The sequence below is a fragment of the Myotis nattereri genome (assembly GCF_964212035.1).
Source record: "Myotis nattereri genome assembly, chromosome: 3".
Taxonomy (NCBI): domain Eukaryota; kingdom Metazoa; phylum Chordata; class Mammalia; order Chiroptera; family Vespertilionidae; genus Myotis; species Myotis nattereri.
This window is the reverse complement of record NC_138077.1, coordinates 172,945,787-174,099,219: the sequence shown is the minus strand read 5'-3', so window position 1 is coordinate 174,099,219 and position 1,153,433 is coordinate 172,945,787. Positions and strand designations below refer to the sequence as shown.

General features: G+C 41.0%; 2 protein-coding genes and 1 long non-coding RNA gene across 9 annotated transcripts; 1 reads left to right on the top strand and 2 right to left on the bottom strand.

Moving 5' to 3' along the window:
* Positions 1 to 186,716: 186,716 nt before the first annotated feature.
* LOC308516497 lies at positions 186,717 to 191,120 on the bottom strand. The gene is made up of 3 exons (XR_013995751.1): positions 191,075 to 191,120; positions 189,330 to 189,528; positions 186,717 to 186,839 (listed from the first exon to the last, which is right to left on the bottom strand). It is a non-coding gene; the product is annotated as an uncharacterized lncRNA (long non-coding RNA).
* A 17,456-nt stretch (positions 191,121 to 208,576) lies between these two features.
* LOC308516496 (uncharacterized protein) lies at positions 208,577 to 434,414 on the bottom strand. Its single transcript, XM_081087474.1, has 10 exons — positions 434,310 to 434,414; positions 396,852 to 397,022; positions 391,943 to 392,048; positions 389,431 to 389,522; positions 387,760 to 387,782; positions 373,833 to 373,963; positions 297,257 to 297,333; positions 295,519 to 295,652; positions 213,502 to 213,551; positions 208,577 to 208,650 (listed from the first exon to the last, which is right to left on the bottom strand). The coding sequence occupies exons 2-8, from the start codon at positions 396,912 to 396,914 to the stop codon at positions 295,632 to 295,634; spliced, it is 513 nt and encodes a 170-aa protein (XP_080943600.1). The 5' UTR covers positions 396,915 to 397,022; positions 434,310 to 434,414; the 3' UTR covers positions 208,577 to 208,650; positions 213,502 to 213,551; positions 295,519 to 295,631.
* Positions 434,415 to 445,268: 10,854 nt separating this feature from the next.
* NFIA (nuclear factor I A) lies at positions 445,269 to 1,017,639 on the top strand. 7 transcript variants are annotated; one of them, XM_081087468.1, is made up of 12 exons: positions 445,269 to 446,029; positions 653,414 to 653,945; positions 839,686 to 839,751; positions 894,254 to 894,328; positions 911,068 to 911,185; positions 917,181 to 917,308; positions 940,572 to 940,700; positions 943,145 to 943,198; positions 961,739 to 961,917; positions 964,171 to 964,336; positions 981,530 to 981,621; positions 1,014,968 to 1,017,639. In XM_081087468.1, exons 1-12 carry the CDS (start codon positions 445,934 to 445,936, stop codon positions 1,014,983 to 1,014,985), a joined length of 1,653 nt encoding a protein of 550 aa, XP_080943594.1. In that variant the 5' UTR covers positions 445,269 to 445,933; the 3' UTR covers positions 1,014,986 to 1,017,639. The 7 variants fall into 7 exon arrangements, with proteins under 7 accessions (XP_080943594.1, XP_080943599.1, XP_080943597.1 ...); XM_081087469.1 differs by lacking the exon at positions 445,269 to 446,029 and adding an exon at positions 647,597 to 647,991; XM_081087471.1 differs by lacking the exons at positions 445,269 to 446,029; positions 943,145 to 943,198 and adding an exon at positions 647,594 to 647,991.
* The last annotated feature ends 135,794 nt before the right edge of the window (positions 1,017,640 to 1,153,433 follow it).

Sequence of the window (1,153,433 nt, the reverse complement as noted above, 5' to 3'; positions counted from 1 at the left end):
CACAATAAGTTTATGAAACTATATCTTTATTTAATTTTTCATGTAGATAGAAAAAAAGAAGATCATGGAGATTAAAGGACTTGTCCCCCATTTTATACAGTGGAAGAAGATGTGTAGGCACGTAAATAATCCAAATATATACTTCTGGAGCTTTTTTCTGCATTACAGGCTTGATATTAGTTCATAATTCAGATTGTATGTTTTCTATATAACCATCTGTTTCATTTTTCCTATGTATAGAATAAAATTGATAAGCATTAAAGCAAGTATTGAGAAGCTATTGTATACCTCCCAATTAGGACATATCATGGATACAATCCAGGAGGAAAGAGGTTGATAACTCAGTAGACTTGTATTCTCAATAGCCTTTCCCCAGTATCTTCCGGTCTTGCAGACCCTTCTTCTCTTAAAGGAGATTGAAAAATCACAGGAACTTACTTTTCCAGGATCCTTTGTTTTTAGAGGGGTCTAAAGAAAAAATTATACTTCCCAAATATAAGGACATGCATAAGAAAAAGTCACTCTCCTGTTTGCTGGATATGACTATCTTTAAGTAGCATATGTAACACCAATCTGCAGCCCCTACCAGGGAAGTTGTGATCACATGGAGGATGGTGGAGCAGAAAGGTACAAAGCACCATGATGAGCATTGTTGAGGCATTGAATTTACCAACATGAATCTGTCTATCATGATTGAAGGTTTATCTCCCCCAAAATTTATGTGTTTAACCCTTAATGTGGCGGCATTTGGAGATAGGGCCTTTGGGAAGTAATTAGGCTTAGAATATGACTTGAGGGTGGGACCCCCATGATGAGATTAGTATCCTTATCTGAAAAGACACCAAACATATTTCTTTCTCTGCTTGAGGACACAGTGAGAAGGTAGTCATGTGCAAGCCAGGGAGCTAGTCCTCACCAGAAACTGAATCTTCCAGAACCTTGACCTTCCCACTCTCCAGAACTGTGAAAAATGAATATCTTTTGTTTAACCATGCAGTTTGTAGTCTTTTGTTATGGAAGCCTGAACTATCCTACTGCATGCTTCTTTTTATTTATTTTTTAATCATCACCAGAGGACATGCTTAGAGAGAGAAGAAAGATTGATTGGTTGCCTCCCATATGCATCCCAATTGGGAATTGAACCTGAAACTTTTTGATGTAGGGGATAACGCTCTAACCAACTGAGCCACCTGGCCAGGGCAGCAGGCTTCTTATAATAGGAGATAAATATTCCTTACAGTTTAATCCATTTTCATTGGCCTCTGTTCTTTATGCTAAAGCATCTTAATTGATTCAATTTGAAAAGCACAGGCCAGGTACCAGACTAAGTGCCTTCAAATAAGTGGTCCCATTAACTCTGCAAGACAAGGCCCATGAGGTAAGTAGTGCCATGTTCATTTTGGCAAACAAGGAAATGAGCAAAGAGAGGTGAAGATGGAAACCAAAGAGGACTGAATCTAGAATTTGTGCATTTTTTATTACACCATGACAATTCATTGGAGAGATTATGGTATAAATGCAAATTTATTTAGAAATAATATTAATTAGTTATGAAGACAACAACATGCTGGCTATTTTATTAAGGTGACCCAGGTCAAATATATATATATATATATATATATATATATATATATATATATATATATATATATATATATCTTATAATAATCTTGAAAATGTCCAGATTCTGACATTTTTCCATTATGTTTCTACAAACTGTATCCTTAGTGCCTGCCAAATGCCAGACACACAGCTAGGCTCTGGTGCCGGGAACCGGTCCATGCTTGCTGTTTCAAGGGACCTGGCATATATGGCATACTGTTCTTAATATGTTTGCTCACCTTCTTGGCACTATGTGTTTTAACCAAGGTCTCTGAGAAAGGTTGTTTCCCCAGATAGGGATTTTCCCCTGAAGTTAGGGAGGGAATAAAACCTCTTAAGTAAGTGCCAGGCGGGTAATTAATCACTTTAACTATGAACAATCATGCTTAAGCTACATAATCTTTACTCCCTGGAATGGAGATAAGAAACGCCCTAACCTTTGGAATAGAGATTGATAGGATTGGAATCAACTGGTATAAATACAGATGTAACAAGACAGAACTTAGGAGACAGAGAGAGAGAGACAGAAATTGGCACAGAACCTACACAGAACGTTCTCTAGAGACAGAAGAACTTCGCTGGAGAGAACATGGCAAAAGATCCTGGACTGAACCTGACTACAGAAATTGGCAAGAGAACCTGACTAGAACCTGGTGACTGAACCTGGCTGGAGAACCTGGACAGAACCTGGCTGGAGAACCTAGCGAGGGAACATGGCTACAGAACCTGGCTGGAGAACCTGGAGAACTTGGCTGGAGAACCTAGCAAGAGACCATGGACACAGAACCTGGCTGGAGATCCTAAACAGAACTTCGCTGGAGATCCAGACCAGAACTTGGCTGGAGATCCTGGCTAGGCTGCTGATCAACTGAACACTGTCTCCGTGTCCTTCCTTCTTCGCCGACTCCGTCCACACCTTTGGGGACCCCTGGACCCGCTGGCGCCATATGCTGGGGTCCAACAGTAAATGATAAGGTTTTGTTCCTGTGAATGAGGTCCAACCCCAGCGGGTCCAGGGGTCCCCAAAGGTGTGGACGGAGTCGGCGAAGAAGGAAGGACACGGAGACAGTGTTCAGTTGATCAGCAGCCTAGCCAGGATCTCCAGCCAAGTTCTGGTCTGGATCTCCAGCGAAGTTCTGTTTAGGATCTCCAGCCAGGTTCTGTGTCCATGGTCTCTTGCTAGGTTCTCCAGCCAAGTTCTCCAGGTTCTCCAGCCAGGTTCTGTAGCCATGTTCCCTCGCTAGGTTCTCCAGCCAGGTTCTGTCCAGGTTCTCCAGCCAGGTTCAGTCACCAGGTTCTAGTCAGGTTCTCTTGCCAATTTCTGTAGTCAGGTTCAGTCCAGGATCTTTTGCCATGTTCTCTCCAGCGAAGTTCTTCTGTCTCTAGAGAACGTTCTGTGTAGGTTCTGTGCCAATTTCTGTCTCTCTCTCTCTGTCTCCTAAGTTCTGTCTTGTTACATCTGTATTTATACCAGTTGATTCCAATCCTATCAATCTCTATTCCAAAGGTTAGGGCGTTTCTTATCTCCATTCCAGGGAGTAAAGATTATGTAGCTTAAGCATGATTGTTCATAGTTAAAGTGATTAATTACCCGCCTGGCACTTACTTAAGAGGTTTTATTCCCTCCCTAACTTCAGGGGAAAATCCCTATCTGGGGAAACAACCTTTCTCAGAGACCTTGGTTAAAACACATAGTGCCAAGAAGGTGAGCAAACATATTAAGAACAGTATGCCATATATGCCAGGTCCCTTGAAACAGCAAGCATGGACTGGCTCCCGGCACTCTGGGACATACTTCTTGGAATACAAAGAAGTAAAAGACATGATTTTTTGCCCCCAAAATATTTGGGTTGGAGACAGTAAACAAAATATAGCAGATGCCTCAGTAATAGTATTAGAGTAAATGTTATTACAAGGTGTTTTGTAATTCCTTATATTTACATTGTGCTTAAAAGTTCAAAACTTTATCACACACTGTTATTTAGTGTAGAGTGAATAGTAAATGATAAGGTTTTGTTCCTGTGAATGAGGAGTAGACGACCTGAATGGATCAGCCATCACAGTAGGAGGGAGACAGCAGAATGGAACAGCCAGAAGGATGCCCCAGGTGCTTGTTGGAATCATTCCTGATGGCAACTGTGAGCCCCTCCCCAGGGGGTTTCACCTGAGGACCCTGAGCCTGGATAGAATTGATGCAGCCAGCTGTGAAGGCTAGAAGTTTGATAGAAACTTTACAAGAACAGAGATTCCCATTGAAATCAACAGAATAAGAAAGCAGCATGTGGTAACCTAATTCTTCCCAATATAGCAGGTTCTTGGTGGAAGATAGCAAAACAAATAAATTTTAAAAGGAAATTTTTGTACCAAACCAACCAGTTCAAAACAGCCATGTGTATCAGACCGCAGAAAACTCTTCCCCCAATGGCAGTTGTAAAAACCCTCTTCACCTGACTCATTTAAAAGTAGTCTGCTTAAAATAATTAGAAATTTACTCTGGGGAATAATTCATTAGTGGCCAAGGATGTGCGAGATATATTGATAGGTCTCTTAAAGTCCTACTTTCTGTAGCACAACTTCTGGGGCATTAGGAATTTGTTGTTGCTGCCATTCAATTTTTTTAAAATTAGTTTTATTTTCTTCAATGCACTGACACTCAATGGCTGAATATCAATATAGAAAGTACTTTCTAAAGTGTGAAAATCAATCTCTTTAGGACCAGAATGGAACGCTATGCTGATTTATCTGGCATGTCACAGGTTTTTTATTTGGGGTGAGGGGAGGGGGTTCGAGCATCTCCATCAGTCCCCCTAAGGCATGTTAAGGGACTAGAGATAGCCTTGATGGCTCCAGCCACCCATTCATTTACCAGGTGTGGCTCATCTGGTTTCTCTATCTTCTGACACAGCTTTTCTCACTGGTTGAAGCCAAACACAACTTCTGTGGAGAATGGATGCCCCTTTTCATGATATTCAGGTTGTTGGGGATAATGCCAACTTCAGCACTTTTAAAATCTAAGATTCAAATGGAATCAGGGCCAGACAAGCAACATGGAAGCTCTGGGGGAAGCCTGGGGAATTCCTCAACTACAAATTCCTCTGTAACAAGGAGTGGAGAAATGAAAGGTCCTGTGGAAATGATCCTCTGAAAGCAACTTTGGTTTTCACAAACTAGTAATTTTGCTATTTTGCTCACCACATGCAATTTCCCTGTTCTGTCCTTTCCCACTTTCACTTTTGTCTTCATTGAGCTGTCTGTCCTTTATTGAACCCATGCCATGCAGTCATGTCGTTTGGGATGACAAAGGTGGGTAGTATACATTCCCTGTCCTTGCAGAATCTTTTCTTTAATGTTTGTACTTGTGAGGGACAGATTAAGTGGCTGTAACAAAAGACTCCAAAATACAGTTGCTTTTGTAGGATAGGAGTTCAGTTTTTTCATGCCACAGTTTAGTGGTGAGTGGTCCAGGGCTGCTGGGCAGTCTCTGCCCCAGAAAGTTCTACAAAAATCGAGGTTTTCTCTAACTTTGGGTTTGAGTCCTACAGAAATGCAGGCTTTCTTTAACTTTGGGTTTACCATTCTCCAGGAAATATTCTTTCTCATTAGAGTCCAACATAAGTAAGAAAAATGTAATGAAAAGGAGGCAATCTCATTGTAGGGAGGAGATCCATAAGTTACACATTCCCTAGCCTTCCATACTGGGAAGTGGGGCCTCTTTAGTAGTAGGCCATGGGACCTTAAAACTCAAATGTAAAGGGGAAAGAATGAATATTGGGAAAATTAATATCAATATAAATTTAATATATTGGAAAAGGTATTAAATATATACATGGAAGACCCGAGTAACTTGCCTGGTCACTATGGAAGGTCACTTGGCCCTTGGTTTCTTCATTTGGAAATGGGGAGTTGAACAAGATATTTCAGAGTTCCCTTTCAACCTCAGTGTTTTATGAATCACTTTCCTTATCCACATCTTTACCTCTGACCTCTTCTTACATAATTCAAAACGGAGCACATAAACTTCAATTTATTTAACAACAATGAGCAGTGTGTTCTTTCTCTCCTTCCTTTTCTAATTATTTACTTTTTAAAGTGGAAAATGATGTGTTGCTGCCATTATCTTGATAGATTGTGAAGTGCCTTTCCATCATTCTCCTTCTCTCAGCCTTCTCTTAAATTAGCAGATGAACTGGTTGTCCCTGAAAAATGACTCACTTCAGGGAACATTCTGGGAGACAAGTTTGAAGAAAAGCGAAGTATGGGTTTTTAAAAATAATGAGATGTTATCCCTTTATCTGACTTATTCTAGAAGTAAATGCCCATTAAAAAGGAAAGGGACAGCCGAGACCGGGTTGGCTCAGTGGATAGAGCGTCGGCTTGCGGACTGAAGGGTCCCAGGTTCGATTCCGGTCAAGGGCATGTACCTTGGTTGTGGGCACATCCCCAGTGGGGAGTGTGCAGGAGGCAGCTGGTCGACGTTTCTCTCTCATCGATGTTTCTAACTCTCTATCTCTCTCCTTTCCTCTCTGTAAAAACTCAATAAAATATAAAAACAAAAAAAACAATTTAATTACATTAATTAAAAAAAATTTAAAAAAAAAAGGAAAGGGACAAAAAAATGCACTAGAGATGGGAGTCTCTGTGATACTCATTGACTGGAAAAGAAATCGGAGAAAGCTGGAAGAGGAAACTCAAACCCTATTCATAATAGTCTATTGTGCTTGTTACATTAAATTTAGAGAACTTGGTAATTTTACATAAAAATATTCTACATGCCATAGACATATTATTTAAAAACTTATAACTAAAAAGTAGATTATTTTTATCTTTTAGCATTAACAGCTTTATCAGGATACAATTCACATACCATAAAATTCAACCTTTTAAAAAATTTATTTAATCAAAACTAAAAACTGTTACTCCCCACCTCCCCTTACTACCCTTATCTCTGGAAACTACCAATCTGTTCTCCATATCTATGAGCTTTATTTTTTAATTTAAATCCCACATATAACAGAGACCATATGGTATTTTTCTGATTTATTTCACTTAATATAATGATCATATTCATTCATGGGTGGTCATTCAGGTTGTTTCCCTATATTGGCTATTGTAAACAATGCTGCAATGAACATGGGGTACATAGATCTTTAAGTTAATGTTTTTGCTTTCTTCATGTAAATACCCAGAAGTGGAATTACTGGATCAGATGGTAATTTTATTTTTAATTTTTAAGGAACCTTCATACTCCCTTTCATAGTGACTGCACCAATTTATATTCCCACCAACAGTGCAGTGTTCCCTCTTCTTCATATCCTCACTGACATCTGCTCTTCTAGTTTTACTGATAATAGCCATTCAAACAGGTGTGAGGTCATACTGATTACAGTTTTGACTTGCATTTCCCTCATTATTTATGATGTAGAACTTTTTTTTCCCCCCCATGTACCTGTTAGCCATCTGCATGTCTTTTCTGGAAAATTGTCTATTCAGATCTTTTCATGTTTTAATTGGATTGCTCGATTTTTTCTTTTTTTTTTTTTTTTATGCTATTGAGTTGTCTGAGTTCTTTATACATATATTTTGGATATTATCTCCTTATCAGATATGATTTGAAAATAATTTCATTTAGTAGGTTACCTTTTCATTTTTTGAGCATTTCCTTTGCAGCATATATGTTTTTTTTATTGATGTAGTCCTGCTTGCTCATTTTTTTCCTTTTTTTGCTCTTGTTTTTAATGTCAGATTCATCAAGATCCTTTTCAAGGAACCTACTGGTAAGCCTTAGCTTTGTTTTAGAAGTTTTACACCTTTAGGTTTTATGTTCAAGTCTTTAATCCATTTTTAGTAAATTTTTGTGCATGCTGTAAGACAGTGGTCCAGTTTTTCCAAAACCATTTATTAAAGAGACTGTCTTTTCCTCATTATATATTCTTGGATCCTTTGTCATAAATTAATTGTATGTGTAGGTTTATTTCTGAGCTTTCTATTCTGTTTTAGTGATTTATGTGTCTATTTTATACCAATTCCATGCTGTTTTATTACCCTGGTTTTGCAGTATAGTTTGAAGTTCTAAATTCAACCTTTTAACATATAAATCCCAGTAGTATTTGGTATATTTAGAGTTGTACAACTATCATCACTATTGTAATCTAGAACATTTTCATCATACTCAAACCCGCTGTCTATTAGCAGTCACTGCCAACCCACCCTCCTTCCACCCCCAGGTCTTAATCTGCTTTCTACATCTACAAATTGCTTACTCTGGACATTTTATATAAATGGGGTTATGCAATATCTGCATTTGTTTTTCAGCTCTTAATTCTATTGTTGTATATGTTGTATATGTTTATCCTTAGGCCAATAAAGTACTATCTTACTAACCCTACCTTTAAGGTAAGTTTTGAAATCAGAAAATGTGAGTCCTCAATTTTTTTTTTCCCCCAAAATTGTTTTGAATATTCTGGACCCCTTGCATTTCTATTTGAATTTTAGAATCAGTTTATCAATACCTTTAGAAAATATATCTGGCATTTTGCTAGATATTGCACTGCATCTGTAGATTAAATCATCTGATCTGTGAACATGAGATGTCTTTCTATTGGTTTTATTTAATTTCTTTCAGTAATGTTTTATAGGTTTTTTTAAGTAAAAATGGTTTTTACTTATTTTCTATATTCCTTAAAGTCATTTGACTATCTAAAGCAAAAATGATAATAATGTATTGTGGCATTTATAATGTATAGAAGTGAAATTTAAAAAAAAATAATACAAAGTTAGGGAGGTGTGTAAAGAGAATTATAGTTTGTAAGTTTTTTTCTATTTTTTGATATTTTTATACCTTGCAATGTGATCATCCATCACCATGGAAACTTATTACAATATTATTGATATTCCCCTTCACATTTTTCACCCATTTTTCCACCTCTCTGCCAACCATCCCTTTAGTTTCTGAATCCATTTTTGTTTTCCTTGTGGTATGTGTATTACATCTTTATCCATGGACAATTGATTATTTATATACTAGGGGCCCGGTGCACGAAATTCGCGCACTGGGTGTGTGTGGGGGGAGTGTCCCTCAGCCCAGCCTGCCCCCTCTCACATACTGGGAGCCCTCAGGCGTTGACCCCCATCACCCTCCGATCGCCTGATCGGCCCCTTGCCCAGGCCTGACGCCTCCGCCAGAGGTGTCAGGCTTGGACAGGGGACCCCCATCTCCCCCCGATCACTGGCTCTGGCCCCCGCCCAGGCCTGAGGCCTCTGACCCAGGCTTCAGGCCTGGGCAAGGGGACCATCATATCCCCCCAATCCCTGGCTCCGCCCCCCACCCAGGCCTGATGCCTCAGCCAGAGGAGTTGACCCTCATCACCCTCCGATCACCAATCACCGGATCGGCCCCTTGACCAGGCCTGAGGCCTCCGGCAGAGGTGTCATGCCTGGGCAGGGGACCCCCAGCTCCCCCCGGTTGCAGGCTCTGCCCCTGCCCAGGCCTAACGCCTCTGGCCTAGGCGTCTGGCCCGGGCAGCGGGGACCTGCAGTGGCAGCGGGGGGCTCCGCGATCGTGGGCTTCGCTTTAGGCCCAGGCAAGGGACCCCTAGCTCCTGGGACTGCCAGCTTTGACCGTGCCCAGCTCCCATCGCTGGCTCCACCCCTACTTCCTGCTATCACTGGCCAGGGCGGCAAAGGCGCCTGATTCTCCGATCATGGCTGGGGGGCGGGGCAAAGGCGGCCCCAGGGCCGCCTTTGCCCCGCCCCCCAGCTCTTAGCTCCCCCCTGGGTTTCAGATCACTGTCAGTGGCAGGGGGCTTCTTCCTGCTTTCCCTTTCGCCTCCCTGCATTGTGCCTACATATGCAAATTAGCCGCCATCTTGTTGGCAGTTAACTGCCAATCTTAGTTGGCAGTTAATTTGCATATAGCCCTGATTAGCCAATGAAAAAGGTATCGCCGTATGCCAATTACCATTTTTCTCTTTTATTAGTGTAGATATTGGCTATTGTAAATTCTGCTGCAATGAACACAGGGTTATATGTGTTTGAATTAGTGTTTTCATTTTCTTTGGATAAATGCTCCAATGTGAATTTTTGGGTCGTGCGATAGATCTATTTTTAGTTTTTTGAGGACTCTCCATACTGTTGTTTATTTATTATTGATACTGTTACAGATGTCCCCATTTCCTCCATTCTGGCAATCACAACATTGTTGTCTGTGTCCATAGCTTATGTATGTATGTTCTTTGGCTAATCTCTTCACCTTCTTTTATTCGGTTCCTCCCTGGCAGTTGTCATTTGTTCTATGTATCCATGCCTCTGGTTCTATTTTGTTCATTAGATTCCACATATAAATCAGATTATATGGTATTTGTTTTTCCCTGTCTGATTTATTTTGCCAAGCATAATAATCTCCAGGCCCATCCATGCTGCCAGCAAGAGGTAAGAGTTCCTTTTTTTTTTTTCATAGCCACATAGTATTCCATTGTATAAATTTATATCACAGCTTTTTTATCCACTAATCTACTGATGCTTACTTGGGCTGTTTCCAGATCTTGGCTATTGTAAATTGTGCTGCTATGAACATAAGGGTGCATATATTTTTGATTGAGGGTTTGAGATTCTTAGGATATATTGGCAGAAGGGGGATCTCTAGATCAAAAGGCAGTTCCATACTGTTTTTCCCACTGGCTACATTCCCACCAATGGTGCACAAGGATCCCCTTTTTTCCGCCTTCTCCAGTACTTGTTTGTTAATGTTAGCCATTCTGGCAGGTGCAAGGCGATATCTCATTGTGGTTTTAATTTGCAACTCTCTGATGATTAGTGAGATTTAGCATATTTTCATGTGTCTATTCAGGTTCTTTGCCCATTTTTAAATTGAACTGTTTGTCTCCCTGGTGATGAGTTGTATAAGTTCTGTATATATTTTGGAAATTAACCCCATATTATCAGATAATATGTCCATATAGTTGGTTCCATTTTGATGCTGGTTTCATTTTCTGTGGTCCCATTTGTTTATTTTTTCCTTTGTTTCTCATGCCCTAAGAGATATATTGGCAAAATTATTGCTACTCAACATATCTGAGATTTTACTGCCTATGTTTTCTCCTGGGATTTTTATTGTTTCACCACTTATATTTGAATCTTTTATCCATTTTGCATTTATTATTGTGTATGGTATAAGTTGGTGGTCTAGTTTGTTTTTCTTTCTTTTTTGCATGTATCTGTCCAATGATTCCAACACCATTTATTGAAGAGACTGTCTTTCTTCCATGATGGCGATGAATTGTTTTTCAGTAATAAGGAAATGAAAAAGTTCAAATTGCTCATGGCTTGTTGACATTTATGGCAACAGTTGTGACCCCATGGCTTTCCAAGGAGGGGACTCTTCAGTGTTGAGGGATTTCTTCTCATTATGGCGTCAAGGTCTGGTAAGACAAAAGAAACCAATGAGAAACACAAAATGCCTGAATTTGCAAAAAGCTAAGCCAAAGTCCATTTTCAATTAAATTATTCTCAGCCATATGCAATTACCAAATGTAGTTAGGTCATTCATTATAGAGAGAAGAAAAAAGCACCATCACTTGAGTTATTTTTAGTGACAGTAAAGAAACTGAATACAAAGCACCATGTTATCTTTCTCCTACTTTTTGTTTCTGTGAATTGATTTTCATAGATGAAAAGAAACACTGCTCTCTTTCACTCAGGTTATATATTCCTAAGTATCTAGGCTCATACTGAAGTGCAGTTCCATCTCTTTTTCATGATATTCCAACTTGACTATTTCTCTAAAAATATAGAATGTAGTCTTTTTGGAAAATTAAGATTAGTTGTTTTTTTTTTTATTCTTAGCATTGTTGAAAATTCAAATAAGATCACCTACCTTCTGAAATACTCTTAGAGATAGAATTTTCTAGATATACTTCTGAGACCCAAGTTATTACGCCTCTACTACTTAGTGACTTCAGTTTCCTCATCTAAAAAACGAAATATAATAGAACCCCATCACACAGGGTTATTGTGCGTACTCAATGTGTCAATATGTCCAGGTAACTTAGTATGAGTGTGGTGCCTAATAAGTATTCCGTGAATGGTGTTGATGATATTTAGGCTTTGTTTACTTTTCTACTCCTTCGTTTCTACGTGTCAGACATAATGATAGACCTTGAGCAAATAAGAAATGGAACTATTCTTCCCCTTTCAACCTCCCACGACCACATTCAAGGTACATCAGTTCTTATCCCAAGTATTTTTATATTCTTATTTTAATCCCTACACAAACCTGAAATCTTTAGTTTCTGTATCTTTCCTGGAGTGTTTCCAGAGACTCATAAATAGTCTCCTTGCTTCTTGTCTGACCTCTTCCACAACTCCCTCCACTTAGGTGCATGAGAGATCATTCGAAAAGTTGTCTCATTCTGTCACTTTCCTACGTATATTTTCAAGAGTCCTACCTCATCTAGAATGAAGTACAGATTCTTAATATGGCATCTATGTCTATTTAGGATCTATCTGTTGACTCTCTCTCCAGTTTGATTTCTGTATATTTTCTTATATGCATCCTGTGAGCCCTACTGAAATCCTGCTAGTACTGTTATTCCCCAGTGGTTATGAAGACTGGTCTATTTGCCTAGAAAACCATTTCTTGAGCACAATTTATCTTCAGACCAAGTCAGCTCTTTCTTCTCTGTGCCTTCTCAGCTCTGATCTAAATGAGCCTGGATACTATGTATTGGGTCTGTTTATTTTTAAGCCTCCCCTGCTAGATTGCAAATCATTTGAAGTCTGTAACTTTACCTGGGCACAGAGGTGATAAGAAAAGCTTTATTAAATGAATTAACAAGGAAAAAATTCAACAAAGTATAGTCTTTGTTCATTCAGAGTGTGCAATATAGCATGCAGTGTCTGTATACAATGTATTAATGTTACATATAAAAAATTAATGGAGAGGAAACTTCAAATAGAGAACATATTTTAGAAAAACTAGTGTTGTGTACCTTAATTTATTCAGTGTTACATGTGGATTATATCTCAGTAAAACTGAGGGGAGGGGGTAGGGAGGAGCTTGTCTCAACAGTTGCAAATCTGATTCAGGATCATAGTACAGTGGGGCTTTACTTACGAGTTTAATTCGATCCGAGACTGAGCTCGTTAAGGAGCTCGTTAAGGAGCACGTTAACTCAAATTACTCTGTCAACTCAATGCAAAAAATCAGCCGAGAGACAGCTGGTATCTCAAAAAGCTCATTAGTCGGGACACTCGTAAGTCAAGGCCCCACTGTATCAGACACTTGTCTCAACCTGGCTTTGACTGTCTCTTTAGAACCCATGCTTATGCCTCATTACATTACTTGGATTCAAAGCTAAACCTGTTACTACAAAAAATTGCATTTAATACTATAATTTATAAAATTCTGTTGGATAAGTATTAATAATACAAGTATAAAGCTTCTCTATCTCTGTTATTAACAATATTATTAGATGGATACCTGAATATGAAAATATCACTAGATGACAGATAGATTGATATATAATAGAAAAAAATGACATATACATGTACATATATATGTAATTTAAACTATTTTTACTTGACAGAACAGGCTTAAAATAAAATCATAATTCTTTAGGTAATTTTGGTAAAACTCTCTACTCCTTGCCAACCTGTTCATAAATTCCTATAAGAGTCAATTACTTAATAGACAACCTTATATCAACTACACAATTTCTGTTCTTTTCAAAATGTTTAAATCTTTTTTCTAAATATAATCTTTCAAAAAAGGAAATTTCAAGATCTCATCAAGTCAACTCAACTATGGCTTACATATATAGCCAATAATTACTAAATTTGTATTAGTGCTCAACATGTTACAAAGTGCTTTAATATTAAATCTCATTTGATTTTTACAGGTGTAACAACCAACTTAGGAAGTCTCAATGTCTAGAATGTTTTGTTAAAGTGGGTTGCAATAATGTATTTATTCTGCTATATCCAAGGATATTTTTTATCTATGTGTCTGAGACATGATCATGATAGATATTATCCTGATAAGAGACTATATTTAACAACTTGTTGGCTGATTAATTTCTATTTCTTCTGACTCTAATTTTTAACAAAGCCTTTGAATTATCAGATCTGTGCCAGTAGCAAGACATATTAACCTTGCTAAGGCTCTGTTCTCTCACTTGTAAAATGGGTCAACATATAGTATATAATATAGTATTCATTTTAATATTTAATGAATTCATGCATGTGAGACCAGCAGAGAAGTTCAGGTGAGGAATCACTGATATTCTCTGTCTAATAAGTAGGTACCTTTTAAACAGGTAGATCTCTCTTTTTTTTTTTTTTTTTTAACTGATGATCAGTTAAATGCATTTCCTGGTTGGTCAATTGATTTTTCCACTTGATTCACTTCTGAACAGAAATATTCCTTTTGTACTTAGACTAAATGAGATTTTTTATTATACTGCATTATATTCCTGCTCATGAAAAATACTATGCAATCAGGGCAGTAAGTCTTGAGTTGCAGAGGTTTATACATGAATTTTAATTTACCTCAGAAAAGCTATATATTAATCTTCAAAGAATATATTAAATATATTAAAGCTATATATTAATCATCAAAGAATAGACCAAACGGTGGAACAACTGAACAACCGGTGCCTATGACATGTGCTGACCACCAGGGGGCACGTGCGGAACATGGTGGGCGTCAGATACGGTGGGATGGTGAAGCCGGTGAGTAGGGGTGCTGGTTGCTGTCATGGGGCAAGCCTCTGGTGGTTACTGAAAATTCTTGCTCCTGAGTGCCACAGTCCTACCAGGTGCTCGCACCTGCTGCCAGCAGCAGCCCCAATTGTTCCACACCATCAGTGGATAAAAGCAGGGCTGGCGCCATCAGCACATGGGAGCAGCGGAGGTGGGAGCAGGGCTGCCAGCAGACTGGGGGCCACGGCGGGAGAGGCCGGATAGGGAGGAGGGTGTGGAGGATAGGCCGAGACCTGCCCCTGTGCCTACAGCAGCCTCATGGCTCACAGTTCCTTTGAAGGTGCACGAATTTATGCACTAGAGGCCCAATGCATGAAATTTGTGCAAGAATAGCCCAGCTTCCCTCTGGCACCCAGGACCCGGGACCTGGGCTTCCCTTGAAGCCCTAGCTTCGTCCAGAAGGTCATCTGACATCTGATCTAATTAGCATATTATGCTTTTAAGATTATATATATATATATATATATATATATATATATATATATATATTCTTCATATAGTTAAGGAGCAACAGGTTGAAATGCAGTTTCTAACTGCATTAGAAACTGACCAAGACTGGTGATTTCATGGTAAATGTTAATTTTAGTTGTACCTAGGAAAAGCTGGAAGTAGAGGTATTTGAAGCCACAGCAACCTGACAAATAATACCTGAGCACGTTGCTAAATCCTGACATTAGGACAATGACCTACAAAATCAGATACGAGCTAAGTCTGAGGTCATCATCAAAGAAGTATCATCTGCACGGCTAACTCCACTGTACTGGCAGTGGCTGCAGTTCACTAGTGATGTCTGCCATGGACATAGGAAAGGGACCAATAGTATTTGGGTCAGGAATTTGCCATCACTTATGTAGACAAAAGTCATATGAATATAGACAGAAGAAAATAAATCACTGAATCTAAAAAAAAAAAAAAATTAAAACACATTTGATGGCCCTGGCTGGATAGGTAAGTTGGCTAGAGCATGGTTGTGGGTTAGATCCTTGGTCAGGGCACATACAAAAATGAACCAATGAACATATAAATAAGTGGAATAACAAATCAATATTTCTCTCTTTCTCAAATCAACTCTTAAAAAAAGAGATTTGATGGTAGAATATACAAGCAAGGCGAATGTCCCCAAGAGTCCTCAAAAGATGAAGCCACTACTCTTAAATTCCTCAACCATTAGAAAGTTTTTTAAACTAAAGGAGGAAGCAGGCTTATTTTAATCTCTGTATATTGTCTCAAGTTCTACTTTTGATGATCAGAAATATGGAGTAAGCTTAATCTTTAAGATGAAATAATAACCACAAGAATCATACTAGAGGTAATGGAATTATCTGATTTTCCCCTTTTTAAAAAAAGAGAAAATAATGATTGAGTCAAAACGATGCTATATTGACTAAGTGATCAGGTGCCAGAGAGTCTTATCTCCTGCATCCTAGTTGGCCAGCGTCTATACTTTGAGGAAAATAGTTTCCTTATTTCAGAGATCTCTATTTAAAATAATCCTAGATCCCCTTTGGTTATTTAATTAAGGGATTTTTACTGACCTACTAAGTACTCAGTATTGAACTTAGTTTTTAAAGAAATGTATTTTATTGTCCCTAACTTTATATAACTTCTCATGTACCAGGCAATGGCACCACCTGCTCTTCTCTTATTTGGTGCTTTGCTAATCAATAGCTCATTATTTACAGACTAGAGGCCTGTTGCATGAAGAGATTCGTGCAATAGGCCTTCCTTTCCCCTGGCTGCTGGCACCAGTTTTCCTCCGGCACCTGGCAACCAGGCCTTCTCTCTGGCTGGGCTCCAGCCAGAGTTGGCCCTGCGGCCATGGGGCTTTCGCTGCTTTGCTGGCCCCGCGGCCATGAGGCTTTCTCTGCTCCGCTGGCCCCAGGGCCATCAGGCTTTGCTCCACCACTTGGATTCTATGTATGCAAATTAACCACCAAATTTGTTAGGTTAATTTGCATACTCTCCTGATTGGCTGGTTGGCGTAGTGAAGGTATGGTCAATTTACATGTTTGTCTATTATTAGGTAAGATAGAAGTTTCCCAAATGACAAGACCTAAGAGAGTTGTCTTATTCCCACTTATAGTCAAGTGTACAGCTGGGTTCTCTTCTCCTACTCAGTTTCCTTTAACCCCCCAAATTAATTCATAAAAGTTGATATCATAATGTCCAGGACCTTTGTTAAGGTAGAAACCATAGGCATTTCCTTACTGAAGAAAAGCCACATTTTATATCCCATGTCTCCACTCTCTCCTGGTTGTACCTGATAGGCCTATGGGTGGCCATCCAACCCAAAGAAAGGCAATCAGTAAGATGCACCATAGCCTATAATATACACACACACATTGGTACAAAACCTCTAAAACTGATAGAGAATGATAATTTCATAAACCAAATAGATTTCTTTGGGACTCTGGACAGTTGTTCAGTTGGTTCTGGTAGAAGAGGAAAAACAGAAATAGGAGAAAAACTGAGGCATATTAGTGGCAGAGAGCCTCCAAGTAAGGCTGAATTGATGCCTGCTTTTCAAGGGAAAACTACTGAAGGGGCTGTTGAGTTACTAAAGGTGTCATCGGACTACTGAAGTTGTTATGTCTTAAAGATGGCCCATCGTTATGAGGCTCAGGCATGTGATTGATGTCCCTATTATCCATATTCCATTTGTATACTTACACACAAAATGCATTTACAGCCACACCAACTTATGAAACAAATGAGTGAGTCTGTTTCCCAGTTGGCCACAGAAAAATGGATCTGAGGCACATTTACTCCAAGCACGATGGGGAGCCACACATCATGCTGCATATTGTGAAATTCCAGTCAAAGAAGATTCACACACCCAGCACTCTGCCCTAAGGAGTGACAGTGACAAATGATTGTGCCCAAAAGAGAACAGCAAAAACTGGGATCCATCTAATATAAAGGACATCTGAAGCCTCTTAACATGATAAGCTTAAGGAAATAAAAAGCTTAGGAGCCATGACAGCTAACTTCAAATATGTGAAGAATAAATACCGAAAAGGGGCCTCAGACTTCTATAGGTGCAAAAAGTGAAGAAATAGATCAATGTGCTGAGGCACATGAACATGTATTTTGCTTAAATATAAGTATTGTGGCATTCCAACCATACGACCTACCACAATCTGTCCCCCTTCCCCCCCCCAAAAAAAAGAATGATCTAGATGCTTCAGTTAGTAAGTTCTCCCACACAAGAGCCTTTAAGGAATCTGGGTGTCTATTTCTCTCTCATACTGCTAAAGTTGTTTCTGCATGAATGGGAATTTGAAAGATGACAAGGCTGCTTCTAATCCATGACTCCATATCAAATGGCTTCTTGTTTTAAAACTAAGAATTGACCTCAAGAAGAGATTTTTCAGTTTTAGAGTTTAGGTAAAATAAAAAAACTGGTTTTAGCAGAAAAGTTGGACACCAACAGTAATCAATAGACAAGAAAATCAAGTACCACACAAAAAATATTACTCGTTGACATCTGTCTCTAACCTATGATCTGCACACCTGTTTTTAATTTTAGCATATCTCCAAATATTAAGAGGTCTACCTTAGGGTCATGAAAGTTATTTTTAAGATTGTGATCTTTACTAGAGATGGAAAATAATTGGGTTTTAGTTATAAACTATGGGTTTTTGTTTCTAATTCAAAATCATATTCCAAACAATAGTATGTTCAATAGATTAAAAATAATCTATATGGTAGTTTTAGAAAAACAAGAAAGTATTAGATTAGAAAGAATAACTTCAGTTGTGGAAGTTGTGGAATGATTTTAGTATTAATGATATTTATTAAAGAAAATGGTTATTGAAAATGTAGAATAAGAAATAAGAAAGAACTCAGCAATTTTTATGTGGCTAGAGTAATAAAAAATAGATAAAAAGAGATAAGCCGGACCCAACTAATAAAGATCCTTATTGGCTACTTAAAGATATTTGGAACTTACTCTGTTCATCTTAGATGAAAAGAGTGGAGAGAAGAGCAGTTAAATTTGAACCCAAAGAAATGTAAACATTATGAAGGGACCTTGAGCAAGTTGGTGACACCAGCCCTAGTCCACTGGGTTTGAAAAATACTTGTTTGGAGAAACATGGGATGAGGTTGTTTCTGGACACTAAAGCTAAAAGGAACTGAGACAGGGGTTCAACAGCTTATAATGACAGACATTTCTAAGTAGTTGTTGGTGACGAAGTATTTTAGTAACAAACATGTAGACTCTTCCTTCTAAGTGCAGTGGTCAGCCAGCAAGCTTTCATTGTCCAACCCCTTTCCCAACATGAATGCTAGAGAGTTAACTCTGGGAAGAAAAATATTGTATTACATATTAGAAGTACTTTTTATGTAAAGCACCTGATTTCAACAAAGAGGAAGAAAGTGTTTATGGATTTCTAGGTAACTTTGTTTCTGAGCCCAAGGGTCCTGTGTTATGAATGGATACGACTCCTACAGACATCAAGGCAGTGCAGAGGATTCAACAAGTCAGTCAGAGTATGGAACCTCTTCAAGTATAGGTATGTTAATGTCAAAAAGTAGCTAACACTTAAAAAAAAATTGAAAAGGCAGAAGCAGTTCTACCCCATGGAAATGGCACTAGAGAGGGATCCAAAAAGTTTATGTAAAGTTTATGTATTTGTCGTAGGTCTGCCATAGTCTGGGAACATGATTGTGGGCATGTCACTGTTTCTTCAAGAATAAAGCAGTGGGTTGGATCCAGACAATCTCTGAAATCCTTATAGCTTCTGAGTGCTGGAATTCTCTGACCCTTTCATTTGAGGTTCATTCCCCAGTCTGACATTAACTAGCTTGAACAAGTCATTTAGCTTTTCTGGACTTCATTTGTCCCCTGAGAATAGTAATAGCTTATCTGCCTGAAGGAAGGGGCTGGAACACATTATCTCTCAAACTCTCTTCCAGCCCTAACATATTTTTCTATGAAATAAAAATTTCAGGAGCTCATTAGTATATCTGTTAATGTTCCTACTAGTAGTGTTGATAGGGGCCATATGAATTTTAGGAGAGGGAAAAGACAGGGAAGTAGGAAATAGGAGATAAGAAAGAAGAGTGACAGAAGAATAAATAAAGATATGCTAGATGATGGACAAATGAATATGGTCAAGAAGATGAATTGGCACTGACTTTTGCATTGTCTATTGTTTCAGATGCTTCTCGTTAGAAAACAAAATAAAACAACAGTAAAAACACTAAGGACCAAAATAAACCAGTTAAAAACAAAGAGAATGTATTGCCTTGTGAATCTTCTACAAGTTCATAAATATGGCAGCTTCAGGCATAGTTTGAACCAGAGGTTCATGATGTCATTGGGAATCTGATCTTTTCTCTAAAATTCTCTTTGCTCTGCCTTCCTCTATGGGTTGACTTTATTCTCACACTGGGTTCCCTCATGGAGGCAACCATGGCTGTAACAGTTTTAGGCTTTAAGTACACACATTATGCCATCCACAGAGAGTTCTTTTGTCCCTGCATTCCAAAGAAAAACACCAGACTTCACTGTGATTTGACATCCCCAGCCATGACCCAGTCCCCACACTTTGAAGACTTAAAGGAGTGATTTGCTTTCTTTAGACTAACTCACATACTCAATCCTTGGAGGTAAGATAGAATCAATGGAGAATACTCAGAAGGGAAAGAGAGGAAACAGAAACTAGAGGAAAACAGAGATGTCACAGTGGCACCTTGAAAAAGTGACTTTGCATGGGATTTAAGAGTCCAGTTGCCTTGGGTCTAGTTGCTACTTCTACGACTGTCTCAGCTGCACACGCCTCAGATACTTTCTTAAAATGGGGGCAACAGAAGTTACCAGAATGAGGGCTCCATGAAGGCAAGAACTTTGCTTTGCTCACCACTCTGTTTTCAGTGCCTCGAATATTAACATGTACAAAGAAAGCCATAAATTAATATGAAGTAAATGAATGATTCGTGCTTACCTTTTAAGATTTTTATAAAATTTCAACTAGATAGTGCATATGAAGCACTGGCACAATGCCTGCAATATAGTAAGTTCCCAAGAAATGGTAGCCAGAGGCAGTGGTTGTGACAGAGGAAATAATAGTAGTGGAATAAGGAGTGGTCTTAGAGGGATTTATGATACTCAAAAAAGTTAAAAATGTAAAAAAGTACAAAGTTCAAAAAATACAAGGAACTTTTATTATAGATGAAGATTTAAAGACTTTTCTTTAAAATAATTCTATACTATTCCTGACTTAAAAATAATTCACATGGGTCAGAAATGTCTAGAAATGACTAGCATTAATTTAAAGCAACTTTGACCTAGACACAGAGTACATGGTGAGGCATCTTGGAATTACTACATGAGAAAAAAGGGTGCTAGCTGACATTTATTTATTAACTCAAGCACTATTCTAAGACCTTAAATATAAAAAGTAATATAATCCACAAACAACCTAATACAGTGGTACTATTACTTTTTTCATTATACAGATAAGAAAACCGAGATACAAAGAGATCATGTGACTTGGTCAAGTTCACACAGCAGGAAACTGACTGAGCCCTGAAACAAACTCAGGCTATTTCCAGAGGTTACTCTTCACCACTAAGATCTGCTTTCTCTCTTGTTTATGAGCCATCCGTGAGAAGCAATGCTACTCTATGGGGCTTAAACATGTTTTCCGAAAACAATGGATGCCCTTGGAAGTCTGGAAACAGGAAAAATATCAAATTATCAAATCTTCATTAAAGTAAATAAATATTTAATGTTCACTAACATTCTTCTATTTTATAAAGAAAGTAGTTTATTCACCTAAAAGAAGGCACAGAGGTAACGTGAACTCAGCATCATTGAACTCAATGATTGGTAGTTGACAATAATCTTTCACAGCAAACATGGCAAGTTCTAGTAAAAAATGCACATCATATTACCACATCATCATGAATTTCATAGCCAAAATATTATACAGTAGGTCCTCGGGTTACCTCAGAGATCTGTTCCTACAGCGACATAACGTGATTTTCACCGTAAGTCAGAACCCACCTACATAAGCACCTACGTCACTCACATGGAGCACATACACAGCAGCAATGAAGTGAAACAGTAAAACAAATTTAAAAGAAAGATAACAATTCCTGACCTTTACTTATAGTAAATAAATAATAAAAAATATAAAGCACATATGTACATACGTCGAGATGACGGAACTTTTTTTTTTATTATAAATAAATGGGAGATGGCCATGTAACCATGAAACAACTTACGTCGAGTCTGATGTAACCCGAGGACTGCCTGTATATTTGGAAACCATATTATTTTTCTAAGCTTAACCTGCATTAGAAATACAATGGTGAAATAGATGGGTCTGTATCTTTTAGGGATGGTTCCAGATTTGGGGTTCTTTGCTCCCTGGTCTATTGACTGCCCTCTCCCTACCTCCTCTTCTCTGTGGCACCTGTTGATAGAGAATATTTGCCGGAGAAATGATTAACTTAATTAATTAGGTTACCTTCAACTACCTTCAACTCCACAAATGATGGTATGGAAAGAACATGGATTTCAGAGGTGAATACTTTAAATGTGTTCTATCACATTTTCACTGTGTGTGTGCATGGGTTAGTAAAATGCATTCTGGGAGGTGATCCTAACATTTCTCCTTTTGTCCTTCTAGTCCTTACCTTAAACAAGAATTCATCATCTGGGAACCCATCAAACCATTTGATCTTGAATTGAAAGAAAAACAGAGATGATTTTTTTTTTCATGGCCATGACATTGTCAGCCATGAGCAGAAGGGCTAGTAATTCTGTTAACAGTTCATGAAGATGCATTGCTCTCTTGAAGGAGTAAGTTGTTGTTTTGGGGCAATGGCCTGAGTTAGTGTGTTTAGTCTAAGACCTTGCAAGCAGGTAGTAATTTCTGAGGGCCTATAAATATAGACAATGGCAGTTTCTTCTAATGCTGCATATTGCTGCCTGCCAAGAGACTGGCCAAAGGCTCGTTACGTAGAGAACAACTGATTGAGAGAAAGCAGACAGGTCTCAACTCGGACTTATCTCAAAACCTGAAGCCAAAGTATAACAGAAAAGGTTCTGAAAGAGTCCAGCTGGAGTATGAGTGGTTTAGGTTTCTCAGATTATTTGGTCTGTCTCCAGGAAAGATTTTGTAGGGCAATAGCATAAGATACTAGTGAGATAATTTCCCTGCTACAGCAATAATTATTCCCAAACTCAGCACCATTATCTCCAACACCTATTACAAGTATTTACCACATAGTATATACTCAATAAGTACTTATCAACTATTGAAATCATGAATAGCCTGGTTTACTTACATCAGAAATGTTGGGGTTAAAAAACACTGGGTGTGAAACAAGTTATGTGATTTTTAAATAAATTACTCGATTCCTACCTCATTACCTCATTTCATCTTCCATATCAAGTGAATCACCAAACCCTACCATTTTTTTCCCTAAATATTTACATTTTCCCCTGAATTATGGACCTCATCATATCTTGCTTACATTTCCTGACTTGTTCTCCTTCACCCACATTTTTCCTCCTCTGTATCCACCCTCCATAATGACCTGATCATGTCTTTCACTATTTCAAGCCTTTTAGTGGCTCCCAAAAAGGAAGGCCAGTATCTTGGATTCAAATACAAAGAAGTCTACCTTGCACACTATGTTGCTTTTTCTAAGAGGCATTGATGGGCCAAGACCAACCCACCAGGGCCATGAGTGAACTAACTCTGTTCACCGGCACAACGGTGGGAGAGCTGACTCTGTTCACTGGTACCCTTACCACTTTTCACCACCCACACACGAGTATACTCCCTTCTTCTCACCATTTTGCCAGGTATGGCCAGGAGCTCTCTCTCAACCTAGACTCTAGTCCTATTCACTAACAGGAAACCCAAATATAATTTCCAACGGCCCCCGGAAACTTTGCATTAGAAACAGAACTGTGGTGACTGATTCCACTTTACATTTAGCTTCCAGCAAAATTGTACACTCTGAGTTTTAAGCACCGAGGGCCCCGCAAGTCCCCAAATACATTTTCCCAGGCACCTTTCCCCCTCAATTTTTCTAACCTCTTACTATCATGGGAGAAATTTAATCCATGTGTTTCTGGTTCATTTATACTTAACTCATCAAAATGTTGTGCCGTAAGAGCGATTTGATGTCAAAAGAAACCTTGTGGGCCTTATTTATACACATCTTTTCTTTGAACCAGGAAGTTAAGGTTTGCCAGAAAAAGCAGAAATCAACCCTTTAAAGGCTCCTTCTTTTTTTCTAAAGTGAAACTTTAGAACTTCTTACAATGTGAGAACCTCTAAACACAGAACGTTGGGCTTTTATTGCTTAGACATCAGCGTGGCCTCTAATCCTTTTTCCTTTCTCTCCTTACCCTTTGCCAGACAGTGTGCCGCCATTCTCAAAGAAATATTTGAGAAACAAAGAGTTAATTGAGGAAATGGGTGTAGAGCTGGGGGTAAAAAAAAAAAAATAGTGACATGAAATTTCAGAATCCTGAAACTCAAATCAAGTAATTGATTATGGGGGACCCTATATCATGTGTGATAAGCACACTTCCTCTGGCTTACCCTGAAGACTTCAATTAAGTGTTTTGTAATTCGGATAACTTTATCAATTGCCCTAGAAGAGTGCTGTCCATAAGAACATTTAGCAATGATGGGAATTTTCTGTACATGTGCTGTCCAATACACTATCCACATGCAATGATAGAGCACTTGAAACAGCACTGCTGTACTTGAGAATCTGAATTTTTTATTTTATTAATTTTATCTAAATGAAGTTTAAATTTCACCGAAACCGGTTTGGCTCAGTGGATAGAGCGTCGGCCTGCGGACTGAAAGGTCCCAGGTTCGATTCCGGTCAAGGGCATGTACCTGGGTTGCAGGCACATCCCCAGTGGGGAGTGTGCAGGAGGCAGCTGGTCGATGTTTCTCTCTCATCGATGTTTCTAACTCTCTATCTCTCTCCTTTCCTCTCTGTAAAAACTCAATAAAATATATTTTAAAACAAATAAATGAAGTTTAAATTTAAATAGCCACCTTTGGCTAATGGCTACCATATTGGACAGTTCAGTTCTAAACTCCACAGTGATGAGAGAGCCACAGCATCCCCAGTGTTCTAGCTAGCTCTTCAAATGCACAGGGCCTTTATGATGCAGCATGAATCAATTCTTAGTATCCAAGAAGTAAATATGGGACTTTCTTAACAAGGGTAGAAAAACCTAATTCAAGCAATAATAAATATAAAGATGCATTGACAGAATAGTTTGAACAGTCTTTTTTGAATAATAGAATATTCTCTTAAAAATATTAATTCTGGCCCTAACCGGTTTGGCTCAGTGGATAGAGAGTCAGCCTGTGGACTGAAGGGTCCCAGGTTCGATTCCAGTCAAGGGCATGTACCTTGGTTGTGGGCACATCCCCAGTAGGGGGTGTGCAAGAGGCAGCTGATTGATGTTTCTCTCTCATTGATGTTTCTAACTCTCTATCCCTCTCCCTTCCTCTCTGTAAAAAAAATCAATAAAAAATATATTTAAAATATATATATATATATTAATATATATATTAATTCTGTTGTATGGAAGACAGACCCAGATAGCTTTATGATAACTGTGATTGGAATTTTTAAAAAATGCTTCTTTGGGAGTTAGTTCCCATGAGATGGTCTATACTGCAGATCTATGTTGTGTTTTTTTAATCACCTTCAAAGTGTTGATGAGACAGATGGATGACACTTTGGAAGGATGTGAACTTTAAGATGTAATAGTCCATGTTCCCACCGATATGCTTGAAGATAACTGGAAAAGTTCATGACCATTTCTAATAGCTGAAAGAATACCATGTCTTAAAGATGGCTAAGGTCTATGCTATGAAGCTTCATTTTCAAAAAATTGAAAGCTAAAAATGGGAAGAATAAGAGCCAATATACTGTTGGACTATTTTAGAGAAGAAAGCTTTTCTGAGGGGCCTACAAGCAGGAGAGAATTAGATATATTGCTGTGGCTAGTGGCTAAAGTAAAAACCACATACACAAAAAGTCTTTATTTTCAACTTCAAAATTTTCTTTTTACCTAATCACTAAGAGGTAAGAACCCTTGGGGCAATCCAATCCTCCACAGGGAACCTCTCATACTCCATTTAAAAAATTAAAATTAGCCTGCCTTTTCCTCTACACATTATAATTCTGGCCAAATTGTAGAAAATATGCTGACTAATTTTGATTAGTAAATATTTGGAAAAATCTCAAAATCATTCATTAGGAAAAGTGGAAGTTATTTGAAATGCTTTGAGATATTGAATAAGAATTACAATTATGCCTGAGTCACAGGGGCTCATGAGTCACATTCCCCCTAACTAGATCCTAATGAATTAAATAACTGTTCCTTGAGTGCCTACCTTATGCGAAGCACATGATAAAAGAAGCTTTTGTTAACTATCTCCAAATGTTGTTAATTCATCCATCTATTAATGCAACAGCAATTTTTAAGACTTTGAGCCTTGTGTTCTTCTATGCTGCTCCAAAGAAAAGATCATCTGTGGACTGGAGACTCAATCATTAGTCTCACTAGATTAAAAATCTGGACTGCTGACTCTCAATGTTACTACTTGGTTATGTCAAAGAGCACCAACTAGGCAAGCTTTTTTAACATATACCTTGGCTATCACCAAGGTTCAGTTTGTATTCCTTTCCCAGTCAGCAATGACAATGGAGATCAGATGACTGCTGTGCTGGGCTGTGCTGCCTCGTGTTCCCCCTGGGTGTCACTATTATGGAGTCTATGAATGAAAACTGTTTCAAAGCGGTCATCCTATATAATAAAAGGCTAATATGCAAATCAACTGAACAGCAGAATGACCAGTCACTATGACATGCACTGACCACCGGGGGCAGACGCCCAATGCAGGAGCTGTCCCCTGGTGGTCAGTGTGCTCCCACTGGGGGAGTGCCACTCAGCCAGAAGCAGGGCTCACAGCTGGTGAGTGCAGCAGCAGTGGCAGGAGCCTCTCCCGCCTCCGTGGCAACGCTAAGGGTGTCTAACTCCAAGAGGGTGCAGGCTGGGCTGAGGGACGCCCCCCCCGAAGTGCACAAATTTTGTGCACTGGGCCTTCAGTATGTTATGCTATGCATGCCAGTTGCTGGATATCTTCCAAAATGGCACGTCCCCATCACACTGGGTGGTGAAGGGAAGTTCTTTGAAATTACACTAGAAAATAATAGTCACTACTTCCTATAGATCCCTACTTGTTGATGAGAATGTTTTTGTTCCTATGTTGTCTACTCTCTGGGTACTATATTTTGGAGATTTTCAGGTTGGGTCTGCTATTGGTATTGGAGCTTGCATCACTAAGTGAAAAATATGGGCCAGACACTGTTCTAAGTGGTTTACCTGTGTCTATTCTCTTAATTCACTCCACAAAATTCTTATGGATTTTGTTATTTATATTTATATTTTTATTCATATTTTACAAAAAAGAAAACTGAGGTTAAGAGAGGTTAACTTTCCAAATTTACTCTGCATGTAATTAAAGGAGCCAAAGCATAGCCTTAATGCATGTCCTGCTGTAGCCTAAACACATGCTATCAATCACTCCTCTATCCTGCTGTGTCTTAGGCTCAGTAAAAAGTCTTCTTAGAGAAAAGTATTAAGGTGACATACTTTTTCAGATAACATGTTGAGAGAAGTCATTTCTGGAAAATTTGTATTTCTGGGGGAAAAATACTAATTCATGCCAAAATATAGTAAATATTTTGCTAATATCCAATATGAATATTTTTGGAGAGCTGTGAGAACTCTTGTTATAATGCTGACACAGGGACATATACTGAGGATTAATATATTATTGATGAACACCAGAAAAGGAGAACACTGATAAAACAACTAGCTAAAAAAAACTATAAAAATAACTAATATCTATTGGATGCTTTAAATACATGCCACTTTGTCCCCATTATCTGAGAGTACAGAGAAGAAGTCATGGCCAGTCATATATAATGGTATCAGCTGAATCAAACCTAGTTCTACCTAGCTTTAGAGTATGTTCTATCAACACTCTACTGTACCTCCTTAAAATAACAGGTGGGTACACCTTATAGGAGGGCAAGAACTGTAGAGTTGTTGCCTGCAAACCTATGTACCTTATTTTCTGAGTAATAGCCCACTGGGTACTTCAAAGTATAATGTGGATGTGCCCTCAGCAGAATTCATTACCTAACTAGGGCCCACAGTCACTGCTCCTAGGTGGAAAAGAAATAAAATTTTGCAGCTGTAAAGTGAGTTCCTGACGCAGCAAATAATAAATACCTATTTGACAGACCCTTAATTTCTTTACAGCAGTGGAACATGACACTGGAGAGGGGCTGAAAAAAAAAAAAAAAACCTTAAGGAGAGTAGGAGAAAGAGAGACCTGATTTAACATTGTCATTTGTATTCCCCGTAAAGATCTTAAGGCCTGAGACACACATCAGAAGGTCCAAGGGTCCTCATCATCTATGGCTTGAAGTTTAATGCTATTGCCAAGCACCAACTGGCATCGGTAACTGCTACCTACAAAACTGATGGAAAGTGCGTACTAAGGGGCATTCATCCATTCGGCAGGGCCGTAATTTTATGAAAGGTAGTTAGCATTGGCGGGTGAACCATAATATATCTGACCTTCAATCATGAATCAAACCAGTAGGTAGAAAAACCATTGAACAATATATTTCCTGCCACTAGGTTGCCCATAAACTACAGCACACTTCCCTGGGCAATCACAGATGGATAAAACAGCGTGCTATTTATATCATCCCTGAACTTTTGGGTTAGAGTAGAATGAAAAGCTTTGGTAATCTTTTCACCCCAAAAAGCTTTGCTCCTTGGACATCCTGACATGTCAGCAGCTGTATTAATGCCATAGCTGCAAACCAACATCTGAAACCACAGACTGTCCTAAAAAATAAAAGGCAGCATTCAATAGAAATAGCTTTTCCAAAGCTTCATATGAAATGGCCCAAGTTTAATGATCCAAAGAAAGAGACTTATTGGTTGGTTTCTTACCTTATCAAAGGCAATGAGATCGTTTACAACTTGTATTTTTTTGCCCTCCCTCATTCATCAAAGCTGCACTCCTCTGTACCAGAGTTCATAATTTCAATAGATGGGTTTTGTGTCTTTATCAACATTTTGTTGGCTAGGTGCTATGTGCAGGTGCTGATGATACAAAGTCAAATAAGATGACTTATGTCTAGCCATTTAAAGGCTTCCATGCAAGAAAATGAAGATTTATATTAGAGAGTCATTAATTTGATTTTTAAGTTTGTGCAGCATATCAGGAAACCTAAAAAAGAGTATTCACTTCTTTCTGACAGTGTGACATAAAATCTTCACAGAGGTGGTAGAGTTTATCTGAGTGTTGCAAAATGTGTTGGAGATTATCTAGTAGAAACGCAAGACTTGAAAGTCATTTCAGCAAAGGAAGCTACATGAGCAATGGCAGACTCATAACATGTTAGGGAAGCTGTCAGCAGTTGGTATAGCTGCAGAGAGCCTGTGAGAATGGTGCATATGAGAATGCTGAAGGGTCTGGGGTTGGATCATGGAGAGGTTAGGCTACTGGATATAATTCTGTGATTCTCAGGGAAGCCACATGAAATTACAGATAGCTGGCCTCACGCTAGGAGACTATGATTTACTAAATCCAAGGCGTGAGCAGAAAACCTGCATTTTCTTTTTTTTCTCTTTATTGATTAAGGTAATACATATGTGTCCTTATTCCCCCATTGCCCCCCCCCTCCATTCATGCCCTCACCCCCCTGGTGTCTGTGTCCATTGGTTATGCTTATATGCATGCATATAAGTCCTTTGGTTCTTATTTTTAAGTATATTTTTATTAATTTCAGAGAGGAAGGGAGAGGGAGAGAGAGAATCATTGATCAGCTGCCTCCGGCACACCCCCTATTGGGGATTGAGCCCACAACCTGGGCATATGCGCTTGGCCGGAATCAAACCTAGGACCCATCAGTCAGCAGGCTGATGCTCTATCCACTGAGCCAAACTGGCTAGGGCAGAAAACCTGCATTTTCAACAATGTTCCTCACCACCTCCAACTACTACTATTCATACAGTGTTTGAAGAGTTTTAGCAAAGAAGAAACATGACCTGATTTATGCTTTATTCCAGGAATAGACTGGAATTTGAATTTGAAGTGGTAAGGACTGATGCCAAGGAGACCCTCTTATGTATGTAATCATTATATTGCCATACTTTAGGAATGAGAAACTGCTGGCCAGAGAGTGTAAGCAACTTCCCCAAATCAGTATGGCTGGTAACAGAGGCAGAATTTGAAACCATATCTTTCTGATTCAGATATCTGGGCTCTTTTATTATACTACTAGAGGCCTGGTGCACAAAATTTGTGCATGGGGGGGTCCCTTCATCCCAGCCTGCACCCTCTCCAATCTGGGACCCCTCGGAGGATATCCGACTGCCGATTTAGGCCCGATCCCCGGCCTAAAACTGGCAGTCGGACATCCTCTCAAAATCCTGGACCACTGGCTCCTAATTGCTCGGCTGCCTGCCTGCCTGGTCGCCCCTAACTGTCCCCCGCTCCAGGCTTGATTGTCCCTCACTGCCTCTGCATTCCAGCCTGATTGCCCCTAAATGCCCCCCCTGCTAGCCTGGTTGCCCCCAACTGCCCCCCTGTCAGCCTAGTCACCCCCAACTTACCCCCCCCCCTGCTGGCCTGGTTGCCCCTAACTGCCCCCCCCGCCAGCCTGGTCACCTCTTAGTGCCCCCCTGACAGCCTGGTCACCCCCAACTGTGCCCCCCTCCTGGCCTGGTCACCCTTCACAGCCCTCCAGCCAGCCTGGTCACCCCACGCAGCCTGCTGTTCAGTCATTTGGTTGTCCCTCACTAACCCCCCCACCAGCCTGGCGCCCCACACAGCCTGCTGTTCAGTCATTTGGTCACCCCTCACTAACCCCCCTGCCGGCCTGGTCGTAGGCAGCCATATTGTGAGGGCATGAGGGTTAATTTGCATATTACCTCTTTATTATATAGGATGATGTACTGTACCCCAGTGCTGCAGGAATGCTGTTAATATATTGTGGGTGGATCATGAGCATTCTCATGTTTTCATATTACATAGTGTTATACATAAATGTTAAAGGCACGCCTTAAAATAAAATACCCATTGCATTTTGAAGTTATTACATGTTCTTACAAGCTAATATCTTTTTAAAGTATGATACTTTGTAAAAAGTTTTTTGTACTCATTCAATAGAAACTTATCTGGCCACTAGGTAAAGCTAGCAATAAAACTACTGGTGTGCAATGTGTTAAGATGGCTAAGTCTCAGTAATAGAGCCCAGTTCCAACCAGGGCGTGTCTATGTCCTGTGATCACTGGTGCTTTTTATCTCAGGAGCTTCATCTGGGCTTGTTGAGGGGAGAGAACTGATGTTGATTGATTTTATATCCTTAGCTTAACAAAGCCAGGCACAAAGAAGTTACTTAATGATTACTTGTTGAATGAATGAATGAATGAATGGCCCAGAAAGATCCATATACATTTTTGTCTGAATAACTCTCTGCTACCAACCAGCATACCACTTTTCATGTGATGTGGCCCAAAGGGATCTTCATGACAGTCTGTGTGGCACCCTAGAGGGAAAATAACCTGTGCTGTGTATGCAAAGGGCCTATTTTTGCCTGAAGGCCCCTATACCTTCAACCTCCTGGTGCCTTCCTCTCAAAGACAAACACAAAAGACCCTTTGGACAGGAAGCACATATTCAGAAGCTAAGGCACTCCCTTCAAAACAGAAGTGTTTTTTTCTTCAACCAATCCATTTCTATCGATGTCTGCCAAACATTGCTGGATTCTGAGCAATCTAGAAGTGTCCAGGACTATTTCCCCTTAAGGATGGCACAAAACTAGTGGGGAAAAAATAATCATAATAGCTAACATGCATTGAGTTCTCAGCATCTGTACTCCATTAAAACTCTAAGGAATCCTATCAGATATATGGCATTATCCCATTAATAAAAGGCTAATATTAAAATTGTCCCCTCAACCGGAAGTTCAACCAGGGGACAGGGCCAGCTGGCCAACCGCCCATGGCCCCTCCCCCTGGCCAGTCCGGCCTGATCGGCCCCAATTGGGGCAGGCCGGTGGGACCCCACCTGTGCATGAATTCGTGCACCGGGCCTCTAGTATATATATGCATGCCTCAGCGACCATTAGGACCAAACAACTGGAATGACTGGTTGACCAGTCACTATTACACACAATTACCACCAGGGGGCAGATGCTCAATGCAGGATCTGCCCCCTGGTAGTCAGTGCGCTCCCACAGCAAATCTCCCACGGCTGGCCCACAGTGTTGGCATCCAAAGTCTGTTCCTCCTATGCCTGGCCTGTGACCATCACCTCATCTCCCAACCTTGCCGGGGCCTTCAGCCCAGGGCTGGGGGGTGCGAACCAGGGGTAGGTGGAGGCAGATGCAGCCCCTTTCCTAGGGGGGCTGAGGGCCAGCTCCCTCCTCAGGGCCAGTGGCCAACCTCCCATGCCCTGTCCCTCCCCTCAGCTGGCAGGCCCCAGTCAGTCCAGCCCTGATTAGCCCTGATCACTGGCCACGCCTAGGGACCCTACCTGTGCACAAATTCATGCACTGGGCTTCTAGTCTTATAAAACAAAATTCAACCTAGTAAATTTGAAGATCTAATTGGCTTTATTAAGTGACGCAGGAATCTGGCAGCATCTCATTTAGCAACTAGAAGGGCACTTGGAGGGGTTGTTTAAAAAAAATAAAAAGGAAGGTTATATAGCAAGAAGGGTGGAATAAGAGAACTATAAACAAAAGTAAAAGAAAAAAAAAAGGAGTATTTTTAGACCAGGATATATTCTTTTGTGACGAATGGAACAAGATTTTTTATCATGCAGATTCGGGAATAGAGAAGGCCCATGTGACAGATTACCTTTCTAGTACTTGACCAGAAATTTCCAGACTGGTTATGATTACATTTCTGGGAGAGGTTGAAACTGAAATTAGATCAGGTATTATATCTAGGTTTGGTATCATGGGCTTTTAGCACCAGTGCATCCATTTGGGATCTGTGGTTTTCTCTTTAACAATCTATACAGTGTCAGTGGTGAGAAAGCCCAAGAAGATTGAATAATTTGCTCAAGGTCACACAGGGCTTATACATAGCAGACCCCAAGTCACAACTTATGGACATCTAACGCCATAATCCATGTGCTTATTTCGGATTACACAGCCTCCCAATAATAATTCCATAGACTACTCTGTGCACATGTTATTGAGGGCTGATAGAGCCATGTTGTCAAAAACTGGACTTCTTGGGCTCAATCCTTGCCTGTGCTACTGGCAACATACTTACTCTGGGTCCCTATTCCTTTACTCATAAACATGGACAAGAATGGTACCTAAGAGAATTGTTGAGAGTATTATAAGTTCAATAAGATGCTCAAAATATAAATTTAGTAAGTGTCCTATAAATGTTAGCCCTAATCCAGTGATGGCGAACCTTTTAAGCCCGGCGTGTCAGCATTTTGAAAAACCCTAACTTAACTCTGGTGCTGTGTCACTTATAGAAATTTTTTGATATTTGCAACCATAGTAAAACAAATTATTTATATTTTTGATGTTCATTTCATATATTTAAATGCCATCTAACAAAGAAAAATCAACCAAAAAAATGAGTTTGCATGTCACCTCTGACACGTGTGTCATAGGTTCGCCATCACTGCCCTAGTCACTAGGGCAATGATTTATCACTCTGCAACTTTTGTTGATGATCCTGTTTGTTAGGGTAAAACAAACACCAGAATATAGAGAAAGCTTTCTTTCCCACACATCTGGAGGACTGAATTACCAACCTTCCTAAATCAGAAAGCAGCATTAGACTCAAGCTATACTTACACACAGAGTGGTTAGAAAAGAGAGTTGTCACCAGGTGACAAACCTGTCTTTCTCATCTAGGAACAAGGTAAAAACAAACCTTCCCACTAAATCTACTCCACCATTGGTTTTTTTCTCTCATAACCCAGACATGAAATGCTGAGCATCTACTAGGCAAATATTTTCAGAGGAAAGGTCAATGTTTATTAAACATGTCGCCAGCTCAAGTGATTTTATAGAAAATCAGATTCAATTCACACTAGGGCTTTTAAAATTCCCAGAAACATTATATTGTTTTTAAATAATTCTAACTTAGCTTATTTATAGATTATTGCTCAGGATGACTTTTAAAAATGTCTGGACCTTTATTTGTTCCTTGCTGTAATACACTGAATTGTCACCCCTCTATGGGACTAACCAATAATAATAATCTAAAGCAGGTCCCAGCAAAACAAATGGACAAATTTCATTCCAGGAGTTGAGTAGATACTTTCAAGTGTATGCAGAATTAGCAGAATTTTTGGAACCTTCAGGCTGAAGAATTTAAGCTGCCCTTCAATCATGAAAGCTCTGACAGAAGACAAATATGTAAAGGTGCATATATGAACATGTATGTGAATGTGCGTATAGGCATATTATGTACCCACATGGAAATATACCTAGATACTGCAGTCAGACTCATTTGGAGCCCTCTGTGTATGTGGAGGAGGGTGAGAAGCCAAATCACACAGTAGGGATTGTTAGTCATGAGATCATCAGAGAATCTGAGTTAGTGAATTAGATGAGATTGCTGGTGACAATAATCAGACTGGCTTTTTTTTATTGGGCATTTTTGAGGCTACTATTCACTCTATATAAAGGAATTAAAATCCTCTTTAAAGCCCTATGAAACAGCTATTAAATTTCCCATTTTACAGATGAGGAACATGCATCCGAAAAAGTTGAGGACAATTTAAATGTAGATTTCAATGGATTTAAAGCCTCACTCTGTCTACAATGCCCCACTACTGAGGACAGTCTGTTACCTTACAAATAATATCAGTTGTCGTTTTTAGAAATTTCTCTAGAAACTGGCTTTTACATTTTAAAATGCAGGAAAGAAAATATTTTTTAATTGGATGAATCATATTTAATAAGCAACAGCCAAAGACTTAAAAGGTGAACACAATCATCAAATGTGCTTTGAAAAGTCAGCATGTTTCCATGAAAGCAGTTATAATAAACCTATTATCTACAGTTTGCCTTGAGCACTGACTTCTAATTAGCCAGTATGATATTTTTATCTATTTTTAAAAATATATCTTCACTAGGCCCTCTCTTATAACCAAGGTGCTCAATAAATATTTGTTGAATGAATGTTGAATGAGGGTAGAGAAAATAACTCAAGGGTCATGGGATAGCTTCATGAATTTCACAGTTTTATTTCATTGATCTCTTTGAAAAATACTTTCAAAAAGGCAATATAAATGACATTGGATTCAAATGAATGACGTTTGACATTCTGTAAAGCAGTGGTTCTCAACCTGTGTGTCGCAACCCCTTTGGCGGTCAAACGACCCTTCACAGGGGTCGCCTAAGACCATCCTGCATATCAGATATTTGCATTATGATTCATAACAGTAGCAACATTACAGTTATGAAGTAGCAACGAAAATAATTTTATGGTTGGGTCACAACATGAGGAACTGTATTTAAAGGGCCAGAAGGTTGAGAACCACTGCTAAAGAAACAAAGCCATAAGTCCCAGGATAATATAATTTATGATTTCTCAATGATATCCATAGGATAATTATAGTGAATATTGTGTTACAATAATGCTAGCTGCTATAAACAATACATCCCAACTTTTAATGGTTTAACCCAATAAAAATTTATTCCTCACTCATATAAGAGCCCAACACTTTTGTTCCCATTTGGCATGCACTTTTCCTCCATGTAGTAATTCAAGGACCCATTCCCCACAGTCTTATAGCTCTGGTATTACACAGAACCTTGGAGTCAGATAAGGGAAAAGAAGGGAGAAAAAAATAAACTTCTTTAAAACACTGGCCCAGAGCAAACACATCTCTTCCACTCACATACCACTAGAGATGTAGATCATAGCCAGTTTACACAAGGGAAGTTGAAAATATAGTTTCTAGCGGGGTAGCTGCCTCCCAACAACTTTGTAATATAGAAGGGAAAATATTACTTTGTGGTAAACTCTACAATTCCTGCATATGCCTAGATTCCCAAGGGGGAATGGAACTTATCACTATTCTAGAAACTATATTAGATTCTTCTTATATATTAATTCAATCTTTCTAAAATCTCTGTGAATTATTATTTTGACCTATGAGAAAGAGAAATTGAGACTGCAAGGGGGAGGGCATGACTAACCCCAGATAATATAGCTGGTTGGTGATAGAGCATGGATCTAAAGCTAATACCATCATTTCTAAAGCACATCTGCTATCCCCTGAATCAAAGGTTTCAGATCAGCAAGGCTTTGCATGTTTCTTCAAAATAATATGGGTTTTAGATGAATTAGCACTTTACATTATTGGATTGGACAAAGCTTTAAAATATATTGGGCCCCATCTTTGACCTTAATGAAACAGAACCCCAGGCCTGTGCCCAAGCTCTTTCTCTAACCATGAGCTTGCTGGGTGCGCCCCTGCCTGTCCTGTCCTGTATGTTCCAGGGACTGTGATGTCAGAGGCCTGGGAGCATGAGAGATCCCCATGGTCTCTCCCCTTGAAGTTTCAGCAATTTGAACAGCTGTAATTCAACAAAGGGGTCTCTGCTCAGTGCACAAACATGTCTGAGAGATCTGCATATTTGAAACACCTAAGGTGGACAAGTGAGAGCAAACCAGAAAGGCAAGAAGGGAGAAGAGCTCAGAGGAGCCCGCGACACAGCCCTGCAGCCCAGGGCTCACTGTGGGACTCAGCCCGGAGCAGGGAGGAGTCAGTTGCGGTTGGCACTCCCTTCCACTGAGAGGAGCAAAGAGATTGAGTGAGCATCCTTAATGCAGGAGTGGGCAGTATACGCTGCAGCTGAGACCAGTGACCTGGGTGGGATGAAGCACAGACGTGTGGCTTTGGTTGTCTGGAAATTGACAGTCCAGCAACGAAACAAAGCCACAGAGCCAGGTCTCCTTCCCTTGGCCATTCAGAGCTCACTTTTCCTCAGAGAGAGGGAGAGAGAGATACTAGTGCCAAAAGATGGGGCAGGTCTTTGCCTTAGCACTATTTATGGGAAAGTTGTGCTGTGATATGAGGAAATGGAGAATGGAGGGTGTGAGATGAGGTGATGTAGAGAAGCTTGCAGTTATAGAACCAGAACAAAAATGGAACAAAAAATGGAGATAGACGAGTTAGCAATGTGTCACCAAACAAATCAGTAGAAAGAAGAGTTGCTTTGTCATTTAAATTGTTAATGCTAAACTTCTGCTGGATTATTGATTGGATGATTCCCCAAATACGATTTCTCCATAGGACTTCAAGAAAATAGACTGGATGGGACAAAATAACTTTACATAGGGTGCGTGTGTGTGTGCCTTTTCTCCCACAATTTGCTTCAAACTTGAACTACCATCTTATTTTCAATATCAATGGCATCACTTAATAAAACTGATTTAATCCTACAGTCATAGAAAGGAATAGTTGGGACACAGCATTTGGTCTCATTTCTCTACATTATAAGTGATGGAAAAGGAAAGCCAACAAGTCTAATAAAACCAGAAACTCCAAAACATGGTTTATGAAGGAAACAAAAGTACAGCATTATTATGGACTGAATTATGCCACCTCAACATTCGTATGTTGAACACTTAACCCCCAGTACCTCAAACTGTGATTGTATTTGAAGATTAGGGCTTTTAAATAGGTGATTAAGTTAAAATGAAGCTGTTAGGGTGGGCCCCAATGCAAAGTGACTGGGGTCTTTATAGGAAGAGAAAATTTAGGCACAAGGAGAAATACCAGGAATTCATGTATATAAAGGAAAGACCAAATAGAGACACAGTGAGGAAATGGTCATCTACCAGCTGAGGAGAGAGGCCTCAGAAGACATCAACCCTGTTGGCACCTTCCTGCATCCAGGACTGTGGGAAAAAATCTCTTGTTTAAGCCCCCTAGTCTGTGGTATTTTGTTATGGCAGCCTGAGCAGACTAATAGAGTACATGCTTATATTTATACTTATATATTCTCTCTCTCTCTCTCTCTCTCTCTCTCTCTCTCTCTCTCTCTCTCTCTCTCTCTCTCATTTAAAAAGTGGGGTAAGAGATCAACCGAAGGACTTGTATGCATGCATATAAGCATAACCAATGGACATAAGGCACTGGGGGGTAGGGGAGGCCAGTGGAATGTCAAGCGGGGGGAAGGAGACATATGTAATACTCTTTGTAATACTTTAAGCAATAAAACAAAATTAAAAAAATAAAGTAAAAAATAAAAAGCACTTCCATGCAGATTACTGTATTTGCTTTTCACAGCACCCTAGTTAAGAAGGCAGGTCAACCATTTACCTCATGGCATGGACAAAGCAACTGATGTTTGAGCTCATAAATTACTCACAGGAAGAAGCTGAACTAGAGTAATACCAAGCCTAGTGCCCTCTACACTGAACCCAACTATCTGTCAGCACCACAGATACTTATGGTTTACATGTCATAAATATGGAAAACAAAAGGGGATTAAATATCCAATTGACTAGTAAAAGAAATAAAAAAATACATAGATACATACATAAATCATAGCATCAACCATAGAAACCCAGTAAAATAATACCCCAAACCTAAAGCCTGTTCATCCTAAGCATTGGCACTCTTATTTTGCCAAGGGTCTTCTAGGTCACACTTTCGCTCTTCAAAAGCAGGTGGAGAAATATTTTCTAAACATTAGCAAGACCTAGTAATGTCTTGCTCCTCTTAGCCTTCATGTGGTTTGTTCGGACCACCAGGCTTGAGGACTCTCTGAAACATGGTGCCTCCTTTACACGATGGAAATGTGGCCTTCACTGGAGCCTGTATACATAGGAATTGTCAGCGTCCTTTTGATAATGTCAAAGATCAAATTCTTTACCAGGAGTGTTAGCCTTTCCTTTTTGTGGAAAGAAGGTGATAATGTATGTGTGCCAAGCATTGTGAGCCTCATCCTCGATGCCAACACAGCCACACACAAGGTCGCTCATGCGACTCTCTCGTTAATGAAGCCTGCTTCCTGTACATAAATCCATGGTGAAAAAGACCATATGCTGTTATATATCAACATAAATTTTCCAAACAAATGTTCATGTCTTTGCAGACACAAGGCTTCTGTTCCTCAATCCAAGTAAGGAAATAATATTTTTATACGGGCATACAGTAATAAGACCTAGTTACCTTCAAATTCTTACACTTGCAGCTCTCTGCCAACTGTTCCCTGCAACACCACCAACAGGTGTTCCAGCATAAACCATTTGGATAAGGAGATGTGCTTCTAAAATGCCTTGAGCTGGTGATTTTAAAAAGCAACTTATTTTCTTAGAAGAAATAACAGCTTCTCATAAATATCCCAGCCCTTTAATGATATTCTGGAAAGGTTGTGACAGAAAACCCCTGCACTTGGTGAATTATGTAAAACAGCAAATAGCTTCAAACATTGTTTATCGCTCAGCTCTATTTCAAGTTGGATCTAACTGAAGTGCACGGGCACACAATTAGCCAAATCTGACACATAACTTCAGAACCATATCTTTTGGACCTCTCTGGTTATTCCATGAATTTAAAGGGAAGGCACAGAGGTGGCAGAAGCAATGTGGTACTAAAATTTTTTTGGATTGAGAAGCCATGGGTTATGGTCATTTACTGGCTACATGAGCCTTGAGGAAGTCACATAACTTCCTTGATCCTCAATTTGTCACAATAGTGACTCAACGTGTTTTACAAGTCCTAAGTAATTTCCAGTTTATGTAGCATCTCATCTCAGAAATGAACTCTTCATTTGGAAATGAAAGCTTTTTATTATCATCTTAGCTAAATGATATCTGATGATAGTTTGAGGATCAAGGGATTCATACATTGTAGGTACAAGGTATGCTTACTTTATCTGTATGAAAGTTCTTCCATATACATGGAAATGTTCTGGAAGGCGTGTGACTGGAGTTTTGATGGATAGAATGCAGCTTACATTTTTAAAATTGTATACCTTTTGCATATGCATTTTTAATGAGAACAATGCCAGTCTTACAGATAATGCTGTAATGGAGAAAAAGATTTGGACCTGAGGACAAAATGGGGCTGGGGAAAAGAAAGGCACAAGACCACTTCCCAACATTTATGAGGAGGACAGTCCTATTTTGTGGATTGAAGCATGAAAAAAAAGAGAAAGAAGAATATTGTTTCCTATACTTGCTGAATTTTTGTTTTCTCAACTCATTTATCTTAACACTCAAGTCCAAGTCAAGATTCTATGGGTTATCTCCCTCAGAGGCAGAGACCTGCGGGGTAGCAAGACAACAAGGCTTTTAGGGTGGTTTCCCCACCAATGGCAACCTCTGCTCCTGGGGTAGTGGTGGGCAATTCTGTTTTGATCCCCAGAAGCAGGGCTGACCATTTGAACATTGTGGTGGTTCTCTAGGTTGTGTCATTCACATGTGAGTCCATGTGAACAGTGCTACCCCCCACCCCCAATCTGTACTGCCTACGCGGCAGCCTTCCAACCAGAAGGATCATGGATGTGGATCAGCATAGTACATCAATTTCACAGACTAAAGGCCACATTGCAACCCAGGCTGGAAGTTCATTCCCTGTTCTGAATGCTATTTCCAATTATACAGAGAGACACAGTTTCCAATACAGTGCATCAGAGGCTATGTAATAACTCCAAATGACAGCATAAAAATACATAAACTCATGTAGTGCCTGCAATTCAAAAATTCCCTCAGTTTGGACAATATGAATGAATCATTAAATTCACCCAGTGAAACGGAATTTCCAAAAGTTCAACCATCATTTTAATTAAAGTTAGAAAGAATTCAAGTCCTAATATTCCCTCTCCTGATTTTCTTTCCTGTTCAGTCCCAATTCGTGGGGGTAGAATATTGTTTCTTCTGTAGCTGCAGTTTCCAAAGGCTTGAGGTTGAGTCACTATAACTCCCCCCAGCCCCCCATTTCTCACAAGCCTCACCTTTCAGAGTCTAAAGCATTAATGAGGTACAAAAGATTACTTAAGCATCTGAGACTTTTTTAAATCCCACATGCAAATCCCCAGTCTCAAACCACTTATCTTAAGCAAAATGATGTTGACAGAGCCAGGCATATAGCACAGTTTAGAACCAAGCACATTATCATCAACAGCCAAAGACCATGGCAGACATTTGGTTTTACTGCCTGATGGACAGGAAACTGCATGTAGCCTGTGATGAGGAGGAGTGTTGGGGGAGGAGTTTGAGGTTGCAGAGCAGAGACAGATGGTATTTTATTTCCATCATACTAGAACAAAACAAGGATTGGTTTTACAATGTGGATCTAAGCTTATTGGGAAATCGTGTTCTAGTTGATATCAAAATGGTCAATAAAATGTGAAATTGGACATTTTAGTACAATTAATTTTCAGATAACTTTAGGGGAGATTTTTTGGCTGATTTTCTTGAACTTTATAGTGCCTAGAAAAGCATTATCACACATTAGGTACCTTTAGTATTTCTTGAAAAAAACAACAACACACACCTTTATTAGAATGTACTTGCCTATTAACAGCTTCTTCACAAATTAGGATCAAGTTCAGAGTCATTACATAGTTTTTAACCAAATTTAAGGATAGTCAAGTTCCTAATGTGGAAAATCTTGTACATGGTCACTAACTTTACTCTTCAAATGACAGTGCTCACCACCAGGCTTTTCAACTTGTCTCTGAGTTATTACGTGCAGGGCATTGTGACAAATGCTCACATATATTCTTCTACTTAACCTTGATGATTATGAATATCCTTTTACCAATAAGGAAACAGGCTCAGAGAAAAAGGCGACAACCCAAGACCACAAAGCTAGTAAAGAGAGGTAAGAGAGTTTGAACCCAAAGTTGAAATGATTTCAAAGCCCACTCTCTTAACCACATTGTTACCCTGTATGGATTACAGTAGCAGAAGTCTGACAAACACACTTCCGTTGTTTCTTAAATATAACTCTGCCTCTTAGGCCATATGCTATACAGGTAAATTATATTTAACTACAGTTATATAATGCTTCACATGTAAAATGAAGAGGAGTGTATTTCAATTTCTGGAAATATGGTGGAATAAACAACCTGAAAATACTGTCTCTTAAAGAATACCCAGATACTCAGCTTGAGAGAGGGAGTAGAGGGTGCTTTGAGTTGCCTTATCTGGCAATAATGTGTGGAAGGAATTGGAGTAGGGTCAAATAGGAAAAAAATAGTCTTACCACAAAATATTTTTGTTCCTTTTCCAATACTATAGACTCAGAAAGTTTTCCAAACTGTCCAGGTAAGCCAACAGCTAGAAAAGATACCTATAAATGCATGCATGTGTAGGTGTATGTGTACATGCATCTCATTTCTGAGCAAAGTCTTTTTTGGTAAGTAGTGATATGTCAATTATCTTGTCCTGTTCATTTGAAAAATACCTCTTATTCACCTTCCCACCTGGCATACTATTTCCCAGGTTCTCTCCTGCATTTCCAAATTCTAACACATGTATTACACAGGATGCTAGGTAAAGGTCAATAGATGTCACTACGAAAAATATTTAAAAGAAAAATACACTGCCTCTAACTGCTTATTAGTGCAATATACAATACTCTACTTTGGATCCTTCCGTGGAGGAGACACGTGGTTCAGTCTACACATTGGCTGGTGAGTGTATTATTCTTGCCAAATCACCCAGTTGAGATAAGAACATTAATTTATTTGAGCAGACATGTGCCTGTATGGCTTTAACAAAACAGGCATATGCTGCTCCGATAAGTAACATAGCAAAGAAAGCACAATTAATGCCAGAACCTACTCTGGAACTTTTAAAAAGGACCATGGAAAATATTCTTCAACCTTGTTTTTTGGTGGCATTTCATTTGTGCTGATGATCTATACCATTCCAGGCCAATATATTATCCTAATAAGTGTGAATTCAATGATGTTTTATGTTAGCTTTGAATTTCCTTCCTCTCTTTAAAAGATTTTCACTTGGGATTTTAGAGCATAGGTATAGTTCCTGTACATAGATTCCCTTTCTTTACCAAAGACATTGTGGGGAGTATTCTCTTGTCAAAAGATTGGAGAGCCAGGTATTACTGAACTCCTCTGGCCAAATGCCATGTGTAATAGATCTTAATGAGATTACTATTATTCCAAGTCTAGCTCTCAGTTTTGTAAGTCTGATTTCCCCAGAATTGGTAACATTATTTTTGTAAAATAAAATCTATTCTGCTATAAATGTAATACATATAGAACATTCAGAGATATATAAAAGTAGGAAGATGAAAAACCCTTAATCAGACTACTCCAAAATGACTACTAGTAACATTTTATGTGCCTTCATTGTGATAATAATTTTATGTATACTTTTCCAATATAACATGGCCAAAAATATATTGCATATGCTATTTTTGTGTTAATATAATATATAAACATATTCCCATCCATTATGAAATATTTCAAACAAAAAATTTTAATGACTACAATAATGAAGAATATTATAACCTAAATATTTTCAGAGTTGGGTTATTTCTAATATTTTGCTATGCTAATAAATGTAAATGTTACCAACATAGAATTTCCAGATACCTACTGTTGTTAGCTGCTTATGTATCTTTTAAGATGTATCTGTTGACATAGAAGCATATAAGTATGTTTATCTACTTAATAAAAATGGCATGGTGGTAACCATATTCTGAAACTAGTGAAAAAAAAAGCAAAAGTGAGCATTATAATTTTCATAGAAGGCCTATCTTGTGAGTAGGGGCACAGATTCTAGATCTAGGTTGCCTAAATTAAATTCTGACTTCAACATGTAATATTGTTTAAGTTATTTGCACCTCAGTTTTCTCACCCATAAAATAATAATAATAATAGTACCTACTTCATAAAGCTTTTGTGAAGATGAAACAGCTTATAGTAAGCTTAATGCAGGTATCTGTTAATTTTTAAATTTCACTTTATAAGCATAATATTATATTCCATAATATGGTTGTCACATTTTTTTATTCATGAACATTTATATTGTTACTAGAGGCCCAGTGCATGAAATCCGTGCGTTGCGGGGGGGGGGGGTCCTCAGCCCTGCCTGCACCCTCTCTAATCTGGGACTCCTCAGGGGATGTCCAACTGCCACCCACAATTTGGGACCACTGGCTCCTAACCCCTCTGCCTGCCTGCCTGATCACCCCTAACCCCTCTGCCTGCCTGCCTGCCTGCCTCATCGCCCTAACCACCTCTGCCTGCCTGCCCCTAACTGCTCCTCTACTGGCCTGATTGACCCTAACCACCTTGCCTTGCCCCACACCCAGGACCCAGGATTCCCTCCTCTGGCCGGTCGCAGGCACCCAGGACCCAGGCCAGCTTTGCCCAGGCCGGCCGCAGCTGCAGGGGACCGTGGGTGGCGGCTTTGCCTAGGCTGCAGCTGCAGGTGCCTGGGACCATAGGGTGGGTGGCTTGTCCTTCTTTCAGGCCACAGCCACAGGCACTGGTACCCAGGACCACGGAGCGGACAGCTTGTCCCTCTCCTGGGCCACAGGTGCAGGTGCTGCTGCCTGGGACCACAGGGTGGGCAGCGTGTCCCTCTCCTGGGCTGCAGCCTGACTGGTCCTCATTCCTCTCTCATGAGCTCATTTGTGTCTGGCTGGTCCCCATTCCTCTCTCCCCAGTGTTGAGTGTCTGAGCCATTACGGTGTGATGGTGTGAGGGTGTGATGACCATTTGCATATTAGCTCTTTATTATATAAGATCATTCATAGTCTATTTCATAAAAAAATCAGTAAACATTCTTGTAAATATATTGTTTATAGATGTGTGAATGTATGTTTTGCATCTGTAGTTAAAATTTCTAAAAAGAAGATTGCTGATAGAGAATGACAAATTGTCCTTCATTGTGATCACACCCATTTATTTCTACATTGCTGAATCACCGTTTCTATTCTTTAGCCTACACTGGTTTTCTTGAACTTTTCATTTAATAGGTAAAATAAGTCCCCCTGCTTTAATTTTCATGGCCCTAATAATGTATGTGATTGAAGACCTACTCATGGAATTTAAGGCCATTAAGAAAACGTGTTTTTAAAAAAAAAAAAAAAAATCTGGGAACTTCAGAATCATGTCCTTTGATTATTTTTAAAAATTTAATTGTTCTGTTTTTTTTTTTTTTTTTTTTTTTTGTAAGAGTACCTATAAATAATTAGTGTTTTGTCTTAGGTGTTGAAAAAAATTCTCAGTTAATAATTGTCTTTTAATTTGTTTATAATACTTATTTCTATGAATGATTATTTTTTATCTATATGACATTGGATTCATCTCTCATTTTTTTTTTTTTTTTAGTAATTGGAATATCATCATTAAAATAGCCTTCTCCACACTAAGGTTACTAGACATTAATGAGTCATCTAAGGTTATTAAAATGTTATCCATTTTACCTTCTTGTACATTTATGTTTTAAGGTATGTACTGTATATGTCTCTACCTAGAATTTATTTTAGTAAAATAATTAATGTAGAGATTTGAATATATATTTTCTCCAAATTCTTTTTATTGCTATCTTGAATTGCCATTTTTTCAAAAAAAATTTTTAATTTACACTTATTGGGAATCTTTCTGGATTCACTATTCTTTTTTATTATTCAATTCTTGTTTCTGAATAAAATCTTCTTAAACTTAGAGATCATTTTATTCCTGACAAGATTTTTAAAGACCATCTCTATTTTTTTGCATTTATTATTTTATTTTTATTACATTTATTTATTTAATCCAATAGAAATTTATTTTGAAAGATGTGAGATCTCCTAGATTTCCCTCTTACTAATGCGCTGGCATTGCTTTTATTTCTCCAGAGACAAAAGGTACCAAGTACATAAAATATTTTTCTTCCTCCGACTTTTCTTAACAGCATATATTTAATAGGGATTCTTAACAGTTTCTTGTGTATGATCAATTTGTAGTCTTTATTCCCAAACTTTTCCCAATATATTTTTCTGCCTGTTATATATAAGGCATAATTTAATGGTCATATAAATTAAAAGCATTTTGGGGGCCAGAATAAAGGGGGTAAGTCTCCAGGACCCTTGTGTTTACTGGGCTGTTCTGGTTGAGGACATTTTGAGAAAATTATTCTTCCTACATTTACCAAAACTTTTAATGTGAAACAGTCTATTAATATATACTTATGCAAATATCAATGTTGATTGAGATATGTTGTTTTATTAACTTTTATTTTATAAATATATAAATATACTTTGCTTGTATTTATTTACAGTTTGTATTATTTTATTATATTCATATAAAATTATATTAATACTAGAGGCCCGGTGCACAAATTCGTGCACCAGTGAGGTCCCTCGGTCTGGCCTGTGGGATCGGGCTGAAACTGGCTCTTTGACATCCCTGGAGGGGTCCTGTATGCAAGAGGGCACAGGCCAAGCCGAGGGACACCACTGGTGCGTGATCGGGGCTGGGGAGGGATGCAGGAGGTTGGCCAGCCGGGGAGGGACTGCGGGAGGGCATGTCTAGCCATCTCACTCAGTCCCGATCAGCTGGACCCCAGCAGCAAGCTAACCTACCAGTTGAAGCTCCTGTCCCCTGGTGGTCAGTGCACATCATAGTAACTGGTCGACTGGCCCCTGGTGGTCAGTGCACATCATAGTGAATGGTTGAGTGGCCTTAGTATATCATTAGCATATTATGCTTTGATTGGTTGAATGAACGAACAGACACTTAGCATATTAGGCTTTTATTATATAGGATATGGATCAAGCCTCAGTGTTAGTTTCCTACAAAGGACACATTTATTCCATAAAGCAGAACATTTTCTCAAGAAACATTGCTTTTCAGTCAAAGAAATATTCATACCTTAGATTCTAGGGTTGCAGTCTTCTTTATGTCACTTTAAATAAGAGCTTCCATTCCCAGGAGTAATTCTGGGTGGGGGGCCCAGAGGGGCACAGACATATTTTTACTCATTGTCTCTGCTTTTCCTTGGCTTCATGCAATGAAATTGTCTTCAATTGTATCATTTTACTTAAGTGAATCAAATTAAAGTGTAAGTTACTATCTTTTAACTCCTTTGGTGACAATCTACTTGAATCGGTCTTGCACACAATTGGGCCCCAAACTACCTGGCATGTAGAAATCACCTATCACTCACTGTTTCACTTAATTACTCATTCATTCAAGAAGTACTTGTTCAACATCTACTATGTCAGGCACTGTGCTCAGTATTGGGGCTAAGATGGTGAATCAAAAACACTCCCTGCCTGTAAGCAGCTCCCAGTCTAAGGAATGAAGCAATGAGGAAGTAGGCACTTACAATACAAAATGTTAAATAGTAAATCTGATGTAAGCACATAGTAAAGAGGGCAGTTGGGCAAAGCATCCTGAGAAAGTGATATCAGTGCTGAAACCAGAAAAAAGAGTGGGACTTAGTAAGGTAACTGTGTGTGTGTGTGTGTGTGTGTGTGTGTGTGTGTGTGTGTGTGTGTGATTTGGGGGGTTGTTGTTCTAATAGTACTCCAAGCACCAGTTAAAGCTAAAGAATAATAAATATTTATTTAATTATTTTTCAACTTAATCATATTATTAGCACAGATCCTCACAAGTATTTGCAATTCATGTTTCAGGCTGCCTTACCTCTGAAATTATTCTTTACTCATTATATGTTTATCTTACCAAAATCACTCTCAGAAGAAGAAAGAGGATCTAAGGCAGTGGTTCTCAACCTTCCTAATGCCACGACCCTTTAATACAGTTCCTCATGTTGTGGTGACCCCCAACCATAAAATGATTTTCGTTGCTACTTCAAAACTGTAATTTTACTACTGTTATGAATCATAATGTAAATATCTGATATGCAGGATGTGTTTTCATTGTTACAAATTGGACATAATTAAAGCATAGTGATTAATCACAAAAACAATATGTAATTATCTATGTTTTTCCGATGGTCTTAGGCAACCCCTGTGAAAGGGTCATTTGACCCCCAAAGGGGTCGCGACCCACAGGTTGAGAACCGCTGATCTAAGGGAAGTGCTGGATGCTGACAGTGCATTTAATCTTTACAACAGCTATGTCATGAAGACAGTATTATTATCCTTACTTTACAGATGATTGAATAAAACCCAGAAAGCCAAAGACCAAATAGCTAGTAAATGGCCGTCAAAATTTGAATACGGGGCTTTCTGGCCAGCCCCCCATGTTTTATCTCCCATCCCACAATAATGTCCTATTGTGATTTTAGATTGTGGCCTGGTGCCTTATCCCAGTTTCTGGGGAACACTCTTACTGCAGTCTTCTTTGTTTAATAGGTAAATGAAGATAAGGAAATAACTAACAGTGTTCTTTTATACTATAGCTTAGCTCCCCAATTTTTGAAGAATGAACTGTAGTTGATAAAATGGGAAAAGTTTTCTTGCAGTATACAATAATTCTTTAAACAAATTTTAAAAGACCTCCTATGATGTGTCGTCTCTAGAATTTATCATTTTTTTCTGAAAAGTGATTTCCTAAAAGTGATTCAAACATGAGGTGGGACTTCTGTTAGTCTGCTTTTCTGCCTTCATCAATTAGAGTTGGCTTTAGCTGCTTTGGCAGAAACCTGAGTATATTAACTTACTTAAATGGCAGGAGGTTTTATTTTTCTCCAGTAATCAGACACCTGGAAGTAGTCCAAGGTTGATGCAGGTGGTCAAGGAAGTCACTGGAAATACACTGAAATTTTCTAGCTGCCATGATTGCAAGATGGCTACTGCACTGTTGGGCATTAAGTCAATTCCAGGCAGAAGTAGAGAGAAGATGAAAAGGCCGGTGCCAGCTGAATCTATTCCCTCTTATCAGGAGAACAATAACTTTCCCAGAAGAACCACTTAATGACTTTCATTCCTGTCACATGGCCATCAAAGGCTGTAAGACAACCTGGGACATCCAGCTTTTCAACTGAGCAACGTATAATTAGATTCTAATGATTAGGAAGAGAGAATAGCTATGACACATTCTGTAAAATCAGAACTGAGGAAAACAGCTACGCGATTCTAGCAATGTGATGGACTTAAAGCAAATCTCAATCACAAAATAGTTGCTACCCTTATGTATTATCTACTGGAAGTTAAGTAGAAAATACATTTATCTGAGAAAGGAACAGTAGTATTAAATAAGAGCATAAATCATTAAGCCACTGTTAGAGTTTGTTTTTAGTGAAAGCATGCAAAAAAAATATAATTAGAATAAAGAGCCTGAGTCTATGATCTGTTTCTTCCTAGCTATGTGATCTTAGTACGTTCATATAATCTCTTCTCTCAAGAAAGGGCAGTTCTGTTGACTATATAATAATACCAGATCAATAAAAATAGGCAACAGAATTAAACCCGCATTTCACATAAAAGGAAATGTGACAGTGCAATAAACCAATGAAAGGATGCTCATTCTTATGAGCAGGGTAATTAAAACCACAGTGAAACATCACTTGGCACCCATAAGATTGGCTAAAATTAAAATCTGTCAATACCAAGTATCCACAGTGACGTAAAGCAAGAGTTTGCAAACTCCAGCGCATGGGCCAAATCTAGCTCACCACCTGCTTTTGTACAGCCCATGATCCTAGATTTCTTTTCGCACTTTTTAATGAAAAGTGTAAAAGCAACTATTAGTCTTTCATGGAAAACTGTTGCTTGATCTTACTACTTGGCGCTAAAGCCTAAAATATTTACTACCTGGGCCTTTGCAGAGAAAAGTTGCTGACTCCAGATATAGAGCATGGGAATTGTCTTATGCTGCTGGTAAAAGTGAAAATGACACAACCAGCTCAGAGAACAATTTGTGTGTCTACTAAGATAAATAGGTGGAAAGCCCCAAACCTAGCAGTAGCCTAGACAAACTCTTGCTCACTCAAATAGCACTGTTTGCAACTGGGGCAAAAATGAAACAAACCCAAATGTCTACCAGCAGCAGTATGGAAGAATAAAGTAGAATACAGCACACAAGGAATACGGTTACTGACATCACCATGTTTGAATCTTATAAACACACTGGGCAAAAACGAAAGTTCTTGAATAGCTCTGTCCAACAGCAATGTGATGTGAGAAAGATTTAGTTTTTAAATTTCTAGTAGCCATGTTAAGACAGAGAAACAGATGCAATTAAATAATAATATATTTCATAATATATCCACAGTTATTATTTCAACATGTAGCCAATATAAAAAATACCGATATGTCTGCCATTCTTTTTAGTTCCAAATCCTCAAAACTGGGAGTGCATTTTCTATGTACAGGACATCTCAAATTGGACGAGCCACTTTTCCAGTGCTCTGTAGCCACATGTGGCTAGTGGCCATCATATTGAAGATCACAGTTTGAGAAAATTCAAACAGTAAAATTTCATTTACATCCCATTTTCAAAAAAAGCACAACTAAATGTAAAACTACAAAGAAAAGTAAAGGAACAATAATAATAATAAACCTAAGATCTAGATGGCTGTGACACCTGGGGGAGAAAGAGGGTGGGGTACAGAGATAGAGGGGTGCAGAGATGCTGATAGTGTTCTATTTTGCTAATTTGATGGTGAGTCCATGGACTTGTTGTGTTTTTTTTAAAGTAAATACAGGTTATAATTATTTTGAAGCTCTTTAATCTTTCATAAAAAGTTAACAATAAACTCTGCATCAGGTGCCTACTTCAGAGAAAAGTTGTAATATGGCTGCCTGCATGAAAACTTTTTGAGCAGTAGAACAGAATGCAAATAGAAACAAGTTAGTATCTATTATTGTTTCTTATGACTTTATAATTGGAAAGTCCATATGTGCAGAAGTTGCCACAAGGTAGGAACTTCAAATAGAGAACTGAGCAATACAAGAGAATGTAAACTGTTAGTTGATACCCACAAAATAGAAGAGGAAAAATGGGAGAAAAAATCAATGAGGAAGAAAGAAATGTGCCTAAGTGGCAACAGAGACATGTGGAAGTCTTGAAGGGTGACCAGCTGTTGCATCTCTAAGATTTGTCAAAAAAGACTTGTGGGGGAGAGGCAATTGACAGGAAGCTGTCATAGAGAATTGGGGAGGATTGGAGAGATGATATGTTCGGGGGTGAGGTGGCAAGCAGTAAACTATACTGGGAAAGAGCCCGGGGCAGATGCGGTGCTTAAGGAGTGTCCTAGTCTGCTGCACAGACTGTCTACACACAGAGTTGCAATTGGCAGCAGGAGCACGCGCTTGGCAGAGATGGGGCGACTTCTTTTTCTGGCTCTGCCACTCTCCCATCTAACCATCTTCAGTAACTGGCTTGAGGCAGAAGAGATAGATAAGCTCTCTGCAGTGTGTTTCTTTCTGTTGTAAGCTGAGGTGACAAGAAAGCCAGAGTGGGCATGGCCCTGTGACAGGAGCAGAGAGCTGTGTGGATACCAAGAGGCCCCTTCCATAAGCTGTTGCTCACTATCTTGGTGTGGGAAGGTGGGGGAACTAGTCAGAGCATAGGACCAGCCCAGGCCTTCCCAAGAAATCTGCCTTAGGAGTATTTAAAAAGGGGGTGGAAATGGTGTCCCTTTAAGGACCACAGGCTCATGCAGCTACTAACCCTGTAGAACCTAGATTATATTTCCTTCAGGCTGTGGTTTGAGGGACCTCATAGCCATGCTAAGAAAAGAAATAAAAATACTCCTTTGATTTTTACTATTTAATGCACATGATAAAGAGTTTTTAAAATCTGTGCAAAGGTGCCTGCAGATAAGGGTTAAGGATTTCTGGGAAATATTCAGTCAGAGCATCTACAAAGCAACTGACACCACAGTTTAGCACTAACTACCACCCCCCACTCACCGTGAACTCTTATCTGGCATGTCTTCTACTTTGTGTTGTCCCCCACAAGGTTAAGTAACTGGATCTAGTTAGGCGTGCTGTAAAATAGATGTGATAAAACCCTTACGTGAGCATACGCAAATGTGCACCGTCACCTGGCTTATTTGGTGAGCACCACTGTGTGTCACCAGGAGGTCCCTTTGGATGCATGATTTCACTCACCAACATGCCTGAAAAAGAAACTGCTTTCCCCATTTCATAGATGAGGAGACTGAGGGTCAGAAAGGAATGCCTTGTCCCCAGTGAGATGCTGAGCTGGGACTTGAGCTCTTGTTACTGCATCAAATTTTAAAGTTTATATTTGTCCCATTGCATCATGCTATCTACCAAATTTACTGAACATGAACTTTAGTTCAGGTGTTTCACATACACTTAATTTGATCCTTACAACCATTCTGAAGGAAATGTACTTGGAATATTGTCCTTATTTTGTTAGAAAGATGATGAGAATGAGCGAGTTGTTTTTAAAAGCTAGTACTCTATAGAGGCAAAGGCAATTGTAAAATAATGATGCACTCACTGAAGTTTTAAAACATGGCAGACAATATTCTAAGCACTTTAGCATGCATTTATACATTCATCCTCAGAATAAGTTTTTTTAAAATAGATACAATTATTATTTCCAGTTTTCAGATTAGAAACAATGAGTACAGAGAGGTTTATTGACAACATCCAGATATTAAAGAGAACTGGAAATCAAACTTGAAGAGTTCAAAGTCCAAACCATGACACCATAGCTAATACGTGCTAAACACTTCCAAGTGAAGAAGTGACCCTCGAGTCTTGAATTGAAGAAAGGGACCCTAATTAATTACTCTTCCCTTTACCTCCTTCCATACGTTTGCTCCTTTCCTAAACCCATCTATGCAGGGTAACAGGATACAGGAGAATTGAGAGAGAAGAGAGGTAACTGGGCCCATGTGTTTGATTTCTGTGTCTATGCCTTCCCAGATGATTGGTCTAAGAGACTCATCACACATGTGTACATACATATCCATGCCAATAAGTATCTACCTGCTAGAATAATACTGGATTCAAGTCCATACTAGAAAATAGTCTCAGGCCTGAACATGCACATGAATCTGGTCTAATCCCACCACATATTCCATATTTGGATCATTCCTATAATGTCCCACGTCTAATTTGCATATTTTAAGGCATGAGACACCTACTTCTTCATCTGGTAGTCTCATCTATTGCAAGATTTCTGTGATAGTAAGAAAGTGCTTCCCAAGACTGAGCGGACTCTGTAGTTTCTTTTTTCTCATCATTGGTTACAGGTTTTTTTACATGCAAGTCCACACAGAATAAGACCACTCTCATTCTCATGACAGCCTTGGGGTGGGCATAGAAAGAAAAGCTCTTTTCTGTCTCAAATATCTACTTCTTTTAGATGAACATCACTAGTTTCTTCACCTCAGAGTACATTGGTTGAAAATTTCCCATTTCTCCGGGGACACTCTAATTTGTATCAACATCCATCTGAAAGCGTGGTGTCCAAGGCTGAACACACAGTTCGCCCTGAGCTCAATTTCTTGGTATTTGGGTTAAACTTTGTGTTTGAATTTGTATGACTGGGAGGAAAACTCCTAATGTCTGGGTGGCTCCAATTGGGTTCCCTCAGTAACAGGCACTAGAGCAGCAGTTCTCAACCTGTGGGTTGCGACCCCTTTGGCGGTCGAACGACCCTTTCAGGGGGGTCGCCTAAGACCATCCTGCATATCAGATGTTTACATTACGATTCATAACAGTAACAATATTACAGCTAGGAAGTAGCAACGAAAATAATTTTATGGTTGGGTCACAACATGAGGAACTCTATTTAAAGGGCCAGAAGGTTGAGAACCACTGCACTAGAGGGAAATCAGAGTGTGGAAAGACCCCACTGTTGCCCCTTCAGACCCTATCCACAGCAGAGGTCCCACACAGCTCTGATGACTTTCTGCTGCTCCTTTCTCCAGAGCATCATCCTTAGCTGAATGGGGAGTCATTGGCTATAAGAGGTCACATCCAATAGCTTACTAGCATGACAGCTTTATGTCTCAAGGTAAATCAACTATCATGTTCTAGAACTCTCTGTAGGATCAGAGTGAAGCTAGACCTTCCTCAACTCTTTCTCACCCTACTTTCCACTCTCATTTTCTCCTGAGAGCATGCCTTCAATAAACCAAGAGTATGCAGATAACTGTATTGGGCTCTGCTTCTTAGAAAACCAATTAAGACAGAGTTATTATTTCTTCTTTGCTTCCACTCTGACTCAATGCCTCTCTCAGACAGATGTGATGTCTCTCCAGAATTCCAGTGCTACTGGACTGCTGAGTCTTCATTTTCTCCCCATGTCCCTTTAACTCTAGAGGTGATAATGGCTTCTTTCTGTTGATATTCTCTGGGTCCCTCACTACCCCTTATGTATTTCCTTAACCCTGCCCACATCTCTACAAGTAGTCTTTTTATTAGAGTCTCTTTATTGGAAACATCTGTGGTGAACTGACTTCCAGCTGGGATCCTGAATGATATAATGCAGCCTGGGTACATTCACTCTAAGGAGTCCTTTTGTAATATATGGCAAAATATGTTTCTCCTCAATCCTTTTCCTTTAATTATAAGCATAGTCTGTTTCTTCACTCCTTGAATCTAGTTGGCCTTGTGACTTGCTCTGGCCAAGGAGAGATTAGAAAGCATGATGCAAGCTGGGTTTTGAAAAGGGCTTGAGTGCTGTGGATTAATCTACACTATTCATGGGAATGCTGTGACCACTGCCATGGGAACCACCTGGCCTAGTCAGCTGGATGACAAAAGACATGTAGCCTGATGATCCCCATCACTCCATCCTTTAGCCTGCCAACTGTGACATGTGAGTAATGCTATCCTGGACCATCTGGCAACTGGCCAAACCATCAGCTGATGGCAGGTGCACAGGCAAGTCCAGCAGAAATCAGCCAAGGTTGGACCAGACCAGACACACTCAGTGGAGCCATAGACTCTGGACATAAATAAAGAGTTGTCGTTCTTTTAAATCACTATTTTTAGGGGTTGAGAATAAGGCAGCAAAAACTAACTGATAGATACATCTTTGGCTAATACCAAATAAAGCTTAAGGCTGAGCACACTATGCATATCTTTATTATTGCTTACTTTATTTAGCTAATATATGTCTAAAGTTTTAGCATCACACACTTTTCTATAGTGCCTCATCTGATTCTCTTAACCATGCTTGAGTATAATCAGCAGCATCCAGGGTCCTGTTAAGCTGCAGGGTCACCTGGTCCAAGGTCACACTCTTCCCAATGTATTTCACATCTACTGACCAAGGAAATCAGGAGGAGGCCAGACCATTTTGGATCCACAAAGGACAACTCTGAAAGGTAATACCTTTTCTGGAGCTTCCACTGGGATGGTTAAGGACTTTTGTCATTTTAGGAAAACATTTATTGTTGTGAGAATATTCTCAACATAATGCTTTGCCAATGCATAGAGAAAATACTAGAAGAATATATACCAAAATGTTTATTTCTCACATCGTAGCTTTATCTTATATCCTCCACAACACACAACATTCCAGTCACTCTGACCTCCTTTCTCTTTCCCACCAAGCTTCTTTCCATTTCGTACCCTGTGCTCTGTCAGGGTGGTTTTATCCAGACTCTTCTGGATGTCTCATTCTCCTCCTCAGATGTTACTCAGCAGTCACCTTAGAAATCCCTCCTGGCCATTTTCTCTAATATGCCTTTACTTTCTAAAACACCACCTTATTTATTGTCTTCGCACATTTTATCACCGTGTATAGTTGATGTTTCTTTATTTGTGTATGTCCTTTCTCTACCACTAAAACATAACCACCACAAAAGCAGCAGCCTTATCTGTCTCATTCACTGCTGATGCCTAGGGACTAAGCACATATGAGTATGGAGTAGGTACTCAGTGAATACTCTTGCAGGAAAAAGCTTTTAGTGTGGTGGGATTTTAGTAAACTATATACTTTGGGGGGAGGGAGGTTATTCTATGTTCTTCACATTTTAAAAAATATTTTAGCATTCCAAACAGTAACCCTTTAAAATAAGTTTAATGAGTAAATACATCATGAAATCATACTCTTAAAATTTTTTTTCTGAATGTTAGTTATAAAGAAATGTGTGTGCTTAGAAGGACAATGAATCACTATGACCTGTGGCTTGTGTTGTGCCAAATGGCAGTGACAGGGGTAGTCACATCCCATCTTCCAATTTCATGTCTGCATTTCAGCTCCTTATAAGCCTTGATCTGGAATGGGGTGTGGTTGGGAGTGGCAGACATCAAGGCAAACTGTTTGAAGAGGTAATTGTTTCATTGTTTAATGTATCTCTAATACAAATATTTTGGTGAAAGGACTTTCCCAGAAAAGGGAAAGCCACTGGCAACTGAAGGGGTTTGTCTCCTGTTATTGAATCAACCAGGCAAGTTATTGTTTATCCATTCCCAAAGGACAGCCTCAATACAATAATCAATTTCAACTTTAAATTTTATGAAGTGTGCTTTTAGTTTGGTCCACACGAAGGAGGTAGTGTTAACATTAATTGATTGCCTACTTGATTGCTAAGCATTCAGAATATACTCCCACATTCCACATACATGTTTCTTGACTTGGAGTGATAAAGTAATTTACCTGGCATAACATAGCTAGCAAACAAGACAAGAGCACCAAACATTTTTAAATTTCATAGCTGGTGTTGTTTCCACTGCACTTTTCTTCTCAGAAGAAGGAAGCTCAATCCATTGTCTATGATTCTTAAAGTCTTTATAAGCCACTGCAGAGTTGTATTTCACTTTGAAAACTTTATCTGACTTTTTCACTGAAGACATCAACATATGGACACCGTTTAGGTGTCACACATTTGTTCATTATTCTATTCCCCAATTTCATATCTCTTTTAAAAAATACTCCTGTAATTAATTGTTCATATACAGCATGCAAGCATTTTAACCAACACTGAGTATTTATAGATGCTTGTTAATTAAAATTATCCTCAGATGAGAGTCAATATTCTCATGCACACTTCCCTAGGAGCTCTGTTTTCAACCTTTCTGATTAAAAATTTGAAGATAGGAGGGCTATTTGCAAAGGTATCATCCATTAATTGAAGTTCCAATCAGCAGAAAAAGCCAAAGGAACACAACATAAATACCATCACAGAGAATCTTGGTGGGAGTAAACCTAATACGGTACTACAAGTATTTATTAATGATGATGGAAACCTTTTAACTTGACAGAAAAAGCCACTTTCCTCATAGATTCATCTTTCAAGCTGAAATGTGTTCAGTGAAATTTCATCTAACCATAATAGAACTGGGCAGAAGCCCATATTAAAGAAAAAAAAATGTGGGTTTGGGAAACATATCTTGAGATCTCAGGAACAACACGGGCAGACAGTCAAATCAGCATGGGAGTTCATTTGAGAAGGTACTATAAAGTCAAATCTGCTGGGCTCCATAAGTGAGCCAGACTTAGGAACCAGGAGTAAGTGAGAACTGAAGACAAAATTGAGAATCTGGCATAAAAAAAAAACACTTTCTTCTGAGTTTGCCTAGGTTAGCCAGATTTCATTGGTCTAGTTACCTGACTTCATTGCTAGAGACACCCAATTGCTTTTAAAAGGTTGGAAATCTTCAAAACATCAGTTCTGCCCTCCCAAAGGCTCTCTGTAGCTGGTTCCTTCCAACCTCTCAGCCTCATCCAGAACCACCCGCTTCCCTTTGCTCTCTCCACTTGAACCATAATGCCCTGACTTCATCCTCAAATTTGCCTATAACAGTCTTTTCTTTCTACTCCATCTATTTAATTCTCACCCTTTTTTAAAATTTCAGCTCAAATCTCATATTCATTAGAGCAGACCATGTTGATCCAGGAAGCCTTTGATTTCTCAAAACACATAAAAATATGCTTAGCATCATATGACAATTATTTTGAAAATACATGTTTAAGCTTGTACTTCTCTCTCCATCTGTAAAAAAAGAAGGAAGATACTCAAAGCCATGGTGTAGTAGGAGCCAGAGCTCAAGAGCTCCCAGGTCGATCAGAACTCCATAATCATCTGAAGGGCTGGAGTGGCTCCACTTCTTTCTCTCTTCATCTTTCCTCTTTCCTTCCATTTCCAAACATTTCAGTCCTGTAACTACTAGATGGGAACCCAGCAAGTAAGATGAACATTCTTGGTCACGAAGAGAGAATCATGGTGACTCAGAGAGGGGAATCTGAGCCCAAGTAGAGAGAGGCTATATCTGATTATGGCTGTTGAAACCTGGGAGGATAAAAGGGTGTAATGTAAGGGAGGTGATCCCACATGGGGATTCGGAGCATGAGCCAGGTGAGGACACCGTCTACATATGGGGATGGCCCATGTAGGGGTCAGAAACTGAGCAAGGTAAAGAAGGCATCACACCGAGGGGTGGAATGGTGTGGGGTGGTTAAGCCCAAATAGGCTGAAAAGGACTTACATATGGGAGGAAACCCAGCATGGGAAGCTGGAATCCAAGTGTGGCACAGAGGGTGTCCATGCATGTAAGAATATGGCCTAGTATGTGATGTCAGATCCCAAGAAGGATAAGAAGATGTTTCTTTAGAAAGTCAGCCTTGTATAGAGTGTCAGAGCTGAAATGGGTTGAACTATCACACAGAGGGATGGTGTAGTGCAAAAGTATAAGAGCTTGAATGCATCCATGTGGGAAGGTCACCTATTATGGGGTATCAGAGAGCAAGCATAATAAGAACAATGGGGAGGAGGACAGTTAAGGAAAGCGGTGGCATCTGTGCATAATGAAGAGGGGATCCACACATTGAGGGTGTCTGACACAGGTGTCAGAACAAGGTGAGGGTAAGAAGAGGATTGAAGTGAGTAGGAAGTAGCAGAGATCAAGAACAGGGTGTTGAAGGAGCTCCGCATGGAGGAAGTGATAGAGTGGCAAAGAGAGACTAATAGTGCAGCGGTGAAGTGATTAATAAGGAAACATGTGAAAGATAATGGAAGGCGAGTAACTCACTGTTGGAGTAGAGAGTTCTGGACCACAATAGAATGGGCCATTTGTTGTTGGGCTGGATTGGATTTATCAGTATTAATTTACAGTTTTCCATATACAAATACAGATAATAATAGATATATAAAATGCATTCAAACGTATCATTTTAAGACATTTGGGCCTATAACAGAAATAAGAAAAGGCAAAAATAAATAAGTGAAGAAAGGATTAGGGTATTAGTGTCTTATATGGGTCAGAGCTAACACTGAGTTCACTGCCTAATGTTGGGAGCTATAAGGTCTGTCACGTTCATTAAATTGAAATTAAAAACATCTCAGCAACTATTCAATGTTGTGGCGCCAAGTGAGGCATAGCACTCTAAGCAATGGGAAGGAAGAGAGGTAACTGTGTGAGAATGGATTGTGAGACTGCATTGGGCCTTCCCCTGTGGTCTAAATTCAGACAATATACACACTGGGGAAACCTCAGATAGAGAAATACTCATGAAACACTAGTCACTTGAACCCCTTACAGCATAATTGCCACTGTATTGATCCATCAACACTCTCTATAGTTATCAAATCCTTCCTACTTCTACAGTCTTCACTATTTGTTCAGACATTTTTAGACCCAAGTTCTCAATTATTACCAGTTTCCAGCCATTGTGAACCTAAAATCTGGGAATCTAGATCCAATTAGAATCTCTGAAGGAAAGAATAAGTTTGGAATTAGGTATGTGGATTTGAAGATGTCAGTAGAAATGCCAGTGGACTTCTGCTGACAGGTGGAAAAGTGGGAGGACAGTGGTCAAGGCTAGAGATATACGCTGAGTGGCCAGATTATTATGACCACCCCACCAGTACTTCGTTGGGCCACCTTTTGCCTTCAATACTGAGGCAATTCTTGGCATTGACTCCATGAGATGTTGAAAGGTGATGCGAGGAATCTGACACCATGCCTGATGAATAGCACTGTCCAGTTCTGTGAGATTTGATGGTTGTGGAACCAGCTGCTTAATGGCTCTTTTAACTTCATCCCACAAATGCTCAATTGGATTGAGATCTGGTGATTATGGGGGCCACCTAAGCAAGGTAAAGTCTCCCTCATGTTCTTGAAACCACTCCTGCACAATATAAGCACTGTGGCATGGTGCATTGTCTTGTTGGAAGAAGCCATCTCCATTGGGATACGCCATCAACATGATAGGATGAACTTGATCAGCATTGATACTTAGGTATGTTGTGCTATTCAGACATTGTTCCACACGAATTAAAGGGCCCAAATCATGCCAGGAAAACATGCCCCAAACCATAACACTGCCCCACCAGCTTGAAGGGTTGTGCTCATGCATGTGGGGTGCATTCTTTCATGCTGTGTCCACCAAATTCTCACTCTGCCATCTGCATGATGCAACTGGAAACATGATTCATCGGACCATGTGACTTTTTTCCAATGCTTGACTGTCCAATCCTTGTGTTCCTGTGCAAATTGGAGACGTTTTAACTTGGTAACTGCAGACAGCAAAGGTGTTCGAACAGGCCTTCTGCTTCCATATCCCATATGATGCAGTGTATGGCTAATTTGCCTACAAATGTCAGGTGGTCATAATAATCTGGCCACTCAGTGTAGTTTGTGGCAACATTCCAGAAAAGATAATGATGATGATGACGATGATGATGACAATTTTGATGTTGATGTTCTTTCCATGTATACTCATTGTGCTAAGTGATTCATGTGTACTATCTCATTTAATCTTCACATTAAAGCAAATAGGACACATGAACTATTTTACAGATGAAAAAATGGAAGGATTGGGAAATGAGTAACTTTCTAAACTGTCCACAGTTGATAAGTAGTATAACCATGATTTGGACAGTCTGACTCTTGATCCTTAGTCATACTTTTAAGCCATTTTGTGTGTAATATTTTTAAGGAACAAGAAGGGAAGAAATTACTTAAGGGTCAAAGACTAAATTTAAGGAGGAAACACAAAAAGATGAACTAACGTAAGAGACAAAGAGGGAGTAAACAGGGTGACAGGAGGGAAACTAGAAAAAACAATGCTGGGAAACTGGAAAAGGAGTATAAAGAAAAGAAGGGTTGCTCAAATATGAAAATCAGTGCCCTGTATGAGGTCTTCGAAAAAGCCCATAGATTGGGTAATAAAATATCAGAGATGATCTCAAAGATGATCATTTAAGTATACAATTTTATGCATTTCAAATAATCTCTCTACTACCTATTCTCTCTTTCTTTTTTACCCCCTAGAAATATTCTTTTTTTTTTTTTTTTTTTTGTTTTTTTAATTTTTTTATTGCTTAAAGTATTACAAAGGGTATTACATATGTGTCCATTTTATCCCCCCGCCCTAGACAGTCCCCCAGCCTCCCCTATCCCCCAGTGTCTTATGTCCATTGGTTATGCTTATACGCATGCATACAAGTCCTTTAGTTGATCTCTTACCCCCCTACCTCCTGCCCCCCAACCCTCCCCGGCCTTCCCACTGCAGTTTGACAATCTGTTTGAGGCAGCTCTGCCTCTGAATCTATTATTGTTCAAAAGTTTATAATGGTCTCTATTATCCATGAATGAGTGAGATCATGTGGTATTTTTTAAGTCTATATTTAAAATAGACTTTGACCTGGAACTAAAATCTAGAATTTTTTGCTCTTCAGCATCTTCTGAATGGATGTATCAGTAATATGAGGGTGATGAGGTACTGAGATGTGGATATCCAAATCCCAACTCCAGAAAAATCTTTAGAATGAAGCTCCTAAAAAAGCTTTTCTCCAGCTAAAAATGACAAAGCATGCCACTGAAACAAGGCACATCTTCCACACTGACGGAAAATTATTCATTTTCTCTCTCTCTCTCTCTCTCTCTCTCTCTCTCTCTCTCTCTCTCTTTACACACTCACAGGAGAATGGAATATTCTTCAAGGTTCTTAGACATATTCAAGAAACATTTTGATTCTTTCCCTAGAGCTTGCTTCCAATTCCAATTGAAGTGATAATAATTCTGGGCCAAACTTTAGGAATTAATCATTTCTCTAATCTCTTTGACATAGTACGATTTCGCATAAAGCAGTGATTCATCAGATAAAACTAGATTTATTTTAGTTCTGTTTCTTCCCTTTATATATACCAGGAGTGAATTTGAGCTTCTCTGACTTGGTTATTTTAAGAAAGTTAAATTGCAAGGAGTTCACTATTACTAGACATTTCTAATTATATTCAATAGGATTATATTATCCTTCATTATAGGATTCTTTGGAGCAATTCTTGAATTTTGGCAAAGTTAGTCTCTGCTATTATTTTAGCTTTCATCACACACACTCCCAGGAAGAAGGTTACAGCCAGCAAGTGAGGTTCAGTAGTAGGTCAGTCCTGGATAATTTGGTGAATTAATTACCATCTAGAAGAGGACACATAGTGTAAAAAACATAACCTGGACCTGGAGCTAAAATTGCGGAAGTAGAGGCTTTCCTGACCTGCTATTCTACATTTCATGTACTGGGTCCATTCACCTGTAATCAGCACATGGTATTGAATTTGCTTAATTAATCTGTCTTCTTCACTGGACTGTGAATTCATGAGGGCAAGGAATATGCCTAGTTCATTCAGCGTTAATTTTCCAAGCACAGTACCTAGCTCTTATTCAGGACCCTAGGCTTCTATAAAACACAGATCAACCAGGTCTCAAAAATATTTACCCAGAAGTGGCCTGAGAAGACATTAATCAACTGTGCAATGTTTGGCAAGGAGCTTTATCTTTTCTGCATGTACATCTTCTTTTAAAAAATAAAATAAAAATAGGTCATTGATATAAACTCAATGATTCCAAAGGATTGTGGTGGGGTTTAAACAATCCAGGGTGAGTGAGGGAGCAGTAGATAGTCAAACATTCTACTAGTATGCAAATGAGAAGTTCTTTTTCCCCAGAAACCTTCTATTGGAATGTCTAATAGAAGACGTAATCATTTGCCAAATAATTGAATCCAGTATCCTTTAAATTCTATCCCAATTTGAGATCCAATCCTACATAATAAAGAGCTAATATGCTAATATACAAATGGTCATCACACCCTCATGCCATCACACCTTAACAGCTCAGACACTCAAAACTGGGGAGAGAAGCATGGGCGCCAGCCAGGCTGCAGCCCAGGAGAAGGACAAGCTGCCTACACCACAGTCCCGGGCACCAGCAGCTGGGGCTGCGGCCCACAGAGGGACAAGCTGCCCACCCTGTGGTCCAGGGTGCCTGCGGCTGTGGCCCAGGTGAAGCCACCCTCCCATAGTCCTCTGCAGCTGTGGTTAGCCGAGGCGAAGCCGGCCCAGGTCCTGGGTGCCTTCGGCCAGCCAGAGGGATGGAAGCCTGGGTCCTGGGGGCCAGCAACCGGCTGGAGGAGGGAATCCTGGGTCCCAGGTGCAGGACAAGGCAGAAGCGGTTAGGGGTGATCAGGCCAGCAGGGGACCAGTTAGGGGCAATCAGGCGGGCAGGAAGGCAGAGGGGTTAGGGACAATCAGGCAGGCAGGCAGGTGAGCGGTTAGGAGCCAGCAGTCCTGGATTGTGAGAGGCAGTCAGACATCCCCTGAGGGGTCACAGATTGGAGAGGGTGCAGTCCGGGCTGAGGGACCCACCCCCCAACCCTGTGCACAAATTTTGTGCACTGGGCCTCTAGTAATGCTATAATTCTAATAACTACTTCAGCATATTTGGAGCTACATATACCTAGGTGCTCCCATTGAAGCAGAAAAGGAAATATCTTTTTTTAAATATATTTTATTGATTTTTTTACAGAGAGGAAGGGAGAGGAATAGAGAGTTAGAAACATCAATGACAGAGAAACATCGATCAGCTGCCCTTATTGGGGATGCGCCTACAACCAAGGTGCATGCCCTTGACCGGAATCGAACCTGGGACCCTTCAGTCCACAGGCCAACGCTCTATCCACTGAGCCAAACCAGTTAGGGCAGAAAAGAAAATACCTTAAACATTTTTTTGAGATGACTAAAATCTGTGATGTATGTTCATTTTTAGGACTTTTTATAGCATCTTCTAAACTAGCCAGACTCTTAATATTGAACATTTTAGTAACTCTAAACTTCACATATACAATTAATACAGATTTGAATACAGTATACCATGAATCACAGAATACTTTAACTTATTTTATCACATTTAGTTCTCTCACATCCATTATTATAACTGTTTCCATTTTACAATTGAGGAAAATGAGTCTTGATTGCAATGCTATTTTCCTGGAATTGTGTAAGAAAAGTGTCAGATAGAGGCAGTATCAGGCATGTACTTTTGAAACATCATCACTGTTAGCATATGTGTAGATTAGATTCAGAATGTCCACTTCTCCCCACCACTTCCCAGGTTAAGTTTCTGTTGGGTTCTGTACTAGTTTACTATTGGTGTTACCAAAAACTTAGTGCTTTAAGACAACACAAGCTTATTATTGTATAGAGCTGGAGGTCAGATGCCTAAAATGGGTCAGCAGGGCTATGTTCCTTCTAGAGTCTGTGGGAGAAAATCTGCTCTCTTCCATTTTCCAATTTCAGAAGCAGCCTACATTCCTTGGCTGGAGACCTTCATCCATCTTCAAAGCTAGCAGGGTAGTAGTTTATCGCCTCTCTGACCTCCTGCCTACCTCTTATAAAGATTCTTGTGATTATATCTGGCCCACCCAATAGTTCAGGATAATCCCCATCTTAAGATCCTGAATTTTCATCTATAAAGTTCATTCTGCCATGTATGGTAACATATCCACAGGTTTTAAGGATTAAGACATCTTTGGTGGAGCGAGGGAGCTTTCTTCAACATTCCCCCAGGTTATCTTACAAACTCACTTCCTTTGCCTCCAAATGAGGGGCTCAAAAATAGACACAGTCAGTACTGTTAAGCAGCTCAGTATCACGAGAAGGACTTGTCTCCAACACGTAAAAGATTGTTTTTAACTCATCCCCCCCCCTCCCCACTTTGGTGACCTCGGTATTGTCACTTTTCTCTTAAGTTTTTATTTTCTCTCCAGAAAAAAAAAATTAAACAAGCTACCCCAAACCACCTTCACCTAACAAAAAAGTAAGTTATTATGGACCAATTATGCCAGCCTGTGTTAGGTGATGTCTGTGGTTTAATCTTCCAACTGACTCTGAAAGGTGTTTGTTTTCCTGTCTTTATGGGTGAGGAAATTGAGTTCCAGAGAGGTGAGGAAATCTGCTGAAGATACCATGGCAATGGAAGTGTCTGGATTTGGACCCAGGTCTGTCTCATTCCCAGGACCCTACTTTTCTCATAATGTCAAGTTGCCTTCCTCATGAGGCCGTGGGAGAATCCAATAAGCCCATGTTTGTGGCAATATATTTATAGGGAAAGCACTATTTAGATGAAAGGCATTACTATTATTTCTGCAGGTAATAGACTTTCTTCTGGCATCTCTCTGACTGTGTCTGCCAACATCATAACTCGGTATGTGTATTTGCATACTTCCAAAAATAATATTATTCAAATAGTAAAGTCTGTCTTCTGGTATCATTAAGTTAATGTTTTTCATTTAAAGTGGACTTCAGAAAGCTTTCCAAATATGTTATTAAATACCTCAAACCACTTAACCACAGAATTCTCCCCTGGGAAAGTACTAGCTCTGGGCAGCTACACTTAGGGCTGGGATGGAGAAAAATGACACCAGACATCAATGGGTTTCTTCAATCCTTATGCTCTGCATGCTCCTAGTTTTTCTCCCCTGAATCACTTCCTTTGTTTCTATAGATGGTAATATCCCTCTCCTGGGACTGTGTAGACCAACTCATTCCAACCCACACCCGTGTACAGGCTGGCACCTTGCTGGCTTCTAATACCCCCTGGGCAAGGAGAGCTTCTCTATTTCAATTTGCATTGCTTTTGACACTTAAGAAAAAATAGTCTACCCTCTGTAATATATCACCTCCAGACATAATGTTAATATTTGCTTAATATTTTCTTCCTTAAGATAGGATACCAATGAGACATCACTAATGATGGCCAAACATGATTACTTTACAAGAGCAAAAAGGAGATGGGCCGTGCATAATGGGGAATGAACACAGATCCTAAATGATAAGCAGCTGAAATGTTTATATACTTAAGAGTGTCACCAAATTTTATTTTTATATATCCACATATTAGCTCATTTTGCTTTTTTCCCCCTGGAATGTCTTTCTTCTCTCCTGCCTGGTAAATTCCAGTTCATTCTTCATGACTTATATCAATAATACATTTATGAATTTTTTTAATCGAATGACTTATACCACTAAGTTTTGCATATGCATATGTATTTCTTTTCTTCGGCAATAAGCATTAGATTTGTGGATCTAAGACTAAGCTTATTATTACTTACAGCAATAAGTGAATCAGTTCCTTATGCCCTACTCTGCTCCTCAGGGCACAGTGATGAAAGCAGATGTCACACTGCGTATATGGAGAGAACAATCCCCAAATACTGAGTCTAGGAACTTATATAGAACCATTGCACAGCTGCCCCTGCCCTTTCTGAGAGGCGAAGAGAAACCTTTCTTCTTTACTATAAACAAATGCTCTCTGGGAGAGATCCCAAAGTTGTTACAACCCCTTGAAATGTAAACAAATAGCAAACACCTAGCTCTAGTGTCAGAATGCCTTCCTTCCCTCCCTCATAGCTTAGGGGTGCTTGCTAGCCAGTCATCCTTTGACCCAGGTTGCCAGTCCTTTTGTTCAGAAAGTACATGATCATGCAGGAACATGACAATAGTTAGTTTCCTCATGATGATTATTCCCATATTTCCACAGTGTAGTTGGTCACCCTCCCTTGGTGTCACTGCTATAGGATGCATCTCATAACCTTTGTTGACCTGCCTAGGACTAGTCTTTATCTCCAGTTCAAACACAGTTCTTAGCCTAAAGTATATGATCAGTAAGGGCTTACTGAAGAAATGGATAAACAAAACTTGACTGAGTAACTGCATTGTGCAATGCAAAATGATAGAGAATTTTTAATTGAAGTTATTGGGGTGACATTGGTTAATAAAATTATATAGGTTTCAGGTGTACAACTCTACAGTATAGCCGCTGTATATTGCATTGTATGTTTACCACTCCAAGTAAAGTTTCCTTCCATCACCATTTATCCCCCCTTTAAAAGCCAAGTACTTTTTAAACTGTTTTCTCTTAAAACAGAACCTTGAGGTAGGTCCTCCCATTTCATTTTTACTCATGGAGAAACTGACACTCAGAGAGGTAAAGAAACGTTCCTGAGACAGCACAGCCAGTTGATGATGGAGCTTGGATCCAACCCAGTTCTGTCTGATCCAGTATCTTTTGCTTTTGACTGTGACTCTTTGACAAGCTCCCAAGAAACAGTTTAATGTTTTAAATGCAGCTGAATTCCCTAGAAACAGTCTGATAAGACAACCTGAGATTCATGTGGAAAAGACTTACTGAAGAACATATTCTGAGGAGAAAAAAATGTAGGATTGGCAGGGTGTAGGGGAGCAAAGAAGAGCTCTCAGGTGAACACTAGCTCCAGCCTGATTCTACAGCGAGCTCTGGAGCATGAATTACACTGCACAGTTTGCCCCATCTTCAGGCAAGAGGCCAGCCTTCTGTGGCCAAATGTCAATCATTCATTTTCTACAGTTGTTCCCCAGGGGAAGAGGAGACATAATGTCCTAGGCAACAAAGGCATTTCTCCAGGGAAGAGGAGAATTCTGTGGGGTTAGTAACCAGAATCCACAGCACCAGTGGGTGACTCTGTTGGCCTCTAAAGGGGACCCAGGTAGAATACCAAGAACATCCTTCCTGGAAGAGCTAGAACGCCCTGTTTCCACCCCTTTGTGGAGGGGGGATAGCCTTTGGCTTTGACTGGCTGTCTGCTCCAGCTGCCAAATGAGTATTGGCTATCTTTCTTCTGGGTCAGCACAACTTCTAGGTTTAAGCTAAATTGGTTGCTTTTGCAAAAGGGACTGTGGTTCGGAATCTTGCTGAAAGTGTTGGGGCATCTTGGGTTCAGGTTGTCAAAAGGTGCATGTGGCACTTTTAGGCCATGTACTCAAGGAGAGGCTTCCCCGGGACAACCTGGGGAACCTGCTGGAACAGACTGCTCCCGGGAAAGTGCTCCTCAGGCAGAAGATGGCAGTTAAGCACCTGTTAACATCCGCAACCTCAACTGTCATTTTTCAGTTCAACAAGCGACTTTTAATCATCTGTTTTGTTTTCTTTAAACATCTTGGGGTCAGGCAGCTCTTTAGTTCATTTATAAACTAGAGTTATCAGTTCAGAACCTAAAACTTAAATTGTATATGAATTACTAATATGTGATGAATTAATACTCAGTATCAGGAGTCGTGCCTTTTTAAAAATTGTTTTTATATTATAGTATGGTCGGAAGGTAGATATTGTTACCTCTTTTTTGGCAGAAGAGGAAACTGAAGCACTGAAAAATGAAATAATGAGTCTAATATCACACAGCTAATGATCTCTGATTTAAAATTAGGCCTATTTTTTCCTATTATATATACATATGTCAACTCCTCAAGTGCTAAACGTTTACTTTCATTACATATTCATCAAATCTTAGATTACATCCTCTTTGACTTTTTTCAAATGTTTTCCTGGTGGCTTTTGATAACTTTTTTTTTAAACATATTTTATTGCTTTTTCACAGAGAGGAAGGGAGAGGGATAGAGAGTTAGAAACATCGATGAGACAGAAACATCGATCTGTGCCTGAAACCAAGGTACAGTACTTGCCCTTAGCCAGAATTGAACCTGGGACCTTTCAGTCCGCAGGCCGACGGTCTATCCACTGAGCCAAACCGGTTAGGGCTGCTTTTGATAACTTTTAAGGTAAGAAGGACACAGAGCATTTCTGGCCTGTGCCTCATTCTCCATGCAGCAGCCAGAATGATCTCTTTATAAACCTCCATCTGATCCTGTCACCCCCTGTTTATAACCCCTTGGTGGTTCCCCACTCACTGCAATCAGGATAAAATCCAGACCATTCACATATCCCGCCAGATACTCCGTGAGTGGGACCCTGCCTGCCTCTCCAGCCCATCTCAAGCCATGTGTATCTCATTCTCTCCAGTGCAGCCACATGCATTTCCATCCCTGTACTGCTGTTTCCTCTCCCTGGGCCACTTTGCCTCTCAATTTTTAATTTACCTTCTTCCTTTGGATTTCATCTCAAATGCTACTTCCTCAGGGAGGCTTTTTCTGCTCTATAAAATTTATTTGGGTGTTCTATATTCTCCTGGAATCAATATCATTCCTTCCTAGCACTTACCAGTCTTTTACTTCACAAGCAAGAATTTGATTAATGCTTAATATCCACCACTATATTATGAGTTTCATGAGGGTAGGGGTCATTTTCTTGTGCCTAGTTCCATATTGCCAGTACCTAGAATATAGTACCTAGCACACAGCACTTTGTTGAATGAATTCCTCTATATGTTTGTCTCTACTCTGTCCTCTACTCTACTCTGTCATGCAAGCCTGATATAAGGGCCTAAATCTTGTTTCCAGATTTATGTGAAATGATTTAAATACCATTATGGGAGAGGCTGGCGTGCCATTCCGCACAACTGGGGACAATGCAGAGAGCATTTTCCTTCAAAAAAAAAGAAAGGTAAGCTGACCAGCTCATTAGGCCTTACATCCCTCCTTCTCAAAAGGCAGGACGTTTCAGATCCACTGGAGGCAGCTCCAAGAAGTAGCAACAACCTAGGTATTGGAGCCATATCACATTAACTAAATAGTCATAGAAAAGTTGCTTAACCTCTCATGCCCTGTAACATGAATGATGGATCTGAAAGAAATGTACATACTAGAGAAGGAGTGCTTATGACTAGAAACAGAGTGTTAGGTCATAAAAAAGCAGTCCAGGGAATTTCACATTGTGTTCTTCAGAATCCAAAGACTTATAAGTAGCCATGGATGGTAAAATGAGTGTGATAGACAGGGACCAAGTAGGACTATGCTGGGATCTCTGTTGCCATTTTTATCAAAGTAGATACACTTTAATCTGTTTTACATATCAGGCTTCTGAAGAATGTTTCATTTGAAAATATGTTTAAAAGAAAGTTTGAAAGCCACTTAGTATTTAATAATAATAATAAAAAACAACAAAAGAAAGCCACTTAGTTCATCTCACACTCCCTTTTTACAGGTGAGGAAACCAAAGCCAGAGAAATCTCACATAGCTAGTCAATCCAGTCACAAGACTTATTTTTCTACCATCTCCTCCTTATTACATGCTTGAACTTTGTAGGAAAACTTCTCAAAGCTTACAGATCATTTTTCAAAATTCCTTTTGGTACCCTCATTCAGATTCATAAATCAGGAGACCTGACTTCTAGTCGTATCTATATAATCAATTGGCTGCATGACTTTAAGTGAGAAGCAATTATTCTGAGCCCAAGTTCCCTGTCAAAAACAGGAAGATAATAATATCTTGACCATCTCATGGAAAGTGGTTATCAGGAGCAGATAACAACAAAAGGCAAAATTGCCCAGGTACTATAAAACATCACCTTTCTATCCTTAAGACCTAGAAAAAATGATCTATAGTCAAAATGTAATGTTTGTTGAAGGGAGGAGAGAAAAGCTAAAAGGGAAGAAAGGAACCAAGACAGGCAGATAGGTTTACTTCTATTCTCATCTCCATCCATGATCAATTTCTAACCTCATTAAAAATAAAAACCCTCATAAAAGCAATTGTCACATTCCTCTGTGATGAAGGGAGACCCACAATTCCTGACCTTGAGCTGTGGCTCCCAGATTCCACACAACTGGCTCCAGCCCTGAAGCGGTTTGCTTCAATCTGGCTGAATGCATGGAACGCCCAAGCCCTGGATCAAGAAACCCAAAATGTGGTTCAGTGAAACCTAAAATGTGTTTTTCCCCCAGACCTTTTCTTTTATCTTTCAAGACCCATGTAATTTAATGGAAATTGAAGAAGTGTGGGACAGATTCCACTCCTTACCCACATCTCCCCATCCATTGTACCCATTAACTTCAAAGGAATTTCTCCTGGAAGGGAGCAAATGCGGGTTTAGAAAAGGATAAAATGTTGTGGTTCTTTGAGAGCAGGGGGGTGGGGAAGGTCCAAGTTCTTTAGCCACCAAATCTATAGTCTCTGGAGCACTTTCATTGAGTGTGTCATGTGCAGAGAGGCCGATGCCTTCCACTCCCTCCCTCACCTCTGATTGTCCTGACCTCAAGTCAACATATCAAAAGCCAAATGCATCATTTCTCCTTCCCCAAACCAATATATTACTAGCAATGTTATCACCTTCCTTCTTTTCATACAACCTATAAATTTAAAACGCATCCTTGACTCTTCTTCCTTGCTATACCTTCATTTTCAATCAATTCTTTCTTTTTTTATTATGATCTCATTCTCTGTCTTACATTAATTTTTCTACCTAGTGCTATTTCTGGAACTTTATCTCATGCTCTATCATATGGGTTCTGACAGTAGCATACTGTATATTTACTTAGACCAAGGTTTCTCAACCTCATAACTAGCAACATTTTGGTCCAAATATTTGCTTTCTGAGTGGCACTGGCAGGCAGGGGGTGGATGGGTTCAGTCTGTGCATTGTAGGAAATTTTTTTTTAATATATTTTATTGATTTTTTACAGAGAGGAAGGGAGAGAGATAGAGAGTTAGAAACATCGATGAGAGAGAAACATCGATCAGCTGCCTCCTGCACATCTCCTACTGGGGATGTGCCCGCAACCCAGGTACATGCCCTTGACCGGAATCGAACCTGGGACCTTTCAGTCCGCAGGCCGACGCTCTATCCGCTGAGCCAAACCCGTTTCGGCCATTGTAGGAAATTTAATAGTACCCCCAGCTTCTATCCATTAGACACCAGTAGCACTCCCCTACACACACACCAGAGGTTAAAAAAAAGTGTGTCGAGACATTGCCAAATGTACCAAGAGGGGCAAAATCACTCTCTGGTTGAAAACCACTACCTTAAATCAAGAATGTCAGATATTCACCATTCATGTAACCACTTCTCCTGCTCATGACCAGTCTTAATCTAGTCTCTCTACTCACCAAGATGAGGGAATGTGGTATTTCTATTGCTGTATTTCCAGTGCCTAAAAAACCCAACTGTCATTTACAAGACCCTTGGAATGAATTTTTGAAAGAAAGAATGAATTAACCCATCATTCCTTGCTTCACTCCACTATTGTGAGTCATAAATTCCACAGGCCAAAGGAAATTGTCCTGGTGTACCACACAAGAGTGCCCTATCTCAGAACAGCATGACTCAGATCCTAAACACTATAAACACCACTTTATTGTTCATAAAGATGAACTTCTGACTGATGGAAGAAGTGTCTTGAGGAAGGTAGGATTTTTTTAACATTTGCACAAACATGTTTTACAAGTTAAAGGAGACCCTGAAAACCCCTCACTGTGAATCCTCCCTTATAGAACCAATATAAAGCTCAATTCTACAGCTTGATATTCAGTTAACCGATATCTAGGCCCCACCAACCATTCTATGCTTCTTGTCACTTTAATGAGACTTCAGTTTCATGTTGAGAATCCCCAAGCATACCTTTTTTTTCTATCTCTACAATTCTTATGACCCATTTACTACCATGTAGAATGCTCTTTCCACCAACTACATATATATATTGGCTTGCCTTTAATGGCTTAGGAAACCAATATGTTTTAGGGGCCTTGTGAGACACATGTTGTATTATTCATTTTATTCTGTGCGTAAAATTATCTCCAATTTACAGATGAGGAAATTGAGTTTCAGAGATTTGCCCAAATAGGGCAGAAAGAGAATGCAATTTAGGTTCTCAACAGCATATGGCTCTTAATAGTTATTTCTCTTTTCCTATTTTTCCTATATATCTATTCAGTACTCTCAGGGAAGAAAATATCTTGAACCCAAGTTATCTGTATAAATAAAATTTGAGAGGTTAACAGGAGCCCTTGGACATGGACTGCTATTCTTTACCTCATCCAGCCACAGCCTGCTGCTCTGCCTGTGTGTTATATGGAAGAATGGAGAACAGTTTGCTTTCTGGGATACATTCTACACCGCCTGGTCACCAGCAGAATTCAGTTTAAAACTTTAAAACTTAATGCCACAAACTAATGAACAGTCCAGGTGTGCAAGGCAGGAGATATGAAATGACCTTTCACACCCACACACAAGGCTATCAGCAGTGGGAGTCTAACTTCCAAAGACAAGGATAGCAAGGTGTACATGAATATAAGGTCAATTTCAGTAGCAGGAAGGAAAGAAAAAAAGAGATGAAAAGAAGAAATAAAGTAATAAAGGTGACAAAGAGATTATATTGGGAACTAGAGGCCTGATGCATGAATTCTTGTATGGGTAGGGTCTAGCTGGCCCACCCCAATAGGGGCATCAGGCTGGGCTGGTGGGGGGAAGGGGCTGTGGGAGGTTGGCCAGCTGGCCCCATCCCCGTTTGGTATCAGGGAGGTGACTGTGGACTGGGCAAGCTGGGGGGAGGGGCCATGGGAGGTTGGCTGGCTGACCCTGCCTCCTATCTGGCCGGGGCTGGCAAGGGGGAGGGGCTGCCCCGATCAGTTGGGTTGGCCAGCAGCAGTGCACATCACAGCAACCAGTCATTCTGGTCGTTCAGGCATTCCGGTCACTTGGCTTTTATATATATAGACTAGAGGCCTGGTGCACAAAATTCGTGCATGGGGGAGGCGTTCCCTCAGCCCAACCTGCACCCTCTCTAATCCAGGAGCCCTCAGGGAATGTTCTACTGATGGCTTAGGCCCGCTCCCTGTGGTTCTCTGCTCTCTGCAGCGCCTGCCTGCTCAATGCCGTAGTGACGAGCAAGCAGGCCCAGTTGTCTGCTTTCTGCAGGGCCCGCTTGCCTGCTCGCCTGGTCACCATGGTGACCCACAAGCAGGCCCTGCTATCTGTTCTCTGCAGGGTCCGCTTGCCGGCTCGCCACCGGTGGGACTGAAAAGACTGGAGGACTCCTGGGGGTGGGTTCGGCTGCACTGCCAGCTTGCCACTCCCCGGTGGGGCTGAGGGGCCTGGGCGCTGCCATCTTGTGGCTATGGGCACTGCCATTTTGTGACTGAGTGACAGTCAGTTTGCATATTCCCTCTTTATTGGATAGAATAGGGTGGCTTATGGGGTATAGAATTCAAATGGCCTGTGTTATTTTAAGCCTTATTGTTAATTTCTTGTATAGGAAATAATAATCATTTAAGAGCAGGCAGACATTTAATATTACCATCACAGAACTTTATCAGTAGAAATAAATCCATTAGTAGAAGAAAAAGCTAGTGAGAACCAGAGATCATTAGAACAACCTGGTGAATTTTCATATGAGGAAACTGAGGCCTCAAAAAAGGAAAATAACCCCCAAGAGCTATATGTCAAATGAATGGAAGAGACTAGAACCTGTGCTCCCAGGACCTTGTCCAGCACTCTTTCTACATAACCACCCAGTTTTCTCTACCATTTGTGACCTCCATTCCATACATTACCAATGGAGGTTCATTGTGAAAATTACCACCAACTGGGAACGTGAAAGCTGGGCTACTCTCCTTTCTAGAACATTTATGCTGCATGTGAGTCAATACAGCAAGTAGTTTGCACTCCATTTATTCATGTACTAATTTTGAATTAAGCTGCACCACATAAATTCTCTTGAAAAATGATGCAATTAAGCCTGGACTATTTGAGGAAGGACAACAACATGTGGCTGTAATTACACCGGCAAAACATCTTGGTAACACGCTGACTTATTAGTGTCGTAATCAGTGTTGGTGCAATGCATACCGAATAGTCCATAAAACAAATAATGCAATGTAAAATCCTGAAAAAGAGTCATAATTTTCAGGTGAATAATCTTTGGATCTTTTGCCTGTGACCTCAACCATTTGGACCAAATTGATTCATCCCCTACATATAGGGAGCGCTTCCTCACTCTGGAGTACAGATTATTTGAAAGATCTTCAATTTCTGGCAAAATATAGCATTAATACATAAAATCTGGAAAATTAGAGCAAAATGAACTCTGTGAGGGACCAATTATGTAAATGCTAAAAAGTGGCAGAGCAGTTGCTGCACAATCTTGGATCATGAAGTTGGCTGGGTCAACAGCAGTCATTAAAAACCACAAAATGTAAAAGTATCCGTCCCATAACCGTAAATCCTAGAACTGGATGGGATCTTTAGACATCATTTTACTGATTTCCTAACTTCAGCCAGTAAGGCTTTACAATTTTATTATGTAAACGAAGTAACATATTCCCAGAAAAATCTCATTAAGTGGAATTACAGAAAATAAGATCCAAAAATGGAAAGGTAACTTACTTCCCATTGAAATTCCATCTTTATTCAGTATATTAATTTCCCCTAAAAAAGTGGATGTTGCGTTCATGCCTTTTATAATCCTACCCAGAGATAGAAATGTTTCATCCAAAATACTGAATAAGAGAAGTCCAAGGATAGAACACTAGCAAACTTCCTCTGGGCTGCCTTTGGCTAGTTAACATCATGCTTGAAGTGATATGTAACTTATATACATTCCTATCTTGGCCAGGTGCTGAGAAAAGGGGAGGAAAGCAGGTGAGGGCATAGCTGTGTGGGAGTCTTTTTGAGTGGATTCAACAAGAGTCAATGTCATGTGGTCAGCAAAGTGTGAAACCTCAGGCTTAGTCTTCTCTCACTTTGATATTCACAGAGATTAATAATCTGTGCAGATTCTTGGAGATTAAGAATTCTTGGCCCCATCATGATTGCAGATGAGAAATTTTGTGTGATACAGTGTCCCAGCATATGGCCTAAGTACACAGAAAGCAAGAGTTGGAAGTTTGCCAGAAAGGGCTGGGCAGTAAGGATTCAGTGAGGCCATGGTTAGAGTCAGGACTTTACCCTTAACGATGATGGGCACCAGGAAAATATGCACCCTAGAAAGGATCAATCATTCCTCCAAGCTCACATAGAAAGAAGTGAGCTAAACCAAGATTTGAACACACACACCTTGCTGCAGAGGCTCTGGAATAGAGTATTTACAATGCAGCTATCATTTCCAAGGAGTAAGGCCAGTTCTAGTTTTAACGTATTGGTGGGTTAAACAAGGTCTGTTTTGGTTAAGGATAACTCAGATTACAGGTGGGACTTACCCTATGATTGCAATCATCAGTCATTGTTTTAAAAAGATGGGGATGAGAGGGAACTGACAAATAGATTCTGACTAATAGTCTCAAAAGCCAACCCTTACATCTCCTCCATGCTATATGGATCTCATTAAGATCTTGTAGATATCTAAGTATACTTTTTAATATATAGGGTGTCCCAAAATTCACGCAAGATTTGAATTTTGCGTGAGCATTAACAATAACAAAAAATAAAAGCCTAATTTTACTTGGTTTATTGAATCAGATTCTAATATCTGTTGCCTTTTGATTTCAATCCCTTAAATTTGATAAGCATTACCAAGTACCAATTATGGCCCAGGAGCAGGGAAAATGAAGACCACGGCTTTGTGAATGTGCCAGCAAAGCTGTGGAGACCATTTGCCCGATGTGCTATTCCATACATAACCCTATACTGTATACGTTATAAATCAATAAAAATTTATAATTTTTATTTATAAACCTGTGTTTTCTATCAAAATTACTTATTGCATGAATTTTGGGACACCCTATACTTCTAGTCTAGCAGGCTACTAGTGTCAAAAAGCAAACTCAAGAATCATAGATTTAATATCCTACCTTTTGCTCTTGGTGGCTCCTTGGGCATTTTATTCTTCTCAGAGCCTTGGTTTACTCATCTGAAAAATGGCAATGAAGAAAAATGTAATATGATTACATCCAATATTAAGTGAGAAAACATCTGTCAAGCATGAGTGTGATGATTTGAATGATGCCTACCTGACTTTTTAGTTTTATGACCTAACGCTAGAGATTTAACCTCTCTGCTCTTTAGGTTCCACTTCTGTAGGATGAAAATCATAATAGAACCTACTTCTTAGGGTTGTGGTGAAGATTAAAGATGTCAATCCATGTAAGATGCTTATAATGCTTTATAATATATACCAGGTACGTGGCATGCACCTATGGCATTACAGCATCGCAATCACTGCTGTTCTTAGCAGAGTGTTTATTTGATTCCCTTTCTCTTTCCCTCACTTTTCTCCAATAAACAAGAAAGTAAAGTGAGTATCTGGAATATGACATTATGTTGAATTCTTGTAAAATTTCTACATAGAACAGTATGTTTTTCTCAAAATCATTGGGTCTGCTCAGACTCCCTCACATAGTTAGATTACACAATTTAAAAAGTAAATCAAGTTACTTGGAAGCACCTTGTATGTTTGGAGATCAAATTTCAACTCTGCCACTAAGTTGCTTTATGATCTTGAGCAAGACACCTTGGGAAAAGCAGTGTCTACATTTTACATTGCTCCCTAATCACAATGGAATGGTCTTTGAAATGAGTGATAACCAACTCTGAATCTTAGTACTGCCTCACACTAGCTGTGTGATAGTGCTCCATCACTCAACCCCTTTCATTCTCAATGTCCTCTCTGCAAATTATTGAGAACATAATGTGCTTCAAGAGGAGCATGTGGGGGTTAAGTTAGCTCAGGTAATAGGATGTGCTTAGCCATGTACTTGGCTTATGGGACAGACCCCAAACTCAAGTATATAAATATGTAACTTCACATTCATCCACCAGAGTAACCCTTTATATTTTGATTCAACATTAAATCATCTTAGTATCATTTTAAAATTTGAAGTGTTTGTATTGTTGGGGGAAGAGTGATAATGGTATTGTCCTTGATCCAGCCTTTCGGTATGTTTGGGTCATTTACTCTAGTAGCAATGATCTTATTCAGCAAACTTTCTTCTGGCCAGCTTCTGGGTAGAATTGAAGCAAGTTAACATGAGATCCAAACATAATCCTCTGAGGAGACTTCTTTTCTAACAAACCACCAGAATGAAGTGTCTCTCCACTTTCTTACTGTGTGGTTCACCCATTTCCTGCATCTTAAAAACAATGTGTCTGTCTTGCCAGTGTAGCGCAGTGGTTGAGCTTTGACAAGCTAGGAGGTCATGGTTTGATTCCATCAGGGCACATGCCCCAGTTGCAGGCTCGGCCCCCAGAAGGGAGCATGCATGAGGTAGCCAATCAATGATTCTCTCTCATCATTGATGTTTCTCTCTCTCTCTCTCTCTCTCTCTCTCTCTCTCTCTCTCTCTCTCCCTCCCTCCCTCCCTCCCTCCCTCCCCCTTCCCCTCTGAAATAAAGTATATATATATATATATATAATCACAGTGTATCTGTTTATAGGACTGCCTCACCCTCAGAGCTTCAGAGCTGTGAACTCCTAGAGAGCAGCAAGGACTTAGTCTTTTATTTCTGTTTCCCTAACATCAATAACGAAGTCCAGTGCCTGACACAAAGTAGATACTTAATAAATATCCCATAAATAAATTAATAATAAAATCCTTCCCTCCGTCCAGTCCCTCCTCCACTGTGGACACGGAGATGCACCCTTGATCTGGCACACATTCACCACAAGGATATGGCCATTATGATTTAGTTAGGGAATTATTGGAAGACACATTTTATAACTCTTGCCATAATTAATGTGACAAGAAATAATAATTGACTTAGTAATGTAATCAAATCAGAATGTATTTGATTTGCTCTGTCACGTTGTTATTCATCTCTCTAATCCTTCTAGTCAGAGCTTTCAACACCTAATTATTTCTGAAAGCAATGAATGCAGGCATATTTGATGTCAGGCTTGGCTGGAAGAAATGAACAGTCAGACCCTGATCATTCTGTAAAACTGGAGACAGGCGATAGATGTGTCTTTTGCCCAAATAAATGGAAAAATGCTTATACCTTTTACATACATATGCTCTACCCACTTGAGTGGTGTTTACTAAACTACAGGGTCATCAACCCAGTTCTTCAAAGTAATAGCCTCTTAAGACATGAAAGTCATTTTTTAATGTATTTCACACAGCATCCCATGAAGATGGAAAGACTTGTCTCAGAATAATTACTTCTTTGGATAGTTTCTAACAGGACAAAGGAACCCTCTTTGAGAACTGCTCCTAACTGAGCGTTAACAACATCTGCTGAGATAGTCATATTCATTAACTGCCTCCACAATAAAACCCCGTCTAATCAAATCCATTTTAAAAGACTGAGATTCAAAATATAAGGGAGTTGAGCCAAAAAAACACATTCTGCTTCAACACTAGATTTCTAACCCATACCACTGACCTGAAAGTCCACACACTACCACTGGGCTGAGCATTTATACTTATTTAAACAACTTGAGCTTGTCTGCTTTAGCATTGTATAACTGCTCTTTTTGATTGAAGAATTTTTTAAATCAAGAGTCTGTATTTATAGAGATCCTAATTTTAAAAAAAAAATAGGCTGTCATCACATTAGCATGAACATTCATTCAACTTATTCAACAAATTTTGAGAATTCAAACACGAGTAAGTTACTAAAGATGCATGGATTAAAACGGCCTCTCCCTATAATAGTTCAGAGACTAAGGATGATAACAGAGCATAATTATTGCACTGGGGGAAATATGTGAAGGCAGCAGATGAGAAAAGGGTTCAGTGAAAGCTTTGTAGAGAAGGTGATGGTTAAATTGAGCCTTAAAAACAAGTTGGACTTTTCCAGAAAGACAAGCAAATTGGACATCACAAGCAGAAGAAACATGTAAAGGTCCAGAGGCATGAAAGTTCACAGAATAGCTGGATCATAAGGTAAAACCTGACAGAAGCTGATACCAGAGAACACAGATTAGAATTGCAAGATGATGAAGAGAATATAAACTCTCAAATTTCTCTCCTATCTTTCTTTTATAAAATTTTCTTAGTACTTAAAACCTGTTGTCATATTTTTTTTTCCCATTTAATATGGTCAGAGTTTTTAGGCATCCTTGAAAACTAGTATTTCATTTCCACTCCACAATGTTAAGTCCTAATACAATGTCCTCAGTTTAGTTAACTGTCCTTAGGGTTACTTACAATGGATACATTTTATTGTAAGTAGATTATATCTCAATAAAGTTGACTGTAAAGAAAAAGACATAGAAATCAGCCTGAAGTGGTTCCTTTTGGTTGAATCTAGGACAATTAAAAATGAGTAACTGAATGAAAAAGGAATTCATGAGTCCATAGTAATACTATGATATACAAATAAACAGTGGTATATAATACACAAAGATTTTGAGAGAATTAAATGAAATAATACATATACATTTTCTAGTATAGTTCTCACCTACATTGTAATTGTATGACACATGTTAGCTAAGCAAGGAATAAATGGATAAAGTGGGGGTTTCATGAAGTCCTTTCCCAAAGCTAACAAAATAAAATCAACTCATCACTCCTCCCTCCCAGGTTTTCTTTTTTTCCAGGTGAGCTGGAATAGCACATGCCGTTCCTTTCTTAGTCCTGTAGGTGATGTTTTATATTGTAGGTGAGGGAGGGGGCATCATCAGGTTTGCTTGTGGTAATAATCTTCAGAGATTTCACCAAACAATTCTGGCTCTCTTTCCAAATGCAAAGCGGGTAGGATTTCACTCCTTGACCCCCTTTCCTTTGACCAGGCATTAGGAGCAGAGGTGATGTCTACAACCTGTGGTAGAAACGTTATGATCAAGCATTACTGATTCACCGTATCTCCCTTTTCCTGCTGGGTGAGTGTGGAAGTGAATGTAGCTAGGGATCCCAGAGTGACTATAGTGAACAAAGGTCTGTTGTCAACCTACATGGGACAGTGTGCAATAAACATTTGGTTTTAATCCAGTGAGACTTGAGGATTAGTTCATACCGCAGCGTGACTTAGTCCTCTAGCCTAATGGACATGCATCACCTTGCACAAGGGTCCAACACAGAATGGGTAATCACTCAAAGTCTAATGAATTGAACTAATCTCCTTGAAGAGACCTAACCTGGCTGAGTTTGCCTATCTTTGAGTTAAAGCAAATTTGCCTCTCCTCCTCCTGCCTCTTATGATTTATTAGACAAGTGCTTCTAATTTTTTATGCCCATTTTTTTCTGCTTTCCTTGGGGAGAGAGGGAAATATTTCATTCCTAATTTTCTACATACTGTTGAAAAGAATAGTTTGACTAATAACACCGCAGCAAAGACTATGAAGAAAAGACCTCTCACTGAAAGACAGCTTTGGTCTCCTTTTCCAAGAAAAATCATGGAAGAGTCAGAATTGAAAACTGGAACGTGAAACTTGACTTTTAACAATGAAGGAAAGTGACATTTCCTACCATTAAAGGGAAGAAACAATTTGCATTTGTGCACAGTTAATTGGCTAATAGTTTTCCTATAAAAATTTTGTTAGAATCATCATATACAATGACCAAATAACATAGATATTGCCACTTCTAGCCACCTGGCATGGGAAGAAATGAGTGGAAAGTTTTAATAAGCTCTATCCTCACCTCTGCCTGCTTTACTCCTGGGTTAGTCCACTCCCCAGACACCGCAGGCAGAGGCAAAGGGATTTCTGTGCTTGTCACCTCCTCGATTCTTTGCCCACCAACTGCCAGGTTTTCAGCAACTTTTAAAAGTTATTTGGCAGAGCTTTGGCTTCTTCTGTCCTCCAATGTCTCTACTTAACAATCTTGAGTCCAAAATGAAGAGTTTATTTTTTGCACAAGGCTGCCAGAGATTGACAACAGCCATCACATGTGGACATGTTCTTGTTTCTTTCCAATTTCAGTAGCTTCTCTTTTCTTGATAGCTGACTCTTTTCCCTCCCCCCTTTTCCTCTCTCTCTCTTCACAAGCAGTGCCAAAACATCCCAATTTAAATATTCTATACCATTATAGCCCAACTCATTATTCGGATTCCATGTTGGATGACGTGACACAAATTTTGTTGTCTGAAAATAGTCATCATACTAGACATTGCACAGCACAGAAGCTGATGGGCATTCAATTAATGTTCTTCCAATGAATGAAAAGTATAATCAAATGATACAAGATTAAAATATCAACTCCCTGAGGGCAGTGGCAATAACTTATATGCCTTTATACTTCCATACTTAGCATCCTGTTTGCCACATAGTAGGACTTAGGCAACAGCTGTATGGTTAACAGCATGGGATTTGCAGTAATACTCAATTTACCTTTTACTAGCTTAGTAATACTGGAAAAAAATTACCTATTTAAGACTCAGTTCCCTTGGCAGCTAAATAAGACTGTTATAAGGATTAAATTAGATGATGAGTACCAAGTACTTAGCGTAGAGTAAGCTCTCAATAAAGGCTACTTTCACAGCAATAGCTTAGTCTCTGTGTTAAGATTGTCTAAGCTCCTAACATTTCTTCAGTTTCAAAGGCATGTGCATCTGCAACTGGCAATTTAGATATTAATGTGATGCATGGTGTCAGATTCTTAATCACAAGTAGCTTATGGATGAGATCCCTCTCTTTCAACCTGGTGAAGTCATTTTAGAAAGTATGTCTATCACACAAAAGAAGGCCAGCTATCCAGAGGTTGCTATTTTAAACCATAGCCTAGAGAATTGGGGGAAAGGGGATGTGTGTCAGGAATACATCACACCTGATTGCCTCAAGCACGCAGGTGTACCAGAAACATCTACAAGCATGGTCTCGTCTTTTACAAGGAAGAAAAATAAGTCACAGCATTCCCCATGAAGGTTCAGAGACATCATTAGTGGCATGAATAATTTATCAGCGGCTCCCTAAACCAGATAAATGACACTTTTGTTGTCTGCTCTAAAGAGCGGAAGCTGTTCACTAACAAAAAAATTAGTTTCCCCCAAACAAAACCATCTTTTTCATCCTTGAACTTGCCTTTTCTGAAAATTGCAGATATATCAAGGAACCAGTTGAATCAAAGAACACAGAATAGACTTTTTTTTTTAAATAAGATGGTAAAGAATCCAGAACAAATTATTTAATACATTTTAACGGATGGCTTCCTTTTCCTTGTTGTCTTAAAAATCATCCAACACCATTCCATCTTGTATGTGTTTTCCAAGTACAAAATCATTTCTGCCTGTGATAAAAGACTTAGATCCTGTAGCTTAAGGATGAGAATAAGGATGAATGTAGTTTCTATTCTCTGAAAGCTCCAACATTAGCTCTGTGTGGCCAAATGTGACAAAGCTCTCGTGTTCCAGCATTGAGCCTGGTTTCTTGGAAGACCAGTTAACATAGTGAGTGTTAGGTCCATGCCAACATGAAAATCAAAGCCATACCTGGAAGCAAACCAGAGTTGGGGCTGTTCCCTTGGAATTATTTTTCATGTGTTTGAAACGGAAACTTTTCAGAAGGCTGGGGTGGTTCCTTAAATCAATTGACCTCTTCAACACCAAACTCTTTTTCTCCACCTCAAGAAAAAGGACGGGTGGGAAGGAGTAAAAAAACTTTGGAAAAGCCAGAGGAGGCCTTACAAGTAACTGTCCCAGAGTAATCTCTGCAGAGGAAAGGAGACTTACCAGGCAGGAAATCTGTCTAGCCCACTACCTCTTCCCACTGGCGGCCCTTAGTCACAGATGTTATAGATTTTTTTCGATAGCAACCCCCAGCTCCCCAAACAGATTCTGAGTGAGAAAAATAGGAAAAGTAATTGGTTGCTATTAGATACATATTCTGAAGTAGGAAGAAATATGGGCAGTGAGGAATTTCTGGTCTGGATTAGAGGTTCCATGGTAATTAAACAGGAAAGATAAAGAAGATCCTCACTTACTTGGAACTCAAAGAGGGGGTTAGAAACACAAATGGGTAATGTGCCTTTCAGATTATCTCAGGAAAAACATGCCATTCTTCCTATTAAAGGGTTCTTATCCCCCAAAGAGAATATCATTATTGAATATCACTGATAATCATTCCATTGTGCAAACATTTGTTGAGTAGGCATTATGTATTAGGTCCCGTGCTGGAAGTGAGATGCATTAACTTGAATAACACCCTTTGCCTGGCCTTGCCACACTCAACATATTCCGATTTCCAATTATATCTTTAGAAGGTGATATATTTTTCAAAGACAAATAGATAATCCAACAAGAAAATATTTTTTTTTTCTGGGTAGAGTTTTTTGCCTTAAAGCATTTTCTGAGATCCTTCTGAGTTCTTTGGATGAAGCTATAACATGTTCATTAGACCCAGCTGAAATTGTCCTGGAGGCTTAAACAATGGAGAGCTTGGGTTTTGTTTTATTCTTCTCTTTAAAATAGCATTATTAAAACATAATTCACATACCATAAAATTCAGCTTTACGTAGGGTACACTTTACTGAATTTTAGCATATTCACAGATATATCCCAAAAAGAAACCTATTAATATTAGCAAACACTACTGGTTCCTCAGCCACCTTAACCCCAATCTACTTATATGAAAACCATGGGTGGTGTTCGTCACATACAGACGAACAGCGACCGAACAGAAGGAAGTCAGTCCTACAGGGGTTGTCTTGGCAATGGCTGCTCCTTCCCCCAAGCTGTTTCCCAGAGCTGTTTCCTGTAAGGGTGGGGTTTGAGGCAGGAACCTGCCCTGGGAGCATGCAAGCAGATCTTTCTCAAGTGTGCTGCGCCAGCACCGGGGTGAACCTGAGTGGGGCAGCTGAAAGGCTTAGAAAAGACAGACAAGAGAATGAAAGCCAGGTCTCGGTGGGATGCTGCTTCTCCGAGAGACAGTGACCACGCCCACAGCCATGCCTTTATTTTATAGCAGATGCTACGAGGCAAAGTAAGGGCGTGATCAAGATGTTTACAAACATTCTCCTGGGTTTCAATCCTGAACTCTATGCACCTGAACTCTATCAAGCACACATCACTCAGGCACATGGGGCCACATGTTTGGACCATAGGTTCAAGCTTACAACTACAGCTGTTGGCTATAATTGTGCTGGGGGGGGGCCCTGCCCTCCAAGCTGGGACTTGCACGTGGCAATGAGAGGACTGTGCCCTCTCATCAGGCCAAGGCTTGATCCTGTCCAAAACACTGTAGCGGCTCCCCACAATAAAGTTTTAATTCTGTTTCTTTGTTACTAATGTTGTGGCCCCAACTCATAACAAAGAAATAAAGGAAAATTTCCCCATAAAATTTCTGAATAGTATTACTCCTTTGGGAATGCCGTGTCATAAATTAAAATTGAAAGTGGGTGCAATCATCATGCTCTTGAGAAGTCTCAATAGTAAATGGGGTCTTTGTAATGGTACCAGATTTATTATCAAAAGATTACGACCTAACATTATCGAAGCTGCAGTATTAACAGGATCTGCAGAGGGAGAGACTGTTCTGATTCCAAGAATGAATTTGTCCCCATCTGACACTGGCCTCCCATTTAAATTGATTCAACGACAGTTTCCCTTGATGCCAGCATTTGTGATGACTATTAATAAATCACAAGGACAAACTCTAGACAGAGTAGGCATGTTCCTACCTGAACCCGTTTTTGCACAAAATCTCTCGGGTTTGAAGAGCATGTGATGTTACAGTTAAAGTTCTAAGTACTTCATCACAAGGGAAATTAGTCAAGCACTCTGAAAGTGTTTTCACTCTTAATGTGGTGTACAGGGAGATATCAGAATAAGTTTAATCACTTTATCAGTCATTGTTTGCATCACTGTTGTTTTTATATAATGTTTTTGTTGTTTTCATATCATGTTTTTGTCATTTTTATATCATGCCTCTGTTGTTGTTATATCCTTTTGTTACTGTTTATTAATAAATTTATATATGATTTTCATATACATTTACTAATCTCCTTTCATCTCTCACATTTGTATTATAGAGAAAGGGCAAATAGCAATGTTAAAATATCTCTGCTAATTAATTCCCTTTTTAAAAATATATATTTTATTGATTTTTTTACAGAGAAGAAGGGAAAGGGATAGAGAGTTAGAAACATTGATGAAAGAGAAACATCAATCAGCTGCCTACTGCACACTCCCCACTGGGGATATGCCCACAACCAAGGTACATGCCCTTGACTGGAATCAAACCTGGGACCCTTGAGTCCACAGGCTGATGCTCTATCCACTGAGCCAAACCAGTTAGGGCAATTAATTCTCTTTTAACGTGCACAAATTTCGTGCACTGGGCTACTAGTACAATATAAACACACAACCCCAGACAAGTGCTATCTACTTCTTATCTCTATTCTGGACATGGAACATAAATGGAAGCCTACCAATATGTGGGTTTTGTGACTGGCTTGAGTTTTAAAATGTTGATGGTAACTAGACAAGAATCTGAGAGTTCTGAACTGAAACTCCATTTCCTTAGTTGTAAGACAAAGGTTGTAAGATGTAAGACAATAATTACTTCCTGAGATCATTGGGAGAAGTAAATGAAATAATAATATGTGAAAGCGAGGAGCACAGGGTCTGGCTTACAGAAGTTGCTAAATAAAACGTGGCTTGATCTCCAAGAACAAGTCCAAAGAAGCCATTCCAAATCTTTATTCCAGAGGTGGTTTCCCTATCCTTCTGTGCAAAGGGCATTAGGATCTTTTAAACAGTTATAAATATCAATCAAAATTCCTTAAAAACTGCCTATTTGAAAATGCCCAAAATCATGTAGAAAACCAAAACCCATTCATCACTTAAAATTTATATAAAATAACATCCCTAGAGATAACCATTATTTACAATACAATGTATACCCAGCTAACTTCCTATGCTTAGAATAAATACACACACACACACACACACACACACACACACACTAGAGCATGCAACATTCATGTCTTCAAGGGCTACATAAGATAGAAAGGGTAGAAAATAGGAAAGTAAAAAATAATTATAAACAAAAAACACAAAATTAAGGGCTGTATTGTGTATACAAGCAAAAGAAGTGATATAGACCATATGTCATTCCCAGAATAATGGCAGTGGCTTTTACATTCAAAATGGCAGTAGTAAATAGTCAAAATACAAAATTCAAATAGGACAGAAAAACGATATATGTCACAATGACTTCCAATTAAGTAGGAAGTCTCCCAAATGGTTTCATTCATGACTGCCTTTGTGTGTGTGTGTGTGTGTTTTAATATATTTTACTCATTTTTTTTTTACAGAGAGGAAGGGAGAGGATAGAGAGCTAGAAACATTGATGAGATAGAAATATTGATCAGCTGCCCCCTGCACACTTTCTACTGGGGATGTGCCCACAACCAAGGTATATGCCCTTGACCAGAATTGAACCTGGGACCTTTCAGTCCGCAGGCTGATGCTCTATCCACTGAGCCAAACCAGTTAGGGCCATGACACCCTTTGAAAGTAATATTTTTTTTCACAGCAAAAACAAAACAAAACAATAACAAAAAAACCCCCACCATTCTATTTATTAAGTTGTTGGCTACAAACAGTTTAAGAAGTATTCACATCCTAACTACCTAGTAGTTATTTGAAAAAATAATATATATACATTGAAAAGAAATTATTTCATTTTATTTTTATATAAGTAACATTACTAATGGGAAGTGTGTGCCTCTTGGGCATTGAGTAAGTTTCAAACTTTGCAATGAGATTGGACACCACCACTCTCACTTCCTGTTTCACCTTAATTTCCAAGCGGTGCTTGATTTTATTTTGTTTTTAAGAGACTGTTTTTAAGAGCAATTATAGGATCACAGCAAGATTAAGTGAAAAGTACAGAAAATCCCATATACGTTCTCCTCCCACACACCTGGTGCTTGTTTTAAAATAAAATTTCTAGCTTTGCAAAGATGTGACATAATCAAAAGGGATGTAATGCGATCTAATGTTGAAACTCTAGTAGTTCATATGTTCTCTGAAATATGTTGCCTATCACTGATTTTTTCTTGAAAATTTAAAAAAATACCTTTATAAGTTAGCTGTAGAACTCTGTGGTGCCTCAGCACACAGTTTGGAAAATTCAGGCTTAGTGTATTTAGTCCTAGAAATGACATTCTATACAAAGAAGTCTGACTAAGTGGAAAGTTCATGGAAATTAGAATGAGATGCAAGTATTGGTTTTGTGATTCCTGCCATGTGAATGGACTCTCTGAGCCTGTTCTCCTATCTAAGAAATGGAGAAATCCTGCCTACTTCATGAGGTTATGATGCTGGCTAAGAGAGAACATTTATACAATGCCTTGCTCCAAGGCTTGCTGTCTGTGTAATCGGGTGCCCTGTGATGGTTGATGTTCCTCAAAGAGACCAAAATCTGTTGGATCAAAGCAGAATAAATGTGTTACGTTTAGATGCTGCAACACACAATAGTTCCTTGCTAATTACATAGGAGGCAATAAATCATAGTTTGACCAGCTATATGTTAGAATTCTAGTTATTTAACCAAAGTCTCTCATTTAATACTCATACCTGGCTCTTCTTTATTTTATTTTTATTTTTTCTTTATTGATTAAGGTATTACATATGTGTCCTTATCCCCCCATTGCCCCCCACCTCCTCACTCATGCCCTCACCCCCCCTATTGTCTGTGTCCATTGGTTATGTTTATATGCATGCATACAAGTCCTTTGGTTGATCTCTCCCCCTTTCCCCCACACTTCCCTGCCTTCCCTCTGAGGTTTGATTGTCTGGCTTTTTTTAAATTTAAATTCCCTATTGTTTAAAGTATTACATAAGTCTCCTTTTCCCCCCATTGACCTCTCCTCAGCCGCCCCCATCCCCCAGCACATGCCCTCGCCCCCGCCCCTCCTTCCCCCTCCCCCCTGGTCTATGTCCATTGGTTATGCTCATATGCATGCATACAAGTCCTTTGGTTTATCTCTTACTCCCTTAGCTCCCTGCCTTCCCTCATAGGTTGGACAGTCTATTCAATGCTTCTATGACTCTGGTTCTATTTTTGTTCATCAGTTTATGTTGTTCATTATAGTCCATAAATGAGTGAGATCATGTGATATTTATCTTTCTCTGACTGGCTTATTTGCATTGTTGATTTCAGGCCCTTAAGATAACAAAACAAACCTACTTCCTGAGGTCAGTGGACAAGAAAGAATGCAGTGGCACCAAGCACTCACCTTCACCTTCCAGAACAGCCTACACTATCAGTCCGAGTGGTCCTGCTTTGGACAATATGGCTGCTGATGAATTTGCTGTTGGGAACACTCCAGAACCATAGCTTTAACCCTACTGTGACCTTATGCTACTTGTTCTTGTAAGACTGCTGATGACACAACTTTGTGGGAGATTGACATCAATAGGCTCACATATCACAAGCATAGTTTTTTGTTTTGTTTTGTTTTTAATATTGGACTTACTTTACCAGCTTTTAAGTTATCTGAGAATATATTTTAAAAACATAATACTCTGGTCATTTCCTCTTCACCAACTTCAGCTCCCTGAGATAACTAATATTCACAAGTTGGTGTGCATTCCTCAACAATTTTTTCCATGTGCATACCAACACATTTCCTTAAAGGATTTTATTTTAAAAGTAGAGGCCTGGTGCATGAAATTCATGCACTTGGGGGGGGGGAGTGGACTTCAGCCTGGCCGGTGACCGCTCACAGTCCGGGAGCCCCATGATTGATCACTCCGTAGAGGGAGGCCCCACCCACTGCCGCTGGCTGGGTAGCCTGGGCCTCCCTTTTTGGGGTGATCACAGAGCCCCCCAGTCAGTTCCCTGGGCCTCCCTCTGCAGAGCGATCATGGGGCAATGGCGGGGGCCCGCGACCAATCACATCGCACCCACCTTGGTGGCAGCAGTCAGTGCTGGGTCAGTGCAGCACCCATGACCCAGGAGGGACCGAGTGATCAGCAGTTGAGCCCGCTCACCAGTCCCCACCTACTCGAGCCTGCTGCACATGCAGCCTGGCATTCAGTCATTTTGGATGTTACAGACGATGGCTCTTTATATATTAGGATAAGACTCTATTATTGATATTACTTTGTAATTTATGTTTTTCCCTTCAAAAATGATCGTGGAAATTCTTCCATATCAATTTATATAAATCAAAATCATTGTCTTTTTTCTTAACCCTTATTGTTATTATATATTCACTAGAGGCCTGGTGCACGAAATTCATGCACTGGGGGGGGGGGGTGTCACTCAACCCAGCCTGCACCATCTCCAATCTGAGACCCCTCAGGGGATGTCCGACTGATGGTTTAGTCCTGATCCCACAGGGAGGGCCTAAACCAGCAGTCGGACATCCCTCTCACAATCCGGGACTGCTGGCTCCCAACCGCTCACCTGCCTGCCTGCCTGATTGCACCTAACTGCTTCTGCCTGCCAGCCTTATCACCCCCTAACCACTCCCCTGCCAGCCTGGTCGCCCACAACTTCCCTCCCCTGCCAGTCTGGTAGCCCCCAACTGCCCTCCCCTGCCAGTCTGGTAGCCCCCAACTGCCCTCCCCTGCTCGCCTGATTGCCCACAACTGCCCTCCCCTGCTGGCCATCTTCTGCGAGGGTGTGATGGTTAATTTGCATATTGCCTCTTTATTATATAGGATTTGCTTATATTTTTGTCTCCCCCATTAGGATCTAAGCTCCATGATATTCACAAATGTGCATTTTGTTTACTGCTGAATTCTCCATGTCTAGAACCATGCCTGATACATATTTGGCATTCAATTAATATATGCTGAATGAATAAATACATTAATGAATATGTATGTGCTTTCTCTCTGCCTGGAGGGCCCTTTAGAGCCAGACCACTCACATTTAGACTTCATGTAAAAAAAAGAAAAACAACACAAAATAGTCCCTTTGTAAATCCTTTCTAGCGTTCTCCTAGAAATATCTTATTGCTCTATCTCTGAGCCCCAAAGCTTTAATTCTACATTTTTTGTTGCGTGTGTGTGTGTGTGTGTGTGTGTTAAGCAGAGCAGGTGAAAGACCATATTCCAAAGAGACATCCTAAAGTATGGAACATGAAAAAAGGTCAATAAACTGGTAGTTACATTAAGTAATTTTTACTCTGTAAGTTTATGAGGTGGATACTAATATTATTTCAACTATTTACATGGAAAAACAAAGTCAGAGAAGCTGAGTAACTTAATTGAAATTTGGTAAATGGCAGAAGTAGGATTTAAGATTAGTTTTTGTCTTATTCTAAAGCACACGTTCCTAACCAATAAAAATTTCAGTTTCCCAGTCATTTTCAAATATAAATAAATTGTTGTGACTGAAATTGCTATGTGCTCATCAAAACCTGTTTCTTTTCCTCCTGGACACATAGGATGACTACATTTCCCAGCTTCCCAGGCAATCAGATATGGCCATGTGACCAAGTTCTAGCCAATGGGATGTCACCTAGAGTGATGATCACCACTTGCAGGACTAGCTATAAAAACCTTCCACATAACCCTCCACACACACTCTCTTCCCCATGTCTTTAGCCCAGATGCAAGGATTCAGCAGAAGATTTCAATACTTAATATCCAAGATGATGGAGCAACAAAATTGAGGTATCCTGAGTCCCTGCATCACTGAATGGAAGACCACTCATATAATATCTACATTAAACTGTTAAATTATTAAGAAGTAAACCTCTATTGAATTAATGCATTACCTTCCCCATTCCCCTGAACTGCCTCTCAGGCTCTCATCCTTTCTCATTAGTACTCTGCTTATCCCTTAGCAGAGCTACAGAGTCAGTATCATATTACCTCTAAATAAAACCCATTGGGGATGATTGCATACCCAAATCCCCAATCCAAAATATTGACCTCTCAAGGCCCCTTCTTGCATCAGTAACAACAACAACAACAACAACAACAACAGCTAATATTTCTGGATGCTCATTAATTGTCATTCACTGTTCTGAGTGCTTTACCTGTATTTAGTCACTCAATATTCACAACTCTATGAAATAAAAATTATCTTCCTCAGTTTACACTTGAAAGAAAATGAGATACAGGGTGATAAAGTGACTGACCTAGGGGACAAATACAGGAACAAAAACTCTTCTTTCTCCCCAACATGACTGGAAACCCTCATATCCTGCCATAAACTCACTGGAATTGATCAATCCCTTGACAATTTGTCCATGTGCCTAGGATGATGAGCATTCCTTTTTAGGTTTCCAAGTTTAAAAGGTGATCCCAAACTCCCCTCCCAATTTCTATTAGCAACATAATTTGATTAATGCCCCCCACAAACCCAAAGTTAGATAGGTCCAGAATTGATCACAAGTTCTATGAGATTCAGGACAACATTTATTTTCTGCACTGGTGTATTCTGCTTGGCAGAACATTCAATAGATAGTTGCTGAACAAATGAATTAGTGATAGTGAGAATTCCACTGGCACCAGAGAACATCACAGGTTTAGGATTATTCAGTACAGAATGACAATGGAAACTCTCTTTTTCCAATTCATTACTCACTGGAGGAAAGGAGGCTAGGAAAAAAATTAGCTGAAAGCAATCAAGGGAAAAGTAAATATATTTGCAAGCTGTGATGAATGGCATGGAATCCAGGTAACTTTGGAAGAATAAACAACACTGTTGTCTCTAAAGTACACAAGCAGAATGTATAGTATGTACAAGGCAAGCGTTGAATTTCTAGATAAAGAAACCGTTTTAAGTTCTGATGATGAATAATTCAGTGTGGTTAGGTCCCAGCAAGGATACATGCCTGCAGTTAAATAAAGTGTTATCAGATAAGAAACATCTCAGTAATGAACGTGGCCTCTTTATAGTCTCCTGAGCAGTATTAAAATGAATGATTGAATGAATGAATGAATGATCCAAAATTAGATTATCCATCTTAGTGAGTACAATGATAAGGTGTGCGTTAAGTATGGTCTTTTATTCAGTAAAATGTAAAGAAGATGATGTGTAATGTGTAACTGTTCTCCAGAAAGTGCCTTATCCTAGAGCACTGGTGAAGAACGCCTCGCATGTAAGTACTAAAGTGCACACCAAAGGGGCTCCATGCCTAGGATATAAGAAATCTTTACTCCTAGATTCCTGCAACCTAATTTTCCATTCAGATCCTATCTCTGTTCCATCTTAGTCTGTTTCTCATCCTCTACACTCCTTTTTAAATAGTTTTTCAGCTTGGTGTTCAGTTAAGGTATTTCATATAGATGAGTGTGGTTCCAATCAAACTAATGTCAATAACAGAAGAGGTCTTAGGTTAGGGATGAGCAGAAATCCTGGCTTAGGAAGATGTGGATAAAATAATGCTGGGGATTCCAGAAGCAGAATACTTCCCAGAGGTAATTCCTGGAACCATCTGCACCATGTGGCAAAGGAGCAAGGGCCAAGCAATGGTGTTGAGGCCTATATGGGGTTCTGGCATCCAGGAATAAAACAGTGTCAGAAGTGGAATGTAAGATTCGGAAATACAAAGCAGATGGCAGGTCATATTGTTGGGACCTTGTGCATGTAAAGGCACTAATCTCTGTTTTCTCCAGGCAATGAAGTCTTGGCATATGGCAACACACCCTTTGCAGTCATTGTTTACTGGTGGAGAAGAGCTCCTACAAGGGGTGGGCAAACTTTTTGACTCGAGGGCCACAATGTGTTCTTAAACTGGACCGGATGTCCGGAACAAAAGCATGGATGGAGTGTTTGTGTGAACTAATATAAATGCAAAGTAAACATCATTACATAAAAGGGTACGGTCTTTTTTTTTTAGTTTTATTCATTTCAAATGGGCCGGATCCTGCCCGCGGGCCATAGTTTGCCCACAGCTGGGTTAGGGTTAGGGTTTCAGGATAGGGTTAAGGTTAGGGTTAGGGTTATAAGATAGGGTTAGGGTTAGGGTTAGGGTTTCAGGGTAGGGTTAGGGTTTGGGTTTGAAGATAGGGTTAGGGTTAGGGTTTCAGGATAGGGTTAGGGTTAGGGTTTCAGGATAGGGTTAGGGTTAGGGTTAGGTTTTCATTATAGGGTTAGGGTTATAAGATAGGGTTAGGTTTAGGGTTAGGATTTCAGGAAAGGGTTAGAGTTAGGGTTTCAGGATAGGGTTAGGGTTAGGGTTTCAGGATAGGGTTAGGGTTAGGTTTTCATTATAGGGTTAGGTTTATAAGATAGGGTTAAGTTTAGGGTTAGGATTTCAGGAAAGGGTTAGGGTTAGCGTTAGGGTTAGGGTTACAGGATAGGGTTAGGGTTAGGGTTAGGGTTAGGGTTAGGGTTTCAGGATAGGGTTAAGGTTAGGGTTAGGGTTATAAGATAGGGTTAGGGTTAGGGTTAGGGTTTCAGGGTAGGGTTAGGGTTTGGGTTTGAAGATAGGGTTAGGGTTAGGGTTTCAGGATAGGGTTAGGGTTAGGGTTTCAGGATAGGGTTAGGGTTAGGGTTAGGTTTTCATTATAGGGTTAGGTTTATAAGATAGGGTTAAGTTTAGGGTTAGGATTTCAGGAAAGGGTTAGGGTTAGCGTTAGGGTTAGGGTTACAGGATAGGGTTAGGGTTAGGGTTAGGGTTAGGGTTAGGGTTTCAGGATAGGGTTAGGGTTTCAGTATAGGGTTAGGGTTTCATGAAAGGGTTAGGGTTAGGGTTTGTGTTATAAGATAGGGTTAGGTTTAGGGATAGGGTTTCAGGATAGGTTTAGGGTTAGGGTTTCAGGATAGGGTTAGGGTTTCAGTATAGGTTTAGGGTTAGGGTTTCAGGTTAGGGTTAGGGTTAGGGTTTCAGGATAGGGTTAGGGTTAGGGTTTGTGTTATAATATAGGGTAAGGTTTAGGGGTAGGGTTTCAGGATAGAGTTAGGGTTAGGGTTAGTGTTATAAGATAGGGTTAGGGTTAGGGTTAAGGTTTTAGGATAGGATTAGGGTTAGGGTTAGGGTTACAAGATAGGGTTAGATTTAGGTTTTCAGGGGAGGGTTATGTTTCAGGGTTAGGGTTTCATTGTAGGTTTAGAGTTAGCGTTAGGATTAGGCTCAGTGTTAGGTTTTATGGTTAGGTTTAGGGTTAGCGTTTCAGAATAGGTTTAGTTTTAGGGTTTAGGTTTTGGGTTTCAGGATGGGGTTAGGGTAACTTTTCTGGTTATGTTTTAGGGTTAGGGTTAGGGTTTCAGGGTAGGGTTAGGTTTAGGTTATGGTTAGTGTTATCTTCAGGGTTAGGGTTTAAAGTTATGTTTTATGGTTAGAGTTAGAGTTTGTGTTTCAGAATAGGTTTAGAGTTAGGGTTCAGGTTTACGGTTAGGTATTTTAGGATAGGTTGAGAGGTAGGGCTAGGGTTAGGGTATAGGTTCATGTTTTAGGTTTAAGATTAAAGTGGCAGGATATGGTTAGGTTTAGTCTTAGGTTTAGGGTTAGGGTTACAGGGTAGGCTTAGTGTTAGGGATAGTTATAGGGTTAAAAGATAGGGTTAGGATTAGGGTTTAGGGATAGGCTTAAACAGGCGTTTGGACATCCCTTTCATAATCCGGTAATACAGGATTCTAACCCTAACCCTAACACTAACCCAATACTGAAACCCTAACCATATCTTACAACCCTAACCCTAATCCTAACCCTAGCCTGAAACCCGAACACTAATCCTAAACCTATAATGAAACAGTAAACCTAACCCGGTCCTGAAACCCTAACCCTGATCCTAACCCTATCTAGTAACCCTAACCCTAACCCTACAAAGAAACCTTAACCGTAACCCTATTCTGGAAACCCTAAACCTAACCCTACCAAGACACTCTAACCCTAACCCTAATCCTATCCTGAAACCCTAACACTAACCCTATCCAGAAACCCTGACTCTAACCCTAACCCTATCCAGAAACACTAACCCTAACCCTATCCTGAAAGCATAAACCTAAACGTAACCCTATCCAGAAACCATAAAAATAACTCTATCCAGAAACTCTAACCTAACGCTAACCCTATCCTGAAATCCTAACCTTAACCCTATCCTGAAATCATAACCCTAACCCTAACCCTAACCCTAACCTTAACCCTAAAACATAACCCTAACCCTAACACTAACCTAACCCTAACCATAACACTAACCCTAACCCCACCCTGAAAATGAACCCTAACCTTAACCTCACCCTAAACCTATCCTGAAAAACCTAACCCTAACCTAACCCTAACCCTAACCCTAACCCTAAACCTAAACCTAATCCTAACCCTAAAACTTTACCCTAACCCTAACCCTAAAATAACCCTAACTATAACCCTAAACCTAACCCTACCCTGAAACCCTAACCCTAAACTAACCCTAACCCGAACCCTAACCCTAAACCTAACCCTATCCTGAAACCCTAAACCTACCCCTAACCCTATCCTGAAATCCTAACCCTAACCCTAACCCTATCCTGAAACCATAACCATAACCCTATCCTGAAATCCTAACCCTAAACCTATCAGGAAATCCTAAACATAACCATAACCCTATCATGAAACCCTAACCCTACCCCTATCCGGAAAACCTAACCCTAACCCTATCCTGAAAACCGAAAGCTAACCCTAACCCTATCCTGAAATTCTAACCCTAACCCTAACCCATTCCTGAAATCCTAACCCTAACCCTAAACCTAACGCTACCCTGAACTTTAACCCTAACCCTAACCCTATCCTGAGAGCCTAAACCTAAACGTAACCCTATTCCGAAAACCTAACCCTAACCCTATCCAGAAACTCTAACCCTAACCCTAACCCTATCCTGAAATCCTGACCCTAACCCTAACCATAAACTTAACACTATCCTGAAACCCTAACCCTAACCTTATCCTGAATCCGTAACCCACACCCTATCCTTAAACCCTATCCCTAACCCTAAACCTAAACATAAGCCTAACCCTAACCCTATCCCTATCTTGTAACCGTAACCCTAACCCTATCTTATAACCCTATCATGAAACCCGAACTCTAAACCTAACCCTAACCCTAACCCTAACCCTAACCCTATCCTGAAACCCTAACCCTAAACTTAACCCTATCCCAAAAACCTAACCCTAACCCTATCCAGAAACTCTAACCCTAACCCTAACCCTAACCCTATCCTGAAACCCTAACGCTATGCCTATCCTGAAACCCTGACCCTAACCCTAACCCTATCCTGAAACACTAACCCTAACCCTATCCAGAAACACTAACCCTAACCCTAATGCTAACCCTAACCCTATCTTGAAATCCTAACCCTAACCCTATCCTGAAACCCTAACCCTAACCCTAACCCAAACCCCATCCTGAAAACCTAACCCTACCCTGAAACCCAAACACTAACCCTATCATGAAAACCTAACCCTAACCCTAACCCAACCCTAACCCCATCCTGAAAACCTAACCCTAACCCTTACCCTACCCTTACACCTTAACATTAACCCTATCATGAAACCCTAACCCTAACCCTAACCCTAACCCTATCCTGAAACCCAAACCCTAACACTATCATGAAACCCTAACCCTAAACCTAACCCTATCCTGAAATTCTAACCCTAACACTATCCTGAAATCCTAACCCTAACCCTAAACCTAACGCTATCCTGAACCCTAAACCTGACCCTAACCCTATCCTGAGAGCCTAAACCTATCCTGAAAGCCTAACCCTAAACTTAACCCTATCCCGAAAACCTAACCCTAACCCTATCCAGAAACTCTAACCCTAACCCTATCCTGAAATCCTAACCCTACCCCTATCCTGAAAACCTAACCCTAACCCTATCCTGAAAACCGAAAGCAAACCCTAACCCTATCCTGAAATTCTAACCCTAACCCTAACCCATTCCTGAAATCCTAACACTAACCCTAAACCTAACGCTATCCTGAACCCTAACCCTAACCCTAACCGTATCCTGAGAGCCTAAACCTATCCTGAAAGCCTAACCCTAACCCCAACCCTACCATGAAACCCTAACATTAACCCTATCATGAAACCCTAACCCTAACCCTAACCCTAACCCTAACCCTAACCCTATCCTGAAACCCCAACCCTAACACTATCATGAAACCCTAACCCTAAACCTAACCCTATCTTGAAATCCTAACCCTAACCCTAACCCTATCCTGAACCATAACCCTAACCCTAACCCTATCCTGAGAGCCTAACCCTAACCCTAACCCTATCCTGAAAGCCTAACCCTAAACGTAACCCTATCCAGAAACCATAAAAATAACCCTATCCAGAAACTCTAACCCTAACCCTAACCCTATCCTGAGAGCCTAAACCTATCCTGAAAGCCTAACCCTAAACGTAACCCTATCCCGAAAACCTAACCCTAACCCTATCCAGAAACTCTAACCCTAACCCTAACCCTATCCTGAAATCCTGACCCTAACCCTAACCATAAACCTAACACTATCCTGAAACCCTAACCCTAACCCTATCCTGAATCCGTAACCCAAACCCTATCCTTAAACCCTATCCCTAACCCTAACCCTAAACATAAGCCTAACCCTAACCCTATCCCTATCTTGTAACCATAACCCTAACCCTATCTTATAACCCTATCATGAAACCCGAACTCTAAACCTAACCCTAACCCTAACCCTAACCCTAACCCTATCCTGAAACCCTAACCCTAAACTTACCCCATCCCAAAAACCTAACCCTAACCCTATCCAGAAACTCTAACCCTAACCCTAATCATAACCCTATCCTGAAACCCAAACAGTAACCCTATCCTGAAACCCTGACCCTAACCCTAACCATATCCTGAAACACTAACCCTAACCGTATCCAGAAACACTAACCCTAAGCCTAACCCTAATGCTAACCCTAACACTATCCTGAAATCCTGACCCTAACCCTATCCTGAAACCCTAACCCTAACCCTAACCCCATCCTGAAAACCTAACCCTAACCCTAACGCTACCCTGAAACCCTAACATTAACCCTATCATGAAACCCTAACCCTAACCCTAACCCTAACCCTAACCCTATCCTGAAACCCAAACCGTAACACTATCATGAAACCCTAACCCTAAAACTAACCCTATCCTGAAATCCTACCCCTAACCCTAACCCTATCCTGAACCATAACCCTAACCCTATCCTGAGAGCCTAACCCTAACCCTAACCCTATCCTGAAAGCCTAACCCTAAACGTAACCCTATCCAGAAACCATAAAAATAACCCTATCCAGAAACTCTAACCCTAACCCTAACCCTATCCTGAAATCCTAACCTTAACCCTATCCTGAAACCCTAACACTAACCCTACCCTGAAACCCTAAGCCTAAACTAACCCTAACCCGAACCCTAACCCTAACCCTAACCCTATCCTGAAACCATAACCACAACCCTATCCAGAAACTCTAACCCTAAACCTATCCTGAAATCCTAAACATAACCTTAACCCTATCCTGAAAACCGACCCCTAACCCTTACCCTATCCTGAAATTTTAACCCTAACCCTATCCTGAAATCCTAACCCTAACCCTAAACCTAACACTATCCTGAAACCTAACCCAAACCCTATCCTGAGAGCCTAAACCTATCCTGAGATCCTAACCCTAAACATAACCCTATCCCGAAAACCTAACCCTAACCCTATCCAGAAACTCTAACCCTAACCCTATCCTGAAATCCTAACCCTACCCCTATCCTGAAAACCTAACCCTAACTCTATCCGGAAAACCGAAAGCTAACCCAAAACCTATCCTGAAATTCTAACACTAACCCTAACCCATTCCTGAAATCCTAACCCTAACCCTAAACCTAACGCTATCCTGAACCCTAACCCGAACCCTAACCCTATCCTGAGAGCCTAAACCTATCCTGAGAGCCTAACCCTAAACGTAACCCTATCCCGAAAACCTAACCCTAACCCTATCCAGAAACTCTAACCCTAACCCTAACCCTATCCTGAAATCCTGACCCTAACCCTAACCATAAACCTAACACTATCCTGAAACCCTAACCCTAACCCTATCCTGAATCCGTAACCCAAACCCTATCCTTAAACCCTATCCCTAACCCTAACCCTAAACATAAGCCTAACCCTAACCCTATCCCTATCTTGTAACCATAACCCTAAACCTATCTTATAACCGTATCATGAAACCCGAACTCTAACCCTAACCCTAACCCTAACCCTAACCCTAACCCTAACCCTAACCCTATCCTGAAACCCTAACCCTAAACTTAACCCTATCCCAAAAACCTAACCCTAACCCTATCCAGAAACTCTAACCCTAACCCTAACCCTAACCCTATCCTGAAACCCTAACACTATGCCTATCCTGAAACCCTGACCCTAACCCTAACACTATCCTGAAACACTAACCCTAACCCTATCCACAAACACTAACCCTAACACTAACCCTAATGCTAACCCTAACCCTATCCTGAAATCCTAACCCTAACCCTATCCTGAAATCCTAACCCTAACCCTAACCCCATCCTGAAAACCTAACCCTAACCCTACCCTGAAACCCTAACATTAACCCTATCATGAAACCCTAACCCTAACCCTAACCCTAACGCTAACCCTATCCTGAAACCCAAACCCTAACACTATCATGAAACCCTAACCCTAAACTTAACCCTATCCTGAAATCCTAACCCTAACCCTAACCCTATCCTGAACCATAACCCTAACCCTAACCCTATCCTGAGAGCCTAACCCTAACCCTAACCCTATCCTGAAAGCCTAACCCTAAACGTAACCCTATCCAGAAACCATAAAAATAACCCTATCCAGAAACTCTAACCCTAACCCTAAGCCTATCCTGAAATCCTAACCTTAACCCTAAACCTAACGCTATCCTGAACCATAACCCTAACCCTAACCCTATCCTGAGAGCCTAAACCTATCCTGAAAGCCTAACCCTAAATGTAACGCTATCCCGAAAACCTAACCCTAAACCTATCCAGAAACTCTAACCCTAACCCTAACCCTATCCTGAAATCCTAAGCCTAACCCTAGCCCTAAACCTAACACTATCCTGAAAACCTAACCCTAACCCTATCCTTAAACCCTAACACTAACCCTATCCTGAAACCCTGACCCTAACCCTAACCCTATCCTGAAACACTAACTTTAACCCTATCCTGAAACACTAACCCTAACCCTAATGCTAACCCTAACCCTACCCTGAAATCCTAACCCTAACCCTATCCTGAAACCCTAACCCTAACCCTAACCCTAACCCCATCCTGAAAACCTAACCCTAACACTAACCCTACCCTGAAAACCTAACACTAACCCTATCATGAAACCCTAAACCTAACCCTAACCCTAACCCTAACCCTAACCCTAACCCTAACCCTAAAACATAAACCTAACCCTAACACTAACCTAACCCTAACCATAACTCTAACCCTAACCCCACCCTGAAACCCTAACCCTAAACTTAACCTCACCCTAACGCTAAACCCTAAACCTATCCAGAAAAACCTAACCCTAACCGAACCCTAACCCTAACCCTAACCCTAACCTTAAACCTAACCCTAAAACCTTACCCTAACCCTAACCCTAACCTAACCTGAACCCTAACCCTAACCCTAACCCTATCCTGAAACCCTAACCCTACCCCTAACCCTATCCTGAAATCCTAACCCTAACCCTAACCCTATCCTGAAACCATAACCATAACCCTATCCTGAAATCCTAACCCTAAACCTATCCTGAAATCAGAAACATAACCATAACCCTATCCTGAAACCCTAAACCTAACCCTATCCTGAAAACCTAACCCTAACCCTATCCTGGAAACCGAAAGCTAACCCTAACCCTATCCTGAAATACTAAACCTAACCCTCACCCTAACCCTAACCCTAACCCTAACCCTAACCCAAACCCTATCCTGAAACTCTATCCCTAACCCTAACCCTAAACTTAAGCCTAACCTTAACCCTATCCCTATCTTATAACCCTAACTCTAACCCTATCTTATAACCCTATCATGAAACCCGAACTCTAAACCTAACCCTAACACTAACCCTAACCCTATCCTGAACCCTAACCCTAACCCTAACCCGATACTGAAAGACTAACCCTAAACATAACCCTATCCCGAAACCATAAAAATAACCCTATCCAGAAACTCTAACCCTAACCCTAACCCTATCCTGAAATCCTAACCTTAACCCTATCCTGAAACCATAACACTAACCCTATCCTGAAACCCAGACCCTAACCCTAACCCTACACTGAAACACTAACCGGAACCCTATCCAGAAACACTAACCCTAACCCTCACCCTAATGCTAACCCTAACCCTATCCTGAATTCCTAACCCTAACACTATCCTGAAGACCTAACCCTAACCCTAACTCTAACCCCATCCTGAAAACCTAACCCTAACCCTAAACCTACCCTGAAACCCTAACACTAACCCTATCATGAAACCCTAACCCTAACCCTATCCTGAAACCCAATACCTAACCCTGTCATGAAACCCTAACCCTAACTCTATCCTGAAAACCGAACCCTAACCCTAACCCTATCCTGAAATTCTAACCCTAACCCTAACCCTATGCTGAAATTCTAACCCTAACCCTAACCCTATCCTGAAATCCTAACCGTAACCCAACCCTAAACCTAACGCTATCCTGAACCCTAAACCTAACCCTAACCCTATCCTGAGAGCCTAAACCTATCCAGAAACACTAACCCTAACCCTATCCAGAAACTCTAACTCTAACCCTAACCCTATCCTGAAATCCTAACCCTAACCCTAACCCTATCCTGAAACCCTAACCCTAACTCTATCCTGAAACTCTAACACTAACCCTATCCAGAAACACTAACCCTAACCCTATCTTATAACCCTAACCCTAACCATAACCATAACCCTAACCCTATCCTGAAATCCTAACCCTAACCCGATCCTGAAACCCTAACAGTAACCCTAACCCCATCCTGAAACCCTAACCCTAACCCTAAACCCTAAACCTAAACCTATCCTGAAAAACCTAACCCTAACCCTAACCCTAACCCAACCCTAACCCTAACCCTAACTCTACCCTGAAACCCTAACCCTAACCCTAACCCACCCTAACCCTAAACCCTAAACCTAAACCTATCCTTAAAAACCTAACACTAACCTAACTCTAACCCTAACCCTAACCCTACCCTGAAACCCTAACCCTAACCCTAACCCTAACCTAACCCTAACCCTAACCCTAACTCTACCCTGAAACCCTAACCCTAACCCTAACCCCACCCTAACCCTAAACCCTAAACCTAAACCTATCCTTAAAAACCTAACCCTAACCTAACTCTAACCCTAACCCTAACCCTACCCTGAAACCCTAACCCTAACCCTAACCCTATCTTATAACCCTAACCCTAACCCTAACTCTATTTTGTAACCCTAACCCTAACCCTAACCTTAAAAAACCTAATCCTAACGCTAAAACTATCCTGAAACCCTAACCCTAACCCAAAACCCTAACCCTAACCCTAAACCCTACCCTAACCCTAAACCCTAACCCTGATCCTAAACCAGTGATGGTGAACCTTTAGAACTCGGAGTGTCAGCATTTTCAAAAACCCTAACTTATCTCTGGTCCATATCACATATAGAAATATACTGATATTTGCAATCATAGTAAAACAAAGTCTTATATTTTTTATATTTATTATATATATTTAAATTCCATTTATCAAAGAAAAATCAACCCAAAAAACGAGTTCACGTGTCACCTCTGACGTGTGTCACAGATACTCCATCACTCCCCTAAACCCTAACACTAACCCTAACCCTATCCTGAAACCCATCTCTAACCCTAACCCTAACACTAACCATATCCTGTAACCCTAACCCAAACCCTAACCCTAACGCTATCCTGAAAACCAAACCCTAACCCTAACCCTAAACCTAACCCTATCCTGAAACCCAAACTCTAACCCTAACCCTAACCCTAACACTAACCATATCCTGTAACCCTAACCCAAACCCTAACTCTAACACTATCCTGAAAACCAAACCCTAACCCTAACCCTAAAACATAATCCTAAACCCTAATCCTAATCCTATTCTGAAACCCTAACACTAACCCCAACCCCTAACCCTAACTCTATCCTCAAACTCTAACTCTAACCCTAAACCTAAAACCTAACCCTATCCTGAAACCCTAACCCTAACCCTAACCCCTAACCTTAAACCCCCTAACACTAACCCAGGCCTTTAGTTTTAAATAAATAGATAAACAAATAAATAATAAATTTGGGGGTGCATTTATCATGACCATGCCTGTGGCAAACCAGGTCAATAGTTGCCCTTGGGATTGCTCATTCCTTCACACTGCTATGCTTCACATGTGCACAGGCCAAAAATGCAACTTCCAGTCTCCGTTGTAAGGGGAAAGAAGTGAAGTTGTATATTGTATTTAAGGTGAGACACTATTGGCTCAAAGTGAGTTTTAGTGTTCACAGCATGACCCATCTCAGCTACAGATGGAATGAGAGACCTGGCAGAGGGGATGTGAGTCAGCCCCAGAGGAATCCTAATATATAAAAACCTAGGGTCTGTAACATCCAAAACAACCAAAGGCCCAACCGACTGGAAGTCAGTGCTTGGTTGCTGTGGTGACCAAGCACTGACTGCCGCCACTGCAGGCACCCCACCCAGCACTGACTGCTGAGGGGGGCTGTGGACCAGGCCTGAAGAGAGGCCTGGAGAAAGAAGCAGGGTCTGATCCGTAGCCTCTGCGACAGTTGTTAATCAGCACTTACCTTTCTCTTTCACTCCAGGCATGGCCAGCAGCCATACCTCTTTTTCTCTTGGGCCTCCGCAGGGGCTGCTGATCAGCCCCGCTTCTCTGATCAGGCCCATTGATAGGCCTCGAGACGCTGACTGGCATAGAAACCGACCAATGAGAACCAAATCTGGGTGAAGTGTGAGGAGTCAATGGCTGAGGAGAGGTTTTAAGGGCAAAAGCTGTTTGGTGTAAGGTGTAAGAAAGCTGTTCAATTTTTTAATGACCAGTTTGGCAGTATAGTGCATATGGTTGGCTATCAGTCCAGATATAGAATTTATGTGTTTTTGTTTGCCAAGAGCATCTCCTCCTGCTGAAAAAGGCTTTCCCCGCCTATTTAAGCAATCCTATCCTATCTATACTAATAAAAGGGAAATATGATCATTAGACCAGGTTGACCGGCCATCTTCCGGATGTCTGACTTCGTTCTGGACAAAGCCATGGTGGTGGGGGCCAAGGCAGAGGCAGTTAGGGGCAATCAGCTCAACAGTGGAGGGAAGTTGGGGATGAGATCAGGCTGGCAGGGGGTTAGGGGTGATCAGGCAGGCAGGCAGAGGGGATAGGGGCAATCAGGCAGGCAGGCAGGTGAGTGTTTAGGAGCCAGTGGTCCTAGATTGTGAGAGAGATGTCCGATTGGAGAGGGTGCAGGCTGGGCTGAGGGAGCCCCCCTCCATGCACAAGTTTATATATATATGGCCATTATATAGCCAGCAACTGTAATAGCCATAATGACCATAACAACCAGTTGCTATGACACCCTCTGTGGTCAGTGAACTGGACCAATCAGGGGGTGGGGTTGGCTGGCCAACCTCGCAGCCCCTCCCCCCTGCCAGCCTGCCCCTGATCAGACTCTCCCACCCTGATCAAGAGCAGGGTGGCCGGCCAAATGTCCCCGCCCTTCCCCCCCGCCCAGGCCCCCCTCATCATCCAGCCCAACTATTATAGGCCCGCAGCCCCTCCCCCTGGAAGTTGGATGTCCGCCCCTGATAACATCCCCCACCCCAATAGGGGGCAGGGCTGGCTAGCCAACTTCCTGAATCCCCTCCTTCTGCCCAGCCCCACCCCAGATCAGCCTCCCCACCCAATCAGGGGCAGGGCCAATTGGCCAACCACCCATGGCCCTTCCCCCAGGCCGCTGGCCCCCCATCAGCAGCCCCCACCCCATTTGGGGGCGGGGCTGGCCTGCCCACCACCCACAGCCCTTCCCCATAGCCAGCTCCACCCCCAATTTGCTCCCCAAACCCAATCAGGGGTGGGGCCTGCTGTCCAATCGCCTACGGCCCCTACTCCCAGCCGGTCCGGCCCTGATCAGGCCCAAAATGGGGCAGGCCAGTCAGCCAACCTCCTGCCATCTCATCTGCCCAACTGGCCCAGCCCTGATCTGCTCCAATTAAGGCTGTGCCAGCAGGACTCCACCCATGCACGAATTCGTGCACTGGGCCTCTAATCTACACTAATAAAAGACAAACATGCAAATTGACCATACCTTTGCTATGCCTTAAGCCATGACCACCAGCCAATCAGAGTGACTATATGCAAATTAGCCCAACCAAGATGGCGGCCGGCAGCCACAGAGCTGGAGCAAGCAGGAGGATTGGTTGCTCCAGTGATGAAGGAAGCCAAGCTTCCCTCCTGCCTCAGCCGGCTCTGAGCTCCACTCAAGGCAACAAAGTTTCAATTATAAAAGGTAAATAAACCACAGATACCTGCTTTCAGCCGGACGTGGCCACGGAGCTGGAGTGAGCAGGAGGCTTGGGTTACCTCTGGTGATGGAGGAAGTCAAGCTTCCCACCTGCCCTGGCCAGCTCTGAGCTCCACTCAAGGCTACAAAGTTTTAATTATAGAAGGTAAATAAATCCCAGAATAAAAAAAGAAAGAAAAAAAAAAGAGGCTGGGAGCCTCAGTCTCTGGGGGGCTTGGCCAGCCTGAAAACGGCCCTCAGCCCCTCACCCAGATTGGCCAGGCACCCCAGTGGGGACACCCCACCCTAAAGGAGGTGTAACCAGCCTGAAAACAGCCATCAGCCCCTTACCCAGGATGGCCAAACCTCCATGGGATGAGGGTCCCCACTTGGGGGAGGGGCTTGACCAGCCTGCAAACAGCCATCAGCCCCTAACCCAGGCTGGCCAGGCATCTCAGTGGGGACCCCCACCCTGAAGGGAGTGTGACCAGCCGGCAAACACCCATCAGCCCCTCAACCAGGCCAGCCAGGCACTCCAGCGGGAACCCCACCCTGATCCGGGACACCCTTCAGGGCAAACCAGTAGGCCCCCACCCATGCACCAGGCCTCTATCCTATATAGTAAAAGGGTAATATGCAAATTGACCCTAACAGCAGAATGACTGGGAATGACTGGTCACTATCACACACACTGACCTCCAGGGGGCAGATGCTCAATGCAGGAGCTGCCCCCTGGTGGTCAGTGTGCTCCCACAGGGGAAGCTCTGCTCAGCCACAAGCCAGGCTGACGGCTGCCGGTACAGCGGTGGTGGTGGGAGCCTCTCCTACCTCCTCAGCAGCGCTAAGGATGTCCAACTGCAGCTTAGGTCTGCTCCCTGCTGGTAAGTGGACATCCACCGAGGCCTGCCGGGCTGCCAGAGGGATGTCTGACTGCCAGCTTGGGCCTGATCCCCCAGGGAGCACGCCTAATCCAGCAGGTGGACATCCTCTGAGGGGTCCCAGACTGCAAGAGGGCATAGGCCGGGCTGAGAGACCCCCCCCTGAGTGCACAAAGTTTTGTGCACCGGGCATCTAGTCCTATAGAATAAAAGCCTAATATGCTAAGTGTCCAGTCATCCAGTCAGCCATTCAACAAAAGCGTAATATGCTAATGATATGCTAAGGCCACTCAACCACTCGCTATGACATGCACTGACCACCAGGGGGAAGACAGTCAACCAGTCAAGCAGTTGCTATGATGTGCACTGACCACCAGGGAGCAGATGCTCTGACCAGCAGGTTAGCTTGCTGCTGGGGTCTAGCTGATGGGGACTGAGCAAGATGGGCCGGACATGGCCTGGAGCCCTCCCATGGTCTCTCCCCAGCTCTGATTGTGCACCAGTGGGGTCCCTCAGCCTGGCCTGCATCCTCTTGCAATGCAGGACCCCTCAGGGTATTTCGGAGAGCTGGTTTCTGCCTGATCCCACAGGCCAGGCCAAGAAATCCCACTGGTGCACAAATTGATGTACCGGGCCTCTAGTCCTATATAATAAAGAGGTAATATGCAAATTGACTGTCACACTCTCGCACAAGCTGGCCGCCCCCATGTGGTCACAAGATGGCCGCGTCCATGTGGTCATAAGATGGCCGCCCCCATGTGGTCATAAGATGGCCACGTCCATGTCATCACAAGATGTCCATCACAAGATGGCCGGCAGGGGAAGGCAGTTGTGGGTGATCAGGCCAGCAGGGGAGGGCAGTTGGTGGCGACTGGGCCGGCAGGGGAGGGCACTTGGGGGTGATTGGGCTGGTAGAGGGGAGCAGTTAGGCACTGATCAGGCTGGCAGGGGAGTGGTTAGGGGCAATCAGGCAGGCAGGCAGGCAAGCGGTTGGGAGCCAGAAGTCCCAGGTTGTGAGAGGGATGTCCCAGATTGGAGAGGGTGCAGTCTGGGCTGAGGGACACCCCCCCCCCTCCAGTGCATGAAATTTGTGCACCGGGACTCTAGTTGAATATAATCTTCTTTCCCATTAACATAATAATTTAAGTCCTTATTAAATGTATATGTCTTTAGGATTTAGGTAACATATTTTGAAAGATGACAATGATGCTTACTATTAACACTAGGAGACAATTGTAATAGACTTAGAAATTAAATTGGAGAAGGGTTAAGTGCATTATGGCAAATCGCTATAATTGGTTGTTATGCAGTGATGATATATGATGTTTCTCAAACGTTGATAAGAAAATGGGAAAATGTTGCCAGTATAACATAATGTTTGGAACAAAATAATGCTAAATTATTTACAAAGACTATTCACACCATATAAAAAAAATCATATAGAGAAAAATAACCCCAAAATATCACTATATACAAAGTACGTATATTAAGGTCTTGGGACTATATAGGTATATATTTTTTCTGCTTTTCTGTAGGAGCCACAAGAAGAGATCATAATGTTTTCATCAAGTAGGTTAGGCATGTTAATCTCCTCTTCAGACTTGATTCCTATAAATTATTAAATCCTGTAGAACACCCCACTCAACCCATGCCATAGTACCTATTCTTGCATTTTTATCTTATGCCTTTTTTCCTAAGTCCTCTCCTTATAAAATTGTTTCTTTCATTTTGGCCTTTCAGAAAACACTAAACTTCATCATCACTCCTGTCTGCCTCCTACTATCCATCAAGTAGCCTCTCATGATCTGATTTCTGACCCCTGCCCTTCCTGTCTGCGAGTCAGGTATCTCTCTTGTCTAGTCCCATTAGATCCTGTACTCATCCTATCTTAGCACTTAGGATGCTGGTTTGTATTGGTTATGTATCTGTCTTGTAGATCATTTCTAATGAGCCCCTTTCATGCATTATCCCTTAATTGTCATAACTCTTCTATGAGATAGGTATTAACTCCTCATTATATGAAGAGTGAGTCCCTTAGCCGTACTAAACTTGAAGAACTTTAATAACCTGTATAATGTCATATAACTAATACATTGATGACCAATATCTCAACCAGCATCAGTACCCAAGACAGTTTTGACTTCAAATGAAATTTTTTAACCATTGTCTCCTGAAAGAGATAATAACTTAAAGCAACATTTTAAAAAAGGCTTCCATTTTTAACTTTTTGAGGGAACTCCATACTGTCTTCCATAGTGGCTGGACCAGTCTACATTCCCACCAGCAGTGCATGAGTGATCCTTTTTCTCCGCATCCTCTCCAGCACTTGTCATTTGTTGATTTGTTGATGATAGCCATTCTGACAGGTGTGAGATGGTACCTCATTGTTGTTTTGATTTGCATCTCTCGGATGATTAGTGACTTTGAGCATGTTTTCATATGTCTCTTGGCTTTCTGAATGTCCTCTTTTGAAAAGTGTTTATTTAGGTCCTTTGTCCATTTTTTGATTGGATTGTTTATCTTCCTTTTGTTAATTTGTATGAATTCCCTATAAATGTTGGAGGTTAAACCCTGAGTTATCAGTGATAACACTGGCAAATATGTTCTCCCATTTGACCCAGTGATCCCACTTCTAGGAATATATCCCAAGAAAACAGAAACACCAATCAGAAAGGATATATCCATCCCTTTGTTCATAGCAGCACAATTTACCATAACTAAGATTTGGAAACAGCTTAAGTGCCCATCAGTGGATGAATGGATTAGAAAACTGTGGTACATCTACACAATGGAATACTATGCTGCTATAAAACAGAAGTAATTCTTACCATTTGCTACAGCATGGATGGAACTAGAGAGCATTATGCTAAGTGAAATAAGCCAGTCAACGAAAGAAAAATACCATATGATCTCACTCATTTATGAATAATAAAGACCATTATAAACTGATGAACAAAAGTAGAATCAGAGGCAGAGCAGCATTGAACAGACTGTCAAACTACAGCAGGAAGGCCAGGGAAGGTTGTGGGGGGATTAACCGAAGGACTTGTATGCATGCATATAAGCATAACCAATGGACACAAGACACTGGGGGTAGGGGAGGCGGGGGAAGGTCAAAGTGAAAAAAAAAGGAGACATATATAATACTCTTTGTAATACTTTAAGCAATAAAACAAAATTTTTACAAAAAGGCTTCCATCAATCCAGTGTTTTTTGTTTACATTTTGCTAAACCAGGAATATTTTCTAACTTTTTATTGACATAAACAAATAAAACCATACATTCCCAATAGTTCTTGTATTTATTTCTAAATTAATAAAATTTCATTTGTAGTTAAATATCAAAAAACAACTTAAATAGCCAGTGACAGGAGAAAATAGCTAAGTAAATTGTGTGCTTGCTTAAGCCATCAATAATTATATTTACATTTTAAAGATATCAAAAACATGATACAAAAATGTATCTATATGCAGTATATTTTAAACATATGTACACACATACACACATATAGAAGTCTAGAATTAAATACCAAAAAATATTAGCAGATATTTTATAGATGTTAGAATTATTGAATATTTTGTTTTTATTTTGAATACTTTCTTTTTCTTTTTCTATAGTTATTGAGCATTATACAATAATACTTACCGATGTTATAACTACAAAAGTTAATTTAGCTTAGTTTTAAATTTATATATGCAATTTACTATGTATAAATTCAAGTGTACTATTTCAGCCATTGAGCTAAGTTGAGTTGTGTTTAAGAAGTGAGACCAAGGGTTACATGCCATATGTACAATTTCAATTTATTTTTTTCTGGAGCACAATTTGAATAAACTAATGATTCTGGGACAATTCCTTACCTACTTTATAGGTCATAATGGAAGGAAAGCAAGAAATTAAAGTACCTTGACATCCCTTTTATAATGTATCCTGTCCAAAAGAGAGTTTGCTGTTAGAGATACCACCTTTTCTAGTAGACACAAATTAGGTGATGAATGATAAAAGGCACATTTTCAACTGCAACTGAGAACTTCAATGGGGCAACTTTGAGCCAGAACAGGAAAAGATTTGGGAGTGCTTATAGTCTCACCAGTGGTTTTCAACAATTTTAATGAGTGATGATGAGTGCACCTATGACATTCCAGGGAGGAAATAGGTAATTAACATTTTTTCTTAAAAATATATACATGATATATGATATGGAAAGGTGGTTTCTGAACTTCCCATCATAAAAGTCAGCTATTGCAGAGTCATAACTCAATTACAAAAATGTAGACTTGACTGGAATTTGGAACACGACATCTTGTCTTAGTCTAGAGAGTACTTTTACTTTTGAAACATAAATAAGAAAATTGTATTTATGGTTTTGAGATCCACTTTTTCATTTCACTTTAATTCCAGGTGAACAAGTGCCCAGCAAACAAACAAAAGCAACAAAGATCAAAGTGTCAAACACAGGTTAACCTAATGCAGATTAAAAAAACAACAAACAACAACAACAACAACAACAAACCAAGATCTAAAATTAAGTTGTAAAAACAGCAGCTCATAAAACAAAGGCAACACACCTCTGTTCGTGCAGCCTACTAGCCATTTCCAACCATTTTCAGATAAAGTGTGAATCTTGCATTCAGTTTGCATCAAAATCCAGCAGAAAAAGCATTTCAGCATTTCACTGTTAGAAAATTCATGATCTGATCAAGGCGGATTAACTCTTTTAAGAAAGCTTGGAATACTATTCTGGAACAAAGTTTTCAGGGGTCAAGGAAGCCAGAGCTTTATTACAACACACAAATTTAGGCTGTTTAACTTTGTGAACAATATCAGCAACACAATTGTGCAGCTATGGTTGTTGTAGTGAGAAGAATAGTAGAAATGAAGCCTAGGATCCTAGGTACAGGATATTCACACAGCCTGATTATCCATGAACTGTGTGACATTGAGTGAGTCTTCTAACCTTTCTGGATCCCATCTATCTATATATATAAAGAGCCAGGGTCTATACCATCCAAAATGACCTAAGGCTCAAATAACCGGAAGTCAGTCCTTCAGTCAGGGCTGGGTTAGCACTAACTACCAAGGGGACTGCGAATCAGGTCCAGAGAGAGGCCTGGAGAGAGAAGCAGGGTCTGATCCATAGCCTCCATGGCAGCTGTTGATCAGCACTTGCCTCTCTCTTCCTCTCCTGGCCTGGCCAGCAGCCATGCCTCTCTTTCTCTCAGGCCTCCACCAGGGCTGCTGATCAGCCCCACCTCTCTGATAAGGCCTGTTGATAGGCTCAGAGATGCTGACTGGCATAGAAAACGACCAATAAGAACCAAATCTGGGTGAAGTGTGAGGAGCCAATGGCTGCCTAGGAGGCGGAGCTTTTAATGCTGACTGGTATAGAAACTGACCATCAGAACCTAATCTGGGTAAACTATGAAGGCAGAACCTAAGGTGGGGCTGAGGAGGGGTTTTAAGGGCAACAGCTGTTTGGTGTAAGGTATAAGAAAGCAGTTCAATTTTTCAATGACCGGTTTGGCAGTATAGTGCATATGGCTGGCTATCAATCCAGATATAGGAATTATGTGTTTTTGTTTGCCAAGAGCATCTCCTCCTGCTGAAAAAGGCTCCTCCCCCCATTTAAGCAATCCTATCCTAAATAATCTATCTATACTAATAAAAGGGTAATATGCTAATTAGACCAAGTTGACCAGCCATCTTCTGAATGACCAACTTCCTTCTGGACAAAGCCATGATGGTGGAAGCTGAGGCAGAGGCCATTAGGGGTGATCAGGCCAGCAGGGGTGGGCAGTTTGGGGTGATACAGGCTGGCAGGGAAGGGAAGTTGGGGGCAAAATCAGGCCTGCAAGGGAGGGCAGTTGAGGGTGAGATCAGGTCAGCAGGGGAGAGCAGTTGGGAGCAATCAGGCAGGCAGGCAGAGGCAGTTAGGGATGATCAGGCAGGCAGGCAGGTGAGCGGTTAGGAGCCAGCGGTCCCAGATTGTGAGAGAGATGTCCAACTGCTGGTTTAGGCCTGATCCCACCAGAATAGGTCCCCGATGGAGAGGGTGTAGGCTGGGCTGAGGGAACAACCCCCCCCCCATGCACAAATTTTGTGCACCAGGCCACTAGTATATACACAAATAAAAGACAAAGATGCTAATTGACCGTACCTTCGCTACACCCTAAGCCATGCCCACCAGCCAATCAGAGCAACTATATGCAAATTAACTCAACCAAGATGGCGGCTGGAAGCCACAGAGCTAGAGCAAGCAGGAGGCTTGGTTGTCTGGGTGATGGAGGAAGCCAAGCTTCCCGTCTTCCCTGAGCCAGCTGTGGCCTCCGCTCATCGCAACAAAGTTTCAATTATAGAAGACAAATAAATCCCAGATATCTGCTTCCAGCCAGCCTCCACTGGAAGCTTGGGGGGCTGGGGGTTGTGGCCAGCCTGCAAACAGCCATCAACCCCTCACACAGGCTGGCCAGGCACCCGAGTGGGGACCCTCACCCTGAAGGGGCTGTGGCTAGCCTGCAAACAGCCATCAGCCACTCACTCAGGCTGGCCACACCCTCATGGGGTGAGGGTCCCTGCTGGGGGGCTTGGCCAGCCTGAAAACAGCCATCAGCCCCTCACCCAGACTGGCCAGGCACCCCAGTGGGGATCCCCACGCTGAAGGGGCTGTGGTCAGCCTGCAAATAGCCATCAGCCACTCACCCAGGCTGGCCAGGCACCCCAGGAGGGACTCCCACCCTGAAGGGGCTGTGGCCAACCTGCAAAGAGCCATCAGCCCCTCACCTAGCCTGGCCAGGTCTCCTATATAATAAAAGGGTAACATGCAAATTGACCATAACAGCAGAATGGCTGGGAATGACTGGTCACTATGACACACACTGACCACCAGGGGGCAGATGCTCAATGCAGGAGTTGCCCCCTGGTGGTCAGTGCACTCCCACAGGGGGAGCTCTGCTCATCCATAAGCCAGGCTGTTGGCTGTCAGTGCAGCAGTGGTGGTGGGAGCCTCTGCCGCCTCCTCAGCAGCACTAAGGATGTCTGACTGCAGCTTAGGCCTGCTCCCTGCTGGCAAATGGATATCCCCTGAGGGCTCCTGGGCTGCCAGAGGGATGTCTGACTGCCAGCTTAGGCCGAATACCCCAGGGAGCAGGCCTAATCCAGCAGGTGGTCATCCCCAGAGAGGTCCCAGACTGCGAGAGGGCACAGGACGGGCTGAGCTACACCCCTCCCCCCGAGTGCACAAATTTTTGTGCACCAGGCCTCTAGTATTTATATAAAAGCCCTGCGACCAGAACGGCAAACGACCAGAACTACCAGAACAACCGGTGGCTATGGCACGCACTTCGGCAGCCAACCAGGCTGATCCAGGGCAGCTTGGCTCCAGACACCTTGATCAGGGGCAAAGCAGGCTGTCTGGACCCCACCCATGCACGAATTTGTGCACTGGGCCTCTAGTCTAAAATAATTTACTAAATGGAAATTTCTGTTGTGAGAATAAAATATTTAGTTCCGTGGTTTTAAATATTTGGTACAATGTATATAAATAAAGGAACTAACTGGTAGACCTGAGCAACATTAGAACCAAAAATTAAAATGACTCTAAGAAAACATGACTAAATGGCAGCGATGTTTGCTTCGGGATGACAAGATTATGGGTGGGGTTGTTGGATATGACTCTATTCTTTTTCCTTTAGACTTTTATGTATTTCTCTGGAAGTATAGAGATTCCACAAGAACCAAATGAAATAGGTAGGCAATATTGTTGAAATTATATATTCCTCACCCCTTTTTTTTCTGGTTACAAAATATTGAGTGGCTCCATTTCCAAATTTCCCCAGTGGTCCTTCTTTGGCATGAGATCAAACACCACAGTATGCTTCAGAAGGGTGTGGGAAAAGGGAAGCAGACCTTTAGATCTTAAGGGCTTTGGCAATCTGAACTATGAGGTGAGTTTGGAGAGGATGATTTAAAATAAATGAGAAATAAAAGCCTGTGGCTTTTGGCAAGTGGCACATGAAATACCACTCTTAGGCTCTCCTGACTGTGCCCTGACCACTGCCATTAGGAGGGGGAGGATGTTTGCTGGCTTTGGATTGGGTATTTGGCTGTTTTTCAAAAATACGCTGTTCATTTTAAATGAGCACCCACTTCTCTCAGTTCCTAAATGATAAGACATTTTAGACTGCTGAGTGAAAGGCAGTGCCACAGCCACATGGGCTACCCTGGCCTCTCAGGAGATGTTTATAATGAGATGCTGAGTTATCATGGTTGTTATCTGTGCTTTGCCTTCACTGACTTGAATTTCTCAGAAGATACCTCCTCTCCTAAAGGGGCCTCCTCTTCTCAACTGTGGAGACTTCCATCTCACTGAGGTCCCCACAGGCACATGGGGTTTCCTGAGAACTGGGTGAAGGGGCCCCCACAAGTCCCAGCCATTTGCTAGAGGGGCAGCCTCTCCTTGTGGCAGTCCTAAGAATCAGTCTTTTGTCTACTGAAAAACCAGCCCAACAACTGCCTCAATTTCTATTGTTCTCCAGTGTTGGGTGGGTTTGTGGAAACGTTACCTCTGAGCAGATGGCAGCACAGCCTGATCAGTGTATTTCAGGTGCAGCGAACCAATGAAAGGCCATTTGTGTGTTCACACTACGCACTTCTTTGTACCTGGCACCATTTGCCTGTTATAAAGGTGTTGCCTGGGGATATGTCCCATTTAAACTGTGTCTGTGTGAGAATTGTGGTTCAATTAATGTCCTGTCCCAAACACACCATCTAGGAGTTGGCCAGACTTTCCACAAGAGACAGGAAAATGGGCTTTATACAAATAGCTATACTCTTTCTTGAAATAAAATATTGTATGAAATTCAAGATGTATGCCAAGGGAGAAATGCAAAAAGCCAGGCATTGAATTCTAGGCTGAAGGAAGAAATGATCAAAGGTACAAAGAAAGAGTGCCCATCCTTGAAAGACCAAGTTTCTCAGAATTCTGTTTCACACTTGCTTCTCCTAACACTCCACATATTCCCTTGGCTGAGCTCCATTACCCTCATCTTCTCAAAGGCCTCCTTTATCTTTATTACTGTTTTGTTAAATCTACATTCCAAGTCCTAACCTGTTTTCATATTTCCCATTCCCTCCTGCTTAGAGGTTTCTGGTAAAAAAGTACACAAAAGCTCATCAAATTCAATATATACACAAAACCATCCTCCTCCTTCTTAAATGTTGCTTATTTGTCTGCTGTTTCTTTATTGTTTATATTATCTTTATCCACCCAACCCAACCATCTACATTGAAAAATTCTCAGAGCTGTTCTTGATATCTTTCTTACAGACAATCAATGATCAGGTCTTGGCAATGATACCACTTCTCTCAGACCCTTTCTCTCCTGGCTACCCACTGTCACTTCCCTTATCTAGGCCTTCACCAGCTCATGTTAGTTCAAAAATCTTCCAGTGTCCTCTCACTTCATGCCCACTCTGCCACCAATATTATCATTCTAAGATGTAGATTTGGCCACATCATTTCCCACATTAAAGTTTTCCCAAGACTGCTGTTATTAACAGCAAGGTTTCCTGGGTCAGATAACTCACACAACACCACAGAATAAGGTAGAAATTCACACGTTACACATACCAATCTGCTCTTCCTGTTTAATTTTTAGCCAACCTTCTTTCCCAATGTCTAGCCCCAAGTACCCCATTCCTATATGGAAGCTTCTTCCGTGTTCTCAGACTGCATCTGCACTCCACTGTCTTCATGCATTCTGATTAATTTTTCTTGGCAATTACAACCTTCCTCATAGACAGATTTAATTGCTTGCTCATCTATGTTGCCATTGAAATTTATATGTTCCACTCTCATAGCATTCTTCATGCAGTACCTTTATTATTTATTTCTTTCTCTCAAGTTTTAATGCTTCTACGACAAAGATTGACCCTTACTTATCTTTATATCCCAGGCCATCTGCTGGGGCTGTCAGAGAGGAAGTGATCTAGGACCGTTCTCTGAATGACATTAAGAAAATGCCTTTGCTGCTTGTGATGAATCAGAAAGACACTTGACTAGGACTTCCAAACCAGGAATCCCCAATGAGTTGCTACCAGCACTGAAGACACCTGAGGAGATATAATAGGTCCATAACACCCAGTAAAATTAAAAATGTGTATTACCATAGGGCAGAGGTGGGGAACTTTTTCTGCCAAGGGTTATTTGGATATTTATAACATCATTCACGGGTTTCACAAAATTATCAGCTTATAAACTAGCCTGCTCTATTTGGTCAAACATTTAACTAACTCACCCCTAATGCCTTGGCAGCGTCAGACCAATGATTTCTCAGGCCTTACTAGTATATAGTGCATGGCCTGGACTTTTCCCACCCCTGCCATGGGACTTTGGGCTACAAAATCCACCCTTGGATCTTAGGCTACCTATGTGAGGTTTGAAAACATTTTGGGCTCTTGCCTGAGGTTCATTTAACCTATTTCTTGTGCCTTTAACCTTGAGATCTCATGGCAACGAGAGAGAAAAAAAAACAAAAAAACACAAAACCAGGGATTGTTTTTGTTGTTGTTGTTGTGTTTAAATGGGCAATTTACTATCACCATTTTTCTCAAACTGCCCTACACACACACACACACACACACACACACACACACACACACACTTCCACTCCTTGTAGAAGAGCAAGATTTAATTTTGGGGTTTTGACCTATGACAAAGTTCCTTAAAGGGGCTGAGATTCAACCTTCAATATAATTCTTTTATGTTTCCAAATACCTGAGGTCTCTCTTAGTGGGAGTTCCTAAGGCTGTACCAAGTTCAAACAAATACAGTTTTCTGTGGAATGTCATTTTCTAATTTGAAGGGGACTTCATACGCTAAGGAGCAGGAGATATGAAAGTAGAGAAGCAAGGAAGCTTTTTGAATGGCAGATGAGGTGGTCAGAGGTAACCACCAGCAAGGTAAGAGTAAAAGTCACATGAAAATGCATTGGAGCAATAGCCTTGAGGCAGAGTGATTAGAGCAGAGCAGAGTACAAGATTCTAGGTAAGAGGTTCCCGAGGTTTGGACTGAAAATAGTAGCAATTTGGAAAGAGGGGACAAGATGGTCAGTGGTGGCAAAATTACTAATAAAAGTATATGAAATTGTAGCAAGTATCAGTCATACCTGGGTTTTACTGAGACTTATAAAAGACATCATGTTAGTGTTTTACATTCATTAAAACCAGAATAAGCAAATATATAAGGTCTCCTTCCCATTTTATAGATTCAAAAACTAAGGCCTAGAGAGGTAAGTACTTTTCACAAGTCAAGAAGTTATTAAGTGGCAAACTTGGGTCTTGAATTTCAGTCTGATCAGCTATGGAGATCCTGCTCTGATGCTTTGAAGGAAGATAAACAAGACTGACTGAGCTCTGAAAGGAGTGTGGTTGTGAGGGAGAAAGAAGAGCCAAGATATGTAAATATTTTACAATTGTGTCAATTATACTCACTGAAGTTGAAAATATGTAATAAAAAGAATATTTATGATTCTAACACCCTCCACCACCACCCCCAAAAGCCAACAGTAAGTCCTAAGGTTTGTGTCTGGATAATTTAGAGTGTGGTAATCCCTTTGTAGAAGTGGGGACACAGGAATAGGGAAGGATTGATTTCCTGATAGGGGATGAGTTTTGTGTTCTACAGGGTAAGTTTGAGATGCCCCTGGGACATGTAGGGGGAGGTATTCAATAGGCTGTTGTAAGTGGAAAACTAAAACCATAGCATTATTTTTTTAAGTGGCCAAGGACTAAATTTGGATTACAAAAATGGGCATATAAATCTAACCTTCAAAGGCAGCTATAAGAGTTGAATCTCAGTGCTTAAGAACCATTTGAAATTTCTGAATACCCTTGATAATGTATTCAAGCTTGTTCTATACCCTTGCTTTTAAGTGAAGAGTCAGTATATATTTTGTATCATTAAAGTGTATTTCTCCCACAGCCCTGGACCTCCAAGTCAGATCCTTTGCTTGTAAAGTAATTATTTAGAGAGAACATCCTAACTGAAATTTTGCATTTTCCCAAAGAGAGCATGCAAATCCTACACTAGGGCACAAGCTCTTGTATTCTGAGGTTTAAAATATATCAGATAATACATCTGGCCAGTACCCCAGATTTTGTTATTGTTTGAAAGTTCTTTATTTGTGTTTAAAGCAACATTAATTGATATATTCACCTTCTCTGTTTTATATCTGCTACTCCCTTTCTTTTCTTTTTTCTCTTAAAGATACAGTTTAAAATGAGTATGTTTGGCAGGCAAAGTTTCTAGAGGTAAACTGTGGTAACCCTTTATGTTACCAAATCCTGTCTAATAAAAGAGAAAGATGCAAATTGACCATAACCCCAAGACCCTTCCCATTGGCTAATCAGCAGGATATGCAAATTAACTGCCAACCAAGATGGTGGCTGGCAGCCACGCAGCTGAAGTGAACAGGAGGCTTGCTTGCTCCAGTGATGGAGGAAGCCAAGGTTCCCTGCCTGCTGCTGCTGGGCTCTGAGCTGCAGTCTAAGCAACTATGTTGCGATTACAGAACCTAAACAAACTCCAGAAACCTGTTTTCAGCCGTCAGAGCTGGAGCTAGCAGGACCAAAACAGTGTTACAATTATAGAACCCAAACAAACCCAGTACCTGCTTTCAGCAGCCGAGGTCTCAGAGCTGGAGCCGAGCATCAGAGCTAAAGCCAGCTCTCAGCTCCAGTGACAGCCATAGAAGGTAAATAAATTCCAGAATTAAAAAAGGAAAAAGAAAAAAAGGAGAGGTTGGGAGCTTCAGTCACCCACCAGCCTGAAAACAGCCCTCAGCCCGACATTCAGTCTGACCATGCACCCCAGTGGGGACTCCAACCCAAAGGGGGTGTGACCAGCTACAAATAGCCATCATCCCCTCATCCAGGCTGGCCAGGCACCCCAGTGGGGACCCCCACCCTGAAGGGGGTGTGACCAGCTGCAAACAGCCATCATCCCCTCATCCAGGCTGGTCAGGCACCCCAGTGGGGACCCCCACCCTGAAGCAAGAAGATGGCGGCTAATTTGCATACTGAAGTTGGGAGGTAGCGGGCAAGGCTGTCCGTGGTCCAGGACCCGGATCTCTGACCCTGCCGGGCTGGGGGCAAAACTTGAGGCTGTCCGCGGTCCTGGGACCCGGATCTGTGACCCTGCTGGGCGGGGGGCAGTGCTTGAGGCTGTCCGCAGTCTGGGACCCAGATCCATGACCTGGAGGGTGGGGGCAGCGCTTGAGGCTGTCCATGGGACCAAGACACAGATCTGTGACCCTGCTATGCGGTGGGCAGCACTTGAGGCTGTCCACGGTCCTGGGACTGGATCCGTGACCCTTCCTGGTGTGGCGGCAGCTCGCACAGGGGCAGATCGGTTGGAGTTGGGCAGGGCAGGATGCCTGGCTTCCACCCAGCCCCAGTCACTCTGGGCAGGTGAGCAGCGCAGAGAGCCTCTGGACAGGGGAGGCAGGCTGGTGGAGGGCGGCCTGTACTCCCCACATGGCGGTGGTGACAGCTGTGAGCACGCCAAGAGGAGCCTGCAGGCTGAGCTGAAGTAGCACCTGCAGGCAATCAGCGCCAAGGAGTGGCTGCGCAAGATCCACCTCCTGGCCCAGAAGATGCAGGATCACAGGGACAGCCACCGTGGCGGGCCAGACTGATGTCTTCCTGGCCGCACCATGGGGGTTTGCGGATCTGCAAAGCCAGAGGCCTCTGGTGTGCACATCCCCCCCTGGCGTGCAAACACCCCTCTGCACACCATCACCCTCCCACGCCTGCAACAGTTGCAAACCAAGGCGTGCACAAGTTCCTCCCACCTCTCCACCACACTTCCATCAACCTGGCATGCCTAACACCCCCACAGGATGTGCACACATCCCCTCTGATGCACTCACGTCCTTTGGAGAGTGTCTGGGTGTTCTGGGTGCTGAGGGTGGGCGCCTGTGAGATGACAGTGAGAGGGCGGAGTGGTGATGCCCTGTTCCCACGGAGGCCAGTGCAGCTACGAGATCACCTCTGGGGGTTAATGCAGGTGCTGAGGCAGGAGCAGATGCAGACAGACACACCTGGTGGGCGTGGGCAGCCCTCACTGAGGTGCCTTCGGTCAGCGTTCAAGATCAAGAACCCAGAGACATGGAGGAATTCCGTCCTCTCAGTGAAACAGTGGGATAGTCGGGGCGACTGTAGAGGAGGAATGTGCACTTTCAGTGCCAGCACCCATGAGCGAAGGCTGCCCTGACTGAGCCTCGCTTGCTTGGGGCCTAGCGCACTCCTGCCGGGCAGTGGGTGACAGGACGTGCTTTTCCAAATTAATGAGAGAAAACATTGATTCTCCTGCTGCCCATGAAGGTGGAAAGTGAAGTGGGGAGACATGTGGGGAGTGAGCGAGGTTCCCTGTCTGGGGGTTCCAAATCTGCTGTTGGTTTCTTTCACCGCTGACCAGAGATATACAGGGTGTCCCCCCAAAATGTATACACACTTTGAATACCTACTAATTCCAATGTTTTTAAGCATAAGAAAGAAACAACAATGGAGCTGTTATCTGTTAAAAGTGTGGGCACAAACAGGTTGTAGGACATTCCCTGAGGGGTCTCAGATTGGAGAGGGTGAAGGCCAGACTGAGGGGCCCCTCCCCCCCCCCCAGTGCACGAATTTCGTGCACTGGGCTACTGGTCTATTATATTCTTGTAGAAAAATATACCGAAGTTGAAAACTTTTATGTGATATAAGGACAAGAAAAAAAAAGTTAATAACTAGTTTGAAGTAAACATTTCCTTGGGATTTATTAAGTACCACTAACCACAGAAACTCAGAGTACTTCTCAAAAAAACCTAGAATATATGGAAAAAGGAAAAATTGGTGGGGGAGAGGTATATGAAAGATTTAAGTTTTAATAGACTTATAGATCCAGTATTGTGTGAATTTCATTTCCATTTAATTCAACAAGTATTTATTAATCATCTTTTTATTATAGACTAGATACTCTTCTCAGTATCATGCAGGATATAAAGAAGAAGAAGCTACGTGCCTCTTTCCTAAAGAAGTTTTCATTCCAGTAAACAGTAAACTAGGATTGGTAAACATATGGCAAATGTTCCATTATTTTCTAATTCTTTTCCCATGGCAGACATTACTAATCATTTACAGTACTAAGATGGACAAGGTGTCATACTCCATTTCAATATTGTGATATGAGCATAACCAGCAATCAGTCTAATTTGAAACATCAAATAAAATCTCTTTGTCAGGGTTAGCTAGATGCAGGCAAATTAACATTTTAGTCAGATTTTATTAAATGCTATATAAAGGATCAATGTCCTCTTTTAGGAAGAGAGGGGGTAGGGAAGGTTCATTTGGAATGGGGCTTTTAAGAAGGGCTCCACTAAAAAGGTAGCATTGAGCTGAGCATTGAAGAATGAGCACATCACTCATCCATTCATTTATGTGACAATCACAGATCCTCTGGTATACCAGCACTATACTGAGTACTGAGCTCAGTGTTGCATTTGATTCAATTCCCAGTTTCAATACAAAATTTTAGAAAATCTCTGAGATTCTATGGGCCTAATTTTTCTCATCTTTTCAGTAAGGAGATAAAATGATTACTAGCAGACAATGGAACTCTGTATGTTCTTTGATTATTATGGCCAAAAATGCATGACAAGGTCAACAGCCACCATGCTTTTTTCAGTATTCACCAATCCTAGTTATATTCTAGCCTAGCAAAATATCTAAAGTCTCTGCTTGTAGTCCAGGAGCAATAAGTACATGAGTGAGGTCTAGATGGAGCACAGATCACATCCCCATTCACTTAGGGTGCAGGCTGAGAAGGAAGGGTCTTTCCACTTATTACTGTTCAGGTAACCACTTGTATTAGTCATGCAGCCTCAACTTTCAGTGCCTCGGCAACAGGAAGAGGGGGCTTTGAACCATGGTCACTCAGGGACCCAGGATCCTTCTATCTTGTGTCCTGATTACCAACAGGGCCTCAGAGTGCTCTGGTAAATCCCCTTTATACAGCCAACCCACAAGGAAGTTACCATGAGGGAGGTACAGCTGCTCTGAACTGCCTCATCTCAGATGTGACACTCTCATTTCATTGGTGAGAATTGATCTTATGATCACACTTAGAGGCAGTAGGAATGGTTAGATGATACAGTTGAAGTCCAGAGGAAAAATAAATAAGGTTTGGTAATTATATGGCATTTTCTCCTTCACATTCCAACTGATAGGTGGTAGATAACAATTTTTTTTTCATTATTCAAAATATCTATTCTCCCTCCTGGCTGTTTAGAGTGGAAAGAGATATTCTCAACATTGTAGCCATAGAATTTCTTCATTATTACAGAACAATTCCCTAAATAGTCATGGTGGAGCAGGTGAGCGGGCGGTGGCACAAGGCCAAGGTGGGTGCAAGCAGGGGCCCTATCACCTCTCTGATCACCCCACAGACTATGACTGAGAATGGCACTGAGGGAGCCAGGTAGGGCACCTGGCCCCAACTGATTGCCCCACCAATGGCGACCAGAGGCCCCAGCAGGCCCTGATTGCCTGATGGGGACAGGCCCCAGGCTGGGACGGGGAACAGGGGATAGGTGGCTGCAACCAACCTTATGCCGGGAGGGGGGGCCTTCCACCTCTCTCAGGCTACCTGAGGCAGGGGGCAGGGGTGACTGGGAGGGAGGTGTGGTGAGAATGTGGGTGTCTGCCAAGCTAGCTCTCACAACCCCGTTACCCTCCCCCAGGACACCAGGGCTCATGCATGCTCTGGGGCAGTGGTTGGCAAACTGCTGCTCGGCAAACCGCGGCTCGCAAGCCACATGCAGCTCTTTGGCCCCTTGAGTGTGGCTCTTCCACAAAATACTGGCTCTTCCACAAAATACCGACTTCTGCACATGGGCCATGAAGTTTCAGTCGCACTGTACATGTGCACCCACACATGGTATTTTGTGCCTGCGAGAAGCCGGACCACAGGCACTGGGACCGCGGGGGCCGGCCGGGTTCCCCATGGGTTCACACAGAAGCTGGTCTGCGAGGCCAGCCAGGAGAGAGTGTGCTGCCCACCTGGCTTCCATCCAGCTCCACTGGGCAGCCCAGAGGCCCAGACTGTACCCCAGCCCCACAGCTTCCAGCAGTACCCACTGCTCTGCATGGGGACTTGGGCACTGTGACTCAGGTGAAGAGTGATGTGCGGGGGCTCAGGGGTCCAGGTGCTGCCCAGGGCCCAAAGCTCAGCTGGGACCTGCCCTTCCACACCAGAAACTCATGCTTCAATCACTGGCCAGGCCTAGGGACTGCACCTGTACATGCATTTTGTGCACTGGGCCTCTAGTCTAATATAATAAAAGAGAAACATGCAAATTGACCATACCTCCACTACACCCACAAGCCAATCAGGAGCAAATATGCAAATTAACCCAACTAAGATGGCTGTGGCCATGGAGCTGGAGTGAGCAGGAGGCTTGGGTTTCCCCTGGCAATGGAGGAAGCCAAGCTTCCCACCTGCTCTGCCAGCCCTGAGCTCCACTCAAGGCTACAAAGCTTCAATCACAGAAGATAAATAAATCCCAGATACCTGTTTCCAGCCCACGGACGTGGCTATCCTGAAAACGGCCCTCAGCCCCTCACCCAGGCTGGCCAACCCCTATGGGGTGAGGGTCCCCACTGGGGGGCTTGACCAGCCTGCAAAAAGCCATCAGCCCCTCACCCAGGCTGGCCAGGCACCCCAGCGGGAACCTCCATCTTGCAGGAGGTCTGGCCAGCCTGAAAATGGCCCTCAGCCCCTCACCAAGGCTGGCTAGGCACCGCAGCAGGACCACCACCTTGATCCGGGACACCCTTCGGGGCAAGCCTGCTGGCCCCCACCCATGCACCAGGCCTCTATCCTATATAATAAAAGGGTAATATGCAAATTGACCCTAACAGTAGAACTACTGGGAATGACTGGTCACTATGACACACACTGACCATCAGGGGGCAGATGCTCAACGCAGAAGCTGCCCCCTGGTGGTCAATGCGCTCCCACAGGGGGAGCCTAGCCTAGCCACAAGCCAGGCTGTCAGCTGCCAGCACAGCAGTGGTGGCAGGAGCCTCTCCCGCCTCCTCAGCAGCACTAAGGATCTCCGACTGCAGCTTAGGCCTGCTCCCCGCTGGCAAGTGGACATCCCCCGAGAGCTTTCAGGCTGCCAGAGGGATGTCTGACTGCCAGCTTGGGCCCAATCCCCCAGGGAGTGGGCCTAAGCCAGCAGGTGGACATCCGCTGAGTGGACCCAGACTGTGAGAGGGCACAGGCTGGGCTGAGGGACCCCCCCGAGTGCACACATTTTTGTGCACCAGGCCTCTAGTATAATTATAAGGGTCCTTATAAGTCAAAGAGGATGGCAAAAGAATGAGTCAGAGAAGAATATGTGACAGAAGCATAGGTCAGATTTGTGTGATGTGAGATACACTCTACTGGCTATTAAAGGCTTTAAAGATGAAAGATGGCCGGCTGTGCCGAAGAATGCATGCAACCTCCAGAAGCTAATGAAAGGCAAGCAAACAAGTTAACACAGCCCTACTGACCCGTTGATTTTAGCCCAGTGAAACCAGAGGTCACTCAGCAGCCTCAGAACTGTAAGATAATAAATTTGCACTGTTTTAAGTCACTCAATTGGTGGAAATTCTTAAAGCAGCATTAGGAAACTAGTTTAGAGGTACAGGACCAAAACTGGTAATAGCAAACACTTACTGAGTACACATTGTATTCCAGGCATTTTTTTTCCAAGCCTCAAAATTGTTAGCTCATTCAATTCTCAAAATAAACCTATTAGGTACATAGTATTCTTAGTCCCATGAGGGGATGAGAAGCTGGGGAGTGGAGAGACTAAAGTATATTTCCATCATTGGGATCACATCATTAAAGGAAAATTTAGATGTGATAAATTAACCAAAACACACACACACACACACACACACACACAAACACACACACACACACACCAATAACAACAAACAACAACAGCAACAACACAACATTGTGCAGCGCCTTCTTTCAAGAGCCCAGGAGTTAAGATTGCTAGAATTATTCTCAGCAGACCTATAACGAGGAAAAACCAAACCACACTGGGTTTGGGTGTATTTTTCTACCCCTTGCACCTGAGGTTGGCCATGTGACTTGCTTTGGCCAACAGGACATTAATGAACATGATGAAAGCAAAACTTGAAAAGTGCTTGCACACTGGAATTTTCCCTCTTCTTCTGTTTTTGGAACCCAGCCACCATAGGAAGGAGCAAGGGGTAGCTTAGTAGATGTTAAAAACCTGGGGTCCAGTTGCCTCTATTACCCCAGCCAAACTCCAGATGTGTGAGTGAGGCCATCTGGGACAATGCTCTGACTGCAACCAGTCCTCTGGCTGACTACAATCACATGAGTGAAACTAAATTGGACATGCAAATGCCTAGACCAAATGGCCAACCCCACAGAATCATGAACCTATAAATGAGTGTGTTAAGACACTCGGTTTCAGAGTAGTTTGTTACACAGCAAAAAACAACTCAAAATTGGGCCATGGGAAATTACAGCACTCTGGGAATCATGTTCAATGCCTTTGGCCTTCTCAACTAACTCCTGACTGTTTTCTAAGGGATTATGCATTAGGGTTCATGATGGGCCACATTTATTGCCCTCCAAACATCTTTCTAGGTTTCATAAAAATAAAAGGAGCAAACTCAACCTCTTAATCAAAAGGAAATGTAATACTTTTAACCACAAAGATAACTGGCATCATAGTAGTATCATTCTTAATAAAATGTTTAAATAGTTTAGCATTAACAACATCTCCAGCTTTACCAAAATGCTTAGTACTTCTGTCTGTGAAGGTTTTAATGTGTTGTTTTTTTCTAGCTACAGTTTCCCAGGTTTCACTTTAATATTTTTAAAACAAAACAAACAGGAACTTGTTTACTTTTCTTTCCTAACAAAAAATAACTGTTTGAACTAAGATTCAGAACATCATAAAGCATTTTCTTTTAAAATATGGAGAAAGGTTTTCTAGAAGTACTATGGAGGAATTACAGGGTCCAACAGAAAAGTCTCATAGTAGTTGCTGCTGCCTCAATCCAATTTATTATAGTGCATTTTTGACCCAAAGCCAGACCATCACCATACTCCAGATATTTAAATGTTCAAAATGAAAACTCATGCTTCTAAAAACCACACCATCACGGTTCTTGAACAAACTTCACTTTTTCAAAATAGTTGATATGTTCCTAGAGAAAATTTTGTATCTTGCCTTTGATTTCACCTAGGAAAATTATACTTCCCTATTTCCCACAACTTTTTAATGCAATTATACAAAATCAAATTGTTTTTCTAGAAGTTACCAATAACAACTCTCATTTTAAGCAACACAAAAAAAAGAAGCTTGAGTTTCGGCTCATTCAGTGATTTATGACTAACCCCTCTGAGCAATTCCTATTTATACATCCATTTGTCCTGTCTCTGTGTGATATATTTTTGGCAGCATCACTGGACACAATATAGAGTGTCCCAATTCTCCCCCTGAATCATAATAAAACATTTAGCAGAAGTGAAATGATATTGCCTTTTAATTTTCTTGTAGAAATCTATGGTTTGGATAACATGACTCAGACCAGTTCTGATTAATGGGGATGCATTTTACTCCCTGCTACTGCCAAGTCCACAGGTATTAAAAGCTCTCACAATCCAAATACCGGAATTAAATGTAAAGCCCTGTGAGCTCAGAATTTACTGCTCTGAGGAAAAGATTACAAAGGAATTGAAAATAAATCCAGTAAAATTTAAAGAGATTCCTGAGCTACTGTTTCCTCCTGCAATGGATTTCTTCTGACCCTAGGTGGATAAGTTGCTTGAATAAGAGATGGCCCCAAACTAACCTTTGTACTAGCAGTGATGTAAGCAATGACTCTCTATAACTATGTGAGCATCACATATGCACTTATATACAAAGTAGGGCTATCCTATTGGGACCATCAGTGAAGACATGCCTGGTGTCAGTCATTCTCAGACAGGAAACCTGAACCTGGAAACCATTCCTCTCGAAGCAATGCTCTGACCCCACTAGTAGCATGTTCGAACTTTGGTTGTTTTCTCATGCTTAGGAAAACATATTCAAAGGTCTTAGCTGGACACTATATTATAATTATCAAACCCATATTTGGACAAGCCATCTCTTGTTTATACTCTGATAGCCTATTCTTTCCTCTCTCCCCACTTTTGCTCATCATGCCCCCCTCCCCTTACAGGAGATGGGATCTTTCATGTTTTAAGGCTTTCCCATGCTACTTCCTCATTGACAGGATGCACCTTCTCTTAGCTGGAACTGCTATCTTTATCCTTTTGATGCTTAGCATTTTTTGTATTTTGGTAGTTTGGTATTTGGCTGCCATAACAAAATACCATAGACTGGATGCCTTAAACAACAGAATTTTTTTTTCTCATGGTTGTGGAGGCTAGAAGCCAAAGAGCAAGGGTCTGGCTGATTCAGGTTTTGATGAACCTCTCTTCCTGGTTTTAGAGAGGCACTTTCTCACTACGTTTTCACAAGGCCCTTTCCTCTGTGGGTACATGTGGAGAGAGAGCAAGCTCCCTAGTGTCTCTGCTTATAAGGACACTAATCCTATTGGATCTGGGCCCCATCCTTATGTCCTCATTGACATTAATTACTACCTTAGAGACCCCCATCTCCAAATAAAGCTGCTCTGGAAGTTAGGGCTTCAACATATAAATTTAGGGGGATATAATCATTCAGTTCATAAAAATGACCTACTAATTATTTCTTTAATCCATTAAAAAATGATTAAGCCACAATGAGGCACAGTGCTAGATATTGGGAATAGAAAGATGAATAAATAAAAGTTCCTAATATTAATGGTTCAAAAACTGGTATAGGAGACAGGAATATAAAATATTATTTACTATTATTACAACAAGAGGCGAGTAGCATGAGCAGTCATTATGTGGGTACATACCTTATTTCCCCTATTAGAACTTAAGCTACTTGAGCTAAGTGTAAGGTGTGTCTCCTGAGAAAAGATGGGTGGAGATTGGAGTCCTTACTCTTGATGAGGTGTTTATATCACATGCTCTCACTCATTTGTGGATTATAATGAACAACATAAACTGATGAACAAAAACAGATGTAGAGACAGAGAAGCATCAATCAGATGCTCAAAACTCAGAGGGAAGGTAGGGGAGGGTGGGGGTGAGGGAGAGAGATCAACCAAAGGACTTGTATGCATGCATATAAGCATAAGCGATGGATGTGGACAATAGGAGGTGAGAGTGAGGGCAGGATTGGGGGGGGGGGATGAGGACACATTGAGGGGATAAGGACACATTTGTAATATCTTAATCAATAAAGGGGAAAAAAATCTCTAAAGAGACTCTAGCTGAGTCTCTCAGGAAGGCAAACCTGTCTTAAAGGCCACTCCAGAAAAAGCTCCCTTTTTGTTATTAGCATCATTGTCAGCCCGAATCCTCAGGTGGTTCTTTACAGGGCAATGCTGGGTTAAACAATTTAAGACCTTTTTATTCCTTTTCCTATCTCCCCCCTCTATTGTCTACTGGCCTACAGTGTCCCTCCAGTCATTCCTCTGGCTGGACTCCCCTTGCTACATTGTCCTTCCAGGGCACAGGCCGTCCCCAGGATGCCACACCAGACCTCATCCTCCATGACCTTAGTCTGAGAGTGTGGAGGGTGAGTCATGAGGCGGATCCAAGTTCAACTCTATTTCTGTCAGAAAGTGCACTACTTCCTATGGTGATTCCATTGTCCATCCATTTAAAAATCTGTTTTGTTCTTGAACTAGAATAGCTCCTTTACCTGAGGGTGGTAGTGGAGGAGAGCTGTAGGCCTGGAGGTTAGAAATTAGAGTGGCTGGCCCACAGAAAGGCGGATCACTGATTTATGCCTACATATTTCACAGTTTCTAACCCAGGGCCTGGCCCATAGAAGGTGCTCAGACAATGCTTGTTAAATGACTAAATGAAATAATTACTGGCTTATTACTAGTATCTGCCAAAGAGTTTATTTACTTCCTTAAACATGGTTATAAACAAACCATATATTTAATATTTGTAATTGGACTGGAAAAATCACTGACCTAACCTCCCATTCATTCTCTTTCCATTTGAGTATCATATACATAACTGGATAAAATCCATTCTCTGTAATACACAGTAGCCTGAGGGCTCCCAGAAGACTTCTGCAGACAAGACACCTGCTGCTTTGTAGCCCACATCCCACAAGAGCCCAGATTGCCGGGACTAGCTGCATGGGCTTCTAACACCACGCCTGCTGCAGCAATTCCTCCTTTAACGTGTAAGCACCTCCAAATGGAGTGTTGATCATATTGCATAATGCTTTCCAGAAAAGCATCAGTGCATCAGAAACATGAAAAGGACAGATTGTCTTGATCTCCATCTTAACCTCAGAGCTAATTGGCAAGCAGATTTCCACTGAATTTACCCATCTCTCAACAACTATTTATAGCGCTAGTTTGTTATGCTGAGGCCTGGTTTAACATTTTCCCCAACATCTTGTTAAAAAGTTTCAAATATACAGGAAGGTTGAAAAATTTTTATTGTGAACATGAATATTGTTGCCGCTTAAATTCTACAATTAACATTTTGTTGTGCTTGATTTATCAGGTATTACCTGCTATGGACTGAATGTGTGTGTTTCCCCTCCCTCAAATTCATATGTTGAAGCTCTAACCTCCAATGTGATGGTATTTAGAAATGTGGGTCTTGGGGAGGTAATTAGTGTTAGATGAAGTCATGTGTATAATGCTGCAAAGCCAAACTGTAACTAGATTTAGAAAGAGAACAGAGGTAGATTCCCAGGCATGAGGACCACCCTGCTCTTCTGCAGCTATGCCTCATCTCCTTTAAATTTTTGTCAAGAGAAGAGTGATGTTCATGTTTGCTGAGAGTTCAGGGAACCATTAGAAGGTTCCAGAAGCTCTGGCTCATAAAGAAGGAAAAAGAGAAGTGAAGGGTTGCAGACCCAGAGGTCCTTTCATAGGGTGAGTACTTGGGTATCAATATACATGCAGTGGAAGCAGAGGGCTGGAAAGGCTGATAGCTGGGGTGGAAACCCAGTTCATTATCTTCTCACTCTGTGGATCTTATTCCATCTCCCTAAGCCCACTTTCCTCATTTGCAAAATAGAGATCACTATGGTACCTAAGTTGTATAGGCTGTTTTGATAATTAAATGTTAGCTGGTGTATTAGGGGTGCTGTGGGGCACTTTAAAGATGGTTAGTTCCTCCACAAGCCTAGAGATCCAGAACAGCTTGTCCAGTGTGTCACATGGATACAGGTGAACCAGAAGGGATTAGTATTCACTCCTCTCAGCAGCCACTCTAGTGCAGGATCAAACCCATTACCATAACTATTGGGGAGGGACTGCATTATATTTGGGCTTTATAAGCATTTTATAAACCCTTCACAATTACTCTAAAACAATCCTTGCTAAAAGTACAAGGGTCAGTGACATTCAACTGCTTGCCCCAAAGCACAGTTGTTTGTTTGTTTTTTAAGTATATTTTATTGATCTTTTTACAGAGAGGAAGGGAGAGGGATAGAGAGTTAGAAACATCGATGAGAGAGAAACATCGATCAGCTGCCTCCTGCACACCCCCTACTGGGGATGTGCCCACAACCAAGGTACATGCCCTTGACCGGAATCAAACCTGGGACCCTAAAGTCCGCAGACCGACGCTCTATCCACTGAGCCAAACTGGCCAGGGCCCAAAGCACAGTTTTTAAACAAAAGAATCAAGCCTGTCTGTCTTTAAACCCCTATCCACTCTTACAGACCCTCCTCACTCAGGTGAGGATGGGGGATGCAGATGAGAACAGGGAAAAAGACAAATAAGCCACGTTAAAAAAAGATCCACAATTAGAATTCCCAGCAGATGGGAGTTGGAAAAAAATATATGGATGAATGTTGTTTGAACTCAGGTAACTTGTAGTTGGGGTGTGTAACCAAAATACATGGCATGGAGACCACTTACGTACTTTCTGTATTCTGGGTAATGCTCTGCAGCTTAGCTGGCTTTATTAATATAATCATTTCACCTGCAGTATTACTGTCTTGATTTTATACGTGAGGAATCCAGGAAACTGAGAAAGTTTAGCAATTTTCCCAGGATCAGCTTGCTAGTGAGCGATGGACCCAGGACACAAATAGAGGCCTACAAATGCAGGGTCAGTGCCCCTACCATAAAGCCACACAAAGAAACACCTAAACAAGTGCCCAGTCTGCACTGCATGGAGCCTGGGTGTACATCTCATCTCGGTGGGACTCACATTCCTGCAGTGTTCCTCCTTTCTTGCCTGTTACAGTCCTGCTGTATTACCAGCATATTTAACTTATGCAATTTGCAGTTTTTAACAATCTTTTATGTCCTAGAAATGCTTGCTTAATACTAGTAGCTACACTGTCACAAAACCAGGCCTAAAGAATGAGTGGATGATCCCCCACATGCTGCTCAGCCTGAGTTCAGGGAGCCTCACTGAGGCAGAGTTAGTGAACACGTCCCACAGGCAGGAACCTCTGCACAAGGAACTGATTCCTGTTCCTCATCATTAATCAGCTCCACCATAAGTCAGGGGGCAGTGGGTGGGAAGCCCCATGGACCAATCCTTTGAAAATGTTCTGTTGCCTATTTGATCAGAGGGAAGTCAAACAAAATCCAGTATATATACTCTGTTTCCTATATGCATGTGCCATTGTCTAGAACACAGAAATGACTATGACCCAGTGAGTGTCCTCCAGAGGCTCATAGTCTATTAGGAGAGACAGATAGGACAATTGACAGTGAAACCCAGGACAGCAAGGTGCACCAGGCAAAGGACCGGCTTCAAGGGCCTGTGGTTTGTGTAATCGCACAAGCCCTGATCTTACAAGAGTCCTTGTGTGGTTTACTGTTTTACTATTAACTATCTTGAAATTCTTAATAAAAGGGGCCTCATATTTTCATTTTGCATTGGGCTCTACAAATTATGGAGGCTTTCCTGTACCTGAGATATGCTTCTTGTCGATTTTGATGGTGATAGAAATGGTTTAGGAAAGGCATGAAAAACAAGAAAGTGGGAGAGGACATCACTTTACTTTTGCACAGAGGTGTGCAAGAGCACAATGAGGTAAGAACTCTCAGTGTTTCTGGGTAAATGCATGAGAAGCCCAATTACAACCTCCAATTAAAAATGAAGAACCTGACACTTACAGCGATGAAATATATATAATAAAATGCTACCCAGAACCAGACCCAAAACCAAAGAGGATGGAGCCCTATTCCTCGTGGGGCCGCACATTCCACCTTCAGCTGTGGGTTATGTTGAGAAAGGGCGAATTGCGCTATTAAAATGTTTCTTCTTATTAATTTCCTTTCAATGTGCACGAATCCATGCACGGGGCCACTAGTAAATTATAAAAGTCACCAAGTTGAGAAATGGTACAGGGACAATTTAAACTGAGATGTGCCTCAATCTAAACCTCATACCCCTAACTTCTGAGCCCCACTCAGTTTCCATTTATTTGAACAAACCTTGTATTTTCCAACAGCTTTGTATCTACCCACAATGACCAACGAATTATTGCCCTGACAGGCACACCAAACCCAAAACAAATTTCAAGACTCGTAATGACATCTCCATGAAATTTTTAAAATCCTTCTTTCCTTCCAACCAAACATGACATCTCCTTCCATGAAATACACATTTCATTTAGTCTGTTTGCCTTGTGGTGCTAATATCTTTTTTAATATAATTGAAGCACTTTTTATTTTCATCTTTATACTTAAATCCTCTCTGTAAGGTCAGTCCCTGCCTCTCTCGTGGGCCAGGGGAGAACGGTAATTACATCACTGACCAGAGGCCCTCCCTTAGCGCTACATCTCACCTTCACTCCCATGTGGTCCAAAGGGTTGGAAACCTGAGAGAGGCTGGAACTTGGAGTCTCTTTAGCTTGGAATACTGAGAAGTAGAAGCTTGACAACAATTAGGTGACTCAAGGAGGTGGAGATGGCTGCATGGAGTTTTTAAAGCTGAGAGAACCCAGGGCCTTGAGATATGGTATTCCCTGGCCTTGGAGTGCAGTGGAATAAAGTGGGAAAGCAGCCAAATTTTCTAATGTCCCTAAGAAGCCACAGAACAGGTGGAGCGTAAGGGATGTAAAGGTGAGGAATTATACCTGGAACAGAAAGTAGCCACAGACTGCCAGTCAGAGGCCAGGTGGCAATGCAGACCCTCGGCTAGGATGACCACTTATTTTCCAAGTTAGGGAAATTTTGAGAGTAAAAGGGGATAGTAACATGGCAGATGCCAGGGCAGTAGGTGTATCTGGCACAGGGACAAAAAGCCTGCCTACTCCAGCAGATGCCAGTGTAGGGGAATGCAACAACACACAAGAACCAGGCGCGGTTATATACATGCCACATGTGGACACTTGGTGACCACAAAGGGTCAGATGCTCCTCCCAATGCCAAGGATGCTGTCAGCATCCTCAGAATTTAGTTGTCACCCGGGAGGACAAGGAGAGAGGAGCCGGTGCTAAATAGATTGAATTTAAGCCTGAAATGGCTGAATTTACATGAAATAGACCAAGATTGCATTTTCTGCCAAAAGGCAGAATGGACTTTTAAAATAACAATTAAGTGAAGCCATAGAAAAATAAAGCACATTACATGTTTTGCATACTCAAGACTGCTACACAAATATTACAGGTTGGATCTCAACAAAAATAACTCTGACATATAAACAGATAATCCACAATGATTAAAATTTGCTTTCTATCTGAAAAGGTCTTTTCAACATTAGCAATTATTTTCCCCATCCTAGGGTGAAAATGGAGCCAAAATGCAGGAGGAAGTTCTACGGGAGAATAGAAGGCTGGTGGGATGCAGCTGACCCTGAAGATACGTAAATGCAGCACAAGTGTACACATGACATGTGGTGATTTGAGGAAGCCAGCACAGCTAACAGTCACAACCCCATCAACCTCTGTTTAGTCTATCTGATATCCTAGTTTTATCTGATTGCACTTCCCTTTGTATGCTGCTGAATCTACCATTTACCTTTGTCATAGCACTCACAGTCATAACAACTAACATTTAACAAGCACTCACCATGAGTCGGGCACTGGGCTAATACTTTATGTGCATGATTTCATTGAATTCCTACAATAGCCCTTTGAGAGGGATCCTATTATTATTTTGATTTCACACATGGGAAAACTGAGACACAGTATAACACAGACTGGCTGGCTATTTACTGATCTAATTTTCCTTTCTGCCTAAGCACACATTTGGACTCCTTTTTCCTGTCTGCCGTAGAGTTCTTGCCAGCAGAATGTAAGTAAGTATGATGGTCTCCTCTCCCAGGCCTGGGAGTAGAGACCATCATACAAACTTCTGGTGATCCTCCCCATCTGTTAGCAGAATGCCAATGCCCTGGGCAGTCATCATTCGTACAGGGCCCTTGAATTACAGTGGGGATCAGAGCTTCCCTACCCACACAATCCTTTGGATTTTACAAGAGGAAGAAGTAAACTCCTATCATGTCAAACCACTGGAATTTTTGCTTTTAACAATATCTAGCGTTTCCTTGACAAACACTCATAGAGGACAAAACAATTTTGTCAAGTGTCATGTAACTAGTGAGTGCTGAAGTAGAGATGTTAAATCAGATGAACACTCTAGTCCAATTAGTGCCAGAGTCTGCACATCTAGATAAAACACTATGCTGTTTCACTAAATATTTTTTATCTTGTTTCTCTTTAAGCTGTGAGTTCTTTGATAGAAAGAATTTTTAAAAATTTCTAAATTATCCCTGACCGGTTTGGCTCAGTGGATAGAGCGTTGGCCTTTGGACTGAAGGGTCCCAGGTTCGATTCCGGTCAAGGGCATGTACCTTGGTTGCGGGCACATCACCAGTGAGGGCTGTGCAGGAGGCAGCTGGTCGATGTTTCTCTCTCATCAATGTTTCTAACTCTCTATCCCTCTCCCTTCCTCTCTGTAAAAAAAATCAATAAAATATATTAACAATTTTTCTGAATTATTGGAATTTAGGACTTAAAAGGATTCAAATGAAATAGAACTTAGTACAATCAAATTGAATTAAATGATATGCTATTTATTCTCTTCCCAGGATTATCACTTTACATGTTCAGCCTACCAGGATTTTACTTAAAACTAACATTTTAAAATCATTTTTTCCTTTCCCTAAATTTCCAGAAGTTATTTATGTCTGTATAATAAGTCCACTCAATATTTTACAAATTCATCTTGACGCTTTCTATGTAAGTAACTCTTTTGGTTTTCTCAGATCATGTTTGTATGAATCATTCAGGTCCACCAATGACTGACTGAGTTCAGGTAGTTAGTTTGACAGTTTCCTACGTCATTAGCTCCACAACAACCTTGTAGAACACGTACTATCTCCATGTTACAGATGAGAAAATAATGAGCAAGCCAAGGTTTAAATATGGTCAGTGGCTAACCTACTGATAGTTATTGAAAGGTGTGGGACTAGAGCCCAGATGAACACTCTAGTCCAATGGTGCTTATTGGTTTGTTTTTACCATGCTATTTCTAACATAGAGCCTTGGGAAATTTGTTCTGGGTCTTGCACATATGAGGAACTCAAAAAGACTTATTGATTGAAGAATGAATATATACCAAACAATGAGATTTAGTAAAAATAGCTAGCTAATAGAATTCCACAAGTTGAGTGATGCTCTGTTATTTCTTAATTTTTATCAGAGGACATCTTATAAATTGTTTCAATATTGTTAAATGTATTGATATTTGTTTGTTTTTTTGGCAAGTCTTAAAATTTCTGAAATGCTAGAAAATTAAACAAGTTAAAAAATTATCCACAAGTTAAAGAAGAAATGCCTAACAAGTTTAGAAAAAATTTTTAAATTGATAAAATTGCAAAATATCTAAACTTGTGGTATGTAGCCAAAGCATTGCATAAGGAAACTTATACCTTTAAGTCTTATATTAATACTAGAGACACGGTGCATGTAGTCATGCTTCAGTGGAGTCCTTCGGCCTGGCCTGTGGGATTGGGCCAAAACCAGCTCTCTGACATCCCCCAAGGGGTCCCAGATTGCAAGAGGGTGCAGGCCAGGCCAAGGGACCCCACTGTGCACGATCAGGGCCGGGGAGAGATGCGGGAGTTTGGCCAGCAGGGGCGGGACTGTGGAAGGGCTCCAGGGTGTGTCCAGCCTGTCTCGCTCAGTCCCAATCAGCCGGACCCCAGCAGCAAGCTAACCTACCAGTTGAAGAGTCCACCCCCTGGTGGTCAGTGCACATCATAGTGACTGGTCAACTGGTTGACTGCCCTCTGGTGGTCAGTGCACATCATAGAGAGCGGTTGAGTCACCTTAGCATATCATTGGCATATTGTGCTTTGATTGGTTGAATGAACAACTGGATGTCCAGACACTTAGCATATTAGGCTTTTATTATATAGGATAGGATAATACTCTAAAATTAATCATCTAAAGATCTACTCAAAGAACTAAGTTTTATTAAAAAAAAAAACCCTATAGTAAGTAATAGGGTGGAAATAATAAAGACATGAACAAAATTTAATGATATAAAAACAAATAAAACAGATCAGCAAAACCAAAAGTCACTTATTTGAAAATATCTATACATTTTGTCTGGTTATAGTGATCAGATTAGAGGTGGATCAAGAAGATCAAGAGAGTGAGCAAATTATAAATATCATAAATAAAAGACAGACAGTCACCTCATTAATCCAATCCCTACAGATAGAAAACAAAATAAGGAGAAAATATTATGAACAATTTTATGCCAGTAAATCTGACAATTTGAAAACCATTTATAAATTTGTAGAAAATATAAAACCTATATAATAAAACATTGAAAATAAACTAGTCTATTGGATAAATTCATTAATAAAAAATTTTCCACAAGGAAATCACTGGGTTCTGATCATTTCACTGTTATATTTTATCAAACTTTTCAGAAATAAATAATACCAATCTTTTCATTAAAATATTTTTTAATATCTTCATTTAAAAAATGGAATACTTGTCATCTTATTTTATGTAGCTATCAAAATCTGCTTTTAAAATCAGACAAATACATTACAAGGAACAAAATTACAAACCAACATTTCTCAACGATGTAGGCACAAAAACCCATAACAAAGTATTAGAAAACTGAACCCTACAAAATTAGAAAAGTTGTAATTGTGAGAAAGAACAGGCATTCATCCCAGGAATGTAAGGTTAGTGTAACACTCAAAAAAACAATTATTATTAGATGACTAGTGGCCCGGTGCATGAATTCATGCACACTAAAAGGAAATTAATTAGAAGAAATATTTTAATATCACTATTCACCCTTTCTCTATAATAGAAGTGTCAACCAAATTCACAATTGACAATGACAGATCGAAACACATGCGGGCAATTGGTGCCAGTGAGAGCTTAATATGTATCACACATGCACGAGTCAACTTAGCCTTTTATATATACTAAACTTGCTTAATTAGACATGTTTTCTAATATAGCTAAACTTTTTCCAGCCCAGCGAAGCACCCACTTCTTTTTCAGGTAATTGTCAGCAACACAGCAGTAAAAGTCAACACGAAGCAGATTATTATTGTAGATCATGCAGGGAGAACAGAGGGTAAAATATTTAACTGCAGCAGTGTTTGACTATATTCTGCACAGTGACAAAACCTGAAGTCATTTTCAAGGTCCACCATTTCTTACTTCTTTTCAGTCGGGTCAAGTTTCTAAACTTTTTAAATCTCCATTTTCTGGCTAATGAAAAGAAAATAGGATTTCACCAAGTCTCCTATCTACCTACTCCAGGACTTCTGTGGGGATCAAATGAGATGAGGCACAGGAAAACGCTTCACAGACATTTGGTTAAAGTGCAATATGTTTGCACCTGGCTATAAAGCAAGTCATGTTCCTGAGCTGAAGAAACTGCAAGGAGTCTAGTTGTCACTAGGAAGAGGAAGCTGGGTGTTGCTACATGACATCATTACCCGGTGCCCACAGCCGCCATTTCCTGGCTGGGCTGGGCTGTGAGCTGCATTTTGCACCATAGGGTTTCGGCAGCATCAGCTGCGATTTGGTGGGCTATCAGTCCGGGGTGGTGGTGGGGCCTGTGCCCCACTTGGGGAAAGCTGAGTGTTGCTTTGTGGGCACCAGGTCCACGGTGCCAGTGCATGTCACAGCAGTTCCTGCTTTGAGTGTCTGCCCCCTGGTGGTCAGTGTGCATCATAGCGACTGGTCAGATGGTCGGACACTTAGCATGTTAGGCTTTTATATATATAGATGCTCGTGTTCTATATTTCGATGGGCATGTGGGTTACACAGGTAATTGTGTTCACCAAAGCTAATTGAATTGTACATCTGAAATCTGGCCATGTCATTGTATGAAAACTATGCTCCAATAAAAAAAATAGAGGGAGAAAAGGACAGAGAGGGGAAAGGGTTAGAAGGAAAAAGGAAGGAATAAAAAATAATGGTCCCAGGAACTGGGGACAATCTGAGCCAATGGTTTAGGATTGCATTGCTAACAGCTGAGAAAGAGGAGAGCAGAGTTCTGAAGGGTCAGGGTCCCAGCCAGAATTTTGTAATTTTTCAAGTGGCCAAACTAAATCTTAATACAAAAGGAAAACACATTTTGGAGATGCAAGATGGAAAAGATGAGTTCTGAACTCTGACTTCTGCTTTATTGGTTTTAAACAGCAGTCAGAGTTACAAAAGTTCATTCTCAGGGATTCATCTGTGTAGTTCTTATTCAGTTCCTTTAACTTGGAATATAAAAGTAGTTCCAAATCACCCACTATATTTCTGCCAGACTTTTATGTGAAGAATTGGGTGGCAGGTGTTTCATTCTGTAGTCATTCTAAGAACGGTTTGTTCCCATGTTTGAATGGAGTCAGTTGTACACTGCCCCTTGCCCCCAATCTCTCCTTGCAGCCTTGCCTGGAATCTATTCTTCTGGACAATAGTGGAATGTTAACCCATTTATAATTGTAGTGACCATTCATTTCTCTCTCTGTTGCATTGCTGTGCCAAGCACAGCAGAGCTAAATTTTTGGCAAAGGCTTTCTTGCTTGTAATAGTATGAAAAGGATCCTACTCTGCCCTGAAGTGTATGCATTGGACAATTGTGAGGAAAGTCCTAAAAAAACTGAGGGAGGGGTGTCTTAACAGCAAAATTTGGTTAATAAAAGTAAATTTTCACTGCATTACCCTATTTCCAGTCTGTGGGGACAATATCAGAAATAAATATCACATTTAGAGCAGCAAACAACAACAACAAAACCAATATAAAATAGGTCAATTCACATTCTATAATATAATCATCATAAACCCTACTGGATAGTCATTATTACTCCTTTTTATTTCAGATGGCAAAATTCGAAGATAGAATCTAAATAAGATAAAAAATAGTAGGCTCCACAGTGGAATTTGGATTTTTATGTACCTAGTATCATTCTTCAGTCTGTTTCTACTACCTCAGCTTGTTCTGTCACTATACCTCAAGGATCTAGCCTAGCCCAGTGCCTATGAATGGGCTCTCAATGAATATGTGTTGAATAAAAAACTTATGCAAGAGGTATTCCCTGTAAGAGATGACTGAGAAGTTCTAGGAGAAAACTCATAATTAATACATATATCTAGAGCATGTCAAGTTTTTTAGACCCACTGAAAACAGGGAAAGTTGAAACTTAAATAAACTATATTATGGAGTATATTGCTCTTTAGCAATATAAATAGTAAGATGACTTGTGTATTTCCAAGAACCAGTGTTTGAAGAAATCAGTATTTATTTATATTAATAAATCACTTGAAAAGTTTCTGGCATAATATAACCCAGCAATTTCACTTCTGGATATTTATCCAAAGAAATTGAAAATACTAATTTGGAAAGATGCATACCCTATATTCATGGCAGCATTATTTACAATAGCCAAGGTATGGAAGTAATCTTAGTGACTATTGATAGATATAAAGAAGTAGTAGTACACATATGCAATGGAATATTACTAAACCATAAAAAAGAATGAAATATTGTAATTTGTGACAACATGTATGGACACAGAGGGTATTATGCTAAGTGAAATAAGTCAGAGAGAGAAAGACAAATGCTATATGACTTAACTTATATAAGGAATCTAAAACACAAAATAAATGAACAAACAAAACTGAAACAACTCACAGATACAGAGAACAAACTAATGGTTGCCAAATGGGAGGAGAGTGTGGAAAAGGTAAAAGAGAACAAGAAGTACAGATGGACAGTTATAACAGCATTCACAGGATATAAAGAAAAGCATAGAGAATATAGTCAATATTGTAATAACTCTGCACAGTGCCAGATGGGTACTAGAATGATAATGGTGATCACTTCATAAGATGTATAAATGTCTCATCACAATGTTGTATACCTAAAACTAATATAATATTGTATGCCAACTATAATTGAAAAACAAATTTTGAAAAATAAAAAATTTATGTTATGGTTAGGAATTTTAACGACTAAACCCTAACATCAGATCAGGCATGAGGCTGGCTATTTTAATAATTGCTGAGGGTGTTTTTTATAATTTTCCTGAAGTCATTTGACTTTCAAATTATACCAAGATAACCAATCACCATCTAATCTAATTGGGTAAGACAGTGAAATTGATTGATAATAAATCACATCCCAGTTGAGTTAGACAATATCATCCTTTCAGAGACAGATATTGATCTTTTGAGGTTTGTTTTAGTTTGTTCATTTGCTTTGTTCTACATTGAGCCAGTGGTCTTCAGGCTTCTGTGAAGTCTCTGACATTATATGGAAACTTTTGTGGACAATGCCTCTTCTTTGGGAGAGGTTTCATAATATTATAACTTATAATATTAGTTATGAGTCCATGAAATCAAAATTATTAATCGCCATTCCAGACCTTAAAGTACAAGGGATGACATCAAAGCCTCCATTTTCCAATGGTGGAAGGTCCAAGCATGGAGGGGAACACCAATGACCTCCTCTGATATCTTTATCCATTGTTTAAGTACCCACCCTAGTTTTAATATACCTTCTGATAACACAAAAAGAAAGGATGGATTAATGAAAAGCTAGTATTCTGCAGAGTCTAAATCTATTTTCATGAGAGTGTAAGAATTTGACAGTGTATTTTCTTTAGCAAGGCCACTGGATATGGCTTAGTAGCCAACAATCTTTCTTCATTTTGCAGGTGTTGTTTTAGGAGATGTTGTATGTCTATGGTACACAAATATGCCTGCAATCATGTACAATGTTCTTAAGATATCTGAACATATAAAAATGAATGGTGATGATTTAAAACTGTATGATGTACTAACAAGCCTGTAGGCCTGTGCCTAGGCCAGGAGTGGCCAGGGTCCCAGAACATGACAGAGGGTGCAGGTCAGGCTGAGAGGTCTGGCCCCACCCCTCACCCTCACCCCTGAGTGGACAAATTTTTGTTCACCAGGCTACTAGTATACTAATAAAGGCAAAACTATGGATACAGTACAAAGATCAGTGGTTGCCAGGAGTTAGCAGAGAAAGAAGGGAGAATAGATGGAGTACAGAGAATTTTCAGGGTAATAAATATTCTGCAGAATACTATGATGGTGGATACATGAGATTTTACATTTGTCCAAACCCATAGGACATACAACACTACGAGCAAAAACTCATATAAATTATGGACTTTGGATGATAATTTGTCAATGCGGGTTCATCAATTGTAACAAATGTATCACTCAGGTACATAATATTGATAATGGGGAGGCTTTGCCTGTATGGGGGCAAGAGGGTATATGGAAACTCTCTGTACTTTATTCTCATTTTCCTATGAACCTAAATTTGATTTAAAAAACAAAGTTTATTTTTTAAAAGTAATGGTATATTATCTAATAAAAGAGAAACATGCAAAATGACCACACCTCCTCTATGCCCCAAGCCATGCCCACCAGCCAATCAGAGTGACTATATGCAAATTAATCCAACCAAGATGGTGGCCAGCAGCCACAGAGCTGGAGCAAGCAGGAGGCTTGGTTGCCTGGGCGATGGTGGAAGCCAAGATTCCCGCCTATCCTGGCTGACTGTGGCCTCCACTTAAGGCAGCAAAGTTTCAATTATAGAAGAAAATTAAATCCCAGATACTTACTTTCAGCCAGCCTCCACTGGGAGCTTGGGTGGCTGGGGGCCATGGCCTTCCTGAAAACAGCCATCAGCCCCTCACCCAGGCTGGCCAGGCACTGCAGCGGGGACCCCCACCATGAAGAGGCTGTGGCCAGCTGCAAACAGCCATCAGCCCCTCACCCAGGCTGGCTAGACATCCCAGCAGGACCCCCACCCTGATCCGGGACATCCTTCAGGGCAAACCAGCTGGCCCCCACCCATGCACCAGGCCTCTATCCTATATAATAAAAGGGTAATATGCAAATTGACCCTAACAGCAGAACCACTGGGAAGAACTGGGCACTATGACACACACTGACCACCAGGGGGCAGATGCTCATTGCAGGAGCTGCTCCCTGGTGGTCAGTGTACTCCCACAGGGGAAGCTCTGCTCAGCCACAAGCCAGGCTGACGGCTGCCAGCACAGCAGTGATGGCGGTCGCCTCTCCTGCCTCCTCAGCAGTGCTAAGGATGTCCGACTACAGCTTAGGCCTGCTCCCTGCTGGATATCCCCTGAGAGCTCCCGGGCTGCCAGAGGGATGTCTGACTGCCAGCTTAGGCCCAATCCCCTGGAGAGCAGGCCTAAGCCAGCAGGTGGTCATCCCTTGAGGGGTCCCAGACTGCGAGAGGGCACAGGCCGGGCTTAGGGACCCTCCCAAGTGCACAAATTTTTGTGCACTGGGCCTCTAGTGTTGTAATAAACTAAGATGTTTCTCAATGTTACCCAGTGTAAAGCTTTGGTGATTCTAATCAGAACAATAGAGTCTCAAAGTCAATGAAGGACTTTCCATCCTCTTAGCCAAAAATCAAGGTGGCATAGTGTGTCCTAAGGAGACAAGTCTCGGTTTACCTTCTCCATCCAAATAAATGGAAGGAAAATGTAGGAACAGAAACAGAGCCATACATAAGAATTTTAATCACACTTTACCCACAAAAGGACACAATCTGACTAATGACTTAAAAACTCTCTTTGGCCCAGCCACTAGTTTACTTATCTGTCTCCTGGTAGGTGCTCATTCTTGCATATCCAAAACCCAGCATGGTGCTTAAACATGGAAGATACTAAACAAATATTTTTACATTAAAAAAAGGGTTAACCTGAAATGGATATTCCCATAAAAATTTACTTTACAGTAGTGATTCTCAACATGTGTTCCCTAGAAGAGTAGCATCAGCATACTTTGAGAACTTGTGGAAAAGGCAAATTATGGGGCCCCACTCCCAGAGTTTCTGATTCAATAGGTCTGGGGGTGGGGGTCCAGTAATCTGAACTTTAACAAACCCTCCAGATGATTGTGATGCCAGCAAAGGTTAGAGAAAGACTTTTGTAGAAGTTAGTCTAATGAGCTAATGAACTGAGTTTCCTGAACTAGCCAGATGAGACCAGGATGACCCCACCAAATTGTCCCTTCTGAATTACTTCCTAATGTCATCTATGGTCCTACCTACCGGGGGGCAGCCAGGAGCTTCCAGTTTGCTGACTTTCAGAAGGCCTATTAAGAGGTGTTTTCCCTGGTGAATTCAACACAAATCAGGACCTGACCCAGAAATCTGATGATTGTCAACCCGGTATTACTGCAGGGAATACCTGCAGGCATTAGCTTGCATTGAAATTACAGAGGCAATCATCCGAGGAAATGATAGGTTAACCAGAATGGCAATTTTAAAATGTATAATAAAAAGTATAATTATCATAAGAACCCTAATAATAATAATCATTGCATTTCCTTTCTATAGCCAGACCAACCTGGAAAAGTCATGAAACTTCTTCAAAAGCAGACAATCAAACCCGATAGAGTTAACTGAATACTAGTATTTAATGTAACAAGCTCAAATAACAACAAAAAAGTTAATATTTATTGGGTATTTTCTAGATGTCAATCACTGTGATAATATCCTATCTAATAAAAGAGAAACATGGTAATTGGCGTACAACCGCTACCCTTCCCATTGGCTAATCAGGGCAATATGCAAATTAACTCTCAGCCAAGATGGCGGCCGGCAGCCAGGCAGCTTGAAACTAACATGAGGCTTGCTTGCTTCAGTGACGGAGGACTCCAACGTTCCCCGCCTGCCACTGCAGGCCTCTGAGCTGCAAGCAACTATGTAACAAACATAGAAGCTAAACAAAACCCCAGAAACCTGCCAGGCTTCAGCCAGCAGGATCGCAACATTGTAAGCAAAGGCCAGAAACCTACTTTCAGCAGCGGAGGCCTAAGAGCTGGAGCCAAGCCTCAAAACTAAAGCTGGCCCAGAATAAAAAAAAAAAAAAAAAAAAAAAAAGAAAAGAAAAAAAGGAGCGGTTGGGAGCTTCAGTCACCCCCAGCCTGAAAACATCCCTCAGCTCCTCACCCAGACTGGCCAGGCACCCCAGTGGGGACCCCCACCCTGAAGGGTGTGTGACCAGCTGCAAACAGCCATCATCCCCTCACCCAGGCTGGCCAGGCACCCCAGTGGGGAACCCCACCCTGATCCAGGACACCCTTCAGGGAAAACCAGCCAGCACCCACCCATGCACTAGGCCTCTACCCAATATAGTAAAAGGGTAATATGCCTCCCAGCACCGGGATCAGTGGAGCCGCGAGGCCTACCGGCACCAGGATCAGCATGACAGGGTGCGGTGCCCCAACCCCCTGATCGGCCCTGCTCTGTGTGTGACAGGGTGCGGCGCCCCAACCTCCGCCCCCGCCCCCCACGGGCCCTGCTCTGTGTGTGACGAGGTAGAGCCATAACCTTCCCATCGGCCCTGCCCTGAGTGTGAGAGTGGTGGCGCCCCAACCCCCTGATCGGCCCTGCTCTGTGGGTGATAGAGGGCGGCGCCCCAACCCCCTGATTGGCCCTGCTCTGTGCGTGACAGGGGGCTGCGCCCCAACCCCCTGATTGGCCCTGCTCTGTGCGTGACAGGGTACAGAGCCCCAACCCCCCTGATGGGCCCTGCTCTGTGCATGACAGGGGGTGGCGCCGCAACCTCCCCATCGACCCTGCCTTGAGTGTGACAGGGGATGGTGCCCCAACCCCCCAATCGGCCCTACCCTGAGCGTGACTGAGGGTGGAATAACAACCTCCCGATCGCCCTAACTCCCCAATCGACCCTGCTCTGAGCCCGACCAGGGGCTGCACCTAGGGATTGGGCCTGCCCTCTGCCACCTGGGAGCAGGCCTAAGCCAGCAGGTCGTTATCTCCCAAGGGGTCCCAGACTGTGAGAGGGCACAGGCCAGGCTTAGGGACTCCCCTCCCCTCCCGAGTGCACAAATTTTTGTGCACCGGGCCTCTAGTATGTATATATATATATCTTGCATTTAATTCTCAGCCTGTAAAATTGGGTATAATATTATCTTCATTTTTGTAGATTAGAAAAATGAGGGTTAGGGAAGTTAAATAGTCTTGCCAAGATTACCCTCCTAGAAAATAAAAGTGTTATCCTGAAATGGATATTCACATAAACATTTACTTTTGCCAGAAAATAATGTAAATGCCAGAAACCTCAGTCTGTGTTACAAGAGAGCAGAGCAGTGCTAGAAATTACTGCACTGCCTGCTTAAGACTAACAAAGCCTTCCTCAACTCAGGGTGACTACCAATGGGTCATAATATTTGCAGTCCATTTGCTAAGAATTTTTCATTAGAGAACAAAGCTAAAATAAGCTCTGCCACTGGCCACCTACATAATTCTTCCCACCCCCCCACCCCCGCCTTGATGTTACCTGACCAATATCTCTTAAACATGGGGGCCAATTTCTTTAACTGTAAATACATCCAAATGTAAATACATTTACTCAGGGATTTCAGCTGGAAAATTGTTATGACTCTTTCAGAAGACTGTATATCTTTGCTCTAATTTACTGTTTATCTTACTATTTTTCTCTCTTAGAGAATAACTTTTTTTTGCCTTGTTTCTTATTTCACAGAAGAACCCCCCTCAGTATTTCTCAATTACCAGTAATAGTCTAAATCAATTGGGCACATTTCTCTAGAGACCATGGGTAACATACACAGAATTTTGACCTTTATTTTTCAACTCTTCTTTCCGAACCCCCTTGAAATCATAAAGAGAGAGGGAGGGAGAGAAGTTAAAACCAATGACCCTCCATGTTTTAGGTACAATTTCATACTATTTTATCTAACCCCTACAGGAACCCTTTTAAGGTAGGTATTATTATCTGTTTTACAAATGGAGAAACTAAGGTTCAGAGGAGACAGATTCCTTGAATAATTTGAATCAAAGTCTGCTTGTCACCAAAGCCTGGGTTTGTCTCTGTGCTCCCTACTTTGTAGCCTCACTGTGAATGTGCAGGGGTTTTCTAAGGGTTGTTAAGAGATCACCTGGGGAGCAAAGGGACAAATAACCATTCCTCTCCCCCATAATTCTATATAATAAAGAGCTAATATGCAAATGGCCCTCACGCCCTCGCGCCCTTGCACCCTCGTGCCCTCACACCCTGGTGTCAGGGCCAGGGGAACCTGAGGCTGTGCCAGAGGACCTGAGGCTGCACTCCCCACACCAGCAGGGCTTGACGGAAGACCTGAGGCTGCACCCCCTGCCCTGTGGGGCTTGACGGGGATGGGGCCGGCCGGGTCTGGGTCTCCTGTGATTTTGAGGTGCATGTGGGTGGGCGGGGACTTGACTCTGGGTTCTGTGGCACTCCCCAGACTCTGACAGGAGGGAGATTTTCATATACATTTTACTAATTTTCTTTCATCTCTGACACTTCTATTATAGAGAAAGGGCAAATAGAAATATTAAAATATTTCCCCTAATTAATTCCCTTGTAATGTGCATGAATTTCATGCACTGGGCCACTAGTATTCTTATAATCTCTTCCACTGTGATGATGTCTTTCTGCCTACCAAATATTTTGATAGACTACAGCCTCTGTGGCTTTTAAATGCATAGGCAGGCAGGTAGCTAAGTAGGACAGCCATCAGCATCCTTGATTTGCAGGTCAGAGAATAACTTTTTTTGCCATGTTTCTTATTTCACAGAAGAACCCCCTCTCAGTATTTCTCAATTACCAGTAATAGTCAAAATAAATTGGGCACACATTTTTCTAGAGACCATGGGTAACATATACAGAATTTCGACCTTTATTTTTCAACCCTTCTTGTCCCAACTCCCTTAAAATCATAACGAGAGAGATAAGTTAAAACCAATGACCCATCATGTTTTAGGCACAATTTCACACTATTTTATCTAACCCTTACAGGAACCAAAACTCAGAGATATTATCACCTATCTCTGAAAGGTTGGGATAGGAGCTCTACCTAAATCTTCTAATCCCTGAGATAATGCTTTGACCACTACACCATGTTTCAGGACACAGAACTGTTCTGGTTCCCAACATAACAGGGGGGATTATTCATGGAAGAACCCAACATAGGTTTTGAAGTAACAAGACCATGACTGTGGCATCAAATCACCCCTCCCTCCAAGTTTCTGAAAAATTTGTGCTGTTTTCCTGAATCTCACAGTATGAAAAGAAAACCCATTTTCTGGTTACCCCCTGAAATACATGTTTTTAGGTAGGAGACATAACAAGAAAAAAATTATTTCTATTTTCCTAATTTCTAGCACTTTCCCCCAAGCAGGGCCAACAGTAAGGGAACCTGGTACCAACTTCTAGCCCTGTTTTTAACAATGCCCTACTTCTTCTCGCCTTTTCCCTTTAAAAAGTCCATGCTCAGAACTGCAATCATAGATGCCTTTAATTTCAATGGTAGATACCTCTTGGTTAAGAGGTTATTTGGTCTCTAGGTAGTGGGGAGCATTTTGGTTTCTTTTTTAACTTTGGCATTTATTCAGGCTCCCAGGAACTAGTTAGTGACCAGCAAATCCAGTAAAAACAGAAACCGTTACCTAATAAAACACCAAGAGACTTTCCAGGCCTCAGGGAAAATAACACCCCTGCCCTTTCTAATTTGAAAACCACATTCCAATTGCAAAATGGAATCATTTTTGTTTTCAAAGTGATGCTAATTTATTAGCCATGGTGCAAATGTTGACTGTGGTCATGGGACTTCAAAAAGAAGTCAGCAGTCCAGAAAGCTTGAGGGGGAAAGGGAAATCAATCAAGAGGTGAACAGACTTTGGTAGCTTTCTCCAGACCAGACTGATTACACTAAGCAATTCATTCACTCATTCAGTTTCTCTTCATTCATTAATTCTTTTATTAGTGACTTCCTAGATTACAACAACTTCCTAGGACATATAAGGGTACATATATGTTTAATATAGAATGTATTTTTTTTCCAAAGAAATCACAGCTGGGTGAGGGATAGAATGTAAATAGAACACTGAAGAAAATTTGATACCTATTAGGAGGGCAGTGGGAAATGACAGAAAAGCATTGCCATGATGAAAGATATCAGAGAAGGCATGAGGAAGCACATGAAACTTCTAAAATTTTATCATCTTCAAGGATGACTAACACAAACTACTGAAATAAAGCCTCAGACCTTCTAAGAAATAATTAAAGGTGTGTCTCTTAGAGAAAATCTCTATGTGGGATGAGAAAACTTCACAAGGGTCCCAAATCTTCTTCTGGGTATTTTTCCCTCTTTGGGAACCTCCCATGCTGTCTCCTTGGAGACTTGTTTAAGTAAATATCTGTATGCTCAGGGTTCTTGCTTCTATTCAAAAGAAATAGACTCTGGCAGAAAAGGAATTTACTGGGGAGTTATTAGGGCCCCATTTCATTGATAGAAGTTTAAAAGAGCAGACCTGGAAAACCGAGAGGAACCAGAAGAGCTACACAGCATCAGGCCACGGAAACAGAGCAGTGGTTGACTAGGAACAACCTGGTCTTAACTCTGTGCCTCAGAGAGCTAAAGTGACTTGCTAAGACCACAACATCAAAGTACCCTGGAGCCCCCAGAGCTAGAAATGACGTCTGAGCACTTGTTTTGGTCCCTGATATGGACATAATAACATTGACCATTTTTTTGATGGTTAATATCCCCTTTCCTATTTGTATCCTTTCTTTCTTAACTTGATCTTAAATTTTTTAAAAAAATGCAATTAAATACACATAACATAAAATTTACCATCTTAACCAATTTTAAAGTGTGCAGTTCAAGGGTTAGTAAGTCCATTCACATTGTTGTACCATCACCATCACCACCAACTATCTCCAGAATGCTGCATCTTGCAAAACTGAAACTCTGTACCCATTAAACAACAACTTCCCCATGAAACAATAACTTCCCTTCTCACATCCCCTTTGTCAGCCACACTATTTGCATTCTTACCTTCCTTTTGTGGGGACCCTCAAGTGATGTGGTCCTAAAGGAAATGGTTGACTCCCACCACAGATCCTCCTCTCCTTGCCCAGATTAGCCAGAAGGGGCCAGGTGCTAATTCAGCCAATTCAGTGCTCTCTCCCAGGAGTTTGTGCCTTTAGAAAGACATGTAAAGATATGGAGCTGGTTGGAGACATAGTCATGGAAGCTGCAGGGACACGTGGCTTGTGTCATATCACACAACTCATTAGTAGAAGTAGGGCATCAACTCAGGTGATCTGAAATCAGATACCACTAAGCTATTGAAATAGAGAACTATATTACAGCTGTGTATTAAACAGAAAATTTGTGAGTTCCTTTGCATATTAGACCATAGAAATACCAAAAAATAAAATACATAGGCAAGATTTATGCCTTTAAGATATTCTGTTAAGTAAGGACAGAAACTAGCAATTACAGTGCAATTTGATGGGCATTTCTATAAATTTTAATGGGAATCTACAGAAAGAAATACCTAATATGGCCTGAAACATAGGAAAGGATCCTCAAAGGACTTAGTACTTGAGTCAAGTCTTAAAAGTTGGTGATAACTATGCATTTCAGGCAAAACCTGGAGAACCAAGAATATGCAAAGGCACTGAGGCAGGAGAGGCCCAAAGTTCCACAAACTACCAACAAGGTCAGAAATTGCTAGGCCATAAGGCGAGAAATGACATCTGGCCCAAAAAGGACTCAGTACAAGTGGTTAGGACATGGATGGAAAAGGAGAAAGGGCCTCTTATGCCATGCAAAGAAATCTTTTTTGAAAATCCTCCATGACTATGATTATGAATAAGAAAGTCCTTGGATCCTCTGAAATATCCTACCAAAACCATATTAAAATATTGTTGGTGGATATTTTTCTTAAGGAGATCATAAACTTATAACCCCTTTTCACTGTGGTATGTAGAACCTGAGGCATGGGGTAAAGACTTATTCCCATTTTCAATATTTCTGTATCCTACCCAAAATGTACTCTCTACATTAGGTAATTTACAAGGAAATTGCCACATTAGCAAAACTGTCATTGCTACTACTTCCACTGAGGTGGAGGAAGAGCAGAGTGCCACGAAGATGGAGGATGGGGATCAGGGAACTGTGAAATACACGGAGACTGCTTTTTCCCTCAGAAATAGCATCAAACTGATTGCCAAAACAATGAGCTCATCATGAATGTTACCATAGTGAGTGCCAGGTAAAAAAACTGTCTACTAGACTTTACTGTGCAGTAAGTGCTTCTGTCTCCTCCTCCTTGGGTAACACCTAGGGTCACAATGCATATCAACTTTGGGAGCATTATCCCAGTAACCTGGAAGGAACAGGAAATGTGTGAGTGACATGCACAGAGTGATTAATTAGAATAGGAGACTTGGTAAACACATTTTTTCACTCCATCTATGCTGGTGGGGTGGTAGAGCTTCTGTCTTCCCTTTCTAGTTTTATTTTTTAAAAAATATATTTTATTGACTTTTTACAGAGAGGAAGGGAGAGGGATAGAGAGTTTGAAACATCGATGAGAGAGAGACATCGATCAGCTGCCTCCTGCATACCCCCTACTGGGGATGTGCCCGCAACCAAGGTACATGCCCTTGACCGGAATCGAACCTGAGACCCTTCAGTCTAAAGGCCGACGCTCTATCCACTGAGCCAAACCGGTTAGGGCTCTAGTTTTATTTTTATTTATTCATTCATTCATTTATTTATTTATTTATTTATTTATTTATTTATTTATGTTTATGTCTTAAGGCAGGAAACATTGGATGTAAATTTTCTTCTCTCTCCCCATTGACATCGCAAACCTTAGTTAGAGAACGTTCTTGAAAAGAGTATACTTTACTAACCTGAATTAAACTGTATCAATTTAACAAATCAATTAGCAAAGAAGTAGTAAGCATCCTGATCAATGCAGAGATGTGGGAGCTGTCTCTCCAGGAGCTTAAAATCTAGTGGGGACAGATCTTTCATGACGATGGAAGGTACACACAAATGTGCTCGACAGGAGAAGATAACAGAATTTGGCATTTAAGATTTCAGCCAATTGAGTCAGATAAGCTTGAATTCTAGCTCTGTAATCGAACAATTCTGTAACCCTGAGAAATTACATAGCCCCCTGGGTCTCATTTTTCTTACCTATGAAATGGAAATAGTAAAACTGGCTCTAGCTTTTGTGTTTTGTTCTTGTTTGTTTTGTGGATTAAGAGACACACCATATGTGATTTAATACATAATATGATACTTCTGGTTGGTGGATATAGCTAAAAAAAAAATGACAGCAGATTTAAGAATAGTTGGGTCATTTGTTCTGAATAGTGGTGTAGAAAAATCTTAACAAAGGAGTCAGTATTTGACCTGAACCTTGTAGGATGAAGACAATTATCATAGAAGAATAGAGTGAGAAGGGAGGAGAGCAATAAAGCCTAGGAAAATTCATAGAGGAAATGCATGCCACAATGTGGAAAACTGAAGCTAGTTCAGGGTAAACAATATCAAAAAATACTCTGGGGGAAGAGGAAGATCATGAAGGGAGATGGCACTGGACAACTAGATTCAACTAAGGTCACAAACAACTTTCATGCTTACTTAATAAAGAGCATAATTGAATGAATGAATGAATGAATGAATGAATGAATGAATGAATTTATTGATTCTATAGCCAACAATACAACATTGAAGTCATTGTTCAAAAACAACTTTTAGGCCCAGCTTGTGTAGTTCAGTAGTTGAGCGTCAACCTATGAACCAGGAGGTCATGATTCGATTCCCAGTCACGGCACATGCCTGGGTTGCAGGCTTCATCCTCTGTGGGGGGTGTTCAGGAGGCAGCCGATCAATGATTCTCTCTCATCATTGATGCTTCTACCTCTCCCTTCCTTTCTGAAATCAATAAAAAATAAAAAAATTAAACTTTTAGGAAGATCATGCTGGTAGCATCAAGTAACATCAAAAGACACCCCAAAATGTGTGCCTGGATATTCAATTATGTTATAAACTAGTAGCCCATTGTGTGATATCACATGCAATAGGCCACCCGCCGCTTCTGCGGCAGCCAGTGGAAACTGCAGTGCACCGCCTGGAGCCACGCTGCTTCAGAAGAGAGCCGCCGGTGCCCACGGGAGCCGGGAGGGAGCCGCGCAGATTCCACGGGAGGCAGGCCCACAGTCTCCTCTCCAGGCCTGCGCTCGGCCACAGAGGCTGTGGGCCGGCCCCTCTGTCCCTGTCCATGTCCGCTCCGGCTCCGGGGGCTGGCCCGCAGCCGGGCGCAGCAGCTTGCTGGTCCCCCTACCTCTGTCTCCGTCTCTGCTCCTGGCCTCACCTGCGTGCACAACCTCCTCCTGTCCAGTCGTGACCCCTTACGGTGCCCTGGCCTAATTTGCATATTTTCTCTCTCTCTCTCTCTCTCTATATATAGATAGATAGATAGATAGATAGATAGATAGATAGATAGATAGATAGATATAGATATTGCCAATTCAATATTTTTTCTTCATACATTATATATTTCATTAATTTCCAAATGGAGATTTGCTCTCTGTTTAACTGCCCCAAAATTTGACTGTTAAAAAGATTGTGAAGAGATATGTTATTTCTATTATTTACTGTTCTGTTACAAACTACCCCCAATATTTTGTTGCCTAAAATTATAACCATCTTATAATATGTAACAACTCTGTGGGTTGACTGAATCAGTTCAGCTAATCAGTTCTATTTCATGTGATGTTGGCTGGGGCTACAATTATCTGGGCGCTGCCTGGGCTGGAGCATCTGAGACCGTCACTCAGATGCCTGGTGTTGGTGCTGGCAGTCAGCTGGGAGCTCTGTTCTATTCCACATGGCTCTCCACGCTGTTTGTCTCAAGTGAACTGAATGAGTTTATCTGTAAAAGCTTTAGTATTTGCCATCCTAAGAAAAAACCAACAGCAAAAACTCTTGTTCCCACATCTCTATTAGCTACTATTAAGAACTTTACAGGATCTAGATTTTACCTACAGGCAAACTGCCACAATTTCACCTATGCTGTTAGAAGACATGAGACAAAGGACAGTTTACTGCTCACACCAATATCAACAGCCAGTGCATCAGCAATTTTTGCATTGTTCTCCAAGCCCCAATTCCCATAGTTTGACAGAAAGAAGGCCAAACGCTACCTGCACATTTGAATTAATACAGTGGATTGCATCGTAAGAGAGCAACCCTGAGCCCGGAGAACTCAAATCTTTTAAAATGAGCATGGAAGGTGCCCTCCCTTCTCCAGGGAGTGGGGGCAGTGTTATCTCCATTGCACTGGACAGAAGGTTTGCCTGTGCTTACTTCAGGGGGAGACACTAGCTCTATCTTCTAAGGTGATAAGCAAAACTGCCCTTGTCCCTGGAAGGAAACATTATCTCTGTCTTCCAAGACTCTTCATTATCTCAACATCTTTGCAAAGACAGTGTAAAACAAAAGGCACCAGAATAAACCAGGAAACCATGGTGATGCCCCATGTTTTGCCCTGGCGAGCCCCAGCATCATTTCAGGTGGCTCTAATCATGACATACTTTAGTGCTTGCATGCACTTTTCAGTATATAAGTAATATACTGAAAGATACTTTATAAATTGTAGCCCTGTATTCCATGACTTCCTAAAACAAATGTGTGAGAATATCCTTGGCAATATCTAAGATAATTTTAACAAAAGCCAACAAAAGATGCACCTGGACAACGTGGCCAAATTATTTTATAAGCTCTCAGTAACATCCTGTGTTTTTCTCTCATAGCTTTTATCACAATTGTAATTAATTAGACATATTTATTTACCTTCATATTTAATTTCAATCTATCTCTCTAGTCTCTTTCAATGACAGGCTAGCATGTCTCTTTTTTATACTTATCTTTGAGTCACTAGCATGGCACCTGGCATATGGTAGGTAGGCCATAAATATAGGGTGTCCCACCCTAACCGGTTTGGCTCAGTGGATAGAGCATCAGCCTGCGTATTCAAGGGTCCCAGGTTCGATTCCGGTCAAGGGCATGTTCCTTGGTTGCAGGCACATCCCCAGTAGGGAGTGTGCAGGAGGCAGCTGATCATTGTTTCTCTCTCATCGATGTTTCTAACTATCCCTCTCCCTTCCTCTCTGTAAAAAAATCAATAAAATATATTAAAAGAATATATAAGGTGTCCCCCCAAAATGTATACATGCTTAACAGCTGATAGCTCAATTGATGTTTCTTTCTTTTCAGATTTAACCCATTGGAATTAATAATTATTCAACGTGTATATACATTTTTGGGGTACCCTTTTTAGGCAACAAATATTTTTGAACATTGACTAAATTGAATTGTACTTTACTTAAAAATAAAATATGAAAATTTTCTCACAAGTTCGATTCTTTACCAGGACTTCCAAGAATATAATTTCAGTTTCCCAGAAGGCTGGATGAAGAAATGACCTCATAAATCACCTAGGAGTTCCAGTTTATAAATAGATGAGGAAACTAAGGTCCAGAGATAGCATATGAATTGTCCAAAGTCACACAACAAGTAATGATGGACCTGGGCTCAGACGTCAGGTTTCCTTACTCTGGGCATAATGCTTTCACCTGTGATATTTCTGAACTTGTGCCTCCAACCTCTCCAGCAAAGTTTTAAAATGCTCTGTATTATCCACTATGAGGAAATGTGGTAATGTGTTGTGAAGCCACAAGCGGAGAGATGGGAATGTCTGCAGCTCTATGCTTATGCCACCAATCATCATATGGGTCAGGGGGCCTGTAGTTCCAAACACAAAAATAATCTGCAATATGTTTTCAAAGTTTTGAACTCTGCTTGATGTTTTCTGGAGTGTATTAGGAAACTTTTGGAGGTATGAACCAGCTAGGAAAGACAAAGATATATCTGCTTATCAAAAAGTCTGCAAATCTACCACACCCAATTCCCATGACCCAGAGACGTCTATTTTTTCGCACATCTCATTTAAATTGGCAAAAATGAAACTTATTCTCCTTTAATTCGTTATTGGATTGTGACAAGGTAGTAGTGAAGACATCATTGTTCAGGGCTGCAGATATGTTAAAATAGAGAATTTCATCTCTTCCAAGATTCTAAAGTAATAATCCTTTAAAAAGGGGGGGGGGGAGCAAGCATCTCCACAGTAAAGATTCTGGGGACCACTTCTGTGTTTTTGTGTCTGAAATCCTGCTTACCCTGCGGGCTCCCCAACATCCTGTGATCAATTATCTTTCCAGAAGCCAGTTCTGACAAAGATGTTGCTTTGGAAGAAAGATGCTCTATCAATGTAATACAAAAAAAAAAAAAAGTGATGGACTGGGAAGAACATCTTAGGCACTGGATAAACAGAGGCAAGAATTTGGTTTTCAAATTTGAAAGGAATATGGGACTGGTCTCAGTCTTCCACCGTGGGAAAAGCTACAGAGATTTACTTTTGTGAACACATCACAATTCTCATTCTCATGCAGCTGCAGCTAACGGAGTACCTGAGGTGAGACTGCTTTATGGCTTAACAAGAGCAAATGCAGGTCTAAGTGGTTTCGCAATCATTCCTGAGCAATGAATCTAGGCATCTAGTGAATTCCATGAAAAGATTTTTAGAGTTGTAATGCTACAGAGTAAGCAATTCTACCATAGACTGAATGGAAAACTTTTTAAAAGAGGCCAGTCATCAATTTTCTGAGGGATACTGGACAAGCAATACTCTTGTAATATATTTCAGAACCTGGTATCCTGTTCTATAATTTCTCACATGGATACTGTTTTCATGCACTGAAGAAAACTTAAGTCTTCATTCTTACAGATCCACAATATAACTTATCTCCTCTTATGGAATTGAGATTTTAGTATGTGAAAGGGTTATACTGTAGTAGAATATTTTGCCTTGACTACAGAAAAGAGAACAAATTATCTCACTCTTCTGTGTCATAATTTTTGGCATATTAGAAGTTATTACAAAATCAGGGGTGGTTTGTGGACTGCACCAATGTCAATTTTCTGGTTTTAAGTGTGATCTTTAGTTAAACAAGATGTTACCATTGAGGAGACTGGGCAAGGAGCACATGGGACTTCTCTGTTCTATCTTTGAAACTCCCTAAGAATCTAGATAAAATAAACAGTTGAAATGAAAATAAAGTCTTGGAGGTAAAGGATATAAAAGGAGAAAACAGACATTAGAATGACAGACCTGACCCTTGTCCATGGGAGAAACTAACTCTCTATGTGTATGTCTGTTTAACTGCAAAATGGACATAGCATCTAGCAGCAGTAACAATTTGAGGGGCTTTAATGTAATGGCTTGTTCATGCAGAGGCAGTAAGGCATACTTTTTAAGATCATGTCTTCTAAAACAAAAATACCTACATTTGATCCCAGTTCATGCAATTTTGATGTGTCCTTAGCCCAGCATTTATTCCTGCCTCAATATCTCCATCTGCAACTTGGAATGATGGTAATAACAGCACTTATTTTATAAGGTGGTTGTGATTACTAAGTGACTTACTGTATGTAGGCACTTAGAACAGTATCTGGAACTTAGCAGTGCTACATCAGTGTTGGCCATATTGTGAAGAAATCACTTGGTACATTGTTCAATAAATGTTAGTTCTCTTTCCTTTTCTGATTATAAAAAGCATATAGGCAGCCCATCAAAAGTACCAAAGTAAAAGAATTGTGATATACGTACATAATTGACTACTGTAAAGTCATGACTGAACATTTTTCTACTAGACTAAAAAATATGGATACATCTCATAAACATAATATTAAGTAAAAAATGTCATTCACCAAGGTATGCTTAATGTATGCTTGATGTTTGTAAAATAATAAATACAAAATAAATAAATAACAAGTAGCAAATAAAATAGAAAATAAAAAAAATTATTTTAAGAAAAATTTTAAACTTCATTTTGATAAAACGTTTCAGATTCCCTCATATCACAACCTATAAATAAGCAAATTGTATGTACAGATTTTATATCACATGTCAAATTCCAAATTCCCAATCCTAGGTATGATAGAAAGTTGTAAAATACAAGTGCTTATAATTTAATTATAGATAGTATTTTAAACAAAAATAGTGAGTTGTCAGCAGAAAAGTGAAATAAGACTTTAATAAAAAGAATTCCATAGGATGTATTTTTTTCAATAGTAACTAATTCAGTGAAGTCTGTGATTCTAAATTCAAGTGACAGTGTTATGTTTGAAGCAAAAATGAAAAGGCAGTTAACTCTTAAGTGGAATATTACAGTATATACTATATTTTTGGACAATATCTAACTGCATTTCATTTTTAGAATTAAAAAAAAAATGATGCATAGCTGCTATTGGGCCAGCCCTGCCACAATAAATAAATAAATAAATAAATAAATAAATAAATAAATAAAACCTAAAAAAAACTGAAATGATATGTAACAACTTTATTTCTATATTGGGCAACCAATAGCTTACACTGTGTTTGCTAAGACAATGTGAGCCCTAGGTTTAACTTCTATTTCTATCTATAAGCACTTTTCAGATCCTCATTTAGAGGAGGGGAACCCAAGTTGAACATGGCAGTATCACTAAGCAGAGACACAGAGACTGGAGTTAAAGAAGTCAGAAGTAGCTAGTATTTGTGAGGAAGAGTACAGAATAAGAGAAATATATGGAGAAAAATAAAACAACCCTCAAGAAATTTGTATGGAAATCCCCTTGAGACATTACCTTAATTTTGAGTTTTGTATGCCTAGACAAATCAGAGTAAAGAACAATTAACAGAAAAAAATAGCTACCAGAAAACTAAATTGCATAATTATCACAGCTCACACAGAGTTGGGAGACATTTCTATGACCTGTCTGTGTAAGGATAGCTTATTGATCATCTGGGGCATTTACTAGAGACCCTGAAGTTTACTGTTTAATAGTATGGCTAAGCTAGCTTTAGAGTAAGGGCATCTCAAAACCTGCACTAAGAAAGTTTATAAAGCAAGATTCAAAAAGATGAATATAATCTGCAAGTAAATTATTTTGGAACTAATTGAGACATTTTTTAAAGGAAGACAACAAAATCATCACAATGTTGACTACCTAACCAAAAATTACTAGATATGCCAAGTAGTAATGAAAAAAATATCAATTTAAAAGAAATAAACATAGAAATGATAGATATGAAGACATTAGTAGATAAGGCTTTAAAAAAGCTTTTATAAGCATGTATATTAATTTAAAGGACAGTATTAGTACAATTAGAAAAAAACTACTTAAAGAAGACCAAATGGAAATGCTGAAGTGAAAATGACAATAACTAAAATAAGAAAATCACTGGATGATCTTGACAGAAAATCAGATATTTGAGAATATCAGTACATTTGATTTCAAGCAATAGAAACTATCCAAAATGAAGCACACACTCATACATACAGGTCAAAGAAAATGAACAAAGCTGCTATAACCTATGGAACAATGTCCAGTGATCTAACATACATATAATTGGTGTTTAGGATAGAGGCAGAAAAATGTTTAAAGAGATAATGGCCAAAATATTTCCAGATTTCATGACATATTAACCCACATATTAACTCAAGAGGTAAACTCTAAAAGAGATAAATAATAATAATAATAATAAAACCATAGCAAGGCATATAATAATCAAGTTGCTCAATTTCAATAACAAGAACAAATTTTTTTTAAAAAGCTTGAGGAGAAAAAATTAACAGTACAAAGAGGAACAAAGAGAAGAATCAATATTGACTTTGATTAAGGAATAATAGAAGCCACTAGTCAATTTTTAAAGTGCTATAAAAATGTTTTTAAAACTATTAACTTAGAATTTTATACCCAGCAAAAATTATCATCTAAAAATAAAGGCAAAATAAATACAATTTCAATCAAAAGCTGAAAGGATTAATTATCAGCATACCTACACCATGATAAAAATACTAAAGGAGATCCTTAAACCTGAAGGAAAATAATACAAAATAAAAATTTGAATCTTTACAAATAAAGATTACAAGAATAAATATGAGATAGATCTCAAAGATATTTATTTTGTCATTTTTACATTTATTTAAAAATAATTGTTTAAAGAGAAGTAATAATAGTGTATTTGGGAGTTTGAAACACATATACATAAAAATTCTAACACATATACATAAAAACTATAATGATAGCCACATAAGGGACAGAAGAAATCATAAAGCAAACTGTTGTAAGTTTTTAATATAGTAAAATGATATGTTATTTAAATGCAGGTTGAGATAAAGTTTAATATGCATATTGCAAACTTTAGAGCAATGCATCAAAGACATAGCTAGAACTAATTTAACCTCTCATACATGCAAAACTAATCAGTGCTATTCAAAATCAGAATAGTTGCTAAGTTCATGGGAGTAACAACTATAAAGGGGCATAAGGAGAACTTTACAATAATATTATTGTAATGTTCTACTTCTTGTCTGCATGTTTATTACAGTGTGTTCACTTTGTGGTAACTAAATGAGTTGCACACTTAAGTATACATTTCCATATTTACATATATCTACTACATATAAGTTTGTAAAGTATCAAAATATACACAATTTTTTTCTCTTGCCTAATTGGCTATGACTCCGAGTACTATGTTGAATAAGAGTGGTGAGAGTAGACATCCTTGTCTTGTTCCCAATCTTAGAGGAAAAAACTTTCCATTTTTGCCATTAAGTATGATATTAGCTGAAGGTTTGTTATATATAGTCTTTATTATGTTCTTTCTATACCCATTTTATTGAGTATTTTAATCATAAATAGATGTTATATCTTATCAATTGCTTTTTATATGATTTTTATCTTTTATTTTGTTAATGTGGTATATTACATTGAACCATTCTTGTGACCCTGGAATGAACCCCACTTGACCATGATGTATTATTATTATTATTATTATTATTATTATTTTAATCCTAATCTGAGTATTCGTTTAGAGAGAGGAAGGGAGGGGAGAGTGGGCAAGAGAGAGAAACATTGATGTGAAAGAGAAACATCAATCAGCTGCTTCCCATACTTGCCCTGACTGGGGATTGATCCCATAACCTATGTATGTACCTTGACCTGGAATCAAACTGGTAGCCTTTTGGTGTATGGGTTGATGGTCCAACCAAGTGAGCCAACCAGCCAGAGCCAAAGCAATCCTGAAAAAACAGAATAAAGATGGGAGTGTCTCACTTGACTTCAAATTATACTACAAAGTGACAATAATCAAAACAGCATGGTATTAGCAGAAAAACACACACAGAGACCATGAAACAGAATTGAGAGCCCAGAAATAAACCCATAGGTATTTGGGAAAATAATTTTTGACAAAGGAGCCAAAAACACACAATGGAGAAAAGAAAGCCTCATCAATAAATGGTGCTGGGAAAATTGGAAAGTCACATGTAAAAGAATGAAGCTAGACTACAGTTAGTTCCCATGTACAAAAATTAATTCAAAATGGATCAAAGATCTGAAACAACACATTACATAGAAGAAAACATCAGTGCTGTACTTCTGGAATTTGGCTATTGAGAACATTTTATGAATTTGACTCCAGCAGCAAGGGAAGTATAGGCAAAAATAAATGAATGAGACTATATCAAACTAATAAGCTTCTGCACAGGAAAAACAAAAAAACCCGCCAACAAAACAAAAAGGCCCCCTGCTCAGCAGGGGGTCGCAGGGGGTAATGGGGGGATAAAGACACATGTAATACCTTAATCAATAAAGAAATTTAAAAAATAATAAATGAATAAATTTTAAAAAGTAAAAAAAAAAGGCAACCAACCAAGTAGGAGAAAAGCTCCAACAAGGGGTTAATATTCCAAAATACATAAAGAACTCAATAAAACTCAACACAAACAAACTCACCATCCAATTAAAAAATGGGCCAAGGACCTGAACAGATACTTCTCCCAAGAAATCATACAAATGGCCAGCAGAGATATGAAAAGATGCTCAACTCCACTAGCTACTGGGGAAATGCAAATCAAAACCACAATGAGATATTACTTCACACTTGTTAGAATGGCTACTGTCAACAAGACAAGTAATAACAAGTGTTGGAGAGGTTGGAGAGAAAAAGGAACCCTCATTCGCTGCTGGTAGGAATGTAAACTGGTACAGCCACTGAAGGAAAGAGTAAGGAGATTCCACAAAAAATAGGAAGCCTCTCTTCTGGCTATCTACCAATATTTTTGGAAATATTTATTCACAAAGATACATGCACCTCTATGTTCATTGCAGCATTATTCATGGTGGCCAAGACATGGAAACAATCCAAGTGTCCTTTGATAGATGATTGGATAAAAAGGGATGTGGTTCACATATACAATAGAATACTATTCGGCCACAGAAAAGATGAAATACTGTCAGTTGTGACATGAATGGATCTTGAGAATATCATGGCAAATGAAAAAAGCCAGAAAATGTTAAGAACCATATTATTTCACTCAGACGTTGGGATATGAAATTAAAAGTAACAAATGGACAAATAAGAAAAACAAATAAATATTCATAGACCCAGAGAACAGTATGATGGTACTGGAGAACAGGGAGGAAGTAAAAGGGTAAAAGGGGCCAAATATATGGTGACAGAGATGATTTGACTTTGAGTGGTGGGCACACAATGCAATGCACAGTTCATGTTTCATAGAAATATACACTTGACCCATATAATCTTATTAACCAATGTCACTCCAATTAAAAATTTAAAAATATATACAAAATTGCATACACACATACATATATGTAGATATAAGTATACATACTGGCACATGTATATGCATAAATATATTCATATACACATATATATATATGTGTTTATATATACATTAATATATGCATACATATATAACATAGAGAGGAGCCAAATAAGAGATCATCTGAGAAACTATCAGATTATCATATTGCCCAATTCACAGGAGAAAATTTATAATACAGTCTTTATTTATTAATAGTGCCTCTTGGAGCTGTACTTGAACAGATTGCTTAAATGTATGTGATTGCTGTGGAAAGCACCCTTCTACTAGAATTGCACTTCAATTACAATTGTATTTCAAAGACATCTATTGACCCTTAATACTCCAAAGAACATTGAGCACAAAGCATGTTAGTCCAAATCTCATCAAACTTATTTTCAAAGTGTCTCAGCCAATCTAGTTTTCATTTTAAGTAATGCTTCAGAAGAACATGCATGAAATAGATTTCTATTAAATGTATGGATTTCAGGATTATAATTTGAATTTATAATGTGGACATCATTTTTATGAAGACTCAACTGCATAGATTGCTACAATTGTCCAGACATTAATTAGGTCACAAATAAGACTTTATGTACAAAACAATGTGTGCCTGTCACTACCCTATTCAAATATCACCCCACTTGGAAGCTTTGCTGGGTTCCCCTGAGGCAGATATAATTACTGTTTCTTGAACTGTCCCCAGCATTGTGCACACTTTTATTAGAGCCTGCATCCGAGTAAACAGAACTGATTTATTTGTCTCCCCTGCTAGACTGTTTTAGCCATCTTTGCATGCTCAGCACCTAGTGCAGGGTCTAACACATGGCAAGTGTTCAAAAAAAAAAAATACTTGAAGGTGAGGGGACAGAGGAGGGAGGAGGAGGGACAAAAAGGAGGGGAGGAAGAAAGGATTTCCTTAACACTAGCGAATTAGGGAAAAATATTCTTGTTCCGATGAAACAGTTGTTTGTCTAGCAAGTTTCCTTTTACATCCCTTGTCACAAGGTAATTAGGATCTTTCTAGGTCATTTCACAGTGACGACTGTGACTGCTTTGAAAGTATTAACCCCGTGTTAGACTGGTGCTTCATGCCCTGCTATGCCATATGAATCGTTTCCCTTACGATCGGAGGACACTAAAATATTTCACAAATATTATCTTGCCAAATGAGTATGTGTAAAAATTGTCCTCGGGGCTTCCAGTGATGAAAGAGTATGCACATCAACAATATAAACAGGCTTCCCCCACCCACCCCCAGGCAACATTTTCACTCCCTTCTCTCCCAGCATACGTGGTGCATTCCTCTAAGGTAGCATTCAGTACAGCGTAGTCTGTTGTGTTTCCTCTGCCTTATCACACTGTAAGCTTCTTGAGGACAGATAGTGTGTCTCTACCTTTTTTCTCCAACACAGGGACTGGAATATGGTAGATGTTCTATATTTATCTCGTGAATGACTAAACAAATAAAAGAACATTTTGTACTACTTCTACTGAATACTTTAAAAATGTCCAGGCAGCATCACTGTCTGATATCCAACCTTAGAGGCACCTCCAAAATTAGCTACCAACAAGAATTAAGAGTTATCTCCTGACCATTGGGGGGCAACATCATAATTGCAAAGGGGACTATGTGGTATCAGTGTCTTAGGAAGTTTCATGGGAGGACGGAGACCCTCTGATCTGTAATAATAGCTACTGGTAGCAATAATTGTATTTTTCATGTGACACCTGATAAGCTCAGAGATGTTTGGAGACCTTTAAGTTGAGAAGTTAAAAAGATGTTCAGTTAGTTGGAGCATCGTCTAGTACACTAAAAAGGTTGTGGGTTCAATTCCCCATCAGGGTACATACCTAGGTTGCAGGTTCATTCCCTAGTTGGGGCACGTTCAGGAGGCAATGGATGGGTGTTTCTCTCTCACATTGATGTCTCTCTCTCTCTCTCTCTCTCTCTCTCTCTCTCTCTCTCTCTCTCTCTCTCTTGTCTTTCTCTCTTCCTCTCAATAAAAAAAATACCCTCGGGCAAGGATTAAAAAGAAGAAGGAGGATAAATGTGGAAGGGAAAATTGTCTTCTATTTAAGCACAAACACACACCAGACACTATGCAGCTGCTCAGGATATACTGTTGGGAGAAGAGGTGCTTCACAGCCTGGCTGGCATATTACTTGGGGTTGTGGAATAAAGTATTTCCTTCTACAATCTCAAAACATTCTCAGAGCAGGGGAAAAACACTAAAATTGATCATTGAGACTATAACAACTTGATGCTCAATGTTGGTGTTCATTTAGCTTTAAAATGTCATAAAATATACTCTAGATTTACCAATAAAACAAGCAAACCAATAAAACAAAATGTCATAAACATGGTTTCACTCCCAAACTGCTCTTCAGAAGAAAAACAAGAACTCAGCAACATCATAAGAGACATAACTGTTCGACCCTCCATATACAATCACAAAAACAGAACAAAGAGCCTTGGTAGTCAGTAAAACAAGTTCCGCATCGGGCTTTTGACAATGAGATCAATCATGATCAAAGCAAAGTTATATCTGTTCAATTTGACAAGGAGACAAATGAAATATTCTCATGAACCTATGACATAAGGATACCAAGAAAGGAGGACAATGCATGAGCCATATGTGGGGAGAGATTTAGAAAGTTCTAAATCCTAAGTAAGTAAAATAAAATTTATATATACTGATAAAAACACTTATGTAACATAATTATAATCTGTAGACAAATTTTTAAATTCCATATATTAGAACTTATTTGAATATACTTATTATCAGCCTATCAAAGGATATTTTTTAGTAGCACAAGTTCTGCAAAATGGTTTAAATGTTTTAGAATTTTATTGGATAAATATAAAATGAGACCCAAAGTCCTGCCTCTTCAAAAAAACATCTCACATCAAAACCTCAGTTAATTGCCCTAGCTGGTTTGGCTAAGTGGATAGAGCACCCGCCTGTGGACCAGAAAGTCCAGGGTTCCATTCCGGTCAAGGGCACATGCATGGGTTGCGGGCTAGATCCCCAGTAGGGGGCGTGCAGGAGGCAGCCGATGAATGATTCTCATCATTGATGTTTCTATCTAACTCTCCCTCTCCCTTCCTCTCTGAAGTCAATAAAAATATACACTGAGTGGCTAGATTATTATGACCACCTGATGTTTGTAGACAAATTAGCTATAATTACATACTGAAGTTGCTAGAGGGCCAGACCATTATAAATAGAGAAGCAGGTTGTTTACTACGACAGTATAAGTGATTTTTTTCTGAAGGTATGGGTAAACAACGCGATTTAACAGCCTTTGAACATGGGATATATATATATATATATATATATATATATATATATATATATATATATATATAGAGAGAGAGAGAGAGAGAGAGAGAGAGAGAGAGAGGCTAGATTATTACGACCACCCCATCAGTACTTCGTTGGGCCACCTTTTGCCTTCAATACTATGGTGATTCTCCTTGGCATTGACTCCACGAGATGTTGAAAGGTGATGCGAGGAATATGACACCATGCCTGATGAACAGCACTGTCCAGTTCTGTGAGATTTGATGGTTGCGGGACCAGCTGCCTGATGGCCCTTTTAACTTCGTCCCACAAATGCTCAATTGGATTGAGATCTGGTGATTGTGGGGGCCACCTAAGCAAGGTAAAGTCTCCCTCATGTTCTTGAAACCACTCCTGCACAATACGAGCACTGTGGCATGGCACATTTTCTTGTTGGAAGATGCCATCTCCATTGGGATACACCATCAACATGATAGGATGAACTTGATCAGCAATGATACTTAGGTATGTTGTGCTATTCAGATGTTGTTCCACACAAATTAAAGGGCCCAAATCATGCCAGGAAAACATGTCCCAAACTATAACACTGCCCACACCAGTTTGAAGGGTTGTTCTCATGCATGTGGACTGCATGCTTTCATGCTGTTTCCACCAAATTCTCACTCGGCCATCTGCATGATGCAACTGGAAATGTGATTCATCAGACCACATGACTTTTTTCCAATGCTTGACTGCCCAATCCTTGTGTTGCTGTGCGAATTGGAGACATTTCATTTTGGTAACTACAGACAGCAAAGGTGTTCAAACAGGCCTTCGGCTTCCATATCCCATATGATGCAGTGTATGGTTAATTTGCCTACAAATGTCAGGTGGTCATAATAATCTGGTCACTCAATGTATCTACACTAATAAAAGAGAAACATGCAAATTGGTGTCACTCTGCTACACCTACCAGCCAATCAGGGGGGGTATGCAAATTAACCCAACAAAGGTGGCGGCGGCTACAGAGCTGGAGGCTTGGGTTGCCCCCAGCGATGGAGAAAGCCAAGCTTCCCGCCCACCCTGGCCACTGCTCAAGGGAGAGAATAACACGCAGATGCAGCCAGGAGCCTGAGATATCAACACAGAGGGGTGCCTGCTTGAAGCCTCTGCAGTGTGGCTGGGGGCAGGCCCCCAGTGAACACACACACACACACACACACACACACACACATGGGGTGCCTTCTCTGAGTCTCTGACGCGGCTGGGGGCAGGCCCCCAGAGAACACACACACACACACACACACACACACACAGGGAGTGGCTGCTCCAAGCCTCTGCTGACAGACTGTGGCTTAGGCCTGCTCCAAGCCATCAGTAGGACATCCACTGAGGGCTCCTGGACTGTGAGAGGGGGCAGGCTGGGCTGAGGGACCCCCACCCCCCAGTGCATGAATTTTGTGCACCAGGCCTCCCACGTTCAAAGGCTGTTAAATCGCATTGTTTACCCATATCTTCAGAAAAAAATCACTCGTACTGTCGTGGTAAACAACCTGCTTCCTTTTTATAATGGTCTGGCCCCCTAGCAACTTCAGTGCGAAATTATAGCTAATTTGTCTACAAACATCAGGTGGTCATAATAATCTGACCACTCAGTGTATGTATATATAAAAAAAAAACTGAGTTAATTATTGGCTGGTATATTGACTCATGCAGTAAATATGGGTACATTATGATGTTCAGTCTTTACTGTAGAAGTCACAGTCTGTTACACAATGAGTTTAATAAAGTCTGTCCCCTTCAAAAATTTCAGTTAGTAAGGGGTAAGATGTGTACATAAAATGAGTAAAATAAAAGGTGAAATATTTCTGTATGTCCTAAGAGATCCAGAGAGAATGTCATGAGATTCCAGGGTATAGAAACACTGTCACTTGGTACAGGTAAAAGTGCATCAGAATTATTGGGGGAAAATAAATATTTCGTTTAGTGATTATCTATAAAATAGGGACAATAATGCCTACTTTGCAGATGTGTTGTTGGATAAGAAAGTGTATATGTAAAAGGTCTCAAATATCATCAAACATATAATTGATGCTGCAGTCACCTGGCTGGTTGGTGCGAGCATTGTACTGTACACCAAAAGGTTGTGGGTTTAATTCCCCATAAGGGCACATACCTAAGTTGCAGGTTCAATTCCCAGTTCTGGCCTGTACAGGAGGTCGCCAATCAATATTTCTCTCTCACATCAATGTTTCTCTCTTTCCCTTCCTCTCTCTCTAAAAATCAATGAAAACATATCCTCAGGTGAGGATTTTAAAAAACCCACACATATAATTGATGATTAGTAAATAAGATAAAATATTATCAAATTTTTGATGATTCACTTCCAATTTTTCTTTGGACCCTTACTGAAAAGTTTAATAACGTCTGTCCCCTGCAAAAATTTCAGTTAGTAAGGGGTAAGATGTGTACATAAAATGAGTAAAATAAAAGGTGAAATGAGTAAAATAAAAGGCAGAAATATTAATCTACTTTCTATACTTAGTAATCAGTGTTTGCTGATAACTATCCTATATAATAAAAGGATAATATGCAAATAGACCGAATGGCGGAATAACTGGTCACTATGACACACACTGACCACCACAGGGCAGAAGCTCAGTGTAGGAGCTGCACCCTGGAGGTCAGTGTGCTCTCACAAGGGGAGCGCCGCTCAGCCAGAAGCTGGACTCATGGCTGACAAGTGCAGCAGTGATGGCAGGAGTCTCTCCCACCTTTGTGGCAGCACTAAGGATGTCCAACTGACAGATTATGCCCACTCCCCATCAGTGGAACATCCCCCCAGGGCTCCTAGACTGTGAGAGGGCATGGGCTGGGCTGAGGGGATCCCCCCCCCCTGCCCCCGGCGAGTGCATGAATTTCGTGTACCAGGCCTCTAGTTTATCAATAACAAGCTTAGCCTGGCCAGTGTGGCTCAATGGTTGAGCATTGACCTATGAACCAGGGGCTCATGGTTTGATTCTGGGTAAGGCACATGTCTGGGTTGTGGGTTCAATCCCCAGTGTGGGGGTGCAGGAGGCAGCCAATCAATGATTCTCTCTCATCATTGATGTTTCTCTCTCTCTCTTCTGCTCTGAAATAAATAAAAATATGTTTTAAATAATAATAATAATCTTAGAACACCCCAATCTTTATCATTCTCACTGAATTTCTTATTTTGCATCCATAAGTGGAGCCCTAGGGTTGAAAATTCAAATGCTTCAGGGACTAAGTGGGCCATGTAACAATGTGAAGCAATCTGGAGTAAAGTAATAAAAAAAGTAGTGAATATTTGGACAATTGGAGAGCAACTTTCCTCCTAACAACACTCAATTTCAAGTTCCAAAGGTTTAAAATGTTATACTTCAAAGATTCAGACAAATCCTTAGTTGGTAGTTTTGCAGAAATTGATGTCCTAGTCATAAAATTTAGATGAAAATGCAAGGGGTCTAAAGAGTCAAAACAATCTTGAAAGAGAAGAAACCTGGAGGATTCACACTTGACTTCAACATTTACTAGAAAGCTATAACCATAAAGACAACCATAAAAACCATATAGTGGTACCACTATAAAGATCCTATATAATAAAAGGCTAATATTCAAATCAACCAAAGTGTGGAACAACTGGTCGCTATGATGTGCACTGACCACCAAGGGGCAGACGCTCAATGCAGGAGCTGCCCTCTGGTGGTCAGTGCCCTCCCACAGGAGGAGCACCGCTCAGCCAGAAGCTGGGCTCATGGCTGGCGAATGCAGTGGTGGTGGTGGGAGCCTCTCCTGCCTCTGTGCAGCACTAAGGAGCAGTGAGCCAAGTGGTAAGGAGCAGCGAGCAGGCAGGCAGTAAGGAGCGAAGGGTCCCGGACTGTGAGAGGGATGTCCAACTGCTGTCAATCAGACATCCCCCGAGGACTCCCAAACTGTGAGAGGGTGCAGACTGGACTGAGGGACCTCGCACCCCCCCCCAAGTGCACAAATTTCGTGCACTGGGTCTCTAGTATCATATAAAAATGGAATAGAATAAACCCTCACACTCTTGGTCATCTGATTTTTGACAAAGGGATCAAGACAATTTAATGTGGAAAGAACAGTCTTTTGAAGAAATGGTATTGGGATAATTAGACATCCATATGCTAAAGAACAAATCTCTCCTCTTACCTCACACAATATACAAACATTAACTCAAAATGGATTCTAGACCTAACTATAAGAACTAAAGCTATTAAAAATGTTAAAAGAAAACAAAGGAGTGAATTTTGTGACCATGTATAAGTACATATTTCTTGGATATGGTATCTAAGGTTCAAGAGATAAAAGTTAAAAATAATAACTTGGACTCCATCAAATTAAAAATTTTGGCCTTCAAACATTTTTCTTACCACAAGGAAATGAGAAATTCAAGTGACAGATTAGGAGAAAAATTTTGCAAATCATGTATCTGGTAAGGGACTTGAGTCTACAGAGGTGAGCAAACTTTTTGACTCCAGGGCCACAATGGGTTCTTAAACTGGACCGGAGGGCCGGAACAAAAGCATGGATGGAGTGTTTGTGTGAACTAATATAATTTCAAAGTAAACATCATTACATAAAAGGGTACGGTCTTTTTTTTTTTTTTTTTTTTTTTAGTTTTATTCATTTCAAACGGGCCGGATCCAGCCCGTGGGCTGTAGTTTGCCCACGGCTGGTCTAGAATTTATATATATATATATTACATCTCAATAAAAAAGAAAACAAATAAACCAATTTAAAAGTGTACAAGAAGTTTTAACTAGCATTACTTCTAAGAAGATATATGAGCCAATCATCCCATGGAAAGATCCCCAACATCATTAGGCATTAGGGAAATACAAATTAAAACCATAGTGAGATATCACTTCACTACAATGGCTATAATCAGAAAGAGATGAAAACAAGGGTTAATGTAAATGTGAAAAAACTGGGAATTGAAATGTTAAATGATGCATCCACTTTGGAAAATAGTTTGGCAGGGCTTATTTTTAAGTGTTAAACATAGATGTACCATATGACCCAGTATTTCCACTGTTTGGCACCTATACCAGAGAAATGAAAATGTTTGTCTACCCAAGCTTATATGTGAATAGCAGTTCATAACAGTATTATTCATAATAGTTAAAAGGAGAAACAATCCAAGTGTCCATTAACTGGTCAATGGATAAACAAAATGTAGTATATGCCCACTTCATGGAATACTATCCTAAATAATAAAAGCCTAATATACTAAGTGCCCAATCAGCCAGTCGGCCATTCAACCAATCAAAGCATTATATGCTAATGATATGCTAAGGCTGCTCAACCACTCACTATGACATGCAGGGGACAGACAGTTCAACTGGTCGACCAGTTGCTATGCCATGCACTGACCACCAGGGGCAGACACTACAACCAGTAGGTTAGCTTGCTGCTGGGGTCCAGCTGATCGGCACTGAGATGGGCAGACACTCCCTGGAGCCCTCCCACGGCCCCTCCCTGGCTGGCCAACCTCCCGCATCCCTCCCTGACCCCAATCATGCACCGGTGGGGTCCCTCGGCCTCGCCTGCACCCTCTCGTAATCTGGCCTGAGGGGCCACCATGCCCCCCCCCCCCCAGTGCATGAATTTAAAGCATGCCTTTAACATTTATGTAAAACGTTTTTTGTACTCCTTCAATAGAAACTTATCTGGCCACTGGGTAAAGCTATCAATAAACCTACTGGTTCTATGTTAATTCTAAAATAATGTTAAAAAATAAAAATGACTTAACCTCCCTGCCCAGCAGTGTGGCTCAGTTGGTTGAGCATCATCCCATGCACCAATAGGTTGCAGGTTGATTCCTGGTCAGGGCATATGCCCAGGTTGTGGGCTTGATCCCCAGTAGGGGGCATGCAGGAGGCAGCTGATCAATGTTTCTCTCTTATCAATGTCTCTCTCTCTCTCTCTCTCTCTCTCTCTCTCTCTCTCTCTCTCTCTCTCTCAAAAAAATCAATAAAATAATTTTTTTGAAGATTTAAACTTCTAGAACCTTACCTGTAAAATAGAGTTAATCACATCTCCCTCACAGAGCAGCATAAGAAATAAACAAGCAATTATATTGAGAACTTAATGTATGCCCTGACTCAATAAATGTGGCTTTTAATATTATTAGGATAAATAACTTGTCCAGGGTCACTAACAAAACAAGGAGTCAGAGGTCTCCATCACATTGTAGGCTTCCATACTGCTTCTCCTTTCTTTAATTGATTCAGTTCTTGCATTCAAGTCTAAGAGATGGAATTGTTTAGCAAAGAGAGCATAAACTAAGCATAGTGAGGACTGTGCTCTAATCTGGTCACCATCATTAGCTAGCTCTATCACCCTGTCCAACCCTGAATCTTCCGTTTTTCCCATTTGTCAAATGATTGACTATGAGAGTATGTGTTAGAGCTCCTGAAACATTGTAGATGCTTTGAAATGTTAGTTGCTTATTTTTTACTTCTTGATTTGATAATGCCAATAAGGGACACCCAACTCAAATTACCCTATTTATCTTCATTACTCTGTTTTTCCATCCCGAGTATAGAGATCCTTCATGGTCTCTCTGTCTGCCAGTCTCCAATCTAAACCTACTTGAAGAAAGTAGTCAATGGTTAGAGCAATTTTAGCATAGAAATGACATTTTCCTGGTTCATGGTCCATGGATCTCATTCTCACTCTTTCTGAGTGAGCTAGAATGGGGCTTGTAAGCCAGCTCTGTCCAGTGTCCCAGCTGCCATTCATTACTAAGAGATGAGAGCCAAGACACAAGCTGAAACCTATTTGGCCACCTCAGAGTTGGTGTTTTATCCATTCCAAGTGTAATATTCTTTTACAACATTTCACAAGCCATGTGTAAATGTAGCAGGGGTCACCGGCAGGGGTAGTGAGGAATGGGGTGAAAGTGACTAAGAGGATCCCTGTCACAGTGAACTGACTCTGGGAGACAATTGCAAAAGGTTCCCTAATGGACAGTCAGAATGATATTGGATTTTGAAAAGCAACTGAAACTCTGACAAAAGCAAAACCCACAATATATCAGAACATCTGCATGGAGTGGCTCGGGAGAACTAATATTGCCAGATCCAAAAGAGGGTGATCGTTTCCACGAAGTTCCGGCCACTCAATCCTGCTCTCCAAGGGTCATCACAGTTAAAATTCTGTTAAAACTGAAGTTGCTGTTATTTTACCTGCTTCAACTACTGGAAATTACAGAATCTTTGGGTAACTTTTCACTTAACTATAATAAAAATGTAATAAATATGGCAAATAGAGTCTCTCAGATTTGGATCAATCTTGAAAACCACTTAGTTGAAGCCTAACAATATCCTCAACCTTGCACTTACTGCATACATCTTTTCTACCATCGAGGGAGTGTTCCATTTCTCCTTAAAGGCTTTCTTAATACAGAGCTCAGTTCTTTAATAAGAATGATGCACAACCCAAGGGCATTTTCAATCTAACTATTATTTGAATCATCAAACACCTGCAGGATGACGAAAAGTACTGCAGGATGACAAAAGGTTGACCTCTGAAAAGTCACTAGGCCTTCTGAGCTTTAGTTTTTATTTATTTACTAGAGGCCTGATGCACAAAATTTGTGCAAGAGTAGGCCTTCCTTCCCCCAGCTGCTGGCACCAGCTTCCCTCCAGCACCCGGGGCCTGGGCTTCCCTTGCAGCCCCAGCTTCGTTTGGAAGGTCATACGGAAGGGCGTCAGGTCTAATTAACATATTATGCTTTTATTATTAATTATTTTACTGTATTTTTATTGTTGACACTAATACAGATAACCCCCACTTCCAGCCTTCGTCTATCTCCTCCCCTCCCCTCCCCTCCCCTCCCCTCCCCTCCCCTCCCCTCCCCTCTTGCCATTACCACACTGTTGTCTATATCCAAGGGCTATGCATATATGTGCTTAACCTTCTCTCATCCAGTCCCCTCCACCCTCCCCTCTGAAATCTGTCAGTCTGTTTCATGCATTTATGCCTCTGGTTCTATTTTGTTCGCTAGCTAGTTTGTTCATTAGATTCCACATATAAGTGAGGTCATATGGTATTTGTCTTTCTCTAACTAGCTTATTTTGCTTAGTATAATATTCTGCAGGATCATCCATGCTGTTGCAAAAGGTAAAAGTTCCCCCTTTCTTCATTGTGTAAATGTACCACAGCTTTTCCATTTACTCACCTACTGATAGACACTTGGCTGTTTCTAGATCTTGGCTATTGTAAATAATGCTGCTATGAAAAAGGGGTGCATATATTCTTTCTGATTGGTGTTTTGGGATTCTTGAGATATATTCCCAGAAGTGGGATCACTGGATGAAAAGGCAGTTCCATTTTAAATTTTCTGAGGAAACATCATACTGTTTTCCCCAGTGGCTGCTTTGAGTTTTCAGTGGTGTGTGTGTGTGTGTGTGTGTGTGTGTGTGTGTGTGTGTGTGTTTGTTTTTCCATTTGAAATTTAACATGTTAGTAGTACTCATCTCCTGGGCATGTGAGGATTAGATAAGATCATATGTATGTAATATTTAATACAATGTTTGGCATATAGTAATTTCTCAGTAAATGTTAGCAATTGTTATCATTATTATTAAAGATCACTATATATTTATGGTGGAGACCTAAAAAGAATAAAATGAAGGTTGTAATGTACTTTGCAAATTTCCCAAATAAAAGCAATAGTGATTTGATTCATAAATATTACAATGGTCTCCACTGACATGTCATAAAAGTTGGATCCAAATGGTCAGCTCCTCTGATCTATGGTGTGTGTGTGTGTGTGTGTGTGTGTGTGTGTGTGTGTGTGTTTTAATTACTGTAAAAAGAACAATCACTGCCACTTAATGAGACCCCACTTTGGTGCTGGGCTTTTCATGCATTACCTCACAATAACTCCATAAGGTGCCATAATTCAGATGAGGAGATGAGGTTTAGTAAGTTAGGTAACTTACATAAGATCACCAAGCCAGATCTCTGGCTCTCAAGCTCCCTGTACTTTCCCTAATGTCTTTTGTGTTTATTCCTAAAATGTGCCCCTGATTTAAGAAACAAAAGCCAAGCTCTGGGAGACTGGAAATGAAATTGTACCAGAGTCTCAATGCCTGCAGCCTGTATTCTGTATTGATCCTGAGTACGATCGCAACCTCCATAGAAAACTGGTAGACTTGGGAAGAAGCTGTCAATCTCAATTAAGACATCAACATGTCAGATGAGGAAGACACTGCCATGAAGCCTATTGTTGAATACGTGTCAGGTGAAGGCAGTACTAATTACCGCATGATCCAAATGTCTTTTCCTTACTCTTCTCAAGCTTAGGTGACCGAGTTATCATGGCGTGGTGGCTTGCACTATTTTGGATTCTACCAAGTGGCAGGTGGCCTGACAAACATGAGACTCAGCATGTTTTGTTGGGTCCCCACAGCTGTGCTGCCAATCAGTTCAGGATGGCTGCAAGTTAATGCTAATTAGCTTCTGTTGATCTGCATATTCCAACAGCCTCCCAGGATTCCCATTTTGAAATGCAAGATTGCCAGTTGGGTATGTGATCAAATTAAGAAAAAAAAAGATTTTATGTGGAAAAAAAGATTTTATGTAGGAATATGTGGGTCTGAATCCCCAGAAGAGGTGATTACCCTTCCAGTTCATGGTTGGCAACTCTGCTCTCAGCGTGGGGACCTGGGTCCAGGCTAGAGGGAGCTGCCACCTTGCTTATGAAAGAAAAATGATGCCTTAACCTCCTAGCACTATCAGGAGTAAACATTCTTTCCATCTGGTCTGGGAACTGGCATTTATATGGGTAAGGAATCCATAGTTTTCTTTTCTGTTGGTTCAAATCTGTGTAGTTCAAGTCATCTAAACACAAAGGTACAAGTAATGAAGAATTTTTTTAAGTAGCTTGCAAAGAGCACTAATTCCAAACTCACTGGATGGTACTGATACAATGCTTTACATTTCTGGAGCTCAGATTCCTCATATGCAATATAAAAAGGCTATGTCAGAGTTCAGTAAGGGAGAGAAGGTATATAACAAAGAGAGCAAAATGTTTGACACATGCTCGCTGTTGTATGTTGTAATATATGTTCAAAATCAATTTAAAAATATAAGCAGTTATCCAGTGCACAATGCACATGGCTAGAAATTCAAATATGAATAAGATTATTCATTTCCCTCCAGGAGTACATAGTAAACAGTCAATAACAACAGGATAAATAAAGCTCCTTCCAACAATGGTATTCCACAGTTATAGTCTTCCCTTCTTTCTGCTGTGACTACAAGGAAGCACCACAACTCCTGGCTCCCCCACTTAAAAGCTTTGTTTCCCTGTGTTATGTCGCTGAACTTCTCTGGGTCCATGTTTCTCCTTTTGTAAAAATAATACCTACCACACAATATCATCCGGTGAGTTCAATGAAATAACGCTTGTGAACGTTACTGACAGGTATTATTCTTTTCTGTTTTTTTTTTCTTTCAGTGGATATTATTACACTCACATTAAATCAAATTCTGGGGTGCAGGACAGAAATAGAAGAAACAGAGGTAGAAGGATTTCAGCCATGCTAAGAAAGGAACTCAGCAGGAAACTGTACTTTGGGGGCTGATGTATTTGGATTTTGCACCTGTATTTCATCAGGGCAATGAAAATATGATCTCACTGGGTAAACATTACAAAAACAATTTTCAAAAGTTTAACTTGGCTGCAGCCTTTAAAAGTTCTGCTTCCCTGAAGTGATTAAACAATATTTTCTGGAAAACATTTGCTAAATATAATTGTAAGGAAACATTTTTTCTTTTTTTATATATATTGTTGGATTTAGGAGGTCCAATTGGATTATTGTAGAAAAAGTTACTAAAGTTATTGCTATATGTCTAGTTTATATTTATCACATATTGTATATTTTCATATGTGTATATACATAAATATGGATGTCTCCATTTCTCTATGTATATGCATATAACACATGTGAGAATGTGTCTATTGATAGTGTATGCATGAAAATGTGTCTATGTATATACAAATTTATGTTCATTATGATTTGGAGATTGAGTACATGCATACACATATACATGTGTTTTAGAATATGCATGTGTATTTATCATCCATTGAGGCATATTATAGCGGCTGAGAGCACAGATTCTGAATCCAGACTTCCAGAATTTAAACCCTAGTTCTTTCACTTGTTTCTATGTGACTACAGCAAGTAACTTAATCTCTGCATCTCTAAGATTATTTTAAATAATGTCTTATTAAGGCATCTATAAAATGGAGATAATGATTGTATCCACCACAGAGTAATTGTGAGGATTAAATAGATTAACATATATAAATGGGCTTAAAAATTAACATGGCAAATAGCTTTAGTTGATATTACTCTCACTAACATTAATACTTCATTGTTATTATGACCATTATTGCTATTGTGTTATTTTTTATTCATTCATTTGTTCTGAATTAATTTGACTATATCATTGTTTATTTGAAACCTCAAGTGGAAATTTTTTAAAAGTAATATCAGAGCATTTCTAGTTTACAAGTGGTATGTATTTTAATTAAACTTTGAAGCATATCACTTCTTTGTTGTGGGAAGAAGCATCTGGACATATGTACCTAGCGAGGCAAATTTAACATAAGCTCTCTCCAGCCCACCCCACCACCATCCCTCTTCTTGGAGGAAATAGTGAAATAACCTGAATGCATATGTTTTAGACTAAATGGATAAATGTGCTATTTGGCAATGCAAATTGAATGTATGTTTTAGCAAAGCTATTTCTTTGCATACTTTGTTGCCTCCTTGAGAGAAAGATTTCTTTATTAAGTAGGAGTTTAGGCTGCAAATTACTGCTTGTTTTGACCAAGGAGCACATGTTTTTATTTGATCAAAAGAGTTTAGTCATAGAGACTCCATGATTTGTAGAAAAAGAAATGCAGGCCCAGGATTTCACTCAAGCTGGAAGAGAAACTGGATGAAAGAAAGAGCTGTGTGGGCTTGGCACAGCTCTAACTGTACTAGATTTGAATCTCAGCTCCATCTCTTCCTAGTGCTGTGACCTCGGGCAAGTGGTTGATTTGGAGGTAAATAACCTGAGTCTCACAAGCAGTATTTATGCTGGACTGTTGCCCTCTGGTGTCATTGTTTTGTGGCTATAGAGCCAGACAGTACCTCTGCCAGTAAAAGGTGGAGAAGAATGTGGGCATCTTCACAATCATCCTAGAAACAATCTAATCCCTGGACTGAAATAAGGACAGGAGGAAAAAATTACATATTTTGTGGCTCTCCTTTTGTTTCTCCAAGAAATCCAGTTAACTATGAAACTAGTATTCACTAGCCTCCTATTCTGGGTCAGACATCAATCAGGGTGCTTACTAGTAGAACAGGATATATAAGACATGTCCTTAAAATGCTTATATTTAAATGGGGGACACTGATACGTAAATAAAAAGCCATCAGTATGATGGATGCTATGGTGGGATGCAAAAACCTGCAGACACAGAGCAGGAGGAAATGGCTAATTCCCTCCAGGAATAAGGAAGGACATCTGATAAGAAATGAAGCTTGAGCTGAGGAAAGGAGAGGACTGTGGCAAATGGAAAGAAGGGGAAAGATGTTTCAGACAAAGGGATCATTCAAAGTCATTGAGGCAAAAGAGTATAGCAAATTCATGGCTTTGCCAGTAGTTCAGTATACCTAGGTCCTAGGATGTGATGAGGGAGTACCAAGACCTAGGCTTGAAGAGTTGATCAGCCAGACTATACATGCCATGTATGCCATGCTAAACTGTGATTTATTTTCCTAAGGGCAATATGAAGCCATTGAAAGGTGTGAAGCAGTTGACAGGCATTTATATTTTCATTTTAGATAGTGCATTCCTGTAAGTATATGGAGCAAAATGTGAAGAAGGAAAGAATGGAAGCAGGACATTATTTAGGAGGGCATTGTAGTAATGGGGGCAAGGAATAATAAAGGTTAGAATTAAGGACGGGATAATGGAAATAAATACAAATGAACATTTAAAAAATATATTTAGAGATAACCATCTCCCAAGACTTAAAAATTGATCCATTGAAGGAAGGGGTCAAAGATAATCCCAGGTTTCTTGCTTGGAGGTGATTAAGTAAATATTAAAATGTAAGTGGAAAAGCAAGTTGGGAAAAGGACAAGATTTCATTCTTAAAATGGTGAGACTGAGATGCTTTGGGAACATTCAAGTCTATATACAAAGCTGAATATATGGATTTGGAGCTAAGGGGAAAGGATGAGATAAGGTAGAAATTTAGGAATAATTAGCTTAGTGATGGTAATTACAACTACCAGAGCAAATGAGATAACCCACAGAAAGCCTTTAAAGCAAGATAAAAATAAGGATAAGGGTGGAACCATTGGGAATGACAACATTTATGAGGAAAGATTATCTATCTGTTTGTTTATTGGTCTGCCTGTCTGTCTAAAAGACACTGACTTTTATTTTATTTTTTAATATATTTTCACTGATTTCAGATAGGAAGGGAGAGGGAGAGAGAGATAGAAACATCAGTGATGAGAGAGAATCATGGATTGGCTGCCTCCTGCACACCCCCTACTGGGGATTGAGCCCGCAACCTGGGCATATGCCCTGTCCAGGAATCAAACCTGGAACCCTTCAGTCCAAAGGCCGATGCTCTATCCACTGAGCCAAACCAGCTAGGGCAAGACATTGACTTTTAACATACCAAATGATGACCTAGATTCACTGAAATACCCTGAATTAGCCCTATGATGTATTGTTCTCTTCCAGAGTTGTTTACTTTCTCTGCCATAAGAAATCAAGAAGAAAAGCAATGTTAAGCCCATAGAGAAAAGTAATTAATAGAAGAATTAAAAATTCGATGACCACTGTTTGGGATGGTACTTCTCATCTTTTCTCTAACACAATAAAGGACAATGGGACATTTCACTCTTAAAGTAATTAAGCATCTAAAATACAGGGCTCTATTATAGAAGAAAACAGTCATCCATGTCCAACATTGCTAAAATAAAGCAAGACGTTCAAAGGCCCTATTCATACAGTAGTAACGAGTAATATGATCATCTCCTGATTGTTGTTGGTTGGGGATTTTTTAAGCTCATGAATTACAGGTCTCTAAATGATGTGGGCCCTGTGGTTTTTCTCAGACAGTTTAATAAATATAAAATGAGACCCAGGGCTAATTCAAAGAATAAACTTGGTAGGAAATTTGGAGTGAGAAAAACCTTACGACATTTCTTAAGAATCAAAGTCAAGTCTTAATGAATTGAGTGGAGTTGATAGAGCCCTGAAGTTTATTTTCCTCTCTATGAAGGAAATGAGCTCATAGTGATAATAAAAGTGGTATTCTTATGATTCACGGAAGAGTTTATTTTCTAAAAAAGCTAATTATGAATGGATTTCATAGCTCCTTAGATTCAAAAAAGCACAATCCATTTCAGTGATTTACTTATTCTGTGGGAAGGGCCTTTATGGATATTTGGGAAGAGATTTAGCTTAGGATAAAATAAATAGAGTGAGCTCTTTTTTAAAAAACTCATGATAAGTATAAATTTCTTTACTCTCAGTAATTTGATCTCTGGTCACTATTCTATTGTCAGCTGAACTTCCCTTTGGCCTTTTGCCCCTGTAACTCCAAAATCCCAACATTTCTCAAGCCCATTTCAGTCACATGCTATTCAAGCTCCCTGGTGTGCTTTCCTCTCTTCTTTTTTGGTAAACTACTCATTTTTTAAGATCTGCCAAAATTTTATCTCCTGTGAAGTCATTTCCAGTTCACTCTACTGTTCCTTCTTCTGTGACTCAACAATATTTTGATCAAATCCATATATGAATGCTTATTAATTTTTACTACAATTACCGGTTACAGCTCTACAGCTGGACTGTGTGTAGCTTAATACCTGGAATACAGCACACATTCAGTAAATGCTTTTTGTTATGATGATGTGACTATTCTTCAATCACCACCATCACATACATATCTATATGTATATGTACATCTACCTATCTTTCTGTGCTTCTATCTCTGCTATACACAGTGAACTCACAGATAGGGTCTCTTTTGAATATGAAGATAACCACACAGGGCTGTCTCTTCTTTTTACTTCTATTCTAATGCAATGTGTTCAATTAAGCAGAGTTTTTAAAGCCATGTGCTCATAAATTTATTCCTTGTAGCAATACTTTTAAATAGACCTATCCCTAGGTTTATCATGATCATCACTAGCTAATGCATGTCCCTGATTTTTTAAGTGTATATGAGTTCATTTTTCAATAATATGACTAATACTCATGAATCCACCACTCATTCATACTGTTAAAATATTGTTGTCAATGTTCTACATCTATGTACTCCTTTTCTATGTCACCAACCCCTGATTAATCACCCAACCCTAAGGTATGTTTAATTTGAGTTTTATGTTTATCATTCCTTTGTTTCCTTATAATTAGTATAGTTTTTATTTTTTATTTTTAGTTTTCTCATTTTTTAACATCATATTAACATTGTCTTGTATGTAGTTTTCTGGAATTTGATTTTCTTAATTAAAAAATATATTACTAATATTTATCCACACTATTTTATATATTTATAGTCCCTTAATTTTCATTGCTAAATAATATTCCAATTTTTGAATATAGAACAATTTTAAAATTATGCCATCCACATAAAATTAGGTCATTTTTTGGTTTTGGTTTTTGTTACTATGAATAATGCTGCCACGAATATTTCAACATTCATTTGAGTCTATACCTGGGAGTAGAACTGCTGAGTTGTAAGTTATGAAAATATTTAACTTTACAAGACAAATGCCAAGTTGTTTTTACAAAGGGATTATAACAATGTATAAACCCACCAACAAGGCATAGGAGAGGGACTGATGGGCCACGTTCTCAGTAATAATTGCAATTGTTAGGCTTCTTATATTTTGTCAATCAATTAGATGTGAAATGGTATCTCATTGTGGTGCTGATTGCAATATCCCCACTGCTAATGAGGTTGAGAATGTCTCTATACATTGGCCATATGTATTTCTTTTTATTTGTAAAACTTCTTTACATATTTTTTATACAATTCTTTAAAAAATAATTTTCTGAGCTATTAGGCCAGGACTGAAATGACTTAAGCACAGCCTATCTTGCCCATCCATTCACATCCCTCCCATCTTTGCTGACTTTTAACCTTGCTGCATTTGACTTCTGCCTCCCCAAATTAAGACCCCTGCTAGCCTTGCTTCCCACTGCCTGTCTAGCAACCCTCCCAGCCCTGCCTTCCCAGACTGAGGGACACTTTTTCTATTAAATATGATTCACATAAATCCCAGGTTTGACAAATGCACAGCTAAAGCAAATGGCTAGATTACAGAAGGTCCAATTGCTTGTGCATATATTTGATGCTCAGAATACCCTCATATAGAGAAATCTTCCTCCACTGTGTGTAAAGATTGTAATGGGCGAGAGAGAGAGAGAGAGAGAGAGAGAGAGAGAGAGAGAGAGAGAGAGAGAGAGAGAGAGAGATTGTTTTAGAAGAGAGTATTTTCATATCCCACTGCTCAAACAGCTGCGTAGAAAGAACTCTAAGTTCCATTTTGCCCTGGGAGCCTGTGCCCTACTGACTCAGAATTTGGAAAATGGACTGAGCCTCCTTGAGACTCAGTGTCCTCATTTATATGCCTTCCTCATAGGCTTCTAATGAGAATGAGTTGAGATCATGTATGTGAAGCAATTAGCATAAAGCATGGCACAGAGTAAGGCTTTGGTGGGTTAGGCCTGTGACACTGAGCTTCTGCTCCTTCTAGACAAGGTGTGACAGTGACTAAGTTTCTGTCCTTCGGGAACTTTGAAATGTGATACAAATCCTTTCTCATTTATATATATATTATAAATATCTTTACCTGGTCTATATCTTGTCTTTTTACTTTCCTTGTAGATACTGTTTGTGACTAAATGGTAACTGTTAATAGTTTACAACTCCGTCCTTCTCAAAAGGACAATAGATCTTGGGCAACAGATCTGCCTCACCCAAATCCTACAGCCAGTAACTGACTATACAGATATGAGATACTGGCCCACTTCCCTCAAGGCAGTGCAGCTAAAACCGCAACCTTGCTCAGCTCCTTCTCTACCCTATACTGCCTGCCTCATCTCCCTCCAGTTTCCTTCTGAGAGCATGTACTCAATCAATCACTTGCACAAAATTCTCTATCTTAGGTCTTGCTTCTAGGAAATCCAACTTAAGATACTTTCTTTGAGATAGTATATTTTCTGATGAACATTTCTAATTTTAATATAGTCAAATTTCAATCTTTTATGGATTTCATTTCATTATTACTCTTTTATTATTATAGATGAGAGCAGAATACATCTTCAGTCTACAGTGAAAATATATACCAAAAAAATTAATATCTACCAACAGGAGTTGGGAAAGACCTCTGAGACTTTTAGAGGCAGTGAAACTAAAAGAACAAATATTTTCTAGTTGAGAAAGGTGGACAATTCATGGTGTTTCCATATTGAGGAAACACCTTTTGCAAAAGCACAGACTGTAAACCAGCATAGACTACTTTAGAATCTATGGCACACAAAAATGTGACAGCAGGTAAGATCTCAGAAGTAGACAGGGGTCTATTTATAAAGCCTTTTTTATAGAGCACCTTAATTACCACCCTGTGTCTCCAAGCACACTCCCATTCCCTTTGCAGGGGGCTTCCACTTGTTACTGGTTGAAGGGAATAACATGACCCACCATTGACCATGGTATTCTAGTTCTTTGGACATAGGGATCAGGATAGAAGTGGGCATGTGATACAAACAGGTCCAATAGAATCCTCTCTTGAGATTAGTATACTTTATAGATGTTGATAGAAAGAAGCCCTTCATTTTTGTTAAAGTTGCTAATCTGAGGTTGAGGACAATCATGTTTCCTGCTGCTTGGAAAACACCTGAACGCAGTAGTAGAAAATAAAGCCTAGATTAACAGAAAAGAGAGAGAGAGAAGAAATGTGAAACTCACATGAAAAAAGTTAGGGTAGCATTGAACTCCCAGTTTTATTACTTGAGTCTCTGTTTCCTTCAGATCTTGAGATTTTTCTTCAATTCTATTAGCTACCCATATTTCTTCTCAGGAATATAATGTGATCAATGATCATTTTTATTAGAGATTCTGATATTGGGTCTGATATTTTCAACTGAGAGAGAATTAACTAAAGCAGGCAATGACTTATGCCTGATGACAATAGTGAGCCATCAAAGCGCTTTTCTCAGGGGAGTATCATGGTTAGATTTGCTTGATGCCCACAAGGTGGGGAGTCTATTCCAGGGGGTCAAGAAAATAAAGTAAAAGCAAAAATAAAAATAAATGGAACAGGAAACTGATAAAGGATATGGCCTGTATCTTCTTGATTACCAATCCTTTCCACTCTTAAATTAGTCAGACTCAAATATCTATCTGTGTCAAATGGTTTAATAACACTAAAATTCTTAAAGAAATGTTGATACACATTTTATTTCTAAGAAACAGTAAAAAAAAAAACAACTTTTAAAAACATGTATTCTTGTTAGCTATAAGTTATTAGAGACCATTATAAAAAATCAGAAAAATTTAAAAGTTTTAAGAAAATTAAAATCACCTATAACCCCAACAATTAAAGAAAAAATAGTTAAAAATGTACTACTGTCTAATCTGCCAGGCTCATAGTAATGTGGAGGTCTTGTTTTACAAAATACAATTTAATTTATCTCATTTTAACCAAATATTATACCATAAATAATGTTCTATATAAAATATATTTTGAATATGTGATTGCTACCTTTCATAGTGTGGATGTATTATATTGCTTTAACCATTAGTCTGCCTTCTAGAGACTTTGGCTGATTCCAATTTTCATAATTTTAAAGAATGCTGCCATTAGTATCCCACATATAGATCTTTTTCTGCACTTTATATTTTGGGTTGGATAAATTCCTAATGGAATTACTGGGACAGAGGTTATATACATTTTTAAGACACTTTCCACAAGAGAACTTTTCAAATTAGACTATATGCTTTATTGCAGCGGAATATGACAAGTCTGGAATGACAGATGATCCCAATTCCCAGAATTTTGCAGCACTCAAGGTGCAGGGCAATCAGAGTCAGCTGCTCTTCTGCATTGTGCCATCATATGATAGACTGATTTCTCTTCTCCCTCTGTAGTTTTTTGTGTGTTTTTTTGTTTTTGTTTTTTTTGTTTGTTTGTTTTTTTTATAAAACAATGCAGGGTTTTGTTTTTTTCTAAATATATTTTTATTGATTTCAGAGAGGAAGGGAGAGAGAGATAGAAATATCAATGATGAGAGAATTATTGATTGGCTGCCTCCTGCATGTGCAACATGGGATCGAGCTGCAACCCGGGCATGTGCCCTGACTGAGAATCAAACCCTGACCCCCTGGTTCATAGGTCAACACTCAACCACTGAGCCATGGTGGCCAGGATACAGTGTTTTTGACTGATACAAACTCTTCCAAGATTTCCCCATATGAACAAAATATTCCAAGAAACACAGAACTTAAAGGGCAGGTGAAAGGGGGATACCTGCAATTATATTAACATTAAAATTTCTTAATAAAAAATTAAATTATAAAAGGAAACACAGAACTTGAGATTTGGAGTCCCCCCTGAATTTTAAATGTTACTTTGAGGGTGAAGTGGAATGTAGTGTCATTTCTCTTCCTGAAGACAGGAAATGGATTCTACAGTTCAAAGTCCTTTTTAAAGAACTAACTATACCAAAACTCTCACACAGGTGACCTCATTTAATCTCCCCAAAGCATTTGAGAATTTGAGCAGTGTATCAGAAAACACACAGGATTTGCAACCAGCCTCACTTGTGACTTGAAAGGCAAATCCATGTTTCATCAATGAATTGCTTGTTGTGTGCCTTGAATTACCTTCTGCAAGTTATTCATTTCTCTGAGTTAAAGATATCCTATATAATAAAGAGGGAATATGCAAATAGACCATCATTCTGCCACAAAAGATGGCAGTGCCCACAGTGGAGGCAGAGGGTTTCCATAACACAAGATGGCTGCACCCACAGTGGAGGCCGAGTTCCCATAACAAGCTTTAACAAACAATCAGCAGGGACCTGAGGCTGCGCTCCCTCCAACACCCCCCCGCATGGGGCTTGACAGAGGACCTCAGGCTGCTCCCCCCACCCTGGTGCCAGGCCAGGGGACCTCAGGCCATGCCCCCCGCCTGGTGGAGCTTGAAGGGGGAACTCAGGCTGTGCCCCCTGCCCGGCGCTGGGCCAGGGGATCTGAGGCTGTGACCCCACCTGGCGGGGCTTGACAAGGGTGAGACCAACCAAGTCTGGATCTTGCCCAGTGGGCGTGGGGCTGGCTGGGTCTGGGTCTCTCAAAATTTCAACCCAGGGGACTTGACCCTGGGTCCCATGGTGCACCCCAGACTCTGACAGGAATATTTTCATATACATTTTACTAATTTTTTTTTCATCTCTGACACTTCTATTATAGAGAAAGAGCAAATAACAATATTAAAATATTTCCTCTAATTAATCCCCTTTTAATGTGCACGAATTTCATGCACTGGGCCACTAGTTTTATCTATAAAATCATAGGGATATGAATAAATATATTACTGGGTGGATATTTTAAGTACATGAGAAATGCAGGTAAGGCAATTAGCATAATGCATATCTCTGTCTCAGTCTGGGTCCCCAAGGTCAGAACCTGAGGCTTGCTTACGGTTTATTCTCCAAGCAATCTTCAGGAACAGAGGTGAAGGTTCAGGGAAGAAGGGAAAACTGGTATCAGGATGTTACTGAGTTGGTCACTAGTGAAGATGACTGGTCCTTGATCTTCTGTCCCTGGAGTAATATGAAATGCAACTTAGAACTAGGTCCCAAAGGAAAAAATGGAGAACATTTATTCATCAGCACTTATTCCCCCACTAGCCAAGGAAAGCTCTAGGGCATACTTATCCAGGGAGTTCCTGCCACCATCAGAAAAACTTCAGCAAGCTCTATGAGGGGCAAGGGGCAATCTTTTCCTTTTCTTCATCATTTTTCAAATTGTTTATATACTCCTAAAAATATATTGTTTGTATTTTATATAAATGGGATCATGTCAATGAGTTTTTCCGTTATCCAGTAATGCTGATGTATGTTGCTTCAGTTGATTCAGGTTTTTACTGCTATGCATTAATTGCTTGCATTAGTAAACTTCAATGTATTTAGCCACCCTCTTGCTAATGGAGTTGTTTCCTCTGGCATTCATTGTTGTTGTTTTGTTTTTGCTCCTTTATTGGCTATTACCAACTAATGAACATGTTTCTACTTGACTCTTTGGACACATGTGCAAGAGTTTCTCTAAAGTATAAATCTGGGAGAGGAATTTCTTATTAGGAAGATAGGTGTATCTTCAAGTTACAAGATAATTCAAAATGATTGTTTCCCAAATAGGTGGTAAAATGTAAATAGTCACCAACAGTAATATGAGTTGTTACATTCTACGTTTTTATCAAAATTTGGTATTAGCAGACTTTAAAATTTATGCCCTTCTAGGAAATACAATATGGTATATTTTATAAAATAGTTAAATGTATAAAACTTTATTTTTGCGGTAGTGCTCTTGTGTCTTGTTTATGAAATCTTCTCCTACCCCAAGGTAACATAGATAGTCTCCTATATTATCTTCTAAAATTTTATAGTTCTCTTTCAAATTTGAGTCTTTAATCTGAGATTGGTTTTTGTATATAGGGAAATAAATATAAAGCAAACTTATTTTTTTCTGATATAACATACAGTATCATTAATTAAGTAGTCTGTTTTTTACCCAATGACATGCACTGCATGTTTTGTTACATATTAAGTTTCAATACACTTATGAGTTGGTTTCTGCTATTTCTAATTTCATTGGTTTATTTGTATGCTCCTAAACTAAAACAACACTATTAATTATTAGTGCTTTATATAAGGAACTTGCTATCCAATAGGTCATGTTCCCCACTTTCTGCTTTTTTTCCCCTCAAGAGTATGTTGGCTTATTTTAGTTTTTCCTCCTTCATAAAAATTTTAGAATCAATCCATCAAGTTGTTCAAAAGCCTTGGTAAGATTTTCACAAGAGTAAATAAACTTGAGAAAACTTGACAGTTTTAAACTTTTGAATCTTCCTACCCATAAACATCTACACTAATAAAAGAAAAGCATGCAAATTAACCATCACTCCACCACTCTGCTACACCCACCAACCAATCAAAGCAACTATGCAAATTTACCCAACAAAAATAGTGGTTAATTTGCATATTCAGGCATGGACTCTGCTCAAGGAGGGGCTGGGGGCCTGGGTCACCAGGGGCAACCCAGGCTTCCAGCCAGCCCTGGCCTCTGCTTGAGGAGCTGGAAAAAAAAAAAAAAGAAGGGGCTGGAAGCAGCCAGAGCAGAGAAGCCAAGCCTCGCTGCTGCAGCGAACCAAAGGCCTGGGTCCCAGGTGCCGGAGGAAAACTGGTGCTGGCAGCCAGGGGAAGGAAGGCCTAGTGCATGAATCTTTGTGCAATGGGCCACTAGTGTTATATATAATGTTCAGTTGTTTTAGATCTCCTTTTATTCTCTTATATTACATTTTATAATTTTTCCTTTAAGCCTTGAACATATTTTTTAGATTTCTTCTTATATGGGTGCATATGTTTAGATAACATTTATTATTGTTATATAATTTTTAATGTTAATATTATAACTCATTGGTAAAGCACAGAAAGACAACGAATTTTACAGATGATATTATTTTGATCAATGCTGGAAAATTTCCTGATAATGTCTGTTAGTTTATAAATACATTCTTTCTATTTTATAGGGAAACAATCAGTGTATGTGTGAATATTGATGGCAACATTGTGTCTTCTTTTTCTATATTTATGCCTTTTATGTTTTGTTCTTGTCCTGAACTTATAGAAAATAATTGATAAGAAATGGTTATGGTGAACCTTTTTGTCTTGTACATATTTTAACATTTTTCTATTAAATGTCCCTTTGTTGATATCAAATGGAAAATAAAAATACAATTAACATTGTTTTGAAAAATCACCATATATTTAAAAATGTAGGTATTTTCTCCTCAAGATTACATTTAATCTTCACCTCAATTCTTGATGTAGGTATTATTACACACTCTTTTGGATGAAGAAACTGGAATTTACAGAGGATAATTAATAGGTTCAGGACTTCACATTTGAATTGCCCTATCTGATAAAGGGAAGAAACATTGTTAGTGAAATTACATGAGAGATATTAATCTCAGTAAATAGAACTCTCTGGTTTTCAGTAATAAGTGGAGGATTAATGGATGAGGTAGGACTTACTCTGTGAAGATGAGGCAATGCAGCCTGGCCAGGTGGCATGGTGGTTGAGCGTCCACCTATAAACCAGGAGGTTGCAGTTCAATTCCTGGTGAGGGCACATGCCAGGTTGCGGACTCAAACCCCAGTGTGGGGCATGCAGGACGCAGCCAATCAATAATTCCCTCATTATTGATGTTTCTGTATCTCTCTTCCTTCCTCTCTAAAATCAATAAAATAAAATGAAAAGATGAGGAAATGCACAGTATTCACTGGAGCTTTTGAAGTAATCTCTGACACTGAAGTCTAGAGATCCTAACCTTTGAACTCAAGCAGACTGTGATTAGTGTCCCAGAGGTAAGGATGTGAATTGTTGCAAATTTATATTCTTTTTATTATAACTTCTTTTTCTTTAAATCTTTATTGTTGAAAGTATTACATATGTCCCCGTTTTTTCCTGTTGACACCTTCTAGCCAGCCCCTACCTTCCTGTCCAGGCCTTCAGCTCACTATTGTCTGTGTCCATGGATTATACATATATATGCATACAAGTTCTTTGCTTGATCTGTTCCCAGCCAACCATCCACTGCCTTTTAACTTCTTTTTGACATGATTTTAGATTTTAAAAAATTTTAGAGGACTAGTACAATGAATTTCTCTATGCCTTCTCCCAAAGTCTTTAAATAACACCTTTGCACATTTGTTTTATCATGCATGTACATATGTACACACACATTCTTTTTTGAACCATTTCAAAGTAAGCTACAGACATAATGACCATTAATAATTTAGTGTGTGTTTTCTAAAAATGATGGTATTCTATTACATAAACATAGTACAATTACAAAATTAGGAAAATTATATTGATTGATTCTATTATCAAATCTTCAGATTTCATTCATATTTCCCCATTTGTCCCCATATCAAAAGAAAATCCTAACTCACATGTTACATTCAGTCTTTGATTTTCATGACATTGACATTATTGAAAAGATACATTTTAGAATGTCCCTCATTTCTTATTTTTCTCATGATTAGTTTCAGGTTATGCATTTTTTACAAGATATTCCAGAGGTGATGTGTCCCTCTAAGTGCATAAGGTCAGAAGAAATATATTATTTGTGAAATATATTTGTAATTAATAAGTATCATATAATATAATACTTTTGGGTCCAGGTAGATATCTTAGTCCCATCAATGTTTCACTCACTAGTTTTATAAATAATTTATGATTTTTCCTTTAATGAATGAATACCATGATGCTTGCCAAATGGTGATTTTCTTTTTAATTTCAACATCCTTTCATCATTTATTAGATGCACCAGAAGTAATCCAAGGAAGTTTTGTTTTTTCCAATTTATTTCTTTGTTATTAATTTAAATCATTCTGTATATATGTATAGAGTCCATGTTGTAACTTTCTTAACCTTCATGAGCCTTAGTTCTTCCTCTGTTAAATGGCAATAGTAACATTGGCCACCTAGATTTGCTGTATAGATTAAATAATATATGTAAAGTTTTCAAAATCATAAGCATCAAATAAATCAAAGCTATCAGTATTTTTAATGGTATTAATAAAATAATAGTCTAAATCTCTCTTTTCATATAATGAAAAGATTTAGGTGCCATCTATTTTTAGTCTTTTATGATCTTGGGCAAGGCACTTAACCTCTTTTGGTCTCATTTTCATTACCTATAAGACAATGGAGTTCAGTTACATGGTCTCTAAATGCAATTATAGTACTTATGTAAGAAACTAAGATTCTGTACCTATAAAACATTTGTATATAAGTCCCTTTTCTTCCAACAAGCTGGCAGATTGGCAGATACATATCTTCCATATATATATATATATATATATATATATATATATATATATATATCTTCCATAATTCTTAATGTTCTTCCTAAAATGTCAAAGAATATATATATTATCTCTGAATAAACTTTTTAAAATTTCATTTCATCATACTTTATATTTTAGTAATATTAGTTGGTCACAGTTCTTTTCCAACCTTGCATGATTTTTGACAAAATGTGAAATAGCTAAAGACAGATGGCTTGCAACTCCAACTGTTGGGATTGGTTTTCCTTTGCCAGCAATGTACATGCTCCCTTAATGAACTGTGGCCTCAGACCACATGATGGTTCTGCTTTACATAATCAAAAATAATTCAAACTTTTAAAATGTACTTTTAAAATATATATCACATCGTGAAGTGTGACCAGGCGATAGCTTGGAATTTTGTTATAGGTAGTATTGCACAAGACTTTGCATATTGTGGAAATGAAGAATTTATCAATAGAAAGCTAGTAAATATATTACTCTCATTATGAAACATTTCCCATAGAGTGATTGTCCAAATTAATGGAAAAGGCCCTGGGCATGAAATTTGAATATCAGAGCTTAAATCTTATTTCTTATTAGTCCTGTGAGCTGGGCTAAGTTATTTAAGTTCTCTGAGTTTGAATTTCTTCTTATGTCAAACTGGAATAACATGACACATCTCATAGAGATATTTTGAGAATAAATAAGTCCATTTCAGTGAAAGCACCTATCATATAAAGGGTGCTTAATATGTGTTCAATAAATAAGAAAAAAAGTAGGATAAATAAGATCCAGGATGGCCAGAACATCCATCTTTAGCACTGTCTACAAACTCTTGAAAATGTGGCAACAGCTTTGACTTTTGGTCATCACCAACTCATTGAGAGTCAAATATCTTTAGTTTTCTCTTTAAATTGTCTCCCTAATGCATTATTTTTAAAAAGGGATCACCTTGAATATAAGCACATATGCAAGAAATATTAATTCTCAATTTTCACAATGCTTTATAGTTTACAAAGTTCTATTCTTCATAGATTATTATCAAAACAACTAGAGGCCCAGTGCACAAAATTGTGCACTGGTAGGGTCCCTAGCGGCTGCAGACCAGGGCCTCCTTCCTTTCCCCCGGCCAGCCCCGCTCCCTGGTTGAACTCCCAGATGAACTCCCAGTGAAGGGGACAATTTGCATACTACACTTTTATTATATAGGATTGTGTAACAATGAAAGAAGAAAATAATTGATTTTCCAAAGTTATATAACCATGTTGGTTTTAAACCCAAGAACTTTGACTTTGAATCCAACATTCATTTCACTGCATGCATCGGACATGCTGTGTGACTATCGGTATACTCACTGAAAAGTATGAGCAGTAGGACAATTCACTTTCTCCAATCCTGAAAGAAGAAAGGCAAAGATCAAAAAAAATTTGAGCACCCATCCATTTGGAACTGCTAAGGGGAGAGAACAATCATCACTTGAGAGTCCTTTGGCTTCTCCCTGCTGGAGAAATGGGACCTATTCAAATACCAGTCAGACAAGAGGAGCAGCCAAGTCGTGGTAATCACCACATGATAATTGGATTTTCTGGATTAAAATGTTTTTATTCACATTTTTACACAAATTAATCATCAATATTCTAAATCAGGGGTTCTCAATCTGAGCCTATTTTGTCCCCAGGGGACATTCCACAATGTCTGTAGTTACTTTTGTTAGGACTGGGTGGGAGCTGGGGGTTGCTACGGATACTATGAAATATCCTACAATATACAAGACAGTTCCCCAAACAAAGAATTATCCAGCCAAAATGTCAATAGTGCTAAGGATGAGAAACTCTGCTCTAAAATGTATTCTGTTACTAAGTATTACAAACGATATTTCCAGTTGGCATACCTATGCTATTTGGTTACAAAGAACTCCCACCAAAACTGTCCAAGAGCCTCAGGTGCTTAACAGTTGCAAGATTTCTTGTGGGTTCAATTTAGTTCACCAAAAACTTTAATATTTGCCTACTGTGCTTGAGGCACTATTGAGAAATATGTAAATAATTATAACATGTTCTATACCCATCAGGAACTTATAATTTATTAAATGTGGCAACTTCCTAGAGAATAAAAACTATGTACTTCCAGTACCTACATAAGAGGTCTTAATAAATATTTTTAAATAAAGAAGTAAAGCCTATCAGTAATTTTTCAAAAGCTTCTCAATTTTCTTCAAGTCCCATACCCAACTTCACCTCCTCACCTTTGTTTAAGGACTTGCTTATACTTGATAGAGAAATTTTAGGCCATCTGTATTAATCACCTTAGGCTCTGATCATTTGTATTTGTACCTTTAATCCCTTCCCCTTTCAAGTCTGGAAGAATGAGGTGTTTCTCATGCTACCCAAGCCAACTCTTCTGCTCCATTTGTTTCCTTAGCTCCCTCCCACTATTTTATCATCTTCAAGATGATCAATAAAGTAATACATAATTTATACAAAAGACAAGATTCAGTGGTCCATGAATGTAGTTCTTATATCCCCTCTCCAGTTCAAGTCTCTCCCATCCTGAAACATAATATCCTTTTAACCTATATCAACCTTTATTTGTTCCTTCTTGTTTGAGCCTATTTCTGTTTTCACTTTTTATTTTCCATTTCCTTAGCATTCAGATATCTGATTCTGCCTCTACAACTCACTGACATTGCTCTTAAAGATGATGATCTCCATGTTGCAAAATTCAAAGAACTAGCGATTATTATACATTTTGAAGCATGTGCCCTTTCCTAAAAAAATGACAACATACACCCAGGCACAAACATTTTTCATATTTTCAAAGGATTGACTAACACATCGATTGACCTCCAGTTAGGAAGCACTGCAGCTAACAGAATCTAGTCCTCACTGGAGAGCGCTGGAGCCTTGAACATTGTTTTATCTCCAATGGATGCCTGGGGCCAGGGAGAAGGAGACATTCTGCCATTAGTTCTTTTTTCCCCCTTTTTTCTTTTAATTTATCTTTATTGTTGAAAGTATTACAAATGTCCCCTTTGTTGTTTTTCCCATTGACCTCCCTCCAGCCTGGATCTACCCTTCCCAGGCCTTCACTATACTATTGTCTGTGTCCACAGGCTATGAATATCTATATATCTATATATCTATCTATATCTATCTATCTATCTATCTATCTATCTATATATATATATATATATAAAAGGCTAAGTGACCAACCATCCGTCTGTCCAACCGCCTGACAGACCGACCAGCTGGTACATATGACACACACTGGCAATTTAAAAATAAACGTTGACTTGCACATGCTTGATACATATAAAGCTCTCACTGGTGCCTATCACATGTGTGTTTTAATTTTATAATACTGTGTTATATATTATATATACTATTTTGACATGTAATTTTTTGCAGTAACGTAATTACCACACGTATCTTTCTTCTACTTAGTTTCCTTTCAATGTGCATAAATCCATGCACCAGGCCACTAGTATGCATATAAATCCCCAGGTTAATCTTTCCCAGCCCACCCCACTCACCCCCACCTTCCCTATGAAATTTGGTTCTTAAGCACCTATTCTACTCCAGATGCTGTGTAGGATACACATAGTGATAATAGAACAGGATCTCTATCTTCAGTAAACTCACATTAAGTATTGTTTGAGAAAGGAATGAGTAGCTTTGACATTTCAAACCTGAATACCTGGTAACCTGTTAGTAGCATTCATTAAAAAGGGGAACCAAGGAAGGAATCCATGCTCACCACTATACTAACACTACTTAAAAGGAGACCCAAAGAAAAAGATGGAACTCAAGCAGGAAGTTTGGCCTTGGACTTATTGTTATTAAGATTAAACAAGAAAAATATCCAGGTGCAGAAATAGGTGAGGGGAAGGGTGGGAGCAGTCTAGTGTTCATAAGGGAGATGTTTTCCTGCTGAGGAGAATCTGAGACTCAACTTTTATTTGAATTGAGGCTCAACTTAAGTAAAATTTCAATTAGTTTTCCTGTCGATAACCTCCAGAAAGAAGGAAATATTCAGCATTTGGGTAAGAAATTCAAAATTTAAGCAGTTGTAGGATGTGGATATAGTTATGGTCATTGAAGTCAGACAGATAATATGGATCTAAACCTATGCTTGAGACCTTAAGCAAATATGTAACTTCATGAAGTGTTCATTTTCTCAACTACAAAATGGGGATAATAATAATACCTAACATATTAGTTGAGAGAATTTTTAGTGAAATTGTGCATATGACAGGCAATATAATATATTGCACATAATAAAGAATGATCAAGTTATGTTGATATAATTATTTTTACTACTAGAATTTTAATTAAATGCCCTTTTATAAAGTTTTGAAGACCAGGAAGCCAAATATGAAAAGTTCTCCCAAAATAAATATTTTTCTTATGTTTAACTTCATATTCTGGAAAAAGAGCCAATTTTTTTTTAATAAACTATAATTTTCTGGCATCAATTACCTTGAATATTCTGTACTTTCATCTATACATAGGATGATGGTGATTTATATCCAGATTTATGAACCTAAGGCTCTCAGAGTTTCTCAGTTATTAAAAAAATTAGTTTAATTTAATGAAGACAATTCAATCATTCATTCATTCGTTTATTCAACACACATTGGATGCTCTCTATATGCGAGGCACTGTGATAGGTATTGGAAATACAGACTAGGAATAAGGCTTTGTCTTCACCAGGTTTACAGCCTAGTGAGGAGATTTTAAAAAATTACTTTACTAATGTGGAATTGCCAAGTTTGATAAGTACCATGGATACAAAGTACAGCGAGTTATAACATCATGTTGTAAGGAATCTGATCTCTTTGGAAATTCAAAGAAAGCCTCCATGGAAACGTGATGATTGAGCTGTGCTCCAAAGAGTCAGTTGAATGATAGAGGGAAGGGGAAGAGTTTTCCAAGCAGAAGCAAAATAGCATATGTGAAGACTCTGCACAAGGAGGGTGCTGTGTAACTTATAGAAGGAGAAAGAAGGGGAATCAATTCCGACCACTTAGTAGATGTGGCAGCAATAGGGGAGCATCATTTGGATCTTCATTCTGAAGAGCTTTCTCTGAGAAGCGTGGCTGCCTGGCAGCCTCCAGCCAATGCACTTTGGACCCCACAAAGTGTTCATATTTAGTCAAGGTTTTTGCCAGACTTCTCCCGACCAATGACTAAGTACAACAGGGATTCTAAAGCCAGGCCGTTCCCACTTGACATGAGACACTTCTAACAGAACACCTTTGCTTAGAGACTTCTCATCAGCCTGGCCAATATTTTCTCAGAGTTGCACTGTAGTCTGAGGCTCTTCCTATTTATCCCCCTTCCCCCACTTTCTCTTCTTGCAGCTTGTAGGTATCTGCATAGTCACCTAAAGGCTCATTCCCCTTTCCCTTTATCATTCGCACACTTTAGATCAATCTCCCATGTACCATTTTCATTATACAATGTACCATTCCTGGACCCACCTGACTTAAAATTGGTGGCCCATAATGGGTATTTCCAGGACCATGTTATTTTGGTGCCCCACAAGCAAGTCTTCTGTTTCTATTAGGACCTAGTAACACATAAGGAACTATTTCTCAAAATAAATGGTGTTTCTATTGCAGATGGCATTGCCTTGCTCCAGAATCTCAGGGTCCTATGTTGTGATTCTCTCAACAGGGTTTACCATAAACTTCCTACTACATCCTTTCCACCACTGACACGATTCCATAGGATCTGTACAAGGAATATGTACTGCAGCCTGCACCTCAAGAATGATCTCAAGACCATCAAGAATGCGTTGGTGAGAGAAACATCAGCATCACCCAAAAGTGCACTGTGGCTCTCTCTAAAGGCTAGTTCTGATGGCATGAAAGGGGTATGATGAAGGCCCTATTACCTGAGGTGACAGTATTTAAACACCAGAAGCCAGAACCACTGTGATCTAGGCATTCTCTTCCACTAGATATCTTTCTAGGTCCACACTAGTGAAATCATCAGCAATTATAGTACAATAGTATCCCAGGAATCTGTCCCTCACATTCCACTCAGGATAGGACCTCCTTGCCAGTTGGTCATGAGTGAACCAGTTCCCAAATTTCTGTTTTCTCAAACTACTCTCAAGATCACTGTGTTTTGTTTGTTTGCTTGATTGATTGTTTGCAGTTTTGTTCATCCAAGAAGCAGTCATCAAAATGAATTTGATGAACAAAGGGTTATTGGGGAAAATGTGAATCTACATTGTAGCCAATTTAAGGGTAGACTTGAAAAATAGCAGGAAGGGAAAAATCTTCACTCTGGGCTATGAGCGGTAAACCTGTTCATCTATACCAGTGGTCAGCAAACCGCAGCTTGTGAGCCACATGCGGCTCTTTGGCCCCTTTAGTGTGGCTCTTCCACAAAATACCATGTGCGGGCGCGCATGTCCAGTGCAATTGAAACTTCGTGGCCCATGCACAGAAGTCGTTTTCAGCGTGGGCGAGCCTATTTTGAAGAAGAGGCTTTAGAAGAAGTGAGAGGTGTCGGTCGGTTGGGCAACGGGAGACACAGCGCAGGTGGCCTGCGGGATACACAGCACGGGGGAGGCGCACTTGATTCATGCACGAGTCGAGTGAGACTGGCTACAAGATGAGTGTGGATGGGAGAGTTGGAAGGGGTAAACCTCAGCGAACGTACCTCAATCAGACTGAGGACTTTTTTAGCAAAGGCCAGCTTAGGAGTATCCTAATTAAGTTAATAACAATGTACCTATCTATATAGTTTAAGTTTAAAAAATTTGACTCTCAAAAGAAATTTCAGTCATTGTACTGTTGATATTTGGCTCTGTTGAGTAATGAGTTTGCTGACAACTGATCTGCACTATGTGGAAGGAAAAGTGAAAATATAAAAATCATCCTGGGCAATAGTTAACTATCTGACCAGATCATAGGAACCTTAATGGCAAAGCCTGGAAGATGAGAGACAGGGAGGCCTGAGATAGAGGTATGTGAGTGCCTATATGTGAGAGACCACTAAGTATGAAAAGTTTTGTTTACACATTAAATCACACCAGAAAGCATCCACCGGGGAAGAGGCGTTGAAGAACAAAGTACACAAAATGACTCAGCCAGTGGCACAAGCCAGCCTTGATAGTCAGCTGCCCCAAAACTGGTATGATGGACACATCGATGGACACATCAATGGAGGCCATGCATGAGTCAAATAGCATGGATTATGGATTACCCCTCTACCAAGGTTGACCTAGTTTTTGTTGACTCTAAATGTCCAACACTACCAGCCATTTCAGAGAAAGTTAACTAAATTGGGTCGCTTCCATCCTAGATGGACCAGCAGCCCATCCTCAGAGGAATAGATAGATATCTATTTTATGGGTTGACTTTTCTATTTGCAGAGCTTTAGCCAGCACTGTAATACAGGGACTTATGCAATGTCTGATTCACAAGCATGAAATATCAGGCAGCATAGCACCTGTCAAGAAATCACTTCACAGTGAAATGGGCTCAGAAGCGAGCCCATGACAGTGGGATTCAGTGGTTGTATAGGGGCAAAAAGCAACTATAACACTTTTAAGTTAATTTGTTTATATAATTACCCTAGCATTTACATAGCTCCGAAAGGAGTCACATACCTATTTATATCAGGAAATTCAGGTAAGAGTTGATGTCTTGAGTTTGAAATGCACAGGGAAGGCCAGCAAGCTAGAAACTGTCAGGATTTCTGTGTTGCAGTCTTGAAGCAGAATTCCTTCTTCAATGTTTTCGCTCCATTTTCATTTTACTATAAGCAAGAAGGAGAAACTAATCAGTACCTTTAACACTTTCTGAGAAATCTCCTCAGCTAAATATCTGAATTTATCACTTATAACTTATTCTTTTCACCCTATAGAGTAAAATTCAAAGCCTCTGCCATTTTATAACAAGAATCACCTTTCTTCCAGTTTCTAAAAACATGTTCCTTGTTTCCATCTGGGACCTTACTAAAAGCAACTTTAATATACATATTTCTACCAATAACCTCTTCAAGTCAACAAAGGCTTTTTCTATCAAGTGCTTTAGAATTCTTCCATCTTCTACTCATTACCAGTTCCAAAGCTGCTTCCACAGTTTTAGGTATTTGTTATAGTAGCACTCCACTCCCCAGTGCCAAAATCTATGTTAATATCCTAGGGCTTCACCCAGCCACTGTGGCTCATTGGTTGAGCATCAATTTATGCACCAGGAGATTACCAGTTCAATTCCCCATCAGGGCACATGCTTGGATTCAGGCTCAATCCCCAGCAGGGACCATGCGGGAGGCAGCCAATCAAGGATGTTTCTCTCTCACCATTGCTTCTATCTCTCCCTCCCATTCCTCTCTCTCTAAAAATCAATTAAAAAACATATTTCAAAAAATGTCCCAGGGCTTCTGTAACAAAGTACAAATAAAAATGGGAGATTTAACAGAAATTTATTGCCTCAGTTCTGGAGGCTAGATTTTTCTCAAAGCCCACATTATTGGCCTGACAGATGTGTGCTGGTTTTCAGGATTAAATAGCATTTACTGAAGTCTCTATTATTTTGCATAAGATGTCTGACATTCTATTAAAAATTATAAGAACACAAAGAAAACAACCCATCATCAAGAGGAAAATCACTTTAACAGTATCAAAACCAGGAAGGCCCCAAGTGTTGGGCTTAAATAACTGTGATTAATATGTACATAATTTCATGGAAAACATATGAACATTATTGGGAAATTTCAGCAAAGAAATGAAAACCATGCGTCAAATGGCAATATGAGAAATAAAAAAATGACTGCATTCGAGATGAAGAATTCCTTTGTCAAGCTCATCATTAAATTAGACAAAGCCAAGGAAAGAATCAGTGAGTATAAGGATAGATCAACTGGAAATTACCACAAAGAGAAAAAAAAAGTTAAAACAAATTAAAAACATAAAAAACAAACAGAAAAACAGACAGAGCATCTAAGAGCTGTGTGACAATAGCACGAATCTAGCATATGTGTAATTGGAATGTTGAAGGAGGAACAAAATAGAAATAATGATTCAGAAAAAAATACTTGACAGAATAAAAATGTTGCAAATAAATAACTAACTAAATAAATAAATAACGAAATCAAGCCACAGATCCAAGAATCTCAGAGAACCCCAAGCAAGACAAATACGAAATACCCCATTCTGCCCATTCTCTCAAAGGCAGTGATGTAGCCAAAGTAAATGCCCATATTTTTATTGATGAGGAAAGGCTGAGTGTTCTGTCTGCATTCACATAAGTTGTATGGAGGCAGAACTCTGAAGGTTACCAAGGGCTTCTTTGCTCCATCTGCCACTTGGTTCCATTTGCCACCTCTCCTACATACTTGCTGTGCAACCATGGTCTTATTACTTAAATCTCATTCCTTCATTTTTTAAAAACAGTCTAATAATACAGGGTTGTTTTCAGAAAATGTATTTAGAGGACCTAGCACCAAACTTGGCATGATTCGGTACTCTCTGATTCCCATGACTTAGTGCTGTGGGGACCATCTGTGAATCAACTCTCTGAGTTACCAGTAGGAGGTAAGGGTGGGTTTCTCCTATTCTTAGATCTCCTGTGTATCTGAGGTTCTATGGTTTCTGTTCCCTATTGTGGCTGGAGGCTGGAGGAAAGGGGGAAACAGGGCAGGTGTTCAGTGATGACTAATTTTTGTATTCTACATCTTGAAATGTTCTCTTCTGTCCTAGCTTGGAGAATCATATTTATCTAGTGTGCTTATTTCCTGGGGGTGAGCATGGGGAAAAGGGGTTGGGTAAAATCCTCCCTGGCCTCATCTTTTTCCAAATCTTTCTTTATTCCACCTAAACTATTGTGTTCTAAAACATAAAAACAATAATTCTATTTATTTATTTACCTATTTATTTTGCTCCTCATTTTCTCTATGACAGCTCATTTTTGCATCAATACTTTTTCTTGTTTCAGAGCCTAAAAGGAAGAATATCAGAGGCTTAAATAGACACACACAAGAAGAGAATGAAGTGAGAGCACATCAGTTTATCATATCATATACTATCATTATCATTGAATCATAATTGTTTTAATAAACAAAACCTTTTGTTTTTGTTCCTAAAAGCAATCTCTCTCCATTGTGTACACAAAGGCCAACTAAAGTATGATGTGGAGCCTGGGTTGTGAGTTTTATCCCCAGTGGGGGATGTGCAAGAGGCAGCCAATCAATGATTCTCTCTCATCATTGATGTTTCTATCTCTCTCTACCTTCTTCTCTGAAATCAATAAAAATATATTTTAAAAAATCACAAAGGAACGAAGTTCCAACTACTTGCTCCAACCAAAGTTTCTGTCTCTCTCTTTTTCCCCTCTCACAAAAAATTTCTCCAAAGTATGCAAATATTTATTATGAAACATATTTCCTCTTTCTGTATAAAAGAATATAAACATGTTGGCTGACATATGGGCCCATGTGTTCCTTCACCGAGGTGTGATGAGACTCAGAACAGCATATGTGCCAGGTGATGGAGAGCTTGCCAGAGTGCAGGTGGGACTGTTGCTGTCTTGTGAAACAGGTGCACGAAAGCCCATGTGAATAGAAGGCCCTGTGAAGTGAACTTATGGTTACTCAGACCCACAGCACTAGCACAGGACTATTAAGTTCAGATTCAGCTGTTTATTTAGCACCTTCCATGTGAACTTAGTGGACTTTATAGGACTTAATCAGTCACAGAAATCGCTTTACAGAATGGAAATTATTCATCCATTTGAGATTTGAGGACTCAAAGAAATTAGGTAAACTTCCTATAGTGGTCATTCTTAAATTTTGGCATCATAAGAATTATTTGAAAATCCATTAAAACAGAGATTGCTGGGCATGACCATCCCACTCCCAGAACTTCTGAATCAGCAGTTCTGGGAGAAGCTGTATAAGTCACACTTCTCACATATTCCCAGCTGCTGCTGGTCCAGGAACCACTCTTCAAAAACCACTTTTCTAGTGTGCAGTGCAGTGCTGAGGTCCAAAACCCTGTAGACTGAAGCATGATACCCCTATTAGTGGCTATTAGTCAGAAACAGGAAAGCCAATGTCATTGTGCTCAAGAGGCAGGAGCAGCGTGCAAAACTGGATACCACACCAAGGAAGTCGGAATAGTTCTAGAACTCAGGAGCCAAGTCAGCGAGTCTGAGAGGATGGCCACAGGCACATCTGGACTTCCCCAAACAGGGTTTAAATGGCTGCCGGAGATGAAGTATGGGAGTCGGTTCATCAGAGTTTAAATGTACAGAGTAGAGTGGTCAGGATAAGATACCAGTTTTTGACTTTTAAATGTTTCATTCTTACTGTTTCTTTGTTATATGGTAAACTCAGTTTATACCAAAAGTCAATAACTCTAATCAGAAATGGCCAGTCTATGTGTGTGTGTTTTTGAATAGGAATAGGTGAGACTCCTTTCAACTCATATATTGAAGTTTTTTTTAACCTGAACACCCCATTGATGATGGAGGCAGGGATGAGTTCAGGGCTAAAAGTAACTGTCCTTGACTTTGAAGATCTTATATCTAGTGAGATGCATCTACCCCAAATCAGAACATGATAGGGCTAGGAGGGAGGAGGGATTAATTAATTCCAGTTTGAGTAAAGCAGTGCCGAGAAGGAAGACACCTGAGAGATGAGCAGGAAGTTTCCTGGCAGAGACAGTGAAATTGGATAGGGACCATTGTCTAATATGTGGAAGGGAACATATTTTCCTGTTCCAAAGGGGATGATATTCTTTTACCTTAGACTCATTTCCATCCATATTGGAGGAAAACTTTTTTTTTTTAATTTTAACACTTCCAAAATGAAGGTAAATATATAGAATAGAAGGCAGTTAGAGAAAACACATTTTACAAAGGCAAAAAGTCTCCCTGAGTAGAAAACACTTCGTTTTATCTTAATCTCTTTCCTGCTTACAACCCTCAAGGGAGCATTTCTTTTAGAGCTGTTGAATTCCCTGAATTCCACTGTGTGCTTGCACAAACTCCTTAGAGTCAGTGTAAAACAAAGGAAGGTTTTTTGTTGTTGTTCTTGTTGTTTGTTTTTTGTTTGTTTTTGTTTTTTGTTTTTACCTTAGGGGCATCCTTTTTCATTCCATATGCAGTATATTGAGAAATTAGCTGGATTAATGTTAATAAAATACAACACTTAAAATATGTATTGCTTTATAATTTCCACTAATAGACTTATATTAGTCCGCTTGGGCTGCCATAAAATACCACAGACTGAAGAGCCTAACCAACAGAGATTTATTCCTCACAGTTCTGGAGGCTGGAAGTCCAAGGTCAAGGTGCCAGTAGGGCTGGTTTCTGGTGAGAGCTCTCTTCCTGGATTGCAGACTCTCTCTCACTGTGTCCTCACAGGGCTTCTCTGCTGAGCACATAGGCAGAGAGAGAGAGAGAGGTATTTGGTGTCTCTTCCTTTCCTTATAGAGACACCAGTCCTACCAGGGTAGGGCCCCACACTATGATCTCATTAGCCTTAATTACCTCCTGAAAGCTCTATCTTCAAATATGAATTCCAATGAATTTGGGGGCAACACAATTTAGTCTATAACAGAACTGTGAACTCCTCAAGGTCACATACCTTATTTAGTTTATTTTATCCCTTCCTCCCCCATATTTCCTACCCCATTTCCTAGTACGTGTAGATTATTTTGCTTGAATGTAATTTACATTTATTCTCTCAGTGAACCATCCCAACAACATGATGAAATGGGCAGGGGAATTATTATCATCACCCCAAATTTACACAGGAATAACCATGGCTCTCAGTAAGTATAGCATATGGCAGGTTCTGTTCTAAGCTCTGCATGAATTAACTAATATTATGCTTATTTTAGTAAAAGGAACTGAAGGCCCAGAGAGGTTAAATAATTGTTCAGGTTGATATCTGTTAAGTGGCAGGATCAGTATCCAAAATCCAGTAACCTGGCCACAGAGTCCATGCTCTTAATCAATATATTACATGTCCTCTTCTAGGGCCACTGGAGTCAGACAACTTGCCCACGATTTCTTCTTAGCACCTGTGTTAGATTCCAAGGGCTGCCATAACAGGTCACTGCAGACTTGGTGGTTTAAAACTACAGAAATGAGTTCTCTCACAGTTCTAGTGGCCAGAAGTCCAAGAGGTTGGCAGAGCCACACTGCCTCCCACGGCTCCAGGGGGGCATCTGTTCCTCATCCCTTCAGCTTCTGGTGGCTGCAAGAATTCTTCAGCTTATGGCTGACACACTCTAATATCTTCCTTCATCTGTGCATGGCCTCCTCTCTCTCTGTTCCCCTCTGTGTGTCTCTTATAAGGACATTGCCATGGTACTCAGGGCCCACCTGAATAACCCAGGATGATCTCATCTCAACATTGTAATTACACCTGCAAAGACCTTTTTTTTTCAAATAAGTTCACATTCACAGGTCCTAGGGGTTAAGATGAGGTATCTTTGGGGGACTACCGCTCAGACCACTGTTGCACCAATAGCAAGCAATGATCCTGTATATGGGGTAAGAGCAACACATTCTCTGCCCAGTACTTCTTTCCTAGGAACTTTTCCTCTTGCCTCCTTTCAAATCTCATTCAAATGGGCACCATGATTCTTACTGTGTGAAAGGTACCCAACCCTTGACCACAGCTAGTTGACTTATGGTTCTCAATGATTCAAAGTGATATAAGTTACACCTTCCCTAAGAAGTTTCATCTTGTGACCAAGAGAGAAAAGTGAAAGCAACATATATATATTTTAAGTTTGGTTTCTCTTGGCAGCCATATTTTCCAGCAGGGCAGGTCTAGGATGAGGCAAGCAAGACACTTAGAACACAAAATTTAGAAGTGAACACTTGTAGGATCTAAAATGAGAGTCTCATTAAATTTTAGGTCCAAAGTGTTTCACTTTCCTCACAATAATATTGACCCTGTATCTGAGAATGAGCACCAAAGGATCAGAGGAGACCTATGGGAAGAGAGGGAGAGAGTAAAGAGGAGCCCTCAAGGTCAGAGTGAGGATAAGAGTTTACAGAGGGAATTGATATCTTTTTTTGGGAAGCTAAAAACATTAAATGCTAATTAGTCTACTCTATGCTAATTTATGTCTCCTTTTATTTTCTAAAATACTGAAGGGAGTCCTCCTTGTTTCAGACACAGAAAAATAAAATGTCCTAAATAGGGCCACCATGATATGATGCCTCCTTCTACTGGTACAGAATAAAAACTTTAGGAGAAAAAGTAAAAGGATTACAGGAAGTATTGAGTGAGGCCAATTTTATTTTGTCTCATTTACCAGTTTGCTTATATGGCAAATGGGTTCCCCTTCTGTCTATGGACACCATCATCTTTGAAGGAATAACAATAATTGCCAATTATTGTCTACCCTATCCCAGGAATTTTACATAGTCTATCTCATTTAATCCTTGCCAGCCTCTTAGTTAAGAATTTACAGCTCCATTTTATAAGTGAGGAAACTTGGGGTTAGAGAGAATTGCATGGACCAAATGAATGGCAACACCAAGTGAGACCCAGAGCCTGTGTTCTTTCCATGGCACCAGGCAAGGACCAAGTGGGTCTATTCCGAGGGAAAGGGGACAGGGAGCCTTGGGATCTGTAGTGCTCTCAGGCAGTGCACAATGATTTGTTATCTACCTGCATTTGTTTCAGAATAGCACAGTAATCCATTCTCCCCAAAAGCAGCTGAGAATGCTTTCCCGCTCCAAAGCCAGATCTGGCAGCAGCTTGGCCACAGCCTGATATATAAGTTAATAAATTTTTCCCTGTCTCTTTTCCTCTTGTACGTGTTAGTGCATTTTTCTTCATTTGCCAAATGTTTAATGTATTTTCATTTCACACCCTTTCTATAAGGTTAGTGGCTAGCAGTTCTTTCCTTATTTCCCCTGGGCTGTTCTATGTCTCCAAATTGTTCATTGTGTGAGACTGTGGAAAGAATCTGTAATGAGGATGCAGAGACTGGGTTCTCACCTGGGCCATAGTCACTTATGTGACTATGGACAAGTTCCTTCCATCCTCTAAGCTTCAGTATCTGTGTGTGTAAAGTGAAGAAGTGAGTTTCAGAGACTCCCCATCCTTGCCCGCTGATCTCATGTCAGTCTGCAGCACCTTCTTTTATTGTGGGTTCTAGTGTGTGACACAACTTTCTTCATCATCCGCTTTCTAAAAGGAAACATCTCCCACAAACCATCCTTCTCAGCTAAGAGGAGGGTTTCATTTACACATTCCCCCTGGATCCATCATGTCATGGTTTAACATTCCCTTATTTAATTAACAACCAAATTAATAAACTAACAATGTGGTAGAAAGTAGATATTCAAAGATGAGCAAGACACAGACCTGCCCTTAGGTACACAGGCAGGCAAATAGCAGGGACTCAGAGAAGGGGCCTCCCTCACCGTGGCCAAGTCCAACATTAAAGAAATTCTCCCAGAAGAGGTCATAACCAAACTGCATCTTACAGCTGGTTAATGGCTGTTGATGAGCCCAGATTCTGCAGTCAGACAGATCTCAGATCAATTCAGGCTTAAATAATCAGGATCTATCTGACCTTAAGGTACTCAATTGCTCTATGCTTTCCTGTCCTGCATCTGTAAAATGAGAAACACAACACTGGATTCATAGGATTGTTAGGAAGAGCAAATGACATTTATTTATTAGAAACATATAAACACAAACTATGTGCCAGGAACGATGCCATATTCGAAGAACAACAGTGAGAGAACAGTGAGTTAAAAAATTATATATATTCAAAAAGTCCCAGGCACCATCCTAAACACTCTGCATTCATTAATTAGTACGCACTACCACCTTATGAGGTAGACACTGTTATTATCTATTATTATTCCTATTTTAGAATGAGGAAACAGGCTCAGAAAGGATATGTGATTAGTGACAGAGCCAGTAAGTGGTAGATCCTGAAGCCTGACCTAGGCAGTCTGATTCCAGTCTCTTCCCTTATCCACTGCATCACCTGCCCCTCCCAACATATCCACAGCCCTCTGCTACCTCCACAGGTCTTGTAAGCTCTCCAAGTGCAGTGAGTCCTTGTGAAGCTGTCCGAACAGTGGAACACAATCAAAAAGTAACCATGAAGTATAAAGTTACTCTGGGCTCTATGGCTGGTCCAGAACCCAGGCCTGTCCAATTAGAGTGCTGCATCCCCTTTCCCAGAAATTGGTTCAATTCTATCAACTGGCCCTAGGAATTCTACTGAGATGAGTGAGAAAGGTAATATGTAAGCCTGGAGCTGTTGAAGGCAAGGCTAGCATGAGACCAAAGCCAACGAAGAAGGAGGCAGAGCCGTTAGACCAGTGGTTCTCAACCTTCCTAATGCCATGACCCTTTAATACAGTTCCTCATGTTGTGGTGACCCCCAATTTCATTGTTACAAATTGAACATAATTAAAGCATAGTTATTAATAACAAAAACAACATGTAATTATATATGTGTTTTCTGATGGTCTTAGGTGACCCCTGTGAAAGGGTCGTTCGACCCCCAAAGGGGTCGCGACCCACAGGTTGAGAACCGCTGCATTAGATCCTAAGGGACAGGTCCATGACAAAAACCATCCCTGTATCATGAGCCATTAAAAGCTGTTTTGTTTCAGCCAGTTTGGTCTGGGTTTCTGTCACTTGCAACCAATAGTCCTGACTAGCACACTCAGGAAATCATATGTAAATGTGCATTACTCATAGTATCACTACTCACCTGGTAAGCTATATGCACAGTTATTTTGAAGAGCAAGTAGGAGTTAATCAAGTAGAGGAGGAAAAAGCATTCTCAGTTGAGTGACTGGTTATGTGCAAAGGCACAGATGTACAAGAGATCACTGCATTTTAAAGGAGACTGAATGTCCATATTAAGCCAGCGATAGCATCCAGACCTCATCTTATTAATGTCATCTGCTGACCTCCAGGGAACTCAGCTTTAATGAGGACTTTAGTATCTGGCCTGGAAGTTTTCTCTTTAGTTCTTTGCATGCTCTGAAAATTTTTAAGTAACTACAGAAATATATTCTAATTTGCTACTTTTGCTACATCTGTAATAAACGGCTGAAAATGAAAGATAGCTGATGTTGGGGCATTGGGTCTTTAAGATCAAGAAAACACCATCTTTATCTTTAATTCACCAAGTATCTTATTAGATTGGTCTAGCACATTCTAGAGCTAGGCCCTTTCTGATCAGCCTATCCTTCAGCAGGTAATTATTACGGGGATTATCTCTATTTTAGGATGAAGAAACAAAGTCTCAGAAAGGTTAAGTAGTTGACTTGACATTGCAGTTAAGCTGTGGTGGTTCTGGAACTTGAACCAAGCCTGTCTGACTCCCAAGCCCATGCTGTTTGCATTATGCAGCCTTTAGTTAACACTTGTGTCCCAACTGAAACATGAGACTTGGCAATAATACTTTCTATTACCGATTACCATTATGTGATTTCACAGAGATCATTTGTATTCATCTCCAAACTCCCACAAAGGCTTAAGAGATTGTCTTGACTCTGCATGGGACACAGATAACACAGAATTACCACCAGCCACCCACTGGGAGAGACTACAATGAGATAAAACACACAACTGTCAGATAAAGGTCTCTTGTCAATACTGGCTGATTGATGGTGGCAGGGATTCTTGCCTGGAAGGAATGGGAATCTGACTAATTTCTCCTTGAATTTCTGTTAGTTTCAGATTCATACATTTTGAGTCTGTTATTACATAAATACCAATTTAGAGCTGTTATGTTTTACTGGTGGATTTACCTTGTCACTTTATACAATTATGAAAAATCTCTGTTTATCTCTACCAATACTCTTTGCCTTACAACCTCCATTGTCTGATAACAGTAAAGCTATACCAGGATCTTATGTTAAATATTTGCATGGTATATCTTCCATATTTTTAGTCCAAATTTTCTGTGTCCTTATATTTAAGATGCATCTTTTATAAACAGCCTTTAGTTGAATATCCAGCTTGAAATTCTTTGACATTTTCTTAGAATATCTATTCTGATTACTTGTAATGTGCTTACAAGTATATTTGGGTTAAAATCTACTATATTCCTATTGATTTATTTTTGTCCTTTGCATTCTTTGTTCTTTTTCTCCTCAAACTTATTGTGTATTCTTTTATTACGTCATTTTCCCTATGTATGAAAATGTTAAGCATACATTTTTTTCCTTACGATAATCTTACAGATCACAATATATCCTCACTTATCAGAGTCTTCCATAAATTAGTATTTATATTACTCAACAGGCAATTGAAGAACTTTAGAGCACTTAAACTAAATTCATCCTTATTCTACCTCTTCTGCTCCTATGGGTATGGACAGTGACTCTACATATATGTTAAATGCAATATGCAATTTTGATTTGGAGTCACCACACATGTTTACCCTTTCTATTACTTTTTATCCCACTTTGAATTTTCAAAATTCAAATGAGATCATTTTCCTTATACCCAAAAAGCTTACTTTAGTATTTCCCTTTGATAGATCTACCGGCAATAAATAATCTCAATAAATTTATTTGAGATGTCTTACTTTCCTTTATTTTAGAAAGATATTTTCATTGTGATTATAATTCCACATTGGCAATTATTTTCTCTTCATACTGTACAGATGTCACCCCATTATTGTCTAGTTAATTATCACCAAATTGATCAGTATACTCAACACAATTCTTATCAAAATTCCAGCAAACCTTTTGTTTCGTAAAAATCAGTAAGCTTTTTCTAATATTTATGTGGAAATGAGAAGGACCTAGAATAGCCAAAACAACTTTGAAAACAAAGAACAAAATTGGGAGACTTAAACTGATTTAAAAATTTATTGAAAAGCTTCCATTTTCAAAGCAGTTTGGCTTTGGCTAGAAGATTGACATATAGATCAAAGAAAGAGAATAGTGAATACAGATATAGATCTACACAGATGTGGTTGGTGGCTTTCTGACAAAGATGTCAAGGCAATTCAATGAGGAAAGAAAAGTCATTTCAAAAAATGGTACTGGATCAACTAGATACCCACAAAGAAATAAACACCAACTCTGACTTACTCCAGACACAGAATGTGCTCAAAACAAATCATAGAAGTAAATATAAAATTTAAACTGTAAAACTTATATAATTAAAGCATGGTGGTGGGGGGGGGGGGGCAGAATTCTTTGCAACCTTGGAAAAAGTAAAGTTTTCTTAGAACATAAACACCATTAGCCATAAAAAAAGAAATGATAAATCAGGCTTCATCAACATTTTAAAGTTTTGTTCTTCAAAATACTTCTTTAAAAAAGAAAACAAAAGGAAAGTTACAAACTGTGACAAAGTATTTGCAACCCGTATCAAAAGATTTCTACTAGGGAGAACCAAGATGGCAGCATAGGTAAAAGCCTGTACTCTCTACCTCCCACAACCACATCAAAATTACAACTAAAATACAGAACAACTATCATCCAGAGCTGCGGGAAAGCTGGCTGAGTGGAAATACTACAACTAGAGAGGCAAAGAAGAAAGCACACTGAGACTGGCAGGAGGTACAGAGGCGCAGAACGGGCTGGTCCAGCACCGGGGTGTGCTGCTTTTTAATCAGGAGGGAGATCGCCTCTGCGGAGGCTGCCTGGAGGAGCGAGGAGTCCCAGCCCCACAACAGACCCCAGCCCAGGGTCCCAGAGCTGGGGAAAGAAGTCCCTACAGGCCATAAGAACTACAGACTGTAAAATACAGAGCAGATGGGGCTGAGTGACACACAGGCTGCTGGACACCCAGGTGCGCCTCTTAAAAGGCCAGCACCACAAACTGAATTTATAAGCTCCCACTTCCTCTGAGCTCCAGTGCCAGGCAAGGCTCTGGTGTACACAGACACATACAGGGAGAAACTGGACTGTCTGGTATTGGGGCAGGAACACGGAAGTGGCTTTCTTCCAGAAGGAGGTGTTCACAGTGGTCATTGTTCCCTTGCTGGGACCTCCCCAGTGCAGGGCTGATTGGTGATTCCCTGAGAACGCCCCTCCCTCCCCAACCCAATTTACAATCCCACCCAAGCTGTGGGCAGTGGCTTTTGCATATGAATAGTCTGTCCTTTCTCAGGCTAAAAACCTGTCAAACAAGCTGAAGTTGGGTCAGGGAGCCCCAAACCTGTCAATAAAAGGCCCAAAACCAGCACCAGCACCAGCACCAGGACCAGCCTGCCTTGCTTCACAGCGGGGCCTCATCTGGGCACTTTTAAACCCAATAACAAGAGGAGGAATCTGCAGAACTCTCTGTAGCTCCTGCTGGATGGCCCCAGGCAGTGGCTGATTTTGCAACTGCCTGGAAACCCAAGAGCCAGTATACCAGTGGTCAGTGTGAGACCATACCAGATTACAACTCTTCACATCCATAAGCATCACACTCAAGGGCCAGACTCAGGGAGCACCAAAGCCCCATTGAAGCAAGTCCTGCCCCATAAGGGTGTCTCCTGCACAGCAGTTCTCCCACTGTAGTCGCAGCTGGTCCCCACAGCCAATTGGCCTGGAGGTCAATTCCTCCCAGTGACACCAACAGCAATCAAGCCTCAACTACAACAAAACTGTGCACACAGCCCACAAAGGATTGAACCAAGAGTGTCCACCTCAGGTGATTGGGGAGGCTGGGCCACTGGGCCCTATAGGACACCTACAACACAAGGCCACACTGTCAACTCAAGGAGACTTAGCAGCTACCCAATACATATAAACAAACACAGGGAAGCAGCCAAAATGTGTAGACAAAGAATCATGTCACAAATGAAAGAAATGTAAGAAAGGAACTACTGGATATAGAGTGCAAAACCATAGTTATAAGGTTACTCAAGAATTTTCTAGAAACCTCCGAGGAACTTAGTGAGACTTTCAAGAATCTTAGTGAGAATGCCAAAAAAATGGAAAAGGACTAGTCAGAAATTAAGCATACACTGACTGAAATAAAGAATAATATACAGGGATTCTACAGTAGACTAGAGAATCCTAAGAATCAAGTCAAATATTTGAAATAAGAGGAAGAAAAACACCCAACCAGAAGAGCAAAAAGAAAAAAGAATCCAAAAATATGAAGATAGTGTAAGGATCCTTGGGACAACTTCAAGCGTACCAACATCTGAATTATGGGGATGCCAGAAGAAGAGAGAGAACAAGATACTGAAAACCTATTTGAAGAAATAATTACAGAAAATTTCCCCTACCTGGTGAAAGAAATAAACTTACAAGTCCAGGAATTACAACGAACCCCAAACAAGAGGAATCCAAAGGGGACCACACCAAAATACATCATAATTAAAATGCCACAGAAAAAGACAAAGAGAGAATCTTAAAAGCAGCAAGAGAAAAACAAGTTAATTACCTACAAGGAAGTACCCATATGACTGTCAGATGATTTCTCAACAGGAGCTATGCAGGTAAGAAGGGAGTGGCAAGAAATATTCAAAGTGATGAATAGCAAGAACCTACAACCAAGAATACTCTACCCAGCAAAGCCATCATGTAAAATTGGAAGTCAGATAAAGAGGTTCAAAAATTTATTGAAAAGCTTCCATTTTCAAAGCAGTTTGGCTTTGGCTAGAAGATTGACATATAGATCAAAGAAAGAGAATAGTGAATACAAATGTAGATCTACACAGATGTGGTTGGTGGCTTTCTGACAAAGAAAAAGCTAAAGGGCTTCATCACCACCAAACCAGTATTATATGAAATGCTGAAAGGTATACTTTAAGAAGAGGAAGGAGAAGAAAAAGGTAAAGATAAAAAATATGAACAACAAAGTAACAACAAATACATATCTGTCAACAAGTGAACCTAAAAATCAAATGAATAAATAACCTGATGAACAGAATAAACTGGTGAATGGAATAGAATCAGGGGCATGGAAATGGAACAGACTGACAATTCTCAGAGGGAAGGGATTGTGTGTGTGGGGGGGGGGGGTGGGGGGGGAGTGCAGGAAGAGATTAGACAAAGATCTTATATGCATGTATGCATTACCTATGGACACAGACAATAGGGTGGCAAGGGCCTGGGGTGGGGTGGGAACCGGTGGAGGGGAGCTATGGGAGGATAAAAGAGGGACATCTGTAATAATCTCAAAAATAAAGATTTATTTCAAAAAAGAAACTTAAAAAAAAAGACTTCTAGCAAGAATATTTAACCACTTCTTACAAATCAATAATAGGACAAACAGCACATTAAGGAAATGAGCAGATATTTAAACATTTAGATACTTTACGGATGAAGATATATTGTCAATAGGCATTTTAAAACATGCTAAAATCATTAGGTATCTAAGATATCCAAATTAAAACCATATTACTACACTACATTAGGAAGACTAAAATGTTTTTAAAAACTAACCTTATCGAGTGTCGGTGATAATGTAGAGCAGGTGGAATCCTCTTTTACTGCTGCTGAGAATAGAGAGTGAATAGTACAAACACTTTAGAAACCAGTCTTACAGTTTCTTACAAATGTATGCATATACCAATCATAGAATCCAGCCATTTTACTGCTAAGTATTTACTGAAGAGAATCAAAATCATATGTCCACACACAGACTTTTGCACAAATGTCCATAGCAACTTTATGTGTAATGGGCAAAAGCTGAAACTAGCCTAGATGCCCATGAACAGGTAAATGAATAAACCAACTGTGGCATAATCGTGCAATAAACCACTACTCAGCAATAAAAAATAATTAACTATTTATACTTACAACATGAGTGAATCTCAAAATCTCTACCCTGAATAAAAGAATGGATGTAACAAGATCTTCAAAGCCTGACTGGATACTCCTGGCTTTCCTAGTGGTCCAGTTGGTCATCAGTCTGTTCAGCGGCTTTATGAGAGTATATGTTGTGGTTAATACCCTGCTATCAAATCACAGTGGGTGCCTTTTATTCTCCACAGGACATAACAGCTTTAATCTGTTCTAAATAAATATCCAGTGGATTTTTCAGATGAAATGCCCCACGACACAAAGTGCTTTTCTTAAAAAGGCTCAAAATGTATATGTGTGTGTGTGTGTGTGTGTGTGTGTGTAATATATATATATATATTAGAGTCCCGGTGCACAAAAATTTGTGCACTCGGGGTGGGGGAAAAGGGGGTCCCTCAGCCTGGCCTGTGCCCTCTCGCAGTCTGGGACCCCTCAGGAGATAACGACCTCCTGGCTTAGGCCTGCTCCCGGGTGGCAGAGGGCAGGCCCAATCCCTAGGTGCAGCCCCTGGTCAGGCTCAGAGCAGGGCCGATTGGGGAGTTGGGGCGCCGCCCCCTGTCATGAACAGAACAGGGCGGATTGGGAGGTTGCGATGCCACCCTCAGTCATGTTCAGGGTAGGGCCAATTGGGGGGTTGGGGCACCGCCCCCTGTCACACTCAAGGCAGGGTCAATAGGGAGGTTGTGGCGCCACCCCCTGTCACGCACAGAGCAGGGCCCATCAGGGGGGTTGGGGCTCTGTACCCTGTCACACACAGAGCAGGGCCCATCAGGGGGTTGAGGAGCTCCCCCCTGTCACTCACAGAGTAGGGGTGATAGGGGAGTTGGGGCACTGCCCCCTGTCACACACAGAGCAGGGCGGATCAGGGGGTTGGGGCGCCACCCTCTATCACTCACAGAGCAGGGCCTATCAGGGGGTTGGGGCGCCACCACTGTCACACTCAAGGCAGGGCCGATGGGGAGGTTATGGCTCTACCCCGTCACACAGAGCAGGGCCCATGCGGGGGGGGGGGGGGGGGGGATTGTGGCGCCACACCCTATCACACACAGAGCTGCAGGGCAATCAGGAGGTTGGGGAGCTCCCCAGTATCAGGCACAGAGCAGGGCTGATCAGGAGGTTGGGGCGCCTCCCCTGTCACGAACAGAGCAGGGCCCATAGGGAGGTTGTGGCCCCACCTCCTGTCACACACAGAGCCGCGGGGCGATCAGGGGGTTTGGGCGCTGCCCCCTGTCACGCTGATCCCGGTGCCAGGAGGCCTCACGGCTCTGCTGATCCCAGTGCTGGGAGGCATATTACCCTTTTACTATATAGGATAGAGGCCTGGTGCACGTGTGGGGGCTGGCTGGTTTGCCCTGAAGGGTGTCCTGGATCAGGGTGGGGGTCCCCACTGGGATGCCTGGCCAGCCTGGTTGAGGGGCTGAGGGCTGTTTGCAGCTGGTCACACACCCTTCAGGGAGGGGGTCCCCACTGGGGTGCCTGGCCAGCCTGGTTGAGGGGCTGAGGGCTGTTTGCAGCTGGTCACCAACCCTTCAGGGTGGGGGTCCCCACTGGGGTGCCTGGCCAGTCTGGGTGAGGGGCTGAGGGCTGTTTTCAGGCTGGCGGGTGACGGAAGCTCCCAACTGCTCCTTTTTTTCTTTTTTTTTTCATTCCTGGGCCAGCTTTAGCTCTGAGGCTCCAGCTCTTAGGCCTCCGCTCCTAAAAGCAGGTATCTGTTTTGTTTCGGTTCTATCATCAAAACTCTGTATCAACTCCAGCTCTGAGATCCCGGGCTCGCTGAAAGCAGGTTTCTGGCGTTTTGTTTAGCTTCTATATTTGTTACTATGTTTCTTAAACTGCAGGCTCAGAGGCCGGCAAGGCAGGCAGGGAACGTTGGAGTCCTCGGTCACTGAAGCAAGCAAGCCTCATGTTAGTTTCAAGCTGCCTGGCTGCCGGCCGCCATCTTGGCTGGCAGTTAATTTGCATATCTCACTGATTAGCCAATGGGAAGGGTAGCGGTCGTACGCCAATTACCATGTTTCTCTTTTATTAGATAGGAGATATATATATATATATATATATATATATATATATATATATATATTATGCAAATTGTCCCCTCAGGAGTTCAACCGGGAAACTGGGAGTTGGATTGCTCACTATGACGTGTGCTGACCACCAGGAGGTAGGTAGCATGAAACGAAGGAAGGCCCCAGTCAGCCCTGATCGCTGGCCAGTCCTAGGGACCCCATGCATGCACAAATTTCATGCACCAGACCTCTAGTTTATAATATAAAGTGTACATGACCTAAAATTGTGTGCACAAAGAGGAAGTCCTTTGCTTGCAATGCCTGAGTGCTCAGCATTCACAAGATAGGTAAACAGACATCTACTGTGATGTTTTACTCATGTTCTGGGGAAGGTCTAGGCAGGCTACCAGCCTGCCTTACTTGTAGCAGCTGTCTCTGCTATCCTATATAATTAAAGCGTAATATGCTAAGTGTCCCACCGATGGGTCGACCATTTAGTCGACCACTTGACCAGTTGCTATGACATGCACTGACCACTAGGGGGTAGACACTTTGACCTGTAGGTTAGCTTGCTGCTGGTGTCGGGCTGATTGGGACTGGGCAAGAGGGCTGGACATGCCCTGGAGCCCTCCTGTGGTCCCTCCCTGGCTGGCCACCCCCCATTAGCCCCAGTTGGGACCGGGCAAGATGGCCCTGATTGGCCCCGATTGCTGTCCAGGCCAAAGGACCCCACCTGTGCATGAATTCATGCACCAGGCCTCTAGTTGGAAATAAAAAGAAAAATGATCTCTGTATTATTATGGATCAAAAGCAAAGATGGAAGTTCGCAGGTTTTTCTGGGATTTTTAGAAGATCATCCAGTCCTTTTGGATATGATACACTTGGAGTGAGAGAGGAAGGATACGTTGGAGGTGGCATTCCAGAAAACCCATTTTGCCAAACCCATTTTTGTACATTCTAAAGGAAATGAAAGCCATATGTTTCTGATTCATTTACATGTAATCCATCAAAATATTATTTTGTAAAAGATACTTAATGTCCAAGAAACCTGCCAAGACTTCTTATAAATATTTTTTTCCAAATGACCAGCTGCATTGAGGCAGCTGTATAAGAAGTTATCCTTTAAAAAATGGAACTGGTTTCAAAGTTTCAAGCACATTTTAAACTTCCCCAGGGCAGCCTGGCATGATAGAAATAGCACAGGCTTTGGAGTTGAACAGACCTGAATTTAACACCTGGTTTACTTATTAATATTCAAAGAATATACTGCTATGTATTTATTTGTTTGTTTAGAGTCTAGTTTTTGCTGGGCAAAAGATACTATATTGAAATATGGATATAACAGTTGACAAGTGGAATAAACAACATCCCTCCTGTCATTAATGTAGTTACTAAACTTATCTGAACCTATATTTCCTTTTTCTGAGAAATGGAGCTAGTAATACTCATCTAAATGGTCTTCAAGAAAATCATTCAGAACAGACTCATAAATACTGAAAAAAGATTGATGATTGACAGAGAGGAGGGGTTTGAGGGGCTGGGTGAAAAGGTGAAGGGATTGAGAAGTACAAACTGCTAGTTACAAAACAGTCATGGGTATGTAAAGTACAGCACAAGGAATATAGTCAAGGAAATTGTAATAACTATGTATGGTGTCAGGTGGGTACTTGAGGGAACCCTTTGTAAACCACCATGCTGTACACCTGAAACTAAAACAAAATAATATTGAATGTAAACTATCATTGAAAAATACATTTTTTTTAAGTAAAAAAAAAGGAAGAAAATCATTCGGGATGTAACACAATGCCTGGCATGCTAAACACACTGAATAAGTCTTCTTCCATTTCAACCTCTTTCCATTTGAAGCCACCTTCCCCCTTCAGTCTGTCTGTACAAGGACCCTCACACAAGGTCCCTGCCCCTCAAATACCCACAAAGACTGCAATCATTGGAATGCCTCTCATCTACTTGGCTCATTATCCACTAAAACAAAGTGACTCCTTTCTCAGAAATGCAAAGCAGTATGCTTTAGATTAGGACTAAATGACAATTTGTATTGAGGATAGTGGGAGGGGAAAGCACAAACTTTGGAGTCAGGACAAACCAAACTTGAATTTTGTATTTGCCATTCACAATCGTTTTTCATCATGTTCAAGTTTCTGAGTTTCAGTTTCTACATCTGTAAAGTGGGATAAATGACCTAATGTGCTATATTACTATGACAAATTAAATGGAATGATATAGCCCTAACCGGTTTGGTTCAGTGGACAGAGCGTCGGACTGTGGACTCAAGGGTCCCAGGTTCGATTCTGGGCAAGGGCATGTACCTTGGTTGCGGGCACATCCCCAGTGGGGAGTGTGCAGGAGGCAGCTGATCAGTGTTTCTCTCTCATCGATGTTTCTAACTCTCTATCCATCTCCCTTCCTCTCTGTAAAAAATCAATAAAATATATTTTAAAAAAATAAAAATAAATGGAATGATATATGGGAGGTGCCTAGCCGAAAAATGGCAGATCTTATTACTGTCATAAAAAGTAAATCAAGATGTTTTACTTCAAGCTCAAAACTACTATATTGTAATCTCGACAGAGCATAACCTGTTAAACACTTGAACTGTAGGCAACCTGATAAACTCATCAACTCCACCCACAAAACCTACACAGATAGACCCCTTGAGACTCTTGAAGAAGCCCAAGCTTAAATCTCTATAAGAATGCAAATACAAGATAAGTGGCTTACTATTAATAGTTCTGTTGCAGCCATGAATAATTAATCACAGAAAACTTTTTCACTAAGCATATGCTGCCTCAAAAATCCTTCCTCAGCACTTCATGCGGTCACTACAAATCACTTGGAGTTGGCAAATAAGGTACCCCATTTGCATCCTTGGTGTAATTCATCAAATGGTTTGCATGATCCACTCTTCTGAAACCTCAAGACTATTCAAAAGACATTTATTTAGCCCTTACTAGGTACCTGATCATGGAGTTACAGAGATAAGTTAAGCAATGGCCCTGTCCATCAGGTGTACCACAAGGCAGAATAAATAATTGCTAAATAGAGATAGGAATGATTGCAGAAAAAAAGGAGCATTAAAGAATTTAAAAAGGGGGGGGGGATATTTATTTTTTCTTATTTGTTCACTCTATCCAGATGCCTAGACTAGAACTAGCAAATTGTAAAAATAAACAACTTTTTAAAGCAAATGCATGAGATGAATTTATTGAGCACCCATTGTCTCCATTTGATACTTGTTCATTTAGAGAACAACCATACTAAGTGGGAAAGTTGGAGGGACACCAAAGGAGAGCACCAGTTCAGTGGGATTTTGAAGCTAAGACTCTTCATGCCAGAGAGAAGAAGGAAGACTTGACCTGAGCAAATACAAACAGGTAGGAAAGTTCCTGGCCTTAGGATGCTTTATGTTTTGAAGATTTGGAATGTATACCTAGCCTAGGACACTGGCTATGCTTAGACAGACAGAAAAATAACAATGTCTGTGGCCACGTGGAATAAAGAACTGGGTCAAAGGAAGGTGGTGGAAGATGCCAGAAAGAGAAGCTGCTATGCGTGGTTGTTTGGATTTTACTGATGCTATTTTTCCCAGCAGTCACTGCTGCCTGCTTGATCATTAGCACCTGAGCATCTTGTTTGTTTCCACCAGACGGAAGTAATATACAATTATGCAAATCACCTTAACTCCAAGTTAGGAATCACAGGCCAGTCAATAATGTTGATGCATTATGAAAGGGCAGCTCCTCCTGGAAGAAATAACACGAGGAGCCGATCATCAGCAAACATTTTGAAGCCTGCAGAGGACTGGTCCCTGCAGCGCCATCTATTATCATATTTCCGCATAATTAGTTTGTTTTCCACTTGAAATCAGAAAGTGGTTCGACATTGCCTTCCCTGCCTCAGGATGGAAGAGCATCCAGTGGAATTCTCCTGCGAAGTTCATATGGTGAATAATTAGTGAGAATTAATCTGCGGAAATTAAAGTTTGGAATATTGTAGAACTCATGAATAGTGCATGGGACAACTGGGTGGAGGAAGAGAGGAGCGGCATCCCCTGGTAGACAATCAGGGAAGGCTGCCGGCAATCCGGTTTTTAATCAGTGCTGCACAAGCCAGAGGGTTGAATATGGCGACAGGCTGTGGAGAAATAATGTCAAATTTTACAGGCAGGATAGAGAAATATTTTTAATGACACCTATCTCGGTGTTCATGGTCAGTAGTTTTTATTTGGGTGGAATCAGAGGGTTTTCTTCAATCGATGTCGATAGCATTAACTACTTTAATCCTTGCAACCGCCCTGTGTCTTCAACTTCATCATCCCCATTTTTCTGACAGGGAAACTGGGATTTAAAAAGGCACAGGAATTGGCTGGAGCCTCCACTGAGATCAAAAGGCATGTCTTTCTGAATGCAAAACCCAACAGCTTAAGGGTAAACAAGGCACTGGCTGAAATCAAACTGAAGTAGGTTCAAAATGTTAGTCCATGTAGGTATCAGCTTCCTCAACTGAAGTGTATAGGACGAAGGCATATAATTTATAAAATTGTCATCAGGGTACATGGATAGTACATGTAAGTCTTTCACACAGTATCTGACACATAGGAGGATACAATGAATTCTATTTATATGAAATAAAGCAAATAATTTCTCAAACATTACTCGGACACTAAAAGGTATAGGCATCTCATCAAGCCTTGGAAACAATCCCCTCACATCACATGATTTAAGGATCAAGGTATAACTAACTCCCTCTCTCCTAGAGCACCATGATGGCAGGTTTTCCAAGCTTCTGCTAACCTGAAAATAAATTTCAAAGGAAAATTTGCAAGTGATCAGGGTTAATGTCTCCAATTATTAAGTGAGTGAAAAAAAAATGGGACAGCAGGAACAACAGCAGGGGAGCATTTTTTTAAGAAGTAGAAAGCAAAGATATTTTTTTTGTAGATTAGAGTGGTTTTATTTTCCATGGCTGTAGCACACTATTTAGCAATCGTTGCTATGATTACCAGAACAATATGGTAACCAGAGTTGAAAATATAGTAAAAGAAACAGAGCGTGTTTTCAAAGGAAAAAAATAGTATATTTTCTTTATTCCTCAATTATAAATTTAAAACTTATTATAGAGTAAAACTATATAAAAGTAGAAAGAAAAAACTCACTGTAAACTTAAAGATCTCCCCTGTTAACATGTTTGACATTTTGGTTTTCTTCCAATTTTTTTTTTCTGGGCACATTTTTCCATAATCTATCTGCAATTAAAATGTTCATTTTTATTTCAAATAGCAAAATAAGTGTTTCTACAAAGATTGTAAAAGCATACGAATTGTTTTAAGTAAGACCTAACTAATATACAGAGTATTAATTGCTCTCAAAACAAGGAATTGTTTTTGAATTCAAAGATCACCTTTTGTTGCTTTATCTGAGAGAATGGTTTCCAATCCAAATGCACATTTGCGTCTCAGGCATCTGTTGGATTTGGAAGAGGTTTCCAGATTGAGTTGAGAAATGGTCATTACAGTTAAGCTGCAGCTTCAATCTTGAAAATGAATGAATGGATCCAGTCCAGTCCTTTGGCTGGGACCCAGTCTTTAAAATCCAGCAGAACAATGAGTATGTGGCTTCGCAGCCAGCTGGTATCAGACTTGGGCAGGGAGAGTGTCAAAATATTAGTGACTTTTTTACATTTGTCAAAGCTGAGGCCAATATAAGAAATGCAGACAGCTTGCAAATGTGGGCTGGGTTGTGCACCAAAGGGTTTTTGTGTGTGTGTTTTTTTCAATCCTGCCCACCGGATGTCAACATTTCCTGGCTTTCCGACTACATCTCCAACAAAGACAGAGTGAAATATCTTTTTACTTTGTATGTGAAAGCCACTATAGATTTATCATCAATGTATCAGCCACTAATTTATTATTTCAGGGCAATGTACTCAACTGGAATAAAGGGGCCATCAGCATTTCCATGGCAATTCCTCCTTTTCTTTTCTTGGTTTTTAATACATCTGCTTACTCAGTTGTTCCTGAACCTGGCAGGCAAGGTCTCAGTGAGAGAATAAATATATTTATACAAAATGTTTAAGAAAGGCTGCCCACATTGAGTTAGAAAAATAAGCATATGCTAGTGCTGTCTGGCACTCTCTTTGCAATTCCGGTATCTCTCCAAAAGAAAAAAAAATCTACAACTGAACATTTTTATTTTATTTTAAAAAGAAACATTGCTGGCAGCCAACGTGCAATATGGACTTGATGAGTTTTTTTTTTCTTTTTCTCTCTCTCCTCTTTATTATTTTCTTTGAAACACACACACACACACACACACACACACACACACACACACAACTATATGAGACTAAGCTCATTGCTTTCCAAATAAAGTAAAATCAGTTATTCACATGGAGATGTAGCTGAGATGTCTTTCTCCATCTCTATTCCTTATTCCTAAGATAAAAGTAGGCTGTTTCACGCACATGGCCAGTCATGTTCCATGCACCTAGAGGGACAGAGTGAGCCAGACACTTCTAGATCTTTACCACCTCCCTCTATCATGTGTGAACTGTGTGAGCTTAGGCACATAAACCTTGCTAAGACACAGTTTCCCCATTTGTAATATAAGGATAATAAATACACATTTTGGGATTTTGCTGCCTCAAATGAGATTTACCTTTATTAAAGTGGAAGAAGGAAGAAGAAGAAGGTGAACAAGAGGAAAGTGGAGAAGGTGGCAGAGCTCATGGAGCCACTAATAATAATAATGAAAAATTAAATAAATAGCATTTCTATAATATTCCTGCGAGCTGTGTGGGCACCAGTGCAAGCTGTGAGTCTGATGCAGCCATGGCTCAGTAGGAGGCTCCATCAACTAGGAGCTCCTTTGTCCTTCCACTCACTTGTGAATATTGTGAATAATGTCCACAATGTAGGAGTTTTACAGAGTGGAGGAGATCCTATAGCACTGCCTCTTCCTTTATGAGTGGAGCTGATAAGAAGCCTGTGTCATTAGCCATCACATAGCCACAGACTGCAAAAAGAAAAACCTCATTCTTGCCAAATGTACGTAAGTTCTTCTCCCTTTATCAGTAACTCCCCATCTCCCAATAGAATAGGCTCCTCTTTGTGTCTCCCTATTCCCTTAAATAATGCAACCATCAGCTTACAGCAAAAAGTTTTTCTACCAAATAATCTTAATGAAGTCGAAGGATAGAACTAATAAAAGTATAATATTTTATTCCTTTTTCAAACGTCTTAAATTTCTAAATCTAGATTGCTGACAAAATTTTGTCCTGGTTGCATGTTTTGTTTGTTTGGGGCTGTTTTTGCTCTTTGATTTTATTTTGTTTGTGGTTTATTTGTTTTTTCCAGACAATGTTACAGTGAGCTATCTTCTGCATCAATGAGGCATTTGTATTTTTCCTAGGTCATTTAAGCTTCACCTTATTCTAGTGAACTAATTGTTATTATTATAATTATTCGATTTTGCTAGTGAAAAAACTGAAGGTCTGAAAGGTTAAGCAACTTGCCCAAAGATGTTGTATTTTGGATGACTAACCAGACAGAAGGAAAACAATAATGATGATGCCTGACTATGTTGAACTTTATACCCGAAGCTTGTGCTCCTGGAAAACATCAATGGTCAAGAAGCCCCCTTAGCTCCCTTTTACGTTTTTAAAAATGACTTACTGTCAAGAACCATTACCCATGATTCATGGATGATCCTCTTATTGAAAGGAAAGACCAGAAGCAGACCTTCCAAATCCCCAGTTTTTATCTCATACAGAATTAGCTGGACGATTTCTTTCCACTGACCAATCTAACACAATGCGCATAACTTGCCTTGACCAAACTTTACTCGGGGTTCTCTAACCTTTGGCTCACATTGACTATGGAACTGGGAACCATCCCTCCTTAAGGGGCCCTCCTGAGAATCAGCTGACTTCGGTGGTGTTTACTCCTCCCTGTAAACAAAAATTCCTTTTCAGTCTGAGATGCTTGCAGATCTCATGGTCAAAGCATTCCCTATATTGCTATAGTCTCACTTTCGTTGTTACAATATTATTTTCAAATAAAATTTCTTATTACTTAAGTCCAAATTTGTTTTTTATTTGATATGTTAGTATTAACATTAATGATTGTTAGCAAATGAATTAAGCATTTTTTACAAGAATCATAACCTATATTTATATGGAGCTACATGGTTATGTATTTTTTAAATGCTTCCCCATTAATTACCCCTTCAAAATGATTTTTCATCATTAATAGGACAATTATTGCCCCATTTGAAAACTAACACCTATGTGATGAAAAACTTCACAGTATCGAGTAAGTGGAAGTAAAGTGGATGATTTTGAATAAGAATATAAGCCCTATGTTACCTGGTCCACTATCCTTTCACTTTCTGCATGAAAACGAGGCAGGCTTGGCTTTACCAACTTGGAAAAGGCCAGTCCTTTGTGAATTGATGATAAAGGTAATGAAGCTTAATTTGTAGGGCTCTTCATTTACACAAATCACCTCACAAACCTAATTTTGATTCATAATTGTATTTTTAGAAAGTATAGTTGTATACTCTTCAAGTTCCATAAAGCTTCTTAGAATAATGCCAATATGTTATATTTTGAGAAGTATACTCATGTGATTCAACTCTCACAAAATCACTCCTTCCAAGCAGCACAATGCCAGAATTTCCACAAAGATGGTTTTTTATTAAGGCCCTGGGTTTACCAAAGTGTTTTCTGCATAATGCTGATTTTGAGACACTAATAGGTTATCTACAAAGAGAGACTTTATTCAAACAAATAAAAATTATTAAGTTAGAAAAGTTAATTTTTAAAAATCTGCATGATTCCTCAGAACCTTTAATATGTCAACCAATATTAAGAATTCTTCTTTAATGGAACAGCTCCTTGCATTTACATATCTAAGACCAGCTTTAAGAAATGCTGATTTAAGAAGCTGGGTTTCCAAGGGACCTCTGTTTAAAAGAAAGGATACAAGGAAGGGACACTAAAATAAGCTAATAAAAGTCTTTTATACTTCAGAATAAATCAATTAAACAGATGACTGTTTAGGTTCTAGCAAGACCCTACTGCAATAGAATACCAGAAAAAGGTCAATTGAACTTTGAACCCAGGTGATGCCTTGGTGGGCAGCTTAGGTGGTGCCCCAAGGTATGTGGAAGCATACTTCTTGTCTATAACAAGAAGTAAACCCAAGAAGACACCAGGCACTTGAGTGACAAGAGCCCCCCAAAATAAGGATGTGGATGCTCAACAGACATTGACTTCACCCACTGAAGAGCAACAACTAGTAAATGTACTTTTTTAGTTAAAATACTGTTATTTTTAAAATTCTCATTTGCTTCCTTATCATTAAGCAGCTGTGGTTTGGGGCCATCTTCAGCAAACTATGGCTTGCAAGCCACATGCGGCTCTTGGGCCCCTTGAGTGTGGCTCTTCCTAAGCCTTAGGAGTACCCTAATTAAGTTAATAACAATGTACCTACCTATATAGTTTAAGTTTAAAAAATTTGGCTCTAAAAAGAAATTTCAGTCGTTGTACTGTTGATATTTGGCTCTGTTGACTAACGAGTTTTCTGACCCCTGGTTTGGGGAAATAGCACTGGATTTTTAAATTAAATGGATATAATCTCAAATAGCTTTTCTACATATACCTTGTATGAAACCAAACTGAGACTTTACCTCCATGAGACTATTGTCCCACTTTGAAGGAGGAGACAATAATATCTACCTCAAGAGATGGTGTAATTCATTGAGATTCTGACTGTGGAAGAGTAAGGTCAGAAAATGACATATTGTAGGAAACCAGAAATACATGTATTGGATCTGACTACAACTCTGGGAGGTATTTTTTAAGTTCCATTTTATAGATGAGGAAACAGAGTCTCAGAGAGATTAAATTCCTTATTCAATATTACTCAGCTTGAGAGCAGATGAACAGAAGCTGAAACTCTTAACTATTGGTTTTGAATCTTGGCTGCTTTCTATATGCCATGTGTTTCTTTTCATAAATTTGCCTTGGGTCACTCCTAAAAAGGAGTTATGAAATAGCTGGAGGATGCCCTGGGATATAGTCTGGATCTACTCAGATAAAGGATCAAAACTAGTCGTATGACAGATTAGAAACCTAAAAAATAAAGCCTGGACTCCTTAGCATTTTAACTGCTAGAGCCACTATGGAAAATAGTATGAAGGTTCCTCAACAAATTAAGAATAGCGCTACCACATGACCTACCAATACCTCTTCTGGGTATCTAACCCCAAATTTGAAAACATTTATTCATAAAAATATATGTACCCCTAAGTTAATTGCAGGATTATTCACAGTAGCCAAGACATGGAAACAACCTGTGTCCTTCAACAGATGATTGGATAAAGAAGATGTGGTACATACACAATGGAATACTACTCAGTCACAAGAAATGATGAAACACCACCATTTGAGACAACATAGATGGATTGTGAGAGTATCATGCTAGGCAAAATAAGTTAGACAAAAAAGGAAAAGAACCATATGATTTCACTCATATGTGGGATATAAAACAGAAAGCAACAAACAAACAAAATAAACAAATTCATAGACACAGACAATAGACTGGTGGTTACCAGAGGGAAAGGAGGTGGGGGGAGAATAAAGAGGTTAAAGGGGATCAGATATATGGTGACAGAAGGAGATAGACTAGGTGGTGAGCACATAATGCAATATACAGATTATGTATTATAGCATTTTATAGTTGAAACTTGTACAATATTATTAACCAAGGTCAACCTAATAAATTTAATTTTAAAAAAGAAAGACATACCATGGTCTGACTTGTATCTACTTTTCCAGTCACTTCATCACCTTGTACTTTGAGCTCCAATTATATTAACTCGAATTTCCCAAAATATACCTGCTGTTTCACAGTTCCTTGGATTTGTTCATGCTGCATAAACCTGCCTCTTCCTCCCTGCTATTTTTAACTAAGATAATTATTACTCTTCATAACTCACTTTAGGTGATGCCTTGTACAGCTTTCTCTGACTTTCCTGGGCCAGGTTGAAGCATTCCAAATTTGCTTACATAGCAACCTGCCCAAGCCTCTATCATAGCACTGATCACACTGAAGTATACAATTCAGTTTATATATCTCTTCATATACATAATTGTTCCTTATAGAAGTTTTATTGCAAGAAACAGGAGACTATTTAAATTCTCTTAAGGCCTCACTGAAATCCAAAAAGGAAAATAAACAATCAGGTCTCGGGACATAAGGAGTAGTCCTTCCCCAGGATCAGAACAGAAGGAATTCATGGTCATCTGTGTTCAACCATTTATATAATTCAGGGCTAACTCCCTCAGTATTTGTTTCTTTAATTCAAACATTTAATGAAGAGAAACGGACTCCACTGTGTCTGGTGTCTACCCATAAACCAACAGCTGTGTCCAGAAGAAGAGACAAACTGTCATCAACATCCGACCCCTCCCTTCACTAGGGTTGTGGGACACTTCCAAGGAGTTTGCAGGGATCTTGATCATGTAAACTAGAGATGGAGGGACAGTCTGGACCCACTGGCTAGCACAGTGAGAATATTGTGGACACATGATAAATATAAATAATGAGAGAGATGATTTTCACTATTTAGGAAGCCTGCAGCCTCCCTGAGCCCAGCCCCCATCACTCCAAATAGATGAGACCTTGAGTTACAAGAGATTAATTTCATTTGGCCATCAGGCAGGAGTGCTCACTCAGCAATTTTTAAATGCAAATCCAATTGTGGATTGCTCACAAGGTAATTTTGCCTTATTTTCTTCTTTTTTTTTTTCTTGAAGGAATTGACTAGGATGCAATTCCAAAGGATAATGACCACAACCAGTTATATTAAAATGTCAGATATAAAGTAGAAGTAATTATCTGTCCTCCAAGACCTTGATGTATGGAACCCAAAGCCCATTACATAATCCATTCATCAACATTTATTCAATACCCACTATGTACACAATACTATACTAAATGAATAAGAAGGTTTCAAAGGGAGGCAAAGGCCAGCTTCTGCTCTAAGAAAGTATATATATATATATATATATATATATATATATATATATATATATATGAAAGTATATATATATATGAAAGTATATATATAAGAAAGTATATATATATATATATATAAACTTTATATATATATATATATATATAAAGTTTGCTAGAATAGATAGTTTGTGACAGTGGAACAGTTTATAGTTAATGAACTCACACTATACTCATGTAGCATACTTTACTAAGTATTTGAAAAACTGGGAAGATTTAGCCTGAAAAAGAAGATTAAGAAGAAAAATAGTAGTTATTCATTTAATGAATATTAATTAAGCAGCAATTATACACTACATATTGTTATAGGCTCTTGGGGTATTGTTGTGGCCCTCATATTCTATTGCATGAGGATAGACAATAAGTACACAAACAATTTCACGTAGATAAGAGTTATGTGGAAATAAAACAGTGACATATTGCTTTAAGTCGTTTCTTTAGATAGGGTAATCAGGAAGGGCTTCTCTGAACTGAATCCTGATGATATGAGGAACTAGATGTGAAAAGGTTTCCAGGCTCAAGAAACAGCATGGACAAAGTCCCTGAGAAATAAATGAGCTTAGTGTTCGAGAACAGAAGAGAAGACCCATGAGACTAGCATGAATGGCAGGAGAGAAGAGTGACATAGATGCTTTCCAGCAATAGCCAGAACAGATCAAGTTAGCAGGACAAAGTAAGAACTTTGTGTTTTTTTGGTTTGTTTGTTTGTTTTTTAATTGTAACAGAACATTGTGCTCAAAGCAGGAAGTTTCTTATACTAATTAGATAAAGAAACAATAAACATTTAAGGATTTGGCAGGACAATGAAACACAGGTTTGGGTGTTTATTTGTAAGGAATCTACACAATGTTTTGACTTGAGTAATAAATATTAAAGAAGTGACAAGGCTTTGCAAGCTATGTAGTCTCTGTCTCAATTATTCAACTTTGCCCTTATAGTGAGAAAACCATAAATAATCTGTAAGTGAATGAACATATCTATGTTCCAATAAAACTTTGTTTTAAAAAAAAATACAGGAAGTGAACAGAATTTGGCTTGTGGGCCATGGTTTGCCAACCCCTGACCTAATGCATGGTGTAAGGCATAAGAAAGATCTCTACTGGGAGCCTTTGTGTACAGATGATGGGTGAAAGCTGAATTTATCTCAATCATTTTTTCATTGCTTTTAGTGATATATATATATATATATATATATATATATATATATATGCCTAAGCGACCATTACAACCAGATGACTGGATGACCAGATGACCGACCGGTAGCTATGATGTGCACTGACCACCAGGGGGCAGACACTCAATGCAAGAGCTGACCCCTAGTGGTCAGTGCGCTCCCACGGCCAACCTCCCGCAGTCCCTTCCCCTTGGCCAGCCAGCCCTGATTGGCCCCAATTGCAGGTCAGGCCAAGGGACCCCACCTGTGCACGAATTCATGCACTGTGCCTCTAGTATTTTATAAGATTGACAGCAGGAAATAATGAGATAAGATTAGATATCCAATTTTAAACTGAGAGTGAAGGCTGCATTTTCTCTCCTGAGAATGTTCTCATTGCATCTTATAGGCTGTGTATTGCCATTGAGTTAGGAAAAAGTTTGAAACTGGGAGGTGATATAATACTTAGATGTACTGCTCTTTAGTTATGTGTTTGGGCAAGTCACTTATGTTCTTAAATCCAAATTCTTCTATTAAGTGTGGATAATATTAAGACATATCTTATTGGCTTATTATGATGATCAAATAAATGGAAGACACAGCACATTCTGTAATAGAGCTAGCAGCACAATTTACCATAGCTAAGATTTGGAAACAGTCTAAGTGCCCATCAGCACATGAGTGGATTAAAAAACTGTGGTACATCTACACAATGGAATACTATGCTGTGGTAAAAAAAAAAAAAATAAGGAATTCTTACCATTTGCAACAGCATGGATGGAACTGGAGAGCATTATGCTAAGCGAAATAAGCCAGCCAGACAAAAATAAATATCACATGGTCTCACTCATTTGTGGAATATAATGAACAACATAAACTGATGAACAAAAACAGATCCAGAGACAGAGAAGCATCAATCAGGCCATCAAACCTCAGAGGGAAGGTAGGGGAGGGTGGAGGTAAGGGAGAGAGATCAGCCAAAGGACTTGTATGCATGCATATAAGCCTAACCAATGGGTACAGACACCAGGGGGGTGAGGGCATGAGTGGGGGGGGGCAATAGAGAAATAAGGACATATATGTAATGCCTTAATCAATCAATACAACTCATATAATTATCTATATAAAATAGTAGAGCAAATACTCCAAAGTTATAATTAGATGTAGATACAATTGTACATTTAAGCATATAAGGTCCCGAGTGGAGCTATTGGTATATGAGTAAACATAGCAGTATGGGAATAAATATAGACATGAATGAATCATAAAATAGTGGGCTCCTGGCCAGTGGATGTGTTCAAATGAAGACAGAATATTCATTATTTACAAAAGGAATATATTGGACCAAGAAATACTATGTGTTTCTGATTTTTGTTTATATTGAATTTATTGGGGTGACATTGGTTAATAAATTACATAGATTTCAGGTGTACAATTCTATAATACATCATCTGCATATTGTATTGTGTTCACCACCCTAAGTTGAGTCTCCTCCCACCACCATTTATTCCCCCTTTACCCTCTGGTCCTGCTGATAATCATCATACTGTTGTCTGTATCTATGAGGTTTTTGTTGTTGTTGTTTTTACTTAATCCCTTCTCCTTTTCCACCCAGCACTCCAACCCCACTCCCATCTGACAGCTGTCAGTCTGTTCTCAGTATCTATGTGTCTGTTTCTATTTTGTTTGTTGATTTATTTTGTTCATTAGATTCCACATATAAGTAAAATCATATGATACTTGTCTCTCTCTGACTGGCTTATTTCACTTAGCATAATACTCTCCAGGTCCCTCCATGCTGTCACAGAGGGTAAGTTTCTGATTTAATATTTGCAAGCTAAGGACAGAGCCAGTATGTTTAGGCACTGCTTAATATTTTCAATTAAGGTTTCTTGTCAGAGCTACGTTGAATATTTTGCAATTTAAGAAGGCAACATGTTACAGTGGAAGAAGCTTGGACTCTGGCATCACACAGGCATGACTTTAAAATTTCAGCTCTGCTATTTTACCATTTGTTTAACAATAGGCCCACTGCTTCCTCTGCTTCACCTCTCTCATTTATTCAAAGGGATCATAATCCTTATAAGAATTAAATTAGGTTCTATATAGCAACTGGCACATCGCAGATAATGTTACTCCCTTCCTAGCATTTTATTTTTGTTCTGAATTCCCCCTATAGTATATTCCATATGTCACCCCAAATGACATTCCCAACTTAAAATTCCCCCTTAATCCTTCCATTTTCTTCATCAGGAGCAAAATTAAGTTTCTATCAAGTGTTCACTGGCATTACACTAGCATCTGAACTATAAGATGTGACATACAAAAATCTTTAATGTGTAGACATGCTAATCAGAAGGGAAATGTCAAATCTGCATACATTTCAAGTGACCCAACAATATTTACCTTAGAGCTAAGTCTCCTATTTTTCTGACAATTGCATCATTGAGGAAGTGACTCATTCAGCATACCAAGCCCTAGTCCACAGGAGAACTTGACCTCACACTGGTTTAAAAGCATCACAAAGATGAATGTCACTGCCTTGCAGTTAGTAACAAACCTAATTTGATTTGACAAATGATGTTGATTTTGAAGGGGTCACTAACCATTAGAACTGCTGAGGACAAAAAGTGCCCTAGAGGTGGATAAAAATGGAATGTTTAAACAGGTTGTTATGCAAATTTTCTTTCTACCTGTCAGGAGAGGGTAAAGGATAAGGGCAGAGAGCTGGTGGTAAGGCCATACCCAGGATTGATGAGCACCTGGCCCAGTCCTTAGTCACTGCACAGGAGAGGTTTTGCAGGGCACAGCCGGTAGATCCACTGCTCCCTTTATCCAGGCGGTGGGTTAGGAAAGCTCACCTCCACTAGGTCTAAACTGCTCTGCTTCCATCTCTCATAGCCTGTTCTCCACAGAGCTCAAAGCAAGTAAGTGTTCAAGCTTCACCTGGAAATCGCAAGGGAATATCATGGTCATCCCTGCGATTTTGTTGCATCCCTGTAACTGCAGAAGTGCAGACATTACAGGTGTTAATCTCACTCACAATATTGTGTTTCCTACACTCAGGTTATGATAACAAATTGGTCATAAAATGGTTATCTGGGCTGTGGTGAGAACATTTGGCACTACCCTGAGTAAGACAGGAAACCACTGGAGAGTTCGGAGCAGTTTCTTATTTTACAGCTTTTGGACAACAATATGCCCTCAGAGGGTCATCGTGAAATAACATATGTAAAGCACATAGCACAAGGCCATTTATATGACTGGTACATAATAAATGTTAGCTACTGTCTTTATTAACATTAAATTCATAGCCCCCTTACCACAGCCTTTCCATCATATTTTACTTCATTGCTCTTTCTTTTGGTGGAAGGGAGGGTACATAATAAATCGAAAGGATGCCCTTGCTCTTGTAAGACTGATATATACTTATGAATAGTTTAACAAATACCTAACAGTTCCAGGCTACACATGCTTTTAGCTACTGAACCAAAGCCAGATTCCTTCTTTTTAATGTTTTCATGGCGGGAGCTAAAAGAACATCTTGTGACTGAAAGAAAGTTAAAGCTGTGTAGGACTGGCCTTTGACCATAATTCAATCAAAATGCACTGTGGCTTTGAACCCAAAAGTCCTGGCTCAAATGTCAGCTCTGCCATTTATTTAGTGTGTCATTGTTGGCTTATTACTTGATTTCTCCAAGACTATTTCCTCATCTTCAAAATGGGAATACTTTAGAAGGGACTTTGTTGTAGGGATTAAAAAGATGAGATGGCAGAGGTCATAGAATAATATTATTTAAAAAATAATAATTATATAAAAAGCATCCATTATGTAGGCATCTATCAACTTCCTAAATGAACTAATTGATAATTAGAATAGTTCGATTCAAAGTTCTACCATTGTGAAAATTTTAATTTCAATCATAGAGTACCTATTAGTAAAAGTACTCTGCTAATCCTGAGAAGGATATAAACCTGAATATTGACTGGCTCAGTTAGGGCCTTTAGAACATTTCTATCATCGAGCAAAGCATGCTGGGAAACACATGAAAGGGAAACCCCAGGTTAAAATCTGGGGTCATGGAATGGCTAACAAACTATCCCACTCCATAAGCCAAGATCTTGCTTACTTTCATTATGATTAGCTTACAATAGTTCTGTAAAGTATATATTGTTATCTCTATTTTCAGATGAGGAACAGAAGAAAGATGAAGTCACTTACCCAATGTTTTCCAGCTGGTAAATGGTAGGGCTGAGTTCTCATTTCATTAAATTTTGGCAAATATTTGTACAGTACCTACTCTGAGTTAGATAGTTCATAGGTGCTGAAGTTATATAACAATGGGCAAAACGTTTCTGACTCCTTGGAACTTAGGTTCAAGATTTGAACCCAGATCTGACCTGCTTCAAAACCTTAATCTTTTCACCAAATGTAATGCTTTATTGCATTGGTGCTATGTGGAAGATGAACCTGACCCCAATTCAATGAGTTACGATGTTCCCATTATGCCATTTTTATTCCCTTTATGATTTAATCAGGACACTTGCTGAAATTAAAATATAGCTTAGTCATGCATATAATCTTTTTCTCCAAAACATTTTTTTCATGGGGCTGTCAGTTTCGCAAACTGGCCTGATTTAAACAGATATTTTATCCAGAAATAAATTGAATTAACAATTTAAAATGCAGAACAGAAAAGCCTGCCAGTGTGCTAATAGCTCCATTTCCCTGATTAAGAGGGCTTTCTCTAAGATGGCTTAAAGAACAGAGCCCTGCTTGCCCTAAAACTCATTTGGACAATGGTCTTGAAAAAAGATAGATTCTAGAACAGTCTTATGTGAGGAATAAACATCTACCCCAGGTCCTGTTGTTCTACTAATCTTTAAAAATTTGGTCCTGAGCTTTTGTGAGTTTCTATGCTTATAGAATAAAAATTCCAAACTCCTAAGGCTGTCACTCAAAGTCACAATTTTTTCTTAAACTTCTGTAGTCTTATCCCGCCCCTGCCACTTCCCTAAGCCCTAAGAGGCTGCAGATAGGAGTTTGAGGCTCCACTCTGCTACCTAGTAGAGGTGTCACCTTTGCTAAGGCAGTCCTCTCTCAGTTTCTTTTTCCTCTTTATGCTTCAAAAGGAGGTACTGAAATTTGCCCACTCCTCCTCTTACATGTGAGTAGAGGCTCCAATGAGGCAAACTATTTTGTAAACTTTAAAGCACAATGCACAATCCACCTTGCAGTATCTCTGCTTCCCCCACAGTGGTGAGCTCTTCTTCCCATACTCAGCTATTCACATTTCTCTTACAAGTCATCTCTCCCTTTCCACAACAGACATGGTTCCTCCTTCCTGTCTACCTAAATAAGGGTTTGTCTTTCTTCAGGAGCCTGATCTCCTAGAAAAGTCAGTTGTTCTAATTGTCCTAGTCCTCAAGAATCTCCACTTGACCTGCCACAAATTTGTTTTAACTTGGCACTTGGTTTTTGATGCCTTAATTCTTCAGAGTCTCACCAATTAGATAGTAAACCACAGTGAGGGAGAGATTGAATTTTACACTAAGTAATATTAGCACATAACACTATAATTCAGATTCAACTAACATTTATTGAATGCCTATGATATGACTGCTCTGCATCAAGGACAATCATAAGTGCTTTCCTGTTTGCTATTTCACTTACTTCTCATAAGGTAAATATTACAATTATTCACATTTTATACATATGGGGATGGAAACTCAGAAGAGCTAACTCTTCATTATTTCACATCTCATGATGAGTAAGTGGCAGAGCTGAAAACTGATTCCGGGACAGATTTCAAAGCTCATGTTCTTTCCACCAAATTATATCGGCTCTTTTATTAAGTGTCGGCTGATACCCATTCTGATCATGATGATGGTAGGTAACTGGGGCATCAAATGGGGTCTCTAGTAGCTCAGAGCACTAACCATCTGGACTTGATTATAATTGACCATACGGCTTCATATCTGACTATTCTTCCTATAAATGGATGTTTCTCTGGCTTTTATTTTTTTACATAGATTAAACACATAAAAAGCAAAGGAAATGATACAGATAAAATGTGTAATTCAAAACTTCAATGCCCTTCATACTACCATTATAATTTTAGTTATTTTTACTTCGTTGTGCCCTAGTTTCTTCCTGTGAAAAATGAGAACATCATCACCAACTTCACAGAGGAGAGCAAGAATCAACTGAGACATTTAAACTGAAATCCACCCTAGTAGTTGTTATCATAATAGTGGAAAATATACAGGAATCATGTCCAGCCATTTTAGTGCGTGTGAATATTCTCTTTGTAGAATCTCTAAACAGAGAATAATCTGGGCATTATAAGAGGACAGAGAAACTTGGATGGAGATAAAAATGGTTGAAACTACTTATGAAATAGCAAACTCTTCATATATATCTTTCTGTTACTAGAGGAATTCCAACACTGAATTGTTGAGAAATAATTTCTGTTGTTTAAGTCACATAGTCTGTTGTATTGTGTTAAAGCAACCCAAGCTAACTGAGATACCCTGCTTCTCTTGCCATGTTCTGCCAAAAGTATACACATGGTGTGTACTTACTAGTATTAAATACGTAATTTCACAGCGACCCATTCAAAAATGGTACCTTTCGCCTCCTAGACAATATATAAACCTGTTTGAGCTTTCCCATGCTGTCTGCAATAGCCAACACATATCTTGTCTAAAGAGTTTCTTTCCTCAGCAAGAAATTAATGTTTATTTCTGTTACTGAATTTTGAGGTAATTCGTTAAACAGACTTATGTAAAATGTACGTATACATTTAGTTTACATTCTGCCCAATAATTTCAATAACTGAAATGTTGAAGGTTGAATATGCTTCTATTATCTGTAATCTGCTGACTCTTTGGTGTGCATTTTCTTCTGTTTTCTAACTTTTAACTATTAACTTAAAAATTTTAGATATTTGTTGAAGCCTAGTTTGAGGATTTCTGCAGAGTAGATACATTTGCTTCTGCCAGGCATTTTGGGTAATATAAATCTAGAACTCTGAACTAAATTCTCAAATTGAGATGTTCTTTGAACATCTCAGATAATGCCAATTTGGCTAAAAAAATTTTATGATAGCTATTTTATAGTTAAAATTCTTAGCTTTTATATCCAACAAACACAAAAGATTAAAACAGACACATTTCTTGCTGTCTTCTCAAGGTTAGGAAGTTCTGACTAACCCAATGGCTGCACTGAGAGGTATCTTTAGTTATAAGAAAGGGAAGCAGGATCTCCCATTTTAATGTCCCTAGACCATAGGCTTGACCTCTTGTAACTGGTGCCTTCAAAGTCATGCAAATTAGGTCATCAGTGTTCACCAAATACCTTGAGAGCAAAAGTAGTATGCAGTGCCATGCCTATCTTTCTGGGTTTCTATTTTCATGTTGGTTTTGACCTCTTTTCTTACTAGCTAATTGGTTTCATGTTAAAAGATATGCATAAAATTTCTATTTTATTTTCAGCATGAGGTTCAATTAGGTTATCTGATCAGACATATAACTGGAAGTAGACTTTTCACCTGTATTGACTTTCATAAATTTGTTGAAATATCCCACCTGCTAATGGCCTCTCCTCAGCTCTTTGTGTATTTATTTATTTTTTTAATATATTTTATTGATTTTTTACAGAGAGGAAGAGAGAGAGATAGAGAGTTAGAAACATCGATGAGAGAGAAACATCGATCAGCTGCCTCCTGCACATCTCCTACTGGGGATATGCCCACAACCCAGGTACATGCCCTTGACCGGAATCGAACCTGGGACCTTTCAGTCCGCAGGCTGATGCTCTATCCACTGAGCCAAACCGGTTTCGGCCTTTGTGTATTTATTTAATCCTTCATGCAACTAATTTATTAATTGTCCACCAGTTACCAAGTACTTTCTACATTCTGGGAATACATAAGTAAATAATGGAGCATAAATCATTATTATCATTATGAGCTGATAGTTTGTTGTTTTTAAATTTAAGTCTTTACTATAATTATACAGTCAAGTAAGAAAAGGGAAATAAACATGAGTGACCAGTCAGCCAATATTAACTGATATTCTCCAAAATACTATTCAGTTTCTATCTCTTTAATTGAGCTTAATACAATCTGTGTGATATTTACATTATTCATATACTTGTTATATACTCATTAATATTTTATCATATGAATGAAAGCACTTTATTAACTTTGATGAGCTAAGAAAATGTTAGGTATCCTATCTAATAAAGAGGGAATATGCAAATTGACTGTCATGCCATCACAAAGATGGCAGCTCCTATAGCCACAAGATGGTAGATGCAGTCCCCTTAGCCCCGCTGGAGTCCCACAGTCCTTTTAGCCCAGCTGGGGGAAAGGGAAGTAGGCACACGGTGCAGCCAGACCTGCCTTCAGCCCCCCAGCCGCCCAGGGCGGGCCTGAGGTGCAGGCAAGCCTCAAATGGCAGCTGCCCAGCTGCCCAGGGCCACCCGAGGCTCAGGTAACCAGGGCCAGCAGAAGCTTGCACTGCTGTCAGTGGCAGCAGTAGAGGTGTGATGGGAACATCGCCTTCCCTTGATCACCAGGTCAGCTCCCACCCCTGAGGGCTCCCGGACTGTGAGAGGGGGCAGGCTGGGCTGAGGGATCCCCCACTCCAGTGCATGAATTTTCATGCACCGGGCCTCTAGTTATTAATATTTCTGTTGTTACTAGGTTATAAACTCAGCGGATTCAAGGAGTATATCAAAATTGTCATGTAAAATAAAGTGATACACTTAAAAAAAATGTCAGAGTCTTTTCATCTGGAAACACCATAACAAGAGGAGATAAGGCAGAAAATCTGATGATCCATCATCTATTAGAACTAGAAAGGACAAATAAATGGCTAAATAAATGACCTCAGTTTACAGAGATAAACTGATAAACAGATAAAATGCCAAGCCCAGAGAAGTGGAATCACTTGCTCAAGGTCTCATAGGTAATTAATAACACAATAGGTGACAATATTTGTTTGGTATTTATAAATACAATAGAGTATTTTTATATTGATTTATTTTTTACTTTTTCCAATATTTTGTCTGTAAATGCTTTTGAAATTTCAATGTACATAATCATATCACCTGAAAATAATAAGGTTTAGTTTCCTAATTTCTAGGCTAGTGATTTTAATGTGTGTTTTTTTCTTTATCTGCTGAACTGCCTGGAATTTGAATACAAATTCCTTGACTTAAAAATAATAAGTTCATGATTAGTACTATTTATTTTCAATATTAGTATTAACAACAAATGCTACTATAATAACAAACACTTTTATACAATTACCATATTTCTGATACCATTTTTTATCCTTACAACAGTCCTATAACTCTTCATTTTATAGATAAGGGAACAGGATGTACAGAGAATTTAAGTAAGTCACCTAAGTTTATATAGTTAGTAAGGACAGATACAGAATTGAACATTGGTATTTTGGATTCAGACTATATACTCTTGATCTTGGTATCTACTTGATTTTTTTATGTAATTCTAAAATTTATTGGGGTTAACCAAATCTATCATATTAAGCCAAATAAATATATCAGATCACACACTCTTTCATATTATTTTATGTAATTTGGGGTTGCCTGTTCCACTTGCTTCAAGTTCCATGAAGACCAGAGATGTTTGCTTCATCAGTGACTTCATAATTCAAAAGAGATTCTCATGTAGCCCAAAGCTTATATTCAAGTTATACTTTACAAGCCCACCTGGTAGCTAAGCCAGTTTATGGGCCTTTTTAGTTTTTAATTCTTAATGTACTTAAAGACCTTTAAATATAAGGATGATTCAGAATTGTTTCATGAGCTTAAAATCTGTCACATACATTAAAATGATATATTTCCCATATAATCCTTCCATTACAAAAATGATCACACTTTATTTGAATAGTGTGTTTGCACATCTATTTCTGAGACAATGATTTGTTAGGACATGGGTAATATCTTTTCATCTTTGCATCCTATGTCCAGCAGGGTGCCTGTCATATGGCAGTGAACTTTGTTGAATTAATAAAAGGCAGCAACCCACAGGACAGGCATAATTATCCCTATTTAGCAGATGACAAAACGACATTTACAAGAATTGATGTGACCTCAAAGTTACACAATTTGTCAGGAGCAGAACCAGAATATAATTTCAAAACACCACTCTCCCTTAAACCACACAAAGTATAGGAAAAACCTGACTGTATAGTTTTTACAGCTAGACCATGACTAAAAATCATGTGACTTCCCATGCCATTTACATAAGAAAATCAAAGTCTAATGGAGTAGGATGAAAATACTACATGTAATGTTGAATTTATAAACTGACCTCTAAACACAATTTATTTTATAAATATAGTAACTCCTTATTAAATTACATCCTTTGTGAACTCTGAATTCTATAAAGTGCTATTGAAAAGCTGTGCAAAAAATTTTTTTTTTCAAATTCCTACTTGCTTGAGAAAAGTCATGGAAAACTGGACATATGCCACAATATCCAAGGCGAAATAAGCAAATTCCAAGAAATTAAGATGTGTACATATGACTTTATCCCTGGCAAGAGAGCTGGTCATGAATAGACTTCTTGTTATCATGTGGAAAAAGCAAGTTGATTACTTGCAGCCAGCATGGGTTCACTTGGAAAATATTCTACCAAACAAACCTAAACACAATACCACAGAGAAAGTTAATGTGACATTTAATATGGTCTGTGACAAGTAATAAAATCTCATACAATCTCTCATGTAACAAAGTCAAATGCCACATAACAAAATCCCTCATGCCACCCTTATGGACAAGATAAAGCAGTTAGGATAAGCTATAATACTAAACAATAGTTGATAGAACCTCTATAATCATTTTTTAATTTGTTTAAAATGTATTTTTATTAATTTCAGAGAGGAAGAGAGGGGGAGGGAGAGATAGAAACATCTACAATGAGAGAATCATTGATTGGCTGTCTCCTGCACACCCCCTAATGGGGATCGAGCCTGCAACCCGGACAAGTGCCCTTGACCAAAATCGAACCCAGGACTCAGTCCTCAGGCAGATGTTCTATCCACTGAGAAAAACTTGCTAGGGCTGAACCACTATAATTATTGTGACGAGGCAGAAGAGTTCAGAAAACAGTAAAAATATGGAATGAAACTACCTTCATAAAAGACTACATCTCAGCAGTCATGTCAATTCAGTGCAGTTCTAGATTAAATGTAAAGAGTCAGAGAAATATTATCTTGAGGATTAGTAATAGATTGAAGAAGGCTGAGGATTTCAATACCGACATGAATCCTTTCAGGAATCTCACCCAGAAACAAAGAACAAGAAGCAAAAGACAGGTTACATTTTCTCTCCCATCATCATGACAAAACTGCTGCGGGATTAAACAGAAAAGTCAGTTCTCCATAGTAAAGAAAACACTGTGTTCAACAAGGTTACCAATGATCTCCACAATGCTAACGTTTCCATTTCTGTCTTCATCTTTCTGGGCCTATCAGCAACTCTCCATTTGCACTACTGGTCCTTGCTGGCATCCAGGAGAGTGGCCTCTTCAGCCACTCTTTGTCAGTTTTCTTCACTCCTTTCTCTTTGTCTTAATATTGGAGTGGCCCAGGACCAGGCCTTAGTTTTATTTTCTTCTTTATCTACACTAACTGCCCTGGGGAACTCATCTAGTCTCCTGATTTTAAATTTCATCTGCATTTTAACATTTCAAATCATCTCTAGCCCAGACTTCTCTCCTGAAGTCCAGACTTATATATCCAACAGCTTACTCAATATATCCACTTGGGTGTCTAGTAGACATCTCAAAATTACTCTCTAAAACTGAACTCTGCTTTCCCTCTAAAACTTGCTCCATCCACAGTCTTTCCTATCTCAGCTTCTATCAACATCTTCCCGTTGCTGAAGCCAAAATCCCTGACACTCTCCTTTCTCTCAGGCAACACCCATCCTGCCAGGAAATTCTGGTAGATCTGTTTTCAAACTACATCTAGAGTCTGGATAGTTCTTTTCACTGCTGCCATCCCAGGCCAAAGCACCAAAACTTTTCCCTGGACTCTTACAACTTTGTATATCTCATCTTGCTTCCCTGCAGTATGTTCTCAGTACAAGCACCAACGTGATCCTTTTAAATCGCCAGTCACATCATTTTATACCACTGCTTAAAACTCTAATAGCTCTCCATTTCACTCAGAGTGAAAGTCTTCCATTAATTCTCTGGCTTCCTACCTTTCCCTCATTATTGACTGCTCCTTGCTGTTACTCAGAGATGCAAGCCTCACTTTCACCTCACAGCCTTTAATCTATTTGTTCTTCCCAAAGTTCTCTCCTCCCTAATATCTACATAATTCAATCCCCCACCTCTTTCAGGACTTTACTCAAATCTTACCTTCTCACTGAGGTCCCCTTCATCAGTTAACTTAATACAGCAATCTGTCCAACCAATCCATCAACCTCTCATCTCTCTGACACTTCCACTGTTTTTCTTCCATCGTAATGATTAGCTTCTAAGAAACTACCTAATTCACTTACTGGGTTGTGTGTGTGTGTGTGTGTGTGTGTGTGTGTGTGTGTGTGTGTGTGTTTATTATCTAATTCTCTCTGCTAAGTCAATAGCTCCCTAAGAACAAGGTTCTTTGTCTTTTTTCTCATCAGTGTATCCAATCATTTTAGAAAAGTGCCTGGAACACAAGCAGTGGTCAGAAAATATTTGTTGTACTAATGCAGCTTAGAACCTTTTCCTCTTGCACCTTGTCCCCATATCCTAGACCCATGGTCAGCAAACCATGGCTCGCGAGCCACATGCGGCTCTTTGGCCCCTTGAGTGTGGCCACAAAGTTTCAATCGCACTGTACGTGCATGCCCGCACATGGTATTTTGTGGAAGAGCCACACTCAAGGGGCCACAGTTTGCTAACCACTGTCCTAGACTTAAGGAAAGGAGAGCAGCATTCTCCCACCAGGACAGAGAAATTTCTAATGTTGACTAAATCCAAACAAAGGAGACCAATACCTGAGAACAAGGGCATTCTGGATGCAGTGGCCACCTGAGGGCATCAGAAAAGCTCTTTCACCCTTTGGACAGGAAGTGCCCATTTTCTTTCTACATCTTCAGGTTATCACTGAAGTAGTGTTGATATAATGCCTGGTTGGCTCTTCCTTACTTTGGGGATTAAGAAACCCTACTTTTGCAAGTAAATAATACTCTTTCCCATGAACTGAGATAAAGAAAAGACCCAATCAGATTTGATAGTATGAAAAAGAGATGATTGATGTAAACCTATCTCCATTCAGCATTACTCCCACTAAAAGTGCCTAGCACACTCACACAAGATGGTACAAATATGTCAAGGCCTCCTACTGTTTCTCTAGGGAATCCTTTCTCTATGAACCTAACTTATAACTTCCCCTGGTTTCTTCTTCCCACATTAGCTACTTCTCTGTGTGATGTCCCTTGGGTATTGACCTTTTCTCCTTGGGATAAAACTTCCTTGTCAATTTTTTTTATAGCCACCTGAACATTACCAAGTGGTATTACACCATTCCTAGATCATACTGATTATCTGAAATTCTACCTTGTCAGATTTGTTCCACATCCAGCCACAGCTGAGCCAGAATAAGAATTTTAAAACCTAGGAGAAATAGCCCAGTGGTTTCTGCTGTCTTCCTTATTTGGCCCAATCTTCTTCAACATATTTCCTCAATGAATTAAATAATTACACAGTAACATGCTTGTCAATTTCGCAGGTGACAAACATCTGGGAGAAATATCTAATATAGATGATAGACTTACGAGTTCAAAATAACTCAAGCAATTTAATGAGTAGGCAAAAATAATTAACATGAATAACTTGGCAATTCATAGGGATAATTAGGCCAGTATCTGATACATAGTAGGCACTCAATAAATGCCTGTGGGAATAATAAATGAATAAGTTAATAAATATAGATTTTTATACTATGTTCTAAAAATCAACACCACACATACAGAATGAGGTATGACCTAGAATAAGAATAGTTTATGGGAAAATATACTTATAAGGTTTTTGGATGACAAGTACAAGAGTCAGTTATGTGAGAAAATGGGTCCATTGCTGGTGAGAACACATTGATAACTATTTAGTTGATTTGTTGTATTAACACCTTTCAACTAATGTTGACAGATTTGAGTGATATCCAAGAAAAGTAATTGTAATACTGAAGTGTTATATATTAATTTATTCATTTATTAATTAATATTGAGTGCCTACTCTGTGAAAAGAGCTGGGCTAGTCATTAAGGATATGGGATGTTTACATATGAATGGTTGAAAAACTGAATATATTATTATTTTGCTATTATTAACTAATAGTATAAGTGTTATGATTTTATTTTTAATGATAATCTACACTAATAAAAGACAAACATGCAAATTGACCTTACCTTCACTATGCCTTAAGCCACGCCCACCAGCCAATCAGAGCGACTATATGCAAATTAACCCAACCAAGATGGCGGCCGGCAGCCAAGGAGCTGGAACAAGCAGGAGGCTTGGTTGCCCCAATGATGGAGGAAGCCAAGCTTCCCAGCTGCTGCGGTGGGCTCTGAGTTCCACTAAAAGCAACAGAGTTTCAATTATAGAAGGTAAATAAACCCCAGATACCTGCTTTCAGCCAGCCATGGCCATGGAGCTGGAGCGAGCAGAAGGACCATCCTGGCCAGCTTTGAGCTCCACTTCAGGCTACAAAGTTTCAATTATAGAAGGTAAATAAATCCCAGAATAAAAAAAAGAAAAAAGAAAAAAAGGAGAGGCTGGGAGCTTCCGTAGCAGGGGAGGCTTGGCCAGCCTGAAGACAGCCCTCAGCCCCTCACCCAGACTGGCCAGGCACCCCAGTGGGAACCCCCCCACCCTAAAGGGGGTGTGGCCAGCCTGAAAACAGCCATCAGCCCCTCACCCAGGCTGGCCAAACCTCCATGGGGTGAGGGTCCCCACTGGGTGGGGGGGGTTGACCAGCTTGCAAACAGCCATCAGCCCCTCACCCAGGCTGGCCAGGCACCCCAGGGGGACCCCCACCCTGATCCAGGACACCCTTCAGGGCAAACCAGCCAGCCCCCTACCGTGCACCAGGCTTCTATCCTACATAATAAAAGGGTAATATGCAAATTGACCCTAACAGCAGAAAGACTGGGAATGACTGGTCACTATGACACACACTGACCACCAGGGGCCAGACGTTCAATGCAGGATCTGCCCACTGGTGGTCAGTGCACTCCCACAGGAGGAGCTCTGCTCAGCCACAAGCCAGGCTGCTAGCTGCCAGTACAGTGGTGGTGGTGGGAGCCTCTCCCACCTCCTCAGCAGCACTAAGGATGTCTGACTGCAGCTTAGGCCTGTTCCCCGCTGGCAAGTGGACATCCCCTGAGGGCTCCCGGGCTGCCAGAGAGATGTCTGACTGCCAGCTTAGGCTCAATCCCCCAGGGAGCAGGCCTAAGCCAGCAGGTGGTCATCCCCCGAGGGGTCCCAGACTGTGAGAGGGCACAGACTGGGCTTAGGGACACCCCCCCCCCACCCGAGTGCACAAATTTTTGTGCACTGGGCCCCTAGTATATTGAATAATATGACATAATTATATAATTATTTGGTAAATTATTGTTAAAGACATGAAAGGAATGGATGAATGATTAATTATATGGAGGTTAGGGGATCTGATATAGTGTGGTAGAGCTAAACTAGTTCGAGGCTTTATACTTCAAACAGTGAGGAATCATGGGAGACTGAGGTAATAGCATAAACAAAGGCAAGAAGATGCTAAGCCTTCAATAGAAGAACAGCAAGTGATTCTATTTGGCTAGAGCATAGCATGGTGTTGCCTTAGATCACTAACTTGGAGAAAAGCAAATTAAAGCACCTAGTTTCTTCTTATAACAAATTTGGCTCCCCAATCTGGGGAACTGCTTCTCATCCTCCTGACTATAACATACTCTTTAAGAGAAGCACAATAGCACTGATTGGAATCAAACGTCTAGGCTGAGTTCTATCTCCAAACCAAACCTGGCGGGCAGGATCACTGTAGCAGTAAAATATAATGATTGAGACTCTCTTTTTCTTAATTGAATTTATTGGGGTGACATTGGTTAATAAAATCATATAGGTTTCAGTTGCACAACTCTATAATACATCATCTATATATTGTCTTGAGTGTCCACCATCCGAAGTCAAATATCCTTTCATCACCATTTATCCCACCTTTACCCTCTGCTACCTCCACCACCACATTTTCCCTCTGATAACCACCATCCTGTTGTCTGTGTCTATGACAGTGGTCAGCAAACTCATTAGTCAACAGAGCCAAATATCAACAGTACAACGATTGATTTCAGAGAGGCAGAGAGAGGGAGAGATAGAAACATCAATGATGAGAGAGAATTATTGATCAGCTTCCTCCTGCACACCTCACACTGGGGATCAAGCCCACAACCCTGGCATGTTCCCTGACCTGGAATTGAACCATGACCTCCTGGTTCATAGGTCAATGCTCAACCACTGAGCCACACTGGCTTGGACGAACTTTTAATAGGACATTGATAAGAAGTGATTTGTTCTTTTGATTTGTATTTTATAGGGTCAAGTTATTCCAATCTCCTGTGGTCGGCAAACTGCGGCTCCACATGAGTTTCTCTGGCCCCTTGAGTGTGGCTCTTCCACAAAATACCGACTTCTGTGTATGGGCCACGAAGTTTCAATTGCACTGTACGTGCGTGCCCGCACGTGGTATTTTGTGGAAGAGCCACACTCAAGGGGCCAAAGAGCCGCATGTGGCTCGCGAGCCGCGGTTTGCCGACCACTGGTCTATGAGGTTTTTGTTTTTGTTTTTTGCTTAATTTCTTCACCGTTTTCACCCAGCTCTCCAACACCTCTCCCCTCTGACAGCTGTCAGTCTGTTCTCTGTGTCTATGGGTCTGATTGCAACTCTCTTGAAGTTGTCAAGGATATTTCAGAATCATCAGTGCTAACATGAATGTTGACTGCCACAATCTTAAATGGTACCACAGGGAGAGAACCCACAGGAAGAGCTGGAGCATGTGAATAGAAATCAGCAACTCATCTGCTTGGCTGAATCTCCCACTGCAGGATCTCAGAGGGTGGCAGCGTATTTGCTTATTCATCCGGTAAATGTTTACTGAACACTTACAAGGTGCCAAAGTACTGCCTAAACTAGACTCTGGGGATACAAGTTTGAGGAAGTGGCCAATGATGCCTGGAAGTTCACAGTCTAGTTGGGGAGAATGGCGAGAACTAGGAATTTAAATAAAGTATGATAAGTGCTCTGTTACTGACAGAACCAAATGTGAGTCCAGAGCAGTGGCTTCAAAATGTGGCAGCAGATTCAGAAAGGTTTCTAGAAGAAAGATAATCTCAACTTAGACTTTTAAGCATAAGGCATTACTATTATTAACAACAATAGCAATGAGCTAACATTTCCCAGCATGTGCCATGTGGCAGGCATTGTTTCAATCACATAGCATGCATGGTTAGTCCTTCCAAGCACTCTTTGAAGTAGGCACTATTATTATCCCCATTTTACAGATGAAGAAACTAGCATAAAGGAAAGTTGTATAGTTGGCATAAAATTATACAACTAGTAACTGAAATAGAGAGGATTTGGACTCAGGTTCTCTAACCTTGAAGCTCCCACTCTTGCTATATTAACTGAAGCAAAATAAACAATCAGTGAATAAATCAAGTGGCTGTTTTCTGAACTGAGGCAAAGGCTATTTTACTTTGGCTTGTTACTGAGAAGTAGAGCCAGGACAAGTCATCTGGTAGAAGGATCTTTGGGACTAGTCAGATGTGGAGGAACCAGGGAAGAATTCATGATGGCACTGTCCTTTGAGCTGGGACTGGATGGGTAGGTGATCAAAGATGAGCAAACCCCATAACAAAGACTCTGGAAAAGGGAAACAAATCATATATGTGGACAACAGTTGCTCTTGGAAAGGTTGCTCAAATAAAGGCTTTTGGCTTTCTACAGTCCAGATAAAAGAAGCAACTGTTTTTCCTGACCTACACCTTGGACTGGCTGTCATTGAGTTTATATAACCAGGCTTGTCAGTGATGGTTTTCTTCTCTGTGGAACCCTTAAAGAGACACAAAAGACAGATAAGATCATTGAGAAACCACACACTATCAACAGCTGCTTTCGGATATTGTTAACCTATTCCGAATGCCACTTCCATGTCATGTTTGATGCCTAGTGAAACTGATGTAGCCCCTCTAGCAAATGGCCCATGAGGTTTCTCTAACATGTCTTTCTGAGCCTGACCAGCTGAGGTTTACATATCAAACTACTTTTCATTAAAACTCTTCAAATTCAGAAACTGGCATATTAGTAGTATGTCTTTATTGATGATAAGCAAAATACTAGCTCTTTCAATTACTTTATACTTTTAAAATATATTATCTTTTTCTTTTTAATTTGCAGAGCAATCCTAAAGATTAGAAAGACAGAGACTATTATTCTTCTCATTTTAATGAATGAAGAAATGGAAATCCAAAGAGCTTAGTAACCTGCCAGGAATCACACAGCTAATATGGGCACACAAACAGGCTACGACTTTCAGTTTCCAATTCCCAAGCCTATACTTCCTCCCATCACATCACCAAGCTTCCTGGGAGACAGCTGGGGCCATGATCTGCACTATTAACTGAATCCATTGTTCACTGTATCAATGAAAAACATCAAATAAGAAAGTTTGAGGTTTAGAAAAAAATTGAAAACAGGTGATATTCTTTGTATTTCTCCTTCTCTCTCTTCCCCAAGCAAGGCAGATTCCAGAACTAGGGAATATGAAGGGAACTCTGCCTTTTATCAGTCATTCTGCCTTTTATGTGGTCAGTAGAGACCTTTAACCATATATCCCAGGTGTAACTTGATGGCTAGCCTATTTCAAATGACCAGAAATAAACACACACACACACACACACACACACACATGCACACACACACACACTACAGTGTATTTTTGCTTGTTTGTTTGTTTATTCCTTTAAATCTCAGCCTTCAGGAAGATGGAACATTACTTAAGAAATGGAGGGTCATTCTAGTGCCCAGCCTTTGTTGCTTCTGTGTCAGAAGTATATGTTCAGTGTCCCTCTCTGATGTCTGCAGTTACCGTGACTCACCCCTTCTTTTCCTGATACAACTGACAAATGGCAAATTCCTGACTAGTCTCCTTCCTTATTTACTCAGTTGGGTACTCATGTCTTCAATCACCTCAAACTTCTAGTAACTCCCATTCTTTATGTGCATTATGGCTTCTGCCCTCACTACTAATTGCTGTCTTTCCCTCTATGCATCCTACTCAAATTCACTGAGGTCAGATCTAATTGGTTCATTTGATGATTAACATCTCTGTTGGACAGATCTATTATGCCAGGCCCTTGATAACCTTGAGCTTGGTATACACCCCTGGCTCAATCAGCTGCAACCAATCTGCTAGACTCACAGGGGCAACTGTCCAATAAAGTAAAGTAGTGCCTCATAAACTCCTCTTCAATAAAATTAAAGAGGGCAGAGAACATCTGACTTACCAAAAGTCTATTTACATGGAGCCCAGAGGAAAACAGTCAGGACAATGAAATAGTGAGGAAATCCTGACACCTTGAAGAATATAATATCCAACTTCAAGCTGTTTTGGCCTGATCCACTGTGAAACTGTCAAAGGAGTTAGAAAGAAACATAACACAACAGAGAAATGAGAAGTTTCAAGCCCTTTCATAACAAGGCAAAGTTAAGGGTTTCGGTCAGAATAGAGAAAGTGATGCATTACATATTTGTTGTATTAATGAAATGGGACAGTGAGAAGATCCTACACTTTGGAAACAGATAGACAAAGTTTATACTCCTGCCAGAGTAGATTCCTATTTGGGCAACCATGGGTAAGTTTTAACCCATTTACCAGGGCATTAAGAATGGAATACTTAATTTGTAAGGATTAAAATGAGAAAATATATGTAAAATGTTCAGCATAGAGTATACTCTCAGGAAATGGTACTTAACAGTCTACTTCTACCACTTAAGAATGAATGAAAGACCTCATTATTAAGACCATCCTACCTCATACTTAAAAATCAATTGATAAGGATAGAACTTCTTTTGGTATTTTTATTTACTTTTATATGTAAACTAGAGGCCCGGTGCACAAAAATTTGTGGACTCGGGGGGGAGGGGCGGATCCCTCAGCCCGGCCTGTGCCCTCTCGCAGTCTGGGACCCCTCGGGAGATAATGACCTGCTGGCTTAGGCCTGCTCCCGGGTGGCAGAGGGCAGGCCCAATCCCTAGGTGCATGCCCTGGTCGGGCTCAGAGCAGGGCTGATAGGGGAGTTGGGGCGCCATCCCTGTCATGCACAGAGCACGGCGGATCAGGAGGTTTGATGCCACCCTCAGTCACGCTCAGGGTAGGGCCGATTGGGGGGTTGAGGCACCGCCCCCTGTCACACTCAAGGCAGGGTCCATGGGCAGGTTGCGGAGCCACCCCCTGTGACGCACAGAGCAAGGCCAATCAGGGGGTTGGGGCGCTGGCCCCTGTCACTCACAGAGCAGGGCAGATGAGGGCGTTGGGGCACCGCACCCTGTCACACTCAGGGCAGGGCCGATGGGGAGGTTATGGCTCTACCCCGTCACACACAGAGCAGGGCCCGTGGCTGGCGGTTTGGGCGTCACCCTCTATCACCCACAGAGCAGGGCCGATCAGGGGTTTGGGGCGCCTTCCCCTGTCATGAACAGAGCAGGGCGGATAGGGAGGTTGTGGCCCCGCCCCCTGTCACACACAGAGCCCCAAGGCAATCAGGGGGTTTGGGCGCTGCCCCCTGTCACGCTGATCCCAGTGCCGGGAGGCCTCTCGGCTCCGCTGATCCCGGTGCTGGGAGGCATATTACCCTTTTACTATATAGGACAGAGGCCTGGTGCACGGGTGGGGGCCGGCTGGTTTGCCCTGAAGGGTGTCCTGGATCAGGGTGGGGGTCCCCACTGGGGTGCCTGGCCAGTCTGGGTGAGGGGCTGAGGGCTGTTTTCAGGCTGGCGGGTGACTGAAGCTCCCAACCACTCCTTTTTTTCTTTTTCTTTTTTTTTATTCTGGGCCAGCTTTAGCTCTCAGGCTTGGCTCCAGCTCTTAGGCCTCCGCTGCTGAAAGCAGGTTTCTGGCCTTTGTTTACCTTCTGTATTTGAAACAATGTTGCGGTCCTGCTGGCTGAAGCCTGGGGTTTTGTTTAGCTTCTATATTTGTTACAATGTTGCTTAGAGTGCAGCTGAGAGGCCGGCAAGGCAGGCGGGAAAGCTTGGCTTCCTCCGTCACTGAAGAAAGCAAGCCTCCCTGTTCACATCAGCTGCCTGGCTGCCGGCCGCCATCTTGGTTGGCAGTTAATTTGCATATCTCACTGATTAGCCAATGGGAAGGGTAGCGGTCATACGCCAATTACCATGTTTCTCTTTTATTAGATAGGATAGTTATAATTTTCACAGTGAGTTTTTTGTGTGGGTATATGTGTGAACACAGTAGAGTCTTCAGAAACCCTGGAGACAATAAAAATATATATTGGGGGAGGGGCAAGTTCTGGAAGCACCATTTATCTACTTAAAAAATAAAGTATATTATATCCTCAACCTAAAATTAATATTTAACATTATAAAATTATGTTGAAAATGAAACTGTAGAGTGAAGGAGGAGAATTACTGAATTCCTCTCCCAAAAGAAAACATCAGTTATTAGTGAGATATATGTCATTATAATTTCTCCACCCTCTGAGCATACTTTTGTTTATTTATCTTTTACATAGTAGTTATCTTCTTGAATATACAGTTACTTAGCCTGATTTCTTGCTTTTAAAATTATACTATATTTTTCATGTCATATAAACTCTTCACATTGAATTATATTTAATATGAATCGTAACCCAAAATGGATGTGTGTTGACTTAGTCAATCTGTCTCTTTAGCCCACAGCAATTAGGGTTTGTTGTTGTATTTTTTTGTTGCTGTTGTTCTATTTTGTTTGGGCTATTTTATTGCAAGTAATGTTGCAATAAAAAATAATTGTCTATAATCTCTGATTATTTCATGAGTCTAGAATAGATTATAGAACAAATATATCTCTTTGGGGATTGAAAGTGTGCATAACTGTGATAGTATTATATATTCTAACTAGAGGCCTGGTGCATGGATTTGTGCACTGGTGGGGTCCCTAGGCATGGCCTGGTGGGATTAGGTGAAACCAGCAGTCCAACACTACCTGCTGCCGCTTGGTAGGCTCACTGCCACTCCGCTGTGGTCTCTGGGCTGCGTCGGCCAGCTGTGAGCACTGCATCTGGTGCCCGATGGTCAGCTAAGCGGTGCTCCCGCTATGGGAGTGCACTGAACACCAGGGGGAAGCTCCTGCATTGTGTATGTGCCCCCTGATGATCAGTGTGCTTAGGCTTGTGTGTGTGTGTGTGTGTGTGTGTGTGTGTATCTACACTAATAAAAGAGAAACATGCAAATTGACCATACCTTTGCTACACCTTAAGCCACACCCACCAGCCAATCAGAGTGAATATATGCAAATTAATCTGACCAAGATGGCGGCCAGCAGCCATGGAGTTGGAGCAAGCAGGAGGCTTGTTGCCCCAATGATGGAGGATGTCAAGCTGCCACAGCGGTTCTGAGCACCACTCAAAGCAACAAAGTTTCAATTATAGAAGGTAAATAAACCCCAGATACCTGCTTTCAGCTGACTGTGGCCACAGAGCTGGAGCGAGCAGGAGGCTTCTCTCCCGCCTGCCCTGGCCATCTCTGAGCTCCACTCAAAGTAACAAAGTTTCAATTATATAAGGTAAATAAATCCCAGAATAAAAAAAAAAGAAAAAAAGGAGAGGCTGGGAGCTTCTGTCACTGGAGGGGCTTGGCCAGCCTGAAAACAGCACTCAGCCCCTCACCCAGACTGGCCAGGCACCCCAGTGGGGACCCCCATCCTGAAGGGGGTGTGACAAGCTGCAAACAGCCATCAGCCCCTCACCCAGGCTGGCCAGGCACCACAGCAGGACCCCCACTGTGTTCTGGGACACCCTTCAGGGCAAACCAGCCGGCCCCCACTGGTGCACCAGGCCTCTATCCCATATAATAAAAGGGTAATATGCAAATTGACCATAACAGCAGAATGACTGGGAATGACTGGTCACTCTGACACACACTGACCACCAGGGGGCAGATGCTCAATGCAGGAGCTGTCCCTTGGTGGTCAGTGCACTCCCACAGGGGAAGCTCTGCTCAGCCACAAGCCAGGCTGATGGCTGCCAGCACAGAGGTGGTGGTGGGAGCCTCTCTTGCCTCCTGAGCAGTACTAAAGATGTCTGACTGCAGCTTAGGTCTGCTCCCTACTGGTAAGTGGACATCCCCTGAGGGCTGCCGGGCTACCAGAGAGATGTCTGACTGCAAGCTTGGGCCTGATCCCCCAGGGAGCAGGCCTAAGCCAGCAGGTGGACATCCTTTGAGGGGTCCCAGACTGCAAGAGGGCATAGGCCTGGCTGAGGGACCCCCCCCCCCGAATGCACAAATTTTTGTGCACCGGGCCTCTAATATATATATATATATATATATATATATATATATATATATATATATATATATATATATAGTTTGCTGATAAAATAGTTCATAAGTCTTTCTGCAGGAGCTCTAGAGTTCTTTGCAGCTCCAGGGATTCTTTGGCTTCCCTGGACCTTCTATTCATTGCTCCTCTGACCCAAAGATATCACACAGAAAGAAAAAAAAAATCTGCCCCTGTTCCCATAGACAGCCATGAGATATCTAAGGAGAGTTCTTATATCCTGACATTGCTTTTTAGCAATAAGAGAAAATGCCTTAAACTATGGCCATTTTCTTCAAGAAAATACAAATTTATAACAAATGACCCTAAACTTTTTGTAGTAAAGTTTTAAGTTTGAACATTGGGATTCTCAGGAAAAAAAATAAGTCTTATATCCAAGGCTTTTCATTGATGCCTATGTTATAGTTCCTCAGTGGAATAAAGGACATTCTATTCCCATAGGAGAATAGAGAACTGAAACCAGGATCTCTCAACAATAATAATAATGGTAGCAATGACAACCATAACAGTAATACTAAGATTTGACTGCTTACTGTGTCATTGTTCTATAGGCTTATAGATATTCTCTATGTAATCCTCAAATAATATAATACAGTTTGTATACAAGCTGCTCTTACTCAAAGTTAAATCTACTTTTTTCAAAAAAGGAAGAGAGAAAAAGGATGAAGAAAATCATAGTCATTAAGACCAGATAGGTTACTCTATGCATTCATTTTCCACTGCTGCTCCAACAAATAACCACAAACAGAGCTTAAAACAACACCCTAGCCTGGTAACTCAGCTGGTTAGAACATCATCCCAATATACCAAGATTGTATGCTTGCTCTCCAGTCAGGGCACATAGAAGAAGCAACCAATGAGAGCATAAGTGGAACAACAAATGTTTCTCTCTCTCTCTCTCTCTCTCTCTCTCTCTCTCTCTCTCTCTCTCTCAAATAAAATAACATCACTTTTTCATATTAAAATTCTCAGACCTCAGTACTGGTGTCAGTGGGTTAAAATCGAGGTGTTGGCATGGCTGCATTCCAACCTGGGGGAGAATCTCTTCCATTGCCCTTTTTTAGCTTCTGGAGGCCCTATGTATTCCTTAGCTTATTGACCCCCCATTTACATCTTCAAAGTCAGCAACAGCAGGTATAGTCCTTTTCACCTTTCTTCTCTCGGACACGTCTTCCATTATAGTATACCTCTCTCTCTCCCCCTCTCTGCTTCTCTTCCTCCCTCTGATCACAGCCTGAAAATGTCTTCTACTTTTAAGAACTCATGTGATTAGATCAATCCCACTGGCTAACCCAGAAAAATCTCCACACTTTAAGGTCTTAATGCTAATCACCTCTGTGGAGTCTTTTTTGCCATGTAAGGTTCCTAGAATTAGGGATTGAACATCTTTGGAGTGCCATTATTCTGTAGATGACAACCTATCTGTGTGATTTCATTTAGTCTTCCCAGGGAAACCCCAAGATAAGAATATTATTATCTATTCTTGTTTAACAAATTACCCTAAAACTAAGTGGCTTAAAATGACAACATCTGTTACCTCATAGGCTTAGCTATGTCTCCTTTTTCAAGGTCTCTCAAGAGACTGCTTTAAAGGTGTCTAATTAGGCTGCAGTCTCATCCAAAGGTTCAAGTGGGGATAGTTCTGCTTTCAAGTTCACCACATGGTTATTGGCAGGATTCAGTTCCTTGTAGGCTGTTGACTGAGGGCCCTCAGTTCCTTTCCATACACATCTCTTCATATGGCAGCTTTCTTCTTTGGACTTAATCAGCAGATGGAGCATGAGAAAAGTGCCAGCAAAGTGGAAATCATGATCCTTTATAATGTAATCTCAGAAGTGACATCCCATTACTTTCACCATATTCTTTTAGTAAAAAGCAAGTCATGATGTCAGTAGGTCCAACCCACATTCAGAGAGGAGACTACACAGGGGGGTGACTATCATGAGGAAGGAAACATTGGGAGCCATTTTAGAAGTAGTCTATCACAGTATTTGTATCAGTTAGCTATTGCTGTATAATAAATCACCACAAAACTCAGTGGTTGAAAATTATTCCAACTTGTTCACATGTTTGTGAGTCAACTGGGACATAGCTGAACATCCTCTGATTTAAGCTACAGGTTCCACGGGCTTGGCTCCTTGCTATGAGCTAGGTGTAAGTTTGTTTCTCTGGGGCCCACAGTGAGGAGGCTGTAGAATCCTAGGGAACTTCTTTTCCTGGCAATAGGAAAAGTTCAAGAAGGAAAAACAACCATGTGATACTTTTTAAAGTTACCACACTATAACTCCCCCTCCCATATTTCATTGGCCAAAGCAAGGCATATGACAAAACCTTGAGTTAAAGAGCAGGAAGGTATATATCCATCTATATTTTCCTCTAGTAGGAGCAACTTGCAGTCACAAGGTAAAAGTAAAAAGTACAGGAAGGGGTGAAACATTGGGGCCAATTATTCCACCTCCTACAGCATTATTCTCACATGTCACAGATAAACTATGACACAAAGAACCGAGCTGACTTACCCAAGGTCACGGCACACAAATTCAGATTTGTCTGACTTCAAAACTCACTCTCTGTCATTTTATAGCACAAGGCTTCAATATACATTCTCTCTGAATCACTGCCTTCCAAATTGACATCTAAAGATTCCTTTTGCAAACAGTCGTCAGAAATTCCGTTTTGCACTTCTGCCTCCCGTTTCACTTTATTAACCTAAATATGTAACATGGGCCCGAGCATGGAGATAAAATCGGCTCTGAAAATGAGAAAATGGATTTTCTTGTCATGCCTTTGCGTTACAGATGGGCCCAGTCCACGGCAATCATGGCTGCACCTGGAGCAGTGCACAGGCCCATGAATAATCCATGTTCCTTACGCAGCCGCCTCCCCGCAGTGCTGACTCAGCAGCTGCTCTCCTGCTTTCTGCTAAGCAACAGCAGCTTATAGGTCAGGTGCAGCCTAAGAACTCATCAGCACTGAACATTTGGTTGAATCTTGAAGACAGACAAGGGACTTAAAAATCTAATTGGACTTTAACCAGACTGTGATGCTTCCCTTCTTAGAACATTTTATTACCTTCAAGATTAAATCCAGACTCCCTTATGTGGCACATAGAAGCTTTCATGATTTGACCATTACCTCTCTAACAAGACCCTCATCCTCCTATTTCCTGACCTTCACCTTGACCTCTTTCATCACCTCCCTCACCTTTCATGCTAGTTATTCCTAATTATTTGTACTTTACTGAATGCACACACATTTATCTGCAATCTTTTGCAGTATTGGTCCTCGTTTCTAGAAAACTCTTCCTCTGCTTCATCACTTTATTATCTAAATTGAATCCCCCTTTTTTAAAGTAGTTCAGGAGTCCCTTTTTGCAGAAAGCTTTTCCTAACCTCACCCTCACCCTGGAACCCAGCTCATTTGGGGTTAGGAACTTCTTGCTGAGGAAACGTTTTGTGCTTCCTCTATAGTCCTTATCAATCTATATTAGAATCACTTCTTTTCTTACCAATCCTATAAACATGAAGTTCTTTGAAACTAATAGTCTTTTGGTTCTAAAGTCACATTGTTCTTGGCACAGTGCCCAGCAGTCATTAAATGGTTGCAGAATAAAATATACAGAAGGGACAGAAAAGGAAAAAGCAAAAAGAAAGAAAGGGAGAGAGGGGCAGAGGTGGGCTAGAAGGGGTCAATGGGAGAAAAGGGGGACATATGTAATACTTTTGACAACAAAGATTTTACCCAAAAAAAGGGGAGGAGGAGGAGGGAGGAAGAGAGGACGGAAGGAAGGAAAGAGGGAAGAAAAAAATGAGAGGGAAAGAGAAAAATCAAAATCATGTCTGAGACGAAATTTTGTAAATGGCACATGGCCACATAACTCTAAGAAGCCTTATTCATTTTCACCTAGGATATGTCAGTATCTATGGCTTGCTCATCTAAGGCAAGCCAGTCATAAGTCCTACACTTTCATAGTCCAGACCCACTAACATCCTTTGTAAATTCAAGCGAGTGAACTTTTTAAAGCATGGAGCCTCTTAACCAGTTCCTCAATGTGCTCCAGTGCGATCAATAACCAATCCAGATGACAAATGAATGTTAAATACCGTTTGAAGAATGACAAGAAAAAACGTAGCAGGAGAGGATTAGTGGAGAGTCTCTCCAGAATTGTGGTCTCACGGAATGTTTACGGACCCTGCTGTGATTCCGCGAGGAAGAGGCGAGAAGGCTAAGAAGATGGATTGTGGGCTGGGTTGGAGATGATCAGTAACCTGGAGGTGGGAGGCCTTTCAGAGATGGCGTTCTCATTCCTGCTATAGAAACTGGACTCCTGAATCAACACAAACAAGTTACGAGGTAACGGTTCCAAATGCCAATTGCTGCTATTTTTGCTTCAACGCCACAACTGATTGTGAGTGCTTGATGGTATTGAAGCTGCCTTTACACTCTAATAATTGCACTTTCCAAATTGCACCTGAGGCATTACCATGCCTGATAAGGCTCTTAATTGAGGTTTTAGTATAATTACTTGGAAAGCACATCCTTGGAAAGAACAGTTGGAATAGAAGATAGATCAAATATGTTCTAGGATTATTGTTTGCAGTCATATGATAATGCTTCTTTCTACCTACCCACCTCACAGAGTCAACAACTTTATGATATTAAGGTTTCAAAAAGTTGCTAACACTCTGGAAGCTTTGCTCTTCTTTAAACAAAAATCTTTATTTTATTTTTCCCTGCGAAGTCACCACAACATATAGCTGAAGAGGGGAGATGTGTCTGTTATGATTTAAGGTTGCCAAATCCCTGTCCCTTGCCGTAACTTTAAAGCAGTATTTGGATTTGAGTAGAAACAACAATAAACTGAGGGCAACTTATTAGCTGAAATTCTCAGAGCCTCAATATTTTTTATTTGAAAAAAAAAGGGGGGGGAATAACATTTTCACTGGCCTATAGTGGAAATCTAGTGAAATTTGATAGATAAAAAGCAAAGCAAAAGCTAAGTTATTTTGTATGGTTGGGATATTAGGGATTCAACACATTTATTCCATAACACATAGGTTACCAAAGGACCTCTCTTTCAAAGTCTCTCTTTTACCATTTACAGATATCAAACATGGCTTTGGATTCCATTTATCATGTTTTAGGTTGGTTCAAAATGTCACCCTTTCACAGAATTCTCTGCTGCCCCAGCAGGACCAATTCCCGCCTTCTTCTTGCATCTGCTAGAACTCTCCTCTCCAATAACACTTAGCTCATTATGACTTGGCTGTTTCTCTGGGTTAGAAGACATGTCCCCCTTTTTAATTTTATATAACCAGATTATTGAGGAGTCTCAAAATAATGTGGTAAAAACAGGAATATATTTGAACTTTTATTGGCTGTTAATACTTTCATCCACATTCTGAAAAACTGCCTTTTCCAGTTTCTTTATAATATGTTGGGCATATTTGATAACTTCTAATCATTTTTATGACTGAGAAGTACATTTGAAAACTTTAATCTCAAAATTGGCTTAAAATTCATTTCTTCCCCTTTCCCCAGGCAAGCCTTGGGCTGAGATCCTGGCTTATCAGAGAAAGAAATCATAGATAACACCAGGCAGAATGGAATGAGATTCATGCAGGGAAATGCCATAGATTTGTGCAGGATATGCAATGTTCAACTCTAGAGAGCAAGACTCCTATGGTAGACCACGTGACCCACTTTCCCTATGTTTGTCCAGGATACAATCTGTACAACTATAGAAGGAAGCCCCCAAAACCATAGCCTTTTACTCCCTCTTCCCAGTCTAATTATTTCAGAGTTTTATAAGGACTCAAAGGAGAACAGAGGAAGTAGGGCTCATCATATATAATTAGTCACACTATCAGTAAGGGGGAGCCATCTTTGATCCTGCCCTGATTTTGTCTGTTTTATCTTCTCATGGTGATTTCCACAAATAATAACATTTATAACAAATGATAACTATCTACACTAATAAAAGAGAAAAATGGTAATTGGTGTACGGCGATACCTTTTTCATTGGCTAATCAGGGCTATACGCAAATTAACTGCCAACTAAGATTGGCAGTTAACTGCCAACTAAGATTGGCAGTTAACTGCCAACTAAGATTGGCAGTTAACTGCCAACAAGATGGCGGCTAATTTGCATATGTAGGCACAATGGAGGGAGGCGAAAGGGAAAGCAGGAAGAAGCCCCCTGCCACTGACAGTAATCAGAAACCCAGGGGGGAGCTCAGAGCTGGGGGGCAGGGCAAAGGCGGCCCTTGGGCCGCCTTTGCCCTGCCCCCCGGCCATGATCAGAGAATCAGGTGCCTTTCCCGCCCTGGCCAGTGATAGCAGGAAGTAGGGGTGGAGCCAGCAATGGGAGCTGGGCACGGTCGAAGCTGGCAGTCCCGGGAGCTAGGGGTCCCTTGCCTGGGCCTAAAGCGAAGCCCATGATCGCGGCGCCCCCCGCTGCCACTGCAGGTCCCCGCTGCCTGGGCCGGACGCCTAGGCCAGAGGCGTTAGGCCTGGGCAGGGGCGGAGCCTGCAACCGCGGGGAGCTGGGGGTCCCCTGCCCAGGCCTGACACCTCTGCCGGAGGCCTCAGGCCTGGTCAAGGGGCCGATCCGGTGATTGGTGATCGGAGAGTGATGAGGGTCAACTCCTCTGGCTGAGGCATCAGGCCTGGGTGGGGGGCGGAGCCGGGGATTGGGGGGATATGATGGTCCCCTTGCCCAGGCCTGAAGCCTGGGTCAGAGGCGTCAGGCTTGGGCGGGAGGTGGAGCAAGCGATCAGAGGGAGATGGGGGTCCCCTGCCCAGGCATGATTCCTGGGCCAGAGGCCTCAGGCCTGGGCGGGGGCCAGAGCCAGTGATCGGGGGGAGATGGGGGTCCCCTGTCCAAGCCTGACACCTCTGGTGGAGGCGTCAGGCCTGGGCAAGGGGCTGATCAGGCGATCGGAGGGTGATGGGGGTCAATGCCTGAGGGCTCCCAGTATGTGAGAGGGGGCAGGCTGGGCTGAGGGACACTCTCCCCCCCCCTTCACACCCAGTGCACGAATTTCGTACACCGGGCCCCTAGTAATTATAATAATATTAGAGGCCCGGTGCATGAAATTCGTGCATGGGCCTGCACTCTCTCCAATCCGGGACCCCTCAGGGATCGGGCCTAAACTGGCAGTCGGACATCCCTCTCACAATCCTGGACCTCTGGCTCCTAATTGCTCACCTTCCTGCCTGTCTGATAGCCCCTAACTGCCCTCCTTTGCCAGCCTGATCACACCTCACTACCTCTGCATGCTGGTCTGATTGCCCCTAACTGCCCCTGCTGCTGGCCAGGTCGCCCCCAATTGCCCTCTCCCTATTGGCCTGGTCGCTATTAACTGCCCCCCCCCCGCCAGCCTGGTCAACCCTCACTGCCCCCCCCCACCAGCCTAATCACCCCCAACTGCCCCCCTCTGCTGGCCTGGTCAACCCTAACTGCCCCCCTGCCAGCCTGATCGCCCCCAGCTACCCCCCCTGCCAGCCTGGTCACCCCTCACAGCCCCCACCACCACCACCGGCCTGGTGGCCCCACACAGCTTGCTGTTCAGTTGTTTGATCATCCCTCACTAACCCCCCTGCTGTCCTGGTCACCCCACACAGCCTGGTGTTCAGTTAGTTGTTTGGTCATCCCTCCCTCACTAACCCCTCTGTTGGCCTGGTCGTAGGCAGTCATCTTGTGAGGGCATGAGGGTTAATTTGCAAATTACCTCTTTATTATATTGGATAATATATACTATTTTTGAGTACTCACTATCATACTTCATAAATAGTAAAATACATTCTTTCATACTCCAATATTTCTGAAATAGCAGCATGACTGGTAACTGATGTATCATAGTTTAATTGTAAGCATTTTTTTTCTCTCCTAGTGGTATATGAGATAATGGTGAGTCGAACAATTGATAGCCTCTGACAATTTATGAAATACAGAATGTAGAAGATAGTTCTAACCACTTTACATGTACTAACTCATCTAATACAATAATATTGTGAGATTAGCTATAATTATTATTTCATTTTACTGATGAGGAAATCGCGGTAAGGAGGTTGAATAAGATACCCACAGTCACACTTAATATGTAGACAGAGTAAACTTTATGTTGATGGGGTACATCTGGGGCTTCTTGGAGTTGTGTTTGTATTCTTCCTCACACCCTACATCCCTAAAGAACCCCTCAGAGGGTGACAGCCATGTCTCCTTCAACCACACCAGTGTCCTTTCTAGGTGGCTGTATCCATGCTTTGTAATCTCCTGAACAGCCCTGTAGCTCCTGCCACTTCTGTACCTCTGGGCTCCTTCACATGGAGCACTGTGAGCTGCTAAGGTCTTCCTTTCATTGTCCTTAGGACTGGACAACCACGTTTGTATTCCCAGTTAGATGACCTTATAGTCTTTCTTGGCTTCTTGGTTCATTGGCTCCAGAAAGCACCCTACATTCAGGAAACCCCATAATGAAAAAGATGGCATTCTCTGTACTAATTAACTTCCCACCTTCCAGGGTTCACACATCAAGCTCTTCCAAAAACTTTCTCACCAGGCTCCCAAGACAACGTCCAAATAAGGCTAAAGATTCTTCAGCTTAAGTCCATTCTCCCAGGGAGCAAAATGCCAGTCTCCATATCTTGTGGCTACTCCAGTGTCAACAAGTAAATCCTTCCAAGCACTTTTCCCTCCCACCTTCACACCTAGCTTTCAGATGAAAGGGCACTTCCTCTGCAGAAATATCATAGTTTTAATACAATTGAATGTAGGGAGCGGTTATAGGGTTAAGCCTTGGACTGACCTGTGGCAGGGCCACAAAAAAGTCCCAGCTTGAAGGGCAGAGCCCTCGTAGCATAATTAAGCTTAACCTTATAGCCCTCTCTAGTTCCTTCCTAGGTAGCTAATGGGCTATGGGAGGTGCAGCAAGTGCTACCGAAACAAGGTGAAACTCACAAGAACATTGTAAACATGTTGACCACTACCCTTGTTTTGATCTCACTATAAAATAAAGCCTTGGCTTGCAAGCTGGGTCTTTCTGTGACCTCATCCAGGCACAGGAGATCTACAAAGCCCCAGCTGTATTCTCTTTGTCTGTCTTCTTTAATCCTTCACTGCCCGTCCTCAGGCTCACCAAACCCTTGGCTGTGCTGGCATGGCACAATTGAAAACACTGCTGCTCTTACATGGGGTTGGGTAAAGAAGGTGTCCAATTGTTGCAGGGCCAATTCTGGCAGAATTTAGTAACTCTGAGTAGGGTGTGGCAGCCTTTGCCCCCAATTCTTAATAGTTATCTTTAAATTGTGGGAACTGGGATTTTTGTCTTCAACTCAGACCCTATTCAATAATTCTGGCAATATATATAATCAGTCAACATTTTGTTATGTTAGGTTTTCCCTGAATCTAAAATATCTTGGAGCAGCCAGACCTCCCTTTTACAGAACCTGCAGTGCAGAGAGCATAGTTGACTGGCGGCCTCCTATGGCTGCAGCTTTGGATTTGATGTGGTATTCACACCAAGGCCATACTTCCTCCAAGCTGCTTCCAGACAATGACTGGACATGGTAGGAAAGGTGTTAAATCCCAAACAGGACCTTTCTAAGGGGAAACCTTTTCTTGGCTACTTAACATCAACCTATTCAAACCATTCTCAGAACTCTGCTATAGTCTAAGGATCTTCTGAGCAGAGCCTCTTTCCTTCTTTCTCTCTTTTCACAGGTGTCAGACCTGAATTAATGGTTTGTAAGTTCTTCCTGCCTACTTCTGCTTCTTCCCCTTTTATCTGTCACCAAGATCCCTCCCACTCCCCCCCCCCCGACCCCCACAAAAAAAAAAAGGCTCTCTTTTACATCTAAAGGTCTAATTCTCAGAGAACCTACTCTGAGCTTCTCAGAATAGAAAGTATACAATCATCTGAAGATTACACAGGCTTTTTTCTACAAAATAAAGTTACTTCCTCCTCAGAAAATAAGATCCATATCCACTTTAGTATGTGGCATTGACAATCATTATCTTCTTGAATCTTCTCTCTCAGCTTTTGAGACTTCATAGATCTATAGAAAATTATGAGTAAGATTTCAGGAACTCCACAGAACTTCTAAAGCCTACCAGTTAAGAGTCTCTGGTCTACAAGACAAAGTAAAAATTCTTAACGTTGCTTTGCAACCCTGCCCACTAAGCAGCCCCAGCCTACATCTAGCCATCCTGAACTGCTTGTGATTTCCCAGCAATCACCTCTCTGCTTCTGTACCTGCTGCTCCCAAACCTGAAATTTCTCCTTGTCTCCTCCTCTGCCCCAGCTCATGCCAGCCAAGACAGCTGAACGACTTTGAAATATTTTGCAAATCCCTAGCTCAAGCATCCTTCTTTGTGTCCACTGCTCTCTTACTCTGAACACAGTTGTTATAAATGTATAATTGTTTCCTTACATGACTTCCAAAACTATGAGCTCTTTGAGGACAGGAGTTATGCATTACTTTTCTTAGGTTCACAGTGCCTAGTATAATGCCCGCTATATGGTAAACACTCAAGATTTGTGTTGTTGTTGCTGCTGCTGCTGCTGTGGCTGTTTTTTAATAAATAAATACTCCATACTCAATGCTAGACCTAACCAATATGTGACCTGAAGGGATTCTCACAACAGCTCTGAGCCTCGGTTTTTTCTTCTGTAAGAAATATATAAGAATAAAAACTACTTCCCTGAAAGCATTCTCACTTAGATCACTAATGCAAAGGCAGTGGTGCATCTCCTTCCTTTCATTTGCTGCCTTTGCAAGTTCAGCGCTCCCCACTTAAAACTCTGTTTTCTTTTCTTTTCCTTTGTATTTATCTTACTTGATTTCATCAGAGTTACTGAGTTACCTGAAGAAAAAACTTGGATGTTATCTCTAAGTCAGCCTTCCTCCTTATTCGCTACTTTTAATCGGTTACCTGCAAAGTCTTGTACATTTTGCCTTTTAAATATTTTCTTTATTTTCCTACTGACTCTAGCCTAGTTTAGGCCACAATCACCCTTTGGGTGATGATTATAATATCATATCAGCAAATAGCTTGTCACTCTCCTTCTAGCCCTAACTCCCTCCAATCTATCCTCTATACCAATATCATAAATTCGACCATGTCATTCTGCCATGGAAAATGCTTCATGGCCCCCTTGTGCCTAATAACGACTAACATTTACTGAACACTTGAAACCTGCCTAATAAAACATTGTGAAGTAGGTATTGTTATTATTCCCATTGTGAAAATAAGAAATTTGAAGCACAGAAAGGGTAACAACTTAGTAAGTTACCAATATCTAAACTGATTTCAAGGTTCTCAGTAGAAGTACGTATATGTCCCTATGTATTAGTGTTCCTACTTAACTTGACAGCCATGCCTTAAATCTCATGTTTTAACAGTACTAAACTGTTTTCCTATCTATTTCATGCTGTATCTTACTTCAGAGTATTTGTTCATGCTGTTTCTATGACTGAAATTTTCGTTTTAAAAAAACATATTTTTACTAATTTCAGAGAAGAAGGGAGAGGGAGAGGGAGAGAGGTAGAAACATCAATGATGAGTGAGAATCATTGATTGGCTGCCTCTTTCAAGCCCCCCTACTGGGGACTGAGCCTGAAACCTGGGCACATGCCATGACTGGGAATTGAACCATGACCTCTTGGTTCATAGGTTGATGCTCAACCACTGAACCACACTGGCCGGGCGACGGAAATTTTTTTTCAAGTCAGGTCCTCTTCCCTTTTCCTATCTAGCTCTTCTGATCCCCAAGAGGATTCATTCTTCCTGCTCAGTGCTCTGACATTCCCATTAAATATATTTGTCAATTGTATTTACTATGATAGATTGATGGACAGATGATGATGGATAGATAAATGATAGATAAATAAATGACAGAGATAGAGAGCTATATAGACATATATGTAAATTTATGTACCTCTCTCTCCCAACATGGAATAATAATAATAATGATGATACTGACAGTACTAATAATACTATGCTGCTAATAATGACGATGTATCAGTCAAAGAAAAGGATGATACAACCTAGAAGTGTGCATTCGTTAACTCCCAGTGTGGTTAACTTTAATCAACGGGACAAAGGAAATATGAGCAAGAAAAGCAAATAAAAATCTCTCTCCTTTTCATTTCTTCTGGAATGCTCTGAGGATTAAGATCTCTGTATAGCCTGGCATGAGGCCAAGAGGATGCAACTGCTGAGAGATGGGGGAAGGGGGTGTATTTGTCCCATGTGTGAAGCAATGGATAATAAGTAACAGATCACCTTGCCTTGCTTCCCAACTTCCAGAATATGAAATATGCATTAAATCAAAAAACAATTTATGATACTATGTCTACAACAGCTAGAGTCCATGGGTCAGGCATCAAGAAATGAAAGTAAGTACGTCTTCTCTCAGATCCAGGACCCGCTTACAGAATTGTGCTTCCTTCCCCCACAACTTTATTTAGAGGGATGGGGAACACATCCATAGAATTCAAAGATGGTTCCACTGAACAGGAAACTCTGTGATTATAATCTGGTTACTTTAGACACATCTTTCCAGTGGACCAGTAGGCAAAGAAAGAAGTTACTATATGATAAGGGCAGCAGGAAATACTGTATGTAGAACACTAGAGATTTCCTGAGTGGTCTTTTAATATTTCCATGCCAAGTAATAATCATCTTTGGACAATGACAGCAACCACAACCCAATAAGAATTAGGTCATTAAGAGCTAATTCCCATCATGGATGAAGGGCTGTGTTACCCCACCAGGCAACTAAGCAGAGTAGCTTAGTTGAGAAAGGCCAAAGGTGAGAAAAATCTAGACTGATAGAAGATAGAGCTATATTTCTCATGACTTATCCCTAGTAAACACCTACCACATGCCAGAATTTTTCATATCTTTTATATTATTTAGTGCTCCAAACTGACTAGTGACATAGGACCATTACTAGACACCTATTCTATAGAATAAAACTGAAACCAAGAGAGATAGAATGGAATCTCAGATTGGACATTTACTAACTTTGATTTAGAAAACAAATACAAACCTTTTAGAAAGCACTTATTAACAGTTCTCAGATAATGTAATGGAAACTTGGGGTTGCCAGATAAGAGACCTCCAAATCTCATCAGAAAAGTCATTAAGTATTAGGAATTATCAAGGTCACAGTGATGGGTGCAAGATTTCAAAATTCTGATTTTCATTTGAAAGTTCAAATTGTATCATTGCAACAAATATTGTTAGCTGTTTTCCTTGAAATGGCATATTTAGTTTGTTTATGAGTATTTCTACTGAACACCCAAATCTGAACATACTATTTCTGTAATTATTGTTTCAAGTAAAAATTATGTTCCATGAGAAAAGGCAACTAGTTCAGCTTGCAACTCAATTTTGCAACTAACTTTTTTCAAGGCAGCACTAATACTTCAGCATGCGACAAAATAACTTTATGGCATAACTACTTTGGGACACAGATAGTAAAGGCATATAAATAGCATTAATATCTAATAAAATTAATAGTTTTACAGTTTATTCAGGGACATTTTTAAATTAAACTTTCATTTTTAGCTGGGAGTGCAAGATGCTACAGAATACAATGAGGAGCTTTCATTTCAGTGCCACTGCTTTGATTGATGCTGGGGTGCCAGCAGCTTTACCTAAAATTACTTTTGTAGCATCACTGCAAATATCAACATAGTGAACATACACATACACACACACGCACACACACACATGGCAAGTGCTATCTTAGGATTATTAACAAAGTAGTTTGACCTCATGGATTCCCTAAAACGGCCTTGAAACTGCCCAGGGTCCCACGGTCCATACTTTGAGAACCACACACCTATGGAACCAGTAGCCTGATCCTATTTTCCCTCTTTTAGAAATGGACTCTTTCATAGAGCTCCTGAGGAAGCTGCCTAGTTCTCAGTAACCCTGCCCATAGCCACATCTGATTGGCTTAGAAGTGAGCCAATGAATATCTTCCCCAGAAATTTTGGCTTCAGAACTTTGGAAGGTGAACAGTTCATTGAAACAGCTTCTCTCCAATGTCAGAAGCTGTAAGATACAACTTTGGAAGGGTCCGTGACAATACTTCCTGTCAAAGACAGAGAGCCAGCCTGCAGCAAGATTGAAGTGGAGATGAGAGCTGAAGAGAAAACTTGTTAATGCCCAGATAAATAGACGCAGTTTCTCCTTGGACTCAACCATGTTACTATCCTTGATAACTATGAAACACCCGGTGTCTTCACAATAAAATCCCCTCTGAGATGAAATTATTGACATCATTTTTCTATTACTTACAATTAAAAGCACCTGGGAGCGGGGGAAATTCTGCACAAGGGACTCCTCATCTTGAAACCTCCTGACTCCATCCTCTAAGCCAGTGGATTTCAACCTTCCTAATTCCATGACCCTTTAATACAGTTCCTCATGTTGTGGTGACCCCCTACCATAAAATTATTTTTGTTACAGTTACTTCATAACTGTAATTTTGCTACTGTTATGAATTGTAATGTAAATATATGATATGCAGGATGTATTTTCATTGTTACGAGTTGAACATAATTAAAGCATAGTGATTAATCACAAAAACAATATGTAATTATATATGTGTTTTCTGATGGTCTTAGGTGACCCTGTGAAAGGGTCGTTCAACCCCCAAAGGGGTCGAGACCCACAGGTTGAGAACCGCTGCTCTAAGCCAAGTTGATAGCCCCACCTTTGAGCCGAAATTGCACCTGGCTGGCGTCTCCGGCACAGTATCTGTCTCACTGTAGTCTCATCACACTGTCATGCTTTTTCCCATGGATGTTTCCCCTAATACAATGCAAGCTCCTGGAAATCAGTGACAGAATACAAGTTATTTTTTCTTTTAACTTAAATCTTAGAAAATGAATAAGTAAGGGGGGGAGAGGGAGGAAAGAGAAAGAAGAAATGAAGGGGGGAAATCCCCTTGAAATAGACAAAAAATGTATCCTATTCTTTCTTTGCTAAGTTATTTCATTCTTTGTGTCTCCATCCCCCCACCTGAAAATACCAGGGCCTCTAGGTTGAGGCTGGGTTAGGTGAGAAACTTGAAAAACCTTCAGTAAATAAAGGTTTCCTAAGCTAAGGAACCCCACCCTGCCTGGCTCAGTTAGAAACATTTGATGCCACAGAAACCACATCTTTGATGGTTCCTCTGGGAATCATGATGAACTTGATAAAACTTTGTATTTTGTAAGTCGGAAGCATCCAAACAGACCCTACACACCTTTTGCTATTTAATTACTTAATTATTCATGAAACTTGAAAATTAAGTCCCCCAAACTATTAAGCAGAACGCACCCAAATATAAATTTTATAACTGACAAATCTTTTAATCTCCATTTCCTAGTCCGTGACATAGGAGAAATAGCACACTATGAGGTTAAATGAGACAGTTGTTAAATACAGTAGTAACAGTGACTAGCATGGGGTAAACTAAGTCTATTGTTTTACCAGCCTTTTCTTCTCACCTAGAAATATTATGTACTTCAGGTTACCTCTCAGGAAGTTCAGGTTGAAATAGCATTTATCCATGAGCTATCCTAGGCTGAGAGAAGTCAGGAGATTGGCTCAGCTGGTGACCACGCCAGAAGCTCAGCACAGCTTCCTGAAGCCCTGCTCTTTTCACACCTCTGGTCTTTCTCATTTGATAGACAAGTATTTTATTCCATCTCTGGGTATTTAAGCAAATACATTTTGTTAAGAATTGAAAAGAACCGAACAAATGATAGAGAGCATTCAAAGACATTACAATATGATTTAAAACAATGACAAGGTATGGAAAGAGGAGGAGGTGAGTTCCTGCCACTGCTCTGACATTGGCTAGCTTGGTGAGTTTGGGCAAGGCAGTTGTGCAAAACATACAGCAACTTCATCACATGTAAAATAGAAGTATTTTTTTTTGTCTTTCTTGCAGGGAAAAGGAATAATTTTTTGAGCACCTACCTATACACTTTAGAAACAGTATCTTAATTTTTACAACAACTCTGCTCACCTGCTCAATAGACATTATGTGTTTTTTTCTGAAAAAGGATCTGGGATCTAAAATTTAATTGAATTTTCCCAACGTCAAAGAAGTAATACCTGTGATTTCCACTACCACAGACTGTTCTACGTGCCTTAAATCAGGAGTGGGGAACGTCCTGCCTGTGGGCCGTAAAAGGCCTGAGAAAGAATTTGGTCTGGCTCTGCCAAGGCATTAGGGTTGAGTTAATTAAATGTTTTACCAAATATAGCAGGTTAATATTTAAGTTGATAATTTTGTATATCCAAATGGCCCTTGGCAGATAAAAGGTTCCCGCCCTTGCCTTAAATGATGCTTATGAGACAACATAGAATAAGAGATGAGGACAAACATGTCACATTGTCCAAACTCTGGTATCACTGATGATAGCGGCAGAATGATCCCTGAAAGTCAAGTTAGGAAATCTGAGTTTTAAGCTTTTACTTCACCGGTAATGAACTGCACAATCTTGACCACTTTCCTTTTCCAAACCTCAGTTTTCTTAGCAGTAAAATGGGGCCATAAAATCATGAGTGTAGATGCCTACTGACAGAGCAGTAATGAGGCTCCAGCAAGATCACAATTGTAAAAACGTTTTGTGCTCCAGAGAGCCCTATACAAATGTTACTATTATTATTATTGCTATTACCATTATTATTACACCGTGTTCTCTGGGGAAGACATTTATGTTAAACTGACACAGCACATAATTGGAGTGCTCAAGTTAAATAAATGAAGTCAGCTGTCTGACTCCTTTAAGATAAATGATGTTATTATAACATAATTGTATAACCCCATATAGCTTGCAGCAGCAAAAGGATGTGTATTTCACATGCTCTCCTATAATTACATCCCCATTATAATTTTGCAGTTAGTTGTGATGAGCTCTGGTCATGAAAACATGCCAATTTTGTATGGGATTGAAGTCTGCCTAATTTTAGCAAATTGAGAGTCACACAAAAGAAAAGAGATAAATACTATGTTGTTATTTTTCATTAGAGAATTGCTATATTAAGAGGCTGCGATCCAGCTGTGTTTGTTTAAATAAAAGTGTGATTTGAATACCTCCTACAGCTAATGTTCCTGCCAATGAATAAAAGATAAAAATGTGGCTCTCCTCTCGTTGGATGGGAGTCTCTGCATTCTAGCTGACTTGGAGATTTATTGTTCCACATAAGGAAGTTGAAAGCATGGAGGGCAGACCACACACAGGGGCCTTTTGTGTATTGTTTCAAGCCATACCACTAATAGATTTCTTCCACCGAAGCTCCCAGCAATTCAGCTGTGCTCAAATGCTCCACTTTAACTGTGAAAAAATAATAATAAAATAGTAATTATGCCTCAATGGCAAATGCAGCCCAGCTCGATGCCACAAGAAAAAAGTCAACAGGAACAAATACTATTTGGAGAGGAATGCTGTATTTGAGTGTCATTGCAGTAATGGACTTAAGCGTCCTTTATTTCTTCCAAACAGACCCTCTCACATATAGCCCCATACCTCTCTCCCCCAGTCACCCCCAGAACTAGCAATATTCTCCTGAAATTTACTGCCATGCAAACTTGGAACCCAGAATGAAAGACAAGAGGTGGTATCCAAACCGTAGCTACACTGTAGAGCAATTCTAAAGCATCCAAATGATGTTCTAGAAGTCTGGTGTGCCAGGATACCACAGCATTAAAATCCTGGCCTTCAGGTAGATCACAGCCTAATGATGGATATAAGATACATACATAGTCCCCATTCTCCAGACCATTAAGTGTGACTTTTTGAAAAGTCATTATCTAAACACTGCTTGCTCTTTCCCATCTTGCCCTCTATTGTAGCCAAATCAAACCACACACACACACACACACACACACACACACACACACACACACACACACACACACCATTCTGTCTTTTACCTCCAGCTTTTTCAGGTGCTACCTGTCTACCTGACTTTTCTACCCTCTCTTATATATGTAGTGATCTCATCTTTACGAGTTAATTCAAACACCAGCTCCCAAAAGTTTTCCCTGCACCAGCCTCACAGATGCTCCAAGTGCAGGATAAACACCTGTGTTAACCTCTGACCCTGAGTCCCAGCTGAAGGGGTAGGACTGCAGAGACATGCATCAAGTGTTCCCCATATCCAGCTCTTCCCTTCTTTGCCCCTTTGCATAGCCATTGTGAGCAACTATTACGGATAGGAGTGCATTTTTCAGATGGGTTGAGCTGGAAAGAAAATAGAGGATAGTTGTATTGAAATATTCTGTTTATTTATCAGTCTCTCTACAAGGGCTTTGAGGAGGAACTGCAACTTTTTTACCTAGATTTTAGAAAGAGAAAAGGAGAGAAGGAGGGAGGGAGGGAGGGAGAGAAGAGAGAGAGAGAGAGAGAGAGAGAGAGAGAGAGAGAGAGAGAGAGAGAGAGAAGAGAGAGAGAGAGAAAAGAGAGAAAGAGAGAGAGACAGAGACAGAGACAGAGACAGAGACAGAGATATGGATTGGTTGTCTCCTGTACTCGCCCTCCACCAAGGATTAAACCAAAATCTAGGTATGTGTCCGGACTGGGAATCAAACTTGCAAACTTTTAGTGAACAAAAAAGCACCACTTATTAACTTTTTAACCCTGTGTATATCATATAACTTAGCTGGGCTTCAATTCTGTCATTTACAAAGTGACATTAACAGTTGCTTCATAAAGCTATTGTTAGCTATTGACAATATTAGGTTCAATGGAACTGATATCTATAGATGAAAGGCCATCAATTTCATGTGATAAAGCCTAACAGAACAGTAATTAAAATATAGTAAACGCTCAATTTATGTTAAGCATATATATTTATTGTGTATCCATGATAAATGCTAGTTTAAACTTTAGTTATATCATTTAATATCAATTAATGAGTAAGACTCTTATTGTTCTTTCCTGATCTGTAGAATGGAGTTGATAATTCTTGCCTTGTAAGTATACTATTAGAATAAAAGAAATTCAAAATAATGGTAAAAAGAGGCCACACAACCAATAGAAATCTGTATTTATTGCAAAAGAAAAAGATCTATGAAAAGGCTACAGTATTCCAGAAAAGAATGACAGGGAGAAAAGTCACTCAAGAGCAGGTTATAGCCATAGGTATTCTGGTCTCATGTTGGAATATTCTTTATTGAAATCCATGACAGTGCATGTAATTTTAAAGAACTGGTGTGTTGCAGCTGACTTAGTTGAAACCAAGTAGAAGACTGAGTGTACACTCACCAGAAGGCACTGACTCTTGAAGGCTTTGGAATGCCAGGGAGTCCAGTTTATATTGTCTGAGTCAATTTAAATAACCAGAATGCCTAAAGTCTAAAAATGTTATTCAAAGAGCAACTTTCATGATCAAATCAAAACTACATGTTTTTTTTTCCTAAAACTATGGCATGGGAATCAAGATTAGATGTGAATACTCAGAGGGATCAGATTAACAGCAAAAGGTTCTGGCCTAGAAGAACATAAAGAAGATCTTCTTTAAAATGATCAGAAATTATTATTACTATCAGAAATAACAATAAACTAAATTATTACAACATGCAAAAGTGCTGAGCAGACACGGGTTTTAATCAATAGTTATCCAATAAAGTCATTATTTTGGTTAAATTTTGGGATATCTGAGAAATACTATGTAGGGATTGTAAAAAGAAACTATTCACAGGGTGTACCCAAGGGAGTGCTTCATCAAAGTTTGAGATGTATGTGTTTGAGGACCTCAATCTCACACACAGATTTTAGAGAATGTTAATGTGGTGCTAAAAATCGCCAAATCTCAAAAGGTTTCTTCACTTAGAATTTGGATCAGGTATGATGTAAGCTATTCTTATGGGAATTTCTTAACAGTTGTTTGGTGTTGTTGGTTTTTTTAGAAAAACGGAAAAAAAGAAAAGAAAAAGAAAGACATTTGAATGACATTGTGATGCACTGAAATGGGGAGAAAAAGGGTAAGGGTCCTCTCTTAAAACCAGGACATGAAAGTCAGCCAGCCACCTGTACTTGGCACCAAGCAACAATAGGGCATGAGGATCTATGCCTGGGTCTAGACAGGTATCAGTTCTGCCATTCTACTACCTTGGAAAAATTATCTAATCTCTTTAAGCTTTAGTTTCTCCATCTGCTAAGGAAGAAAATCTCAACCTGGTGAGAAGTAGGTAGCACAGAACCTAAATACAATGAAGTATGGTAGCAATCATCTCAGGTAGAAACTGTAGTTTAACTCTAACCCTGCTGTTTGGCTTAACAACAGAAAAGTTATTTTGATTTTCTGAGTTGTATAAATCATCCCATTCAATTGAATACCTTATTGACTGTAATGTGAATATCCCATTGATTGTGACCTTACTGGTTTTAGAAAGCACATTCCTCTGTATCTGGGAACCAGGACAGCACAATTATCCCAAGACCTGAAGGTTCCAGATGTTTCCCTGTCAACTCAGGGGTCCCAAGACCAGCACAGCACAATTACTCTAAATTGCCTCAATGGCTCTAGATAATGTGTTCCTGTCAACTCAGTGGTCCCAGAGAATGTGTTCCTGTCAACTCAGTGATCCGGAGACCCCAAACTATAATTAACATGCTTAATTCTGCTTCTGTACACTGCTTTTTTTCGAACCAGTTTCCTCATTCCAAACCCTGGGATGTAATCAATACCTTTGTGATTTTTGCCTATATAAATCTGGTGTTGTGGCCATCTTATCACTTTGAGATTTGGGAGAGTGAAATGCCCCCTCAGAGTCCCGGATTGCAATAAATGTGACTCTTTAATTTGACTTCTTGAGGCGTCCTTCTGTGATTCGTGGGGTGCATTGCAAAACACTATGAGGAGGCTAATGGGCACATCCAGGTTTGCTCAGTCCCTCACGGAAAGTTTGAACAAAAGAGGACAAATATCAGGGCCCTTCATGAGGTCTTGGACACCCAGATTCCTTCCAATAAAGCTTTTAGTTGTGGCCAAGGAAAAGAAAGAGTGCTACTCAGGTGAACTCAGATTTTGAGGTGCATGAGCTGGCTGGGCTCCAAGGAGACTAAATTCTACTTTGGAGTGGCATGTGCTTGGAATGCCCTGGGGACCTGGCCTGGCCCTGGAGTGGCTGTGGCATTGGATGGACTAATCAGATCCAGGCTGTGTGTGAGTGCTGCAATGCTGTGGGGAAATGATAGGGTTTGTCCTCTCGGAAGTCTGAAACCAATTCGGCATGAGATTTTGGTCATTTGAGAAAGAGCTGGAATGAGAACCAGGAGAAGTTGAATATGAACATGTCTTTTCAATATTCTTGCCAAAAGAAAGTTAAGACACAAATAAGATACAATAAAGTCTCCTAAACTGTTCCCAGAACACGTGTTTGAGAAGATTATAAGAGTTCCACAGAAAGAGTGCTCTGCGGTCAGATAAGTCTGGAAAATGCTGCACTGTTTATATCCTGTTGAAGAATGACAATTCACACCTGTAAAGCGAAGGCCCTGAGCAGGACTGTATATAACTATATTTAATTTCATTTAATACCTGTGTTTGGGTATTGTTTTATTTTGTTTTCTTTTTAAAAATACAATGCCTATGAACACCTCTCAAAACATCACTGCTCTCAGGAGTTCAAATTGGGAAGGCTAAAAAAAAATCATAGTGTACAACACCTGTTTCTATGAGTGTCTTCCAGGGACTGGCTAACCCTCCCTGCATGAAAATTACTCCCAGGAGGCACCCATTCATTTTCACCACTGTGGACTAGGCTCTGCATCCAGGCACTACCTCTTGAAAGCCTTGTTTAAATGTTCCTGCCAGTACAAGTTAGGAAGCTTCATCTGCATCCCTGCCGTCCCCAGGGTTTAGTACCTGTGATGATGATATATTGAAATCATCTTTGACTAGAGCCTGTTGTCTCTGCTAAGCTATGAGTTCCTTGATGTCATACTTGCTAATGAGACATCTGGACTCCAGCAACTACCCACAGACACCTAGTTAGCATCCTTCACATGACTGATAAACTTTGATAAGCTAAGCTTCAAGATTTGGGGAAACCCTCTGTGCTCAGTCTGAAAGTCAAAACAACTTGGAGCCTCTCTTTGCAAAGACAATTCCTTATCCTTGGTTTGGTTGTCTGCACAGAATTGGAGAGTCTTGAAGGAAAGGGGAGCTTGAAATTTAGCCCCTTGCCTGCCAAAAAAAAAGCTCTTATTGGTGTTAGAACAGCTGAAAAATAGCTTTATTTTGGAAAAATTTATCTCTACAGCATGCTCAGAACGTATTCAATCCACTTCAATCCCACCACCACTATCCTGATACCAATGTTTATCTCTCATCAGTGACATAAGAAGGTTTCCATACTGGTCTCTCTTCTCCCATTTGCCTTACTCAACATTAGTCATTTTCTTTATAACAATGTGTACCACTTGTACAGAAAACCATACAATTTATTTTCACCTATAAAATATTTAATGTTATCTAGACCACTATTTTTCTGCCTAAAAAAATATTTTATACAACCTCATGAACCTACCCAGTCATTCAAAATCATCTAAAACCTGTCCCATGTTTTATATTGATTTCAAAACTTAGATTGATTGTTACTCATTGATATTTTTAAATGTTTTAAGTATTAAATAATAAATTTCATCTTGATTTAGTCCTGAATATAGATACTTTTTTAGATCACAATCTAGTATGCCTTAATTTTTTACTAACCTGCAAAGCAAATTCAAATATATTGTAAAGGTTTTATATCTGCTAAAATCAAGTATCCAAAAGCATCCAATGCCTTCTAATTCACCCAAAAACAATCTTTCTGAATTGCCCTTAAATGTATCTCCCTTGATGATATTTTTAATAATTAACTCTATTGAGGTATAGTTTGTGTACAACAAAATACATTTATTTAAAAGTGTACAGTTTAATAATTTCAAGTGTATGCACCTCAAAACCCATCACAACAATGAAGAAATAGAATATTTTCATTCTTTAAGAAAGCTCCCTTATGCTTCATTGTGATCAATCCCACCAAACCTTTGTCTTAGGAGACCACTGATCTGATTTCTGCCATTATAATTTAAATTTTCTGGAATTTTGTATAAATGGAATTGCACAGTATATATTCTTCTGTGTTGGCTTCTTTCACTCAGAATAATGTTTCTGAGATTTATTCATACCATTCATTTAAAAGTATTTCATCTTTTTTATTGCTGAGTCATTTTCCTTGTGTGGATATATCACAAAACTGTTTAATCCAATCCCCAACTGATGGGCATTTGGGTTGCTTCCAGCTTTATTATCAATAAAGCTGCTATGAACAGTCCTTTACACAGCTTTGTGGGGACATGTTTTCATTTCTTATGGGTAAATAACTAGGAATGAAAATTCTGGGTTATATATTTAGTGCATGTTTTTTGTACTTCAGGTTCATTTATCTCACTGATTCTGAGGGCTTATAATATTCATTAAATTAGAACGGTTTGGGTGATTATTTCTTCAAAAGTTTTCTCTGTCCTGCCTCTCTTCTATACTTCAGGAAGTCCAATTATATCTATACTAGAGGCCTGGTGCATGAAATTTGTGCACTGGAGGGGGGGGGGTCCCTCAGCCTGGCCTGCCCCCTCTCACAGTCCGGGAGCCCTCAGGGGCGGGAGGCCACCCGGCAATTAGGGGAAGATGATGCCCCATCACACCTCTGCTGATGCCACTGCCAGCAGTGCAAGCCTTGACCAGCCTGGTTACCTGCGCCTCGGGCTGGCCCTGGGCGGCTGGGGGGCTGAGGGGACTGGGGGACTCTGGAGGCAGGCACGTGGAGCAGCCAGGCCCACCTGGGGATGGGCCTGGCCTTGCCACGTGCCTGCCACCCCGGTGGGGCTGAGGAGACTGGGTGCCACCATCTTGTGGCTGTGGGCACCGCCATCTTTGAGGGCAGGGCAGTCAATTAGCAAAATCCCTCCTTATTGGCTGTGGGTGCCGCCATCTTTGCAATGGGAGCATATTCCCTCTTTATTAGATAGGATTGGGCCACTTGAAGTTGTTCCACAGCTTATTGATGTTTTCTTTACTTTAAAAATTTATTTTCTTATCCCATGGTCCATTTTTTAAAATTGTTGACAGTATTACAGATGTTCCCCATTTAACCTCCTTTGCCCCTCCACCCAACCCCCACCCCAGGTCTTCATCACATTACTGTTTATGCCCATGGTCTATGCATGTATGTTGATAGTTTTCTTTGCTGTGTCTCAAGTTCACTAATATTTAATTCTGCAATGTCTAACAATGTCTAATCTACCACCAATCACATTAAATGTATTTTTCATCTCAGACACTATAGAGGGACTATCACTTTATAACTGAACAGACTAGAATTAAGCCCAAAACTCACAGAAACTCCCATGCATACATCTGTAGGTTTTCTCTTCAGGGGCCGCTCTTCTTTCTCATAATTTATAGCAAAGATTTTCCACTTCTACCTTCCCAAATCTTTAGACCTTTATCCCACTCCCTGCACTACAGTCCAGAAAGTTCTTGCAGATCAATAGCAAGGACAGTCATAATATTCACCTTATTTTTTCCCCCTCTGCAAGAGATTATGTCCTGCAGTGCCTATTGTCAATATGTGGGAAATTCTTTCATATATTTTGTCCAGTTGTCTAATTGTTTTCAATGGAAGGCTAAACCTAATTTAAATTACTCAGTCATGACTGGTAGTGGATGTCCTCTTTGGGTTTTTTTTTAAAGATATTACACTATTATCTTACAGTGTGCATGGGTGCTGATTTCCACTGTGATTTTTATTTCTTTCCTTCATATGTAAATGCAACTACTTTTCTCTAGCTAACTTCAAATTTTTCTAATTTTCCTTTGTTTTCAGTTATTTGACTATGATATGCCAAGGCATTTTCTTTTTCGCCTAAAATTGTTTTCTTTGGTTATCCTGCTTGGTATAGGGTGGTTGTTGGTCTGCCACAAAATTTATTTTTAATGTTTATTCCATCATTCCATCCTGGGATTTTTCTTCCATAAAGGGTCTGTCCCTTGCATATTACTTGTACTCACTGACTTTCAGTCTAACAGTATAGGTTGGATGTGGTTCATTCTCTTCTATTCTGTTTAAGCCTCATATTCAGATAGGCATTGTGTTTCTGGATATGCCCTCCTTGATAATTCTGAGCCCCGTGTACATATTCCTCCTTCTCAACCCTTTGTGTTTTAATTAATATGCTACTAAAAATCTTGTTGAGAAAAAAAAGATAATGCTATTGTTTTCTAACTCTGTGACCTTAAACAAACACATTATTTATCTGAACTTCAGGGTTGTTGTTTTTCTTATATGAAGTGGAGATAATAAAACTAAAAAAAAAATTAAACTGATTTACAAGGGAGACATACAGATTTGAAAAAGTATTCAACACGACTAATCATCAGGGAAATAAAAATCAAAACCACAATGAGATGCCATCTCATACCTGTCAGAATGGCTATTATCAAAATGACAAGAAATTATAAGAGTTGGCAAGGATGTGGAGAAAAGGGAACCCTTGTGTACTGTTCGTGTGAATGTAAATTGGTATAGCCACTTGGACAACAGTATGGATATTCCTTAAAAAATTAAAAATAGCTGAAACCAGTTTGGCTCAGTGGATAGAGCGTTGGCCTTTGGACTGAAAGGTCCCAGGTTCAATTCCGGTCAAGGGCATGTACCTTGGTTGCGGGCACATCCCCAGTGGGAGATGTGCAGGAGGCAGCTGATCGATGTTTCTCTCTCATCGATGTTTCTAACTCTCTACCTCTCTCGCTTCCTCTCTGTAAAAAATCAATAAAATATATTTAAAAAAATTAAAAATAGAACTACCATATGATCCAGCAATTCCACCTGTGAGTATTTAAACAAAAACACTAACTCAAAAAGATAAATGGACCCTCATGTTCACTGCAGAATCATTCACAATTGCTAAATATAGAAGCAACTTAAGTGTCCACTGATGAATGAATGGATGGATAAAAAAATGTGGTATATGGAATATTATTCAGCCATTAAAAGAAGGAAATTCTGCCATTTACAACATGAATAGACCACTGTTAGGGCATTATACTAAGTGAAATAAGTCAAACAGAGAAAGACAAATATTATATACCTCACTTATATATGGAGCCTAAAAAATGAGCTCATAGATACAGAGAACAGATTAGTGATTTTGAGAGGCAAGGAGCAAAATTGGTGAAGATGGTAAAAAATACAAACTTTCAGTTATAAATAAAACATGGGGATGTAATGTACAGCATGATGATTATAGTTAACAATACTCTATTGCATATTTGAAAGTTACTAAGAATGTAAATCTTAAAAATTCTCATCACAAGAAAAAAAATTTGTAACTATGGATAGTGATGGATGCCCATGAGATTTATCACAGTGATCATTCTACAATATATACAAATATAAAATCATTATGTTATGCATCTGAAACTAATATGATGTTATGTGTTTGTTATAATTCAATAAAAACAGAAAAAAACTAAAAAAACCTAATGAGACTATATACCATAAAAACCCTATGTTTTTAATATTTAGGTGTACAATGTATATTTTTCCTATTAACTTATTAATTAATAATGCTATAAGAGTGGGTGAATTATGTTTTTATTAACACACCTGAAAGTTATACTTTCTACTTCAAACTCAGCTTTTGGTAAAATCCCATTTCTTCAGCTGCTATCACAGGAGAAAATGAAAAATAGATGTCCGCCATTCAGAAATAAAAATGTGTGAGAACATAAAGAGGTAGAATCAGCAATATTACTGGTCTGGGTAAAAGGAATGGGGTCGAGAGGAGTCTTCTGAACATGAAGTAAGTCTCTCAGTGAAGCAGAGCAACTAGAAGATACGATGAGATGACGTGTTAGACTTAGAACACCCTCAGATGTCAGACAATGCTGGGTTTAAAACCCAGATCTTCTATTTCAAAGATGTGGCCACTTGGGTAAGTTAATTAATCTTTCTAAACCTCTGTGTCTTTATGGGCAACATGGCAATATAGTGTCTCCCTTACAAACGAGAATAAATCACATAACATTTGTGAAAGAGCCTGAGAGATAAGAGGAGTTCACTAGTTGTTTATTTAAAACACACATGCACTTACAAAAAAAAAATGTTATCTAGCAGGAAATAGTAACAGGAGCCAAAGACAACAGAAGCCAAAACTCATAAATCTAAGAAAGAGATGCCAAACCGGAAGCTCAGATGCCAAGATTAGGAAGCAGCGGTGAAAGTCAGGTAGCACCATGCCAATCTGCTGGAACAGAATTAATCGAACTTTAATGAGCAAGGAAGAGTGTGAGTGACAAAAGGGTCTCTGGGTCTTATGGACTATAATGTTTAAAGCTCCATAGAGATGAGATGTTTGTAAGCAATACTAAAAAGAATAAAGAGGTAGGGAAAAAATAAAGGTTGCTCTAAAGAAAATATTATTTCAAGAAAGGAGGAATCAATTATTCTCCTACTTCAAATTCTTACCCATCTTCCTTCTCAAGGTAGAAGAAATATTCAGGGCTGGAAGTAGAGAGAGGGTGGGAGGAATACGAATGAGGTGATTTGGTCAAGGAGGAAAGCAGGGCTGTGCTGACATAGGATGACTGGAGGCATCTTCTTTGGTAGTTCCCACAGTTCAATATAAAATGCCTAAGAGGGTGTAGCTAATTCAAGTGGAGCCTGAACCTGGTATACAAGAGGGGATCCAATATTGTATAATATAATGGGAAGGACTCAGCTACAGGAATCTCTAGGTAGGTTGTTCTACATTAACAAGTATAAGTAGACTTAGAATCCTGATGAACAAATATTACAGAATCTAATACTGGTTTGTTTTGTTTTGTATCAGGGACAGCATTCAAATTAAAAAAAAAAGAGAGACCTGAAAAGAGATATTAGTTCACTGGTCAAGCAGGCCAGGAGTTAAACGAGGGCTCACATGTGGTATAGAACTGAAACAAAAAGAGAGAAATCAATGTAAAAATAAAATGAGGACAACAAAAACAGTAGTAGTAGAAATACAGGGCCAATGCATAGAGGCAAGTTAGGTGAGGGCCATGCCCACCGCCTCCCCACCACCACCACCACCACCACCACACCACACCACACACATACACACACACACACACACACACACACACACACCATGCAAGAAGATTGATTCATGAAACTACAGGGGAGCAGTTTTAGGAACCCTGCTGAGGAGGGTAGAAGAAGAAAGAGAGAAAGGGAAGGGAGAGAAAGGAAGGAAAGAAGAAGAGGGTAAGATAAAGAAGGAAAGCATGGGGTAAGAGAATGGAAGATTTGGGGAGGGGGAGGTGCAAGAAAGAACATTTGAAATGTATGTAAAATGTAACTCAATTACCTGAGATCAGCCATAACACATGGGGGGAACCACATAAGGTTGTAAATGCCATAGTCCCAAATAGTTACATTTACTGCATTTATAAACAGATATCTTTTGGCAAGTGAATCCAAAAGGCCTCCACAAGACATGCGATTCTGGGCTTCAATCCATTCACTCTGTGAATTAATTGACTTTATTTGAACTCTACTGTTTTCAGTTGGAGAATTCACTGTGAACATGTTGTACATCTCTCAGAAATCAAATAGCAAATGCACTGCAGTCAGATTCTGAAACCGAGCCAGAAATTGTTCATTATTCAGACAGGGGTTTCTCTGTAATTAGAAAAGACAACCAAGAGATAAATAAATAAAATAAATAGCTAAACTCTTTGAAACGGCTTCCACATTTCTCCTTTCGCTTGGGAAGTGGAGGCTCCCCTGGAAACCAAGTAATTGTCCTCACTAACGAAAAGAGGTGTACATCACGCCTACTTTCAAAGTAACATTGGTTCCCCAAATCTCATCTTATCTATTTTTATATATTACTCAAAATAATCAGTTGCCCACAATATAGTCACAAATCTAGTTGTTGTTTTCTCTTACACACAAAAAGTATTCATCTTCTATTGCATTTTAAAAGTTTCTTTTAGCTGACAAGCCCAAAGAATGATCTCTGGTTAATTTATGAAGTTGTTACATTTTAAAAGGTTAAAGCACATAGCCAGGATTCATGGAGCTAAGAAAATATATTATTCTGGAACTCCTAGCAAACAAATTAAATAACTAGATAGATAAATAGATAGGTGATAGATTGATAGATAGATAGATAGATAGATAGATAGATAGATAGATAGATAGATAGATAGATGATAGATAGATAGATAGACAAAACAAGGTTCACAGATTCACATGAGATGCTAGATGGAAGATTAGGCTGGAAAATATCCATAGCTAAAGGCAAATTATGGTCTTTTCTGGTCCACCTGCCACTGCTCCTGGAGCCATGATCAATCTGTTCTATGAATGTCCCTCGGTCTATTTTATTTTCTCAAATTCAAGATCCCCTCAAAGTTTCTTTATCTCCTTTCTGATTCTCATCATTGGGCTAGACAACCCAGCAGAAAGTCACAGCCTTCAGAAAATAGCAGTGCTTAGAATATACCCTAAAGTGAAGGGTCTCTAGGCAATGAAGGAGAAAGCTGCAAACACACTGATTAAGCCTGAATTGCAACCTCAGGGGTTCTCCCCATCAGCAGCCCCCCCCCCCAAAAAAAAGATTATTTGAAAAACCATAAGCAAGGGATCAGATGTCAACCTTCTCTTAGGTACACATTGGTGATCAAAGAAAAAGATTCCCCCAAAATATTAGCTCATTAAGGGAAATGATGAGACAATGATAGCAGTGGCTGTAGAATAAATGTATAGGCTGAATAAGGAAAAGACAGAATCAATAGTGATTTAGTTGGCCAGAAGATCCAAAGAATCATCACCAAATGTATTAAGAAATTTTAAATTAAGAAAAGTTATAAAAAGTTAAGAGATACAGGAGGTGTAGAGGTGTCAATATTTAGTGGTACCAGAATGAGAGGAATGAAGGAGGGAAAAAAATTTAAAGAACAATGCCCAATAATTTCCCTAAATTAAAAGCTACAGATAAAGTTGAAAGCCATTATAGAGTTCAATGCATGAACAGATATTTAAGTGCCTAGATATATATTAAATACATATTTTTTAAAGATCCAAAACACCTTATCCACATAAAAAGCCAGAACATAGACATATTTTCAGATGAATTACACTAAAATTTCAAGAAATAAACATTCCAGATTTAAGTAATTTTTGAACTTAGAAAAAGAGGTAAAATAACTTTATCCATTTTATGAAGCTAACATAAACTTGATATCAAAAAATACTTAAAAATATAAGTCAATTTCAATTTTAAAAATGTCCACATAAAAATCTGCATGGAAAGGATTTTAGCAACTTTATTGATAATTGCCAAAACATGTTGGAAGTAACCAACATGTCCTTCACTAGGTGAATAATAAGCAAACTGTACCAATCCACACAATAGAATACTAGTCACTACATGTGATAGCAAAGAATAATCTATTAATCCATGCAACAATACCAATGAATCCTGCATGCATTAGACACCAGGGATTAGTAAAGGGGAATGGTTGGGTAGGTAAGGCCCAGGGAATTTTAGGCAGTAAAACTCTTCTGGATGGATACATATAGTAGATCCATGACACTCTGTACTTATCAAAACCTAATGACCTCGACAGCAATGAAAGTAAACTAAATGATATTTACTGTTTTATAAATAGATTCATTTAAAACACAAATAATATGTATATTTTCAAGGGTTTGCAAGCACTTACAAGCCCTTGTTTGTCAGGTACTATTTATATACTGCATACAAATTAATATATTTATTTTTCAAATAACCATATGAAAATTAAGAAATTGAAGCGCAAAAAGCCTGAAGAGCTTGTGTTATATCACACCAGCTGGGTGAGGTGTTGAAACCAGGTTCTAATGCCGGAAGCTTAAACAGTGTGCTATGCTGCCTATTGTGTGGCAGATGGTTTAGAGGGCATATATCAAATATACCATTTGTGTGGCAATTGTGACCGGGAAGAAATAGCAGAGGTAGGAAAAAAGAATGAAGGGGAAAGTACTAAGTAAACATAACAAAACAAAAGAAGGGCACCTACAAAGATGATGATGAAAGTGAACCATACTGAGGAGAATGATTAACTTAAAATTGTGCATCTGATGTTTAAAAAAAAAAGTGTTGACATTAGCCAGAAAATTCTGATTACTCTTAAATCTTGGATAACCAAACATTTTAGATACATGGGTTTTAAAAAATCAGCAACTTTGCAGACTAGAAATGTCTAGCCCAACAGATTCACCAATAACTGCCTAGAACATCTAAAGGACAACTCCCAGGTGGTTAACCTTGGAGACTACTAATGACTTGTTTGGACTATAGTATTAAACTACGTATTCCCTGGTTTGTTTTTGAATTTATTGACTAAAATTTCTTCCAATTGGAGAATTTCTTCCAATTGAAGATCATTTTACTGTCTAGCACATTGTCTCTACCTACCTCCACCTAGAATCACTATTTTCCAAATTCTTTTTCTCCTACTCTGTTTTGCCCCTCAGCTCTGACACAAAAGCCATATATGATATGCCTGTGGCCTTATAGATACTAGTCAGCATCTACCCATCCACCTGTCCATGTATGTATTCAGTCACCAGACATTGAGTCCTCACTATGTGCTATGCACTGTGCCAGGCAACAACAACACAGGGACAAGGTGGACACTAATCCTAATGAGAAAAAGCTCACTGTTCAAGAAGGAAGACCAACATATAAATCCTATATAATAAAAGTCTAATATGCTAAGTGTCCATTCGACCAGTTGGCCGTTCAACCAATCAAAGCATAATATGCTAATGATATGCTAAGGCTACTCAATTGCTTGCCATGACATGCACTGAACACTAGGGAGCAGATGCTATGACTGATAGGTTAGCTTGCTGCTGGGGTCTGGGCCGATGGGGATTGAGCGAGATGGGCCAGACATGCCCTGGAGCCCCGCTGCGTTCCCTCCTTGGCTAGCCAACCTCCCGCGTCCCTCCCTGACCCCAATCATGCACCGGTGGGGTCCCTCGGCCTGGCCTGCACACTCTCACAATCCCCCTCAGGGGATGTCAGAGAGTGGGTTTCAGCCCGATCCTGCAGGCCAGGCCAAGGGACCCCACTGGTACACGAATTCGTGCACCAGGCCTCTAGTAAGTAAATAAATAAATAGCAATGAAACCTAACTAATTAGATTATCACTGGGTTTTAAATTAAATGATGTATATAAATAACATGTTTATAAAAAGTACTGTGGCCAGTATTTAATAGTTACATCAATATCCACAAAGCTTCCTGCCCCCAATAGGCATCAATTTTAATTATGTCATTTATTTGTTCAGTAGTCAGGCACTGTGAAAGGTGCTTGGGCAGAGTCAGCTGAGCACCGAGAAGCTATACTCCTATTTTCAAAGTTTTCATTGAGAAGTGGTTATATGATTACGGACCATATTTACCTACTCTTTTTGCTTGTAGATGAAGCCACATGTATTTGTTAGAATAACCTTAGCCACTGTAGCAAACAGATTTCACTCAATATTTCAGTGATTTAACACAATAAAATTTTCCTCTGGCCCCCTGCAATAAAATGAAAGTGGTCATGGTGAGCACGTGGGGAGCATTCTATTAGGTCACTCAGAGACCCAGGTTCCTTCCCTGTGGGGTTCCACCATGCCCTGGAGCCTTATCATCACTCGAAGGAAAACAGAAGGATAACAAACACACCAACTTTTAGCCATGGCCCTGATGTAACTTGCATTGCTTCCATTCATTTCCATAAATGAGAACTAGTAATACAGCTTCAGGTTAATGCAAGAGAGGACTCAATGGTGCCTGTCTGGACAGCTACCTTCCAGTGACAAATCCACACAAAGAAAAAGCATGCATTTTAATGATTTCATGAAACTAGTTCTAACCAATGAAATGTAAGAGCCAAGTGGTGAGCAGCCAATGGACTTCCCCCTTTCTTCCCCCTCTTCCATGTGGAAGGCCCTTAAAGATAACAGAGCAAAAAGAAGGAGTTTTGATTGCCTAATCACCACATGGAGGAAAGACCCCCACTAAACAGAAATGCCAGTTTGGACTGTGATGTGATTAAGAAATAAACTTCTCCTAAGTTCACCCATTAACATACTGACATTTGTTTTTTGCAACAGCTAGAATTGCCCTGATTAATGAAATATTATAATTCACTAATAAAAACTCTAAGTGATAATTCAATAAATGGCTCAACATTTTGCATGGCACACGGCTAGAGTTCAATAAATAGTATATACTTGTCTATTTGTAATTTCTTTAATATCTTTTTGGAAATAGGTGATCTTGCTGGTTAAATGACTCCCACACACATTTGCATTCGTCTCAAAGGCCCTCAGGATATGGCTGTGGCCCTGCTGCTGCTCATATGAATGTGCAAAAGAACAAATATATCAGGTTCACATTTAGTGTCAGGAAAAAAAAAAAAAAAACCTGGGACTTTCTCTACAGCATATTTTCTCACTTGCCTATTCATTTCTCAGACCTCTCCTCCAGCTCTTTTCCATGGCATGAAAAAGATATTTCGTTTTTGAATCCCAACATTTTAATCTACATAACTGTTTCTTTAAATAAATATTAATATTTACCATTATAAAATGCATGAATTGTTAAAACTTTTTGTGGTCCAAAGCCTTCATCAGGATAAAAGGAGGCCAGATGCCATCTGTACTAGTCAGCTAGGGCTGCAATAACAAAATACACAGATTGGGTGGCTTAAAAAAATATAATTTTATTTTCTCACTGTTCTTGAAGCTGGAAATTGAAGATCAAGGTGCGGGTAGGCTTGGTTCCCCCTGAGGCCCTCTCCTTGACTTACAGGTAGCTGCCTTCTCTCTGGGTCCTTACCTGACCTCTGTGCACACTCCTGGTGTCTCTTCCTCTTCTCACAAGGACCCCAGTGCTTACTGGATTAGTGCCCTACCCAGCGCATCTCTTTTAACCTTAATTACCTCCCTAAAGACCCCATCTCTATTGTAAATATAGTTATTTGGGGGATTAGAGCTAAAAAATATGAATTGAGCAGAGGGAGGGGAGACACAACTCAGTCCATAACATCATCCTGAGGTACAAAATATCTTCATTCCCAAGAAACTCATTGCTAAGTGAAATAAAACATAAAATAAAATCTGTAGTTCTACCATAAAAAAATCAGAGATAATTGTTGAGTGATGTTATCAAAATGGCAAAATAGGAATTTTGTGCCATCTTTCTCCCAAAGAACACTAATTTTTGACAATCACCCATGGACAAGATCGCCTTTATAAAAGTCTGGTAGTCCCGCAGAGAAATTCCAGCACACCACTGGGGGAAAAAATCCAATATAGGGCATACTGAAGAGGCTAAATAGAACAATTTCACTTGATCTCTGTCACCCCTCCCACAAGGTGGCACAGCTCAGTGCCAAGAAGAACTTTCTAAGCCCATGATTTCTCCCTTGAAGGAAGGTGACAACGTATGAGTGGGCAGCAGGCCTCCCCAGCTACACAGGACTCTGCCAAAGGCACCCACTTCTTTCTTCCACATGCAGAATACTGAAGTGTGCTGCACAACTCGGAGGCGGGGAGTGAGTCTGAGAGAATAACAGCCGCCACTCAGAGGACATCACAGTGATGTAGATCCTACTCACTGCATAGCAGACTCCATCAGGAAGCCTGCCCAGGTGCCAGTGGGGATACTTTGCACGCGGATCCCCCAACTGGCTCATGGGTACCCCCGATGCTCAGTGTCCCTCACCTCCAACAATATGACTACCTGAAAAAGGTGAAACTGTGTAGACAGTAAAGTGACCTGTGGTTGAGGAGGAGGAATAGATTAATAGACAAAGCCCAGAGGATTCTTAAAGCAGTGAAACTACTCTTGATGGTACTATGATGATGGGTACATGTCATTGTAATTTGCCCAAACCTCATAGAATGTATAACACCAAAAGTGGGCTCTAATGTAAACTGTGGACTTTGGGTGGTGATGATAATATAAATCAATTCTAGCAAATGTACCACTTTGGCGGGGGTGCTGACTGTGGGAGAAGCTATGCATGTGGGGAAATGGGATACATGTGAAATTTCTGTATCTTCCTCTCAATTAGGTTGTGAACCTAAAACTGTTCTAAAATATAAAGTCTATTTTTCTAAAAGCTTAAGAAGCATAGCTGTAATATTTTTATAGCTAATTATCAGACTATTCTAATAAACAAGGTCTTTCTATATCAGTAATTGTGATTTTTTAACCTGTGTATACATAGGTGAAGAATATCGTTGCCTTTTCTCCAAACTGGTACAAACCCTAACTTGCCTCAGGTTAACAGAGAAAAGGGGCATTTACTGGCATGTGCTAAACAGGATGCTCGGTTTAATACAGACATTAACTCATTTAATTATCAAGACCACCTTATGAAGAAAGAAGTATTAACAGTATCAGTTAGCAAATGAGAAAACTGAAGCTCGGAAATGTTACATGAACTCATTCAAAATCATTTAATAAAAGGAAAGAGAATATTATTGCAGAAAGTTCCTAGACTTTGCAGTGAAGGAGACTAAAATTCTGTCAATTACTAACCATAAACTTAGACCAGTAACTTAGCAGCTATAGCACCTGACTGGCTTCATGTCTATAAAAGCCTGGCTCATGGTAGATACTTATTAAATAGTGATCTGGCCTACTGCGAGACAGCAATGGACTGTGAGTTGACCCTGTATCTGTCTGACTTCACAATCCATGCTCTTGGCTCTTCTCGTCTCCCTGCAACAGAAAGCGGCCCTGTGCAGACATGGGGCATGTGTTTCTGTGCAATGCAGAGCTGGGAAAGAATTGTTATCCACAGTGACCTTAAGAATTGAGTATCTAAGTATTAATTTATTTTTATTCAATGTGACTTCCTGAGAAAACTCTTGTCTGCTAAAGATTCCACTGAAATTATTAGCCTATAGACATTTATGGATACATGACATGCAGCTCTAATAAAAACGAAATAATCCTCTTTTTCCTATTTTACACTGCACCAGGCACTGAAAACTAAGTCAGATGTAATAGATCTCTTTTGTGGTTTTAATCATAACCATTGTACCAAATGGCTTTTTTTGTGCATGTGATAACATCATGATGGAAAACTAAATCGATAGCATATTTCTCAATCTAATTATATGCCTTGCATTTCTAAACCAGTTTTAATGAAATACAATAAGTGGTAGTGTGGAAATTAGGAGAGGCTAAAAAAAGCAGTTGCAAATGATACTGTCAGTGATAGGAATAGAAGTACGAACTATGTCAGTCTCTGTGAACAATGGCTTCCCAGTGGGATTATACAATAAAACAACAACAGAAACAAAATAAAACAGGCAGGATTACCCAAACAAATCACCATTTTCAGAAACAATTATTTCCACAGACAAAGCCTAAGCTATAGCAGTTCAAAATGGATAAGGAGCATCTGAGACTACAAAATCATCTACATATAGACCTCACCTGTGTATCATAGTAAGGTCACCAATTTATAAGTACACTAACACCTTCACATGATTTTTAAATAGCTTCTTTTATTATTTAGAAGAGTAATCATGCTCATTATAAAAAATGTGAAAGATACTAAAAAATGCAAACAAAAAAATACACTAACCCAAAAATCCCATACCCAAAGATAACCATGGTTAACATTTCACTATATTTCCTTTTGTTTTTTTTATGCATATGCTACATTCAGGGTGGAGCAAAAGTAGGCTTACAGTTGTGAGTATGAGAAACACAGAGTTTATTCTTGTATTATTATTTATTAATTATTGCATTTTTTCTACATGAACAACTGTGAACCTACTTGTGCCCTACCCTGTATTTAAAATGATGCAATAATCTCTTGAAAGCAAAATCAGAAAATTCAAAGTAATAAAGTATATAGCCCACAAACAGACCCTAGTATAAAAATATATTGCTTTGTAGGCCCTGTATTAAGTGTCCTAGGGCTGCCATAACTAAAAACCACAGATTGAGTGGCTTAAATAAGAGACTTTTTTTCTCTCTCATAGTTCTGGAGGCTGTGAATCCAAGATTAAGGTGTCAGTAGGTTTGCTTTTTTCCTGAAATCTCTGTCCTTGGCTTGTAGATGGCCATCTTCTCTGTATGTCTTCAGATGATCTTCCCTCGGTGTATACTTGTTGGCCATATTTCCTCTTATGCAAGTAGTCATATTGAATTAGGGCCCACACTAAGAACCTCATTAGCTAGTTGCCTCTTTAAAGACCCTTTCTCCAAATACAGTCAGATTCTAAGGTATCAGGGATTAGGGCTTCAATATATAAACTTGAGAGGACACAATTCAGCCCATAACTGGCATTAAGTATGGCAACACAAAGACATCATATACCCAATATGCTCTACATCCTACAGCAGGTATTGGAGACATGAAGATTACTAAACCACGGTCTCTCCCCTAAACAAATTCAAATTAGTGGGCAAGGGAAGGACTATTTAGTAAATATAATTGGGAAATTTATGAATACTCCAGGGAAAATATGCAAAGGCTCACCTTATACTGTGTATCAGTATAAGTCATATTATTGGTGAAATAATAAATGTTAGGAAGAGGGGAAAAAAGAAGAATAAATAGGACGCAGAAGGAGGAAAGCAAGGGAAAGTGAAGGAAGAGAAAGAGGAATAGGAGAGTGGAGAAGAAAGAAGTTAGAAAATAGAAATGAGTTTTATCTATTAAACCTATGAATGGAGTATTTTAATTGTCATTTATTCATTTTTTCTCTTTTTTATTTTTCTTTTCTAAATAAATCTTTATTGTTGAAAGTATTACATATGTCCTCCTTTCTCCCCCATTGACCCCTTCTAGCACTCCCCAGGCCTTCACCACCCTATTGTCTATGTCCATGCGTTATGCATATGTGCATATAAGTCCTTTGGTTGATCTCTTCCCACCTAGCCTCCCACCTCTGCCTGCCCTCTGAGATTCCACAGTCTGTTCCACAGTCATTTATTCATAATAAGCATTAGTTGACCATTTACCACAAGCCAGGTGTTCAGCTAGGCACAGAAATGAACTAGGTTTTATGCACATTGAAAGGAGCCTCTTAGGTTGCTTATAATGTAAATATAAGTTCACATTTCTTTACTGGACTGTTCGATATTGGTTATATCTCACTAGACCAAAGTCATGAGCTGTATGTAGTCAATAGTCTCCTGCATAAGTTTTCAAGACATTTTTGTAAATCAGATCCTATTAGAAATGCATAAGAAGAGTTGGCTGTGTCAAGGAGCCTTGGAGGGATCCCTGTGGTAAAAAGCAGCAGCCATATGTAAAGAAGGAACAGTCTTCCATCCAGCGCTGTGTGAGTCCCAACTATCATACCTGTGCCCTGGCTTGCAGGTTATGCCTGAGCGCTCAACTGTGTTCCCGCTGTCTGTCCTTATGCCTTGGATTACAAACCCCTGGAGGTTGGCCCAACACATCTGTTCCATTCATTGTGCCCATGTCACAATGAAGCATTTACAAAGAGATCTTAGTACATGCTGTTAGATGTGCAGAAATGGATCTCAGCAGGCAGTGTCCATGGGGCTACAATGAAGAGATGCCCCATGCATCCTACTTCTAAACAGTAAGGCTCTAAATCATATGCATGCCACTGCACTGCCAACTATAGGGGGTAGACCCCCAGGATCCCTCAGTCCTGTCTGTGTTCTCAGCAACAGAGAGGAAAAATTCTTTGAGGGGATGACAGAAGAGAGCTGGAGACCCCTTGGGAAACTCCCAGAAGCTGTCTGCACTGTGTTTTGTTGCTTACTCAGAGCCTTGAAGAGCGCAGGCTTTTCTGAAAGCTTCCAGGTAGTAGAGTGACAGTTGCTGTCCTCCCCAGTGGAAACCCTCTCATACTGGTAGCACATTGCATAGCAGCTTGCTCTCAGAATCTAATTATCAACTCAGAAGATATGAATAAATCCCTGCCTTTTATCTTGGGTTCAAAGAAATACTTATTTAAAAGTATTTTAAATAAGTACTTTTAAAGTGCCGTTGCCAATAAATGAGTAAGTGGTACAATTTCTGGTTGACAGTTGTTCAATTCAATCAAAATGTAGTGAGGCTAAAATTGTTTAAACTCAATATTTATAAATATAAATATGTACCCAGAATTATATCAATATTGGTGAATTTTTCTAAGGAACACATGAGCGGGCGCACATGCGCGGGCCCACATGCTGTGTGCGCACACACAGACACACACACACACACACACACACACACGGTATGATTACATCATTTTAATTTTTGACCGATTTTCCATTTAGTAATATTTTGCCAATTTTATTTCCATTTTACTAAAATTGTTTTCATGAGTATCCACTGCTTTCCATGTATATTTTTTATAATAGAGCTTTCACTGATTTCTTTTTTGTCCACATCAAATTGAATGATAATAGTTCCTGCCATTGTAAGTTCTCTTTGGAGGCCATTATTTACACAAATTCTAATTTTCCTTACACAAGTTTGCATTTATAATTTTTTTCAGAATGATTTTATTCACTCATCAATAATGTCAATTTCTTAATATACCTAGTTTTGACCATTGATGGTGTTGTTGGTTATATCTTCAAAAACCATTATTTCTCCAGTTGATATCTGAATTTTTTAACTTTACCCTTTTTTTTCTTCTGTAACACATTTAACCACCTAAAGTTTTAGCTGTTACCAATATTTTTACTTTGATTATTTCTATCAATAATATCTCATGTGAATTAGATGTAAACTAATATATTTTTATTATTTATAAAGGCAAATCAGAAACAAAAGGAATCAAAATACCTGTGAAGTCAATATAGTGTGGTGAAAACTTCCTACTTCATTCAAATACGAATAGTCCTGAAAGGTCAGCCACCATTTATATTTGGAACATGGAAAAAGTGATTCACATCTCATGCTTTCCTGAAAGATGAAAATGGAGGTTTTCACTTTCCCAGCTGTCTGGCAGCTGAGATGTGAGCACATAACCTGGTCTCCATCTGTCCCTTTTACCTTCCCAAAGCTCTGTCTCAACAATAGGAGAAACAAAGCAGCAGAAATGGAAGAACGGTTTCCTGGTGGCCCAGCTGTAGCATCAGGGACCCACAGAGCCCTGGAATGATCCTGGGGTCCTCAAATGCCATGCTAAGAGGTTGAACTTTACATGCAGGGGTTGGGAACCATGGAGGGCTCTATTTGGGGAGCATTATGCTCAGATCTGAAGTTTAGCAAGATGTCTCAGGCAGCAGCATGGAGAATGGATTGAATCCAACAAATCTGGAGACAGACCTTTGCAGGCTGGCTGCACCTCAGGTCTGCATTTTCCTAATGCAAGACACTGGGTGCCAACACTGCTACCCTGGTCTTTTATGATGTGTCCCTTGTCAAACTTTGCAACAAGTCAGTCCTTACTCTCATTCTCTCCACCTGACAGGCTTGCATACATACTAATTTATTTCAATATTAAATAAACATTAAAACTTATAATAAAAACACTAAATAGTTATTGAGAATATGGTTTATGCCATTCACTGCCATTAATCTCACTAGGGGGTTGACTAACTTGTTCAAGGTTGTCCAGCTAGTGAGTCGTGAGCCAGGATTTGAGTTTAGTTTGATTTCAGAGCCTTTGTATATTCTTAACCCATGCCTTACTGTTCCACCAGCAAACATTTCAATGTGCCATATATTTTCACATATATTCTTTTCTTTAATCCTCATGGCTACTTGGTAAGGTAGATATTATTGTTTTAATGCAGAGAAAATTGAATCTTGATGAATTTAAGTTCTTTTCCCAGAGCTGGTCTATCTAACTACAAAGTCATTATATGTCCCTGTAAGTGCCTGGCTCATAAAGGATTACTGACACATATTGGCTCCTTCCTTTCTCCCTGTTCTTGCTGCATATGCCATGCCCATACCCAAACCACACAGGTAACTGGTCTAATGACACCTTTAACCAAAGCCAGCTAGTGCATATTCTTACTCAGAATCCATCTTGCCTGTTAGGCTGGAGGAAATGGTTGTTGATTACCCCTTCTCTCCCAGATCCTTTCCCAGCTCCCAGCACCTGCTGCTGAGGTGACTATGTTGTATATTACATGATTCTACTCTTTGACCACAATATATTGGATCTAAAAGCAGACAACCATACATCATTTAGTTAAAGTTAAAATAAGGAATGCTAAGATGATGATTTAATGTTGGGAACTACAGCTCAAAAAAGAGAACCAGGATCAGAGGACTTGCAATGACTCAAGGGCAAGCCAAGGACACGGTGCAAAATCAAAGAAGATGCCTAGAAATTCAGGTGGTAGCAAAAAATGAGTGCAGAGAATGGGTTCATGGAGAAGTGAGGATTCTAGGAGGGTGGAGAGACCATGAAGCTAATGAGAGAGAAGGTAGGAAGTCATTAGAGCTGTTTATTTCCTAATAACTCCTTTGTTTCTATCCACATGTGTCCCTACAGAACAACTTTTGTTCTCAGGTAATGTGGGTGACACTCTGTTTCTTACCATCAAAAGAGCCAAACTTAAAAAAAAAAAAAAAAAAAAAAAAAAAAAAAAAAAACAACCAGCGGTCTGGTTGGCATGGCTCAGTGGTTGAGCATCAACCTGTGAACCAGGAGGTCAAAGTTTGATTCCCAGTCAAGGCACATGCCTGGGTTGTGGGCTTGATCCCCAATAGGGGTATACAGAAGGCAGCCAATCAATGATTCTCTCTCATCATTGATGTTTCTATTTCTATCTCTATCTCTCTTCCTCTCTGAAATCAATAAAAAATATATTTTAGAAAAAACACAATAACAGCCACTCAATCTTGAGGGTTTCCTATAAAAATCCTTGAGTTTCAAATGCAAGAGCAAATGGGGAAAAATCAAATTAGGAGATGGAAAGCCTGAGGCCTTACTAAGCCCCTCACTTTAGCTGCCAGCCCACACAGTTATCCTCTCTTTTTTCCTGCCCCTTCTCATCATCCTCCCACCAGCTTTCAGGAGTCCCATGCAGTCTCTTTAGAGCCCGGGATGTCTGGGCTGTGGGCAATCTTCCTTTTATCTAGAATTTCTGTTATTTATCTGATTTGATCTCTCTAGCCCTTCAAGCTCTGTGGATAGGGAATGGATTTTTGCTGTTGTTCATTCACTGCTGTTATAAATACAACCCAGATCTGACCCCCTCTTATTTCTGGGCCTTTTATCCCTGCTTTCAGAGCAAGACACCGGAAGGAAGCATGTCTTGATTTATTTTTCTTTCTCGATGATATTTCAAGTCCATTTTGTCCAGCAACCACACATTCCATCAGTACTAAAGCGATTTAAAAGGTGAAGGTCTGCGTTCTGGCAAATTCGCTAAACCTCTGCATTTATTTTCGAACATGTCTCAAAGACCCCTGCAGTCACAAAAGCCTCACTTGACAAAGGTAAAAATGTGAGCTCATTTGGACCTGAATCATCTGATATATGGCTCCAGGGCACTCTCTGAAGGCTGTGATGCTAGCAACTCACTATGTTCCAAATCTCTGTTTCCGCCTCAGTGGGAGCTGATTGGAAAATGAAGAAGGTGATGTGGAAATAACAAGTCAGCAAAATTTACCGATTTTCTCTTGCTGTTGCCCCTCACCATTCACTCCGAAATGCACAGACACACATGTGTACACACCCTTACTAAATCTGGAATACAACCTGAGCACAGGCCAAGTAGGTCGGCAGCAGGCTATCTCCTTCACTCACTGGTCTCTTCTGCCTGATGTTGCTGTCCGTTCCGCTTCTAGTTCTGGAGTTTGCGGGTAGTGTTTCTAAAGATTCTGCACTTCTCCCTGGAAAAGACAATGAGAAATTCCCTAGTGCTTCTTTGGGAATGACTATCAGAACCTTCTCTCATTAATAAGAGGAACATGTGCTAGGATTGTGGAGTGAGTGAGGAAAAGCAGAGAGGAAGACAGAACATGAGTTCATTAATAATAAAGTCTGGCCGAAACCGGTTTGGCTCAGTGGATGGAGCATCGGCCTGCAGACTGAGGGGTCCCAGGTTCGATTCCGGTCAAGGGCATGTACCTGGGTTGCGGGCACATCCCCAGTGGGGAATGTGCAGGAAGCAGCTGATCGGTGTTTCTCTCTCATCGATGTTTCTAGCTCTCTATCTCTCTACCTTCCTCTCTGTAAAAAAAAAAAAAAAAAAAAAAATCAATAAAATAATAAAGTCTGTATTTTATGATTTTTTACATAACAAACATATATTCCTCTCATAATTTGAATTAGGTAAATACTATTAAAAATTTCAACTCATTATCCCCATAATTATATAATTTTTTGAGGCAACTCAAATATTCCAATTTAGGTTGGCTTGCATACCCTTGTCCTAATATAAGGCTTTATGTCTTAGGCTGGTTTCACTAAAAACAATTTCTGAATCAAAAGCTTTCATAGTAAATTTTATTGGAAAGTACAATCCTAGGGATGAAGGAGAGAGACTGAAAGAAGAGTGAGGTAGGGAGAAATTAAAGCATTACATGGCTAGTCACAATTCACAGGAGATATCTTCTGAGAGATCCTATGAAACTACTGCTTCTCCTTAAAAGCTAACTATGGAGAAAAATGGAGAAGTAGCCCACTGAGAAAGATCACCCATGGGGCATCAACTCCCTCCTAAGTTTATCTTGTACTACCCAGCCCCTTGGCAACCTCAGGGATACCAGATCCATGGATACCTAAAGATCCTGGAGGTACCTGGGGTGCAAGTCACTCTGCAGGGATAGCCTGTGACTTTCCTTGCTTATGTGTATGCAACCTGCCACCCTACTGTCCAACCATGGTGAGCTGGCATGCAGGCATCACACTGAATCTTGGAGTTCCATGGTGTTTCCTGTCTTGGTAGCAACAAGGAAGTTCCAGGACAGGAGCCATGTCAATGAGGGACTAGAAACAGGTGGAGTACCATGACAACTTGGCCCTGCCACAAAGGTGGTTACAGAACTCAAGATCAAAACTCCCCTCTTCAGCCTGTGGGAACACAATTGCTATCATGTGACCTTCCCAGAGGGCCATCAGTAATATCATGCAGAAAACTAGGGCCCAGAGGACAAGTTGAGCTGGTTGATTAAGAAGCCAAAATTCACAGCAAGAGGCTCTAAGAGATCATAAGAAGCTATGTCATAAATCTTCAGGAGGGCACTGGGCTGCCCACTGTAGGCAGGAGAATGGCTCCAAGCCACTTTATCTGGTCATTATATTAAAAAGAGGCCTGCAAAATGCCAAAGCATTTGCAGGGAGCCATTGAAGTCAAGTTCACTGGCTTCTACTCAGGCCTGCTGACCTCAAACATGCACATTTTCAGACAATGGTGAAGAGAGATACTGAGGGCTTGGTTTAGTAATAACACAAGTTCTTCAAGCAACCAAATAAGCAGAAAGAAATATGCTACCTCTACTTGCCTTCTCATCTTCTTTCCAAATATATATGTCATTGGTTGATCGAAGGTTGCTGTTTTCCCTTTTTTTTCTGCAAGGAAATAAAAAATTTCATCTTGAAAAGCAGCCACAAAGCTTTTCTATAATCACCAAGAAGCCTGTCAATTTTATATACAACCCAACTGATAGCATCAGGGGGGCTCTTTTTGTTGTACTTTTGGTTGTTGTTATTTTTTTGTCTTTGGGTTTTATTTCTTTGTGCTGTCTGAAACCAGCACAATTTAGAGTGATATTTTAATTTATTATTATGAAAGGGACAGCAACTGATCTTTAATGGTTACAGAATGGTGACTTGCAACCCTGTCCCAGCTGCTGTCACCGCCGTGCTGAGAGCAGACTTGCAGCATCTTGTCTCAGGCACACATCAGTGCTCCTGCCTGCTGCCTCCCTCCCTCCCAGTGGACAGGCCGCCACCTGCTGCTGGCACAGCGCCGGCCCTTGGGGAATAAATGTTCTCTTGCTGCTGGGTGACAGGACAGGACAGACGCTGGATTTCAAGGGAACCAGGGAAAGGCGCCCCCAGGCCAGCTGCCCCTACTCCTCCACCCATCTGCCTTCTTTGCCTAGCAGAGATCCCAGTAATCACGGCCATCGGAGCTTTATGGTCAGACTGCCATCTAGATAATTCTGTCTCCTTTTCCCTACCAGTTTCCCATAAGGCTATAGTGGCCATTTATTTATTCAGGCCACAAGCATTTATTGAGCCTGTGTTCCAGGCCAGGCAATTTGCTAAGTGCTAGGAAGATAGACTTGAATATCTCAATTCCTGACCTTGAGAAGATCACAGTTTAGTAGGGTAGAGAAGACATATCAACCAATAAATTATGATATAGCCTTGCAACTGTAACAAGAGAGTTAAAAACCAAACACACACAGAAGAAGCATTCCAGTATGACATAGGCATGAAACATATGGACTTTGGAGACCCTTAGGTTAGGGTCAGGGAAATATCTTGCTGCCTGATTGACTTTGGACGAGTTCTTTAAGTTCTTTAATCCCAGTGACTCATTTATAAAGGGTTATAGAAGATACTGTAGCAAAGCACTTTAACATGGCATGTTGTAAACACTCAATAAATATGGGCCATTGTTACCCAGTACAGTTTTTATCCAAATGCCTCTCCCAAAGAAGTGGGGTCCCAGTCACTGTACTCAGACAGAAGTTTGGAAGCAGAGAAAGGATGGGGAGATGGGCCAGCCAGTGGACTTCAAAGTTTAGAGCCAAAGAAAATCCCAAACAATCATGTCCTGGGACAAAGCTGGACTACAAGACCAAGTAAAAAATCCACCTGGGCTATCAGGCAAGAGAGACAAATGTGGAAGAAACTAAATCCAGGACAATAAAAGAGAAATTGGAGGTATCAGGCAAAACCCACTGTGAAAAGAGATTATGATGCAGCAATAAAAATTTGAACCCCCAGAGTCTTGAAAAGGCTGGGAATATTTTAGAGGAGGTGGCATTTCTTCTGGGTCTTATAAACGAGTAGGAACTTGCCAGGAAGATCCTAAGAAAGGGCTGTCCTTGAAGGGGAAACAGTAAGGGCAAAGGTATAGTGACATCCACAGGGGAAAGTGAGAATGTCAAGTAACTGGAATGTTGAGTGTGCAGAATAAAGTGGAAGGAGGTGAGGATGGGAACAGAGAAAGAGCTGAGACATGGAGGACCTTGAGTGTCAGACTAGAAAAGCTATTCTTATCCTGCAGTCCAGCAATGGGTGCATATCAGTTACCCACTGAACTCTTACCAAGTGACAATGCTCAGGCCACACTACCAGCGATTACTAGTTAATTGGTCTCTGGTAACGCCTGACCACGGGTTGTTTTAAATCTCCCCAGGTGATTCTAATGTGTAGCCAGGGTTGCAAACCACTGCTGCTGGCAATCAGAAGTCAGTGGAGATCCTTTTTGTGTGCCCAGGATGCTGTGAAGCTAAGAAAAGAGATTCATTTTATCTCAACAAACATTATTAACACCAACTTGGTGCCAGGCCCTGTGCTGAGCTTTGTAAATATGGAGATGAGCAAGTCAAGGTCCACTACTCTCTGCTTAGCTCTTTAGAGTTTATGAATCATGTTCACCTTCACTGTCTTACCCTGCCTGGGAACTGAGAGGGAATGTGGCTGCAGTCCTTCAGGGGAAGTGGTGCACATAATCAGCTTGGTCATTGTGGGGCCTACCCTGAGGTCTGGCTCTGGGCCGCAGTGGAGAAAATGAATTGAGCAATCTTTTATAGAGCAAAATCAATAGCATAAGAACAGCCAGCCACACCAGCAGCTGGGGCTGGGAGGAGGAGGGGAGGAGAGTAAGGGGGAGGAAAATGGGGCTTCTGGGAGAAAACAAGGACATTGGGATGGAGAGAAAACACAGAGCTGTCATGGAGGGAGGGAGGGAAGGAGGGCCAATGGTAATGGGGGTAAGGGGTGAGGTTGTGGCTCCTGAGAGAATTTGGGCAAAACCACTACATCCCTCTGGTCTTAAGCTCCCTTCACTTCTCAGAGCCCTGAGAGTAGCAGTAGGTAATGTGAGAATATATGAGGGAGAAACTAACACCAAGTATCTGACCCTATGCTAGGTGTTTTGCATACATTAATACAATGTAATGCTCACTAATCACTCATTTTACAAATGAAAAAAAGAGAAATCCTATCAAACTCATGTGTGATGGAGTTATTTATCCCCTTATGAGCTTAAAAGAGAAATTTACAGGAGATTCACCTTGTAAAGGGAAAGGTACTTCAGAAATAATTATTTTTCCACCCTCGGTCTACGTGTAACCCTTGTACAAGGGTCACAGTGGGAAAGGACCTCACGGATCATTTGATGTAGATATTCATGAACCCAAACAAGGGACCCATTGACCTACCTAGCTTCCAGATATGACCTTCAATCTATGTGGAAACACAAGCATTCAGGTTATGTGAGGCCATGAACATAGAAGGAAATATCTACCATGCAACTGTAAAGAAAATATTTTAGAATTCTCATGCACAATATCCTAATGGGGGAAGCCCGTGAAAGGGATTGAAAACTTCCCCACTGGGCTGGAAAGGCCTGCATGGTGTGGAATAAGCTCACTGCATCTACTAGAACAAGGAACAGGCCCTGAGAGAAAGCCCTTTTGGAGGGCTGCAGGCTCCTGCTCAGACTCACCCTGGGCTGTTAAGCTGCATGATCAGTTTTTTTTGTGATTGCTTAGACATATACCTAACTCACACTAGCTTAGGCAAAGGGAGAATTTATTAGGAGGGCACTGGGTTATCTCTCATAGGCGGTAAGTCTTGAACCAAACTGCAGGAACATGAGGTTGTAGTTGGGCCTTGGAGCAGTTGGAATCCTGGACATGGACCATAAGGACTTGTCCCATCTCTCTTCCGCCCCTCCCTGGTTTTGCACCACTTATCTATCACTATAGACTGCCTTCTGCTGCAAATGGAAAACATGGCCACAAACAGCTTCTGAGCCTCACACTGTACCTACAGAGAAGTGAATTTCTTTAGGTACAGCTAAAAAATCCCAGAGAAGGCTTCCATGAAGGATTCTATTTGGTTCAGCTTGGGGTGGAGCCTATGCCTGCACCAGTCAGCTGTGTCTATCATAGCAAGGTTATGTTCAACAATAAGGCAACCCCACTATTTTCACAGGAACGGGAGGTGGGGGGAATACTGCCAGAAAAAGGGAGAGAAATTAGGGTCTTATACTTTATCTCAGCAATATAAAAAAGACCCTTCAACAATGATGGCAGAGGGAGATTCAGATGGTGGGAAAATACTAAACATATATTATTACTGTGCATAAACAATGTACAATCCAGAGAGATGAAGAAGACTCAGGCTGAAGTCCCAAGGTGCTCGCCAATGTGGCAGATCATCGTGTCCCACTTGTGGTCAGCAATGATTATGTAATTGCCTTGTGACGAATGGAAGGTGGTGTGAGTCATTTCAAGATATGCTCCATACAATGTTCTTCATGCAATCCTCCACATGCGTTGCCATTTCCAGCTGCATGGAATGCACATGACCACAAGTAGTCTGGAGGCTATGTATTTAAGACTGTAGAGCCACAGATGAAAGAAGCCTGGCTCCCTGAAGCACTGCTTAGAAGAGATCCACCAATCACAAGCACACATGCTGGGTTCTTAGATTCGCAAGAAAACAAACAAACAAACAAACAAACAAAAAAAAACCCACCAACATTTATAGTGTTAAGTATTGAAATTTGGAGGTTTATTTATTACAGCTATTAGGCCTGCCTTCGTTAATAAAGTTAGTAAACATTGCATTAACTGGAATGAACTACTTTGAGTTCCAGCTCTGTGGCAAATTTGCTGGGTGACTTAAAGAAAATCACTTTACCTCTCCAAGTATCCCCACTAATTACATCCACATTGCAAGATTTTTTTCATTAATAAATAGAGATAATGAATGTGAACAAATGTGAGTGCTAAATTACTCTACAGTTTCAGGATGGAATATTACAAACTTGTCTCTGCATTGCTATTTCTCAAGTATGCCAAGATTTAATTTTAGTGGCTTATAAAGCTTTCAAGTTTCTCATTGAAAGTCTTATAGTTAATTAAGGAAACAATATAGGCTATAAGAATATAATTTTTCCATAGAACTCAATAAACTTATTTTCATTTTGAATTGTTTTAAATAAGTGGCACTTAAACATTTTTTATTTCCTGCATTCGTCAGCATTAGAACATAAATAGCTTGTTCACCACTGATAGTATTAAGCTTAATTTATATCTTGAAGAAATAAAGTCTGAATTGAATGTTTAAAAAAAGCAAAACTCTTTGCCCTTAGTAATTGGCAGCTTTGAGCCTTGAACCTGACACCCGTGCCTTCATATTAGCACATTCCACCATCTTTGTGATTCCCCTCTGCTAGGCATGATTAATTTGTAACTTTCACTTCCATGGCCACCATGTAGGCTCGCATGAATACAGATAAGAGCCCAGTTTCAATTGATCCTTACCTTCACCCTCATCAGAATGCTTTTAAGGAAGATGCATATACCCTGTTACATTAACAATTTCAAACTGTGCTCTTCTGATCTCCTTAGGAGCCATTTGTGTCTGAGTTGGATGAGTCTCCAATGCTGCTTTAACCAGAGCAGCATGGACTTTATCTTTTTTACATATTGAGCTCCTGGAGACTTGTTTGTTTGTTTGTTAATGAAAAGTAAAAGCCAACCAAAAAATTGAACTTTGGTATCATAATATGATGGCAGGCAAAGGAGACAAAATTTCATTTTCTAATGTCAAGTCTGGTGCTTCTTATGACTTTAGATGAATCTTTTGCTCTTTTAGGCCTCAGTTTCCCTGTCTGTAAAATGAAAAGTTTAACAACATGAGAGCTTAGGCCCCTTTCAATTTCACTTTCAAAGATCCATGGGGGAGACTGCTCAGGGTGTGTATTCAGGGTTAGAGGTGGAAGAAGGGAAGGTGAGAGGGCCCAACTGTGAGAAGACGAGTAAAAGCCCAGAGAGAGATATTTTAACTTTATTTAAATATACTGACTGAGCTACAACTATGTGGATACCACATTGAACCTAGCAGATATGGTGATTAGAGTGCCAGATCTTCCAATGATCGATTTCAACACATAGGGAACAAGGGGAAGTATGAGAGAAAGGGGAAAACAGCAGGAAAACAAAAGGTCCTTTGTTTGTTTGGGGGTTTTCCTCCAAAAATTCAATCATTGTCTTCTTCAGAGTCCTAACTCCTCTCAGGCTTTCAGCCATCCTTCCAAATCAGTGGTAAGGGCTAGAAAGAACCTAGTCCTTCCTTTAAGCACTCATTTACTCATTCATTTTCAATTTGTATAAGCATACACTTATGAGAACCTCCTTCATCCAACAAATCACACCAGGCACTAAGAACTCAGAGATTAATTCAGTGTGATACCAGCCCACAGATGCTGTGGGGAGCTGAGCACTGCAATGCAATATGCTAAGAGCTGTGATGGAGAAACCCACAGGCGGTGAGGGTGGAGCAACCATGGGTGGTCCTTCTCCACTCTTCAGGTGACTCCAGATCCCTCCTTCCCCCACCTCTCTGCACCTCACCTATGCCTCTCGGATGCAACCCTTTATGCTGAATCAACAGGATCAGGCACAGACATCCGCAGTGAGAAAATAATGAGGGTACCAGAAGGTCACTGCAAATAGAAGGCAGTTATGTTGCTTCATGATTTAAAGTACTAAATGGTACATTTATTTCCATTAACTGCAATGGGATGGTGTTCTCATGAATGATAACAAAGGGATTTTCGTGACATCATTTTGGCCTATCTGGTTACAGAACCGACTAGGTTTCCTGAGTATTAAATGTTTCTGAATCATTGAGAAATAAAGAATGTTCTGTACTTTACCTTCCTAGCTCCCCTCCACCTGATCATTTTTAGTTATAAAGTCCTTATTTTTCAGTCTTTCAGTTAAGAAACATTTACAGAGCCCTAGTGCATGGCAGATGTTGTGCTTTTTACAGGCATATAAATGAAAAAGAAATGATCCTTGATCTCAAAGAACTAACAGTCTCATGGCGAAAATAATAAAAAAGATGAAATTCACTGTGATTGGTGCCACATGAGAAGTGAGACCAGCATACACAGGGAGCACAAGAGAGGGACACACTACCAGTTAGGAGATTCTCTAAAAGATTCCTAGAAGAGAAAACCACCTTTGAGTCAGAGATTTAAAAAAAAACAAAAACCTGGCTGGTCAAGCCAATGGGGCTGGAAGGGTGTCCAGACAGAAGAGAGTTTGTCTCCTGAAGGCACTGCCACAGTAAACTTCCCACGGCACATTTGCTCCTAGAGCTTAGGAACTCAGCATGCCATATGCACTTTTGAATCAGAGACATTTTATCTTCATTAGCATACTGTCTCTTCACCTACTTTGAAGCATGATTGTGAAGTTGAAATGAGAAATAAAGTAGTGATGTGTTTCACACAGTATCTGACACCAGCAAGTTTCCTAAATGGTGTTGGGTCGGGGGAGGATGCACGTGAATATGTAGATCAGAGTGGGGCCCCATGAGTATGCCTTTGTATCACTAAAGAATTACTTCATCTGATATAATGAACTCTCTAACTCCAATGTGTGCCCAGCGATCCACTCTCAACCCCCTGATCACCAGCTCTGTGCCTGGAAGCTGACCTGTTTGGACTTTATCTAAGGGTTGCCTCCTTGACTTCCAGTTGGGTCAAGAACTAAAGGACATTGGAGGAGATCAGAGAAAAGGAAGAGTAAGGTCCACCTCCCTCCTACGCAGTCATCTCAGCTGCTGCATCCTCGGCAGAAGGTCACAACTCCTGCCAAGTGGTCCTCTCTGTGCCATTTTCTATATCTCTAGATTCGGTTAACTGCTGCCTCTTGTTTCCCCTCCCACACAAAGGTAAAAATAGACAGCTGTTAATAGCCTCAGGACACTGCCTTATTCTTGTGGTTTTCATACAACCTACCCAAACCTTTGTAAATGAATTCTGTATTCAGTTCTTCTCTTCTCACCCAGTTTGAGTATGCCATCTATTTCTTTCTGGGACCCTGACAGACACATAATCTGTAAATTCTGCAAAGGAACTCCAAATAAATACATGGGCCTAGGAATTCATTAAAGATGGGGAGAAAATGTTTTTGTTAGGTACAGATTAAGAAACTAAACCAGCTGAGGACTAAATGAGAGGTGGGGTGGCTCTCTTTTCCATGTCTCTCTTCCCATACAAGTTGAGAAAATTGAGAACAGTGACCACATTTTATTCATCTTTTAATCTGTGTCCCCAAACATCTAGTTCAGAAACTGGGATATAGGATATGTGCTCAATATATATGTGTTAAATAGGTTTCCACGGAATTTCCAGTGGATGGAAAGATGAGGGAGATAAGAAAAAATTCAATGATATATTGCATTGCTGCTCTATCCATGCTCTCACACACATGATCACATTGTAATTATGACTTTTTTAACATTTCAAGAAACCTTTATTTTGGCAATCTAATCTTGATTAAAATAACACACCACTGGAGGTATTATAGAAAATAACCCTCTTCTTCACTCTGTGGGATCAGGACTTAAAACTGCAACACCACAGTGGGATGGAAACTCTACCATTGATCAAGGACCTCAAAGCCAAATGCAAGCTTGGAGGTCATGTGGCTCAGCCCTGCATGATGCTGACTGCTCCATTTGAACATCCCCACCAAGGACATGGAGATTCCCACCTCCTCAGGCATACACATCCATCTCAGGTTCAGCCCTTACTGATAGGAAGGCCTTCTTTGAACAATTCAAATTATGCCTCTCTATAACTTAACCTCTCCTTGAGAATACACAAACACCCTTCTGACAGGTATTGCAGACTGTTCCAAAGTCTCAAATTAATGGCTTTCTATAAATCTCTGACTTTAGATATTGGTGGATTATGAGGTGTGATCTGCAGTGGGCCAGAAGCATGTGTCGGAGAGAAACTTCTTGGTGTCCCAATCCCATCTCCCACCACTAAAAATATCTCCAGTTGTAGTCAGAATTCTGGGTGGAGACTTGTACTCAAGCCCCTTTAAAATGGAAATAACTCATTGTAAATGTCTTTGAGGGAAAGGCTGTGTCTTCTACATGTTTTATATTGTGTCCAAGCATTGGAATGCAGAACTGAGAGACTAGAGGGGTGTCAGATGAAGCCAAATCTCATAGGAGGAGGAGGAGGTACCCCAGGCAGCCATGAAATAAAAGGTATCCCTGCATACAGAACAATATTTGCAAAATTGTAGACAAGGGAGAATCCAGCCCATCCAGGTGCCATCATAGTTGGTGAGATTGTAGACTGCCTAGGAAGACAGGTAAGCTATGGGCTGGAGAGGATGCAGGACCCAACTCTGCTACCTTCTAGCTGTGACCTTGGGTGAGTCACTTCCCTTCTGTGTGAAACGAAGAAGTGGGAGGGCTACATCATCCCTAAAGGCAATCCTTTCCATAAATCAACAATTCTAAAAATATCTCCCATTTCTGTAGCTCTTCACAGTTCATAAAGTACATTACCTCATTTCATTCTGCAGAACTGATGGCAAAACTTGGCAGAACTCAGAGTTGACCTTACCCTTTTTTGATGACTTTTCAACTGAGATGCAAAACTCAGGGCATGCCCAAGTTTGCACCTCTGAATCACTCTCTCAAATAACCTATCACCCCATTGCTCACCACACACACACACACACACACACACACACACACACACACACAGTTTCTTAAGGACAAAATAATTCTCCTTTAAAAAGTTCACATGTTTAAATTTCAAAAAGTGGTCTGTACCAACAACCCCAACCCTAATTAAAATGCTGACTAGTAAAGGTCACTTCCAGACTTGATTACTAAGTTACTAAGTCCTGGAGAATTAGGCAAATCATACTCCTGCCCTAGAATTCCTAAGTTATTTTGAGATTCAGCTAACATTCCTGACCACAGGGTCTGAATCTAGGGTATCAATAAAGGTATTTCTAATGGGAATATATTAAGAGAATGGGAAGCCCTTAGCTTCCCCAGACTATAATTTAATTTATGTAATTGATCCAGAAATATGTTAATAATTGAAGCTATGTAGTAATGGAAAATGCTGGAAAGTTGCTTTTAGTTTAGATTATAACACTGCCTAACTGGGTAACCTAAAGTTAACTAAACTTCTCTGAGATCTGTTTTCTCATATATAAAATTGGGGTGGGATTAAATGATCAATAAGATGTGATATGGTTTATTTCTTTATTCACTTAATACTGATTGAGCATTTACCCTGTGTCAGACATTGTGGAAGATAATTGAATAAAACAAAAAAGTGATTAAAATTAAATGAGAGCCCTAACCGGTTTGGCTCAGCGGATAGAGCATAGGCCTGCGGATTCAAGGGTCCCAGGTTCAATTCTGGTCAAGGGCATGTACCTTGGTTGAGGGCACATCCCCAGTAGGGGGCGTGCAAGAGGCAGCTGATCCACGTTTCTCTCTCATCAATGTTTCTAACTCTCTCTCCCTCTCCCCTCCTCTCTGTAAAAAATCAATAAAATATATTTAAAAAATTAAATGAGGGAAAGCGAGAGGGGGGGGGCAGTTCATGCCTCAGGAGCTCACATTTCGGTTGAGGTGATATATGTGCAAATAAATAAATGCAGTAAAGAATCACTATGTAATGAATTCAGGGGGAAGACATGAGAAGTCATTCTTCCTGGTGAAAGAGTCAGGGAATCCAGAGAGAGAAGAGGGGGAGAGAGAGAGAGAGAGAGAGAGAGAGAGAGAGAGAGAGAGAGAGATTGATTGATTTGAGCTGACTAAAGGCAGAGAGGGGCTTCCAACCAACAAAGATTAGAGCAAATGATGACAGCCTAAAGATAAGCCAGTCAGAGAAAGACAAGTATGACATGATCTCACTCATATGCAGATTCTAATGAACAAAATAAACTGATGAACAAAATAGATCCAGAGACATGGAAGCAAGGAACAGACTGCTGAATCTCAAAGGGAAGGCAGGGGAGGGTGGGTGGATAGGAAGAGATCAACCAAAGAACTTGTATGCATATGTGCATAACCCATGGACACAGACAATAGGGTGGTGAAGGCCTGGGGTGGGGAGCAGGGGTGGGCTAAAAGAGGTCAATGGGGGAAGACAGGGACATATGTAATACTTTCAACAATAAAGAGAGAGAGAGAGAGAGAGAGAGAGAGAGAGAGAGAGAGAGAAGAAGAAGAAGAAGAAGAAGAAGAAGAAGAAGAAGAAGAAGAAGAAGAAGGAAGAAGAAGAAGAAGAAGAAGAAGAAGAAGAAGAAGAAGAAGAAGAAGAAAGAAGAAAGAAGAAAGAAGGAAGAAGGAAGAAGGAAGAAGGAAGAAGGAAGAAGGAAGAAGGAAGAAGGAAGAAGGAAGAAGGAAGAAGGAAGAAGGAAGAAGGAAGAAGGAAGAAGAAGAAGAAGAAGAAGAAGAAGAAGAAGAAGAAGAGAAAAAAGAGAAGAGAAGAGAAGAGAAGAGAAGAGAAGAGAAGAGAAGAGAAGAGAAGGGAAGGGAAGGGAAGGGAAGGGAAGGGAAGGGAAGGGAAGGGAAGGGAAGGGAAGGGAAGGGAAGGGAAGGGGACAGGTTTAGGGAAACAGACAACAGACGTAGTTTGCAATGCCTCAATCATGGAGTGATGAGAAGGGGGAGTGGTTGCTGGAGATGCAGGCAGAAGCCAGCCTATGTGAAACAAAGTTAGTCTGGATAAGACAAGAAAGAGTCACTCAAAGTTGTAGACAGGGAGCAGCAACAGATCAGCTCTGCATGCAGTAAAAGTCATAAGGCAGAGATGGGAGGAGTATAAGACAGAAGACAGGAGCTCACTGAGAAAATAAAGATCACTATATTTTCCAGAGGTGTTAGAATCGGAACTAAGAGCAATAGAGATGAAGAGCAATGTGTGAATTTAATAGCCTTTCCAGGAAGGCTATGTGTGATTTATTTATTTAACAAACATTTACATAGAATTTACTATACCAAGCACTGTTCTAAGCACTTAGGAAATTAACTCATTTAATCATCACACCAAACCTATGAAGTTAGAACTATCATCCTTATATTATGGATATATCAATATGACACAGAGAAGTTAAGTCTCTTACTCAAGGCCTCACAGCTAACTAATGGGTAATGTTCCCCTTTAGTCTATGTTCTTAACTACTATGCTGCCAAGAGTGACGTTGGCTTAGTTGGCTACTGGATGGATGGTCATGCCATTTACTTCCTGACAGAAGAAAGAGCAGATTTGGGGAAAAAGAACCAAGATTGTGTAGGAGCCCATTAATCAAGGCACCCATGACATCATAGTGGGAAAAGCACAGCAAGAATGTGGGCACGTAAGTGTAGAGCAGAGAAGAGATCTCTAGGCTGGAGATGTAGATTTGGAAGTCATCTGTATACAGATGGGGGTGACCTGGGCTGTCACTGGTGTGGTCAATGTGAAATGGCAGGGTGATGTTCTTCATGTTGCACATCTGGTTCTGATTGCATGTCAAGAACTCTTCCTCACTTCCTATGCAATGTTTGTTATCCTGCTAGTTGTGAACTAACTGTTGTCTAAGGACATGGCTATTTTCAACCAATGGCCATGTTTAAATTATTCCCAAAGACCCAAAAATAATAAACGGTTGAGTTGCTGGCAGAAAGTAGGACTTTGATAGAGAAATGATAATAAATTGAGGCAGATAAAACTTCTAGCAAGATTTAATTACTAAGTCCTCCTTAGCAATCATATTATTTAATAGTTAAAACCTACTTGTGCCCTAACCGGTTTGGCTCAGTGGATAGAGCATCAGCCTGCGGACTCAAAGGTCCCAGGTTCAACTCCAGTCAAGGGCATGTACCTTGGTTGGAGGCACATCCCCAGTAGGGAGTGTGAAGGAGGTAGCTGATCGATGTTTCTAACTCTCTATCCCTCTCCCTTTCTCTCTGTAAAAAATCAATAAAATACATTTTTTAAAAAAACCTACTTGTAATTGGCACAAAACATCAGAACTGTAATTTGGTCATACTATTTCTGTATTTGCATTTCTTTTGTTAAAAATTTAGTGAAAATAAATAATTGTACAAAGACAAGAGCTCCAAAAAAACTTGCAATTACAAATTAATGGTTGAACTCTACTCTGCTGAATAATATCTATAGTCATTTAAAATTAGGGTATTTTGTTTTCAGAGATCAAGGAATTCTGACATGACTTTATGGAAAGCAAAGACAATACTCACTGACTGCAGGCCAGTCATTGATTCACATGCACTTCAACTTCAAGTTTTTAGTATGTGCCAGGCATTGGGTTATATCCTTTCTATCCATTGTCTCATTAAGATCTCACAACTGCCAGGCAAAGGAAAAATTATTGTCCTGAACTTAAGAATGATAAAATCATAGTTCATAGAGGGGAATTCCCTTGCCCAAATTCATTCAGTGAATAAATCACAAGACTGAGGACTCCATCACCATACCAAGTCCACATTCAATTTGGGTAATAATCAAAGTCTCTCAAACTACAGAGCCCTGCCATTTCTTGATTCTAGTACTGCTTCTCTATCTCTCTGGAAGGCGTGCCAAGGAGTCTTCATTGAGCCAATTTTAGCCATCCTTCCACACATGATGTCAGGACCTACCTCCCATCAACTCCATATTGATTCCTCTTTTTGTCTTACCCTGACTTGACCTCACCACTCATGTTGTCATCTAGGGGTGTGAGCTTCCCATGGTAAGTCCTGCCTTTCCCACATCACTATAAGCCAGGGGTCCTCAAACTTTTTAAACAGGGGGCCAGTTCACTGTCTCTCAGACCGTTGGAGGACCGGACTATAGTCTTAAAAAAAACTATGAACAAACTCCTATGCACACTGCACATATCTTATTTTGAATTAAAAAAAAAAAAAACGGGAACAAATACAATATTTGTATTTGCATGTGGCCCGCGGGCCATAGTTTGAGGACCCCTGCTATAGGCCATTCTCAATCTAGACTTCATAATTCCTTGCAATGGGGTTTCATTGACTTCTTTAATAAATTATTGCCAAATTAACTGAAAAGTGCTTGTTGGGGATCTCTGGGGGAGCCCACAATAAATAGCATCAGTCTTCTCCTGAGTCCTGAACACATTGAAAGACAAGTAAAAAGAGTGGCAAATAAAGGTCAAGGGGTCAACTTTAATCCCTGTACTGATATTTCGGAGGATGCATGCTAGCATGAGATCCAAAATGGCTTTTCCATCACTGAAAACAAAAATCTGGTGACTTAGGCTCAGTTACAGCATGGTTAGCCAGGAGAGCTATGCTTAGTGGCGCTCACAGTGTGACTGAAAAGAAGAGAAATTAATTGCAGGAGAGTGGCCCTGCTTCATCCCAAAAGGAAAAGAAAATAGAGCATCTCCGGTTATTTTTACTTAATGTTTCCATACAGAGTGCTTCCATAAGAAAGAAGACTAAGACCATGCATAAGGCAAGGTATAGGGAAAAGATGTTCCCTTCTAACGGTGCTGAATAACACCAAATTCCCATGCACTCTACATTTATGGAGTATAAAATAATGAAGACTGACAGCATCCTTTACAAGACCCCTGAGAGTACCCAAGAACATTAAAGACTCAGTCATGTCAGAACAATAATAACAACAAAATTATTGTTAGCATGTACTATACACTATATGCTTTAAATCCCTAGAATTGTCATGTGTTTGACACTATTATTACTCCCATTATACCAACGAGGATAATAAAAATTAAATAAAATTCCCAAGGTCACACATCAATTAAATGGCAAATTCAAGATTCAAATCCAATTTTTCTAACTCTACAGGCTCTTAATAATAACAGCTTTAAGTAGTAATTCCTATGCTTGCTTACAAGGTAAATAATTTCAAGACATATGACCTTTACTTATAATTCTCAAATATAAATATAACTCATTGACTCTCTTAAAATACGGCTTCCAAAAGCTGTTAACCTTTAATTCTTAATGTCTACCAAAGTGATTATCAATGTCAACAGCAAACATATATGGATGCTGAATAGAGGCAGCCATTATATCATGGTAAGTGTGATGCACTTGAAGTCTAAAGACCCAGGCTTGAAAGCCAGCTCAGACATTTACTGACCATGACAAGCTATTTTGAACAAATTACTTAACATCCCAGATCTATTTTTAAATGGGATAATAAAACATTACATAGTGTTGCTATAAAAACTAAATTAGATGGTTTCTATAAAGTATGTAGCACAAAATCTGGCACATAGTAAATATATAAGAAATTGTTACTAAGAGAAAGGCAAAGGGTGAAAGAGAATGAGGGAGAGGAGGAGGGATATCTATAAACTCTATCTTGGCAGTGTTTTTATAGGCAGAGAATTGAGGGAAGAAAAAAAGGGGGGAGGAAGCAAAAGCTACAACAAGAAAGTGTAAATGTAAATTGTTTAGTCAAGTACTAAGGACACTGTAATAGCAGAAATTGCATGTTATTGTCTGTGTCTCCAATGACTAGTAGCATGTGTACTTAGAGCAGGAACTCCATAAATGCATGAGACAAGGCCAGTCTTGTTGCAAGGTCATCCTAAATCCATGGTATTTATCAGACAACTTCTTTGCTCCTCAGACTCTCTCTGACTCTCCATATGACCTAAATCATGATTCCTTTTTTTACCAATGACATCACAGAAAAATAATACAATCCCCTTCCATCACCACTTCCTAAGGTAAACAATTCCCTTCATATGGAGCTGCTAATCACTGCTACAGGCAGGACGCTTATACTTTCTGAACCTCAGTTTCCACAGCTATATAATAGGGAACTTGCAATAGCTGCTCCTGAAGGATTCTGGAAGGAATATAATAATTAATACATTTAAGACAAGTTTGGTAGATTCATGGTTCTTTTTTACACACATACCCATTCTTCACAATAACCTCATATGACTTGTGGAAAGAGACAAGCACTTATTATTATAGTTACTTTGTTCCAGTCTTTCTTACTTTATCAAAATATGTTCTGTTATAGTTGATCTTAGGTTAATGCACAATATTTATCTCAGTTTTCAAACGATGTAGATATTTAAATATATATTTAAATCTGTTGAAGGAATTGTATTAATACCTGACTTTATATAATATTTTATCGTTAAACCATTTTCATTGCCTTTTGTTCATTTGCCCCTCTTGGCAACACCATGATGAAGCAGAGCAGCCACAATGATCACTGTTCTGCAGATGAAGAAACACTACAAAAAGATCATGGGTTCTGCCTTGGCCATCTACTTAATTGCAAGCCTGGACCAAACCCAGCTCCCCTAATGCTGAAGCTCATATCCTGTCTATTCTCTCAGACTGACACTGTTTGGAAAGGAGGTGATGAACATGGCTGTACCCCAAAAGGCAACCATAGTGAGGGCCCTTCTCTGGCACAATGGAATTATTTAACTAACAAAAGCAGAGCGAGTACAGTCTGACATAAAATCTTTAGCCTCCTGCTACAATGGAAGAGATCAGCCATTAGTTCCATGTTAGAGTGACAGACCTTCTTCCTACTAGAGAAAGGCTGCCACAGAAGTCTCAGAGATGAAAGCCTCTCTTACCCCGCTAAACCAAACTTAAGCTCTTCAATCCTAGAGTTTCCAGTTGTACCGCTCATATCTGCAGGGGAGGGTAAGAAGGAAGCCCTGACATGCCCCCTTAGCATTTCTTTTGTCTCTTTCATGGATTGAGCCTCCATCAAGATGTCCACTAAGAAAGAGTTCTGGCTGAAACTGGTTTGGCTCAGTGGATAGAGAGTCGGCCTGCGGACTGAAAGGTCCCAGGTTCGATTCTGGTCAAGGACATGGACCTGGGTTGCGGGCACATCCCCAGTAGGAGATGTGCAGGAGGCAGCTGATCGATGTGTCTAACTATCTCTCTCCCTTCCTCTCTGTAAAAAAATCAATAAAATACATTTTTTTAAAAAGAGTTCTGCTGCTATTAATGAATAGACGAATAGTTTGAAAATCACAAATCTTGTTCATGATCTCAATTGATATTCAAATTTTCTTTACAATGTCTGCAAGAACTTATCCAAAGAACTTGATATCCCCACTGATGGGAAATTAGCTACTACAAGAAGCAGTTCATTTCACCTTCAAGTTTTAAGAGTTTCTTCCTTATGTTAAGTAGTGATCATTCCCTCCATGAAGATTATTGCCCTTTGGTCTCAAAGTTAGGATGATGACAAAAATATTAACAACCTGCAGGACTGGTGCAATGTATTCCATCTGCATATCAGTCTGGGTCCAAGTCAAACATGAAGGCCACACCGAACAGGTATAATTGCTTATCTGCCAGAGGCCCTTTTAGCGAGGTGCCTGAGGCTGGAGAGAGGTGGGGAGGGGAGAGAAAGCCACCAATTCAAGGCACTTCAGAATTGGCTAGGATCCATGACATCGAGTCCATGAGTATTCCTTGTTCTGAGTTGCTTTTTAGATTTGTCTACATATCAACAAAATGTGAAAACTACATTTTGATCCTCACAAACACTGACATCAACCAGCAGAGAGGAACCTGGCATACTTGTCTTTAAATAAAATGTCCATATATTTCATTCTTATGAGCAAAGTAGATAGTATGCTGGGAGCAGAAATACAGTAGATTCAAGAAAAATAGAATTTCCATAAGCCTTATTGCTAACTAGTTCAGTTAATCAAGATATAGAAAAGTAGTTTAGCATGATCATTAAAAGCAGGAATCTGTAATTTGCTGTTTGAGTTTAATGTCTAATTCTGGCATTTCTGTATGTTGACTTCTGACTTATACTAAATTTCAAATATCATCCCTTAACTAGAACTGGATGATAGCAATGCTATTTGGTACAGTTTTTTCTATTCCAGGAGGAGTGGTCACTTCCTCCAACTGCATCAATTTCACCCACCATGCTGGTGACTCTTCTCTGGGTACACTGCAAATTTTCAACCCTTAAAATAAGTTGCTCAAAAGTGACTGCCACAGTGACTGTTTTCTTCTTAACCAATGTAAATTTAGCTCACTTTAAGATTTCTATGTCTTTCCAGAAATATTACCCTGTCAATTTACAGGGGTAGGCAAAAGTAGGTTTACAGTTATTGGTAAAAAGACATGCAGGTTATGATGATAATACAAGAATAAACTCTGTGTTTCCCATTCTCACAACTGTAGAACTCCTTTTGCCTCACCTCATATATTAAACCCAAGACTAATTCAATTTCTTAACTATTGCATCTCAAACTTTGGTGTACATAAGGATCACCTGGGTGTTTGTTACAAATCCAGATTTCTGGGTCCCAACTAAGATATCCTAATTCAGTAGATCTGTGGCGGAGCTCAAGAATCTGCATTTTTAATAACCCACCACCCCAATAATTCTAGTATTGGTCATTTTTAAACTGTACTTTAGATGTTTGGATTGCACTTTGAGAACACTGTTTTAAATCTTTCTCACTTAGATAAAGCACATCTCCTAATGGTGTTATTTGAGCACTTGGATTTGAGAGTCCAAGTTCATAATTTTGCATCCCTCTTAAATTCAACAATGCAAATTTGTGGTTAAAAAAAAAAAAAAGCATTGGCTTTGGAGATAAGAAAACGTGTGTTCAAAACCTGGCTCTGCAGATGATGGCCTGGGGTAAGTTAGTTAAATCCCTGAGTTTCAAGTTTCTTATCTGTAAACAGGAGAACACATTGCTGTCTGGGTTGCTGTGACCATTAAGATAGCCTATGTGCCATGGCCGTACAGGGCGGGGGCTCACAGAAGGTGCTCCATACATATTAAGCTCCCTCAACACATTCCTCCATTATTCCAGCATATAGACATCAGGCAAACTGACATTATCATCCAATTAATGAATATATCTTTCCAGTGCCCTGTCATGAAAAACTTTTCTTGACTTTTTACCACTTTCTCTCAGCCAGTGGCACCCAACCAGATGTGCATATGGGAATCCCCTGGGAGCACCTTAAAAGTGCCACATCACTCAATAAAAATCTCCAGAGGTCGAGCCAGGGGAAAAATAGGTTTAAAAAGCTCCCCAGGTGATTTTGATATGCACCTTAAATAAAGAGTAACTGATCCAAATAATTGATAACAATGTGGTCAAAACCCATAAAATGTGCAGACCCTTCAAGCCATAATTATTTACTCCTAAAAATGGGCTCTGAGGAAATTATCAAAGATGGACACAGATTTGTTTTCAGATCTTGTTATAAGGAGAAAAAGGAGGAAGAGAAGAGGAGGGGGAAGGATTGAAGGATGAGGTGAAGGAGAAGAAGAAAGGAAAGAAACTGATTGCCCAGCAATAAGACATTGGGCAGCACCCATAAAGAAATAAACTGCATTCTTACTGCACAATACAGTGCAGCTCTAAAATAGCTGCTACATTTTATAATGGTTGCAAAAGCCTAGAGGTACGATCTCATATTTTGCTGTTGAAAATATAACTATGAAGCATATAGAGCAAAATGTGAACAATATTAACTGATTGTATGGATTAGAGTTATTTTAAATTATTTTATACTATAGGCCCAGTGCACAAAAATTTGTGCACTCGGGGGGAAGGGGGGGTCCCTCAGCCAGGCCTGTGCCCTCTCGCAGTCTGGGACCCCTTGGGAGATAACGACCTGCTGGCTTAGGCCTGCTCCCAGGTGGGAGAGGGCAGGCCCAATTCCTAGGTGCAGCCCCTGGTTGGGCTCAGAGCAGGGCCCATTGGGGAGTTGGGGCGCCGCCCCTGTCATGCACAGAGCAGGGCGGATAGGGAGGTTGTGATGCCACCCTCAGTCACGCTCAGGGTAGGGCTGATTGGGGGGTTGGGGCAGTGCCCCCTGTCACACTCAAGGCAGGGTCAATGGGGAGGTTGCAGCGCCACCCCCTGTGACGCACAGAGCAGGGCCAATCAGGGGGTTGGGGCGCTGCCCCCTGTCACTCATACAGCAGAGCCCATCAGGGAGGTTGGGGCTGCGTACCTTGTCACGCACAGAGCAGGGCCCATCAGGGGGTTGGTGAGCTCCCCCCTGTCACTCACAGAGTAGGGGGCCGATAGGGGAGTTGGGGCACCGCCCCCTGTCACACACAGAGCAGGGCGGATCAGGGGGTTGGGGCAGGGCCGATGGGGAGGTTATGGCTCTACCCCGTCACACACAGAGCAGGGCCTGTGTGTGTGTGTGTGGGGGGGGGGGAGGGGGGCGCACCCTGTCACACACAGAGCTGCAGGACAATCAGGGGGTTGGGGAGCTCCCCCCTATCAGGCACAGAGCAGGGCTGATCAGGGGGTTGGGGAGCCTTCCCCTGTCACGAACAGAGCAGGGCCGATAGGGAGGTTGTGGCCCCACCGCCTGTCACACACAGAGCAGCAGGGTGATCAGGGGGTTTGGGTGCTGCCCCCTGTCACGCTGATCCCGGTGCCGGGAGGCCTTGCGGCTCTGCTGATCCCGGTGCTGGGAGGCATATTACCCTTTTACTATATAGGATAGAGGCCTGGTGCACGTGTGGGGGCTGGCTGGTTTACCCTGAAGGGTGTCCTGGATCAGGGTGGGCGTCCCCACTGGGGTGCCTGGCCAGCCTGGGTGAGGGGATGATGGCTGTTTGCAGCTGGTCATACACCCTTCAGGGTGGGGGTCCCCACTGGGGTGCCTGGCCAATCTGGGTGATGGGCTGAGGGCTGTTTTCAGGCTGGTGGGTGACGGAAGCTCCCAACTGCTCCTTTTTTTCTTTTCTTTTCTTTTTTTTATTCTGGGCCAGCTTTAGCTCTGAGGCTCCAGCTCGTAGGCCTCCGCTGCTGAAAGCAGGTTTCTGGCCTTTGTTTACCTTCTTTTTTTGAAACAATGTTGCGATCCTGCTGGCTGAAGCTGGGTGACTAAAGCAGGCTTCTGGGGTTTTGTTTAGCTTCTATATTTGTAACATAGTTGCTTAGAGTTGCAGCTCAGAGGCCGGCAGCAGCAGGCAGGAAACATTGGAGTCCTTCATCACTGAAGCAAGCAAGCCTCATGTTTGCTTCCAGCTGCCTGGCTGCCGGCCGCCATCTTGGCTGGCAGTTAATTTGCATATCACCCTGATTAACCAATAGGAAGGGTAGCGGTCGTACGCTAATTACCATGTTTCTCTTTTATTAGATAGGATTCCACTTTTTAAAATGTTTCCTGCAAAAATGCCATTTCTATACCAAACTTTTAAAAAATGTACTATTTTTCATGAACTATGGATATATTATAGAGACTCTCTCCAGGTTAATATTCCTCCATTAATCAGGATTTAGTTAGCTGCCACTACTTAGTTCGCAGATAAGGTTGGTACAGGCTCTGTGATAGGAAGTCCCAAAAATGCCTTTTCAGATGATCTTCAAAACACTTTAATGTGGTATGTACTCTTATTATTCCCATTTTACACACAAGGAAAACAAGACTTAGCTCGATTAAATAACTTTCTCAGAGTCAAAAGGAAATGATGGGAGAAACTGCATGCAGAGAACATCAGAACTCTGTATTGTTTCTTATAACTGCATGTGAACCCACAGATATCTTAAAATAAAAAGTCTATTTTTTGTAAGGGATTCACATATAACCCTGTACTTTTTCAGTCACTTCAGTACTAAAATGACCCCACTTTACTGTATTCTGGCCTTTTTTTCTCCACCTTGTCCACTTATCTAGTAGATACTCTGAGTGACTTTGTTAGACTTTACAAAAGCCCAATTCTCTGTTCTTTATGGTGTGACTCTGTTTAAACCTTTCGAGAATCCATGTGCCAGATCTGTTAGAAGCAGCAGAGGGGCAGCCTGTAGGTTTTGGTGCCAAGAAGGAGCACAGTAAGGAAGGTAGAAGTCAATGGGCATTTTGCCTGACTAAGGACTCTGGGATTGGACCCTCAATAGATATGCAAATTGAATTCTGTGTAATTTGTGCTTTTCAATAACCTCAGCATGTGTTGGATGTGTACAAAAAGAACCATAAAATAAAATTGCAGACAAAAGGGGGAGTCAGAACACAGAAAGGGGAAGAATTGGTTTATTCCACAAGCCAAACAATGGGTCATAATAAATTCGCCAGCCATTAGCTCTTCGGTTGCATGGAACAAAGAGATTGAAATGAAATGGGGAAAAATCACAGTTAACTGTTAGGTAGCTGGCCTGCTTCCATTTGGCCGACCAGACAGATCATGGGATGAGCCAGGGAGCTGCCCGGGGGCATCTGCCACCTCCATGGGGCAGCCCCCACTGGTTTGCAACCCAGCCGTGGTTCTTCCATATGTTCAGGTGCCATTGGAGCAATTTTTCCTTAGGATAAACATGTAATAAAAAGATCCAATTGTGTTTTAATCAGCCATCAGTTAATCCATAGTTACATGCTCCCAAAAGAATTATAAGACACACAGAGTGTGAAAGGAGAAATGCAGAGATATAAAATAAAATGTGCATGTACACACACACACACACACACACACACACACAGAAAGAAACTGAAAGAGAAGCAGAGGAACTGATAAAGATGATAATAATAATCAGAACCACTAATACCAGTGTTGTTGCTCCCACCAGCAGACCCATCATCATTTTTGAGGATTAACTATGGCTTTAAACCTCAGGGCAGCCCTTCCCACCAGAACAGAGCTCTGGCATCCCTCCACACACCTCCCAGGAGCCCTGTGAAGATCACTGTGAAACTGTCGCTTTGTCTGAGCATGTCTCAATCACTAAACTTCCCATATTCGTTTTTAGTTACCTTATAAATTGTCCATCCTCCCTGTAGATGCCACAGTCCTTGACAGTAGAGTCTATAACTTAACTATGTATCCTAAATACCAAACATTGGGCCTGACCTATTTTAGGTACTCAACTAATATTTTTAAAATAAATGAATGAGTTTTGAATGGAGGATGGATGAATGAATGGACAGAAGGACAGACAGACAGATGGATAGACAAATGTACAGAAGGATGGCTGGATGGATACATGGATCTACAGCTCTAATTCTTACATTAGCCAAGTGAGTTTGGCTGTTATTATTCCCATTTTACAAATAAGGAAAGTAATGTCTAGAGAAACCCAAGTCTATCTGACTCTTTACACTGTGGAATAGCATCACTCAAAGGGGACCCATATCCTGAGAAACAGGGAAAGACCATGGTTGGGAGAGGTTTGGGGAGCAAAGAGAAGAAAGAAAGAGAAGAAAGCATGATGGTTCTGCGTGGTCCCTCATAACAGAGGACAAGGCTTTGGCTTGATTTGAAAAAGGAATAATAAAGTCTAGGGTGAATGTATGCAGGAATGATGGCATCATATTAGCATGAAATGAGTAGTTTAAGAGAGACTCCTAAATTATTTGGCTCTGATAGCAGGTAGGCTTGCGGCTGGGGATTTGCAATCTGACCCAGGTCATCCCTGGTAGTCTTAATAAAAATTGAAAATCAACAGAGATTTGATAAACAAAAAAAAGTGCTCAGAGATTCTGGTATTTACATTAAAAAGAGGAAAGTAGTGAGGCAGTCTTGCTTGAGTGAGGCTGGAACAATCTCCCTTCTTAGAGACATAAGCCCCATGGACCCTGCTTGCCATAATTTTCAGAGTAATATGATTTTTGACAAATTCATTAAGCAATAAGACATGACAGACTGTAAATTGCTCCACTGCTAATTTATGTCCACTATATTGTTAGGCATCCAGCCAACACTTGGTCCTATCTGAGAGCAAAGATATAAATTGCTGTGCTGTAACTACAATCTGGGATGCTTTGTGAGGATCTGAAAATGATCAAATCCTAGAATCTTCAGCATACAGAATGAGAATTCAATCTCTTAGTCAGGCATTAACCTCCACTGAGTGCCCACTTTGGAACAGCCATCTCTCTTGAGGAGAGTTTATCAGCGTGCCAGGATTGCACACAGCTTGCTTTCTATAAAGTGGAAAGCCTTGCACTAAAGGTAAGAAGTCATTACTTACGGGGCACAGAAAAGGGAGTGGTCAGTTCTAGGATAGTGGGGATGATGGGAGGGATCAGAGAAGACTACAAGAGAAGAAACATTTTTAATTGGATCCTAAAAGAAACACAGGTAGTCCCCAAATGGAAAAAAAAATGGAAGCCCATTGCATAAAAAAACTCAGAGGCATGAAGGTATGGTATGTTCAAGGAGCTTGAGCAATTTAGAGCAACTGTAACTTCGTGTGCATGGAGGAGAATTATAAGCAGGTTATAAAACAAGTTTGGATCCATGCTCAACATCTAGGAGTTTATTCAGCACTTCCCTTCTATGCATCTCCATTACTGCTGCCTACTTCAAACTATTATTTTCCCACTTGGAGATTGAAGACTCTAATCAGGACTAAATGTCTGGATGAACCTTCAGTTATTAAGAAGGATGTAAATCCGGAGGCTGGTTATTCTGGGTTCCTGGACCTAATTCCAATGTGTGTGTGGAGGCTTCCCTACACCAACAAAAATTCTAAGACACCAGCAGGGAGTTTAAGAATTCAACTTCATTCTCCTCAATTCTGACACTATCTACCTGGAGAGAGCATCAGATTCCACATGTAAAGGGCTCAGTCCCACAAGACAGCCTTCCACTTCAGATGCCAATTACAAGTCCATATTGTTACCTGTACTTCTGACTGACAGGCTGTAAATCAGAAGTTCCCACTACCCCCTCCTTGGATTTGATAAAGTTGCTAGAGCAGCTCGCAGAAGTCAGAGAACCATGTTCCCTACTGGGTCCTCAGTTCCTTATGAAAGAATATAACTCAGGAAGAGCCACATGGAAGAGATGCACAGAACCAGGTATGAGGAAATGGTGCAGGACTTCCATGCCCTCCTGGAACCTGCCATTCTCCCCTGCATCTCCACTTGTTCACCAATGTGGAAGATCTCTACCCTCTTGTTTTGGGTTTTTAATGGAGGCTTCATTACATAGGTATGATTTACAAAACCATTGGCTGTTGGTTATTGATTCAATCTCCAGCCCCTCTTTTCGCCCAAGAGATCTAAGGGTGGGACTGAAAATTCCAATCCTCTAATTACCTGGTTGATTCTCTTGGGAACCAGCCCCCACCTGAAAGTGTGGTTCAAAAGTCACCTCATTAGCATTAAAAAATGACATCTTTATTACTCTCATTATAGGAAATTCCAAGTGTTTTGGGAGCTGTGAGCCAGGAACTATGAACAAAGACCAAAAATATATGAGAAATACACTTTGATTACTTAAATGACCATATTTCTGTTTTAAATTTTTAAAAATGTTTTTATTGATTTCAGAGAGAGGGAGGGAGAGAGGGAGAAATATAAAAACATCAATGATAAGAGAGAATTATTGATTGGCTGTTCCTGCACCTACTGGGGATCGAGACCACAATTTAGGCATGTGCCCTGACTTGGAATCTAAAGTAACCTCCTGGTTCATGGGTCGAAGCTCTACCACTGAGCCATACCATCTGGGCATAGCCATATTTCTTATAAATCACAATAACCTGCTGGTACACTATTCTGATAATTTAGGTGATGAACAATAGAAAGAGGAACAATAGCTGGCATATATTGATCACCACTGTCAGAGTGACTCCTGGGGAGGAGGAGTTATTCTGCTGAGGCTGGAGCCCTGGAGGAGAACACAACCCCTCAGGGGCAGCTTGTAGTGGGGAGATTTTCTAGGCCTATTTCCTCACAATCCAGAAAACAAGTTCAGGTTTCCTTCTTTTAGTATAAGTATCTAGGGAAAGATTAGAGGCATACTTCAGTTTTGGACAACAAATAGCTCCATGGCACCAGCCCTACTCCCTATTTATTCTGCCAAGCTCCTTCCACACATTGAGTCAACAGTTTCAGCACCATGGACTTGATTCCTCTTTAAGTCTCCATTGGGCATATCTAAAGAAAGAGAGAAAAGCGGGGGAGGGGTGGAGAAGAAATTGCAGGAACTGCTTCCTAACTCATGGCAGTGGAATTGAGGGACTTGTACTCTGAAAAGAACCAGGAGACCTGGGTTTTACTCTACCCTCTCACTCCCCAGCCCTATGACCTTGAACAAAGATGAGTCACCTCCTTGGCTGCTAGAGGAATTAAAGTAAGCTTGTATATGTGAGATTATCTGGCACAGAGTAGGATCTCAAGAGATGCTTATTGAATCAAAATCTACAGTCAGCTAGTGTGGATCTTGAGAAATAAGCAACGTTCATATGGGAAATGTCCAATGACTGCAGACCCATGGAATAAGCTCAATGAAATCATCAGCATGATCTCTTGGCATTGTGGGGTGTTTTTAGTACTTTGTCCAGTTATTTTCAGCCCCCCCCCCCAAGAGACCTTTTATCAGCTCCCCTTCTATACTGATATTGTTCGTGAAGTTGGCATGCTTTATTAGTCTTCTTCAACCTACACATAGTGAGACAGGTCCCAGGAGGTGGAGAGAAGTTTTGTTTCATGTGAATCTAGCTAGGTATGCAATGCATTGAGTCCTTGGGGATTCCTGGCATAATTTAGATGTTCTGTGCTTGCCCACTGCAGGAGGCTTTATACAGAAAATGTTTCCTGTCATCTCACTAACGGAAAGCAAAGTACAGTATACAGAATGCTAGTCTTGGTCCCTGGAGGCCTGGGTTCAAAGGCTCAGCTCTGTCAACTGGGAAACTGGGTAAATTAACTTTTTCTCAACCTCAATTTGCTCATCTAAAATGTAAATAGCAGCACCTATTATTAGTATTATTTCTTGACTCAAATGATACAACTGGTGTGAAAGTACTTTATGAATTGTGAAGTGCCAACAATTGTGAGTGAGTGTTATAACTCTCATCAGTGTTATTTATGGTGATGAAATGTGCAGGCTTTACTGCCAGTAAAATCTTTTAGTCTTTGTGTCCCCATTTCCCCTTGGCTACTGTGTCTATCATTCAGGGTCACTACAGGAGACATAGTTTATTTCCAGATTATTCAAATGGGGAGGCTAGTGAAACCATTCGGATGCCCTGCCAGTGTGGCTCAGTGGTTGAGCATCAGTGTATGAATCAGGAAGTCATGGTTCAATTCCTGGTCAAGGCACATGCCTGGGTTGTGGGCTTGATCTCCAGTAGGGGGCATGCAGGAGGCAGCCAATCAATGATTCTCATCACTAATGGTTCTGTCTCTCCCTCTCTGAAATCAATAAAAATACATTAAAAAAAAAAAAACTACGTAGGAAAGTGTGGGCAGAGTTAAGGGAAAAAACAAAAGATGGTGAGGTGTCAGGAGGCCAGCAATAGCTAAAAGCAGTTACCCTCCAAATGACTAAAGAAATAGAGCATAAAAGTTTTCACCAGAGCTCAGTGAAGACCAGAGCCCTAAAGGAGGATGAGCCAGATGTAGGACATCAAAATGGGAGACTTCTCACTCCTTTTGCCCACCCATATTCCAGAAGGCAACCAGCAGGAGATCCCAAATAATGCAATTCACATGGTCAAACTCTCAAAGACCCAAGTCTTCATGACCATCTGTTACTTCCTATATTCTACTCTTCATAGTGTTCTTTACATGATACCTGGGCAGCAGCATTGCTGGTGGCTGTGAATAAGATTCTTAGCCATGTATGTCTGTGTTTCAATCCTGGCTGTCACTTACTAGCTGTGCCCCTTGTATAAATTGGCTTAGCATCTCAGAACCTCAATTTTCTCATCTGTTAAAGGGGGCTTATAAAAGTGCCAGTTTCATGGAATAACATGAGTGTGAAATTCAGTATTACCTGTAAAGCACTTTCCAAGGTGCATAGTCTGCACTCTATAAATAGTATGATATTGCTGTTTTACATTTCACAGACCCATTTTTTACTGCTCCTCTCTCTCTCCAAGTCTCCACACTGAAAACACTTCTCCATGGAAACTCACCCTTTTATACATTGAAACTGTTTAATTCTACAGTGTGTTTTCTTCCTAACTGAAAGGTGGATCTCCCTAGCAAACTTGTCATAATTACTTCTTTTTATTTGACTTGTTGGCAGTTTCGTTGGCCTTTCTTCTATAAAAGCCATCTTTCCTTGGCTTCTGTGTTATTATTTCCTGGTTTTAATTTTGCTTTGATTGACCTTGTCCAAAACTGAATTTATTTTCTTTCCCACAAAACATGCTCCTTTCCTCTTACCTACCCCAGTCAACTGTCTTACCTCCTCTCACTCCTTATGTCCAAAAACCATGGAGCTACATATATTAAATTTCTAAATATCTCTAGAATCCATCTACCCTTTTCCATTCCTAAGAGCAGCATATTTGTGTGGGGTATCACCATCTCTTGGCAACTTTATTGCAATAACTTCCTAAGTGGTCTCATTGCCTCTTGACTTATGTTCTCCATCCATTCTTCACACTGTAGTCAGGTTATTCTAAAGAAAACACTTTCTCATGTCACCACCCTTATTACAAACCCCTCAGTAATTCTCCATCACCTTCAGTAAAAAGCCCACTCTCATCATTGCTAGCAAGACCCTCCATGACCTAAGCCTTGCCAATGACTAGAAACTCATCTAGAGTGACTCCTTTCTTTTACTTGGCCCCAATCATAACAAATAACTTGTACATCCTCCAGCACTCCAGCTTTCTCTCTCCTATAGGTATTGTACATACTGACCAGGACTCTCCACCACCAAATTATACTTGGCTAACTCTCAATTGCCCTTTGCTGCTCAGCTTAGTTGCCATTTTCTCTGGTAACCTTTCCTGACCCTGAAATTATAATTTAACTAGAGGCCCGGTGCATGAATTCATGCATGGCTGGGGTCTGCTGGCCCACCCCAATGGGGACCCATTGGGCTGGGCCAGCAGGGGGGAGGGGCTGTGGGAGGTTGGCCAGCTGGCCTCACCTCTGTTCAGAGTTGGGGGGCCGATTCAGGGCAGGGCCATCTAGGGGGAGGAGCTGCGGGTAGTTGGCTGGCCGGTCCCACCCCTGATCAGAGTGTTGGAGGCAGATCGGGGGGTGATCAGGTCTGGATCAGGCCAGTTGGCTATCACAGTGCATATCATAGCCTCCAGTTGTTCCAGTCATTCTGGTTGTTCCATTGTTCTGGTCACTGGTCTTTTATATAAAATTTATGCTCTTGGGGGGAAGGGGGGCATCCCTCAGCCTGGCCTGTGCCCTCTCGCAGTCTGGGACCCCTCAGGGGATGACCACCTGCTAGCTTAGGCTGCTCTCCGGGGGATTGGGCCTAAGATGGCAATCAGACATCCCTCTGGCAGCCTGGCAGCCCTTGGGGGATGTCCACTTGCCAGCGGGGAGCAGGCCTAAACTGCAGTTGGACATACTTAGCACTGCTGAGGAGGCAGGAGAGGCTCCCACCACCACCGCTGTACTGGCAGCCATCAACCTGGCTTGTGGCTAAGCAGAGCTCCTCCCATGTGAGAGCACCCTGACCACCAGAGGGCAGCTCCTGCATTGAGTGTCTGCCCCCCTGGTGGTCAGTGTGTGTCATAGTGACCAGTCATTCCCAGTCCTTCTGCTGTTAGGGTCAGTTTGCATATTACCCTGTTACTATATAGGATAGAGGCCTGGTGCATGGGTGGGGGCCAGCTGGTTTGCCATGAAGGGTGTCCCAGATGAGGGTGGGGGTCCCGCTTGGGTGCCTAGCCAGCCTGGATGAGGGGCTGATGGCTGTTTTCAGCTGGTCACACCCCCTTCAGGGTGGGGGTCCCCACTGGGGTGCCTGGCCAGCCTGGATGAGGGGCTGAGGGCTGCTTTCAGGCTGCCTGCACCCCCTTTAGGGTGGGGGTCCCCACTGGGGTGCCTGGCCAGTCTGGGTGAGGGGCTGAGGGCCATTTTCAGGCTGACGGGTGACTGAAGCTCCCAACCTCTCCTTTTTTCTTTTTATTTTTTTAAATATATTTTATTGATTTTTTTACAGAGAGGAAGGGAGAGAGATAGAGAGAGTTAGAAACATCGATGAGAGAGAAACATCGATCAGCCGCCTCCTGCACCTCTCCTATTGTGGATGTGCCCGCAACCCAGGTACATGCCCTTGACCGGAATCGAACCTGGGACCTTTCAGTCCGCAGGCCGACGCTCTATCCACTGAGCCAAACCGGTTTCGGCTCTTTTTCTTTTTTATTCTGGGATTTATTTACCTTCTGTGGCTGTCACTAGAACTGAGAGCTGGCTTTAGCTCTGAGGCTCGGCTCCAGCTCTGAGACCTCGCCTGCTGAAAGCAGGTATCTGGGTTTTTTTGGCTTCTATAATTGAAACTCTGTTGCAGCTCCAGCTCTGAGGCTGGCTGGCTGAAAGCAGGTTTCTGGGTTTGTTTAGCTTCTATAATTGCAACATTGTTTCTTAGAGTGCAGCTCAGAGGCCGGCAGTGGCAGGTGGGGAACCTTGGCTTCCTCCATCACTGGAGCAAGCAAGCCTCCTGTTCGCTTCAGCTGCCTGGCTGCTGGCTGCCATCTTGGTTGGCAGTTAATTTGCATATACTGCTGATTAGCCAATGGGAAGCGTGTTGGAGGTACGGTTAATTACCATGTTTGTCTATTATTAGATAGGATATAGATTGTCCCTCCTAGTTGTGCCTCAATGACCTTGAAGGGCTGATTCTATGCAGTTAGGGATCACATTGGTTTTTGTTTATACTGTTGACCCTTTGTACTTAGTACCTGACACTTTTGAAAAAGGGATGAGTCAGCACTACAAGACAGGCAATGTCTGATCTCATCTTCCCAAAAGCTCAGGGCTATGACTTCTAGAATTGTCTCCCAAGTAGAGATAAAATTTGGGAGAATAAAGCATGGCCCTGATGTTGAACCAGTTAAGTTCTAGACACATCTGTATGCTACAGGAAGCATTTTAAAAGAACTTCAGGAACTCTGTTCAAGTTCACAAAACAATAGGTCAGTCAGTGTAAAATGACATGAAAGGGCACATACTTTCAAAGAAGGCTACTAATAAGGCAAATGCTAAGTTGATTTTGACCTGAGATAAGCAACGTAAGTGTTCTAGAACAGGTTTTTCTCTTAGGAAAGCCCATCAGTCTATTTACTGCTGGGTCCCCTGTCTAATGCACAGATTTCACCACTGGACCAAATCATAAATGTCCATATTTTTGTTTGTAACACAATTCTTTAGCCAAAAAGACCTGACCAAATGCTTTGGAGAACACATTATAAAAAGATCATTCATTGTCTTTTGCTTTCTTAGGTTTTACCTTGTACTCCCAGCTAGGTTTTCTTATTTCATAAGAATTCTACAAAATAAATTCTAGTTATAGAATAAGAACATATTTTTTAAGAATGAGAATTCCTGAATTCCAGAGTTAAGTCTTAACTATATTTTCCAAACTACAGACTATAAAATGGATACATACTGTGTTACAGAGTTCTAATCTACCAAGGACAGGTAGCTAATTTATCTCTAAAGTACCACATAGCAGTACACAGAGACAGTAAGTCCTAATATTATCTCAAGAAGATGTGGCTATACTCTAATTATTACCAATGATAAGTCATTTTAAGAACCCTCACTTGCTACTTATAAATGCCAGCCTTTTTCTAATACATGGCACTGTCTTATTTCAGGTAATGAAAAAGAAATAAGCATCCATGAGTCCTATACTCACTAAGTTAACAACTGAACATGTTTGTCATTGTCAATGTCAGATAGTACATAATACTGAGAATAAATGCTAAAGGAATTTAGAGGAAATATAATGCAAATTTCTTGGAAATTTGGGGGAAGATGAAGTGGGAAAGGGAAGGAAATCCCAAGCAGAAGAAATGCTTTATTAAGGCATTAGAGGCATAAGTCAGCACACATGTTCCAGGGAAAAGGCAAACACATATGTGTTGAAAATAAAGACACATATAGCAATGGTCCACCCTTTGAAAAGGAAAAGTTTATATTAAAATCCACATTTACTTCAATGCCCCTGTTTGGGAGAGAATTATCTTTAATTGAATATAATTACCTTTTTGAGTAAAAATATATTTCATGGTTGTTCATACGCCTGTTTGTCCTCAAAAACCAGGGACTAAATAAGTGATTTTACTTAGCATGTATTGCCCACTTCCTACAGGCACTCATTGAAGTCAGTGCTTTGCCTGCCTTATCACACAGCATCTGCACAGTCAGTCTATGTGGTAGGTTCAAATGTGCTTCCCTGTTCACCAGGAAAAAGCTTGGGCCAGAAAGATTATCTTTCCAAGTAAAAGTCCAAATTCCATTCAGGTCTTTCTGATTCTAGAACCTCAGCTTTTAATATCCATAGTGTGTAGCCCAGGGGTGGGCAAACTTTTCGACTCAAGGGCCACAATGGGTTCTTAAACTGGACCGGAGGGCCGGAACAAAAGCACGGATGGAGTGTTTGTGTGAACTAATATAAATTGAAAGTAAACATCATTACATAAAAGGGTACGGTCTTTTTTTTTTTTTTTTTAGTTTTATTCATTTCAAACGGGCCGCATCCGGCCCGCGGGCCGTAGTTTGCCCACAGCTGGTGTAGCCTCTCATAACACTTCCAGAGTCATGACATTTGGTGGTTTGAGAGTAGGATTTTGCTTCTTAAATGTTAACACTCAGCCCTCCTCTTCTTCATGCTTCCTAACTAAGGAAGCTTGCACACAAAGAAGAGTTGTCAAGAAGAAACAAGTTAAGTAATTGCCCAGCTCAGGGATTCTCCAATAAGCTGGGGTGAAGTGTGCGGTTGGCACTGGTAGGTGCAAGAAGGGCTTCTGTTATTTTTCACTTTAGCTAAGGTGCTGCAAAGCAAAACCAGCCTGACAAGGGCTGAGAGAGAAAACAGCCAGCCTGCCAGGTTCCACCAGGCAAGGGTATGATGGCTGCACAACACAGAAAATGCAAGGCAGCAAGTAGAGACTGAGCCTTTGGATACATCAGATCAGAAAATCATCTCCCATATTTATATAGAGGGATGGGAGGCGGGAAAGGAGAGGAGATGACCTGAGATATTTCTTCCCCTGCAGGCAAGAGCAGAAACATGGGAGAAGAGACAAGCCATTCTCCTCCACACATCCACACACAGTAAGGATAAAACCATACTTTCAAATAGCTTCTGCAGTTCCCTAAGCATTTTAACATTCATTATTTTGTTTGACATTACAACAGCCCCTTGAGGAAAAAACACAATGCACAAAGAGGTTAAGTGACTTTCCTAAACTCAGACAGCTAGTAAATTAGACATTTATCCTCCCTAATTCCACCCTCATCCTTCTGAAGTCACAAGGACAATTCTCATCTCACCATTGAATGCCAGGAGTGAACAGATCAGACAGGGAGGAGGACCATTATTAGAGTTTCGTTAGAGTCCCAGTGGTTCTCAACCTTGGCTGCACATTAGAATCACCTGGGAATCTTTTTAAAATCCTGATTTCTGGGCCTCATCCTCCAGAAATTCTGTTTCTTTGTTACTAATGTTGTGGCCCCACGCCATAACAAAGAAACAGAATTTCCGGAGGATGAGGCCCAGAAATCAGGATTTTAAAAAGATTCCCAGGTGATTCTAATGTGCAGCCAAGGTAGAGAACCACTGGGTTAGACCATTAAGACACAACCTAATTTCAGCATGTGTTCAAATTTTAGATGATTAAAAAAGAGGAAAACATCACACAAAGCACATTTTTAGTCCTATTCAAACTATTACTTGTTTTTTTTAAAACACCAATTTTAAAGTATCCCAATGGTTTTAATCATCAAAATCAACTCAAGAATAAACAATTATCTATGTGAAAAAATTATTTTTCATAGTTTCTAAGACTTTCTTTCTCAGAGCCACTGCTTTGTACCATCTATGAGCAGCAGCCCTCAGCTTGTTCCCTGCACAACCCGCATGGTCTCTATAGAAACATCCTTCTGCCTGTTTATACCATACTCCCACACAATTACTAAATCAATGACCCAGAGTGATATATTATCCATTCATCCTTTTCAATTTTTTATTGAGATATAGCTGACATATAACACTGTGTAAGTTTAAAGTACAGAATATAATGATTTGATACATTTATATGATTACCACCATAGAGTTAGCTAATACCTCTATCATATGACATACTTATTCGTGTGTGTGTGTGTGTGTGTGTGTGTGTGTGATGAGAACAATTAAGATCTAGTCTCTTAACAACACTGAAGTTTATAATACAGTATTATTGACAACAATCACTACACTGCACATTAGGTCTCCAGAACTCGTTTGTACCATTAAACAACATCTTCTGAATTCCACTGGTCACCGCCATTCCACTCTGTTTTTACCAGTTTGGCTTTTCCAGATTGTACAAGTAAATGATACCATATAGTGTCTGTCATTCTCCATCTGACATATCACTTAGCACAATGCCTTCGAGGTCCATTCATGTGCAAGTCCAAAGCTAGGTTCTAGTGATAACAACGATGCGCAGACACATTCCCTGCCAACACAACCTCCCCAGCTTAGTGGGGTAAAGAGACAAGTAAACATACATTCACCATACAATGTGATAACTGTTTTGACATAGAAAATCATTAAGCTTTTGAGAACTTTTTATAATTGCACTTGCCTCACATGGTTGTTGTGAGGATTGAATGAATTAATGCATAAGAAGTCCTGAGAATGGTACCAAGCACAAGTGCTTCTCACACACTAATTCATTCAAACCTCACATCAACTATATGGCATAAATGCTAGTATTAAGCCCTTTTTAGATGAGAACACTCAATAAGCAATTTTATACAGATTTAGAGTGCCTTCATGGTGGTACTTGGTACTGAACCTACAGTCAGATTTCAGAGCCCTCAGGATTTTATCACTACCCAACACTACCTGTCCAGGCGTAAACACCCAAGGAACTGTGCGAGCAAAAAGCAGAGAATCTAGTGCAGCCACGTGTCAGAGAATGGCACACAACTCCCATCTGGGTTACATAATTCAGGCTCTGTTCATGCTAATACTAAAGTGAATACTCAGCTCCATCCTCCAATGCCTCCCCCGAGAAGCAAAGCTGTGCATCAAACCAACCGACACAATCAATTTTGTACCAGCTTGTCATATTATTAGTCAGCTAGGCTTTGAGAAACTGACAAAGAAGCAGATGTTAGGAATAGTATGTGTAGTATAAATATCATGATGTTCAGTTGTCAAAATCATCTCCTTTCTTAGTTGAAAACAAGAGCATTTTATGAGGGAAGTTTCTTACGAAGTCAAGGTTTCAGCCAAGGGGAAGAGCAGCGAGTAAACATGAAAAGGCCAAGGAAAGGTACGTGGAAGCGGAGGATGAATGTTTAGTCTGCGTCTCATAGTCTGCAGAGGACATGTGCAATCTGGGAAGATTTGGGGGACCTGGGGAATTGCCCAGGCTAGGAAAGCTACATATTCAGAAAACACCAGTGGGCTCTCTCTGAACTAGGTTGCCATTTGGCTACCCCCAGTGGAGGGGCACAGGAAAGCAGCAGAAAGGACCTGCTTTCTGGTAAGCACTCACCCCAGGAAGTCAGGTACAGTGTTCAAAAATTAAATATAAGAAAATAGGTGTAATGGAGATTCAGACTTGAAATAGCAATATTTTATCCAGGTCAAACTAGAAGCAAGCATGCATTGAGTTTGTTTAGGGAGGTGATAGAACATAGTCACTAAAAGGTTAAATTTTGTACAAAGACAGGCATGGGCTTTAATTCTGACTCTGGGACATACTGATTGTATAACTTCTCTGTTCCCCAAACCTGAATTCCTCATCCACAAAAGATGAAAGTGATAGGATTTGATCACTGAAACCTCACCCAAAAGCCCAACGATAGCATCTACATTATAGTATAAGAAAAGGGGTCTTGAGATGCAGAGCGCCATGGAGAGAAGCATTAAGTCCCTAGACACAGACCTGGCTTGAATCCTTGCTTAGATATTTATTATGTGACTTTGGGTACATTTCTTAACCTTTATGAACCTGAGTTTCCTCAGCTATATTAGAGATAATAATTTCTAATTGAGATCAGGTAAGCAAAATCATAATTACAATGACTAACCCCTAGCATATACTTAAAAGACTGTCGCTCTTTACCACTGTGCTACATGTTGGGGATATAATGTGAACAAGAATACATTTCATCCTATCCGATATGACTTACAGCTATGTAAGACAAGTACTCTGTTCCTCCACCCCATATCCACTCCAGTCTTCTCCAGTTTCTTAGCCAGTGCCCCCCCCCCCCCCCGGCAAGATTTCCCTACACAGTGCTCTTGTCCCTGGTCTTCATTAGATGATCTCTGTTATCAATGCTCCTCCCAAATCTGGCACCCAGAATGAAGACTATCCAGCCAGAAAGTAATCAACCTGGGATATAATGGTGTAAGAATTTGGTGTTGGCCTTAACCTATAGTTCAGCTGATCTAGCCAGCATCTCTGTTAGTTTCTATATCCCTGCAATAGTCAGAGGACATTACAGTAAGCTGCTGAACTCAATGGTAGAGTGCCTATCCTGAGCAAGTACTATATTCAGTTGTTTTAAACAAGCTTAACACTAAAGAAGCAAAGATCCTGTATGAGGATCCAAAGTGGAATCCTGGAGTAGGAAGAGTCCACTAAGAAGTCCTTATTCTTTAAGCAGTTAGGATTGCCCTAATTTAGTATCATTGACAATATAGATGTTTCAGTCTGGAGGGGGGAAAATTAACAGGACTAACAACAGAAATACTTACTCAGGAAGAAATAAGCTTTGAGTATATGTTAAAGGCAGACTCCCTAGTAAAACTAAAAATAGTTTATTATTAATGTCAAATATCCTCTTTGGCAGTCATAAATCCTCCCAGAGGAACAGAGAGAAGTGAAGCAGCTTTATACCCACCTACTCAAGCAGAGTCTTCCACCAATGCCTCTGGATAACTCAAAGAGTCATCAAAATCATCAGCTTAAAGACAGTCAACAGGTAGTTACTCCAACCTCAGATTTTAAGCAACCCTGTTTTAAATTAGGAAAAAAGGTAGACCTAAAATACAGATCCCATTCCTGAGGACCATTTTCTGCTCTTTGATTTATGTGCCTAGGCCTGAGTATCCATGGCCTGAGAAATCACAGCTGGATTAAAGAGATGGGCTTAGCATGAAAGTCACATTTTGTTTCATAAAAGAAACTCAGGCATCAATGTTTGAATGGCTGCACGCCTCTTTAATCAAACCAGGGCTGCTCAGTCCAGGCCTTTGTAAGTGAGCTAATTAGTAATGTGCCAGAGACTTACCTGGTTAATCAAATGATTAATCACTCAGTAGACTTCATTCCTCTTGTTTCCTGGCTGTCTTTGGCTTTCCTATTTGGTTTTTGTAAAAATTTTTTGAAATTAGCATTTTAATAGATGGCAGTCACCATTCAGGGTAAAAAATGGCATTGTCCCATTTTAACCATTTTTTGTACAAATAAAAATGAGACAGAGGAGATTTTTTCCTAGGACAATGAAAAGAATAGTCCTCGCCTATGGCTTGACCAAGAAATGTTAAGCCATTTCTGAGGAAATATGGTGTTTGAGTAGAAGAGGATTTGAAATGTTGTGGAAAGTTCAAGCATTTCTTTACATATACAGCCCTGGTTGGAAACAAGGTTTCTGAACCTTTTTAGAAGGTTCACATGACTGCAAGTCAGCGTACTAAATTTCCATGTTTCTTCCTCTTATTTAATTTTTTTAAAATATATTTTATTGATTTTTTACAGAGAGGAAGGGAGAGAGATAGAGAGTTAGAAACATCGATGAGAGAGAATCATCGATCAGCTGCCTCCTGCACATCTCCTACTGGGGATGTGCCCGCAACCCAGGTACATGCCCTTGACCGGAATCGAACCCGGGACCTTTCAGTTCACAAGCCGACGCTCTATCCACTGAGCCAAACCGGTTTCGGCCTTATTTAATTTTTTAATATTGAAAGTAACTTAAAGGGACAAGAAAGTTGACCATTTTGGCAAACTCTAACATAGAATATAAAAATGCGCTTTTCATAGTTTTATTGAGCAATTGAGTAAGTTAGCTTGAAGTGCACCATCAAATCCTCCATGCTTTGGAACAAGGCATATTAAAATATACACATCTTCTTCACTAAAATGTACCAGCTCTGATCTTTTCCCGATTAATCATATTCTTAAAGTTTAAATATCTAAACTATTAAAGAGCTCAATTATCCTTTTGAAAAGATAGTAATATACTGGTCTGATTTCAACTCAATATCTTAAAATACCTGTCAGTCAGAAAAACATGTAACTAAGAACCATAATAAATTCATCAGTTCCAACAACTTCCTCATTATGTCACTATAATCACCATGACAACCTGTCCTCCCACTCTGTCCATATGATACATCAGCCCTTGCTTCATAGCCCTGTAGAGCTTCACCACGCACCATAGGAAAGCATCTCTGACAAGCCCTATGGAATTTTAAATGGATGACAACATAAAAATTAAAGTTTATAATACTCTATACACCTGAAACTAATAGAAAATAATATTGAATGTAAATTATAATTTAAAAATTTTTAACAAATTGTTTATGATAATTCCTTTTTTTTGGACTCCCATGTAAATTTTATCCCACTGGCATACACATAAATTTCTTATGTGCAATGCAGAGAAGGTGATCAAATAAATATTTTACTTTTTCAAGGCCAGTATAGTAGATCCTGAAGGTAGGTGTGAATGATGTAAAGGGCCAATAGAATCCAATCCTGTAAGACTGGTGATTCTCAGCTCGTCTAGAAATAGCAAAATTTCTAGGCAAAATATTTCAAACTGCATGATTTGTTGCCTCTTCAAAGACCCTGATCTTTTGCCATAATGAAGCACTTTTTCTAATAGGAGAGGGTCAAGCACTTAGGGATGGTGTGTGAGGGTGTGTGTGTGTGTGTGTGTGTGTGTGTGTGTGTGTGTTTGAGTCAAGGGAGAGCAGGGGATTGATAAATATTATTAGGGGCATTAAAAAGCAAGCAGAATACCATGTTCATGGATTGGTAGAATCAACATTGTTAAAATGTCCATACTATCCAAAGCAATCTATAAATTCAATGCAATCCCCATTAAAATACCAACAGCATACTTAATAGACCTAGAACAAACTCTCCAAAAATTCATCTGGAATACAAAACGACCCCGGATAGCTGCAGCAATCTTGAGAAAGAAGAACAATGTTGGAGGGATCACAATACCATAGATCAAGCTATACTACAAAGCCATGGTTCTCAAAACTGCCTGGTACTGGCACAAGAACAGACCTATAGAACAGTGAAACAGAACAGAGAACCCAGAAATTGACACAAGCCATTATGTTCAATTAATATTTGACAAAGGAGGCAAGAGCACACAATAGAGTCAAAACAGTCTCTTCAATAAATGGTGTTAGGAAAATTGGACAGATACTTGAAAAAAAAAATGAAACTAGACCATCAACTTACACCATACACAAAAACAGACTCAAAATGGATAAATGACTTAAACATAAGATGGTAAACCATAAACATCTTAGAAGAAGCCATAGGCACCAAAATAGCAGACATTTGTTGTAGCAATATCTTTACCAATACAGCTCCTAGGGAAATGGAAACTAAGGAGAAAATAAACAAATGGGACTACATCAAAATAAAAAGCTTCTGCACAACAAAAGAAACCATCAACAAAACAACAAGAAAGCCCATTGCTTGGGAGAATATATTTGCCAATGTTATCTCCGGTAAGGGTTTAATCTCCAAAATTTACAGGGAACACATACAACTTAACAAAAGGAAGATAAACGATCCAATCAATAAATGGGCAAAGGACCTAAATAGACACTTTTCAAAAGAAGACATACAGAAAGCCAAGAGACATATGAAAACATGCTCAAAGTCACTAATCATCTGAGAGATACAAATCAAAACAACAATGAGGTACCATCTCCAACCTGTCAGAATGGCTATCATCAACAAATCAAAAAACAACAAGTGCTGGTGAGGATGTGGAGAGAAAGGAACCCTCGTATAGTATTGCTGGTGGAAATGCAGACTGGTGCAGCCACTGTGAAAAACAGTATGGCGTTTCCTCAAAAATTAAAAATGGAATTGCCATTTGACCCAGTAATCCCACTTCTAGGACTATATCTCAAGAAAACAGGAACACCAATCAGAAAGCATATATGCACCCCTATGTTCATAGCAGCACAATTTACAATAACTAAGATTTGGAAACAGCCTAAGTGCCCATCAGCAGATGAGTGGATTAGAAAACCGTGGTACATCTACACAATGGAATACTACACGGCTGTAAAAAAGAAGAAATTCTTACCATTTGTAACAGCATGGATGGAACTGGGGACCATTATGCTAAGTGAAATAAGCCAGTCGGAGAAAGATAAATATCACATGATCTCACTCATTTGTGGAATATAATGAACAATATAAACTGATTAACTAAAATAGATCCAGAGACAGAGAAGCATCAAACAGACTGTCAAACTACAGCGGGAAGGCAGGGGAGGGTTGGGAGGGGGGTAAGAGATCAACCAAAGGACTTGTATGTATGCATATAAGCATAACCAATGGATGCAAGACACTGAGAGATGGGGGGTGAGGGCATGTGCCGGGGGGTAGGGGAGGCTGGGGGGAGGTCACTGGAGAAATAAGGAGACATATGTACTACTATTTGTAATACTTTAAACAATAAAACAAAATTTAAAATAAATAAATAAGTAAATAAATAAATAGCAGGAAATTTAAGCAAAGGAATATTACTTTAGGACAAATAGAGAAAGCATGGAAAGGTGAATATCTAACTGGAGGAATCAGATTTCACTCATTATTTTTTCGTTAACTACTGTCCCAGAATGGTCATATCTTCTAGAAGCCTATAGTATAGGCATTAATAAATTAGTTATTGAGACAAAAGCTTTGGCTATCAATAGTCATAAATACTTTTTCAACAAATGCCTCTGAGTTAAAGCACTCTTGGATAACTGGAAAATCATCATCAAACAGGAATTCAACCATAAAAATCCTACAAGACTCCATAGGCAGCAAAATAGCAGACATATGTCATAGCAACATCTTTACTGATGCAGCTCCTAGGAAAATGGAAACTAAGGAGAAAATAAACAAGTGGGACTACATCAAAATAAAAAGCTTCTGCACAACAAAAGAAACTATCAACAAAACAAGAAAGTCCACTGCATGAGAGAACATATTTGCCAATGATATTTCAGATAAGGGTTTAATATCCAAATTTATAGAAAACTCATACAGCTTAACAAAAGGAAGATAAACGATCCAATCAAAAAATGGGCAAAGGACCTAAATAGACGCTTTTCAAAAGAGGACAAACAGAAAGCCAAGAGACATATGAAAACATGCTCAAAATCACTAATCATCTGAGAGATGTAAATCAAAACAACAATGAGGTACCATCTCCAACCTGTCAGAATGGCTATCATCAACAAATCAAAAAACAAGAAGTGCTTGTGAGGATGTGGAGAAAAAGGAACCCTCCTGTGCTGCTGGTGGGAATGCAGACTGGTGCAGCCACTGTGGAAAACAGTATGGAGTTTCCTCAAAAAGTTAAAAATGGAACTGCCATTTGACCCAGTAATCCCACTTCTAGGACTATATCCGAAGAAACCAGAGACACCAATCAGAAAGGATATATGCACCCCTATGTTCATAGCAGCACAATTTACAATAACTAAGATTTGGAAACAGCCTAAGTGCCCATCAGCAGATGAGTGGATTGAAAAACTGTGGTACATCTATACAATGAAAGACTATGCCACTATAAAAAAACGATTTTTTTACCATTTGCAACAGTATGGATGGAACTGGAGAGCATTATGCTAAGCGAAATAGGCCAGTTGGATAAAGATAAATATCACATGATCTCACTCATATGTGGGATATAATGATCAACATAATTTGATGAACAAGAATAGATCCAGAGGCAAATGGCAGGGAAGGGGGGATTAGAGAGCAACCAAAGGACTTGTATGCATGCATATTATAACCAATGGACACAGACACTGGGGGGGGGGGGCTTGCCTGGGGTGGAAATGGCTGGTTGGGGGGGGGCGTTCAAGTGGGGAAAAAGGAGACATGTAAAACCTTAGATAATAAATAAAAAAAATAAAAAAGGGAATTCAAGATAAAGACTAAATCTTCACCTTATTCTCCAGACAGTTACCTGCCCAAGTAGAGGTCCTTGGAGAACAAATACTGTCACTCCCTAGACCAGGCATATCCTATGGCCAGGTGCCTCCCTTGTAATATTGTGAATTAGGTCAAGTTATTAGTTTCCCCTCCAACTTAACTCACATCCAATCAATTATCTACCAGCCTCCAGAGTGATCTTTCTAAAACACATTCTGATCCCAGTATTCATGAGAAATTTAAGCTGCCTTGGACTGGCTATGAGGTTGTCCATGATCTTCCCCCACTTCCCTCCTCAGTCTTGTCTCCGTTATTCCTTCACCTACTCTTTCTGCTTCTGGATCATATTTACTCAAATAAGCAAACATTTTATGGAAATTTTTGTGTCCCTCATTGGACCAACACTAATCACCTTCAAGACTTCTCCTTCAAGTAACTTCTGGAATTCCACAGGCAGATCTCACTCCTAGACAAGTCCACACCTGGACACAGGGCACCATGGTGATCACTGCTCTTCTATGCCACTCAATCAAGCCTTAGACTAAGGTCCATTGCTGTTTACTTCTGCTCAGTGTGCCAAAGCTTTGATACAATTTTATGGTCAAATGGAGGAGAATATTTATTTTGTATAAATTTCCAAGAATGAGAGGAAGGATACCAAAATATACATCTTTTACCCAGAGTTTGCAGAGATTTAAACAAAGCCATTATTTCTGTTTTTACATATGATAGCAATGAGCTCCCTAATACCCAACCTTCAAAACAACCTAAGGCAAACTAGTAGACCAACCCAAATGGCAGAGCTATCTTTCCCTAGCCTCTGAAGGTAAAAATCTTTAAGCAGGTTTCCTTCTCACCAGAGAATGTTTTTTTCCTTAGTCATCTGCTATTCCCTCCCTAACACCTGAGGTCATTCTACTGATACTCCAAACATGTGCAAATTGCTCAAATGCATCTGATCTGTTTAGATCCCACGAGTGAAAACATCATGATTTCTTTCACAGGAGGATCCTCAATGCCCCCAGAAATAGAGTTCCATCAGTCCTGAATCTGCAGTTTTCCAGACACTCAGACATACTTGGATCCATGAGCAGACATGGCCCATGCTCAAGCCAAGACTCGAGTACACCTTAATTTATGGGTTGGGTGGAAGAAAAAAGTATCTTGGGAAAAGGAGGTATTTGAGCCACATTTTGAAGGAAATGTAGGGTTTATGCAAACACTGTGGCAAATGATTCATAAAGAGAAAGCATGACAGAGAAAATAGAACCATTATAGGAGCAAATTATCCAAATAATCCATTTAAATCAAATTTTGTTAAGATGTCCAGAGAAGGATATACTAACTTTCCATAAAAACATAGAGACTCAGAGTAACAACTCAATAAATATTGTTGAATGAGTGAATGAATGGGTGACTTGTTTTATTTTCTTTAAGCAAATTAAATTTGACTCTGAGCTCCCATTTGCTAAGGTCAGGGAGGATTCAATTTCAGTCATTTTTGGCGAGGATTTCCTTTCCTTCCTCAGGTTTTAAAAATACCTTAGAGGTTTATATGGCATTCACAGAATGAGGGATTACTCCTCAGTGTTTACCATCCTTACAATTGTCCATTCTGCATGAGGCTACTGGGCACAGTCCTCCACCACCTGGCAGGTGATGGTGCATCAGGTAGGCTCAGAGAGATTCTCTCAGCAGTCCCCTCCGCTCAACACAGGCTCAGCCTCAGTGCTAGCAACAGCCTCTGCAACTCTCTCAGACATCTTTCCATACTTGGTGCTTTGTACACATAAGTAACAGATCTCTGTCATTCATGGAAACACCCCAAAATTCTACTAACCCTGTCTCACTCAGTCTGAGGAAAGGGAAATCCATCCTTTGACTCTCTCTGTATGAACCCTTTCCATTTCCTTGAAGCACAGCACCGGCCTCTGTCTATGAATTTATGAGCCCAAATAGAATCACGAGTGCTTTTCTGCAGGTGTTTCACAATTTCTGTTTTTGACCCTGACACATAAAAACTATTAACAATCCCTTAGGCAAAGAACCCAAATTCACAACAAAGAGATTTGGCTCTTTTCTTATATTAAGGGAAGGGAAAATACCTCTTGTTCTTTCAAGTTGGGCCAGTAGCCAGAACAAAACCAAACATAATGCTGCAGCATGATATTTTGCCCCCAACATCGAATTGTTCCTGTGAGACTGGATAATAGGCCTAATGAGAACTCTGTATCAGAGTGGGAAGACTCCAGCATCCTGGACCCACTTCAGCTCATCATAGCTCCATTTCCTTTTATGTAAAAGTAGTCCCATTGACCTCTAAGACCATCATGGGGATCAAAGGAGAAAGGAATTTTATAAATGTTGAGTGGTAGGCAGAGTACATTGTAGTGTGGACCATGCCCAAAGTCCAGCAAAACCTAGACTAGCTGTGCCTGCTCCTCTGTGACCGAAAAAAAAAATTGTCCTCAAAGTTTCAGTGACCCCTCTAGCCTCAGAACAGGTACCCACCTCCTCATGGGTTAGTTCTGCTATTTCATAATCCTGGAGGGAGAACGGGCCCTAGTGGTAATCCACAAGTAATGCCAGGCAGAAATGTGATCCCTGGGCCATTGCAGGGCAGGAAAGCAGGTCTATCACCTGCACAATGTTTGCTGTGGGGCCTGAGGTCTGAAAGGCAGCTTTGTTCAGCCACCAGGTGAGTTGCAAGAGGAAGGTGTGTCTCCAGCCACTGCCACCAAGGCCTGCACAAAGCGTTCATTCAGAGGCATAGTCCTGGCTGTGCCTTCTGATGCTGCTTCTGACTTATTGGGTTGCCTGTACAGAGATTATTTCCCTGCCAGTGTACCCCCACTGCTGACCCTGATGCTGTGCAATGCCACTCGGAGGGCACGGGTAGAATATTACATTCCAGAGAGAAAAGGCAATGCTCAGGCTGAAAAGACCCGGCTGCAGTGCAGGCCACTCCCCTTTCACCACAGAGCTCCCTGTGTCCCTGCAGACAATGGGCCTCTGTGCAGCCCCATCTCCTAATGCAAGGACAGCTTACATGTTTTCATCTTTGGAAACTTCAAACGGCTCAGTCCCCAGGAACGGCTGTACAAGGAAGTGTCTGTCCAGGAGGGAAGGGGAGAAGAAGAGGTGAGATTTGTTTCTTCAAAATAACCTCCCAGCCAGGTTTATTTATTCCATGGGCAATGTTAGGTTTTGCTAGTTTATTCTTCTGGTCATTTAAACGAAAACTTCAGTATCTATAGATCATCAACTATGTGCTTGGCATCTTACTAAGGTCTCTTAAATAGAGATGCATAGCCTAGAGGTGAAAATTAAATAAGACTGCCCTGCCCTTAAACAGATGGTGTCACGGTATCTGAAAAAGCATTTTCTGAATTGGTTTTGTGTTGGGAATCCTTTTCCCCACTCCATGCAGCACCTGATCTTTGATCTTCATTTTGTCCTGAATCCTGAATCCCTTCTGATGTATCATGTGAGAATAAAGTCAAAATGTTGAGTTTTTAAGACACTCTCTTACTGGTGGGAATGTAAAATGGAGTAACCCCTGTAGAGGATAATTTGTCAATCCTATATAATAAAAGAGTAATATGCAAATCGATTGAACAGCAGAATGACCAGTCGCTATGATGCACACTGACCAACAGAGGGCAGACACTTGACGCAGGAGCTGCCCCCTGGTGGTCAGTGAGCTCCAACAGGGGTAGTGCCGCTCAGCCAGAAGCCAGCTCGGGCTGGCGAGTACAGTGGTGGTGACAGAAGCCTCTCCCACCTCTGTGGCAGTTGGACATCTCCCAAGGACTCTCAGACTGCAAGAGGGCGCAGGATGGGCTGAGGGACACCCCCACCACCAGTGCACAAATCTTGTGCACCTGGCCTCTAGTATATAATAAAACTATATTCGTGTCTACCCTTCAATCCAGCAATATGACTTTGAGAATTTTCACCTTGCATATTCATCTCTAATAAAATGAACTACATATAAACAAGGTTATTCAGTATAGCACCATTTTTATTTTTAAAACATTGGAACTTACCTAAATGTTCAGGAGACTGGTTGAATAAACCATGGTATTACACAATGGAGTACTATGCTATTATACAAAAGAATGATGATCTTTATACAATGGCAGGCAGTGATTTCCAGGAGATATTTTTAAGTGACAAAAGCACAATGCAAAAGAACATATATGGTATGCTAACTTTATGTAAAATAATAAGGAAAATAAGGAAAGATAAAAATTTGATTATCTTCACCAATAAAAGAGGATACACTGTAAACAATTAAAGTGGTTACCAAAAGGGTGAGAAAACAGGGAGGTGAGGAAGTGACAGTCCTCTGACTATAGCTTTTAATACAGTTTTGACTTTTGGATTATATAATGGAGGTTAAAATATGCTATAAGGATAATTTGGGTTGAATGACAAGTTTGGAATAAGAACAGTAGATTATATCAAAAATGTTTACAGTGTTTACTGAGTTGTCAAGCACGTTGCTGTTATGAAAGAGAATATTAATGTTCCTAGAAAAATAGACACTGCAATATTTAGTGTACAGGCTATAATAGATGCAACTTACATCAAATGAGTCAGAAAAATGTGTGTGTTTTTAATGTATGGGAAAAAGAGGAAATGATAAAGCAAATAGAGCAGAATGTTAACAATAGGAGAATCTGAGTAAAGGGCATATGGTTCTCCTTTGTACTAATCTTATTCTTGTTATTTTTTTCTTATTTTTGAAATTATGTACAACTTTAAAAAAAATTTAAATGTTGGGTTGGGCTTCCACTGATTACATTTCAGAAGAGAAATGTGAACCTGATGGCCTCAGACTGCCCTGCTGCATCAGTTAATATCAGAACCTCTGAATGCAACAGCCTCTTGGTCTATCATGTGGTCTTTCTAACATCATTCTCAAGATTTTGACAGGTAAAGATAGATCCCAAGTGTTCTCCTCACTGCACTGGGCAGAGTGCAAGGTTAAGGAAGTTAAAGGTTGCCCTTGGTCAGGCTAGGAGGATTTAGAACTTGAGCCATTTGGAATGAGAATAGTTATCACATCATGCACCAGGATTGCACCAAGAACTTTATGAATATTCTCTCATTTAATCCTTCCAATACATTGAGAGAGGAACAGTAATGTTCTTGAGGAGGAAGCTGAGATGTAGAAGGTTTAAACTGTGAGAAGTGGCAGTGCCATGGCTGGAATCCAGGTTGTCTAGTCTCAAGGCCTGTGCTCCTTAGCCTTTATGATGAAATACATGCTCCAAAGGTAGAGATACCAGGCCCACCTGGCAAACCTTAACACTCTTCAGGCTTTGGTTCAGAAGCCACATCCTATATAAAGGCTTCCTTAGTCCTCAGGGAGGCATTGATGCTGCTTTTCCTAGTTTCCCAAAACACTTGGTACACACCACCAAAAATACTTGATGATCTTGTTGCTTTATTACTTTTGCATGTCTGTTTTGCTTTCTGGCCTTTGACTTCCTTGAGAACAGAAACTGTCTTTTCTTCTTTATAGTCTCAGCACCTATCACAGGGCCTACTCCATGATAGATACTATTTAAATGCCATTGAGGTTGTATTGCATTTTTATGAGTACCTAGTGAGTCTTTAAAACAGCTCTAGAATGCTCCCATTTTATTCATACAGAAATTGAAGCTAAAATTTGAGCCTTGAGTCAACAGTTTGACAGGATTTCTTGCAAAGGCTAATCTGATCTTAAACCTCCTTAACAGAAGAACCATATGTAGATAGAGCAAATGTATGATTGAATCTACAGCAGCTGATCAGGCCCAGAGACATACATGACTTCTACATTCACATAATGGCAGAAACTGGATGGAGCCTCTGAGCAGGACAAGAGCACGTGGTGCTCAAAACCAATGTGTATAAGTGGAGGCTAAAAGGATGAGAGTTAATGACAACTCTGGGAGCCATGGCTATTTTCAATCACCTTAGAGCAGCGGTTCTCAACCTGTGGGTCACAACCCCTTTGGCGGTCGAACGACCCTTTCACAGGGGTCGCCTAAGACCATCCTGCATATCAGATATTCACATTACGATTCATAACAGTAGCAATGAAAATAATTTTATGGTTGGGTCACAACATGAGGAACTGTATTTAAAGGGCCAGAAGGTTGAGAACCACTGCCTTAGAGTGAGCATTCAACATTTCTAGTTGAGCACCAAAAGATGAACTTCAGCTAATGGGTAGGTTTCACTGAGAAAAGGATTTTGGTTCAATATAATAGGAGGACTTTTTATTTTTTGTACATCTGTCTAAGGATGGTGTGAACTGCTTCAGATAATAGTCACCAGAAGTATGTATAGACAATGATGGAAGACCATGTTCTAGGCATTCAAGTACCAAAAAATGAAGAGAGAAGGCTAGTTGCTGGTTCTTTGACCAGTGGAAAGACATCACTGACCCACAACAAAATAAGCAAAAATAAATACAAAGTAGTAAGTTTTTCACAAATATGAATTAATACAACTTAAATAATTAGACTTTATTTAAAAATTATGCTTTTTGTGGTTGGAATGTCCTTTTTCAATGAAATGAAGATGTTAGGAGATGGTTTTTATAGTGTCTTAACTTGGCCAAAAAGAAAAAAGGCAGATTAATAAATCTGCATTCATTGCCAAAATGTTTTTTGAAATTATAGAGACTTATAAAATTCAAAAATCTATCAGCTAATGGACTCAACAACCTCTGAGATTTCTTCTGTCCATAGAGAAAATGGTTCTATATCTCACAGACTCAGAACTTTGAGTCTCCTACCAGGTCCAGAAGAAATTCATTGACATTGAAGGCAGACATGTCTGGCTTCATACCATCATTCAGCTACTCACTAGTCAAGGGACTTTGAGCAAGTTGCTTAATATCTTTGGAGCCCAAAACCACACCTAGACTTGCCACATACAACAAAAATGGCCACAAAGTCTTTGTACTTCTTCCACCAAGAGGTAGAATCTGCTTCTCCATCTTTTATATTTTAATTGGCCTTGTGTTGCTTCAGCCAAAAGAATGAAGTAAAAGCAATATTTTAAGCCTGAGCTGCAAGCGTCTGCTCACGTTCGGTCACGATCTTGAAACACTCCCTGTCTGCCTTGTGAACAAACCCAGGCTGGCCTGCAAGTTGATAAGGTCCACTCACTCTCACTGCTCCCATAGACAGACATCCAACAGCTAGAGAAGCTATTGGAATAGGCCATTCAAAATTAACCAGTTCTTAATCTGACCACAGTTATAAGAGTAAGCCCAGCTGATACCAGCCAAGCCTGACCCAGATCATCAAAAACACCCACCTGACCCTTATACTCATGAATAATAGTAAATGGCAGTTACCTGAAACGACCACATTTCAGGGTGGTTTGTTATTCAGCAAAAGCTAACAGATACAGTTCTCTGTCCAGAATTAATATTTTCTAAGTGACCTTAAGCAAACTATTTACAGGACTTTGGCTTCAATAATCTTATTGGTAAAATAGATTGAACAATTTCTATTTCATAAGTTTATTTCAAGAATTAAGTGATATAATTAAAATATTTGGCACACAGTGCTGGAACATATTAAATAGTGACAGTTGCAAGTATTAGGTTTAGAGTGATGTAACAGTAATAGAAATAGCAATATACTTCCTCCCAACCCTACCCTACATGGAATTCCAGTCCTGAGAAAATTTAAACAGAGATTATGTGTTTGAAGTACCTATTTTTTTTATGACTATCAAGATGTCTTACACAAAGTTTGCTCAGCTAAGGTTTAATTGATTTTATATTCCTGATTCACAGGCTACGCTTCTTAGTTATGCAAGGGTAACCCAAAATACAGAATTTTTATCCCATTGTTCAGAGTTGACAGCATAACTGACCCCAGAGTTAAAGAGCCTTATATGGTAAGGAGGATGGGGATGGGGGCAGCTTGCTATTTTGCAGGGTCCACTGGTCACCAGGCATTATCCCAACGGCTCTGCATATGTTATTCACAACAATCTTGGTTGGGTCAAGCATTTTTGCCCCATATACTGATCAGTAAATTGAGTCCAAGGATATTTAGTGCCTCTCTCATGATCATATAGCCAATAAGGGACAAAGCCAGTGTGTTACCAGGTCAGATGCACCAAGACCTGTTGGCCCTTTCCCTAAAGACTTGCTCTCTTCTTTAAGATCAGCTAAGGAATCTTTTAGGGCATCCCCTGCTTTGCCCCCACATCCACCACCTTCCTAGTCAGTCAGTCTTATAGCATGCCTGTCATCTTCCACCTGAACGTGTACAGTAGCCTTTTGTCTCACTGCCTCTAGGCTCACCCTCTCTCCACTCCCCAGGAGTGACTTCTATGACATGCAAATCTGAGTATACCAAATTCCTGCCTTTCAAAATGGTTCCCTGTCTCTCCTTCACCTACAAGACAAAAAATAAACTCTTCTGTATGGCTTGCATGGCACTGTCTATCTCATCAGCCATAGATTCCAACTCTCCTCCTTCCAGGCCATGCTAAGCTGCTTCTAGTTCCCACAGTCCCCATGCTTTTCCTCGCTGCCACTTTGTGCATTTTATCACTCTCTGCTGTGCTCTTCCCAAAGGCATGAGTTCCTGACAAACTCTGACTGGATTTTCAAGTCTCCCTTCAGATGCCAAATCCTTTCTAAAGTCTTTCCGGGAGCTTTTAAGCAGATTTAGATCATCTTCTCCCACATCCCTCCTCTCATCCACTTAAAGCAATACTCACCTTATAATTGTTGCCCTGTCTGTCTCCCCCATTAGCATGACAACCCAGGCATCACCCCAAATTAGCAGATTTTGTATTTTTGCCATGCTCAAAAAAGTGATTATTACAGTGGCCTCTGCCATTTGGTTGAGTGGGCAAGAGTCAAAGACAAAAACCAAATTAGATGTCGCTTATCAGTTATCAGAATTTGAACCAGTGGGCATCTCAGAGCTGTAGGGTAATAGGTCTCTCATTGATAAGTACCTCATTTTTAGATACAATAAAAGCCTGCTCAACGCAAGCAACTATATCCTGAACTGAAGCAGCATTGAGCTAAGAAAAAAAGGGAGAGAGATGACAAGGAAAACCTTAATGAAATAAGTAGCAAAACCTGCAGAAAGGCTTAGAAAAATAATTTACTTCAATGTTCAGAGGTGCCAAGGACAGAATGCATATTCCTTGCCAGTAAGAAAGAGGAAGCTTTGTGAGAAATAAGATCTTTCCAGAGCAGGTGCTGGAAAAATTAAATCTTATAGAGGATGAACCAACGCCAGAATTATGATGCACATGGTAAAGAAGGAAAAGGCATTTGGTTGGGTCCAGAGCAGAAAGGGATTGGAGAGAGAGAAAGTGATGCTGGGTAGGCAGAGAGGGTCTCCTAGTACAGCTGTGCTGGCTGTGAGCAAAAGCTTTATCCTCCAGGCCTCAGACAAGATTGCAAGGAACACCTAAATGCTGGCGATGTGGGCCATTCTTAAGTCACTTTGCAAAGAGTTAGGAGCAGCACTTTTTGTCTAGATCACAGAATCATTAGGACAATTTAATTACCTGCCTTTCAAGCATAAAGATGAAAATGTTCTCATGCACATTAAAAACTCAAAAACACCACCTATGAGCCTTTGGTGAAAAAGGTACCTGGTAACAAAATATAGCTAACCAACAATGCTTCAAAATAAAAGGACTTGTCAATGGCAAAGCCATGGTTTAATAAAAAGGCTGATAGTGAGCAATTGATGGATTTCAAAGTTGAATTAAGATTAAACAATAGTGGGAATTATACTGTGAGGAATGGAAGTAGAAACATAAATGACCTGATATTCTCATATTTCAAAAAAGGCACTAATAGATACTACCCTATTTGAAGCATATAGTTTAAAAGCAACTTTTTCCTCATCCCTATAATCTATTGCATAATGTCTTTCTTAACTTTTGAGGTGTCTTGTAAGAATAAATATCTCTTCTTGTAAAAAAAAAAATAAGGTGAAGTTTAGCAATTCCTTCTGTTTTGTTTTTCTTCTATTAGATTCAAGAGAAATAAATATACTTTTTATTTTAAATTGTATGCATATAATGAACCCATTTTATAAAATTATTTCTATTTAGCTTTATCTCTAGAGTTGCAAAGAGAAGTGTATAAACTAATGCTCTCTAAAACTTATATGCTAATATAGGGGTGAAGGAATTTGGAGTAGGCGTTTACTTTCTTCTACAAACTTTTCAATACTGCTTGATTCTTATTCTTAAAATGCACAATATTTGCAAAAATAATATTATTCTTCTTTAAAGAAAAAGACACAAGGACATGAAATTGATTTTGGCTTTCATGCACACTCTGATTGGTTGGGTGTAGTTGCCTGTAGTGCCATGTTGAGAAGGATTTTAAACTGCATCAAGGTTCAGCAGAAAACAGTACTCTGAATGATTAGTAAATCTGCATGGTCCCCCCAAGAAGTAATGGTGCACAGGCTACATAGCCAATATTTCAACAGTCTAATAAAAATAATAGTAATGTGTTGTGTATATTAATTAGAGAAATAGAATAAGGACAGGCACACTATTCACTCAATGAAAGTTGACTAAGCAAAGACATATACAGGCTAGATAGTTTCTATGGAGCTAGAAAGCACAATCTTTACACAAACATAAAAAGAGGCAAATAATCATTGTAGTAATTAGTCTTTATAGTTAATGTTTATCTAAAATTGTCAATAATATATTTTTTAAAAACAGAAAATTGGAATAGAATTGATGTAGTGGCCTCTGTAATAAGAATAAGTAGTATTCATCCACATAAACTACATGAAAAAGTCCATTCATCTCACTGGGAGATGCTTTTTCAATAATATTCTAATTTTAAGTTTAATAAATATTTATCAACATTTGTCATGTATATAATTTTGCTCAAATGAGAACTAAGAGCATAGTGATGACTCAAGCCAGAAGAGAAAATATTAAACCAAAATAAGAATGGTAAGATTTTAAAATTTTTAGAAAATGTATATTTCAAAGGGATAAAAACAAATAGGAAACAGTACACTGAAATGATGTCATCATGTATGATGATACAACACAGCTGTCTTCTAGGAAGGAAAATATAGAGCCAAAGAAAGAAAGACTGTCACTCAAGGCAAAGGAAAGCCAGGAGAGGGCGGGCACTTGGCAGATGGGGCAGAAGGAAGTTTGAAAAAGGAACTGGTGAGTTCTGTGGCTGAAAGGAAACACTGGGGAGAAAACTGGGAGGGCGGTGAAGAGGTCAATGGGTGTGTCTGTGGAGCAGGGAGCAACATTCTTTGTTCTCTAGCAATCTTGGGTAGACTTGCAAAGGGCTAAGATTAGGTCAGGCATTTTGTACACACAGCCTGCAAAATGAGGGACTCTTAATAGCAGGGGTAAATGTGGGTACAAGGCGGGTGCCAGGGGGATTCCTGGTGGGAAAACCTAGGGCTAGAGAGGAGAACTGGCTCCGTGGACAACACCAGCTGTAAGTACATTCCTGTGAATTTGCCTGGACAGAATTGCCTGGGATCCAGGATAAAAGGAGGCTCAAGGGCTGCCTAGCAACACAATGTTTATGCAACCATCCAGGAGGACGTTGAGGGAATAAGAGAAAAAAATATCCTGTTTCTGGAGAGAGGGTGCCAGAAAACGAGAGTGGCACCCATGGTGGGGAGACCCAGCCTGGGAGCAGGCCTGGTGTGGCTCAGCCTGCGCATGTGACGGCCATATTCCGCAGGCTTGTGCGCTGACATGGGAACTGGGCCTGGTGGGTCCCAGATTTCCCCAGCTTCCCCACTAATCACCGTTTTCCTCAGCTTCTCCTTTGTTTTCACAGCTGCTCAGCTGCTTTTGCTCAGTCAGGGGACAGACAAGCCAACTCCAAATCACGGAGCAGGGAATAATACTAGGGCCAAAAAGAGGATGCACAAAACAGGATGTTTATTGGTGGGATGGGGCTGAAGGGGTGGCAGGGCGATGGGAAAGAAACAAAACTCTTAGCCCCTTTACTGGCTGAGCAAATGTGTTTATTTCCAACAGAGAAGAGACAGTAATAAGAACTAAAATTATTCTGTAGCTCCAAATTTGTAAAGAATTGGTTTTTTTCAACTTGAGATATTTACCCATAAAAATAACATTGGAAATGGCATCCATTTGCCCAGGCCAAACCATAAAAGACTGTTTCATTGTCAATTGATTCAGCTATTCTCACTATCCTGAGAGACAAGTAGCTGGATGAGAGGAGGAGAAAACTTAATAATCTAAAGAAAAGCATAGCTAACATTTACAGATTGCTCACTATGGACTCTACAATATGTATATAATTTCACAACAGCCACACTTTAAATCTATGAAGCAAGTATAACAAACTCATTTTACATATGAGGAAACTGAAGCTTAAAGCAGTTAGTAACTTATCCAAAGTTATAGAACTATTAAGGGGGATAAGGATACATATGTAATAACTTAAACAGTAAAAAAAATAAAAATTTAAAAAAAAGAGATAAGACCACTCCTATAATGCTTTAAAAAATAAAGAATTTAAATTTTTAAAAGTGAAAAAACACAAGGAAAGTTTGGGAGGTGATAGATATGTTTAGCACCTTGGTTATAGTGATGATGTTCATGGGTGTTTGCATAGGTCTAAACTCATCAAATGTATTTAACTGTCTGCATTATTTTCTATATCAATTATACCTCAATAAAGCTTCAAAATTAAGAGAGAAAGAGAGAGAGAGAGAGAGAGAGAGAGAGAGAGAGAGAGAGAGAGAGAAGACGCCCTGGCTGGTGTGGCTCAGTTGGTTGAGTGTTATCCTATACACCTAAAGGTTGCTAACTAGATTCCTGATCAGGGCACACACCCAGGTTGCAGTTCTATCCCCAGTTGGATGCATGCGGGAGACAACTGATCAATGTTTCTCTCTCACATTTCTCTCTCTCTCTCTCTCTCTCTCTCTCTCTCTCTCTCTCTCTCTCAAAGGAGGGGAGTGTGGCCTGCTCACCCTGACCATTCATTTTCTCTCCCTCTCCCTCTCCCTACATCTCTCTCTAAAACAAAGTCAATAAAAAACATTTTTTAAAAAGATATATTTTTTTAAAAAGAGATAAGGCCATTATTGTAAAAGAGCAATCTTATCTACAAATCAATATTCTAAATCACTATGTGGCACCGCTCCCTTTAATACCTCTACATTAGTTTCTAATGGCTGCAGTAACAAATTACTACAAAATTTAATGGCTTAAAACAACACAAGTTATAGTCTGGAGGTCAGAAGTCTGAAATAAGTTTCACTGAGCTAAAATTAAGTTGTGATCAGTCTGTGCTCCTTCTGGAGGCTCTAGAGGAGAATTCATTTTCTTGACTTTTTCATATTCTAAAAGCCACTGAAACTCCTTGGCTCATGGCCCCTTCCTCCATCTTCAAAGCCAGCAGGAGAGCATCTTCTCTCTCCCCCTACTTCCATCCTTAAACCTTTGTCCTCTTATAAGGATCCTGTGACTACATTGGAGGCCCACTGAGATAATTCAGGATAATCTGCCGGTTCCGAGCTCCTTAACTTGGCCACATCTGTCTGCAAAGTCCCTTTTGCCATGTAAAGTGATACATTCACAGTGTGTCCTTACTTGCTGATTGTGTGCCCACAGTGTACCCTTCTTACTTCTCCCACACTATTTCCCATCCTATCTAATAAAGAGGTAACATGTAAATTGACCATCACCCCAACACACAAGATGGCCACACCATGTGGTCAAAGGTGGCCATCCCCATGTGGACACAAGATGGCTGCCACAAGATGGCCAGGAGGGTAGGGCAGTTGGGAGGGACCAGGCCTGCAGGGGAGGGCAGTTAGGGGTGACCGGGCCAGCAGGGGAGGACAGTTAGGGGTGACCAGGCCAGCAGGGGAGGGCAGTTAGGGGCAATCAGGCCAGCAGGGGAGCAGTTAGGCATTGATCAGGCTGGCAGGGGAGTGGTTAGGGGCAATTAGGAAGGCAGGCAGGCGAGCGGTTGGGAGCCAGCAGTCCTGGATTGTGAGAGGGATGTCCGATGGGATTGGGCCTAAAGGGGCAGTCAGACATCCCTCGAGGGGTCCCAGATTGAGAGGGTGCAGGCTGGGCTGAGGGACAACCCCCTGCCCCCCGCATGAATTTCATGCACCAGGCCTCTAGTTCTTTTATAAGCTTTTGTCTATATGCTGATAGCTTTTTCAAGTACGACCACACACACTAGCGGAGAGGTGAAATGGGGAATGATTTGGTGATACTTTAAAGTTGGCAAATAACCATTTGACAATATCATGGTTCTTTCAATAACTTAGCCTGGTTCAACAATTTGTGGACTGCTCCTCCAACTCATTGCAGGAAAACGTCCACTCCAATGCAAGAGTTATCCCCGCATTTTTCACGAGGCAACTGCAGAGGGCCACTGAGAAAGGAGGGGAGTGTGGCCTGCTCACCCTGACCATTTGTTCTCCTCCATGTCTCATGGATTGGCTGACATGGGGGTTGGGGTAGGTGGAGGAGCAGTCTGTTCCCCCAGGAGAATGATAGAGACACACTTACAAGCTCCAGTGACCTTTTGTGTTTCTCTCTCATTGTTTTTCTACGCATGGTGTGAGATAGGTGAGCACTAATTGCTTCAGCCTGCAGCAACCTGGTCCCCCAAGATACTCAGGACATCTTCAATCTGACTGCAGCCCATATCTTTGCTATCTGTAGTAGTCTCTGATGAAGTTGAACACCACCAACCTCCTTACCCTCATCCCAATTTCAAGGCCTGAAGAAGCATGTGGGATTTTCCATTGTTCCCTGAGAACCCACACTAATAGGTGGATGATCTTTGCCTCTTTCCAACACTCTTCACCACTTCTGACTCCAAACTCCAGGATGTGGAAGGTATCTTAAACCTAGCTAACTTCCATCGAGACAATGAGCTATCCATTTTTCCTTCTTGAAAAGCCCCAAGAATTCAATTAGAGTGGGGAAGGGATGGTAACTTCCATTAAACACTTTCCCCACTCACATATACCCATCTTTATTTTATTAAACAAGTTGGATTGGGGATTTTGTCATACAGTTTCTTTTAAAATTCAATGCTATGCCTGGCTGGTGTGCTCAGGGATTGAGCACCAACCTATGAACCAGGAAGTCATGGTTTGATTCCCAGTCAGGGCACATGCCTGTGTTGTGGGCTAAATCCCCAATAGGGGTCATGCAGGAGGCAGCCAATCGATTCTTTCTCGTCATTGATGTTTCTATCTCTCTCTCCCTCTCCCTTCCTCTCTCTGAAATAAAAACATATTTAAAATAAAATAAAATAAAATAATAAAATAAAATAAAATAAATAAAATTCCATGCTATGTAAAATCTCTATGTGGCTGAGCATTATATCAGGGGTTTATGGGATTTTTTTTTTTTTACTTTAAAATGTGAGGCAACAATACCTTTTGTTGCCAGCTATGAGCCGCCTCCACATTATTTTACTTCCCCATGCTACATTTCTGTGTGTACCAAGCACTATGATAAGAATTATATAAGAATGATATCACTACAATAATTAGACTTATATTACAAATGGGAACATTGAGTTTCACAAAGTTTAAATCATTTAGTCAGCATCACACAGCTAAGAAGATCCAAAGTAAATTCAAACAAGTTAATTTAACTCAAAAACCTGGGTTCTTTAACACTATTCTCACCCCGACTCAAATCTGCCCCCATCAGTGGACTCACCATTCCTTTCCATAAGTATCTCTGATTTGGGTTATATTTTTAAGTATCTTTTTAAATATATGTTGCTTCCTGGAAGGCAAGTTTATTAGCTCTTTTTATTATAAGAGTTTTTATTGCTCATCACTGCCAAGAAGCAGATAAGGGATCACCAAAATAGCAAACAAGGGGAAGTTTAAAGTTTTAGGCATTTTACTGAGTTCTTGTCCTGGTCCAATTAAGGTAAGAAAACTCACTATATCCCATGGAGATCCTCCCAACCTTGCTCCCAGGAATAGTCTCTGCTGCCAAGATGTTAGGAATTAAATTATTCACACAGACCTCACAGAAGGTTGTGGGCCCCCACAGAATAAAGAAAGATATGTTTGCAAAACCTTGCGCTGGTTAAACTAGTGAGGGGCACTGGAGCTTGCTGGATTTTCAAATGGGACCCTTGTTTCCCCATCTTCCAAATTCCCCTCCATCATGATCCCATTAGCCCCCTATTAAAGTTCACACCATTATTAAAGCCCCTCTGTCCACATCTAACTATTTGGACTGAGCTATGGGAATTTCCAGAATCTTCCTCCCCACTCAAGCATCAAACCTAAGCACACATTTCTGAATTTTTATTTTTTTTTTACAGAGTCCCATTTTGACCTGAGACCTTTGGAGGCAGAGCCCAACCTTCTCAGTCAAAGAAAGCCTGGGCAATCTATGTCACCATCCACAGTGAAGAGCAATCCTCCAAAAATAAGACAAACAAGAGTGTGTGACCTCTTTCTCCTCTCTCATAAATAGGAAATTACAACCACAGAGGTTCTGAGTGAAATTCCCCAGAAGAAATCAATAAAAAGCAAAATCATCATTTTGCCTGGCCAGCATGACCCAGTGGTTGAGCATTGACCTCTGAACCAGGAGGTCATGGTTCAATTCCTGGTCAGAAACTGATCCCCAGTGTGGGGCATGCAGGAGGCAGCCAATCAATGATTCTCTCTCATTATTGATGTTTCTATCTCTCCTTCTTCTTTTCTCTCTAAAATCAATAAAAATATGTTGTTTTCTAAAAAAGCAAAATCTTCGTTTTAATTAATCAATTTTATGGTTTGACCAAATCATCTGCTCCTAACCACCGGTGCCTAAGTGACATAAAACATTCAGGACTGTGAGATCAGGGCCTTAGACCTGCATGGACCAGTAGATATGCTCCAAAATAAGGAACAAAATCTACAAATCAAATGTTGAATTAACTATCTACATGAATGTAATGAATGTAACATTTTGTCAGCTACTAGACCATAACCCAAATCATATGGTAATTCATAACTAGAAGCCCGGTGCATGGGATTCATGCACTGGTGGTGTGTGTGTGTGTGGGGGGGGGGGGGGGGGGGAATGGCCTGCGGGGATTGGCTGGCTTCGGTCAGCCAAGTGGCTGAGGACCTGCCCTCTGAGTGGCTGCTCCAACTGTGGGAGCACCGCTCATCCTGGTCAGCCTAGCGGCACTCCCACTGTGGGAGCTCATGTACCAACAGGGGGCATCTGCCTCTTGGTGGTCAGTGCATGTCATAGCAACTGGTTGACCAGTGGTTCTGGTCATTCTGCCATTTGGTCACTGGACTTTTATTATATAGGACTAGAGGCCCAATGCACGAAGATTCATGCAAGAATGGGACTTCCTTCACCTGGCTGCTGGCACCGCCTTTGCTCTGGCCAGAGCCTCCTTTCCACCTTCGCTCCAGCCTGGGGACACCTTTCCACCTTCGCTCTGGCCCAGAGCTGCCTTTCTGCCTTTGCTCCAGCCCGGAGCCATCTTTCTGTCTTCCCACGCTGCCCAGAGGTCCAGAGTGGCTGAAGCGGTGAGGAACGCCTGCCCCTGGGTGCTCGGTGCCTACGTATGCAAATTAGCCCACCACCTTTGTTGGGTTAATTTGCATACTCACTCTTGATTGGCTGGTGGGCATCACGAAGGTACAATCACTTTGCATCTTTCTCTTTTATTAGTGTAGATTATAGGAAACTAGAGGCCCAGTGCACAAAATTCATGCACAGGGGTGGGGTCCCTCAGCCCAGCCTGTGCCCTCTCGTAGTCCAGGATCCCTCAAGGGATGTCCACCTGCCAGCTTAGGACTGATCCCCATGGGGCTCTCACAGTCCGGGACCCCTCGCTCCTTACTGCCCACCTGCAGCAGAAGTGGGAGAGGCTCCCGCCACCACCATATTATTATGCCCATTTTTCAGATGAGAAGTCTTTAGCAGAGAGAGTAAAGTACCCTGCCTAAGTCCAACAGGCAGAAAGTGGCAGAGGTTGCAGTCACCACACTGTACCATCGTGTTGCCCAGGTATGAGGAACCCAAAATCAACAACAACTGAAGCAGCGGCCTGCAACCCAACCCTCATGTAAGGATGGCAGATGAAACTGGCTCCTAACACCATGAATCTCTGGACAACTTCTTGAGAGAGAAATGCTTTTCTATCTTATTTACATCATGTAATTTGGAGTCTCTCAGCAGCTCAGCCTGTCCCCTAACACACTTTGTCTCACGGCCTTCTAATAAGCATGCTGCCAGGAACACTAAATGAGTCAATAATTAATGCAAGGATCGTAGTCCATTGGTTGATAGAAAATAACTATTCATTAACTCCTAGCAAAAACTAAGCATACTGCCTTAGCTGACTTGGCTCAATGGATAGAGAGTCAGGCTACAGACTGAAGGGTCCCGAGTTTGATTCTGGTCAAGGGCATATGCCTGGGTTTCGGGCTGATCCCCATTAGGGGGCATGTAGGAGGCAGCTGATCAATGATTCTCTCTCATCATTGATGTTTCTATTTCTCTCTCCCCCTCCCTTCCTCTCTGAAATCAATAAAAACATATTTTTTTAAAAAAAAAATTAAACATACTAAGATAAAAGTACTCCAAACGGTACCTGGTACTTTATATACATTATCTCATTCAATCCTCCAAACAGTACCTCAAGGAGGCAAAGGTATTAAACTATTGCGGAAACGTAAGCTTAGATTTAGATGAGATTAGTACATTACCAGGCACATGGCTTATAAAGCCTGGAGCCAGAAATGGAGCCCTAGGTTCTTTTCAAAAGGACTTAACTCAGCTAGAGCTCAGCACAATCCTGACACACCTGGCACCCACTCCTCTCATATTTGTTGACTGACTAAATGATTCTGAATTCATATAAGATTTAAAGAGATCTGGTGGTTTTCCTAAATTTGATTTTTAGGATTCAAGAGTTATTTTTCAAAATCTAAGGCTATGATCAGGAGTTTATTGTAATTAACTGCTTTTATATTAAGAATAAACAAAAATAAACATTTTACTATAACAAAGAACTATGCTAAGCCCAGCTGGTGTTGCTCAGTGGTGAGCGTTGACCTATGAAACAGGAGATCACGGTTCAATTCCTGGTCAGGGCACATGCCTGGTTTGCAGGCTTGATCCCCAGTGTGGGGCATGCAGGAGGCAGCCAATCAATGATTATCTCTCGTCATTGATGTTTCTATCTCTCTCTCCCTCTCCCTTCCTCTCTGAAATCAATAAAAATGTACTTTAAAAAAACCGGAGTTAAGTAAATGTCTGGGTTCCGCCCCCCCCCCCCCCGACCAACCTTATTTGAGCCAGGGGGATTGGAGAGGGTGGGAAATACATGTGCAAATGATATCACATTATTTCCAGAACTGTAATCTATGGAACAGATTACATTTACAATATTTGTTTGTAATAAGTCTGTAGTAAGTTATACCTCAGGGACTAGTCGCTGCAACTAACCCATCAAAAATAACCAAGACGGGAATTAGAGGGTCCTGATAGAATCTGTATATTTATAGGAGACTTTGCTTCAAAAGGTAGCTCCAACTCCGGATCTCAAGACCTTTATTTGAACTCTTGGCTGCGGCATAATTGACAGAGAGAATTAAAGGGGATATGAAGACCTGGGACTGAACTTTTTCAATAGTCTCAGCTCGGCTCACATTGCTCACTATATTAGAGGCTGCGGTGATGATATTAAATGATGCCGCACTGACAGAGATTAACAGAGTATGCAATTAGATTTAAATGCTGTAATTGGAACATGCTGTTAAGTGCCTACCATCAGTCCTGGGTCTCCCCTTATGGCAAGGGAGTCTCTCCTTGGGTTGCTCTGTAAATTTAACACTCTCCTCGCCAGCCACAACCAACCCCCCCACCCCCCGCCACATATGCAGAGAGAGCAAGGAGGCCCAACACTATTATGAAGTCATCATGGATTATGCTGCACACTTCCATGCTACTTTATAGTTTCTAAATGCTTTCGAATCTAGTTAGAGCTTTCGAGTTTTATAATAGCCTATCAGGAAAGGAGGACAGATATAGGCAGGGATGCCCATGGATTGATACATGTGCAAAGATCTACCCAGGTCTACATGTCTAGCCTGTGGATGAATCAGGAATCTAAACTAGGTCTTCTGACCCCAAGGTCCATGTGCTTTCCTTCGTGCCAGGTTGCCTCCATAGGTTGTGATCTGAAACTAATTTTGCCAGCTGGACACTTCTTTCAGGAGGTAAAGCTCCTGGGACCACACAGGACCACCTACCACATTTTGATCTCTGTTACCCTCATGCCCTCAGGCCTCCACCAACAAGATAACCATTTTTTTAAAAAAATATATTTTATTGATTTTTTACAGAGAGGAAGGGAGAGGGATAGAGAGTTAGCAACATCTATGAGAGAGAAACATCGATCAGCTGCCTCCTGCACACTCCCTACTGGGGATGTGCCCACAACCAAGGTACATGCCCTTGTCCAAAATCGAACCTGGGACCCCTGAGTCCACAGGCCGACGCTCTATCCACTGAGCCAAACTGATTAGGGCAAGATAACCATTTTTTAATCAATGACAGGGTGAGGTCAAGCCATCCCCAATGTGCTTGTTGAATAACCACTATGTGCCAAAACATCAATAAGGACCATATAAGAAAATTTTAAAAAAGGATTTTAAAATTTCATTGACTATTTCTGGTTGTGTGACTCAGTTTACCATCACCCCCTATACAAAGTAGTATAAAAACAAAATTAATAGTTAACATTTGCCAAGATAATTATTATGTGCCAGGTATATAGATACTCTCTATATATACTAACTCTTTGATTTTAAAAGTTAGTTTTCAAATTTCCCATGTGGTAACAGAATTCCAGTATGGCGCTATAGAGGACATTGGGAAGTGGAGAGGGTTCATTGTATGACTCTCAGGGTCGGCCCTACAAACTTCACCCAGAAAGAGAACGTGAAAAGTTTGGGTTTGCTTATTCGTAGATTTTGAAGGTTTTGGGTTTCTTAAAATATATATAAAAACATTCAAAATTCAAAAAGTAGGAAAATGTATTGAAGGAAATGTCTTTCTCTTTTTCAAATTTCCCAGCTGCCTAGTACACCTCTCTCCAACAGAAAAAGCAAATCAAAGCAACAGGAAAAGTTATCAGAGTCACTGAGTCTCCATGTGTCCTTCCAGAGGTTATGTTCAATGAATACAGAAGCACATTGAGTATTTATTCTTTTTTCCACTCTCCTTCCATACCATACGCACTGTTCTACATCTTGATTTTTCACTTAAAATGCAACTTGATGATCTTTCCAGATTATTTTCTAAAAAGCTTCAGCTGTAAAATTCCATCTAACCAGTTCTCTGTTGATGAACACTTAGGTTATTTCCAATCATTTGAGATGAAGAATAATATTGCATGTGTCATTTTTCACACAGGCAAATATATCTATAATAGTTTCTTGGAAGTAGAATCGCAGGGTCAAAGGACAATTCCTTTATAATTTGTTTGATGTTGTTTAAATTGTCCCAACATGCCTCCCACGGGAGTGTTTCCACACAACCTTGGTAACATGAGGTATCATTAAATGTTTACATTTTTGCTAATTTGATAGATAAAATGGTATATGATTATAATTTTAATTTTCATTCCCCTATTATGAATAAAATCAAGTGACTTTCCCTTTAATAAGAGTCTTTAATTTTGAATTTCCCTTTCCTATGACCAGGTATACATATGATTTGCCCGTTTTCCTACCATGTCTATGATCTTCTCTATTTTGATTGGTAAGAGCTATTTATATACGGGCCAGATTAGCCCTTTTTCTGTGATAAATTTCAGATATTTTGCCCAGGGTAATTTGTCTTTTGATTCTGCTTATAGCATTTTTTGCATACATATTTTTAAAGACATAAAGTGAGATATACCTTCTTTTTTTCCTCTTCTGGCTTTTGCATTTTATATAATTGAAAAGATTTTTCTCATTCCAGGGTAATGAAATAATTCTTACATTTTTCTTCTGTTTTTATGGTTTTATTTGTTACTTTTTTAAAATGTATTCTATTGTTGAGAGTATTACAAATGTCTCCCATTTTCCTTCCTTCTCCCCCCTCCACCAATCTCCCACCCCATCCCAGGCCTTCACCTGTCTATTGTCTATGTCCATGGGCTAAGCATATATGCTTCACTTGTTACTTTTTAATCTTTGATGTATTTAGTATGAATATGAATCCAATTATTTTCCAAATGGCTACCCAGTTATTACTAGTATGGACTAGTCTGTTCCTTCCCTCTCTCCTCCCCCCACCCCCAAACACACACACAACTTATTTGAGTGGCTAACTTTATTACATCCTAACTTTTATGTATACTTGAACTCCATATATATTTGGATTTTCTGTTCTATTCCATTGATCTAGTTTATTAGCCAATGACTCACTGACTTACTAAAGCCTTGTGATGTGCTGTAACATATTCCAGGACAGGTGCTCCCTTTGTCTTTGTTCTGGGTATTCTTACTTGCTTCTTTTTACATAAAAACATTTTTAAAGTCTCTTGGTATTTTTATTATAACTGTATTTGATTTATAAATTAATGTAGGGGAAAAGTACATCTTATTGGGTTGTGACTAATGTGATGAACTAGAAAGAACATATAGAATTTGGACTCGCCGAAACCGGTTTGGCTCAGTGGATACAGCGTTGGCCTGTGGACTGAAGGGTCCCAGGATCGATTCCGGTCAAGGGCATGTGCCTGGGTTGCGGGCATATCCCCAGTGGGAGATGTGCAGGAGGCAGCTGATCGATGTTTCTCTCTCATTGATGTTTCTAACTCTCTGTCTCTCTCCCTTCCTCTCTGTAAAAAATCAATAAAATATATTTTTTTTAAAAAAAAAAAAGAATTTGGACTCAAGCATACCTACAATCAAGTGCCAGCTCTACTTCCCTGATAGACCCAATACTTAACACAATTTCCTCATCTGTAAAATGGAGAGAAGAATAGATAACATGCAGTTTATGTTGAACATTAAGTAAGATAATCTATGTAATGAGCAAGCATATTGGTGAATAAGAGATTTTTAAAAATGACCTCCCTTCCTCACTCTTTTAACTCCCTCCTTTATCAAGAACTTATACACTAGAATAGGGAATAAAGTGAGAACACACACATACACACTACAAGGGATGGGGGAATGATGCCTAGGATTGTGTGAAGAACATTGGATTTAGAGCCAGACAGAACTGGGTTCTAACCCCATGCTGGCCAAGGTCTGAACAAGTCACCATGGCATGCAATCCAAATCACTAAGTCTTAGTTTCCTTGTCCATAAGATGGAATAATAATACTATCTCATACAGTTAGGAAAGAAAGAAAAATGCACATGAAGCACCTAGGGTACCCCCAAAGCAGCAGTGGTACTCCCAGTGTCCTTGCTCCTGCCTGAGAGCTACACAGTTGACAGCTGATATAGGATTACCTGCTGGCTGCCAAAAATTCTCCCCTTCAGTCAGACCTCCTTCCACGGAGTGGAGAATTCCAGCTCTCTGCTTAGGAAACACAACACAAAGCCCCATCCCACTCTACTTTCTTCCCGACCTCTAATCCTCCCAGCCATGTGGACTCCTCACTGAAGTACTTAATCATGTGCTGTCATAAAAGGTTACTCAACATGTCGGTGCGCTATGTTCCACTCACCAAAGCACCCTGTCTCTTGCTATTCTTTTATTTCTCAAAGCATCACTCAATAAATTGAACCCAATGTCAGCAAGCAATTTAATGCTCTAAATCATGTAATTTTAGAGTTGGAAGGTTTTTTCTTAATTTGTTTTTTATAACAGTATAGTTGCTATACAATCTTATATTGGTTAAATTTGTGTTAGGTGTACAATATAGTGATTCAACATTTTTATAGCTTACGATGTGATCACTGTGCTAATTCTAGTAATCATTTGTCACTGTATAAATTTATCAGAATATTACTTACTATATTCTCCTTCCCCTTTTCACTCATCCCCTAACCCGCTCCCTTCCAGTAACCATCACTTTGGTTTCTATTTCTATGAGTCTGTTTTGTTTGTCTGCTTTGTTTTGTTTTTAGATTCCATATATAAGTGAAACCATATGGTATTTGTCTTCCTCTGCCTGATTTATTTCACTTAGCACAAATACCCTCTATATTCATCCATGTTGTCATAAATGGCAAGACTGCATTTTTTATTAATGCAAAATATTCCATTGTATATATGTACCACATCTTTCTTATCCATTCATCTATCAATGGTCACCTAAATTGCTTCTATGTCTTGCATATTATAAACAATGCTTCAATGAACATAAGGGTACATATATCTCTTTGAATCAGTGTTCTTATTTTTTAAAATAAATACTCAGAAGTGGAATTGGAAGTTTATTGAATGGTGTGATATGTGAGTCCCCTCGAATACAGCTGATTAATCTGTTTGAAAAACTCCACCAAAAGATTCTACTTCTCACCACAGCATGTCCCCACTGGAATATTTCCTCTGCCCCAGGGTCTTTGCATGGCACTTCTTGATCCCTGGAACACTCTTCCCCACTTCCTCCCTTTACCTTTTTTAATCCTACTCCTATGATACTTAAAAATTTCAGATCACTCATCTCTTCAACTAAGAAGCCTTCCCTGACCCCACAGGCTAGATCAGTATCCCCCTAAAATGAATCCCCCACTATACCTGCCCACTCTTTTTTTACTATACTTAATCACAGTTAGTACTTATTCACATTTGTTTTCAAATTCACCATTTGAAAAATAAACGTATTTATCAGCCACTAGATTACAAAATTCATAAAACCTAAAGCAACTCTATTTGTGCACATATCACCAGCACCTGACTCTGCACCTGGCCCATCATTGCTTTTTAATAAATGTTTGTTGAAACAACTAGTTAGTGGATTAAACAAAGGCTAAGTGCTTCCTAGTAAGGCTATATTTTTATACTATCTTCATCATTGTATCCCTACCTCAGCTCAATCACAAAGTGAGTTTCCATCTCTTTTCACCCTTCCTAATATCTTACCTTGATGGTAGACAACTTACAACTAAACATGGCCCATTTGATCTGCTATTGGAGAGGAATTTCTTCTTCCCTTTTCTTCCAGGCAAGCAGTCTACCCACTCCCACGCCCACCTCACCCAGAAACACACAGCGGATTTATAAGTCGCTTATCTATAATGTAAATACTTTCTCTACATGTAAGTGTAATGTGTGTTACAATGATAAACCCAGAGTTCTATACAAGGCTAAGAATTTCAGATCTATTGCCTTTAGACCCATTGCCTTAGGAACATTCCTCACCCTTCCTCTGCTCTGTATCACAGCGTGGGCTCACCTCCACAGCCTGTAGCTCACAGGTGAGGTACAGATGAGACTAGAGGACAAGAGGAAGGGGCAGCCAGAGCCTTCTCTACCCCTTTCTCTAGGCTCAGGGGGTGAATCATTTCCATAGCTGCACATCCCATGTGACAGGCCTGCAAGGGTCAAGCTTGCCCTAGTGACCTCTGCCTCTGGGCTCCAGAAAAACTCACCTCCTTTGGTCCTTGTAAACAGGAAGAGGTAGGGCTTCCTGCTGCTGCAAATCTTAGGGTTACCTTACATTTCTTTGCTGACTTCTTTTCTATCACCTGTACAACCAATTCCCTACATTATGTTGCTCAAACTGGTCCTTATTTTCCCATATGGCCTGATACAAGTAAAAGATAACAATAGAAAGCAAGAGCAACTATTCTGTATATTGGTAGTTCACTTTTTCTGTGGGTACCTTTAATTCCCATCTTGCATTATGAATTCTCTGTATTATTGCACCAACTCCCAAAGCACTATCTATATATTAAAACTTCCATAAATATTTGCTGAATGAATGAATGAATGAATGAATGAATGAATTGAACCATGGGAGCTATAATATCTTAACTGTTTAAAGCTTTTATGTATATTAGAAAGTTGTTATACATTAATTACAATCAGTTGATAAGTGCCTTCCTCAATAACATACAAATCTGGAAGTAATGTAATTAATTCAAAATTACATAAGCAATCAAGGTGTGCTTACTTTTCCATCAATCAAGGAATAATTAGTTAGCCCTAAGAAAGCTCAAAAGGGGTTTGTATAGCCTTTAATGGGGCCTGCATAGCATATGACAACTCATGAATCAGAATAGCATTGTCAAAAGCACTAGACAATTAAGGCTGCTTAAATATCAAGCATGAAAGGTCTGTTACTTCTCAGATACTGTTATAATTTTCCTTACAGAATTTTTCTTTCTTTTTTTTTTATGGTTGGCAGAGCCAGCTTGGGAAAAAAAACAAACCCACTTGATTTGACTTTTAGTTGGGGGCATGAGAAAGAGGCAGTCCCCCAGGCAGTAAACCCCCACCCCAAGGGTTAGCTGAGACAGGGACTGAGCCTCAGGCTGGGCTTCCTGTGCCCGCTGCTCCGCTGCACAGCTCCTTTCCCAAGGCCTGGAGGACAGGAGGGCCCACAGTAGTCATTCACTTGGGGAGGACATCAGATGATTCAGACACCAGCTTCCCATCTTGGGTCTCAATCTTGGGTCTCAATCTTCTTCGCAACCACTGTCTTGGAGGAGTTGGTGCAATTGAAGGAGCAAGAGCTCCCACCAGAGCCCAGGTTGGCCTGAAAGCCCAGGCCATAGTTGAGGTTCCCATAAAATGGGTTCATCAGCCCATCTGAGTAGCCAAGGGTGGTATTGGTGTGGATACTGATGTTCTGCATCCCAGATTTCAGCCGGTTCTCCTCGCCCTCCAGAGGCTTGCAGTAGATAGCGATCTCCATATCCAGGGGCAACTTGACAGTCATGAGCTTCTGGTACTTGCACAGCTGCCGCCTTACAGAATTTCTTGGAGCGATCTTCTATTTGGATGAAATTTTACACACACACACACACACAGCATCAACAGCACAATTATAACAAAAAACAACAACAACACAAATAGATAGATAGGTAGATAGATAAACATATAAATGTGTAGTTTGAGATAAGAGGCGGAAGAGAAAGGTTAAATACTGCCTTAACTTAGCCTGTGTCCCATTGCAAAAGCAGAAGTGAGAGGATAACTTAAATGCAAGTAATTTGCTTAAGAGGTTATACACCCCCCCCCAAACCCACACGTTAGAGTCCTAATCACCAGTACCTCAGAATGTGACTGCATTTGGAGACAGGGCCTTTAAAGAGGTGATAAGGTTATATGAGGTTATTAGTGTAGGCTCTATTTCAATATTGCTGGTCTCCCAATGAGAAAAGACTCGAACAAAGACATGTACAGAGGGAAAACCACATCAAGACAGAGGGAGAAAACAGCTATCTACAAGCCAGGGAGAGAGACCTCAGAAGAAATTAACCCAAATGACACATTATTCTTGGACTTCTAGCCTCCAGAACTATGAGAAAATAAATTTTTAAAAAAATATATTTTATTGATTTTTTTACAGAGAGAAAGAGAGAGTTAGAAACATTGATGAGAGAAAAACATCGATCAGCTGCCTCATGCACACCCCCTACTGGAGATGTGCCCAAAACCAAGGTACATGCCCTTGACTGAAATTGAACCCAAGAACCTTCAGTCCACAGGCTGACTCTCTATCCACTGAGCCAAATAGGTTAGGGCAGTGGCAGCAAACTGCGGCCCCTTGACTGTGGCTCTTCCACAAAATACCATGTGCGGGCACACATGTACAGTGCAATTGAAACTTCGTGGCCACACTGAAGGGGCCAAAGAGCCGCATGTGGCTCCCAAGCCGCAGTTTGCCGACCATGGGGTTAGGGCAAAAAAATAAAATTTTGCTGTTTAAGCCACTCAGCCTGTGATATTTCTCTTGGCATCCTTAGGGAACTACTACAGAGGAAATCCCAGGGAGCAAGAGTAAGGTTCAGGAGTAGGTGAGGGAATGTAGAAAGAGCAGTGTATATTCCCCATTCCAGCATCTATTTCTTATATTACCTGGGTTTAGATCTTTTTGTCATCATACAGTCATTCATTCAACAAACATTTACTAAAACATCAACTCAGTACCAGGCACTGTGCCTGACCTTACAGGTACAGCAGAATAAAAAGGCAACCCTTGTTCTCATGGTTGGAGCTTAGCTACAAGGTCCAGCTAGTGATCTTGGAGGCTCTGCTCTCAAGCACGGCTAGGTAGCAGCATGCCTCTTACATCACACCACAGGACTCACTGGCCCAGAATCTCTGGCACCTCATCAACAGCCTGGCTGTGTGCTTCCCTTCCAGCATCCTCAGGCATCCCATCTATTTAGATTTCTTCAGCATTATTTTTCTAGGATATTCATGAATATCATTTTTAAAACCTAAATTATGTGTTACCATAAACAATAGCAATGCCCCCACACTGGTTAATTTTAACAGCATCTCGGAGCAGCAGGAAACTTTCTTCCATTTTCACTGTTCAGTATTGTGTCTGTGCATTAAGGATCAAACTTTTAGATTATTTCTAACCAGAAATAATTACTCCAAAGTGGGCAGGAGAGTAATATGGCATCAGTCATTTCTGATATTGCTGATAGCAATTACTAGTAAGAAGGTTCTGTAGCCCTCAGAAAAGGCCACTGGCATAAGATTGTTAATGCCAGAAAGGTGAGATTCTACACAGCCTGGCTTAGCCCAGCCCTGGGTTTAACAGGTGGAAAAAAAAATGTGGCAATGTAGCATAGTAGAAAGAGCCTGGATACACAGTCGCACGGATCTGGGTCCAAATACCTACTCTGCCACTAATCCCCTGTGTGACCTTGACCAAGTCACTTCACCTCTCTGAGCCAATGTCTTCATCTGTAAAATAGATCCCCTAGCTCCTAGGATTACCATCATCTTTGCCAAGAGTTCTTTTCTACCGAGTTCTTTTCTACCTGGGCCATGTGAACTAAATGGTAATCCCACCCCCAGCACTCCCTAACATTCTTCCCTGCTTTTATTTTTATCCTCAGCGCTCAATACATCTGAAACTCCATATAGATCTCCATCTTTATTTCTCTTTTCATTTACTGTACATGTTGCCGTCTCTAGAATATAAAATCCAAAAGGGCAGGATTCTTGACTATTTCATTGATTGCTGAATCCCTAGCACACAGTGGGAATTCAAAGAGTATTTGTTGAATAATTCAGTTCATGAATGAATGGATAAAACATTAAAAGACAGCCGTTAAAAGTTAGCTGAATGATGCAAGGGAACACAAGTCTAGGTTAAATAGCTGGAAGAATGATACCGGTACCAAATGGAGATGCTACCAACAAGCTGTGGCTTTTTCTCATGAGGAAAACTAAGATTTGGCTGATAGTTGACCACAAAGTGCTTTTTTAACAATAGCATCAATTATTCTGGGCGAGTATCTTCTCCCTGGCATCCTAAATTTCTCACAAGTACCCAGCTGGTTGACAGACAACCCTACTTAAGAACAACCTCTGACCCTTAAAGAGCTGTTTCCTTTGCTCAAAGCACTTTTGGATACACATTCTATTAAGGCTCCATATCTTTGCAGCAAAAGGCTCTTCCCACCACTTTTATCTGTGTGTCAGTAAGGACACAAAGATTACAGCAGAGCACATCTTAAAGAGGAACCAGGCCAGCAAATGAGAGAGAATGTGCAAGAGTGGGTTGGGAATAAAGCAAAAAAATATATAATAACATTTGTTACTGTTAATATCACCTCACTTTTAACCCTCGGACTGAAGTGCTCTGGGATACAGCACAGGTCACACAGAGATGGCGCAGCGAGGGAAGAAGAGGACACTTCCTAGCCACATGCACTGGCTAACTGAAGGCTGGCAGTCAATGGGGTCACAGAAGTTACGGGCAAATGGCCCTCAAAACCCAACAGGAGTTGAACAAGTGTTTCTCCAGTGAACAGATGAGTAGATGAATGAATGAAATATTTATCGTGTCTTCATCCATACGTAGTAATTAAGCGCCTCCATTGTGTCAGGTTCTATGGTAGGCATCAGAGGTACAAAGATGAATGAGACATGTAGAGGGCTTGGGCTGCATCAGTAACTGTCAAACATTTTTTTAGACTTGGAATCTCCTTCAAAAGAACAAAATTTCAATATGAAAAAACAGTTTAAAGGTGAGCTGCTCCAAACTGAAAGGTTTTTGTGTGGAAGGGTAGGGAAGGGGAAGCCAAAAGGGGCCTTTTCACCTGTGGGTGTCTTAGGAAGGTCCATGACTCCCCAGAGCATGTTTGAAAGCATTGACCCAGATGACCATTCAGGTGCCTCTATGACAGAGGTGCCAATATTCTACTGGCTTTACACCAAGCCCAATATAAGAGAGAAGGGCCCTAAGGGGCCAAAGACAAAGAGAGAAGGGTTCGGAACCCAAAAGTGTCCTCCACTGAGGGTGCTGCTATAGGCTTCCCTGGCAATCAGGAGTTTGTGAAAGCTAAGGCTTTGAGGTAGGAGACTGTCATGGACATTAGTTGTTTATATTGGCTATTCAGCATGGATCTTGTTGAGCAGGAAAAAATTTCTTTTTCTTATGGAGGCAGAAATGTTAGATACTTGCACAGGTATGAACCCAGATCTCTTCTCTTCCCTTCTCTCCTCTTCCCTTCCCTTCCTTTCCCTTCCCTTTTCCTCTCTTGCCTCACCTTCCCATCACTTCCCTCCTCTCTTATTCCCTCCCCTCCCTTCCATCCCCTTTCCAAAACTCCTTTCCTCCCCTCTCCTTCCTTTGCCTCTCCTTGGTGGCATTTTAGTGCCTGAGGTTGCAAGGTCAGATCTTGAAACAGACGCAGTGTTGGGGCTCACATAGCACTTTCCTCATTAGACCACTGAAAGCTTCCCCGCAAGCCTCCTCTGCAGCCTCCAACATTTCTGCTGGCACAGGCTACCGAATGGGAGGAAGGTCAAGTGGGAAACTGGGAGACAGGCACACTTCTCCATCAGAAGCTCACCTCAAGTCAAGCCAGAAAACTGCCTAAAATGGGGCTGCAAAAGGAAGAAGTCTGAAGAGTTTCCAATCATATCTTGAAATAGTTCTGAATTCTTTCTCTTTCAATATACAGCTTTTAAAAAACACAAAGACTTTCTACCCTTGAGCCTATGTATTTATATTTTGGGAAATGTCAGCCAAGTCCAGCGGTTTCTTCCTGCTTAGAACTTTGAGTGATCTGCATCAAATGCTCTGAGAAGTCATTTTTCCTTTAAAAAACTCCTTAAAGAGGAATCCAGGTGGACTTTAGCCTGATAGCCAAGTTGTTGACAAAGCACCAGAGTTTCTGATATTTCCTGGACACCAGTTCATATTGCTTTAACAGGATTTCATTCCATTGAACTTGATATTCCCTCCAAAACCATTAATCCAGTCTCAGCTACTTCTGTTGGTCAGAATTGACTTGGCAGCTGTACTTAGAGAGGTCCAGAGAGAGAGAAAAATATTCTCCTGTGTTAATTAAATGATGGTGACCAGGAAATAAAGTCCTACTTTGGGATTTAGAAGTTAGGAAACAGGGGTTCCAATGCTGAACTTGCCAACTCTCAGTTTGTGAACTTGATGTTTCCTATCTAGAAAATGGAAAATATACTTCATGGGATTTTTGTGGAGACTAAATAAAAATATATATGATTATTTAATATAAATAAGGATATATATTATAAATATATCACCCAATAAAAGTTAGTTTCTATTGCTATTTCTTTGCTGCTATTGTTGCTATAGAGTCAGAAGCAAGGGTGACCAGAGATGCTAGTGAAGGAAGACATGAGGATGGAAAATAAGAGCTGAGATGATGGGAAAGAAAGAGAACTTTGGAGTCAGGAGTTTCTGTTTCCCACCAGCCATGTGATTGTAGACAATCTATTTTAGCTTTCTGAAACTCCATTTTCTTATCTGTAGCATAGGGATACATTTGCAGGGATTAAATAATATGATTAATGTAAAAGCTCTGAGTATAATGCCTAGTTCATAGTATGAACTCAATCAGTGTTAATATCCTTTCATTTTCTCCTCTTAGTAAGAAAGGGGGAGAAGCTTTTAAACTTACAGAGATGTAAACCAAGTGTTAGCAAATACAGCCAGCAGGCCTAATGAGCCCAATGCCTGTTTTTATAAATAAAGTTTTATTGGAATACAACCATGTCCATTGTTTACTACTGTCTATGACTTTTAGTTATTTCAGAGACCATGTGGCCCACAAAGCCTAAAATTTGCTATCTGGAACTTTACAGAAAATGTCTGCTGACCTCCTATCTAAGCTATCCAAGTCCAGACTCCATATTTAGAGCTTTGGGTCAGAGTTCCATTGTTCTATGTAATCTGGCCATTTTCCATTTGTATATTCAGCCCCTCTGTCCCCTTTTTAATCATTCTTTCATTTACAGGAGGTTGACCAATTCAAGGAAGAACAGAGATCCAGATCGCCCCAGAATTGACCAGTTGTTTCCACAGTCAATTGGATCAAAAGATCTTTTTGACCTTTTTACTGTCATGTTATCATGGTGACCATTTGATAAGGGAGCTGCTGCACAGAAGCATTTACAACTTTGTATAGAACATAATGGGCCAGTAAAACAACCACTAAGACAAAAGCAAGAGCAACTAATAGTCCCTTTAAGATTATTGGTACCAGGAATACCAATTGACCAATTCAGGAAAAGAGAACAAATCCTGTAGGCTATGAGAACTGGCCTTAGAGGATTAAGTCACCTTTTCTTAATGGTTAAGTATAGCCTGCTCTATAATGCCCACTTCATTGATCTAAGTAAACAAGGACTATTAGCAATGACACAAACACTACAATGACTAAGAGCCAACCAAAAATTTTGAGCAATGCAATTGTCCATACTACTCATACCAACAAGTTGAGACTGATCTGTTATCTACCTAGGGCAAGAGTGGTACCATTAACAACTTATTGTAGAATTAATTATAGTTTCTTGCAGTCTTTTTTATTCCATTGGAAACAAGGCCCACAGTATTCACATAAATAATAAGTAATTCCCAAGGAAGAGATTGATCAAAGGTGGCGCAGTTTAATGTAGAAAGAGTGACAAGAAAAGAAAAAAGAAAAAAAGAAAAAGAAAGAGTGGCATATATATCTACCAAGAATTGGTGATGGTGGCCATTTATATTTATAGTTAATTTACTAAAGCAGACTACTGTGAAGTACTTTCATTGATCTGAACTGAGAAATTATTCCTTTTTTTCTTTTTTCTTTTCCAAAATAGGAAAATCTTTTTCCCATTGTTACCTTCTGTTTACAAATTCTACAGGTATCCTTGTCAGTAAGTGCTCTGTTAGGAAGTGGGCCACCCAATTGTTTCAGCTGCAGGTCCATATATTTATTTGGAGTCCTGTCTCATTTTTTCTCTAGGGCCCTTTCAAAATGTTGCACCAAGTGTTATAGTTCAGGTAAAGGAGTGTTTTCCATTCTAACTTCTATTTTATTATTAAGTCTCCAATCAAAGAGCTGCTATTATGTCTGTGCTCACAAATGTTGTCAGAAGTTATTTTCAGATCTATCCCAAAACCTCCTACAGTGTCATATTTTCTCTGTTTGCAGAGTTAAATTATTATCCAACCAGTTTTAGTGGAAATATTTAAGGTTTCGTTTTTAGGAGACTTTCTAGGTCTTTCTTTGACCTTCAGGTTTATTGTGGAAAAAGAGATCCTATAGGTCCCTTTCTGAATCAGTCCAATTCCTTTTGCCATGTAGGATTTAGCATCTAAAGTTCCAACCAACATGTGTAAAAGTTGATATGCCGGGTAATGCTGGGTTGTATGCACTCAAAACAATTCTAAATTTTTCTATGAATAGTTGCTGGTCATGTCTGGGTTTAGGGAAATCCTTAATTATAATTTTTAATTCAGGTTGGGTTCATGGTTTCAATTCTACTATAGTTTTCATATCTGGCAAGATATATATTTACAGGTAACTGACATATTGAGGTCTTCAAGAGAGTCTTTTAGGAAAATATAGGACATCTTGTCAAGGTAAAAAGTATCAACACAGGGGCAGAAAGAGACAAATCAGAAGAATAGAGCTATATTTAGGGGGTAACTAGAGGACAAGAAAGGAAATGATTTACTAGGGAAAGGGAGTATGCTGGTACTTTAAGTCTGTCAAATTACTCATAACTTTGGCCAAAACATCTTTTAATAAGTAGCTTTTTAATCAGAATTTTGTTTGAAGGCCTTTGTACATCAGTCAAAAAAAAAAAAAAAAAAAAAAAACAAATGCTACCCATTGGGCCTTAGAAATATTAATTTCTCTTATATTTCAAGTATCTCTCAAATGAACAATTTTATTCAATTTCAATTATTCCTCAGAGTGGCCAGTGAAAGCCCAAATTATCTTGCTGAAATTATGCTACTTAGGTAAGTGAATAAATTAGGATTATAATAAGAGTACATGCAAGATGGAGTTGTTTTTTTTTTTGGTGAGACTTGGAGAAGATGCATACTTAAACAACCCCATGAGAGCCGGCAATAGTCCATCGAAAGCAATGCTTGTGCATTGTGTGTCTCAGGACCCTAATCTGACAGTTTGCTGTCTCTAAATGCAGGCGGCAACCACTCCGCTCACCCTCAGAAGGCAGAAAAACAAACAAACTGAGAAAAGCTAAGTGCTTAGGACAAAATACCTAGATGCAAGGAGAACTTTACCCTATTTTATTGGTGACCCACAACGAAGTCTGTATGGATGTTGGTCTGGTGAGAGCCACAAATTCACCATTCTGAGCATAGCTCAAACAGCAGGCCTATAGGGCCTATGTAAAGACAGAGGAAAACAAGTAAAGGGGATGGAAGAAATGGCCTGATTTCACAAAGGATGCCAAGCAATTAGGAACTAGTAACAAAATCCGGTTACTAAATCAAGAATAGATGCTAAGAATCTCAACATGGGAGTGTGGAGTTCAGACCCAGTGCTCACTTACCTTGTAGGCACTGGCTCTTGATGCTGTAAAGCAGTAAGGAAAAGGAGCCGCTCCGTGCCACCCCTGGGTGTAGGCTGGGATCCATGGTTGTGGGCAGTGAAAACCATACCTCAGAGGAACCTCCAGAAAAGCTGTGGGAATAAACAAGACCACCCAAATGAGAGCGTGCAGAGGCTACTTATTCAGAGCTTGCTATAGCAAGGAATTAGTCATCATCGCATTTGGTAGAGACTCACAAGCAGGCAGGTGGTGGGAAATCTTTTTAGTGGGAAAAACAGGCTTCAGATGTACTTTATTGGAGATTATTGGCATGAGGGAGTTGGAACCAGGTTAGAGATGCCTCTTGTGTGATTGGTTTGTATTTGGCTTTCTCTGGTTGGTCCCGAGTTGGAAGTGGGGGCACAGCACAGGGAATTTGGCAGTCACTGACCAAGTCCTGGGGAGACTGCTGCAGAGGTGTAGTTTGACTCCCAGGTTGCTTGCTGCAGAGGTTGTGGGTTTGAATTCTATTGTCATATGTGGTCTGGCCATTGTTTATATATTCAGTCTCTCAGTCTTTGAAATTTTCTAGTTCGTTTTCCTCTAATTGTCCCTGCTCTTTGTGTTTATATAAGCAAAATGCTGGCACAATCTAAATATCTAACACTAGGGGATTATTGGTGGCTGTTTGACTTACACCATCCAATCCCTAATGTTGGCCACTTAGAATTCCTGGCATCAGTTCCACATGGAGAGAGGGATGAGATTCTGTGGGCTCTTAAATAGGCTGGCTCCTGGTTCAGTAAATTCTAGCCCCAAACACACTGGGGCTTCAGCAACACAGGGCAGTTGAAAGGCAATGAAGATACAAATTAGCTTTATGGGGATAGAAAATAATAAGTGATCATAATAGCTGGTATTTTGATTTATTCAATCTTTACAACTTCTCTAAGAATGCAGCTTCAGCTCCATTTTACAGATGAGGAAACTGAGACAGAGAGGTTAATTTACCTTAGAGACACAACAAGTAAGTGCAAAGCAGGATTCTATCCCAGGCTGTCTACACTCTTGACAGCCATGTTTTTAGATAACTTAACTAGGAAAAACTATTCCTGAGAGCAGCCAGAGCTGGATCTGCAATGGTTAAGAGAACTGGATGTGGAGTCATCCAAACTGAGCTCAAATCCCAGCTCTAGCTTGTACTGGCAGTATGACTTTTAACAAGTTCATTAACCATCTAAAGTCTGAGTTCCTCATCTGCAAAATGGGGAGCATATAAGCAGAGCCACATGGAATCTATCAGACCTTCCAAGCAGCTATCTATGATTCATCATCATATCATTGAAAATTAAATGCAGCCGAAACCGGTTTGGCTCAGTGGATAGAGCGTCGGCCTGCGGACTGAAAGGTCCCAGGTTCGATTCCGGTCAGGGGCATGTACCTGGGTTGCGGGCACATCCCCAGTGGGAGATGTGCAGGAGGCAGCTGATCGATGTTTCTCTCTCATCGATGTTTCTAACTCTCTATCTCTCTCCTTCCTCTCTGTAAAAAATCAATAAAATATATTTTTAAAAAAAAGAAAATTAAATGCAGTAGGAGAAAAGAAGTATTTTCCAGAACTTCTTTCACAAAGAGTAGACTATGTTGCTAGAAGAAGTATTTTAATCAATTGCTGGAAGTTGTGGAGGGGCAATATTAAGTAACAATAAATAGTTACTAAACCACTTTCTAAGGACAGGTGTGTCTGCTTAACATGAGGACTTTGGTTTGCAGAGCACTTCATGAAATTGTGGGCCAGAGTTTAACTCTCCTGTAAAATAGAAGACTGGCTGACACAACCAATAGCAATTCCCTTTATCCACTTCCACGCTACCCTCAACCTCTCTATAAATTCTAGAGATTTAAAGATGAGCAAGTTGAAAGGACACAAATTAGTCAGTTGCCTTGATGCCTGTGTGCCACGTTCTGGCCCAGCTAAGGTTTAACTTGCAGAAATGCTGAAAACATTAGATGCTCTTAAGTGGAACCATGCAATTGCCAATATTTAACTGTTTTGACCTATCGAAATGATAATTTGGTGTGGTTTAATGTACTATAAAGTATTGAGAATACTTTAACCCAGGACCTGACCCAAAGTAATTACTTGGTAAATGATAACTAGTCTTATTGTCAATTACCAAGAAGAGGCCAGCTAACTCAGGTATGCTTCTGGCAGGCTGCACTTGAGGTCCAGTCTAATGCATGGGGGAATTCTCAAATTCTGGTGAATACTAGCACCATGGTTTATAACTGAATTCCATTGGAAGTAGAATGTCTGTCTATGAGGTGGCTGACAGAACAGGGGTTCCTAGCCAGAGTGAGGCTAGATTGTTGGGGTTTCTCCACAAGCAGGGGCTGTGCCTGCATTTCTTCAGGAAACAGGAATGCACACAGGGCCACTGAGGCAAAATTCCAGGCCTTGAACAAGGCCAACTGGAAAAGGAAAAGGATAAATGGAAAAGGAATGCTTTGATTTCTCCTTCTGTTCTCATACTTAAAATGATTTTCACAGTAAAGTAAGTTTTAAGGAAAGGAGCTATGAAATCAGAGAACTTGCCTCTAGCTTGGAGATATACAATGCACTTTCATCCAGAAATCTTTAACACACAAACTTTTTTTCAGGGCTAATAGATGCACATTTAAAACTCTTAAAATAGAGAGCATGTTTAATTTTATTAAAAGCTACATTTCTCGCCGAAACCGGTTTGGCTCAGTGGATAGAGCGTCGGCCTGCGGACTGAAAGGTCCCAGGTTCGATTCCGGTCAAGGGCATGTACTTTGGTTGCGGGCATATCCCCAGTAGATGTGCAGGAGGCAGCTGATCGATGTTTCTCTCTCATCAATGTTTCTAACTCTCTATCTCTCTCCCTTCCTCTCTGTAAAAAATCAATAAAATATATATTTTTTTAAAAAGCTACATTTCTCAAACATTATACAACATTTTTTCATAAAATGCTTAATATTCTGTGGAACACAACTTTTCAGAATATGCTTTAGGAAATGCTTCCTTGGATTATGATTTTTATATGGATATTCTGTGTGCTTAGCTCAACTTTATATCTTCTGTACTTAGCACAATGGCCAGCATAGAGTTGAATTTAACAAAAGTCTTTTGAAATGACCCTGCAAAATTAAGAGTATCAACTAGGTCATTTCTCAAATTCCTTTCAAGCTGTCAACATCCATGGCTCTGTGATTCCACGATGAGTCTAACATTATGCTAGAAATGACCACCAGCATCTAGGAGACGGTGATTAATAAGGATACTCCAGTTTAACCTTATTTCAAATGAATTTTTTGCCTTTTACCGAAGGATTAAAAGAGAGTTCTGAGTAAAATAAGGAAGGTCAAGGAGATCTTCCTAGAAGAGGAGAGCTCTGAAGACATCAGAGTAAAGATTGACAGAGAGGAAGGCTAGAGTAATAAGCCTAGATACAAATAAAAGAAGATAGATGTATTAATATTACTATGCTTTTTTATACCTTAATGGCCTTAATTTCATTGAGATTCCTCCTATCAAGTGGTGTGGTTTGTGTACCCTCTTCTTGATTGACTCTACCAATAGAGTCTGTCCAAAGTGATACTGTGTGACCTCAGAGTCTAGCCCAGTGATGGCGAACCTTTTGAGCTCGGCGTGTCAGCATTTTGAAAAACCCTAACTTCACTCTGGTGCCGTGTCACATATACAAATTTTTTGATATTTGCAACCATAGTAAAACAAAGACTTATATTTTTGATATTTATTTTATATATTTAAATGCCATTTAACAAAGGAAAATCAACCAAAAAAATGAGTTCATGTGTCACCTCTGACACTCGTGTCATAGGTTCGCCATCCCTGGTCTAGACCATAAATGGTCATGCAACTTCACCTGGTTGTCTTTGAATGCTTTCTCTCTCCGTGTTTCTCCTATGAATACTCTCTCTTAATACTCAGCTTTCTGGAGAGACCACATGCTGGTGCTCCAAGCAACAAGTGAGCCCAGCCTTGAAATCATCCCAGCCCTGGTTCCAGTGAAGTGTGTGAAGGAGCCATCTTAGCAGTAAGACCATCAACCCCATTTGAGCTATTTGATTCACCTCAGCTACTCAAGTCTTATTGGCTGAGGTTTCAGCCATTGTGGAGCAGAGAGAGACTATTCCCATGGTATTTTGTGTGAATTCTTGACCCACAGAAGCCATGAAAAAATTCATTGTAGTTGTTTGATATCACTAAATTTGGAGGTAGTTTGCATGTGATAGTAGATAACTGGAACAATTATGATGGCTACAAGTGTAAAACTCCAACTGAATCAGTATAAGCAAAAAGGAGAATCTAATCACTCATGAATCTGGAAAGAGCAGGGCTGAATTTGGCCTCAAGGACAATAGTCCAGGAATTGATGTTGTTATCAAAACTCTCCACTGTGACTTCTCTTTCTCTCCCCATCTTGGCAAGAAAGAAAACTTGCCCCTCCCAGGGTCAGTATTCATTTAAACTTCCAGAAAGGCATTGGCCCAGTTAGATATTGTGCACATTCCTCAATTAATAATTATAGTTAATTCAAGGGCCTATGTCAGGGGCCAGTTCCTCTGACCAATGGCAGGATCTATGATACTCAGCCTCCACCAGAACACATCATTAGAGCAAGAGAAATTTACCCCAAGAGACTTGGATATTCTAGAGAGACAAAGCATTCTGCATCAACTACAGTGGTTTAAAATATTATTTCAGGGCTACTTCCTAAAGCGCAGTAACTCCCCTTATCCACAGGTGGGATCAAGTGTGGGCTGAGAGGATCTTCCTAACTGGAGATGGGCAAAACATTTTAGCCATCAAAAGACTCAAAGAAGTATGCTTTGCTAACACCTGACAGATATTTTTCAGTGAACATGTAGTGCATGCTCTCACACTGGCCATTTCACTGAATCCTCACAACTACCCTAGGAGGCAGTTAACATTAACCCCCTGTTATGAGTAAAGAAAAACAGAACTCCCACAATTAAGGAGTTACTTGCTCAACCAAGGTCATATGCTTCTAGGGGTCAAATGTAACATACAGAGCCTGGTCTTCAGTCTCCAAATCCAGAATCCTATATCCAATTCACATTAAGAGTAATGAAACCCTAGCCAGTGGTTCTCAACCTTCCTAATGCCGCGACCCTTTAATACAGTTCCTCATGTTGTGGTGACCCCCAACCATAAAATTATTTTCGTTGCTACTTCCTAACTGTAATTTTGCTACTTTTATGAATCGTAATGTAAATATCTGATATGCAGGATGTATTTTCATTGTTCGCGACCCACAGGTTGAGAACCGCCTAGACTAACCAAAATAACGTAATTTTTGTGTATATAAAATCTAAACACAAGTATCCCGAAGTGCTAGTTGTAGGGACATCAATAAGGCAATAGCCAGTTAGATCTTGAGACAGGCAGAGACATTACCCACTACCTGAGGGACTTGTGTTCTCCATTGTCTAAGTGCCCTTGGACCTCAGACAAACCTCATTATTTCTTGGAAACGTGTATTCCTCTGAGAGCCAGGGAAGGCGTGTGGTCCAGTAAATGCAATTAGCAGTCTCACTGAGCGTTTCCTCGTCTGTTGTCTCCCAGAGAACAGCCATCAGAAAGCTCACATTTTCAAAAAACACTCTTCCAAATGACCAGAGTCGCCAGAAGATTTTAAGTGGGTCTGAGATGTCTATGTAGGGAGCCTTTGGGAAATATGAAAATATTTATTGAGCACTTCCTATGAATAAGACTCTACTCTAGGCACAGAGGCATATGGAAATGAGAGAGAGGGACAGAGATGGAGAGAGGGAGGGAGGGAGGGAGGGAGGGAGGGAGAGAGAGAGAAAGAGAGAGAGAGAGAGAGAGAGAGAGAGAGAGAAAGAGAGAGAGAGAGAGAGAGAATATGAGAATGAATATAAGAGAGATTACAGCAAGTTATGTAACCTCATCTACAATATAGGATTAATAATAATGTGATGATGATACACAGATTTCTATATCCAGCCCAGCCACTCTTGTAGCTCCTTTATATCCAAATGCCTACTCAAAATTTGCTCTCAGGGGCCCAAGAATCAACATGATCAAAACTGAACTTTTGTCTCTCTCTCCCAGGTCTGCACCCTCTCTGGTACGTCTATCTTTGTTTAAAGTTCCCAGCAACTCCATTCCAACATTCCTATCAAATTGGGGATCTTCAACATTAATATGGAAGATACATGAAACACATCACCTTCTCAGTTCTCAGTGATCTCCAATTCAAAGACAGCTTTATGCCCTTTTAGTCACCAATGGCAGACAGGGATACCTGGTCTCTGTGACTGTCTCTGAGACCCTGTAGAACTTACTGCAATGGTCATGTCATACATCAAGGAAGAACCTGATTTTGTTTGGCAACATCCTATGAAGAACAATTGCAGCAGAGAACAAGACTATGCAGGCCACGAATTAGAGTTTCCTCTTTTTTCTGTGTAGGACAATAGCAATCAGGACTGACCTCTTAAACTTATTTCAAGTTCCTTGGAATTCTTGAATCAATCAGGGGAGTGGCTCTGACTTGAGAAGAAAAGCCTCATTGTAATAAATAGAATTGGGATTCAGACATGTTCCACCTCCCAAAGGACCACATCCTGTTGTATCAGTAGGTAGTGCCCGTGAATATCTTTCAATAGACTGTGAGTTCCTTGAGGCCAGAAACAATGTCTAAACCATGTCTGTTGTCCTCACAGGTCCTAACACTTCCAGCACTCAGAATATGTGCATTGAATTACTTGAGACACTAAGCTTCCTTAGCTTTCCATCTCTTTCAATTTCATTATATAATCCAAAGATACTGTTTGAATTGAGGATCTTAGATTTTAGTCCATGTATTTCAGTAATTAGATTTCAATGTGTACCTTTTATTAAATAGCTAATTGGAGTTGGTTTTGGTGGATAGTTCACTAAGGTTGTAGTGAATGAGCATAGGGCTGGCTTGCTTTTTGGAAACCAGAGGGGTGGGCAAAAGTGGGTTTACAGTTGTTCATATGGAAAATAATATAATAATTAATCAAAAATAATACAACAATAAATTCTGTGTTCCACATACTCACAACTGTAGACCTACACTTGCCCACCCCTGTATTTTGTGAGTATCGTGGTCCATCTGGGGTGTGAGAGTGCACTTCTTATTCTTCCTGTGCATGTGCCAGCACTGGTATGAGAGGAGAAAGGGGAGCTATGAGCTGAGATGAATGAAAACCATTCCTTTCCTGTTGGTGCTCCAATTGCAAAATAAGTGGCACATGTGTGGGAGGGTCGAAGCCACAAGAAGAGGTTTGGAGGCTGCAGACACAGCATTTCAGGTTAAATTGGGATAGGGGTGTCTCTTGCATGGTACTGGAATCAATTTGGTCTTGCTCTCTCTTGTTTCCAGGGCTTGGACACCCGTTTTATATTTAAGTTTTCATAGCTATCTCACAGGCTCACATACCACACAGGAGACATACAGGCATGGTAGGTCTGTAGGTTGACCTTTTATTTTTTAAGTAGAATCCAAATGAGTGGGGAATAGATATTGGCAGAAAATCATAAAGGGCATGACAGCCTAAGACTTTTACTCTCTCCACAGATAGTACAATATCACTCCAGAAAAGTTTCTAGGAGCTGGAAAGGCAAGATGGTATGAACAGGGATCTTTTGTCTATATCTTCTGTCCAGACTACTGGACTAGCTTTAAGGGGCTGCACCTGTCTCTACATCATATATGAGGTATCAGTAAATGGACTGCTTTGGTGGCTTCTTTTGCACACAATTTCCTTCATTCCTTAACTACCTCCTATTTTCTGTAGCTCACATGTGACACTGTTCTGATTTAGAGTATTCTAATCAATGGCTTAGCCTTAATGTTTGCACCCTGTCTCCTCTCCCAGTTTTACTTTCTCTGTGCTTTCATAGTTTAGGACAAGGTTACTCTGAAATGGGTTGGTTGGCTTATCCCTTGTGATTACCTTACTTCTGCCTGCCCTGGATAGCCAATCCCCATTCTTCAGCCCAGGACCTCTTTGCCACCCTGTGGAAAGGACCTCGACCAATCTCATTCTTAGTACAGGAAAGGCCTGAACACACTCTTGAACTCTTGGGGCTACATTCTGATAATATAGTACCAAAATGTTTGAGGGCAGAAAAACATCAATGGAAAGTAAATTAAAATCAAAAGAAATACCTTAAAAGGCCATAAAAATTATTAGACACATTAAGAGCTAAAAAAATAAAATCCATCTAATGCTTTTCTAAAATTACCAATACCTCTCAGAAAACATACATGGCATATCCATGCCTACTGTTCTTACCAAATATTTATGTTAAACAATTTAACTAGTAGCCTCTCTCACACTCCAGAAACACAACGCATTTCCTCCTCTGAACAAAGAAACAAAAGGTAAAGTGAGAGCATGAGTGAGCAATTATCTCTAGAAACTATGTAAGTAGAGCAATCCCCAGAAGTACTGTAAATTTTTTGGGCTTCATTAGATTTGTATCTAACCTGTTCTGCAAATTAGTCAAGGAAGGTAATGAAAGACTGAATGGATGGGGGGGGGGGGGGAGATGTTGGAGGAAGGTCTTCTGAGAATATCACTCACCTCTGGAATTACTAGATTCTCCTCCAACACAAGAAAACATGTACACCTGCGTTCAATTCCATTTACTGTACAAACACTGACTGAGAATCTTCTTTATATTAAACACTCCATTTGAGAAGCCAGAGTATTATCCCTGACTTCAGTGAGATGACAGTTGATAAGGAGGAAACAGAGCCAATAATTTTAATATAATGTGACAAGCACCAGATGCTAGAGAACCACTGCATGGGCACCCAGCCCAACTTCAATGCTCAAAGGTTTCCTGAGGGACACATCTGAACTGAGCCTTGAAGGCCGAGTAAGAAATATTGAGATGGGCCTGAAGTTATCCAAAAGGTTTTCATTAGTCCCTCATTATTTTATAATAACCCAGTCCAGTGCACACATTCTGGGGCATGGAGACTTGACACTTGTGTAATGAGTTTAGAATCTGCTCATAAAGAGAATACTTCTACATACACACAGAACAGTTATAGGCACCTCTCCAAGATTGTAAATACAGGCTAGAGATATTGTGGTTCTAACTGCATAATTTCTAATTTAGTATTGAGAAGGGAGAAGAAACAGAGCTGAAAAATATCAAAGAAAATTATCTTTATCATTTTCATCACAGTATCTTTGTGCATCATGGAGTAGGAACAAGACTCCTAAAATACTTAGAGAAAACTGAGATGATAGATGACAAGTTTCTGTGTCCAAGTTCACATGACCAGGAAGTGGCAGAGCAAGACTGAGAGTTCCCTGAAAGTACCTTCAGGTATTTCTTGCATTCAGGATATAGTTAGTGGTCAGTATTTATTACATTAAGTAATATTCTTCTCTGTGGGATCATTTTAGGGCAATCTTAAAGTATTTATTTCCAGAGAAGCAACTGCAGATTATATCACAATAGATCAATGCAAGAAAATAGACTTTGTCCCTTGACTTAACCACATATGGAGTCAGATTTCAGACGCCAAATGAAACAGTTCATAGTTCATATCCAATGGCATGATGTAGTTAAGCACTGTATTCTTGGATACTGTGAACTTCATCTCAATACATCTTCTTCAAACACCGGCTGTGTGCCAAACATTTGCTTCATCTCTGAAACTCAAAGATTGATCAACCAGTCCCTGACCTCGAGCTATACTTCTCAAGAAAGGAGACAGTACATCCACCTGTGATGTTTCACCAGTGTCATAGAAACAAACATGAAATGTCAAGAGACCAAAAGAGGTAGGCAGTTTGATTCTTAATCAGGTAGATCTGTGAAGGCGTTGTGTAAATGAGAACACTTAATCTTGGCTTTGAATTGTGACTAAATATTCAGCAGAAGTCAGAGACATCCTAGGCCAGTGGTAGGCAAATTGCAGCTCGTGAGCCACATGTGGCTCTTTGGCCCCTTGAGTGTGGCTCTTCCACAAAATACCACGTGCGGGCGCACACAAGCAGTGCGATTGAAACTTTGTGGCCCATGCGCAGAAGTCAGTATTTTGTGGAAGAGCCACACTCAAGGGGCCAAAGAGCTGCAAGTGGCTCGCGAGCCGCAGTTTGCCAACCACTGTACTAGGCAACAGGAACAAAATGAAAAATTAGACAGAAGCTAGACAATATTGTTCACATCTGGGAACTGGTGAGATCTTGTGCAGCAAATGAAGAGGAGAGCCTTCTATAAGGATAGGTAGTTCGGAGACTGAGCTGGACTGGGAGGGGTCTTTACCCAGAGCTACAAAATGCCTAGTCAAAAGATGAAGCTAGGTCCTGTAGCAGATGCTGTTGGGGCCCTAGCTATGTCCCTTCATCACATATCATTTCTGTACAGGCCAGTCCCACATCCAGCTACAACTAGTATCACCTATGACTCTAGCTGCAGTAGCCCACTCTGCCAGCACGCTAGGCAACCCAGAGCACTAGAGAATTGATGTCTCCTCTCCGCAGCTCCCAGGAAATGATTCATAGTGGATAAATACTCCTTTTCACTTATCTCAGGTAGGGAAACCCTGAGCCATGTCTTCCCAGCAGGATCAGACTCTGGTTGCCCACATCTTTAACTTGTTTGATAATGATTTTCTATCAGCTTCTTTTCTACCCTGCCTTACTTCCCCACTCCCTTACTCAGGTTTTCTAAGATCATCCTCAAAATTCACCATCTACACCTGACTTAGTCTCAGGGTCTGCTTCTGAGGGCAGGCCAAACCAAGACATTATCAGGAAAGTATTATTAATGACAAACTAAGTCATTATCAGGAAAATAAAGCTAATGACCAGCTTTGATGCTCAGGACAATGCTATAAAGAGGAAACATGGATAATAGCAAATAGGAAATTGAGAGAAGGGCTAGGAAGGCAATAGGTAGGGGCATAGCAGGGCAAGACGTTTGGAACTAAGGCTATGGAAATGAGAGTTTGATGTGGCAATTACCTGATTCAAGGACAAGCCTAATGGATTAATGGGCACTAATCATTTTGATTTTTGGCCCTCTTTGAGAAATTGATGAAAGCTTTGGACTTTCTATCCAGGAAAAAAAAAAAGTGTATACAAACAATTCTGCTTGAAACTTCAAGGGATTCCCCAACCCCAGATTAAGAACCCTGATTAAAGGCTGTATGTGAGCTGGACTGTGAGGGTCTTGATTGCCTGCAGAGAGCTTTAGCATTTCCTCCATGGGCAATGGGAAGCCAGCAGAGATTTTTACTATAGGAGTTCCCAAGTGATTACAGTTTTCCATCCTAAATGGAACTCATGAAATCTGGATGTTTTTAACAGATTGAAAGAGAGATTGGGGGAAAGAGTGCATAGATAATTGAGCTCCTTGTTGGCCAAAAACATTTTCTACCAGATGCACTGTAGGGCTTTAAAGGCTACTCACTGCAGGAACCAGATGCACCTCCGTGGATGCCATGGGGAGTCGCTTCCACAACCCAGTGTTTCGGCCACAACAACTCCAGGAACAGGATACATACTGAAGGGAGCTGGAGGCAAACTCAGGGCAGACACAACTGTCTGTATGGAAACCTATAAGAAGTCTGAGGTGAAAAGGTCCCTGTTGCAGAATGGACAGAGGGAGGCGGAAAGGGAGAGGCTGGAGAGAGAAGCTGAGAATAATAGAATCCATTTGGAAGGATAAACCGAGCTGGAAGGGCAAAGCATAGAAAACGTGAAAAAGAACCTGAAGGGAATATAATTGTAGGAAATAAAGGCTAATTTGAGTACAAATGAGAAAGGTATAGAGATAGAAAAAAAGATAGTAGCTGGACTTGTAGGATCTAGAATACTAATGGGGAAAAGGAAAAGTTAAATTATTTGCTTCTCTTTTCTATAAATGAATTTAAGGAATGGCTATCATTTTTTTTAGAATCTACTATATGGGAAAACTACAGTCAACATCATTACATATAATAATCCTATGAGTCAGGTGTTGTCCCCATGTCACAGGTGGGTAAACTGAGACAGGGAAGAAACTTGCACAAGGCCACCAAATGAGTGCTGGTAAAGCCTGCCTTTGAACCCAGGCCTGTCTGACTTGAAGTCACAGACTCTATTTCCTGTTGCCTTTATCCCAGAGCTCATATTTGGAGACCAAACACAACTAACAAAAGCAAATTACATGACTTAGGCACCAAATCAAACATGAAGAATTGGCCATATCAGGATTTTTGTGGACTGTGCTGATAGGGTGGGAGGAGGTGGCTATGGCTGGTCACCAGGATCATTGGCATGATGACTTCTGAACCTTCTTCCACTCTCCACCCCACCTTGACCGGTAAAGTCCGTCTGCTTAGCCAGGTCAGAACCTGAGGGAAAAGGCAAGCCTTGGTTTGCTAGAGGCAGGATCTCAGACTGGGTCATTCAGACTGACACCTTCAAGTTTCTGGAGGGGCTCATGGCCTGGTATGGCAGAAAGAGCATGGTGCTGAGCCAGTAATGAAGGTGCAAATCCTGCTCAGCCACCCATTACCTCAATAACACACTGAGTCTTTCACAGCTTCAGTTTCTTCACTGGTAATAACCAAACCACCTGTTTTTTCAGGGTCAATGTGATGATGACACAAAATAATAGATGCACTATGACTAGCACAGTGTCTGTCAAACAGTGTCCCAAACACCAGCAATTTTGCATTCTAACATCCTTCCTTTCCTCTCTTTTTCTACTTGAATCCCTTAACCCACTACCAAGGCCTGTTAGCACCCTGGGTATAGCGCTTTTCACCTCAATATACATATATTTGGTGTCTAGTATAATTACAAAATACTTTTTGCTTGGAATTGTGCAATTTAAAAAGCTCTTCCACTTCTGTCACAGCATCTATTTTCATCATGGGCCTAGAAAGTGAGCAAATAGGAATCATTACCCCTTTGTTACTATGTTAGAAAGAGGCTCAGAGAGAAGGTGTGATGTACCCTAGTCACACAGCCAGTAGCAGAGCAAGTACAGACAGGCCGGCTTAAAGCAACAGAGCCAAGCAATATATAGGTGCTGACGCAGTCTGCTCTAGCTGTTATAACAAAATATCACAGAGTGTGTGGCTTCAACAATAGGAATTTACTTGGCACAGTTCTGGAGGGTGAGAAGTCCAAGATCATGGTGCTGACCAATTTGGCTTCTAGTGAGGGCTCTCTTCCTGGCTTGTAGACAGCCACCTTCTCACTGTGTCCTCACATGACAGAGAGGAGGGGGGCTATCTGATGTCTCTCTTCTTATAAAGACACTAGAGGCCCGGCACACGAAATTCCTGCATGGGTATTGTCAGTAGGCCTGGCCTGCAATCAGGGCCATTTTCCCCAGCTGCCTGCAGATGGCCCCACTCCCCACTGCCACCCACTCCCAGTTCCCTGTTCACCATTGGGCAATCAGAGGATACCAGCCGGGGGGAAGGACCAAGAGGTGGCCATTCCCACCCACTCATCAGTCCTGCCCCCACTGCAGATCACCTTCTGTGTGGGGGGCAACCAGTGGGGCGAGGGCCTTGGCCTGGCACCCACATCCCCATCACCCACCCCCAGTTCCCCATTTGCCATCAGGTGATAGGAGCCTGACGGCTGGGTAAAGAAACTGAGAGGTGGTCAGTGTGCCTCATAGTGACTGGTCAAGCAGTCATTCTGGTCATTCCGCTGTTAGGGTCAATTTGCATATTACCCTTTTATTATATAGAACTAATCCTATCGGATCAGGACCCACCCTCATGACCTTATTTAACCTTACTCTATCTCCAAATACAGTCACATTGGGGAGTGGGGCTTCAATATACTAGTATGAATTGTGGTGGGACACAAACATATAGTCCATAGCAGGTGCCTTGGACAACTTACTTACCTTCTTTGGGCTCTTTTCTTTATCTAAAAAAAAAAAAAAAAAAATGTAGTATGTTCTTGGACATGGCTGTGTCCAAGACCCCTTCTGGCTCAGATTTTCAAGAATTGTACTCTAGCTCTTTTCATAGACACAACACAGCTGCCATGGTTCAAAGAACCCACAAGCAGAAAAATGTCATGTGGCAAAGAAACAGGGGCATATCTTCTTATATGTCTCTCTATCAGTGAAGAACTTTTCCCCAAAAGCCCTCAGAAGACTTTTCCTCTCAGCCATTGGCCATTACTATGTAATATGCCCTTCCTAAACCAACAACTGGAAGAAGAACAGAGCTGCAATGAACGGGGGTGGGTGCTTCTGATTCACAGGGAAAAAGGAGAAAGTGGCTGAACAAATCAGATTCTTGCAACAAGGAGGAGGGGAGTGGCTATTAGGCAGCGACCAACAGCACCTATAGCACACAGTGCACCACTTTATGGATATAAAAGCAAACAGATAAGACAGGCTCCTAAGGCAGCCTGTGTAATCATGTGCTGAAAATAGAAAGTCATAGTATTTAAAAGGCAGAGTTTCAGGTGGGGTTTGAGGCAGAAATGTGATTGCTTTGGGGTGAAGCAGTGATATTTACAGACTCTTGTGTGCCCCTGGCATCAGCTGACTCCAGCAGGATACTGCTAGCCCCTTGCATCCATGTCCAAACCAGGGCTCAGGGCCTGGGCGACAAGCTACCCTCAGGGAACTTGGGACCCAAAAGGGACAAGCAAAGGTCAACTTCTAAGGATGAGGCTAGAATAAGGATTTTCATGTGCTGTGATTCAAGGGGTGTCAGCTTCATATTCAGGTGGCCTTGAATTAAATCCAAGCTCTATTTTTTAGGGAAATTCTGTAAATTCTTCAGATCTTGGTTTCCTTAACTGTAAAATAGGGATACTGATTTGGCTGGTAAGGATTAGCAATAATTGTGTGTAAAGAATTAACAGTGTCTGACAGATAGTGGCCACGCAATAAATAGTATTACCATCACTAGAAGAAAATGAAAGTGAGAATGGATCAGGTGAGAGGGATGAACAAATCCTGTGAATCAGAAATTCAAACAAAGCTCAAATTTTAAGTTAAATACGATTTTCAAAGTACAATCAACAAAACCATTTTATCACCCATTGTCTAATTGGATCCTCACAATTAAGGTATTATCAGGGCTCGCCCACTTTACAGATCAAAAAAACTGAGATTCAGCAAGGCTTAGACATAGTTTGTTCACCTTCGATACTATGACAGATTAAAGTAGCTAGGAATTCATTTTCCCAGGGAATTCAGGCTTCAAGAGAGACTTGTCTGCAGGTCCAAAAGTCAGAAACAGTGGGCTCTAAGATAACCCATTACTGAGTCACTAGCTAGAAGTTTCCTTGAAGGTCTCCTGTGGAGAACAGTGTTTCTTAAACTTTATGAGGCATCAGACTCTCTTGGAGGGTTTGTTAGACCACAGATTGTTAGGCAGGACTCCCAGAGTATTCAATTCGGTATGTCTAGGGTGGGGCCTCATCATGTGATTTTTAATGAGTTTCCCATGATGCTACTGCTGCTTTGGGATCACACCTGGGAAACCATTGGCTCAGAAACTGGGTCCCAGAATGCAGATCAGGGCTCTCAAATTTCAATGTATCGAAGAATCACCTGGGCAGCCTTATGGAAACACAGCCCCAACCGTCTTCCACAATGCAGGTTTCGGATGCAAAGAGGTGACTCTGCTGTAGGACTCACCTGCCCTATTGGAAAAAAGTTGATTAGTCAATTCTCTCAAGTTCTTTTTGACACCCAACCCTAATTATGTGTATTTATTTACATGTAAATTATTTACATATACTACTGTACTAATAATACATTATTTATCCTATTTGCTATTTAGAAATGTTTTAATTTTATAAAAATATACATAAATGTTAAATCTTCTTCACATACCCCAAAGGATTGCCTTACACCCACACTTTAGGGACCATCCAAGTCACCAAGTACTATTCAAAGATTATTCCACAAATTAGCAGCATCATGGGATCTTGTTAGAGGTATAAGTTCCCGGCCCCACCCCAGACCTACTGAATAATAATCTCTGGGACTGGGGCAATCAGTGTTTTAATAAGTTCCCCATGTGACTATTGACTAAGTTTGAGAACCACTGATGGCTAAATACATAGATGATGCAGAGTGGTCTTGGTGCTAAGATGAAGACCAATGGGACAGAGGCACAATTACCAGACACAGCTGGGGCAAGTTCTTGAACTCTGGATTCCCCACCGGAGTTTATGTTTTTAGTAAATAACTTTGAGCCAACAATAATCACATTGTTATTCAGAAATCAAGTGTTTTTATGATGCTGTTTCCTTGTCACGACTTTGTCAAAAAAATTATTGATTTCTGTGTAATTCAAGAAAATGTTCCCACTCAGAACTCAACCTTCTCAGATTGCCTAGGGCAGTGGTCGGCAACTGCAGCTCGCAAGCCACATGTGGCTCTTTGGCCTCTTGAGTGTGGCTCTTCCACAAAATACTGACTTCTGCGCATGGGCCACGAAGTTTCAATTGCACTGTACGTGCGTGCCCGCACGTGGTATTTTGTGGAAGAGCCACACTCAAGGGGCCAAAGAGCCGCATGTGGCTCGTGAGCCGCAGTTTGCCAACCACTGGCCTAGGGCTATGGGTTTTCCCAGGATGCAGGACTTCCTGTACTTAAACCAGGAAAGTCCTGGGAAAATCAAGACAAGTTGGTCACCTCTCTTGGGCTCTATTGTGACAATGTTTGATATTTTTAAAAAATCAACTCATTTTCTCTACTCCTACCAATTACACAACCTCTACAAAAGAGCCCTAGACTTAAAGATCTGCTCTGGCTCTCATAGCAGTGTGATATGCAGCAAGTCAGTTAATCTGTGAACCTCCGTTCATCATCTGCAAAATGGGACCAAACACCCTTGCCTCCCACACCTCACAGGACAATAGTCAAGGTCAAGAGAGTTGGTGTTACAAAGGCAACTTATGCATTACAAAGTAGTCTAGGAATAGAAGGGATGGCCATTTGACATCCTGGAAAGAGTGCAGGCTTTTGGAGAGGCAGACCCTCATGCAACCCTAGAACCACATCAGCACATTATTTTATCTCTCTAAGATGATTCTCAACTGTAAAATGGGGATTCAAATTACCTTCCTCATAGAATATTGAGAAGATTAAACGAGATGGTGGTCGCTAAGCGCCTGGCATATTTGGAACTCCAAAGTATTGGTTCCCTTCCCTGTGATTATACGACATTCAAAGACTTAATGATAGTTTTTTTGCAGCTAATGCAATGAATAGCATCATTATGCTTGCTTCCTGAAGTGAAAAGCCACATAACACTCCTCCCTGCTCCCAGGGCCCCTTTGATGTGGCAGGGGGTGGGAAAGGATGTTACTTCCACTTGGTATAACCAAGCCAGAAAGGTTGTCCAGTTCCTACCCACAGAGGAATGCAATGAGCGACTGCTTAGAGAGGCCTGGGGCTGAAATGCACAGTGACCTTTGCATCTGGGAATGCCAAATTTGAAGCTTCTACACAAATTTAATTATCCCTTCAGTAAATCATACCTAATCTGAATAGATTTTTTTTTCAAATCATCTCAAAAATTGCAAAAATATATCTAAAAATAAAAAAAGTATAAGTCCAGTCTGTCCTCACAGGGGGGAAATAAGTGCCTTGAGTTGAATGTCTCTTTCAGGCAGGGATTTTGTAACATTTCATTTTTGGAGGATTTCATCCACTCACCAAGCATTTAACTGAGCCAGATAGCCCATGTTTTGAGCATCTACTTTGTGCCAGGCTTGGCACATAATAAAATGAATAGTTTCTGCTTGGCAAGAAGCTCACAGATACAAATAAACACAGAGTTACAATCCACGGGTGAAAAAAAAAAAGTATTACTAGAGGTAGGTCTGAGGGATTGTGATGGTAAAAAGGAGGTTTAGAAATCCTACCTAGGAAAGTGCTGGAAATGGGCCGCACTCTGTAAATTAAGTGTGTACATGGGATTGATGGGAATTACCCACTACCGCTATCCATTGTCTTCACCTTGGCACATGGTCTCTCCTAGGGACGGTGAGAGTAAATTGTGGCCAGTGGGATCTGAGCATAAGTGATGTGTGTAATGTCCAGGCTCTACCTTTAAAGGGAAAGGCATGTTTGCCTCTTCCCCTCTCCCTCTTCATTCTGGATGGAATCCCGGCATGGTAGTAAGCAATCTTGGACCATGTGGTTGAGAGCATCACCTAGGGATGTTAGGGCAACAAGAGAGAAGAAGTCTGGGTCCTTCCTTCGTGACTTCATAAAGCAGAATCACACTAGGAACAGGACATGTATAGGGTAGGGAATTGAAGGTTTATCTCACATATGCCTCTATTAAGTGGGGTCTCTATTACATGCAGCCTTTTACACCTGCCTATAGTACAAGTTTTTTGTTTGGATGAATTCTGTATATTTCAATTGACAAACACTAGCTGCTATAGAATGATGAATTATAATCAGAAGCCCAGTGAGCACTTCTTTCAGTCCTCCAGAATCATATATGTCACTCAGAAATCTGCAAAGTGTCTATCCAGGAAGGCCAGAGTTCAACTCTTCCTGGCTCCCAGATTCTACTGTTCTTTTCTCCCCCATCAGGAGCTGCTTGAGTCTCAAGTCCAAACCCCAGAGCCACCTGAGGTAGGATAGTTTGAGTGGCTCCAGAGCCACCTCCTTTGTATTAGCTTCAATTCTTTCTTGCCCATAGTTTGACTGGGATGTTTTCTTTTAGGTCTATTGCTTGTTTTCTGCCTCATATAGAGTTCCTGAATTCCTGTTCCAAGTCTAAAGTCTAGGACCCCAGGAGCAGCAAGGACTCAATTAATTTATATTTTCATCTCTAGCAAGGACAGGACCTAGCATAGCACAAACACTTGTTGAATATTAAATAGAAAAAAGTGAGTGATATGACATATTCCACCATTGCCTTTTTAGGAGCATTTCCTATTTTTCCAAGCCTCCCCCAAAGACTAGATGAATTTCAAGGAATTCTATTGACTGGCCTGCACCCTTCTGGGTGCCCTTCTGCAACTCCACTAGACTCCCAGGCTGGCACATCTAAGTTACACATGTTGGAATAGCCCACTTTCTTGTTCTGAGTTTCATCTGCAGGCTTTTTCACCTTTCCTTCCGGGCAAAAAGGTGCCTACTGGCTTGCCTGGGCTAGTATTCAAAGCCCAAAGCTGGGAATGAGGAAGTTGGCCAAGGCCATGGAGCACAGAGGAAAGGAGAATCAGAATCTTTATCCTGAGTGAGGGTGGGCCTTGAATTGAGGTATGGTCAAATTATTAAGCACAAGGTAATGGCCAGAGATCAAATGTGAACTCTGAACTATCAAATTTACTCCAAGAGACTAGGCAAAACAGAGATAGAGGCCAGGAAGGTGAGGAGCAAGAGATATTTTGCTCATACTATGACTTGAAGTCATATTCTTTGATGATTCTAACTGTTTGTCATGAAGAACTTTTCCTCACATTTCATTTCAGGTCCTCCAAAACACAGATTCCAAGATGGAATTAGAAGTGCAAGTGATTTATTGAGAACAATGCCTGTACAAGTTAAAGGGGGAAGAAGCAGTAGGCAATGCTGCAATGCAAATTTGATACCTGTGAATGGAGAAGGGGAGTCAGAGCCTCGGACTATGGCTCAACTCTGAAAAAACCTCCACTAAGACAATGGGAGCTTCATTGCAAAGATAGAGGATTCCTGGGTTGGGCATAAATGGCATCTGGCTTCATCCCTGACCTTTCTTTACAGTTCTCAAACTGACTTAGAGAAAATCCAGACTGGAAGTAGACTTAGAGATAATTTGGGCAACATTGTTCAAAAGAACTTTCTACAAAGATGAAAATCTTTCATATCTTCCTCCCTGTCCAGTATGGTAGCCACTAAACACATGTAGCTATGGACCACATGAAATGTGACTACTGTGACTGAAGATCTGAATTTTTTACTTAAGTTTTTAAAATCATATGTGGCTACCATATTAGACAGCACAGATTTACAGTCCAAGTTTTTTAAGTGAAGAAACAGAGGCAAAATGAAATGCCCAAACATATATAAGAAGTTAAGGGTAGACATAAGACTTGAACCAGTCTTTTTTTAAGTACAGCCTTCTCTAAATCAACCACTTCTGCAGCACAACGTAGAACATAGTACATCTGTTTAGAAGCTGGGCTTTTGTTTACAGTTGTTTCAAATATTTAAGGGGTCATAGACTCTGATCTTCCCTAAAGAACTTAGAAGCTAATTTCATGCCCAAAGATGTCTCTTTCTTTGTGACCAATCTCTAGTCCTTCATCCTTGCTCTTGTCTTTGTATTTAAGCATGGCTCCTCTAATCTTTGCTGCTTAAGAAGTTTTCTGCTCTCCTCCACTTCCAAACTCAGGTGCTCCACTATTATTGCTTAGACCTCACCATGTGCCCCCAATACTGTACCCAAGCAGCATGCTGCCCTTGGGAGTTAAAAATTCCTCTGCCTTTCCATGATTGCTGCCTTCGTGTTAATCCAGCTAAAGCTCCCGCCAAACCCAGGATCTTGGATTCCCTCTTGGGCCTTTTCCTCCTCCCTGCCATCACCTGCAGCCCAGATGGAAAGACCACAAATCCCCAGGAATGCATTCCAAGCAGAGGACATGCGATTGCTCTAAGGCTTCCCATTCATTCCAAGACCTGGAATCTGTCTGCCTCCAAAAGCACATATTTCCTTTGGGCCCAAGATGGGAGAGCAGTATTCCTACATCATCTGAAATACAGAGGCCATCACTGTAGCTAGACATCTCACAACAAAATAAGACTTTTAGAGCTCCCCTCAATCTTTCCCATCCTTCTCAAACGAACTCCCGTTCTTTCTGAATAAGTTATCATCACTTGTAAAACCCAAACAAACGTTTCTCTTATGAGCGCTTTCTCCTCCTTTACCTTGGATTGCTTCAGCTCCAAACACTTATTACAGACAGAACTCTCAGTTCTTTGTTTTCTGTAATAGTATCTTCTGACTTTTTAAATACTTACTACTCTTTATCTAAAAAATGAGTCACAGAATTGGTAAGTAAGGCAATCAGGCAGTAGAAAACAGAAAGGATGAGTTGGTCTGAGAAGTTTAGGGCTTCCTTTCAAAATGGAAAATATGTACTTTATTATGGCGTAAGCTCATTTATCATGGAGCTTAGCAGATGCTATGCTGGGCTGACTCACATAGGTTTATTATCTATATTAACCCAGGTAATGTGACAAATGACAAGATTTAATAATCTTCCATATTTTTATGCCTGTGTTATACCAGCGACTGTGCTAGGAGAAGCTCTGTTTTAGAAAGCTCCATAATACATAAAAAATCATCAGAGGCAGGAATTTATTTGGTTTGTAATTCTGTGCCTTTCGGACACTGGGTGTGATTCTATAGGACCATGTTCTTGGGACAGATAACATTGTGTATGGAATGACACTGTAAGTTAAATCATTCAAACCTGGACCATCTTGTAAGAGAAAGGCAACAAGATCAATAATTATGCTGGGGCCGAAGCCGGTTTGGCTCAGTGGATAGAGCGTCGGCCTGCGGACGGAAAGGTCCCAGGTTCGATTCCGGTCAAGGGCATGTACCTGGGTTGCGGGCACATCCCCAGTGGGAGATGTGCAGGAGGCAGCTGATCGATGTTTCTCTCTCATCGATGTTTCTAACTCTCTATCTCTCTCCCTTCCTCTCTGTAAAAAATCAATAAAATATATTTTAAAAAATAATAATAATTATGCTGGGATTAGGAAATACATAAGGATCATTGCTGCAAACCAGCATGTGATCATTCTTCCTTGTTAAAGCCCTTGCCCATCTTATCCCCCAGTGGTCAGAGAACTGTAGAGAGGTGGAGATAGGAACACTTAGTCACCACTAAGTGCTGAGTGCTGAAGGCTGGCCATGGACAGCATCCTTTAGGGCCACTGCTAAGGAAATGGGATGCAAGGAGATGAAAGAGTAAGTCAAGCCAAGGACCTTGAGAAAACATGGGATATGAATGCTAAGTCTGGAGGGGCCAGAGGAAATCATTCAGAAAAGTCTAGTCACATTGAAGGGCATGCAAGTATGCATCTAAGTCATGGCTTCAGTCACGTGCTTGCTTGTGAGGACAGTGTGGGCATAAGTTTGGGAGACTCTAAAAGCTGCCAGAAATCTCCTGGCTGTCTAAATGTCCCTGCTAATATTTCCAGAAGTGTTTAGTTCTAGAATGAGGCAGCCTGCATTATAAATACAATAGGCATCTAGAAGTAAAGGCCCTTAACCTTTACTGTACACAGAGGGTGCCAGAGGTTAGACATCATTTACCCGGGAATGTAAAAGGCAAATAGCCATAGCAAATATGAGACCACTTTTTATTTTTCTAGTCTCACTGAATAAGTCTCTTGAGATTCTGTTGGTGTTAATATCGATGGCCCTATTGTAAGGGCAGGTGACTGGGAACATTCTAAGCTATATAAGTTAGTAAATAATGCCAATGCATCTTCAACACACCAGATTTCTGTCTCAGGCTGCCTGTACACATGTGGAAAATGAAAATTTTTTTTAAACATTTAAATATTGACTTCAGAAAGGTACCTAGAAGAGAATAGAACATAGATTATAGGCTTATTCCCACAGATGTTCTTTCTGTGGTGCAGTGTATTGTATTAGATATTTAAGAAGGAAGACTACTATAGAAAATAGAGCCATACCCTTACATGACATTTAAGCTATAAAGAGTAAGGAAATGGAAGCCCAGAGACATACCTAACACCACAGAGCTAGATAATATCGGAGTAAAAATTAAAGTTTAGTTCCACTGATTTACACATAGAGACTTACTGGCAGGCAATCAGGTATGATAGACATGAAGCTTTGTTATCAGTTAGTGGAACCCTATCTTGATTCCACTTTTTCCAACTCTAGGACTTCAACTAAGGTCCTTTATAATGAGTATTTTAATATCTATTTCATAACATGGTTATCAATACAAAATGAGATTATATTGATAATTTACCAAGTATCTTGCGTAGGATTGAGTAGCTTCTTTCCCTATTGCTGTGGCTGAGACAATTCCCATCTATTGATTGTTAGGGTCGATTCAAATTATGCAGATCTCCTCCATCCATGGCCCATACACAGGAGAATATACAATAGAATTCTCAAACACTTTTGACATCAGAATTACCTGATCAAGAGAATGAGAATACAAGTCACAAATTGGGAGAACTTTTTGCAAAAGACACATCTGATAAAGGAATAATTCAAAATATATAATGAACCTTAAAACTTAACAATAATAAAACAAACAACCTAATTTAAAAACCGTCCAAAGACCTTAACAGACACCTCATCACGGAACACATAGAGATGGCAAATAAGTATATGAAAAGATGTTTCACATCATGTCATCAAATAAATACAAATTAAAACAACAATGAGATGCCACTACACACCTACTAGAATGACCAAGGTCTGAAACAATGACAACACCAAATGCTGATGAAGATTTGGAGCAATGAGAACACTCAGTAATTGCCAGCAGAAATGCAAAATGGCATGGACACTTTGGAAGTCAGTTTGGTGGTTGCTAACTAAATATACTCTTACCATACTCACATTCCTTGGCATTTATTCAAAGGAGTTGAAACTTATGTCTACACAAAAACCTGTACATAAATGTTTATAGCAGTTGTATTTATGATTGCCAAAACCTGGATTTTGTAAGATATCCTTCAATTGGTGAATAAATAAATAAATTGTGCTTCATCCAGACAATGGAATTTTAGTCAGTGTTAAAAGAAATGTGCTTTCAAGCTATGAAAAGACGGAAGAATCTTAAGTGCATATTATTAAATAAAAGAAATCAAAAAGGCCACATATTGTATGATTTCAACTATATGGCATTCTGGAAAAGACAAAACTATGGAGACAGTAAAAGAGCAGTGATTGCCAGGGGTTGTGGGGAGGGAGAGATGAATAGTGAAGCACAGAGGATTTTTACGGCAGTGAAAATACTCTGGGTGATACCATAATGATGAATACATGTCATTATATATTCATCTACACCCATAGAATGTACAATACCAAGAGTGAACCATAATGTAAATGATGGACTTTGGGTGATTATGATGTGTTGATGTAGCTTCAACAATTGTAACACATGTACCTCTCTGGTGGGGAATGTTTATAATGAGGGAGGCTATGCATAGTAGGGAGCCAACGTTATATGATAAATCTCTGTACCTTCATCTCAGTTTTGCTGTAAACCTAAAACTGCTCTAAAAAAATGAAGTCTTAATGAAAAAATTAAACCCACATGAAGCATTCATCAGATTCAGTAGGACTGGAGTGAAGCTCAGGAATCTGTATTTTAATATGCATTCCTTTCTCACTTTCACTCTCACCCTCTCACTCCTAGACTCAAATGCAACTAGACTACAAGCCACACTTAGAGAAACTTTAATAGAAATCATTTTGATGCACTTTAAGTTAAAAATAAAGAAAATGCAAACTAAAAAGGTATGAGTTCCTCACCCCAAGAGACACTAATTCAGTAAGGTGGGTTTCACTTCTGTATTTTAATAAGTTCACTGGTGATTCTGATACTTAACTAGATTTGGGAACCACTGCTTTTCCTATGTTGCAGGACTATGGTCCCACCCACTCTGATTTCAATGGCTAATTTACATATCAAATCTTTCAAATACGTTCTGCATTGGACTTACTGTCCTACAAAAGTGTAAGGATTTTGCTATCATTCCAATCAGAGATTTTCATGCATAAGGCATGGCTTGCTCATAAGTGTCCATAATGACTGTTTTCCACAGCCAGTGGGATTTGAGGCTGGTCTTCATTTTTGTTTGTTTTAAAATAAACATGCATAGGTGACAGAAAAATTCTTAAATTCAAATACATTAATTTCCTTATAGAGAAAGGTGAAAAGAAAGAGGCACAATGGGGCTCACAGATTATAACTTGGTTTTAGAGATAATAAGAAATAGTGGAATGGACAATCCTATATAATAAAACCCTAATATGCAAATCGACCAAATAGTAGAATGACTGGTCACTATGATGTGCACTGACCACCAGGGGGCAGACACTCAACACAGGAGCTGCCCCCTGGTGGTCAGTGCACTCCCACAGGGAGAGTGCTGCTCAGCCAGAAGCCGGCCTCACAGCTGGCAAGTGCAGTGGTGGTGGCGGGAGCCTCTCCTGCCTCCAAGGCAGTGCTAAGGATCCCTCAGGGGATATCCCCTAAGGGGTCCCGGACTGCAAGAGGGCACAGGCCAGGCTGAGGGCACCCCCCCCCCAAGTGCACAAATGTCATGCACCAGGCCTCTAGTCTTTAAATAAGAATAATGGCTATTTTGTCCATTTCATGCTCAGACCATTAAATGTAGCTCACCTTTCCAGATACTAAAATGAAGTAGATTCATGAAGGCCAACAAAGAATTCAATGTCTGTTCCATGTAAATGTTTGTGATAACCCTTCACATATTCACAACCTGCTGGTCTTCTTTGCTCTCTACAGTTTTCCCAATCTTGAAATCATATTCTAGTTTCCAAGTATACATAGAGTTCTTTCAATTATTACACCCAAACTTCTTGCTCAAATTTAACCTACATATGATAAAGTACAAGATTTTCAGCTTTGAGTGAGAAACTTCTTCCTGCAGCACCAAGCCTACCACTCAGGTCAGCTCTATTCCTTCAGGCTAAGAGAGGTATTTAAACTTAATGGCATTCCAATAAAATGCATAGACCACAAAAGCTTCTGCTGAGCAGAGAAGCAGCAGTGTACTCTAGAAACACGCTGAAACTCATCAGCACTGCACACATTCTGGATCAGATCGCTAATTCCCATTGTTGAAAACAAACAAATTCATCTTCCTACATTTGGATATTAAATGTTCAGAAACTTTCATATTTGTATTGAACAAGAATCCCAAAATATTGATTTCAACTCTGCTTTTAAGGAATGCCTGGAGAAATAGGAGGAAAAATCAATTTGCTGAAGATCACCAAACCTGTGAAATTTCTGTCTCTGAAACACACTCCTGCTCTATCTGTTGGGTTCTCCATTGAAGAAAGATGACCATTTCCAAGGACAGTTTGATTTTATTTATTCATAGTATGTGCTTCATGGTTTTTCTATTAATATTTACTAACCTTCAATGATCTCCATTTACAAGAAGCTATATTGCCAAAGGGTTCTATCATTAGAAAGTCATTTGCTTGACTTATGCTTTTTTTATTAGGTTATTTTTATAAATTCTTAAAAGAAATCATTGTAATTATTTATAAATGCTCATTAGTAATTCAACACTTACTATGTACCTTATATAACAGACATGATTTTCCTCCAATGTATTTCTCATTCCCTTATAAAGCACTTTGCCCCGGAAATCACGTCCTCTGACAGCCTTCACAATGAAGGCAAAACATGAAAGACCCACTCAGGAAAGACTAACTGACCTACAGAAACATGGATCTTTTGTCAACTCGAAGCAAATGCTCTTGAAACCTTAGCAAGTCCATAGTGTTAAAAGCCAAGATTTGTGAGAAGGAAAAAAAACTGAATTATAATAGTGCCCTTTACACATAATAAAATCAAGGCTGACTTAGACTATAGAAAATATTGTTTGTTCATTTTTATGATAATAACACCCCTTATTGATTGCTTTTATAACAGGTACTCTTTTGCATTTACTAACTCCTTTCAATCTTATAATAGTCCTCATTTCATTTGTTCACCAGGGTGCCCAAGGTCCTAGAATATAGCCTGGTCATAAAACTATATATTATTGTCCACCTTTTGCAGATAAGGAAACAGAGGCAGAGAGCAGTTAATGATCTTTTCCAAAATTTTATAGTCAGTAGTGAGAACCAGGATTCATATTAAAGAAGGAGTCCTATAAATATCAAATGAATTTCTCAAAGTTATTAGAGGCAAAACCCCTCTAGGAATCAGAGGAAAGGAACGCTTTATTAAGCATTGACTCTGCCAAGCATTCTGACATTTTATCTGTATCATCTCAATTAATCACGCACTAACAATTCAACTTTAATATTATGGTTCCAATTTTACAGATTAGAGAACAGGCCCAGGAAGATGAAGTAACAAAACAAGGTAATTGTAGAATCAAGACTCAAACTCAGATCTGCCTGTTTACAAATCCCTTGCAAAGTCTTTGCTCTTGCCTGCACTCCTGCCCTCCACAAGATAATGTTTATTTAAAGCAGTTTCTTCTTTGATATCTTAGAAAATCTCTCCCTCTTTCTTTCCCATACGCATTTCTTTTCTCTCACTCAGGCATGAATACTTCACAATAAAATTCAGCAATTTCTCCTTTGCTTCTACTCAAGGTTAAGAGAAGGATGCCTTCTCTACCAGCACCTCGCTATGAAAAAAAAAAAAATAGGAAAATGGGAAATCCTCTCAGTGCTACAAGATTATGGATGCATTCATTTCATGTGCATTCTTCAAAAATTTCAAGGAAGCTGAAATCTAATTTAATCTATTACATGATTGTACTAAATTACTTAACCACATCAAAGCACCAATGGCCCCACACTCTAGGAAGGGGACATTGTAAAATGGTTTTCAAATATATAATGCAGTCTCTCAGGTGCTCAAGACAGGGACGCCCATCTCTGAATATAAAGCTTCCCTTACACTTCTGAGATCAAAACAACAGAGCCATTATTTGAGAGGCTGGATGAGATACCAGAGCCATTTTTTATTAGTTTCAGTCATTAAAGAGAATTTAGTAGTCTGGCTATTTATGCATGTTTTTCTTACTTTAAAATAAAGCAATTTAATGGAATAAGAGGGAAAAAGAGTTTGAAGATCAAGATTATGGGTAAATTTCCCACTAATTACATTGTTTTCTGCTTTTAGAAAAGAAAACCCAAACCAGTTTTCCCATCCCCTTCCTCACATCTCATGGTAACATTTTAAGAAGGCAAAAAGGAATGTGAAGCATATTGGACTTCACTAAGGGTGAGGAAAGTTGCTATTCCATCACCACTACTATAAGTACTAGTGAAAATGTCCTTGTGTGAATCTATCCTCTGAAATGTTGAATGCATTTTCCAATAGCAATATTATAACAAAAGTTGGATTCCTAGGAGGACCCTGGAAAGCCAAGTCAAGCCATGATGGTGATGTAGAACAGTGCTTCAACATTGAGACAAGATCCTGAGAATCTCAGAAACATCAAAAATACATCTCTTCACCTGCTCTCTCCTGGCAATAACTACTTTGAAAGCCATATAGTAGTGGGAATTAAGACTTTATATGAAGAAAAGAATATCTGAGAAGTCAGTGTGGTTTGATAGTTAGCATAGGCACTAGGTCCAGATTACCTAGGCTTGACTCCTGTCTCTAAACACTACTTAGATCTAAACATTGAACAAGGTACTCCTTTATTCTGTACCTCAATTTCCACACCTATAAAATGTGAATTTAAGTAGTATTCTTATTGTGGTTGTGATTAAATAAGTTATTACTTCAAAATACATACAAAAGTTTCAGATACATATTAAGTACTCAGTAAATGTCAACTATTATTGATAAGGTGCTACACATTTTAGCTCATTTAATCTTTGATATGACTCTTCAAGATAAATATATTTATCATTCATCTTATATATATAAAGAAACTGAAGCCTATAAAAGTTAAGCAACTTGGTCAGGGAAACAATTATAAAAGACTAGAGGCCCAGTACACAAGATTTGTGCACTGGAGGGTGTCCCTCAGCCCAGCCTGCACCCTCTCACAGTCTGGGACCCCTCGGGGGATGTCTGCCTGCTGTCAGTCAGACATCCCTCTCATAGTCCAAGGCTCTTGCAGTCTGGGATCCCTTGCTCCTTACCACCTACCTGCAGCAGAGGCGGAAGAGGCTCCCACTACTGCTGCTTCACTCCCCAGCTTCTGGTGCTCCCCCACTGGGGGTGCACTGACAACCAGGGGCAGCTCCTGCATTGAGTGTCTGCCCTTTTGTGGTCAGTGCACATCATAGCTACCGGTCATTCCACCATTCAGTTGATTTGCATATTAGACTTTTATTATATAGGATAATTTTAAAAAGCTAGAGCCTGATTCCTAATCCAGTTTTGATTCCATATTTCATGCTCTGGAATATATGCCATGAGGCATTGTCTGGGAAACCAATTTTTAAAAAGCCATATTTATTTTGCCACTTTTACCAAAAGCAAGTGCACTGCAGGCAATGGTCAATAGGAAAAAAAATTAAACTATAAAGAAATATTTGGAAAAAAGGGAAAGATGGCATCTGGCAGGATGGAGGTAAGGGAGAGGATGTGAGTGAGGAGGGGATGAAAAGAGAGTGTGTGGATGTGTGTGGTGTGTGTTTGAGTGAGTGAGGGACAGTTAAATCCAGCAGGAGTACAGAGGGCTGGCAGACCAGGCACTCTTGCACAGGGACTACCACTGCTGTAGGTACTTGCCAGACTGCGGGACTCCAACACAGAGCCCATGCCATCTTGAAGGGGAAAATGGCCTCTTCTAGGAACTCATCAGCACCACCACCCAGACAGGCCTTGGACACTGCCTGTGACCTGGCAGCCACTCCAGCCAAAATCCTGCTGCCCCACCCACAGACCTGTGGACCCTTGGAACTCCACCTCCAAAGGTGCTCTGCTCCTGCAGCCGTAAGTTCAACTCCCCCGATCCCTAGTGGCAGACCTCCAGACACTACAGCCATACATTTCCAGTACGCAGGCTTCCTAGGCACACCACTCAACAGGCAGCTTTTGGATGCCGCTGTGAGCCCCCGTTGGGAACGATTTTGTACAGACAAGGGTGCGCTGCCCCACAGTAGAAATTCTGAATTCCCTCTTCCTGAATAACTGCCCACAGACACCTCAGCTGCACAACTTCAGCACCAGGGCCCTTCAGAGTACATCAGAGTTCCGTGCTGGCAAACATACTGCCACAGTCACAGCACTCAGGCCCCCTGAGCCTATTGATCCACAGGGAGTTCTTGGGAGACGCTGTGAGCCCCCACTGGATGTGATCTTGGACAAACAGGGATGAACTCCCCCGGCAATAGAAATTCTGAATTCACTCATCCTGGATACCTGCCCACAGACACTTTGATTGCACAGCTTCAGTGCCAGGGCCCTTCAGAGTGCATCAGTGTACCGTGCTGGCAAATGCACTGCGGGTGCCCCTGTGAGCCACCACTGGGAGCACATGTGTATCCAAACATGGACGCAGCAGCAAAAACTGAGTCTTCCCACCCCACAGCTACAAAACTCTGGAGTCTACAGTTTTGAGCTTTTTAAGTGTGCAGGCCTTCCAAGCCCACCACTCCACAGGCAGCTCTTGGGCGCTGCTGTAAGCCACCGATGGGTGTGCACTTACACAAACAGGGACGCACTGCTGGGCTGTAGAAACTCTGAATTCCCTCTTCGGAGATACCTGCCCACAGACACCTCAATCGCGTAGCTTCAGTAACAGGCCTTTCAGAGTGTGTCAGTACACCCAGCTGGCAAACGCACCACGGGTGCCCATGTGTGCTGCTACTAGGGGCATATGTATCCAACAGAAGCAGCAATGAAAGCTGAGTCTGCCCACCCCACAGCTACAGAACTCTAGACACCACAGTCATGCCTTCCCAAAGTGCAGGCCTCCTGAGCCCCACCACCCCAACAGACAGCTCCTGGGTGCTACTGTGAGTCCCCACTGGGCATGCGTGATTTCAACCAAGGGTGCAAGACAGCAAAAATTGGGACACCTCCCTCCATGGCTGCTGACTTCTAGACACTGCAGTTTCCCCTTTACAGCTCACAGGCCTACATCAAGAGAACCCGAATAGCTCAAGTAGGGAGCTACACTAGATTACCAAGCCCAGGAAACCTGAGAGATCATACCAGTAACACCATCCCCAAAAGAACCTGGGTAGCAAAATAATTAGATCTACAATTAAAACATTACAGCAAAACATGGGAAGACAAAAAAGCAACCCCCAAAGGTAAGAAAAAGAGAAATCACCAGAAAGGAAGTGAAATGAAATTGAGGCAAGTAACATGTCAGAGAAAGAATTCAGAGTAATGTTTATAAGGATGCTCAAACAGCTTGATGACAAATATACACAACTCAATGTCAAATATACACAACTCAAAGAGAATTATAAGGAGATGAATGAGAATGTCACCAACATGAAAAGGAACCAAGAGAAAATGAAGAACGACATCTCTGCAATAAAGAATACAATGGAAGGCTTAAACAGTAGACTATAAGAGGCTGAGGACTGCATCAGCGAATTAGAAGACAAGGTAGGAAAAAACATACAAAAACAGCAGCAACTGGAAAGAAAATTTAGAAAGCAAGAGAGCCTAAAGGAGCCTAAGGGAGCTTTGGGACAACACAAAATGAAACAACATTTGCATATTAGGGGTACCAGAAGGAAAGGAAGAGAAGCAAGGAATAGAAAACCTGTTTGAAGAAAACGTCCCTGATATTGGCAAGAAAAAAAAAACTACACAAGTTCCAGAAGCACATAGAGTCCCAAACAAGATGAACCCCAAAAGACCGACACCAAGACACATCATAATTAAATTGGCAAACACCAACGACAAAGTAAGAATCTTAAAGGCTGCCAGAGAGAGACAGAAAGTTACCTACAAGGGATCTCCTATTAGAATATCAACTGATTTCTCAACAGAAACACACCAGGCTAGAAGGGAAGGTAATGAAATATATAAAGTGATGAAAAGCAAGGGACTGAACCCAAGAATACTATACCCAGCAAGGCTATCATTTAAAATTGAAGGTGGAATCAGAAGCTTCACAGACAAAAAAAAAAAAGGGCTAAGAGAATTTATTACCACCAACCCAGCAATGCAAGAGATGCTAATGGACTGCATAAAAAGAAGAAACAGAAAGGCAAGAAGAAACACAAACATTAAGAATAAAAGTGATGACAAACAAGTACTTATCAATAATAGCATGAAACGTAAATGGATTAAATGCTCCAGTCAAAAGACATAGGATAGCTGAATGGATAAGAAAACATGACCCATATACTTGCTGTCTGTAAGAGACCCACCTCAGAACAAAGGATTCACACAGACTGAGAGTAAAAGAATGGAAAAAAACTTTTTTCAGGCAAATGGAAATGAGAAAAAAGCTGGGGTTGCGTTACTTATATCTGACAAAATAGACCTCAAAGTAAAGGCCATAACAAGAGATAAGGAAGGCCACTACATAATACTAAAGGGAGCAATTTAACAAGAAGATATAACTCTGGTAAACATATATGCACCCAATACAGGAGGACCCAAATTCATAAAACAACTTCTGGAAGATATCAAGAGAGAGATTGATAGCAATACAGTCATAGTAAGGAATTGTAATATCCCACTGACACCACTGGATAAATCCTCTAAACAAAAAATCAGCAAAGAAACAGCAATCCTAAGTGACTCACTAGATTAGATGGACTTATTTGACATCTTCGGAATATTTCACCCCAAAGTTACAGAATATACATTCTTCTCCAGTGCACATGGGACATTTTCAAAGATAGACCACATGTTAAGATGAAATCAACTACAATGAAAAAAATCAAACATTTGGAGGCTAACTAGCATGCTATTAAACAATGATTGGGTTACCAAAGAGATCAAAGAAGAAATAAAAAGCATCCTGGAAACAAATGACAATGAAAACACAACAATCCAAAATCTATGGAACACAATGAAAGCAGTCCTGAGAGGGAAGTTCATAGCTCTACAGGCCTACCTCAAAAAAAAAACAAGAAAAACTGGTAATAAATTATCTAACCTTGCAACTTAAAGAATTAGAAAGAGAGCAACAAGAAAAGCCCACAGTATCCAGAAGGAAGGAAATAACAAAGATCAGAGCAGAAATAAATGACATAGAGAACAAAAAACAACACAAAAGATCAATGAAACCAAAAGCTAATTCTTTGAAAGGATTAACAAGATTGATGAACCTCTAGCCCGTCTTGCCAAGAAATAAAAAGAAAGGACACAAATAAACAAAATCATAAATGAAAGAGGTGAAGTAACAACTGACTCCACTGATATACAAAGGATTGTAAAAAAATACTATGAACAAATCTACTCCAACAAACTGGACAACCTCAATGATATGGGCACATTCCTAGAAAAATACAACCTTCCAAAACTCAATCATGAATAATCAAAAAACCTGAATAGGCCACTAACTACTGATAAAATTGAAACAGTAATCAAAAAGTTTCCAGCAAACAAAAGCCCTGGACCAGATAGCTTCACAGGGGAGTTTTACTGAACATTCAAAGAACTAAAACCAAACCTTCTCAGACTATTCCAAAAAATTCAAGAGGAAGGCACACTTCCAAGCTCTTTCTACGAAGCCAGCATTACCCTAATCCCAAAACCAGATAAAGACACAACAAACAAAGAGAATTACAGGCCAATATCCCTGATGAACATAGATGCTAAAATCCTCAACAAAATTCTAGCAAACCAGATCCAGCATTACATTAGAAAGATCATACACCATAACGAAGTGGGATTTATTCCAGGGATGCAAGGCTGGTACAATATCCGCAAATCAATAAATGTGATACATCATATAAACAAACTGAGAGACAAAAATCACATACTCATATCAATTGATGCAGAAAAGGCATGTGTCAAAGTCCAACATCCTTATCTGATAAAAAAACGCTCAGCAAAGTGGGAATAGAAGGATCATACCTCAATATAAATAAAGCCTTATATGACAAACCTACAGCCAACATCATAATCAATGGGCAAAAACTAAACCATTTCCCTTAAGAACAGGAACAGGACAGAGATGCCCGTTTTCACTACTCCTGTTCAACATACTACTGGAAGTGCTAGCCAAAGTGATCAGACAAGAAGAAGAAATAAAATTGGAAAAGAAGAAGTAAAATTGTCATTATTTGCAGATGACATGATACTATACATAGAAAACCCTAAAGACTCCATCAAAAAATTATTAGACTTAATAAATGAATTCGGCAATGTAGCAGGATACAAAATCAATGCCAAGAAATCTATGGCATTTTTATACACCAATAGTGAACTTATAGAAAGAGAGACTAAAAAACAATCCCATTTACCATTGCACACAAAAAAATTAAGATACCTAGGAATAAACTTAACTAAGGAGGTAAAAGACCTCTACTCAGAAAACGATAGGACATTGAAAAAAAGAGACAGAGGAAGACATAAACAGATGGAAGAACATACCATGTTCATGGATTGGTAGAATCAACATCATTAAAATGCCCATATTACCCAAAGCAATCTATAGATTCAATGCACTCCCCCATTAAAATACCAACAGCATATTTCACAGGTCTAGAAAGAACTCTCCAAAAATTCATCTAGAATAAAAAAAAAAAAGACCCCGAATAGCTGCAGTGACCCTGAGAAAGAAGAACAAAGTAGGAGAGATCTCAATACCAGCTATCAAGATGTATTACAAAGCCACTGTTCTCAAAACTGCCTGGTAGTGGCACAAGAACAGACATATACATCAGTGGAATAGAATAGAGAGCCCAGAAATCGACCCGAACAACTATGCTCAATTCATATTTGACAAAGGAGTCAAGAACATACAAGGAAGTTAAGACAGCCTCTTCAATAAATGGTGCTGGGAAATATGATCAGACACATGCAAAAAAAATGAAACTAGACCACCAATTTACACCATACACAAAAATAAACTCAAAATGGATAAAGGACTTAAATGTAAGATGGGAAATCATAAAAATATTAGAGGAATCAACAGGCAGAAAAATCTCAGATATATGGTGAAGCAGTATCTTCACTGACACAGCTCCTAGGGCAGTGATGGCGAACCTTTTGAGCTCGGGGTGTCAGCATTTTGAAAAACCCTAACTTAACTCTGGTGCCGTGTCACATATAGAAATTTTTTGATATTTGCAACCATAGTAAAACAAAGATTTATATTTTTGATATTTATTTTATATATTTAAATGCCATTTAACAAAGAAAAATCAACCAAAAAAATGAGTTCATGTGTCACCTCTGACACACATGTCATAGTTTTGCCATTGCTATCCTAGGGCAATGGAAACTAAAGAGAAAATAAACAAATGGGACTACATCATAATAAAAAGCTTCTGCACAGCAAAAGAAACCATCAACAAAACAACAAGAAAACCCACTTCATGGGAGAACATATTTGCCAACGATATCTCTGATAAGGTTTTAATCTCCAACATTTACAGGAAACTCACACAACTTAACAAAAGGAAGACAAACAACCCAATCAAAAAATGGGCAATGAACCTAAATAGATACTTTTCTAAAGAAGACATAAGGAAGGCCAGGCCAAGAGACATATGAAAACATGCTCAAAGTCACTAATCATCCCAGAGATGCAAATCAAAACAATGAGGTACCATCTCACACCTGTCAGAATGGCTATCATCAATAAATCAACAAATGACAAGTGCTGGCGAGGATGTGGAGAAAAAGGAACCCTCCTTCACTGCTGGTGGGAATGCAGACTGGTGCGGCCGCTGTGGAGAACAGTATGGAGTTTCCTCAAACTAAAAATGGAACTTCCATTTGACCCAGTGATCCCACTTCTAGGAATATATCCCAAGAAATAAGAAACACCAATCAGAAAGCATATATGCACCCCTATGTTCATAGCAGCACAATTTACAACAGCTAAGATTTGGAATCAGCCTAAGTGCCCATCAGCAGATGAGTGGATTAAAACACTTTGGCACATCTACACAATGGAATACTATGCTGCTATAAAAAGGAAGGAACTCCTACCATTTGCAACACCATGGATGGAGCTGGAGCACATTATACTAAGTGAACTAAGTCAGTCAGAGAAAGATAAATATCTCATGATCTCACTCATTTGTGGATTATAATGAACAACATAAACCGATGAATGAAAACAGATCTAGAGACAGAGAAGCATTGATCAGATGCTCAAACCTCAAACGGAAGGTAGGGGAGGGTTGGGTAAGGGGGAGAGATCAACCAAAGGACTTGTATGCATGCATATAAGCATAAACGATGGACACAGACCACAGGGGTTGAGGGAGAGGGCAGGACTGGGTTAGTGGGGGGACAATGGGGGATAAGAACACATTTGCAATACCTTAATCAATAAAGAAAAAAATATCAAAAAAATATGTGACAGTCCATGGTATTGCTGCTAATGTAAATACTCCCATCCTTCAACAGAGATTCAGATTCTCTAGACCAGTGGTCGGCAAACCATGGCTTGCAAGCCACATGCAGCTCTTTGGCCCCGTGGCATGGGCCACAAAGTTTCAATCGCACTGTACATGCGCGCCCGCACGTGGTATTTTGTGGAAGTGCCACACTCAAGGGGCCAGTTTGCCGACCACTGCTCTAGACCATCAACGTTCTCCTGAGCATCACATGACCCTACATTGACCTAGAACATCGAGATAAATCATTCTCATACAGAAGTTTAATGTCACACAAGGCACTTATACTACCATTCCCAAAATGTTTTCCTCACCCATTTCCCATAATGCCTAACATGTCTTCCATTATTAACTCTTTCCATTGGAAAAAGTGTTTACTCTTCCAAAGATCTATGTCTTGAATGAAGTGAGCTGTGGACAGTTGTTTTATTTATTGAGGATCTATCATATTCTAGGCATTTTATATGACTATCCCCAGAACAAAGCAGTGGGATAAGCATGGTTAGCCCCATTTCATAAACTGAGACTCAGAATTTAGAGAATGAGATGGCAGAATTAATATTAAAGCCCAGGACTATCTAATCTTCATGCAAAAATCCCTTTGATAGCTTCCCTGAAAAGGGGACATTTAGTTTATGTTTATCCATTTTCTGAGACTGAGAGCTCATAAATCCACATTTGACTCAACTCATCATGGAACTTTTCTGATTGTTAGAAAGTGTTTCTTACTAAGACATTTCCTAAATGAAAAGAGATCCTTTGGGGGGCATCTCCCCATCTCAGGATTTTACCAGCTGCCAAAAGGTCTTTGGTTTATCTTGAATGGAGATTCTCAGTTCCTACTTAGCTAATTCATTCCCACATGCAACATGCCAAAGATGATAATCCACCACTAAAGCCAATCTGAATTTCTAAATCATTCCCTAAAAGGAGGAAGAATGAAGCCAATTTTTAAAAAGCCGTTTATTTTGCCACTTTTCCCAAAGGCAAGGGCATTGCAGGCAATGGTGAACAGGAAGAAAATTAAACTATAAAGAAATATTTGACAGTGTTTCCTTAATCGTGGACTATATCTGCTGATCTAGCCGAAAGCAAGGGGGCAGAGGTGATCTTTGCTATGCCACAGTGAATAATGCAATCATATTTTTTATACCAAACTACATTTAACTGCCATATAAATCCTGCCTGCCTCCATACCACACCTCATTATCTCACAGGAAATGTACAACTTCTGGAAAGTCAAATGTGGCCCTGTGCCTGTGAAGCTTGTATGGAGACCCAAGTGGAGAGTCAGATGTTTGCTGCACCAGCAGTCCAGCTTACAGAGCGCGCATAATGAGCCTTGCCCAGGTGTCCTTGACACTGACTTGCTGTGGAATATTAAGCAAAACACTCCACCTCTCTGGGATTCATTTTTTTATCTTTATAATGTCAACACAAATACCTAGTCAAAGGGAATCGACTTCAAACCATAGTCTGTCTGTCTTCACTCATGGCTTTTCCTTAAATAAAAAAGCTTCAACGCCATGACTATGTGGTGCTTTGCTGTAACTACTACATTCATAAAGCTTTAACAATAGCTTCCATGGTTTGGAGCATCTTACTGTCAATATGCTGAACTGCCCAAATTCCCAATGAGTGAAAAATGTGTAAAATAAGCACAATTATAAATGTGTAAACTTGATTTCAGGGAGTGAGGTAGGAGTAGCAGAAATGATCTGTACACAAAAGGGGAGAGAGTGCTGTCTCAATCTTACTGGAAAGCAAGAAGAGGATGGCACTCTGCCTGACTCGGGAAGAAGAAAGGAGCACACTGGGTCATTTTTGCCCTGTTTCTAGATATATGAATTGAAAAGTAGACTTCAGGTTCAATGCATCATTCTTGAGGCAGTGAACAAAATCCCTCTTTGTTCCCCAGTGAAACTTATCTCTGAAGAGCTGCACTACTTCCTGTGAGATCCAGCTGTGCAGATGTGCCATGGGAGACCCACCCACTGTGATGGCTTCACTCAAAGTACAAGAATGGGCACTTTGTACTGACAGGCTGAAATGACACCTGCCCATCTGGTCCCTCTGGGGTTCCCAAGTGGGCAAGATGTTCTACTTAAGGGAGCAGCCATGAGCACTGGATGTATAATTTTATTTTGTTCCTTTGTGAGTGTGGTTAGCTATTTGTAGAGCAAAAGGAGAAAGCAAGGGGGTTGAGTTTAACACAGTATTTTTCAAACTGTATTCCATGGAACCATTCCAAAGGTTGGAGATCCCAACAGCTGGAGGTAGAGGATAAGATAAGTGCGAGCAGAAGACACAGCTCTAGGCCCTTCTATCTTCCTCCTTCTCCCCTGCCGACATCACCAACACTATCAGAGCAGTTCTACTTCTAACAATTTGAGGTGGGCCAAATACAATTTTATTTCAATAAAGACCTTCATAGCTAAAAAAAAAAAAAAAAAGTGTTTAGAACCAGCATTGCTATAGAAAGGTCCTATAAGATAAGGACCCATCTTAAATGCTATCCTCAGTTCTGCTGAAATATAACTCTGTGACTTTAGCAATTCATTTCAACTCTGTTTCAGTGTCTTCATCTATAGAATAATGAGGTTCTAACAACAGGCAGCTCCTAAGAGTGAGTCCTTGACTACATTTTTTACATTTACCAGACTAACTCCACCTGAGTGTGTCCTGTATGTCTATTCATATTGATAAATATTGATTAACACAGATTTAAGGCCTGGCATTGTCTTAACTCTGGAAAAGCAAAAATGGAAAACAATCCCTGCCATGAAGGTGTTCAAAGTCTGAGCTATTAATAGGAAAATACAGTTAACCCTTGAGCAACATGGGTTTGAATTACACAGGTTCACTTAATCATGTGTGTTTTTTTTTCAATAAATATGTAGTTAGCCCTCCATACCCCACATTTCACATCCACAGATTCCACCAACCACAGATGGAAAACAGTTCAGGATATTGATAGTAAGATGCTTCAAACCATGGAAGCTATTATTAAAGGTTTATGAATGTAGTAGTCCCAGCAAAGCAGTTGGGACTCCGTAGAGATGGAGGACCCACTCTATGCATTGTTCTGTGCTATTTTATGCAAGGGACTTGATCATCTGCAGATTTTGGTAACCCTAGGGGGGTTCTGGAACCAATCCCCTGTAGATACCAAAGGACTATGGTAAAGTTTGGGAGGGGTGTCAAAAATTATACACCAGGAAAAAACAAGATGGCAGCATAGATAAACACCTGAACTTGCTGCCTTCCACAACCACATCAAAACTACAAGTAAAAGACAAAACGGATATCATCCAGAACCATACATAGGAAGGCTGGCTGAGTGGAAGTTCGACAACTAGAAGGAAAGAGAAAAGCGCACTGAGACTGGGAGGAGGGGCAGAGGTACAGAAGAACTGAGGTACGGAGGCATGAGAAATGGGCTGGCAACTGCGTACACTGTGGTCTTTTACAATTGGGAGGGAGATACAAGCTCCTGACTGCTCTAAACTCCAGTTCCAGGAAAGACTCTGGGGACCCAGACTCATACGGGGAGAAACTGGACTGTCTGGCATCGGGACAGGAACAGGAGGGCGGCTTTCTCTCAGAGGTGCTCACAGCAATCATTGTTTCTGCACCAGGCTGTGGGACAGAGAGACCCAGGGACCTCTTCAGGGCAGGGCTGATGGGCAGCCATTGCTGTTTGCTCCACCCTGGTGATTCCCTGAGACCCCGCCCAACTCAATTTACAACCCCACCCAACCTGTGGACATTGCTTTTGCATATGAATGACCTGGCCTTTTGCAATCTAAAACCTAACAAACTGCAGCTGGGTCAGAGATCCCCAGAGCTTCCAAAAGAAGGCCTAAGGCTGGCAGCAGCCTGCACTGCTTCATAGCTGGGCCTCATCTGGGCACCTCCAAACCCCAAACAAAGAAGAGGAATCTGCAGATCTCTATGTAGCTCCTGCTGGGTGGTCTCAGGCAGTGGCTGACTTTGCACCTCCTTGGAGACCCAAGAGCCAGTGTACCCAGTGTTCAGAGTGAGACCATACCAGATTACAACTCTTCATATCCATAAGGGACACACTCAGGAGGCAGACTCAGTCACACCACAGCCCCACTGGAGCAAGTCCTGCCCCATAAGGGTGTCTCCAGCACAGCAGTTCTCCCATTGTAGACATAACTGGTCCTCACAGCCAATTGGTCTGGAGGTCAATTCCTCCCAGTGATACCAACAGCAATCAAGGCTTAACTACAACAAGACTGTGCACACAGCCAACAAAGGGGTGCACCAAGAATGTCCACCTCAGGTAATTAGGGAGGCTGAGCCACTGGGCCCTATAGGACACCTAGCACAGAAAGCCACTCTATCAACACAGGGAAGCAGCCAAAATGCAGAGACAAAGAAACATGTCACAAATGAAAGAAATGGAGGAAAGCAAACTACTGGATATAGAGTTCAAAACCATGGTTATAAGGTTACTCAAGAATCTTCTATAAACCACTGAGAAATTTAGTGAGACCCTAAAGGATATGAAAAAGGACCAATTAGAAATTACGCATACCCTGACTGAAATAAAGAATGATATACAGAGATCCAACAGCAAACTAGAGGATCGCAAGAATCAAGTCAAATATTTGAATACAAAGAAGCAAAAAACACCCAACCAGAAAAGCAAAAAGAAAAAAGAATCCAAAAATATGAAGACAGTGTAAGAAGCCTCTGAGACAACTTCAAGCGTACCAACATCCGAATTATGGGGGTGCCAGAAGAAGAGAGAGATCAAGATATTGAAAACCTATTTGAAGAAATAGTGACAGAAAACTTCCCCTACCTAGTGAAAGAAATAGACTTACAAGTCCAGGAAGTGCAGAGAACCCCAAACTAAAGGAATCCAAAGAGGACCATACCAAGACACATCATAATTAAAATGCCAAGGGCAAAAGACAAAGAGAGAATCTTAAAAGCAGCAAGAAAAAAGAGTTAGTTAGCTACAAGGGAGTACCCATATGACTGTCAGCTGATTTCTCAACAGAAACTATGCAGGCCAGAAGGGAGTGGCAAGAAATATACAAAGTGATGAATAGCAAGAACCTACAACCAAGATTACTCTACCCAGCAAAGCTATCATTTAGAATTGAAGGTCAGATAAAGAGCTTCACAGATTAAGAAAAAGCTAAAGGAGTTCATCACTGCCAAACAAGTATTACATGAAATGCTGAAGGGTATTCTTTAAGAAGAAGAAAATAAAGATAAAGATAAAAATTATGAACAACAAAGTGACAACAAATACATATCAACAAGTGAATCTAAAAATCAAGTGAATAAAAAATCTGATGAACAGAATAAACTGGTGAATATAATAGAATCAGGGGCATAGAAAGAAGTGGAATGACAATTCTCAGGGAGAAAGTGGGTGTGGAGGGTGCGGGAAGAGACTGGACAAAGATCAAACACCTATGGATGAGGACAATGGGGGGGGCGGTGTTAAGGGTATGGGGTGGGGTGGAAACCAGGTGGAGGGGAGCTATGGGGAGAAAAAAGAGGAATAACTCTAATAATCTGAACAATAAAAATTATTTTAAAAATTTATACACCAATTTTTAACAGCAGAGGTGTCAATGCCTCTAATGCTAGTGTTGTTCAAAAGTCAACTCCAATTGAATTATTACAATAAAATGTGAGACGTGCTATGTTCAGAAAAGGTGTAGTAATTTCCAACTGTGAATTCCAGATAAGTTTCCTGTGGGAACTGCTAACCTGGCTTGAGTCAAAGTTGCCTCAGAGAGACTTTAAATAAACAAAATACTGTATATACAGCTCCTGAAGTAGGAGCACAGAATAGTATCAAACATATTCAGAACAGTTAGAGGAGGAGGGATCGAGGTGACAACAATTTCGTGGCTAGGATAATTCTCACTTAGCCATTATATGGTCCAACTCTCCAGAACTTGTTAAGAAGAAGAAAGTGACTTATAGGGAGGTGTGTACGTGCTTCCAAACTGTTCACCTTTACTCTTACTCTTACTTTACTCTCTAAGATTATTTAGGGTCCATGCACTGATCCTTTGCACTGCACAAAATACAACTCTTGCATGTCAGGAGTTGAAAGAGGCAACAACTTTCCATTGACTTCATTCACCAGGCGCTGCTCCCTCGGGACTCCACTTCAGCCACTGGGCATGCTTGGTTTCTCAGGTGCAAAGCTCCATATTGTCCATCTGCACCAATGTTTCAAAGAGAACGTTGTGTGAGATATTTCTCTGATACTTCAACCCTTCTTTTGCACCTTCATTGCATCAGCTCCTTCCACAATTGTGTCAGGTCTAATTCCTTTAATCAGTCACTTACTTAAACACTCACAGGAGCTCTGCATCCCTGACTAATCCCTGACAGGTAAAGAAAATTCCACGCAGAAGTCAGAAACTGCCACAACTTAAAACCTAAAATATGGGCCTCTGATGCTGGGCAGCGAGCACAGGTCAGAAGGGTAATGAGGTTAAAAGAGCAGTGAGTAAATTGTTATTTGAGGCCAGATACAGGGCAATCCATACCATGTAGTGGTGAAACAACTGGCAAAGCTGTCACTTGTGGCAATTTGGAAAACAGAAATTGTACCCAGTAAATGTGTGGGTCTACCTAGAAACATTTCCAAGCAAAATGTTGAAAGTATCTTATGTCTACATACAATAAGTTGCAGGAAGAGAGATATGAGCTAAGAAAAGAAATAACCAATTTTCAAGCAGAATTATTTTTTCAATTACATATGCAAATCAGATTGTATAGCAAACACCTGTGCTGTACACATGCAACTTAGAATGTGCTAACTTACAAAATAAAGTTATTTTACACTCCCTGATCTCTACAGCAAGAAAATCTTCTCAAATGAAGAACCAACCTCAGAGTAAAGATTAAACATGTGGCTATAAAAAGCTTTATGAAGACCTCAGGAGAATTTAAATCAGTGACTAATAGATCTTCTCAGTAAGCAAAATGGATTAAAATTCCTAAGGGTTTTGCCCATAAATGGAATTGCAGCATAGGTAAAGAGGTGTATTTCTACCTGTTAGAATGGCTATCCTATATAATAAAAGCCTAATATGCTAAGTGTCCTGTCATCTGGTTGGCTGGTCAACCAATCAAAGCATAATATGCTAATGATATGCTAAGGCCACTTAACCACTTGCTATGATGAACACTGACCACCAGGGGGCAGACAGTTGACCAGTCGAGCCAGTTTCGGCCCAACGGCAGAATGACTGGTCTCTATAACATGCATTGACCACCAGGGGGCAGACACTCAACGCAGGAGCTGCCCCCGGTGGTCAGTTAGCCTCCTACAGGGGGAGCACTGCTCAGCCAGAAGCTGGGCTCATGGCTGGTGAGTGCAGCGGCAGTGGTGGCAGCACTGGAGGATGTCCGGCTGCCAGCTTAGGCCCAATCTCCATGGATTGGGCTTAAGCTCTGTTAGTTGGACATCCCTTGAGGGCTCCCGGACTGCAAGAGGGTACAGTCAAGGCTGAGGGACCCCCCCTCCAAGTGCATGAATTTCATGCACCGGGCCTCTAGTTATCAATAAGACAGGTAATGACAAGTGTGGAGAAAAGGGTCTAGTAGAGCCACTATGGAGAACAGAATGGTGGTTCCTCAAAAAATTCAGAAGAGCCCTAACCGGCTTGGCTCAGTGGATAGAGCGTCGGCCTGCAGACTCAAGGGTCCCAGGTTTGATTCCGGTCAAGGGCATGTACCTTGGTTGTGGGCACATACCCAGTAGGGAGTGTGCAGGAGGCAGCTGATTGATGTCTCTCTCTCATCAATGTTTCTAACTATCCCTCTCCCTTCCTCTCTGTAAAAAATCAATAAAAAATATATTTTTTAAATTCAGAAGAGAGTTACCATATGAATCAGCAATCCCACTTCTGAGCATAAATCCAAAAAAAACAAAGCCATTACCTTTAAGAGATGTCTGTCTATACTCCCATGTTGCTGTATTCTCCTATCTAATAAAGAGGTAATATGCAAATTGACAATCACTCCAACACACAAGGTGGCCACCCCCATGTGGACACAAGATGGCCAGCAGAGGAGGGCAGTTGTGGGTGATCAGGCCAGCAGGGGAGGGCAGTTGGGAGGGACCAAGCCTGAAAGGGAGGGTATTTGGGGGGGACCAGATCTACAAGGGAGGACAGTTGAGGGGGACCAGCCCTGCAGAACAGGGAAGTTGGGGGGAACCAGGCCTGCAGGGGAGAACAGTTGGGGGGACCAGGCTTGCAGGGGAGGGCAATTGAGGGTGACCAGACCTGCAGGGGAGGACAGTTAGAGGAGACCAGGCCGGCAGGGGAGGGCAGTTGGGGGTGACCAGGTCTTCAGGGGAGGGCAGTTAGGGGTGACCAGGCCTGCAGGGGAGGGCAGTTAGGGGTTACCAGGCCTGCAGGGGAGCAGTTAGGCATTTATCAGGCTGGCAGGGGAGTGGTTAGGGGGTGATCAGGCTGGCAGGCAGAAGCAGTTAGGGGCAATCAGGCAATCAGGCAGGCAGGCAGGCAGGCAGGCAGGAGAGCAGTTGGGAGCCAGCAGTCCTGGATTGTGAGAGGGATGTCCAACTGCCCGTTTAGGCCCGATCCTGGTGGGATCGGGCCTAAACGGGCAGTCGGACATCCCTTGAGGGGTCCCAGATTGGAGAGGGTACAGGCTGGGGTGAGGTACACACAACCCCACCCCCTCCCGATGCACACATTTCCATGCACCGGGCCTCTAGTTATTCATAATAGCCAACATATAAAAACAACCTAAGTGTCTGTCAATAGATGAGTAGATCAAGAAAAAAAAAAAATATATATATATATATATATATATATATATATATATATATATATAAACATATATAATGGAATATTATCCAGCCTTAAAACGAATAAAATCCTGTAATTTTTGACAACATGGATGCATGTAAAGAGTACTATGGTAAGTGAAATAGGCCCAACAGAGAAAGACAGATACTGCCTTCTATGTGAAACATTTTTAAGCAAATTTATAGGAACAGAGTGGAAAAGTGGTTGCCAGGGACTGAGAGAGGTTGGTAAAAAGGTGCAAACACTCCATTATAAGATGAATGAGACCTAAGGATTTAATATATAACATATTGATTATAGTGGATAACACTGAATCATACAATTGAAATTTGGTAAAAAAGCAGAACGTAAATGTTTTCACCAAAAAAAAAAAAAGGGATAATTATGTGAGGTGATGGATCTAGTAATTAACTCAATGGTGGGGAATTCTTTCACAATGTATACATATACCACATTATCACATGTACACTTTAAATATCTTACAATTTTATTTGTGAATTATACCTCAATAAAGCTGGGGGGGGGGGGAGTTTCCTGAAAATAATCATCTTAACTTAGTATCTTCAGTTACACTGGATATCTTCCATTTGCCTTTTCATACCCAATCTCCACCCTTATCCACCCTGTTCTGTACTCTGGAAGTATAAAACCATATAATGCGGTCTTATATGGACTGTATCAAAAGATTCCTGTGCCTTCAACTTTCAACTAGATTTGGCCAATAGTAAGCCATGGCAGGAAGAGAGAGGAAAAAGAATAAGAGCAAGGTATTCATTCAGCTGGCTTCCTCCCTAAGAGGTCTCCTTCGATTGTCTGTATCCCATGACCAAAGTGGTCTGTTCTACAAGTCTCTTTCTCTCTCTTCTCTTCTCTTCTCTTCTCTTCTCTTCTCTTCTCTTCTCTTCTCTTCTCTTCTCTCTCTCTCTCTCTCTCTCTCTCTCTCTCTCTCTCAACTTATAGCTGCTCTTTCTCCTCATCCTTTTGACTGGGGGATATGGCTCATCCACTCACACTAGCCTGAGGATACTGAAGTATTTTTTCTAGTATTCTTGTTAAAAGTCAATTTGTAAACAAAACTTTCCTGAATCACCAAATTTGAATGTCATCTCTTTCTCCTCAGGGACACTGACTTACAGACCTGTGGAAGGAGAAGTCTTTCCCAATACTTTTAGCCAGCAGTCTCAGGGCTGATGTTCATTGACTTCCATGTCATGGCTTTAGCGATATGATCACCAATTACTGTGGCCAGAGTAATGCAGTGCTTTGCTTAGCCCAACCTGACTCACATACCTGCCCCTGGGAGTAGGATCAGCCCCACTGGAACCACCTGGGCTGAGAGCTTGGGAGAGAGTTCCCCAAAGGCAACTCTGAATGGGCATGGACTTTAAAATAAAACCAAGCAAGTCGCAAGTGCTTGGAATCTCGGCTCACCTATAAGATAGTAATAATGCATTTTCTAAATTGGGTAAATAAACCAGATTCACCTTTAAATGTTCTTATATCTATAAAATCTACAGCTCTAACTCCAACAGTACACACTGGTGGTATAAAAAAAATTTAATTCTCTTCCTTGTTTTATCACCAATTATCGATATGACCTTGAACAAGTCAGCTATCCTTTATGGGCTTTTATTTCTTTATCTGTGAAATGAGAAGGCAGAAATAAATTATCTCTTGGGTGTACTCTAGATATAAAATCTCTATGAACCTATAATTATCTCAGAAATTCCAAGTTCTATTAGGGTTCATGGATTGAACACAGTGAGTATGTTCAATACTCTTGGGGTGGGGAGAGAAGTGTATTGAAAAAATATGAGAAAAAATATAAAGTCTAAGGAAAACATTAGGAACAAAACATTAGAAATCATTGCCTCGGAGTCTAAGCAGTAGGTGGTCTCTTTAGGCACTACCTATGCAATAAGTCAGCTCCATTTTTCATCCCTTCATCATTCCACTCAATATTCAACTACCCAAGCATAAGATGGGGATTGGAGTAAAGTGAGCTGTCTTCTCATCTGGTGGGGGTGGCAGAATACCTTGTTGACATTCTCACCAGGACAATGCACCATGGGAGAAGAAGAATGGCTCTCCAAATGTAGAAAGAATAATGAGTGGCCAAAAACTACTGATTTTCTTTATACAAGCCAACGATAGCATCAGAAGATGGGTGTGGCTTTGTTTTGCTTATATTTTCAATGTAGCTCTGTGTAAATTTCTTTTAAAGTTTTTTTGGAATAATATGTATTGTGACTAGGTCACAGGCCCAGAATTTAAGAGAGAGAGAGAGAGAGAGAGAGAGGGAGAGAGAGAGAGAGAGAGAGAGAGAGAGAGAGAGAGAAATTGAGAGAAAGAAATAAAAGGGAGGGAGGGAGGGAGGGAGGGAGGGAGGGAGGGAGGGAGATCACCAAGAGATCTAGAGCAGTGGTTCTCAACCTTCCTAATGCCATGACCCTTTAATACACTTCCTCATGTTATGGTGACCCCCAATTTTATTGTTACAAATTGAACATAATTAAAGCATAGTGATTAATCACAAAACAATATGTAATTATATATGTGTTATCTGATGGTCTTAGGTGACCCCTGTGAAAGGGTCGTTTGATCCCGAAAGGGGTCACAACCCACAGGTTGAGAACCGCTGATCTAGAGGTTAAAAACGACAACTTTCTAACTCTAACTGTAAAGATGCCACAAATGGAAAGGAGCATTGTAAAGCAAAGACCAATAACTTGGTTTTGTTTTCATTAGACTCCATTATTTCTCAGCCATGGGCAAATGCTCATAAAATGAAATATTACTTGAATATATGAATGCAAATTTAGGAACTCCAGCAGAACAGGTAAATAATTCATAAATGTACAAAATGAACCAAGCCCTCCTTCAGCCACTATCAGGGTGTGTAGATACCAAAAGCCACATACTTACACAGGGATTTTCCAATTTTTAACTTGAGGCTTCAATATCCATACTGAAAAGTATGTAGTAGTTATACTTGGATCTGTTGTAAGGTTTTAAAGTAGAATATAATTACCATGAATTAACAACTTGTTAGCATCCTTACAGAGAATTTAAATATTTAGTGTTGAAATGGACATGTTACAAGGGTCTGCATATGCATTAGCAACACATATCAAATGTGCATGTGCCTTATATTTATAGTTCTGTGTTTGCATGAATATGGATTGTAAACATTTGCAAAGATTACAGTTTTTTATTTCAGGTAAAAGTTTCATTTTTCTAAATGTGCTTAGCCTGTGCAATTGAGCTAAAGTGTTTCACTAACAAATCAAAATGAGTTTAAAATAGAAACACTTTATTAAAAACTACTATTCTTTTACCCTTTAAACCCAAGCTTTAAAAGGTTTAGGTACTAAGCTAGCAAACAAGCCCTGGTCAGGGCATATGCCAGGGTGCGGGCTCATTCCCCAGGAGGGAACATGCAGGAGGCAGCCTATCAATGATTCTCTCTCATTATTGATGTTTCTATCCTCCCTCTCCTTTCCTCTATGAAATCAATAAAAATATATATATTTTTTTAAAGATATTTGTCATTACAATGAACATTGCACCTGATATTCTAACATCTAACATCTCTTAATGGCATGGAAGTGGAATAGGATGGTAAAATAGAAATCCCTACCGATACAGGATCTCTCTGCAGTAGCCTATACTCTCACCTTCACTCTAAAGTTGCCACAAATGGAAAGAAAGAAAGTAGATATGAATAAGATACTGAGGTCCCTTACTGCCTCCACAGAGTGGAGTCTGTTCACCCTTCTCCCTAAAGAAAGCACAATCCGTAGCAGCAACTGTTTCCTAAAGGTGGGAGTGTCCTGGGCGGTCCCGGATCTTTCTCTTGCTTCAACAGTGTTTGGATGGAACAGATTCAGGGACGCCCCTTCTTCCAGCCTCTGGCTGCTCTCCAGCCTCTTGTCCAGTCACCACCTTCAGAACCACCTCCGGGACCAGCCAACACACCATTTTATATTTTTCCTACCTTAACTCCTTATTGCCGAATAACCATGAGCTCCCAAATTCGTCAGAACTATTCCACCGAGGTGGAGGCTACGGTCACCCCCTGGCCAACCTGCCTCTGCGGGCCTCCCACACCTACCTCTCTCTGGGCTTCTATTTTGACCCTGAGGATGTGGCTGTCGAGGGCGGGAGTCATTTCTTCGGCGAGTTGTCAGAGAAGCACAAGGGCGCTGAGTGTCTTTTAAAGTTGCAAACCCAGCGCGGTGGCCGCATTCTCTTCTAGGACGTGCTGAGCCTTCCCAAGGTGAGTGGGCAAAACTCAGGCCACCACGGAAGCCACCCTGGCCTTAGAAAAGAACTTGAAACAGACCTTTTCGGAGCTTCATGCCCTGGGTTCTACCTGAGCAGACCCCCATCCCTGTGACTTCCGGGAGAACCACTTCGGGGATGAACAGGTGAAGCTCATCAAGAAGATGGGCAACACCTGACTCACCACCACAGGCTGGCCGGCCCCCAGGCTAGGCTGGGCAAGTATCTCTTGGAAAGGTTCACCCTCAAGCACGACTAGGAGCCCAGAGGCCTTTGGGGGGCGGGGGGTCTTTCTGCATCCCCCTGGTGTCTGGCTTATACCTGAGCCTCTCCCTGACACTACTGGCCATTCTTTAACCACCCTGATGCCCTCTCCCATGAATTGGACCAACTGGAAACAACAAAACGTTTTGCAGAAAAAAAAACTGCTGTACATAGACACTGCTTGCAATGGGACATAAAGATGGATTGTTCCTGCTCTCACTGATGGGTGTGTATGTTAAAATTAGAGGAAATTACAGGAGAAGCAGTCACTTAGAGCTGGAGTGGTAAAGGGAGGCTCTGCATACAAAGTAAGGCATTAGCTGGGTGATAAAGGTTGAGATAGCATATGAAAGAAGGCAGAACAGGTAGCTGTGCAATCAATGAGAACCACAGACTTAAAGTTAGGAACTTGTATGAACATTCAGAAGACCAGTGTGACTCGAGAAATAAGAGCAGGAAAGTAATTGAAAGTCAAATTCTGCACTTTTCCTTTAATCCAATTGTGCCCAGATTTGGATACTCATTAAAATAACCTGAGAAGCTTTAGATAAAATAGACAGTATATGGGCCCCATCTCTGGAGATTCTAATTTAATAGGTCTGGGTAAAGCCCTGGCATTTTGTTTGTTTGTTGTTGTTTTTTTTTTTTTTTTAAGCTCTCTAGGTGATTCTAATGTACAGCCAGGGTTAAAAACCACTCTTAGGTCATCAGGATTCACCAGTATTATGCAACTTGCATCACTTAAAAGAAGGTTTTCAATCCAACCAAGTCCCAAGGCATTGGATATAATGCAAATAATACTCTGTTACCCTAAACCAGTGGTCTGCAAACTGCGGCTCGCGAGCCACATGCGGTTCTTTGGCCCCTTGAGTGTGGCTTTTCCTAAGCCTTAGGAGTACCCTAATTAAGTTAATAACAATGTACCTACTTATATAGTTTAAGTTTAAAAAATTTGACTCTCAAAAGAAATTTCAATCATTGTACTGTTGATATTTGGCTCTGTTGACTAATGAGTTTGCCGACCACTGCCCTAAACCAATGTCATTCAATTTGTCACTGTGTAGTCTTTTTTGGAAAACTGAACAAGGAAGCGTGTTGCCACATGGAAGGAGAGGGAAGGATACCACCTCAAGCAGTGGTTCTCTTTGAAAAAATAAGGTGTCCAGATCCCATGGCTCAGATATTCTGACTCAGTGGTCTGAGGTGAAGCTGAAGCACATGCATTTTCTAAGTTCTCCTGGTCATTCGAATGTTCAGATCTACTCATTAATACATAATGACAATATAAAAATTAGAACATATTATGAGATTATAAATTTACAATGTATAGAAAACTTCCAATATTATTTTCACAAATAATAATGTGAGACTATACCTGTGTTTCTGAGCACATCTTCATTATCAAATTTTTTATGCTTGAAATAACTACATGCATAAGATCTTTTACCTAATAATCTCTTCAAATTCTTATAATCACTATTAAGAAAAAATTTTCTTTTATAAACGGGTGGTAAAATATCTAAACTATTTTTAAAACTGCTAAAAAATGTGCAGCAGTTAATATCAGCATACAAAAGTCAGTAATGTTTTTATACACTAACCATCTGAAATTAAATTAAGAAAACGATCTCATTACAACATAAATAAGAATAAAATACTTAGCAATAAACTAATGAGGCAAAAAAGAAGAGATCCCAAGTTCATGGGTTTGAACTTAATATTATTAAAATATCCACACTACCCAAAGCCATCTGCATATTCAATGCAAGCCCTATCAAAATCCCAATGGCAAAAATAGAAAAAAAACATCCTAAAATTCATGTGGAACCACAAAGGACCCAAAATAGCCAAATAATCTTGAGAAATTAGAACAAAGATGGAGGCTTCATACTTTCTGATTTCAAGACATATTACAAAGCTACCATAATCAAAATAGTATGGAACTGGCATAAGAACAGCCATATAAACCATTGGAACAGAACAGAGGGCCCAGAAATACACCCATATATGGCAAAATGATTTTTTTTTCATGGTTACCAGTTTTATTTCACTCATTATTTGACAATGTGAGTTTCTGGGTGTACAAAGTTAAACAACATATAATGCCCCTCCTACAGAAGCTAACAGTCTAGATTTTATAAACCTATAAACTGCTCTAGAAGAAACTTACTGTAGACATTTAATTAGATATTATTTACCCAAGGCTTCCAATTTAATAGCAAATGACAAGCATTTAATACTCCCACTCACATTTTAAGCATTTTACATTTGTTAAGTAATTGAATCCTCCTAGCAATCTTATGAAAAGGGAATTATTACTCTATTACTGTAAGATATTATTAATACATTAAAATATATTACATTTACCATCTTTTCCAGAATCAACGTTAATGCCACTAATTCTGCTAATGAATGTTTTATATACAGTTGCTGTATCATTCCCATCAACATGCAAACATACTGTAATTTCTCCCATCTAAACAAAAATCCTTTCTGGACTTCACATCCAACTCTAGGAACCACAGCATTTCTCTGATCCCCTTACAGCAAAACTCCCTAACAGAGCTGTCTGTGTGGGTTGTCTCCCAACTTTTTCCAGTCAGCTGCTCTTGAGCCATTCCAAACAGGCTTTTGCCTCTACACCACTGAAACCACTCTATTCAAGACTATGAATGGCCTCAAAATGCTAAATACAATTTTTAAATTTTTGTCCTCATCTCACCTGACCTATCAACAGCACCTGACCATAGGTAAAACACTCTCTTTAAAATACTTTCTTTACTTAGCTTCTCAGACACTATACTCTTCTGGGTTTTCTTCTTAACTCACTAGATGTTCCTTCTCAATATCTACACATTAGAGTACCCAAGGCTCAGTCCGTAAACCTCCTTTCTCTTTTTTTAAAAAAAATTATTTTTCAATTACAGTTGACATTCAATATTATTCTTCTCTCTTTTCTACCTATACTTACTTTCTTAATGTTCTCATATAGTTTCATGGCTTTACTAGAATATAGCTTCAACAGGGTAAGGATTTTTTTTTTTTTTTTAGCTGTTTTATGCTGAATGCCCTGCATATAAAACAGTGCCTGACACATATTAAATGCATGACAAATATATGTTCAATGAATGGATGGGTGAATAAATAGCTTTAAATATTATATGTAAACTGATGAATCTCTAATTTATACCTCCTGCCTGGGTCTCTGTCTGCCCTGAACTCCAACTGCCTATCTGCTATCTGCATTTGGACGCGTAATAAACATCTCAAACTTAACCAAGTTCAAAAGAGAACTCCAAACACCCTCACAATGGCTTTCTAACCCTTGTCTTACACTATATACAAAAATCAACTCAAAATGGATTAAAAATCTACACTAATAAAAGACAAAGATGCTAATTGACCACACCTTTGCTACGACTTAAGCCACACCCACCAGCCAATGAGAGTGACTATATGCAAATTAACCCAACCAAGATGGCGGCCAGCAGCCACGGAGCTGGAGCAAGCAGGAGGCTTGGTTGCCCCAATGATGGCCACGGCTGGCCCTGAGCTCCACTCAAAGCAACAAAGTTTCAATTATAGAAGATAAATAAATCCCAGAAAAAAAAAAAAAAGAAAAAAAGGAGAGGCTGGGAGCTTCCGTTGCAGGGGAGGCTTGGCCAGCCTGAAAACGTCCCTCATCCCCTCACCCAGACTGGCCAGGCACCCCAGTGGGACCCCCCTCCCTAAAGGGGGTGTGGCCAGCCTGAAAACAGCCATCAGCCCCTCATTCAGGCCGGCCAAACCTTCAAGGGGTGGGGGTCCCCACTGGGGGGCTTGACCAGCCTGCAAACAGCCATCAGCCCCTCACCCAGGCAGGCCAGGCACTACAGTGGCACCCCAGTGGGGACCCCCACCCTGAAGGGCAAACCAGCCGGCCCCCACCCATGCACCAGGCCTCTATCCTATATAATAAAAGGGTAATATGCAAACTGACCCTAACAGCAGAAAGACTGGGAATGACTGGTCACTATGACACACACTGACCACCAGGGGGCAGACACTCAATGCAGGAGCTGCCCTCTGGTGGTCAGTGCACTCCCACAGGGGGAGCTCTGCTCAGCCACAAGCCAGGATGACGGCTGCCAGTACAGCGTGGTCCGACTGAAGCTTAGGCCTGCTCCCCGCTGGCAAGTGGACATCCCCCGAGGGCTCCCGGGCTGCCAGAGGAATGTCTGACTGCCAGCTTAGGCCCAATCCCCCGGGGAGCAGGCCTAAGCCAGCAGGTGGTCATCCCCGAGGGGTGCTAGACTGCAAAGGGAAAGGCTGGGCTGAAGGACCAACCTCCCCTCCCCCCCGAGTGCACAAATTTTTGTGCACTGGGCCTCTAGTCTAATATAAAACCAGAAACTATAAAACTCCTAAAAGAAAACATGAGAAAACCAAACATTAACATTGGTCTTGGTAATGATTTATTAGATACTAGAGGCCCAGTGCACAAAAATTTGTGCACTCGGGGGGTCGGGGGGGTCCCTCAGCCCGGCCTGTGCCCTCTCGCAGTCTGGGACCCCTAAGGAGATAACGACCTGCTGGCTTAGGCCTGCTCCTGGGTGGCAGAGGGCAGGCCTAATCCGTAGGTGCAGCCCCTGGTCGGACTCAGAGCAGGGCCAATTGGGGAATTGGGGCGCCTCCCCCTATCATGCATGGAGCAGGGCGGATTGGGAGGTTGCGATGCTACCCTCAGTCAAGCTCAGGGTAGGGCTGATTGGGGGGTTGGGTCACAGTACCCTGTCACACTCAAGGCAGGGTCGATGGGGAGGTTGCGGCGCTACCCCCTGTCACGCACAGAGCAGGGCGGATCAGGGCGTTGGGGTGCCGCCCTCTATCACCCACAGAGCAGGGCCGATCAGGGGGTTGGGGCATCGCCACTGTCACACTCAGGGCAGGGCCAATGGGGAGGTTATGGCTCTACCCCGTCACACACAGAGCAGGGCCCGTGGGGTGGGGGGGTTGGGGCGCCGCACCCTGTCACACACAGAGCCGCAGGGCGATCAGGAGGTTGGGGAGCTCCCCTCTATCAGGCACAGAGCAGGGCCGATCAGGGGGCTGGGGCACCTTCCCCTGTCAGGAACAGAGCAGGGCTGATAGGGAGGTTGTGGCCCTGCCCCCTGTCACACACAGAGCCACAGGGCAATCAGGGGGTTTGGGCGCTGCCCCCTGTCATGCTGATCCCGGTCCCGGGAGACCTCACGGCTCCGCTGATCCGGGTGCTGGGAGGCATATCACCCTTTTACTGTATAGAATAGAGGCCTGGTGCATGGGTGGGGGCTGGTTGGTTTGCCCTGAAGGGTGTCCCGGATCAGGGTGGGGGTCCCACTGGGGTGCCTTGCCAGTCTGGGTGAGGGGCTGAGGGCTGTTTTCAGGCTGGGACTGAAGCTCCCAACTGCTCCTTTTTTTCTTTCTTTTTTTTTTATTCTGAGCCAGCTTTAGCTCTGAGGCTCCAGCTCTTAGGCCTCCACTCCTGAAAGCAGGTATCTGGTTTGTTTCCGTTCTACAATCAAAACTCTGTATCAACTCCAGGTCTGAGATCCCGGCTAGCTGAAAGCTGGTTTCTGGGGTCTTGTTTAGCTTCTATTTTTGTAACTATGTTTCAAACTGCCAGTTCAGAGGCCTGCAGCGGCAGGTGGGGAACGTTGGAGTCCTCCGTCACTGAAGCAAGCAAGCCTCATGTTAGTTTCAAGCTGCCTGGCTACCGGCCGCCATCTTGGCTGGCAGTTAATTTGCATATCTCGCTGATTAGCCAATGGGAAGGGTAGCGGTCGTACGCCAATTACCATGTTTCTCTTTTATTAGATAGGACTAGAGGTCCGGTGCACGAAATTGTGCACTTGGGGGGGGTGTCCCTCAGCCCAGCTTGAGCCATCTCGCAGTCCGTTAGCCCTCAGGGGATGTCCAACTGACTGCAGTCAGACATCCTTAGTGTTGCCTCAGAGGCGGGAGAGGCTCCCACCACCTCCGCTGTGCTCACCAGCCAAGAGCCCGGCTCAGGCTTCTGGCTGAGCAGCACTACCCCTATGGAAGTGCACTGACCACCAAGGGGCAGCTCCTGTGTTGAGCATCTGCCCCCTGGTGGTCAGTGCACATCATAGCGACTGGTCATTCTGTTGTTCAGTCGATTTGCATATTAGCCTTTTATTATATAAGACTAGTGGCCCAGTGCAGGAATTTGTGCACATTGAAAGGAAATCAGGAGCCCGTGCCCGTGTGCCCGGGGAGTTTCCATGTCCCTGTGAGCTGCCATAAAGTCGCATGGGGAGTCTGTCCTCCTCCCTGCAGCTTCCTGAAAAAAAATATTTCCAAATGTCCCTTCTGTGGCCAGGGTCACACCTTGCTGGCTGGGAGGTCCCCGGTGGATGCCTTGGGGCATGCTGGACACTTTCCACTGCTCGGAGCTGGATAAGAGATGCTCAGAGGTGAACAATACAAAGCTGGGGATCGTGGAGGGTAGGGTGCTCTCTCGCTCATGCCCCCACCCTTCAGATCCATCTCTCTTTTACCCCAATTGTCAGTCGCCACCTTGTGGCCACTTTTATATTGCTGCCTTCCTCTGTAGCTCTGGGGCAATTGGTAAGGGATAAGATTTGATCTCAATGCCTGAGACAGAGTGCCAGGATCCTGGCAGCAATATCAGTCTAGTTTTGGTTACTCCAAGTGTCTGCACTTCATCCATCCCCTGGAGATTGTACTTGTAGGCTTATTGGGTATGTTCCTCGCGGCAACTTCTGGCTGAGCTGTGGGTGTCCTCGGGGTTGAGTACCAGCACCGCTGGGGGTCTGTCCATAGGAGCTGCCATCCCGTCCGTGGGCCCACCCCCGTAGGGAACATGGGAGCCCGGATGCCGACCAGGCCCAGAAAGGGCATGATGGGCTCAGCTGCAGGCTTGCGTGGGAGACCCATTCCTCAAATTGGGATTTTCTCACTTTTTCCAGGACTCTCTCCTGAGGTGGGGACTGGAGGTGGGCACTGGTCTAGCTTGGAAGTGGCAGCTGGGGGTGGTAGGAAGGAAGGAGGAAGAGACTGATCACGGTCCCAGGTAAGGCGCATTCTTACTATTCCAGTTTTGCATCCAAAGGAATACGGTAATAGTTAACAGGTGGAACATGGCCCTAATGCCCAAGGGGGAGTTCCAGGAGTTCATCATCAGTATCAAGGTCATCCCGGTTACGCACAAATGTTCCCCGCTGCATTTGTTCACAGTAGATTGTACCTGCAGGGTATAGGGCAGCGGTTCTCAACCTGTGGGTCGCGACCCCTTTGGGGGTCGAATGACCCTTTCACAGGGGTCGCCTAAGACCATCGGAAAACACATATATAATTACATATTGTTTTTGTGATTAATCACTATGCTTTAATTATGTTCAATTTGTAACAATGAAAATACATCCTGCATATCAGATATTTACATTATGATTCATAACAGTAACAAAATTACAGTTATGAAGTAGCAATGAAAATAATTTTATGGTTGGGGGTGACCACAACATGAGGAACTGTATTAAAGGGTCACAGCATTAGGAAGGTTGAGAACCACAGGTATTGGGGGTGATTGTTACATGTAACTCCCGGCCCAAGTGTGGGGCTGCCTGAACCTAACAGGTCAGGCCAGCACCTGCTGGTGCCCCTCTGCCCACTGGAGCCAACCAGCACTCTACAGGGATCCAGAAGTGTGTATTTGATGCCAGGACACTGACCTTTCCAGGAGATGGGGCCAGGGCCGCGTGGTAGGTGGAAGTTGCGAAGGGCTCGCCCACAGACACATATGGGTTTTGGTCATTGGGCTGGACTTCACTGGGGCTCGCTCTCGAGATGGGGGCCAGCCCAGCCAGTATGTGCGTGAAGCACCTCTGTGGGTTTTTCCTGAGTCCGCATCCGGAGACCCAGAGGGCAATAGGTAAGGGGTGCGGTACAGCCGCAGGGTCCGAAGGGAGAGTTCCCGGGGCTGGTGGCAGCTGATCCATGGTCATTCTGGCTACACCCCCACCACCTGGGCATTGGGACTGCAGTCTGTTCACTAGAGATTGTGCCTGCCAGAGATGGGAGAGGCTCACATACCACAGCTGTGCTTGCCAGCCATGAGCCCGGCTTCTGGCTGAGCGGTGCTCCCGCTGTGGGAGCACACTGCCCACCAGGGGGCAGCTCCTTTGTTAAGTGTCTGCTCCCTGGTGGTCAGTGTGCATCATAGCGACCCGTCATTTCAATCATTCTGGTCATTCTGCCGTAACAGTCGCTGGGCTTTTATATATATAGATTAGAGGCCCGATGCACAAAAATTTGTGCACTCGGGGGGGGATGGGGGGTCCCTCAGCCCAGCCTGTGCCCTCTCGCAGTCTGGGACCCCTCAGGGGATGACCACCTGCTGGCTTAGGCCTTCTCCATGGGGGATTGGGCCTAAGATGGCAATCAGACATCCCTCTGGCAGCCTGGCAGCCCTCGGGGGATGTCCACTTGCCAGCGGGGAGCAGGCCTAAACTGCAGTCGGACATCCTTAGCGCTGCTGAGGAGGCAGGAGAGGCTCCCACCACCACCGCTGTACTGGCAGCCATCAGCCTGGCTTGTGGCTGAGCAGAGCTCCTCCCATGTGAGAGCACCCTGACCACCAGAGGGCAGCTCCTGCATTGAGCGTCTGCCCCCTGGTGGTCAGTGTGTGTCAAAGTGACCAGTCATTCCCAGTCCTTCTGCTGTTAGGGTCAGTTTGCATATTACTGTGTTACTATATAGGATAGAGGCCTGGTGCATGGGTGGGGGCCAGCTGGTTTGCCCTGAAGGGTGTCCCAGATCAGGGTGGGGGTCCCACTTGGGTGCGTGGCCAGCCTGGATGAGGGGCTGAGGGCTGTTTTCAGGCTGGCGGGTGACTGAAGCTCCCAACCTCTCCTTTTTTTCTTTTCTTTTTTTATTCTGGGATTTATTTACCTTCTATGGCTGTCACTGGAGCTGAGAGCTGGCTTTAGCTCTGAGGCTCGGCTCCAGCTCTGAGACCTCGTCTGCTGAAAGCAGGTATCTGGGGATTGTTTAGCTTCTATAATTGCAACATAGTTGCTTAGAGTGCAGCTCAGAGCTGGGTGGCGGCAGGCAGGGAACCTTGGCTTCCTCCATCACTGGAACAAGCAAGCCTCCTGTTCGCTTCAGCTGCCTGGCTGCCGGCCGCCATCTTGGCTGGCAGTTAATTTGCATATCTCACTGATTAGCCAATGGGCAGGGTAGTGAAGTTACGGTTAATTACCATGTTTGTCTATTATTAGACAGGATGACACCAGAAGCACAGGTAACAAAAGCAAAAATAGACAAGTGGGACTATATCAAACTGAGAAGCATCTTGCACAACACAAGAAACAATTAATAGAGTAAAAAGGCAGCCTACAGAATGAGAGAAAATACTTATAAGCCATATATCTTACAAGAGGCTAATATCCAAAATACATTCTACAACTAAAAAAAATAAATAAATAAAGTAACCCAATTTAAAACTGAGCAAAGGACCTGAATAGAAAAAGGCTTGCAAATGGCCAACAGGTATATGAAAAGATACTCAACATCACTGATCATCAGGGAAATGCAAATCAAACCACAACGAGCTATCATTTCATGCTCGCTGGATAGCCATTATGAAATTATGAAAAGGAAAGAAAAGAACAAGTGCTGACGAGGTTGCAGAGAAATTGGAACCCTCTGCCCTTTTGAGAGGAATGTAAAGTGACACAGCTGCTATGAAAAACAGAATGGAGTTTTCTCAAAATAAGACTACCATATGATCAGCAACCGCTTCTGGGTATTTCTCCTAAAGAACTGAAATCAGGATCCTGAAGAGATATTTGCACTCTGCTCACTGCAGTATTATTCATAATATAGACAAGAGGTGGAAACATCTAAATGTTCATCATCAGATGAGTAGATAAAGAAAATGTATTCTTGCATTTATTGAAATAATACTCAGCCTTAAAAAAAAGAAGGAAAAATAGCCTGGCTGGTGTGGTTCAGTGGTTGAGCATTGACCCATGAACCAGGAGGTCATGATTCAAGTCCAGGTCAGGCCACATGCCTGGGTTGCAGGCTTGATCCCCAGTAGGGGGCATGTAGGAGGCAGCCGATCAATGATCCTCTCTCATCATTGATGTTTCTATCTCTCTCCCTCTCCCTTCCTTTCTTTAAAATCAACATTTTTAAAAGAGGAAATATTCTCATATACTACAACATGAATGAACCTTGAGGACATTATGCTAAGTAAAATAAGGCAGTCACAGAAGGATAGATTCTGAATGATTATACTTCTGTGAGGTTTCTAAAGTAGTCATACTCTTAGAACAGAAAGCATGGTGGTTGCCAGGGTGTAGGGAGAGAGTTTCAGTCATGCAAGATGACAAAGTCTTAGAGATCTGTAGAGCAATACGCACAAAGTTAACAATACTGTACTCTACACTTAAAATAGTGTTGAGAATGTACAGTTCATGTTATGGTTTTTAACACAATAACAAAAATTTTAAAAGAGAGATATAAACAGCAGCTACGCTCCATAGTCAATTAATAACTAGACATTGACAATCTAATGGTCCAATCCAGTGACTTTTAAACTTTAATATTGGAATCATTCTCCACTCAAAACTTTCCAGTATGCTCCATAAGGAAATGATAACAGTAAAACTAAGTTGAATTGGGTTGGAGAGGAGAGGTCAAGATGGTAAACAGCACATACTATCACTGAGACCTCTGTCTATCTTTCGGCCCAATCCCAGGAGATCTAACCTAAGCTCTCCTTTATAGGTTAAAAACCTGAGGCTCTGGAAGAAAAAGGGACTCACCCAAGAGTATGCAGTGGGTTAGTGGCATGGTCCTGGCTAGAATCCACATGTCCTGCTTTCCAGTTTGGTGTTCTCTGCATTATCATTAAGCTCCTTGTAACTGACCTGGGAAATATCCAGCGAACCATGGGAGGCAACAGAGTTGAAGGTTAAAACTGGAAACTGTGGAGGAAGGGGACATTTCAGAGACTAATCACCAGGCAACACAGATTTCCAATTTCAACAGTTTTTTATTGCCTAATTATTTCCATTATATAAATAATATTCATTCATTAAAGGAACTTCAAAATTGCAAAGAAGCAGAAAAATGTATAAGCATACCAATTATATACACAACAGTTATGACTTGAATATGTTCTCTTTTTGTCTTTAAATGAATAGATTGTTGAGTTTTCACTGAACTGCGCTCATTCTGTATGCTCAATTTTGTATTCAATATTATAACATAAGCATTTTCCATTTGTAACAACATTTCTTTCATGGCTAAATATGCTTTGAAGTAGTTGTGCCATGCAGAACATTCTTTCTATTTTTTCTCTATTTCAATAATACTAAAATGAACACATATCTATGCATATAGCATTTGATCCATGTGTGATAGTATGCAAAAGTGAAATAATAACATTAAAAATTTCAAGACTTTTAAGTTTTTCTACATAGCTTCATATCGTTTATAATATATAGTTTCTTATTCATGCTCAATTAAATAAACATTGTTTTAGAATTCTGGAAACAAGTATAGATAAATAATAATAATAACATTCACCATTATTCTCTCAACCTAAAGGCAGACAACTATTAAATATCCTGTTATGTTTCTTCCCCATCCTTTTTAAAATGCATACACATATACATGTTATTAGCAAACTAAGACTATTGTATATGGGTTTGGTTTTTGGTAAAAGAGTTTGTGAGCATACTCTCCGGTCAATAAATAATACTTGAAGACCAATAAATAATACTTGAAGATTTTAGTTATTAATCACATTTTATCCCAGTCACACAGCCAAACAACATTCCCATTTGTTCATTCCCAGCACAGCCATACCCATACCTTCATACCTAAGTAACATATATTACCTTCAGGACCACCCCTAATATGACAACTCTCAAGGAGTAATCTTGGTTGTAGATGTCATGGGAAGCCTTTGAGCAACTGACTGAAGAGTGGATGTAGGTAGTTGCAATCACATTTTCCTAATTTGACATGAGCTCAACTCAGAGTGATGCTCTAACGTGCCAGCCACCAGGAACAGTTGTGGGCTCTGAAACTAGGGGGCCCTTATCAGAAGATGTTTCCAAAAGCACAGTGGTTAAGACAGAAACTTTGACATCAGACCCTTCCAGGTTCAACTCATGGCTCTACCTCCTACTGGCTATGTGACTTGGACTAAACTGCTTAACTTCTCCAAGCCTCAGTCTCCTCATCTGTAAAATTGGGTGACAACATTGCTGCCTCATAGATCTGAAATGATGATCATATGAGATGGTGCATATGAAGTATGTAGCAAGATGCCATAGCAGGCACCCAATCAATTTTAGCCGTAATTTATTATATTATTTTGAGGAGTTCTGGCAATAGCTTGTCTCTGTTCCCTCACAGTTTTTTCTATTCTCACTCACAAATACAACTTTCCCTTTCCTCATTAATCTACTATAGAAAATACTTTTTAAACTGATAATTCCCAAAGCAGTCATTCTGGCAGTGAATATGGCAGTTCACAATGTCATCATATTTATTTGATAACAAATGTTATTTATAGCACAAATTGGTTGAAATTGTCATTAACAATTTTAATAAATAATTTTATTTCAGCACTTACTATCCCCAGGAGCTTTATAGTACAGTATATCCTTCAATCTTCACAAGAGTGTGAAATGCTGTTCTTACTATTTTTCAAGTGAGCACACTGACATATAGACAGTTTAAGAAATTTGCTCAAGGTCACACTTTTAGAAGTTGAAGAGTCAGAATTTGAATACAAGCCTGTTGGACTCCAAACCCTAAGCCCCATCCACTAGACCAGGGATCAGCAAACCTTTTTTTTTTCTGTAAAAGGCCAGAAAGGAAATATTTTAGGTTTTTCAGGCCATCTGATCTCCATCATAACTATTCTAGTCTGCCATTGTAGAGTGAAAGCAGCCATAAGCAACATGTAAACAAAAGAGCAGGCCTATGTCCACCAACTTTATTACAGACGCTGAAATTTGAATGAATTTTATATTGCAAGGAAGAAACAAGTCTCTTAAATTTGTCCCATCAAGACTCATGGAACAGTTTCCAACTTAAAGAGTATGGATGCTCCATGAATTCCCAAGTCATTTTAGACCACGGTCTCTACCAGTGGAATGCAGAAATGGGAATGGCTCAAACATCAAGATGGCTTCTTCTAAATGTAAGGTTATATTTTTATATTTCTTAAAATGTTATAGCAAATAAAATAATCCAAATAAAGAGATAAAGAAAAATTAGAGTCAAGAGTGAGATGGGAGAGTGAATATCTAAAAGCTTTCTTTTAGCTCCAAACAAATTTTCTCTTCTTAAGAGATTATGGAAGCTTAAATGTGTTTTTTAAAGCTCTTCTTTGAAGCAAAGAGTTTAATCAGCTCATACCATTAATGCTTCATATTTCACAGTATCTTTTTTTCTTCTTTTCATGACCAGGTGATCTTTGGGAGAGCTTTTTTGAGATGAAAATATAGGGACTAGAAAAAAAACAATATTTCACTCCACTGCTGCCATTTGCTTCCCTGTCTCCTCACCTAAATTCTCTTTTCCATTAGTACAATGATTCAGGAGATGCCAGCACATACTCTCACCAAGAGACTTTTTAGATGTTCAAACAGAGATCTGACTGCATAGGTTTAGAGTCACACTCCAAATCTCTCATTCATTCCTTGTATGTGCCAAGGAAGGTGCCTGTCACTAGACAGCTAGAGAACAAGCCAAGAAATGCCAACATTGTTGTCATTACCTTGGCTTCCTTTTCCTGACCCCTGTAGCTTCTCAATGAGAAGAGGTGCTCCTGGATGTACTGGGTCAATTCTCCTCAAATAGAGCATGAAACCTTCTCCTGGCCACTTGGGAAATGAATAGAGCTATGGACTGGGACTCCTGAATCCCAGCCCAAGTCTGCCACTAACTTGGCATTTGACTAACTTAAGCCATTTAACTTCTCTGAATACAATGGCTCATGTGGCACACCATCCAGATGCCCTTCAGCTATTGGGAACATTGGAAACTGACAGCTCTAGCTCTCAGCTGAAAACCCCTCTGGATTTTATCTTTGGCTAAAAGACCCATCTTGCCCAAAGTCTCTTCATGTTCTGTGACATGGCCTGCATTCAATGACTGGTTTGTCACTGTGAGAGTAAAGGCCTGGCCCCCTTGACCAATTTGGACAGCTCTGCAGGGCCATCCCAGCCTCCGGTTCCCTGTAGGATTAGCTCAGCCTTAGGAACTGCATGGATTATTATCCTTCTACCCAATCCTCTTTACTTCCTTGCAGGTGTTGATCCTGACAGCTACCCCATAAAATTCTTGCACACAAGTCTCACACAAGATCAAAGTTTGCTTTCAGGGAACTTACCTGGGACACTGGTCCTTAGCTTTACCATCTACCTAAAAAGGAGGCTACCCTAGATGCCTCCATTTATGTAACCATGAATAAAGCACAGTGATCAATTGCCAGGTGTACAGTACAATTGGCAGAGGCAACAGGGGCAGGATCTCATATGCATTTGAATCCAACTGAATTACAGAATTCATGATATAGCTCTTCAAATACTATGAAGCAAGTGTTACAGAGACACTGAATATTAGGGTCTCTGGGTTGAAACCCTATCTCTGTCACTAACTTGCTGGGTGACTCAGGTAATACTCTCTGCTAAGCCTCATTTTCCTAACCTCCAAAATAAGTCTTTCTCAGTTCCTTCCTTCCTTATTTTAAATGAATTTATAATCTCTGGTTTGAAAATTAAAAAAATGTTCATTTTGGGGGGTTGGTGGGAGTTTCTTGTTCACCATAAACCCAAAGTATCCATTAGGTGCTTAATTAGTCATGACTGTATGGCACTCTCTACAGGCCTTGCCCTTGGAAACTGGTGAGATGCCTGACACATACAGGGAGCCACAACCAAGGCATTCTCCCTGGATTCCATGTGCTACTCCTCCACAAAGGAGAAATCTGCTAGAAGGTGACTCTACAATTTATAAGATTCCTGGGTATTCATGAAATAACTAGAGAGGTATAGAAACAAACATAATCAGCAGCTGCTAAGTTCCTATCACTGACTCTTGTCCTTTTATGTATGTTAGTTCATTTAATTCTAGCAATACTCACTGACAGTCAGCCATTGCCATACCCATTTTACAGATGAAACCTGCACAGAGCCTGGGACAATCCAGAGTCACGCATCAAGAATGTGGAAGAACCAAGGCTAGAACCCACCGTGGTTCTACCCCATGGTCATAGAAATGCCTCCTTTGTCTGTCTCCCCAACAAGAGTTGGGAGCTCCCTGTGGGTGGGTCCCATGTATTTCTTATTTGTACCACTGAGCACCTAGCACAGTGGCAAACACCTGTCACTATATGCATGTTTATAACATTAATTCATTAAGCCTTCCAGACTTCTCCTCTTGCTATGTCTATTATACTATCATACAATTAGCCTTGCTACTTCATCTTCGAATTTTTCTAAAAATTCTCATTCTTCAGACAGAAAATCAATAACAAATAGCAAAGATGTAGTTTATTACAATTTCTCAACTTACATGGTGACACCAGTCATTTGGCCCTGTGGGATTTAAAAGTTGGCTAACTAGCCTCAGCACTGTCTGCTTGCATGGGATTGGCTCACTCGGGCCAGCCAAGCATGAGCCCCCATTCATGATTCCTAAAAAGTCATTACCCTTCTGAAAGCCATTACAGTTTAAGATGGTTTAAATATACCCATCTCATCGTTTTTAACCATGCCCACAAAAAGCATCCTAAAGATATTTGATTATTCAATTAGACTAAATGAGGCCAATGTATATGCTGCTGCCTCTGAGGTTATCATGCTTAATAAAACATACTTTAAAAACGCCATGAAAGCTGCAATTAAATTTACAAGCAGCTTTCCACTCAACTCAAAAAAAAAATGAGGTCTGAATGGTTTGTGTGTGTGTGTGTATTTGTGTTTTTGTGAGTGTGTGTGTGTGTGTGTGTGTGCGTGTGTGTGTGTTAAGGTCCTGTTCCATAAGGATTATAGCTCCCCTGCTGTTTGGAAAAGATAATTTCACTTGTAACACTAATAACTTGAGCAGGGGAGAAGCTGGCCTGGTGAATGGAGTGCACTTCACTGCACATCTTGGCTCAGCTAGAAATCGGAAACAGATGGTCCTTGCGGCTGGTTTCCCACTCGAGCCTGCTCACTGCCAGCCTGGTCTTCAGTGGGCTGCTGCTGGCAGTCTGTGACTTGAACATAGTAGGACAGTGGCAAAAGAAATCAAATCTTTTCCAATGAGCAGCAAGTTATAATGAAATCTGACAGACCTGACATTCTATACCCAACATCTAGTTAGAATATATTAACCTTTTAGTTTTCTTAAGCGCCTTGCATAGAAGTTGTGAATATACTTATTAGATGGCTGTGTTGTACACATTTTTTTCTTTTCTTTTTTTCTCTTTTAACAGGGGGCAGAGGGTTTAGTCCAATCTTGGGTGGCAGCTGGTTAACAGAAAATGCAAAAAAGTAAAAGTCAAAGAATTTTAAATGGAAATGAGGCATGGGAACTGCCACTAAAAAGAAAATGAATTCTTTGCAGGGCATGGTGGGTGACTTTCTGCTAGAAAAAAAAATCAATATTTTTCTCAAGAAAGAATATATCTATACATACACATCCTAAATAAAAAATCTGGGCAATCTCTGGGCATATCATTAAAATAGATGGGGCTGTCTGGACCCCCTGGCATTTCCTTCAATTCTGCCCTTTTCAGCTTTTCAGCATTTGCTTCTACCATACGGTGAGAAAAGCATGCCAGGTGACTTGGGACACTATTTTTTTAAGTCACCACACTCCTTCCCAGTGCTGATGTGTACCTGTGTGTGCAGAAGACTGCTATTTCCATCAAAACGGAATAAATCTCACACCAAAGACCTTAGCGTTTTCCTGGGCTTTGGAGGAACTAGATGATCTGTCCTTTTGTGTAGTTTATTCCTCTTATCCCAACGCTTACGTTGTGAGTACACGCTCGTTTCCAGGGTTAGACAGTGATGTCCTGAAGACAATTTTAGGATTTCTCACATGATTAAGGTTAGAGAAAATACCTAGATATTAATAGTAGATACAAACTTTTTTTTTTAAGTCTTAGACACCCATTTCCCTAAACCAAACTTCTACAGTTTCAGCAACAGTGTTTGCTTCTAATTTCATGATTTCTAAGAACTGGAGATGATTCAAGGTCATACATATTCATTAAGTCCAGCTTCCACCTCTACAAAAGAAATTTTTTAAAATCTGAGACCTAGCTAATTGTGGTAGGAAAAACATGGCCTATTTTTTTTTAACTTTTTATTTAAAAAAAATAATTTTTTTTTTTTTGCAAATTGACATGGGGCTTAATTTTTGCTCTTCTTACTTATTGTGTGTCATTAGGCAAGACTCCAAACTTTTGGCCCTGACCTGCAAATTAAAAATAATAATACCAACTTCCTATGGTTGTTGTAAAGGTTAAATGGCATACCCAAAAGCACCTTAAAAAGTGCCTGCACATGGCAAGTACTAAGTCCTATTGTTTCCCTCCTTTCATGGTTTAGGAGACACCATCAGAGAGGTGAAGCTCTTAGGTCACAATTCCTAGGCTTGAATTCTTCTTCCTTCTCTAACTCCAGCAAGTCGCTTCAACTCTTTGAGCCTGTTTCCTTGTTTATAAAATGGGATTAATAATAGATCATACCTCATAAGAACCTATCTGAAAAAAATGTTTTAAAGATCTTAAAACAGCCCAGCTGGTGTGCCTCAGTGGTTGAGTGTTCATCCATGAACCAAGAGGTCACTGGTCTGGTCCATTCCCAGTCAGGGCACATGCCTGGGTTGCAGGCTTGATCCCCAGTAGGGGCGTGCAGGAGGCAGCTGATCAATGTTTCTCATCAATATTTCTATCTCTCTATCCCTCTCCCTTCCTCTCTCTCTCAAATCAATAAAAACATATTTTTAAAAATCTCAGAACAATGCCTGGCTATAAGGAAGCACTCAATACATTAGTTACTCTTCTAGAGTTTCAAATTTCCAATGGCCTGAGAAAATAGAACTTGAAAAGAAGGGGGGGAAATTTAGTTGCCTATATTGCAAAAGTTGCTGTTAAATGAATGAGTGAATGAATGGCATATATATATTAAAAACAAATAATACAATAGTCAATCTCTGCAAAGTACTAATGGATGATATAGATAAGGAAGGCAACAGGAATTCAAAAAGCTTTATAGATCACTGTGGACTAGGGTTTTAACTAGGGGAGTCAACTTGGGAAGGCAGATGATATACTGGAAAGGTAATAGTTTGAGTCAAGGTAAATGAAAAGGCTGTGTAAACATGAGAAGAATGCAACCAAATTTCAAATCGACTAATGTTCTATGCCTTTTCATTATCTTTCTCTCACAATTTAGGAAGCCCCTACTATTTGCCCATCACTGAGCTTGACTTCGTAGCCACTGAGACAAACAAGACACATCCCTTGCTCTCAAGAATCTCAAGGAATGAGGGAAAGGCCAACCAAGAGGCAGATGATTCCAGGAGAGGGTGCTAAAAGCTGCAATGGAGCAAGGCACAAATTATTATGGAAGAACAGAGGGAAGGGACTTAGCTCCGCTTCACAGGACAGGACCAGAATGGAGGGGAAAAAGGGTTCTCCTCAAAAAAGCAATAATTATAATAAAACATCAAAAATGATTATATATATATACTTAATAACTATTTTTATCATTTTCCTGATTAGGACACAGAGAATCAGAGAGGTTGAGTAACTTCAGAATAGTAACACAGTTAGTAGCCAAGCAAACCTTGATGTGGACACTTGGACTTCAGGTACAGTGTTCTCAACCGCTCTACTGTCTGGCCTCTGTAATCACTAATGTTCTATCTCATGGTACCTTTCAGCAACATATGAAAAAAACATACAAACAAACAAAAAACCACTCCTTGGTATAGTACACCTGTTGGCAGCAGAATTTTCAAGGTCTTTATCCAAATGCTCTGCTGCACAGACACAGGTGGGAATCCCTTTCAACTAAAAAAGGTAACTGATTTGGGAAGCACAGAAATGACGCTGGAAAATGACTTGCTCTTTGCTGGAGGCCTCATACTGTGAGAAAACAATTCCCTTTCCAAAGCTCGCCATCATCACCTGGACTATATTCTTTACACTGTGCCTTGCAGGTTAACCCATCCCTGACTTCATAGCTAGAGGGATTCCCACTTCTTATAAACTATGTTCAAAGGAAGTAAGAAACTCCAAATCCTGACAGGCTTATTTCTTGATGAGAGTGCTGCTTTTGCCTCAGATTCATTCACGTGCAGTGGGAAGAAATATTCAAATGACAAGAGTTAAATTCAAAACATGTAGCCGCTTTCTGTTATATTTTTTTTCTGACTGAAAGCAAACCATTTAGATGTTTGTTTCCAAAAAGGCATCTGTCAGCAATCAAAGGGGAAAAATGCATAAAGCAAATGCAATTGTTTGGAGTAGCGTTTCCTGGATCATGTTAAATGCTTGAATTGCTCCCCTTTATGCTCACCAAGTAATTTTATTTTCCACAATAATTGCAATATTTAACATGTTTTATTTAATCTTGTTTTAAGGCTATTAACAACTGGTCACACTGTGAAAAGCCTGCTCTATGGGAACAGAGAGCTTCCACCAGCCTCTTAGAGAATAATGATAAAGTTAAATGCACCTAATTGTTCTGGATGCAAAACACTGTTATTCAATAATATTTATCATTTCTTTGTTTAAAACTACTGTGCCATCTCCTGTAATATCATTCACAAAGTGAAATCTGGACTCCAGTGTACTTTGTGCCCCATTCATTCATAAGTAATGGATGTGCCTAGGGTGTTCCAGTTCTCAGAAATGCAGTGGCTCAGATAAGAGACACCTCCAACTTCAGGGGTTGCTGCAGGAAAAACTTAGAAATTGTAGGGCTGTGGGCCCACGAGTCCAAAAGGTGCATGTGCCTTTTTGCATTGGGAGAATGCTAAAAAGACCCTACAAAGCAAAGAAACTTCAGTTTATTTTTGTCCAAACAACTATTTACCTGATGCTAACTCATTAAAAAGGATAAAATTAAATAGGAAGTTGGTTCAAAGACAGAAAGTTGCTTTATTTCATTTTTTCTCTACCCCCCTTATTTTTTGTTTTGTTTTTTGTTTGTGCTATTTTGCATTTTATATCGAATTTCCAACATTTTCGCCTTTCATTCACTGAACAGTAAACTGAAGAAAGACGAGGTCATCTTAATGACGCTTCAGTTACACAAGGCAACACACGTTTTGACTGGCAAGCTCAGGACGCGATCCTGGCAGAAGGTCCATTTGCTTCTAGACACTGAAGGTAACTTAACATTTCCTGTGCTAATGCAGACTCTTTTTCTGGAAGGAGAAGTGATGCCAGAGTAATAAAAAATACAAAGATGCTTCTAAGAGTAATGACAATATCCATATTTGATGATAATTCTTAATACCGCCTCCCAACTCCATGTTATTAGAAGAAATCCTATTACAATCAGAGATAAGAAAGAAATGCCTTATTTATTGTCTTTGTGGTTCATTCTGTAGTAGCAGCGTGTGCATCTTGCTTTAAATTACAAAAACAGTTCAAGTGCAACTGGATACATTTTGCCTTACTAAAATTGTTTTTGCCCAAACAGCTATTTACCTGATGCTAACTCGTTAAAATAGCACCTGCTAAGGAAGACATTAGAGATAGGAGGGCGGAAGCCACCAAATTTAACCTCTTTCGAACTTAAAATGTGTCCTGAATAAGTTTATCTAAATATTATTCAGTGAAAACTGCCACTAGAAAAAAATCCCCTGGATAGTTAGACTGTAAATGCACAACTTTGTAAATAACTACAGTTCAACAGCCCTGACAAATGCTGCGGAAACATTCCCCCATGCTCCAGTCGGAGCCCCTGTGCATGGTCTGCAGAGGAGAGAAGGTGAGGTCACTGCTAGGTTCTTGAGGATCAGGGAATCACTTATATTTTTAAAAAAAATTAGAAAGTATTTGGTGCACTGTTCTTATACAGGTGTTTCTGCAGTTCCTAATTTCACACAGTTTGAATGAAGGAAATATAAATACAAAGCATTCGCTCTACTTTTTGCTCCCTTTCATCTTGAAATAAAATGACTTGAAATTCAGCATTTACCTGGACTTCTCACTTTAAAAAAAAAAAAATTCATTTTTACAGCCATTCTTATGGGTAGGTCCATGTTGCGGTTTATTTATTCTGGTAAAGAGAGGCTGTGTGGTCAAAACCCCTGTGATGAAGATGGCTTGGTTACAGTAAGAAAATCAGATGTGATTTTCCCTGAATAAGGAAGTCCTCATGTCAGGTTTAGCCAGAATTGTGTGAAAGTGAATTGATCATGACTGACCACCTGACTTACAAAGAATGGAAATGCCCAGAATCAGTTTTTACAAAAAGGAGGGGCACCACAAAATAGAGATGATGACTAACCTGGCTCCAGTTAGCACAAGTAAAATATCAGTCATGTATTTCCTCACATAAAAACACATTTAAATACAATGCCAGCCAGAACCCAAAATCAAAGGACTTGAGTATTGTCCTCTCGTGTTTAAGTTCCTTCACAGCAAAATTAACTAGTGAATTAATTTTTTTAAAATAGGCTAATGAAGGAGAAATGTTTTTCCTTGGGTTTTTCTTTTTCCTTTTTTTTTTTTTCTTCTTGGAAAACCTGTTCAGCTGTTCCCAGATTTAGTTTTAGACTTTTCACTTTGCTTCCAAAGAGATGTGTAAGACAGGAAAACTAAACTGAACATTTTTAAATGCACAGCTCACGTTCTTGGGAAAAGTGGCTGTGAAAAACAGATACCGAATCAGACTTAAAGTCGAAGAAGTGGGGGGGAGGGTTGGAAAAAAAAAAAAAGCCCAAAACATCGCATGATAGTCTCTAAGCAGTTCCATCTGTCAAGCAGAAATTTTAGGCTAATAGCCTGTGGCGATCTCCCTCCGCAGTCCACTACCTGCCTTTGTCCTATTAAATCTCTTTATTCTCCTTAAAAAAAAAAAAAAAGAGGGGGGATTGGTTGTTGGAAGGAAAGGAAAAACCTTGCAGACCAAAATCATCTGAGTGATGAAGCCCTAATTTTAACTGCCTCTTTGATGTGTAGCGGTGGGGTTTTGTTTTTTAAGAAGGAGAGAGGAGACAGTGCTAGGAGCAGAAGACTTTTCATCTCCACTTCACCTTGCCACTGGGTCTGTGAGAGGTTGGTTCATTGTCAAGGAGATTTTTTTTTACCCATGATTCCATATGGTATGGACCGGACTACATGTTGCCCCACATGCCACTGCAAATGTTTCCTCAATTAGGTGTCTTATCTCCCGTGAGTTAGCATCAGATGAAGCTTGCTGACAGCGTAATGGCAGGGAAAGCTTCCGACGGCTCCATCAAATGGCAGCTCTGCTACGACATCTCGGCCAGAACTTGGTGGATGGTGAGTTGGCAGCCGGGGCTGCTTTTTTTTTTCCCCCCTTTTCTACTTTCCCTCCCTCTTTGACAAAATGTCCCAGACCTCACATTCATCAAATTCACATTTGATTTTTTTCACACTCTTCAGTGAGGCGGCCTCACACTGCTTCCTCTTGCCATCCTCTCTCTGCCACTCTGCGACTTGAGTTCCCAGGCATACTTGCCCTGAATTTCCATGGGACAGTGTTTGGGAGTTGTTGTTTATGTGGCTTTTGGTTTGTTTGTTTTTTTGTTTTAAAAAAGAGCATCAGAAGGTGGAGGTGGGTATTATAGTCAAATCGGTCTTGGGACAAAAGAAAAAAAAAATGAAGCATTTGTCCTGGCCCTTGGGTTTTGCTCCCTCTCCAGCTTCACATCCCCTTTACTTTTGTTTTCAGGGACTATGCGGTGCATGGTTTCCCGTGGCTGTGGTATTTTCTGAGGACACGTGTGGGGCGCTGGGTAGAAGCAAGCCCTGGGGGAATTTGGGTCCTGTCCCATTAGTTGGATTGCCTGAAGTCACCTGTGAGAGAACTCGGGGTTCCCCACTGTTTTCCATCCGGGGACCCTTTGCTGTCACCTAACTTTCCCCCGTTTGTTTATATCAGAGCAGATCTTACGTCTCTTAGGAACTCTAGCTCTGAGTAGAAAAGACCCATGCATTCTATCTTCTAGTTATTCTGGGTACAAATAAAGTTTTAATAAAGTTCTAGCATGTGGCCACAGAAGGAGTTAACTCACATGTCATGGTCAACCAGGCCAGACAACCTTTGACATCTTGGATCTATAAGAGGTAGAGTGAGTTGGGAGGATGCACAATAGCTTATTGTCACGGGAGATGCAAGTCCCGTGAGGAGGAGAGTCCTCAAATCATTACCGCCCTCGTTAGGGTGGTGTCCGTTAAGGATTAATTTGTTCGCAGTGCATTTCTAGTTTTCCATAATTATTATTCTTGCGGCAAGCATGAATTCTTCCAGGGACTGAAAAAAAAGTTCGCTGCCGGGACAATGAATGTATTATCCGTTCCTAACTGGACCGTGAACTTCAGCTCATTTCACATAGATATCAGTTTAAGAAGAAAAAAAAAGAGAGAGAGAGAGAGTGGTGTTGAAGGGGGAGAGTAGCGAATGGAATTACAAGACAGGACTTGGTCAGTTTCACTGTATGATCTGCGGAAAGAGTTCTTTCCCCTTCTGGACCAATGGTGGTATCATTTTGGCAAGTTTTAGGAACTCTGAGGACTGAGAAACTATTAAAAGTGAGCTACCTCGGGATTCTGTTCGGCTGCTTCTTGGGGTGCAGTGTCCATCCTAAGGACTCTTGAGTTAAGGTGGTCATGGGTATGTTGTACATGTGTGTTTTAACTTGTCATTTCTTAACTAGACTTTACTGGTGGTTTCAGGACAATGTTACTTTCAGCTTTTGGTTCATTCAACTAGCAGTAGCCTCGCCGCTTAGATCTGAACTTTTTATTCAGGGCACTCATTTTCCAAGGAGAGTTTCTGCCAGCGACAGCAAGGTTTACTTGTATGCTGTGATGTTGCCTATCACTTTGTCTTATGTAGCTTGTTAAATACTAGAAATGAATACACTGATTGGTTTAGCTATTATTTTCTAAGCTAAGTTATAAGCTTTTTTTAAAAAAAAACTGCATGCTGATGTCATATTCTGGGCGACATTCTACTTCCTTGTATTTCAAGAGCTCATAGATTTTATAGCCTGTTACTTTTTATGGTAAACTGTGTCATTTTTTTTTCTTGCAAAGATCACCAAATGCTCCTCATTTTTTAACTTGAAACACCATCATTGCTTTTTGGTAAAGGGTACTTGGAAGTTCCTTTTCATTTAAAAGTATTTTACAGATGTTTTACCACCGGGAACATAACACATAAAAGTGGTGGAAACATTTCGCAATGCAGTTGACTAAAAATAAACAATGCTGTAAGCTCACATGCTGCTGTGTAGGCTGCATACTACAGGAAGTTTCTCTCAACTTCAGTGCCTCCAGATCTTTGCTTTGAAAGAGGGTGAGAAATCAGAGTGCTCTTTAAAGAAGTTGTAGAAGTTCCCATGGAGAATAAATCAATTTTCTCTTTCTCTCAAAGGTGACCACATAGCACAGTGCTTTAGATCTGCCAGTTACAAATAATTCTAATGCAAACGTCCCATTATTGATGGGAAATTGAGGGCTTTGATGAAGGGGAGGGGGATTAATTTTAAAAAGACAGATTTCACATTTCTCTTAGCTCTTCCCTTTCCCTAGAATAGCATTCACTCCCTCTCCCTTCATAACTCCACCTTGCTACTCAAAACAACTTTCTCCAACTAAAAAGAAAAATTTAAACTTGTCCCTGAATGATAGGGTTTTTTTAACCAAAGGATAGCACAAGTTCTGAGTTTCACGCTAAAGGCAAAGAAAGCTTTAAAATTACCTCATGCGTCATCTGGCTGCACAGACTCCGGCTGCAGAGTGGGAGCCTCCGGCTTGTCCTCCCGGCATACAAAGGCAACTCAGTGAATGCCCCTCCGCCCGGAGGCTCTCGGCCTCAGCTGCCAGCACCAGGACATGCAATTTTGCTTTTTAATGAATCGTAAACAATTTGTATGGCAAATGAGTTTGTTTGTTTTAGTTTGGGGGGCATATGTTGGACCAGGTTGTAGACAGCCATTACCTACTCCAAGATTTTAGGTGAGAATGGATAGAGCCCCAGATCACTTTTATTTCTCTAAAATATAAAGGCCCGCTAGAATGAAAGAAACTGGTTAATAAAAGGCTGAGTATAACAACCCCTCTTCTCTTTCCCTTCACTCCCCTGTCCCCCTCTCTATCCCCACACCTTCTCATAATGCATGGGGCTTACAGTAGGGGTTTAACTGCACTTTTTGATAACTAAGTGGAGGTCAGTTGACTAAATTAATTGGGGAATTTTTAAAGTATAAATTTTAGCTTTGTCTTTAAAAGGCTACTTTTGTTTAAGAAACAATTGTTTTAAAATGTGAAATACTAAGCAGGGCCTTCTGTATCTTCTATGGCATTTTTTTTTTCCTTCGGTTGAAGCTGATGTTGTTCTTAGGGACATAGGTTATAAAATATGTTAAGCACACTTTTGATATCAAAATGGAGTGAGAAAGGGGTCTTGATATCCAAAAGTCCAAAAAAACTTCTATTCCAACCCCTGGAGTTGTAAACAACTTAGACGTTAACAAGCGACCAGGGTTCGAGCATGCACATTTTAACAGTAATTACCTTTGGCGCTGCCACTTATGAGAAATCTTTTGATATCTGAGCCACCTCTCTATAATGCTTTAATCATGCAAATCAAGGAATAGATATTACGTATCAACTTCATCTAACTATGTTGTGACATCTCTATTTGAAACCTTCCGACATAAAGCTAAAGAAAACCCTCATGAAATTTCCCTCCATGCCAAATGCAATGGAAGGACCCTGGGTCATTATATGCTTCAGAATATAATTCTGTTCAGTGGCATTACCTTCATTCTGCCCACATGGCATGAAAATGAAGGCGGAATAAGCATTCTCCTCTTCTTAATGATTTTCTGATAACAGGGTATCACAGGACTATTTTTATGTGAATTACAAAATTCACTTGTCTTGCTTCTGCGATCCAATTTAAAAATGTATAATGACTATGAAAGAAAGGCTCTTAAACTATCCTGCCACCCCCCTCACCCCATGCTATGTTCCTAAGCACTTATTTTAGAAGCATTCTCTTTAGAAATCGCCATACAATTTTTCAATAATAAGTATTCGTCACTTAATCCAAATTTTTCCAACTCAGACTTCATATACCAGAAAAGTATTTGGGCAGAAAGGATATGCTATGCCTGATAACATAAATGCCTTTTAAATGTAGATAGATAGATGCATATATGTATAAATTAGCAAAGTACTTCTGTAAAGTAGTCTTACTGTGTTCAACAATTAAAAAAACAAAAACCTCTCAACTCTAGTCTACTTCCCAAATGATTGGCAGCCCTAAATGCTGCAGACACAAACTAAGAACCCATATTTCATGCAAACCTTTTGTTGTTGTTATTTGCTTGGATTTATACCTTGAACTGTATTTACCACTTCAATTTTTAAATGTTAATTCTCAACTGAACAACTTTTGTTAGTGATTGTCTTCCAAACTCCTTTGAGGGCATTCTAATAAAGATTTTTCTGAGCACTTGTGCTAGCTCTTTTGTGATGGTGATTAAAATTACTTGGAAATTGTACAGTGGCTATAAATGAAAAGAATCAAAATGAGGGAATTCTGTAAATAATAAATCCTATCATATCCTCAGCACCCAGTATACTTTCAAAAGAAAGTGTCCATGATAAACATATTTATACACATTCTATTTCAAGCATTTGCACACTTTACCTGTGCTTATTTGAATGCACTGTTGTCTTATTTCTATCTACCATTATAAATATGCATGACTATATTCCTTTCTAAGAATATGCATTAATTTCAAAAGTTTCTGTATACTCCACACATTATTTTGTCACAGTATAAACAATTTTCCATTTCAGGCAAAATCTGAATGAAGTGGATTTTTTATTTTCTCCTACATACATTAAGAAATTATCCTTATCATTTTCTTCTAGGTTAGCCTTATACATCTTTAAAGTATCATTTACTGTACTTAGAGAGAAACAAGCACATTAAACTATGTTTCTGGTGTTTTTTTTTCTTTAAATCAAATTATGATCAAAATGTACTTCATTCAGAAATGTGATTGGTTACTTAAGCTAGCCTATGTAGTTCTACTATCTTTTTAAAAATCTTGACTTCCTGTTATTACACTCATATTTCTCCTGTGAACTTTAGACAGTAAAATAAATGCTTTGTCCTTATTTTCTAGTAGATTTTCCTTCACCTGTCCTGAATATTGTCAGGAATGTTTCTAATTTAAAACCCAAAGAATCAGGGGCTGATTAGAAGACAGGAAATTGGAGGATTAAACTGTCTGGTTGAACTTCCTTTACTTATCAGCACTCAGTAACTTACACTGGATTACAAACTCAGCAGGACAATTTCTGCAATGCATTGTTCCTTCTGGATGTTTACATATACACAATGCATGTGAGAGAGTGTGTATGTGGGCATGTGTGTGCGTATGCATGTGCACACACATGTGTCTATCTGTGTGTGTGCACTGATAAGTATGAATGAACCAGCAGCTGGTAGTTATAAGTAGATGGGATCATTTTAAACCAAAGGGGCTTATACTATGAACATGAAAGTTTAGTCAAAGACTATAATCCCAGGATATTCTCAAAACTTTCTTATTAAAACCGTTCTGGGGAAACAAGCAAATAATGAAATACTATAAGGGAAAAAGCAAGATGAACTATTTGGAAAATGCAAAATAGGTGGCAGTAGCCCTTATGTTCATCTCCCCTCAGTTCCACTCGGAATCCCAAACACCCATAGTACTGAGTGAGTAGAGACCCACCAGGAGTGAGGGAATTCATTTAAGAGGTTTCCAAAGCCATTTTGAGATCCCCTTGGCACCAACTGTGAAAGGAATCTTTCGTGCTGTGGCAGCAGGTCTGAATGGGCCAGGTGAGCAGGAATTGTGAAATGAGGGCTTGGCAGGGAATGAAAGAGCAAATCAGGACAGGAGGGAGAGGGTTCACCGTATGCCATGAGGTCACTTAAATCTGAAAATAAGTAATAAATACAAGCGACTGCCCTAGATTTTTATCATGTCAGATATATTTGCAGAGCTGTGTTCTAGAAAACATGCTGAGAACTCTTGTTCCTGACTTCACTCTGCTCACCTGCCTTGCCCTCAATAAGTGTTTGTTAATTTGGCTTAAGAGAGCTCTAAAATAATATGGAACTGTTTTTGTTTTGCCTCTTATTGGAATGGTGCGTTCTACAGAGAGAAAAAGGAGACGAGCACCCTAACTGGTTTGGCTCAGTGGACAGAGGGTTGGCCTGTGGACTCAAAGGTCCCAGATTCAATTCCAGTCAAGGGCATGTACCTTGGTTTTGGGCACATTCCCCAGTAGGGAGTGTGCAGGAGGCAGCTAATCGATGTTTCTCTCATTGATGTTTCTAACTCTCTATCCCTCTCCCTTCCTCTCTGTAAAAAATCAATAAAATATATATTTTTAAAAAATAGGAGATGAGGAAAAGTGACATGTATAACCTGGGAAATGAGTTGGGTCGTTAGCCTGATGTGTCTGGGAGTCAGCATCCAGGAGCTTGCTCTGGCAGTCCTTTACTCACTCACCAAATATGTACCGAGTCCCTCCCAAGGTCCAGGAGGGAGAATCAGTTGCTGCTTCTGCCAGCTGCTGTCAGTCAACCTTTAAAAGCATTAGGGACCAACCTCTCTGCACCTGACTGACTATTTCATCCTAACAGCCAACACTGACTGAACACAATCTATCTCCTAGAATCTGTCCTAGGTGCTCTACATACTTTTTTTTCATTTAATTCTCATTTAAAAAACACACATATGAAGTAAGCATTATTGCCCCACTTTATGTACAAGGCAACCAAACATTGGAAAAGGTTGCAGACTGTCCAAAGACGAGCACACACCTAGAATAGGCTGCTCAGGCTGCAGTGTCCACTGGCTTCATCTTGGACCAAACTTGTCATAAATGAATTGGTTCTCTCAGCATTAGGATGTAATGGTATTCAGAATTTTGCAGGATTAGGACTATCCATTTGTCTGATGGTATGTGATGGGGGAGGGGGGAGAGCACAAAGCGATTTGCTAATAAAATAGAGGCAGAAAAATTATTATGTGTCAAAGGCAAGGTAGGACAGTGATGTTTTGCTTCCCAGTCCCTGTCCTGGAAAAATTGTACATAAAAAAGGTCCCTATTATGCAATAGAAACATCTAGTCTCATCACTGACCAAAGAAACTCCTGCAAGATGTGAGCAAGTCTGATGCAAAGAATGCACCTCGTCATATTAAAACCGACCTTTTCATCAGAAAGTGGATGGCTCAGGGACACCCAGTGTGTTTAAGTTCTTGCTGAATAGTTTTTCTCTAAGTAATTTAATCTCTATTTAGCAAATACTTCACTTGTAGTTTTATATGGAACATACCATTTTAAAAAGCCATCCTTCCAAAAAAAGACAAAAGACTCCTGCTGTTTCCCCCCCTCTCTCTCTCTCTCTCTCTCTCTCTCTCTCTCTCTCTCTCTCTCTCTCTCTCTCTCTCCAATATAGAACAATATCACTGTTTACTATTTTCTATTGCCACAGGAATGGCTAATTGAAGGTTTATTTCAACATAGTTTTCTTCCTAGAAAAGAACAATGCAGGATATATATTGCCTAATGGCAAAGGTCTTAATACACTCACTACAAGTAAACATCTATTTTCCAGACAACTGGTGACTATAAACAATATGTCTCAGCCAGAGCCCTTTAATGGTGCCACATGTTGGACAGATTTTTATTCCTCATAATCCAAGTCCTCTTGTGATCATTGATGCACACATGCTATTGCCCTGCTGACTGTTTGAAATGGATGATAATTGGGAAGAATGACCAGGGCAGAGGTGGGGATGCATAATCCTGGGCAGAGCAGCCCTCCACAATGTTGCAGTGCATGGGGGCGGGGACTCACTGGGAAAGAGGCACCTGTAAGCTGAATTGAACACTCAACAAATGTTGCTGACTTTTCTCACGTTCGTGAATACCACATTATATGCTCCATCTCCCCACATGACCTAGGTGTAGGCAAAGTTCATAGCCACCTAGGGTATGAGAACACTCTGTTCTCAAGATGGTCCCATCTGTGTACACCCTGCCCCCAAAATGTTCTTCATCCAAGCTCTCCTTCACAGCTGTTTGACTTTTAGTCCTGCTGAGGAAATGCCCTTAGCAGCTGGGTTTGGTAAGCGCCCTTCAAATTTGATGAGATAAACATTGTGGGCTAAATAATTGATTTCATCCACTCATTTAAGATTCAGTAAAAATGATCACAAATTGTTTTGTTGTATTTTATTTTAGGAAAACCAGCAACCTCGTTTTTGTTAAGCATGGGAGAAACTAGCTGGTAACAGGTGCTGCGGTTTGGGCTCTCTCCTACTATATAGGAGATAATCATGAACATTGGTAATAATAGGGGTGGGCAAAAGTGGGTTTACAGTTGTAATACAAATATATAATACAGCCATTAATAAATAATAACACAAGAATAAACTCCACCTTTGCATACTCAAAACTGTAAAGCTGCTTTTGCCAACCCTGTAGTCCAAGGGTATACACTATTGTTGGTAGAATAGCATAAAAAGGTAAAAAATGCAAAGAGCTGATTTGGGGAAATGACTGTAGGAAGGGCTGATATAATTTCTCAAGTGGGAGGTCAAAAAATAACAAAACTTAACACAGAAGGGACCACATACACAAATATCTTTAGACCAGGAAGGTCAGCTAAATGTAAGACAATAAGGACATAATGAATTAGTGGGGGATGGTGGGGTCCGGGCAAACTGTAGAGTGATACCAATTAACTGCTAAACAACAGTGAAAACAACAGTGTACCAACCAAGCAATACACATCCACTACCCGGGACCTAAAGCTACTGAGCACACCCCTGGATCAGAAGATAGAATGGGATTCCAGTATCAAAGTGTTTCATTCCACAACAAGCAAGGAACTGAAAGGCAACTACCCGTGGGAAAGGGATCACAGCAACATAAACCATATACACTACACTGTAGGTTCATCCCTTCACATCTGATCCTTTTCTCCTGCCAGGCTTTTGCGGGTGGGAAAAGAAGCAGAGGACATGTGAGGACCTAAAACAGGGGTCCTTAAGCAGGAAAGGCATTTAGCAAAAAGGAGAACTGGGAGATAGTGGAAGATGTGGGGAGGATGCAGATACCTGCCTTGCTGAACCTCTCCTGCCCATCCTAGTTCCCTCTATTCTAGGCCAGATTTCTCAAAGGGGCCTTGGCATTCCTAGGGTCTTGTGGGCTGTGAGTTCCAAGAAAGGATTCTTCCACTAGCACACGGACTGGCACTCATGCCCATTTCTTTCCACCCAGCAACCTCTGCCCTCCTGCCTGGCCTAGTACAGATACAGCCTTTGCTATGAAGCCTTCCCAGGGTCCCTGAGGCACAATGAGTTGCTTCCCTGCCCCCCGCCCCGCCCCCGCGGCCCCACAACCCTTTGCTTATAGTATTACAACACTAATTAGATTATGTTGGAGTATTTCTGATTACTATCCGGCTCCATTATGTTTCTTGTTCCTTAAGAGTGCAGTCTAGGTCTTATACTTCTTTATATCTCCAGTGTCCAGCCTAGAGCAAGTATCCCAAAAATGGCTGGTTTGTGCAGCTCAGCAGGAGAAGAAGTTGGATAAGTGAGAGCAATGAAGACCAGGGAGCCTTCCACGCTTCTGCTTCCTCCTGACAACAGGAGATCATCCAGCAAATCGCTGCCCTGCCATGTACTTGTGGAGATGTTTGACTACTGTGTGTTGACTGCTTGCTGGGCCCACCAAACACTCTGCATACACAGAGCTAATCTTCAAAATATCCCTATGAGATCAATATCATTATCTCTACTCCACCAATAAGGACAGTAGTGGGGAAGAGGCCAGTGTGAACACTGAGTTTTTCATTCCCACACTAATGACACCAAAATGCCCAGCATTGTCACACTCTCACTCAGACTCCCCCCACCCACCCAAAAAAGAGACTGTGATAATTAAATGGGGGCAAAGTTTCATTCTATTTTGCAGAGTAGAGGGCTTTAGCCCTAGAAGCTAAATTTCCCTCAAAGTCAAAATCAACACAAAGTCTGGGTCTAGACCTTTAGTGATCTTTCTACTAAAATGGGTTATGTAGCTTCTTCCCTTCCACCACTGCAGCACAGATTTCAGATTCAGGCGGACCCTAGTGCATCGTGGCTCTGCCATGGATAAGCTGTGTGACCATGGACAGTGACCAGAAACATTCTAAATCAGTTTCCTGAAACTTGGAAATATGATCATCATAGTACTTTTGTATGGATTAAATGAAACAATGCAAATTGCACTTGCCAGAAACCTGGGAGGCATTCTAACATTTTCCTCTAGCTTAAAATATACCTAATTTGAAATAAATCCTGTTGAAATGACTCCCTAAATAATTCCTAAATCTATCCAGCTTTCCCATCTCCACCACCCTCCCCAGTCTAAGCTACCATCTTCTCCAGCCCCATATTACCACAGTGGTCTCCTAACTGGTTTCATTGCCCTCATCTTTGCTCCCTGCAATTTATTCTTAACACTTAAGGCTGAAGGATCTTTTCAAGCACGAGTAATCTGTCATTTCAATCAATTACACTTTCTCTTACATAAAGAAAAAAATCCTTAATGAGCCCTGCTTGGTTTGGCCTCTCCAAGCCTGTCTTGGGGCTAGTCTTCTCCTTTCAACAAACTCCAGCCAAGTAAATTAGTAAATATTCTTTTAGTACCTCAAAATCCCCCAAATTCTAGACCCTATACATGTTCTCTTTTCTGCAAAACACATTCTCTTATAGTTAACATTTCCACACCTACCATTCTCAATACAAAGCTGCTTTGTCAGAAAGCCATCCCTGTCCCCAAACTGTGTCATAGTTCATTTACAGATAAACTCCCAGAGAACTCCAGGCTTTCCTGCAGGGCACTTAGTTATAAATGTTTGTGATTATTTGATGACTTTGTTTCTCTAAAAGACCATAAGCTCCATCAAAGACAATGTTTTGCTTATATGTGTTTTCTTGCACCCAGAACAGTGTCTGGCACAAAGTAGGTGATAAGTCATTCTTATTAATTTAAAGAGCTAATGAGATGTTAATTATTATAATAATTAATATTCCCCACATACAGAAAAGTGTTTAAAAATAGAAAATGTCTCCCTTTTGTATGTCCTTTAAAGAAAACTCATTTCTCCATAATAAAGAATTAAAGAAGTAGATACTTAAATTAAGAGCTGAGAGCCCCAATCTGGGTTCAAGTCCTGGCTCTGTCATGTACTAGGAGTGTACCGTGGATATGTGATTTCATATCTTTGATTGTTGAGGGTTAAATGAGTGAATGCCATTGATTTGATTAGCGTGGCATACAGTAAACATTTAGTAAATGGTGTATTACTGCTATCATTATTATAGATAATCCCAAATCTACCTCTAATAATCTGCATGGCCTGTTAAAAACCCATTAACTCTCTGTTTGTCAGCTTCATCTTTAAAATAATAGTGTCATCCTTACATTATTCACAAGGCTGTTTTGAGAATAAAATAAATGAGCAGGTAGAAAAGTTTCCTCTGAAAATTAGGAATGTGATAGAAATGTAAGACACCACTTTTGCCAACCCAAAGAAACTCAAGCTTCAAAGAAACACATTCAACCAAAATTCTCATGGCCTCTTCTTATATTCTCTTCATGATAGAATAACCATATGGGTAGAATGAGAGTGTGGTTCAACACACCTAGTCAACAATGACTTCAAGTAGCGGATAGTTGACGATATGTGCATGAGTGTGTAAATGGAGGGAATGAGAAATTCATAGAGAGATATAGCTTAAGAACATGTTCTAGAATGAGAGTGCATGTATTGAATCTGTTCTCTGCAACTTCCCAGCAGGGCCACCTCAGGCAAACTGGATAATCTGATCATCTGTAAAGTAGGACAGATGCAAGTCCCTGCCTCATGGATTGTTGTAAGGATTAAATTGTGTAAGTCATTGAGAATAATGCATGACATAGGTTATACACAAAATAAGGGTCAGCCATATTTAAGACTGTAATTATTTTTGTTGTTTTTTATTGTCATCATCATTATGTTAGGTTTTGTTTTTAAGGAGATCAAAAGTCAGGGGTCTTGGAAGGCACTTAAACAATATCTAACAGACTCATTCCTCCAAGGTGGTATATTTGGATTTTGAGGCAAAGAAATTGCTTCCATAATGTATTAGATTAACCTGCCCTATCAATTCAGTTTGGGCAACAGAAGAGCCATGTGGCTAAGACACCTTCTCAGAAACAGAAAGAATTTATTAAAGAACATCCAATTAATAATAGCCTAGTCCCATGCTGTGGCAATCACATATTTTGTGATAAAGCTTCATCTAAGCAAATGTGCTCTCTTCTCAGGATACAAATTCCATATCTCAAGATGATTAGTGAGAGAGGTCTGTAAAAGAATTTCTGTGTCACTTAAATTCATGTTCACTTATATCAGCGGTTCTCAACCTGTGGGTCTCAACCTCTTTGGGGGTCGAACAACCCTTTCACAGGGGTCGCCTAAGACCATCAGAAAACACATATATAATTACATATTGTTTTTGTGATTAATCACTATGCTTTAATTATGTTCAATTTGTAATAATGAAAATACATCCTGCATATCAGATATTTACATTACGATTCATAATAATAGCAAAATTACAGTTATGAAATAGCAACGAAAATAATTTTATGGTTAGGGGTCACCACAACATAAGGCACTGTATTAAAGGGTTGGGGCATTAGGAAGGTTGAGAACCACTGACTTATATGCAGGCACTCTACATTTGAAATTGTCACATGTTCAATTCAACTTAACAGCCTTTACTCAACAGCTTTCTTGGAGTATCTGTGACCTCTTATCCCCATGGCAGATAGAACCATGGCTTGTGTACAACAAACTCTTGAGTTTTATGTATTATTGCAGGCCATTGTAACATGACTTTCTTGGGACACAAAGTGATTTAGCAACTTACCAAATGTATGCAGATAACAAGAGGTATAGATGGATTTCTCTCAAACTGGAGAAGCTGCAGATCCTGATGTCAACAAAAGGTCACTGCCACCATTCTGATTCCAACAGGAATCCCCAATCTGGGTGCCATAAAAAAAAAAAAAGTAACTTTATTCAGGTAAACAGTTTGGGAATGGTGAGAGGCAGCCTCCAGAGGAAACAGAAAGTGTTCTCTGCTGAAGCAAAGGGAAGTCCCACTTTTATAGAGGAAGTTCCTGCCCAGGTCCATTTCTATGCAAATGAGAGATTCAAATCTGCACAGTCTGATTGGCCCAAATAGCACTGTCCTGATTGGTCAGAATTGCACATTCTATTTGGTCATTAATTATGCAAATAAGGACATAGCTGTGCTGTTCTGATTGGACAGGGCAGGTCTCAGCCCATTGGTTAAAAGACCATTCCAGGGAAGCCTTTATAAGGGTTTACTCTGCTAGCAGGAGCATTGGCAGTTCTTTCTGTGGCTTTTCTCTGAAGTGCAGTGGGCATGAGAGGCCTCTGTCCACAAGGGCTGCTAGACTTTGGTTAGGAATTCAGGCCTAAGGAGTCCTTTTTTGGAAGGTGTATTCCTTCTTGGGATTCACAATAGTAACTCAACAGCAGTTGGTTACTTTAGGAGCTACCGCATTGCCTGCGCAGCAGCACTTCTTCCCTGGTGTGAGCTCAGTACTGGAATATTGGTCTGCACACACTTCCTTCCCAGGAGCCACACATATCACAGTAAATGGACACTTGGCTGGTTAATATAGAATCAAAGTTGGGGATGGGGGGAAGATTTGGGGAGGATTTAAAGCCAGGTTTAGAATTAGGTTGAAGTTAGGGCTACACTTAGCATTGACTTTGGAGCTGAATTAAGTTAGGATTTAAAGTATGGCTAAAGTTTGGGTCCAGCTTAATTTTAGGCTTTGGTTTAGGGGTAAATATAAGGGTGGGGATATAGTTAAAAGAAAGTTCAGTGTCCAAAAACACTTCCCAGAGCAAGTGACAATTTTGCTGAATCTTGAAGGTTAATCAAGCTATATGAAGATTTGCCTTTGTGTGGAGGCCACTAATTAGAGAAAAAGAAAACACACACACACACACACACACACACACACACACACACACACTTCCAGAGGAGGAAAACAAATTGGTACATTGGAAGAGCCATTCACTCAGTGTAGTCAGCATGAGGCATGCGGGGGCTGTAACAGGCCTGAGAGAAGTTCATTGGCAGGCATGTGAAGATCATTCACTAAATGCTGAGGAATTATTTTTAAATCTTAAATAGGAAATTGACATCATGAGATTCACATTTTAAACAATTGCTCTAGCAGGTGTGTGGATGATGGATGTGAAGGAAATGAGATTATGAGCATGGAGGGATGTTAAATACTCTCTCCTACTGACCTCATATCTGACCACATAGCCATACCAGTCCTGCCATCAGGACAAGTATACACTTGCCTCAGGGCCATTGCACTGTCTTTTCTCTCTGCCTGGAATGTTTTTCCTCCAGATATCCACTGAGTGCATTCCTTTCATTCTCTCATATCCCTGCTCAAATGACATCTGATGGGTGTCTTCCCTGGCCACCCTAGCTAGATTAGCTATTGCACATACACAAACATACTTCCTTCCCTCCCTACCAATTTTCTTTTTTCCCTTATATTTTTCATGAAGTATTTAGTCTATTCCTACTAAAATAGAAGCTTTAGGAAGTCAGAAACATGGTCCCCTTCACTGCTATATCTCCTATATCTACAAATGTGCCTGGTACATAATAGATGCTTTAAAATATTTGTAAAATAAATGAATTGTGAATATTTATTAAATGACTGTGACAGGCCAAGTACCTTATAGTAAGAGACACAGAAAGGAAACACATAATTATAGCTCAATGTAGTAAATAGTATGACAGAGGTTTACACAGGATGCTAAAAAGATTTACAATAGAATATTATTCATCCATAAAAAACAATTAAGCCTTGCCATTTGTGACATTGACAGACCTAAGGATATTATCTAAATGAAATAACTCATCCAGAGAAAGACAAATACTGTTTGATTTCACTTATCTGTAGAATCTAAAAAACAAAGTAAATGAACAAACAAAATAGAAATAAACTCATAGATACAAAGAACATTTTGATGGTTGCCATATGGGAGGGGGTTTGGCGGATGGGTGGAAAACATGAAAGGAATTAAGAAGTACAAATTGCCAGTTCTAGAAACAGTCACGAATATAAAGTACAGCATAGGGAATAGAGTCAATAATATTGTAATAACTATGTATGGTGCCAGATGGGTACTACACTTATTGGGGTGATTACTTCATAAGTTATATAAATGTCTAATCACTACACTGTACACCTAAAACTAATATAATATTGTATGTGGGGAAAAAAAGAAACTAAAAACCCAGTGTGGGGATTATTATTATTTAAGAGAGGGATCTGAGCTGAGTCTTGAAGACAAATAAAAATCCACCAGAAAGAAGTGAAAATATCTCAGAGAAGTAAACAGAACCTGTAGAAGCATAAGATGAAAGAGCAGTGGGAAATGGTGCATTTAGTGTGACTCATCCAATGCGATTAGAGCAAGAGCTCAAGAACTTGGCAAGAGATAAGCTGATAGGGTAGGCAGAAGATAGAGAATGTTAAGGAAATGCTCATTTTCAATTGGTATTTAATTAGGTGTTTCATTGTAAGTCCCCATGCTTCATTCACTTGTATTACTCAAAGTCTTTAAACCAACCAGTTGAAGGTCTGGAGAGGGGAAGAAAACAGGATGAAGAGGGGCAATAGGGGGAAAAAAAGGGGGACATCTGTAATACTTTCAACAATAAAGATAAATTTAAAAAAGAAACAACCAGCCAATTGTAAAGTCTCTAAGGAGGTGCTGTGAGGAAAAAAAAAAAGACTGAATTTTTTTTAAGTGGACAACTTTCCCACCCATCCTCTCCATCCAGAAATGTATTTACTTCAAGTGTTCAACCTTTAAAATGTTGACTTTTCTAAAAAGAACACACTCTAAGTTGGAAAGGCTTAAATCTGGAGAAGTTTAAAATTATTTATAAATCTTTTGCCTTTCTTGAGCCAAATTGTTCCTTTTGGTTGATCCTCTGGGCACTTATCAATATCTACAAAAATATATCAATCAATCAGTATTTTGGGAGAAGAACTGGTCTACTTGGTTTTAATTTCTAGTTAGCTGAGAGTTAACCCAAAGACCCTCTTGGTTTCTACCCTGAAGCCTAAGATTTCTTGTAAAATATAGTAGCATACTTTCTGCCCCAACAGGGCATTAGGATGAATTTTTATTTAATGCCTGAGGATTTTCAGAGCTCACATTGTTCTGAGCATAAGTTTATGACTTTAAATTTAGAAACAAGAGGAATTTTATTTACTATGTTCCAGGCACTGACCTGATATTGTTAAACATTGATCTACACTCTTTCAAATATAGGTATTGTTTTCCCCATTTTCCAGATTAAAGAACTGAGGCTTCAAAGGGTTAATAAATTGCCCCATGTCTTAAAACTACCCCAAAGTGGTCTCAAATCCCATGGTCTTTCCTTTGAACCTAAGCTTCAACCTATAAATCAAGAGGTCACAGTTCAATTCCCAATTTGGGGCACAAGCCTGGGTTGGGGGCTCGATCCCCAGTGGGAGGCATACAGAAGGCAGACAATCAATGATTCTTTCATATATATATATATATATATATATATATATATATATATATATATATCCCTTCCTCTCTGAAATCAATTTTAAAAATACATTTTTTAAAAAAGCAGTGGCTCTAACACCAGGCATTATCAACACACCTGAGAGTTGGGGATCTCCCTCAACACATGCCCCAGGCTTGGGATCTGGATGGGGTTGGGAGCAAGCAGATATGCTTTCAAGTGTCTTCTCAGTTAATTTTAATGTACCAAGTAACATTTTTGAGAAAATCTCTGATTTCAATTTCTGTCTTTATGGTTGCCTATTATCCTATTATAATAATTAGAAAGCAAGAGAAAAATGCACATTTCCACTTAATTTAGTTTAGAATAATCAGGTGTTTTGTTTATTTTGTTTTTGAATGAATTCTCTAGTTACAACAGGTCCTGTGGAGTCTGCAATGAGCTCACTTGAAATAAGATTCCAAAATATAAATTTAAGCTTACAACAATCTTTATACAAACTTATTACAAGTTGTGTAATTATAAAATCTTTCCTCTGCTCAGATTGTTGGGCAAAATCTTCTGTACCCCCACTATGTTATTCTTTATGCGCTGTGACACAGTGGTGGACCAAGTGATCCTTCATTTATTATTTCTTTTATTCATTGGTACAGTGGGGCCTTGACTTACGAGTGTCCCGACTTATGATTTTTTCGAGATACGTGCCATCTCTCGGCCGATTTTTTGCTTTGAGTTGCGAGCTAAAATTCAGGTTACGAGCCAGCTTCAGATACGCCACCGCTAGTTGGCGCAGCGAACGTCACAGTGAACGCCACAACATCAGCCCAGCATCATGTGTCTCACTCGTTCACTTTAGGATTTGACATACGAGTAATTTGAATTATGAGCTCCGTCACGGAACAAATTAAACTCGTAAGTCAAGGCCCCACTGTATATTGAGTGCCTGTGATGAGTTTTGGCATTAGTGAGGACTAGAATCTCTTTACCACCACCATCATTCTCCTTTCTGAATGCTTTTTCGTCCTTCCCTTTACCATTGTACACGGGGTCTTGAGAGCTGTGCCATATCTCCTATAAATCTGAATTTTGAGAAGTTGAAGGTGCCCAAAACTTCTCCTCCTGTAAATGGAGGTGATTACTCTCTTTGGCCTACTTGCCTACTAGCTCTTTCCCTTTGAATCCCTGGCAATGAAAACTAAGGAATCCACCATTTGCCTTGTTCACATTATTTTCTCAATCATCACACAAAGGCAAAGTAGGCAGTCATCTACACACCATACTTTGAGGTGCAGACTCTAAATACTTTCTGTAAGAAGCTATTACATGGCTGAAATGCCACCTGTGGGCACAGCATTTCCCTCACCTGAGGAATGGATTAGTTTATCAGATCATCAGCCTTCTTTCTAGGGTCCTAGTGAAAGCACAGGGTTGACTGAGCAAACATGAGTGTTTGGGTTGGTACACTCAACCCCACCCACCCACCAGGGAAGAAGAGAGAAAACTAAAAGAAAAGGGAAGAAGCAATTGGAAAACAGGCATAAGGTTCCAAAGACAAATATCACTCACATCACTTTTCAAAGAGCCACCCACCTACTGATGCTATTACCTTTCCTCTAAAGCACGTTAAATATGACAGAATATTGGTTCTTTTCTTTCAGTCCTTGGTACTTGTGCATAGGTAATCAGCCAGCATCTTTCAAACCTGGTTCATGCTAATTCTGGTCATTTTTATTTCAGCTAACCTGCAGTTGAAATGTTTTCTTCCCATGGCTTTCTCTCTAATTTTGGAAGGCAGCCTTCATTGAATGTGCTATAATAAACTTTGCTTTGGCCTTTTGTAGATTAAATCAACACTCAGGTGAGTGTTGTGTGTGTCCAGCAACCACATTCAAAGAGCATGGAGATATGGCACGGTCATACTTTACAAGCCCCCTGAAATCATTTCAACAATAATTCCAGCTATTTCAGAAACATCAAAAGGTGCAAATACACCATGTAAGACCTCCAAATGCCTAGAAATAGTGCTGGTATTTGTTATAGTAAGCCAGAGTTTGTGCAAGTATATTCTATACAGCACTAATTCCTAATTACCTCGGGGGGTGAGGGGGAATCTGTGGCTCAAAGGTTACGAGTATGCTTGACCAGCCAGAGTTGAACTTCTTTATTTACTCCTGAATTCTATAGTGCCTTTAATAGGCTAGTGTGCTTTGTGCCTCTCCAAGAACAATCTATATATATAAAAGCCTATGTGACCATTCAACTATTCGACCATTCGACCGTTTGACCATTCAACTAGTGGCTATGCTGTGCACTGACCACCATGGGGTAGATGCTCAATGCACAGGCATGGAAACATGGAACAGACTGATGAATCTCAGAGGGAAGGGGGGAGGGAGATGGTGGGAAGAGATTAACCAAAGATCTTATATACCTAGTAGAGGCCCGGTGCATGGATTAGTGCACTGATGGGGTCCCTCAGCCTGGCCTGCGGGGATCAGGCCAAAATCAGCAGTCTGACATTCCCCAAGCGGTCCCGGATTGCGAGAGGGCACATGCCAGGCAAGGGACCCCACCAGTGCACGAATCCATGCACCAGGCCTCTAATTTATAATAAGCAACATTTCTCAATTTGTTGTGTGAGTTTGGCAAGTTGTATTTGATGTGCCTCTAAAATTAGGAGGTTAAACTAGACCACTTCAGTAGGACCTCCCATTTTTCACCCCTTAGAGGCTGTGACACCTTTTCATTGAAACAAAGGTTTCTCCTAGAACTATTACCTATTACTTGTCACCAATATCTAATAAAAATCTCTCTGCAGTTGCCCCTGCATTACTGTGGTTCATCAGGACCTTGTGGAGGGTGATTACTGGGGAAGCTTCAGAGAGAAACTTTATGATCACTTCCAATCAGATCAGATGAGAGAGAGACTGCCTGGGACTATTATTAATTGTGATCACAATAATAACTGTATCTTTTTTTTGTTCCTTTCCACCCTTACCATTTTGGCATTGATCTTCACCTGAAGTTACAAACATTTTCTATGACAATTTGCTTCCCCTCGGCACATCTGGTATCTGGCCAGAAACTGTAAACTGATGCTCCCACTCTAGTGTCTGACTTGGGAAAGAAGGTGGGGGGATGGGGAGCAGCGGAACCGTGGCTACAGAGACAGACGCTGCTGAGACATTTAAAATGCATGCTCCCCTAATAGGAAACAGAGCAGACTGTGTCAGAGAGAAGGGGAATGAGAGAAGCAGCTCTCTGTGCCTGTGGGGGATGGAGTGTCCAGCTACCAAAGGCTCAGGACCCAGCAGGGAGGCCTGGGAGGATGGAACAGGAGTGGGGTTGCCTGATAAGATAGCGATAGAAAAGCACACGATAAAGGAAGTCTGGCCCACAGCAGCTAATCGAGGAGGCAGACAAAAATCACCTGACACGACAGCAAAGGGTGACAGAAGCCAGGCAACCAGAGAGCTCAGTGTGGGAGGAGGGACTGTGAGGTGCAAGGTGGCATGGAGGGGTTGGATAGGAGCACCATTACCATGCCAACTTCCAATCAACATGTACATCTTTTACTTAAGGGGAAACCATTGAGGCATTCAGCCCACCAAGCTAGTGGCTGGTCGGCTAAGATGTATTTAACCTTACAGTTGGATAAATTCTCCAGAAGGAATTTGGCACAGGAAAAACTGCTGTTTATATCAAGGTGTTGTTATAGAAAAAGAAATAGAAGGCGTTCCAATCTTATTACTATAGAACTTTAAGCAACTAACTGGAACTTTTCCAAAAATCCAATGAGTCTTTGAACAAGAATTTATGGAAAACCTACTGTGCTCCAAGTTCAGGTGGAAGGTCACCTACTATGGATACAATGGGAAACAAGTCACAGGCTGTGGTCTTAAGAAACTTTTAGAAATGTCCACATATGTAGACTGAACAAAATTTCTGCCTTGCCTCCTTCATGGGTTTATCTTAAGGGTCTTGATGGCAACAGTGGATCTGAAAGCAATGCTGTGAAATACTTAAAACAATATATAAAGGAAGGGATTAATATCATTATCTATGTAATTTTTTATTGATTGAAATATAATTGGCATATAACATTGTATGAGTTTTAGATATACAACATAATGATTTGATATGTGTATTTATTGCAAAATGATTATCACAGATAGTTGACATTTATCACCACACATAGTTACAAAAATTTTTGGTAATCCATGTAATTTACAGTTTTAATACTTTAGGTCTGAAGTACCCAAAATTCAGTTCTGCACCTTTGCTCCAGATTCCTAAACAGTCATATCAAACACTACTTACCTTGAAAGGAGCTAGTCTAATCTTCAAAAAACCCATTAGGCATCTGATTCTGATGTCCTGGGGTAATGCCCTCATTGTAACTAGGGAGGCACTAGCCTAAGGGCCATGTCCTTTAAGTCCACTTGGGACAAAAGGTATTGCTCTTTCTGGCATGGAAATCATATGAAAAGCCATAGGCAATAGTGAAAAGCAGCCAACTCTCTAAATCCAGCGATTTTATACCCAACCTCCCCAGACCCACTCAAGTTGAAAAGGTATTCAAAACTGAGATTGGGAACTCTCAGCCCTGTGTGCCAGATGGTGGGACCTACCAACAGGCTCAGGAAACACCACACCGGGGGAGCCATGCACCTGCCATGCACTTCCCCAGCCCTGGGAGTTTGCCAAGAGGCCATCAGCACCCTCACCAAGCACCCTTCTCCTATGATTGTGAGTACCGGGAATGTGTTAAAGCAGCATAAAATATTAGGCCTGTCCCACGCTTACAATCATGTACACACTTCCAGCCACTACCCGCTGACCTTGATGATAGGTGTTTTTAATTGTGGTAAAATATACATAACAAAATTTGCCACCTTAACCTTTTTTGAGTGTATAATTCAGTGACGTTAAGAACATTCACACTGCTGTGCAACCATCACCACCATCCATGTCCAAAACTTTTTTCATCTAAAATTCTGTACCCTAATAACTTACCATTCCTTCCTCCCTCAGCCCCTGGTAACCGCCATTCTACTTTCTGTCTTTATGAATTTGACTATTATAGGCACCTCATGTAAGTGGAATCATACAATAGTTTTCCTTTTGCTTCTTGCTTGCTTATCACTTGGCATAATATTGTCAAGGTTCATCCATGTTACAGTCTATGTCAGAATTTCTTTTCTTTTTGAGGATAAATAATATTCCAGTGTGTGTGTAGACTACACCTGTTATCTGGTTATCCTTTTGCTCATCACTGAACATTGGAGTTGCTTTCCCTGTTTTGGTCATTGTGAATGTGCAGCTTATAAACACGGGTGTACAAGTATCTGTTCGATCCCCTGCTTTTTCTTTTTATGAATGTGATTTTGGCAAAATAAGCATTTGCTCCTTAGATACATGGACCTGAAAAGCAAAGTGACTTGTATAATTTCTAAAAACATTTTCTTCAAGAATCCTCTGTGTCAAATTCAGGGGACATGAACTTGACAGGGTGTTAAGGATTCTTAAGGAAACCTGCAAGCTTGGATGAGCTTGCTGACTCTCGAGGTCTGTTTTCACTGGGAAGCCTGTTCTCTGAACCCCTCTGTGCGTGTGCCGGCTTGGACCTCGGGTTCCTAAGCAATTGTACTTGGATTAAAAATTCAGCAGCCAAGAACTTAAACAGAAACTTTGTCCTGGGTAACATGCTGTGAAACCACCTCTGTGTTGGATTTAGAGCTTGGACTGCTTTGGAAAGCTATGCAAGTCGATGTCTCCAGCCACAGCCCAGGAGTTCAGATCATGGTGGGAGCTGCTTGTCAGTTTCAACGCTAAGCTCCCCAAGTTTTACTCTTGGTAATAAAACCGTCCAGTTCAGAAACATCTTTCCCTGGGTTGTGACTTTCATTTGTGAGTGTTCCAAACCCTATCCAAAAGAGATATATAGAAAAAAAATTGGGATCATTATTTTTTGTGCCGACCGTTATATATGCCAGTTTCAGGAAGGAAGAAAAGTCAATGAAAGGAAAGCAAATCCTTTTACAATCCCATCATTCCATCATTGAACCTTTAGCATCTGTAAGCGCTACAATTCACTTGTATTGTCACTTAATTTTGTTTTTAAGAGAGAGAGAGAGAGAGAGAGAGAGAGAGAGAGAGAGAGAGAGAGAGAGAGAGCGCCTTGAGTTCAATCAACTAGAATTCGGGAACACCAAGTGTCTCCATTTGTAAAATGGTAATAATAATCCCCACCACCTGCTTCCCAGGACTGGTGTGCGGGTTTGTGTTCATTTCTGAAAGGGGTTTGAGATCCTTGAGTGAAAGGTGTGATGCACAGTATTATAATTCCCACCACAGGGGAACATATGGAGGGGGAAAGAAAGTGTATAGATACGTATGTTTCTGTTTAAACTCTGTGTGCAATTCTGACTTTTATCTTATTTTGCCTTTAAGCTAAACTGCATGGGTCACATTTAGAGCATATGTTGTTATCACTCGCCTCTTTTTGCTGGAGAAAATTGGGTGAATAGCGGGCATTGTTTCCCTCTTCGCCGTGGTTGGAGCGGTTGCGTGCTTAGAAATCTCTGACTCCACACGCAAAATAGCAGATCCTCTTATTCCTATGCTGAGGGTGAGGGGCTTCAGTTTGTGCTTCCTCCGGTCCTGTCCTCCACGGATATTATAGATACAATTTTGAATATTTTTAAATTGGCAAAGTATTCCTTTTGAAGAGATCAATTCCTTTTCCCCTGCTTGACAAAAAGAGCGAACAATGAAACCATCGCACTCTTGGGGACCCATATGCCTCTCACTCCCAGCCTGTTAATTGGTCTAATGTGCTTTTCGCTTTTTGTTTTTCCTACAATGAGCTCTCACGTTTGTGACCTTCTATTTTACAGCCTTGCTGAGGCCCCATAACTGTGCTTCGGGAAGAGCCTATCCCTCCTCACAAGGCCTCTTTCTCCATTTGACTTTACTTAGAAACCAGGTGCTACACATCCAGACACCTCGGATGTAAGATGTGAAATGGGTCTAAGTCACACTGTATTAGTCATGAGGCAGAAATGGAGGGATGTTGACATGACTTGAAAGTAGCATTGTTGAGTAAATGAATATGTGAGAAGCACTTGCTAAACTAAATGAGTTTTGCAGTTGTATGCACATTTGTGTAATCCTGTTTATTGATGCCTGAAACAATTTGCAAAATAGAAACAAATCCATGAAGAAGAAATATGTTTGGAATTATTTGTTTATATGACAATTTAAAAAAAAAAACACACAGGAATCCAACTGCTACATTTCATGCACTAAATATACCATATGTGGCAGCTTCCCCTCAGAAAATTCAACGGCAACCTTTACTGTCTGAGGCAGAACAATAAGTGACAACCCTATGTCTTTTACTTGCTCTCAGCCATTTTTAACAGGAGAGTTAGTTTTGTAAAAAAAAAAAAAAAAAAAAAATTAATCAAACAGAATATCAGGATACCTACACTATTGTCTTTACAGGCTGATGAAGAAATACCTGATTTTTCTTAATGCAATATAAGAGTAATGTCCATGACAGAAAAATATATATTTGCACATTTTTGGGGGGCGGGGGGGAGGGAGGTGGGGAGGATATCTAGGTATCTTTAAAGAAATACATATAAACTTACAAAGGACCAGGCACTATTCTTAGGTACTTGGCAAATGTTAATTCATTTAATGTTCATTATAATTCCTTGATTACTATGATTATTCCCAGATGACAGATGAGGAGACTGAGGCACAGAGAAGTTCAGAAACTTGTTCAAAGTCACACAGCCAGTAAGTAAGGAGCCAGGGTTCAAAGGCAAGCCACCTAGCTCCAGGTGTCCATGCTTTTACTCCCACACTGCTGCCTCACCACAGAGTTAAAAGCCTCCGTGTGTTAAGAATTATTATTATTATTTTTTTGACAATTCAGGTTCTGGGTTGAATGTGTCCTCTAGACACCAGCATTTTACTTTAGGAGCTCCAACGCTATCCGCAGTCTGCCTCTGTGCCTGCTGGCTGTCCCTAGACCCCAGACTCTCCCTCTCATACCCACTTCTCCGGGCCCTGCTTTTGTGGGTGAACACTTGTTGCTGTCTGACTCACTTAAGAACTACAAGTAGCCTTAGCCTGGCCAGCTGCAATCCCAGACTGGATCACTTCTCCAGATTTGAGGTTAATCAACTGCAAATTCCATTAGCTTCATACAGAGTGAAAATAAAGAACAGACGGCTTCACATGGGAGCCGAAGTCAGGTGCGGCTCCTCCAGGCTGGCCTGCAGGTATCAGCTTTTCCCCCGCCTCAAAGGAGCAGCGCCTTCAATACGGAGGCAGATCAAAGAAGGGCTGTTCCAGAACCCCTCTGCCACTGGTGTGTCCCCCACGCACACCCACAGACGTGTGCTTCCCTTTCCCCCAGGAAAGATGTAGAGTTGGAAACTCTGGTTCATTGTACTCGGGCGGCTGTGAGAACGTTTCCTAGGTGCTGTTCGGTATGCTGCTGTGGTGGGGAGGCAACGCTGACAACTGATTTCTCTGCCCACTAGACAAGATGGCCAAGAGTGGGGTTCAAAAGGCGGCCGGGACTTTAGGGTGGTCCGTCCTTGAGGCTGTGGGCTTCTTTTCATCCATCCTGATGTCGAATGGCTTTAAGACACAAAATAAAAGCCATGTTCCAAAGATCGCTGATGTTTTTCAAAGCAGGACAAAAGTGAACTTGCTAGGACATATTCAAATACAAGCTGTTAGTTTCTCATTAATCTAAGTTGCCCGAACAAAAGCTCTGCTGGTGCAATGAAAGAAGTATTATATAGCAGTGCGGAGTAAGTTGGCAATTTCCTTTAAAATGCACAGTTCCGTTGGTCTCCTTGTGGGAAGCGTCCCCATGATCAGGTGAGAGGACACTTTCTGCTTGACTTTTTAAAATGCCATATGGTCACTGTCTACATGCTTTTCACTGTCCCTGAAGCCCTGCCCCACGCCATTGGCTGGGTTACTGTTTTGCTTCTAGAGTTTCCCTGGTTTGACTGCTTATTTCTTTCCACCCCCAGATTAAGGAGAATATTCACCATGAAAACAGAAGAAAAACGCAATAACCCCATTGCTGGGAATTTATAAGCTAACCAATCCCCCACTCCCTCCCATCACAAGTGGCCCCTTTCTGATCATAGTTTGTGGTGGAATGAAAGATGCAATTGTCTGGAAGGGATGAATATGGGATCCATGCTGGCTTGGGGGTCAAAGGTCATCGCATGCAAAGGTCCCTTTCTCTCTGGCACGGCTCCCTTTGTATAGCATAGTTTGGCAGCTATCTTCTTGCACTTCGGCTACCTGCCAGTGCAGCTGGTACTGTGTCTGGTGCAGACAACAAAGCGTCACTCAGCAACCAGCAGCTCTGCATGGGGCCGCTTTTCTCAGATGACAAAGAAAGATGGGCTATACATTCTACCATCGCTGCCCATTAAAAGGACTCTTAAATTGCATTACTACAAGTTATTGTTAATTATGTAGTAGTCACTGGAGCTGGAGGAGCTTTCCGGGGATGATGGCTGGGCTATATGCTGGGGGAAGAGGAAGCGGGGGAGGGGTGGCTGGGAGAGGAGTAGCATGGGACCAGGACTGGAGGTAGGGGGGAAAAAGCGACTCATATGCTGCAAAAAAACCGAAGTGATATGAATAGGGTCTGTCCTTGGTTCTGATGAGCATCTCTGGAGGTTCGTAATGGAGCTGATGAAGAAGGAATCAATCAGCTGGAAAAAAACCCTCTGATACGGGCAGTTTGGAAATTGTCCTGCCCCCCACTCCATTCAAAAGGCTGCATCGGAGGTTTCCAGCATTTTCATTTAAGAATAATTTTGAGCAATTTATCACTTGGCTGTAATGCATTCGCTCTGGGCTGAAATCAATAAGTCCTGCAATGCGGAGATAAGGCCTGTGTGAAGGTTGGGGAAAGAGGACCAGAGGTTGCCTATTGTCAAATAGCCAGAAAATGAAAATTAAAGTGATATGTTTACCCCATTCGGCCATCTGGGGTAGAATGTGGCTCCGCTGGTGTTACCCACATTTTTTCAAGGGTGGATGGTTTGAGAGATGTTTATAGCAAGGGTCCAGCTCCACCGGCTGTTTTAGAAATCAAATGAATCTGTCCATGTGCCCCAAACGAGGCAAAGCCTCGGGACTGCTGCTGTGGAATTCCTTGGTACTATTTTGAGGCTGCATTTGTTTTCTCTTGCTGTCCTTCTAAAGATACCTGAGACAAGGACTGGGGTTTTGAAATCTGGTCATTCATTTGCTTGTCCCTCCCCCCAAAATAAAAACACGCACAGTTTCCAAAGGGGTTCAGCGAGGGGCTTTATCAGCCTTCTCTGGCTTATTTTGAGGGTTTGGGCCACTAAAATGAGATGACGCTGCTCTAGAAATGTCTGGCAAGTTTTTCGTGATGTGTACCAAACTAGCGGGGAGAGGATCCCAATTTGATGTAATTTCATTGCAGCAACAACAGCGGCACAGCTTCCCGCACTCCCCATCCCCCTTGCTTCTCCACTCCCTCCCTGAAGCCCCACTCCAGCCCCCTCCTGCCAATCCTCTCCAGATTAAAAGGAAATCCAAGGGAAACGGGACACAATGGGGGCAGATGAAAATCCACAGTCTTTAGTTTCTATCTTTCCTGCTTGTGTCTAATTTTCCGCTTCTTGGTTGTTCTGATCTCAGCTATTTGCAATAGTTATATATAATTTAACATTATACAAAAGTATTGTCATATCAAACATAGTGAAATGGATTCCAAAAACACCATCTGGTATTTGGGAATGCACTGTGAGTTGGGAACGTGAGAAGAGATATTCTTTGCCACTTTGCTTGGGACCCAGCCATTAGCAGTGTAATTGCCAAGAAAAGGTGACAGGCTCCAGGCTTAAAACAAGTGGGTTCCTCCCCCCTCCCCGTCGCCTATTAACTCTTCTGAGTCCTAAACCATATTAAAAAGAACTCTGTGGACAAGAGCAGTTTAAAACAAAACACACACAAAATAAAAAGAAGAAAAAGGACCAAGGAATCTGATTTTTAAAACAGAGAAAAATGCCCACTGTGGTGTTGTTATTAGTGTTTTATGAAGAAGGGAGCATAAGAGGAAACAAAACGAGTCAGAGACAGAGGGTGGGGATTGGGGATCAAGTTAATTGTGCTTTCAAGTTAGAGGGTTTTTCAGTGGATTTGCATGATGAGTTTTAGGCCAAAGCTTGTTTCAAAATCCTCATTAGTTTTCTCTAATCCTCCTAAAATTATGAAGACCTAGATTGTGAAGGTCGTCTGTGATGATTCAAACCTATTGAATGTCACAGAGGTTTGTGCCCACTTCTCTATAGGAAATAGAATTAATAACTTTGAATTGTCTCCTGTATCTACAGTTTCGGGAACTGCCATAGGAGAGAAAAGGAGAAATGCAGACCATACACTTTTAGAGACCTGGACTTTGTTTAACCAGTTAGAGCTGAGGACAGTTTAAAAAAATAAATACCTCCTATGTAACAAGCGAAAGGAGGTATCCTACTGGACAGAAATTAAAGAAAGGACTTCTTAGCAGGAGGTAAAAATAAGGAAACAGCAGGGGGAAAAAAAAAAACAACACTTAAACCTCTCGTAGCTGTGTTCAATCTGGCATTCACAACCTGGGTCTACATCCGTTTCCAACTACAAAAATAGTTTACAAGGGTCACAGTCATTTTTTTCCACACAGTGTGTCAGAAGTTGGGATGTGCAACCCAGAACTGCCATTCCATTACACAGAATAAAATGATATCTGGTGGGCGGATCGAACGCCTGCCAAATAAGACACAGTGAAAGCTAACCCTCTCAGTCTAGCTCCTGTTTTTAAATATTTATATCTCTGGCAGACTTTTTTGGGGTAGAGGAAACTGAAAGCTCTTTTGCTATCTGTCATTTCACCCAGGCAGAGGAGAGAGTCTCGCGACTTGATTTTCCTCGAATTTGGCACCCGGGACAGGCGATGGCATTTCTTCAGGGTGGCGAATTTCTCTTTGTGGAAAAACCGGCCAGGACCAAGGATTTTCACAAGAGCCAACAGCCGCTTCCCATACCCACCTGGGGCAGGGCCAAGTTCCCATTAGCACTGCTGTTACAGCTCCGGCCTGCCTTGCAATGGGCCAATGCTGACTTGGTCAGGGCCTATTAGGAAACCTGCGAGCAAAGCCGGCATGGGTCTGGGGAGGAGTGGGGTGGGGGAGGAGGGGAAGAAAGTGCTAGAAATGGGGCAGTGTGACTTCCCAGCTGGTCTCTGTCATTAATTCTCTTTGTAATCCTCAGTTTTCCTCTTCCCACCCCCACCCCCTGATTTCTTTCTCCAAGAAATCAGTCACCAAAGTCAATTGTCTTCTACTTCCTCCTCTGTCTTACCAGCACCGCTGCCAGCTGCTTAGTTCAGGGCTTGCACTGCCCCCTGAGCCTTCTAACATTCTGGGGCAGTCTTGCAGTGTGCATAGCAATGGGTAAGAGAGTGATCTTTAGAATCAGATAGACCTGCCTCTTTTTTAAAAAATATATTTTATTGATTTTTTACAGATAGGAAGGGAGAGAGATAGAGAGTTAGAAACATCGATGAGAGAGAAACATCAATCAGCTGCCTCCTGCACACCCCTTACTGGGGATGTGCCCGCAACCAAGGTGCATGCCCTTGACTGGAATCGAACCTGGGACCCTTCAGTCCACAGGCTGATGCTCTATCCACGGAGCCAAACCGGTCAGGGCTAGACCTGCCTCTTAATCATAGCTCTGTGTATGGAGTACACGAGAGGAAAGGATCTAGGATGCTATCGGTCACCTTGTGAACACTCAGTATACTAACATTATTGTTAATGTAATCAACAAGTGCACATGGTTCCATCAGGAAGGCTTTAATACATCCCTTCTTTGGACAAAAGTATGGTAAGTGCTCGGGCTGCAGAACCTACCCCAGGGAGTTCTCTATAGAATAGACTGGTTCATCGATGACCAAATAGCTTTAACTTCCTTCCTCTGTTCACATACCTCTTAATTTCCAGCTTTACAAGATTTTTCTACAGCATTTTTTGGCAATAACAACCACAATTATAATAATAACGACCATCTCCTCAAACTTGCCATGTGCCAAGCCCTATAGTAATGCATTTACATATATTACCTCATTTCATTATTTTGGTATATGTTAATAATCTGAAAAAGAGCTGGGGAATTGAAAAAACCTAAGTAACCTACATAGGAATATGCAGCTCTTAGTATCTACGAACCAATGAAAAGCAGGAATAATTTCCTTTTGTTTTCTTGGTGGGAAGGATGAACTTGATTCAAGATTCTAGGACTCTATTCCAATTCTGACAGTAACTAGCTTATAAGTTGTTTCAGACAGAGGCAAAATGAGCCATAAGATAACATTATTCTTTTACCAAATATTTTTCAGCCATCTACTCTATGCTTTGGCTATTCTGACAGACACACAAATGGTTTCATATAAATTCTTCCCTCAAGGGAAACAAAATCCAGAAGGGTGAAGAAGGTCTGTTTCTAAGTCACTATGATATGCGGGAGAAGAGTGATAGGTTCCATTAGAGCAGCGGTTCTCAACCTGTGGGTCGCGACCCCTTTGGGGGTCGAACAACCCTTTCATAGGCATCGCCTAAGACCATCGGAAAACACATATATAATTACATATTGTTTTTGTGATTAATCATTATGCTTTAATTATGTTCAATTTGTAACAATGAAATTGGGGGTCACCACGACATGAGGAACTGTACTAAAGGGTCGCGGCATTAGGAAGGTTGAGAACCACTGCATTAGAGTTTCAGTAGGTGCATATCTGAACTCCATTGCCTCCAGCGAGGACTAGGCCAGAAGACAACATCAAGAAGGATTTAAGCACAGGTGATAACGAACATGCAGAAATGATGAGAAAAGGTATTCCAGGTGGAGAGAAACATATGAGCAGAAGCCCAGAGGTAGGAATGGGTCAGATGTGCACTGATAAGAGTTCAAGGAAACAGACCCAGGAAAAGCTTTTGAGGGCATAAACTTGGATAGTCAGGACTGAGAGAAGATGGATGTCAGAAAAAGTGGTACCTTGCCAAATGTTATGTGCAAATTTGTTGCTTAATAAATATTCCTTGATGAGGACAACATATGCTGTTACTTAATAAATATTCCTGATGAGAAAGACATGTGCTGAGCTGATGGGGAGGGGAAAAAATAACTTAATCACCCAGGCTCAGTTTTTCTATTGGCTCCCAAAAATCCATTCATTCACTTAAGGATCCAAACATTTATTAAGCTGACACTCTGCACCAGCCTAGGCACTGAAAATACAGGGATGAGCAAGATACGGTCTGTGACTTTGAGGCATTCATAATCCAGCGTCAGAGACAAGCACGTAAAGCTGCAATTCTAAATGGAATCATGGGTACCATATTATGAAGCAATAGCCCTGGGAGCCTAGAGCAGTGGTTCTCAACCTTGGCTGCACATTAGAATCACCTGGGAATCTTTCCAAAATCCTGATTTCTGGGCCTCATCCTCCAGAAATTCTGTTTCTTTGTTATGGGGTGGGGCCACAACATTAGTAACAAAGAAACAGAATTTCTGGAGGATGAGGCCCAGAAATCAGGATTTTTAAAAGGTTCCCAGGTGATTCTAATGTGCAGCCAAGGTTGAGAACCACTGGCCTAGAGGGTGAAGTACTTAATGTTGCCTGAAGCGGTGAGAGAAAGCTTCCCAGCAAAGATAAGGTTAGGGTTCAGTGCTGAAATTCATACTCTTCCTTTAGTGAAAGGGCTTTGTGAGTCTGAAAAGCACTGTGCAAATGTTACCTGTCATTTTTTTAATTCTTTTTCACAACCACAACTTTGAGGTTAAGTCAGTCCAAGAGGAAACTAGGACTTTATTTTTAGAGTTGAAGGAACATTTTAAAGATCATATGGTCCACTGGCTTTCAGAATGAATGAATGGATACATAGGTGTACATGTATGTGTTTATGTCCATTAAAGTATACATTACTATTATATGGACAAAATATTATTTTATCTTTTCAAATTGATAATGTTTACCTTTTCAGGTTCCACCATAAAGAAGCAATGAGTTCATTCAGATTAACCCCACCATTTGATATTGATGTGATGGATGATATTTGTAATAATATCAGCCTCAGTATTGTGTTTATTTTGATATTTTGTTTTGAAAACATGGTCTCATGGAAATTCTGAGTGTACTGATAAGCAGTGAAAGTGGTAACATCTGTGGGTTTTTTGGGTTTTGTTTTTTTTTAACAACTTGACTTAAAAATCTCAAGATACTCTTCATTTAATTTAGGCCAGTATAGCAAGATATTTCTGTTACAAAGTTGAATCAGTAACCCTTCTGATGGCTTTCTATATTCTTTGACATGAATATGAAAATCAGACATGAGGAACCCAAAAAAACTTATACAGCTACAGTTGTCTATGGTATGATTTACAGAGATCAGCATGTCTTGAGTGCCCAAGTTGCTGAGTTAGAATGATACAACTTGATAAAACAATTGGTCAAAGGACCTGAGTGGATACTTACCTGGAATTTATTTGGGGTACTGGTGACTCACTTATCAAATTTTAGGTTAAAAGTCTGAATTTCAGAAAGACCACTGCAAACATGACTCAAACGAGCCTAAAATAGGAATATAACATGGATAGTATATATGTAATAAATATAAATAAAATATAAAATAGGAAAGGCTCTCACCATTGAAAAATCCAAAGATAGCATTGTCTTCACTCAAGGCCTGATCCAGCAACTCCCAGTCACACAGTTTCCCCATTCTGCCTTCCTTGGAATCTTTCAAGGTGACTTCCCCACTCATGTTTTTTTTAAAAAAGAGTCACAGAATTCCCAAGAAAAAAAACATCCAAAAGTAAGCCCTAAGGCCTGTCCTTAAACCACAACTGTGGTCAGGGGATGGAAGACGTGCCTGAATTAACCCAATCACGTGTTCTACATCTAGAGCAAAACCTGAAGCCACTGGGATCTCTATGGGAATTAACAGCTGTTGGGATTGGAGACAGCTGAGAATAAAGGCTGAGGCAGCCACAAATATCCATTGTAATGAAGGAGGCATAACAACATTGCTGCAGTGGAAAGTCTTTAGATTTGAACTGGGTAAAATTCTGGATGCTTCCAAAGGATGGGCTCTGTTTTTCGGAGGTATTTATGAAGTGTCTATATGCAAAGAGGGAAAAGTGGTGTCCCTCCATTCACCCCAGGAATGCATGCATAGCCCATGTTCACAAGGATGTCTGTGTGGATTTCTCCTTGTTTAATACCACTTTGGGAGTATATTACCCCACTACATTCAAGGCTGGGCTGTGGCCCTACTTAAGAATTGACTAACTAGTGGCTTTTTTTAATGAGAGGGTAGCGGTACAAGAAAAATCCAGCAGTGTTGTCCGGAAGCCAAAAAGAAATATACATACAGTTTTGACATTTGGAGTTGAGGTTTGAGGTCGAGGGAAGTTAAATGGCTCTGAGAGGCAAAGAGCTGCTCTCCAATGAAGATGCTGGCCACATAGCAGTCAGAGGATGTAGTTCCCATGTAGTAAATTTCATTCAGCTCTAGGCAGAGGGAGAGAGATTTGGGAAAGTGTTGGATCTTTTCCAAAGACTCTTGAAAATTGTAACCTGTCCCAAGGCTGCTTTTGACCATTTTAACTGAAAGGTTGAGAATCCTATCCAACTGAAATGCTTGGAGCAGGGGCCATTCACTTAAATTATTTCACCTAGCCCTCGCATTAAGCCTGTAAGGCATAGGTTTATCCCATTTCGCAGATAAATACACAGAGGCTCAGAGAAACTAAATGAACTGTCCCCTGTCATTCTGACAGTAAGCTCTTGCATGACCTTGAGCCAGTCCCTCCTTCTCAGTCCTAGCAATGCCTGCCCAGCTGCCTCCTGCCTCTCGGGCCTCAGACTGTCTGTGTCGAGGTCTCCTCTTCCAGTCTGGGAGGTCCAAATCCTGGGCAGATGTCTCTCACCATATGCTGGGGGTGATTTAACAAGGCCAAATGGGCAGCCCCGTGGTTGGAGGCGCTCTCCATTACATGCAGGCCGGTTGCTGCCGCCCGCCCCGCTTGTCCCAGCCCTCGCCTGCTCCTTCTCCGAGGCAGCAGCCTGCAACTGCAGATGCCAAGCAGCAGCGGAAGATATTTTTAAAGCTACAGCATCTGGCTCCTTGGCAGCCTCCACCCGCTGGTGGGCCGGGTGTTTTGGAGTTGCCTCTGGGCACTTCACATGGTTTGGCATCCGATCCATTGTCTGGGCTGCCTTTTAGAGCAAAGCTTTTATTGTGCAGCGGCAGTGGGGTTGAGGAAGGGGTGGACTGGGAGGGGGTTCCCTGAAGCCAAAATTTGATTATAACCTAAGTCTCCTTTTTCAGTGATAGCAGTATGTCTCTGGTTCTTTCGTGGTAGGTTCTTTTTTTTTCTCCTTCTTTAATAAAAAGGAAGTGATGAAAGAATGAGAGAACATTTCCCCTCTGCCAGAGTGGGTTTGAATAGAAAGCTGCTCAGTAGCTGTGCAGCTGCCCAAATCTTGCCCACCGCGTCTGCATTCTGACTGGCTCGGAACACGGCTTTCTTGGCATTCAAACTTCCCTCAGGCTTGACTGTTCCTCAAATGTCTCCCCAGGGAGGTGGCGGGTTTCTTTTTCTTTCTTTTTTTCCTGTTTTTGCAAAAGACTCTGAAGCTTCCTGTCTACTTCCAAATAGCCATTCAAAAAAAAGGAGAGGGGGGAAAAGAGACACTGACACTTAATTATCCCTGGCAAGCTATATTAAGTTTTCTTAGGAAGGCGCATTTTAGGGAACACCCGCTCCCCAGCCTGGACACTCAGGCCTGGGGACTTGGCCCTGTTTCAGGACACCCATTTCAAGATGATTTCAAGTGAGGAGTTCAGGCCTAGTGACAAGAAAATTATCTCAGTTGGGGCAACAGGCTCCTGTGTCACGGGGCTGGGCAAGGCACCAGCCTGCCTCTCACCCATGACTTAGCAACAGGACTAAGTGGTCTCTTCTCCAGCCCCGAGGCCCAGGGAGTCCCAGGCAGTAGCTACCAGTGGGCAGGGATAATCACTAAGGACCCAGCTGGGTTTGGCCAGAGGATTATTTTTAAGTAACTGGCATTTATAGGGAGCACTTACTGGGGGCATGGTTGTCTCCTTGCCTCATTGGGCTACAAGACCCAGGAAATCATTACCCACACTGAGCAGGGGTCTGCAGCTGCCCTGGGAAGTGAGGGGAGGCAGGTGGCAAGAGCTGTACTTCCTCCCCTTATGCTCAACAGGAAGGTGGCAGTGTTCTCATCTAATGAATAATAAGGAAAATTGCTAACACCTACTGAATGCTCACTCTATACAGTTCAAAGTGCTTTATACATATCAGCCTGGTTATTCTCACCACAACCCCATGAAGCAGATATTACCAGCCTCTCTTTACTGATAAGAGAACTGAGCACTGAGAGATCAACTAACTTATCCAAGATCACCCAGCTAATATGTGGTGGAACAAGGATTTAAACCCAATGCTCTAGATTTAAAACCCACATTCTTGACCATAAAATTAAGATTTATAAAACATAAAGTTTTGACTTAAGTTTTGACTCAACATTGAAGACCAAACTTAACTGTGAGCTGTTGGTTCTTTGGGGTTGGCCTTATTTGGAATGAAAGGGATTTATAAAGAGTGTTTAAAATAGGAAAGTATTGATTGTGAATATATAGTCATTCCTCACATTTTTACTGTGCTTGATGAAGTCTATCTTCTTTCTTACCCATGTTGGCCAGAGGGTTTGACAAAACTGGCCAGCAAGAAGGAGCTTTATAGCCCTAGATCAGTGGTTCTCAACCTTGGCTGCACATTAGAATCACCTGGGAATCTTTTTAAAATCCTGATTTCTGGGCCTCATCCTCTGGAAATTCTGTTTCTTGGTTACTAATATTGTGGCCTCACCCCATAACAAAGAAACAGAATTTTCAGAGGATGAGGGCCAAGAAATCAGGATTTTGAAGAGATTCCCAGGTGATTCTAATGTGCAGCCAACGTTGAGAACCACTGCCCTAGATGGTGTGGTTCAGTGGATAGAATGTCAGCCTGTGATTGAAGGGTCCCAGGTTTGATTCCAGTCAAGGGCACAAACCTTGATTGCAGGTTCCCCTGCCCTGGTCGGGTTCATGCAGGAGGCAACCCATCTATGTGTCTCTCTCACATCGATGTTTCTCTCTGTCTCTCTCTCTCTCCCTCCCACTCTCTCTAAAAATCAATGGAAAAATATCTTCAGGTGAGGATTTAAAAAACAACAACAACAGAGCTTTATAAAAACAGGAGGCTTTGAACAGAAAGAACAGCCCCACCCAGGCTCAGCCATTTTAGAATTTTGAGTGGCTACAGAAAATCCAATAAAAGCAGAGGCTGCTTGAATTCCTTCATTCAAAATCTTGATTGAGTACCTTCTCTGTATCAGGCATTGTTCTGGGTAAGGAATATACAGGAAGGTGGGGAGCAGGGATAAGGCAGTACCATGTGAGAGAAGTTTTTCTGTCTTAAATGGGGTAGCTAGAAAAGTTGAGTCTGAAAAGTTGATCTTTGAGTGAGATGCTGAGGGAGGTGGTAAGTCATGTGGGTGTCCCTGGGAAGAGAGGGAACAACCAGAACAAAGGTCTAAGGTGAAGCATGCCTAGCACACTCAAGGCACATCTGGGAAGCCCATTTGGCTCTAATAAAGTGAGCAGGGGAAGAAGAGTAAGAGATGAGGTCAGGATGGTCATGGGCCTGGGGGAGATTATAAACGTGATCTGTTTAGACAAACTTTGTTTAAGGAGACCTTCCCAGTGTACCCGGCCAGGTAATGGAACAAGATATGAGTGATGGCATTCACCAAGAGTCAAGGAACTGACAAACCTGAAGGACACAGGAAAATGCAGTTGGCCTCTAGCTTGGCTTGACTTGGCTTGGCTCTCCAAGCCTTGGGATGTGTTTTTGTAGAAGAAGACTAGACCATAGGAACTGAGGCTTTTACAAAGTGGGAAGAAGCACTTGACAACCTCACAGGAATGCTACAGGCTATGCTCATAAGAAGAAAGTAGGAGGGTCCTTAATAATTTAACACCCAAAACTAAACCTCCATTGCCCGCTGCAGTGCCTGGAATCCCATCATTAAATGTCCAGCTGTGTGGGTTCTGAAGGCAATAAATGGAGATGAGGGGCACCAAAGACAAACCCCGCCTATGTTAAAATGCTGTCAAATATTGGGATATGCATCATCTTCCCTTAACTTTATTCTCTCACTTCTAAGTCCTCCTTTCCAGCATCTCATAATCTCACACTCTTGGAAATGCCTGTTGAAATATTACTGTACTTGGTTTCCTAAAGCGGTCAGAGTTAGCAGGCCCCGAACTCTCACATGCAAAGCTTTTTAGGAAGGTACATGTCACTGAGTTTTACTTTACGTTGGGTGATAAGTTCTGCTCTGTCACTAACCAGCTGTGTGACTTCTTTGAGTCTCCATCTCCTTATCCATAAAATCTGAACCATATCTCCTGCCTCGCAGAGATTTTGTGGAGTTTAAACTTACAGTGTATTAAGTACCTGGCATAAAGCAAAACAGAGAGAAAAGGAGGAACCAATGAGCTTGCACCTGTGTCCTCATCTGTAAGAGGAGGGGGTTGGTTGAATCTTTCATTTGGCAAATATTTTGTGACCTCCCTCTCTATGATAACTGCTACACTAACACCCACAAGCCTTGACATTCAATTCCTTTAAAAAATGTAATGGACAGAAGTCTGAGGGACACCATAAAGGGTCTAAGAGGGCCCTCTAGGTCAGTCCACCATCACTCAAAGGTGAACTGCAAAGCCTCTCCAGGGCCAGATTTCACCTGGTGTGTTTTTTCTTCCTGGTTTTCATTTACTTCTTTATTGCTATGATGCTAGCAAGTATTTCAAGTCAGCTATCAAATAAATAAAGAGTCCACAATATTTCATTTTGATGGCCACTATATGACAGACAAACTCACTATTCCATAATTCTCTCTTTAATGCCCAATAGGCCCCTCCCAGGACTCCCCATGAGCCATGGGGTCCCAGAGCTCATTAAAGGAAACAAAGTACCCACATTACTAGTGGGACTTAACCATTTATATAACATGTCAGGTATGTAAAGTGTTCTATGATGATTTTTTATAACTTCCTAGCCTGAGCATCCATTTTTTATTTACAACTATATTGTTAGGATAAAATTGTGCTTGGGGATAGACTGTTTCATCATTGCAGCTTTAACCAGGCATTCTAATGGCCTCATTAGGAGAAAAAAAATTATTTTTTAGTTTATGTATTTGGAATCAAAAGCAATATTTTCCAATATACATTGCAAGGAGCATCAGTTACATAGGAGTTACAAAAAAAAAGGGGGGGTTTCATGATCAAATAAGTTCAACAAAGTGAAATAGGTAACTTGTAAATTCACAGTAGCGTTTTAGTTTGCAGCATTTCCTAAAAGTATAAAACAGTAAGTTGAAGAAGCAGGACCTCATGGAGAATAATCCTGAAGCAGTCATGGATGTTTTATTTCCAATAATCCCAATTATCCCTATGGATTTTCTTGGTGAGATTAATAGTCACTCCCTTGCACATAGATGAAAACTCAGGTAATCACACGACTTCTCTGATGACCCTTAAACAAAGATTCAACTTAGGGATGAGACTATGTCAATCAATGCTTCAATCTTCTGGACTGGCTGGATCCTGTGTGTGGGTGGCATGCCTTCACTCATTCGGTGTACCTGGTTCTCTCTCTCTCTCTTTCCCTCTCTCCCTCCCTACCTCCTTCCCTTCCCTCCCTCCCTCCATCTCTTTCCTGAGCTTGCTTATTCTGATTTCTGGCCCTTTTGTGTTTGGAGCAAAGATAACTTTGGGGTGGGGAGGAGAAGTAGGGGAGGCAAGGTGGACGAAGCATGTAGGAAAGTTCCTCTGTGATAGATGGCTTTGAGATCTCTGGGCCTGTTATGTGTACTTTCATGAAGCCTCAGAAGGTCCCCTGCTAAGTACCCAGCTCCCTCTCCCTAGAGCTGATCCTCATTAGTTACACCCATGGATGTCCATCACTGATGTCCTCATTTTGAGGGCCTTCTCCATTGCAGGCTGCCCTTTGGAGCTGGAACCTTCCTAAGGGATCCTGAAGGAAATAGATGTAAAACTCAAAAGGAATAGTTGAAGGAAGTTTAATGAAGGGACTGTTTACAATGAAGTGGGCAGAGTAGGGTAAGACCAACAAAGAGATGTGAAATGGCTTAAAACTGGCAAGAGCAGAGAGCTGTTCCCACCCCTGAGCCCTTCAGGGACAATGAAGGGAAACCTGCAGGACATGACCATCTAACAAGGAACGGTGGCTTTCCGTAACGCAACACCAGTCAACCTGCCGCCCAGCAGAGAGGCATCCCAGGGTATGAACGCCCTGCCCTCTCTCCCCACATTTTCCAATCTTCTCTGGTGCCTCCTCTCGGCCAAACCCAACTGTAAGTCAGAGCACAGTGGAGCTCTGCCAAGGTAGCTTATAGAGGCCAACCTCCTAGGGCAGAGCAGAGACAGGAGGAAGGGGAGTTGATTTAGAGGCGCAAACTGAATATCTATTCACAACCTCAAGAAGATGTTCTCAACATGGTTCCACCACGGCCCTGCTTGACTAACTTCTTTCACTGCATTTTCTTTTTATCTGCCCACTCCAGCTGTCCTGGACGCCTCCCCATTGCCCTAACCATAGGCAAGTTCCTCCACTTGGAAGCTCTTTCTCCACTCTTCACCTACTGAAATCTTTTCCATTCTTTCTGACTCACTTTAAGCATCACTGACTCAGGAAATCTTCCATTAAAAAACAAACAAACCTATACTCCTTTTACACATGACTCTGTACTTTGGGGATTTCTTAATTATTTTCAAATACAGCCATTTCTCTCTTTCCTGACACAAGCTCCGTGAGGACAGGGGTTCGATCCAGGGAAAAAGGCTACTTTTTCTTGGCACCTGACACATAGGGGCAGCTCAGGAAGAGTTCACCAAGTGATTGGCTTCCACTGTCTGGGCCTCAGTTTCCTCAGTTAGAAAAAGAAGGACTTGATACAGGCTACATGAAAGGCCCCTTTGAGCTCTCAAATTCTCCGAAATGTAAATGGTACTCCCACATGTGAGACCCTCTTGACTTCTCTGTCAAGAAACTTCTTCCAAATTTGTACATTAACCAGGGGATACAGTAGAGGGAGAAGGTTAGGAAATCTCAGATTACTTGCAAGAGGCAAAAAAAAAAATATATAGCATTACAGTGAATGAACACAGTTTCTCAAGGAAATGAGAAATCTCTTCTTTGATGGAATATATGAAAGCTAAACTGGAAGGAATAATTAGATTAAATGGTGATGTAAACTGGAAAGGAGGCATTACTTCCTGCTCTGCACCAAATGTCTTACAGGTGTCGGCAGGCCCCACCAGCTCCGTAATTGGGGTGTTTTAACTGTCTCCACTCAACTACGTGCAAGTGATTGAAAACGGGAGTTTCACTGGGGCCTGGCACTAGGAGAACTTTTTTGGTGAAATGAACTCTTAGTTCTCTGTTACTGGAAGTAAAATAAAAAACAGGATTCAATGGAAATGGATGTTGTAATGGCTTTTTTTGTACCCCACACAGCCCAGGGCTGTACGTATGTGACCCAGGAGCCTTATAACCCCAAAGAGTGCATACCCAAGGGTGCCCGGAGCTGAAATGTAGAGCTCTGATTTGAGAGTCAGCAAAGATCTGTCAAGACCTGGTTCTTCCACCATGAAGGTATGCAACTCAGGAAAGCTACAACCTGAACTCTCTGAGGCACAAAGGGGACATCATGCCATTTCTGATACAGGGAAGGTTTCTGATGTACAGTGGAGGCATCATAAAATCATGAAAATACAGGGTGTCCCCAGAAAATGGGGAATGAACATTTTTCCAATGGGTTAAATCTAAAAAGAAAGAAACATCAATTGAGCTATCATATATACAGTGTGTATACATTTTTTGGGGGGACACCCTATATTTCAGCTTTGGAGCCAGGCAAACTAGCATTGCAGCCCAAGTTCAGCTACTTGCACTGTGTTGACCTCAGGCGGGCACATGTCCTCTCTGAGCCTCAGTTGCCTGGTACGAAAGCTTGAATATAATCACAGGCCCACCCAACAGTGATGTGGTAGGTTTTCTATAACATGGTAGCAATAACAAAGCTCTAATACATGGACAGGCTGGCTCTCCCATATTAAAAAAAAAAGAAGTCTTTTACTTCATTCACTCATTCATTCATTTAGCAAATATGTACTAATTGCCTATTATGTTCCCAGCTCAGAGTATATAGTGTTAGCAAGGCAGCCATGGCCCCTGGCCTCATGAGCCTTACAGTCTACATGTATTAGGGGAGCACAGACTTCAAATAAACAGTAAAGTCTGTGAAAAAATGCATAGTTGTGTGAAAGCAAGTAACAATGAGTGTTATTGAGATGACAGAACTCAAGGAAGGCAGCTCTGAATAAGTGACACTTAAGCTGAGACTTAAAGAATGAGCTGGCATAGTCCAGATGAAATGTGGGCAAAAGATCACAAAAGGTTGTGGGAGGAGCATGTGTTAAGGCTCAGAGGTGGAAGGGGCTGAGAAATGAGAAAAGGCCAGGATGGCTAGAGTTTGTTAACAAGGAGAAGAAAGGGGCCTGATGAGGCCGGAGAGGTGAGCAGAGATTTAATCCTCCCTCCAGGGGAAAACCTCTCCCTTACTCCCTTTTTGGGGTAGAGTCCCTGGTTCAATGATGATCAAGGCAACCTATAAGAGCAAATGATGCCTGGTCTGGATGGGAGAAGACCTGGGTTCTAATCTCAGATTTGTCACCTAATCCTCATAAAGTATATCTTTAGCACACAGCTTCATTCCTTGATGCCTCGGTTTCCCTCCACCCAACCAAGATGAATTTGGGCAAAATCATCCAACCTAAAATTGTCAGATTTCAAATTTCAATTTCTGGCTAATTTCCTTGGGTGTCATAAACATTGGGACAGTCTAGGAACAAAGAGAAAGAAGTATCCACTCCATCCAATCCTGCCCCACTGCCATCCCTGGAAAGTCTCAGAAGTACTTAGGAAGAAGGAAGAGACAACCAGGGCTCCACAGAGGATGTGCTGTCAGCAAGGGAAACAGCTGGCAGGGGCAAAATGACAATATTCGGGGCTCCTGCCAACCTTTGGGGAGGAGAGAGAAGCACTCTGCTCTCCAGGAGCAGGGCCTGCAATGTGATACCCGGGGTGGAGCCTCTGAGGACACCTGGAACAAAGGGGCCCTTGGATTCTCTGGGGCCTTCTCTGTTCTATAATCAGTTTAGCTTCCAGTCTATCAATCCTTAGATTAGCCAAACCTCCAGTGGTTTTGGCTGGGTGGGCACAGGTTAAGTCAGGTGGAAAACTAAGGCAATTATCCAGATGAGTCAAGTCTTGCAAAAGGAGAAAGAGCCCTAACCGGTTTGGCTCAGTGGATAGAGCATCGGCCTACAGACTGAAGGGTCCCAGGTTCGATTCCGGTCAAGGGCATTTACCTGGTTGCGGACACATCCCCAGTAGGGGGATGTGCAGGAGGCAGCTGATAGATGTTTCTCTCTCATCAATGTTTCTAGCTCTCTATCCCTCTCCCTTCCTCTCTGTAAAAAATCAACAAAATATATTTTTTTAAAAAGGAGAAAGAGTAGTGAATTCGGAGCCTGTCACAGCTTGGCTTCCTGCAAGCATCCACCTTACCAGATCTCTGCTCAGCCCTCCATGTCACTAGGCTGGGTGGTCACATTATTCCAAGGGTCACTAATGTATAATTAGAATCTGAAACACACGAATACCATCCTCATCCTCCCCACCCCCAGCAAGGCTTTGTGGAGAGCCACAATGTGCTAACCCTACGCTAAAGCCTGGAACAATAAGGTCATGATTAGCCTCTGTCTCTGAGAAGCACAAGCTGACTTAGGCAAGTAAAACCAAGTGGCAAGCAGGAATTAGTGAACTTAAAACAGCCAATCCAACTATAGCACAGCTCTAACTATTATGGGGTTCAGAGAAAGAAGCAGCCAGTTGGGCTGGGGTTGAGGAGGACAATTTGCAGGCAGAGCTGGGCTTAAAGAAGGAGAAAGATTCCAACACAAAGGAAAGAAGAAAATAATCCCAACTGTCAATTAGATAAACAACAAGGAGGTAAGACAGAACATAGAGAATTTGGAAGAAAGCAGGAAGCCACTATTGAGAAAGCGATGGAAGTTTAAAAATTCAAAATCTAATCTAGTTTGAGGTCCCGGACAGTAGTGGGACCTTGACTAAGATATTCTGTTATGGGTTGATTGTCATTCCCATAAAGAATTGTTGAAGTCTTAATCCCCAGTACCTGTGAATGTGACCTTATTTGGAAATCAGACCTTTGCAGATGTAATCAAGATAAGATGAGGTCACAGGGGTGGATCCCAAATGACTGGTGTCCTTATACTAGTAAGAAGAGGAAAACACCAGGTAAGGACAGAGACACTCGGGGAGAACAGGGATTAGAGTGGTGCAGATGACAGCCAAGGAAGCCAAGGACATAAAGAGTCAGGAAGGACTCTTCCCTACAAGTTTAGAGACAGTATGGTCCTGTCAACACCTTGACTTTGGACTTCCAGCCTCCTGCACATTCCTGTTGTTTTAAGCCACCCAGTTTGTGGTACTTGTTACAGCAGCTCTGAGACACTAAGACATACTCACAAACATTTGGTTAGTTTCAGTGGAGGTGCAACCATCCATCCCAGGCATAAAGTGAAGGGATATGAAATGATACCTAGAAAAGTGCTCTGCACGCCACAGAAGGAATCACCTTGCCAGATAATGGGATTATATGCCCACACCTGGGAGAACACTGGGCAGAAAGGAGGTAGTAACTAGCAATGAGAAAGAATGGAGGAGACAGTTTGGTTCATGGGTGAAGGCATAACTTTAGAATCAAACAAGCCAAGATTGAGTCCCACTCTGCCTCCTGCAACCTGTGAAACCCTGCTCAAGTTACTTCCTTCTCTGGGCCTTCATCTTCTCAGCTATAAAATTAAGATTATAATTGAGTTTAGCTCATAGAGGCAGTGACTTTTAAAGAAATAGTACACACAGAGTCCTTAGCACAGAGTTTAGCCCCACCTCCCTGGCCCCAGGCTTTACCTGTGGGGGCCTTCCACAGCTGTGCCTTTGTCCCCATGAAACACACAGGCTTCAGCCACAACCAAAACATCTCCACTTACCCCTCCCCCCTTGCTCGATTTCCTCTCCTACCCCCTTGGCCAGCCCTCACAAGGTCTCCCCCTTCTGAAACCCTGTAACATTAATTGCCTTTGCCACATGAGGCACCAAAAATCAACCTGCCTTTTCTTCAATACATTCTGCCTTTCTCCCCTGGTTGTATTGCCCATTGAAAGTCAAAGAAAGGAAACTTGTATTGTTCAATGTTCGCTCCAAGCCAGATCTGGTACTGGGCACTTTACACTCCTCATCATTTAATTTAATTTCACTGAAGTCCATCCTCATGACACCTCCATAACATGCCTCTAACCTCGCTGTCTCCTCCTGCTAGAAGAGCATCTGCCACACAGTAGGTGCTCAATAAAAGCGATCCCACTATGCTAACACCTTCAGTTCTTTGCTCGGGCCAGTAGGAGAGAAGAGCCGCAGGAAAGAAGGAGGACTTTTTGGGTCATTGGATAACTGTTCAGTGCTGCAGCCAGCAAAAGGGAAAGGTGGTTCTCCTTTGATAACTGGTTGGGAGCCCAGAATTTCCACCTGAGCCCCTGCCTAGCACACCTTGACCCACTCAACTTCGACCCCTGCCAAGCTAAGCGTCAAGAGAATAATCTTATTATTGGTAACCTCTTCCCAACACAGCCTCACCACAGGACAGCCTATTAGGCCGTTGGGCCTTACTAGTGCTCGTTGCAGTGCGGTCGAGTGTAACTGGATCCCGAGCCGTGTGCTAAATGCTCCATCTGGAGCTACTCTCCGAACACGGATGAGGGCTGCTCCCTCCTCTTCCTTAAACGTCTTCTGAAGGATGGCTCGGGTTTCCGAAACCGGCTGGAAGTGAAGCTAGCACCCGCAGCCCCAGGCTCCTCACCCCTGTACAGAAGAACCAAGCAAACAATGGCAGAGACCTCGTCATCCCAGGCTCGTTCTTCATGTGAGCACTCAGAGTAGCTGTTACTTCTCTGTGTTCTGATAGGTCTACGCCACAAATACGTATTAAACAGCAACTATGTGCCAGGCATTATCTGGCACTCATGTTCCGCAGTGAGCAGAGCAGGAAAAAAAACCCTTGTGGTGCTGATGTTATAGCAAGGCAGATAAAGAATAAATTCAATTTTAGAAACATGAAGAGCAGAGAATGTCTATCAGTTTGCTAGGACAACCGTAACAAAGTGCCCCAAACTGGGTGGCTTAAGCCTTAGACGACAGAAATGTATCATCTCATGGGGAGGCTAGACGTCTGAGTCAAAGTGTTAGTAGGGTTGGTTCCTTCTGAGGGTGGTGGACAAAGAATCTGTGCCAGGCCTCTCTCCTTGGCTTGTAGATGGCTCACATCTCCCTGTGCTCCTCACATCTCCTTCTTCCATGTGTTGTTCTCCATGCCTCTTTATATTCTCTCTTTTCATAAGCACACCAGTTGTGTTGGGTTACACCCTACCCAAATGAATTCATTTTTCTTTGTTAACCCTCACCTGAGGAGTTTTTTCCCATTGATTTTGAGAGACAGTGGAAAGGAGGAGGAAGAGAGAGAGAGATGAGAGACACATTGATTGGTTACCTCTCACACAAATCCTCTGAGTTATCAAAAAGTTCCATTTTGCTCCCTTACCCCCAGCTCACTATGGAAGCCCCAAAAGAGGCAGGTAATGGACACACCAGGTCAGAGTCAGGCCTGTCTTACATCACTCAGCAGAGGTGAGAGCGGCTGAGCTTTGCTTCCGCTCAGTGTGCAGCTGGCCTGTGAAGGAGAAGAAGCAGAGAGCTCTGCCCACACTGCTTGTGTGTGAATTAGAACACGCTGATTTCCCTAACAGGATTAGCCCTCGCCTTCCCCAGAGCCTTTTCCATTAAGGAAGTAATCAATGATGTCTCCCTAACACAGAAACCATTTAGTCACCTAAACAACTGAATGCAGAGTTAATAATTCTCGGTTTTAAAGTCATCTTTATGGCCATTTTGCTACCTCCAAAAAAGTGTTTTAAACACTAATGGAAATACCTCTTTTTCTCTGTTGGCGTTATGCCAGCAGTTTATTACTAGTCTCAGGTGTGAGACACTGTGGATCATTTCTAGCGGCACCAGGCAGGAAGAGAGCGGGAACAGGGATATACTCCCTTCATGAGGTGACAGAGTGTTCCCCAACCCACCCCAACTCATCAGAAACATGGAAATAATGGAGGAGACAAAGTAGAAAATCATAATTTATGGGAAAAATTTAACCATATGGAAGAGGAAATAGAGACTTGTATCTGAAAGTCTTAGTAGAGGATAATGGAAATCCCCCAAGCCCTCCCTCACTGGAGTCAGAGAGCTCTTCCTAAACCACAAATAGGATTACTTCATGACCTGCTTAAGACTTTCAATAGCTTCCCGCTACTGCTGGGAAGACGAAGTCCTACCTCCTTTACTGGGCTGCAGGACCTTGTAGTCTCTTGTCCCTACCCACTTTCTGGTAACTCTCCTAATCCTGACTCCGCTGTGACAAACACACGCCACATGCACACAAGCACATACGTACACATGCACACACAAATATATACATTAGTGTACGTGAGCACACATACCCACACACATGCACACACAAGCATAAACACATGCACATGAATGCAGTATACATACACAAAAACAAATATACATACAGAGGACTCATAAGGACTCATTAGGCCTTGAAATCCCTCAAAACACTTGGCCTCCTTTCCTCAGATTCGCTCTTTACCAAATATCCCATAAACTTTCCTTGAAGATACCTACACACATGCATACACATACATACACAGGTACACACAACACACACAAAGCACATACACACACACATGCTGGCATACATGTACACACATGCACAAATACACACAAACACATATGCACACTGTCCCCCTTAACTCCTATTAATCTCTCAGGCCCAAAGCAGATGTTACTTCTTCTAGGAAGCCTTCTGGAGAAAGCCTTAGTGTAGATAAGATGCCTTTCCTATGACTGCTATGGCACTTGGTGCTTTCCTATCTTAACCCTTGGACCTGGTTTTGTAATTGCTTATTTATTTGCCTAGTTTCCCAAACTAAACTACTGGATTAGGACTGTGTATGTACTGTCCACCATTGTAGCCCCAGGGTCTAGGACAGGGCCCAGCTCAATAAATATTTGTCAAATTAAATTTAATTAAAGGGACTAAATTTAATATGGTGCACAATAAATATTTATCATGTTGAACTGATTTAAATTGAATATCACTTAGATAATCTCAGGAAGACAAAACTGAGATTAATTGTATTTCAGGAGGCTAATAGCTGGTTAACAGTATCAAATAATATTGCCAGATGTGATGGAAGATTGTGTTCACCAAAGGAGAGGGAGGGTTCATAGTGGAATAAGAAAAAAAAATTAAAGGGACGAACTGGCTGTTTTTGCCCAGTGCTGCTCAAGAGAAAGTCATAAAATTAATCACTGAGTCCAGCTGGCCCCTGGAGAGCGGCATGGTGCTGTGGGCTGAGGACTCACCAGGCCTCCAAGTCCCTCAAGACCCTTGGCCTCCTTTGCTCAGATTCGAACTTCACCAAATATCCCGTAAACTTTCCTTGCAGATTTCCTACAGGGACCATGTGCTGACCCCAGTATTCTCATCCCTGGGCAGCTCTGTTTCTTGCTGCGAATGAATAAACTGGCCCTGCTCCCACCCCAGTCTCTAGGAAGGCAGGCTGGTAGGAATCTGACCTGAAGCCCTGCTCCATTCAGAGTCTAAGACCAAATACGTTTCTAAGTTTGCAGCACTGCCCACCATGAGCAGCCATAGGTCCCCCCAGAACCCACTGCTGTTTCCTTTCCTTTAGATTCGATGGGAACAAACCTAAGACCTGCACAACCCAGTTCACAGAGAGGGAAATGACTCTGGCCCCAAAGCTGGCTATGCCAGGCCAATAGGACAATGAGAGTGCTCACAGGAGTCGGGGCTTGAGAGAGTCTTTGGTGGTGAGAACCTGTGGGGCTGGCGTATCAGGCAGACTCAAGTCGTGGGGAGTGGGACAAGTTAGCTCTAAGCAGGAGTTTGGGGCAAGATGCCATCTGGGGGCCGATACGGTAAGTAATGAGCCTGGGACAATAGTCATTGTATCCTAATAGTGGCTTCCATTCATTGAACACTGACTATGTGTCAAGTGATATCCTTCATGTCTTTCTAAATATTATCTAATTTAATCTTCCTATAGCCCTATGATCCAGGAACCAACATCCCCTATTTACAATGAGAAACCATTCTGGATGCGATACATTAGGTTGTCAGTACACTGTCATGAACCATATGGAATTGCCAATATTTGCTTATTGTTTACCTACCAAAGGAAAAAAAAAAAGGCAGTTTCACATGGTTCAACCCAACAGTTGCTGTCGCCCAGAAAGCTAGACAGGATCGAACATGTTGGTGGGTAGGAACAGAGAGACAGAAGTGAAACAGAGGACAGGTCAGTGTGACACAACCAGCCAGGACTTGAGAGGATGATGGACAAGCCCTGAAGGCCTGCTGCCCAGGCCCCAGCGTGTACTCTCAGGGTTTCTGGCTGAGGGGCCTGGTCCCACAGATGAGCCAGATGTTGTTTACCAGTCAAGTCACAAGAAAATCCACAGACTGAGCTGTCCCTCTCCCAGCACCCAGAGGTCCAAACAGACGCACATGTCTCCGCCAGCCCTCGCTGAGCCTCTTTCTGTGAACAGAAATCAGATCACATGTTGCCAGGAGTCAGATATGTGACCAGACTCAGTGCACTGTGCAAGATTTCACCAATGATGGAAATAACTTTCTCCTGCTGCATTTAACATCTGGTGTCACAGATTTTTGCTGAGAGCCATAAAATCACTAACTTGCAGAGAAAACCTCATTGTTGAAAAATACATTTATGGAGGGGTGGGTGGCAGCCAGAGCCTGGCTGGGTTCTGGAGCTGCCTCAGTATAGACATGGCCCTTTGTCTCCTCGGTGGATGATGAATTTCATGAGGCCTCAGGAGGAACTGGGGGCAGAAGAAAGACAGGCCCAGGCTAGTAACCCTGTCCCTGACTAGCTGAGGGACCTTGGACTGATTCCTCCACTTTCTGAACTTCCATTTCCTCATCTACAAAAGAAAGAAGAAAGTGAGGATTAAAAATAGCCACCTGCTGGGTCCCTCTGTAGATGCGTGTAGATTCAATGAAATAACATATGTGGCAGTGCCTGGCATATGAGTAAATGTGAGCTTCTTTTTCCTTTTCCTTTTTGTTTTGTGTGTTTGCACTATGACATTTCCTTTCAGACCCAAGTTGGCCTGAGTGCTGTGGCATTTGTCCAAGACTTGTACATGCATTGCTCCTTCAAGCTTGGCCCAGGTTGCAACTAACTGGGGCCCCAGCGCTTTGCCTGGAGTGCAGCCATTGATGTTCTAGTCTCTCTCCCAGTAAAATGGAAGTTCTTTGAGGAAAGAGACTGTGCCTGTTCACCAACGCCTGGCACATAGTAGGCGCTAGGAATTTGCTGACTAGAGGAGGGAACTGTATGCCATCAAGGAGTAGCAGGAAGGGAGGCCACTGTGCCTATGTCACCCCGCCGGCTTAGCAAGTTCCTGCTCAGCCCGGGTCTTGTGCTAGGCCTGAGGATACAAAGCTTAAGTGATAAGATGGGGTGAGCTGCAGGAACCCCTCAGCTTACCTGGTAAGTGGGGGCTGGGACAGGAAGACTTGCTCTTTGTAACTTTAATCATACACTAGGGCATTAGGGCTGCTGCCAGGTGGGCGGGCCACGTTTGAGACCTCTCCTCTGCTAGTCATTCTCACGGCTGCCTTCAAAATCCACAGCAAGTCTAATTTCCCTCCTGTCTAAATGCTGCTGATGGTGGAGCGCATGGCGGGAGCAATGTGATGTGATTGACACTGCCCCTGCCCCACCCACAGCGTGGCCTTGACCCTTGAACTCACCCCAATTACTATAGTTATTTGCTCAGAACACATTCAGCCTCACACGTCTCTCTGTCTCTCCCCATCTTCTCTCTCTCTCTCTGTCTCTCTCTGTCTCTCTCTCTGTCTGTGTGTGTGTTTGCCTCTGAGTGTGTGTGCACCATCTCCTGCACACGCTGTGTTTCTGTCCCTGTTGCCCTGTTGCCCTGCCTGTGTCTCCCCATCTCCCTCATGTGTCTCTGGAGTCTCTCTCTTCCTCTGTCCTCCATTCTGTCTCCGCCCTCCTACCTCCTACCTCCTGCCTTGCTCCCAGCCTCCCCCTACCTGAGTCACTCCCCCAGCTGTCTGGGATCCCACACAGCCCAGCCACTCTGCACATATTTTTAACTCTCCCTTATTATCTTTGCCGTCGCCAGTTTTGGCTGTGAGCCACAGCAAACAGAATGTGAGAAAGCAAAAACTAATGAGCTTCTTCAAGAGAGGATAGGGAGCTTCTGTTATTTCATTTAGTCCTCAGAGTTTAACTCCTGGCACTTCCGTCACATCTCCAAATGGTAAGCGAAGGTTGTTACTTTTCAATTTGGTTGGGCTGTGTAGCACATTTCATCAATTAAAATGCACCCTCAGTGCAAAATCACAACAGGGCCGGCAGGCAGGGTGCTAGTGCGTGAGGATTATTTTTTTCAGTTACTTTTGTCCTGTGTAGTTGAGACCTGTTCAAAGCAGCCTTACGCTCCAAACAACAACACCGTTCATGGAAAGCAACATGGGTGCCCCCCGTGGCAGTGCGGCACCCTGGTTGGCTGGGGACCCTACAGGACCTGGCAGGCCTGGCCTCAGGGATGGGCACAGGCCTGGCCTCAGGGATGGGCACAGGCCTGGCCTCAGGGATGGGCACAGGCAAACTCTGCAGTGGCCTGAGAAAGTCACTCAACCTACCTAGTAAGACCTTAGGAGGGGGAGTAAGTGGAAAACTAAGCTTCACCCACTCCCTCATATTCATTCATACAGCAAATATTACAGAGCATTTATTGCATGCCAAGTACTATGCTGGCCCTGGTATTTGGAAAAGTTAGGCCTAAAGACTTCAACCTTTCTCTCCATTCTTCCCTGCCAGATAAGGGACAATTCCTGTGAGTCCCCATGAAAGCTTATCTCCTCAACCTTCTATTCTTTCTACCTATAAACACTGCTTGAGGGGAGAACTAGGGGTGAACCTTTCAAAAAAAATTATTATTGTTTCCCGATTATAAAAGTAATACAGTTATGATAACAAAAAGTTTATTGCAAATGAAACGAACAGTATGTACATCAGTCACAACCTCCTGTCGCAAATGGTAAGAGCTCTCTCTTTCTTTATTACAGCAGCATAGTATGCCATTGTATAAATGTAGCACAACCTTTTTTATCTACTCATCTGCTGATGGGCAGATTCCAAATCTTAGTTATTGTAAGCTGGCCTCCTGTAATGTCAAAGAGATTAGCAGTAACATGGGCAGGTTTTGAATGATAGAACGAAGCCCGTGGGAGGTGAGCCACATCACACTTTTACAAGGCCCCTCAGCTGGTGTCTTCTTAGAGCCTGGAATTGGATGTTCATAAATGCTATGAACTGGACAAGATGTGAAAGACTTCCCTAGTTCTGCCCCCAAAGGGTGTTGCTCAAAACTAATTCCTTGCAATATTGGAGAAGAGGGAAAGTGATAGTCAACTAAGTTTGGGAATTGCTTCTGGCCACATCCCAGTCACAAAGCACATTAACACATCAAAGGCTGAGAAATCTGCTTCACTCACTTTAACCCAGCAGTTCCCACGCATTTGACCATAGATATTAGAAACACGCAGAAGGCCAATATTCTTGATGAACATAAATGCTAAAATCTTCAACAAAATTCTAACAAGTCGGATTCAGCATTGCACCATGACCAAGTGGGATTTATTCTGGGGATGCCAGGACGGTACAATATCCACAAATCAATAAATATGATACATCACATAAACAAATTGAGAGACAAAAATCACATAATCTTATCAATCGATGCAGAAAAAGCATTTGACAAAATCCAACATCCTTTCTTGATAAAAACTCTCAGCAAAGTGGGAATAGAGGGATCATACCTCAACATAATAAAAACCTTATATGACAAACCTACAACCACTATCATATTCAATGGGCAAAAACTAAACTCATTTCCCCTGAGAACGGGAACAAGACAGGGATGCCCACTTTCACCACTCCTGTTTGATATAGTACTGGAAGTGCTAGCCATAACTATCAGGCAAGAAGAAGAAATAAAAGGCAAACCCCATTAAAATACCAACAGCATATTTCAAAGATCTAGAACAAACTCTCTGAAAATTCATCTGGAATAAAAAAAGAGCCCGAATAGCTACAGCAATCCTGAGAAAGAAGAACAAAGTTGGAGGGATCACAATACCAGATATCAAGCTATATTACCAAGCCACTGTTCTCAAAACTGCCTGGTACTGGCACAAGAACAGATATATAGACCAATGGAACGGAACAGAGAACCCAGAAATTGACTCAAGCCATTATGCTCAATTAATATTTGACAAAGGAGGCAAGAGCATATAATGGAGTCAAAACAGTCTCTCCAATAAATGGTGTTGGAAAATTTTGTCAGATGCATGCAAAAAAATGAAACTAGATCACCAACTTACACCATACACAAAAACAAACTCAAAATGGCTAAAGGACTTAAAGGTAAGATGGGAAACCATAAAAATCCTACAAGACTCCATAGGCAGAAAGAAAAATTGCAAACATATGTCGTCGTAGAAATATCTTTACGGACACAGCTCCTAGGGCAATGAAGACTAAGGAAAAAATAAACAAATGGGACTACATCAAAACAAAAAGCTTTTGCATAGCAAAAGAAACCATCAACAAAACAACAAGAAAGCCCACTGTATGGAAGAACATATTTGCCAATGATATTTCAGGTAAGGGTTTAATCTCCAAAATTTATAGGGAACTCATACAATTTAACAAAAGGAAGATAAACAATCCAATCAAAAAATGGGCAAAGAACCTAAATAGACACTTTTTGAAAGAGGACATACAGAAGGCCGAGAGATATGAAAACATGCTCAAAGTCACTAATCATCCCAGAGATGCAAATCAAAACAACAATGAGATACCATCTCATACCTATCAGAATGGCTGTCATCAACAAATCAGCAAATGACAAGTGCTGGTGAGGATGTGGAGAAAAATGAACCCTCCTGCACTGCTGGTGGGAATGCAGACTGGTGCAGCCACTGTGGAAGATAGTATGGAGTTTCCTCAAAAAGTTAAAAATGGAACTCCCATTTGACCCAGTATTCCCACTTCTAGGACTATATCGCAAGAAACCAGAAATACCAATCAGAAAGGATATACGCACCCCTATGTTCATAGCAGCACAATTTACAACAGCTAAGATTTGGAAACAACCTAAGTGCCCATCAGCAGATGAGTGGATTAAAAACTCTGGTACATCTACACAATGGAATACTACGCCACTATAAAAAAGAAGGAACTTGAAACAGCATGGATGGAACTGGAGAGAATCATGCTAAGTGAAATAAGCCAGTTGTAGAAAGATAAATATCACATGATCTCACTCATATGTGGGATATAATGATCAACATAATTTGATGAACAAGAGTAGATCCAGGGGAATGGCAGGGGAAGGGGGTGGGGGATTAGAGAGCAACCGAAGGACTTGCATGCATGTATATTAGCATAACCAATGGACACAGACACTGGGGTAGTGGGGGCTTTCCTGGAGTGGGAATGGCTGGGGGGGAGGGGTCAAGTGGGGAAAAAAGGACACATATGTAAAGCTTTAGACAATAAATTTAAAAAAAAAAAAAAGAAAGAAACACACAGAAACATCCTAGGAAATTCACTTAGGGTCATAAATGGCAGTCATTATTATATAAGTTATTCATATTAACATTACGCTAATATTATGAATAGAAACATTAGATTTGGTGTTATTAACAATATCCTTCTCTACTCTTAACACTGCCAAGGTCATTGTTTACAAGGTCATCACTGGTCTGGCCACTGCCCAGTTCACTAGCTCCCCCCTGTCCCACACTTCAGCCTTCCAGGTTGCTTGAAATGCCCCCCAAATGCAACATGTGGTTTTGATTGCTCCTTCACTGAAATGCTCATCACATTTGTTTGTGCAGCCAAGTCCTACCCATGACTTAAGGTTCAAGTTTTCTCTTCAGTAGAGCTGTCCCTGAACCCCCAGCAGTTAGCATACCTCTCTTTATATTTCCCTGGACTTTTGCACAAACTTCATCTACTGAGTGGAATTATGTGCTTCCCATGTCTGTCTTCTTGGCCAGATTGGGAGCTCCCAGAGGACAGAGACTGTGTCTTATTCATCTTTGTATTCATGAGATTTAGTATAATGACTGATTCATAGAAGTTTCCAAATAAAGAAACAAAAATAGACTGAACATACAGAGGTCAGGCAAAACCCAGTTAAAAGGGACAAATAAAGAAGATGCTTAAAATAGGGAAAATGCAGGCAGAGTAGCAGCTGGCATTTGGAAGCTTCAGTTGTAAGTGGCATTCTGGTTTTTGTATGTCTCTCAGTAGCACTGGCAATATCCAGACATGTGGGTGGTCTATATGGGAGTGAGGGCAGATTGGAGAACAAGTTCCCAGGAAACTGAACTTCAGGCATAGCACCAGAAGGTCAGGATGGGGTAAGCTCTAGAAAAATCAGGGAACTCCTTAGGAACTAGTCATTGGGTTGATTAAACTAATGGCCCAGAATTCCTTAAGCTCCCCATACATAGGGACAAGATTGAATCCAGATTCTGGGGAAGAAAATGCCCACAGGTGCAGATTGAGTGGCTGCACCTGGGGGATTAGAGAACCACAGGGACAGGAAGCCACACTGGTCATTAAGGCTTCCAGGTGCTCCTCACCACATGGCCTTGCTGAGGTTTGCCTCTGTCGTTACATTTTCACCTCAGACTCCACCACACTATGAAGTCTACATTCAGAGCCTCAGTCCAGAAATGTGGCTTCAGTCTTATTTCAAAATCATCTGTGCCCTACAGTTTACATCCCAGAATCAGACTCATGGGGTTGTGATCCAAAGATCTGAGACCCATATGCTCAAAGCCAGGTTGCGAGCCTCAGTGACTTATTAGTAAAGTCAAGGCCATCTATCCAGATACTTTGGAGATGAAATGAAGATGGATAATAAATATGAGTTGGAGTATTTCAAGGAAAAAAAAAACTGTTTTTTTAATGGCTGAAGACATAATCTCCCAAGTATCTATACCAATCAGAGTAGTTACGAGAAAAATACAAGAGATTCGGGTCAAGCTAAGAGGATTTGAAATGTAGTTTGTTATTCAATAGCTTATAAAATGGGGGAAACAGATTCTAATTAAATCCTAAAGTCCCAAATCCATGTGTAGGTCACAAACTTTGAAGGGAGAAGCTGACCACATTAGCTCAGGATGATCCTGCTGGCAGTACAGGTAACTGTCAGAAACATCTTCAATGAAGCAAGGAAAGAGACCCAAAAGGCCTACAGGTCTACATTTTTCAGTGGAAATACTACAAATGGGAGAAGATTCCCTATTTATTTATTTAATCTAACAGTTTGAGCTTCAGAGAGTAAAGAAAGAAAGAGATAAAGTGATGGAAGACTGGATGGGTGATAGATAGATAGATGGGCAGATGGATGAATAAATGGACAGATGGATGGGTGGCTGGATGGATGGATGGATGGATGGGTGGATGAGTGAATAACATTTTTGAAATGTGGATAAAGTGAGTAGTTCTAGTTCAGGCACTTGCTTGATGTTTTCCTCAAAGGACCACACATACATTCCTAGTCCTTGCACTTCTTGGGATGGTCAGTTGAGTTCCATATGCAACTCAAATGAGAGCAGGGGGTCACTCTATCCTTTGAGATGTTCACAACATTTCTGAGACACTACCCTCACTCCAGTTTCACATCAAATCTAATAGTCTCCCCAAGATCACGGTGGAGTCTAGGGTTTATGGGTACTTTATCTCTCATTACCCAGATGTTTTGTTCCTGCTAAATCTAGAAAGCATTCTTGCTTCCCCTGTTGAGTCTGTCCTCTCTGTTCTATGCTAACTGAAATACATAGTTCCACTTTTTGCCTTGATTTACCCCAAACATCACTCTCAAACAATTTACTGAGCATATAGAGGAACAGTGATGGGTAGTTACATAATAAAACAACACAAAAGTTGTAACATAAAAGTTATGTTCCTGTTCTTAAAATTTATGGACCATACTTGTCACTGGGAACTTCTCACTTGCTGACCTTCTCCTCAGAATCCCTGGTCTCCTGCCACTGTTTTATGCCACTTCCTCCCTAGATTTCTCTCTATTTTCTTCTCTGTTCTCTCCCAACCTTGCCTGTTCCTGTAAATTTCATATCCATTCAGATCTCTCTCCATCTCTTCCCCACAGCTCTTTCTGACTGAGCCACAGAGGCTCTTTATGGTCAGACACACCCAGAAAAGTATGTTCCAGAGGAAGAAGGCTTTTCTGTCTTTGACCTTTGACTAGCATTCTACTATTTGTCAATCAGTAGCAATTTTTCTCCCCCTCCACCCCAATACCACACTTCTAGTCTACCAATAGTCCTTAGACACACCCCAACCATTATAGCTCTCGTCAGAATCAAAGGCTGAGTGTCCTGCTCCTGGCCTCAGTCTGTAACCTGGCCAGTCCAGCCCCACCCTAGTAATTCTCCAGAGCTGCTCTCTGAAATCCACTGGGCACTTGGACTTCTTAAAAAACCAATCCTCTTAAAACATGAAGAGTGCCCAGGGCCAGGGAATGCCAGAGTCATTTGATTTCTTTTGCCTTATTTAATGTCACAGCAATCCTATTAGGTGGACAATACTCCCATTTGGAGATGAAAAAACTGAGGCTCAGAGGAGTTAAACAATGTTTCCAAAGTCACAGCTTTCCTCTCTCCAATTTATTTTCATTCCTGCAGCCAGAGTGATTTTTCACTCCTGTGGCCAGAGTTATTTTTGAATGTGATTATGTCACTCTCTTGCTTAGAACTCTTCAGTGGCTCCCTATTATCCTCAGGACAAAGTTTACCCTCCTTAGCCTGACACACAAGGCACTTAAAATCACACACACACACACACACACACACACACACACACACACTTACCTCTCAGTCCTATCTTTCTCCAAGCCACAATCTCCTAACTCCCTCCCACTTATAGACTCTAGCCATACTAGATTCCAGCCATCTGAATTACATGTTGTTCCCTAAACACATCTCTAGTTTTTGTACATGCTGTTCGCTCTACCTGTCATTATCTTCTACTAGAAAGAAAGCTCCTTGAAAGAAAGAACTTTGTTTGCTCATCACAGCTATAACCTTAATATCTACAACAGTGCCTAATGCAAAGTTGGTCTTTACTTCACTTGAACTACTCTCTCAGACTTATTCTCCATGCCCCCATTTCTTCTGTCACTTCCTCCAAGAAGTCTTTGTGACACCACAATTAGGTTTTAATTTCCCTTTTCTGTTCCCTCAAATCACCTCATGTTTATGTCTATCATAGCACTAGTGAGATTTTCTTTATGTTCATTAGACAGTAAACTTGAGAGTATAACTGTGTCTTTTATATCACTGTGGCATCCACAGTATCAGATAAAAACACATAGGGTGTAATTCAGAGAGGGCACATATGTCTTTGGAACCAGTGTTTTGAGCCTCCTCAAAGATGCTACTCTTGAAAATTCTAGCAGCGGTTCCCAACCTGTGGGTCGCAAACAATGAAAATACATCCTGCATATCAGATATTTACATTATGATTCGTAACAGTAGCAAAATTACAGTTATGAAGTAGCAACGAAAATAATTTTATGGTTGGGAGTCACCACAACATGAGGAACTGTATTAAAGGGTCGCAGCATTAGGAAGGTTGAGAACCAGTTTGGCCAGATGGGTAGAGGAAGAGAGAACACAGATACATTACCTTGGCCAAAGACAATGCCTGGCACATAATAAGCTCAAAATATGAATGGAAGAGTGACTAAAAGTGGAGCAAGTGTTGGGACTTATGAATCTACCTACCAATAACTTTTCTATTTGATGCCATTCAGCAACCCCCTCCTCTTGTAGTATTATAACCAACATGGTAGAATAAGAAAAGTGTCACCCAAGACATTGGGATTAGGAATAACTGCACCCGTGAATGTCAGTTATGGACATTTCCAGTTGACTATACTCCACCAGCTTTGGACCCGACTAACAGTTCTGCCTCAGATAAGCTGTAAGACAGGTTTCTTAAGCCATGAGTGAGCCCATCCTTTCTTCCCTCCCACCAGCATGGTCTTCTCTGGCCTCTGACTGGTTGCCCCTTTCAGAGCCCACCTCATATCCTAGTGCCTTCTGAAAAGAATGTCCGTCCAGCCCTACACAAAAGAAATCTTCCTTCTTCATCTCAGGACCTTTTGGTTGGGAACACCCTGTGGCTGTTAGCCTAGATCATGCTGTCTTTTATTTACTATGAAATGTGAAGGTTCTGCTGTTACCTAAACTGTGAGGACCCTTAGGGACCACAGTGACCCATTGAATACATCCAGAATCTCTATTTCTCAAAAGATAGTGGAATTTAGGCATGTTTGTTAGTGAACTCGCCTCTTCTCCACCACACCACACCTTAAAATCAATGCTTTAAGGTTAATAAATTAAATGTAATTCCACAAATAATTGTTGGAATTACATCCAATGGCCCCAGACTGCACAGGTGGTAGGAAGAAACTAGCATTTCCCAGAGGGCCTCCTCTGTACCAGGCAGAGGCCATCATTCCATTCCATCCACACATCAGGCTTGAGAGGTGAAAATTATCAACCCCATTTTATAGGAAAGACAACTAAGGCTTTCAAAAGTTATAGCAGCTTTCCCAAGGACAAGTCATTGATAGTTTGAGACATAGGAACTAAAAACCATGTCTCAGTCCAAGGGCCACCTCCTTTCTGCTTCACCTATGACCACAGCATTTAATTTATTGCTTTGATATTATTTCTATTTTTATATAATAGAAACATACAATATGTAATAAATTATATATTTTATACTATCTAATCTAATAATAGACAAACATGGTAATTGACCGTACCTTCGCTATGCCTCCCAATGGCTAACCAGTGCAATATGCAAATTAACCACCAACAAAGAAGGTGACTAATTTGCATACTGCAGGCAAGGCAGGCCAGCGCGCGCCGCCATCCGGGCCCCCGTGTGCCACCTAAGCCCTGCCCCCAGCCAGGACCTCCGTGTGTGGCCCTGGGCAGCTTAGGGCTCAGGCAGGGCATGGGGTGATGGCGATCGTGGCGTCCCCGCCCCATGTGCGGCCTGGGCACAGGCTCAGGAGGCGCGATCAGCAAAGCGGGACTGGGGATTGGCTAATGGGCACAAGGCAGACCTCCTGGTCCTTCCCCTCAGCCAGCAGGCTCCTATCAATCTTCAGTTTCTACTGAAAGGAATGTGGCGGCTCCACTGCACAGCCTCCCAGGACTCGGACTCGCAGGCTCCAGAGTGGGGACTTCAACAAGGACTTTAGCGCCGGCTCAGGGGAATAACCGCCACCTCCCTACTCCACAGCTGCTTCTGTGTCTGCAAGAAACTGTGCATGCTCCTCCCTGTGACATGGGCGGGGCCAGAGCCTGAGTTGAGGGGTTCCACCATAGCAATAACAGCTGGACCAGTGCAGGGATGGAGGGAGGGAGGGCGGGGAAGGAGCAAGGGGGAAGCCCTGGTTCCCTGCTCCTCCTCCTGCAGGCATGGCCCTGGCTGCTGTTATGATAAAAGGAGTTGTGTTTTTCTAACTCTGTCTGGGTAAATGAAACAAGTGTCTGTTAACTTCTGATCTTCCTCTCAGAGTTGCCATTTAATCCCTCTGGATGCATCATATCTAACCTCCAAAGGATCTGTGGGCAGGATCAACCTTCGTTCCATAGTTGAGGAAACTGATCAATAAACACATGTGTCTCATACCTCAGTGTCAACTCCCACAGAAATCTCCGGGTAATGACTCAGATTCTATATCTAAGGGTATATTTTCTTCTGTTTTCATGTTTAATTCAGCCTCAGGAATCAAATAATACAATAAAGAATAAAATGAGTTCAGAGGGCTCAGCATTGTATTCCCAGGGCCTTTGGTCCCACACAAACCACAGAGCTCAGTTATCCTGAGAAGAAAGGAAAGGAAAGAGAAATGTGAAAGGTTTCCCAACTCAGTCACAGAAACATCTCATAACCACATATTAAGGACACAACATTAACTTAGGGGTGGAAAGGACACAAATGGAATAGAAGATGGAGCCATTTGGAGTGAGCAGGCCAGCAGGGGGGGGGGGGCAGTTAGGAGCGAGAAGGCTGGCAGAGGGGGTAGTTGGGATGAGTACACTGGTACAGGGGGAAGTTGGGAGTGATCAGGCTGGTGGGGGGAGGGGGACATTTGGGGGTGAGTAGGCTGGCGGCGGGGGGAAGTTAGGGGCAAGCAGGCTGGCAGGCAGAGTGGTTAGGGGCAATCAGGCAGGAAGGCAAGAGAGTGGTTAGGAGCCAGCAGTCCCAGATTGTGAGAGAGATGTCTGACTGCCAGTTTAGGCCCAATCCCTGTAAACCGACAGTAGGACATCCTTCCAGGGGTCCCAGATTGGAGAGGGTGCAGGCCGGGCTGAGGGACACTCCCCACCACTGAGTGCACAAATTTTTGTGCACCAGGCCACTAGTATAATACATAATAATCAAAATGAATTATAAATTACTAGAGGCCTGATGCATGAAATTTGTGCAAGAGTAGGTCTTCCTTCCCTAGCTGCCTGCACCGGCTTCCCTCTGGCACCCAGGACCTGGGCTTCCCTCCGGCCCCAGCTTCATCTGGAAGGATGTCCAGAATATGTCTGGTCTAATTAGCATATTACCCTTTTATTATTATAGATTCCAGAAAGATCCTATGTGAATGCACACATCATCTTGGGATATATGCAAAGGGGGAGGAAAAAAGGGAAGAAATGCAATGGTATACCACCTGGTGGAGAGTATGTCTTAAAAACTCAAGATTGGTGAGTTTTGCTGAGGTACAAAAAGAATACTAAGCTTCCATGACATGGCAAGAGCTTTTCATGTTTTCTTTCTTTTTTTATTTACTTTTAAATTAAATTGGGGTAACATTCGTTAATAAGATTATATAAGTTTCAAAGGTACATATGATATATGATCTGTATATTGCTTTGTGTGCCCACCACCCAAAGTCAAGTCATCTTCTGTCACCACACACTTGGTCCCCTTTACCCTTCTCTACCCCCCTCATCCCTCTTTCCTCCGGTACTGACCATACTGTTGTGTGCCTATGAGTTTTTGTTTCTTTGTTTTTCTTGTTTGCTTGTTACTTTCAATTTTATTTCCCACATATGAGTGAAATCATATGGTTCTTAACTTTTTCTGACTTATTTCGCTTAGCACGGTATTCTCAAGGTCCATCTCTGTGTCACAAATGGCAGTACTTAATCTTTTCTTATTCCATTTTCATATGTTTTCTTATCCGATCCGTGTAGCAACTCTGTGAGGTTCTATGAGAAAACTAGGCTCAGACAGGTAGGTAAAGTTCCCAAGTTCATAAAGCAAGGCCATGGGAGAGTTTGGGTTTGAGCCCAGGTCTTCCCGACTACAGGGATAGAATCTTGTGGCTTTTGTCCCAGGCTGCTTTCTCATGAACAGGCCTCTCCATGGAGGCCTTGAGCACAAATAACCTAAAAATTGGAAATAAATACAGGGAGGGGTTTAAAGATAAAATGGGATTAAAAGAGGTGCCATGGAGAGATTTTGCTAATTTCCCAAATAACTTGGGGCTCCTGCCCAACACATCTCAGCCCTGGTTCTCATCTCAGCCGTGCCCGTCACTGAGTACTGGTCATGCAGGAGGTCACATAACCTCATCAGGGTTCCGTTTCCTCTTCTGTAAAGTTGAACAAGGTGATTTCAGTCCCATACAATCCTGAGGTCTTGAGGGTCTACAAAAATGTAACAGCAAAATATAATATTCTCCTCTTATCAGACCACCACTGTCTGAAGTCCTTCCCAAGGAGCCATGAGTGCCCAGACTGCAAGGTTGGCCCAAAGAGTGCTTCTTTCACTGTGTTCTTTGTCTACACAGTACAAAGGCCTGTTTACTAAAGCATTGATATTTTGCTAAGGGAAGAATATATGAGCACACTTGTATAATGCCCTGTGGAGGGAGGGGAGGGGGCACCAAGGTTCTCAAGGAAGACATTTTCATTCAGTTAACAAAAATTTGCCAAGGCCCCCACATGGTTCCTGGCGCTGTGCTAGATGCCATGGAGCCAGGAGTAAACAGTCAGGCAAAGAAGTATTAAACAAATAATTACACCAGTGAGTAAGTAACAACAGCTGTGGTTCATTCTGAGTCTCTTAGGGGAGCCATGGAAGGGTTTAGACAGGGAAGTCACATAGTCAGGTGTGTAGTGCCCCAGCTACTAAATGAATTCGAGACAGCAAGACAGGAGGTAAAGAGGACAGTTAGGAAATCCATTGCAACAATCCAGGAGAGATTTGATGAGTCTAATTTAGGGCCAGTGGAGGTATTCATAGACTGACATTGCCAGGAAGTAGAAAGTGAGTGAGGCCGAGACTCAATATGAAGGTACCACTGTGGCTAGTGTTGCTGGTCAGGTGGGTGATTAATACTAGTCACTTTGCACAGGGCTGGCTTGGTTCACCCATCCAGGGAGGCAAGACGCCAAGAGGCACAGGTGTTCCATCCCAACAGGCTGCCTGCCTTCCTGCCTCCTCAACATCCAGCATCAACTCAGGGAGCCACGGCCTCCCACTCAGGGTGCTCTCAGCAGAGAGGCAGAAGGGCCACCGGCGATCGAGAGGTTGAAGGTTACTTATGGTCATCATGCTCAGACTCCACCAAGTCCCGGAAAGGCTCTGGGTCCATCCCGTGGGCCCTGCATCGTGTGATCTCCACATGTTCTGCGCCCGCTCACTGCCATCTGTTTCCCATCGAGGCTGAGCTCGTGCGTGTGGTCATAATCGCCCAGAAAAATCACTCTGCCAACAAATATTAAAATGTACAATTTCATCCTCTCTCTCTCTCTCTCTCTCTCTCTTTCTCTCTCACTGACTTACAAAATGGACATTGAAAATATTGATCATTTCTATGGTGCCTCACGAAACCCCAAGAAAAATACAACGCGCTGAGTTCCCGTGGATGCCCATCCCTTACTTAAAGGCAGGGGAATTCACTGCACGTGTACCAGGGCCAAACCAAAATAGGAAATATGAGCAAAGTGGTTGCATCCTTTTGCAATCAACTATTATAAAAACTGGCCATCTCCTGTTCAGCAAGAAACCATGGAGCTTCCAACAGGCCCAGTTTTATTTTACATAATTGTAACCATCTCAGCATGTCAATTAAGATAGAATGTTACCTTTGGAATGGGATCAATTAGGGCCATGAAGATTAAATTTGGAATCATGATTAGCCTGTTTTACATTTTGCCTTCGTTTTCTAAAATATACAATTGTCTGATTCAGCCCAATTTTTAAAAACATATTGTAAACTTATTTATTTTTTTAAGCCAAAACAGACGTGGGAGGCCTACTAGTAACCGGAACCATCACAGAAAAAAAAAAAAAAATAGAGGATGGGAGGTGGGGGGATTGCTATTTGATTAGAGTCGATTCTTAAATTTCCACAGCAAGAAAATATTGAATGTGGTGTAATGGTTGCTGGATTTTCTTAAGAACTGAAATCATTATGCTCTGGCCGCGATCCAAGTTCTTCCCTTTTTTTAGGTTACAATTTGAAACGGTGCAGAACATGCTATAGTGTTGTAGTCATTCATGTAATGTCATTGAATCGAGCTTCTGGAAATAGACAAAGGACTTTGTGTCCTGAAATGTTCTTCTGGCGGAAAATTGATAGCAGCATGAGATATGCTATTACTGGGCTTGGTTCTGCCTCCAAATTTGTGCTGACTAAAGTGATTTTATGGGGGAGGGGAGAGAGAAAGAGAAGAAGAGGGAGAGAGAGGGAGAATGAATGGGTAAATGAACTTGCAACTGCGTGGGGAAGCTAAATGCTTAAAGCAAAATGCTGTATGGAGGGAAGGCACACATTTCTGAGCAGAGATGTGCAAGTGTTTTCAGAGGTCACTAAAAGAACGTGAACCTCTTTGCTTGATTTTCTTAAGTTGTTGTTTTCCAAATGGAGATGACAAACAGGCAAATGCATGCCAGGAAAGCCCTGGGTACCTCCCCCAAGCCCTCCCCTCCCATCCCTGCCCTTTGCAGTGTTTTCCCGTTCATTGTCACCCCTCATCTGGAGCTTTTGCCAGATTCATCAGGACGACAAGCGAGCCCAGCTTCACCAACCAGGGATGCAGCCTGAATGCAAATCAAGCCTCGGCCCAGAGGCTCGGCCAGGACACATGGTGTTGGGCACAAGCCCAGGCCCGGCCCATTCTTTACCCCCTGATGCCTTTCCAAGATTTGCCATCTTCATCACCACAATCCCTTTCAGAGGGAAAAGTTAGAGCTGCTTGTGCATGATGTGAAAGATATAGTAATAAACTCCTTTCCACATAAATAGCACATCAAAATATTACCAAATAATGCTGTTGACTTTGCCAGCAGGCAGAGGACTCCATCTGGAGATAATATCTTCCAACTGAGAGACGTCCAAGGTGCCCTTTCCTAGGCAACGGGCAAGTGGACCACTCTGTGGCTAAATCCCATCCTCCAGGAACGCGCAGGCTCACAGCAATGCCCCTCCTCCTCCGGCATACCCCGACGACCTGCACCCGGATCCCAGAGTCCTCTGCTCCCCTCCAAAATGAACTCATCGATCCTCTTTCCTCTGCGTTGGCAGCAGCAGGATTCTCTTCTGACTACACGCTAACAATACCCAAGCAGCCTCCAGGGGAATCCGAAATAGCCAGCGCTAGGTTCTGACAGGGCCCCGCGCAGGCCGGCTGCACAGGTGCTCCCCATTCCTGCGCTCCTGTCAACCCGACAACGGCAAAACTCACTGTCGGGTCAGCTGTCCAAGGCGGCAGAGTGACACCTACGGAACAAAGCCTTCCCACTCTCCCTCGCGTGCCGGTCTCTCCCTTCTGTGAATTCCTAAGTAATTGGAGCCTGAGCCACATAGATATGCTTTCTATTGTTCTCCTCGGTTATTCAACATATTTCTGCTGAGCATTTATCATGTGCAAAGGACAGTAAGGCACCAGAAGTAAACAAACTATCACTAGGGGGTCCCCTGGCTCCATAGCTCCGTAGTGTGAATCCCTGCTACGTTGCTGAAATCTGAAGATTTCTGAGGATTCCTAGAGGGGCTTGTGTTCTCATAGTCGTCCAGGTCATGGAAGAGGTCCTTTCTATTTATTTAAACGCTCTTGCAAAGAAGTTGTGAGTTAAGTAGATTTGGGGAAGAAATCATTGGGGGTGTGGAGAGAAGAGGAGGGAGGGATGTTGCAGGAACACAATGTTGTGTTAAGTGTTAAATGTAAAAGGTTGGACCATCTCACCAGCAGGGGAGTTCAATGCGCTTGGCATTTGACTGCCTTTTCGTAATTCACTCATTTCCCTCCCACAAGCTCAGCCTTACTCCTCATGACTCACGACCCTTTTGTACTCCTCCTCTCCTCTCTTCTCTTCCCTTTCAGGAGAAAAAAAAACAAACAAACTTATTTTCTCAAATGCAACTGTTTGAACCATCACCTGATTTTGGTTTTGTGGCGGGGGGCGAGGGTGGGGGGTGTGGGGGTGGTATTGCTGAATATTGGACTTCCAACACTCAAACCCTCAGATCTCAAATACCTTTAGTGAATCATCAAGCCCATTTTCCCAAACAAAGACAGTTTCCTCCCTAAGAAAAATGTTAATAACTATTGTTAGAATAATAGATACTTTCTTTGCCTTATTACTCAGAGAGACACAATACCATTCAACTCAGGGTCACTCGCCATTTTCTGAACACAATCTATATACTAGGCAACAAGCTAACCCCTCCAAGCATACAAATTCACTTAATTCTCTTCACAATTTACTTTGGGGGAGGAGCTGAAGTTGAGAGTAATTATATTGTCTAGGGACACCTAAATCTGCCTGATTGTAAAGCCTATTCTCTTAATAAGTTATTCTATCTCCCCTAATTCAAAAAGCATTCTTATTTGCAAGGTACTATGAGAAGTACAGAGATAAAGAGGTAGGATCCTAACACCAAGTGACTTAAAGTGTAGTAAGCCATGAGAGAGAGTTACAACTATGCAGATAGATAGACCTGGAATCCCAGCTAAATACATATAAGTGATGTTAAGTGTTTGTTCTTTATATACTTAGAAAGACTGAATGATTCACATAAAACAACCATCAGATCTGGTTATTGTTTGGACTTGAAATTCCCTTTATATTTGCAAATAGCACCACAGATACAAAGTCATTAAATGTCTCCTCTAATGTTTTTATAAAAGTCACATTTTTTGAGCATTAAAAAAAATGCCAATAAAAAGAAATCCATTAAAGTTCATTTGAAGTTGACCTGGAACAGGGAAAATGGGGCTTGAAATTGAGGAACCACAGTTATAACGACCTTAATCAATTTGCAAAACACTCCCCCGGAAGGAGGATATAAAGTTATATAAACATGGTGCACACAACATTAACAATTTATTTCATTTGGCAGAAGGTATCTTTAGGGAGGGCAATGAAGGGGCTTGTTTCTCCGTTGTTTGGCCTGTTTTATCTTCAGTATTTATAGAGCACTGGCATTTTCGAGGCTACTATTCCAGTCACCTTGACACTTTCCTGCCTGAGATCTTCCTTTCCAATCAATAGAAACAGCATGGAGGGGGGGGGGGGGGGTGAGGAGGGGGGAGGATCAAGAAATCCTGTCAGGCTGGGGATGCCTTTTCAAAATAAACCATGAGGACTTCCTGACTCTTATTTTTAGAATTTTCAGCAGGTGACCATAGATTCCTTCACAAGGTCCTTCTTTTAAACATATCTTTATTGATTTCAGAGAGGAATTTAGAGGGAGAGATAGAAACATCAGTGATGACAGAGAATCAATCCCATTGGCTGCCTCCTGCATGGCCCCCACTGGGGATTGAACTGTGACCTCCTGGCTCATAGGTTGACGCTCAACCACTAAGCCATGCCAGCCAGGCACAGGTGCTTTTTGATCTAGTAAGCAGGTAATCATTTTTACTGTTCTAATTTAATGCATTTCAATATCTGTCTTTTTTATTGATTTGGATATTAAAGATGATTAAAATGCTGTCACCCAGCTAATGATCATTTGATTTTCAAGAATATGGCCTGAGGTTTTGCTGAACATTACCGCCCTGTACCTCATCTCTTTCACTTAGTGAGGGGACACTATGTATAGAGGGTGGGATGGTCCTCCCACCCCCAAATATATAATCAGAGCGTCTGTGTATGTGATCTTATTTGGAAGAAGAATCCTGGCCATTGTAAGTTAAGGATCTCAAGGTGACATAATCCTAGGTTATTTGGGCAGGCCTTACATCCTATGACAAGTTCCTTAGAAGAGGAGAAGACAGTCATAGAGGCGAAGGTGTTGTGAAGATGAAAGCAGAGGTTGGAGTGATGCATCTGCTAGACAAGGGGCACCAAGGATCGCCAGCCACCACCAGAAGCTGGGAGAGAGGCACAGCACTGTTTCTCCCTTGGAGCCTCCAAACAGAACCAACCCTGCTGGCATAATTCTTTGGTCCCATGATTCTTCTCAGCAAGTTTTACCTAGTGCTTACACTGTGCTGTGCATGTATTCCTTGGGGGCTGCAGTGGAAGAGTCAGACTCTTGCCTAGTGTTACCTAACCTACATTGCCCAACCTCCTCTAGCTCCCCCACAGTAACGGGGTGTCTGCTGCCCTTCTAGAGTAGCCCAGGCTGTTGCTGAACCTTCTTAGTGTTCATAGGAAACAAGTGTAAAGCTGGTAAAAAAAAAAAAGAAGAAGGAGAAGGAGAAGAAGGAGAAGAAGAAGAAGAAGAAGAAGAAGAAGAAGAAGAAGAAGAAGAAGAAGAAGCCGCCTCAGAAAGTCTGATTTAGCTAGTCTACTGTGGACCCAAGAACCTGCAATGTTAACATGTACCTTGGGTGACTGATGCAGGTGCTTCCCAGGTGGTCCACAGACTGTGCTTTGAAGACTGTGGGAAGGGAATGCCAATCACGCTGGCAGACCTGACTTTTCTTGGCTTAAAGCATGCATAATGCTGAGCATCCTGCTGGGAAGTCACAGGGCCAGAATGAGTCCCTTGAATAGTCTGCCTGGAATTTCCATCCACGATAAAAATTCCACCCTTTGGAGTCAGTTTATTCACTTGTCGACTGTTTACTGAGAGCCAGTTATATGCCATGCATGGTTCTTGGTGCAGAGACTATAGCAAAAAATGAAGCAGTCAAAACTCCACGCTTCACCAAAACCGGTTTGGCTCAGTGGATAGAGCATCGGTCTGCGGACTGAAGGGTCCCAGGTTCGATTCTGGTCAAGGGCATGTACCTGGGTTGCGGGCACATCTCCTGTGGGAGATGTGCAGGAGGCAGCTGATCGATGTTTCTCTCTCATCAATGTTTCTAACTCTCTATCTCTTTCCCTTCCTCTCTGTAAAAAATCAATAAAATATATATATATATATAAAAAAAACTCCATGCTTCTTAGAGCTTATACTCGAGTGGAGAAATGGTCTTCAATTAACCTCCTCTGGTTTCATTCAATCACACATGCATTCATTCACTTTGCAAAACATGGCTGAACCAGGCATGGTGGAGGATATTGTTTCAGAGGGAAAATCCATAGTCCTACCTTCTACAAAGTCTGCAGTCCAGAAAGGGAAACAGAAAAACAAAGATGAAAAGTCGGCAGGTGTCATGAGAGCTCAGAAAGGGGCAATCGAGGAAAGGTTCCCAGAGGAAGTGATGCTAGACGAAAGCCTTAAAGGACAAGTAGGATTCACAGTGGGCCCAGGCACAGCTACATGAGAAGAGAAACCAAAAAGAACTCAACATGACTGAAGCAATAGTGTGAGGTGGAAAAGATCGAGGGGTGTAGCACAGAAATAGACTGGGACTCTATGAGGACTGAATTGTGTACCCTGAAGGCCGTGGGAAGTCATTGAAAGATGTTAAGAAAAATGTGGTAACCTATTGTGATTTGTGTTTTAGAAAGATCTTTCTGGATTCAATAAAAGGAATGGAGAAAATAGAATCATACAAAGGCACTGTGTATTTGATGAAGAGGGAGGGAAAGAGTTGAGAGACATTTAAAGATATTTAAGAAGTGAGCTTGAGAATACTTCATGATAAATTAGGTGTCAGAAGTATGAAGGAGAATGAGAGCCCCTAAAATAGTTGGATGGCAATTACACTCCCCAAATTTCTCTTCATTAGCCTTCCCCCAGGATTAATAACCCAGTTTTCCATTTTTATATCATCCTAGTCCCTCCCAACCTAATTGCTATTCACCATAAGTGAGCTGAATTACTGGGGAGCTTGACCACAGTCTCAATGGAACAACACACTCAAGTTGAAGCCACCTACTTAAATATCTTAGTCAAGTTCAAATTATCTTCAGAGGGTCAGATAACTAATTTTAAAAAAAGGAACCTGGTGATAATCCAAGGCAGAAAATTTAAAATAATTGGAAATTCTCCTTGCTGAGTAATGAATCTAAAGTTCACACAAACCAAATTATACCCAATGGCCTTTAGAAAATGATGGGAAGTTGAAGGTAATAACCACAAATCAAGAAGAGTGATTACCTGAAGGGGTGAGGTAGAGAAGGGGTGTGGTGTGGGCAGGAGGAATGCAGTTCAAGAAGGGTAAACAGAGGCCTTCCATTATAGCTAAAGTGTCTCCTTCTTATGCTGATGGTGGGCACACAGTGTTCACATCACCATTTTAGACACTATTTGATGGGCCTGAAATATACATACCTGGGATCACATTAGGAATCTGTGCCTATCACTGTGATCCTGGCCACAGGTTCCAGGATGCCCTTTGAATGGCCTTGCTTGCAAGGTTAGAGACTTTAACAGGTGCCAACTCTCTTTTCACCTGGTTATTGGTAGATTCTTGTATATCTGAAGGAATCTCATGCATGTACTAGTAAAGTATAGTGCCACAGCTAGTTGTATTTTACTTGCTTCTTGGTATATCAATCACAGGTACCTAGTAAATGAAACTTTGAAAATTAAAGGGAAAAAATGAAAGAGAGACAACAGAGATAATGATTTATGCCAGTGGGATTTACAGTATGTATCTTGAAGCCCCAGACACTCTTTGGAGGGTGAAGGTTGAGCCACTCGCGCTGGGCCTCCTACCCAGCTACCCATCAGTGTTTTCACTTGGTTACATACTGGCTTTCCACTCAGGAGGTGATTTGAATGGTGAGTTCTACAGTTTAAAAAATTATTTAGCAAATAATGGGTTTTGATAACTAGAAATTTTAATTTCCTCTATTTCTCTTTCATAACCAGAATTTAGGCATGGAGAGTTCCTTGTATACATACATATACATACATAATGTGTACCTACACACATACACAGCTTATTCACACACACACACACACACACACACACACACACACACACACACACAAAATGGTTAATGCCCAAGGGAACCCAACAAACAAGAACAATGCAAAATTACAGACTGAAGACCCCATTCTCCCTTTATCATTCAGAGGAAAGAATCATTTTTATATTGACTTCTCCGTGAAGCCTTTGTGATCATGTTAGGCACACTAAGCCCAAGCCAAGGGCTGGTACTGGTACGTGCTGTGTTTTCACTTTACAACCCTTACGCTGCTCAGCCCACAATTACCACTCTGGTACTTGTCAAGTCAGAAAACAAATGAGTAAATCTAATACGAAAGAACAAAATAACACAAATATATGAATGGTTCATCAATTAATTTACAAATAAATTCTCTTCTGCCCTCATTAAAGTCATGGATCATCCACACTATGAACACATACATAAATTTCTACCCATGTTAATCTCACAGCTAGAATCCATGCCTGACAACATTTTCATGCATAAACACTTAGAATCAAGGCAAAAGGTCTTTCTTAAACTAACATAATTATTCTTGACAGTAGCAGTATAAATGACTTATGTCAGAAATTTGTTAATTATATTTCTGTTACTGACATCCACTTTGTTGACCAGCTTTACCATGAAAAGTCTTTTTTAAAAAATATATATATATATTATTGATTTTTTTTACAGAGAGGAAGGGAGAGGGATAGAGAATTAGAAACATTGATGAGAGAGAAACATCAATCAGTTGCCTCCTGCACACCCCCTACTGGGGATGTGCCCACAACCAAAGTACATGCCCTTGACCAGAATCAAACCTGGGACCCTTGAGCCCACAAGCTGATGCTCTATCCACTGAGCCAAACCGGTTAGGACCATGAAAAGTCTTTTTATTGGGAAGCATGTCAGGGGCCTCCCACGTGGAAATATGCTAGAATGCAGGCAACGACTATCTAATTGCATACTTTTCCATCACTTTATTTTTTTATGGACAAATCCAAAGGCCAATAGATCAGCCACACAATAGTTTCCTCACTCAATAGAGAAAAATGGAGACCTAAAATTAAAATTAAAATCAGTTATTGTTGGTTGGGCACCTACTAGCAGGACTGTGATAGATGTAATGCAGGAATGCAAAGATATCCTCAAGAAGTTGACAATCTGGGTAGGGTTACAGACACTTCATTCATTTAGTCACTTAACTACTTATTTAACATATACTATGAGCCAGGCACTTTTGCTAAGCCCGGATGATAGATATAAACAAACTGGTAGAGCAGTGCAGTAGGTAAGGCAAATATTAAGCAACTAGAGGCCCAGTATATGACATTCATGCACTCCAGCGGGGGGAGGGGGGATGTGGGGGGGCCTCAGCCCAGCCTGCACCCTCTCACAGTCCGGGAAACCTCAGGGGATGTCCAACTGACAGCTTAGGTCTAAGCCGGCAGTCAGACATCCTTAGCGCTGCCACAGACATGGGAAAGGCTCCCACCACCACCACTGCTCTCACTAGCCATGAGCCTGGCTTCTGGCTGAGTGGTGCTCCCCCTATGAGAGTGCACTGACCACCAGGGGGCAGCTCCCGTGTTGAGCGTCTACCCTCTGGTGGTCAGTGCACATCATAGCAACCGGTCATTCCGCTGTTCGGTCTATTTGCATATTTGCCTTTTATTATGTAGGATAAGCATACATACCAATACAAAATTATGAATATTGTTAAGTATTTTATAGGGAAAGAATGAGATCCTATGAAAGAATAATAGGTACTTATATGGTGAGGCAAAGTAGGGTTACAGTTGTTCGTATGAAAAATAATACAATATATAATTAACAAATAATAATGTAAGAATAAACTGTTTCACATACTCATGACTGTAAACCTACTTTTGCCCCGCCCTATAATTTAAAGGAAGTGTACAGAGGTGACCTCTGAGAAAGGATCATTTGTGCTTCCCTCTACCTGTGACACTTACAGTGATATGGTGTAGGTAATAGGGGCTAACTATAAGATGCAGACGTTTCAGTGGTGTATAAGTTAAAAAGGCATTTACCTCCAGCTAAGGGACTCCTCATGAAAGAGACATCAGTTTTGGCTCTCAGAGAATGGGCAGAGATTCGATATGTGGGAATAACTGTATGAACAAAGGAAGAGAGGAAGGAAAGCAGAGTATGTCTAGGAAACAGCAAGCGACTGAGTGAAGGAAGGAACATGGATCAAAACAGATTGTGGAGTACCTAGAATGTCAGGCCAGGGAATTTAAACCTTATTCTATAGGATTCAGATGAGAGTAACAAGACAAGCAAAACTGCAGTGGTCCATGTGAGAATGATGAGGGATTGAAATGGGACAGTAGGTCCAATAACGGGAAGGGTGTGACAAATGGCAAATGTTGGCTAGATGTTTTCCCTGGCTGCCCATAGTCCAGTCCTGATTGGCCTCAGGAAGTGAGAGTGTGGTATCAATTGTGAGGCTAAAATCTTGAGTCTCTGGGACTAGGGAGATGGTGGTATCACTAATCAGGCAGGGAAGCCATGAGCAGGAGGAGGTCTATGGAAAAGATGCCTTATTCCTTGTTGGTTTTGGAACATGTTGCGTTTAGGGACTCGCAGGGCCCTATGTCCAGAAGGCCATATAAATCCAGGTCTGTAGTGCCCAAGCCTGGACTACTAAGCCAGGGAGTAGTAGACTGACTCAGTGAGGCAGCCTCAATCAGGGTTTAAGCCCCATGTCTCTACATGTGTTCTGTTTAGCCGATGAGATGTCATGAAGTATTCACTACACTCAAGCCCAGGCCTCTCTGAGAACAGGGGTCACTGTACCTAACTTAATATTCTCTGGGATTATTACTGCTAATAACTCTTTACCAGGGAAATCAAATAGCTGTAACTTTTCACTGTTGTTGGAAAAGCTTCAGGGGTGAGTCATGTATTACCCACAGAAGAACTCTGATCACACTAGCCATATAGTAAAATTAAGTTCAAATGAAATGGTTTGGGGGAGTGTTTCATTTCAGAAAGGCTTATGTGCTGCCTCTTCCTGGAAATGAGTCTTAGAGGGCATTAAAAAGCTCTGTGTCCTATGTGGTGTTTAATATAAGGGCTTCATTTTTCCTTTAATCTACATGAGGGCAATACTAAAATTCATAAGTAGGAAAAGCAGTTGCAGTAAACCTTAACAGTTAAAGCACTGTATAGTTTATGAAACACTTTTTCCAATGTTTCTCTTTAGGTCCTCAAAACAACCCAGCAGAATCAGCATTGCTGCCTGTCCTCTCCTTTAGAGAAACTGAGGCTCAGAGAGGTCATGGGAAGTACCCAAGGTCACCTAAGTAGACAGTGTTGTGTTCAAAGATCATATTTGCATCATACTGTATATCTGTACAGCATTTTATAGTTGATAACACACTTTTATGATAACCTATTACTAGTAGATCTTCAAAGGCCCCATTGTTGGCCATTGTTGACTCTCCCCTAAGACAGAGGGACCAGAGACGTGGTGACTGTCACAAAGAGAGTGGGAGAGCCTAGACTCCTGGTTTGGCTCCCCGATTCTACTTCCCACACTGGGCAGACCTCCTTCCATGACACCCAGCGAGCAGGGCCCATTGATTATCATTATTGTCAGACAAGCAGGACTTTCATCTGTTGGAGTCTACAGGACCAAAATAGCCCTCATGAGTTCTTCCTTCTCTATATACCCTAACCCTCTATGCACCACTGAGGGGACACTCCCCTTTCCTTGAAATTTTTCAAGGGTTCCAGATTTGAGAACCCCAAATTGATCTTCATCACCTTCACCCATACATTCCACTACCAATTGCATCCCACTTAGGGAGGTTAATAAGAGGAAAAGCTCTTTGATCTCCAAAGCAAGTTAACCCAGCCTGCCAGTGATTGCTCAGCCCATTCCACTGGGCAATACCCAGAGAGTACAGAGTAACCCTGCCCAACACACAGATCCTACAAAGTGACCTGATATAATAGAGTCACTTTGAGCCATTTTTACCCTGGAGCCTATTACTGGTGGATATCAAAAGCCATACTCCAAAAGCACTGAAGTGTAACGGAGGCTTTGACCCAAGGCTTCTTCACGAAGGTGGAGCAGAAGGTTAACTTTTCTGATCACAAAGCAAAACCTTGTCTAAGTCATCCTTGGAAGTCTCTGGTTCTACCAAGTTTCCTTTCCCTATAACTCTGGCTCTCCCTCTCCTACTCCCTGCACCTACTCTAGACTCCTTCCTCTCTGTAGCCACTGCCACCACACCTTTATCTCTTCTATTTGTAGAGCCATTGACATCCCTATTCCCTAACCCCATTCAGGAAACCTAAAAATATTCCTTGGGATCCACTCTCTTTAAAAATTTCAGGAACTTGTGAGCAGGAAGGGGGAGAGTTGGAGAAAAATTATTGATTGAAATATCATTCCTGCACCCAAATAAAAACATAATAGCCAACATTTTCTGTCTCAGCTTTTTTGCATACTTTCACCCTAATTCTCAAAACAACCCTTATGAGACAAGTATCGATCCCCATTTTACAGATGAGTATACTGAGGCTTAGAGACATTAAGCTACTTACCAGCTGGAAATTAAATTAAGCTACAGCTGGGAAAGTGCAGACCCAAGTCTATCTGACCCAAAAAAATCACACATCCCCTACCACACTGCACGGAAAGAGAAACTGCGAGCTGTGTTCCCTATGAGAGTGGTCCTTTCCGCTCCAGCCACCCAGCTCAAGCCAGCTGCTGCCCTCCCCCTTCCACCCTCTGCTTCCTCTGGCCAGAGGCTAAAGGAAGCTTGTTACCTTTTCAGCTGATAGACCCACTTCCTGAGCCAGGCCTGGGTGCTAGTACACACACGGCCCAGCTCCCTCGTGCCCAGAGACCTGCTCACCAGCCTCTGGTCACATCTGGAACATATTTTAAATTACTGCTAACCACACTGCAAAATACGTTTTTTTGAAGCAAAGATTGCAAGAGATTAAGTTGGTGGCTTAGGCTCACTTGCTGAAGTTCAGCACAGGAGATCTGCATCCCCATTTCCCCTGCTCTCACTGGCTCTGCCTGGGCAACTGAACACAGGAAGTTTGGCCCTGATATTGCTGCTCGAGAGCATAGAACCCTCAGTTGTCTTCTGGACTCACAGCTTCTACCTGCAAGCAGGGAGCAGTGGGAAGTGGTCTAGGATGAACAGTGCTGATGGACACACTCAGGTTGGAAACCCAAGTGACCCAAGTGTGAGTCCCACACCTGTGTGATGCTGGGTGAGGCACCCAACTGCACCAAGCCTATGCTTTCTCCCCTGAATAAGAGAGGGCTGTGAGGGAGTATGCGGTAATGTGAGCACCTACAACAAAATTCTCAGCAAATAATTTTATCTGTATCACCTCCAGCAGCAGCCTCAGCTCTCTCCTGACCTCCATAGTATTGGGGCAGTCATTGAATTGCTGAGCTCTGAGTTTCTTCACCTGCACCAGCAGGTTGGGCTCAATCATCTCTTGGGTCTTTTCCTGCATTGATTTTCTATAAAGCCATCTTCACTTTGAGGGGGGGTGAGGATTTTCTTTTCCTGTTTGTTGCATGAAAATAAAATCACTCATTCCCCAAACCTCTTGAAAAGGAGGGACTCCTCTTGGCATGGATTTTCACTGGAAACAGCTCTTCTTTTCCAGAATTGGAATAAAAAGCATGTGTTGTTTACTGTTTGTTCAGGTTCAGAGCAAAAGAGAAATGGTAGAGTAGCTTCACGTGACCAGGAGGTCTGGGGCGGGAGGGCAGGTGTGGTTAATGTGTCAAATCCACATCCTTTGCTCTGTCTGGGGCCACTGAGAGGGCACACCTATTGTGTGACAAAAGTAACAAGACCGTATTCCCAAAGATCTGCATCCTGGAGTGGAACTCTTCCAATCAGAACCTGGGAGTGATAATCACTGAGGGGGCCATAAAGGGAAGTAGGGAGGTGATGAAGTGACCACTGGCTTGTGCTGGGGGAGGCGGGGGAGAGAAAAGAGAGAAAGAGAAATAGTCCTAACAGCATTAACCAAGCCTTCCAAACCCCAGCCAGGGGGCACCGTTATAGACAAATGCCTGCTTCAACTCTTAAGAACAAGTAAAAGTGAAGGTTTCCTACCCCTTCTTCTGAAAGAGTTTTGCCATTTGGACAGACTTTCAGGGTCACTTTCAGACCCATCTCTGGAAGAACAAGGACTCCCAGACCCCTCCTAACTTACTTGTTTGTGAGAACAAACCCATGCGTCTTTATTCAAAATACAGATCGATGCCCAGTCCTAGCCCTCAGGCTTTCTGAGGCCCTTCTACCTCCCATCCCTTGCTTGTGCCCCCTACCCTGTGGCCACTCTTGGAAAGAAATGTCCTTCCAGTTAAACACGCTTTGGCTAATTAATTTATTCCATCTGTTTTTCCTCAGAACTTTGACCATGACACAAAAGTTCCCAAAACAGATTTGGTTCTTATATTGACCAATCAGGTCACCCGTAATTGATGGAGGATAGAGTATGGAAGATTAAAGGAAAGGAGCACATAAGATCTCTCCTCCCCCCCAACACCCACCCCCCTTCATTTGCCTGGCTTTTAGGCAAATTGCTGATTTATCCAGTGTGTTAAAGAATGGAGACATCTGAAACTGCATAGAAAAGAAGCTAATCTCTACTTTGCAAGGGAATTTTGAAACCTAACCTTGTTCAAGTCATTGATAGAAGGAATGGGGAGGAAGAGAAGTAAACCAACTCATGCATAATTGTTGAATGAATGAGTGAGTGAACAGTACTAATTGAGCAACTACCATGAGCCAATTCCCTTACCAGGTGGCTTCCATGTAGATAATCTTCAGAACAAGCTTGGGGTAGGTAGAACAATGCCTGTGTCACAGATGAGGCCACTGTACCCCAGAAAAGTGGAAAACATGCCTGGCGTCACTCAGGCCTTGATTCAACCTCAGCTCCGCATCACCCTAAAATCTACTACACCTACCAGGCCACACTAGGAAATGTGTAACACCTTGTGCGTTTTCCAAGTTCTGATGACTCAGAGTCTCTACCAGGACCCCAGAGTGTCTTCAGAGGTGGGGAAAGTAAGGCAACCTGACTGTTTCGAGTGAGCTCACCCTGACAGGTTTGCAGAAGCAAACAGGGCCTCAGGTGTACACACTTCCTTCATTAGGTTAGTCGCCTTTATTCAAAGTCAAATGCCCTTTATCTGAATTGACAGCAGGTTTCTGATAAAATATTACGGAGTCTGCCTCTAGGTGCGAACCTGAGTGAGTTCCTCCGTTTCCCCTCAGTTAATGCCTTGTGGCTCGAGTGCCAGAACTGAGCAGTGTGAGCCGGTCTAACACGATGTGGCAGCTCACATCCGAGGGAGAAAGCAGCTCCTCTCTGCCGTCTCCCCATTGCCCACGTGTACAGCGTGCGCATTTCCAACCCGGTCTGCCGGTGGCCTTTTAACACACCAGGGGCTGTCGCCTGGGAAGGTCACTTCTACATTTGCAGGCTTTGCATCGCCTCCCTGCTATGGAGTTATGGGACAGAGCGGAAAAGAGCCCAATGTTAGTGTATGTTGGTCCCTCCGATACCATGCTAAAGGGACTGACCCTGGGGCTCGGGGTGAGAGTGCTGATGGCCGGGCTCAGTAGCCCTACCATTCGTGTCGGCTCTCAGCTGGCGTCCAGGCTGTCCGATGGAGTCAGGACAGATTTGGCCCGCGCAGGAGCAGTGCCGGTCAGGCCCGCAGTGGATGGAGAACCTTGACAACATGAACAATGGACCGCACATCATTTTCCTGAGGCGGTGCCGGTGCACGGGAAGATCTCTGCCAAATCTCACCCCCTCGCCAAGGCTTCCAGGTGTTTCTTTGTGTTTGCGCAGAGAACGAACATCATTTTTCCCTTCATTTCGGAAGAGGTGGTCCAAAGTGTCTCGGTGACAGTAGTTGCAACATGTCGGAGCGGGAATTTATTATCTCAGCCCCAATAGGTCTTAATAAGCCTTACACAACTGTTTAGGCATTTATTCTATTAACGGCTGTTCATTCTGGTGGCTTCACCTGAATATTCATGATCCTCCTATCCCCAGAGCTTCAGCACAGCAGCTGTTTGAAACCCGCAGCAAATGTTCAAGAGAGTTCCACAAATATAAACACCCTCCCCGCTGAACGGCCCAGCCTGGCCACGCAGAGCCCAGCCATGAAACATTTATGTCCAGTGTGGTTTTTTGAGGGCAGCATTTACAAAACTTAAATCACCTCCCCCTTTGGGGAGTCCTTTACCCTGACTGGGACAGGACCACGCAGACAAAGGGTCCAGGGCACCCAGATTCACAAAGATAACTGCCTCTCTCCCCCCGCTTCCTCCCATCACAGGAGGTTCTGAATGAATTCCAACTGGAAGAGAAGCCAGAGCAACGCAGGGATGGGGTGCAGGTGGGACGTGCAGTACACACTTCAGGGGATGTTGCTGAGTTGGTTGTTTGTGAAGGAGTGAGGGGATTCATACAGGGAATGTTTTTAACATGAAAACACCAAAGAAAAAGAATTGCTGGTGGTTTTCCAAAGGGATCTAATTCAGAAGGATGGGATTAAATTAGCAAGAAGGCGACCTGACACGTGATTTAGTGAGATCTCCCCCTGAAGCATATGTTTTCTGCCTTTCAGGCCAGAAATGCCACGTAGACAAAGGTCAGGCCCATCTTTAGGACTGAACAGATCTGCTTCTCCTGGGCCAGTCACTTACCCCCTTTGTGCCTCAACTTCTTTGTTTATAAATTGGGGATGGCAGGGGAAATGTTGTGTCAAAGAAAATGATCAGTATGTTATAAACCGAGAGGATATTAATGTGCTATAAATACATGCCTATTGTCCTTAATTACACAAAGCATAAGGCTAAAGATGAATAGACATACTTTTCTAGGTTTTTTTGTGGGAAACCAAGGTCACTGCGACCAGTGAGGATGTAGGGTGAACATGTGGGGCTGGCACACATGCTATAACACAGTTCGCTGGAGTAGAAAGAACATGGGTCATGCAGTCATACTGACTGGGTTCAAATCCCAGCATCACCCCTGAAATTTGAGCAAATCATGTAGCTTTCTGAGCCTTGGTTCCTTTATCTGTAAAATGTAAAGGATATCTAACTGCCACTTTGGCTGCAAGGTTTGAGGTGCTGTGAGATACACAGCACAGGGCCTGGCATGGGTGCTCACCAGATGCGGGTGCCTTTTTCCACCTTTCCGCAGGAGCACAGCTGGCCTGGGCCCCCAGCAGGTCCACCCAGGGACATTCTGCCCCCAGCCGTGGGGATTTTAGAATCCAAGGCTGGGTGGATGGACGGAATAGCCCCACTGCCTGCCAATGGCTTCTCTAGCCAGAAGACCACCCCTAACGCCAAGAACGTGAAACCCAGAGCAGGGCAAGAGAGAAGACTCTAGCCCCTCCTTGCTTTTGTATTGGCCTGGCAGGCTCATTCTTTCCTTGGGGACTCTATGGCATGGAAGGGGAAGGAGAGAGGTAAAGGCTTTACTGGAAGTTTATTCCAGGAGGAAAACTTCAATTGAAATTTCTCAAGGAAGATGATCATCCCTGGTTAAGTCCCCTTCTCTGTGCTTCCCCAGAACTTACCACATGTGTTGTCATCCTTGATGATTTTTTTTTAAATTCACTCCCCCCAGTAGATGAATGCTGCTTAAGCTTCTGTAGATGCCATCTTTGGGTTCACATAAAATTCCCAAGTCTCTTTTAATGGCATCTGGGATTCAAAATAAAAGAAATATCATGGTTAACATCAGATAAACCAATTATAATATCAACAAGGTTTTTCAAGATGCTCAAGCCTCCTCCCCAATACAACTCCCTGCCTCAAGCCTGGAAAAGGTCATCATCTAAGAGAATGAGAGGCCCAAACGTGGAAAACACAAGTTAGTATAATATGTGTGACGTGTTTTAGGAGAGAAACAGAGCAAGTCCTTGGGAGCACGGAGAGGAGGGATTCTGCTGGAGGCCCAGGGGAAGCTGCAGAGAGGCGGGATGAAGTGAGTGGGCATTTTCTGGATGGGAAAGATGAACAGGCATTATAAGCACAAGCAACTGCATGGGCAAAGGTCTAAAGCAGGGGTCCTCAAACTTTTTAAACAGGGGGCCAGTTCACTGTCCCTCAGACCGTTGGAGGGCCAGACTATAGTTTAAAAAAAAAAAAAACTATGAACAAATTCCTATGCACACTGCACATATCTTATTTTGAAGTAAAAAAACAAAACGGGAACAAATACAATATTTGTATTTGCATGTGGCCCGCAGGCCGTAGTTTGGGGACCCTTGGTCTAAAGCAAGGAAACGGATGATGTTGCAAGGAAATGGCCCAAAGTTCTTTGTGGCTGACGTGGATTGGTGGGGAGTAGAGGTAAAGTGGGTTAGGTCCCCTTATGCCATGCTGAAGAGTTGAATGCAATCCTATAGGCAGGAGTGAAGTAGCATCATCAGAGTTTTATTTTAGAAGAAAAATGCGTGCATGTTTGTGACAGACTCATTGATATAGAGAACAGACTGATGGCTGACAGAGGGGAAAGGAGCTGGGGACTGGGTGGGAAAAGTGAAGGGATTAAGAAGTACAAATTGGTATTTACAAAATAGTCATGGCTCTCTGTATCTACAGAGGCAGAGAAGCATCGAATAGACTGTCAAACTACAGCGGGAAGGCTGGGGAGGGTTGGGGGTGGGGTGTGAAGTAAGAGACCAACCAAAGGACTTGTATGCATGCATATAAGCATAACCAATGGACACAGACACTGGGGGCGGGGGGAGGTTAGGGCATGTGCTGGAGGTAGGAGAGGCCAGGGGAAAGTCAATGGGGGAAAAAAGGAGACATATGTACTTACTATTTGTAATACTTTAAACAATAAAATAAAATTTAAAAAAATAGTCATGGGGATGCAAAGTAGAACATAGGGAATATAGTCAGTAATATTCTAATAACCTTGTATGGTGCCATGTGGGTACTGGAAATGTCGGGGGAACCACTCGGTAAAGTATATAATCGTCTAACCACTATGCATACACCTAAAATCAATACAGAATAATATGGAATGTAAACTGAAATTGAAAAATAACAAATTTTTTAAATGTTAAAAGTAAATTTTTTAAAAAGTGGATCTGTTCTCTTGTTAAAAAAAAAAAAAGAGGAAGAAAATATCTAACTGTGAAGTTATGACTCAATCAATACAGGTAGTAAGTGGTAGACAAATATTTAAATAAAAATGAATTTTCCTAAACAAAAAAGAAGTGAGAGGGGGAGACCAGAGTTAGAAAGAGCCTATTTTACCTATTTAACCCTCCCAGTTACCCCATGGAGTACTATTTTTATCTCCATAGCAAGAGGAGCTCACAACTTGCTCTTCTGCTGACAAGTGGCAAAACTGGGACTCAAACCCAGGTCTTCTGATGTCAAGTCTAGGGCTCTTTCCACTTCTCATCCTAACTCATTAGCTACTGCAGCCAAGACATGCAGACACTCAGTTGCTTTTTTGTGCTGTGGGCCTATTTAGCAGTCTGATGAAGCCTCTGAGCCTTTGGTCAGAATAATTTTTAATGCATAAAAGAAAATTCATTGAACTACCAAAAACACTAATAGCGCTGAAATCTAGTTATTAAAATATTTAAAACACTGTACTATGGTAATTTAAGTGCTTCTTTATTAATTCATCAAAAAGCAAGCTCTATTGGAGGGATTAGTAGTGACTAGAATTCCAAAATGATGGCAAATACAAATCATTTTTAAAACATATCTTCAGTGACTGCAATGCAATATGAAAATGTCTGTGATACCTACTAGTGACATTGTTCTGAGTTTTCCTCATGCAACTGTGACTTGCCTCTAATCATCACCAATAAAAACGACAAATTTCAGTTATACAGGGTGGAGCAAAAGTAGGCTTATAGTTGTTCATGTGGAAAATAATACAATAATTAATCAATAATTATATAATAATAAACTGTGTTTTGTGTACTCCCAATGTAAACCTACTTTTGCCCCACCCTGTTGATCAGTGAACATAAAGGTATAATTTTTCCCACCCAAATCCACAGACCCATGGGCCCTGGTTAAGAACCTCAGGAAGTGTTTCAAATTTGAGACAATCTATGAGAGTGATTTCTAAAATATTTAGGAACAGGATCCTCTTATTTCAAATGAACTTCCATGATGAAATAGTTCAAAGCAGAAAGGTTCTGATTGGAGCAGCGTGTAAAGGACTTAAAGACCCATCCGCAGGGTCTGCTCCTCATGTCTCTAAGGCCCAGGCACCCCCAAGGGAGCAGGCCCATGAGGTTTCCCAGCAGGTACTGGCAGGGCTCGGCTTTCTTAAGACAGAAGTCTGGAAAGTTCTCTGGTGACAATAACCCTTTTCCAGAAAACACACTGCCCTCCCACTCTCAGGAAAGCGTGTGTCCAGGGAAAGTTTCTGAGCAGCCATGGTCCTCAGCAATCGTCCAGAGGTAGCATTGTTCCTACATGGGCCCTCCCGGTGAACAGTAACGGTTTCAAGCTAATAAGGAAATAATCCATTTTCAGCAGATGAAAGAAGAGGGATCAGAAAGGTAACTTGAGCGGAGGGTAATAAGTAGTGCCAAAAACTTATAATGGAAACTATCTAAAGAATCCAAGACCCTTTGTTAGATATGAATGATTTCTTTTTTCTGGTGAAAAGTGTATGAAGAACTTGAGAAGAAGGGCCTGGGCGCAGTTTATGAAACAGCCTCTGTCTGGGGAAGAAGGGCCTGGGGTAAGGTTGCAGCTCCACTGTATCCTTAAGTTACGTAACGGGGAGGGAGTTGAAAGATGTTCAAACCACCACAATATGATGTGCTCTGTCTTTGAACTCTTTCCTCCGGGTTTTAACTGTAAGTTCATACATGTTTCCTTGCAATGTCTCTCTCACTGGGTGTGAATATAGAGCAGAGGCAGAAACAAATTTAATTAAGAACGAATTCTATAAGGGGCGCTATGCACACCTGATGTTCCCCACCCAGAGTACCAAAATCTTTACTGTAATTTGTAATTCAGGAAGAATCCACCTACTCGAGATAACTATATAGAACAATGCTTTGAAGTTTCTAAAGACAAAAGTTTTATAAACACATTAAATGAACTTTATTGACAACGTCTAATCCCATTTTGACATAAAACTAGAATCTGTTGGCGCTACTAGCAAAATGCAAAGAGCTAGAAAATAGATATAGTGGGCTATGATATTAGTTGAAAATGCCTTTTATTCATTCATTCATTTATTTTAAACTATTTATTGAGTGGCTATTATGGTCAATGGACTAAACAAGATGCCATAAATACATTGAGAACAGCACGTGGTCCTTTGATCTCATGGGACACATATTCCAGAGGGGAGACAATCAACCAATACTTATTCAGTTCTCCTGAAAGAACTGGTTCTCGGTCTTCAGTGTGACTAAAAATCACCCAGAATGCTTATTAAAAATAAAAATATATATTCCTGCCCAGCCAGTGTGGCTCAGTGGTTGAGTGACAACCTGTGAATCGGGAGGTCACAGTACAATTCCCAGTCAAGGGCACATACCCGGGTTGCAGGCTCTCTCCCTAATAGGAGGTGTCAGGAGGCAGTTGATCAATGATTCTCTCTCATCATTGATGTTTCTATTTCTCTCTCCCTCTCCCTTCCTCTCTGAAATCAATAAACATCTATTTAAAAAAATACATATTCCTGCTCTGGCTGGTGTTGCCCAGTGGTTGGAGTGTTGGCCTAAGCACTGAAGGGCCTCTGTTCTGATTCCCAGGCAAGGGGACCTACCCGGGTTTCAGGTGGATCCTGACGCCGGTAAGAGCAAGTACAGGAGGCAACCAATCGATATGCCTCATGCTGATGTATCTCTCTCTCTCTCACTCTCTCTCTTTCTCTCTCCCATCCCTCCCACTCTCTCTTAAAAAAAAAAATTAATGGAAAAAATACCGTCGGGTGAAGAGTAACAACAACATAAATACATATACCTGATCCAACAAACCGGAAGTGAGCTGAGGAAGGAGCATTTTTTAAACCAGCTTGACAGTGAGCGCAGTGCTGGTGTTTGGCAGACTAGGCCTGGAAGGACAGCACACTAATGAGACTACAGAACGGTCTGCCTTCCTGAGCCCACTGCTCTCATCGCAGGCTCTTCGCACAGGAAGCTTCAAACGCCTTGCTAGTGCACCTTCTTCCTTGCCTGCACACTTTCTTAGGAGTTCAGCCTTTAAATACTAGGTCCTACCTGGTAAATAATTTATTTCTAGGAAAACTGATTCCCACCAACACACTTGGAAAATGCCTTCGGTATTTTGCTGCAGCTCCCTGTCTCTCTAACCTGAACCATCTGCCCCTCCTTGTTTAGGCAGCGGCATAATTTCGACATTCTGTGAACTTCAGCAGGAGGAGGGGTTCACACCCCCTTGGGTACTAAGAGTGACATATTGCTTGCAAGGTGCTTGAGTCCTTCCAACACTATAAAACAGCCCATCCCACCTAGTATTATCAAAGAGCATGACTGTTTGACCTCTTCATACTCATACCACACACACATACACACACATACATCCATGCACATACAAATAGGTTTACATATAAAATCTACCTGACCAAAACCTGCCATTTCCTTAATCTTATTAAAAAGTATTAATTTTCAAACTCTCAGCTGTAAAGCTAGTAATCCATACAAGAATTTGGCTCTTGCTCTCACCGGTGTGCCTCAGTTGGTTAGACGTCATCCTGTGCACCAAAAGGTTGCCAGTTCGATTCCCAGCAGGGCACATGCGCAGGTTCCCCAGTAGGGCACTTGCAGGAGGTAGCCTATCAATGTTTTCCCTCTCACATTGATGTTTCTCTCTCTCTCCTTCTCCCTTTCTCTGTTAAAAAAAAAATCAATTAAAAAAAAAAGATTTGGCTCCTGTCAATTCTATTTTCATAAAGATATGACGAAGTGAAGAACTCCAGTCTCCAAATGCAATGTCACTTTCTCCTCCCATAGATGACAGTGTTAGGATCACCCTTGAGATGACACCATGCCTGGACCTTACTGTGGCTCAACCCTTAGCTCCAACCAAGTAAAGCAAGACCAGCTTTTATCTTTCGCAGAAGCACAAACTGTTGCTGCATAATAACCTCTGGACCAATTAACTACATCCCAGTAGATTTAAGCATAATACTTTTAAAAATTAGTTCTTATAATTTTTATTTCTTCTTAATATGGTAATACCTTACTAATAAAAAATTAATTACTCAAGGCTGAGCTGAATTAGTGAAAAGTGTGAATTATAAATGATGTCTTTCAGAGCAGTTTTGTTACTATAAAATACAAGATTAAGTAAGTGTTGCCAAGTAGAAGGCATGCTGCCCTGCCCTGCTTTAATGAGTAGATAAGAATAATTTGTAATTAGCATACGAAGGCTGCTAAATTGCTTTTTAAAACATTCTTAGCTTCTTAGCGTAGGAAGTTCAGGCTTCCGCAGCACACATCACTGAGAGTTTTCCAAAGCTGGCTCTATGAATACTCAATAAGGGGTTATGGCAGATTTAAACACTGGATAATTTTTGAAGTCCATTTCAGCTCAAAACTTCCATAATTCTGTGATTAGCTGAATTTAACATATTTTGTTTAATTTGGCAAAATTTTTTTATGAATTATCATAAATTCCAAACTAATGAAACCCAAATTGATAGATTTTGCCGAATCCAATTACTCGCCTCATTTCTTGATTTTCATAGGGAAGCTAATATTCGGTGCCTTATCAAGGGTGTCCTGTTCCCTGGCATCTAAGTGGAGAAAAGGGGGAAACCTCACCTCTGACATGGAGAACAGAAACTGACATGTGAATCACAGTGCACTGTTTACTTCCAAATGTGCTGGGTCTTTTCATGTTCACAGTTCTTTGTACAATAAGGATAGTGATTATTAATAACACCATGTTAGCGAAAGAGAACCCAAGGATCTGTGAGCTCTTTCAGAATTAGAATTCAGGTCTTCTGACTCCAGAGACTACTCGATAAGAAATAGAAGCTCAATGCATATTGGTTTAATGAATGAACAAGTTGATCATCAATCAAACAATAATTAGGGATAATCTAATTCAAAGAAAGCACTGATAGGCAAAGCAAGACAATCATTTAAACAGAAAACACCATTCAGATAGATAGGAATGCAGAAATGCTATCAGGATCCATAAGCCAGACTAGATACAGAATTCTCAAGGCCTATTGAAAAATAAAAATGCAAGTCCCCTTGTTCAAAAATCATTAAGAATTTTAAGACAGCAACAAGAGATCACTAAACCAAGCCCAGAGCCCTTCTGAGAACAGGAGGCCCCTGGGCAACTCCACAGATCACAGGCCCATGAAGCCAGCCCTGTGCATGAACTTGGAAAACCTAGAGTTTGATTCCTGCTGGGAATGGTACCATCCTGTTCACAGCATTTCAGATATTGGTGGGTGGGAACTTCTTGGCACAATGATTGGAGGCCCTATGAGAGGTAGAGACAGCCCTGCATGGTAAAGAATCCTCCTGCTACCCAGAGAAAATTTGAATGTCCCACAGGATATTCACATTGGTGAAAAGCCTATTCATAATTATCTGAGAGTGAAACCCACCTTTGTTGGACATATCCTGAATTTTCCAGAATGTGAGTACTCTGTTGATTCTTGGGAAGACTGTGTGGTGCTAGTTCAGAATGTTATCATTACGGTTACATTAATGACAGCAGCATGTCATTCAAGGTGATGCTCGTGACTCCTGACTCCTTTGTTACATCTTCTCGTAGAGTCCTACCTGTGCATTTATATAAGGAACACGTATTACTTTATCATAAATTATTTTCCTTTTATGTTACAGTTAGAACATTATTTCTTTCTAATTGGTTAGAGGTAGGTTATACTGAGAGAGCATTTTATTTCCTGTTGGCAAAAGGAGATTTCAAAATATTTGTTACATAAAGTGGCTTTGGGTATGAAAGAGTTGAGAACCATAGGCTTAGAGGCATGAGATTACAGAATGTTTCAGCTGGAAGGAATTTGAGAGATTATCAGCTTCACTGACAGATAAGGAAATTGGGGCTGAAATAGATTATGTCTCTTGCCTAAGGTCAGCGATTATTGGCAAGGCCAGGACTTGAACCTATGCTAATTTCCAGAACTATGTAATTATTTTATTCTTTCTTCCTTCCTACCTTCCTTCCTTTCTGCCTACCTTCCTTCCTTCCTTTCTTCCAGCAAACACAACTGAGCTCTTTGTGCCAGGCACGAGAGTGGGTGCTGATGATGCAGAGATGACTAAGACACAGGTTCCCTTAATGAGATCCCAGACTGACCAGAACACAGGGCAAACCCCACATGTGGTTCAGTATGCTCTAGACCAGACCGACATTCAAAACATCATGAGGAGCAAATGACTGAGTCTTCCTCAGGGAGTTGAATGCAAAGGTGGACTTTGAATCATGAGGTAGAAGGACGGTCTTTTGCTCTTTAGGGCCAAGGGAACCCTCATTCTAAGCAGCTCCACAGAGCAGACAAAGACACAGTGGCCAAAGCGAGACCATCTGTAATCAGGTGTTGGCTGTCCACAGCCCTAAGGCCAAGGGGCAATTTGCAGAAGCACAGGGTTGGTCAAACACAGCCAAACACTGACCACCAGAGGACAGGACTGGCTCAGAGGACTTGGGGTTCCCTGACAGGAAATGCAGGGGGCTTCTGTGTGCTGCTCCGTCGGTGAGCAGGGCCCACTAAGCCGTTTAGTTCTGTGGGCACTGGCCAGAGTGCAGACTAAGAAAGGAGCTCTCTGACTGCGGAAGTGGTTAAGTGGAGCACCTTATTGATTCCCACCTCGCTTGGAATGGACCTCAATTACCAGCATCAAGTGCTTTAATAAGAGCAAAGGAAAGATTTACTGGATGCCAGTGCTTTTCATTAGAGGGGACTGAGAGGAAATAACACCTGCTGGCCCACCAGGGAGGGGCCGTGGCGTGGCCTCCAGCCCAGTGACTGCCAACCAGACAGGAAGGTGAGTAAGAGGAAGTCCAATGAGAGCACCTGGGCTGTTGCACATCAGAAGTGTTAGGAAAGGATTTCCACCGATTGCCAGGCTGTCTGCTTCCCTCCTCCTCTTCCTCTCTACACAGCAAACCCCGCCACCTGGGACGCTCGGGCACGGGCAATGTGGCTGTCACCTCCTGAGAGCAGAGCCAGGCTCCAGCGTGGTGTTTTTTAGGCATTACCTCTAATTCTCACCCCAACTCTACTAGAGATGTATAATTTTTCCACATTACAGGGAAGAAAAGTGACCTGATGAAATGACTCCTAAATGATGGGTCCCGGTGTCTCTGGCACCAAAGCATGTACTAAAAAATTTTCTCTTGGAATAGGACTTGGCAGGCATCTATCTTTCCTCTCAAGGTTTTGAGTTAAATCCACCCTAACCTACATAAACTGACCAAATTTTTATTTTTATTGAGCAACTACTATATGTCAGATACCAAGAAAATATTATGCCATTGTGTCTTCATAACCAGCTTAGGAGGTTGCCCTACTGTTATTCTCCCCATTACAGAGACGAGTTAACAAGGCCTGAGAAGTTACTCAATTAGCATGTGGCAAAGTGAGACCTTGAACACAAGGTGGTCAGAGTCAAGATCCCACGCTTGAACCAACTGCATGCTAGATGTTTCTTGAAGAAAGGATAACTGAAAGGTATAGCTGTGCAAGCTAAGTAGACAGGACTCAGGGAATGCACCATGCATTCAAATATTCAACAAATATTTATTGAGCTCCTACTTCACCTCAAGCATTTTGCTAAGCCCAAGGGATACAGTGATGATTCTGGGAATAATATTATTTGGGGGGCAGCTTACTATACATGAGGAACAAATAAGTGAGAAAAGACCTGACAGAGTTGAGTACAATAAAGAAAGCAAAACAGGGCACAGTAGATGGGTCTGCTTTATAATGGGGTGGTCAGGTAAGGGTCACCTAGGAAAGTTGTTCGTAACCTGCGTCCTCAATGACAAGAAGGTTCTAAGCATGCAAAGGTCTAGTTCAAAAGCATTCTAGGTGAAGCAGAGAGTGCAGAGTCCGAAAGACAGAAAGGAACTTGGTGCATCATCAGAAGAGGAGAAGGCCCCTGGGATCAGGATGAACTGAGGGAGAGGAAGGGGACATGAGGTCTGCAAGTAGGGGGAGCCAGTCTCCCGGGGCCTGGCAGGCCATCATACAGAATTAGATTTTATTCTGTGTAAGAGAGGAAGACATGGAAGTGTTTTAAGCCTTTTAAATGATTTGTGTTTTAAAAACATAATTTTGGCTGCTGTTTGGAGGGGGCACAAGAAAATGCAGGGAAATAGATGAGTGGTAGGGTATTACAGGAGTCCAGCCCCAATAATGTCGTCGCAGATGTGGCGCAGGGAGGAGATGTAAAGAAGTAGTCACATCCGGAATACATTGTGATCCAACTTTGTGTAAAGAGGCGAAAGCAGCTACCTTTTGACCGCCTGGAGGTGCTTCCTGCCAGCCACTCTCATTAAGTTTGGACTGGCTTCTGCCACGTCAGGCTGAAAATTCAACTGAAATAACGGAATGTGATGTTGCCATCTCCTCTGCTCACCCTGAGAGGGTTTTATGAAGTGTCACAAGAAACAATGCTCGTCAGGCCGCCCAGCAGCTCCCCTGACCGCTGCTCACAGTGGCCCAGACGCAGAGGAAAACCAGGGCAGAGACCTCCCTGTTTCCTAAAACGGCCCCTTAGATGGTAGGTCCTGCTTACTGTGGTCCAAGTGACAGTTACTCCAGAAGAAACAGAAAATAGGAATAACTAGAGGAAACTTGAGGTCTTCAGGGGGTACCATCTAATACCTTTAAGAGCAACTTAGGATGCCCGGCCAGCCTGGCTTGGTGGTTGAGTGTCAACCTTTGAACCAGGAGGTCATGGTTCAATTCCCGATCAGGGCACATGCCCGGGTTGGGGCTCGATCCCCAGTGTGGGGCATGCAGGAGGCAGCCAATCAATGATTCTCTCTCACCACTGATGTTTTTATCTCTCCCTCTCCCTTCCGCTCTGAAATCAATAAAAAGATATTTAAAATAAAAGTATAGCCCTGACCGGTTTGGCTCAGTGGATAGGGCGTCAGCCTTCAGACTGAAGGGTCCCAGGTTCGATTCTGGTCAAGAGCATGTACCTTGGTTGCAGGCTCAATCCCCAGTAGGGGGTGTGCAGGAGGCAGCTGATTGATGTTTCTCTCTCATCGATGTTTCTAACTCTCTATCCCTCTCCCTTCCTCTCTGTAAAAATTCAATAAAATATATTTTAAAATAAAAGTATAAATAAAAGCAATTTAGGAGTGTGAGGTTTGTCCACCACCAATAGGTTTACCAGTAAGTACCTCTTCTAGAAATCAGGGGAAATTCATCTGAAGGTGGCAGGCAATCATCTGCAGGTCTGACTCTGAGAGACAGAAGGTTGGGCACAAGGTGAACTGTCAGGAAGAAAAAAAGAATCGAGGGAACCCTAGAGAAGATGAGCCTCGTACATAATTGATCTGACAGATTACTGCCCACTTCATCATCACAGCTGAATTACGGCCACTCTCCCCTGTGGGAGTGCATTTGTGTTTAAGGGCATCAGACCCCAGCTAGTAAGCGAAGTGTTTAAGTGGGAAAGATAACATGTCTGTCAGTCTGAGCTAGTGATTCTGGAAACCCAAATGCCATGCCAGAGCCTTAGGATTAAAGATACATAAATCTAACTCTAACCCAAATCAGAAGGCATTGTGTCCATTGAGCAGAGGCAGGGGTTTATGACAACTGCCTCTTCTGACTTTTGGTTGGTTAATTGTATTGGAAGAAAAAAATGCTGTGTTCTGGGGATCTTCATTAAAAAAATGGTACTAATATTACTCTTGGCTACCTGGGTTTGATTTTTTCCAAAGGGTAGGAAAAAGGATGTTCATAATTTCATCAATAAATATGTATTTAATACCTGTCACTCATCCATCATTCTGCTAGGAACAACATGAAAACAAGATAAGCAAACCATCCCTCACCTCATGGACTTTATAATCCAGTTCATCTTTAGACCTTTTTAGCTATTGAGGCATTTCTATGTCAAAGGGTTAAATCCAATTTAATATAAAAAATCTGTATTGAGCTCATATTCTGAGCAAAGCAATAAAAGACAACAAGAATTACTCATTCAAATAAATAAGACAACAAGTGTGAATATACTATATATGTATGTTTTGGGGAGAAACAGAGTTCACTGAAATCTAGATAATGGCCTGAAGGAACCTGCCGTGTGGGAGGGATGATAAAACTTGCATAAAGATAACTAAAATCAATGACAGGAAATGATAAACATCATTGAAAAAGAGAAGTGCAGATAAAGAATTTTAACAGCAAGAACAAGGGGCTGGGAGATGGGCAAAATCTATTCTCTGCCTCAACTTCCCATTTCATTTATTTACTTGACAAATATAATGTGAATTCTTGCCTCATTCTAGATATTGTTAGAGTCTTTAATGAACATGAGACTAGAAAACAGAGAGATGCCAATTCACTGGGATGAATACAGAAGATGCCATGGAAAAACATAGTCCAAGTCGGCTCCTGGTGAGAGACAGCAAAGGAAGGTTTTACCAGGCAGACGAGCTTTCTCTGGGTGTGAAAGAAAAGCTGACATCTCAGAAGAGGGAGGACACCGTGCTCGGGGCAGTAATTACAGGCTCTCCAGTGAGAGATGTGCAGGGAAGCAGGGTACAAGTGGGAAGCAGGGGAGGAGGCGAAGGGGGAGGTCGGCCAAGCCTCTCCCAGTTTTCCCAGTGAAATAGGAGGGGAGGTTAACAGTTAAGAGGTGAAAGTAGCATGGTCTACGTGGACCGAAATGGCAGGTTATGCTTTGAAAGGCTGCTTTGAGAAGATAAGATACTCAGAAAGAACAAGCAAAAAGGCAGCTCTGAAATAGAAACCACAAATGTGGTGTGGCGTACATTCCACACAGTCCTGCCAAAAACTCAAACAGCATGAGGAGTCTGGGCATGAGAGTGGAGGGAACTCCCCACTGGACAGACACATATGTGTGTGCAAGGGAACTGGGGGTGCTATGAAGAGTTCAGATGATCAACCACAGGGCCTAGCCTGGGGGGTTGAAAGAAAATGGGTCCAGTCATTGGAGTTGGAATGGTCAATAGTGTCCATCTCAAGGGGTCAAGGCCAATTGATAGAATCCTGTGCAGAGAAGGATTCCAAAGTTACCTCTGTGCTCAATGGGAAAGAATGGCAGATGGATCACGAATGTTCTCCATGGGCACAAAAAGAGTGGCAGCTACACATCAGGTATATGCCATCTCTGGACAAGAGGCCAGATGAGGCTGGGAGAGGAAAGGAGTGAGAGCGCCAGAAGGACAGGAGGTTGTGGGCAGAGAGAGAGATGTTAGAACTTGAGGTTTCCAAGTTGGACTTCTCATTGGAGATGTCCAAGCCTAGAGCATGGCCCTGGGAAGGTTTGGCTGAATAGAGGAGAAGGCCTAATCTAGTGCTCAGATACCTGAATGCTGCTGCTTTTGTCTCATAGAGATATGTCTTCAGAAGAAAAGATACACTTGTGACTAAAGAGAAGGGTGGATGACTGAAAAGGCACTTGGCCATTATGATGTAAATAGAAGAAGGCAGGGAAAGTGTCATTCCCCCATATCATCAGCCTCCAGTCTCAATAAGCCAGAGAAAATAGTAGCAGGAGGCATTCTGTGGGCTTCCTCCAAACTCATGGCCACTGACCAGCAGGGTGGGCAGGGAGTGAGCCAATGACCTCTCCTCCAATGACCTGGCCCCATGACCTTCCTTTTTTTAACTGTGGTAAGAACACTTAACATGAGATCTTCCTTATTGACAAATGTCAACTGTAAAATACAGTATATTGACTCTAGGTAACATGTTGTACAACAGATCTCTAGATATTACTCATCTTGCTTAACTGAAACTTTATACCCTCTAATTGGCAACTCTCATTTTCCCCTGTCCCCAGCCCCTGGCAACCACCATGCTACTCTTTCCTTGAGTCCGTGAATTTAACTACTTTCCATACCCCCATATAAGTGGGATAGTGCAATATTTGCCTTTCTGTGACTGGCTTATTTCACTTCACATAATGTCCTCAAGATTCCTCCCTGTTGTCACATATTGCAGAATTTCCTTCTTTTTAAAGGCTGAATAATATTCCACTGTGTGTATATATACCACATTTTCTTTACCCATTCATCAGCCCATAAGTATTCAGGTTGTTGCCACATCTTGGCCATTGTGAATAATGCTGCAATAAGCATAGAAGTGTTGCTATCTCTTCAAGGCTCTGATTTCAATTCTCTCGGGTAAATATCCAGGAGTGGGATTACTGAATCATGGTAGTTCTGTTTTTTAATGTTTTAAGGAGCCCTTATACTGTTTCCCATAGTGGTTGCACCGTTCTTCATTCCCGTCAATCACATACAAGAGTCCCAATTTCTCCACATCTTCCTCTGAATCTCCTCCTGGGCCCTGGAATGAGTGTCCCTGGAGCCTTGCAGGGCAAGACCAGCACCTCCTCATCTCTGGGCGCCACTCTGCAGGGCTAAGCTCACAGGTCTCCATGCTTGCCTGTCTGCCAGCTTGCCTGGTAGATAAAAAGTAGAGAAGGAATCAGGATTGGCCAGAGAGGTGACTTCAGGGGCCTAGAGAGCATGTCTAAAAGCGTCTGTCAAAAAAAGAGTTAATGACTGCTTCTCTGCGGGAAGCCCGGAAGAAATGAGTGTTCGGAAGTGTAGCACGTTCGCTTTTACAGTAGGTGGTGTTATTGTTACATGTTCATGCAGACAGTGCTAATTAACAATCCTAAAGGCCACATCGTTAAATTATTTCTCTGCTTAAAACCCGGCAATGCTTAACGCACCCCAGCAATTCAATTATAGCCAAAACACCAGCCTGAACGCCAGGCACTGCTCTCAGCTGACAAAGTACAAGTTGTTCTGCAAAGCAGGTGAGGCTTAAAAGGGAAAGAAAAACACCTGACCAGCTATCTTCTTTTCCCCTCCCTGACATGGACTCTAAATATCAAAACAACAATAATCTTCCAAGAAAATTTCATGTGGACCTTACCTTTGCCAGACAATGAAATGTAGACGCTACCGATTTTTTCTGTGTGTGCAGATAAGAAGAATCTGATAGGATTTCCTTAAAGATCTCACCTGAAACATCAAATCAGTGCCCCCAGACCTATTGGGTGCATTGGGTTTCACTGTGTTTCTTCTGGGTCCTGCCACCCATCCTTTGTCCTTTTCAACCACTGCAAATTGCACTTGGGGTTTGAACCTGAGGCCAGCCGTGGCTTTGGGCTGGGTTTACCCTGGATGTGTCTCAGAGTCAGCACACCACAGCACTTGAAACAGCACACAAAGCCTCTTTGTCTCACACCCAGTGAAATGTCTCAAGTACAGAGCGCAGCAAGAAAGGGCTTTGATCCAGATTCACTCACACACTCACACACACACACACACACACACACACACACACACACACACACGGCTTCTGCCCTTCCCTACCTCCCCCTGCCTGATCTCCTCGGTAGCCAGGCAGTGCCCTGGTCGGCTGGCCAAGCGGCCTCAGTCCTCTGGACGAGATTTGGCAGGCAGCACCACAACAGAACCTCCCGCTTGGAAAGTGCTGGTGCTGAGACCACATCTGGGAGCAGCACATATGTGATTCCACTGGTTTTCACACAAAGAGGCAGACTGTGCCAGTGGCCAGCTGGGCACTCATCTGCAGCCTTAGAAGCAGAGGGAGCAACCTGCCTGCTGCTCTGCATGGTCTCCCCAAATGCCCAGTCTCTGTATAAACCTTTCCTCATTACTCTCCTCCCTAACACTATCCCAATAAAACCCCTCGAGGAAGCTCCATTCAACACTATGGGACCAGGAGACCTAGGTACTACCTGAGCTCCACATCACCAAGCACAGTCAGTGCCTTACACAGAGCACCCCCACAACAAAGGTTTGTTGGATGGAGAAATGGAGGGATGGATGGATGAATAGACAGATGAATAATGGCTGATGGATAGATTAATGGGTGGGTGGATGGATGGATGGAAGGATGGATAGAAGATAAAGCTAGCCAACAAGCTATTACCCCTCTCTAAAAGAACAGTGTCCTCTCACTGACAGCCTCAATCTGGACTCCAGCTCTCTGGAGAGGTAGTACAGGCTGGTGTGAGCAGGCCAGCAATGAACTTGTAGTGCTGCCAATCCCCATCCTCCCACCATGGCAGACATCGCTAACAGGACACAGTGTTCTTGCCAAACAGATTCAAGACCTTTCCTCTCAATTTCCTCAGTAGTGCTCCAGGCAGGTGCTACTAATCACCAAACAGGATGCAACCAGTTGTCTGCCCCAGGGTTAGAATATGGACCATTGTTTACATCTGATCCAATCATTTTCTTACTGTGAGAACTGGAGAAAGCTACTAGAATGAAGATGCCAAAAATTAAGCCTTTAGTTTTCTATTTGTATAAAGAAAGATAAAAATGAATATATCCAGTTACTGTGGAGATTAATGAGAAAAGTAAGTAGACATCTGACATTGGTTGTTTTTATCCAGAGACTGGTTATAGATTATTGAGCCCCTTGTTTCTGTGAAAAGTCTTTCCCATCATTGCCAAATTCATTGCTCAGTTGCATCCTTCCCAAAGGGATGGTAGAGAAAAGGCAGTGTATGAACTCACACTGGACTTGGTGCCACAAGAGGCAATACTAGTGTGGACTGAGGACACATAGTCCCTAATTTAGCTAGCCTACAATGATTCAAACAGGAACTGCTTGGAGGCAGAACAGTAAAATGAGCAGATCTAGAAGTGAGGATATCTGGGTTCTAATCAAAGCCATGCACCCAACTGGCTGGGTGAGCATGGAAGTTTCATGAGTATGAAAATAAGTTCTCCTTCTTCTGAAAATTTACAACACTTATCCATGCTATGAGTCTGGAAACTAGTCCATTTCAAGGCCCCATTAGAATGATGATGATAACATACACTCATGTCATACTAACTGCAGGTCCCAGCATTGTTCCAAGTTCTACACACACAGACACACACACACACACCCCTATTAAATTTTCACAACCACCGTAGTGAAATACACAAAAATAAAGTTACTTGCCCAAGGTCAAATAGCTTTAAGTGCTAGAGCGAGTATTCGAACCCAAACAGTATTGATCTATTGTCATTTAGCATCTCCCTTCTCTCCCCAGGCGCCTCCTGAGCCCAGAAGCAGTGTGGTATAGGATCTAAGTAAAACGTATCTGACCTAGCCTGCCTATACTTGAACTCCAGCTCTATTTAACTGCTTCATGCCTCCATTTCTTCATGCATAAAATGAAGATAGTAAGTATAGTCCCTCACAGAGTTGTTATGGGAATTAAATGAGTCACTCTAAGTGAAGCATTTAGAGCAAGGGTCTGGCACACAGCAAGTGCTATTCAGGCCATTGCTGTTTCTGTGCACGGGAAGCCAGTCTAAAGCACATCCACATTCCATGTGCCTCACACTCCGTAAGTGCTTAATTGTTGACTCAGTTGATTTAACTGACTTGCTCAAGTACCTGGGACTAGGAGTCAAACAGCCCAGATCCAATCCCAGCTCAGCCACAAATTAACTCTGTGACCTTGAGCACATCAAGTAACTACATCTGAGTCTGTTTCCCCTGGTTTACAAAATGGGAACATACATGCCACCCTGTGAATCCTACAGAATTGTTGATCTCGGTTCAACAAGACATATGCGCAGACAGTACATAAACTATTCGATAAACGAAAAGGATGGGATTAGTTTAGTCTTACTGACACCAGCTCCTGAGGGCCTCCGAAGGCCTCTGCTTGGGGGTCATTCTCACCTAACCCACTGCAAACACAGAAGACACGGTTCTCTCCAAAGCTGCCCTCTTCTGTTGTAGACTCTTGCTGAGCCAGATGAAGTTGTCATCAAAGCACATTGCAGAGTGGCCCTTGATCTTATCAAATTGAAGAAGCCACTGCACTGTGTCCAATATGGGTCGAGTCATGAGTTTTCTGCTGTTTATAGCTCTGTTCTGAGGCCTCCAAAGAGTTTTACCAGCAATGAGGTAGATACAGGTGCCCATTTAGTTTGTTGGAAGTTAGAGAATAATGCTACAGACTAGGCAGTATTATGAAGGAGGCATTTGTTTTAGGTGTTATTTCTCTTTAGAGTGAGACACATTTACATGTCAGTGTCACTTAAATCACTTATAAACCATGTGACTTATTAATTCTCTCTCAAACTCACCTAGGACAGTGGCAAGGATTAAAGACAGCACAGACTCTGGCACATAAGAGACATGCTATGAATTTAATGGCATTTTTGTCAAAATCCTCCTCTCTAGAGATTCCATGTTAGTTGTTTTAGCCTGAACATAGGGACCCAAGAGCCCTCAAGTTTGGCCTTGCTTGTTCCTTCAACCCTCTGTGGGTAACGCTCCATGGGCTGAACCTTTCCTGGCTTTTGCTAACAAACACTCCTTTGTCCCCTCCCATCAGATCAGGCTGTTCCTGCTGAGACATATGTATTTATTGAGCCTTTACTATCCAGCACTGTGCTACATCCTATATAATAAAAGCCCAGCGACTGAATGGCAGAACAACCGGAATGACCAGAACGACTGGGGCCCTTCACCCCACTCAGTCCTGCCCCCCAAGCAGGCCCCCCAACCCCGATTGGGGGTGGGGCCGGCCAGCAAACCACCCACAGCCCCTTGCCCCAGCCAATCCCACCCCTGATCAGCCCCCAACACCCCTAAATCACTGCCTGGTCCCTGGTACATGTACATTTCGTGAAAGCACAAGAAAATAATTATCAGTCCCTTCTGTCCCCATCCAGTGTCTCCAGAGAGCTCTGCTAACACTGCAGCCAAGGTGTGGAATTCTCCCTCCATGGGCCGCAGCCCCAGGGGACCTTCCAAGTTAGCCAAAAAAGGCTACCTAAGCATTAATGGGATGGCAGCCCTTGGCTGAGGAATGTAGAGAGGCTGGGTGAGGATTTTGTGAAATTGCGTTGCCTTGCAGATTAGGTGAGCTTTCAATCTCTCTTTAAAAGGGGCAGCAAAGAGGACCCGCAGGCTGACAGGAGCAACAGTGAAGGGTAGGCACATTCAAAAACAGAAAAACTTTTAAACAAACAGCCATGAAGATCATATTGGGAAACTGAGGGCAGAGCCCCGGGAAGAATGCAAAAATCTTAAAGGGCCATCATCCATCTTGATATATGTTTGCAAACAACACATAAACAACTTCATCTCATGGCATGTGAAATGCAAAACAGTTCTGTTGTGGGTTTTCTTTTGGTCACCCTTAAAGTATCATTAGATAATAATAGCTTCCAGCATTAGACCCCACAGCCGGCTCCGCCTGATGGGCCCCCATCAGGGCAGGCCCACCAGACCCCACCCATGCACGAATTCATGCATCAGGCCTTGAGTATTGGAGATAAAGGAAAGATTTAAAATATATTATGACAAAGTCTCTGCCCTCAAGGTGTTTATAAAAGAACTAGAGGCCCGATGCATGACATTCATGCACTGGGGGTTCCCTCAGCCTGGCCTGCATCCTCTCACAGTCTGGGACCCCTTGGGGGATGTCCTCACTGCTGCGGGGGTGGGAGAGGCTCCCGCCACCACAACTGAGCTCGCCAGCCATGAGCCCAGCTTCTCCATTGAGCGTCTGCCCCCTGGTGGTCAGTGCCCATCATAGCAACCAGTCATTCCACCATTCGGTCGATTAGGGTTTTATTATATAGAATTGGAGGAAAAAAACATACACACACAAAGATGAATTACAAAGCCAGAGAGAAATATCATGTAAGGTAATAGTAGAAGAGCTGCTACAAGGCCAGACATGATTAGTTGCTACATATATTATAATATACAGACAATAACTTCTGAGAGCAAGGGACAAAGGCCTGGTGTTTTCAGGGCAGGCTTATCAAAGGACAGAGGATTTAGGATGGATCTTAGATGATGGTTAAAGTTGGCCCAAAGCATGGAACTGACATGACTCCCTGATATCCACTTTCCCTCTAGCCTCCCTTCCTAGGGGCCCCTTTTTCAGAAAGGATTCCCTCTCTCCATCATTTGCATGATTAAGCTCTGTCTCCAAGGCTGGAGGGGAAAGAGGACAGACCCTGATCCTCGGAGCCATTAGTCAAAGGGAAGCTCATTTTTGGTGATAGACAGGAGGTCACAGTGGGAAAATTGTGGATTGTTTTAGTTCCCGAACCTGGCAGTGTATACCTGCTGTTCTTCTCAGAGACTCCATTTTTTATATCTGTGATCTCTATGGGGAATTGTTCCTATAGCAGCACATGGAACAACACAGAGGATTTTAATGTAATGCTTCTAGCATGTATTGTCAATAAATAAAATTTACTTCCCCTCTCTCATGCTTTTCCATTGCCTCTGCCATCTGCATCTAACTTATTTATTAAATCTTCCATTAAGAGTAATACTTTGTAAATATCATTAGGCCTTCACTGTGGTAATTATGCAGCAAATCTCATTCTTGAAGATCCCAGTACAGCACCTGGCACAAGAAAGGTGCTCAATAAGTATGTGACCTTCTATCTTGCAGTGCCTGAAACTCATCATGCTCTCTTGTATTTCTGTGCAATTGCCCAAGTTTTTACTTCAATATGGAACAACCATCCCCCAACCTCTACCCACCAGCACAGCTAACTAGCTAACTCCTGTTCATCTTAGGCATCTACACCTCCAGGAAGACTATTCTGCCCCATATTCTTACCCACTCTGCTCTAGGTATGTCATCTATTGTTCCTACAGAAAACATGGAACAGTGTAAGATTTCAGAAAATGGTTATGGGATGGATGGATGAATGGATGATGGACGTTGCATGGGTGGGTGGATGGTTCACTTAAGGTAACCCATCAGAAACCAACCAGCCCAAAACTCCTTTCACACTTTGGGCCCAGTATAAAGTGCCTTTTGTGAGGAATCAATTTCTTAAATAAGAGATGGACGCTAAGCTTTCTATGAATAGGTGGGAGTTAATGATGAAGGCTCAGTCTTGTAGCATAAGAGGCCTGATGTGGAAAATTCCTGCTCAGCATGAGCACATTTAATACTCACAGGAAACAGCAGGTAAGCAACATAATTAGAAAGAGACGCAGAAACCCAAGGAACACATGCCATTCCCCCTGGACGTTTTCAGGGTTAAACTTAAGACAAGTTCCTTGGGGACAAGATCCTTTATCAACTGTCAGACTCAGTAAGCACAAGATCCCAAACTTAGCATGCTTGGAAGCAAAATGTTTCCATCCCTGGATACTGGAGTTAGCTGCTGAGATCCCTAACATAAATCATTTTCATCCCGCCAAAGCTTTCAGCTAGTAATGGGACCAGGAGACCCCGGCTCTCAGCTTCCTGATCCCTCTCCCCCTCCACAAAACCCTCACCACTCCTTCCCTCACCTCATCATGCAATGTTTTCTAAGTGTTCCTGAGATCTCAGAAAAATAAACATTGTTTATTTAACTGAAAACATCATGAAATTTTTCTTTTTTAAAAAAACGCATACAACCAAAACAAAACAAAGCAATTGATACAACTATTAAAGCCATGAAGAACATATTATCTAAATTTAACTTTAAAATGTATACCATCAGGGATATAGGAACCAAGATGGCGGCATAGGTTAACGCCGGAGTTTGCTGCTTTGAACAACTATTTCAAAAGTGAAACTAAAAGACGGAACGGACATCACCCAAAACCACTGGAACGCTGGCTGAGTGGAAGTCCTACAACTAGGAGGAAAGAGAAACGCATACGGACACTCAGAGGAGGCGCAGTGCTGAAGTCAAATTCTGAGGTGCGGAGTGCGCGCGAGGAGTGGGCTGGCGGCGGAGGGCGCGGTTGGCGTTTTCAATCAGGAGGGAGTCGCAGACTCTGAGCTCCAGATCCGGGCGAGTCTTTAGGGACCCAGACTCAAACGGGAGAAGCGGGACTGCCTAGCTTCGGTCAGAGCGAGTGCAGCTTTCTCTCCGAGCTTTGCAGCGGGTGCTGGGACTCAGAGAGGCAGAGCCCCTGGGGACAGGACTGAGAGCCGCCATCACTGCTCTCTCCGGCCCACCCTGTTGATCCTGTGCGACCCGCCCTGCCCAAGCCCTGCACAGAGGCATTTGCCGGATAGCCTCAGGCAAAGGCTACATTAGCACCTCCCTAGAGGACAGAAGTTCTCTCACTGCTGACACAGCTGATTCTCATAGCCACTTGGCCTGGAGGTCAAACCCTCCCTGGAATTAGCTACAACAATCAAGGTTTATAAGACTGCGCACAAAGACCACTAGGGGGTGCACCAAGGAAGCATAACAAAATGCGGAGACAAAGAAACAGGACAAAATTGTCAATGGAAGATATAGAGTTCAGAACCACACTTTTAAGGTCTCTCAAGAACTGTTTAGAAGCCGCCGATAAACTTAATGAGATCTACAAGAAAACTAATGAGACCCTCGATGTTATATTGGGGAACCAACTAGAAATTAAGCATACACTGACTGAAATAAAGAATATTATACAGACTCCCGACAGCAGAACAGAGGAGCGCAAGAATCAAGTCAATGATTTGAAATGCGAGGAAGCAAAAAACACCCAACCGGAAAAGCAAAATGAAAAAAGAATCCAAAAATGCGAGGATAGTGTAAGGAGCCTCTGGGACAGCTTCAGGCGTACCAACATCAGAATTATAGGGGTGCCAGAAGATGAGAGAGAGCAAGATATTGAAAACCTATTTGAAGAAATAATGACAGAAAACTTCCCTCACCTGGTGAAAGAAATGGACTTACAGGTCCAAGAAGCTCGGAGAACCCCAAACAAAAGGAATCCAAAGAGGACCACACCAAGACACATCATCATTAAAATGCCAAGAGCAAAAGATAAAGAGAGAATCTTAAAAACAGCAAGAGAAAGAAACTCAGTTACCTACAAGGGAATACCCATACGACTGTCAGCTGATTTCTCAACAGAAACTTTGCAGGCCAGAAGGGAGTGGCAAGAAATATTCAAAGTGATGAATACCAAGAACCTACAACCAAGATTACTTTATCCAGCAAAGCTATCATTCAGAATTGAAGGTCAGATAAAGAGCTTCACAGATAAGGAAAAGCTGAAGGAGTTCATCACCACCAAACCAGGATTATATGAAATGCTGAAAGGTATCCTTTAAGAAGAGGAAGAGGAAGAAAAGGGTAAAGATACAAATTATGAACAACAAATATGCATCTATCAACAAGTGAATCTAAGAATCAAGTGAATAAATAATCCGATGAACAGAATGAACTGTTGATTATAATAGAATCAGGGACATAGAAAGGGAATGGACTGACTATTCTTGGGGGGGAAAGGGGTGTGGGGGATGCGGGAAGAGACTGGACTAAAATCGTGCACCTATGGATGAGGACAGTGGGTGGGGAGTGAGGGCGGATGGTGGGGCGGGAACTGGGAGGAGGGGAGTTATGGGGGGGAAAAAGAGGAACAAATGTAATAATCTGAACAATAAAGATTTAATTAAAAAAAAAGACAATAAAAAAAATAAATAAATAAAAAAAAGAGAAAAAAAAATAAAAAAAAAATAAAATAAAATAAAATAAAATGTATACCATCAGTATATCTTAGAGAAAAGTATTAAATAATTACTCATCTCTTCTTCTATATTTTCCTCCATATATTCTTTCCTTCTTGATATGCACGCAACAAACATTTACTGATGTTATGTGCCAGGCAGTCTGTAAAACTGAATAGGGCACAAATGTTTCCCACAGTCTATGGGAGATAGTGGCATGTACTGTGTGGGGTAGAAGTGTGATGAGAGAGATATGTCCAGAGTGCAGGGAGGGGCACAGAGAAGAAACATCCAAGTCAGTCTGATGGATCACAAAAGGCTTCTCAGAGGAAACAACATCTGGTGGATGACGGTAATTTTGAGGCTAAGGAAGGGTTTGCCAGACCAAAAAAACAAAAACAAAAACAAAAAACCCAGAAAAGACATGAGTTCCACCCAGTGAAAAGGGTGGATACAAAGGCAGAGCAATGAATCAGCATGTGCAGAACCAAAGTTCACTCAGTATGACTAGAGAAATGGGACAGATGAAGCTAGAGACTCACAAGAGTCAGATCATAAAATATCTTGTGTGCAAAGCTGAATTCGTCCTTTTCCTTAAAAGCTCTGGGAGTTACTGAAGGGTTGTAAGCAAGCAATGCTGTAATCTGATTTGCATTTAGAAAAATGATTCCGTCACAGGGTAGATGATGCATAGTAGGGGAATGAAACTGGAGGCAGAGAGACTACCTAAAAATGTGCTGGAATAAACTTAGTGAGAGATGATGAAGGCCTGATGGACCCAGGCAATGGCCATAGGAAAGGTGGTTGAATGTCTTTCAATTTTGAATGTAACCATGTATTTTTGGATCAAACTTCCCAGCAAATAACAACTTGTGGTCATCAGCATGAGCTGTGGTTCCCTTTGCATTCCTTTTACATTTGCTTTCCATAAGTAGCTGGTTTGAGGAAAATATATCTTAGCCATCACTGTGGTCAGAAGCCCTAGGTTCCTGGCCAGTCCCAATCACTTACAAGCTTATTCCTCCAGGAGAGTCACTTGTGCTCTCTGAGACTCGGTTTCCTCACTTATAAAACAAGATTATAAAAGTTATCTCCGACCCTTCCATGATAATTAAATGCGGAGAGCGGCTACAGTGTTTGGACAGGTTCAAGCCTCGGACTAATAAGAGGACACAGTCCTCTCACTGCCACATGCAAGTCCCAGCTTGGAGGGCAGAGCCCTCCCAGCACAAGTATAGCCAACAGCTATACTTGTAAGCTTGAACCTATGGTCCGAACACATGGCCCCACGTGCCTGGGTGATGTGGGCTTGATAGAGTTCAGGTGCATGTAATTGAGTAGGATTGAAACCCACGAGAATGCTGTAGACATCTTGACCACGCCCTTACTTTGCCTTGTGGAATCTGGCTAGAAAATAAAGACACGGCTTGTAGTCCGTGGCGCTGTCGCTAGCTCTCCATCAGAGAGGCTCAACATCAGAGAGGACACCATCCCACCCAGACCCACCTTTCTTCTCTTGTCTGTCTTTTCTCCATCCTTCACCGCCCCCACTCAGGCTCACCAAACCTGGCTGAGCTGGCTCGGCACATAAGGTGCCCAACATGGGGCTGAGTATGCCATGGCCATACCGGCTCGCCACAATTACATACAATAATTTATTATATTATTATTTAGCCAAATAAGTGGCTAAAATGCAGTAAACTATCACACTATACCACCTTAGGACCATTTTAGATGCAAATGGCAGAAAAAAAATCCAACCTAAACTGGCTTAAGCTAGAAAAAAACAGATGTCCTGTAAAGCCTATGAGCAGATTTGGCTTCAGACACAGCTTGAGTCAGGCTCAGCTGCTACCACCAGGTTGCAGATCTGGACTCTGCTCCTCCTGCTATGGTTCATGCTCACAGCGCAGCCCCTTCTCTGCCACTAGCAGCTTCAGACACCCATCACACCACCCAACATTGTCTCTGTGGTGGGTTTTTTCATAAGCCTAGTACTTTCTCGTTGGACTTAACTGGATCATGTGCCCATCCTGGTGACCAGAAGATGGGATTTGTATTTGATTGATGCCTACATTGAGTGCTCCACCCCTGGGGCGTCCCAAAGTACAGGGTTGACAATGAGGGAGGATAGTTCTCCCCAAGCAGACATGGAGTACTGTTACCAGGAATGGAGGGACGATGCTCTGGGTGCAAAGGCGACAGGTGTCCCTCACACACACTTCACAATGGGGCACCACTCAAAGCCTCCGGTTGCTAAGCAGCTGCATAGAGATTGGCTGACTTTGCTGTTGTAGCTCCTGCTCTGAGATGGAGCACTAAAGAGACATGGCCCTTCTTTCCACTTATGTCATAATCATAAAATTGTTATTTATTGTCAAGCTTTGAAGTATTCTTCCGAATGCTCTCATAACACCTCCGAGCTATTCAGGGATCACCAGGATTCCGCAGCACTCCTTTAAGAGGCACTTCTGGAGGCAATATGAAGCAGAGGGAAAGAGAGAGAGCTTCCAGCAAAAGAAAGGGCCTAATGGGCAGAAATCAGATAAAAGAATCTGACAGTAATCAATAGTAATTGTATTTATAAGTGGCATCCGCTCTTCCTCCTTGGAAAGTACCTTCTAGCTGCTGGGGACTTAACCGTTTCTATAAGCTTTAAATCACTTCACCATTCTTTGCCTCCGGCCATGTGAGTGGACCCCAAGAATGAATTGCCATTATTCACTCCATCGGAATGTATCCAAGGGCAGGGAAAGACCCAAAGCCAACAACTGCCTGGCTCTCAAGAAAGGTGGCCATCAACAACTTAGACGCTCACTGTAGGACAGCAGAGAGGAAAGGAAGCTTTCCTTGCCCGGGGGGTGGGAACGTTCCCAAACAGGATGGCCCCTTTACAGCTAAATCTCAGAAAGAGTTCCCTTTGCGTTTATTTCTGGATATGTCTGTCGTTCAGTCCTCTATCAGAATGCAAGTCTCTCAAGGGCAGAGACCATATCCTTTTCCTCTCTCACTCCAACACTTACCAATGTGCCTGACCCATAGCAGGCACTTCATAAACGTGTGTGGAATCCATGGGTTCACTTTGCTGGGCACGGCCAAATATAAAGATCGGAAAGACAGCTTTGCACTTAAATGTCCCATAGCCTGGTGGGGTAGGAAATGAGAACATAATGGATTTACAGTACGGTGAGGTGTTCTAAGTGTACCCTTCATCTCATGGCCCTTCTGTGTTTACAACTCACTAATCACATCTACTTTCTTATCTGATTCTCAGGACACCCCAGTGATGTTGGCACAGCAGATTCATTAGCCTCGTGCTACATACCTGAGATCAGTTACTTAGGATGCAAGGGGTGGAAATACTCAAACCCAGTCACATGACTTAATTGCATCTGTCTCTGAACCCCAGATTTGGGTTCTTCCCATGATGCTTTTGCAGCGTTCCCGGTGAATGCAGGCCTCTTCAACTTTGAACACCAAAGATGGTGAGACTAACTAAATTATTATAGATCAACCTTATTAAAAGTGCTTTCTTAGTCACTCTCTTCTAATCACCACGTTGAATTTGTGTGGCAATTTTACAGATAAAAGAACAGAGAATGTAAGTGCCTTGAATCTAGACTAAATTGTAAAACTAGTCAGTGCCTAAGTTAAAACTGGAACTCCCCCATTCGTGGTCTCTCCGGCCTTGAAAAAGCACAGTCCTAGAATCCAGGGGTCTTGGAATAGAAGAAACCGTATGTAGTACACCCTCCCACCCCATGCAGACATTGCTTCATCCAGCTTCTCCTTGCACATCTCTAGCGAGAACACCTTGCTTACCACACTGGAGTGCAGGCTGCCCACTCTTGGAAATCCCTCTCATCAGTCTTTTCGTCATTAACAAATAGAACTCTCTGACTCCCTGCCATTTCCTCTCATTGGTTCTGCACTGGTTCCATTTTATTCAATTTATGTTTATTGGGTAACTACCTTGTGCTAAGCACCCCATCGATAGGTACTCTTATTATGCCCATTTTGCAAACAAAGAAACTGGCCTTTGAGCGGTTGAAAAAGTCCCAGGTGGGAAGAGGCAAGGCCAGGTCTGCTGTCCTTAAGTACCAGGCTGTCCAAATGACGATGCACACTTCCTGCAGGCAGAGCAGAGTAAGACCTGTTTAGCAGACATGGCTCCCTCTACGCCACTCTCCTGGTTTACAAGTCAGTAAATGTTCAGGAGCCTCCAATCCAATGTGCGAGGTTAATGAATAATATGTAAAAGTTTATAGTTTATACAGTATAATCTCATAAACATTTATTAGTATGCTAATAGAAAGTAATGGCCATGTGAGCATAAAATGAGAAGGGGGCTGAAGTGAGGGAGCAAAAGAGCTGTCGGAAATATTCGTGGTGTCAGTTTTTACCAGCGAGGCGTACAGGCATGATCTCCCACAGATTCACTGTCCAGCTTGACCTCTGGATGACCCTGACTGGGCCGAAAGAATACTGGAGATATGGGGTCTAGTCCTGACTCAGCCCTTCAAAAAGAAAAAGGAACTGACCTTTATTGAAACCTACTCTGTGCCAATGCTCTACTAGACATTTCCTCAGTGATTTCCCCACTTGCTCTTCCTGGGTGAGCTTAAGCAATTGCTCGGCACATTACAAATATTCAAATTTATTTACTCAATTATGCTGAGTTAAAATGAAATCAGTCTCCCCCTCTGGGATCTGTATTTTATTCTATTTCTAATGGTCTCTTGTATATGCTCTCCTGATTCCAAGAAAGTTTTCTGCCATCTCTTCCCAAAACATCAAGCAGGTGACATAAAATTTAAATCATCTCACTTTCTTGATGTCTAATGCAAGGCAGTTTAGTGCCAGAGAGATGGCACCTGGAATCTCGTCCATCATTGTTCTCAGTGGCCGAGGGCAAGTCATTTGATATAATGTACTAGTTGGACTCTTTATCAGAAACGCAGAGAAAATAAAGATCTCATGACGTGAGAAAGTCATGAAATATGTGAGAGTATCTGGAAACACATCCATGTGCATTTGCCTCTCTGCACAACTATGTGCTGAGTACCGACGGTAAGCAAGCTCTCGGGCTGGGACCCTGGGGCTGCACAGATGACTAAGACCCGATTTCTGCATTTAAGTGGTTCACAATGTACATGCGATGGAGAGTGAAGGGAAGAAGTCAACCTTAAACAAACAGAGTTAAAAATACAGTTCTATGGGGTGAGAAAGCTCAATTCATTTCATTGGATGGGATTTTTCAGAGAATGCTTCAATAAAGAGAAAGGTTGCATTTTCAACCTAGCCATGAATAATGAGCAGACAGTTCTCCAACAGGCCTTTTTTAAAAACCTAACAGTATGTTTATATGCATGTATATTATATTTATTTGAACTACTAAATACTATTTCATCTAATTAAACCACACATAGTTTTCTTTGCCTACTTAGGGACAATTAAGCTGTTATCACTTTTGCTCTATTAGATTGACTATCTCTGTACATGCTTTTGCCACAGGTGAGATCTTTCCTTACCATGACAATTACAAGTGGAATTCCTGATGCATGTTCCTCGGCTCACCGAAGGATGTGGGCAGATTAATACAATTATGCACAATATAAAACCACATCCTATATAATAAAGAGGCAATATGAAAATTAACCCTCACGCCCTCACAAGATGGCTGCCTATGACCAGGTTGGCAGGGGGGTTAGTGAGGGATGACCAAATGACTGAACAAGCAGGCTGCATGGGGCGACCAGGCCAACAGGGGGGTTAGTGAGGGATGACCAAATGACTGAACAAGCAGGCTGCATGGGGCGACCAGGCCAACAGGGGGGTTAGTGAGGGATGGCCAAATGACTGAACAAGCAGGCTGTGTAGGGTGACCAGGCCAGCAGGGGCCTTAGTGAAGGATGACCAAACAACTGAACAAGCAAGCTGCGTGTGGCGACCAGGCCAACGGGGCGGGGGAGGGGGGGCAGTTAGGGGCAACCAGCTGGCAGAGGGGGGTAGTTGGGGGCTACCAGGCTGGCGGGGGGGGGGGGGCAGTAAGAGGCAACCAGGCCAGCGGGGTGGGGGGGCAGTTAGGGGTGATCAGGCCAGATGGGGGGGTGCAGTTGGGGGCAACCAGGCAGGCAGGCAGGCAGGTGAGCTATTAGGAGCCAGAAGTCCAGGATTATGAGAGGGATTCCGACTGCCGGTTTAGACCTGATCCCCGATACCAGGCCTCTAGTGAAATATATTATTTGTGGATACACAGTTAAAGTGTATAGGGAATGATTGCATACTGCCTTTACCATGGTGCTTACCTCTGGGGAGGGGGACAGAAATGAGGCCTTGGCAAAAAAAACATCTCTTAAAGCTGGATGATGGGCATCTGAGGTTCTGGTAAGCAATCTGTGTACTTTTCTGGATGGAAATGTGAAATTGCTCATGCTTGATCCTGTGTAAATGAGAAGATCCGTGTCAGGCTGAGAGATTGGGAAGAAGCAGGCTTCCAGGCGGAGGGAATGACATCAGCAGGGGCCCAGAACCATGAAAGCACAGCCTGTTCTAGACCGGAGTGAAGGATGCTCTGGTTGGAAACAGTAGGAAAACGTAGATGGGAGCCAGCCATCGTATCTGGACTCTATTCTAAACCAGTGGGACCACCTGAAGCTACCTGAGGCCTGTGAGCAGTATCAGGACACCACCAAGGCACTGACCACCCACCCTCTCGACGCCTGTCCTCCTCACTCACCTCCTGACCTCGGTGAGAGGCTTTGCTCCGAGTAGAGAGCAGGCTATCGGGAGGTCAGGGGCCCCCTTCGCAGCAGCCCTTAGAGATGAGTCAGCTGCGAGCTGCTAACGTGGAAAATACGCATTGTCTCATGCACAGGTGTGAGGTCCAGGGGGCTCTGAGGCAGCACTGCCTGAAGCTCGATGAGAGTTCAAACAATCCCCAGAGCCAGCAAGAAGAAAATTGTCTCATAAAACTTCCCATTGATTTTAGTCAAGATCCTTATAAATTCCCATGGGGCCAGATTGCTCTTAGCATGATTAATATCCCTGCCTTCCCCGAGCACGTCTCTCTCTCTCTCTCTCTCTCTCTCTCTCTCTCTCTCTCTCTCTCTCTCCTCTCTTTAATACATGTGCCCAGACACACTACATACTCACACACTACATACTCAAGCACATGCTTTCGGTCACACATGCTCACACACGCTCAGTCACTCTCCAGCAGGGACAAGAGACAGAGGTGCATGTCTGTGTGTTTCTCGCACTCCTTAAACACAGGGTGAAATGGTTCCCTTGTAGAGAAACTTCGAGTCTATTTCCCTTTGTGATGCGTTTTTCACACATCTCAAATCTGGCTAGGCTTTGCCTATGACCAAAATTTTCCCTTGAAAACACCCCTGAGTTCACATAACCCAGAGCAGGGAACCCACATCAATCATGGAAGCTGATGACTGGTGGGTCGGCTCCATGGACCAAAACAAGCCACTTAGCAGCTTGTTCTCTGCATAGCCGGGGCGCCCCAGGGCTCAGGAGGGGAGAAGACTCCTCTAGAGTCCTACGCCCAGCGAAGTACAGACCTGGGGCCAGAGGCAAAAGAAGCTTCTTGATTAAGGAGAGGCGAACAGAGGAACAGAGCGGTCTCCTTTGTTTAGGAAAACACAAGGAATCGAGGACAGGCAGGGCTACTGGGCCCTCTCCACAGCACAGGACAAACTCAATGAACTTCCCAGCAGAAAATGGCCCAGTGGATCCAGTTTCCCAGCAGATGTCAGCCTTCGGGACTTGTTACTTTGGCGGGCAAATTCGTGTGTGTAATAAGGAGGGGAAACATCCGTAATAGTTGCTTTTCGAAAGCGCGCAGCTTAGCAGACACATTAGCTCACACTTATTACTATCCAGGAAATCCACTTCTCCATCAGGAACTATCCCCTGCCAGGTACCACATGCTGCTCGATCCTAAAGCCTTCTCCTTCCCCTGAGGCTCTCTTCCCACTTTTCCAATTCTAAGTCTTACCCAAAACCTAGGGAAAAAATAGGCAGATTCCATTGGGTTCTTGGTAGAGTCACGTAGAGCAGGCCCTTTTGCATTATGGCGCTTTGGAGATCTGTGACTCCGAGCTCTGTCTCAGACCCTCGCCGGCCACCGAGTAGCCATGGCCGCTCCACCTACAACGCATCCCAAATACCCGTGTCCGCAGTGACCCTCCCTGTGCAGAGCTCCCTCCTCCTCAGACAGCGTCGGTGGGATCTGAAAGCGCAAACTTGATCTCATTCTTCCATCTCCCCCACAGCTCTTAGCACAGCTCCCAGCACATCATAAATGCCTAATAAATTGTTTGGTTGGTTGAAGTGCTTTGAAAAGAAGGTGTGTAGATAAAGATGGTCCTGGGATGTTTACTCTGTCTAGGAGTTTCCTGTAAAGCAGACAATCCAGGGTGGAATGGTGTCAGGATCCTGCCCAATCAATCTCAGTAGCTCAGATCCACACAGAGGACCTTCTCTGTGCATCAGTGGTGCCCCGTAGGGGATGCCATGGGAACATCGGCAGGTCTTTGATGTACTGTCTTTTTTGCATAGCAAAGTGGTTAAGAGCAGGGACAGTAGACATCAGGTTCAAATCCTGCTTAAGGTTCAAATACCAGCTTTACATCTTACTAGTGAGTGACTTTGGGGTTTATCTATCTCATTGTTAAAATGTGCATATAAAGTTGTACCTCGTTGGATTATTGTGAAGTTAGGTGCTTTCCTACATATAAATCTACTAGAGGCCCGATGCACAAAATTCGTGCAAGAGTAGGCCTTCCTTCCTCTGGCTGCTGGCACCGGCTTCCCTCCCTGCCCCAGCTTCGTCCAAAAGGTCGTCTGGAAGGACAGCTGGTCTAATTAGCATATTACAGTTTTATTATTATAGATTTAAAATAGTGGCTAGCATATTTACCTAACAATAAATACAGTGGGGCCTTGACTTACGAGTTTAATTCATTCTGTGACAGAGCTCGTAACTCAAATTACTCATATGTCAAATCATAAAGTGAACGAGTGAGACACGTGATGCTGGGCTGATGTTGTGGTGTTCACTGTGACGTTCGCTTCGCCAACTAGTGGTGGGGTATCTGAAGCTGTCTCGTAACCCGAATTTTAGCTCGCAACTCAAAGCAAAAAATCGGCCGAGAGACGGCTCGTATCTCGAAAAACTCGTTAGTTGGGACACTTGTAAGTAAAGGCCCCACTGTATTTATTGTCCCATAAATATGCACCATGTGCCAGTCACTGCTTTGATTGCTAAAAATACAGCAGTGAGTGAAAATAAAAGACAAAAATTCATGTTCTCCTGGAGCTAATAATCTAGTGGGGACATCGCCCTAAGTAAATGTCAGGGTTCCCAGAATTAGTTTATGTTTATTATCTTCATAGCATCACTCTTTGCCTCCCCTGCTGGCCTGTATCTCAAGTTGTAAGCACACAATGGGTATTCGTAAACAATTCCTGAATGGAAAATGATTAACTGAATCCATAATTGTAACATTGCCATATTTATGTCAATCTCAAAATTATATTAGACAGTATGTATATATTTACATATATACTTATCCTATATGATAAAAGGCTAATATGCAAATCTACTGAACGGTGGAACAACTGGTCGCTATGACAAGCACTGGCCACCAGGGGGCAGACGCTCAGTGCAGGAGCTTCACCCTGGTGGTCAGTGTGCTCCCACAGGGGGAGCACCGCTTAGCCAGAAGCCAGGCTCACGGCTGGCAAGCACAGTAGCGGTGGCAGGAGCCTCTCCCGCCTCCACGGCAGTGCTAAGGACGTCCAACTGCTGGCTTAGGCCCCCTGTCAGTCAGACATCCTCTGAGGGCTCCCAGACTGCGAGACAGTGCAGGCTGGGCTGAGGGACACCACCCCCCAACCCATACCCCGAGTGCATGAATTCCATGCACCAGGCCTCTAGTATATAATAATTATGTATTATATTGAGTCCTGATCTAGGGGCTTAAATTAACTGATGACTCACAACAAACCCACGGGGCTGGTACTATTATTATCCCCATTATACAGATGAGGAAACTGAGGCAGACAGAAGTTAGAGACCTTGCTCAGGAACACCTAGCCAGAGTTCAAGATCACACTGCCCATGCCATCCTGCCTCAGTAGAACAGAATAGGCCAGATTTTTTTAAATGGGCAATGGACACTCTTTCCATGGCTGGAAGGAAATCAGCCAGCACTTGGACAACCACAGCCAGAACTCACCTGCCTGCTCTTGGCCCCATCCACACACTCCCCAACCCACTTGTTCAAAGCAGTCAGAACTGATGGCCCTAAGTCAAAGATCTGATCTAGTCACCTCACCTGACCACTTCCCTACTTGAACATCCCTCATCCCTATGAGTCCCTTTTCCCTCTAAATGCTCTTCAAACTTTTATTTTTACTGTTGCCCACAGTAAGAAATACATTTTACATGTTAACCCAATATGTGCAAATATATATACATAGAACTGGAACAAAAGTCTCCCTAAATGGCACCTGTTTTCTTTAAGCAACGTGTCTTTGCTGGATGTCTCCCATTTCCCCTGCCAGATCCACCTGCCCTGCTCCAAGTTCAAAGATTGGCTCAGCTACTTAGTAGCTCTGCGGTGTTAAGCAAGTTATGTAACCTCGCTCAGCCTCTATTTTCTTCCCTGGTAAGTGGGGGTGGTGACAATAGCCCCCAGCTCATTAGGACTGGATGAGATGGTACATATTAAGTCCTGAGAGTATGCCTGGTTTACAGCAGTATTCCCAGAAGTGTTAGCCAGCATTATGATTATTTTGAGTAGAAATAACAGTAAATGTTCATTAATTTTCATTAAGGTATTTTAGTGCCTAACTGTGACTGAGTGAGGAGATCTCAGACATAGGAAGTGTGTCGTCTACAGTCTGGTAGTCACATGATTAAAATGACTGTTTTAGGAAAAAACACCACCAACATGTTGATTGAGGCAGTTTTTTTAAACAAATTCAGAATGATTGCCTTACAGATCCCAGCTGTCCCAAACTGCACGCTACAAGACAGCTTTTCACCTGAAGAGTGGCTGCCTCTCTGGTACTGCGTTCCTGAGTGAGTCAGAAACCTTAGCCCGTGACAGTCCTAACAGATGTACCTAAAGACGTGTTTCAGGTTACTGGGGAGTGAGGAAGCCAGGCTCCCATGTGAGATTGTGCTTTTGCATAAGCACAAGCAACGGCTTTTTATTCTCCTGAACTCAGGATTATTCCCAAAAGGCAGACACCCAGGTTAACAGCCAAGTCCTAAAAGGTGCCAAGTCAGTCTATTAGGGAAGGAAAGAAATCCCTGGTTATAAGTCACTTGGAAGGCAGTTTAATTATAAAATGTGTGAAACTGAATTTTAAATGTAAAGGTTCATATGGGCTGTTTCCTAGGACCCTTTGAAAAGTGTTAACTAGTTATCATTATATGAAATTTCCGAATGCACCAAGCCCAGGGCTGTATGTTATTTCCTAGGCTCCCCAATAATTCCCAGTTACAAGGAGCTGGTGTTCACTATTTAGACATTCCAATGCAAGCACCAAGTTCAAGGCAAAGGTCTTGAGTGCAGATGTTTACCTAATTTCTGATCACCAAAAATGCTTCTAAGTTTGCACTAGGTTTGTGTCTTTAAATAATATTTAAACAGCCACCTCTTACCACTTACCTTCTCCCTCCTACAGTCCAACAAAGTGAACCTCCTTCCTATCTATATAACTGCCAGACACACACAAACACAATTCCATTTTGAAAAAATAATTACTGCTGATAGAAACTGCCTGGCACAAGATGTGTTGGTACAGGCCAGGGGTGGGCAAACTTTTTGACTCGAGGGCCACAATGGGTTCTTAAACTGGACCGGAGGGCCGGAACAAAAGCATGGATGGAGTGTTTGTGTGAACTAATATAAATTCAAAGTAAACATCATTACATAAAGGGGTACGGTCTTTTATTTCAATAGTTTTATTCATTTCAAACGGGCTGGATCCGGCCCGCGGGCCGTAGTTTGCCCACGGCTGGTACAGGCAATTAGGCACGAAGTGTCCTGAACAACTCCATCCCAACTGAGAACTGCTTCCCCCAGTTACAATGGTGAAGATGGAATTACAGCCTTTACTGCCATTTACCCTCTCTCCACCTGTCACCCTGAGAGATCCAGGAAAAAGGCCAGGAAAAGGTAGCAGATGTTATCAGAGGCCACCTTTTCATAAACTCACATTCAAGTCTTCATTCTGTAAATCAGCTAGGGACAGGCCAGCATGGGGCAAGGGAGAATATGTACCAAAAATGAATGGATATTGGTCTCCACCCTCAACCTGGTCACACAGCAGTGAGGGACACAACTGATATACCAGCAATGGCAGACAGTGCTATAACTGTTATGTCAGCGGGTGGGCCGGCCACAGTGGTGTGCTGGTCAAAGTTTAACAACCAGTTCTCCAGGGGAAAAGAAGCCCTAATTTGTAGCTCTTGCCAATTTCCATGGTGCAAATATTCCCACTGTGACCAATTTCAAGCTACCAACATGGCATCACAGAACAGAGAATTGGGGAAAGATGCACAATAGCGTACCATTCCACAGTACTTCCCCCATACAGTTACAATAGATGTAATAACCTCAAGAGTATAGATCATAGTAAAAGGTAATAAAATAATTTGGAAATAATGAATTTTGAGTAGTTATTAACCGCTTTAAATATCATTTCTTTGATTGCAAGTTGATGTAACTTGACTTTTATTTGTTCCTGTGTTTAACAACCAGCTTGCAAAAGTCCTGCAACTTTTAATAACTGGCTATTATGAGTTGCTGCAATCCATTCCCAGTGCACCGCTAAATGGACCTTACCTGGACAGAGGGCTGACCAGGGCACCAGGGATAGAGTGAAGGTTCAACAGCCAAGTGAGAGCTGAGGGCTTACCTGAAGCCATCTGGAGTGCAAAAGTTAGAGGTACGGGCCAAGCCAGTATTTGCAAGAGCTGAAAGCCACATCCATTGTAGACAAAGTACTAACACCAGACCACAAAGAAAGTGCAGGGCAAAGTTCATTTGGGACTCTCCATGCAAGGGAGGTTTTTGGAATGTGCTTCAGATACCTGAGTGATCGTACTGGCTCACATTTATTGATAAATAACCTAGTTAATCATTCATGAATATTTAATTATCATTATGGGGCACTTAACATAGACAAGGTACTGTTTTAAATGCTTTACATGCTTTATTCCACTTCTGATGGGCCCAGTTTACAGATGGGACAGACAATCTAACTCCAGAGCCTATGGTTGCCCTTGCTCTGCAACACAGGTGCATGTGTCCAGCTGGTTTAAAATGCCATACAGAAAGCGAACAGTGCGTGAAGAAGCACTCCAAGTGGAATAACTACAAGTTCCGCAGACTGTGTTCAAACAGTTGGTCCAAAATATTACTATGTGTTCAGAGATATCACCACACATTGCGTATGGGCGAGGGAGAGGATTGTTAGAGATAAGCAATGGGTGAGCTTACCTTTCGGTGAATCAGATGCACTGTGAGAACACGGATAGAAAATGCAAATGTGGTCCCTGCCATTAGGAAGCTCCTTCACTCTCACGCCCAAGCCCTTAGATCTGACACTACAAGCCTGCTTCCTGAATCTCCTCTCTCCAAGCACAAAGGTTTGGGGTCCTTCTGTTCCAAGGCCAGTGCCTGGAAGTCAGTCCAAGGCACGCCCAACCCCAGCCCCAGCCCCAGCCTACAGCCCAGCCTGGGCAGAGCCCTGGGTGCCTGCTTGCCTCACAGGGGAGATTCTAGCCTGTGAACTCCTTGAGGTTTCACAGACATTTTTTCAGAGGCCTAACCTGGCCCAATAAATAAATATGTGTTGAACATTGAAGCTGCCAGCGCAGAGGGAAGGCATGCTCACAGTTTCATCTTTATTAGGCCTTCTCATTTTATGATTCAGTGCATGGGACACAGGCCAACTGCCCCTCTGCCCTTAGGAAGTGGCCTTCTGACTCAGAATGACACATTATTGCACATTCCCAACAGGGAACCACAAATGCCTCACCAATGTTTCAGGCTGGCTGGACGCCTTCGGCTGAGTCTCAAGTAGTGTTTTCTTTGCAGTCGTGTCTTTGAGGAGCCGGCCCGTGAGGAAGAGCTTTCAGAAATGGGCATGATTCCGCACATGGTGCTTCAGGGAAGTGGGTGATTGGGTCTCACCCACCAACCTGGGAAAGTTTCCATGAATTCATTTTCCTTTCACCCTCAGTGATGCTCCGTGTGCTTATTCAGACAAGGAGAGAGGTCTGTTTTCAATTAGGGCTACTAAAAAAAAAAAGTGTTTTTAAAGAGCCTGTAAAAATAATCCAATAAAGGCCTCAGAGGTGTGAGCTGTTGTCATCATCCTGTTTGGAAAATGCCACTCAGAATGCGCCCGAAAGGGAGACAGGGAGGTGGGGACACCTTCAAAAATTTAATTTGTGAAATGAACCTGCGGGATTAGTCGCCCCCTTTGCGCCAGCTTTCATGTGTCCTCGCCCAGGGAAATCCGAGGCTTTGGATGACTGGCCCGGTTGGATCAGGTTACACTGTTTGGCTCTGCAGACATCACACTTTTCATTTTGCCTTTAATCCTAAAGGTCACCGGGAAGGTCAGCCCCAAACACAAATGATACTTTGTGGTCTTACTTTCAGACAATTATCAACTCATAAATCTTGGTTAGACTGTAATGAGAGTGCGAGAAATAATTGAATTCCGTCCAGACGAACAGTGTCGGAGGGAGGGAAGACCTGAGGGGGAGGCGAAAGATGGAGGGAGGGGGTTCGGGGCCCAGCAGCCAGAAAATCTTTGTGGACTCCTGTTTGTCCTTGTCAAATCACTGCATTGAGAGGTTTGGATGGATCGGGGTGAGGCCATTAAAGATGGTGCCGGTCCGAGGGAGCTTGGACAATAGAGGATAACGTCTAAGTGAGGAGTCAGATCTAAAGGCAGCCAGCAGGAAAGAGACAGACCAGAACAGGAGCCAGGGACTGAGGTGCTGAGAGTGCCAGTTCAACCAGTCACCATGCCGTGCGGCCCTGGGAAGACCACTTACCCTCTCAGTGTTGGGAATGGGGAGGCCAGCCCTTCCTACATCAGGAGATTGTCATTAACGATCACATCAGATAATGCACTGAAATCAGTGCTTTTTAATCCTCAAAGGAGACAGCATTGCTAAGCATGTTAATTCATCCATGATAATCTGTAGACAATCCTGCTGGCTCTTATTCCTAAATGTCTAAAACGTGTCTGCTTCTTACCAGCTCCAGTCCAGCATCGTCTTGCACCTGGATTATTAGAATAGCCCCCCAATCATCTTTCTTTACATGACTGCCCCTCCTCTATAATCCATTTTCTATCCAGCATCTAGTCATGATCTTCTAAATATGTCCTGTTACTCTTCTGATCAAAACCCTCCAAGGATCCCCCATCTTACATGAGTAATAGCCAAAGTCTCAGGATTCTCTACCAAACATTGCACTACCTGGCACCCATTTCTTCCCTGACCTCATCTCCCACCTCTCTCGGTCTTATTCACCCTCCTCCAACCACATCAGTCTTCTGGCTACTCCTCAAACCTGTGGGGCATGCCCGCACTCCAGAATCTTGCTCTGACCCTCCCTTGGTCTAGAACAGCAATCGCCAACCTTTCAGACCTCATGGACCACCAGTGGTCCGCGGACCACTGGTTGGTGACCGCTAGTTTGGAACACCCTTCGTTCACATCTGTGCATGCTTACTGGCCATCTTCTTCTCTTTACTAGGCTTCACTTTTCCTGTTTTATTGAAAATTGCGCTGTGTCCACCTGACTTATTTATTATATTTGTTATCTCTCTCCCCCACTACAATGTATGCTGTGTGGGGACAAGAGTTTTTGTGTTTTCTGTATTGTACCCTAGTTCCTAGAAGAGGACTGACATGGAGTAAGCACTCTAAATTTGCCAAACTAAGATGAAAGCCTGTCTGACTAGAGCTCTCATTTATGAGACTATTTAGATACTGAATGGACTAATAGTAACACTTCCCGAACTTCCAACCACGCTTCTGGAATCTCTTGCATCCAGGTTGGATGAAGTGCCTTCAGCCTTGTCGGACTATGTCAGTGGTTGGCAAACTCATTAGTGCCGCATGTGGCTCGCGAGCCGCCGTTTGCTGACCACAGGTCTGTGTCATCTGGTGCCCACCAATGTGCACTCCAGGGAAGCAAGACCATATTTTGTCTCAGTTTTGTTGATTCTTCCCAATTTGGTCAAAGCTTGGTTACATCAGGTTCTGCCAAGGGACACATGGGCCACCTGTCCATGCTACAAGGCCAGTGTTTCTTGGTGCTGGAGAGGAACCTTTGTACAACTGCACCTCCATAACCAGCCTGGCTTGTACCCACAAGACTCTGCTGCAAATACAGACTAAGCTGGCAATACCAACAACACAGAGGGGAATGATCAAATCTGGCTTGAAAGAACAAGCAGTTTTGTTTTCAATAGCAGCCATTGCAAGTTAACACATATCTCACCTAGTCACAGCACTTTATAGTGTTTTCCTATATACAGTTTCATGTCATCCTTATCCCAATAGGGTGAGTATCATTGTTACCTTTATGCTACTAACAAGGAAGCAGACTATATAGTGAGTCCTTGGCAAAACCATGTCTTATACTTTCTTTCAGTTGTAAGTGAATTTAGTTTAGCTGGTATGTTCCCTGCCTCATGCTCTGCACTTCAAATTCTGCTGCAATGACATCTATCTGCCCCTCAATTAGAGTGAAGTCTAGTTGAGTGCAATGACCATGTCAGATCTCCAAGGACCTGCAAGGTTCTTCACACAAGGTAGTTTTGCAATAGTAGGAGTAAACAGAAGCCCTGTGAAGCAAAAAAAAAGCCTAAAGGATGCCGAGGCAGAGTAATTTCAGTAAAGGTAACCTACCTTGGATAAGATAGGCAGGGAATACACCAGTAAAGAGTTCACATTTAAGCTAAGACCTCATAGATCCCTATTTGCTCCCTGGTGGATGACTGTGGCTGGACAGAAGTAATGAATTGCTACATGAAACCTTACCATGTGCAGGAGCAGAGATCGTGTGCATCCTGAGAGCAGGACTTCTGAAAAAGAAAATGGGCAGGAGGATGGGAATGGAGCCACACATGTTCAGTTTTTTCTTTCATTCAAGGAAAATTCATTGAGTACCTACCATGTGCCTACTATATGCCTACTATGTGCATAGACCTGCTATGCTCCAGGCCTGAGGGTTATGAACAAAACTCTTAGAGCATGTATTCTAATAGACTGGACATAGACACTTTTAAATGTAATATGTTAGATAGGGACAAGTGCTACGACTGTAAACTAAATAGGATAAGAAGGGAATTGAGAATGATAGGAGTGGGGGTAGGGAGAAAAGTTGACAATTAGATAGGGTCAGGGTAAGCCACACTGAGGCCTGAATGAAGAGGAGAAAGTATGGAATTCACATTTTTTATCCTCCTTCCTAAAGAGTGATCTTCCTGATTGGAAAGACCAAAAGAAGGAAGTGGGATGCAGGTCTCACTCAGCTCCCTTCTTTCCACCACACTTAGCACATTCCCCTTCAACTCCCAAGCCTCTGCTGGATTCCTATCTAAGAAATGACACCATTACCCACCCACTTTTCAGGCCCCACACCTAATAGTGTCCTCAATTCCTCTTTCTCCTTTATCACCTATTTCAAGTCATACACAAGTTTGAGACCCCTTTCTACAAAAATCATTCCACTCTCACCTAAGTCTGTGGTCTCTCACACCATCATCTCTCACCTGGACCACTGCTGTTGTATCCTCTCTCCTGGCTTTTAATCTTGTTTCCTGCAACCCATTAACTACACAGCAGCCATGAGGATATTTTAAAAACATACGTCTCTCTCCCTCTCCCTCTCTCAAATCAATAAAAATAAAATAACAATTCTTAAACGTTCTTTTCCATTAAAGCCATTTTAAACAACCAAGAAGGCAAACATACTTTTTCCTCTTGTTACCACTGAATTTTAAAGATTTTTCTCTTATCTATTTGACTGAGCAATGAGGTCTTTTTAACGGTATCCAAGATGGGAAGGTTTTAGAATAAAAATATGACCTTCTAAAATTAATACCTTACAGACAATAACTAGTATTGGTGAAGAGGTGCAGAAATTAGAGCCGTCATACATTGCTGATAGGAATTTAAAATGGTGCAGCTGCTTTGGAAAACAGTTGATATTTCTTAAAAAACATAAGTTAGCATATGACCCAACCTTGTTAATATACTAAAAAACACTGTATTAAACACTTTTATGGTATGTGAATTATATCTCAAAAAATGAATAGGTTGGAGTTGTTAGCTATGTCCCTGTTTGCAAGGTGTTCTTTATATCATTGCCAAGAGTATAAAGGATGTGGGGCTATTTAACAAGATGATATATGTAAAGCACCTGACACATGGAAAATGCTCAATAAATGTGTATTGATTCTGTTATTCTAAATGAGGAAAAGGTCATAGATTCCAGAGTTACATGGGCCAGTAGGCTCCCACCACTCCAAGGACTTGGTCCATATCATACAGTGGGGAGAACTGAGAATAGGGGTTGAGGAAACAGTCTGACTGGGTCTTTTCCACTAACGTAGTCTGTGACCTTGAGAGATTTACCTCGTCATCGCTCTGTGTCTATTAAAAGAAAAGATGAACACTCTTCTCCTCCCTCCCAGGATTCTGGGAATCAAGTATCTGAGTTGACTTGGCAGAGTTGATGCAGGCGCTTATTAACCACAAATTAAAGACCTCCGTGATGGCAAAGGGACCTCACAGAATGATGGCTAACATTTTGTAGAGGGCTTACTCCGTGCCCACCACTGTTCTAAGCACTTAAGTGCTTTCCCCCTGGATTAATGAACTCACCTAATCCCTACAATATTCTTTTGAAGCCCGTGATATTATTATGTCTGCTTTTAAAATGAGGAACCGAGTAGAATTAAATTAAGTAACTTTCTAGGATCACACAAGTAAGAGGCCAAACTTGGACTCAGACCTAAGTGCCCTGGCTCCACCTCTGGGGGTGTTGTGGATCCCCTCTTACAGACAATGAAACTCCTGAGACTACACACATAGGCATGGAGGCAACGGACATGCTTCAGGACCCCACTGTGTGCCAAGCCCTTCCTCAGGCTTCCCAGATGCTCTCCTACTGCTCAAGGCAATCCCATGATACCACTGGGAAAACGCAAAGCACATAATGGACAAAATTACCTAAAGTCACCAACTTAGTAAGTCACACAGACAGGACTTGAACCCAGTTCTTTCCAACAACAATCACCCCTGTTCTTTCCACATATCTTGTCTGGGTACCACTTACCCTGAGGCCAAGAATAATTCACGCACACGAGGAAGTGATGTGGTGCGCTTTTGTCAGTGGGTTAAAGTCTCCTCTGGATATAAGACGGGCAGCCCATGTTTACCTCTCAGGCCAGAGATGCTGATACACTGGCAAACACGTTTTCTAGCCACTGAGCAGAGACAGGCCCATGAGATGATGAGTTACACGTCACAGAAAGACAAAACCCCCAATGACGATGCTGGCAGAGTCAGCCCTGGTGGAACTAAGGAGCAGGTGGTCCCGAAATTAAAAATTATCTGGAAAGCAGGGGAAGTTGTGGCATACTTCATTTGGACTGATAGGCAATTTTGGGTCCACTCCCACGGAAACCACTTGGGGATAACCTGGCAGTTATTAAACACACCACGCTTGTGGAGAGCCCCATTTATTACTGAGTCCCTGCACCAGAGTTCCTGCTGAGCAAAATGCCGCCATCACCAAGGCTGATTTAAGCCTGACACCAGAGCCCACAGTAAATCCTGTCACTTAGCAAAAGTCAAGAGAGGACAGCACCTTCTGAGAGATATAATGGGGCTGCGGATGAAGCACGCAGGTGCCCGGAAATATCTAAATATAAAAAATAGACTGAAGTGACTAACCTACTTGTATTTTCCAGAAATGATGTTTCTTGTAATGAATTCCAAACCTTAGATTCTGCAGCGGGAGCCACAAGGCCAGGATGCCATGCCCTGAACATCCCCTGTAATCTCCTGGGCCTCTCCTGTGGTCTCCTTGTTACCCCAACAAAATCTGTTGGGGGCAGTGAAGGCAGGCTTTAAACTCAGGTGTCTTGTGCATCTCAATTAATGGCAACCCCATCACTCTACCTGCACAGGTGATAAACCTACGGTCACCCTTATTTCCTCTCTTGTCTCAAAATCCACATGGAATACAGCAGGAAATTCTATTACCTCTGCCTCCAAAATATTCCCAGAACCCAACTGTTTCCACGGCTTTCACCATCACCCAAGCTGCCATCATCTCTCATGTGAATTAGGCAACAGCCTCCTACTTAGACTTCCTGCTTTCACTCTTGCCATTCTGTAGTGGGGTGGTTTTCAACACTGCCGCTGGCATGATCCTATTAAAGCATTGTTCAGATTATGTCATGTATATGCTTAGACCTTCTAATGGTGCTCTGTCCCATAAAAGCACAAGGTCAAGTTCTTACACTGGCCCACAAGGCCCTCGTGGTGTGCCTTTTGTTACGTTCCTTACCATGTTTCTTAACACTTCTCTCCCCTCCCCTCTGTGCCTGCCCGCTTGCTGCTCCTCAGATGGCCCAGAAGTGGTGGGCCTAGGAAGCAGAGCCCACCAAGACTATGAATGGGCAGGCCAGCCAATTGCCCTCAGGAAGTCCAATCTAGCGGGTGGGGCACAGTTTTTCTGGGGGCAGATGGAGAACAATAATAGGGGCCATTTGGAGCAAGCATGGGGGTTAAGCACAAGTTCACATCTCAGCAAGGCATGGACAGCTGAGAGAGCAATACTGAAAGGGGACGATGAGCATGCCAATCTCCTATAGACTCTCCATCAAACCTCATAGTCTTCATCTCATCCTTGCACAAGGCCCATCCTGCTCTCACCTACCTTCTACACTCTCCTAGGTCCCCTCCTAGACCCCTGACTCCAGCCATACCAGGTTGCTAAGAGTTTCCCAAACTGGTCATTCTGTTTCAAATTTGAGCATCTTCACATTTGCTTTTCCCTCTGTGCAAAACACTGATCCCTGTCCTCCCTCAACCATTCCCTCAACATTCAAAAACCAGCTTGTATCAAGGCCAAACCTTTCTCCATATCCCTACATCTCACCCGCATGCAGAGTGTTCTTCATAATCTATCATTGTCAAGGATACAAAGGATGCATACACATACACTCACCCCCATGTGATTTAAGGCACTCCTCTTCTCTGCTGCTGTAGTGCCACATGCTCCCAGCTATCCCAAAACTTCATCCACTGCACCGTAATGGTTGATTTGTTTTATCCCCACTGGATTGTGAGTTCTTTGTTGGCAAAGACCAATTCTTGTGCATTTCTGAGTCCCCAGCATCTAACATGGTGCTGGGCCCACGGTAGTTGCTCTCTCAGCTCCATACACATGCACCAAATGAAGGAAGGAATGAAAGCAGGTGTTCTATCAACACGGTCAAGTTTGAGAGCAGGTATAGAGCAAGCCACATACACAGGCCTGGAGGTCTGAGCCACGCTGGAGAAAGCAAAGCAGGGGCTGGACTTAGAGGAAGGGTGACATGGACAGGTCATCAACATGGATGCTTAAGTAGAGGGAAGAGGTCAGGGACTCAGGTACCAGACTGAAGCAGAAGAGATGGGATTGGTCTCAAGGGTAGGATGGAAGGCCCTGAGGTAGGGATGACTTTTGATAGCTGGTGGATCTATTGTTCTAGAAGAGGGGTGAGGGTGGAAAGGAAACCAACCACCCCTGTTGACAAAGGGGCGCAAGGAGCCTGGACGTTCATTACAATGTGTGGTTTCCATGGTCTCGGCCCTGCTGGTGGCAGGCCCGATGGAATCATCAGTTGGCAGAAACTAAAGTAGGTCCAGTTTTATTCTCACATTTACCCTTAACAGATGTCTCCCTCTTTTTCTCACTTCCTCTGCATAAAGTACAAGGAAAGAAACTCAATCACCACATTCACATTTAACCAACAAGCTCTCGAGTCAGATTGCTTGCGTTTCAATCCCAACTGTGCCACTTGCTACCTACGTGACCTTCAGCAAGCTATGTGCTCAGCTTTCTCATCTGTAAAACAGGGGAAATAATAATAGTTCCTGCCTCCCAGGTTCTGTGAGGATGAAATGAGATGCATGAAAAGTCCAGTGTACAGTACTCCGTGAATATTCATAGCCACTGTAATTGGGTTTGTGCTATTATTTATGGCATAACGGCTATGAATACAGACAATGGGGCCAGACCATCAGGTTCAAGTTCTGTCTCCACCTCTCACTAGCCCTGTGACCTTGGGAAAGTTACTTATTTCAGACACTTACCTCAGTTTCCTCATCTGTACAATGGTGATAATAACAGGCTTACCTCAGAGGGTTGTTGAGAGAATTATAGTTAATCATTGTAAACCATTTAGAACAGTGCCTGAGTTATAAGTGCTATCTAAATATTTGTGGAATAAGTACATTATTATTATGAAAGAATTAGTGGCTTATTGAATTCTCAGCCCAGAAGCCAACACCACTAGAGAGAAGCATATGCAATTGTGAGCCTTCCTGTCATCTCCCAAATAATGCCCCGTAAGTGACAGCCCTTCGTCTGCTATACCTCTGGCTTTATAAGACCCAAACCAGTCCTGGCAACACATAACAAAGGGGTGGAGAGGAGTGGGGCCCCCGCTGAAAACAGCTGACCCAGTGGACTGGCTGCTGCCACTGGATCTATTTCCCAGCGTCTCCGAAGCTGCTGACTTCAGCCTTTCCGGAGCAAAGCACCGTCCATGGCCAGAGACAGCGCCGAGGCGAGCACGCAGCACAGCCATAAATCTGTGAGCCGTATTATTTAAGAGACCTGACTTTCTTGTGTTGCGATATTAAAGCAAATCTGCCTCCTGCTCATAAATCAGCCCGGCTATTTCCGTCCTCAGGCACTCCGCTCAGCCGGCTCGAGATGCGCACAGCATACATTTCACTCACTTGGGAGATGCAGGTTAAGAAAGTAAAAGAAGAAATGTATTTACCCCTTCCCCAAACTCTCACCACCCTGCCTGCTCTGGGAGAAACCCAGAATCCTCCCAGGAGCCACAAAAAAAAATACAAATTCATCCCCTGATATTGACACAGCAAGTAACCCTTCACAGTACTGTAGATAGGGTTAGAGATCATGAAACTAAGTATCAAACATGGTAAGTGAATTTCCCAAGATCAGACAGATAAGCAGGGGAGGGTAGGCTCACTCCTAACTCCTGGCCCACTGCTCTTTTTAGAGCATTAAATCTCTTATCATGAATTGTATCATATGCATAAAGCAAAGAAGTGCAGGGACTCTCCTGGGGTAAAAAAAAAAAAAAAAATCCAGCTCAAAAATTTTAAATGAGCGTTGATTAAGTGTCTGCTATGTGCCAGGTGTTTTCCAATACATTAGCAAATGTTATCTCTACACCAAACCTTTCCCTGGCTCCCCATCACCCAGCTGACATCCAGGTCCTTAGCATCATCGACAAGGGTTTTCTTGCTCTCAGCCCTGCCTACCACCATGGCTTCCTCTATTCCCAGCACAGATCAGAACCCTCACTTCAGCTTTCTGTCCTCCAGGAAGCGAGCTCCAACCCACTCCCCACCCCCTGGCTGGACGAAGGTGCTGCCTCTGCAGCCCTACAGCACCTTGTACTGACTCCGCACCACTTCCCACACCACGTCTCCATGGTCTCTTTACCTGTCTGTCCCCTCTTCAGATTGTGAATTCCTTGAAGACAGGGATATCGCATGGTTCTGGGCAAACAGTAGGTAAATGTTTCTGGACTAAGTCCTCACGACCTTCCTACACATTGAGCACTGTTAATCTCATTCAGACACCCCAAACCATTGTTCCCTGTCCGTGCTTTAAGGGGATTCCCAGCTAAGACTGGAACTAGGGCTTCCAGCTCCCCTGAGACAGCCCATGTCCTCAGCCCCTGCCCCTCCCTGCCTTTCTCAATCTTGGATGCTTCAGCTGACTTCTGCTTTTCCAACCTGAGCTAATACACTGAGATAGCCCTGCCACTCAGTGCCATGCAAGGCAGACGGGCGAAACTTATGTCCCTGGCTTCTCACCCCCTCGAGTCAGCATGCCTCAACCATCTCTCTAGAAAGGACTCTTCTGAGTCACGTGCTTGATGGAATGTTGTCCCATTGGCTGACCAGGACCGAAAGGTAAAAAACAGAGCGTAGAATATTTGCATTAATCCACATACATTGAGTGCTTACTATATGCCAGGCATTTCCCAATAACTAGAGAGGGTCCCCTAGAGGCAGGATGAGCACCTGGCAGAAATGTTACAAGCAGAGACAGAAGCATTTGATGGAAAGGGGGGAGGTGGGGGGAGGGGGAGCGAGGGCTTAGGTGACTGCTAAGGTCCCTGAACTTGATGCCCCTGGGCCCATAGCCTTGGGTCCCTTTTTCTTCTGCCCTCTCTACCCCAACCTCTCTCCAACTCTCTTAAGCACTATAAAAAGCAAAGACTCTGGAAATGTAACTAAACTAATTTTGTGAAAGATTCTAAAATGTTCCTTAAGTATGGCTCTAAGTGATTTTGTTTCCAATACTTGCTGGCAGAAAAATATTACCCCTGCATTTCAATGCAGAGGAAATAAGAAAATAAGCAGACTGCATTTGGCCAAATTCATTTATTTAAGTTATTTTCTAAAATGAGTGTAATTTGGAAAGCACTAGTATCATTTTCTCCCAGTGCAGGTTCATGCCTGATACACGGCCTCTGCAAGGGGCACTCCCTACGAAGAGAGTTATTAGTTTTTTATTTAGAATGTACTGGATGGGTGATTTGTGGGTGTAACAAACCTGAAATTTAAAGTAGTCTTTATTTGCTGAGAACTGCAGTTTTGTGTGTGTGTTTAAATAGATTTTAAATCTTTAAACTTTCAGGGATTAGGAGAGATCGGCCAGGGATTTATTTGTGGCAGGAATTTCTTTGCCTTATGCTTGCGTCTTTCCCAGAACCCATTCTTCTTCCATACCTCCATACAGAATCATGTAGTGTCAGCCCTCCAAGAGGTCATGGACAGCCATCCTTTAGAGCAGTGGTTTTCAGACTTCTTTTATGGCCAAATCCTTTACGCAATGAAAATCTTTCACACTAACTATAAAACAGGCAAAACCAGAACTGCTGTGGTTGGGGACTCTTTCTCCCCTCACCTCTCCACCTTCATGCAAAGCCTCAGGGGTCCCCTGAGGAACACACTTTGAGAACCAAGTTCCCTCATTTTATAGGGAGGTAAGCAATGACTTACCCAAAGTCACCCAGCAATCACAAGGTACAGCAGAATTAGAACAGCGTCTCCTGACTCTACTGTGTACATCCCACTAGCTCTAGCTGCTTCTTGCACTTGGATTTACATTGTAACATACACCTATCCACCATTGTTCAAGTTCCCATCTCTGAGGGGGTGTTAGAAGCAGCCCAGCACAGGAACACACTCGCTGAAGCCAGTGATAGTTATCACTATTGACTCAGGCCACGGGCTCTGGGCAGGGACATCCTCAGGATGTGCCCGCCACTCAGCAGCCATCCTCAGTCCCAGCAAGGCTTAGTGAGCTTGTCATTTCTAAGCAGGACACGTTTTTCTGCAGTCTCCTTTCCAAGGAGCAAATGGTGACAGCAGCCCAGAATGCAATGTCAGCACAGGGAAGCTACTGGCCTGCAAAGGCCCAGCAGAGATCCCACGCCCTCTGCCCCTCCTCCTCATACCTGCAAGCGCAGGCCTTTTTCCTGAAAACTGGGTTCCTGTGCCGGTCAATACCCACCAAAGGCCTTCTTTCACAGCCCCTTCCCCACGCTGACTCTATATGGACTGAGGGCATTTTTTGTTTACTGTTGCTCTTTTATTTCTAAGGAGAGAAGCATCTTGTTACATAAAAGCCCTTCTGTTCTGCTAAGGACTCTGATGAGTTCAGGTCTGAATTGGGAGGTAAAGGTATAAAAGAACTCAACTTCACTGCGTGAAGAAATGGAACGACTTTGTGTTGCTTTGTTTGCTAGAGGGGATGGGGCACACAGGAGAGGGGACAGAAGACATGGGAACATGGGATGTTCTGCCACCTGGCCGAAGACTGGAGCCCAGTTATCAAATTGGCTAAAGAGAGACTTTAAAAGCAAAATTTCTAACATGAAATTTTAAGTATCTGTGTTGCTGCTGTCAAAATCCCTCCCATTCCTCCACTTTCAGGATAGCCCTCTATGTGCCCAAATGCCTTGCTGTGGAGAAATCAGGAGAAAGAGCTGAGTTCATATCTTGATTAGTATGGTGGGGAGCCAGATACATGTGCAGGGTAGTAAGAATATTCATAAAGGGAGGTGATCGAATGAAAACTGGAGCTCAATAACCATCCCACGCACCAAAGGGTTGTGGGTCCCATTCAGTTCAATCTCTACCCTGGTTGGGGCACTTGTTGGAGGTAACCAATCAATGCGTCTCTCTCATATGAATGTCTCTCTTTCTCTCTCTTTTTCTCTCTCCTCTCCCACTCTCCCCCTTCCATCACTTCCACTCTCTAAAAATCAATGGGAAAAAATATATGTATATAAATATAACTGGAGCTCAAAGCCAGAGTTGACCACGAGAACAAGTCTCCAGGCAAGGCTCCATCATCCCGTGAGGGTTTAGTGCTTGCACACGCCATGAAACGGCATTTGAGTCTGTCTTGTTTCCATCTTAATGGGTGAGGAGACACCAGCTGATGTCCAATTAATATATCCTCTAGCCAGAGCATCTAACACTGTAGAAACACAGATTTTGTCAGCACTGTCAGGGGACTTGTGAGTTAAGATAGAGTAACAGTCATTCATTCCAGCTGGGAACATTTGCTGACTCTGACTGAACTCTAGACACACTGAGAGGAATTTTCTTTCTTTCTGTTTAGTGTGCTTGTGCTTGTCTGGGTCTGAATATGACCAGACATCCTTCTTCAGTCCCACTTCCATGAAAGCTCCCAGGACCACGCACGTTAAGTCATGAGGTCAAGGGAGAATGATTGTCTCACTCCAAAGCAAAAGGCATAAAGGGGCTCTCACACTATTTGGCTTTGTTGATACTGCTAATGGTCGAGAGCAACTGCAAAAGCAAGCATTCTCATTCTTGGGAAAAGGTACGAAAAAATCCCAGAGACAGACACAGGTCACTGCCGAGAGCAAGGTCTCAGTCAGGTTCAATCCAGAGGGTAGGGGAGAGTTTGAGTAATTTGCTCACTAGCAGTTTTCCGAAACAGAGAGAGGACCTTGGTGTTCATCTTCAGTACCCTCAAAGTTGAGAGGAAAAGGCTTCCCTGGGAGAAATCATCAAGGCAGAGGTGGAGAGGGCTTAGCAGGTGGCTGAGATGAGGGGAGGGAAGGCACGTTTTCAGGAAAGATCAAAGGAATAAGCATGTCTGGCCAAGGCAGGTAGGGTCCCAGAGGGTGGCTAGTCTGGAGCATCCCAACCTTTATCCCTCCACTTTCTAAGGTTTCTTCCAAGAGGCAACCCAGTTTCCCTTCCCACCATACCACCTGGCTTGTCCATGTCTAGATAGGCAGCCCAGGATAGAGGCCCGAGGGTTAACTTTAGACCCAGAGGTCTGAATTTAAGCCCCAATTCTGACCTTCTCTGGTTATAGGACCATGGATAAGTCATTCAGACAGCCAAGCTCAGGTGGTGCATTATTAAATACTGAGGTTTTGCCGGCCACGGTGGCTCAGTGGTCGAGCACCAACCTATGAACCAGGAAGTTATGGTTTGATTCGTCAGGGCACATGCCTGGGTTTCAGGCTCGATCCCTAGTTGGTGGTGTGCAGGAGACAGCCGATCAATGATTCTCTCTCCTCATTGATGTTTCTATCTCTCTCTCTCCTTTCCTCTCTGAAATCAATAAAAAAATATATATTAAATACTGAGGTTTTAAGTGATTTCTTTTATGGAGCAGAGCCCTTCCTTCAAATAAAATCTTATCAGAAGCTCAATATACAAAAGAGATCAAAGCCGAGTTGGCTGGAATAAAGTAAAGGTGACCGTGGCAGTCCCTCAGTCACCCGCAGACACACAGCACTGCAGAGGCGCCACGCGATGGAGTGCCATGTGGGAGGTAGCCCCTGGAGCTGTGCAGTGGAGCAGTACTACCTTAAAGCTCCACAGAGCACAGACCAAAATTCAAAGGACAGCATAAGCCCCTTCCAGTTCCAACAGACTATGGGAATATGCTTACTCCAAAATCCTCCAAAATCGACCTGTCCCAGGGCTAACCCCAATTCTCCTTCTTTACCTCAACTCAGCCTGGTTGCCCCCAGGAGACTGAAGAAGGAGGGCTTCTGATGAAAGAATAGGACAAAGAGGGCAATATGGGGACAATAAAAACAATACCCATATAAGTGCTTGGTTGTGTACACCTTGATTTAAGTGTAAAACACACTGAAGGAGGAGATGGCCAGTGTGGACAGAATGAAACTTGAACCAGAGTCAGATGTGATTTTTTCAGGCCAGTTCTGCCACGAACCAGCTCTGCAGCCTCTGACAACTCATCTGTGAAATGGGAGAGCAATGGATGCTTACCACACTAGTCAGTTTTGAGGAACAGAAATGTCTGTAAAAAATACATGTAAATCATAACATGTATCTAATTGAAGATATAATTATTACTACTAGAGGCCCAGTGCATGAAAATTCGTGCACTGGGGGGGGGGGGAGGGGGGGGCTCTCCCTCAGCCCAGCCTGCCTCCTCTCACAGTGCAGGAGCCCTCAGGGGATGTCCTGTTGATGGCTTAGGCCTGCTCACAGGGAGCGGGCCTAAGCTGCAGTCTGGCCTCCCTCTGGGGGCAGATCAGGGGAAGGTGCTACCCCCATCACCCTGCTGCTGCTGCCATTGCCGGCCACCACAGCTGCCTGGCCCTCGGCCCTCGCTTCTTAGTGCTGGCCCTGCCTTCTACCCACTGGTGGGTGGGGGGGCGATCTGGGGCCAAGTTGGCTGGGGGAGGGGCTGTGAGAGGTTGAGGCACAGCAGGTCATAACCCATCCAGCCTCTGTGGAGGTGTGGCGTTGGCGCCGGGTCCAGGCCCATGCTGCTGCCTCTGTGGCCACCTCTGCAGAAGGGGCAGCACTGGGACCAGGACTGCGCAGCCCCCTCTCCCACTGCCTCTGTGAAAGGGGCCACAGCGCTGGACCTGCCTGTGCAGCCACCTCTCCTGCACTGCCACCGCCTCTCCCACACCACAGCCTATCCTGCGCCGCCGGCCCTCAGCCCTGGCAGCTGCTGTGGCTTTGTCCAGAAAGACGTCCGGAAGGATGTCCAGAAGACGTCTGGTCTATCCGGTCTAATTAGCATATTACCCTTTTATTAGTATAGATTGTTGTATTATTCTTTTTATTTTATTTTATTTTTTAAATATATTTTATTGATTTTTTACAGAGAGGAGGGGAGAGGGATAGAGAGTTAGAAACATAGATGAGAGAGTAACATCGATGAGAGAGAAACATTGATCAGCTGCCTCCTGCACACTCCCTACTGGGGATGTGCCTGCAACCAAGGTACATGCCCTTGACTGGAATTGAACCTGGGACCCTTCAGTCCACAGGCCAATGCTCTATCCACTGAGCCAAACCAGTTAGGGCTGCATTATTCTTTTTAAAGGTGATATCTTCCAAGAGGTGCTATGGGTTGTAGCCCAGTCTATACACTGAATCTCAAACTGTGATTCAATTATGTTTCAGGAATTCTACAGACAATGGAATCATATTTCAATTTTCTAACATACTCAAATATTGTGAAGCTATTATGAAGTGCTATAAAAGAAAACCACAAGATGTCCAGAGAACGTTCAGTGGTGGGCAGAGCTGCTTTGGATTGGTGGAGCAGGGAAAACTGGCTTGAGGGAAGTCATGTTTGAGAGGTAAAGGATTTGGGTGTGGGGAGGCCAAGGGAACAGCATGAGTAGAAACCCTACAATAGGGAAAGGTGTGGAGTATTTACAGAAGTGGAAGAAAGAAGGCTGGTGTGGCTGGAGGGAAAGAACAACTGTGAGAGTCATGAGATGAGGTTAGGGAGGGAGGCAGGCAGGAGCCAGAGCACACTAAACCTTGTATAGATTCAGAAATTTTGCTTATTCTTTTTTCATTAGCTAATGTATTTTCCTTCCTTTGGACAGCAGAGTCAGAATGAGAATTCAAAATAGCCACATATGGAGGCACCCTGGCCAGCCTGACAAAGGACAGGCCCCAGCAGGGATTATACCTGAATCCTTCCAGAGCATCAGGACACCTGGATAGCCTGGCGCATTGCAATGCTGCAGACGCAGAGCGTTTGTCGCATGAATAAATGACTGAAAAAAAATGAATGACCTTCTGTTTAACCATTAACTTAGCAATGTTGTGGCCCAAAGAACTGGAAACTAGTTCAGAAGGCCCTCAGCACGAGGCTAAACATCCACCCGCTGAGAAATGACGCTGCCCATGTTCTAGGGCAGGGAAGAGGTTCCTGAGGCTCAGGTTTTGGCTTTCATTTTAACTGGCTTTCATATGCCATGCAATCAAACAGCCATAAAAAAAAAAAAGTATATATTGGAAGAGGCCTTTAAAAGCACATAGTCTAAAGCCTTCTAGTCCCCCTCCCAAACTGCACCTTAAGTCCCGTTTACCCTCCCTGCCTACTGATCTCACAGCTCCTTCGATGGGTATCTTTTTGCCTCTCAGACAACTGTAAACAAAACGGTTCTTCTTTTAGCCAAAACCTACCCTCCAAAGCATCCATCCGTGAAACTTAGTCCTGTTCCTTGGAGAACACGCGGATTAAGTCTTCTTGCTTTTTCAAAACAAGAGGCTGTCAGAAATGTCTCCCCTCCATTTGCTCCGTGGAAATCATGTTCCAGTTTGAGATCAGAAAACTGGAGTTCTGTTCCCAGTGAAGATTCTAACATGTCAGGTTCTTGAGCACAAAACACAGCATTTGCAGGGGGTGTCTACGTGTCCTTCTGGTGTGCTTTAGGTCTTCACATAGGGAGTTCAGTCAAGTAAGCATCAGGACCTTTGGCAACGAGGGCTGAGGCTTGAGCTCAGTGTGAAGTCTCCTGTGAAATATGCTGGGTGGTTTGAACTCCGACACACTGAATATTAGCTCACACAGGAAAACTATCATGACTAATTCAACCCAACTGGAAGAAGTTATTGGCGGGGTGCGGAGTAGCAGGGGTTACTGGAGGCTTTGCTTTTTGAGAAAGGAAAGTTGCATGAAGATTGAATGATTTGTTAATCCCCAGAGAAGGCGTTACAAAGAGGTCAAGCCTGGATTCATTGGCAGGGCAGCAGTGTTGAGGGTCTCTGGCTATAAATTCACCTTATTTCAGCGTCTATAACAATGGGGCTAAGAAGATCTTCGAAGAGTGTCCAAAATAATTTAATAACGTTTATTTTTGTTAAATGGGTCTTCCTGAAATAGGGTCATGAACTTTATCTTTGTTTATGACCAACAACTAAGCGGAACAACTTCTTGCCCTATTGTCAGAAGTCTGATCCTCCTCATCTTCCCAAGAGGACAAGGAGCAGGAAGAGAAAGTTCCATGACCCCTGGAAGCCTGTGGTCCACAGCGTAGCACAGCCTGGCCGTCATCTCTGAGCCAACACTTGGTTTAATCAATTCTCTTGACATTAATTCTAACCCAGATGTAATCTTTCATAGTTTAATGATTTGTTCTTTCGGGCACCCTGATGAAATATAAACAGTTGCCTAGAATCCGGTGAAAATAGTTTTTACTCATCGTTTCTGTTTCTAATTAATTATTGAGAAATTAGCTTGAACCTTAATCTGTGGCAATCACTACAAAATTGGACCATGGCAAAGATTCTTAATTACAATCTGCACCATCCTAGATATAGGATGCACCAGGAAAAGAGAGAAACATTTTGAGGGCAAGTTTTTCTTAATTCACTCAAGTGAGGATATAGTAATTTTTATATTGAAACAAGGCCTGTTATCTGAATGCATTAGGCCTTTCAGCTCCCCGGTGAATGAGACTGATACGGAAAGATAGATACAGAAAGATGCTAAGGTTAAGTGACTAACGGGAGGCTAAAATGATATGAGGCCACGGCAGAACTCAGCAGGGGACACTACCATAGCCCAGCGCCATCAGCCACAATCTAAATTAAACACCCCTGACCCAAGAGAGTCGCAGAGATGTCAGGATCATACCAGAAAAATTACAGCCAGGGTTTTGCCTCAAGACTCGGAATGCGCATCAAAGGAAAAGGGAGCACTCTTCCTAGCCTCCATTCCCTCCCTTGGAAAAATGACGGCAGTGCCATTTCTAATTCAGTGTTATGCTGGGAAGGTTGCAAATTAATTACAATTATGCCTTCTTTGTGCCAAGTGATAATTTACTGCAATTAATTATCAAAAGATCTACTGCTGTCAATTATGATACTCGCTCTCGAGGGGGGAGGAGCTATTGGTAAGCATCTGAAATCTGTAATAAAGTTATGTTTTGCCCTTTTTTCCATTTCCAATTAAGCTGTTATAATTTGTTTTCATTATGCCAACACAATGGAAAAACTAACAATGTTACCCTAACCTCTCTCTTAATCTAAACATTATCTAGACTTTCATTGAATCAACATGTTTATTGTTACACCTGCAAGTCCTACATAGAGGGAGGCACACTTCAGAATTAATGAGCGCAGCTGTGGTCTCTCTTACATTCAGCACTTGTAAAATAGACCTCTTTAAAGTGCCATTATCACAATATTGATAGAGTTATTTATAGCATTGCAAATGCTCCCAGTCATAACAGAGGACTTGTTATCCATGGCAAGTTCATGCTGCTGTCATCCCCTGGCCTCCATCCAGAGCCAGGGAGCAGGCACCAGGTGGACCATCTTTCAAAAATGAGCTCTAAAAGACATCTGAAAAACTTTTCCTCGAAGTGAATCTAATTGCCAGGAGTTGGTCAAGTGGCCAAGTTACCTGTAGGAAACATAGCGAGTCAGCCTGAGCCCAGGTGTAGAAGACATGTCACCTGAGACCTGACCCAACGTAGGTGGGAAATGGGAAACTCGAGGTGCAAGGCTGGTGCTGCTTCTTCATCAGGGAGTCCAAGGGGTATCCGTGCGGGAGAGCAACCTCAGGAGGAATTGTCTGCCTCCACAGTGCAGCTCACACACTCTCATTCAACAAAAGATGCTCTACCTTTCTTCTTTTCTGTGCGTAAAACTCCTCGTTTACATCTTTTCCCCCATTAAATTTTAAGCTCTTTGTGGGTGAAGAGTGCATCTTGTTTTCTTGTTAGCACGGAGTGAAAATTTTACACTCCGTAATTAGCACTCTATAGATTTATTTAAGAATTCTTTGCCATGCACTAACCATGTGTTAAGCACAGCACGAGGTCCTATGAGACAAAGATATATGTACCACATATATATGATTGGTATATCAGCCATAATTTCTTAAGCATATTCTTCCTAAATTGCTGGCCTGGTTTACTTAGGACCAACCAGGTGGTCTATGTTGTGTACATTTGTATTTAGTTGTGTCGTTTTGATTTCTTTTTCCTACCTGGATTACCATCAAATTCACCCCACCTCCCCCATCCCATCCCCACCCTCAGGGGAGCCCCTTGACAATAGTGAAGACAAGCATGTGCAGATCAAAGTGCCAAGCCAATAGGTCAGCTCCTCTGCCAGCCCCGACCACAGGGCCCAGGGATAACAGAAACCCAGCTGAGAGGGAGAGATAAGCCCTGGTGCATAATCTTCCCACCCACCCACCTCTGAGTTTGCAAACAGGCAAATTCTAAAGTGGGCCTGGCTCAGACACTTCCCCAGTGATGATGTGTTCTCCCCAGGCAAACCTTGCCCTGAGCTCCATTCCATGGACACCCAGCTAGCCCTCACCTGCATGGGCACCCGAAAGAGAGACAGGTCATTGCCCACCCCCTCTCACTTATCTCAAGTGCAAGAAGCAAGGGACGAACAGTTACGTAGATTGCAGACACCTGGACATAAGTCTCCACAGGCCTTCCCCCTGGTCCTCACTGCCTGCATTTATTGGTAGGACCCTTGCAGAGAGCAGCTCAGGATAGCTGCTTCCTGCTACCAGGCACACTGTGCTCACAAAGGGCTCCTCTGAGAGGCGGCCCCCACCAGAGGAAGAGCCTAGTGAAGCAGGGGATCCCAGGATTGCAGTCCTCCCTCTGCTGTATTATAGTCGCTTTCCCTCCACATCTTAGCTTCCTTGTCGGCAAATAGAAGGGGTCCGCCTAGGTGAGCGGCTGCAACCTCACAGCCCTCTGGGACCAGTAGGGAACAGGTATGACAGGAGCAGCCAATGGTGAGTGCTCAGAACTGTGAACAGGAGAAGCCTGCCCCACCTACAAAAGCATGTTTATTCTGAAATTGTAAAATATGCTTTATCTGCCATCTAAATTCATCCTGTGCCTGCCATGGTGTGTTCTGGCTACTGATTACCACACCAAAGCCAGTGACACTATGCAATTTCAGCCCTTCCTTTATTTGGGGGTGGCCCTTTATTTCAGGAGTATTTAGAATGTTTCAGATAAAATTCGTGAAATTAAATGTATCTTAAATATGAAATTTTAGCTGAGCATCCCTTGGCCAGGACTGTTCTGAGGCTGCCTTTGATATCAGTCCCTTCTGCCTGGGGCACCTTGAGGCGACCATGTACTGTGTGATGGAGCCGGTCCAGATGGGCTCTGAACTGTCCTGCAGGTCAGCCCCTGGAGGCACATTCAGGACCATTGCCTCTGGGCAGCAACTTGGCTCTGTCCAGGAGCTCCTTGTTACAGATGTGTTTATCTCTCTCCGTCTGCCCAGGAAGGATGGCCCTTGAGTAGGACAAATGGTAGGCAGAGGTGCGGAGGTCCATTCAGAGCTGACTCTGACTCTCCTTGGGGAAAAAAGTTGGTAAAAGTGTTCCATTTCAACCAGTTCCCCAGGCAGCCTTTTGCCTGCAGGGAGGGGAGGAAGGAAGCCTCGCTGCTCCATGTTCATCTGGCGGTAACTGCGCTTACTTCTCTCTAACCCTACACTGTCCATACTACACTCTGATTTTTCCTCTTCAAGTTTCTGTTTCTCCAACTAAAGCCATAATCTCCTTGAAGGTGTTTCTGTGTCCCCAGGACATAGCACAATGTCAGACACAGACTCAACACCTTTTTTTTATATTATTCCTTACCTAGGAATAATAATAATGATTGCAAGGATGTTGAATTTATATAAACAACATAAAGAAGAGAGGGCATTCTGAGTTTCAGATGAACATAAACACAATGCATGTAATTTACAATTACATCTATTTATGTGCGACATCTGTCTTTCCACTCCAGTGTATTGCCAGCACTTAGCATAGTCCCTGACATATAGTATGTGCTGAGTAAATATTTTCTGAATGAATGAAATGGAGAAAATGCATTTTGCAGAATTTCTATTTCTGTCAGCCTACCCAGACAAATTGCTTTGGCTACCCTGCTTTCTCAAACTCACCTACCGGGCTCCCCACTCTTAAGCAATATGTTGATACGTCTGTGTGTCCTAGTGTTGATTGAGGGTCTGGGACTCGGGAAAGAAAACCCTATGCAGAGCTTATGTACATACATGATAAACCAGACTGACAGTCAAATTAGAAAGGCCTTTTTCATAATTTAATTAAATTCCCTTAAATGTAGACATTAGTCAAGGACAACTTTATGGATTGAGTCTAATTGCATGTATTTTCTTACACTGTTACTGAAGCCTATTTTTCAAGTCACTGGAGAGACTGCTCCCATTTCTGAAAGGGGATATGCCGGAGCAAGGTTTTAATTCATTGCCTGTTGGACATACTGTCACTCCCTGGCGAGCACCAATCCGTTACAGCGTGTGATAGTGTAATTATCTATAGGACTCCCAATCCACCGTTTTACAAGAGCTAGCTACTAGAAAATTCTAAAGGCCCGTCTGCCTTCCATTCATTTAGTCAGTCAATTAGTCATTCAACAAACATTTATTGAGTCCCTATTATCTGCTAAAAATACAGAGATAAGTAATAAACAAATCTGCTCTCTGGGAGCACCCACTCTGATGGGGGAGATAGATGAATAGTTAATTTAGCATAATGTGTACAATAAACGAAGAGATATGTATGTACAAGACACCATGGTAGCCCAGAGGGCAGGAATGACTTATGGGGGAAAGTTAGAGAAGGCGTCACACAAGGTGGGGTAAGGGCCTCCCAGGCAATATAACCAGCAGAGCAGATATATCACAAGAGGGAGTAAGGAGCAGCTAAAACACTCAGGGCTGGAGGTAGAGGAGGGGCGGGTCACACTAGAGAGGGAGCAAGGGACCTGGAAGAGGATTTTAGGCATGGTCGTCTACACTTCAGAAAGCTGACTCTAGCAGCTGTATGGAAAATGGCTCCCTGAAGCTAGACCTCTCTAGCACATCCTCGCCAACCTGCAATGGGCCAGCAGTAAGAAGCCCCTGGGCTCAGATTAGAACTATCTGAGGACTGGAAAGATGATGAACAACACAATGCTTATTTTAAAAATAATAAATAAGATGAAGCCAGAGGGGGAGAGTAGCTGAGCTCGTAAGGCTGATAGTAACAGGTGCCAATTCCATAGCACTCTACGGCAAGTGCTTTCACACACATCGCCTCATCTTCACATCAACCCTGCAAGGAAGGGATTGGTCATCCTATCTTAGAGACAAAAACTAAGGCACAAAAAGAGCCCCTCTTAAAGTTGGCCAACTGGGAGGGAGTAGAGTCCAAATTCATACCTGTTTCTAATAGTTCCTTCTACTCCTCCATGCTACACACTGACCATCTGAATGAGGCTGGACCCTTATTCACAAATGAAGCTGAAGCTTTCTTGAATTCAATGAATTACCAAACATCTCTTTGATCTGACTTTGGGACTGTGGTGGAGAATAGCAAATGTGTATAGTTTATTTAAATGACTTGGCCAGTCCAAACTTACTGTTCCTCCAGGCTAACCTGCTCTGTTTCTCCATAAGTTAACTCCTACTCCTGCTTCAAAACCCAGCCAAAGCACTGCCTCCTCCAGAAATCTCAGGATTTTCTGAAGGCCCTGCCTAGTGACTTTGCTTCTTCACGTTATCCTGTCACTTATCATAAGGCATTGCAATTCCTATTTATTATATCTGTTTCTCCTACCCTTGACCATTTTCCAGTTTCACTAAACCATGAGTTTCTGATAGGCACAAACTGTGTTTTTCTCATTTTTAATTCTCAGGACTTAGCACACTACCTGGCATACACTATTATTTGGATAAATGAGTGAACAAGATGGTGGTGGATAGGTTGATTCCAATAGTCACAGGGTTTTTTCCATAGATTTACTTAATGTGATTTCCAAGGATCCAATCTGTTTACTACATCCAGAAATTTTTATATGGACAATCAACAACTAAATCTCAGAGCACTGATCCCTAAGAAAACGCTGATGCTTTTAAATAAGTTGTTCTTGTAAGCTATTAGAAGTGGACGTTGAGAGTTATAAATTTGAGCTCTCACCCTATCACTGCTACTGTATGACCTTGGACAAATTATTCAACCTCTTAGAAATGAGAGGCTTGGTTTAAAAAGTTTCTGTCAACTGTGTCTAGGGCAATACAATTAATCAAGTTCAGGTTCATGTCTTCCCCAAGAGCAGGCTTTCATAATGAAGGGGGTGGATGGGAAAGGTGGGTTTCAGCCTTGGGAATGACATGCATGGCAGCTGAAGTATGCAGAAAAGGAATACTACTTTTGAGTGTATCAGTTTCCCATTGCTGCTTTAACAAATTACCAAAACTTTGATGGGTTAAAATAACATAAATTTATTTTCGTACAGCTCTGTAGGACTCATTGGGCTAAAATTCAAAGTGTTTATAAGGCTGTGTTCTTTTCCGGAGTCGATAGAAGAGAATTTATTCCTTTGCCTTGTCAAGAAGCTACCTACAGTTCTCCGTTCCTGGTCCTTTACTCCATCTCCATTATTACATTGGATGGACCTGGATAACCCAGGATCATTTCTCTATCTTAAAGTTCGGCATTAGCAACCTTAATTCCAGCTGCAACCTTAATTTCCCTTTGCCATGTAAGGTAACAAAGTCACAGATTCCAGGGATTGTGGTGTAGATATTTTGGAGGGGCCCATGATTTTGCCATTACATGGAAGAAGGGTGCAAAATGAGATCGTGTTTTGAGGCGTTTTGATGAGGAAAGCAACATGTGTGATGGAAGAGCCCTTTCCATTGCAGCTTTGAAGTCCATATAACTATTCATCCACATACTTGCCCATGAATTTGAACAAATCATTTGCTGTCTCTGGGCCTCAGTATTTTCATCTATAAAATGGGAATAACAGTAACAATCTCTCAGAAAAATTGAGGGAATAAGATATTCTTTAAATTTAATGAAGCGGTGCTTGGCCAAGAATAGATACTCAGTGAATGGAGACCAAGAGCAAAAAATTGGTTACAGCTGAACCATTGGGAGCTAACAGAGGAGCAATGGGAAATAGGGTTGGAAAGGTAAGCAGAATCCATACTGTGAAAAGCCTTGAATGCCAAATTTTATCTTAAAGACCATGAAGTGCTATCAAAGGCACTGACTTGAGCATTCACCAAGCAAATAAGAATGTCAGATGAATTAGAATGAGTAACTTTGGCATGAAGATTCCCTAAGAACAGGTAGGCTAGGCCTTCTCACATCTAGATTTCACATTTTAAGCCAATAAGTAGAAAATAAATCCCCCAGTTCCGCTGTTGCCAGTAGTGAACAGCATGTTGCCCTCTAAGCACTTGGTCACATAATTTTAATTCTGCTTTAAGTTTTGGTCATAGATTTCTGATTTATCCAACATCTGGAACACCAAGGGCTTTAGAAAAGCCATTCTGGGGTCCTGCCACTTACACAGTGGTGCTCAATAAATATTTGTTGATCAAAAACCCCAAACAAGGGAAAAGAGAAGATCTGGAAATAAAACCAGGTCTTTTGAAGTGAAACTTTATTTGAAGGGTTTGTGACATGCTGAAAAGCATATTTTGAAAGTGAACAACAGATGAAAATTATCAGCTAAGGTTAGCAAAAACATCCAGGAGAGAAAAAAAGAAAATCTAGAATATTTGTGCACGTGAAGGGAGTATTTTGGACTTACTTTCATTTTTGTCACAATCACCCATAAATACACACACACACACACACACACACACACACACATAACTTGGGCCAATATCTAATGGCAATCATGAAACAATAACTTTGAACATCACAAAAGATTCTCCTTAGTACCTATGACTATTATACCATCCACTATCCCTAAATAATATTTGTTAATCAACAATAAGAAAATGTTTTTAATTTTTTTCAACAATCCATAAAATATATTTGTTATGGTGTTTCTAGTTAGTTCATTAGTTAGAGCTACATAAATGGATACATTTCTGATATTAAAAGGAATATTTTTAAATAACTGTTTTCCTCCTGTTTATAGGACCACAAATGATCACTGAGTTTATTGCACTGATCTGTGACAATAGCATGAATCATCTCAGGCATGTGTAGTGAGTTCCCAATGTGTTAACTTTGGCTTCCTGATTTAGAACACTCATCAGATCCTTCTTCACAGACCACAATGCCATGGCTCCAGGTTTCTTGGAAGGAGGCTGGAAGACTGGATGAAAAGGGTGAAGGGAAATAAGAGGTACAAATTTCCAGTTACAAAATAAATAAACCACAGTGCTGTAGTGTACAGCACAAGGAATATAGTCAATAATATTGTAATAACTGGGCTTGGTGACAGGTGGGTACTAGACTTAGTGTGGTGATCACATTGTAATGTTGTGTCACTATGTCGTACACCTGAAGCTAATATACTATTGTATAACAATTATACTTTAATTAAAAATAATAAAAATAAAAATAAAATGTAGATATCTTCCTGAGCAAAGGGCAAGGAAGGCAGAACTGATATATATATAACTTCTCTCTGAGCTGGCCCTTCATGGACATTATCTCACTCAGTCCTCACATCAACCCTGTGAGGGAGCAATTATGAGTCACATTTTACAGGTGAGAGTGTGAACCTCAAAGATTTTAATATCTTGTCCAAGTATTTCCACCAGTAAAGCAGAACCAGCATTTGGACCAGTTTTCTCAGCCATTGGCTCTAACTTAACCTCCAGCTGCCAAGATACTCAGAAAAGGGACACCAGGATAATACCAAGATAAAAGTCTAGATGAACTAGAACTGATGCTAAAACCTATAGCGTAGGGCCTGAAAAGGGTCATCCTTACTCTTTGATTTATGTTAAATAAAACATCACTGAACTAGGAATTACTAGTTCATTTGTCTCTGAGAAGAAACCAAGAAAGACTTCAGCCAGTAAATAAATCTCGTGATTGCAGCTGAAAGCATGGCAGATAATACTAACCATAATCACGATACTGTTTATTGAGTATTTACTATATGCCAGGCCTTCCTCTAAGCACCTAGAGATAGTAACTCTTTTAATTCTATAACATTTCTGTGATGTTGGTACCATTGTCATCCCATTTCATTGATGAGGAAGTGGAGGCACAACAAGGTCACATGGCAAAGCTAAGAAGCAAACCCAGGCAGTCTGGTTTCAGCACCCATGCTCTTATCCACTAAACCACACTGCCTTCACAAGGGGCTTCTAGGTCATACAATATCAATCAACACAGAACCATGCTGACACAAGAGAGTCTTATCCAGAGAAATAATGATGCTGTATGAGTATAGAACTTCGCAATTTATAAAAAGAACTTACTCATTATCATTCATATCATTCATTCATTATTTATTATCTCAACTGAGTCTGTTAATGTCTCCTGAATGTACATTTTCATCCATAATGGACAGGTTCTTTCATTCATTCAACAAATTTGTATTGAGCACTTGTCTTGAGCTAACTTTGGAGATAGAAAAGTAATCAAAAAATCTTACCCTTGCCTTCAGGGAGCTTGCAATATAGTGGACATGGCATTCTTTAATAAATAATCACCTGAGTATATAATTACATATGGTGCTAAGAGCTGTGAATGAGAACTATTGGGAATAATGAGAGCATATAACAGAGGATGACCTAGTCAGACATTCAAAGACTCACTGACAGGTCCAGTCTGGAAGAAGTCCCTGAAGAAGTTAATTTGAGTTCAATTCAAAGGATAATTGAGAATTAATTTAAATTTCACTATATCAGTAAGGACTTCTCTTCCACTCTAATTAAATTGCAAGCACTTTTCATACATCTTACTCCTTTCTATTTTTCCATACAAATTATCATCTTCTAACATATAATTTACTTATTTACTATGTTTACTTTTGGTCTGAGTACTCCTCCAACTAGAATGTTAAGTTCTATGACAGCTTTTTAATCAGTTTCATTCACTCAAGTGTTTGGCACATACAGACAATTAGTATTTGTTGAATGAATGAATGAATGAATGAACGAAGGAACTAGTGGAAAAGGCTTGAGGGTGTAGGACCAGCAATGGGGTGAGGGGTCCTGAGTAAAGGGACCCCTCTTTTAAAGGTTTGGGGCCAGGAGAGCATGTTGAATTTTGAAGGAACTCAAGAAGGTCCTGGAGTATAGAAAACGGAACAAGGAAGAAAGTGACCGGTGATGAGGTGGAAAGATTAGGCCTGTTTTTAGGCAACAGAAATTCCGAATGTGCAATCCCCCCTCAAACAAAAGGAGTCATGTGTGGGTTTCAAATTAGACCCAGCTTACTTTGTCATCTCTTACGCTTCCCTAAGAGGAGCAGAGGGCTACTTTCTCCTCATGGAAAAATGGCCATGCTTAAGCAGATGGCAGGGAGCAGCAGAATACTCAGATTGGGGAATATTTCATATATTGTTAAAATATGGTCACTTAATATGCATGAAGCAGAAAAGCTTGATGGATATGGTTGATTTATGAGCAGCTGGATATTAATGCACGGAATGTCAAAGTGTATGAATTTTGTAAGGTTTCCTAATTCTGGTTTGTTAAAATGTAATATAAAAAAGTGGTCTCCCAGATCATTACTGTCTCAGCCAGAGATAATTGACATTGTGGCAGACAGCCAGCATTGTCGGAGGAAAGAGAATGTTATGGGAGGCCAGTAACACCAGACACTCTAGGGCTCACGGATAGATTCCTACCTGCCTGCCCCAGAGCACCTTTATACTCTTACAGCAAAGAGCAAAGTGTTCCTTAGGACAGCATGGTAGATGCTGCCTTCTTTTAGGTCCCTCCACCTGGCTCAGAAGACAGAGGCATGTGTCTTTCAATTAAAACAGACTCTTGTCAAACTGGTGTTTTGATCTGAAGCTTATTTCCTGCAGACTCCCAGAGCATGCCCAACATGTGGTAAGACTCAGGAAACCATGTGGCACAGTATTACAGGAGGTGCTGTGGGCTTGCTTCTGTCAAACAAATGAAATGCCTGCACTTCATACACTTTACAAGGCCAAATTAAACACTCGTCAAAGGGGAGATGCCTTTTAATGCGCGGTGCCTGCAGCCTTCTTGACACTGGCTAGCATTCTCAGCAAACCCCAGCCTGTCTTCGCCGAACCCACGAAGATGGCATTTTATCTCTTAGACGGCGGTTTCCATGATGTAGGTCTTCTCTAAAAGGATGCTTCTTCTAGCTACTCTTGAAATTCTAGTTAGTACGTGGAATAATCTTAGCCACCACAGATAGTTCATTCTTGCAAATATATAAATGTTGCCATAGGTGTCAGCTCTCTCCATTTTGCCCAGAAGGTAATTTATAATAAATTAAATGGGATCACCATTCCAGAGACCCTTCCCAGAATGCCAAGCTGAAAGTCTTTAGAGAACAGCTATTTGCAAACTGAGCAATTATAACTTACTCGATGATTGCATTTTCTGGCATGGTCACTGCTAATCGTTTGGTTGCTATAAACTAGAGATAGCCAGCACCCAGTTTAGATGGCAATCTAGACAAAAACTAACATAAGCACTCCTGGTTGGGATTTTGTCACCCAGGTTCTGACCTGGGAGATGCTTTAAGAAAGTAGGACCTTGTTCTAAGTTATCTCCTTACCTTCTCGTCCTTATATTCATTCTGAAATGTGACATGCCATGGGCTAAAGGAGACCTTGAAAGAACATGGGGTCAAGTAATTCTCAAATACAAATTAACTAAACAACTGCATTTACCTAAGGAGCTTATTACAAATACGATTTCCCAGACCCCACCCCAGACCTACTGAAACAGAAGCTCTGGTTATGGAATCTAGGATCCACGTTAGTAAGAAGTTTCTCAGGTGACTTTGATCTTTAACCACTACATTTGAAACCACTAAATTCTATTCCTTCCCTCACCCCCAGTCGGAATGATACATAAGCCCTCTTAGCAGATGAGCCTTTATATAGAGATATGACATATAGTACCCCTTGTAAAATATATCTTTATTGATTTCAGAGAAGAAGGGAAAGGGAGAAAAGATAGAAACATCAATGATGAGAGAGAATCATTGATCAGCTGCCTCCTGCACACCCCCCACCATGGTGTGCCCACAACCTGGGCATATGCCCTGACTAGGAATTGAACAATGACCTCCTGGTTCATAGATCAACGCTCAACCACTGAGCCACACCAGCCAGGCACATAGACACCATTATTAACACCACTTTACAAATGAGGAAACTAAAGCCCAGAGGGGTTAAGTAACTTGTCCACGTCACACAGTGAGTCACATAGGATTCAGAACCAGGCAGGGCAGCTCTAAAATCCACATCTTTAATCATTAAACCACACTGCTTCTTCAGAAAGCTGGTGCTAAGAACAATGCTCTTTCTAGTCAATAGGCAAAGTGGAATACTGAACAGAAAAGAGCCAAAAACCCAGGTGTGTGCAAAGGTCAGCCTGCTGGTTATTTAAATAATTTTCTTTAAAAAAAAATTACATCTTGGTGAACACCAGGACACTTCAGGTTCAATTAATTCCAGACAGCAAAGCAACAAGACTAATTTCAAACCGACCTCACCCCCTCCATGGATGGAGTAGGGACTACTCCTGTTGTTCCTGCTCTAAAAGGGACTGGATGGATCAGGAAAGATGGGACTTGGGGATTGTCTTAGCTCAGGCTGCCTTTAAAAAATGCCATAGACTAGATGGCTTAAACTACAGAAATGTAATTCCTAGAAGTTCCTAGAAGTTCTGGAGGCAGGAGGCCTGAGATCAGAGTGCCAGCGAGGTTGGGTTCTGGTGAGAGCTCTCTTCCTGGCTTAAAGATAGCACGTTCTCTCTGTGGGCTCAGGTGGCCTTTCCTTGGTGCCTGTGCATGAAGAGAGAGATGGTTCTCGCTTCCTCTTCTAATAAGACCACCAATTCTATAAGATTAGGACCCCACCCTTATGACCTCATTTAACTTTATAACCTCCTGAAAGCTTTCAAATACAGTCACAATGGGAGTTAGAGGGGTTGGGGTTGCAACATATGAATTTGGAATGGACACAATTTAGTCCAAAGCGGGTTAAATTGTCATGGGAGAAGGCCAATTCAACATCAGCAATGACAATAGTACTTCCTGCCACTCAGGGATTGTGCCAGGAACTGAGCTAAGCACTTCATATATATTATCTCATTTAACCAATGCTCCACAAGCCCAGGATTAGTCAATCCATGTTTCATATGAGGAAATCTGGAATCAGAGACTTGGAGTGCTTCAGGGGGAATTTCAGGCAGAGCCAGGATCTTATTCTGCTCAGTCTGACTTTCAATTCTTATGCCAGAAATAGTAGTTTGGGGATCATGGATCCCTTTGAAAGTCTGAATAAAGTTATTAACCCTCTTCATAGAAAAATACACACACACAAAATTTGGCATGTAATTATGGAGGGCTTCCCAGCCACCTAGAATGTAAAGTAACACGGAATAATAGGATAAACACGGATTTTTTTCCCTGGAGAATCAGTATTTCAAGTAACCATATTATAGAGTGAAGACGCTGTTTGCATAAATTTGTGAGCGAAGCACATACACCAAAGAAATTTTGATGTTGCACAGGTGGCACTGAGCTAGCTCCCCGGGAACAAGCTCACAGTCCCCTGACCGGGGTAACCAGGCAGCACCAGGCTCCCTTTCTCTCTTTCAGGGAACAGGTTTGTTGGGGGAGGAGGAAAATTCTCTTGAAGAGAAGGGAGTGAGCTGAGGACACCTGAGAGTAGAAGTCTGGAATTCCGATGCACTCGGGGGTCGGCGGATAACAGAGACTGAAGCCGATCAGGAGTGACAGGAAGGAGGGGCCGCCACTCGGCAGCTCCAGCCACTGTCTCCAGGAGGAATCTGGGTTCCCATGGGGTACACCCTCACTCTTGTTAAAAAAAAAAAAAACACCGATTTTTATGTAAAAGTCTCCCATTTTCAAATGTCTACCCTTAGAAAACACATGGCCTAAGAAGAGAATCTCATCCTTTATGGGCCTCAGTTTCTCCATCAGTAACATGAGGATTAGAGCAAGATTTTCCAAAAGAGTAAATGAAACAAGGTACGTAAAAATGCTTGGTAAACTATAAAGTGCTGTTTATGGGTGTTAACAGAGAAACCCAGATAAAGTAAGTTCTCCCCACTGGCAGAGATGGGATATTGCATAGCTGGGTACCACACACCCATAGAACTGGTGCAGCAGCAAGAGGGACCTTTATCAAATGTAAATAAGGCTATATTTCCCCTTGTTGAAACCCTCTACTGGCTTCCCACCCACTTAAAATAAACTCCAAGCTAGGTTTGATCTGGGCCCTGTCAACCTGCCTGACCTGGTCCCACTTTCCCCTCACTTTAGACACTGCGGCCACACGGCCCTTGTTTCCATTCCTCAAACACAGCAGGCACCTTCTCTCTTAGGGCCTTGGCTGGAACGCTCTTCCCTGACCTTCTCAAGGTGGTCCCATCATTCACCTCTCAGCTTAGCATCACCTTCGAAGAGAGGCGCCCCAATCCAGAAGAGCCACCCGATCACTCTCAGCAACAGCACCCTACTTCACTCCAGGCACAGCCCTTCTCACTGTCCGATATGGTTCTTGATTTTTATTGGCATGTTTATTTAACCAATCTGTCCTCCCACTAGACATAAGTCCAATTAGAAGAGACCTGTACAGGCATATTCACCACTGTGCTCAAAAGCCTCTGAAACGGGCCTGGTACACAGTAGGAATTATAAATATCCATGGAAACAGTAGCATCTTAAAATTGGTATCATGGTAGGAAGTGGAGTGGGAGAGCAGAAAGCTCTGAACTGGACCTGTGCAGCTTCCTGGGCCCCACTCCAGAGTTGCTGAATCAGAATCCCTAAGAATGAGGCCCAGGTATCTGATTTTTAATAAACACCTCAGGTGAGTGATTCTGAGGCAGGTGACCCCAGGACATACTTTTAAAAAACACTGCATTTAGAGGCCAAAGACTTAGTTCTAGTTCCAGACCCTGTTTATTTTGCAAAGTTTTCATGAGGACTCGAAAGATACAATGGCTGGTAAAGTTCATTGCCTATGCCTGACACTCACCAACACAGACCTGAAGAGCTATTCCTCCCGGCTTTCCTGTCAGGGGCCCGCAATGTGAGCATTCCGGGATGGAAGCGCCCGGGAATGCGATTTCTTTTTCTCAGCTCATCACAAACAAAGCAGACTTTTGTGGAAAGAATCATCTGCAGAATCTCACAAAAAAACTGACACAGAAACTAAAAAAAGAGAACAATGGTAATAACTAGCATGTATTGCACCCTGATTAAGAGCCAAGCACCATCATCCCCATCTCATGTAATATGCACTGTTGTCCCCATTTTATAGATGAGATTGCATTAGAAACTTGCCCAAAATGACATAATTAGTACTTTGCAAATTTGTTTTAAAACCCAGGCAGCTGGCTGAACCCAGGGCCATGCACTTATCCACTGACTACACCATAGTCAAAGGCTCTTGTCTTCTGATACCAATCAGCACCAGCCCTTCATTTTCTATTTCACACTGACCAACCAGCCCCCCTTCTCACTGACACCTTCTCTTTTCAGATATGATACCGTCAATTGTACCACAATCAAATTCTATTTGCTTTTCAAGTTTCTCCTCCTAAAAGTGCTTTTGCATATATCTAATCCTATCCATTAGACATTGATTTTGTAACTGAAGTCTTTGGATTTTTGTGGAGTAGGGGTCCTTGCTGATGCCTGTAACTTCCTTTAATGATCAATTATAACCCCTAAATATCTTCCCAGTCTAAAGGTAGGCTTGTATACTTGTGCCATTGATTTTTTTTTATCTAAATACAGAACTTCGCATATACCCCTGTGGGATTTCATCTTGTGGTTTTGGACCAGTGTTCCAGCTTGTCAAAATTATTTTCGATCTTGATTCTATCATCTGCGGTAGAAGCCATTCCTCCCAGCTTTCTGTCATCCATAGATTTTATTAAATGAAACATCCATTTCTCATTCAAATAATTGATAGAAATGTTGAATTGCACAAAGCCAAGTATAGATAGTATGACGGGAGGGATTATTGTTTTAAAAGGAGTACAGTACCGGACTGAGCATGAGGATGAAAGTGTAGTCACTAGAACTGACCCCAAATGCATTATTGAAAAGAGTATTTGGTGTCCCATTCTTCTGATATTCTCTGTGATGCCACATGCGGCAGATGCACCAGTGTCATTATCACCACTCTTGATGGACCTTTTCACATACTTCCTTACCCTCTAGAATTTACTTCCTCGATAGTCAACAAGCATTTATTGATTATTTACTAAGTAAAAAAAAATCACGGTGCATATGTGTTGGGGTTACAGAATTGAGGGAAATAAATAAACTGATCACCATGGTACAATAAATGCTATTTGAAGAGAGATGGAATGGGAGAAAAAGAGGCAGACACATAGGTCAGGAAAGGCTTCCTGAAAGAGGCAGTGCCTGGCTTAAGTTTAAAGGTCAAGTGTGAATTGCACAGACATGGAATTGGAGGTAGAGAGATTGTCATGAGCTAAGGTCACAAAGCCTCTAAACCAGGGGTCCTCAAACTTTTAAAACAGGGGGCCAGCTCACTGTCCCTCAGAGAGTTGGAGGGCCGGACTATAGTTTTAAAAAAAACTTTGAACAAATTCCTATGCACACTGCACATATCTTATTTTGAAGTAAAAAAAACAAAACGGGAACAAATACAATATTTGTAATTGCATGTGGCCCGCGGGCCATAGTTTGAGGACCCCTGCTCTAAACCATGTTAGAAGACTGGATTTTCTATTAATAACATTAAAATTTTCCATTAAGGACTCTGTCCATGGCGTCCTCCTCATTCACTTCAACTTGCACCAATCCCTCCTACCTTGAAAAGTCTACAGCAGTTTTTCTCCATCCCAGGGTCAGGTTGCCCCTTAACCACATACTCTTATATTTTTACCTCATTAATGTGTATATGTGTTTGTGATCCCTCAATTCATGGAAGGGCACCAAAGACTGGATCTATGGCTCACATTGCCACTGCGTCCCCTCACACCATCTTGAAAAGAGACAATGGCAATGAAAGGCCAATAGTAGGAATGGCTCATCAGAAAGGAGGTGATAACCAGGGAAAATGACACACATAGTAAGGGGGCCTGGAGGACTTGGGGAGCGGGGGCTCCCTGAAGGCAGGAATCATATTTGTAATATTCCTTCTTTGTGCCAAGTGACTAGCTGAGTGCCCAGTTTTATCTCTTTTTTTTTAATATATTTTATTGATTTTTTACAGAGAGGAAGGGAGAGAGATAGAGAGTTAGAAACATCGATGAGAGAGAAACATCGATCAGCTGCCTCCTGCACATCTCCCACTGGGGATGTGCCCGCAACCCAGGTACATGCCCTTGACCAGAATTGAACCTGGGACCTTTCAGTTCGCAAGCCGATGCTCTATCCACTGAGCCAAACCGGTTTTGGCGCCAGTTTTATCTTTTGATAAAATAAATAAAATGTTCTTCCACTCTTTTCAGCAGAACTGTAAATCATACTTACTATGTGTATGTTCAGTCCTGCTTTCCAAGGACAGAATACACCTTTGGAATCCCTTATTTAGGATACTGAGTCTGTAAGCTGGTATTAACTTTATACACAATTTCTTTATACATGTCAAGAATTGGTGAGCTTTGGAGGGTATGCCAGGCTGGGTTCATACAAAAACTGGTCTGATTGTTTACTTTATGTAAATAGTCAGGATACATAGACAACAGACAGACAATAGATTGGAATTTCCATGACAAGTCAGTCAGGTTGGTTGAGAATGGCTGGCAGGGTCCAAGGAGAAATGAGACACAGTCTACAGGCAATGTCTATGGCCACCGGTGAAGGATGTGGTGACTGAAAAGCACAGGGCCATACATATGCCATCCTAGATAGTGCCTTTAATGTGGGTTTCTTCAGGATGTCTAGCAAATCTAAATGTTCAACATTTACCTTATAAACCATGTGCATGCGACTGCATCCTTTTCTTTAACCTTCTTATGAAATAAAACATATATATTGAAACACATTACTAAACAAAAATATATAAGACATGTTTAAATATACAGTTTGATGACTTATCTGATGTGAACATATGTGGACAGCACCACTCAGGTCAAGAAATAGAGCATGATCAGACTCTTACAAACTCCTTTCTTTTGCCCCCACCCAAACACTACCCACCATTGTCCTGACTTTCAAGGACATCACTTCCTTACTCTTCTTTACAGTTTTATCACCGATGTATCTATCTCTATGCACCATAGTTTGATTTTGCTTTGTCTCTTTTTGGTACTTCATATAAATTGTATCATATACTAAACTTTGTTTTGTGTTCAGCATTTTTTGCTCAATATTATGTTTAAGAACTTGATTGATTTAGTAGCAGGTAGTTGTAGCTCATTCATTTTTCACTGATGTATAGTATTAAAAAGTATGAATATATGACAATTTTATTTACCCAATTCCAAGGTGATGGACATTTAGATTGTTACCAATTTTTAACTAGTTTGAATAATGATGTTATGAAATTTCTTCTACATTTCATGGCGCACACATTTCAGGTGAGTCTGTGGCTAGGGAGTAATTGTTGGGTTATAAGGTATTAAGTTCAATATTAGTAGACTAGAGGCCCAGTGCACAAAAATTTGTGCACTTGGGTGGGGGGTCCCTCAGCCCGGCCTGCACCCATCTTCAGTCCAGGACCCCTTGGGGGATGTCCACCTGTCGACTTAGGCCCACTCCCCAGGGGATCAGGCCTAAACTTGCAGTCAGACATCCTTCTGGCAGCCAGGGAGCCCTCAGGGGATGTCCGACTAAAGACTTAGGCCCCCAAAGGAGCTGTGATGAGGAAGCTGGGGTGACAGAGGAGCCACGCTGTCCCGCCCAGCCACCCTGGGTTGGGTCACACACGGGACACCCGGGGTGGGGGCCGGCCTATCGCTGCTGCCCCACCAGGCCTCCCCGGGTCGAGTCGCACATGGGACGCACAGGCGGGCCGGCGGATAACTGCTGCCCCACCTAGCTGCCCTGGGTCAGGTCACACACGGGACGCCCGCCGCCCCGGGTTACAGATAGCAGGCCCGGATGGTGGCAGGGCAGGCAGGATGGCGCTGTCCCGCCCTGCCTGCAGTATGCAAATTAGCCGCCATCTTTGTTGACGGTTAATTTGAATATCACACTGATTAACCAATGGGAGGCGTAGCGAAGGTATGATCAATTACCATGTTTGTCTATTATTAGATAGGATAATGCCAAACTGTTTTCCAGAGTAGTTGTATCAATTCCACTTCTATCAGCAATGTATGAGAATGCCAGTTGCTGCACATTCTCACCAACAGGTGGTTTTGTAGTCTCTTTTTTTTCAATTACAGTTGACATTCAATATTATATTATTTTCAGTGTACAATATAGTGGTTAGACATCTATATAATATACAAAGTGATCCCTCAGATAACTGTAATACCTACCTGGCATCATACATAGTTATTACAATACTAGTAGCCCTGTGCACGAATCCCTGCACCAGTACGTCACTGCCACCCTCCTGTAGCTTTCTGCCCACTGCCTCGCCCTCCTGTAGCTCTCTACCTGCTGCCCCACCCTCCTGTAGCTCCCCCTGTACCCCCTCATAGCTTGTTGCCCTGCCCTCTCCTGTAGCTCTCCGCCTCCAGCTTTCTTGCTGCCCTGCCCTGTCCTGTAGCTCTCTGCAGCCCGCTTGTAGCCAGTAGGTCGCTGCTGCCCTCCTGTAGCTCCCCCTACCCCTCTCCCCACCTCATAGCTTGCCGCCCTGCCCCCTCCTATAGCTCTCCACAGCCCACTTGTACCTTGCTGGCCCACCCTCCTGCTGATCTGTGATCTGGTCGTGACATGCTTGGTCATTACACCTCAGGGTGTAATGGCTAATTAGCATATTCCTCTCTTATTATATAGGATTGCTGACTATATTTCCCATGCTGTACTTGACATCACCAGGATTATTTGTACTTCTCAATCCCTTCATCTTTTTTCACCCAATCTCCATACATCCTCCCACCATCTGACAACCATCAGTTTATTCTCTGTGTCTATGGGTCTATTTCTATTTTGCTTATTCACTTATTTTCTTCTTATATTCCAATACAGTATAAGTGAAATCATATGGCATTTTTCTCTGTGTGTCTTATTTCACTTACCCTACTACCCTCTGGGTGAGCAATTTTTAAACTTTTTCATCTCATAACTCACAGAAACTAATTACTAAAATTCCATGGCATGCCAAAAAATATACTATATTTTTTGCCAATCTGACAAAAAAAAGTATAATTTTGATTCACTTACACCTGACAGCTATTTTTGTATTGGCTGTTGTCATTTTTTTTATTTTACAACTTCAGGGAAAGAGGTCAGTGCCCCTGACTAGTCAGTTATTGCATGTTTTAAAAATTCTTATAGCACACCAGTATGCTGAAGCACACTAGTGTGACTGTTGTGGCACACTAGTTGAAAATTGCTGCTCTAGGTCCATCCATGTTTTCACAAATGACAAGATTTCATTCTTTTTTATGGCCAAGTGATATTCCACTGTATATCTGTACCACTTCTTCTTCACCACTTACCTATTGATGAGCACTTTGCTTGCTTCCACATCTTGGCTATTCTAAATAACGCTGCAATGAACATAGGGGTGCATATATCTTTTTGAATTAGTGTTTCAGATATATTTTTTATAAATACGCAGAAGTGGAATTGCTGGGTCATAGGGGTAGTTCTTGTTCTTAATTTTTTAAACTATTTTTAATTTTTTGAGGAACCTTCTTTTGTCAGTAATGGCTGCACCAATTTTCAATCCCACAACAATGCACTAGGGTCCCTTTTCTTTACATCCTCACCAATATTTGTTTGTTGATTTATTGATGATAGCCATTCTGACAGGTGCGAGGTGGTATCTCATTGTGGTTTTAATTTGTACCTCCCTAATGATTAGTGATGCTGAGCATCTTTTCATTTGTCTATTGGCTATCTGTACGTCCTCTTTGGAACAGTGTCTGTTCAGGTCCTCTGCCCATTTTTAATTGGATTGTGGGGTTTTTTGGTGCTAAGTTGTATGAGTTCTTTATAAATTTTGGATATTAACCCCTTATTGGATATATCATTAGTGAATATCTAAGTCAGTAGGTTGTCTTTTCATTTTGTTGATGGTTTCCTTTGCTGTATGGAAACTTTTTCTGAAAGATCTATTCTCTGATGTCAATGGGGCTTAAAGTTCAGTACAATTACTGGATTACTGTCAATCTCTCCTTTTATGTCCATCAATATTTACTTTATATATTTAGGTGTTCCTACATTGGGTGTGTAAATGTTTACTAGGGTTATATCCTCTTGTTGGATTGATCCCCTTATTATTATGAAATGTCCTTCTTTGTCTCTTTTATAGCCTTTGTTTTACAATCTATTTTGTCTGCTATAAGTAATGTTACCCCAACTTTTTTTGCTGTTTCCATTTGCATGAAATATCTTTTTCCATCCCTTTACTTTCAGTCTGTGTGTCTCTTTCAATCTGAAGTGGGTCTCTTGTAGACAACACATGTATGGGTCTTGTTTTCTTATTCACTCATCTACACTATGTCTTTTGATTGGAGTATTTAACTCATTTAGATTTTAAGTGATTATTGATAGTTATATAGTTACTAGAGGCCTGGTGCATGAAATTCATGCACAGGTGGGGTCCCTAGGCCTGGCCTGCGATCAGCGCAGATCAGGACCAGGCCAATCGGGGCCAGACCAGAAAGGAGGTGATGGTTGCCAGGCTGGGTGCGGAAGGAACAGACACCTGACGCAGACACTGCCATCATCAGCACCCCACCACCACGTGTTTCCCTGACTCCCCGCTTCCTCTTCCCTTGCCGCCCCACGGTCACCGCAGTGGGTGGGCAGCAGGCCGATCATGGCCTGCCAGACAGGGGGAGGGATGGGGCATGGGAGGTTGGCTGCTGGCCCCGAGTTGGAAGCTGGCCCTCAGCACCCCTGGGAAAGGGGCCACGTCCACCACCACCCACCCCCTGGTTTCCCATCCCAGCCTGGGGCTGGCCCCAATCAGGAGATTGGGGCTGGCCAGCGGGAGTTTGGCCGGCTGGGAGGAGGGACGGCGGAAGTTTGGCCAGCCAGGGGAGGTTGGCTGTGGGAGTGCAGTGACCACCAGGAGGCAGCTCCTGCATTGAGCATCTGCCCCCTGGTGGTCAGTGCATGTCATAGCGACTGGTCATTCTGGTCATTCGGGTCATTCTGGTCACTTAGACCTTTATATATATAGATTACCATTTTATTATTCATATTTATGTTTTTTAAATAAGCCCTTTTAACATTTCTTGTAATACTGGTTTAGTGGTGATGAACTCCTTTGGCTTTTTCTTATCTGGAAAGCTTTTTATCTCTCCTTTAATTCATTTTTTTTTTAATCCTCACCCGAGGATATTTTTCCATTGATTTTTAGAGAGAGTGAAAGAGAAAGGGAAAGACAGAGAGAAATATTGATGTGAGACAAACACATCAATTGGTTGCCTCCTGCATGAGCCCAACCAGTGGCCAGGCCAGGGAGGAGCCTGCAGGTAACCCTTTGGTCCTTTGGCCAGATGCTCTATCCACTGAGCAAAACCAGCTAGGGCTCTCCTTTGATTCTAAATGATAGTCTTGCTGGATAGAGTAGTATTGGTTGTAAGTCCTTGCTTTCCATCACTTTGAATATTTTGTGCCAGTCCTTTTTGGCATGAAATGTTTCTATTGATAAATCAGCTGACAGCCTATGGGAGCTTTCTTATAGATAATTAACTGCTTTTCTCTTGCTATTTTTGGTATTCTCTCTTTGTCTTTAACTTTTGCCATTTTAATTATGATCTGTCTTGGTGTGGGTCTCTTTGGGTTCATCTTATTTGGGACTCTCTGTGCTTCCTGGACTTGTATCTATTTCCTTCACCAGGTAAGGAAAGTTTTCAATCATTATTTCTTCAGATAGGTTTAAAACTCCTTCCTCTCTCTCTTCTCCTTCTGGTATCCCTATGAATGTTATTATTCTTGATATTATCCCAGAGGTCCCTTAAATTCCTATCTTTTTTTTCTTTCTTTTACTTTTTTTTTTTTTTTTTTACTGTTCTGATCAGTTGTTTTTTGCTACTGTCTTCCAAATCACTGACTTGATCGTCTCCTTTATCTAATCTTCTGTTGATTCCTTCAAGTGTATTCTTCAGTTATTCTAGTGTATTTCAGTTATTCTAGTGTGTTTCAGTTATTGTAGCTTCATTTCTGACTGGTTCTTTTTCTGGTTTTTATGTCCTTTTGTGTTTACTATCTCTCTTTTGAAATTCTGACCGAGTTCATCTATTCTTCCCCTAAGTTCCTTGTACATCCTATAACCATTGTTCTGAACTCTGCATTTGGTAGATTGCTTGGCTCCATTTTGTTTAGTTCGTTTTCTCCTATTCTTTCACTTGGGACATGTTTCTTTGTCTCCTTATTTTGACTGCCTCTCTGTGTTTGTTTTGATGAATTAGATCTGCTATGTCTCCCAATCTTGGCAGGATAGCCTTACATAGCCTCTGTCAGGCCCAGTGGTACAGTCTCCCTGATCATCTGAGTCAGATGCTCCAGGAGTATCTCTTTGTGGTCTGTGTGTGCCCTCCTGTTATAGTTGAGCCTTTATTGCTAATGGCACATCAGTGGGTGAGATTGACCCTGAGGCTGACTGGCTGTGAGGACTGGCCACAACCAGTGTGTGAGTCACTGTGTGGGGCTGACTTTATGGAGCAGGATTTACCCCCACAGGATTCTCATGCCCATTGAGACTACTTTGGTTGTACTGTTTGTGGAGCCAATAGGTGGTGCTCTGTTGTAGTATGAAGCTGGCCACAGGGTATGTTGGTTCTGGGATCTCTCAGTAGAGGCTCCAGTGCAGGTCAGGGTCAGCTACTGCATATGCCCAGCCAGAGCCCACCTGGTAGGAGCTATGAAGTCATCCAGGGTTGGCAGCAGCCTGTGCTGGGCCTGGTGGTACCTGGGAGAGGCCACACTGCGAACAAGGCTGGTTGCCACCATTTGCTCAGCAAAAGGCACAAGGCATGAGGAGGCCAGCCACCACTTGCCTGGGCATGTAGACCTTTGAGAGTTTTTAAGAAAATCTGTCACCTGAGCCAGGCCAGCTACCTGTCACTGAATGGGCTGTGGTACATGAGGTGGGTGGAGTGGGTCTCAGGGACTCATCAGATTAGGGCAAGCAGTGTTCACTAGGTCATTGTAGATTTAAATTTGATGACACCTGGCTGGCAGACCATTGATAACAGGGCTCAACACAGGGAAAATGGTGCTTGTGTGGGAGAAGGGTTCCACAAAGAGAGAATGGTTGCTATCCCTTCATCCCTTGCCCTAAAGCCACACAATTCAGTTTCTCCCTGTATGTCTCTGGTGCTTTTCAAGCTGCTGTCCTTTTGCTTAGGGTAAATGTTTGTGAACAAGGGTGTGAATCCTGTAAAAGAACGCCTGGGTATCCAGCAGCCCTCTGTCTCACCCAGAAGGAATCCCCTTTGATTTTCATAGCCAAATGTTATGGTCATTCCTCTTCCCAGCACCAGTGCTCTAGGCTGAGGAACTCCTTGTGGAGCAGGGACCCCTCGCACCTCAGGGGGAACCTCTGTAGCCAAGATATCCCTCCCTATTCTCAACCGCCACACAGGTATGAGACCAGTCCATTTTGCACCTCCACACCTCTTATCAGTCTCACCATGGCTTCTTTATATCCATGGTTATAGGCATTCTGATCAGCTAATCTTCTGGTGGTTCTCCAGCTTGACTGTTTTATAATCCTATATAATAAAAGCCTAATATGCTAACTGTCCAACTGTTCAACCATTCGACCAGTCGTTATGATGCACACTGACCACCAGATGGCAGACACTCCAACCGGTAGGTTAGCTTGCTGCTGGGGTCCAGCCGATTGGGACTGGGCAAGATGGGCCAGACACCCTTGGCCTGGCCTGCACCCTCTTGCAATCCAGGACCCCTCAGGGGATGTTGGAGAGCCAGTTTCTGCCTGATCACTGCAGGCCAGGCCAAGAGACCCCACTGGTGCATGAATCCATGCACCGGGCCTCTAGTTTAATTATAATTTTGATGTAGTTATTGGAGGAAGTAAGCTTCTCCATCTTGATGGAAAGCTCTAGTTTTGTAGTCTATTAATTTTGGCCCTTCTGATATGTGTATGGTATTTTATTGTGGTTTTAATTTTTACTCCCTGATGACTAATGGGCATCTTTTATATATTTTTGATGATTTCAATATCTTCATATGTTAAGTGCTTGTTCAGGCCCATGTGCCAGATATGTTTTTTGTTTTTGTTTTTTTAATTTCAGGAATTCTTTTGATATGTTCTGGACACAAGTCTTTATCAGTTATATTTATTATAAACTAGAGGCTGGTGTATGAAATTCGTGCATGGGTACAGTCCCTAGGCCTAGCCTGTGATCAGGGCCATCTTCCCTGGCTGCTGGCAGCAGGCCCCACCTCCTGCCACCACCCACCCCTGGTTCCCCATTCGCCATTGGGTGATCACATCCTGCTGGCCGTGGGGAGGGACTGAGAGGTGTTCAGTGCACCTCATAGTGACTGGTTGAGTGGTCGTTCTGGTCATTCCACCATTCGGTCAATTTTCATATTACTCTTTTATATATATAGACTAGAGGCCTGGTGCATGAAAATTCATGCACTGGAGGGGGTCCCTTAGCCCAGCCTGCCCCTTCTAACAGTCTGGGAGCCCTCAGGGGTGGGAGGCGACCTGGCAATCAGGGGAAGGTGATGCCCCATCACCTCTGCTGCTGCCACTGCTGACAGTGCAAGCTTCAGCTGGCCCTGGTTACTTGAGCCTCGGGCAGCCCTGGGCGGCTGGGCAGCCACCATCCCGAGGCTTGCCTGTGCCTTGGGTCAGCCCTGGGAGGCTGGGTAGCCACCATCTGAGGCTTGCCTGAGCCTCGGGCCGGCCCTGGGCAGCTGGGGGGATAAGGGGACTGGGGGACTTCAGAGGCAGTCAAAAGGCAAGGCCGGCCCACCTGGGGGCAGGCCCAGCCTTGCCGCATGCCTGCCTCCCCGGCAGGGCTGGGAGGACTGGGCGCTGCCATCTTATGTCTGTGGGCACTGCCATCTTTGAGGGCATGGTGGGGGGGGGGGGCAGCCAATTAGCATATTCCGTCCTTATTGGCTCTGGGTGCCACCATCTTTGAAGGCAGGACAGTCAATTAGCATAGTCCCTCCTTATTGGCTGTGGGCACCACCATCTTTGCAATGTTGTGAGGGTCAATTAGCATATTCCCTCTTTATTAGATAGGATATCTTCTCCTATTTAGTGGTTTTCTTTTCACTCTACGAATGGTGTTTTTAGAGAAAAAGAAGTTCTTAATTTTATGTATATCAATATTTCTCTTTAAAGTTTGGGCTTTATTTTGTCCACTGTAAAAAAAATGTTCCCTATCTCCAGGTTGTGAAGATATGCTATATTACCTTCTAGAGCAGTAATTTTCAACTTTTTTTAATCTCATGAAATACAAACTAATTACTATAATTCTGCACCCCCCAAAAAAATATATTACACTTTTTACCAATCTGACAAAGAAAACAGGTATAATTTTGATTCGTTCACACTGACTATTGTTGTGTTGGCTGTTGTCCTTTTTTCTATTTAACAATCTGCCTTTTTTGACTTTCTGCCTTTTTTCTTTTCTAGTGTGTGTATTTGAAGCTACAGCTGTCCGTCTAAGCATGGTTTTATCTGTATCACACAAGACTTAATACATATTTTTCATTATTTTTCAGTTTAAATTATTTTCTGATTTCCATTGTCATTTCTTGTTTGAACTATGGGACTATAGAACTATATTTATTAGTTTTCAAATATTTGGGGACTTTCCAATTGTTTTTGTAATTGATTTCTAGCTTAATTTACATAAATAAAGAAAAATATTGAAATGTTTTGATACTTTATGGTTTAGAAATTTTGCATATGCTTGGGGAAAATTTTATATTTGACCATTGTTGTTTTATTTTACACTAGAGGCCCGGTGCACAAAAACTGGTACACTCAGTGGGGGGCAGGGGTCCCTCAGCCCGGCCTGTGCCCTCTCACAGTCTGGGACCCTTCAGGGGATGATCACCTGCTGGCTTAGGCCCGCTCCCCAGGGGATTGGGCCTAAGATGGAAATCAGATATCCCTTTGGCAGCCCGGAAGCCCTTGGGGAGCCAGCGGGGATCAGGCCTAAACTGCAGCGGGGAGCAGGCCTAAACTGCAGTCGGACATCCTTAGCACTACTGAGGAAGCAGGAGAAGCTCCCACCACCACCGCTGTACTGGCAGCCATCAGCCTGGCTTGTGGCTGAGCAGAGCTCCTCCCATGTGAGAGCACCCTGACCACCAGAGGGCAGCTCCTGAATTGAGTGTCTGCCCCCTGGTGGTCAGTGTGTGTCATGGTGACCAGTCATTCCCAGTCTTTCTGCTATTAGGGTCAGTTTGCATATTACCATTTACTATATAGGATAGAGGCCTGGTGCACAGGTGGGGGCCGGCTGGTTTGCCCTGACGGGTGTCCCGGATCAAGATGGGGGTCCCGCTTGGGTGCCTGGCCAGCCTGGATGAGGGGATAATGGCTGTTTGCATCTGGTCACACCCCCTTCAGGGTGGGGGTCCCCACTGGAGTGCCTGGCCAGTCTGGGTGAGGGGCTGAGGGCCATTTTCAGGCTGGCGGGTGACTGAAGCTCCCAACCTCTCCTTTTTTTCTTTTTTTTTAATTCTGGGATTTATTTACCTTCTATAGCTGTCACTGGAGCTGAGAGCCGGCTCCAGCTCTGAGGCTGTGGCTGGCTGAAAGCAGGTATCTGGGTTTGTTTAGCTTCTATAATTGAAACTCTGTTGCCATCACTGGTGCTCTAAGCTCTGAGCCCACTGGCAGCTGAAAGCAGGTATCTGGGGTTAGTTTAGCTTCTATAATTGCAACATTGTTGCATCTGGAGCTCAGAGCTGGGCTGCGGCAGGCGGGGAACCTTGGCTTCCTCCGTCACTGGAGCAAGCAAGCCTCCTGTTCGCTTCAGCTGCATGGCTGCCGGCCGCCATCTTGGTTGGCAGTTAATTTGCATATCTCGCTGATTAGCCAATGGGAAGGGTAGCGAAGTTACGGTTAATTACCATGTTTCTCTATTATTAGATAGGATATTCTGATTAAATCAAGTGTGCTCATAATGTTGCTCAAATCCTCCATATTCTGACTGGTTTTTGGTCTATGGATTCAATGAAACATTGAAAGTGATTATAAAATTTCCCACTGTGATTATGAATTATTCTATTTCACCTTTTAGCTTTGTCAGTTCTTGCTTTATATGTTTTTGTGCTTGTTATTAGGTACATACAAATTTCCTGTGAATTAAATATTTTATTAGTGCCAACTATCTCTCTTCATTTCTAGTAATGCTTTATAAGTATTATAAAGTGTATAACTATAAAAGTTTATGTTTGTCTGGTACTTGTATTATGTACATTTTTCCTCTCCTTTCCTTCAACTTTTCCATATTTTTTTTAATTAAATCTTTATTGTTCAGATTATTACATTTGTTCCTCTTTTTTCCCCCCATAACTCCCCTCCTCCCAGTTCCCGCCCCACCATCCGCCCTCACTCCCCACCCACTGTCCTCATCCATAGGTGCACGATTTTTGTCCAGTCTCTTCCCGCATCTCCCACACCCCTTTCCCCCCCAAGAATAGTCAGTCCATTCCCTTTCTATGTCCCTGATTCTATTATAATCACCAGTTCATTCTGTTCATCGGATTATTTATTCACTTGATTCTTAGATTCACTTGTTGATAGATGCATATTTGTTGTTCATAATTTGTATCTTTACCTTTTTCTTCCTCTTCCTCTTCTTAAAGGATACCTTTCAGCATTTCATATAATCCTGGTTTGGTGGTGATGAACTCCTTTAGCTTTTCCTTATCTGTGAAGCTCTTTATCTGACCTTCAATTCTGAATGATAGCTTTGCTGGATAAAGTAATCTTGGTTGTAGGTTCTTGGTATTCATCACTTTGAATATTTCTTGCCACTCCCTTCTGGCCTGCAAAGTTTCTGTTGAGAAATCAGCTGACAGTCGTATGGGTATTCCCTTGTAGGTAACTGAGTTTCTTTCTCTTGCTGTTTTTAAGATTCTCTCTTTATCTTTTGCTCTTGGCATTTTAATTATGATGTGTCTTGGTGTGGTCCTCTTTGGATTCCTTTTGTTTGGGGTTCTCCGCGCTTCTTGGACCTGTAAGTCCATTTCTTTCACCAGGTGAGGGAAGTTTTCTGTCATTATTTCTTCAAATAGGTTTTCAATATCTTGCTCTCTCTCATCTTCTGGCACCCCTATAATTCTGATGTTGGTACGCCTGAAGCTGTCCCAGAGGCTCCTTACACTATCCTCGCATTTTTGGATTCTTTTTTCATTTTGCTTTTCCGGTTGGGTGTTTTTTGCTTCCTCGCATTTCAAATCATTGACTTGATTCTTGCGCTCCTCTGTTCTGCTGTCAGGAGTCTGTATAATATTCTTTATTTCAGTCAGTGTATGCTTAATTTCTAGTTGGTTCCCCAATATAACATCAAGGGTCTCATTAGTTTTCTTGTAGATCTCATTAAGTTTATCGGCGGCTTCTAAACAGTTCTTGAGAGACCTTAAAAGTGTGGTTCTGAACTCTAGATCTTCCATTGACAATTTTGTCCTGTTTCTTTGTCTCCGCATTTTGTTATGCTTCCTTGGTGCACCCCCTAGTGGTCTTTGTTCGTGGTGTTATAGTTAAATCTTGATTGTTGTAGCTAATTCCAGGGAGGGTTTGACCTCCAGGCCAAGTGGCTATGAGAATCAGCTGTGTCAGCAGTGAGAGAACTTCTGTCCTCTAGGGAGGTGCTAATCTGGCGTTTGCCTGAGGCTATCCGGCAAATGCCTGTGTGCAGGGCTTGGGCGGGGCGGGTGGCACAGGATCAACAGGGTGGGCCGGAGAGAGCAGTTATGGCCGCTCTCAGTCCTGTCCCCAGGGGCTCTGCCTCTCTGAGTCCCAGCACCCGCTGCAAAGCTCGGAGAGAAAGCTGCACTCGCTCTGACTGAAACCAGACAGTCGCGCTTCTCCCGTTTGAGTCTGGGTCCCTAAAGACTCGCCCGGATCTGGAGCTCAGAGTCTGCGACTCCCTCCCGATTGAAAACGCCAACCGCGCCCTCCGCCGCCAGCCCGCTCCGCGCGCGCACTCCGCACCTCAGAATTTGACTTCAGCACTGCGCCTCCTCTGAGTGTCCGTATGCGTTTCTCTTTCCTCCTAGTTGTAGGACTTCCACTCAGCCAGCTTTCCAGTGGTTTTGGGTGATGTCCGTTCAGTCTTTTAGTTTCACTTTTGAAGTAGTTGTTCAAAGCAGCAAACTCCGGCGTTAACCTATGCCGCCATCTTGGTTCTCCCCATATTTTTATGCTTAGGCATGTCTCCTATAAGTATGTTAAGCATAGTAATTTTAAAGTATGTGCCTCATAACTCCTATATCTGGGATTCCCATGCATCTGGTTCTATTGCACATTGGTTTCTTTAGTTGTCATTCATTTCATTCCTCATATGCCTACGTATTTTCTTTTCTTGTTACATGATAGTCATTGTATTTAGGGATCTGTTTATATAATAAACTTGAGGCCTAAAATGTGTTATCTTCCCCTGAGAGGAATTACATTTGTCTCTGCTATCAAGCCATCATCACTTCAATCCAATTTAAAGATGAATCAAAACTGGTCTTAGGCCCTGCTGGGCGTCTTATTTCTGGTTCACCCATACTCCCAGAGTTCAGACTTTCCCAGGGTCGTAACCCAGGACTCCCAACCTGAGAAGATCTGATATGCAATCTCTATCTTTCTTGCCCCACCCTTCAGCCACCCTCTCTAGAATTAGCAAAGACCTCAGGTGGAAAAGTAGGCCCAAATGCTGAGTTTATCTGTTGGGCCTCACTCTCCTCTAGATTCTAGCCAGGTCATTCTTCACTACCTTATTTGTTCTCAAATGCCTTAAAGCAGATATGTTTATATTTTCATCAACTTTTCTCATTGTCTTCAGCAAGATGATCAGTCCAAATTACCTTGTGCATCATTACTAGCTAGATATACAAGTCTGCTCCATTTGTTTGGTTTTTTAATGTAAACAGTAATTTATACCATTTTCTTATTATGCCTGTTTTATTATGATTGCTTTCTTATTATGAACATTATATAGTCCCACTGTTGAAAATTTTTTAAATATAGCCAAAACCGGTTTGGCTCAGTGGATAGAGCGTCAGCCTGCGGACTGAAAGGTCCCAGGTTCGATTCCGGTCAGGGGCATGTACCTGGGTTGCGGGCATATCCCCAGTAGGAGATGTGCAGGAGGCAGCTGATCGATGTTTCTCTCTCATCGATGTTTCTAACTCTCTCTCTCCCTTCCTCTCTGTAAAAAATCAATAAAATATATTTTAAAAAAATAAATAAATAAATAAATAAATTTTAAATATAAACATAAAAAAGAAGTGAGTTAAAATTCCTTATATTCTGAAATGTATTTCCTACTTCTCATTTTTCATTATATATATATATATATAAACATTTTTAACAACAATGAGATCATACTGTACTTATTTTATAATAGAAGTGATTCATTTAATATATCACAACATTTTGATAGCTTTATGGTATTCTCGTATATGTGTACACCATAATTCATTTATACTATTCTCTAGAATTGGATATCAAATTTCTCCAATGACTCATCATTATAAAACCACTGTTGCAAGCATTTTTTGTCAAATATTTGAACAGTTCATGATTATTTATTTAAGATAAATTCCCAAAAGTGGAGTTGATCAAAAGATAGAAGGAATTGTGTATATTGCTAAGCTGTTCTCCAGAAGAGCATCATCAATGTGCACTTCTAACAACAGTCTTTGAGAATGACACTGTTCAGATCCTAAAGTCAGATTAGAACTTCCGAGCAATTACTTCCTTACCGATGTAGGTGAGATTTACCACTTTTAAACTACTTTAAAGCATTCTAAATGTTCTCTCTCCTACCTTTTGCCATCATTGTAACTTTGATTTCTTCCTTCGTATGTAAAATAAGCCACCTGCTTAAGGACTGGAAGGATTTAGGGGATTAGTATTAGAGACCAAACATTTCCAGGGGGTGGAAGGAGAAAGGCTGCTACTCAAAGTGGTTTACTGAGGATCCCCAGCCCTCCAGTGGCCAAAGGAGGGCTTCTCCTTCTGGTTTGGTACTCACACCCCTCTTTTTAAAAACCAGACAAAGTAGGGGGTGGGGCAGGGAAGAAGAGATTAACCAAAGAACGGGTATGCATATCTGCATTACCCATGGACACAGAAAATAGGGTGGTGAAGGGCTGAGGTGGGGCAGGAACAGAGTGGAGGGGCAATGGAGGGAAAAAGAGGGGACATCTGTAATACTCTCAACAATAAGGATTTTTTTTTTTTTTAAGTAAATGAGTGGAAAAGTTCTGTCTGGTAACTCGGAAATTACTATAATACTTAAGCATAAATACATGCACTTTGCTTTGAATTCTCCTGTGCTAACAAAGTCCAAACTCCTCAACAAGGCCTTTCGAGATCTAACCTGTGTCCACCTGTCCTGCCTAGACTTGTTCAGCGCGAGCCAAGCTTTCTTTCTTCTTCTCCCCTATACCATGGATATAGTGTCCTTTGCATGGCACGTTCTTCTACTTTTAACTATCAACACTGATTTATCCTTCAAAATTCAGCTCAGATGTCACCTCCACAGGGAAATCCCCCATGATTCCCACAGCCTAACACAGGAGTACCTCCTGTTCTATAGCACTGCATGTCCATCTCTGTCACAGCACCTATCACTCTACTGTACTCCTCTGCATACTTGTCTGCATCACCTGCTACTTTAAGAACTCAGGATGTCAGGGACTGTGTCTTATATTTCCTTATACACTGAGCACTGCAATCTGGAAAAATGCTTCTTAAATTAAGCCTCTTCTTCCCCTGTAGATATTCTTTCATTCATTCCCACCAATCCAGGACTTTGTTTTTATTAAAGAAGTTACAACCTAAATGTCTCAGTGGGATGTAGTTGCACAACATTCTAGAATAATAAAACTGGGAAGGATGTAAGTAATCATAAGCCAGGGTCTTTATTTTTATAGCACAGGAACTAAATTTCAGGGAGATGGAGTTATTTGTCCAAGGACATACTAGTAGTGCAAGTTCATGGCCAAACCAGAACCAGAATGCCAGTTTTCTGTTTTCTAGACCAGCATACTTCTCACTAAATTAAGGCTCTTAGGAACAGCTGCCCAGAGGTAATAGTGCTTAGCCCACAAAAAGTAATCCCTACTATTGGGATCTCAGCTATTACGGTCCCCATACTAGGGAAAGAGCTGGCACCTCTCATTGTAGGCCACATATGTCTACCAGAATGGAGGGAAGGAAAACTCCACAATATCAACATGGAGAAAAAAAAGACTATGGTTCACTACGTATTTTATAAAGAAGATTTTTGTTCTGTGTTCATTATTGCACATCCTCTTTAAGGTGCTGAAACCTAACCTTAGTCTTTGTGAAGATGGAGAAACGGAGTTTCACAGGTTTACTTTTCTTGGCTTATTTACTGTTGTAGACCTACCCTATGTTACATAGCAGGTATCTGTCTCTGAAACGTATTATGACATAAGCTGATAAGTTAAAATCAACAAAGATATCTACTTGCCAATTGCCTTTTTTAAAAACTCCAATTATATTATTTTAGTTTTATTTCTAAATATGATTTATGATTAAGGTCCTGGCTAAACCCATGGGGCAATACAGTGTAGAAGTAAATAGTAAGGACTTTGCAGCCAGGCTGTCTGAGTTTGGATCAGTGATTTCTAGCTAATTTTGAGCAAATTACTTAGCATCTCTCTGCCTGAGCTTTTTCATTTGGAGAATGAGTATATTAATCATACATGTTTCCAGTGGCTGTTCCGAGGATTAAATGAGATAATGCCTGTAAAATGCTTAGAACAATGCCAGGCACATGGTAAGGCTTGAAGTTAGTAATTATAGTAGAGGTTCTATAAATAAATGTAAGTGAAAATAAGCAGCAGATCCACCTGGGAGTGTAGGTTAACCACTCATGCCCTCAAATGCAAAGCTCCGGCTATTGGAATCATTTTGGAGACTGGAACATATCCCCTTGACTCCCTGTAATACTATGCCACATGAGGCCCATGAAAGAAAACTTGATGAAATACAAGCATTAAATGCTATCATGTAACTATCCATAAATTCTGGATTTCCACAAAGCAGTTCATCCGAATCATAATTAAGGGTTTGAAAGTCAAATGATTTAAGTGCTAGTTTTAATTACCGCTTGGTGAACTTTAGTGTGTTAGAATTGTCACAACTTTCCTTAAGGATTACTCTGAAGCCAGGCAATACAGTGGGAAATTATTAACTCCTACTTTGGTAGAGCAATTATCTGCATTACAAGGTTTATGCAATTAGCTGTTTAGGATGTCATTATATTTTGCCATCTGGTACACAGGAGTTTATGCATATGAACAGGCACGTGTTGAAGTGATTTTCACTATATGACTTGTTCTCAACCCAAGTCATCTCTCTAATGAGGGGAAGTTACCGCGCACCGTACATTAGTGGCAGGTGCACACTATCAAGCTTCATTTTCATCGAAGACCTTCATTTTTCCATTTTAAAGTATTCTGCCCAAGTGTTGGAAAATTAATTAGTCGTTTGCAATTGAACAACGCCTGCAGACACGTTCCTTGGCAGTTCGAGGGGGCGTGGCTTCAGTTAGGGGCCACGGTTGCAAGGAACTCTCCTCACCCCGTGCAAGAAGCCAGGGGTGCAAGAAGCCAGGGGTGCAAGAAGCCAGGGTGTAAACCACTGCGGGAGACGGCCTTTCCCGGAGAGGAAAGGGGGGGCCTCGCTGCAGGACGTTCTGAGCCACAGGGGTCAGCAGCCCCCCACCCACCCCAAGACCCTTTCCACTGAAGGTTGAGCGGGGATTGGGATGGGTCCCCAGGGCGTCTCCCGGAGATCACAGCTCCCCCTCCTCCCACCCCTCCGGGAACCCGAGGCGCGAGGCGGCCTGGGACGCCGTTCTCACTGAGCAGGGGTCCCCGACTGAAGCGCATTAAAAAGGCGCCCTCTGCTGGCCGCTCCCAGCCTTTGGGTTAGAGGAGAGGCGGTTAGGGGCCGGGACAAACTTTTCACCCCGCTCAGACTGGAAGCCCGGCTCTAAAAAGTGCCCTGCATCCCTGCGGGCGGGCGTTGTGCACGAAAACCGCAGCCCGCGAGGCTGGGAGGTGCGGGATCAGAAGGAGTCAGTCCTGTCCACTGGCCCCGCGCGCGGAGAGCCCGGGCTAGCGCGCAACCCCGGCTGGGCCCCCCCAGGGCGGCGCCCTCTGCGAAACCAGCGTAGGGGGCGGGAGGGGCCCTGGTCTACCAGGCAAGAAAGAAAGAAACCCCAATCGGGAGCGCAGCGGGACGCGGGGTGACCTCGGGTTTGGCCATCGCAGCCCCCCTCAGTCCCGCACCTGCCCCTCAGCCGGCCGCGGAGAAGGTCCCAGGAGTGGGGGGCCCCCTAGGGGGGGACAGAGGTGTTTCTCCGCCTTCCCCCGCCGGGGCTTTGTTAGTTGGTTCTGTCTGAATCGCCAAAGGCCCGAGCCGTCCCGGAAAGGCGCGCGGGCACCCAGCCGAGGCCGCCCCGCGCGGCCATTGAAATCTGACACTGACGAACGAGCTGGGCCTGCTGCTTTCTTTGGAAGAGTTGGGAGTCGCCAGTCTGGAGAAATGTGGCTGTTGGGTTCCCAGGGAAACGTCCTGCCCCCCGCCTCCCGCCCCATCCCACCCTGCCCCCACCATTGCTGCCACCTCCTGTCTCCCTTACCGCCCCCCCAGCACGCACGTGTTTCCTCTTTCCCAGTCCGCGTGCCAGTTGGAGAACCAGAGTTCGGCCCCAAGAATTGCGAAGGGAAAGAACTGACCACGGGGAAGTGTGGGTTTATTGGGACTGAGCTTTTGTTTGGGGCTCTGACTGCAGAGGCGCCTTTCACCTTTGATGTTTGGGGCCTGGGGTGACAGTGAGGGGGGCTGAGGGAAAAGAACCTGGCTGAGCCTGGCCCCTTTGGTCTTGTTTCTGCACCAGCCTTGGGGAGGGTGGGGGGGAGGCGAGAACAGGTTGGATGCCTTACAAGCAAGTTAGCAACCAACAAGCAAATATTTCCAGATAGACAATGTGCGAGGCACTGAACCGGGCACCAGTTATTGAGAATAAAAATAGGAATTTGCGCCCTAGGGGGTGTGGCTCAGTTGGTTGAACTTGGTCCCATATACGAAAAGGTCACAAGTTCCATTTCCGATCAGAGCAAAAACTCAGGTTGCAGATTTGATCCCCAGTCCCAGTGCTACAGAAGGCAACCGACTGGTGTTTATCTCTCATATAGATGCCTCCCTCTCTCTCTCTCTCTCTCTCTCTCTCTCTCTCTCTCTCTGAAATCAATAAAATAAAATAGGGTTTTGCAAGCTGATTAGAGTAAAATTCAAAGATAAAAGGATAAGCTGGTCTGATTTAATATTCAACTGGATGAGTACAAGTGGAGGGTAGGTAAATTAGAACTGGCTGTTGGAGTCTCAGAACTTCTGTACCTGGGCATCCATGCCTGCCAGTGAATCGCAGGGCAGAGGTAATTCTGTATAGCTGCCGCCCAGGAAACAGATACTTAAAGTTTGAGATGATGGTACCAAGAAAAAGAGCCAACCGTGCACTTGGAAGAGAAAGTTGAACAAGTTAATCAAGTGCAGACTGAGAAGGCTGGTGGTCTGGGAATTGAGGGGGTGAAGCAGGGAAATGTGCTTTGGGGCCAGAGTGGACTAGATCTAAATCTCCTCATGCCTCCTTCAAACTGAGTCTCTGTTCCCCTCTGTGAAGTGGGATCATTATGCCTCAATATTGTGGGGATTACATAGGGTTAAATGAGACAATGTCCTTAAATTCAGAATTAATATAATCCCTTCTTCCTTTGCAACTATTTCAAAATTGTTTTCATAATCTCTACATTTCTTTGGATCCTGTTTAAAGGTTCTTTTAAAAAAAAAAATGTGGCTCTGCCCCTCTTGTTTAAAGTCAATCAGTTCTATTGCCTATCGATGCTCTGGAGTCCATACTATATTGCTGTCTTTTATAGCATCTAAATTATTTAAAAATACTGAGTTTCAACTACAAACTTCTAGCAATTGACTTTCTGAGCCACTATCGCATCAGATTGGTTCATCTGGTGTCAATAATAGGGAGCATCAGTTTATTAAGACTTTCAATGGCTTTGGCTGAAAACTCAGTTTCCCATGATCAGGACCAGCAATTAGGTCCTCAAACAAACCCCACAGCTGTGTGTTGTAAAGAGCCCTTCCATTTTATTAAGTGTCTGCTTTCCCAGAGTGGAGCCTACACGGAACAACCTCTGACCTGCAACTGACTTGGGGACATACCCACATTCAGAAGTTCTGAGATTGGGACTTGGAAAGGTGAACATTCTGATTCAACACAGGTGACCCATAGATTGGATCCCAGCTCTGCCCTTTCATTACAAATGAGAGAGAGAGAGGAGAGAGAGAGAGAGAGAGAGAGAGAGAGAGAGAGAGAGAGAGAGAGATATTGCGCCCTGTTGGGGAAAGGTACCAAAAAGAAGTAGCTAAGATATCCAGATATACACCCATATACACACTTACACTGATTGATATGTGTTCTCATGACATAGAAGCACAATTATATATCAGAGAATAAAACAGGTCTCACCAAAATAAATGCCATCTCTTATAAATGTGTATATGTATGACTGTGTCAAGTGAGGCCATAAGCTATATTCTCCACCGTTCCTGAAGTCTTTTCTCAACCCATTCATTTATGTCACTATACCTGAAGATGGAATTTTGATGGCAAAATTCTAGGATGACGATCATTCCAGAAGAGAACTAGGTCAGCTCAACATTTGAGCGAGGGTATATGTTCTTTGAACATTAGCTCCAGCACTTCATTATGACAGAACTGAGGCATGGGCCTGGGGAATGGAGAGGGAGCGAAGTTTCTACCCTGAAGTTTAGAATATAAGCGAACTCCAGGAGACATACTCCTGGATTTCTCCATATCTCTGCTAGCACCGAGAACAGTGGTTCTCAACCTTGGCTGCACATTAGAATCACCTGGAATCTTTTTAAAATCCTGATTTCTGGGCCTCATCCTCTGGAAATTCTGTTTCTTTGTTACTAATGTTGTGGCCCCACCCCATAACAAAGAAACAGAATTTCCGGAGGATGAGGCCCAGAAATCAGGATTGTAAAAAGATTCCAGGTGATTCTAATGTGCAGCCAACGTTGAGTACCACTGACCTAGAGCATGGTGGAACACATAAAAAGCAATCCACAAATATTGGTTTCAACTTGTTTTTCCTCATAAAGCCCTCATCTAAATATCAAGTGGTTCCCAAAAGCTGACAACTCAAAGGCGGCTGACTTTAAATTCGATAACCTTATGGTGTTAGTTATACAATAGAGTTTTCCTATTAATGAATCTCCTGTGGCATCTGTTTCAAAATGGAAACCTATTGTATTATTAGAAATACTCTCAGTCTATAGAAGGTAGAGGTAGATGCAAGTATAGCCTGAGCTCTTGGTAAGGCATTCGCAAGCAGAAGCACCAGGGCTGGACCCAGGAGGAGAAAAAACAAAGTGGGATGCACACATTTACATCAGATGCCCCGACCCAAAGACCCAAAGCCTTCTAGTGAGTAACTCCCAGGCCTTTGATATGTTAGTTATTCTCAGGTGTGAGCAGGAAGTATTCTGAGTACAAATGGAGGTTTGATTTTGTGCTTAAGAAGAAGGGAAACCAATGAGCAATTGTTGTACAATGAAAAAACTCCCCGAGCAATCCAGCCCACCATAAAATGTTACTACTACTACATGGACACAGACCAGCAAAAATATTTCATGTACAAAAATATTCATCGTAAATAGTTCTTATAACTAAATCCACAAAGCACTATCACTATAGGTCAGATGCCAGATTTGGCAATAGCTGCCTTACACCAAATTTTCAGTGTAATGGTATTTGTTATAATGAGATTTGGTCGGTTTGGTCATTAGATAAACATGTTATTCGTATTTGTAAAAGTATAAATCAACTCCTTTTGGGCTTCTCCCACTGCATCCTTGCTCCCTTCTTCCACCGCCAATATTTCTTTAGGAAACATTATAATACTCTACCATTACTTAAGGCTCTAAACACCATCCTTTACCACACCTTCAACACAGTAAAACCACCAACGTGTTCACTTCTTCTACCTGACCTTTCTCCATAACTTTTAAAAGTGCCCCAAAGCCAGCTGGGACCATCCGAAGTTGTGGTGCAACAGAAGTCACTTGAATGTGTTGTCTGAAGACCTGGGCTCTCCATGACTTGGCTCCACCACTTCTCTGTAGGACTTTAAAGGACTCCTATAAGCTCCCTGAACCAATGTTTCCTCTTCTGAAAAGAGAGAACTTGAAGTTCTCCTTCACAGAGGTGTGCGAGAGCCACCTGGGGCCTCATATGTAAAATTCGTAATAACCAAGCACATGGTAGGTACTTAATACATTAACATTACGGTAGATGGAGAAATTTTTTTAAGTAGAAAAATGTACCAACTGCGGCAATATCCCCATGTCTTTATTTCCTCAGCTTTAAAATAGAGAAAATGTATACCATGTACGGCGATAAAAAAATTAAATGAGGTAATAGTACATAGTAATAGTAAGTTATACATAAATGTAATATGTTACTCGTCTGTGAGAAGGGGATTGGCGAGAGAGAGTAGTTATCAAAACTTCCACTAACCCCTCCTTCTATTCTAATCAGACACTCAGGCCTCTGGCTCTCTCTGCCCTCTTTTAAGGCCTAATCTTCACGGGACAGAAAGAAGCTAGATGAAGTCTTGCAAGTTAGATCTCTTAGTACAAAATAAAACGGCTTTTCATGTTAGAAGCAGGTGAAAGCTCCTTGCAGGTGCTTGTAATTTCTCACCGAAGCTATCTCATTTCACCCTCACAAGGCTCAGGTCAGACAGACACCACCATTCCCTTCAAAGGATGAGAAACCCAAACCTCAGAGAGGTTTAGTCGCTTGTCCAAGGCCACACAGCAACCACTCTTCTCAGGGAAACTCGCCGCATTCCTTGAGACTAGCCTGAGACGACACTCCTTTGACACTCCTGTAGTTACTCCCCCAATTCCGCGCTCCCCAAAAGCTCATTCTCAGCGCCAGCAGGACTCCTGCTGCCGCCAACGGGCCCGTAAACCGTTGAGCTCATACCTCGGACTCAGGAGCTGAGATGGTTCTGGGCAAACCACGTGGCCCGACTCCGCGGGGCGCGCTCCGGGCGTGTCTGCCCGGCTCCCTCCTGCTATCTGCAACTTGCCTAGAGGTGGCGCCGTGACGCGCTCAGGGAATTGGAGGGCGAGGACGCGGGCCACCAGCTGCCTCCCCCAAAGGCCAATTTAAATAGTTCCTTGGCTGGAGCCCAGCACAGGAACCTTGGTAACATGGACTGCCCCCCCCCACCCCCCAACCCGCGCGCCCCCGGCCGGTCTCTTCCTCTCCCCGCCCCTCCGCCCCCTCCCCCCTCCCCCCTCCTCCCTCCCGGGCTGGCGCAGTGCGGGAACCACTAGCCTGAGCTTCCTCCGAGGCCGGCTCGGAGCCGGATCTCCAAGCGCTCCAGGCCCAGCTGGGCGCTCCTGGGCGGCGCTTAGATCCCGAGCCTCCGCCGGCCCCGCCGCTCCGTCTCTGCACCCACTTTTGCCCGCAGCTGTAGGGGGTGGCGGGATGGAGGAGGGTGTGACCCCGGGAGTGCTGGGCACGGGCAGCTTTAAAAACTTCTGAAAGGCCTCGTTCAAAGCCACCAAGGACAGACCTTGGGCGGAAGGCGGGATCCACGAAGGGGCCTGAAAGGGGGCGGGGGTGCACCTGCAGGGCCAAGAGCGCACGGCCTGCGAAAGGGGACCGGTTCCCCCGCGGGCCCTGAAGCCCCCACCCCGCACTCGCTGCCGGGCCTCGGCCCCGTCGAGAGAAAGGGGGAGCTCAGCGGCCCCTCCCTGCACCCTGGCTTTCCTCCTTCCCACCGGTCGGCAGCAAGGCGGGAGCTGCGGTGGCCACCGCCATCCCTGCAGGGTCTTCCTTCCCTCCGTCCCCTCCCTAGGAACCCGAGATTCCGCAGCAAAATTGAATTCCCGGCTTTTAATCCCGGCAGGAGCCATCTGAGGAAGTGGGCATCGCCATGGTGGAAACGTTCGCATTTTACACTCTACCCCCCTGCACCCTAAAAACCACTGGGGCAGGGTGAGGGTGAAGGGGACGCGGGAGGAAGGGCCGGCGCTGGGGAAGGGAGGGGTTGGCAAGGTTCGCCCGGTAGCAGGCGGGATGGTGCCCGGCAGCGTGGGGAGCAGGCGCCGGTCGCTGTGCGCCCCGGCCGCGCTGTCCGAGGGCAGGTGGGGAGGACGGCCGCGCTGTCCGAGGGCAGGTGGGGAGGACGGCCGCGCTGTCCGAGGGCAGGTGGGGAGGACCGCCCGCCGCCGCCGGCCCGGCAGCTCTCCCGCGGACGGAGCGCGGACCGGACGCGGGCCCTCGCGGGGCCCAGGGAAGCGCACTACAAGGATTTGCTGAGCACCGCATGATGAGGGTCCGCGTCCTCTGAGGTCCTTCCTAGTGAGGCTCTTGAATGAATTCGGTAAATCACTTTCTCCAAGTGTTGTTTCTGAAAAAGACAGTTTCTTGGTTCTTCTGAAATTGAGCGCTTTCGTGCGAGCAACTATGTGGAGGCTCTACTAGGAGGGTTTCCGCCACCTGCGGTCTCACTCGGTGAGACCAGCTAAGTCGTTGGTGGAATTGAATGAAGCTGCGTAATTTAAAGGAAGAGAAATCGCCGCTGAAAATAGAGTAGTTAAAAAAATAAACTACATACAATGTATTGTTTGGTTGGAGTCCTTTTCCTTGATATGAGAAAATAAAATAGTTGGGTGCCCCCCCCACCTCCAATTAGCGTTTATCATACTTTCTCGAAGGCCTTGAAAGAATTATTTTAGTGAATTTTAAGAACAGTAATTGCTGACATTGCACGCAGCCAAGGTGTGAGAACAGATCGGTAGACTCCAGAAGTTTAGTTGCAACGTTAACTCTCAAATTTAGTGTCAGTTCTATTTTTTTAAATAGGGTGGTGTTTTTATTAACTCGTATTCAAGAGGTAGGGAACACGGAGAAGGAAAGCGACCAAAGGAAAAACAGAGCAATGGAAACAAAAAGAGGCGAGATTAAGTGTAACAGTCCCAAGCCGGAGTCCTAATGCACTGCACATTTCTGGTAGCGTCAGCTTTATCCAGAATACCCGTGGGCCTGGTCTCTAAGCGCTGCCTAAGAAAGGACTTTCCCTTTTGTGAAAGTCTAGCACTTGCTTAAGAAGTAACCCTAAAGGGAAAGGGGGTCCTCTCACAGTGACCGGAGCTGACCTCGCTGCTTTAAAATCAGCAGGTATGCGCAGCCTCCCTGGTGCCCAGCATCCCAGCGCTGGAGCCGGGTTGTGGGGGACAAGAGAAACAGTTGATGGTCCGCAGTGTGTCCTGAGTACCTTGACCTGGCATTTTAGCACAAAGACTGGCATGCTGAAACTATCCTCCTGATGTTAGCAAGGCTAAGAGAGTTCCCTACAAATTTGCCCACTTTGCACCCAACACTTTTGGTATAAAGGATGAAAAGAACATTTTATCCCTTAAAACTAAAATGTAGCCTTTAAAACACTCCCAGCAGGGGTTGAAAGCATGTCAAGGGCTCAAAGACAAGCTTGTGTTGCCCACAAGGCAAGTGCAACTTACCAGGTTAAAGAGCAAGAAACTTTGTAAAAGTTAGAATTGCCATTCCAAGACATAGTTTGAGAAAGTGTTACCAAATAGCCTGGTAACCACAAGAGGAGCAGAGATACTTGGGGGTCTTTGGATTCTGAAAGGGGGGGGGTGGTAATTGAAACTCTGTGCACTATAGTTTGAATGTTTTAAGGTTGACTGTAAGCAGCCCTTCTATGTCCACTAAGCTAGAACGCTGTATTTCTGGGCAAAGTATTCCTAGTGATTTCCCCCCTAGAATTAAGGAGCAGAAGACCTTTAAAACTCTCTTGATCTGAAAAATCACAAAACTAGCAAACTCTGCCACTTTCCTCTCTAGGGTCTATTAAACCTTGAGTGCAAAATAATTAAGATGGTGCTTTCTCCCAAAAAGAAACTCCACGGAAAGTTTCCGCAGATGAATGCTTTGTTAGAGCCCATTCCTTAATGGTGTGTGGGGGGGGGGGGCGGGGGGGGGATGGTCAGACAACAAACGGGGCACAAGCATACACCCTGTCTGCACTGGCACCCACACTCCGATTCTGGGTCCATACACTGCCAGCTAAAGAGCAAGGACTTGTCCACTTGACGTATGTGAGGAGCAAGGCGTGATGCAGGGTCCAAACCCATGTCCACAAAATATGAAGTGGGGAGCTTGATCTCTGGCCTCCTGGGGAAGGGCTACCTTAAAAGAAGTCTGGGGCTTCCCGCAAGCAGTGAAAACCAGCCTGGAGGTCTGCAACCTGGCCGCTGGCAAGGTCACCACTACATCCCACCAGCCTCATGGCCCCCCAGTATCAGTGCTGCGGTTCAAAAGCTGGAAACTGCGGTTTTTAATTGGGGCTGGGTCCTGCCTTCCCCCTGCCTCTTCAGTGGCCTCTCTCTGTAAGCGGATTTGTTTTTCCATGCAACGCTGGCAAGTCGATTTTAGGAAATCTTGCCTCTGCAGAACGTTTTAAACGTGGTAATATATCGCAGCCTTATTAAGTCCCCCTGCAGGAGGGCATGAAAGGGGCTCTGTTTTCCTGAAAGATTCAGGAACTTGATGATTTCAGCAAAGGACTGACCCAAGGATTGAGTCCACTATCCACTCACCTGAAGGCAAGGTGTTTTGTTTTGGGTTTTGTTGTTTGATTTGGTTTTCAATGCCTAGGAGATTTTAAATTCATACAATACTCACTCCAAAAAGAAAAGAAAAAAAAAAGGGCATTGAACTTGTGTCCTTCATTACAAGACACCCCAGAAGTCCCTCTGAGAAAGGAGGCTGCAGAGTTGGTGGAACCACGTATCAATATGGAGAAGTAGGCCGTCTGGGCCAAGTTCCAGGGCAAGAGAACTCGGTGGGGAGGGGCAGAAGTTTCTCAGAGGTCGCCACTAGGGAGGGGGCAGCAGTGCAGAAAGCCCCTCCTAAAGTTCAGTTTTACAGAGCATCTGATCTTCCTTCCCGGATACCTTGTTCCGGTGCCCCCAGGGTTTCAGCCTCCACCCTGAGAGTCAGGGTTGGATCTGCTGCATCGCCCCCTCCTTCCCCTAGGGATGTGCCAGGTTGCCAGCCAAGGGCAAGGTGCCGCTGGGCTCCAGGTCATCTCTGAGGCCAGAGGGCGGTGCCCAGCCACTGCACATCCAGCCTCCTCTAGCCGCTACAAGGTCGTGACCTTGCTGGGCAGCTCCAGTGCCTCCGCTCATCCCCTCCCCCTCTCCCTCCCCGCATCCCCTCTCTTGAGCTCCGCCCTTCTCGGGGCCTGGAGTGAGTGATCCTTGTCCTCTGGGTCGTCTGGGTAGGTGGTGATTAGAGAGTAGAATTGAATTTATTTGTTCTCAAATTCCCCCAGCACCTCTGAAACTAGAGAAGTCTGAGAGTCACTAGGGGCCATGATCAGTGAAGTCCTCACCTGGACTCCAAGTTCATAGGATGCTCTGGGAGGTCTGGTACCTGCAGCTTCTGGGTGCCAAGCTGCTGAGGGCAGGATGGAGTGAAATTCACCTAGTTTCCCACCTTTGGCTCCTGAATTTTTTAAAGTATAGGTACCTTGCTTAGGTTTCCTTTGGGGCACCTTACCGCACCTCTTTAGAAGAAGGGGTGTGCGCTTGTGGTAAGGATGGAGGGGGAAGGAGGAAGGCAAGCAGGTGGAGTAGAAACGCAGGGCACCCTCTTCTATTGATTTATTTATTTAGGACATTGTGTTAATCAGATTGACAAAGTGGAGTCTAGCGCTCACGCTGGTGCTTGGAACGACTGAACTTTTCTCCCCATGTGCTCAGGAAAAACACTTTCTGGCTCACAGAACTTAACCGGTGCCTGCAGCCCCCTAAACTTAGTGTCAGACTCAGCCCCGACATCCTAGGCCTCGATGGGGCCTTCTCTGGGAGAACAGTTAGTGCACCTGGGGCTTCGGGTGCCACAGGAGGAAAGAAGTGGGACATTACTTACCAATAAGCGGTGACCTAAGCCTGCCAGCGCCTACCTTGTTCTGGAAACACCTAATCTCCACTTCCTCTATAAAGCTTAACTGAAACTCGCCTCCAATCCCAAACTGCAAACACTAGAAGAATTGCTCCCTCAAGCATTCCATGCCTGTGGCCCTTCCTAAAGCCTTGTTCAGGTCTGCACTCCGGGGGTCATTAGGAAAAGAGAGACCTTCAGGCTGTCGCCTTTCCCTTCAAGCTAATCATAACACAAAGGGCGCAGCCAGAGGTTTGGGATTGTTCTGCCTTCATACCTCAATGACAGAGACTGGGTCTGGGGTATCAGGTTGTAGGGGGGAAAGTAGCACAGGAGGAACAGGTAGGAACCGATGCCTTGGAAACTTCTCTCCAAAGAAAACCTTGGCTTCCTCCCATCTGGACAGCCGAGGCACACATTAATAAGGATGCACTCAACACACAAAGCCAATATTACATATCTGCCTGGGTCTGGTCAAGTGGACGATTCTCCAACTTCATCACTGTTGTATGTGTGGGAATGAAGTGTTGGTAGGAAATGTGCTGGCCTATTCTTAATAATAATAAAGAGTGCTGAGCTTCTTGCTTTAAGCTGACATCATAAAAGCCAAATAAAATAAGGCGTTTAGGGGTATTAGTTGAAATCCAGGAGCAGTTCACAGATTCTCTATGATATCTGACCTTGCTTTCCCTGTGTTTACCTTGGAGTAATAATAACCTCTAACATGTACTGAGCTGTTTGTCACATGTCCTGTTCCAAGCCCTTTAATATGACAACTCACTTAATCCTGAACAGTCCTAGGGAGTAGTTGCTATTATAATCCCCATTTTATAAATGTGGGGAACTGAGGCACAACTAAACTAAGTAATTTGTCCATGATTACTCAGCTAGTGTGTGTCAAAACTAGTCAGTGGCTTGGTTTTAGCGACCACACTCTTGACCACTCACTACACAGTGGTCCCTACCTGAGACCCTGCTTGGAGTTGTTTTCCCAGAAAAGTAGACAGGGAGTAATTAATCCCATTAGTTTGGTCAATCTAGACAACCAAGCTGGCTCACCCACCAAAAGTTCCTTTCTCTGAATGTCCAAGGGATTGAATACATTTCATATACAGATTATAGTAAACAAGAATATTGAACATTGTTTTAATCCCCAAACCCTTTTTGGCTGATTTTTGAAAATAATCTTTCCCCCTTCTTCCCAAAAATATAATTACCATATTACATCATCATTCTCAAAAAGCATTCACGATAGGCTCTATATACCTCAGAGCTGGGACAATAGCAACTCTTAATATAGACACAATCTTTACTGTTAAGGACACGGTCAGACTGGACCCATCATTTTCATCACCATTAGTCTAAACAGGTGCCACCTGAAGAATGTGACCTCTTTCTCTCTCGGCATGAACCCTCCCCTCACCATTCCCTCCTAGATAGAATCATGGAGTGTCAGCGGAAACATAAAAAACTGAGAAAGCATATCATTTACCCTCTGCGATTTTACAGCTGAGAATGGAGGGCCATAGGAAAGGAGACCTGCCCAAGCGTACAGACCAGGCGCTGGCTGGCACCCAGGGCTCCTCATTCCCAGGTCTGCCCTCCTCTCCTAAACCGAACTGCCTCTCGGAGTTCATAAAGGTATTTAGACTAAGAGCACCTTAAAAAAAAAGTCCCAACAACCCTTTTTGGACCCAAGATATATAAAGAAGGGGCTGTCTTACGCCTTTCTTCCTCTCAGATGTGTTCCTGGAATGTCTTCACCAGATGTTTACCCAAGAAATTACAGTCGCAGAGTCTTCGACATGTGCCGTGCATTTTAAAAGCAGCATTTTAGATCTGAACCCGATTAATGATTTTCTTTTCATATATATATATATATATATATATATATATATATATAAAGGGGGGAAATTTTAGTTTTGCCTGCAAGTGATCCGAGTCTTTACAGAGTCTGCGTTAACATCACCCACTTTCACTCTGGGACGTGCTAGTCTCACAGTCTAGTTTTGTTCAGACTTTATTTTGCTCCAAGCTGCATTACAAACCACTCGTCCACGCTGCAGAAGGTGGGGGTAGGGAGGTGGGGTGATGGCTCTTCTCCCCGCCCCCCATCATATACGCGAAGCAATTTGGAATCATTCCACTTGGCTCTCTCTCTCTCTCTCTCTCTCTCTCTCTCTCTCTCTCTCTCTCTCTCACACACACACACACACACACACACACGTGTACCATGCATGTGCGGGCGCCTGCAGATCTGTGTACAGGCGCGTTTGTGATTTAAAGTGACAGGACCCAGAGCTGGACTGAAGAAGTGAGTTATTTTGCGTGATAAATCAACTTGGTTGTCTCCACACTGTACTTCCATTATTCACCGAGCGCCCGGCGGCTGCGGCGGACGTGCACTGCGGCAACCGTGCCCGCGGAGCCGCGGTTCTGTGGCCGCTGCGGCGGGGGCGCGGGGGCGCGAGCACGGACTGCTTTTTCCAGATCGCGTCTCCTTCCGTGCAACTCGCCAAATCAGCACCGAGCTGCCCGCAGACGCCTCTCGGGATGCGTGTGGATTGGGTCTTGCACCTGAGATTTCTTTCCACGCTTCTTTCTTTGGAGGGAGGAGCCGAGCTGGCGGCGCAGGAAGGGAGATGTACCTTTTCTGTTTTATCTTCCTTTTATGCTCTTTTAAAAAAGAAAGAAAATGGCTACCACCGCTTTCAGGGCACCGGGGAGGCCAGACCTTTGCAGAGAGGGAGATGATGCTTTAAATCTCTTTCGTCCCTCCATCCCTCCGCCTCCCCTCCCCTCCTCCCGGCAGCTCTGCGACAGCCAAGGGAGAAAATGGCCAGAGGCACTTGTGTGGGTCAGTTGTCCTCACTCTCGACTTTTTTCTTCGGACAAATAGCCACCAGTTTTCTTTTTCTTCACAAACTGGTCCTTTTTATCTGCTGTCATATTGTTAATAAAACTATGTCCGGAACACGTTTGGCTTGTCTTTTGCTTGAACACCTAGCAAAGCAGCGATGGGCCGGCAGCGGGGCGTCGGGGAGGGGGCGGTCTCGCTGCCAGATCGGTAGGGATCACCTGGGGCAGACACAGCCCAGTGGTTACAGACACTTTTTTTTTTTTTTAAGGGACCGGGGTAATTAACAAATTAATTACCAGATGTGTATTGATGCCTGCGAATTCTAAAAAAGCACAACCAGAATTCCACTTTCACGTATTAATGATGGAATTGCTGTTCCCTATAGCTGGGCATGTGGACCTTACCAGACTGATCATTTACATTTAAAAAGGAATTCCAAAGGCCCGGGAGACTGCTTTGGTGTCCACTTTGCAAGGGGGGTGGGAAGCCCTTTCCATTCATAAAGGTGGCATTGACATATTTATTCTAGATTTGTACTTCTCCAGAAGCTGCCTACAAAGCTATAGTCACATTGGGGAGATAATTGCGGTGTCAGTGTGTGAGTAATGACATCGTGTTGCATAATAATAATTTAAGCAACTGTGTCTTTGTTTACAGTGATGTAACTTTCCCAAAGTTTGTTTGTAGCTTTAAAGAGTTTAAGAGCAGAGCTGATTGCAAATGAGTAACTGCCCAGAGGAAAGTGAGCAGGATTCAACGCTCTGGGTTGGGTTCGCTGCTCCCATCTGTATCTGTAATCCCAACCTGTAGATACCAGGGGCGGGGTGGAAAACGACCCCATTTTCCTTAGAGAGATTGGGAAGGAAGAGGCCCAGCTGATGCCTTGACAACCTGATAAAGTCTGTCTGAATTGTTAGTAATATGAAATAATACTTCTGTCCAAGGCAAATCAAAAAGCCAGATGCAGCAGTGCAGCGAAAGTCCAGCTCAGTTCAATGTGAACATATAACATGGTTGAAATGCAGCTTTTTAATGAGTGTGTCTCAAGTAGTAAAAAAATGAGTGCAAATAAATTCAAAACTGATCACCTCAGTTGTTCCAACATTTAAGACATACTAAGCTGGGCATGCATTTGGGTTGGGCTGTTGTTTCACAGCCCATGATGTGTAGACAGTGCACAATTTCCATGTTATAATGGCTTGGAGATAGAGGGGTATTTTGATTTGGTCATTAGAGTAGAGACAAATGAGAGCAGGTTAGTATTTCGGTCCACAGAAACACGGCCTACCAACTCTGGGGAAGCCCACACTCCCCCAGGCAGCAAAACCTCCACTGCCCTTTATTCATAAAGACCCAGATTCCAAGGTCTTAGAGTTGGGCATGAATCTTTTTTATAACTATAAAAAGTGATACACCAAAATGTACTGATTTACTTATGAACGTATGAAAACTAACAAATAAAGAAGTCTTTGTTGGGTATTAGGCAGGGCTCGGAACTTGGGAAACACTCCTCTAAAGTTTACCTGAATTAATACTTCTCGGTATATCTTCTGTGTAACCATGATTTGTCATTTATAGAGACTCAATTCAGGCAGGAGAATTAGCTTTTTAAAACTTTTGTGGTATCAAAGTTTTTCTTAAGGGAAAAAATTCTCAAATGAAGCTTTCTTATTATAGGAAAAGTTTAGTGAAAGTCTTAATGTGTTACTGCTTTAACTAAAGTAAACTAAAGTATCTAAATACTATAAACATTAATTGCGATGTTCTCTCAATTAATCATGTTTTTATTTTTTTTAAGTAACATAGAGTAGGGTAGTAAAAAACTTCAGATTTTCTCAGGATTGCATTAAATTTTCATATCACAAATTGTGAAACAGGGTTTTTGTTTTGTTTTTACTTCGAAGTTAATTCAATTATTTTATCTACAGTCCATGGAAGTCTATTACTATTGCACCTGGTAAACTCATTAAGATCAATAGTATGTAATATTATACAACACAATTTTTGAAAATTAAAGCAAATACCTTGAACACATGGAAAGAACTGGAGTGATCAAGATATAATGCCAAAACAATACAGACACTTGCCACACTATGGGTTTGAGTCATTACTGACATTCAATTTTACAAAAGCAAAAAAAGAAAAGGAAGGATGAGTTTTATAAGCTCTTCAGTGCTTTTCCAATTAAGAACATTTAGCTTGGGAAACAACAGGTGTTTGTATCACTGTTATTATCTACCCAGAAAACCTCTCTTCTGGTCATGCTACCAAAAAAAAAAAAAAAAAAAAAGATTCAAATACTATTTTAAATAGCACCTGATATACATTGATATTACAATGAGTCAAATATCTGTAACATAAAATTCAATTGTCTTGTCAAATTTTGACTTTGAGAAACTAAACTGGACACTAATGGCTATATTTTTAACATGTTATAAAGCAAATATCATACATATCATATTTTCAGAATTTACTCAAACATTATACTGTCATCAGAATGCAGGATTTACTGCAAACTGATGCTCAAATAGAGACTTTCACAATATAGTCCTAATATGAGGCATCGGATTTGGAGGGAGAGCAGTGAGGTAGGATGCACCTCGTTGTTTGCTGCAACTTCCTGTGTCATATGCTTTTACTGACTTGGAGAAGGCTATTCTGCTCTGGCCGTCTGGCAAACGAGGTAACCCAGGCTTGTCTAGAGTCACTTGTCTCTTTGACTGGACGGCCAGATCACCACTTATTTGTCCCGCATTCCCAGGCCTCATGTAGTGCGGGTTACAGCAGCATTCAGTAAATGTTTTCCAGACTTAAACTTATTTGATAGTTCCATTTTTTTTCTGAATTTCTGATAGTGAGTATAAATTTTGGAAGTGGATAGGGCTAGTAGAAATACTTTGGCAGAAAACCAGTTGGGAGATTTTTGTTTCTATATGCTATCTCATGACAAATTAAAATATTTGTGATTTATTGTCAACTTTATAGCCCTTGGGAGGACTAGCAAACTAATAGGAATAATGTTAAAACCAGAAATACCATTCTTTGGCTGCTTCCTTGAAAAGGCACTTTTTTTTTTTTTTAATATACCAAAAGCATACCAAGTACCTTACAAACTTTACATTTTCAGCTCTCTGCCTGGCTCCGCTTGCAACAAACTGGCCATTTCAGGCATCTTTGCCAAACCGAAGCACTCTTTATAATTGGTTCTCCTTGCTCTCATTTCAGTTTTCTTTCCTTGGTAAACAAAAGTGAAAACTATGCCAAACTGCCAACATTTATTGAAAGTTAAATGCCTTTATTTTTCCCAGCATTATTTTACTGAATATGGCATTAGTTACTGAATGATCTTAATATCTACAATAACCCAAGGCATTTTTCTTGCATATTAAAACAGACCATTTTTCCAAACAACTTGTTTCTGCATTCATGTGATCTAAGATAGAAACCAGCTTCTTTCCTTCATCCATGAAAGGGATCAAGTGTTGTTTTCATAGGTACCCAATATGCTGATGTAACACAGCTCATAGCTTTCATGGTAAAAAAAAAAAAAAAAAAAAAAGAAGTATATAACAAAGGAAAGCAGCATCATTGTTTTTTATGATTTTTATAATATTACATTATTTAAATAAAAACTTTATATAAAGTCAGAACTAGACTATTTGTATCCCAATTATGGAAAAAGTCCACTTAATCAAATATGAACCTTCTTAAGTTTTCTTATAGAATATAAGGTATCAAATTAATATGTGCTATTTAATTTTAACATTGCAGATAAAGAGATAATCTCCTGTTGGAACTTTTAAAAATTGCTCTAATGTCAATATTAATTGGCAAAGTAATGACTTGAAAACATTAGTATATTACCAACCATGGTGAGTGGTTTTCACAACTCAGGGAAAATGGTGGTTGAATATTTGTTATTGTAAGGAGAAGTGTTGTACAGTATTATTTGCCAAGGTGAAATAAATTTGATCTAAATGTCTTTTGTTCTAGGTTAGGCTCTGGGACATGTTGACTAATTTTACCACTTTCAAAGCAAAAGGAAAAACTGAGATAATGGAGTAGAAAAAGGATAGGCTACTTGTTGCGAACCCCTACAATCTATTTTTTACACTGTGGTTAGAGTGCTTTTTCTGAACAAAAACTGATGTTGTTGCCACCTTCTTTAAGCCCCTTCAATGGTTCCGCATTAATGTCAGGATAAAGTCTAAAATCTTTAAAGTTGGTCACTAGGCCCAGAGTGTTCTGACCTATATTTACCACTTCAGCATGGCCTTGGCACCTGCTCTCCCACTAGCTTGCAGTCCATTTTATTTCTTCTTTCAACTACCACCCTAGTCTTCCTCTTCCCTATCTCTCCCCTGGCCCTGATAACTCCTATTAATCTTTGAGTAAAACCTGTTCTGACATTCAAAAAACATTTCCAAAACAAACGGATGAACCCATAAACCAAAGAAAATATGCAGAATTATAGATGTTTAGAATTTTAAAAGATCTTGAACATCATTTTTCAGATGAGGAAACTTACAATGGTTCTGATGATCAGGTGACTTCAAAGACCATACAATTAATAGAACTGAGTCTAGAATCCAAGATTCCTGATATTTGTGAAATTAACTCTGTAAGTGAAATAAGTCCTTAAAGAATTTGTTCAATTTTTTTCTCCAAAGATAAATTAAGGTTGCTACTTACACCTCAAAAAATTACAAATAGAATTACCATATGATTCAACATTTCCACTTCTGAATATGTACCCAAAAGCATTCAAAGCAGGGGCTCAAATAGATATTTATACACTATATTCATAGTAGCATTATTCATAATAGTTAAAACATGAAAGCAACCCAAGTTTTCATCAATGGATAAATGGGCTAAACAAAAAGTGGCATATACATACAATGGAATACTATTCAGCCTGAAACATGGAAATTCTGGCACATGCTACAACATGCATGAATCTGAAGACATCATGCTAAGTGAAATAAGCCACTCACAGAAGGACAAATACTGAATGAATGCTGAATCTAAGGTATCTAGAGAAGTCAAATCCAGAGAGACAGAAAGCAAAATGAGTTCTAGGGCCTGTGAGAGAAAGAAATATGGGAAGTTATTATTTAACGTTTACAAAGTTTCAGTGTGGGATGATGAAAAATTCTGGGGGTTGATTATGATGATAGTTGCACAACAACGTGAGTACATGTAATGCCACTGAACTGTATATTTAATAATGGTTAAAACGGTAAATATTATGTTATGTATATTTTATCACAATAAAACAAAACTGCTGTTTCCCTAAGGGACCTACCAGTAGAGTGTCAGATCACGCCCTGTCTCCCTACCCTGACCCACACACCATTCTTTTTTTCTGTAATGTTTTTGGTTGACTCATAATCCTGCTTGTTAGCCTATTAACTGGGCTTTGAGCCAAGCTACCCACTTGTTACTGCTTGTGTATCCAACACAACAACAACTCTAACTCTACAACTTCCTTGCTGGACTGCCCTTTGCTGACCCCATTTTGAGTCACCTTATGAAAGAGAGAGGTCAAGAGAGACTGGAGTGCTAAAGGATAAGGGCTGGAAAAGAGAGTCTGAACTCTGCGTGTCCATGCCAAAGAAGTTTCCCAGTTCCCATTTCCTGTCTCTCCAGACTACTTTTTGGAGGGTGGAATGTGATCTTAGAGTGAGTGTGAAAAAAAAAACAAAACACCACCACCAGGATCAGAGGTGTCAACCTCAACTAGTTCTCTCTTTTTTGCTGATTTTCTGTGCCTATAGACACTGATATCAAGCTAGGTACATTCTAATTCAGCAGTATCAGGAGCACTTCGTATCACTAGCCCCAGGCACTCAAGCTGAAGTTGAGGAATTTCTAAAATAGTCCTTTAATAAGATGCCATCCTTCCCATTCCCTCTATCCTTATGGTGGTTGAAATCTCACCCAGGGAAGCTTAGTAAAGACTGTCCTCTTCACAACCCTGGTCTGTGTGTATGTATGGCAGTGATGGGGATGATGGTGGTGGGAGGTTATGTGCTAAATTTTTTGAGACCTCATAATGTCTGTGTTGCTTTTGAACAAACAACCCTTCTTGAATTTGAATGTTATAATCATATGAATATTGTGTATTTTATAAGCTTTTACCTTTTCTTTTTAAAATTAATTGCTAAGAAACGCAAAGTCAAATTATAAGTTAACTCTAGAAGAGTACATAGGATTTCATTGTATGTATTTTGGATACTAATCTTGGCCTTGATTTTATCTTATATATATCTTAATAGTGTCATTTAAATAGAAAGATAGGTAGATATAGATATTTAGTTAATTAATTATCCTATATAATAAAAGCCTAATATGCTAGGTGTCCGACCAACCATTTGACTGCTTGACTAATCACTGTGATGCACACTGACCACCAGGAGGCAGACGCTCCAACCGGTAGATTAACTTGCTGCTGAGGACCAGTTGATGGGGACTGGGCGAGTTGGGCAGGACATGCCTTGGAGCCCTCCCCAGCCCAACTGTGCACTAGTGAGGTCCCTCGGCCTGGCCTGCACCCTCTTGCAATCCAGGACCCTCAGGGGATGTCAGAGAGCCAGTTTCAGACCGATCCCCATAGGCCAGGCCGAGGGACCCCCACCGGTGCATGAGTCCATGCACCAGGCTTCTAGTATATTATATTTATGCTGTCTCTATTCCAAAATATCTTGGAATGGAGATATGTAGGTGTGTGTGTGTGTGTGTGTGTGTGTGTGTGTGTACATATAGAGGTAGGTAGATAGATAGATAGATAGATAGATAGATAGATAGATAGATAGACATCTCCACTCCAAAACCTTTTTGAATAGAAGCAGGATAAATATGACTAACTAAATATCTATATTCTGTATTCTGTGCTGTATTGTAAACAACTATTGGTATAGGCCCGTGGTCAGCAAACCGTGGCTCGCGAGCCATATGCAGCTCTTTGGCCGCTTCAGGGTGGCTCTTCCACAAAATACCACGTGCGGGCGCGCATGTACAGTGCGATTGAAACTTCGTGACCCATGCACAGAAGTCAGTATTTTGTGGAACAGCCGGTATTTTGTGGAAGAGCCACACTGAAGGGGTCAAAGAGCCGCGTGTGGCTCACAAGCAGCAGTTTGCCGACCACTGATATAGGTCTTTGTAGAATAAAAACCTAATTTTTTTTTACATTTCATATTCATTATTTCATTGAATTCTCGCAAAACCTCAAGAAGTAAGCAGGACTAGTGATGTTTACATTTCACAGAGAAGGAAGCTAGAGGAAGCAATTGCACTGCCCAAGGCCACAAACAGCAAAGAATAAAGAATCCCATCAGCTCACAGCTGCTAACACCAAGTTACAGTTCTAGACTGTTGCTCTCACCCCACCCTAGTTCATTTTTCCTGAAAACTATCCTTCAACTGTGAACACGTTTGAGTAAATCTTTCAGCCTAGATTTTAGAGCCCTTCCTTCAGTTTAGCTAGTTGACTGTTTTCTTTCTCCTATCAGATTCACTCACAGTATTTCTTCACTTTCCCAGGCCTCTTTTCAACTTTGATACCAGAGATAGTTATTCACTCCTTTCCCATTCCTGCAAAATAGTCTTTGCATGATGTAATGAAACTGGCACTGGAACTGGGGATTAATTCTTAACCAGCTGTGTGGCCATGAGCTAGCCACTTCACTCTGCTGATTTCAGTTTTATCATCTGTAAAGTCTGGTGGACAGAGACTTCTGAGCTCCCTTTCAGCTCTCCTTCTGTGAATTGTAAGCTTCAGACTTGGCTACTTTCGCTTTAGCCAAGATACAGATTTCCTTTCTTTGGTCATCCTAGCAGCTCAGTTGTGTGATATCATGTGTGGTCTACAGGAACTTCTGCAGTTTGCTGTGTGTCCAAGATGGGGAGGATGGGTCTGAAGTTGGGGGAAATGGGGAGTTGTTCTTCAGTGGTGTAAAGTGTCAGTGATGCTAGATGAATACATTCTAGAACTTTGCTGTACAACCTAGTGCCTAGAGTTGGCAATACAGTATTGTGCCCTTCAAGATTTGGTAAGAGGGCAGATCTCATGTTAAATGTTCTTACCACAGAAGAAAGCCTGGGGTGGGTGGGAGGGGAGGTCACAGGGAAACTCTGAGAGGTGTTGGATATATCTATGACCTTGATTGTGGTGATGGGACCATGAGTATTTTTATATATCCAAACTCATCAAATTGTATACATTAAATATGGGCAGTTCTTTGTATGTCAATTATACCTCAATAAAGCTGTTTGTTGTTGCTGTTGTTGTTTTAATGATAGGCCCATGTACTTACCTTTATGTATAGAGCTAGCTAACCATTAAAATGGTACTTAAAAATGTGTGAAGCCTGAATTCTTTCCTAAACTAGACATCATAGTTAGAACTTTGGATATTTCAGTTTCCTGAGCCTTAGTTTCTACATTTGTGTGGTGAGGATGACAATTCCTGATGTGCCACTTCAGAAGGAAGGAAGGTTAAAGCGGATAAGATGTGGGTAAGCTCTGTGAAAAGCAAACTCAATGTCCTATTCACACTGAAAATTTCCACCTACTGATAATGCCATGTTTTGCATAAGTCACACTCCTGACCCTGTATTTCATCAGAGTACAAGGCTGGAAAATGGACCGTTTGTTCATCTATCCATTCACACATTAACTTACCAAACATTTGTGAAGGATCTGCTATAGCATTGTGTTTATAGGAATAAAAGAATGAATGGAGTCATTGCACTTTCAAGGAGCTCAGAGTCTAATAGACAAACATGCAAATAAGTAACTGATAGATAATGTGAAGAAAGCTGTTGGAGAGATGAGTAAAAGATGTTAGCGATTAACCAATTCTACTTGGGGGGGAGGGCCGGGGGGGGGGGCGGGGGGGGGAGGAATTGACCAGTTCTTTCTAGGGGGAGGGACTGACCAATTCTACCTAGGGGAATTGGGAAGCAGCATTAAACTGGCTCTTGGGGAGAAAAAAAAGGAATGGAACAGGGAGAAAACTTTAGGAACTTGGGAGCAGAAGAAATCACACAAACAAGGGAAGAGAGGGATGAACATGCATTGTGTGTTCAGAAAATGGTGTGAAGAGAAAAAATGATTTATTGTGTGGCTGGGAAGAGGGGGTAGCAGAGAGAAAGTAGGCAGGAGGAAAGTCCGGAAAAGAAGGCTGACAATAAAATCAAATGTATGCTGTAGCAAGTTGGGGGGAAAATATATAACTTTAGACAAAGAAAAATCCGAAGGTACCATGAGATTGTTTTATAATGTTGATTATTAGTTACAGTAGAGGCTAGGCTGCTATATCAGAGACCTAAACACACAGTAGCGTAAATAAAATCAAGGCTGGAGAAGTAGCTCTGTTCCATGATGTCATTTAGCGACCCAGGTTCCTTCCATGTTGCTACTTTCTTTCCTCCTAGGGCAGTGGTTCTCAACCTCCTGGCCCTTTAAATACAGCTCCTCATGTTGTGACCCAACCATAAAATTATTTTCGTTGCTACTTCATAACTGTAATGTTGCTACTGTTATGAATCATAATGTAAGTATCTGATATGCAGGATGGTCTTAGGCGACCCCTGTGAAAGGGTCGTTCGACCACCAAAGGGGTCGCAACCCACAGGTTGAGAAGCGATGTACTAGGGTATTATCCTAGTCTTTGTAATTAAAATTGGGTATCTCGCAGGCTTCATTGCAGCCTTCAAAAAGGCCACACGTATATGACAAATTTAAACGAGTGACATGGACGTTGGACTAAACTCTGCTAGGATTCTACTGAGTGCTGAATCATGTGTTGTGCCTTTCTGTAAGGCAGGCTGGAAAATAGGGCTCTATACTCTTCATCTATGTATCCAAAAACACAGAGAGAATGCATCTGAGGGGGCAATAGTCCGCCACAACTTGCTTATTTGGCAACTTCATTAATTCCTAGATTTAAATTGGCTTCTATTATTTATCCTTTATATGGCCATATTGTCCTCTAAATGCCCATCTTGATTACCTAAAAAGTGCTTTGGATGATCTAGGATTTACCCAGGCAAATCTGTGTTCAATATTCAGCTTAGTTCACAAATTGAAAATTAAGAATTATCAGAAAAAAATATTGCAAATTTGAATTATATTCCTAATTCTGTAAGATTCTGATACTCTAGTCTCTGTACCAATGATCTGCAAGAGGATTAAAGTTTTTATTTGGGTCAAAAGCGAAATTCCTGGAAGAGCCTACTATTTTCAAGGCATAAAGCCAGCCTACCTGCAAACATGAGGCTCTCAGTGGGGTTAGCAACCCAAAGTCACCCTATTAGATGCATGCCTGATTTTCAGAGGCACGATGGGAAGTTACTGGAATACAAATTCATGGGGTGGGAAGGGCCTCCCATATATAAAGACTCAATCTATGTGAGCTATTGCTACTATTACTGGTATTATTTTAAAATTAGTTTTAAGGACATAGAAGTGACAATTTGTGGGGTTAGGAGAGACTCTTTCACTAACAGTTCTCGTTATACATTTTGTGGGCATTTGGACTTTGAGAAGAGTCTGGAAAAACTGCACTCCTAAATTGTCTCTGTTGATCAAAACGCTGGAAATTAATGTATATGGTGGGTCTCCCTGGCTTTCTCACATCTCTCCCACCCTCTATTCTTCCCTCCCTTTTTCTCTCTTGCTCATTCATTCCTGCTGTGCTGTTCAGGACTTCATCTTTCCACACTTCTTTCTAACCAGTCTTGTTACCTCCATTGCTAGAATAATCTTTCTAATTTGCAGACTTACTTTGTCTATATTTTGGTTAAATACATTTGATGCCTCCCCAGTTTCTCAAGTGAAAGTTTGAATGGCTCACAAGTTTCTCCACCATCTTGCCTCAGCCTGCCTTTTTCACTTCATGTCTAGTCACTGCAATGCAAGCTAATACTAGCTAGAACAACTAGCCACAACCAGTTACTACCCCGTTCTCTGGCCCACTGCATACAGTGACATTACTGTGCCTTCCTGGGCAGGAATGCCCTGCCCCTACCTTGTCCACCGGACAAATGCATACTTCTGACCCAACACAAATGTCATTTCCTCTTTGTTAGCCTTCTGTGACTCTATCTATACATCCAGGCAAAATCAGTCATTCTATCATCTATATTCCTATTGCCACTTAGGTATATCTAAGTTGGATATAGCACTTATCACATTACATTACTATTTACCTTTGTGCCTTGTCTCCCCCATTGGACTGAAAGTTTCTTGGAGTCAGAGATAATGTCTTATTGTCTGTATCCCCAGCTCCTAGCACATTCAATGTGGTACATGGCACATATTAAACAGTATTATTATTATTATTATAGCTATTGTATATTGAATATACATAGTATACTAGGCAAATTACATATGTTATCTGACTACGTCCCATTTCCTAGATGAGAAATCTAAAGCTGTATTACAGAGGTTAGATAAATAGTAGGCCCAACATTATACCTAAGTTGGACTCCAGAGATTATACTGTTTTGCTGTGGACTAGATGGAGATATAAAATATCACAGGAAATAAGTGCTAACCTACCACATTAAGCGGAGTTAATGAACTACAGACAAAGCAGAGAAAACTCACTGTTTCTACCTACTGACAAGGCCTGGCTTGCTTAGCATTGGGGCTTATTCAGACCATGGCATCTACAGAGCAATGCGACACAAGTTGATATTTCTTGTGCTTTTCAAAGGCTCTTTGCTCGTAACAAAACAGTCCTCTAGTGTCATGATAGGTCCATGTTCTACTTTGCAGGTGTTACGTAACCATCTCAAGGTCACACAGCCTATCACCAGCTGAACTAAACCTAGAACTTTTTTGGTTGCTTGAAAAAATTCTTTTTCTTTTTATTTAAGCCACTACATTCCATCAAGTGTTATTTCTAGGGTAAAAGTAATATAACAAGTGGAAATGGATGGTCAGTGGAGAAGGCCAGGATTAAACGCCACAGACTTTCTAGAACAAGACAATATCAGAATCTAGAATGGGTAGACCAGAACAGCAAAGCTTATCTAAGACCAAGGGCAGCCACAGTATCCTACCTCCCAGTAATGCTGCATCCTTTAGTTAGTGGTAAAGTGCAAGCTTAAAGCCAAAAATGTGGTTCAATATAAAATAGGAGGTTTCTCTAACCTCTAATTTAACTGTACAAGGTCCTGTTATTAATTAATTAGGTGCTTCTACCAAGGACAGTTAAGCAAATCAGACAACTGCCAGGTTGCATCCTATTCCTCTTGACTTGCGTTTGGACAATTTTTTTTTTTTTAAGTGAGCTAAGCACACATTTTCCTATAACTCAGTTATTCAGCAAAACGTCCTAAACTACTTAACACATTAAAAAATACCACACACCAAAAAACAAACCCAATAGCCTGCTTGTGATGCTCTCCATTTAAAGGGGCATCTCTTCTCTTTAGAGTTGCCCCCCTCCCCACCCCCACCCCTACACACACTGTGATGGTAACTAGTTTCTTTACTTAAAACAAATAAAAGGTTAACATTGAAATATCCAGATCACATGGTCTTATGGAGCCTGGGTTAATGAAATAAAATGAAGGACTTAATGTTCCAATAACTATCTTATATATATAAAAAAACCCAACCTTTTAAATATTAGAGCCTTTCTTTAGGTGGATGGGAGGTTGAGGGGTGTGTTAAGTTTTGTGGAACACAGGTTTTGTAAGCATATTGGCCAACTAGATGTTTGCTTTAAAGGAACAGCTTTTTCTTGAGGGAGCCCACCTAACAATTTCATGTTCACTCATTTGCAGAGAAGAGAGACAATGTCTTTTCCTCTGTGAACCTGGAGCAGAAGCTTTATTTCACTGTAAGTTCTCTGTGACGTTTTGCACCCTCTTGATTTAATGAACCAAAGAGGATCTTTAACTCTTGGTCTACACCAGTGCAAATAAAGGTTAAATCTCTCACTGACCATCATGAACTAGCCTAATAACTCACGAGAGGCTATGGGAAAAGAAACTGAAAAGGCAGGTGTACAGACTTGATTAAAACGTTCAAAAACCGCACAACCGCAGGCAAAGGTACTATATCCTTACACCTCCCTAGCACCGCGAGGTCCGCAAGCAAAGGAACTTCAATGCGCCAAAAACAGGATCCCCGCCAGCAGGGCCTAGTAACACCGGAGCTTTCCTGCCGAACAGTGACCGGGCCGGAGCTTGCGCTGAACACCGGGGCTCCTATTGGCCACACGCCGTGGGGGAGGAGGAGCCTGGCGGGGGAGAGAGACGGGAGGAGGGGAGAAGGGGGCAAGGCCTTTTCCCTGCCCCCTCCCGGTCCCCTCCATAGGCTGCCGCGGGCGCCCAGTGCGTGGTTACTATGCAAATTGCAGCGATTGCGGAAATAAACAAGGGCGTAGGGAGAGAAGAGAGAGACTGCGAATCGATTGCAACTTCTGCAAAGTCTCGTATAATCCAAAGCACACACGGCAAAAGCAGAGAGAATCTGAGAACCAGCCAGCCCGGGTTGGATCGCTTTCAAAAGAGGAGAGAGAGAGAGAGAGACAGTGAGAGAGGCAGAGAGCGCACATTGCAATTGCGAACGCCTTCTGATTTGGAGTAAAAAAAAAAAAAAAAAAAAAAAAATCCAAGAAGCCTGCAATTGGCCAACAGCTTTAAAAAAAAAACCTCTTCCGGGTTTTCAACGGTTCCAAGTTTATTTAGATTTTTTTTTAATGCAAAAAAAAAGGGGACAACAAATGAAGCAATTCGTCTGAACATTTTAAAGTTTCTCACGTACTCTTTTTACATTGCAATGGTACGTGGTACATCTTAAACTTTCTATTTTGCGTTTATACGGATATGCGTTTTATAAGAACAATAACGGTAGAATGATTTTGTTTAATGGCTAAGACTAAAATTTCTCTAGCTTGCATATGCATTTAAGTGATTGCTGGGTAATGTCTATTGTGATGGTTTTGTTTTAAAGATGTAGCTTTGTGGATGGCTTTTTTGCTATGTGCATCTGAGACTGGGTTTTCTTTTTTTTCCCTGAGATTTGAAAAAATTGCTGAGCTTGACAGATTTTTTTTCCTCCTAGCGCTTGCTCCGTTCCAGAAACATGGGGGGGTAGGAGGGGGGAATCCTGTACGTGCTGCTCTGTTCTGTAAAAAGACGTCTGGCCTCAGCAGTCAACCTAACCCGAAAAGAAATGTCTGGACCCGGAGAATAATTGACGATTCCATCCTCTAATCAATGGGACAATAGGGGAGATTGACAAAAGCTTTATCCAATCATGAGAAAGCTTGGGTGTACAATGGTTCGCAATTGCCAGAGGGGGCGGGGCAGAGATCTGAAGTTCTCTGCGGCTCTGAAAGGGATGGTGTGGTTCAAGCTGTCAAAGCTACAAGCTCTTCCGGATTTTAGCAAGCACAATAGGAAAGAGTTTTCGAGTTTAAGAAGAAGAAGAAAAAAAAAGCTACGGATGGGGGATTTTTGCATGAATCTTATGCTTTCTTCACTGTCTTTTTGGAAAAGTTAGAAAATTTCTGCTAGAGAAATGTTTAACTTTGCATGGATTAGTATTTTTAAATTCGGAAAGTTGTTAACTGTCCTGGAAGGTGAGGTTCAACTTTTAAAAATGTGTGACTTAAAAACTTCCCTAAATTATGGGACTGTAGTGAGCTTTGGGAAGTAGTATATTGCATATTCAGCATTACAAAACTTCTCGCTCTGATTATCTTAGAAGCTTTGGTTTTTCCAGTACTTTGGAGGAATAGGCAAGCCTCCCTTTTTGAAACTCTAAACAAGTTTTAAGCATGAGAGAATGTTTCGCCGGTGGACTGACAGCTGTTTTTTACATTTGAAAGGAAGAGGGAGAGAAAGTAGTTTTTCTTGACTTCTTTTGAATTCTGCTGTTTAAATATATGGTCAGTAGCAAATAGTATATTACGACTGGCCAAATTCACATTTCTTCTTGTTACTACAACAACCCCTGTGGAGGGTATGTGTGGAAAGTTGCTGACTGGCTAACTCTTAGCTGGAATCTGGCCTCTTGGACAAGTCTTTGACACCAATCCAGTGGAAACCTACTGCAGTAGCTTATCTTGGAGACAGTAACTGGCAGCCTCTGGCTAAAATATATCCATTTCTTCCTTCCCTCTGAGCAGAGTAGATACTTAATTCTGTTGAAGAGTGAGTAGAAAATAATATGGGCTCTTTCCCATGTTTGTATTATATCCCATGGAGCCATTTCCCAAGGCTTTAGGCCTTCTCATCAACTCCAGTTTGGAAATTTGATGTAAGAATCCACTTGCATGCTCAGTTCAGCAACATGATTCAATTTAGTAATACAAGCATAGAAGAAAAATCTGCACACCAGTGACCAGCAGGTCAAAAAACTAGAGAAGAAAAATGTTGAAAAATGCTAGTGATAAAGTTAGCCTTCGTAAGAACAACAGTTAATGGTGTTGTCACTTACGAACCCCAATTTTACCTTTACTGCTTTGGGCATTAAAATCTAAATCATATTAATAAGATCTTCCTATTAAGTGACCTCTAAAACAAGAGGTATTTGAGATGTACATATAAGTGAAACCTTATTGACGTAATTTATATATCTAAGAGGATTTCACTAAAACTGGCAAGGTAACATTTCTGCAAATAAAACACAGTAAATGCAAGGCTGGGCTCTGTGCCAGGAAGAATATGGATAGCCAAGAGCATGACAGGAGCCTCTTTTGCGCGGAGACAACCCCATTTCAAGGCAGCCTCCCAGCACTTGCAAAATAAATGATTGGAGCGGTTATTTCCAATAAGGGGTTTATCCTTCCTAACAATAGGGCATTTATATGATTGCAGTAAACTAGTTTTCCTCCTTCACCTGTGTTTCCTATACTGTTTTCTATGTCTTCCCTCTTCCTTCTTCCCTCCACCCCTGTTCGCACTCTCAAGTGTCTTAGCATCTTTGTGAACTCTGGACAAGGATTTACTTTTGCAACTTGGGAAGAGGGGAGAGAGTTGGAAATGTTTTTTACCCCCAGACTGCCCTTTGAGAAACATCTGTTTCTTTGTGTGTGTGTTTAAATTTATGCCTGTTGGAGAGAAAGTTACCAGGAGCCGTTTTGTAACTGTAACTCTTCTACTGTATTTTTCTCAGTCGTGTTTCCAAAGACTGTAGTTGGAACTGTACTTTGTAGTGTTTCCCCCGCCTCCCCCCTCCCTCCCCCCATCCTCCCGCGGGGGAGGGAGTGGGAGCTGGCGGAGATAGGAGAGAAAGCAGGAGCGGATGTGAAGGGCTTTGGTGCTGAACTTGGATCCAGCCCTTGCCTAGAGGGCGCAAACAATCGTCCCATATCCAAAAAGTCTTACGAAGGGCGCCAAAAGTTACTTAAGATAATATTGCTAACCACAGAAAGCTGGAAATCGCGGGCACATCCACTGCTGCAACAAAAGAAGTTTTTAAAGTAGAAATATCAGCATTAAATTACTTTTCTCCATTCTTTTTCAACTAGGGCGACGTGCCAGTTCTTTTTTTTTTTTTTTTTGAGATTCAATTAAAAGTAAGAATCTTTGGTATTTTGGAAGGAGGCAGATGTGAAGTCTATCTTTTAATACACCAAAAGGAAGATTTTAATCTGCTCTGGAAGACAGCTTCCCAAGAGTACATACTTGAACAATAACTTCTCACTGTGCCTCAGTTACATGTTGGGACTGTCAGCCAGAAACGTCTATCGAGGAAACTTGGAGCGCCTTGAAGTTATAGATCCCAGCAAAGGTTCTGTGGCCAGGGATTTTGTCTCTGTAACTCGGCTTAGCTTTTAGGACATTTTCCCCTGCAGAAATCCAAGAGGAACTAAGGAAAAGCGGTTGTTTAGTTTGGAAAAATGGGACTCTCCTATTAAAGGTTTAAGCCCTTCTTTCCCCTCACCTCTTAATGGTGATGTCCAAGAATATTTAGAATCGGGGAGTGTGACAATGGTCTCTTGACCATTCAGCATTTATTTTAGCAATAAATTAACTGGAGAACAAGCATAAAATAATTTAGACAAATGCAGAATATTTCCCCTGTACCAATCTTGCTGGCCCTTCATTTAAAAGGGGGGGGGGAGGCTGAATGAGAATGGCCTTTAACACCTCCCCTGACCCTCACCTGCAGAGTGGGCATTCCTACAGTGAATTTCCTCTTTTCAGAGGCTAAGCTCTGTAACTTCTACCAAGGTGTAGAGTCCCCTGTCTGGGTGCCAGTGTCTTTCAATGTGATACACTCGTCTTTCCTTTTGGAATTTTGAGAAGGATTAGCAAATGCAGCAGGCTGCAAACTAGCATGAGAGAGGCATGAGGAGAAAGAGATGGGATGGGAGTTTGGATGAAGGAGCTATACTTTTTTTTTTTCACCTCCCCCCCCCCCCCCCAGTAGGGAGGAGAGCCTAGAGAGAAAATATGAGGTTAAAAAAAAACTGGAAAAGCAGGCTTACTTGGCAACTTGCCAAACCCTAAAAACCACCCCCCTTTTCTGCCAAAACAATACTTTAGCAAACCTAAAATAATTGCAGGAAGCTCTTTTCCATTTTAAGAACTATTACCTGGGGGAGGAAAAAAGGGGATTCTTAAAAGGCACCCTTCCAGAGGTGTTCCAGGCACATGGATGGTCATCAGAGCCTGTGTCCAGTTCTGGGCACGCGTTTGCGGACCAGAATCATCTCTCTTCCCGAAGGGGACATCCCATTAACATTTTTTTTTCCTAAAAAGAAAAAGATGTCACAGCTAAACCACTGTTGTTTCTGAACGTGATAGAACTTTTTCTATGGCGTCTGTGTTCAAACCCACTTGGTTTCACAGTCCTGGGAGGGAGAACGCTCATTAATCTCCGCCTCCCTTTCTCCAGACAACCCCCACCCCCAAATCCGGTGAATCTTCTGTGTGAAAATTTTCTCCACCACCCCCGCTCCTGAATGCCATCGGACTTAAGCGGCGCAAAGTTTGCAGGGTTTTGTGCATAATGACGCCTGCCGACGATCTATTCCCACAGAAAGCTCCGTTGGAGAGATTACAAGGCTTTTGAGCCATACCGCATTTCAGAGGAGAAAAAAAGTTACCTAGGAGGTCCGATTTAAAAAAAAAAGAAAAAGAAAATTTGCATACATGCAAATGGACCCTCAGGCCGTGTCCCAGGGTCTCCTGGTGCCCACGCCGCGAACCGGGGGGTACCAGACCACCTGGCAAAGTTGCCCAAGTCCTCCCCCGAGGTCCGCGAAGGTCTGCGGCGGGAGTTGGGGGATGGGGACGAGGAAAAGTAGTTTTGTTTGCTTAAGCACATCCTGTGGCAGCCTATAGCTGCCCGGGAGTCCAGACTGTAACTGCTCCTCACCGCGTTACCCAGTAATGCGCTGAGCGGGGACCGGGTGGGGGGCTGGTGGGGGGGGCCGTGGACGGGAGAGCCAGCGAGCCAGGGAGCCGGAGAGGGAGCGAGCGAGCGCGAGCGGCCGCGGAGCTCGGACCGGGCTGGCCGCGCGGCGCCGCAGCCGCCCCCTCCCCCCGCCCCCCTCCGCCCCCGGCGGCGGCGCGAGCGGGCGGCGGCTGTGCGGTGCGGTGCAGAGCGGAGGCGGAGGCGGGCGCGCGGGCAGCTCACGGGCACCCGGCCGGGCGGGCGCGGGCGCGGGAAAGGGTGCGCTATGCCTTTAACGCCCGCGTACAGTAGGCATGTATAGTGGAGTGTAGGGAAACTCTAGGCGGGGTTAAAGTTCAGCTCATGGAGCGGCAATAGCGCTGGCTGGCTGCAGTTGAGCCGAGTTGGAAATGTGAACGCAAGAAGCAGGCTTGATTTTTTTTCTCCCCCTTCTCTCTCTCTCTCTCTCCTCCTCCTCCTCCTCTCTCCCTCTTTCTCCTTTCTCACCCGCACTCACGCACACCTCCAAACCGCACACCCAGACGCACACGCACAGCCCACCGCCCGGCAGTTATGTATTCTCCGCTCTGTCTCACCCAGGTAAGCAGCTGTTGGGATGCGGAGGGGTTGGGGGGCCGGGGTGGCGGGGGGCTGAGCAGGGGCTGGGCAGGGGGTGCCGGGGTCCGTCACGTCGGCTGGGCCCGGGGCATGTGTCTTGGTGTGTGCCCATGTTTGCGTGTGTGTGCGCGCGTGTGCTCGTGGAGGGGGGGAAGGGGGGAGAAATACAGCTTTAAGAAAGTAACTTTGTTTCCATGCGGGTGCATTCCTCTTGCACGGCCATTTGTGTGGGCACATGGCTAATGGCGCCCTCTTATTAATGCGTTAATTAATATCGGGGCGCCGGACTGCGGAACGGCGGTGCTTTCGGACGCTCCGCACGTGTTCCCGCGGGTTGCAGACCATGACACGCTGAAATCTGGACTCAGCGTTTCTGCAGCCGGGAGGCCGGCTCCTGTAGTTCCGCGGCGCCCGGGGAGGGGGCCGCCGACGGCGCCCACCGCACACCCCGCACGCTCCGGGCATCTGGAAGCCCCGGGTGCGGGAGGACGAGGGTCCCCGCGCCCACAGCCCGCTCCCGGAGTCCGCGCCCTAGCAGCCTCCCCAAACTCTTACTTTTGTTTATTGTTTGTCAGCCTTTGGGGTCCAGCCGCGGGAGGGACGCGGGCCGGTGTCTCCGGCCCCGGCCGGGACAGCGCCCCTCGGACGCGGGCGGGCGGCGGTGAGCCGGCCCCTGGGCTCCGCGGAGCAGGGCTGCACGGACGCGCGTCCCCCGCGCCGGTCGGGTGGAGCCTGCGTTCTTGTCGCTCGTCTCCCGTTTGCTTTCCCGAGTGAAAGTTTCGGTGCCGGGACGAGCCCACGCTGCGCAGGTTGGCGAGCGGCGGAGGCCGCGGGCCGGGGAACGTCGGGCGGAGTTGGGCTCCCGGCCCCGAGCCCAAGCGGCGGCCCGGGCCAGACTCGGCTCCCCCCGCCGCCGCCGCCGCCGCCGCCGCCTCCCGCCACCGCCTCCCGCTACCGCCACCGCCGCCGCCGCCGCCGCGCGACTCAGTACGCTCCGCGCGCAGGACAGGGGCAACTTTCTTCTCCGATTCAACTCGGAGCGTGGGTCTTTCTCGCCCACCACCCCTCCTCTCCATGCCCTCCCTTTCCACCTCTCTGTTGCCTGCACCACCCCCAGGCAAAATATTGCTGCTTCATGGCTCCAAAATCTGGTCCCTTTTGAATATATTATTTTCTTTGACTAAAAGGCACGAAGTCAAAAGTGATTTTGCGGTGGGGAAAAAAAAAAGGAAAGAAAAAAAAGTGTGAGCCTTCATACTGTTTTGGTACATTGCGATCTGACCATTAATCACTTGCATGAAGTTGTATGCTTCATATAAAATGTTTATTCACCACTCCCTAAAAAAAAAAAAAAAAAACCTGCTACCACTTCTTGCCTTCATTTTGCAGGAGATAACGGTTTAATCGGAATACTTTCTGGAAGGCTAAAAAGTATCAATAGATATTCCTCCCCTCGGTAGAGTCTGGATTTATTTCCCACATGACAGCTCTTCATATTGCAATATCTAACAGTAAAAATACTGGTTATTTGATCTCAGAAGACTCTTAAATGCATATTTTATGTTGAAATGGTCTGTTTAGGATTTAGGCCTAGCATTAATAATGGATAGCAGTTGCTTTTAGTTATTGTAAAAGTTTTTATTTTTTATTTTCCCCTAACAAACTTCCAAAGTTCCTATTTTAGTAACTTGTGGAAGTATGGAGTGAAACTTTTCAACCACTCTGGCAAAGTTCACAATTGCATATGGATAAGATGCAAAGTGTAAGATAATTTGAATGAGTTGCAAGGACCACAGTGAAAATGCTGAGATTCAAAGACTGAAGTTCTAGCTGGCAAAAGTTTGCAACACATAGAACTTGTAGATAATACCGGTGTGCTGCAATAGTAGGATACATTAGCGTCTTCTCAAGTGAGCTCTCAGAATTAAATTTATATTTTGAGATGGTGCACATAGGATACCTGTGTATCTATGTAGGCCCAAGGTATAGTTAGTTATTTAACAGAGTTGGATTTTCTTGGTTTATGAGCTATTATCACATTAAGAAAGTTGTTGTTTTTTTTTCTTTAAACATATTTGTCAGTGTGATTGATACATTCACTAGGCCTTCTGGAAGCACCACTAAGAGGAACACTTACTTAGTATATCAGTTTGTGAAGAAAATACATACTAAATAGCAAATGAAGGCCACATATTTTATGATTTCTTCTTTTAAAAATTGATTTACAATTTATTTAACCTGATGGAATATTTATAGAGCTTTAGAGCCAATTTTTAAAAAGCAAAACTCAGGTAGCTTATTGGTCTCTAAAGAAAGTCCAGTAAGCACAGGGATAAAAGTACCCTCAATGAAAGATTAAACTCCATATACATGTATGCAATTTTTAAAAACTTTATCAGAAAAATGCCAGACATCTTATTTTAGTATACAGGCATATCATAAGCAAACCATGTACCTGGCCACAGCATGGTAACACAGTAGAAATTTATAGGTGAACATTTGAGAAGTAATCCCAGAAATGCCAGCATTCAGTGGTTCTTAAACTTGGCTTACTTACAAACTGATCAACGTTTAAGGTGCTGATTGAAAGTCATATCGCTTTGGAAACAGGTTTTCAGGTTTGTTTTTATTGGGGGCCGGTAACTTTCTCACTGAGTACATATGTAAAACATTCTTTGTTTTCTCTTGACTATTTTGAAATATTACATAACTTATGGCTATATGTGCAGTAACATTATTTGTAAAAGCATACTATTTTTTAAAAATCTAATGTATGCTATACCTGGACATTTCCTACAAGTGAATGATATTCTTTAGTTCTGATGTTCTGGAATATTTCTAATTGTGAGTTGAGAAAGATAACTAGCACTTTAATTGTGCATGTGTGTAAAGTTATACAAAATATTGGGCTCTTTTATTGGCGCATTCTTGAAACCTTTGGGGAGTAATAAGTTGTAAAAACTTTTGATGCAAAAATGGGGACTTAGATTATTCTTAATGTTTAGTTGATATAGTTGACCTTATTTAAGGATTTTTAGGATGGGGTATATGGGCATTTGGTTGGCAGGTAAACAAAATCCTCTTGAACACGAATGAACGCAGTTCTCAGTTCTCCGAGAAACATGTTGGGAGTATCTTTGAGCACTTAAATGCCATATTAGAATGCTTATTTAAAATGTTTATTATTAATAATGCTTTTTAATAAGATAATGTTTTAGCATAAATATGAATTGTTTGGAACTATGCTATTCTTCGCATTATAAAATAGGGCTGAGACTTTAAAATAAAATCCTCCTTTTGGTGAAAGCTCGCTTTGTAGTTAAGGTAAGCTCCAGGAGTTCTTTGCGTAATGCCATACAGCCTTGGTCCCTAGTATGTCCTATGTAGATAATAAAATCAGTCAATGTGAAGGACCATTTCAAACTCCAAATTTATGTATTTTAGAGCATTTCAAGGATGAGCTCAGAATTTAGTAATGTTTAAATGCTTTGTGGTGTGGCATGTATCTTAGTAGATAAACTGTGACTTGAAAATTGCCCCCCCCCTTTCTCTCTTTCTCTCTTCTATAGTATGGCAGTAAGAAAGATTTTTCAAACATCAGAAATTGAAAAACGCTAAGGGTTTTTGGTAAAGGATAATATAATTCTTTTTTTTTTTCCTGTTCCCTCTTCACTTAAAGAAGGCTCACATGTTATAAAAGCTGACTTCTTCTTGGATGCTTTTATTGAAAAAGAGCAGTTTTCAAAGTTACACTTGAAATACAGAGCCTGAAATTTATTCAGAGAGGAAAAAAAGAAATGTCATTTATTGAAATGATTAATTATGTATTTTATTAATATATACTTTTCAAAACAATAATATGTAGTTTAGATAATTGATTATAATTTATTATATTTTAACAGACTTCATTGTTAAAATATTTTACCAGTTTTAACCATTCAGTTTACATTTGAACATCTAAAAATTTAATAATTTTTAATAGTAGTAGTATTTTGGACACTGCAGTTAATTCTGTCTCCAAAGTATATATTTAGATGGATATTACGAACTGAAAAAGAATGCATTTTATAATATTATCTGTCCTACACCCTTTAAAAAAGTCATCAAGTATCTCTTTGATTTTCTTATTCTCTTTTATTTGAAAGTAAATAATTTATCTTTTTGGGGGGTTGTGCGGCAGAGAAAAGTTATGTAAGATTAGTGTGGGTTGGTTAATCAAAAGTTAGATGTACCGAGAAAGCTTTGTGGAGGTTACTGTTTAATTTTTCTTTAATTTTACTTTTATATTTACTAAGAAAATGTCAAGTAAAAGAATCAAACATCTTCAGTAAAACAGTAAGAAAAATTTAAATATTTTAAATTCCATTTTATTTTCAAATTACTTGAATTTTAAGAGGCAACGATGACGGTTTTCCTGGAGTCTCATAAACATTGAATATATCAGGTTCTCCTTTTTCCTGTGAGGAAAAGCCTGAAATATTATTTTGAAAAGTTAAATAATTATTTTGTTTTTTAAGGGATGATCATTACTGAAGGCATTTCACAATCATATCAGTAAATTAAATGTATTTAGTTGCAACACTGTTGTCACAGTGACACATTCTGTTTACTATCTGGAATGTACGCTTTTCTTTGCCCCCCCCCCCCTTTTTGTTTCATTCCCATAATATCAGAAATTATGTCTTGGACATAGATCTTTTATTTTAGTCTGATGAATATCAGATTCATCTCTTCTTTTGTATGTGGTTCTCTGACATATTTTTCTAAGTTTTTGACTAAAAATATTTATGTACAACTGGAATACTTAAAAAGGAATTCAGATGTTACCAAAATGACTAAGACACAGATCAGAGTCTACATACAGTGTTTTTAGAGGGAAAGTCTTTATTTTCATTGATCGCGGAGACGATTTCTGCTCCTAGACTTCCATAAACATTGACTGGCATCTAAATGTTTAGGATTTGCCAATCTGGCGGCTGAACCCTGGCTGTACTACAAGTAGTGAGGTCAAGGCTGGAGCAAAATTAGATATGCCTTCCTTGAAATAGGGTTAGGATTATGTATTGTTATAAGCATTTCGATAAACTTTACTTACTAGCTAAAGGATTTGCAATGACGACTGGATCATAGAACCTGGGATGCTTTGGTGACTATACCAAAACATTTTTTAATTTTTAGCAATTTTCATCTTTGAGGTTGTGAGAAATAACACTGGTCGCTTTCTTTTTTCCCTCTTGGACTTCCCGTAGGGATTCTATATACGATTTTGGTAATTTAATCCTTGCATCAAATTTCAAGTGAAATAAAGATTTTTTTTTTTGACGGTGACCATCTGAAAAAAAAAAGAAGTTGTTTCTTTTTGTTTTCAGTGTAGTCATACTTTTGTTTATATTCATTTCCCTAGGATGAATTCCATCCTTTCATCGAAGCCCTTCTGCCCCACGTCCGAGCCTTCGCCTACACATGGTTCAACCTGCAGGCCCGAAAACGAAAATACTTCAAAAAACATGAAAAGCGTATGTCAAAAGAAGAAGAGAGAGCCGTGAAGGACGAGTTGCTAAGTGAAAAACCAGAGGTCAAGCAGAAGTGGGCATCTCGACTTCTGGCCAAGTTACGGAAAGATATCCGACCTGAGTACCGAGAGGATTTTGTGCTTACAGTTACAGGGAAAAAGCCTCCATGCTGTGTCCTTTCCAACCCAGACCAGAAAGGCAAGATGCGAAGAATTGACTGCCTCCGCCAGGCAGATAAAGTCTGGAGGTTGGACCTGGTTATGGTGATTTTATTTAAAGGTATTCCGCTCGAAAGTACTGATGGCGAGCGCCTTGTAAAGTCCCCGCAGTGCTCCAATCCAGGGCTCTGTGTCCAGCCCCATCACATAGGGGTTTCTGTTAAGGAACTCGATTTATATTTGGCATACTTTGTGCATGCAGCAGGTAAGTGCGATGGTGAGAAGTCCTTCCACTTTCTCTTGTGTGTGTTTCTTTCCTGATGACCCCTGTATGTGCCTGTGCACATGCACAGCGTGGTTTCAAAGGCGGGCCAAAGTCAGAACAGCCCCGGGGTCTGGGGTGCCACCTTCATGCAGATGGAAAAGCAGAGCTTTGAGAGAATTCGCACGAAGTTGAGTTCTTTTGGCAAGTGGTGTTATCAAAGGTGTTGGGTAGTCAGTTATGCGATATGTTTAAATCACAATTTTTGATGATGGGCAGAGAAACCTCATAAAAACGCTTGTAATAAAGGGTGTATTTTACCTGGCAAGCGGATCTAGTTAAAAAGCATGTGGTTTGGTAGTGAGGCAATATCTTTAGTGGCTTTTCTTCTGGGAATGTTTTTAACCTACGGGGGCCTCTTGAACACCTTGCTAATTAAGATGAGGTTGGAGGTGAGCTTATTGTTATTAAATTGCTGATCATTTATGAGGGAAAAAGATTTACATTAATATGCAGACTTAGTAGCTTTGTATTTAGGAACTTTTAGTGTTGTCTCAGATAGCTAAGGGAAAAAGCAAACCAACTCTTTTAAGTAATTGATGGAGAGGTTAACCTTAAAAGTAACCAACCCGTATAGTGCGTGAGTGCATTGAGAAATCCATGTTGATAATTGGTTTAGTGAGTTGCTTTGATTTATAATAAAAGTATTTATTGTTTCAGGGCTGTTTTCAGGGCATGTTTTACCTATGCATATCACAGCAGTTAGAGTAGCATTGAGGATAAAACTATTGAGGACTGGATAAAATAATGCATTTTTACTTTGTTCCTTTCATCTTGTTTTAGACAAAAGGCTCATTGTGTTATGTGAAAGCTCAGATCTTGTGTAACTTGTTGACTTTTTATATGTACATATCGGTCGTGGTAGATCACCTTCATGGCAGTTACTTGAGCCTGATGGAAGAAAGAAGGTTGTGGAATCCTACCAGTAGATTGTTTTGGGGTTCATATAATTACATATTTTTTTTTCACAAAGGAGAGAGAAGATTCTATCTGTAAAATCAACACTGTACTGTTTTGCAAAACATTTTTAATTATAAGGATGCAAGCTATATTTTAAAGAAGTGAGCTGAAATCCTATTCTCTATTATTTTTCTCAGTATATGTTTCAGAAAGAGAACTTTTGTTATCCATCTTTCCTTACATAAGAAACTGGAGAAATTAACTTTGCAAGCATGCCTCATCATCATTTGCATTCTGTTGGTAGGGGACAGATAAGTATTTTAGAGGATGTGATCTGTAACTGTTTAAAATGTTTGGGTTTCTGAAAATGTTTATATGTAATTATAAGAAGTGCCTGTTGCTTCAGCCAGTTTTGGGTGGCGGTAATGAAAAGGCACACCTCTCAAATGACCTTTACACAGGAAAAGTAGTCCTTTCTTAACCCCTTTACCATCCCATTGTTGTTACTTTGTTTTGTGTTTTGAAAAAGCCAAGTTAATTTTTTTAAAAATTTATTTGCATATATAAGTGGAGATTCTTATAAGGAAAGGCAAGATGCAAAGAAAATATGGGTGTTCTAAGTGCTGTCAGGGAACATTTTTTAAAATGTATTTAATCTTTTTAATATTTCGGAAGTAAGTATTTTATAAATTATAAGTCATGCTCTAATTGCAAATTGAGGGTGCCAACAGGTGATGCGCATCATGGTATGTTTTGTACTTTCTTAAAGGTGCCATCAGAATGAAATACCAGTTATGTTTTTATCGGTGTGAGCAGTATCCATTCTAAGTTCTAGATATAAACATTTCCTTTAGATTTAAGAGATGCAACCTCTCTAGCTATTGCCATGACATGCATTCTCTTTTGTTGTTGATGCTGTTACTGGTGCTTTTGCTCCAAGTCCTTGAGCTAACAGTTGCTGGTTGTTTCAATCCTTAAAGGGTGAGGTTGGTAAAATGATGTGTAAGACGGTTGCTTAGGAGAGTTAGCATCCTTATTGCTTATGAAAGATTTATTGACAGCAACATGGATCAGACTACCTTTCGGTTTGGTTTTCCTGATGTATCCCAGAATCCCTTGTCAGGCCTGAACGCCAGCCAAGTGCCAGGCCATTGGTTTTGCCGGAACAGAGCGCAGTAATGGCTGCTTCTCTGTACGCGCTGCAGGATGATTGCAAAAGGAAATATTAGGGGCCTTTTGTCTGAAAATATTTCAGATTTGGTTTAAGAGATTTAGAGACCTGTTATTTGTGGAAGGGAGGCTGCCAATACAAATACGAGGTAGGCCGGTCAACTTACATACTACTGATTTGACAAGCATCTGTTATAATACTGAAGATTTGTAAACACTAAACAATGTTTTTACCTCTTTAAAAGTTTTGAGAACTTGCCAGTATTGGCAGGAGGCAGAGACTCTGAAACGTGCTTCAAGAAACATGCCAAACTCATTGTGGCCTTTTCACCTACAGCCTGCTCCCCCCACCTCTCTCTTTCTTTAAAGTGTTAGATATTGTTTTCTCCCCCAAAGTCTCCTTTTTTCCCCATAGCTGGCCACAAAAGGGAGGTGTTTTTTTTTTCCTTCCAAAAAATGTGTACAATTATTGCTTTATTTCTCAGCCTCTTCTTTGGTAGGAAGTTGAAATCTTAGAACACACATGTAAATGCTGGAAACTAATGCAGAATCAATCATTTTTTTTTAAAAAAAACGCAGAGGTGATTTAGCCTGAGACTTACTGAGATGCTAAAATCCAATACATAAATTACATTCCAAATTTTTCCTCTAAATCCAGGGCTATTCGAACTGTGTGAATTTTGTGGCTGATCAACAGTAACAAGGATAATGAAATCAGAGTGATTCCAAAAGCCTGAGAATTTCATCTCGTTAAAAGTATAAAAGAGCATATTCATTTTAGTTTGGTCTCTGTTTGAGTTGTCCTTCCCCTGTATCATATGGCAACTTGGAGATATTACGGTATTGTGGCCAATGGTATTCTTTGTGGGCACGTAACAGTAAAGCTAATTTATGACCAGCCTTTACCAGATGATCTGTACCAGAGTCTACAATATACCCGGCACGTGGCAAGGCCACAATGTAAGTTGTTAAGGTCATAACCTTAGCCACCAGGCATTTGACCTTTTAGATAAAGTTAACCTTTGTTCATTAGTAGGCACTCAACCGAGAACTTTCTGGAGAGTTTTTTGTTGTTGTTGTTTTTTTTTTTTAAAACTGCTTCTGTATAACTTCTGGTAATGTAATCAGATTCTAGGGAGCTTTTCAGCTGAGTTAGTTGAATTTTGTAAGAAGTTAGATTTTTAAGAACGCATCTCTTGCATTAGAGGTAAGTTGTTGTGTCTAGACCACAGAATGACAGTGTTACACGTTATTTTTCATAGTTATTACCTGCTTTTTTTTGGGGGGGGGGTGTGGTGGAGTAGAATGAAAGCTCTGAAGCAGCTGCTTGGAGATGTTTAAAAATAAAAATTAAAGAAGTAAAATTATGTTTAAATCAGTTTGGCCTGTGCTAGTTTGTAAGTTGGGCCCAAGCGCTAAATCACAATGAGCATCCTCACTTTTTGCATATGAGGAATTTTCTGAGATTGGAAGTATTTTTAGTGGTCTTAAAATTTACTTTGAAAGGTAAATAAATGACCAAAATTTGCCAGCTAATTGCTGTCATTGTTAATTAACCAGTGACAGAGAAAATTGAATTTGTCCTACTGGTAGCACGAGTACTTGGTTAGTTTTAAGGTATAAGTGAACATTTTTTTTGCATGGTGATGTTTTAGTACGATAGTTACTGATTGCTTTCATGCTGCCCCTGTTACTACCTTTACTTAGCTTTGCTTGGACTAGGGTTAGTAATGGTCCCATCACTCACTGAAAGAGCTGTTGCCATGTCTCGGAATTCTGGTACCTGTCCTGTAAACCTGTACTGCAGTATTACTGATTACCGTATCACCTGTACCATATTATTCACCTTATTATGCTAGCGTGAATGCTCATTTTAAATTATTTACATTACTGTGAGTTTTGCTCTGATACGCCACGTATTATTCCGTTTCAACAAAGAGAGAGAGAGAGAGAGAGAGAGAGAGAGAGAGAGAGAGAGAGAGGAGAGACACTCCCATTTAGGTGCATTTTAGTTTTATTTTGGCTTCGTGATTGCCATTCCTTCATAGAGTAATAGAGAAAGCCATGATATGCAGTTGGACCAGATGGTCATGTTGACAGGTTGAGAATTCACTTCCTACTGCTTCAGAACAGGTGTAAGATTAGGAGTGTCTGTGTATGAGCGTATGTGTGCATCGTGTGCATGTGTGTGCACATCCAGGCTGCACACAGAGTGTTGTTTAGAGCAGTGGAAATGATTTCTTTTTATTTTTTTTAAATAAAGCTGGTACTTTAAATACAGTGTAGCTATATGCATAATGTTATCAATACATAGAGAGTAATTATTGTAACAATTTTTAAGTAAATGCTAGACTGTTATAGTTTATAATTTTATGTCAAATTAATTACAAAAATTTCTCTATTTTTAGATAACTTAACCACATTAGTTTATGGCAGTATTGCATATCTCAACTACATTCCATATATTCTGTTAGCTGGTATATGTGTGTATGTGTTTATGTTCAAGTCTAGGACTAGACATTATGTAGTTAACTTCTTCAGTGCCTTAAAAAACTCCCTGGTTGGAAGCTGTGCAGTTAGTTTCTGTGATTTGTAATCATAAACTGTGTTTGGAAAAAGAAGGAATAAGACTAATATACATTTAAAATTAATAGAGTAAGTACCACCCTACCTCAAATTCTAACTCTAACCTAACACTAAACTTGTGATAGATTTTTGTGGCTGACTGATCTACTGTAAATAATTGGTATATGCACACAATTTTAGAAAACTTCATTTATCTTTATATTTGTCTTTCAAGTCTTCAAAGGAGAGAGCACTAACAATCGACAAACTTGAGATAAATATGGCTTTTATCTCCTGGAGTGTTTTCTGTGTAACTTGAGGATAGTAAAAATATCTGTTATCTAGAATTTAGTAACAGTATCCTTTATGTAGAATGAAGTGAAAAAGATGGACATTCAGAGGCAGAGAATGAATAGGAATAAGGAGGAAGAGTGGTTTTGGTGTAAACCTGTAACAGAGGAGGTCAGTTCATTTATGGCTTAAGAGGTTCGAGTGTTGGTAAGAAATTTCTCAATGCTGCTGGCTTGGATTTGCCTTGTCTTTTTTTCTACCCAGTGATGAATAGCATTAATTTAAACCTATTTAGGGCTAGTGTGGGAGAAACCACAGCCTTTGTTGTGGTCACTGCTGTACACAGTAGGACTGGTGTTTCACTTAGTTAAGGCCCCAAGCTGCTTCCAGAAGACGCAGAACAGCCTGTCGGCTTTTAAAAACTTGCACAGAAGCAACAACAGTTCTAATTGCTCACAAATGTTAATATAGATTATTGAAAACAATTCTGAGGGTTAGAATAGGAGGAAAAAAACATCAAATACAGATTGAATGCAGTGAATGTGCTAACCATTGTTTTATGACCATTTCAGCAACAGTTTCTCCATGGTTATTTAGATCTTACTTTTCAATATATTATAAATTGTAAATCATTGGGAGCTGGGGTAAGGGGGAGGAAGAAGTCAGGTGGAGGAGGAAGAGAATGAATGAACTGGCATGCTTTGTTAAGAGAAACATAAAACCGTGAACTTAATCGCAAATGGAGATGCTCTAAAAAGTGTTTTGGTTTAAGTAATGACTGTAAGAGGATCCCAAGCAACAAGATATCAAGAGAATTTTATAATCAATCTCCCCACATTTTTTTTTTGCATAGTTTCTTTTAGACTAAGCGACTATTAGTGGCTTTTGGAGTTTCTGTGCAAATTTTTAGAAAGAAAAGTTTCACAATTTTTTTTAAGTATTTAGGGGTCCAGTTAGGGACACTTGTGGCACACATACAATTGTAAAGGAGCTATTGAGATGTTTATTATTATTACCATTTTACCTTTGAAGGTGACAATAGACTGTTGTCTATTTTTTGGCTGTCAGCCACTGAGGCAACTGTAAGATACAAATTACTGATCCAAACTTTAGTGTCCCTAAACTTAACCAGAATTTTATAGCTGCTGCAAAGACAGAAATGAGCCCTCCCCACCCCCCCGGGTTTTCCCCAAATATTAGAAAACAATGTTGTGTGTTTTGTTATGATAACTCCACGGTGTAAAAGTATATTTTATCTAATGGAATTTGTCCTCCCATTTTAGTGAAATAAACATGGCTTATGAGGCAAAGAAATAAATCCACAAATGACAAATTGCAGCAGCTTCATGGCAGAGATCTTTTTGCTGTTCTGTTTGTAAAGAAGCTAAATAAGATTAAGCTAAACAAGATAAAACTGAAGGAAAGAAGTTCATTTGTGTTATGTATTTTGGCAAGTGTTGGTCTTCTTTGACATGTAATATATTGCTCATCCCAAACCTAGAAATGATTAGGGTGGTCATAATAACTGGAGATTGAAGTGGAACAGCTTAATCTTCTTTGCAAACTTTAAACTTATTGCTCTTTGTGTCTTTTGCATACCTTCCTAGTGATAGATATTTTGGGCCTTGATCAACTGAGAGATGGATGGAAGGAAGGGAGGAAGGAAGACAAATAACTTTTTTTGACTGTCTCTTTTATGGCAAGCACTGTACTAAGTTTTGCCCTATGCTGTAGCTTTTTTTTTCTTTCCTCTTCTTTTTTAAAAACTTCATAGCAATATTGTGAATAAATAATACATTCTCCATTTGTACTGATGAAAATAAAGTCTCAGAGTGGCCAAGTTAGAGCAAAATTAAATTCAGACTTGTTGATTCCAAGTTATTTGCTTTTAAAAATAAAATTCAAATCTATTCTATAGCCTTCTTTCTATTTTGTTGTTTGGGGTTGGCTGTTATTTAAATGGTATTACACATCTACCTTGAATCAATAAAAAGTCAAAATCCAAACCTTTGCCACAGAGATAGTTCACTGTAGAGTTCAGGCCTAGCCACAGAATGAGGCTGCACTTGGTTAGGAGAAGGAGAAATGGTTTTGGGCTTGTCAGTGTGGGGGTCAACAATCTGGAATGACTTGTTCTATTTTCTTTTTAGGAAGCTGAAGTTAGTGAATTCTATTTGACATTATGACACAGGTTTAAGATTAAAAACATTCTTTTTGGTAAGATAAAGTTAGCTGAATTGGTTTAAATGCTTTGGGAAGCCATTGAGAATTAAAGCAAGCATTATTTTAAAAATCAGAGTCGCATGCAATATTTTACTAGGTAGATTTTTTAAAAACATTTTCTTATATGCATGAGATATATATTAGTAACTTCCCATAATGATTAGATTTAAAAATTTAAAACTTATTCCATAAAGACCTTGTGGCCTTGTGTATAATTATTTAAAAGAAAGCAAAAATGGAGTATTTTTAGTTAAAAAAAATTTTTTTAAAAATTTAAAATAGAAAGGAAAAAAAGTTTAAAATAGGGACAAGCTTTATCTTAATGCCCTTAAATGATTTATTGATGGATTTATTTAATGCCCTTATATTCATTTTTTTAAACTTAGGCAAGATTAGTTCTTAATGACTTCAGTGCAAAAACTCAGTCTCACTCAACATGAATTTTCTATTGGTAAATAGAAAAAAAAGACCAGCAAAATAATTTTTACTACATTGGTTCTACATATTAATTATTTTAGGATTTTTTTTTAAAAGTATGCTGCTGAACTGGAACCAATAGTGAATAAAAGAAATGTAATTTTCTTTTTAAGAAATGCTAATAAGTCTTAATGTTAGGGTTGTTGATTATCATTTATGCTGGAGGAGGAAAATTTAGGTTTGTGAATAAAAGTGAATAAATTGGAAACAAAAGGGGGTTAGAATTAAAAATTAGGATTCACAGTCATTGTTCTTTCCACCCCGTTCCATACTGCCTGCCTTATGATGTCTCTGGTGTTTATGGTCGTCCCAAATCCTGTGAATTTCAGACATAAACAGTTTTCAGAGCATACATATTTATACAAATATTTTAATAGCTATTTTTGAAGTACTCTATGGGTTAAAAAAGTAAGCTGAAATAAAAAATAATAAAACATTTAAAAAGTAAATACTATTCAAAATTTTGTATGTATGTCTGTGTAGCATCTGCCCTTGTCAGGCTGCTGTCTTTGTTGCTATGGTTTGGGTGATTTTATTTCCTTTTGTAATTTTGCCAGCCCATGATTGGGTAGTGCAGCATGTTCATGCTGTGGGGGAAGATGTATCTGTGGTGAGTCACATAGCTTGATCTAAGTGGTAATTTTTTGGTAGGGAAAGGTATTGGTGGTCAGATTCTATTATCCAATAGAAACTGTGGTGCCACAATATCAATGCTCATTTAGTTATCAAAATCAGGCACACATTACTTAATATGGGGAATGGAGGACTATCTCTTCTGTTGGGAGCACTTAGGATACTGTGTGTTTTAATCTTAAAGGGATTAGTTATCTGATTTTAAGGTTCTGCATAAAGTGAATATTGTATATATAGGATCCCATTATTGTCATTTTCAAATATTCCATTGCTTTTCAAAGAAGCTGACATTACAAGTTCTTAGGATGACAAATTCTCATCAACTTTGGTGAAAATTTTGGCTGCAAAATGACGAAAGGCAAAGGAAGGTTCTAGACAGATGGTTTTCAGTGTTGGGATGACATCAAGCCCTTCTTCATGGCATGTTTTAAACATTACAAATGAATGAGGAATGGAGATGCTTAAAGAGCTTACTATAGAATGAGGAAGTAAGATACTATGTATGTGCATGCAAACCTTCAAAGCATGCTGTTAAACAGAACTGTATGAGCTTAGGTATAATAGCAAAGTGGCAGTGAAAATTGTAAATATCTTTTTTATGCAGTAGAACTCAAAAATAATATTAGTCATTACAAATATTGTGGATGGAAAAGTGTGTATACCTGAGGAAATATTTTTGGCATTAAGTAATGGGAAGTTGAAGATAAGTGGGTTACATACATTTAAGATGATGCAAGGATTCTTGATAAGATTTTGGCAAAAGCTTGTCTGCATCTTTGTATAACTGTGGCAAGATTTCTGCATGGATCATATTACATAAATATAACTAAGTTACTAATGTTTCTGTTTGATTCATTTAGTTGGCTTTTTCTTCTCTTCTTTTAAATGCTAGAGGTTCTCTTTTGGAGAGTAGTTTCAAGTAACTTCTGAGAATGAAGTCTTTGTAACTGGATGCTGTTTAACAGCATAACTATTGTTGTACGTTCCTGTCAGCAAAAGATAGTCTTTGCAATACTTTTATTGTATGTCCTCTTAAAATGTGACAAGGACTTTTATTAAGAATTATTTTTTTGTTTAAATGTACTTTTTGAAATCCCTCCCCCTCCCAAGCTAATCAAGAATTACGGGGGTGGTTTAAGAATATTCAGATGAATTTTTATTATTTTCTAGGCTTGTTCACTGTATAGGAAAAGTCTTATTTTTTAAAAAAAGGTTCTGGGATTCATGTAGTTTAGATTTTCTCTAAAAGGAAGGGGGAATAGAGATTAACAGAAAAGTGCCATCTCATTGAGCTTGGGATGTATACAGTTTTTTTGGAAAATGAGGATATTGCAATCTGAATTGTTAGGGTTGAAGAACTAATTGTTCTAAAGATATTTGCCCCTCATTTCAGAAAAGACAGCAAACATGCAAAATGGATAAATGTAATCCTTTGTACTTTTACCACCTACATTTTTAAACTACAGTGACTCTGATTTCTCTGGAAAGGTCAGAGGTTTAAGAAAGCTTTGTAATTCTTCAAAGAGAGACATTTTCAGTTTTGCTATATAGAGACTGATTATACATAGCTTTTTACTTTATTTGCAATTGAGCCTAGGACAGTGGTCGGCAAACTCATTAGTCAACAGAGCCAAATATCAACAGTACAACGATTGAAATTTCTTTTGAGAGCCAATTTTTTTAAACTTAAACTATATAGGTAGGTACATTGTTATTAACTTAATTAGGGTCCTCCTAAGGCTTAGGAAGAGACACACTCAAGGGGCCAAAGAGCCGCATGTGGCTTGCGAGCCGCAGTTTGCCGACCACTGGTCTAGGAAGTGCTGGGGTGGGTATGATGCTGAATAAGTCATGAGACATGTCATGAGATAGCAGAATTGGAGGGAAACAGATAGATTGGAGAAAAACATAGATTCACGTTTAGAGATGCTCATTTTTGGCCTTTCCTATCAGTCACTTTGTTTAAAAGTGAGGACAGAGCAGCTGCAACAGTGCATTTGGCTTTGTACTAGAGCATTCTATTACAAACTCTTTAAGCACTTGGGCTGTTTCAAGGAGTTTATGTATGTGGGTGCTATTTCTTAGGATTGGCTTTGTTGGTTTTCTAAATTGTACATATGAGTTTCTTTGGTTATATGTGGGTTTCTTTGTTCCTGTTTTGTTTTTCTTTTGGACTTCTCCAAGTTTTGGAAAAGTTTTCAAGTTGGGTGGTGGGGTGTATAGAGATTGTAGATGACTTTTGTTGTGGGTTACTCCTGTTATTCAGGAAACAGAGGCTCAGAGAGGGTTAGTAATTCACTCAAGGTCATGCCAACAGTAGGTGGCAAAGCCAGGGTTAAAGCCAGATCCGTGAAACCTCAGGCTCCTGTTGTTAACTTCTGTAATATTTAAATTGGCTGTTCTTATACATTATGTTATTAGCTCTTCATGTAAATCATGCATTTTAGGGAGGGGAGCTTTTACAATTGCTTTTATGCAGTCAGGAGGCTGAGGAACATGTCCATGGCACATGGTTAGTAAGTGATTGGATCTGGTGATGTCAGGCCTTTCTGTGGCCTGCTTTTACTTTCTAATGTGTTTCTCAGTGTATCCAGCTCTCTAAGCGCTACCCCTGAGTGTTTGGATGGGATAAAAAGTGCTCTCTGGAAGTATGTAGTAGTGCTGAAAGCACTTTGTTTTCTCTGAAGCTTAAAAAGTAGTGAGAGCCCTGGCTGGTGTTGCTCAGTTGGTTGGAGCATTGTCCCGTACACTGAAAAAGTTGCGGTTTGATTCCTCGCCGGGGCACATACCCAGTTGGGGTGCATGTGGGAGGCAACCGATCAATATTTCACTCTCACATTGATGTTCTCTCTCTCCCTTCCGAACTTTCTCTAAAATCAATCAAAGCAAGTCCCTGGTGAGAATCGGGCGGGGGCGGGGGGAAGTAGTGAGAAACAGAGCTTGTTCTGGTTTGTTATTAGATTCAGAGTTTCACACGTTGGAGGAAACCTTCATTTAACAGGTGAGAAACGGAGACCACACATCCCAGCAGCTCTAGAGGCAGAAAATCCTTGCATACGTTGGAGAGCAGTTGTAGCCTGTTGTTGTTGTTTGCATCCAGGTGGGTGCTTTTTGTTTGGTGTTGGCATAGAAGAGCTATTTCAGTTGCCTTTATTGACAAAGTCTACCCTGTCATTGGCAACTCCATTCAGCAAACATGTTTTGAGCACTTAAGGCACTATGTGCTAGGTGCCAGTTATACAAAGCTAAAGAAAATGTGATGAAATGAGTTGATGCCGTCTTAGATGTAATTTCCTCAGAAATTAAGACTTCAGCCCTGGCTGGTTTGTCTCAGTGGATAGAGTGTCAGCCCTCAGAGCGAAGGGTCCCGGGTTTGATTCTGGTCAAGGGCACATACCTCAGTTGCAGTCTCAATCCCCTGCCCTGGTCAGGGCGCATGCAGGAGGCAACCAATCAAGGTGTCGCTCACATTAATAATTCCCTCCCTCCCTCTCTTTCTAAAAATAAATAAATAATTAAATAAATAGATAGAAAAGTATTCTCAGGTGAGGATTAAAATAAAAGAAATTAAGACTTCAAAGCTTTTCTGTTTTAAAATTAGAATTCTTCCAATCACTAGCCTGTGTGAGTTTTTAATAATTCACAGAACCAGTTGTTTATATTGCTGTGCAATTGGTGTATGTTGAGGAAGTCTATCATTTGATGATACTTCTCCTCAGTGTTAAATTTTTTTGTTTTCTTATGTCAAATATATCTGTGTGAGTGGAAAGAAAATCCAAGCAGACACAGGAGAGGGCACAGGTGGTTTCTATTATTTGATAGTTCACTGTAGCATGTTTTCTCTAAAGAAAACTGGTGGGTAAAAAAAAAAAAAAAAAGTTCTATTTTTTTAAAGAACATCTTTCTAGTAATACTGAAGTATAAAACAGAGTCATAGGAAAACTAAACAGCAGGAGAATGAGGGAATGAAAAACAGCAAGGAGAGGAAGGCCTGGGAGAGCCAGCCGTGTGAATTCATTTGGCAGTTGGTAGTAGTTCCTAAAACAGTCAAGTCCCAGTGGTATAACCTACAGTCTCTGTTTTGCTCCATCTCCGGAGAAAGTTAGCAATCCTGAGACTTTTATACTGAAGTGGATTTAAATTGTCCAAGGTCTCAAGCTGCTTTGCCTTATTTGCTGTTGTTAAAAGAAAACAGATACGAATATGCATTCAGACAGAAAGCATAGAAGAGGTCCTGTATGTGTGAGTGTGTGCTTGTGTGTTAATGGGACAGGTGTGAAGGTCTTTGGGGAAAGTGTGTACAGATGGTGATGGGAAAGAGAAGAACTTTTGCATGTCTGATAAATGAAATACAAACAACAACAACGATCTGGTGGTCCCACACAGTGGATATTGGATTTTTTTTTGGTTCTGTTATGTCTGCTTGTTGTTTGATCTGAAAGTGAAGTCTATTTCTCCAGCCATTAAATATGTGAGCTTTTCTTTGTATAGAGACTAAAACAAATGATTTGTTCTGTAATTATTTTTCAAAAGGCAGAAAATGCGTGTGCAACATTGAGAATGGCATGGGATTGTCATAGAAACTCATCTGAACGCTGTAAATAAAAATGGCTAGGGATTAGTCACAGTGACATGTGGGACATCATGAAACTCAAGACAGATTTCTTTGTTTTACAGTCGGTAAGAGAAGTGAGGCGAACTTGATCAAGTTCATGGGACGTTAGCAGTTCAGTTTCTCCAGGGAAAACTGTGTTGTCTTCAGATTAAATAAGCCACATGGATACAAATTCCTAAATTCACCTGATGATTTTAACAATATCGATATTTCCTTTATTTTAAGAGTGTATTATTTACAGCCAATGAAAGTTTTAAAAGTTTGAAAATCTCTCTGTTTTTGCTACTAATTTCCCTCTCTCATTACCCCCACCACTCTACACAGCTTATTTTCTTACAATCCTGAATAGCATTTTTACATATGCGGCCTTATTATGTTTTCTTTAATCTCTCATTTTTTCAATTAGTAAGAATAAAACAACATGATAAACAGTGTTAATGTTATATCTTTTAAAATTATATATATTTAGATTAGAATTATGGGTCTGCAATATAACCCCATTTTCTGTTTTCTAATGTATTACTTAGAAGGATATTTTTATAGTGTATTCTCATTGTCCAACATGTGGAGAAAGGATTGCTTGTCTTTAAATTTGGAATGAATCCCCAGTTCCATACTCCCACCAGGGTGATGTTTCAGTAAACGAACATATCAGGCCTTGGACCCTTGAGCTTTTGGAGGTAGGAGCTAAAGTCTGAGTGGGGCTCAGGACTTAAGGAATTAGTGCTGGGGAATGTCTCATGCTTCTGGTGAGCCCCCTTTCACAGTGCTATACTTTATTGAATGTTCTTATTTTTAATCAAGATAATAGACACAGCCCAGCTGGTGTGGCTCAATGGTTGAGTGTTGACCTGTGAACCAGGAGGTCATGGTTTGATTCCTGGTCGGAGCACATGCCTGGTGGTGGGTTCAATTCCCAGTGTGGAGCGTGCAAGAGGCAGCCTATCAATGATTCTCTTTCATCATTGATGTTTCTCTCTCTCTTCCCTTTCATCTCTAAAATCAATAAAAAATATATTTAAAAAATAGATACAATATTTAAACAAGGGAAAGTTGTAGAAAAATGTGGGATAATTAAAGTGATTGAGTTGTCTTTCTGGATTGAGTTAACCAGTTAACACAACTAACCTTGAAACTGAAGAGAGCACATGCAAAGATACAAGTGAAAATTTTAGTGCATGGAACATACAGAGGCACCCTGTTTTCCTACCTGTCTCCCATGAGACTCTACCCACACTTTGTATCGTAATATGTGTGTGTGTGTGTGTGTGTGTGTATTTTCTCTCTCTCTCTCTCTCTTTTTATTTTTTGTATTATTTCTTCTACTTGGAATGTCCTCACCCACCTTTAATTGGCTAATATTACTTAAGCCTTCTTTTCACCCCAGCATTTAAGGGCTCTTTGCCTACATTCCCATAGAATCCTGGTAGCACTATATCAGTACTCACCATTAGCACTTCTTGTTCCATAAAATGATCTGTCTTCCAAATTGGGCTGTGATTTCTTTATGAGCAGGGGCTGGATTGTATTAGTTTTTTGTGTACCTCCCCATAGGGGTGCATAGAGCCTGCTCATATTTTTGTTGAGCTGGTGACTAAGTGGAGAATATGGGTTGAACAAAACAAAAAAAAAGTGAGAAGCCGATAATCTGAATTTTAAAACCAGGTAACATATTATATAGTTTTTGGGTGTTCACCTTAGGACTGAATTTAAGCCTAAACTTTTTGTGTGAGAATGATTTTTCCCTTCTCACCCTATTATGTTAACTGATTTCTGATTCTTCACCAAAATCCAAAGTTGCATGTTAACCTAAAGGAGTTATTTATATGTGAATAATTATAATTTGGAAAATAAAGGTTTGGTGATGCCAGACTTATCTATAGAAAACTGTCAGGCTATTTGTTTTTCCATCTAAGATCCTGGTCTTGACTTTTATTTGAACTGTTTACCTTGTAAAGATGATAGGGAAATATAACCATTGCTTCAGCTTATGTAAGAAAATCATCTTTGTAACAACAGTCATTTATTTCTCAAGTACCTACTATGTGCTAGGTACCCAGCTAGAGGGGAGACAAAGGGATTTAATTTCATGCTGTTGAATTTTTAAAGAGCGTAATCTTGATTAAAGAAGTAGTCCTGTCCTTAGGATAGACACACTTTGGTTGTGGTGGTGGTGTTGGGGGAGGCGGGGTTGGATCACATCCCCTCTTCCTCCAAAGGGAAAATGTCAGTCGTATCCTTATCTCTAGAGAGCATTTAAAGTTTTGTCTGTCTCTCTTCACTGAATCAGGTATATTTTGGCATTGTTACTTACCCCAAGTTGGGGAAGGCCACAGGCGGTAGTAGTAGAAAAGTTAGAAATCAGAATTAAGGACTTGGGCCCAATTATATATGGTAAACTACTAAAGTTCCCCTCCTATCCAATGCTTTTCTCACATCAAAACTGTTAGACCAATTTCATTAGCTCCAAAATGCACCAGCATATGTAAATCTTCTTTGTTTAATTGGAGACCTATTGATTGTAGGTAACATAAGCCTCTCTAAGGGAAACAGAACCCAACTGAAGATAAGAGTTTCTTCCCCCCAACACATACAGCATGCATGATTTTATTTCTCTAGGCATGTTCATTATCAAAACTGTGCCACTGCAGATTTTCCCATAAAGTGTTTCCTTCTGGCCCCATTTTCATATCTAAAAGCTCCTACTGGTTTCAGCAAGGGATAATGGCAGCATTTAACAGAAAATCTTCTCTCTCTCTCTCTCTCTCTCTCTCTCTTTCCTTTTTTTTTTTTTTTTTTTTTTGCCAAAACCTTAAAAGTACATACTGAGAAACAACAACTTGTAAAATCATATGAAAATTAATTTACTTTAAAAAGATGTGAAAAGTCTTCTTTTGTGCTTCATAGAATGCTGAATGGGATGAAATTTTGCCCATCTTCTTTAGTGAGCAGTCACCAAAAATATTCCAGTAGGGAATGAAAACTAGAATGCAATTTTTTTCACTTACATTCTAATTGAATCTCAAAGCTGCAAAGAAGATAGTGTGCCAGCCTGATTTTGCAGGGTGGTATAAAGCATGGGCTATCCCAGTGTGCTTCCTAGGATCAGGGATCTTCTAACTCAGCGGTTCTCAACCTGTGGGTCGCGACCCCTTTGGGGGTCGAACGACCCTTTCACAGGGGTCGCCTAAGACCATCGGAAAACACATATATAATTACATATTGTTTTTGTGATTAATCACTATGCTTTAATTATGTTCAATTTGTAACAATGAAAATACATCCTGCATATCAGATATTTACATAACGATTTATAACAGTAGCAAAATTACAGTTATGAAGTAGCAACGAAAATAATTTTATGGTTGGGGTCACCACAACATGAGGAACTGTATTAAAGGGTCACGGCATTAGGAAGGTTGAGAACCACTGTTCTGTTAATACTAATAGGAAACTTGCATTTTCTTATATATCTTCTTGAAATTCCTTTCATTTTTATTTCTGAAGTGTAAGATTTAGGTCAAGATCAATGTATGGCTAATTGCTTATTAGGTAATAAGAATTTTGGGAAGGAGAAATACCTGTTCAGTTGTTGTAAATTTTCATTCAATAACTCAAACTATGTTTGACAAAAACACTAGTCAGGTATGAGAGGTAAATATCTCTATTTTTTTCTTTCTTAAAATTATACTAAGATTATGTTTATTAAGAACTTGAATTAGGAAACACTCTAATTTTTCTCTCCCTTAGAGTATTATCAATCTCTAAAAGAGATATTTAATTACTGAAACTATAGCATCTTGTGAAAAACGGTTATTTTCTAATTTTATAATGTAGTTAATGCTATTGCAATGAATTCATGGCCCTTCTCAGAGTATTCATTGTTCTTGCTTGGTGTGGCTGGTCGAACACCTCTCAGGTGGTGAGGAGTGTGTGTTTAGATGGTGTGTAGTGGAGAGATCTTGACTGGTACAGAGTAACTTTATAGCAGCCACTATAATGCTTATCAGTGAAATCCTACCTCATTTAATTATTACTTAATTCTCTGATTATATTTTTTGTGTCTGAGAGAAGATGATCACCTTCATCCTGTTGAAGTGTGGATGGACAGATATCGCTGTTTCAGTTTCTCAATTCAGCACACGTACGAAGGCATTCTGAAGTAGAAGGCCTTTTTGAAGAGTAGTGCATCAATCTACCTACCAAAACGGATGTAGTGAAATGCTGACTGGGCTTGTGATGAGATAAGAGGTTTCTCAATTCAGTTAAGTTCATCTTTGAGTAATGCATGCCACTCAGGTTCAGTCAGGTTTTTAAAAAATTTCTTTTGGAAATTATTCATAGAAACTCAGTCCTGTAACCAGATAGTGAATATTATCATTGGAAGGAAGGTTTGCACTCATCTATCAGACCAAAAAAATCACACCTCTCTGTCAGACCAAAAAATTCTCACTTTGTTGATCTCCTTTCATATGTATGTGATACGTGATATGTGGCATAGGCTATATGATATGATGTGTGTGTATGTATGTATTACTACCAGCTATTTACAACAAACCTAGATCATCCTGTTTCAGCCCCCTCCCAAGAATAGAAGTTTCTTTGAAACGAAGCATAATGGAATGGAATGTTAAAAGACTGGATGATACATTTTAAGTCAAACAGAAGTATGGATTATCTGCTGTTTGGATTTGTCCATACTGGAGTTACTACCTCCTATGTGGCTGCATCCCCCTGTTTGCATGGGGAATTGAGATTGGATTTAAAATGAAAATGATTCACATCAGTCAAGTAAAAAAGAATGACGATTCCCACCCCCCCAATTTAACTATTCATATATTTTCTTGGGGAAAATGGGACTGCATTAATAAAATAATTCAAACTAGAGAATCACGTGTATTTCTTTTAAACCATTTCAGGCCTGTTGCTGAAAGGTTTTAGGATATTGTGAAAAATCATTTTGTTTTAATAAACATTGCTGGTTTGATTTCTTATTTCTTTTTCATTTGTTTTTCAATATAAGAATATATGTAAGTTATAATGCATAATAATGAAGTGCAGACTTGGGGACCTTTCTCCCCACCTGAGAAAGAGAGCATCAGCAGTATTTTGCATTTACTTCTATGTTCCCTGGAAATATTACCCATTATCCTCAATATTGTGTTCATCATTACCCTCATATAAAAGAAGTGTTTTCATGACATATTTGTGTACTAAATATATTGTTCAGTTCTGCTTAAGTTTTATAAAACTTTTATATACATACACACATACATACATATATGCTTCTTAAAATTGATTTTCACTCAATGTTTCTAATATTGCTGCATGTACTGTAATTTATTCTTCTTATATAATATACTAACGTTCGATGTTTCTACTTTCTTGCTACCAGCAAGTCTTATGAATAGTAACATGTCATCTGGAGCATGTGTGTAAGAATTTCTTTAGGGCATGTACTAAGAGTGGAATTGTTGATTAACAGAGTGTGTAAATGTTACATTTTTTTGTTTTTAATTTATTTTTTATTGATTTTTAGAGAGGAAGGCAGAGGGAGAGAGATAGAAGCATCAATGAGAGGGAAACATTGATCAGCTGCCTCCTACACGCCCTCTACTGGGGATGGAGCCTGTGCGCTGGCCAGAAATCGAACCTGTGACCTCTTGGTACATGGGTTGTTGCTCAACCACTGAGCCACACCAGCCAGGCAAATGTTACATTAAAAATATATATATATATTATTTTATTTTAAAAATAGTACCTATTTTTCACTCTCACTAGCACTAGCAGTGTATAAAAGATTCATGTTGATACATGTCTTTTCTAATATTTACTATTGCCAAATTTTTACTTTTTGCCAACCTGGTGGCTATAAAGTGATATTTCATTGTGGTCTTAATTTGCATTATTCATTTGATTAATAATGAGATTAAACATCTTTTCTATATCTTTCCTTTTCTGTGAAATAAATACTCATGTCTTTTTACTATGTTTTCTATTTTGTTGCTTGTCTTTTTCTTGTTGGTTTGTTAGGAATTCTTTATGTCTCTTGAATTCTCCTTTGCATTATATGTTTTCAAATATCTTTTCATAGTTCGTGGCTAGTCTTATAATTGCTTTAAGATATTTTTGATGAACAAAAATTAATTTTAATATAGTAAACTTTATTAATCCGTTTTCTTTACGGTTAGTGCTTTTGTCTTATTTAAAATATCCTTCTTTGCTCTGTTAGGAATACATGGTATTTTTTACACATCTTTAAATGCTCATCTCCCATTTAAGTTTGTATTCCAGTTGGAATTTATTTTTGTGTATGGTATGAAGGAGAGGTCCAATTTTATTTTTTCTTTGTGAATGATAGTTTTTACTCCATCATTTATTGAATAGTTTCTCTAGTCCTCCAAATAATCTTCCAGGCTACCTCTTTTGTTTATTAAGTTTTCATATTTGTATGTATCTGCATCTGGATTCTCTGCTGTGTTCCAATAATCAGTTTATCTACCCCATACCAACACTATGTTGTGTCACTTACTAAGCACTTATAGTTACTTAGGATATCTGATAAGGCAAATCCTTCCTACCTTTATTGAGGAGTGTTTTAGTTATTCTTGTCTCTTTACTATTCCATATACAGTATATGTTATTTATATTTAATATTTTATTCTACATATAGAATTCACTTTAATTTCAAAGCTTTTTTCTCTTTTTTAGATATTATTTTATATTCATCAAGGTAGGCTACAGAGCTATGGTTCCAAATAAGCTTTTAGTATTGAATTTCTTTTTTTTTTCTTTTTCCCATTGACACACTTCACTCATTTCTCACTGCCCCTTCACCCCCGCCTCTGGCAACCACCAGTTTCTATATCCATGACCCCCTTTTTAAAAAATTCCACATACAAGAGAAATCATACGGTATTTGTCTTTCTCTGTCTGACTTATTTCATTTTCCATAATACCCTCAAGGTCCATCCATGTTGTCACAAATGGCAGGACTTCATTCTTTTTATGCCCAAATACTCATGTGTGTGTGTATGCCACAATTTCTTTATCCATTTATCCATTGATAGAAATCAAGTTATTGGTTGATTCCATATCTTGGCTATTATAAATAATGATGCAATAGACATGGGGGTGACTATGCTAGTATTTTTTCCAGCAAGTATTTTTGTTTTCTTCAGATAAATACCCAGAAGTCGAATTGCTGGATCACATTGTTGTTCTATTTTTAATTATTTCCATAGCGGCTATACCAATTTACATTCCCACCAACAGTGCATAAAGGTTCCCTTTTCTTCACATCCTTGCCAACACTAGTTATTTCTTGTCTTTTTGATAATAGTAATTCTGACAGGTGTGAGGTGATAGAATAATTTTTTCAAGTTTCATAAAAAGTGGATTTTGTTTAGAAATATATTGAATCTACAGATGAATTATCTTTTTACTATCAGATCTTAGTACATCTATGAACATGGTATGTCTATTTATTTAGATGTTACCTTTCAATTGATTGAATTACTTTTTACTCAGGTCTTGAGAATTTTTTTGTGAAGCTGCTTTTGAAAATTGTGTTTTTAAAAGAATATTTTCTACCAGTGTGTTTCTAGTATAGAAATACAGTTAATTTTTGTACAATAATTTCACATCCCGTTATATTTACATGTTTTCAGCCAGTAATTTGTAAATTAATTTGTGTTTACTGTGTAGATTATCATATCAAGTACAAACAATAGCACTTTCATTTCTGCTATTCCAGTCTTATGCTTTTATCCTTCAAACACTTCTTACGGCACTGGCTAGTATTGCCAATTAATTCAGTGTTGAATTAACCTGTGAGTATTGGGCATCCTTGACTTTCATCCCTTGGTTTCCTATTTATTTTTTATTTACAAAAGAGACTGAGTTAATGCCTTAATATTTAAATACTACATTTGCTGATCATATTTTAATCAGAGAAAGGTCAAGAACTTACCTCATTTTTGTTAATTTTTTCTCTTTTGTTAATTACTGGGTTTGCTCTATGTTACAATAGTTGAATCCTCAAATTCTCCTGGCAAATTACTTCATGTGCAGAAAGATAGTATAAGTTATTTGGTGAGTGGTGTTTTAAAGAATGCAATTACCTAATATTTCAAAATAAGAGGCTTATTTGTATGTACTAATCATTTTAGATATTCCAGTAAAGACAAAGACCATATTTTGTATGGATGTGAGATTCTTTGATACTGTGGTGTGCGGTCAGCCTCTTAAATTTTGATTTGAACTATAGAATCCTTAAGTATCATTTTTTACAATTTAAAATTCATGGTTTGGATTGGTTTACTTTTTTCCCTTTTCCTCATGCAATTTTTGTTAAGACTTGAACAGATTACTCCTAATCTTGTGAGCAGACTGCAGGAAGACAACTATTAAAAGTAGAAAGCTATTAAGCAGTCAGGGGTTTATTATGCTTTAGTGTTTTGTTTAAGTCTGTTCTTAATTGGTTGATTAATGTACGTGAAGTCCTTTTCCTCCCTCCATCTCTACAGATGGCAAATGGTAGGTCCCAACTGTCATTGTTCGCAAAAAAGGTTATGGTTCAAAGTCAAAGATTCAGAGATAACAAAATAATCAATCATGGGAACTTGTCTCAGAGTGCCCAGCCAGGCAAAAGTTAGGCAGAGTAGTAATATTTACTCAGAATCCCTTAGGAACAATTTTTTGGTGTGTTCTTGATTTTATTTAGAAAATATTATTTAGTTAATGGAAATGTCCCTCTGAATTTAATGTCAGGCATTTATATAACTATGAAAAAGAATGGTTCCTAAGTTTTCTGTTAATCAGTTATCAAATGTTATTAGAATTTTAGTACAGTTTAAAAATGAGCATAATAGAGAAAGTAACATTCTTAATATATTGAGATTAACAGAACACTTTCAAAGGAATACCTTTTTACCATTTTCATGTGAAGATGATTTATAATGGTTAACTTCCGTTTTTTAGGAGGAAGAATAGAATTATGTTCTGGTATTGATCCATAAAGAGGATTTGTATTTTATTCATACTATAAAAAGTACCTTTAATGGATACATTGTGGTAATTGAATCTATACTGTGTATCACTATCAAAGTATCTTTTTAATTATTTTATGTTATATAATTCAGTAACTAAATTTAAGCCACGGGGAAGGAGATGACTGTATTATATCTTTAAGTGTAATGTATAGCCTTTAATATTCTTAAAGTAGATGGCAGTCAGGACATTTTTATTTAAATGCGAGAGAGAGAGAGAGAGAGAGAGAGAGAGAGAGAGAGAGAGAGAGAGAGAGAGAGAGAGAGAGATTCCATTACATTCAGCACTGTATGAAACTAAGTCAAAGGAGTTTTGTTAATTAAATTCAATTGCCATCCATTAGACCAGTGGAATGAGATGGTTCTGCCAGGACGCTGACACAGCACAGGTATGCAATTTGGCTAAATGGCCATTTCTAAACCATAGCACACATTTCTCTACTTGCTCACTTTTTTTAAGTGATAGTTTTTACTCTTAAAAAGTCAAAGAGGAACCAGTGCTTGCTGAAGGGTAAAGGTATCATTTTTATCCAGTCTACTGAGAAGCGATTAGTTTGTTGGCTTGGAAATGTGTGGTTCACATGGAGACTATTTGAGAGAAAATGATTTTTTTTTAAAAAAGTATGCAATATCTGTAGCAAGCATATTAACAAAATATATACATATGTGTGTCAGTGTAGACAAATGTATATGTTTTAAAATTTAGTGATCTTTAACCTAAAACAATTTTAGTAATAATTATTTCTTGAATTTAAAATAAAGCATCCTCGAAGATATAACTACAATTTGGATATATATTACTTGGGGGAAGTTATAATAGTTATAGGAATTATAAAAATGAAATTTAGGTGGTGGGTAAGTTTATCTACATTTTGGCATAAATCACTACTTTTAGAGGCTTTATATGTCAGGCTGATAGGTTTCCTACCATGATGAAATGACAAGAATACCATTCAGGCATTGGCTGACACATAATTTTGACAGCCAGCAAGATTGCAGTGTTGCTGAGTGCACAGATTTCCACTTCCTGCCAAGATTAAAATTGGCAAAAACCAAAGAGGATATTAGGGATTGTCACTTTAAGAAGAAATAACATGTTAATGTTCTGCATTTGCTTAAGAAATATAAGGGTGATCTCTTGAACTGCAGTCTGCTGAAACGTACAAGTTTGCAATCAATAGATGTTGGTTAGTGTGAGCATCAAAAATTAAATAAAATAAGTCATTGTGATAATGAAGCTCATTCTAGTTTCACTTACTAGGACATTATTATTTTTCTTCTGTATAAAAAGACTTCTTTACAAAAGCAATAAAATAGGTTTCCCAACAGCCCCTGAAGAACAAAGGCCTACTTTAAGTTTGTGAATCTGAAGACAGAAGGCCTTACTTCCTGAATTTTCTTATTTTTTCCTGTGTGAGCAGATGGTTTTTCTTTTTATAAGTTGCCAGGTCTTTCCTAGTATAGCAACTGTCACTTATTAAGAACCTACTATGTGCTGGGTTCTGAACCAAGCACTCAAATCGTCAATGTTTTTTTTTTTCTCTTAGGAGTTTTCATTTAAATCTATGCATAAAAATGAAGAAAAAAAGTTATATCCTATGTTGTGAAAGAGTCAGACTCTGAAATCTGCTTATACTTTGCTATTTACAGTAAGTACTTTTGAAACAGCTGTAGATGTTCAGATGAAAGTAGCAGTGTGGAGTGGGAAATGTGGGAGCGTTCATTTGTGAGGACTCTGCATTTCTCCAGCTTTATAGCCAACAGAAAAGGAGATTGTTGTGCATTCTATTAAATACTGCCAGTATGATTAATTTAAAGGGTTACATTTTATTGAACCCTGGTGTAGATGTTCTTTGTCAACCCACATTCACAGCTAGTTAGAGTGTGTGTAGCATTTATCAAAACTTTCTGGAGCCCCTCTCACCTCATTAGCATCTGAATCTCTATTCAGCAGTTAATGTCCGTTACTGCTAGAGTGCTCAATTCTTGTTTTCAATAAGCCAGTTGTAAAATGTCAGACTGTCACTTACAATATAAAAAACCAAAAATGATGGTATTTGTAAAAATGTTATCACCTCATAAAAACAAATTGTAAAGACATGAAAGTGATCTTGCTATGCTGGGCTTTCAGAAGGGAGTTGGTACAGCTACTTTAAATACCAGTTGTGTAGATTCCCACACTCTTCTACCAATGGAGAGGTTTACACAAGCATAATTTAAGTTACAATTACACTAATTAACATCTCATTTGCATAAATTGTTGAAGTCAAAACAACAAAGAATTGTCTAAGAAGCTTAATCCTATTTGTCCAAAATAGAAAGATTTTTTTTTTAAAAAAACATGCTCTAAAAATTGGCAGCTTGAGTATGTCTTTAGTATTTGAGCTATGCCATTTAAAAAAAATAAATACTTTTTCTTTGTTTAAGAATATATTTCTCTACCCCTTTTATAATCTCTCAGTTTTAGTTAGCTTTAAATTTTTTTTTTAAAAGGCAGTAAACTCTGGTTTCTAAATCAGCATAACAAGAGATTAAATTAAAACCAAGGTACAGTATCATTTTTATGTAGTAATGTAGAATACCATGACTCTTGAGATGTATGATGAAGTGTGTGTGTGTGTGTGTGTGTGTGTGTGTATGTATGTCTGTAGGAATTTGTAAATTGTAAAGTGTCCCTATAGTTCAATTATGGTCAGTTTTTAAGTGTTGGCTGGTTTCTTCCAGATTGTCTAGGTGTTTTCAATGTCTTGTATTTGCCTTTTTGTTGTCCTAGATTAAGGTTATGATAAAGGTATTCTACATGTGTGATAGCTCACATTTCTAGTCAGAAAACTTTTTTTAATGGCCACCCAAATGCAGTTATCTTCGTAGGGAGTGATTTAGTATAGTAAACTATCTTCTTTAAAACCCATTTAAAATTAGGGACATGTTTGCACACAGTGGACTACTGAAGTTTTCATACTAACCTACAAAATTCTGCTGTGGGTCTAACATTCATTCATTTCATATGCAATTATTGCTACCATTGAGCTTGTATTAATTACATTGTGCATATATGGAGATGAAATGTCACTGGCAGAGTTTACAATTTTTTTATTGTTAATTTTTATAGTAATTTGGGTTAAGGAATTAAAATTAGCCTGCTTAGTTAGTATTTTCAATGTTTTATTAGCCCTAAAAATGTGACATGATTAGGAATAAGATTAGAATGAAAGTGTCTAATTATAATATGTCTCAATATCTTGAAAGCATTTTGTTTATAATACATTGTTTATCTTAATTTAGTTGTTATAGTCTTATTTTAAAATCTCATAATGTAAAGTTTATAAATTACTGTCATAGAGATAATTAGTTGATACATATGTATTGAGTATTGACTGCATGTGAGCCATCATGCTAGGTTTGGTGGAGGATATAATCATATATATATGTACATATACATACACACACACACACACATACATACATACATACACAATGTAGTACTTGCTTATATGAAACACACATCCTTCTCGGGGACATCTAAATACAGACCAAATAAGAACATGTCTTGTAGAAATTTAGAAGAGAATTTATGAAGCATAAGGATGATCAAAAAGCCTTTGGACAAAACTAAATTTGAGTTGTGGATTGAAGGCTTGTTGTTTGGAAATTAGATGTTGAAGAGGGGCGATGATCCAGATTGGTAGAGAGACTGGAGAGCAAGGGAAAGGCATGAGTGAAAGTGCAAGATTTACTGCAGGTCAAGTAAGTCGACAAGCTGGGTTAGTATGGGGGGTTCACGTAGGGGAGGGCATTGAGTGTCTGGTTAAATTTAGGCAATGGAGAGTCATGTGGGGCTTTGGAGTAGGGATATGACCTGTTTTAGGAAGTGCTTTGGCAAGATTGATCACCAGGCTCATATGCAGGGAGCCCGAAACAGGACAGAGTGGAGTTAGGGAGAGCGAGCAGTGGCTTTTGTAGTTCTCTCAGCACAAAAGTGTCAATCATAGTGGGTTTTGTTTTCTGTGCCCTGGGTAATATAGTGAATTAAATATATAAAACGGCAAGCGTGTTTTAGAAAAAAATAAATGATTTCTGATTCTGAGGTGATACTTAAAACTTAAAAAGATATATATTTTATATAATAAAACATCTTTTAAAATTTTAATAGTGATTCTATATATATTTAGAAAGATAAGTATGAAAAAAGAACATTATTTCCTTTATCCTTTCAAAGGAAAATGATTTCCAGATTATTTTCCCCTCTATTTTTTTAAAAAAGCAGATTTTTTTAGAGAACACATTTCAGTTTCTTTTGTGCTTGGCCAAATTGTTCCATTGTCAATATTTGATCTTTATTGGAAGTTGAGGGCATGTTCCAGTTACTCAGGAGAATGTTCTGGACTTTTCTTCTTATCTTTTGAAGGCTTATCTTTGATAAGGTTGGACATGGTGTGTTCATGGTGACTGTTATCATTCTTCTTGTCAGTTTTCTATATTTACCTTGTTTATAGTACGTAATCTGAGAGTGCCTTCAAGAGCCTAGAAAAGATTTGGCCTCAGATTCTACATTTTAGGTATTTTAATATAATCAGGAGGAAATTGGGCGTCATGTTCAGACAGGACAGAATGTATTGGTGTAGGTAGAAGTACACATTTTAAACATTCAACAAATATGTGTTGATCATTTACTAGAAATAAGTAACATGGTGTCTGTTCATAGAAGAATAATAGAGAAAATTGAGACATTCTTCTTCCCTTTCAGATGCTCAAAGATTGTTAGGAGAAGAGGCATAGCATGCTAAGTGCTAGGTTATAGGTAGAACACAAGGGACTCATGTGGCCCAACAAAGGACAGTATTCATTCCGAGTCAGGGAGACTGAGGAAGATGTCTGAAGGAGACGATACAGCAGTAGGGCTTTGAAGTTTGGCAAGCAAAATGAAGGGACAGCACAGCAGTGGGGATGGGTGGTATGTGTTCTCAACAATACGAGGTTGAGATGGAGCACAGGGTGTGCTAGTGTATGTGATGTCTGCTGCCCACGTTCATTCAGCAAGCGCCCATCTCTTACCTTGTGCCAGTCATTGAGCAAGGCTACCCAAAGGAAGTTGCCAACTTATTCCTGGGCAAAGTTGAAAGGATTTGTCCAATTGCCCTTGCCCCAAAGAGGGAGAAGGTCTGCATCTGGTCCCTTTGACATATTTTCCCTTGGCATAATTAGAGTTTGTTTTGTATATACATTCAAAATTTCACATTCCATGCCGAAACCGGTTTGGCTCAGTGGATAGAGCGTTGGCCTGCGGGCTGAAAGGTCCCAGGTTCGATTCCGGTCAAGGGCATGTACCTGGGTTGTGGGCACATCCTCAGTGGGGAGTGTGCAGGAGGCAGCTGGTCGATGTTTCTCTCTCATCGATGTTTCTAACTATCTCTCTCCTTTCCTCTCTGTAAAAACTCAATAAAATATATTAAAAAAAAAATCCTCAAAATTTCACATTCCTATCTGGGCAGTGTGGCGGGTGGTTGAGTACTGATTTATGAACCAGGAGGTCACAGTTTGATTCCCAATCAGGGCACATGCCCAGGTTGCAGGTTCGATTCCCAGTAGGGGGTGTGCAGGAGGCAGCCAATCAATAATTCTCTCTCTTATCAATGTTTCTCTCTGTCTCTCCCCCTCCCTTCTACTCTCTCTAAAAATAAATGGAAAAATAATCTCCAGGGGGTTAGGGTCAGGGGGTGAAGATTAACAACAAAAGAAATGGTAAGCACCATAGTCCTCCTGCTCTTTCTGATTCTTCACTGGCAGCCAGATTCTTCCCTCCAAGGATGATCTGAGGAGCAGCTGCCATATTTTCTGTTTTCTTCTTGGTTTAAGGAAACCCCTTTTTTCACCTCTAAGAGTTTGAGTCTGATGCTGATTTTTGTCTTATGCTGGGGCTGCCCAGTTACAACCGAGTTCAATGGTATAAATGCAAGGACCAAATCAGAGATCCCAAAATAATGCTGGAGAAGGAGCATTCTCTAGGTATCAATAAAATGGTGTTACAGATTTAAGGAAGCCCTTGTATACAGTCAAAGTGAGACTCCATGTTAATTAAAACATCTTTGCCACTGCTAGTGCTGTTATTAATTATTGCAAAGGAAAGGATTTTTAGCAACTGCAAAAATGCAGAAAACATGGATATCAGAAAGTTTAAATGACCTTAATGAAGAAACAGAGCTGACTCTGAAACTTTGCCTGGCAGGAATGAGGTTTGTGAATTTGATAAACACTGTCGGTTGTGAAAGCGTCTTCTGATAGGTGAAAAGTGGTTTCTCGATGCAGTGCTGCCTGGCATGCATCTTCTCTATGGTCTATTATCTTGTGGGAATGACATTCGTTAAGTTGGTATCTGCGTGCATCCCACCCAAATAAAGAATGTTTCATCAGCAAAGTGAATTGCCATAGAGTCATCAGACTCTAGAAATAAATTATCAACCACGACTGCAGTGGGTGAGGCTGTTTGTTTATCACATCACTTGAGAACAGAGTAAAGTGAGTTTCATATTTTCCTGAGTCTTGAATTCTCATTTTCAACATCTGTTCGGAAGCTTTCTAAGCCATAGAGTATTCTCAATGAGCATTTTGTAAAATGGATGAAGGAAGACTTAGTTTTCCATTGTTAGGTGAAGCCTAATTAAAAATTAAATAATGACTTTGTATTGGCTTGTAAATTCCTTATTTCCTGCATGTATGAGTGTATTTTGTTAGAACATTCCATTTTAAAAGGTGCTTTCTTTTCTAATGACAAGGAATACTTTAAACTACTGTTTGCTTTCGGAATTACAGTAGAGCATCAAAGGATAGTCTCTTGTGGAGAGTGGGAGGGAGCCGTAAGGGGTTAGAGTTAGACCTACGTGGTTTTATGAGCTCTCTTTTCTGTGAATATAGCAGAATTAATTTAATTGTTCAATTTCACCCTCTCCAGCATAATGGCACTCATCAATGGCAGTTAACTGAGGCACCTGTTATATATTTGTGTTATATTAGGAATTTTTTTATAAACTTAATAAATGAAAGCTCTTTCTCTTACAGGCCCGATTCTCTAGTGGACTTCTGGTGAAATTATGTGGCTACCTTCCATTAATGTTAATGGAGGTTATGGATATAAATCCCTCCATAGTGATGGAAGAATGACCCCAGAGAAATGAATGTTTGTAATGAATCACTGGGTGGTGATACAGGAATCAGTTGGTCTCCCTAATACCATTTTTTTCCCTCCTGAAAGTTTGAGGTATTGTATTTAGGAACTAGTCTCTGTCCACCTGAGTCCTTTGTTGTCAAGTCTATAGTAATGGTAAGAACAGGAAAAAATATGGATTCATGAGTAGGCATAGTTTTTGTCTTATGTAATGTTATAGCACGTGTAATTTTGTGTTTTCCTCTCAATATTATTTGGTAGATATAACTTGAATGTTTTAAGAGGTCGTCATATTCCATACTAATAACAGTTGCTTAATAATTCATTGTCCTGACAGACTGCAGTTTATCATTTAGGTATTAAAGCTCTCAGATGTATTTATTGAGTACCTACTGTGTATAAGGCTCTGAGCTTAATGCATATGACATAGTCTCTATCTCAAATTGCCTACCCACTTGTGATGAAAGTAGACCCTGGTCTGTAAGACACCTTCCTGTGGGCCCGAGACTATGAAACATCCCCTGATTAAAGAAAGGGAGAGAAATTTACAGTTAGTAACATCACTTCTGGGAATCTGATTGGAGAAAATAATTTTATATGTAATGATGTTTTCAATCAGTATTTTTCATTTATTCAGCCAACAATTATTGGCTGCTCATTATGCGCCACGCATTGTGGTGGGCATTAAGAACTGACCTGTGGACAAGGCAGATAGAGCCCTGTTCTCATGGAGTTTACAGTTTGGGAGTAGGTAAACAAATATAATGATTTCTAAATGTGACAAATCTCTAAAGGAAATGGACAAGGTGATAGAGAATAAATGAGGGGTTCCTGCTTTATATGGAGGGTAAGGCCACACTCACCCTAAGCATCCAAGTAGACAGAAGACCAGGTGCAAAGAACTTGGTGGGGATTGAGAGTGTGAGTGTGTGTGTGTGTGTGTGTGTGTGTGTGTAAGAGAGAGAGAGAGAGAGGGAGAGAGAGAGAGAGAGAGACAGACAGACAGACAGACACACACACCAGGGATGAAGAAAAAGGCCATTGTGTTTGGACACTGGTGTGTAGGGATAGCATGGTCTAAAGAGAGATAACTCAGCTCCTCCAGGAAGGAAGAACAGCTTGCTACAAGGTCACATAGCAAGTGAGTAGTGAAGGCAGCACTAGAATCCAGGTCTGTGTGACTGCAGACCATGCTATGTACTACCTCTTGATGATGTAAGTGCCAGAGAGTATGTGCTAAAGAGTCATAGAGCTAATAATTGCTACAGGCATCCAGACAGGAGGAAAATCATTTTGATTTAGGAGAAGTCTCAGGATTCTTTGAAAAAGTGCATGGAATATGAAAGATATTATAGGTCTTTTCCTTTTGTAATATAAGCAGGAAATTATTCAGGCTAATTTTCAGATAAATTATTATGATAGCTAGTTGAGAGAACTAATGTACATAAACCTTTTTTATTAGGTAAAAATATCCCATAAAATCTTAAATATCAATGAATATAATTTAGTGATTTTTTTTTTTTGGTTTTATTTAAGTATCCCCCCACCCGCCACTGCACCTAGTGACATTTACAAAATCCTGCTTACCTCACTCCCAAAGTCCACATCGCACATAAACTCTGCAGCCTCTGTTCCTGCGCCAAGGGCTCTTCCTTTGTTACCAGGTCCACGTAATTAATGGTTTTATCATATGAAGTAATTCAGTTACTCAGCAAAACAAATTATATACACTTTTAGAAATAAGTCTAGAAAGTAAACGTGCACCTAAAAGTGTTTAGTGGGAGGAAATTTCTGTTTGTCTTTAATTAAGAGAAACTGTATGGAAATGTAAGCTAAGGATGCATTAATCAGAGAAGTTGGCATGGCACCGTGTTCTTCATTTTTATTTGGCATAGATTGCATGGGTGCTCATTAAATAACTTGTATGGCTGAAATAAGTTGTGCTATTTTTTGCTAAATTTTTGTATCCAGACTAAGACTCTGGAAAGTTTAAAAATTCAGTCTTTAGGTTTGAAGGTTTATGCCCTTCATTATAACTGAAAATCTTGTGGAAATATAGTATATCCATTATAGTGTTTGATTGCTTCATTGTTGGGTAAGAAATGTATGAGTATATAATTTTTCAATGAAAAATTAGTAATCCAACAGCAGATTTATATCTGGTGAGTAGATATCTGTGCTTAATGTCCTTGAATTTTAATAGCTTCCCCTCTGCTCATCTCTGGGAACTTGTAAATTTTGATATTGTTTTAAAAATAAACATTTGAAGGAAAAAGTTTGGGTATTTAGAGGGGTGGTAGTTTATTTTCTTCATGTACGGTATACTCAACATCTCAAAGGAACCCGATTTATATAGGTAGCATATTTGGATCAAGGCCAAGGAAAAGGAATTTCCCCCTCCACTTTAAATTTTGGGTCCATATAGATCAAACCTGATTTCTTTGGCTTAAATCATGTGCTATACGCTTGACCATAGATTTGGTTTGACTCTGTAATATATGTTATTATGTGAGATGACAAGATTGAATTCGCTTAATTGCAGAGTTTCACATAATGTCTGCCTCAACATTCTAATAAAATCATATGAAATCCAATAAGTAATGCCAAGTGGGACAGTGCCTCACTCACATAAGCTTACTAAACTTGATATATTCTTATGGCGCTTCTCCAGCATGTAGAAGAAACACATTTATCTAGGTGATTAGTATTCTTTCTGTGTGCCAGATTTAAGAATTGTTTGAAAATATTGTTAGAATCAAAATCAACGTTTGTTTCTACACAGGGTTGGGCATTCCAGGCAAACTCTGGTCGCTTTTAATGGTGTTATTCTTACGTCCACTTATTCCACCTCTGCTGTGACAGTAACAGTTTTCAGTAACACAGACCTGCCATCAAGAGAGTGATAAGCTTGTAAGTGAAATCTTTGGGAAGGGAATAAAGTAATTTCTGGTCCCATCTCAAAAGACATTATTGAAAATGTCTTTAAAAGCGATCAAGGTAACATACACTAGGACTCAGACAGTTGGGGTTTTTTGAAGTTAACAACCTCTAACTAAGTCCATTTCAAACTAGAAATATGGCTCTTACACAAACTACTTTCTAAATGCTTTAGCTGGTTCTGAATTTAAGGAAAACGGAAACATTAGAAATGAAGTCCGAGTCCGAGGACAGAAGATGCTTTTACATTTGTAACTACCCACATTGGATATAAGATTGAACACAGCAATGCTTTGCACTTTATGCTGCCTAATTTAATTGTAACTAGTACCTCAGATTATATTTTGTTACTAATATCTATTAGCCGTAATACCAGGTCCAGTTTTTTAAATCTCGAATAAATTTACAAGAACTGTATTAACAAATGGTACGTTCTTAAATTGACCTCCAGGACATTAGGAAATCAAATTTAAAGCATTGCATTGTCTGTTACTCAATGGAGTGGCCTGAGGACAGCGTGTGACTTGTGTACTGCACATGATGCAATAGCTAAATATTCTAGTGTGAGTGAAGGTTGATTACATGATCACTTTAACTCTGTTTTTCCCAGTGCCTTTTGAACGCTTTTGTTTTCCAGATGGTATTCTATGCCATGTAGTATTGATCTTTTAAAAAAGAGTTCTCTTCTGGACAAGAAAACATAAGCTCCCTTTGTATTCTGGATGGAAATGAGCAACCCTATGCTTAGAACATAAAAATATGTTATCACAAACTGACCCTCCTCCAAAAAATTAATAAATTAATCTAGGGAGTAAATATGTAAGCAAGGAATCAGAAATTGATAAGCAGTTACAGGTTTGTAAAAAACTGTCTTACATTTTTGTCCTGGAATTAATTTTCAGTGAAAACTAAGACATTTTTCTACTCATCTGGAATCAGTTTTTACCTCATTAGCAGGAAATCGTGAATATACATTCAGCACAAACAGAGTTCGCTTTATGAGGCAAAGAATTTGCACTCCGTGAGTAGATGTGAACAAGAAAAGACTCTGCTGTCCTTAACCAGCTTTGTGGAGGAAATTATAGCAGCAGATGCCTTCATACCAACTTTGAATGGTTTGATTTCACTCTCTCCTTCCCTCCCCCAATACATCAGAAGAAGGAAGAATTTTCACCTAACCTATTGGGAAATATTTTAGTGCTGCCTTTAGTATATTAGTAAAGTGAAATTTCACTAGGTGGGCCTTGGTGGTGATAGCATGTGGGACTGGGGTAAAACTCCCTTTTCCATTTTCTTTCTATCTTAAAGTTACATAACTGTGCATTCAGCTCAACTTGTGTTATTGCTGTAGGAAGATGTGTAGGTGGAAAGATATTCTAAGAGAGGCTAGAACTACCTTCCCTAACAAGAAAAAATTCAAGTGAGCAAATAAATATAAATAGATTCAAAGAATCATAGAATGTTATATAGCTAGAAGGACCTTAGATTTCAAGGTCCTAGGGAAAAAATGTATATTCTGTGTTTGTAAGTGTGACTTTCCCATATTTAAAAGTTAAATTTATTAATGTATCCATTTGTTTACCCATGATATATTCGTGGCTATTTTTAAAATACTAATTTTATTATAGATTCTTTTTATTTGTCTGGATGCTTGAATATGCCTGGTAGTCTAGTAATGTTCTCACACGTGCAAACATACAAGAGAAAATGTCAATCCAGCATTATAACATGGGAGAAGGAGTTATAGTGCAATATGACTGGCTTAATTGTGCCTTTTGGCAGTCAAGTTGCCATAAGGGTCATATAGTTAAAGTTTTAGCGTAACTCCCATGTACCCCAGAGTTTGCATAGGGTTGCTGAGGGCCTTGTTAGATGTGCAGTCTGCCTGCTGTTCTGTCCTGACATATGAAATGGATGTCATTGAACTGGCATCTAGAAAGTGTTGGTAGCACTACAGGTTTTATCACTCATTCCAAACACAGGAGTTGCAAAACACCTTTCTTTAAATATTTTTTCTTCATGGTGCAACTGGAGAGGGCCAAATTCCAGCCTGCAATAAAGTTTTAACCTGAGTAGTTGATAGAAATGGTAGAGTGAGAGAATTGTCAGTGTCAAAACCAATGCCTGGACCATGTCTAGGATTAGACCGTATTTGTGATGCTTCCAGATGGGCTTCCCGTATCGACTCAGTGCACACATCCTTGCAGCCGGGAGGAAATGGAGAGTTCCACCTTTGGTTTCTCCTAGAGATATTCCCCATGGGACTCCTAGGCCCTAATCAGTCTTCTTTTGTTGACGAGAATCTACTAAAATGATAACCTATCATCAGAATCTCTTTATAGAATTATCTTCACATTTTATACATTTCGTCCCTCCTGGCTTCTTAAAAGAAAGTGCTTATTTTCTTAAATCATTTTTCTAATGGGGACAATATATAAATATGCAGGAAAGAATCCACAGTCATGTAGAAAACCTGGTTTTGATACACAGTTCACCCTGCTGGCAGCTGCTTTGTAGGCGGCATCATATATGCAATAAGATACAGTAAGAGACCTCTGCTGCAATTTCTTTCATTTATGTATTTTGCATTGAAATTGTAGATTTTTTTGGTTGGAATTTATTCGAGATGATTAGAGACATTTTGCAGAGTACTCAAATATAGGTGAAAGAATTTCAAGTTTGCTCATTTTGGCATAATTTTAAAACAAAAGTGTTACTGTTGGATCTGGGCATGTGATGGGTGAATGAGTGTTTCAATGAAATGACATAAGTCTGTATAATTTGGAGGGTAATGATGCCTTAGAACGAGAATAAATCTGGAGTGATGGAAAGGCTCCATATTCTAGATGAATGTGTGCTTCCACTGCTGAGTCTGAAAAATAAAATTGAATCTTTATTTATCCCAATCCACTGGCAGCGGGGGAGGAGGGGAGGCAAGGAAGCTACATGAACTGGGTTCATGATAAATTTCAAGACAGGAATATTAGCCTTCACCTCTTTCCTCACATTGCATATGATATTTAATCCATCATCTTTGTTTTAAACAAACAATATGCAAGCTGTTGCTGGCATTGGTGTAAAGCTGGTGGTCCATCTGGAGAGCAGGAATACAGATCAGGGAAATAAGAGGATTGAAACTGGGTGCAAGGGCAGATTCGCATGTGTGAAACCTTTCTGTTTTACCAGCCTTTTATCAAATTATTTGGTATCAGGCAACACAGATTCCTTTTTCTTGAATCCGAGTGCCTTATTGGATGAAGAGTGGCATCAGTGCTGAAGGAAGAACAACGGTTCTGAGAGACAATGAAATTATAAGCCACTACTACTACCATCTTTTTGGAGGGCTGTGGAGCTCATGCGGAAGAGTGGAGAGAGCACTGCCCTGTGATCTTTAGGCAGTCATGTTAGCTTCTTGACCTTTAGTACCTTTTGGCCTAACTTAATTCAGCAACCATTTATTGAGGCAACTGTGAGAATTTTCTCTGAGCCAACCATGACGCTAGGCAACGTGGATCCGTAGGAGAGTAAGACCAGGCCCTACTCTCAAGAGGGTAAGGCCTTGCAGTGGAGAGAGACGTTACAGCTGCACAATGTAGTGAGTGTTGTGTATGAGCACGGGTCTCACAAAGGAAGGGAAGATTAATTCTGTCCGGAGCGGACAAGAGGGTTTGTATTATGAGCCCTTCATAAGGACTTTCTGTTTTGACCAGCCGAGGGGCAGGCATTCCAGGTATCTGAACAGAGGGATTCCGAACAAATTATCAACCAAGTTCCTTCCCGTTCTTCACGTATGGTGTTATCAACGTAAAATTCTTGGAATAGCTTTCCACTGATGAGTTATTCGCTGAAGAGTGTTTATTGTCATGGTTGAGAGAAAATAATAACGAAAGAAACAATGATCTCCTTGAGTTATAAAATTGGGGCTGGAGGGGAAGAGGCGGCCAGTTTTTTTCTCCCTTTAATTATCGCCCTATTTGAAAATTCAACCTGCTCGTAGGGTGGCAGAGACTTCGTGGAGCAGCCAGCCTTCTTCCTTCCAGGGAGCGGCAGCGGGTGGAACCACTGCGACCTGGCCTCCCTCCATGAGAGGAGGGAGTCCAGGTGGCCACGTCCAAGTGTGTCTGTGTGCAGCGCGGCGTCTGAAATGACAGGAGAGCCCGGCAACTTCCCAAGCAGCTGTGCCTCTGGATCGCGCCCACCATCTCTGCTTCTCTCTCCGAGAGGAGTGAGTCTCTGCTGCCTTGGGAGGCATGGAGCCTGGGACTTTTCTTCATTTTTTTTTTTAATTTGTCATTTTATTTAAACATGTTTTTGAGTCGTGGGTGATGATTTTTTGACAAAGGAGAGTCTCCCTCTTTTAAAAATATTCTAAGTCAAGATCTTGTGTAAGCTCATGGGTTAGGAATAAAAGTAGAATACCACCTTTTTTTGTTGTTCTTGTTTATGAACAGCCAATAATTTATTCACATGTGACATTTGAGCTGGCAGTTCCCCCCCCCAGGACCCCCGCCCCCAAGATGACAGTCGCTTCCGCTGTTGTTGTATCCTAAAGCAAAGTCAGAAAAGCCCTTTGCTTTTGTCCCAGTTGGTAGTTAGATTTCACCCTCTTGCCTTTTTCATTTAGACCTTATGGTATTTCCTAATCCTCAGATTGTTTTGAAAGGCTTTGATTAAAAGACGCTGATAAAAGAATTCGATAACCAAGTTAGGAATGACAAGGCTATCTGGAGAAGACCGAATGATTTGGCAGCCTAACAAATTCTATTCAGAGCACACAAAGAGATCCTGGAATGTTTTATAGGGACTCGTGTTTGGGGAATGGTATGAACTCAAGTTACCTGCAGAATATGGTGTCATATGGAAACATTTAAGAGCTTATGGAAAATTCTTTGAAATAAAGTGGAGTGAGCTAGCAAGCATATAATACCTAAGAAGAAAAATAAGAGCATTCATTCTGGTTTTCAGGTGACTGCTCAAGGAAGGGACGTGGATGAAAGTAAATCTTTTTCAACTTCATACACATAGTATAGAAGATATATCACCTAAGAATAGTTTTGCTAACCAAACCCCAGACTTAAAAGGATATTAGAGGCCATCATGTCTAACCACCTTCCTCTGTAGGAATCTCCTGTGTGATACCCCCAACAGCTTCTGCTTAAATACTTCCAGAGAAAAGTGAGAGGGGCGGGAGAGGGGATGAAGGCTGGCAGGAACTCATGTTGCATACCTTACATCTGCAGGATACTGGAGTAGGCACTTTCTTGCCATCTCATTTGACTTGTGTGTGGGTTTTATAACCTCCAGTTTACAGATGAGGAAACTAAGTTATATAAGCATAAGGAAACTTGCCTCCGCTCATGTGTCTCGCTTAAGGCAAAACTGAAATTAGAACCTGATCCATCTTCTTGCGCCACACCAAATTGCCTCCCAGGTCGAAGGAGGAGAGCTCCCTTCCTCATAAGGCAGCCTTGTTTGAAATACACATTGTTTGAAAAGACTTTTTTATTTATTTAGCTAGAATCTGGCTGTTATTAATATCTCTCCTCAGTCCTGATTCCACCTTAGGAACATCACAGAGCTGATGGAATTCTCTGTTTCTTCATGCAGGTATGTTAACAGGCACTGCTGCCCATGTGAGCTCTGCCATCTTGTATTTAGTTTGCTTTTAAACACACACACACACACACACACACACACCGTCTTGTTGACTGCAATTTAACTTTCAACATAGGGAGCTCTTTTTGAATCCTAGAGGTCTAGACTTGAAGCATGTGTTAGAGGATACGTTAGTTTCATCCCACCTTGCCTGATTCATCAACTCGTTATATGCCATCATTCAAACCACGAATAAAAATAGTGAACAGGACTAACAGGCTAGGTTAACTTGTGGTCTATATATTGGTTCCTGAAATTGTTTGCAGAATTTAGACTACCTTTGGATTTTTCTGGGAAGAGGGTTGGTAACAATTGTCAAATTTTGAAGGAACCCATTATCTTAAAAAGTTAAAAACTACTCCAAATATAGAGCTTCCTGCCAGTCAAATTAACTAACCTCTTTGAGGAGGACATTCATATAATCATCATCTAGACCATGTTATTTTGTCCAGAAGACGTGTAAGATTCCTGGCTAAAATGAAAGTTTGTGGTATTTTCTGTATTCTCTTGATATCTCTGGACATTGAAAAAGAATTATTATGCCCTTAAAAATAAAAAAGCAACTGCAATATTCTTCAGCAGAAAGTAGGATTTTTTTAAAAAAAGTATTCTTTAAAAAGTAAAAATTAAATCTTAAAGAGTTTGTATTTATATTTAATTTTTCTTTATTTTAAATTATAAGCCAAGCAGTATTTACTAACACTTTACCCTTTACTCCCCAGGAACCTTTGAAAACAGGTAGGATATATATGAATATCCTGTATATGCCCACTTACCTGTGGTAGAGTCGGTGTTGGCTTTCTCAGTAGACTGGGAGCTCCTCAAGGGCAGGAGCCTTTGCAAGTCCTTGACTACCTAGCACTAAGTCCTGTGTCTGGAAAATTGTAGACTCTTAAGGTTTATGAATTGAATGGAATGATTTAGATGAAACTGCCTGTTATTTAGTATTCCAGTAGTGGGTTGTTTAAGTCAACCTTATTTCATGTGCTTTTATTTTGGGCAAATGGTATAAAAAATGCAGTGATACAGAGCACCTAATTAATATAATAAGTAGTGAAGAGGAAGAATAATGGACCGTAATGAGATCTGATTTACAGGGAAGTGAAGAGCCCAGGTAAAAATGATGAGCTTTATTATATGTGAAGTAAAACATATGTAGCCTAAGGAAAAATGTTGATATACATAACCCCCTCATATGTTGTTTAAAATAGGCATCAGTGTGCGTGAAATAGAAATTGATGACTTACCTACATATAAAGAGAATTTTAGACATTGAGACCTTAGGGAGGTCAATTGGTAGAATCCCATACACTCTTCAGATAAGGAAACTCAGGTCCTGATAGTGAAGTGACTCCTAGGGCCACACTCAGGACACTAGTATGCCTGCCAGCAAATGGTGGAGCTTACCTCATGCATTACTTTTTAAAATCTTTTAAATGGTAAAAGTGTGCCGAACCGGTTTGGCTCAGTGGATAGAGCGTCGGCCTACGGACTCAAGGGTCCCGGGTTCAATTTCGGTCAAGGGCATGTGCCTTGGTTGCGGGCGCATCCCCAGTGGGGGGGTGTGCAGGAGGCAGCTGATCGATCTCTCTTGTCGATGTTTCTCTGTCCCTCTCCCTTCTTCTCTGTGAAAAATCAATAAAAATATATTTAAAATAAATAAATAAATGGTAAAAGTGGTAAGATTAAGGAAAGGTCATTTCTAGACCATATAGAAGTAGCCCAGTTAACCCGGGATTATTTTATTATGAAAATGTTATAAGTAAATAAATCTATATCTATCCCCCTTTCTCTTACAGAGTAAGAACGTAAGTCCATGCAACTTGGTTTTAAAGGACAGTTTCTATACAAGTGAAATATACCCATAGAAAGACAACAATCATACTTTCTCATCTAATGTTACTAGTTCTTTGAAGTATTTCACATTAAGGACATTTTCCATGGAGAGTCTAGAGATAATGAATATGTTTAAAAACATATCACAACGTTAGGAATGTTGATAGACATTCAGAGCACATCCATGTCTTCCTACAAATTATCTCTTGGGGGCACAGTTCAAGTTAGAATCCTAGCTTGATTGACAAGGGAACTGACTCAGTGTAATGGTTCTTATATTATTACGATGAATCTTACCAGACTTTTTTTCTTCAAAAAGCCAAAGTCACTGTCTTTGGTTGCTTCAAGCATGAGAGTCCTGTCTCCTCAGCCTAGACCAGCCGTGGGCAAACTACGGCCCGTGGGTCGGGCCCGTTTGAAATGAATAAAACGAAAAAAAAAAAAAAGACCGTACCCTTTTATGTAATGATGTTTACTTTGAATTTATATTAGTTCACACAAACACTCCATCCATGCTTTTGTTCCGGCCCTCCGGTCCAGTTTAAGAACCCATTGTGGCCCTCGAGTCAAAAAGTTTGCGCACCCCTGGCCTAGACTCTGAGCTGCTCCCAGAGTGACTTATTCAGTAATTACTTCCACTTTGTTTGAAAACACTTTTGGTTGCTCAGGGAGGAAGAAGAGGAAAGACCAACCCACTTCCAGTTTGGTTGGGCTACATTGATGTTATCTTTCAAACTGCTCATGAAATGAGCTGTTTTTACGGCATCAGAGATGCCAAATGTGTGATGAAGACAGATGTTATCTTACTCTTTTAGAGTAATGGCCAAAAAGACATCCCATTGCCCTTACTTTCAGGTCTTCTGTAACCTTTTTTAAAGAAAATGGGCAAAGTTGCTACTTGTACCCAAGGGAAGAGGAAGTTAATGAATAGAAAAGGCAGAATTTACTTAGGAAAATAGTGGAATTAAGCTCCGGACAAAGCATGCATCAGTGATGCATAACATTTTTGTTAATTGGGTCTTAACAGGTTTCTGACTCATGTGGTAATCATTGTAGAAGTGGGTCATACTAGACCATGCCAGCAGCATACCTCGCAGCTATAAGAACTCTTACCTACTTGTGCATGTACACCTGAGTGTCTGGAGGCGTACATTTCTATAGCTTAATTTAGGTTCCACATACACTTCAGTGGTTAAACCTGAGCTAGACACAAAGAGTTTGTTTCCATTAAGAAAATGAATCTTTTATGTGGACCAAGGTCAGGTTAGTTAATTTGTTTGCTTTTATTGGAATAACTTTTCCCATTCCAATTCATCACTTAATTTTAAGTGGTTCTACTAAAATACCCATTAAAGTCCCTTACATTTCTAACAGACTAGGGCTATGACAGGTTCATGCAACTCCCCCCCCCCCCCCCAAGGAACAAAGGTAGCCTTTTCTGATCATCAACCTAGTCTTCCTACTCTGTAATTTCCCAACAATGAGGGAATGTTTTATATAATAGCAGTATGAACTTTAATCAAGAAGAGACCAAATGAAGTTTTCACAAGAAACGAGATTTATGAAAATAAAAAAATGCACTCGATTGTTATAAACATTTATTATTTTATAAGTAGAAGCCTGATGCACAGATTTGTGCACCAGTGGGGCCCCTCAGCCTGGCCTGCGGGGATTGGGCTGAAACTGACTTTCCAACATCCCCTAAGGGGTCTCAGATTGTGAGAGGGTGGTTCTTGGGTGACGCACCCCGGAATTGGGCTCACTCCTCTCTGGTTCCAGGTATGTCACCCGAGAACCATGGCTGCCAAGTCACCGAAGCTCTGCAGCTCCTGCATTGAGCGTCTGCCCCCTGGTGGTCATTGTGCATCATAGCTACCAGTCGAATGGTCAGACAGTCACTTAGGCTTTTATATATAGAGAGATAATAATACTCTTTCCCCCTAAATTCTTCTGTTTTCTGCCCTCTTTCCCATTGATGTATTGTCCAGCAGCCCAAAGTTGACTCCTGCTAGTAAAGTAAATGTGGTGTGATCACTGTAATTAGTGGTGACAAACGATCAATTAATGTTATAATTTTAAAAAGTGTCTAGAATTGTTGTTTGTGGTGCACAAATGTGACAGTTACATTGTGTATTGAGAGAGATGTGGTGAATTTCCTCCCTAGATTTTAAGGGGTGCATTTTAGTGCTGACATGCATATTCAGCTGTGGACAGTAGGAATAAGGCAAGCATATTAGGGAGAGATGAGGGCCCCTAATGTCTAAGCTAGAGCCATATTTTAACATACTTGACACCTTTCCTTGGAGTTGGTGCTATCTCAGCAACTTGTGCTCACTGAGTCTGGAGCCTTATGCTTTTAATATTTTATCACTAAATGCTTAAGTGTTTATGTTACAAAGAGAAAAGGAAGATAGGATTCCCACTTGGACTCTCAGACCACGTGAACATGACAATATACAATAACCATATCATTGATGATTTTGGTTCCATGGATAGCAATAATTTTTCAGTTGATGGTGGCAGAATAGTGAGTATGTGATTTTTGTAAATCTGGTTGGATTTTCTTCTGCTACAGAACAAGCTGTTTTTCATACATTGAAGCCTGGGAAAGCTATGTGACTGTAAAAAGAGTAACCGTATCTCTTTTCTGAGTCCTTGCCAAGCAGATGTAGACTTTTGGAATGTGCCCAGAAAACTTCTACAGCTGAGCCTTTGGTGACTTGTTCCTACTTCTGGCTTTATTGGCACCTATTAAAATAGCTGAGGAACATGATTTTATGTTGGTAGGTCACAATCCTATACATTTCTTTAGAAGCAATTAAATAAAGGTAAACCAGTTGCTTGAAATGAAGTAAACCCAATTTTCTTATTGGAAATAGCAGTCAAGATGTGACAGCCTTTTTGATTATGTCATTTTGGACAAAAACGAATCAAGAGAATTCATCTAAAAAGTTATCTGAGCCCGGCCAGTGTGGCTCAGTAGTTGAGTGTTGACCTATGAGCCAGGAGGTCATGGTTCAATTCCTGGTCAGGGCATATGCCCCTGTTTTCGGCTCAATCCCCAGTGTGGGTGTGCAGGAGGCAGCCTATCAATGATTCTCTCTCATCATTGATGTTTCTCTCTTTCCCTCTCCTTTCCTCTCTGAAATCAATTTTAAAATATATATATATATATATATATATATATATATATATATTTAAATAAAAAGTTATCTGAGAGATGAGCACTGAATATCAAACAAAGCAGTCCACGGTGATGACTAAAGTAATCTCACTTTTTAACTTCACCTCATAAATGGATCATTCTTAGTGGATGTACCTGAGCAGCACTTGGTTTGACTTTAAATTCTTAGATCACTCACTTCCACCATCATGGTTTGCATTCTTTCCATGGTGTTAATGTTGCAAATGCAATGCAAAATGGGGAATGAGCAGCAATGTCAGGTTCACAAATTTATCATAAAAAAATGAGCATTTTTCTGTATCATCAGGCCGAAACAACAAAAGTTAATACCATAATCTCAGGTAACTTGGTAGCATCTGAAATCCTGTAAGCCTCTGAGATAGTGTGCTTTTGGCATGGATGGGAAAAGAAGGGAAATAGTTGAATTCACTGACCAACTCTTTTGCTGGCTAAAAAGACAGTTAAACAAGAGGGTAGAAGAGAGGAACAAAGAAACAAAGTCTGCTTCTTTTTTAGAAAGAGTTGGAAGACGAGGAGTAATGCAACACTTTACATATATATGTTAAAAACTTAGAACAAATCATAGATCAAACTAAAGGACTGCTGAAGTTTAGAACATGGCGGAGGGTATAGATGTCAGATTTTCTTACACAATAGTGGCTCTTTTGTTTCGGAGTTCACTCTTGGCAAGAAACTCCCTACCACTGCGTTAATTTCCTGTCGATCTTTCATTCAGCAACAGAGCTAGAGATGGGGAGCAGACATTCCCGCCCCCCTCCCCAGGCTTTTTAAGACTGCTTTGTGTAAATTAAAAAGAAGAAAGAAAAAGGAACAAACTTTCCCCAAACAAGATGTCCGTGTGTATGCTTTAAAATCCCATGTGTGTGCTTAAAATGATCCTTAAGAAAAGCTCTCTTCATAATTTTGAACCTCTTCTTTTTCTAAAGACTTTTATAGACACCCCCCCCCCTCAGCATGTGAACAAATGTGTAGCTCTAATAGATGTTACTTTGCTATTTACTTAGATTGTTTTAAAAGGCTAGCTGTGTGGAGGAATGAGGAAGGAAGGAGGCGGGAGTGGCTGGGTTTGTTTGTTCTGTGTTGACCTAATGAGTGCAGTTCTTAAAAATAATAAATATTTATATGTGATCTTAATTTTTAATGAGTCTCATAAACTGGTTGGTATACAAAAGTGTAGGAAAGCCATATATATTAAACTATACCTATTGTAAATACATGAGGATGGGCACTTAGAATGTCTTAGGAGGGAAAGGACCTAATTGGTCTTGTTCCTGTTGTTTTCCTAGTATATCAAGAGCAATGCCTGGCACATAACTGGCACTAAATAAATACTTGTGGAGTTAAAAAAACATAATGTAAGTAGGGATAGCATTCAGTTAGAATTCAGAAGACCTGGAGTCTACTTCCGGCACTGCCATTAACAACACATGTGAATTCACTGAGGTTGCTTAACGGGGTTGTTTCTCCGTTTCCTAAACATTGGAAATAATAGTACCAGCTCTTCTTGCCTTCAATATTTAAAAAATGATTAAATGATATCTAAGGGATACAAAAGTGCTTTGGAAACCACAGGGTGCTTTAAAGAAGTGTGTGAGAAAGTGTGTGTGTATGTGTGTACAGAAAATCCTTTATCTCTTTGCTTCTCAATTTCTTTCTTAGGAAAATCAGATTATTTAAATCCCATTATGCACAGCTCTCCTCTGTTCTTCCTAAGCCCCTGTATTCCATTACTTCCAGTAAATCAGAAAAAGGTGGTGAGTCAGGCTATTGTGGAAGGAGGGGTCCCCTGTTTTCTCGAGTCCCCTTTACTCCGAAATTTCTTACCTGTTTCAGCTCTTAGAACAGGACGTAACATTTGACTTGGGGGCTCTTAGAAACGACCACTTCCAGATTCTTTGATTTACCAAATTAAAGTATGTATTGTTAATAGTGTACATTGATAATTATGAAGTTAACATAGAGTCTGGCTAAAATCAGTGTCATGGAATTAGCTATAAAGATATTTTTAAAACAGGAGTGTGTGTTTTAATAATAATATGTCCCAAAGCTGCACACCTGGGAGGGAGAAGGGTAAAAAGTAATTAGAAAAGTTTAACGAAGAAAACAGGTCATCGTCATCAGGGCAGTTGTTTTTTGTTTTCAAAACTCCTCAAGGCTTTCCACTCATTCTTCACCGTTTCTTTTTGACTCAGGATTTTTAAATTTAAGGATTGACTAACAAGATAGGGAGGCCCTTTGATGACCCTATTGCCTTCAATTAGGAAGAAAATGGTGTGAAGGCTGCAGTAGACTTTAATAGCATGGTAGAACCTTAGATTTTTAAGAGGCTATGTAGTCTCATTTGGCTCTGGGAAGCCCTGAGGCCCCGATAGCCCAGGCCTAAGAAGCTGTTGGAAGGTCACGTGACCAGTTATTTTGGAGTCAGGGCTACACCTGGTTCTTCAGATTTCCAGACTTCTGCTATTCTTTCCTGTTACCGTTTATTTTCTTAAAACTAAAATGATATTATAAATCCCACTTAGAAGAGCTTTCCAAAATACTATTAGTGCTGAATGCTTTAGCATCACACTTGCTAATGCCCGTCACTCAGGTTTACAAAGCCGAAACCTAACTTTCCGATGACCAAGACAGTGCTATCTGTGTGCCATCGTTGGCCAGACATATCCATAGATCACACATTTTAAATCTGGAAGAATGTAATGCCTGTACCCTGCCTCCTCCTGCCAATTTTTTTTTTTTTTTTTTTAATGACAGGGGCTATTGACAACCCTCCACTATCACTTGCATCCATGCAGCTTAAAATATATGCTGCTTCCTGAAAGAGTTGTTCAACTTAAAAACTCAGGAGAGGTATTACAGCATGTAATATGCCTGCATTTGCCCATGCATTCTTTGTAGAAACCTGATCTTATTTATGTCTGCTTTTAACATATAGGCGAGGTGAAGTTATGTTGAACTTGTTGTTCTGGGCTTGATTCACCAGGCTGCAGCCAGGCTTTCTTCCTTGATTAGCTTTAATCAAACTCTCCGCATTCCATGACCTTAATAAAGCTATTTTTCCTGACAACTGAGGATGGTCTTAATAAGCACAGCTCATCTGTGCTGAAACTAAGGCCGAGTTAAGATGGGGTCTAGGTCCTCATTAAAGTCCACAGCATGGAGCATAAGAGGAAATGATGAAATGGTGCTCCTTGAAACATCTCTTCTTTAAATTTAATTAGACACATTATACGTAAACCAGTAGATGCCCCGGGAAGGCAATCAACATTAGGGCTAATAAAAAGATTGGGTAGTAAAAAAGGGTGGTGGTGGGGGGGTGCTTTAGAACATTTCTAACACTTTTATGAGAGGTAAATTAACCCCAATTTGCTAAACAGAAACTAGATGAATTTCAATATCGATTTAGAAGTTAATTGTATGATGCTGTTCTAAGTACAAAAGTACAGTTTATACTTAAATATTTTGAAGTTTGGCATGTGCACACATATACACAAAACATTTTATGAATGCTTTGTCTGTAAAATATTCACATACACTTGAAATATCAAGTGTTTTATACACTGGGAGACACAGTTATGGCCTGACTTTGGAGTTTTGACAGACCTGAGTTCAAATTCTAGCAGGTTCTCCTGCTATCTCTTGTTGTGTGTATGTGTGCAAGTTACTTTACCTCTGTGAAATCTAATTTCATCATCAATAAAATGAGCAAAATAATTCTTTTCCTGAAGAGGCTTTATAAGAATGAAATAAAATTAAATGAGATGATGAGTACTGAATACTTGGCATAATACCTGGCACATGATAGGTGCTCAAAATTAGATGCCTCATTTTTAAAATAAACTTACACTTAGTCCTTTCTAGTGAACTACCCTATAAATATGTAAATTGGATTATGAATGTAAATATTATTCGCATAATCATATGTGAAGATCCTTTTAAAGGAGAGTGCTGAGGACAGAAACTTAAGAGTTTTGGGAAAGAATGGTGACTCAAACAGAAGTGAATTGTTTAAAGCCTAGCGCAGCCAGATGGAGAGACGTGTCAGAGGGTTGAAACTTACTAAGTGCTGCGTGCTAAGCATCTTGTATGCCTTTTTAAATGTCACTTAATTTTGAAAACAACTCTGCGTGGTAGATATTACTCTCTTTTACAGACCAGAAAGTGCGGAAAGAAGTTAGGCCTTAGCCAGTTCGGCTCAGTGGATAGAGTGTCGGCCTGCGGACTGAAGGGTCCCAGGTTCAATTCCAGTCAAGGGCATGTACCTTGGCTGCAGACTCGATCCCCGGCCCTGGTTTGGCCATATGCAGGAGGCAGCCAATCGAGGTCTCTCTCACATCTATATTTCTCTCTCTATATCGCTCCCCCTCCCTTCTCTCTTTAAAAATCAATGGAAAAATATCTTTGGGTGAGGATTAACCAAAAAATAAAAATTAAAATAAAAGTCTAATTAAAAAAAAGTTGCCGCCATGGGGAAATCAGAATTGGGGCCCAGGGTGGGCTTGGGGCAGTTCGATGGAAAACTGGCGCAAATGGGTATCACTTTTAAAACTAGATTTGCCATATAAGTTACTGGGCTACTCTCCCTTTTCATCCTTGTGTGAATTCTAAACAAACTTATTTTGTGTTGTGTTTAACCTTCCATTCCGTTGCTTTCGGACTGTGGGTCTTAGTCTTGGCGGCCCTCTTAGCATCACCTGGGATGGGAGGGGGTATGTGTATGTTTAAAGCTCCCCTGGTGATTGCAGGTGTGCAGCCAGGGGACGAGCCTGCACTCAGGCACAGGTGTTTTGGTTGTCCCGGACTTTCAGCCTGTGTCAGAAGTGGTTTCTCAGAATTGTTTGTCAGACCAGAGGAAGAAATATAGAAACCCTGAAATCTTTTCCAGTGGTGATAGATGTTGCTTACTCCTTAATTAGTGTATAAAAATTAAGTGTTCTCTATTGTTACTATTAGCTCATTTCCTCTTCTTCTTCCTCCCTCCCCCTTCCACCCCCCCTCTCTTTCTGGTTGACAGAGGCCGAATTAGGAGCAAAGATTAGAGCCAAGAAAGAAAAGTGATTATGGCATTTTCAGAGAACCAAATAGCAACAGAATTCTCTCATTTACTTTTAGTAAAACAAAAATGATTTTCAGAATACACTGGTATTACCCCCACTTCCTTAGAGGTGGAAAGGATCTTTGTGGTCAGACCAATTTGTGGTCAGATCTGGGCTCTCACTTTCTAATGAAGAATTAGTCATTTTAAACTCTCAGAGCCTCGGTTTCCTAATCTGTAAAATAGAACTAATTCTGAACTCATTTAGTCACTCTGAGGCTAAAAAGAAGAACGATTTGCAGAGGACAACCGGGAACCTGACCTGAGTAGCCCCTGTGGTGAGGTTACCGAGACAATGTCTTCAGCTATTGGTCAGATTGGGCATCTTCCCAGAGGGCTCTGTGGGGCTTCTTGGTTCTACGGAACAAGGTGGCCTGCAGCTGACTTTTAATCCAGGATGCTCCTCTTCAAAGAGAACTTGTTCTTTCCCCTAAGACAGTGGTCGGCAAACTCATTAGTCAACAGAGCCAAATATCAACAGTACAACGATTGAAATTTCTTTTGAGAGCCCAATTTTTTAAACTTACACTATATAGGTAGGTACATTGTTATTAACTTAATTAGGGTACTCCTAAGGCTTAGGAAGAGCCACACTCAAGGGGCCAAAGAGCCGCATGTGGCTCGCAAGCCGCAGTTTGCCGACCACTGCCCTAAGAGATTCCTAGGCATCTCTTTTGAAGACCAGAAAGTAACAAAAGATGTTAGGATACCTTTCCTTAAAGGTAGTCTGGGGAGTTAGTGGCTGATACAAATCAGCATTCCCTCAACTTGAGATTTCATAATTCTCTCTCTGGTCTCAATTCCAAGTCATTTGGGCCTGCCCTGGTGGCATTGTTAATGAACTCCAATAGTTATTAGGAAGTGATCTTGTCTTTCCTCCTGCCTTTAGGCACAGCTACATCTAAATTACCCCAAACACATGTATTCCCATTCTTCTTTAAAAGACTATGCCATGAGTTTAAGAAGTTCATTCTAATTTCTAGTATTGATAAGCATCAGGTTCAGCATATTTCTACTCCTACCATCTTCCATAGTAGAGGATTAAGGTTGTTCTAATCTATACCTCTTAAGGACTTTTACAAAGAAGATGTTGATATCTGCTAAGGCATTGAGTTTGCAGGAAATTTTGAGAGCTGAGTAGAAGAGTAGCCCCCTCCCCCCCACCCCCCCCCCACCCCCGGCCCCCATGCAGCTCTATGACCTGGTGTAAATCCAGACATTAGGCTCTGCCAAACTTGAACGATACCCAATAAATGATGGCAGGAACATCCAGGGAGGGAGAAGCCTCAAGACCACTCACTCCCTAAGCTCCAAATCCTCAAATGACCTCAAGACAGCCAGGCAGTGGGGCTGCAAGGCTGAGATAAGTACTGGAAATTGGCCGGTGTACTTTTTTTTTTTTTTTTTTTAAAAACATAGCTCTTTCCTTTACACATTTTTGTACCCCTGCCCTGAGGGCTACACAGCCTGTTACATACTGATAGCTAAGTAAATCCAATCAACATTCCTGACTCCTGCCTACAGAAAAGACCTAAATTGTTTACTGGTCTCCAGGATGTTGGTAAATATCTAGCTGTGCTTTTTTATTTTTTTTTATGCGGGATTGGAGAGGGTAGAAGAAGGTAGTGTACAATATCTAAATTTGCACTATAAAAATATAAATTTTGTACTCCAGAATAAGAAAAATAAATTATAATAGATTTGCATTGTTCCAAGACTGATGAGAAGTTATCTTGTTCCCTGTGTGCAGGTCCCCTGCCCCTTCGTGGTTTTCCATATTTTCTGTAGGGGAAAAATGCCATTTGTTACGTAGTCTGAAATATGGAAAAGCCAGTGATAAAGGGGTATGGACTTTTTTCAGACTGTTTTCCCTTTTGGAATGTAACATGGGCAGGCTCATTCCAGAAGGCATGCTGGCAAAGTTGGGGACAGAATTGGTAAGAATGGAATGAAAAATCCTCATTTTCTGTTAAATGTAGGCAGGATAGGAACACGGCACCCTGTATTTACAATTTGAGACTTCATTATACAAAGGAAGGGTAGGGGAGACCTAATTTGACAGCAGTTCATGTGGAAACCACCCAAGAGTGTAAGTTGACCACAAGATTAACAGGGGCCAGCAGTGCGACATTGCCGTTTTCTAAAGCTAATGCTGTGTTGGGCTGTGGTCAGACCACAACTGGAATGTTTTTACCCAGTTTTGGGTACAAAATGCTTAGAGGTTTGCCAACAGACTGGAGACCTGGATGCTAATGGATCAGGAAATCATATATGAAAACGGGCAGTTGAGGAAAATGTGGCTATAAAGCCTGGAGAAGAGATTCCTTAAGAGCAAGCTTAAATATTGAAGTGTCTGGGATATTCTCTGTTGCTCCACAAGACAGAAGTAGGAGGGTCTTTCTCTGGAGCCCCAAACCCACAGGAAAAAACAGGTAAACAAGAACTGAGTTAACATCTTGTGCTGCCTGACCCGTGTTTCCAACAAATCTGCTTGCTCATCTTGCTGTATTTCAAAATGAGTAGCTGTTACCACTCTTCACCCTGTCGTTCAGACCAGAAACTGAGCATCATCTTTCACTTGTCCCTTCCCCTCCAGGAGAAAACCCTGGCATTTAAAGTCAGCACCTGTGGTCCTGGGCTTTAGTTCATCACCAATGAACTCATTTTGCTGAGAGCTCTTGATGGGGAGGCAAGACTTTTAAACTTGTTAATTTCTAAAGAGTTGTGAGCTAGTTAGCCCTGAGTGATGCCAGAGGGAAAGAATACTCACAGCAGAGGGGAAAATTTCACATCCTGTTTGGGGGCCAAGGTTAAATTCTGTGTGACTCAGCACACTGACATTCTATATCCCCCATAAGTCCCTTCTGTTTCCTCATCTGCTGGTCGTGACCTGTTTCATTTCCACACCAAAATAGTTTTATTAACACTGAAATCATGCTCAGAAGATAGTGGCTAACTGATGTAATTAACTGGTGTGTCAAAGGCTATTGGTTTATTACACATACAACTGTCTTTCCTGGTGGGAAGATACACTTTCTGCTGACATAATAGATCTGCAAACACTACAAATTGCCACATAATCTGAGTGATAGTGAGGTGTTTGTGGTGATTCCACTTATGTAGACAGAATGGTGAGATCTGTTACTGTGTTTTGCTCCTAAAATGCAACTGTCCAAATGCTAATTGTTAGTTAAAACAGGAGAAGAGAAGGCAATTTAGTTTTGGGTCTTGGTAAGGTTCTTTTTCTTTTCTTCTTAAAAAAAAAAAATCTGTGCTTTTGGCATGCTAATGCATGAATTTAGTCTCTGCAAGAAATTTGCGTTTAAGAAAGAATTAGAAAAACACGAAGTGCTCAATCCATATCTCCTAAACAACGAAAAAGACTGCTATTTCAAATGAGAAATTATGTTGCAAAGAAGAAAAAAGTTGTTTATTATGGCTCAAAATTTTAATCACCCAAGGGCTGTAACGTTAAAAATAGACAATTCTGCCTTCTGTTTATGGTAAACTTGGCTGAATCCCGGCAAATTTCAAAGCTGAACATACTGTATGTTATTTTTGCTTAATTTTAGATTCCACATTTTAAAAATTATTTCTTACAAGAAGCATATTTCAGGATATAAACTTAGCCTGAAGAACAGTATTCTTGATTTCTGCCCATATTGAAACTCCTTTGAAAATAGTAAACTATGGTTTTGGGATTTTCCTATTCCGAAGAGTCCAAATGGGTACCTTTCTCAGTCTGTCACGTTATGAATGAACACAAGAATGCGAAACTGTCAAGGTTGCTTTCTGTTATGGGTTCCCTCCATTGTAATTTTAGTTTTCTTAACAGGATGACTTGAGGCAAATAATACTAACTTTCCCTGAAGTGTTTTCCAGAGGGAGGGGCATCTTGTGTTGCCTTTAGTGTTTCAGGGAAGGAGACTGGAAGACACCGGTGAGACTCATGGCATCTCGAACGGTTTGCCGATGTGCCAAGAACGTAAGAGGGAGCCTGGGATAGAACCTCCCGGCTGTGCCTACCGGACAGTGCAGCTTCTCTTCCGATGCGTTCACACCTGCCAGGAGAACCGCGTGTGTGGTGACTGTTTGGCCCCAGAGCAAGTAGGCTTGTTGACTCAACCCTCTTCATGCCTCCTCAGCGAGGAGGAACACCTGGCTTGCTTCACCTCTTTACATAACTCTTGTTGATTCTTGCCCCCGAGCTCTACCAGGACGCTGTTTTGGATCTTTCCTCCCAAGGTTTTGAGAACAAGCCCTTTGGGGTGTCAAAAAAAAAAATCTGGGAAAGGCATGTTTTTAACCCATTACTCAATGTGGCATCTGAGAATCAAGCATGCCCCACAGAGTGAATGACGTGCTTGGTAAATATTTGCTGAATATTGTTGCGTGAATGACTGTTTACCGAAGCTCAGGACTTCTTCTGACAGAGGTGTGTTTATGATGAAGTTAATCATAGCTACCAGTGAAGAATGAGCACCACGTGCTAGACACATAGCTGAACACTGCAGACATGTTATTTTTTTTTGTATCTTCCAGAACCCATTTTATAAAAGAGAAAAGTAAGCTTTACTGGATGGGGAACTTACCCTGGAACATTCAGCTATATAGCATTAGGTGTGAAGAATTTGTACTTAATAAGTATAGAATTAGCACAAATTCCATGTTCTTTCCAATATGCCAAATCACCATGATTGAGAAAGGTTGCAATAACAGCACCCATCCATTGACACATGCCTCTGAGCGGCCAAAGGATATGTCACAACATTCATTCAGGTGCTCACACCCTTAATCATGAGATGATCTCCAAGGCTCCAGTCAGAACCTATTTACACCTAGTTTGTACACAATTTAAATAACGTTGGTTATCTGTTTTTCAAGCACACAGCAGATCCGTTCGGTCAGTAACTGTTTTCGGAATACCTGTTCTGTGCCAAGTGTTTTTTTTCTGGATACAGTGAGCAAAAGAAGAATTCTTGCCCTAAAGAGGTTATATTGCAGATTTATGCCGGGGTGGTTTTTAAAGTGTGGTCCCTGGACCAGCAGCATCCACCTCTTCTGGGGACTTGCTAGAACTGCAAATCCTGGTCCTTACTCCAGACCCCCTGCATCAGTACTCTGTGTTACACAGTCCCTCTCAGTGACCGCCATGCTACTAAAGCTTGAGAGCCACCATTCTAGAAGGCTTCAAAAACGTTTTTGTGTTCCTTTGGCAGGTATCTCGGTAGAAAACTTTTGTCTCCAGATTTACCCAATGTGTGTGTGTATGCTGAAGTCTGACCTGGTGGCGTTTAGTGATGGGCGAAGCTCAGGTGCTGGACCTGTGCTGAGCAGAGACACTGGGACACTTGTGTGTAAGAATACGGGCCCTAGAGTCACATGTACATGGATTCCGATTCTTGGCCAAGCACTAGCCACCTGACTCCAGGAGAACTGTGAAACCTCGCTCACCTTGGTTTTCTCGTTGTAAAATGAACACGATAACAATGGGGTCATACTTCATACTTAGCACAGCTGCTTAGTGCAGAGAAAATGCTCAATAACTAAATTGTTTTTATATCTCTAGGATCTAGCTCTGGGCTTGGCACAGGATAGGTGCTCAGGGAACATTCTTTGAGAAAATGGATAGATGTTTATTTTCCTTTGTGTCAGCCATTAGCCCAAGGCCTGCAGCTCTTTAATTCCTACCCTTTGTCCATTGTTAGCAGAAGAAACCAGAATAATGAGACCCAACCTCTGGGCATACCTGATGTACCAGGTCCTTTTGGAAATGTGATTTAGCCACAGCTGTTACTTAAGCCTCACCTGTCTAGGTGTGCTGTGGCCCCTCCTCCCCTTTAGCCCTTACCTTAGGAATATTTCAAATGCCTATAACATTTCATTTAATTAAGGGGCTTCATATCTGCCTATAGATATTTTATTCTCGAAATGCCGGTGGCATTAACAGTAAATCTAAGAGAATCAAACCTCTGCCTGTTTTGTGCCGTTTCAGCACTAAGCCAAGGAGAAAAACTCTCAAGGAAATTAATGCTGTCTTCACGCACGGTAGGGACATGGAGCGAACATATTGCCATATAACCTGGTTTCACTGACTTTCTCTCTGAATTTTTGTTTTGTCATTTTTATTGCACGTCACATTGTGTGGCTAAAATGAGAAGTACAATTATGAGGAGGATGTTTTCTCAAAATCGGCAGAGTCTGGGCAATCAGATAATCTTTCAGAGAAATGTTATCCACTGGAGATTTTGTTGTTCCTCACAAATTATCTTTTATCTCCAGACTGTCATTAGTTCATGAAATATTATTGAGTACCTACTATGTGCCAGGCATTGTTCTAAGTGCTGGGCATACAGCAGTGAACACGAGGGACAAAAATCCCTGCCCTCCAGGTACTTGGCTACTTTCTTCTTCACACACACATGAGTGTGTTTAGAGGTCTCTGGAGTAGAGTTAGTCGCAGAACTGAGCTGGGGTGGGCTGGACATGGCAGAGGCACTCAAATATTAATTTCCCGGACACTGGGTGCTTACTCACTTTCAGTCCTATAAGCATGTTGAACCATTTGTAGTATTCACCTGTTTTAAGGTTTATGTGTGACGTTGAACTTCATCAGTAATGAACACTGTCACTGTCATTGTTTCTCTCCTCTGGCACATCCTGGGGCCCAGATTTGTGGGGTCAAGTCAGTGCTAATTTAACTCAATTCTTCTTCAAATTACTGCAAGCTCTGTGTTTCAGTTTCCTATGGCAGCTATAACAAATGACCACAAACTGGTTTAAAACAGCATGAATTGTCCTAGCCTTCTGGCCCTTTAAATACAGTTCCTCATGTTGTGACCCCCAACCATATATTTTCGTTGCTACTTCATAACTGTAATTTTGCTACTGTTATGAATCATAATGTAAATATCTGATATGCAGGATGGTCTTAGGCGACCCCTGTGAAAGGGTCATTCAACCCCCAAAGGGGTCGAAACCCGCAGGCTGAGAACAGCTGGCTTAGTGGATAGAGAATTGGCCCATGGACTAAAGCAGTGGTTCTCAACCTTGGCTGCACATTAGAATCACCTGGGAATCTCTGGATTTTAAAAAGATCCCCAGGTGATTCTAATGTGCAGCCAAGGTTGAGAACCACTGGACTAAAGGGTCCTGGGTTTGATTCCAGTCAAGGGCACGAACCTCAGTTGCAGGCTTGATCCCTGGCCCTGGTTGGGGCGTGTGCGGGAGGCAACCAGTCGATGTGTTTCTCTGTGTCTCTTCCCCTCCCTTGGTCTCTTTCTAAAAATCAATGGGAAAATATCCTCAGGTGAGGATTAACAAAAAAAAAGTAAAAAATAATAATGATAAAACAGCACAAATTTATTTTCTTATAGTTCTGGAGGTAGGAAGTCTAAAACTGGTCTGGTTTCAGCAGGGCTGGTTCCTTCCGGAGGCTCCTGGGGGTAATCTGTTCCTTGCTGCTTCCAGCTTCCAGGGGCTGGTTTGGCTTTCCTTGGCTCAAAACTGCATCACTCCAGTCTCTGCTTCCTTCTCTCAGACCTTCGATCCTCCTGCCTTTCTCTTACAGGGAACCTTGTGATTACATCGTTGGGTCTACCTGGATAATGCAGGATAACCTCCCCACCTGAAGATCCTCAACTTGGTCACATCTGCAAAATCCCTTTTGCCATGTTCATGGGATCCAGGATCAGGATGTGGACATCTTGGGGATGGGGCGGGGGGTCACTAGTCAGCCAGCCACACCTGTCAGAAGATTCCATTGTCCCAGGGTTCATCGGCTAATGAGCAGGTTTTGCTGAGTAGTATCTCACTGAAGACCGAGTTCACGTGTCATGTCTCTGTGAAACTTTGGGTAACAACAGGAAGCTAGTGCAACTATGGAAAGCTGCGTGTGCACCTTCTCGCCAGTAGAATGTGGATCATTGCCAGTTGCTTGCATCATTTGGATTACATTTCCTAAGCTCTACTTTGTTGGGTGGAACGATTCACTTAGAAATGGACAGAACACGATTCTGTAGTCAGGGGACAGAGAGTCAAGTCAGCAGCAGATTCTATTGCTTTTCCAGAGCATCACTATCAGGTGAAATGGGACGATGAAGGAGAACCAATGATGAATTACCTTCAGTATGGCTGACATCAAGGGAGCTAAATAGGCAAACAGTGGCGGGAAAGTGAACCATTCCCTTTCTAATTCAATTTAGGAAAGTTTGAAAATTTGTATTTTTACCTTTTTCTTCTTCCTCTTCTTAAAGGATACCTTTCAGCATTTCATATAATACTGGTTTGGTGGTGATGAACTCCTTTAGCTTTTTCTTATCTGTGAAGCTCTTTATCTGGCCTTCAATTCTGAATGATAGCTTTGCTGGATAAAGTAATCTTGGTTGTAGGTTCTTGGCATTCATCACTTTGAATATTTCTTGCCACTCTCTTCTGGCCTGCAAAGTTTCTGTTGAGAAATCAGCTGACAGTCATATGGGTACTCCCTTGTAGGTAACTGACTGTCTTTCTCTTGCCACTTTTAAGATTCTCTCTTTGTCTTTTGCTCTTGGCATTTTAATTATGATGTGTCTTGGTGTGGTCCTCTTTTGGATTTGAACAACAAATACACATCTATCAACAAGTGAATCTGAAAATCAAGTGAATAAATAATCTGATGAACAGAATGAACTGGTGATTATAATAGAATCAGGGGCATAGAAAGGGAGTGGACTGACTATTCTTGGGGGGGAAAGGGGTGTGGGGGATGCGGGAAGAGACTGGACAAAAATCGTGCACCTATGGATGAGGACAGTGGGTGGGGAGTGAGGGAGGAGGGTGGGGTGGGAACTGGGTGGAGGGGAGCTATGGGGGGAAAAAAGAGGAACAAATGTAATAATCTGAACAATAAAGATTTAATTAAAAAAAAACCTCAGCCAATCACGTGAAAAAATAATTTTTAGGAAAGTTTGGTGCAGGGTAGGTGCTTAGCCAACATTTGCTGAGGCTGAAAGAATAAGTGAATCAATTCTTTTCCTCTTTTTTTTTTTTTTTTGGCTTTATAAGATTAAAAAATAATCCTTAGTCTCTTCACTTCTTTTTGCCCACATAGCTGTAGCCTCAAGTCTATACTTAGTGCTTTTGCTAAGACTGACTCATCTTTGTTTCTGATTGCCTTAGTGATATGAAACTCTGGTATCCATGGGAATGGTGTAAGACTGCCTTGCTTTCATGCTTGGGAGAATGTAAACCAGAAGGGCTAGCTACTGGTACCGGTACCAACTAACTCCTGAGAGCTGTAGGACAGTCTCACTGTTAAATTCTTAAGGCAGTGTGGAAAGCAGATGTGATTCATATTTGGTCTCTGCTGGGGATCTGTGACTTTGGGCAAGTTGTTTAACCCATCTGAGTTTCTTTATCTCAGTGTTTTTCATTTGTAAACTGGGGGAGCAATATTAACTCAGAGGACTGTGTGACAATTAAAAGTGATTTTGTTAGGTGTCCTAGTCCATATCTGATGTGCAGCAAATGGAGGACATCTTTATGACTGTGACTGCTCTGAACCAGGCTGAGTGCAGGCCCTTGAGAGTTTCAGTGAGGACAAGGTGATGGAGACCACCAAGATCAGGGTAGAGTAGCTGAGTTAGATCTGAACAGTCTCTGTGTGTCTCCAAAGGAGATCTTCCTTCTTCCTCTGGGAAAAATGCAGATATTTTAAAAAAGGAACTGAGAGTGTTTTCCCTATGTTTTGAAATTGATACTAACTTTTAAAAATACATGTTTGGAGTTAGGATGGTATAGGGAGAGAACACTGACCCGTGTTCTGGGGCCAAGGCTTTGCCCCACTCATCTCCATGTTCTTTGGCCAAGGCCCTTTCTGTCACCACTCTATATCCTTCCCCTGGAGCCCAGTGCACTGGACCAGATGATTATCCTGTCCCTCTACTGTTTCCTTCCCAGGCAAGTACTCTGCCTGCCTGGAAGTTCATATGAGTGGTCCCAGCTGGGTGGCTTTTATTCCAGAAAGTCTCAGTAGAGAAATGGCTGGACACTGGAGTGTCCCTTTTTAAAAACATTTTGATTTTTTTTTTTTCAGAGAGAGGAACTGGGTGGCAGTAAAAGAGAAAAAGAGAGAGAGAGAAACTTCATGGGTTGCCGTCCTCATGCACCCCGACCAGGGATCAAACCCACAACTTAGGTATGTGCCCTGACTGGGAATCGAATCCACCACCTTCTGGTGCACAGGATGACGCTCAAACTAACTGAGCCACACTGGCCAAGGACTGGTGTGTCCCTTTTGATTTGATATTTTGGGCATCCTATTATGGTACAACTAGTGGCCCAGTGCATGAATTTGTGCACATTGAAAGGAAATTAATTAGAAGAAATATTTTAATATCGCTTGAACTGAGTCCAGCATGGCCAGGGGTGAACCTGAGGAGGGGCAGTGAAGGATTAAAGAAGACAGACAAGAGAATACAGTTGAGGCCAGGTGGGACACTGTCCTCGGATGGAAAGACAGTGCCACAGCCTGTAAGCTGAGTCTTTATTTTATAGTCAGATCCCAGGAGGCAAAGTCAAGATGTTTACAATGTTCTCGTGAGTTTCGAGTCTACTTAATTATATGCACCTGAGAACTCTATCAAGCTTTGTTTTGGCAGCACTTGCTGCACCTCCTGCAGTCCACATCACTCAGCCACCTGGGACCAGAGGTTTGGACCATAAAGTGAAGCTTACAACCATAGCCTTTGGCTATAATTGTACTGGAAGGGCTTTGCCCTCCAAGCTGGGACCTGCACGTGGCTTTGCCATGAGAGGACCATGCCCTCTTATTAGTCCAAGGCTTGAACCTGTCCAAACGCTGTAGCCACTCTCCACAATTGCTATTTGCCCTTTCTCTGTAATACAAGTGTCAACCAAATTCACGATTGACAGTGACAGATTGAAACACACGTGTGCAGTTGGCGCCAGTGAGAGCTTTATATGTATCACGCATGTGCGAGTCAACTTAGCCTTTTATAGATATGGAATAAACTTGCTTAATTAGACCTGCTTTCTGATGTAGCTAAACTTTTTCCAGCCCAGAGAAGCACCCCAACTTCTCTTTCAGGTAATTGTCAACAACACAGCAGTAAATATCAACACAAAGCAGATTATTATTGTAGATCATGCAGGGAGAACAAAAGGTAAAATATTTAACTGCTGCAGTGTCTGACTATATTCTGTGCAGTGAGAAAATGTGAAGTCATTTTTAAGGTCCACCATTTCTTACTTCTTTTCAGTTGGGTCAAGTTTCTTAGCTTTCTAAATTTCCGTTTTCCAGCTAATGAAAAGAAAACAGGATTCCACCAAGTCTCCTATCTATCCACTCCAGGATTTCTGTGAGGATAAAATGAGATAAGGCACAGGAAAACACTTCACAGACATTTGGTTAAAGTTTAAAATGTTTCCACCTGGCTATAAAGCAAGTCGTGTTCCTGGGCTGAAGAAACTGCAAGAGGCTACTTGCTAGGGAGAGGAAGCCAGGTGTTGCTACGTGACGTCATTACCCGGATGGGTACTTAGCATATTAGCCTTTTATATATATAGATTGTACTTGGCCAAAATGTCTTTCAGCTCAGAAATTCTGTGAGTGGAAACTCTTTGAATAAATGTAAACCAAGAAAAAATTTTCAGGGCAAATTTTAAAATTCTCACATGGCTTAGTTATAGCAACTGCTTAAAACCCTGGACTTTTTCAGGGGTGTTGAATGGGGAATAAATTTCCCAGCTTCCCATGAACAACGATAACAAAAACTCCCCCAACAAACCCCAAAGTGTCTGAAGCGCTGGCTTTCTTCTCAAAGAGCCAATCGAATCCTCTTCTGTTGGCTCAAGAGCTATCATCAGTATTGAACAATTAGACTAGAGGGAAGGGTTGTGAACAGTTGTTCCCTAAAGGCTTTGGAAATTCACAAAGGCCATATTAGTAAGAAGAGGAGGGAGGGAGATGAGGAGAATGGGGGCTGGGAGGAACAATTCAGAAGTGGAGAGGGTGATTGGAGGGGTTTGTTTCCCAGATAGTTTTCAAAGAAAAGAGATTTGTGTAGTTTGCTGTGGGGCTGAGAACACAGTGCAAGACCAGTGATGTTCTTTTTATAAATCCAACAAATACTTTCTCTGGCATATTCCTTTTAGGCTAACAAAGTATCTTCCTTTCCTTTTTCATGGTCATTAATAGCAAGAGCTTATGGCCTTTCTGCTTCCCTGAGGCTCAGGATTGGGTGGAGAGAAGGATATACATAAGAGGGGAAATTGACATTTTGCAGATTCTTTTTGAATTTTGTCACAGACAAGAGAAAACTATCCAATGCGTAGGGAAGGCTCGGGTTTTCATTTTAGTTGCGGGGAGGGGGTGGAGGTGATTGATTTCTTTCTTTCAAGGGGCTGATGTAGGAGGTCAGAGTCTTAGACAGAGAAGAAGCCAGGGGAAGGGAGAAAAGAAAGAATTAGATTTATGACCTTCTAGATCCCAGCTTTTATGTTGTGTGTGTTACCATTCCCAATACTGGAAGTTCATGACACCCCGAGAAATCACCGTGGAACTCAGAGCAGAGATCTGCATGCAGAGGTGGAATTAGCCCAGCGACGGCTTTGATTCAGAGACACACACAGTCCTATCCTGGATCCAGAGTGCTGCTTCCCTTTTAGTTTGTCCTCTAGGCACAGAATCCAGTGTTTCGGGGACTGATGAGGCAGACCACCCAAGGCTGCTCATGCTATCCCAAGGGTGGTGGATGATGGTGCTTACAGATGAGTCTTTTCAGCAATGGGGCTGTCCCATTATTTGTTCTGCAGTCAGTCCTCCCCACTCAGAACACGGAAACCTTTGCATCTGTCGCCAAACAATACTACACTGATAGGTGTTTCTCAGAGAGCTCCATCCTGGTCCCATAACCCCGAGCTAATAATTGAAGATCTTTAAAAATGTATGTATCTTCCATTTTTATTCCATATGGCCCCTTAGGTAGCATGACCCGATGTGACCATTAAATGACCCTGCTTACACTTGGATTACTCAGTACAAAGCAAATTTATGGTTGTTTATTCTCTCCTCCTATCAGCTATTAGTGCCTAATCATATGGTCTATCGATCATGAGATTAATCGCCTGCTCAAAGAGGCAGCAGGTCTTGTGGAATGCTGCACTGCGCCAGACTGAACTTCAACCTTTTCTACAAACTGGAGGAGTCAAAAGCATCTTTCACTGCCTGAAGTCCTGGGTCGCAGGCCTCCTGAACCCCAGGAGGTAAATCCTTGCTTTTTCAAACGGTGTACTTTGCACTTCTCTTCCTTATGTCAAACTTCACCTCATTGATTCAGGCAGGCACTTGCAAATACAATCCTCGCAAGGCATCCTATAAACAATGATCTAAACTGAAAATACGAGGGCTCTCTTAGACAAAGCCCCGTAGTGCCGCCATCATTAAAGGTCTGTCAGAATTTCTATTACGAAGTCTCATTTTGGGAGATTTAGTTCTTTTGGGCTTAGATTTTCCAAGAGTATCATGATCTGAGCCTCCCACCCACCCCCTTTTTTGAGGAATGTGTTTATTTAAAGATGGAAATAATGAAGTCCAGACACATTATGGCCTAGTAGCACATGTCTACAAAGACGGAACACTTTAAATTTGAGCAGCACACCCCCTGAACTGGCTTCTCTTCACCTCTGTGTCCTCATGGAAGTTAGAGCAGAGAGTCAGTGTAGGATCCTTGCTGTATGGTAATGTTTGTTTCCTGGTCTGTGTATCCCACTGGAAGGAGAGTGAGGGTAGGGATTTTAAGTCATTTGTCTTGGATGCCCTGGTTTTACCAGGCGGACTCACCCAGCATAAGCACAGGGTTAGGGTAAAGGATGGGAATTGGGAAGCTTCCTGGCTGGCCCTGCCGTGGTTGTTGAAGGTGGGCAGTGATTCCAGGCAGTGAATGTAGACAAGTCACTTTCCTTCTCTAAAAACAGATCCCCTGGCCAGTGAACCGAGTGGGCTGGCTGGTCAGTCGTTGTCCTCTGAGTTGAATGCTGCCAGCACAGTGTTTCCAAACATTGGAATCTGAACACCCTTAGGTGGAATCTGGACTGTCAAGTTTGCCACAGTCCCCACCGTTTCCTGTGATGTCATGTTGCATCAGCAGCCTGCTTCAGGCATCTGCCCGTATGGCCTGTGCTTATTATTCTTTGTCATTATATGTTTATAACATGATCTTTTGCTTTGTTGTTATGGTGAGGGTCTGAGATTTAGGTTAGCTGGGGATGCTTTTGACTATAATTTTTATTTAACTTCCAATTATCAATAAAAACCTTAACTATTATTTTTTATTTCATATTTAGAAAGCCTTTGTCTTCTAGACAAACTGCATTGGTTAATAACTAATTTACTTTCCCATTTTTAAAGCAAACAGACAGAAAAGGGCCATCAGCAGTGAGAATATGTTGTAGTTTCTGTGTAAGCAGTCAGTTGAGGTTTTAGCAGGCCTGTGCAGTTATTTCATGGACAAGTGTATAGTTTTAGTTGAAGTTTTAATATTCTAAACATAGCTCCAAGGTCTTCCTGCTTTTTAGACATGTGATGTCCCAAGGACTGTAGGTGAGTGCTCAGTTTATTTTTTTAGGAGTTGCTCTCCTCAAAGCTTCAAGTAAAGGGTTGGTCTACATGCAGTGATGGCGAACCTTTTGAGCTCGGCGTGTCAGCATTTTGAAAAATCCTAACTTAACTCTGGTGCCGTGTCACATATAGAAATTTTTTGATATCTGCAACCATAGTAAAACAAAGATTTATATTTTTGATATTTATTTTATTTTTTTTAAATTTTTTTTTAATTTATTGCTTAAAGTATTACAAAGGGTATTACATATGTGTCCATTTTATCCCCCCGCCCTAGACAGTTCCCTAGCCTTGATATTTATTTTATATATTTAAATGCCATTTAACAAAGAAAAATCAACCAAAAAAATGAGTTCGCGTGTCATAGGTTCGCCATCACTGGTCTACATATATAGTCCACATCTTTTTTTCCCCTCTTTATTTTTTCCTATCACTGTTTATTCCTCCATACCATCCTCCATTCCCCTCACCCCTCCACCCATAATCACTGCACTGTTGTCCATGTCCATGAGTTCATTCTGCAGTCCATGTCTTTTATTTATTTACTAGAGGCCCAGTGCATGAATTCGTGCATGGGTGGGGTCCCTTGGGGTGGCCTGCGGAGATTTGGCCCCAGCTTTTGCCCCCAGCCTCACAGCCCGGTAGCCCCATCTGGCACCCCAGCTGGGCCTGGTGCTGCCCCGTCACCTGCTCCACCATCCCGCCTGCAGAGTGATCGATCGGGGCTGGGACCCCCGCCAGGCTCCCTCAGCGCCTGGGAGCCTGGTGGTAGCCCCTCCCAACCCCCTCTGGCCGCCGCCAGTCACCATCTGCAGGGTGATTGGTCGGGCAATCGGGCCCTCGCTCGCACCTGCCTTAGCCTGGTGCCGCCCGCTTACCTGCTCTACCATGCTGCTGCGGTCCGACTCTTGTCGAGGCCCATCAGGGCTGGCAGCACCTTTAGTGCCACCCACTTCCAGCTCTGTGTCGCTGACACCCACCAAGTTCCACGCCGCCCCCTGGTGGTCAGCACATGTCATAGTCAGTGATTGAACTCTTGGTCTCCCAGTCGGGACAATTTGCATATTAGGCTTTTATTATATAGGATATTCGTTGACTTCAGAGAGGATGGGAGAGGGAGAGAGAGACAGAAACATCAGTGATGAGAGAGAATCATTGCTCAGCTGCCTCCTGCATACCTCCAACTAGGGACCAAGCCTGCAACCTGGGCATGTGCCCTTGACAGGAACCAAACCCTACCCTTCAATCCTCAGGCCGATGCTCTGTCCACTGAGCAAAACCAGCTAGGGCCAGTCCACGCCTATTAAATTGTCTCCTTCTTGGACAGTTTAGGAAAGGAAGTCTCTATAAAACTTGGCATTTACATTCTATGAGAGGGAAGAAACTACCTAATAAAAGTTTACCTCTAGGCCCTTGCTACATTTTTTCACCTTAGTCAAGAGTATTTTGACCGGCCAGAGTGATTGTTGGTTGAGTGTCATCCCATGCACTGAAGGTTTGCCAGTTTGATTCCTGGTTAGGGCACAGGCCTGGGTTGCAGGTTCAATCCCTAGTCAAGGCACATCATCTCTCTCTCTCTCTCTCTCTCTCTCTCTCTCTCTCTCTCTCTCTCTCTCTCTCTTTCTCCCTTCCTCTCTGTAAGCATGCCCTTGGGTGAGGATTAAAAGAGTATTTTAAAGGCTTGTTAAAAGGAGTGGGGGACAATTTGACACTTGACTCCCAAGCTAAGAATACTTTAAAAAACACACCTCAATTCAGGCTGTTGGTGACTATTGTAGATTGATAATTTAAAAAAAAAAATTAAATAGAACAAATGTAAACTCTGTAGCAGTGATTTTCAACTGGCCTGCTGCAAGAATTTTTAAAACATGCACTATCTGATGATTGAGGCAGGGGCACTGACCTCTTTTTTCTTAGATTGTCAAATAAAGAAGTGACAACAACCAGCACAATAGCCATCTGGTGTAAATGAATCAAAATTATGCCTTTTTTGGGTCAGATTGGCAAAAAATACAGTTTTTGGTGTGCTGCAGAATTTTAGTGATTAGTTTATGTGTGCCATGAGATGAAAAAGGTTGGAAATCGCTGATGTATAGCAGAGAAGTAGGCTGCATGTAAGCCAGTCTTGAGGCCTGATCTTTGGTGTTTCAAGCAGTCAACATCAAGTGAGAGTAAAGGGCTTTGAAGACAGCACTGGGTTTAACCAGATTACAACATGGATCCAATTAACAACAACAAGAAGCAGCAGTGTCTGCATTGTGGCTAAGAGTTTAGGCCCTGGGGTTCCACTAATTTGGGCTTATTTCTGCCTTGTTTCCTTAATCAATCCTCACCTTCAAAAGGGTGCTTAAATCTCCATAAGCCTCAGTTTCCTCACTTATAAAATGGGGATAATAATAGCTCGTTGTGAGGAATAAATGAGACTAAGTCACACAAAGGATTTATCATGTTGGTCACAGAATAAACAAACACTAGTTGTCATTATTAGCTAGGACAGGGGTCCTCAAACTTTTTAAACAGGGGGCCAGTTCACTGTCCCTCAGACCGTTGGAGGGCCGGTCTATAGTTTAAAAAAAATAAACTATGAACAAATTCCTATGCACACGGCACATATCTTATTTTGAAGTAAAAAAACAAAACGGGAACAAATACAATATTTGTATTTGCATGTGGCCCGCGGGCCGTAGTTTGAGGACCCCTGAGCTAGGACATCGTGGAAATATAGTTCTGAGCTTTGAGTTTAAAGATATTCTTTCGTAAGTGTGTCCATGCATGTTGGGTCACCTACTTACATTTCCAGGAAGTTGTATGTTTCATCAGTCCAAAGATGCTTTTAGTTTTTTAGGAAACAAAATATTGTTCAACTTTAAAAATCTAAAGTTGAAATCTCTTTTACATTTCCTTTCCCCTCCAGCTCAATCCAAGTTAAAGTTTCATTGCAAAAGTTTCGGGGACTCTTATTAGCATTAATAATTATGTGTGTGCTGGTGGAAGTCCCATAGTGAGTGCATTAAGCGTTAAAACCTTGAGAAAACTTTAAAGCCTCATGGGCTCAAAGAGCTGGAAGGGGCCTAAGAGATCATCTCCTCTAAGCCCCATTTTACAGATAAGGAACGTGCTTATTACAAGGTAAAATAATGGCTTTTTAATTTGCATTCTCGCTGGAATCTGCACTCATTTGCCATCTTGTGATTATGTTCTTATTGTGGGACTTGTGTGTATTTATTAGAGACCATTGAGATGTAGCATTGGGCATTACTTTTGTGGTAAAGGCACGGGGGCCGTAATCATTATTAATGGATTCCATTATTTGGGAGAGCATTTTACTGACTGTAGAGAATTCATTGCATTGATCTATTGTGCCACATTTGTATTATACCAGGTAGTTTAAAATGATATTCTCTAAACTGTTAGGCTGAAAAATTGTCCAATCTTGGCAGTTATCCCATCAGTAAGACCTTCCTTTGACTACTGAAAATACATAGTTCTGTTGAAAGAAATCTTTTGACTGGTCCCCAGTGCCCTGAATGTGTTTAAATCCCTCACTACTGAAATAGGAGGATTACTACTGCTATCATTGTTCTAAAACAAACTTCCTTTTGGACGATAACAGCAGCGGTAAATCAGATGTTGAAGAAAGTACCAGCTTAACTTCAGTTTGCTTTAAAAGGGTTTCCTCTTTAATTGACAAGTGTCATGTATAATAGAGCATGGCAACTCGCATGGAAAACCGTGCGGCCGGACTTCCCGCTGGGGTTGGAGTTCTTAATGACCACGCGAGTGAATACACGGTGGCAAAAAATTAAAGCCCCCCAGCTGCGGAGCCTTCCTTCTGTTCACCGCGGCCGGCCGGTGGGTGATCGGCACCAGCCACGCCGATGACCGGAGACCTGGGCTGGTCACGTGGCTGTTCTGTAGCTGGGAGCTGGGGTGACTGTGTGACATTGCGAATAATAGCACAGATTCGAATGTCCTTTCCAAGGAGGAAACATGCAAACACTATTTGTATTTTTAAATGCAAAGACAAGAAGCTGTTTGCAGCAAACACAGTCTCTTCAGAGCGGCCATTTCCTCGCTCTGGACCGCTCGCTAGTGCTCCTAAGTTTCCTTACTTTAGTTCCCCTTCCCTTCACTCTCCAGAGGAGAACAGACTGAGTTTTTTTCAGAGGTGATGTTTACAGCAGTTGAACACACTCGAATAAGCACTTAGAATAACATCAATAGAGGAAGGGGAAAAAAGGGTGTATTATTATCAAATTAAGTAATGGATGGGCAGTGATATTTTATTTATTAGTGCTCGTCTGAGTACGGCTGGAAACAGTGTGTTGGTTCTGAAGTGCACAGATTAGAGAGGAATGTCGAGTTTGGAAACGTGGCAGCCTGCAGCACTGTGTATGGTTTAAATTAAACCTTTTTTTGGAAAGCAGAATAGCTCTAGGCCACATTTAAGGGGAAAGCTACAGCAGAGTGAGCTGGCTGTGGTTTTTCTTTTACTCTGTAACCGGCCCACTTTCCCTTGTTTTAACACAGAAAAAAGACTTTGGACTCTTTCAGACCAACCACATAGCTTCTCTGCTGACCACAAAAAGGAAGCTTGGCGTAGAAGCCATGGGATTAATACCCACTGTCTCTTAACCCAACAGAGTGTGAAAACTTTTATAAGAGATTTCTCTGGGCAGACTGACACTGTGGTTGGACTTTAAACATTTTAAATCAAGAACAACTCTGAATTGCATTATGCCACAGTGCTCTGTAAACTGTTATGTGCAATCCCTCTGTTAAAAGTTGTTTACATGGATCCCCAGGTTTCAGAGGGATAAACCACTAACAGCTTTGTGTATCTTGATAAAGAAATGCAAGGAGAATTAAAGGTAGTGTGCCCATGCCAAATTATCTCAGCGTAGGTAGCTCACAGTCAATCAGATTTTATTGTTCTTAGGCAAATGGAGGCAGTTGGCTCTTGGCAGAAAAGCCCTTTCATATTTGAAAATAATAAGATTAAGATTGTGGATTCTATTACTCACTTGATCAGCTTTATTAATTCAACACATTATTTTTAAACTAGAAAGAAACATTTTAATAGAGGGGGGAATCTTTCTAAAGTAATTTTTATGTTACAAATTTTGTGTTATTTAATATGCTGACCTACTAAGGTGTTATAATTGGTTGTTACTGTGTTGTGGGCATTAATTTTTTTTTTGAGAGGGAGGGTGGGAGAGATATTGATTTGTTGTTCCACTTATTATGCATTCATTGGTTGATTCTTTTTTTTTTTAATTCTGAAATGTTCTTTATTTATAGATTTAAAAGCATTGGGGAGGCATAAAAATTTATCCAGGATACTAATTTACTATTTCATTGTAAAGCAATCCAAATGATTTAAATATGAATGACAATTAACAATGAAAAATATTCAGGTAAACTGAGGAAATTTTGTGCTCAAAACCAAAGGACATTGGTTGATTCTTGTATGTGCTCTGACCGGAGATTGGACCCACAACCTTTGTATATTGAGATGATGCTTTAACCAACTGAGCTACCCAGCCAGGGCCCTGAGCATTAATTTTATTTATTATTTTTTAATATATTTTTATTGATTTCAGAGAGGAAGCGAGAAGGAGAGAGAGTTAGAAACATCGATGAGACACATTGATCAGCTGCCTCCTGCAAGCCCCCTACTGGGGATCAAGCCCACAATCCAGGCTTGTGCCCTGATTGGTTACCGAACCCAGGACCTCTTGGTCCATGGGACAATGCTCAGTCCACTAAGCCACACCAGCTGGGTCTGAGCATTAATTTTAACTATTGGAATCTTACTGCCCTGATTAATCATGTGTTTTCACAAAGCAACTCTGAAATTAGCAGAAATTATATTTATCTATTAAATACCTGGGATTGACATATTGTAAAAGAAATCACTTGAATTTACATTTTGCAATGCTGAAGTAAGGAGCTTTGCACAGGTGCACCGTATCAGCATTCTGCTTTCTGTTCAGCACAGACTCTCAATCAAAAGAACGGATTTGAAAAGTTGAAGGAAAAACCTGCATACATGTTTCAAAATTGTGGTCTGACAGCAACCACTGAGTTCATTCTTGGTTGACTGTATGTCGTGAGAGGGGTTTACTTGCTGTCATTATAGAAATTGGTCTGCGTAACACTTCCTGTGTGTGAAGAAATGCAGTTGTCATCTTGCCTAGACCTTTAAAAGAGAATTTAAATACTTCCAGTTGTGAGGAGCCTTGCATTTATTGTGGTTATTTTCCCCGGTGTCTTAGGAGCAGCTGTTTTGTGCTTTCTTGAACTTAATAGTTCAGGAAGAATGTGGGAAAGAAATGGTGTACTTTCTGGGTAAAGTATTTTAGCCACCTTGGAGTAGTTGCATTGCATCTTGATCTTTTTTCATCTCGGTAGAATTATACTGTAACTAATTGAATCCATTGATCACTGTCTTGTTTTTTTTTCCATCTTCTTCTCAGAGGATTCATTTCATAGGGGTCTATACATCAGTCAAGAAAATGACTACAGAGGAATTACCAACACTCGTAAGAAAGGTAATTTAACCTAGTTTAATGTTTTTTTAAGGGCAACACTGTGAGTGTCCTTTACCTGGTGAGAGTTAACTTCTTACTTAGGCTGTGTTGGAAAACTAATCAAAATATGACACTGACCAGGACTTTCAGCGAGGGAGAGAAGAGAGGGGAGAAAAAGCATCTGTCTTGGAATTGGATGGCCTGGATTCTAGGCCTATCTAAACCAATGCTCTCCAAACTTCATTGTGCATATGAATCGGCTGGGGATATTGTAAGCTGCAGATTTGGATGCAGTTGGGTCTGTAGTATGTCTGAGATTTTGCGTTTCTGAAAAGCTTTCTGGAATGTCCGTGCTGAAGCATCTCAGACCACGCCCATCCATTTTAGCACTTAACTAACTTTGTGGCTTTGGATATACTATTTAACAACTCTGCATCTCAATTTCCTAATCTCCCAAATAGGGATGCTAATGTTTGCTCTGCCTACCTCGTCAGGGATAATATAGAGTCAAATGAGCTAATGTAGATGAAATTTTCAAAGGCTACGTACGTATAAGACAACAAGGATCTTTCTTTATAGATAAAGACATTCTTTGAATACCTTTCATCGAATCCTCGTGAGCTGTTCTGTGATGGGAAGCGCCCTGAACTGTGAGACAGGAGAGAGGGACTAGAACCGATACTTCTTTCACCCACTCTGTGCTTTGGGCCCAATCACTTCACCCTTTTGGTTTTCCTTGTCTTATCTGTAAAATAAAGGCTTGACCTGGATTAGAGGATCTCAAAAGTGGGTTTGCCAGCCCAGCAGCAGCAGCATCACTTGGAACTTGGCTGCATTTCTCTGCCCTTCCCGACCTCCTGAGCCAGAAATTCTGGGGCTGGGGCCCAGCAACCTGTTTTTAACACGTGCTTCAGGTGGTTCAGATACACGCTAAACTCTGAGAACCACTCTGAAGTGTCATCCAACTTTGAAACGGGATACTTCAGCACTGTGTTTTTATAGGGTTAGCCACAGGGATGCCTTTCGGTGCAATCTAGAGAAACTGCCTTTCTCCTAGGAAGAGCTGGGAGTCGATGTGCTCCAAGGGTGGTCACCGAGCATGTAGAAAGGAGGGATGACCCCCTGGGGGTTTAAGCCTCACCTCCCTGGAAGTCAGAACTGATGATAACCGCATTGACCCACACCTTTCTGGCTTATCCCAGCTTTGGAGGCAGCTTTAGTGGCCCATGAAAGCTGATGGAGACAGAACGTGTAGCCCGAGGAGGTCCTCTTCCATTCTCCCCTCTGCTCCCCTGGTAACTGGCATCATGACACAGCCCCATCTAACATTTTCAGACCTTTCAAGCACTGGCACAAAGATCACCAGTCTATTTGCATAAGGTAGGTTGGTGAGAGATGAGAACTGAGAAAGTCAAATTCGTGTTTTCCTTAAAGTCATTTACGGTTAGACTCCACATACCTGCGCTTTTGTTTTCTGTTCGTACAGTTGGGAAAATACCTTACCACTAGAAGGAAAGCACAACCATCCCCCAGTTATTTATTTGTAAATAAGTAAAGGTAATATTACCTACCTAATACTTTTTTCTGGATTAAGAGGCATAGTATTTGTAAAGCACCCCGTGCACTGCCTAGCCTCTCATAGTATCTCAGTAAATGGTAGCTAAGATCATCCAAAGTAGATTTTATCAAGTTTGAGCACTAAAGCTCATGGTCTTTATATTCAAAAGAGACCCTCAAAGAAGCCTACCAACTTCTACATAAGTCTGATTTTTCATTCCAGACCAGCAAATAAGCTCTAGTGGACAGCTGCTTGAGTCTAGAAAGTGGACACAACAAGAGGTGTTAGCTGGCAAGCTGAATGGTGAGAGAAGACATGGAGACACTTGAAAGTAGAGCAGATATGAGGTCAAGATGGATAGTAATTTGAGACCCTCCCCCCTATACACACACACACACACACACACACACACATGTATATATGTATATGTGCAATATAAAAACATGTATATACAGTGCATATGTGTGCATACATGTATATATGTGTACATACATAAATACATTCAGATACACATATACATGTCAGTACATGCATTTTAACAAATATATGCATATTTATTTATGTATATATATACACACATGCACAAGCACACACAAATGTCCTGTATACTAATATTCCTAAATATTTTTTGGGTATTTACTGTGATGGAACACTTTTGTGTAACTCATGTTCTTAATGATACCTTTGGGAAAAGATCAAGTTATGTTTTAGCGTATAAGAATATTGGTTTCACCTTATAGAAGATTGCTCTTCAAAATGAGTTAGTGTGGAAAACAAAGTCATCCTTAAAGTGATAAATATAAGCTTTGCAAATTCATATAATTATGGAATATCTGCAATTCTGAATGACCTTATAGATCATCTTATCCAGTGGTTTCAGATTTTCTTTTAAACAGGGATCTTTTCTCCAGAGTCTAATGCATGTGGAAGATATATGTGTGTGTATATATATACACACATATATCTATCTACCTATCTATCTATCTATATCGAAAAAAGTGTGGGGGTACTGGATCTCTGTTAGCGTTGGCCCTTCTGTTCTTTCTTCCAGAGTCAGCTGAGTTGGAATCGATCCCTAGGGCAGGGAATCACCTGGAAGCTTGTTATATGCAGAGTATGATCCTGAAGGTCTGGGGTGGGGCCTGAGACTCTGCATTTTTAATTATTTTTTTTTAAGTTTTTGTCATCACCACTCCGCATTTTTAATAAACTTGTGAGGTGTTAAACATATACTGATTACGGTGTGAGCAGCAAGGCCCGGGGAATCGGTGCAGATAGTTTCTAAAACTTGGACGGGCCAACCTCTTCATTGTACCAATGTGAGAGGAAGGCCTTGGACATTATAAACGATTGGCTAAGCCTCTGCTGTTCTGTATTATGCCTGAGAGGAGTGGCTGTGTTGTGGCCCTTCCAGCTGAATGAAGTAACCCAGTCCCAGGGTCTCATTGGCACCCCAGGGCCTTGCACAAACTCAGTTGTCATCATAGATGATGCCAGGAATTTGTTCACTTCCAGCCCACTCTCTGCCCCATGGAAAAACAGTGCTTTGAATCAGACTCCATTTAGGGTGGAACATTCTCATTACCCAGCAAGGGCCGCGGCCGGTAGCTGTGGTGTCTGCTGCCACAGCAGAATGGATACGCAGTTCTCAGCACCTCCAACATAATCCATAAAACTCTTTCAAACTCTTTTTTTTTTTTTTTACATGATGTCTAGTGTTTGCAAATGGAAAATGGCTGAGAAAAAACAGAGTGAAAGTTTATATAAAATATTTATACCTTAAAGATCTTTTTATCTTGTGTCATTCAAGAGATAGAGAAGTGAAAAATGTATTGGGAGTACATTATCAAGAGTACATTATAAATTTAAATCTCAGATTGAATAATACCAGCTGCTAATGTGTGGAGCTTTGGAAATGAGTCACTTTTGAATCTTGAGAATTTACTGTACCAGGTCAGTTACACTTAAGAAGGAAGTGCCTTTTGAAAAAAAAAAAAAAATCCTATACCGGAATCAGGCCTTATACTAATGGGTATTAAAAATCAAATATTTGACATAATTGTCATGTTAGAATATAGTTACATAGGAATGAGAAATTTTACAGAATGTTTCTCAAAAACATCAGATATTTTAGTCTCTTCTTTGGGAAGCAGTATAACCTATGGTTAATAGTATATGTCTTAGAGTAAGAAAGACTTATATTCAGAGTTTCTGTTCACTGCTTGTGAACTCTGTGATTTCGAATCAGTTACTTTCTCAGAGACTTACTGTCATTATTTAAAAAAATAAAAGTATCCCGGCCAGTGTTGCTCAGTGATTGAGCATGACCTATGAACCAGGAGGTTATGATTTGATTCCTGGACAGGGCACATGACTGGGTTGCAGACTCAATCCCCAGTAGGGGGCGTGCAAGAGGCAGCTGATTAATGATTTTTCTCTCAGCATTGATGTTTCTATCTCTCCCTCTCCCTTTCTCTCTGAAATCAATAAAAATATATTTTTTAAGATAAAGTAGTATTATCTACCTAATACTTTTATTTCTGGATTAAGTGCCATAGTATTTGTAAAGCATCTCATACACTGCTGAGCCTCTCATAATATCATCACCATCATATTGTCTTTAGCCCTAACCAGTATTATGTAGCCCTGTAGTGATATGGTGTCTTTCTCCTCTCTGTGTAGGTGTGTAAACCAAAATCTTCTGTGCCTGTTGAAAAAGTTAGCAGTCAGCAAAAGAACATATATTTTCATAACTGAGACCTTGACTGTCTAAGCCAGATACCTCGATTCTAGGAAGCAAAAAAATACATATTTTGTTGGTTATAAAGGTCATTTGTTTTTATAGTGCATAGTATATATTTTTGTAGGCTGAATACTAGGATCTCAAATTCAGATGCTTATGGCAGGAGGAGGGGTAACTAAAGGAGTGAAGTAGGCAGTGAACAGGGAGAGCCCAAGCCCCATCTGAAAGTGAGCGAGACCCATGGAAAGGCCCCTTAGTTCTAGTCAATTGGTATTGGGTGTTGTGTGAAACCTGGGCCCAGTGTCCTGGTTTCTTTCTTTCTTTTATTTTTTAAAAAGAATCGGGGCCTCCATATTTTCATATGAATTAATAAATGTCTTAAATAATGGCAGCTGTATCTTGAGAATGCTGTTGGCTGCAAAAAACAAAAAGCAATGGTTTAAACAAAGATTTCTTTTTCTTGCATAACTATTAAGTCCATAGGTAGTAACTAGTGTTGGCTTGTTTGCTCACTCATACCAACAAGCATCCAGGCACTTTTCATTCTCCTGCCCTGACACTTTATTTGTTGACTTATTTTTCATAATTCTCATCATGTTATGGTGGCCATCTGTATGTTCAAGGCAGAGGATGGGTGATATGGGTCATGCTAGCCTCATTTGTTCCATTTATCAGGAAACACTTCATGAGAAATTATATAGGTGACATCTTCTTATGATTCACTGGCTAAAACTGGATCAATCACTGCAAGGAAGTGGGGGGAAATGAGTATCTAGCTTGCCAGGCCCTGTAGTGGACAGTGATGAGGAGGCTGTGAATGGCTGTGGCATTTGCCAGGGAGCATGCCTGCCACAGTAGCCAACTCAGCAGGAAACCCAGATGCAGGGCCTGGAGATCCTGAACCTTCCAATAGGTATCGAAAGTCTCCAGGTTTGGTCATTATAAAGTAAGGATCATTTGGGGGAAGGCCAGTGCTTTCTTTTTTAATCAAATATTTTTGCATTACACCAGGGGAATACATTGCTAACAGGGAGCAAACTGTTGAGGGAACATTACATGAATTTATTTAATTCTTGGTAAAGTTTATTTAGAGTTTTAGCAGAGAAGTTAGAAAAGAACATACCAATTAATGTTATTCCTGTATTACAACCTTACAATAAAATATCTAAATTACCCCATGCATATTTCTTTCTTTTATAAACTTATGGATAAACTTCATTTTCCTTTAATTGTTTTTATTTTAAAATAAATATTCTAGAAATCATTGTCATCTGATTTATGACAACCTTTATTGGACAGAAATCTTTCCTGTCTTTTTATTTATCAGTACATTTAACTCTAACACTAGGAAACTTTTCCAAAATGCTTTACACAAGCTGACGTTTAAGTTGATTAAAAGAATGCTTATATGAAAGAATGTTTTATATACATGGTTATAATTGAAATGCTACCAAACCATGTATATATTTAGTTACTTAAACTCCAGAATTCTGGAAGTTTAAAGAACTCTTAATCATAGGTAAGCATGTACTAGAGGAAAGCCTTTAGTACATTTAGTCTATTTGACTCCAGCCAGTTGACTCACCTATAATATTTTTGCTTACACCTTTTACAGCTTATTGCTGAGCTAGCAGTTTTTTAATGTCCTTGGCAAATTCAGGAAGCCACCAATTAAGAGAAAGTATTTCTGCCTGATCCTGATCATTTTTTCTCAGGGCTATAAGTTTGGGTTTTCATGATCTTGATGTTCAAAAACACAAACAAACCCAAAATGAAAAAGCCAGACCAAACCAACTAGATACTGTAGGTATCTAGTATGGGAAGGTGTTGGAGAGTTTAGGGACGATAAATGGGTCACCTACCAATACCTAGAAGCATAGAAACCTTTACAACATTTATGTAATTCTAACATGTAATTATTTTGTCAGGCCCAGCAAGTTAATGGAAACTCAAATAACATTAGGATAATTAAGTATTTCAGTAACTATCAGCTATAACATAACAGGCAAAACTGATTTTTATTTTATTATTTTTATTATTTTTTAATTGTTTAAAGTATTACAGATAGTAGTACATATGTCTCCGGCAAAACTGATTTTTATTAGGGAAACTATGACGAGACAATTGTAGAATTATTTAAGGGAGAGGAATACTAATTTACTACCCTAAATACTCTGTTTAGGACTGAAAATGAAAATACTGTCCAGATGCAATATCAAAATCTACTTTAGAGTGGAGTTATAATAACAGATTACTTTAGAGACAAGGGGAAGGATAGGGAACTTATTTGTATGGGAAAATATCGTGTGTTTTCATATACCTGTCATGTGAGAGATACTGTGCCAGATGCACTAAACTTGCTCTCTTCAATCCTCATACTAATCCTGTAAATTGGGTATCGTCACCCTGTTTCCTCGATGGAGACACCAAGGCTCTTAATATGTCTGGTGGCTTGCCTCAGTTTTGGAACACAGCTCTATGTCCCATACTGATTATCTTTCCCTATATCAGAAGATCCACACAGTCTGGGTGGATGAGAAGAAAAATAGCAGATGGGTGTACATGTAGGTAAAGGTATGATAATGCACTTAGCATTGAAATAGTCCAAACTGCCACGGCGTTTGGACTCTCTGCTAGTTACAACTCATGTAAGAAGCTGGGAGTCACTGTATGGGCTGACTATACCCCAAAGTCAGGTAATCCAAGAATATTTGCTGAGCACTTACTTTGTGTTGGACGGAAAGAAAATGTTCTTGTATTTGAAGATTGTACATCTTTTCCCATGGGACTTTTCTAACATTGCTGTAGTGAGAAAAGTCCCTGTAAACCTCTTTAAACAATGCCTCAATCTGTTTAGGGAAAGGGGAGATAAATGTACTCTTGTTTAGGATTCTGTGCTGATCTGGGGTGTATTTTGGAAATGAAGACAGAAGTTAGAATAAGTTTACTTTTCTCGAAAGGAGGCCTCTTCTTGGTGGAGTCATTATGCCATTATTTCCTAGCTATTAAAATTTGCCATCTCGATGCTTGGTTATTCACTGAAAGGAATGAAATATTTATTAAGGTCATATCAGTGTTGCGTACAAAGGGAGCCACGGAGTGATTTTTATGCCTTGCTTTTTGGGAGCAAGTGTTTCTGCTGGGTTGCATCAATGTCTGTAGATTTTATTGATTATAATTAAGTCAGTCTGCATTGTCTCTAAGAATTTACATGGGTTTAAAAATCAATTCTTCATGTATTCATTTGAAGTAGTTTGAAAAAGGATCTGAGGAGAAAGGACAAATCTGCAACTATTAATCCTGTTGTTATTTCTGTGAGCCAGAAATGGTGTTATTTTCCATGAAAACATCTGCAGGTTTTAGGTGCTGTGATCCTTTTAGTTTTCTTTGCGTTTCATTTCCTCTACCTCTAATCTTGCAAAAGCGTGTCATAGCTTATCCTTATCTTCAGCAGATTTCTGGGTGTGCCTGGAAAACCCCCTAGCTCAAATCCAAAAGGTTACTTAAATTCTCATATTGGATGCTCTTCACATACACAGATATTGATGTAAACTTAATAAGATTAGGAAGATTTCATGCCAAGTTGATACTTTGCATTTACCTGGTGGATCAAAGGATGATGGGAGGGCTAATGGGTATGGGCTTTGGTTGGTGGTTGTGGGGAACCTTCTCTGGACTTTTTACGAAGAGATTCCTGTGTTACCTTATGTACACGTCTAAGTCAAGTTTGGCAAGTGCATTTACATTAAAAGTGGAGGCATTAACTATCACACAAGCTGGTGGCATTAACTCACACTGATCTATGTAATAGTGCCAATACCAACTGCAATACCTTTAATAATTAGAGCTTTCGTGGAAGTAAAAAAATGTATTTATATTTACATTGTTTTCCTACAGCAACTGAGTTTAGGTACATCTGCTTCGGCTTGAGAGGCCTGTCCCTGTGTGCGCATGCATATTATAGGTGTATGTTGAGAGATAGAGTTGAAAAGATGCTCGTTTTTGACATGAAAAATGCTAAAGGAAATTGCACTTTAGTTTTTTAATGGGGAAGATTAAATAAAAATAAAAGAGCATTATTTATTCCATGAACTCAAACAGATATACAGCTAGTGAGCCTTTAAGAAACAGTGTTAGTTACCCAGACTGGTGATATGGGCAGATTATGGACACTAACATTTCCTGTGACCAGGATTCTTGAAGATATTCAATAAAAATTTCTCCTGTTATAGTTCTTTAAAATAGCACTATATTTGGGATATCCTATGACTATTTCATGCCTCTGGATTGATGTTACATATCTCTTTCCAGGGGGTTGAAAATTAAGCCTTGGCTATAGCAGTCTTGGTATTTTCTATAAGCCCATAGCTTTTATTTAAAAATAGATCTTTATTGATTTCAGAGAGGAAAGGAGAGGGAGAGAGAGATAGAAATATCAATGATGAGAGAGAATCCTTGATCGGCTATCTCGTGTATGCCCCACACTGGGGATTGAGCCCACAACCGAGGCATGTGCCCTGACAGGGAATCAAACTGTGACTTCCTGGTTCATAGGTCAGTGCTCAACCACTGAGCCACACCAGTTGGGCGAGCCCATAGATTTGGTCACATTTTTTTGAAAAGCTTAATTATGAATGGCTGTTAAATATTTTTCACTTACCCACTTATCAGCACTTCCTCCCTCCCTCCCTCCCTCCCTCCCTCCCTCCCTCCCTCCCTCCCTCCCTCTCTCTCTCTCTCTCTCTCTCTCTTTCTTTCTTTCTTTCTTTCTTTCTTTCTTTCACAGCAAGGCTTGCTTCCTTTGCTTATGGAAGGCCTCAAGTTTGTTTAGAAAACAAAGTCTGTCTTATCATAATTTTGTTGGAGACAAGATGCAGTTACATAAAACAAATGGCAAACCTGTGAAACTTTTGCTCCTCGTATCAGGCCTCTGTGTGGGAAACCTAAATGAATAAAATAGCAACTTGTTCAACATAGCCTGCCTGGACTCTGTTGAAGGGAAGCTTTTATTTACAAAATTGAATTGATTCCTCCCTAAAGCAAAAAAATCATAATTGTAGAGAATCTTGAAAGCTTTTAGATAAATACTCTAAGTATCCCCCACCCCCTCTGCAAGCTTAAAAAGCAACATAGACAGTCAGAAGCCTGTTTATTCCCCATTTGTGTAACAAGTAAAGAATAGAAGATTCTAAATATTTATGCCCCCCACCCCCCCGACACTTCTGTGTTCTGGTCAGATTGGTTTTTGCTGTTTGCCTCTCCCCACTCCCCCCACTGTGCTCTCTCCATTGTCCCTCCAGGAATGCTGTTCCTTCTACACTTAATGTCTCTGTCCAGAGAAGGCCTGTCTGCCCTCATTCTGTGTTTTAGGTGTGGTCCCTCCTGAAGTCTTTCAGACTCTGCAACTGAATGTGGTTGTTTTGGAAAGGGGTCCGCACTTTCCAATACAATTATCTTACCTACTTTGTGGTTGGACTCTGTATTATTCATTTTTGCTGCCTGGTGTTTTACATATTTGTGTACTTAGACATGTTCAGTGGTCAATAGGTATTTACTAAATGGCTGTTTTTGCCAGACATTATGCTACTTACTGGGAAAATCAAAAGGTTTAAAACCTGGACTATGATATCAACAACATCTTGGTCTTTTCTCTCCCCAATGTGGCTCTCAATTCCCAATGGATAGGAACAGTCTTATGATTCTTTGTTATCCTCAGGAAAGCCTGGCTTCTTGCACAGAGTACTTGCTTAATAAGTGAGTAGTTGACTAAACCAGTTTTCTTCTGATTGAATTTGAACACCAAAGATTGGCTTTCCTCTCTGGGATTTGAATGAAAGTAGTGTAATATATGCTATTTGCCATTACACTGTGATACTTTTGTGGTATGTAAAGGCATATTTTCCCACTACTCCTGCCATGTACTCTTGGGGTACTTGCCATTTATCTTGGAAGACATGGTAATAATTAGCATAGGTCAGCAATCAGAATTTTATGGAGTGTCAGTAGGCGCTGTGTTGGCTTCCTTTGTCTGGCCCCATTCAGCTACCTTGGGGATCCTCATGCATAGACAGCTGTCTGAATACAACTCCTGGACACCGTCAGCTGTAGCTTTCATCAGGTTCCCAAAGGCATCCGTGACCCAGAAGAGGTTAAGTGAATGATTTAAGTTCACACTTGTCTCCCTGAAGGATCTAAAATGTAGGTGGCATTTGGACAGGTTCACAGCTGCTCAGATTCCCACAATTTCCTTTTACCTAGTTGGGGGAGGAAGAATGCCTGTAAATGTGGGTATATTGTAAAACTTGAGATGACCGCCAAGAAGCTGTAGGGTTCCTGGGCAATTTATGGCCAAGACCTACATTATTCGGATAGGCCCAGAAACCCAGCTTGCTAGTAAATGGTCTTGGATCATAGCACTCGGTATTTTCCCTGTACTCCAGCCAATGCAGGGTTTTTGAACGTTCAGGACTGTAACCTAACCTGAACTCCTGCCTGGGAATACGCTCCCCCAGCCCTTCAGCCCCACTTTTCCCATCTAAATGACAAGGGTAATTATCAGTAACATTTTGAACTTTCCTGCAAAATAGTGTTCTTCACTGAGGATAGTAGGAAGTATTTCTTTACTTTGGAACTTTAGAAGATGGTCTGAGCTGAGCAGAAATTGTCATTGCCTTTTTAACGGCCGGACACTTATCACCAGTCTGTGCCAACATCAGTGATGGTGCACCGCAAAGGTGTTGGGTCTTGATAAGCTTCTAAAGAAGCAGACTTTGTCTCTGTGTGTGCTTTTAAATAGCTACTGGGCTCTGAGAGAGAGAGAGAGAGAGAGAGAGAGAGAGAGAGAGAGAGAGAGAGTTATTGAGATTCTTTCCTAAATAAAAAGGAAAGAAAGTTTATAGAAAATAATGCCTAAGTTGCTAACATAGTGTTTGCTTTTGCTCTGTGATGTGTGTGGGTGTATATGTATGTGTGGGTGCATATACATGTGTGTGTGTGTGCATGCACACACATGGGTGCTTATGTTCATACTTAGCAAAAGGCCTTTGCATGTATACCAGATTGGCTACATCGCTTAGATGATTCATTTACTTTCCCAATTTCTTATATTACCAGTCTTTGATCAAATACTACTTATTATATTTTCTAAAACTGTGACATAAAGGGGACTGGTGAAAAAATTTCTGAAATGCTAAATGTATTCCAGGCTAAAAGTATTACAATAGGATGATGTCGTTTAACCCATCTACTTGAAATAAGAAGCCAAGCAAATGGAAGTGTGATATGTTTAAGAAGGCAATTCTTGGAAAAAATGTTTGATGTTCTGTCTAGTCTGACATTATTCATTGTATTTTTATTTTAAGCATAATTTGAAAATATTTTGGAAGTGCTGTAGTGCCATTTCTTCTCTGGTTGAGCCAAAGGATAATACCAGATAAATGCTGTCTGTCATGCAGGCTACACTGAATCATTAAAGCTCCCATCTTTGTTAAAACACTAAATATAGGATGTGGGAGGAGGAGGAATTTCTTATTTAGGAAAAAAATTTTGGTAGGTCTTCCTTAAAGCAATGAAGGGGATGCCCTGGTGGTCTAATTTTAGAGGAAATGAGAGAATCTGCCGTTTGCTGTGGCCACCATGCTCACAGGCCTGTGCTGGTGCAGGTGTGGATGCGACTCTGTGCTTCTGTTGGTGTAAGAGCCCTGGAATAGGATTATACCCTTGATTCTAAGACAATAGACCCTAGGAACTGAGAGCTGTAATGGAGACAGCAGCATTTGATGTGGAGAGGGATTTCCCATGCACCCCCTAGGGGTCCTCAGGGGTTAATACAAAGGGTGATTTCAAAGGGTTTACCTTAGGAGCTTTGTCACTGAGTACAGAGAAAGGAATTTCTGTGATGATTCCAAACTTAGACTAAATGCTAGGGAAGAATCCAAGGACTCTAACCTCCAGGGGAGAAAAGCAGTAATTTATGGATCTCTCTAGAAATTATGGTTAGGTTCTTTTCCCTCTGAACCCAGTCTTCCTTGGTCATGTGACTGGAATTCAATTATCAGCACCATAAATAATCTTGTGAATGGAAGCAGTGTGTTTGGCAGTGAATTTCTGCTTTCTGAAGAGAAAGGAACCTTTAGGAGTTATTAGAAATAGTGGTGTACTAGCCATGGCTCTGAAGGCAATGGTCACAGAGGTGCAGGACCGGGTCCCCATAGACAGTGGGTTTTAGAAGAGTCAGATATGTGCTGGTGACGGATGGCATGGAGGTTGGATGTGTTTTTTGTTTTTGTTTTTTTAAAAATGCATATTTAAAGAAGGCTGTATTTAGAAGTTTATTTATAATTGGTTTTAGGATAAAGCCAGCCTGTTGATGCATAACAGAGTTGACTGGTTCCATTAGCATCCTTGAAATATTTAACAAGACGCTGAGTTTAGCATATGAGCTCTTTCAACCACTGTTGGAGACAAGGCAGTCCATGTGGGATAATTCTTGTTGTAAAACCAGCAGGCAGCCTCCTTTCCCCCACCCCACCTTGCCCCTTGTCCTGCGTTCTAGACTAGTGAAGGGCAGCTTTTTATAGTCAGAGGTCTGTATGCCTTTGAAAATAGCCCTTCATCTAGTGATCTGCTGCTAGTGACAATTTATGTCCTGAAGATAGCGAAGAGTGCTGATTTAATTCATTTTACTACCAGTGTCCTTTCATGGGAGCAAGCAGGCTGGTAAAATTGTTTCAGGAACCAGAACATTTTTCTTGGTTATTTATAACATAACATGATCATCCAGCTACACAGGGCTTCGTTCAGTTGAGAAAGTCTTTTGAATCCAAAAATAATAATCCTTTATATTTGTACAGTATTTGCAGTTTTATAAGGAACCCTTCATATCCATTCTCTCATTTGATTTTTCTGACAACTCCATAAGGTAGAGAGGGCAGGTATTGTTACTTCCAAATTACAGGTGAGGAACCCGAAACCTATGTGCTTGCAAGTCTTGTGCCCAGGGTTTCACAACCAGTAAGTGACTGGGACGTGAGCCCCCTAGATTTCATTCTGGCTTGACGGCCAGTGCTCTTTCCACTGTTTGTTTTGATACCCTTGGAAGGTTCATTGCTCATCTAGGAAAGAAAAATTGGCAGCTCTTCCTGAGAAACATGGAAGTCTGCTGGGAGAGACAGATCCAAGAGAGTCGCACTGGTTACTAAATAAAATGAGAAGAGACCAAGGGGGTCAAGGGGCTTGCCCTACTGCCTGAGGTCACTCGCTGGGTGATCAGGAGCATGCCTCAGCTTCTCCATGCCGGGGGTTTCTCCCAATTTGTCCAAAGATGAGAGTCTGTAATCTGCCCTCACCAGCCTGCAGATCTGTGGAGAAAATGATAGAGAAGTGACTTTTATACATGTGGATAATGGAAAATGTCCCTTGGAAGGGACATTTTATACATGTGGACGGTGGTATCACAATGCATGTTTTTCGTATTTGAGTTTCAGGTGTAAGGTGGAAAAGCTATCATTTTCCATTTGTAGGGGCTTCAAATCTACTCTCAAGGGAAGACTAAGGGATTGCTTTACTTGCCCTCAATCAATTCCTTACTTATCCTAATTTCCCTTTATTTATTTCTCTCACCTCTTTGGGCAGGACCGTGAAGATATTCCCAAGCATTTCCTATGGGAGGTGAGGGTGTTCCAGGGAAGGAACATAAGACTTATAGTCAGATGGCTCAGTCCCTCCACATTCCAGCTGTGTGACCTTGGATAAGGACTTCCCCTCTCTCAGTCCCAGTTTCTGTCTGTCCAGCAGGGATAAGGGTGATACCTAAGGGCCTTAAGTGAGATAATGGATGCATAGTGGCCTGGCAGGCACTCAAAACATTCTCAATAAATGCTATTCTGTGTTAGGGAAAAGTGAATAGAGATTGATGATGAGGGCAGAGCTGACGAAAGACATGGATGGAGAGAGGGGAAGCTTTAGGATTTGGCTATTTTTTTCTATTTTAAACACTGTTTGTTATATTGTCTTTCAGCTTTCATTTTGCCTCTCATAATTTTTCCTCTCAGACATGTGGTGTCTTAAAGGAAAAAACAACCAGGAGGTGAGGGTGTTAGGCAGATGGGAGGTCCATGGCTGAATGTACTTACAGGAGCCCCACCCTGGGTCTGCGCCTAGTTTCAGTGATTTTGAAATGTGTGGCTCTCAGCAGGCCAGGGGAGTTTGCGAAGCTGTTGGGGAGGCTTTACCCAGACACTGTTACCTGCTCTGAGAGTCACATGCACGCCTACACACACTCCACGAAGCAGATGAATTCTTTTGTTCTCCATCTGGTCTAAAAATGAAATGGACTTTTAATGGAATGGGTTGGGGAATTCCACATACCATCAGGACTCTGGAGCGAGGTCAGAGATAGAGTGCACCGTGGCTTTTAAAAGGATTTGTTATCCTTCGTTTCATCTGGCAGTGGGAGGGGAAATGAGGAAGCAGAAGTGAGTGAACGAAGCTGCTGTCATGTGGTACCAAACCAGTGAGTTACCAGGTATCTGCCATTCGCATTGAAAACTGAGAGGAAGGGAGGGAGTGTATTTCTGCCTTTGCTCCATGTGTTAGACTCTAACAGTTAGAGGAAGGGCCCATTGGTTCGGCTCCATCTGAGAACCTTTGAGCACCTCTGATATGCCAGGCACTGTGATACGTGCCCGGGGCACAAGGAAGGAAGACACAGATCTTGTTGTTGGGAAGGTTCGTTTGATGGGCTGAAGTTATGTTTTGAATTGTACGAGTTAGGATTTTTGGATGAACTTTTAAAAAAATACGTTTTATTGATTTCAGAGAGGCAGAGAGAGGGAGAGATAGAAACATCAATGATGAGAGAGAATTATTGATCAGCTTCCTCCTGCACACCTCACACTGGGGATCAAGCCCGCAACCCTGGCATGTTCCCTGACCTGGAATTGAACCATGACCTCCTGGTTCATAGGTCAACGCTCAACCACTGAGCCACACTGGCTTGGACGAACTTTTAATAGGGCATTGATAAGAAGTGATTTGTTCTTTTGATTTGTATTTTATAGGGTCAAGTTATTCCAATCTCCTGTGGTCGGCACACTGCGGCTCGCGAGCCACATGCGGTTCTTTGGCCCCTTGAGTGTGGCTCTTCCACAAAATACCGACTTCTGCGCATGGGCCACGAAGTTTCGATCGCACTGTACATGCGCGCCTGCACGTGCTATTTTGTGAAAGAGCCACACTCAAGGGGCCAAAGAGCCGCATGTGGCTCGTGAGCCTCAGTTTGCCGACCACTGTCCTATACCATATATATACTTTTAAGATTATATATACATTATCTATAATAATAAAAGTGTAATATGCTGATGAGATCGGATATCCTTCTGGATGTCCTCCCGGATGATGCCAGGGCTGCGAGGGAAGCCCGGGTCCTGGGTGCCAGAGGGAAGCTGGTGCCGGCAGGTGGGGGAAGGCAGGCCTACTCTTGCATGAATTTTGTGCATCGGGCCTCTAGTATATATATAATCTTAATCAATATTTAGTGAATTTTTGATGATAGTCATAATAATAACCCTGATTTTAAAAAAGCACTATCTGCATTACACCACTTACCTAGTGATATTATGTGCATTAGCTCATTTAATTGTTACAACTCCCTGTTATCAGTATTTTAAAGACAAGAAAATTGAAGCATGGAGAAGTTAACCCTATGGCATGATCCTCAGGTATGTTCTGAATCATTAAAGAAGGTTATGTTATATCTAGTTAGTGTTTGTAGGAAGAATGGCTCTATCCTCTGTGTATGTGGTTTGGACAACCATTTATTATATACAAGACTCTCTGCTTTTAGGCTAGTCAGACTCCACTTTCCATAATCCCCTCCTCAAATGTAAGCCATCCTGAAAAAAGAGGAGCTTTAATGAGCCATCTCTATTATTGGTTCTGTAAGACCTTGACATTTGCAAACTTTGTGTTTTTTTTTTTTTTGTCTTTTGTCCCACACAGTAGCCACTCTTGCAAATCAACCTTGGGAAGTTAGCATTCTTAATGAAGATCTATAGGAGACTTTCTCCTTAGACAGTAAATCAGCCCTTCCAGGGCACCATCCATCTCTTCCTTCGAGCGCATGAATTGGTATGTGGCACCTTACAACAGCTCATTTATCTTACGTGGGTCCCTGGTTAATCCCTCTGCCCACTTCCCCCAGATTGCCAGAGACTGAGGCAGAAGTGCAGTAGCTCATGGCTTTGTGGTTTGAAAGTTGCCAAGGTCAGCCAAGGTGCCTGTGGCATTGACTTACAGAGAGCTGGTACAGAGTATCACCAATAACTTTTAGGTGATATCAGCCACACCAGCGAAGGGGTTAGTTTGCTAAAGCTTTCGAATTACGCTTGGTTAATTAAAGGTGGCTAAAAGATAGAGCAATAGGAGAAAAAGTTTGTTACCTTATATCCTACCTTTAGAGATTTTTTTTTTCCTGGTTAGCATTCATCCAAATCATATTGGTGTCTTTTGGCCTTACAGTTAATTCTATAATAGTGATAATGATGCACTTTTGTGCTATATAGCTAGGCTATGTGCTAGTTGCTTTTACAAATGCCCTATTTTATCCTCACAATCCTACCCTGGGGTAGGAGCCATCCTCCTTATTTCATATGTGGGGAGCTGATCACCATGGAGGCTAAATAGCCTGCTGAGAATAAACAAACAGAAGCTGGCTCAAAATCAAGTGTCCTCAACAGTTGCTTCTCTGACCATCTTCTGGCAAGGCCATAGCCTTGCTGGAATCACCCACTGTTGGAAGGATGGTGCCAACTGTACTATCATTCTGGTAAGAAATTGATCAAGGCAGAATAGTAGTGTGAGGTTATGGTTAGCGGTGGACCCAAAGGCCATGCTTACTTTGTTACTGGCATGAATACTTGTTTTATTGTTGGGGTTTCCTCACAAGCAGGCCCCGAGACTAAGGTTTGGGAGGTGATCCCAGGGAGTATAGGGAGGAAAAATGTCCAGTAAAGGGCATCTTAGTGCGCGCATTATTGCTGTGACCAACTGGGGCTCATTCCCTCTGGGTACTCCCCGGGAGGTAGAACATCATCATAATTATTTCACCGAGAGCCAACTCTTGTCCTCTGTGCTTGAGGGTGGCTCCTGTGCACATGAATTCTGCACTTCCAGTCTGCCCCACTCTGCCCTGTGGACAGAGAAAGCCCTGAGGCAGAAAGACTCAGGTGTTTGTGTTTGAGACGGGAAAGCATGTCTGCCCCAGCTGTAGGCCACCTCCAGGGTGGGGTGAACAGCATAGGGGGAGGGCCCCGGTAGTTTCTGCTGCATTTGCTTTTGAAGTCAACACTACTAGTGCTGACAAAGATGCATCCATACTGGGGCCTCTCACTGGGAAGTTGACAGCCTTGCACATGCAAAGCAAGAGAGCAGGGGCAGCAGTGAGGCTAGGCTTAGTTTTAGGGGAGGAACAGAGGAATGGGAGTCAGGCCGTCTCAAACTTGGGCCCCAGTTCTGCCATTTCTTAGGTGTGTTGGGCGAGTCAATGTCTCTGCACCTCAGTGCTTGCATCTATAAACTGGACACAGCCGCCTTCCGGGGTTCATCAAAGCCTTTGTGAAGTATGAAGCAACATGCAGCCTCTGTGTGGTTGCCTTTGGGCTGCTGACTGAAGCATCCGACGGAGTGTTGGGTGCGAGTGGAACGTAGAGGGCAGCTCTTTGCTTCATGGGAAACTCCTGGGGAGCCCCATGCTAACTCCTCAGGAAGTCTGACCTCAAGTCTCCTGCAAGTCCAGGGGCAGTGAATTCAAACCCCGGCCGGGCCCCTCCTTCTCACTGTGGTTCCTCACCAACTGAATTGGTAGTCCTGGTTCTGCACCAGGGAGAGGGTGCATTTCCAGTAACTCTCTGTGGAGTGCAGATTTATTTTGATAGTGAAAGTTGATTTGGATGTGCAACCCCATAGATCAAGTCCTGGTTCTTCTAAAGGTCCTTTGGCCTGTGGAGATGTCAGATAAGCTTTTGTCTTCTCATTCACAGTGTGGTTTCTGGCCAAAGGCTGACTTCCACAGGTGGCTGATATTCAGTGAATCAGGACTCTCTCCATATGTGAACTTGGCTCTAGTGTAGCCAAGACCTGCATGGACAGCTGGAAGTGCCTTTCGGTATCCACCCTTCAGTATGCCCTGACTCCTTGGGATTCACGCCAGGGAGAGGGCAGATGCCCCTTACTCTACTCGCATGGTACCCAGGACTGCCGTGCCCCCCACCCCCTCCTCACCTAGTCAGCCCCTGGCTTGAACTCCATCACTCAAGAGGGAACATTAAAAAACCCACACCTCTGACTCATGCTTTGATTTTGCGGCCTAAAGAGGCAAAGACGCCGTAAGGAGCTTTTAGGGGCCATCACCATGGAGCCTCTTTATTGCCTAGCAAGAGCCTTAAATGATAATGGGAAACCTCACTATTGATTGGCTGACTCTTAATTCTTCCTCTTTGGGTTTTGAAGTAGAAGTGATGGTCCAGAATATTTATATTACTCATTGGATATATTAAATTAAACATACGAAAGTCCTGAAGCCACTTAAGATGAGGTTGCAGCTCTGGTGAACGGGACTTTATTACCAAAAGAGGGAATAGTAGCTTTTAGTTGTGGCTTCTCTGGAAAATGTATTGATGATAAGAATGGCTCGGCAGAGTCTTGGGACTCTCCAAAGGGGCTTAGAGTGTGCTTTCTTTTAAGAAAGTTCCTCAGACCCATTCTCTATAAACACCCAGGTCTACGGTGTAATGGAGAGTGTGGTAACAAAGTCTTAACTTCTGTTCTGGCTGAAGATAAGTTCCACTGACGTCTTGGCAAAGGCTGTTAAAGACCAGTGTCTGGGTTCTGGGGCTGCAAGTCACATAAGAAAATGTCTGCTCACTATAAGAAGCCACATGAAGTACAACCGCCCTGTACTATGGGATTTAAAATCTTTCATCTTAAATCCATCGGAAATTAGCATGGATGAGAGGCTTGGCCGATTCTGTTACATGACCAAGAAGGCATATAAGGGCTACAATTTTTGTTTTAAAAGATTTTGATCCCTGGAAGAAATACAGCACCCGAGGCAGTGAAATGGTTAATATGACAGCCACCCTTCCAGGTTTCCCCAGATATGCTTACTTGCTGTACAATGGATAATTGTTAGCTCTTGTTGTGCAGATGCTGTTGCAGATGGAGTCCTGTACCTGCATGCATAGCAAATGAATTAGACTGGCAATCCCCTTTATAAAGCATAAATATGTAATTTGTTCAGCTGTTGTAATTAAATATGTATGTGTGAAACAGCCACCATTCAGGTCATTAATGATGCGCCATGCCAAATTAGAGCTTACAGACAGTAATGTACATTGTTGTGCAATGAGGGAATTGCAAATAACACAGCTAAGCCTTTCCTAGTAAAGTGATGTATTCGGCAGCCTTAAAAAGAATATTTACCTTTGCAACATTATTTTTATTTAGAAGGTACATTTTTGTTCAGTGTGAAAGTCTGTAAGATGGAATTACTTTTATTGCCAGTTTAGTTTTATTAATGTTTTAACATTTTATCGTACAAATGACACAGACTTTATTAAACATGTTGCTTGGTGATAAGTCTTAAGTAACTACTTACATATAAAACAGCAGTTGCCTCTGGTTTTCTACATGGTTATGATAGAATTGATATATCATACCACCATGGAATGTCTTGACTATTTCATTGCATTAAAAAAAACCCCACAAAAAACCCTTATAATATTTCAACTGTGTTCCCCACTGATGGATAAAAAAATTCCTATGACAGTAAACAGTATTTTTATTTCCATAGAAATTGAGCGGAGAAAAATGCAGTTATCAAAATATAAACAAATGAAAGTGGTAAATTTGCCTCATGCTTTAATTACTAATGAATTACTTGTGAATCCAAGGAATTTCCTAAGAAAAGTGTCATCCTTGGGGTCAGAATGGTTGTTTTTTAAAATTTTAAGACTCAAAGTTTGTAAAGTTAATTCACTTGGGAAAATTATTGTTCTGTCCTTTTTCTCCTTGGTTTCATGTTATAGTATTTCAAATACTTGACGCGGAAACTTAAATATATTCTATTTTTATTTTAAATTCTTTCTGCATTTGTATCTTGGTGGCCTATAGACGATCTATTTTTAACATGCCTGTTGTTTTGACGGTTGGTACTGAGACTACAAGAGCTAACCATCTTGACCTTTTTGTCCACCCGGGTAGCAGGAGGAAGTGTCTCAGAGTTAATTCTGTCTTGTTCACAGCTGGGAACAGAACATTCCTCTGTGATCTGCTTGCCCATGATTCGCTGCGATCTCCTGGAAGCCAAACTTGATACTATAAATCCTGGGCTTCTGAGGTCGAACACAGATCAACCTTAGTGACACATTTGGTTAGGAATTAGTCAAAGTTTCATACAATTGAAATTGGAATTATTTGGTACATTATTTTAGTTTTGCACCAAATTCATATTTAGAAATTTCTTTAAGCCTAAAATTAGCCAAGATTCAGGACCCTGAAGAATTTTCAGTTAGAGATCCAAATTGTGTACAGATATAAAATCTTTATTTTTAACAAACAGGCAAATGTTTTAATTCAGCAAATGTGTATTTTATTTTAAACAGATGAAATAACAGCTTGGTTTGCTCTACCTAAATTATTGTTCCTTAATATCAAATATTTTACTTGAAAGAAGTTCTTAGCTTTATATTTCTTGATTTTCCTGTCCCATGTTCTGTATAACTTTCAGTTCAACTAAATAGGAACATTTCGTTTACAATCTTAAGGACAAGTTTGATTCATGCATTAATGTTTATGAAGACAGAAATGTTATATGGGTGACAATAATTTTAAAATATTATGACTTGTCTTGATTGTATTCAAACTTCCCTGAATACTGAATATCATGGAAAAATTTGGCCCTGCTAGCTACATACTTAGCATAAACTATGACTATATAACTTTTCTGAAAAGAGTTTAAGATCATTTTCTCATTCAATTCCTAGATCTCAATTAGAGATCTTAATCTTTTCCTGGGAAGCTTCTCTTATTTCTACCTGCTTTGGAACTGTAGCGACTGTGAAACAGTACAATGTATATTTTGGTTTTTAGAGAGAGCATTGGAAGGACCGTTTGCTTTATTTAAAACTAGTGGCCTTGCCAAAACCAGTTTGGCTCAGTGGATAGAGCGTCGGTCTGCGGACTGAAAGATCCCAGGTTCGATTCCGGTCAAGGGCATGTACCTGGGTTGCGGGCACATCCCCGATAGGGGATGTGCAGGAGGCAGCTGATCGATGTTTCTCTCTCATCGATGTTTCTAACTCTCTATCTCTCTCCCTTCCTCTCTGTAAAAAATCAATAAAATATATTTAAAAAAAAACACAAAACAAAACTAGTGGCCTGGTGCATGGATTTGTGCACATTGAAAGGAAATTAATTAGAAGAAATATTTTAATATCACTATTCGCCCTTTCTCTATAATAGAAGTGTCAACCAAAGTCACGATTGACAATGACAGATTGAAACACATGAGTGCGATTGGCGCCAGTGAGAGCTTTATATGTATCACACGTGCGCAAGTCAACTTAGCCTTTTATATATAGAGAATAAACTTGCTTAATTAGACCTGCTTTCTGATGTAGCTAAACATTTTCCAGCCCAGTGAAGCACCCCAACATCTCTTTCAGGTAATTGTCAGTAACACAGCAGTAAATATCAACACAAAGCAGATTATTATTGTAGATCACTCAGGAAGTACAAAGGGTAAAATATTTAACTGCAGCAGTGTTGGACTATATTATGCGCAGTGAGAAAACCTGAAGTCATTTTCAAGGTCCACCATTTCTTACTTCTTTTCAGTCGGGTCAAATTTCTAAGCTTTCTAAATCTCTGTTTTCCAGCTAATGAAAAGAAAATAGGATTCCACTGAATCTCCTATCTACCTACTCCAGGACTTCTGTGAGGATCAAATGAGATGAGGCACAGGAAAATGCTTCACAGATATTCAGTTACAGTGTAAAGTGTTTCCTACTGGCTATAAAGCAAGTCGTGTTCCTGGGCTGAAGAAACTCCAAGGAGGATAGTTGCTAGGGAGAGGAAGCCGGCTGTTGCTACGTGACGTCATTACCTGGCCCCCACAGCCACAGTTTCCGGGCTAGGCTGGGCTGTGGGCCGCATATTGCGCCATGGGGTCTCGGCAGTGTCAACTGTGATTTGGGGGGCTGTCAATCTGGGTTGGTGGCCGGGCCTGTGTCCCACTTGGAGGAAGCTGAGTGTTGCTTTGTGGGTGCCAGGCCCATGGTGCCGTTTCTCTGTAAATGGCCAGTGTGCATCACAGCAGCTCCTGTGTTGAGCATCTGCCGCCTGGTGGTCAGTGCACATCATAGTGACCGGTTGGACGGTCAGACACTTAGCATATTAGCCTTTTATATAGACTAGAGGCCCGGTGCATGAAATTCATACACGGGTATGGTCTCTATGCCTCGCCAGCGATCGAAGTGCAAGTGTCTGGTGTGGAAGGGCAGGCTGCAGATGACCTCTAGGCCCTGGCAGCACCTGGGCCTCTAGACCCCACACGCCCCCCTTTGCCTGAGTCATGGCACCTGAGTCCCCATGCAGAGATGCGCTGAGCACGGCCAGACACTGCGGGCCAGAGCGCAGCATGGGCCTCTGGGCTGCCCAGCGGTGCCACACAGTAGCCAGGTGGGCAGCGCGCTCTCTCCTGGCCAGCCTTGCAGACCAGCTCCTGCGTGAACCCACGGGGAGCCCGACTGGCCCCTGTGGTCCTGGTGGCCGCGGTCCGGCTCACCTGAAGAGGCCTGTGGATGTGGGGCGGGTTCCTCACAAGCGCCTGGCACCTGAGTGCCGGGGTTTCCCCAGCGTGAGCCTTGGCGTCCTTGGGGAAGGTAGCATGCGGAGTGAGAGCGAGCTCGGCAGACACCCTGCATTCTCACCGCACCTTCGATCCCGTCACCCCTGCCCCCAGGTAGCCAGAGAGCAGTCACAGCCCCTTGCCCGGGCGCCACGGGAGGTTGGTCACTGTCACCCACCCCCAGTTCCCCATCCCAGCCCACGGCCCGGCCCCAATTGGGCAATCAGGGCCTGCCAGCTGCTGGTCGCTGTCTGTGGGGTGATTGGTCAGGGCGATTGGGCCCTCGCTTGCACCCGCCTTGGCCTGGTACCACCTGCTCACCTGCTCCAGCATCCCACTGCGGTCCCGCTCTTGTCGGGGCCCACTGGGGCCAGCAGCACCTCCACTGCCACACAATGCCAGCGCCACTGCCGCCGCCATGTTCTGTGCTGCCCCCTGATGGTCAGCGCACATCATAGCGAGCAATCGAACTCCTGGTAGAACTCCCAGTTGAACTATTTGCATATTAGGCTTTTATTATACAGGACTAGAGGCCCGTTGCAGGTAGATTCCTGTAAGAATAGGGCTTCCTCAGGCCCATTCCTGCAAGAATAGGGTTTCCTGAAGCCGGAGCGAAGCCTCGATTCCTCCTGTCACTGCTGCCTGGCTCCCTCCTGTCTCCAGTGCCTGGCTTCCTCCTGTCTCCACTGCTGTCCCGCCTGGCGGCCCCAGGTCACATACGGGAGGGCCGGATGGCGGCGGGGCAGGTGGCAGATGGCGCTGTCCCACCCTGCCTGCAGTATGCAAATTTAACAGCCATCTTTGTTGGGTTAATTTGCATACTCTTCTGATTGGCTGATGGGCGTAACAAAGGTACGGTCAATTAGCATCTTTGTCTGTTATTAGTGTAGATAGCCAATTTCAGCTATGGAGCAGAGGTCTCTCCTAACTTATTATCTCCCAGGAATTTCAAAGTTGCTTAAAATCATCAAGTGATGACGATTGAGGAATTTAATTGTGGAATACATAGGCATGAGCATTGGAGGTGTGCAGGGAACACCCGATTTGAGAAATGCCGGTGGTGTTGGTGTGTGTGAAATGGTCACAGGCCCTTCCTAGGTAGTCTCAAGGAGAAGACACATTGCAGGTACCCAGCTGGCTTGGCTCCGTCAGGCCCCCTGCCCTGAGGATCACAGGTAAAACCATCCGCACGTCTGTTGGTCTTGTAGTAGCTGCGCCGGGCTGTGCATGGAGGAGGTAGCCATCCCTGAGAGGTGGGAGCAGCCCAGGGGCCGGTGGCCAGTGGCCAGGTGCTTTCGGGTGACAGGCGGGCCGGCCGGCCAATCAGAGGCACCCTCTTGCTGGCAGCCGCCCTTGGCCACCGCTGCAGTAAACACTTTCCCGGGGATGATGGCTTTCTGTTGTGTCTGGCAGCCAGGCAGGGCCGCTTGAACTTTAGCCAGAGGCAAATATTTATACATCAGAGTGTGCGGTGTTCCACTGGTCAGGCCTGCGAGGGAGAGCCCTCCGTGCCTGTAGCCGAAGAGGATGCGTCCTTTTTGTTCCTTTTCTTTTTGTTCCCCTTTCCCCGTGTGACTGTGAAGTGGGACCCTCCAGGAGGTCCCTGGAGCTGCGGCTGCTGTGCCGCTTTTCCAGAACGTGCGCAGGCCCACACTGGGGATGTGCTTTCCCGGAGGGAGGGCGTCCCGACGCTGCTGCCGGCTCCTTGAATTCCTCTCGGAAAGTTTACAGTTAATATTTCCCCTGGAACAGTGTCAAGCTTTTGACAGAGCCCGAGTGTATGCCGAACTGTGAAATTGAGCCCGAGAAGCACGTTGGGAGAAATCTGTTTCTACTCAGATCCGTAAGGTTTTATTGAAAAAAACAAAAACAAAAACCTTCAGGGCGGGGGTGGGGACCCTGAGAGAGGGCTTCCGCCGGCTTCTCCCCGTGTGGGCCCGGGCCGCCATTTTAAGGAGCCAGCGAAGGGTGACAACGTCCAGCTCCTTACATGGCGGCTGTATTTACTCGGCCGCAGCCAATCAGCGCGGGCCGGGCCGGCCACGTGACACGCCACGAGGGCACGCACAGCCCTTGCCTTGTTCCTCAGAAGCGGCCACCTTCCCAGAGCCCTTCACCTTGCGTCGCACGCCGAGTGCTCCTGCCGGACGGGCCTGGCCGCCTGGCGCCGGGCCACGGAGCTATTTTCGTAGGTAGCGCGGCTCCAGCGCGGGCTGCCGCCTCCTTCATGTAAAATGGATTTCCCTTCCTGGCCGCGGGCCAGGGGCGCCGGGTTCGCTGGGTGAGAAGGGAGCTTCTCTGCTGAGAAACTGGTGGACCGACACACTCTAATTTTTTGGCTTCTGACCAAACAAGCTAGATGGATGCCAAAATTCAACAAAATAACACATTATTGTGTGATAGGAGCCGTGCTCAGAGGGAGGAGGAGCGCAGAGGAACTTCATACTGGCTCCCTCCCCCCCTTTTCACCGCCCCCCCCCCTTTTTTTTTTTTTTTTTAAAAAAGCATTGTCTCTTTGGGGAGTTTTCTTTGGGAAAAGGGAGGAAAAGGCAAAATGCAACCGAGAGAGTAAGATATAATTTGCACATACACCCGAAGGAAGCAACGGAAAGAACACAGAGGAGTTTAAAATTACTTTTATGAGTTTTCCCAGGCATACCCCACTGTTCTCTGACTGGACTTTATTTCCATTTTATTTAACCCTGTAGGCTCCGTCTGCGTCTGCGAGCTGGGTGCTGGGCTGCTTAATGTTGACACGAGAATTAACGTGAGATTCAAATACTTCAAGGAGGCTTTTATTTACAATACGGAATTCTGGCAGCTTATGAGGAACAGGAAAGTGTGCGTGCTTTAGTTTGCCTTTGCCCCTGACATCTGACTTTGGAGTCTGCTCTCAGTTACTTGTGTGACATTAGCAAGTCAGATAAGCTCTCTGTGCCTCAGTTTCCACATATGTGCAGTGGAGCATTAAAGAAGATAAGTTCCCCTTGGGCTCTAAAGACACTCCAAGTTGAATTTGAATGAACAAATAGAATGAATATAGGACACATCTCCAGTGTTTGTGTGGAAATTTGTCCATCAAAAGGGAAAAAAGCTAATATCTCTAGGTCAAGCCACCATCATCCTTACTCCAACTCCTTCATAGTTCTGAGTGTTTCCCCTTCTTTTATTCCTGTGCCTTCTAGGCGGACTGCTGTTTAAAGAGTTAATTTTAACACTCTTCTGCTTAAAAACCCATGGATTTAGAATAAAATCCACACTTGTTGCCGTGGCTTACAGATACTGCACAGTCTCTCTCGCTCTCCAAGCTCACTTCATACCACTGACTCCCTGGATGCCTCACTGGCTCCTTTGATTTTTGGAACCTGCCAACTCTTTTTCTACTTGTTGACTGCTTAGAATGCATTTTCCCCTGCCCTTCCCGTGGCTGCCCTTCCTAATAAGCTGCCAAAATCCTCACCCTTCAGCTTCCAGTTCAAATGATATCTCTGTAGAGGAGCATCCTATCTAAAATTGGCCTTCGTATTTATACTCACACTAGAAGTCCATTGCAGGAATATTCTGCAAGAATAGGGCTTCCTCAGTCCAATCTCACCTCCAAGCCCCGCAGCCCAGAGTCCCACACGGGGGTCCCGGCTGAGGGTGGGGCTTAGGCAGCACATGGGGTCGGATGGCAGCTCGCAGTCCATCTAATTTGCCTGCAGTATGCAAATTAGATGCCATCTTTGTTGGTGGTTAATTTGCATATCACACTGATTAGCCAATGGGAGGCATAGTGAAGGTATGGTCAATTAACATGTTTGTCTGTTATTAGATAGGATAGTACTTTTACCAATCTGAAATGGTCTTAATTTATTTGATTACTCATTTTATACCTGTTTTCAGTCCCACAATGACAGGAATTGTGGGACTCTGTTTTATACTTTTTGTACTGTACTAAGCTAATTGAGAATGAAATGTTTCATTTTCCTTAAATTTTACTGAAGAATCCTCTGTTTTATTATGTATACTCAGAAAACTTCTAATAATAGGGTAATTTGCAAATTGGTTGGGATGCTGTTACGTAACGACATATCAGGCTGTATGCACAGCAGGTGTGGGTGGGGACTTGCAGCGTCGGTGATGGGGGTGGGGAGGCGGGGCCCGGCGGAGGGTGGCCTGTACTCCCCACATAGCGGTGGCTGTGAGTGCTCCTGATGGCCGCTGCCGCTTGCCCAGGGCCGGCCCGGGGCTCTGGCAAGCCACCGATGGGGCCCGTGGCTCAGGCAGTGAGGGCCAGGCAAGGCTCAGGCAAGCTGCAGTGGGTGCGATGGCCAAGGCTCAGGCAGCCTCATGGCCGGCAGTGGCAGCAGCTGAGGCGTGATGGGGGCATCGCCTTCCTCTGATCGGCCGGTCGCCTCCCACAGAGGGAGGCCGGAGTGCGGGCCTAAGCCATCAGTAGGACATCCCCTGAGGGCTCCTGGACTGTGAGAAGGGGCAGGCCAGGCTGAGGGACTTCTCCCGCCCCCAAGTGCATGAATTTCATGCACTGGGCCTCTAGTTTATTATAAAATGCCTTGTTAGACTAATGCCTTTGGTTTTCCATTGACAGTCGGTACAGCACATTGTTTCGGGGAGGACAAAGCTATAGACCTTTAGTCTGCCTGTATTTGTATCTTGGCTCCACCATTGACTAGCTGTGTGAACTGAAGCAGGTGACTTAGCCACTCTACACCTCCGTTTCCTCATCTGTAAAGTAGGATTCAGAATAGTTTCTACATTGTAAATTATTGTAAACATTAAATGTAATATCATATGTAAAACTCTTATCACACAGATGTTAACTATACTATTGTTACTGTTGCTTCTGCTAATTAGTAACAGTGGTAGCTCAGCGATGGCAGTGGGAGTAGAGCTGTGGTAAGAAACAGTCGTCTCCATTAAACAGTCCAGTCAGTGGAACAGACATAGATGTAAATTACCTATTGTAAGTGAATTACCTACAAGTCAGTCTGCCAAGAGCTCTAACAATATGTAAGCGGAGCATTGGAGAACACAGAAAGGGAGCAACTACCTCTCAGCAGACAGCAAAGGTGCCTTAGGGAAAGTAGCATTTGAGCCAGATTAAGTTGCCTTTTAGGTAAAATATGTTCCTTAGAGATAATAATAAAGTAGCAGCAGCTAATACTTATGTAGTTCTTTTGCTAATACACAGGACTCTGAGTTTTTATATATATTATCTCATTTAATCCCCTCAGCAACTCAGTGCAGCAGTACTATTATCATCACCCTCATTTTCCAGAGAAGTGACCTGAGCCAAAGAGAGGTTAGTGGCATGCCCAAGGCCACAGAACTACTAACTGTCAATCCTGGCATCTCACACAGTGTTGCTGTTTGAACAGGGGTGCTACCCCTGCACTGTCACTTTGGCATTCCAGAGCTACTTCACTTTTGCTTTCGTAATACATGGGGGCCCTGAAAGAGCCATTTCACCCTGTTAGCCCTTGTTACCTTATTGGTAAAATGTCAGCTGTAATAGTACCCACCTACCTTATAGGGTGATTATGAGAATTAAATGAGATAATTCAGGTAAAGTGATTAGCATATGTTTGGCATATGGTAAGCATTTAACAAATGTTCACCATCACTACTATTATTATTTAGCCAAACTGAAACGAAATCCGTGATCCCTTGTGGCCCACCTGAGCCCCTCTCCTCAAGGTGGCCTCCATCCGGGGGGTACCCACCTCCAAAGACAGCCAGTTCCCAGTGGTTGCAAGGTTGCAGTGACATGCTACCCAGGTTGCTAGCATCGCCCCTCAGCTGCCGCTCCAACTGCCATAGCTGCCTCCGTAATTAAAAAATTACTCTCCCCGTTTTATATTTCAACTCAGAAATTGATGCATCTGTGAAGCAGTTTGTTTTCCTGGGGAAGTGTAAGGAGCTGCGTGGCGGTATGGAGACGTGCTCCGTTTAGACTCAATATTGCCACCCACTCCCTCAGCAGTGTCAGAGAACAGTCTCCGAAAGATCTGTTCCTTCCTGGCACAGACTGGGCACCGCAACCGGGCCTCTCCTCTGCAGCTTTGCTTATCTCCGGGATGGGTTTCTGTGAGTCTGTGCCCTCTCTTTCTGTCATGGTCACAAGGCAGCCTTGCCAGGAAGAGACGAAGCAGCTTCACTCACTCAGTCTTCCCGGTGGAGGTGGGCTCTGTGTTCCCAGAGGTGGTGGCCCCGATGTGTCTAGTTGTTCAACTGAAACAGAGTGAGCTTATCCCTGAAATTTTCTTACGTGACCATCTTTAGATTTCAGAGAAGGAAGAACACCGTCCCAAAAGCACTGAGAGTTACAACATATAAATAGCCCTGCTGAGCTGAACAAAAGTGTCTATTGTATGGCGTACTGCAAAGCAAGATATATACTGGGAACTAAGAATGAGAAATTAGAGGTTTCTTTTCTTTTTTTAATTTTAACTTGAAAAGTTTGTTTTTCCCATATGAATTGTGCACTGGCTCTTGGGTCTTACAACAGGATAACTTGATAATGTGGGTTCAAATCCTTGGCCTACCACTTGGCAACTGTTTGATTTTAGGAAATTATTTACCTCTGTGCTGCTGCTGTTGTTATTTAGGTGAATTTTATAATTAAGCTCTTAGGGCATTTATGATGGATAGAAATCTGTTCTTCTAAGTTCTTAATCAATTGGTCATGGCTTCTGAAAATTTTCTTCTTTCATAGTTAGGGCTAGTTATAGTCATTATTTTACTATTAACTGTTGTTACCAGGTCATTTCTAGTATTTGGTGCCTGAGCTGGTCTGATTTGCATGTCTGATTCCATTCAGAGGCAAATTATTTAACTTAGGTGTAGAAACTCATTCCTAGTCTACAAAGTAAAGATTGTAATAGCTACATGTTAGGCTCATAACAGGCACATTGTGAAGATGGCATGATATATGTAAAAATGGCCAATTTGGTGCCTTTAAAAAATTGGGGTCATGGCTGGTCAGGCACTCAGTCTAGTAAGGAGCCAGATGATTATCTGTGATCAACTCAGAGCCTGAGAGTCAGAAGGTGTATACAAGGAGGTGGGTGGCCTTTGGAACCAGGAGAAAGTAGGTCAAGGGTGGGCAAGAAGAGGCAGATTCACTGGTTCAATTCCTGGTCGGCACAAAAACGAAAACAGAACAAAACAAGGAGAGGCAGGTTCGGAAGCCAAGGCAGACCAGGCCAGAGGTACTGAAAAAGAGTTGTGTGGATTTGGGCCTGGTCTTCAGGCCACGGCTCTGGGGCCTCTGCTGTTTTCTCCTCCCTGCTTGAGTAGCACCTGACTTCAGAGCCTAGAGTACGGGGTAGAGAGGAGATTCTAAAAATCAGTTCAAAGGTGGGTCATAGGTTGCTTCCCCAGTTTTCAAATGAATACACCTAAGTCAGTGAGTTCACTACTGTTTTGTTATATAAAATCGATTTGGCTATATTAAAAAAGACTCCCGTGACGACTTCTTTCATATAAGGAGAGCTGGCCATCAGGAGTCTAGGAATGTTGAGTGGTGAATCATAGGCACTCATTAAATACTTGCTGATGGGTTGATTGAGTTTGGATCATATCTGTAGTTGAGGGAACTCTCATTCACATTTGTGGTTTTAGAATATGGGAATATGTGACATATTGCTATTTCTGGTGATAATGCAATTGAATTTTAATAATATTAATAGCATTTATCGCATGCTGCTGCATGTCAGGCAGGTGGTATTCTAAGCCTCTATGTCAATTATCTTATTTAATTTTCACAATATGCTTCTGTTTTACTGACCAGGAAATTGGCACCAGTCAGGTGACTCTGGTGGCCACCATCTTAACCACCCCTTGACACTGTCTCCACTCAGTGTCATCTTCATGGTACTTTGGACTAAGTAATTCTCACCCCAGCACCATGAGTTTGCCAGATATTCTTTCTGTGTGACCAGAATTGGGCTAGCCATGGATTGGGCTGGGCATGGATTGGAGACATGGTGGTTTTCCTGAGTAGGGCTGCTGACAGAACTGAGATGCCAGGTTCTAAGTTAATGGCCTCCAGTCTTCTGCTTATACTAGTAAAACAGACACAGACACATATCTTATCCCATTTTTATGGTTACATCACAACAATGATTGACATGTAATCAGACGAGTAGTGTGATAGCTAATCTGTCTCAGGATTTTAGCATTTACACATCTTGTGATATAACTGAGTGGGTCTGAATTGGGGCATTCGCTGAAACAAACAATAAAAACACTTTCTGATCTTTAGACAAAGTTTGGAATCAGAATATGTGTGGAATCTGGACCCAGGAATATGAGTTGAATAATATACTTAAAATGTCAACTAGATTGGTCACCCTAGTACCAAGGATTTTAGTTGCAAGTCTTAGACTTGGATTTCTTGCAAGAGTAACTCCTTTTCTTGCCTTCCCAGTTGAGGCTTTACATCATTTTTGGTATTGAGCACCAAACTCTCCTGGAAGTTTTTTAATTGAGGTTTTTTAGTTATAATGGTCTGGTACTATAAAAAGCAAACTTTGTGCAAGATTTTTTCAAGACCACAGACATGGGTTTTGACACCACGATAAATTAAAGATAAATAAATAAGGAAACATGGCAGTGAGAATGCTGGAAGTGGTTTAGTGTTTTTTGGGGGGTTTTTTGGTGTGTTTTTTTTTTCCCCAACTAGCAAAGTTAGGCCTACTTTTAAATTTCAGGCATGTTTTCTTAGTATTTCAGCTCAGTCTTACAATGCTTAGCTACATTAATCTGTTACTGGGTAACTCCAGGAAGAATGTTAGGCCAAACCATTAGGAGATTGGCAGTCCCCCCCACCTCCTTGAGCATTATTGAAATTTGACAACATTCTCATAGTCTTTGCTTTCATTTAAGGGTTTGGCTATCAAAAATACGGGTAAGTGAAAGAAACCAAGAGAAACTAATGACCAAATGAATAGTAGTATTTAAAGTTGCAAGTTGCTATGATACAGACTTCACCGTGACCTGGTTGGATAAGGACTAAATAGGATTTGCTTTCCAGAGAATCTGGGTGCCTGTTCTACCAATTCTGTTTGTCTCCAGCCTGCCCTGTTGGCCACCTCCTTTTCCCAGCACCACTTATTTCAGTTCTGAGAAACAGCTTCCTTCCATTACATGCACCAATTCAATTAGGCAGGAGATAGTGCTGAAGGTTTTTGATTCCATCAGCTTCTGGTGTGTAGATAGTAGCTCTGTTTTGCAAAACTTCATGAGAGTGTTGTGATGTACATCTTTCTGGATTCTGATCCCTTCTCAGTGTTATGACTGTTCAATCAATCAATCAATCAATCAATCAATTTTTCACCCTTCTCTCCCCTCCTGTTTCTCCCCACTGCCTCTCCCCTTCCCTCCCTCCCTCTCTTCCATCACACAAAACGGGGGGGGGGGGGGCGGCGGCGGGGATTGCACTGATCAAAACTAAAATCTGTCTTGGTTCACAACTATTGGTAACTGTTTAGGCAGCCATTGATTTTCTTTTAGAGGCTAGGTAATGATAACACTTTCTGAGCACCTGTGTTTGGAATTTAGTTTGTCCCCTGCAGGGACCTGTTTCCTTTCCTAAACTGTGTCTTAAAATTTACAAAAGAGGACTGGACAAGCTTTGAAGCCTATTAAAAATAACCCAACAAAAAACTTCCTTTTCTTTCTTGAGTCTACAGAAGTTTGTCTAATTTTAGGCCACCATGTGGAACTGAGCCTTTACTGAGGTTTGAAATGTCAAAATAAGGATGGATTTGTGTACATTGTCACTTTTGACTTCATTTACCGAAGTGCTGAAGCACCAAGTGGGAGGTAGTTTTGGAAGTATTTCTGATCTAAAGAGGAAATTCCATAAATCATCCATGACAGTGTCTCATTTGGTTTTCCAAGGAAGCTTAGGACCTTTTCATCATGCGTCCTAGCCTTTGACTGTGTACTGAGCCCTCACCTGGGATTTCAAAATTTGAGCATTTCTGTTTCCTTCTTGAACATTTTCATACTAAGATTCTTAAAATCTCCCGTTAAATATTTTTTTAGATTGGCCTAGTATAGAGTTCAAAACTGTAAAGCACTGTCCGAATCCTCTGATATGGGGGAGGAGCAGGGGTGTTATCACCGAATGTGACTTCAAAACTTCCCAAAGTTGGCAGGCGACTGTGTGTTTGTTTTGGACCAATGTACATCATGTGCTTACAAAAATGTTAATACCTGCTGTTCAGAATAGTTGAGTATGAAATTGAGTAGCAAAGCATAAGAAAAGAAACTTTTCTGTGACTTCCAGTATTTCTCTTTTGATCACTGAGTGCTACGAGAAGGGCCTTTTTTATTTCCAAGTTGTCCAGTTATGGAAGTCTCTTGAAGTTACATCAACTGATAACTGGATCTTACTCTGTCTGATGGTCTGTCTCCTACATGATCCCCTCCACTCCCAATCCAAAGAAAGATAGAGGTAGCTTCTGAGTCAGGTGTAACGAAAATAAGTGGATCTTAATATATAGTCAGTTAATAATTCTCCATTGACAAAATGCATAGTAGAAGCTTTTCAGTGTTCTACAAATGTCTTCTCTATTAATGTGGTAAAAAAAAGATGATGAAGGATCATAATCTATAATCAAAGATGATATGATACACAGATATGGTATTGTTCTGGGCAAACTGCAAACCTGCTGTATCCCAAAATTCTGGTGGTTCATGTATTTATTTCATAACCTGACTACTTTTCCCTTTGAAAATTTCCTCATTAATGTTTTTATTGCCTTTCATGGAAATACCAAAAGGCAAACATCATACTCTAATAGGGCTGATAATTCTAGTACAGATTCTTAAAAGTATGTCTTCTAATGCTTACATTTTTATTCAGGGCTTTGTCTACATACATCTAAAGTCAACTTAACTTTTGACCCAATTAACTGATTGGACTGATGAATTCAATTAAAATTGGGGAAGTGCTTGTGCAGAAAGGAACAGCATTAGTATAATGTGATAGTTACGATGAACAAGATGGATTTGATTTGATAATTAATTAGTCTGATAACTTGATTAACAAGATAATTTAGTGTCAGCCAGAGACCTGGGTTCAAATCCATATTAGCTAAGTGACCTTGCCTTAAACATTTTAAGTGTCATTTCCCTCCCATCTAGTAAAATGACATAATAACATGTACCTCATAAGGGTGATGTGAGAATTGGTGAAATCAGTCATGTCAAGTGCTGACCACAACACTTGGCACAGAGTCACTGGTGGACAATAGTACCTTTCGTTATGTTTCAGGATTTTGAAATACGTGTCCTCCGAAAGACACCATGTCTCATGATTGCTGTCAGATTTCTTTCTGAGTGCACAGAAAATCACTTCACTTTCTGAAGATTTCAGTAGCATAAGCATCATATCATCTCTGAATTTTCTCCACCCTTTTGCCATTGAGGCATTCCACCCCCCTTTATTCACATCAACTTTAGGTCAGAATAAGAGTTCCTGTATTTTAAAAAATAACATTTAATAATTTCGACACAAGCTAACCTTATTTCATTTTCATGGAAACCCACCCTGTAAAGTAGTCAAGGTAGAGATTAGGTCATAGAAAGCGTTCACAGCTGGAGGGAAATGTGGTGGCCCGGGCTCCACCCCAGCATGTGGTAGGTGAGGAAGCACCATGTTCCCCTGCTGTGGGGAGTAAGTGGCAGAGCTGGCAAAGCAGATCTGAGTTCAGGGCCCTTTCCACCGCACCGTGTGGATTGCTTCTCTTTTTAATTAAAAATGCCCTATTCCAGGCCCCTTATGGACAGGTTGCACATAGCTCTTAATTTCTAGGGCTTTCAAAACTATTTCACGAGTCTATGTGGTTTAAATGCAGGACCATACAGAGCTCCTTTTGGTTTTAAAGGTACCTATGTTCAACATGGACCTCATACCCAGTTCCTATAAATTTCTTTTTTTAACTCTTGGCTCTTTTTTCTGTAGCCCCTTGAGAAGTCAGTGCCATAGATCACTGCTTCTTTCCATCACCACTTCTTGTCCCATAAGTGTCCCTGACAGTAGCTGCCAGATTTAAAATAACAATAGCTAGGAATGTACACTGAAATGTTTTCAATAAATTTATAGACTTTTCTTCCCTATTCTATGTTATGGAATGTTAATTTTGTTCCACTGAGATTCCTTTATCAAAAACTGTTCTTCTGCAGTCACTAATACGTTCCCTTGTTAGTTAATATTATCTTAGCCACATAAGAAAATGACCAAGTCGTGCAATTTGTTTGTGAAATTCAACCAAAGGGGCCGTGTTTCATCTAAACCTACATTTTCTGAAATCTTTTGTATTTTAAGGTCAAGTCAGCAATTTACTCCCAAAAACAATACCGTTCTCCTGACCTTTGTTGTATACCCTGTTCTCTGCATTTGCCTTTTTCTTATTTTTTGTTCTATTGTGTCACTAAGTTAAGAAATTTTAAAATACAACTTACTGCCCTATTCGTATTATCTGTATTTAAACACTTCATCTTTGCATTAGATTTACAAATTGTTTTATCCTTTGACAGCTTTAGCCTATTCAAAGGTGATGCTTACTCTCTGTAAATGTTCTGTAACTTGCCATCCTCTGAAAGACCCAGTGAAAATTTTACATTTAATTAACTGTGTTTTCTAGAACTCCAAGAAATACCTCTTTTACACATTGCTACTTTATATAATGTTATTTCAGGGAGTAGAAATTCAATTTTAGTTTTTATTAACCTAGTTATATTGTCAGAAAACATGGATAAATAAAGCAGAGTAAAATACTATAACAGTTTTTTTTTTAAAAAATATTTTAAAATTATTTTCAGAGAGGAAGGGAGAAGAGAGAGATAGACACATCAATGATGAGAGAGAATCATTGGTCAACTGCCTACTGAACACCCCCCACTGGGGATTAAGCCCGAAACCGGGCATGTGCCCTTGACAAGAATCAAACCTGGGACCCTTCAGTCCACAGGCCAACGTTCTATGCACTGAGCCAAATCAGCTAGGCCTATGTCTAACAATTTTTAATGAGCCTGATGTTTCTTATAGAGTAACTGAATATTTCCGTAACAGAGACTTGATCTTTTCGGATAGATTTTGGTTTATTTGTCCATATGTGGATTCCAGTTCTGCTATTGTTATTGGAAAGTGTATTTTAAACTCTATACTTCATACTTTTATAAGTTTTTAGTTTTATAAAGAAAATTAAAAGTAAGTTTGCTTTCAGGGGATGTTTGTTTTTCATTTATGTTTGGTGTTGTAGGTGGGTTTTAAGTGAAATTTAGTGGTATCCTTTGATCAAATTATAGATGTAGCGAGCTATTGAAAATCTAGGGTTGGGAATCAATACTTACACTTGATTTGGACAAGAAACCTATAGAAACTTCATAGGGAATTTTAGTAGGGCAAAAAACTTGTGTTCCCATGGTGGTGCTCAGTATTAGTAAATTCCTAGGATATGTCTGTGGAGCCCTTACTCAAGTGAAAGGATTCTTTATTTGAACCAGTTAAAAGCTACTTTAAGATAAATTTGTAAAATATCTAAAATTGAGAATATTCTTGCCTTTGGTTTTCTTCATGTTCTTAAAGGTACATTTTAGTGCATTTCTTAGAGTAGAGCAAATTTTATAGGTGATTTTACTGGCCAGTGGTATTTTATTTCAAAGAGCTCATCCTAATATATAGGAGACTGCAGTCTCTTTGTTTGTTTTATCAGTATGCTTTATTTTTTTAAGGGTACTTGTACGCAGAATGCATATGTGCTGTCCAAACTAGTTAATGGGCTTACAACTGGAGGGTGTAAATTCTAGTATCTGTATTTTCCAGCTTGCAGCACTGTTGTCTGAAGCCTGAAATAGCTGATGTTAATCTTCAGCTTGTTTTGTTGCTTTCCAAAAATTAAGTTGAAGTAGAATAAAATGTGATGTAAATCAATTTCTCTGCATAATAATAATAGTAAAATATAACATGATATTTTTTATATGTCACACTGTTTAAAAACTTTAAAGGAGTGTGTGTGTGTTTGTGTGTGTGTATGTGAGTGTGAGTGTGTTTATTGAATAAGGGGAAGCAGTAAATTGCTGGTTTTAAATCAAATTGATGAATTTTGAATTTCCACTTCAATGATATTTCTACCTTAAATTCATTTTGGTGATTTGGAATTCAAGGAAGAGATAAAAATCTGGACCCTGTATTTATAATATCCCAGAAGAATTTCATTGCTTATTGGCTAGAAACTCAGACTTACCACAGAGTTGTGGATGGCACAGTTTGGCATACACATTTACTTACTCTAGTTCCCTACGGTCAAATACTTATAGTTCAGGAGGATCTAAAGCAAGCATGCCGAACTCAAAGGCTAACACGGGCCAAATAAACAAAGTTTAAGTTTATGTGGACCCCCAAAAAACAAAAGCTTCAATTTTCATAGAAACGTAGGTTTATTTCAATAGACATGTTGAATACAGAGGGCCGAAATAAATGAGTAATCGTTAACATAAAACAATAGAACATTTTAATAAAAATTAATGTTTTTTCTTGAACATTAACTTCCCAGACACTGAATAACTGCACAAATTAACAAGAGTAACACAAATAAACCTATTTTTCTTGTTCTTCAAAAGCGAAATATTTCCTGTTGTGCACACCAAACAAGTCAGTCCAAGAATGACATGGCAGTCGGCTGCTAAAATATTCACTGTTAGCATTAGTGGAGAGAAATGGTGCGCCTGCGTGTAAGGTGTGTAAGGGAAATGAATGCAGCACGATTATAGTAATCAGTCATTAGCGAACATTGTAGTTCGGTCTTAATAATTATGTATAACAAGATATTGTAAAAATTAAGTTACAAAATTTTTATTAAAATGTTTCTTACATACTGTTATATTGGCTGGCCCGCATAAATATTCGTTGTGGGCTACATGCGGCCCGTGGGCAGCGAGTTTCACATGCTTGCCCTAAAGAATGGTTCTCTTAATATTGCATGGTTTAGCTAAGAAATGTTCCCATTATTCTGTTTGCTGTGGCCTTAGATTTGTGTAGGAACAGTAGACTTAGACTATTCTCACTTTAAGTAGAATTAATAGGCAAAGTGAGGCAAGGCAAAGTGAATGAAGAAGCTACAAGCAATTCATTAACCCATTTTAAGGCATTTTCAGGCAACTTGTTAAGCTTCAAAGGTCAAACTGACCAACATTTAATTCATCATGGAAAAAACTCTGGTAGAAGAAAAAGTTAGCCAGTTTGACCTTTAATGCTTAACAAGTTGTCTTAAAATGTTTTTATTCAATCTTGATACTTTGCTAACATGATTCCTTTTCTAATCTATGTAGATGTGACTTTTAAATCCTACTTGGTTTTATGAAAGGGCTTGATGTTATGGACTTTGGTGCAGGTAACACCTTCTTGATCATCATGCTCTGATGTGCATACTATCACAGTCACAGGGAAATTGCTCCTGCAAAGACAGTTTAGTGCCAATGTCCCAAAGTCTCTAACTGAGAAGTCACAAGAGAGTCAGTGGCTTATGCTGTTTTGAATATTTTCTGGCTTGAAACTGAGAATGGGATGGTAGTGGGAAAGGGGAGCATACTCTTTTTTATTTCTTCTCACTCTCTGAATTGCAGTAGTGGTCCCCTGGCAGGCAGCGTCTACAAGCGGCCGGAAGGCAGTGCTGCATGGTGGGACGATGTTGGCACAGCACTTCCCAGGCATGCTAGCACCTAGTGCACAAGCAGAGAACTTTGCTTCTGCCAACTGTGACTTCAGAACCCAGGTCTGTTCCTGAACCTGGATGCCCAGCTGTCAGTGTGTTGCCATATGTCACCAGCACATGGCACCCTAATTAAAATTTCAAATTGCATGCATTTGTGTTTGCTGGCTGGCTTGCTTAAAAGGCAGAGACCTCACCACCCCAGCTTGCCCCCTCCTCCTGCATCACTCCGAGGTATTAGAGTTGCCATTCTTAGGCAGGGGTAGGAGAACGGCCTTTCCCACCAAAAAGCCACCACTGCCATTCTCTCACCTCCCATTCTGAAGTAAGAATAGTCCCTGTTTTAAGGGAGAAGGAGGAGTGTGAGAGAATGTGACTGCTGCCCTCGACTAGAATTCTAAGGACCAGAACTGTGGTCTGCTTTGCCAGTGGTTTGTGCAGATTATTCTTCAGTTTATGCCTCTTTTCACACGTGAAAAAAGAAAAGTGAATATTACTGTCCATTAAACGTAGTAAGAAAGTTTTTTAAATTGAAGCTTGTTTATTATAAATATTTATACTTTAGGACTAGACAGTGTGAAGTGGTGTTGATAAGTACATGCATTTCTTTTGTGCTGTCCTTTCTTTTTGCATATATATAGCTCTTTGTATGTTTATGTTTGAAATTTTAAAAAAGGATCCCATGAAGCCCTCCTGGAAAACAATAACAACAAAATTCTATAGAAGTAGGCCCTTCTGTTCAAAGTAGGAAAGACATACTCTGATTGCAGATGTTATCTATTAATAGTTGCTATTTGTTTATATTTTTAAAATGCTAAGGAAAATGGAAATGGCTTTACCTTTGTCACCTCATTTGATTTTCACATTACCCCTAATATATACTAGCATCCTCATTTCAGAGGTGAGTGTACATGGCTTACTTAGGAAGTTTTTCTAAGGTAATACAACCCATGTGTAATGGAAATGAGATTTGAACCCAGATTTTTTAGGAAGAAAATGCAAGTAGTTTTTTTTTTTTCTTTAATTTTTCTCGTTCATTCTAATGCTAGCTCCCTAGGTATAGGGTATAGCTCTAAGTGTGTACTTGTTTTGCATAGTCTTGGAGGTTTTGTTGATATGTTCAAAGGTTGAGCTAGAATCATGTAATTCATTTTATATTGCCCCTGGTTGCCATTTGCAGTGGTGACAAGCCTGGGGTATTTTCAGCTAGAGCCAGATTGGTATTATATTGTCTCATGGTGTAATATGCCTCTGGTTTATTTGAAATCTCTGATGAACTCCAACATTGAGCTTTGTGAAGACATTATTGTCCAATATGTCACTGCTCAGGCTTACATGGCTGAGCAAATATGTGTCATAGGATTCATGTCATTTATTTACACATTGGTCACTTATCTACAGAAACAGGAGTACATGTGGTTTTCTCTCCCACCACCTAGGAGTATGGTGACTTGCTAAGGAGCAAGTTGGTAGTGTGGACTCTGGAACCCAGTTGTTAGTTCAAATCCCAGCTTTTCCTTTTATTGGCATTATAATCTTGTGCAAGCCATTGGACCTCTCTGTGCCTCAATTTCCTCATCTGTATAAGAGAGATCATAATATGAGTTAATCCATGTAAAACACTTTAAGGATGTTGCCCCTGAACATTGGAGGTACTCAATAAATGTTGGGTAAAAATTAATGATCACATTTAACACTTTACACAGAAAAATAAGTTATTTTTCAGGAAGATTAATTGATCCATTCTGCAGAAAATTCTAATATTAAAACATTGACCTTTTTAAAGCATCTCACCCTTTGATTTGACCTGCCAATCCACAATTGTTGATGGAGCTTCTGCTAAGAAATGGTGTGTGGAATCTCCAAACTAAAAAAGAAATATTATCACATCCCTTAAAAAGATATCAGTCATGTTGGGTAGACAAGACATATCCACTTACTTATGTTTCAACAAGTGTTCTAGTGTATTTACACATTTAGCACAATGAGTTGTTACAACCAGATAATTAAATGTATACTCATCCCCAAATAATGACAGAAAGAATGAAGGAAAGACAAACAAACAAAAAGCCCAGAAATTTTAATAATGTAATGCTAATAGTAATGTTTCTAACGATGATAATAACAGTAGTATAAGCCAGCTATTCACACTTAAGTAGCTTCTCTATGGTTCTAGATAAGTTATTTACATACTTAGTTAGCAAAGATATGAAAGTCTATCATATATAATATTTTTAGCCACAAACTATTCATTTCTTCTACAGCTCCCATGTATTCCACTGGGTTGCTGAAACACAGAAAAGTGTGAAATAGAAAACAACTACTCCCTCTACATTTTATTTAAAAATAGAAAATTCTGATGAGAATCTGCAACACAGGCCAAGATATGTATTGAGATTTCACATGTTTTCTTAGATTTGGCTTTTTAAAAAAACAACAACACCCAATTATATGAAAATGCATCCTGGTAGCTTAAAGAGTCAATATCCTTTACTACCTCTATGGAAAATGTAATGATTGTTGATAATTTTGTAAGATTCATTGTACTCATTTGAATCAGCACATCCTCTCACCTGTAGCATCACTGTCTTGAGATAAAACTGGCTAATGACCCATTAACTGGACTGTTTCCTTACTTTCATTGAGCTTTAAAATGTAATGCTCTCTTTGGTGTTCAAAGAGATATATTTTTTTGAGCCTTTGTGTTTATTATGTATCATTAAGGAAATTATAAAGAACTGATGAAAGCTCAAGACAAACTCTTAAAACAGAGTTTGTTATGTCAAATTCCTGTCTCCTTTGAGCTAAAAAAAAAAAAAAGAAAAGTAAAGAAAATAAAAAGAATGAGGGCCATTAGGAGGATAGCAGGTAGTTAAAGCCTCTTTAATGTAACATCAATTGTGGAGAAAATATTAGGTACAATTACATAAGGCTTGCATGAGAGGGAGCACCTTGAGAAGCATAATTTAATTAGAATGAATTTATGAGAGAGAGAGAGAGAGAGAGAGAGAGAGGTCCTGTGCCATTAAACAAAGGGAAGGCAGTCATGTTGTGCTCTCCTTTCACAAGAGCATTTTAATGAGTTATTTCAGGTAAAAGATCTGTAGCAGGTTGGGATAGAAATGTTGCTCAAAACAAAAACTGTCAAGTGGTTCCAGGGGCAATTTCTGGATTAGGAGCATTCATTAAATTACCTAAATATTGGTATTTTTTAATGATGATTTTAGCCAATGATCACAGGCAAGATAATATTTTTTTTTTCTTTAATAAAAGTCAGGTGCCAATGCATTCGTTAGTTTGTCAGTAAATACTGAGCAGTAGCTCTGTCCTCTCTTGACGCTGTCTTGGATGCTTGTTGGATCACATCTGACTTAGCATGGCAAACACATTGATCATCCTGATAGTCCAGAAGGATGGGTGCCAAGGGTGACTTTAGATTGAGATGTTGCTTTTATCACTTATTTCCTATTTTTGGTTAGAAGGAATTAAGGTGTTATCTCCCTATAATGTAACTGTGGTCATAAACTTTATCTGGATTCTTCTACATAAAATCCAAGTAGGTGAAAGGGAAGGAAAACAATGTGGTGAAACTGGGGGAAGGAGGGTGCAATAAGGTCATGGCCGTGACCTGGGTCAAGCTATGTTCTCTGGGAAATCTTTTTTATATGAGATTCGTATGGAAGGGTTTAAAAATATTGATAACAGAACACTTTGCTGTTTAAGGATTTATTTGTGCTTGTTTCTAAGAAGGTTTTTTTGGGGGGATGGGGAAGGGGATTTATTGCAAATAATTCTGTTAATTTCTTCCCAGGTATTCTGACATACCAGGTGGTTATAGAAGGATGATACCTGACAGGTCTATGGAGAGGCCACAAATCATTACATAGTAATATAAGTATTTGTGGTATCTATGACTAACTTTTAAAATGGCAAGTTTATAAATATTTATATAGTCTGTGTGCAGTTGTTACTGATTATTGTGGCATTAATGTGTAAAGAAGATGTTTTTTGTTTTGTTTTATTTTCCACCCATACATTTTATTTATAAAACAAAAAATTTATTACATAGGAGGAAAATTAGCAGGGTGTAAATTAAAGACAAAAAACATCTCAATAGGAGAGAATGTCTTAAATGTCTTCCAGGGAATGGAAGAAAGAGTTTTGCTTGAAATTTTCACCATATGCTAACTATATACAGCACTTCAAATTTATTTATTGTTAAAGCTTCATGTAAATCACGTCACTTGGAAAGTCATGGAAACTGCACATTTGTGCATTAAACTATGTAAACAACAAAAACTGGTCATCCATCCAATTGTTGCTTCACTTATTTTGAATTATAGTGCAATTTTGTGAAGGGTGAAATGGGGATTACACAATATAATGATTTCCTGTTAACACCTACATTTTTGCTGACCTAGCAAGGTCTGTTGGTATGAAAGCTTAACCTTTATTTTATTTCAAAATGTGTTTTTTATTCTGAGTTCCATTGGCTCCTATGGTTTCGGTTTTCTCCATGAGCCCCATGTAAAAGTCTGTCCTGTCTAAATGAAGGGGGAAAGTACCAGGAAAGACCTTGTAGGCCAGCAAATTTTATTCTAGAATGAGTTCAGGAATACTTTGAATGTATCATAATATTATTGATGGGGAGAAAGTGTAACTGCTAACACTTCAAATGCTCAAGTGAACATGTCATGCTTAAAGCACACAGTTTCGTGGGGCTACTTGCCACCCTCCCTTACTTAAAGAACAGATGCATTGTTTGTACATAACTTGTCCTCCTCCCCTTTTCCTATGCTTGTATTTCTGTCTGGGGTGGTCAGTTCTTCCTAGCCTGTTGAAACCCTGCTCATCCTTCAAGCTGCCTCCATCTTTTGTGGGATAAGGCACAAGCTACCTAGCCTTCCTTGACTAGGTTTTTCTTAATCCTTTACCCATCACACATGGTTTTTGTTGCTTATGTTAAGTCTAGGTACTGTTTATAGTTAGTTGCATGAAAATTAGTCTTCCACACTGGGCCCTGTCTTCTTGGTGCTTGTGACAGTTCTTTGTAACAGTGGATGCCCAAGAACTGTTATTTGGACTGAATTAAAGTGGCATTGTTTTTTTAAAAAGAGGAGAGAAATCTGCTTTAGTAGGAACCAGGCTATAACATGATAAGATACATTGAAGGGAATCTGTACACGTCCAGGATCCTGGCCAGTTGTTCCGGCTTCAGCTGGACTGACAGTTTGATCCCAGGTTCTGGGGTGGATTGTAAGGTATGCATATCTGTTGTGGTCTATAAACACTCATTTTTGACCAAAGAAGAAGTTGTTACATTATAGATGCTCCTATGAATCCCTCTCTATAAATTCTTATGTTGTTGTTTTTCCTTTTGGTGCTACCAACTACTTAGCAAGTTGTGAAATAATCAGCTGGAATGGGCTTTTCTCCATCTGGACTGTCCTCATCAAAATGACTTCCACTTTTCCTGTGACTGTTTTGAAGTGAAGGAGAACTTCTCTGATTAGTTTATTGTCTTAAGATTCTGACCTACTTAGGCATAGGCACAAAGGATCAGAATTAAACTTAGGTTGTGATTAGTGAACTGGAGCCGGCTAGCTGATGGACTGGAAGTTACTCAGGCTTGAACTAATTCACACGTAGTTTCTAGGAGGTTTTCCTGGGTTGTAGAACTTTCTGCAGACTTGTCTGATCCACATATTTGAATTTAGAGTATGCATGTAAATGACTCTAAAGGTAGTACCTGATATAAGACATAGCAGGAGGACCTGTCTTAAAAAAAAAATGCCTTTTACTGTGTAATCCTTAATGATTTGTTAAGTGAGTTTCCTTTTAATTGCATCTATCTTTATTCCCGTAAAGACAAAAAAGCAAAAGTGCACTAAACTTATTTGATTTCTAGTTGTGGATGTTTGACTGTACTGTGTCTGCCTTAGTCCACCTTATGGCCCGCTTGGGTCGACACAGTTACTGAACATAATGGAGCTATATGGAGAATGGGTGTTGACCTTCATATAATCGAACAAACAGCTGCTGCTCTTACCTACCAGGGATGCTGAGTTGAGGACATCGACAACCTGTGATTCTGTTCTTGTGGGAGCATTCCTTTGACATATACTTGATGATATTGAAAACTTGTAGAGCTTTTTTCTCTCAGAGTTTGCTCACTCATTCACTCAATAAGTATTTACTTAGTATCCACTATTCTAGGCTCTGGGGTTGTATTCTATTAGCTCACACATTATTTTCTCAGTTGAGAGGGCTTAGGGTAATGCTAGGACACATCAATTGATGTAAAGCTCATTGCCAATTATATATTTATTTTACTGTCACTTCAGTTAGGTCCTAATGGCAACCCTATGAAATAACACTATTATTACCGCCATTTTATAGATGAGGAAACTGAAGCACAAAGAAGTAAATGAGTTTACCCTAGGTCATACTAGTATATAAATTATAGACCTGGGATTTGGACCTAGCTATACTCAACCTCTGAGTCTGTACCCTTAATATTATACTAAATTGCCCAAGACTTTTAGCAAGGCTTAGTCTAGGTAGTATACAGCACTTCAATTTCTCTGAAGGTTTGCTTAACAGATTTATTAAAAACTTAGCTCTCAGAAGTGAGGCTTTCTTATAGGTATTATAGTGATGACATCAAAATATGGAAAAATTTAGAATCAAGCAAATTTAGATCCCCTGGAGATGACCTAGTTACTGGATGCTTCTTTATAAAAATGTGAAAGTAGAAGGTCAGAAAGTTATAAGACTGGGTTGAGTTTAAACCCTTGGTTATCAGAAGAGGCAGGGTGCAGAGGTTTGTTGAATTGGGCTGATGGGAACTCCAGGGGTCCCATATTCATTCCAGTGTTTCAGTGCTGACACAGGTCACAACAGTGTACAGAGCTTCACAGTTTTACAATATTCAACTAATACCCTACATTGAAGTTTTCATTTCTATTTTGCAGTATTTATTTAGATGCAAAATTCATTTATATAACATTTTTATGGGTAAAAGTGTTTTATTTTATAATATTTTATGTTCATTTGAAATCAGTCTTTATATCAACATACTGAATCTTACTTGACTGGGTGCACAGTTTCTTGCTGAGGAACTTTCAAGGTATGGTATCAGCCACTGGTTCATAAGAAGAAAAGCTACAGATACAACCTTGGCATCTAGCAAGGGTTCAGATCAGACCAATTTCACTGTGTTGATAGGACAGAAAACTGGTTGGATTTCTGGGGGCTTTAAACTGAAACCAGTGACTGGCATGTTAGCACCTTCAGGCATAGGCACAATTAGAAGTCAATCTGAAAACTTCCCCAAGTTTTACTGATTTTTGTCAGTATGACCTTGGAGACACATATTGCCTCCTTCTCTGTGCATCCTCTGACCAGATGGAATTTCTCCTACTTCTGATGTTGTCAAAAAGCATTTTAAAGATGTGAGGTGTGTCCTAAAACTGAAGATGGTCATGGAACCATTCTTTTCCTGTGTGTTTCAGAACTGTTGTTTTCTGCCCATGATTACACACCCAATCCCCCATCTCTCCCTCCACTGTTGTACTGTAGTTGCAAGCCTTTGCATTGGGACCAATATCCCTGGTTTCTGGAGAGCTGTCATATGAAAGAATAAGTGAGCTTGTGATAGCTTTAGGTGTATAACTAGAATTAATGTGATAGAGTAGAGGCAGACAGAAGTCAAATCAGCATGAAGAAGGTTGTTACAATAATTGAAGATGTCTAACAGTGGACTGGGCATGTGGAAAGCCTAGGGATCCCACATTTGGGAGGGAGTGGGTCGGCTGATGTGGTTGAGAGATTTTGTAGCTGAGATGGATTGGATGAGAAGACCTTCAAGATTTTTGTACAATTTCTAAGAAATGAAATGTAGTGGATTGTCAGTTTGGGGATTTTTCTTTGATCCTTTTATTTTTCTAAGATTTAAGTAGATACTCACTGGGAAAGTATTCCTGAGTAATAAATGTTAGACCCATTTTACATATATTTATATTTAAAACTGTTTAACCAGAAATTGTAATGTCTATTATTACCTTTTCTTTCTTTTTCTTCTTAATTTCATGATTTTGTCTTAGAAATCAATTTATTGATTCCACATTCACGTGCCTCCCTCCCCAACTTCACAGCTGTCATTAAAAAGAAACCTGGGTCCTCATAGCATGTGGAGAGTTCAGTTGACAGTCCAGAATGTGGGAGGGATCCAGGGAATATGTAGCCATGGGCGCTCAGCTGTGACCACAGAAGCACTGTTAAGATGTGCCCAGATGGAGTTCCTGTGAGTTTATCTTCTAGGAAGTGGGATCTTTGTGGCCCTAGCAGCAAAGTGATTCATGAATGAAAGGCCTTCTCTGGTGTCACCCACTGTGTTCACTTTTTCTGCCTCCATGTGCCACACCAGCATGGCCAAGGGTGAACCTGAGGAGGGGCAGTGAAGGATTGAAGAAAAGACAAACAAGAGAATTCAACTGGGGCTCGGTGGATCTCCTGTGCCTGGATGAGGACACAAAAGATCCAGCCTGCAAGCTGCTTTATTTTCTAGTCTGATTAAAACAAGGGTAGATTAACATGTATACAAATATTCTTGTTTTGGCAACACTTGCTGCATCTTCCACAGCCCATTAACTACTTAGGAAGGAATTAGGGAGGTCGACAAGGTCAGGTTTAGTTATGCTAGGAGAGCGCTGCCTTCCAGGCTGGAACTTGTTTGTGGCCCTGCCACAGGTCAGCCCAAGGCTTGACCCTAGAGCCTCTCCCTACACCTCCCTTTGCTTTTGTTAGGCATAGAACTTTTACTTATCTACACACAAGTTTTTAAGAGATTAGAACATACTTTCATGTTAATCACATCCCATGAGTTATCATTTCGGGCAGAAATGTGTATGTTGATTTTGGTGTGTGTGTGTGTGTGTGTGTGTGTGTGTGTGTGTGTGTGTGTGGACTTTTGTTGAGGCAAACTAATAGAGAATTGAACAAAATTTCAGCAGAGATGATGCGCCTCATGAATGTACTGAGCGTTTTTTTTTTTTTGACTCAGCTTTTCACAAATGGATAAGGTAAAGCACTATCTCCAGTGTGTGAAGTATTATTTAAAAAGTGAGAACTCCCTGTGGAGCCACAGTGGAGCAGGAACAGGTCAAGTGCTTCCTTTCTTTACTATTCAGCCAAGAGAGACCACTTAGCTACTCTGAAGCCTTCCCTAGAACTGATCATCCCTTTCTTGTTTTCTGTTCACAACACTATGATGGAACTCTTGTTCTTGTACACCAGTAAGAGCTCACATCTGAAAATCCTGCTGCAAGCCAGTTCTGACCCATTCGTCCTTCTTTCTGCTGCACACTGCCTGAGTGTATCTTGGTTCATGCCAGGATGAGAGTGAGCTCAGCAGAGGGAGGAAAAACATATAGTGGTTTAAGAACACGGCAAGAAAAAACAAGTATTTGGGTGGTTTTTCTCTTTGTTTTGGCTTGTAGTTTTGAAAAGACTCAGACTCCCACTTATATTTTTATTCCCAGGGAAGCAGTTTGACATATTAGAAGCTTGGTCTTTAAAGTCAAGAAAAATCTGAATTGGAGCTGTGCTTTGTGACCTTGGACAGATTACCTAGGCATGCCAAGGTCCATTTTGCTGACTGTGAAATAGGAGTAATAATAGTATATCATAAGGTTGTTAGGATTAAATAATACAGTATATGTAAGGTCTATAGCACCAGCCCTTGTACACAGTAAGTGGCTTGTTATCATTCTTGTATTATCAAGGCTGTTCTTGTATTTCTTTGATTGTTAATTTTCATAAAATACATATTAAGCTTTATGTTGAATATGAATCAACATTTTTAATAAACTTGTCTAGAGTCTAAGATTTAAGACTTTAAAGAGGGCTCAGACATGATTGGTTTCTTAGTGATTAAGTAGTGGGCAGTTGAAGATACTTATTTTATGACATGCTCTATGAGGAAGTACTGAATGGAGCTCGTAACAGTAACTGCCCCTTTAATTAGAGGACCAGATAGAGGTGGCATTCCCAAGACTGCCTGGGAAGCGGGGGTTTCCTGCTGCATCTGAGTGGCCCTGGATAAAGGAGCCCATAGAATTCCTGAATAAAGGCACCTTGGAAACCAAAAAATGCAAGTTTTTTTTTTTTCTATCAGCAGTTGACCTATTGCATTCTAATCATATCAAGTAGGAGTTGAGTTTTCAGAGGGAAAAAAATATTGAGAGAGTTGCATTGTCTGTCAAATTTACATCTTTTACTTTAGAGAAACCGAAACCTGTGTATTCTGTCAAAGTCGTTATTTGTGTCCAGATTGGCTTTCTTGGATGCCATCATTAACCATTTAGGGTTAATCTAACTGGATTTGGTATATTATTTGTTTATCTTTTAAAGAAATCACTTTCCTATATAAATTGCTTTGAGGGCAAGAATCAGCTTTCAAAGTATATGTCAAAATATGCACCTAGGCTCACAATAAATATACATATCTTAAATGTTTATAGATTTTTTATATAAAATGTAATTAACTTATTATAGGCCATTTGAAATATACATGAAAATAGGAAGAGAAATCAAACATAGTTCTGCCATCTAAAAACAATTATCATTAGCATCTTGGTATATTTCTTTCCAGACATTTTTCTATTAGTACATAGCATTATGATAGATACTCATGATTATGAATATGATTCTCAAAGATTTTCTCATGCCGGGGCCAGAAAATTATGGTAGCTGGGCAAAGTGTGCAGACATAATAGTAAGGATGACAGAATCTCAGGTAAGCTATACCAAACTTGAATTCCTCAGTCCAGGATGCTCTCATCTCTGCAGTGGGAAATGTGGTTTTCCTCAAGTGGAATAAGATTGTAAAGGGCCGAAACCGGTTTGGCTCGGTGGATGGAGCATCGGCCTGTGGACTGGAGGGTCCTGGGTTCGGTTCCGGTCAAGGGCGTGTGCCTGGGTTGCGGGCACATCCCCGGTGGGAGGTGTGCAGGAGGCAGCTGATCGATGTTTCTCTCTCATCGATGTTTCTGACTCTCTATCTCTCTCCCTTCCTCTCTGTGGAAGATCAATAAAATATATTAAAAAAAAAAAGATTGTAAAGGGAAGATAGGTGAACTCAAATCTTCAAATTGCCCTGATGGTAGGGAACAAGGACAATAGAATAACCCAGTTTTGCTGTGCTGTGTTATTCCTGTATTTAGAAAAATATCATTAGTTTCAACAAGTCCAAGTTTTGAATGTTTCTTTTTTCACCCTGAATAGTTCTTATTAGGGATTAAATTATTATCATAACTTCAAATGTGGAGGTGGAGACATGAGCATTGAGATTTGTTTGCACATACAAATATTTTGCAGCATCTATCACAGCCCTGAGTCATGAAAGACTGTTTTCTATTGAATGATACCTTTTTAAAAAATACATATTTTTATTGATTTCAGAGAAAGGAAGGGAGAGGAAGAGATAGATAGAAACATCAATGATGAGAGAGAATCATTGATCGGCTGCCTCCTGCACACCCCACACTGGGGATTGAGCCCACAATCCAGGCATGTGCCCTGACCGGGAATTGAACCATGATTGCCTGGTTCATAGGTCAACGCTCAACCAATGAGACACGTGAGCTGGGCTAGTGATATCTTTATTTATAGATGCTTGCTAGTATGGACCATGCATCTCTGACTTTTCTCATGCTGAGTCATACATTGTTCTCATGAATATATATACACACACACATATATGTATGTATATATATTGCTGTTCTATCCATTATTAAACAAAGACTAGGGCAGCAATATTCAACATTTTTCATTTCATGGCACAAATAAACTAATTACTAAAATTCTGAGGCACACCAAAAATAAGTTTTTTGCTGGTCTGGCAAAAAATAGGTATTCATTCACAGGATGACTGTTGTTGTGTTGGCTGTTGTCATTTTTCATTTGACAATCTAAGAGAAGAGAGGTCAGTGCCCCTGACTAAATAGTCAGGTATTGCATATTTTAAAAATTCTTTCAGCACACCAGTTGAAAACCACTGGACTAGGAGAACAGATATAGCTTTGGGAAATTTGCAAGATTTCCAAAGATCACTTGTATTGAGAGATGATTTCATTGTAATCCTTCCAGATTGGACATCTCAAACCTATTATTCTCATCTGCAAAGTGAATGTTTTTATCTTGTTTCCCTTGGCTCTTGTTCCAGCTGCATGCTTTGCTCAGGTGGACTTCTTTACCGAAGAGAAGAGCTTAATATTCTTCTAGTTTGCCTAGCTCTTTGGCATTTAAACAAGCTAGAAACATGCATAAATTTAGCAAAGGATCGGGGCCAAAGGGATGACTGAACTGGCATCGTTTCATATTTTTCACGCTTTGTATTTATAGCAATAAATTTCAAGCAAGGAAATAGATTGTAAGGAGTATGCTGTATTAGGAAGGAAGTTTGTACACTTTTGTGGCTTATTGGTATCTTCGTATAACCTGCTTCCCACTTCTCTAGTTTAGTGAACTGAAACAGATAAGTTCATGGGCTTGGAGCTCCAGAATTATTGCTGGTTATTTGTGACTTTTTTTTAAGGAACTTCCCTCCCATGTGCCTTCATAGCTCCTATATCCTTAGGCTCTGTGATAATTGCATTTGTTGACTTAAAGAACAAACAGTATCTGCTTTTCAATGAGAAGATTACAATGATACAATAAAATTGATTTCTAGTCATTGAGGTCTTATGATGCTTTAATAATATTGAGGAATTTTTGGTTCCATGATTGTCTTCCTTTTTCAATCAGCGGTTGGCTACAGCTCAGAAATGAATTGCCAGATTACTATTTATTAGCAATAATATTTAAATGATGGTGATGATGATAATAAATAGTAACAGCTTATTATACCAAGCTAAATGCTTTCAGGAATGATCTCATATTTCTCAACAACCTTTTAAGTCTTATATACTACAGTTATTTCTATTTTATCAATGAAGAAAACCGCTTTTTTGAGAGCTTAAATAACTTGTTTTAGAATATAGGTTATAAATATCTAGAGTAAATAAGTGACATGAGGAACTATTCCCCTTAGTTAAATATTTTTTCTCTTATATATTCCATCAATTAGAGATTTTTGGGAAAGAGCCTGTTTTTTTTTTTTGTTTTTTTTTTGTTTGTTTTTTTTTTTTTTTTTTTTAAAAAAAGAGAAAACCCCATTAGAGGGTTTTTGCCTTTTTTTTCATTAGTCATATACATGTATGAATTTGAATGAACAAATTGGGTTATTGAATTTGTAGTTGTAGGAGAATGAAGTTGTTGATTTGAGATTTAAAGGAAGGGAGATGGATAATATAGAAGTTTGTTTTAAAAGAGGGACAGGCTAGCAAGCTGGCTTTCTGTGCTTAAGGACATAGGGTGGAGCAGACATCGAAGACAGACTCCACCTACTGCCAAAATTTTGCCTTTTACCCCAGTGGAAATTTTCTTACAGGCCACTTTGGTGACACACTAAAGTGTACTGCTCTATTGAGCTGCCAAATAAGTTACATTTACTTTGAAGACAGTGAAATTAATCTAGAGGGATATTTTAGATTTAGAAAACATGATAATAAGCATTTATTATCCAGTAGCGACTCTAGGCCCCATGAGTAGGTACTGAATTATCTTTATCTATGTCCAGAGTGCCTGGGACAGTGTCCGACATGGTAAGGACCCTATAAAGCTTTTTGAATAAATGAATGAGTCAAGGGATGAATGAACAAAGTTTATAAAGTTCTCCCTTCTATCATCTACTAAGCATCTGCCTATGATTTTAAAGAACTTCATTTTCTGCAACATAAAAAAATAGGTATGTGAGCTAGCTTTTAGTAACAATATTCATTCATATATATTGCAATTGTCCTTATTTGTAAAAGAGAACTTTGTAGTCTGGTTCATAAAAGAAAATGCACAATTCAGTAGAGTTGGGACCACACGCTCAGACACAGACACTCCATTCAGACTTGCAGACCCCCCACCCTGTTCTGCACCTGGGTTGCAGCCCAGACTGAGGTTGGGCAGTGGGAAGAAGGAAGATGTGTGGGTAAACCACTTGGGATAATCGAAAGTTGGCCATACTTATTTTTAATTTGGCAGCTGCATTAGCGTTTGCCTCAGTGTGAGTTTTCCCTGGCTGTCTTCACACGGTGGCCTGCTCACCAAAGGTGACCTGGCAGAGCCCACAGAGGAGGCTATCCTCGGCTCCCTTCTGGCCATTCCTTTGCCCGTTCCACTGTTTTCCCTGACCTGGCCATGCCCTCTTGTTTCAAGGAATTGGATCAATTGCAGTGAGTGCAAAATAAGAAAAAGTAAGACAGAAACCAATCATAACCTCAAGGATACCAGTAATGAAATTACAAATTTAACATGGCCTGCGTTAGGCCGTGTGTAAGTATTTATAGCATGTGAAAATGCTTCTGACTTCTCCAACTGTTTCACAGACTTTGATTGAGACCCTTAGAAATTTCTGGAGGGCAGGTGATATTTGAGTTCATGAATGTATCTCTGTCTAGAGTGGATGGAGACGAGCATGTGCCAGCTGCAGGTTATGTGTGAATATTTGTATCAATAGGAGAGCAAGGTTGTGACTATTCACTCTCACTTGGGACAGACTGCAAATGAGAATCTCCAAGGATGAGCTAGTAAACATGATCTTGTTCATGATGGGCCTATATTTTTATTCTTTTCCCATTTTTATCTCAAGTTGATGCTGTATCATTGAAATCTGCAAAGGCACGTGGGCGTAGTTTCCTACCCAAGTCAAACCTGAGTTAGAAGAACCTCAGCTCTATGGTGATCTTATTTTACTGTTTTCCCTGGATAAAAGGCCCTTCATACCAAATAACTGTACCCTGAATATTTATTATTGCTTGAGTAAAGTTTCTTGGAAAGGACGTCCAGGGGTTCATAAAGGGATAGTTTAGCATTTACTAACAACCTTGCAATTCTGGTGGCTTGAAATATGGTCAGAGTGCATGTTACTCAACTTCTCCTGGCTGCCCTGCTCTTCTCATTGCACGCACATGGTGCCCCCTCCTCCTGCCAGTCAAACAGTGTAAGGCCTGCTGATGCATCAGGCATAGATAGGGACTTGCTTATATCTTTCATGGCTCTCAAACTACTGACCTGCCTGACTTAAAAAAAAGCACCACTGAATTTCATTGGAAGTGTTGGAGTTTGGAGGCAGCCCCATAATTAAATCTAAGTCTGCAGGTGGTCAGCCATATTTTGGCTGTTTTTTTTTCTTACAGGTATGTGAAAGGCATCATTTCATGATTTTGCCTAGGCCTGAGGGAACAGTTGATTAAAAGTTATAAATTCGTGAATTATATCAGAGAGAGAGAGGGGGTCACACCTTGAGGTCAGAAGAGGATTCACCCTCATGTTCTACTATAGTTTATCAGGATATTCCGCTGTGCTCCCCAGCCATGAGCCTGGCTTCGGGTTGAGCAGTGCCCCCCACATGGGAGCTCACTGACCACCAGGAGGCAGCTCCTGCATTGAGCGTCTGCCCCCTGGTGGTCAGTGTGCATCATAGTGACCGGTTGTTCAGCCAGTTGTTCCGCTGTTCGGTCGATTTGCATATTACACTTTTATTATATACTAGAGGCCCGATGCATGAACTTTGTGCAAGAGTAGGCCTTCCTTCCCCTGGCTGCCGGCACCGGCTTACCTCTGGCACCCGGGACCCGGGTTTCCCTCCGGCCCCGGCTTCGTCCAGAAGGACATCCGGAATGACGTCCAGCCTAATTAGCATATTACCCTTTTATTATTATATATAGGATAGGATATTTTATTTAATACTTAAAAAGCCAGTATAGAAAATGTCACTGAAGTTTTCTACTTTGCTTGCTAAAATCAGCACCATTTGTGAAATAGGCCTTAGTTTCCATAAACTCCCTTAGCTCCCTATAACCTAACTCCTACATTGTTATAAAGTTTGTAAAGCAGTGCAGAGATGAAGAGACTGGCTTTTTCTCTTTTTCTAATACCAGGTAGTACTAGATACATCTGGACTCTTTACAGAAGAAGTGGCCTACAGTGACATATTTATTAAAATTTGTTTCTCAGGGAATAAATTTCTTTTAAAACTGAAAAATATCTAAACAGAATTCGTAGTGTTGCTTTAAAATGTGTTTTTAATGAGAGTTAAAAAGTACATTTGATGAATTTTTTAACTTTGGTAAAATGCTAAAAATGGCTTGTACTGTTATTTAAGTATAAAATATTACATTGCTTATATGAATATTCTGTTATATGTAATGCAGCTGAAAAACTTTAATGGGGCCATGTCTGTCCAGTTACTGATCGTGTAATGCTGTAAATTTTTGATAAGCAAGTTCCAAGTTTCCTGTTCTGAAAACAGAAGCATTAAAGTCACCTACTGTTGAAGACAAAAGGCCACATTTTTAAGGAGACATCATTATATATATTTAGAACTAGGTAAAATGTCAAAAGACTAGATTAAAAAATCAAAAGACTAGCTCCATTGATAAAAATTCACTTTCTCTAAAGCTGATTAATATAAGGTCCTTTCCAATGATGACCGCTGAACATAAAAGACTTTTAAAGTCTACCTCACCATCATTGTAGAATGCAACTTGTTCCAGTAGGTGAGATAAACCAACTCCCCATATATCAAGCTATACTTGAACAAGGATGATAATATATGACCTATGAATGACTTTTTTTTTATATTGTCTGTGCAAATCAGGCCACTAACATATTTCAGTAACATGAGGTTTGAAATATTTCAGAACTTGTCCATCCCTTTCCCATGTGACTCAGAATCAAATTCTGCCCTCAGCTCTGCTAAGGTCGTTCTGACCCAAACAGGGAACCAAACAGCTGGACACGAGGACACAGACTGAGGAACATGTGTTCATCACTCATGTCCCTTGCTTTGGTTAGATAAGCCCTTGGCATGCTTGATGGGTTATTTGCCAAGAGCTTGATAATTCCCCCAAATTGCTGATGTTACCAAGTGCAAGGGAAAATATTGATGTTTAATAACTGCATGGTGCTAATATACTCTGTAATAGTGATATTTGGCACAATTAAATCTCGTGATAGTGGCTTCTTGGTTCATTTTCTATTCATCATGAGAGAGTTTGGGCCTTTATGGAGCATCACCATACACAGTTCATGGTGCTGTGTAGTCCACATTTCCAGGAGGGATATGTGAGGTTTGGGTAATAATCCAGTGTGGTCATCATATAATTTTTTCGTAGAAGGCGCATTTACATAACTTTGGAAGATTGTCCTTTGTGGGATCCCCAATTCAGTACTGTGGGTTCCAGTTTCTGCCTATCACCCTCACAACTCCTGAATATAAAAATAGGTATGTATGAAAAATATTATGATACATAAAAGACTTTGAAGGAAAGGTAGCTAATTCTTTTTGTTCTGGTGACAGGTGGATGGGAGTGTCGTGGTGGAACATAGAGGTTGTTCCAGTGAGCTCTTAAAACTTGAAACAAGTTTCACTGTTTCAGCTGAATTGAATAGTGAGTCTAGGTTTTAAAAAACTGGTCAATTCAACAAGACATGACTAATTGCTCTGGCAAATTAATTGTCTTTGTGGCATATTTTAAAATAATAATTCATGTACTATCTCTGGTATCAATGTGTAGCAGTAATCTTTACTGTACTATTTTCTTTATCTGTGTATATATTCTCTAGAAAGGAAGTTGATTAAAATTTCACATTGCCTGTATCTATTGTGTGAACTCTATTTGTGCATCATTATGCCTGGAAGAAAACTATAAGTAATTATACAATTTATGGTTAGGACAGGTGATCTGTATTTTTTCTTTGTAGCTTTTCCTTACCTGTGTTTTAAGAGCCATTTGGAGTACAAGTTTTGGTTAAAAATCATGACAGAGCTAAAGTCAGGAAGGGTTGGTCCCACAGGACCTGAGCTGCATCTTATTGGGAAAGCTTGAGATTAGGAAATAGCACTTTGGAGGCACAGGTCAAAGAAGGATAGGAACTATTTGCCCCAGAGCTCCATACATGACTAACCTTTATTTTGGAGAGGAAAGGTTTCTCAGTTGTATTGAAGTAGAATTAGAATAAACCTGACTTCAGTGGCTTATAAACTCACAAATGTAACAGCATAAAGGCTTAAAGATCAGATGCTGTATTCAGTCAGAGCTCTGCCACTTAAGAACTTTGGGACTTCAGGCATGTGGCTTATTATCTATTACCCTCAATTTCTCCAACTCTACCAAGGGTAATGATAATATCTATATTGTGGCATTGTTATTAAGAAGAAATGAGGTCATGTCCAAAAGTTTTTAACATAGTCACTGGCACCTAGAAGATACTTAATAAATGTTGTTTTCCTTCTTGTTCAGCCTAGACTTTAGGAGAAAGTTGGTGGGATGTCTATGTATTTCCTGACTTCAGTAGCATTGGCCAAACATATTTACTAGTATCTCATTGTTGCTAAGTGGTTAAAGCAGAAATATACATCTAAATATACAGAGACATATTTTGTAATTTAGGTCCCACTCTTTTATTCACACTACCTTGGATTCTAACTTTGCCTTTGCCTCTCTGAAAGTTTTACAATATTAAGATAGTGTTTGTATACTGGGGCTTTATTCTTATTGAATTGGGGGTTCTTCACCTCCATTCATGTACTGACTTCAGGGTATCTGAGAATCCCCTGAATTGACACACAAAGTGGTGTATGTTTGTGAGTACACATATTTTATTGGGAAGAGGGGTAATGGCTTCCATCATTTCCAAAAGAGATAGGGGAAGTTTAATATTAATCCTTGCGATCTGCTTGCACTTTTTGGTCAGAGAATATAAATGTACACTATATTATTATATGCTGGGCTAAGCTCATCGTCTTTTATATCCCAATGGGAACTGGGACTTTATGAACCTCAAGTCTACAGAGACTCTTTAGAGCACACAGGAATGGGAAGCCATGGTATAGCTTGCCTTAGCACTGTTGGAGACCAAAACCAGGGATGGAGAATCAATTTCACTATGTACACAGTTTCTTAAATATGTGAACATTGTGATTTAATAATGTTTTTATACCATACATAAAGGCATCGGAGGTTTTTTCTTTAAAGCAGTGGTTCTCATCCTGTGGGTCGCGACCCCTTTGGGGGTCGAACGACCCTTTCACAGGGGTCGCCTAAGACCATCCTGCATATCAGATATTTACATTACAATTCATAACAGTAGCAAAATTACAGTTATGAATTAGCAACAAAAATAATTTTATAGTTGGGGGTCACCCTATGAGGAACTGTATTTAAAGGGCCAGAAGGTTGAGAACCACTGCTAAAGCATTAAAAGGGTGTGATGTTAAAAATGGTCATTTTCATGAATCATGGTGTGTGGAGTATGCCTTACATCACAAACCTGTTTTTTGGAGTTTTATTTATGTACTTATTTATTTTCTTAACAGGCATGGAGACCCTGCCATTGTCAGAAAGGTTAGCTTCATCTGTTCCTTATCTCCTCTATGGAAGTGGGGAGGGAGGAGAAGCTATGGGGATTCAGATTGGAAACCTTTTCCCTTGAAGTGTCCCAGTTACGCATGGGAAAATTAGGAATAACATATATTGCTAAAGAGCTGGACACTGGCCCGTTTGAGGAAATCTTTAACAAAGGGTCTATGCAAATTCTCTGTTGTTGAATCAACCCATCATTATATGCACACAACTTGAAGTTATCAAACTTGTGAGTTGGAGCTAGGGTTGTATTTGCCTTGATTAGAACTGTTCAGCCTTACTGGACATTTCCTGAAACAGCTGTTTTTTACTTCAGGGTTGTTCATGTCTATTGTTTTAAACAGTGTTAGTAATATAGTCACAGCACCTCTGAGAAATCAGTTTTTAAAAATATATATATTCTTACTGATTTCAGAGAGGAAGGGAGAGGGAGAGAGAGATAGAAGCATCACTGATGAGAATCATTGGCTGCCTCCTGCATTCCCCCTACTGGGGATCAAGCCTGCAAACCAGTCATGTGCTATTACCAGGAATTGAACCATGACCTCCTGGTTTGTAGGTCAACGCTCAACCACTGAGCAACACCAGCTGGGCTTGAGAAGTCAGTCTTGGCGGTGTTTGTCATCTCAGCCAGCAGGTTACTTTTGTTCTGAGAAAAATGTACTAGTAGATGCCTGATAGAATTCTTTAATCAATTATATAGTTACTAGAGGCCCAGTGCACAAATTTGTGCATGAGTGGGGTCCCCAGGGATGGCCTGTGGGGATCTGGCCCCAGCTCGCGCCCCCAGGCTCACAGCCCCAGCTTGCACCCCCAGCCACACAGCCCTGCAGCCCTGCCTGACACCCTTCTATGGCCTGGCGCCACCCCCTTACCCCCTACTATCCCATCTACGGGGTGATTGGTTGGGGCCGCCCCCCTCCTCCCACCACCTGGCTCCCTCAGCACCTGGGAGCTGGGCAGCGGCCCCCCCACTGTTGCTGCTGCAGGGCGATCGGCCCTGCTCGCACCCACCTTGGCCTGGCACTGCTCGCTCACCTGCTCCACCATCCTTCTGTGGTCCTGCTATCATTGGGACCCATTGGGGCCGGCAGTGCCTCCACTGCTGCCTGCTGCCAGCACCACATTGCTGACACCTTCCATGTTCTGCACCGCTCCCTGGTGGTCAGCACACGTCACAGCGAGCAGTCGAACTCCTAATCGAACTCCCGGTCGAACAATTGGCATATTAGACTTTTATTATATAGGACTAGAGGCCCGGTGCACAAAAGTTTGTGCACTCAGGGCAGGCGGGAGGTCCCTCAGACTAGCCTGTGCCCTCTCGCAGTCTGGGACCCCTCCGGGGATGACCACCTGCTGACTTAGGACCTCTCCCCAGGGGATTGGGCCTAAGCTGGCAATCAGACATCCCTCTGGCAGCCCAGGAGCCCTCGGGGGATATCCACTTGTCAGCGGGGAGCAGGCCTACACTGCAGTCTGACATCCTTAGTGCTGCTGAGGAGGCGGGAGAGGCTCCCACCACCACCGCTGTACTAGCAGCTGTCAGCCTGGCTTGTGGCTGAGCAGAGCTCCCCCTGTGGGAGTGCACTGACCACCAGGGGGCAGCTCCTGCATTGAGCGTCTGTCCCCTGGTGGTCAGTGTGTGTCATAGTGACCAGTCATTCCGCAGTTCTGCTGTTAGGGTCAGTTTGTATATTATCCTTTTATTGTATAGAATAGAGGCCTGGTGCATGGGTGGGGCTGGCTGGTTTGCCCTGAAGGGTGTCCCGGATCAGGGTGGGGGTCCTGCTGGGGTGCCTGGCCAGCCTGGGTGAGAGGCTGATGGCTGTTTGCAGGCTGGTGAAGCCCCCCAAGTGGGGACCCTCACCCCATGGAGGATTGGCCAGCCTGGGTGAGGGGCTGAGTGCCCTTTTCAGGCTGGCCAAGCCCCCCAGCGATGGAAGCTCCCAGCCTCTCCTTTTTTTCTTTTTTCTTTTTTTTTTCTGGGATTTATTTACCTTCTATAATTGAAACTTTGTTGCCTTCACTGGAGCTCAGAGCCAGCTGTGGGAAGCTTGGCTTCCTCCATCACTGGGGCAACCAAGCCTCCTGCTTGTTACAGCTCCGTGGCTGCTGGCCGCCATCTTGGTTGGGTTAATTTGCATATAGTCTCTCTGATTGGCTGGTGAGCATGGCTTAAGGTGTAGCAAAGGTATGGTCAATTTGCATGTTTGTCTTTTATTAGATTAGATGGTTTCTGTAGACTTGTCCTGAGACTTTATTAATTTACTTTATTCATCCAGTATATAATTATTGAACGAGTTATTATGTGCAAGATACTGTCTGTGTTCCAAGTATTGTTTCATTGTTTTTAAGAATACACATCTGAACATTTTAGAATTATTAGCTGTATTTTATCCAGAGGAATAGATGAGAGAGAACAATGAAATTCAGTAATTTTGTCAGTGTTTAAGCATCAAAAGTGATATCAAATAGAAATACAAGTCTGGGCTATTCTATTTCTTGGCCACATGATCCCTCACAGTTTTACATCTAACATGTATTATAAAGTGTTGTAGTAGAATTGCTGTTTTTTTCTAAAGCTATCTTTAGAAGATTTTTCAAAAGTTTTAGAATTTCTAGGGGACTTAGAAGGATCTTACTTCATTTGGCTGAAAATTTGGTGTCTCCATTTAAATTTGGAAACCAAACCAGAGAGCTTTGAGTTCTCATATATCATTTAAAATGTCAAAGAACATAAAAGTGAAAAAGCCAATTTTGGCCTAATTTTGCATATTCAGTATAGAGTTTTACAGAATAAGACTGACTTTACCTCCTTCTTATGAACTCTGTTATAAATAAGTTACTTAGAAAACGAACGAGAGAATAAACCTGAGCTTAATGATACTATACTTTCAACTAAGAGTATTAACTAAATTATGTATTCTTGGGCAAAGTCACATAATCTTATTGGTGGTCAGTGTACTTCTTGACAGTTTTTAAATTTTAAGAGTCTCCCTTCTACTTAATTTTCTGTAAGAGAATTTCATGGTAGTAATCTAGTAACAGTCTATACGTACTGTGTCTCTGAACTTTTCTTCCTTGTAGGATTTGGGCATTTAATACAGTTGAGCGAGTAGTGATTAGCTCTAGCACACACAAAATATTTGCTAACATTTCAAAATACATTTACTACTGGGATTGAATTTCATAGGAGTAATTTAAATGCCCAGAGCACACGTGCCTTGTGTCATATCTTTTTGAAAAACAACAAAAACTTACTTCTGTTTATTATTATAGGATTTTTCTGCCACTATCATAACTTGCATAATACTTCTCAATAAAAATAAAAATATAAAATCACCTATGGGAAAAGAAAATATAAATCACCTAGAGAAAACCATTATTAAAATTTTGTTATTTGGGGGTTTAACCTTCCAAATATATGTATACATTCTTAAAATCCTCTTTAACAATTTATTGCTATATCACAAACACCTTTTCCAAATGTCATTTTATATTCTCCTACAGCATCATTTTAATAGCTGCATTGTAGTTCATTATGTGGGTGGAGCATCATTTGTGAAATCAATTCTGCATTGGATATCGCAAGTTTGTTTGCAAGTTTTTGCTATTATAATTAATGTGGCAATTAGTATAAATATACCATGATCATGATTGTATTTTATAGATCATATTTATAAAAAAGCAACATTAACGTGATGAGAAGTGAAGAACTTTTTGGGTTTTAAAGAAGAAAGGGACCACAAAATCCACAATATTAGTATTTATATTTTTAAAATAATATTTCATTTCCTCTTCGTTTTCAAAAACTATGGGATTTTATCTCTCTCTGTGCATGTGTGTGTGTGTGTGTGTGTGTGTTTCCCTGCCCATATGCCCATGTATCCATCATAGAATATTTTAAATGCCATTGGAATACTTTAACCCATCCCCTCCAATTTGTGGGTTTGTGGGCTAGTCCAGCAGCAGGCTTTGGAGAAGTTACTTGCTACCTTATTATAGCATACTTAAACTCAATAGCAATTCAGGCCTTACTGGGTATTTACCTAATTTATTGTGGCAATGCGGTATTTAGACCACTGATTAAGTGAAGTCTGTCAGTATAGTTAAAAGAAATTAGAGACACTATCATTGCTAAATCACTTTACAATTCAAAGAAGAATTGTGAACATATGAATCCATTTAATTATAATAGTGCCAATTATAAGAGAAATTGTAACGCTGAGAACAGTGGCTTTTATGTAATCATAATAATGGCATGTATTTGTCTTGGTTTGGCAAGTTAGGCCTTTCTTTAATACTTGGCTTTGCCTAAATAGAATGTGGTTTGCTGAAACCCACAATAACCCCCACACCCTCCAATTTGTTATTGCAGAAAATACTGAACAATAATCATGTGGTATGAATGATTAATGTATGCATGGGTTAGTAAGTATCTTTGAGGTTTAAAAAGTGTTTTTATTTACATTCTTCTGTTGCCTGAAGGTATAAAACAAAGAAATACAGATCCACGTGTTAAATACTCCCATCCCTTTTCCTGCAAGTATTTGCAGTGAGTGCAGTCATAGCTTTTTTATTGTGTTTTGTGCTTTTTGTTTTTGTTTGCCCAATACATATCCTTTAATTATATTTCAACTGTTATATTTGATATGTAATCTGTTTTTGAAATTCACTAAGTACTTGGAATATAGCTCCTCTAAAATATAGGAATAATGAATTTAATATTATTTGAAGATTGGCAAACTTAATTTATAATATTGTGTTCAAAATAATACCTATTAAAGTGACACTTATTTGGAGAGCGTATGTAAAAAATTACTCATATTCTCGGTTGAATAAGATTACTATTATTATTATGAGGAAGAGGTACTATCTAGTGATATAAACAAAATTACTGTGGAATTGGAACATTTCTACACTTTAATCTCAGGGCTTTTATTTCTGTTTTCTGCATTCAGAAAGATAATTTGCAGCAGTCCTAAGGTGTGCATTTATAGAAGTGAAGGAAATCCCACTTTCTAAGCAAAGAAGGAAGGAATTTAAGTTTAAAGACCAAAACCTAAAACAAATAACCCCAACGCCCAAAACCTTACTTTTAAAACTTCAGATAGGTCATTATTTTAAGAATAAATAGACCTTCTGTGGACACTATTAAATCATTGTAAAAGCTATACATTATAAAACATCAGAAATCTAAACCGGTGAATTTTCCAAGACAAGGCTCAAAAAAGTGAAGATAAACAAATAGTAGATTTTAAAATTTGACATCCTAGAAGGGTTAATATTTTTATTACTTGAAATTTGATATAAAATTGTGGGCAACCCCTGACATGGTTGGGAGTACTTGATTATTCTTTTCTCAATAAATAAGAATGGCATACAGTTAATTTCAGCACTGTAATTGAGCAATGCATTCTGGGAAGTTGAAAAGCACTGTAAGATGAGGAAATGTTTTAGGGCCTAATCATGAGAAGAAAGGAGCCTTTCATGGCCCGTATGATGCTGTTGTCAGAGCTAAAGGCAGATAATGATTGGGTAATAATGGCACATTGTGAATATTTTAGCTGAAAAGATTTGGGCAAAATGAACAGACATTGTTGGTTTGTTAAAACTGAATAGTTGGTCTTTGGGCTTCAAAAGCACTCTGGACCCAGTTGGACATTTTTATTCAAAATTTTCCCTAAAACAATATACTTTTTTTGAAAGTTATATCTAATACCATCACTATAAGAAGCTTTAAAATGATCTACTTGTTTAATTTTTTACTCTGGAAATTGATAGTGTGAGCTCTTTTTTGTTACAGAGAAGTTTAAAAGTTTCATGTGCTGCTTCTTATATGTCTTTAATTTAATGGGCAGAAGCAGTACCTTTAAAGAACATTCTCATAGTAATGATGTAAAATATTAAATATAAAACCAATTTGCATTTTGTTTCTAAGGCTTCCATTACACCATTAAAAGTCTTGCAGCTGGATTTCTATGTACCTTGTCTTTTCTCCTCATTTGAATATTTTCAACCTGTTTGTTTTCCTTCTTGAAACATCTGTTAAATACAGATTTATGCAGCTCTAGTTACCTATTTTGGGGTGAATCTTCCCAGAAGTTTAAGAGTGAATCCTCAAAGTCTTTCTTCAACTTATGATGAGAAGAGAACTAACTAGCATATTTTAAAACTTACTAACTTTAATGGTGAGTTCTTAGAGTGGGTAGCACATCTGATAAAAAACTATACCCCATTTTGTCCAAGTATAGATAACACTGGTATATTGAAATAATGCTTTTTGAAACTTTAAAATCTAATTCAACAAGAAAACTTTTTAGAATATGTTTTAGGACAGAATTCAGCCTCTATGTATGTAAGATACGTATATTTCCAGTGAGCTCTCATTTATTACATATATGCTATGATGACATAAATAATCCCAAGTCTGGTATTTCTTTTATAAATATACTTTTCATGCGCAGTTTTACACAAAGAGTGAAATGAAACAGATTTCTGAGGCTATACAAATGTGTGGGGTTTTTTTTAGTAAAAAAGATTACTTATTAAAAATGGCTTCAGCCCTAACTTGTTTGGCTCAGTGGATAGAGCGTCAGCCTGTGGACTCAAGGGTTCCAGGTTCGATTCCGGTCAAGGGCATGTACCTTGGTTGTGGGCACATCCCCAGTAGGGAGTGTGCAGGAGGCAGCTGATCGATGTTTCTCTCTCATCGATGTTTCTAACTGCCTTCCCTCTCCCTTCCTCTCTGTAAAAAAATCAATAAAATATATTTAAAAATGGCTTCACATGCTTAAACCAAAATGACTTTTTTTTTTGGGGGGGGGGGTGGTGAGGGAGGGAGGTTTCTTCTCTGAGATTTTTTTGAAGGGAAGAATGTTGCCATATGTTTACATTAACATTTATTTTTTCCCATATGCTTTATATCTGTGTATTTGTTTAACCACATATTGTTTCTTTTTAGAGCTGTTTAATTTTTTTTAACTGAAATTTTTAACAGCAGTTTAAAAAAATAAGTTAAATAAAATTACACCATTTAAAAGACATTCTCTTCAGGAGTTTGAACCAAAAACTGAACTCTTTATTACCATTAGGTGAGACTGGTCTTAGGACAGGAAATAGGCAGCGTCCAGAAGCTAAAATAAAGCAGAACCAATGTTTACCAGGAAATGGTGCTGTGATCCAAGCAGATTCTTGTATCATTTCTTAAAAGTGGCTTTTATGGCAGAAGATTCTTTTCCTTTATTTCTGCAAAGAAATACAATTTGCATTTTGATGCCCTACCTAAACAAACTTACACTTTTTCAAGTTGGATAGAGGGAATTGAGACTATAAAATGAGATTGTTTACTTGGAAGCTCCATAAAATTTACCTTATTTTTAGAACATAAGACACACATTTGAAATTGTATGTTTAAAAATGTTCCAATAATCATTTTTTGACTTTTTCTCAGATTCCCCATAATTACAGAATTGTTTGTTCTACTTTTTCTTTTGCCTGGGAGTATGGATTTTTCATTTGATAGTAAGAATTAATTTTATTTAGAGTGATAGTTATTATCCCCCACCCTTGCTCTGTATTTCTCTTTATTCAAATTCACATGGTTTTATCAGACAACTCAATGGCCAAAATCAAGGGAAGCAGGGTGCTATACTCTGCTAACATTTACTCTGAGGCTTTCTGAAGCTATGAACTAAACCTTCATCAAAGGAACCTTCCAGGAAAATTAACCTTGAATTTTGTTAACAAATAATTTAAAGCCCATATTTGGAAACCAGCCTGTCTGAAAACTGACCTACCCACTTACAAATTACCAGATGTTCTTGCCTAATATGAAGAGAAAAACTCAAGTTAGAGCTTTTGTGGGGAGGACAAGGGACTTTTAATGCTGGTAGAATTGCATTTTAGTTATTGAGGTATGAAACAGTGTATCAGTAGACAATGTATCTAAAATTAGGAAAATTATTAAATAACTTTAGTGTTTTAAAAAGATTTTGAATTAATTATCTTGAACTAAGCTTTTCAATGTAATTTTAAACAATTTTACTTAAATCTAACTTTTGAAAGCCTCAAATTTACACTAACCAAAATACATTTTTAAATACTTGAGTCTTAAGATATCCTCCATGAAAAAGGGTTGTTTTGTGTGTGTGAGATGTTTAAAATATAAATGCATGCTCTTGCCTCTCTTGAAGAGTCAAAATGCACATTAGAGATCTGAGAACTTTAGCCTAGAAGTTTCCAAATTCATCAGTGGAACCCTATTTTGCTCATAACTCCTAATACCCTCCAAAACACACTTTGTGAAATTATGCCCTTAGTTTATTTCTCTGCATTTAAGTGAAGAAACAGGATTTCAGTCCTTTTTGGTGTAAAAATCATCTTTTTGCTGACCCTTCTGTTCAGTAGGAGCCCTTCAAAATGAATACATTCCAGTCTCCATTTGGGTACCAAGTGCCCCCTGGAGAGGGACTTAATTTCAGATGCAGTGCTACTTGATTCAGTTGTCCCATCTCCTCTACACATCCATCCAGTCCATTGCAATTTACTTTAAGTACTTTAAACTGTGTCCTTGGAAGACAGATTTGCCTGGAGCTAGTCCAAGTTGGCAAAGGGATGTTCTAATAAAGCTCTAAGTGGTACTACTTGCTGATCAAGAGGAGAGGGTAAGAATAGTGACAATGTGATGCTACAAAGGTCATTTCATAGGACTCTGAAGTCTATTTTTAAAAGGTCTTCTTTGATTTCACCCCATAATTCTGAGTATTGGGAAGATTTGTTAATGAAGCTCTCTTTTATTCTGTTATGCCTACCAACAAACAGACTTTTAAAAACATTATTTTCAAGACTCATGACATAGGAATCTATTGAACACTTCTGCTTTAATTTGCCCTATTTCTCAAAAAAACGTTATCATTTCTTTTTTTAAGTAAATAAGAAGGAAATTGATTTGAAGGTTTAAACTTAAAGCTCCGTAAATAGTCAATGTAAAACCATTATTTGAATTTTTATGTACTCAGTATAGTTTTTCGTTGGAAAGAGATGAAGCAACTGTAGCAGGAAATTTTATTTTTTTTAATCACCAAAAAAGAAGTTTGCTGTTCTCATCCAGATTGACATCTTCAGTATTTGCTGAATAGGCACAAATGATTCTTTTTCTATCATATCTGTCTTGCGTCTAAGAAATTTTAGGTTTGTTAATGTCTGTGGCCTTCTTTGGTATGAGTGATTAATTAATGTCAGTGTTTGAACTGTTACTGAGCTAAAACTCTTTTTTAAAAAAAAAAAAAAAAAGCAACAACAAAAATCAGAAACCAGCCACATAATACAACATCAATTCTGTAATCTTCTTACCAGGTAGACTATAGCAATTTCAGAGGATTTAACACACTCTACTAGATAAATGACTTATAATTTTAAGAGACCATAAATATACATTTAAAAATTATAAGTGAAACAGGATTTTGACAATAATTCGTATAATCTAATTAGCTAATGTATCAATTGTTAATTCTTTTAAGATACTCAGTAAACTCAAATGACATGTTGGACACCCAGTGAACATGTGTGACAGAAGAAAACTCCAACTCCAGCAAGAAAACAGTCTTTGTGGAATATTTAATGTTCTACAGTAGCGTTACAGGAGATTAGTGACAAGCCAGGTTATTAAACTTCAAGTTTGCCTCATGCTATCTACATTAGGCAGCCACTTGGTAAAGCCTGAAAGTAACATGTGCCTCAACAGTTAGCGCTTAGAAACTGTTTTAACAAGTCTCCAGATATGTATTTACATGATAGACCATACTGACACCTTTTAGTGTTATCTGCCAATCAAGATTTAATAATGTTCCTTGATTAAATGTATCTGGTATTCATTTCCATTGTTACCCTACTTATTTTGCATTTTTGTGTATTCATTAAGAATCCATGGTCACCTGACCTCTTGGCAGCCTTTTGTAAACTTCACATCAACCCTGCTTCCCAGGGATTGCTGGGGTCTTTTTAACCCCCATGATACTGAAGATCCAAATAATTGAGTCCAAAGACTTGAGAAAGAATCTGCAAAGTAACCCCCCCCCCAAAAAAAAAAGAAAAGCTTTAGTCTCTGCATTTGGCAACTATCCCCTCCCATCTTTTTATTTTTGGTAAAAGGATTTTACGTCAGACATATTATTAAAAGATTTTCTTTAACACTCAGATGCATTTTGTTCTAAAATGAATGCTTGCTCAAGAGTCTAAGAAGGTTTCATGGGAAGAGCAAAGCAATCTAAGCCATATGTATTGGGCAGGTTGCCAGTTGTTTGCCAATATGCCCAAGCCACCTGGCTGTGCATTCAGCCAAGTATGCCATTCCGACTAGCTAGCTTTAACCTCCCGGCTGCTTTTCAGTGCTTAGGAAACTCCAAAGGCCTGGGAGCTGCACTTCATTTTTCCCATGCCAGTAGTTCTCACTCAGACAAAATGCACAGCTACACTGACCGGTAACTCACAACCGCCCATTTTGAATGAACTCTCCTTTTGTTTAAAGCACCATTCACTGGTGTTGAACCAGTGCCATAAGATGAGTCTGGAGATAGCAGACTGAAACCTTTACCCATATGCCATAGACAGACACTTTGACTGACAAGCAGCATTTTATTCCCAAGCCTGCAGCGAGAGGGTTTTGTGATTCTGGTTTGCTGAGATTTGGATTGACTTCATTTGCCTCTGGTTTCAATTTTTATTTGGGGTGATTCTAACTTTTAAATGTTGGGAAACGTTTGTTCATTTGGTTTTCCCTTTTTGTTTAGTTTAGAAGTTGGTTGTGCTGTTTCATAATTTATCAAGCCTGATTACATAATCTTTGGCAAGCTAGGTCAGGAATTGTTGGGAAGGGCAACCTTAAAAGTGTTGATGGAATCTTGAAGACTGATTTATTCCTTTTAAAAGTCACAAGAGAAAACCTTTTACTTCTAAAAGGTAGTATTCTTTTTATAAGTTCGTAAGAATTATATAATATGTCTTGTTTTCCTTTTTGCCTTGGCTCCCAATACACTCAGAGATAAATTTAACCTCAGGAAATACATCAGTCTAGATTTTAGCCCCTGTAACTTCTTTGTCTTCTATTGTTTTAATTCATATTTTTTCTTTGATGGCCTTAAACTTGCATGTGTATGTGTATATATATATATGCATTTGATTATGTTTGTGAACCATCTCAAATCATTTTTGGAAGGCAGGTATAACAATATAAATTCAGTGTAGAAACTTTAATTTTGAAATGGATGTTTGTGGTTTAATAAGTAGGTGTCTTAGACCAGTGATCCCATGTTTTAAATAAAGGGAGCTGTAATGATGTAGATAGGCCTAGAACTTTCATTATTATACATTCTGTGGTAGCCTTTGGTCTAGCTAGCCAGTTTATTATTTCCCAACAGTAATGTGGTCCGTACATTCTTGGTGGATGCTATTTTCCTCTGCTGGCTCTCTGACTGCTATCTCTCAGATCTTGAAGATCTGTTTTGGCTTGGCTCCAATTTAATCAGTCTGAATGGATCCTATTGAGTAACTTGACTCATTCACCCTGCTGAAGAGAGTTTGAATACACTATTTCTGAGGGTTTAAAAGAAACAACTATTACAACGTTCTTTTTTTATTAGAATTGTCAGTCATTTCAGGAAAAACGTGATTTCTCTGTGTGTGTATGTGTGTGTGTAATTTGGAATCCATTTTTCATTCCATTAATAAGACCCATTCAGATCGTCACATTTTGGCCAAAGTCCTGTGACACACTCAACAAAGCCCTGAGCAAGGTGGAGTTGCACCAGCTCACAAGATGGATAGACAGAGCTGGGGAAGTGTCCCAGCGGGTTTTTGCAGTCTGTTAGAGGAGCTGCAGCTGTAACCACCCATCTGTGCTTCCTTGGCTTGGACTAGGCTTCTGTACTGAACACTTACCCTGAAAAAAGATGGCCAAAAGCAATGGATGGCATGGTTCAAATAATAATGACCAAGAGGAAAACCATTATATCCACACACTGTAAGATTCAGACTTTTGGCATTTCTGAAATTCTAAAATTTCTGCAGTATTCATTCCATTGCATGTTTTTCAGGATCCTACTGGAAAGAAAAAAATGAGCTTTCAGTTTGTTTTTCCACATGTACATGAAGATTTCCAGCATGTTAAATCCAAAAGAATACTGACAACTATATTCAGAGTTTCTTTACTGATTCATGTTTTTATCTTATGAGGAAGCTTTCCACATTAGGTAGTCACCTTACATAACTTTGCTCTTGAGCATTTCTTACTTCCTCATTCATTCTGAAATACAAATGTTTCTTTTAAAACATTTCTTTGCAACAATAAGCTTAATGATTATAGACAAAGAAAAGGCTGTTAGTTATTTGCACTCTTTAAGGTTCTTTAGAGGCACCTAAAAGAACCTTATAAGAATCTATTAATAACCAAAATGCAAATATTCCCCCAAAATAATATAAAAATTCTACCCCTATTTTTGATATAGGCAAATGACATATATCATTTATATGTATGTTTGATATGGGAAAATGAACATGTTTCATCTGAATTATCTAAAATAATGAGGTCAGAGTAAAAAAAATAACCCTGATAAGAATTCTTTCCTTTATTGGATCAAAAATTTCATATTGCATGTATACAAATCAGATTGAATTAAAGAAACTATCACTTAAAAGATATTCTTGGAAAAATAAATTACTATGCCATTTCTCCCAATATAACACCCTAAAACAATTAATCATATATTCTTAACGAAAAGAAATATCTTTTGTATTTATGCTTGAAAATTTGTTATGCATTTACAGTGCAGTGAAATTTATATTCATCTCGTAAATATTTTCTCCATTCTCAGAGGCCCCCAAAACAACACTGCTGCCCTAGGCAAGATTCTCAGACAGTGTTTTTTTTTAATTCCTTTTATTTGATATCACTAACGTAAATGAGTTTATCAAGCAAAAAAAAATGGAGTGTTCAATCAGACATCATCTCAATGAGAAATCACTTATGGATTTATTTATTGAGTGCCTACTAAGCAAGGTGCTAAAACCTCGCCTGATAGAAGATTAAAGTATGATTGAGTCAAGAACCACGTACCTTTCCTTTCTCCCCAACATTCACTTATTAGCTTTTCAATCAAATTTTATAGAAAAAAATGCTTAAATGTTGCATTTTCTATTAGAATCTAGCGTACAGGTGCAAAAACCTTATTAAAAACCACTTTGGCCTGGCCAGTATAGCTCAGTGGTTGAACCAGGAGGTCATGGTTCAATTCTCAGTCAGGGCACATGCCCGGGTTTCAGGATTGATCCCCAATGCGGGGCATGCAGGAGGCAGCCGATCTCTTCTCTCTCATCATTGATGTTTCTATTTCTCCCTTTCCCTTCCTCTCTGAAATCAATAAAAATACATTTTTAAAGAAAACATTTTGGGCAAAAAGGTTTTGATAAAACTCAACGCTGATTCCAAACCTTTAAAAACTCTGTTGATAACCAGTAACAAAGGAGAACAGTATCCTTAACTTGATAAAATTATCTATATCAAATCAACAAAAGAAATCACACTGAATTATGAACTATTGGAGTCATCCTCACTAAAATCAGGAACAAAACAAAGGTGACTATTATGCCATTATTTTTTAATGTTCTCCTAGAAGTTTTGGCTGAACTATTGTTGTAACTTATTTCTGATTCATATAGTAGAAAAGAGGAGACAAAATGATCATATTTCCAAATGATAGACTTAATCTACTTAGACAAAGAGTCCAAACAAGAACATGTGGAATTAATAAGCAAATTCAGCAAAATATCTGATTAAAAGATCAATATCCCAAAGCAATAAATTTTTATGCAATCATCTCTAATAAGAAGCTATGATGGAAGAAAGATCTCATTCAGGAAAGTAATCAAAAGCACAAAATATCTAGGAATAATTTGGTAGTGATTTGATGGAAAGGCCTGCTATGGGTTATCTGAGCTGTGAGGGTTATAGGAATGTGAAAGAATGGCATCTGATGGAATTACCACGTACACATGTCTCTCACGTTACAACTTAAAAGTTGTCTCTTACTCCACGTTCATCATGCTTCATATCTAATCAGCCACCAGGTTCTGCCAAGTCAGCCTTCTTATTAGCATGCAAATCAATTCCATCCTACCCCATGCTTCCTTTATGTTTAGACCCTTATTATTTCTAGCCTAGACTATCTCTACGGTAGCCTCCTCTTTGCTCCCATTCTTTTCCTATCATCCATTCCTCCCACCCATTGCAAGCGTGATCTCTCCAAAATAAGGATGATCACTCCTTTACTGACATACCTTCAATGACGTTCATCACCTGCTGTATAATCCTGCATTTCTCAGCATTTTATATAAGGCTCTTTGTGATCTGGCTCCTCTTCCCCACTCTGGTGTCACTACCGCCACTCCACCTTTCACTTTTGGATACACCATGCTCCAGCTCTGATCCAGCTCTATTGAAATATTTGTGGTGCCCTGGCTGGCATGCTCAGTGGTTAGAGCAGCCGTGGGCAAACTACGGCCCTTGGGCCGGATCCGGCCCCTTTGAAATGAATAAAAACTAAAAAAAAAAAAAAAAGACCGTACCCTTTTATGTAATGATGTTTACTTTGAATTTATATTAGTTCACACAAACACTCCATCCATGCTTTTGTTCCAGCCCTCCGGTCCAGTTTAAGAACCCATTGTGGCCCTCGAGTCAAAAAGTTTGCCCACCCCTGGGTTAGAGTGTTGGCCCATGCACCAAAGGGTCGCAGACTCGATTCCCGGTCAAGGGCACATACCTAGGTTTCAAGTTAGCTCCCAATCTCTGGTGGGGGCGTGTGCAGGAGTCAACCAGTCAAAGTATCTCTCTCACATCGATGTTCCTCCCTCTCTCCCTCCCTCCTAACCTTCTCTTCCTCTCTCTCTTAAAAGCAACGGAAAAAAAATGTCTTCAGGTGAGTTTTAACAACAACAAGAAAAAGAGGTGCTTGTGGTTTACCGAGGTTCTGTGCTCTATCAGTGCCTCAGTGCTGCGGTGTCATTTCACATTCTGGCTCGCCTGTCGAGTATGCTCTTCCTCCAAACAGCTCCACAGCCTGGAAGATTCCCGGCCCCCTGGCAACACTCAGTGTAAGCATCGTATCATTCGGAAAAGCATTCCCTGTTCCCGTAGCATCTTTATATACTACTATCATAGCACTTATCATTTTATACTGTAGCCATTAGAACCCCCACTAGAGATCAAAGCTAATTGCATCTGTAACATCTAGCACAGTGCCTAGAACATAATAGGTGCTCAGTATTATTTATTGAAACGAATATCAAAAAAATCTCTTAAGTTTGTAATTCATTAAGTTCTGTTTCTGAGATAATCATATAATTGTTTTCTGGGGCAATTGCTTTCAGATTTCTTTGTGTTTTTTTTTTTGGCATCTTGGACCTAAACAATGACTGAACATAAAATATAAGTACATACATATTTTATGTCACAGCTAAAGTCTGACAGATGTTTAATGCTTTTAAAAAATAAATAATAATAAACTTTTATGAATAGGCTATAAGTTGTGTTTATGTTGTCAGTGCTAACCATCTCTTTATTATATGACTAGGTTAAGGTCATTAGCCTATTTTCTGACATTTGCCAATCACATAATGCTTTATTTAAACAAATGACACAAAATCATAGATATTTAAAATTCAAAATATTTATTCAGATGCTTTAAGATGATCAGGACTGAATTTGGCAGTCTCACATTTCAGAAAGGTATGAATAGCTCAGTCTCTAAGAAGGTTGTATAGAAACGAAGACTTGCTTACACAACAGCCGACCAAGATAAAAACAGGAGTTCTGCATCCTGAAAAGCCAAGTATCATTAGCCTCACTTTATAGATGAGGAAACTGAGTTCTGAAGTTTGAGGCTGAGACCTATATTTTTAGTCTCCTGGTGAAGGGCGGAAAACAGATTTTAATAAGCTAACCAGGAGTTTAGTGAATTGGGAAGATGTAAAGCAAGTCCATGAAGCTCAAGAAACAGAATAGTGATTCATGATTGTCTAATTGTTTCCCATTTTACTTATGCATTTATAGAAGTACATATTGAGTAGGTTATATCTGAATAATGAAGCAGGGCATTAGAGTGCCTCTTCTATTTTGAAGGCATTCCAGAAACACTAATTAATCTAAGCTCACAAATAGTCCTCTGAGTGATTGGGCTAGACCAATTTTAACTAAAAGGGAAATGAAGCCATATATATTATATATGTACATATTTATGTAAAGCACGGTAGAGCTATATTACATCAAAGTTTTATTGCCGTGAGTTTGGGGTGACATGTTGTAAGTGGTAAAGCCACAAGTGAGTTATGCAGGTCATCTCAACTAAATGCCAGTAAACTGTTTTTATTGTACCACATCATCCGGTATCCAGCCTCTGCTACACATTTAAAGAGAACCAATTTTAGAAATTTCCAGAGTTGTAAAGTTTTTATTGGTACTATATTTCAAACTTGCTGGCCTGTAAATATTAGTTCAATTAATTGTGGCAAAATTAATGAACAGAGCTTAAAAAAAAAACAACCACATAAGATTAGGGTCTTTTATTAAAACGTATTTCTTTCAAGTTAAGTTCAGTTTTCCTGGTTCTAAGTATAAATACATTCTTTTTCCCACTTCCTTTTTTATGTGAATCTTTTTCTCTTTTCAGAAGCCACCTCAAGGAGCTCTCCATGGGTACTTAATATCACCTCTAAATTTGATCTCATTTTTCTGAATGTTTGCTTTCACTTATTGCTCATAAATTCATTTGGCAAATTTTTTACTGCTTTTTAACCACTCTTTTAGTTTTATTGTTAGACTATTAATTTGAAGTTTATCATTATTAAACTTTTAATTGAGTGTATACTGTCTTTCCCAAGTAAATTCTAGGCTCCGAGTGCATGCACTCAATGCTTTATTTTGTCCCTAAGCTCTAAGACAGTTTTGGGGGGGTTTTTGGTTTGTTTTTAATGTTCTTTCTCTTTTTCCTTCCCTCCTTTTCTTCTGCAAACATTGAGTACCTACCATTTTCATGTCTGAGCTGTGCATTGGATATTGGAGATGAAAGGCTGCCTAGAAAATGGCATATAAAAATGATTCTCAAACTATTGTGTGCATAACAATCCCTTGGGGAGGGGAATTATTAAGAAAGTATACTACACCAAGCCTTATACCTAGATACCCAGAGAATCCTAGGCCAGGAACCAAAGATCTGTACTTCTTTTTTTGTTGTTGCTTGCTAATCCTCACCAGAGGATATTTTTCCCATGGTTTTTTCAGGGAGAGTGAAATGGAGGGAGGGAGGGAGGGAGGGAGGGAGGGAGGGAGGGAGAGAGAGAGAGAGAGAGAGACTGAGAGAGAGAGAAAAGCATCAATGTGAGCTGACTGGGGGCAGGGAGCGAACCCACAACCTATGTACATGCCCTTGACTAGGAATGAAACCCAACACCCTTTGGTTGGGGGGGGGGGGGGGGAGCAATGCTCTAACTACTGAACACACTGGCCAAGGCTAAAGATCTATAGTTTTTAACACCAGATGCAGGGAGCCCACAGGCCTTGAGAAACCCCAGGCTGTGAGTGATGGGAGAAAGTGCCATAAGCTGATCACAAAACTGTGCTATTTACAAAGTGCTATGAAAGCATCATGCTCCAGGTGTTTAAGGAGCCCAGTGGAGGGGCACCCACTGAAATGAAACTGGAGAAGTCAGAGGAGTAATGTCATAGTTGGTGCTTCACACTTCTCTGGATACGTAGTGTATATTTGAATTTAGAACTGAAGTGGTTGAAATCTTGAGACTTCATGACCCCAAGCGAATTCCTTCACTTCCCTGAGTCTGAATAGAGTGACCTTGGGTCCATGTATCCTCAATGCTGGTTCCATGACACTGATTTGGTTGTTCCTTGCCATAATTAATTATTTTCTACTGAGAATCCATAGGTAGATGTCCAGAGAGCTGTGAAAGTATCTTTGAACTCTTAACGTTTCCTCATTTTAAACAATATGAGTAGAAGGGGAAGGAGGGTCGGCCCACCTTCCCAATGCTCTTAAGAGTCTATTTCACTGTGTAAAATGTTTTCAGTTTTGAATGCTTGGTGCTGTCCATCCTTGCATTATGTGGGTACCTATCTATCCCCTCTGCTCTCTGATTGTCAGCTCTTCTGTGAGCTAGAATGTATGTTCTCGTCTTTGTTTCTACACACCTATTATGCTATTTAGCCCTTAGTAATTCCTTTAAAATATTGGTATATGAATGAAATGAATCCCTCATAGGCCCTGGTCGCTAGTGTTAGCCCCACTTTAGGCAAAAATGTTCATGCAGTATCTAACCACTTTAGGCAAAAATGTTTGTGCTTTTCATATTACCATAAAACTGTCAATATTCCCACTTTTCTAGCTGTGGTGTTTTACTGGTCAGAGATCTGATGACTTGCAAGTTATTCAAGAAGACTGAATATGTATTTTTACTTCTGGCACTTCCGGAATGGGATTTTTGCACTATTTTTACTTTTTTTTTTGTTTTTAAAGATGGCCACAACTGGGCTATTTCCTGGAAATACAACCTGGTAGGTTCTGTCTTGAACAGAGTAAAGCCTTTATACCTCTTGTAAAGCTCCACTCTCAAGAAAGAAGCCATTCCCCCCAAAGGAAGTTACAACTTGTGGTAAAGTACATGGTAGGCAGAAGGACCAGTTTCTGTTGTGTGAATAAAGGAATGAAACGATTACATCACAGTTTAAAACTAAAGTAGATTTATCAGCTTGTAATTTCATTTGTAAGAAACTAAGAGAACTTAGCTTCCCCATTCAATTAAAGATTGTTTTGCTGTTATGAAGGCTCATTGTTTTTTGGTTTTTTTTTTAGGTTAGTGTCTGAAATGCAGATTAGAGATCAGTGGGAATGATGTTCTCTTGTTCATGTGGTTTCTGAACTTTCCTACATCCTCTGAGTCCCCACCTTGTGACAGAATATTGGGGCTGCTCTTATGTTTTAACTAGAGGCCCAGTGCATGAAATTCGTGCACAGTAGGATCCCTAGGCCTGGTCGGCGATCAGGGCCAATTGGGGCCTTCTGGCTGCTGGCCAGGGCCTTCCTTCTGGCTGCCAGCTGGGGCCTTCCTTCATTCCGTGCTACCCCTGGTGGTCAGCACACATCATAGCGAGCGATTGAACTCCTGGTGGGGACACTTTGTAAATTAGCCTTTTATATATATAGATGCTAATTCAGAAACAACAACAACAAAAGTCCTGAAATGGGCAGTTAATTTGTATCAAATTCAGGTAAACTAATCATTTCAGAAAATATCCATCTTCTTTTTTTTTTTTTAAGGTGGGAAAAGGGGGCAGAGAGAAGTAATTTTCTCTAGATCAGTGTCAACATGGGAACAGCTATTCTATTTAGAGCTGACAAACACAATCGTCATTAGAGAGAGTTCTTCTGCTAAATAGGTGTGATGTGGAGGGTGTATCTTGAGTATACTGCTAGTTAGGGTCCCAAAACATATGGCACAGATATCCTTGAACAAAATAACAGACAGTGTGTGCTCTGTGATTTTAAGGCAGGTGCTATGTAGAATTTTTATATTTTTTTAATGTGAGTTGTTGCAATGTACTTTATCACATCCCAACCAAAAACCACATCTCACCTGCAAAAATGTCATAAAAACAAAGGAATAGGAAAGCCTGGCATTATAGGGCCAATGGAGGACACCTTCCAAGACACACCTTGGCATGTTAGTCTAACTTGGACACATTTTGAATTGTTACTGGAAAGGAGTTTTCTTAGGAAGGACCTTTCTTTATTTTTTTGATTTCTTTCTTTTCTCTGTTATCAGTTAGTTTAAAATGACTCCCTGTATTCATTTGTTGTATTAACGTGTGAAGGAACACAACCAAAGACTGTGTGCTTTTTTATCCACGGGCAGACGTAGTCCATTTCTCTCATTATGTCCAGTCCGTAGAGCTATGGAAATCACTCTTCTGCTTTTCATCAGGGAGAAAAATCTTAAGAAAATGAACCACTGGAAAAACAAACAAAACAAATCACTCTTTGAAACTCTAGCAAATTACTTTTTCATGTTTTTATTCCAGTGTTTAAGGTGTTTAATAACTATTTCATAGATGAATTAATATATACCTAGAATCTTTTTTTCTCAACTCCAGTCTAATGTAAGCTCCAGTAGAGAGTTTTGTCTCTTTTGTTCACTGCTTATCTGTAGCACCTAGAACACTATATGTACCATCCCCAATGTTGAAGTGAATGAATGAATGAATGAGTGGGTGGGTGAGTTCAAAGCATTCCTTAACCCTTACAAGTAGTCAGTGACATGGTAATTTTTAATTCATATTACCATATTATCAAGAACCTCAGACTGCCTTAGCCAGTGGTGTTAGGTAGGTAGAGCATCAGCCTGTGGACTGAAAGGTCCCGGGTTCCATTCCAGTCAAGGGCACATGCCCAGGTTGTGGGCTTGATCCCAAGTAGGGGGCATGCAAGAGGCAGCCGATCAATGATTCTCTCAGCGTTGATGTTTCTATCTCTCTTCCCCTCTGAAATCAATAAAAATATATTTAAAAAAAGAACCTCAGACTTACATAACCATATTTCAAGCAAAAGCACTCTTATAATCCTGCAAAATATAGTTATTTTTATAATTTCCAAGTAGTTTTATTAAACCAAAGACAATGAGGGAACCTCATCTTTGTTGGGTTATAGTATTAGCGATAGAACAATTATTTTGACAATCAACTGATAAATAAACATTTAAGTCTCTGTGGTGGGCAAAATATTGTGCTTAAGTATATTAGCAATTAAAATCTGCAAATTCACACATTAATTTTTCTCCTTTTGAGCTGTATCAGTAAAAGTACGCATGCAAACAAAAAGACCCCTTGTTATTTTTTAGCAGCAAAATCAACAGGGATAAGCCAGATTGCTTTTTCATTATAAAATTTTTTCCTCTGGCTCTTATGACTATTTTCAGATATAACATTTAAAAGGTGGAATAAGGTTCCCACATTCTTATTTTTATTCTTGTGTATGCTCTGAGACCTTGGTTTAGCCTTAGCTGTGCCTCAGCCTTCCCAGGTGTAAAACTGGCCTAACAATGCTCATCTACTAGCGATGGGGGCATGAGCCTTAGTGAGTAAACAGCTGGAAAACCCCTTGAGATAGTTCTGTGAGTCAGAATGGAAGTGCATTATTATTAATCATTATTATTGTTATTATTTTTAAATGGCTCAGAGCCATCTCTAAATTTAGTAATAAAATGAATGCATCTAATAATTCTTTCCATGTAGGTGACCTGTGATCATGCATTTCACAAATTAAATGGCAGAATACTTGTAGGATATGATTATATAATGATTCAAGTAAATGATCCTCAACCAATTCAAAATTATATGATTAAGACCCCAAGGATCTAGAGCAAGCACTTTGCTTTGTTACCTTTCAGCTTCTCAAATAACCCATTTTGCGTTAATTTATGTAACAAAGAAAAATTAGCTTTTTTTTGCATGTTAACTTTCCTGTATAATTAGTTGGAAATTTGGGAGTTGGTGGGGTAGTCATTTCCTGATTTCCAAATAAGTCTATCTATAACACCTTGTCCATAATGTACAACTATTCTCTTTCAAATATGATTGGCTTAGCTTCCTATCAGTTTTTGATTCAAGTATAATCAGTGGACTTTCCAAGTGAGAAATCTTCAAATATCATTGGAAAAGATAATCATATGTCTTATTTTTCTAGTTCCCTTGTCTCCTCCTGTACCCTTTTGTCAAGAAGTGCTTTTGGGTCTGCTTTAGGTTATGTTGCAAGTCAAGGGAGAATCAGCTTCCACTGCAGATCATATGCCTTTAGCTTGAATTATCTCCGGCAGACATCCTGGCTAGCTGCAATGCAAAACTCAGAGGGCTCTAGCCTGAGAAGACCTAAGGTTGGCAGCCCACTAAGTTGGGGATGAGAAAAGAAAAGGGAAATTCTATCTTTTCCCCTCTTGGTTTCCCCACTAAAAATCAATAGCCTGGTCGATAGTTGGTTTTGAGTTGTTCACTACATGCTAGAGTTTTTCTGATGTAAACCTTTGGTGTCTGGGCTTCAGACATTATAATGTGTCAGGGAAGGTTTGATAGCTACCATGGGCCTCCTGGGTTACATTTTATTCCCGGTGACAGCCTTTGTAATGCGAGAGGGGAAGTACAGATCAATTTTTACACCATTTAGTTGTTGGAGGAAATTTTTTTCCACGATTAAATTGTTCTTTTAAAAATTGATCATATTTATGTATTTTTCTTCTAAATAGCAAAAGCTAATAAAATGAGGCCTTTTCATTAATGAGTATTTAAAATAAAAAGCAAATCCAGCCTTGCTCTGAATTGTTAAGACCTGGTTGTATCCTGTTCAGGATTTCTCAAATTCCTTTTGCGTGACTTGGAATGACACTTTTAATTTTAAATGTATACATTTGGGGAAACCCAGTGTCCTTTCTTAGCAATACTCTGGAATGGTAATGTCAGGAAGAAAATGGCACAGTGTCAGCTATAATGCTTGTGTGGTTTTAATGCAGAGTTTGTTTTTTGAAATATATGGTGGCTTTTATAGACAGTGAATAATTATGGGTAATTAATAATTATACATGATGTTTATTAAGAAGCTTTAATTTTCATTTGAGTCCTTTGTAGTAAATTTCTTGCTATCTGGATATGTAAATCATTAAGTTTTCTCTTCTAAGAAATAATACTTTAAGTTGTTTACCTATTATCTCTTTGATTCTAATATTCTTCTTCAACATAAAAACTCTTCTCAGAATTATCCTCTTAAAGGCGTTCAGGTGACTAGTATGTTCAATAAATGCAAGATGATAAAGTTGTTTTTATAAGATGTCTTCAAGTTTTGAAAGCTAAATTTCTAAATGGAATGAAAATGCTTTTGCAAAATTGTGTTGAAACATCTTACAGAGGTGCAAGTACTCGATATTTAAAATACTAAATACATTTATTTGAAATAATTGTCAAATATTTGAACAGTAATTAAGTAAGAACATGAGAATCAGGCTTGTTATGCTCAGACAGACTTATATATCCATCATGTTGTATTAATTGAAAGGATTTGGTATAATCTCATAAAGAAATAGGCAAACTCTGGGCTTTCCTCTGTAGTAAAAATATATCATTCATGTCTTCCATTACCGTTCTATAATTATGGTAAGTGAAGCAGAACGGAATCGATAGAGCAATTTATCAGTGCGTTCCAAACTATTCCAGTACCGTTGACGTCATCTACTGCAGATACTGTCATTCAATAAAGAGACATCTAACAGTATCAAGGCTTTAGGCTGATCTATTTTAGCATAATGTTTTCTTACGTAATGTTCTAATTTTGATTCTAGTTTAATTAATTGTTTCACTCTGTGTGATATTACAGGATAAAATATTTCCTGAATTGAATTTCAGTAGAAATTTTAAAAAATTCAGTCTTCCTTTAAAAAGCACTGCAATATTATGAACTCTGTAAATAGTGCATGGATTTAGACTTTTTTGGATACCGTTATGAATGATATCACAGTTGGAACTAGATACAAGCTAGGTATTCTTCATGCCCAAGAAACATTAAAATTTAAATAACAAATATTTGTCTAGAGATTTAATGACTCAATTTTTGTTTTTTAATATCACAAGATTCAAAATTCTTTAGGCTTTATTATATTTTGATGAGTTCATTTCAATTTTTAAAAATAAAACCATAAGCAAGATGATCTTTTTACTACAAACTATCCCCCATACCAGTGGTCGGCAAACTTCGGCTCACGAGCCACACACGGCTCTTTGGCCCCTTGAGTGTGGCTCTTCCACAAAATACCGACTTCTGCGCATGGGCCACGAAGTTTCAATCGCACTATACATGCACGCCCGCACGTGATATTTTGTGGAAGAGCCACACTCAAGGGGCCAAAGAGCCGCGTGTGGCTCGCGAGCCGCAGTTTGCCGTCCACTGCCCTATACCAATATGATACTAAATAGTCATAACATCAAAGGGAAGATATTAAATTGTACATTAAAATATGATTTATTTTGGCCCTGACTGGTTTGGCTCAGTGGATAGAGCGTTGACAGTGGACTGAAGAGTCCCTGTTCCATTCCAGTCAAGGGCATGTGCCTTGGTTGCAGACTCCATCCGCAGGCAACCAATGGATGTTTCTTTGTCTTTCCCCCTCCCTTCCTCTCTCTAAAAATCAATGGGAAAATATCTTCAGGTGAGGTTTAACAAAAATAAAACAATAAAAATAAGTGATTTCTTTTTAGTATGGAAAAAGGCATCTCATATTATTAAATTGTCACTTTCCCTTTCCATATAGTGGTAAAATGATCACCCAGGGTCATTTTAGTGAATTCAACCTCCTAAAAAACTCTTGTGATTCTGTTGCCAGAATCACACCAATGCAAAACTATCACTTGTGTTTCAGATTTGTAGGCATCAAGAAATGCTTTCAGGGGCAGGACCTATTTTTGACTGAGTTAGAAACACTGACACTTTAGGGGAAAGAGAGGTGTGACTCTGATAGCTGTCTGAGAAAACATTTATAACTCGGTTTTGGGAAAGTATCATTATGTCCAAGTTCCTACCTTTGGCTTTCTTTTAGACTGGTTCTGTAACATCTTTTAAAAGGTAATTAATTCCCATCCGTGACCAGCTCTGCAGGCTTGACCCCTAAGCTGGTGCCCATGCGCTCCTACAGCGCGCGGGCCAGTCTGAGAACGTGGGCGCATTTTCCCGAGTGGCTCTGCACGGCTGTGCCGGCAGCACTGCCCCTCCGCGGCATGTCCCGGCTCGGAATGGGTCATGCATGTTCTGGTGTGATCGCGGCTGTGTTTTTGTGTCTCCCACCTCCTGGCTCCCTGATATTGGGTTTTCAGAACCTGCCAGCCTAAGGGTTCAGGGAGCCCGGTTTTCAGCAGGGAAGCAAATTGGGATGTCATTTACCTCGGGGAAGAGGTTGTGACGGGCTTCCCTGGCGAGCTTCCCTGCGGGTCCCCTACCTGGAGCGACGCGGCATTGTCCGGGGACTGTGCTTAACGAGCAGCCCTTTAAACTGCCTGCGAGGCCCGGAGCCTGCCAAGCAGATTCGCAAAATGGTTGCCAACTGCAAGATGGCTGCCAAGGCCGGGCGGGCCGTTCAAAATGGTGGCCGGGCTCCTGGACACAGCTCCCTGCCCCCCTAAGCCCCCCAGACAGGAGGGAAGCCCCCCGGAGATGCAGGGTCTGGCACCAGCCCCTGGCACGTGGGCGGGCGCAGTGTCACCAGAGCTGCACGGAGTCCTCCAGCCTGCGCTTCGCATGCCTGGCAGACGGCTGTTCAGGGGAGGGACGAGGTGACTGCCACTGTGCAGCCCTCGGCCACCTCCTCCACCTGGTCCGACAGGCACGGAGCAAGCCCTTAGAAAGGGGTGTGCGTGCGTGTGTGTGGGTGTGGGTGTGGGGGGGCACTAGGCACTAGACAAGGCCGCGCTCTCACAGCGCTCCCTGCACGAGGTGGGGGCGCCTTCCCCGGGCTTGGGGCCGGGCCTTTGTGCGCGGCGTGTATATAAAGTGGCACAAACTTTATATACAACAGGTTTAAGGTTTATTTTAGTTCTGCATTTGTTTACTCGAGTTTATAGCAATTGCTTTCTGGCAGGGGTGCTACTTAGCAGATTGAAATAAAATCATAAGGGTGAATTAAAACATACTGCTGTTCGCGCTGATTAGAATTTTAGCTCAGTGTAAATACCGGATGCGGGTCCAACTCCGCAGACACTTGGCCCGCGCTCAGCAGGGACCTCCCGGCTGCAGGGGAGCGCGGGGCGGGGCCGGCGGGGCGGGGCGGGGCCGGCGGGGGCGGGGCGCGCTCCTTGGGCGGGTGGCTGCCGGGCGCTCCAGCTCCAAGGTAGACAGAGGAACTGGGGGAGTCATCCGAAGGGGAAAGGGGTTGACTTAAACCGAAAACCTGGAAGGAGGATTTCAATGAAACCCTGGACAGTTTTTACTGTGTGTTTTAGCTGTTAGATATAAATAACCAGTATTAAGCCCAGTTGTAGAAGTGTACGGGTTGTGGTATTTTGAAGAATGATCTAATAGCGAATCTATTTCCACAACTTGTTGAAATTTTTCTCTCTGTGACACTTTTAAAAATATACTGGTGAATTAACTTCTTCAGCCAGTCAGTTTACTCAGTGAATGTCTTAAATAGGTGTTCTGTTTAATATCCGCCATGGACTGGTTTTAGACTCTCACTGAAACCTGAATTCCTACAGATAATTTTTTAATTTATAGGGCATTTTATGTAATGCATGTTTAGCTCTCCAAAAAAGCTGATTGTCATGAAGGTGGCGGTGTTTTGTCTTATGCCAATCAGTAGTGGAGCCAACTAGTTATAATAGTATAGTAATATAGTCTGAATTTGGGAAAATGTTCAAAGATTGGTTCAGTTTTAGAGCCCTTAGGTAGTGAGATGTACACTCTATATATGCTCTGTTCTAATAGGTAGTCAAGAAATGTGATTTTTCAAATATTTTTTATTGCCATTTAGTCAGCATTGTAGCTAAGACTCCGAAAAGTTCACTTTCAGTCTTTTCTCTCATAATAGGCAATTGTCAACCAAGGCCTAATCATTCAATAGGTGAAATCAAATGTTATTGACAGTGCTGAAATTTGAACTCTGCATCCTTTAATGCAAAAGATCAATGCCCATTAAGATGCTTCAGCTCTGGAAATTTCAGCATAGAGCTACATAGACATTTAGAGGTTAGCTGGGCAAATGTGTGAAATGAAAGTTGCATGGCAGATCACTTAATACATATTTGCAGAGTACACTCAGTGTTTTGTGATATTACAAATATAGTTTAATTAAAAGTCTTTCTTGCTAATTCTTAGAAATTAATGACAAGGAACTGGAATAAAACTTTCTTTTTAAATTAACAATCAGGATTCCATGGCTCTTCACAATAAATCAACACATCTTTAACCTTTAAATTAGGAATGTATAAGTAATACAAATTATTTCCTGTTGATTTTGTGTGTTTCTTAATCACGTATTTATTGGCAATTTATTTGGGTGAATAATATTGTAGCAAAGAAAAAATGAAGTAATTTAAAAATATGCTGTTTTTACTTTGCTTATAATGGATTACAATATCCATGAATAGATAAGCAAGTAGAATTTTTTTCAAATTGCCTGGAACATAATTCTAAATTATACAGCATAAAGTACCAATAAGGCAATTTTTAGGGAGGTAGAATAAGGCATCTTTTTGCAAATTCCCAAAGAATTCATCAGCCTTCTTCCTTATCTGAAAATCAGAGTACTTTTTAGTATTTTAAGAAAAACTTCTGCCATTGTTAGATATAATTTATATTCTAGGTTAGTGATTTACAACATTTTTTTTTTCTTCAGGACAGTTTTCTATTAGTTTTCCAAAGTGAGCATTTTAATGTAAAAGAGTTGTTTGTGTTTTTAACATATAGAGTGGTGTATTTGGCATTTTACCCTTTTCTACGTGGTGTACATGTGTAATTAGTGCATGGAGTGTATGTGCATGCTTGTCTATCCAAGTATGTATAGAGATATAAGATTTACATTCTATATAGTAGCTTTCTGCATAGGGCAACCCAAACAGCTGTTATTCCTTTTTATAGCTTCTTTAATCTATGTGCCAACAAGTCAGTTTACAAAATCTGTTTTGTTGATGACTGCTGCGATAATAATTGTGGTGTTTTGTGGCTTGGCAAAAGACTGGGGTCTCCTCTGAGGACTCCTGCCAAAGGCTTTGAAGGGGTTGAGGTGGATTCACTGCCAAAATGAGTCACCACTCTCTATTTTATTTAGTGTCCTTCTGCCAAGGCCTTAGACACTTTCTGTTTTCATTCTTTTGTAGGCTTTCCTCCCCACATTGTGGTTTTCTTCACAGCCAGAGGCCTGGGTCTGCCAGGATAGGTGAGAGGAGCTGGCTACTCTCCTCTAAACACCAGTGTGCAGTGAAACTGGAGGGCCCGGGGGTTAGTCGGTGTGCACCTAGAATAAATGGGACTTTAATTATACAGTTATGAATTATAAATAAAACGATGGGCTTGTATAATCTAGTACACCAGAGTCACCTGCACTTGGGTCAGAAATTCTCAGAAGAGTAGTTATTTACTTTAAGTAGCATTCAAATAACCAGACAGTGTTTTAACGCTTTTCATAATGGATTGTTGAAAAACTTCAGATTATTCATGAGTTCTGGCTTTAGGCCCAAATCTTGAATTTTTCCTCAAACAAAAGGGTACCACCCCCCTCTTTTTAAATGCCATAATATTTTGCCTCACATAAACTATTTTCTATACACTCCTAATGGTTTTCAAAGAATAATCCTAAAGATCTTATTTCTTACTTGTCTCCATTTAAATTGTCACCAATAAGTGGACTCAGAGATATGAATTGCTAGTCTATTGTTGAAGACATTAGCGATCTAAATATTTTTTCTTTATTAAATACTTTCAATAAATTGAAATAAGTTGGAATAAACACCCTCTTGTTAGATTCTTCCAACTCAAATACACATTATGTATATAGAAGGATGGCCAGGATAAATTTTCATCTTCAAAATTTAAGAAAAATGGCATTTCATACATTAATATGAGAGGACTTAGTAGGACTTTTGATGACTTTGATTCCAATAATTCAGATGGCTTTTTAACTACAGTTAGGACAACATCCTAAAATCTAATAAACTATGCAGAATTAAGTTGTGGGGGGTAGTTTTTTGTTTTGGTAAGCATTCATTGTGTTAGGTCTTTACACATGGTCTGTACAGTAAAACTTGATTATAACATCCCCTGAAAACATTTCTGTAAATATAAGATATATTTTTCAAAGTTCAAAGTCCTAAAACTGTGGGACACCAAAAATATTTTCCACACATTATAGTCCAAGCTTTTGTTCCTTAGGGAAAAAAATGCTATAAAATGACTCATTTAACACTTTGTTTAAAAAATAGATGCTATTAATAATTGATTATTATTCCTCATAAATATTTTAGTTAGAAAATGTATAATTACATAGATGAAGAATCTCAGATAATATTAGGATAAAAATTGGTCTAATCATATCCTACAGAGGTCACTGGTTAGCATTTCAAATAAGTTAATATATGTGAAAGCCCTTTCTAAACTGCGAACTATTATATAAATATCGATACATTACATTTTTATTTTCTTAAACTTCTGATAACAAAACTCTTCTTTCCATGTATCTTCTTCACAGTTATCATTTAAAATATGAAAAAAATAAGAAAACAGAAGCAGTTTCTAAAAACCTGTAGCCACTTTGTGATATAAATTCATTCAGAATTTATATACTTAGAGTTCACGGCAAGATTCCAAGACAGAAATTCTTTCGGATGATGTATAAACCACTCAATCCCTAGTTAATGCTCAAACCATGTGAAAAGTTCCAGATGAAGTTCATTTTGAGCCCTGTCTGAACCCCATAAACTGAGCGAAGTTCTATAAACCCTGTGTGAACCCCAAAGAATCAGAATAACTAAATCTGGTGCATCTAATTAAAGCCCGCTATTTTCTAGTGGCTCATTTTTTGTCCAAAATTCGAAGACAAACTTTGCATTTGGAAGTGAGCTGTTTTATTTTTGAATGTATGAGTCATAAGCTACTTGATATTTAAATATCGTTACCCTAGTGTGAAGATCTAATAATAATGTTTGGGAAGAGGAACTGGAACCACCTTACATGTATTAATATTCTCAGGATCTCTCATGAAGTCAGCAAGTCAAAAATACATATAGCAACAGTAATGGTTGTTTTACTATTAGTGTTGTATTAATAGTAGATATCTTCATCAACATTATTTTGAAAGAGTAATGTTATCTTGAGTTTATACTAGACCTTTGTGCCAAACACTTAAACTAAGACTCTTGATACATCACTTATTGTGATAGTGTGAGTTGTCAAAAGCTAGGTATTTCGCAAAAGCTAGGTCCAGTTATGCAAAAAGAGAAACAGAATCACTGATTAGCTGAAGTCACTTGGCTTCCGACTATTTGTATGACTTCAGGTTCTGGTATATTAATCTTTTGGGGCATCTGTCTCATCTTCTGAAAAATAAGGAGACTGAGTGAAAATGACTTAGAGTTCATTCAACTCTTAAAAAAAATCTGGAAATACCATTGCTGCAGATTTAGAAAGCCTCTCTCCAGAAGCAACAGCCTTTGTGTCATTGTTCATTATATCCTTTTTGAAGATGAGGTGACTGATCCATGAAGGACGCATTATAAATCACTAGCTAACTTCCCTTATTAATCACCATAATCAGAGGTATAATCACAGTTATCACATACTGAGTGCTTACACCGTCTCAGACATTGTGTGCTGGACTCTTTCCATGAATTAGCTTTCTGTTCTTTCTGTGGTTCTTCATTAGTAGCTTCACTATCTTAGTATAGCAATGACATTAGTTATCAATGATAGTATATCAATGATATTAAGTTGACTAAGCATTTTGCATGACTGTTTTTTATAGGCCAGTGTCCTGGAGTGTTTAAGAATCCTGAAATCATTCCCTTTGCTTGTCAATGCTAATAGTTAACCAAAATGAGGACTTTCTTACAATCTCTTAATCAGTTTGCTTTTTTGACTGTTTGTCTCATGATAATTTTTGTAAGGATTAATTCAGTGGTTCTCAACCTTCTGGCCCTTTAAATACAGTTCCTCATGTTGTGACCCAACCATAAAATTATTTCCATTGCTACTTCATAACTGTAATGTTGCTACTGTTATGACTCGTAATGTAAATATCTGATATGCAGGATGGTCTTAGGCGACCCCTGTGAAAAGGTCATCTGACCGCCAAAGGGGTTATGACCCACAGGTTGAGAACCGCTGGATTAATTACTTGTCATACATTTGTCATTCCATTCAATCATCCATCCATTCATCTATCCACCCACTTGTGTACCTATAGGCTTTTGCGCACTGACGAAAGCTAGGCGAGTAAGAAATGCTCCTTGTCATAAAGAGGTTACAATTCCCTAAGTTACAGGGCCATAGTGAAAAAAGTGTCAAGACACATCTGAAGTACATCACCTAAATGGCATTGGTGAATATTTTCAGATGAGCAAAATGTTGAGCTGACATTGAGAGAAGTATGTGCTTCACAGGCATTCACGTTTTATTTCCAGATTTGAGGTGGCACTCTGGAGAACTGGGCTTTTAAAATGTCTGTGCTTAGCTCAGTTCTGGGTGCTAAGGAAAGTAAATAGTTGCTGAAATAGTCCTCTGTCAAGCAGTGAACTGTATCTTTGAAGCCGTCGCCACGTACACAGCACCTCCCTAGGCTCTGTCTGTTGTAGGGTCAGCTCATTAAAGCTACTTTTCGGGTCTTTGTTAATGTCATGCAGACCTGGTGACAGGTGTTACAGCTGCCAGCCTGGCACAGTGCATTGGGGGCATGCTGTAATTGCTCTTGATGCCACCCTTAATGGGTTGGGGAAAAGGCAGCATCATGGGTGAGTGAAGGTGAGAAGATACCCTCAGGCCGTTACTGACATCTGGTCGCTGCTGTTTCACTGTGGTGTCTAGTGGTGCCGACAAATATTGGACCTGTGAGTTGAGTTGGCTGCCACCATTGGATTCCTTGCAGCTATCATTTCACAGCTGGGCAATGATTTTATCTTGGAAAGGGGGGATTTACCTCAGAGCCAGAACAGTCTCCTGCCAACATGGCCCTGAGAACTTTCTTATGTTTATTAAGTGAGAGAATAAGTATCCTCATGACCTCCTTTATTAGGTGTTTGCTGGTTTTGAATTTTTTTGTGTGTGTGTGTGTGAGAAGTCTTCTTCAACAGTTTTGAATACTTTTATATATCTGTAGGGTGATAAGCAAACATGGATCTGAGAAAGTTCTGAGAATTGTGTTCAGCCTGCATTGACCAAGCCCCTATGTGCCAGCTACTGAACTAGGTCAGGTGCAGGGAGAATAAAGGCCTGATCTCAGCCAGCTCTCATTCCAGCTGGAGGGACAAACCTTAACTACAACATTGGACAGACTGTGATTCAAGTGAAAATAAAATAAAATGTGAAACTAAAACTTCATGCACAAGACTTCCCGACTCACAAATTAGACAACTCCCTAATATTAAAACACTCTTGAGAAGGGGGTTTTCAGGCTTTCTGGAATCCCCAGACTTGAGTTGCCCCACAGAACTAAATTCAAAATAACTATTACCTCTCTTTATGAGCTCTTGTTTCGCAAATAGTTGCATCTTCCTGAGACTCAGTATTTTGGTTGGAGCAGAGCTGTAGTCTAGTGTTAAATTGGATAGGAAAGCTGTGAGACTAGTAAGGAAGGGGATTTAGATATTTATTTTAAACCTGTCACAAAGATTTTCTTCATAGAAGATGCCCATGTTACAATCCTAACTTAAATACTAACTTAAACAAGAAACTCAATTTTAGGTGTGCTCAATGAATAGTCAATGACCATTTCTGGGGTATTTTAAGACACTTTTAAACCACTTAATTATAAATATATTAGTAACTAAAAATTGCCAATTAAACCCCCTCCCTCATTTCCATGTCTCCATGCTTACCCACTCTAAATGCTCATGGAGAAATAGCATTAAGGCTTTAATCTGACCATAGTGATTTTACAAATGTAAAGGTAGCATTTCATGGTCCCTGAAGTGATATATTATTGGAAGAGCATTCAGACAATTTTATTTTAATTGATTCTAACTCTTAAGTATGCAACCAATCTGTGTATATCTCCTTTTAATTATTTATCTGAGCTGTAATAGAGAAGTGGGTAATCATTTGGGGATCCATTCGCATATCTTGAAAGGAAGGCATTCATCTTTTATGACAGGCATGCTGAAAGGTATAAAACAATACATTTTTATTTAATAATTTCATTAATACTATTTATAGTGAAAACTATTTAAAAACACAAACTATACAAGATGCTCAATAAATATATTTTGATTGAAAAAGAATTAAATGAATAATATTAAGTGAGGAAATAGAATATAAGAACATGAGAAATAAATTATTTTCAGGAGGAAACCAAATGTTATAGTTAGTACAACAATGAAATAATCCCCCTATAAGAAAATTAATTCAGCTAACACATTTATTAAGTGTGTTCTGTATGCTTAATATGGGAAGTGTGACAGGGGAGGTGGAGGAAATCTATCAAAAATGAATAATGTTCATTACCACATTCCTGTTGACAAGTTAGAATACACAAAATATACTAGTGAAATAGTGAATTCAAGGAAGCAAGCATGTTATAGGTTGGACTCATCATGGTTGGATACTTATAGAAGAGGCAGAAAAAACATAATTCTTTTTCTAGGAAAATATTTGTAAATTATACTTGGTTCACACAAGTATGAAGAAAGCATATGGAAGTTTTCTATCTATATTTCATAGTGTTTATAAGATGCTGGGTACAATGTATGGGTCCTTGTCCTAGTCCTTTATGATGAGAATGATCATTTTAATTGGATTGCTTCTTTGGAAACAAGACAAAGAATATATTACTAAAAGCTTCTGGAGGCCATTTTCAATATTTGTAATAATATAAGTGCTAGAAATGTGCTTCAATTTATATGCAAATGTAATAATGCCTTATGTAAGCATAGTGTCTCTATAAGATTTTCATAATATTTTCTATTTAAATGCAAGCAGACAAAATTTATTTTTATTTTTTTATTTTTTTATTTTTTTATTTTTCTTTTTTTTTATTGCTTAAAGTATTACAAAGGGTATTACATATGTGTCCATTTTTCCCCCCGCCCTAGACAGTCCCCTAGCCTCCCCTAACCCCCAATGTCTTATGTCTATTGGTTATGCTTATATGCATGCATACAAGTCCTTTAAGATCAACTCCATATTTCTCCTTTGCAACTTTTTGGCCATTCTTTCTATTTCCATTCCCAAGAGCAATTTAAAAGTTCTTTTTTACTTTGCTAAAAAGGGAATGTTTATTTCTATAAGTGCCTTGTGTGTTTTTTTTATGATCTGGATGGTATGTGTCATAAATATAATGTCTTTATGATTGGCCAAATTTTTCACTTTTACTTAAGATCTTTGCTGTGGCTTAAAGAATGTTTGTGTTGAGAGATAACTTAGAATTTATTACTTTACTTTTAATAGTACCTCCGATAAAATAGATTTAACAGTTCAATTATAAATTTCTATCATCTATATATATAGGTATATACATGAAATAGGTTCAGAAATTAAATGGCCTTTGTTATATGTTTTTTTTTTTTTCATGGCTTGAATTTAAACTTTCCCAATGTTATATATATATGACCGGACACAAATTAAAATTAAAAGAAAACCATGGGCCAGTTTAGTGCCTATTGAAATGTACACTGGGATATTAAAATGTTCTGTTGAGCATTATGAATAGGGTGAAAAGGGCTCTCTTTATCTCTTTTCTGAAGCCAAGTTAAAAATTGTGCTTTCATAACATTCCATTGAAAAAGATACTATAAAAATGTTTTATAAAATCTTACCTTGAAGTTTTTTTTTTTCTCATCAGTAAGGAATTATGTTTAAAATTGTGGAGTTTACTAGAGGATAATATAATTGTGTTTAACATAAAAAACTCATTGAAAATCTGTATGGATATGGTTAATCTGAACTATAGATTGGTTAAACTTATTTTATTTTGGATATTCCATAAATTCCAGACGTCTCTTTCTGTCTTTCGTATGTATGAAAAATCCATACACAACAGAGAAAAGATGGGAAAAATGGAGAGCTTTCATTTCCCTTATTTTCACTTTCGTTCCATCACTCTGTGCTTGTTCTTTGTTTAAATAAACTTTTGTGGTATGTCTTTCACACATCATCTCTCCTCACTTCAAAGGCTTCTTTTAATAACTTAGCTGGCTCACTTTTCTTTTGCATGTGAAATTGATTTAACTAAAGTGTATGTGTGAGTGTGTGTGTGTGCACATGTGTGCATGCCAACATGCATACACACATCTGTGCAAATAAAATTTTTACTGGAAAGGAAAGTCTATGATCTCTGGTTAACTTTAAACACATACACACAACTTGTTGAAGTGAGAAAGCCTAAGCTCAGAGTCGATCTGTTTTTGAGATCTAGATTTTTCTCTTGGTGCTATCTCAGTTTCCTCAACCTGAAATAAGGATAATAATATTTATTTTGCAAAAGTTACTGGGAAAGTTACACATGTGTAAATCACGTAGCTCACAGTGCTGGCCATTCTTACTATATATAGGCAGTTAGTAAATGCTTGCTGCTACCATCACCATTTTAATCATTATACTTGGACACAGTTAAGTAATACATTTATTTTGAAAATGGTAGTAATTAAACTGACAATATAATTTAACTGATAATAAGCAAAAGGTTGAAATTAGGCTTTTTGCTGCTAAAATTTTTATCTTAGCACAATCACATGATAAGTGATACTTACATTAACCTGAAAATGATAATATATTTTAAAAACAGTGAAAGTATTATCTATGTGATTGTTTTAGTTTGTCAAGTAACTGATGTTTAAATGGGAATAAATTTTTCCATTAACATAGTGTCATTTTAAAAAAAATGTTTGACTAATCACAAATTATTTAAATGAAAACAAATAATGATATACTGATAGTCATACAAAATAACAAAAATATAAATATAGTTTAGAATTTGAAAATACTGTATTAGGAGCTAGGATGTCCAATTATTTTTCTTGTTCTTTAAATACTTTCAGATCAATTTAATATAGCAGGTGGATAGAGATATCAATTCAGCTACCATTTTAAATACAGTAACTCTGAGAAGTTCTAGTTATTTCTGGCATTATTGAAATTAGAGCTATACCAGAATGATGTCTTTTTTCAATATTGTGACCCACCAGCAAGCATTCATGTATCAGTCATCATTGTCTACTCATAATATTCATTTAATGACTCTTCGAATTTTATTTTCGTTGGGTAGACTCTCACAGTAGAAACTCTGTATTAACCAGCTTACAAGGTTAACTAAGACTTTTTATTTTCTTTGTAACATACTAACTGATGCCTATAGCATGTTGAATGCTCATGGCCATAGTTACCTACCAGACCTACTAGCATACCTAGCACTTTTGTTTTTACTGGTTGTGTACTTATTAAAAGTCAGCTGTGCTATCCCCAGACCTGTGTATACTAGTATTATTGGTAGTATTGTTTGCCTCAGCATTTGATTGTCCTGACGCATACCTGTATTGTGGACAGAATGTGGAGAGACAGAATGGTTTCCTACAGACAGAGGTGTCAGATGAGGGCACATTTTATTTCCCTATTTAATTTGTACACAGAACATATCATATGGAAAACTGTGCCAGAACAGTTGAGCCAGGGAACTTGATTAAACACAAGTACAGGAGTTGGCATTTAAAGTTGAGCTTACCTGTTGAAGAATATAGCATAAATTACTGGAACCCAAATTAGAGCACAAGGTCAGAGGCTAGGGTTGGCTAAATGCTGAAGCCCATGGTCAAGTTGAACTTTCCCTAACCCTTCTTGCCTCCTGAGAATGGATGCACTTACAGATTGGGATTGTTATGCAGTTGGACATCAAATGGTGGTTTAACTGGGGTGGCAGAGAGCCAGGTGAGGACTGAAAAGTGTTCAAATAGGAGTGAAAATAAAATTGCTCCATGTCATTCTTTGTGAAGACAAAACCCAATAGCCAAAGGACTGAAAATTTCCCCCAAGAAACTGCTATTTTTGAAAGGACAGTGGAATATATACATCTGCTTCTTATGGTAGAATAGCCATGTCTAAATAAGATAAGCTCTTTGCTTTGTGCTGTTGTTGGCGGTGATGGAGGTGGTTTTTGTCCTGGCATCTACTCTTGCCTGACACACACAAAAAAAAGCAATGAACTGTTGGCTAATTTGACTTGTCAAGATGACATTTCTAATTCAGATACATCATTTACTAAAGCAAGTATAGGCATTGCTTTTTTAAAAAAATACATATATATTTTATTGATTTTTTACAGAGAGGAAGGGAGAGGGATAGAGAGTTAGAAACATCGATGAGAGAGAAACATCAATCAGCTGCCTCCTGCACATCTCCCACTGGGGATGTGCCCGCAACCAAGGTACATGCCCTTGACCAGAATCGAACCTGAGACCTTTCAGTCTGCAGGCCGACGCTCCATCCATTGAGCCAAACCGGTTTCGGCGGCATTGCTTTTTAAGAATCTGCTATCTGCTGACTATTTTTGTAAATTTGGGTTTCTATTTCGTTTGGCAATTTTATTGTTGCTGCTGGTGGTGTTGGTGGTGTTCTACAGTGGAGCATACCTGTAGCCCAACTAAGGTGTTTGAGTCAGACTTTATAAACACAGAAGCACTCCGCATGGGTTTATTTCATGTGTTTCATCTGACGTCATTTGTGGCACTGAAAGTGAGATTATAATTCCCAGAGTGCTGGGACAGTTCATTCAAAGGTTAGCCTACCTATGTTTATAGTAGTTCTCTGTAATATAATTGTAACTAATTTCTACTGTTGTTTTTGGAGAAAACCGTAGACTATAATTATGTGTTAGCACTTTTTAAACAGCTCCCTGCATTGTCATATTATTTTAAGTGGGCTCTGTTGAAAATAACCTTTTATGTTTTGATTGCAAGAATATAGCTTACACAGGTCTGTAGTTAGCAAAATACAAGGATCCAGTAAATGATAGAGCGTCAGTGCAACTCTAGAAGCATTTGTTAAACATTTCCCGAGCTGCCCTAGGTTTAGAAGGGAAGTGGTCAGGGAAGCAGAAATTCTTTGTTCTTTAACAGTTGATCAATCTTGTTGAATAGGCAAGATATTACATAGAATTGCTAAGCCCCCCATGCAAAAACAACAACAACAAAAAACACATAGTCGTTATGCAAATGTAAGAATGCTACCCATGAAGTATACTGTATTTCATTTCTGTGGTCCACTCATAAGAAATCTCAGAGCAGTTGAAACCCTGTCTCCCAGAACTAAGGACAGCAACACCATTTTATCTCTTGGCAAATGTTGCCTATATCTTCACCAAATGGCAGATATCTGGATTTAGTTAGTCATCTGGACACACCCTTCCCCTGCTGCATTTCATTGCCATATTAGTAATAGAATTTTAGTGTTGATTTAAGACAGTCTGCCTTAAAGCAGATTGCATAGTTTGCACACTGTGAATTGTAATTAAAGTGTAAGGGGTGCTTATTATGTCAACAACTGGCATGAGAACCCCCAAGCAGCAGGTGACCCCGAGCATGTGACGTTTGTGACAGCTAAGATCCCCTTTTCACTGGTTTAGCAATCTGAAAGTCCAAATTGAAAGAAGCCCAGAGGCTGTATATTTCATTAGATCCCAGGGGAAGTACAGGATACAGCTTCCTTCTGCTTTCCTGGGAGGTCGCCAGAAAGTTTGTAGAGCTCTGTTTCTGTCAGAGGCTCCAAAAAGAAAAGAAAAAGCACACACAAAACAAAACAAAACACCATACACACCACAAAACCATCCACCAATCACCCCCAGGACCATAAATTTGACATTTCCCACAGTCTCTCTGAGACCACAGTGTTGCAGTGTCAGCAACATGCCCCTTGCTTTGAATTGTTTGAAAGGAAGGCTCAGTATTCTAGCATTTAGAAAATGTTTAACCGTCCATGTGCAGTGATTCTTTTGGTACACAACCATGAAAATTGATCAAGTGCAGGTATCATATGATTTTATTTTAGACACTTTTGCATTATGCATTACATTTCCCTCACCTGCTAGAATGGGGTGGAAGTCTGAATTTAGAAAGATGAAACCACATGAATAATCAAGGAAACAGACCAAGGAGACATGCCATATGTATTTCAATTCTTACTGTGATGGGTGAACCATTTGAAATGTGGTCACATTAAAGGTATGCTTCTGTGGGATGCTCAGAACCTTTTAAGGGTAGATTTTTCATTGTGTTCCACAGACAGTATAGACCCCCTTTAAGATTGTGGTTTTGGTGGAAGGTTTTCATTTTCAGTCATCTTGGAACTGGACTGGAAGTTGCTGGAGTGAGTAGAAAAGGTGCATGTTTTTTCTCAGCACCTCACATTGGATTCTTATCATCACGAAGTCTCCGTATGACAGAAATGGAAACTATAGTACTTGTACTTTGTTACTTAACTTTGGCAATACAGCTCTTTTGGTAGTTGATTTTGAATTTGGACTCAAGCTTCCCTCATGAAGTGTTGCTGGTCTGCCCTCACCTCAGGAAGACCAAATTAGAGGAAGTACTTCTAGCCCCACTTATACTTAGCATACCTTTTAGTCCCCAAGTGTATCATATCTATCTATCTATCTATCTATCTATCTATCTATCTATCTATCTATCTATCGTGTTGTTAAATTTAAATCAGAAAATAAGAATTATTGAACTCAGACTCCACTTTTGTGTGTTTTATTGTTTGGTCAAGAAAGAAGGGGTTACAGTTACTGTTTATATGCTTGTGTGTGACTGTGTGTATATGTTTATGCTTAAGAACACTTTAAGGTTTCATAGAGAAGCATACACCATTCTTGCAAACTTAGTAACTACATTAAAAATTTCCAACTTTAGAGCTGAATTTAATTACTGTAATTAAGGGAATACCACTTGTTTTAAAGTTATACTTCATGTATTATAGAAAATGTGCAAATAATTTCTTCTTATTTATATTCTTCAAGGTCAGTCCTATCTAGTCAGAGGGAAACCTAATATCCTTAGCAGAATTTTACTTCAGTTACCCAGAGAGAGATGAGAGAATAGGCTGAGAGGATGTGATAGAAATTTGTCCGTCTGTGCTGCCTATGTTTAGCTAATTAATCTTCAATTTCTGCATTCAGAGGTAGAAAATTGTTTCAGTTATGAATTTTGTATTTTTTACTTATCTTCTAAATGAAGCTTTGAAAAAATTTCAATGTGTTACTGAATACTACTTCCTTAATCTTTATTCTTATTTTATCCTTTATCAAATGTTCTAACCTGCTTTGAAAGTATGTGTTTTATTTTATCATCTGTACATAATCACATCATTTCATGGATATCATATAGTCTTTTAAAAAATAGCATGAGTAAAAGTGAATATATATATATATATATATATATATATATATATAAAAGCACTTTTCAGAACCTTTGGCTAATTTTAAAAACAACATTCTCAACTTTAGCCCAGGGTTGTTTTTTTTTGTTTGTTTGTTTGTTTTGTTTTTGTTTTTTAAAGATTTAAGAGTACCTGAGATTATGTCCATATCAAGCCAAAGGTAAAAGCTCTTCCGTTGAGTGAAAGAGGGTGTGGCAAACAGGCTGGGTATCAGAACTGGCCTCCAGCCTAACAATATTTTCAACACAGTTTCAATATCCATCTTTTGAAATGCATGCTAGAATAAAACCAAAAAGGAACTTTTCATATTTTCAATTATCTCAGTTTAACTTCTGGTGTTGTTTTTGTTGCTGTTGCTCATCTAAGTGGCAGCAGCTTTATTGATACACTATTCCAAAGGTGGTCATGTCACTCCATCACATACTTTGTAAAGTGCTTTTGCTCTCTAATATATATTAAGGTGTCTCTAGTGATTATAAAACCAGAAATGCAGAAGCTCATCAGCACATATGGCAGGAATTTTCTATAGTAAGGACCTAAAAACATTTACATTAAACAAAATTTGTGAGCTTAAATTAACTCTACTCGTTAAAGACTCGGTCCCAAAATATTTGCAAAGAATTATTAGAGTTGTTTGTTGATGTGAGTAATCCACTTCCCTTTTAAATCTTTTGTTGGTTTATGTTTTGTTGGTTTATGTTTCAAATATTACATTACCTAACAGAATTATTGTGAGCACTACACAAGACATTTGAGAGAGAGAGAGAGAGAGAGAGAGAGAGAGAGAGAGAGAGAGAGAGAGAGAGAGAGAAGTTGGTTTCTTATTTGTAGCCTTAATTGGAAAATCTAGCCTGTTTTCTAACTGGACTTTGTTTCTACTAGGAGATAGAAAAGTCTATAGGTCATATCTGGGATAGCCCTGGCCCCTGACCTCTGCTCAGGTCACTTATTGAGCATTTATTACATGCAAACCTTTCTTTAGACAAGTGGGAGCCTTGTGCCCTCAAAGGCTTGCAGCTTGTTGGGAAGGCAAATGGGATTCTACACATGGAGAAATGAAACAGGAGCTGAGCCCTGCTCTTAGTAACCAGGCTGTAGGGAGCCAGAGGAAGGAGCAATCCTGCCAAGAGGAAGAGAGAGGATTCTATCTTCACCCTCTTTCACACTGAATTAACTTCTAAATTTAGGACAGGGATCTGTGCTGTATAAATGTGACTACGAATGGGACAGAATGCAATTACAGGTACTTTCTGTGCCTAAGTGGGGTGCTGGTGAAAACAGAGGGTAAAAGCAAAGCAAACTGACTGAAAATTTCCCAAATATTTGATAGAGAGCACTGGGTAAAGTGTTGCAGTTTTTAAAAAATATTTTTTTATTGATTTCAGAGAGGAAGAGAGAGATAGAAACATCAGTGATGTGAGAGAATCATTGATCGGCTGCCTCCTGCACGCCTCCTACTGGGGATGGAGTCCACAACGCGGGCATGTGCTTTGTGAACTCTTGGTTCATAGGTCGATGCTCAACTACTGAGCCACACCAGCTGGGCAAGTGTTGCAGTTTTAATTAATGTATTTTAATGGCAATTGAGGGTTAATAAGCCCAATGGGGACTGGTCCTAGTTATCAACATGCTATTGCCATGCAGTTGAGAATAGTTATGGGCTGTGAATGCAGTGCCAGTGGGTTAATTAAACTTTGCATTAGTCTGTTACTCATTCTTTAGGCAGAGGGACTTTTGGTTTTTCAGTTGCAATTTTTTTTTAACTTTAGTTAAGTTTGAGTCTCCAGAAAAAAAATCAAGAGGATGGAAGAGGTGAGATTTTGAATTAATGAATTTGTTCAATCAAGACAGAGGACCAGAATGAACAGTTTAAGGTTCAGACATCTTTCACAGAAAGGCTATGTCTACATGTTCACAGTCATTGCCTCAATGTTCTACTTTGCTTCTAAGGACATGACATCTTTTTTCCATGTAATTTTTCAGACAGTATTTGAAGCCATTTATTTTATTTTTCTCAAGGAACTTTTCAAGCAGATTTTTCCATGTGGTGAGCACCAGGGCCCACGATTCTCTCTGCATTGATACTCTCCTGTCTAAGCAGTGTGGTGATTTGCAGTTGGTGGTGAATTCTGCTGAGGAGGAATGTCAGTGTAGACGCGGTGAGCACAGAGCTTTGTAAGCCTCTGTTCACTGCTCTGTCTCCAGTGCTCATTAGAGTGCTTGGCACACAGTAGGGGCTTGATACATACTTGTTGGTTTTATTTGTGGAATGATATGTTGGCTACATGATTACAGTGTGCTATTAAGAAATTTTAGTTGTTTCCATTTTCTGTGTTGCTAGATTTTTAATATTTTAATCAGCATATGACAAACATTCCTGAAATAATTTCAGATTTTTCAATGACGCCTGAAGTGCCATTTACTCTTTTGCCATCATTAGTTTCTTGGGACATACAATCCTTAGGGCAAAAAAATGATTAGACTTAAAGAATTAGGAATTTTAGGGGAGATCTAGCTGGTTTACTTTAATAGCCTTGAAGATGAGATAAATGACACCGAGGATTACCGAGTTTTTGACGATTGATTCTCAATCCCAGATTTCCTGATTCTGAACCTGATGTTCTTTGGGGGTTATTAAGCAAATACCTTAGAGCTTTTCCTCTCTGGTGTTCTCTCTCACTCCTGGTCTCTCCTCTGTGAGTCCGTTCTTTAGATGAATTGGGGAATAGCGAAGTGCCGCAGCAGAGCAGGACTGGGGGTGCACTTCACGTGGGAATGTCTTGGGCCTGCTGCAAGGGGCAGCCGGCAGAAAACAGCGATCTGGCGATCTGCCTCCCTTGCAAAGTTATTCCTCTTATTACAACAGAGCTAATTAGTGGATTTTCTAATGTAGGGAAGTGTTGCCGTTAGTAAAAGTTTCCTCGGCGCCAGAAAGCAGATGGTGGCTGTGAGCAGTGCTTTCCTTTGCCAGGTTTTGTATATGCTTTCTAAACCTGCAAGAGATTTTGCTTTCCCAGATTTCAGACTTCAGATCTTTTTTTTTTTTTTTTTTTTTTTTTTTTTCTGAACAGAAATGGAAGCTTATGTTTAAATGTACGTGCCTCATGTGGCCCGTTTGACACATCATAGTTACTTGAAAATGTTGAGTAACATTTGATGTTCTGCATGAACTTCTCTGAGAGCCTTGGGACGTTTTTACGTTGTTCTAGACTTTCTCTCCTTACAGAAACCAAGAGCTTGTGCTTGGAGATTGGCACAATAGGGGGTTCTGGTAGGGTTATGGAAAGCAGCCTATAAGATTTTCTTGATGTGGAAATCTGTTTTATTTTGTCTTGTTTTGCTGCCAATTACTGTGTAAATACCAGTTTTTCTCAGTGAGGTTCCTAAGAGCCTGCATCTATTCATTATGACGTCAGTGTTTGTGTGCTGGTTTGAGTAATTCCTTTGCCTCTCTACTACTGGTGAGATGTCACTCTCTTTCTGTTAATTTTAAATTCTCTTTTTGCCTAATCCTTTTTTATGAAATCCCTTCCAAAAATGTTTGTTTAAATTCTTCCTCATTGAAGTATAAGCATGTCTGTACAATACCAACATGGCTGTATTAAAACAAAGTGCTTCCTGATTTTAAGGCCAATTGGGAGAATATGCGACTATTCTCCCAATAGACGTGAGGCTGTTTGGTATGGTAAAGACTCATGGCTTCGTTGACTAGCACTTTAGAAATCTTTTCCTTTCTGCAGAACCTCCATTTAGAGCAGAAAAGGAAATATTTAAATCATTAGGTGAGTTGTTAAAGTATAAAATAAAAATGAAAAATGAAACCAACAGTGATTTTTTAAAAAAATTTTTTGGGTAAACATAAGAAGAATTGTCCCAAAGTTATTAAATGGAAAAGTCTTATGGAATGACTGTTCTGTTTTTGGAGGGGATAGACAGAATCAAAGGAAATGAAGGAAGGACCTTCACCCCTTAAATTTGCATCATTCCCATGTTAAATTCTTCTGCTACTGTTCCTTCCACACCCCTTGTACTAACCTGGTAACTCAGAGACCTTATGCAGGGTATTATTTTACCTTTAAACCCTGAATAAACTCTGATTTATTTTATTTTATTTTATTTTTACTTGTAACTCTTCCCATGTCTGTTGCAAATAAAATTTCCTATCTCAGCTGAAGAATTTCTATTTCTGACCTTGGGTTCAAATCATACCACTTCTGTTACTGTGTTCTTTTCCCCCCCTCTTTTTACCATTTCTTCTTTTTCTTTGTTTTTCCCACTGATAATCTGTTTTTATCTTATTTCCTAGTAACCAAAAAATAAAACAGGACAGAGTTTAGAAAAGACACTTAGAGATATATTAAAAAAGATGATTTAGTCACCATGGCTCTTTGCTTTTTTTAAGATTGTAATCTTAAAAGGTGATGCTGAAATCAGTCTGAACCACAGGTTAGAGCCCTGGCTCTGAATGCTGCAGGGGTTTAAACTTTGCTGCATGAAGCCCAGCAGGGAGAGGGTACAGGTGATATGTGAAAATGAGGACATGATTGGCAGGGGAAGTTGTTCACTCCCCAGCTTCTCTGTAAGCTTTGGCTTGTCCATAGGCTTCCATCATTACCAAGAAATTGGGAAAACCCTGGAGTCCAGAGATTTGTCATTTTGGTTAACATAAAATGAGCAGATAAGCCATATCCTACTTATAGAAATCTCTACCTCCCCATCCTGCTCTGATAGACTTTGGGAAGGGTTCTAACCTAGAGAAACTCCATTCCACCACCCCCAGTGAAGATGGAGGCAAGTAGATACTCTTAAAAAACAAGTAATGCACATTTTTATAAATGGTCAGAGTTGAATAAGTGGGATTCTTAGTCAACATTATGAGCTAATTCAGGACTGGATAATAGCTCACAGTGCCTTGCACACAGTAGGTGATCAATAAATGTTTGATGGACTGAAAGAAACAGGCTTCGTCCTCCTGAGGGTGATTAATTATTAGTAATCCCTAAAGAACGAATCTCATTGAAAATGATTTTTGAAAAGAGAATTCTTGTAAAGTTCTAATCACTCACTCAGACTTTTTGACAAAGAGAAGTTGTTGAAATATTACTTATCTTAGAGACTAGCCCCAAAACATGATTTTTTAAAATTAAAATAAATTCAAGTGACAAATAAGAAGCTTTTTTTAAAAGCACATACTGCAGATAGTTCATTATATTAATCCTATATGAACTATTACTAGGTATTGGATGGAAGACAATTTAATTTTAGGATTATTACTAAGCACATTACTCATTCATATTGAGTTACTGAAATGGAAAATACTATCTCTCCTCACAATATAACCACAGAAAAGGATGTAGATTGTATCCTAAAATGAAAACAAAAATGACAGCTAAAAGGAACTCGAGGTGAAGGTTAGAGCACACCAGCTCCACTGGCACCAAACCCGGGTGGAAGTGGGTGTCCACTGTGGACAATTTGTGACAGCTTTTCTGACCTCAAAGCTGCATAAGTGAATTCACGTGTTTTAATAATCTAGGTTTGGTTTTTTTTTCTTGTTATATAGATGTTTGCAGTTTTCTTATTTGTATCAACTCACATTTTTGAAATCTTATAATTCAGTATAGGTTTTGGTTATAAAGTTCATTGACTAATCTTTTTAGCATGTTCAACTGCTCCCTAGTATAAAGATACACAGAACTTGATGGCTTCCAAGTGTGGTTCAAACATCCAGAGCTCTTGAGATTAGCACCATGTGAAGAAATTTTAAAATATTGTACTGCAATTAATTTTAAATAACTTAGCACTGCATATATGAGAAAGAAAGCCATGATAGAATCCAAATGGAAACTCCTAAAAATGAAATGATTCAGTACATTTAAATCATTTCATCTATCTTAAAGACATGGGAATAAAACATGATTATTTCTACTTATATAAAGCTTGGGTGAATTTCTAAAGAATCAGGTATCTTATGAGCTTTATTATGATAACTAGAGGCCCAGTGCATGAATATGTGCACAGGTGGGGTCCCTTGGAATGGCCTGTGAGGATTGGGCCCCAGCTTACACCCCCAAGCTTCCAGCCCCAGCTGGTGCCCCCAGCCCCGCAGTCCTGCTTGGCACCCTGTGGCCTGGTGCTGCCCCCTCACCTGTTCCATCATCCCGCCTGCGGGGCAATTGATTGGGGCCGGCCCTCCCCCACCCCTGGCCCGGTTCCCTCAGCGCCTGGGAGCAGGGCAGTGGCCCTGCCCCCTGCTGCCGCCTCTGGTTGTCCTCTGCGGGGTGATTGGCGGGGCAGTCGGGCCCCAGTTTGCACCCACCTTAGCCTGGCACCACCCGCTCACGTGCTCCACCATCCCACTGCAGTCCCGCTCTCATTGGGGCCCATTGGGGCCAGCAGTGGCTCCACTGCCACTCACTGCCAGTGCTGCATTGCTGACGCCTGCCATGTTTCGTGCCACCCCCTGGTGGTCAGCACACATCATAGCAAGTGTTCAAACTCCTGGTTGAACAATTTGCATATTAGGCTTTTATTATATAGGATATGGAGAGTCTGAGGACCATTTGATAGGCCAAATGAATGTTAACTTTCTATATTCATGCATATTTGTTACAGGTTCAGAAACCAAGTCATTAGGGCAAAGTTATTATCAATGTGGAAATTGATACTATTTTAAAGTGTATATATATATACACATATATATATACATACACACACAAACACACACACACATATATATACATACATACTAGTATATTTGTATATATATGCTAGTATGTGTGTGTATATATATACTAGTATATGTATATATATACACACATATATATGTGTATATATGGAGATATATCTGAAGTATTTTTTTAAAGTATTATTCTAAATTTTAGGATCTGGACTAAATTCTTTAAGGATACCTTATTCAGTATCTCCTAAACAAAAGTTTTCTGGTGTTCTGGATGACATGATGCATCAGGATAGAAAGAGAAAACATTATTTATGGGCTTCTTGGCCAGGGTTGGCCAAGTCACTGAAGATAAATATTGGCAACTCTCGATGGGCTATTTGCAGTCACTTATAAAGAAGAGACAGTCTTTGATATATAGTGGTTATTGCATTCATATTTTTTATAATTGCATTTATGATCAGCAGCACATAAAAAAAATACCACCTAGTCCCTTTTGATGAAATGGGAGTCCCTGTTTTCAGTGCAGCCATAAAATGAGCAACTGGATTGCTAATACTAAGTTTCAAATGAGAATTCTAGAGCTGGACAGAGCTTTTACAGTATACCTCAGCTCCTTCCTTCTGGTCCTGGATTGAGGCCCATAAAGCCATAGGGTCAGAAAAATCCATCCAAGAACATCTGTTGACATCTCCCAATAGGCCTTGTTTTATTTCATGGCCTTGAAAGAGCTATTTTTCACTTGTGATTTCAATTCTATTTCAACAGACATCTATTTGTGCCTATATGTTCCAGATACTGTGCTATCTGGCAATAAAAATAATGATGTAGGAAATAAAAGTAAGTAGTCAATGTGATTCTTTAACTAGTTTATATATTTTAGAAAAACTGCTTCTAGGTATTGTACAGTTAGAGAATTATTGTTTTTGTAATTTAAAAGGCATTTTAAATCAGGCCATTCAGCTCTCATAATCTTGGCAGTCAGGCAATTTAGAGGATGAGTAAATTGAAGTTTAGAGAAGTTAAGGGGCTTGCCTAATTCCACAGAGCTAAAATGGCCAAAAAGGCACCCATACCCAGGTTTTCTAATACCAGGTCTTTTGCCTTTTTCATTGTACCACAGCTACCTTTGTTAGACCTGTCATTTCTGTTGAAGGGAGGACACCAGGCCTGATAAGGAATAACATTTATCACTACCTGTGAAATTGTTTTTGAGAGAAAAAAATCTGATTTTCAAAACTATTTTGATATTGTACACCATTCCAAGTAATGCTAATTATGTGGTAATAGCTTTATATTTCACTTGAAAGAACTCTGCCTAAATCCTCTCTGTCTTGCTAGAAAAGTTAATACCACCCATTCCCAGCAACAGTTAGCATCCAGGCTACTGTGAATTCTGTTACAGGCTACAGTTAGTGGTATTGGTTGTTGTTAATAGTAAAAGAATAAAAGCTATTACAGACATGCAGAGTACCATGTTGCTGTATATCAATTTCATCAGCAGATAGGACTTAATCAAGAGGGGATGCCACAGAATCTTGATTTTATTATCATTATCCTGATTGACGGAGGACATAAACCTTGCCTTTATTCATTTTATATCTCCAGGTATACTGAATGAATGGCACATACTGGATGCATTAATGAATGCAATGAATTGATGAATGGAATAGGCCCAAAGACAAGGAGATTAAAAGAAAGAAGTGCTGTTTCAAGAGAATGTTCCAATATCATTTCCCCCTTTGATTAGGAGTAGTGGTGTGAATGTTGCTAACACTGCAGAATCCCAGACTTGTCTAAACTCTCTAGTTACATCTCTCACAGTGGTGGAACTCACGAGTACACTGATAGTCCTGTTTTCTTAAATACTTTGGGAAAAAAAGAAAGAAAGAAACCCCAAACTTCCTGATTTATTCAACCACAGAATCTCCAACCTTCTCATTTAAGAGTCTGCATTTTTTAAGCAAATTGTTACTATGCCATTCTCATTGCTAATCTTCCATAGAATTATTTTCATTTTCTGGGTATGGCTATTACAGGGTCCAGTTGATTTTTCAGAGTTTGGTCATTTAGTCAGTGGATTTAAATATCTTCTACCATGTTTTCTCCCTGTTCCCTATTCGTCCCCCCACAATCAATTCTTAATTTCCTTCTCACCCTTTTTCCTTTCCAAGCAGGAAAATGTCACAGTGACCACCTTGTCATCCAAAATTCCATCCAAACCTTAGCTCTGGGGGTCTTCTTCTCTGGGCCTTAACCTTACTTTTAGACAGTTGTCATTATCTTTGTCTAAAGGTCATAGCTAAATTGAATAAAAGGAAAGCTGTGTTTTCCTGTCGATGCACAAAGGCAGTATTGACTTCCCTAATCCAGTTTACTGAGGGGTGAGAGAATTAAATTAGATATCTAAGCACAGAAATTGAGAGCCTTTGAAAACAAAGATAAGGAGACAAGACTGTATTTTCCCTTTTCCTGGGAGCTCTGGGCTCAAGATTTTGCAGGTGTGTCATCTGATCCATGGCTTACATCGATCAAAACTGTGCCAATGCATATTTAATTAGCAAGGGGACCCTGGGTGCATTATAGCCATCATCCCTATATTGAATGGACTGTCAGACTTTCTGCATACTTCTCCACCCCCACCTTCCCCTCAACTGGAGTCCCCTCCCTTGCCTCCTGGTTTGGGAAGCTTCATTTTGTTTGAGCAGCTAAAAAGTTTCTTTGTCTTTAGTTGCTGATGCATACAGCACCACTGAGGAGAATACAAACAAGTAGAGTCCTAAAGTGTTTATTTTGTCTAGGAAGACAAGCTAAACCAATTGGATTCCTTTGGTCAGATTTTCAAACCCTGTAGAAAACCAACAAGAAAAAAACAAAAAGAAAAGAAATATACTGTCATCTCTTCCCGTATTATAAAGAGTTAGTTATATTAAGATTAAAAAAAAGAGGATTACAGGATAACTAATAATAGAATTAAAAAATACATATCTTATATTTTGATAGAAAAGTATTTTCTTTTAAAAACTCCGTTTTTGATCATCAAATAGGGCATATTAGGAAATTTTTTATTTAGTCCAATTTGTGTGACAAAAATTCACCATTCTGTCCTGAGTCTATCATACTATTAGGGAATCAAGTTATTTAAGACAGAAGGTGGGCAAAAAGTTAGAGCTGGATATGTGTGTTGTTGTTTTTTTAAGTCTCTAAGGTTTCATGGAAGCTTCTATTGGTAAGGATTCTTAAAGTGACAGGAGGTTTGGAGTTTTGCCTCAGATAGGTTATTTCATGGGATTGTGGTCACCATTCATTTTCACACAGGTTACAAAGCCTGAATACCCAGACAGAGTGTTGTCTGATAAACAGATGCAATGCACCAAGACTGCTTAGAATAAAGGCAACAGACTGTGAGCACATGTTTAGGACTCATTTAAACTCATCAGCATAGTGTAGCTCATAGTTCTCTGTTTCTATTCTACTTCTGAGGTAGCTTCTTGCTGATAAAGTAACAGGGAAATTTTCTTTTTCTGCTACTACTTGATGCAGAGACTCATGGGAAATTCATTTGCATACATTTTGTTACAAAGACTGACTACTTCCTGGCTTAGACAAAGTGTTGCCTGATAAACAGACTTAACACACAAATGTCTGTCTGGAATAAACAATGGCAAGCTGAAATTTACATTTCCATTATCAGAGATAATCTCTTTCCCAGTATATGGGAATTAAGTACCCTTTCTTTAAAACCAGGTCTGTAATGCTGATGGTCTATACCAGAATCACATAGTGTGTGGGTTGGTATTGATATTTTAAAGAAACAACAACAAAAAACTTGTGTGGATGGGAATATTTATACTGCAGTGGTGAATGTACATTTTTGGGGGCACCTTACTGTTTCAAATCCAGTTTTTCTTGCATTATTATATTGGAGCCCACAAGATTCTTGTTAAGTTAGGCAAAATAGTCATTAGTGTCCCCATTTAACAGATGAAGAAACTGAGATCCAGAGCAGTTAAATTATAAAACTGAGGTTTCTTTTTTGGGGGTGCCATCTTTTTATCATTTCAGACTCCTTTTAATACTGACATATGAATGCAAAATGTTAATATTTAGAGTACTACCTTAAATACTTAAATGGCATGGTTACCCTCAACAGAGGGTATTTTATTACTTTAGTACATTTCTTTACAGATATCCAGATACATGAAAATAATGCATGTAGACTAAAACTTAATTATGCGTTATTTTCATTTGACATGTGTTTTTATAACGTGGAAGTAGACAGGGAAAATTTCTACTTTCTGTTGTACAAATGAATATATGAGTACTCTTCAAGTACATACTCTGTTTAAGAACTTAAAGAACTTAACTGTTATAATTAATTTTATTTATGGAAAAATAGTTGACTATGAAGGGGAAATTACCACAATTCTGATGTACGCAATAATGTTATAGTAACAGCTTTTAAAAATATATATATATTTGTATATATATGTATTGCATACATTTTGTTACAAAGACTGACTACTTCCTGGCTTAGACAAAAATATATATATATTTATTGATTTCAGAGAGGAAGGAAGAGGGATAGAGAGAGAGAAACATCAGTGATGAGAGAGAATCATTGATTTGGCTGCCTTCTGAACATCCCACACTGAGGATCGAGCCCACAACCCAGACCCGGGAATTGAACAGTGACCCCCTGGTTCCTAGGTCAAACCTCAACCACTGAGCCACGCCAGCTGGGCTATAGTAATAGCTTTTTAAGCAGGTCTTTATACATGAGTGGAAGGTGACCAGGTAGCTTGAATTCTGAATTGATCAACAGGTCACTATCACAAGTCAAAACAGCCTCTATTATGGGAAAAACAGAACTCAAATGACTACCTAAGCGCTTGTTTATTTTAGTCATAGAAAATGTGAGGAATTATAAATGTAGCCAGAATATCTCATGCTTTTGTATATCTTTAGTAATCAAATATTCTTCCCATTGAGTTCATCTATAACTACAGAGAAAAAGCTGATTATTATTTGAAATCAGCCTCATGGGAAGACTGAAGATTTAAAGATTGAGTCATTTTGTCATTACGTTGAGAGTGACTGAATTTGTATTTTTAAAGCTTAGAAATGATTTCCCCTCACTGTCATAACGCAACAATAGTTACGCCATTTTTTCTCTCAGTGTGTTTAAACTGTGTATCATACCACAATCTCCTTGCGCACATAAAAAAATAACACATTTATGAGTAGGTGATAAGACAGTTGAATCATACTTCAACCTAAACCATCTCATCATCATACACAGCCCTGACTAAACAGATGGGCCTTGAATGTCAGCATTAATGCCAAAAAAATCTCATTTCTGCAAATTTAATATTTCACAAATTCTTCTTCAGAAAGGATTTGTAAAAAAGTTTTAAGAAGGAAAGCGGTAGCTACCTACATTATGTAATGCTCTTCAGTGCGCCCTGAAAATGTGATACACAGGAGTGGCTGAGGGGTGGATCTCCCTCCCGAGCAGCTGGCCGCCCGCGGGGTGGTCTGGTGGAGCCCTTCCAAGTCTCTGCTGCATGAACACAGGCTTCCTGCTCCCTCTGAATCCTGATTAGAGGAGAGCAGGCCCAGTGTGTGCAGATGAGCCTGCTCCTTTGGGAACTAGAGCGTTTCCTTCCCCAAACGCCCATCTCCCTTCGATGAAGGACTTGCTCTCTCTACTTTGATTGCTGCAGATCATGCACGCACACACACATGTCCATGCAAACACTCTGTTCTAGCTAACTGGGGAAGTTGTATTTTAAATACAATACAGATAAGACTTGCCATTTAAAGAATAGGGGAGTGTTTCCACTTAAAAGCTAAGAAAACTTTCATGGTATGACTCACCTTACAGTTTACCTGTTTTAAAACATAGGGTATTTTATGTTTTTCATTAAGTGGGCTACAGTTATATACATTAATTGACATAAAATTTCAGTTTGGTTATTTTATCTATTCTCTGGAAATGCTAATAATAATTGAATAATTTTCGTGGTCCAGATTTAAGGATGGTATTACATATTTCTGTTAGTTCTTTGTCATGACCATGATGGATAATGTTGTATTTAGCTGATGCCATTGTATTCATCAGTGTTTACACATAAGCTACACATTATTTATACATATGTGTACCTTTACACTGACATTCTACATTCTCAAAGATTTTTTTCAAATATTTCCTCACACCCCAGTCTTTAAGGTCATGGTGATACTGGAAAAAATAGACAATATTCCTAAATATTTCAAAAAAGTACTATAATACTTCTTTGATAACTGTAGCTATGAGACTAATGAGCGAACGTGACGTCACCTTCATAGCCATTTGATTATCTAAATTTCCTTACTGTAATAAACAGGCTATGATACTGGATGATCAAAATAGAGTAATTCTAAACCTTACACTACCAATCAGAAATATAATTATTTTCCCACCGTAACATTGTGAATGTGGAAAAATGAGTATCAGTAGTCTCTGACCTGACTCTTCTGCAGAGGGATCATTTCCCTAAACATAAAAATCAAAAGCTTACCTAAATGCTGAACATCTCTAAAGGCTACAATTCTAGAGAGTAACTGTTCGTTATATTCAGAGTATAATCACCCTTACTTCTGATTTTCTTTTACCCCAGGAATGCTCTTAAATCTTAATTTATTTGCAGGAAAGTATTCATTCCTGTCTTTGCCTTTTCTTTCTCACACTATAAACAACTCCAGCTCTTTTCTGTGGCATTTTCACTTTATTTCTTCCACTTGACTAACTCATTTTTGTTTCTGGGTACCTCCTGGTTTCTTTATACTGCCTTTTCATCTGGGAGATTTAAAACTGGACACAAAATTCTAACGAAGGATTTTCAAATTTCATCTTTAGCCAAATCATTATACTTGTAGGGAGGTTGAAACTTATGCTAAGTTATTTTGTTAGTGGAACGAGAATTTGTACTTTTATGGTCTGTAGACTTTGTGCTGATAGCATGTTGACTGAACAGGAATTACCCTGGTTTTAGGGTAGGAAGGCTTCTTCACCACAGCGTGCCTGTTCTTCCTTTATCAGCTATTCACACAATAGTCAGTAGCATCCTGAGGTGCTCTTTGGGTGTCAGGATATGGCAGGTTTCTCTTTGTATTTTTTGAATGCGTGAAATATTCCTCTGTTGTCCATCATTTAAGTCTATACATAGTTCCAGGGACCTCCTAATGTATCACACACCATCCTGAGCTCTGGCTGTTCTGAGAAGCCTCATATGGTTGTGTCGGCCAGGGGATCATAGGAGGTGATCATCTAAATACTGTGCAAGGTCCCCCACACCCCACCCGAACCAGAGGGATGTGCCTCTCTCACCCCTGCCAGACCCCACAAAAGGGGGAACATCTAGCAGAAATAAAGGCATTTTCTCCCTCCTTTATCATTTTAGAAGTCCCAGTCCCCTTTTCGGTTTTAGGTTGTGAACTTAGTATATTTTTCAGTCACTGGCCATGGTTCAGTGTTAGAAAGCTGAACAAGTGAAAATTTATCTCCTTAGTTCAGCAGTCATTGAATCCTTGGCTGGTCCAGGTACCCTTAAGGTACTGAGGATAAAACAAGAGTTTTCTTACAGAGCTCAAATCTTCATAGGAGATCATTTAAAATCACCTTAGTACCTAAGTACAACTTAACATATGTCACACCATAAGAGATTCATACACATTGAAGTACTGGAGAGAAGGAAGTTTAATTCTAGGTCAAGGTTTAGCAACATTCCCTCTTTGCTTCATTCCTAAAGAACATAAAACACATGGAAATGGAGCCTGTATTTCCTTGTCTAATCAGTTTTAGCATCTTGACATGTTTTTGTCATTCTTCTCTTTCCCCAAAGGGGTATTCTCTGAGATTTCATGCTGAGGAGAGTTGGGGGAATGCATATGTGCTTAAGTAGCAAATGCAGTGCGAAGCTTCTGTTTTTGCATCGCACAAGCTTATGGAAGCAGAGACTAATATGTAGGCATTGGGATTTATTTTATTCCTTTCCCCAGTGATTATGTTGATAGTGAAATATATTTGTCTGAGTACTTCAGCAATATAGCTGTAGGCGCCATAAAATGCATAGATAGATGGCCACCAGTTCAATTAAGAGGTCCCAACCCAGCCTCCTATATGCAAACCCAGTCTATTTTAGGTTTAAATTTCTGCTCATAAATTTTTTAAAAACCAAAAGAAATATTGCTTTTCAAGGTTACGTTGAAGTCTAAGGTTTCTTTAACAAAAAGCAAATCCCTAGATGGGAAAAAAATTGATAACCCTAATGTACTTCCTCACAATTGCATTTCCAACTCCATCATTTAAACATACTTTAAATAATATTCTCTTCATATACAAATCACCTAGTTTTCAACCAGGTGACCAGAGAAAGTCATTGCCAAAGGTAACATCTAAGATATGGAATCCAATTCTATGCAGTCAGGGTTGTTTTGGGGTGGGCCTCTAATTATTTCAGGTGGAAGGAATCAACGAATCACGGGATAATTGTCCAAAAAAGTCAGGCATAATGTTACCTTGGCTGCTGATAGGCCGCTACCAAGTGTAAAAAAGAGAAGAGTAAATTAATTGTTAACCTTCATGATAGTGTTTTAATGCAAATGCTCAAGAAAGAGATCTTTCATTTGTATTAATTATGTATGGGTCGGAATTAATTTGTAATTCTGGTCATCTGGTTGGCTCCATAACAGCGTTGGTGACCTTTTGCAACAGCAGAGAAAGTGTCCGTGTGTGCTCCGCATAGAATAGCCCAGAATAGCACCGGGACTCGGTAATTCTGTTCCTCGGTTCAGAGAGGAATGGTTTTAAACGGTCCATGGTAGGGAATAATTATTGAAGTTTTAAAATCATTTACATTTTATTCCAGGATGGCGTATTTTACTATGCAGTCCTCTGTGGATAACAGCATCTCCAGCTTTTGAATAAAACTGGAGAAATTAAATTCCGTTCCCAGTTTGGCAAAGTGCCTTCTCCAGTGTTTGTATCTGAGCTTTCACAGGAGCACTGCCGCCCCTTTCAGACCAACTCTCAGCAGTCTCCTGCTGCTCAGTCCTTCGCTATCTGTTTGCTTCTTTTTCCATGGCTTGGAATTTTAAACTTTCTTTGAACTTATCTTTTGTTGCTGTTCATGTTTTCTGTAATCATGTTGTATTTCTCTGAAGATACAGTGGCAAATAAAATGTAAAGCAAAGTAAAAAAAGAAAAGTCCACTTGAGATTATTTTTAAAAATTGGGTCTTTCGTTACCCTTTTTGCCTTCATATTAATGGATAAATGTCAGGAAATTAATTGGCTATTGTATGTTGAAATTAATTGAGATAGACAATGTTTTTTTTTTTCATTTGTTCACGAAGAACTGATTAATTATGAAGATATTACACCTAGAAGAACATTGTCTGAGCTAGCATATAGAAAGTGAGGTTTGCTAGTATTACTCCAAAGGAAATGTTCTATTTGGCAAGATTTTATGTTTCTATTTTGGGATATGATCAGGAAGGATTCTAACTTTTCCTAAAACAAAATTATATATTTTCTTTAATTTTTATTTTGGATATTAATGCCTTAAAATTTTCCAGGACAAAAATAATAAAGGTATTCCTTCCTTCTAAAATATGTTGACTGTCTTTTCAGAGTATCTCATTTTTAATTTTTAATGGCAAAATTATAGGATTTTTTTCTTAGAAAAGAATGAAGGCAGCCATACCATATTTTTAAATTGTTTGCTATAAAAATAATATTCATTTATGAAGTTAAAATTTAAATATGGTTCAACATTAATTTTCACTTTCAATTTTTAGTGCAGGCTTTGTATTTCATTTCATGGTTCATTCTAAAGGATTTCTCTAAAGTTTCTTGACCTATAATACTTTTTACATTTTTCTTCACAAAGGCGATTATTATAAGATGATAAAAGATATCACTTTGCCAGATTTAAATAAAAATTCACATTCCACATCTTTTGTTAATTGAACCATTGAATCAACATAGAATTTTTGCTATGGTCACCAGGTTAAAATCATCTGAAAAATTTTAGATAGACATTTTCTTTATAGTGTGTTCCTATAATTAAAATCTTCATTTGCTTAAAAGCAGGAAGACTTTCTAAGTTATAAATTAGCAGTTTTCAACCCAGAGTCACTAGTCCTGATACTTCTTTTTACACTATCTCTAAGAAAGAGAATGGTACTGCCCTAACTCTGTTGAAATAGAGGCAATATTTCCAGTTTATTCAGTTATGGGTCATGATCTTTTGATCTTGCATTGAACTTCTTGCTGAAAGATGGTCAAATTTCAGACAGTTAAGTCTAATCCTATAAAGTCAAGGTAAAGTTTGGATTCAGGCTTTTCACAGATAATATACATTTTTCTAGAAAAATACTTTTATTTTTAGGTAATGTTTTATACCATTTTAAGTCTCAGAAAATGTTTTACATCAAAAAATTTTCCCCTTGACATATTTTGCCTAATTTTTCCCCACCTAGCTAGTTCTTCAATTCTCTGAAATTCTTTTGATCTAACTTAATTTTAACCTCATTTTTAAATCCTTTTATTTTACATGATCCCATTTATAAGTTAAATTACTTGAATTAATTTTTTTTAGTTTGAAATGATTGTGTGTGTGTGTTTTTTTTTTAAAAAAAGGAATTCAGTAAAGGGTGTGCAAGAACCTGTCTTTACTAAACAGCCCTGTTAGGATCACCCAAATGCATCAGTACAAGAGAAAAATAATACTCCTAAAGTGTGGGAAATGTACCTTTCAGAAAGACGCCACTGATTTATCCTGTTAGTTCAAGGAAATGTGCTAGAATATTAGGACACTGGTATTTAATGGTGTTAGTCTGCATAGTCTGTTGCTGTAATACAGAGCTAAATATCAACAGAACTTGTTACTGTTATTTGGGCTGCTTTTATATACCAGCTTCAAAACATGTTTTGACACTTTATTATGTTCTGAATCAAGCTTCAGATGTGTGTAATGAAGGATGAAGTCTTGATCAGACTCTAGTGTATATATCATGGAGAAGAGCAGTTTGGAAATGGTCTGACTGTAAGAGAATGGTCTTTCTGAAGAGTTTCAAGTTATGATCTGGCACAAGCCAAACACACTGGAGGTGTAAACAAAACCGAGGTCCTCTCTAAGGGCACAGGCTGCTGTGGCTGCTCCCCATTCCCCCTTCATTTCTTTTCTTTTTTTGTTCATCATGTTATTTCTGTAACATTTTCACTCCTGGTTTATATGCTGAACCTTTTGAGAAAGTCTGGCACCTCTGATCCACTTTCCCTCACAGACACTATAATTGTTGGCTGTATTTTTATGTTTTTCAGATTCAAGTCAATCTGAAAGTCCCAGCCAGCCAAGTGATGCTGACATTAAGGACCAGCCAGAAAATGGTAAGTTTAGCTTTGAGAGTCTACAGTAGCCAGCAGCTAATCAAGTACAAGGATTTCAGAGTCTGCCCTATGGGTGGCCCACAGTAGGAACAATGGGAGGACTCAAGGAGTACTCTGGACAACTCTTGCAGCGCCCCCGCCCCCCCCCTCCACCCCCACACACTATTAGGTACACATGGCACCTTAGTTCCTAAGGAAGTTGATGACTAGACAGGTGGAGTTGACTTATCAAATTAGAATCTTTTACAGCATAAGTGAGGAATCAAGACTGTTTCATTTCATTTTCATTCCTTTAAAAGTGTCCTATGCCCTGCGATCTTCTTCAGTAGTAATTTAAGATCATTGACAAGTATTTTTGAGGCCTTTTAAGAGTTCAACACTTTGCTCATGGCTTTAAGAAAATGATCTCTGTCTTTGAAGGGTTTTCGCTTTAAATTGACTAAAAAAAAATAAGGGTACATGACAGTATTAAATTCCTCAATTGCATAACTATATAAACTCTCTTGTACAGAAATTTGAATAAATCCTTTGTATACAAATACAATAGCGTCCAATAAAGTACAGAATTTAAGGTATGTACTCCAAGTATGGAAAAGATTATAATAGGTTCGAATTTTCAATTGAGTAAAATCATCAGTTTCAATAAAAACCAATAAGTGAACTAGAAGTACTTATCATATGATAAACATTATATTATGTACTTTCACAGATATCATCTCATAGAGTTCCCAAATGCTCACCTTGGTCATTGAACTGAAGGCTCTAATGGGAGTACTTGACATTAAGGGGCCTGTGAGGGGAATATGGTGTTGTGGTTAAAACTCAGGTTGAGGTGTCAGACCTACATTAAAGTTCTACCTCTTCTGTCCCTTACCTTTGTAATACTGAATAGGTTATTTAACTCTCAGGGTACAGATTTCTTCTTCTTCTTTTAAATAGTATGGTAATAATATTACCTACCTGTTGAAGAATTAAGTAAGATCATATGTACATATTCACATAGTTTATGCTTTAAAAATTGTTGGCTGTTGTTTAGTATAACTCATTATTTTCTAGTCAGTATAATCCAACAATTTTTATTCCATCTTTGCAGAATGAGCTCATTCCTTGAGTCTCTCTTCCTTTTGTTGTTCTATACATGTTTTCATTTTGAATTTCCATCTAATCTGTTGGAATAGATAGGTAAACTGAATTATTGTAGGATGGAGGATTGAGCTTACCACATTAGATCTCCTATTGCTAGTTTTTCAGGGTTTGTTTAATTTCCCAAGCCTGGGAAATTCTTTGTAACATTGTTGGGCTCTAATATTAAATATGGACTGTCTGGTGATTCATCTTCTCTTCCTGGTATGTCGGTGGCATTTTCTGTCAAAGTTGTCTTTTCAAAGCAGGCATTAAAGAGAGAGAGAGAGAAGGAATGAGAGAGAGAGAGAGAGAGAGAGAGAGAGAGAGAGAGAGAGAGAGAGAGAAACTGCCGAAGCTTATTTATAGAGGCATAAACAGCTACATCTTATTTTTGTTAATATTTATAAGAGTGATTTATAGATTAGTTTCATTCTTTATATCCTACTTGACTTATAGGTGATGCCTTAAATGTTTTTTTTTTCATATATTATGTTTATCTACAATCTGCCTGAAGTTGTGTTCAGAGATCTTTTTTTTTCTTTTTTTTTTTCATTTTTAAAATGTTATGGGCTGTAGGGGTATGTGGTTCATGTACTTAGGTCGGATGGCCCCTCCTGCAGGCCTGCGATTCATCTGTCTTCATAAAATGGCCGACAAGCTGTTCACATGCAAATATAAATTGAGAGCATGAGAGGCCTGGCATGCTTTTCTGGAGCTGCCTGCAGTACCGATATTGTGTGCTTCCCATTCCAAAAAGCAACCAGGACTGAGCCTGGATTTTTCGGCCAAAGGCACAGTGTTAACTAGCCAAGTTCATTTTAACCCCAAATTACTTAGTGCTACCTTCAAGGATTCACGGTACCATTTTGGGGGACTGTATAAGTTCAAAGAAAGAAAGTATTAATATCTCGGAGAGAGTTATAAATTCCCATGTTTCCAATTTCTATTTATTTCAAGAAAAAGAAGTAGAAGTTCTTTTGTCTGAGACAACTCGAACTGAAGCTGAGACCAGGGAAACATCAGCCTATTCAGTTTCCTTTATCTGTCTTTTGTCAATCTCAGATGAAGTTATTGGAGGAAAATGATTTTATCTCTTCCCTAAAGACATAATCCCCAAAGGAAAATAATTAAAGATTTCAGGACTAGGTATTTATATGCATTAGATAACTTCCTGGGACTGCTTTGATCGAGTGTTCTTTCGTTTTCCATAACCTCAGGTTATAGAAATATGAGCTCGTGAAAGGTTTTTGTTTGTTTGTTTGTTTCATTTTTTGTTTTTAAAGAGGGAACTGTCATAAATGTGTCAACAAAACTCTAAGAAGTTTTGGAATCCTGGTGGATAAAGAAGTGACAGACTCTGGTCTTCAAATAAAGTGGGAACTCATTACTCCTTCTTTATGTATAGAAGCAAGGGGAAATAATCTTCTTTTATCCTAGCTCTTGAGGAGAAAGGTAATGGGAAACGAATGGTATTTTCCTAGTAAACCACGGAGAATGAATAGACAAATGGTAACATGCTGTTTCATCCAAAACCATAAACTAGGCTATGTAACTTTACCTAAAGTGGATGCAGCTGTTTCTTCCTTGTCCAACCAGTCTGGTTTTTTCTTTTTTTTCTCTCTGTGGAATTTTTGCTTTCTTTTTTTGTACTCCCTTAAGACTCAACTGTAAAAGAAAACAAATCTTTGTCCAATTAGAGTATTAGATGGGAATTTTAAGGAATTATCCAAAGCGCAAAGATAAAATATCGGAATCTTCGCAATTCCAAATTGGTCTAATAATTGAAACTCTACCTGCAGAATCAAACAGATCTGAGTTCAAAGGAAATAATGCCTGGATGACTTTGAATAAGCTATGACCCCAATCTCAGTTTTCTTATCAGTAAAACAGGAATACTAAAAGAGCCTCCCTCATCTGTATTAAAATGAGAATATGCATATGAAACAGCATAATGCCTGGTTCATAGTAAAGACTCAAAGGTAACCATTGCTACTATCCAGTTAAAGCTTGCTGTATGTGTAATGAATACACATACTCAAGAGGTCAAAAGCTGGGAGCCTGAGATTGAAAGCTTGATAGTGTGAGAATAAACCAAGACTTAGAGACAACTTCTGTACTAGTAGGTACCTACTCTGTTCTGAAATGTCAGCCATGAATCTCCTTAAGTCTGTCCATAATCCTCACAGTGCCATATCTATCTCACTGTTCAGTTCTAGTCCTCACATTCTGTTCTGTCTTCATCTCCCAGGAGTTGAGAACTACCAAGGCAATTCAGAGTTGATAGAAACTTCAGAATTAGTACTCAAGAAAAGGTGGTTCTGGAAAAAAGGGATTCCTCCTAGATGTCTTCAATTTTAGCTGAGGTTTTGCTCGGCTCAAAGCAAATAGAATGTGGCTCATTAAAAACTACAAGCTGATTAAGGGTAGGATTCATGACAAATTCCTTTTCAAAACATCTTGCATAACACATAGCTCTGTGCCTTGAACTTAGTAGGTCCTTATACTTATTTACTTAATGAATTAAGTTAATTAATAGAGGAATATGTTGTCATTATCCTCAAATCTTTTTTGAGTGTGTGCTCACTGTTGATTTATTAAAGGTTTTAAAGGGAAAAAAGTACAATAAAACCCTGGAGAAGATGAAAATCTAATTTGGGTGTGGGAAAGCTGTATGCAGACGTATGGACATACATAGACAGAAATGATTAACAGTGCTCGGGAGCCAAGGTTAGGGACTAGGTAATAATGGACTTAGTAGATCAAGTCGTGCCTCAGCTTCCACCCCACCCCAATGAGCAGGTGTGATCAAATGCAGATGACCTTGAGCAATACAGGTTGGAAGTGCTTGAGCCCACTTATATGTGGATTTTCCCACCAATAAGTACCTGTATTGTTTTTGATCAGTGGTTGAGAGTGTGCAGATGTGGAGGGCCACCTGTAGGCATTGTTCTATGCCATTTTATATTGGGGATGTGAGCATTTGTGGACTTTGGTATCCACAGGGATCCTGAAACCAATACCCCTCTGATACTGAGGGGCATCTAAGTGTTGGGGGAATTAAAAGTTATATGTGGAATTTAAAAAAAATATATTTTATTGATTTTTTACAGAGAGGAAGGGAGAGGGATAGAGGATTAGAAACATCGATGAGAGAGAAACATTGATCAGCTGCCTCCTGCACACCCCCTAATGGGGATGTGCCCACAACCAAGGTACATGCCCTTGACCTGAATCAAACCCGGGACCCCTCAGTCCACAGGCCGATGCTCTATCCACTGAGCCAAACCGGTCAGGGCTATATATGGAATTTTGGCTGCACAAGGTGTTGGCATCCCTAACCTCCAAGTTATTCAAAGGTTGCTTGTATATGAAATACCATCATGTTAGCTTATGCTACAGTACCATAGGGAATGTAATCCTGACAAAGTCCTCAGCTCTGACTGGTATCATTTGTTTAATCATTTTGCTTATTGCTGAAACCCCCTTTCTGGCTTCTCAAGAGCTCCTGAAGGTTTTAGGTCTTGTTGGACTTTGACTTGCAACACTTACTCAAACCACCTTGGAGAATTTCCATGATGTGCTTTGGCTGCTGTTAAAAGTATTTATGGGACCGAACATTTGAAGTCTGTGCTGGATATTTACAGGGCCTGTGAACAGTCCTCCAAAGCTTGCAGTCTGTGGTGCATCAGGTCAGTCATTAATGAAGGAACAGCTCATGCGATAGTCCCTACTTAATTCAAGGCACGCTTCTGCAGGGCTACACTGAGTCAGTGTCCGAGGGAATAGCATATTCCAACATTGACACTCTGAAAGCATGTTTCCCACTGGGACTCACTGTGAAAGCAGCCTTAACCAAAAATAAACAAATAAAGAAAATGTGGGATTCCCTTGCCAGAGAAAGAAAAGCTGGGTTCACGTGTTTTGTTTTGTTTTCTATTTACTAACTGTCATCACCTGGACAGCCTACTACTAATAACCCAGTCTAAGAGGTTTTTAAAATAAGATGTTTATAACAGGAAATCAGAGTTGGTATTTAGGTTATTTTTTTTAGGTTTCCTCATTCAATCAGTAGTTGCACATATGTTGGTGGCATAAACCCTCTGCAATCAGTGGAAGACCATTAATCATGATGCTTGCCCCAGATTTTGAAAATTTCCAGCTCTACCTGCCAATTTGAAAATCACCTGGAGTATTAGTTGAATCTAGATTTCATGTTCACCATCTTCACTTGTGTCATTCCCATCTTACATTATTTAATGGGTATCATAGCTAAATGTTGCTAGCTGAACAAGAACTGTACTTTTCTTTAACCACAGTTAGTATCTCCTTAGTTATCATTTGACTCATTTCTGTGACTATTTTGAGTATTTAAATATTTATGAAATAACTTCCAGGCTTCTGACTTCCTGATTTAAAATTTATATGTAGGATTCACATTGTAATTTGGGGGTTAGATAAAAGAACTGTAAATTTCTGTGTCTCTTTTGGATAAACATTCTTTTATCTGAAAATATTCTCTTTAAAAATTGCAGGCCTTGTTTCACTTTAACTTTTTTCACTACCTCCTCATATATGTAGTGTATTGTAATATTATATTGCAATATTAATATATAATGGAAAGGCAAAGTAAAATTTATCATTCCAAACTCTAAGAATTATCTCTGACTGGGTAGACTGCTTGTTATAGGAACTGTTTTGATTAATGTGTCTTTTTAGTTAAATCATTTTTAGGAATTTTGCAGGCAACGCAGCCTTACAGTTGCATCTTATTGAGAAAGCAGGAGTATTCTAGCACCATTGACTTGTAAATATAATTTATCAATATTTCATGATTTGCATGACTTTCTTTTACAATTACCTAGCAACAGTTATTCTCTGCAGTGTTCTTTCAAAAAACCCTGCAGGGGCAGACACAGTAGCGTGACCACCAAAATAGCAGCTATAACAGTAAGGATCAATACTGAAAAATATGAAGGTCCCATCTCAAGGAGACATTAAAACCTAAATGCTTTCTGGTTTCCAGATCTGTCAAATTAAATTCTGACTGATGAATTTTTAGCAATGCAATGAAGCTAGTCTCTCTTCCTTAAGAAACTAGGGAACTAGAGTTTGGTTTTATCTAAAAATGTCAGCCTGAGACCAGGTGAATTGTGCTTTCTTCAGTATTGTTAGCAGATGTGCTCGGTTGTTGTTTGGAGAGGCTCTTTAGGAATGCCTCCAGACAAAGGAAATTCTTAGATCTTGCTTGTGAAAGATGAGGTACCAGGTGAGGCTGGGGACTTCCCCCACTTGCATCCCGCAGCGCAGAGTGTGCCGAGCTTGCACAGGACCCACCGTAGGTAAGGAGCCTTTTCAACTGAAAAATAGGGAGGGAGTTCATAGTCATTTTAAAGAAGTAGTTTTACCTCACACATTATGGATATTTTATTATCTACGTACAGAGGATAACTAGCTGAATAGACTTTAAGTGGTTGGCTAGTAGCCAAAGTTGGGAATGTTTTAGACTCTGCTCCCCTGATTTCCAAATTCTGAAATGGACTGGCTGGGTGGTCTATTTCAGACATCCTCCCTTGCATCCCTCCCCCCCCCACACACACACACACACATCCACACGCACACCTTTAACCCCTCACACACAAATAGTTACAGAGGAAAGAAGAAAAAAAGGGGTTTCTTTCTGGTCCTAAAATTTGTTTGTATTCATGACTCTTGTCCCAGGAGTGACAGCCATTTGAGTGTTCATTGGATGTAACATTGCAAATAGAAAAACATTGTTACATGTTTATTTATAATTTATTTGGGATTGTGCAGATTTATCCATAGATCTCTATTCTAAAAATACAAAGCAATACAATTCATGTAGTATTTGAATTGGGCTCAGAAAAGAGATCAGATGAGGAGCTGTCATCAAATCACAGTACAGTAGGAGGCGCACCTGGTGTAGGACTGCAGCTCCACCTGCTATGACTCTGCTTGCCCTGTCATCTAAGCCTGGACCAACTCTGATGGGACCCTTTGACAGAAACATCCTTAGAAGGACTCCCATGTACTCCAATGGTTACTTTCACAGTCCTCTCCTTCAATTAAAAATCAGCATGGTAAGAAGCCCTTCTTTTTTTACCGCAGCATAGTATTCCATTGTGTAGCTGTACCACAGTTTTCTGATCCACTCATCTGCTGATGGGCACTTAGGCTGTTTCCAAATCTTAGCTATTGTAAATTGTGCTGCTATGAACATAGGGGTGCATATATGCTTTCTGATGGGTGTTTCTGTTTTGGGGGGATATATTCCTAGAAGTGGGATTACTGGGTCAAATGGAAGTTCCATTTTTAATTTTTTGAGAAAACGCCATACTGTTTTCCACAGTGGCTGCACCAGTCTGCATTTTCACCAGCAGTGCAAGAGGGTTCCTTTTTCTCTGCATCTCCAACACTTGTCGTTTGTTGACTTGTGGATGATAGCCATTCTGACCAGTGTGAGATGGTACCGCATTGTTGTATTTATTTGCACTGTTGTTTTGATTTGCAACAGCATGGATGGAACTGGAGAGGATTATGCTAAGAAAAATAAGCCAGTCAGAGAAAGAGAAATATCACACGATCTCACTCATTTGTGGAATATAATGAACAACATAAACTGATGAACAAAAATAGAGCCAGAGTTATAGAAGCATCAAACAGACTGTCCAACCTATGAGGGAAGGTGGGGAGTGAGTGAGTAAGAGATCAAGCAAAGGACTTGTATGCATGCAATGAGCATAACCAATGGACACAGACCGGGGCAGGGGGAGGGGTAAGAGGGTGAGGGTATGTGCTAGGGGTGGGAATGGTAGGGGAGAGGTCAATGGGAGAAAAAGGAGACTTATGTAATACTTTAAACAATAAAGAATTTAATAAATAAATAAATAAATAATAAATCAGCATGGTGAGCTATTAGGCAGGCTAGTTTGGGTCAGGAATAGTGTATGAGCTTTCCTTGCCACAAATAATAGGGTTTGATTTGACACTTGAGTGTGAATTTGTCATTTTAAAGTCTGTGTATTATTTTTTGGAAGGAATTATCCATTTGCAGATAATATTAGAAAACTGGATGTAATATAAATAATTTATTTGGGGATTTGGAGTCACTAATCCAGATTGATCAGTTGTCTGCTAGAAAAAATTCATGCGGCCACAAGGTTTTTGGCATGTTTTCTCCCTACAGCTTCCTCATTTTTTTTTCTTTTTTCTCTTCTCTTCTTTGGGTTTTACTCAGCTTCAGGTAACTCTGTTCCCTTGGCATTAGCTTGTTTTTCAAAAAATCCTTTGGGATATCTTGAAATAGAGGTGGGGGAGGGGTAATATTTACTGCAGATTACTCTGCCCCATATCAGTTGTTCATTTCTTTACTGGTTGACTTTAACCCAAAGGGAACAACGGAGTCTCATATGCCTGATCCGCAGGCATCATATGGTGAATATCCAAAGAGAGAAGTGTAAAGGATGTTGTGGAGAGGCCCAGCAAAATAGAAATAGGCTTCCCACAGTCTCTCATGGAGGAAAGTTAGTGTTTTGTTAGATTACTGTATGTATTTTGCAACCAGAGAGCTTCTCAGCAAGTAGCATTTGTAAACTCAAGAGATGAACGAGGAGAAGCCAAATCACAGCTTCTGAGCAGGTTACATTAGCAAAGGCAATTGCCACCACAAGCCTGACACTGAGCATTTGTTAAGGGAAAATCAGTTGTCCAAGTCACTTAAAGATTTATACCTCAGTTTTCTCACAAGTAATTCAACAGTTAGTTATTAAGAACCTGCTGGGTACATTTGGACTATGTACTAGGTGCATTGAAGGAATACAAAGATGGTTCAGACATCCTCTTCTTGAGGACCTCATAGCGGGAAAAGAGCTTGCTTCATTTATTCATTCAATTATTCACTCATTCAACAAATATTTAGTGTATTTTAAGAACCAGGCACTGCACTGAACAAAACAGACAATATCTCTCTTCTTATGGTACTTACCTTCTGGTGGGAGCAGACAATGAAGGAATATATGTGTCAGATGCCAAATGGTATTCAATAAATCAAGATAAGGGGATAAACAGAAGGATATGGATGCTATTTTACATAGAGTGGTCAGGGAAGGCCTTCCCAGTACATTGACATTTGAGCTATGACCTGAGAAGATGAAGAAGAGAACTGTAGCTATTAGGGACTTTTATGCTAGGAGGAGGGAATGGTAAATGGAGAGGCCTTGAGACAGGTTAGAGGAACAGTAAGGGGGTTAGTGTGGGTTAAGGGGCATAAATGAAGGAGAGGGCAATTGGAGATGGGGGAGCAGGAAACGAAAATATGCTGGACCTTGTAGGCCAAGGAAAGGACTAGGCAAATCCTTGATAAACCATGATATGCTCTACAGAGAAGTGAATGCTCATACCGATCCATTCATTTCTTGATGGAGTAGATATGTCCTGGGCCCCTGAGATTTGTTAGATTCTTAATGTTCAGCGGTGAGCAAAGTGAAAAGGCCTAATTCATAACACTGTCAAGAAAGGAGGCTTGTCTGCCATGGCAACTCTTTTAGTATCCCCAAACGTTTCCCCTTATGCATGTATACTAAAAGCAGAGTCACTTGCATTAGATATTTGACTTCATACCTACTCTTACAAACAAATCCTTTTCATTTAATGGAAATCTAAATCTGTCGGGTTTCAGCTGAACCCTTATCCCATGCCACCATTTTGATTGGAAGCCCCCTTTACATTTACTGTGAAGTTTGATTTTTTCCCCCTCATGTTGTCAGACTTAGCAAATAAAAAATATAAGGCACCAAATTAAATTTATTTAGCTAAACAATGAATCATTTTTTAGTGTTATATGGGAGCTAGTTAAACAAAGAAAGTATTTCTTGTTTATCTAAACCAATTCCTGTATTTTATCTGGTGGCCCATCCTGATTCTCCACACACTCCCGTGGAGGTTACGTGGGCAAGAGTAACAGCAGCATATGAAGGGTCAAACCACTGGAATTTAACCCACTGAAAATGAAACCTGGGAAGAGTACCACAAAGTTCAAATGAGTAGACTGCTTAAATTCCATTCCTGCTGCATCTGCTGGTACCTAGCCCAGTAGTTACCTTAGAACAATGAGCCGCTTGTAAGGTACAGTCAGTAGCTACAATATGGTTGTTGAGAGCTACTCAACCTATGCAAGTAAGTGTATGAATTTAATTAGTGAGACATTAATTGAGTAAGCCATTAGGACAGTAGGTGAGTCACTTCTTCAAAAAATGCAAAGGAACCATACCTTGTCACAAGATCCAGTTATTGGCAGACTGCTTGCCTCATGAAAGATGATGAAAATAGAAAATCAGTCAAATAATAAAAGCCTGGGAAATTCCACATTCAAAGTTGAAGTAGAGAAAAAACATTTCAGATAGACTTGAATATCGAAGGTGCCATAGTTATGTGCTATATGGGAAACTGAATATATATGTTTTCATTTGTAATTGAGGACTATTTTGCTAGGTATGACAGAACTTGTATGAATCTGTTATTAAAATATGGTGTGGTCTTTGAATTCTGCTACTTTAAAAAAGATTCAAGGAAAGCAGTTTGGGAAAGTAGGATTAAATTCTTTTGGGCTTCAGAATCAAACAGTGACAAAAAGAATGATGTTAATGATAATCATGATAATAGCTCACATTTATTGTGGACTTCCTGTTTGCTGGTGTGTTAGTTTGGGTCCTCCAAGAAGAATATGCGCTGATGTGATTAGGTGTATGGGGATCTATTGGGGTAAAACCTATGACCTATAGGGAGGGAGCAACAGTAGGCTAGGAAAGTCTTCAGACCTCAAGTCAGATGCCCCTCAGATTACAGTGGGGTTATGTCCCAATGAAACCATTGTAAGTTGAAAATATCTTAAGCTGAAAATGCATTTAAGAAACCTAACCTACTGAACATAGCTTAGCCTAGCCTACCTTAAATGTTTTCAGAATACTTACATTAGCCTACAGTTGGGCGAAATCATCACCATGAATCATCTACATGGTGATTACAGTGTAGAGTATCGGTTGTTAACTCTGGTGATCATATGGCTGGCTAGGAGCTGCTGCCCAGCATCCTGAGAGTACCATCCCACATATTGATGGTCCAGGACAAGATCAAAATTCGGAATTTGGAGTATGGTTTCTTCAGCATGTGTATTGCTTTTGCCTCATCATGAGATCGAAAACTCGTTAAGTTGAACCATCATGAATCAGGACTTTCTGTACTAATTAGATGCCTGTGAAAGGAGAAGGGGAAGGAAGGAGGATTGGGTAGGAAGAATCCTAGACATCAGTAAGCTTCTAAGAAAGTTTCATACAGGTAAGTGGAGGCTCTTTGAGGCACAGTCACCTGTTATAAATGTTCTTGATCCCATAGGAATGGGTCTGCATTAGTATATTCCCCCTTAGCCATTGGCTGGGAACCTGGAAGAAATGTGGACTTAGAACAAATGTGATGGCAGAACCAGAGGGGTGACAGCTGGGATTGTCAGGCAGTTATGCTCCTATAGCAAGTGCTCTGAGGGATTCATTTTTATGGCCACCCAGCAAGGCGCTGTGCTAAGAGTCTTATATTTATGGTCTTATTTAATCCTAATGCAACCTTGTGGAGATAGTCCCTATTAGTGTGTCCATTTTACAGACGAGGAAACTAAGACAAAGAATTTAAATAGCTTGCCCACCGTCAAGAAGGCAAAGTACTCAAAGAAGGCAGAACGAGTATTCATACTTAAACTCCAGAATCTAAATGTTTTAACCATTACACTGTATTATAGAAAGAACAGTGTTCAAATTTTGGTTCTGTAACTTATTGATTATATAAATTTGGGCAAGTAATTTAAACTCTTGGACTTTTGTTTCCTTATTTATAAGGTGGGATGTCATCACCTTTCCAGGAAATGTGTTTCTGTTGCTGTTGTGTATTGAGCTTAAACAATGTTAGTCTCTTTTCCTTCCTCATGTTCTCTCATCTAGGATCTCCATCTCTTCCTTTATTCCTTATGGCATCCTACCAGGTACTTGTGTCAACCTTGTTCAGGTATCCACAGGCTTAATTTTGTCTCCAGAACTAAAGGACCATTTCCATGTGGGTTATATGAATGAATATATGAATGTGTGTGGATGTGTGTCCAGAACTTGTAACAACCCCTATTAAATACTAAATAAAGTATAGCTCGCCTCTTTTATCCACCCCATTGCCCATAGACAGGAACCATATGCTAGAGGGCAATATAGAATATATATTTTTCTCGTATTAAATCTTTTGGAAAAAATTACATTCTTATGGCAAAGGTACATTCTTATTTTTCTTATGAACAGTCTTTATTCTATTTCTGTAGTCTCAAGTATTGTGAGTATATGGCTCTACAATGGATACTTTTAAACAATGGATGACATTTTCATTTTTTTCTGCTGAAGGTGGACAGTATAAAATAAGATTAGATACAAGGTATTTATGCCAGGTGCCATTATGTTTGTTGGACAGCATAAAATAATTATGATAACCAATAAATTTGAAAGTATTTCAGTTGGAAAAGATACAGGAATGTAGTTTTATTGAAAACATAAAATGTTTATTTCCATTCCCTATTTTTGTGTGCAGTATAATAGAAATTTGCACCTCATCTCTTTGATTTTAGATTTCTGAATTATTTAGAAGAATCCGTTAATTCTCCATTTCAAGTGAGCAAGACAAAGTTCATTAGGATATCTGATTCCGAGCAGGTCCCACATTCACAGATCATGTTAACTCCACAGAGAGGTTTATCTTTTAAAACTGTAAATGCTGTCCAAACTGAAAGCTTTTCAATTTAATGCATTCTTGCAGCCTTGGATCCTTAATGGTAGAGAGGGGTCAATGAGGCACCTTGTTTTCAGAGCATCAGTCAGTTCTAAAAGTAGCAGTGCCCAGAGCATGCATGTTCCTTGAGTCATAGTGAATTTGCAAATTGACGTTATGAACTACATATAAGTAAAAATTAGCACATGTTAACACACACTCTCGTCCACTGGTTGCTAACTAGTGGTCCTTGAAGGGGGCAAAGGAAAACTCCTAAAATAAATTATGCATTTTTTCCTAGACAGAGCTACACAAGCTAAATGACTTGCCTTTCAGTCTGTATTTGTGAACTCACTGGTTATACTTGTAGAGACGCTGTATGGCAGTTATAGTTTGGATTTGCTTATTAAAAGGTGTGGGAGAGATTAGTTATTCATTACGTAATAGAGATGGCAAATTAAATACTTTGAGAAATAGGATCCGTGCAAGGAAAATATTACAAGATGTCCTTGCTGGTGAATAGACACAGCATCCTCTGCTGTAGACTGGTGATTAATAACAGCCTTTAACTTTCTCCTAGGGAAGGAGAGGGAGACGAGAAAAGCAGGTGCCAGTAAAAGCCAGGAAATACCGGTTGTGCCCAGAAGCTGCCCATCATCTCCATAATGCATCCCTTCATTCATTCTTTCAAGCAATATTGTTGAATTCAATTCTCTCTGAGCAGAACTGATAGTGAGGGTCAGTGGGGGGAAGTAGCTCAAAGTAGGAGACGCAGACAGCCCTTCTCTACGTAAATTGACCACAAAAGCATACTTTTAGAAAACAAGATCTTAACAAAGTTTGGGTAGCCTAATCATTCAGAGTTGTGTAGAATATTTGAGCTGTGGGTTCATATCTCTTTTCTGTGGATTCTTTCTGTGCAGCAATAGGAGAGGCAAGGAAACTGATCTTGGTTGAATAGTACTATGTACTAGATGCTTTAGGTCATTTGGATATTTTACCTTCATTTGGCATAATAATTCTAAGAGGTAGAAGATGAGGAAAATGATGTTCAGGGGTTGGAGGCACATGTCCATGGTCAACAGGGAGTGAGTGACAGAGCAAGTACCACCACTGTTCTAGATTGTATACTCCTTCGGGCAGAAACTGATATTTGTGTTGTATTCCAAACATAGTGTCTGCACTCAACAAATATATTTTGGAATAAATGAATGACTAAATGAGTGAATGCATAGACATTGTCCCCAGTAGTTTAAAGTCTTTTTGTTTAATTGAGATATATTTGACATATACACTGTATAAGTTTGAGGTGCATAATATATTGATTTGATACATTTATATTGCAATACGACTGTCCTTGTAGTGTTAGCTAACACTTCCATATCCTCACATAATTATCATTTCTTCTAGTGTTGGGGACAATGAATATCTAGTCTCTTAGCACATTTAATGTTTATGATACAGTTTGTTTATAGTCACTGTGCCGTGTGTTATGTCTCCAGGACTTATTTATATACTAGTTGCAGGTATACACCCTTAAACGACATGTCTCCCATTTCCCCGCACCCTCAACCCCTGGTATCCACCATTTGAAGAGTGTAAAATATTTTAAGGAGAAAATAATATAATGCGATAACATGATATAAGTATATTACCTATGATACGTAAATATATATTTATATATAAAATGCAATTACCTCTAACATGTGATTATACATAATTCCTCTTCCTCCCAACTTATCCTTTCTTAATAAAACATGTATTTATTGATATATGCACTAATCCTTGTGCTCGGCAATGGATATATAAAGATAAATAAGATGTCGACTTGATGCTCATCAGGTGCATATGTCTAGCAAGAAAGATAGATATGTAAACAGATATTTACCATAAACTATGACTGTGATCTCCTGAAGGTATTTGGATAGCATTTGGGGGCACATGATGGAAGTAGGTGCAAGTGATAAAAACTATGCAAAGGGCAACAATAGTTGAGTAATAGGTGTTCATAGAAGAGCTGCATTTGATATTTGATCTAAATATTGAAGTGTGTGTATGTTCTTAGATATTACTTAGGGCCTCTATGCCCCTGGGAATTAGCTCAAAACCCCTACTTCACACTCTGAGGAAATTCAAACTCTACCCCAGGATTTTTGCAGATTTCTGGAAAGGCTTTTAGGCTACAGTTTCCTACAGAACCTAGCTCTTGATTCCTGCACCTGCTGAACTAATTTAATTAATAGCTATCCTCCCAAGCCATACAGTGCTCTCTTCTATGTCCTGTGCCTAGATGTTGGGTTCGGCCGCTTCTCTGTGTTTCTGTATTATGTGCACATAGAAATTATGTAAGTAGCTGATTTTGGTGAAATTGTAGGGTTACAGGATTGGGGAGGGAGTCTCAGAACATACAAACAACTTCACATTGATTTTAAAGAGCTATGTTCTTAAAAACTCTCAGGCCTCGGTGCCATGTCACCATTGCCCTCTCCTCTCTCTCTCACCCTCTTCTTTCTGAGTCTCTTCTCATTCTGGTTTAGTTTTAAGTGTAGAGGAATTTTCACTATTGCTTTTTTCCTTGAGTTTTGCAAATTTATGTTCTTGGGCGTCTCCTTTATTCATAAGAAATGTTCCATCGGTGTATTTTCCTAATCAGTGAATTCTGGTACTCTTGATAAAATAGTAAATGAGATTTGTAGTTTCTGTATGTGTGAGAGAGAAGATGCAAGGTCCTTGTTCAGCAAGAAGAACCTTCAACGCACCACGCTTGGCTAAGCAGTGTGTTTCTAAACAGTTTCTAATGCTCCAGTCCTATCATGTTTAATTCTTGGCCGGCCAGTCATCCAACATGTTTTCCTTGGAAGGAAGCTTGCTGACTGACTGGCTGACAGATAGAAAGCATCCATAAATGAGAGATGGCATCTACCTTGCGAACCCAGGCCTCCCCCACTTTACTCTAATTCAATTTAGTAGATGTTGGATGGAAACTAATACAGTTAAAAGAACTTCATGTAATCTCACTAACATTTTTAGAACATGGTGCTCAAGGTTTTCTGGTCAAGGATATTTGCATTTATGGAATAGAGACAGAATTCTGTGCACGTGAGAAGTCCTTGCTCTGAGAATGACATTTCCAAGCTGTGAAAATATGATGTGCTCAAAACTGAAGCTGAAATTGCCTTTTAGTCTGTAAATATTGAAGAAAAGGCTGAGCCTGGCACTGGTGAATTTGCTAGCCAAGGTACTAGCCATACTGGGTTGGAATCAGAGGAAGTCCATTTGTTGAGTTTACATGATAAAATTCGAGCCTAAGGGATGCAATGAAAAAGTGTGACAAGCCGTCCCAGTCCCACATTTTCCTGCTGCCATGCCGATCAGCCACTTGGACACTATTTCCTCGGACAATTTCATTTGGTGCCCAAGCATGCTACACGAACCTATGTTACTTGACTCTTATTTCAACTTCTCAATGTGTATTGTGAACAACAAATTTTCACATATTACATTTACTCATTCAACCAATATTTATTTCTAAATCTTTGCTGTATGCCAGACTATTGCAGGCAGTAGCTACAGGACTGCTAAAGAAGCCCAGAGAAGCCGAGTGGGGGGTCTCAAAGAACATGTGCATTAATGGCAGCGCTGGACCCTGATATCCAGTCCCATGCCCAGCATTCTTCCAGCTGTTATTTCTCTGCTTTGCTTAGTCTTACTGCTTCTCCCCAAAACGAAACTGAAATAGAAAAGTTCCTTGAAAGCCTATTTTTATTTCTCCAGATATGGTAAGGATTCACCCTGAGCACTCAGGGGGGGAAAGGATAACAGAGATACAATGTTAAAACAAAGTCCCTGCCCTCATGCAGCTTATGTTCTACTTGGCAGACAGACAATATTGGTAATTTATATTAAAAGTAATATAAAGAGCTGTGCTTGCGTGGTTCAGTGGTTGAGCACCAACCTATGAACCAGGAGTTCACGGTTTGATTCTTGGTCAGGGCACATACTGGGGTTGTGGGCTTGATCCCCAGTGTGGGGCATGCAGGAGACAGCCAATCAATGACTTTCATCATTGGTGTTTCTATCTCTCCCTCTCCTTTCGTGTCTCTGAAACCAATAAAATATGTACATATTAAAAAAGAGTGATGCTTTAAAAATATATAATTAAAACTTTTTTAAAAATTATGGAAAGTAATTTTAGCTAATGGTCAGTAATCTAGGGTGGAATATTAAAAATATTTGACACTGGAAAAAAAAAAGAAAGCCTATTGAAATCATTCTTTTAATTTGCCAACAAATTATACAACTTATTTGAAAGTTATTTGTTTAGAATTTTTAGTCAAATTATCCCAGTTTTAATATTTCATTGATTTGTGTGATTCTCTAAATAATGTCTGCAAAGGCCAATGTTATTACAACATGAATTGTCAACTCCACAAAGGCCAGGACTGTTTGTCCTTTTCCCTCACCATTTCCTTCTCAGCACAGGACCCCCACGTAGTGTGTGTGATTGATATCTACTGCAAATGTGGAGCTGAATTAGGCCTCACAATATCCCTGTCATCTGGTGTCCTGTGAATGCCGCAGGAGCTCTCTAGAGAAGTCCGCTGTTGGCAAGGCTGCAAATGACATTGTCCATGTCCAGTGGACCTCCTCTTAGCGTGTTTTGTCCCCAGCGCATCTCCTCCTGTGTCCAGTGCTTAGATGGCCGGGAGAACAGTTTGCAGCTTGTGGTGGGTGCCTGGGATACCTGGAGGCCGGCAGGCTGCAGACACAGCAAGGTGGTTTGTGGTAAGGCATGCAAAGTGAGCTGTCAGTCAGAGGGGCAAGGCTTTCCCAGGACTTGACTGGGGCTAGCAGGATTTCCGGTTCCACTTCAGACAGTCTTCCCTTTCTCCACCACCTCCATCATCATCTGCCCACAGCCATCAGCTTTCCTAAGTGCAGCACTCCCGACAGGAAATTTTATTGGAGGCACAGCTGGGTGGGTGTCGCTAGTCAAAGTGGGACACACATTACATGGCGAAGCTGACTGACATAAAGGACCTTTGTGCTGTGAGAGGTGGACAGAGCAAATGAAAACAAGAATAAAATAGAAGCAGGGTCTGTGTTAGCATTTAAGGCAGTATATGTCTGAAAAGAAAGGCCAGCCCATGTGATTTTAACAAGTACATTAAATTATACTTCCTAAAAAGCATAAATATGAGACATGGTATCTGTCTTGCTCACTCTTCTTTTTTTCATGATCTCATAGGGTAAAGAACATGAGTAAAATTTGAAAAAGTGATAAGTTTGATAGTTTTCATATTGGTGGAAACAGTTTTTTGAGAGTGTAGTCCTCTAATTTGAGTGTGAGAAGGTTGGGACACCTGGGACAGAGCCTTGACTTTGTCATTTACCTGGCTGTGAAATGCTTTTAAAACACGCAGACTTCCCTACTTACTAACTTATAACTGACCTCTGTGCCTCAGCTTCCCCATCTATGAAATGGGTTTTCATTCCCTAAGACATAGTAAGGTTATAAAGAGATAATGTATCTGAGAATACTTTATATATTGGCAATCAAGCCATATATAAAAGAAACCTTGTAATAATTTCAGGCTATCAGGAAGCCCTTTATTTCCATCCCTGGTCCCCTAAAAAATGGTAGAAGACCAACGAGTAACACTCCACATTTTTTTTTCTTTCAACTCAGCAGTGCTTATTTTCAAGTGGATATGGTTATAGAGCTGTTGCATGGGGAATGAGTGCTCCACTTTTATGGGCAGCACGTTTTACCATTTTCCACCCAAGTTTACCCCCATGCCTACAGAATCCTAAGGATCCTGAAAGGCATTCTTTCTGTGTTCACCGTGGCACCACTTTCACCCTCTATTCAGAACTAAGCTGCAATTCAGAACTTTCCAAGATAATTTGTTTTAAATACTTGATTTTTATTTTGAAGTTTCTATGAAATTTTAGTTTTTCATTATACAAATAATTTTTTTTTCAAAATTCAGACATTATAGCCCAAACAAATAAATAAATGAAATCCACAATTTCTAAAAATGCTGTTCCAGCAGGAATATTTAGACTGTGTGAGTATATCAATGTTTGACTTAAATTGACTCAGGTTTATTTATTCTTAAATTCCCTGAACCCCCAGACTTTTTTCTTATTTGCTCTGAGTATACTTACTACATAACATTTAGATCCACTTTTAGTTGGCTTTTCTTTTTTTCTGGTATAATCAGCTCAGACACAAAATAGGCTCTAATCCTGTGTGTTTGTTGTTTTTGCAAGTGGATAGATTTCACTAGATGGTGAGTGCTATAGGGATGCAGTTATTTCCAGTAATTCTTATGTGTATTTAGTGGTCTTAAAAGGAAATATTAGTGTCCTCTTTCTTAAGCCACAGTTCTGAAAGATGTCAAATATATAATTTAAATTCCCTGAAAAATTATCTTTAAGGTTTTGGAAGGAACTTTTGAGCACCTTTTGGTTCCAACTTTTATCTCTGCTTTAGAGCTTTCTACCCACTCAGAATCTTCACTCACCAAAAACTTTGATAGCTTGTCTTCAAGATATCAAAGCTCATTTGAAAAAAGAAAATAAGAATGTTTCATGTAAAGAAAACATCCACCATATATTGGGAGGGTTGTGATGCACTTGCCTTTTCATGCATTTTTTCATGCATTGGTTGAACCCAGTTCTTTTATCCCCACCCCCCTTTCAGGAAAGTCTTTGACTGTGTCCATGTGGAGGTTCTGCAGAACAAGTAAGGTTCATTCATCCCCAAGACCATGTTTCTGTTCAGTGGTACCTACCAACGAGGTTCCTACTTAATAATCTGACACATGACATGAATTGGTGGAGAAGAGCCTCCTTGGTTAACTGGTTCATTCATTTCACTGGCCTGATAAAAGTTATATGAACCACAGTGACGCACAACAATTACTAGTCTAATTCTTTTTTTTCCCACCCATTTAAAAAATTTGCTCTATACATGTAGTACCTGTAGATAAAAGGTTTCTGTAAAAAACATGCTTTTTTCAAGATGTTTGCATTAGTTGGTATTCATAAGTGAGTTCTCCTCTGCATACCGTTAAAGGTGTGTGTAAATGTTTTTATTGGTTTCTTCTCTATCTCCCACTTTTATCTTTCCTCTAGAAGAGACAATGCCATTAACCTTAGCAATGCTGAGTGTGATTGTCTTTCGATCAGCCCCACCATTGGAAGCCCGCTGATCCATAGCTTACTTACTTAAATCACTGGTTCCTACACACACACAAAAAATAGCCCCATTATCTTCTTAGAATAGTGATAGGCTGTCTGAAAAATCCTCTTAAAGAAAGAATAAGCAAAAGTACTCCCTAGTTCCTTTGGGAATAGTCCTTTATTTGATACAAATGCTCTAGTAGTACAATCTGAGTTCTCTATTTTGACTATACGTGAAACATTTATTGAGTGCCTGCTGTGTTCAAGGCACTGTTTAAGATACATGGTTGATGCAAAGATGTTTTGGGTGCGGTCCTTTAAGAGACGACCGTTTTCTGCAAGTGATAGAGGTGCATGCTCCTGATAGTAACACAAGGTAAAAGTGCTCAGTGCTCTACAAGTGAGACAAAGTGCTCTAGAATGAGGAGAGGGGATGCTTCAATTCAGACTTAACAATAGGCACCAATGGCACTGTGTAGTGTGAAAGTTTATGGTGATCTTGGGAAACAGTTAAATTGCCTGGGATGACGTGCACAAGGTAAAATGAGGAGTGACAGGAAGGCATAGCATTTATAAGTGGTTCATTCATGTCTTAACCTTCCCTTCTCTCCTTGCAGGGAAAATCAAAGCACTTCACACATGTTGGTAGACTCAGTGTCATCAGAATTTAAAGCTGAACCCCACCCCATTCTTCAACTAGTCATGGTGCTCAGTGTGCAATTGAATCAGGAACCCAGAAAACTGGTGCCATGCTCAGCTTAGCCATTAACTAGCTATGTTCTTGGATAAGTAACTGTTCGCCTCTGAGCCTTGATTTACTTTTCTGCAGATTGGAGATAATAATAGTACTACTTAATGGCTGTTAGGAGTCTTAAATGAGGTAATGCATAGTGCTCAAAAAATAGAAACGACTAATTTTAAATGATATTTTGATTCCTCACTGCTCATCTTAAATGAACTAGACTTTATTTTAGTTACAACACACTGGGGGGAAAGTTGCTCTGTTCAAAGTGGTTGGTTTATTTGCAAATAAGATCCTGTTTATTTCCATCACAATAAAAATTACTCCAAAAGACTGCTCACTTGTAGTTGGGTATTTTGAAAAAAAATAGAGACCTGAAGCTTTCGAAATTGCACTTTCATGCATTTCTAAATAACTGTAATATAGTTCTTTTCCATTGCTTGACACTTGTTCCTGAGAGTTCCAGTGAATTTATAGAAGTGAAGAAAATATGTACAAAGGTTCTAAAGATCTCTCAAACCACTGTCAGCATTTACTGCTCTTACAGTAATTTTGCATCTTGATCTTTTCATTGATTAGTATTTCACCTTTCTTGTTGATCTTTTGAACTCTCCTCTGAACTTTGAAAAGACACAAGTTGTTTAGAAGCCTGTTCTGGGTCTACCTTAGGCTACAGAGAAAAGTTTTAATTTAGATTCCCGAGTGGGGCCACTGCCTCTTTAATGTTTCTTTTTAATTTAATCTGTAGCTCTGTAGAAGAAAAGTTTTCACTGAAAGCTCAACTTTTAAAACAAGCATTCTCGTTAAAGGGAAATCTTAATGGGGAGAACTATAGATAACGAATTTGAAGCAAATGTCTGGCAACACAGACTTCTGCAAGTCTGAAGCTCTTGGTGAAATCTCAGACAGTCCAAATGGAAAATTACCCAGCCTGTTTCCTCAAGATAGACTTGTTTGTACAGCTACTCCAAGTTTAAATGGTAGAACAGTAGGTGCACACGCTGTCCTCATAAGCTGTGTTTGTATTACAATGCTGTGTTTTTAACCTCCTTTGAATCTGGAACACAAGCTGGGTAATATCTCAGTTCTGTGCTTCCTGGATTATTAGTGAATACTTTGGTTGTGTTTAAAACCAGAAAGAAAGGAACAAAAAAGCAAATAACTTCACTAAGAATATTTCTCATCTCTCTGTTTTTTAGTTCTGTTTCATACAAAGAGTATTTTAAAATTAGATAGTTAGTCCCATTCTCACACGATCAGAGAGTTTTCGAATATCTGAGTGTTCTTGAGTATGTCTTTATTTTGTAGAGCACCAGTAAATATCTGGAAAGCTATGAGCAGGCCCGGTCCTCCCAATGTGTTCATGAACTAAGGTTGACTTTATAAAGTGTTTTCTTATTTGTTAAGGCTATCTCCACAGTTATTGCCATGCATTGCAGTAAAATACAGTTCATTTCTGATGATCATATTTTATATGCTATGGACAATAGCAATAATAGCTAGCATTTGTATTATACCCTTGAGTTTTGTAAAGCATTTTCCTATGCATTATCTCACAGGGTATCTTGCAGCTCTTCTTCTAAGTATAATTACAAGATACTCAAACAGATCTATACTCTGGAGTCTGAATAATAAGCATATTGAATTTTTAAAAATTGACACCTGTCTGAAATTTTTGATAGTAAGTCCTCTTAGAAATTAGAGACCAGAACTCTCAATTTCATTTGTATTAGGTAGAATAATATTACAGAAAATGCCATGAAGTGTGATACCAGGTCTTTCTGAATCTTGGTAGATAGCTCACAAAGATTTGTTGCACCATTAAAATAATTCTCTACAGTGAATAATCAGCATGACCAATTTATTCTGTTTAATGTAACAGTTCTTTCTCATTAATATATACCTCAAAAATTGCAGTCATTCTGATTACCAAGCTTACATATGTGTGTGTATAGTTTGTATATATAAAACTTGTATACACTTAAACCTCAATTTCATAAAGATCAGATGGCTTACAAAGAATAAGTAAAATGGAAAATATAAACAAGTTAGAAAATGAGAATTGGGAAATATATAAATTAAAATTGAAAGGTAATATCAGAGAAAAATTTGAAAATTTGGACAAAGATTCTATCATACTGTTCAACATAGTTAATAACATTGATATAAAATTTGGTTCTGAATTTCCTGACAGCCAAAGAAAAAAGAGAAATATGCATGATGAATTATATGAGTCTCATTACCTATGAGATGATACATACCAGTTTCCCAAGGGAAGGAATCTTTTCCTGGCACTTAGTTCTGATATGTTTTTATGTAGACACCAGGTGGACACTGAAGGACAGAGTGGCAATTCAGTGTTATTGAAGGAGATGCAATAGAGGAGTTGGTAAGATAGCTTCTTTCCAGTTCTCCCACCAACTAGCAGTTGAGAACCTATATGTACAAATGTGCAACTCAATGAAAATAATCCTAACTGGTCCATGGCAGTAACTTGCTTCTCATCTACCAGGAAATTTATAAAATTTACGTCATGACCTTTACAAAATCTATAGAAGTAGGTAGATCTCATTGTCTTCATCTGATTTTTAAGTATTTCTCATAGCCAGACTTTTGTTTAAAGCTGGGGCATAGATATTTGCCATTGATTTGTTGTATTTGCTTGCAGACCAGATCTGTATATTTTACAGAGTAAACCAGTAGATTAGCCCCACAAGGTAAAAACTGAGGCTTCATAAGAATATACTTGCCAGGGAGAACAGGTATTTGCCCTAGAGGCTAATGTATTTTTAAAAATTCCCTCTCAAGTATCAACCCAATTGCTTGAAGATTTCTTTAGCAATAGATAAAGTGTATTGTTGGTTAAAGAGAAATGAGATTTAGAATGCAGTCTTGAGAAAGAGAGCGAGAGGGTACTGATTTAATTCTCCTCCAAATAGAAATGGTTGCTATTAGGTTCTTGTCTGGAAGCACTTTCCCTCTCTCTGAGTAGAAAGAACATGGGGTTTTTAAGGGGAGTGAGAGGGTAGGTTCTGGCATAGCCACGTCATGTACAAAAGCAAGCACACCAAGGCTACTCCCTAAGGTGCTCGTTGGCAGGACTCAGTCATGGCTGTTGACCTTTTCTTCGAGTTTCATCCATAGCACTCATCTGAGAGAGAGCTTTCCCATTTACAATATTATGTGGACACTCCACTGTTGCTTTTAGGACCAAAAGGGTTATTTGCACATGAGATGAAGTGGTAGGTATAAGGTATGTGTTTTGACAACTGCAGTGTTCAGAGTTTCTCCTTGATCTTGTTCATTTATTGCAGTGAGGGGTGGGCTGGTACCTGTGTCCACACCTAGTCCTACATACTCAGGGTGGGAACTCTAGAAAAGTCTTTGCTCATAGTAGAAACCATATGGAATGTGGTAATGTCAACAAATTGTTGAACCGTGTGTCTTGATGTTATATTGTTAAGCATAACAGTACGAAAGAGGATTCTGTTTTCCAAATACCTAATTCCTAGCCACAGTTATTTTTTAGTGTGTTACTTCAGATTTATTTCATCAGAGAGCAACTTGGAGGTCCCAGGACAGTGACTAAGTGGGAATATGCAGCAATGACGGGTGAAAGCTTAGTTTCTAAGAATCTTGTTGTTTTTGTGGAAATCCCCCTTAGACTAATGATGGAAGAGAAAACATGTGGTGTGTGTTGGGTAGATCATTCCTCAACAGGATGTTTTATTTTTGTGTTTAGTCTTCGTCCATAGTAACAATTATAATGAATGCATCAAAAATAAAGCATGCAGACCTTGTGACCTATCTTGTAATCAGCACAAATTAGTTTGGGTGCAGGAAAATGCAGCTGCAGATTAGTTTTATTAGATGTTCCCAAACATTTTATTGCAATATTTTGGAAAAAAACATCCACAGACAAACCTAGGTTTTCAAAGTGTTTTCTATTCAATATGTATTTTGTTTTTGAAGGGTAATTAAATTATGTGTTTATAATTCCCTTGTTCTTAATTCATCAAATTCTGCCTTTTGGGAAAACAATTTCAGCACAGGAAGATGATTCCTTTACCCTACAACAGTGGTCCAGGATGAGGCCCAGAAATCAGGATTTTTTTTATTTTTTATATTTTTTTAAAATATATTTTATTGACTTTTTTACAGAGAGGAAGGGAGAGAGATAGAGAGTTAGAAACATCGATGAGAGAGAAACATCGATCAGCTGCCTTTTGCACATCTCCCACTGGGGATATGCCCGCAACCAAGGTACATGCCCTTGACCGGAATCGAACCCGGGACCTTTCAGTCCGCAGGCCGACGCTCTAGCCACTGAGCCAAACCGGTTTCGGCCAGAAATCAGGATTTTAAAAAGATTCGCAGGTGATTCTAATGTGCAGCCAAGGTTGAGAACCACTGCCCTACAAACCTGGTCCTAGAAAGGGGAATGTATCTTGAGTATCTTTAACTAATGCCACCTTTGCAGCCCTCTCAGATGTTCCCCAAACTTTACAAATGCTTTTAAAAGTTCAAACCATTACTTTTCATTTGGTTCTGATGATTACAGTTGCTACTGTTAATTGAGTGATTAGAACAGCCGTGGGCAAACTACAGCCCGTGGGCCGGATCCATTTGAAATGAATAAAACTAAAAAAAAAAAAAAAAAAAAAAAGACCATACCCTTTTATGTAATGATGTTTACTTTGAATTTATATTAGTTCACACAACCACTCCATCCATGCTTTTGTTCCGGCCCTCCGGTCCAGTTTAAGAACCCATTGTGGCCCTGGAGTCAAAAAGTTTGCCCACCCCTGGATTAGAATGAGCTGAACTCTAGGTGGGTTTTTTTTTTCTTACTTAACCCTCTTTTTTAATCCTCTTTTTATTGATGAGGAAACTGAGGTACAGAGAGGTTGAATATATTGTACAAGATTCATGGTACTAAGTGGCAGAACATAATTCCTTCCTTCAACATACAATAATATTTACTGAGCACCTCCTTTGTGTCAGATACCTTTCTAGTTGCACAGCATACATCAGCGAATAAAGCCCCTAAAACCCTGGCCCTAAGGAGGTTACATGGTAGTGGATGGAGACAGAGAATTAAAATGTAAATCAGAAAAATCTAAACAGATGGAGAAAAAAATTAAGAAAGAAAGCAGAATAGGGAGTCAGAAATAGTTTGAGTTTTAAAGAAGATTGCTGCAGACACATTACTGAGAAGTTGGCATTTAAACCAAGACCTGAAGGAGGTGAGGGAGTGGAATATGCAGATATCTGGGGAAGACTAGTATTGATGGAAGAAGTGAATGAGGAGAGTAGCAGGAGAGGGACTCAGGTAAAGAACTGAGGAGGAAGGGCAGCACATGCCGGACAGCAAAGGTCAAACTTGGGTAGCATCAAAATCATTTGAAAGACTTTAAAACATACCTTGTGCCAAAGTTGCAGGTTTAATCCCTGGTCAGGGCACATACAAGAAGCAACCAATGAGTGCATAAATAAGTGGAACAACAAATTGATGTGTATCTGTCCCTCCCTCCCTCCCTCCCTTCCTCTGCTTCTCTAAAATCAATATTTTTTTTAAAAAAATTTAAAAACATATATTGCTGGGCACTCCCCCTAGAGTTTCTGATTCAGAAGTTTGCATTTCTAACAAGGTCACAGGTGATCACACTTGAAGATCCACTGAGGCTATCGTACAACTCTGGCTCTCACACTCAATAGCATAGCAGCCATTGGTAGGATTTGAGCATAGGAGAGTCAGGTTCTCACGCTATTGAGAGCAGACTGTAGGGGACAAGGGCAGAAGAATGGAAAGCAATTAGGGCACTACTGCAGAAATCCAGATAAAAAATCATGGTGACATCATTAAGCTATGTTATCTCTACCCTGAGTTTATTTGAGGTTGGCCTTTAAAAGTAAAAGCATGCTAAGCGTTGGTTATGTTTAAACAAAATTCCTTTGGTTAAATCTTCAGCTTGAATAAGTGTATACATTATTTTTCAAAGAGCTACTGGTCTACAAGGTTGTAAAAAGGATGGAAAATATTAGACATTTAGAGTTGAGATAATTTTCCTATAGGACTGCAAGGATCTATGTAGGAACATAGGGCTTTGTGGAGTGATCCTTGGGGGAGGCAGTGAGTTTGCCAGTGAGGATGGTCTGTTGGAGAGAAGCCACAGTGGACCTTCAAATTCCTGCCACTCTGTCTCTGAGCTGGTCTTCGTTGGGATTAGAGAGGTGAAAGTTTCCAGCCTCCCCAAAAATATTGTTTGTAATACAAATATTCCCGTGACACTCAAATCTATGGGGGATGAATAAGGAAAAAGAGAACAGAAATGTGACACTGCCTTTGCGTCCTTCCTGGTATGCAGCACAGGGGCAGCAGTGAGGGGAAAGACCCTGGGACCTGGAGTCTCCAGTCCCCAATGAATAACTGTGCAGCTTTGCCCAGGTCTCTCAGTCTCATCTGAAAAAGGGAGTCATATTAATCCTTGTCTCACAGGAGGGGTTGCATTGAATGTGAGGATATGAATCAAATGTTAGTTGTGACTCTCGTTATTACCGCAATGAAATGTAAGTAGATTTCTACAGGCTTCTCAAGCCTGACACTTCATGGTTTTTTACCAAGATTTTTGTACACAAAAATAGCACAGTGCACAGTTAGGGGGAAAGAGTGCAAATGCTATGGAGGTTAAATTGTATGGGGTGGGGTGTGCTGGAGAGTGAGGAGCAGTAACCCTTTGAAAGAGAGGGTAGGGGGGAAAAGAAGTCAGGTGGAAAATGCGACTATGATGGAGAATGGGAAGGAGAGATATTAAGATGGAGAGCCAGAGGCAACATAAAAAGGAGGGAATGGGAAAGAGTGGCAGGGTGGGAAGAACCAGAAGTTCTTGGGACTGGTTAGCAGAGGATAACCTTGAGGTAACGCACTACTATGCACAACAGGCATCAGGGCATTGTACCTTGAGATGCCTCCATGACACACAGATGGCAATTGGGTGGCCCTGCAGCAATCTCTGCATTTTTGAGGGGAAGCAGAAAACAGCAAGACAAGGATCAGAGAGGCAGCAAGTTAAACCTTGCCGACTCTACTCCACTGTGTTGTCTGTGACATGTAGACTCATGAAATCTGATATCCATGGAGACCTTTCAGGCAGATAATCTGAGAGCACAGGCAGTTTTTACGAGTCCCTTTGTAAGCACATGAAGACCAGGATTCCTTCCCTTGCTTATCCTAGGGCCAAACCCTGGGAGACCTGCTTTTCCAGTGCAATGGAGACGAAGGACAACCATCATCTCTTCAGGGCCACTGTCCTGTTGAATCCTCGATGGGCAGTATTAGTTCCATTGAGCTGTTGAAGATTCCGAGGCTCGATTTGTGAAGTGTGAGCTGGATTCAAACCCAGAGCTTGGCTCCAAAGGACTCCCTTTGTATTAACAAGACCCTATCTTCTGATTGCTTTCAGGAACTCATTGTTCAGCCTTTTTGCTTCTCTCACTTCTCTGTATTTTGCCTGCTTGCCTTTTGGCCATTTCACCTGACACCCTCAATCCCTGGAATTGTCCCTGGATAGAAACTGTAGGATTTGGTGTGGAATGTCCCTTTTCTCTCAGCTGTTGTTTCTAGAATGCCTCTCTCACCCATTTCTTCTTTAGAACTTACCATTATTGATTACTGGATTACCCACAAAATGAGGTTAGCCCCCGGATCACCTCGTTCGTGGAGGTTCTTCATTGTACCACTCACCCTCACAGACAGGTAGGCCTACACCTTGGCCTGGGAGTCCTGGAGGAGTTACTGGTACTCCATAGATCAGCAGGCCCAGGCACCGCCAGGGCACTGTCTGTCCTGCCACATCGAGGTACGCAAAGCTCAGAGGGTGTAAGGGGAATCGTCCTATGCCAAAGTGTGGGCCCCACTCTGCCCTAGTGTGTCTCTCTGAGGGCCCTCCTTTTCTAATTCATCTTGCCTTTGTCTACCACATCTAAACCAGTGCAATACACATGGGAGTTCAGAAAGGATTGAGTTGATTAATAGAGAATAGAGTAACCATTTTAGAATAAAGCAGTGACTTTAGAAAAGAAAAAAAAAAACTCTGGCAGGGTGGCATGAGCTTGGAAGGATTTATGCATTCTACAATAACCACATCATAATCTAACACCAGAAAAGTGATTTTTTAAAACCATAATGAAAATTGGTCACCTGGATTGGTGTGTTGAATGATCAAGTGAATCAGCTATTAGATCAAGTGAATCAGCTATTAATCCATAAAGAATCACTTCCAGTACCCAAGTGTGATCATGTTTCCTTTCTGTGTTTTTATTAAGTTGATCTAAAGTGTTATCACTGGGAATATTTCCCCAGCACAGCAAGGTTGGCAATTGAGTCACCTGTTTGTGATAGCTAAACTTTTATGAACCTCTAGCAGATCTATTTGCAGGCATCTTTTAAAGACTCCAGATTTTCTGGGGCCTTTTGTAGTGATAACTGATGCCTCTGAAGTAGAACTGGGAGCTGTTCTTTGTCAAGAGCTGGAAAATATAGGCGGGCTTGTCTTTCCTATAAATGTAAGTTGTTGTTGTTATTATTATGTCAGCAGTAAACTGCTCCCTGGAGAACTGAAATACCACATCACAGAGAGAGTGTGCCTTGCTGTGAAAATGGGCCATAGGAGTATGATGATATTATCTTGTGGTAATGAATTTACCTTTAGGACAGATTATTGTCGCTTTTTGTAGCTGAACCAGTTGAAGGACAAGTCTAGCAGAATAACCTTGTGGTACTTAGAAATTATTGGCTATAAGTTTTCCGGTGGAAAATATCTCTATATGAATGTTGCAGACGGGACAGAGATGAGGGAAGTTACGTTTTCTTTCTGGTAATGGTAGAAAGCAGGTGGTAGTAACAATCTTTAACAAAACAATGAATGCAGTTTCACATGCTTTACCATTTTTGAGGCAAAGGATTAGATGCATGGAAACAATCCATAGGGTATCATTGTCACCATCACAGATAATAAAAATTATTTGGGGTCTCATTGAATATTACACTATAGGAAAAAGCAAAGATTTATTTTTTAAATGAAGAAAATGAGATTTCTCCCAGGTGTGTATAATCCAAGTTCTGAGGCTATATGTAAAATAGAACGGTTTTATAGTAGTGAGCTGTTGGGGGTGGTAGGTTGTAGTTTTGCATAGAGGCAATCTGTGGCATAATGAAGAAGGCGTCCCTGTGGGAAGAAGATGGGCTTGGAATCATTCAAGTTTCTGTCCTGGCTTTGTTCTTTACTTATAATGTGACCTCAAGCAAATCACTTAAACTTTCTTAGTTTCCCCAGGAAGCAAAGAAGCCAATACCTGACTCTCAGATATTTTTGTCTTCTTTAGTGTCAAGTACCTAGTAAGTTTTTATTAAATGGTCATTGTTGGTGCCCCTGATATTGTGACTGCTGTGGTTATTGTTTGGAATCAGGAGCCCTGGTGTAATATAATACTGCTATATTCCAGGTAGGACCCAGACCTAATTATTTTGAATGATTGAAAATCCATGTTGATGGTAAAGCTCCTCACATCTAGCATTTCTACAGGAGCCATAAAAAATCCATCCCATTGGTTACTCATCCATACTAAATCTCAAACCATTTTCCATTTCCACGATCATCAGAAGAGATAGAAACCAAGTGTTCCTTAACTTTCTGTGAATAGTCTATAGAGTTTTCCCCATATCCCTCGTCTTTCATGTAATTTTCCTTAAAGGACTTAACTGCTCTCATCTGAGCTCAAATACCCTGCACATCAAGTACCTATGTGAAGCCCAGTGCCAAACAGTCTGTGCAGAGAGGCTGTGTCGGGATTGAATATTAAGGCACCCCTAGTTTATGTTCCCTACATGTTATTCCTATGACTTTTGTCACCTTGATCTCTTCTTCAATGTCAGTACCCAATATCTTTTATTTGGGGGAAATTTTGAGCTCTCCCCTCCCCTGCTATGCCCACCACCAAAAAAGCTCCCTGACCCACAAATCTATCCGTGATTCTTTAAAACATTTCACATTTCTAGGCATGTACTCTTTCTCTTCTTCCTCCATTTTTTCCCCTCTTGTTTTCAACTGTGAGAGAGAAAAACAGGAAAGTTTACACACAGGTTTATATATGCTAAAGACAGTAACAAGGGCTCGGTTCAAGGAGTGAAAGAAGGCCTCAAGGGATTTAGGTAGATATTTCCTTCCTTTCTATTTTATAGAATGATTGCATGAATTGCTTCCCTTTAGCTTTTTAATAAAATGGAAGTCAGTTTTTAAACCCATTTGCTTTGAATGCCTGGAGAGCCTTACAGTGACAGGGATGTTTTATAAAGTAAGACCCAGTTGGAGTTGCTCAGTCAAGATGTGTTTCAGGTGAAATGTTAATCAATTCAGTGCTGCGTTGTGTTTTGGAAATCTCTTTAGTGCGCTGGGCTGGTGGCCACATTTTCTGGTTGTATAGATGTGGTATCAGACCTGAACAGGTCTATTGCAGCAAGGATAAGACCATGGTGCAACAGTAGGAAAAGAACACTGCAAATGGAGAGCTCAACCTCCTTCCGCTCAGAGCTGCCACTTTCACCTTCTCTCTGATCACGTTACTGCAGACTTCCTACTCTTCAGGAGCTCTGCAATACTTTCACCAAGCTAAAAGGAGGAGGTAGTCCTGGTGCTTTGGGGATTGAAAACAAACAAGTAGAGGCTTCCCCCATAGTCAGAATGCCTGGGAGGAAGCATCTTACTGCCCTTTGGTATATGGGCAACAAGGAAGGGGGTGTTAGGGAGGCTAAATATCTTGTGATGCTCTAGATCAGTGGTTCTCAACCTTGGCTGCACATTAGAATCACCTGGGAATCTTCTTAAAATCCTGATTTCTGGGTCACATCCTCCGGAAATTCTGTTTCTTTGTTATGGGGTGGGGCCACAACATTAGTAACAAAGAAACAGAATTTCCAGAGGATGAGGCCCAGAAATCAGGATTTTAAAAAGATTCCCAGGTGATTCTAATGTGCAGCCAAGGTTGAGAACCACTGCTCTACATAGTCCTGCCTAGTAAAGACTTATTCAAAATGCTAGTAGTGTCCTCATTAAGAAAGGGCATGTCAGATTCTTCCATTACATTAGCATTCCCAGCTCCTAGTCCAGCCCTCACAAGCCAAATGCACCATCTGCTTTCTTTCCTTTCTATTTCTTTTCTTCCTTCCCTCCATCTCTTCTTCTCCTGCCCACCATCCTTCCCTCTCCTCCCCTGAATATCCAGTATTTTATTGAATCCTCATGCCAGCAATAGAATGAAAAGTCAGGGCCCAGAGTGGTCACATAGCTTGCCTACGGTTCTCAGCCACTTAGTAGAGAAGAGTTTGGATCTGAGTGCATGTCTGTCTGGTAGCAAGGCCTCTAGGACAGTGGTTCTCAACCTGTGGGATGCGACCCCTTTGGGGGTCAAACAACCCTTTCACAGCGGTCGCCTAAGACCATCAGAAAACATATATATATAATTACATATTGTTTTTGTGATTAATCACTATGATTTTATTATGTTCAATTTGTAACAATGAAATTGGGGGTCGCCACAACATGAGGAACTGTATTAAAGGGTCGCGGCATTAGGAAAGTTGAGAACCACTGGTCTAGAGGTTGACTGCCATTAAGGTGTGAAGAGCCATATGTTACCTATTCTATTCAGTAACACCTGCACTCTTTGCATCACTGGCAACCTAAAAGATTAATAATGATAAGTATCTAATAATGATAAGCCTGGCTACATACCCTTGTGGGTACATAGGTGTAGCACAGCTGTGGGTATACAATTGGCCTGTACTTTGGTTGTTGAGAAGTAGAGTTCATGGAGGTGAACCAGGGTGAAGCAAGAGATTTGTAGTCTCTTTCATCTTTTGTCTACACAAGACCTTTGTAAATGCAATGTCCATGTCTCTTAATGGGCTCTCAGGAGAAAACATAGATATCAGCTATGCTCCAAGGTTGTTCTTTATTAAAACTCTTTATTACCTAACTTGATTGGCAAAGCTATATGAGTTCTCAAATCATGGTTCTTAGTGGCATTCTGTAATTTACTCCTGACCCGCTCCCCAGCATTCTGACTTAAAAAAAATATCAAATCGGGACTTTTTTTGCAATAAGATTTATGCTACACAGAGTCTCACTGGATAAACAAAAAATAAGTAAATTAATTTTTACTAATTCTGTCACCCAAGTGTTCAGTCACAGCTTCTACTGCTAGGGTGGTACAGCTTTAAGCTTGCACATAAGAACAAAAGTATGGTGAAGTAAGTAGTAGGCAAGGCTGAATCAAAACCATGTGTATGGGGAAGATGTCAAAGGGTACAAATTGTCTTAAGAGATGATGGTTTTAGTGGTTCTGATATGGAGGAAGAAATTACCTTCTCCCAGAGTTGTTCTGTGAGGGACACTTCCCTTTGATGCTGGAGTTTCAGCTTGGGTAGAATCACCTGGGTCCATCACCTGGTGAGGAAAAAAAATCTATAGTTACGCCTGTAGGTCAATGATTTATATTACTACATTAATGATATTTGTGTCATCATCTACTGAGCCCTTTCTCAGTATGTGGGCCTCTGCGGTAGGTGTTCTTATCCATGAAGTTAGGGATGGTGCCATGGCTAAGAACCTGAGTTCTCCTTGAGTTGAAATTCCAATTCTACCAGTTCCTATCTGTGTCATCTTAACTTAGTGGCTTAAACTCCCTATGCCTCAGTTGTCTCATCTTTAAAATGGGGACATAATATCTACCTTGTAGCACTTTCAAGATTATTTAAAAACTAGAGGCCCGGTGCACAAAAATTTGTGCACTGGGGGGAGGGGGGTCCCTCAGCTCGGCCTGTGCCCTCTCACAGTCTGGGACCCCTCGGAAGATAACAACCTGCTGGCTTAGGCCTGCTCCCGGGTGGCAGAGGGCAGGCCCAATCCCTAGGTGCAGCCCCTGGTCGGGCTCAGAGCAGGGCCGATTGGGGAGTTGGGATTCCGCCCCCTGTCATGCACAGAGCAGGGCTGATTGGGAGGTTGTGATGCCACCCTCAGTCACGCTCAGGGTAGGGCCGATTGGGGGGTTGGGGCACCACCCCCTGTCACACTCAAGGCAGGGTCGATGGGAAGGTTGCGGCGCCACCCCCTGTTACGCATAGAGCAGGGCCAATCAGGGGGTTGGGGCTCTGTACCCTGTCACGCACAGAGCAGGGTCAGTCAGGGGGTTGGGGAGCTCCCCCCTGTCACACACAGAGCAGGACGGATCAGGGGGTTGGGGCGCCGCCCTCTATCACCCACAGAGCAGGGCCGATCAGGGGGTTGGGACGCCGCCACTGTCACACTCAGGGCAGGGCCGATGGGGAGGTTATGGCTCTACCCCATCACACACAGAGCAGGGCCCATGGGGAGGGGGGGATTGGGGTGCCGCACCCTGTCACACACAGAGCAGGGCCGATCAGGGGGTTGGGGCGCCGCACCCTGTCACATACAGAGCTGCAGGGCGATCAGGGGGTTGGGGAGCTCCCCCCTATCAGGCACAGAGCAGGGCTGATCAGGGGGTTGGGGCACCTTCCCCTTTCATGAACAGAGCAGGGCAGATAGGGAGGTTGTGGCCCCGCCACCTGTCACACACAGAGCTGCAGGGCAATCAGGGGGTTTGGGGGCTGCCCCCTGTCATGCTGATCCCGGTGCCGGGAGGCCTTGCGGCTCCGCTGATCCCGGTGCTGGGAGGCATATTACCCTTTTACTATATAGGATAGAGGCCTGGTGCATGGGTGGGGGCCAGCTGGTTTGCCCTGAAGGGTGTCCTGGATCAGGGTGGGGGTCCCCACTGGGGTGCCTGGCCAGTCTGGGTGAGGGGATGATGGCTGTTTGCAGCTGGTCACACACCCTTCAGGGTGGGGGTCCCCACTGGGGTGCCTGGCCAGTCTGGGTGAGGGGCTGAGGGCTGGGTGACGGAAGCTCCCAACTGCTCCTTTTTTTCTTTTTTTCTTTTTTTTATTCTGAGCCAGCTTTAGCTCTGGCTCCAGCTCTGAGGCCTCTGCTGCTGAAAGCAGGTATCTGGTTTGTTTGGGTTCTATAATCGAAACACTGTATCAACTCCAGCTCTGAGATCCCGGCTGGCTGAAAGCAGGTTTCTGGGGTTTTGTTTAGCTTCTATATTTGTAACAATGTTTCAAACTGCAAGCTCAGAGGCCGGCAAGGCAGGCGGGGAACATTGGTTTCCTCTGTCACTGAAGCAAGCAAGCCTCATGTTAGCTTCAAGCTGCTTGGCTGCTGGCCGCCATCTTGGCTGGCAGTTAATTTGCATATCACCCTGATTAGCCAATGGGAAGGGTAGTGGATGTATGGCTAATTACCATGTTTCTCTTTTATTAGATAGGATAACACATGAACAGGCTGAGAAGAATAGTTAGCACAGAGTGAGCACTCAGTAAATATTAGCTATGTCACTTGATTGTTATTCCTATACCCACAAAGACACTGTATCATTTTTTTTCTGCTTCATGGTACTAATCCTTCTGGTTACTGGGGACTGCATAGGCTATCTACGCTCTTCCAGGAAGCCTTGCCTAACCCAGCCAGACTAGCCTAGTGTGCTCTTCTGCTCTCAGAGCCCTTATCTTGTTGTATTGTAATTGTCTCTGCATTGGCCTGCTTCCCTGACTAGACCTGAAGGTCAAAGACATGTACCCCAATGCCTATCATAGTGCCTGGAATAGAATAAGTACTTAACAGAGTTTTTATGGATAAATTAATGAAAGTTTAATTCATGTACTCAAGGTCACAAAGCTAGTAATTTTATGAGAGCCATGTCTGCCTTATAAAAGTAAATAATAAGCTATGGAAAATATTTCCCTAATATTAGTAATACGTTTAATTATGATTCAATACTGACCATTACTTATGGTCAGAATGCTGTCCAAATTTGTCGAAGCTCTCTAAATTTTGGCCCTATCATCTTTTCAAACCTTTATCTAGCAATAGTACTTGCCATCTCTCCTGACCCCAGCATACGCAGTTGGTTCCTGAGCCATAGAGTTAGCCTTGTTGATCCCCTACATTTGACTTATACTTTCATCTTCTTCTCTCAGGCAGTCATCAATATTTATTGAGCCTACATTGTAGAGGCCTGTGAGCTCCAAGGATACAGAATGAAATCAAAGGTGGTGAAATTTGAATTGAGTCTTGCAGGAGTGAATCAAGTCTTCTCACTGGTTCTTCTTCGGAAGATGTTTTTGCTAGACTGTGAGCCCTTAAGAACAGGGAATTGATATTTGCTCCAAGTTTATCGTAGGTTGGTATCAACGGATGTGTGTTGAATGAAATAAATTGGCTGTAGAGAAAACTTTAGGTTTATAATTAAAACACCTGTAAAAAACAATACTGCATTTAGCTTTTCCCTCACCCGTTTGATGGTAGTTGGAACCTCAGAAATTGGCCACTGAGTTTACTGACTTTTTCATTCAATTTACTGTGTAATACAGCAGAATGCTATTGGCTTCACCAGCTGTGTCCAGAAGGGCTCTATGTTCAAATTAGTCACAAATCATGTCCCTCATGGCATTGTTGCTAATGACAACACTGAAGATCAGAAATGCCTTTATTAGTGAAAAATATTTTATTTCAAGTGCCTTGACATTTTACAATTGACAAGAAAGTGCTTTTATCTGTGTGGGTTTTTGAGAGAGTACACCAGATTAAACACACACATATGTACCCGTAATCTAGCATGTACACAGGGTTCCCACCTGGTTGGTGACTATCAAACAACCTGGGAAGATTTCATGTATTTCCTCGTGTTAGGGGTAGGAATTGAGTGTAGGGAGTACACCCTGGTGATTACAAAGCAGAAGGGCATCTGTGCAGCTGGGCCCTGAGTAGTTGCCCTCGGCTCTTACTTTTAGAAAAATGACAGTTAATCAATAAAGTATTGGAATGATTAGAAGAAAAATATTAGAGCTGGGGGAGCTGTCCTCTTGAGCAAGGAGACAAAGGCCCTCATTGGAATTCCTGTTGGGTTGATAGCATGTAGCTGCTGTTGCTTAGTTTTGTTTCCTGCCTATTTTGAGAATGTTGCTAGTTTGGTTTTAGTCATAGCGACTTGAGTCATTTTGGCCCTTTGTCTCTTCTTATTTCACCTACATCCTTTCAGCAGAGAACAGAATGCATATTTATCTTCCAGTTTTACATGTTATTTCTATCCTATCTAATAAAAGACAAAAAGGGTAATTGACCGTACCTTCGCTATGCTTCCCATTGGCTAATCAGGGTGATATGCAAATTAACTGCCAACAAAGATGGCGGCTAATTTGCGTACTGCAGGCAGGGTGGGACAGCGCCAACCGCCAGTGCACCGATATCCAGGGCAGGCTGGCCGCAGGAAAAGCACACTCGTCCCAGAAGCCTCAGCAGCCGGCCGTGCCCTGCTGCTGCGGGACCCGAGATCCCAAGATCAGTGGGTCCCGTGGTGGCAGGGCACACAGGGTGGCAGGGGCACACCTGTTCCGGGGGTCTGTGAGCCCTTCTGCCTCTGGGCCCTGCTGCTTCCAGCTTCCTCTATCCAGAGTTCACCACCAAAACCTGGGGGCGCAATGGCAAGTGGGGACTGTTAAGGACCTCGCATGACTCCAACCCGCCCAGAAAGCCACAGCCTCAGGATGGGAGAGCTGGGATGGGTGCATATTCAGTGCATTGATTCACATCTCACCCCAAGCCCTGGTGCAGACAGGACACCAAGGCCCAGCAGGCAAGACCTGCCCAGGTCACACTGTCAGCCACGGGGCCCAGGTGAGCCGAGCCCCGCTCTCCGGGCTCGCAGGTCAGGCACGGGCCCAAGGAGGTGGGGCCAGCACCCCGGATCCTGGATCCCTGGGTGGAAGATGCGGAGGGCCTGATAGATGAGCGAGCGAGCTCACCGACTCTCCAGGTGGAGCAGCCACACCACTGGCTCGGAGCCCCGAAGCTGGCCAATGAGAAGCCAGGGCAGGAGGGGCGGGAACTTCTGCTGGGGGGTGGAGGGGAAGGGGCGGGGACTGTGGGCCGAAGTGGTGGTGAGTACCCGCTGGAGGTTGGAGCTTCTGCACCCTAGGAGGGGTTCCTGACCTCTGGGTTTGGGAGATGTGGACATTAGGGGGGACTGGACCCAGGGCCTCAGGTGATAGGGGTGCCCAGGAGTCCCTGGGACGTCTGGCAGCTGGAGTCTGGGGCGCCTGCTGGATGATAAGACACTTAACTGTCCAGGGGGGTGCAAAAGGGCTGGGGCAGGGGGATCCTCAGTAGGTCTGTGGGTGGCTCTGCGTCCCCCAGGGTGACATGCCTGGCTGTGACCTTCCCCAGAGCTGCCCTGTCCAGACCATGGACCCCGAGGTGTCTCTGCTGCTGCAGTGCCCCCCCGGGTGGTCTGTCCGAGGATCAAGTTCGGTCTGAGCTGAGCCCGGCCTACGACCATCGGCAGGTCCTGCGGGGGCAGGGCACACCCGCCCCAGAAGCCCCTATCAGCCGGCACGGTGAATCAAAAACAAAACCCACTTTAAATATAAAGACACATATAGATTAAAAGTAAATGAATCAAGCTGCAGCCTGTTTTGCTCAGTGGATAGAGCATTAGCCCATGGACTGAAGGGTCCCAGGTTCAATTCCAGTCAAGGGCATGTACCTCAGTTGCTGGCTTGATCCCAGTCCCTACCAAAGCATGTGCAGGAGGCAACCAATCAATGTGTCTCTCCCTTTCTCTTCACTCTCTCTAAAATTCAATGGAAAAATATCCTTGGGTGAAGATTAACAAAAACAAAGTAAATGGATTAAGTAACATTATTAAAAAATTAAAAAATAAAATATTAATTGAAATGTAGATGCATTACATGAAAAATTTCCTAATTGCTTCTAGCATAATTTATTAAATTGTGCTAAAATTTACAAGGGTTCAATTAAAAAATACCTTAATTCTAAATGATATAATAGAAAATATATAATAGTGCAGTTATAAGCACTTATCTGAAAATACAAATTTAAAGAAGTGAATTTAAAGAAGGGATTAGCCAAAGAAAATATATGCACAACCCATGGACACAGGCAACAGTATGATGATGGCCAGAGAGAAGTGGGGGGCAAGAGCTGGGTAGAGGGGGCAAAAGGGGGGAAATAGGGACATCCTATATAATAATAATTATATAGTATAATTATATAATATAATTCTGACTGAATAGCAGAATGACCGGTTGCTATGATGCACACTGGCCACCAGGGGGCAGACACTCAATGCAGGAGCTGCCCCCTGGTGGTCAGTGCACTTCCATATGGGGAGTGCCACTCAGCCAGAAGCTGGCTCATGGCTGGCCAGCGCAGTGGTGGTGGCAGGAGCCTCTCCCACCTCTGTGGCAGCACTGAGAATGTTCAACTAACCGTTTAGACCCGATCCCTTGGGGGCCTAAGCCTTTAGTTGAACATCCCCCGAGGGCTCCCTGGCTGCCAGAAGGATGTCTGACTGCAAGCTTAGGCCTGATCCCCCGGGGAATGGGCCTAAGTCGACAGGTGGACATCCCCCAAGGGGTCCTGGACTGTGAATGGGCGCAGGCTGGGCTGAGAGACCCCCCCACCCCCGAAGTGCACAAATTTTTGTGCACCGGGCTTCTAGTATTCTATAAAGTCCATGAACCTTAGGAACAATGATGCTATCGTGGATAAACAACGTGCTGTGTGTGCTTCCTGGGAGTTTATTAACTGTGGGCATTATCTTCTCGGCAATGAGGAAATCAGAGAGGCTTGGCCAACACATTCCCATACACATACATACCATAAGCCAGTATTAGAAATCAAGACTCTTCCAAAAAGTCCTAAATGTATGCTTTATATGTATGGACCATATGAGTGAGAGCCCTGCCTCCAAACAAAACAGGCAGTAGTTCAAATATAATCAGTTTTTAAAAATCAAGTTCTAATACCCGAACTAGACACTTGGGTAAGGGTAAGGAGTAGAGGACATGATTGAAAATGAAGGGGAATTTCAAAAGAATTGTAATAATCAATGTCTGGCTTATAAGAGTTTGCATTCTAATTATAGAGACAATAACCACTTCAGAAGTGAGCAGAATTACATAGTATTAAATATCTAATGAGATTGGTAAGAGAGTGTTCATATATGGTATAGAGAGTTTGGTCCACCAAGGGGCAATATGGTCCTCCTTGAGGGATGTTCAAAATGTGTGAGGGCATTTTTGGTTTGTCACACACGGGGCATGTTGCTGGCATTCAGGTATGCTAACTGGTATATAGAACACAGGGTAGTTCTAAACATTGGAAGGAAGGAGTCCCTGTCAAAGGGCTGATCACCCTGATGAGGAACACTGCAGAAATTCTGAGAACTCGGGACTCTGACTTAGCGAAAGCTGAGTCTAAGATATATGTGCTCCATCCATTCCGTGAGTCAAACAAAGGTTCTGTTTCCTAAAATCAAGGAAATGGCCTGTATTAAAGTGCTTCAGTGATCAAAGTCAGTAAAGTGAAACATGTCGATCATCCTTCGGCCTAAAAGGGCAGATTCGTTTAGCATTGATTTAAAGCTATAAGGAATCAAGACCCTTTCTTTAATGATATTTTCTGATGGCTCTCCATTTAAATTGAAGTAAGGAGCTGAAGCTTGACTAGAGGGCAGTTCGTCTCTAAAAGGATGTCCACACTTAAAAGTTATTATTGCTTATTTTGAATGTATTTTTATACTATCCAAACATATTTTCACATTTTAAAAAGTTTCATTTTCATTTGAAAAATACTGAAAAACAAAATTAGACTTCTAAATACCTATTTTCTAGAAGAGGCAGCATGAATTTAGTTACCAACAAGAATTCAACCAACCAAATTCTTTTAAAAAGTGTAACTGGCAAGAAAAAAAAAAAGTGTCATTTTCTCTTTCTTTTTCTAAATACTCTTATATATTACTTATTGAAAAATATTAGATAAAACTTGATCTAAAAAAATGTCCTAGGGTCCATATCTTATCCCCTCCAAAATATAAGTCCAAAATATGTATTCCCATCGTTAGGATAATGCGTAGCCCATGTAGATGGTCAATGTGCATTTGAAGAATAGAAGAGATATTTTAAGTTATTTTAGGCATTATAAATAACATTTTATAAATATCTTTAATAAATAAGATTATACTTAGGAATTTGAATCCAAAAATTTATACCTAATTTATTTAAAATAATTTGGAAATGAAGAACTGTTGTATCTCATTTTAGAAAAACCAAAAACATGTGAGAGGATTAATTTTTAATAGGTTTTGTGTTTTTTCTTTAGAAAATAATTTCAATTTTACTAAAAAAAATCCACTCAAAATTATACTATTAATGTTTTTATTTATATACACAACTTTTATATGAATACCCACATTATTTACACATCACATTATTCCACATCAAAATAATTTAATAATTTCTGTTTTTTTCTTTTAAATATTCCCTATATGGTTCAAGATTTAAAATACAAAGTATATATTTCTTGTTTATAATAGTAGCTATCTTTTTTTTTTTTTTTTTTTGCTGTAGGTTCTTTGCTAAGCATTTTAAGTGCATTATCTCATTATTCCTAACAATAAACTTAGGAGGTGGACACAACCGTAGTGCCATTTTACATATGAGGAAACTGAGGCTTAGGATATTTAGGATTCTAATTTACATAATACTATACCTCCTACTATATGATATGTAAGTAATCCTTTGCAGATATAATTTTTAAAGGACAACATGAATGAACACATTGTCATATCGATCCCTTTGCAAGAGAAAAAGACAAATGCATGGCAGGTTTGCCTTGATTTCTATTTAGCCTAGAGTGTTTTGTTTTTCTGATCACAGCGACTAAAAACTATGAAGCTTATTATGTTTGATAATTACTTATTTTTAATTAGATAACACATTTAAGTTCAAAAGTAAGTCTGGAGAAGCTTGGCTGGGGAAGCAGAATTAACTGCATTTCAAGAGAGCTTTCATAAGCAAAGATAATAACCGCTAAAGAGAATGGCCACTGGCTTGTTTGAATCCTTGGTTGCAAGCTAACACTCTGAGGGAATGTTCTTAGCAAAACACTCACTTCAGCGGAAATTAGGTCAGCCTTCTGGAACATTTATCATGTATACCTGTCACCAGAAGACCCAGTCCTTAAAGTGAACTGAGATCACAGGCATCGGGGTTCCTCTCGCTCTGAGCTGCAAAGGACGCTCTAAACCAATAGTTCTACAAATATGTGAGCTTGGCAGAAACTCCCATAAAACCGAAGCCAACGCCCATATAGTTGCTGTGGGAATTGAATTCCTTAATACTCTGTTTATAGAATTTTGAAATGGCAAATGGATTCGGTCTGTTCTGAAAAACAATCTGTCCCATGGCTTGTTTGGAATAACATCTCTAGTTGCTATAGAAGGATGTAGACAGACAACCCATGTCTGATTTGGAAGTCAATTTCACCAGCCTCTGCTTGTTTCATACTGTGCAGCCAGGTTGGTTTTTGTTCAACTGGAGGGTATTATTTGCATAAAGGAAAGGTCAATTTCTATTGAAGCTAGGGAGCTGCTAATTCGATATAGAAACTAGAGTCGTTAGCAAAATCCAGAGCTAGAGTAGTTAGCAAAATTCGGAGCAATGCAAGGTAAGATAAGACTGTATGATAAAACCAAAACAACATAAATGAGTCATAACCCAATGGCCTTTCAGTAATCATGTGGCAATTTTCTGGTGGTTTCAGAGCAATGTCAGCAAGTGTGGGGATCCTACATGGGAACTTGAGAGTGCATCTGTGTCAGTTTATGTGCATTTCAGCTCAATGAATGTCATTCATTGACAGTCTCATGGGTTGAAATGACCACATTCAACAAGCAGTCAAATCACCAAATCTACTAGGTTAAGTTAACTTCTCTTTGAAAGGGAGTAATTATCTGTCTCATCTGTACTTGTTGGGCAAACATGCCTAAAGACTTCACAAAAAACATCGCTATTCTATATGTGAAATTGGTTGAAGAAAACAATGAAATTATCAAATATTGTGTAGGAATCTACCTTTATATTTCAAGAAGAATAAAAAGAATATGTGGGTAAGAAGAAATTATTTCTTTGTTCATTTGTCACACATATACTAAGGACCCACCATATGTTATACATTTTACAAATGGTAGAATTAAAAGGATGAGAGAGATACGGTTCCCACTTCCATTATGCTCTCATTTAAGTTGTGTGCCTGTGGGTGTATCTCTGCATGACAGATCTTAAACAAAAAATAATGATACTGTATGTGAAATGCCACAATCGTAAAACTCTGGAGAGGAACTCAAGAATTTAAAGAAATTTTGTCTGTGAAAGTAGCTTGTAAAACAAAGTTTTGTTTGTAACCATATCCTTAAGAAAGATGGGCTGTTTCATATGAAAAGTCCAGATTTGAGGAGCTGAAGGCAAGAGTGGGACTGGCAGAAATCAATAATGATTTCTTGCTTAAAGAATTAAAAAAACAAAACAAAAAACTTTCATTATCACACTCTATTAAGCCAGGACCAGGAAACAATTTCTAATCAGCACTCTGATCTGGGCAGAGATTGTGCAGTCTTTTGTACCAGGCCTCAGATCTGTGTTCTCTATTCACACATGCTCACTTCCAGCTGTTGTCATTGAAATCTCACATAATCTTTCAAGGTCAAAGGGCAGTCACCCATGGCTGCTGCAGTTAAAAGGTTATGCTGATTTCTGTTGTCAAATATTGGCCCTTTTCTCTTCCGAGCACTCCCATTCTACTTTTTTTAACAAGAAAAAGCCAGCCTAGAATTGTATTACATGACTTTAAAGTCTTAAAAGTGTTGCTCCATTGTATGAACACGACATGGCCTGAACAGTCTAATTCCTTCTGTTATATCTCACAAAGAATTTCCTGGTACTTCTAAAATACTTTGTGTTTGTGCTAAGCCAGCAAACTTCAAAGTATAGTGGCCCACACGATTTGTGGCATGCCACAGTATCAGCAGAAATATATAATATGGAGTCTATAATTTAATAAGCGTTGTGAATTATGGCATCTGTAAGTAATCGCCGGTTAAGTGAACAAGAATTGCACCAAGCAAATGACTTGTAAAAACATGAAAATTCTTTGTATCTGTGGTTCTAAACATTAACTAATTTTATTATATATTTTGAAAGCTACATCTACCTATTTGCAATTCCTCCCCTTCCCCCCACCCTCCCCTAATAGTCTTAAGAAAAGTAATTGCAAGGACTCTTTTTAAATACACTGCTTGGTTCGTGAATGACTTTTTTTTCCATGCTTGGTGAATCAAAATCGGTGTTGAGTGTCTTAAAATTAGCACATGGCCCCTGGTCATCTTCTTTCCTTGTCATTGCCTGTATCCTCAGGTGGGTTAGCAAGCAGGGCTCCCTGTAAGTGGTTTCACAGCCATGTGAATTAAACCTAAAAAGGAAGAACAGGACAATGGGCATTAAGGTTTTTTGCTGTTTTATATCCATAAACCAGGGTAGCCCTCGGGTGATCCAGTCTCATGTCTCTTTCATTTAAGGTAATCATTTTCTGATGTATTCAGAGAATAAATTTCCTTACTTTTCCCTAATATATGTAAGAGTTCATAAGCAGAAACTGAAGCTATAACAAATAATTTGATCCATTTGCAGATTAAGTTACTGTCCAAGTTTAGAGAAAAACTTTTATTCAGAACATAAAAACAATAAAGTTGTTTATTACCCCTTTTAGTTCAAAAGCAGATTAAATTAAAAATACTTTTAAGTTTATGGTGCATTAAAAATAAAATCATTTTTAAATATTTATAAAATACAGATCTTATGCTAATTATAGTGGAACTTACTTTTTCTAGCATGAAGCAAAATTTTATTTTTTTATTTTAAAAACTTTTTTTTTTGGTGCTTAAAAATTTTTTTTTTCCTAAAGCAAGTGTTCCTCTGTTCTTGCACAGAACTAATTTGTAGTTGGGTCCACTTGCAAAGCACCTATTTCTGTTTATTATAGGCTTAATAAGTGCATGATTCTAAATGTTTAGGGGAAATTAGTTTGTTGGCATGACAAAACAACGAAAGAAAGGATATTTATTCAGGAGGAGAGAAAATTAGGGATTGAGGGACTATCTTCAAATACTCAACAAGTAGCAAAATGGAAGAGAGAGCGATTTATTCTGCCTGTTCCAAAGGACAAAATAGAGGTAAATGAGAAGTTTCAGGAAAGTAAACATATGAAAAGAATTTTTAAAAACCAAACCTTTTAATTTTATTAGTCTAAAATGTTTATGACACAGTGATGATTGCTTCATATCTAGGTGATCTTTAAGATCTCTTCATTTCCAGTTCATTTCATGATGTGATACATCTGATATTTACAGACAAACAAAGATATTTTTTCACTTTTTAGTTAGATGTTTTGATATCTATTAGACATAGTCCTTTAATTAATTGCCTGATAACTCAAACTTATAAATCCTTTTATGTAAAATCATTGAGCAATCAAATTTAATTAGTTGAAATACTATTTTTCCTTATTAACTGCAGGAATTGGTGAAGATATGATAAGGCCTTTGAATTAGACTAGATAATCAAGTCTCTGGTATAATATATGATGGATTAAAGTGCAATAAAATTTATTATATAAAAGAACTAAACAAACCTGTAAACCTGTTTAGTTCTAATCCTAATTCTGCCACTAGCTGTGTGACCATAGGCAAATCACTTAACCTCTCTGAACTTAATATTGCCAACTACACAAAGTTGTACAAAGAATTAGAGCTAATGTGTCTAAAGTGTTTAGCAGAGTACCTAACATATAGTAACTATTGGATAAATGAAAGCTATACTTTTGATGAAAATTAATACTACTGAGGGAGGTTCCATGTATAATTTTTTTTAAAATAGGTTGCCTAACTTTATAATACCTGTTACCAGCTTGATACATTTTTCTAATGTAGATATGCTTAAATGATTGCAAGTGAGGATATAGTGTCCTTCGCCTTGCATAAAATTGTTAATTAGCTCAAAGAGTTCAGATTTTATTTCCCCTCAGTACATTGGTACATACAACAAAGGCGGGGAATAGGAAAAGGAGCCAAACAGTGTATCTGCAGAATAGCATTTGCCAAAACCCAATGATATCCTTGTCAAATTCTTTGGGAAATAGGGAGTTAAGTAATGTTGGAACTCTCAGGAGCTTTAACATGTAAATGTTTCTTGTCATCCACCAAGGGTTTTCCAAACTCATTTTACTATAGACACCTTTATTTTGCATATATTTGGATTGTGTTAGAAGATAATACTGAGAAGATATACTAGAAGCCAGATTTCAAAGGGCTTTAAATACCTAACTAAAGAGTCTAACCTTTCTCAAGGAACTCATGAAATACTTACAGCTTTTTTAGCAGATGAAAAAATACCAACCATCCACCTAACCTCTACCTACTATCCTAGTGAAATAAAGTAGAGAAAAGGTACCTAGTAGGCATCACAAATTTATGTGCCCACAGGGGCCTTATAAATCATTTAAATAAATGAAATACAATGAGGAGTTTTGAGGCGTGTTATATATTTCTAAGCTCATGCCCAGTTTAAAAACATTCATATGCAAAAAAAAAAAAAAATCTGTGCTAACTAGCCAAGCAAAATATATCTGCAGACTGGAATTGGCCTGTGGACTTCTAATTTGTGACACTTTACATCCTAAAGGGAGAGTTTGACAACTTATGAGGTTTAGGGTAAGTACTATGCTGCTATAACAAAGAGACTGAAAAAATAGAGTGGTTATAGTATACCCAAATCTTTTTTTTTTTTTTTGGTAACTCTTCTAAATGATAAGGGTGATGATTCTCCACACTGTCATTCAGGATCTCAGTTTCCCTCTCTCATTGCTCTGCTACTCCATGGACACTCTCTGTCTGCAAGGCTGAAACTGCTCCAGCTCATAAAAAGAGGAAGAGAGAGTGTCTGTGGGGCAGGAATTCCCTTTCAGGCGTGTGGGGTAGAAGCTGATTGTATAACTTCCATTCACTTTCCAGTAGTGACCACTGCTAACTGTAAGGGAGGCTGGGAAGTGTGGTCTGTGGCTGTCAACCATGGACATGTCTGGACAGCCGGCAGACTCGGGACAGGAGGACATTGCTAGTCTTTGCTAGTTGTTAAAGTTTTCCTAGAAAGGTCTTATAAAAAGACCCAATTTTAGATTAAATTCATTACTGCAAATCTTGGCATAAACATTTTCCTTAACTGGGAATACAAGCCGCAGAGAATAAAGAACTTTTGTTATTTCTAGTTGTACCTATAGGGCCTAGGATTGTGCTTGCCATATAATAAGCATTTAATATTTGTTGAATGAAAACAATAAACCAGATATTGACTTTATCTTTATGGATATGGCAGAACAAACAAGCAAACAAAAACACATAGTAGGTTTTTGTATTGAATACCTGCATCTGAGCAGGGCAGGAAAATTGGGAGCAACAAAAGAAGGAACTCAACAGTACATCAGTCCTATGACACATAATTCTAAAACCTCTTTTTGATTCATCCTTCTTTTAAGCTAAGACATTATTTCCATACTAGTGACAATTCCTTGATGTGTTATAATAAACAGAATGACAATCATAACCATATTACAAATGCATTTATAACAATCCTTTTCATCTGAAAATCTCAAAACACCTCATCCATATCATTAGTTGGCAACTGTCATTTCTTTGTTTTATATATTCTCAGACACAACTTTCTAGATATAGAAATATTTCAGTCTTACTGTCAGTCCACACCGTATGTCAATCTTTTAATGTTTATCATAAACAGACGACCAAATGAAATTTCCTCCACCATCATGAAAATGAATCACACAAACAGCATGCATGTGTGTTTTTATGGCTTCTATGTTCTTTCTTAGCGATGTCTGAATTTTTAGCATTTGTTTTAAATAAGGAATTACTCATAAAATAATATTTCAAATGTCATCATTGAATGGTAGAATAATTTAAATAGTCAGTGTGTAATAAAAAAAATCAGATTAAAATTTTAGAATTTGGGCTTAATGGATCAGCAAGAATAAACCCCCAGCCCATTTCCCCCAAAATCTGTTTTCTGAGATATTTCAAATTAAAAGTACAGAAATAACGTATTGGAGATAAACTAATAATAATTTATATTTTGCTTTAGAGGGCTACCAAATAAGGGTATCTCAAATCGCTCATCTGAATCACTGAGTAAATATTTATTACACAACTAGAACAGGGTTTGTGCAAGGCCCTGTGAGCAGTGTAAGATAACGAGACACAACCCTGCCCTTGCCCAGTTTATGGTGGGAGTGCAGAGCTAAGGCAGGTAAGCAAATACTTGTCTGATAAAGTAGGAAAAGGCTATGCTAGAAGACAAGTTGAGAAAAAGTTCTGCTTAACTTAGCGGTATTGACTGAGCACACCAGAAATGCACTGATGGGGTGCAGAGGGCAGATGATGGAGGGGCATCCCCTTCCCTTAGGTGGCTTATACGCAGGTATGCAGTTCACACAGGAGAAATAGAAATTCCAGGGAGGAACAGTGTTGCTGAGGGGAACTCTTCTTTAGAAGGACAAGTATGTAAGTTCTGTGAGAGCAGCAGCATCATCAGGATTTAGCTCATCATGGGCAATCCCAAATACTTGGGAAATATAAATAGTGTGAGAGTGAGGGAGGTCTTTTCCCTTTGAGGAACGCAGACATACACACAAGAAAGGCCCAGCCACTGGCCTGTCTTTGCCTGGAGATGGAACAGTATTTACATAGGGACAATAGAATGGAGATCCCTTCTTTTCACTGCAATGACCTGTGTGTTGTAGTTGCCCTGAATCCATTAGCCAGATGAGACTTGATCATTTAGAGCTGGGAGTCTTTTGCTATCCCAACAGGACAACCCAAACACCACGGGTGTGTAAACTTTTCCTCCTCAGTACATTCATTCTACTCCATGGACATTCAGAAGGTCTTTGAAGGCCAACCCCTCTGGACGGTTTTTCCCCAGCTGTTTCTTCGCCTGACCTCTGAACAGTTCTGCAAGGTTACCTGTCTCTCTACAAATCGAACTCCCACCCCCCTCCTTTCCTGCCTGTTTAAAGGTAGATAGATGTTCAGTCCCTTAATGAGATGAAATTCAGTTCCCATATAATGGCATTTTCCATAACTGCTGATATCATCGAGGTAAAGAGAGCTGCTTTTCTTAACCACCCGTAAAAGAATTCAGCTTTTCATATCCCTGCCTCTCTTCAAAGGCCTAATCTCTCCCTACTGTGAGGAGGTCTGACTCCAAGGTATTGAAATCTCCACTCTAATTGGGAATTCACTGAACAAGACCTCAGTGAATGAACTTTTTTAGTCATTTTATATAAAACGAAAAAGGATGTGCTCCTTACTTCAGTCTCCTCTGAATTGCTTCTGAACACTAGTTCAGAATTGGAGAGAGAGTCAGATCATTACGCAGCCCGGCTTTCCATCTAAGATGTGCTTAACAAAAGTATATGTTTTGCACTCATTTCTGAGAGAACCTATTCAAAATGTAAATCTTGGGACCTTTGAGGAATGCTTAATCAGCTCTCCAACTGAAGATCTTTTCATGCTAACATCTCAATTCAGAATTACTTAAATTTACCTTTTTATATATTTTCCCATTTTCCTCTCATTTTGCCATAAAGCAGAACTCCCAGATTAGTGTTATTTCCCCGAAAGTCATTTTTATGACTTGGTTTGTGTTAGTGAGAACAAAATATTAATCTGCTCAGGTTCGCTTAGTAATTACATTAGCCGTGTCATTTTTTCCATCATTTCTTAGGTTTCATTTTTCGTGGCTGTCTTCCACTGGATCAGTGGGTTTCTAAATAATTGGTGAAGGAACAAAACCAGTTTCATAGTCATTCAAAGTTACATGGCGTGTTTACACAGACCTTTCCCTGAGGACACATTGTGAAGTTAAAGTAGTCAAGGCCCTCTGATAACCTCATAAGACTGTGCAGAGATGATTCTATCAGGACTTGTGAAATAATTCTCTTTATTTTTATATTTCTGGTTGTACATTCGCATATATTTCACCTTCTAAATTACACACATTTTCCTAAAATAAGCCTTTGAGGAAGGTTGCTAGGAGGAAAAGGAGGATCAAATTATTATTTTGGCAGCGACTTTCTCAGGATCACACAAGATCCTACTTTAAGCTTCAGACTAAATTGTTTTGTAGTTGGTTTTTTTCCTCTCTTATGTTTATTAAATAATGCTGCCCTTCAACTCTGTTTTTCCTTGGTTTCCCAAAATTTGAACCATAACCACAATAATAGGACAACCCCAGTCATTTCTCCTCAGAGAACCTGATGGCACCTTCTTGATCAGGAGCTTCATCTAAAGGGCTTGTCTGTCCTGTCCTTGTCCTATGTAGTTTGGAGGGACTCTTTGGATGGTTCATTTTAATAGTTTTCATATGCATACTGGCTTGCTGGAGATGAGAGAGAGAGAGAGAGAGAGAGAGAGAGAGAGAGAGAGAGAGAGAGAGAAGAATGAATTCTGCTTACACTTTTATAAAGAGGAAAATGCACATACTTGAGCCCGATCTGAGTTGTGTTTCTTCAGAGGCATCTCTGGAGTGCTCACTGGACACCAGACACTATGTTAGGACCTGGAGTGCTGGAAATACAGACGACGCTCTTTCTCAAAGGACTCGCAGTCTACCATGAGAAAAAGACAAAACTGCAGTTTAGTGTCCTAAGTCCTAGTTTAGAACCACACATAGTACATTAGGTCCGTATCCGAGAAAGAGAAAAGGAGTCTTCTCCAGCAGTGAGGTAACCAGGGAAAGCTTTTGATAGAGGTGACAACAAAGCTGAGTCCTAAAGACAAGTAGGAGGTGGCCAAACAAATAGTCAGAGGGACAGAAAGTCCAGAAAGAAGGAGCAGGGTGAGGGCAGGGGCTGAACCAGGGCCCTGGAGGTACGTGTGTTCACTTAGGCCAAGGAATAGGGCTGGAAGCAAGAAATAAAATATGAAATTGAGCCCAGAGAGGAAAGCAGAGGCTACATGGAGGTCGTAGGTCATGTGAAGGAGTTTGTTACTGTACCCTAAACTCTTTGTGGGGCTCTTGCAAGATTTCTGACAGGGTAGTGATCACTGAACACTTTGGGTTTTTCTTGGATCCTCCAACACAAGCATGTCAAACTCACACAGCGTGGCCAGCCATGAGTTTGACATGCTTGCTCCAACACCTCATTCTTTCCTACCTCAGGGCTTTGTACATGCTAATCCCTCTGCCTGAAGAGCTCTTGCCCCTTTTTTACCTGGCTGTCTCCTTAGCATCTTTCAGATGTCAGCTCTTAAGAGAGACCTTCTTTAACCACTCTTTCTAAAGGGTTTCCTGCTTGTTTCCTTTATATCATTTATACCATTTATAATTTTTAAAATAATTTGTTTCTTTTACATTGTTAGCTGTCTGTAACCATAGACTGTCATTTCCTGAAGGTAGGACTGTATCTCAAACCCCTGGGCGAACACCTGGCCCACAGTAGGGGCTCAATACATATTTGTTGAATAAATGAATGAATCATCAGATTTGCCTATTAGTGAGATAACTCTGAGTGGAGAATAGACTAGAAGAGAAGCCAAGACTGGTGATGAACATAGTTAGAAGGCTGGTGAGAATTGGCAAAAGCCTTAAGCACAATCATACGAGGGAGACAGAGTTGTACATGGAGTCAAGAAATTGTAAGAAATTGAATCCGTGGGGATTAGGTGGATGTGGGTGTTTGTAAGCAGTAGGAGTCAGGGATGACACCAAAACAGAAAAGCAGATTGAACGGTGGATGGTTCATTGACATAGGAAAGTCAAAAGAGTAAAAACAGGTTTTGGGGGAGAAGAAAATGAGTTCAGCTTTGGACATGTTGGATCTGAGGCTACCCGTGAGCTATATAGATAGAAATATGCAATAAACAGCTTGATTCATGTGTTAGGAATCTAGAGGAGCAGTCAAGGCAAAAGATAAAGATTTGAGAGTCATTGGCTAATAGATTCATTCATCCACTCGTTCAATAAATATTCACTTACTAGCTGCTTTGTCTCAGGCATTAAATATAGTGGAGAAGGAAACAAATATTATTCTAGCTTTCACAAATACCACAGTCAAGCCTGGTAGCTGATATCATGGAAATAGAGAAGATAAACTGAGGGCAAAAAAATATATGGAGGGATGAGCACAAACCCTGGAGAACACTAGCATTTAAGAGGTAGACAGAAGAAAAAGGGCAATGAAAACAGCGTGAGTTTGAAAGGATGAACACAGGGGTTACCCCTTCCCAAGCCCTTGTGACAAACTAAACTTAGTTTTCAGTTATATTGCTTGCTTTATTTTATTTTATTTTTTTGGTAGCAGGATTAATGTATGTGTGTGCACATTCTGTCTATATAGAAATTCATGTTAAGTTGTCCTTAAAGTAAGGAATTACAAAGGTTGTAACTGAAACAAGTATCAGCTCGCAGGCAGGTGACACAGACAGAGATGAGCAAGAGCTGGAGCTCAACCCCGCTTTCCCTGTTCCACTGTGAATTTCCTTGCCATTGATATATGTGTTTTAAGTTAAACTTAATGTACATTGTGGTTGGATTTCATTTGTTATGGTCTGGAAGGGTCAATGTGATCTGAATATTATCACAATAGAAAAAGGTATCAGAGTCTGTTTTGCCAAGACCATGTTAGAGAACTTTTCTTGATTTACCTATTTTTACTTCTCAGTTCTCTTAATCCAAGAGACAACACCTTAGGCCCATCTCAAATAACAGTCAACTAAATAACTGGGTGTGGGTACCTTGGGAGCTAAAATTTCTTAACCAACTCTTCGAATGAAATTTTGCCATTTTTTAAGTTGTGGTGTATACATTTTTTCTTTTGTAAATTGAGATATTGACATATAACATTACATTAGTTTCAAGTGTACAACATGACTCACTATATAGATATATTGTGAAATGACCCCCCCCCCCCAGTAATTCTAGTTAACATCCATCACCATACATGGTGCTATTTTATTTTACCAAGAAGTTTATGATTATCAGATATCCTAAAAATTAGAGCTATTTACCTATAATATCAGAGATTGTATATTTGATCTTAAAAACTGAAAATGTTCTTTTAAATCTAAGTTTAAAAAATATCTTTCTTATGCAGAAGTCAAAGGTTAAAGGAAAAAGAATAATTTGTAGGTGCATTTATAATCCAAAACATGACAATTTTTGCATGTATTTATGTCTCTGACACTTAACAATTTTTCGTTGTGTAAAATGTGCAAGTAAACTTGCCTCCCCTACGTAGTGATCATATTCAGATTGGTCTTTTTTCTTATGTTGTGTTTTTTAAAGGTGTTTTCCTTATTTCAAAGAACAGTTATTTTTGAAAATTCCCCTCAGCCATCAGCTTCTCCTTTGGCCCTAATTTTAAAGTAGGTGGTTACATTAACTCAATAGACCAGCGGTTCTCAACCTGTGGGTCGCAACCCCTTTGGGGGTCGAACGACCCTTTCACAAGGGTCGCCTAAATACATCCTGCATATCAGATATTTACATTACAATTCATAACAGTAGCAAAATTACAGTTATGAAGTAGCAACGAAAATAATGTTATGATTGGTGGTTACCACAACATGAGGAACTGTATTAAAGGGTCGCGGCATTAGGAAGGTTGAGAACCACTGCAATAGACAGATCTCTCAGTTAGGTTTGCCTATGTGAGACTCACAGATTGAGAAGATTTTAGAGGCTGAGAGGGAAATGACATATCATCAATTATCTACTAGTATTCTTTGCCATTTATGTTTTATGTTCCTCAACATACTATAAAAATGAATTCACAGACATCATAAAGGAAACTAATCATCCAGAAAAAATGAAACAGATTCAAAATTCAAAGGTTAATTTTGTACCATTAATTTATCTTTCCTTAAAAAAAAAAAGTAAAGAATCAACCCTACAACAAAAAAACTCTTGTTCTTGAAACAAATCTAAATTTTATCTGTGCTCCAAGAGTTTATTTTTATGTTTCAATGGTTTTTAAGGGATTTGCTTCTGCTAGTCTGGCTTTTTAAAGATTTACATTGTGGTTCCTCTAGAAATGAAGGGAACATCTTTAAATCTTGTTTGGTTTGAATGAATAGATAGTTAATCCCCATCAAACGTTTCTTTAGAAAATCGTGTTTAAAACTGTTGTGGAATTTAGCTATCCGGGCTGACTCTTAGGGTAGGGTGTTTTCATCCCAGTTGTTACGGCCTCAGAGGTCAGCCAAGGTAACCATTTATTTTAAATCGTCTTTTGTTTCAGATTTCCTGTTGAGTTTTGTTTTTTTTAACCATTTCAGAAAGCACCCAGTTGTTGTGTCATAGCTTTCCATAACCTCTAGATTCAAACCAAAAAAAAAAACACACCAAAAACTACATAACTAAATGACTATACCCTCCCACGGAAACTCTACCCAGAGCAGAATATGAAAGTAGACATCATATTTTTTAATCACAGTGAAACTGATGTTTAGACTTCTGTTACCAAATATCTTCTATTTATGACACTTTGCTTTTTTTTGTTTTTGTTTCCTCAGGACATTTGGGCTTCCAGGACAGTTTTGTCACATCAGGTGTTTTTAGTGTGACTGAGCTAGTAAGAGTGTCACAGAGTAAGTATAAATTTGCTTTGATTTGGTACAGATTTGCCTTTGGTTTGTGCTTGCTTTCTGCCTCGGCCTCCTGGAGACATAAATAGCTTTCAGAATCCCCTTTTCACTCACCCATTGGAAGACTTTTGCCACGCAGTTTATTTAAGAGCCAAGAATTTAAATCAGGAAAATTTGATGTCATTTTAATGTGAAACATATGGAAAGAACTGAAATCCTGAGTGTTTCACATATTCCTTAGTTTGTAGTGTGAACCTGGTTTTAAAAAACCCTGAGGCTTCCCTGATTTCTAAAAATTCTGCAATTAAAAAAATACTGGTTTTGACCTTTAAAGAATGCTAATGCCCTCAGCAGGAGTGACACAGGACAGCATGATCATTACCAGCTTGTCAATAATCACCAACAACAGTGAATTAAGAGTACCTGTCACCACCCTGTTCCATTGATCAAAAGGTCATTGATTGTATTTTTGCTATGAAATAATCCAGACAGTCCAAGGAGAAGGTATAGGATTCTCTCTCTCACTCACACAGTTGCCTTCCCCTAAAAACATATTTTTGTTTTTATTTAAAAGCACAGTCACCTATAATGACTATGATGTTTGAGCACCTAGTAACAGAAAGAAAAAACATATACCAAATATTACAATTTTATCCCCCTCCTACTTCAAAATATCACTTGTAGGTAAAATATACATTGTCAAAATTGGTTTCAAGTCAAAATAAATCATTTGTGGGATGAGGTGAAGTAAAAAAAAAAATCTTTTATTTTCAAGTTCATGCACCCCCTCCCATTCCCTGTGTTACTATCTGAGAACATTGACCGAGCAAACCAGTCAATCTCATGACAAGATGCCCGGTCAAGCAAGCCAAGCCATCCTGATCTTACAATTTGGATTCTGTCTGTTCTTATTTCTTAAGGCTACAAGACTCTTAAGAATCCAAAAATGGGGAGACAAGGTGGGGGCAGGGGGGCAGGGGTAGAGGGTTAGACAGAGAGTGACTTTTGAGTATTCACTATCTGCCAGGCACTGTGCTAGGTCTTCACGTAGGTAGCATAAGTTAATCGTTGCAATAAACATGTCAGATAAGAAACCACTCTCATTTTTACAAATGAGTGAAATTACAGGTCTATTGAAGTAATTTACCCAAAGTCAAACAGTAGGTAAATGGTTAAGCTAAGTCTGTGTAATGCTAGAATCTAGACTGGCCCAAAGGAACCTGAACTCTACAATGTGAGGCTACATGGAAAATAGCAGAAAAGTAACTATGGATGTTAGAATTCCGGTAGTCAGGGACCCTTGGTTGATGCAGGGCTGTCCAGGAATGGCGGGGGAGGGGAGGTGGAAACCTAAGGAATAAGTCATTAGGAGCAGCAGGTTGTGAGGTAGAAGGGAGAAGTTTCTGTCATAGTATGAAGTATGCTTAAAGTAGCACCCAGTGAAGTAGAGACTAGGTTGCTTTATTAATTTGGAGGACATATGCTGTCCTAGCATAGCTAACTAGCCAGTTATTTGACATAGACAAATAAGGATGCATAGACAAATAGCCACACACACACCACACACACACACACACACACACACACACATACACACACACACACACACAACATTTTAGGACTTCTAAAAAATCACTAGCTCACATTTTTCTTGTAATTTTAATAATAAAAGTAATAAAGACTGATATATCAGAGTATAACTGTCATAGTGGCATTATAGAGGAATATATTGATTGAGCCCTTACTACAGTCCAAACAGCCTCAAGTGAAAATCCTTTGAACTCTAAGATCGGAGCACTAGACCTTTTTAATCTACCCTGGCTGCTGTAATGCTTACATTTAATCTTCATTATCATCAGTGTCTGAGGCCCGGGGTTGTATGAGAAGGCTCACGCTGCTCAGAACCATCCTCAGAATCGTGTTCTTCTTCCTGTATATCCCTTTAAGGTCTTATATCCCAGGGCTTATCGGTTCCAAGCTTGATTGGACCTCCATGCAGTGTGTGATGGTGTGGTTGCCAAATGAATTCTAAAACTGCCTTCATGACTGCCAGAGGGTATGGCTGGACCTCAGATTGAATTTGCAGAGGGACCTGGTTTTGTTTCCTGTCGCTGCTTAGGGGCTTGTGTTGCTGATGCCTGGCATCGTGAGCGGCCTTCAGCTCTCCAGTGCTTTCTGATTCTGCACACTGCTGTGTAATCGCTCCAGGACTCACTCACACATGGCCTCATGCTGACTGAATCTGTTTGGCAAGAGTGGGACCGGGCTGTGTCAGCTAAACTGTGGCTTCAGGCCAACTGCCATCCAGAGCCCCCTCCCTCTTACAGATCTGTAATCCAGGTTTGTCAGGGTGTATGCCTCAAGGTTGCCTTGGTGGTTGGAGTAAGGATCCCCCAGCTCAGGTTTCCTCACCCTCACACCTTTCTGAAACACTTAACACTCGAGCCACACGAAGGAGTCCAAGTCTTTAACCACTCCTCACAATGCTGACCCCTTGCCCAGGCTGGAAGAACTAAGCATCCGCATTAGAGGTGCAGCAGACACTTTTTACAGATGAGTGGGCCTGGGTGCATTCTGCAACCTTGAAATAGAAATAAGCTAACTGGCACATAAGTTGATTAAATGCATAATGTTAGTGCTGTTAAGAGCATGATTCAACACTAATATGAACCATTATAGTAGCTAGAATTCCCAAGCATGCACCTTGTACTGGGAATTGTGCTAGGCACTTTGTAAACATTATCTCATTCATTCCTCCCATGGCCACTGTTATCGTCCCTTTTTACAGATGCAGGAGACCATGGTACTCTAAGACAGTGGTTCTCAACCTTCTGGCCCTTTAAATATAGTTCCTCGTGTTGTGACCCAACCATAACATTATTTTCGTTGCTACTTCATAACTGTCATGTTGCTACTGTAATGAATCATAATGTAAATATCTGATATGCAGGATGGTCTTAGGCGACCCCTGTGAAAGGGTTGTTCGACCGCCAAAGGGGTCGTGACCCACAGGTTGAGAACCACTGCTCTAAGAGGTTAAGAAACTTGCTCTTTTTACTTTGCTATACTCAGCTAGCTGACTGCAGATATTTTGTCATGACCTCTCCTATACCTGCATTATAGAACTAAACAGAATCCAAAGATTCTGTGTTTTTATTAAATAACTAGAGGCCCAATGCATGAAAATTCGTGCAAGAGTAGGCCTTCCTTCCCCTGGCTGCCAGCACCGGCTTCCCTCCGGCACCCAGGACCCAGGCTGCTTCCCTCCTCCGGCCACCTGCAGGCACCTGGGACATGGGCTGCTTCCCTTGGGCCACCCGCAGGCACCGAGAACCCAGGCTGGCTTCCCTCCGGCCTTGGCTTCATCAGGAAGGACATCTGGAATGATGTCCGGTCTAATTAGCATATTACCCTTTCATTATTATAGATCATTTCTTGTTAGAGTTGATAAACTTTTAGATTACTAATGTGTGCATTAAAAAAGGTTAAAAATATTTTCAGGTAGAACAAAACAAATAAGACATTTAGATTTCCCCCATGGGTTTGTTTTAAAAAAAATGAATAGTATTTTAAAGCAGTTTTAGTTTTATGGTTTTAGGTTAACAAAGTAAGGAATTTCAATATACCTGCTAAATAGTTAACATCTTTTGTTAGTGTGGTACATTTGTTACAACTGATGAGCTTATATTGACACATTATATTAACTAAAGTCCATAGTTTACATTAGGATTCACTCGTTGTGTTATACATTTATGTGTTTTGACAAATGTATAATGACATGTCTGCCTTATTATAGTATTATGCAGAATACTTCACTTCCCTAAAAATCACCTGTACTCCATCTGTTTATCTCCCACTCCCCTAATCCGTGATCTTCGAAGTCTTTCTGTAGTTTTCACTTTTACCTGGATGTTTTCCATGGCCTCAGCATCTTAGAATTTCTTCACTGTGCTGCAGATGTTTCTCAACACCTTCTTATCTGTCCCAGCCCCCCCCCCCCCCAGTCCCCCAACCACACCTAACTATGACCAAATATATAGTCTGGAAATTTCACACTAATGGTGGCCTTGGCTTGAAAGTTTTCCCTTATCCTGGCCTCTTTAGCATTCAATTTTTGAATTTGCTAATATAAATATTTACTTTCCCCACCGTTTCCAGTTAGTTTCTGTTTTTAGTTTTCCTCCTTTTACATTTAATAGAGGAGGGAGGTGCTATTTCAGTATTTCCACATGAGGATTCACTGAAATAACGATGTGCTAAGTTTGTTGTTTATAATTGTGTTACTACAGGGTGGCAATAGCAGAGAAAGTCAAGAGAAAGCTGCTGGCTTAGCCTCACACATTCAGAGGTGAGAGTCGGCAACAAGGTTATTGTATTGATTAGATGCATGGAGCTGTTGGAGTCTCCCACTAATTCCCTTCTCACCCTTACCTCCTGCCTTTCCTTTTTTTCTTTTCTGTTTTTGCATTATCTAGAGTTCATGAAAGGCAAGAAAGGAGAGTCCTGTTTGTCTTAGCAGCAAAGCAAGTGCTATGGCATAAAAGTAAATGTATGTTTGTTTTCCCACCTTTTCCCCCAGGTGATAGGACCATCGGAAAGTTGTCTTAGTTTTTTATTACTTTCTTCCCTGGGAGAGAGGAGCACTGCTCAGACTACTAGACACTGTGCCGGAGGAGAGACAGAGACGGCCTCTCTGCTTTGGGGGAGTGGTTGACCAACGCTAACACTGTGGTTCGCAGTCGCCAGCCTTGTTTGAGTGTGGTACTGTGAGGAAAGAGACAGGAACCATCTGTTGAAATGGCTCTTACATGATGCTGCGCTTTCAAACAAAGCCTTCCAGCAGCATTTCAGATGGGTCTCTCTCTCATAAAGTTGCCACAAAGAGAGCCCACTCTACGAGCTGCTAAATGGTGCTCTTCAGTAGCTCTCTGGGTCAGCACCCACTCTTGTTTATTTTGCACCAGTGTTTCCCTCCAGGTGTGTGCCTTGAGGCTGTCAAATACCCTTCCTGGTATGAACCCAGAAAATCCTCCCCAAAAATCCACTTCTTCTGCCCATTTCCTCCTAAAGTGCTGACTATTTCACTTGAAGCTGCTGGAGCGACTATGAAACCCTAAATACTTCACTGGGAAAGAGGAAAACCGCAAATACACATAAGCCATTGTGACTCTGGCCTGGCGGGTTCTAGTTTTCCAGGCAGCGGTTTGTACACCCGAGCCGGCTGCAAGGGTTAAGTAAACTTGGTGGCTGGGGATGACTTCATGGCCCTGGAATTTTGAAAAGCCAGGGTTCTCAGTACACTGTGGCCAGCCTTAGAGTCTTTGGGTGTGAAAACCGCTCTCAGTTACCCAGACTGATTTTTGGTTCCTGTTGCACTGCTGCAGAATCTATTAAAATCCAGCAGCTGAATTGTCCTGGCTCTGCCACAAAGCTGGGCTGCTGGGTGGCTCCAGGATTCCCAAGCTGTTTGTCAATGGAGAGTGGGAGTGAATGGAGCCAGGCATATGCCTCAGCCTGGCATGAGGTGGCACCCTAGTGGCTGTTTTCTGCCTTAGAAATGCGTACAATTTCTATCTGTATTCTCACATAGGAATTGTAGTTAAGACCCAGATTGTAGTTCATTTTTAAACTGCTTTTTTTAAGCCTCGAGGTCCTCTGTGCGTCTTTGAGCACCCACAGCCACACCCTCGGGATTTTCTGGCGTATTTAGTATGAACTATTGGCAATATTCTAAATATTTTAACCTGACATAATGGAGCTACTACAGCAGAAATAACTCAGCTACAAGGTACAATAAGAAAATGAAGCTCTTTGATAGGAACAAACCCCAAACTTAAATATTAAAAAATGTTTATGCAGGAAAGGTCTCATCAGGAAATTGAGGATGTAGGATAGAGATCCCAGGCGCCCAGTCCTGCAGGGTCCCTTTTACATAGCTGCAGTGTTTTAGATCTTGAGTAAAGTGAAATAGATTAGACACTTTCTTTTCTGAACAAGGGGCCTGTTCTCCTCTGTTAAGTAACATGATGGCTATGATCATTGCATGGAAATTAATTTTAAAAGTCAGTTAGATTCTTAAGCAAGCTCTTCTTTTGAAAGAAATCATATGGGCTTGAGCATTTAAAGGAAGAAACAAAAAGATTATAATAAAAAATGGACTGCAGCCCTAGCACCAGCAGTGGCTGTGACCTTGCCTTTGTTTGCCATTACACAATCCAATGGCAGTACACTCAAACTATGCTCTCGATCAATATCCTATTAAAGCAGCACAAAAAGTCTCCATAAACTTAGTGGTGAGCTATGTTTATAAATGGAACTCGGCATAATTAGATGGTCAATAGCAGGCTCTACTAGTAATTTTAAAATGAACATCACACACTTTCCATCTGTAGAAGTCAATGGCTCCTCTTCCAGAGTTTTTAAAGAAAATCTGTTAAGTTATAGAACAGAAAGTACCGATCAGCCCTATATATTTTTTTTTTCACTTTAGCTGTCTAAGCCACCTTATCCTGAATATATTATGACATTGTAAATGTTTAATTTTCTAGTTTTAATCAACCTCTCTGAGAGAGAGAAAATTTTAAATACTCTCAGGGAGACAAACGCCAGTCTGGCTGGCTTAATTTAGTGGGTTTCCCTGACTATATTCCAATAAATTTTCACAGTAAATGCTGAAGTTGAATTAGTTCAAAAATATATTTTGTTGTATAATTTATTTTTTAAAAAAATACTTGGACATATTTGGGGCAAATATTGGGACAGTAAAGCTGGCAGCAAATGGAAAGGGCTGGTAGAAATTTTTGTCCCAATGCTCTTTCTTCTGAATCCCAGCTCACAGTATGGGCTGCCAAACCTGATGTTTCCTATCCTACTCTCCTCACCTCAGAGAGGAAGAGCCACGTAAAGTGAGAGGTGCCCCACCTTACCTGTACATTGAAATGTGCATATACCTTTTGTTTGATTGTCCCAGCAGTGGTGGTGTGACCACCATGGCAGCTGAAATTAGAACTCTGGCAAGAACAAGCTCATGACATCAGCAGATTCATCAGTCAGTGTCATGCACCAAGCCCAGGCCTTCCTGTTGCACTCATGTTCCCACAGCCTTCCTGGTCAGAGCTGGCAGTGAGACTTCTCATGGCAGGATTTAGGGGGCCTTTTGTTCTGTTCTTAGCTAAAACTACTGCTAAATTTACCAAACTATGAACATTTTTATTGTAAAAATTTGACTCAGGCAGAAACAGAAAACCTAACACCTTGATGTAAATACTGATTTGTTATCATGATCAGTATTTGTGTGTTCATCTATTTCTAATCTCTCCTAGGTAACTGGTTGGTTATGCTGCCTATGTATAATATATTGCATATATTATATAAAATCTATATACAGGATGGCAGCATGGGATCATAAAACAGTCCAGGATATAGGGTTGGTAATTTAGCCCCACCACTTATTAACTATATAACTTTGGGCAATATGTATTCCTCGCAACTATGTTCTCCTCATAGGTAACAATCATTCATTCAATCAACAAATATTTATTAAGTGCTAACTGTGTTCTGGGTCTAAGTCTGAACGCTAGAAACAGGAACACCTCGGGTGTTTTCAGGATTAAGCAAGAGAATGTCAGGTGTCTAGCATATCGTAGGTACTCAGGGCTGAACCGTTATGATTACTGTTGAGCAAAGCCTCTGTCCCTGATCTCTCGCTGTGTGCTCAGAGCTGATTCCTGAGCTAACCACACTATCAGAAAATCTATTACAAATATGTGTGTCTGTATGCATTTTGTGTGTTTATAAATTAAGAAGGACCAATTTTAGAATTTATGTTCCAAAAAGCAATCTATTAGAAGAACTATCATAGTAACCCCTTCAGAATTAATAACTGGTAGAATAAGAGCATGCCAATACTAGATCTAATTCATCTGCTTTAGGAAGCCAGAAAATTCTTACTCCTCAAGTTTTCAGCCAAAGCCTATGCTTCTGCTTTATTCTGGTATTTTTCTCTTCATGGGTATCTAATGGATAACAAGATGTTTAAAATTCTCAATCTAACACTGACATAAATAACTTTTGAAGTGACTAACCACATCGTGGTCTCTTAAATTATGAACATCAGAATTCCCTGTGGTCCAGCCAGTGTGACTCAGTGGTTGAATGTCAACCTATGAACCAGGAGGTCATGGTTCAATTCCAGTTCAGGACACATGCCAGGATTGTGGGCTCAATCGCCAGTAGAGGGCATGGAGGAGGCAGTCAGTTGATGATTCTCTTTCATCATTGATGTTTCTATCTTTCTCACCCTCTCCCTTCCTCTCTCTGAAATCAATTATAGAAAATTCCCCATGAGTAACTAGAGTTCATTACTGACAAAGTCGTTTTTAGTTACCCTTTATTTATGCACTCGTAACCCTCAATATTTTAAGAACAGATATTCATATCTAATATGTAATACTAGAGAACTAAAAGACTTTTTTTAAGATTTCTAAAACCCTGACAGAATCTTAATTACCCCACAACAAGACCACAACTGTTACTGAGATTTGGGCTAGACTATATTATTGTAGCTACCTCAACTCCAAAGACTGTGGTAGGTGACTTTGTAGGCATCTCTGCGATTAAGTTGGTAGAGTCCACGCTGAGCAAAGCCATGCATTACGTCACATGCTGGAACTGAGTTAATCTAGTACAGTGATGGCGAACCTTTTGAGCTCGGCGTGTCAGCATTTTGAAAAACCCTAACTTAACTCTGGTGCCGTGTCACATATAGAAATTTTTTGATATTTGCAATCATAGTAAAACAAAGACTTATATTTTTTATATTTACTTTATATATTTAAATGCCATTTAACAAAGAAAAATCAACCAAAAAAATGAGTTCGCGTGTCATAGGTTCACCATCACTGATCTAGTATATGATTAATGTGAGTACATATTAGGATTTTTCAATAGATGGAAGAGAAAAAAATTAAACAGTTAAGGGTGAAAATTTTGAGAATTATTATTGTAGACAGTTGGATGTGTAGATTGTTGGGGTAGGGCTTTGTTGATGTAGCTTGGTTTCCTGATAGCTAATGGTCAGATAGTCCCAGTGCACTCTTGGTTAAGGAGCTTATGTTTAGAAGCCCTTCCCTGGTTTATAGATCATTGTGGTGAAAAGACCTCTTAGGCCATCAAATCCATCCCCTGTCAGGGAAGACTTAATCCCATGGCCGAGGCTGCATCAGATACTAAGCGGGTACCACATTTGACCTCAACCAAAAGCTAAGATGAGAGGATACTCTAAAATGCAGAAAATCAATTTCAGTCCCAAAGGCAGAAGCCACTAATGCAGGAGATCCGTCAGCATTGCTCACCCCCCGTGGATGGCTCTGCTAGACCCAGCGCCAGGCCCTTTATCCAGGGAAGCATTGGCGGACATTTGTAACTCCAAAGACCTATAAAAGGAGGAGGACGAGACCCAGCTTTGCCAGCTAAGTGGTAGGTGACAATATTCTTCTATTTAAATCTTGTTGAATTCCTCTCCCCAGTAATTGGTGACAAAGGAAGAATAGAGAGACCGGAAATGTAGGGTTTTTTTTTTTACCTTTGTTTCTTTGAGCAGATAGAGTTATCTGGGTTCAAATCCCTGCTCTGCCACTTATTTAGCTGTGTGATCTTGATTATGTTACTTCACCTCACAGCTAATTTTCTCTTTTGTCAATGAGAATAATAAAGATAGATATTTCATAGAGATGCAGCAAGGAAGAAATTCAGGTAAAACACCTCGCACATTGTCTGGACATAATAAGTGCTCAATAAATATTACTTGTTAGCTGTTTTTCATTGGCAAGCTCATATAATTTTAGTTCTGAAAATTCAGTAAATATTTGTTGCATGTAAATATATGAAGCATCCTGCACTGGGTGCTGAGGAGAATACAGAAATGAGTAGGAAATAGTCCTTTCTTTTAGAGCAAAGATCTAAGTTTCTTAAGATGTAAGACTGAGCTTTCTTTAAAGTGCCTGGACACATTTATTTTACAAACTGAACTCACAGTAATTATCTATCAAAGATAAACAATCTTCAAGGTTCAGAGTAGGAAGAAGATAGTATCATTGATCTGATCCTATTTTAGTAAAAGGAAACTTCTTTTTTAAGAAGCTCCTGCCACCACACACACACACACACACACACACACACACACACACACACGTGCGCGCATTTTGTAAGTTGTGTCCACAAAACATGGATGTGTAAAAACGGTGATCTCTCTGTGTTAGCAGATACCTTTGATAGGGTTAAACCATTCTGCTGGCTTTTGGCACCTGATGCCACATTTCAAAAAAGCATTGCTTGAATCTTATAATAGCAGGGAAGTTCATTTTCACATAGAGGGGAATCCTGGTTTTAGTTCAGTGCCTTTCTTTTATGTTTCCAGTCTGGAAAACCATCCCCCTAGCCTGCATTTGGTCAGACCTTTCAGAAAGCAAGGGTTGAAAAAGGAGATCAGCACATGGTTTGCAGGCCAGAAATCTGCTTGGCAAAGGAGTTGCTGAAGACTGTGGTGTACGAGCTGCAGAGAATGTACCTTTATGATTGATTTCCTTTGAAGCCAGACTGACTGCAGTGTGGTCATTTTTCTAAGCCGTAACTGCTCACACTGCAGCAGTCTGCTATCTGCAGGATGTCTGAATTATAACAGTCTATGTCCGTGTTACCTCTTACACAAATTACTTACCCTGGTTTCTTTTTCCATGCAAATTCATCAGTTTTACAGCCCCTCATAGGCACAGTCAGGAAACTCTGGCCAAAAGCACAAATTGATAAAATGAGTTAATTTGACTACACTTATTATTTTTTTTCTTTCTGAAAGCCCCCTCTCACAGGCAATATTGAGGAAGTATATTATGGTAAAAGGAAGATAACAAAGGAGTTGAATTTTTTGCCATAAATTACTTTCCAAGATAATTCCTTTTAACGACGATTCCAGATTTGCTTGAGTTTTCATTGCATTGTGCATTTTACAACTGTGCCTTTGATGGTAAGAAGAACAAGTATTTTCCCATGTTCTCTCCTTTTGTGCAGTGACATGGACTTTCTTACAAAGTCTTTGCCACTAGAATGCAAAACAACACGAAATTGTGCTGGGCCCATGGAACTGTGTGCTGTTGTTGGACCTTAACCTACCCCCACAAACTCCCACTGTAATAAAGTACAAGTTCCCAAAGCCTCCATGAGTACATAGATTATGTAATCTGGAGATAAAATAGCCCTCTTTATTTTTTGATAGTTATTTTATAAGTTGGAAATTGAGTGCTAAATCCTGATAGTCTTTTTGGGGGGGAAGGGGTACCTATAGGCCATTCTTTCTTAGTCTTTAGTTACCATGAAAATTTGAAAGAAGTGGCAACTATGATTGTTAATCTATAAAATGTAAACCTCACAAGGGCAGGGGTTTTTATATACTTTGCCCACCAATGAATCTCAAGCATCTGGAACAGTGCCCAGCCTATTAAAAGTGCCCCGTAAATATCTGTTGCATGTCATTGAATGCAGCCTCACAGAGGATATGTGCCATCAGCAATCAGCTGGCCACACTGGTCATTTAGTCAGTGCTGCCCGCCTATTCCTGTTGAACAAGTTGTAAATTCATTGTGCTCTCATCTCCCAGGAAGAGCAGTTTGAAAATTTGGATAGAATTTTTTTTTCCATCATCCTCTCTTTCCAACAATACAAGCCTGAGCAGATTGTCTCTGGTGGATGGCAGAAGTTCAATAACCACAACCTTGTCCAACTACTAATGTGTACAGAAGAGCAGGTCATTAAGAGGGTTGGCTACTAAAGTAACCCCTTTCTTCCAATAGCCCGCATTACTATAATGATTCCTTAATAGCAAGCCATTTATTAAGAAATGACACAAAGACTACATTCTACTCATGACAGGGAAGGGGGGTTGGGATGACTTAGAAATAACATTGGAAGAAACAAAAGTTAACCTTTGGAGAAAAATTCCACAGTGGAACCAAATCCACACAAAGTTCAGGTTAGAGTAATTGCAATATTACTTAAGAAAGTTGAGCAGTCAGTCCTCCTATGTGTGTTTATGGATTTCTAAGTTTCATTGCGTATTACTTAAAGTTTGGGGGTGTCAGTGGAGAGAGGGTAATTATCTACTCTTCTTAATTCAGAGCATATTTATTGATCATCTTCAGTGTATACAGCACTGTAGTGAACTGTTTAGGAACACAAAAGAGGCTGTGGGATCTGTGGGATTAGTCATCTGGTATAACCCTCTGACTTTGTGAACTATGAAAGTTACTTAACCTCTTCCTGCTACAGTTCTTGCCTAGTGGTGTTGTGAGGATCACATGGAATGATATGCTTAAAGCTCTTAGCCTAGTGTCTGGCCCATAAATGACACTAAATAAATGTCAGCCTGTTATTGGGGTGGTATTGTCCATAACAGTGGCTGGTGGTGGAAGTGGTGAGTTTTAATCTTTATCATTATTATTAGAATTATGAAGTCCAAAGAGTTTGATGACTTAACCAAGTCACATAGGTTATTGGCAGGGCTGGGACTCTAGACAGTCTCTCCCAGGCCAAGGCCAGCACCTTTTTTATGCCCTAGGGCAGTGGTCGCCAACCGGTGGTCCACGGACCACTGGTGGTCCATGAGGTCCAAAAGGTTGGTGACTGCTGCCGTAGGGTGTCTATCTTTATAGCCCTCAAAATGCACTCAGTCTAGTTGGGGAGAAAATATTATGTGTGAGATCATTAAAGAATGATAAGGCCTGTGGCCAAGTACACATGGAGCAAAATCAGGCTTCACATTATATACAACAGGCAGAAAGCATTGTGTGTCCTGCCTTCACATCCCCATGTTTGACTTGCAGTGGCCCTGTGTAATCTCTATAACACACCAGAAGGCAGTTAGTCATGAGCTTTGGAGCTCAGCATGGCATCCTAGGCAGACATTGGACAAGTTATCTCACCCTTAAAAACTTTTAGTTTCCTAGTTTGCAGGATTTGTTACCAATATTAGCTAAGAAACACATTATATGAGTTATATTTATTTGATGGGTATTTTACATTTGTTAAAATAATATGATCATTTGCTTATTGATATCCTTTCATAGTGCACAACTGGAAACAGTCTTTTATACATGTGCACTCTCCTGGAAGAGGTGAAATATCCATTATAACAATTCTATTTCCTTTCTTGACAGCATTGTTTAGTCCTCTGTTCCCTCTTGCCAGGACATAAATCAACCTACCAACTGATTTCTACACCTCCAGAGTCTCAGTCCTCTTTCTTGTATTCCATATACTGTCGTCATATTGCCCTTCTTCAGATGCAACAATTATCCTTTCTCTACTCACAAACTGTCATGGATCCCACAACTCACTTTATATCCTGTCTCCAAACTTACCCACATGCTGTGCCATTTGCCCAGAGACCCTCTCCTATCTCCTTCTCTGCATCTTTAAATCCCAACCATCCTTGAAGGCTTAGTTGAATTGCTAACTCTTTCTGAAATCAACCCTTGTTCTGATCCCACAGCCAGTGTGAGCCATTACTCCTTTGAACTTTCCTAACACAGTCCTTTTGTTTCCCCTTTGAGATGGAACCCATTCAGCATTGCATTAGATAGCCAGGTATTATTTCCATTCTACTAGGTTGTAAACCTTGCAGGGACAAAGACATTATACGCCTTTTTATCATCTTAATTTAAGGCAAATATTGTATGTGAAAATCAAGGTGGTTGGGAGGAAGAGGAGAGTTTCCAGGGTCTGACATCCTTGAATCTTACTGCTGGTTCTCCTTCATTCCTCATCCAAAAAATATACTTTCCAGAAAAGGTTGTTTTGAGGATTAAGTTAGATGTAATAAAGTACTTATCAAAACATGGCCCTACCAGTACTCAGAAAAGCCTGCCGAAAGCCCACCTTTTGGGTTCTTAGTTCAAAGTCTCTTCCTGTCCAGTTCACAGCACTGAGAATAGCTACCACTTTTGCAGGGATATGTGGTCAGTGCCCCCTGTCCTTAGATATGAGGTTTTCTCTTTGGCTGTCCCAGGATCACTGAATCAAAATCCATTCCGATAAACTGCCCTTCCATATGATACATACACACAGATGGACCAGGGGACATTCCTCACAAGCCTGCTTTGCAGAAGGCAGAGTTTGGGTCTGTGTGTTATTAGGATTATTTAACCCAGGTTGTGAAACCCATTCTCATTTCAGAAATTCAGTGAGGTTTTAAAATTCAAGACACACATAATCAGTTTGCCAAGCTCTGAAGTTACTCACCAGAAGTCCAACAGACACTATGGGAAGTGTCACAATGCTGCCAGGCCACCTGCTGCTCTTGGCTAGGTGACAGCTACAGTGTACTGCGTGGTTCACAGGAAGTAAACATACGGGCAAGTTAGGGAACATTTCTGTGGGCTTAATTATTTTTTAAGCTTTCCGAGAGATAGAACACTATATTTACATGTGTATTTTTCTTCCTTCACCTGTTCTGTCTCCCTTGACATTTTAAAAAGATAACCAAGGTAAAATATACTTTTCCAGGGAAGAACATGAGAGATAAAGTGTTAGATACAAGTGCAGCTGGATGTGCATGGTGAGGGAGAGGGCCTCAGACTGCCTTTCAGTGCCCTCTGGCCTGTTCCACCCGCATCTTGCTCTGTCTTTTCTTCCAAGAGTTAGAGCGTGGGCTCCTGAGGTTCCCTCCATGCTCAGGAGTGAAGCAGCTGCTCCATCCAACTGAGGCCTCAACCCCATCCTGAAACTTGTGAAGGAAATTTAAGTTCAGACCTTGACACCGATCAGCCTTTCCCATCTTCTTTAGTTAATGAGAAATGTGAGTCTCAGAGCTCCATAAAGGCACAGACATTAATAATTACCTATTATATACCAAGCTGCTAGTATATAATGAGATGATGGGTGATCCAGACCCAGGAAGGAATTATTGGCTCCCATAAAATATAAAATATTATGAAATAAAAGGGGGAAACATGCAGACAAATTTAATATAAAAAGCAAATTAGGGAGTGACTAGCAGAATTATTAATCAGAACTCTGTTTACACATACAGTCAATCCTAACCATTTGTTTTTTAACTAAAGGCCCTTCCTCCATAAGATCCTGTCATTGAAAGATGTGTTTGAATTTCAGAAAGCAAATGTGGATTTCAGAGCTTTCCATCTCTTAGCAGTGACTGTTTTTACATAATGACAGTTATTATTAAGGTTTATCCATTGCTATTAATCAAACAACTAAGTGTTTCTTCTTAGAAATTGCTGTATCCCCTCACAGCCTTCCCTGATTCTGTCATTTTATGAATAACCAAAATTTCCCCAAGCAATAGTCCTAGGACTCATCTCATACTCCCCCTTTTCCGTCATTACCAAACTTTAGAAGCCAACACATTTTCTTGATTCTAACTTCTAAACACTTACACCAGGCTCGTCTTTCCCATCCCTTGAATTTATCTTATTTTAATGACTCCACTGGCCTTTGTGGTTTTACTGACTATAATTCTTCAACTGCCACCCTACTCCCCACTGTACCTGTGCTCATGACACGGTGATGTTTCTGGATTACAAATGCAAGTTTGATGGTAACCTTCTCCTACTTTATTGGTTCTCCTTTGACGAGGAATCAGCTCCATTTTACCAGTACTTACTGACTGCCTCCTGTTGTCAGGGTTTATATTAGATGACAATATAACCCCAATAGTTCCAAATTATGTTCAAGTGTGATAAATTTACATATTGTTTTTGCTTTTCATAATCTTTCAAAAGAAGAGATTATTTGTACTAATATAGTTGCACCACTAATTTGACACAGAGTTGTGTTACAAGATTGATATATGTTCTTTATTTATTTTAAAATGTATTATGCTACTCCTGAAAACAAGGTATCTAGAGGCTCTAGGACAAAAAAAATTACAGGGAATCACATCTCATACAAGAATCTACTCTGAAAATCACATACAGTCAAAATTATCCTTAACAATCCCTTAAATCAAAGGTCGGAAAACTCTTCTACATAAATAGTTTCTGCTTTGTGAACCATATGTTTCCTGTTATAGCTGCTGGTCTCTGCTCTCATGTAGGGAAGCAGAGACAATACCTAGATGAGTGTGTGTGTGTGTGTGTGTGTGTGTGTGTTTTCCAATAAAATTTTATCTACAAAAACTGTGATGCAGGGACCATAGTTTGAAGGCCCTGCCTAGTGAGAGGAATATTAAAGTAAGGGTGTTTGCAGGGTGCTGAGGTGTCAGAGTTAGAGAGAAATCACAGATTTCTCATCACAAGAAATTAGAAAGATTAATTTGCAGTTCAGACCTAATTCCAAAATACAGATGAGCGAAAGCTGTCAGAATCAGACAAGATTAGAAAAGCCCATGGAATGTTTTGGCTGGTCATTGAAGAAAAGTTTCAACCCAATACATGGAGGTATTTTTGTTAAAAGCATCCAGAAACATTACAACCCTACTGATGATTTACTATTTAAAAAAGAGGAAAAATGAAAGGTACATTAGGAAAAAAAAGTATGTCTTTCTGGTGGAGACTATTTTTATTGTCAACATTCTTTTGAGGTCAGAGTTTATTACTGATTTTTTTGGATAAGCTTACCCTATAAATTCAAAAATAAAATGTGTTAAATGCAATACTGAAATATACTCTCACTGATGTTTTATCCACAGAATTTAACTTACGTGAGTTTTCTTTTTCTTGTTTGTTTTATTCTAGCACCAATAGCTGCAGGAACTGGCCCCAATTTTTCTCTCTCAGATTTGGAAAGTTCTTCGTACTACAGCATGAGTCCGGGAGCCATGAGGAGGTCTTTACCCAGCACATCCTCTACCAGGTAAGGTGGTTGATGGCTCTTAAAAAGGTCATGCTTCATAGTTACACACCTTGATTTATATTCTAGGCCTGCTAGGTGTTTAGCAGTGTGCCTAAAGCAGTAGAAGGTACTAGAAGGTGGGTTCAGCCCCAACAGACTTTCAGACTCATTAGGAAGGGAAAGCAAATGCACATGCAGCAGAAACAGATAAACAGTCAGATAAATCATATGCACGTGCGTACACACACACACACACACACAAACACACACACACACATACCAGAGAGTAAAAAACAGTGAGCTAAATTATGTAACAAAGGATAAAAATAGATAAAGAAGGCTTCATCCAAAAAGAGTGACTCATGCTCAGCAATAATGTTGGTTAGGGTTGGTGAATGGAAAGGGAAAGGAATGCTGTTCCGTGTGGGGTGAAAACACTAGCAAAGGCATGGAGGAAGGATGGATGATGAACGTAGCATGTTCTCAGGAAATTAAGGACGAGGCTTGACTAGGGAAACGGATGTGTGTTTCCGCATGTTTAGCACAAATTTGACCCTGGTAACACCAGTCCCAGTCCCCATGCCCACAGCACACACAGAAGAGCTCAGTCCCAGCTCTTCTCCCTCCAAAGGGCTCAGAATCCAGTCTGTTGGAGCTGCCCTAAGAGATAAACCAATTTGATAGCCTGGTGAGAGGTTATGAAAGTGAATGTGGTCCCGCAGGGTGAGGCTGGATCACAAACCCCAGGGCACCTGGAGACCTCAAAAGAGTAAAGATGGAGGAGCACCACCAGATAATGATTACAGGGTGCTTGATTCCCTTGAAGTCACAAAGCCAAAATAAAAATGGAGCGTTTTTGCAAGATCCTGTTGTCTCTAGATAACCTAGACCAGAGGGAGAGGGATTAGGCATTAAACCCACAGTATTCTTTTACAAATTGCCTTTAGCATTGGACTGTGACAACAAAGAAAAGAATGGCACAGAATGATCTTTAATGTTTGTCTACTTTGCAGAAAAACATTAGACAAAGGCATATTCTTCCACAAGCGAGTACCAGTTTTATTGTTTGAAACAATGTCCCGATTATAGACGTTTTCTTTGGTAGAGACTCATGCTTACCTTGACTTTATATTTTAATCATCATTGCTTACAAAAAAATAAACTTAGTCGTTACAAATACCTTGAAAATAGTTAAAGAAACAGTTATTCTCTCTATATAAGCGCCAAATCCTGCCATCATCTTTCATGTTGCTTAAATGTTCCTACAGTTCGCTGTGGTATCAGCTCATCAGGAGAAAAAAAGTCTCAGATCCAAAGTCCATTTATAATAAAAGAATGAGATTGTGAACACATTCAGGTGCTAATGCATTTTGAGGATTTTGAATGTTTGCTGATGGAAGAGACATTGTGTGTAACTGCACTCAGTCAACATGAAAAAGCTTTGCAAACACTTGTGGGCAGCGATTCATTTAAAAGTTGACGGGCTGTTTGTTTTTCATATGTGTTCTGTGCATGTACCATGGATGTCCCAAACAGTGCTCCTCACCCCATCCCTTTGACTTCCAGCTGTTTTGTTGCCTTTTGTTGTGACTCGCTGAGGGGAAACCTGGTCATTAATGTCATTCTCATAGTCTGCAAATAACTAACCCTGATAAGGAGCTAATTATGAACAGCATCAGTAGTTAATAACTCAGTAATATGTTTGTTTTACTCTCATTAGACTCTCCTCAGATGATTTTTTAAAATTATTCTTTAAACATATAGACTCAGCAGAATTATCTTCGTACAGGTTAGAATATGTACCCAGAAGAATACCCCAGATCTACATATAGAAAAGTTCACCAATCAATCATCTGTTTATGATGTGCAAAATATCCATTGGTCACCTGCTCTGTGAACAGCAGTGTATTAGGTGCTTTACATACCTGATACAATTAATCTTCATAATAAATTTATAATATAGACAGTGTGGCCATTTAACAGTGGATGAACCCAAAGTCCAGGGAAGTTAAGTAACTTGCCAAGGTCACAGACCTAGTAAATGGCAGAGTCTGCTTTCAAATGCAGGTCTGTTGAATTTAACATGCTATTTTACACTGAATCCTCTTAAGAATGGGACTGACTCTTTCAGTTAGGAATAGTAGAGCATGAGGCCCCCCAAAAGGAACATGTAGCAGCTCTACTTTTCCTGGACACTTAGCCTTTGCTGTCTTGAATTATTATTAGCATCTTTGAGGTATGTACAGGTCCTGTCTGCCCACCTGGACTATACATCCCTTAGAGGACAGTAACTAACTCTTTAATTCAGCAACAGACATTATTAAGTACCAGGAATATTGTCCTTGTCACTGTAGATACAAAGTCAAGTAATAGGAGCTTTGCAATCTAGGGGTTAGAGACTGACAAGTAAGTGGAAGTGTTTAGTTCAGGGTACTATGAGGCATTTTGCAGTTTTGTGAGTCCAAGGTAAGGCTTCTTGGCTTTGCACAGAGTAGGGATTAAGCAAATATTTGGAATAAAGGCAATAGTCTTACCTTAATTTCTAGGTAGAATTGCTAAGAACACAAGAACAAATTTCACACACAAGTAGAGATTGTCCATCAGTCCTTAGAAGAGAGGACAAGATCTTATTGCTACCTTCCTGTTTCCTTAAATGTTTCTGAGAGAAGAGAATTGGTGTGCTAGAAAGTCAAGAGCAAGAAATAAAAATTAATGACTGCTTCATTTCTAAATTTAAAAAGATAAAGGAGATTGATAGGCATTAATTGTTGTTTCTGTACCCCTTCCTAGTAAACATCTCCAAAATCATAGAAGAGGTAGTATAAAAAGTATACTTTTTTATCCCAAAAAACCTTGTCAAGATAAAGCAACTGTCAAGTTTATGAAGTTGATAAGCTTGGTCTGGGAGGCCCTCCACCTGTCTATCCTGGCACTTCCAACATTTCCACTCCTGGATCTTTTTCTCTCCATCATCCCGTACCTTCATCCTCTCAATATTTATCCTGTGTCCCTGAAAGTCTTGATTCTAAACTAAGGTGTCAGCTAATAGCTACAGACTCTTCACCCTTAGGATTTAATAACTGCACAGTGTATTTGCATTTTGCTAATGAATACCAAGGAAACCAAATCTTGGCAAACTCAGAAAAATATTAATAATGAGGAAATGATGGGCAATGGAATTGGTCTTTTGAGCTAGATATCACTGAATCATGATACCTGGGTGAATCCTTGTCACAAGCACTCATGGCTATTTCTAAGTCACTAGCCCAAATCAGCAGTTTCTGTACATATGCTATTTGCCAGACACTGTGGCAGGCACTAGAGATTAAAAGATATATACATATTTCTTTGATATGTATATCTAAGGTGTATATATATATATATATATATATGTATATATATATATATATATATATATAGAGAGAGAGAGAGAGAGAGAGAGAGAGAGAGAGAATCTCTTTCATCACAGACCTCACAGTCCCATCAGAATATACAGATCTTGTCTTTGTTTATTTGCCAGGGAACATAAGGGAAATATTTATTTCTTTCCAATTTTTACTCTTCCAAATTCTAAAATTATTTCAAATAGCTTCAATTTTAAAACACAACAGCTAATTTTAAATATGGAAAGAGAGGCTAGAAACCATATGGAAAGATAGGAGAGATTGTTATATTGGGAACCTGAACTAAGAGTTATTCTCTAAATTTACCCCCCTGAGTTTCCTGGTTGCCAAGGCAAGAAAGGGAAGAAATAGTCTATTCAATCTGTATTTTATAATAGTGGGGAACAATGGAAATTCGTTCAAAGAAACCATATTTTTTCTGGCTTTATGTATTAGGAATTTTTTATGTATATCCTTTTATAAAGGACTTCTTATAAGATGCAGTTTTCCATAAAATATAGGAAAGTTTTTTCAAGTCTCTATTTTTCATTGAACTTCAAGGAAAGCCAAGCAAAGAACATTAAATAAGCTATTAAAGTTATTTCCTTTGGGTACCAAGCTAGCGTGCAGCAGACATGTTGCTTTCCTGTGGTCTGGCTTTAATGAGAATAGAACTTAAAGTCAAAGAACACTGGTATGCCAACTTTAATAACTAGAATTTCATGCCTTAAATTGGACCCTCCACATTTTTTATTTGGATTGTTTCAATAGCCTCTTAATTATCCCCCTGCCTCTCAATTCCATCCCTTCTTCTCCTTTTGCTTTTCTAAATCTATCACGTGCGCAGCTACCAGAGTGACCTTTCCTAAAATGTGACTGATGTCACTCTCTGTTTAGACTTTTTCAGGGGGGCGGGGTCTCCATTGCTTGTAGGTGAAGTCCAGACATACAGTACCTTCTTTACCCTCCACCTCCTCTTTTGCTGTGACATGCTTTTAACTTTAGCCATACCAAACACCTGGCAGTCCTCTGGGCATGTCACGCTTTACTCAGGACGGTGTTTCTGCTTGGGGTTTACCTCCCTCCAGGGAGCGATGCTCAGAGTACCTGCTAACCTGAGTGATGTGAGCTTACCCATTAGAGTGATGCCACCCTGCCCAGTGCTCGGCTAGTCCTGAAGTGCCCCAGGTGTGCCAGACATTAACCCTTTAAGTTTTGGATCAGGAGGCTCTCCCAGGGCAAAGATAGGGTGGCAAGGGTGTAGGAAGCTGATGGGGCTTCAGACATCGGCACTTTGCCAGTTGGTAAAGCAGTATTTCAATATTTCAAAATCCAAAATAGCTGCCTGGGTGGTGTGTCAGGTGAATAACAGCCTATCTCGGCTCTCTCCTCCTTTCTGCTCTGGCTCCTTGACACTCATGCTTACAGACAGGTCAAGAGCCATCTCCTCTGGGAAGTCATTTCCCACCTCCCAGGCCTATCACTGTTTCCTTCCCCCATTGAAGAACCCATTATATCCTATGTGTGGTTCCACCATAATTCCTACGTTCCTCTTATGCATAATTTTGTTTACCTCTCTGTCTCCATCCCCTGGAGCCAGGGGCCATGTCTGATTCCTCTCTGCACCCCAGCATTTTGCCTAGTACCTGGCGTGGAGGAGGTACCCAGTAAGTGTTTGATGAATGAAAACATTAAACATTCTGTACCCTGACAATAAGACTCCCACTAGATATGAAACATCCCCATTCTGGTATGATAGTGACATAATCAGTTAAGACAATTCCAACCACATGAGCAGCATGTAGGCTTTCACTGCCTTTTACCTTCTCTTCCTCAAGCCTCAGATTGAGAGGGGAAAAATTCAGTCCTTTAACTGGAGGAAATTCGTCAACCATACTGCTCCAAAAATAAAATAAAAAAATCCCTACCCTGAGGGAACAAAGCTTCATTTTTGGTAATCTCTTTGTAGAGGAAGACATAAAAGTCATCAGGTCCCACTTTTTCCATGTCGCTTGTCATATAGGAGGAAGGAAATGCAGTTCTCCCTCCTGTGTTTGTCTCTTTTGTTCACTTATCTCTAGTGTCTAGATCAGTGCCTGGAATATTGTAACTGCAGAAAATATTTTTGAGTGAAAAGATTCAAGTGGAAGATGAGAAAACATGACCAAAAAATAATAATCTAAGCTTTCCTTGAAGGGTCATGCACTCTGATTTTTCTCTTTTCTGGGGTGCCAGAAATTATCCAACTGATGTTTAAGGGAATTGCTGATGGCTGTGTCCCAGCCACAACCCAAGGAATATGAAATGTGGGCTTCCTCCTGATACTTCCAGGGGGAGCCAGGAGTGGGAGTCAGCTACCAGTTCCTCAAAGAAAAATAGAAACAGGATGTGGCAGCAGCAGCAGCAACTTGAGTGACAATAAAAATTAAGCCCAGACATTTGGAACAAGACAGACCAAGACTTTGTTCCACATTCAGTGACTCACTAAACTGAACGAGAGCCTGGAAGAGCCCTAGAACTACACTGAGTTGCCCAATTGCTTCCTCCCTTGGCTTTCTTTCAGCCAGACGTGCAATGCCCAATTGAAAGGTGGTTTGGATTGCCTTTAAACATGTACCCTTGTGTTATTCCAGCTCCACCAAGCGCCTCAAGTCTGTGGAGGATGAAATGGACAGTCCTGGTGAAGAGCCATTTTACACAGGCCAAGGGCGCTCCCCAGGAAGCGGCAGCCAGTCCAGTGGATGGCATGAAGTGGAGCCAGGTAAGCAGGCAGGTGGCAGCATGTGCCCAACTGAGAGCGATGGCCCATGGGGGCCCACAGTTTGCGTAGAGTGCAGGAAGCAAGCTCAGAGCAGTTGACTTTTTGGCTTTTCACCAAGAGCACTGGTTTGAATCTCACTGATTCATTAAAGAGAGGGTAGCAGGGAGAGGTAGCAATTCAACTGAAAGGGAAGACTGGTAAGAATGGTGGATGATTTTCTACCCGGACATATTTTTACCTGCGTGATAATCCAGCATTCCATTCACTTTTGTTTTTATACTAATTGCCTTTGGGGTTTGGTTTTTTGAATTATCTTTTAATAATCAAAATAAAACTCTATCAACTTAGCTGGATGGATAACACTGGAAAGAAGAATGTGTTTCCTGTGCTACGATGTTTATACAGTACTTGGATTTTTATAAAATGAGAATACTTTAAAATATTGTTTCCTATGACTGGGCACCATCATGATTGTTTTCCTATTTAAATGGAACAGTAGTCTTTATGTCCATTTTCATGAACTAAGTAAATGATGACTTCTAGTCTAACCTCCTGGGATGGTCTAATCTTGATTCTGGAGTATTGAGGGTAATGTGAATAATTATTACAGCAGAACTATTTTGAAGTCTTTCTCCATGTCTGACCTCCACCTGGGCCAAGTGGAATCTCCTCCAGTGCCTTCCCCAAGATGCGAAGTCAAGCGGGTGTAGAGGATAGAGTGTAATCCTGGCTCCTGCTCCTGCTGCCTGTGTGATTACGGGCAAATTCCCTTACCTCTCTGAGCCTGTGTCCCCATTTTTATCATCTGTCAATAACAATAGTTGTTTCATTGCTCTTGAGAATTAAAGGAGGCGACGTATACAAACCATCTGAGATTTATATAAAGATGTTTTGTGACCATTCTCCCTCACCCATGCCTCAGAGTAATTTCCTGCAAGAACAGACAAGCACCAAGAAAATGTCTGAACTAACCTCTTCATCTTCAAACCTTAACTCCTTTCTCTCTTCCCTAACACATCAAAAGACAGTTCTCAGAGGGTGTGACTGTAAAAGAATAGCAGGAGGGAGATTTGGAGGATGGTGGGACTGTTCTGGATCCTGATTGTGGTGGTGGTTATAGGAATCTGTACATGTGTTAATATTCATAGAAATATATACCCCCCCCCACAACCCCACAGCCCCCAGTCAGTTTTACTGTATGATAGCAAGGAAAACCAAACCTTGGGCCCCACTAGCTGAGTCTTTTATCCTCTTTCCTTTACTAAAATGCAGAAATTTCACTTTTTCTTGCTTCTATTTTATCTTCTTTCTCAACTTATTCATTTACTCATTCAACTCATTCAATAATCATCATTGGGAACTTTTTCTGGATGGAACACTGTGCCTAATTCTGGGAACTCAAGGATGAATGGAAGGCTATGGCTCCAGCTTTCAAGAAATTCACAATTGGGGGTGGGAAACACATCTAAGAAGCTCATCATAAAGTACAAGGGATATTAGCCTGTGGTGTACCTTTCTCTATTTTTTTTTAATCCTCACCCAAAGATATATGTATTGATTTTAGAGAGGGCAGGGCAGGGAGAGAGGGAAAGAGATACAGAGAGAGAGAAACATCTATCGGTTGCCTCCTGTATGTGCCTCAACCTAGGCCTAAACCCACAACCTAGGTATGTACTCTGACCAGGAGTGGAACCCACAGTCTTTCAGTGTATGGGACGGTGCTCCAATCAGCTGAGCCACCGGGCGAAGACAACCTCTTTCTGCTTTTACAAACACAGCACCCAGAACGTAAAGGGGCTTCTATAAAGGCCACAACAGCATCACTCCACACGTTACATCATGCCAGTTCACTAAAGTGGCTAAGAAATAACCCGGCCTGAGTGAAGATGAAAATGCTGACTCCTCCTTGCCACTAACTGCATCGTCAGCAGGACCTCAGCAGAGTGCCAATGAAAAGTTTAGGTGCTGTTAGAAAATTAAAAGATGTGAAGCTTTTTTAAACCCTTCCTTAAAGGCTAATTAGAGTCCTTGCCAGTTTACCTGCTTCAGTGAAAATCAGAGTTGATATCTATAGGTTTGGTACATTTGTGTGGCGTAGTGTACTGATGCCGTTTTAGGCATCTCAACACTGCTTTTTTGTGCTGATGGACAGGAAGCTCCTTTACCATGAGACTGTTCTTTGGGTCCTTAAGTAGATTGCTTTGGGGCATATTTGGGGACAGTGGGGTTAGTGGAATATTGAGTATTTTGATCCAGTAACGTTTTTATTCAGAGTAACTCTTCTCTATCTGCATATTCTGGATCAAATGATCATGAATTTTAACATCTGAATACCTGTGTTATTTATAGTCATTAAATAACTAAAGTTTAATGGCTAAATCCTTTTGGGAGAATGGATGGATAGATAGATAGATAGATAGATAGATAGATAGATAGATAGAACTATACACACACACATACACATATGTAATGTATAATTGTGAGGGGTTTCTCTAAACATATGTGTGTGTGTGTGTGTGTGTATTTTTACACATATATAATTTCTTAGAGAAATTTCCCACAATTATATTCCTAGGCTGATTCTTGGTTCTCTATCCCTAAGTTATTATAGAAAAATGCAGTTTCATAGTATATGTGTGTGAGAGGCGGGGAGGGAGAGGGGGAGACAGTGGTTGAATTTACATTTGGCCACATTCTGCATAGAGAGTCATAATTGAAACAGGGCCTGAGGGGACATTAAAACTCAACTGGAGGATGTTGTACATGTTCATAGTGACTTTGGTGTCATTAACTCACACCAGCCATTTTAAATGGATAATTTATGCTGCCAGATGGTCCTTTTTGGGGATTTTTCATCCAGCCCAATCCCCTTTTTGGCACAGAGAACACCCTTATGTTGTTCCCACACTGATCCGGGCCTGCACGGATTTCCCCAGGGCTACAGTTCATTGAGTAGGAGGCTTTCTGGTGGTTCACTCATGTAAATTACCTTCAGCGCATGAGGGGAGTTCTGTATATCTGAATGCACCAGCAGCCTCTTGGTTGCCTACACTTGGGATCATTCTCTCAAACAAGTACTAAAGGATACTTTGTTTATGCCTCAGCTGTGAACAAGGCCTGTGCTTACTCCTCTCTCAGAGAGCTTTGCATCTGTTTACCTGCCTGAGATGCTTTGTCAGGACTCCTGGCCCAAAGAGGGCCAAAGGTTGCAGGGAGAGACAAATTTCCTTAAGCAACAGGAAGGCTTCGGAAGGTAAAACAAACCAGATGTACAGTAAATTACATAGGCTCTTTCAAATATCTTTTGTAGTATCCTGTTCCCCATTAGTTTATCTCAGCACTTTTGTGCACAGCTCTTATTATCTGGGAAGAAGGGCATAGGAGATTAAAGATGATGTTAGTTTAAAAACATCAGACAACCTCAAGCTGACTTTCGCTTCTCTTAACAATGCTGCATTTGTCCCCTCCACTTAGTTCCGTCTCCCAGTTATCTCGGAACTGAGTTAGATTCGAAGCTTTGAAGCTAATCACACGCTGATGAAATGAGTCCTATGAAATTCTATCAAGCAAAAATGCACATGCCATCAACTCGTGTTTATCTGCACAAATGAAAAATTGCAGAGAAACTGATAATACAAATAAATAGGAAGGAAACGAACAGACAGGCGCCTACATTGCATGATGCTTTCATACAGATGGTAAAAATTATAGCTACAATTCTTTTTAAGAAAAATCACCCTTCTCTAAAATGTGCAATATAGAATGACCCTGTCTTATTAAAGAGGAAAACTGAGAATTATAATCCAGAATCCAGACTTCAACTCAATTTGATTTCAGAGTGTAAGTTTTGTCTTCTACATTTAATAACCACTTTGACCATAAATGTTTATACTTTTTTTAAGGCCTCTTGCCCTGGACTTGTATTGAAATTAAAAACACAATACTAAAAAAAACAAAAAACGAACTGATCAAAAGACCTGGAAAATCTCCCACTTTCCTTATCCCAAATCTCTTTTCTATATCTGAGGCCAGGAAAGGAGTGTGGGTTATTAACTACACATAGGATACAATATATAAGCAAATTATATTAACTGTTAACAAAGTGAAATATCTATCATTTTTGCCCATAAAATCAAATAATCCTCAGCATTCAGATCTGGGTTCAAATATTCGCTCATCAAAGAGGGTCCCAGTGATCTGAAATAGCTGCTGACGCTCTCCCACCCTCCTGTAATTCATAGTGCTGCTTTCCTTTCGTCACAGCACTATCTACTGCTATCGTCTGCTTTCTCCCTCCACAACATACATTTCATGAGCAGTGGGACTTAGCCTGTCTTTTCTACTGCTGTATGCCCAACACATAGAAGAGTAGTTGGCACATAATAGGCACTGAATAAATATTGATTGATTGAAATATATAAAGCCAAGAAATTTGGGTGCTTTCAATAAATCTGAAGCAGAATTTGCTACCAATAAATTCTCTCAGAATTGATGTTTTTGATAATCTCAACATATAGGCTGTTATTCAGTCAAATCTAGTTATTAACAAGTAGAAAGCAAAATGATTGGTAAGGCTCAGCCAACGGCTTCATTGACAAGTAGTAGTATATGAAACTTTATTAAAATTATCCTTTGCCTTAAGCAGCGGTTCTCAACCTGTGGGTCGCGACCCCTTTGGGGGTCGAACGACCCTTTCACAGGGGTCTCCTAAGACCATCCTGCATATCAGATATTTACATTATGATTCATAATAGTAGCAGCATTACAGTTATGAAGTAGCAATGAAAATAATTTTATGGTTGGGTCACAACATGAGGAACTGTATATAACGGGCCAGAAGGTTGAGAACCACTGCCTTAAAGGGTTTTGCTTTAAGTTAATCAAGCTTCATGGGTTCCTGAGTTGCATAACTTCCTGTATTTGAGACTACACCTGCAGTGAGCCCAGACATACCAGTTTCAGCAGAAGTAAAGATAATTACTTACTGTGAAAAAAACATAAAATTATTGGCCTTTTCAGAGAAATTTAGTATTGTATTTGAAACAGGAGTAAGGGCTACTTAAATTTTCTCCTATAGAAACATATTCAGAGTTCAAGCGTGACTTTAATTATATTTGACTAGAGGCCCGGTGCATGAAAATTCATGTACTGGAGTGGGGGTCCCTCAGCCCAGCCTGCCCCCTCTCACAGTCCAGGAGCCCTCAGGGGCGGGAGGCGACCCGGTGATCAGGGGAAGGACGCCCCATCACACCTCTGCTGCTGCCACTGCTGGCAGTGCAAGACTCGGCCAGCCCTGGTTACCTGAGCCTCAGGTGGCCCTGGGCGGCTGGGCAGCCATCATCTGAGGCTTGCCTGCACCTTGGGATGGCCCTGGGCAGCTGGGGGCTGATGGAACTGGGGGACTCCAGAGGCAGGCGCACGGCAAAGCCGAGCCCACCTGGGGGTGTGCCCAGCCTTGCCATGCACCTGCCGCCCCGGACTAGGTGCCGCCATCTTGTGACTGTGGGTGCTGCTGTCTTTGACAGCGTGGCAGTCAATTAGCATATTTCCTCCTTGTTGGCTGTGGGTGCCACCATCTTTGTGACAGGATGAAGGTCAATTAGCATATTCCCTTTATTATATAGGAATTGTAAAATTTTATTAATAGACATAATTTCATTAGTGAAAGTGCTGGAAGTTCTAAATATTTCAACAAAAACTTTTTAAGTCATATTTGATAAATAGTGACATTCTCTCTAGCTTATTTTCTTTAAAACTTTTAGATATGAACTTCTTCCCAAGGATCTAGTAGTCCTCATTTCTGAAGGTCAGAATTAAGCACTATAACGTCAAGCTATCTGTTCTTATCACAATTATTTTTTTTAATATGTTCTTATTGACTTTTTTAAAGAGACAGGAAGGGAAAGGGACAGAGAGATAGAAACATCAGTGAGAGAACCTTGATAGTCTGTGTCCTGCACACCCTGGATTGGGGGTTGAGCTCGAAAACTGGGCATGTGCCCTGACCCGGAATCCAATGGACCATCTCTTGGTTCATGAGTCAACACTTAACCACTGAATCACACTGTCAGGGCATATCACAATTATTAAATAAAGAAATATGTTTCTTTTAAAGGCATAGAAGAATATTTCAGTAAGCTTCTGGTCAATCAGCTGCCCAGGACATTTAACCAGAGTTCAGTGTCATAACTACTAGGAGCACAGTTGGATTTTTGCAGACTTATATTACTTCATTGTAATTTTAAATACCCCATCTCAGATTCACTTGGGTTCCCAACTCTTCTTGTTCTAATTTGACTGTCAACAGTCATTCATCTATTGTAGGAGTGGGGGAAATTTACCAACTTAAACTTGTAGCTGAGACGCATAGGAGGAGGCCCATTATTAATGCCAATAAAAAGGCAGGAGACTGGTAGCAATAGTACATTGATCACCGACACTCTGCTGCACTGGCATACATTAGGGAACATTATTAAATCTCCCACCATCTCCTGCTGCAATAGCAATAGTCACTGTTACAGAACACTGCCCTAGGATCAATGGCTTGGCTTTCCTTCTGCATTTCTGGAGCAGTGGGAGAGCATCATCATATGACAACACTGTCTTCCATCATCTCTTTAGTATTGACACCTACTTTAGAGACTGGTGGACCAGCAAGCACCAGTACAGTAAGAAGGGGTCTGGTCTTTAGTGATGCTCCTATATGAGAGAAATTTCATCCAAATAAGAAGTTGTGACAAGAAAGCTAAATTTCAAAATTAGCACGCTAACTACCCTTCAAAAATGGCTATTTTTTAATGCCAAAAAATGGGGCCTACAACAACCTATTGTAATTGAAGTGTAAAACCTTACCTTTTATAAGAAAGAAATAATTTTCTCACACACATGCATACACACTGTGTGTGTGTATTTGTCACATACACATATATGATAAAGCATGGTAAAAAAAAATTGCTGTTGTATCTCTGAAGCCTGCTTTAGTAGCTGGCACGTGGTACTCAATCAATATTTGTTGAATAAATAAATAACTAGTAGGGTGGGGACGACACGCGTCTTGTCCTTTGAGCAGAGCGCTGCGTGCATTGTTGAGAAATGAAGGGAGCTCCACCGGCATCGGGGAGCCCAGGTGCACAATTCTGTGATTACAGAAGCTCCCAGGAAATCTGCTACATTTCAGCTGCTCTTGTCCGAATAAGTAAATTACCCAAATCTCCACAGTTTTCATTTCATGTTTGCAAATGAGGCTGAGTGGAAGAAAAAAATGTAGCTTAGGTTTCTATGTGAAACCTTCCTTCCTAAACTGTCCCTGTCACCATCTTCAGCACAGCCCCCATGGCTCAGGCAGCAAAGGGCTGGCTCATTGTGTGGCCTTGTTGGGCATATCTACAGAGGGATTTTAAAGCAGATTTCATTCCATCCACAACAATCTTCATGGCTTTCTGGGGAGGGAGAAAATAAAAGAGAAATAGAATGTATTATAAAGAAGGAAAAGTACAAATAGAGAATCACAATTTTACAATTCTTGTCCCCTGTCCTGAACAAGCCTGGGATTTTTTAGCAAGCTACTTCCCTGAATTTTCATTTCCTCATATATAAACATTGGGAACAATGAAACAGCCTGGCCATCCTACCTCATAACTTTCAAAAAATCAAATAAGATGATAAAAACAGGAGTTACCGTTTATTAAGCCCCAGCGGTGTGCAATGTTCTGGCACTGGACATAGAGTATTTTTAATATATGCAAAGTTTAGTACACTTAATAAGCCATAAAGCTTTATACAGATACTGTGTATCTTGTTTTTGGTAAAGACTTTGAAAACTCTGAAATGCTATGAGTTTAAGACACTAAAAAATTCAATTGAAAACATATTGTACATATCTGCATCTGTTATATGCAAAGCACCTTGTAGGATGCTAGAGGGAAAATAATTAAACCAAGGCAGACCTTGCCCTCAAAGTGCTTCCAGTCCAGTGAAGGAAAGAAGGGTGACTGGTTAAACACATACCCAGTGGCTTGTAATACGAGGGAGAGAGAGTATGCTGAGAATCACGTATCTTAAGAGTTTATTTGTGGACTTAGACCACAATCCTCCACTGTGACTGTTTAAAAAGTACTGGTACAGCCCTAGCTGGTTTGGCTCAGTGGATAGAGCATCGGCCTGTGGACTGAAAGGTTCCAGGTTCGATTCCAGTTAAGGGCACATGCCCGGGGTGCAGGCCCGATCCCCAGTGGGGGGCGTGCAGGAAGCAGCCAATCAATGATTCTCTCTCATCATTGATGTTTCTATCTCTCCTGCCCTCTCCCTTCCTCTCTGAAATCAATAAAAATATATATATTTTTTAAAGTGCTGGTACAAAAGCTATTCCATTATTATTTTTTTTAATAAATGTTTTTTTTTTGTTTTGGTATATTTTTATTATTGATTTTTTACAGAGAGGAAGGGACAGGGGACAGGGACAGAGAGTTAGAAACATCAATGAGAGAGAAACATAGATCAGCTGCCTCCTGCACACTCCCTACTGGGGATGTGCCCACAACCAAGGTACATGCCCTTGACCGGAATCGAACCCGGGACCCTTGAGTCCGCAGACTGACGCTCTATCCACTGAGCCAAACCGGCTAGGGCCACTATTCCATTATTAAAGGGGCACCAGTGAATGCCAGTGCATGTTTCCTCCCCTTCATCGTGTCTTACCTTTCTGTATCTCTAAGAAGTGTGTAGAAAGCTGACAAGCCAGGAAACTGCCGAAGCGCACAAGGCAGCGCCGTGCTACTCCAGCAAGAGGTGTGTCTGTCTGCAAACGTCCTCGGTGTTCTGACCTGGGGGTCAGGAAATGGGGCAGAACCTGAGCAAATATCTACTGAGAGGAAACGCAGTGATTCTGAATGGAGGTTCAATAACCAGAAAGTATAGTTGGAAGAAGAGAGACAAGACCAGATAGATAGATAGATAGATAGATCGATCGATAGATAGATAGATAGATAGATAGATGATAGATAGATAGATAGATCGATCGATCAGACTTACTTAGAGTTTGCTGTGTTGATTTTCCTTTATCTAATACATTTTATTTACCTAATAAGTATTGTTAAATATTTGTAGAACTCAGGTGGTAGTTTTAACCCCTGATATAAAGAGAAAACATACTTACTTAGTATTCTTATGTCCTTTGTTTAGTCTCTGAACATAATGTAGATAGTTTATAGACTTGAGTAATACCACAATTTGACAAACAATAAAAAATAAATTTACTTGTATTTTGTCATTGGAGCGCTGCTGAAATTTTAAATATGTGTTTTATAATTAATGCCTAATGTTTATTGAGCACTTATTATGTTTATACATTATTCTAAGCTTTATATATGTATATACAACTATGTATTGTATATGTATCTATAGTTTTAAATATTTTTATATTTCTATATATGCATACATAGAAATGTGTGTATATATATGTGGGTATGTACATATATATTTGCTTAATTTGCAAAAAAATATTATACAGGTCACTAATAATACTATTTTCAGACTTATTTCTTCTCTTGTATGTTTTTATATTTTTCCTACATACTCATGATTCCATTTAAATATTAAATAATCAAGTATAATTCCATCAGTTTATGTGGGAATAAAGTTCTCTCTCTCTTTTTTTTTGGCCATCAAAGTTTTTAATAAAATGGCTTTTAAATACTTGAGAATAAGGGGCTTTATATGGAGCATGGCAGGGACGGAAGGAAGATTTCCACAGACCCACGCAGCTCTCAGGAGTTAGTAGTTTTTCTGCCCGGGCCGTGCTGCCGTTTCTGATGTGGCTGCGCACATCCTAGTTGCTCTTTGCTCGACAGAGACTTACAGTAATGCCTATTTATCCAGTTCTATCCACTAAGGATTTCAGATACATCACACACTTATCAATTAATCAGAGACATGGCACCTATTTCAGGATGATGGGTGAATTACATCCTAGATTACGAGAAATGCTCACATCGACCTAGTAAATCAAGGACTGTCTCCGGACGTGCTCCTGAACAACACACCCAATACTCACACGGAGAGGACTCTCTCCAGCACTGAGTCTCAAAGCATGTCTCCCAAATAGGAGAAAACTACGGGAATAAAAAAAAGTCACTGATTTCAAAGCATCTCTTCAACTCGATGAAAAATTAAACTGCGATAGAATGAGTGAACCCATTGAAACAGAGTTATGGGCTTGCCTCTTCGGAGTAAAGTATTGCTGACCTCCCTTTCTCAACAGCTACCCCTGTGAAACTTTTGGATTTTTAAATGCTGGGTTGCTTGGTTCCTGGTTCTCTGGGCTGTTGGAGTGAGGAGCTCTGCTTGTGGTCCAGCCGTCAGCCCACTGAGAACAGGCTTTCAGGACAGCTGTGAATGTCTGGTATCCATTCCGATGACATGCCAGCTCTCCCAGATTTTAACGTGGGCCAAACCCCTTATTGTCCTCCATGTTAAAGGAGCATTCCACTCTCCAGGGATTTTCCCACTTTGTGTGTAATGAGTGGTAGTTCAGATTTTCATGTGCGTCATTGGGAATGCACTCAAGCCACTAGAAATTCAAGGAATGGCAACCCAATAGCCATCTCTAATCTGAAGTGTCCTCTGTCTTTCCAGATTATTCTGCTGTGTTAGCCATCCCTACCCAGAAATCACTTCACTGTGGTTCGCTTCCAGGATTCATAAATTCTGGGATGTCACGATCACTTACCATTTAATGCCGGTCAAATTTGCCATCTGCCTTCCAACCATTTCATGGGTCTGACCGAAGAGGGGGTTTATCAAAATGGCCATGCACCATCTCTCGTGTCTTAACTCTCTTCAGGGACTTACAGAAGCAGGGCTTCATGTTCGAATGTCAAAATACACGTGTAAGGATTAAAAGCAGTCTGGGATGCATAAGAACATGTTTCAGGCCGGTTATTCTTTGATATTTATCACTTCGTAGTGGTGACACCTGCTTCTAATTTTAAGAGTTCTTTTTTTCCAGTGGGTGATTTTTTTTTTTCTTCAGAAAAGAAATCTTATCCTCAAAAGACTCAACTGGTAATTTTTCTTCTTTTGATGTGCTTGATATTTTTATGAGTTTGTCCATCAGCATTGAAGTCTTAACATGCCTTCTGTTTTTTAAAAAAATATTTATAACACATAATGATAATATTGGGTCACATAAATTTATGTCCTAGCCACACATTTGGAGACTTTTGCGGAGATGTAATTTCTTATAAATGTCATTGTCTGCTATTTAGACTACTTGATAGTTGTCTTAACTTGACTAACGCCAGAGAAATAAACTGCCTTATGGGAGTGGTTTAGTAACTTACATTCAGTATCCATATTTGTATTTTTTTGCACATTTAAGGACTGAGTTGGTGACAGTTGTCATTTTGGGGTTAGTAAGTGGAAGAAGAAAAAGAGAGGAACTTTGTTTTGTCTCTTTAGACACATATGGAAACAGTCCTCTGGATTAAGGGTAGCCAGGCTATTATGTATAAAGCCCAAAGTGTTTGCTTTTTTAAATTTTTTTATTTAGTATAACGACCTTTTCCTAATGGTTTCTGGGTAAAGTTAATTATATGAATAGAAAAAGCTGCAAAAGATGGTATATTGCTAGCAACCAGTTCTGATTGGCCTGCGGGGTGTTGTCTGTATAAAATTGGATCCTTGTGTTGGGTTCCAAAAAAAGGTGTGAATGTGAAGAAGTGCTAAATCATGACTCCAGAGAAAATGTCGGGCATGAGCAGTTTTTAGTTTAAGTGAAAACCAAACTTTTGCATTTGGACAAAGAAGACAAGGAGAGAAAAGGGTGAATCACTAACTGATATAAAAGCATTATGGTGATCAAGTTTCAGCACACTTGAATCAGACCCTCCACAAAGGCTGTGACTGAAGGGAACTAACTCACTTACTTAATTGATATGAAAAACTTCGCTGGGCATTTACCCTCAGTGTCAGATAAGTAATTTTTAATATCTAATATATCCAAGATATGGAGACAGTTAAGAAAACAGTGCGGGTTTTAATAATTGCACTCATACGTAAACGGATCTATCATTACGTTGGGGCAAAGAATGACAGTGAGCAGAGACATCCTGCTAATCTCTCTCAGATAAGTGTTCAGCGTAATTAGACCGACACTGTCTCTTCTGTTCAGTGCAGCATTAATCAGGAGAAGTGCAGCTTTACACAGGAATTTTTTCTGATATGTCATTGTTAAAAAAATACAAGACCTCTTTTGTCAGATACTGTGCTTCAGAAAATTACTCATATAGTTGTGTACAAGTATTTCCTTTTTATTTATTTTTTGTTGTAATAATGCTCTCTAATAATGTGCTCCTTTTGCATCCAAAAAAAGAAAGCTGCATTTGAAGTTAGTGGTTCTTTTTGTTTTGCGAAATATCAGAATGATGAACTACATGAAGTATCTGTAACCTTTGCAGTGACCTGTTGGCTCGTATATCTAAGACAGTGGTTCTCAACCTTCCTAATGCCACGACCCTTTAATACAGTTCCTCATGTTGTGGTGACCGCCAATTTCATTGTTACAAATTGAACATAATTAAAGCATGGTGATTAATCACAAAAACAATATGTAATTATATATGTGTTTTCCGATGGTCTTAGGCGACCCCTGTGAAAGGGTCGTTCGACCCCCAAAGGGGTCGTGACCCACAGGTTGAGAACCGCTGATCTAAGATGATGGCATGACTCTGTTAGAGAGAGGTTTTCTTATAAGGCAAGGGCCGGAAGTTTTCGGCATTAAGTAGGAGCTTGAGAGACAACCTCTTTGTCTGAAAAATTTCATGTGAAAATGATGAAACGTGTTGCCCCTTTCCAGCCTCTACAGGCATTGCCTTTAAAAAAGAAAATCAATTTCCTTTTACCATGTAGCTTCTAGCTGTGACTCCCAACTACTGCATAGTTATAAAGTGGTATCAGTTCATTGCACAACTCTATCTTCCCTCCTTCTCAGCGACTCAAAGGCCTTTGGAGGCAAAGAATAGGGTTATTGAAGGATGGCAGGCAGATTTCACTAAGTAACAGGTGGAGGTCAAAGTAGTTTATTTGTGGGGACAAACAGAGTACAGAGATGAAAAATCAAATGCTTTGCCATAATAAGATTTAGGGAGAAAATGCTGACTACACTAGCTCAGATTCTAGCTGACAGAACCCTTTCTAGTGTTTGCTACTTGCAATTTGAAGAGGCCTAAAATTATATTTCTCTTTCCCCCTATGAAATGTCTCAATCAGTTTCAAATTTTACTTTAAATAAAGTGATCAATGCTCCACATATACCCAAGGAATATTGGGACTAATAGGTTCCCACTGCAGGTGTATGCAGAACAGGGAACAACAGAGACCACACATCGCTGAAATTAAATTTTACCGGGAGGACCCTTACACTCCACGCTTTCAATCATGTTTGAACAGACAGATGTGAACTTAATTTAATCAGCACTTAACTTCTCATCATTGAAATTGGTATTGTAGTTGGAGAACAGTATCTATAAGGATATTGACTAAGCATAAGCATTGGGTTTCCCCAGCTTGTTGGAGAAAGGGCTTTTGTTTTATTCTTTTCCTCGTTATATAATTATGTATTCGTATAGTGCATATGTTTTGCTTTTGTAGCTTACAAAGAGGCCAACATGCTGGGAAAAGATATGAAAGTAAGGTTTGCCTGCTGTTCTACAGCAGGACCGAAAATGTAAAAAAATTTAAAAAAAAAACAAACACAAACTTACAGAGTGGGGCAAAAGTGAAACACAGAGTTTTTACTTGTATTAATATTTATTAATTATTGTATTATTTTCCATACAAGCAGCTGCAAACCTACTTTTGCCCCACCCTGTATTTGGTGGCATATAAGACTAGAGCTGTCTAATAGAACTTATTGCAACGATGCAAATGTTCTCTGTCTATACTGGCCAATACTGTAGCAGCTAGTCAAATGTGGCTATGGAACGCTTGAAATGTGGTTGTTCTGAGCAACTGAAGTTTTCAATTCATTTAATTTTAATTAAGTTAAATTTAAGTAGCCACCTATGGCTAGTAGCTACTGTATTGGACAGGGCAGATATAAACTACACATATGTATGATTGAGTTTTTAACTTTTCAGCTGGATATCTAAGCAGAATGAATAAAACATTTATGCTATGTTATACCATATTTATTTTTCAAGCAAGGGAAGTAATTTGGTTTTCTCAGAAATTTTTTTCTTTATTTCCAGTCCTCTGTGAAGGGGTGTGCTTGCTGTGTTGAGCCAAAATCAATCGTTCTCTGAACACAAGCGGGGATAGGATGGCTTGGGGGGAAGATGGTTGGGTGGGGACTCTCCAGCTTGTAAGTATATGGAGCATGAAATACAGTTTTTAAATTTCAGTCCTGACACTGGAGTGTCTGTATTTATCCTGAAAGGAGAGGAAATCCCCTTAGAAAAAAAAAAATCAAGACTTTCTTGTTGGCCCAGGAACCCGATTTCTCTATGACATTTTTCTTGTGTCTGTTCTTTACTCTCTCTGGTTGTAAATTGTCACTCACAAATGAACACTTGGAATACATTAGAGAATTCATTATTTCTTTTCTCCTGAATAATCCATATCATTTTCATTCCATTCTCTTATATTTAAAAATGGAAGAACTCACTTGTATCCAGGCCCTTTAAATTACCTGAACTTCTTTATGATGTGGTAATTCTTTGGGGGGTCCTTTTAGCTCATTTTAAATGGTTGCCTATAGTATAAGAAGAATAAACCTCAGAAGCAGTATTAGCTCTCATTTTATTCTCTCCATCATAAAAATGATTTTAAAACATTTTAATTCACTGGAAAGGTTAAAAGTCAAACTAGTCTGAATGTTTTACCTTTTTTATTGTGGAGTGTGCTCATCATCATAAATTACACCAGAATGAACCCTAATGTATTTTATCATTAGGACACAAATCCAAGTTGAGTGCAGTATCTTCAGCTACCTCCTCATGTCGCACAGCATGTGTTTATACCCACAGGAAGGGAACCGTTCATTAACTGTGGGATTAATCTGTCCATTCACAGTCTTTATTTAGCATCCCAGTTGGAGATGATCTCATCACAAGGTGCAGCTGAAATGGGCCTAGGAAGGGCCTGTTCTTGCCTGTGGGGCAGCTGCAGAGCTCTGCATCTGGAACAGATGAGTCTGGGCATATTTGCGCCGGTGGTGGATGACTTGGAAAAGTGGTACTGGTACTCAACTTTCATCCTGTGCATGAGAAATGACACTGAAATGTATGCTTCACTGTTAGTCTGACTGACAGGTCTGGGGCATTCATTCCTCACACTTAGACAGGGAGGTAGAGAGGAATCTGAGCGCTCGAATGTAAGGATAACAGTTACAGTAGCAGTTAGCATGCCATTTAGGCTGAAGAAAATTATTTAAGTATCAGTATTTTTTTAAATATTTTTTATTGATTTTTAGAGAAGAAGGGAGAGGACTAGAGAGATAGAAACATCAATGAAAGGGAAACATCACTGATAGGCTGCCTCTTGTGTGCCTCTCACTGGGGATCCAATCCGGGGCATGTGCCCTGACTGGGAACCGAACCAGCGACCTCAGAGGTCGATACTCAACCTCTGAGCCATACCGGCTGGGATTAAGTATCATTATTAAGCTCTATTTTAAATCAGCTCATGATTAGTTTGTATCAGTAGAATAGTTAAATAATCGTAACTTTTTTCAGAAATAGGCATCTGGGAGGGGTACACCGAAAGGAGAAAGAGCTTTGTCTTGCTGGGTTCAAATCCTGGCTTCTCTGCACACTAACTGTATGGCCACTCAGCTTCAGGACTTCTCTCCCCCAGTTATCCTCTCTGAGTCACTGTGTCTGTCCATCTGCTGGGCCATTCCTGCAGGCGAGCATGCTTTACTGTCTCCCATCTTCAGAAAGCTCCACCTTGCTTCCCTCCATCTTCCTGTAGCTACTACCCTATGTTTCTGCTTCCCTCTGCAGACTAACTTCATCAAAGAGGTGACTGCACCTGTTTCCCTGCTTCTTCACTTCCCACTGATTTTGTAAACGTCTCTACCCTATTTTCCATGTATATTCTCATCCTTGACCTCTCAGTAGCGTTCAACTCCCTCAATCACAACTTTATTCTTGAAATACTTTCTTAGTTTCTGTAAAACTACACTTTCCTATGAGTTAAATACCTCAACTTAGTTGCCTATTTTGACACTGATTTTGGTAGCTCAGGGGCTTCCCTTGATGTCAAGACTTACTTAATTCTAAATTAAGGTGTTAGACTTTACCTCTGATCAAGTGAGGCATTGCTGCATTACAACATACACTAGACTTGTAAGATATCAGTGACTCTTAAAAGAAGAATTTTGATCCTTTCTGCTTATGCCTTCAGGAGGCTTTATAGAGAAAGCAACTGGTTGAATAGGCAAGAGGCCTATTGTAAATATTAAATGTATGTATTTTCTGTTTTACAATTTAACATCCCTCAGTCATGATCTTCTAGGCCTGTGTGATATTTATTTATTGGAGGTTCTGTGCTAGAATTACTGGTGATGCATTCAGTATGTTTAATAAAATCCTAAGTGATCCATACTAAGGCCAAGAAAAACTTTTGATATGTAAGACAAGGTGATTTTTAGTATACTTCAGAGTTTTTCTTTTTGCATATTCTTTTGCAAGTAATATACCATTTCTTTGATTTGTTTCCCTTTGGATAGCCAAATTGGACACTTCAACCCTAAATATACTTAACTAGAGAGGCGCGGTGCACAAATTCATGCACAGGTGGGGGAGTCTAGCCTGCCCCGATATGGCCAGGCTGGCCACAGGGAGGGGACACAGGAGGTTGGCCGGCTAGCCCCACCCCCTGGTCGAACTCCTGGGGAACTCCTGGCCGAGGGGACAATTTGCATATTAGCCTTTTATTATATAAGATTGGCTTAAATGGGACACTTTCTATAGTATACAAAGGGAACTACATGAGGGAGTGTGAAGTTTCATACAATGTACAAGCTTTAGAAATGAGAGACCTGGGTCTCGAATATCAGTTAGGAGCTGAATGATCTTGAGCATGCTGTTTGATATCTTTTGATACCTAGTTTCTGTAACATTAAGTTATAGGTAGACAGTACAATAATACCCTTCTATCTGAAATGAAGATGTTAAGGATCTGAGATATTCATGATTATAGTAGTCCCCCCTTAACCACAGAGGATAAGTTCCAAAACCCCCAATAGATGCCTGAAGCCACAGATAGTACCAAATCCTATATACACTGTTTTCCTATATATACATGCCTGTGATAAAATTTAATTTATGAATTAGGCACAGTAAGAGACCAACAACAATAGCTAATAATCAAATAGAAAAAGTATAACAATATATTGTACTAAAACTTATGTGAATGTTCTCTCCCTCTCGCATAATATCTCAATGTACTGTACTCACCTTTTCACTTAAAGGAAGCTGTTTACGGCTTCTCTTTGGCATATCTGAATTTCCAGCATCACTACTCTTGCACTTTGGGGCCATTGTTAAGTAAAGTAAGGGTTACCTGAACACAAACACCGCAACTACTAAAATCGATCTGATAACCCAGACAGCTACTAAGTGCCTAGCAGGGTGGGTAGCATATACAGTGTTGGGTACATTGGACAAAGGGATGATTCACATCCCAAGTGAGATGGAGCAGGAAGACATGAGATTGTATCATGCTCCTCAGAACACGCAATTTAAAACTTATGAATTGTTTATTTCTGGAATTTTCCATTTAATATTTTTATACCACAGTTGACTACAGATAACTGAAATCATTGAAAGCAAACTACAGATAAGGGAGGACTACTATCCATGGCACATAGTAGGTACTCCATAATCTGTAGCTCTTATTATTTTCAGTCTGATTTTTGAAAATGATCAAAATGCAGAAGTTTGATTTTCAAACTCCTGGCTCTCTTGAGGTCCCTAGATGGATGAAAGTATCCCTAGATGAAAGAGGTCCCTAGATGGATGAAGGTTTGGTGTGATAGTTGCATTAGTAAAGCAGCAGTAAAACTAGGTCATGGGGAATTAGATGATGACAATGGTCAGGAGAATATCTAAAGTCAGACATGAACAGCCAAACTTACAGCATTCTGTGGTCCTCTCTAACCTGCTTAGCTGTTGGATTTTTAAAACTAAAGTGCAGAGTTTGCTTGTTTCCAGAGTTTCTCTCAGATTGTGACTATAAGTGAACATTATTGAAAGTAAACATTTTTTTAATTTTGAAGAAAGACACATATACCAGTTAAGTCTTCTCTGGCAACTTGAATTACATCACCCAAACTCCAACAACATACAAGATAAAGTCCTGCTGTCCTGAACAGCATTTACCAGGGATAATTTTCACAAGACAGTGAATCTTTGAATAAGTCCTCTGACAATTGAGCAGTAACACTGACCTGCTATAGTTTTTTCTAGCAAAAAAACAGCATTGTACTATCTTGTTATTCCTGTAGGATTTGCTTCACAGTTGTCACTGTAAAGTTCTTGGTTAAAGTGTTGGGTAAATCTCATAATTTGGAAGAGTGGGGGAGTTGAAATTAATTATGTTTCCCCTGTCCCCTGTATCTTTTTTAAAAATAAATTCTTTAACATCAGGTTGCAGCAAAAACTTACCAAAAACAAACCTTGATTTGTTATAGGAGACCCCAAGAATTGTATTTGAGTTTTCCCATGTTGTTTGATCTGATTTTGCTATTGATGTTTCTTGAAAGAATAAGGGGGAAATAGAAAATTTCATAAGTGTTTACACCATTGGAAATAACCATTTGTTGACCTTCCCCTCACCACTGCCCCCAAGAAGCTGTCTTAACCATTTTCTCTAGGCAAGTGTAGGCTAATGCAAAACCTCACAACCTAAGATGGATTTGCTAAAAATAATGGAAACTTGTGGAATTCTATAATCAGTGCACAGTGGGCCTCTTTAATGCACACATTTCTAGCACTGACAGTCTTATATGTGAATATCATGTTAGTTTTCTATTGCTGTATAAAAAATTACCACAGACTAGCTTACAACAACATACAAATCTTATCTCACAGTTTCCATGTGTGAGGAGTTTGGGTACAGCAAAGCTGGTCACTCTGTGTATGGTCTGTCCCACAAGGCCGCAATCAAAATTTTGTCCAGCCTATATTAGCTCGGAGTCCTCTTGCAAACTCGCCTGATTGTTGACAGAATTGTTTCTTTATTTTATTTTATTTTTATTTATTTTATTTTATTTTATTTTATTTTACTTTTGTTAATTTCAGAGAGGAAGGGAAAGGGAGAGAGAAATACAAACAGCAATGATGAGATAAAAATCATTGATCAGCTGCCTCCTGCATGTCCCACACTGGGGATGGAACCTGCAACCCAGGCCTGTGCCCTGACCGAGAATCGAACCATGACCTCCTGGTTCAGAGGTCAATGCTCTACCACTGAGCCATGCCAGCTGGGCAGAATTCAGTTTCTTGTAGCTTTAACACTAAGGCCTAACTTTCTTAAAGCTGGATATCCAATAGGGTACCACTTAGTCCCTAGAGTTCCCTGCAGTTCCTTGACATGTGGCCCTCTCACAGGCCCTTTCATAATATGGTAGCTTACTTCTTCAAAACCATCAGGAGAATCTCTCTGACTTCTAATCACTCTTTAAAAGGGTTCACCTGATTAGGTCAGGCCCACCCAGGATAATAACTCTTTTAACTTAACTAAAAGTAATCTGATTAGGGACCTTAATTACATCTGCAAAATTCCCTTCACTTTTGCCTTATAACCACCTAATCACAAGAATGGCATCCAGCATATTCATTGGTACCACCCACATTCAAGAGGAGGGGTAATATAAAACGTTGTACCCCAGGGCCCAAGAACCTTGGGCCATCTTAGAATTCTGATGACTACAAATGCTAATGATGAAATCTAACAGAATCTTGGTGGATACTGTATTTGACCTGTACTTTCAAGAATTTCCTGGTGGGCATCTTGCTTACAACTGCTTCCAGGGATAAGAGTCACTACATAGCTAGAACTTCATGTATGTTTTTCTTTGTCCACTGTACACTAGTTGAAATGGCTGGGGTAGCTTAGAAAAATGGCAAAGTGGAGAAAATTCAAAATGTCTCATGGTTAGAAAAACAATGACAAGCCAACGTGCTTCTTGAAATTCATCTCCTACTCTATTTGCCACCATTGGGATTTTTCTACTTCTCCATAGGACGAAATGTCCTATTGAATCAAAACAGCATGCTAAATTTCTGCTTCTCATTCTATAAAAGTCTTCATTTTTACATATTGAAGAGAACTTTGAAGTGATAGTTTTTCTGTTCCAGAAAAAGAGGTAGCATTAATTTATCTAAATCTTTTTTAAAAATCTGATACTTCTAAAAAAATACATTGAAATTAAGGTTTTGATTCATTAAGAGAAAGCCAATTAGTTATTAATCTATACAGTAATTGTGTCTAACAGTTGTATATAACTAATTGGTAACAGATTTTAACAAGGAGTTATTGTTTTTTAATAACATACAGAAACCAAAGTTGATCTCAAAAACAAAAGTCAAGATTAATGCTCTCTTGTTTATTAATATAAAGCAGTTTACTAACATTAAGTATATGAAGCAAATTAACCAAAACTTACATTATGCATATGGCGAAAATATTAAAGTATATAATAAGGAAGTGTGCTCAATATGGGTCTTTAAAAATTGAAAACACAAAGTAATTTTGAGATTCATGATAGCCTTAGGGTTCATATTACTTGACTGTGATAAATTTAGAAAATTATATACAGTTTGGCTTGTTCTTCTTGCACACAGACAATATTTCTTCTCTCTTTAACCCTTTTCAAGAGGATCTGAATTTTGTTGTTGAACCCATTTACCCACTTGATCATTCTTGATGCTTGTTATTACTTAAATTTTACTTATACCTCACCTTTTATAAGGGTAAATAGTGGACTTAATCATTTAAATATTTCTGCAGCATTTAGAATAACATGGGCTGGAGCACATGAAGTTTTCAAAGGAATGATAACTTTTTTCTTGAATCCAACTGCTTGCTTTCTTTAACAGAGTTAATTTAGATATTGCATTCATCAGTGATTCCACTATCTGAAAAAAAAATTCTGCCATTTAAAATTTTTGACATTTTCATTTTTCTATTCTATTTCTGTTTCATAACACATAATTCAGGCATTTGACTGAGTTTAAATCAGTGGGCTGGCTGGCAGCCTAAAAATTTGTTTGCACAGAAGAGATTTGAATGAATTGGGAGATTTGTTTAAGTATTGGTAGCTCTTTATTTCTCTCCTATAATTTTTTAATTTGAAATCTCTTCTCTGATGTAATTATGTGATTAGACCTTAGGTTAGTTTACTTGAAATGAATTTTAATCCAAAACTGCAATCTGTCGTAATGATATTAGGACTGGTGTGACTTTGGTTACTGATTCAATGAGCAAAGAAATGTAGCTAAAGTCACATAATGACTTTGTTTTTAATTGAAATCGCAGAGATATTGATTAGAATGGATCTGATCTAGATCTGTCAAATTAGTGGAAATCACACATAACTTCATATTGTCCTTATGTCTGGCTATGGAAATGTGCTTACCAATTTGCAATTTGTTTTGTTTTCCTTCCTTGGGGCCTAAACCCCAAGTTTTGCTATATCCAAGCATCTGTTAGTAAAGCCACAGATAAATCTGAGGCCTATGCAATTAGTTTAAATATCTTTTCAGGCCACATGCTATGTTCCAGGCCCTTTGTTAGATTCTGAAAATAGAGGGGGCAAAGCAGAAAGGTCTCCTCCTTATAGAATCTGTAATCACACTAGAAGCTTGTGTTGTGGAGTCTCATTAAGGAAATCTATGATCAGATATAGCAAGGACATATTTAGACATAGGCCAGACTGACTAGATTTCAGAACAGACTACACCTATAACATGCTTGGCACAGTGCGTGGTAGTTAGCATCTATTCAATAACAGCTACATGTTAATACCATTATTATCTTTATTATTTATTTTTTCCAGTTCACCCAAATAATTCTCTGGTCATAGGCAGAACACAGCACATGTAGACATGCATAAGTAAAATGAGATTAGGTTCTTTTTACAAAAGTGCAGACCAACTTTGTGCTGCAGACTTAAGAGAGCCCAAATTGGTCCTGTAATGTGGAGACTAGGAATCGTTTTCTTTATTTTTATATCCAAGGTTTCATTGTTTTAATTGGCACCCTACCAAACTGATAGATGCCTCCAGTTGTGTGTGTTAGCATGGTTGCTGAGAACATTACAAATCCAGTAATTATGAGGGACTATTTTCACATTATTGTCTTCTCAAAACATTCCCTATGCTGGAAATGCTATGAAAAATCTTAGAAATTGTAGTAAAAATACTATTTTTAAAAACAAGCTTTTATTGTATTTTCTTAACATAAAAGTAATATATGTTCATCATGGAAAAGACAAGTAAGCAAAAAGAGGCAATGAAAATCACCCGAATCCAACACTCTGAGAGAACCACTGTTAGGTTTAGGCCTGTTTTCCTTCTCTATACACAGAATGATATTTTTAAGTGGCATCATAGTGTAACACCCTATTTTGTAATTGCTTTCTATATCTTTATTCTATGTCACTGAACAAATACCTTTCTGTGTCATTATTCTTTTGCAGTATTATTTGCCTTTGGTTCTATCAAATGACAATTGTTGGGCATTTAAGATATTTTTTACTTTTATCTTTCTTTGTTTCTATTATAAATAATTTATTGAATGAGCAACCAACTTGCCATTGTTGGAGGTTTTTAAATGTTAAAATAACTAAATTACTTAGAATCATTTAAAGTGCCTTTGGTGCCCGGTACCTGGGAAGATGAAATGATGGCAAAGAGGTCTTCTTGTGCTTCCATAGCCTCCTTATTGAAGGGTCCCAGAGGCCGCAGGGAACTTGCAACTTTCAGGAAACACTGAGAAAGTGGCACCTGTAATTAGAGAAGATCACTGATGCCAAGATGGACTGTGGTTTAGTAGAAGGTCAAATCATTATCTACAGACTTATCAGGAGACCATTTTGTCACCTGTTTGTCCCTGTGACAAATTCAAAGCAACTGAAAACAAATTTTTCATTCACCGGTAGATTTATTTTTTTAATTCTTTAAGTTTTATCTTTTAGGTTGCACAAGCTGTTGTTCCATGAATTACAGTGTGCTTATCAATCCATCCTTCTTGCCAGGAATGCCATCTCCAACAACACTGAAGAAGTCGGAGAAGTCTGGTTTCAGCAGCCCCTCCCCTTCGCAGACCTCCTCCCTGGGAACAGCTTTCACACAGCACCACCGGCCTGTCATTACAGGACCCAGAGGTGAGCCACTCCACAGGCGCCCTGGGTTTTGCTTAGATCATGGCCTTGGGGACAGAGTAGCCAAATGAGACAAAATGAGATTCCCCCATTATGCTCCTGAAGGCAGTGAATGTTCCACTTTCTTATCATTGAGGACAGCTTTGGAGTGTTAGAGACCAAAGAGATTTGGCATCGGTCCCTTGATCATTAACCTAAGGCAAACAAGGGACCAAACCACTTTCTTTGCCAGTGTGATGTTGCAAAGTGGTGGGAGATCATTTTAATTGAACCAAAATCAAATTCGTTCTGTAAGTTACAGAAGAGTGGTGTGTGTGTGTGTGTGTGTGTGTGTGTGTGTGTGTCTGTGTGTGAGTGTGTGTGTGTGTGTGTGAGTGATGAGCAAGTACAGTTGATCCTTGAGCAATGCAAGACTTTAAAAAATCCGCATATAAGCAGACCCACAGGGTTAAAACCCAAGTTGTTCAGAGGTCAACTGTATTTTCAATAAGCAATTGGGAATGGGCATACGTGGAGGGCTGACTTAAGTTATATGCGGGTTTTCGACTGTGTGGTGGGTTGGTGCCCCCTAACCCCGACTTTGTTCAAGGGTCAACTGTAATAGCTTCTTTTTCATTCTAGCATCCCTGATGCTCCCCTTTCCTTGAAACATTTTGCATTGAGGTTGTCTGCATCACGGTGTTGACTGTTGACGAGCAGTCTTCATTCACTCCTTTTGAAGTGGTAGATAGTTGGTCTGGTTTTCATTGCAATGTTTTCATTATTTTTGTCTTGTGTGCTTTTAAGTTTATTATTAAAATGTGTCCACAAGAAATATGATTTGTATTTCACATTAAAGACAAGCTTTAAACCTCAAGAGAATGTCAGCAAGTCACTTAACTTGATCTTATTGCAAGATGAAAATATTTATTAGTTTGTTTATGAAACTCCCACAGTAGGAGTATGAATAATTGTAACCACATTTGCTTTCTTCTGTCAGATTTTCGTTTAGGTAGGTCTGTGATCTACCAGCTGGTATCGTAAAACATCCTAGAAAGTAACGGTCTCGTCTACTTTGACATATGCCTGGTATAAACTGGTATTTCTTGTAATAATCTTACTGTTAGTCCCACAAATCTGAATTCCTTATAAATACTCTGTGTGCATATCAGGGAAAGATGGCAGTGAGAGGGCTGTCTCATGCACTCACAGAAATCACACTGAAGGAAATAAGTATTCTGACTATTGTGCGAAGCAATTTCTAAAAACACAGTTATGAAACTTACTTGCTCCATCTGTAAACATCTTGTGATCATTGAGAGAACTTTCTTAACTTATTATGCCACTTGTCTGTGTGTGTGATATAATCAGAGAGGGAATATGTGTGTGTTTTCTAATTTTAAAATCTTGTACCTGAATTGGATTATACAGTCCCCAAATTCAGAATGAGTCTCTTGAAATGGGGTAGTATTATAATATTATCCTCATATTCAGTATTCATTAAGCATCTAAACTGTGGTGGAAAATAAGAGTTGTGAAGGAAGCCCTTTTAGTCAGAAAGAAGATTTTTGGTCTCAAGGAGATAAGGCATGTGATGTTTCTCATCTTTTTATTGTCAGGTTCACATATTCTAAATGCTAAATGAATGTTCAAAGCAGAAATTTCTGCAGGAGCTCAGAGGAGGGGACCCTGGAGGTTCACCTGAGAGCCTGTTACTGGGAATTCGGTGGTTCCTGTCCTCACAGAGTGGACAGTCGAGTTCAGGAGACAGACACAAGAAAATAAACATGTAGAAGATGATATGAAATGTGCTGTTACTTACCACTTTATATCTAATAAAGAGACTTCAAAGTGTGATAACTCAAAGTCAAATCTTAAAGGTTGCTTATGTGAATGGGGGGAATTCCAGGCAAAGAAAAGATTCATGATGTAGCCATGTAGTAAGGATTGGGAAGAACAATATGCTAGCAGCCTGGACAGCTGGGTATGCTGCCTCTTGCTTTCCACTTACCTACTGGATTTTTAATGTCCTCCCCAATAACATGGGGTCAATACTACTGCTGAATAAACTTCTCCTCCCAATCTCATATTCTCATGCAGAAATTACCATAAAATAATATTTCTAGAGACTTTTTGAGGAACATAAAGCAAGGTGCATATATATTATCATTTATACAATAAATATTAAGAACACCATCTGTGAGTCTCGCTTTAAAACCACAATTCTAGAAATTATTATAATAATTCTAGCATTTACCCCTGGGTGCCATGATTGGGAGCTTTTTCATGCTAGGCAGTCAAGCACATTTTCTCAGATGATCCACACCGTGTTGAACCAGAGTGGACCTTTTTTGCCTACAAAACAATGAGTTTGGATCTCCTGTCATATTCATGAAATTGTTTTTGAGGAAAAGAAAAATGCCTAGTTTAAGAATTATGGAATACCAAAGATTCTTTGTTTTCACCAGAATTCAAGATGGTTCCCAGCATCCTCGGTTCTCCTTTCTGGAATATCTGCTCAGGTACCCATTCTTATTGCACCCTGCCCCCCTTAGTGGTCTGGTGAAGGGAATTGGAGTAGTTGAGATGAAACTCTTCAATGGTATCTTTGTGGGTAAGAATCATAGAGTCAAGATAGGCTAACATGATACATTCTTGGGCTAAGATATTTTTAAAGGGTTGGTATTTAGCCTCTTGTTATTTAAGAGCTATTTGCTGCAAGTACTATATTCCCTTCTATTCTTTTCTGAGCCAGTTGCAAAGCTAATGCTATGGATAACATCACAACCAGGACTAAGAGTTGATGTTTCAGCAACATGAGGACAGATTTAAGGAGGGAGAGTCTGACCGAGGAAACCAGGGTGGAATAAATGTGACATGTACATTAAGAAGAATTCAACCTTACAAACTTACTTCCACTTCCAAAGGGCCTGGAAGAAGAGAAAGGTGTATCCTTTATCAGGGTCCTGAGGCAAGAGGTAGGGTGGAGTGGGGAACAGGCCTTTACTGCACTTTTGCTCAGAGTCACATGGTACATTCACCTTTGGATCGCACACAGGTTGCAAGACCTCCACTGCCTTCCTTAAAATTAAGAAATTAAAATTTCTCATGGGACTACCTTGACTAGACCAGTTTGGAAGCAATAACTATGTAACATATCTCAATGATATTTTAACAGTGGCCCCATTTTTCACTGCAAACCTAAGCTGTATGTGGAAATCTGGTGGCCACCCTTTACAAAAGAAACCTCTCTTTGAAAATTGCAAAGAAAATTCAGAAAAGTAGGGTCTTAAAGGGAGGCAGCATAGCATAGTGGTCAAGCACAGAAGCTCAGGGGTCAGATGGGCCCGCGTTTGAATCCTGTGTCCACCACTTTTACCAACTGTATGAACCTGCCACCTTGCTCCTCTGAGCCAAAGGTTCCTCATCTACCCATTGGAGATTACAATCTCTACTTCAGGATAATTCTGTTATCTGAGGAGTAGATGAAATCATGCATTTGTAGTCATTCACACTGTGCCTGGAAATAGAGTATGTACAGAAGTCATGTAAACAATTTCATCACTCGTTTTCATTCAGGCTTTGAAAATCTCATGCTGCCCATCCTGCCCTCGCCTGTCAACATTTTAGCCATCCCAAGACCAGCTCAAGTACTACTTTCCACATGAAACCTCCTCAGCTCCACCCAGGCTGCGATCATCTCACACTCCTTAAACTCCTGGGGCCCTTTGTGCCTGGCATTTCCTCCACTGACATTGTGTCTCACACAGTGGGTTTTATGCACAATATTTGTTGAATAAGTAAAAAGTAATCAAATGGCACACAAGTGGACACAGAAGCCATTCATCCCCTCCCTGAAACTGATAGGTTCTCATTGCTTCAGAGGAGCTAAGGGTGATACATGTCTAGTTTGTGGAGTACTTCTTTACAAGGAATGTCCAAGATGGGGAGGAAGAACAATGGCCTTTCATCCAAAGAAGACTTTTGCAAGATTATATAAGTAAAGCTTTGATATGCTATGAATAAGCTATGCTTTAAAAATATTTTGCTGTTCTAATCACTTTCCTGTTTTCATTGTTGTGAAGGTAGAGATGTGTGGTTTCTTAAAATGAATCTCTTCTCTGATAATGGATTTCTTTGTGGCTTCAATAAATCACTTAACCTGTGGCCTCAGTTTGGCCATCTGGATCATGGGATAATACTTTGCAAGCTATGTAGTTAAAAGTAGGTAAAGGGATAAAAGTATTTTGGAATGTCTTGGGGAGTAGGGAAGCTATTAACTTTCCATAAAGGCATTTGTATGCCATTTTACATTATTACAATTACTGTGTACTTTAAGCTGAAAGTTTGGGCTTTTAAAGACTCTCTTTTACAAGTGCTTAAAATTTCAAACATAATAAAATATTTTATCATGAAAATTTATCTTATTCATGATAACTGGGGAAAAAATCTTTGTTCTTCCCTTTGCCTTTTCAAGAATTAAAAGTTTGCCTGATGATATAAAGGATCTAACTCCTTTTGAGAATTATTTGGAGTAAACATCAGTGATATTTTAGTTTCTTGGAAGTATTTCTTCTTGGAAGTTATGTTTTTTCCTGTCTTTGCTCTTTTGAGAAACAACAAGATAATGAATGATCCTTAACTTAAATGCCCTGCGCTGAGTGAAACAACTCTGTGCTTTAGGGATTTATACGTGGGGCGGAGCCTGCACCATGCACGAGGTAAAGCAGAGGTTGAAAGTATTTGGCAAATAAGCACTTACTGAGTTTCATCTAGAACCATAGAATTTCAGAGTAGTGCTCTGGGAATCTTCTGGTTTAATTTATCCCCTATATCAGCCAAGAATGTGTTTGGCTGCAAGTAAAAGATAATATAAATAAACAGGTCATATTTTTCTTATATAAAAACAAGTATGTGATTCAGGATTATGTTACAGTGGCAGTATAATGCCATCAAGGATTGAGATTTCTTCTCTTAGCCATCCATGCTTTAGTGGGTTGTTTTTATCCTTATGCTGTGAACTCCTGGTTACAACATAGCCACTAAGCTCCTGCCTTACACCTGTATTTCAAGCAGAAAGATGGAAAACAGTGAGAGCAAAAAAGTGCCTACCAACTCATTCTGCCTCCTTGTACAGAATCTAATGCAGCATGGTCAGAACTGTGCCACGTGATCACCTCTAGCTGCAAGGGAGGCAGGGAATCTAGTTTTTTTTTTCTTTTCCGTGAGCATATTGCCACTCTGTATGAAATTTGGGCTTTATAAGTAGATAAATAGAAGAGCAGTATGATGGTTAGTAGTTAGCAAGTATTCTACATTGCTCTTACAGGTGAGAAATCTCAGCTGGCCAGAGTCACGACTAGAAATAAGTCTCCAGTGCAGTGCCTTTTCTACCATATCAGTAGTTTCTATCTTTTTCTACCCTATTGGGAGAAATGAAATGCACTTATTTAAACAATTAGTTTGTTTTTACATTTTTTATTAGTCAAAGACAAAACATAGCCACTCAGATCATTTGAAAAGCATGACATAACCATGTTATTATACTGTTGTTGTTTTTTAAGTAGCAGCCATAAACAAATCACTTGACCTCTTTTTACTAGCCCCATGAACCCTTGCTATTTGTAATGTGGGGTTTCTGTTAGGTGCAAGTCACTTCAGAAAACAATTTTTGAGGTCAGTTTGCCTTTTTTAAATATTGAAATTAGCTTACAGACTCCAATTGCTGTCTAGGGACCCATTAATGTTTTCCACAAACATTTGTCCAGCACTTACAATATACAAGGTCTGTATTTCCTGCTAAATAGAGTAAACAGGGGAGCTTGGATTCTGGCCTCAGAGTGCTTACCTCCTGGTGAGTGACAGGACAAGAAAACCAGCAGTTGTATTGTTGTGATAGGAGAGCACAGGTTGCTGTCAGGGACAAGGATATTCTGATAGAGAATGACTGTGTCATTTGACACCGTGGGAGTCCAAGCATGCATAAGAATTAACCCCTATTCCAAAACAGAGTACTTTCTAATTGTAAGCATGCAAAAAAAGCCACAGCAAACAAGTCATACTTTTAGATAACTAAGTACTGAGGAATTAAAACATACAGAATGTAAGCATGAAGCTAAACCCCCACTTCTCTACACACACACACACACACACACGGGAAGTTTAGAAGTAAAATTGCCCTGATTCTGAAAATATGAGTAAGATATACTAAGACAATAGCCATATAAACCAAAGATTTATTGTGCAGCCTTCGAAAAATCATGCCAGGTTTTGTTTGGAGGATAGTCAGAAATTTATATGCTCTGTAAACCTCTCTAAGTCCGTGATTCTCGTGGCCCAAACAAGGATTCTGCTCTTGGTGGTGACACATCTGAGGGTCTGCAGCTAACAGTATCTCCCAGCTGGGCCAAGAAAAACAAACTGCAGAGAATTATGAGATTGAAGATCACCTTCCAGGAAGTTGAGGTCACCAGGAAAGTTTGAGGAGTGTAGATTCATAGACAATAACAGAGGAGCAAGGAAGGAGAGGGAAAACAGTTATCATTGGATGGCAGGGCCCATTAGAGCAGGAACCACGTCTTTATTCTTTTCATATCCCTCAGCCTCTTGCTGGGCATAAGGAGAGCACTCAATAAATATTTGTTGAATAAATGAATGAGTGCATGGATTTGATTGAAAGCAAATGGAGAAAAAGTGAGGAAATAACAGGGAAATCTTTTTATTCCCTGTGTGTAATCCTATATAATAAAGAGGTAATATGCAAATTTACCATCATGCCCTCACAAGATGGCTGCCTAAAACCAGGCTGGCAGAGGGGTTAGTGAGGGACGACCAAATGACTGAACAAGCAGGCTGTGTGGGGCGACCAGGCTGGCAGGGGTGCCATGAGGAGTGACCAGGCTGGCAGGGGGGGAGTTGGGGGCATCCAGGCTGGCAGGGGGCACCAGTTAGGGGCAACCAGGTCAGCAGAGGGGGGCAGTTGGGGGCGACCAGGCTGGCAGGGGGGCAGTAAGGGGTGACCAGGCTGGCATGGGGGGGGGCAGTTAGAAGCGACCAGGCCGCCAGGCCGGCAGGGAGAGGGAAGTTGGGGGTGACCTGGCCAGCAGCAGAGGGCAGTTAGGGGTGACCAGGCTGGCACACAGAGGCAGTGAGGGGCAATCAGGCCAACAGGGGGGGTCAGTTAGGGGCAACCAAGCAGGCAGGCAGGTGAGCTATTAGGAGCCAGTGGTCCACGATTGTGAGATACATCCCCCGAGGGGACCCGGATTGGAGAGGGTGCAGGCTGGGCTGAGGGGACCCCCTTCCCCCGTGCACGAATTTCATGCACCGGGCCTCTAGTAATAACATAATATTCAAGTGCATGTATTTTTAGCATCATTGAGGGAGGTACAAAGCATGTTGGATAAGTACCTGATATATATTTGCTTGGTTTTAATTAAGAATTTCTATCTTGATAGGTATTAAGAGAAATGCTGAGTTCAAAATGATTTGTTCCCTTTTTTGTAGAATATTTGCTGGGTATTATACATTTTTCTGTCCAAACTAAGGACCCTTCAGAAGAAATATTCCCTGGCACTTCATTGCTGCCATAACCACAGTACCTCTCCCTTGGCATAAGCTCCCATAACCAAGTGGTAAATTTGTTGAGCTTTCTTGTGCCCTATTGCAAACTTCTTTGCCTTTTAGGAGAGCCTTTACCTTAGTTGTAGAGCCTGCTGGTGCTCCTTTCAGTAGAGCTGAATCTAATTTGTCTCTCCTGGTTTAATGCAACTGAATCATCTCTGGAAAACGAGAAGCAATTAAGTACCTGTTGCTAACAAGGTGCTGAAATAATCTGCCAACGGACGCAAGGTGTTTGTTTATTATTGGAGTATGTCATTTGAGAAAACACTACGTTGTCTTTCTACACAAAAAGTTGATAGAATTGATTTTTAAATGCAGGCGTCATAGTCCTAACAAGTACCACCTTTGAGGAGCATTGGAAAGAGAAGCAACGGGGCCTGTGAAATTGGTCAAGATTAGCACAAGTGCCAGTGCCCGGCCTAATGGGAAACACTGTCCATAGGATTTGAAGGAACTGGATAGTAAAGAGGAAAAGCAGCTTTTCAGCAAAGGCCCTTTAAGTCCCCATTCAGGAAATTATTAAATTTATTAGCCAGATACTTACAACCAACTATTACTGGCCAGCCAAATGAAAAAAAAAACAAAAACACAACAAAACACAAACACACACACACACACACACACACACACACACACAATACCAGCAAATGTTTTACAACTAAACAAAAGTCAGGAAGCCTGTAATTAAAACTGTACCTTTATTGTATTATAAAGAGTTTCACTGTGACATGGAAAATATTTAAAAGAGAAGGCTGTTTAGCTAATTTGTCTGCAAGTGAACTGCTTTGTGGAGAACTACCCTAAATTAACTGGAAGGCCACCCACCGAGCGAACCTCATAAAGGGCCATGGCTGCTCAGCTTGGTTTTGTGTAACCGTTCAATAATTACTAGATAAATGCATAACTAAAAGCTCTATTACACTAATAATTTGTACTGAGATAGACGTGGAGGACACCCTGCTGGGTTAATTTGTCATCCCCACAGCAAACTTCTAAAGAGGGCTCTTCTGCAGTGGTATCATGTTAATATGTTGTCCCAAAGAAGACAGGTTAGAGCAGTAAAACCAATTGGCTTCTTAATCCCTTAAAGAGGCACAATGTCCCCAGGATGAGAGCCAGAGAGAATAGGGTGATTAACCATGTGGACCTACATTTAAACTCTTCTTGACGAAAGAAGCTGCTGTCCCTTGTAATCCACCCCCCCTTCTCTCTCTCTCTCTCTCTCTCTCTCTCTCTCTCTCTCTCTCTCTCTCTCTCCCCATAGACCCACCTATGCATGCCCTATGAAGGCAGTGGTTCTGTACAAGGTTTCTTAGAAGTCTTCTTGTTGATAAGACTTTTGGATATCACTTGTACTATAAATCACATAATCAGATAAATCTCTAGAAGTTCCTTTTTTTCTGATTTAGCTTCATATAATGTTGAGTCCATGTTTAGACTCAGTCTTTATTTTCCTTTTTTGGGGTAGAAAAAATCCATCATACACTTGTATTCTCCTCTTTATGCAGAATGTTTTCTTCTATCACACACAGACACAGAGACACACAAAATTGCTGTTTTAAATATGAAGCTCACATTTAAGCTTCAGTGCAGGGTTTTCAACCTTTCCTATTGACAGAACCATAAATCATGTTAAAGTTAAGTGGATTACTGTAGCATGGAACTGTAGCTCTAACAATGTTTATGTAGTATCAGCTTATCATCCATGTAGACAAAGGGGGGTAAGCACTGATATCCGAAATGGGAATGTGCACTCCTCTTAATGTGGTTGCAATAGCATGAGAGTCACCCATTTCCTGCTGTATCCTTTGTATTGTTGAAACTGGTGCGTTTAATCGCGTGCATGGAGTGTTTTTAAAATGTCTATTTCTGCAGTAAATTTACATTTGCCGTTTGCTATTTCTTCATATTCAGTGGTGGCTACCCACCCTGCCCCAGACAATTCCTTTTTCTTATGTGCAGACATCTGTGAGGAACATCAGCATTGCCAGGTTGTATGACAGTACGAAGGGACCTAGGCACAGAAAATTCTGAAAGGAAATAAACCATTTGACTCTGAAAAATAATTCAGATGGGTGCCGCAGAGTGTGGTGAAGGAGCATAGGCTGAATCCAACGCGAAGGCTGGCCAGCCACTTGGAATCTGTGGAAGCTTGCGTATGTCACCCTCTCTTGACCCTTGTTTTCCCACCTGTACAAACGAAGGCTTTATTGGGAGAAGGCAGTGAACTGACATGTGGAAAGGGCTTGGTACATAGTAGGCATGTTACTAAATGTCAGTTACCTATCAGATTCCCTGTCCTGTGTTACTAAATGTTCACTATCAGATTCCCCTGTCCACATGTCCTTACTTGCTTTTTTGCATGTGGTTCTCTTGAAAGGATGCTCACTTCCTTTATTCCTCACTCCCCATCCCCAGTTCTCTCTTTCCACTTGCACTTGGGGGTCAGGAGGAGTGTGTGCTTTTCCTCTCCTGGGGGAGCCACATATACCTACAGAAGGAGATGTGAGCCAGTCGGGTTACCTTATCCCATCACTCTTGTTTGGCTAAGAGAACAGGGGGATCTCCCCAGTGGGGCAAGTGGCCTGTCTCCCATGACAGGTAGCCCTTTGGCCGTGATGGACACTTCTCTTTGGCACATCTTCGTTCAGGTATGGCTCTTGCTAAAGGGATAAGCACTTTGTCATTTACAAGGGTCTGCTGTTTATAAGAATCAACTCAGCAAATAATTCTTGAGCACTTACCATCTGCCAAGCACGGTGCTGGGTCCTAATGAACAAACCAGATGAGGCAGTCCTGCCCCTCCAATCTAGCAGAACAGACAGACATTAAACAAATAATTATCACTGTGATGAGATTAATTTTTGGAGTGTGCAAGAAAGGGATAATAAAACATAGGTATATAAAGGATTTGTGGAGATTTTGATTTATTTGGGTCAGTTTGTGTGGGTCCCTTCTATTGGCATGCAGTATGAACTTAGAAAACCTTGTCATCCTTGAGGGATTTTTCTAGGTCTTCTTGGAATATGAGTTGTTGAGGGACTACATACCCAGTAATGAACACATACTGTTCATAAGGACCCTTTCAAGTGAAATATTCTTACAGGTGAAAGAAACCAAACCAAATTGCTTAATCATTCCTCCATTCCCTCAAAAGAACATCATAGATTGGTGCATGTAACTGAAAAGTCTAGGGGGTATGGCATCAGGTAGAGCTGAATCCAGATGCTCCAGTGATGCCTTCAGAAATCTGTGTATCTCTTTCTCTCTCACAGCTCTCCTGCCTCTGTGTGAGCTCCCCAATTAAGTTAAAGCTCCTGAGATTGTGGCACTAATGATGTGATCAGCTCCAGGTGCAATTCCTACCAATTTAACAATCCAGGGAAAGAAAACAGCTTTCACAATAGATGGAGGAAAGATCCTACTCCTGGGTTCTTATGGCTCTGATCAGCTGGTTTGGGTCATTTGCTCACTTGAAAAACAATCCTTATACTTAGAAGGTAATGGGGCTTATTGGTGTAGCCTCGATTACATGCCCATATGTCAGCCAGGGGGTAGGGTTAAGTCTATCACAACCACACAGACTGAGGATGAGGGAAGGATAGTTACCCAGAGAAACATCAGAGCTCTATTTCCAGGAAAATGAGCGAAGGACTGCTGGGCAGGCAAAAATAATAGCTGTCCACAGCAGGAGGTCAGAGTAAAGCTGTCCTGAGTGCTTGACAATGGGTTCAGCTCACACACTAGCCAGGTGATGGATTTTGAAGAGCAAAGGTAAAATCCAGGCTGAGTCCACACCATCGACCTCCATTTGTCTTACGTCATCACATTGCATTGTATGACTCTGGTTACTTCTCATATATCTTCATTTATTCTAGAAAACAATTCTAAGAATGAAAAATAAACCAGGGTCTCGCATACTGTCTGGAACATAGTAAATTCTCAACATATTCTATTTAAGTGAGTGAGCCCACGATGTACTTGGCACCTACATACACTACTTCTAATTCTTAGAAGAAAATTTTTAATTTGTGCTGTTTTACCCAGTTTACCACTAGCAACCACAGGCTTGGAAATGTTAAGTAACTTTGCCAGATGAACATAGGGAATGATTGATTTCAAACCCAGAATAACTGAGCTCTAAACCCATTCAAGACATAATTTTCATTTTGCGGTAGAGAATGCTAAGGAGCATACGAGGCTGACACACAGTTAGTTGATACTCAACCTGAGATAAAAACTTGATCCCCTGTGTAAAATACAGCATGGAGAATATAATCAGTAATCTATATATATTAAAGGCTAATATGCTAAGTCCATCTGGGTAATGACATCATGTAGCAATACCTGGCTTAGTCTCCCTAGCGACTAGCCTCTTGCAGTTTCTTTAGCCCAGGAACACGACTTGCTTTATAGCCAGGTGGAAACATTGTACACTGTAACCAAATATCTGTGAAGCATTTTTCTGTGCCTCATCTCATTTGATCCTCACAGAAGTCCTGGAGTAGGTAGGTAGGAGACTCGGTGAAATCCTATTTTCTTTTCATTAGCCGGAAAACAAAGATTTAGAAAGCTTAGAAACTTGACCAGACTGAAAAGAAGTAAGAAATGGTGGACCTTGAAAATGACTTCAGGTTTTCTCATTGCACAGAATACAGTCAAACACTGCTGCAGTTAAATATTTTACCCTTTGTTCCCCTGCATGATCTACAATAATAATCTGTTTCGTGTTGATATTTACTGCTGTGTTGCTGACAGTTACCTGAAAGAGAAGTTGGGGTGCTACACTGGGCTGGAAAAAGTTTAGCTAAAAGTTTAGCAAGTTTATTCTATATATATAAAAGGCTAAGTTGACTTGCGCATGCGTGATACATATAAAGCTTTTGCTGGCGCCAATCGCTCGCGTGTGTTTCGATCTGTTATTGTCGATCATGAATTTGGTTGACACTTCTATTATAGAGAAAGGGTGAATAGCAATATTAAACTATTTCTTCTAATTAATTTCCTTTCAATGTGCATGAATTCATACACCAGGCCACTCGTATTGTAATAACTGTGTGGTGCCAGGTGGGTACTATAACTTACATAGTGGTATAAATGTCTAATCACTGTGTTGTACACCTGAAACTAATATAATATTGTATGTCAACTGTAATTGGAAATTTAAATAAATTAAATTAAATTTTTTAAAAGGCAACTTGATCCCCTAATTTCAAACACTGGACTGATTTTTCTCATACTTCCTCCCCTCATGAGAAATCTACCAACAGAGGGAACAAACCCTTAAATCCTATGGGTTGAATCCAGGAAGCTATTTCTAATTCAGGAGGACACTTTGAAAGTGACCTATGCATTAGCAATCTCATGGTGCAGAAAGGGGTCTTACAGGACAGTGTGAGCCTGAGGATTTGGTGGGGGGGGGGGGGGGGAGTGCTGCAAGTCAGCCTGGCTTTGTGTGTTTGTCCCAGGGTTTTTGTTTGTTTATTTGTTTGTTTTTGCCTTTTTGGTTTTTAATGTCAGCAAAGTATGCAGAGATCTCAGGTTCCAGCACTTGGCAATCCTCCAAGAGGCTGCAGTGCCTCCTCAGGCTTCACTTGTGAAATTCCCCTGCAGGACTGCAGTCTGTGATCCAGTGCACTCCCCACAGGATTCCCTGCCTGGTTCTGCTGACCCCTGTGATCACCCAGTCTATGGGGGTTGGGGTTTTAATGTTTTGGTTTGCTTTTTATTCTTCATCTCTTACTCATAGTATAGCTTGCTTATTGTGTAAAAGCTCAGGATCCCTCCATGGAACTGGAGGCTTGTCAGCTTTCCTATTAAACAGTCACTCTTCGTGTCTCCGGGAATCGCAGCTGCTGTGTGATATGTGAACGCCTTTCGCATCAGCCGCCACGGTGGCTTGGGCAGTTAGTGCCCGAACATGGTCAATTCAGAGAGGAGGTCCCGTCAGGATCCAGCAGCTGGGGTTCTCTCCCACACCTTGAACGAGCCCCCGCGGGATTTTTTAAACTCTAAATATTACAGCCCTCCTAAAACCAAGGTATCTTAGAGACGGAGTCTCATATATACCCTAGAACTTAACATACCAGAAACAGTTTAAAAATAATTTCTTTTCAAAGACACATGCTCCGTTGCTTCAGATTTTTTTGGATTTTAGTGCTATTCCTATGCATCAGTTGTACTGAATTATTGGCAGGTGTCGTGCCAGAGACTGAGCTCTCTAGGCCACTGGAATGTGAAGCCAGGTAAGTTGAGCTTCAGTGGTGCAGCTCAGACTCCTCATTTTGCAGGTGAGAGAACTGGAGGAGAGAGAAGTTGCCAACATTTATAAGCCAGATTGTGGCAGAAACAAAACTAAACCCAAGTCCTTTTGTCTAAGTAGAAAATGTTCCTAAAAAGTACCCCAGATCTTCCAAAAAAACTTTTTTTAGCGTTCAGTATGTATATCTCTGATAAGTAACTCCCAATCACTAACATGGTGGGCCTTTCAAGGGAAATGATGGAGATTTCCATTCTGGATTTAGGGAAGCCATGGGAGGCCATGCTCAGAAATGGGTTAGGTTGGAAGTATGCCAGGTAGCAGGGGTCTACATGGTGAGAGAGTCAGTGTGGATGCTCAAGGATTAGAGATTTATGTGAAAATAGAGTCTATAAAGGGAGATAACCCCATAGTTCTACTTTTCTATGTTAAGTGTCAGAGTCTAATATTTAAGTAAAGGTAGGGATTCAAAATATATTTGGTCAAAAATAACCTATATTGTTCTGTGACTATTAGATCAAGGTTATTGGTATTGTTGCTTTGGTTACACATTTTGTTGTTTATGGTATTTTCTTTTCAAGATCCTCATGTCATAGCTGTACCAATAGTACATACTTTAATCAGTATTTATGTTTTCATTTATCTAAAACACAGGTAGGCAACAGCTACCTCCTACTCCTACTTACCATTTCTTTCCTCCTGTGTGTTCTGCAGTCAGAACAGGTCCTAGCATGTAGGAGCAAATTCCAATTTATTCATTTCCTATCCTCATCACTATCTATAATTGTATTACCAATAAAAGAAGGTATTCATTGATTATTTAACCATATAGTCAGGAACTATACCATATGCTTTACATACATTGTCTCATTTAATCCTCTTAATAAATCTGAGGCATTATTAGCTCCATTATACAAATAGCAAAATTGAGTCATAGACAAGTTCAGAAACTTGAAGCATAGCTGGTAGGTAAGTGATAGAGCTAGAATTTAGCCAAGCCTATCTGACTGCAAAGCCCATGTCCTCGTCTTATACCACTCTGCCTTTCTGACTCATATGTTTTACTTGAAATGATACACACATACACACACACACACACACACGCGCGCGCGCGCGCGCGTGCAGGTATGGGAAACCAGCACAGACCAAGGCATGTTAAATAACCATCAAGAGGGATAATCAAAAAGCGACAGTGATGGGGAAGTGGGTGAAGGTAGTCAAAAGTTACAAACTCCCAGTAAAGACAAAAGAAAAGCGACCATGGGTGGTCAGTGGAGCTACAGAAAGCAAGCAGATTGCCTTGGGAAGCTTCAAAAGCATGAGGCTGTAGGGACAAGGACACAGAATGGTAGGCAAGAGAGGGAAGGAGCAGTGATTGTCAGTTGCTCAGCTCACAAGAAGCGCCTGGCAGGTGTTTGGAAAGAGAACAGGAATTAAATGGGTCTGCACCAGGGGCCAGCAAATCGGCCCACAAATCAAATCTCATTCTCTGCCTGTTTTTGAAAATAAATTTTATTAGAATACAGTCACATTCACTTGCTCATGTAAAATCTGTGGCTGCTTCAGCCCTTAAAACCCCTCCTCAGCGAGTTGAGTAATTGCAACAGATACCATGAGGCCTGCAAAGCCTAAACTATTTACTCTCTGGCCTTTACAGAAAATGTTTGCCAACCCTGGTATAGACCATAAGCCAGGTTATTTGAACAAGAAAGTCCTTTAAGTAGCTCAAATTGATCTCAATAAAAATTTTAAAAGACCTTGGTGTGTGCCTCTCTCTCTCTCTCTCTCTCCCTCTCTCTCTCTCTCTCTTTCTCTCTCTCTCTCTCTGTTTTCTCAAAAGACAATGTAATTTGATCTCCACCCTTAATGAAAATGGAATAGAATATATCAACCATCTTGGAAATCTATTGTAGCATAAAGTTACTTTGCCTGGTAGCAATAATATAAAAATACTGGTGTTTTCCAAGTCATGGTGCAATGTCACATATTTCCCTCATTTGACACAGCCAGGTCCTTTCACATGCATCTCGGTGATGTTAACTGTATGTCCTCTATGCTTTGAAAGCCTTCACTTGCATAGAATCAAAGGTTTGTTATTTAGAAAAGGTTCTTCCTCCTAAGGTTTTGAAACACATTGCCAATCCCTCTTTCCTTGTCTCTCTGTTAAAATAAATCCCATAACTTCAAACTTCTAGGCTTTCATACATGGCAGGTCTGGCTCATGCATGATTTATAAGTGATAGCTATGGACCATTAAGATAGATTTCTCAGCTTTAGGTAGGCTATAATGGAGTTATATATTGTGATTTTGAATTTCTGAAGAAACAAAGTAGATAGTAGTTGACAACCCAAACAATTGGAGTTCCATTTGCCCTATGGAAGGCTTTTTTTAGGTATGGTTTCTTTCTTCCACCCTCTCCTCCTGTTAGAGCTCTGCCCTATTACAGTCTTTGCTTCTAAATATAAGTAGTCAGGGGCTCTCACTGCCACCTTTTGTTCTATGGCAGTGCTTATTTTTGTCTAAAGAGCATCCTCCTTTAGGTAGATGAGTCTTTTTTTGTAACAGTGCTAACAGGGAGAAGCAGTGTGGCCACTCACCTGTTGTGTTCATTAATGGTGAGACTGAAGTTTTGCAGTTGCCAAGATGTAGGATTGGTCATTCCTTTGGCGGAGCGGGGGGGGGGGGGGGGGGTTGGGGCAGGCAAGGAAGAAGGTCTTGCATAGCACTGCCATAAGAGCACACCGCACCTGAAGGGGGATTAGATTTTACTGTTTGTGCCACTCCCTGGAGAGCTTTTCTCTAGAGCTGCCCATAGCTCGGAGACCAGGATTTAAGGGCCGGTGCCAGGAAGCAAATGCTAACATGAGAAGAATCCGAGTCTCTGTTTAATCTGTGAGAATCCGCAACAGTTCACAGACAAGAAGGAAAGATATTAAGACAATGCCAGGGTTAAATAGAAGAACATATTTCAACCTGTGAAATTTCAGTTTGAGGAAAAATATGGGAGGGTTATTATAATTCTTAGAGGTTGAGTTTGGGCAGAACTGCTGAAAATTGTAAGGAAGGATTGCTTTTTATCTCTTTTTCTTCCCTAAAACATAGAGTGAAATACAAGGTTCCAAACCCATCTGACCACGCCTCCATGACATCATCTTCTTCAAGCTAGAATGTGTCTAAAGGCACCTATAACCTCCATATAGTGGATTCTCACACTAAGAATCACTTGTTGGATCATAGACGTCTCTCAGCATATAATAGTATAGTAATGACCTTGTCCTTCTCCTTCCCCAGTTCTAATTTAAAAGAGGAAGCATTTTTAAGTTAAATAAATATATATATATTAAATTATATTACATTTTAAAATTATCTCTTCAAAACTAACACCCAGAGAGAACTTTAAAGAATTGAATGGTAGGGGTGTGTAAACAAGTAAACTAACCTGCCTGGCCTGCTTTCTTTTTGTACTAAATATCCAGTCATATGATGATTTTGTAATAAATAACTGAGCCCTACACCCTTTGGGAAATTCTGGTTCTCTGTTCTTTAATTGTGGTAACTTTGTTCAGAATATGTAGGCAGTGACATTCCAGCCAAGAAACCTGATCTAATTTTCTTCCTTCCCATCTTATTTGTATTCTCTGTGAAAAGCCCAAGCAGTTGCTTTAAATAAGTCTGGCCTGTGGTTAAAGTTTAAACCAGGAGTGAGATCTATCCAGAGGGGAGTGTTTCTGACACTCTGCCCCTCCTGGCCTAGGGGACCGAGAGTATTAGACCCTAGAAGCAGCCAATTTTGTAGTGCCTTTTAATACACAAAATTGTATTAACATCAACATGGATACAGATGGATGCACTGCAATAAACTGTAACCACTTGAGAAAAGCCTTTATTGACTTTCAAGTAAATAATGCACATTTTAAAGGCTCTAAATATGCATTTACATAATGTGCTATAATTTTTTATTGTGTCAACTGCTCACACACACACACACATCCGTAAGAGATGTTTTTCTCCATCAAAATTTTGGACTCACACCATTCTTTGTGCATTGCATTATCACCATGCCAGATTCCTAGTGCTAGTCCCTCTTTTATAGGGCCTGGTCTGACAATCTCAAAATACATTTAACGAATTTTACTAATTGACCTATTGGTTGATCCATTCATTTGACCCCGTTGATACCTTCTAAAAATAATCTTAGACTATTTAGACAAAAACTTAGGGACACTAAATACATCTAACTCAATATTAAAGAGAGAAAACAAGAAATGGGAAAGAAGAAAAACCAATTGACACCATGTTGAAATGTTAAGTCTGCACTTTAGAGCAATGCAGGAACCTATAGCTCTCATTGTTCAGAAGCGTAGCAGGTTATCCAGAAAAATAGCATATATTCATCACATTTAACATATCTTTGCAATGTCTGCAACACAACTATTTTCTATTTGAAGAAATTAAAGGTCAGGGTCTTGAATGATTTATGTCCAGTCCTACAGTGAACTGTGGCTGAGCCCGAAAGTCTGAGACATGAGAAAGTAGGGGTTGTGAAGGATGACCCTTTGAAATGCCCACTCAGCAATTATCTAATTTGAAACTACAGGCTAAGTGATTTCCTGGTATTAATTAGGAATTAATTGATCCTTCTAAGTCAGTCATTGTAGAATTAACTCCAAATAGTACCATGTATTCTCAGGTTTGGGTTCAAATAAATTCTATGCCACAAGGAAAAAGTGAATAAATTATTTTATGTAAAATAAAACCAAGAAGCTAAGGTCTAAATTTAAGTTGATCATGGTTTTCTTTTACATATTTAACAACAGGTGAGGAGGTTTATTAACAGGTAAGGGAGGAATTACAAGATCCTGTCCAATTGTTTCCTCTATCAAGTTCCTTGATCTGTCCAGTCTTCGCTCCAGTGAATATTTTCTGCTGGGCATCATTCTCTGTTGGCCACCACGATTTCATGATCTAACAGTCATTTGTCACTTTTTATTGAGCACCTGAAGCAGTGCCACTTTATTATTAAGGTCTGCCTCCCAGGGGCTCTTGACAGTGGAGTAGCCACTATTGTCATTGACATGCTACAGAAGTTGAGTATATCATTTTGTTATGCTCAGTACATCCCCAGCCTCCTTGGGGAAATGCCACATTCTATCCCTAACTAAAAACTATTTAGTCAAATGTAGGGCACTGGGTCAAAGTTTCTTGCTACCAGCAAGAAAGAACATACCATATCAGATGGAAAAAGAAAATTCCTTTGGTTCTTTAAAGCCAGTAGCACAATTGGCAGACTAAAAGATGACCAGAACTAATTAACTTTTTAGCTTGTGGGTTTTAATTCAGAAACCATATGGCTCCCAACATTTATCATATATTATGTGAAGTCCTAAGTTTGATCAGTTTGTCTATAAGCTCCTTGGATTTTTGGCAGGTGAAAAAAACACACCAAAGTTTTAAGTCCATATTTATTTACATGGTGATTTTATTCATTTCTGTACCACTCATGTATTCAAACATTCATGGTACCGTCAACAGATATTTATTGGGTGCCAGACAGTTTCTGGGGATATGACAGTGAATCATTAAATGGATGGAAAAACTATTTACTAAAATGAAGAAGACTGGGAGAAGAGCAAGTCTGAGGGGTGGAAGGTGACAAGAATTCTGGTTTGAATAGGTTATGTTCAAGATGCCCTCAATTGTATGATTGAAGACAAAAATTTGTGTTGGCTCAATGTTGTATCCCAAGTCCAAAGTAGGGGCCCATGAATACTCACTGGCTAGATTAAAGGTTGCGTGAATGAAAGGGTCCCATCAAGTCATCTACAAGATATGAACTGGACTGTTGTTACTACTCCAAACCGTCTTTCAACTCTTTAAAAACTACATATGTCATTCTGAATCTCAAAATCCTAACCATCTCAATTATTATTCAGAAAATGCCCCAATCCTAAAGATATCCCAGTTAGAAGCAAAGAACCCACATCCAGGGGTTCTTAGGGATGCATCCTTTCTTACAGTCCTTGGCTGTGCCAATATAGAGTGGTGGAAGGCGTGGCCTGTCTTACTTAGGTTTCACTTCAGTTTTATGAGTTCTTCTCAGTATTAGGAAAATTACATTCTCCAAAAATCTGGGTATTCCTCTGTTTTCTCTTTGCAGGAGCTCCTTGAATGTAAATAAAAATAAGAAAAGATAAAAACTCTTATCTGCGTTTACTTGGGATCTGTTTCTTGGCACTCATTGAGAAATGTGAGCTGCTGTCCTGGCATTACTTGCTTTGAGTATCTTCAGCCCTCTCCATGGGCTGCTCTTACCTGCAGCAGATTTTATTGATCACCCTTCCAACTGAAGGACAGCAGTGCTCTCAGAAAAATTATTCAGCACCTCACATGCATTTTTTTAATCTAATGCAAGCTTCTTTCTGTGCCAGTGAGATTTAGCAGGGTTCTAATATAAGGGATAATAGTTTTCAGAGTCTTTTATCAGTTCTTATGGACAGAGGGCCAACAGTTTAGCAGGGTCACTGGCTACTCAGCCTGTGGGTCCCCTTACTCTAACATTATGCATTTTCGAGTTTGGCTTTAGATAAAAAAAAAAAAAAAGAAAAGATGACAAAAAACCTTCCATGTAAAGTGAGGCACCCAAATTGCACAGGCTCATTAAGTGATCATTTACTACATACTTCAAAAAATTTCATCCTGAATTGGTCCCTAGAAATTTCCTTGAAAGGGGTATAAGAGCTTTAACAATGAATTATTGTCTATGGATAGCTCAGCATGAAAGGGGATCCATATGTGCACACTAGAATTTGTCATATGTAATGTCAGTTAAATCAGGTCTAATCTACCAAATACATTTTTTATTGCTTGCTTCATTAAAAGAGCTCTTAAGGTAATGAATAATCTTCAGCTTCACCAAGGATTATTAATGCCTTTATAACTCATGTCCACTGAAAATAGAAAGACAGGTTGAAACTCTACCCTAATCTAATCTCCATGTTTGTCTTAGAGCCTTAAGGAAGAAAGTCTGTCAGACCTTCCCAGTGTTAAACTCAGTCACATGAGCTATGCCATGAATTGGGTCAGGAGAAGAATTTTTTTAAAACAAGTTGAATCGGTTTAAAAGCTGTGGCAAAGCATATCTTTTCCCATCTTAACTGTGACGTTTTTCTTTCCCACCAGCAAGTCCACATGCAACACCATCGACTCTTCATTTTCCGACATCACCCATTATCCAGCAGCCTGGGCCTTACTTCTCACACCCGGCCATCCGCTATCACCCTCAGGAGACGCTGAAAGAGTTTGTCCAACTTGTCTGCCCTGATGCTGGTCAGCAGGCTGGACAGGTGGGGTTCCTCAATGTAAGGAAACCTCTTTTTTTCTAATTTCTTTAGAAATATTAACCGAATGTAAAAATAACAAGGGGAGACCTATGACCATGTGACATTGTGCTCTAATGTTGTGCTGACTGACTGCAGACAAATGTCATATTTATTCTAGATTGTGGGAAAGTTAACTTACCCTAAGAGTGATTGGCCAGGGTTTAAAAACAGTGTTTGTGTTAAGTTCGCAACTGTCAAGTTTACGGATATAAATCATCTCGAGGGTGAACTCTGTAACCTTCCAAGGTCCGTGGGCTGATAATTCCACCTCATGCATACTAACCCTAGGGCTCATTGAGTTAGCAAAATAGAAAGACCAAATAATTTTAAATAATGGTTTGGGGTGGTAGGGAGAGCTAGGGGGCGGAGGGGACACAGATGTTTCAGATCAACTAAGTTGATATTTTTAAAAATACAGTCTTCTAACACTTTAGATCAAGTTGACCAGTACTTGAACTCAAGATGCTAGAAGTACAGTTTATTATAGTTTGTTATTTCTGCAAGCAGTTATCTTTCCCACTTATCTTTGTATAAAGCTGAACAGGATTCAGTAGTTTCAAATGAATGTTTTTATTTATTTTTTTCTCAAACCAAACAATCACAGTTTGAAATAGTATTCCAAATGTAAAAGTAATTTTTAAAAAATCACGAATTTTATTTCAGCTATGGAACTACATGTTTAAAATGGATAGCTGTATCCCAAGGCCGAAAATAAGACTAATGACTAGTAAATAATGACCAGCATAAAGCTGAATGTGACTCCCCTTTTCTCCTAGTAACTGCACATGAAGCCACAGATTTGCCGTAATTATTATTGCCTGGTTTAAAGTGTTATATCACACTGCCCTACCACTGATTTTCTTCCCTTGCAGAAACACCTGATTCTGCATATCTGAGACAGAATAGGCAGCTTTGACTAATGTCTGGTGATGTGTTAGCAGATACATTTCTGTCTAGACAACAAATCAATATGGTGCCTTTCTCCTTTTTGCTTGTGTATTCATTTGCTTGGCTCATTCTAAAGAGTTCACTTATGGACTTTTAGCCCACTCAGAAATAACACACAGGCAAGTTTGTTGGCAAGAAAGCATAGCATTCTGATCGTCAGACGAGATAGTCTTTGAGGAGCAATTCTAAATATCTAAGTGAATGTCGATGAGGGAGTGAAACTGCCTCTGCAGAATCATTAAGCTTAAGCTTAAAAGCTAGGACAACAGCATCTCTTTCAACTGAATTTTGATTCGGGTCTGGAGCCTAAATATGAGCTGTTACTGCCAGTCGAAGAGTGTCACTGAAGTCTGGAGTCAGAAAGGCCACCTGGGAAACCATGAAAAAGCTGAAGTGATCGCCAGTATCAAGCATCTGACCTTTACATTTCTAACTTTTTTTAATAGTCTTGACACCATCCTATATAACTGTCAAATGCCCAGTTTTGCATTTTGATCCACATTTTATAGGCTATGAGGCAGTTCTCTTCATGGGACCATTTGGAAAAACTTAAAAATAAAATGGATTTTATTGCTTTCTTCAGAGGGAAATGTTCTTTTGTTAAAGAGCTGTTATTTGATTGTTCTAACATCAGGCAGCTAAATAAATATGACTCTTCATGGCATATGCTTATATCGTTTAAATCAAAATTAGAAGTGATTTTTTTTTTCATAGCAGAATTTTGACAGCTGAATTTTAAAGTTTCTGTGCCTGATGTTATACAATATGTGTAGAAATATTTAATGTTCACTTAACATATTTATTAAATGTTACATAATATCAACTTTGAGGAAATAAAATATTTTTTATCTCAAATGCACATTTAGGCAACTTTACTATATCTATATAAACAGACAGAATAATTCTGCAATCTATAAATACTTATATATTAAATAAATATTTAATAATCATGAGCATGATGACAAAGATAGGAGTTAATATAGAATTGAAACATTCCAAGCAAAAGTTGGCAGGTCATTTTATAGAACCTGATGCAAAGAAGGTTAACGTAATTCAAAAAATAAATTTAGGATGCACTGAGCATGTATACCTAAGACTATGCTTTTGTTGAATGCCTTAAGAACAACCCAGCAACCCATATGCTCTTATGGAAGAATTCAGGTAGCTAGAATACTTAGTAATTTACATAAATGCTGCCTAATGAATCTTTTATTTTAAGAAGCAGCTAATGGTTCATGTCTGTTTCTTCTTTTTCTTGTGTGTGTTTTGTTTCCACCCTTGTAGCCCAATGGGAGTAGCCAAGGCAAAGTGCACAACCCATTCCTTCCCACCCCAATGTTGCCACCGCCGCCGCCACCACCAATGGCCAGGCCTGTGCCTCTGCCGGTGCCAGACACAAAGCCTCCAACCACGTCAACAGAAGGAGGTGCAGCCTCCCCCACCTCACCAAGTAAGTATGGCTGAGACAAGGCGTCGGTCACTGATGAGTCTCTGTGCACTTGGATCCACACCTAAGCTTAGTCTGTCTCTGCATAGGCTCTAGTGATAGTCACAGATCCCCAACAATGGTCAGAGCATGAGTTTGCAGAACCAAAACCAGATCATCGTGAACACCACTCTAGGGTACTACCAACTACTCCAAATGTGGAAATGATTGGGTGTTTGGGTGAATAAAATGGTATAACTACATTCCCAGGACTGAAAGCAAGTTATGAACTATTAAATTTTGCATCTCATTTGCGTGGCTTTTAATGCTACCCTCATGATTATCAAACAGAATCTACTTGAATGAATCTTTATTAGCAAAAAATTTCCTCATACTTCTGTACAGCCCTGCCTTCCAGTGATTTACAGTCCCAGAGAAATGCACTTGATGAGTGTGAAGGTTACACACCTCACACATCAAATGGGAGAAAAAGTTTAGACCAAAGTAGTGATGCAAAGATATGTACACTAAACATTCACCAAAAGTAAGAGCCTGGAAGAAGAGATCTGATGAGCTAGTAGTCATGACAGTTGGTTGGCGAGGCTGGGAAGGGGGAGGAGATAAAAGGTAGAAGTGGATGGAAAGAGAAAAGAACACTTCGTTCTTCTCTGAATCATCTGGGAACATGTGGTCAGACAATATAGAATTTCAAAACCTTTTTGGATTATATGGATTGTTATTTGAAGAATTAGAAAGAGAACAGTTCTCCTGATATTTTAGAGATCACAAGAGGATAGAACACACAAAGTTGATTTTTATTAATACCTGGAACAATGACAAAAAATAATGACGGCTGGAAGCATAGTTTCAGATGATGGATGGACTGCCTAATCTTGACAAAGGGTGTGATGAGCACTTTCCCTAAAGCTTTACAGAGGGATTGGAGTAGGAAAGGTTAGGAACTGTGACAGTGACCCCAAGAAGAGATCTTCAAAGGTGGTAAAACTGGACACAAGGAATCTACTGAGGAAACTATTAGAGTAGACCAGGAAAGAAGTGTTAAGATCAAGAACTTGAGCAGTAGTTATAGAAGCTGAATGGAGGAAAGCTCGAGGTGGGTGTTTAGTAGACATGAGCTTTGGGATTGGGCTACCACTTAGATGAGTATAGTGAAGGATGAATCAGGCCTCTCAGCTTCCTTACCTGTCAGTGTTGGTCATTGTTTGCAGGTGGGAAAGTGCCAAAGAGGAGAAATGATCCTCTGTTGATACTGTGTTCATTAGATTTAATTCTGGGGACACTGAATCAAAATGTCTAGAGTCCCTCATGGACATGTGTTTGAGAGTAAGCTTTGGATTATCTAGTACTTATTCAGTTTGATAATACATGCAGAAGTGCATGGCATTGAGCATGGATTTGGGTTTTACAGAAAAAATGTTGAGGGTCCAGGGATAATTTTGGGGAGACTTACTTCTCTTGGTAAAAAGTTGTTCAACACTTTCAGCAAAGGAGAAAGAGGGAGAACAATGACATAGGAAGCAAACTAGGCTTGGTTTTGGTCTACAGATCTCGGAAGCTCAGCTTAGAAAGAAGCTTCTGAGAAGCAGAGGCTCATAGGTGTGTCCTGCTTATTGAATATTAATGTAAAATTTTTAAACAGTTCATAGAAATAACCACCCCAAACTATTAAAATCTAGTCGCGGGGGATATTGGCTTACAAATTGGCAGCCACATGCCTCTGTGTCCCACTTTTCTGTTCTACTCTTCCCTGCCTGCACAGAACAATGACACAGTCCTTTAAAACCCTTGTAGTAATATTCTACCTATTCTATATAAACATATCCTCACTTCTACTCTACTCTCAATTCAATGTTTCATGCATTCATTGTGTATTATCTAGTAATGGGGCTGGGACTTTTCTGAGTCTCTGCAGAAGAGCAGAAATACCATGTGCAGGTATTGAAGTATAAAGGATAGGGGCTCAAATCCCCACCTTCCAAATTATTAGTTTCTCCTTGAATCACAGTTTCCTCATCTGTAAGATGTGGTTGATAATACCTACCTGGCAGGATTGTATGAAATCAGCCATGATAAGCACCACTGCCAAATCAATTGGAGCATTTTATTATCAGTGGAAGGCTCCAGGCTGGGTAATGGTGAAATATGTCTTTAGAATGTGTAGAAGCTACTCAACACTTAAATCAGGTGCAAGCCTTTTTGAGTCCACAGTTCTGGACTCCAGTCCTTGAATTGAATCAAATGCCTTGTATAAGAAGATAACCTGTCATCCTCTCATGCCCAGCCTCAAAATGCCAATCTATAAGCCAATATCTCCAGTGACTAGATTTTAATAGAGTTTGGGGGTGGTTATTTCTCTGACTTGTTTAAAAATTCATTTCATATAGTTACATGTTTATAGGAACAGTGTTTAAAAGTTGTGAGAGAAAGGAGACTATCTAGAGAGAGGCCTAAAGTTTGATATAGGTAATTTTATACTTACTTTTTGAATCATAGGATTCTAGAAATGTAGGCAAAACAAAATGTTCTATTGATGACATAGAAAGGTTTTTATCATCATAGATTTAGCCCTTTATTTCTGGGCTTTTCTGGGGTTTGCTGAATTCACAACAAGGTGTTGTTTTGCAGCTACATATCGCTTACTATCTTCTCCCTTATCAATACGACAGTGCTAGTCTGGGAGGCCTGTCATTTAGCATAGGAGAAACCTCTCCAATTAAAAATCTCAACAGCTATTGGTCCACATTGAGAAGGGGTTTAAGGACCCCCACAAAACATCCTCTTCTATACCCTGATTTCTGAACCAATTTATAAATAAAATACAAGAAAAAATGAGATGGAAGACCAGGCTGTAACCTCTAGTATTAGAGAATATAGTTTATAACTCTGAGCAAATGTGCTTCTGAATGACACAGACAGATCTACCCATCACTGGAAGTGCTGGACCATTGCAGGCCTTGCTACATAGGATCTGCCCTCCATGTAGAGATGATGGCTATGTGCCTCCTGCCAGCACCTGTCTCCCTATGTGAGAGAGGCAAGGAAGGGGGTGGGACAGTCCAGTTTCTACTTCCAATCTATACAATGAGTGAGGGAGTGGAGAGGGACCACGAGATAAGCAAGGGAAGAAATAGTAGGCATTAAGTAGCCCCACCTCCTCCTCTAACATTTGTCTTTGATGTCTACCTTCCTTCATTCAGCCTTCAAATAGTGAACACTTGTCCTGTGCCAATAACTGAGTTAACTGCTTGGGATACAGAGACAGTTAATCCCACTCTAAAGAAATATGAGATTTATAGAGGGAAACTGCTGGTAAACAGATGGTTCTCATAGGCAACATGGGACAAAGGCAGGCATGGGTGCTACAGGAGGACTTGGGAGAGGGAGTTTGGCCCAGGTGCAAGGCCTGAGGTAAAGGTTTTTTTGGAGGGGGTGACTACTAAGTCATTTAGTAGGGATAACATTCTGGTGTTTTACGTCTGAGAGAGAAGACAGAACTTTTCTTCAGAAACCAGTTTGTGGATTGGGATGTGTCTAAAATTGGATTACTACTGGATAAAAATTGAGGGCAAATATCATTTCATAAATTATGTACCTTCTTAGAAATTAAAACCACAGGATGGTTGGATCCTGTTTATCTTTATCAGTGTATTAGAGCTCAACTTTAGCCAGAAGAAACATCATGACAGGGTATTAAGTACAGATGTTCAATACCAACAGTATGTCTACATTTAATTTTCAAGTAAAAAGAGCTTAAAGGTAAAAGTAGGAAATCATGCCCAGGGTCTCCTGTATTACCAACTTTTCTGGGCCTCGACTCCCTTAATGGGAAAAACACTAACTGCTCTGGCCACTCTCCCAGGCTGAGTGTCAGGATGAACTGGGGTGACAGATGTGCTGTGCTGTAGACAGTTAAAAGTCCAAGGCATCATTTCAATATCCTCTTATAATGAAATACAAATGGATGCCAGCCTAAAGCAGAATATGTATTTTTAAACTCATCAGTTGCCTCTGGCACCAGTACTCAACTTTGCAACTGTGGCCAGAAAGACAGGGTAAGGCAGATTTTGGGGGAAATCTGCCTATGAAATAAATACATTATAATGGGGGGAAATCCTTACCTGTGCCCTAAAAAAAAAAGAAGAAGAAGAAGAAGAGTAAGGGTGCCAGTAATAGTTCTGCTCTCTCTCAAGGAAAGCTATAGTACTGTTGATTTGTTTGGAGAAAGATTGATGTACTATGTCGGACTTCTTTAGGATACCATGACAAATAGAAGGGATAACCTGTAGAGTAATTCCCAATGGGTATGTTTTAATCCTGCTGACTAACTACTTTTGTGGGTTTTAATACCCAGTGAGAGGATGTCAGTGCTTTCATTCATTTAGTAAATAGTTATCATTGACCATCAACTACATGCCAAGCAGTGTTCTAGGTGCTATGATTCAGCAGGAAATGAAAGAGATAAAAACCCTGATTGTGTGGAGCTTTTTATTTTAGAGAGAGAGGACAGAAAACAAAATAGTAAATAAAATAGGTAGGAATGATGTCAGATGGTGATATGTTAGCGCTACATAGGAAAATAAAGCAGAAGGGAGGAGTAGTGGGGGTGGGCTACAGCTATAAGCAGGGTGGTAGGAGAAAGCCTGTCTGAGCAGGGACGTTTGAACGGACCTCACAGGAATGAGAGGGTGAGCCATGAACTATAGGGAGAGTTTTCTAAGCAGAAGGAACAGCCAGTGCAGCCTGGGACAGCCCAGAGGCCAGAGTGGTGAGAACAAAGTGAGGGATGGGTGAAAGAATAGGAGGAGGAGAGGTCAGAGAGCTCAGTGGATGAGTTTGGGAGCTCAGAGGACAAATAATGTAAGTTCTTATAGGCCATTGTAAGGACTTTGGCAATTGCTGTGAGTTAGGTGGGAATAGCAGAGTGAGACTACCTAGGCTTTAATAGAAACACTTTGAAGGCTTTGTTAGAAATTGATTGCAGGGGGGTAATAATTAAAGCAGGGGGACCAGTTAAGAGGCTGTCTGGGTTTTTTATCAGTAAATATGAGTGTCTTCTACATGACAGCCACTATTCTAGGCACAGGGGATGCAAAGGTGAACAAAACAGCCCCCTTCCTTTGTGGAGCTTGCATTCTTGAGGGATGGGACAACCAATAATTATAAGTAAATACAATGGAGGAAACAAACACGAGGAGCAGGTGGCACCCTGTTGCAATAATCCAGGCAAGAGTTGCTAATGACCTGCACCAATGTAGGGGCTGCAGGGGTGGTGAGAAACATTTAAAGGTGAAGCTGATAGAATTTACTGGCACATTAGATATAAGTTGAGAAAAGAAAACTAGAGAAATCAGCAGTAACTCCTGAGGTTTCTGACCTGAGCAACTGGAAAGATGGAGTTGCCATGAACTGAGATGGGAAATGGCAGGAAGGCAGTTCTGGGTGAGGGGTGGGAATCAAATTTGGTTTGACCATGATTGAGATGCCTATTAGGTATCTTCCTGGTGAAACGAATTATATTAACATCCTGCCTGTTGCAGCTCTTTGCAGTTTACTGAGTTTTTCCATATGCATCATCTCATTAATTGGTAAGGGACTCCTTTTCAAACATGTAATACAATGAATGAGAACAACAGCTCAAGAAGAGAAGAAATCTCTCATTACATTTGGGTCTATTTGTAGTATGATCATTCAAAATTCACTGTTCTTTTTCTTAATTGTATTGTAAGATACAGTTTTTATATTGGTTGACACCAAATCACATTATAAAAATGGACTTTTCTAGAAAAGAAATTGAAAATTGGCATCATAGCCTGGAATTACAATGGAAAGAAAAAACACTTTTGAATCATGAAGGAAGATATAGCATTAATATTTTCCTTTTTAAAATTAATTAGGAACACAAAAATTCAATTTAAAAATGCATAAACTTTTTAGTCCATGACTTCTTAGCCATGAACTTTTTATTTTTTTAAACTAGAATTTTATTAAAATAGAAACATGTGGTAAGTTTCCTTTATCACTTATTTTTATATCTCTGATGAATGAATACGAATCTGTTAACTAAGAATATAACAATAATCTCTGACTGGAATGGAAATTTTCTAGTATAATAATTAATATATGTTCAATGCTTTTTTGGTTGCAAAGCTCTTTTACACATATAAATTCTTTTGTTTGGCTTCCTAAGACTCCTATGAGGTCAGGATTTTATAGATAAGGAAATTGAGATTACCATAGAAAGTGGAGGTTACTTTCCCAAGATTGTGCTTCCTTGTAGCTTGGAAGGGACTCAAACACAGACCTTGCCAGCTCTTTTTACTTCCTCATACTGTAACTAAACTAAGTACAAAGCAATGTGACAAGATTTCTGGTTACCTAGGAGCCAGAACTACCTGCTCATGTCTGAAATTAATAACAGTAAAGTATTGAGCTTTTACTAATAGTCAAGCACTTTAAAAATGTTTTCATATGTATTCTCTTGTTTGAAATTTCACAGTAAGTCTATGAAATAAGTACTTTAAAATGTAAATACCTTAATTGAGAAAGACAAGGAGAGAGAGAGATAAGATAACTTTCTCAAGATCACTCAGAGAGGTGTGGCCACATCATGATTCACACCCAGCCATGATTCATATCCAGCCACCTTGAACCTATAGTTCATACTCTTGGCTACAGCATCCTGTGAGTATGTTTGCTTTAGCCCAAAGTTTCCATTTGTTAGCAGTGAAAACTCTATGAGAGAAATGTAGAGGCAGATGTTAGTGGTCATTTATACTTTAGTATGAATTGGTTTCTGTTGCTGAGAGTAATTCTTATTATTAGGGAAAGAAAGAGCAGAAAATTTGGAAGGAGATAAAACAGTAACAGCAAAGAGGTGAAAAATAGGAGATGCTAGCAGAGGCAGATTTCCTTTATTCTCCAGGATTGTTGGACTGAAAGTTAGTTCAACCTCTTCAGAGGACAATTTAGTGTCATATATATATATATGACACTATATGTATATATGTAAATTTTAAATGTAAGCCATGCATATCGTAGGATATGTAAGCAAAGACATATCTCAAGTATTCATTGCAACATTGATTTTAATAAAAGATTGGTAATACCTATATATTCACCAATATTATATATATATTAGGAACCTTTTAAAAATAAAGAGATGGTCTATATGAATTCATGGCATAATCTTTGAATTATATTAAGTCAGTGCTAAGAAGTGTGTATAGAATACTGCTGTAGAGTGGGGGATATATATACACACTTGATTGTGTGTCAAAGGACAGAAACTTGTTTGTTGAGGGATAGCTCTTTGGTACTTAGTCAATGAGGATCAAAGATATTATTAAATTTTAAATCATACATAATGATTCTGTTATATTTTAAAATATTTGTCTAATCACTACAGTGCCCAAAATTCACACATGTGGTAGTGGGTAAGGGGTGGGTCCATAAAATCCTATAAAAGCCTTGACAATTTTTTATACACCTAGATTTTAACTACACTAACCTGAACTTTGAGTATGATAGCAAAAATGTGCGCTGTTTCTGGTAAAGAGTCTCACAGATAGTCTAGAATTCAGTACAAAGTTAGCATTTTCATTCTCAGTAGCCATTATTTGGTCACAAATGTACTATATTAAATCACAATTTTTCATAAATACTTTTGCAGAGTATTTCTTCCTGTGCACAATCCAAATTTTTAATGTTTAAATTTTCACAGGATAAAGAAAAATAATGGTTGAAAACCGGGCACTTTGATAGGTATTTTCTTATGCATTACCTGAGTTGCATTTGATTATTATTTTAAATCTGCAAAATTAGAACTGTCAGCCCTCTTTTAAAAAAGAGGAAACTGTAACTAAACCAGGATTCAGACTCAGGTCTGTTGGATTCCTGAGCCCAGTGGTTTCTACACTCGCAGGGCACTTACTGCTTTAAGATATGCTATCGTACACCTTTCCTCTGAAAATCCTAAGACACTCTATAAAGAACTTCTATATAAATTCCAAGAATAAAAACTGCTGGGTACGTTTAATAGGATGAAAAACAGAGGACCAAAAACAGGAGAAAGGAGAGTAAGAGATGAACATTATAAAGGCGTGAGAAAAAAAGAGCAGACAGTGGAGGATCACATCGTTAGGGTATCTTAACCCATTCAAGACTTGATTTGGTCTCAGTGTTTTACTTTTCCAGATAACGAATAAGTCTTAAGATTTCCTTTCTAAAGGTAATATACAGCAGGGTTGGAAACTTGAAAGACATAGAAAAGCATGAAAAAAAATATATTCTCCCCCAGTTTTTTAGTGCATGTTATATGTATACTAGGGGCCCGGTGCACGAAATTCGTGCACTGGGGGTGGGGGGAGTGTCCCTCAGCCCAGCCTGCCCCCTCTCACATACTGGGAGCCCTCAGGCGTTGACCCCCATCACCCTCCGATCGCCTGATCGGCCCCTTGCCCAGGCCCGACGCCTCCGCCAGAGGTGTCAGGCTTGGACAGGGGACTCTCATCTCCCCCGCATCACTGGCTCTGGCCCCCGCCCAGGCCTGAGGCCTCTGGCCCAGGAATCATGCCTGGGCAGGGGACCCACATCTCCCTCTGATCCTTTCTCCACCCCCCACCCAAGCCTGATGCTTCTGACCCAGGCTTCAGGCCTGGGCAAGGGGACCATCATATCCCCCCAATCCCCGGCTCCGCCCCCCACCCAGGCCTGATGCCTCGGCCAGAGGAGTTGACCCTCATCACCCTCCGATCACCAATCACCGGATCGGCCCCTTGACCAAGCCTGAGGCCTCCGGCAGAGGTGTCAGGCCTGGGCAGGGGACCCCCAGATCCCCGCGGTTGCAGGCTCCGCCCCTGCCCAGGCCTAACGCCTCTGGCCTAGGCGTCCGGCCCAGGCAGCGGGGACCTGCAGTGGCAGCGGGGGGCGCCGCGATCGTGGGCTTCGCTTTAGGCCCAGGCAAGGGATCCCTAGCTCCTGGGACTGCCAGCTTCGACCGTGCCCAGCTCCCATCGCTGGCTCCACCCCTACTTCCTGCTATCACTGGCCAGGGCGGCAAAGGCGCCTGATTCTCCGATCATGGCTGGAGGGCAGGGCAAAGGCGGCCCCAGGGCCGCCTTTGCCCTGCCCCCCCAGCTCTTAGCTCCCCCCTGGGTTTCCGATCACTGTCAGTGGCAGGGGGCTTCTTCCTGCTTTCCCTTTCGCCTCCCTGCATTGTGCCTACATATGCAAATTAGCCGCCATCTTGTTGGCAGTTAATTTGCATATAGCCCTGATTAGCCAATGAAAAAGGTATCGCCGTACGCCAATTACCATTTTTCTCTTTTATTAGTGTAGATGTGTGTATGCATATACACACACATATGAGATGATGGTGACCTACTGAATATAACATTTTTATGCTATTTTTATTAATTACCATTTTATTCCTTTTCTTATTCATAAAAGGTTAGGAAATGTGATTCTAAATAATTTTTACTTATTCCTACTATAGGACATTAACTTTTGTATTAGCCTGTGAGGTATGTGCCAGCATGTGCCGGATGCTGCATGTGGAGAAGCTCAGAGAGGGTAACTGGGTGGCCAAGATCACATTTCTAGGGAGAGACCGAATGGATTGAATCCAGGATTCTCTGGTTCTAAAACTTATTTTCTATTGACTACATTGCACTACTGAAAAAAGAAAAATATTATTTGGGGTTTTCAGGTTCCACTTGTGTTTATTTTACTTAAGATTAAAAATTACTGGAAGGTATTTAAAAATCACCCATAAGATCAACTCTTTAGAAGTAATTATTTTCTGTATATATTTTAAACATAATCATGATAGATGTGTGCATATATGTATGTGTGTATACATTTTATTTTATAAACTTGTGAAAATCATTATTTTAAAACATTTTTTATTGATTTCAGGGAGGGAGAGAGAGATAGAAACATCAATGATGAAAGAAAATCATTGACTGTCTGCCTCCTGCACACCCCCCACTAGGGAGCAAGCCCGCAAACCGGGCATGTGCCCTTACTAGGAATTGAACCATGACCTCCTGGTTCATAGGTTCATACTCAACCACTGAGCCACACTAACCGGGTTTAAAACATTTTTAACAGCTGCAAAATATTTCAACATATGGATGAAGCATTACTTTGTAACTTGGTTCCAATTTATTGCTCTTATAAGTAATACTGTAATGAATATCTTGCAACACAAATTTCATCTGTACTTTTAAGTATTTATTGAGGATGAAGTCCCAGAAGTGGGTTTCCAGAGTTACACTGCCTTTCCCGAGGCTATGGATTCTTTCAAAAGAGAGCAATCTAATATATTGATCTAAGTTTCTGTTTTTTAGTAAACCCCAGCTGAATCCAGGGTTTATTTTCTGTGGCTATTTAATATGACTTTCACCTGTGCTTACCCATATACATTGTTGCTTCTGATCAATAAATGTGTTCTATCAATTGAACAAAACACAGTATACATAAAAAAATAAATGAGTTATAGAATTTGGATTAGCCATCAGATATAAATTTAAGTGACCTGAAACAAGACTGTATTCTTAACCTTTAAAATTATTATGTATAAAAAACCCTTAAACCTTTAAGTAGACTGGGTACAGGAAGAACTCATTGTAAACTGCCTCTTTATCACACAGATTTTGGTAACATAAGGTCAAAGTGCCACCAGTTTACAAGTTGCTCAGATCCTCTTATCTCTGTCTGCACACATGAATTGTCTTGTGCCTTCCTTACTACGTGTGTTACCCCAAATCATGATGTTGCTTGAACCCCTACCTCCCTCTGAGGAGCCTTAATATATGTAGAAATTCCAGCAGAGCAAGGCCATCTGGCTAAATTGATTCTCATCATGATTTTTGTGAACTATTGGCACATTAGACATGTCATGTAAATTGTTACTATACATGTTAAGTAATGCTAATATGTTAAAGTTAGAATTCAGGAAGATAGCTCATGGGTATGTTGTTCTTTAATAATTTACTGGTGATAAGTAGGCTTTAATTTCTTGCCCTGAGGGCTACCTTTTTGTTGGTGGTGGTGGTAACTTGTTTGTAGAGATAAAAGATTTGCGGGGATTATAGAATGAGGTAACTGACTGCACAGATGTGATCAAAATAATGGAAATTCAGTGTGGTTATCTCCTAGATTTCAAACATCTGGATGTTAACTACATCTATTCCATCACATGGGGATTTCTAGGTCTCTGAGGACTGGGTCATGTGTAACACAGGCTGTGCTTCCTTGGCTGTATAATGATATTAATAATGCTAACTCGGCCCCGTAAACTTGTCAGTACCAATAGGTTTCTCTGAAGGAAGAAACTCCAATATTCTCCAGCATTTCTTTTGTAACCTTGCAAGAAATAGTGCAGTTGAAGTTCCTCAGTGAGTTCCACGGTAGTGACTTTCATTTAGAAATCAGCCAATTTATTTTCTTACAGTTTCTGCATTTTTTTTTTTTTAGATATGGGTGTTTTCTTATAGGGCTTTTTTTGTTTGTTTTTTAAAGAACACCATAGTGCATTAAGAGAAGATTCTAGAAATTATCTTTGATAGGTATTTAGTCATCTCACTGTTGCAGTTTGCAGCTGAATGCTGCCTCACCCACTCTCAGGTGTCCCTGGTGAACATTTATTGCAATTGCCATTTGAACACAGGGATCTGTCCAAGTCTGCATTCCTAAACTTGGTTTGATTACTTCTGTCTAATAACTAGCACATTCCTGGGAAGGTAGGAGAATCCCAATAAGTCTATTGGAGTGCAATTGAATGTTTGACTACTTATTTTTAGAGGGAAATTCCCCACATGTGAATATGTCTGAATTACTGAAAACAAGGGAACATGTGAGGGCATATTGATATTTGAGATATAAAGGGAAAAGGTTTAGAGTAGTAAGACGACTAGTTGTCTTAGGGTGTTTAGAATGAAAATTTGTGTTTTTGGTTATTCTAGAAATTATTTCTTCTCTTAAAAGAAAAATAAATTCAAAAGACTTTTCCACCCTCCATGTTCAAACAGGTCTCTGATCCTTAAATTGTTATCTTCCCTTACTGCATGGCAAAATGTAATTCGCAACGTCTCCTCTTTTTTCCTTTCCCTCCACGATTGATACCTCCGATTCCCACCTCTGCTCCTTTGCTTGTGCTGCTTCCTCTGTGACCGCTAATCCATCCGAACCTGTCAGCCAACGCGTCTTTTCCAGCCTGTCTCTGAAGCCATCTCCGTCTTCTCTGTAAAGCTTTTGCTGTTCTCCTGCCAGGTGTTACTTTTCTGTCCTTTAACAGACCAAGAGAGAGAGAGAGAGAGAGAGAGAGAGAGAGAGAGAGAGAGAGAGAGAGAGAGAGAGAGAGAGAGAGAGAGAGAGAGAGAGAGAGAGAGAGAGAGAGAGAGAGAGAGAGAGAAGGAGAAAGAGAGGGAGAGGGAGAAAGAGCAGTGCTAATGGGTGATCACTGCCACTCTTCCTGCCCTCTTTACAATCCCCTAGAGATAGATTCCAGCACTCTCAGAAGTCCTGTAAAACTATTGCTTATAAAGGAAGAACTGCTCTTGAACCATTCCCCTAGCTGATCATACTAACCAGGGCTTGTACTGCCAAGTCAGCAATTTTCAACCTTTTTTATCTCATGGCACACATAAACTAATTACTAAGATTCTGCGGCACACCAGAAAATATATTTTTTGCCAATCTGACCCCCAAAAAGTTATTATTTTGATTCATTCACAACAGATGGCAATTGTTGTGTTGGCTGTTGTCATTTTTCTGTTTGACAGTCTAAGGCAGCAGTTCTCAACCTGGGGTCGCGACCCCTTTGGGGGTCAAATGACCCTTTCACAGGGGTCGCCTAAGACCATCGGAAAACACATATATAATTACATATTGTTTTTGTGATTAATCACTATCCCAGTGGTTCTCAACCTTCCTAATGCCGCGACCCTTAAATACAGTTCCTCATGTTGTGGTGACCCCCAACCATAAAATTATTTTCGTTGCTACTTCATAACTGTAATTTTGCTACTGTTATGAATCGTAATGTAAATATCTGATATGCAGGATCTATTTTCATTGTTATAAATTAAACATAATTAAAGCATAGTGATTAATCACAAAAACAATATGTAATTATATATGTGTTTTTCAATGGTCTTAGGCAACCCCTGTGAAAGGGTAGTTAGACCCCCAAAGGGGTCGCGACCCACAGGTTGAGAACCGCTGGTCTAAGGGAAGAGAGGTCTGTGTCCCTGACTAAATAGTCAAGTATTGCATGATTTTAAAATTTTTGTGGCACACCAGTTGAAAATCGCTGGCCTACATGAAGGATTATATATAGAACTAGCAATACATACAAGTGGGTAACACAGAAGGCTGGGGTTTTCTTCATGTGGATCAAATTCTGGTTTGGAATCTTGATATTTACCATTGTGGTTTAGGCCAAACTAAGACTCTTGGATAATGTGAAGAAATGCATTAGAGAGAGGAAAAATATGCTCAGATCCGTGCAAATAAAAGCTGGTGGGACATTCTTATAGGAATGTTCTTCCATAATGTCAAGAAAATGGTGCATGGTGATATTGCTCCTATAGATAAAATGGCTGCTGAAAAAACAGCAATAAGCACTTTGTTTCAGAAGTAGCCAAGTAATCAATAATTTGATTTCTAATAGGTATGGTTGCCATGAGGACCTTTATAATGAGGTTATAGAGGCAAATTGATTTCCCTCATGACTTTATCAGAAAATCTTCAAATGCCTTGAATCTTTCCTCCAGAATCCTAAAAAAATGCCTGCAGTAATCCTCCCAGAAAATTATTTTCTGGATTTCCTGATTTCCTGAAGCTCTTCCTGTAGCATTTGATTATTGCTGTTGTAAATAAGACAAGGATTAAAATTAAGAAAGCTATGAATGTGATATAATAGCATAATCACAGTTGTATGTAACTAATTACCACACTGCCCCCTTTACTTGACTTTATATTCATGTTGAAAGCTCTTAGCTGTGCATGTACAATTGATTCATGATGGTGTAAGTGGTTGTTTTAATAAAAAGTTTCAATTGAGGTTTTTGTTCAGCACTAGAACTTCCCTTATTCCACTGATCCTTTGGGAAATCAGATGCAACTTATATCATTTATGGAACTACATCCTGTAATAGTGAACACTCTGCCTGTTGTAGCTACAATAATGGAAGATGAGTCAGAATTTCTTTCTTCCTTCCCTTGTTTTTCCTGTGTCCTTGATTTTCCCCAGAACATAGCTTTCTATAGAATAAATTTCCCTGGGCACCATTTGTTCCATCTGATAACTTGAGTACTCAGTGCTTCACAGATTTTTGTCATGGTAATATACTTTTTAAAAGATGCAATCCCATCACCACTTCTCTCACCAGTGCTCTCTTTTTGAAAAACCAGAATAAACTTTGGAGCAGTTTGAGTAACTATGAGAGCATTAAAAGCCTTCTGAGGTGTTTTGAAACAAGACTGCAAGGTTTGTCTCCTGCTTGAAGGAGGGAAAATATGCTATTGTCAGCCTCACAGTAATTTTGAGTGGCTAAATTATTTGTATGCTAAACCTTCTTTCAACTGCCAACATTTAGGTCAGACAAAAATAGAGAAAGGGCTGCAATACAAACCTTTCCAGTTTTAGTAAATTCACTATGTTCAATAGAGAACTATGTTCACACACACAAACAGAGAGAGAGAGAGAGAGAGAGAGAGAGAGAGAGAGAGAGAGAGAGAGAGAGACCTTCAGCATGCTTGTTTCTGATGTCACCAATGTGGTAAAAATGTCATAGGAAATCCTTCTACTTGTCTGTGATGACCTGTGCAGGTCTGTGTACACAGTTCTCCTAGGACAGTGATGGCGAACCTTTTGAGCTCAGCGTGTCAGCATTTTGAAAAACCCTAACTTAACTCTGGTGCTGTGTCACTTATAGAAATTTTGTGATATTTGCAACTATAGTAAAACAAAGACTTATATTTTTGATATTTATTTTATATATTTAAATGCGATTTAACAAAGAAAAATCAACCAAAAAAAATGAGTTCGTGTATCACCTCTGACACGCGTGTCATAGGTTCGCCATCACTGTCCTAGGACCATCAAACTAAGCACTCATGTTTCAGCATCTGTCATTAACCACCTTAGCATTTCTTCACGCCTTTTTGTTTCTTCTCAACCTACCTACCTGTTCACATGTGAAAGAATGCTTTCCCCCCCTAACCACTAACAGGTTTAATAGGTCATTTCATCTACTAACTTTCTCCCTTATCTCTCCCATGTTCTCTTTGTGCCCTAGGAGCAGGTAAATTCACTACCAAGTAATTATAGTCCATCATTTTCAATATAAAATTTGCCATCGAGACTTATTAAAGTATATCAAGCATATCAAAGCAATAGACTAAATGAAGCAATTAATAAAGAGTATTTTACTGAGTTTTGAAAAATATAAATTTCCCCCATACTAGTGAGTGAGAGGTATTTACTGAATGGCTAAATGCAGAAGTTTTTCCTAAATCTGTTGAAGTTGGTCTGACATAGGATGGGCCAGGGAGGAAATCAATAGATTCACATTGCTAGACAGTACATCATCATACATTTAGGTCATTGGATATAAAGCTATTACTGAAGCACTCCTTCTAACACAAACACTACTAGAGCAAACATTTTCTGATTGGCAGGCATCAGAGGAACCTCGTGTTCATCCTCTATTCGGTGCTGGTTTGACACAGCCACACCACATGACCGTCCCAGATCTGAGTGGGTGACTTCGCTCTTCCCAGAAATGACCAACAGGACTTGGGCCAGATTGGTGGGAATTTTATTCCTAGATGTGTTTACCCAGAGAAACAAGGAGTCTACACAGTTTTCAGTAAAACAGAAAATCAAAGTAAGAGAAGCAGATGATGATATCAGTAAGGAAAAACAAATCTGGGAAAGGAATTTGGTATTATTCCCTCAATTATCTGTGTTTTGAAAATTGTAGATCTTTTTGATCTTTTAGATGATGTGTGTTTAGAGACAGTCCAAAAAAACTTAGGCCTTTTACAAGTAATGTTAAGAAATTTGAAATTAAGCAATGGTCTTTGTGAAAATTCTAGTACAAAGAAAGAGTGTGAATAAATCCTTGGATTTATAAAGAAGGAAGTGTAGGACACCGAAAAAAAAAATGTACATTTGGATTTATGAGCCAATGAAACACCAAAGCCAGTGAATTTCTTCCGCAGTAAAGTAGAGTGAAGTTCTTAAATATAAAAACCAACAACAAAATTTCCAGACACTTGAAAATAATAATAAACTGAAGTGTAGGGTCTGGGGTTCCAGTGTGACATCTTAGAGTTTGTGCCAGAATGGAAGGGTTCTAGGACTGGAAGACTGCAAATGTTAATATTTCAAGCACATTTTGGGCATCAGAAAGATTCTAGGTCAGGGGTGGGCAAACTTTTTGACTCGAGGGCCACAATGGGTTCTTAAACTGGACCGGAGGGCCGGAACAAAAGCATGGATGGAGTGTTTGTGTGAACTAATATAAATTCAAAGTAAACATCATTACATAAAAGGGTACGGTCTTTTTTTTTTTTTAGTTTTATTCATTTCAAACGGGCCGGATTCGGCCCTCGGGCCGTAGTTTGCCCACGGCTGTTCTAGGTTCTCTTCTGGGCCTATAAAAACAGCTTGTTCTAACATCCTTTCTGGGGACCCATTAATTCATTCTGTAAAGACTCCTCTTCGATATGTAGCTATAGAGGCACGGGAACACTTCATGATTTTTTTTTGGAGTGTATAGTATGAAAAACAAGATTGTAAAATGAACTGCTTTCCTGCCCTTCCTAATTTCTTTCTCCCTGTGCTCTACAAACTAGGATATCTCTTTCTGACCTCAGAGCTTGTATTGAACTCAGAAAGTATACTTTGCAAATGTCCTGCATGTTCTAATTTGTATGATGGAAGGAAAAAAGCTCATCTGAGCACCAATTTGACATCGTTTTATTCCAACAGTCTTTGGAAGCCAACACCCCTTCCCTTTTTGACTGTCTAAAATGCCCTTGCTAGCCAGATCCCTTCGCTAGCTACAGTGTTTGCACATTTCCTCGTTGATCAGCTGCGTCGGCTGGGAGACTGTGTGTTTTGGTGTTGTTTGTGTGCAATCTCGTGCTGCTTCCTGAACGCATGTGTCCCTTCCTTCACAGCCTACTCGACACCCAGCACCTCCCCCGCAAACCGATTCGTCAGTGTTGGACCACGGGATCCAAGCTTTGTAAATATCCCTCAACAGACACAGGTGGGCCGCTCTCATCTTTTCTGTATGTGGTGCAGCTTGTTTTATTCATCAGGTGCATTGTAACTTGTCTTTCCGCACAACAGGCTGCATTTCCCAGCCCCTGTTTGGTCCCCTTTCCTCCCAACCTCCTCTCCGGTCCTGGTCCTTCAGCCACATTTCCATGTGTTCTCAGAAATCGTGGAAAAGTGCCTGCAATTTTTGCTTCTTGTATTGAGGGAGCAGAAGAGGAGGGCTTCTGGACCAGAACTGCTTTGACTATGGCAAGAAAGATTTCCTAGTGCCAGCTAGTGTGTCTCCTCTGCTAGGGGTCTGTCTCTACATGCAAGGAGACGGTAGTTCCCTACCAAACCTGCAATATAAACTCTGGCTGCCAGCGACATTAGAGAGCATGCTAGGAATGGGGGAACCAGCCACTCTTCTGTATTCATTATAGGGTCCCCAGGAACCTGGCAAACTTTCTAAAATAAAGGGTTTGTGAGCCCTATTAAGTTGCTGGTGTTGGTGCAGAAAATAACTGGAGATGTTTGTTCCTGGCTACACTGGTACTGGGCGTAAGGTGCAGAAGGGTGGGAGGGGATGGAGGTGGGTTTAATGTCTTAGATTGAGGTAGGTGATTGAGAAAAGAGTATGCCAGGACATCTAGAGCTTATTTTTTCACTAGAAAGTTGTGTTTTGTGCTAGTTTAGGTCAAAGAGAAGAAATCTCGTAAAGTTTTGAAATGGCTGCTGCTAATTGAGAAACCATGAAAGACTTTTGTAGTACAAGGTAGTGGCTGTAGAGATAGCTATTTAGAGGTTTGTGAAATAGAATTAGAGTCAACTTTTGAAAGAAACTCCTCTCTGATTTCCTAATTGGAATGTGACCCTATATTACCATAATTGACATAAAGAAAATATTTTCTCTATGAGGTTCTCAGCATGGTGGTTGAAAAATGTTTCTCCAGGATGTTTTGTGCATATATATGCCTGGGTGTGTAATCTCCAGATGCCAGATTTACAACTGCTCATCTTTGTTTGTCAGACTCGGACCAGGTGCTTGTGAATGGGCTACGTTTGCTGGGTTCATGTGCTCTCTCCATAAAGGGCTTTACTTTATTGCTGTGTCGACAGCACGGGTTAAACTGCATTGCATCTGAAGCCTTCCCTGCGCCCCCGAAGCAGGGTCACCGAAAGTACAGCCTCAGAGGAGGCAGCTGGGAGGAGGGGGGAGCGAGAAGGAGAGAAGGTTAACTCTTGAATTTCCCACTTCTGCTGCTTCTCCTGAAACAGGCCAGTACATGGCATCTGGGATTAACATTGCCTATTCAGTCCCTCCCATAAAACTGTTCAAGTTTATTGCTTACTTTCCCATACCTTCAAATATTTAACTGGTGAATTTGAATAATTACCTCAAATGCATGAAAATAGAATGTTTCATTTTATACTTTGGGTTCACACGTTCAAGTTCACTGGGAGGGGAGAACTGGGGACAGTGGCTGTAATAATGGAGGATTTCTTTTCTCAAAGCCCCAGTGTACTCAGGTTACTTCATCAAAAACCTCAACAATGCAGTTTGGAAATGTCCTATGTGTATGTTACGTAGTGGTTTTTGTTTTTTTTTTTAAGAAGCAGTGATTCACAGCACTGAAATAATACTGTGTTCCATTCACTGTGTTTGTCTAACATCAAAATGTGTTACATTGCAACATGGCTTTGTTTCACAGATGCCTTATTTAACCCATAAACTGGGTCTCCATGTTGTTGACCACAAAAATTCAATTCTTAAAAATCCAGATTTTTCACGCATCTGGATGAATGATGTCATGTAGGCCCAATATTGGCATCTGGAACTGAACTTCTTGGTTTCTGTTAAATATTTGGCATCATAGGGATAGGCAGCTTAAATTCTCTCTCTCTCGCTCTCTCTCTCTCTCTCTCTCTCTCTCTCTCTCTCTCTCTCTCTCTCTCTCAATCACAGTGACACCTGCCACATTTGGCTGGAAGAAAGCCATCCCCACTTATCTTATGAGAAACTGTGCTGATAGAAGTTGTATTTTTTTCTATAAATATATATAGAGAGATATAGATATAGAGGTATAGAGATATATATGTCCTGAAGTAAAAATTATGTGCTCTAAGTATTTTAATTTTCTGGAATATATATTAACTCTTCTTAAAAAAGAAAGAACCACATTCTGGAACCATTTAAAGTGTTAGACATGTATAGATATAGATAGTAAAAATAATGACATACTTTTTTAAAAAAAGCTTTTTGAAAAGACATTCGTTCAGAAAAGGGATTTTTTTAAAAATATGTATTTTTTATTGATTTCAGAGAAGAAGAGGGAGGGAAAGAGAGAAACATCAATGATGAGAGAGAATCTTTGATTGGCTGCCTCCTGCATACCCCCTACTGGGCATTGAGCCCAAAACCCAGGCATGTGCCATGACCAGGAATTGAACCTTGACCTCTGGTTCATAGGTTGATGCTCAACCACTGAGCAACACCAGCCAGGAAGGTTTTTCGTTTTGTGTTGGTTTTTTTTACAAGAATTTTTAAAGATATAATTTGAACATGGCCTGCAGATTAGTAATTTTCTAGGCAAGCTTGTATTTTTTTCTGTATTGACCCTTTTGTTAATAAGACATGAAATTTGTATTAATTGAATTACAGGAAAAGTTTTCTGGGAAAACAAAATTTTGCTTTCTGTCTTTGGAGAAGTAAAAAGTGAAGAGTCACCAAGCAGATACTTGAGCTTTACAAATGCAGAAGTGACATCCTGCACATAAATCCATAAACAAATGTAAAATAAAATGGCCTTTCTTTCTCCCAAAGACCAGTTCGCAGTGGAAATATTCCCAAAGTCTGAAGCATCAACCTATAAAAGGTGGATTAGATATGGTCTCTGCTTTTTTTTAGCTGGTAGAGCTTATATGCATAGATATTTTAATTACACAGTTATCAGTTTATTATAAGACCTTTCTTTACAAAAAAAAAGAATTTTTTTATAGAGAACTTAAATTTACTCATTTTATTTACTAAGTATGTTAGGTAACTTATCTAACTAACCTTTACAAAAGCCACCCAACACAATAGATATAATTATCTCTACTTTATAGAGTTAGAAACTGAGTTCTAAAGAGATTGTTGGTTTTCCCAACGCCTATGCCCTCTAACCACTGTACTGCACTGCCTCATGAGCTGGTGAGCACCTTGCCCTGATATTCAGAGACTCATGCTCAACTCTCAGGAATACTTCTGGCACATTCCCTGCTTTTAAATTTGAGATTGTATTAAAATTTAATCATTAGTATAAACCCAAAATAACTGAAAGCATGCTCTCAAAAAAATATTTGTACACCAGGTTCTTAGCACCATTATTTACAATAGCCAAAAGGTGGAAACAACCCAAGTGTCCATTGACAGATAAATGGATAAAATCTGGCATATACATTTTATTGTGTAGCTATCATTTCAAAATGGTATAATGCATATTATTCTGCCTTTAAAAGAAAGGAAACTGCAATATGCTACAACATGGATGAACCTTGAAGGCATTATGCCTGTAACAAACCAGTTACAAGAGGACAAATACTGTATGATTCCACTTATGTGAAGCACCAAAAGTCATCTAATTCAAAGACACAGAAAGTAAAATAGTGGCTGCCAGAGCCAGGGGAAGGATCGAATGAAGAGTTATTGTTTAATGGTACAAAGTTTCAGGTTTGCAAGATGAAACAATTCAAGAGATGGGTGGTGGTGATGGTTGCACGACATTGTGAATGTACTGAATACCATGGAACTGTACACTTGAAAATGGTTAAGATGGTAAATTTTTAAAAACGTAATCATTAAATAAATTCCAACAGCCCTTTCACCTCTTAAGAGTCTAAAATTCTGTAAAAAAAAGCCTAGAAAAGTGGACTGTTTACCAACAGGATCCACTGTAATAGTGTGCTGACCTCTCTGGGAGCAGTAATTCTCATGCCCGGCACATAGTGGGTAGTCAGCATTTATTGGCTGAATCTAAATGATTCATAAGGAAGCTTTAAAATAATGACTTTTCCTTATTACAGTCATGATACATGTTAATTGTGGGAAAATACAGATGGGAGAAATAATAAAAATCACTTGTAGTCCTACTGTTAACATTGCTGTATAAATTCATCCAGACTGTTTCTATGCAACAAATACATTGCAAAAATGAGATCATATTACATACACTGTTTGGTAACCTGCTGTTTCTCCCCCTTAACAATATATTATGGCCTTCTTTCCATGTAAATTGGAAAAAAATTGAATATTGGCTTTTATTGCACCTATTCATCATCTGTAATGATTGGTAGGGAAAGATAACATGGATAATTGAAAGCCATTTTTCCTCCTCCTTCCCTTCCAGTCTATTTTTTTCTCCAGAGAATTCCTCCCTTCACGGAGACAGAATTGCCTTCTCTTTAGCCTTGCCTTGAGGTAGTTTTCTTTCAAAATGCATTCCAATTGCATTGTGTATCTCACCCCAGCATTCGGCTCTGTTCGAATATCCCTGCCAAGTTATCTATCCCATGCTTCCGCCTCACTCGTCTGCTACCTCGGCTACTATCATTATTTGTCTCTCATTTCCCTCCTCCCTCTCCATTTGGTAACTCATCATTAACATGGGGGGTGGCCACCTCCCCACAGCCTCAAGAACACCCCATCAAGTCTGAGATACCATAACCACTGATCCCACCCCAAATCTCATTTCCCAGTATTGTCCCATGACAGTTGATATTAACAGAGAGAAAGTCTCTGGGGCATCGAGCATTTACTTCACTTAGGAGACTATCCGCGTCCCCTGCACGCCCACTGAATGATATAATAGAGAACATGCCGTCATTTCAGACAGCAGAAAGCCAATGACCATTTCAATTGCATCTCATAATTTAATCTGATCCCTGAAAACAAGAGCCATTAAGAGGAGGCATTTATTTAGAGGGAAAAAAATGTTAATATTTCATCATCAGGTAATAAATAGGAATACCAATTCCCACACAGAAGGACTGAGCAAAGAACTCATTTTGATTCAGGTTCTAGTTTAATCAAATGCTCAAATAAAATGCTTAACCTGCAGAACTTCAACGAGGACTAATTCTTTAAAATGAAAAATGAGTGCAAACAATATTAAAAACAGGCATTTCTTTCCTGCCACCCAAATCTATCACTGTTCTGCGTCAACAGAATCATGGTATCTGAAATGCTATTTAAAACCAAATTACCATTTGGGTTATTAGAAGAATCGCTTGGCATGGCATGGGCCTGATTTGTTGACAAAAAGGCACAGGTGCTGTAACCTTTGCTTAATAAATCATTTAGCTGCCTGACTTGCAAGCAGTGTGACTGCCTTTGCGTCATGAAATTTACAAATGTAGGCACAAGCCCACACTTCACTGTGTGGCGAACCAGCTGACCTAGAGCTCAGGAATGGGTGTGGCACCCATTCTCAGCCTTTGGTGGGGGTGCACAAGGTACATGGGACAGTGGCATATATGGAGACATTTCAGTGCGTTGCCATTCTGTGTGTCGTGTTCCTGAAGCTCTGCCTGAGAGGCCAAGACATAGGCAATCTGCAGAGCTCTTCCTAAGTCCCTTTCCTCACTCACTCGTTGTTTTTCACTATATTCCCAATACCTACCCAATGCAGGGAAAAATAGTTCTCCTCAAATTGTTCAAAGTCTAGTAGAGGAAACAGATCAAGAGTAATGGCAATGATAACAACAATAATGAGCATGATACCAGTTACAATAATGAGAGTTGGGTAGAACTTTCCTGAGAGTAGAAAGGGAAGAAAAGGCTAGATCAGTTTTCTGTCCTTGTCTAACTTTGGTCTCATGATATGGTCTTGGTTCTTATACACTTTACCTTTTTCATTTTTGCCAATTTACCCATGAGCTGGTAGACAAGGCTTTAGCCCATCCTACCAAGAGAGATATATTGAGTCCTGTCTTCTCTGGACCAAGCAGATAAATCAGAATCCTTTCCTGCTGCTGGTGTATCAGCCAGCAGCTCCTTCACCACTCATTTCCAAGAAACACCCCCTCCTGGTGTAATGTCCTCACCCAGGGCACTGAATAAGCTCACTTGAGGTTGCATTTGAATTAGCTGAAGCCATTCCCTGCCTCCTCCCCACCCTGACCTGAACTGGCTGCCTGTAGGAGGTTAAGTACCACATAGTGGTTCAAGGAGCAGCTGGAAGGTTGCAAAGGCAAGAAACTCAGATTTCCATAGAGGGGGGCGGGGAAATGTGTCCTCCCCTTCTAGTTAGGCCTGCACTTGAGCAATTTAGTTCCAAGCCCATACAGCTGAAAACTCCCAAGACCAGAGGGAAATGGCAAATAAAACTCCATTTACTCCTGACTTTGAAAAAAGTAAGTTGGTCAGACCAGTACTCTGTGTTAAGCACCCATCTGTGCCAGGTTCTGTGACTCAGAGCCCTCAAGGTTGTGGTTTTAACCCTAATTGACAGACGAGGAGAGAGGAGTACACTTGTCCCGTGGTAAAGAGGTGGCCGGGATTTGAACCAGTCTGTCTCTGAAACTTTCCTTTCCCAAACACTATCTGCATCCTTAATTGCTTACAGTGAAAGGTGGCTGACCATTTTCTCTTTAAGATGGTCTATGATTAACTCATCCTCTTACATCAAGGAATTAGAAGGCTAGAAATTGGGTCCTGCTTTGCTTGGTTCTTCTGAAGACTTGCCCCAGTTGCCTATTAGTTCATGCATCTGTAAAATCAAGACTGAGCTCATTCTCTCATCCTGCCTGGGAAAAAGACCTTTACTAATGATATTAGTCTGCATCTGTGAGAACAGCTAACCTCACCCAGAGACCAGATAGCAGAGCAGCTGAGATTGTGAGCTTTTTTTTTTTTTTTCCAGATCTTGGTCAGAGATTTATTTCTTCACATAGGCGAAGTTTCTTTGGTTGTTGTTGTTTTTGTAATTCAGTTTTTCCATAGCCTGGTTTATTATACCTCCTATGGTTGTTTTGAGTCTTAAATTCTGTTAATGTAAAGAAAGGAAATGCTTGACATCTATTAAACACTTAAATGATAGCTTTTCTTGTTTGGTTGATAACTAAACTCATATTTAAACAGTATTTTCCTAGATTACAGAGTATTTTCTCATTTGATCTTAAGAACAACCCTTTGAGGTAGGAAGAATCATTATTATTATTTTCCCCATTCTACAGATTTAAAAACTGAGGTTTAAAGAAGGAAGTGATTTCCCTAGTACCACACAGCCAGGAGTCAGTAGAGCCAGGACACAAACCCACAGCTGATTCCAGAGCCCACACTCCCCTGCATGCACCCTGTCTGGAAGGACTTGGGCGAGCCTCCCAGCATGTCCTATGTGCAGCTTTGTGGATATGGGCAGAACCTACCAGCCAAATGCCAGATCTAAAGCAGTCATCTAGCAAATTAGGTTCGCCCTGCCCTGCTGCAAGGTCATAACCTCACGGATTCCTCCATTGAACATCTGCCCTAGAGGTACCCCAAAAGCCTAATTAACTTTCTTTTGGTTCTTCCCCATATACCATTCTCCCCTTAAGCTAAATTGTTTCCCCAAGGAAGCAGAGACTTCCCAAGGAGAAACAAAATCTCTGAGGATCTAAGGACTGGCAGCCAGTGAATGTATCCCCCAGAATCTAAAGGGAAAGGCGAGGCCGGGTCATTTTTTCTCTTATGTTCTCAGCTCTAGTCATCAGTGGTGAAGAGTAAGCAACACCTCGTGAGATGAGTTACTCACACAATCTGCTTCCCCTCCCTCCAAACTCCTGTGGGCAGCAGTGCTCCCAGCTCCCACACCAGCCTATAATTTCTTGACACATTCTCTTCACATATACTTGGCAGCTGACTCACTGACAGGCTATGAGACACTCTTAAAATAAAATCTTCAATAAACAGACCTTTGTCTTTCGAGTTTTAATTTGGCAGCATGTTTTAGACGTCCTCAGCCACAAAATTTACTTCTGGACAAAGTTAGAGCATCAGTTATTTTTCTCTCAGTTCTTAATACTTCAGTAATCCTGTCATCTTTAACCACGTTTTAGTTGGGTTTTAGCCTTTTGGTTTGTTTTTTGACTTGCTCCAAAAAGATTTGGGGAAGTTTCTTAGTTGAAGCAAATTGATGACTGTTGGAAGAATTAAGGTGCCTAGATGGAATCTGGCACACAATAGGTGCTTGATAAATACTGATTTCTTCTTGCTGGCTTTCCAGTGCAGTCATGTGCTAAGTGATGATGTTTCAATCAACAACGGACTACATATGCAATGGTGATGTACCATATAGCCTAGGTGTGTACTAGGCTATGTCATCCAGGTTTGTGTAAGTGTACTCTGTAATGTTCACACCAGGACAGAATCATCTAATGGCGCATTTCTTATTTCTCCCCATCATTAAGTGGTCCATGACTCTGTTAAAATAAGATCAGTGGCAGTAGAGAAGTGGAAAATAAGGAGATTTCACAGAAAATTTTAGATTTCATGGAGGAAGGAAGGAAAAAACTAAAAATCTGGTGTCCATGAAATTAGCCCTTGGGATTGTGGGAAAAGTGGGACAGAAAATGAAGTTGGGGGGACAGGTTGAAAAAGAAGTGGTGAATTGGTTAAAAAGAATTAGATCAGAGTTTGATAATAGCCTTGCAATGTAGTCAGAAAGCCCTAGTATCAACTGCAGAATTGCCTTCAGAACTTCCAGTCCTTAGATGAGTCTTGATAATAACGCTCTGATCAGTAGAAGTTTCAGGATACTAAGGGAAATGTACTTGTTATTTATGATCTGATTTCTTTGGGGGAACAAAGAAAATGTCATGCATGAGTCAGAGAGTAGGAAGACCTGTTTTCACATCCTAGCTATGCCATTTATCTGAATGATCTTGGACATGCTACCTTTAAAATTCAGTTTCCTGCCTGGCCAGTGTTGCTCAGTGGTTGAGTGGCAGCCTGTGAACCAGAAGGTCAAGGTTCAGTTCCCCATCAAGGCACATGCCAGGTTTCAGGCTGGATCTCCAGTAGGGGTCCTGCAGGAGGCAGCCCATCCATAATTCTCTCTCATCATTGATGTTTCTGTCTCTCTCTCCCTCTCCCTTCCTCTCTAATATCAATAAAAGTATATTTTAAAAATTAAAAAATCCCATGTCCTCATCTATGAAATGAAGGCAATAATAGTATCTACCTGTATAAGAAAAGCCAATTACGTATGGCTCAAGCCAATCAGGTTACTTTTTCACATAACAAATCTGTCAGTGAGTGGTTGTTGGCAGTGTTTTGGCTGCTACATGATGTCAGCAGGAGCCCATGCTCTTTCTCATATTCTGCTCTACCAACCTTGTATCTGCATGCTTGGTACCACTGATTGACAGATGGCTGCTGCAGCTCCAGGCCTCATACCCATTATCATTCCCCATTATTCCTCTTATATTAGGGAATAAAGACCCTGCCATGCTCCTTCCCTGTTTCCTTTTAGCAAACTTCTATTTAGGGTCTCATTGCCTGAAACTGCTCACATTGTCCTCCCTAAACAAAACTGCCCCCAAGAAAGAAGGGGCAATCGACAGTGGGTAGACTGTTTACCATGTGCGCATGTTCCCTTTTATCCCACTCCCCAATCAGGTCCATGCACTTTTCAATGCCTTTTGTTACACTGGACTCCTTTTGTTATACTTGACTCCTTTGGTTTTGGCTCTTTTTATCTCTTGCTGCTTGTTTCCTTACAGATCCTTTCCTCCACACTTGCTCCCTATGTGTCCAGGAGACACCTGTGCTGTGTGTATGAGTGCTGTAGCGATCATCTCATTTCGGCCCTCTGTTTGAGTCCAGGCTTTAGGCAGGAGTGCTGGAGTTTTGTGTGCAGACCAGCTCCCAGGAGGCGGGGTCCAGCTCTCCTGGAAAACCAGGCCTCCGAGAAGGCTGAGCTGGAGGACGTAAAGGCCTCTGTAACTGCGGGGAGCCCTGCGAAACGGTGCCCTCCGGGTGCCCTCCCAGGTGCTTATCACACAGTCAGCAATAGGTTCTGGGTTTCTCTTTTATGAGTTGGAACCAGATGCTTCCTTTGCAAAAGAAAAGAGCCTGGTATTGCTGAGCTTGAGTCAACAGAGTTCAGAGAACAGGAAAATGAGCTGACTGGCCCTGCAGTGTGAACTCTGAGGAGAGAAGGCCGTCCCGGTGGTGTCCCCACTCTCCATCAAGCCCCTGCCTGTGAAAGTCCCAGACCTGAGGGGTTTGCTTCCCCTTCTAACCAAGACCCCATCATGTTAGGTAGGAGAGGTCCCTTTCAGACACAGGCCTTCCCAGGCCCCCTAATGAGTCTAAGACCTTGAAGGCTCTACTAACAGTTTCAAGGCCAGAGCCTATTGTTCAGTGTGAGGTTTTCATGATTCTTCCCGTCCACTTTTCTCACACCCTTGTTTACCTTTCTGTTTGTTTATTGAGGATAAAGGCACATTCTTTCATCCGTGGCCTCCTTTTTGGGATATAGCCTTTCAACGGGGCCTATTCATTGCATTAAATTCCACAACACACGCCTCCCTAGAATATTTGCATGAGAATTTTTCCTCAGGCTTCACATTTCTTTCTTTACAACAGAGACGAAATAACTTAGCACTTCTAATTGGCTTTTCACTTTCCAAATGCTTTACACATTAACTAATGAATCACATGGGCTCCTGATAAGCTGGATCCCTGTGTTAGAGCTGGGACACCCGGTTCATTGGGTTGGGACAGGCTGTCCTGGCCCTGCATGCCTCACCCTGACACCCGACCTCCCCAGAGTCTGAATGTGTTGGGATAATGGAGCTGCAGCCCCGGCACAAATATCCACAGCACAGGGTGCCCTCGGGCCGCAGAGCACTGCCTCAGCCATGTGGGAAGCACCCAGGGCTGCCTTCCAAGGCTGGATACGCCAAGCGTCTCCACTGCCTTGAGTAGTTGGGGAAACTACAGGCCAGTCCTCATGTCACACAGCAGCCTCTCTCAAGTACAGTCCTCCTTCCATGGATTCTTGGCCATATATGTTTGGGGAGTAAGGTAGGTGTAGAAAGACAGTACAAGGTCCAGTAAGGAAACTCACATTAGTAGGGACCTGCACATCTTGGTAGAGGAAAGGAGCACTGAACTAGTAGTCAGAATACCTTGATTCCTGGCTCATCCCCCTGACTTGTCAGCTCTGTGATTGACCTGAGGGAGGAGAAAGAAACCAGAATTTACTGAGCACCTACTATGCTCCTGGCACCACACTAGGCCAGACGGGGAACTATCGATATATGTATCCAATCCCTATATTGCTTATTACAGACTTCTGGGGAGAAACGTACAAATTATAATAAGGTAGGGCAAGTGAAAAAATTGAAATATGTATAATCTGCAAGCAGTACAGAGAGCAGGTAAATTACTCTGGGGAGAAGCAGGGAATCATGGAAGACTTCTTGAGGTGATGACACATGAGCTCCTGATAAGCTGGTTTTGAAGGTGACAAATATACTGGGTAGGTAGAACATTCCATTCCAGGGAAGGAGAACAGAACATGCAGAGGAATAGCACTATGTGTTTAGGGAACTCTACCCTGTTTGGTATGTCTATTAGGACAAGTAAATGACAGAGGATGTTGAATAATGAGGCTAAGTTAGGGTTAGTCATGAATACATTCATACTTTATACAACGTATGGCATTTGGACTTCATTCTGTGGAATGGAGAGCAGGTGAAGGGCATAGTGGGCTCTCTCTGTGTGAAGAAACCTTAACCTAGCTTGGTTGGACACTAATTAGGCACAGGATTTTACAGGTGGTAGTAGCATTAAGACCTATTGTCATGAGACACCCATCTCTCCTGGGCAGTATAATGCAGAAGAGAGAACATAAGCTTTGGGGCCAGACAGACCTAATTTTGATTTATCTAAGTTCATGACCGCTCTGGACTGAATTCTGCCTCCTCCGTCACCTCTACCAAATCCATATACTGAAATGAAACCCTGACCCTCAAGGCTCCAAATGCGATGGTATTTGGAGATGGAGCCTTGGGAAAGGAATTAAGTTTAGATGAGGGTGGGCCCTCAAAATGGGATGGGTGCCTTTAGAAGCAGAGACTTCAGAGAGCTTGCTCACTCTCTGCCTTGTGAGGACTCAGGGAAAAAGCAGCCGTCTGTTAGCCAGGAGGAGGACCCTTAGGTACCAAAGCAGCTAGAATCTTGATCCTGGGCTGCCCAGCCTCCAGAACTGTGAGAAAATAAATTCCTGTTGTTTAAGCCTCCCACTTTATAGTGTTTGTTTTGGCAACCCGAGCAGACCAGTACAGTGACCTTGGGGCAAATTTTAGCTTTTCTGATCTTTGGATGTCACAGTTACAAAATTATAAATTAATTTCTGCATTCCGCTTAGAGTGTTACAAAAATTCAACATGGTGAGCATGTAAAGCCCCCAACACCCTACCCTGCCCCATGGAAAGCCGATGTGTCCTGCTGCTTTTCATCCTTTAGAACAGAACCTCTGTAAGCACCAGAGTTAAGGCAGGATGCAGCTCATTCATCGTTAGGACTGTGGACATGTGATTGCCAGTAGAAACAGAAATGTTAATATGGCAAGAACCCCAGAGGTGATCTGGTAATTTTCCCCCTGAGCTGAGTCTCCTCTCCCCACATCCTCCCTCGTCCGTTTTCCATAAATTGTGCCATTAATTCACTCATTAGCTAGTGGAATGATATTTATTTATTAAGAACATACTTAGCATACTCCCAAGGAGCAAGTTAAAGCTCAGTGAACAGCTGCATTTTCTGGTTGTGAGGAAAAATACGCTGAGGAATGCATGCAGAGAGTTTCTCTGTATGTTATAATTTCATATTAAAAAACTATTAAACTTTATGCTGGATGAGGGAGAAAAGAAAAAAATCCCAGTGCAAAAACAAGTTAGGAACCTAGGAGCACAGTTTCCAAATGTTTATTTTGTCAGATACACAGCTGACATGATTAGTTCTAATGGGGTGGTGATCCTCATTGAATTGCAGATTGGTGTGAGTGACTGAAATACCGCAGGGACTTCAAATAAGTGATGCATACGGTATTACTTAGGCTGTATCCTTTACCAAGTTGAAGGCTTCTTTATCTCTATCCCTTCCCAACACACCTGCACTCATGCGCGTGCACACACACACACACACACACACACACACGTGTGCACGCCACATATGCATCTATCTTTACAGGAGCTCCAGGCAGAGCATGGATGACCTATCTAGAGCAATGCAGACTTGCCTTTGCTGACTTCTCCCCTTTGCCCTCTGCCCCCCTCCCCGCCCCGAATGCACCCCAGCCCCTACCCCCACTCTCCACCGCAGATAATGGTGTATCAGATCAGTCTGCTTTGCTGCTGCATCAAGACCCAGATCGATTTATTGACTCAGAGTGGCTGGTACAGTAATTGTTACAAGAGAAGAATGGAAAGTGAGAACGTGTCCACATGAAAAATAAAAATGACGTTTTGTTCTTTTCTGCCCCCCTTTTCTGCCTCATAGATCTTTATGTGTTTACACAGCAGAGAGCACTTTACTTAAGTTAATCAGCTCCTGCTACATTATTAATTGTGACAGTTCGGGTGCTGCACAACAGGAAGTGTATTATGGGAATCATTGATCTCACTCAGATGGTGTGGACCTGAGCCAGTTTGATATTCTGTCCCTCATCTCACTGCTTTGGGGTCCCATCAAATCACATTTCCCTGATTGACAACACAGAGCGCCTCCCATCAATACAATTGATTCTGTGAAAAAAGACAGAGAACATTTTTTTTTTAACTGGAGATGGATAAATTGTGGTGATGGCAAAGAGAACATTTCAGAAATCTTTCAGTTGAGAAATCCAAATTGGGGAACTAAGGCACTAGTATCATTCCCAACAAGCCTATTTGTCGACTTAGAAAAACAATGCTATTGGAAGAAACTTACTACAGGTGAAAGATAGATTTTGTTGAGGCTAGCAATGAACTTGAGGATATAACAGCTGGGTGTTTGTTTTTTAATCTTTATTATTGAAAGTATTACATATGTCCCCTTTTTTAAAATCCATTGCTAATTTTTTTGTGGGAAATTTTTGATTAAATGCACATCTTTGGAAGACATTTCATTAAAGTTCAACTTTCAAGGCTTATACCTGTAGACCCTAACATAAATCCTACGTGAACGGACAAAAGTGAGTGGGTGTCATTTGTGACCTGGAAATAAAAGGTCAGCCATTGGATTTATAGCTTTTTTAGTGAAAAGAACATAAAGATTCCTGCCAACTGGAGTCAATCCATATTTTAATGTTTCCTAGTTAAGATTATAAAATCAAGGGATTAGGATCATGCTGTTCAGTGAAGGTCAAAAATTAAATGTGATGGGCTAAGTGTCATTCCCATGGGGCAGAAGTTAATATTTCAAAAACCATTCCTGCCACTGGCAGTCAAAAAATGGATTGCCATGGTCATTAGCCAAGGTAAGGGGAATCCCACTATCATTACAAAATTTAATGATGATTATTACACTAATCAACTATATTGTTAAATTACTCTGCTGTTCTCCTATAATGTCCCCAAACAGCGATAGTGGATTGATTGCTATCAAATAATTCTCATATACAATTGGGAACAAGTCAAGATGGAGAGTCATGGGTAAAAGCTTCTTGTGGGAAAAGGGTTTGTGGCTATTTTATGGATGAGAGCGATAAAATAGAAGCTTACATTGCATACCACATTCTTGACTAAGAATCTATGACACTACAGACCTGTTATTATGATTCACCAATACAAGTTTTTAAAAACAAAAAAAATGAATGTACATCTCTTTTATTATAGTTTTATTTCACACACACATACACTTTTATATTTTTAGGGGGGGAATTCACTTGCCAGGTCCTTTTCTTCTTCACAGTTTTTGATCTCTGGAGTCCATCTACTTTGGATTTTTATTAAGAGAGAAGACAGCTATTTAAATGTCTTTATAGGGTGACTCAGACACATATACCCCATGCCATTTTCAAATCCATTTTAAGATGTCAGTGTTTTTTCAAAGTTATAAAAATACCAAATACTTGAGCTGTTCATTTCTTTAAAGATTATCCACTCCAGACCCCATCATTTTTCAGATGGGACTTTGTGTTTTGAGATAAAAAGTGTATCATTTTTATAAAGCAGCATCTCCAAATAAAAGAGCCAAAACCCAGGGAGGCGAAATGACGTGTGTGGCCACACAGCTAATGAGAGGCAAAGCGGGGATGAGAAGCAGAATGCTGGACACCCAGAAGGGAAGGACTGAGAGTTGAATATGTGGCTTAGGAAATGGGTGTGTGGTTCCTATTTTACAAGGATATTTTATAGAAGGCTAATGTCCATTAGACTGACCCAAACGCATTGGAATCCTGAGGAACAAAAGCATGTCATGCAAAAGTGCACCTTGCAGATTTTATCTTCATAGACTGCGTGCAGTATTGTGTGAATGTGGGGGGTGAGGGGGGAAGGATTAAACCAGGGCTTCTGTCTATGCTCCGAGGTAGCATTAGGCTGCACATTTTTCTAACTTCTGTCCTTCACAATGCAGGCAAAGGTTAAAATTCCCATCTACTTTCACAGGCAAACACTTTAAAGTACTTCTACAGGAGTCAGGGAGTAGGGAGGACCTTTGATTTAAAGTTCAACATTTACATTTGTAATTTTGACTAATTTCTGTGCTCGCATTAATTAAATTGAAATTGTTTAATTAGAATAAAACTAAAATTGAGCATTAAGATTAATTTAACCTGGTAGGTTTTGTGTGTCTTTCCAGACAAATATTATGAAATATAGTGATAATGAAGCAGTGAGAGGTGTAATTGCACGTCTTGTAATGATTTCACTCTCTGCCAGTTGTTCTCTCTGGTATCTGGATAACTCTGAATGTCGCTATTTGTCACATCATTACCATTCAGGGGGGGCCATGCTGTATCTCTCAGTTGGCCTCTTCCCAAATATTCTTTCCTGTCAAAGTCTAAAGATGTACCAAATTCTCTTCCCCCCACCCTGCGAGCAACATCATTCTTCCCCTTTCTCCAACCCCCACCATCTTCCAGGAAGAATATTTGCTTGGTTCTTCCCCTGGGTCTTGCATCACAAAGACCTTTGTAAACCAAGAACTGCTGAATGACACTCCTTATGGAATTCACTAAGGCTGCTCAGCCTTGGGGGTCAGCTGTCAAATGCGGACAGTCCCTTCGCACCCTTTCCTGGACGCTTGCTTTGAATAAGAACCAGACACAGAATTCAGCTCCATAGTAAAGGGAGGGGTCGCAGCCTCTGAGTAACTAACTCTAACGGGGCGGGGGAGAAAAGGCAGCTACTCCCAGGGCCTAATTTGCTTCTAGGAAATAACTCACCCTCTTCATCCTGTGTCTCCGTGTAGCTCCATCCATCCAGTGTGTCTCCAAATTTGATGCCCTCTTAAGAAAAATCGTAGAAGATTCAGCGTAAATTAAATAACATTAGATCTGCATTTACCTACCCACACACTAAGGAATATAAAACTTTTCAACTATCAAATCAACTATCAAATTATTCAGTCTTTGAAATAATTAAGATCCACAAGTATAAACTAAGTCCTCAGGAAAATCTGCAAACCATTTGAGTTTCAAATTTCTCCCACAACCATTTTGCCAGAGTTGCTTTAAAAAACACACACACCACACAAAGTAACATTGGTTATTATGTTTGTTTCCTCTAGCAACCCTTCACAGCAGAGGCCCAAAAGACAGTGGGGAATCGGTCAAAATGAGACACATTTATGAAAAAGAAGGAAGAGAAATAAAAAGTAGACAAAAAAAAAAACACGTGAGTCTTAGTAATTGGGGATTGAGTGACCAATGGTACAGTAGGGACTCTCTCATATACAAATTATCGTCTTCCTGCAAATTGACCAATCATTCTTGCCCCAAAGAAGCTCTTAGACTTGTGAGCCCTGATTCCACTCAATCACCCTAAGTAAACTGCTGCCTAAAAAGAAACTAATTTTACCATCCATTTCTACAGACTATCATCTGAATGAGTTCCTCTTTTATTCGTGTCTCTATCCAGTAGAAGAAACTTCCTATTTTCATAGCAAAGGTTTTTATTTGGAAGCATATTCACATTTAATTTGGTTTTAGAAAGACCTTAGTGTTATTCAGCATTTGAGTTAGGCTACGTACAGAGATTCAAAGACAAGAGTATATAGCCGGCATACTCATGCTGTGATTGTTCTTATCCAAGAAAAAATGACTGCCCATCATTGCCCTAAGCCAAGAAGGGACCCTAGTGAGCATATAAAGATGAGGTTTTTGTCTTTCCCACTTTTAACCATCAGGCCCTGATCAGGTGGCTTAGTTGGTTGGAGCATCATCCTGTACACCAAAAGGGTGCAGGTTCAATCCCTGGTCAGGGTGCATAAGGGAGGCAATGGATCGATGTTTCTCTCTCACATTAGTGCCTCTCTCTCTCTCTCTCTCTCTCTCTCTCTCTCTCTCTCTCTCTCAAAATCAATAAAAACATATCCTCAGGTGAGGATTAAAAATAAATAGCCCAGCCAGCATTGCTCAATTGTTGAGCGTCGACCTATGAACCAGGAGGTCACAGTTCAATTCCAGGTCAGGGCACATGCCTGGGTTGCAGGCTCGATCCCAGTGTCGGGGGTACAGGAGGCAGCCGATCAATAATTCTCTCTCATCATTGATGTTTCTATCTCTCTCTCCCTCTCCCTTCATTTCTGAAATCAATAAAAAAAATATTTTTAAATAAATCAATAATAAAAATGTTAAAGCATCAGCACAGTCTAGTAAAGAGACAAAAGACTTTCCTATATTATTCATTTCATCCTCCAAACCACCATCCTAGGAAGGTGGTCCTGATCCCTTCTTACCAAAGGCACCAACTGAGACCTAGATTCAAATGGACACAGCATCCACCCTGAGCCATATAGTTTCTTCTCTGAACCCTCACAGCAGGGCTTACTTGTGAACTATTTATATGACTCATCACATCTGCCTTGCAGGGATGCAGTAGCCAAACCTGGGTTCTGGGAATGCCACAGCCTGCAGTTTGGCTGGCGGTGCTCAGCTGTCAGGAAAGAACTGCTCCAGTGGAGAGAGATACAAGAAAGTCCTCTCAGGTGTCACACCATTGCTTTATTACTGCTGTGCTGAGAGAGAGAGAGAGAGAGAGAGAGAGAGAGAGAGAGAGAGAGAGAGAGAATATGAATGAATGGCATTTCTGTGCACAGACCATTGCTGTTTTCTCCAAGCTCCTAGACTCTTGCTTACAAGGGGATTGAGTCTTAACCAGGAAATCAGCTCTTACCAGACTGGTTCCCTATGAGCAGTGAGGAATCCCTCCTTCAACTCTTCCTTGTTCTAAAACAGAGATAGCCATTTCTTCCTCTCTAGTGTACCTTTATTTGGCTGCACAATCCCTGAGATCTTTCTGACCTCAAAAATCCATTAGGTTTTTTCGCAAACATAATATGAGATTTCTTTTGAGTTGGGGACACTGATCGTCATCGCACTTTTTAAATGAATTTTCAAGGCAGCAAAACAGTGTGAGCAAGCTCTAGTTTTAGTACTTGAAGAGAATGAATACGCAGTGGCCATTTGCACAAAGAGCTGAAAATGATTGCAAAGAAATTTGAAGTCATGGCTGTGGCATTCTAGCATAGACATCTAGAGCTGTTACTCTTTCACTGGACTATTAACTCTCGGGCCTTACAGTTCCCTTGGCCCCTGCCTTGTCTTTCTCTCTCTCTTTCTCTGACTTTATTGTAGATCTGAGGAAACGTTTAGTACTAACTAAAGCTGGGTGCTGCCCAGCCTGAGTCTGAAATGCCTGAGAAAGCAGCGCAGATTCCAACTGTAAGACATTCCTTCAACAAGCCTTGGAAACCAGCACCCTGAGGCCGGCAGAGTTCAGAGGGAGCACTTGTAAGTGAGGCTCAGTTATAAATGCCCAAGGAGTGTTTTATTTAGTTTAAACCTGAACTTGAACTTGTAAATGAGTTCCTGGAGAACAACACGGAAAGGCTGATGCAGTAGAACAGGAAGCTGTATTTTAGCTAAGATAATTAACTTCTTTAAAAGAAAGGAAAACCTTCCTTCAAGTATGTGTTTAACTGAACCGCCTTTAGGATAGCACAAGGGGACAATCTGTAAGATTTTTGTGATTGCAGGATCAGAATGAAAGTTAATATGTTTCATTTGACATCATCACCAGGCTCTTATCCATAGGGTGACTCAACAAGAGAAACGGATATTTAAAGAGCCAGTGAACGTCTAACAGCCATCCAATCTGTAATTGTTTTCATTAAAATATAATACTGAAGGTGTGAACCTGTTCCAAATTAGAGCTCTGTGTGAGTTATGAGTTTGTTCCTAAGTCTCAATTACCAGGAGAGCACTACCAAGTGGAATTTATCTGAAAACAAAGTACCTGATTTTGTTTGCATGCTTGATTTTACGAAACATAGACTTTTTTTTTTATTAAATCCTCGCCCAAGGATATGCTTATTGATTTTGAAGAGAGGGGAAGAGAGAGAGAGAGAGAGAGAGAGAGAGAGAGAGAGAGAGAGAGAAACAGAGAAACAGAGAAACATTGATGAGAGAGAACATCAATTGGTTGCCTCCTATATGTGCCCCCACCAGGGATTGAACCGGAAACCTAGGAATGTACCCTGACTGGAAATCGAACCCACAACCTTTTGGTATATGGGAACAATGTTCCAACTTAACTGAACCACTCTGTCCAGGACTATAAAACACATTCTTAAATCTGTCTTCAGTAATCTTTGCTTTTAAGATCTTCACCATCTCTGACATCATTACTAAAAATGGTAAAAATGAATTACATTTTCTGTGTTAATATGATACTACCTCTGTCCAAGAAGCATAGATTCCTGACAGGGAAACCAAGAAGCTCTGCCGATCACATATATTATGAACATGTCCAAATCATTGATCAGACCCTCGCACTGACTGTTCGTGCTGCGGGAACTTCGATCACCTTGGTACAGCTCCCCACCCCAGCCCCACCAAGCAGCTTCCCACTCACCTCCCCGGGAAATATTCAGGAAGAATCTCATTGTTTGTAGAGATGAATATTGCTTAGCCGTAAATTTAATCTACAAATTTAGAATGAAATAAATCTGAACATAAAAAGCTCTTGCTGGTTCAGCATTAAAAAAAAAAAGTACTGTCATTTGAAACTGCCAGCTCCCCCGTGTGGGTTTGTTTTGCAAGTCACGTCTTAACAAAGACAAGTTTTGTTGCCATAAAACCCTAAATCCTGCCACATTTATAGGAGGAGGAGGAAAGCCTGGTTCACCAGTCCCTGGTTTGTGCTGAGGGGGATGTCGCCTAGAGTTTGGACAGGGCTCGGGGCAGTCATTCCATTTTTAGCCAGGGTGTGGGCTCATGTGAAACCCTGACCCATCCTGTGCTGCCCAGGCCACATCAGTGCTGCCCCTGCTTGAGGCCAGTATTTCAAGGTTTTATCTTTCGACATTTATTTCCTCCCCCAAATGCTGTGGTAACTGGTATACTGGGGCCTGTTTTGAGCCCTGAAGTGACAAGGCTAGAACCCAGGTCTCTGACTTGTTCCACGGTCGAGCTCACTGTAACCTCAGTGAGGGATGTGGACAGTTCAGCCCCTGCCAAGGTCATGTCTGCACTGTTAAAGAGAAAGAGGTGAGTCCTGGAACCGGTAAAATCAAAAAGCAGGTGTTCAGGCAGGTCATGGAAACACAGAAAGGGGGTCTCTGTAGAACATATCAGAGCAGCTCTGTGGGTGCCTCAGTCCCCCGGAAGCCAGTGACCGGGCTGGGGCTCAAATCCGGCCCCCAACGCACAGCCCAGTGCTGAGTTGAGAGGCAAGTCCCACTATTCATTCATTCTCTCTCTCTCTCTCTCTCTCTCTCTCTCTCTCTCTCTCTCTCTCTCTATCTCTCTCTCTCCTCTCATGAATCTGAAAAGTAAGAAGCTACAACTTCTGCACATTCTGTCCACATTTTGCCTCCAGGCCTCGGTTCTTTGGCTCAGGACAGAAGCCTTCGATTCCAGCTGCTAAGCGGGCTGGTCATGGTTGAGGTTGAGTGCGTTCTTCCCTTCCTTTCTTAATCCGGTGAATGGAGGAGGGAGGACTGTTGGTTTGTATGCCCTTTGAGAGAGTAGGAGCCTGCCCTAGCTTCTGTGGGGGCTCACACAGGTGGAAAGGGAGACTGGCTTGAAGGGGGGTGGGGGGAGGCAGGAAATGGGATTGGAGAGGGTAGGAGGAAGGACCCAGGGCAGGGAACAGAGGAGGATGAAAGGAGTAAGAGGCAAAGACCTGTGCTCAGGGCCCTGCAAGGAGGCGCCAGCGGGGGTAGAAATGTCCTAAGGTGGCAGGTGCCATCCAGTGCCTAAGGGCATCTTGGCTGAAGAGATTAGTTTGGGGATTCATTGCTGCCAAAGTACCAGATCTCCTGTCATCCTGTCGCAGGATGTCTCTGGGAGAATTTTTTAAAGAACTGGACTTTTCACTCAGTCCTTTTTTCCCTCTTACTTGACTTCATCTACCTGCACAATCTGAACATTAAATCTCCGTGATAGATTTGCTCTGAACCTGAGTCATGTTTGGAAAGAGCTTTTCAGCGTTGGGGGAGGAGCGGGAGCGGGAACAGTCGGGGAATGATTGTTATAACGTGGCCACGCTTTGCTGAGCTCCAGCCTCCACTCCCACGCCGCTCTTTTTAAACAAGAAAGGTTACCTCCCCGGGCCACCGTTGGGCCAGCCCCAAGTGTGACTGTCTGCACTTGTTAGACAACAGGCATTTAATTAAAATTGGAATCTGATGTGTAGAAAACATACTTTTTTTTTTCTTCATTTCATAGCTCCCCAGGAAATCATATTCTTCTTCTTCCCTACTCCCCTCAACTCTCCCTGCTGCGAAAGAAAGAAAGAAAGAAAGAAAGAAAGAAAGAAAGAAAGAAAGAAAGAAAGAAAGAAAGAAAGACGAGGGGAAAGATCATTTTAATGTTGAAAATCAAAACGTACAGAGGGCTATGCTGCCTTCTTTATTTTTGCCTTTGGGGCACACATTAGCCAATAATAAGGCCTGTATTGTATCTTCAGACCAGAGCCAGCTTTTTTATGGCTAACTTCCCATATGAAAGGGGTTTGTCCCATTTGAGGGCATTAAAATACCGCACTTAATGAATCTGTAACTAAAATCTTTCATCTTACCTTTTGTGCAATACAAGGGGTTACCTGATACCTTCTGATATCTGGTTGGACTTTGTGGAATCAAAAAATAGAAAAAGAACAAATAATAAACACAAGGCCCTGGCTGAAAAACAAGCCTCGAAGCCCCTCGTTGCGGCATTTCGTAGCGGAGCCACCGCGCACTGTCTGGGCTCCGCCCAGGGACTGGCAGGGCCATGGGGCCAAGCAGATAGGCCCTCCAGACGATTCCATCGGTCCTTGTCCCCTTAATCTCCACGCTGCACCTCAGATCTCAAGCAGCGTCCGTGGCGCGGGCTCACTTTAATGGATAGAATCTATTTTTCATGAAAAAGCAGGAAATAAGCTGTCTCTTTCATAAAAAGATTTACAAAATGTAATCATTGTTGAAATATTCCCTTTGAACTGCCGTGTCCACGGGGGTCTCCGGCTCCCAGAGTCCTGCTTCATTAGAACCCCTCACCAGCGGCTCCAGAAGGCAGGTACACTGGTGGTGCCGCTTTGATGTCTTGAATGAATGAAAGAAAAGCACAATAAAAAAGAGCTGTTGATCAAGCATAAAATACTCTTTAAGCTGACAGAATAGCAGCGTTAACACACCCTAAGCTGCTTTTAGTTTTTCCCTTTTTTCCTCACATTTTCCTGTGCTTTGTGTACAGTGGGGGTTTGTATTTTATAAGAAGTCTCTGATCTATGTAGTATGCCATTCACTAACAAAAACCAAAATAGGATTGTTTCTGTCCCACTTGGTTGCCTGACGACTCCCCCCTCCCACCTCCCCGCTCCCTTCTTCCCCTCACCCCACTTCCAAGGCATGCAGTTTAGCCTTGCAAGGCAAGGACCCAAATGCCTTTCATAAACTTGAGCCAAGTCCTTTTGTGTGGTTGGTTTCACCGCTCTGATTTTAATACCGCAATTAAAGACAGATTTTTATTTTTCTCAAGAACTTTCTCTCTTGCAACTGGGGAAATGGAACTGACGCAGCTGCTACTTTTAACTAAGAAATTATATCATTAAGTAAGCGAAAGCCGCCTTGTTGAGCGATGACTTTCTAAAGGCACTGGTCAGACTTGGGTCTCATGTGGACCGTCGGCCCTGTGCACGTGTTTTAGCGAGAGAGCCCATCCACCCTGGCTCTCTGGTTTCCGGTACTTGCCTCTACCCAGGCATTAGCTCAGTGAATCCCCACAAAACCCGGTAAAGTTGTGATCTCCATGTCACTGAGTTTCAAACTGAGACACAGGCGTGCTAACTAACTTGCCTAGGATCACTTAACAACTAGTACATAACAGTGCACTAGTTAAATGATGGGACTCTGTTAACTGGAACTCCAGAGCCCTAGCTTTTACCACTACGCATTCAGCCCTCCAGTAGGTCTGCAGAGCAAGTGTGAGTGGGCCAGCAAGCACTCTTTAATTCAGACGTCTTCCGTTTACATTTGATGAACATAGAAAGGGAGACCAAAAACAACGTACGCTAGGACAAGTTGGAATATGGTGAGGGAGTCAGACGTAGGAACAACAGTCAGAAAATTGGATTGTGTGTGCACTCTCAAGGTTTGGAGGTGCTGGATGGCTTATTGGGGAAAAAGATTAGTGTTTTCCTGTCTTGAGGTTTGCACCGAAAGGAGGCCTTGGCCGGGAGCAGCACGGTCACTCTCCAGGGAGCAGTGGTTTGGACAACTCCTCTGAGCTTGTAGTAAGCAGGCAGCCGTCCATGTTACAAAACCATCGCACATGCTACCGCCGCAGTTGGCTGCAGTTGGCCCTGCTGCAACAGCTCTTCAGTCAGAACCGCCTGGGGTGCCTCGGGGAAACCTGTGTCTCTCTAGGGAGAGCTCCTGTCACGGGAAGACATGGACACGTGGCCTGAGCATGGACGCGGCACAGCCATGCTAGAAGGCATCCGTCTGCAGGCCTTCTGGGGCACCTGGCACCAGGTCGGGAACCCTGGAGACAGGCTGTTTCTTCCTTCCTTTACTCAACAGCATTAAGTGCCTCCTCTGTGGCAGCCACAGGGCAAGTCACTGAGGACGCCCCATGCAAGAAGGTAGTTTTCTTGGGAAGAAAAACAGGTAATTGCAGTGCAGTGACTGTGACAGAGGTACACCTTGAGACGACAGGCCTAGCCCAGTGGTCGGCAAACTGCGGCTCGGCAAACCGTGGCTCGCGAGCCACATGCGGCTTTTTGGCCCCTTGAGCGTGGCTCTTCCACAAAATACCGACTTCTGCGCATGAGCCACGAAGTTTCAATCGCACTGTACGTGCACGCCCGCACGTGGTATTTTGTGGAAGAGCCACGCTCAAGGGGCCAAAGAGCCGCGGTTCGCCAACCACGGGCCTAGAGAAAGACCCCTTGGAAAAAGGGACTGCTAATCTGAGAGGCACAGGACTAGCAAGTGTTAACAAAGGCAAGGAGAGGGGCACAGCTGTGCCAAGGCCCAGCAGGGAGAAGGCATTTGGCTTTGGGGGATCTGGAAGAAGTTTAACAGCCCAAGTGCTGAGTACAAGCGGTGAAAAGATAAGGCCACAAAGGTAAGCCCGGCCAATCACAGCCCATTAATGGTTTAATAGTTTCCTGTACAATAAACAAGTCTTGGTTTAGTGTTATTGAAAACAGGGCTTTCTTTAATTAACAAAATCAGACAAGAAAAATGACCGCAGAGATCAAAGCCTGTGGCTGGCAGTACCAATAACTGACACCTGTGTACAGCATGTCACCTTTTTAAGAAGAAACTAGTGTAAAAGAAACCTCTTTCCTCTCCTGTAGTGCAGACTGGTCCTCACAGCGATCTTCTGAACCCCAGGACACACAGCTCCTTGAAGTCTCACAACTAGTCCATGGGAAAAGCGGGACTCGGTCCTGGGTCCCTCAGACATTGATGCTCAGTCTCATTAGTTGACATCTATATATATAAAAGCCTAAGCGATTGAACAACCAAACAACTGGTCGCTATTACGTGCACTGACTACCAGGGGGCAGATGCTCAATGCAGGAGTTGCCAGCCCCAATCGGGGCCGGCCAGGGGGAGGGAGTGCAGGAGTTTGGCTGGCTGCCGGAGGTTGGCTTTGGGAGCACACTGACCACCCAGCCAGCCAGGGGGGAGGGGAGGGGGAGCGGGGGAGGGGCAGGGACCCCCACCCATGCCCGCATTCAGGGGCAGACACTCCAACTGGTAAGTTAGCTTGTTGCTGGGGTCTGGCTGATCGGGACTGAGCGAGATGGGCAGGACACACCCTGGAGCCCTCCGGTGGGCCCTCTCTGGCTGGCCAACCTCCTACATCCCTCCCCAGCCCAATCATGCACTGGTGGGGTCCCTCGGCCTGGCCTGCACCTTCTCAAAATCTGGGACCCCTGGGGGTATGTCGGAGAGCCAGTTTCTCCCAATCCCGCAGGCCAGGCCGAGGGACCCCACTGGTGCACGAATTCATGCACTGGGCCTCTAGTAGGTTTATAAAGATCCCAGTGTGAGGCAAGCAGGGTACCAGCACATTGAAGGACATAGTCGAAAAGCCAGCACCTTTTTTCTGAACAACGCCTTAAGAGCAGGCACCCTGCTCTTATTGTACTCCTCATTTCCCCGGAGTTCGCCACATGCACAGCACTGAGCACATAGTAGGACTTGTTGAATGAGTGAAGAATAATGCTCCAAACTGGTGTATGCTAATGTGAGAAGCCGGAAGTGTACTCCGAGGCCCTGAGCATTCCCATTGTATTGGAAGGGGGCCGGGAGGCTACCAGGCTTTAGGCTGATTTGCCAAGGACAACTCATTTGGACTAAACAGTGGACTTTAGCTCATCCAAACAAGAGCAGGAAGCCAAAGATGACTAACTGGATTAACGTGACCCAGCGGAGATGGAATCTCCTCAAGAGAGAAGTCAACATGGTGACCACAACTCACGCAGCACTGGTCGGATCCACACTGCTTGGTGGCTGAGGGAGAACTAGGCCTGCTGGGGGGGCCTGAGAGTGGAGGGAGTGGGGGCAGAGGCCTCTTGGGTGTGAATGTCCTTAAATAACCCACCTGGCCTGGAGAAGAAAGCCCAGTGTCACACCCAGTTCTGGATTCCACATTAACAACCTCCTTCCGCAGTGTTCAACTTTGCCCTTGAGGTCCTTTGTTTAACTTTTTAATTTGCAAAACAGATTCTGCTGGGTCACAGTCTGTTCCGTCCTCCCCACCCCACACCCCACCCCCACCAGCACCCTCTCTCTCTTTTTGGTTAAAGTAAAATATAGCTATCTCAAGCAGACTTGTATTTCCTTCTGTTGCTAAAATATACATCCGGCCCTCTGAGTGAAAAGGGTTCATAACAGACCTTTAAAAAAGTTGTTATTTGAATGTTTGTTGTTACTAAGGAGTCGAGTCTTCCCCCAGCAACCTCATGACCGAAGAGTGGAAAATAGCCTCAGTTTCCTAATTGCTCTCCATGCGGCACAAGAAAGGAAAGCGCCGGCCACTGTCGAAGGCACCTACTACCATTTCAGGCTTCCTGTTTCGGATGCAGCCGGATAGATTTTGTTTATGGTTCATAAAACCTGGCTACTGTGAATAGTCCAGAATTCTGGCAGAATGGGATCCGAACTTTCATGGAGCTGTAAATTAAGGGGCGGGAAGTGTGACAAAACTCCTTAGAGAATGGTGAAAAAAAAAGTCGCGCTGCAATGGTTAAATGAAATTTTATAAGCACATTCAGTGTGGAGCTGTTTTGCATTACATGAGTTGAATACCTTAGAGACGCCACATCTGCAGGCACTTTATTAAATCCTTAGTCAGCACTTTCCAACCTGATGAGATTACTTCTTCATTTGACTGGAGAAAAGGAAAGCTGAGCTCTGGTCCTGGACTGCAGATTTCTTTTGATGTTTCACCTTGAACAGGGGGAGAGGACAGTTCCCCCTTACTGTCCCCCCAGCACATCCCAAACTGGAGGAACTGTGAATGTAACAGAGCTATTTTACTTACCCGGAGCCTTGGTGGGAGTGTGGATTTATGGACTTCCAAAACAACTGTAGCAGAGTGTTCCCCAGGAAAACATAGATCAAAGCCCCGTGTTTACTTCCTTAATGTAAATGTATCCAGATAACATCATCCTATATTGTATTGCAATATTAGGACTCACTGCAGATAAGGGACAGAGATTCCTTTGTAGTTCGTCTGGATACAGTAGGTTAGATGAGGGGCTATAAAAAGTATGAAGGCAGAACCCATAGGAAACCAAAGCTGATGTCAGTAAACAGCTGAAGACGATTTTTTTTACTCTCCATAAATGAATTTTGTTTAATGTGGCAACATTTTCCTAGTGGTTTGCTACTCAACCCCAACAATTTAACAATCTCCAATTTCTTTCATATTTTTCTTGTATGATCCAAGAAGAAAGTGCTCAGAATTGTTCTTCAAGGAATGTTTTGAACCTTGCAGTGCTTGCATAATGAATTTTACAAGAAAATGTCACAAGAGAAAATGGCCTTTTCCAATCATGGAGGCTTATAGAAATTGGGTGGCTTATAAATGTGCAACTATTACACTCATTATAACAGAATTGGGGGTATTTTCAGCTACAAACTGATCATGAGAAAATTCGGGAGTATGCATGAATATTTATGATGATGATGATTATCATAACTGTTTATCTGCCATCTCTGCAAACAAAGGATTTAATTGGAATCAGAGACCTATTTCAAAAAAAAAAAAATTATCTGTATGGTTCCCCTAACCTAGCCCCCTTCCCATTCTGGAAAGCCTTGGTCAAGTAGCGGGTTAATTGTCATGAAGATTAGTGTGATGTTGAAATAAGTACTAATGGTCAAATTACAGGAGTGAAAAAGTTTAAGAATAGGTTTTGGTTTGGGCCTGAAAGGGTTAATTAAGTTTTTTTCACGGGTTATTAAAGACCCCCAACCCAAGCCTTCAGGAGTCATATTGACACCCCACCACAGGGCAACTCACTCCTCTATTGACATGTTGCTGGTCTGAGCACAATAGCCTTCTGTGTCTGCAAATCATTGCTAAAATCATCTCAAGGAAAAAAAAAAGTTTGAAAGCTTTAACGTTAGACAAAAGCCCAAGAGCTGCAGTGCGCAGCTCAAAACCCCAGAGTCAGCAACTTCTATTGATTAAAAACTAACCTTTAAAGTAACTCTAAGAGTGTGTGGTTAGCATTTAAATTTAAACATGTCATGAGTTGATTTGTGTTACTGAATACCAACTCAAAAGGAGTAACATTCACATCGCTTTTTTTTTCTAATTCCCTTAAGCAGCTAAAGTATTTCATGAAATGTCAATAGGGCAAAAAGAAAAAGGGGAGGGGGGGGGGCACTGCGGGGCTTGTAGTTTTCTTTCCCATGCAAATATTCACCCCCCAAAAGAAAAGTGTGGAGAGCGAAACACAATAATTAGTCCTTTGTCTAACTTTCCCAAGTGCCAGAGAAAGACAGATTAATTAAATATACAACGGTGTTGGTTTTTGGAGTGGGGGTCCTGCTTGCTGTGTAGGTCATAAATTAGGCAGAATAAATACTTCAATGTGTTTGCAGTGGGCCTGCTACGTCAGAGCCACTGGAAGGTTGGTGGGAGGAGAGCAGAGGGTTTCTTGCTAATGATAGTCACGTCTGGGTCTGTCTGGTTGCTCTTAGCAACCAGACATGATGTAACACCAGGATGAACTTGAACTTGGGGGACTTGAAAAGAGAACAATAGACCAGAGCAATCAATAAAGCCTATTTCAGTGAAGGATTACAGAGCTGCTCTGGGGTAACCTTGTCGGCAAGGCACACTGAATAGTAAGATGTGTGAAGAAAACTTTTTTTCCCCCTGCTTTGCTTTTTAAGAGAAGTGCAGAGGCACTGCAGATTTTTGTAGTGCGCTGAGGTTGCATCCAGAAACTGTGGTGTGGAAAACTGCTCCCCCTGCTGACTCACCGGGTCCCAGGCTTTGGCTTCCAGAACTGCTAACACTGTGTCAAAGTCTGGAATTTCACAACTGACAGAGAAAGTGTGCGAACAGAAATTGTGAGCATTATTTGTGGCACCCAAAGTTGGACACGGTTTTGTTGAAGAGAGGACTCGTCTCTAAGGTGGCTGGGAGGCAGCTCCTAGGAAAGCCTGCTAAAAAGACAGTTTGGAGTCTGCGTGGCTCTGCTCTCTCTCCCCCTCGCCTTTCTTTTGTCCGGCTAGATTTAGGCCGTGTGCATTTGCCAGGATGATTTCCTTTCAGGACACAAGAGGCCTTATTGTCTTCCTCAAAGCATGTGGTCAGAGAATAACATCTCCAAGTATACAGGATGAGTGGCTTTTCGGTTCGGGTTTAGGTTTTTTCAAGTGCTCTGGAAATCAAAGGTGACTTGTGTGACCAGGAAATCTTATACCAACGTCCACGCAGCTATCATTTCGCCATTTATCCTGGGGATCAAACGAGTCCTCCCTTTACCTAATTGAACCTCTTGGATACGAGTGAGCCTCCATCTGACCGGATCAACCCCAGTGTAACCCTTTCTTGATCCTGTCAACTCAGAGGTTTTAGAAGCATTCGCTTTCGCTAAAAGTTGATGACGTTTCTGTGAATAATGATAAATGTGGTGAATTTGACCAGGGTATCTCTAGAGAAAAGTTGGCAAAAGCCATGTACTTTTTTATTCCACTTGAGAAACGGACTCTGAGATTAAACTGTAATTGGTCGCTTTGTTGAGCTTACAGAGAAAGACATGCCAGCATATAAAGGGAGGTATAACCAGACTATTACCCCAAAGTAACCACCTAAGATTTATGAGAGAAAATGGTAACTGGGCCCAGCAGGCATAGGGAAGGCTCTAAATAAATGTTGAATGAACAAAATATGAATTCGAGTTATGCATTCCCTTGGCACATCCCAGTAACTAATACGGTGAAGTTTTGATTATTATATGTCATTTTTTAAGCCATTGTTTTAGACATGCTGAGCAGGAAGGAGTATTTCACATCATCAAATCTACCTCAAGCACATAGAAGGAAACTGAGTATAAGAGAGATGCTGTGACTTGTCCAAAACCACCCAGGACTCTCAGTATAGCATTTTTCCCACTTTGCTTCCACTTATTCTTATATCACTGTTTTTTAAATTTTTTCAATTACAGTTTACTTTCAGTATTATTTTGTACTAGAGGCCCAGTGCATGAATTCGTGCATGGGTGGGATCCTTCGGCCTGGCCGGTCATCGGGGCTGATTGGGGCCATCTTGCTGGGGCGGGGGGCTGGAGGTGGGGAGGGAATGTGGGAGGTTTGCCAGCCACGGGAGGTTGACTGTGGAAGTGCACTGACCACCAGGGGGCAGCTCCTGCATTGAGTGTCTGCCCCCTGGTGGTCATTGCACGTCATCGCAACTGGTCAACTGGTCATTCGGTTGCTTAGGCTTTTATATATAGACTAGAGACCCGGTGCATGAAATTCATGCACGGGGGGGGGGGGTGTTCCTCGGCCCAGCCTGCACCCTCTCCAATCTGGAACCCCTTGAGGGATGCCCTACTGCCCGTTTAGGCCCAGGATCGGGCCTAAACAGGCAGTTGGACATTCCTCTCACAATTCAGGACTGCTGGCTCCCAACCACTCACCTGCCTGCCTGCCTGATTGCCCTTAACCGCTTCTGCGTGCCAGCCTGATCGATGCCTAACAGCTCCACTGCCGGCCCAATTCCCCCTAACTGACCTCCCCTGCAGGCTTGGTCTCCCCCAACTGCCCTCCCCTGCAGACCTGGGTCCCTCCCAACTGTCCTCCCCTACAGGCCTGGTCCCCCCCCAACTGTCCTCCCCTGCAGGCCTGGGTCCCCCCCCCCAACTGTCCTCCCCTGTAGGCCTGGTCCCCCCAAACTTTCCTCCCCTGCAGGCCTGTGTCCCCCCCAAACTTCCCTCCCCTGCTGGCCTGATCGCCCACAATTGCCCTTCCCTGCTGGCCATCTTGTGTGTTGGAGTGATGGTCAATTTGCATATTACCTCTTTATTATATAGGAGATATATATATTAGTTCCAGGTATACATCAGAGTGGTAAGGCAATCATCTACTTTACAAAGTATTCCCCATCAATATTTCCAGGACCCACCTGGCACCATACATAATTATCACAGTATTATCGACTAGATTCTCGTTGCTTTATTTTACATCCCCATGATTGTTTTGTAACTGCCAATTTGTATTTCTTACTCCCTTCACCTTTTTCACCCAGTCCTTCTCCCCTCTGACAATCACCAGTCTGTGCTCTGTGTCTGTGAGTCTGTTTCAATTTTGTTTATTTATTTTGTTCTTTAGATTCCACATGTAAGTGAAATCATATGGTATTTGTCTTTCTCTGACTGACTTATTTCACTGAGTATAATACCCTCTAGGTCCATCCATGCCTCTCAAGTGCTAAGATTTCATTCTTTTTTATGGCTGAGTAGTATTCCATTAAATATATGTAATATAGCTTTTTTTTTTTATCTATGAGTCTGTTGATAGGCACTTGGGTTGCTTCCATATGTTGGCTGTTGTAGATCTGCTGCAAAGATAATAGAGTGCATAAAGGCGTTCATTATCCTTATATCACCATTGATCATCTGTGCCTCTTAACACCTTTCGTACCGCTCACGAGTTTTCTCGTTTTTTCATGTGCCATCTGTTATGGACCGCTCACGAGCTTTCTCGTGTTTTGCACGCCATCTGTTAAGGACCACTCACGAGTTTTCTCGTTTTTTCATGCGCCATCTGTTATGGACCTTAGATGTCAACACACTGTCTTGTCCACATCGAATGAAGCTATCTCATTGGTAAAAACGGTGCAGGTCAATCTACGAAAAACTATATAATTGCACGAACCCATAAAGCATTGCAGTTACATTATATTTTGGTCATTCGAATAGTCTTCGTCTTCAAGTTCCTGGCGCTTTTAGAAATGCCCTCTCTCAGAAAAAGGAAGGAAACCAACGAAATTGATACACTTCCTTTCATGTTGTTCCATTCTAAGGAAAACGATGAAATGGATAAAAAAAAGCAGTGCTGTACCTTATAAACTGTGGACTTTCCAATTCATTTAGAGTGCACAACGTCCTCAGTCCACAAGCAAAAATGAAGTATAAACAGTTTCTGCTATCGGTGGCGAGAGACTGGATAACGGATGACAATCATGAAGGCTCTCCGGAACCAGAGACAAATCTGTCCAGCCCTTCCCCTGGGGGTGCAAGGAGAGCACCTCGTAAAGATCCACCCAAAAGGTTGTCAGGTGATATGAAGTAGCATGAACCTACGTGTATTCCAGCGAGTGGAAAGAAAAAATTTCCTACGAGAGCCTGCAGAGTTTGTGCCGCCCATGGAAAAAGGAGCGAATCTAGATACTTATGTAAATTCTGTTTGCTCCCTCTTCATAGAGGAAAATGTTTTACGCAGTATCATACGTTAAAAAAAATACTAGGAACTTTAATTGTTTAATTGTTTTGTAAATAAAAATGTTATAATTATTGAAAAACAACACCTAAAGTGCATTATGATCTGTAGTTATGATGATTTAAATAACGTGCAGTTTGCCCAAAAACGTGCAGTCCCTGGCGTATGTCTTAGAGATTTCTATCAGTACGAAATGTGTTAAGAGAATGCAGCAATAACATCTTCAGTGCCTACATCTCATTGAATAAATGCTGTGAAAATCATCAGAGGAGACATTCATCACCAAACGAAACCACTCTCCTCACCGATTCTTCATTTGATCAGCTTTTCTTTGTTGAAAAACCTTCTATTGCAGGCACTGTACTAGGCACTGAGGATCCAATGAAAAACAAGGTGATCCAGTTTCCTGCCCTTGTGTAGCTGTCCTCACCAGACTATAAAACCATATGTGTATTTCAAGGGGACATAAATACTTTATTTTGTAGGACACACTCTGAATGTTAGCAAACCCCAATGGAGAAACCGAATTTCAATTTTAGAGGAGTAAGATCAGTTTCAGTGTCTCAAGATTTACTACTGTTTGTGGCTCCTTTACTTTTTCCATGAATCCCCCCTTTATCCCTTACAGATCCTGATTTCACAGTTGGAAGGACAACTTGTAAATATATTATTTTCTACATTGAACCTCTAATTGCTCTTTCCTTTTCTCTTCCAGTCCTGGTACCTGGGATAAAAGTCGAAGTGTCCCACCATCCACCAGACAGACCACCTGACCCCTTCTCAACTCTGTAACATGGACGCATCCTCAACCCAGCGCGGTTACAACTTCACTGTCAGGGGAAGGGGAGAATCAAATCAACTTGTACATGGAAACAGCGAGCATTATGGTCAAACAGCAAAGGCCATAACCTTTTGGGATTTTTTTTTAACTACTTTTGGGACTGTTGTAATTTTCTCATATGGTGCTGGAAATGGCTGGGCTTTGTAACATATGAAGTGTTTTCATGGTGGCGTGAGCATCAGGTGATGTGGCTAGAGGAGGTCTACCCTTGCTCACTGACTTCCATTGTAACACACTTTCCTTACGGAGCCTGGCCGTTTCACAGTATTCCATGAATTTACCCACACAGGTGTGAGCCTCCACGAGCAATCAGGAGGCACATGGAAAACTAAATCTTTTGTAGTAGCTGAGATCTGCAATATATAACTTACGGGACAGTCAAAGGGCAATGTTTTTCTGTAACATATTGGAAAAAGAAAATGCAGTTATGTTCCTTTTTTCCTTTTTCTGTTAGCTTGGTTTGGTTCGGCAGTCAGCAGTTCAATCTGTAACATGGCCCTCAAGGACAGTGAACCCACTCACGTTGCAGAACAATTCCGAAAACGGCAAACTACTACTACTATTCAGTTTTGTAAAAGTTTTGAAATGCTGCACTTACGTTAAAAACAACATTTTTTCAACAATTTCAACAATGACACACAAATTCACATGGAAATGGGGAAGATGGTCTGTTTTGACAGAAACTGACAGGAATCAATCAAAACAATCGAATTTTGAATTGAGTAAAGTGCAATTTCATTGGATAGCTAAATATCTTTGTAAGATAGAGATTGTTGAAAATTCTATTTTTGTTTTTCAAGTCCTTCCACCCCAGGACTCTAAATTATTGGGGTAAAAAACAGCCTTGCAAGAAAAAGGGGAGCTATTTTTGCTTTTTATGTTTTTTATTGTTAAACTTGTATCCCTTTAAAAACTGAAGGAAAATTTAAAAAAAAAACAAAAAAACAAATCTAATGGTGCTTTTACCACAATATGTTAACTACATTAAATGCTAATTAATTATTTTCTGTTATCAAAGCACATAAGTAAAATGAAATCATGGTATCTGTTAATTTCATAAGCTAGAAGTCACTATAATGGATTATGCCAATTCTGAAAATTTTTACATGTATCCGGCAACATAGGATTTATCAGTTATCAGACACTTCATTGTACCAGAGATTGTCCACAAATTTTAAAGACCTTTGCGCCCCTGAACTGGGCTATGGGAAAAATCATAATAATAATGAAACCAATACTGACACAAATGCTGGTGCCCACTCAGATCAAGGGTACTTGTTAGGGAAAAAAAAAGTTTGCACCCCCAAATGTCCTGTATCTTATGTAAAAAAACACTCAAAAAAAGACAAAAAAAAATAATAACAAAAAAAGTGCAAGTGATTTTTCTACCAGACAGTGAAGCACCCCTTTGCTTCCCATGCAACTTCCAGAAGATTTCCTATACTATACATATATATACGTTCTGGTTGGCAAGCCCTGCTGATCAGAGAAAGTCTCTGCATGTTCTAGTGTTAGTAACTAATTTTTATATAGTTAATGTAGGATAAAGTAGAGTGCATTAAGACACAATATTGTAATCCCTACTCTAGGCACTTGCCTTTAAACTATGTTTTCCAGCCCTTCAGAAGGGTTCTACTACTGTCCTATACAATCAAGTAACTGAAATTCTTGGGAAGACACTTTGCTCCTCATCTTTCCCCCCCAAAACAATGTTGTTTTGTTTTGTTTTTTTTCCTTAATTTGCACGAAAACAAAAATTCCATATCAATGTGCCTTGCCCTGGATAGCGATTATTTGTGGAATTGTTGCACATGCTCCTCTATTGAAAGGGGGTTTTCCCTAGTCAAGCATTTGGAGACACTTTTTGTAAATGTGACTTTTATGTCAGCCATTGTCAGTTTCAACATCTAGAACTAAATAGAGAGTTAGTCGTTCCGCAGATAGGAGTAGTCTTTATTGTCCTCTGTGGTCAGTGGCAGTGCTATTCTGAGATCTGTAGATGCTTAGAATATCAGTATTTTGGATGTTGCTGCATTTTACAGTTTATTTGGAGTCTTCCTTTATTTCCCCCAACCCCAGATATATGAAAATATGCAATACCTGCTTATATCGTGTAGAAAAGCTTAGCAATGATTAATTTTTCTTTTATTTTTTTTATTTGACCAAAGTCGGTGCTGCACTTGACGCAGTGTGTTTTGGGTGTTTGTCTTTGTACTTTTGTTGTGATTTTTGAATGCACGTGCGCAGGAAGGGCTCCTCTTAGAGAAGCAGTCAAACTGTGAAGCACTAAGCTGACCCTGCTTCAAGCAATTTTGTTTTTACAACTGTTCCTTTCACAAGCAAGCCTTAAAAAAAAAGACAACTTCCTTTTTCTTCAGCTCCCACACCCCATTTTTCTTAGCAGACTGCAGTCAATCCACATTCAATAAAAAGTATATAATGCCCATTTTTATATGCACGTTTTTAAACTTCCAAGTTCTGAAAATTGTTTACTGGTTATCTCTATTTAAGGAAAAAAAAATAAAATAAAACATTTTGGATTTTCATATGTGTCTGATAAGTGGTTGAATAGTCGTTTGGCGCTGTTGTATGGTGTGGTTGTCAGTATATGGTGTCACTTCCTATAGCCAGCCAGCATACTTTGCCTTCCCCCTATAGCACTTAGCTGGGCATTACTTTATTATGACATATGTGCACTAAAAAAAAGAAAAAAGGAAAAAAAAAGAAAAAATAGCAGCTTTCAGTGCTTCACAGTGAAGGGAAAAAGCCTAGACAAACATTTTGTCAGAACCTTGCAATAAGCCAAGGTATTACCAGTAAATTGGTTGTATATACAATAAAATTGCACCCTTTTTTAAAAAACAAAACAAACTAAGCAATAGTTTGGGCAGTTTTAGTTGTTTTTAGTGAGCATGTTGTAGTCATGACTGCAAAGAGAGAGAATAAACTGCCCACTCAGAAGATATGTAATTTGTATTGTTGTATAGTTTTATTGATTACACTGATTTATTCTACCCTATTTTATAATGCAGGACTTTTGTAATGTTGTTTAAATGAGGAAAAATTTCTGTCAAATTAGCCTAGTGAAACTTCCAATTGTTCATTATAAAGGCAGCGTTCATAGAATTGCTTTCTTTCTCCCCCGCCCCGCCCCCTTTGGGAACTGGATTTAAGTTTAAAACTTTCCTGTTTCCTTTTTGTTGTAAGTATTTAAATACAGTTATTTTTTTTCTCTCAATGGTATAGCATATTCCTATGCTTGAGAAGTATAGGTCTACTGAAAAACCATTGTAAATGGACGTTACAGGTATGCTGTATTTTTTGAAGGTATTTTGTTGTATTAAGTTTGATGAAGCTAAAATTAGGGAACTCTGAACAGATTTGCAGGAAGAAAATGTTTTAAAGGCTTTAAAACATTAGGGAGGCAGTCTAGGGTGAAAATGAACAGGGGTTAAGTATTAAATACACTAAGTTACATTTTTGTTCCTTTCATTGTCCAGAAAGCAGCAGGAAACTGTAGTTCAGTGGTGATCAAGCAGGAAAAGAAGCAACACCCACCGTCCGCGTGTTTACCTTGTTAGAGTAGAAGCCCAGAAAGACCTTTGAGGAAGGCGTGGGGCCCGTGGGACCGGGTGTGTAGACTGACAGACAGACAGACAGACAGACAGACGGAGGGCTATCGGCATTGGAAGGCCCCGCCCTCCATTCAGAGACATATTTCAATGTTTTCCGTCACATGGCATTAACAATATTGGCAAAGATAACTTCCTCAAGTCACTCTCCTTTTTTTCCCCCTTTGGGAACTGAAGTCAGAGGCACAAACACTAAATCCGAATAGTTTTCTACCTACTTTTTTTTCTGGCCCCTCCCCCCGCCACAAAAAAATGCGCCTTTTCTGATCCCTCCTGCCACTCTGCCACCCCGAGGCTTTTTCTTTCCTTTGAGATCTGAACTCACTTTTCCATTTCTTCACGCCCTGGCATGAACAGCTATTTCGTACCAGCTTCTCCCCACCCCCACCCGCCCCTCAGTCAGGCGCGGGCTGCTGGGCATCTGCCCCGACACCTGTGCCCTCCACTTGGACAGTCCAGTGAGCAGGGACCCCGCCTCTCAGAGGCGTGGCACTCAGCCCGCCCTGGGGCATCTGCAAATCCCCTGGGGAAGTTGCTCCTGCCCTTTCAAGCTCATCCCCACAGGCCTTGCACCCTGTAGTCAGTGTCAGAAAGTCCTGAGGAAATCTGGGTTAAGAAACGCATTTCTCCCTTGGGATTCTCTCGGGGGAGGGTTTCTGAGAATGTCATTTAATGTACTTCGCATCATGTCTCTGGAAATACTTTGTCGTCCATACTGGTGGTGGTGGTGGTGGTGGTGGTTTCTCTCTCTCTTTCTATATCTCTGTCTCTTTCCTTCATTTCTCTCTCTTTTTTTTTTCTGGTAGCAGGCCTCCCATAGAACAAATTGCAAACACACTGACATGGTCACGTGAGGAGAGCTTCAGTGGCACCTCACCCCCCTCCCGGGCCCGTCCTTGGCCGGTTCAGTCTCAGAAAGCAGCACTGCCCACGGGCAGAGCTTTCATTCCCATCGGCTCCCGAGGCCAAGTTCGTCCTGAAGTCAATGCATGTATTTACCATTTGACAGCCAACCCACTCTGCCTTCTCCACGTCCAAGGCTGTGCATTCGTCTAATTAGTGTCATGTCTGTTTTCCTTTCATTTTTCCCAATAAAAAAAAAAAAGCAGTGGGATGAAAATTGCTTTGATATATAGCAGGTAACATTGAAGCTATTCCATAGCACTTAACTGTAGTGAATTCTGTGTCACCAATTCTGAAATCAATTTAATGTTTCATGCAAATCCATTACATGGTGCTATTACAGGCTGACAAAATGATTTACACCAATGTGACAACTTGGGCTCAATTCACTCTGCTTTCCAACAGTGTAAATGCATAGCAGTGTTTATCTGCATGACAACTATGCACTAATCTGTCTGAAAAAAAAAAAAAAGAACTATATCAACTTTGGTATCTACTTTCCGTTTACTTCAATCCTTGCCTTTTTGGTCATTGTTATAATGCCAGCTTTAGGACAGAAAGAATTATAAGAAAACCAGCATAATACCTGATATATTAAAATGTAGTGCCTGTGAAATCTGTATTATATTGCTCTTCTGAAGTAAGATTTTTCTACACCGGTAGCCTTCGCTGTCATCAGTCAGGACCTTCTGGTATAGGTGATGTAAAATAACCGTACAATATTAATGCATGCTATTCCATAATGCTTAGTGAACTGTATGAATATTACTCAAAGTTATGTTAGTCTTTTTTTTTCTGACTTGGTTCATGTCAGCTAGGTTTAAAGGTATTTCACTGAGAACGCAAATTCTGTCTTTTCTTGATTTCGACTGTTTTCAGTATTTTGGAGGTATACATTTACTTAAATTCAGTATTACTTGTGTTTTTGTTTTCGTTTTTTGTTTTCTTTTTCTTTCCTAGGGGACAGGCATGGGTGTTTGATTTCAGAAATCAGGCCCTGGCAAGACTTTTGTCTAAAAACGAAGGTTTCTGAATTTCCAGAACTGCTGCAAACACCCTCTGCGGACATTTCCAGGAGAGGGGCGTTCTCCTTGCCCGCCGCCGAAGCTCCGCTCACCCGAGCGTTTTCTTAGTGGACAGTGCTCAGCCAAGGTACCCATGCTTGATCCGTCGTCACACCAGACTTCCTCATATGAAAAGGAAAAAAAAAAACGAAAAAAAATTCTTTAAGAAATCACTTGGCTATTTAGTTTTACGCACAGTTGCAATATTTTCTTCAAAAATAAAACTGTACAAACTTTGGGCCCGATTCATAAGAAAAAGACATTTGCTATTAACACGGGATTTTTAAAATAGACTTTTTTGGTCTCAATTTGAAAGTATTTTCCAAATTAAATAAATTTCATCTCATTTTTTTCCTAAATGAGTACCCACCTGTGTTTTATGCCCCAAAGGGCTATGAGGGGGACAGGAGAGTGGGGAGCAGATACCAGAAGCGCCCAGGAAGATGAGGGTGACACCTGGACCCAAGCAGGAGGGGTGGCAGCGTGTGCCAGGCAGCACGGGTTTCACATGTTAACCCCTATGCTGTTTAATTAAAAAAAACTAATTTCCAAAATGTGTCATCACCAAGTCCTACTGTGTGAACTTGTCTATTTTTAATCCCTAAGGACCATAATGTCCAAAAAATCAGGCTGTTTTTTTGGATGCTCAAGTTCTCAAAATAACCAAAGTTTTTGGTTTCCCTTTGATTCTATTTGTTATTTTTATGATTATTTTAGTAGGAGTCTATAAATTAGCACTTTAAAAAAAACAACAAGACATCTCAACCCACGGTCGCAAGGCCACTGGCTCCTGGGGGATGGAGTTTGAAAGCTGCCGGGCTCCTCTCAGATGGCATCGCTGAGATGCTAACTAGCCCTAGGGCCAGAGCTTCATCAGGTTCTAGAGGTCCTCAAGGAAGACTTTCAAAGGCAAACACACACTCCCCCTTCCCCTACAGCCATGACCTCTAACCAGGAACAGAGTTCACTGGGGACTTTTCCACCACCCTTGGAAATCTGTCCATTCAAGATATCTCGGTTTTACATTTCAAATTGGGGGGAAACGGGGGGATGGAACACTTCCAATGATAAGAGATCCGTTGTGAAACTGAACACTCCCGTGTTAATAACTTGGTTTGACATTTGTTTTTATGAGCCGGGCCCCCTGTGCCTCTAGATTACTTGTATTGACTTTCATAGTTAGCCTTTTAGTTTTACTGTGTTCTGTGAAAATTTGTAATTGGTTGAGAATCACTGTGGGCGTCCATTCTTATTCAACTAAATCTCCACAGGTTTTTGAGCTGGTGTGGATTAGATTAACTCTTGTATTCAACCATTAGTGCTACCACCTTCTCACATTACAATACAATTACTGGAAGCAAGTACTGCATTTCCTATGCAACAAAAAAGGAAAAATAAAAAATTGCTAATGCTATGGAAACTGTGTCATCATTTGCTTTCAGTCATGCCTGGGTGGTGGTATCTGAGTGCCAGTTATGGGTGTGGATCGAGGTTCCCCCAGAAGACTGGTCTTTCTGCACCATGGAGTTTGTGTCATCCTTGATGGATGTCAGGCACATGACACCCTTCCCAGAGCTCTGATGGGCAATAATGTTGGTTTTTTCACGTACTTGGACAAATACAGGACTTTACACTCGCGTAGTGCTTAGTATGTGCCTGATATTCTTCTGAGTGCAAAGATCCCGTATAAGGAGTCAGGAATGAGTAACTGTAGGATACAGCTGGGGAAACAAAAGAGAAAGGTGGGGTGACCTGGACCTAGGAACTCCCAAGAGGGACCCCACACAGCTGATACTTGGATCTTTACTGAGAGGGGTCCCCATGAGGGTGGGGGAACCACACGGCTGGTACTGAGCCCTGTGGAGGATGTGGGGCGTCTGGTGCTAGGACTGAGGAGTGGGGCGCAGCCTCCAGGATTAGTCCTGAGGGGACAGGCGCGTTGGGGCTGGGAGGGCTGAAAGGAGCCGGAAGCTGTTGCGTCCACCCTCTGCTGCTGGCATGTGGCAGACAGCAGCTGAAACCAGAAAGGGTTCCCTTCTCTCTCCCCCAGGCTCCTGCCAGTGCCTCTTACTGGCCAGATCTAACTGTAGCCCCTGGCCAGGAAGTCTGGACAACACAGTGAGAAAACTACTAGCACCACAGGACAGGGTATAAAAGGATGGGCTTGGATGCCAGAGATGATGAGTCAATGGCACAAATATCTTAATTCATTTAATCTTCACAACCACCTGATGAGAGGGGCACTATTTTTATTCCCATTTTACAGATGAGGAAACTAAGGCAGAGAGAAATTGAATAACTTATTCAAATAATGACTAAATGACAGTTGGGCTTCTCATCTAAGAAGTCGGGCTCTAAATTCCATCCTACAATCACTATAATATATTGACTGAATTATTTATTTAATAAATATTGTTGAGTATCTATAATGTGCCCAAAACTATGCCAAGGCTAGGGATAGTAGGTAAATAAAGACTGGGAAACTCTTCTTGTGAAGTATACAGTCTAGTGCAGCGGTTGCCAACCTCTTGGACCGCATGGACCACCAGTGATCCACGGACCACCGGGTGGCAACCGCTGGTCTAGTGAGCAATATTATTCAAATAAACACAGCAGCAAAGATCCGCATGGAGTTGTGATGAGTGTAAAGGATGTGCATTGCTATAAAAGCCCAGGGAGACCAGGAGGCCAGATAGAAATTAACCAGGCAAATGGTCAGAATAGAGTGCTTGGGGATGGGGAGGAGAATGCTCTGAGCAGAGGTTACAGCCTGCACAAAGAGCCTGTAGCAGAATGGAGCTTGCCAGCTGTGAGGGCCGGAAAGAAGGCCTATTTGAATGAAGAGGAGAAAGGAGAGGAAATATGATACAAGATGAAGCTTGACATTTAGGTCAAGGCATTGCAGGACTTTGCAGTATATTAGGGACTTTTGTCTTACCCCTAAGAGCATCATGAAACATGTATCAGTCAGATTAGGCTAGATCTATGCTGTGACACAAACAAGTCTAAAAAGCTCAGCAGCCTACAGCAATAACAGTCTACATCTTATTTTGCATGTCTGAGGCTTTGACACAGAATCTCCTGATTCTAGGACCCAGGGTGAAAAGCAGCTGCCATCTGGACCAGTGCTGGGTGGAAACACAGGAGCAGGGCAAGGCAGGCCCTGGCGTTCACAATCCCATTGGGATGGACACACCCCTCTGCTCAGAGTGTGTCTGGCTCAACAGGACCAGGCAGGATAACCCTCCTGGCAGAAGGCTAGAGAACCTATCACAGACTCAGTGGAGGAAAGGAGGCAAAGGTGTGCCGTGTGGAGATGGAGGCCAGCGGGAATGCTACTGCAGCAGAGGCCGTGCGCCTGCGCCAGGGGGCCATGATGGGGCCGGAGAGAAATGGGCAGCTCAGAAGAATTCATAAGGATATTAATAGCTACTGTATATTGAGATCTTCTATGTGCCAAGAGCTATAGGTGATTTATGCCATTAAAAGTAAATATTTTCTCTCTTATTAGTATAGCGCTCAAGGAGGTATATACACGGTCTGTCCTCACACCCATTTTTGACTTATGTACAGAGAGTAATTTCACACAACATGCCTTAAAGTGTAAGTTAGACAGAACCTATTACTATCTTTCAGGCACTGCTCTGGCCAATAGTAGGCACTTTGGTCTTTAGTATTTGGAGTTAAGAATGAAAGTCAGGCAAGACCACTCCTTCGTTGGTATGTGCCCGGACAGGCTGTAGAGAGGGACAGGGCACAGGGTGAAGGCAATGTCGTCAAAAGCACAGACTCAGGAGCAAGGCTGCCTGGGTTGAAATGGACTTTTATTAGCTCTGTGGTGTTAGCAAGTGCCTCAGTTTCCCCATTGGTAGGATAGGAATAATAAAAACAGCGCCTAACTACCTCGCTCTGGTGAATATTTATGAATTGATATTTGTGAAGTGGTTAGCAGTGGCCTGGCACATCTCACATGCTATGTAAATGCCGTAACTAAAAAAAACAAGCAGTTCCAAGCTGTGGAGATAAGCATTCTTTCAGGGCACTGATGGTGTAGGCCTTCTTACTTGTCATTTCCAGGCTTCTGTGTGGGTGAATTCAAAAAACTTTCATGCAACTAAGTAGGGAAAAGTAGCAGCAAAAAAAAAAAAAAAAAAAAAGTTGAAGTTTTGAGGACAGACACACTTGGGTTTAAATCTTGGTTTCTCACTTCCTATCTGTAAAATGGGAATTAAGGTGAGATCTACCTTATGAGAGCAAGAGGGTTAAATAAATTCATGCATGTAGAACGCCCGGCACAGTATCAATTACTATTATTTGCAACCACATAACAAACGGGAGCTCCTCGGTTCCTCCCGTAACAATGTGTGAGGCGGCCTTCAGAGTGCGTCCATGGGGTGAACTTCCAAGGCCAGGAATTATTATTTGCAATCACGTAACGACGACTATTATTTGCAACCCTGGACTGGTGCCTTCAGTATGTCTCTAAGGAGAGGGACCCTGATGCCTGGGAGGACAATCTTGTTCAGTGGAAAGCAGCCAGGGCTGGAAACCAGAGGACTTGGGTGTGAGTCCCACTTCCACCGTTTATTGGCCATCTGCGATCACAAAAGGTATTCCACCTCTCCGAGTCTCAGTGGAGAGAGAGGCCACACAGCTCAGTGAACACAGATGAGAACGTGCTGGCAGCACAATTCCAAGCACCAGGCACTAAACTCAATTGAATAGAACCCAGGGAGAGGCCGTGGTTCCTACTTCCCTCAATGGTGTTGACAACCAGGGGAACCCATTCTTATCAGGCAGGGAAAGTAGGCCAACAGAGGGGTACCAATCATCGTTTTTAACCCTCCAAGTTCTGACTGCTGGGTAAAAAGCCATGGCTAAATTGTAGAGGCCTTACCGGTCTTTAAGGTGAAACAAGGCTTCCCTTGACCTCTGAGGAATGGACTAGCTTCTCTCACCTCTGAACACACCCATTCTATAGTCACTCTCCATCTGGCACATTCAGTTTGGATTTCAAGTTCATTACAGTGAGCCCAGGGAAAACGAACAAAAAATACATGTATTTCTGCTCTCACATACCATGTATGTATAATATAGAACTGATTATGTATCAGTTACAATGAACTCCTTTCCCATTCCCATCCATTTCTTAACCTCTCCCACATTATTTTGAAGCAAATTTCAGGTATCATACATTTTATCCATAACTATTTCAGATTACATCTCTAAAAGAAAAGATATTCAAAATACCATTTCATGCCCTAAAATATCCTATATAATAAAAGGCTAATATGCATATAGACTGAACGGTGGAACATCTGGAACAACCAAACAACCAACCAGTCACTATGACATGCGCTGATGACCAGGAGGCATGTGTGGAACATGTTGGGCATTGGCCACGGTGAGATGGTGGAGCAGGTCGGGGGGGAGGGGCGGGCGCCAGGCCAGACCAAGGCGGGGCCCAGTCACTGTCATCAGGGCGAGCCTCTGGTGGTTGCCACCAGCTTCATCTCTAGCTGTTTTGTTTTTGTTTTTTTTCTCAGATAGGAAGAATGGAGGCAAGCGAGGCTCTACTTGAATGACAAAAAAACTCTGTCCTCCTTTCCTACCTACTGCTAACAAAAAAGTAAATAAATAAATAAATAAATAAGTAAATAAGAAAGAAAGGAAAGGAAAAAATCCAGCTTCCACCTTCAAGGGGAACAAGATTAATAAATCTGGTTGAAAATTCACCTAAAAGTGGGTGTGGCCTTGCCTCCTTGTTCAGGAGGCATCCTCTTCCCTGGTGACTGTATGTGTCCCCCCCCCTCCCCTCCCCCACTCACACCACCACCACCACCACCACCACCGCCCCCCACCGGCAGGAGGCAGCCCCAGGCAGGGAGGAGGAGCTCTCTGATCAGGCTCCATGGAGCAGTGGGGCTGGATTCTTAAGGGCTGTGAGTTTACTGCATCTTGCTCATTTGTTACTTCCAGTTTCCCCATCATAAATTCTAAACTCCAGCCTGAGCCACGCTCTTTTCCATAACACTGCAAAAACTCATGTCAAGTCATTCGAAACAAACCTGACTAACATTATTGAGTGGCTTCCCTGTGCTAGAACTTGGGGCTGGAGAAGGAGATGAATCTGAGATCATCTCAGAAGAGTACAGAGCCTAGCAGAGGAAACATACACAAACAAAATAATTGCACCGTGGTCTTGTAAGAACCAGGAAGGCATCCTGTGCCAGGTAATCTGGGAGACAACTATGCCCAAGGGCAAGGGAGCCACAGGAGGAAATGCACAATCTAGGCCTTCAAGGATGAGGGAGCGTTCAAGAGACTGGCTAGAAGATATTAATATCAGTGACAATAGTGGCAACAGCGAACTTGTACTGAGGGCTTTGCATGCCCTCATACATGTAATCCAGCCCCATGAAGGAGATACAATTGTTAATCCCATTTTACAGATGAGATTATTGAGTTTCAGTACTTTCCTTACTTATATTAATTATTACCTGTGTGTGACTTTAAGTGCAAACATTCCAGGACTTAAGAGGTGGGGGACATTTCTAAATCACAATTAGTTCCAATGTAAGCCCAGTTCACTGCCCTCTTTGTGGTGCCTATAACAGCACTTGGCACATAAAAGGTACTTCGCACAATGATGGGACGAGCAGTGGTTGTGTTAGGCAGCTTTTATTTGTCCTCCAGATCTATTCCTGCCCTTCTCCAAAGTGCTGCTGCGCAGGAGGCTGACCTGTGTGGGCCACATCAGTGGGCTTCCTTGACCTCCAGCTTTCAGTTGGGATCGGTAGATAGATTGGTCAGAGGAAGGACAGTGACATCAGGGTATCTATTACCCTGACCCTCTCCCCAGACCCCATCTGGCTGGTGGCATTCCTGCACAGAAGGTCACAGCTCCTCTCAGGATGGCTCTCTAGCCCTTACTTTCTCCTTCTCCCCACTGCCTTAAGCATGGGGTTGTAAGACTTTCGGGGTACTTCTGTCCTTTACAATTTCTCTACTAGTACATCTTGCCTACACCTTTGTAAATAGCCTCTGTATTAAACCCTCTCAAATGATCTTGAGTTGAATGTGCCACCTGTTTCCTGCTGGAATCCTGATAGTGGTCAAGCCAGCACGGGTCTCCGGGATCTTTCTCCTCAAACTCCAGCAGAGGTACAGATGTATTCCCAAGATGTGTGTCAAAACCATAAATCTCTCCATTTTCATGTGTCTTAGACCCAGAAGGCTGGAGTCAACCTTCAGAGATCAGAACTCCGTTTCCCTGCCCCCAGCTAAGAACCCCACCCTACCCACCCCGACTGCTCCTGTCATGTCGAAGGAAGTATAATCGTACTTTGAAGCTCTCCAGGTAAGGAGGCACCATAACTCACTCCCAGGTCTTCATATTCCCTGCCTGATAAATTTTCCTCCTGTCTCACACAAACCCCTCCTGCTACAGGGGAGGCCCATTTCTTTTGTCTGCTGCCTGGCATGAGGTGAACAGAGCGATCCTTCATCTTTGAAATTAGGCATTAAATTATCTTCACCTGCTCTTGCTCTGAAGTGCAGAGAATCTACCCATGCTAGTCTCAAGTCGTCAACCCGCACGTTCTAGGAGGACCTATACTGCAATGATCCTGTACAAGAATGAATTCCACAAGGTTTGTCAAGGGAGGGAGGCAAAGACAGAGCCCCAAACCTCCACTGAGAAATGGCTGCCTGGGTTCTGGACAGGAGTGATGGGGATTCTTCTTTTCTGATTTACTTACCAGCTTGCTCTCCTGACCCTGAATTCCGGAGGGTGTTTGTTTGCTGGTAGTTCCAGTCCTGACAAACACAGCTGCTCTGTGGACAGAAATCCACCTGTGCCTTCCCTTCGTCCATCTCCATCCAATTGGGCTTTGCCTGGAATTGAGCTGAGCCTGCCAGGAACCAGGAACAGCAACACACTTGGGACCTGATAAGCCTCCAGGCCTCCAGACCATTGCTTTAAAATAAATTATACTGAATTTCAAACGTTTCTTGCCAAACCCTGATGCAAAAAAAAAAAAGTGCATATATATACACCGATTATATATTTTAAACCATTTACCTAGATTTCTAACGTGTTCTTCAACCTGATACACTTTGTTCTCATTCCTAGATTGGCAAATAAAGTCACACAGGGCCTTTCCCTCATTCTTATAAAGGCATAAATGACTCATCTATCCACCCTATTTATTCCTGCATCAATTGCTTGCCCAGCTGAGAAATCAGAAAGTCAGCACAGGAGTAGGTGCTTGGCTGCATCATAGGGTCGCCCATTTAGTCATTGAATCCTCGCAGGAGCCCAGCAAAGTAGATGCCATTAGTCCCATTTAGTAAGTGAAGAAACTTTAAGACACAGAAAAATGGAAACTACCCAGCTAGTAGGTGTGAACCACCAGGGTTGACCTCCAAACCCTGAACGCTGAGTGAAATCTATTTAGACAAAGAGAAGTGCAGGCAACTAACACTGTAGAATATTTATACCCAAAATGTGCTCATAATTAGAATTTTTAAGTACCTCACAACTCTTCTTTCAAAATAATCAAAGAGGAACCTGAATAACTTTAACACCACTTGAGTGGCTACATTTTTTAAAAATTCTTGTCCTTTGAGAGTGGGTGTCAGACCAGGAACCATCAAGAGAACCACTGGTTCCCTGAGCACCGCTTACAGGGGTGTTGGGTCTGCCATGGGCTGAGTGAGGAGCATGACTCCTGAGGACACACAGCCTATCTATTCCACAGGGGAAGCAGAATTCTAATCCTTTGAGAGCTCCTTAGACATTACGTCAGGGCAAATCCTCGACCATGGCAGAGAGAGCCAGGTGTTTACGGATGGCACCGTGAGGGGAAGTCAGAGATTCACACTCCGTAGCACTGTCCCCTTGAGTGACCTGAGTCTTGTGGTCTTCTGCAATTGAAAATAGATAGGATCTGCCCAGCCAGTGTTGCTCAGTGGTTGAACATCCACCTATGAACCAGGAGGTTACAGTCTGATTCCCCGTCAGGGCACATGCCCTGGTTGCAGGCTTGATCCCCAGTGTGGGGCATGCAAGAAGCAGCCGATTGATGATCTCTCTCATCACTGATGTTTCTATCTACCTCCCACTCCCTTCCTCTCTGAAATATATATATATATATATATATCAGAGGCCCAGTGCATGAAATTCATGCATGGGTGGAGTCCCTAGGCCTGGCCAGTGATCAGGGCTGGGCCGGAGAGGAGGCGATGGTCACTGGGCAGGGTGCAGAAGGAACAGACACCAACACCACCATTGTCAGTGGTCCACCACTGTGCAGTTCCTCATCTCCCCCCTCCTCCTTCCCTCACCACCACACCCCCCCCTCCCCAGTGCATGAATTTTCTGCACTGGGCCTCTAGTGTGTGTGTGTATATATATATATATATATATATATATATATATATATATATATATATATTTATAATTTCTGGGCAAAGAGGGAGAGCAATACGAGAGTGGCAACCGCATGCTGTCCTGATGGAGACATGGACATTGGAAAGTGGGCCTGTGTGGCCTCCATAAAAGGCCACTTGAGGGGGCAAGGGGTTACACGACAGAGATGCTTATGAGCAAGCCCGAGGGAGTGAGGAAGGAAGTGGTATCCCCCACGTGAATCGCTCACACCAGGGGCTGCCCAGGAGCTGAGCTGAGGGTGTCCTAGAGGAAGCTACCCCCAGGTATCATCGAACCAGACCAAAGGGACAGCGGTGTCTTTGGCAACATAAGAACATAACACGGGAGACATTGGCACGTGCACCCCCTTTCCCACTGTTGCCCAGCTCTGGTCACCTCTGTGCCCCTCAAACTGGAACTGACTCCAGAGAGGTGAGAGAAGGAACTGGAAAGGTGGACCTAATAATTCTAAGTTTGACAGAAATCACCAATTGTCTGAATTTAACCAAAAGTATCTTGATTGAGTTGCCTACAGGAAGACAGCTTGGAAGCTAAGAATCAGAAATGAAAGCGAGTTACCTTTTTACACACCCAAATGATGACTGTGGAACTGCAGACCCTTCACAGCTGTGAGTAGCCACGAGTCAAGGGAGCCCTGACCCAGACCACAGAGCTGACTCCCCTCTTGGGATAGGAGAAGGAATAAAACCTCTCATTGTTTTGACTTTCCTGTAGCAGCGAGAACAAACTATGAACATATCTGAGTGAATTTCCCTGAAAAAATAGTAAAGATAACAACAACAATTCTACCCAAATTGAGAACTGCATGCTAGGCATTTACCAATGTCATTTTATTTAAACCAATGAAAATACTGCCTGCATCACAACAGAAATGTTATTCTGCCTAGTTTAGGTGGGAGGGAGGGCAGTACCATCCGATCGTCCTTTCCTAGTACTAGTAGCCCCTGTGGCTCAGAGTCCCTATCAACTAAGATGAGGAGAAAGGCCATAACTAGAGATGAGGTGCATGAAGATACAGGATTCCTAACACGGGTACTGCCCCACCTCCTTACCCTGCTTTTCTGATAAGCAGGACCCCTGAACTCTGGATCCCAACTGAGGTAGAGGATCAAAGGCCAGGGCTTAGGCACAGCCAGTTGGGCATTTGCTAGGATGCAACAGTTAAGAGGATGCCCCAAACTCAGTAATCAAGATAAATACTATTTTACAACAAATATATTTAAATAAAAATGAATGCAAAAAATATTTGTGATGAATAAAAGATCAAAATTTTTAATAAACACAGTTTTATTATTACTGGTTTTTCCTTCTGTCTTGGGCTCTGATATGGCTCAGCATGTCAATGTCACTGGTAGAAAGAAAAGAAGAAAGAAGAAAGAAAACTATTTTTATTTACAGGCCACATGATTTTTTATGAAGAAAATTCAAGGAATCTACAAAAAACAAGTTTCAACAAGTGATAAATGACATTAGTAAGTGTATGAATCTGCTTGGGCTGCTATAATAAACATCATAGACTGTATGTATGGCTTAAACCACAGAAATTTGTTTCTCAGTCCTGGAGGTTGGAAGTCCCAAGGTGCTAGCAAGGTGGGTTTCATTGTGAGGCCTCTTCTCAAGATAGACTTCAATATTTAAAGCACCATTAATAATAGCAGCCCTCCCCCAAAATATTTAAGTATAAATCTAATGAAATATGTTCAGATTCTATATGCTAAGAACTACAAAACACTGATGAAAGAAATTAAATGAGACTTAAATAAGTGGAGAGATACACAATGCTCTTGAATTGAAAGACTCAATATTGTCATTTCTCTGAAAATTGAACTGCACTGTCAATGTGATCTCAATAAAAGCGCAGCATAAATTTTTGTAGATCTCAACCATCTGGTTTCAAAATTTTTATGAAAAGGCAAAGTGAATAGAATAGGCAAAATGATTTTGAAATAGAGGATTGATTAGGAGGTTTCACACTGTCTGATTTTCAAGACTTACTGTAAAACGATAGTAATCGCAGTGCAGTATTGGCAAAAGAATAGATACATAGATCAATGATACAGGATAGAATCCAGACAAAGATTCATATAAATGCAGTGAACTGATTTTTGACAAAGGTGCAAAGCAACTCAATGGTAAATGTATAGTCTTTTCAATGCATGATGCTAGAAATTGGTTATCCACGTCAAGAAAAAGGAGAAGGAGTGAGAGCAGGGGGTGCACCTCAATGTTTACTTCACACTTTGTACAAAATTTAACTCAACATGAAACATAGAACTAAAGGTACAACCTAAGTTAATAAAAATTCTAGTGTACAATGTACCACAAAATATTTGTGACCTTGAATTTTGCAAACACTTCTTAGACACAGAAGCAAAAGCATGATCCGTTTTTATTCGATTAAAATATTTTGCTTTTCAGAAAACACTGTTCAGAGAAGGAAAAGAAAATCCACAGTCCAGGGGAAATATTTTCAAAGCATGTATCTGGCAAGGAACTTGTTTCTAGAATGTATAAAGAACTCTCAAAAATCAACAATAATAAAACAACCCAACAAAACACAGGCAAAAGATTTGAACAGACTATTCATCAATGAAGAATGGTAAATTTTACTGTATGTAAATTTAAAATACATTTTTAAAAACTTTTTAAAGACTGGCATATGCACCCTTAAGGGATTTAGCTAAGTCAAACTCACATACCCTTTTAAGGCTTAACATATATGTTAGCAAATAAAAAGGGATGGAATTGATGTACTAAACTCAAGAATTTTTTTAAAAACCACTAAATTATGCCCAAAGAAAGTAGAAAGAAGGCAAAGATAAACAGAAAAAAAATAATAAAAGCTAAAGCAAACACACAATAGAGGTCAAGAAAGCCCTAAATTGGTACTTTGAAACAAGTAATAAAATTGAATACTCCATGGAGAATGAGAAGCTTAAATACACAGATAAACAATGTTAGGAATGAAAAAGGAGACATAACTATAAATAAGGTGATCATTAAAATAATATAATAAGAGTAGTTTATAAAGTAATTTTATTCCAACTAACTAGGAAATATCAGCCAGCCCTAGGGGTTTGGCTCAGTGGATAGAGCGTCAGCCTGCAAACTGAAGGGTCCTGGGTCGGTCCTGGTTAGGGCACATGCCTGGGTTGCAGGCTCGATCCCCAGTAGGGCGTGTGCAGGAGGCAGCCAATCAATGATTCTCTCTCATCACTGATGCTTCTATCTCTTCCTTCCTCTCTGAAATCAATAAAAATCTTTTTAAAAAAATAAAATATTGGCCAAATATACTGGAAAAATTCTGTTAAAATCCTGACATTATACAAAATGGAAAATCTGAACTGTCGTATTAAAATGAAAGAAATAAAGAAAACTCCAGGTTCTATTATCTCCAATGGTGACTTCTACCAAACCCTTAAGGAAAAAAATTACATTAATAGTTCATAACTCTTGCAAAGAATAGAAAAAGAGGGTCCCCTTAATAGCAAAACTTGACAAGGTTATTATGGGAAAGAAAAAGTACAGACCAATCTCATTGATGAATATAGATGGGAAAAAGACTAAACAAAATGTGGACACTGGGTCCAACTTTATAGTAAAAAGACAGACAGCATAACTGGTCTGTTTTATTCCAATAATTTTATTCCAATAATGCAAGGTTAACTTAGCATTCAAAACTCAAATAATTCACCATATCGACAGAATAATGGAGAATGTGTGCTTGCGATAAATCATTGATTTTTATTTTGTGCATTTATCTGTACTTGCAGTCTCTTTCAGAACTTAAAAAATAGTAGAATGAAGGCATGTAAGGCTGGTGAGGCTACCTTGAAATTCATGGATCTTTTACAACTAGAGATACTGGGCCGTGTGCTATTTTGAAAAGGTAACTGCATGGCAGCGCTTGCAAGGAAGAGAGAGAAGTCCTGAGGCTCAGAAGGATGGCGGACACTGAGAACCTAGTGGCAGCCTCATGAACCTGGGACAGCCCGCGAGTGGGGATGGGGCCCGGTGCAGGTTCCATCTGTTTCTCCGTAATTGATCTGCAATTGATAGTAAGGAGCTGGTGAGTCTTCCTTGATCCAGGAACACTGTCTGGGAAGGTAAACAGGAGTCATTTTGAGGGCAATTGGGCCACATGTGTCAAAAACTTTCAAGTTGTGCCTGTGCATTGACCTAAAAATTCCACTTCAATAAATGTATCCCAATAAATGTATCTTAAGTAAACGTATGCCAAGGAAATACTTAGGGGTGTGCACCAGGATCTTGTCATAACAATGACTAGACAAACAGAACTACAGTGTTGTTCTTAATTTTGAAAAGGGCAGAAATAACCTCCATACTCGAATGTGGAGGACCAGTGAAACAAACTCTGGTACATTCTTAAAATGCAACGTATGTTGCCTTTTAAGAGTGGGACCCTGAGAGTGTCTGCAGCCATTAGTTATAGAAGTGTGCTTCTTAAGACGGAATGATGAGACAGTCTAGCCTTACCTGAGAAGAGGAGGGGCAGACAATTATACAAAGAGAAATCATGCTTTTTAGAAGGCAGTGGCTGTATATAAAAGAGAAAAGGGAGCCCTGTGTGTGGGGGAGGCAAAGGTTAACTGTGGTGATCTCTGGGTGGTGGGATTTAGGGGGCTAATTATTTTCTTGTTCCTTTCCTTTCCAATTTTTGCCATAGTGAACATATTATTTAAGCAAGACAGGAAAAAAGCAATTTAAAAAAATTTTAATGCACCACCTGGATTTCTTTTCAGGGCTGTTTTCCACAAACCAATTTTTTCGTTGCCTCTGAAGAGCTGTGTAAATGGGGCTGGCGCGTCAAAGACAATAAAGGAGATAGAAACCTCCCTGGAGCCTGGGACAGCATTCTGCACACAGTAGGCCAGCAAATAAATGGTTGAGGAAAATGATGGCTGGATGAGGTGTTGGGAGCAAAGAGAGTTACTAGGTGTCTCCTAACATGAGAAAATCAATCCTATAGCAGCCTCCCCTTGAGTTGCAAAGTCACGCCTTAGTAAAATAAAAAATGACCATATGCCATGAGTCCCGATGTGGCTCCAGAGTTGTGAAAATCTAGAATATTCTTCCTATAAAGGTTTGAGCCTGTGAGTATGTGGGCTCCAACTCCTACCCACTGCTCAGGCAGCTGGTTGACCTGGACTCCAGTCCCGGCAGAGGTGGGGCATGTGCTTCCCAGAGAACCTTTGAGGCCAGAAGGCTTTGGCATTGATGACATGTCATCCTCCAAATTGCTCCGTCTTCTTTCTTTTTTAAAAAATATATTTTATTTATTTTCTACAGAGAGGAAAGGAGAGGGATAGAGTTAGAACATCAATGAGAGAGAAACATCGATCAGCTGCCTCCTGCACACCCCCTACTGGGGACGTGCCCGCAACCAAGGTACATGCCCTTGACCGGAATCGAACCTGGGGCCCTTCAGTCCACAGGCCAACGCTCTATCCACTGAGCCAAACCAGCCAGGGCCCTCTGTCTTCTTTTCAGGGGTATTGTCTTTACCACTATGTCTCAGAGGCATTACCTGAAACAACAGCCTTTTAATTCCATATTATGGGCTGGTGTGACTATTTCACCTCATTCTGAAATGTAAATGTTTCTGATGCTGTGGAGAGGAAGAGAATGGGCAAAGATTCTTAAAACAGGGCATGAGTCTAATGTCTTTCTTCCACCAGAGACAAGCCAAGACTGGAGATATTTATTGATTTAGTACTTCAGCAACATGGTATTAATTGTCTTTGAGTGTTTTGATAGGTAGTTAGCGCCAGGGTATTAATGAAAACAGCCCCACTTCATTTTAAAATTAACGGCTTGGCCATTGAACAACAGGAGCTGATAAATGATGGCAATAAATTGTGATGGAGATTTATGTCCTCATAACTCAGAGCAGGGCCGTGGGCATGATCAGTGGGGTGGGGAGATAAGGAATACCAAAAAAGCTTTATCCAGAAGAGAATTGCTCCCAGGTTGTTGGTGAGCCCATTCGTCACCTTTTTCTGGGACACCACAGGTTGATGTGGACCTGGCCCCTGGCACGGGGGAGGTCCCAGGCCATCCTGATGGAAAGGGTTCTCCGACCTGTGGGAAGGTGTTTTCTGGCTGCCTCTCTGGACCATGCCCGTGTCAGCCTCCCTCACCTGCACTCCTCCCAGGCCAGCTCTGTGGACACAACTAATATTTCCTCCGAGCTGCCCCCTTGCTAAGACAATGGGAGAGTCTACCCAGATGGACACAGCAAGGAGGGAAGGAAAGATCTTTGCACAGTTGGTGTCAGGCTCTGGGCTAGGTGCCTAATTTACACAATTCTATTTCATCTCTCTGGCAATCTTGAGCGGTAACTCTTCCTAACTCTGTTTTTAGAGAGGAGGAAGCGGGGACTCCTCACACTGAAGTGCTTACCCTGTCAAGCAGTGCTTGCCTGGGGACCATGGGGCAGGGAGAACGGGGAGTGGGGTGGAGGGTGAGGGCGGGTTTGGAAATCCCAGAAGCCAGAGTGGGAATCCCAGGTTCTCCACACACTAGGTGGGTAATTTTGAGAAAATTATTTAACCTTTCTCTGCCCACAAGGATTTTCTTATATGTCAACAAAATATGATAACACAGCCATCCTAGGATTCTTGGGCAGGTTAAATTAAATGATAAAATGAAAGCCAACTGAGATGGGATTCCAAGCCAAGCTTTCTATTTTTAGTTTATTAGTGTATTTGTATTGAATTTATTGGAGTGACACTGGTTAATAAAGTTATGTAGGTTACAGGTGTACATTCTATACTCCGTCATCTATTGTACGTTGTACTGTGTGTTCACCACCCAAGTCAAGTCTCCTTTTATCACCTCTTCTCCCTCCTCCTACGTCCCTCCAGGTTTTTAGACTTTAAAGTCTTGTAACTAAACTACAGAAACTCAGGACCCGGGGGATCCACAGAGGCCAAATCTAGAGCTTCAGAGGCCAGCAGGGAACCGAGAGTGAGGCCACTCAGGTGTGCTGTGGGGCTTGGATTGTAGAGGGCGGAAGCTGGAGCAGCATTATCCATGCTGGGAAAAGGTCACAGCAAGGTCAGCAGCCAGGCGTATGGATTAATACGGGATGGAGCAAAAGTAGGTTTACAGTTGTGAGTATGCAAAACAGAGTTTATTCTTGTATTATTATTAATTACTGTGTTATTTTCCATATGAACAACTGTAAACCTACTTTTGCCCCGCTCTGTATGTACTTGCCATATGGGAATGACAGAAAAATGCTCCCAAAGAAATTGAGAACAAGAGAAGGAAGATTGGCCCCCAAGAGGTAAACTGTATACAGCAGCAGCCCTAACTTAAACCTAAGCGAGTTCTAAGTTCTAACCCATGTATGTTCAAAGCCTATTGTTCTCAGAGCGGGGGAGCCTCTGAAAGGAGAATAAAGGGATAATAGAGAGTCAACGCTGGTGGCCATGGGACACCCAAACAGAGTTTCTTTGGGGTGAGCTGAAGGACACTGTCTGCTGCCTGAGACACAGCAGGAAGGCATTAATAGAAGTCATGCTCACTGGACATTTTTTACAGCTGAAGTCACCTGCTCAGGAAGACCAGTGAGGACTGCCAAGACCCCAGGAGGAAGTTCACTTTCAGGCTGTGGACCTAACTGAGGGCTCCCAGCACAAGGGACGCTACTGACAGCAGGGTTAGGGCATCGAGACCATTTTTAAATAATTCAAATGTAACAGGACATCCTGTATTTTTAATTGCTAAGTCAAATAGAAATATTTTTATTTCTCCTATTAAATTTCTAAAGTGCACAAAAGGTTTGAGCAAGTAGCTCCTCATGCTGCTGATGGAAAAATGTTTAATCTGGTGGGGAATTTGGCAGAACATTTTCTTTTTTTAAATATATTTTATTGATCCTTTACAGAGAGGAAGGGAGAGGGATAGAGAGTTAGAAACAGCGATGGGAGAGAAACATCGATCAGCTGCCTCCTGCACACTCCCTACTGGGTGGGTCCCCGCAACCAAGGTACATGCCCTTGACTGGAATTGAACCTGGGACCCTTGAGTTCACAGGCCAACGCTCTAACCGGTTTGCTGTGAGCTAAACCGGTTAGGACTGGCAGAACATTTTCAAATGTAATTGTATAATTGTACAAAGATAATAGGAATGAATTCCAGTATTTGCAGTGGCCCAATGTGGAAAACAACTGAAATGTACATCAATATGAGCATTGGTAGGATGAGATAGAATTTTCTGTCCAATGTAACATTGAGATTAAGAACACAGGATCTGGCATCAAAAAGCCTGGGTTCAAAACCTGGCTGTACAAGATACTGGCTATGAGATGCTGAGAAAAATTATTTACTTTTTCCATGCCTCAGTTTCCACATTTATAAAATAGGAATAATGCAAATGTCTACCCCATAGGACTTTGGGCAGGTTAAATGAGCAGCCCTTACAATAGGGCCTGGCAGATAGTAATGCTCAAATTAAGATAGTTATTACTATTAACATCATCATCCCTATTGTAGAATACTGTGGTACTATCAAAAAAGACTTTATAGATTTACTAGTGGCCTGGTACATGAAATTCATGCACAATCAAAGGGAATTAATTAGAGGAAATATTTTAATATTGCTAGTTGCCCTTTCTCTATAATAGAAGTGTCAGAGGTGAAAGAAAATTAGTAAAATGTATATGAAAATCTCTCTCCTGTCAGAGTCTGGGGCACGCCACGGGACCTAGAGTCAAGTCCCCACCCACCACCTGCATGCACTTCAAAAACACAGGAGACTCAGACCTGGCTGGCCCCACCCCCGTCAAGCCCCTCTGGATGGGGGGCACAGCCTCAGGTCCCCCGGTGTAGGGTCCCCATCAAGCCCCACAGGGCAGGGGACACGGCCTGAGGTCCCTTGCCCCGGCCAGGCGCCATGCAGCCTCAGGTCCCTGCTGTTCGCTCGTGACATTACAGCATCCCTGCTAATTTGCATATTCCTCTATTATATATATATATATATATATATATATATATATGTGTGTGTGTGTGTGTGTGTGTGTGTGTGTGTGTGTGAAAAGATGCTGCCATTACACAAGGAAAAAAAAGCAATCAAAAACATACAAAAAGCACCCATTTAGCAAATAATTTTTGAGTGCCAAATCTCAGTTAGGCTCCCTGTGAGAAGTCAGTATAGCCACAGACACAGCAAGGAACAACGCAGAAATGAACCATTTCTAAAATGAACCATTTCTAAAACCTAAAGGGTCGTGAACAAATGAACATTACAAAATATATGTACAAGTTAACATTCTCATAAGAGCTATAGAGGAAAATAAACAGGAGAATGTAAGAGAAAAGATCTGATCAGGATCTTAAAACACGGGTGAAGTTAGCGGGGCCAGAGCTGGAAGCAGCGTGTGGAAAAGCTGTGAGGAGGGGAAATCTGCACAAGTTTAAGGAACTTAAAGCCTAGTGAGTGAGCAGTAGAATAGAGCAAGATAAAATTAGAGGGAAAAGTAAGGGTTTGATCATATTGAGCTTTGTGAAATATCAAAAGTCATATTAAGTTGGGTTGAGTATTTGGGTCTGAATCCTAATACAATCTCGCCATCTGTCTTTTTATTTCATTTGTTCAAGTTTCTGAATATTGAAGGAGAAGGAAAATTTGGAGAACTGACACTACCTGACTTCAAGAGTTGCTATAATGCTACAGTCATCAAGACAGTGTGGTATTCGCATAAGAGTAGACAAATAGACCAATGGAACAGAATAGAAAGCCCAGAAATAGACTCATATAAATATAGTCAACTGACCTTTGACAAAAGAGCAAAGGCAATACGATGGAGCAAGATAATCTTTTCAACACATGGAGTTGGAACAACTGGACAGCCATATGCTAAAAAATGAATCTCTACACAGACCTTGAAGCTGCAAGAAAAAAAATTTCAAAGTGAATCATAAACCTAAATGTAAAATGCAAAAGCATAAAACTCCTAGAAAATAGCATGAGAGGAAAACTAGATGACCTTAGCATCGGTAATGACTTTTTAGATACAACACCAAAGGCATGATCCATGAAAAAAAAATTAATACGTGTACTTCATTGCATATAAGCATAACCAATGGACATAAGACACAGGGGGTAGGGGAGGCCAGGGGATTGTCAAGGGCGGGGAAAAAAATAAAGGAGACATATGTAATACTCTTTGTAATACTTTAAGCAATAAAAAAAAAACACAAAAAAAAACTTTGGTACATCTAAAAAAAAAAATTAAAAACTTCTGCTCTTAAAAAAAAAAAAATGTCAAGAGAATGAGAAGGCAAGCCACAGACTGGGAGAAAATATTTGCAAAAGAAAGATCTAATAAAAGATTCAGAGCTCTGGATTGTAAAATCTCATTGGCTGAATTAAAGCCACATGTCTCCAGGGAAGACACAAGGAGGATTCCCCCTTCAGCTTCCACATTTGCCATAAACACACACACACACACACACACACACACACACACACACACACACACACAGACTGTGTGGCCCCTGCTGCCCTGGGTTCCTCTCATCCCCACTGAATCAGGGACCTATGTCAATTGCAGCTCCCATCAGTATCCACAGCCTCCAGATCACAATGACTGTGGGGAAGCCACTGGTGCTCCTCAAATCAAGGTATTTCTCAAGACTTTGGCAAGAGGTATGTCCTCCCTGCTCTCCTGGGAAACATAGTTAGGGAGTGAGAGGGTAAGTTGCACATGATAAATTCACTCCAGCATTCCTATCTCTCAGAGTCTGTGGATTCTTTCCTTTACTTGATATCAAGGAATTTATGACATCTCAACTCTGTTTAGTGTTGGCCACCATTCAGTCCAGATTTCTGTCAACCAACTGAACAAACAACCATGTCTACTCCCAGCTGTTCAAATTTGCAACAGAATCTGGAGTCTCTGCTAACTGTATCCATATCAATGACTTCAACTTGGTCTAAAATTATGTTCTTCTGTCCTGAGTCAACAGCCTACAGAATTCATTCCCACTCATATTCCCCAGATCTTTGAAGGTGCTAATTAGCAAAAGTTTTGCAAATTACTTGTTATGTATGCCTTCTGTTCCCAGGTTTGACTTCTTACTACCCACCTTCCCCATGGGTATTCTAGGTCTGATCCTGAAGACAAGGGAGGGTTGCTGCAATGCAGATCATAAAAATAGGCTCCTTTTCCTGTGTAACGCTTTGGGGTGAGGAAGTTAGAGTATCTTTGGGCAAAAGACAAAGAGAGTCAATAGTTAACAAAGGAGGGCTGCTTTGGCTGTCATGAGAGGGACAGTGAGTTCTATGAGTTGTCCCATATGCTCCCATTTCAAGTCTTATCCTAGCAGTGGCTTAACTTTCTCTTAAGAGGCATGACAAGGCTGACAATTCAACTGATGTAATGGTACAAACCTCAGAGTCTGACTTTGAATTGTTTTCCATTCCCTCAGCTGTGTGGCTTTTAGAGGTTGGAAATTCATTTAGCATTGCCATAATAAGTTCCTGGGTGTTAATGTATGCCTTAAATGGACAATTCTAGCTTTAAAAATTATTATTATTGATTTTTAGAGAGAAGAAGGGAAAGGGGAAGAGAGAGAAACATCAATGTGAGAGAGAAACATCAATAGGCTGCCTCCTGCATATCCCCCTCCCCACCTCCAATGATGGAGCCTGCAATCTGGGCATGTGCCCTGACCAACTGGAATCAAAACAGCAACCTCTCTGTGAGTGAGAGATTGCTCAACCAACTGAGCAACACTGGCCAGGGCAAGAAAATTCAGACATTTAAATTTGTTATTCTTTGTTATAAGCTAACCAGGGCCAGTGGAAGCAGCCACACTAGCCTACAGTTCTTGAACTTCTCCTGACTTTTATACTGTCTCAGGACAGTAGTTATGGGATCATGAAACCTTGTTTTCCATGAGCACTTCATACAAATGACCACAGGTGATCATCAAGGTGTTTTGCTGTTGTGAACAATGGACTTCGAGATTCCTATCTCTGAATCCTGAAATGAGGATCATTGTCATCAACTCCTCGCTGACTTCTACCCTAATGCCCCTCTGACTTGAAGAGCCTGTGGCATACTCCCTGGTACAAGTTTCTGAACTGGGAAAACTGCAAGGAACAGAAACAGATTCTGACTAACTTTTACAAATTGGGGAATTCTTTGGAAGGTATTGGGCAGCTTGCAGGTTTGGATAATTGTCAGGAACCAAGCGAGTCTAAGCAGAAAATGGCCAGGATGTAGACACAACCCCTAACAAACAGAACGTCACTGTAAATGCCAGGCTGGTCTCATCATCCCTCTGTCTTTGCTTCACTCACTCAAAAGTAAACTCTGGGTAGACATGTTGCAAAGTACATAAATGTCAAGTCACTATGTTGTATGCCTGAAACTAATATAATCTTGTATGTCAACTATACTTTCATTTCAGACATGTTTTAAGTTAAAAATAATAAAATTTATGAATTACTAAAAAATTGATTGCCTTTGAGACAGTGAGATCTCCATCAATGGAGGTATTTGAACAGAGGCAGGATGACCAACTGTTAGAAATGCAATAGTAGGAACTTCTCCATTTGGGGGAGGTGGGATGAGATGATGTCTAAGGTCTCTTCTAAAGTTAATATTTTATGCTTTAATTTTTTATTACATTTTTTTATTTGCTCCACAGATCTTGGCATTTTAATGGGACTATTTTGAGGTCCTTAGTAATTATAAAAATTTTAAATGGCCTCCCTGGTTTCTAATAAATCAGTCAATATTTTTAATAGAACTTGTTCTGAATGCCCAAGATTAGCTAGTTCCAATTCTGTTGGCTCTATTGGATTTGGTACAACTCCTTCTATTACAATGGCTTTATTGTCCTTTTCGTTGTCTTTTGGCCTTTTCTCCATAAATCTTCTCTGGAGCGGGTGTGTGATTATTTTTCCCGGGTAAACAGGAAAAATTATTTTTCTGACCCAAGTGTGGAGAAAGCATCTTTTAAAACACTCATGAAGCCCTAGACCTGAAGATAAGGAACATGTGTCTCGGTCCTAGACATGTTCCTCCTAGCTATGGAAACCGGCCAAGTCATTCAGCCTCTCTGAGCCTCAGGTTCTCAGATGCAAAGTGAAGAGAGTCCCTGCTGTATCCCTTCCATCTAAATTAAGCAAAAATGATCTAGAGGTCACAATATCATGGCTCCGTCTCCATTTCTGGGTCATTCTCTCCACTGTGCCCTCCTCTGTGAGTGAGGTTCGCCCCCTCCCCAGTATTTTCAGGCCTCTCCTCCACACACGCCATGCTTCAAGAGAAGCATGGTTTCTTCCAGTAGTTCCTATAGATGAAAGAGGAAACTTCTTTCCTGGAAGTCCCAGCAGCTGTCGCCTCACATGTCACCAGCCAAGCTGAGTGACATGCTCATCCTGACAAATTCTTGTGGCCCAAGATGAACAATTTAAGCCAACCAGAGCCTCCTCTGGAGATAAGTTGGATGCCATACTGCCTGGAGAGGAAAGTTAAGTTCAGGAAGGAACGCCCTCCAAAGATCAGAATGCTGTTCTAGGAGAAGGAGGTGGAGAAATGGCCCCTACTCTAGATTAATATAAAAGGCACATAAGATTGTGGAAATGACAGTGCCTTCCTTCTATAAAAATGCCAGACTCCAACAAGCAAAGTGGCATCAAGGGACTGATTTGATTTCTGCTCCTACCTTCCACTTTGGACAACAAGCACAACTTCTGTGAGACTTGGATTCCCTATCTGCAGAATGGGGGTGCCACCTAACAATAGCACAGATACTGATTTATTATAAATTGTGTTTAATTGAAGCCATGCTAGAGTTGAGCCAGCTGTTATAAAACTAATTTGGGCCAATAAATTTGGAGGTCTTGTTTGCAACCTTGAGAAAACCACCCCTGGACACACCAATAAGTTTCATAACAATGGCATTGAGATTTCAGATAGGAAGGAATGATTTGTGAACCAAATTTTTGGTAACATATAGAAAATCATATTCATGTGTCCATAAGCCATCATGCCCTGAACCCTTAATCTCCATATCTCTAATGTAGAAAGATTAATCTTTGAAAGAATAACTGACAACCTCTTGCTTCAGGCTACAGAGAAAATGAAAATGTCCTCTACAAATGGAATTCATATTACAATACTTATGCATGTTCTGTGCCATCCAGACTTGTTCAAATGAAGGGAACTTAGTCAGTTGGAAGGATATATATTTTTACCACTCTCAGACCTGTTAGAAGTTAAAAAAGAGGCTTGTTTCTTGCTAAGAATCTTATCTATGAGCCAGACATTCCTAGAGAGGCAGTATGGTTCAACTTTGTCAGGTTGTACTGTTACCAAATTCTGACTCAACTACTGCCTTACCTCTGCAAGCTTCAGTGATCTCATTAGGGAAGTTGAGGTGATAACAGAACCCACCTCACTGTAAGAAATAACTGATATAATGCATCATGTTAAATGCATTAAAAGAGCCTAACAGGTTTAATACATGCTAGTCATCACTGTTTTGGGACTTCTGAGAAAAATATTGGAAAAGTATCAGGGTAGGTTGATGCTTATTTTAATTTTAAACCTCAATCTATCATGGCATGTATGTTCCGTATATGGGGGTTCTTAGAACAAGAGTACAGATAGGGGCTCCTGGCTTCCAGTTAATCCCCTTCATTTCCTCCCTGCAACTCAGTTCTGCAAATTGAGGAGTCTGTGCACATGCCTGGAAATCCCAAACTGAATGTCCAAGCCCTGTCTGCACTCCCACCCAAATGCAAAGAATATCTCCTAGTATAGCCTCTCCAACTTAGGACTATAAACACCTGTGACAAAGTCGGCCATTGCCACTGGGAAACAGGGAAGTAAAGAGACTACCTGAGCCACAAAAGCACATTAGGGGTATCTGGGCAGAAATTCTAGGATGCCTAGTACCAATAGCAAGGCCTATAAAAGGCAGCAAGGGATCATAGTGGGCATCACCTCCATGGACATTCAGCCTGAGGGGAGGGTGTAGCTGTAAGATGCCGGGGTCCAACCCCAGCAGGTCCAGGGGTTCCCAAAGGCATAGACAGAGTCGGTGAAGAAGGAAGGACACGGAGACAGTGTTCAGTTGATCAGCAGCCTAGCCAGGATCTCCAGCCAGGATCTCCAGCCAAGTTCTGGTTTGGATCTCCAGAGAGGTTCTGCTTAGGATCTCCAGCCAGGTTCTGTGTCCATGTTCTCTTGCTAGGCTCTCCAACCAGGTTCTGTAGCCATGTTCCCTCACTAGGTTCTCCAGCCAGGTTCAGTCACCAGGTTCTAGTCAGGTTCTCTTGCCATGTTCTATCCAGGTTCTGTAGCCAGGTTCTGTCTCTAGGTTCTGTTGCCAGTTTCTGTCCAGGATCTTTTGCCATGTTCTCTCCAGCGAAGTTCTTCTGTCTAGGTTCTGTATAGGTTCTGTCTTCTAAGTTCTATCTTCTAAGTTCTGTGTCTTGCTGTCTTGTTACATCTGTATTTATACCAGTTGATTCAATCCTATCAATCTCTATTACAAAGGTTAGGGCGTTTCTTATCTCCATTCCAGGGAGTAAAGATTATGTAGCTTAAGCATGATTGTTCATAGTTAAAGTGATTAATTACCCGCCTGGCACTTAGTTGAGGGGTTTTATTCCCTCCCTAACTTCAGGGGAAAATCCCTACCTGGGGAAACAACCTTTCTCAGAGAGGAGACCTTGGTTAAAACACATAGTGCCAAGAAGGTGAGCAAACATATTAAGAACAGTATGCCATATATGCCAGATCCCTTGAAACAGCAAGGATGGACTGGCTCCCGGCAGTAGGAGGCCAAGAAAAGGGAGCTCTAAAGTGTGGGGCCCAGGAGAGTAGCCTGAGCCTAAAGGTTGTACTGATTTCAACTCTTGGAAGCTCACTCTTTAGAAATGAGTGCCTATGCTTTTATTTTAATAAGCAGCTTTATGGAGAGATGATCAGTATACCATGCAATTCACCCAGTTAAAGTGTACAAGTCAATGGCTTTTAGTAGAGTCACACAGGTAAGCCCCCCACCACACTCAGTTGACTTCCATGTCAGTGGTAGAGGAATTCCAGTCTCATTTCTCTCAACATGTCTAGCCCAGGCAGGGCTTGGGGGGGAGACTGGAACTGGCTCTTTCCCAGGGATCTCTTCTCCCTAGCTTCTCATAGAGTATGTCACTGCACTGAGTTAGTTCCTAACACTTAAAGACAAGAATTTCTGGTACCCCCTGGCTGCAAAGAGCAACATTCAGTTAAGAAATAGTGACTCCCCTGCAAATTGAAGAAAAAACTGACTGCATTGGACTTACTAAGAGATGCCACTTTAATCTCTGAAATAGGATTTTCCTAAGGGATTTTCAAGGGAAATTTTGGCTATATGAAATTTTCACCTTATACACTGATATCAGAACCTAATCCTCAAGAAAACTACCACTTCACTCTATAGGGGAACACAAAAAGGAGCATTTTGTTTCTGCTGTTAGAGATGGCAAGTTCTGTCTGCCTATAACCCAAAATCAGACCTATCAACGTGGTCACCTGCAGCAGAGGTCTCCTAAAGTCTTTCCATAGTGCATCTCAGTTAAAAAATAAAAAAATACCCTGGCACCTCCATGATTACACATAACTATCCTTCACTATGCAAATAAATCAGTTCCTGACATGGAGCAGTATACGGTATATGAATAGCGAGCAATAGCAGGTTATCAAAACCTACCTAGTCCAGTTTCCCATAGCAAGTAGTCAGGGTTTGGATAGCAAAACATCCATCCTAGAAATTCATCTGAATTGATTCAGCTCTTGCATTCAGATAGCAAGAGTTGGGGTAGTAAAATAGCTATGTGTTTACATTAAATTGTATTTGTGTACTTCTGTACTAATATATTGTGGACATAATAAAAAGTTCACCAAAAATAGTCATTTTTAGTAGATGAAATGAAAATACAAGCAAACAGCGCAATCCGGTTTGGCTCAGTGGATAGAGCATCGGCCTGTGGACTGAAGGGTCCCGGGTTTGAATCTGGTCAAAAGCATATGCCTGGGTTGTGGGCTTGATCCCCAGTAGGGGCATGTAGGAGGCAGCCAATCAATGATTCTCTCTCATCATTGACATTTCTATCTCTCTCTCTCCCTCTCCCTTCCTCTCTGAAATCAATAAAAATATATTTTAAAAAATTAAAAGAAGTTCTAAACATTGTGCTAGTTCCCCCAGGGGTATGTCCCTGCTTTGGACATCACTCCAACTGGTCAAGGACCAGGAGTGTCCTTGGTCACCATGCAGTGTCCAAAAAACAGTCAGATCTATTTCACCAATATTCAGAATAATTCTCTGTTCTCATATTATTCACAGCTATTAACACACCTCATGCTTGGGATGACTGCCTTTGCTTCATGTAGCTGCATTTTATCACTTTAGAAGTTTTGATGGTATTAGCAAATTTGTAATAGTTTCTCCCTTCTCTGTTTCACAGTAGATCAAACATTGGCGTTAAATGGGCAGTTTCTGGTTTCTCTTTAAAATAGAATCTTAATTGTGTTTAAAACCACCTTCTCCCTGAGTGGTTTCTCAATAATAACGGCCCAAGTGCTGAGAGGTTTGTGTCCTTCAATGAGCAGCCCTCTCACTCTGGCCTCTCCTCACCGCACTCTGCGTTCCAGAGGCGGGCTGGCCCATGCTGACCCCAGTGGCTCACCTGGCAACTCCAGTTGCCAGTGTATCTGAGACCTTGTTTCCATTTAATAACATATGCATTTTACATTCAATATTCATTTCAGGTGTACAGCATAGTAGATCATCATATACTTTACAAAGCATTTACCAGTATTTCCAGTACCCACCTGGTACATACATAGTTATTACAATATTATTGGCAATATTCCCTATGCTGTACTTTATATCCCCATGACTATTCTGTAATACCAATCTGTACTTCTCAATCCCTTTACAGTTTTCATCCAGTCCCCCGAACCGCCCTCTTCCCTCTGGCAACCATTCATCCTTTCTCTGTATCTTATGAGTCTGCTTCATCAATGAACTATAGTTGCCAATGTATTTGAGACTTTCAATTAAATTTAATCACTATTTCTCAAAGCTTACCATGTACAAGATTCAATAGTCAATTTGAGCCCGATGTTCCAGTTTATGTTAGAATTGGTTAGTGAAATGCATTATTTATATGAAAAAAACACAGCTAATATATAAGAACCAGGTCTTCAGATAACATTCTGATTTTTCATTTCACCTTCATATCCATTCATCAATAAAAAGAAAATTAGCTTGTCCATTGTAGTGACCTTCAAAGGTCTTTTCTCTAAGATTGTATCTGGAACCATCATGTGTGAAAGAGAAGAGAATATTCTGGATAATTTAGAGGTAGGGGCCCAGATCTCACTTTCTTGACCTTCTCTTCCCCACAGCTTCTGATTCTCTTTGTAGAATTCAGGTGAGGAGATTGAAACACATGGACTAAAGTCTCCACTCTGCGAGAAACATTACAAATGCGTGTTGTTGAGAAGGGTCCACAACCCCTCTTGGGCTCTGTTTGCTTGTTTTAAAGATGGAACCAATAATATTTACTTCCTGGAATGAGTCTGAGCCTCGAATGAAACGCTTGGCTCCTTGTTCTACTTCAGTCATTCTGTTCCAAATAGGCCTAAGTTTCCTGAGCAAGAATAAAAGCAGTCATTACAACTGCTCTCAACCCAAGCCAAGGGACAGAGGTGAGAGGAATTTCTGCCCAAGGCTCCTGCTAGGCAGAACACCAGTGGGTAAAAACAGACCCCAAGCTCAGATGTGCAGCCGGAGATTTATGGTCCATACCGACTTCTCCCGCCAGTGAGAGAAGCCACAGGTCTGCAGGACCCCAGATGTTCTCCATCAGGTCTTACTGACTAGTCCACTTTCTCCTAAAGCTATTAATAACTTAACTTTGTTTCTAAATTGTATGTGTTTCTCTCCTCCCCTAACTGAACCCTTCTCCAGATTCCTCTCCGCATTAGTATGCCCCACTCAATGAAAAGGATTGTGAATATGCTTTGAAATTATTACAGACTGTTCACAGGTTAGTTACTATTATTGTATCTTTACACAAGTTTCCAGACATTCTACACATCATACCTTCTGATAGCCATTAATTACCAGCTTAGGCAAGCTGGTTTTTTCCTTTGTCTTCTTTCACACATGACTGACCTACACCTCATCCATTTCTCAACCATCCTTGAAACCCAAATCTAAGACAGACCTATAGCCAGTGCCTCTGCACAGAGAACTTGGCTTTCATTGCTCTGTCCTTTTTTTTTCTTTTTCTTTCCATGCCAGCTAGTTTTGTTTCCCAAGAGTAGAGCCCAAAATTCCACCCAGATAGGCTGCTGCCTAGGATGAACTTTATTAACAGGCCGTCTGCTACTTGGAAACGTCAGCTACTGGTGTGGAATGCCACAGCCCTCCCCGGCCATGAGGATGGTGCGAATCCCAGCCGGGGTTCATATCCAGGACCCACCCTCCTCTCCATCCCCCCTGGTGGGTTTCAGAATCTGCATTGTTTTGAGAAGGGGATAATGGCTCAGGTTCTGGCTGAGATTGTTTCTAGGGACAGCCAAGCGTAGATAGAACCTGTGAACAGGAAGTGTAGGCAACTAGTAGCCAGAGCTGGGGGTCTCTCTTCAACCTGGAGGAATTGGGGCTGTGCAGCTGGGAGGTGTGGGCAAAGGGAAGCAAAGAGGCCAGCAGCTCAGGGCTCAGGCCTGACTCTTCATCCCCTACTGCAGGAGAGGTGTTTGCCAAAGCCCCACCCTTCTTTGGAAAGGCTGAGCTATTGACTGTGAAGGAAACACCAATGAAGGAGGTTATTTCCTTGCAGAGACCGTATGAGACAGAGTTCTCTTTTAGGTAGTAAGTCTTATCAACAATGGCTTCCCTAAGTGCCTCCAAAGTGTCTATCCATTAGGGCCAAAGGAGGTGCTTTGATTCTCCCTCAGAATGGAGAGCGGTTTAATAAATCAGCAAGTGCATGGAGCATCTAAATTCAATCATTGTGAAGTGCAGATAAATCACTGCTGTCAATGCTGACTTAGACTATTTATTCAAAACAGTTAAATTCAAACAGCATTCCTCCCATCCAGGGTCCAGACACGCACGGCTCACAGCCCTGGCCACCGAGCCTGAATGTCTTCCCAGAATCGAGCCTCGTTCCTAGCTGTCTGTGAGGAAGTGGGGAAGGAGGAAGGAGGTTGAATTACAGCCCCAGAGATGACCCATTCTGGTGACAGAGGGATCTTGGAAGCTCCAATGAATAATTCATTGTCCTGTCTGCTGTTTCATGCCTGCAGCTGAGGATGGCAAGGAGATAAAGCTCTGGCATCTTCCCCCAGCTGCACGACTGGGGCTTCCAACACCTTATTTGTGGTTGATTTGCTCACCAGCAACCTGAGGGTGTGAACAGTGGTACGTGATCGTAGCTGGAAGTTTTGTAGATTCAAGTTAAGCCAAGACTGGGAGGATATTTCCATCTCCTCCCCCAGATTCTTTCCCATAAGATGTGGGGTGTTCCTACTCCCTCCATTCAACTCTAAAGAAGTTTCATGTAAAATGCAAGTGTAGCCCTTATATTTATAAACATGCCAACGTGCAAATGGTTGGATAGGCATTTGAATTATTGATTGTTAAATATTTGAGCTGAATTCCTCATCCATCAGTTCTCGTGAGAAGCCAGGGGACAGATTTACGATGCTGGAGTTTTTCTGGTTAGTTGGCAGTTGGCATCTCCATCAATTACGGCTCACACAGTGCTCCGCAGTGCTCATCGCCGCACTTGGAAGTGGTATCTCTATTATCCCTTTTAAAGAGGGCTGTGCAACAAGAGCTGCTGAGATGAAAAGCAAAAGTCACAAGCCATCTCTGAATTATTGCCGCTGTAGGAGGTTTGGGTGGGTCTAATTGTATATCTGGCTTTAGCATACTCGACAGAGCAAGATTTTTAGAAGCAGACAGACCTGGATTTCATTTCTAGCTCCTTTACTTTCTGATTCTGTGAACCTGAGCAATTTATCTCATTCCTCTAGATCTTGATTTCTTTATGTCGGTAAAAGGGAATACTAACTAACTGGATATAAATGTAAGTATATTCATACATATACACACATATATGTGTATAGACAGATAGTAGATAAAGTGTAGCATAGCCCTATCAAATAATATTAAATAGCCATGATTCTGAGGCAATAAAAGATAATTCCGTCAGGGGAGAAGTTTTAGTCTGTTTTATTTGCCGTTAATTCCCATTGTCCAGAACAGAGCCAGATACAGAGATGAAACTCAATAAATAGTTGTTAAATTAATAAATGAGCACATAATTCATTCCAGACACTGTGCCTTGTGTCATTTAAACTTAGAACAACCCTGTAAGCCAGGTATTACCATTTTTTTCTGATAAGACCACTAAGGCTCCAAGAAGTTAAGTAATTTTCCCAATCTCACCCAGCTAGTAGGTTCTCGATAAATGTCAGTTTCTATCCCCTCTTCTCCTGTTTCCACTAAAAGTTGTATGGGGGTGCCAAGAACTGTCCCTCCCAGGGATGTGGGGCCACATGTAGGAAGGCAAGCCTTGTCTCAAGAAGGCCCTCGGTTATCCCCACAAGAGGGTAAGTCTGAAGCTCCTTTCTGCTTTGAGTTTCACAAATGAAGGCTCAAAATTGAGCAACTCCCTCAAACCAGCAGAGACGGCAGGATAGAAAATGAGTGCCAATTGTCATGCTCATGGGAACTCTGACGATGGGACAGAGGTGAGAGCATAGGAGGAAAGTCTTTCCTCCTTCCCTAGGCTAAATCTGTGGCCAAAATACCAATGTTGCCCTCTCTTTTCTGAAGAAGAACATTCAGCAGCCAGGGTGAGCTGAGGTGCTGCTCTTAGAAGATCCTGTTTGCCAACTGTATCCATGAGAAGGATCTGTGAGGGGCTATTGTTCTTCCTGATCGATACTGGGACAGTGTGCATATATGAGTGGGGGTGTTTGGCATGGAAACTAAAAAGGCAAAGACTGCACTTCATTTGCCATGGTATCCCATGCTGGGCACAGTGTCTGGCACATAGCAGGCACTCAACAATTCTTCATTGAACATATGGATTCTGGTCCTGCCCTCAAGCAATGCAGTTACTCTGAATGAAGTGCTCACTCTGAGCCAGGCAATGTGTTATTAGGCCTGTGAGATAGTACCAGCCCCATTTATAGATGAGCAAACTGAGGCCCTGGAAATGGAAGTAATATTCCAGTGGTTATGTGGCTGGTGAGTAGCATCAGCCAGGATTCAAACATTGACTCAGACTCCAGCTCATGTTCTTGGCAACAACTATGCTGCCTCAAAACACGGCCGCCTCCTACTGCTCCAGCTTCTCCTAATCCAGGGTTTCTTGACCTCAGCACCACTGACACTTTGGGCCAAATGATCTTTACTGTCCTGTACGTAGGGGATTTAGTAGCATTCCTGATCTCTACTCACTGGAGTCACTGAATCCTACTCACAACAAAAATGTCTCCACCCTAGCCAGTTTTGCTCAGTGAATAGAGCATTAGCCTGCAGACTGAAAGGTCCTGGGTTCAAAACCTGTCAAGAAAATGTACTTTGGTTGCAAATTTGATCCTGGTCCTGGTAGGGAAGCATGCAAGAGGCAACCAATCAATGTGTCTCTCTTTCACACATAGATGTTTCTTTCTCTCTGTCTTATCCCTCCCCCTTCCACTCTCTCTAAAAATCAATGGGAAAATATCCTTGGGTGAGGATTAACAACAACAAAAAGTCATTGTCATGTTCCAAGGGGGCACAATATCTCCCCCAATTGAGAACCTCTGTAACCCTTTTGACTTTCCCCACCCTCCATGTATCCAGTTGCCCCCAGGGCACATCCATTTGAATGTCTTACACACCCACAGTCCTAAAACTGAGCTCATCATCTCTCCTGGGTCACATGCTCCTCCTTCTATATTCCCAGCCTCTGTGAATGTCACCACTATCTACCAGTTGCACAAGATGGAAACCTGAGTCATATTTATTCTTTCACTTCTTTGCCATCAACAACCAATCAGCCCCAAGTCTTATCCGTTTTATCTCTCTTGTGGATCTTGAATCTGCCACTTTCTCCCTGATTCCGCTGCCACACACCATTATTCCTCACCCAACCTCCTGCGGGGAGTTCCTGGGTCCCAATTTTACAGATTTCCCAGAACCTCTCAATCTATTCTCCACAGCATAGCCCAAGCATGCTCCTTCTCAAATGTAGATCTACTCACACAGCATGCAGCTGACACCCTTCAGGGACGCCCCAGCTCCTCGGGATGAGCCTCCGTTTCCTAGAGTGGTTTGGAAGATCTTTCTAAGCTCATCCCCTCCCCTTTGTCCTTGGTCCCTCATGCTCTGGCCACAGGGAAGTCTTCCAATGTGCCAGGCTTCTCATAGCCTAAAGGAGCAGGGTATGTGGCAGGATGTTCTGTTTTCTTCTCCACCACTGTCTCCTATCTCATTTAGGGTAAGAGAGGGCAGTCATTCAAGTAAAGATTAAGAAAGGACAGACTCTTTTAGCATAATACAGCACAGGAGACAGGCTAAGAGGAGCTCAGTTCCATAAAGTGAATAGTATTATACAAATAAAGGGTTCCAAGTAAAATTCAGTTTAAGAAACTAAGTTCAAGAGACTATAATAATGAGCACCCTTTATTGAGGGCTTGCTATGTGCCAGACACTACTTGAGGTGTTTTACATATATTAACTTGTTTAATCCTCACAACAACACTGTAAAGTATGAACCATTTATTGAGTTTGTTTTATAGATGAGGAAACTAAGGCACCAGGAGTTTACGGAGCTTGTGTAAGTTCACAGAGCTAGTGATAGAGCTGGGATTTGAAGCCCTGCATCTGGGTCCAATAGAACTCTCTGTGCTGCAAGAAATATGTTATACCTGCACTGGCCAAATGGGAAACACTGGCATATGGTCACTGAATACTTGGAATATGACCACTATGACTGAGGAACTGAATTTTTAATTGTATGTAAATTTAATTATTTAAATGTAAATACCTACTTGTAGTTAGTGGCAACCATATCAGACTGCACAGGTCTAGACCCTGTGTTCCTAACCACTACCCCACCTTAAGAGAGTTGGGTAGGTTACTTTTCTGTAGGACTTCTCAGAGCCTTTATGCATTAATGAGTATTGTGAAGCTCAAAGAGGAATATAATCACAGAAAAGTTTTTCCACGGGACATCTTGAGGGACAAGAGTTCCACAGAATGTGTCAGTTGGTGTTTGTTCTCTGGAGATGACAGATGACCTCTGCCCTCTCAGGGGAATGTCTGGGGGACTGATATCTGCAGCCAGAACAGATGCCTGCCCATGCTGTGTCACAGAGGTTGCTGGGTCCCCAGATGCTTTCCTGAAACTTCTACCATGGGAATCAGTCTTCTTGCATGGAAACAAAAGCATTTCCTCCCAAAAGCACAGAAGTGGTAAGAGATAAACCTTATCCCATGAACACATCATTATTTTAACACAGAATGGATGAATTCATTTAAATTAATTAAGACGTATAGCTTACAAGTTACAAAGCACTTTAACTTACACCCATGCCACTCCAAGTGTGGTCTCCACCAGCAGCGGCAGTCTGACCTGGACACTGGTCAGAAGTGTGACTTCATCAGCCTATCCCAGACCTACTGCATCAGCCCCTCCGGCGGGGCCCAGCACTCTGTGTTTTACCAAGTCCTCCAGGTGGCTCGGGTGCACATTAAAGTTTGAGATTATTTACTGTGTTTGTCTAATTAAATCTTTAGAACTGAAGAAAGAGAGGCCCAGAGAATTCAAATAACATGCTCAAAGTTACACAGCTGGAAAATTACCGAGCTGGAACTGAAACCCAGATCTCAATGAGCAGATTAAAATCTGCGCAGAGGTCTTCCAGATATCCTGGGGAGAGTTCCAGCTGCTGGCTGGCCCTCTTCATGGTGTTTGCCCAGGATCAGAGTTGGTGGTGGCCACGGTTTGGAAGAGCCAGCAACATGCTCCCTTGCACACGTTTCTTTCTATCCCCGCCTCTCTACCTCACCTCCTGTGCCTTCTGGTTCAGCAAGTACACAGTCAGCAGCATTTTCCATCTTCCCCCTCCCTCCTGCCCCCTCATCCTCCCTCCTTAAGGCTTTTATAAATCCCTGCTCTCCCATTTGGACAGTAGAAATTTAATAGGCATAAAGGAAGGTGGTGGTGGATAGCATTCCATGATTAGGAAATGCTGGATTAAACAAAGCAGATTTCTTTATTGTAGGTCTTCTCAGAGACTTTACTGTGTAAGTATGTGAGGTTCCAAAAGGAGGGTATAGCATACAGCATTCATGAACTCACATGAACACAGAACCTTTTTATTCAGAGGATGGACCTTTTCCCCCCATGGAAAGCAGAGCACAAGCCCTAAATGGACAGGACATGAGACAGGTAGATTTAGGGGGGATCATGGTAAAGGATGGGGAAAGTTCCAGAACACAGAATTCTCATTCCACCAATCTTTGCCACCTTCAGCCCATCCTCAAGTCTATAGCCCTATCAGAGATTATCTGAAGTGCCATTGCACAGAGAAGAGTATTGCTAGGGAAAGATTAGTACTTGGGGTTGAGGTCCAGTGTTGAGTACCTCACAGATGATCTCTGCCCTCTGGGCCAAGGTTGCTCCTTCAGTTGCTAGATCATGGGGAGATAGGGTAAGGGATCCAGGTGAGGGTACAGGAGAGCTGAGTCAGGAACAGTGTGTGTGTTTGGGGGGGAGGGGTGCTCTGACGGCTCAGGGCAAAAGCGTTCTGCCAACTATGGTATTATTTCAGTGTCTGACAACCAATGCAGCTATTCTGGCACATGCCAGCTCAATATTAGCCCTGAATTTAGGAGTAGGCTTCAGGGAATCTCTGTCCCTTAAAGATTGTATCATACAAATAAAACAGGATATTTAACTTGTGGGGGCATGATAAAAGACAAAGTGTCATTTTCCACATGAAATAAGCTACCTACATTATTAAACACTAATTATGGGCTTCTACTGTTCTATAACATTGTCAATATCTCAAATTTTGGTTGAAGGTGAGCTGTCTTTCATTTTAGGTATCTGTTGTTTCTACTTGGCCGACTCCAAAAACCACATCATCCTGTAGGAGTGGTCGCATAGCTCGGACACAGGCCTCCGGCTTGGTTGGTTGCCCATAATAGGACAAAGAATACGTTAGACTTCAAAAGCCTTGATGCTGGCTCTGACTCTGCCCACCTACAAGCTGCATGGCCTGGGGAAAGTTATAGACCTTCTCTGACTCCCCTTGTCCTCATTTGGAAAATGGGGATCATCGTAAGATAATAGGCATGAAAGCAACCTACATAATGTATGGTACAGAGCATGCTTTCAATAAACGTGGCAAGAACTGAAAGATCATTTCTAAGAATTGGAAAATGGAAAAAGCCAACTAGCTAATTAACTACAAAACCACACGCACACATTCATACCAGCTCGTTCTGGGCCACGGGCCTCTTTTGAGATGTGAACTGCTGGCTTGGACTTGGATGTGGCAAGGAATCTGAGATTAACTGCCTCCCCGACTCTGCACCCTTGCCTTTGGTTAAGGAAAAGCAGATGTACAGGAAAGGAGGTACCCATTCGAATGACAAAGCCTGGGCTGGAAGAAAGCACACATAATCCCCCGGCTGCGTAACTGCCAGAATGCAGTGGTGCAGGAGGTGACCACAGCCATGGGGTGGAGGAAAACCGTTGTGTGCCCTCACTTCCTAAGGGCTGTGTTGTGTGGTTTTTAGCCTCTGACTCATTGATCATCAAAAATACCTGCATCAACACCACTGTCGCTTTCCCATCCTCACCTGATGATATTTCACATCCTGTTGGCGACCCTGGAGCTCTCTCAGCTCAGTGGCCCCTCTGCACTAGTGGGGTGGTAGCCTTCAAGCTCTGCTTTCTGGTAGTGTAACCCCCTTTCTGGCCCTTCTCAGATGCATGAGCTATCTGATCAAAGGATTCTCACGTGTTCAATCCTTCACTCCTCAGTAGGAAACATCAGAGAGAGTATGTTACTTATTTAATGTCACACCGTATATTAGCAGCATGTACCCAAACTTAGTGGCAACAACCACATATTTAGTTCATTGTTCTGTGATCAGTGTTTTGTGTTGGGCTCATGTGGTCTTGACGGGGCTCACTCATGCATGTGCAGTTAGATGCAGTGTCCGCTAGGGGTTGGCTGGCCTCTGATGGCCTTAGTTAAGAGGGCTCATCGCTGCTTCACATACTCTGTCATCCTCCAGCAGACAAGTCCAAGCCTCTGCACATGCCAGCTACACAGGATTGCATGAGAGTGGAAGTACTCAGCACCTTTTAGGTCTAGATTCATCACTTTTTGCTGATCCCATTGGTCAAAGCAGGTGACAAAGCCAGCACAGACTCAAAAGGTGGGAAAACAGTCTTCATCTCTTGATGGGAGGAGCTTCAAAGTTACATTTCAAAAGGACAGACTACAAGGATGGAAATAATGGGGCTTTTTGCAAACTATCAAATCCTAAGTCTATCCAGGAATTCTCCCCAAGTCTTCTGAGTTTGAGGTATAATAGAGATCTGTTGTTTTGCCCACCTAGGATCTATTTCCTCTCTGTTAATTATACTACAATTTTATTCTGAATCCAGTTTTAGTAGAACTTTTGATCAAGGATTCCACCCGTTCTGGCCAACAGGTGAGTATGTGACTGAGTTGATCCATCTAGGTAATCTCTATTTGGAATTTAAACATTAAATGAAAGGGCCCAACAAAGTAACATTATGACTCCAGAAAGATTCTCCATTTGTTTCTTGCTTCCCCAGTGCAGCTGAGCCACTTCCTGTCTTACCACTGACTGTTTAGCTTTACTTCAATCCTGTACATTGGCTCCTGTAGTGAAAGATTTGATGCACTGTCCACACCCCACCTTAGGGGTGAGGCATTCATTCCCTCAGCTATTGGAGGGACTGCCTGCTGATGGCCACAGAGAAGTCCCATCCCCAAAAGATATGCCCTTTGCTCATAAGTGCTATCTCAGTCAAGGTTATGCACCCTCCCTGGTGTGACCTCCCTTGGGACATTTCTGAAAGGCCATCCCTATGGGGTCAAGCTCAACTTCTTCTACCCAATCCCACTTGCCTCACTCCTTCGTGGATTGTGTTGTCAAGAGCACTTTGCAGTAAATGTCCTGCAGAAAAGTCTCAGTCAGAGAGACAGTTTTCTGGGAGCTCAACTTAAGACATTCACAGACTTTCATGAATTCCATTTTTGCCGACATAATTCAATCAGTTTCTGTTGCTTACAATCAAATGCTGTTATGAGATATTATAGTTCAGGTTATTTTCACTGCACTATTTTCTATTTTTTTCTATTTATTGAGTGCCTACTATTTGACCCCTTAAAATAACCCTGCAGTGTAAGTATCATTATCCCTAATATACAGCAGATATAACTTTAACTCAATGACCTTAAATGAATTGTCCAAGGCGAACGGCTGATAAGCAGAGTCGTTAAGAAAATTGACTTAGGAACCAGACTGCCTGGATATGATTCCTGCCTCCACCACTTACTACCTGTGTCACCCTGGGCATCTTACTTAATTCCTTTATGCCTCAGTTTCCTCCTCTGTAAAATAAGGATAATAACCATACCTACCTCATGGGATTGCTTTGAGAATAAAATGAGTTAATATATCAAAAATGTTTAGACTTATGCCTGACAAACAGGAAGCCCTACATAGGTATTTGCTATCATTGCTGTTGTTAATATCGACTTTTTTCAAACAAAAGAGCCAGTTATTTTTACCAGCAAAATGGGTTTATTAGGGAAAGCAGAGGGCTCGCAATTCACGACAAGCAAACCATGGTGAACCATGGGTAAGTCTTCATGAAGGACAGAGGAAAGGGGCTGCTTTTCATAAGAAAAATAAAAGGAAGTTGGGAGGATCCTTTTTGAAGAGCTCTGGGTGGTAACGGCTTCTCATTGGCTGATTGTGGCAGTTTCTCATTGGTTGGGCTGTATCCAGAGCCCAAACCTGAAGGCAACCTGCTAAAGAGGTTCAGGTGAAGATGAGGTGTTTTGCTGGGCAAAAATAAATTCTGCCTTCCTCCCGTGTGGGGCCTGAGTGGCAGTGCGTGAGAGCTGCCCCTTCAGAGCCTCCTGACTCCATTTTAAATGAAGTTTCCTTTATTTTTGACAGTTTTATTAGGTGTATAGTCATAATCCTGATATTTCTGATTCCAAAGCCTGTCTTTCCCACCTGGGAATCCTCTCTCTGCCATCCCCAGGCCATCCTGCTCTTAGAGTGCCAGGATCCGAGCCGAGAGCCGTGAATCTCCAATGAAAGGAACAGCATGCCAGCTCTGCTGACAGGGCCCCTCCTTGCTGGCCTTCACGTTTTTCTTTGTTGCAGGTTTGATATGCTGTCTCCTCCCCACTCACTGGTTTTGCTATAAGTAATTGTCTTCTCAGAGCAATCTGAAAGGCGCTTCCATTTGGGGCATCCTGACCTGATGGGGTGTAATTTGTTAAAATATATTTATACACACTAGACTCCCAGAGGAAATGGGCCCACTGTGCTACCCAAGGGGCTGGTTTAATTATTAGGGTCATTCTCCTGGCCATTCTTACTCTCAGGCCTGCCTCTGTTATCTGTGCATCTTGTGGTGGGACGTAAATACCAAGATCAGTAAATTACAAGTTTCCAAGGATGGAAGCCAAAAAACTGTAACCTGGCTACTGGGCACCAAAGCCAGGTTCCCCTTAGAAACCTTAATCCTGGAATAAGAAGTCTGGGCAGTGGGACATCTCCTTGTTACGGGGCACATGCTGTTCTGAAATTAAAGGAATGTAGATTGGGCTGAAAACCTGGGACCTTGTAATTACAAGGGATGAATGGCTCTTAGTGAAAACAGAAGCATTCCTGGGGCTTAAGCAACTTCTGTTTAGAAACCACAATGCCAGGGTGAATGTGAACAACAAATGTTCCCTGGGCATCCCTGAGGGGGCCGAGAGTACAAAGAGAAGGGGGCCAGATCCTTGCTGTTCTTCTGGGAAGGGAAAAGGGAAGAGACCCAAGAAAGGCATCTTTCCAGGACAGTTGGGGAGCTATGAGGGAGCATGGGGAAGGGTATTTAAAGCCAGCTTGAGGGCAAAAGTGGGCTTCCTTGAGCTGAAGATTGTCAAGATGAGGATGAGGAGATGGCAGGTGCAGAAGAAGGGTAGTCCAGATAGCGGCGGAAGCTCCCTCACTGGTACCAATGCATGCACAGCATTGGGAACTGTGAGCATCCGTTCATCCATGTCCCTCCAACTCCACTCCTACTCTTCCAGCAGCGAGTGGGGTCAGGCTCTCGCCATTTCTGACCTCAAATACTGCAGGGGCCTTCTTGCTGGGATGCTCCCATAACCTGCTTCACTGCTGCCTCTGCTCTTCCAAATCCACCCTCTCCTGACTAATCCCATTCCTACCACCCTTCTCAAAACCCTTCAAAGGGGCCTCTGCATCAGGTTAAGATTGAATCTATTTAGCATGAGAGCCAGCACTCTGCGTGAGCTAACCCTGGTCTCCCACCTCTTCCCTATCTTGCGCTCTACACTAAAATCTGAGTGCCATCTGAGTGCAAGGCACTATACTGAATGTTTTTGCTTTATATATTATGTCATTTATTCCTCATAGCATCCAGGCAGGACAGAGTGACATATTCTCAGATCACAGATGGGTCTAAAAGTTAACATCCATGCTTTTCCTGGGGCTATAGTTTGGGTTAAATTTGCTTATGTTAAGACCTTTTAAGCTAATGCTTAAGAAACCCTGAAGAAATAAAACTTTATGTTAGTTATACAAATAGAAATATAAACATTTATTCATAATCATTAAATGAATAATCTGTTTATTCAAATCACCTTAAAGACATGGAACTGACACCTGGGACTATGCTCAGGATCCCGACCACCTGTCTGGCCTAATTTCCTAACAGTCCCCTCCGGCTCACTGTGCTTCAGCCACACTGGCCTCTGTTCCCTGAATGAGCCAGGCACGCTCCAATGGTGAGATGTTCGTACTGGCTGTTCCTCTGTCTGGAAGTGCTTGTCATCAAGTCTTTTCATGACTCATTTTCTCATTTCCTTGAGATCTTTGCTCAGATCTCACCTCAGAGAAAACTTTACTGAGCACACTCTTTAAATAGCACCATCATATCAATTTCTCTTTCCTGTTACCCTTATTTATAGCCTTCCCACTATGTGACATAAGATTAGAGATTTGTCTGCTTGTTTATTTGCCATTCTTACTGCATAAGGTTCAATGATGGTAGGACCTATATCTCAAAACCTAGAACAGTACCTGAAAGTTGATGGACATGCAATGAATATTGGTTGAAAGAATAGAAGAGTAGCTCCCAGTACCCCAAGCCTTGACCATGAGCTGACAGAAAGTATTAAAGTAACTAACATATGGGGTCGTGCAGAACGTGGCTTGTATTATTGGCGGACAATGAAACAACAGAGGAGGCATGGAGGCAAAGTTGGTGATGGCCACTCAATCGTGCTGGGGAAGAGGAAGTCCTGTTTGGGTCACACCATGAGCTTTGAAAGGGGTTTCATCAATGATTGAGATTAACACCTTGTTATTTCAAAAGCCTGGCACAGAGTAGACATTCAATAAATGCTTCAAATATGAGTGAATTCTAGAAATTTACAGGTGCCTCAGTCTGATTCCAACTAGTTGTACGCATGTTCTGAGAGCTAAGGTTGGTCAATTTTACAAGTTGTTATTTCCTAAGTACGTATTTTTTTTCAATCCTGTGCTTGGAGTGGCAGCACGAGGAGTCTGATTTCTGGTTTCTTTATTGGATAGAAACTTTCTTGTAACTCTTCAAAGGTGTCTCAGACCCAGCCTGAGGGGTCAGGGAAGCTGAGGAATGAATAACCAGCTATTCCCAAGACCTCCTCTGAAGGAGTGGTTAGTGTTTTGGCAGGCTGTGGGAGAGTCTTCACTATGGGAACCACTTACTTTTCGGGGTGGCTGGGAATAGTGGGACGATCAGGAGGCAATTCTGTAGCAATGGTTTTCAATCTACAGGTTTGCAAGGGTTTGTGGCAGGCATCAGGCCACTTCACTGGAGTGGCTTATGAAATCAGTGTAACAAGTCACATACAGCTTTTTTAAATAAAATATAGTAGAATAGAAACTCTAACTGGCAACCTAGAATCAAAATATATTTCAAAAACAGGCAAAATAAAGACATTTCTAGGCTGCAGATGCACACTAAAGAAAATGCTAATAATGTTCTTCAGACAGAAGAAAAATGATCCCACACAGAAGCACAAAGATGCAGAAAGGAAAGAGCAACAGAAAAGATAAATTTTAGAGAAAATTAAATTAATGTTGACTGTATAACTAATAACAATACTATCTTATGGGGTATAAAACACATCGAAATTATAATATGTGATGACAAAGCACAAAAGTTTGTAAGGGTATTAAATAAGGTTAAGATGTTCTAAGCTTCTTGTATTTTTTGTATTAGATTATGTTATAGTTTATGTAGTAGTATGTAATATATTAAATCATTTAATTATACGTATATCAGATTTTTAAAATCAAGTATGCATATTGTAATATTTAGGATAAACATTAAAGGAATGATAAAAGAATGTGTAAGAAACAAGATCATAGAGGGAAAAATAAAACAATAAAATTTTAACCTAAAAGAAAAAAGAGTGGAAAGAAAAAGCAATCTGGAAAAAGTGAAACACATAGCACAATAGTAGATTTCAACCCAAATAAATTAGCAATTGCATTAAATTTAAATGGGCTAAATATTCTAATTAAAATACAAACACTGGATAAATCAAACAAAATTCCAAGTAAAAGACAAAGACTAGGTAAAACAAAGAAAATGCTGTATACTGCTTGTGAGAGACACAATGTAAATTTAAGCATTTAAAAGTGTTGAAAATGAAAGTATGAAAAAGGAAATGCAATGCAAACCTAATAAAAACACACAGAATATAGGTATATCACCATCAGACAAAATAGATTTTAAGGCGAAAAGTATTACTGGAGATGAGTGATATTTCCTAATAATAAATGGGTCATCTTCCAGGAAGTCATAAAAATTCAAATTTTTTGTTCCTAATAACATATTTTTAATACATACAAAGTAAAATTTGACCAAAAAGGGGGAGAAATAAATAAATGTAGAATCAGAGTGAAAACATTTTAAAATAAAAGATTTTTTGAGATATAATTCACAGATCATAAAATACAACTATCACCACTATCTAATTTTAGACCATTCTCATCTTAAAAAACCAAACACGCATTCGCATTAGCTGCCCTTCCCCCTCTCTGCCAAGCTCCTGGCAACCATTAAAATTTGCCTCTGTCCGTATGGGTTTGCCAGTTCTGGCTATTTCTTCAAAGAATCATACAACACATTGACTTTTGTGTCTGCCGTCTTTTATTCAGCATGTTTTTCATGATCATTCAGGGTATAGCATATATCAGTACTTCATTCCTGTTTATGGTCAAGTAATATTCCATTGTAAGGATATGCCACATTTTATGCGTTCATTCATTAGTGGATAAGCATTTGAGTTGTTTTCAATTTTTGGCTTTATGAACAATGCTCCTAGGACAATTTCCACACAAGTTTTTGTGTGGATATACGCTTTCAATTATCTTAGATATATCCTTACTAATAAAAGGCTATGTGGTTGTCACGCTCTCACACGTGATGCCTTCATGCTGTCACAAGATGGCTGCACACACAGTGGAGGCTGGATTCCCGCGCCCCGCAGGGGCGGGGCCCTGGAGGCCGCTCCGCGCAGCTTCTGCCGGGGTTCCCACGGCCTGGCACATGGCTAGTAACATGGAGCATTTTTTTTTCTTGGGCTCATTTGCCACTTATTTAACCTCATTGGAAAAATGTCTATTCAAATCTGTTGCCCATTTTTTAACAGCTTTATTGAGATATAATTCACATACCATGCAATTTACTCACTTAAAAGTGTAAAATTCAATATTTTTTTGTTGCATTTAATTTTTTTTAACTGTGGTCAAAGATTTAAAACATAAAATTTACCATTTTAACCAATTTTGAGATGTGCGATTCAGGGCATTAATTACATGTACAATGTTGTGGAACCATCATCTCTATCAATTTTCAAAACTTTTATCATTCCATACAGAAATTTTGTAACCACTAAGCAATAACCCCACATTCCCTCCCCACCCCCTCTATCCTCCAGGCCCTGGTAAGTCTAGTCTGCTTCTAGTCCCTATCACTATTCCTATTCTATATAGTTCAGATTAGTGGAATCGTAATACTTGTCCTTCTGTGTCCGGCTTATGTCTTTTGGCATATGTTTTTAAGGTTTATCCATGTTGTAACATGTATCAGAACTTCATGTCTTTTTATGGCTGAATTACATTTTGTTGTATGACACCATTTTGTTTACCCATTCATTGGCTGATAGACACTTGAGTTGTTTCCACTTTTTGGCTGCTGTGAATAATGCTGCAATGAATTTTGGCATATAGGGATATGTTAGAGTCCCTGCTTTTAATGCAGCGTATATATAGGAGAGAAATGGCCAAACGCAATTTCTTTCTTTCTTTCTCCTTTCTTCTTTCTTTCTTCCTTCCTTCCTTTCTTTCTTCCTTCCTTCCTTCCTTCCTTCCTTCCTTCCTTCCTTCCTTCCTTCCTTCCTTCCTTCCTTCCTTTCTTTCTTTCTTTCTTTCTTTCTTTCTTTCTTTCTCTTTTTCAGAAAACATTTGACACGTTTATTTATTTTTATTTACCTTTTTTGTTGAAAGTATTACAGATGTCCCCCTTTTCCCTCCATTGATCCCCTCCACCCACACTCACCCTTCCCAGGCCTTCATCACACTGTGTCCATGGGTTATGCATATATACATATAAGTTCCCCGTTATTCCAAATGCAATTCTTAACATAGAATTACCCAGCAATTCCTGTTTGTTTCCCATAGTGGCTGCACTTTACATTCCTACCAACAATGTATGGGGCTCTCAATTTTCTTACAGTGTGTGTGTGTGTGTGTGTGTGTGTGTGTGTATTTTATAGCCATTCCAATTGTTATGAAGTGATATTTTTTTAATATATTTTATTGATTTTTTACAGAGAGGAAGGAAGAGGGATAGAGAGTTAGAAACATTGATGAGAGAGAAACATCGATCAGCTGCCTCCTCCACACTTCCCACTGGGGATGTGCCTGCAACCAAGGTACATGCCCTTGACCAGAATCGAACCTGGGACCCTTGAGTCCACAGGCTGATGCTCTATCCACTGAGCCAGAATGGTTAGGGCATGAAGTGATATATTGTTTTTGATTTACATTTCCCTAATGACTAATGATGTTGAGCATCTTTCCTTGTATTTGTTGGCCATTTGTAAATCTTCTTTGAAGAAATGTCTATTTAAATATTTTTCCATATAAATGTGGGTTATATGTCTTTTTATTATTAAATTTAAAGAGTTCTTTATACATTCTGGATACAAGTTCCCTATAAGATATGTCCTTTTCAATTTCACTTTTGTGATGGTGTCCTATACACATAACTTTTTTATTTTGATTAATCTATTTAAAAATCTATATAACTTGGGCTTAGCTATTTTTTCTTTTAGCATGTATACTTTTTTTATATCTACAAAACCATTACCTAATTCAAGGTCACAAAGACTTACTTCTGTTTTCTTCTAAGAGTGTTTTCATTTCAGCTCCTATATTTAGATGTATAATGCATTTTTTGAGTTAATTTTTGTATATGATGTGGGACAGGGGTCCAACTTCATTCTTTTGCTGGATAGCCAGTTGTCAAAATACCATTTGTTGAAAAGACTATTCTTTTCCTATTTAATTATCTTGTCACCCTTGTTGAAAATTAAGGGACCATAAAAATGTAAGAGCTTATTTCTGGACTTCAAATTCTATTCCACTAATTTATACACCTATGTTTCTGCCAATACCACACTGTTTTAATTAATATAGTTCTGTAGTAAGTTTTGAAATTGGAAAATGCGACTAGTCCTCCAACTTTCTTATTCTTTTCAAGATTGTTTTAGCTATTTGAGGTCCTTAAATCTCTACGTGAATTTTAGGATTAGTTCATTGATTTTGGGGTCAGGGGAAGCCATCTGAGATGTTGATAGAAATTGTGTTGAAAATCTACAGGCAATTTGGGGGAGTATTGCCATTTTAACAATATTAAATTTTCCAATCCATGAACATGGGATTTCTCTCCATTCATTTGTCCTCTTTAATTTCTTTCAATTACATTTTTTAGTTTTCCGAGTACAAGTCTTGCATGTCTTTTGTTAAATGGATTCCATAGTGGGATATTTTTAATAAACATTCTAAATGATAGAACAGGCAGACCAAAAATAAAATCAAGATATAGATATAGATATAGATATAGATAGATATAGATATAGATATAGATATAGATATAGATATAGATATAGATATATATTCAGTGCCTAGGAAAGAACACAAGCTTTGTCCTCCAAAGGTAAGCAAGGACAGGGTCTTCTTGGTAGATGGGCCGGCTGTTTCCAACATGCTGCGATAAAACTTGACTTGAATGTTCCCAGAGCTGAATTGCAAAAACTAAGAAAAGGGGGAGAAATGAGAGAAAGAAGAAAATCAAACATGTGAGTATGAGTGTTTGCAGGGACTTAGACAATATGTATTCTGAAAGAAGGGAAGCAGAAGAAACTCAAATGGGAGCCTTCTTAAGAGGGCTTTCTGCACTACAACGAGCTTCTCCTTGTAATCAGTGCCTTTATCTCAGAAGGCCAACCTGGTGTGTGAGACCAAGTATTTCCCTTCCCACCCTCTTTGTCATCACTCCCCCTACACCCTCCCCGACCCGGGGTATTTGGGAGAGGATAATTTGAGTTTGGCAGAAAATGCAAAAACAGTTCATTTTTCCCAGACTTTGAAAAACAGCAATTAAAACCATCCCAGACACCCTGAAAATTAATTAATTCTTTTCCAGTTAGTCTGATAGCCTTGTGAAGGTAATGAACTCATCTTGTTAATATACATCGGAACATTTACTCATTATTTTTCCATATCTACCTGTCTTATCTATCTTTATTTAGACTTTTACAAAGGAGTTAGTAAATTGTGTGCACCAGTAAATACGTTAACGTGGTGCAATTTCATGGAGATTTATGCACCTGCAATGTCGAATATATTACGTTCCCATAAAAGCCTGGCATTTGGGGTCTGTTCTTTCCAAAGAACCTACGGGGTACATTTGCAGGGTGGAGAGCGACATGCAGGAACCAAAATCAATGGGCTTAAATTATTAAAATTCTAAGGCAGTCGTTACGGATTGGGTCAGGTAGTATAAACCTTACAGTCCATCAATTTACTTTCAATATTAATTTTAGCCTGTGCCTTGCCATGAAAACCATGAGAATGGAAAGCATGTAACATCTCACTTACAGCTGACACAGAAGGGAAGTGACTCTGAAATATAGACCCTCTCGGCCCCTGGGGAAGATTTATGTGGCGAGGATCACGCTCCTCTGAGTAAGACTGCAGGTGAGCGGCAGGCCCGCATTACAAATGCCTGGGGTAACTATAAAAACATAAATGGCATCAGGTTATTGATTTTTTTTTCTTTTTGGAACCCACAAATTAGAAAAGTCATTGCTAAGAATCACTGGTCTATCCACAATTTTTAATTAAAACATAAATAAATCATTTTGGTTGCTGCACTTGCATATAAACAAAGGAGGAGATGGCATCCTTACAAACACTTGTCAACATTTGGTGACTAATGGCTCGCAGTGAAAATACAATCTGAAGCAACTGAATTGAAAGCAGATTCTGGACCTAACTCATATCACATGCAAACCATCCAGAGCCATTACGGCAAGAGGCATTGAAATCACAGATCAGGTTTTGGAGGGTGGGTGGGGGATGAGGATAATTTTGTTAAGCAGAGCAATACTATTTTTTTTATTGAATAAAGTGAAGTCCTGTAATGAGAGAGTACAGCTGCTGCACTTTTGCCACATGATGGAGAAATGGATACCCCACCCCTTACAGAAAACACTAACCATATGCTCTGATGAGTCCAAATGTTGATTTTATTCCCAAATAAATACATGGCAAGGACTAATATAAATAGGTTTTCAGAAAACAGGGGTTGAAGAGGATGTCCTGAGCATACCCAGATCCCAGGACATCAAAAAGAAGAAACTGAGATATTAAATGTTAAAGGAACTCCCGGGGGACTTCCAATGTTGGCGTGGGCACAGGAAGCCCGATCCTGGCCTCCATGGTGTGCTCCAGTGAGGGAGCGGGAGGGGGGGCGGTGCATGGAATGCTCCTCTAAAAGCATCGCGGAGAGTGCCCTTTGGGATTCCTCCCTGGAAGCTGGTGTGATGTGGAGGCACTGGGATGCTAAGCGCTGCTACAAGGAGGGGGCTACGATCGAATGACCTGTGGCCAACACATCTTCATGCAAGGTCTGCACACAGTGGGATGATGGGCCTCATGTGGTTGTCCTTGCAGCTCAGATTGAGCTGGAAGTGTGTTGTCTACAGCAATGTCTTATTTGTCAAATGTTAGTAAAATAAATCTTTTCTCCCTTCATTCATTCATTCATTCGTTCGTTCATTCATTCAACTAGCAAACATCCATTATATACTTAACTTTATGCCATGCATGTTAGCTAGCTGAGGATGTAGAAAGGCATAATACAGAGAGTCTGCTCTCTGGATGGACTCACGTTGAAAACCAAGGAAGAGCCAACATAAGGTGGTAAATGTTTCCAAAAGCAGCATCCTAAGGATACTAGGGGAGCGCAGCGAAAGGCAAGCTTCACTTTGGAAAATAAAAGACATGGGGCAAGTTTCACAATGATGTGCTGTTTAGGCTGGATCTTGTTATATGAACGTGCTTTTGCCAAGTAAAAAGATAAAATTTACAGACAACTAGAGGTTAACCTTTCCTGTGCTGAACCTTTGTTCTTCACCAATTGCTTAAAGAAGAAAAAACTCTTATTTAAACAAACCAGAAAAACTCTACTGAAAGCATCGAGAGAAAATTCCCTGGTGCCAGACTACTTAGCTTGAAATTATAGTTCTACCACTTTCTAGCTCTGGAATTGCAAGTGAATTAGTTTCTCTGTGCCTTGATTTCCTAATCTTTAAAATGGGGCAGCAATAGTATACTATCTATATTATTGTAAGGAGTAAATGAGAGTTTAATACTGTAAAGATCTGAGAACAGTGTCTGGGATATTAAAAGCATAGCAACTACTCACATATACGGTAGTAGACAGATACACGCTACATACACAGTCTCACAGACACACATAGATTATTATAATGATTACACTTGTCTGCAGGCAAGCATTTATTGAGCATTTATTATGCACCAGTTCCCATGCTAGCCACTAAAAGGAGGTGGAAAACAGAGTCCCTGCCCTCAAGGAGCTCAGAGTTTTAACTGCTTCCCAAGATTCCTGACTGGGGACTGCTAATTCTGTCTTCAAGCCTCAACACTCCACTTAGTCACAAATGCCACCGCCGTATCTGGCAGAACCCCCTCACTGAACGTGTACACAGTCACACACATTCTTCTCTTCCCTAAGCCATGCCTTTCCTTAATTCTCTGCCCACCCGGCCAGTTGTCCAAGCCCGGAACCTGGAAATGGTCTCTGGCTCGTCTCTCTCTCCCTCATCCCCAAATCCAATCAGCAGACCTTTCCCACTTTATCTCTCAATGTGTTTTAGAGCCACCTCCTCTTCTGCACGCTGACACTGCCTCCTGAAGTTCAAGGCTCGGCCTTGCTCCTCTCTGTGACTTGTCACCACCCCTGAGCCAGCTTCCAGTTACTCCCCAAGGGAACTTTCCAAAATCCAATCTAGCCGAGACCGGTTTGGCTCAGGCCTGCGGACTGAAAGGTCCCGGGTTCGATTCCGGTCGGGGCATGTACCTGGGTTTCGGGCATATCCCCAGTGGGGGATGTGCAGGAGGCAGCTGGTCGATGTTTCTCTCTCATCGATGTTTCTAACTCTCTATCTCTCTCCCTTCCTCTCTGTAAAAAATCAATAAAATATATTTTTAAAAAAATAAAAATAAATAAATAAATAAATAAATAAATAAAAATCCAATCTGAACATGGACTTCTCACAGTCCCTCATGCGAATCCTTCCTTACCACCTGCAGTGTAGATAGCATTACATTCACCGTCCTGCTGAATCAGGCATCATTACACCACACGGTGCTAAGCACCTCAAGCTCATCTTGAACCACTCCCTGCCTCATAGTCTATCCTCCATCGAGATGGAGCCACTTTTGTCCCCATCAAACTCCTCCTTTCCCCTATCACCTATATTCTACCTCTCTAGGAAGGCTTCCCTGACCCCTCCTTCTGGCTAGTGCCCCTCTCTTAGAGTGCCTCTCCCTTCTGTGCACGACTCCTACATTGCACACTTCACATGGCCTTGTAATTATTAATGATTGTGTCACTATAGACCACACAGCACAGTGAGCCTAGAACAGCTGCTGGGCACAGAGTAAGAACATCATCAATATCTGTTGAAAGAATACAGCATCAACTATAGGACTTTTTTTGCAAGATGTGGTATTATTTTGTGTGCCAGTAAGGAAGAAAAAAATGCTGTCAATTAAATGGATACTAGATATTCTTATATCTATATGACACATCCCAATTATAGAGATGTTCAAATGGGAAGGAAAATGGATGTCTTAGAAACCAGAAACTATGGTGACTAACATTCCTTCATGACTTTATCAGAATAATGCAGAGATGAAGGCATGGGCTCTGGAGTCAGATCAAAATCCAATCTCCACTGTTTACTAGGTGTGTGAACCTGAGCAAGTCACCTCCCTCTCTGTGCCTTGGTTTTGTCATTTATAAAATGGGGTTACTAAGAGTCCTACTCTGCTTTGTCCTGCATCTTTCCTTCATTTTGGACTTTGAATGTTGACACCATTGCCTTTCTAAAATGGCCCATTAGGTAACTTGGTAGGGAGATGCTTGTCTGCCCAGGATCACTTTCTTTGGTGAGCCAACCCTCATCCCATTTCAGTTATCCTGCCTAATCTGCGTGTCTCTGATGGGACCCACGACATCTGTCTTAGCCCAAAGGAGGTGAGCAGGTAAAGGAGGGGGAGGGAAGGTGGTCAGTCACAGACAGCAGGTGTGATCAGTCAGAGCACACCATGCTAGTTGGCCACAGTGACCTGTTCAAGGGGAAAAAAATAACACTGGATTTCCAGTGAGGGTTAAAGAATCTAATGAACAGAAAGCAGGTGAACAGTGCCTGGCAGATGGTATGCACAGCAGAGCTATTTATTATCATCATCATTATTACTGTGCTGAATGAACTGTGATGTAATAAAGTCCAAAGTAACTATCAAAGTCTGTAAGGCATATGCCAATGTTCTAAATGCACCCATGGATGTTCTGTAACAACTGGAAACTTGCTAGAATGTAAGCTTTATGAAGACAGAGAACTTTATCTGATACTAGAGGCCCAGTGCACATTCGTGCACTGTGGGGGGAGGGTGGTCCCTCAGCCCAGCCTGAGCCCTCTCGCAATCCAGGGACCTCGGGGGATGTCTGCCTGCAGGCTTAGGGGGGAGTGGGCCTAATCTGGCAGGCGGACATACCCCAAGGGGTCCTTAGTGCTGCCACAGAGACAGGAGAGGCTCCCGCCACCACTGCTGCACTCACTGTGAGCCCAGCTTCTGGCTGAGCAGAGCTCCTCCTATGCAAGTGCACTGACCCCCAAGGGGCAGTGCCTGCATTGTGTCTGCCCCCTGGTGGTTAGTGCATGTCATAGTGACCAGTCGTTCCACCATTTGGTCAATTTGCATATTAGCCTTTTATTATATAGGATGTTCACTGATCTATCCTAGGTACCAAGAGTAGAGGCTGGCACACAGTAGGTATTCAAAAATATTTGTTGAAATGGCCAACAGATATATATAAAAATGCTCAGCTTCACTAGTTATTGGGGAAATGCAAATCAAATCCACAATGAGATACCACCGTATACCAGTTAAAATGGTTATTATCAGCAAGACAAGTAATAACAAGTGTTGGAGAGGTTGTGGAGAAAAAGGAACCTCCATTCACTGCTGGTAGGAATGTAAGCTGGGATAGCCACTATGGAAAACAGTATGGAGTTCCCTCAAAAAATTAAGAATAGAGTTCCATATGACCCAATGACCCCTCTTCTGGGGGTCATTGAAAAACTTAAAAACATTTATTTGCACCCCTATGTTCACTGCAGCATTATTTACAGTGGTCAAGACAAAAACAACTGAAGTGTCCTTTGATAAATAATTGGATAAAGGAGATGTGCTACATCTATTCAATGTAATACTACTCAGTCATAAGAAAAGATGAAATACTGCCATTTGGGACAACATGAATGAATCTTGAGAAAATCCTGCTAAGCAAAATAAGTCAGATGAAAAAAAAGTCAAGAACCATTTGATTTCATTCATAAGTGGGATATAAAACTGAAACTCATAGACACAGACAACAGTGTGGTTGCTCCCTGAGGAAAAAGGGGGTTGGAGGGAAGTAGTAAAGGGGGTCAAATATATGGTGATGGAGGAAGATCTGACTTTGAGTGGTAAACACACAAAGCAATATACAGATGATGTGTTATAGAATTGTGCACTTGAAACCTATACAATTATATCAACCAATGTCCCCCCCCAACAAATTAAAAAATAGTTCTTAAATGAATGAACTCCAGTTTTTCTGTTAACTTCTTCACAGAAGTCTATATATCAGATGCCATTTGTGCCAGTTTCAGCGCATCTATCTCCGCTGAGCCAAACTGGCTAGGGCTCAGTGCATCTGTCTCTAATAGTCCTCCATGTCTCTCTCTCTTTCTTTTTCTCTCTTCCTTCCTTTCTTTCTCTTTACTTCTAGTCTCCTATTGGCTGAGAAATGAAAATGCTCTACATATTATAATTGTTTTTCAGCCTAAAGAGTGCACCCCATCCCTGTTTCTTTCTACCTGTCAACCCTCAGCCCTGTCCATCCCTCCTGGGGCACAACCTCTTCCCACGGGGAGCCCAGGTGTTCCTCCCTGTGCTTATCACCATGCCCGAATGGGCAGAGCCTTGCAAGTTCAGAGGGCACTGCCCCACCCGTCTCCTCTGCGTCCTGTTCCTCGTGTCTTGGCATTGACCGCTCAGAGACATTCCAAAGCAGGTTTGGGTGGGCATTTGGTCCTATTTCGCTTTGGCCTCTCTCCTGACTTGTTTCCATTTCCACCACTTGTTTCTGGTTGATTGCAAACTTCAAGCTGAGATGGTTGAGAACATTGCAGTCTAAGGACCTCAAAGATAAGGTCCCTCTCCCTCGTCACAAACGAAAGCACTACTTGGAGGGAGAAAGGATTCCTCCCCCCCCCCCCCCCACCCTTCCTGTGCAGGCCCCATGCCAGATCTGACACTGTCGCTAGGAAGTAACACCTGGGCTTATCCTCACTGTCTGAAACCACGTGGCAATGGACTGGTTCACACAGAGTGTGGGCCCCGGGAGACCTCAAGGACAGTGTCCAGGGGCAAAATCCCAATAAAACTCAATCTAAAGGAATTGGCCAGAGTGTTCACAACAGGGTACGAGGCACTGGAAGAGAGACCAAGACGCTAGTTACCCTCTCACAATGGCTGTGTATGTGGCTTTGTGGTTTCTCTCACAGTGCAGGGAGGTGACACTTTTTGCCCCACATTTGGGAGCACTTAGCATAGAGATCCCCTCTCTGATGGCTTCTAAGAGGGAGCAGCTTGGGCATTCACACTGGCTTCCAGATGGCCAGGGATGAGTGTGACTTTATTTTTAAACCTGCCTTCCTATGAGTCACCTTAGGTCAGAGTCACTGTTTGGTCAGATGCTGTGTTTAAGCCCCTCGTGCTAGTGCAGCTTCTGCCCTGTGTTAATAGCTCTGTGCAAGCATGAGTGACCCTTTCAAGTTGGCCGCTAACCCGGCTCTGATTGTTCCTGAGTAGGCACAGCTCTGCACATGTGTGCATCCTTCGCGACTTCAGAATTGTGATCCCTGGAGGCCTGTTAGCTGTCTCCCTCTCTCTGGTTTCTCTCTGCTCTGCATAATGGAGTTACCAGCCTTCTCTAAATTGCTCTGCACCAAGCTGTCCATTATTTTCAGCAATGACTTGAGCTATGGAGTTCTCCGCACTCCAAATGGCACCAATCCCTCAGGCAGAGATACAGAGTTCTTCAGTCTTCATGGCCTGCCATGGCCCTGGGCAGAATCTCTGTGTCGCTGCATCAGAGGCAGGGGACAGAGATCCACTGTTACCAGAGTGACAGCCCCACTCTATGCATGAGCACTGTGGGGGCTGAGGGAAGTGGCCATCCTTTATCTTAGCTTGCCTCTTCTGGCATGGAACCTGCCAGGGTTCTCAGCCTCCACACCTGATAGAGCATCCTTCCTAAGTTAAACCTGAGTGAGGAAGGAAAACTCCATCCTCTGGGCCATGCCTGTGTAGCACAGAGCTTCTGCAACATGCGGGTGGGGAAACGAAATGACAGCCTGCTCCTCCCCAGGTGACACCATAGCTCAGGACTGGGGACTGGAAGGAGTAGGAGCCCCTGCCTGCTTGGCTGCACGTGTCTAGAGTAGAGCTTCTATGTGAAGCTGTGAAGGCGGGTAATAGAGCAGGTTCTGGTGCAAATGGCACAGAATCTCACTGTTCCCACCAAGGTATAGTAGATTTTCTTGAATGACTCTCTCCATTTGTTCTATGCCCTTAAGACAATTGTCAAAAACTTTGAATGATTGTCTTTTACAACTTTCACCAGTTACTTTGTTTTTTGGGAGAGGGTCCACCCAGGTTCTTACTGCATTCTGAAAGTTTTGAATCTACACATATTATTATTTGATTAGAATTAGGCTCTACTCATCTAGTTGACAAATATGTAGAGTGTGTAGGCAGGCAATGATTGGTTGCTGGTTGCCCTGTGTTGTTAACTTCCTGTTTCAGGTTTACATGTATGTAGCACTCCTCTAGAGCTGGAGCCTCAAAGGGCAAGGCCATGTCTGTTTGGTCTTTGTGAATCTCTTCAGCACTTGGCACAAGTTGGGATGTACAGTTGATTAATTCCTTCCTTCCTGGTGTCCTTATTTAACTAACATCATATTTTCAAAAATATGTATTTTTCTGTAGTGCTCATTTCCTCTTGCCTTATTTAACAAATGACTCTGAATTTTCTATTATTTGCCTCTGATATAAAAGTTATTTTGCTACTCTTTTTGAATGTCTCATATGCATTAGGCCTGTCTGTATGTAATTTCATTAATGGTAGCAATAACCCTGTGGTTGAAGTATGCTTACCCCATTTAACAGACAAGAAACCCAAGCCCTAATGGGTTTGGCTCAGTGGATAGAGTGTCGGCCTGAGGACTGCCCAGGTTCAATTCTGGTCAAGGGCACATACCTTGTTTGCAGGTTCCCCAGCCCTGGTCTGGGTGCATGCAGGAGACAACTAATCAATGTATCTGTCTCATATCAGTGTTTCTTTCTGTCTCTCCCTCTCCCTTCCACTCTCTCTAAAAACCAATGGAAAAATATCCTCGGGTGAGGATTAATAACAACAACAAAAAAAAACAAAACAAAAATAACAAACCACACATACACGCCAGAAATTTGAGACTCAGGTTCATGAATTTGCCTAAAGTTATAGCAAGTCAGTGGCAGAGCTGTGCCTCCTGACTCCAAAGCCGATTCTCTTTCCCGGATACTAACCTAGCCGGACTCTACTGGAGTCATGTACAGTATCGCATGCTTTGGAAGCCTGCTGGTTTCCCTAAGCAAATACGTACTCTGGCCTCTTGGTGCTTGGTGCACTTTGGCACACACAGTGACTAATGAAGAACCACAGGGTGAATAGGGCAACCCTGTTGCATCACCCCAAGCCCCCCACTGACCCCAATTAAGGGCTGATTTACAAAGATGTAGCCCGCAAAACGGCAACTATAACTCAACCACAACCAATCTGGCTCTTGTTAGCTGCGTTGTAATGAGAACTTGTATGAATATCATTATAAAACACTTACTTAGAACAAGAATTGTGCTGACCTCAGAATTTTCTCTTACATGAAAAAACAAACAAACAGGAATGTGAAGCATATCTATACCTCCACTCTAAAAAAATAGATTTGAAATGAACTCTTCAGAAAGCCTGAATCCTCGAGAATAGTCAATCCTTCAGTGGAATTCGAGTGGTTCAGTTGGATTGCATTAGTTGTTTCCTTCAAACTAATCTAAGCTCACACCTTCCCCACAAAGATGTAAAATCAGTAAAACCAGGAGGACCCTGGCTTGTTTGCCCAGTGGTTAGAGTGTCAACCCTCATAGTGAAGGACCATGGGTTCGACTTCTGGTCGCAGGCATCCTCATTGGTGTGCCTCCAGGAGGCAACCAATCGATGTGTCTCTCTCACATTGATGATGTTTCTCTCTCTCTCTCTCTCTCTCTCTCTCTCTCTCTCTCTCTCTCTCTCCCTCCCTCCTTTCCACTCTCATAAACAAACACACAAACAAACAAAACAAAGAGGGTGAAACTGAAAAGTATTTGAGTGGAAACCTCTAAGGAAAATGTAGGGATTTTTTTCCCTTCCATGGCAAAAAAAAAAAAAAAAAAGTTACCATTTCGTCAATTGTATTAGACTGAAAACGTATTAGGTGTTACACAGCTTTTCCTCTAAGTTCTATAAGACACCTGGAGTGGACCACCTATCAGGAAGTCTTCAAGTATTAGTTCAGGGATGGCGAACCTTTTGAGCTCGGCGTGTCAGCATTTTGAAAAACTCTAACTTAACTCTGGTGCCGTGTCACATATAGAAATTTTGTGATATTTGCAACCATAGTAAAACAAAGATTTATATTTTTGATATTTATTTTATATATTTAAATGCCATTTAACAAAGAAAAATCAACCAAAAAAGTGAGTTCATGTGTCACCTCTGACACGCATGTCATAGGTTCGCCATCACTGTATTCGTTGATTATTGCAGCCCAAATCTTCCCTTCGTTGTCATGGCTGATAGAACCAGGACTAAGTCACTTTAAGAGTTTGCCCATAAATCTGTGCCATTATCAGCCCTCACCTGCCACGTGGCTTACTCAGACCCTTTTTTTTTTTCTTTTTGTATCTCTCTGGGAGTTCCAAGTTGGGGTTGGAACGTCTTACACATAATTTGAGCTGCGTTCTAATCATCTCTCCCTTCCCTGTCTTCTGGTGGTTGTTTCTGTTGTCTAGAGTGTGCTGTTTTTCTGCTCAACCACGTTGATGACCTCTGGTAGGATTGGGCGTAGGAGAGGGAATCAATGATGTCAGTCCTTTCTTTGCCACACAGTCCCGGGGACCAGTGACCTGCAGGTTTACCAGGTGGGGTCAGTTTCCTAGAGCATTTGGGGCATGAAGAGGTAGAAGAGAATGTCTGGCCCTCAGGGCAACTCCCTCCCAGGAGAGTAGGGAAGAGGTGAGCTGACTGTGCCATTTAATCTTCCCCAAATGACCGATGAGTTAAGGTTTCCAACTGTGTAGGGAGGTGTTGTAAGCAGTCAGACACCTGAATAGGGCAGGACGATGGCCCAGGTACAGAAGGTCATCAGGATGAAAAGCCCCAGGTGCCTAGCAATGGACAATCAGTTGTGGCACCTCGCCCCCATGGTGACTTTTCCTCCCCTAGCATGTCCCTGGTCATGAGGTTTGAACCCTCTGCCCTTTCCTCCCTAGATATACAATTTAGGCCTCAGTTGTATTTCAGCTCCAAGCCCAGATAAGCAACAAAACCAGCCACGGCTGATGCCAGGACCAGATGCATTGAGTAATGACCCCCTGCCCTGATGCTGCCAATCAATCAGTGAGACCACAACTCTGAAAGGACACACCTGGAAAACTGCTGAATAGTCTATTGAGACGTTCTCCTGGGACCTCCCCTAAAACCTCCACCCTTAAACCCTTAGGACAGGAGGGGGACCCAGTGCACTCTTCCACCTGGGTGCACCTCCCTCCCTTCCCTTTTCCTTCCCTCTCCCCCCACCTCCACCCTCACCCCTCAGGCATGTTACCATGACCTTCTGGATTCTAAGCTCCAAGGGCCCTTCCTTTACCTCCATAACTTGTTTCCTAAGCCTATTTCTTCTAAGAATTACTCCTTCTACTTCTGGGACTTGCCAAATAAATGTTCTCTTACAGTTTGGGTCTTGCCCTGAATTCTTTCCCAGCCAGAACCCAAGTACCAAGGTTGCTGAACCCAGGTTTAGTCTGACCCCACCGGCCAGACACCTGGCTCCCATTGCCTACAACATATCGCCTGAATAAAGGGGCAGAAAGAGGCCATGTTCCTCTCACTGAACTCATTCAGCAAGGGAGGAAACCTCAGGAGCAGTGGAGAGGCGCTGGCCCTCTGATAACTTGCAGTGCTCTGCCCAACACCCCAGCACGGTCCTGCTAACCTGCCCCGTCCTCTGAGGCCACCCAGCTTCCTAGGTCTACATCGCTGGTGTCCACTCTGTCTGCCCTCTCGCCCTCTCCCTTCCCCTTTCCATGTACTGTCTATTTCACAAAGAAGAGGACCACGACCACATTAAGGACGCGGGAGGATTAGAGTTATAATTTTAGCTATTTCTTTTTCAGTTCCTAACCACTTTACTGAATGCTCTAAACTCAGTAGAGCTCAAACATGAAAACTATGATTTCCTCCAGGGACTGCCCCTAGAAAAGCGCTGTTGAGTCTCACTTTCCCTTCACTGAATGACATTTGAGGTGAAACTTTATGCTCATTTTTAGGTTTTAAAAATGCAACATAATACAACTGATGCAGCCTAACGCTTCCAACTCATATCCAACTTCATTCTCCTCCTCCTAGCTCAGGAGGCTTGTTGCCCACTGTGGAGGGAGTATGCTTCTCTCTTTCACTTTTCTTGTCTCCTCCCCTTTGCTCCCCAGTGTTTTGGGAACTTAAAGAAGGGCGGGGGAGGGGAGCAAGCCGCATTCATGCAAGTGGAGCTGCTTGTTCTTTTCTTCCTGGTCAGTCAGTGCCTGTGTTCAGGGAAGTCTAAATGCGCAGGCTCCAGGCCCAGATAAGCAACAAAACTAGCCACAGCTGACGTCAAGGGCTCAAGGTGCGTCCTCAGTGGGACCCTGCATAGTGCCTCCTGTGGGAGATGCCCTCTGGCATGATTGTTTATAATCCCCCTCCCCACCCTGAGCTCCCATTCCCATTGATAAATTTTCTGGATGAAATGAATACCTGGAAAATAGCCGTATATGCTCACCTTAACCAAGATGGCAGAAGTTTGTTTCCTGCTCATGTATCAGAACAGAACTAGGTGAGCTCTCTAGGCTGGTGGGAAGCTCTGCTGCACGGGATTATTTCGGCACCTGGGTTTCCTCGTTCATCTCTGGGTCTCAACCATCAGGAAGGGGGAAGAAAAAGTCAGTGTAAGCAGCTACTTTCTTTACTGATAACTTGGAAGTATCCATACATCACTTCCACTCCATCCTATTGGCCTGAACTTAGTCACCTGACCATACCCAGCTGAAAGGAAGTCTGGGAAAACATAATCTTTGGCCACGTGACCACATGAAACCCTGAAGGGTTTATATGACTGAAAGGAAAACAGAGACCGGATATTGGAGCAGATTCTGCCGTCTCTGCCTTAGGCATTTTTGAATACATCCTCACGTTGGATTTCAAACAATTTTGCCCTTGAGCCCTGTTGCCAAGTGTGGACCACAGTGCCAGACTTCTTCCTCATTTCCTCTAGACGCCCAAGACTCTCTCTGCAATGTCTTCCTGCTCCCATGTCACCATCCATCAGACACATCTACAGACACTGGAAGCCCCAATTATAAACAAGTTTCCCTGTTCTCTCTTACTGTCACACATGCAGTTCAAATCACTGTGATGAGGGACACAGGTGTAACCTTGGGGTGCTCTGGGGACACAGAGCAGAGACACCACACCTAGCCCGCATGGAGAGAGCAGGGTTGGAGAAGGCTGCCTGGATGACCCTGTCACTGGGAGTGTTCTGAGATAGTAGGAGCTGGTCCATGGGAAGACTTTATGAGCTGCAAGAGCCAGGCGAGAAGAGGGAGATGGTGCACTTGCAGAATAACAAGTGGGACGCTATTGCTTGAGAGTCGAGTTTGGGTAGGAATGGGGGGTGCTTTTAGCAGACGAGGCTTACAGAAGCCAATGACGAAGGTCCCTGTAGACTTAAACTTCATTCTGAGAGTAAAAAGGGATTTAACAGAGAACTTTAAGCAGGGGTGGGACCCAAGCTGGTCTGCATTTGCAAAAGACAATTCTGACAGCTGGGTGAAGGATGCAGCGAGGGGAGCAAGAGTGGGTCCTGCTAGGACAGCTGGGAAGCAATCGGAGAAATCCAAGGGGAAAATCAAGGGCCTGAAGTAGAATAATGATAGGTCTCCCTCCAAAACTCACATTCTTCTCATATAATAATGCTTTTCTTCTCTGCTTTGTTTGTACACTGTCTCTTTACAAAAAAGATTTGGTGGCTTTCACAGATTCACTAAGTACTGTCATGAATATGAATCCCAGTCTGCAAATTCAGGTAAAACAAGAAATATTAAGTTTCTTTGTTTTCTATATATCACACTTAATTTTAATCCAAGTCTGTTCCTATGGGGTAGGTGGACACTCTTCTCACCTGGAGTCCTGCCACTTGTGAGTTCTACTTCCTTCTGCTCTCCAAACCCACAGACCCAAAGAGACTCGGGGACCTCTTTGGCATTCTTGGGGAACTCCTCCTCTTTCCACGTTTCCCTCAGGAGCCCTTCCTCTCCTTACAGACACTTAGCTCATCCTCCTTAAAGACTTCAGATGTTTCTAAGCAAATCCAGAAATGGAAGTCAACCATAATTTACCAGTCCTGAAGCAAGAAGGCACAGAACCTGCAAGCTACTTTCGTGGAAGAAAGAAGAGAAGAAAACTCATGAATTAACATGTCAGAAATGGCCTTGTCATAATACCATATGATTATTTCAAATACAAATAATTTGCAGTGAAGAAAAAATAAAACTAGTGTGAGTTTATGCTTTGAAAACTGTAAATCCTTTCCAAAGTTAGAACCACAGCTTCAGCTCTGAACTATCTAGTGACCAAAGCAAAAATGGACACACTAATATTACAACTGTTTATGGCAGCCACTGAAGAACACCCGCCTGTTTTTCAGGAGCAGCATGGTTGTGACTGCAGCTGGGATGAGAGGACGTTTCTCCACTGGATCCCTGTAAAGGGGACAGTGCGTGATGCAGGCCACCCCAGGTTCAACACCATCCCTACAATGATGAGTTCTGTCAGATTGTTTCTTATAGCAATATAGGCACCAGAGATTTAGGAAAAAACAATGTTTTTAACTCAGCAACAGCTCCTACCTTCAGTGTGTGCTAGTCTAGTCAGGAAAGTGGATAGACAATTGCCACATCATTAAATGACAGTGGTGGGGGTGTTGTTCCAAGTGCAAAGAGAGCATGCCTCAAGTTCCTAAAAGAAGAAAAGATAGAGGGAGCCCAGCACCCAAAGATCATGGAGGCTGGAATAAGAATGGAGAATGCTCAGGCCATGATAAGTGAAAAAAGCACAATTTCACATTCAAAGCGAACGTACAAAATACTGAAAGGAAGCACACTAATTGATTATTAGTTGTTATTGCTAGGTGATCATTTTGTAGGTGGATTTTATATTTGTGCCTTCAGCTTATCTACATTTTCAAATTTTTATGAGGAGAAAGTTATTAATACATAGAGACTAGTTTGGGCTGTAACAGAAAACCCAAATAAAAGTAGCTATTAGTTTTTGTCATGCATGAAGTAATCCAGTATGATATAATATGAGGTCTGGGATTTGCTGCAAAGCAATGTGGGGAGAAAAGTGGATAGGGGCATCATGAATGAGTCAAGAATGATCAGATGTTGCTAACTGTTTAAACTAGATGATTGATGGGTGCAGAGGGATTTATTGCACTATTCTCTACTTTAGTGTACACTTTTAAATTTCTGTAATAAGTATCTGAAAAGAGAAACAATCAGGAGACTGACCTTGGCACATCTCTGCTTCAGTTTGCTCAGTTGTAAAATGAAAATAATAAAAGCTTCCACTTCACCAGATAGTTGTGAGGACTAAATGAGTTAACATATATAAAATGCTCATAATAGTACCTGCCATATATATATATGCCTAATATGCTGTGTCCGATAGTTCAACCGTCTGACCAGTCATTATGACATACACTGACCACCAGGGGGCAGACGCTCCAACCGGTAGGTTAGCTAGCTGCTGGGATCTGGCTGATCAGGACTGGGTGAGAAGGGCCAGACATGCCCTGGAGCCCTCCCGTAGTCCCTCTCCGGCCCCAATGGTACACCGGTGGGGTCCCTCAGCCTGGCCTGCACCAACTTGCAATCCGGGACCTCCTGGGGGATGTCTGCAGGCCAGGCCGAGGGCCCCCCCTACCAGCGCACTAATTCGGGTACCAGGTCTCTAGTAAGTTATAATTATAGTTGTTATGATGGTGGTTTAATCCAGGGATACAATTACGTCTTCAAAAGTCCAGGTTCCTTCCATATTTCCCCTCTGCCACCTTGTGTGTGCCCTCTGCTCCCATGGTTACATGATCTTGATGATATCTAGGCATCTCCTTTTTCTGTAGCCCTGTCTAGAAGTAGAAAAGAGGTGAGTCTCTGCGCTTTTTTTTGTGTCCTCTTTTGAGCTCAGAAAATTTTCAATGAAATCCCCTACCTGGCAGGCTTCTCTTTCCTTCTCATTGGCCAAGATTGCATCACATACCCATGTTTAAACCAGTCCCTTGCCAAGGGGATGGATCTACCAGGTTGGGTGTAGATTAATCAAATCCTACACGCTGGAGCTTTGTGAGGGCCAGAAGCATATAGTATGCAAATGCCAGAAGGAAGAAAATCATGGTTCTGTTAGGAAGAAAGAAATGAGAAAGTGGCCAGCGGGTAGTCTACTAATAGTGGCTGCTCATGGCCTGCTCCTTCTGTGTGGCCGGTGCAGGAAATAATGTAGAGAACAGGAAAAGAGATGGCAGTGATGACAGAACAGGTGACTTGGGTACCAGGCAGAAGACATTGCATTCTCTCTTATTAATACCGGTATTAAAATATTTTGAAAAAAATATAAGTTGAAGTTCTCTTCGATTAAGTCCATTAATATTATAAATGTTCTCAAATATTCGTTATTAATGAACAGAATAAATAAAACACTATATATTACCATAAAAAAAAACTTAAACTATAGGCAGTGGGGAGGCATAATTACTGAGGCATAGAAGCTAAGGAAAACATCATAAGGAAAAACATTACTAATTTCATTTTAGCATTGAATTTTCCTGGAGATGGTATGCAATCATCTGTAAAGTGTATGCACATCATATGCAAATGTATTTGTTGCTCCCACAAAAATATTTTGCAGAACTGGATATGGTCTTTGCTAAAAAGCATCTTGGGAAACAGCAGAGGCAGCGGAGAAGAGGGCGGCGGCCCGCCACCGTGGCCTGGACCGCGGACCCTGCACAGCGAACTGCTACTGGAGAAGGACATCATCAAGTTTCTGCAGGACCACGGTTCAGATGCGCTTCTTGCAGAACATTAAGTTATTAGAAAACATTAAATGTGGCCAAGAGAGCTAACAAGGACCATTTGGTTACAGCCTGTAACCATCTTTTTGAAAGTGTCTCAAGGGTACTGATAAAGTGTAAGTAAAGCATCTAAGCAGGTGAAAAATGTGAAGCTTGATAAAGATAAACCCAAAGAAACCAAGACTGCGGATGCGGGTCCACCAAAATATACAAAATCTGTTCTTAAAAAAGGGAATGGCCCAGCCAGCATGGCTCAGTGATTGAGTATTGCCCTATGAACCAGGAGGTCATGGTTAGATCCCCAGTCAGGGCACATGCCTGGGCTACTGGCTCGATCCCTAGTGTGGGGCATCAATGATTCTCTCTCATCATTGTTGTTTCCCCCTCTATCTCTCTTTCTCTTTCTCTTTCTCTCTCTCTCTCTCCCTCTTCCTCTCTGAAATCAATAAAAGTATATGTTTAAAAAAGAAGGGATAAAATCAACTTCCCCAAGAAGGGAGGTGTTGTTCACCGCTAGTTTACAGGAACATTGTGGAATGGAACTGGTTTTGATGCCAATATTCAAACAAGTTGAAAGAAGAAAAATGCCAAGCCTGTAAGCTTTACAGGTGATCAGAGGATGGGAAGAGGCACTCTTGACTTTGAGTAAAGGAGAAAAGACTCCACTTGAGACTGAAGCAGAGTGGGCTTATGGAAAGACAGGGCATCCTGATACCAAAGTTCTACCACATGCAAAACTCATTTTTGAAGAGGAATTAGTGGGTATTGATTGTAATAGCAATGCTTCAGACTCAAAGACATCAGCAATGGCCTTGAAGAAACTTATGTAACTAATTACAGCTGGTTACTATTGTAAGGGAAGAGTCAATTGGAAAATTCAAGGAGTTATGTTAGAACGTTTTTACTCTCTCCCCAAACTTTTTTTTTAATCCCCACCTTAGGAGTGAGGATTTTTTTCCCATTGAGTTTTAGAGGGAGTGGAAGGGAGGGGTGAGAGAGACACATCGACTGATTGCCTCCCACTCGAGCCTAGGCCAGGGCTGGGGATTGAACCTGCAAACAAGGTACATGCCCTTGACCAGGAATCAAAGCTACAACCCTTTGTTACATGGGCCAACACTCTGACCACTGAACCAAACTGGCCAGTGCTCTCCCCAAACTTTTAAGAATTGCAATCTGTTATAAATCCCTGAAGTTTAAAATATGTTACTACAGTTGTGTAAAATATGGGTTAAGGAGACTCATTTTCCTTTTACCTCATGTTATAAACTAAGAGGCTCAATAAAAATTGTAAAAAAAAAAAAAGTGAGAGAAATAATTGACTCAACAATAATATCTCTAAGTGGGGAAGCAAACTAGCATTGGAATCAATATTTATATCTTAACTTCATTTTCTACTGACTAAGATCTTTTTTTAGCTTCTGGACTAAGTTCCTTTATAATTTTCCTTCAAGGACCTAATGAATATCCATATCCCTCACCACAGTGCCCACCCTCAGTGCTGAGTGTAATTATCCCTATGTGAAAATGAATTCCACATGAAACTTTTGAGGAGGGCAGAGCCTTTTAAGGTATTATTTAATTACAAATGAGAAATGCATTAGTTGTTTCATTAAAGAAGATATGATGCAAAGAGACTGACCTCGAGCTGCTGAAAATTTCAAATTAAGATCCTGGGAGTTTCATTATTGGCATAAGTTTTGCTTACTGGGGGGCCTGCACATGCAATGAAATGCAAATGGACCAGGAAAAAAAAGAAATTAGGAGGTGTGCTTATCACATATGAGATTTTCTAGTATTTCTGGACAAGAAACCTTAATTTCAGACATATCTTAGCTGAACAAAGGAAGATTGTTTCTTTTGTTTCCATGAAAGTCAAACTGCATATTCTCCATTGGAAAAACAGCATAAAAACGGAAGGTAAGACGTTCCCATGTATCTGTGTGTTTGAGGATGAGGGTGCTTTCCTTGATGTATAGCACCTTGAATAAGTAAGGTCTATACCCAAATTTGTTAAATACAGGAATAATGCAAGCCCTGGTTTAAGCCAAACCCCAAGCCTGGGCAACTGAAAATTATTGCGCATTTTGCTTGGATCACTAATTGTATCCTTCTTGTCATTTATTCATTTATTCAACATACTTTTTTTATCATGTTGTAAACTAAAAGGCTCAATAAAAATGTATCCAATGTAATCCTGTTAATTTTTTATCTAAAGCCTCTATATAGTAGTTATTATTCTAGTCATTGAAAACACAGCATCAGGAAGGCTTGTGATTTTTTGTAGGTGATGATTGTGGTAACTATTAATATCATAGTACTGTTCCTCAGTATTTCTGATTCTTCTTCTGAGCACATGGGTCATACGATTGCATTTCCTTGATACATTGGAATCAGAAAAGCCCAGTGACTTATTTTGACTGATGAAATGTGAGTAGAGTGATGGATGCTGTTTTGGTGTAAAAGCTTTAACAGTTAGTATATGATTCTTCCTGCTCTTCCTTTCCTTCTGCCACAGCAATGTTCCAGTAGTGGTTGTTCTGTCATCGTGGAAACTGGAGCAAGGACAACATGGAGCAGAGCCTATCTACAAAATGGACATATATTATGACTTGTTTTAAGCTACTGAGGTTTTCATGGCGCTTGTTACTGCAACGTAACCCAATCCATCCTGTCTGATACGTGACAATTGATTGAGGACCTGCAAGATGTGGGGAAGTAAGAAGTGTGGATATCTAGGGAGGAGCACTCCCAGCAAGAATAATAATGCAAAGGCCTCAAAGTGGAAGTATGCTTGGAATTTTGCTGTCAAATGAATGAGAGAAAAAAACGTAGCAGAAGATGCAATCCGACATGAAGGACTTCCAGATCATGTGGGTATCGTGTATCATTGTAAAAACTTCAACTTTTTTTCTAAGCGAGGGTCATTAAAAGAGGAGTAACATGATCTGATTTAATTTTTTTTGAACATTCTGTTTGGTAGTTGAGAATAAGCTGAAGTACAAGCAAGATAGCAGCAGGTAGGACAGTGAGGGGCCTATTGCTCTAAATCCAGAAGAGAGAGGAAAGTTGCTTGAATCATGGTAGTTGCAGTAGAGATAGTGAGAAATGGCTGGGTTCTGGATATATATATACTTTTATATAAAGCTGGTAGGGTTTTCTTATGGATCAGATATGGGCTGAAGGAAAGAGAATGGTGTCAAGGATGACTCCAAGGTCTTATCCTAAGTAAATGGAAAGATAGAGCTGTTGTTTCCTGAAGTGGAGAACACTGGGGTAAACTTGTTGGGGAAAACACAGGACCCCACTTTTGGGCAGTGTTCAGTCTGGGATCCCCGTTAGTTTTCAAACGGAGATATAAGATAGATAGGTCCATGATGGAGACATAAATTTGAGAGCCACTGGTGTAGAGACTCAATGATAGCACCAAGGGGGAAAGTGTAGAGAGAAAGATGTGGAAGTCTAAGTATTGAGCTTCTTACGTGAATGCTAAGGGATCAGGGAGAAGAGAAGAAAGAGCAACATAGGCTGAGAAGGAGCTGTCAATGGAATGGCAGGGAAAAAACACAACAGAAAAAACAAAAACCTCAGGAAGATGTGTTGAAGAAGGAGTGCTAAATTCTGCAGATAGGTTAAGTAAGTTGAGGCCTGAGACTTGACCATGGGGTTCAGAAAATGGAGGTCATTTGTAACCTGGATGAGAGCTGTGTCTCTGGAATGGTTTGCCAACAGCCTGATTGGACTCTGCTCAAGAGATTATGGAAGAAAAGAAACGGAGACAACTCATTTAAGGAGTTTTGTTGTAAAGAAATGGAGTTGGGCAAGAAATGGAGTCAAGAGAAAATTGGAAAACCGATGGGAGAATTAATAGCAATTTTATAGGCTAATGGGAAAGATCTATTAGAGAAGGAAAACTTAACAATGCTGGAGAAAGAGGGGAAAGGGCTAGAGCAGTGTCCTCAAATAGACAAGAGGAGATGAGAGCTACTATGTAAATAGAGCAGTTGGCCTGTGTGAGGACTTCATCCAGGAAAAAAAAAATGAGCATGAATACAAGGAGGTGGTTGCATATGGACATGGGATTATGTGGAAGATATTGAGTGCTCATATTATTGTAGTGACACTGGAAGCAAGCTCATGGGCTCAGTGTAAGGGTGGAAATTTGAAGAGAGACAAGAATGTATAAAATAGTTGTTGAGGAGAATGGGAAAGTGAATAGATGAGGAAAATATACTATGATTGCCAGGCAGCATTAAAGTGATAAACAAGAATTTAAAGGAGACTGATGAGCATTGTAGTTAGGTTTTCTTAGGCCACATTCAACTGTGTGGGAGCAGGTGGAGAGATGGATTTACACAGATCAGTGTTTTCCCACAGTAGTATGATGAGGAAAGAAAGGGGCAAGATGGGTTGGTGGGAAGGTGTAATGGTACCGTAATTAGCAATGGAATATAAGCTGGCCAATGAGGGAAGTGAGGAAATGAACAGGGTAAGTTACTAAGAAAACGCATTGGAATCAATGTACTTACAATGTACCATCACTAGAAGAAATCCTGTACGTTAATTAATGCCAATTCACAACAACCCTACAAAGTAGATATAACAATTCCAAATGTATAGCTTGGTAATAGACTGATCTCACATATTGTGACCACAAGTGAAGCCATGAGGGGTATTTTAAATTCAATCAGTTTTTTGATATCCAATACATAGTACATATATTCAATACCAATAAAAAGTGTTGACTCTAGAAACATGGACGAAGCAGGGAAACACTTACAGATCTTAAGGTTTTGCCAAGGAAATGCAAAACCCAACCAAGAGACTGACTTGGGCAGAAGTGACAGGTTTCCTAAAGTAGAGAAATGTGTATAAATTGACTCCAGGCACAAGAGTGACACAAACAGCCACCTCTTGAAAATGATCTGCAACTGTAAATAAAGTTCAGCGTATCCAAGCAGAATCAACAACAAGAATCCAGTCAGCATCCTGGCTGAAATCTCTACACAGGAAGTAAACTCAGCAATCCAACCCATATGTTACATGGGAGATATAATTTTTAAGTGAGTTGTGAGAGTAGTCACTCCAGGTAGCTGAAGCTCCAGGTCTCCCTATTGAAATAACCACAGTGACTTTCAGTAATACATGTATGGGTAAATAGAATTGTTTAACATTTCAGGCTAAGGAATCTATGCACGTGTTATATATTTCTAATGCTTGTGTGATTTGGCCAGTAGAGTGACAGTCTTGAAACTCCAACTTAAATTATGTAATTGAATACTTAATTAAATTTGCGGTTTTAATTTAAAGTCTCACTAAGTTTTCTAAAAGAACTGCAGTTTTCCATATTTATAAGTTTTATTTATTAGACTTATATGTTTTTTTTTTTATTCCAAGGAATTACTTGTCAGACAATTAATGTATTTTATTAAATACATTAAACATATAAGTGCACTTAAAAATATTTAAAGATGTTCAATTAACCCAGTCTGTATATGAAATTAAACATTAGTCATAGGCTCACTCAGAAGTGATTGCTACAATTTGCTAGGCTTATAAATGTATTAAGATTTGCAGCTGAACTTAGAAGCTTAAGAACTCATTTTCACTTTGTAACTTTAATTTTAAAAACATTATAATTTTAAAAAACAAAGCAAGCCTATGATTATTTTTCCTGTGTACTAAAACTGCCCTTGAGGATACCCTAAAACTCATATGAACATAGATGAGGAAACTGAGGCAGTTATTAAATGGCAGAGCTAGAATTTGATCCCCAGTCGGCCAGCTGCAAAAACCGCATGCTTCCCTCATCATTCTTCATTGCCTTCCCCTGACAAATAATTAGACAACAGTAACATACAATTAACATAAAAACTTGAAGAGTTCTTTCTTTCTCCCATGTCCTGCAGTGCCTCAGGGTTATAATTATGTCATTACCCCACAGTGCAGACTGAGGCTGACTAGGTGTTTAAGGTTTGGGCTGAATTAGTATCACTTTAATTATAACATCCCCTGAAAATGGCTGTACTTATTAAATCCCTAATGTTGGCAAGTGTGTATATATACTTTGCCAGTTTCTCATAAAAATAGAATAGAAATAGAGAAAAGAAATCCAATCACCTGTGGCAGATTATTTAAATTATTAGTATGTTTGTTTTACAGATAAACTAGAGTTTCCTGTCCTTAAGCTTTTTCTTTAGATTGGTTCTGTGTGTCCCTAGGAAGAGGGGTTACATGGAAGGGTGTTCCCCTTTAAGCATTCTAATAAAAAACAAAATCCAAATCTCCAAACAGGTATGATTATTCTCATTAGCAGCCAGTACATGGAAGCCCCATTCAGAGCACTCAGCCCTGTTATTCAGGACTGCACTCCAAGGACGCACCTAATCCTTGCAGAATATCTTATATTGCTCTGTCTATAGCTTCTTCAGCAGTGTCTGTCTCCCCTTGTGTCTCCATTTTCCGTTGACAAGGAGGGAGGCCAGTAAGGATTGTTGACAGATTCCCAGTGTTTCTCAGGTATCAGACAGGCTGCCCAAGGAATAGCTTCAATTATTTCAGTCCTCTTTCCAGTGATAGGTGTAGAGGTGGGCAAGTGGCCTAGTTACCAATGAGACATGAGGGTAAGACTGCAAGAGTGGATAGGAAGCTTCTAGGACAGCGGTTCTCAACCTGTGGGTCACGACCCCTTTGGGGGTCGAACGACCCTTTCACAGGGGTCGCCTAAGACCATCGGCAAACACATATATAATTACATATTGTTTTTGTGATTAATCACCATGCTTTAATTATGTTCAATTTGTAACAATGAAAATACATCCTACATATCAGATATTTACATTACTATTCATAACAGTAGCAAAATGACAGTTATGAAGTAGTAATGAAAATAATTTTATGGTTGGGGGTCAGCACAACATGAGGAACTGTATTAAAGGGTCACGGCATTAGGAAGGTTGAGAACCACTGTACTAGGAAAAATGTCTTCCCTGATATAAGAGCAAATGCTGTGAGCAAAAGCTCCCCTGGTTATGCTCCCTTCCTGATGGGGTGCTGTCCTTTAAACGAGTGATGCCTTGGAATTGTCAAAGGTAATATTTCCACTTATACTTGCCTAGGGGATGTTGAAACCTTGTTGTTGTGTTTCATCATAACTGGTTCTAAGCAGCAGAACTTATCAAAGGACCATGGACTTTGAGAGACCTGAGGAATCGGATCCCTATTAGACCGAACTCAAGATCCTTTGCTGATCAATTGAACATTAAGACTGGTTTTAACAAATCATGGACAGGCCCTGGCCAGTGTGGCTTGACCATCATCCCATGCACTGAGAGATCACTGGTTCAATTCCTTGTCAGGTTTCAGGGCTCCATCCCCAGTGCGGGGTGTGCAGGAGGCAATGGATTAATGTTTCTCTCTCTCCCTTCCTCTCTCTCTAAAATCAATTTTTTTAAATTATTTTTAATCATGGGCAGGCTAATGAATTTACTCTGCTCCATACAGAGTACTAGTTTTTAATCCTCAACCACCATGAACCACTCCTTCTCATAACCTAGTGTCTTTGCTTTTTTTGCTCACATGACCACAAAGGAATCACAGAGCTGACTCTCCAGCTTCCTCATCTTGGGATGTTGCTGTACCAACCCTGAAACCACCACTGCTAGACTTGCTAAGTGAACCTTAAATATCTTCTTTTATGAGAGGGATTGACAAACGACAGCCCATGGGCCAATAAATAAGACTTTGCTGGAACACAGCCACGCTCACCTGTTCATGTATTGTCTATGCTATGGCTACTTTCATGCAACATCAACAGAACTGACTAGTTGCAACAGAGACAGCCTGGCCTGCAAAGCCTAAAATAATTGCCATCCTGCTCTTTACAGAAAAAGTTTACTAACCTCAGTTTTAAATACTGTTAGTTGGATTTATTTGGTACATCATATTGAAATCATGCCAAAATGATACAGCTACATTATGGCTATCTCTTCCAATTCCTGGATTCTCCCAGTAAGATTATGGATATTCTTACATACACTGCTTGGTTGATCATGGACAGAATCCAATACCTACTTGATCTAAACTCGTGTACAATGGACCTCACTACTATCCAGTCGTGCCAGCTCTTTTTTAGGTCTGTCTCAATAGAAATCACACACATTTAGTCTGGAACATTCTTATAACTCTTTCCTTCCCCTTGGTTGGGTAGCTTCTATTCATCTTTTCTAGCTTAGCTCAAATGCCATGCCTTCAAGAAAAGATTCTCTGGCCCACCAAATAGGTCATATCCTCATTTTAGGGTCTCAAGGGGCCGTAAATTTCTCCATAATATACTTATCAAAAATTATAATAAGGCATGAATTATGTAATTAGTTTTTATTCATTCCCTTCTTTTTAGAATAAAAGTTCCCAGAATGCAGGGGATGTCTATCCTGTTCATGTTCTTTATCCGTAGAGCCTAGAATATTACTTCATTTATAAAATACACAAAATAGATATGTGATGATGAATGAAGAATAAATGAATGAAATAAATAGTACAAATCATACTTTGAGTCTTTCTGGACCCTGTTCATCTTTCAGAAACATAGAAGTAACTCAATTGTATTAGGCTTGTGTGTTTTAATGAGTCAGAGAGTGTCATGAAAAGTATGTCAAGATCTGGCACCTCAGCCATCCAATTAGCCGGCATGCTTCTCATTTTCCTAAGATGGCATGTCAGTTGCCTAATTCATTCACCTGGTGGTCTTCATTTGTGTATATCAACCTCTGCACACCCACAGACGTTGTTCTTCCCTCGCCAGCTATGTGCCCTCACAGGGTACTTACCTCTGTTTTTTCACCTGTATAATGGGGACTCTGTACATGGACCAGAGACTTATTCTACTGTGAAAGGAATATATAAGTGTCCACCTTATATAGACACCATCACAGAAATAAAGAGGAAAGGGGGAAATAACTTGAGAAAGAAGATTTAGTCCTGATTGTACTAAAAGATACAGAATCAAGAGAGAACATTAGATGTTCTGGAAACTGGGAGAAGGAGGAAGAGATTAGATCTATACAATCCTGTGAAATTTGTGGGTGAATACTTTATTATTATTATTATTACTATATTGATTTTATTTTCAAAAAAAGAAAATGAGGCTTAGATGAAGAGATTTGTCTAAAATCAACTGGCCAGTCGGTGGCAAAGCCAGATGTCAAAGTTGAGATTTCTGGAACCTAAGAAGAAACTGAATACAAGAAGGAAAAAAAAGAAATCAAGGAGAGCAAAGTCATGATGGAAGAAGAAGGGTGCTGTAGAGTGAGAGAATGGAAAGGGGAGGAGAACCCTCAGCTGTGTTTCCAATTCAATCCCTTTTGTTCTCAGAGAGGCCTGGGAAGTTGACCACCAACTTCTCTCATCTGACAACTGAAGTGTAATAAATGTGCACTTTTCTTTTTTGTACTAATGTGAAGTTGTTTCCAAAATTAGCCCTGCCCAACTGTTAAAATCCCCAAGTTCCCAAACTCGCTCAACAGGAAACAGTGGTGGGCATCCAGATGTTTCTCCTCACGGTGTTTGTCTGTGTAGTGTTTACATTTATCTTTTTCTTGTTGAATCATGACTTTATGAAATGCTTTATTATGGTGAATGATCATTTGTACAAAGGTACTGAGACAGGGAAGTGAGGTATGCATGGGTACTGGGCGACACATGGCCCCTTAGCTAATGATCCATCTCAGAAAACAAGAGCCACACCTCCAGTAAATGCTCACAGTCAAGAAATTCACCAAATACACAACGCAGCTGAGACTGTCCTTTTTCTGTATGAAGAGAAATAGCAAGAGAAAGAAACCTTAAGGAACCCACTCTTGGGAAGTTAAGAAGGAAAATCGTCTGAAATCAATGGAATCTACCGAGGCTGTGAAAAACGAAAGAACATTTTCCTTGCAGGAAGAGCACTGAACAGAAACCTGAGATGGTACATAATAAGTATACAAATATAGGCTATCAGCTTGGGTATCGTTAGTTATCTCTTCTTACCTTGTGTCAGGAAATGGGCTATCAGAGGTAAGCATTTTGCATATATACCTCAGTTAATCCTCGTAACAGTCTTAAGGAGGAGGTACTATTTTCATGCCCTGTTTGTAGATAAGGAAACTAAATCCCAAGAGAGGTTAAACAACCTAAAAGTTTACATACCAGTAAGCAGCTAAACAGGGAATCCAACCTAGGTCCAGTCCAAATAGACTATACATTTAATTAACAATTTTATTCTGAATGTAATGCTACCTAATTTTGTTCCAAAAAAATTAAAAAATTGAAAAATGATGATGGGCCCACTTAGTTGATTCTTCAAGGAGAAGATGGGATTTGCCTCCGTTTATAACACCGTCAGAATTGCTCTTCCCTCTCTGTGTAACTGTCAAATGGTGGTCGTTCTCCATCCTCTTCTATGGCAGCTGCTTTGCTTAAGTGATGTGATCACTTTTGATCACTGTTGTCTTCCTTTGAAGCTGAAATTGTTTCACTTTCATTGAACTCCAAAGAAAGATATAAAAGGCAAACGGCACATACCTGGAAGGTTACAGTGGTTAGCAATGGAAGAAAAATAAGCAGAAACCACTCCAGGATTGGATCAGAAGCCTTTCTCCTTCCTGCCAGGTAACTGGTGACCAAAAAGAGAACTTATCAGACTGTCAATTGACACCACAGTTGATGAGTTAGTCTTCCTTCTTGCTCTTTCATTATGATCTTGCTCCAAACACCATGCTGTTTGTCCCACTATTGAAGGGAGAGAAGGAAGGAAAAAAAAGAGAAATATAACCAACTTTATGTGGACCTGTTATGTCTCATTAGCAACTTTATGGTTTTGTTGAAGACTAATACTCAGAAGAACAGACATTTCTTTCTATTTTTTTTTAACTGAATGGTGAATTGGTTTGTCCCCTTTGGCCTAGCTAGAGAAACGCCTATATCCAACACGCATATACTGTGTGTAGGAAAGGGCGGGAACAAAAGTCAAACATCTGCTCAGCAGACCTGGCCCTCAGTCTGCTCCTGAAGCGCCAAGGGAAGCATCTCCATTAGTCTCCAGTTTGCCTTTGCAGGGCTGCCGGCTTCTCTGCAGCGTGTTTGCCTCTCACCTTTGCTGGGAGTTTACAGGGGGCTTTGAAGTTCCTCTGAACAAACAGGGTCTCTGTGTTTCACTTATTGCTGAGCCAACCCTGAGGCCTTGGTTCCATCAGCTCCTTATTAAGTGTTTAGTAATTTCAGTTTCCACCTTTTGGTCTTGCTTGCTTTGCAAACATCTGGAGAGAATTAACTCCCAGGTCTCTGTAACATACCCATTTTGTGGTTCTAGGGAGAGTTGTGTGGTAGGGGATGTTGTTGCTCTTAACAAGCTTTCTTTATGGTTCTTAACTGTAAAAGGTACCCTCATTAATATTAATAGACAAAGAGAGAGCAAGGCCACTCGCCCCTATTTAGTTGCTGCCTTCTTGACTCTGAGTGAGACCTTCATGCTGGAAAGGAAACAATAAATAGCATGAAAATGGGAATGAAGGACAAGATAAAAATATATATACAATAACAATAAGTATAACAACAGAAATGCCCAGGCAATTGACATCAATATTAGTCTATACCTCCACGACCCAATATAACTGCTAGCTACATGTGGCGTTTGAGTGCTAGTATGTAGTAAAGATTTACTGTTTGTGTAAAATACACACTAGATTTGGAAGACTTAGTATAAAAATGTAAAATATCTTATTAATAATTTTATATGGACTATAGGTTGAAATTATTCTAATTTGGAGATGCAAGGTTAAAGTTCTTTTTACCTGTTTCTCTTTACTTTTTTAATGTAGTTCTTAGAAATTTTTAAATTATGTAAGTGGCTTGTCATTGTGGTTTGCATCAGGGTTTCTATTGGACAGCAGTACACTAACAGACCAGACAAATTATATAACATAAAATGACTAGGACTTGCAAGAATGCCCTGACTGGGAATCCATGTAACATCATAGTGAACAGTAAAGGTAGCAAAAGAAGTATTAAGCCAATGTTATCCTGAATGTCAACAAACAGGAAAAGGTGACTATTAGAAAGTACTGATTGCTAAGTTTTTTTCCTCAGGACAAAATTCTAAAATCAATTATTAAATTCAAAATTTACAAGCAAATCAGAAAACAAGTACATGATTACAAGAAATTAGCTGGGTGCACTAAAAAAGGCATATGACATTAAATTCACTGCCATTTTGATTAAGTGGTAGTGACAAATAGTGTGTTGGATAATGGTAATTAGGTAAAACCACAACTGGTTGAATATTTTTTATTCAGTCCTAAAAAAAATCTGTCTATAGAAATGCCTATAGGATAGGTCAAAAAATTAAAATATTAATGTAATTGATATGATGGATACCAAAATCAGTAATCAAAAAATAATGCATCAATAATGAGAATATGAATTTTACCACCATAAATGTAAAGTGCTGAGTTCATAAAATGAATTATTTAGGTATAGCACTAAGGTGGCAAAGATTGAAAATTATGCCCATGGAATGAATTCATTTTTTAAGTACAACACATACTAAACATAAGGAAGTAGTAGTCTCACTTAATTGTACTGAACTACTAAATCTAGAATATTTTGTTCTGTTTTGGATAACCACGATGGTGAGGGGGTCTTAACAGTTGAAAAATGAAGGCCTGACAAAGAAGAGCTCTGAGTGACATGATAGCTGTGCTCAACACTGTCCCTTAGAGATTGTAGACACTCCTCTTTGCTACAAACAACAACAATAAGCAGATCCAAGAACAATTTGTGGAAGTTACAGAAAAGGTAGGAACAGATCATTGTGAAGAAGAATTTTTGAATAGTCTTGGAGTTCTCCAAGGGGAAGGCTTCCTGGAAGATAATAAATGAACTCCCTATCCTTAAGGGTGTTCTGTAGAGGCCAGATGGACACTCACTAGGAATGTTAAAGAAGATACTTCTATATTCGAGTGGAGGTTAAACTAAGTGAGATCTTTGCATTTCCAATTCAAAGGCTATTATCACTATAGAGAGTCTTAAAATACTCCACAGGCTCCTGTTTTGGTGAAATCCAGCTACCACCTGGAAGCTTCTTGCAAATGATGTTGCACCAGAAATTAGACTATCAAGAAAACTAGCACACAACTGGCTCTCTGCGTGTGGGGGGAGTGGGAAGGAAGCAAAGCCCTGATTTGTAGCATTTGCCAATTTCTGTGGTGTAAATAGTCCTACTATAGCAAAATGTAAGCTACCTACTGTTTAGCAACCAGCTCACAAATTTCCTGAAAATTTAACAGGCGTCTCATAAGCCATTATGAGCTGGCTCCAGCACACTGCTGCTAGAACACCACTTAGCCGTCAGAATGTGATGTCAACAAGACATAATCAATCAATCAAATTTTTGTTTTTGGTTTTTAATGTTCACTATCGGCTACACACTCTGCAAGGTCAAAGAACTTATGGCCAACTAGTGAGGAAGGGGAAACGGCTGGGAGGTGGGGAAGTGGGGGAGGGGGTGCAAAAATTAACACAAAGAAAAAAATAAGGTGTATTTTAGGACATGGAACAGCGCTGACCATAAAGGTCTGTGCTAGTGGAGCTTGGAAAGCAGCGAAGGGACAACAGCTACTCTTTATGGAGAGTTGAAATGTTCCATGTGCTGTGTGAGTCACAACTCCTGATATTTCAAGAAACATAATCATAATCCTGTAGGGTAGCCATTGTGCCATTGTGTAGATTAGGAACCAAAATAGCTCAAAATATCAAGACTCAATCATATCAAGACTCCTCCCTAAGGCCACATCACCAGTAGCAGCACAAGTCCCACCTGAATCTACATAGACTTCCAATACATTTCACCATTTCCTCCTTTGCGTTGCCGGGGAAGAAGGATGTAAGACTGAAGCTTAGCTGGAAGGACAGAGAGAATTTAAATGCTTCCTTCAATGTTAGAGGTCTGCAAAGCAGGGGAATGGTCCCAACCGACTGCGAGGCAGCCCTGCTGCAGCTGGTAAGAGCAACTTCTGTGTGGAGGTGCGGCTCCTGAGTCAGGGCTGAGGCAGAAGGCCAGGCAGAGCCAGCTCCGGGGAGATCAGGCCTAAGCCCCGCCCACTGTGCCCGACTGCCTCTCCCTGCGGGTCTATGGAGCTGACTCAGCTATGGAGTTTGAGTCCTTGTTCAAAATTGCAGCAGTGTGAGTTAGGAAAGTAAATAGCTCCCTGAGCCTGTTTCTCCTAATGTAAAATGACAAGAAATACTATCTAACTCACACTTTGTTGAGATTAAATGTGTTCATCTAAAAAACACCCAGCACAATGCCAAGCACAGAGTAAGCCTTCAATAAATATTAAATCCTTTCCCTCCACGTAGGTGCATGGTTGTCTCCCTGGCTGGACTGTCATATGTATCCCTGTGTCCCCAGCAACTAATGCAGTGCCTGGCCAAAACACACAAACAAACAAACAAACAAAAACATGATAAAATTTGTTTAGTTATAGTGCTCTGATCCATTACTCTGGGCCCAGAAATACTTTTTTATATTAAATAAATCAAATGCATATGCACATGTAAAAATGCACTCCAGTATTCAGGAGTCAACGTATGCTCTCAGGCTGGTCATTCGCGAGACGAGGAAGGGTTAGCTCTCTGACCTAAGGCTCCCTGATTGCTCCCTCCCCTGGGGCCGAAAGCTTTATTTAAGTAAAGGTTTGTTTACTTGAACAGGTGTCATCTCTCTGCCGTGATCTTTCAGTTCTAGTGAGCCGCTTGTTCCACTGCACTAAGTGACATGCTGGGGTTGCCACTAAGGGCCTGAGGAAGAATGTCACGCTGGATGCTAGAGTGCAGGCATTCTGGCAGCTCAAGGCTGATTCAGGCAAGGAAGCCAGTGGCAAGGTCCTAGGGCTGTGGGGGAGGCCCTCTGATTGTTATGAAGGGCCTGGTGACCATCACTGCAGCATGAAAGGGTTGATCTGTAACTGAATGAATGGGAGCTGAAGGGAACTGCAGCCTGAAGCTTGTGGTGACTTCAAGTGATTGGAAGAGAACAGAAGAGTGGTTGGCAATGCACAAAGCTCCACATGATCAAGCAAAGGCACCCAGCCAGGCTAATTCACCCTTTCCATGAATTCGACTCCCCCACCCAGTGCAGCTTCCCAGGGTGTGTCTACAGGCGCTCCCTACACGTGCGCCACAGCAACCAACCAGGAAACCCACCTAGGATGCGCTGTGGAAGCTGGCTCCGATTTCAGCAGACAGCAAGAGCTGTCGTCTGGTTTTTATTAAATTCCATAAGCAAGAGAGTAATTCAGACCCCAAAATGTTAGATTCACTATTTACATAGCAAGACTCTGATTGAAAATGGTTTTGTCCTTTTCTGCTTTTCTCTATTCTGCAATTTTTAAAAATGAGCATGGAGTACTTTTCTATTTCATAAAAGTAAACATTTTGTAAAAGAATAGTTTCCTGTCAGACACAGAAGATTAAGCACAGAAACTTTTATCGCTAAAGGCTTTGAGAACCATATTCCCACAGCTCTGTTGGTCAGAAAGTCATCTTATTGTAACATTTCCCCAACTTCCTCTGAATTTGAGGGAGCTTTTCTGAGACTGCCAATTGAAGAATAGGATATATGTATTATCATGAGAGGGATGAGTAATTGACTGAGTTTCCTAGCACCTAGTGAGGTTTGAGTTCTAAGTTCAGTGCTTGGGAAATGATAGGCTTTCAAAAGCTGGGCTTTCTCAGCATGGAATGACAGGACACATGACAGCTCATCGTCCAGTCATTTATTGAGCACCAATTGTGCACCAGGCACTATGCTGGGCACTGAAGATACAAAGATCATTCATGTCTTCGCTCTAATTAGGAAGGTAGATATGAAACAATTTACAGCCCTGGGGGTGAGTTATGTCCAGGAGGGTGTGAGTGAGTGGTCAGGCAGGTTTCACAGAGGCTAGGGACATTTCAACAGTCTTCACATTAGGGTGGGATTTTTTAAGCATATGTTTATTGATTTCAGAGAAGGGAGAGGGAGAAAGAAATAAAAACATCAATGATGAGAGAGAATCATTGATCGGCTGCCTCCTGCATGCCCCCTACGGGGGATCGAGCCTACAACCCGGGCATGTGCCCTGACTGGGAATCAAACCATGACCTCCTGGTTCATAGGTTGACCCTCAACCACCGAACCACACTGGCTGGGCTAAAGTGGACTTTTGCTAAGCAGACCAACCATGGTTGGTGGTAAAGGGGTGGGTAGAGGCACCGAGAATCTGGCTGAGGGAAAAGAAGGATAAAGGCATGGAAGCATGATCAGGACCCCAAGACCTAACTCACACAAAGTTCTCAAAGACAGCCATTCTGGTTCTAACTAAAAAGCTAGGCGAGGAGGCCCTCACGAGCCCCAGCTCCATCAGACACTGATGAGCCCGGCCATGTACCCAGCATGAGTATGGTGGCTGGTACAAAACAAAACAAAATCAACACACACACACACACACATGAAATCACCATCCAAAGTGCTTGATGATCAGAGAGTTATCTTACTGCGATGCTTCCTATCCTTTGATGAAACTGTAGAGTGAAATTTAAACTCTGAGGTTGCCCATTCAAGAATAAAAAAACTAGGATAAGCATAATAAATACTTAAGTTTTGTGCAACCTACTGGAGATCATGGGATGGCTTTTCCTGAAAGAAATTGAAATCTGGGTGCTGCTCTCCTACCCAGACAGGCGGCAAAGGGAAGAGGGTGGTGCGGCGCCCATGCAGGCTCGTGTCTTCAGTGGCCTCCCAGGCCCAGAAGTAGAAATAATTGTAAGGCAGGTTTCATCTTTACTGAGCACTTTTGAAGCATATTGAAGAGAATCCCAAAGGTACAGCAAAACATCTGCAAATTGCTTTTCCCCTTCTCTCTCTAGTCACATATATCACACATTTATGGCTCTCTCTTCCTAATTTCTTTCCTCCTTCTCCCTGTATCCTCCCAAATTCTCTTAACCCCCAACAACAAAAGCACTTATCTTTTCACCCCCAGCTCCCTTCGCCTTTCTGGATTGGCTCCTCCTGTGGCCGGTAGCTCCCTCTCCCCTTTCTAGAGTAAGTCAGTTTCTCTGTTCCGGCCCACTACTCCAATCAACACCACAGTACTTTTCGATCAGTGGCAGCAGTTTACTAGGCAGAATGGGAGAATGCTTTGCAGAGGCCGGAGCGCCCAGGAGAATGATTTGTTGTCCTTGTCACCTGCACAGCAAGCTTTTTTAGCCTCTGCTGGCAAAGGTTCTCTCTAGCAGCTCCCATATGTTAGGCCTTGCTCACCCTAAAAACATAAGTCTTCCGTACCAGAGAAGCAGGATGGAAAATGATCTCCCTAAGCTGTTTTCCCTTCACTTACTTCTTCCCCCTTTATTCATAGCAGGTTTGTGTCTCATTCCTTCACTTATTCAAGATGGGTGATTACAAGATACTATTCATGCAAAGCCTGTCTTCCCCACACTTTCCACGGGCAGCAGCCCATCCATTAGCATTCTCCCCGCAAGATGGAATGCATTTTTTTAAATATATTTTATTGATTTCAGAGAGGAAGGGAGAGGGAGAGAGAGATAGAAACATCAGTGATGAGAGGGAACCATTGATTGGCTGCCTCCTGCACACCCCCTACTGGGGACCGAGCCCACAACCCGGGCATGAATCGATCTCAGGACTCTTTAGTCCACAGGCCTACTACGCTCTATCCACTGAGCCAAACCAGCTAGGGAGAAAGCATTTCTTATTGCTTCAGTATTTGTTGACGTGAATTGAACATGAGCATACATCTCTTGAAGGATCTTTTAGTTCTGTAAACCCAGTGTCACTGAAAGCTGTGTCACTCGGGACATACACAGTTGTACCTACCTCCAGCCACCACGTCAATGGACCACCAGGAATCAGTTACACACACACACACACACACACACACACACACACACACACACATCCCTAGCATTTTCTCCAATGCAAGCCAAGGGCCTTTGAGTACAGAAAAAGCCATTTGTTTTTTCTTCTCTTTGAGGGAATTGATCAGATGCAAATTGTTCAGACCCAATTCCTCACTGCTCTGAGTCCATGCTGGCATTTGAAGAGTTAATCTGCTGCCACCTCGTGGCTGTGGCTCTCAGTCCATCGGTGGGACCCCAGGCTCACATGAGAGGAATGAGTGAGCCTGACTGGGAGTTGCCTTGGTAAAGGGCAAGGTTCCAGAGCGGCTTTTTCTTTCTACCCCAGAGTACTAGTTAGAAGGGTGGGCTTTTTGAAAGCATTCTCTCTCTCTCTCTCTCTCTCTCTCTCTCTCTCTCTCTCTCTCTCTCTCTCTCTCTCTCTCTCTCTCTCTCCTCTCTCTCCTGGGGCCTGTTTCCTGCAGACCTGTGGCAAAGCACTACAGAAGTACAGGCTGGGATTTCTTGCAAGTTCCCCGCTGTGGGGTGCCGCAACAGCTGTGGCCCTGGCTTGGTTTGGATGTAGACTTCAAGGGCGCCGTCCCCAGCGGGGAGAACATTTTCACTTCAGGAGGCTATTCACATGGGTAGCCTTGGCAGGGAAAGTTCCAGAAGCTTTGATTACACAAATACCTCTGCTAGGTACAGACCCCGTCTTGGCAACCTGGGGAGAGAGAATGTGCACGTGGGCTGATTAAACCAAATGGCCCGTTTCCTTCGCTGGGGCTGGGGCTGGGACGGAGGGCTGGGGGTCTTCAGCCTAGAAATGATTTTTTTCCCCTCGGCTGTGTTGCCTGGAAACTTGGAGGGTTTAATTAGGACTGAGGAGGTTTTTGGCTTCTGCAGCTGCCTCTGCTCTCCCCCAGGGTTTGTGTGGTGTGTGTGTGTGTGTGTGTGTGTGTGTGTGTGTGTGTCCCCTGCAGTGCAGGCCAAAGCTGTCTGGAGAAGTGAATTGTGGATGATGGCAGATGTGACTCTTTTTATTTCAATTGATTTTGGTTAATAACTTTTAACCTTCTGAACCACAGAGAGGCTGCATGTGGTTTATGTATCATGTGCTAGAGCCTGGACAACAAGGTGGAAGTTGTAGCTATTACCTTATTGCCTACATCTATCCAGGGCCAATCTCTGAAAAATTTTCTAAATGTTCCCAAGCAAGACCAAGAAGCACTGCCCTGGGTCAGAGTCTCCCTGGCTCTCTGCATTCCAAGGCAGAAGTAAGACAGAGCCAAGACTGCCCCTAGGCATGCATCCTTTGAGAAGAGAAAAACTCAAAGCAAACAAATTTAAATACAATATTTTTTATTTTTTATTAGCCTCAACATTACCAATTAGTTATCCTCCTCTTTGGATATTTTGAAGGATTAAGAAAGAATAATTTCCTTTCCATTCTTCTTTGGTATGTGTGCACGTTTGTATTTATTTATTTTTCAACTACAAACATCCTATATAATAAAAGGGTTATGCAAATCGATCACAGAATGACCACTCAACACAAGAGCTGCCCCCTGGTGATCAATGCGCTCCCACAGGGCTGATGGCTGGTGAGCGCAGTGGCAGTCCTAAGGATGTCCGACTGCTGGCTTAGGCCCACTTCCCGTGGGCCTAAGCCAGCAGTCAGACATCACCGAGGGCTCCCAGACTGCTAAAGGGAGCAGGCCAGGATGAGTGGACCCCCTCTCCCCCTTCCCTCAGTGCACGAATGTCATGCACTGGGCATCTAGGCAACACTAATAAAAGAGAAAGATGCAAATTGACCATACCTTTATGACGCCCATCAGCCAATCAGGAATGGGTATGCAAATTAACCCAACAAAGATGGCGGGTTAATTTGCATATGCAGGTGCTGAGTGGCCGGGGGCAGGGTGGGACACTTGCAGTGTGGAAAGGCAGAAAGGTGACTCTGGGCTGGAGTGAAGGCGGTGCCAGCAGCCAGGGGAAGGAAGGCCCGTTCTTGCACAAATCTTCATGCATCGGGCCTCTAGTAATATATAAATGTATTCCAATCATAAAAGAATTAAGACAGAAGTATAACCCCTCTTGCTCAAAGTCAGATGTTCCCGCTTGGGTCCCTGTAGACCTAGGCACATTTGGCCCTTACATTCTTCTCCCCCAACCCCTTTTCTTCCCTCCTCTCCTTTCCTCCTTCCTTCAGAGGAAGACTGAGGGACAATGTCCTTCCCTTTATGGGGTGCATAGAAATGAGCTATCACATACCATGTGTATTACTTTCCCAGGGCTGCCATACAAAGTGCACAGATTGCATGGCCTGGACAACCAGCATGTATTATCTCACAGTTCTGGAGACTAGAGTCAAGGCCAAAGTGTCAGCAGGGTTGGTCCCTTCTGAAGACTGATACTCCCTTGGCTTCTAATAGCTTGTTGGCATCTTTGGTGTTCTAGGCTTGTAGGTGAGTCACTCTGATCTCTACCTGGAGTTGCCCGCTGCAGGCTTGGCATGTAGTTTTCTTGTTTTCATAGGCTAGGTCAGTCACCTGTCATTTACAGCATTTCTGCTGTTTTCCCCTTTTCCATTTCTTTATTTTTGTGTTAGTGTGTTTCAGGAAGAAATGAGGCTAAAATTATGTGTGTCCAATTTGCCAGCTTTAACTCTGTAGCCATTCTTTTAACCAGCATGTTCTGGAGACGTTTGCAAACCCCAAAGGAGTGATCCTATTTTGGGGCTATCTAGAAGTTGTAGGTAAGATTAGGGAGGGGAAAACACAATGTCAAAATGCTCTATGAAAACACACATACATGCACACATGCACACACACGCACACACACTCACTCATCTAACCTTCCATCCTGAGTAATCTATAGCCAACCTGGGCTGAATATTTGGATGCACCAGATTTTGACTTTCGTTCCCGTGTAATTTTTTTACATTCCCCAATTCTGTTTTTTTTCTTCTGCAATTTATTTTTAAAAGTGCAGACAAAGTGTTCTTTCTAAAAATGCAAATCCAATTATTATATGTCTTCCTCCTACTTCAAAATATTCAATGTCTTCTCTTCACCTTTAGAATAAAGTTCAAAACTCTATTCTCATCCTATGAGCTCCCCACCCTCCAGTCCTGTCCCTGACTACCTGTCCAGTCTCATATGAGTCTCCCCTCCCTTGCTTAGAATTGGCTTCCTTGGCCATTTCTCAGTTCCATCAGGCCTTTGGGCATGCTCTTTCCTCATCCTGGAAAGCTCGCTACCTCAGCCTCCCAGAGGCTCTATGGAAAAACGTTCTTTACCCAGGGTGACCTTCTCTCATTACCCCCGGCCCCTCCCCATATACATTAGGTTAACTCCTGCATTACACACTTCCATGACATCCTGTAGTTTTGCTTTGATAACACTTAGCTTCATGTCTGGAGCTAGACTGGAGGCATCGTGAATACAGGGTTTTTCCTGTCTTTTTTTTTCTTTGGTGGGAGGCCTTCAAGCATTTTATTTTATTTTTCAATTTTGAAATATAGACAACATTTACAATTTCTTACTGGCTATTATCAATAATGCTTCCTGGAATGTACATCTTTACACATATCTCTGGGAATTTCCATGAAATAAATTCTAAGAAAGGGACTGGTTGACTCAAAGTTATACACATTTTTAAAAAGGCCATGGATAATATCTCCAAGTGAAACGGGACCCTTGTCATTCTCACCTGCAGCAGAGCCCACTCTCTCTCACATTTCTTCCAATGCCACAAGTTTTGTCAGTTTTATTTTATTTTTTTAATAAGTCTTTATTGTTCAGATTATTACAGTTGTTCCTCTTTTTTCTCCCATAGCTCCCCCTATACCCGGTTCCCACCCCACCCCATGTCCTTACCGCCCCCCCCCCCACATTATCCTCATCCACAGGTGTTCAATTTTTGTCTTTATTCTTGGGATCCTTTAGTCTGCTGTTGGATCTCTGTATATTATTCTTTATTTCAGTCAGTGTATGCTTAATTTCTAATTGGTCCTTTTTCATATCCTTGAGGGTCTCACTACATTTCTCGGAGGTTTCTAGAAGATTCTTGAGTAACCTTATAACTGTGGTTTTGAACTCTATATCCAGTAGTTTGCTTTCCTCCATTTCTTTCATTTATGACATGTTTCTTTATCTCTGCATTTTGGCTGCTTCCCTGTGTTGATAGAGTGGTTTTGTGTGCTAGGTGTCCTATAGGGCCCAGTGGCTCAGCCTCTCCAGTCACCTGAGATAGACACTCTTGGTGCACCCCTTTGTGGGCTGTGTGTACAGTCTTGTTGTAGTTAAGCCTTGATTACTGTTGGTATCACTGGGAGGAATTGCCCTCCAGACCAATTGGGTGTGAGGACCAGTTGCGTCTACAATGGGAGAACTGCTGTGTTGGAGACACCCTTATGGGGCAGGACTTGCTTCAGTGGGGCTTTGGTGCTCACTCAGTCTGCCCCCTGAGTGTGTCTCTTATGGATCTGAAGAGTTGTAATCTGGTGTGGTCTCACCCTGACCACTGGGTACACTGACTCGGATCTCCAAGGAGGTGAAAAGGCAGCCACTGCCTGAGGCGACCCAGCAGGAGCTACAGAGAGATCTGCAGATTCCTCCTCTTTGTTTGTGGTTTGGAGGTGCCCAGATGAGGCCCAGCTGTGAAGCAATGCAGGCTGCTGACGAGCCTTCGGCCTTCTTTTGGAAGCTCTGGGCCCAGCTGCAGTTTGTTAGGTTTAGACTGCAAAAGGCCAGGCCATTCATGTGCAAAAGCCTCTGCGCACAGCTTGGATGGGGTTGTAATTTGGGTGGGTTGGGGTCTCAGGGAATCATGGGGCAGTGCAAACAGCAATGGTTGCCTGTTGGCCCTGCCCCGGATAGGTCCCTGGGTCTCTGTGTCCCATGGCCCCATGCAGGAATAATGAATGCTGCAAGTACCTCTGAGAGAAAGCCGCCCTCATGTTCCAGCCCGATGCCAAACAGTCCACTTTCTCCCCGTATGAGTCTGGGTCCCCAGAGTCTCACCCGGAACTGGAGTTCAGAGCAGTCAGGAGTTTGTATCTCACTCCTGATTGAAAATGACCACAGTGTACCCAGTTGCCAGCCTGTTTCTTGCGCCTCTGTACCTCTGCTCTTCCGCACCTCTGCACCTCCTAGTTGTCGGACTTCCACTCAGCCAGCCTTCCCATGGTTCTGGATGATATTCTTTTTGTCTTTTAGTTGTAGTTTTGATGTAGTTGTGTGAGGCAGCAAGTTCAGGTATTTACCTATGCCTCCATCTTGGTTCCTCCAAGTTTTGTCAGTCGGTTTTTCTGTCTTGTTCACATCATGACCCTAGTACCTAGCACCAGGTCTGGCACATAGCAGATAGCCAATGAATTGTATTTTTCACCTTAGATTTTTCCAATCTTTGCTCCCACTCTAACCCCAGTGTACTCTGCATTCTAAATCTCACTAGATCTAAGAGGGGACAATAATAGCTAAATATTGAAAGTATTTGGCCTAGAGAGATACTTGTAACTCCCTTTCTGGAAAACTGGGCTTGGTGCCTCTTTTCCTCTCCCTTGTAGAAAACAGCCCTAGATGTCCTCAGGATCCTGGAGCAGGTGACCAGGGGCCTCTCAGCTTAGCCCACTGGCTCTACAAACAGAAGATCCCCAACATTATGGAAAGACTTAATTTTTGTTTTTCATTGGCAATTGGGGAAGTTGGTTATAGTAATAAAGTTAGCAGGTCATATGAGGATTCTCATAAATAAAATAAACAGAGGTCCCCATTACAGAATTACAGTAAGACATGGAAAGTTTGCCACAGATTTTTTTTTTCTCATTGCTTTTATTACACAGGAGAAAAAAAATGTAGCCTGCTGTATGCAGTAATTGAAAGGTTGAAACTGAAACTATTTGTTTCCTCATCTGTAAAATGAGCAGATTGAACTGAGTGGCCTCTAACGTGGCTCTAAATGCTATGACCTTATTCTGTGATTCTTTATAAGAGTTGTTCACAAGAACTTCTGGGTTTCTGAAAATACATGGCTCTTGAGGAAATAAAATTTTTATTGCAGGGTTTTTTAAAAATATAAACACCTTTATGAACCTGGCAATGACTCAGGTGAAGAATAGTGTGGATTTGCGATCTGCCAACAATTGTACCATTCTAAAGAGTTCAGTAGTCAGCAGTTTAGGACTCAGCCTAGAACTACATGAGAGCTAGAAGGGCTGAAATCTTCAGTGGCAGCTTTGGAATTTCATGCCTTTGCACAAGGACAAAAGAAAGAGAGAGAGAGAGAGAGAGAGAGAGAGAGAGAGAGAGAGAGAGAGAGAGAGAGAAAGAAAAGAAAAGAAATAATACCTGGCAAAATGCAAATGAAAATGTACTCTAGACTTTTAAATAAATAAATAAATAAATAAATAAATAAATAAATAAACAAACAAACAAATAAATAATAAGCTGTGTGATGCTCTGTATTACTGTTCAGTAAATATTTATCCTCCTTCACAGCCCATCATGGGCCTTCACCTTCCTCCCCCATTGATATTGAGTTTAGCCGTGCAATTTGCTTTGACCAACAAAATGTTTGTGAGCATGACACATATTGTAAATGTCCTTGATCAGTTTATGTTTAATCTTGTGTACTGGTGACCCACCATGAGATGCCCTGAGTAGCATTGTCCCTTTAGCCTAGGCTCCCCAATATACAGGTGTGGAGCAAATGTAAACTGAACCCACACACCCTCCCGGCTGAGTCCAGCCTGACTCAATTGAATCACATTAATCTGCGACCTTTGAGCATGACAATAAATGTTTTAAGCCACTGAGTTTTAAGGTAGCTGTTACTCAGCATTATTGTGAAAACGCTGACAAATGCAGGATGCAATGTGAGTTCTCATGAGATATTATAAGACAGGGGAGGGCAACCCCTGGCATGTGTGCCAAACATGGCACTCCAGTAACTTTTGCTGGCACGCGAAACCCTCTCTTATAATCTCCCATTTACAATTTTTTCTTAATATTGACTCTTTTATTTTTCAGATAAATTCAGTGTAGGTGCATCTTAGGTAAATAAATAATTTTACATAATAAGTTATCTTAAAGACCATAGACATGGATTGACGACAGAGGGGAAGAACAATTTCTATGCCTCTGCCTTAACTCTCCCTGCCTTCCTAGATCCAACCAGTGTTTTGGTTTCATCCACATACACTTGTGAATCTTTGTTCTCAGTGATGAATTTTGTTAAGTCTCATAATAGGAGTAGCCTGACGGATGAAAGTAGTAGCTCATGCATATCTCTGAAGGTCACAAAACATAAGCCTGATGTAAAATCTCTGTCATCAGTGATGCAAAAGTCCCACTGATAATACCAAACGGAGTCATAAAGTTTTCTGTCGGACTATCAGTGTACATGTATACATTAAAAAATAAATGTATTTTTCATCATCATATACTGTGTTTTTGTCGCTCGAATGAATTTTATTATTTCTTCAAGGTTCTTCACATACGTACACCTTAAGAGATATCAAGTAGCCAAAACCGGTTTGGCTCAGTGGATAGAGAGTCGGCCTGTGGACTGAAAGGTCCCAGGTTCGATTCCGGTCAAGGGCATGTACCTGGGTTGCAGGCATATCCCCAGTAGGGGATATGCAGGAGGCAGCTGATCGATGTTTTTCTCTCATCGATGTTTCTGACTCTCTATCTCTCTCCCTTCCTCTCTGTAAAAAATCAATAAAATATATTTTTAAAAAAAGAGAGATATCAAGTAGGCATAACATGTTCTCAAAAAATTAGGGTTGGCACACAGAAGAATTTTGAGTCAGAGATTTTGCTGGTTTTGGCACACACGCCCAAAAAGGTTGCCCACCCTGTTATAAGATGATGGTTAAGAATATGGATTCTAGCCCTAGCTGGTTTGGCTCAGTGGATAGAGCGTCGGCCTGTGGACCCTGCGGATCCCAGGGTCCCAGGTTCTATTCTAGTCAAAGGCATGTACCTCGGTTGCAGGCTCCTCTCCAGCCTAGGCTCTGGTCAGAGCGCATGCAGAAGGCAACCAATTTATGTGTTTCTCTCACATCGATATTTCTGTCTTTCCCTCTCTCTTCCACTCTCTCTAAAAATCAATGGAAAAATATCCTCGGGTGAGGATTAAAAAAAAAAAAAAAAAAAGAATATGGATTCTAGATTTTGGCATATCTTGCTTTGAATCTCACTTTTGTTATTTACTATATATGAAATGTTATGCAATTTACTTAACCTCTCTGACACTCAATTTCCTCATCTGGAAATGGAGATAATCATGGTACCAACCTCACAATACTGTTGTGTGAGCCAAATGAGATGATACATATCAAACAGCTAAGACACTGCCAAGTACATAGTGAGGATCTAATGTTTACTATTATTAAAAAATAATATTAAATGCCTGGTCAGTGTGGCTCAGTGGTTGAGCATCGACCCAGGAACCAGGAGGTCATAGTTTGATTCCCAGTCAGGGCACATGCTGGGGTTTTGGGCTCAAACCCCAGTGGGGGAGCAGCATGCAGGAGGCAGCTGATAAATGATTTTCTCTTGTTACTGGTGTTTCTAACTCTCTCTACCTCTCCTTTCCTCTCTCTGAAATCAATTTTAAAAAATTAAAAAATAATAATAATAATGGTAATTTCTATAAAATGAATCACTGTCCTGCTAACTTACATTATAAAATTGAATATTTTTTCCTATGAAACTGGATATAAAGAGTTATTTGGAAATATTTGGTGAAGAAGGATGAAGATAAATATTCTACCACATGAATGATAAATTCTATATAATTAAAAGTTCCTTGTTTGTGGGAGGTATATTGTCTACCAAGCAAGCCCATCTGTGTGTATGTGTGTATAAAACTGTTTTGAGTTATTTTGCAACTATTTCCGAAATCTGAACTCCTTTTACAATCAGAGTTTACATTCCCATATCCCAGAGTCTAGGATATGAAGTGTGATGCCAAGTATTTTAACAATTTAGGTTTGAATCTCTATAGTCAGTGTCCAAAATTGTTCCTTAAAGTTCACAGCTAATAGTTCAGTGACATTGTTTTCATGTATTTAATAAACATTTATTAAGTACTAGGTATTGCGTGAGGTACTGGAGGTAGCGAGGTACATAAGACATGGTCCTGCGTTCATGGCAGTCATAGTTTAGCTACAGATGGGCAAATGTGTTTCCCTCTGGTGTCACCTCTGATGGATGTAGAGGGACTTCCCAGAGCACTGGTTAAACACAATTCTAGCAGTATTTGACCTTACTGGGAAACAGAACCATAGGCCTGGCTAAAAGAAATGGTTTTGATTGTTTGCTAACCCAGGTTTAGCTGGGTTTAGACACATATACAACAAAATGTAATGTGGTAAGTGCTATTTGCGAGATAAGAAAGAAGTAGCACCAAACACAGAGCGAGGAGTAATTAATTTTGCCAAGAGGGGACTGGAGTAAGGAAACACTTAATTGAAGAGGTGAAATTGTAGCTGAGCCTTGATGGATGACTAGGAATTTAGTAGGTAATAAAGTGGGGAAAGAAGACTTCAGGCCAAGAACATATCATGAACAACTGCGCAGAGGTGTATAAATACGTGGGGATGTTGAGGAAGTAGTTCCAACTTGTTTGGTTAGAACATAGAGTGGGGGGATGATGCTGGTGGGAATAAGTTGTTAGAGTGAGTTGGAACCAGACTGTACTGCTTCATCCTATAAACCATAGGACTCACTGAAGGCTTTTAAGCTAGAGCAAGATATGGCCAAATATGTGCTTTTTAAAAGTTATTCAAGAAGAACTAGATTAGAGATAGATAAAAAGACACCGGGCCTCTAAACTGGGGTGCTGTGCGGTGGGGGCAGAGAGAGAGAGGACATAGCATCAACCCATAGCACAGGGATGTTCTTTGCTTTAAAATGATCTATTATGGCTTCAATCAACAAAAAGCAAATTCAATAGTCTAACATTTTCATTGTTTGCATTCTAATATTATGGTTTGGATATGTATGTATATCATTAAACTACACATATAAATGGGACCTCCAAGACTAATCTCAGATTTTTCAATTTATCCTTATGACAATCCTATAAAGTAGCTACTGTAACTCCCATTTTACAGAGGAGAAACCGAGGCCCAGTGATCTAAAAAGCCCACGATTGGTGATCTCAGATGGCACACCTTCTAAGTGTCAAAGGTGGCATTTGAACCCAGGTAACTGGGCTCCAGCGTCCATGCTCTTATTCGCTACTCTATACCATGTAAACAATTCATTCTTCAATACTGTTATCCATCTCTACTACCCATTAAACCTCTCAAATATCTTTTTTATATCTATATCTATCTATATCTATATCTAAACTATATCTATACCTATATTGACCCTGGAAATAAGCTAATGAGTATCAGAGAAATGTTAAAAGCAGGCGAAAATTACCAAGAAATTTAAAGTAACATAATAGTGACTGAGCCCAACCTCTGAAATAATTTGGACTTAGCATCTAATAAAAGCTATTGATTTATCCCTGAGTACTTGAGAGATTTTAATCTCTTACTCCACTGGAATTAATACATTAATCAACCTCCTGGCAGTGTACCTAGCACTGTGCTGGGGAATAAATCACCTGTGGCTTAGCCCTATGTGAAGATGCAGGCTGTGGAATCTCAGAAGGAAGGCAGGGATGGGAAGAGATCAACCAAAGAACTTGTATGCATATATGTATTACCCATGAACACAGACAATAGGGTGATGGAGGCCTGGGGGAGCGGAGTTGGGACTAAAAAGGGTCCCCTGGGAAAGAAAAAGCGGACATACGTAATACTTTCAACAATAAAGATTTTAAAAAAAAAATTTTTTTTAAAGACCCAGGTCAAAGAGCCCAGGACTATGAGTCAGAAGACAGAGTTGGGAGTCCTGACTCCGCCATTGACCTGCCCTATGACCTTGGACAAGTCACTTCACTTTGGGGGCCTTCCTTCCATCACTGCAAATGGCCCTGATGATCTCAAAGGTCCTTCCCATTTTACAATGTTCTGTGGCTGCCTCACAGTATTCATTTGAAGGAAAAATAAAAGAGCGGTTAGTATTCACATAAAGGTGTGGTAATAAAACATAGTGAATTGCCACGACTGGTTTAGCAATCACTTGGCCTCTTCTGAAACAACCTCTTGAATATGCAGGGGGCGTGTTTATCATTCCTGCTCCTGTGGAGCCTGACACTTCACTGAGAGAATAGTCCTTACTTACACTTTGTACTTTTTTTTTTCCATCTTTTTTTTTAAATATATTTTATTGATTTTTTACAGAGAGGAAGGGAGAGAGATAGAGAGTTAGAAACACCGCTGAGAGAGAAACATCCATCAGCTGCCCCCTGCACATCTCCTACTGGGGATGTGCCCGCAGCCAAGGTACATGCCCTTGACCAGAATCGAACCTGGGACCTTTCAGTCCGCAGGCCGACGCTCTATCCACTGAGCCAAACCGGTTTCGGCTACACTTTGTACTTTTTAAAAATTGCTGCATTTCACCAGTTTGGATGTTCCCCCCTCCCCTTTTTTTCTTGCCTAATTGCTCTGGCTTGAATGTTTAGTACTATGTTGATTAGAAGTGATGAATATAGGCCTCCAGCCTTGTTATGGACATTAGAGGGAAAATTTTGTTTTCACCATTGTATATCATATTAGCTGTGGAGTGCTTTTTTTAAAATTAAAAAATAGACTTTTTAAAGCCATTTTCCATTCACAACTATATTGAGCAGAAGGTACAGAGATTTCTCATATACACCTTGCCCCCACACATGCACAGCCTCCCCATTATCATTGTCCTCCACCAGAGTGGTATATTTGTTATAATTGATGAACCTACATCTATACATATAAAGAGGTAATATGCTAATTGTCCGTTATGGTGTCCCAGTAACAACCAATTCGCATATTGACAGATGAGCAGGAGGCTGCGCACACAGCAGGGGGTGGGCGGCCGGAGCCAAATTCCTGGGGGTCTGAGAAGAGTGCATGACAGGAGCCCGGACTGCAAAGAAGGAAGAAGAAGCAGCCATGGGGAGCAGCCACGGACACCCTACCCCAGCCCCCGCATCCCCGGGGGGATGGGGAGACTGACCTGATGGGGAGAAGACCTAGCCTTGGGGGTAGCTGCAGCCTGTACCCCCAACTCCTGATCTCTTCGCCCGCCATTCCTGCCAGGGGCGCCCATAACAATAGCACGCCAGCGACCACCCATCAGCGCCCCAGAGGCACCCGGGACCCCTGCTGCCAGGCCCCCTCCACTGGGGCCGGGCACGCCTCTTCTCCCTACAACACCAGACCTGGGTGGAGGCAGGCCTGAGCGGCCCCCCAGGATCAGACCCTTCCCCCTGACAGCAGAGCAGTCTCTGCAGCGAAAGTGTGCTGAACCTCGCTGGGGGCATGGCTAAACCCACCCTCCTAGCCACCTGGCTCTGCCCTGGCCCAGCCCCCACCCCACTCCAGGAGATTGGAACCCCGCCCTGAGCAGGTACAGCTGCAAAACAGCCACGTACAATTTAAATAATGGCGCCAAGCGGGAAGGTTTGACAGTTACTCCCTTTCCGGCCTTGCCGCCCCCCTAAAAGCCCCCTAATGCCCTGCACTGACCAGTGCCTCCAGGGACGACCACCGCTACAGGGCTGCTGGCCAGAGCCTGCCCCTCCAAGGCCTGCAGAACCCTCTGCAAAGCTTCCATAGCTACAGTCCCAGGAAACAATCATGCCCTCCTCCCCTAACCAGCACCTGCTACCTGCGAGGGTACCCATGAGCTTAAAAATAACAATCCCTTCCCATTTAGACATCACTTACTTGATGAAACATTTCTAGGTTTATTAGCTCAGAACCTCCTCATGACAACCCAGTGAGGTAGGCAGAGAAGAGATCACAATCCCCATGGTATATGCATATGTATTCAGAAATGAAGCTCAGAGAGTAAAAGTGTCAAGCGCAGTGGTTCCCAAGGTGCAGCACATGCCCCACGGTGGGGGGGGGGGGGGGGGGGGGGCGGGAGCGCAATTTGATTTTAAGTGGGGGGAATTCGAGAATGAGTTAACAGTGAATTTTTTGCATTTCTTATGGTTCTAGGGGGCCTCATCTACAGTATATCCTACATAATAAAAGGCTAATATGCAAATGACCGAATGGTGGAATGACCAGTCACTATGATGTGCGCTGACCACCATGGGGCACACACTCAACACAGGAGCTACCCTCTGGTGGTCAGTGTGCTCCCAGAGGGGGAGTGCCACTCAGCCAGAAGCCAGGCTCACGGCTGGCGAGCACAGCAACCATGGTGGGAGCCTCTCCCACCTCCGTGGCCATGCTAAGGATGTCCGACTGACGGCTTAGACCCACTAAGTCGTCAGTTGGACATCGCCCCAGGGCTCCCGGACTGCAAGAGGGCGCAGGCCAGGCTGAGGGACCCCCTCCCCTAAAGTGCACGAATTTCATGCACTGGGCCTCTAGTTGACATATGATTATTGTTAGAGTCCATAATTTACATTAGGGTTCACTCTTAGTGTTTTACACTCTATGGGTTTTGACAAATTTATAATAATGTGTATCCACTATATCAGTATCATACAGAGTAGTTTCACCGCCCTAAAAGTGGTCTGTGCTTCGCCTGTTCATCTCTCCCTCTAAGCCTCTGGCAACTACTGATACTTTTACTGTCAAAAAAAATTGCTGCATTTGAAATCTTGCAGGATATTGAGAACTTGTTTTAGAGAACCTCGGGCACTTTTAAACCACTCAATGCTTTATCCCTCCCTCCCTTTCATCTTGCCTAGAGAATCCCCAGTGGTGATTTTTAAACATGTTAAGGTACTTAATCGAGGCCTCTGAGGTTGGGTAGCGCAGAGTTGACTCTGAGGCAACACATTTTGAACAATGGCTGGCTATGCTCATTGTTTTCTGAAGCTAAAGATTGCAAATAGATTTTTGCATCCCAATTCTTCTAGCGGGGAGACTAGGGTGAGTGGGAGCACAGAATAGCTTTTGCCACTTCAACAGCAACATCCTTTTCCTTGCAATGATCATTTTAGCTTTCCGAGGAGCAAGCGTTGAGCCTCTGCGACAGTGCAGTCTCGGCTGCCTTCCAGCTCTCACCGCGAAGAGACAAGTCTCCAAGGAGCATGGGCTCCGAGCAGTGATTTAAAGACGCTGGCATTCCTGGGGTGCGGGCCGCAGGCTCTGCCCTCCAAAATAAACGTTTCCCTATGGCTTCATGCTATGCATGGTTCCTTAGATTAACACGGGGACTGACAGATTGGTTGAGAACCTGCAGCTAATAGTTTTGAGGTCAGAAGAGATGATTGTGCTCGTTCTAATTCCAAAGCCGATCTTTTTTGTGGATTATGATGGATGACTCAACACGGTGGTCAGCGCCTCCTGTATATTTTAGGTGGAATGCTTTCTCTTGACACATACTTTACAGAGACATATGTGTATCCCATTTTAATTAATGGAAGAAATGATTCATTCACAAGTGAAAGATTTAATTAAAGCAAGGGTCAGTGTGGGTCAGCCTTGAATTGTAAAATACCTCTGATGTTTATTATACTCTCTGCCATCTCTGCATGCTGTCTGGAGCAGTACATGGCCTTGGAAGGAAATAAAATGAAGTTTAATTAATTCATTCGTTCAGCTGATATAAATTGAGCGCCGACTGCGGCATTCCAGGCGCCGTGCTAGGCTCTGGAGGCACAACGCTGAACAGACAGACATGGTTTTTGCTCTTATGGCCACTACGATGCAGTCAAGGAGATGGGAATAAATGAGGAACAAACAAGAAGCACACTTACTACAGATAATAACAAACTGTAAAAAGGGAAAATCACCTGTGGGCTGTTCTCCTTACAGTGCTTTGGAATTGTTTTTAAAGATCCTACTACTCGTCCTAATAGTATCATACTTACTTTCCTGTGGAATATATGTCTGAAACCAGTCTGACTCAAGTCTGGTAGATAAAGTATCTTATGAGCATTGACTTACCCAAGCTGTTTGGGTAAGCTCCTTCCTCTGAGTAGGGAAACCTGGCACTTTAGACCTGGATTAGATGAAAAATATATATAAATAGTGCCTAGTGCACAGCACTGATAGTAAGTAATCAGCATTAATATTTGTAGTTTGTGTTCTTATTACACAGTAGCATCATTCCCTCTCTTCTGAGCATTGATTTACCCAAGCTGTTTGCCATGGTAGCTCCTTCCTCTGAGTAGGGAAACCTGGCGCTTTAGAATCAGACAAACCTGGATTCAAATCCTGACTTCTCACCTTACTCACCGCTGGCCTGCGGTATTGACACTTTGCTTTTCTGACATCGGCTTCCTCCTTTACAGGGAATAGAAATAATAATAAGTAAGACAATTGATTCATTATGAAAAATATATATGAATAGTGCCTAGTGCACAGCACTGATACTAAGTAATCAGCATTAATATTTGTAGTTTGTGTTCTTACTGCATACTAGCATCATTCCCTCTCTTCTGGGCCTTTCTTCATTGTCCCTTTTTTGTTTGTTTTGTTTTGGTTGTTCATGTTATTTTCTTATCCCTTCATTTGATAACAGGGGTCACAACTTTTTAAGCATAGGACCCAACCTAATATATAGTCTGAGCTCAATAAATAACTATCGAATAAATGGATGAAATCCTTCCTATTTCTTTTGGGAAATGGCTTAGCCAGTAGGCAGACATCCCCCGAGGGGTCCTTAGTGCTGCCATGGAGGCGGAAGAGGCTCCTGCCACCGCTGCTGCGCTGGCCAGCTGAGAGCTGGCTTCTGGATGAGTGGTGCTCCCCCTGTGGGAGCATACAGACCACCAGGCGGCAACTCCTGCATTGAGCGTATGCCCCCTGGTGGTCAGTGCATGTCATAGCAACCAGTCGTCCCACCATTCAGTCGATTTGCATATTAGCCTTTTATTATATAGGATTGTAGCAAACAGGAACCTACATGCCCTGGCCTCTGCCTACCTTTCCAATCTCAGCTGCCACAACTTTCCCTCAGCCACCAGCCTTGCCTGGAATTCCCTTCCTCTGGAACAGTGCATGGCTCACTCCTTCCAGGCCTCAGGCCTCTGCTCAAATAGCTTCTTTTCCAAGGGGTCTTCTCTGACCACTTCGCCTACTCATTTTCTATCTCCTTACCCTGTTTACTTTTCTTTAAAATATTGTCACTTTTAGAAATTACATGATCTACTTCTGAGTTTATGAATTTATTATCTATCTCCCCACACTTACCACATGTAAGCTCCTGAGGGTAGAAGCCTGGCCTGTTTCTGTCCAGCCCTGAGTCACTGTGCCACTGAATGAATCACACAGATGAAGTATTCATTTTTCACTTTCCTAGAAAAATATGTGTATAAAAGCTATCCAAATAGTGTCTATAATACGGTAGCTTCCAAAATATAAGAAGTCTTTCTCCCCAAATTAATTTTTCACTACAGAATGGCAGGATGAGGGACAATAAATTATCCCAGTCATATGGGTAATGAAGACACAGCCAATAGTAGGTCTCCCGAAGCCCAAATCTTAATCAAATCCTACACGCTTCACTTTCTCACCATGTTTCTGGCCCTTTGGGTAACTCACTTCCTTTGTGCTTACAAAGTAGTTTGTTGCTCCTGTTCTCAAAGCCAGCAAGCACGGATTTTCTTTAGTTTTCACACGATCTGGCTCGAAATATCAGGAAACTTGGATGTTTCGTTTGGCGTCTTAAACTGACTGAGAACTGAGGAACTGCAAACAAGACAGCCACCTCCACTGGCCCAGGGTGTCAGTGCTGGAGCGGAAAGGCGAGAACCACGAATACCACCATATCCTCCAGGAAGCAATGACCCAGTGACCGCGGGTAACTCTCACTGGGTTGGAGGAAAGGAGGGGGACCTGGAGGTGTTCCTCCGCTCCTGGAAATGCCAGCGATGGGAGTCTGGGTGTGCCGTGGGCACGTTGTTGCATGGTGTGGGGCTTTGCTGAGGTCCTTTGGAGCATTTTTCCCAGAAGTCTTTCCAAAGAGCCAAACAATACCGGCTGTTCCTGGCCAGGCCCGGCCTGGCTCACTCAGACGCATGTGCTAGGAGAGGTGCTTTGGGGTAACAGAGCTGGCTCCAGTTCCTCCATGACCACATCAGCCCTGGTTTCCGCTGTGCAAAACAAAACTCTAAAAAATGTTACCATACCAAATGGTATGTGGCTTTTGTTTTATAAACAACTTTTTTTTTTTTAGGTCTGCGGGAACTGTAATAAAGACCAATACCATATCCAGTTGTTTTCCAGAGAGCCAGCTCAACCTGGGCGACCCTCAGCAGGAGGTCTGTTCTTCTCCAGCAGAGATTGCTAAAATTTGACTTCACACTGTCAAGTGCACGGCAGGGGGTCCTCAGCTCTTCACCTTGGGACCATGAGTTTCTTTCTGATTCTGAAAGAGAAGGTTTCAAAATCACTAACAGAGCAGCAGTAGGGGTCAAGGAGGCGTTCTGGGAGAGGGTCTCAGTGCTGCTGGGGAAGGAGAGGCTTCCTGTGAAGGGTGCCTTGCGTGTGGGCCTCACACAGCCCACGGGCAAAGAGAAGACGCCGTGAAGGCCCTGATACTCCCAGAGGCCTGGACAATTCCGCGAAGGTTATCGCTTCCAAGGACCTTACTTCTTTCAGTATGACTTCATTTACGGCAAGAAAGATGAAAGCTTACAACAGGATGTCACTGATTTTCAAACACACGGCAGGCAAGGGTGAGAATATTAATGGAGTAAATATGTTCCAGGAGAAAATCTAGTAGATTCTTGTTATTTACACACAAAGACAAATCACAAAGTGGAGTTGAGGGTCAGAAGCCCAAGAAACTATGGACTACGTGTAGTAACCCCCTGAGGACAGGCCCTTGTTACAGCTGAGTCCAGTGGAGAACTGACTGGAGGAATCTGTGTAGTGCATTACATCCCAGACTGCAAGAAGCAGTGGCTAAGATCAAGAATGACATTGTCAAATCTGGTTCTGTCACCTACTAGCTGTGCCTCAAATTCCATATCTGTAAAATGGGGATAATAATATACTTATTTAATAGTATTGTTGTGAAAACTGAATAATATAACAGATGAAAGTGCTGGGCATAGGGTCTAACATATACTAAGTGCTCAATAAATGTTACTTATAAAAATGGTTATTACAATTATAATTTATGGAATTATTACTAAATCTAATATTTGTACCTGATGATTTCTATTCATTTCTTTCTATTTCTTCCTCCATTTTCCACTGCCTTTTAAATTCAGAATGTTTGGCAGTCTGTCAATTGGGTAGTAAAATACAAAATCATTGTTCCTCAGAGAAAATTTCTCTGAGAAATATTATAGATCATGCTATAGATTTCTTTAAGCATCTTGTTTGGCTAATTCAAATAGCCAGGTAACACCCAAATCAGCATTCTTTTCTATCTACTACAGGATGATAAGCCCCTTTGTAGCATCTTCTTTGCTAACACATGGGGCTGTTCAAAAAAATATTTGTTGAGTAAATGAGTGCTCTTTATCCATACAGAGAAGGAAAACAGCAACAACATCTACTACTGCCCAAGTAACCTTTACTATTCATCCTAATAAAGAAATTTCCCTGGTGGGTATGAAAGTTCTAGAGGTGATCATGAGCAAGGGAACCTCTCCATTCTTGCATCTCCTACTTGCTATTGGTCTACTCAGTGGTTCTCAACCTGTGGGTCGTGACCCTTTCACAGGGGTTGCCTCAGACAATCAGAAAACACATATATAATTACATATTGTTTTTGTGATTAATCACTATGCTTTAATTATGTTCAATTTGTAACAATGGAATTGGGGGTCACCACAACATGAGGAACTGTATTAAAGCGTTGCGGCATTAGGAAGGTTGAGAACCACTGGAAGAGGTCACTCTTAGGAACAAAAAGTATACGACTGGCTAGTACATCTCCTTCGATGCGTCATTTGAAATATTGACTCATTATTTTAACAGCACCTTTCTTAAATTAGGGTCAGAATTCTTTTCCCAGCATTATCCTTTTCATCTAAGGAAGAAACTGTCACCATCTCATGTCCACATTAATTGGATAAGTGATTCTTTCTGACCTTGAAGCAAGGAAGTAGAATGTATACTCTGAGGCTTTAAAATTGACAGCCTTCTCCTTTTCTAATTGGAGTGTATAATCTAGAACTGTTTGAGCAGTGCTTGGAGTTGCTACACCTTCCTAAAACAGGGTGTGGGTGAGTTGGTGAAAGATGGAGATTGATGATGGAGGGGGCTTTTATTGGGTGACATGGTGAGAGCAGCGTGTCGGCAGATACAACTATGGCCTGTACTCTGACTCCTGCTGGGAAATCTAGAAGCAATGGGAACTTGATGGTGGAGTCCAAAGGCTGCTGAGTTGGGGAATGTCCTGCACTTAGTTTGATGATACCAGGGGTGAGTATTTCTCAGTAAACAGACATGGCAATGCTGAAGAGAGAGCTGAGCTGCAGGCCTTTTAAATTCTGTCCATTTGAGCCTCCTGGGTGAGAGAACTCCAACAAGCATGAGGCAGGGTCTGCAGAGAGGAGAACGGTAAAGCCCAGGGAAAGTATGCATTGCGGTTACTGTTAGAGAGCCTGCCTGGGTACCTCCAGAGGCTCCACTGGAAAAGGGACAGCTTTAAGCACCTCTCAGCCCAAGAGCATGACACCAGCCTATGTTACAACCAAATCAAATAAGGCTTTCATGACCTTTATCTCTCCTCCCCTCCCGTGCTCACACCCTGTAAGAGTCAGAAGCTGGAGAACAAGCTGGGAATAGGGAAGGGAGGGCCAGAAAGAAATGTGCAAGGCCTCACAGACCCCATCCAACCAGAGTCCCCTGGCCTGTGCAAAACAGTCCTCTGAGCTCTCCTCTGCTACTCAAACACTCCAAATATTCTCCCAACACATGGCCTTGGTTCTTGCTATTTCCTCTTTGTGGATCATTCTTCCCCTAGATTATCAAATTGTTGGCACATTTCATTTTCTGTAGGAACATCATTTGATTTACATTAAAAAAAAAATTTATTCTGGCTACCTTGTGGGAAAATGGCAGTAAAGAGGCAATAGGGATGGCCAGATGCAGGGCTACTTCTCTGGTCCCCATGAGGCATAATGAAGCCTGGAGCAGGGTAACAGAAGAGGAAGTGTTGAGAAGTGATCAAATTCAGAGTATATTTTGAAGCTGGTGCCCACAAGACTTGGTACTGTGAAGAAAAGAGAAGAGCCTTGACCTGGCCAGTGTGGCTCAGTTGGTTGAGTCTTGTTCCATGCTCTGAGAGGTCACTAGTTCAATTCCCAGCCAAGGCACATGTCTGAGTTGCAGGCTCAATCCCCATTGGGGGAGCATGCACAAGGCAGCATTGGATTGATGTTTCTCTCCTCTCTCTCTCGCACTTCCTCTCTAAAATTAATAAAAAACATAATTTTTGAAAAGGCCAGAGATAAGAGCCTTCTTTAACTACAACGTTTTTGACCTGATCAATTGTTTGAGCAAATGAATTAAGAAGAGAACCAGATAGGCAGGAAAAGCCAGGGATTAAAGCGTTAATACCAGAAGAGAAATAAGACTTGAAGGTGTTCACTGAATTTGGTAAATAGTATATAACAAATAACCTTAGAAATAGCAATTCTAGGCAAATCATTCATTTATTTATTTAGCAAATATTATTGTATCTCTGTCATCTTTTATTGGTGTTTCTTCTGCTTCCAAGATATCTATTCTGCACTCTACTTTACACCTTATAACCCCTATTTGTTTGCCCATGAATACTCAACCAAGGGGTGTACTCTCCAGGAAACCATCACCATCTCTGTCCCAATCTAACTTATAGGTCCGTACTTTGTGTTCACGTAGGCCCTGTGCTTATCTGCACCGTGTTAGCGTTCATCTGTCTATTGCAGTTGTTTACACGTCCACCTCCTTCCCCTCACTCAGAGTTTCTTGAGGAAGGCATTAAGTCTCTTACTGTGAACATCAGTTATATTTGTCTTCCCAGGACCATTCTTTTCATTAGGGAACTGCCACTCCTTCTTCCCATGTGGTTCTACTAATACTCTTCACGACAGTACCCTGTCTACCTGCTTGCAGCAGGTGTGGCATGTGACCCAGGCAAACTCTGGTACCATATCCTCTTGACAATAGTGACTGCTGCAAATATAGGCATGTTATTGGACAGGGTCTTTCCATGATATTAATATATGGATCCTTTCTTTTTATTTTTTATTGAATGCTATAATGACAGAGGCCTTGGACCACCAACAGTCGTCATTCCCATTGCCTGAAGAGAGCAATTCTATGCAGTTAAGCTGACCCTAGAGAGGGAAGCACAATTCGAATATGGGAATAAAACCTGAATAACGTATTAGCCCTCTGGACCTAGTATATGAGAAGTAAGCACATGCTGCCTTTCCCAGTCATATAAGGCAATAAATTTCCTTTCGTGCTGAAGACATTGGAGTTACATTCTTGTACTTTCCACCAAGGATCCTGACTAACACATCTGTGGAATTTGTGTCCCCTTTGAATCACAGTACCTGGCAGGCAGAACTCAATGAAAATATGTTACATGATCAAATAAGTTAGCAAAAGGTTTAAGAGTTACCTCTGTGTGATTGAATTCCTTCTGCCCCTAAAACTGCTTAGGGCCTGCTGTGCATCAACAGTGCACTTCTTATATCTTGATGGAGGGGTCAACATCACCCGTGTCTACACATGGTTTCTCCTTAAAGAGTATTTGCCTCATTAGCAAGTGCCTGACATGTGTACGTATTCACCTGTAAACACTTGGAAAACTCCAGTTTGTATTCTTATTTTCCTAAAGTATTCAATGAACCAAAAGTTAGGAAAGCTCTTATCATAAAAGCCATCATGCCTGGTTCAATGCACTGGACAAAAGGATTTAGAAGCACCCTAACCGGTTTGGCTCAGTGGATAGAGCGTCGGTCTGCGGACTGAAAGGTCCCAGGTTCAATTCCAGTCAAGGGCATGTACCTTGGTTGCGGGCACATCCCAGTAGGGAGTGTGCAGGAGGCAGCTGATCGATGTTTCTCTCTCATCAATATTTCTAACTCTCTATCCCTCTCCCTCCCTCTCTGTAAAAAATCAGTAAAATATATTTAAAAAAAAAAAAAGATTTAGAAGCTCTTCATCTGACATTGAACTTTGTCAAGGGGGCCTTGACTTGGGTGTGCTTGAGTCTTGTGACTGTGGGTGATCAAGTCCAAGGAGTGACCGTCCTTCCTGCAGGTATTGATCACCCAGGTAAGTCCTCAAGTGTGTAGCTGCTGAGTATTCTGCTTTGAATGGAAGTAGGGCATCTACACCATTGTTAAATTAACCCCTTCCTTGGTTTGAGGGGAAGAAAATGCGGGAGTGATTTGTTTTGTTTTAATTAGCAAATTTTATATGATTTTGAAACAATTTCTTCATAGAAGGTAAATATTCTATTCCAAGTTATTTCTCCCTTTTGAAACACAGTAAGTCTCAACCTCTGTCAACATACCCATGAAAGTCACAGCGTTTTATAAACTAAAAACAAGTCAAGGTTCTTTGCATCAGAAACAATCCTACTTGAAACCACTTAACCCATATAAATATTCAGCAAAGTCAGCAAGGATGCTTCTGAAATTTTCCTTTTCAATTGTTTCTTAAGGTCATTAATTTAAAATCACCGAAAGTGTGATGTATTTTTACCGCAAAAGATAAATACATCAAAACAAAAGAGAAAAAGAACAGAGCTGCCTTGTTCACGTGCTCTTGAGTGGTTAGAAACATCTGAAAGCATCTGATGGTTTGTGCTTGAGGAGAAAGTGTGATGAAAGAGCCCAAGGCAAGTATAAGCCCATCCCCCAGACAAATGAGGAGGATTGTCAAAGAATGCAGTGGTGTGGGCTCCTGCATGCGGTGATTTTTATGCTTTGACAGAGTTCTTGCATTTACAAAAAAAGCCAGGGATTGCAGGGGTTTGGAATAGGTAAAGAGGTTTATATTGCTCTGCACAGACATGGAGAAGAATTTCAGAAAGGAAGAGGGCAGAGGAAAGAGAGAAGGGGATAGAGAAGAGAAGCAATGGACAAGCAGATGGGGGACTAGAAGAAAAACTTTTAAAAACAGGTCTAAGTTTTCTTTTAATCTATCTATATTGCTATATTTAGCCTTACCAAATTTTAGTTTGCCACATGCACAGAAGCCTTTGGCGATTTAAACATAAATAAAATTTATATATACACATGTGCATACTGGTATGTATAGATACACATGTATATGTACACGTGTATGTATGTATTACATATGAATATTTATATGCATGTAGGCAGAAAGAAAGTGTTTGAATCCTTTTGGGGTCGAGAGCAAAGTGAAGCAGAGAAATGATCAGCCACAGAAAGGCAGAATGGCAAATAAGAATTGAGTAAAAATACAAGACGGGATTCAGAAATGACTATAAAAAATTAAGGTGCCTGAAAATTTTACAAATGCTGGGGAGGGCATTAGACTTTCCCATGGGGTATAGAATGTGATTCAGGTTAATTTTAAGAAGATGTTAAGGGGCAAGGATGCCCCAGATGACACTCAAATTATATAAGCATTTTCATGATGTAACTTGACCCAAACCCCAAGATTTAAGCACTCAACTAACCTGAGGTGGGTCATATTGATCATACAAAATGAGTTTATTCTATAAATAATATAAGTAATATGAATGGACAGAAATCACTCAAGATGATTGGAGACAGAAAACAGAAAGGCATGAAAACACAGAGCAGTAGCCTTTGTAATCATGGAGGGCAACTGTGAAGGGTAATTAAAGGCTTAGGCCAAGAAGTTCCAGACTGAAAAAAAATCTATTATTCTGTATAGGAATAAAAAGGATTGATACCATATTACTCTGCACATACTAGTAGACACATCATTCGTAAATACAGCTAGAAACTGTAATTATAGAGGACATCCCACACATGGTCTTTAATATTTAATTAGTCTCCCCACTGGAAATCAACCACGTAGAAAAGAAGCACTTTCTCAATAGGTTAATATTAATTACTTAACAGCCCTGACATCGATATTTATGGAATACTTATGAAACAAGCATTCATGAAGTGGAAGCATGTTCCTCCGTCTACTGGGAGGTATACAGCATTTTTCAAAGTGTCAGATTCACTTTGCTCTCTGCCTCTTCATATTGTGAAAATTTGAAACTACGGTTGATTTGAAAGCTCTTCAAAAGGCTCTTTTTTTTTTTATCCCTAGCTGAGAAAAAAAATCAGAACAGATTAATCTGGCATTTGTTAAGTATGTCATTTCTCAATCTAGCAAAAGGAAGATGATAACCGTACAAGGAAAAGAAGCCTTATGGAGTGAGTGGAAGAAATCAGAGAGGTTAACATCAGTATATGAAAGTCAAATGGCACAAAAGTAAACATTACTTAAAGCCAGCAGCCTTCAGAGGAAATGGAGGGGGAAGGTGATTATCTGGTGTGACTTGAAGAATGTTAGAGAGGATGCCTCATTGACAGAACAACTTTGTTCAGAACCAGGAACGTGTGATGCCCAAGGTTCTAGCCCTGTTCCTGGCCATCATACATTGTTCATTCATTCTTTCAGCAACATCCAGTGAATTCCGACTGGGTACTCCCTTGGCCTGTGTTCTGGGATACAATGAAAAATAAAGCCCAATCCCTGTCCTTGGGGACTCAGAGTCCAGTTGGGGAGACAAGCAAGTAAGAAATAATTATAGTCCCCTCTACTAAGCACAGAGATAAAAACTGGTGAGAATAGAAATTCTAGGTAAGAAGTGATACCTTTGTATGTAAATGTCTGTTGAATATTAAATAAATACATAATTTAGGATGTTTTTCTTTTTAGTACCTAAAAATTCTCTCATTGACTAATCATGTCATCAGAGCCGTGTGCAATGGTGCAAGGTGCGCTGTACCCCAAACCGGTTCCAATCTTGCTCTGCCCCTTATAAGCCCTGAGATTCCCTGTAAGTTCTGTGAGGCCTCTGAGCCTCAGCAGCCTCCTCTGTGAAACCAGCGCATTTGTCCTGATGATCTATAAGCCACATGCTGAACTTGACAGTCTAAGAAGCTTCATTTAAAATGCAAATATTATCCTCAAAGAGTGATAGATGAAGCCAATGGAATTTTGTTGTGCATTAGTTAATTAAATTTGCTAGCCAGTCACCTTGCAGAGCCCTGAGAAAAAGTGACACAGGTAGGACTCGTCTTTAAAAAGGACCCTAGATTTCGTTGGGTAAAAAAGCGGAGATCTTGGCAAACTGAGGCAGTGAAAGACATCAGCCTGTAGGAAATGTAACAGGGAGAAATGAGAATCACAGACAAAAATTTTAACACATTACAGGAAAGTGTTTTTCAACTTTGTTTTTATAATATAATTTATCATTGGAGCAAGCCTATGTGACCAAAGACTGTAGTGGCCCCAGACTATCTATCTCTATAAGGGCTTGGGGCTACTGCTGGTAGAAAAGGATTGCTCAGGGACTATCTGGAGAGAACATTTGCATTACATTTGCAATGTAATTGGACAGACCACTCTTTTTTTTTAATGTATTTTTTTTAATGTATTTGATTTTACAGAGAGGAAAGGAGAAGGATAGAGTTAGAAACATGAATGAGAGAGAAACACCAATCAGCTGCCTCCTGTACACCCCCTACCAGGGATCGAGCTCACAACAAGGTACATACATACCTTTGATGGGAATCGAACCCAGGACCTGTCAGTCCACAGCAGGACACTCTATCCACTGAGCCAAACCAGTTAGGGCAGACACCACTCTTAATTGGATGGTTGATGGATGTATAGGAAGGGTGAGGATAAGATTATATGGGATAAGTTTAGGGCCTACCCAAGTGATTGCTTGATCCCGAGGCCGACCAAAGAAGAGGAACAAGGAACGTGGAAATCCTCTTACTTTCCCTTGGAAAGATCCCTCCAAGTAACCACTTCACTAAAGCATCTGCCCAGCATCCACTAGAGCAGTGGTTCCCAACCTTCCTCATGCAGCGGCCCTTTAATACAGTTCCTCATGTTGTGGTGACCCCCAAGCATAGAATTATTTTCGTTGCTACTTCATAACTGTCATTTTGCTACTGTTATGAATCATAATGTAAATATCTGATATGCAGGATGTATTTTCATTGTTACAAATTGAACATAATTAAAGCATAGAGGATTGGAAAAATGTCTGTAACCACCATCAAACAATCTCTAATCTCTTAAAGCCAATGAGATGACATGCCCAAAGTAAGATGCCAAGGCTGATCATGAGAGTTTTGCATTACAAATTAAATTGAATTCACAACCTCACCAGGTCTTCTATGCTCAAGATAGATTTTGATTAGAAGGAGTAAAACCCTGAGAACTGAGATGAGAACATTAGAGTAAATTCAGATAAATATGAGTCCTTGGAGCCCCCATTATCTACTGTGCCTCACTTGTCAGAAGGAGCAGTCCTTCCTCCTCATCTCATAATGCTGGCTCTGACTTGCATAGAGACCCTGCACTTACCTTACCTGCAAGGGGACACCAGTTAACTTCATATTCCACAACACTTCATTATCTCTTGGTCAATAAAAAAAGTCAAATCAGGGAGAGAAGCAAAGAGTTTATCTACTAAAATAGTCACAATTTCATGCTTATTTGCATCTATAGAAATCTGGGAAATATGTGTGATAATGGATTCAGATGGGGGAAGGACTAGGTCAACAAGAAGGAACTATCAAACATTTATTAGAGATCTTTAATTCAGTGATCTAATTAAAAGCAATGCATCTGTTTACTCAGTTGATGAACTTAAATCTGGTTTCAACAAAGGCCTATCCAAAGAGAGATTGAAATGTCAAAATGTAGAAGAGGAGGGGAAAAAACCAAAGACTATGGGAGATAATAATCTTGAAATGAAATTGTTATTTATGACCTGTTCATTCATCACCTGTGTTCTCAAAGAGGGTCCAAAGAATGTTCCTTTAATTAAGGCAGAGAAATATACTTGGTTAAAGCACCAATATCCTTTAAAACACTCTAGGCCAGTGATGGCGAACCTTTTGAGCTCGGCGTGTCAGCATTTTGAAGAACCCTAACTTAACTCTGGTGCCGTGTCACATATAGAAATTTTTTGATATTTGCAACCATAGTAAAACAAAGATTTATATTTTTGATATTTATTTTATATATTTAAATGCCATTTAACAAAGAAAAATCAACAAAAAAAATGAGTTCGCGTGTCACCTCTGACACACGTGTCTTAGGTTCACCATCACTGCTAGGCAGTGGTTCTCAACCTTCTGGCCCTTTAAATACAATTCCTCGTGTTGTGACCCAACCATAAAATTATTTTCGTTGCTACTTCATAACTGTAATGTTGCTACTTTTATGAATCGTAATGTAAATATCTGATATGCAGGATGGTCTCGACTGCCAAAGGGGTCGGGGCCCACAGGTTGAGAACCGCTGCCTAGTGCCTGCCCTACATAGGCAATGCTGATATTGAAATAGGCTCTCTGGGTATAGTGGTGATAATAATATTCTGGAGTGGCAGATGTCTCATGGCAGCACTAACTGGTTAACCTATAAGCAGCAAAAACACAGTCATAATCCGAATGTTTTGACCTCAAGGATTACATTATTTATCATGGGATTTCTAGGACTAAAGCCAAAAAGTCAAGAAAAAGAAATCTGGAAAATTGGGGCACTGATTTAGTTGCCTCAGTGTAAAGTCAGATTCCCTTACCCAATTCCCAGAAATTGATCCAGTTCCATTTGAGCCCATTGAATAAAAAAGCCAGGTACCCATGAGGAAAGACCCTGCAACATTGTCCTAAGAATGAATTGTAACCTTCATCTTTGTCTCCTTGAAGAAACCAAAGGCATTTGCCAGAGTAATTGTGCCCTGAGATTTTGGGATGTATTACTAGACACTTGTTCTTAGCTAGCATTAATCCTTAGGGGCACAACAGGCAACTGTGAAGCACTAGTGAGAGTAAGAACTTAGGAGGGTCAGCGATACATGCACTTTGGCCAGAATTCATCTTGTAATGAGCCAAGAAAGTCCATGAACCCATGCTGTGGTTATTTTCCCATTCCAGAAGACCAACATTTTGGCAAGTGGTAGGATGTCCACATTCATTCTCTTATCATAAAGGACAGGAACAAGTGGAACAAACCAACCAGTGAATCAAAAACAATATCATATCCCTGAGGAAATTACAGATTAATACCACCATCAAAGACTTGAAAGGCAAAGATAGTGGCAGCATAGGTTTACATATTGTTGAATCCCCACATGAAAATATACAGAAAATTGATATAAGACCAAATATTACCAATATTTACAATAAAACTCCCCAATATAATAAATATCTCCCCAAACTCCATAATACAAATGGATGAGGGGAAAACATCTACAGTAACAAGAGCATCTGTGTGTGTGGGGGGGGGGGGGACAGAGAAAAGCAACAATGCAACTGATGGACTGAAAAGGCAACAGATACTGACTAGATGTTCAGCAGGCCAATTTGAAAATAGCAGAATAGTGAATGAGTGCAACGGGTCAGGAGTAAGGACGAAATGGGGCTGGAGCAGTCTTAAAACCATTGACAGACCAGCTGGTGTGGGCCAGTGATTTAGGATTGACCCATGAACCAGAGGTCACTGCTCAATTCCCGGTTAGGGCACATGCCCAGATTGCGGGCTCAATCCCCACTAGTGCACATGCAGGAGGCAGCTGATTGATGATTCTGTCTCATCATTGATGTTTCCATCTCTCTCTCCCTCTTCTTTCCTCTCTTAAATCAATAAAATGTATTTTTAAATGTTCTCTGTATCTACGAGTCTCTTAAAAAACACCACCGACGGGGCTTCCTTCCAAGACAGAACCCCACAGAAACTGCTACAGTAGAATTAAACTGGAGGGGGGATAGAAGCAACAGAGATAATTGCAAAATAAAGTCTGGCTCAAACTGTGAGAGGGAAATAGAGCCAGAAAATCTTAGAAAACAAGCCACAATACCTTTTAATACTACATAAAGTGACAGAAGAGGGAGCACTACAAACTTAGAAAATCTATCTGAAACAAGCCTCTTTTAAAAGTTTAATAAAACCAGCCCTAGCTGGTTTGGCTCAGTGGATAGAGCATCGGCCTGTGGACTGGAGTCCGGGTTCAATTCTGGTTAAGAGCACATGCCCGGGTTGTAGGCTCGATCCCCAGTAGGGGGTGTGCAGGAGGCAGCCGATCAATGACTCTCTCTCGTGTAGATGTTTATGTATACGTATACCCCCTACGTCCCGCGTGGTCCAGGGTTCAGGATCTGGAAGAGGGGCCACACACAAATGAAAGAGACTAGACAAGAGATAATAATTTGGAAATTGGGGGCCAGGCGAGAGCCCATCCCAAGAGGATGGACACAGCTTGTGCTCAGGCCTTGCCACTCTTTTATTCAGTTTGGGATACACCCTTAGCCCTTAGGCAGGCAAGTTCCAGCAACAGGCAGACCAGCTTATCAGTAAGGATTTACATGACTATCTGGTGGGAAAGTTGCTTCAGCTACCATTGTCCCGACTAAACAGTGGGTGCATAGCTCTGACCTTTGCCAGGATTTCAAGGGTCACCAGCCTTCCAGGCTCCTTGTCCACACCTCTCTTCTAGAGAAGACAATAGGCGGCTTCCCACACTCTCTCATCATGGATATTTCTGTCTCTCTCTCCCTCTTCTTTCCTCTCTGAAATCAATAAAAATATTTATTAAAAAGTTTAATAAAACCAAATTGACATTAAAAATAAGTAACAAACAAAAAAGTATCAAAATCAAATCCATAAACTACTATTTAAAAAATAAAAGAAACAGAGCAGAATAATATCCCTACAGAAATAAAAGTCACGTGAAAGACATGCTCAAAGACAAACCAGAACTATAACAGGCTATTTCAAAATTAGCTGCGATATTAAGAAAAAATACAACATATGGAAAAATAGCATGTCAGAATTAGAAAAACTCAGAAGTAATGTAACAGAACTCAAAGAAGAATTACTAATAAAAGAAAAAAAATTTTAAAAATGAAGATTGCAAATAAATATAATGTGTAATGCCTTTAAATCAGTGGTTCTCAACCTTCCTAATGTCGCGACCCTTTAATACAGTTCCTCATGTTGTGGTGATCCCCGATTTCATTGGTACAAATTGAACATAATTAAAGCATAGTGATTAATCACAAAAACAATATGTAATTATATATGTGTTTTCCGATGGTCTTAGGCGACCCCTGTGAAAGGGTCATTCGACTCCCAAAGGGGTCGTGACCCACAGGTTGAGAACCGCTGCTTTAAATGGAGAGTAAAAAAAAGAAAAAATAATTCATAAAAATGATGAAAAATAAAATAGAAGGCAAGAGAAAATGGCAAATATTAAAGACTAGAGGCCCGGTGCACAAAATTTGTGCACTGGGGGGGGGGGGGGGAGGGTGCGTCCCTCAGCCCAGCCTGCGCCCATTTGCAGTCCAGGACCCTTTGGGGGATATCCACCTGTTGACTTAGGCCCACTCCCCGGGGGATCAGGCTTAAGCTTGCAGTCAGACATCCTTCTGGCAGCCAGGGAGCCCTCGGGGGATGTCCGACTAAAGGCTTAGGCCACCAAGGGTCAGGCCTAAACTGTTAGTTGGACATTCTTAGTGCTGCCACGGAGGTGGGAGAAGCTCCTGCCACCATCCCTGCACTGGCCAGCCATGAGCCAGCTTCTGGCTGAGTGGCCCTACTCCTCAGTCTGACCTAAACCCTAGAGATTAGTACTTCATTTTACAACTTTTTCTCGGTTTATAGGCAGCAGCAAACTCAGACCACACAGTCGGGTGTGCGAGAAATGTTGCTTTCTTTATTGTTTAGTAACCAAACCTAACTTCAACTTCAGCCCCCATTCTGCCAAGTGAAAAAACAAAAACAAAGTATTATTTAACTTGGGTTCCCCACCCCCTTCTCTGGAGCTGTGCTTCCATGTCAGACAGTGTGTGTCTCAGGCGGAGGTGCCAGAGAGCCGAGCACAAGGACCGAGGGTCAGGAACATCTGTGCCTCAGGCTTCTGTCTGGGCTGGGCCCCACCAGCTGCCCCTGACCCTCACCTCAGAGCTCAGTCCATGCTGATCCTGGTATATTCTCCTCATCTGGGCCTGGAGGCCTCTTGAGTCCAATTCGCTCTCTCCCTCCCTCCCTGCCACCTTCTCTCTCTCACACAAAGAGCTACTGGGCTTTCTGGGGTGAGGTCCTCTGACACCTCCTCAGCCCCGTTGCATGGACACCATCTTGGTGCCTGGGTCACGGCCACAAAGCTGTGTGGCCGCTCTCAGACCCTCCGTCTCCTGCTGCCTTAGGGAGTGACTCAGTGGGAGGGAGGGGAGGGTCACAGTCCTTTTTACATGGCCGCCAACAAACACTGTGTTCCTTCCCTCTAGTTCTCCTCCTCCTCCTCACCCCAGTCCAGGCACGTCTGTGTGCAGGGCAGGGGAGGGTGGGAGGCAGGCGTGTCTCTGACCCAGCACACAGGCTTCCAGATCCACTGCTCCCCCAGGAGGTCTTCCACGCTCTGGACCTCGACACCCAGAACCTGCCCCCTCTCAGCTGCAGGTCTTTGCCCGCAGTGGTCAAGTCTGTTCAGAGCAGTGGTTCTCAACCTTGGCTGCACATTGGAATCACCTGGGAATCTTTTCAAAATCCTGATTTCTGGGCCTCATCCTCCGGAAATTCTGTTTCTTTGTTACTAATGTTGTGGCTCTACCCCATAACAAAGAAACAGAATTTCCAGAGGATGAGGCCCAGAAATCAGGATTTTAGAAAGATTCCCAGGTGACTCTAATGTGCAGCCAAGGTTGAGAACCACTGGTTTAGAGGCTTGAAGTCAAGAAGTGCCTCTTTGTTCTCTGCTTTCTGGAGGCGGTCAGCGAGGAACATTCCTGCCTGGACTGGGGAGGGGTCTCTGGGTGTTAAGAATACCAGGAGGGGGAGCACAGACTCCTCCTAGAGCTCTGAGATGGGAAAGGCAGCACCCCCTCACCTCTAACCCAGGACATTTCTTTAGAAGCAGAAGCCTCATCCAGTGCAGGGGCCTGTGCTGGCTGCCTCAGTTTCTCAGAGACAACGAATTTGATGAACGTCTTTTCCCCACTGCAGTAGCTGCTTCATTTGTTCGTTCTCGCATTTTTCATTAACTGCTAAATCGCCCCTGTGGCTGCAAACCTGTTGTGCCTGACTCAGCCAGTGGGGAGCTATGGGAGCTGTGCAGGGACAGGGGAAGGGGGAGGGGGGCCCGGCCTGCAGAGAGGGTCACTGGTGCCTGCCCGGCTGTCTCAGAGGATGTGGCTTAGGTTAGGTCCTGTCCTTTGGCGCCTTTGGAGGGAGGCCGTGTCCTCCGCTCCCCACTTTGACTCAGGGGTGGAAGTTCTCCTTGCTCTCTGGCCTCATAACTCAGTGGATCATAGTGGGATGTGGCAGGCAGGTGGCTTCTGCAGCTGCACACAGGCACGGGCTGGTGGCTTCTGCAGCCGCACACGGGCGCGGGCCTGCAACCCGGGACCAGGCGGCTTTTGTGCCTGTACACAGGAGTGAGCAGGCGGCTTCTGTGGCTGCACACGCTGTGGGCAGGTGGCTTCAGAGGCTGCACACGGGCTCGGGCTGTCAGCTTCTGCTGCCGCACACGGGCACGGGCAGGCGGCTTCTGGGGGGTCGGGGTTGTCGCCTGGCCTGCTCCGGGGCCCTCCCGCCCTCTGATCACCATGGCGATCTTGGGGCCTCAGACCAGCCGCCTGTCCCGCGAGTCCAGGGTTGCGGCCTGGCCTGTGCCCCGCCCTCCCGCCCTCCGATCACCATGGTGATCAGCCAGCCGGCAACCCCGCCCCGGGGGACCGGGGTTGCTGCCTGGCCTGCTCCCGGGCCCTTTCGCCCTCCGATCACCATGGCGATCTCCGGCCACAGGCCAGCCCCAGCCCTCCGAGTTTGGGGTTGCCCCCTGGCCTGTGCCCCGGCCCTCCCGCACTCCAATCGCCATGCAATCGCTGGGCGCAGGCCAGCCGGCAACCCTGGCCCCGGTGGGGTCCGGGGTTGCGGCTTGACCTGGGCCGAGCCCTCCTGCCCTCCTATCGCCATGGCAATCGCTCCATGCAGGCCAGCCGGCAACCCCAACGATGGCGATCATCGGCTGAAGGCGGCCTATGCCCACCCCCCAGCTCTTGCCTGCCGCCTGGGTGTCCTATCACCATTCTTCAGTCCTTCCCCTTTGGCCTCCCAGCATTTCGCTACGTATGCAAATTAACCGCCATCTTGGCTGGCAGTTAATTTGCATATCGCCCTGATTAGCCAATGGGAAGGGTAGCGGTCGTATGGCTAATTACCATGTTTCTCTTTTATTAGATAGGATAGGCAAAGAAAATCCAACATATGGATACTGGGAATCCCTGAAAGATGGAGAAAAAAAAATACTAAAATATTTCCTGAAATAAAAAAATAAAAGTATTTAAAATTACATATCGAAAGAGCATATTGAGTGCTTGAGAAATATATCAAAAATGGCCATGCCATTTATGAAGTTATTGTCTCTGTTTTATAATAAATTTTCCCTATTCTGATTATTGGTATGATTTCTGTCTTCTAATTAAACACTGATACAAAAATTGGTTCAAGAAGTGATTCCAGGAAACAGAACCTCAAAATCTCAAAGATTGGATTTCAGGATTGATTCATTCATATCCTTGGTCTAGAACAAACTGCTGAACACTTTGCCAATGTAACTGGAATGCTAGGTAATCCATTGCATGCAGTGGCATTCACAATTAATGAATGAAATTATCATCTGTGATTGATTATGATGATGTATCTATAGAAGCACTAAGACATAGTCTAGAAAAAGTACTGAGCTTTAATGAAAAAAAACCTTTCAGGCATCTAGGCAAAGAGCACACATGACTTACAAGGGAAAATTTGTATTATCATCAGATTTTTCAACAGTAACGTTTTATGCCAGAAGAAAATGGAGTAACATAAATATGATGCTCAGAGGAAGAAAATGTGAACCAAGTAATTTAAAAACAGCAAAACTGACCTACAAATATAAAAGTTGCAGAAAAACTGTTATTTACAAAAAAGAACTCAAGGGATATTTTTCCCATGAGCTCTTCCTAAGAAATTTGACAAATATGATAGCCACTAGCCACTTGCAGCTATTTAAATTTTAATTTTAATGAATTAAATCAAATTATGTTAAATTCTTCAATGAAACTAGCTACATTTCAAGTGCTCAAGAAGTTTATGTGGCTAATGGCTACTATACTAAATAATGCCCTTATACAACATTTTCATTATCACAGAAAACTATCTTGGCCAGTGAGCTTCAGACAACAAAAATAACTAGAGAAATATTGACATTGAAACTGATAGTGGGATTTAAATATATACTTAATTGAATAGCTAAGACTAAATGAGGGTTTGAAATAAGAGCTTATAGTATACTAGAGGCCCGATGCACAAAAATTTGTGCAAAACTAGGTCTTCCTTCCCCTGACTGTTGGCACGGGCTTCCCTCTGGCACCTGGGACCTGGGCTTTGCTCCAGCCACTGCCAGCAGGCATCGGGGACCTGGGCTGCTTCCCTCCAGCCCTGGCTTCATCTGGAAGGACGCCCGAAAGGAGGTTTGGTCTAATTAGCATATTACCCTTTTATTATTACAGATAATAGCTGTAAAATCTGGATGTAGTAAAACCATAAAAATGGGGGATATGGAAATAACACATGCAAAGTAGAAATATTTTAAAATTATATTCTCGTAATCATAATTGATGGTAGTAGTATTAGTTATTGTGATTCTGAGACTGTTATATGTGTAATGTGGGAACAAAACAAGTGAATAATAATGGGATATTCTACTTCTATCATGTCCTTGGGAACCAAGGTTCTCAGTGTGGAAGAAAGGAGATACAAATGTAAAATAGAAGAAATTAAGTAAAAAATCTTATGGTCTAAACTTAAATGAAAAAATACCCATAAGAGCTAGAGCCCATTAGTGACCCAGAAATATGAGCATCCCCAGTACCCAGATTGTGGTTTTGAAATACCATTTTTCATTAAATAAACCAAGAATTTTTGGAGAAATGACTGGTTCCAGGTCTGGGGAATAATATGTACAAGTGTAAGTGGAACATCTTGACATACCAGATAGCAAGGAAGCTGTTAAAGACCACTGGCATCATGTCAAAAAGAGCCAGGGGCAAACTTGAAGAGGCTCGTACTAGCCAAGGATGGACAACTTCAGCTTCAATAAAAATTGCAATAAATTGAAATACATCAAATAAGTTTAAATGTATGAGTTTATAATAATAGTAAAAAAGAAAAAAATCTAATTGGTCACCTTCTGAGGATGAAAAGGAACTCAATTCAATTCCTTAAGAACTGGATAAACAAAAGGAAAAAATCAAGCATTTATCTTGCCTATTCTACCTCAGCTGGCTAATCAAATAATAAACAAGGGGAATTGTCCCTTTATAAAATTGTTCCAGCTTATATGAAAACAAAATGATAGAATATCACAGTTTGAAACCTCTGATAAATAAATGGGTTTAGGCCTTGAGCATAACCAGCTGTTGAAATCATAAAAAGAGTGAAAATCAGATAGGCATTATGTGTCTTCTAATGAAAGAACATAACATCACTCACAGTATTTCCAAAGGGATTGCACTTGAGTCCAATCAAGCCTCTGGATCCAGCTGCCAATCTGCAGGGTATGCAAAGGGAAAGAAGCACATGGAATTGCTCCATGAGTATCCAATAAAAATATCCAGACTTTGGGAAACTCTACAGTCCAAATGGGTTACAATAAATGATAAAAATTAAAAGGGAAATGGGGATTAAAAGCAACTTAAAAACATAATGGGCATGATTAAACTGTTATATTTAAGGATATACACTTAAATAATAAAGGCATAAAATTTCAAGGAAGTGGGAGTCCAAATAGCTATTACTTTTGAAGGGAGGAAGAGGGCTATGATTAGGATGAGGCAGGTATAGAGGCTTCTGGGGTAACTGGGGCAACTGGCAAAGTTCTATTTTTTGATCCATGTGTTGCTTACAAGGATGTGCACCTTAAGTTAATTCACCAAGCTATTAAACAATGAATGAAAGATGCTGGAGTGATTATTTTTATCATTGCCCTATTTAATTCACCACTGTAGCCATTGCAGGTTTTAGAGAAAGACAATAGATTATTTTAAATTCAGTCATGTAGTTGCACTTCAATTGCAATTGCTTTTTCAGATATGGTGTATTTGCCAGAGCAAATCAACGTAGACACTGCCCTTGGTATGGAGGTATTGATCTGATAAATGCTTTGTTCTCTATTCCTTTAAGCACAGAATACCAGAGGAGTTTGCTTTCATCTGACAGGTAAGCACTTCACCTGTACTGTTTTACCCCAGGGCTACAGCAGCCCTGGCTCTTTGCCAAAAAATAGTCAACAGGACATTGATCGCTTCACCATCCCACAGGGCATCATAGTAGTTCAGTACATTGATGATATTGTATCCTTAAGACATAGTAAATAAAAAGCAGCTGCAATCGTAGACTCCTTGATAAAACATGTGTGCATGAAAGGGTGTGAGATAAACCTCACAAAAATCCAGGATTCTTCCATCTCAGCACAGAGATGCTTAGAAGAACTCTCAGGGTTTTGGAGACAACTCATACCCCATACGGGTGAGCTGCTGGACACATCCTATCTAATAAAGAGGGAATATGTAAATTGACCATCATGTCATAACAAGATGGCAGCCCCCACAGCAGAGGTGGGGATCCCGTAACACAAGATGGCGGTGCCCACCCCGGGGGTGGGACCGGCTGCTACACGCACCTGCCACGGGAGTCCCCTCATTTCAAACTTCCGGACTATCTTCATTAATGAATACAAATACATGTGATGAATTATCCAAGCAACAACAGGCACAGGTTTTGATAAATTCTCTGAATGGTGAACAGTTGGCAGCCTTTCAAACTATAACTTCAGCTATCGAAGATCAAACTGTACGCCCCAAATGCTTTTTCTTGGATGGTCCAGGTGGTAGTGGAAAAACATATATTTATAAAGTTTTAATACATTATATTAGAAGTCATGATGGTACTGTTTACCCACAGCGTCTACAGGAATTGCTTCAAGTTTACTTCTCAGTGGAAGAACCTTTTATTCCCAATATAAATTACCAATTCTATTAAATGAAACTTCAATTTCTAGACTCATATAAAGAGTGAAGTTGCTAAAACCATTAAAAAGGCCAAACTTCTCATTATTGACGAATGCACCATGGCATCCATTCATGCTATAAACACCATAGACAGATTACTACGAGAAATTATGAATTTGAATGTTGCATTTGGTGGGAAAGTTCTCCTTCCCGGAGGGGATTTTCAACAATGTCAAAGTGTTGTGCTACATGCTATGTGCTAGGCCATAGTGCAAATGAGTTTAAAGTACTATAATGTTTGGGATGTTTCAGAAAGTTGTCTCTTACAACAAATATGAGATCAGAGGATTCTACTATAGTGAATGGTTAGTAAAACTTGGAGGTGGCAAACTTGATAGCAGTTTTCATTTAGGAATGGATATTATTGAAATCCCCCATGAAATGATTTTTAATGGATCTATTATTGAAGCTACCTTTGGAAATAGTATATCTATAGATAATATTAAAAATATATCTAAACATGTAATTCTTTGTCTAAAAGATGAGCACATTCAAAAATTAAATAAAGAAATTTTGGATATACTCGATGGAGATTTTCACACATATTTGAGTGATGATTCCATTGACTAACAGATGATGCTGAGAAGGAAAATTTTCCCATCAAATTTCTTAATAGTATTACTCCTTCGGGAATGCCATGTCATAAATTAAAATTGAAAATGGGTGCAATCGCCGAAACCGGTTTGGCTCAGTGGATAGAGCGTCGGCCTGCGGACTGAAAGGTCCCAGGTTCGATTCCGGTCAAGGGCATGTACCTGGGTTGCGGGCACATCCCCAGTAGGAGATGTGCAGGAGGCAGCTGATCGATGTTTCTCTCTCATCGATGTTTTTAACTCTCTATCTCTCTCCCTTCCTCTCTGTAAAAAATCAATAAAAAATATATTTTTTTTTAAAAAAAAGGAAGTGGGTGCAATCATCATGCTATTGAGAAATCTTAACAGTAATTGAGATCTTTGTAATGGTACTAGATTTATTACCAAGATATTATGACCTAACATTATCAAAGCTGAAGTATTCACAGGATCTGCAGAAAGAGAGATTGTTCTGATTCCAAGAATTGATTTGTCTCCGTCTGACACTGGCCTCCCATTTAAATTGATTCAAAGACAGTTTCCCGTGATGCCAGCATTTGTGATGACTATTAATAAGTCACAAGGACAAACTCTAGACAGAGTAGGAATATTCCTACCTGAACCCATTTTTGGACATGGTCAATGATATGTTGCTTTCTCTCAAGTTTAAAGAGTTTGTGATGTTAAAATTAAAGTTGTAAATACTTTATCACAAGGGAAATTAGTCAAGCACTCTGAAAGTGTTTTCACTCTTACTGTGGTATACAGGGAGATATTAGAATAAGTTTAATCACTTTATCAGTCATTGTTTGCATCAATGTTATTTTTATATCATGTTTTTATATCATGTTTTTGTTGTTTTCATATCATGTTTTTATTGTTATTATATCATGTCTTTGTTGTTATAGCATTTTGTATTGTTTATTAATAAATTCATATATTGTTTTCAAATACATTTTACTCATTTCCTTTCATCTCTGACACTTCTATTATAGAGAAAGGGCAAATAGCAATATTAAAATATTTCCTCTAATTAATTCCCTTTTAATGTGCATGAATTTCGTGCACTGGGCCACTAGTTTACCAAATAACCCCTAAGGACTGTCAACTTTAATTAGGTCCCGGAGCAAGTGCCAAGTCTCCAGCTAGTCCAGGAGGCAGAACAAGCAGCTTGGACATAGGATCTAGCAGAATCATGGTGCTCAAAATGTATATGACTCTTGGATATTGGGCAGACAGCTCCTATAGCAGAACCAAAATATAATCCCCTAGGGTTTGGAGCAAAGCCATGCATTCTTCTACAAATACATAGTCTCTTTTTGAGAAACATCTCCTGGCTGATAGAAACTGAATATATGGGGGACCATGTGACCTAAGCTGCCCATTAGCAACTGTATGTTATCTAATCCATCAAGTCATAGTATTTGACATGCACAGCAACACTCCAAAATCAAGTGGAAGTTTAAACATGAGATTTTACTTAAGCAGGTGGTAAAGGTATTGTGGTAAGCTGCATTGGCACGTCACTCACACTCCCAGTGCACTTACGTGCGTAAGAAGTACTGCCATCTTTTCTTCAACTCATCCTAACACCCTTGTGGGGAGTTCCTTATGAAAAGTGATTTGAGAAAGCAGAAAAACCTGCAGGAATACACACCAGCTAAAAGTGGACAGCAGAGCAGTATGCCCTACTGAAGAGGGACTCTGAAATACAATAAGGAAAGGTCATTCTTTCAGCAGGCAGAACCTCAAGTACTACATATGATTGTCCCTTTGCGTGGAAGGAAACAAGAGAAGTACATAGCTACACTAACTTGTGAGTTGTGCTGAATGGCTTAGCTAGAGGGTCACAGACTAGGAGGAATGAGATTGGAGGATTGGTAATAAGGATGAATTGGAGAGAGTTGTAAGGACCTATGTAATACTTTCAACAATAAAGATAAAAAGAAGAAATAGTTTATTTGGGAATGTAAAAGAAAATAATAATAAAATAGGACAAGTACAACAATATACTTTAATAAAAGTTATGTGAATGTCATCTCTCTTTTAAAATATCTTATTGTATTGAACTCACCTTTTCATTTAAAGGAAGCAATTTATGGCTCCTCTTTGGCATCTCCAAATACCCAGCAAAACTACTGTTGCACTTTGGAGCCATCCATAAGTAAAGTAAAGATTACTTGAATACAAGCACTTGCAATGCTGAAATAGTCCATCTGATAACCAAAATGGCTACTCGGTGTTTAATGGGCAGGTAGCTGATACGCTGGACAAGGGATGATTCACAACTGGTAGGAAAAAGCAGAATGGCATGGGATTTCATCATACCACTCAGAATGGTGCACAGTTTAAAATTTATGACTTCTTTCTAGAATTTTCCATTTAATATTTTTGGACCACAGTTGACTGAGGGTAAGTGAAAGCATAAAAAGCAAAACTGTGGGTACAGAGGGACTACAGTATCTCTTTGTTTCAAACATGGAAAAAAGGAGCATAAGGGCACTGATAATTCTTTGAATAAACCTCACCCTGAAGCCATGAAATACAAGAAAAACAGTTTGTTTTCTTTAGAAGAGATTGAAGCAGAGGAAGGAGGCAGCAAGTACTGTGCTAACCATAATCTTGAACATTGTTAGGTTCTGTACTTTGGAAGGTGCAGGGGTTGGCAAACGTCTTCTGTAAAAGAACAGACAGTAAATATTCTCAGCTTTGCCCCTATGCAGTGTCTGTCACAACTACTTGAGTCTGCTTTGTAGCACAAAAGCAGCACAGATACCATGCAGACAAAGGAGCATGGCTGTGTTCCAATAAAGCTTTATTTATGGACACTGATATTTGAATTTATTATATTTTTCAGGTGTCATGAAATATTATTCTTCCTTTCATTTTTTTCTCAACCCTTTAAAAATGGAAAAACCATTCTCAGTTCATGGGCCACAGTAAACCAGGTGACAGGCTGGGTTTGGCCCACAGGCTGTAGTTTGCTGACTCCTAATCTAATTGATCATAATTTTTTCCTATGCATACATACCTATCATAAAATGTACCTTATAAATTAGGCTCAATAGGAGATTAACAACAATAACTGATAATAGGCTGGGGTGGGGGACTGGTGCAGGCTAGAATGGGTCTGTGGGAGCACACTGACCACCAGGGGGCAACTCCTGTGTTGAGCGTCTGCCCCCTGGTTGTCAGTGTGCATCATAGCGACGGGTTGACTGGTCATTCCGGTCATTCTGGTCATTTGGTCGCTTAGGCTTTTATATATATAGATGTTATTACAGGCAGGAAGAGCCTGGTTCCTATTGGAGCAATAGGGACTATTTCCTTAATTACTGTACATAGATAATAGCATTTATTCTGCCACCTCCCATGGTATTCAATCAGGCAAATTTCAATGAAAAAAAAAGTTGATTTGCCAAAAATCAGACATTTGTTAAGTGAGAAAAACATATATATGGCAGCATAAGTATCCACAGTCAGTTGATGGAGGAAAACAGAAAGGCAAGTGGGCCTTTGTATTTAATCCTCACCAGAGGATATTTTCCATTGATTTTTTTTTTTAAGAGAGAGTGGAAGGAGGGGGTAGGTGAGAGAGAGAAACATCAATATGAGAGAAACACACTGATTGATTGATTGCCTCCCACACTCGCCCCAACTGGGCTGGGGATGGAACCTGCACCCCAGGTACATGCCCGGAACTGGGAATAGAACCTTTGACCCTTATGGTAAGCAGGCTGATGCTTTAACTAGAGCCAGGGTGCAAGTGTGCTATTTTTGAAATCACAACTTTTAATCTAATTGCAATTTCTAAAGCAAACCTAAGGTACTGCAGAGAACAAGAATCTAATCTAATCTAATCTAATCTAACCTTGGCAGCACTGTGATTTCAAACTGCTAAACCATGTGGTATCTTCGCTCTCCCTTGTGTGGGCTTGCAGATTTGCCTTCACCAAGGATCTTTCTCTGTGTCTTGGTTATGTCCTGCAGCACTCATGATGGATGAATTATTGTCAAGGACAAACCAAGGCTCTTACTTTTTACCAAAACAACTTTTCATGGGACACAACACCTTTTTCCAGGGGAGAAATGCAAGTTTAGCATTATGCATTTCTGTTAATGAGTGAATGAGGATGATCTAATACAAAGGATGTTTAAAGTAAGAACAAACTCAGAGAAGCAACTGCAAGTAGTAGGCTAGAATTAAGGGTAAATATATGCAAATTTTCCTGGCCTTACAGCTGTCTTCTGAGGAAAATGCCAGTGTTACTGATTGTTTTCCGGAAGTTACATGTCAGTCACCCAATTGTTTTGCCTTTTCCGGAGATCACTAGAAGAAAATACTTCTAATCCAACCCAAAGTGCCACTTCTAAAGAAAAATTATGTGCATGTGCCCGTGATGACCACAAAGCATGGAAGTATTTGGTTTTGTTTATTCTTAGAGCTTTTCTAAACTGTTAAGACAATTTCTTGAGCTCGCTCCCCACACCTTCAACAACCTTCCTCTTCTATGAATCTTTATAATCTCATCTACAATAAAGACCAGGAATTCTCACTGAGTCCATTTCAACAGAAAGACTTACAACTTGAGGTACTTCTCTGTAATGAGATGTACATCCTCCTGATTCTAGTATGTTAAAGCATCTTCGGACTTAGTTTCTACGTCTCATAAATACTGTAGTTTAATAAATGGTGGTCCATCTTTGGTCCCAAGAAGCAGGATAAAGGACACATAAAAAACAAAAACAAGAGATCTATCTAATGGAAATAGGAAAAAAATACATTATTTGTTAAACCTTAGTGGTCGGTAATATCTGATGTTTTGTCTGTTTTATTTTTATTTTATTTGGAATGCTTCATGATTTCTAAAATTGTACTTCTAAGGTGGAAAAAAAAAAAAGCTAAAGAAGTTACCAGGTGCTCAAATTCTAAATGAAGAAATGAGAAGGAAGAGGAAAATTTGCACAGAGTTTTTCTTTTTCAGGGGCAGTAAGTTGAAGAAAACTGAACTGCCGTTGCACTGGAGGGACAGTGATCTAGGGGGTCCCTGGGAGCAATATCCCTGTTCCACTGAGGAGGTGAGCCAAGATGCTTATAAGCTCTAGAGAACCTTTAACACAGGAAGCTATTTATCATAACAAGCTTGGTTGATACTGTTCCCATACTGAACCAATTAGGTTCGCCTATTTCGTCATACTTCATAACTTGGGATGATAGGTTTCCAAGTATGGTACAGTGTAGTAATTGAATTTTGATCAAACACACATGGCCCATAACCCAGTATGTGAAATTTTCTGAACAGTTCACAGCTTTTAAATATCCAGTCAACATGTTGCCAAAAGTACAGGATGTACTTGATGCAAGGGGGAGAGAAAGGGGAGGGCTGAGTCTTGGTAGAGCTGTAAAACAAATATTTTTGTTCTTGTTCTCTTCTTATTTTTCAAATAGCCGTTGAGAAAGGCCGTGGGATATCCTATCATAACTCAAGTCTTCCCCTTGCTTGCCTCATGTGCATAAACATCTTTGAGGCTCATTTTGGATTACCATTTATTTGTTTGCATGAAATTATTTTCATGTCAGAGTCCTGTTACACGGGACCTGCTAGCATTTCTCATTGCAGCACCATCCAAAGAGTATTTTGTGCACTGGGCAAACACGTAAACTCTTTTGAACAAAGATACAATCCTTGCTTTCCTGTGAGCTACTGTGGATGGGAGACAGACCTAAAACAAATGAAAACATCAATGTTTTCTAAATGACAACCTGTGATAACATGAAGGAAAAAATAGCGTATCAAGAAGGACAATAAATGGGATCAGATTGATCCAGCAGAGATGGAGTGGAAAGGATAATCAGGGAACACATCTCCAAGAAAGTGCCATTGAAATTGATTCCTGAAAGATGAGAAGTGATCCAAGAGACTGAACAAGTATTCCCAGGAGAAGTAAGCACGTGGATAATCTTTGAAGTAGGCAAGACTTTGGCAAGTTCAAGGACCTGAAGGCTAGTATATTCAGTGAGAAAGACGTGGAGACAGACCACCAAGGCCACGTAAAGGAGTATGCTAAGTGCAGTCACTGAAAGGTGGTGGGCCAGGGAGTGACAGGATAGGAGGCAGGCAAGACAAGAAGCAGAAAGACTAACTAGAAGGCCTTGGCAGCGGTCCAGGTGGGAAGCGATAGTGGCTTGGAACAGGGTAATGGCAGAGATGAAGAGCAGTGGACAAATCTGAGAGATATTTTAGAGAAAATGTGACATGACTTGGTGATAACTGGGCTTGGGAAGTGAGGGGAAGGGAGGTTCCAAGGACTTTTCCAGGTTTCTAGCTGGAACAACTTAATGAATAAAGTCTAATAAATAACAACTTGTTAGTATGACATTTAAGGCTACACCAAAGCCATAGGAGAACTACGCTCACCAGCTCCGTACCTGCAGTGACACTCTGCTCTCATTGGATTTTGTAGGAGCAGATGTATTAATTCGGTGCAGGGGATTCAGAAATTTTCCACCTGCATCCGCATCCAGCTTTCCTTACCATAAGCAGAAGAATGTGCCTGAGCTATGAAAATCAGACTTTAATCTAAACTTACAATTTTTACCGGTATCTCTGCAGACAGAGGCGTAGGTGTCTGGCAGTTGAACTAGGCGTCCCTGAAAGAAAACAAATTGCCCCTTTTAAAATGTTTAAAAACCAAGCATGTTTCTTTACTCACTCAACAGATTTTCCTGAGTGTTTTTAGCATGATGGGTATGAGGTAAACAAGATGTGTTCCTTGCCTTGGCAAAGAGTATATTCCATCAGGGGAGAAAAAGGCATAAAGAAATATGCATAACACAGCCTCGTGTGTTACATAGATCAAGCCACACAGTTCTATTTAACAGATGACAGGATTATTAATTCTACAGAGGGGACTGGCACCTGGGCATGGTTATGAAGGACTTCAGAGGGGTTGCATCTGAGACAAGTTTTAGAAGACAAACAAGCGTTTGCTAAGCAGCGAAGAGGATGGGGAAAGTGCCAGGAGGAGGGGGGACTGCACAAGCCAGGGCATGAGGGCCCTCAGGAGCACTGGCTGCTCAGAGCTCAAGGCCTTGGGGGATACACGCAGGGGTCTATTCCAGATTGGAAAAGCCATCCTTCCACTCTGAAGTCTGGAAAACGCTTCCAGTCTCACATGATTTACTAGTATTTGCTATCACTTGATCCAGTAGAGAGTTCTAACTTGTGTAGGCTCGACTCAACAGAGACCTGTTAATGTAATTAGTGCCTGAATATTGCCCGTGTTCATGTGAACTTCGATTTGCCTATTGAGATGGGTGATCCTCTCTCCCATCGTTCGAAATCAGTCCCACAACTTAGCCAAGGCCACAGGACCCAGCTTACAAGGTGCCTAGAGAGGTGTAGCAGTGGCCCAAGGGAATGCTTGGGTGAGCGGGAGAATGCAGACATTTCGTTTCTGTCTGGCAAACTGGTGCCATTTGTTGTAGAGCTGCCCTTGTACAACAACGAATGACCACCACCACCAGCACCCCCACCCCCCAAAAAAAGTGTGTGTGTGTGTGTGTGTGTGTGTGTGTGTGAGAGAGAGAGAGAGAGAGAGAGAGAGAGAGAGAGAGAGAGAGAGAGACCTTTACATTTTAATGGCTGTTCACAGTCCTTAGAGAGGGAGTTAGCAGCTTTGGCCTGGAGGCTGCTCCCCCACCTGTCTCCAGGCCCTACAAGCAGCTGTGTGAGATGGAGACAGCCTCCAAGGAAAGAAGTGGCTCTGTCAGGGCGGAGGGGGAGGGGGTAACTATGGGATTCCTTTCTCACAGACTCACAGGGACAGGACCTGTGTAGCAACTGCAACAAATAGCAAAAGGGACATTAGTCAGGCTTCGTGTTTTGCTCAACTACATGTTAGGTAAAAGATTGCAAGACCCAACTCCAGAGCCACTTTAGAAATGTTTTCTTCCGAAGGAGGAGGCAGAGCACACGCGGAGCTGCGAGGGAATCGGGGACCCCGCACCCCGCAGGCGCACGGTGGCTTCTCCTGCCTCGGATGAAACGCACACAGGTCCCTGCTCTCTTACGGACCTGCAGTCCCGCGCACAGAACGCAGCACTTCCCGGGAGAGCGCCTCGAAACTTCGTGATCGGTTTTTGCTCGGGGCTGAACAGCACGGGCATTTGTGAAGTTCAAGTTTTTAGAAAAGCCAGCAGAGGCGAGGTCTCCACCGACGCAGATCCAAGCGCGTCCAGGGTGGCCAGGGGTGGCCGCGCCCCAGAGGACGGGGACCCGCGCAGAGAGAAAGAAACGAGCCGGGCAAGAAGATGAAAACCACAGCGAGGAGGTATTTTCGGTATCATTTTAATCACAAAACAGCACGAATGCGGTCTGTGCCTGCGTGCTACCCAAACGCCGATTTGAATACCACGGAACGCGAGTTTGAAAATTTCCATTTTTGTAATTTGCTTTCCTTTGTTCAAGCCAAGACTTGAGAGAAACCTGGCAGCCTTTCTCTGAGTCTGGCACGATCTCCCCTCAGACGCACTCGGCGGGTTGGGATGTGGAGGGAGACCGCACAAGAGAGAAGGGGAAAGACGGAAAGAGCGACAGGAGAGAGGCTGCCAGAGAGCAGAGAGCAGGCCCGCAGCCGCCTGCCAGGGCGTTTGGCTCCACCTGCAGGAATCCGAGGGCAAACCCATTAGGCCCCTCTGCTTCCACCGACAGCAGGAGGGGCTGGGGGGCCTCTGACCACCGCCTAGAGTTCCCCCGCCTGCAGGAATGGAGTGTAAGGACTTGGGACGCAGGGATCTCCATCCCCAGATCAAAGGCGACTATCAGATTCAGCACAGGGATTTATACTTGGAGGAATCAATACAGCATGCCTCCTCCTGCAACCTATGGATTGATTTGAGGGCAAGGGCAGTGTCTGGTCCCCAGTCCAGGCTGGGCACCTAGCTGTGCTCAAGTGTTGAATGAATGAGTGGACAAGCAAATGAACCCGGCGCCCTGAATAATCAACTCTCAAACAAGAGACCGAATGTCATAAAAACAAACACCCTTTTGTTTTCCAGGTGTATTGACGAGTTGTGGGGCACTTTCTTAGTGGCCAGTTATTGCTTCAAGGACTGGGCACCATGGGGACGAGTCCAGTGTTGCACCTCCAACCTGAGTAGCAGTAAGAACTACTCACTTCATCTCATGCCCTTATTTTACAGACTAGAGGCCCAATGCACAAAATCCGTGTAAGGGGCTTGGCCCCCCCAGCCATGGCGGCTTGCCTCGGTCCTCATCCTCGCAGGCCCAGCTTCATCCAGAAGGACGTCTGGAAGGTCGTTTGGCTGTCCGATCTAATTAGCATATTACCCTTTTATTATTAAAGATGAGCAAACAGAGGCCTGGAGAGTTTTTACCCAGGTCAATCGGTTTGTTGATGACAGAACTCATTCGGAGCTAAATGTCCCTGACCTGCTCTCTGGTGTTTGTTTTCTGCAGCAAGAGACTGATTCTGCCTTAAGGTAGAGCGGCCTGCATGGCTGCTCCCACTGATTGGCTGTCTCGGGAGGAAGTTGGCTTCCTCACCTACCTGTTGTCCTGTCCGTGAGCTTCTGTCCCAGCTTCCGCTCTGGGCCAAGGCAACTGCTGGGGACGCTCTACTCCAAAACTCACATGCTGCCTGGAGCTGATGCCAACTGGTGGCTAACCTTGTGAATGCGTTTCCTAAAGCTGACAGGACAGAATCTTCAAGCTCACGGGGTTGGTAAGCCACAAACAGGCAGGTGCGTTGTTTTAACAACACAGGTGTCTTATATCCTATATCTAGCACATCTACTTTTCCAAAGTGCTTAATAAGTAGTTCTTGAGTTTCCCAGTGATAGTTATAGATGGTATTTACCAAGTGAAAAAGGATTTTCGCTGTAGGCAGTTAGCACTCACTTTCCAAATAAAATTTTTTAAAAGGTTAAGATTTTACTTATAAATGGGATTCCATTTGCATTGTGTCAGATGAGTGTGATGCAGTGGAAGTTGGGGATCAGAAGATCCATGTTCTAGCCACAACCTGTCTATAAAATGGAAATAATACTGTCAAGGCCTTTGAAAGGAATAAGAATGAGTCATTCTTACAATAAAAATCACAATATTCATGACAGCTTTGAACTATTATGAAGTGCTTACTACATTGCAGGCTCGCTGCTAACCACTTTAAATGCATTATCTAATTTATTCTCATAACAACCCCACGTGATTGCAGTTATTATCCCATTTTACAGAATGAGAGAAATGAAGCTCAGAGAGTTTAAGATCCTCACCTATGGTGGCAGCTTACAGTGGGAGGCCAGTGTTGGAACCCAACTCATACCTGACTCTGGACTCTTAAACTTTATATTACTCAACAAATACCTATTGGCTGATCCCATGCTGAAGGCATTCAAATCTCTACCTCTAGTTCTTTCTCCTGGGAACTCTATACTTTTATTTCTAATTACTGAAAGAATATCATTAATTGAATATTCCTCTACTGTTTAAATTTAAAAAAGGCCTAAACCAAACTCCTTTCTTCTGTTCATAAGCTTTACAGAGAGCCATCCATGTTCAAACTTCCAAACTCGGCCTAGGCAGTGCTCTCAGCAGGGGGTGATTTTGCTCTCCAGGGGACATTTGAGAATGTCTGGAGATATTTTTGGTTGTCCCAACTGGGGGTAGGGTGGTGCTACTGGCAACTAATTAGTAGAGACCAGAGATGCTGCTAAACAGCCTACAATACACACACCATCCCACCACAACGGAGAATTATTCAGCCCCAAATGTCAATAGGGCTGAGGTTGAAAAACCCTGATTTAAGAATATGAAGATGAATGAAACAGAGATCACCAATAATCGCCTGCTATAGGAGGTGTATGTATAAATTTGAAGCACAGTTTACAAAGATACCCATGTGGTGATCAAAGAAAGGGTTTTGAGGTCCTTAAAGAGCTATGGGGCTTACTATGGACTGTGGAAGGCTTGTTGGAGGAGGCGGCACTTAGGCACAAAGAAGAGATAAGATCTGGATTCTGGTAAAAAGACAAACAGTGCGCAGGGCGTGGGTGTATGTGAGGAATGCTGGCTTATTTTAATTGGAGAGGAGGAGGTGTGAAGAGGATTAGTGCAGAAAAGGAGACTAGATCAAAGAGCCTTGAGTGCAAAGAAAAGGACTTTAGACTTTATTTGTAAATAATGGGAAGCCATCTAACTTTTTTTTAAAGAAGAGCTTATTGGTTTTTAGAAAGAGAGGAAGGGAGAGGAAGCAAGAAAGAGAGAAACATTGATGTGAGAGTGTAACAGCATAACATCCATCGGCTGCCTCCTGCGCGTCCCCCACTGCGGATGGAGCCTTCAACCTGGGCACGTGCCCTGACTGGGAATCGAACGAGCAACCTTTTGGTGCAGGAGATGCTGTGCCACCAACTGAGCCAAACTGGTCAGGACAGACATCTAACATGTTCACAGGGGGGAGTAAGGTGATCAAAATGTTCTGGGTAGATGAATCTAGCAGCTGAATGAAAATGAATTGCACAGAATAAAAAGCTAAAGACATAACACTACTGCCATAAGTCTTACTATTTAAAAAGAATCACTTAGCTATTTTTGTTATTATTAGTAACAACCAATAACTGAGTGATTATTGTAATACAAAGCTAAACTCTATATATCCTTACTGAGTGCTCCCCACTGTCACAAGGATTCCCCCCTTTTATAGATAAAGGGACAGTCTTAGAATGGCCAGAAAGTGGCCGAATCAGGTTCTGGCTACCAAAGTCTATACTCCTCACTTCTTTTGGGTGCTGGGTACATGGCTGGGATTCTGAACCTCTTGACAGATCCAGATTGTTCTCCTTCCTAAGACAGGCAAGAGCACGAGGCAGCTCGGACCCCGCTGAGAATGGGAAGATCCAGGACAAAGAGCCCCAGGAAATCTGGTTCTCCTTGGCAGACAAGGCTGACTGTAGGAGAAAGGGAGTGTTTCTCTGGGCTAAATTTTTTTTTGAGGGCGGGGGGAGGGGGAGAAGGGAGCACACCTCACAATAGATTCCCTAAATCTATTCGGAGTTAAATTGGTTCCTCCCTGGGGGATGGTAAATGGGAATAAAAAGGGGACACGGTCTGGGATGTCTGAAGCAAAGATGGAGCTTCTAATGTCAGGCCTCCCCTGCCTGATGAGGTAGCAGCAAGTAGAAGACAGGGAGTGGGGAACAGAAAGGCTGTGACTCAGAAATTCCTTGTTTACTTGGCTCCTGAACAGAGTGGTAACTGGATCCAGGTGTGTGCTCTGGTTTTGTTTGAGCCTTTTGGCCACAGGCGGGAAGGAGAGGAAAGACGCTGACCGTATCTATATAGACAGAGTAGGTGGCTCTATCAGAATTGGTGGAGGCGCTGACAGAGGCGTGGCCCCAGCGGCTGCCATGGGCCTCGGTGGGCCTACAACTAGAGTACCTTTGGTGGTGCCCAGGGCACAGCTTTTGTCATGAAAGGAGATGCACTGCAAGGGGCTAGAGAAGGAAAGGACCAGCATGGCGGGCACCACCGAGGAGCCAAGGATCGGTAGGTGGGGTACATGCAAGCAGCTGCTTGAAAACATCCAGGACAAGCTGAGAGGAAGTGAGGTGGTGGACATTCTCCCGGAGCAGGCAGGGGAAGAGTCAGCTGTGGATGGCGTTTGACGGCATCCCTGTGGTCCAGTGTGACTCTTCATTGCAGGATAATCTTTAAACTGTTTTTGGAAAGTTTGGGATCTCCAATTTTAATGACAACGGCCCCAAAAGTCCAGGGTTCCAGTTCTTCTTTCTAAAATCCCACCACTTTAAAGGAACAAAATTTTGCCACAATCTCTTAGATTTTGATATTCAAATAAGTAGAGTCTTTGTTGTTGTTGTTAATCCTCACCTGAGAATATTTTTTCCCTTGCTCTTTAGAGAGAGTCAAGGGAGGGAGGGAAGGAGAGAGAGAGAGAAACGTCAATGTGAGAGAGACACACGGACTGGTTGCCCACTGCAAGTGCCGGACTGGGGGCAGGGAGAGAAACCACAGCCGAGGTACATACTCTTGACCAGGAACCGAACCTGAGACCCTTCACTGCCCAGGCCAATGCTCTAACCACTGAGAAACTGGCCAGGGCTTGAATGAGTAGACTTTCTTAAAAAAGGACTAGAGTTCCTCAAGGTCAGTGACTGGCTCTGTAACACCAAACTCAGGAGGTGCTCAGAGTAGCTGCTGAGTTTAACTCAGCCCAAGCTTCTTCCAAAACATGCAGAGCATACTTGAAATGCATTAATATAATTTTTAAAGCCAAATTTTTATTTTCACCTAGTTAAAGAAAAAAAAAAGGCTAACCTCATGCATCAATATGCCTGTTTTCACAAAGCCTTTGCCCACAGTCTGTAAGTTGTCCTAATACTAAGACCAAAAGCCAAAAAGCAAATGTTTTTTCCTCGAGAAAATCTGGAAGAGGTAATTATACTAAAACATACTAACTCAGAAGGATCTGTTTCACTGTTTTTGCTTGTGGAAGTGGCATAATTAGCCAAACATTGTCCTGAGACAAGAATAAAAACCAGAAATCAAGGTTCGCCTTGCCATGGCCTCCCTATTTTGTTGCCCTACATGACGTATTCCTGATGGAAATGAGGCTG

What these genes read in the sequence shown, in the direction of transcription:
- LOC308516496 (XM_081087474.1), bottom strand. Translation starts at nt 396,914, where the DNA reads ATGGGAATTGTCTCAGCCACAGCAATAGGGAAAGAAGCTACTCAATCC. An exon ending in AATCCTACGCAAGATACTTG is followed by an intron (nt 392,049 to 396,851) that starts GTAAATTATCAA and finishes TAACATCCCTAG; the next exon opens with GTGATGCTCTCAACCACATG. An exon ending in AAGAAAAGAGCCCAAAGAAG is followed by an intron (nt 373,964 to 387,759) that starts GTAAGTAAGTTG and finishes TTATTCCCACAG; the next exon opens with CTTTTCTGGAGGTTCCTCTG.
- NFIA (XM_081087467.1), top strand. Translation starts at nt 647,965, where the DNA reads ATGTATTCTCCGCTCTGTCTCACCCAG. An exon ending in CTCCGCTCTGTCTCACCCAG is followed by an intron (nt 647,992 to 653,413) that starts GTAAGCAGCTGT and finishes TCATTTCCCTAG; the next exon opens with GATGAATTCCATCCTTTCAT. An exon ending in ATATCCCTCAACAGACACAG is followed by an intron (nt 981,622 to 1,003,516) that starts GTGGGCCGCTCT and finishes TTCATTTCATAG; the next exon opens with CTCCCCAGGAAATCATATTC.